This window comes from Gopherus evgoodei, chromosome 3 (assembly GCF_007399415.2).
Source record: "Gopherus evgoodei ecotype Sinaloan lineage chromosome 3, rGopEvg1_v1.p, whole genome shotgun sequence".
Classification (NCBI taxonomy): Eukaryota; Metazoa; Chordata; order Testudines; family Testudinidae; genus Gopherus; species Gopherus evgoodei.
In genome coordinates, this window is record NC_044324.1 from 48,458,230 (window position 1) to 49,528,368 (window position 1,070,139).

The 1,070,139-nt window shown below is 42.5% G+C and overlaps 6 protein-coding genes and 2 long non-coding RNA genes across 21 annotated transcripts; 7 read left to right on the forward strand and 1 right to left on the reverse strand.

The window, feature by feature from the left end:
- The first annotated feature begins 56,535 nt into the window (after window positions 1-56,535).
- On the forward strand, window positions 56,536-88,142 carry LOC115648240. The gene is made up of 4 exons (XR_003999498.1): window positions 56,536-56,577; window positions 80,508-80,605; window positions 80,751-80,980; window positions 88,057-88,142. It is a non-coding gene; the product is annotated as an uncharacterized LOC115648240 (long non-coding RNA).
- ERICH1 (glutamate rich 1) lies at window positions 80,993-204,050 on the reverse strand. Of its 5 annotated transcripts, none has more exons than XR_003999497.1 (7): window positions 203,939-204,050; window positions 179,670-179,834; window positions 137,659-137,790; window positions 97,192-97,566; window positions 94,049-94,243; window positions 85,931-86,054; window positions 80,993-81,326 (listed from the first exon to the last, which is right to left on the reverse strand). XR_003999497.1 is itself a non-coding variant. In XM_030555543.1 (6 exons), the coding sequence occupies exons 1-6, from the start codon at window positions 203,958-203,960 to the stop codon at window positions 85,981-85,983; spliced, it is 963 nt and encodes a 320-aa protein (XP_030411403.1). In that variant the 5' UTR covers window positions 203,961-204,050; the 3' UTR covers window positions 85,317-85,980. The 5 variants fall into 5 exon arrangements, 1 of the variants encoding a protein (XP_030411403.1); XR_003999496.1 differs by lacking the exon at window positions 80,993-81,326 and adding an exon at window positions 83,195-84,684; XR_003999494.1 differs by lacking the exon at window positions 80,993-81,326 and adding an exon at window positions 89,186-89,716 and having other exon boundaries at window positions 85,971-86,054.
- A 162-nt stretch (window positions 204,051-204,212) lies between these two features.
- DLGAP2 (DLG associated protein 2) lies at window positions 204,213-878,427 on the forward strand. Of its 4 annotated transcripts, XM_030555545.1 has the most exons (16): window positions 204,213-204,477; window positions 269,063-269,172; window positions 326,251-326,305; window positions 544,360-544,392; window positions 682,239-682,271; window positions 742,965-743,033; window positions 766,469-767,538; window positions 782,743-782,954; window positions 798,831-798,978; window positions 807,928-808,147; window positions 832,445-832,794; window positions 845,465-845,550; window positions 846,810-847,225; window positions 860,779-860,870; window positions 870,161-870,313; window positions 872,576-878,427. In XM_030555545.1, exons 2-16 carry the CDS (start codon window positions 269,158-269,160, stop codon window positions 872,792-872,794), a joined length of 3,171 nt encoding a protein of 1,056 aa, XP_030411405.1. In that variant the 5' UTR covers window positions 204,213-204,477; window positions 269,063-269,157; the 3' UTR covers window positions 872,795-878,427. The 4 variants fall into 4 exon arrangements, with proteins under 4 accessions (XP_030411405.1, XP_030411404.1, XP_030411407.1 ...); XM_030555544.1 differs by lacking the exon at window positions 269,063-269,172; XM_030555547.1 differs by lacking the exons at window positions 269,063-269,172; window positions 682,239-682,271.
- A 31,781-nt stretch (window positions 878,428-910,208) lies between these two features.
- LOC115648242 (protein CLN8-like) lies at window positions 910,209-928,250 on the forward strand. Of its 4 annotated transcripts, none has more exons than XM_030555549.1 (4): window positions 910,209-910,613; window positions 914,420-915,052; window positions 918,954-919,049; window positions 927,543-928,250. In XM_030555549.1, the coding sequence occupies exons 2-4, from the start codon at window positions 914,510-914,512 to the stop codon at window positions 928,074-928,076; spliced, it is 1,173 nt and encodes a 390-aa protein (XP_030411409.1). In that variant the 5' UTR covers window positions 910,209-910,613; window positions 914,420-914,509; the 3' UTR covers window positions 928,077-928,250. The 4 variants fall into 4 exon arrangements, with proteins under 4 accessions (XP_030411409.1, XP_030411412.1, XP_030411410.1 ...); XM_030555552.1 differs by having other exon boundaries at window positions 918,954-919,045; XM_030555550.1 differs by lacking the exon at window positions 918,954-919,049.
- Window positions 928,251-974,743: 46,493 nt separating this feature from the next.
- On the forward strand, window positions 974,744-984,489 carry LOC115648245 (protein CLN8-like). Of its 2 annotated transcripts, none has more exons than XM_030555556.1 (3): window positions 974,744-974,819; window positions 981,490-982,128; window positions 983,183-984,489. In XM_030555556.1, the coding sequence occupies exons 2-3, from the start codon at window positions 981,586-981,588 to the stop codon at window positions 983,504-983,506; spliced, it is 867 nt and encodes a 288-aa protein (XP_030411416.1). In that variant the 5' UTR covers window positions 974,744-974,819; window positions 981,490-981,585; the 3' UTR covers window positions 983,507-984,489. The 2 variants fall into 2 exon arrangements, with proteins under 2 accessions (XP_030411416.1, XP_030411417.1); XM_030555557.1 differs by lacking the exon at window positions 974,744-974,819 and adding an exon at window positions 976,474-976,491.
- Window positions 974,781-1,000,538, forward strand: LOC115648243 (protein CLN8-like). Of its 3 annotated transcripts, none has more exons than XM_030555554.1 (4): window positions 989,155-989,294; window positions 990,347-990,529; window positions 997,307-997,959; window positions 999,011-1,000,538. In XM_030555554.1, exons 3-4 carry the CDS (start codon window positions 997,417-997,419, stop codon window positions 999,332-999,334), a joined length of 867 nt encoding a protein of 288 aa, XP_030411414.1. In that variant the 5' UTR covers window positions 989,155-989,294; window positions 990,347-990,529; window positions 997,307-997,416; the 3' UTR covers window positions 999,335-1,000,538. The 3 variants fall into 3 exon arrangements, with proteins under 3 accessions (XP_030411415.1, XP_030411414.1, XP_030411413.1); XM_030555553.1 differs by having other exon boundaries at window positions 990,406-990,529; XM_030555555.1 differs by lacking the exons at window positions 989,155-989,294; window positions 990,347-990,529 and adding an exon at window positions 974,781-974,819.
- Window positions 1,000,539-1,037,112: 36,574 nt separating this feature from the next.
- LOC115648247 lies at window positions 1,037,113-1,050,482 on the forward strand. The gene is made up of 2 exons (XR_003999499.1): window positions 1,037,113-1,037,147; window positions 1,049,092-1,050,482. It is a non-coding gene; the product is annotated as an uncharacterized LOC115648247 (long non-coding RNA).
- Window positions 1,039,676-1,045,361, forward strand: LOC115648246 (protein CLN8-like). The gene is given in 3 exon segments (XM_030555558.1): window positions 1,039,676-1,039,914; window positions 1,042,456-1,043,108; window positions 1,044,795-1,045,361. Coding segments are annotated over 2 exon segments (867 nt in total). The 5' UTR covers window positions 1,039,676-1,039,914; window positions 1,042,456-1,042,565; the 3' UTR covers window positions 1,045,119-1,045,361.
- Window positions 1,050,483-1,070,139: the final 19,657 nt, after the last annotated feature.

The window sequence follows — 1,070,139 nt, forward strand, 5'->3', positions numbered from 1 at the left end:
GTGTGAAGCTGTGGCCCAAGGTCCAGTTGGCAGACTGACTGGCTTGCTGGCCCACTTAAGCCAACAGCAGGCCCAGGAAGCTGTCTGAAAAAGTAACTTCCCTTTTCTCTGGACTGTGTGACTTGTGCTTGCTGCTTCCCTGGCTTGATCCCCTGGCATTCCAATATGCCTTGATTCCTAGCATCTGGCTTATGTTTCCTGACCTCTAATTTGTTTCCCGGTTCTGCATTGTTTTCTGATCTCCAGTTTGTTGCCTGCTTCCAACCTACTTCTGTTGTGTGACAGTGAGCTCTAATCTCTGACTGCCCATGCTCTGGCTGTGATATTATGTACCTCAGAGGTGTTTTGAATATAAATGAATGGGTCAAATTCATCCCTGGATTGAATTGGGGTGAAGTTTGAAGACTTTTGAGATCCTTGAATGAAAGGCTTGTAGAAGTGCCAAGTATTAAGTATTATACTGTTAATTGAAGTTATAATCATATTTATACTGTCAGTCTGTTACTGTGAAAAGAATTGTGATGATCCACTTCAATCAAATTCTGTAGACCACAGGCAAAAGAATTTTGACTGAATGAGGAACGTAGGATTTAGCCATAAGATTTAATGTAAGGTTCATATACTAAAAAAGGAGGAGGAGTGACTAGGAAAGAGGGCCAATATTTTCCAATGTAGGTACTTAAACATAGTTTCTAAATCCATACTTATGTTCATTCCATTTAGCTATCTTTCAATAGCTCCAGCTGCTATTGTCTGAGATGGGAGCTGGGAATACTCAGGAGCTCTGAAAATTAGGCCTGTTGTACTTAGTAACCCGCTATTTCTAAGAAAGAGGCATTATAACTGAGATGTGTACTGGGGTGAGGAACATCTTAGAATCATGCAACACTGGAAGGAACCTTAAGTGATCATCTAATCCATTCCCCAATGCCAACACAGGATGAACTATAGCTAGACCATCCCTGACAGATGTTTATCTAACTTGTTCTTAAAAATCACAAATAACAAGGAATCCATAACCTCCCATAATAAGCACTGGAACAGGTTAATTATCCTTATAGTTAGGTTGACATTATGAATCTTTCAAGTCTCTTGTTGTAGTAATAGGCTTAATTTTCTTCATTGGTGGATATGGAGAACAATAGATCGCAGTACTCTTTATAACAGCCCTTAACATATTGGAAGACTGTTTTCAGGTCCCCTCTCTCATTTCTCTTTCTAGACTAAACATGCCTAGTTCTTTCAACCTTTCCTCATAGGTCATGTTTTCTAATATAATTTTTGTTCTCCTCTAGACTCTCTGGCTTGTCTACATTTCTTAATGGGGTACCCAAAAATTGGACACAGTATTCTGCAGCTGAGGCCTCACCAGTTCTGAGTAGAATAATTATTTCAGGTGGCTTACATATGACACTCCTGTTAATACATCTCAAGTAACACATGCCTTTTCACAACATATCACATTGTTTACTCATTCAGTTTGATCCACTATACCCTCCCCCTCATTACAAGTCTCTTCTGGCAACAGACCATGATGCTGTCACCTGCTGCCATCTGCAAGTGGTTTGCTAGTGTGGCTATACCTGTACCTGCACTTGCAAATCCTCCTAGTATAGATGCAACTTCTATGGGAAAAAATGTGATTTTTGCCAGTATGGTTTATACTAGTTCTCCAATTAAATAAATGACTCTGGTGAAAATGCTTTTTTTGCCAGCATAACAGCATCAACACTAGGGCTTTTGCTAGTATTAAAAATCATACCACTATAAAATCACAGTATAATATTATTATATTGGCTAATATTATACTGGCAAAAGTTTCTAGTGTAGATATGACATTAAATTCTATAACACCATATAGACAGCAGCTATTTTAATCATGTATTAACATTTAGTTTACTAAACAGAATGTATTCCTATATGAATACTTGGTCATTAGTTCAACCTGTAACTTCTGATTGTTAATTTTTTATACATGAAAGAAGGATGCTTCTTTTGATTATTCATTTCTTGGCTCCTTCAAGCTCTCTGAGATGAAACTTATTAAATGAGCCTACACTTGGAAACACAAAAAAAAAATCCATCTTCATTGCCAGTGTATTAGCATAAACCTGGTAGAAAATTCTAACTAAATTCAGGAGGTATGTAACTGTTTCACATAGGAATGGTACAAAATATGAAAAATTCTTCCAGCATATAAGAGGAAATACTAGAAAAATCAAGAAAACAGACAACATTATAGTATAAGTCATTTGTGGGAAGATAAAAATCAGATATGTAAGAAGACTTACAAAGAAGTGAGCACTCTCTTTAATTTCTACTATAAAATGATATATTGCTCACTACAGAGAACAAGCTGAAAGCTAGAGCTACTCAGAAAATGGAAAACATTTTGCATTTTTCCCATTTTTCTTTTTTTAATCAAAATTAATATAAAAATATTCCAGCCAACTGTAGTGAAAACAACCCCCAACCTTGTCATCTAGTAATCACCCCCATACCAGGAATTTTTGTTTTGGGAAGATATGCAGGAGTTTCTCTTCTACAACAGTCTCAAAAAATATCAGTTGCATATTTGACAAAGCAGATATAGCTTTCCTCTTCTGGAAGTGGAAACTTATAAAGCAAACAGCTGTCAGTTCCTCAGTTTCTTCTCCTTCAAGAGTTTGCATGATGTGATATTGGCCCTATTTTCATGTTCAGACAGGGTCTGTTAGAGGGCCTCCCTGCCTCCTCTACATACTCAATAATTACAGCCACATTAGCGACGTTCTTATTTGTGTCACCGTATGTCTGTAGTTCTGTAACTATAGATGAGTGAAAATTAATTACCATTCCCTGATTATGCTACTCTCTTGATTTATGCAAGATAGATATGTTACAAGAAGATTCTGTGGATTGTGTCAAATCCTCTGATTTGTGGGTATTGGCAGGACTACATAGTCTGGAGGATGAGGCAGAATAAGAGCAGTAGCCACAGTTTGGCAAAATAAGGAGATTATGGTAATACTTCCTCCTTACTGTCCACAACTGAGCTACCATCATTTCTTGGGTGTCCCATCAAATTGCTTAGGTCAATGATATTTATCTTCCTTACTATTTTTAATCTCAGCAGATTTCATGAACAGATGGAGTGGACTGAGAATGTGAGCCTAACCCTTGAAGGAAAACACCAATGGCTTTTTTTATTATTTAAAATTTATATTGGTTGGTATATCAAACACAGTGGGGTTTGCCTCTTTTTTAAAATAACATTGTTATTAATGCTACAATAAAGGTAAAGCCACTGATGTGCTGGAGCTGCCTCATAGGGGCTACTTCGTTAAAGTTGTAGCATCATTTTGATGGAAAAATTGGTCTGAGTTCCCTGCCTCTGATAAAGTTCAGCCCTTCCATACATACCCTTAGTTCACCCTTACTGGAAATGACTTATTGTTCAGACTCATGAGTACTCTGAAGCAAACGTTTTTCTTTGACTGGGACTAGATTGCAACAGGAGTTGAATTTTTTAAAAAAAAATTCTCAACAATATCCACTTAAATACCTTCATCCCTTCTCTTGACTTCAGTTTTTTGAGCTGAGCTCAATGAAACACTATCTTTAGTATGTTTGTCAGGAACAAAGTATAACATTTTCCAGTAAAAGGGCACTTACACTGATTTTTGTTTAAATGGGAAACTGTTAGGTTCTCTAATCTCTGTCTTCCCCTCTGAAAGCATATGCCACACGGCTGCTTGAGAAGAACCCTGTATGAGATTCAGCCAGCAAGCCTGAGCATCGCCCATGCCACTGTGGCTACATTGCTATTTTTGCTTCACTAGGTCAAGCAGAGCTAGTGCATGTACATCTACTCACATTGGGAATCTCCCAGCTGTGTGTAGTCATATCCCCTGACTCATAGCTCTTTCTCTGCTTCTTCTGCTTCATGGGAAAGTTATTTACCGCAGTCCTTTACAGTACTGTATCCTCTTCCTCCCTTGGGCTGTCTGAACACTGCTGGCTCAAGGCATTGAGAGACAGAACTGACTCCAGACATTCCGTGCTCACCTACTGAAGCTGTGATGTGGGAAGTGTTACCGTGTATGGTGGGGAGGAGGAGAAGGCACCTTACTCCGCAGTGCCAGCCACGTTATATTGACTTATAATCTGGTCCTATGGAAATATTAACAAATACAAGTATCAACTTTCTTTCCTTTTATATTGTGCCCTCTACAGCTTTTAACTTTCTTCTGGCTTCTGCTACTGCTATAGACAAATATTCCCTTGTGTGTTTTGACTTAGCCTTCGGTGTGATGATACACAGTACAGAGCAGCTTCTTCGCTGTGAACAGACTACACCACAATGCAGTACTTGGCTCTCCTGCTCCAGTGGAAGAAGTTCTTGGATCACCTTCTCTGCAGGCTTGTCTGAGTTGGAAACTTACTGAAATACAATTCCAGAATAATTTTTCCAGAATATTATTTCAGTATAAGCCCCCATGTGTACACTTTTTCCAGAATGTGTGTTCCTTTCCAATTTAGCTTAATATACTTTCCAAGCAAAATCAGAGAGTATCCATGTGGAGGCTTATAAATAGCTATTCCAGAATAAGCTAGAATAGCTCTTTGGTAAATTGCCAGTGTAGACAAACTCTCAGCATTCTGCAACCTGTACTTTTCTGGGAAAAGAAAATCCTTTTGCCAAAGAGTCTTTCAAGATAAATGAAAAGCCTTTAAAATGTTATCTACAGCTGTTGTGACAAATGATCAGTCAGTAGGTACTGACTTTATTTTTGGAGCTTGAAGTGAAATCAGAATTTTAGCTTGTATTGCATCACTGTATTACTCATTGAGTTGCTTTAATCTTAAATAGGGAAAGATGATTCACTTGTATCTAATGGCAAGGAAAGGAAATGCTCTTTAGACTACTGAAATGATGCATTGGTTTATTTCTTGCATTGTTACTGAGGTTTGTCATTATAGTTATAGGGACAGATACTGGGCTTGTCACTGAAAGGGACTATAAAGCCAGTTTAACTAACTTTAGGGAATCCTCTGGTGGGACAAAGTAGATGTAATTTGTTCTATCCCCCTCCCTCCCTAAACATAAGGAGCATGGCCAATGGAGAATTTGTACCTGGAGTTCTCTTGCTTCACTCCAGTGATTCCTAGCTGCCAGAATTACCTCTTGTGGCTTCTGCAGCCAGCTACAAATTAGAGCAGCCCTGAATTTGGAGTTCTGTCAGACCAGAGGATAGGATAGATCATGTACAGTACATGTGTTTCAAGTGTTGTTCATATCCCAATAAGTACTCTGTAACTGGTATGTTTTCCTATAGACTGTAATACTCAGTTTCATACAGTTTAAAGATGGAAGTCCAAGGTGTTTGCAGAAAGGAAGTTAAGAGGCCAGTTATAAAAGGTAGGAGTCCCAGGAATGCTGGGAAGACTCAACTTTTTCTTGATCCCAGACATCATCTGGGTCTAGTTTAGAAAAGGTTAATACACATGCTACATGGCAGAAGTCAGCATTCACAGACTGTTACAGGCCCAAAAGATAGAAATAATTGTCATGTGATCATACAAATCCTTCTGCTCAATTTGGCTAATAAAAGGCCTCAGTTCATAGTACAGGGATCTGCATGCTGTATAGTTAATGAAAAATAATGGTTGTTCATTGTATTTTCAGCACCCAAAAGAACCTCACATTTTTGGACAGTGAAAATACTACTACTAACATAGCTATTAATTATTAGTTTATATAACTATGCAAATCAGAACCCTTCAGTCAGAATGCAAAGAACTGCTTTATTAGAAATAACTGTAGGTTGGTCTGTAACTCTACAGAATTCCTCTGCTTTGATTGGTTTAAACCATACTATTTCAGTATAACCCTGAAACTCTTAGAGTCTGAAATTTGCAAGCTTTTTGTTATGAATAGCAATGCTTTGCACATCATCCAAGGACCTGGAAGTAATTTACACAACAACTAACTTCTTATAACACCCCTGTGAAGGTTAGATGGGTAAACTGAATCACAGAGAGAGGACACACGAAGGTAGCAGCTGAAACAAGAAGTATGACCCATTTGTCATAGCTCTCTGACCTCTGCTCTAAACACCAGACGGATTCCCCTTTTCTGGTCTGTCAGGTAAATCTGGTCTACTGTAGTGTATATTAGGCACTTTGTAAATACCTATCAACTTGGGATCAAAGATTTTTAAAATGCATACTTTCACCAAGCACCTAAGGGCCATCAATTGGGAGAGGCCTATTCATCATGATTACAACTACAAATCACCAATTATCAGGTCTCATTTTCAAAATGGGTGAGCGTATCTCTCTTCATTTGTAAGCACCCACAAGATGCCAGAGAAGAGCTAAAGGATATTATCTTAGGCCATTTAGTAGCAAAAATATCACTACACTTCCATGGATGCTTTGGACATAGCAGTTAGATCCATGGCCACCACTGTGATCATGTGCAGAGATTCATGGCTCCAAGCCTCTTGCCTTCCAAAAGAAGTGCAAGGCATTACCAAGGACTTGCCAGTTGAGGGAAGAGAACTACTCAGCATACGTATGGACAATGCACTGCTTTCTCTCAAAGATTTCAAGGCTGTATTCTATTGTTTGGGCATATGCACCTCAGCCCTGCACCATAAGCCCTTCAAGTACCAAGGGCAGTCCATGCAAAACACACCTACCTATCATCAGAACAGATCTTCCAATTATCCTCCTAGGGAAAAGCCTATATGATCAGAGAACACCATGATCTTCCTCAACAGTTGGTCACTCCACACCTACATCCGCCTGCTGTAAGGCCGTGCATCACCTAGCCATGAGTCTTCACTGGTAGACTACTGTCTCTGTGAAGTCTGAGGTAGCAGTGCTTTGGCTCCCTGGCCAAGGCACGCTTCAGTCCTATCCTTCCAGGGCACTACAGTTTAAAGAAATTGGGACCAAAACCAAAAAAAAAACCCAAACTCCACAATTCAAAAAGAGGTTCATCCAATGAACATCAGTGGGACTCCCCACTTCTGTTCAGAGCTTGTCTTCACATAGGCCATACTTCAGCCAATCTTCTAACAGGAGGCTTGTCCATCAGGTAAGCAGGGCTGGCTCCAGGCACCAGCAAACAAAGCAGGTGCTTGGGGCAGCAATGGAAAGGAGCGGCACGTCCAGGTCTTCAGCGGCAATTCAGCAGCGAGTCCCTCACTCTCTTTTGGAGGGAAGGACCTGCCGCCAAATTGCCACCAAAGAATGAAGCGGCGCAGTACAGCTGCCAACAAAGTGCCACCGATTGCGGCTTTACCTATTTTGTTTTGTTTTGTTTCCCCACTTCACCGCTTGGGGCGCAAAAATGCTGGACCAGCCCTGCTGATAAGCCAGCTCAGTCTCTGGGCTACAACCCAGCATCTCTCGCATTCGGAGTAGCAGAACTCTGCTCTCCTTCCTGCACAGCCCTGAACTAGGCTAGATCTCCTCCCTTTAACCGCGCTTCCATGTCTGACACCTAGTGCAGGTAGTGGTGCATGGTCCATTGGCTCCACAGACCCTCATTAACCCTCTCATTCTCTCTTCTAGGAGAGAGAAAAATCCACACCTTGGACTTAGTATATGCCTTGACAGGCAAAGCCCTTTAGATTCTCTTTCCATCTCTTCACTGTCATCTCTGGTGCTTCAAAGAGTCGAACCATCTCCACCCAGAGAATATCAAAACGGGCTATGCGCTGCATACCACATGGCTGATACTTCTCCCTTCAATGTTAAAGTGCACTTCATTAGAGCGAAAGCTCCCTCTGCTGCTTCAGAACGATCCCCATATCTGAAATTTGCAAGGCAGCTATATGGAATAACCGCTGGCTTTGTTATGCACTATGCCCTGACCGAAAGCAAGATCAGATGCTAATTTCAGAAGGGTAGTGCTGCAATAACTTTTTAGTTAGTGTCAGGACTACTCAATCTCACCTTCCAGCTTGGGCACTGCTATCAGTCACCCAGGGTGGGAACCACACAGACACACATTTGAAGAGAGAATACTTTATAGTGGATCCATGACCTGGCCTCCATCCTTGCTTTTTTAGAGTCCTTATTATCTGGGTTTCTGAATTATCAAGGAAACTGAGGGTTCATTGTGGCTTCTCTGCCCTTATGCCTTTGGGAGGGAGAGAGGGTAACGAGGGTCATGCAGAGGGCAGGTGCAGCCCAATAGACTATGCTTTTCAAATGAATCAGATCTTGCATGCATGGAGGTTCATGTGAACTTACGTGGGATGCACATGGATGAAAATCATTTTAAGGTAAATAATTCTTTTATACTAGATAAACAAGTGGAACAGCCATTTTGTATCTTTATTGTATGCAAATAATATGCTAAAGGCTGCCAGTGGGAGTGTCTTTGATCTACAAGCTATCATGGACCTCACTGAAGCCGATGTGCATGCCAGCCAGCTTTCATTCAGGATAAAGGAAAAAAAATTAATTATGGTGTGTAAAGATAGCTGAAACAATAGAAACCAATGGCCAAAACACTAGACCACATGGGAAGACCTAAGCATGAAGTAACTCAGACAGGAGGGCTTCACTGCTGGGGCATTGATTGGCAGCTGTTTGTGTCCATGAGTGTCAAAGCAGGAAGATATCAGAAAGCCGGGAGAAAGCTAAAGACACTCAGGGGGATGGTCCTGAGAGAAAGCAGCAACTGAGCTCTTGAGGCACAGGGCTGGATTTCTGAACAACAAAACTGCCTCCTATTTGTTTCCAAGTGTTCAGGGAAAGAGGATCTTGTGTACATTCCTCACAAATAAACAGGATTGCACCAAAGAAATCTGACTATCATCAATGTTTGTCTCAACACAGCTACACCCCAAATATTGGATAGCCACTTGGCCCAAGGGTCAACAATAATCATATACATCAACATACTGACAGGCATGATACTTGCCTTCCGGGTAAAGGACACAGCTTTAGAGATCAGAGAAGGATCCAGATCTTACTTACTTCAGGTTTCCCCAGGGTAATTCCAAAACCTTCAGTGGAGTCATTCCTGATTTACACTAATGCAATTGACAGCAAATCAGACTAAGACCTAATGAAGCAAAGAAATAAGTATTCAGTAATTGAATTCAGCAAATGCTCCCATCAGCAGAATAAAGGAAGTGATTACCTAACAACAGTGATAAGTAATCAGGCTTGTGTTTGTATACAGAAAATCTTAGACAAAGAAACTCTGGTGTCAATCAATCTGTATATGATGGTATCTGTGGGTTTCAGAACATTATCTTTTGGGTTCTCACTAAATCCCCAGAAACAATTCGCACTCAGCTATAGATCATCGAATGGAAGTGATCTCTTCTAATTCTCCTTCTTCTCCTCTGTACTCCTCTCTCCCCATGCCACCTCACTCTTGTAATATTATTTTAACCGCTTTTTTTTTTCAAATTACATTCTAGTACTGGCAGTTGCCCATCCCTTTCAGAGCACACTATGAATCTCAGAACCTTCAGACTCTAGGCTTTCTTTTCTTTGCTCATTTCAGAGATACTGGTTCCGTGCAGCAGAAGGGAAACTGGTGATCAGGTATAAAACAGGACAATAATTTATTTTGCCACAGCCAGATACATAAAAATCTTCATCTTTCTGTGATCTCACCTGCTGTTCTGTGCAGCTGAGATCCAGTTCAGAATGCAATGAAGAGGTTACATGAAATCTCATTGTCTTCCACATCAAGCACAAACGTCTTGTCATCACCTTCAGTGATCTGCACAATTCTGTGCCTGTCTATATCTGCTCTAATATTTCTGCTTTTTAACTCACCGCTTCTGCTCTGCCACGTCTCTATTTCTGTTTCCTTTGGATCCATAACCCACTTTTCTCTTCTCACCTTTTTTAACACTGCCCCTTATTCCTTCCTCTCTGGGTACACCAGAAGCCTCCCTCTTTCCTCCATCGCGCTTGAACACATTTCTTCATGGAACCTATAGTACAATCTCAAATCAATCTTATGCTGTCATATTTTGTTTTCAGCTTGCTTTGTAGAGATCCATCTCCGGTCACATGGTACTGTTGGGCTGAATTGGTTGGTTGATATTTAGTTGGCTCTTCCTTTTGTTCTTGTATAGCAGCAAGCACATAATCATTATAAGCGATTACAAAATTGCCAATCTGAGGTTCAAGCCTCTGGAGGACAATCTTACCATGAAAATGCCAGGGTATCTCACTCCTGATGAAGAAATGTGATCCAATGAGAACATTGCATCTGTGCTTGATTCTGTGGGAAAATATTCTCTTTATTTAAAAAGAGATTTAAATGATTTTGCATGTCTCAAACCTGATTAAACAAACTCTGCTGCCAGTTTGTCAGTCTGCCAACTTTGCATTATGCTCCAAATACAAACCCTAAAATGGACATTCGCACATTCATAATGTAACCTTACCTCTATGAGACATGCCAACTTGCAGAATGCTGGTAATTCTACCTTTATAGTGGAAGCTTGTTGGAGCCTGGCCTTACTATGAAGTAAGAAATAACTTAACAAATCTATTGTAGCTGTTGAAAATGCTGCTTAATATTTATTCTTAACTTAAAATGTATATAACATATTAAAAAACAAACAACTTTGCAGTACTAGATAATAGTGGGGAAAATATAAGGCAGCCTTAGCCTTAAGGCTAACTCCTTTCTTGCCTGCAGCCTTACTGTCTCATGCTGAACAATCCACAAGATAAGCAGGCTTGAGCCTTGCTAGTACTTCGATGATGGACTTCCCAGGACACCCCATGTTGCTGAGATGTAGTGACCAGTAGGTCACCTCTTCACTAACTGAACTAAAGTCCTAATATGGTGTGAGGGCTAACAGCACTGTGCTGCTGGGAGGTCCCATGGTCAGATGAGATGAAAAACTGGAGGTCCGATCATTGCAGGCATGCAAGCCCATGGAACTTTTGGCAGGAGCAATGTGTCCATTTGGCCATCCTGACCAAATTTCGAATTTGGGTAATTACATGGCTCCTGAGGCTGCGCTAATGTACACAGGGGGCGACCGGCTCTGGAAGCACGGAATCAGGACAGCAGAAAGAGCTTAAAGCCACTTGTTGTTTCCCTCTCCTCTGTGGAATCTAGCACACCTGGAGGAGCTGGTCAGAGGAGTGACTGCACTGCAAAAATACAGGCCTTATGCATTTTTGGCACCATGATCATCAGAGGCTAGGCAAATATAAAGATGCCAGAATAAAGATTCACTGCTGTGTTGGGCATATGCTTTAATGGCAGTATGAACAAGGCATAAGGACGAGTCAGTGAAGTATACAAATAAAGCCTAGCCCTTGATTGAACCATTGAAAGTAAGAGAGGTGGAGTGACTCAAATGGGGGCAGGATCAAGTTCTAGGCAGGAGAATGGGGGAGCAGAGATATTAATATGAGCGCATTGGCAGAGCACCGTGATTGAGTCAAATTAGTTGTGTCCGAGTGCGTTGGCCTGGCGGTTTTTCAGTTATAGTTAAGATGGTATGTAAGATCGTGAAAGGAAAAACAGTGGAAGAAAGCACAAAGCGTCCATTTCTTTTAATGAACATCCTGCGGCAATCATGGACCTTGACATTTCTGTCTCCATGTTTATTTTTTCTTTGGGGAATACTTTAAATTCCTAGCAATAATGTGGACTAAGATTAAATAACAGCAAGATGTCTAAAGGTGGCTCTTTGAGAACATGGGTTTTACTATATTCCTAAGAGAGATAAAATTCACAGCCTAAGAAAGTAATTTGCACTGTTCACTTTGCTATGTCATAACCATGAAGACACTTCACTAAAGTAAAGGAAGCTGATTAGACTGAGTAGTTACAGGAGTTTAAAAAAAATCTCAGAATGAATGTGCATTTTAAACTCCAATGCTAATACTAGACACTGGGATTCTGAATGATCAAACAGAATATTCAGAAGGCCCTGAAAAAGGAAGATACATATTATCCTCTAATTTTTCTAGAAGACCAATACTTCACAGGTTGGAATTTTCAGAAATAGCATCAGTCAACCAAACCCAGGAACAAATTTCCAGTTGGCCAAAAAGAGTGAGCATTTTCTCATTTACCAACCACACTGACACCTAGCTGATCAGACCAGTGCTATTTTTTGTTGTTTTCTAAAGTTGTCCTCTATGGTTCTCCAAAATCTAGTCTTTGTTTATTATTAATGGACCTACAGTTTATTAATTGAAAAAGATAGATGTCTCTACTTAAGAGACTACCTTAATATTTTTCCTACTGCTTTTTCAATAGCATGTTTTATATAAAAACATCATTACATGAAATAGTTTCCTCCTCCTTGATTTCAAGAAACATCTCAAACTTTTCTCTTTTTCTCAAATCAGCCTAGGGGCCTCAACCACAGGACTGGCTACATTTGTAATGTTTCCCCTGACAGCAGTGTAGAATGCACTTAAGTCCAAATCCAAAGCCCATTGAAGGACTGCCTTGACTTTAATGAACTTTAGATCATGCCCTACACTGTTACTCTTGTAAATCAATGAGTTTGACACTAAGGGCTTGTCTACACTGGCCCAGTAAAGCAGCTTTTTGCACTCAACTGCAGACGTGTACATGCTGCCAAGCCACTTGTGCATAGAAAACTCCTCAGTGCAGCACTTCAAAAAAACCCACCTTGATGAGTTGTAAAGCTATTTGCACAGAGCTCCAGCGCTCTGTGCCAGTGTAGACACTTGATTGCTTTTTGCACTGAATTGGCATCTGGAGCTGTCTCATAGTGCCTCAAGTGACTGCTCTGCTCATTGTTTTGAACTGAGCTGCCCCTGGAGACATGCGCCCCTCCCCTTTCAAAGCACCGTTTCTGACAGCCATGTGTGGGGAATGCTTGTGCTGTTGAACAGAGGTAGGGGTGCGTGTGTGTGTGTGTTGTGTGTGTGGTGTGAGAGAGAGAGGACTGCTGTTGGAGTTTCCACCTGCCTCAGGACTGGTTGCTTCCTGCCGCTGTCTGAACTTACAAGACAGCATGCTGACACTCTCTCTGTCCTCCAAAACACAGTGTCTCTCTACCGCCCTCCATACATGCACACTCCCTGCCACACACTCTCTGCCCTCCCACCCTCCACTTCAGTTGAAAAGCAGCTGGCAATGTAATAGGATGCCCATGGAATTGGGAAACCTGCATCATGTGATGCTGTGCCTGCCCCATGAGCACTGCAAACCCTTCCCAAAGCACCCTGTGGCCAGTTGCACAGTGGATAGCTACCACACTCCACTACTGTCTTTGCCGTGCAAGAGCTGCTAATGTGGATATGCTCCAGTGTCAAAAGGAACACAGTGTGGACCCGCACAGTGGTTTAATTCCTCCATTTTAATAAAAGTGGTATGACTTGAGGCACAGAAACTTGCCAGTCCAGTGTACCCTAACTGTTCCAACTCCTGCATCTCTCTCATTACAGTTGTAAGATCTGGGAGACAAAAGCCTGCTTGCCCTTCTTTATATCAATACATGAATAAGAGCAGGAAAAATTAAGAGGAAAGATTCTTTCCATTGACTGTAAGTAAGTGCCATTTGCACAGCTTTCTCAAGGTCAAAGAGAAAAACTGTCAGGAGTGACATTTGTACAGATTATGTACACTATAGCCCAGATTTTGACACCCCCTTTACAATGAGTAACACCAAGTAGTTTCACTGATGTCGTAAGGCCCTGGAAGTGCAACGTATTACCAAATGTGAGTAAGAGTGTCAGAATCTGGACTCATCCAAACTGACTTAAGCAATGCTGGATCTATTTAGAAAATGACATTTTTCTTTACAAGGGACACATGTCAACAATTTTTAACATTCTCTGATAACGATACAGTAGCATATTTCATAAAAAAAAACCCTGATGTTCTAACAAGTACCATTTCTCATCCAGCATCACTGACGTCAAAGTGTCTGTCTACCAAACTGCCTCAGACAAAACAGCCATTTTTCACAAACACTGCAACAAGTTTTAGGGTCCATATAGCATCAGCTGGAAAAATCTGTATTGGTTATGTTATGAGAAATAAATAAATTAGGTAATGATAGAACCTGAAACACAGGTTAAATAAGCCACACTAATAAAAAAAAATACATAAACTTATCAAGAGAAGTTGGAGTAGAGGAAATTAAAGGGTCTTAGTGAATAAAGGAAGGGGGCTCATAGCTACTAAAAAGCAGAAATTCATTATTGATTGTCTCGTCCCTGGAAGTCCTTAATATAGGAAATCTTGTTAATGGTTTTCTCTTAAGAATTTATCACCATGAATCCATTTTATAACCAAATCCCAACCATATGTCTATACTTCACCAGTAGACTCTTTTTCTTGGCCTCAAGATGATATGGTTGCAATGTTTATGTATGTGGCTTTTATAGTATGAGATATGCATTTCTGTTGCCTATCTAGCTGTAAAAGCATAAATGGAGAACAGCATTTTATACCCAATCAATGTCTTATTATAGGGCTTATGCTGGCTCAGCACACTATGTCCTATTGTCTATCCTACTGTTAACTCTTTGCTTTCAGTGCCACCAGAGTACCTCAGACCTCAATCACACTGACTATGGAATAAATTCTTTGGACAAAAAGAACAGTTGCTTCTAAAGGCAGAGGAAGCAATGGGAAAACCAGGGCAGACCTTTGGTCAGACAGCATTTTGTTAGTCCAAGCCCATTCTTCCCAGAGGAGAATGGAGGTACTTCAGGAGACCTAAGTTTCAGGTTTTATAGGGGGAAATGGTCAAATTATTGGAAATGTAAGTCTTAAGATGACAGACTAACTATATTGCTTGCATCAGTGGACACAACCCCACTGAAATCAAATTTGGGCCAAATTCACATTTTGTGTAAGTAGGCACAATAAATCTAAATATCTAAAATGGCAAGTTTATGGGGCAGATTTTTTCAAGGAGCTGCCTATGTGAAACCTGTTTGCATGCAGAGATGCTTGACGTGACGTTTTCTACAGAGAACCCTACTTTACAAACATGGCATGGGAGAGGCCTTGATTCCTTGAGCTGTAAGATCCACACATGGATGGGATTCAAAAGAGCTGAGCATTGGCCTACCTCTGCTCCCACTTAAGTCAATGAAATTTTCACCATTTACTTCACTGAGGTAGGCCACTGCTGCGTGCTTGTGAAAATTCTTCTCCATCCACATCACCCCTTCACTGCCTTAATAATATTGCACATTTCATTGCATACTTCACTCCCTTAATACTGCACATTTCATTGCATGCTTTTCATAAATATGTAGATTTTTTTTTTTTAAAGCCAGAAAGGATGATTATGATCATGGAGTCTGACCTCCTGCATAACAATAGGCAGAACCACCCAGTGACTTTGCCTCAAGCCACAGCTTTTGACTGGGTTAAAGCATATCTTCTAGAAAGATACCAATCTTGATTGAAAGAATTTGAGTGACAGAGAATTCACCACATCCCCAGGTAAACTATTCCAATGGTTAATCACCCTCAGTGTTAAAAGTTTTAATCAGTTTTCTAGTCTGAATTTATCTAGTGTCAGCTTCCAGCCATTAGATTTCGTTTCACCTTCCTCTGCTGTTTAAAGAGCCAGAGAGACAAGGTGGGTGAGGTAATATCTTTTAATGGCTCCATCCACCCACATGCATGCACTCCCCTCCCTCCCCCAGCAAGGAAGCAAATTCTGTTCTTTCCTTCTTTTTTAATTCTCATCTCAGACCATGAGATATGGTGTATTTACATGCTAATAGGATGGGTTACACATCATTTGAAATAATAAACACTTTGGGTGAGGAGTTTGTTTTTATTTTTTGTGGCTTTTCCTTCTCCTCTGCCTCTTCTTTTGTTTTGTAAATACACGTGGAAGGAATTCACTACATCACCACATGCTGTGCCTTCCTTGTGCAATTTATTTTGAAAGTAAAATGTGTGAATGAAAACAAAACCTGCCCATTTACATTTACAAATACAAAAATGTTTACATGTGGACTGTTGCATGTACATGGTTTACAGGCATAATCTAGGAGGCTTGTTTGGAAGTCTGCCCTTTTATGCATAGCAGTGGATTCTCAAGGTGAGTATTCAATTGCAGTTATTCAGCATTATAGATGGGTTAGGCATCAGAGCTAATTTAAGATGGAACACTCTGGATTATTTTTATAGAACAACCTTAACAGGCAATATTGGAAAATGCTGTTCAACAAGTCAAAGAGCTGTGTTCAATAAGACTTCTTAGGCCCACTGAGCTGTGGAATCCACTTCATTCCTGAGATTTGCAATCTGCTGGAATGTTGTGCTAATTTAGAAGTCTTATTTATAGTGACTTGACATTTCAGTTGGGATTTACACTGAAGTAGTCACCCCCTCCATGGCAAAGGTGTTCCATTCACATTTGCTACTACAACAAAATGGAGCCAATCTTGGCAGTAGCAGTTAAAATTAAAGCTGCTTTGCCTGACCCCACTATGAAGGCTGATCAACATGTTGATAAAAATACCTCCTGTCTCCCCCCAGTATTTTCTCTGGTTTTAGAGATTGCCAAAAGATTTCAAAAAATCCAAGGAAAGACCCAAATATCAGAACTTTTCACTGAACATTTGTGCCAGTTTTGACCAGCTCTGCTGACTTCTTATTTTCTACAGGAGAACTCTCTTCTCTTCTGGTTCTCTGGTGCTCCCATCATTGTGGTATCTAAGCACCATACAGAATTAAGAACAAACAAAGAGGTTGTGATGAGTTCCAGTCCATAGATCAATTATCTGTGCAATGCAATTCAATGGATCATTTCAACACTTATGATACCCATTAACACTCTTTGAATTGTTTTAATATATTTGGGACTAAGGGCAGTTTCCCTGGGTCCCTCTATAATAATGAGTAGTGTTCCTTAAAAGAAGTCACATTTCTCCCATTCTATAATTCTATTATCTCATAAGGTGGTATAACCAGAAAAAAAATGGGATTCAATTTTCTGAGTCTAACACTAGATATTGGGTAATATACAGATACACAGAAAGAGTAAAGGAACTGAAGCAGGCTTGAAAGGATAACAATATGATATATTGTTAAAAACAAATATTTACATATATTTTGGGGATACCAAACTAAAATTTTAGGTTGAATTCCAAGCAGCAACAACACCTTATCAAGCTCTAAATTAGGCTTCTCTTCTCAGTTTCTGAGTTGAAAATGGATGATGTCAGCTATCCAATGTCTCAACTCTGCCAGTTGGCCTGCTGCTCACTCCCTGAGAGTGAAAGGTAACACTTCAAGCCTTTCAGTTCACTCCTCAGGCAAGCCGAGGATTTCACTTTCACTCCAAGCAATAGATCCATCCAGACTGCCCAAGTCAACTCTCTTCAGTAAGTCTAAGATGTACAAAGTTTCCTTGGCAACTTACCTGTGGCCAACACAAGAGTTAAAAGTAAAATTCAGATATGCCACTTCAACTCCTCATCAGGGCATCCTCCCTTGCAGAGCACTACTAATGGGTGAGGAAAGATTTTCTCTTACTATTTTTCTGAAAAATGATGTGTAGTGCTGCAGGTGTGCTGAGTGCTCCAAGACTGCATATTTATTTGGAGATGTGTATTTCATCAGAGATCATGACTATTACTTATTATTTGCAATGACAATCTAGTCAGCATTATACAGAACACAGTTCCAGTCCTGGAGCATTTTATAATTAATATAAGATTCAATAAAATGCATAAAGCCTTTAAAAACATCTCCTCAATGAAAAGAGAACAGATTCTGATCCCTTAAGTCACCCTGAATAGTACCTTCCTCCATGGGTAGACCTATTGACACCAATAAGTAAATGCTATGAAATTGGAGTAAGGTATCACAATGTGGCCTGGAGGAAGCAAAATGGCTATGACATCCTGTCGAGGGACAGGTAAACCCTGTCAGCCCCTTAGGGCAGTGCAGCACCATGGCCTGAGTCAGTAAGGCTGACCTAGGTTTCAGGATCATAAGGCCTAGTAGCTAAAGTCTAAGTAGATTTAATTGAGCTACTTCTTCACAGAAAGAGGGGGAGGAATAGTTCAGTGGTTTGAGCGTTGGCCTGCTAAACCCAGGATTGTGAGTTCAATCCTTGAGGGGGCTACTTAGGGCTCTGTCCCATTTGCTGAGTTGCTTCCTACCCCCTTCTTCCAATGCCAGTGGTCCCTCAGTAATCACTGCCTTGCCTCTGTCAGCCTCGGATGGGGTTTGGTAGAAGCACCAACCTGGTAGTGATGGCATCTGGTTGTTCTGGTACTCTCCCATCAGGAGTTTACAGTGCACATCTGCTCTTGTCATTGGTCATTCCAGCTGAGCTGAGCTGAGCTGCTCCCTCTTATACAGTGGTTCCAGTCAGAGCATGCCCAGAAGGTGTGAGGGGACATGGCTTCCTCAACTCATAGCATGGGGTTAACACCCATTTGTTGCAGTCAAACAGATTAAAAATCTGAGCCAGTCAGATCAAAGGGATTATAGTAGCCCATGAGAGTAAAGAGATTTGCAAAACAGTAGTTTATTGAGAAATAATGGTACAGAGAAATGCATGTGCTCTGGTAATAATGGCATGCAGCTCATCCAAGTAAATTGATCATCATCTTAGAAAATAACTATATAGTGATTATATCTATTAGATAACCAGTGTTCAAAGAATTTCATAGCCAGAAATAACCTGCCAGTTTCAGCTTCAGTAATTGTATAACATCCCAGGATTCTTGGTACAACATCTCCACTTCAACATTTTCTTATATAATTAAATATTTGCAAAAAGGTGACTGATTGACAGAGAATAATTATTTCCATGTTCCTGTTGAACTGGAGTATTGATTTTTGGTACACTCGGTCATTCTGAGGCATTGAGTACAGTAGGGAAAAACAAATCCCACCATTTAACTTTGACTTTTCCATCAGAGAAAACCAGAGATCACTAGTCTGTCCTTTCACATTTCAACCATTAAAGTGCTCATCTGAGCGAATACCTAGGAATTTGTTAAACTCTGCTTGGATATTGTCTCTCTTTCTTCCACCCCTCATTTTTCTTATCTGTTTAGTTTGTACACTCTTAGGGGAAGGACCTGTTACTTACCAACATATGTACAGGACCTAGCACAATAAGGCCCTGAGCTCAGCTGTGGACTCCAGGAACTGCTGGAATACAAATACTAAGTAATAATTAATTTGTTATAGGCTGCTAACATCGCTCCCCATAAAACACCTGCCACACAGCATAAGCAGCTGGGGAGGGAAAAATATAGAAACTAAAAAGAAAGATACGGAATGTAGGGAGGTGTCAGATGGAATGTTGGGGGGGGGGCACTCTTGTGATAGATAGGACACCAGGTGTCCAGAAGGTCACAGTTCTACTTAACAGATTTTAAGAGAGAAAATTGTCAAAGGCAATTGTTTTTACAGTTTTATTTTTACACATTTTTGTATTACAGTAACTTTTATGCACCCTAACCAAGATCAGGGCTCACTGCCAAACTAGGACAAATATAATGCAGTCCCATGGGATCAGTCCTGGGTCTGGTCCATTCAGTATTTTCATTAATGACTTGGATAATGGAATGGAGAGTATGCTTCTAAAATTTGTGGATGACACCCAACTGGGAGGCGTTTCAAGCACTTCGGAGACCAGTGCTGGAATTCAAAATGACCTTGACAAATTAGAGAATTGGTCTGAAATAAACAAGATGAAATTCAATAAAGACAAATGGAAAGTGCTTCACTCAGGAGGGAAAAATCAAGTGCACAGTTACAAAAGGGGGTTAACTGAGTGGTAGAACAGCTGAAAAGGATCTGGGGGTTAAGGTGAATCACAAATTGAATATGAGTCCGTAATGTGATGCAGTTGTGAAAAAGGCTAATATAATCTTGGGGTGTATTAACAAGACCATCATAAGTAAGACAGAAGAGGTAATTATCTTACTCTACTTGGCACTGATGAAGCCTCAGCTGGAGTACTGTGTCTAGTTCTGGGCACCACATTTTAAGAAAGATGTAGACAAACTGAAGAGAGTCCAGAGGAGAGCAACAAAAATGATGATAGTTTAAAAAACCTGACTGTCATGAGATGCACCTCTTACCACCAGACTGGCACCTCCTCCTGGTTGCTCTGGGGATTAGCTCGAGGCCAAAACCCCTATTGACAATCTACACAACATCACTCCTTCTCTGCTTCTGCCTACAGCCCCTCTCTCTCTGCTTCCAGAACTGCAGTGAGCTCTTCACGAATCAGCCCTCTATCGTGTCATCATCCAGGTTTCCCTCTTGCAAGTATGAGTATCCCCATCCTATTTTCCAGCCACTTCCCCAGCAGCAAGTGAGGGAAACGCAGACCCCGGGTTCCCAGCCTAGGGACTCTGTAGAGAGCAGCCTCCTGCTGCCTGTCCTTAATTCTCCTCCAGTGCTCTTCAATTTCCAGGGCCTCTTCCCTGCAGTCCCAGCATCTTCTTCCCCCACTTCTCAGAGCCTCCAGACAGCATGTCCAAGCAGTCATTCAGGAGCTACCTCTTGCTCCCTCAGTCCCTGTCAACAGCTTCTCTGTCCAAGGTGCTTGCTTCCATCCACCTTCTAGGAGCCCAGTCCTCCCTCTTTGAGCTCCAGGCAGCAACCACTGACGTCTCTGGCCCTGCAGCTCCTTTCAAGTAAGCCTTCTGGGCCCTGATTGGCTGCCTCATGCAGCATCTCGCCAATTGGCTGCTCCCTGTGCAGCTTCCGTAGGCTGTTTTTAAACCCTCTCTTTCCAGTGTGGGGTGAACATCCCAAAACCTAGGCATGTTTAGTCTTGAGAAAAGAAGAGTGAGGTGGGACCTGATAACAGTCTTAAAATACATTAATGGCTGATATAAAAGAGGATGGTGATAAATTGTTCTTCATGTCTACTGAAGGTAGGACAGGAAGTAATGGACTTAATCTGCAGCAAGGGAAATTAAGGTTCAATATTAGGAAAATATTTCAAACTATAAGGGTAGTTCAGCTCTGTAATAGACTTCCAAGGAAGGTCGTGGAATCCTCATCATTGGAGGTTTTTAAGAACAGGTGGAACAAACACCTGTCAGGGGTGGTCTAGGTGTTCTTGATTCTACCTCAGCACAAGAGGCTAGACCAAATGACCTCTGAAGGTCTCTTCCAACCCTACGTTTCTATGATTCTATAATTGTGCTAGTCACAGTACAAACAGATATTAAGAGACTCTCTGCCTTGAAGAACTTATAATTAAAATTATTTATTTTTTGAATGAAAGTAGAACCTAGCAGCCCCCATCAAGGATCAGGGCCTCACTGTGATAGGCACTGTACAGACGTATCATGAAAAGTTGGTTCCTGACACAAAGAAATTAGAAACCAAGTTAGTGAGACAAAGAGTGGAAGAAAGGAAGTTTTATTATCTATATTTTACAAATGAGGAAGGGAGGCAAAGAATAATCTGCATGATCAGAAGTAAATATAAAGTTTGAGTTTTATTTACCATAGCCCATGTCTCCATTTCTCTCTCCCTTAGTAAAGTAAGTGATTGCAGGTCCTTGGCATCTTGCCAGCTCTCACAGCACAAAGCACAGCACATTATTTACAGTACACCATGGATCTACGGGTAATCACCCACAGAGCTATTACACAACTATGTACACACAGATGCATGTACTGAAAATAAATGAAAAAAATATTTATATACAACCCTTCAACATCACCCATGGCTGAACAACATCATAATAAGTAACAACCCCTATACAGCAAACACTTCGTTTACAGAAAGAATTCAACAATAAAGGTATTGCCATATTAATATTTAATTAAAAATGTTACTAGGCTACAAAAAGATATGTATACATTTTAGTTTTAAGGAACCAAGAACGTCAGCTGTGCAGCACAATTCCCTTCTTAATTCCCTTTTGGAATGGTCACAAAATACACAAACAATGCAGCCCAATGGCAGATGAATTTCTAAACAGTCAATACAAGTATCCATTCATCTATCAAATGTATCCCTATCATATCAAAGTGCCATGGATATACATTATAATAGCATTGTTTCTGTCTGACAAGGAGCATGGCATCATGATTTAGGGAAGGTTAATACAAATATATGTGTCCTACATTTGCCCTGAAGTTGGCAGGACTCAAGTTCAGCTTGATCTTCTGTGGTAGAGAATAGCTGAGGGCCTGAGGGAGAATGCCTAGCCCCTGATAGTTTCATTTTGGGGACCCTCAGTGGTTGTAAAGCCCCAGTAGAGTATCGCTGATATAGTTGGCCACACAAAGAGAGATGATTTCTGAAATCGCTCACCACAGTCTCATGCAAAACATGATGGTTCTAAATCTAATGAACATGTCTGAATTCAGTCCTCATCCTAGGACTCAGCGCCCATAGGACTGCTTTAAAGTACCCCTTGCCCCAACACCAAAGAAAGGGATCTTCAGGAGGTCTACATCTCAGATGGGGGGCTCTCAGGATATCCAGTCAGAGGGCCCTATCTTACCATCAGCACAAGGGAGGCCTTTCATCCAAGATCCATAGCTTGGATACAAAGGGCCTTTGTTGGCTCCAAGCTCTCTCTCACAATGGCTCTTTTCTCCTCCCCTCCAAAAGAGGCTTCCCAGGAGAACTCCCCATGCTTAGTGAGCAGGTTAAATGGGCCATTCTCCTTTGTCTGAAGGTACCTCTTCTCCACCCCTAAAGCAACAAAATCCTTGTCCTTTATTGCTGCCCTCCCTCAGACAGCGTCATCCAGAGGGTGAGCTAGAATCAGAGTGGGACCTGTGCATTTTAGCACAATCCCTTCCCCTCCCCACTCAGAAAATCTTAGGAGATCATGCTGGAGCAGTGGAGATACTCGGTCTTCCACAGGACAAAAACCTTAACTCTTTCTCTAGTGGATGAAAATTCTTTGGCGAGTGGGGCAGAGCTCCTTATGTTCTCCCAGGGGAGAGCTGACTGTGCCTATCCACCTTCTTTTGGTAAGATGATGCAAACAGGCTGTGCCTCTCCTGACTCTGCATCCATTCTGCCAAAGAACCTCCTCAGTCTCTAAGCTGACTCCCACAACCTCTGGTTGTCCCCCAGCAAATATGACTCAGTGGTGGCTTCCTATTCTAATTCTCTGCTTCTAGAGGTCAGTGTGTTTCTTCAGAACCACTCTGGCCTGGAATGTAGAAAGAGCTGTTAAACAATCATTCAAACTGGGGACACTAAGATTGTTATCACAATCAGTGCCTCACACACTTTGAGAAAGGCCATCCAGTAGCTCATGGATTCCAGGAGGACAAAGTGGGTTACTCCAAGCTGCCTTTCTTGGTACACAGGAACCTATCAAAGTGCCTTATTGATGTTAATGTTCTGAACAACATGACTCCAGGATTCCATCTGCTTAGAAGGTCAACATTTTGGGAGCTTCTGTCCAGATCCGGAGAGCATTTTAGATCCAACATTGTTCATCCTCTTGACAATCAGAAAACAAATGACCTCAATGATGGCAAACCCCCAGCCAGTTTCTCAACCTGCTTCCTCCATTTTGTGAGCATCACATCTGATTTACCTGAGTTGAACTTGAGTCAGCTGCTTTTCATCCAGATATTTATTTTCCCCAAGAACTGTGATGCTTGATAATGGCACTGTCTCTGCTAGATTTATGTACAGCTGGGTATTGTCAGTGTATGCCTGGCATCAAAGCTCACAGCATCACACTATTTCTGTTAATGGTTTAACATAAAGATGAGAGCTCTTGAAAGTCACAATGAGCAATTACTCATCATAACTTTCTGGGAGCTATCCAATAAGAATGAGCAAAGACATCTTACTGCTACTCCATTTGTATCTACATTATTTCAGTCCTACGTGCATTCAGCTGGAGCCCACTGCTTTTCAGGCAGTCACTTACTTCTCTCTGGCACTAAAACAGCTGGCCAATGGCAATGCCTGCAGTTTATGTGAAAGATATGTAGCGGTAAGTGTCATCAGCATATTGTTGGCAATGAAAGTGTGAAGGAAACCAGCTTAATGCAATTCCAGCCATCTCTGCCAGGACTCATAAATGAGTCGGAACCATCTCTTGATGAATAGCATTGAAAGCTGTCACTAGATCTAACATTACTAAGATGGATGTTTGCCGTCTCTCTATAAGTGAAAGAAGCTCAAGAGTAAACAATATCTTCTCCATACCGTATTCTGGTATGAATCCTGACTGGGAGGGATTCAGATCAGGATATGGTAAGATCAGGTGTTACAGTCAGTTCGCCATCTTGATAACTATGCCCAAGAAGGGGAGCTAAAGGACAAGGCAGTAGTTGATGAGATTGTATGTGCTGAGTTGTGGATTCCTGAGCTGTGGTTGGACTATTGAAATTTTCAGAATGGTTGGAAGGCTGTCATTTTTGAAAAGGGCATTTGCAGTCTAAGTTAGCAGTGGCTTCAGGCCAGGCACTCCTCTTTAGCATTCATCAACCATGAAAGTCATAGTTCTATTTCATATGCACAGATTTTTGTTTGTGTCTTGACAACCTTTGGTTTTGAGATTTGGGCAGCCTCTATCAAAGAAGAGGTTGGGTTTACTGGCCACTGCTCCTATTCCAGTTCCTCAGACTCATTGTAAAGAGTGTCAAACTCAGCTGAAAAACAGGCTGAGTGCTCCACACAGCAGGATGTGTTCATCTGGGAGAATGTACTAAATTGATCCACCATCTGGAACATATCTATCTAGTCGGCATTTTGCAGACACAACGATTCTGAGTTTTTGCCTCCCAGGGCATCTTGATAGACTGCTCAGTGAAAATGTTTGCTTAATACACAATGGCAGTCAACAAAGCAGAAGTCAGGCTGTGTTAAGGATTGAGAACAAGTTAAAAGAAAATATTATAATTACATTATATAAATCAAAGGTATATTCTCACCTTGAATACTTTCTATCCACAATGGCCTGATACAATACACATTTTGAATGTGGTGCTTTGGTCCATTTCTCTCACTTGGCCAAACTGCTGTGTTTACAGCACTAGATAGTCAAATTCATCCCAAGGGCCTCTGCATATGATTATCTGAGCTCATCTTATCTAAACAGGAGGGTGCACGTTGTGCTTCCCATATTCTTCACAGTATTATGGTCATCTCCTTTCCTTTCACTCTTTTGCAAGATAGCATCAGTTGAGGCTTCTGTGCTTTTTTATAGGGCAAAGGAAAGAAACACAGGGAGACACACAGAAAGGGTGGAAAGGAGCGGGGGAGAGGGGAGATTTAAATATGTTCCAAAATGTTATCAACAACAATGAAGAAAAATGATTTACAAATTATGGGGGGAAATGACCCTTTTAATTTTATATATGGAAAATACCCTTGGAATTTCTTAAAGCTTCTGTTCAGACATCTCCTCTTGAAACTTGATATTAACAAATTCCAGTAAGAGATGAAAGGTGAAAATAATACCAAGACAAGCTCAAGGTCTGAAGCATAGTGTGTAATCCCTAAGTGAACAATATGGAAGGATAAAAAGAATCGAAGTTGTCTGATGAAAGATCAGATTCTTACCAGATCTACACTACAGACAGAAACTAGGAACCAAGGAAGGCTATAGTTTTCTAGATAGGTAAGGGTCAAGGATTTGCACAAAGAGTAGGTTTTATAATGGCATTCTTCTTCACACCTCTTCATTATTAAGCTCTTCTGTAATTTGAGTATCAGAGCTCTGTCCTTGCCCTTGAATGCTCTTTCTCAATCTCTTTTTTTTTTTTTTACTCCTGTAGTACAAAGGGGCCAGAAGGCTGCTCTAACAAGATAGCTGATATGGGGAATGGTGACATGGAGTCAGTATGCTGAATCCCTCCTAGTGCAGATCTTCCATTGCCAGCTCTGTGCCAATCCCCCTGGTGTATCTTGATATGCAGCCAGAGCACATAATACTTAGGAAACCCTAATCCTTAAAGGACTGTTACAATCCAGGAGACATTAGAAGAGCTTTGAGGCTGTTCTATGTTATGCAAGGGCTTAAATGGCCCCAGCAACCCTAGGGAGCAAAGTAGTACAAATACAGTCTTAAGACACCATTCCTCTCCCCTTCTCTCCATCTGTGCCAAGCAGGGCTCTCATGTTGCTGCAGGTCTGGCTCAGAGAGTATAGAACAATCATATACACTAGATTTTAATAGGTGGAATTCTTACTATCTTTTTGAAAGAAATTCAGACCATAGACTCATAGACTTTATGACCAGGAAGGACCATCATGATCATCTAGTCTGACCTCCTGCACATAGAATCATAGGACTGGAAGGGACCTCAAGAGGTCATCTACTCCAGTCCCCTGCAGTCATGGCAGGACTAAATATGAGACCATCCCTGACAGATGTTTGTCTAATCTGCTCTTAAAAATCTCCAATGATGGAGATTCCATAACCTCCCTAGGCAATTTATTCCACTGCTTAACCACCCTGACAGTTAGGAGGCTTTTCGTAATGTCCAGCTTAAACCACCCTTGCTGCAATTTAAGCCCATTGCTTCTTGTCCTATCCTCAGAGGTTAAGAACAATTTTCTCCCTCCTTCTTGTAACAGCCTTTTATGTACTTGAAACTGTTATATCCCCTCTCAGTCTTCTATTTTCCAGACTAAACAACCCCAATTTTTTCAATCTACCCTCATAGGTCATCTTTTCTAGACCTTTAATTGTTTTTGTTGCTTTTCTCTGGACTTTCTCCAGTTTGTCCACATCTTTCCTGAAACGTCATGCCCAGAACTGGACACAATAATTCAGTTGATGCCTAAACAGTGCAGAGTAGAGCGGAAGTATTACTTCTCATGTTTGCTTACAACACTCCTGCTAATACATTCCAGAATGATGTTTGCTTTTTTTGCAACAGTGTTATACTATTGACTCATATTTAGCTTATTGTCAACCATGATCCCCAGATCTCTTTCTGCAGTACTCCTTCCTAGGCATTTCTCATTTTGTATGCATGCAACTGATAGTTCCTTCCTTAGTGGAACACTTTACATTTGTCCTTACTGAATTTCATATTATTTACATCACAGGCCACAGAACTTCGCTCACCCAGCCACTCCTGTAATAGACCCGTAATGTCTTGCTGAGTTACTGAAGTCCTCAAATAATGGTTTAAAGTCTTCAAGTTATAGTGAATCCACCATTTAAACATGCAAGTCACCCATGTTCCATGATGCAGAACAAGGTGAAAAAGCCCCAGGATTTCTGGCAATCTGACCTGGAGGGAAATTCCTTCCTGACACCAAATATGGTGATCAGTTAGACCCTGAGTATGTCAGTGAGACCCACCAGTCAGACACCTGGGAAAGAATTCACTGTAGTAACTTAGTATAACTCAAGTATAAGCAGGAGCTATACTCTCTGACCTATTCACAACCAGTAGTGAGGGCACTATGCTCAAGTTTCTGTGCATTGCCCAGCTATGCACCGTCACCACTTCTCCAGTATGCAATTTCAGCTCAGTAAATTCCTTGGTGTATAACACAGATTAGAGGGCAAATGATTCTCTTGTTTACTCTGATACCTTTTTTAAGTTGGCAAAGTCCTTAGCAGCAAGGTTGTTCTTCCTGTACTTTTATAAACAAGAGATCAGCAGGATTAAAAGAAAAACAAATGGACATTTACATGTATAGTAAGAACATTCACATTCCATTAGACAAGGGAAGCTTGGACTAGCGTTTTGTAAACAGAAGGAAGTTCCATGAACTTCTGAGATTAATTCTGTGGCTCTAAATTTGGGTCTCCCCTGTGACACTTGTCACATAATTTAACCTCTTGCCTTAGTTTCCCTCATCTGTAAAATAGGGCTATCAGTATTACCCACCTGCACCGCATTCTGGGGGTGTTGTTGATCATACAATTTTTTTAAGTTGAAAAATGCTTATTATTATTATTATTATTATTTATTATTGTTGAAGATGGAGATTAAAATGCCTGTATTTTGTAAGATCACAAGAGTGACTGAAGTAAAATCACTCACATAACTTACTGGGTAACAGTTTTTAGGCAAGAATGGTGTATATATACATAAAATTCAAATATGAAAGTGAAGAAACATCTCTTTCAGGCCACATTGTGTCACTGGTTTTTAAACAGAATTCTCCATTAGAATCAGTGGGAAGCACTGTTTACAAATCAAAGGCACAATATGCTCTTGATTACTGCGGAAGTAAGTGATTAGATGCTCAGTTAAAAGCTGAAGTGAACGGAGCTCCTTGAACCTCGATACACTACTATTTGATGAAACTTTCAGCAACCTCATTAAGCTACTGTATTTGTGGAATAGTAACATGAGAGTCATATAGAAAAGAACAGACAAACATATCCACTTATTCTATTTCTTAGTGCTGTCGCTAACTATTTTAAAACCAAAGGGTAAAAGCCATGAAATGATGAGCACTAGTATCAAAAACAATGTCAAAAAAACATTTGCCCTGAAATCACTATAACCTGTATAACATTTCAAAGGACTCTTCTGAAAGTAAACACCTGTATAAGCATAACTAGACTACATCTAAATTGCAGAGTACTTTTTTATCTAACAGTGCAGATGATGACATGCAAAGGTATATTTTTTAAGGGACGCTTCTGCACAGAAAAAGTCTGTATTAACCTGGGCATCCTTTTTATTATTATTATTAGTAGTAGTAGTAATAGCAGCATTTCAGTTACACCTTATAGGCCCCAACCAAGATGAGAGTTCTACTGTGCTAGGCACTGAATAAACACACCCAGAGAGAGAAATCCCTGCCCTGAAAAACGTATAGACTATACAGACAAGAAAAAAAGGGGGAGACGTAACAGAGAGGTGAAATGACTTGCTCAAGGCCATGCCACAGATCACTGGCATAACTGGAATTAGAATGCAGCTCTCCTGACTCCGAGGCCAATGCCCTATCTACTAGACAATACTGCCTCCCTGTCTACCAACCGTGTGGACTCTCTGGGTCATCATCATCCCTGGGGCAACTGTAGTGTTATCAATACAGTTACAAAAGTGACGCATCTGACATAGAGATAAAATCTCCCTCATGGCTTTTCATTTTTTAATTAGAAACTTGATTCCAATTTTTCAGACTCTAAAATCTTACAGTGTTTGGAGGGCAGGAAATATCTTAGACAAGTGATTTTATTATTCAGTCTGCAGCACCTCTTCTCCATAGTCAAAACATACACATAATTCAGGGAAGGAAACATGCACTTTCCCATTTAAGCTTTATGAGGATTATTATTTGAGTATTGTGGAGTCTAACTGAAACAATCATAGTTACAGATGTTGTGAATACTATGAATTTGTTTTCAATGAATTCATAGTTCAGGAAATACTTTTTCTGAGTTCTCTTCCCACATTTGTTCATCGTTTAGGTCATTTAGGCAAATTGTTCCACATAGTTAGGCCCCTGAGTCCACACGGAGTCCCTTTGAAGTAAACTTTTTCATTAACTTTCCTGAGTTTTCAGCATATTTGTTCTACGGTGCATGCATTTTAACAAGCTGTTTACATAAATTATATCCTGTGACTCCAAAACCTCCACTGCTTTTCCCCTCAGTCTCTATGTAGTCCCCTAGCCAATCTCTGGATTCGTGAGGCCCAATCTTCCTCTCATTAAAGTAATACAAATACTTCAATAGAAGCAAGATCAAATATTGCACAACTTTGTTTGTCACAGATACACAACCACAGCAATCTTGTGAAGTACCAGACAAATTGGGCCAAAAGAAAACTGATGGGGTTCAACAAGGACAAGTGCAGAGTCCTGCACTTAGGAAGGAAGAATCCCATGCACAGCTACAGGCTGGGGACCGACTTGCTAAGCAGCAGTTCTGCTGAAAAGGACCTGGGGATTACAGTGGACGAGAAGCCGGATATGAGTCAGCAGTATGCCCTCGTTGCCAAGAAGGCTGAAGGCATATTGGGCTGCATTAGTAGGAGCATTGCCAGCAGATCAAGGGAAGTGATTATTCCACTCTATTCGGCACTGATGAGGCCACACCTGGAGTATTGCATCCAGTGTTTGTCCCTCCACTACAGAAGGGGTGTGGACAATTTGGAGAGAGTCCACGGAGGGCAATGAAAATTATTAGGGGGCTGGGGCACATGATTTATGAGGCGAGGCTGAGGGAACTGGGCTTATTTAGTCTGCAGAAGAGAAGAGCGAAGGGAGATTTGATAGCAGACTTCAACTACTTGAAGGGGGGATCCAAAGAAGATAGAGCTAGGCTGTTCTCAGTGGTGGCAGGTGACACAACAAGGAGAAACGGTCTCAAGTTATAGTTTGGGAGGACCAGGTTGGATATTAGGAAACACTATTTAATGCGGAGAGTGGTGAAGCACTGGAATGGGTTACCTAGGGAGGTAATGGAATCTCCATCCTTAAAGGTTATTAAGGCACAGCTTGACAAAGCCTTAGCTGGGATCACTTAGTTGGGCAGGGGGTTGGACTAGATGACCTCCTGAGTTCTCTTCCAACCCTAATATTCTATGATTCTATCACTCCATATTTTCCAAGGCAAAGTACTAGCATAGCTACTGTTCTATCCAAGTGTCTCTATATATAGGCATTATTTTAGTGCAGGGATTCTCAACCTTGAGGTTGTGACCCAGGGTGGGGAGGTTGGGGGTTGGGGTTTGTGAAGTGGTACCAGGGAAGTTGCAGCTATACTGCCCTTCCCATATTGCCAAAGGAGAGCTAGATCCCAGCTAGCTGGGATGAGTTAGTGGTTTTGTCCTGGCCCATTATTATGTTAGAAGATATATTCAGAAATATTTTGTCCTGACCCAGATATGGAAGAGTTTGAGAATTATTATGTTAGAAGATATAAACACACAAGTCATTAGTAAAAAGTCTCTATACTGGATTTCCGGACATTCTTTGATATATGTGGGCTACAACATTTATCTCAAATACCTCAAAACCAATCCCATTGTATTTCTCCACAGGATCCCTTCCCAATCTCAGTATCTCTGTCTGATTTACTATTTAACATTTTCATTTCATTTGACTTCAAGAGATACACTTATGCGTGCAAACTAAACAGATACAAAATCTTCTGAGGTTGCTGCCGGTAGAATATAATAATTAACTTGAGCCATCAAGCTGTAATGCAGACTTGAGAAGTTATTGCTGACCAAAGTGGATTAGTTTAGTTAAAGATTGTTTGGCATCAAGAGACATTCATTTAGATGTGCCTGACTTTGACAGTTAATAGAAACAAGAGATAAATTCTGTGAAGCAGCTTTTAACACACATTAGTGAGCAAGGCCTAGTGTTTACCCATACAGCGCTGCTATTTAAATATTTTCACACAGCGAGGGAAGATAAAAAGTAATTCCTGGCATATATTGTCTCAAAACTAACAAATTATGTGCCAAATTAAATACATCTCTGGTGTTTCTGAAAAGCTTTACAGTATTAAGTAAGCAGCTTTAATTTACAAGCACTCAACACTTTTGCTCTGTGTTAAATTGCTGATGAATTGCTGAATCGTCAAGATTTTCAAATTTAAGGTCATATACACTAAAAAGGTGAAGGTGTTGAAAATACAAATGTTTCTCTTTGGAGATCGAAGGAAAGGCAAGGAGATCAGCACATTAATACCATGATTCAGCAAGGCACTCTAGCCTATGCTTAAATCTCTTTTACCTCACTGGGACCTAAGAACATGCTGAAAATTAAGCCTGCCTACAACCCTAATTTTTCACTGCTAGAGACTTTGGATTATAGTAAAATTAACTTTGTGGACACATAAATTGCCTATGGCTGGATATTGTTGACATTCTAGAGACACATGCTTATGTCAAATCTCCCCACACTATACTTGCCTATCGCCAGTGCAGTCAATCCATCGCTTTTATCAGTACCAAATAAATCTGGCAAAATTATTAAAAGCAAATGTTAATAAAAAGAACACACATTCCTCATGAGTTTCGTAACTGTGAAATTATAGCTGCATTTCAGCCATTTTATACAGTTGTAGTATATCTACTGAGCATCTTATTTTGTTATGTTAGTTGTACTTAAAAGCAGGTCCAATATATGAGACACTTATCCAGGCAAAAGCTTTCAATACAGTTAGTGGAAGTGGTAACATCCAGTTATCTTATATTCACCTTTGCACATGAGCTGAATGAATGGCAAACAGGATACAGTACAAAAATACAGCTGATCAATGTAATGTACATTGATTAGAAAGTCATAAGAAATACAGACATTTTGTGTAACAATCTATGTACCGAGTCCCTCACAGATAGATGAGAGGTCTGACATGATTAAATATTTTCCAAATACACTATTACTTTTATTTTTGCCTAAAGATTGAAGTTTTCTCTACTGCCTTACAAGTGAAGGCAAAAGATAGACTATTCCACCACACCATTTTATATTTTAAGTAGAATCAAAGTGATAGCAGATGCTAGGTAATTTGTTGGAAAATGACCCGCTAAAAACTCATTTTCTAATTCGCTTGAATTTAATCACACATTTTACTGGAAAACAAACAAACAAAAAAACAAAAATAGCATAGCAGTGTTTAAATCTGAATCTCTTTGTGATTTATAATGTTTCAGTGAACAATCTTGAGACCTGAAAATATTCAGCTGTGTAGGATGCCCCTTAGTGGCAGACTATAAATATTGTTGACAGAAGAAATAATGTTTAACACTGAAAAAAGAAAAATAGTATTACGTTTGGTTATTAGGTTAGAACACAAGAGTTTAAATACTAACTACATATAGAAAAGTGCCTACAAAGCTATGTTTGCACAAAATCTCTGAAACAGTTAAATCAAAATGAATAATAGGTATAGAGCTTGCCTGAGTAAAAAGCTCATTAAATAAAATTGTACAGAAACACAAATTGGGGAGGGGAAAAGCACAAATTCCAATTCTATTTTAATCAGAATATGTGTTGTGGATCAACAGGCTAAGCAGAGGAATGTGATTAGACAGGTTGAACTCTGCACAAGAGACAATTCTTTATTTGTACTGTTCCCTTCTAAAATAGAAAATTTCAAAAGCTACACAGCCACATACACAAAAGGAAACCAGACTTAAAAATCATATCAAGACATAAAACCTTCATATATTTGCTTTGGCATTATCCTTTCTTTCTCAGACCATATGCACAATATATAATCTGCAGCATTTTTTTGTTTATTACACTGGAATATCTGAATATATTTTTGTATAAACATTTCCAGACAAAGCTAACCAAAGGACTGTAGATGTAACGTGATATTAGATGGTAGAGCCTGCAAATTCTGTAATACTCATAGCTATATACATAAAACAGTGCCAACCGTCCACGGGATGTGCTTTGCTATTTGTTTGTCATGAAAAATATATTGCTTGCAACCCTCCCTTTAAAATAAGGCTTTGTATTGTATTGTAACAAGGTGACCCTAATTGAGCATAGCACCCCCATCAATCTATTTGCACTTATTCTGATTTTAATTGTACTTCATACGTTTACATTTCTCTCAATGTACATACTGCATATTGACAGAAATCCATCACATTTACAAACGCTCCATCTTGCTTGCAAATCTTCCCCAAATCTTTAGTCTTTTTTTATTTTATTTTATCTTTTTGCCAGTGAGATCTACAACCCTTCTTCTATCTTTTCCATCTTGCATTTAAAAATCAAGATTGAAAAGTGTCTCATGACCTCCAAGCTGATAATGGAGAGACAAATAATTCATCAGCTCTATTGACATAAACTTTTATTTCTTGAATCATGTTCCATTGGTTTAAAGGGTCAAGGAGAGTCTCTTCTCTTGAGTTAGCCGGCGTGTGCTATAACCAGATATACTGATCCCAAACATTCCTAGGAGCAAAGCTGTACGTTGCATCAATATGTCTGTTGTGTTGATAACAATTTTTCCAGCAGCTTGAGTCTATGGGAAAACCAGGACAAGTTATATGCCAGTTCTTCTGCGTTTGATACTAAGGTAGCTCATTTCAACTTCCAAGACAGTCGTCCCTCTCGTCCCCCTCCCAACTTCACATTATTTAATGTGGCACGACTCTGCTTTCTGCTGAAAAATATCATCAGGCAAAACCTCATTGTACTGAGAAATATTAAGATTTCTCCCCTTCTACAAGCCAGCTACTATTGCAATCTCACTTCCTTGAACATTACACATTAATTCTTTACTGAAAGTCTGAATAAGGAATGGGGACTATAGCTGACTGGTGTTGACTAGTACATACATCTTCTTAAGAATCAAAGAAATGAATGCATGGAAATTAATTAAGTCCTTGGAACATCAATCATAAGTTAAAATGTACTGCATATCTTTCCAGTGGCAACATTTGTAACACTAAATATTGTTTAAGCACCATTCAGGTATTTTTTTATTTTACTCTTTTCCCTGTTCACCCAGGGCAAAATCCTGGCCCCATTGAAATTAGTGGCAAAACCCTCATTCAGTGGAGGCAGGATTTTGCTCCCAGACCATAGTTATAGTATGGGATGCTTGACTGAGAGCTTGCTGCTCTAATCCTGATAAATGTCGTAGACAACAGGATATTTTAACATGTAAAAAGAAAGATTTAAACACAAAAATTGCTATATAAAGATATCACAAGTAAGAGGCAAACAGGAAAGAAATTCTATGTTAAGATTGCAACAGCATCCTGAGCTCAACCATACTGTCCATATGCTACAATATTTCATGCTTTGGATGTGTGTGTTATATTGCCTACAGATGTTATAAGTTTTGCAAATACCAAGATATGAATTGAGTTAAGGAGGTTGCTCCAACAGCCTTTATTCATAATCTCCCTTATACTGATATTTAATTCCCAAGTATTAAACTTATTTAAAGGCATTTTCTATATTAGCAGAATTATTTCTTCATGTACTGTACTTCTGGAGTTCATAATTGTTCCAGATTTCTTTATCCAAATCACCAAACTAGGTAGGCATGTTTGTTTAATATTTTAGCTGTTTTGGAATGCTGCCATTCTCTTTGTTGTTAGCATTTTCCTACTGTCTCAAATACACCAAGTTATTGCCATTTAAAGCTTCACTCAGAAATATTCATCATTTAAATACATTAAAAACTTAAAATGTATCGTCTTCCAAATATTCTGCATTAGGTATTCCAGAATGACACCAATTATCAAGCATTATCATAACTCATTTACTTTTCAGCAGATGCTTAATTAAGACTTCTATGACTTTCTTCTGAAAGTTAACCCAGCAGAAGCCAATGTTCTCTTGGGTTGGTCACATGATGTTATGAACTAGAATCCCTTTGAGCAAGACAGATATCAGTATTTCAAAGTTCTAATTAAAAGAGAAAGGAAGAAGAGAGAATTTTCATACCTGCAATAATCTTATATACCCAGGAGTGATCCTCCGCAGACGAATAACCATTTTACCAGAGTTTTTGTGGAGTTTCAGTTCCTAAAATTTTAGAACACAGTGGTACTAAACTCTGGGGGTTTCTTTACAAGATGACATCTTAATGAAATAAAAGATTAAATCAAATTTGGTTTGTTATAATGCCAAAGCACTTTGAGAAGCAATATTAGACAGAGTACATTTTTCCTGACCTGGTGCAGTTCTTTCCATAAGTCCTTTACATGCTTGTGTCCTACTAGTATATAAAGCCCAAGTTAATTGCATAAGCTGTCACATGTGATCCATCTGTAAAGCTTAGATGTTGGCAGAAGGCCTTAACTATCATGCCTGGGGCTAGGTATGTCTGCAATATTGGAAAACTCTTTAGATATGTCCGAAGCTCATTAGGAACAGAAAGGAACAGTTGCCCTGCTTTAAAACAAAAGACCCTAAGCCTGGATAATAAATAGTATTTGAGATAAAGAAGGAGGTCATTGAAGCATTGTGCAGTGACAAAGCAAATTGGATTCTACTGATTTAATATCTTATGTACATGTATTTGTATCTGAATGGCAGTTTACTATGTAGTCAGTTTAATTTAGCCATGATCCATCTTAAAAGGATGTACTATATTAGGGTTATACAAATTTGAGTAGACACTTAGAAGTAAGCTGTTTCTTTTCTATGTGTATTCTATTATATCCTGTACGCAGCATAGGTATGGTCCCTTTTTCTACTGCTACATCCTTAATTCATGGAAGTTGGTCCCATCACTTGGCTAACATTTTCAATTAATTTTAAAATACAAATGCAAATTAATAATAATAATACAAATACATTTTCTCTTAACTGTGGATGCCATCTACCATAGTGACTTCGGTCCCAATGCTGCCCTTCTTACTCATGGGGTAAGGTGCTATTCTATGTGAGTAAGGGTGGCAGAATCTGGTCTTTTATAATTAATTTTCCTTTCTGTAAATAGAAATATTCAGGGCTAGACTGTGGTAAGTATGGGGAAGATCCCTTACATCAATTTGTGCCCCATGTATAAGGGCAAGGCAGAATTTACCCCCAAATATTTTTATATTCATATTTATATATATACACACACAATCACAGTGCCAGATCCTCAGCTGGTGCAAATCAGCACAGCTCCAATGAACACAATGAAGCTGCACAAATTTACAACAACTAAGGATGTGAAATACTCCATGGAACTAGGCTGATTTACAACAGCTGAGGATCTCTCTATCTTAGCATAATCTGTCCTTGAATATTGAAATCTTATGCTTAGTAAAGAAATATTCATCACTTAAATACAGCAAAATGATGAAATGTATCTCCTTCCAACTATTTTGCATTAGGTATTCCAGAATGACACCAATTATCAAGAATTATCATAATTCATTTACTTTTCAGCAGATGCTTAACTAAGGGCATGTCTGTACAGAAGAGCAATGTGCACTACAGGAGTGTGATTTCTAAGGTGCACTAATGTGTTGCACACTAATTGGTCCATGTAGGCTCTGCTGGTGCATACTGGACGTTCCCCAGTGCACTTTAAAGCAGTACTGATTGAAACAGTATAAAGCCCAAGTCAACTACATAAGCAATTGAGGGAACCTTTAGTTCACACCAGAAGAAAGCTAGAGTGCAATATTCTCAGTGTGCGTGAAGATGGCACAGTCATTAGCATACTGAAGATCAGTAATGGATGCCCTGAGGACTTTAGACTTTGAGCAGAGACATCGACGATTAAAAAGCTGCCTATCCATTCTGTATTGATGTCAACCCCATTGGGGAGGTGGTCTTTAATGAGGACAACAGTGACTGCTTAAAAATGGAGAACAGTGTTGGGGCAATAACGCATCCTTGCTTAATCCAAGTTTTGATGATGAAAGGGTCCGTCTCCAGGCCATCACAGAGAACGGTGGCAGTCATCTGACCATGAAGAAACCTTAGGACCTTAATATATTTTAGAGGGCAGCCAAATCTAGCCAGCACCTTCCACTGGGCTTCACGATTGATGGAGTTGAAGGCTTTTGTTAAATCGATGAAGGCCACATACAAATCATGATTTTGCTCCCAAGACTTTTCCTGGATTTGGCAGTTATCGTATGGGATGGTCTAAAACTGCACTAAGATTTCAGCAATATTTCCTCAGCAAGGGAAGTAATCGGTTTAAGAGGATTAGGTCACACTGGGTTTTTTTGCACAAGCTTACCAAAGCCTAGGATTCTCACTCAATATTGAGAAGACTAAAGTGCTCCATCAGCCCGTCTCAGGCCTTGCACATGACCTACCTGTCATAACTTTAGTCCCAGATTTGGACCTTAGCGTCCAAAATATGGGGATTAGCATGAAAACCTCCAAGCTTAGTTACCAGCTTGGACCTGGTACTTGCTGCCACCACCCAAAAAATTAGAGTGTTTTGGGGCACTCTGGTCCCCCTGAAAAACCTTCCCTGGGGACCCCAAGACCCAAATCCCTTGAGTCTCACAACAAAGGGAAATAATCCTTTTTCCCTTCCCCCCCTCCAGGTGCTCCTGGAGAGATACACAGACACAAGCTCTGTGAATCCAAACAGAGTGACTCCCCCTCTCCGTTCCCGGTCCAGGAAACAAAAAGGACTTTCCTATTCCCCCAGAGGGAATGCAAAATCAGGCTAGCCAATTCAACACACACCGATCTCCCCTGATTTCTTCCTCCCACCAATTCCCTGGTGAGTACAGACTCAATTTCCCTGAAGTAAAGAAAAACTCCAACAGGTCTTAAAAGAAAGCTTTATATAAAAAAGAAAGAAAAAATACAAATGGTCTCTCTGTATTAAGATGACGAATACAGGGTCAATTGCTTAAAAGAATATTGAATAAACAGCCTTATTCAAAAAGAATACAAATCAAAGCACTCCAGCACTTATATTCATGCAAATACCAAAGAAAAGAAACCATAGAACTTACTATCTGATCTCTTTGTCCTTACACTTAGAAACAGAAGATTAGAAAACAGAACTACTTCTCCAAAGCTCAGAGAAAGCAGGCAGACAGAAAACAAAGACCTCGGACACAAAATTCCCTCCACCCAAAGTTGAAAAAATCCGGTTTCCTGATTGGTCCTCTGGTCAGGTGCTTCAGGTGAAAGAGACATTAACCGTTAGCTATCTGTTTATGACACTACCACATATCACCATTGAGGGACAGACTTTGGAGACAATCGAGTGCTTCTGCTACCTCGGTAGCCAACGTTCTCAAAATGCAAGAATCGACTGTGAGATCCAGCATGCAAGAGCTTCCTTTGGGAAATTGCTCTAACGCTTTTTCACTTACCGTGACCTATAGCGGGACACCAAGATACAGGTCTATAAGACAATTATTATTCCTACATTCTTACAAGGGGAGTAGTGGGGGCAAAATACATATCTGGCTTTAAGACTAAGCTTGACAAGTTTAAGGGAGGGATGGTATGATGGGATAGCTTAATTTTGGCAACTGATCTTTGATTACCAGCAGGTAAGTATGCCCAGTGGTCTGTGATGGGATGTTAGATGGGATGGGATCTGAGTTACTGCAGAGAATTATTTCCTGAGTGCTGGCTGGTGAGTCTTGCCCACATGCTCAGGGTTTAGCTGATCACCATATTTGGGGTCGGGAAGGAATTTTCCTCCAGGGCAGATTGGCAGAGGCCCTAGAGGTTTTTCGCCTTCCTCTGCAGCGTGGGGCATGGGTCACTTTCTGGTGGATTCTCTGCAGCTTGAGGTCTTCAAACCACAATTCAAAGACTTCAATAACTCAGACATAGGTTAGGGGTTTGTTATAGAAGTGGATGGGTGAGATTCTGTGGCCTGCTTTGTGCAGGAGGTCAGACTAGATGATCATATTGTTCCCTTCTGACCCTAAAGTCTATGAGTCTATTCTTTTTTGGATGCAAAACCTGTTTGACCTATTGACAGCACCTCAAGAGTCTGGAGAGGTACCACCAATGATGCCCCTGGAAGATCCTTCCAATCAAGTGGGAAGATCGCTGCACGAACGCCAGCCTCCTCAATGAACCCAATGTCACCAGCATTGAAGCAGTGATCCTCATGTACCAACTCTGCTGGGCTGGACATTGTGTGCAGATGCCAGACTCTCGCCTCCCAAAACAAGTGCTGTAGTCTCAGCTCACCCATGGTCAGAGATCACATGGTGGTCAGAGGAAATGCTACAAAGACACACTGAAAGCATATCTCAAGAAAACTGATGTGGACATCACAAGCAGAGAGGCGCAAGCCACCAACCGACCTCAATGGTGCCACATCCTCCACCAAGCAGTGGTTCACTTCAGGGAGAAGCACCTTGCCCTCGAAGCTGAAAAGAGAGAGGAAAGAAAAAGAGAGAACTTTCTCTCAGCAGAGAGCTGACCCACCAGGAAATCTCTGTACCTACTCTGGATGGATCTGTAGTTCCACGGTCAGACTCCTGAGTCATCTCAGGATCTGTATGTAAATCTGTGGTAGAGATCATCCTCAAATCGAGGGACCAGCAATGATGATGATGATGATGATGAATGTGCAACACATTAGTGTGCTTCAGAAATTAAACCCCTCTAGTGCACATTGCTGCTCTGTGTAGACAAGCCTCCAGATTTCTATAAAGGAGGATCACTTGCTGATGATATGGCCCACAAAACACGTTCACAACAATTTTACACCAGTTTAACTTAATTGACTTCAGTGGAGTTACTTTTGATTTACAAAAATGTAACTGAGGGCAGAATTAGATCAAGGGTGTCTGTTATATTCCTTACAGCTGGGAGACTGGGAGCCAAGTGTCTTGGGATTTATTATTCCTAGTCCCACAGTAAGACCATGATCTTAGATAAGCCTAATGTTTAGACATCTTGAAAATCACTGAGATTCACAAAGTCTGCATTGGGCACCTATGGAATGAATGAGGAATGACAGGCACCTACGAATGGGATATACAAAAGCTAGCAGGCCAGAGGATGCTTTTCCTAAGCTAGTCAATGGGAGATGCCAAAGCTAAGAGGTGTGTGCTAAGCCCCATCCCTCTCATGGAGATAGCCTGTCTCTCCTCATTCACTGTGGCTAAATAATTAAGACAAAACTTATTGGAGCAAGGTGACTGGATTCTGGGGTTCCCACGTCCCAGGTGAGTGCCGAGTCATTCTCATGATCTCTGTCTGGCCCAATGATTCTTTCATTATTTAGCCACAGTGGAGCAGCCTCCCCTGCAACAAACCAGGATATCCTATAGCCCAGTGGTTAGGGCAAGCCCCTACGGCCAGGTCCACACTACAGCGTTAAATCGATTTAAACAGCGTTAAATCGATTTAACGCTGTAACAATCCACACTACAAGGCACTTAAAATCGATTTTAAGGGGTCTTAAAATCGATTTCTGTACTCCAGCTAAACGAAAGGAGTAATCCTAAAATCGATATTACTAAATCGATTTAGGGTTAGTGTGGACGGATATCGAAGTTATTGGTCCTATTCTTTTACTGAGCTACCCAGAGTGCACCACTCCGGAAATCGATGGTACCCTGGGACCATGGACGCACACCACCGAAGTAATGTGCCCTAGTGTGGACGCATAAAATCAATTTTATAAAACCTGTTTTATAAAATCGATTTTACTAATATCGATTTAAAGCTGTAGTGTGGATGTAGGCTAAGAGAGGGCATATCTCTGGTCAAATCCCTTCTCCCTCTCAGGTGGAGAGGGCACCTGAAATAGGGGTCTCCCACATCCCAGGTAAGCACCCTAACCAATGGGCTAGAAATTATGAGGAAGTGCCTCCCCCTCCTCAGTTTCTTGCAAAACCAGCATAGGCATCCAATGCCAAGAGAGGGTTTACAGCTAAGAATCCCAGCCAGAGGGAGATACTTCCCTGCAGCCCACGCTTAGGCTCTAAGGGGTGGGACTTAGTACACACCCCTTGCCTTGGCATCTCCCATTGGCTTGCTTTGGCAAGGAGATACCTAACATGCTGGTTTATGTGAATCTCATTCTTAGGCATCTATCTCTCCCCATTTATTGTACAGGCTAATTCAGGCTTTGTGAATCCCAGTGACTAGCTGGGTACTGTGATGCCTGGCAATCACAACGCCTAAGTTCCTTCGTGAATACCACCCCATGAAACTCAGTTTACCCATATATAATACTGGAAAATGTTCAGGGCCTGATTCGAGGGCACTGAAGTGAATGGAAAAACTCCTGTTGATGTCAGTAGACTTTGGCTCAGGCCCATCTTCCCATTATAAGTGGAAAAACCAGCTGAAACGGAATGCAACTCTAAAGTTACTGAACACACAGAGATGAGTTTGACAATAGAATCTGTACTATAAAAACAGCAAGGGCAGCCTCCTTTCTTAGTAGTAGTAGTTGTTTCTGGCAGCATACAATGTGCTAGCTTCTGTACAAACACAAAAGAAGCCATGATCTCTGCACAAAAAAGCTTGCACTCTAAATCATCAGGCAGAAGAACTGCATCCCTTTGGAAGTATATAGAATTTTTCTTTGGAGTCCAGTCTTGCTCCCATTCAAATCAATGTGGATTTTCCCATTGACTTCAGCTGGAGCAGTATCAGGCCTCAAATGGATGGGTCTGAGTAGATACACAGATTGATGTGGATGCACATACATGGAGAACTAGAGCTTAAGAGCTGTGCTAGAGGAATTACAATAGCTGCACAAATCTCATTACTGATAACAGGATTTTGTATGCAACTCCCTATATTCCACTTTGAAAATGTAACTTTTTTGTGGCGTTCACATAGATGATCAGAAAACAGCTGATTGTGCTACTGCATTCAGAAATGGTGAATTTTTAAATCATTCTGTGCAAGCTCTATAATACTTGGATTAAAAAAGAAAAGGAAATGAAATCAATATTTTCTGATGTGACAGACCCAGGCCAGTGGGGTACAGGAATCTGATAGAGGGCAAATATACTGGTCACTGGGTGAGTAGTTTTCTGTTCCCTGAGCGACCAGAGCAGGGGCTGCACTAGAGTAATCAGGAACCTGCTAGAACCAATTCAGGCAGACAAGCTGATTAGAACACCTGCAGCCAATCAAGGCAGGCTAATCAGGGCACCTGTTTTTAAAAAGAAGCTCACTCCAGTCAGGGAGGGGGAGCCAGAGGAGAGAAAGTGTGTGTGAGGAGCTGGGAGCAAGAGGTGCAAGGAGCTAAGAGTGAGAGGGTGTGCTGCTGGAGGACTAAGGAGTACAAGCGTTATCAGCAGGGCCGGTACAAGGATATTTTGCGCCCTAGGTGAAACTTCCATCTTGCACCCCCCCAACAAAAAAATCACATACATTATACACAATACACGGTCACAGAGTAATATGTTATAATTTAGAATTTATGTTTCCACTCTTTAAGTTTATCAAATTTAGAAACAAGTTCCTCCAAGTCAATGCTGTGAGCAATGTCATGTTCTAGCGACAAGGTAGATAGCCCAACAAGTCTTTGTTACAACATTGATGTTCGCATGTATGTTTTTATCAACTTGAGCTTCGAGAAGCTTCACTCACCACTGGCCACAGAAACGGGGAGAGTCAAGAGGATGTGAAGAGCAATAACTGTGTTAGGGACACTATCTGTCAGCTGGGGGTCAGGGCTGTGGGGGGGATGGGGTGAGGGGGTTTCCAGCTCAGAGGGACTGGGCTCGGAGCTAGGGGTCAGGGCTTTGGGGGGGATGGGGTCGAGGGGGTTTCCAGCTCAGAGGGACTGGGCTCGGAGCTGGAGGTCAGGGCTGTGGGGGGGATGGGGTGAGGGGGTTTCCAGCTCAGAGGGACTGGGCTCGGAGCTGGGGATCAGGGCGGTGGGGGGGATGGGGTCGGGGGGTGCCTGGAGGCACTGGGGCAGCTCAGCTCTGCAGGCTGCTGTTCTCTCCAGCCATCCAGGCACAAGGGGAGCAGCAGCAGGGACCAGCCAAGGACCAAGGGGGCAGGAGCACAGGCACCTGAGGCCAAGCTGTGGGGAAGCACTTGCTTACCTTTCCCAACGCATGAGCATCGGGGTCCTCTTTCTTCCTCCACTCCACCAGACCACCGCTGAGGTTCTTTTCTTCTCCATGCCCCTTGCTGGGGCTGACATGGAGGCTGAGCCAGGGGGCAGCCCCCACTTTCCTCCAGAAGCCCTGGTGTCGCGCTGCCCTTGCAGGGCTCCTGCCATGTGCCCTAAGCAGAGCTGTGCAGCTCTGCCCAGCCACCGGCGCCCCCGCCAGCAACAAGAAAAATGGCATAGGCTGCAGCCCCTGCTCTGGGAGGGAGAGGGATTCTGAGCCTCTGCCCGCAGCCCAGGGATTCCCCTGGGTCAGCGCACCGCGGGCAACCCAAACCTCTGGGCTGCTGCAGCGGCACCCTGACCTGGGGGGGCCCTGAGCTGCGGGCTGCCACGGCGGCGCGCTGACCCAGGGGACCCCCTGGGCTGCCAGCTGCTGCGGCGGTGCTCTGACCCGGGAGACCCCCTGGGCTGCCGGCTGCCGTGGCAGCGCCCTGACCTACGGGGGGCCCTGGGCTGCCAGCTGCTGCGGCGGCGCGCTGACCCGGGGAGGCCCTGGGCTGCCGGCTGCCGCAGCGGAGCCCTGACCCGGGGGACACCCTGGGCTGCTGGCGGCTGCTGCCACAGGCAGCTCAGACTCCCTCTCTGTTCCAGCAGCAGCGGCTGCTCAACCATTTAAAAAAAATTTGCAGGTGCCGCTTTTTGGCACCCCCAAATCTTGGCACCCTAGGCAACCGCCTAGTCCACCTAAATGGTTCCACCGGCCTTGGTTATCAGACACCAGGAGGAAGGTCCTGTGATGAGGATAAAGAAGGTGTTTGGAGGAGGCCATGGGGAAGTAGCCCAGGGAGTTGTAGCTGTCATGCAGCTGTTACAGGAGGCACTATAGACAGCTGCAATCCACAGGGCCCTGGGCTGGAACCTGGAGTAGAGGGCAGGCCCAGGTTCCCCCCAAATCTCCCAACTCCTGACCAGAAGTTGACCCAGACTGTGGGGAAGATCACTGAAGTGACCAAATCTGCCAAATAAGCGCAGGACCCATCAAGGTAGAGGAGGAACTTTGTCACGACTGGTGTCAGGCGTGGGATTTGGTGTGTATAGCGCAGTGGAAGAAGGAGGGCAATTTAAAAAAAAAAAGAGGAGAGGGTTTATTTTTTTTCACCACAATGGATGACTTAGTACGGGCATTGATACAAGCTACGGTGACCCAGCAGGAGGCTACGCGTGTCCAGGCAGCCGCTCAACAGGAGGCAGTGCGGCTGCAGCAAGAGACTACTTGCCTGCTGATGGACCAGGCTTCTCAAGACCGAGCTATGTTGCGGGAACTGATAAATCAAATCAAGACCATTACAGAGCTGAACCGCGGACATGATCGGACGCGGCTCATATGGGCCAGCCATTGGCTGCAGAAAATGACGCGGGAGGATGATGTAGAGGCATACCTTCTGGCCTTTGAGAGGACAGCCCTCCTCTAGAGAGAGAATTCAAATTGGCAGTGTGAAGGAATTAAAATAAAGAGAATATAAACTAGTACTCATTCATTCCAAAGGAGGCCTTCACTACTGAGTTTTGGCCACCATGTGGTGGTATGTGAGAATATTAACTAGTTGCAGTCTCTAGTCCACTCACATATTTCAAGGAGGCAACCCTCAGTAGGAAAACTGGCACTGATGGCTTCTGCTGTGTTCCTGGATTAAAAAGAGCCTTCACCTCCATATATCTGAATTAAAAATAGGAATCATCTCTCTTCTCTTTCTTCCTGGCCACTGCATTGGCACATTCCTTCACTAAATCCTAGATTCCCTAGAGCCACTGGTTTGAAGTTCAGCAACAAAGGCTCAGTCCATCAGCCTTCTTTTTTAAAGTGAGCCTGGTTCTCCCCTCACTTTGCACTGACATAAAATCAGTGTATCCTCATTGCTTTCAGTGGTGTTATCCCTGATTTACACCAAACACTGAAAGCAGACTCAGATCCAGTATTTTTAGCAGGATATTCCTATAAACTTGGCAGAGTTTTCACTCTATAGCAAGACACCAGTGAGAAAAATACGGCACTTCAAAAACAAACAAGAAAATGTGATTAGACCAACTTGAAATTATTAAATGTTTGTACGAGAAACTTCAGCATAAACCCAGAAATGGGCAAAGCAGATGTATATACATGAGAGGCAGTCTTAAACACTAACAGCTATCAATTATATCAGTTAAGATATTCAACAAAATATGTAAATACTTCTCAAACTTGGCTGAAAGTCATCATTGTTTATTGGTCCATTTCTTACAGCAGATATTTCTGCATGCCCTTCATCCTTCTGAGATATAGCAGATAAACTGAGATCTATGATTTCAGGTTGGATTGAAAAATCTGAGGTCCCATCTGCTCTTTGTGTACAGGAAAGGTCTCCTGGCACTATCTCTAAGACTGAGATGCAGCCAAGATGTCTTTGGTCAAACTTTCTCCTTCCGCATTGCTGTGCAGCATCAGGTCCACATGGTGACTGCCAAATAGTTGTATTTTGGTGCTGTATGTAGATAGTTTTAGGGACTAAGTTCAAAGCTACAAATGTGAGTTAATATTACCATGGGGAATGACTGCGGTGGGGGATGGCCCAAGGGCTTCTCTCTCACTAAATCCCAGCTGCCAGAATTGTGGTAGAGCTTTTTCTGAATCTCCTCTGCCAGCCCTGCAGAGCTCTCTTTATATTTGCCAAAAAAAGGGGCTGAATTTATTGATGAGAGCCATTCTGACCCTTCTGATATTTCTGGGTGCAAGTCAGAAGTATATGCATAGTATACAGAGTTTAGATGTATGTTCTGTATATATATATACATAAAAAGTCCTATTTGACTAATCTTATTTTAGCAAGAATATCAATTTTTTTAGGTCTGATAGTGACTCCTTGCCTGTCACTCTGTCACTTTGTATAATGTGACTGCTACTTTAAAAATAAAGTATCAAGTTAACAGGAGTCTTCCCTAAGAGAAGCTTGTATAAAAACAGCAAAGATCTTCAGCAATTGGCCCATTATTAGCAGAGCTTTAAATTTCATGCATTTTAACGATCATATGACAGGAGGTGGTTTTTTTCCCCAATGCTACTTTTATTCTAGTGACTGGGATGGATTCTGAAGTTATGTGACAGTACAGAAGCATTCCAGCAAAAATCAGTGTTTGTCTTCTTAGTGCAGCATAACACTTTGACAACAAAGTAGTTCAACCTCACTACGCTTCACATTGTAATGTTGCCTTACAGTACAACATTCTACTGAGAGACTCCAGCTGCAGCCATAAATGCCACTCCAGCAAACCTGGCTCTGACTATCTCATAGAATCTCATAGACTTTAGGGTCAGAAGGGACCAACATGATCATCTAGTCTGACCTCCTGCACAAAGCAGGCCACAGAACCCTACCCATCCACTTCTATAACAAACCCCTAACCTATGTCCGAGTTATTGAAGTCTTCAGATTGTGGTTTGAAGACCTCAAGCTGCAGAGAATCCACTAGCAAGTGACCCATGCCCCATGCTGCAGAGGAAGGTGAAAAACCTCCAGGGCCTTTGCCAATCTGCCCCGGAGGAAAATTCCTTCCCGACCCCAAATATGGCAATCAGCTAAACCCTGAGCATGTGGGCATTTACCTATGTCATTTACCTTCTCTTAACTTCATTGCTTTTAGAGAAGCAAGGTGGGTGAGGTAATATCTTTTATTGGGCCAACTTCTGTTGGTGAGAGAGAAAAGCTTCACTGCTCTTGGAACTCTCAAGGGACCTGTTGCACTGCCACAGAAAACATATGATGATTTTCTCAATTTTTTTATCTGCTTCCAATGTTCAGACAGTGCAGCGTATGGAAAAATAGGTCATTCATAGACAGAGCTGGTGGAAAATTTTTCAAGAAACCTTCTTCCATTAAAAATGCTGTTTTGTCAAAATCTAAATATTTCACGGAAATGTACTGGGTTTGACAAAAAATTCTCGTCAAAATGAAAGCCAGAGAGAGACCTCACAACAGCCAATAACCCGGTGGTTCGGGCACTAACCTGTAGGAGACTGAGGTACAAGTCCCTGTTCTAAATCAGACAGAACAGGGACTTAAACCTGGTCTCCCACTTCCCAGACAAGTGCCCTAATCAGCAGCTATTAACTATTCTGGGTTAGGTCTTGCTTTTTTTTTTTTTTAAACACACAAAAAAATAAAAACATCTCATTTTCTTTCCTTTTTTGAAACTCCAAATTGTTCTCAAAGTGTAATTGCTGTTTTCTGGACAGCCCAATTCTTAGTCCTACTTTGTGATAGAGGGCTGCCAGCAGTAATGCGGCTTCAACTCCATTCACTGCTACGATGCAATAGTACAAATAAGGATCTTGTTTGATGCTCACTAAAGATCTATGGTAGCGGATTTTTTTTTATTCAGCTCCTCTTGTGATAGGCCTTTGTGAAGATGTGGGGCTATATGCCTTTAAGATGAAATGACCCCTAATGCAGAGGGCTGACACAAGGTCTAAACATCAAATAAATTCTATTTTTAAGGCTTTACCAAGTGGTATATAATTCACTTCGCTCAATGCTGAAATGTTTCAGGTGGGACACCGTGGCTGTTTTAAGAGCACACAGCAGGTTGATGAAGTAGAATAGCCATCATTTAGCTGTAATTCCACAGCACAGGTTTACACCAGAAATACATAATTCCAGTAATTCTTGGAACCCACATATCACTTTTCCCCGCAAAGCAAACATTCAGATTTTTATCATACCAACACCGATTGTGTGGGTTAATGTATTCTATGTGGGTTTTTTTTAGAAGTTGTGAGTCATGAATCCTAGTTTTTTTTTAACCTAGTAATACATTTTTAGATATCACCTCCAAAATATCTGATCAGCAAGGCTGTGGAAGCATCTTTCTTTAATATATTTTTTCGGGGGCGGGCAGGGCTGGACAATATTTTGTATGTGACTGAGGTCAAAGTTAACCAATGGATTAATATTAAAGTGGAAAATATTGCCATGTTTAATTATTACAGCTTCAGCAAAGTGTACTGGAACAAGGAGCAAAAACCCTAAATTACCCTGTACCTAAATAATCTTTTAAGAAAGTTATTTGTTTAAATTCAGCAATAATTGGTAAGGAGATTTTCAGAATCCACAAATACTTCCCAATTTAGAAATTGTACATGCTTGTATCTATCCTGGGAAACATTCATGGGCCTGAATCACCACTGTACTACTCCAGTTTTATGCCAATTTAACTCCATTGTGATACATTAGTGAATTGCGCCAGTAATAAATATAAAATATCAGAGAATTCACTTGCTGTCTCTAATTACAGAAAGTGCATTCCAACAACATACCAAGAGATAAGTTATTGTAGCCTTCTTAGTATTACAGAAAATGATTCAAAGCTTTAAATTAAATTAAAGAGTTTTGGTGAGGGATTTGCCAGCTGAATTTCTATTTTGCACCCTTTTGGACACATTCACTGTTGTTTCTGTTCTTTTGTAATTGCCTTACATTGCAGATTATGTATGGTTCTTATTTTTTCCTATCTGTGTTCTTATTTAAATGTCCTAATCCCTTAACAAGGCATCTATTATTTTTGGAATGGCATTGTGCCAGCACAGTTGTTGGCTATTTAACTTGATTAGATAGGTATTCTTAGGCATAATCTCAAGTAAAGGTACATTAATTATGCTGTACACACTATGGCTGAACACTGGAAGATTCTCAGGTTAACTTAAACACAGGGTAAAAGAACCTATGAGGTAACTAAATCATAGAAAATATTTTAATTAAAAAGTGAAACATTTGTACAACGTTTATATTTTGGTTAGGCAGCCTTTATTCTGATTGACTGCTGAGGTGAGGTGGAAATGATATAAAGAATTTAAATACCTTAGTGGAGTGAAAGTGTAACACAAGAGGAGAAACAGTGAAAAGTCACACTTCTGACAGCCATAGGATGTGGAGATTTGGGATTTCTCCCAAGATTTTGCTGTATTTTCCAGAATAAAGGCCTAAAAAAAGTTTCTAGCCCTTTTGATTGTAGAGATGCCATTTTCTTCTATCATTTTGCCGTGTCAAATAACTTCAGACATTTCATTTTTCTTGTGTGCAAGAATAACAACCAGACTAAGCACAAATGTGACAGTGGTAAATGCAGTTGTGACCTTCACTCACATTCACTTTCCTCTGCTCCCTCTTTCTCCCCTAAACTCAGTCAAACTCTCCTCTCTTTATCCCTCTACTTTCACTCTTCATTCATGATTTCCCCTTTATTTACTCCTTATTTAGGGCTTGTTTGCAAGGTGGAAAAAGCCCAAAATAGTTGGTGTGGAACAGCTAGTGCTGAATAACCCAAACAGCAAAACAGAACTGTAAATATATGTTTACACTAATGGTGTAAATTCTGATTTGCAAAGATACAACATATTCAAAATAGAAATGTAGCCATGGTGGCACTAGCTGTGGGAGGGGCTAGCCACCTGAGTACGTAGCTATGGTCTCGGAAAGGCCCTTAGATCTTCACTAACTCCCAAGTGTGGGCGCTGCTTGGTGAGTTTCATGCAGAGTGGGAACCTAAAATTGTGATCTAGACTCCCCCCCACCTCAGTGCTTTGAGACTGCACTGCAGGGATACTGCATGGGGCCTGCACTGCACAGTCTCTTCCTTCAGAGAATTTCACACTTGCATTCCTTTTAAAAGACTGTTAACTTTGCAGTCTAATCACAATAATTTCAATGTCAATCAAGGTACTTGCTTCACTGTTGACAGATGGACAATGCCTTTAGCCAAGCATGTTTCAATTTTGCATTTCACGTATGGATTTTTATTTTTGTTGAATGCAGTAACTATAAAAACTGACTGGGCCCTGATCAAATCATCAGAAAGCATCAACCAGTTCAGCTCAAGCCAGCTCCGAAATCCAGTCAGACCCGAGAAGCATGAGTTTCTTCCCCTTCTGAGCCAAAGATAGACATTAAGCCACTGTGTGATTCATGGTGTTGTTCCTTGGCTCATGCAGCTTCATGGAGTCAAGATGAATCCATGGGCCAAGATAGGAGGAAAAGTGCTGAAATGACTGTTGCCCGAAAGTTGCCCTTCATTAACCTGCTAGCAGTTCAGTTTTTACAAAAGCTTCATTCTTACACTTTCCATGATGCAGTGTACAGATCTATTTATTTCTAACATCATCTGCAGTACTAAAAGCTTTATACTACAGAGGTAATTCAGTTGCTGAGCTGAAAGTAAGTGCACATTTTCAGGAAGCTATTGAAACTTCCCTGAGTTTGTTTGGCACCATACAAGATGAAGTACCATATTCCAGACAACGGTTAACACAACCAAGAGTGGCACCAATACAGACCTAGCAGGCCACTAATCTGAATGTGGTACTGTGAAACAGGTGCATAGGACATCTTACCAAACTGTTGTTAATTGTCATAGAAAAGCAAGACACAGCAACAAACATAGAGGGCACTATAAATGGAAGGTGCACTTGGTGCAGATAGGCAGCAGTTTCTACAAAACAGGTAGCTGAAAACTTATGTTTGTACTTCTTAACAATTGCAGCACAATGATGAACTGCATCGTACTGATAAAACTATCTGTACTGTATGGCTCGAAGGGGTCCTTGCACAAAAATAAAAGTTTTACAGATGTTGTCCTGATGCAGAGTATTCTTGGGCCCAGAGTCAGACCCAAGTCATTTGTATACAGTAAGTACACATTTCTCATGCCTCAGGGTATACAGTAAGTGAATGCTCAACTATGATGATTCTTATTCACATGCACAGGGTTGAACTGACTGCCAGTTTTAGGGATAGGAATGAATATTCCTGTGGGGCATATAGGCAGCTTTTGAAGCACTGGGCATTGCATGAGCCCATGGTTCTCTGACTTGGATAATATCCAGGTCCATGGATTCTGATATTGCCCAGAGAAGAGAAGGAAAAGTAGCCTTTCTCCAGCAGGCTTTTGGGTGGTCTGCTTGATCATGCACATTTTTCATTCAAAATGTTTCTCAGTTCTCCAAAAAGGAAGAATGACAAAGATTGACTTGATTTGTGTTTGTTACAGCTTATAGCTTTTGCAGGCTTATAGGTTTTATAATTTATTTTCTCATTAGCTCCAAGCAAAGAAAATGTTCTTGAGGAGTTTAAAAAGCCCTCCTCCCCAACAAGATGAGCAGGGCTCTAGCCCTTTTCATAGGATTTAAGTAAAAAGGCTATTTCTAGGATAGCCAGGATACCTCTGATTAAAACCAGAGTTAGAGGATTAACTTAGTTTGGCTTATGTGTACAAGCTAAGTAGCTAACCAGATTTGAAGACAGAAAGGAACCCTCCCAGGCCATACTGGCAGTCTTTTTTTTTTTTTTTAAGCCTTCCAGTGGAGGCCTGAGCCAAAGAAACTGTTAGAATCCCTCAGATCCCTTCGTGAGGATCAGCATTGGGGGAACTCATTCTTTCCTATCTTTACATGTGGGTCATTTTCACAGAGACCACAATAGGCCAAATTCTAATGTAATTCTATTATGTTATATTAATGAGACTTTTGAGAACAGCAGAAACTGGCTCATAGTCATCATTCACATCGAGTAGCTGTAAAAATCATGTCCCTCTGTTTCCTTTATATTACTGTGCATGGTACAAAACATTTCAATTCTCCCTTCCCCCTTAAAACTAAACAAATCTAATTGTGGCCCTTACAGTAGGAAGGATGCGATACTTCAAGTTACATTTTGTTTTAAATTCCCTTTCCTTTCATGTTTAGTTCCTGTTTTAATTGGTCCTGCTGTGATTGTGTTTGTTACTGTGCTACTATGCAACTGTTTTTCCTTTGTTTTTCCATAGTGAAGCTTCAGGGCCAGATTGTGATGCAGCTTGTACCGGGGGGAGTTGGTTGGGTGAGGAGGCACTGAATTCTGTCTTAGAAATCCTCCTGGGAATCTGCCTGTGTTCCCCTCTGGACTAGGGCAGTTTTGGACAGAGGGTAATTAGGGCATTTGCCCTCACACCAGACACCCTTTCAGCTGGCTAGCACCAGCTGAGAGAAGCATTAATGCTGCCTATCATGACTGTGCCTGGCCCATGGTTCCAGCTCTTCGGGGCTGGGTACAATTTGGTACTCACTGAACAATCTCAGTGGCTGAAAGCCATTATCACTGTGATGAAAAGCACTTGGTTTCCAGCTATAGTGCTGAGTGCAGAAAATGTTACTTTATGCTAGCAGTCAGAGCTAACATTTTGCTTTTGTACTTTGGAAATCTGCCATAATGCACCCATGAAACTATCACACAGAACTACTTTGTCATGCCCTGAAAGACTGTCGTGGTGTAAAAACTGCAAATGTTGCTTCTCAGGCTAATTTCTGGATCTCACTTTATCATTAATCAGTACTTAATGTGCAGTTCAAAGGTTCTTCCTTGCCCTATTAGCTGAATGTAACAGAACAGATAATGGACAGACTAGACACATTCATCTGATCATCTTGTTGAACACTGCATACATTAGAAACAAACACTCTCTTTCTTACTGGTGGCGGAGTTAATTATATGGATCACATCTTGCAAGAAAGAAAATGAATATGAATTTTCCCTTGATGCTTGGAAGCGTGGAACCTTTCAGAATAAACACTCTTAACTAACACAAACCATTACCTGCAGAGCAGCAAATTAAAAATAAACACATGAGATGTAATTGAAAGGTGGTTTGTTGCAAACAGTTTTCACTTATTCTTCTTTCCCTGTAACTGCATTTTTAAAATATGTCCCACTCATAGAAAATATTATGGATAGTAGTATATTATGACCATCAATACGGCCTAGTTCTTAGACTTTCTAAGGTATTTGACTTAGTAACACATATGACATTCCAATTAAAAATAGGGCACTATATAATATCAATAAAGAACAGGTTAATGGATTAAGAACTGATTAACAGATCTCAAAATAAATGTATCATTAGAAAATTGTCATCAAATGAAGGTGTTTCTAGGAGAGTTCCACAGAGATTGATGTTAAGCATGATGCTATTTAATATGTTCATTGATGATCTGGAAGTAAATATAAATTTAGTGTATAAATATAAATTTGGAGATGATACAGAGACTGGCAGAATGGCAAATAATGATGACAAAAGGCAGTCATACAGAGCAATCTGGTTGCTTGGTAGGCTGGGCCCACTGAAACAAAATGCATTTTAATACAGCCAAATGCAAAGTTATACATCCACGAAAAAAGAATATAGGCCATACCTACAGAGTGGGAGACTGTCTCCTGAAAAGCAATGACTGAAAAGGATATAGGGGTCATAGTCACAAGCATCCCATTATGAGCTTCCAGTGCGATTCTGTGCCAAAAAACGTTAATACAATCTTTGGATGTATAAACAGGGAGTTGTACATGGCAATGTTGAAACAGTATTGGAATACTGCACACAGTTATGGTGTCCACATTTTGAAAAGGATATTGAAAAATTGTTAGGGGGCACAAAAGAGCCACGAAAATGATTCAAGGGCTGGAGACTCACAGTGAGACACTTAAAGAGCTCAATCTATTTAGTTTATCAAAAAGAAGATTGCATGGTGACTTGATTACAGTGTGTCACTACCGTCACAGTGAGAAAACACTGGGTACTAAGGGGCTCTGTAATCTATCTGAGAAAGACATTATAGGCAGCAGCATCTGGAAATTGAAGCCAGAAAAACTCAAATTAGGATAGGTCTGAAAATGTAACTACAAACACGGAATGGTCATCGAGTGGGTATGTTTCCAGTGGGGGTCCTGCAGGGACTGGTTCTTAGTCCTATGCCATTTAACATCTTTATTAATGAGTTGGAAGAAGACCTACAGTTATCACTGATAAAGTTTGCAGATGACATAAAAACTGGAAAAGTGGTAAATAATGAAGAGAACAGGTCACTGATTCAGTGAGATCTGGATCACTTGGTAAACTGGGCACAAGCAAACAATATGCATTTTAATTGAGCTAAATGTAAATGTATACATCTGGGAAAGAAGAGTGTAGGCCATACTTACAGAATGGGGGGGAGGCCTCTACCCTGAGAAGCAGTGACTCTGAAAAAGATTTGTGGGTCATGATGGATAATCAATCGGTTGAACATGAGCTCCCAATGTGACACAGTGGCCAAAAGAGTTAATGTCATCCTGGGATTCATTAATAGGGGAATCTTGAGTAGCAGAGCGGTTATTTTACCTCTGTATTTGGCACCGCTGTGACCACTACTGGAATACTGTGCCCAGTTCTGGTGTTCTCAATTCAAGAAGAATGTTGATAAACTGGAGATGATTCAGAGAAGAGCCACGAGAATGATTAAAGGATTAGAAAACATGGCTTATAGTGATAGATTCAAGGAGCTCAATCTACTTAGCTTAACAAAGAGAAGGTTAAGGGGTGATTTGATTACAGTCTCTTCCTATATGGGGAACAAATATTTAATAATGGGGTCTTCCATCAAGCAGAGAAAGGTATAACTTGATCAAATGGCTGGAAGCTGAAGCTAGACAAATTCAGACTGGAAATAAGGCGTACATTTATAACAGCGAGACTAGTTAACCATTGACACAGTTTACCAAGGATCATGGTGGATTCTCCATCACTGACTTTTTAAATCAAGATTGGATGGCTTTCTAAAAGATCTGCTCTAGGAATCATTTTGGGAAAGTTCTTTAGGACCCCAGACTAGATGATCACAATGGTCCCTTATGGCCTGAGAATCTATGAAATTAGGCATATTTTTAACAATTAGGATGATTAGCCATTAGAACAAACTACCAAGGGATGTGGTGGATTCTCCATTTCTTGATGTCTTCAGATCAAGACTGGATGCCTTTCTGGAAGATATCCATTAGCTAAACATAAGGTATTGGGCTCAGTACAGGTAAATGGATGACATTTAATGTGATATACAGAAGACCAATCTAGATGATCTACTGGTCCTTTTTGGCCTTAAACTCTATGAATCTATGCATACGCTGAATGAACATGGAGTGGGAGTCTTTTTGCATGTCTTTGGACACCTAGAGAACACTGACTCATGGCAAAAACAAAATACATCCAGTGATAAAAATATATCAGAATCCCTCAAGAAGAATCCATTTTTTCCAATGACTGCCAATTTAGAAGTTTAAGATTATTTTATTTGATGCACATACATGTTACACTGGGTAACTGGGTTAATGTCCAAGGGTTAAGCACAAAAGCTAATGAAACATTGTGCCACGTATTTAGTTTAATGTGGCTGGAAAAATCAATACACTTTGGTCTGTCAGTTAGCAATCTCACATTTAATTGAATAATATGTCAAGTATTTTAATCTGTTTACCCGTGTAAACAGAATCTAGCACGACACTAATGCTAATAAGCCAGGATACTTTTCCTTAACTGCAATTGGATTTGAACATGACCTTCAACATGCTCAGATATAGATCAAACAGCTATCATTATGTCTGTAGAATTTGGTGACGATCTCTGTTATTCATTATATATTCACTTATCGATTCACTTTCTAAACTCAAATAAAAGGTAATGTTACATATTTCTAGTGATGGCTACTTCCTGGGTGTGCATTTGTATTCATTTCCATTTTATTATTGTCACTGGGAGAGGGCATAAATCAGACAGTAGTCTATTATTGAAGCCGTTTGATAAACAGTTGGAGCCAGATTGTGTTTGCCCCTTGTACAGAGGAGAACTGAGGATAAGGGCACAAAGAAGCACTCCTTCTTGCTTCTTCTGGGCCAGGAATAATGCAGCCCTTGCACTCTCCTGAGACTGGACTACTTCCTCTTAGCTCCCCCTGGATACTAGTTATCCAAAAGGGGGCAGAAAGGGGGAAGGAGGAGGTGGGCCCATGGACTCAACCCTCATCAGAAGATCTTACCAGTAACACAGGGAGAGCATGCAGCACCATCTTAAGGGTTGGTGCAGTGAGCATGCTCCTCCTCATTGCTTTGAATCACGGGGAGGCACATTCTGGCTTGAAGCTCTCCCTGGTAAGGTGCAGCTGGGTATTGTCTCCCAAGCAACTAGCACCTATCAGGCAAAATCTGGTCCCTTGATTCTGTACATTAATTGTAGGGTTAATATAAAAATATTATTTCATTTGTAGTCATAAAACAGCCTTACTGATCATATGTTTTGGCATATACAGTTATGGACCAGGACACCATTGTGCTAAGTGCCGTACAAACACAGAACAGAAAGAGTTCCTGCCCCAAAGAGTTTACAATCTAAGAATAAGGTAAGAAATGACAGTGGAAAGGGTACAAAGTGATGTGGTGTCCACTGATCACTCAGAATCAGGGAGTCTGACAGAGATCTGCTGCATTTAATGTCTGAGTTCTAACTGATCAGCATTATGTTATGCAGCATATTATGCAACAATTCATTTCCACTGGCTCATGCCAGAGACTCTGAAGGGTGCATTTCTCCACATCATCTTCTCCAGCTAAACACAACAATTAAGAATCAATATTAACGTAACACAAAATGTTAAATACTTATAACCAACCTGCTAATTAAACTAACTAGCAATGTTCAATTAGTCTCTGAGGTGCCTTGCCTCATTGTTTTATACACCTACAAGGCAGGGCCAGCTTTAGGCCTATTCCACCAATTCCCCCGAATCGGGCCCCGCGCTTAAGAGGGCCCCGCACCCAGTGAGAATCCCTTCCCTGGCTAGAGGCACCTTTTTAATTTTTACTCACCTGGCGGCACTTCAGGTCTTTGCCGCTGAAGACCTGGAGCGAGTGAAGGATCCACCGCCGAAGACTCGGAGCACCGCCTGGTGAATACAAGCCCCAAGTGTTTTTTTACTTTTTTTTTTTTTTTAAAGTCATCCCTGCCGGGTCCCATCGAAACTGTTCAAACTGGGCCCCTGTCATAGTATAATTCCCAAATCTGGACCTTAGCGTCCAAAATATGGGTACTAGCATGAATTCCCCTAAGCTTAATTACCAGCTTAGATCCTGTAATGCTGCCACCAATCAGGACTTAGAGTAGAGCGCCTGATAGACTCTGGTCTCCCCCAAAACCTTCCCTGGGGACCCCAAGACCCAAATTCCTTGAGTCTCACAACAAAGGGGAATAAACCATTTCCCTTCCCCCTCCTTTCTTCCTCCCAGCTCTTTCCCGCCCTGGGTACACTAGGAGATCACCGTGATTCAACTCCTTGAATCACCACACAGAGAGGAATGATACCTTCCCCCAGAGGCAATCCAGATTCAAGCTCTGTGAATCTAAAACAAAGGGATTCCCCCTTCTCCCCTCCCTCCCTGTTAAGTGCAGACTCAATTCCCTTGAGCATCAACAAGGGGAAAAAATCAGACAAGTCTTAAAAGCAAAACTTTTAATAAAAAGAAAGAAAAAAATAAAAGGTCTATCTCTGCAATTTAGATGGTAAAAAGTTACAGGGTCTGTCAGCTTAAGAAATTGGAGAAACAGCCTCCTCCAATAGAAATACAATTTAAAATACTTCCAGCAAATGACACAATTGCAAGTAAAGGAAAACAAATAAAAAGACTATACCGCCTTTCTACATTTGTACTCACAAAATTGGAATAGAAGACTAGAGAGCCTGTAGGTATGTGTGGTCACTTTCAGAGCCCAGAGAGAACAAAGCTAAACCCAAAAAACACACACAAAGGTTTCCCTCCACTGAGATTTGAAAGTATCTTGTCTCCTGATTGGTCCTCTGGTCAGGTGTTGCAGGTCACTGCCTGTTAACCCTTTACAGGTGAAAGAGACATTAACCCTTAGCTATCTGTTTATGACAGCCCCGCACTTCCTAAAGCCGGCCCTGCTACACGGCACCCCGGAGATATCAGCACCACTGTTCTCAGTAAGTCCATTACTTCTGGTTGTTCCTTATCCAGAGGCTCAGCTGTCTCACCCTTGTCTACGACCTTGTTGGGAAAGATGGCCAGTTCAGGGACGCTTATCTCTAGGGCCCTACCAAATTTGCGGCCATGAAAAAACGTGTCACGGGCTGTGAAAACTGGTCATTTGTGTGCTTTTACCCTATACAATACAGATTTCACAGGGGAGATCAGCATTTCTCAAACTTGGGGTCCTGATCCAAAAGGGAGTTGTGGGGGGGGGTCCCAGTGTTATTTTAGGGGGTGTGTAGCCTGGGTGGCTGGAGAGCGGCAGCTGCTGACTGAGGGCCAGTCCTGCAGGCAGAAGTGCAGAAGTAAGGGTAGCAATACCATACCATGCCATCCTTACTTCTGTGCTGCTGCTGGTGGCGGCTCTGCCTTTAGAGCTGGGCTCCTGGAGAGCAGCCATCTCTCTCTAGCTGCCCAGCTCTGAAGGCAGGACCACTGCCAGCAGCTGTGTAGAAGTAAGGGTAGCAGCACTGCCACCTCCCCCCTACAATAACCTTGCGACCCCCCCCCACCCGAAACAAGTTCTTTTTGGGTCAATACCCCTACAATTACAATACCCATGAAATTTCAGATTTAAATAGCTGAAATAATGAAATTTACTATTTTAAAAATCCTATGACCGAAATTGATCAAAATGGACCGCGAATTTGGCAGGGCCCTACTTATCTCCCTCCCTTTCAGAATCTGGAGAAGCTGTTGAATATGCACAAACACGTGCACTGTTTTCTAATGACTTCAGCCAGAATCCTGCTGATATATTAAGCTTCTTCTTTCCTGTCACTTATCTAATCACGGTTGGCTACTTTTATAGACTTCTTCTTATAAAACTCAAGATTATAAACCTGTGTGTTGTGCAAATTGGTCTTTTTAAGGTTCACTGATATCCAGTCCATGTATTGAGTTTTTGGTCTTCTCCTTGGTCATCTTCCATCCATGATCATTGTAAGGGCCATCCAACCAATCTAACTTTTGGGTCTCCTCTGGACATGTCCATACTAACATAGCTTAGCCTTCAACTTGTCTTCAACTGGGGCACCCAGCATTAGGCCCCTCACAACCTCATTTAATTTCCTCTCATGGAGTGTCCAACCATTTGCCCATCTCAAAATCTTCATTTTCATGGCGGAGAGCATGTTGATTTATTTTCTTATGGCTTGCCATGTTTCTGTTCTGTACATTAGGATGGGTCAAAGTACAGTTTTATGTACTCCACCTTTTAACTTTATTAGCATCTTTTAATCACAAAGAAATGGGATCATTTGCACTAAGTACCTTTGGTACAATGCCAGGAATCGCTCGGGAGAACACTATTGTCAGCAACCATTAATCGAAGATACTTAAATTCTTTCACTCTAAGCTCTCTTTCTGTATTATCCTTTATGGTGGATCCTCCTCCCTCAGTTATCATAGCCTCAGTCTTATCAACATTCACTCTAAGTTCCACCTGCTCAACACTGTGTTGTCACTGTTCAAAGTTGGTTTGCAGGGTCTCACAATGTTCCATCCATATAACTACATCGTGAACAGTATATTCCAAGGCAGCTCCTTTCACATATTCTTACTTATCAAGAAAGATGCAAAACAAAAAAGGGCTGAACGTTGAGCCCTCATATAGGCCAATGTTTACTGGAAATTCTCCATGTAGCCCTATTTGGTTTTGGCTACAGTACTCACTCCAACATACATATCCTGGATAAGGCAGACATATCCTTCCGGCACACCTTTCCATCGCAAGCTCCACCAAACTCATTCTCTTGGCACATGATTGTAAGCCTTCTCCAAGTCCACAAAATAATCATGCCCTGTTGCCAGCTCTCTTTTCTCTGAACTTCTCCATGGAGAATTGTACAGCGAATATGGTATCAATTGTACTTCTTCCAGGCATCAATCTGTACTGACCCTTCCAAATTTCACCTCTTCCACGCAGATGCTTTTCAATAATCTTACATACATTCACAGAATGTGACATCACTTTAATTGGCTGATAATTACAATCAGTGGGATATCTCCTTTATGTTTAAAAATGAACACCACAAAGCTTTTATGCTATTCATCTCATATTTTCTCTTTCTTAACAACATAGTTTAACAGACTTGTAAAATGTTCCAAGGTTTCCCTTCCTAATGACTTCAGCACATCTCCTAGTACTTCATCTGGCCCTGTGCTTTCTCCTTTTTCATTTTCCTTAAGTGCCTGTACAATGTCTTCCTCTTGCATGCTATGTTCTTAGTTCCTCCCTTGGATTTTCCTCATTCATCACTCTTTCAAAATAATCACTCCAGACTTTATTGATTGATTCACTATTTGTTTGTAATATGTTCATTTCTAACATAAGCTAACTTGTTTGCATCCTTCGTTATTTTCTCTCTTTCCTAGGTGAGTTTGTAGATGATCTTTTCTCCCTCATATCCTCCCAGTCGGTTATATAGCTGTTCATTCAAAGGCCAAAATTTTTAGCTATCACAACACTCCTTTTTTGCCTCCATATATGCCATTTATAATCTTACATGCTACTGGCCTGCCATTTTTTTTAAAAGTTATCTTTCTCTTCTCAAAAGATTCTTTAACTTCAGGGTTCTACCACCAAGTCTCCCTTCTTATTCTTTTTTGGCACTGGTTTAATCACTCCTAGGATTCCATGTGCCATTTCCAGCAATGTTAATTTTAGTTTATGCCAGTTAACCTCCACATATCACCTCCTCCATTTAGGAAGGCAGTCTGTGCATTACTTCTTGTTTAAAGATTTTTCATTTCCATCTTTATGTTTCTACCACTTACACCTTTCCGATGGCAAGGGTTCAGATGTTTCCGAGTTCTCTGCATTTTGAAGTCCACAATAAGTCTGTGCTGGTTCATGTTGCACTTACTAGATATTATCTTTCAACTGATTATTCGTGATCTATTACTTTTTGTTAAAAAGAAGTCAATTTGGGCACTGGCATAAGTTATGAGAAGGCTTTATCTCTTTTGAAAGTGTGCATTTGTAATGACCAAGTCTAGTGCCAGACAACTCTATAGGAATGTTTACCCCTCTGGGTTTCTGGTTCCAATGTTGTCTCCTCCATGGAATGTTTCATATCCAGCTTTTGCAACTGCAACATGTGCATTTAGATCTGCTCTGATATTATCTTCTCATTGGGGGGTATGTTTCCAATAAGGCATGGGAAAACTCCTCTTTTACCTTTTAATCCTCTCCTAGCTGTGATGCATACCCACTTACTGCATGGATAGTTATCTCTTCCCAACACAGTTTAACACTCATCAGTTGGTCTGATCTTCTGGTAACCTCAAACACATGCCACTCCATAGTTTCATTCAGAATAACTCCAACACCACTTCCTGAATAGTAGATTTTGTAACCTTCTACCAGTATCTTAGATTTACAACCTTTCCATTTAGTCTCCTGTACACATGCCATATTTACTCTTCTCTTTATGCCCTCAGATCGCTCCAAGCTTCTTCCAGTCAGCATTGCTACATTACAACTTGCACATCACAGCTTACTCCTCTTAATCACTCACTTCTTACTTTAGCAGCCTGTGCCCAGTTACAACAGTTAGGCAAGGCTGTTGTATATTGCTCACAGGGAATGTCTTAACCCTCTGAGGTACAATGACATGGATATCAGTTCACAAGTATAGTGACTGGACAAGCTTCACAGGTTGGCTGTCCAAGCCTGATACCCTTGGTTTAAAATCAGAGTTTGCCTTCTTCTATGTGAGTTGCCTACCAAGACTTAGAAACCTCACTTGCCCCGGAAAGATTTACTTTAATGGCTTTGACATCCATTTTCATAGGGTCTATGTGGCATTTTATACAGGTAGCTGCACCACTACCTACCCCATCATGCCAGCTGAGAGATGCCACCAGTTGGTCTGTAATCGGTTATTGGATATTAATAGCTGTCCTGCATCTGTCTGAAAGGAGTTGGTAACTCCTTCATGGGAGGATGCATCAAAACATACAAAAACATTTGGCATCAGCTCTCTCTCCAAAACATTCTCCCCTTGCAGGTAATGAAAAATGCTCCCTTTTTACACATTAAATTATTTTGGATCTATACATAAGGAGAACATATTTTTTCCCTCTACAATGACCAACAAGTATACCATTCTGTTGTTTTTTCTACCCTCTCTATGATTCTCAGAGCAATGAGCTGAACCAGCTCCTCTTTTAGCCTCTGCCTTAGGGCAAAGGGAACTTTCCCTTTCCTAGAGATGTGAATTGTGGGGCACTTGGGCTCTTTCAGCTCTATTCTATGTTGAGAGCTCAAACACTTCCTCAGTTGTTTTGGTCCCCTGTCTTCCAATGAGTGCACCTTCTTGACGAGACCAAGGGCTTGATATGTTTTTAATCCAATAGTGGATTCTCTTTCTGGTGGTAATATTACAAATTGTATCTTTTCCAATATGTTATTTAGCCATAAATACACGACAGGCAGCCCTGAGTTCTACCCATTTACCTTCCACTATGTCTTTTCTTTCAGTGATAATACCACTGTTTCTGACATCTATGTCCAACTTAAAATTTGCTTTCAGATTGGTAGTCCAATCATCTTGTGGTCCTATGAAGAATTCCTCTCAGCCAAAGATGCTGTGGTTGGCCTCTTTGTCCATGCTGTGCACAGTCTGTTGGTGCATGCAAACTGTTACGAAGTGATGTATCCATTGTAGTTCCTGAATCTTTTCCTCATATGCTAGGCATTTTCTTGGCTTGTGTTGTTTGCTGCATGATGTGCAACTCCATGTGCTGTTTTTGGTGGACTCCGACTTTGAGCTTTGCATGCTTTTCTATTTCAGGTCTCTCTTCTTGTATGGTTTTGGATTACCTATCATCTCTACATTGCCAGGGCACAATCCACCCTCCACAAACTTCAGTCTGGACTAGGTGACTTCTTTTGCTTGGCAAATTGTAATTGCTTTGTCAGTGATTAGTTCTGAGTCTTCCAATAGTTTCTCTCTCTCTGAGTTGTTTGTCTCAGATCCTCATCACAATCTGGTCTCCTATCAGGGATTCTGTTAAGCCCTCACAATTGCAAGATTGTATCTTCAGACTTGGATCAGTCACAAAATCTTTTATAGGTTTACATTCTTTTTGTACTCAGTTTTTAAAAAAAAAGACGGTTACTTACCTTTGTAACTGTTGTTCTTCGAGATGTGTTGCTCATATCCATTCCAGTTAGGTGTGCGTGCGCCGCGTGCACGCTCGTTGGAGACTTTTTACCCTAGCAACACTCGGTGGGCCAGCAGGTCGCCCACTGGAGTGGCGCCGGCATGGCGCCTAATATATACCCCTGCTGGCCCACTCGCTCCTGAGTTCCTTCTTGCCGGCTACTCCGACAGTGGGGAAGGAGGGCGGGTGTGGAATGGATATGAGCAACACATCTCGAAGAACAACAGTTACAAAGGTGAGTAACCGTCTTTTCTTCTTCGAGTGCTTGCTCATATCCATTCCAGTTAGGTGATTCCCAAGCCTTACCTAGGCGGTGGGGTCGGAGCAAGACGTTGCGGACTGCAAAACCGCTGCGCCAAAAGCGGCATCGTCTCTAGCTTGCTGTACCAGCGCATAGTGTGATGCGAAGGTGTGCACGGAAGACCATGTGGCTGCACGGCAGATTTCCTGTATGGGGACATGAGCCAAAAACGCGGCCGAGGAAGCCTGAGCCCTGGTAGAATGGGCGGTCAGGGGTCCCGTTGGCACACTGGCCAAGTCGTAACATGTCCTGATGCAGGACGTGACCCAGGATGCGATACGCTGGGAGGAGATTGCCATGCCTCTCATGCGCTCTGCTACTGCCACAAACAATTGTGGTGAACGCCGAAAGGATTTTGTTCTCTCAATGTAGAACGCGAGAGCTCTTCGGACGTCCAAGGAGTGGAGCTGTTGCTCTCTTCGGGATGAATGCGGCTTTGGGTAAAAGACTGGCAGGAAGACGTCTTGGTTAATATGGAAGGCGGAAACGACCTTAGGGAGGAACGCCGGGTGCGGTCGCAGCTGTACCTTGTCCTTAAGGAACACCGTGTACGGAGGGTCCACGGTCAGAGCCCGAACCTCCGAGACTCGCCAGGCCGATGTAATAGCGACTAGGAAGGCCACCTTCCAGGATAGGTACAGCAGCGAGCATGTGGCTAAGGGCTCGAAGGGGGGCGCCATGAGCCTGGTTAGAACCAGGTTCAGGTCCCAAGTAGGGGTAGGCCGTCTGACCTGGGGGTAGAGCCGCTCCAGGCCCTTGATAAATCTTGACACCATTGGGTGAGAAAAGACGGACTTGCCAGCCTCGCCTGGGTGGAAGGTGGATATAGCCGCGAGGTGGACGCGTAGAGAGGAGATCGCCAAGCCGTGCTGCTTGAGAGACCACACGTAGTCCAAGATGGTGGGGACTAGTACTGCGAGTGGATCGTGGTCGTGTTGACTGCACCAGCAGCAGAAGCGTTTCCATTTCGCTAGGTAGGTGGAACGCGTGGAAGGCTTCCTGCTGCCCAACAACACTTGTTGTACTGCATCGGAACAGCGCAACTCGGCTTGGCTTAACCAGCCAGGAGCCATGCAGACAGATGGAAGGACTGTAGATCCGGATGGCGCATCCTGCCGAAGTCCTGTGTGATCAGGTCCGGCCAAAGAGGTAGGGCAATCGGGTTTGCCAGGGAGAGATTGAGCAGCATGGTGTACCAAGGCTGCCGCGGCCACGCCGGAGCGATCAGGATGAGGTGGGCCTTGTCTCTCCGGACCTTGATCAGGACTCGATGGACGAGAGGGAATGGTGGGAAAGCGTAGCAAAGGCGACCCGTCCACGGTATGAGAAACGCGTCCGACAGGGAGCCCGGGGAGTGGCCCTGCAGAGAGCAGAACACCTGGCATTTCCTCTTCAATCTGGAGACGAACAGGTCTATCTGGGGAAACCCCCACCTCTGGAAAATGACATAGAGGACGTCCGGACAGATGGACCATTCGTGGGACAGGAAGGATCTGCTTAGGTGATCCGCCAGGGTGTTCCGCACTCCCGGGAGAAAGGAGGCCACTAGATGAATAGAGTGGGCTATGCAAAAGTCCCACAGACGTATTGCTTCCTGACACAGCGGGGAGGACCGAGTCCCGCCCTGCTTGTTGATGTAATACATGGCCGTTGTGTTGTCCGTGGATACCGCAACACAACGACCGTGCAAATGGCGTTGGAATGTCTGGCATGCTAGGCGAACGGCCCGTAGCTCTCGCACATTGATGTGAAGAGTCAACTCTCTCTGTGACCACAGGCCCTGTGTACGCAGGGTCCCCAGGTGCGCCCCCCAGCCCAGCGATGATGCGTCCGTTGTTAGGGACGCTGATGGCTGTGGGGCGTGAAACGGGAGGCCCGCACACACTTGGGAGGGCATTGTCCACCAGCCTAGAGAGCCTAGAACATTCGGTGGAATCGTTACAATTGTGTCTATGGCATCCCTGCGTGGTCGATAGACCGACGCGAGCCAGGTCTGCAACGGGCGTATGCAGAGTCTTGCGTGTCTGGTGACGAAGGTGCATGCGGCCATGTGCCCCAGGAGAGCGAGGCACGTTCGAGCAGATGTGGTCGGGAAGGCCCGCAGGCTTGTGACCATGGACACTATGGCTTGGAATCGGTGCCGGGGGAGGCTGGCTGTCGCGAGGTTGGAGTCCAGCACTGCCCCTATGAATTCTATGCTCCGCGTAGGCACCAGAGTGGACTTGCCCGGATTGATGGTCAGGCCTAGGCTCGCAAACAGCTCCGTGATGATGGCGATGTGTCCGGTCACCTGCTCTTCCGACGTGCCTCAGATGAGCCAGTCGTCGAGGTAAGGGAAGACATGGATACGACGACGTCGCAGGGCAGCAGCGACAACCGCCATACATTTGGTGAACACCTGGGGGGCCGATGAGAGCCCAAAGGGGAGAACCGTGAACTGGTAGGGGTCCTGATTCACCACAAAGCAGAGATACCGTCTGTGCGGGGGGAAGATCACAATGTGGAAGTACGCATCCTTCATGTCGAGAGCGGCGTACCAATCTCCTGAATCCAGGGAAGGAATGATGGTTCCTAATGTTACCATGCGGAACTTGAACTTTTTGATGAATTTGTTCAGGCCTCGCAGGTCCAGGATAGGTCGTAGGCCCCCTTTTGATTTGGGGATTAAGAAGTACCGGGAATAAAACCCCTTGCCCCTTAGCTCCCTTGGCACTTCCTCTATAGCCCCAATGGACAGGAGCTTGTGAACCTCCTGGACGATAAGTTGCTCGTGAGAGGGGTCCCTGAAGAGGGACGAGGAGGGAGGATAGGAGGGGGGTGGAGAAACAAACTGAAGATGGTAACCAAACTGCACCGTGCTCAGGACCCAACGATCCGAAGTCAGCTGGGACCAAGACGGTAGGAAGTGGCTTCTCAGACCAGGAAGTGTTACCCCTTTGAGGACCTGACTGTCGTCTGCGATTTGGCCGGCCTCGCCTCCGGTTGAAGTCTTGTCTGGGGCGAGGCGGGGGGTAAGTGCGCTGATGGTAGGGGCGGAATGGCCCTCTCTGAGTCTGGGGCGTATGCATTCCCAGAGAACGCATGATGACCCCGTTATCCTTTAGGCTCTGTAGCCTGGGATCCGTCTTTTCAGAGAAGAGACCCTGCTGGTCGAATGGCAGGTCCTGGATCGTGTATTGCAGCTCCGGCGGTAGTCCGGAAGACTGCAGCCACGATATACGGCGCATGGCTACGCCCGACGCCAGAGTCCTCGCTGCTGAATCTGCGGCATCTAAGGATGCCTGTAGCGAGGTTCTGGCGACCCTCCTGCCCTCTTCCAGGAGAGATGAAAATTCCTGGCGTGAGTCCTGAGGGAGCAGCTCTGCAAATTTGCCGACAGCCTCCCAGGTGTTGTGGCTGTAACGGCTCAGGAGGGCCTGCTGGTTCGCCACACGGAGCTGAAGGCCTCCAGCAGAATAAATTTTACGTCCCAGCAAGTCCATGCGTCTGGCTTCCCTGGATTTTGGAGCAGGAGCCTGTTGGCCATGGCGTTCCCGGTCATTGACTGACTGTACCACCAAGGAGCAGGGAGCGGGGTGTACGTAGAGGTACTCATACCCCTTGGATGGTACCATATACTTCCTTTCCACACCTCGGGCAGTGGGTGGAATGGAGGCCGGAGACTGCCAGATGGTGTCCGCCTTTGCCTGGATCGACTTAATGAAGGGGAGGGCTACCCTGGTCGGTGCCTCCGCCGAGAGGATGCTTACTACCGGGTCCTCTACTTCCAGGACTTCCTCTACAGGAAGGTTTATGTTTTGGGCCACTCGCCTCAACAGGTCCTGATGTGCCCGGAGATCGATCGGCGGGGGCCCTGATGAAGACGAGCCCGCTACCGCCTCATCCGGGGACGAGGACGAAGACACCCCAGGGAGAAGCGGTTCTTGCACTGAAGCCTCGTGCAGAGGGGCCTTCGTTTCCCGGGAATCCTGCTGCCCCATGGTATCCGTGGGGTCTTCCTCCGTACCTGAGGGGGGGGGCCGACTGATTGTGGCCTCTGGTGCACGACGCTCCGGTGGGTTGGAGCGAGCTTGTCCCGAAGGTTCGCCCTGGGCTTGGTGGTATGCCCAGGGCGTCCAAAAGGACCATTGAGGTGGACCCTGGTCCGTGTGGGCGTGCACATCTGAACCCCCGTAAGAGGCGCTGTCCATATGGGACGAAGCGGACGAGTGCCTCGAAGGCCAGGGAGGAGCCGCCGATGACTGTGGCAGGCCTCTGCGCATCCCGACTTCGCTGCGCGGTGCCGGTGAACGGTACCGGGAGTCATGGCGGTACCGTGATCTAGACCGGGACCTGCTACCGGCTCGGTGCCGGGAGGTCGACCGGTGCCGGCCGCTGCCGTGCTGGGATCGGCTGCGGTATGAACGTCGGTGCCGCGATCTAGACCGGTGCCGAGAGTAGTACGACGGCGACCTGGATCTCGAACGGTGCCGCGAGTACGACCGGTGCCGCAGGTAGCGGTCCCTGGACTGCGAGCGGCATTTAGATCTCGAGCGGCGACGCTGTGAGTGGTCCCTCGATTTAGATCGGGACCACTGCTCGGTAGTGCCTGGCGAATGCGGCCGTACCATGGCGGGCTTGCCCAGCGATTGTATAACCCGCACCGGCGGTGCCGGGGGTTGGGGCAGCTCGGGCTCTGTCAATGCGATGATGTCGCGTGCCGCTGAGAAGGTCTCTGGCGTGGAGGGCGCGACGAGCTCGACCCCTGTCCTCACCGGGGAGCTGAATGGCACCGGACTCAACGGCCTCTGAGGGGACGGAGTCGACGGTGCGGCGACGCTCGGTGCCGCGGCAGATGACGGTGCCGGGCAGTCAGATTTTGAGGCACGCTCTGACTGTGGTGCAGTTGCAGGCACCGTAGGAGCCCTGTGCTTTTTGCTCCTCGGGGAGAGGGAGCGGTGCCGGCTAGGGTGCCGGGCCGGTGCCGAGCGGGAAGTTGGAGCCCTCGCCGGCGCCGGGCGGTCCGGAGCGGAGGCGACACTTGGTCCCGGTGCCAGAGTCGGTGCCGACGGTGGGGGAGTCAGCGCTGCCTCCATCAGGATCTGCTTCAGGCGACTGTCCCGCTCTTTCTTAGTTCGGGGATTGAACGCCTTGCAGATCCGACACTTGTCCACAAGGTGGGACTCGCCTAGGCACCTCAGACAGGAGTCGTGCGGGTCTCCTGTTGGCATCGGCCGATGACAGGCCGCACAAGGCTTAAAGCCGGGTGAACCGGGCATGGACCCTGGCACCGCGGGGAGGAAAAAGGGGCGAACCCCCAATCCTCAGTATAACTATTTACAACTGTACTTACTTAACTTTATAACTACAACTAACACTATAATAACTAAACTATATACACTAAACTACAGAAGAGTGAAACGCTAGGGAGGTGGAGAATGGCTAGGCGTGCTCCACAGTTCCAACGACCGACACGGGCGGTAAGAAGGAACTGAGGAGCGGGTGGGCCAGCAGGGGTATATATTAGGCGCCATGCCGGCGCCACTCCAGGGGGCGACCTGCTGGCCCACCGAGTGTTGCTAGGGTAAAAAGTCTCCGACGAGCGTGCATGCGGCACGCGCACACCTAAGTGGAATGGATATGAGCAAGCACTCGAAGAACCTCACGTTTCATTTTTATGTTGAGTGCACTACTCAAATTTCTATAATAAAATTTCATAGTTAGTCTCTTCTGCCTGAGTTAAATGAAAACTATTAAACACATAAAGTGCTTCAGAATCACCTGTCAGAAACAAGATTACCTTTAGATTGTTTTCCTTTCTAATGGCATCCATTGCTTGCAGATAAAGAGTGAAGCATGGTTTAAACCTTCTTCAATTGTCTTCCATATTTTCAGAGAGTTTCAGCTCTGGGGGGGGGAGGGGGGCTTTTAAATTGGTCCATTCATTCTACTTAGGGTATTTTCTTAATTCATTTTATTCTTGGTACTATGTGGCATTCAGTAAACATTCAGAGCCAGAGAGTCTGACAAATGCATGCTTAATTCTCTGTCTGAGTTCTAACTGATCAGCATTGCATAACATGAGTTTCTGCATAACAAAAAAAAAAAGTTACTCACCTTCTCATAATTGTTGTTCTTTAAGATGTGTTATTCATGTCCATTCCAACCAGGTGTGTGCACGCTGCGTGCACACCAGCTGGAAGATTTTTCCCTTAGCAGCATCCGCAAGGTCGACCTGGGCACCCCCTGGAGTCGCACGTTCATGGTACCCAATATAGCACCCTGCCGACCCCTCACCCCCTCAGTTCCTTCTTGCCAGCTACTCCAACAGAGGGGTAGGAGGATGGGTATTGGAATAGACATGAACAACACATCTTGAAGAACAACAGTTACAAGAAGGTGAGTATATGTTTTTTCTTCTTCGAGTGCTTGTTCATGTCCATTCCAACCAGGTGACTCACAGGCCAAAGTGGGGGTGGGGTTGGAGTCATCCACTGATTGGAGCACGGCTCGTCCAAAGGCCGCATTGGCTCTGGCCTGTTGTGTGATCGTGTAGTGCATCGTAAACATGTGTATCGAGGACCACGTTGCCACTCTGCAGATTTCCTGGGTGGGCACCTGAACCAGGAATGCAGCTGAGAAGGCCTGAGGCCTGGTGGAGTGAGCGGTGATCTACAGAGTGGGCACCTTCGCCAGGCTGTAACACTCCTGAATGCATGATGTGATCCACGATGAGATGTGTTTGGGTGAAACAGAGAGGCTCTTCATTCTGTCTGCCACTGCTATGAATAACTGGATGGACTTTTGGAATGGCTTAGTTCTCTGTATACTGCAGACATCCAGAGTGAAGGCTTTTCTCCCTGTCGCAGGAATGTGGTGTGGGATAAAACACTGGGAGGAAGATGTCCTGGCCCATGTGAAATTGGGAGACAACTTTAGGGAGAAAAGCCGGGTGGGACCTGAGCTGAACCTTGTCCTTATGAAATACTTTGTAAGGGGGCTCAGATGTAAGAGCCCTGAACTCCGACACTCTCCTAGCTGAGTTTATCGCCACTAGGAACGCCACCTTGTAAGAGAGAGAGAGCAGTGAGCACATCACCAACAGCTCAAATGGAGGGCCCATAAGCCTGGCGAGGACCAGATTAAGGTCCCAAGCCGGGACGGGCTGATGTGTTTGCGGGTAGAGCCTGTTGAGGCCTTTGAGAAAACTGCTGACCATAGGGTTCGCGAAGACCAAGAAGCCGTCTGCGCCCGGATGGAAGGCAGAGATGGCGGTCAAGTGGACCCTTATCGATGACAAGGACAGGTCCTGTTGTTTAAGATGGAGGAGGTAGTCCAGTATGAATGGGATTGAGGCGAGCATTGGCAACTGATGGTGCTGCTCTGATCAGAGAGAGAATCTCTTCCACTTGGCAAGGTACGTTGCCCTTGTCACAGGCTTCCTACTGCCAAGGAGAACTTGTTTGACTTGATCAGAACAGGATAGTTCCATAGCATTTAGCCATGGAGCATCCAGGCTGTGAGGCGGAGTGACTCTAGGTTCAGGTGCCAGAGGCGGCCATGGTCCTGCGTGATTAGGTCTGGGAGCAGTTGTAAGGTGAGAAGGGTCGCCACAGAAATTTCCAGGAGCTGTATGAACCAGTGCTGGCATGGCCATGCCAGAGCTATCAATATGACCTAGTCTCGGTCCCTGTGGACCTTGAGGAACACCTTGTGGACCAGCGGTATCTGTGGGAACGCGTAAGCAGATGGTCCCCCCAGAGGAGAAGGAAGGCATCCATGATGGAACCCTGGCTGTGATTCATGAAGGAGCAAAATAGTTGACACTTCCTGTTGCTGCGTGTGGCAAACAGGTCTACCTGGGGAAAGCCCCAGAGACGGAAAATTGAGCTCACTACATCCAGCCGGTGGGACCACTCGTGGCCGTAAAAAATTCAGTTGAGACTGTCCGCCAGCTCGTTTTGTACCCTGGGGAGGTATGAAGCCTGCATGTGTATTGAGTGCTCTACACAGAAGCCCCACAGCATGAGGGCTTCCCGTCAAAGGGGAGAGGAGCGTGCACCCCGTTTGTTGATATAAAACATCACCATGGTGTGTCCATGAGTACTGATATGCATCTGCTTGATATGTGGGCTCTGAAAACCTGGCATGCCAGACGCACTGCTCTAAGCTCTCTGACACTGATATGCTGAGTGAGGTCCACCTGAGACCAGAGGCACTGAGGTCTCCCAAATGAGCCTTCCAGCCCAGATCCGAGGCATCTGTCATTAATGAAAGGGATGGCTGGGGGTTGGTGAAAGGTACTCCTGCACAAGCCACCAGGAGGGAGTCTAGTACAGGGCAGGGCAGGGTTACAATGCTATCCAGAGCATCTCAAGCCGGTCGATAAACTGACGCCAGCCATGACTGCAGTGGGCAACGTCTGAGTCTGGCATGCTGCACTACGTAGGTGCATGCAGACATATGCCCCAGCAGTTTCAGGCATTCTTGCTGTGGTCGTGGGGAACTGTCTGGTGCCCCGTATGATGACCCCTAGAAACCGAAATCTGGTGTCCAGGAGGTACGCCCTGGCTTGAGTCGAATCCAGCATTGCGCCTATAAACTCTATCCTCCGCACCGGGGACAGAGTGAATTTTGCCTCGTTGAGGAGGAGACCTAGTTTGAGGAAGGTCCTTCTTATGAAGCTGACCTGATCCTCCACTTGGGACCTGGAGTGGCCTTTGATCAGCCAGTGGTTGAGGAAGGGAAAACCTGAATCTGGAGCTTGTGCAGGAACGCCGCAAAGACTGCCATGCATTTGGTGAAAACTCAAGGTGCTGCTGACAGGCCAAAAGGAAGGATGGCAAACTTATAGTGACTGTTGCTCACCACAAATCTGAGGTAACATCTGTGAGGTGGAACTATTGCTATGTGGAAATGTGTCCTTCAAGTCAAGGGCAACATAGCAGTCTCCTGGATCCAATGAGGGGATAATGGAGGTCAGTGAGACCATATGGAACTTGAGTTTCTTTATAAACTTGTTGAGCTGCCGCAGGTCCAGGATGGGTCTGAGACCCCCCTTGGCTTTCGGTATTAGGAAATATCGGGAGTAGAAGCCCCCACCTCTTTGCTCCTGAGGAACCATGTCCACTGCCCCCACTGAGAGGTGGGATTGCAGTTCCTGAATTAGAAGTTGCTTGTGAGAGGGGTCTCTGAAGAGGGACGGGGAAGGGGGCAGGAGGGCACAGAGTTGGATGGAATATCCCCTTTCTATCGCGTGGAGCACCCAACAGTCTGATACGGGACCAAGCACGGTAGAAACGGGATAGACTGGACGAGATGACCCAATCAGCCTCAGCTGACCCTATATAAAAGGCTGGGAGCCAAGAGCTCAACAGTCTCTCTCTGCGTTCAGAGAGAGAAGGGCCTGGCTGCAGGGAGGCTAACCAGGTATCTGGAGCGGAGCTGAGCTGAGCTGGGAAAAGGTCAAAGGAGCCAGGGAATTCCAGCCTAGGAAAGCCCCAGGCTGCAGGCGCCTCCTGCTGGTTGCTTCATGAATTAGCTCAGGTTCCAGCGTGGAGAGCCCTCTGCAGGCCGGTGATCTGCCTTGTTTCCTGCTACAGGCCCCATGTCCCTCCCTGGACCCCAGTTTCCCTTTTAAGTGGGGTTCTTCCCCTGGGCAGCAACCCCTTTTCCTTAGGGGTTGCCCCTCCCTGGGAACCCTCCACCCTCTATCCCCACTTTGCCTCAGTGTAGGCTACTGCCAGTCATTGTCTAGCCCCACGCCTGGGGCAGACTGCAGTATCAGCCACTCATCATCAGCAAAGGGGATTGGACCTGCTGCCTTGGCCTACCCCCTGGGTTGCACCCTACAACCCCGGTACCTCCTGGCCTAATTCTAGGCTGCAGCCTGGGGCTTTCCAGGTAGAAGCTCCCCAGCTCCTCTGCCTTTCCCCAGCACTGCTTTACTCTAGGTACTTTGTCAGTTCTATGCAGCCAGGCCCTTCTCCCTCTACAGGCAGAGGAAGACTGTCTGCCCTTGGCTTCCCTGGCCTTCTTATTAGGCCCTGTTGCTCAGTTTGGGGCGTGGCCCCCAGCTGCAGCCACTTCCCCAATCAGCCCAGCTTAAAAGGCTGCTTTCTCCAGCCCTGGCCCCTTTCCCAGACTGTTTTTAACCCCTTCAGGGCCGGAGCAGAGATCCACTCTGCTACAGCCTATTAGGTACTGGCTGCAGGGGCAGCCCACAGGCAGCAGGTCCAAACCCTTTGCCTGTGATGAGTGGCTTATACTGCAGTTTGCCCCAGTGAACAGGGGCTAGCCAAGACTGAAGTGAAGTGGGGATAGTGGGTGGGGGTTTCCCTGGGAGGGGGAGACCCAGAACTGTGGGGGTACTACCAGGGGGCTGGTGAGCTAATTCCCACAGATGACCAGCAGAAGGCGCTGCAGGGGTGAGTCCACACGCTTACAATCAGGGTTGGAAGGGACCTCAGAAGGTCATCTAGTCCCATCCTCTCCTCAAAGCAGGACCAATTCCCAATTAACTCATCCCAGCCAAGGCTTGGTCAAGCATGACCTTAAAAACCTCTAAGGAAGGAGACTTCACCATCTCCCTAGGTAACCCATTCCAGTGCTTCATCAGCCTCCTAGTGAAAAAGTTTTTCCTAATATCCAATGTAAACTTCTCCCACTGCAACTTGAGACCATTACTACTTGTTCTGTCATCTGATACCACTGAGAACAGTCTAGATCAGGGGTAGGCAACCTATGGCACGTGTGCCATAGGCGGCATGCAAGCTGATTTTCAGTGGCACTCACACTGCCTGGGTCCTGGCCACCAGTCCAGGGGACTCCGCATTTTAATTTAATTTTAAATGAAGCTTCTTAAACATTTTAGAAACCTTATTTACTTTACATATAACAATAGTTTAGTTATATATGCTAGACTTATAGAAAGAGACCTTCTAAAATGTTAAAATGTATTACTAGCATGCAAAACCTTAAATTAGAGTGAATAAATGAAGATTTGACACACCACTTCTGAAAGGTTGCCGACCCCTGGTCTAGATCCATCCTCTTTGGAACTCCCTTTCAGGTAGTTGAAAGTAGCTATCAACTCATCCCCTCATTCTTCTCTTCCGTAGACTTAACAATCCTAGTTCCCTCAGCCTCTCCTCATAAATCATTTGTCTCAGCTCCCTAATCATGTTTGTTGCCCTCCCCTGGACTCTTCCCAATTTTTCCACATCCTTCCTGTAGTGTGGGGCCCAAAACTGAACACAGTACTTCAGATGAGGCCTCACCAATATAGAATAGAGGGGAATGATCACGTGCCTCGATCTGCTGGCAGTGCCCCTACTTATACAGCCCCAAATGCCATTAGCCTTCTTGGCAACAAGGGCATACTGTTGACTCACATCCAGCTTCTCGTCCACTGTATCCCCTAGGTCCTTTTCTGCAGAACTGCTGCCTAGCCATTCAGTCCCTAGTTTGCAGCAGTGCATGGGATTCTTCCATCCTAAGTGCAGGACTTGGCACTTGTCCTTGCTGAACCTCATCAGATTTCTTCTGGCCCAATTGTTTAATTTATCTAGGTCCCTCTATATCCTATCCCTACCCTCCAGCATATCTACCACTCCTCCCAGTTAAGTGTCATCTGCAAACTTGCTTAGGGTGCAGACCACGCCATTCTCCAGATCATTAAGATATTGAACAAAACTGGCCCCAGATACGACCCTTGGGGCACTCCGCTTGATATCAGCTGCCAATTAGACATGGAATCATTGATCACTACCCGTTGAGCCCGACGATCTAGCCAGCTTTCCATCCACCTTATAGTACATTCATCCAGCCTATACTTCTTTAACTTGCCGGCAAGAATACTGTGGGATGATTATAGTAGTTGCTATAATCTGCAAATTCCATATATCCTTTAGGGCAGAGGTCTCTTGCTTATCCTTATAAATCTTCACCCTTCAGAGTTCAAGCAGTATAGGGATACAATTTCTCCTTAATAGAGATTTTTATTCCCTACCCTGTGTTGAAACTGATGGGATGTGCATTTGTGTTCATCTCCTTTTCATGGGTGTGGGGGGAGCAATCAATAAAGTCTTTTGTTTACAGTGGCTTGTGTGATGTTTGCAGATATTCATTTGTTAGTGAGGAGATAACACATCTTGAGGTAAACTAGTATTTCATACGTGGTAATGCTTCTCTCCTGATTGTGGGGATTTACAATTTTAGCAAACATTTTTATAGTACAAACATTTAAACATTATCCTGTAACATGGAATATAGAAAATATTATAAGTAGCATTAATACATGCAGCATCCTACATAAAGCATTCCATAAAGTCTAAACACTGAACACATTCTTATAACTCTGTTATCTGTTTTAACAATACTAATACACAAGTAAGACTAGTTTCCAGCTATGCACCTATCAGTGTTCAGTGAGGCCTGAGGCCTTGATATGAACTGGCATGGCGTCTGCTTCACACCCCCAACTTGAATATTGCATGAAGTTCTGGTCACCCCATCTCAGAAAAAAAAATACATTAAAATTGGAAAAGGCATAGAGGAAGACAACAAAATAATATGGGCTATGGAACAACTTCCATATGAAGAGAGATTAAAAAGACTGGGCCTATTAGCTTAGAACAGAGATGACTAAAAGTGGATCTGATAGCAGTGTATAAAATCATGAATGGTATGCAGAAAGTGAATAGCTAAGTGCTATTTACCCTTCACATAATACAAGAACTAGAGAATCACATGATGAAATCAATAGGCAGCAGGTTTAAAATAAAAATAAGGAAGTACTTTTCATAGAAGTGGATCTCTTTGTCATGGGATGTTGTTGAGGCTCAAAGTATAACAGGGTTCAAAAAAGAATTAGGTAAGTTTATGGGGATAGGTTCATCAATGGCTATTAGCCAAGACTGTCAGGGATGCAACCCCATGCTCCAGGTGTCCCAAAACCTCCAATTGCCAAAAGGGATGGATCACTTGAAATTGTCCTGTTTTGTTCATTCCGTCTGAAACATCTGGCACCAGCTATTGGGCTAGATGGACCATTGATCTGACCCAGTATGGCCGTTCTTATGTCCATAGATTTCAGGACTGGAAGGGTCTGCCTGGGTCATTAAATCCAGTTCCAGTGGCCATCCAGGACTTCGTGTGCTCTACTTCTACAAGGGTAAAATCTAATTTTCTCTTAAGTACATCTACAGATGGTGCCTCAACATCTTCCGTAAGTAGGTAAGTTTATCGTGTGGCTGACCCTGCTGTAGGAACTTTTTCTCCTAATATCCAGCTTGAAGTTTTGTTTATCCAGGTTCATACCTCTAATTCATATATGGCTTCCTTTGGCTGGCCTGCATAATTCTTCCCTTTCTTTTAGCTTCTGTCACATCCTCTTTGAGGGTCCTTTTCTGTACAATCAACATATCTGGTTTCTTCAGTCTCGCATTCATGTCCTACAACCCTTTATTTTTGTAGCCTTTATTTTGACTCCAAGCAACCAATGCTTATTCTATAGAATTCGTAAGCAGCGCTGTAGTTATATAATGTATTCTTAGTAAGGCTGAGTAAAAGAGAAATTGTCACTTGAGTGGTCTTACAAAAGTATAGATTCCATATAAAAAAACTGAAATGAGAGTAGTAAGGTAACACATTTAAGCACTTAGCCCACGATGTTGACAGGATTGGCCTTGTCAGGAATCACTGTACAGCGGGGTCCTGAGTCCAGGGTTGGAGGCTGGTTGGAGTGAGTTTTCCATCATGAGCAGTCTTAATTTTCGCTCATGGTTCTTTTTAACTCTCTATTTTAGTTTGAGGCAAAATGTGCACTTCTGAGGCATGAGTGACTCTCCGAGGAAATGAATGCAGTGGGAATGGCCATCGCTGATAGGAAAGGCTTCATTTAAACTGAGGGAGTTGAGCACACCCTTTTAGGGTTCATATCCTGAATCGGAAGAAGCTAAGGAGAACTAACTTATGCTAGGATGATAACTATTCTACAAGCGAAGTCATTTTTTGGGGTGGGAGGGGGAAGAAATTAAAAGGCGGCAGTATTAAAACTAATTACTACATCAAAGCTCTATTACTACACCTAATACTGAAGGAAACACTAAAACTCTGTTACTGTCTCAGTCCAAGGGCAGCTGAAAAGGAACTGAGGGCAGTTTTCCCACACAGTGCTATATAGTAGTAAGGCAGAGCAAGAGACTAGGAGAGCACATGTGTGAGTCAAACAGACACAGCTATCTAAATCTCTGATCTGAGGTGCAGGGATGTGAATACACCTGCAGTGGAGCACTCATAGGGACACTACTGGGAGAACTACTTGGGCTTTTCGATTTGATAAGGGTGAAAAGGCTGGTGAGTGGCCTGGTGGTTAGGGCACTTGATTTAAGAGCCTGTTCTGTCTGATTAAAAGCAGAGTTTATCATCCCAGATCACTCAGAGCAAGGATTTGAACTTGATTCTCCTACATTCCAGACCAGTGCCATACTCATCAGTCTATACATCATGAGTCTCTCTCCTCCTTTTCCCCATGGAAACTTTTTCAAACTGATATGTCTCTACGAAACATTTCAGCTTTGACAAAAATAGTCTATTTTGGCTAAATGGAATTTTGCTGAAAATGTTCGAAACAGCTCTAACTGTGAGCAGCTCTTCTTGCACACCTTGAAGACCCTACACAGCCAGGTGTGGGCCACTCATCATTCTCTTGATTTAGGTTCTTGTTTGGCATTTCCTAGTGGGGGTTTTAAGAGAGAAAAAAAAAAAACCTTACCTTTTCCAGGCTTTGAAGTTCTGGGGTCTTGCAAAAAATTGATAATAGAAAATGTATACTTCACAGTCTGAAACTATCAGGCTCGAAGATACTGGAACACTTCTCTCCTCCATATGTTAGGACACTGTCCCTCTCTTGCATACCAGAGGTGAAAGTCTCTGTCTTATACTCCATAGGAGCTGAACAGCTTATAAGGTGCATGATTTCAAGGCTCCCACCTGTGCTCCTTACCAATTTAGCTAGAAAGTCCAATGTAAAATGTACTGCACATGCACAGCATCCATCTTTGAAAGGGTCATGACTCAATAAATTCAGAACTTAACCAATATGAGGCACTTCTGCTCAATGAGGACTATTATTCCAATTTTCAGTTTTCATAACTCAGCAATGTTGGTTATAGGGCTATTTCAATAACTGTTCCAGGATTTTTGATGTATTTAAAATAATAGAGTATACCCCTCAATTCTTCTCAGAATTCTATACAGCTAAACTCTTTTTGCTAAAACTTAAATACCAAAAAAAAAAAAACACCTAAAAACACAGAAATTGTTAATCGGGACCAGACCCAATACTAATCTAGTATTCTGTCTTTGATAGTGGTCAGATGCTTCACAGGAAGAACCCTAAAAACCCTAACAGGCAGAGATGGGGTAATTTGCTCCCTTTATGCTAAACTGTAACAGAGCATAAGGTTTAAGATCTCATCCAAAATTTACCATTAATAACAACTTTGCATATCCTTGTTATCTATATAAATGTCCAATTCCTTTTTGAATCATGTTAGGTTCTTGGCATCAGTAATTTCCTGTAGCAGGGAGTTCCACACTTTAACCTGTTTAATGTGTGAAAAAAGTACTCCTTTCATTGGTTTTGAAGTTCTCACTTTTTAATTAAATTAAATTGGGCAGTGACCACCAGCCTGGAAAATTTCAGCCTGAAAGGTCAAAATTTTCATAAGTTTTGAGAACTAAAAATAGGATGTTAGAATGGAAACTATGAAGAAAATGACACTTAAATTAGTTACCCCTATGATATTACTAAAAAAACAGTGCTTGCTTTATTTATCCACATGGCCTGTCTGTGCACTTACATTTATTACTGAAAAGTCTCCTTCTGTAATGCTGCTCTTAAACCAGCTTTCTTCCATCTTATATTTTAGTATGGCATTACTGCATAAACTCATAAACAAACACACACTTATAACCTTGCATTTATCCACAGAGAACTTCATCTGATTGAAACTGGCCCAAATGTAATAACTCTCCAAGATCTTCTGCAGTTTTATTTTATCCTCAACTGCGTTTATAATCCTAGTCAGTTTAAGAGCAGCAGGTTTGATTAGCATACAATTTATCTCATATTGCACCTCATTTATAAAGATATCAAACAGTACTGACCTCAACTGACTAAATCATTAAATGTTTCTTACGCTTGTTTTGTTTGCAGTACTTGACTTTTTTGCACAAAATGCATGGATTTTAAAGTGGCTTCAGCGAAAACAAATTAAGAGATTAAAAACAACCCTTCTCTCCACTTCTAATACATATTAAATACTTTTTTTTTGAGCGAGGAATTTCTTTTCATGATTCTTGCAGCTAGACAGCTTACAAGACAATATCTCTACATAATAGTGTGTAAACCAGAAGGTACATTTCAATTTTTAAATAAATGACTTAAAAATACTATTACAAATTGTACATAAGAATAACAAACTATGAATAAGCAACGAAGTCCTCAAGTGATACACCATCTCTCAGTTGACACTATTTCCTTAATCTCATATACGTGTTTTCCTTTAGATAGAAATTCTTCCCTACTGCATGAAATTATTCATGACAAAAGTGAAGATTCTCACATGAAGTAATTTTTGCTATGCCAACATAACAGTCTTTAAGAAGTGGGACACAAGAACTTTCCCACTTTCTAATAATCAGTCTATTTAAAAAAAAAGACAGAAAGGTTAGTGCTGTTGTTAGAAGGGAAAAGGATGGAAAGGCAAAAGGAGGAGAGTGTGTGTGTATAAAGACAAGAGACCCTTATGCTTTCTGTCTCCCTAGGCTCGGCTTCCCTGTCCAGCATCTGTCATCTGGTAGGATCCCTTCCCCTGCAAAGAGGACCCGTCCCACCCTAAATAATGAGGAGTCTATTAATAAAGGTAAAATCAAATAAAGTGTATTGAAGGGTTCATAACAAAGAGTGGGGCGGATAAAAGGAGGAATAAACAGCAAAATGGCATGACACAGTGATTACTCCCTCAAACTCAACCTAATAAACTAATAAGAAAAAAATCTTCTTCATAGATCAAAGTGATGGCAAGTGCTTGGGACCTCAATCCTCTGGCTAATGGCAAGCTTTTGGAAAGGAGCTCCAAGGAGTCCCTTGATGTTCCTTCAGGATCACAGGAAAGCAGAACAGATAGGACACTCAGGAGATGTTGTTTCTTCTCTTTCTCTCTTCTTTTTATAGGTGAGGAAGCTGTTGGAAAAAAATCCCTAACACTTCTACCACCAGGATGGATAGATGCCTGCAGGTAAGACCCGTGACCGTCCCTGACTGTCCGGGCAGCCTTTTATACACTTGCCCAGGAAACCCCTTAGGAAAAGGCGGGAAACTCCTTCTGGGAAACCCCTTAGAAAAAGAAAAAAAACCAAAGATTCTGACTGGAAGTTGTTTAGAACTCCAGGAGAAATAAAAGAGCGGGAAAAGTAATCCATAGCTCATGTGGGCATAAAACTCCATTTTGGAACCAACATGGATTCTTGTAGTTACAAAACATCTGAAAGTGAACCCAACCTAACACTGTCCACTATCACCAACTCTGTGTATGGTGAATTTGGAGCCTCTTGAAGAAGCAATCAGCAAACATTTGGGAATTTCTGGAAATGAAGAGGAGGAATGGAGCATAAGACATTTTACTACAAGGGATAACCAGTTAATGAATCTTATTAATTAATCAGTATTTACAAAAATCGGGGAGAAGAGTTGAATATTCCCTGTGTTCTAATTCTAGCCTAATATGCCAATATCTAAGTGGAGCTTGTTATGGCTGAAAAAGAGACAAAATATCAAATCAGCCACGCAGTTAGTTAAAATGGATTAAGGAAGTGGTCCCCAAACTTTTTACCTTGTGCCCCTCCTTATTCCAGTCTGCGTCCCAACCCCCCAAGTCAGGGATGGGAGCAGGGACATGGCTCTGGGAGTGGGGGACTGGGACAGGGTAAGAGGTCTGAGGCTGGGGCCATAGCTGGAGGCAAGGGTAGGGCTGGGAGTGGAGCCTTGGCCAGCAGCTGGGGCCTTGGGTGCAGGGCTGGCAGCTGGGACCAGGGTGCAAGGCCAGGGCCAGGAGTGGAGCTGGGTGGTGCTCCCTCCCTGCCCCCTGTGGGGGCTGGCTTGGGCCCCAGCAGTACCCCTTCAAACATTACTTGGGGCTTAGGGGCACCCCACACTTTGGGGACCTCTGGATTAAGGGTTAGAATTCAAACTGTCAAACAAAAAGAAGAGAGACAAGGCAGATGAGGTAATATCTTTTATTGGTCCAACTTCTGATAGCCTTGCTCACACTGAGTAGCAATTTACTCTGTGAGTAGTCCCACAGAATTCATTGAGATTACACATGGAGTAAAATGTTCTTTCTTGTGAGTGAGAGTATCAGAATCTGGCCCTTCTGTATGCAGCAATTTAAGACTGAGCTGCCCTGTTTTAAATTAATACTGCACATGATCAAATCCTTTGTATGGTGAGGGAACAGACCAAGCATTAAAATAATATTACAAGACATGGTTTAGAGTTTCCAGCTATAGAATTCTATGATACTGAACACAGCTTTTCACTATTGGCTCATTTTCTAAGAGTCATTTCCTACTTAGACAGCACCTTTTCCATTCCAATCCTAACTGCATAGAGGACAAAATTTTCTAATCCACCTAAATGTTGACTAATTACTGTATATTCTCTATCATAAGATGGTTCGTTTATAAGATGACCCCCCCCAAGATGAATGAGTAAAAATGGAAATTTTTTTATGACTCGTTCATAAGCCGACCCTATAATTCAGGGGTCAGCAAGCTTTGGCTCCTGGGCCACCAGGATAAGCCGCTGGTGGGCTGAGATGGTTTATCTATCTTGAGCGTCAGCAGGCATGGAGGTAAACTTAAGTAAACAAAGTGTCCTGGTGCGTCAGCTGCTTACCCTGATGGGCTGGGACAGCAACTGGTGGGGAAATTTTTTCAGGGGAGGAGAAGCTGGAGGTCAGGGGAGTAAGCCCTGTGACTACCCCCCACATGAGCCCACTCCTAGCCTGGGACCCCCACACTCTCCTCATCCCATGGCTTCCAACCTTATCTGGGGAGGATATCTCTGGGCTGGCTGGAGCTGCTCCAGCAGGCTGGGTAGTGCAGCTGCAGCCTGCTCCGGCAAGCCAGACTGGATGGCGTGGCCGCAGCACATTCCAGTGTGCTAGGCTGGATGACACGGCTGCAGTGTGATCTAGTGGGCTGGCCAGCGCGGCCACAGCCTGCTCTGGAGGGTGGGGCTAAGCTGCACAGCTGCAGCCTGCCAGCCCTGGAACTGCAGCCGCTTCGGAGGCTGGGGGTAGAGCAGCGTGGCCAGAAGCAGAGAGACTCTGGCCCCGTCTCTTCCCTTCTGGCTCTGCTGGCTGTGCTGCCTCTCCTTGCTCCCTCTGTTGGGGGAAGAGGCTTTGTCCCACCTCTCCCTCTCTATACCGGTTCATAAGCTGACCTCCTTCTCTGGTGCTTCCCTTTTTTACTAAAAAAATTCGGCTTATGAATGAGTATATATGGTAATTAAAAATGAACTAATATTACAGTACAGAGAAGATGTTTGTGGAAGATCAAATACATTAATCAATGTTCTACCATTATTAATAGGTTCTTCCATCTGGAACAATACAATAAAATAATTAACAGCACTGGGAGGAATGGATATGAAACTATTTCTATTATACATCTCAACCCCTTCCAATTACTCAGTGCTCTCCATCCTCTTACACTGTAACGGGCCTGTCTTGCCAGCAACAGAATGTTAGTAAATGGATAGGAACCATGGACCACACCCCATCCACTCCCAGCATGCCTGGGGTGCGCTGCCAGCAGCACTAATTCGCCTTTCCTTTGTGCTGCCAAAGTGCAAGCAGCCAAATTAAAGCTGCTTGCTTATGCAACATTAATTTGGCCACTTTGTGCATGTTCTTTATTATATAGTTTTTAATGACATGAACACAAAGTATGTTGTGCTTAGCACCTCTGCCTCATTCAGTGCACAGGATGGACAGTGCTCACTTAATGAGCAGCTATTCAATATTTTGTTTTCTCCTTGTTTTTCAATGTGCGGTGCAATGCCTTATTTGCTGCGCACTATTCAAACCCTGCTCTGAAAAAATAATTATTAATTTCCTTTTCTATAGTGGTCCTCACTATAGCATCCAACTACTTCACAAACATTCATGAATGTTCACAACACCCCTGTGATGTGAAGGTGTGGGGAACTGAGGCACAGGAGATCATGGTCAGAACTGTTTACTGACTTTGGGTGCCCAATCTGAGATACTCAGTGCCTGACTTTTCCAGGTGCTTAGCATTGTATAGCACTTTATACATTCACTTATCAACATCATTATATGTATTACAGTAGCGCTTAGGAGCTCATCATGGACTAGAACTCCATTGTGCTGGGCACTGTGCAAACACAGAAAAGAAAGTCCCTGCCCAAAAGAGCTTACAATGTAAGTATATGACAAGAGTCAATCAATGGAGCAGACAGACCGAAAGGGGAGTACAAGGAAACAATGAGATCATTTTGGTCTGCATAATTAAACTGTCAAGTGTGTAGGTCTCACAGGAAAGAAGAGTTCTATGGAGGGATTTGAAGGAGGGCAATGAAGTAGCTTTGCAGATGTTTGCAGCTGTGAGTGCTCAACATTTCTGCAAAACAGACCCCAGCCACTCAAGTCAGGTAAACAGAAAATGAAGAACGAAATTAGTGACCACCTGTGAAATGTTTAATTTAAGTGACTTGCCTAGCATAAGAGATGCTCTGTGGCAGAGGCAGTAATAAAATCCAGTTCTTCAGGGCAGCATTCAGCTGCCTTACCCAGGAGGCAATCCTTTCTCTTCCAACAATACCCTGCTTCCTTCACTGCACATCTCCCCACTTCTGCAAAACCGCCTTAACTGATCCCCAGAGGGGTCCATCCTATAAACTGAATGAGGTGGGATCCTATGGAAAAAACAGTACGTGATCATGCAATTAAAGACTATCATAATGCATATGCATAAAGGAGCTGAATGAAAGTTGCACTGTAAGTCCTAGTCTCATCCCTTCATATTCCTTATGTTGGGTCCCAGTCTCCCTCTTCACTCCCACCCTGCGTGCCAATATGGGGGTTATTAAGGATACAGGAGAGACAGGTTCCCTGTGCTCACTTCTGGTGCCCAGTTCCACTCTTGCCCAGAGTAGCCATTACAGGGAAAGTCAGACTTCACCCTGTAGTTCTGGGCTGGAGGGAGCAGGCACGGTCCAGTCACACACAGGGACTGTGAGGAGCTGGAATCTTTGGAGATGGTAGCTATTAAACTCTAGCAAAGCTCTACTGAGCATGTGCGAACTGAAATATTTCAAAGATTTATAACTTCGTCAAATTTGGACAGATTTTCACAATGACCACAAGAGACACATCCCTGACACAAATGTCAGCCCTTGCCAAATTTCAAGTCCCTGCTACAGTGCATGGAGGAACTTACCAGAGCTTTCTAAAGAAAAGATCATCAGAATTTTTTAAAAATATATTTATAATTATATATGCAATTTAAAATTATTTAAATTTTTAATAAAACAACATGGCTAGAAAAGAGATTTCTCAAAGTTTTAAAAACAACTTTATTTTCTTTTTTGTCTTTCTCAAAAACAGTGAAACTGTTGTGGCTGAACTTTCCAAAAAAGTCAGCCTGCGGCAGTCATCCAGCATGGAAAATTTCAGCTCAAATGATTAAAGTTTGGCAAAATTAAACGCAACTAAAAAAAGGGTCTTATATAGGAAGTGTTGGGCTACCTTACCTATAGGTGGTGTTATAAATTCCACCTAGAATACATTCTGACACTCTGTAAACAATAATAGCTAAGAACCACATTTTCTAGAAAGAAATTACCAATAAACATTTAAGTTTAATGTAACTCTTGAATCAAAAGGGTTTAAGCCCCTAGAAACCATCCTATATGTCCCTAATCCGGCAAAAAGATGCATCTGTTTGCACAGATCCACCTGTGCAAACAGATTCAGGGTCTATGTTAAATGATTTGGTTGATATGATGCCAATATGTAAGATGTTCCCAACCAACCAAAATACAAAATCAAAATACTTTTATATATTTTGGAGGAAGTCAATGATATGAAAAATACCTCATTTACCTTGCTGAATATACAGCACGTACACTGCTATTTCTGAACATTCGCTATTCAACTTACAGTTTGTATATTAAATTTTAACTCTGCACAGATGGACGCACACACATGCTTTATTTCCTGTTCTTCACAGGAAGGATATCTGTAATCCAGTAGTGGAACAGAGAAGAGATTATCTTGGCATGATCTGAAAAGAAAAAAACAAATTCTTCCTGAAATATTTTTGTGGTATTTTTCAGCAATCAAACACATGAAGGTTAAAAAAAAGCCATATAAACATCTGTTTTCATCTGACAAAACACAAACGAAATAACCCTTGGAGCTTGAGACACCAATATAAACTTGAAGATGACAGACATAATTCATTCCTGGAATAAGCAAGCACAACTCTTCTAGGAAATTAGTTGCTTGTACCAGGGCTGACTCTGGCCTTATACTGTTCAGTGCAACCACTGAATTATTTCTTAATCAACAACACTGAAAAGTGGATTAAAACGATACAACCACAAGTGTATAGTTGAGGCTGAAACAGTCTGTGATCTGCGTCATTTCCTTAGGTATTCTCTGAATGGAGAGTGATTTCACCTATCCTTTATTCATTACTACTGGTATTACAGCAGCACTTAGAGCCCTACCTCAGCTTGTGCTAAGCAATGTGCAGCTACCTAAAAGCACAGTATGACCAGAGCTTCAGCCTTAACATAAAGATTCCCATTTATTTAACTCTATTTTGGATAGGTATATCTATGGTACTTATTGCTGTGCTATCACATTTAAGACTGCTCTATAAAGTCATTTTAATGCAGCTTTCCTATTTTATTTCCTTTTGTATGAATACTCTGCAAAAAATGTTATTTTGAACACTGCGAAGGCATATGTACTAATTTGAAGGCATATGTAGTGTACCTAAGTGCAGCATAACTATTATTTTTCCTGGCCTGCAAAACACAAACAAAATATTTTTAGAGGACAAATTGCCCAGCAAAAAGTAGCTTTCAGCTCTTTAGTGAGTGATAATTTCCTAGGCAACAAGAGAGGAGTCTATTTTAGACTTGATACTTGCCAACAAAGAGAAAATGTTAACAGACAAGGGAAGGGGACTAATGAGTAGAAACTGAATGAGGTCATATATCAGGGAATAATGACACTATTTTTCTATTGGATAATTACCTATGCTCTTAACACACTGTCAGGATTAGGACTAAGAATCGCTCATTCTAAAATCTGCAATTCCCCAACAGCATCTAAAAACTTTATCTTCTAGTCACAGACCATTTTTTGTGACATGAAGCAACCCAACCTCCCCTCCAAAGTAGACTCACAAGCAGCATTCTGTTTCCCACACTTTCTGGAAGAGGTAATCAAAACTTCTACTATGAGAGATTCCTTTATATTTGACCCCTATTCCTATCCTCTTCAGGTGTACGGAAGACTCTGGGTAGAGAGGGCTAAAAAATGGTACACATTTTTTGTGAAAAATTTCAAAAGAATTGAAAAATGTTAGGTTTCCCTTGCAAACAGTCACAATTTTTTAAATTTTGAAAATGAATAAAAATATTTTTAGAAAAATTGCCATTTTTAAATCTTATTTTTAAAATGAAAGTTTTTTATCTCTTCTAACTTTGGGTTTCAGAGTGGTAGTCATGTTAGTCTGTATCAGCGAAAACAATCAGGAATCCTTGTGGCACTTTAGAGATGAACAAATTTATTTGGGCATAAGCTTTCATGGGCTAGAACCCACTTCATCTGATGCATGGAGTGGAAAATACAGAAGCAGGTACAAATACATGAAAGGATAGGAGTTGCCTTACGAAGTGTGAGGTCAGTCTAACGACACAATTCAATTAACGGCAGGATACCAAGGGAAGAAAAATAACTTTTGAAGTGGTAATGAGAGTGGCCCATTTCAGAAAGTTGACAAGAAGGTGTGAGTAACAGTAGGGAAAAATTAGTATTGGGGAAATTAGGTTTAGGTTTTGTAGTGACCCAACCACTCCCCGTCTTTATTCAGGCCTAATGTGATGGTGTCCAGTTTGCAAATTAATTCCAGTTCTGCAGTTTCATGTTGGAGTCAGTCTGCCCACCCAATCCCCTGGCTCTGGTTCTGATGTGATCTAGGGGACCACCTCTAGATTGGTTAAAGTGCACCACATAATCACCACATCCTGGATTTCCCCTTCTTTTTTCAGGTATGTTTCCTCACTTGGTACGAAGGCCTAAAAGCCAGAGAGAGAATGACAGCTTGAAGTGCGTTTAACTCTACAGTTTCACTGTCCTAAGAAGGCTCTGCCATGTCTTCTCCCTGCAACTCTCAGGTGTTTCCCACCTCTCCTCTTCCTGGCATCTATACCATCACCATTGCATGCTCTGACAAAGAACAGGAACTAAGAACTTAAAATAAAATGTACATTTCCTTTTTCTTCTTTTCTTTTTTCTTCCTTCTGTCTGCTGAACAATACCTCCCAATCACAGTAATGTTCTGAGAAGTGTGAAGAGAATTCCACATGAATGCTTTATTCAATTATCTTTTCTACAACAGGGTAAAGCAATAACACCATTATAAAGTTCAGAGTTGAGGAAGATACATTATTATGTATAAGGAGAGGGTCTGCATAAAGACTTTTATTCATTCTTCTTCATGACTCTTGCATACGTGTGGTGCTGGGGCTCGACCCTCTCCGGGGAGGAGGGGAGCCATGCCGGCCCACTCTACTCTGGTTGGTCCGGGAAACGAGCCCAGTGGTCCTGGCAGTACTTGTCCACCCAGCGGGCGAGGGGCTCAGGCCCTCCGGCAGGGCAGAACTGTAACAACCGCGAGATGCTGGGCCCTACGTCAGGGTGGACAGCAAGCACAGGGTCAGTAAGCTCAGGCCTGCGTCAGGGCTGAGCAACAGTAGTGGTTCAAGGCCAAGCCCCAGGTTAGGAAGGGCAGCAAACTCTGAGTCCGTAAGCTCAGGCCTTCTGTCAGGGCTGAGCAACAGCAGCAGTCTTAAAGGCCCAGCCCTCGGTCAGGGCGGGGCAGCAAACGCTGAATCAGTAAGCTCAGGCCTTTGGTCAGGGCTGAGCAACAGTAACAGTTATTGGCCTCCTCAGGCCAGGGACAGGGGGAGTCTGCCACCCCGGAGTGGGGTGGCAGGGGGGACGCAGGCCCTCCCACTCCACTGCGCCCCAGCCCGGGGCCCTAACAGCGGCTGTCACTCCGCTGGTCAGTCAGTGGGGTTCCTGGCCGCAACACAGTGACATAGGCTCCGGCAACTCCGCCGCCTGACTGGGGTCGGCTGCCCCCGGGCTGCTTCCGTACTCCCCCTCGGGACCTACCTGGGTCCTAACGTCGGCCTCTGAAGGGTCCATGAGCATAGGCTCATCGCGACCGGGGCTGGGTGGTAGGTCCGGGAGTTCCTTTGGATAGTCGGGCCAGGGTAGCGCGGCTCCTCTGGGTAGTAGCAGGCGCGGGGGAGCCCCGTCGGCTTCTCCAGGTAGCAGGTGCGGGGAAGCTCCGGCGGCTCCTCTGGGTAGCAGGCGTGGATAACCTCCAGCAGCTCCTCAGGGTAGTGAGCGCAGGGAGGCTCCAGCAGCTCCTCCCGGAAGCGAGCGCGGGGGAGCTCTGGCCAGTCGGGGCGGCTCCCCTGGGTTGCCGGAGTCTCCCAGTCTCGGGCCCCCTGAGGGACGTCTGTTCTCTCTGGCTGCTGGGGCCTGACTGAGCTCTGAGGGCCGGCTTTTATAGTTCCAGGTCGCCGCCTGACCCTTTGAGGGGCGGGCTCAGAGCTCCGTAGCTCTGCCCACTCTGGCCTCCGGCGGGGCCCGACCCTCTCTGGGGAGGAGTGGAGCCACGCCGGCCCACTACAACATCTGTCATTAAAAAAAAAATACTCACACAAATTAGCCATTTGACCCAGGTGTCTTATGCTGAGTCATAACCACAGCGGAAAGGGATTCTTTTGTTAACATATTGCTTCTTGAAACACAGGAAAAAGAATTGGTTTGTTTTGCAAAAATAAGCCTCCCTGCTAATACTAATAAAAACTGTTCTCCTTTCAAGAAGTTAATGAGGAATGACTCTTTATTCTAGGGCACCATGGCCCAGTAGAAAAACAAACAAACACACCAGAAACAAAGGCAAGAAAATCATATGAGCAAGTCCTGATGGAATTTAGATATCGTGTTTGGGAAATATTAGAGTTACTAAGAAGTATTCTTATGTTTTATCTTCCTGAATAGCGTTTCCGTAAGGAGCAGCTGGAGTTTGCTGAGGTAGCAAACTTCTGTAATAGTTACAAGGAAGGTTCTCTGCTTTTATCAGCTGTCTATTATAGATTAAATCTGGGGTTTTTTGGACTGTGAAAGAAAAAGTTTATTCATTAAAAGGTATAAAAATAAATACATAATTAAAAACCTTATGTCGGAAGTAATTTCTTACCATTACCTTGTAGCTCTTTGAGATTTCAAAATATAAAGCTGAAAAGTGATTACCTCTGCTGAGTAAGTTAGTATAGAGCAGGCCTTTAAATAACACTTAAAATACAGACAGCTGGTTCTTCTCTTTCATTGGTGTACATGAGGAATAGAAATTTGATTGTATTGACCAGTGGAAAATAGGTGTGAGTGACAGCAGAACTGAACTAGGAGTGACTAAAGACATGAGGAGAAAATCAACTGGAAGAATAAACGAGGCTGTACACCAGCAGGGATGTTTTCAGTCTTCTAAAAGAGGAAAAATACTTATTTCAAAGGGCACCTCTGCTATGAATGCTTATTTTACATTTTCCGAGCGGATTTTTCCAAATTAGTTTGTTTTCGTTTCCTTATTCTGTTCAGCAGTTCTCTTTTACCAAAAAGAGAGCGACAGAGAAAAGGTGAGCCTAATCCAAAAGCCCACTGAAGCCAGTAGAAAGATTTCCATTAACTTCAATGGGTTCTGGGTCATGTGCACAGTGACTATAATGACTTTGCACATGACTCAACTCTCACTTCTCATTGACTTAATGGAAACTGAATTTGGCCTTTTATTAAAGGCCCAATTCTGTTACCCCTGTTAATGCTGAGTTGTATTTTGCTTTGCGAGTATTTACTGAAATCAGTGGGATAACACAATGTATTTAAGGGTGGCAGAATCTGGCCCTAAAATTCCAGCTCCAACTTTAGGCAGTTCACCTGTGATCACAGTGAAGGATGATTCTTTACATTTACTGTACATATGCATTTTATTCCACATGCAGATGCACTGCCAATCCACTAGGTCTTCAAACATTGAAACATTTCAAATGTACTTTTTGAAAGAGTAGGGAATAATAGCCGAGTTCTGGTGAAAAGCCTCAGATTGTAAACCCTTCAGGGAGGACAATGATGCTTCAAACCCTACTGGGGCCTTGCGTATTACAATCATATAAAATTATAGTAGGTTCTAATGCCCAGTCCTCTATGAGAGTTACTGTCAGGTATCCAATGACTACTGTCTTCGCTTACTCGGTTACTGCACTACTAGGACAGAATATACCCTTGTATTCACACTCTAAACTCTATTCCAGTGGTTCTCAACCTGCAGCCTATGGGCCAACTGTGGCCTAATCAGCACACAGCTGTGGTCCATATGACATCCTCAGGGCCATAAAGGTAGTATTTTTATATGGTGTGGATGTGGCCCACATAACACAAAGAGCTGCACATGTGGCCCACAATGATAAATAGGTTAAGAACCTCTGCTCTATTGTAATAATCTTTGTACAAAATATGCCTTGTAAAGTATAATTTGAAAATTCATAATTTGCTGATCAGTTCTGTCCTTGTAAAATATGTGTGACAACATTGTATGTAAATTTATAAGATTCCCCTGTATGATGTTGTTAACACTTGTTCCAAACCCCACAGCCCTGCCCAGGCAGAAGTCAGGTCCTAAACAAACGAAGGAATAGGAGTACTTGCGGCACGTTAGAGACAAACAAATTTATTTGAGCATAAGCTTTCGTGGGCTACAGCCCACTTCATCAGATGCATAGAATGGAACATATAATAAGAAGACAGATATACCAGTGTTTCTCAAACTGGGGTTGCCGCTTCTGTAGGGAAAGCCCCTGGCAGGCCGGGCCAGTTTGTTTACCTGGCCTGTCTGCAGGTCTGGCCGATCGTGGCTCCCACTGGCCACAGTTCGCTGTTCCGGGCCAATGGGAGCTGCTGGAAGCAGCGCAGTCCGAGGGACATACTGGCCACCGCTTCCAGCAGCTCCCACTGGGCTGCAGCGGTGAACTGCGGCCAGTGGGAGCCGTCATCGAACAGACCTTTGGATGGGGCAGGTAAACAAACCGTCCCGTCCTGTCAGGGGCTTTCCCTACACAAGCAGTAATCCCAGTTTGAGATACACTGATATATACACATACAGAGAACATGAAAAGGTGGAAGTTGCCATACCAACTCTAAGAGGCTAATTAATTAAGATAAGCTATTATCAGCAGGAGAAAAAAACCTTTTGTAGTGATAATCAAGATGGCCCATTTCAGACAGCTGACAAGAAGGTGTGAGGATACTTAACATGGGGAAATAGATTCAATTTGTGCAGTAACTCAGCCACTCCCAGTCTCTAGTCAAGCCCAAGTTAATGGTATCTATTTTGCAAATTAATTCCAGTTCAGCAGTTTCTCGTTGGAGCCTGTTTTGAAGCTTTTCTGTTAGAAAATTGCCACCTTTAAGTCTGTTACTGAGTGACCAGAGAGGTTGAAGTGTTCTCCTACTGGTTTTTGAATGTTATGATTCCTGATGTCAGATTTATGTCCATTTATTCTTTTGCATAGAGACTGTCCGGTTTGGCCAACGTACATGGCAGAGGTGCATTGCTGGCACGATGGCATGCATCACATTGGTAGATGTGCAGGTGAATGAGCCCCTGATGGCGTGGCTGATGTAATTAGGTCCTATGATGGTGTCACTTGAACGGATATGTGAACAGAGTTGGCCTTGGGCTTTGTTGCAAGGATAGGGTCCTCCATTGGTATTTGTGGTGTGTGGGTGCTGGTGAGTATTTGCTTCAGGTGGAGGGGCTGTCTGTAAGCAAGGACTGGTCTGAGAGTGTGGGATCGTCTTTCAGGATATGTTGTAGATCTTTGATGATGCACTAGAGAGGTTTTAGTTGGGAGCTGAAGGTGACAGCTAGTTATTTTCTTTGTTGGGCCTGTCCAGTAGTAGATGACTTCTGGGTACTCTTCTGGCTCTGTCAATCTGTTTCTTCACTTCAGCAGGTGGGTACTGTAGTTTTAAGAATGATTGACAGAGATCTTGTAGGTGCTTGTCTCTGTGGGATTGGAGTAATGCGGTTGTATCACAGAGCTTGGCTGTAGACAAGGGATCGTGTGGTGTGTCTTGGAAGGAAGCTGGAAGCATGTAGGTAAGTATAGCGGCCAGTAGGTTTCCGGTATAGGGTGGTGTTTATCTGACCATCGCTTATTAGCACAGTAATTTCCAGGAAATGGACCGCTTGTGTGGATTGGTTCTGTATGTTTGCCTTAAATTGCATTTAAGCAGTGAATAGAGTCATCAAACGGAGGGAAACTAAAGGAAGTTCAAACAGGTGAAAAAAAACAGGGAATATCTTTCCACAAAGACATCGCTGGGATTGACTTCCATGCTGGAGGCTGTTTGTTAAAAGTCCAGGCTACAGCAGCAAGACACTCAAAAGGCCACGCCAGGTTAAATGGCAGGGATGACACAACTACTTATTAGTTTGAATTGTACCTTGATAGGTCACAACTACCACTATCTTACTCATTACTTTTCAAGACACTTTAAAATACTATACACAATGGCATAGGTATAGTTCACAATACTGGTTTCTTATTCTAAGCATTGAGAAGAAACAGGGACTAAATCTATTCGAATAGTTGATCTCTTCCTATGCAATTCCGAGAGCCATCACCTCTCACTAACTTCTTTGGGAGCTGAGGACACTCAGCACCTTGCAGTACTGGTCTCTGCTGTGGTTTCATATCAGTCATAACCCCTCCCCCCCAAAAAGGCAAAATAATGTCTTCCTTGTGAAGAACAATGCTTTCATAATCTTGTAATAATTTTACTTTCACCATTATGTAGTTATTTAGTTACTGTTTTATCTCTGTATGAGACTCATGACAAATTTGAATATTTCAACATTTCTAAATGTTAAGAACATCAGCAGTATGATGAGTAAACTGTACATACCAGGCAGCATCATGGAATGTTCCTGGAATTGTTCCAAAATGCCCTTCAATCTCTCAGTATCCTGCAAAAGTACAAGGGATTTCATCTGCTGAAGAAGTCTCACATCTGAGGAAGCCATGCTGTGAGATTCAAGATGTTGTAAAATCTCTTGGACGGTTGCTGAACTCGTAGGTGAATCTGTGCATTTTGATTTATCTGAACAAAGAAGGCCAGATAAATTTAGGAACTTTCTCCATATTTACTGAAGATTAGTTAATTACCTTTACTTTTAAAATACATTTCCGTCCTTAAAACCAATACTATGCTGTACTGATATGCAGCCTATTTCTTCTTAGATATTAAAATAACATGATAGGCAGGAAGATGCTGAATATGAAAAGTAAAGAACACGCCAATAGGACTACCAATGAATTGTGAGAAATCTAAACTCACCACCTAGCTTTTCTAATAAGAACAATTGTGATTTATGCTAAAGTAGGAAGGTCTAAGGAAAAAAAACTGGACTATAGTCAAAGAAAGTGTCTGTGTACAGTACACACACATTTTTATAGATATACATATATATAGAGAGGGTCTGCTGTAAAGCATTTTGGAAGACAACTGGTTATCTTATTCCTGCATATTAATATTTATGCTTTGAAAATATATATTATAGCATGCAATAAAACTAGAAAGGAAACTATGATTTTTCATACTGTGCTGTTGCTTCTTCCAACTTTTCTAATTCCAGTACCTTTGAATGGTTTGTCCCTAAAAGCCCCTCTAGACAGGCCTTCTTTAAAGTTAGCTTTTCTAATAAAAACAATTGTTAGTGATGTGTTTAGATTCCTCCTCATTAATCTTTCTAACAGAAATATAAAGGTATAATTTAATATGGCCATTGGTAAATGATGCTGAAAGCAGTGGCTTCCAATTTTATCTAAAAATGGGGAGAGAAATGGGGTGGTAAGGTACCCAATGAGAAAGCTTGTGATAAAAGCAAACAGCATAATTTCAGATCTATATATAACCCCCCGTTTGCCTAACAGGCAAGTTAGTCATACCTTGATATGTAAAAGTGACATATAATCCATAACATAGGTTTGCTTTTGCCTGACAATTTCTCTTTTGTGAATAACCAGGTCCATGTTGGGTTTACTGTCTGCTCTGCAGCTTTGGAGTTAGGACCAATCTGTCAATCGCTGACAGAATTTAGCTTTGCCTATTTTGGAAAGTGACAGATTGAATACTTTTTATTAGAACTGCGCAGCCAACACAGCTATGGGAAAGTGAACAGGATTCCATTCTGGCTCAATGAATTGTTAATTAAGAGTCAAATTCTACTCTCAGGGTACATTTGAGCTGAGAGGTGAGTGTCTCAGCTTGTGTAGATATACCTGCACTAGCTCTTGTGTAGATATACCTGCACTAGGTAGCACTTGGGCTAGCTGCCTGAGTATGTATCTAAGGTGTCTGGGTGGGTACACAGGTCTACATGATCTATGAATCACAATTCCCAGCTCAAATTTAGACATACTCCTAGTTACAACAGTGTAATTCTAGAGTAACTCCATTAAGGCCACTTGGATTTACTCCGATTTAAACAAGAGTGTAGTTTAGTCATACATTCTAATTGCAAAATCTTTATTACTGATGACAATATATGAGCCTGAAAAATTGTATTTGGCTTTCATATAACAGGCTTAGGCCTTGTCTACACCGCCACTTTACAGTGCTGCACTTTTGTCACTCGGGGGTGTGAAAAAACACCCCCCTGAGCGCAGTAAGTTTCAGTGCTGTTAAGTGGCATTGTAGACAGTGCACCAGCGCTGGCAGCTACGCTCTCTCTTTGAGAGCTCTCTCCCAGCACTGGTGCCATGATCACACAGCCATGTTAAAGTGCAGCGGCAGCAGCGCTATAACATTACTAGTGAAAACATGCCCTTAGTATACAGACCTGAGATAGAGTAGACATCTTTTTATGTGTAAATTGAACACATTTTATCTGAAAGTCATTGAGGAAAAGATAAATATGAATTCCGCAAATGCCACTTTTACAATCATTTTTCAAAGCTCTCTATACCTTAAAGATGAATTTTATGAGACCGGGGTCTGACATCTTTGGCTCATGATGGACATTTTATATGCAGGCAAACTATTTAAAATTCTCTACATAGTTCCATGAGGAATGTCAAAGCTGTGAGTTGTGAAAAGGTGACATTACATGTCCCAGTTTTAAAGCTATGTTCTGGATCCCAACAATGTAAACAACAGTATTTTGCACTTACAAAGCATGTTCCATTCTTCATTATACTAAATTGCTTTAGAATATGCACAGGGAATCACTTCACTCATAATTAAGTCACTTCACTCATCACTAGTCGCTTCTGAAATGGATTAATGACAGAAGCGCCACAGAACAATACTTCAGTAGGAGGACAAGGGAAGAATATTGTGTCCACTTGAAACTACAGGGATTTGCCTGATCCCAGTCATCTGAATTAGAATATAATAGGACATCAGATCTAACACCTTGATAGTCTTTTGAAGGATGCTACAGCATCTTTAATGGCCACAGGTTACTAAAACCTCAGCTATGCATCTCATCCACAAGATCCTCAGGCCCTCCAGTGAAGCTCCTACTGTGCTTCCCCATTTCCTCTAGGTCACTGGTAAGTTGGAAAGTCATTGTAGCTCTCCCTGTTCATCACAAATGAATCAGACACTGGAGAAGAGGGAGGCTTCCAGAAAAGTAGGTTGGAAGATAAGGACAAGAAAACTCAGATTAGAACAGCAATTACTTCTCTAATTTGAATGTGTCTGACCTCAAGCAATTCATCTGGATGTTCATTCACAGAAGAAAAAACAATTTGGATGATTTAGCACTTTTTATCCAAGGTTCACAAAATGCATTACAAAATATTATACACGTTGTAAAGATGGGGAACCAGAGATCTGATCTTTTACATCTGGGCACCTACTTGCATATTTAGAGACCTAAAACAGGGAACTGAGTTTTAGAACTGCTAAGCACTTGTAGCCCTTACTGACTTCAATGAAGTTATACTAGCAATGGATATACCCCATTCTATATAGAAATAAAAAGCATATTTTTTCCCTAATTTCAAGCTGTTACTGGAAAAAAAAAAAAGGTTGGTACATACTGTCAGCAAAATAGATTTCTTGCGTTGCCTTCAAGAAGTCCAGAATGCCATCTGCTTTTTCATATATGTCTTTAAAGTATGCTCCTTCACTGTTGTCTTTCTCAGGCTGGTATGTAAAATCCACACCAGTGGTTTTTGTTAGCATGCCAGCTGCTCTCATCTTTTCTTTTTGCCGTTTCTTTTTCATTTTCCTCTTTTTGTTTTTGCTTACTTTTGTGCTGTCTGTCTGCTGCAGCTGTACATTATCTTGAAACAGAGTGTCATGCTTCTCAGATTCTGTTTGTTCTCTATGTAAATTATCAGGATTTCCAACAGTGTTCTTTCGTTTCTTCCTTCGAATGCGCTTTTTTTTGGGTTGTCCATGAGAATCCTCCTCTGTAGGTTTAAAAGAGGCATATTAATCACTTTCCCCCCCCAGTTCTGACTTATGTGAGTATCCCTAATCTTACTCTCTTTCCTCAGTGTGGCTTTCAGTACTACCTATCAATGGCACTTCTTGAGTCCAATTGCTCCAGAAAAAGAAATTACCTCACCCACTTTGTCTTTCTAATATCCTGGAACAAATACTGCTATAACAACACTGCAAACATCTTCTTGAATGCATCAGACAGGAAGCCCAGTGTCTCTCCGCTTCCATTGCTGACGGAGACTTTACTTCTTTTCATCCCATCGGTATGAAAGGCCTCAAGACTCATGGCCATATTATGAATAGCCTTACATAGGGAAGAGGACAAAAGAGCATCCCTCCCTTACCAAGCATGGGGGCACAACATAATGAGAGCGGAGCTTCTGCTAGGCTACCACGGGTGGCTGATAACAGAGCAAAGACCCCACTTGTCTGAACACCAGCTAGTAGGGCTGACGAAGCACAGAAGAACATTGTGTGCAATACAGTAGAAACGATTGATGGAGCTCCTGTATGCCCCAACTGTAGGGCTGTGCCTTAAAGGCACAATTTAGTTCTCAGTCTTTGGCTCTTTCCTCTTCTCCATTGATACCACTGATAGCTCTAGCCTTGGACATCACCTTTATGGGGAAAGACATTTAAGGTAACAATGCCCTTGACTCACAATTCTTGATCTCTCTAACTGCCTCTCTTGACTGTCATTCCCTGGCTATAACACTAACTTCCCTACTGCTTCATTTTTTAAAAGGTTGAAATGTCAAGGGGATGAAGTCCCTCTTTCTGCTTCATGCTCCTTTATTCAGAGCTTATCTTTGCAACCAAAGCCAGAATTCTGAAGTCATCCACAACACTGAACTTGCCTCCTCTCCCACACATCACCTCGGAATGCAAGTCTTGCCTGTCACACCCACAGAAGATTGCCAAAATCCACCCTAACTTTGACTGTGCTGCTGCTGAAATCCTTATTTATGCCTAAAATAATTTCTTGTCTAATTAACTGCAATTCTCTTTTATAGTCTATTGACATCCTTACTCTCTTTAAACTTCAGGGGGCCCTGAACACTGCTGCCATTCTACTGTCTCACTTCAGAAAGCAAGACCATTTAACTCTTATTATCCTTTATTTTCACATTCAGAATTCAACTGAAAACACAGGTTCTGGTTCTCTGCAAGCTAGTTTTACACCAGTGTTACTCTGCTGAAGTCAAAGGAGTTTCTCTACTTCATTACACTAGTGTTATGCTAGTGAATCAGGTCCACGCTCTTGGTTGCTGTGCACACTTTGTCCACTTGCCTCTGACATGCACAACTTGTCTGACCCTCCAATCTTGGCCTCTCTTTTCTCAGTAGCTGGGGACTTTTCATTTGTGCTTCCTCTTTTGTCTCGAACTCCATTAGCTCTGAGCCACTTTCTCTCTTTTAGTATCACTACAAGACCCTCGGTTCCTCTTTAGCTATGGATGACTCACTGCAAAGACATTTTTGATACCTTCTATGAAGGAGGCTGTGGAGCATTTCAAATGCATGACATTTGAGCTAAACATCTTTATGTAGGATTTGGACATATGGGATGTAGGAAAAATACCGTCTGTGTAGCCCTGGAGGAGTAAAATATGAGAGCTAAAGGCAGGGATGAATGGGGGAAGAAAATATAAGCAAAGCATCAAAGTTGCATTTTAAGATCTACTTCGGCCTTGACTGGATTCACTTTGTAATAAGAACTAAATCCTATGGTAAAATTTGATAACTTTTCTTCTCTGAAATTACTTAACCCTCTGTTTACATAAGCACATCAATTCTGGATCATGAAAGCAGCTGTAAGCTGTTTCAGCTGCCAAATGCTCCAAGACATTTATAAGGTAGCCTGAGACCATTAAGGCTCAGGGCAGCAATTTCATACTGTGGAGCAAGGCACCCACAAAATGCTTGAGACCGCCATGAAAAGGTCTCAAAAGGGAGGAAAGGGCTTAAGATAATAGAAATTTTGAGTCAAGTCCAAAGGTTTTCCTATCCTTTGTAGCTCAGGACAGGAGGAGGTCTGGAGACAGCGGGGTGAGCAGGCAGAATGAACTGATTCTTCTCTCATGTATACTGGCTACCCAATGGTGTGCTTCCACTGATTTCAATGGTGTCACACCTGATTTACACCAGTGTAAGTTAGAGCAGAATCAGACCCAGCATTTTTATAAGGTGTACTTAGTTCTCTCCATCTTTCTTAAGTTAAACTTCCTGTCCTCCAGTCATTTCTTGTGGGCCTTTTCTGAACATCTTCCAGTGTTTCTACATTTTTCTGGTATTATAGTCCAAAAAAGACTGAACTTGCCACTTTGCTTGATTACTCCATGGCACTCCCTGCTTGCCCATCAGGATGTGACATATCACATGCACTGACCCCATACATGAGACATTTAGGGTTAAATTTTGCCACCTTTACTTACTGACTGATTTCAAAGGGGCTCTCTGAGAAGTAAGATACTTTTAAGGTGAGTCCAATATATTAGAATCTGACCTTTCCTAATTAGCAAAACTTACCAGCTTGCAATACATATTCAAATTTCTGAGGTTTCACTCTAAATTAATTTTGATTGATGTTGCACCATATATCAGTTTGTAGGGCTGCTCGGATTCTTTGAAAAATTCAAGCAACATAAATTTTGCTGTAATAATAACTTCTTACTATTGATTCAAGAAGTCTGTTATTTCTGGGATATTAGTAAATTCTGAGAATTTATACCGTATAAGCAATTCTAATAAGAACATGTTAAATATGTAGTTAAATAGAATACAATCTATCATAAACACTGCTTCTGAGTGAAATAAAGGGATCAAATCATTAATATTCATTAGGATGAATGGATTCATTTACACAATATTCTTATATTTGCAAGTCCAGTTTAGGCCTTCAAGGAAAAATAGAAATAATTATAATAATAGTAATGATTTTCTGTTGCATACTGACTTCATTTATTAATTGATATTCTTATGCATTCATCCCCATGGCATCTGGTCACATGACACAATTAAATACAAACTTGTATTTAAACTGTACACACCAGGCCTGACAAATACTCCCCATTTCTGTGTCTTCCCCTGGCCTAACCATAAGGAGAAATTCATTGATAGCAACTGAAAAGATGAGTCTTGTACTGCCACCTTAATGTCAGTAAAAAGTCTCTGGTGGATCAACACATCTAAATAACCTCCACTGAAACACCTAACTTTCACTCCCACATGGAGACTGAGTAAATCCACAGTAGATGGGTTCACTCACTAGCGAAAGAGGTGGTGCCTAAGGCAGATGGGTCCTACACCACATAGGAACAGATTTTTACAGCACTGAGCACCCGCAGCTCCTACTAACTTTAATTCAAGTTGTAGGTGCTCCCCACTTCTGAAAATCAGGCAGGCAGACCTTTGAAGATTAGAGTCAATAGCACCCCAAACTGATAGAAAGACATGGACATCCTATGTAAATTTGAAAATCTCCCCTACAGCGTGCTAATGTTGAAACAATCCAAAGCAGGAAGGTTGCTGTGTTCTTCACTAGCTGAAGCTTCCTAGCGGTTTTCCTAGTGTGCATTAGAATAATACAACATGGTGGTAACAAGGGCATAGAAGACTATGACAAGGAAGACAAAGCTGGACATGGTTCAGTACAAACTCAAGAGGGCACTGTGATTTTTCTTACTACTTATCCCCAAAAAAGATAGCTATGTACAAAAAAAGTAGAGATGGGGAAAGATGAAAAGTCAAGTGTAATGTCTGACGAAACATAGTTCTTCTACATAACAGGTTTATGAAAAGAGTCTTTTAAAATGCATTGTTAGGGACAGATACTGCAACTGTAGCAGTCAACTTTACCATATTTGCACAGGAACTTTCTAATTCACACAATGGGCTTTTTGGAAGATGTCTGTGGTATTTATATTCAGAGAACAGCATTCATCGTTTGCTCAAATGAAATCAGTTGTGTCTATTTTCCATCTGTTTTAACCTGTTTTTCCTTCCCTGTCATTACATATTTTTCCATGGTGCACCAAGCAGTAACTGAAGATGAATTACATTTTGGTTTAGGTTGTTTGTGGTGAAGAGCAAAAAAAGTAGGCAGATCTAAAGATTCACAGTCTGGGGATAAGTGGCAATGAAGGTTAATGCCAGGTTTCTATGACAATCATTATCCTTTTTTTAGGGCTACTGAATCAGAAATGCTGTAAAGGTACCAAGCTGCGGGTGCCCACAGAACTTTCACAACTTAGCAGCTGCAGAGCCTAATTGCCGCTAAATAGGGAGAGTCTTTTCTTAATAAGATTAAGTTTTTGTATTTGAAGGGAAAGTATCATCAAGTTTGTGTGGTTGCAGGGTTTTTTCCCCCCAATAATACCACAGGACTCTGTTGCTTTTTACAAATTCATTAGTAGGAGCTCTCTCTCTGCAGCCTGTGGATTAGTGCAGCCCAGGTTTGCATGAAGTAAGAACATATAACATGAACTAAACTGAAGCTTGACAAATTCAGATTAGAAGTAGGACACAGTTTTTGCAGTGACGATGATTAACCATTCGAAGAAACTAGCAAGAGAAGTTGTCAATTCTCTATCTCTTGATGTCTTCACATCAAGATGGAATGCCATTCTGAATTTATGCTTTAGTCAAACATACTTATTATTGGGCTCAATACCAGGGTAACTAGGTGAAATGTAGTGGCCTGTGATATATAGGAGTTGAAACTAGATGATCTACTGGTCCCTTTTGGCCTTCAACTCCATATAACTGTGAAGTAATAAAACTGAAGACATTTTAAACATTTCAAACCGCACATATTTTCAATAAAAACAATTGGATTTTCTTCTAGTTTTGTAGGCCATGGATTAACATTTCAAAGAGTCTTCTTTACAAGCATTTTTTCAGATTCGGTCTTCAATGAACTCTACGTTTGAAGAACCCAAAGGGTTCTCATTTCCCTTGAAAAATAAAACAGAAATTATGAAAAAAGCCAGAATATTAAAACACTTGAGCAGCATTTAAAATTAGCATTTTCAGTTAGTCAGGATAAATTGATGTAGGATATAAGGCCTAATCTGGATTAATGGACTACAGACTATTAAATGACAAGTGATTTAATGTGGAAAAATGTGATATTTATTTAAATTCCTGGTAATTAATAGTATGAAGGACAAAAATTTAGTTCCAATTTGAAAATGATTTCTGAAAGACCAAAATGATATAGTTGAACACTAAAACTCTGCCCTAATTTATCAATTTTAGTTAATTTATTGCATTGTACTAAACTCTACTAATTTTTAAATTTCTGACAGCATGTCTAATTGTTAGTTACGGTGTAACCTTGTTTATGATGTAGTTCCTAAGGCTACAATTAGTAATTTTTAGCTGCCAGTATAGCCATTTTTAAAAGAGTGGAGAATGAAGTATAATGGAATATTATAAGGAACGCAAAGCTTCGGAGTATTTTTATTTTGCAGTATCTCCTCCAGAAGGCTTGTTTTGTGCTGTTAATTCAGATTTGGATTGAAATTTGTGAACATATAAAATAGTGAATGAAAACAGGCATGCTTCAAGGTGCAGGGCCAGCTATTTCCTAACACTGGATATTCAAAGTTAATTTTTTTTTATTAAATAGTTAAAAATGTACAGTTAAGTTAGAAACTTCTTAACATAAGCAATAAGACATGGGTGCGGAGGCACAATGCTACATTAACTACACCCCAGGTGTATTCTGAGAAATGGAATGAAGAACATCATGGACCAGGTCCTCCAGTGGTGCAAACTGGCATAGCACCAATTTATGTCAACAGATCTATGTTGATTTACAAGCATCTGAGGATTTGGCTCAAGAATCTTCTGCAATGATTTAAATTTGTTATGAATGTACACATTTATAATTTTTTTAAACAACTAAAATTATTTTAATAAATATGTGGATTCTAGTCAGGGATATACCATATATATCCTGTGTAAAACGCTGCTGTGGTGATCTGGAGTTGGGAGTATTCAGTACTTTGAAAAATCAGTCCCGAGGTGTCTCATGTTGGGTACTCAAACACAGAGGCACCTAAAGTTAGCAGATTCTTGGAAGTGTTCACGTGTGGCAATTCTGCCACGTGCAGTGCCCCCTTAGCTCCCATTTACTTCAGTGGGAGCTGGGGTTGCTCAGCACCTCTTCCTTTAAACATCAAGGAGATGGACTTTATCATCTCACTTCACCATCAGTGAAATAAGATCCCTGCTGTAATAAGGGAAAATACACAAACCTCTCTGAGTTTGATATTATACTTCATATAAGCCTAAAAATATGGCATCTGCATCCAAAATAAGGCTTTTCACATTACATATTTAACACCATAAACCAAGAGTAGTGGTGATGCTATTGCTTTTATTATTTACTGGAGCATTGCCCAACATCTTTATAGACTGAAAATGTGTCATCTTTTCCACTTCATACTATTTCAACTATCAGTGGCCATATAATTTTTACAAGCATGCACAGTAATTCTTTTCACTTTTCTGATATTCTGTCTACATAGGTATTTATAAAGCCAATTACTGAAATATCTGAATACTTCACAGGCTTTAATGAGTTAATTGGTTCTCCCAGCTGGCTCATGATTTAGGGAAATATTGTTATCCCCATTAGGAGGGAATTAGACCCTGCAGACAAGATGGGCAGGTGGGACTAATTTAAGAATCCTGCATCACAGCCTGGTTTTCCAGAGCTCTGAGCTGCTTGTTGACTGTGGGTCAATGTCACGACTTAGGCAGCTTTGTGCATGCCTACCAGCAGAAACGTAGGCAACTGCTGAATAGTGGCTTTAAGAATGGACTCATTGCCTAAGTATTTCTGTGAATTTGGCCCTTGATCTTTCACCATGGAAGCCAAGGGCAGGTTTGTCATTAACATCAATGGGCATATGATCAGACTCTGATTGACTTGCTCAAGATCAGACAGGAAGTCAGGGGTAGAGCTGGGGATGGAACACAGCCCTCCCAAATCTCAGTCCAGGCTCTTAAGATAAGGGCATTCTTCCTCTGCATATTTGCACACACAGAACTGGAGAACTGGGGTAACAGACAATGATATGTGTGGAGATTTGGTACCAAAGAAACAAGGATCTAATTTTTTAAAATGTATTACTATATGCGTGTGTGTAGCTTGGGAAATATGCATTTTGTAGAGAGTTCCTTGACTTAGATCTGATTCTCTCACTGTGTACCATTCAGTATGCAGTTAATAGTAAAGACTTCCTTAGTGATAGGGAAGAACACAAGCTTCAGAGGAAATCACAATTCCTCTGGTTTAATTTTAGTCAGATTTCTTCCACTCTGAAAATGAGAAATGGAAAATAGTTAAAGACAGCTGGAAACTGAAAGATGATTTGATTTTGATACACCAAGACAGCAGGCCAGAGCGTTTCTTCTAGCATTTACCCATCAATCCTTTTGGATTATGGTGGATTACAGTATTTGATTGGTCTCAAATTACAACTGCCAAAGCCCATTATTTAGAAGATATAAAATCTTTACCTTGCATCGTTTATTGTACAATATCAACCTATAAGGACAAGAATGGGAAACGAGGCACAGTCTTCATGCGTTTTTCACCTTTATTGTCCTAAATGCCATACTGAGAAACGGATGAAGTTTTTATTCTCTAAATTGGTGACTCATTAATAAGCAGCCTGTTATCTACATCAGGTACAAAAATACAGAATGTAGTTATGTGGTTGGAGGTCTGCATCCAGTGTGAAGATTGCCTTGTGGCAGCTTACAGGTGCATTACTTAACATAGCGAGAAGGGAACTCTTTCTCTTTCGTCCTTTCTGACCTTTCAGCAATGTTTAATACTGTGTACCACAACAGGCTGACGTAGCGATTGTGACAGCAAGTAAATTTGGTTGGCACTGTTCTGACCTTCTCATTGTAGCTGCTTATAGATTTGTTAGTTTTTATGGGTAGCTTCTCATCCGATCTCTGTTACTAGATTTGGAATTCCCCTTTGCTATACAAATTTGTCAGCATTTATATGCTGCCTCTATCATTCATTATTCACCCTTAAAATAAGCTGATGACACCCAGCTACATCTAGCATCTATTACTGTTTTCCTGTTCCAGTGGCTTGTAGAAGTATGGGACATTACAAATAAATGTTTTAACAATATTGATCATCAGCTTAATCCCACCCCCCCAGACTCACTGTCAGGTGGTCTGTCACCACCCTGATTTAACACATTTTAGGAGGTGTCTGTTATGCTACCCTACCCAAACATCTTGGAGTCCTTTTTCCTTCTTGTTTATCATTTGACATTATTCTTTCAACATTGGAGTGAAGAGTGCAGGGTTTCCCCATTTCCAGAAAATATGAAAACTTTCAGAATTGCTCCAGTAGCATGATATTCAGAACTGTCAGGACTTCATTACAACTCAAGTAAGGCATCTCTAACTTGATTTTCAATGAAGCTACATGTGTTCAGAGTAGTGCTAGGGTTACAAATCACATTACTGATGTGCTGTGGTATCTGTAATGGCTTTCTGCCAAACATTTTAATCTGACAATTTCCAGAGCCTGGGATCTTCTTAGAGAACAAAGCTTTTTATGCCTTGTGACTCCACTTACACCCTCTTGTCTCTCTGATTTGACTGACATCTGTTTCTGAGAAAGCATTTATTCACACTATGCTTAAACTGCACAACTCAAATTTGACATACTTTAGGGCAGCCAGATCCTAGGAAGTTTTTAAGAACCAATGTCTGTAGATGTACAGTAGTGAAGCATCTGTACAGAAGGCTTCACAAACAAGACAGTATTTGTACCACCTTACCTTACTGTTTACATGGAAAGGAAGCCTTGCACAGGTGGGATTCTGGTGACCTCAGAGCCTAATTCTCTTCTGCTCCAATACAGGGGCAGATGACAACCTGAGGCTCCTGGTTTAGTTGTGAGGAGCTGGAGACATGAGGACAGATCTTCAGCTGGCATAAATGGTTGTAACTCCATTGAAGTCAAAGAAACTATGACCATTTTACACCAGATGAAGAGCTAACCCATGGTGTTATCACTGAAGCAGTTTTTCACTAGAATTCACATCTGTTGTTGATTTATTATAGACTTTTTTAACCTTAGAAACATAAGAATTGTTACAGCAGATCAGACCAGTAGTCCATCTAGCTCAGTATCCTTGCTCTGATGGAAGCCGGCCCAATGTGCTTCTGTAATAAAGTTTTATATACCTGGTATATTTTATTCATATCCTGTAATTGTGGATGTTCCCATCCACATATCTAATCATGTTTTTAATTCTACTGAACCAGGGTTTCTCAAACAGGGGTCACCGCTTCTGTAGGGAAAGCCCCTGGCGGGCCGGGCTAGTGTGTTTACCTGCCCCGTCCACAGGTTTGGCCGATCGCGGCTCCCACTGGCCGCGGATTGCTGCTCTGGGCCAATGGGAGCTGCTGGAAGTGGCACGGGCCGAGGGACATACTGGCCGCTGCTTCCGGCAATTCCCATTGGCCTGAAGCAGCGATCCGCGGCCAGTGGGAGCTGCAATCGGCTGGACGGGACAGGTAAACACACCGGCCTGGCCCGCCAGGGGCTTTCCTTCCAGAAGCGGCAAACCCTGTACTAAACTCTTGCCTCAAAAACAGTGACAGGAGTGAGTTTTAAAGGTAAATTATGCAGGGGATAAACAATTATTTCCTTTTTTCAGTTTTAAATTTGCGTAGAGACTCGGGAGGTGGAAATGATTCAGTTTCTTGTGACATTCACCTATTTTTTTAAATTTTATATATGAGGATATACAGCCAGACCACTGGATGTATATATTTTTTAATAAATAAAAGGAGTGATTTTTTAAAACAAAAGGACAATATTCATAGGGCCCTTTTTTTTTAGCTTTTATTTTATTTAATTTTCCTCCAAGAATGTATCAATGTTTATTACTATTACAACAAAAAGCTGAAAATTGGTTAAAAAAATTATTAATAATTTTTCTGGGTAAACACTGGGGTTTATTTTGGTGGACGGAAGGATGGGGGAAAAGTATGCAGTAAATTGATGCTTTGATGCATGGAATTTAATGTGGTTTGCTGCAGAACTAAAAGAGAACTCAAAACACAATGCCACCTCTGAGTTTAAGAAAATAATACTCTCTAATCCCCAAATAAAACTTTTCATTTGAATAAACAGTTTCCTTTTGTAGATTTAAAACTATTAACCTATAAATATTTATATTTAATGATTAGGCCCAATATTTTAAAATATTTATAAACGTTCACTGGCTTATGTGAAGTCTTTCAATGCAATTTCCAAAAGTCCTGCGTAATGTAGGCTCGCAGGAATCTTTTAATTCTCCCAGTCTTGAATGTAGCCGAATTTTGAAAATACACATCAGCTGAGCCAGCTTGAAATGTGTACGTGTTGTGCATGAGATTCACCATTATGTTCACATGTGCAAACACTTCAGTGCTTGAGTGGAGAGAGATTTGAGTTTATCAGGGCCTGTGTCTATGGGTCTGTGCTGCAAGCTGGAATGCATAGACATCCTGAAAAATCCTGCAAGCAAGTGACCTGAGTGATTCACTGCAGTGTGTGGCTGAGCTCCCTGGAGACAGCAGCACTATCATTGCCCATTGTAAGGCCATGACTGAGAATGAGGGCCAGCTGATGGAGAGAAAAAGCAGATATGCTTTTCCCTAGGTTGGCTATGCAGCTGGCATTAGACAAGAAAAAAGGAGGCTGTGAATTATAGCGCTCACTTTCTCTCAGTCACTGAAAGAAAGACATGCTATCCATGCTACAAAAGCAGGGGTCCCTTTTTCATCATCTTGCACTCTCGTGCTAAAAGAGGGCTTCCATTGTATGAACAAGCTACATGACTGCACAAAAATCCAACAGCACAGGTTCACCAACAGAATTACACATGGTGGAATTGCACAGTTTCACTGTAAGTGGGTTTTCCTGCATAGCTTGTATTGTACCTTTAAAAGAAGGAAAGTTTATTACAGAATTTCTATATATTTGAGCTAAAAAGAAATGATACATTGAAAATGGTATATAACCCATGAAATTTCAGCAAGGACTTTCATTTCGATATGTGCATATTTAAACTAACGCTAAAAAAGAATTTTAAAAAGCACAAAAATACTGTAGCTATGAAGCTAGAGGAATAGAACTGTTACCAGTCACATTACTGCACATTCAAGTCAGTTATACATTAAAGCTTTGCTTAGATTAACATATGGAGAAGTATTTTAGTTATCAGAGATATGTAATGCTTAGAATGAAGCTGTGTAAAATAGAACAATGCTTAGAATGGCAATAGCAGCCCTACATAAATTTCATAGACTTAGAAAGGCTTTTTTTGATAGCATTCACAGGACCAGCCTATGGTGCATTCTGTAGGCATATGGAATCCCTCTCTGTATAATCAACATCATCAAAAGCTTTCATTTCAACTTTATATGCAGTGTTGATCACAGTAGCTCAGTTTTTAAGTCAAAACAGGAATGTGTCAGGGGTGTGTGACGTCTGCAATCCTCTTCAACATTGCCATTGACTGGGTAATGCAGCGTACAATGGAAGACATTCCAAGAGGCATTAAATGGACACCCTTCTCATCTCCTGAAGACCTGGACTTCGAAGATGATCTCGCTTGGCTCTCCTATCACATACCCAACACTATATTCAAGAAAAAACAACTTGACTCAATGCATTCAGCCAGCAAATTGGACTGAAAATCAATCTCAATAAGACAGATATCATGACCTTTAATATTGCCTCACCATCACCAGTACGGATAGAGGATTATGTTCTCACCAATGTAGAAAAATTCATATATTTGGGCAGCACCATCAGCCAGGATGGTGGAACAAGCCAGGACATCTGGAACACAACCAATAAAGCCAGGAACACCTTCAGGAGTTTAAATACAGTCTGCAGATCATCAAAATACAACAGCAAAACCAAACTCAAGATTCATCAGAACTGTGTACTTTCAACATTACTTTACAGTGCAGAATGCTGGAGAATGAGAAAGCATGACACATCCAAACTGTCTTCATTCCATACAATCTGCCTCAGAAAAATCTTTTGGCTCAGAACAATCTCAAACCAAGATCTACCTACACAATGGAGCCAAGAGGGTATGAGCACTATCATTGCCAGGAGGCGTTGGAGATGGATTAGCCATGTGCTTTGGATGGAATCTGATTCCATCACCAGAGTAGCAATAAGATGGACACCTAAAGGCAAGTGAAAATGAGGCCGCCCAAAAACAACATGGCAAAGAGCTGTGGAAGCCGAGTTGAAAAATCTGGGGTACATCTGGGGAACCACTGAAACTTGCCAGAAACAGACAGGAGTGGAGGAGCTTTGTTGCTGCCCTACAATGCCAGAGGCGTAATGGGAATATGATTATGACGATGATGACACTAGTTCTTGTGTACTTTGTTCAAAAATAAAAGCAAAGCTTCACTAGGACAAGTCCACCTTCAAGGCACCAGCTACACATAGTTGTGTCCCAACTCAGACATGAAGGAAGAGGAAAAGCTAGAGAAGAAGGATGGTTCAGTAATTAGGGGAGTGGCCAGTTTGTAGAAGACCTTGGTTCAATTCTCTGCTCTACCATGGACTTCCTATGTGTCTTTAGGTAAGTAACTTAGCTTTTTTATGTCTCAGCTCCCCATCTGTAAAATGAGGATAATAATGCTTTCCTACCTCACAGGAGTGCTGTGAGGATAAATACATTAAAAAATAATGAAGAGCTTTAAGATCTACTCATTAAAAGTGCTACATAAGAAATAGGCTTTATTTATTATTAATAATGTAGGCAGCAACAATTGCTGTCTGCCTCTCTGTACTGCTTTATCATCACACTATTCCAATTTCTGTACCTCAACGCCCTCTCCAAATACTAGCAGATAGTGTAGGGATCTTTAGTCTATGGAGAAAGGTATAACAAGATCCAATGGCTGAATGCTGAAGTACACCAATTCAAATCAGAAATAAGGCTAAAATTTTTAAACAGTGAGGATGATTAATCATTGGAACAAACTACCAAGAGAAGCGGTGGATTCTCCATCACATGATGTCTTCAAATCAAAACTGGATGACCTTCTAGAAGACATGCTTTAGTTAAACTAGAGCTGGTCGGGAATTTCCTGACAAAACAGTTTTTTATTATAGAATACAAGAACCAAAACTCTTCCCTGAAATGTATCAATTTAGATAACATTTTTGTCAGGAAAGTTTCTCAGGCCCAGGATGGAATTTCTGGTCAAAATCAGAGAAAGAGACATACACCCTGTAATGGCCAAGTAGTCAGGGCACTCATCTGGGACACACATGTTCAAGTCCTTGTTCCAATTCAGGCAAAAGAGGGACCTGAAACTGAGTCTCCCCCATCCGAGGTGCTTATATAATCACTGGACTATTGAGGAGAAAAGGAGTATCTCTCACATTCAGATAGAGATGTTGAAATCACGAATATTTGTATAAGATGGGAAGAGGTCCAGCTCTAAGCTGAACACAAGTCAGTTATTGCACTCAGCAGAAGGGTAATCAGATTAAATTTAATGTCCTATGACATATAGGAGGTCAGATTAAATGAGCTAATAGCACCTTCTGGCCTTAAACTCTATGAATATATACAGATGATACATAAATCATTGCAAAGCTAGATTTGAAGCTGCCTCGGTTGTTTGGGACAATGACATGAAATGCATTTGGCTAAATGCCCTAACTCATGATATATTTGGAATGGATTGAAATATACATTTATGAAGTACTTATTAAGAAGGTGCAACACTGGCTGACCAGGTCACGCTAGAGTGTATTCACATCAATTCACTCGTGTATTAGATCAGTGAGATTGTAAATGTGTAAGTGTTTTGGGTGTTCCCATTAGTTTTATGAAATGTAATGTTAAATGATTGTTTTCACTTGTGTGTTCATGTCATAATGTAGTAACAAACGTTTAACTAAATTACCCATCAAATAAATCTTGTGAAATGCTAATGAAGAACTTACCACTTTAAAAGAAAATGCTAACTTCAGAGCAAGTGGCCATTATGTATATGGTCAAAGATCAAAATTCTATTTGCCTTCCTCACTCACTGTTATCAAAGGAAAAAGCCACATGTGTAGAGAGACTGTCAGCTTGTCTCCTGTGTCCCTAGCCTCTGTTTGCCAGAAGCTGAGAATGGGTGACAAGGGATGGATCACTTGATGTTACCTGTTCTGTTCATATCCTTTGTGGCATTGGCCACTGTTGGAAGACAGGATACTGGGATTGAGGGACCTTCTTAGGAAGATATAAATATGGATTTGTAGACGGGTTCCGCCGGGGCTCGACCCTCCCTGAGGGGGAGGGGAGCCACACCGGCCTCGATGTCTTCCCTGCAATTACAGTCTGCTCTGGCCCGTTCGGCAGGTCAGAGCAGTGACAAAGTCAGAGGGGGGGGCCCAGCCCTTGGCTCGGGCGGGGCACCGAACACAGTTTAAACAGCCCTGGCCCTTTGGAGCAGGGCAGAGCAGCGGCAAAATCAGAGGGGGCCCAGTCCTTAGCTCAGGCGGGGCACCAAACACAGTTTAAACAGCCCTGGCCCTCCGACTGGGGAGAGCAGTGGTAAAGTCAGAGGGGGCCCAGCCCTTGGCTCGGGCAGGGCACCAAACACAGTTTAAACAGCCCTGGCCCTTTGGAGCAGGGCAGAGCAGCGGCAAAATCAGAGGAGGCCCAGCCCTTGGCTCGGGCGGGGCACCAAACACAGTTTAAACATTTACAGGCCTCTCCGACTGGGGAGAGGGGGAATCTGCCACCCGGTTACGGGTGGCAGGGGGAACGCAGGCCCACCCACTCCTCTGCGTTCCAGCCCGGGGCCCTGGTAGCGGTTGTCACTGCTACTGGTGGTCAGTGGGGTCCTGACCGCAACACACTGACATGGGCAACGGTAGCTCTGCAGCCTGACTGGAGTCAGCTGCCCCCGGGCTACTTCCTAATTCCCCCTCTATTCCTACCTGGTCCGGGGCCTCTGTTCCGGAGACGTCCAGGACCATCAGTTCCTCCCAATCCGGGCTGGGCGGCAGGTCCGGTAGGGTTTCGGGGAATTCGGGTCACGCCTGGCCTGGGGGCTCCTCGGGGCCGTAGCAGGGGCGAGGCAGTTCTGGCGGCCCCTCGTCGTAGCAGGGGGCGAGGCATCTCCGGCAGCTCCTCGTTGTAGTAGGGGCAAGGCAGCTCCGGCAGCTCCTGGTCTCGGCCTCTGGCTTGGGCAGCCTCCCAGTCACGAGCGGCGGCGGGCACGTCAGCTCCTGCCGGTGGCCAAGCCGCAACTGAAGGCTGGGGCCCAGCTTTTATTCTTCCGGGCCGCTGCCTGACCCTTTGAGGGGCGGGATTTCCGCCCAGCGGCCCCGCCCCCGTGGATGACTGATGGGGCTCGACCCTCCCTGAGGGGGAGGGGAGCCACACTGCCTCGCTACAGGATTCAAAAGAAAATCCTGTATCTCTGCACTGTTTAGATTCTAACAGGGCAGAATAAGTGATCGAGAAGATGGAGATTCCCAGAATTATTCTGGGTAGCCTTGAAAGATTTCTGGAAAACTGTCAGTTTATTATATCACTGCCATAATTTGACGTTACAAACTGTGACTCACCTGTGCATAGAGTTTTCTGCTTTAACCTCTCAATAACTCTAATTTCCTTTTCTTAGTTAATAAATCTATCATTTGGGATGTTGGTCCTTGTTTTCTGACAGTCTGCTCTGAAATAGACACTCACAGTTTTGAGCCACTCCAGACTACGTGACAAAAAGTACAAATCATTAGATGTTCATAGAAACTACTTGTACCTTTGCTATATTATCACTCTATTGCTCAAGCACTACTATGAAAATCTTTGTTTTATTTTATATCTGACATGGTGACAGTGTAATTGTTATCTGTCAGAAATACAACAGAACAACAATACATAGTAATTTCTGTGAATTGGGGATTAAACATGCTGTACAGGAACACTGATACCTAAGCCAGCGTTCCACCTGAACTTTCTCAAACCTACGCCACCTCCACTCTCCTTCCCTATTAAAGTGTCACACATGCAGCTTTTTATACCCACTAATGAAATATTTCTGGGAAACTTCTATCCTCTAGTATTATTTTGGTGGGGGCCTGGCATATCTGCCCAAAGGAAGAAACTAGTTCCACAAAGCAGGTTCACAATGGCTAGAAAAGCAACATACAGTAGAATCTCACAGTTACAAACACCTCAGGAATGGAGGTTGTTCGTAATTCTGAAATGTTCCCAACTCTGAACAAAATATTATGGTTGTTCTTTCAAAAGTTTACAGCTGAACATTGACTTAAAACAGCTTTGAAACTTTACTATGCAGAAGAAAAATGCTGTTTTTAATGTAAATGAAACACACAGAGAAACAGTTTCCTTACCATGTCAAAACTTTTTTTTTTTAAACTTTCCCTTTATTTTTAATAGTTTACATTTAACATAGTACTGTATTGTATTTCCCTTTTTTTTTTGGTCTCTGCTGCTGCCTGATTGTGTATTTCCAGTTCCAAATGAGGTGCATGGTTGACTGGTCAGTTTGTAACTTTGGTGTTCGTAACTCTGAGGTTCTACTGTATTTCTCATATGCCTTCAGCATAATAATGTAGAGAAACATTTTTCCAGGCGAAACTGCAAGGAAGCTCTTGCCAACAACCATCAACCAAGCGGGAAAATAAGGAGTTACTCAGGAAGGTAACTTGATCCTCATTTATAAGGTATATAAGCAAACTTAGTTAGAATTAATGAAAGACTGAACTAGGTTGTTAGTTCAATTGAGCTAAGACAGACTCAAATCTGAACTTCCTAAAACTCCTCAAAATCTAAGCTAAATTGAAACCTATTAAACAAATGGGTTAGAATGCCAAGTGAAGCATTATAATAATTGATCCAAGAGGACACCACAAAGGCATGGATCAAAGTCTCTGCATAAACAAAGAAAGGGAACAGTTGGATATTGGCAATGATTCACAAGTGGGAAAAGGCTGATTTTACCACTGCAGACACATACAGCTAGGCCATGGCTACACTTACAGTTTTGCAGCGCTGGTAGTTACAGCTGTGTTCGTACAGCTGTGTAGGGCCAGCGCTGCAGTGTGGCCACACTGACAGCTACCAGCGCTGCAGTGTGGCCACATTTGCAGCATTTGCAGCGCTGTTGGGAGTGATGCATTGTGGGCAGCTATCCCACAGAGCACTTCGTCCCATTTTGGCACTGTGGCTTGTGGGAAGAGGAAGGAAGTGTGCGGGTCTTTCCGCTTCCTGTTCCGACGCCCCGTGGTACTTTGCTACACATTCCGAGCAGTTTGGCGGCATTGTGAGTCTGCAGCGCGATTTCTGAGATTTCTGTTACAAATGGAGCCTGAGCTGCTGAGGACCTTGCTGATGAATGTTGCCAGCACATCACGCATGGCAGTGGAGCTATTCCTTCAGCTGCAAAGTGACAGGGAGGAGTAAGACGATGATATTGAAACACCTGACGCTCAAGACACTCAATTGCTTGTGGCAGTAACAGACGTGCTCAGCACTGTGGAACGGCGCCTTTGGGCTCGGGAAACCAGCACTGAGTGGTGGGATCACATCGTCCTGCAAGCCTGGGATGACGAGCAGTGGCTGCAGAACTTTCGGATGAGAAAAGCCACTTTCATGGGACTGTGTGCTGAGCTCGCCCCTACCCTGCGGCGCAGGGACACTAGATTGAGAGCTGCCCTGCCAGTGGAGAAGCGGGTGGCTATTGCAATCTGGAAGCTGGCAACTCCAGACAGCTACCGATCGGTGGCGAACCAGTTTGGAGTGGGAAAGTCCACCGTTGGAATGGTGCTGATGCAAGTTTGCACAGCCATTAATCACACCCTGCTAAGGAGAACTGTGACTTTGGGGAACGTGCAGGACATTGTGGATGGCTTTGCACAAATGGGTTTCCCTAACTGTGGAGGGGCAATAGATGGGACGCATATTCCTATTCTGTCACCACCCCACCTGGCATCAGAATATGTTAATCGAAAGGGGTATTTCTCCGTGGTTCTGCAAGTGCTTGTGGATCACCGTGGGCATTTCACTGACATTTACTCAGTATGGCCTGGAAAGGTGCATGATGCACGCATCTTTCGGAACAGTGCCCTGTTCAGGAAGCTGAGGGCCGGGACTTTTTTCCCAGACCGCAAGATCACACTAGGGGATGTCGAAATGCCCACTGTGATCCTTGGAGACCCCGCTTACCCCTTAATGCCTTGGCTCATGAAACCATATACAGGGAAGCTTGACAGGAGCAAGGAACGGTTCAACTACAGGCTGAGCCGGTGCAGAATGACTGTGGAGTGTGCTTTTGGTTGTTTGAAAGTCGGCTGGAGGTGTCTTTATGGGAAGCTAGATTTGGGGGAAAGCAGCATCTCCGCTGTTATATCCGCGTGCTGTACCCTCCATAATATTTGTGAAGGGAAGGGTGAAAGATTCAGTGAGGAATGGACCTCCGAGGTTCGACACCTAGAGGATGAATTTGCACAACCAGAGAGCAGGGCTACTAGAGAGGCCCAGGAAAGGGCTTCAAGGATTAGGGGTGCCTTAAGGAGCAGTCCGGAACGCACCGCGGGGCTGGCTACCTGCTGGAAGGAGGGGGGCAGCCTGGAGCGCACCACGGGGCTGGCTACCTGCTGGAAGGGGGTGGGGAGACCGGAATGCACCACGGGGCTGGCTACCTGCTGGAACGAGGGGGGCAGCCTGGAGCGCACCACGGTGCTGGCTACCTGCTGGAAGGGGGTGGGGAGACCGGAATGCACCGCGGGGCTGGCTACCTGCTGGAAGGGGGGGGGGGAGCAGCCTGGAGCGCACCGCGGGGCTGGCTACCTGCTGGAAGGGGGTGGGGAGACCGGAAAGCACCACGGGGCTGGCTGCCTGCTGGCAGGGGCGGGGGGCAGACCGGAACGCACTGTGGGGCTGACTGCCTGCTGGAAGGGGGTGGGGAGACCGGAAAGCACCACGGGGCTGGCTGCCTGCTGGCGGGGGCGGGGGGCAGACCGGAATGCACCGCGGGGCTGGCTACCTGCTGGAAGGGGGTGGGGAGACCGGAATGCACCGCGGGGCTGGCTACCTGCTGGAAGGGGGTGGGGAGACCGGAACGCACCGGGGGGCTGGCTGCCTGCTGGAAGGGGGGGAGGCAGACCGGAACGCACCGGGGGGCTGGCTACCTGCTGGAAGGGGGGGGGCAGCCTGGAGCGCACCGCGGGGCTGGCTACCTGCTGGAAGGGGGTGGGGAGACCGGAGCGCACTGCGGGGCTGGTTGCCTGCTGGAAGGGGTGGGCAGCCTGGAGCGCACTGCGGGGCTGGCTACCTGCTGGTGGGGGGGGACCGCGAACCTGGCGCCCTGCACTCAAGTATCCCTAAATTCTCAACTTTCCTACTGCCAGATATATCACTGCTGCGTGTTACCTGGGAAGAGAGGGAGGGTCTTCTACAGCAATGTGGATTCCGCCCTGGCCCCTATGCAGCTTGCCTGTGTGCAGCCATGGTACCCCCACCCCTCACTGCACAGTGGATCGGACGAGTTAGCCTGACCAGGACAAGGACCACAGTGGCTCTCCCTATAAACTTGCGAAAGCACATTGCCCACACTCTGGCTGCAACTTTTCAAGAGATTACCGAGGCAGATTACAGAGACGTGATAGAGCAAATCAATGGGCTATTCCACGTTTAGGCATGCATGCAGGCAGCCATAACCCAAACCGTCCTCTCCCAAAACATAAAAATATGCTTACCCCGAGCACGATCCTCTGCTTCTTCCTCACCAGCAACTTCCAGCTGCTGCAACTGGCTAGCCTCCTCCTGGCTTGAGAAGAGCTCCTGGCTGCATGCCTCCTGAGACTCCGGGGTGTCTTCCTCCACCACAGTAGCCTGACTCTCGGCTTCCTCTACATCCTCCCCCACTTCTCCCTGCTCTGAACTCTCCATCGTGCTCCTAGGATTGGCAGTGGAGTCACACCCAAGTATGGCATCCAGCTCCTTGTAAAAATGGCAGGTTGTGGGGGCAGCTCCTGAGCGGCGATTTCCCTCACGGGCTTTGCAGCAAGCACTGCACAGCTCCTTAATTTTTACCCTGCACTGCAACGCGTCCCGTTCATGGCCCCTTCTCAGCAAGGACTGTGATATCTGCCCATAGATATCATAATTTCTCTGGCTGGAGCGCAGCTGTGCTTGCACAGCTTCCTCACCCCAAACACTGATGAGGTCCTGCAGCTCGGAACTGTTCCATGCTGGGGCTCGTCTGGGGCGTGGAGGCATGGTCGCTGATTGATTGATTGATTGATTGCACTCCACACCTGGCTGAGCAAACAGGAAGGGGATTTTTAAAATTCCCGGGGCATTTAAAGGTGGGGTCAGCTGAGCCCAGGGCAGTGGAGTGTGCAGGATTACCAGAGAGGCTTAAAAGGTATGCTGGGATACCTCCTTATACTCCGGAGGTCAATAAAAGCGCTGGTGGGCGTCCACACTTGCTGACCAGTGCTGGATCACCAGCGCTGGAATCACTACACCCGAGGCTCGACCGGGTGTACAGCCAGCGCTGCAACCAGGGAGTTGCAGCGCTGGCCGTGCTTTGCAAGTGTGGCCACATCCTAAGTTGCAGCACTGTAACCCCCTCACCAGCACTGTAACTCTCTAGTGTAGCCATGGCCCTAGATTCCCAGCTGGTGGACACTGGCGTTGCACTATTCGCTTCAATGAAGCTATGCCGATTACAGTAGTTGACTATATGGCCCATAGGCAGCAACATGCTTGAACCAATCAGAACTTCCAGATTTCATGCAGAGAAGTTTTTGAAATATAGCATCATCACACTGGGTCCAAGCAACTAAGTTTCTTGCGGCAGCTTGTGAGCTGTGGGTCTAGCCACGGAAGTTATTGGCTTTCTTTATCAAGGGCTAAATTGTGACTGTGCCATAAAAGGTCTGTGTATGTGGCTGCATACTGTCAAAGAAGCCTAGAAGCAGATTGATGCTTAGTCATAATCTGCCTCCTGGCTCCCCGCTGAACCTAGGAAATAGGTGATTGTAGCAGAGTGGATCTCGGCTCTGGCCCTGAAGGGGTTAAAACAGCCCCTGGATAAGGGCTGGGGGTTGGAGAACGCAGCCTTTTAGGCTGGGCTGATTGGGGAAGTGGCAGCAGCTGGGGCCATGCCCCAAACTGAGCAACAGGCCCTTATATAAGGGCAGAGAAGCCAGGAGCCCAGACAGTCTCTCTCTGCGTTAGAGAGAGAAGGGCCTGGCTGCAGGGAACCAAATAAGGTACCTACGGTGAAGCAGGGCTGGGGAAAGGCAGAGGAGCTGGGGAGCTCCTGCCTGGAAAGCCCCAGGCTGCAGCCTAGCAGAAGGCTAAGAGGTACTGGGCATTGCAGGGTGCAACCCAGGGGTAGGCCAAGGCAGCAGGTCCAACCCCCTTTGCCGATGATGAGAGGCTAATACTGCAGTCTGTCCCAGGGTGTGGGGCTAGCCAATGACTGGGCAGTTGCCAAGACACTGAGGCAACGTGGGGATAGAGGGTGGGGGATTCCAGGGAGGAGAAACCCCTAAGAAAGAGGAAGGGGTTACTGCCAGGGGGTAGAACCCCACATAAAAGGGGCACCGGGGTCCAGGGAGGGACACGGGGCCAGTAGCCAAAAGGCGGATCACTGGCCTGTAGAGGGCGCTCTGAGCTGGAATTTGAGCTAATTCCCAAAGCGACCAGTAGGAGGCGCCACAGGGGTGAGTCGCGCCTGGTTACAGTGATATATATGTATGGCACTCACTCTATACCTGATGCTGTGTGTGCTCCCAGGCACTGACTGGCATGTCACCAGAGCTCTGCTGAGGAGTAACATACTCAATTACATTCTCAGAACAGGCCATGATCTGGTCCCAAGTCACTAGTAGTCCTATTCCAAATACACCAGCTTTTACAACAATGGACATGAAATTTAAAAACCTATAAAGCACAGCAGTTAGAAAAATTGGAGATTTTTACGCTCATGAAGTTGTGTGGTATACAAGATCAGGAGGTTGTTCAATTAAAAAAAACCCCAGCAAATTCTGTAGCCACAAGCACTGAAAGCAACAAGGAAATATGAACAAGAAAAAGAAATGAATGGGATCGTAAGGGTGACATAACTGGAGTTAGCAACATGATAAGAAACAAGATCCAGAGGCAGAGTAGCGCAAGGCATTGCAGGCAGTTCAAACTTGGTACAGCGTCCAAAGGGAAAGCTAGAGAAGGAATTGGAAGAAGGACATGATGTGATTTGATCCATGGGAAAGAACAAATTTCAGCAGATTCATTTTGGATAGTACCATATTAGTTATGGAGAGCAGGATAGGAGTACATTACAACAGCAAGATGAGAGATAATCAGGGCATAGATATTATTTATTTAGAGAACAAGTATAATAAATACAGCAACTTAGTAACTTTTTGGAATATACCATCCCACTCAAATGTAACTTCAGCCCTGCTCCAGATAGATAATTCATACAAGTAAGTTTTTATATCCATTTAACTCTTGCATTTTTCATTGCATCTGAGTATCTCAAAAAAACAAAACAAAATAAAAAACAAAAACAAACAAAAACCCATGACCCACAACAGTGCTGATTAGTATCTTTTGTTGGACTAACTTCTGTTGGTGAAAGAGACAAGCTTTTGAGCAACACAGACCACAAGAGGTCTACATAGCTAGAAAGCTTTCCTCATTCACCAACAGAAGTTGGTCCAGTAAAAGATATTACTTCACCTACCTTGACTCTCTAATATCCTGGGACCAACAGAGCGACAACACTACTACAAAGTGCTGATTAAGTCAACTTCAAAGGCTGAATGCTATACTGAGTATGACTGTCCACTAGCAACTCACTTTACACAGATCACCCAACAGCACTTAACAGCAATGACTTTCAGTCGCTACTAATCTGTGCTGGTAGAAGTCAATGATGTAGACATTTAAAGCACCATCCTAACTTGGGACAGAATTGAACCAGTTCCTAAAAGCGGTAACAACCTGTAGCCATGACCCTGCAAAGGGCCATTATATTTATATCAGCAAGCAGAATGAGACAACCATAAAAAGGAAATCACTGGATTGGCATGATTCTATCCTCTGGCAGAGGTCAGTGAGCATTCCTATGGAAACTGCCTCAGCATTGTTTTCTCTAACTTATGATGTAACATACATTATTAAAAGAGAACACACATTATGCACATGGCTGGTTTATGTAAAGGTCCATTCTTTTTCCTGTTGCTCTCATCTTCCTTCCCCATATTATTCAGACAGATTGTTATACAGACTTGTTGAATCATGCCTTAAACTGACTGTAAGCTCTTCAGGTCAGGGACAGTCTCTTCGTCTGTTTTGGTAAAATGTCTAGCACAATGGGCCACTGATCTTGATTGGAGCCTTTAGGTAGTTATAAATCAACAATAGTAGAAAATTCACTCACAATGCTTCCTCCCCCCTTTTTTAAATGATGAGAGGGAACTGGAACAAGTCCATTGGAATAAGTTAGGTTGGACAGTAAGAGCCACGGTTTCAAGTAGATGTGCACTTAAGTGATTGTACCTGTCATAGGTGCACAAACTTCCAAATGTATGTGTAAACCTACATGACCCAGCACAACCTCATCTTGCACATGTATATTTTTGGGGTAGCAGTGGCTCAGGGTCATATGCTTGAGCCTGGTGTGTGCAAAACAGAGAGCATAATTAGATGTGCACCAGCGGACATATGGGCCTATGTGAGTAAGAGAAATAATATACCATTCAGTGGTGATATTGGAAGGTTAGTAGATAGAGGGGGCACTATTGGGGATTATAGTTTTACATGCTGTCAACCACTCAACTAATGCCAAAATCAGAATACCATGTATGAATAATAATCTGTAAAGTTCTCTGAGATCTACAAAAGGAGGATTAGAATAATTATCTCCATATTACAGACAGAGAAACTGAGGCGGAGAAAGGTGAAGCAAACTACTCAAAGTCAGTCACAGCGAGTGAGCACCACAAACAGAACTAAGGATTTCTGACTCCCAGTCCAGGGCCCTATTCATTGTATCATGCTGCTTGTATGTTCTACCACCTTTAGAGTTCCAAGCAGCATTAGGGGTTTGAATAAGGTGGACCTTGAGGCAGGTCCATGTGCCTGTCCTCCTCTGTGGGTCCCCACAACAAGCCAAAAGCTGCATGTTTCCTTCCTTTTCCCTTCCTACAAGTTGCCTGCTATCACTATGACAACAGGAAGCCTGCAGTACCAGCTGCAGGGGAAAAAAGAATATATAGCAGCACTCTAGAGAGGAAAAGAGACTGAGTGGGCGGGGGGCAGGAAAGAAAAAGTATAACATAGAAGAAAGAATGAGAAAACAACCAGGAAAGGGAGAAAAAAATTGGTGAGACACTGCCATTGAACCATGGCATAGTGTGAAAGCCCAAAGGGGCTGATAGGCACAACCCATCATAAGGGGGGAAATGTTTAACCAAACAAGCTTGGAAACACTGAAATATATAATTTAGAACAGTCAGCCAAAGGCCCCAATTCTCCTCCCACTTACCCCAGTCTGACACCCATGTAGATCCACTGACTTCATGCAACTCCTGATTTACAGGAGTGTAAGTGAGACAGGACAGTTAGGTCCTTTGAGAAACTAAGAATTTAATTGAGGATGGCAAAAAGATGGTGAAGGGAGAAATATATTATACAGAGCTAAATAAAACAATGTAAATGTCATAAACAGCATTTAAATGTCTCTTCACTACATGTGTGGGCTGGTAATGATGGTGTTTCTCTCCATCTCTTGACATTCATAGTCCTGGCTCCAAATACTTTATAACCTACTCTTCTGTCATTCAAGTCTTCAAGACTCACTTTTCTCCAACGCATATACAAAGTGAACCAGTAGTGTATAAATATAATTTTAAAATCTCCATTGAACCATTTGTGCCCAAGCCTAAACTAAATCACTGTATGATAACATTGCTGTAACCTTTGCCTTTCCTTACCACATCCCCCACCCTAATGTTTATGGTCTTTAACTGACATCACAGCTAGCTCTCTAGGTAGAAATCCTATCTTTCTAGGTTCCTGAAAAGGCCTACTGTATTTATAGTTGCTGTAAGAACAATGTCTATCTCCACTTGGAATAGCAGCTTAAAAAGTCAATAGTATGTAGAAGCTCAAGACTTCTTACATGTGGTTGTGGAGATGCTATAGATGGTGAGGGCTATGAATGGAATGATACTCAGGTTACACACAAACTTAACTTTGAGGGGGGAAACTTGAACATTTCCTCATTGGATGGCACAATTCCGCAGTAAGTTTCATACTCATCTACATGAGATTTAGGCTTGTTTTCATTTGAAATAAGAGTTTGTTTTCAGGTCCTAGTGGACAGCAATATGCATCACCAAAAATCGCCGTTATACTCGCATGTCAAAGTTATAGTACACTGACTGAATAGTGAGGCTAAGCTTTACTGGGTTCAGTAGATATGTGTCAGTCTGAAAACGTTCACAAGCTTGATCATGACAGAGTGATGCCCTTTTTTTGCCTGGAGTAGCCCACGAGTACTACTCATCTAGGCTCTACTTCAGCAAGGTGCACAAGCACATATCTAAATACAAGCATTGATTGATCCCCTTGAAATAAACATGCTTAAAGTTGCTGCACTGGAGCCTTAATAAATGGTGGTCAAGTCAGGCCTCATATTAATAAATTTTAAAAACTGATCCCTATATTCCTTTACCTTTCCAAATTTAGCAGAACTGGGAAGTGACTAGTAAAGACAAGTTCTCCACCACCCAGATAACTTTCAACGAAGCAGAACACTTGATTCAGATCCCACTCAACACCATAAAACTAGAGTAATCCCACTGATTTAAGTGATGCTGCTCCTGATTTACAACAGTGTGTGATCACCATCAGACCTTGAGTTCCTCATGAACTCAAGACAAAATGTAATAAGAAAGACTAATAAAACACTGGTTATTTATTTGAACTCTTTGAATAAAGCTGCCTGATTAACATTTCATCTGAAAATGATAGCAGTGATTGCATCCATTAGTATGATATATGTGGGAAAAGGTACAGTATTACAAAGGGAAGAATTGCATTAAAGAGCTAACTAACAAGGATCTTCAAGGAGAGACACTTCGAAAGCCCAAATTTCTCAGACAATTCTTCCAAGTTATCTAACATTTCTAGCGGTTAGCGATGCTCCTTATTCTGCAACAAATTACAAAATGTCAAGTACATTTAAGCAAAAGAAACTGACTATACAGGAGAAAGTCGCTAACCACAGACACTAAGCTTTCTGTAGCTATTGATTAATCTAAATACATCATCAGCATCCAGGGGAGGCTTGCATTAAGGGCCTCAATGTAAGTGTCATTGTTGCCCTAGTTTGCATTCCCAGGATGGCAAACGTAAGAGGTCTTGACAGTTTAGAAGCAATTGCTAATTAGAAAACATTAGCCATATATTAATTTCTACAAGAAAGATCCTGACTGTAAGTCAGGTCCAAACACCTAGAGTTTTACAATAAGCAAAAAGTACTGACTTCTTGATTAAAATGTGATAGATTTTTTTTTAATTATTTGAATATGGTGAGAATTAAAGGCTGAATGTCCAAAAATAACCTGCGAGCTGGAACATCAAACACAAACGCATTTACCATTTTCTCCCCTGATCTCTCAAAGTCCCAGGAAAGCCACAGCCACCATTTATCACTGTTACTTGCTCGTTGACCTATTGGACATGCAGGGTAAGTCAAATTCCAGTTTTGTTTTTTTAAAAGAGTATTACTTACTTAAAATAAATAAATAAATAAGGTCCCCATCCTACAAATCCATAATAGCTCATAAGAAGGAACAACTCCTGTAACTAGGTATTTGTGGAATCAAGCTGATAGAGTATAAAAAGGTTTATTTTAAAAAAAAAAAGTTAAAAAAGAAGGGTATGGAGTGTGAGATGAGAAAAATCCCTGTCCCTTATAAACCAGTTGCAATCGCAAAGAAATCTGTGGTAAACTGGATATCACCTGCCTACTGCCATTCCATGGAAAAGAAATTAGTGAGTCTGGACACATCATGGGTTTCAAAAAACAGACTACAGTGTTATGTTAAATTTAAGTCAAATAAAACTCTGAATGCTCCTCTTATCCTTACTATTGAGGACATTCTCAATACAATACTAAATTAAATGTGATTTTGTTTGTAGGTTCCCTTTAAAAGTATATGCTCTTTTTTTTTTTCCCCCTTTCTAAGGGCAAAAAACATCTGGATTCTGTGATGAGGAAGGAAGTTATTCAGGAGAACCTCAGAGTAATGAACCACACTCCTCATTTGGAAACGTAAGTATGCAATTGGGCAGCAACAGAGACCAAAAAAAAAAAAAGGGCAAATACAGCACAGTACTGTGTTAAATGTAAACTACTAAAAAAATAAAGGGAGAGTTTAAAAAAGATTTGACAAGGAAAGGAAATTGTTTCTGTGCTTTGCTCATGTAAATTAAGGCTGTTAAAAGCAGCATTTTTCTTCTGCATAGTAAAGTTTCAAAGCTGTATTAAGTCAATGCTCAGTTGTAAACTTTTGAAAAAACAACCATAATGTTTTGTTCAGAGTTATGAACAATCTCCATTCCCAAGGTGTTCATAATTCTGGAAGGGGCGTGGCCTCAGGGGTCAGCCCTGAGCTCTAGCAGCAACTTAACGGGCCCGGGGTGCCGGCCTCTGCCTCTAATACTATATCTTTTAAGATCTGCCACACACACATACACACAAAAAAATAGATAAAAGAATACTGCCACACACACATACACACACAAAAATAGATAAAAGAATACTAATCTCAAACTCTCATCAGTCCAAGGACAATAAATGTTGACAAGGAGAGAGTATCCAAGAGCGGAAATATTATAATTATCTCTATGCTTTACTGAATAAATATATTATAGGTATTGTCATGACCGAATTATATGGTGTGAGTCTAATGTGTTTAATAAGTTACTCACAGAGCTTGTTAATGATGGATAAGCAAAGAGCTGTTCAGAAATATTTAAAGTTATTTTAAATTAACTGAAAGCAAAAGTAACTGTGGTTGAGTCAAAATTCCAAGACATTCTCAAATTATACTTTTAAAAACAAACTATAATTCTGGATTTTGACCAATCTATTCTTCCACAAGGTCATCTCAGATTACTGTTATCATAACCTTATTCCCAGATTTGGACCTTAGCGTCCAAAATATGGGGGTTAGCATGAAAGCCTCCAAGCTTAGTTACCAGCTTGGACCTGGTACTTGCTGCCACCACCCAAAAAATTTGAGTGTTTTGGGGCACTCTGGTCCCCCTGACAAACCTTCCCTGGGGACCCCAAGACCCAAATCCCTTGAGTCTCACAACAAAGGGAAATAATCCTTTTTCCCTTCCCCCCCCCCAGATGCTCCTGGAGAGATACACAGACACAAGCTCTGTGAAACTACACAGAGTGATTCCCCCTCTCCGTTCCCCAGTCCTGGGAACAAAAAGGACTTTCCTATTCCCCAGAGGGAATGCAAAATCAGGCTAGCCAATTCAACACACACAGACCTCCCCTGATTTCTTCCTCCCACCAATTCCCTGGTGAGTACAGACTCAATTTCCCTGAAGTAAAGAAAAACTCCAACAGGTCTTAAAAGAAAGCTTTATATAAAAAAGAAAGAAAAAATACAAATGTTCTCTCTGTATTAAGATGATACAACACAGGGTCAATTGCTTAAAAGAATATTGAATAAACAGCCTTATTCAAAAAGAATACAAATCAAAGCACTCCAGCACTTATATTCATGCAAATACCAAAGAAAAGAAACCATAGAACTTACTATCTGATCTCTTTGTCCTTACACTTAGAAACAGAAGACTAGAAAATAGAACTACTTCTCCAAAGCTCAGAGACAGCAGGCAGACAGACAAAAGACCCAGACACACAATTCCCTCCACCCAAAGTTGAAAAAATCCGGTTTCCTGATTGGTTCTCTGGTCAGGTGTTTCAGGTGAAAGAGACATTAACCCTTAGCTATCTGTTTATGACAACTGTAGTAAAGAATCACATATACTTGGAGAGTGTTTCTCAACCATAGATCTCAAAATGCTTCTCAAAAGTGGACAAGTATTCTAATACCTATGTTACATATGGGAATCTGAAACACAGAGGCCCCAGTTTAACAAAGCACTTAATTTTAGGCACATTTGTAAGTTTCATTGACTTCAATAAGGCTTAGGCACATGCTTAAATGCATTGCTGAAACCAGGCCAGACTTGTTCAAGGTCACAACGTCGACGACAGCTTGCACAGTCCAGTTTACATCACATAACATAAACGAAGATAGGGACAAAAAATACAAATATGGGACAAAGAGGGTAGAGGGAGGAGTAGTAAGAGTCCAACTTCATGTACCTTCCTGAAGATTTTTGTCAATTCCCCTTAGTTCTTTTCCCGCCTGGTTTCAGCATAAGCTCTATATTGCTGTAATATTCATTTGTACTCAAACACTGCTACTGATCAAACAGGCTTGTTGCTGTGTGGCAAGGCTAACCCTCTTCCTCCCTACAGATGTGGGGTGCCCTGGTTCTGTACACTCACTCCAAGTTCTAATAAACCTAGTGAGCAAATGGCCAAGCACATGATTCAAACATGAATCTCCTCAACAACAGAGTTTTATATTACTAAGCCTTCCTCACATGCCTGCACCAGATCTTCTTGAACAAATCAACCCTAACAGATGCACAAGAAGCAGCAGCTACCTGAGTAAGCCATGGGCAGCAAAATCCCCATTTCAATGAGGGCTGAATGTTTTACAAATAGATCTGACTAATATTTTTGGGGAGACCTGTGAAACAATCACCATTCCCTGAAATACAAAAAATGATTGTCTAACAGGATCAAATTACTGCCCTAAGAATTCTTTGGGATAAATCCCTATATTTAACTGACTTATTTACAGTAGAACCTCAAAGTTACAAACACCAGAGTTACAAAGTGACCAGTCAACCACACCCCTCCTTTGGAACCAGATGTACACAATCTGACAGCAGCAAAGACAGACCAAAAAAAAAAAAAAAGGCAGATACAGTACTGTGTTAAACAAACTATTAAAAAAAGGGAAAACAGCATTTTTCTTCTGCATATAAAGTTTCAAAGTTGTATGAAATCAAAGTTCAATGGTAAACTTTTGAAAGAATAACCATAATATTTTCTTCATTTACAAATATTACAGAGTTACAAAAACTCCATTTCCAAGGCGTTAGTAACTCTGAGGTTCTACTGTATGGAAAAAGTATGATGAGGGACATCTTTACGTTCTCCCTCTCTGCCCCAGCATCCTGGTGCAGAACTACTGGGTTTTTTTTCATCCCCAGTAGTTACTTTCATTTATATTTTCATTCCCTCTAAAGCACCTAGCACTGGCCACTGAGAAGACAAGATACCGGGCTAGATGGACCATTAGTCTGACCCAGTATTGTCGTTCTTATTTTCAAAACTTTTTTTTAAACAGAACCACACTTAAAAAAAGTAAATCACAAGATGAGATTCTCCTTCATGAAGCTCAAAGCTCAGTTCTATTACCAAGTGGCTTAGTCGCCCCAGTTTATCAGGAAGGAAATTTGGAACAGTGTACTTATGTAAGGCTATATCGTACTTCCGCAACCTGCCCAGTAAAAGAGGCAGTGTGTAGTCCATGAGATTTGGGCTAGATGATTGACCAGCTTATGCGTCTGCACAGGGACATAGCAGGAAATAAGGCACACTGTCAGACCCCTGCGCAGCATTCCCAAACGATGGCGCAATGCTTCATACCCATTCCTCCTCCTCTTCTCCCTCCACCCCCAAACGCTAAAATGGCAGGATGAGAGGGCAGTGGGCAGAGAAGGATGGGGAGTTTGCAGAGCCTTGTCTCTCCACTCCCAATGTGCCAGCCAGCAAAGCTATTTGCATGAATACCAGTTAGAGATTATTATCCTCCATGATAGTTCACATATGCTGGCTAGCACATGGAGAGGGTGAAGCCATGGCAGCACCTACTCCCCACAGCTTTCTGTCCACCTGCTTACAGTGGGGGAAATGCAGAACTTATCTCCTTTGTACTTGGACTTAGTCTGGAGAGGCCATACGGTGGTGGTCCTTATGTGAGTGGACAGGTCAAGCCACAGTCTGTCCCTACTCTCCTACACTGAAAGAATGGTATATGGTCTCATGTCACTTGAGATTATGTATCATGTTGGCAGAAATAACAGATTACATACACAACACTATAGTTTAAAAAACAGGAAATACATAACTGAGATTGGGGCAGGAATAAAACAGGCGTGACCACGTAAGGAAGAAAAAAACCTGCTGCTTTATCTATCTGCTGATCTAGGTTCCCCTATTCTTTTGGGTGCATACTGTCTTTTTAGAATCTAAGATCTCTGGCACAGAGATCTGTTCTACCCTGCATCCAGGAAAACACTTAGCACAACACAAAAAATAAACGTAATGTGAATGCACTTCACAGAGAGAGCAGATCCCTGTGCTTCACATCAAGCACGATAAAAGTTACTTTACATGTTATACGCGATCATTGTTTATGACAGACAGGCTCTCATGGAGAGCATTACTGAACATATTGGAACAACTGCTCTTTTTAAGGGTTTATCTTTTTGAGGAGAGGGAGTTAAATTTAACAAAAACAGTTAACTTTTTTTGCATGGTACAGCATTATTGTTTAACCTACCTTGAAATAAGAAATAAAAGGTCTGCAGTTCAACTCTAATTCATTAGCTTAAAAAAAAGTTCAGCTAACGTTGTGTACCAAGTCAGAGTAATTGAATACATGATAATGTAACTTCTCGTTGCTCTGCTTTCATTCAGAATTCCCTTATAAACAAGATGGTGCATTGCAAGGGGCTTATCCTGGAGAAGTATATTTAAGTAAAGAGATAATATGGAAAAAATTGGCAGAGTCAGAGATCAAAATTAAAGAGCTTGAAGCTATGAAGATATTGACTTAGCTACCAGAATTTGATGGATGATAGTTTATCTATAGCTTCAACATTGAAGTTTGTGTCAATGCCCTTGTCAGAAAGCATTAAGTCTAGTGCTAAAAGAAAGTTAGCTACGTCAGTTTAAAAATATGCAGTATCAAAGTGAACACAGAGAAATATTTGCAAGAGAAAGTAAGAACTTCTCTGCATTTTTCCTTCTATTCTATTCCTTCTTCTATTTAGAACCCTACAATGCATCAAACAAGACTGATCAGGCTTTATATCACTATGGCCCAATTCCTGCAAATACCTCAATATGTACACAAATTGAAGTCCCTGTGTTAGGTGCCTTAGTCCCCCTTTTGTGACCACTGAGATACACAAAACTCCAACCAAACCCTGAAGGTGTTTAAACTCACTTGGCCCCAAAAAGTTTTTGCAATAAAAGTTCCTTGGGCACCAATGTTAATGCCTCTGAGCATGTATGTTGCTGCCTCTCTCTAGGCATTTGGATGCCTACCTCTCACTTAAGCCCAGAGAAATTAATAAACCAGGATAGACAGGTTTTTGGCTGCCTCTGTTGTGCTCAGAGGCTGCCTCACTGGGCCCCTCAGGCACATTCTCAGAAGACAGCTGAGGAAACGGAGCTCCCTCATAACTTTTAGCCCAAAGACTAGGGTACTTGCCTGGGATGTGGAATACCCCTGGGTTCAAATCCCTTCTCCCCCTCATGGGGATGGGGGACTTGAACCCAGGGTATTCCACATCCCAATGAGTACTCTAACCACCAGGCTACAACTGATGAGGGATGTCAACCTCCTCTCCACCTATGAACTGCTAGCAGCAATAGTTGCCTCTGTCTGAGAGTGGTGGGTCTTATCAGACATCCATCTCATTGGCATCTCCCACTTGATAGCTTAGATGGCTCCCTCTATAGCATATTGTTTTTTTGTGAAACACAGTATAAGGTGCCTAAATATCCCTTTTCACTGTATAGGAGCCTAGGTACCTAAATCAGGCTTTGTGATTTAGTGATTTTCTAGGAGCCTAGAAGCCAGGTGGTATGACTCTCGGTGTCACAAAGCTTAACATATTTTGTGCATCTGGCCCTCAGATCCTAATCTTAAGATTATTTGCTGAGTCTGTGTGCAGGTTTCTCTTGAAAGAAAACAGTTTTTGAAGAGCACCTACATGGAAGAACAAAACAACCCTACCTCCTCCCCACAAGATCTTTTATAGAAGGAACCCAACAGCGGAGCCCAGTCATCTTCAAACAATCCTGTAATATGTATTGGAACTGTACAAAATAAGTATCAAGCATCATAAATGAAGCATCAAGATGAAACCCAAGGCTTTTTTTACCTCAAAATACCTGAAAATAACTTATGCAGTCACAATGATGTATATGTAATTAAACTAAGGGTAAATACAGTAGCAATGTATATTATTTATCCTTCATGATAGGGGAAAAGAGCTTGAAGCACTTAGAATAATGTGCGAACAGAGTGATGGATATTCACCTAGATATACTTTATTGTTCTTTTTCTTCCTCAGACTCAAGCCTGGACAAGACTGTCATAAATCAGAATTCTCATCTTCTAGCCAGATCAACCACCAGACAACTATCACAGAAAAGAGGAAGAGGAATAATGGATATAGAGATGTGCAGCGTCTTAGGGCTGACCCTGCTACACTCCAAAGCTGACAAATACTTTTTCATTTTTAATATGTAACTATTTCAATTTATAAAACAAAACAGTTTGTGTTTAAGTTCTCAATCTAAATGCTTGATATTCCATTTTACCATGACTGAGTTTTTATGTAGTAAAACGTCTTTTTCCAGGCTATCTGCTCCTATTTTTTATGCCTGATGATGTTGTATCTTCCCTTTTTAAAGTCAATGGCATTCCAATGGCTTCACTGAACACTGGATTAGGCCATAAAAAAACTATACAGGTCAAATAAATCGAAATGAATGAAAGTGGGATTAGCAGCAGGACCCATCAATTCAGGAGGCAATATCTTAGAAGGCAAATTGACCTGCAGGAATACATTAGCTAGTTCCTGTCCGACCTTGCAGCGGAATAAACCTAGAAAAGTCTACAATCCAATTACCATTGATATTGTACCCAAATACAATTAATCTCTTGTCATTATACTATTGTTGCACTTCTAAAGGAAATAAATTACATTTAATGCCTAAACTGATGGCCGCACTCCATACACTAGGATCACAGTAAAAAAAAAATGAATGAGAACATTTTACAGATATTATTCAAAAGAGTGTTACTATAATTATTTTGACCAACATGCCCATAGCTCCCTGTGTTTCACTTGAAATGATCACATTTTATGATTCTAGGAGCTATAAAGCAATCATATAAATACACATTTTCAAAGAATCATGCACGCACACACACAGATGTGTGAGGGCACATATTCCTCTGTGCACATGGGATTGTATTTATTTTCGGACACTCTTAAACATACCCGAACAGGCTAATAATTCAAATAGAACTTTGTGTAGTCAAGGTCTGGGATTTTGCGTAGATTATCTGGGATTGTGTAGTCATTCTGGAATTTTGAGAAAAGCTCTATGGCTTTCTAGCCCATTTTTTCCTCCCTGAGTAATTGCAGCTCACAGTAACATCTAATCACTTTTTGCAGCCCCTGCAAGGAATACTGAAGGAGGGACTTGCACACAATGACATAACCAAAGAGGGGATTAGTGGCATGAACCCTCTGTGACAGATATGGCAATTTCTATATTGCCTATATCCTGGTGTCATAACCAGATAGCTAAGGGTTAATGTCTCTTTCACCTAAAAAAAAAGTAACCTGAAGCACCTGACCAGAGGACCAATCAGGAAACCAGACTTTTTCAGATCTGGGTGGAGGGAAGTTTGTGTCTGAGTTCTTTGTCTTCTGCCTGTATTCTCTCGGCTATGAGAAGTGATTTTTTTCTGTCTCCTGCTCTCTAATCTTCTGTTTCCCAGTTGTAAGTACAAAAGATCAGATAGCAATTTCTATGGTTTTTTTGTATATACATGTCTATAGTTGCTGGAGTGCTTTGAATTGTATTCTTTTTGAATAAGGCTGTTTATTCATATTTCTTTTAAGCAATTGACCCTGTATTTGTCACCTTAATACAGAGAGACCATTTTTATGTACTTTTTCTTTTTATATAAAGCTTTCTTTTTAAGACCTGTTGGAGTTTTTCTTTAGTGGGGAACTCCAGGGAATTGAGTCTGTACTCACCAGGGAATTGGTGGGAGGAAGAAGTCAGGGGGAAATCTGTGTGTGTTAGATTTACTAGCCTGACTTTGCATTCCCTCTGGGTGAGGAGGGAAGAGAGATTAGCTCTCGGTACTTCTGTTTTCCAAGGCTGGAAACGGGGGAAGGTGGAATCCCTCTGTTTAGATTCACAGAGTTTGCTTCTGTTTATCTCTCCAGGAACCCAGGGAGGGAATACCTGGAAGGGAGAAGGGAAGGGAAATGGTTTATTCCCCTTTGTTATGAGACTCAAGGGATTTGGGTCTTGGGGTCCCCAGGGAAGATTTGGGGGGACCAGAGTGCCCCAAAACACTCTAATTTTTTGGGTGGTGGCAGCTTTCCAGGTCCAAGCTGGTAACTAAGCTTGGAGGTTTTCATGCTAACCCCCATATTTTGGATGCTAAGGTCCAAATCTGGGACTAGGTTATGATATGAGTGGCAGTGGTGAGATAGATAGAATCCAGAAGCCAGTAGGAATATTATATTTTTCTTTTCTCTGCTAGGGGCTTTTTAGCAGAGAGGGTTTGGTTTTAAAAGGAACCAGAGATAATTTTTTTTCCTCTGCTCTCTCTGGCAGTTGTGGCTTGCATATTAAGCAAGCAACCATTAAGTAACTATTAAGGGTCTTTTGTCACACAATAGCACTCCCATTAGGAGGCAATTAACAGCACTATACACATGCAAATAAAGTGGTTTTTCTGGTTTACTTTACATTTAAAAGATTAGCTAGAGGAAGAAAGGGAAAAAGGCACTGTTGCTAGGCAGACCCCAGGAGGCAACAGAGAACCTGCAGTTCAGACAACAAACACCGGAGGGCACCCCAACACAAGAAAACAGGATGTCACAAAAACCAGATGCAGTACAGCTCGAAGCAATGGAAAAACAGATAGAATTGCTCAGAACACAGATGGCCAGAGACGAGGCAACTCACAAACAAGAGATGGAAAGGCTATAAAAACAAGAAGCAGCCAAAAATTCAGCCCACCACAGAAAACTACAAGAAGAAGAAGTGGCCCAGAGTGCCCCAAAACACTCTAATTTTTTGGGTGGTGGCAGCTTTACCAGGTCCAAGCTGGTAACTAAGCTTGGAGGTTTTCATGCTAACCCCAATATTTTGGACGCTAAGGTCCAAATCTGGGACTAGGTTATGATACCCGGACAAACCTTATTGAATTAATTCAATTAAGTTTAAGTTTAAGTATCTTAGGAGTTCACTATATAAAAAATGAAATTATTTATGTATTATTGTGGGATTTTATGTAGCACGTCTAAGGAGGAGATCTGATTAACCTAAACCCTGGAAAGCGAACTCCTGGGTGGTTTCTTCACTAAAAAAAATAAAAAATCTGCACACAATATTTTAAAATTCTGCATATTTTATTTGTCAAAATAACACTATATAATCATTCCAGTTTCAATTATTTTGGTAATTTATTTCAAAATATCTGTTAGCAACTATGTCTGTAACAATATAGATACAAAAAAAATTCCCTCAGAAGTAGAAGTTAAAGAAACTCCTATGACAACCCAGTTCCTGTTTCTCCGTCCCCTCCTGCTCAGAGTCCAGATGGGGGACCAGACACTCACACCTCCTTCCCCCAGGAGCCCAGCTGCAGGGACCCCCCGCAGTCCAAACACTTGCACCCCTCCCCTCCAGAGTCCAGCTGTAGGCCCCCCTAGCTCAGACACTTGCACTCCCTACCTTTCCAGGGCCCAGGGATCAAGAGGGAAAAACAGCCTGATGGTGGGTCCCAGGCTTGTTTGGAATTTCCTGCACACTGCCTCCTTCCTTCAAGACATAGCTAGGAAACACAGATGCCCAGAACCCTCCAGCTGCCTCCCCTTCCACCAGGCAGTGTCTTCTATTTGTGAGCTGGGCTCTGCCAGGTCCAGCTGCCCCTAGTGGTGGCCAGCAGCTCTGCAACCCATTTTTGGGGGGTGGAGGTTGGTGGAAGAAAATTCTGCACAGAACATTAATTTCTGTACAAATTCTGCATTGTGTAGTGGCACAGAATTCCCCCAGGAGTAGAAGTATTATGAGCTTCAAAAGGGACCAGTTGAAACAATGTGAACTTTTAAAGTTAAGCAGGTTTCCCAGGAAATTTCCAGAGGGAGGTGTATGCAAATGTAAACCCTTTGGTTACACAAGAACTCAGCCTTTTGAAGCTTTGCCTTGAGGATCCTTCTGGCGCCCTGAACCTTTTGTCTGCTGACTACCTGTTACAGGAGGACAGATCAAAGACCCAAGCTGTTTAAAGCAGTGACTCAGATTCATAGTGGGGCTTGTTCTGAGCTAAGATAGTTATGAACTTGTAGCCACGGAGGGATGAGTGGGTGGGGGGAATGGGGGAGTGAATAGAGGGGAAAGGAAGGTTGAAGAGCTGTTCAACTGGCAGAGGCCTTGCTGGAGCTGGGGTGATTTTTGGTAAGCTTATTAACGTGTGTAGGTTCTTTTATTGTTCTCAATACTTTTACTCTGTAATGTTTTCATTTTAAGAATAGATGTGCTTGTTTAGAAATATTTGTATGGAAATTTAACTCTGGGCAGCCATGCTGTATATTGCCTCTGAGGAATGAAGGCAAAGCAGGCCAGCTGAAGCAAGTTTTCTTGCTGAGGAATTCACAGAGTAAACAGAGAACTCTGCAACCTGAAAATATCCTGGTCAAGAGGGAGAGAGATATGTGTATCTGTTCAATGGAGGTGACATCTGAGGAGCCGGGAACCTAAGCGGAAGCATAGACACCCTCTATGAAGTCTTGTTTGCTACTGGCATAAATTCCAGATAAAACAATCAGAACAACAGAAAATGATGAAGTATGAAATAAAGTGGGAATTAAGCCAACCGAGAACTCCTTCCTCAATTTGAACTGATTTGTCCACAGTCTTTATATGGAGAAAGATAACCCTGAACATTTTTTTGTGATGTCACAGTTCCAGAGTAATCTATGTCTCTGACCCCTCACTCATTCTCTCTGTGGGCAGAGACCAAGCCTCACAGGGACCAAGGTATAGCTACATTAGCCTAGCTGTGCCAGCATAATGTCCTAGTGTGTAAATACAACTAACATCAGCAGAAGAACTTTTTCTGAACTCCTCTCCACAGCCCACACCTCCTTGAACTAAGTTAGCTAGTTGACGGAAGCATTCTTCTGTGAACTTAACTCTGTCCACACTCGGGGTTAGGCTGGCATAGTTATGTCTGTCAGGCGTGTGTTTTTTTACATCACTGACCAATGTAGCTGTGTTGGCCTGACTTTTAAATCCTCAAATCATAGGACTGAAAGGGACCTTGAGAGATCATCTAGTCCAGTCCCATGCACTCATGGCAGAACTAAGTATTATTCAGACTGTCTCTGACAGGTATTTGTCTAATGTGCTCTGAAGCATCTCCAATTATGGAGATTCCACAACCTCCCTAGGCAATTTATTCCAATGCTTAACCACCCTGACAGTTAGGAACTTTTTCCTAATGTCCAACCTAAACCACCTCCTGCATTTTAAGCCCATTGCTTCTTGTCCTATCCTCAGAGGTTAAGAAGAACAATTCTTCTCCCTCCTCCTTATAACAACCTTTTATGTGTTTGAAAAAATTGGGTTTGTTTAGTCTGAGAAAGAGACGACTGAGATGGGACATGATAACACTTTTCAATCTTCCCTCATAGGTCATGTTTTCTAGACCTTTAATCATTTTTTGTTGCTCTTCTCTGGACTTTCTTCAATTTGTCCACACCTTTCCTGAAATGTGGCCCCCAGAACTGGATACAAAACTCCAGTTGAGGCCTAATCAGCGCAGAGTAAAGAAGAATTATTTCTTGTGTCTTGCTTATAACACTCCTGCTAATACATCCCAGAATGATGTTCGCTTTTTTTGCAACAGTGTTACACTGTTGACTCATATTTAGCTTGTGGTCCACTCTGACCCCTAGATCCTTTTCCGCAGTACTTCACCCTAGGCAGTCATTTCCCATTGTGCATGTGTGCAATGGATTGTTCCTTCCTACATGAAGTACTGTGCATTTGTCCTTACTGAATTTTATCCTGTAGACTAAGTAGACTAAGTCAAAGATACAGTCTGCTTCTCTCTCTCTCTCCAGTGTCTCTCTCTCCTTTCCCCTACCCATTTCCCCAGGCTGCTCTTTTTAATGGCTTTCAAGTTCTCTGTTTCAGTCTCCTGCTTGTAGATCCCGTGAGGTTAGAAGCTGGATCTTCACCTTCACACCTCCAAGGATCAGCCAGACTCCTGATTCCATACCGGTGGAGATAAACTTCAAAAGAATTAATATTTCCCTTGTCCATTTGAGTATCAGCAATGGGGTGAGTTTCAACCACTACTTGGTTGCCTGTGGAGGACTCCAGCAGGAATTAACTCTTAGAGTACATCTTCACTGCACAGCTAATCTGAGCATCTGAGCTACAAAAGAAGGAGCTAGTCGAATTCTATCCTTAGATATATCTCTGCAACTTAATTAACATCTATGGCATTACAAAGATGTCACCAAGTGCTGAATTTGGCTCTTTAATTCTCAAATAGAAAGTCAGCCCATGTGGACACACATCTTAAGAAAAGCCACTTCTTTTTGTTGCAAAACAGCGACATCCACTGGCAGCAACAGTTAAATACCTGGTTGCTCCAGTTAGGTTTTACTTGATAATTGTGTTGTTAATATATCTTTCTTAAAGAAAATGTATTATAGAAAATGTCATTTAGTGCAATTTCTTACCTGCTGCATCATCACTACTCTCTGAGTTTTCAGCATTTGTGGGACTATCTGTTCTTGGATTACTGGGGACGTAGCCTTCAGGAGGGAGACTTACTGTGTATAACCTTGGAAGCAGGATTTCATTTTCTCTACCTATAAGGCAGAAACAAAGTGTCTGTCTATTGATTTTGGCATAGATTTGCTCATACAAGTTTTTCACCCATGCATAGACACAATGGCAATAGGACATCTAGGAAAACTGGTCAAAAAGATAGAGAGCATTTCAAAGAAGGAGAATTGTCAAATTATTTTGTAAACAACTGGGATGAACAAACTACGGAGGTTAAATTTTGTGGTTGCTACAGAACAATCAGAGAGGATCCCGAAGTTATTCTGAAACGTGTTGTCCCTATTTTCAGAGCTTTCCTTCTTCTAAGCTTTGGCAGAAGTGACCCCCACAATGAGCCATTTTAGTTATATTTTTTTAAAACTGCCTTACTTCCTCCCCCTTTGAATGAAATGAACACTTTAAGTTTTTGTTAAAAAATAGATGGGAAGTAATAAATTCTTTCCCATCAGTAGAGACAATAATGAAGCAATAGGAACAAGTGAGGTTCTACTGCCCCCGTTTGGAGAGACTTCTCAGATGTGGCTGCGGCTCTGAAAGGTTCACAGAGAATCTGAAAACCACCATCAGGACAGGTCTGAATAGTTCCGTTCACAGTGGCAGTCTGGGTTGGCTCAGCTCTGTGCAGAACTGTGTGGGAGGAGAGTGCCCAGCAAGTCGCTGTTCTCTATTTACATATCTTTTATAGGAAAGATTTGTGGTGGTGGTGGTGTTGGCAGCACCTCTTAAAATAGCCACTTTACAGAATGGGAAGGTTAGCTTTGTTCAGCAGCTCATAAGAGCAGAGGACTGAAAGGACTGGGAAATGGGTGAGAGTGAGAAGCGGAGCTGTGGGTCAGTAACCATACAGCATCCCTGAGCTTCAATTGGAGGAAACCATTCCATTTCAATACACCGAGGGCTAGACTTGCATTTGTCCAAATGCCAAGTTTGGAGTGACTACAGGAGGAATTGTACTGAGGGTGGACAATCCTTCCCTGAGGTCCAGGAGGCTCAGGAAGTCGCACCACTGTTCTGAATGATACAATGTGTTCTCTCTACAGCCAGCTATCTCTGCAAACTGTGAGGGGCAGAACCAACGGCTCTACTTCTCTGTTCTTTTGGAGTGATTTGTGCCCTTAGGGTAAGAGACAGTGAAATGCAGACACTGCCAATGTGGTTGTCAGGTGCAGGGGATTTGGGTAAGGGAGAGTCTTTTCTCCCTGCAGCAGTCAGGGCTGTCACTATTGTTATGTAATGATGGTATTTTAACTACTTGGATATCTAGGAAAGGAACACATTGCTGAGGATGCACTTTTCCAAGATCAAATTGCTTTGATTAGGATATCAACCAGGTCAGCTGTTGGTTAGCTGAAAGGGAAGTACACAGATCGCTGAACCACGCAGTTGGTCGTGTCTCATATAAAATACTCTTTAAAAATAAAGAAACTTCAGTATGATTTGTGGTGCTATATCTCAGCAATAAGGACATTTCAGAGAGTTCAGGGTTTCAGAAAAGCTGTATCACAGTTCCATGCATCATCAGGATGCACCCATTTATTTCTGACAGCATGTTGGAAAATAATTTGCTTTTTTGAGCAAGCCAGAACATTTGATAGACACTGATTAAAATCTTTTCATTTTAAAGGCTCACAAAGGAAAACAAAGAAATCATGATATAAGATATAAACTAATTAATTATACACTCTGGAAAAAAAACAACCACCAAAATTAATTTTAAACTATTCTTCAATGAATTCATTTCATTACTCTGATGCCAAAATCTTGAACTGCCAGTACTTGGGGCTGATTTTTCTCCACCAGTGTTGATTAAGGATGAAGTGTTAATCAATGCTAGAATTAAAAAACAAGGACCTCTGAATGTTCTTAAATGTGTTACACTCTATTGAAAAATATCAATGTTTGCTAATTTTTCAGTGCAATTCTCTTGGATACTTTGGATTTGATTTTTACAAAAAAAATTTTAATACAAAATATTAAATATAATTTGCAAGGTCATTTTGAATTTCAATATTTTGACTCCAGAGTGCCACTACATAACAATAAGATTTCAGCACTTACAGTTACTGATAGATATGCAAGAAGAAAGACTAACATGTCTAATGGTTGAAGAAATTCCATTGAGTTAATTGTGATGACAGCTACTTCCTCATATTGATTTAAAGTAAACTGCAGCACCAACATCACAGGAATCTCAAACCTTTCTAGGAAAATATGCTTTTTTGTGAACCTGTATCACCAAATTCTCTCCAGGACAGCAATAATTTCTGTGACAAGGTAGACAAGTGATTAATTCAAGGGGTAATTTTAAATACTTGAAAAAAATTACCATATGCTTACTTGAGGTGTGTTTAAATTTGTACTCCTCCATCAAAAGTCTACAGCACAGGTGTCTACATCTTTTAACATGCACAGCATTTTAGATCTGGTCTAAACTAAAAGTTAGGTCGACCCTGGCTATGTCCCTCAGGGTGTGAAAAATTCATACTCCTGAATAACATAGTTAAGTTAACCTAACACCTGGTGAGACAAAGCTAGGCTGATTGAAGAATTCTTTCATTGACCTAGCTACCACCTCTTGAGGAGGTGGATTACCTATGCTGATGGGAGAGCCTTTCTGTTTGAGTAGGCAGTGTCTACATTAAAGCACTAGAGCGGTGCAGCTGTAGCTGTGCTGCTGTAGCATTTCGAGCGCAGGCAAACCCTCAGTCTTTGCTAACATTGTATAGGTAGATCACCTTTGCCTTTCCTATAGTTCCCTAAACCATTCACTACACTTCTAGCATCTGTAGCAACTGAGGCAGAGATCCTACAGACAATAACCTCATCCAATGAGCAACCCTGATTCTTCAGTATACATCATCCCTCCTGTTCACAGAATGAAGCAAGGGTCCCCTGGAAAAATATAGGATTTAGTTACATAACCAGAGACTGTTTCATAACACACATGCACAACAGTGTAGAATTATTATTGCATTGTTCATTTATATTAGACAATGTACAGAATAAAAACTAATTATATATTAACACACCAAAAATACATTGAAATATTAAGGTTGCAAAATCAAGCACTCAAAAGTAGGGCTCTACCAAATTCACAGCTATGAGAAAAGCATCACGGACCATGAAATCTGGCCTCCTCTTGTGAAATCTGATCTTGTGTGTGCTTTTACCGTATACTATACAGATTTCACTGGGGGGGAGGGGGCGGGGCATGACACCAGCATTTCTCAAACTGAGAGTCCTGACCCAAAAGGGAGTTACAGAGGGTGGCTGTATTGCCACACTTACTTCTGTGTTGCCTTCAGAGATGGGTGGCCAGAGAGTGCTGGCTATATTTTGCTAGGTGCCCAGCTCTGAAGGCGGCAGCCTGCCAGCAGCTGAACAGAAGTAAGGGTAGCAATACTATACCATGCCACCCTTACTTCTGTGCTGGGCAGCGGGAGAGTGGTGGCCACTGACTTAGGGCCCAGCTTTGTAGCAGCAGAGCAGAAGCAAGGGATGGCAATACCATACCATGCCATGCTTACCTCTGCGCTGCTGCTGGCGGAGGCTCTGCCTTCAGAGCTGGGATCCTGGCCAGCAGCCACCGCTCTCCAGCTGCCCAGCACTGAAGGCAGCGCTGCCACCAGCAGCAGTGCAGAAGTAAGGGTAGCAGTACTGCAACCCCCCTCTACAATAACTTTATGACTTCTCCCCTCTCCCCAACTCCTTTTTGGGTCAGGATCTCTACAATTAAGACACTGAGAAATTTCAGATTTACATAGCTGAAATAAGGAAATTTATGATCTTTAAAATCCTATGACCATGAAATTGACCAAAATGGACTGTGAATTTGGTAGGGCCCTACTCATAAGGTAGGAAGTGCTAGAATTAAAGGCAGCACAGGCAGAATTAAAGACTGTATCATCGCAACCATAATCACATGATCACATATTATTTTTTCCACAAGACTGGTGTCTCCTTCAATGCACAGGACTTGCTCTCAGGATCAGTCAGAGTTGTATGGTAAAGGAGACTGCCTCATTTGTTGTAGAAGTTGGAAGGTATGTAGTGAATGAAGCAGAAGACTGCAGAAAGAGAACGGAGCTTAAGGCTGTTGAATGCTACCTTGCAGAACTGGACTCTAACCCTGTCTTTGCTGAAGAGCTCCTGTGTGATGCCAGTCAAGCCCCATGAACCAAACTTTTCACAAGTGGTCACTAACTGTGTACAGTAACTCCACACTTAACATTGTAGTTATGTTCCTGAAAAAAATAGACTTTAATCGAAACGATGTTAAGCGAATCCAATTTCCCCATAAGAATTAATGTAAATAGGGAGGGGTTAGGTCCAGGGAAATTTTTTTCACCAGACAAAAACTATATATACACACATATATATATACACACACACACACACACTTTAAACAATTTAATACTGTTCACAGCTATGATGATTGTGAAGCTTGGCTGAGGTGGTGAAGTTAGAGGGTGGAAGAGGGTGTGATATTTCCCAGGGAATGCCTTGCTGCTAAATCAGTGGTTCTCAAACTTTCATACTGGTGATCCCTTTCACATAGCAAGTCTCTGAGTGCGACCCCCACATATAAATTAAAAATACTTTTTTATATAATTTACCACCATTATAAATGCTGGAGACCAAGCAGGGTTTGGGGTGGAGGTTGACAGCTTGCGACCTCCCCCCACCATGTAATAACCTCACGACCCCGTGAGGGGTCCTGACCCCCAGTTTGAGAACCCCTGTGCTAAATGATGAACTAGCACTCGGCTGAGCACTTAAGGGTTAATACATTGTTGTTAATATAGCCTCTCACACAAGGCAGCACAAACACGAGGGAGGGGAGACAGCATAGCAGACAGAGACAGACGCACACCTTATGTGTGGGGGAGAGAGAGAAATGCACACTGTCCCTTTAAGAAAGCTGACCCACTCTTCAGTGCACTGTCTTTTTAAGTGGATCAGGAAGTTGAGACCAGCGACTGCTGCCCCAAGCTCTCTCTGTCTGTGTCCCCACCCTGCTCTATATGGAGAAGGAGGAAGGAGCAGGGGTAGGGCGACACCCTGACATTAGCCTTCCTGCAAGCAGTGGACAAAGCAGGCAGCTGCCAAACAATGTTAGAAGGGAGCACTGCACAACTTTAAACGAGCATGTTCCCTAATTGATCAGCAACGTAACAATGAAACAATGTTAACCACGACGACTTTAGGTGAGGAGTTACTGTACACCTAATTTTATGCTTGTCCAGTCTGATGCCCTCGGATCTGATCTGCAGAAGTGCTCAGCACTCACAACTACATCTGACATCAATAGGAGCTGTGCTTTGAAAACATGAAGTGCTATAATGCTAAGTACTCTGAAAAGTCAGGTTGGTCCTAGGCATCTCATCTCAAGGTACCCAAAATTAGTGGACAATTTTAGCTTTAATCTCCCTGTGCCTCAGTTCCCCATCTGTAAAATGGGGATAATAATTCACCTCACAGGGATGCTGTGAAAATAAATTAACGGCTGAGAAACAGTCAGATATCATATTGATGAGTGCCATAAACCCATGACAATATTACTAATTCTGGCTTCATAGCAGGATTTGTATAGTATGCAGTAAATAAAGCATGAGGTTACGCACTGAATAACGTTCAAAACACAGTATTTAATGGCAGCTTATTAAGTGAGCATTGTCCATTCTGTACACTGAATGAAGCAGAGGTCCTGTGGAAAAAATAGTATGTGGACTTAGAATTAAAGACTATCATAATGCATAAGGCACAAGAGGGTCAAATTCAGGTTGCACAGACAACCTTAATTCTAACATTTCCCAGCCCTTGAGTGCTTGATTTTACAAACTTAATCTTCTTTTAACATAGTTTTTTGGTTTTGGTTTGGGGTAGTTTTTTTGGGAGGCATGTGTCTAATTTCCTACTTTTTTAAAAAAGCAAACCGAAAAGACAAATTCCATATGTGACATCATATTGACACCCACGTGGTTCATCAGCATATTTCACTTCTAACGGATAGTGTCCAATTCCTTTCACATTTATGTTAAAAGAAAAACTCATTTCCTTCAACAAAAGCAAAAATCAGGTGTAATGAGATCTGAAACAGAAAGGGTCTATAACATATATCATGGAAAATATGGAAATGGCACAAGTGCTTAATGACTTCTTTGTTACGGTTTTCACCAAGACGACTGGTGGTGTTTGGACATCTAACATAGTGACTGTCAGTGAAGATGAGGTAGGATGAGAAGAGGCTAAAACAGGGAAAGAACAAGTTAAAATTTACTTAGAAAAATTAGATGTCTTCAAGTAACCAGGGCCTGATGAAATGCATCCTAGAATACTCAAGGAGCTGACTGAGGAGATATTTGAGCCTTTAGCCATTATCTTTGAAAAGTCATGGAATATAGGAGAGATTCCAGAAGACTGGAAAATGTCAAATACAGTGCTAATCTATAGAAAGAGAAATAAGGACAACCTGGGGAATTACAGACCAATTAGCTTAACTTCTGTACCTGGAAAGATAATGGAGCAAATAATTAAGCAGTCAATTTGCAATCATCTAGAACAGGGGTTCCCAAACTTGGTTCGCCGCTTGCTCAGGGTAAGCCCCTGGCGGGTCACAAGACGCTTTGTTTACCTGAGCGTTCACAGGTACGGCCGCTCACAGCTCCCAGTGGCCATAGTTTGCCATTTCTGGCCAATGGAAGTTGTGAGAAGCAGTGACCCGGCCTGCATCACTTCCCGCAGCTCCCATTGGCTCAGAATGGTGAACCGCAGCCACTGGGAGCTGCGAGCAGCCGTATCTGTGAACGCTCAGGTAAACAAAGCATCTTGTGGCCCGCCAGGGGCTTACCCTGAGCAAGCCGCGAACCAAGTTTGGGAACCCCTGATCAAAGATAATAAGATGATAAGTGACAGTCAAAAACAAATCGTGTCAAATCAGCCTGATAGCTTTCTTTGACAGGGTAACAAGCCTTGTGGCTGGGGGGAAGCGGTAGACGTGGTATATCTTGATTTTAATAAAGCTTTTGATACTGTCTTCCATGACCTTCTCATAAACAAACTAGGGAAATGCAACCTAGACAGAGCTACTATAAGGTGGGTAGTTAACAGTGGGTCACAGTCATGCTGGAAGGACATAATGAGCGGGGTCCTGCAGGAATCAGTTCTGAGTCCGGTTCTGTTCAATATCTTCATCAATGATTTAGATAATGGCATAGAGAGTACATTTATAAAATTTGAAGATGATACCAAGCTGGAAGGGGTTGCAAGTGCTTTGGATGATAGGATTAAAATTCAAAATGATTTGGACAAACTGGAGAAATGGTCTGAAGAAAACAGGATGAAATTCAATAAGGACAAATGCAAAGTACTCCATTTAAGAAGGAACAATCAATCATTTTCACACATATAAAATGGAAAATGACTTCCTAGGAAGGAGTACTATGGAAAGGGATCTGGGGGTCCGAGTAGACCACAAGCTAAACATGAGTCAACAGTATAACACTGTTGCAAAAAAAAAGCAAACACTGTTCTGGGATGTATTAGCAGGAGTGTTGTACGCAAGACACGAGAACTAATTCTGCCACACTACTCTGCACTGATTAGGCCTCAACTGGAGTCCAGTTCTGGTCCAGTTTTAGGAAGGATGTGGACAAATTGGAGAGAATCCAGAGAAGAGCAACTAAAATGATTAAAGGTCTAGAAAACATGACTTATGAGGGAAGATTGGGTTTGTTTAGTCTGGAGAAGAGAAGATTGAGGGGGGATGTGATTACAGTTTTCAAGTATGTAAAAGGTTGTTACAAGGAAGAGGGAGAAAAAATGTTCTTCTTAACCTCAGGGTGCTTAATTGCACTGGAATAAATTGCCTAGGGAGGTTGTGGAATCTACATCAGTGGAGATTTTAAAGAGCAGGTCAGAAACAGCTGTCAGGGATGGTCTGGATAATACTTAGTCCTGCCATGAGTGAAGGGGACTGGACTAGATGATCTCTCGAGGTCCCTTCCAGCCCTATGATTTCTTAAATATTTTTTAAAAATGTCATTTCTTATACTAACCATTGATCACTTAAATTACTTCCGATATGTTGCCTCTCATTTCCAATCAATTTTTATAAAAAAATTAAATTGTTCTCCTAACCTGACTTTTCATCTATTGAACTGTAGTACTTAACACAAAGCTGGGCATATGCTCCTTATACAAAGTTGAGTTTAGAGCAAAATCATATTGTCAACATGTGTCTGTGAGACCCCTTCAGTTTATTATAGCTAAACAAAGGCCCTAAATTAGTGACTTTTGATTCCTCTTAAGGACTCAAAGGTATAGGGACATGAAGCAAATTCTACTCCTTCCCACCCCTCTTACATAATTACTTTTACATTTTCAGGCAGGGTTACAAGTAGTAGGAGGAACTTCTCTTTGTCTTCTTATGGAGGAAAAAAACCAGCACTGACATGTGTCATAAACAGATAGCTAAGGGTTAATGTCTCTTTCACCTGAAGCACCTGACCAGAGGACCAATCAGGAAACCGGATTTTTTCAACTTTGGGTGGAGGGAATTTTGTGTCTGAGGTCTTTGTTTTCTGTCTGCCTGCTTTTCTCTGAGCTTTGGAGAAGTAGTTTCTGCTTTCTAATCTTCTCTTTCTAAGTGTAAGGACACAGAGATCAGATAGTAAGTTATATGGTTTCTTTTCTTTGGTATTTGCATGAATATAAGTGCTGGAGTGCTTTGATTTGTATTCTTTTTGAATAAGGCTGTTTATTCATATTTCTTTTAAGCAATTAACCCTGTATTTTGTCACCTTAATACAGAGAGACCATTTGTATGTATTTTTCTTTCTTCTTTATATAAAGCTTTCTTTTAAGACCTGGTGGAGTTTTTCTTTACTTCAGGGAAATTGAGTCTGCACTCACCAGGGAATTGGTGGGAGGAAGAAATCAGGGGGAGATCTGTGTGTGTTGGATTTGCTAGCCTGATTTTACATTCCCTCTGGGTGAAGAGGAAAGTGCTTTCGTTTCCAGGAGTGGGAACGGAGAGGGGGAGTCACTCTGTTTGGATTCCCAGAGCTTGTATCTGTGTTTCTCTCCAGGAGCACCTGGGGGTGGGGGGAGGGAAAAAGGATTATTTCCCTTTGTTGTGAGACTCAAGGGATTTGGGTCTTGGGGTCCCCAGGGAAGGTTTTCCAGGGGGACCAGAGTGCCCCAAAGCACTCTAATTTTTTGGGTGGTGGCAGCAAGTACCAGGTCCAAGCTGGTAGCTAAGCTTGGAGGTTTTCATGCTAACCCCCATATTTTGGACGCTAAGGTCCAAATCTGGGACTAAAGGTTTGACATGGTTGGCAGCGGTTACGGGATAGACAGAATCCAGAAGCTAGTAGAAATATTTTATTTTTCTTTTCTCTGCTAGGGGCTTTTTAGCAGAGAGAAACAGTTTGGTTTTAAAAGGGAACCAGAGAGAATTTTTTTTTCTGCTCTCTCTGGCAGTTTGTGGCTTGCATATTAAGCAAGAAGCCATTAAGGAGCTGTTACAGGTCTTTTGTCATGCAATAGCCCTCCCATTAGGAGGCAAGTACCAGCACTATATCATGCAAATAAAGTGGTTTTTCTAGTTTACGCTAGAGGGAGAAAGGAAAAAAAAAACATTGTTGCTAGGCAGACCCCAGGAGCAACAGAGCCTGAAGTTCACAAGATAAACACCGGAGGGCACCCCAACACAAGAAAACAGGAACCATGACTTCTAAGGCAAAAATTGAGGCCGAAGCACAAGTCGGAGAAGCTGAACACAGGCGACAACTGGAAATAAAACAAACAGAGATGGAAATAAGAGAGAGAGAAAGAGAGACAGCCTACCAAAGAGAACAGGCAGCCAAAGAGGTGGCCCACAGAAGGAAGCAAGAAGAAGAAGAGGCGGCCCACCACCGAGACATGGAAAAACAACAAAAAGAAAGGTCTTGAGAACATGACCTATGAAGGAAGGCTGAAGGAATTGGGTTTGTTTAGTTTGGAAAAGAGAAGACTGAGAGGGGACCTGATAGCAGTTTTCAGGTATCTAAAAGGGTGTCATCAGGAGGAGGGAGAAAACTTGTTCACCTTAGCCTCTAATGATAGAACAAGAAACAATGGGCTTAAACTGCAGCAAGGGAGATTTAGGTTGGACATTAGGAAAAAGTTCCTAACTGTCAGGGTAGTTAAACACTGGAATAAACTGCCTAGGGAGGTTGTGGAATCTCCATCTCTGGAGATATTTAAGAGTAGGTTAGATAAATGTCTATCAGGGATGGTCTAGACAGTATTTGGTCCTGCCATGAGGGCAGGGGACTGGACTCGATGACCTCTCGAGGTCCCTTCCAGTCCTAGAGTCTATGAGTCTATGAGTCTATAAGAAATGGAAAAACAACAAAAAGAAAATGAAGAGAAGGAAAAACAGAGAAAACATGAACTGGACTTGGCAAAAGCTGGGCTGCATGTGCCAGCCAACCCTAACAACCCGGCGCCAATTATTGCTCCACAGCACAGGAAATTTCCCACCTACAAGGCAGGTGATGACACCGAGGCCTTCTTGGAAAATTTTGAAAGAGCCTGTCTTGGGTACAGCATCCCCGAAGACCAGTACATGGTAGAATTGAGGTCACAGCTCAGTGGACCTTTAGCAGAGGTGGCAGCTGAAATGCCTAAGCAGCAAATGAATGACTATAAACTTTTTCAAACCAAGGCCAGATACAGAATGGGGATAACCCCAGATCATGCCCGTTGGCGCTTCAGAACCCAAAAGTGGAAACCAGATGTGTCATTTCCCAAACACGCCTACTACGTTGCAAAAAACTATGAGGCCTGGATAACAGGACACAATGTTCAAACCTTGGAAGAACTGCACCTCCTCATACAAATGGAGCAGTTCTTGGATGGTGTTCCTGAAGACATCACACGGTACATACAAGATGGAAAACCCAAAGATCTCGCTGAGGCGGGGGATATTGGAGCCAAATGGATGGAAGTGACAGAAAGCAAGAAAGCTACTGTCAAGGGGAACGAATACCCCAGGGGGCACACCGACCATAAACCCTACAACCGAGGACAGCCAAAGACCCCACATACAACCCAAGTAAAGCCACAGACGCCCTACTCTTCCACCTCACCAGTCTCCAGTAACGCACCTCGGCCCAGTGACCCATCAGATGGAAGATGCTTTAAGTGTAATGAACTGGGACATATCAAGGCCAACTGTCCAAAGAACACCATGCGAGTGCAATTCATTACACCACCATCACACCAAAGATCCCCAGGCCCGGATGCCTCTCAAATACCCTTGGAGCGAAGGGAAAATTTGAGAGTGGGTGGAAAGAAGGTTACTGCGTGGAGACACACGGGGGCACAAGTGTCAGCTATCCACCAATCCTTCGTTGACCCCAAATTCATCAACCCAAAGGCCAAAGTTACAATTTACCCCTTCATGTCACAAGCTGTAGACTTGCCTACAGCTCAACTGCCTGTCCAGTACAAAGGCTGGTCAGGAATGTGGACTTTTGCAGTCTATGACAATTATCCTATCCCCATGCTACTGGGGGAAGACTTGGCCAACCAGGTGAGGCGGGCCAAGAGAGTGGGAATGGTTACACGTAGCCAAACCAGGCAAGCTTCCAGACCTATTCCTGTTCCTGAACCGTCCACAGAGGCCCCGTCTGTGTTACCAGAGACCCAGACAGAGGTAGTGGATCCAGATTCCATGCCAACCACTGAAACAGCCACAGCACCTCCAGTCCCAGGCCCGGAACTGGAACAGCAACCAGCACCAGCAATTGCAACCCCATCTTCAAACTCAACGCCAGAGGGTGCCAGCGAGCCAAAACTGGCAGAAGCAACAGACAGCCATACCCAAAAGGCTCAGCCAGAGCCTGAAATAACCTCAGGTGCACCAGTGGAGAGCGGTACACCAGCAACGGAAACAACCTCATCACCTACATCGCTTCCAGAGGGACCAAGCCCAAGTCCACAGTCTGAGGAAGAACTGGTGACCCCAGCCTCAAGGGAACAGTTCCAGACTGAGCAGGAAGCAGATGACAGCCTTCAGAAAGCTTGGGCGGTGGCACGGAGCACCCCACCGCCTCTCAGCTCTTCTAATCGATCCCGGTTTGTTATAGACCATGGACTTTTATACAAGGAAATTCTTTCTGGTGGACACCGGGAAGAATGGCAGCCGCAAAAACAGTTGGTGGTTCCAACTAAGTACCGGGGGAAGCTCTTAAGCTTAGCCCATGATCATCCCAGTGACCATGCTGGGGTGAACAGAACCAAAGACAGGTTGGGGAAGTCCTTCCACTGGGAGGGGATGGGCAAGGATGTTGCCAAGTATGTCCGATCTTGTGAGGTATGCCAAAGAGTGGGAAAGCCTCAAGACCAGGTCAAGGCCCCTCTCCAGCCACTCCCCATAATTGAGGTCCCATTTCAGCGAGTAGCTGTGGATATTCTGGGCCCTTTCCCAAAAAAGACGCCCAGAGGAAAGCAGTACGTACTGACTTTAGTGGACTTTGCTACCCGATGGCCGGAAGCAGTAGCTCTAGGCAACACCAGGGCTAACACTGTGTGCCTGGCCCTAACAGACATCTTTGCCAGGGTAGGTTGGCCCTCCGACATCCTTACAGATTCAGGGTCTAATTTCCTGGCAGGGACCATGGAAAAACTGTGGGAAACTCATGGGGTGAATCACTTGGTTGCCACCCCGTACCACCATCAAACCAATGGCCTGGTGGAAAGGTTCAATGGAACTTTGGGGGCCATGATACGAAAATTCATCAACGAATTCTCCAATAATTGGGACCTAGTGTTGCAGCAGTTGCTGTTTGCCTACAGGGCTGTACCACATCCCAGTTTAGGGTTTTCACCGTTTGAACTTGTGTATGGTCACGAGGTTAAGGGGCCATTACAGTTGGTGAAGCAGCAATGGGAGGGGTTTACGCCTTCTCCAGGAACTAACATTCTGGACTTTGTGAGCAACCTACAAAGCACCCTCTGACACTCTTTAGCCCTTGCTAGAGAGAACCTAAAGGACGCTCAAGAAGAGCAAAAGGCCTGGTATGACAGACATGCCAGAGAACGTTCCTTCAAGGTAGGAGACCAGGTTATGGTCTTGAAGGCGCAACAGGCCCATAAGATGAAAGCATCATGGGAAGGGCCATTCACGGTCCAAGAGCGCCTGGGAACTGTAAACTACCTCATAGCATTTCCCAATTCCTCACTAAAGCCTAAAGTGTACCATGTTAATTCTCTCAAGCCTTTCTATTCCAGAGACTTACAGGTTTGTCAGTTTACAGTCCAGGGAGATGAGGCTGAGTGGCCTGACGGTGTCTACTACGACGGGAAAAAAGACGGTGGCGTGGAAGAGGTGAACCTCTCAACCACCCTGGAACGTCTGCAGCGGCGACAAATCCAGGAGCTGTGCACTAGCTTCGCCCCATTGTTCTCAGCCACCCCAGGACGGACTGAACGGGCATACCACTCCATTGATACAGGTAATGCTCACCCAATCAGAACCCCACCCTACCGGGTGTCTCCTCATGCCCAAGCTGCTATAGAACGGGAAATCCAGAACATGCTACAGATGAGTATAATCCGCTCATCTACCAGTGCATGGGCATCTCCAGTGGTTCTGGTACCCAAACCAGATGGGGAAATACGCTTTTGCGTGGACTACCGTAAACTAAATGCGGTAACTCGTCCGGACAACTATCCAATGCCACGCACCGATGAGCTATTGGAGAAGTTGGGACGTGCCCAGTTCATCTCTACAATAGACTTAACCAAGGGGTACTGGCAAGTACCGCTAGATGAACCTGCCAAGGAGAGGTCAGCATTCGTCACCCATGCGGAGGTGTATGAATTCAATGTCCTTCCTTTCGGCCTTCGAAATGCACCCGCCACCTTCCAGAGGCTGGTAGACGGTCTACTAGCTGGACTGGGAGAATTTGCAGTTGCCTACCTCGATGATGTGGCCATTTTTTCAGACTCCTGGCCCGAACACCTACTACACCTGGAAAAGGTCTTTGAGCGCATCAGGCAGGCCGGACTAACTGTTAAGGCCAAAAAGTGTCAAATAGGCCAAAACAGAGTGACTTACCTGGGGCACCAGGTGGGTCGAGGAACCATAAACCCCCTACAGGCCAAGGTGGATGCTATCCAAAAGTGGCCTGTCCCAAGGTCAAAGAAACAGGTCCAATCCTTCTTAGGCTTGGCCGGAGACTACAGGCGATTTGTACCACACTACAGCCAAATCGCTGCCCCACTGACCGACCTGACCAAAAAGACCCAGCCAAATGCAGTTAAGTGGACTGATGAGTGTCAAAAGGCCTTTACCCAACTTAAGGCAACGCTCATGTCTGACCCTGTGCTCAGGGCCCCGGATTTTGACAAACCATTCCTAGTAACCACGGATGCATCTGAGCGTGGTATAGGAGCAGTGCTCATGCAGGAAGCAACAGATCACAACTTCCATCCTGTCGTGTTTCTCAGCAAGAAACTGTCTGAGAGGGAAAGTCACTGGTCAGTCAGTGAAAAGGAATGCTATGCCATTGTGTACGCCCTGGAAAAGCTACGCCCATATGTTTGGGGACGGCGGTTCAAACTACAAACTGACCATGCTGCACTAAAGTGACTTCATACTGCGAAGGGGAACAACAAGAAACTTCTTCGTTGGAGTTTAGCTCTCCAAGATTTTGATTTTGAAATTCAACACATCACAGGAGCTTCTAACAAAGTTGCTGATGCACTCTCCCGTGAGAGTTTCCCAGAATTCAGTAGTTAAAAAGTGTTCTTAAAATGTAAAAGTCTGTTAGTTGTATACTTAGTAGTATATGTAAAGGTGCATGTGTTGTAGTAATCTGTTTATTTTAAAGTTCTAGAAGGAAATCTCCGCCAGTGAGCTTCCCCACTGTCTGCAATTTGGGGGGCGTGTCATAAACAGATAGCTAAAGGTTAATGTCTCTTTCACCTGAAGCACCTGACCAGAGGACCAATCAGGAAACCGGATTTTTTCAATTTTGGGTGGAGGGAAATTTGTGTCTGAGGTCTTTGTTTTCTGTCTGCCTGCTTTTCTCTGAGCTTTGGAGAAGTAGTTTCTGCTTTCTAATCTTCTCTTTCTAAGTGTAAGGACACAGAGATCAGATAGTAAGTTATATGGTTTCTTTTCTTTGGTATTTGCATGAATATAAGTGCTGGAGTGCTTTGATTTGTATTCTTTTTGAATAAGGCTGTTTATTCATATTTCTTTTAAGCAATTAACCCTGTATTTTGTCACCTTAATACAGAGAGACCATTTGTATGTATTTTTCTTTCTTCTTTATATAAAGCTTTCTTTTAAGACCTGGTGGAGTTTTTCTTTACTTCAGGGAAATTGAGTCTGCACTCACCAGGGAATTGGTGGGAGGAAGAAATCAGGGGGAGATCTGTGTGTGTTGGATTTGCTAGCCTGATTTTACATTCCCTCTGGGTGAAGAGGAAAGTGCTTTCGTTTCCAGGACTGGGAACGGAGAGGGGGAGTCACTCTGTTTGGATTCCCAGAGCTTGTATCTGTGTATCTCTCCAGGAGCACCTGGGGGGGGGGGAAGAGAAAAAGGATTATTTCCCTTTGTTGTGAGACTCAAGGGATTTGGGTCTTGGGGTCCCCAGGGAAGGTTTTCCAGCGGGACCAGAGTGCCCCAAAACACTCTAATTTTTTGGGTGGTGGCAGCAAGTACCAGGTCTAAGCTGGTAGCTAAGCTTGGAGGTTTTCATGCTAACCCCCATATTTTGGACGCTAAGGTCCAAATCTGGGACTAAAGGTTTGACAACATGTGTCTCTCCTTTCCTCCATTCCATGCATTTGCCTGCAGTAAGTTTGACCATGATCATTCAGGCCAGGACATCACCATTTAGAAGATTAGCTTAAAGACATGTTTCTAGGCTAGTGAGTTTCCTAACAGGCTCCCTATGGATTAATCCAAAATGTAGGCTTGAGCAAAAGGATTAATTTGGAACAGTCAACCTTTGAATCTATTAACGTAGATAAGTTTACCCAATGGAAAATTTAAATGTTCAGACTTAAAAAACATTGGTGTGTTTACGTAATCACAGAGTACTTGGTTATTTGACAAAGATAATAATTGGGAAAAAATGCAGCAGTCTATAAATTTACCTCTTCACTCCTTTAACATTTAATATGTAGCCTTACACTAAAGGCTATTAGGAAGAGAAAGCAGAAATCCACTTTGGATTTTTGGAAGACGAGAAACCAATTTAAAAAGAAAGCAAATCAGTGACCTGGCTGGTTTTACCAGGGCTGAATTTGGTACAAGAGAATCAAAAAAAGGAAGAAAGTGTGGCTGAATGCATAATTCTCATTATAAAATATGAAGATCATTTTTTACAGTATCCTGGAATTTCTATACCCCTTTAACATTGAAAAAAATGGATTATAGTACATTTTATTAATTTAAAATCAGTCCCAATTTAACTACATTAAAAATGGTAGATAGTTATAGGGATAAAGTGGCTTTTAAAAAACTGGAGCAATTCTTCTCTATTTAGTCTCACTTGGTTTTAGATTAGGCCCCAGCTACATTAAAGACAAAGTTTTATCCATGAACTGCTAAAGATAACCATGTTCCTATGGGAAAATGAAGTCCATAGGGCCGGATGCGCTGCATCCGAAGGTGCTAAAAGAGTTGGCAGATGTGATTGCAGAGCCATTATCTTTGAAAACTCATGGTGATCCAGGGAGGTCCTGGATGACTGGAAAAAGACTAATGTAGTGCTCATCTTTAAAAAAGGGAAGGAGGAGGATCCAGGGAACTACAGGCCCAGTCAGCCTCACCTCAGTCCCTGGAAAAATCATGGAGCAGCTCCTCAAGGAATCAATTCTGAAGCACTTAGAGGAGAGGAAAGTGATCAGGAACAGTCAGCATGGATTCACCAAGGAGAAGTCATGCCTGACTAACCTAATTGCCTTCTATGAGGAGATAACTGGGTTCGTGGATGAGGGGAAAGCAGTGGATGTGTTATATCTTGACTTTAGCAAAGCTTTTGATACCGTCTCCCACAGTATTCTTGCTAGCAAGTTAAAGAAGTATGGGCTGGATGAATGGACTATAATTTGGATAGAAATCTGGCTAGATCGTCGGGCTTAACGGGTAGTGATCAAAGGCTCCATGTCTAGTTGGCAGCCAGTTTCAAGCAGAGTGCCCCAAGGGTGGGTCCTGGGGCCGGTTTTGTTCAATATCTTCATTAATGATCTGGAGGATGGCGTGGACTGCACCCTCAGCAAGTTTGCAGATGACACTAAACTGAGAGTATGCTGAAGGGTAAGGATAGGATACAGAGGGACCACGACAAATTAGAGGATTGGGCCAAAAGAAATCTGATGAGGTTCAACAAGGACAAGTGCAGAGTCCTGCACTTAGGATGGAAGAATCACATTCACTGTTACAGACTAGGGACCGAATGGCTAGGAAGCAGTTCCGCAGAAAAGGACCTAGAGGTTATAGTGGACGAGAAGCTGGATATGAGTCAACAGTGTGCCCTTGTTGCCAAGAAGGCTAACGGCATTTTGGGCTGTATAAGTAGGGGCACTGCCAGCAGATTGAGGGATGTGATCATTCCCCTGTAGTCGACATTGGTGGACCTCATCTGGAGAACTGTGCACAGTTTTGGGCCCCACACTACAAGAAGGATGTGGAAAAATGGACAGAGTCCAGCGGAGGGCAACAAAAGGTATTAGGGGGCTAGAGCATATGACTTATGAGGAGAGGCTGAGGGAATTAGGATTGTTTAGTCTGCAGAAGAGAAGAATGAGGGGGGATTTGATAGCTGCTTTCAACTATCTGAAAGGGAGTTCCAAAGCGGATGGATCTAGACTGTTCTGAGTGGTACCAGATGACAGAACAAGGAGTAATGGTCTCACGTTTGCAGTGGGGGAGGTTTAGGTTGGATATTAGGAAAAACTTTTTCACTAGGAGGGTGGTGAAGCACTGCAATGGGTTACCTAGGGAGATGGTATAATCCCCTCCCTTAGAGGTTTTTAAGGTCAGGCTTGACAAAGCCCTGGCTGGGATGAATTAGTTGGGGATTGGTCCCGCTTTGTGCAGGGGGTTGGAGTAGATGACCTCCTGAGGTCCCTTCCAACCCTGATATTCTATGATCACAAAGCTCAGAACAAAGTGTATGAGAGCTAGGGACAAATCATGATTGAAGGGATCCAGCTACAGATCTTTAGCAAATCCAAAGTCTGACCACCTACAATGATAGGCAACAGTATTAGGCCGTTAACTAAAATTAAGCTATTTAGTAAATACAGTAGCTTAGCCTCCATCAGCTGTTTTATGTCAAAGGATAAAAACGAACTATAGAGTTAAGTATCAAGCTATTTATCATGTACTTTATTGTGTATCAATATAGGTTGTGATGTATAGGCCAATTTCCTGCAATCTCTTTGGAAGATTTTATCGAATTAAATTTAAATAGCTGTGGAGTCATTTGTATTACGAACTCTGCATTTATCTATTATTGTGGGATTTTACATAACTTCTCTAGAGGGGAAACATAGCCAGTGTTTACCTTGGGAAGTGTTCTGAGCTTCAAAAGGAGTATTTTAAACAATGTGCCAGACAAGAAGGGACATGCAGGATAGACAAAATAAAGTGGGTTTCCTTTCCTAGGAAACACCTAGGGGGAGAGGAATGTAAATTATCACCATCAGACCAAACCTTTAGAAACTATGCCCTGAGGAGAGAACCACTCTCTGGCTGATTACCTACTCAAAGTCTCTGAAGATCAAAGCCCTAGACCAGTGGTGGGCAACCTGTGGCACGTCAGGGTAATCTGTTGGCGGGCTGCCAGGCAGTTTGTTTACATTTGCATGGCCGCCCGCAGCTCCCAGTGGCCACAGTTCATGGTTCCCAGCCAATGGGAGCCGCGGAAAGTGGTGCGGGCTGCAGGGACATGCTGGTTGCCGCTTTCTGCAGCTCCCATTGGCCGGGAATGGCAAACTGCGGCCACTGGGAACTGCGGGTGGCCATGTAAATGTAAACAAACCATCTGGAGGCCCGCCATTGGATTACTGTGATGGGCCGCAGGTTGCCCACCACTGTCCTAGACTGTATAAAAGAAAGGCTAACCCAAGGGTAGGCAACCTATGGCACGCGTGCCGAAGGCGGCAAGCAAGCTGATTTTCAGTGGCACTCACACTGCCCGGGTCTTGGCCATCGGTCCAGGAGGCTCTGCATTTTAATTTAATTTTAAATGAAGCTTCCTAAACATTTAAAAAACCTTATTTACTTTACATGCAATAATAGTTTAGTTATATATTATAGACTTTTATAGAAAGAGACCTTCTAAAAATGTTAAAATTTATTACTTGCATGCAAAACCTTAAATTAGAGTGAATAAATGAAGACTCGGCACACCAGTGCTGAAAGGTTGCTGACCCCTGGGTTAACCTATTCATAGCGGTGCTTGTTCTGAGGTAACAGCTGTTATAAACCTGTAGCCACTGGAAAAAATCCTTTGTGGGGTTTGAAGAACTGACTTCTACCAGACCTCTTGTTGGAGTGAAGGAGTGATCTCTGGTAAGCTTATTAGCATGCAGTTAAGTTCTTTTATTTTTTTGTAACAATTTCTTTTTAATGCTTTCACCTTAAAAATAAATGTGATTGTTTATAAAGAGCTGTGAGGTAACTTAACTTTGGGAAATTACATTGCTACATAACTTCTGGAAGAAAACAAAGCGGGCCTACTTAGGCAGTTTGCCTTGCTGGGGAACTCAAAGGGTAAGCAGGGAACTGTGCTGCCCGGAAAAACCCTGGTCAGAAGGGAAGAGAGACATGGGTGTCAATTCAACAGAGATGATGGCTGAGGAGCTGGGACCTTATAGCAGGAATGCTTGCTGGGCGATGGAGGAGGAATACAGGTTGCAGTTGCCCTGAAGTGTGACATATTCTGTGTTCAGTATTATTTTTTCTGTCAGATGTCTACAGATTTCAGACATATTGGGAGAGCACAGTGATATTTCCAATATGGCTTAATAATTAAGTTAGCACTTTGCCAATTATTTCAGCCAGAACTGTAGATCTCATTGGCTGAATGTTCCTTCCAAAAATCTAATAATAGAACACTCTGTCAATCAATGTAATTTTTATAGAATGCAGCAGCTTCAAATCCAAAAGGCCATATCTATGCTGCAATTTGTTAATTACCTTCAGTGATTAACTGATTATATCATTACTGGGACTTTTTCCTGGAACAGTCACAGAAAAAAAAGTTATCCATAACCCTATACAAAGTACAAGTTTGCTCAAAGATTTTGTTTTTAAACTGAATTTTATTCTAATATCCTTCCCTTCTTTGGATAATTGAAAAATAATCAATATAGCAATTAGTTCCTGTTAAGTGCAAGAGTGATAGTAAGAAACATATTTTTTGGGGAAAAACAATGTATAGTATGCCAAATTCAACACAGATTTACATCTTAAGCAATCCTACTGACTTCCAATAATGGTTTTGTATTCTGGGTGAGGGTAGAGGGGGCAGGCACTTGTAAGAGGACACAATGTCAAATTTGGCCCCAAATGCCTATGGCTTTGCCTCTGAAGAGCAGCCACCACTGGAATGATTTCTAACTGGACATTTAAGATAACTGTCTAGTTTTAAGAAATGGAAATAAAAAGATGCTAACCTAGAAGGCTCCCAATGACTCATCCATCAGAAAGAACAGGAGTACTTGTGGCACCTTAGAGATTAACAAATTTATTTCAGCATGAGCTTTCTGTGCATTCGAAGAAGTGAGCTGTAGCTCACGAAAGCTCATGCTGAAATAAATTTGTCACTCTCTAAGATGCCACAAGTACTCCTGTTCTTTTTGTGGATAGACTAACACGGCTGCTACTCTGAAACCTGTAATCCATCAGATACTCCAACATACCTAATGAAAACAAAGATGGCTAGAGGCTAGGCTTCTATCAACTCATCTCCCCAATCTCTTGCAAAAATTTCCCAGGTGTAAGGCCCAGTCGGTCTTGAATCTGGGCCTGCAAAGCTGATCAGTAGCAAACACCTCCCCACTTCCACCCAGCAGCAGCTGTAACTGGCTCATGCTCCATTACCCACAACCTGCTGCAGACACAGACTGTGGAAAGTCCCACCTCAGGGGATCCAATAGACAGCAGCCTCATGCATTCTTATTGGCTCCTGCCCAATATGAATCCAAAGGGGTGTTTCAGGAAGTATCCAGGTGACAGCATTGATCTCCTGTAGCTGCCATGACCATTCCTGCTTTCCTCTCTTAAATTCCTGGCTTTGACTTCAGTTTGATTTGTACCTTGCCTCTTGGTCCACACCCTGAAACCTCACTGGGATTCTGATTCTCAGAGATTGACTATGAACTCCTCTGCTACTTGCAGCCTCAGGTTTGACCCTGCTCTGACCCTTGGTCCCAACTTGGACCACTCTAGTCTGTGGCGAAGGCCTACTCTGAGGGAATATGGAGATAACAGTCCACTCCCTACCAAGATGTCAGCATAAGTGGATTGCTCCCAGAAGAAGCTCCCCATGCTGTGAGCCCAAGTATCCCAGCTTGCAACAGAGAATCTACCTAGCTCGAGGTCAGCAACGTCTGGCACGCGGGTAAGCACCGTGGTGGGCCGGGCCAGTTTCTGTACCTGCTGTGTCAGCAGGTTCGGCTGACCGCAGCTCCCACTGCCTGCGGTTCGCCATCCCAGGCCAATGGGGATGGCAGGAAGCTGTGGCCAGCATATCCCTCGGCCCGCACCACTTCCCGCAGCCCCCAGCAAGCCCTGGCACATATTAAGCATTGCAGCAATGGTCGGGGGTGCCAAAATACATGTTTGCCCAGGGCGTCAGTTTCCTTAAGGCCAGCCCTGATGACCACGCCCAGGCCTGATAGAGTGGTTTGACCTGGGCGAGCCCCGAGACAGTGCCCCCCTACTGCTCACTGAGACACACCCCAGGAACAGTCAATGCTCCCTGCACCTCAAAGTCCACGTCTGCCTCCATATTCCAGGGATGTCCTACTGAATTCCTCTGCAGGCAGTGGTGGATTCCTGAGTAGACAACAACTTCAGTGAGGCCAATACAGCCCAAGTCTCGTGTATCCTGATACAACCAAAGACAGTTCCTGACCCAGTGAAAACTTTAGGTAGCTCATTCCTGTTGTTTAGGCCAGTGACACAGGAGAGGGTGCCTCTGGAAGTTGCCATTTGGGACCATTGGGAGGTCCTTCAGCCCAGGATGACTGACTCGTCACACTTCCCCATAATCTTCAGCATTTCACAGCCAGTGGATCATGCTCCGCGCATCCTTTGGCACGAGCACCAGGTTAGCTTCCGCTCAGAGTTCTGTCAGCAAGTCTGTCCATGTGCACCATCTGATGAACTCTGGAACCAAGACATCCCACCTCCTCCCCTGCATGGGTCCTAGTGGTGCATCAGGTGCGACCACATTAAGTAGCTACAGCACTTCCTGAGGTTCGTTAACTTTTATAGGTGCTACATCTCCATGTTTTCAGACCAAATCAGCCCACTGACAATGCTTCCTCACACTCACACACACAACCAAAAAAACCACAAAAAACACCCACCATCACCTTGACTCTGGAGACCCAACAGAACATTTCATTGGCTCAAGACGACCTTTACCAAAAACTCCGATCCTGGCCCAACCCGACCCTGCATGACCCTTTGTTGTTGAGACAGACACCTCCAATGTGGTAATTGGGGCCATACCCTCTCAAAGATCTGGTCTCAAAGAGCATCTCCTCCCGTGCACCTGCTACTCACAGAAGCGCACTCCAGTAGAACAGAATTATGAAATTCTACAGAAGGAGCTTCTAGCCTTCAAAGAGTGATGCCACTACCTGGAGGCTGCTTGGTACCCAATTCAGGTTTATACAGATCATAAAAACTTTTAAAAGTACCTTCACTGAACCAAAGCACTGAACCAAAGGCAGCTTTACTGAGCCCTGTTCTTCACATGCTTTGATTTTACCATCATGTAACATCCATGGGCCCAGAGCAAGACCACCAATGCTTTGTCCTGAAAAGAGCATTCTCTGGCCAGCAAAGAGCCCCCTCGCACAGAATCCACAAGCATTCTTAAGCCCCAGAACTTCCTGGACACCGTGATTACCCCAAAGTTTCATGTCACTGATCCGCTCAGCTGCAAAGAAAGACTCCTCTCCCAAGTAACTTGAGGAGGCCAGCCAGGGACAATACCTTGGCCAGGATAGCTTGCTGTATGACAAGGGCAGCTTGTATGTTCTCCCAGGATCCCTTCAGTTAGAGGTACTGTCGCTCTGTCACTACTTGCCATTAGCAGTCCATCTGAGTCTCCTCAAAACCACAAGGAAATTCTTTCTGGTGGACACCGGGAAGAATGGCAGCCGCAAAAACAGTTGGTGGTTCCAACTAAGTACCGGGGGAAGCTCTTAAGCTTAGCCCATGATCATCCCAGTGACCATGCTGGGGTGAACAGAACCAAAGACAGGTTGGGGAAGTCCTTCCACTGGGAGGGGATGGGCAAGGACGTTGCCAAGTATGTCCGGTCTTGTGAGGTGTGCCAAAGAGTGGGAAAGCCTCAAGACCAGGTCAAGGCCCCTCTCCAGCCACTCCCCATAATTGAGGTCCCATTTCAGCGAGTAGCTGTGGATATTCTGGGCCCTTTCCCAAAAAAGACACCCAGAGGAAAGCAGTACGTACTGACTTTAGTGGACTTTGCTACCCGATGGCCGGAAGCAGTAGCTCTAGGCAACACCAGGGCTAACACTGTGTGCCTGGCCCTAACAGACATCTTTGCCAGGGTAGGTTGGCCCTCCGACATCCTTACAGATTCAGGGTCTAATTTCCTGGCAGGGACCATGGAAAAACTGTGGGAAACTCATGGGGTGAATCACTTGGTTGCCACCCCGTACCACCATCAAACCAATGGCCTGGTGGAAAGGTTCAATGGAACTTTGGGGGCCATGATACGAAAATTCATCAACGAATTCTCCAATAATTGGGACCTAGTGTTGCAGCAGTTGCTGTTTGCCTACAGGGCTGTACCACATCCCAGTTTAGGGTTTTCGCCATTTGAACTTGTGTATGGTCACGAGGTTAAGGGACCATTACAGTTGGTGAAGCAGCAATGGAGGGGTTTACGCCTTCTCCAGGAACTAACATTCTGGACTTTGTAAGCAACTTACAAAGCACCCTCCGACACTCTTTAGCCCTTGCTAGAGAGAACCTAAAGGACGCTCAAGAAGAGCAAAAGGCCTGGTATGACAGACATGCCAGAGAACGTTCCTTCAAGGTAGGAGACCAGGTTATGGTCTTGAAGGCGCAACAGGCCCATAAGATGGAAGCATCATGGGAAGGGCCATTCACGGCCCAAGAGCGCCTGGGAACTGTAAACTACCTCATAGCATTTCCCAATTCCTCACTAAAGCCTAAAGTGTACCATGTTAGTTCTCTCAAGCCTTTCTATTCCAGAGACTTACAGGTTTGTCAGTTTACAGTCCAGGGAGATGAGGCTGAGTGGCCTCCGGTGTCTACTACGACGGGAAAAAAGACGGTGGCGTGGAAGAGGTGAACCTCTCAACCACCCTGGAATGTCTGCAGCGGCGACAAATCAAGGAGCTGTGCACTAGTTTCGCCCCATTGTTCTCAGCCACCCCAGGATGGACTGAACGGGCATACCACTCCATTGACACAGGTAATGCTCACCCAATCAGAACCCCACCCTACCGGGTGTTTCCTCATGCCCAAGCTGCTATAGAACGGGAGATCCAGAACATGCTACAGATGGGTATAATCAAGTGCATGGGCATCTCCAGTGGTTCTGGTACCCAAACCAGATGGGGAAATACGCTTTTGCGTGGACTACCGTAAACTAAATGCGGTAACTCGTCCGGACAACTATCCAATGCCACGCACCGATGAGCTATTGGAGAAGTTGGGACGTGCCCAGTTCATCTCTACAATAGACTTAACCAAGGGGTACTGGCAAGTACCGCTAGATGAACCTGCCAAGGAGAGGTCAGCATTCGTCACCCATGCGGGGGTGTATGAATTCAATGTCCTTCCTTTCGGCCTTCGAAATGCACCCGCCACCTTCCAGAGGCTGGTAGATGGTCTACTAGCTGGACTGGGAGAATTTGCAGTTGCCTACCTCGATGATGTGGCCATTTTTTCAGACTCCTGGCCCGAACACCTACTACACCTGGAAAAGGTCTTTGAGCGCATCAGGCAGGCCGGACTAACTGTTAAGGCCAAAAAGTGTCAAATAGGCCAAAACAGAGTGACTTACCTGGGGCACCAGGTGGGTCGAGGAACCGTAAACCCCCTACAGGCCAAGGTGGATGCTATCCAAAAGTCGCCTGTCCCAAGGTCAAAGAAATAGGTCCAATCCTTCTTAGGCTTGGCCGGAGACTACAGGCGATTTGTACCACACTACAGCCAAATCGCTGCCCCACTGACCGACCTGACCAAAAAGACCCAGCCAAATGCAGTTAAGTGGACTGATGAGTGTCAAAAGGCCTTTACCCAACTTAAGGCAACGCTCATGTCTGACCCTGTGCTCAGGGTCCCGGATTTTGACAACCATTCCTAGTAACCACGGATGCATCTGAGCGTGGTATAGGAGCAGTGCTCATGCAGGAAGCAACAGATCACAACTTCCATCCTGTCGTGTTTCTCAGCAAGAAACTGTCTGAAAGGGAAAGTCACTGGTCAGTCAGTGAAAAGGAATGCTATGCCATTGTGTACGCCCTGGAAAAGCTACGCCCATATGTTTGGGGACGGCGGTTCCAACTACAAACTGACCATGCTGCGCTAAAGTGACTTCATACTGCCAAGGGGAACAACAAGAAACTTCTTCATTGGAGTTTAGCTCTCCAAGATTTTGATTTTGAAATTCAACACATCACAGGAGCTTCTAACAAAGTTGCTGATGCACTCTCCCGTGAGAGTTTCCCAGAATTCAGTAGTTAAAAAGTGTTCTTAAAATGTAAAAGTCTGTTAGTTATATACTTAGTAGTATATGTAAAGGTGCATGTGTTGTAGTAATCTGTTTATTTTAAAGTTCTAGAAGGAAATCTCCGCCAGTGAGCTTCCCCACTGTCTGCAATTTGGGGGGCGTGTCATAAACAGATAGCTAAAGGTTAATGTCTCTTTCACCTGAAGCACCTGACTAGAGGACCAATCAGGAAACCGGATTTTTTCAACTTTGGGTGGAGGGAATTTTGTGTCTGAGGTCTTTGTTTTCTGTCTGCCTGCTTTCTCTGAGCTTTGGAGAAGTAGTTTCTGCTTTCTAATCTTCTGTTTCTAAGTGTAAGGACAAAGAGATCAGATAGTAAGTTATATGGTTTCTTTTCTTTGGTATTTGCATGAATATAAGTGCTGGAGTGCTTTGATTTGTATTCTTTTTGAATAAGGCTGTTTATTCAATATTCTTTTAAGCAATTAACCCTGTATTTTGTCACCTTAATACAGAGAGACCATTTGTATGTATTTTTCTTTCTTCTTTATATAAAGCTTTCTTTTAAGACCTGTTGGAGTTTTCTTTTCTGGGAAATTTCAGGGAAATTGAGTCTGTACTCACCAGGGAATTGGTAGGAGGAAGAAATCAGGGGGAGATCTGTGTGTGTTGGATTTGCTAGCCTGATTTTGCATTCCCTCTGGGTGAAGAGGAAAGTGCTTTTGTTTCCAGGACTGGGAACGGAGAGGGGGAGTCACTCTGTTTGGATTCCCAGAGCTTGTGTCTGTGTATCTCTCCAGGAGCACCTGGAGGGGGGAAGGGAAAAAGGATTATTTCCCTTTGTTGTGAGACTCAAGGGATTTGGGTCTTGGGGTCCCCAGGGAAGGTTTTTCAGGGGGACCAGAGTGCCCCAAAACACTCTAATTTTTTGGGTGGTGGCAGCAAGTACCAGGTCCAAGCTGGTAACTAAGCTTGGAGGTTTTCATGCTAACCCCCATAATTTGGACGCTAAGGTCCAAATCTGGGACTAAAGTTATGACAGTCGCTACTTGCCATTAGCAGTCCATCTGAGTCTCCTCAAAACCCGCTGTTTCGCCATCCACTTCTGGTGGCCCCAAATGCGCAAGACAATCCACTCAGATGTTGATTCCTGTGAAATATGTGCCCATGCCAAGATGCCTCATGTCCAACTCCTTGCCACCCTAATACTTTCTAAGACCCCATCCAGACCCTAGGTAATCAGAGGAGGGAGGGATAGCTCAGTGGTTTGAGCACTGGCCTGCTAAACCCAGGGTTGTGAGTTCAATCCTTGAGGGGGCCATTTAGGGAAGAGGGGATTGGTCCCCCTTTGAGCAGGGGGTTGGACTAGATGATCTTCTGAGGTCCCTTCCAACCCTAATAATCTGTGATTATCCTGGACTTTATAGGCAAGATCCCAATGTCTAACAAGTGTACTATGGTTGACCAATTGACAGAAATGGCCCACTTCATCCCAGTTGTGCACCTGTCCCCCATAGAAGTAATGAGCCACCAGGAGCTGGGCCAACATCCATCTCCATGGACTTCTGGAGTGAGTCACAACTGATCAGGGTCTGCAGTGCATGTCATGGTTTTTGTGTGAATTGCTCAGGGTCCATGCTTACACATCCACTGCCTATCACTCCACACTGACAATTTGTACAAATTAGTGAATCAAGTGTTAGAATAATACTTGCACTGTTTCATGAATTTGCACCAACTGGTCAAGCCTCCTACCCCTGCACAGAATTGCTTTCAACGACTGATCACATCTCCATCAGGCAGAGTCCATTCCATCCAAACTGAATTCCATCTCCAACCAGCTGTACCTTTCACCTCCACTAATCTCCTGGCCGTTGACTAGGTATGCCAGATCCATGAGATCCAAGAAGAACTCAAGGAGCATCTGGACGAGGCCAATGACTAGGCCATACCAAATTCACGGCTGTGAAAAACATGTCACAGCCCTGAAAAAAATCAGACCTCCCTTTGTGAAATCTAACTATTGGAGAGGAAGGGAGGAGCAGGGCTGGGGGCTCCAGCTGCCAGTCCTCTCTGGGCTGGAGAGGGTCAAGACTTAACTCTTCCCCTGCACAGGTGCTCTCAGGAGGAGATCAGACCCACCTCCAGGCATCTCCCCAGCTGCAGGAATCTCCAGGGCTGCTGCCTAGCCCTGGCGCTTCCTGCAGCCACAGGAGGTTTAAGGAGGTGGAGATGGGTCTGATCTCCCCCATGCAGCTGAGGAGGGATAGGACTCGCTCTTCCCCTGCATGACCACTCTTGAGGGGAGATCAGACCCACCTCCGGGTACCTCCCCTGGCTGCAGGGCACTCTGGGCTGGGCAACATGCCCCTGACCTTATGGCAGCCTTCCACACAACCATCTGGACAAACCGGGGCTGGTAGAGGGTGCCCTTGGGATCAGGGGTGGAGGGGGAGAAGGATGAGGTAAGACCCAGCAGTCTGAACCTGGGCCTGCAGAACTGCCAGGTAGCAAACACCTTTATGTGCCACCAGCAGCAACTGTAGCCAGCTCACACTCCATTGCCCCCGACCCACTGTGAACACAGACCACAGGAAGTCCTGCCTCAGGGTTTCCAACAGCACCAGCCTCACGGCGCCTGATTGACTCCTGGCCCTATATAAACCCAAGGAACGTTCCAAGAAGCGTTCAAGCAACAATGAGGATCTCGTGTAGCTGACTGCCACAGGATCATTTCTGATTTTTGCACTTGAACTCCTAGCTTCAACCTCTGCTTGATTTGGACCTCGTCTCCTGACCTGGCACTGAAACTCGACTCTGACCCTTGGCATCAACCCCAGCCTGGGATTTGACTACGAGCTCCAGCATTACATTCAGCCTTTGGTTTGATCTGGTTCTGACTCTTGGGCACAACTGCACTCGTGAGGAGACTGACACTAGGACAACGAGGATGGAAGCTGATTTAGTCCTATTCTTTTTCCTGCATGAAGCAAAAAAGGCAGAAGTGTCTATTCCCTGTAATCTGTTGCTGAAGTGAACCCTTTTACAGGGATTAATGAGTTGGTTAGGAGTCTGAGAAACACAAGTCCTAGATCATCCCCCTTTTAAGAGCTTAAGCTGTACACAATCCAGCTACTAACAGAGACTTGTGTGATGGGTTCCCACCTGTAACTGCAGTACCATTGAGCCCCCCTAACCCACCATCCTGGGCTCCCTATGCACTGTACTCTTGTGACCAGCCTGCCAAGCCCTCTGCTAGGCTTCAGCACACATACAGTAGGGACACACTCAGCTGCAGTTATATACACATAGGTTCTTTAACCAGCCCCTGCAAGGAAGGCACAGCTAAGGCACACCCCTCCTCCCCCAGAGTGTTAAATTATACCAAGTTGCACTGCACAGATATCCATACAGTGTAAGCTCATGAAATTCACCCCCTTCCCTTAATGTGGAGAAGGATATACAACAGCTTTCTGCCCCCAGTTATGATTTCCACACACTGGTTTTAGACAAAGCAAAAGTAAGTTTATTAACTACAAGATATAGATTTTCAGTGATTATGAGGGATAAACTGATCAAAGCTCTTGATTTGGTTACTTAGCGACGAAAATGCAATCTAAGCTTACTATATTAAAGAGGAGATTGGATATGAATAGCAAATTCTCAGCCTAAATGATGATTTAAGCCAGCTGCAGAGGTTCTCAAGGGGCAAGCTGCATTTGCTTGCAGCTTAAAACCCCAGGTATTCCTTTAACAGGCTAAAAATCACTCTAGCCTGGGTCCTGTACTTCCTTCCAGTTCAGTCCTTGTTCCTCAGGTGTATCGAAGAGTCATCTTTGGGTGGGGAGTCAGTGAAGAACCACGATGATGTCACTCCCCTGCCTTAAATAGCTTTGCATATGGTAAGAACCCTTTGTCTCCAAGCTTGGTTCCCATGGTTGGAGTCCAGTACCAGGTGATCTGGTCCCCTGCCCCAGTAGCGTCATAGCAGCCATGACTCAGAGGCTGTTTGTAGTGTCCTCAGGAAAGCTCCTCAGTGGGAGATTAGCTTCTTCTAAGATCTATTATTCTCCCTAATGGCCCATTGAGTTGAGTGGGCCCTTCCTAGCCAGCCATCTAGACTGACAGTCTTTGCCGAATAGGTGTTCCCCAGGTGTAAACACATTTGTAATAGATATATGGAGAATATTCCTAAACTTCAGATACCAAAATGATACATGCATACAAGTAGGATAATCATATTCAGTAAATCATAACTTTTTCATTTATATCTTACATGACCTATCTTGCATAAAATACATCATAATTATGCCATACTTATAATAATAATAATAATAATAATAATAATACTATAAAGAATATGGGGTGTAGTGTCACAACCTGTATTAGGAGACATTAGAATGGGTGAGGAGAGGGGAAACTCTGCACTTGTAGCAGGCTCACATGCATGCCGGGTCAAAAGAATCTCCTTTGCTCCAACTCTTATCTTTCATATGACTTTTCTTATTAATAGTAAGGCAGAACAACCAGAGTACCAAAACGATCCTGACCCAACAAAAAAAAACAAAGACAAAAACCAAGAACACACATTTCTTGAGTGCAGGCTTCTTGTTGTAGGTCTCCTGTAAGCCCCTGCAAGCCACTTGTGCAAGTACATAGTTTCTCCTATTTTAGGGAACAAACCATCAACAACAGGGAAGATCCTGAGGCGGGTCATGCTGAAAGAGAGGGACTCAAGGAAAAACTCTTAGGAAGCACAGAGCTGTGAGGTATAGAAGGATATGCATCCTGGAAGTCTATAGATGTTTGGAAATCCCCTGGACTAATTGCAGTCAGAATTAACTGAAAGGTTTCTTAACTTGAATAGTTTCTTTATAAACTGTTTCAGCCACTGGAAGTCAAGGACTGAGCAGAAACTTCCTACTCTTTGGGACATCTGGAGGAGAAAAATGCCAAAAATCTTCTGATCTTCCAGAATAGACAGTTTTTACGTATAGATGGTGTTACAGTGCCTGCAGGAAGGCATGCAGGCCAGATTTCCAAAGTTATTTAGGTAACTAAAGATATGAATAAGTGCCTAAATACACCGCTACCTCGATATAACACCACCTGATACAACACGAATTTGGATATGACACAGTAAAGCAGTGCTCCCGGGGGGCAAGGGGAGCAGGGCTGTGCACTCCAGTGGATCAAAGCAAGTTCCATATAACACGGTTTCACCTATAACGCGGTAAGATTTTTTGGCTCCCAAGGACAGCATTATATCAAGGTAGAGGTGTATATCAAGGAAGATCTGACCCTACGTGCTTTGGCAGAAAGGATGTGATCTTTTTTCAAATACAGACAGAACCTATTCGTCTGGGTGATGGTATTCTACGACAGCAAGAGGAAGGCCCACTTTGGGTTGTGTTACTTTGGCCCACAACTAACAAAACATGAACACTGTAGCAGTCAACACCCAGGAGCCCAGTCATGGACCAAGACCTCATTGTGCAAGGCACTGTACATGGACCTTTATCTGACAGAGACTAGCAGAAAGGAAGAGGATTTTATGCTCAGACAACACGGAGGTGTTGTCCTACAAACACATGAGACTGGTAAGAGAGGTACTCCCTACTATTTGTTTGAATTTCCAAATCGAAAAGTTTGGATACAAGAGCAAATGGAAATTGGAGTAACTCTAATCCTGGTCTCTTCTGTAACTGAAGTGAGAAATCACTGACATGTTCATCAATGAATTATTTAGGGATGCATCTTTAAAGTGTCTGGAACCCCTGGAAGGTACAATTAGAACGTAAGAACAGCCATACTGGGTCAGACCAAAGGTCCATCTAGCCCAGTATCCTGTCCTCTGATGGTGGCCAATGTAGAGGTGGGCAAACTCCTTGGCCTGAGGGTCACATCTTGGTATGGAAATTGTATGGCGAGCTGGCTGGGGCGGGTGATTGAAGTGCAGACTGTGGGTTGGGGCTGGAGATGAGGGGTTTAGGTGCAGAAGGGTGCTCCGGGCTGGAATCAAAGGATTTAAAGTGCGAACAGGGTTGGGGTAGGAGATTGGGGCATGGGGAGAGGCTCAGGGGTACAGAATATGGGCAGTGCTTACCTGAAGTGGCTCCTGGAAACAGCAGCCTGTCCCCACTCTGGCTCCCATGCAGAGGCGGGGCCACACTGCTTTGCGCGCTGCACTGTCCACAGGCACCGCCCCTGCAGCTCCGATTGGCCGTGGTTCCCAGCCAATGGGAGCTGCAGAGCTGATGCTCGGGGTAGGGGCAGTGTGCGGATCCCCCTGGCTGCCCCTGCTTCCGGGAGCCAGCAGGAGCTGCTGCATGAGCAGAGCGGAGCAAGGCAAGCCCCCGACCCCACTCCCCGGCTGGAGCACTGGAGCAGCGAATGCTCTCAACCCCTCCCCCTGATGGGAGCTCAAGGGCTGGATTAAAAGGTCGGAGGGGCCAGATATGGCCCACAGGCCATACTTTTCTCACCCTCGCCCTAGAGGGAATGAATAGAACAGGTAATCAAGTGATCCATGTCCTGTTGCCCATTCCCAGTTAGGTTATTATTCTCAGCTTATTATTAGAAATTCCTTTTTCCCCATTGGTAGTCTAGAGACTCTTCTGGCTACAACAGAACAGACATGCCAGTACCTAGAGGACATTTTGGAACTACATCTCTTACGGTATTTGAGCTTCTGATAGGTGGGGATTTGCACGACTGAATCTGAAGAGAAGATACTCTCTTCATTCTGTTCCAGTGGAAAAAGGACAACATCCCAAAATAAACAATATATTTGTCCCAACTTTACTCGATTTACTGCCAATACAGTCAAGGGACAAAATGGACAAACTTAGCTCATTATGTCCTCTACCCCAGCCAGTCAAGACAAGTCCATTTTATCAAGTTGTTACATATGTACCATTTTTACTGTTTCTTTTCTCAAGATAATTAGTTTTCCTGCAGCTGGCTACATTTAGGTTTAGAGTTTGTTTTTACTCACAGCTAATGTTAGCATTTTCTACTCCAATTAGGCAACTGTTACATACTATTAGATGAACTACTTGTTAAATTGTTTTTGGTTGCTGCAGAAGCAAGCAGCGCTTTGACATCTAAACTATTTGAAATTAAGATGCAACCAAAAAGAGAAGTATGTGTGCGCGTGTGGGTGGGGTGGAAAGGGTCCATCCAGCAGCAAAAACACATTTCAGCGGGGATTTAAGTCTTGGTGTCAAGACCATTCCTGTGATGGCCAGGGTTGCATGTATAACAGATGTAGCCCACTCAGAGCTGGGGGGGGGGGCAGGGGAGAATTGATCCCAAGTGTCATTTTTGCCATGGTGACAGGATGATGGTTTCTAACTGTGAATAGAGTATTAGTATATATTCATTCACATTTGGTTATTTATGCCACTAGAATGAGACACCTGTGCACTTTCACACCATTGAGGGACAAACAAAAATGTGTGACATTCCAATTTGTTTTATGACAGTTATAACCTCTACAGCTCTTTTACTCACAATAGACAGCTTTTCAGGAGTAATTGACAACGAAAGGGAAGATGAATTGTTTAGTCTCCAAAGCTGTTTACTACATTGTATGCTGCAAGAGATCCTTAAGCATGTGCACTTCAACAATCATGACAAATCAGCAAGCCAAATATTGGCTGCTTCTAAGTTTTATTTTCCTATTTTATTTTCCTAGACATTTGTCACTTCTGTTAAAAATCTCTAGAATAGTAACGTGACAGACATTGCAACCACATGCAGTATCTTTGGGAACCATATTGTTTTAAATATATCAATGTTCTTTATATTGTTGTAGGCTAGGAATTCTTGTACTCCCTAGATAGAGTTACCACAGCTCCTCTAGGAACTAAAAACAGTGTGTGGGGTAATAATTGCATTCTCTGTGATTGTAAACAGCTTCAGAGAAATACCAACCTCTAGGGTGGCTTGCATATTCTGGGTCAGAGCAGAACTAGAGATCAAGAAGAAAGGGCTTTTGGTTTAAAGGGGCCATCTTGAACTGAGAGAGAGTTTTTTTGATTCAGCAAAAAGACATCACCTTTTGTGCAAGGGGGCAGGACCCAAACTTCCTGGAGGGTTGGAAAGACTGGAACCTGCAAAGGTCTCCCCAGAACTGATGGGTAACTATTGATAAAGCATTTAAATCTCTGTTTTTCTTTTTTGTTTTCTCTGTATGCTTTTATCCTTGAACAAACATACTCTGCTTTGAAACAGCGGCATGGTATCTGGTAAGTCACTGTCATTGTAGAGAAACTAAAAGCAGGATACTATATGTTTGTCACACCTGCTTGGGGATAATCAGAGTGAAGGGAAAGAGGAGTGCAGCCTAAAGCCTCCAGCCAGCAAAGAGTGGGAAGTAGTGTCCCTGTGTGTACTCCATTTCAGATGTCCTACTGTGGATGGCAGGAGCTTCGGAGTCATGTGCGTTGTTGCAGAGAGCATGGTAAGTCCTAGTATATTGTCTGACATAGAGCATTGAGTGATGGCATGTTTTGCAAAGGTGTGTTCTTAGGCCCATGTGGTAGCCCTGCGTATATCTATTAGAGGGACATTGTTCAGGAAGGCTATAGATGTGGCCATGGCATGCGTATAGTGGGATCAGATCCCCTTGTTGTGCAGTCGATAGCAAAGTTGGATACATTTAGATAGTCTCTAGGTTGATAAAGCACAGCCCTTGGTGTGTTCTGTTGTGAAAATAAAGTCTTGGTGATTGTGACAGACCCAGGCCAGTGGGGTGCAGGAGTCTGGTAGAGGGCAAATATACTGGTCACTGGGTGAGTAGTTTTCTGTTCCCTGAGTGACCAGAGCAGGGGCTGCACTAGAGTAGTCAGAAACTTGCTAGAACCAATTAAAGCAGAAAGGCTGATTAGAACACCTGCAGGCAATCAAGGCAGGCTAATCAGGGCACCTGGGTTTTAAAAGAAGCTCTCTCCAGTCAGGTGGGGAGGAGCCAGAGGAGAGGAAGTGCGTGTGAGAAGCTGGGAGCAAGAGACACAAGGAGCTGAGACTGAGAGGGTGTGCTGCTGGAGGATTAAGGAGTACAAGCATCATCAGACACCAGGAGGAAGGTCCTGTGGTGAGGCTAAAGAAGGTGTTTGGAGAACGCCTTGGGGAAGTAGCCCAGGGAGGTGTAGCTGTCACACAGCTGTTACAAGAGGCACTATAGACAGCTGCAAATCCATAGGGCCCTGGGCTGGAACGTGGAGTAGAGGGCGGGCCTGGGTTCCCCCCAAACCTCCCCCTCACTCTGGATCAACTCCTTCTGCGTCTGATCAGGAGTTGGGAGATCACTGAGGTGAGCAAATCTGCCAATAAGCGCAGGACCCACCAAGGTAGAGGAGGAACTTTTGACACAGGATTTTCAGAACAGTTTGGTTCTGTCTAAATAAAATGCTACGGCTCCTATGACTTTGAGTGTCTGTAGGATTGCCTCTTGTGAGTTCCCATGTGGTTCTGGGTAAAACAGTAACTAACTAATTAAACAACACTTACTAAACTACAACGCATCTAATTATTTCTAGAGAGGGAAAAAAACACAGAGGCAGCACTGTCACTGAGCTACGTCTGCTGACGAGGATGGTTGAGAAAGAACTGAAGGGTCAGGTCGTGGGCAGCCTACATGAGGCGTCAATGGCACGGCGAGACTATTACCACGCACCTGTGCCCTGATCGAGCACTGCTATAGAAAATCTCTAATCTGCAGTGCAGAGACGCACTGATACCTGAAGTGGAGCACCCACAGGGATACTACTCAAAGAAGAAACAGAAGTTCCTCAAATAAAAGAATTTAATCAGCCTATTTTACTATTGGAAATTCATCATGAATGCAGTTTATACTCTTGGGAGTTTTAATTGTACTTTGGTCAATTATACAGTATTACATGCAGTTCTCGTATGCTAAACTGTAAGCTGTTTAATTAAACTTAAATAATATTTGTTACATTTGCTTCCTTTCCCCATTAGTGCTGCTTCAGACTTGAAGACAAAAGAGTTCAAGTGATTTGTTTCTGCAGGACCTTAATCTGAGAATAGCTCTAGTCACTTCAGTTTCCATTCTCAGTGGTGAAGAAAAAGCAAAAGCCAAGTGGGATGGTGGTCTCCGCAGAGAAGAGAATAATTGAAGACTACAGATCTTGTTTGTAGAGTAATTATTTTTCAGCCTCTTCCTCAGCACTGGTCTGCTGCTCAGCACCTCTCAATCAGTACCAAATCCCAAATGAGGCTCTAGTAAAGATCCAGTGGGAAAGTGTAGACAATTGTAAAAGAAAACATGATTCTAAGACACCTGCAGAAATCTGCTGTTAAAAGTGTGCAAGCCTACTTTATAGTGATTCTACTTACTTATAAAGCCCCTCCACCATAGGACTGGAGCGCTAAAGACAAAAAACCCCACCCAAAGGTTCCAGCTTTGCAGATTTCAAGAGAAACCATCTTTCCCAATATTTATCCTGGCTATAGCTAGGTCAAGCCTTAACAAAAGCCAAAAACATTATTCCCATTAGCCAGGAAGTTAAAGTTTTAATGCTGTCTATTAAAGTGAGTCTCTCGTGCCCATATCATAGAGTCAAAGAATACCAGGGTTGGAAGGGACCTCAGGAGATCATCTAGTCCAACCGCCTGCTCAAAGCAGGACTAATCCCCAGACAGATTTTTGCCCCAGATCCCTAAATGGCCCCCTCGACTGAACTCACAACCCTGAGTTGAGCAGGCCAATGTTCAAATCACTGAGCTATCCTTAAGTTTCCTAATAAATTAATGTTGCCAGGCATTTCTTTGATGCAATATAGGTTTTGAAACATGTTATTTAATATGGAATTTGGAAACACTTTGGGAAGCTGGATGGAGAACAATTCTGTCTTTCTATCTGTACCTGAGGAGGACTAATATCAGCAGGTTTCAGTTTTCCAATCATTTCAGCCAATATGACGGTTGTCAAAGAGTGGAGATTTTACCATGACCAATTTTGAATTTGAAAAGTTGTACAATGTTCTAGATAGGTAAGGATTTGAGCACCTTCAAGACCAAAAGATAGCTACCAAAGGCAACATGCTAGTTTCCCGGGTAGACCTAAGAAATGGGAAAAATAGAACCCCTTAGAAAGGCAGAGAAGGATACATGCGTTTCTTAGATTCAGAGGTCATTTTCTCGTTCCAGCGCCAAACAGCTTTCCTTTCTTAAAGGGAATGCTGACTAGACTGAGGCTACGTCTTCACTACCCGCCGTATTGGCGGGTAGCAATCGATTTCTTGGGGAATCTATCTCGCGTCTAGATGAGACGCGATATATCGATCCCCGAACGTGCTCCTGTCGACTCCGGAACTCTACCAACGTGAATGGTGGTAGCGGAGTCGACAGGGGGAGCCGTGGACGTCGATCCTGCACCGTGAGGACGGAAGGTAATTCGATCTAAGATAGCTGAAGTTGCGTATCTTAGATTGATCCTGCCTCCCAGTGTAGACCAGCCCTGAGCTTGTGAATGATATCTACTCTCCAAGTCATCCGCCACAAAGGAGACACATTTCTCCCTGGAGTTCCTCAATTATTTTATAGTTTTTTTCTTGAGCTTTCATCCCAGAACTTATGCAGCAACACAACTAATACTACACAGTACTACTAATTTGTCACTTTTGGAAGAATTAGAACAAATTTTAAATTATAGCCTATTTAAAACCATACATTATGAAAAGTGTTTTTAAACAAGCAGGTGCTGCCTGAGTGCTTTTTAAAACTATAATAGTCTTTTAAAATGAGTTCCTATTTTTGCATCTTTCCAAAAATAGGGCTCTTACTGTGCTAGTGTGTTTTGTTTATCTTTTACAGTGATAATGCAACAAAACACAAGCAGTGCTATTTATCCCAACTGGTCATAAAGTGGGCAACTATCAATGCTTGCACTCCCAGAAAGGGGGATTGTTGTGTTTTGGGCTTTTTCTTCTTGTACATTTTGGAAACTCTAGTCAGATGAGTTTATTCATAGGTTTTAGAAAGAAACATTTATTCTATGAGAAGGTAATTTATTTAAAAAAAAAAAAAAGAAAAGAGAGCCTGTGTTCATACATGAAGTCTAAAAGGAAACAAAGCAGCAGTCCTCAGAAGAGACAGACTTGTGTCCATGTGAAATTACTTACTATTTTACATAGGAACAAGACAGTCTTTTTGGAAGACGTTAGTTTTGAATGGCAGCCTGGTATAAGAAAGGACTCAGTGCTAGAACTCCTCAGTTCTAATCACAGTTCTGCCATCAACAAAGCAAGATAAATCACTTGTATATGCCTCATTTTTTACCCAGATGGAGAATGAAGATAATATTTACTCACAAACATTGTAGGATTCTTTTACAGAGTCGTTAATATCTGTAAAGCACATTGAAGATATAAAGCATAGTCAGTGGCAGTGTCAAATATTACTTGGAAGTTCATAATCGAGACTAGAAAAAAAATTAGGCCTAGATCATCTAACAAATCTGAATGCAGAGGGAGCCATTTCAGTCACATTCATAGCACTGTTCTGCTCCGTCTCCGCACTGCAAGAAGGCTTTGTTGAAGAGACTGAATTCCACGATGTGGGAGGTGGTGGAGATGTGGATGTTGGGATGGCAAGAGGAAAGAATGTTGGAGCAGTGGGGAGGGAATCTGACTAGTTGGAGAGTGTGTGGGTGGGAGAACGTAGAGGGTCAGCAGTGAGGGGCAAACAGTTTCATGCATTATAATGTCAAAACGGACCATTGGACTGCACTGAATTAATTACTGTTTGAATTAGAGCACATCCTTTACAAAAAAATCCAATCTTGATTTAAAGATTTCCACTGATTGAGAATCCACCATACCTTCGTACATTGTTTCAATGTTTACTTATCCTCACTGTTAAAAGTTTGCACCTTATTTAAGAAAATAAGAACGGCCATACTGGGTCAGACCAAAGGTCCATCTAGCCCAGTATCCTGTCTTCCAACAGCAACCAGTGCCAGGTGCTTCAGAGGGAATGAACAGAACAGGTAATCATCAAGTGATCCATCCCATCGCCCATTTCCAGCTTCTGTCAAACTGAGGCTAGGGACACCATACCTTCCCATCTTGGCTAATATAATTTCTAGTCTGAATTTGTCTAACTTCAACTTCCACCCACTGGATCTTGTTATACATTTATCTGCTAGCACTCTATTATCAAACATTTTCCCCCATACAAGTACTTACAGACTGTGTTCAAGTCACCCCTTAACCTTCTCTTTGTTAAGGTAAATAGATTATGCCTTATAATGAAAGACATGAGGAGCTCGTCTTCCAATCCATCTCATGGCTCTTTGAGCCCTCTCCAACTCATCCTTATCCTTGAATTGCGGATACCAGAACTGGACACAGTTTTCCAGGAGCAGTTGCTAAGGGAGCTAATATAAAACTTCTACTCGTACATGATTTCCCTGCTTATACATCTGTACACTACTAATCTCACTCACTAGCCTGGGGAATTAGCCACACCCAAATTGGTCTTTAGCCTTTCCCTCCAGGGTCCAATTTTTGTCTAAACAACCACAAACAAAAAACTTCCAGATAGGGCTTTCTACTCAGCCACAATTCCAGTCCTACGACTTCCCACCCAGTCTGTCTTCTGCAGGGCCACTGAGTAGATGGTTCTTTCCTGCAGCTTCTCTGTATTACTCCCTCCCTCCTTCCACCTGCCCCTACAACTCTTTATAGCTAATAGCTGTCCCCTTCTCAGCCTCATCTGATTAACCTTCATCGAGTGCTAAGGCAAAAAAAAAAAAGTTACATTAATTGTGTTGTGGGGAACTGTCCAGCAGGTGTATTCAGAAGTGAAGAATTCTTTAATAGTTACGATAAAAAAACAACTTTATTTAACTTGGAAATTGAAAGAACTAGCAGGAGTCTCATTAAGTGTGGGCCCATATGCAATTTTCACACATCCTTGAAGTACTTCCTACCTTATTGTAATTGTATGCAGTAACTACTGTCACTGCAATTCATTATCAGTTAGCATATGCAATATCCTAAGACAGCATAGTTGGACGACCACTAGTTCATGAGTTATTGCAACATAGCCACATTATCCCACATATACTTTATCAATCATCATATACAAGTTACATTTATGTAAAAAACCAGATTGCTAGTGAGGAAGACAGTTACCACTATTACAATAAAAGATACTCTCAGAGGCAAAAGTGTAAATAGAACTGCTAAAAATATAGGATAACAGTACAACATGTTTGAGGTACATTTTACCCACATATTTTTCCTCTAGCAAAAACTGTTCGTCACAATAAATTGAAACTTTTTTTTGCTGAATTTGTCACTTAAGCACAAGTACATAAGTCCGAAGAACAGCATAGTTGGAAGGACCACTAGTTCATGAGTTAACACTACATGCTCGTGGAGTACAACATAACCCTCATTCATGTTCATGGGGTAAATAAACAGGGCTGGCTGCCCTCAGGCCTTCAGCCTTTAAAGGGGAAGGCCACCCTGTTACAACATCCAAGGATCACATTAGCCTTTTTAGCCACAATGTTGCATTGGAAACTCATGACTGGCAGAGAGAGGGGAGATGAGGTGATGACCGCAAAAGCAGTGGAAGGGGAGAATTGGGCTGTGGTAAGTGTGAGTTCTGAGTGATTATTCTAAAACCTAACTGACACAGAGTTTAGGTTGCACAGTGGTACCTTGTAGAATTCCAGAATGAGGAGAGTGGCTAAACAAGGAAATACAAAGTTGAAGTACATGCCATTCCCCATGTGTATAGGCAGGCTGGTGTGGAGTGGAGATTAAATGGATAAGCCTAGCCAGAACAATGATTACTCTAGCTGCATGTTGATCCCTTCACTGCCCCTGCCATCATCACTCCTCTCTCCGCCAGTCCAGCACAGTCCCCTCTCCATGAGAAGCAGCTCAATGTACAGCTCAACCTACGTAACAAAGAAAAGTGTTGCCTATGATTTTTTGCACCAACAATGGGCACCAAACTGTAACGGACAACTTTGCTTCTCTAAAGTATAATGATTTACAAGACATGAAGGGGAGGGTTAGCTGGAAATACAGGAAAGGTTCTGTGTAGAGAAGGAGACACACAAAGTCTTCTCTCACATGCTTAAACTTACTGTAACCAACATAGAAAGTCTATTAACATTCTGTGACAGTCAGTGCCCCATTTCTCTCCCTGCCCTGTCAGCCACTCCCCTCTCCTAACATTTCAAAGTACAAACCTTTACATTATAAACAAAACATACTGCGGAGTGAACTACAGACCACATAGGAATCACATTGCATCTTTTGCCTTTAGTGGGTCAGAGTAGCATCTCTACTGTACATCTTTATTTGGACAGCTCTAGTTATTACAGAGAACTCCTACAAGGAGCTTTACGTTTTTTTAAAAAGTTAGGAAATTCACTGACAAAATATCCTTTTGTTAGTGCAGAGTTAAGGTTGCCTAGTAGAATCATGTGCCTTTCCAGAATATCAAGTTCAACAAAACTCAGAATTCTGAAAACAAGGATGTACAAAATCAAGGTTGCTCTGGTGGTATACCTTTACTCTCAGACTTCTGAGTCTTGCTGAACTTAACATTCTGGAAGGACACACAATACCACCAGGCAACCCTAACTTGGCATTAACAAAGGGATTTTTTTTTTTTTGGTCACTGAAAAATTTAGTTTGATCAAGATGCTGAATGGTATGCGCTGCATAGAACTTATAGGTAGACCCAAAAGCAATTTTGCATTTAAAATTTTCGGCTCAATGCATACGTAGGACAAGGTTCTGCACAATGTGTTCATATATAATTGTCTTTTCTCTTTAAAAACAATGTATTTTTATTTACCCAAATTAAATATTTACCCAAATATTTTCACATTGCAGTAATTTGCAGATTATACTACCTGGGGAACTGGCACATTCTGATGAAGTCTGAGCACTCTCAGAATCCTTCTGCTGTGGTTTTGAGGCAGGAGTTTTTAGTACCATTTCTTCTCCACTTGGAACAGGCACATGAGAAGTGGAGGGAGTAGCAGCAAAGAGCTTCTTCAGTACTTTCCCTATGAACACTATGGAATAATAAAAACAATTGTAATGAATAAAAGCAGAAATCTCTTTACAATAGATGTAAGTCACTGTATTTTGAGATCCTTTTTTACCCTCTAATCAATTAAGAGTTGCTTCCCTTTCCTCCAGTTGTAAGCGCAAGCTGCCATCTTTTCATGTAAAACCCTCCAAGGGTCATCAGCAAAATTTTGAACCTGGAATAGTCAGCATGCCCCTTCCCTGAGCTAAAGGAGTAAATATTAGCTGGTGGCAGCAGTTGTATACTGCTATCCTCTGCAGCCAGGCCAGGCCATTTTACAAGAATCCTACAAAAGTATCTTAAGACTGCTTAATGTCTTCTGTTGGCACTGCAAGACATTTTCTTTGAGCCACTGATTAAATCATCATAATTGATTCATTTTAATTGGACATGAAGGTAATGAGGATGGCAGCAATAGCACATGGTAACCCTATTATTTCTATTAAAGAGGTAGCTCTCTCACATGCCCCTTTGCCTTCCACCCCACCCTATTGTCTCATGCTTACAGTACAAACTGCTACTAGTTATTTAAATGCAAAGGTCATTTAGATAAAACCCAAGCTTAGCTAAAATTGTCTTCTTCCTAATGAGCATGCCTGAGTATTTGAGGCCATGGCTACACTTACAGTTCTGCAGCGCTGGTAGTTACAGCTGTGTTCGTACAGCTGTGTAGGGCCACCGCTGCAGTGTGGCCACATTGACAGCTACCAGCGCTGCAGTGTGGCCACATTTGCAGCGCTGTTGGGAGTGGTGCATTGTGGGCAGCTATCCCAGCATTCAAGTGGCTGCAACGTGCTTTTCAAAAGAGGGGGGTGGGGTGGAATGTGACAGGGAGCGTGGAGGAGACAGACAGAATGGATTTTTGGAGTTGACACTGTTCTCAGCTCCCTGCCTTGCAAGTTCTAAGGACTGGAAGACACACAGTGCCTACCTTCAATCATTTTAAAAGTTCTGACTCCCCTCCCCCACTCCTCTCTCATTCACTAAATGCAAATTATGCACTCCTAAATACCCATCAGACCAGATAAGCAACCCCTCCCCCTCTGCCGTGTGAGAGTGCTGTTTCTCTCTTCAAGCAAACAGCTGTGAACATTCCAAAGTAATTCCCCTGCCTGCCTCAGCTCGCTCAGCAAACAGGAGCTGTGTTTGTTTTTTAAATAAGCAGTTTGGCTGAGCTCCGAGCTCTCCCTTTCTTCCGGTTTGTTGTGGACAGGAATTCTGGGATACCTCCTTATACCCCAGAGGTCAATAAAAGCGCTGGTGGGGTCCACGCTGGATCACCAGCGCTGGATCACCAGCGCTGGAATCGCTACACCCGAGGCTCGACCGGGTGTACAGCCAGCGCTGCAACCAGGGAGTTGCAGCGCTGGCTGTGCTTTGCAAGTGTGGCCACATCCTAAGTTGCAGCGCTGTAACCCCCTCACCAGCGCTGCAACTCTCTAGTGTAGCCATGGCCTGAGTCACTTAAACCATATTTTGTTTTAGTCAGAGAAAGCTGGTGTGTAGAGTGTGACACTCTTGGATTATGACGTATGCCTGGTCAAGCAGAGATTTTACGGAGTAGAGGAGAATAGATTTGGAGATAGTTATCTAACCTTTGATCCACTTTTAAATTTTTGGCAGGAAAAGGCACACCTATCTTAAGGATAACCTACTGTGGGATTCTAACAAAATAATTATAATGTTGCCTGGAGAAATAGGGGTTTATTACTTCAACAGACTGGTAGGTGGAAGGGCTTCCTCTTACATTATAAAGCAATTTTTAAGGAATAGTATTCCCTCTAGGCCAGTGATGGGCAATCTGCGGCCCATCAGAATAATCTGATTGCAGACCACGAGACATTTTGTGGGTGTTGACCGACTGCAGGCACGGCCCTCTGCGGCTCCCAGTGGCCGCAGTTTGCCATTCCCGGCCAATGGGAGCTGTGGGAAGCGGCGGCCAGCATGTCCCTGTAAGGCTACCCATCACTGCTGTAAGTAATGGCTGCTATGACTCTATAAGGACATGTGACCAGCCACATGATGCTGCCCTCCATCTTGGGATGTCAGTACTCTTCCACAAACTGGCTTAGGAACCAAGCTTTGAAACAAAGGGTTCCCACTACATACTAAAGCTATATAAGGCAGGGAGTGACATCATCTGGGGGTCTTCACTCCCCAAACAAGAAGACGCCTGGAAACACCTGAGGAATAAAGACCGAACCGAGGGAAGTACTGGACCCAGGCTAAAGAGATTTCTAGCCTGTGTATGAAAGCCTTGGGGATTCTAAACTGTAAGGCAAGCGTAGCTTGCCCCTTAAGAATCTGCAGCCTGCTTGTATAATTTTTCAGGGTCAGAATCTTCAATTCACATCCAATCTAGTATATTAAGCTTAGGTTGCACTTTTGTTTATTTGCTAGGTAATCTGCTTTGATCTGTTTGCTATCGCTTAAAATCTATCTTTTGCAGTTAATAAACTTATTTTATGTTTTAATCTAAACCAGTGAGTTTGGAGTGAAGTGTTTGGGAATCTTAGCTCAGAAGGGCTGTTGTATTTCCATTCCACATTGAGAGGGGCAAACTCTCTGTGCATATGCTGTACAGTTCCCTGTGCAGCGCAAGACAGTATAATTTTGGGTTTATACTCGGGGTGGGGAGCAGAGAAGCAGCCAGGGGAGCTGGGAAATTGGCTGGTGTCTGTTTGCACTCAGGTAGCACCACCTGCTGTCATGTTGGATGATAACGGGGCCTGGGTTAGGCTGGATGAGTCCCCATCCAGCTGTGTATCTTAGAGGGGTGCAGTGGTTCCCACAGCTCTCAGATTGTACCCCGGGGTGACATCCCATCACCGGTCCCTAATGTAGTGCCAGATGCTTCTATCCTTATTTATAATAATTAGTCCTATTGACACCAGTAGTAGTAGTAGTACTCTTGCCAGGTCCTTAGCAGTATCAGTCCCATTTTAGGGCCAAATTTTGCTCATCTCACTCACAGGATTAGTCCTATTGACTTCAACTAAACAACTTATATCAGTAGAGCGAGCACCGTTTGGCATTCAGCAGTGATTAGTACTACGCAACTTAAAAGACACGAGGGGAAACAGTAATCGACCATAGTATACATACACCCATTGTAATTTCATTCAGAACAAGACTCTCTTTAAATATTTAAACTGTCTCACAGCACTATTTAAAAGCCTAAATTATTTTACTATGAATGAAGTCTTGAGCCTCTAGGAAATGACAAGGTATAAACAACGAGTGTGGAACATTCAGGGAGAAAAAAGATTTTATGCTGTAATCACAATTTCTATTCCTTAACTAGAGTAGTAGTTTCATTGCGACTGTGGCTTAGATTTTTATTCAATAAACATACTGAGAATATTATGGTGGTATGGGGAAATAAAGGGTAAGAGAGCCTTTAGACTCAGTCCAAAGGATGGGATGGTGCAGCTACATGTCAACCCAAGAAGAAATGACGACTCACTTTCAGTTCCTCCAGTGCCTACTGCCTGCTTTTGGGAAGGGGGGGGGGGAATTATTTTGCCCATTTTCATGAGGCATTTGCTTGCCCTGCTACTGACCTGTGTGTGTACATATGTACCATGGGAATCAGGGCAGGTGCATCAGGCATGCATTTTGTGCTCTCTTTGCCTTCCTTTCCCATATGCCAAGCTCTGATTTAAGCAGCCCTAATGCAGTTGCACATGGCAGGGGGTGTGGCCTTGCTCTGTCCCTGCCCTTGCTCACTGGCATTGTTATATTTCTGGCAAATCAAAATCTAGCCCAATTAAAGTTTTGTGCTCAAGAGTGGTGCCAAATTTACAACAGCAGAGACTGCATTGCTGTGTTCTGTCATGCCTCCAAGTGACCATTACAGACAACGATCCAAACAAATTGGTTCCAATCCAGCACCTTTCACGATCACTAAATTCATTAAAGAAAAAGCTTCCTAGAAGTGTTAGGAAAGACGTAGTGAGCTTAAGTACAGAGAAGATTTTCCCCATGCTGTGTGTGTCCAGTATGCAAATATATAGTCTTTGCTCAGTGAGACAGTAACAATTATTTGCACTGGTCACAGTGGTGCCCTACCACCCTTCTGAGATAAAAGCATGTTCTAATCTAGGAAACCATTTTCTATATTTACATAAATTTGAGAACCTTTGAAGTTAGAGCTATGAAGGAGATAACTTTTTTAGGTAAAGTTTTTTTTTGGCTTGAACAAAAATAGTTTTAATTTATTCAGTGCCAGAACTTGGTAAAGTATTGATAAAATCATAAATGGAAATTGAATAGGACAATTAATTCAGATTGGATTATGTGCATTGTCATGCGATCTGAAGACCAAACAAAGGACTACACATAGGAACCAATGATAAATACAAAGTATATCAAAACAAGAGGGAGGTGCTTTATCTTGAGTAAAATAGGGAAGAATGCTAAATTACAGCTATGTTCTTCATTAAACATTTAGAGGTAAAAGCAACACATTAATTTAGCCTCCTCTGGAAGTTTAGAGTGTGTTTCGATCATCAGCAGAGACAAATATAATGGACTGAAGGAGATTAAACAAAATTTTAACCTAAAAAAATAAATGCAGGCAGATACATCTGCAGAAGATGAAGATCTAAACCAGGGGTCGGGTAACCTTTCCGAAGTGCTGTGCTGAGTCTTCATTTATTCACTCTGATTTAAGGTTTTGCGTGACAGTAATTCATTTCAATGTTTTTAGAAGGGCTCTTTCTATAAGTCTATATTATATAACTAAACTATTGTTGTATGTAAAATAAATAAGATTTTTAAAATGTTTAAGAAGCTTCATTTAAAATTAAACTAAAATACAGAGCCCTCCCAGACTGGTGGCCAGGACCCAGGCAGTGTGAGTGCCACTGAAAATCAGCTCACGTGCCACCTTCGGTACGCGTGCCACAGGTTGCCTATCCCTAATCTAAACAGACCATGAAAACAGTAGGCCAGCAAATAGCCTAGCTTTCAAAATTACTGACTATTCAAAGCTCCCACTTACATCAACTGAAGTTACATAGGCTTGCCTAGTACCTCTGAAAATCAGGCCCTATGATATGCAAGTTTAGACACCCAAAATTAGAGCCCACTTTTGAAAACCTGGCTCCCTCTCTGTACCCTGGCTTTCTCTCCTTTATGAAGAGCTGTGATCTACACATGGTATTTAGAATGAAGGGTTATGGAGTGTTTTACCGAAAAGTTAAATTTTATTGGAAATATGAATTAAGAAGATGAAATCTACATCTGCTGTTTGTAAGACAGAAAAACAGCTGCCAAACCACAACAAGCAAGTCTCCAGTTATACTGTCCATGTATACAATGAAAATGCAAAAGACCTGGGATCCATTTAAATACTTATTTTATTTTTGCATAGTTAAACCATCCACAATGCCAGCTAGAATTTCCAACAAATTATGAGCTTATTACTCTCAATACTGAAGAAAATGGGCTGATTCTGGAAGCATGCATGCACATACAGGCCTTCTGCCCACACCTCCTGACATCTTTTCCTGAGTCTGATTTTATTCCCCTTGTTTAAATAGTAGGGGCTTGTGTCAGTTTTTAAAGCAAGGGTCATCAATTCTGGAACTCCCTTCTACACTTTGTCCAAGAGAACCCAGATTCTCTGACCTTCATGACATCCTGCAAGGTTGATTTACTTTGCCAGGTGTCAGTTTGCATAGATTTCTGGGAGGAGAGACTTTTCAGCAGGGAGTAAGAAAGGTTTAAAGACCCTATGATCATTCTGACATTGCAAACAGATACTGTACAAATCATTATAAGGGACTGGATAGGGGCTTTTATAGAGTTTAATATATATTAAAGAAAGTCTATATCTTGAAAGGTATTAAATGACAAATTCAAGGTTTGCACTTCATACAAGTCCCATTCAAGCCAAAGAAAGTTGAGGATGTTCAGCATCACACTGTAAACCAGTGGTTCTTAACCTCTTTACCAAATTTTAGCTTTAGTGATTCTTGGATTAGTTGGATAGGGTAGGAGGGAAATGAAATCTATAAGTAGTTCACAGGTTCTTGTCACAGTGAAAAGCTGAAATATATGAAAAATAAGTGCTTAAAATGTTGGATGTTCCAGTTGGACAAGAAAGTTGAAGCAGCAACCAAAGACAATGTTTTATCTTTCCTGGTACTCAGTGTGGGCAATAGACACCTGCTATTTTTAGCAATGAGAGCAAGTTGTGACAGATACTAAACTGCTAGACAAGCATTAGTCATTGCAAAACTAAACATAAAAGCAATATGTAGAAAGAGGCTTATAATACATCACAAAAATAAAAGCAACAAACATTTAACCAAAACAAAACCCCACAACACCCCATACACAATGCACCAAGCACTAACCCCCATTAAAGAGAAAGCAAGCCAATATAAAAGAGAGGTATTCAAGCTGGAACTCACATAATAGAACAGGGTTTCTCAAACAGGGGTTGCTGCTTGTGTAGGGAAAGCCCCTGGAGGGCTGGGCCGGTGCGTTTACCTGCCCCGTCTGCAGGTCCGGCTGATCACGGCTCCCACTGGCCACGAACTGCTGCTCCTGGCCAATGGCAGCTTCCGGAAGCAGCGGCCAGTAAGTCCCTCGGCCCACACCGCTTCCAGCTGCTCCCATTGGCCTGGAGCAGCGATCTGTGGCCAGTGGGAGCCGCGATCAGCCGGACCTGCAGACGGGGCAGGTAAACGCACCGGCCCAGCCTGCAAGGGGCTTTCCCTACACAAGTGGTGACCCGTTTGAGAAACCCTGACATAGTCCCATTATTCCTAGTTACAGCTCCTTTGTACCAAACAGAGCTCTACATATTTAGCTCTTCATTCTTCCTCCTAGAGTGAGCCCTCCTGTCTCCTAATAATTTTTCATTCTCCTCTCAGCCCAGAACAGCATGCAATTTTCCATTCACATTCCTTGGATATTATATAGAGTGCTTATGATAACAAGTCATGTCTAACTCTGGGTTCTCTCCCCAGGCCCAGGTGGCAGCTGGACTTAGATGGGCTACTGTTGTACAATTTTAGGTGTGTTGTTGCATTTGTGCTGTTCCTGGATGCTAACATAGCAGTTGTGCAGATTTGGGTTGGGATGAGGACACTACATGGCAAGAAAAGGGCTGCAGTTTGTTTCAGATGTAAGCTGTATCCCAAATATCCTTATCTTGGCCACTTCAAGATTAGATTGCTGAACAACAACAAACTGTGCATGGGGTGATGGATGACTACTTAGAAACTGAAGCTAAGGCAGTTTGCCACAACCTGTTTATTAAGTGGAGTCTCATATTGGGAGTATGTTATAGCAGATCTTTAGGATTTCCACTGACAGGCAACAGGCTTCTAGGTAGAATTACTATTCCTAGATTTTAAGGCCAGAAGATCATCTACTCCGATTTCCTGTCAGGAAACAGAATTCCATCCAGCTACCCCTGTACTGAACTCCAATAACTTGTGTTTGGCTAAAGCATTTCTTCTAGAAAAGGCATCCGGTCTGAACCTGATGACATCAAAAGATGGAGAATCCACCGCTTTCCTTGACAGTTCCAATGGTTAATCAACCTCTGTTAAAGATTTGCACCCGCTTTCTAATTTGAGTTTGCCTGGCTTTGGGATCCAGCCAATGGCTCTTGTTATGCATTTCTCTGCTAGATTAAAGAGTTCTTTAGTACCCAGTGTTCTCTCCTTGTCATGGTACTTATACATGATAGTCAAGTTACCCCTCAATCCTCTTGTTGATAAGATGAGCTGACTGAGCAATTTTAAGTCTTTCACTAAGGCATTTTCTTCAGCCCTCAAATCATTTCTGCTCTTTCCTGCACCTCTCCAATTACTCAGTCTTCTTTTTAAAATGTTGACACCAGAACTGGATACAGTATTCCAGTGTCCATTTCACCAGTGCTGTACATAAGAAGTAAAAGTCACCCCCTACTTTCTACTCCTCTGATTATACATACAAGGACAGCATTAGATCCAGTGGCGGAATACCATATGGGCCAATGGGGCCCAGGTACCTGGCCAATTGGGGAACTCTGAAGGGGTTCACAGCCACTGCTCCTCCTCTCTCCCCCCCATGCTTCTCCTCCTCTTCCCCTTGCGGCCTTGCCTCCAGCCCAACTAGAGAAACCTGTGTGGAGGTGATGAGCAATTCCCCCAGCCCCCAGGCAGAGCTGGCTGAGTGCTGCTTGTTCAAGCCTCATGCAGAGCTGGCCCAAGGCTCCCGCCCCCCGATGCTGGACAAAGGGCCCTCCCAGCCCCACGCTGGACTGAGCCCCCCCACCTAGAGAGTGCAACGCTGGAGCGAGCCCCTCCCCTCCCCACCAGGTACGGAGCTCACCTCTCCCTGCTCCCCTCCTTGGCAAGATATTGCTCTGAGCCCTCTCCCTTCTCTCCCATCCTCATGTAGCACTGAGCTCCCCCAAGCCCGTCTCCCACCCATGTGAGGCTGGATCGAGCCACTCACTGAAGCCCTTATCTCCCCTGGGCAGGGCTGGCCTGAGTCACACCGCTCATAACCACCCTGTCCCAAGGCCCACCACTCACCCCTGCCCACTCCTTTTTGGCAAACTGGACATTTTTGCTGTTTGCTCTTGTCAACTGGTGATCAGTGGGCGAGAGCAAATGGGACAAATGCCCAGTTTTCCCAAAATAGTCAGGACATCTGGGGCCAAAATGGGACATACAGTCATCCTAGGTCAAGGGTATCCAAACTATTTTAGTCACACACACCCCTTACCCGGTTCATGTCCCCTCTGTCCCTGAGAACCAGGGCAGGAGCGGGGTCGGGGCCCACAGTAAGGGGCTGTGTGGCTGGGAGAAGAGCCACAGCTGGGGCTAGGGGGAGGGCTGTGGTGGGGCCATAGTGAAGTTAGGGGAAGGCTGGGGCCTGCTATGTTTCCCCTGAACATTCCTCTGCGCCCCCTAGGGGGTGTGCCCCACAGTTTGGGAACCACTGCCCATGGCTGTGATAAGAGCTGCCCAGGGGGCCCGGGCAGATGTGGGGAGCCCTGGAACCTGCACCTGCCTTGGGCAGGGGGCCAGAGTGCTAGATAGCAGCTCCCAGCCCTTGTCCCTGTCCCTCTCAGGACACGCCACCCAGGGCAGGTGGAGGGACCAGGGCTCCCCACCTAGGTCAGCTTTACCATTTTTTCCGCCCTAAGCAAAAAAGCTGCTCGGACTGTGCCACCCCAAGAATGGATGGAATGCCACCCCTTAGCATGTGTAGCCCCAGGCATGCGCCTCCTCCGCTGCTGCCTAGAGCCAGCCTTGCTCCCCACAGTTGTCCAGGCTCCCTGGGGAGCTGTTACCAAGGCCTGGCTTCTGGGAAGGGGAGGAGCAGGGAGTGGGACCTCACGCCGGGGGTGCGTGGGGGGGGGGGGAAATGTGGACAGCCCAAGTGTTCTTTGTTCCCAGTGCCCCAATATATCAATCTGCCTCTGAGTAAATCTTTTTTGCCATAGCATTGCACTGGCAGCTCATGTTTTGTTGCTTGTTCGATACAGTCCCTAATTCTTTCCAGAGTCACTGCTTTCCACCATATAGTCCCCCATTCTGTAATTGGGCCTGCGAACCCACATTGGCCTTGGCACAAAGTTGCAAATGGCTGGAGTCCAGATTTCCTGTGAGATGGTAATACTGTGCATTGCTATACTGCTTCAGAGGTGAACAGAAGTTAACAAGGGGCGTTCTGGAATCCCAGTCATTGGAGTTGTTTTTAAGAAAATGTTAGACAAACACCTCTCAGGGATGGTCTAGGTCAGGGTTTCCTCAATCCAAAGTTGGATCACCAGCATGTCCCAGGGGGCTGGCGGGGCTCGACTCCCTGCCCCAGGCACAGCAACCTCTGGGGTTCTAGTGCCACTGAGGTTTAGCCCAGCTGTCATGATAATGCGGGGCCATAACCACAGCAGGGCAAGGGGCGCAGCCGCCCCAGGTGCAAAGCCGTGGGAAGTAAAAAACGGGGCAGTAGGGGGCAGAGCCCCAGGGCCCTCCAGATTTCTGACCTCCATTTAGCAAAGACATTTTCAGACTGTTTGAAATGAAGACACATACTTGCTACTGCCCAGGGGAGCATCTCATGGCAGTCAGGCTCCGGGGGCAAAGGCTGGCTCCAGGGAGCATCGTGCTACCAACACCATCCCATTTTTCCACATCCCCGACTTTGCACCAGGAGTAGCTGCCCTGAATGCCCCGCCGTAATTACGGGGTGCTGAAACCCCAGAGATTATAACACCCAGAGTGGAGAGCCAATCCCAGCCAGCCTCACAGCACAAGTGCTGACACTGTAGGGCACTTAATTATATTGAGAGACTTTGTCTACTGGACACCTATGAATACAATAAATTAAAAAAAAAAAAACACACTTGCTACCATTTTGAATGTCAATTACATTACTATTGGGAGGGGCTCTTTTAGCAATTATAGGTTTCTTCCTTTTTAATCCATGTCTGAATTTTGGATGATTTCCTCCTTTAGTTTGTCCACATTAGTTATTTTATACTGTTTTTGTAATCAATATATCCTTATCTCCTCTCTGTCCCCAGTGGTATCCACAACACCTATTTTAGCATAAAAGTTGATCTTATATTTCCAAACAGAATATATGAATTCTATACATTTTCATTTTAGAAAATATTCACCATCATGCAAATCAAGAGTCATGTTAAACTATAACAAAATACCCAAGTTACAATTATTTTTACACACCTTCTAATGAGTACATTGTACATGTGTGTTTGCAGAAAGACCAAATAATTTAGGTTGATACAAGGGTCATTTACGGTCAGATATTCTGGAGTGAGAACATATAAGCCTTTTTTAGTTCCCTGTGCATATTCTGCTTCCTTATACAGCCAATATCTGCCCCAAATAAGGCAGGTTTACAGAAGAAAAAAAAAAGTGATCATGCCATTAAAGACTATAGTCATACTCATACATAGTGAGACAGAGACCTTTTCCCCTCCTTCCTAATGCAAGTCATTTGTGTTTTCTTAACTCATTTTGGTGCATGACTATTCTTTCAGCTATCTGGGATGGTGGACGATGAAGATACAAAAGGAGCACTTAAAGACGATAAAGTCACTGTGGAGAAATGAAAGGAATTCTTTCCTTCAGTCTTCACGACTGAGGATGTTAGGGAGATTCCCAAACCTGAGCCATCCTTTGTAGGTGGCAAATCTAGGAATTGTCACAGATTGAAGTGTCACTAGAGGTGGTTTTGGAATTAACTGATGAACTTAACAGTAACAAGTCACTGAGACCAGATGGCATTCACCCAAGAGTTCTGAAAGAACTCAAATGTGAAATTGTAGAACTATTAATTATGGTTTGTAACCTGTCCTTTACATTGGCTTCTGTAGCCAATGACTGGAAGACAGCTAATGTAACACCAATATTTAAAAACTGCTCTAGAGGTGATCCTGGCAATTATGGGCTGATAAGTCTAACATCAGTACCGGGCACATTAGCTGAAACAAGAATAAAATTGTCAGACACATAGAAGAACACAAATTTTTGGGCAAAAGTCAACATGGTTTCTGTAAAGGGAAATCATGTCTTACTAATCTATTAGAGTTCTCTGAAGGGGTCAAACATGTGGACAAGGGGGATCCAGTGGACATAGTGTACTTAGACTTCCAGAAAGCCTTTGACAAGGTCCCTCACCGAAGGCTCTTACATAAATTAAGTCGTCATGGGATAAGAGGGAAGATCCTTTCATGAATTGAGAACTGGTTAAAAGACAGGAACAAAGGATAGGAATAAGTGGCACATTTTCAGAATGAAGAGGGGTAACTAGTCCCCAGGGTCAGTCCTAGAACCAATCCTATTCAACTTATTCATAAATGCTCTGGAGAAAGGGGTAAACAGTGAGGTGGCAAAGTTTGGAGATGATACTAAATTGCTCAAGATAGTTAAGACCAAAGCAGACTCAGGCCATGTCTACATCTAAAATTTTGCAGCGCTGGTTGTTACAGCTGTATTAGTACAGCTGTATAGGGCCAGCGCTGCAGAGTGGCCACACTTACAGCAACCAGCGCTGCAAGTGGTGTTAGATGTGGCCACACTGCAGCGCTGTTGGGCGGCTTCAAGGGGGGTTCGGGGAACGCGAGAGCAAACCGGGAAAGGAGACCAGCTTCGCCGCGGTTTGCTCTCGCGTTCCCCGAATCACCCTGCAAACCGCAGGGAAGGAGACCTGCTTGCTCGGGGGTTCGGGGAACGAGAGAGCAAACCGGGAAAGGAGACCAGCTTCGCCGCGGTTTGCTCTCGCGTTCCCCGAACCACCCTGCAAACCGCAGGGAAGGAGACCTGCTTGCTCGGGGTTCGGGGAACGCGAGAGCAAGCCGGGGAAGGAGACCAGCTTGATTACCAGAGGCTTCCTCAGGTATGCTGGGATACCTGCTTATTCCACGGAGGTCAAGAAAAGCGCTGGTAAGTGTCTATACTTGATTACCAGCGCTGGATCACCAGCGCTGGATCCTCTACACCCGAGACAAAAAACGGGAGTACGGCCAGCGCTGCAAACAGGGAGTTGCAGCGCTGGTGGTGCCCTGCAGATGTGTACACCTCCTAAGTTGCAGCGCTGTAACTCCCTCACCAGCGCTGCAACTTTCTGATGTAGACAAGCCCTCAGAAGAACTTCAAAAAGATCTCACAAAACTAAGTATTAGAGGAGTAGCCGTGTTAGTCTGGATCTGTAAAAGCAGCAAAGAGTCCTGTGGCACCTTATAGACTAACAGACGTATTGGAGCATGAGCTTTTGTGGGTGAATACCCACTTCGTTGGATGCATCATTAAGGTGCCACAGGACTCTTCACAAAACTAAGGGATTGGGCAACAAAATGGCAAATGAAATTTAGCTACAACTAATAAGGAAAGATCTTGGAGTCATAGTGGATAGTTCTCTGAAGATGTCCACGCAGCGTGCAGCGGCAGTCAAAAAGGCAAATAGGATGTTAGGAATCATTCAAAAAGGGAGAGAGAATAAGACGGAGAATATCTTATTGCCTTTACATAAATCCATGGTATGCCCACATCTTGAATACTGCGTACAGATGTGGTGTCCTCATCTAAAAAAAAAATATACTGGCCTTAGAAAAGGTTCAGAAGAGGGCAACTAAAATGATTAGGGGTTTGGAACGGGTCCCATATGAGGAGAGATTAAAGGGGCTAGAACTTTTCAGCTTGGAAAAGAGGAGACTAAGGCGGGATATGACAGAGATATATAAAATCATGAGAGGTGTGGAGAAAGTGAACAAGGAAAGTTATTTACTTGTTCCCATAATATAAGAACTAAGGGGCCACCAAATGAAATTAATAGGCAGCAGGTTTAACACAAATAAAAGGAAGTTCTTCTTCACACAGTCAACTTGTGGAACTCCTTGCCTGAGGAGGCTGTGAAGGTTAGGACTATAACAAAGGTTTAAAAGAGAAGAACTAAGCCACTAACGGACTTAACCTCCGTGAATTTATCATTAGCCAGGATGGGTAAGGAATGGTGTCCCTAGCCTCTGTTTGTCAGAGGGTGGTGATGGACGGCAGGAAAGAGATCACTTGATCCTTACCTGTTAGGTTCACACCCTCTGGGACACCTGGCATTGGTCGCTGTTGGTAGACAGGATATTGAGCTGGATGGACCTTTGGTATGACCCAGTAAGGCCATTCTTATGTTCTTATGTTTTGTTGTTGTTGTTGTTTTAAACGACATATCTAACAAAAATACACATCATGCTGCAAGTAGAGGGCCAAAGCCTAAACTGTCAGTTCTGGCTAGGTTATAGCCTAGATTGCCCATTATTTGCTTGGTTATGAAAAGATATATTATGCAGATTACATTTTAATAACTCCTCACCCTCATACCATCTTTCACCAAACCCAATACCTATTAGCCAAGAAGATCCACATTTTCTACTACTATTCACACAGAATTCCTTTCAGTTTGTCTTTCCAGGATCTGTCACTCATGAGAAGCTCAAGTGGATGGATCTATTTTTGTCACTGCATTGGATTACAGACCGGCTGACTATAATAGAATTTAGTTAGTTTTTGGGACTGGTGTAGTGTGAATATGTGCTATGTAGCACAAGTGTACTGTGTCAGCTTCTTTTTCAGTCAACACTACTTTCTCTGTTACACTTAATACTCCATGACAGAGGGGTACAGGTGTCAGAGACTAATGTGATTTAACTCCAGTGTGAATTTAAGCCAAAGGTCACAGGTTGAAGTGAAAGTGCAGGAAATACCACACTGCCATAAAGATCAAAATTTGGTCACATTGGGAAGTTACAAGTCTTTACGGAAACACTTGGATCAGTAGTGACGAACAGCTTTGGTCAATGAGGAAAAAAATCTTGGCTGCATTTGAGTTAACAATTCACTTGTTTCTTCCTAGAGAAAATGATAGGAGTTATACACTATGAGAACTGTATTATTAAATATTGTCAAGAATGGTATTGGAATTAATATTTTAAATTATTATTATTATTAATACAGGAAATCAAATAGTAATTTAACTATAAATTCCTTTATTAATTCCAAAGGCCAAATGGTACGTTATGCGATTGCTTTAAACATGCCTAAAAATCCTAAACAATTTACTACATTTAAACAGTAATAAATAATTTAAAAGTATCTGATCAAGATACTGACAAATGGGCTAAGAGGTGCTTAGACCCATGCTGGTAGGCTTCAGTGTGGTCAGGTAGGTATTAGCAATGAACCCTTTAAGAGCTGACTTTTATTCCTTTTAATAAACAAGTGATGTTATTGCCAGTTACTGACTTCAGCTAAAAACCAATTTAAGACAATTTACCGTTATGTCCAGTCTTAATCCAGATAAGATTTATAACCTCCTTTCTCCCAAAGACCTTTCTTCCCCCTCCTTCTTGGTGTCCAATTGTTTTTCCATTGCACCATAGTTCACATAGATATGTGGGATGGGAAGGTCACTGCTGGCTCAGTTTAAGACAGATTCTCTTTGATTGCAGATGGTTTTAAATCAGTCACTCTTATCGGTTAGAGACCTTCTTTTTAGAAACTTCCTCTTATTACATTAGTTATTCTTTGAACCAGACATCCTCCCTACAGCCTTAAAAACATTATTTTCAAGGCCTTCTTTCTTCTTACTAGTCAGGGCCTTTCTTTACAACACATTTCCTTAACCAATAAGCTAACTTTATTTTTTAAATTTTATACTTATCCCTAGCTCTAACAATCTGTAGGATAAGTACTGTTACTATTTTTTGATTTATGCACGCAAAAAATAAGTGGTCTGAAGATGTTCGTCAGTTCTTTCAGGATTCTGTTAAGAGTGCCTGGTTAATGTCAATTTCCATTGCATTGCGGGTAGAATTATGAGCAAAGCCAGCTGTCTCTCTGGCCAGAGCAGAATCCTAATACACACAATGGTATTTCCAAAGTACTGAATATATGGCATTTTAGTATCTATGCTTGCTGTAATTGTCAAGCATGACTTTTAGAGTTATAGACTTTAAGGTCAGAAGGGACCATTATGATTGTCTAGTCTGACCTCCTGCACAATGCAGGCCACAGAATCTCACCCACCCACTCCTGCAACAAACTGCTAACTTATGTCTAAGCCACTGAAGTCCTCAAATTATGGTTTCAAGACTTCAAGGTGCAGAGAATCCTCCAGTGAGTGACCTGTGTCCCATGCTGCAGAGGAAGGTGAAAAACCCCCACAGTCTCTGCCAATCTGCCTTGAAGGAAAATTCCTTCCCGACCCCAAATATGGCAATCAATTAAAACCTGAGTATGTGGGCAAGACTCACCAGCCAGACACCTAGGAAAGAACTCTGTAGTAATTCAGATCCCACCCGATTTAATATCCCATCACAGGCCCATGGGCATATTTACCTGCTAATAATCAAGGATCAATTAATTGCCAAAATTAGGCTATCCCATCATACTATCCCCTCCATAAACTTATCTGGCTTCAAGACTAAGCTTGATATGTCTTTTGCCCCCACTGCTCCCCTTGGAAGGCTGTTCCAGAACTTCACTCCACTGATGGTTACAAACCTGAGTCTAATTTCAAGTCTAAACTTCCTGATGGCCAGTTTATATCCATTTGTTCTTCTGCCCACACTGGTTGCAGGAAAAAAAATTCCGATGCGTAGAAAGAATAGTAAATATGGCAGGCGACCAGCTTGACTTAATAGTGAAAACCTTGCTGATCTTAAATGCAAGAAGTGGAAGATTGGACAAATGACCAGGGAGGAGTATAAAAATACTGCTCAGGCATGCAGGAGTGAAAGCAGGAAGGCCAAATCACACTTGGAGTTGCAGCTAGCAAGGGATGGTAAGAGTAACAAGAAGGGTTTCTTCAAGTATGTTAGCAACAAGAAGAAAGTCAAGGAAAGTGTGGGCCCCTTACTGAATGAACGAGGCAACCTAGTGACAGAGGATGAGGAAAAGCTAATGTATTCAATGCTTTTTTTGCCTCTGTCTTCACAAACAAGGTCAGCTCCCAGGCTGCTGCACTGGGCAGCACAGTATGGGGGAGGCGGTGACCAGCCCTCTGCAGAGAAAGAAATGGTTTGGGACTATTTAGAAAAACTGGATGAGCACAAGTCCATGGGGGTGGATGTGCTGCATCCGAGGGTGCTAAAGGAGTTAGCGGATGTGACTGCAGAGCCATTGGCCATTATCTTTGAAAACTCATGGCGATCCAGGGAGGTCCCCGATGACTGGAAAAAAGCTAACGTAGTGCCCATCTTTAAAAAAAGGAAGGAGGATCCGGGGAACTACAGGCCAGTAAGCATCACCTCAGTCCCTGGAAAAATCATGGAGCAGCTCCTCAAGGAATCAATTCTGAAGCACTTAGAGGAGAGGAAAGTGATCAGGAACAGTCAGGATGGATTCATCAAGGGCAAGTCATGCCTGACTAACCTAACTGCCTTCTATGAGGAGATAACTGGGTCTGTGGATGAGGGGAAAACAGTGGATGTGTTATTCCTTGACTTTAGTAAAGCTTTTGATACGGTCTCCCACAGTATTCTTGCCGGCAAGTTAAAGTATGGGCTGGATGGACTATAAGGTGAATAGAAAGCTGACTAGATCATTGGGCTCAAGGGGTAGTGATCAATGGCTCCATGTCTAATTGGCAGCCGGTTTCAAGCAGAGTACTCCAAGGGTCGGTCCTGGGGCCAGTTTTGTTCAATATCTTCATTAATGATCTGGAGGATGGTGTGGACTGCACTCTCAGCAAGTCTGCAGATGACACTAAAGTGGGAGGAGTGGTAGATACGCTGGAGGGTAGGGATAGGATACAGAGGGACCTAGACATATTAAGAGGATTGGGCCAAAAGAAACCTGATGAGGTTCAACAAGGACAAGTGCAGTTTACAAAGTCATCCAGATCTTCCTGTATGATATCCCGGTCCTTCTCTGTATTGGCAATACCTCCCAGCTTTATGTCATAGACTCACAGACTCCAGGACTGGAAGGGACCTCGAGAGGTCATCGAGTCCAGTCCCCTGCAAACGTTATTAGCGCACTCCCACTTTTTGTGCCAAGGTTAGTAATAAGAAGACTAAACAAATAGTTGGAAACTCATGTTCCCCAATTAAGGAGTCTCTTTAAAGATTTTTATTAGATCAGGCTATCTTGTCATATTATTATCCTCCAAACTTATGGAACTGTATAGCCTCACAGCCTTAATGACTGGATGCCAAGAGAACTATAACAAACTGCCTTGGAGCTAAACAGTGATTAACCCTTTTGCAGTAAACTAAGAGGATGTGTGATGCCCTGTACCTCAGGGTAACACCCAGCACCTCCATGTTCATTCTTGTAAAATGACCACATGGTATATAATGCAAAGTTTGTCCTGTCATGTCAGATGTCTTTGGAAGGCTCATGATGCACTGAGCATGGTTGTTACAATAATAATTATAGGTTATAATTTCATGTATGTAGTTATGAGGCTGAAAATGTATCCTCATGGCTTAAAATAAACTCAGGCAAAAACTCTCCAGAGCAGAGAGGCAGTTCACACCTCATCAGGGTAGTTATAAGACAAACCCAGCCTCATAGGAAGAAAGGAGACTGGCCTAGGCAGCAACAAAAGGATCTGTTGGACTCGTGAGTCACCCCGCTTCTTTTGGCCAGTTTGAGACTGTGATGAGGTAATGCTTACCTGACTCTGAAAGGGGTGGGGAGGCACGAAGCCATATAAGCTTGTAGTGTCCAGCAGGCATAACTGGACACTGCAAGACAGAGGTTCCTAGGGTTGTGTCTGGGACTGGAGATATTGGCTAGTGTCATTCAGTTGCACAATCCAAGGAGCAGTTACATGTCAGAGGCTGTTCGTGAACAGCCCAGGAGTGGGGGTTCTCACAGCAGAGCAGATTAAGATTGGCTCAGAGTCAAGGATTTGAGTGAACTAGTAGATCACTGGTCCAGATAACACCAGAGGAGAATGTCAAAGGCATATCTTAAAAGGTATCATTTTAAATCTCAATTTGCTAGTCAGGATCATTCTGACAAAATTGCAGCATCACTCTGTAAAGTTATAAGAATTCCCTGTATGATTTTAACACTGTGTTCCAAACCCCATAGCCCTGCCCAAGCAGAAGTCAGCAAACAGATCTGCCCTAGCCAAAGAAATGTGTGCTCTGCTTAATTTGCATTTAAGCAGCAAACAGAGTCATCAAGTGGGAAGGGAAACAAAGAAAGCTCAAAAAAGTGTAGAAGATGTCTGAAACGGAAGTGTCTGAATAACTATTTGAGATAATAAACTGGAATATTATTCCGTTTAAGAAATAACAGACTTTAGATATTTTGTACTCTCCAGGAGGGCTGGGCAGAATAGGACATACATTTCCGGGGGGATAGGGGGCAGGGGAGAGAATCTGGTTACTGGTGCTGTGTTAGGATCATCCTGCAAAATATCCAAGGCTTGTGAGAGCCAGAGTGTAACCCAGGTGTGGCTGAGAGGCTGCAGTTACACAGACACTCTGCTTGTGGCTTGGATGGTGGAAGGCTGTTTGTGTGTGGCTCAGGTGGGAGCTACTTCACCAAGGCACGGGTGACCCAGCTGCCCATTAGTCTGGATTGTACTGTGGTATGTTATAAGTTCCTAAAGCATCTCTTTTAGAAAAAACATCTAATCCTGATTTTAAAAGAGTCAGGGATGAAGAGTTTACCATGACCCATGGTAATTGTTCCAATGGCTAATTACTATCACCATTAAACATTTATGTCTTATTTGCAGTCTGAAAGCACGTTAGCTAATCTGAGTTAAAAACACATTTATTTATTTACTTACTGCAGTGTAGATACAGCCTGTCTGCGTGTGTTCCTTGGGTAGGGGGTCCAGATATCCTAATTTTATAGGGACAGTCCCAATATTTAGGGCTTTTTCTTATATATATACACCCCCAACCTGTCCCAATTTTTCACACTTGCTATTTGGTCACTGTCATAAACAGATAGTTAAGGGCTAATAGAACAGGAGTATTTCATGTCTCTTTTGCCTGTAAAGGGTTAACAAATTCAGTAAGCCTGGCTGTCACCCAACCAGAGGACCAATCAGGGAACAGGATACTGTCCAATCTTGAGGGAGGGAAGTTTTTGTGTGTGCTGTTAGTTTTTGGTTGTTGTTCTCTCTGGGTTCTGAGTGACCAGACATGCAACCAGGTTTCTCTCCAATCTCTTTGATACAGTCTCTTATATGTCCAGACTAGTAAGTACTAGGTAGATAAAGCGAGTTAGGCTTATGTTTGTTTTCTTTATTTGCAAATGTGTATTTGGCTGGAAGGAGTTCAAATTTGTATTTTGCTGAAAGGATTTTAATTTGTACTTGTACACTTAGGCTGGGAGGGTATTCCCAGTGTCTACTGCTGAAAGACTCTGTAACATATTCCATTTTAAATTTACAAAGATAATTTTTACTGTTTTTCCTTCTTTAATTAAAAGCTTTTCTTGTTTAAGAACCTGATTGGTTTTTTATTCTGGTGAGACCCCAGGGGACTGGGTCTGGATTCACCAGGGAATTGGTGGGGAGAAAGGAGGGAAGGGGGAGAGGAAGGTTAATTTCTCTCTGTGTTAGGATTACTTTCTCTCTCAGGGAGAGTCTGGGAGGGGGAGAGAGAAGGAGGGGGGAAGGTGGATTTTCCTCTCTGTTTTAAGATTCAAGGAGTTTGAATCACAGTGATCTTCCAGGGTAACCCAGGGAGCGGAAGCCTGGGAGAGGCAACGGTGAGGGAAAGGGCTTACTTTCCTTGTGTTAAGATCCAGAGGGTCTGGGTCTTGGGGGTCCCCGGGCAAGGTTTTGGGGGGACCGGAGTGTACCAGGCACTGGAATTCCTGGTTGGTGGCAGCGCTACAAGTACTAAGCTGGTAATTGAGCTTAGAGGAATTCATGCTGGTACCTCATCTTTTGGACGCTAAGGTTCAGAGTGGGGTTTATACCATGACAGTCACCCTATCCTTGGTCACCCTGCCAGCTCTTGCTGACACTCTCTGAGCAACTTCTGGGCATTCACTGAGTTGCCACCCTTTTCTAGGCCCAGGGTCCTCTAGCGTGTTCTCTTTGATCTTTCTCTTCTCAACCCTGACAAGACAGCTTGGGCACCAGAGGACTATAAGCTTGGCTATAATATTTGAGTATTTGTTGGGATGCTCTTTATTTAGAGCATTGTTTTATCTTTCCTACTTGGTTCCTCTGACAATCCCTTTTGACCTAACTCCACAACAAGTAACCTATCATGAACGCACACAGACATGCAGCATATTAACAAAACAGATAAGCTCATCACACACACTAATGCTGTGTGTACCAGCCTCATGCCTCTTCCCTCCACTTCCAGCAAACCTCTCTGCCACAGAGATACTCTTGTTTACACATTGCTTTGAAGAGACAAAGATTCTCTATTAGGTTAAGATCTAACTGTGGGTTTCCACAGATATTTTAGGTGATGGGTTCTCTATAAAAGCCTAGACAGGCTAGGTTCCATTTCTCTTCTGATTCCCCACGTTAGTTAGCTGTTCGGTAACTACACATTGGCTTAGACACAGTTTAAGGAGACTATTTATTCACTGATTTAAAGTCTGATGCTGCGATCACGAATTTGGAAGATTTGGAGCACAGTCTGGGAAGTGAACATCTCACTGTAATGTCTGACCTGACATAGCAATACCTTAACATGATGTTTCTAATGGGAGCAGTACTGAAAATTGTAAGATGAAAGGTACTCAAAATAGGTTTCACCATTTAAAATAAAAGAATTTGACAGATGCTCAGAAAGGAAACAACTTATCGCACAAATTGCAATATCTTTTCTGCTTGAAAGAAGGACAGTCTTGTGATTAAGAACTAGACTGAGATGGAAACAATCTGGGCTCAGTTTCCAGCACTGGCAGACTACATGTGTGACTGTGGCCAAGCAAATCACTTCATATCTCAGTTCCCAAACTGAAGTGGGAATAGTAATACTGTTTAAATTCACAGAAGTGCTATGAGATAAATTGTGTTCTGAAGTGAGCAAATACTATGGTAATAGGCATAGGAGCAGTTGGACTTTTATTCTTTGCGGCCAGGGGTGGGTGCATCTCCAGTCAGGCCAATGGAGCCACAAGTGGAGAGGAGGCAAATTCAATGCCTGCCTGAGGCTTGCAGTTGGGGGAAGGCGGGCAGGCAATGCCCACTGCAACTCGACGTATGCACATGTAGGTCCTTATAAGTAACAAGATATATAATGCTTATGCACCCTGGTTTATTGTATGAGCATTATGACTGATGGGTTCAATATTTGTTTTTAAAGAGGGAGCAGGAAACATGTATTTTTCCTAGGGAAGAAACTCACTCAATTGTCTTTATTTTACAAGAAGCTAAATAGATCACATTTTAGGCAAACAGTGCAGAGATGGGGGGCATATAAATATTTTTAACAGCTGGAGAGTTATACACCCCCTGCTTCACACTGAAAATTCCTCCAAAGTAAGAGGATTGGGACTTTCCTGCCTTATTTGTTCTACTCCTATCATACACAAAACCAGATGTTCCAAATAGACACTTCTCCCTTTCAACTGTTACTTAAATTTCTTTTTCTCAATAATATCAGATCATGTGAGAGAAGATGGGTGTAAGAAATATCAATTCTTTGGGCATTAGTCTATCAACGTTGTCTGCATTACCAAGACCGATATCAAGAGTCTCAGGCCAGCCTCTATAGGCTAAAGCTGCAGCTGTCTTCAAGCAGTAGCTGGTTCTTCCTTATGCTAAGAGGATGATAAAGAAGCAGAGCCTCAAGAGTTAATCCTTTAGAACACTGTCTTATTCCCTTGTTTGATGGAGAAGAACCTGACATACATGGACTGCAGGAGGTTCTATGAAGCAGGGGCTCAAACAGGATCCCTTCCGTGATTCTCTGACATGATTCTATTTCAGGATCCCTAACATTGCATTAAGTTTATATAATTCCTGTTTTGTTTTTCCAAATAAATAAATACAATCCATAGTTATCTGGCTAGCAGAAATTGCAAAGTCTTTGCTCGGAAGGGGATAGACTTGTAGAGCTTACAAGATCAAGAACCAGCCATTGTATACTTAACTAGCGGCATATACAAGCTCATCATGCATCTCTGCACATACACACTTTACAAGATAAAATATTCTACTGTTCATACTCCATATTAAGTTTTAAAACTGATAAACATTTGTGAAAAACAGCTGCATTTTAGAAGCCTAGCAATTACACTGTTCCATTAGGATTATTTAAGTGCAAAGCTTCAACTTTCAAAGTTCAGATTTTTAGAATTAGGTACGTACACACACAAAACAAGCTCCACAAACCAAAAACCCCTCAAACAGGAAAAAGTCCCCAAAATGTTGTAACTTCAACTGCATAAAACAGCTCCAAGCATTTGTGCACACACACACTCATCTTGAGGACAACAAAAAGCATTGACTGTTTCAGCCAAAAGTGAGAGAGGTTTTTTTTGGGGGGGGGCGGGAAAGAGATTGTTAAAATGAATTTAGAAAGGGGTTGCATAGAAGCATTACACAACCTTAACAGGAATTCAACTTCTGGGGTGAAAGGAAGAAGCAGCAGCAAGTGCACAAGAGAAGGGTAAATTTTGTCCAAGAACACAGGTATAAGCACCTAGTCTTCTAAAATTACTGCAATCTTCAGGAGCACATAGGGCAGGCAGAATCTTGTTTTAATGGCTTGCTGAATATCACCGTTCACTCTCCCTCCCCCACCCCCAAAAAATCCTGCAAGGCACTTTAATTACACAAGGGCAATTAATAAGAGCATCCAGAGGCTGCCACACGTTCATCTACAAATAGTCTATCCTTGCAGACCTAAGTGTCACACGCTGGACAGGACACTCACACACCCAGCTCCCTGCCTGTCCATGCTGATCTGCATACTTCGTGGAATTTCGTACATGCAGCAGGTTTTTGCTATAATTTTTCCTCCCTGCTACCAGGATTTGTTGTGCTGGGTCTTCAGGCAGCCTCTCCATGCTAGCTCTGGGCCCACGCGGAGCGGCGGCAGTAAAGCAGCAGCAGCATGCTGTCCCTGGGATGGGACAGAAGCTTTGGCGGGCGCGGGGAGTGGAGAGGTAGAGCAGTGGCTGTTCCAGACCACCACCGAACCTCGCAGGCACTGCAGGCAAACCCCAGACTCTGCCAGCTGCCCAGAGCATCCCCTAGGCTGCTTCAGGTGCGATCCTCTTTTCACCCATCCTCCCCTCAAGACAGCACAGGCTGCTTCAGTCTCAGTCCCCCGCTCCAGCCTCCCCTTCCTGGGCTACTGGACTCCTCCCACCAGTAACAACCCCCATGCAGCCCCCAGGCTTCCTCCCCGCTCCTATTCCCTGGCCCGAGGGCTCCTCGCCCCACTCAGCCGTCCAGGCTCCCTCCAACACCTGCTGCCCACTAGCTCCCCGTCCGGCTCCGCACCCGCTTCCCCGGGGCAGGGCTCACTCGGGAACTTTTGAAGCGTTTCCCGGACCTAGCCGCGCAGCCCCCGCAGCAGTGGGAGAGTGCAACCGCCGCCCCCCAGCGTCCCGGGGCAGACCAGGGACCCCTGAAGCCAGCCCGGCCCCCCAGCCGCACCTTCCCTCCTGCCGACAGACATAGATAGTTCCGCAAGCAGCTCCGGCCACGGCGCACGGCCCAGAAACTGCGCCCCCGCCTTCCGCCTTTCGTGCTCGGTCTCCTGCCAGCCGCGCCCACCCCGGCCGGGGACGGCGCTTATTGGCGCTGCCGGCGCAGAGGCGGCCCCCGCCGGGGCGCACAGCGGACCTTCCCGGCATGGCGGCTGCGTCCGGACGGCCCCGCGCCGCGCCTGCCAGGCTCCGGCCGGGGGAGCGCGGCTGCGCAGAGCGCGCGAGCTGTGGGTAGAGCGGGGTTTGACAGCTGCAAGCTCAGCAGCAGCCCCGGCGGCGGCAGCGCATGGCTAGCGCGAGGGGAATCGCAAGCGGTGCAGTGCCCCGGCGCGTGTGACCGCTGCGCGGGGAGAATGTTATACACACTCCGCTCCTCCTCCGCCGCCACCACCTGCCCGGGTTTCCGCCTCACCTGACCCTCCAGCCCAACATGCAACCCGGCACCTGCTAAATCAATAATGTACTAGAATGTCAGCGCTGAAAAAGGTAAGGACACGATGATGGGTATCGTCTGTCTCATGCCGCTGAGCGCCCCGGGCTGGGGGCACTGCTGCTCCCGGGCTCATGTAGTGTGGGAACCAGTGGACACAGTGGCAGGATTTGCAGGACTTGGGGTGTAAGCATGAAGAGAGGGGAGTGAGCGACTGGGCTGAGCGTGGGTCTTAGGCTGCAAAGTGTGACAGACTCTTGTTAAAAACAATGAGAAGTGCAGCTGCTGAGCGCGTTTGGGGGCGAGGGTACAGCTGCTGCTGGGCTTGTTTTGTGGGAGCAGCTAATCCTGTTGGAATAGTGGGGGCGGTGTGGCTGTTGGGAGCGGGGAGTGCATCTGGTGAGGTGTCAGGGGGTTCTTGTGGCATTCTGGTCGTAGCAGGAGCTGCTTTGCTGCTGTCGGGTTGGCGGGGGAGGAGGGCATCTGCAGCTGTGCCTCAGGAGGGCAATGTTAGAGAGCGGCCGCAGGTGCTAGCCGGGTTGTTGCAGGTCCTAGGGATGGGGCTGCTATTGTTAGGTATCGGCGTGAGGGTTGCAAGAGGGAGTCTTTCTCGTTGCACTGCGTTGGGGTCGCATCAGCTGCTGAGCCCCGCTGGGATGTTGGGTTTGAGCAGCTGCTGCTGGGGTGGTTGGTTGTCGCTAAGCTCGCTCCGGTCCCAGCACTTCTGTGCTGATGAGGATGCAGCTGATTTTGGGGGCTGCCGCTTCGAAGCTCTCTGGGCTGCTGCCGCCGCTGGGTGTCCAAGGTGCTGACCGGCGGCACAAGGTGTGAAGCCATCAGCTGCGGCTGTTCTTGCAGAACGCAAGAGTCGGTGACAATTGCGCTTTTTGGCCCCGCGTGCAAAAGTGGAAACCATTCAGCTGACTGGAGCGTGAAACGGGCTGAGGGGATTTGCGATTAAAAGAAGCATTGCACAAAATGCGCGCGCGCGCACCTTGACTAGAAACACACAGAGAACATGTTAAACGTGTATGTTACAGACTGACCGGCCGGGGGGGATCCCCCTCCCGGATTTATTTCCATGTAGTGGGGCAGAGCGAGGCTTTTGGCTGGAATGGAGAATTGATGTGTGGAAAGGGGGACACCGTGCATCTGGTTTCTTTGCCTGGAAGGGAGGAAAGTGCTGTAAGCGAGGATGGTGGGTTTTAACAGACCATCATTTTAAGGGTTGCTATGTGAGGATGAAACCAGAGAAAAGGCTAGTGTAATCAAGCCTCCTCCTCCACCTCCTCTTCGTGGTGTACTGCACTGGCGGCGGCGCTTCCCTAACGCGGCCAACAATGAGTATTGGTCCTGGAGCAACGGCTTGGAGGTGGGGGAATGCTGGGGTGGGTGAGATTATCCCGTGTGTGGAGGTAATTGATAAGGGGCTCAGCCCTGGACAGGGGTACCATGGAGAGGGCTGCGCAGCATGCTGCTAAAGTGAAGGGGGCGGGCAGGGACGAGAGAGAACGAGCTCGGAGGGAGTTTGGATTTGGTGAAAAGGGGGAGATCCATTTCCCTTGCTTTGATCGCTCAGTCCGGACTCTTTAAGAAATGGAACCGAGATGCTGCTGGAGTTGGGGTGCTGCCTGTTGGGGAGGGTAACTCCGGCTTTGAGGGTCGTTTGGCTTGATCTGTGCAGTCTGCATCTTGTATCAGAAACCAGTAAGACTAAGGCAATAAATCATATTGCGTGTGGCTTATCAATGTAACCAACTTGGGAAAGATGAGGCTCCAATGACTTCCTCCCATCTTCCTAAGCAGGGAGATAAAAGGAGGGCGGGGGGGAGGGAGAGATACATAGGTCGGCATTATATCCCAGATAGTGATCAGGGAATTTTGATAATTGTTTTTCAGAAACCCAGGGTAAGTGCCTTTGTAGCAAACAAAATCACTGTCACTTGGCATTTTCATGCAATTGCATTGATGTACTAGACACATTATGTACAATGAATTATAACTATTAATAAAAATAATAATGACTAATTTAAATACACCCTTTGTGATGGGGAATCAATTACCAGCTACCATGTCTAATTACTTTATGGAATAAAGGGTTGCACACCTTTCTAGAAACCCCCTAGGGAGCTAGGGCCACACCCACACTCTCCCCCTACTGTAACAAAGTCAGATCTAATCTCTCTGTAGGCATATCATGACTGGAAAGTTATAAAATACTCCTAATATGCCCCCCCCCGATATTTAGTTGCTCTTGGAAACTAGGAGATCATATAAGGCTTGTAAAGAGGAAGAGCCAGTAGTCATAGCAGTTCAGGCTGTTGCCTTGATGCTAAAACGAAGAAATCATTAATCAGGATTTTCTATCAGCCAAATTGTCTTGTGGTGGCTGCAGGTGACTAAGGCTGTGTTAGCAATTGCAACCGTTTTCAGTGTGTTTTGTTGCATTTTCTATTTCATGGCCATTCAGATAGTTTATTTCAGATGGTATGATCTCTTCCTTAGATGCAGAGAACAGATTAAAAATTTGTATGCACCAAGTACATATTGGAGGATGAGGGGAAAAGGAGGAGTACAATAGTATTCTGTAGGTATTCAAATCTTTCAACTCAGAAATAGAAATAATTAACCCACCCCCATCATTTCACCAAGACCAATATGTTCAGTAACATCAGTTATGCAACATTCAGCTGAATAATATGCCAGCAAAAGCATAAAGAACTCCTAATCTTCACCTTTTAAAAAATGCTTCCCAGAGCCATTTTCTCCTCATCCCTCCTCTTTTCCCTTGTAACTCTGAGAGGTTAGGATCAAATGGATGGTGAAGTTTTTCACTAGAGTTGGATCCTCAGCACCTTTACAGCGTCCCTCCTGACATGGGTAGTCCAATTAACTTCGGTGGAAATACTAGATTTGAATAAGGCTTTGCAGGATTAGGGCTTTAAATTAGTTGTCTAAACAGTACGAATGTCAACTTTAGACCAAATCTAATAATTCTGCTTCAATGGGGAAGTCTCACTATCCAAAGATGAAAGTATATAGATATAAAAAATTAGTCAAGATGCTGAGACTATGTTTTATTTCTTTCATTGTTCAGGTTTTGACAGAGTTTGCAATCTAATGACCTCACTATTAGGGCCCTGATTTTTTTCAATAGTGATTTGTGTTTTCTTATCCATAAACTCATATTATATATATGTATATCTTCAAGTTGCATTATACATACAACTAATGGCATTTTCCCCTAGTGTTATAAATTCTTTTTTAACTCAAGACATTAAATATGCCCTTTTTGTAGTTTGTTTCCATTTGTATTTTACTACATCACAGGTTTAAATTGGTTTAATTGCCTTGGAAGCAAGTGAGAGTTGACACACTTCCAAATTAAAGCACTTAAAACAAAATCAAGTGGTCCACTAAACTTAAATCACTCTAGATTGTGTATACCCAGGAACAAGACTATCAAACTGAAGTGCTCTTTAATTGTTGGTATGTTTCCATCTATATTTCTCTGGAAGCTACAATGCTGCATAAACTGAAGAACTGACAAAATTTGAAGAAATCCAATACTTCAGATCATCTATATAGGGTGACCAGATAGCAAATGTGAAAAATTGGGATGCAGGGATGAGGGGGGAGAAATAGTTGCTTATGTAAGACAAAGCCCTTAATATTTGGACATCTGGTCACCCTATCTATGTAGTACATGACTAGAGGTATGAACACTTCTACACCAAAGCTTTTCTTGAACATGTGAACTAGCCCAACTGTGAATAACTGACAACCCTGGTGTGGGTTATTTTTTTCCTCAGGGTAGTGTGAGCTTAATTCTTTGTATTGTATCCTGGAATACACCATGGGAGTACATTAGCTGTAAAGGATTGATCTTAAGAAATGATTCTAGATGTGCTGCGGACGTTGGAATTATTTTCTAATGCAAATATATTCAAGATGCCTAATGTACAGCTGTCTATGCTATCAGTTTCCATTCAATATTTGTGTTCTCTCTGGAAAGTTATTAGGACAAAATGGGGGTAGTAGAAGATTTCCATTTTTTGTACTTTCAGAGCTCAGCAATTATACATAAATTAAACCTATTAAAAAGTAATTCCACATGGATTAAACAAAACATTTAGTTTCATGAATGCAACTTTATATTTTTCCAGCTGCATTATTTTTTAAAAGCAGCAAAGAATCCTGTGTCACCTTATAGATTAACAGACATTTTGGAGCATGAGCTTTCGTGGGTGAATACCCACTTCGTCAGATGCATGGATCTGCATTTACAGATCCAGACTAACATGGCTACCCCTCTGATTATTTTTTAAAAAGATCAACCAGACTTTACTACTTTGGCTTTTAAAAGGGATTTTGTTGTTTTCATTCATGAATCATTTTGATGCCTTTGAATATATCTGGTTGTAATTTAAAATTGTATCAGATGATGTTAATGATTTTGTGACAGAATGTTATGCACTTGAGAGTCAATTCTGAGTGTTACGTTCAGACCCTGTGTAATCCTTGAATAAAGGATACATTTATTATGCCTGCATTATTTAACTAAACAAAAAATAAAGACTAGATCTGTCACATGTAGTTGATTCTATTTGAGATTTTTTTTAGTGCTTTTTTCTTAGTTCTGTAAAATGATATTTGCATGCAGTTACACCTTTCAAGCAATATACCTAATTTCCATCAGGAAAAAATGTAGGACATCCTTATTGACTAGCTTCTTATAATTTATAGTCCTACTTTGCAGATTATTTAAATATCTAGTGTAATTTTAAACTAAATTTAGAGTGAAACTTTTTCAGAATAAGCACTCAATAAACAAAGAGTACTTAACAGAGGTGATCAGGAGCAGTACTATATTAAGCAAAAGCCAAAATCTACTGAGTGGAGTCCTGGCCCTATTGAAGTCAATGGCAAAACTCCCAGTGATTTCAACGAGGCCAGGATTTCACTCACAGCTTTTACTTAGGAAAAAATCCCGAATTTAACAGTGTTATATATGGTATATTCTCAAGAAAAAAAAAGTTGCTTGATTAGGGTTTCAATCTTCATGGTCCTGAGCACCCTCAAATCTGACTGAGATCACTTCAGGCATAATTCTATTCTAATAAAGCCCTCACTCATGCCTAAAGTAAAGTTACTGGAATATTCATTATTAAAATAAAATGTGATAATTGTGAAAGCAAGTGGTTGCTCTATTAGGTGTTGAACATATGTGATCCTGAAAGGTTCTGAGCACTCACAACAATTTTTAAATCAAGATTGAATGTGTTTTCTGCACGATATATTATATTTCAAATAGAATTGCCCTGAATTAATTCCTATCTCCTGTATTAAGGGGTAAGGAAGGAATTTCCTCCAGGTCAGATCGGTAGAGACCCGTTTTTTTTTTCTTTGTTTATTCTTTTGCCTTCCTCTGCAGCATGAGGCCTGGATCACTTGCAGGTTTAAACTAGTGCAAATGGTGGATTGTCTGTAACTTGAAGTCTTTAAATCATGACTTAAAGGAGGAGGCCAGACTAGATGATCATGATGATCCCATTTGACCTTGGAACCTATGAAAAATTCCCATTGAAACTCAGCACTCTGAGATGTCTCTTAGGGTACGTCTTCACTACCAGCCATATCGGCGGGTAGCAATTGATTTCTCGGGGACTGATATATCGCGTCTCATCTAGACGCGACACATCAATCCCCAAACATGCTCCTGTCGACTCTGGAACTCCACCAATGCAAACGGCGGTAGCAGAGTCGACAGGGGAACCGCGGACGTTGATCCCACGCCGTGAGGACAGTAAGTAACTCCATCTAAGATACTTCGACTTCAGCTACATTATTCACGTAGCTGAAGTTGCGTATCTTAGATCGATCCCGCTCCCTAGTGTAGACCAGCCCTTACTGTCTTCATCGTATGTTGATTATCCTGATAGACCTGTTCCTTCTCTTCACAATTACAGCATTTTACTCTGATAGTGGATGCTATAATAATATTTATTAGAAAGGGATTCATAGATAATATCTTCAGTGATGGAACTTTGGCTTGATAGAGAGCTTTATTAGAATACATTATGCAGAATACTCAATGGAATACTTTTTTTTTAGGTTTAAGAAAAGTGTTAAAATTGTACACCTACCTTTAATATGCAAGGGGAAAAATCTCTTGCAGTTATATGTAGACAAAGCAATTTCCTTTTATGACTGTTATAATCCTATGAGTAATTTTGGTAATAGAGAGAACATTGAAACGTCCCTGTTTTTTCTATGGTTTACCATCAGGGGGCTCTTTCAAACTGCATCAGTCAAACAAAAACAGCTGCTGCAATTTTAGCGCATGAACAAGACAATCCTTATTAGCTGCTTCCGTTCATCACCATAGTGAATGAGCTTATTTAAACATGCATGATAAAACAGACGATTGAGGTCCATTGAAAAGCAGAAAACTGTTAGCCCCTCAAGTATGATGGTAGAGATACTTTATATCAGTTGTTAGAAATGTACTATACAGTACAAAATATTTCTGTATTGATAAAGTATTTCATTATTAGGGTAGAGGGAGGACCCTTCCTTTTAATATCTGGGGGGGGGGAAATAAATGTTTTACAGATTACCTTGCTAAACTTATAGATATCGTGAACTGTACAGCTTCCTTTCCTATACTAGTTAAGAATACCTGTGTATAACATAGACAGTATGTCAACAGTTATGATCAAACATATGTATAAAGATATGGATGAATCAGAGTCCGTATTGTAATAGACCTGTGACCACAAATTGTCATGCTACATTCCACAAATACCTCAATAATAAGCATATGCCCCCTGAACCATATTACACTTCAGCAGAACTAATTCTTCTTCTTTGAGTGCTTGCTCATATTGATTCCAATTAGGTGTGCACGTGCCACGTGCATGGCCGTCAGAAAGTTTTTCCCCTAGCAGCATCCATCGGGTCGTCTGTGGAGCCCCCTGGAGTGGCACCTGCATGGCGCTCAATATACAACTCTGCCAACCTGGCGCCCCCTCAGTCCCTTCTTACCGCCTGTGACAGTTGTGTGAACTTGGTATCTTGCTCTGCAAGTTCTCCACGTTTCCCTGGCTCTATAGATAATAGTTGTTTTGTTTTGTTGGTAGTTCTTGTTTATTTTGTTTTAGTTACCCTCCATCCTGACTATTTTTCTTTGGGGCTCCATGCCCAAGTCCCCGGGACTCAAGCCCTGCAGGTCCTGCTCCAAGCTCATGCCAACAGGCGACCCCCATAACTCTTTCCTAAAGAGTCTGGGGGAGGCTCACCAAGCCGAGATGTGCAGGATCTGCAAGGGTTTTCATCCTTGGACTAAAAAGGAGCTGGACTTTTGCCTGAAGCAGCACCTTATGGAGGTGGCACTTTGTCCCCAGTCTCCTTCGGCCCAACAGGACCCAGCACCGAGCTCTTCAATGTGCAGCACCCCAGCGTCCCAGCAGTGGTGGAGGCAACACTGCAGCTGGACTCTGACCGAGACCCATGGCACTGCCGCTGCCCGGCACCTCAGTTGGCGACATTGGCTCAGCACTGCTCCCACTCCCCGGGACCGAAACGACACCGGAAGCCGGAGAAGGGTGTCTCTCTTGTGCAGAGACCTGCTTCCCCAGAGCCCCAGCCACTGGGGAGCGTCCCGGAGGGGAGCATCCAGGAGCAAAGATCGTGGTCACGGCACTGTCGACTCCGTCCCCACTGAGGGAAATAGATGAGTCTGGTGCCACTGGACTCCCCAACCTGCAGCATGGTGGAAGTCCAGCTGTCTTCTACTCTGGACACCTTTGTGGTGGCAAGAGACCTCATTGCCATGATGGCATCGGTGTCCCCTCGTTCCACGCCAAGCTCCCTCTCAGCCGCCAGCAGATGGCACCATCTCAGGGCAAGCCAGTGTTGATCTGCCTGTCGGCACTGTCAGCACTGATGGTCGAGCCTCGGCACTGCACCCATTCCTGGCAACATTCCCATTTCCAGCAGTGCTCGGAGTCCCGCCGCTGGTCGTACTTGTGGCATTGCTCCAGTTCGTGCCGGTGCTCCTGATCATGGCACCGCCCTGCCCGCCGGTTGCTGTCACAGAGCAGATCCCAGATCTGGCACTGATCCCAGTGTTGTTCATCGTCTCAGCACAGCTCCAGGCCACGGTACTGCTCCAGGTCCCAGCGCCGCTCCTCAGCTTTGTAGCATCGCTCCCCTTCTCCTCGTTGCTGCTCACTGGAACAGATTCGCTTGGCACTGCCCTGGCCCTCATGGTTCGGTTCTCGTTCCTCAGGTTCGAACTGGGACTGCCGCCGGTCAGACTGTGGCCACGCTGATGCGGGGGCAGAGCCTTGGGAGGTGCTTGGGCAGGAACCTGCCCAGTAATGGTTCTGGATGCCATGGGCGTACCATCAGGCCCAGGGTGTACTGTCTGGTGCTTCCTGATCAGCCATTTCTGAACCACGGGTGCTGGAAGCCTCCGCCAGTAGGCCTGCTTATGGAGGCATGGAGGAGATGTTGTGCACTCTTCCCACTTTGGCACCTCCTCTGACTCCGGTTCCTAAGCCGGGCCCTGCAGTCGGCGATGCAGGACATCAGGCCCCCGTGGCACAGGAGGATCAGGACAACCCTCTTCCCCCCATGGCCTTTTCCTCCTCCTCCCCTGATGAGGCTGTGTTGGGCACCTCTATCTCTGGGCCACCTCCTATTGATGTCTGTGCCCATCAGGACCTCCTGTGCAGAGCTGCATGCAACATGAACCTGCAGGCTGAGGAGGTGGTGGAATCGGAGGACCCAACGGTGGACATTTTTGGCCCTGGAAGATCCATTGGGGGTGGCTCTGCCTCTCATCAAGACCAACCAGACTAATGCCAAAATCATCTGGCTTCCATTTCCCCTATTGCCAAGGGGGTAGAACATAAATACTTTGTCCCCTTGAAGAGACATGATTACTTGTTCACACACCTGCAGCCCTGCTCGCTCATGGCTGCGGCCATGAACGAGGAGGAGAGGCATGGACAGCCAGCCCCTATGCCCAAGTCAAAGGATGCCAAGCAGCTGGACTTGTTTGGCCACAAGGTTTACTCTATGGGTGGGCTCTAGTTCTGGATTGCCAATCAGTAGGCACTCCTGAGCCATTACAACTTTAACTCCTGGAACTCCATGCTGAAGTTCAAGGAGCTTGTGCCTCCTGAGTCCAGGGAGGAGTTTGGGGCCCTTGTTGATGAGGGCAAGACAGTGGCATGGACCTCTTTGCAGGCCTCACTGGATGCTGCAGACTCGGCTGCGAGTACTTTGTCCTCCAGAATTGCCATGAGGTGTACCTCCTGGCTGCAAGCCTCTGGCCTGCCTCGGAGGTTCAGCAGATGCTCCAGGACCTACCCTTTGACGAGGAGGGTCGGTTTGCAGAGCAGACTGACTCTGGGCTACATAGCCGTAATGCCTTGAGGGTGACCCTGAAGTCACTGGGTATGCACATCCCGGCAACCCTGTAGAAGCACTTCAAGCTCCAGCATCCGCAGCAGCGCTCCTACCCTCCTCGGCCGAGGCAGGACTTTTGCAGGCGGCGGGGGCAGAATGGCAGGAAGAAGCCCTCCAACCCCCTGTCTGGGCAAGGCCAGGGCCCTACCAAACCATCGTCGGGTTCCAAACAGGCCTTTTGAAGGGATGCCCGAGGATGGCATACCAGACTTATCCCAGGATCTTTCCTCACCTTTTTTGAATCATTTATCCCATTTCCGCCATGCTTGGTCTCAAATAATCTCGGACCGTTGGGTCCTTCGCATGGTGGAAGCGGGATACTCCCTCCAATTTTGTTCCTCCCCACCCTCCCCTATCCCTATTCAGGGACCCTTCTCACGAGCAACTCCTTATCCAGGAGGTTCGGGTCCTCCTTGCCTTGGGGGCGGCAGAAGAGGTTCCGTGGGAACTAAAGGGGCAATATTTCCTAATCCCAAAGACCAAAAGGGACCTCCAGCCCATTCAGTAGATGTGTGGGCTCAACAAGTTCATGGGCAAGTTGAAGTTCTGCATGGTCTCCCTGGGTACCATTATCCCTTCCCTGGATCCTGGTACACCGCCCTCGACATCAAGGATGTGTACTTCCATATAGCGATTCATCTGGCGCACAGACGCTCCCTGTGGTTGTGGTCAACCATGAACATTATCAGTTTATGGCCTTCCCATTAGGCCTTTCCACAGCCCCCTGGGTGTTCACCAAGTGTATGTCGGTCTTGGCTGCCTTCCTCCGTCGACAGTGGGTGCAACTGTATCCTTACTTCGATGACTGATTGCTTCGGGGCTGCACCAGAAAGCAGATGCAGTCCCACCTCCACCTGGTCAGGTGTATGTTCTGATAGCTGGGTCTCCTCCTCTGTGTAGCAAAGTTGACCATGGAACTGACCCAGAGGATAGAGTTCATCGGCGCAGTTCTGGACTCCACTCAGGTGCAGGCTCTCCTCATTTGGGGCCTTCAGAGTTTCCTGAACTCAACAGCAAGAAGTTTCATGAGTCTCCTTGGCCATAGGGCTTCGTGTACATACATGACCCAGCACGCCAGGCTCTGGCTCCATCCATTGCAAGCATGGCTTGCCTCAGTCTACCACCCGGGGTGCGACAGCCTGAATTCAGTGGTCACCATCCCAGAAAGGGTCCTCGCCTCCCTCCGCTGGTAGCTCGATCCCCAGGCAGTGTGCAAGGGAGTCTCCTTTCAAAGCATCCAGCCTTCTTTGTTCCTGGTCTTGGATGCGTCAGCGCTCATCTGAGGTGCTCATCTGGGAAACCTTTGGACTCAGGGTCTGTGGTTTCTGTCCAAGGTCTCCCTCCATATCAACATCAGGGAGCTGATGGCAGTGCACCTTGCTTGTCAAGTCTTCCAGGCACACCTGCGTGATCATTGTGTGGCGTTCTCATGGACAACACCTCGGCCATGTTCTACATCAACAAGCAGGGGGAGGCCTGTTCCTCCCTCCTCTACCACGAAGCAATTCGACTGTGGGAGTTCTGCGTAGCCCGCTTGATTCACTTGGTAGCATCCTTTCTTCCTGGGCTCCAGAAAACTCTGGCGGACCGCCTCAGCAGGTCCTTCCACTCACACGAGTGGTCCCTCTGGCCAGATGTCATTCACCCCATCTTCCAAAGGTGGGGGTTTCCCCAGGACGACCTGTTTGCCATCTGCAGCAACAGGAAGTGCCCAATGTTCTGCTCCTTCCAAGGTCACAGCCTGGCCTCCCTCATAGACGCGTTCCTGTTTCCCTCGACGGGTCGCCTGCTTTATGCCTTTCCTCTATTCCCCCTCATGCACAAGGTCCTGCTCAAGATCTGCAGAGATGGGGTGAGGGTGATTCTGGTAGCTCCAGTGTGGCCTCGCCAGCATTGGTACACCACACTGTTAGAACTGTCGGTGGACATTCCAGTCCTGTTGCCTCTTCTTCCTGACCTGCTCACTCAGGACCACGGTCGCCTCTGTCAACCTGACCTGTGGTCTCTCCACCTCATGGCATAGATGATGCATGGCAGAACCCTACGGAGCTTCTGTGTTCAGACCCTGTAAGGCAGGTCCTGCTGGGCAGCAGGAAACCCTCTACTCGAGCCACATATCTGGCAGAGTGGAAACTGTTTTCGTGTTGGTGTGATCAGCGCCAGCCCCCCCATCTCCTGGGTGCAGGTGCCCCTCAATTTGGAGTACCTCCTGCACCTGAAACAGCAGGTTCACTTCGCTGCCATCTTGGCCTTCCATCTGGGTGCGTCTTGCCACTCTATCTTCGCCAACCCAATGGTCGGTCACTTTCTCAAGGGCTTGGACCATCTCTATCCTCAGATCTGGCTGCCTGTCCCTGCATGGGACCTTAACATGGTCCTTTCAAGACTTTTGGGCCCCCCATTCAAACCACTGGCCACGTGCTCCCTCCTGTATCTTTCCTGGAAGATGGCTTTCCTAGTCACCATTATGTTGGTGAGACGCATCTCCGCGCTGAAGGCCCTCACCTCGGAACCGCCTTAACGGTTTTGCACAAGGATAAGGTACAAGTCAGACCACACCCACCTTTCTCCCCAAGGTGGTGTCAGCCTTTCACAGCAGTCAGGATATTTTCCTGCCCATTTTTTACCCTAAACCTCATGCTGGTCCCTGGGAACAGTGGCTGCATTCCCTCGATGTCCCCAGGGCCCTTGCTTTCTACATTGAACAAACTAAGCCGTTCAGGAAATCGACCCAGCTCTTCCTCGCGGTGGCAGACTGGATGAAGGGCCTCCCAGTCTCCTCTCAAAGAATCTCCTCCTGGATCACATCCTGCATCCACGCTTGCTATGAGCTGGCCGGTGTGCCGACCCCAGCACTCACCGCACACTCCTCTAGGGCCCGGGCCTCATCAGTGGCGTTCTTGGCCTAGGTGCTGATCCAAAAAATCTGATGGGCAGCAACTTTGGTCCTTGGTGCATACCTTTGCCTTGCACTATGCCATCGTCCGGCATGCCAGAGATGATGCAGCTTTCAGTAGAGCAGTACTGCAGTCAACATTCTTTCACTCTGACCTCACCAGCTAGGGTAAGGCTTGGGAGTCACCTAATTGGAATCGATATGAGCAAGCACTAGAAGAAATAAAAAAGGTTACTCATCTTTGTAACTGTTGTTTTTCAAGATATGTTGCTTATATCCATTCCAAACCCTTCCCTCTGTTGAAGTAGCTGGCAAGAAGGAACTGAGGAGGTGCTGGGTTGGCAGGGTCATATATTGAGCGCCATGCAGGTGCCATTCCATGGGGCTCCACAGCCGACCCGACTAGGGGAAAAACTTTCCAACGGACATGCACACAGCGTGCGCACACCTAATTGGAATCGAAATGAGCAACACATCTCGAAGAACAACAGTTACAAAGGTGAGTAACCCTTTTTTGCTGTGTTTCTTTCTCTAACTCTCAGTTTTTAGCTTTTTGCTTTTCTTTTTTGTCTGCTCTCTGATTTCCTAGACACTATACTACTTACACAACTTACCCAACCTATCCGTTTTCCTCACTGACTTTTCCTTTTTCTCTGTCTTGGTGAGTTTTGAGAAGTGAATTGCAGATAGCTTGTGTTATTGTAGCTGTGTTGGTCCCAGTCTATTAGAAAGACAAGGTAGGTGAGATAATGAAAGATATTACCTCACCCTCTTATGTCTCTCACATAGTTTCAAGCAAGACACCGGCCCTTAGCTTGTCTACTAATTTCTGTGTTTTATAGCCACATTCTTCTATCATTTAAAAATGTTTTTCTCTCTCCTTTTCATAATGAAATGTGTGACACAGAGGAATAGTGAGGTCTTTATTTCAAAGCTGCAGTCACCTGATATGGGTCAGATATGCTAATAGTTAATACTCCCTGTCATAAACAGATAGCTAAGGGTTAATGTCTCTTTCACCTGAAGCACCTGAACAGAGGACCAATCAGGAAACCAAATTTTTTCAACTTTGGGTGGAGGGAATTTTGTGTCTGAGGTCTTTGTTTTCTGTCTGCCTGCTTTCTCTGAGCTTTGGAGAAATAGTCTCTGCTTTCTAATCTTCTGTTTCTAAGTGTAAGGACAAAGAGATCAGATAGTAAGTTATATGGTTTCTTTTCTTTGGTATTTGCATGAATATAAGTGCTGGAGTGCTTTGATTTGTATTCTTTTGAATAAGGCTGTTTATTCATATTTCTTCTAAGCAATTGACCCTGTATTTTGTCACCTTAATACAGAGAGACCATTTGTATGTATTTTCTTTCTTTTTATATAAAGCTTTCTTTTTGAGACCTGTTGGAGTTTTCTTTTCTGGGAAATTTCAGGGAAATTGAGTCTGTACTCACCAGGGAATTGGTGGGAGGAAGAAATCAGGGGGAGATCTGTGTGTGTTGGATTTGCTAGCCTGATTTTGCATTCCCTCTGGGTGAAGAGGAAAGTGCTTTTGTTTCCAGGACTGGAAACGGAGAGGGGGAGTCACTCTGTTTGGTTTCACAGAGCTTGTGTCTGTGTATCTCTCCAGGAGCACCTGGAGGGGGGAAGGGAAAAAGGATTATCTCCCTTTGTTGTGAGAGTCAAGGGATTTGGGTCTTGGGGTCCCCAGGGAAGGTTTTTGTGGGGACCAGAGTGCCCCAAAACACTCTAATTTTTTGGGTGGTGGCAGCAAGTACCAGGTCCAAGCTGGTAACTAAGCTTGGAGGTTTTCATGCTAACCCCCATAATTTGGACGCTAAGGTCCAAATCTGGGACTAAAGTTATGACACTCCCATCATAGAATAGGAGTCAGCATCCACTAACTCCGGTGACTGCTTTTACAGTTGTTGCTAAAAAAATAACTGGCCAATCTGACAAGAGTGAAACTATGCCTCTGATAGCACTTTGTATGTAATCAAAGTAAACAAATTGAAAGAATAAACAAAATATTTCCTCTTTACTCTTAGTTGTCATGGGTAACTTTAGTAGGTAAACTTTGTTCATGGAAGTATTTTTTCTTATTAATATTGACATTGCCTCTTTAACACTTAGTATGTGGCATTTGCAGTGTAATCAGAGCAGCTTCTATGAACACATCAGTTTGTGCACCTATATTCTACAATGAGAAGTTGGACTGCTTTGCCAGTGACTGTACTGTGGAATAAAATTCAAGCAAGTAAAAAAAAAAGTGTTTATTACGATTTTGGGTAATTGAGTGCTTTACAGAAACATCATCATAACAAAATCATCCAAAGCCCAAGATTTGGTGGTGATGGGGGACTTCAACTATCCAGATACATGTTGGGAAAATAACACCGCGGGTCACAGACTATCTAATAAGTTCCTGGACTGCATTGCAGACAACTTTTTATTTCAGAAAGTTGAAAAAGCTACTGGGGGGAAGCTGTTCTAGACTTGATTTTAACAAATAGGGAGGAACTCGTTGAGAATTTGAAAGTAAAAGGAAGCTTGGGTGAAAGTGATCATGAAATCATAGAATTTGCAATTCTAAGGAAGGGTAGAAGGGAGTATAGCAGAATAGAGACAATGGATTTCAGGAAGGCGGATTTTGGTAAGCTCAGAGAGCTGATAGGTAAGGTCCCATGGGAATTAAGACTGAGGGGAAAAACAACTGAGGAAAGTTGGCAGTTTTTCAAAGGGACACTATTAAGGGCCCAAAAGCAAGTTATTCCGATGGTTAGGAAAGATAGAAAATGTGGCAAAAGACCACCTTGGCTTAACCACGAGATCTTGCGTGACCTACAAAATAAAAAGGCGTCATATAAAAAATGGAAACTAGGTCAGATTACAAAGGATGAATATAGGCAAATAACACAGGAATGCAGAGGCAAGATTAGAAAAGCAAAGGCACAAAATGAACTCAAACTAGCTATGGGAATAAAGGGAAACAAGAAGACTTTTTATCAATACATTAGAAGCAAGAGGAAGACCAAGGACAGGGTAGGCCCACTGCTCAATGAGGAGGGGGAAACAGTAACGGGAGACTTGGAAATGGCAGAGATGCTTAATGACTTCTTTGTTTCGGTCTTCACTGAGAAGTCTGAAGGAATGTCTAGTATAGTGAATGCTTACGGAAAGAGGGTAGTTTAGAAGATAAAATAAAAAAAGAACAAGTAAAAAATCACTTAGAAAAGTTAGATGCCTGCAAGTCACCAGGGCCTGATGAAATGCATCCTAGAATACTCAAGGAGTTAATAGAAGAGGTATCTGAACCTCTAGCTATTATCTTTGGGAAATCATGGGAGACGGGGGAGATTCCAGAAGACTGGAAGGGGGCAAATATAGTGCCCATCTATAAAAAGGGAAATAAAAACAACCCAGGAAACTACAGACCAGTTAGTTTAACTTCTGTGCCAGGGAAGATAATGGAGCAGGTAATCAAAGAAATCATCTGCAAACCCTTGGAAGGTGGTAAGGTGATAGGGAATAGCCAGCATGGATTTGTAAAGAACAAATCGTGTCAAACTAATCTGATAGCGTTCTTTGATAGGATAACGAGCCTTGTGGATAAGGGAGAAGCGGTGGATGTGATATACCTAGACTTTAGTAAGGCATTTGATACAGTCTCGCATGATATTCTTATAGATAAACTAGGAAAGTACAATTTAGATGGGGCTACTATAAGGTGGGTGCATAACTGGCTGGATAACCGTACTCAGAGAGTAGTTGTTAATGGCTCCCAATCCTGCTGGAAAGGTATAACAAGCGGGGTTCCGCCCGGGTCTGTTTTGGGACTGGTTCTGTTCAATATCTTCATCAACGATTTAGATGTTGGCATAGAAAGTACGCTTATTAAGTTTGCGGATGATACCAAACTGGGAGGGATTGCAACTGCTTTGGAGGACAGGGTCAAAATTCAAAATGATCTGGACAAATTGGAGAAATGGTCTGAGGTAAACAGGATGAAGTTCAAGAAAGATAAATGCAAAGTGCTCAACCTAGGAAGGAACAATCAGTTTCACACATACAGAATGGGAAGAGACTGTCTAGGAAGGAGTATGGCAGAAAGAGATCTAGGGGTCATAGTGGACCACAAGCTTAATATGAGTCAACATTGTGATACTGTTGCAAAAAAAGCAAACATGATTCTGGGATGCATTAACAGGTGTGTTGTAAACAAGACACGAGAAGTCATTCTTCCGCTTTACTCTGCGCTGGTTAGGCCTCAACTGGAGTATTGTGTCCAGTTCTGGGCACCGCATTTCAAGAAAGATGTGGAGAAATTGGAGAGGGTCCAGAGAAGAGCAACAAGAATGATTAAAGGTCTTGAGAACATGACCTATGAAGGAAGGCTGAAGGAATTGGGTTTGTTTAGTTTGGAAAAGAGAAGACTGAGAGGGGACCTGATAGCAGTTTTCAGGTATCTAAAAGGGTGTCATCAGGAGGAGGGAGAAAACTTGTTCACCTTAGCCTCCAATGATAGAACAAGAAGCAATGGGCTTAAACTGCTGCAAGGGAGATTTAGGTTGGACATTAGGAAAAAGTTCCTAACTGTCAGGGTAGTTAAACACTGGAATAGATTGCCTAGGGAAGTTGTGGAATCTCCATCTCTGGAGATATTTAAGGAGTAGGTTAGATAAATGTCTATTAGGGATGGTCTAGACAGTATTTGGTCCTGCCATGAGGGCAGGGGACTGGACTCGATGATCTCTCGAGGTCCCTTCCAGTCCTAGAGTCTATGAGTCTATGAGGTACCAGAGAGGATCAGTTTTGTATTAGTGGGTGCAGGGCTTTGGAGCAGAGCCTGGAGCTGGAGCATGGACCAGTAGGTTTTTGCCCGGAGCTGGAGCAGAGCCGGAGCGGAGCAATTCAAAAATTTGATTGCTCCAAATCCCTGAGTAGGTGTCTTGTTTGCAGCAAGGAGTAGAATGAAGTTCCCAGCTTTCATGTCATTCTCTTACCTTCACAAATAGCCCATAAAAATAGCATAAAACAATTTGCTTCAGTAGCTCCTGGAATGTTGTTCTTTGAATGGAAGGCAGGAAAGAGAGAGAATCTCAGGCACTCTCCACTTCCTTTTTGCGCTCCCTGGGCCGCCCATAAAACAGACCTACGCCCTACCCTGTTCAATCCTTGGCCATTTATGGTTTAATAAGCCACTGGGATGTGAAGCTATGTAGCATGAACTTTGGTACACAACAGATTTTGTCTGAACAGAGCCCTAAAAGAGTGGGAGAGAAGCTGACACCTTTGCTTCATTCGCTTAAGGTCTGTCTATACTCACAAAAAAAAAAAGTGTTCTAACTCAGCTTAGATAACCTGACTTAGCTAACTCTGGTTAAAATAGCAGAGAAGATAAAAATCAAATTGCTGTAAGTCAGGTAAAAGTGTAAGGTCAAGTGTAAGCCTATAGAGCAGCCTCAAGTTGAACTCAAGCTGCTAAACTAAGTTAAAAGCGGAGTTGTTGTGTCTTCACTGCTATTTTAACTGTGTTAAGAACACACTTTTTTTGCAGTGCAGAGATTTCCTAAGGGTGAAATTCACTCTGTGCAGTGGATCAGTACAAGGCCTATCTTGTACTCTCTGCACAGCAGTGGATTTCACCCTAAATGAATGAATAGGGGATGATACTAGTTATCCTCATTCTGATAGATGGGAAAGTAAGCGATGTTCCCCTCCTGAGTCTGAATTATCTTTCTCCATCTCACTTCCAAATCTTATAAATCTGCATTACCAGTAGCTTTCTGGATCTCATTTCATACAAAGGAGATATCAGTAGAATAATTAAATTTGAGGTCTCTGGTTTGTCTATGTAAACTCTTCCTTCTATGCCCCGTCCTTGAATGGGATCTCTGATTGTAACATGTAGTTTTACTAATGCTTACCCACCTTTATAAAACATTGTCGTCTACAATTGAAAAATGCTACATATATGCAAAATATTATTCTTTTCCACTGGCTGGTAATTCTTTTGGGCTCCCATTGCTGAGAAGGATGGCTGCTAAGCGCATAAAGCTCACCTTCCCTTAGAAGTAAAATGCAAACGTCTCTTTTCTTGCTGGATGCTGGAACATGAAGCTGGCTGCATGGTTTTCTTCATGGCAGCTCATAGCTCTGTCTTCTAACCACTGGCATATATTTCTGACTGACTGTAATTCTTACTTGGATCTGCTACTTATGTGTTACTTAAGGGCAACTAATTTTAAAAATTATTTATTTTAATGTCTTGGAAGTTGCATCTGTAACATTGAATCAGATATTCTTTCAATCCAAGGAGTTGCTCTTAACTATTTCAGCTTTAAGAGGGTTAATTTTGTACTGCACTTAGGACGGAAGAATCCCATTCACTGTTACAGACTAGGGACTGAATGGTTAGGAAGCAGTTCTGCAGAAAAGGTCCTAGGGGTTACAGTGGACGAGAAGCTGAATATGAGTCAACAGTGTGCCCTTGTTGCCAAGAAGGCTAACGGCATTTTGGACTGAATAAGTAGGGGCATTGCCAGCAGATTGAGGGACGTGATCATTCCCCTCTATTCGACAATGGTGAGGTCTCATCTGAATACTGTGTCCAGTTTTGGCCCCCACACTACAAGAAGGATGTGGAAAAATTGGAAAGAGTCCAGTGGAGGGCAACAAAAATGATTAGGGGGCTGGAGCACATGACTTATGAGGACAGGCTGAGGGAACTGGGATTGTTTAGTCTCCAGAAGAGAAGAATGAGGGGAGATTTGATAGCTGCTTTCAAGTATGTGAAAGGGAGTTCCAATGAGGATGGGTCTAGACTATTCTCAGTGGTACCAGATGACAGAACAAGGAGTAATGATCTCAAGTTGCAGTGGGGGAGGTTTAGGTTGGATATTAGGAAAAACTTTTTCACTCAGAGAGTGGTGAAGCACTGGAATGGGTTACCTAGGGAGGTGGTGGAATCTCCTTCCTTAGAGGTTTTTAAGGTCAGGCTTGACAAAGCCCTGGCTGGGATGATTTAGTTCGGAATTGGTCCTGCTTTGAGCAGGGGTTGGACTAGATGATCTCCTGAGGTCCCTTCCAATCCTGATATTCTATGGTTCTAAAGAGGTCTTGATAATAAAGAAACCACTATTAATGAAGTATCAGAGGGGTAGCCGTGTTAGTCTGGATCTGTAAAAGCAGCAAAGAATCCTGTGGCACCTTATAGACTAACAGACGTTTTGGAGCATGAGCTTTCGTGGGTGAATACCCACTTCCTCAGATGCATTATTAATGAAGTTCTCAGAATGGCTAAATGGAAAGAAAGCAGCAAAATCAATCGGTTCAGAACTTTAAGTTCATTGATTTTATTTTCTGAAATGGAAGCAGACAAACATATGATCTGCTGACTGCCAATCACTTTTTAGTAAGTTCCATTTGGCTGAAGGTTGAAAAAATTCAGACAAAATAGCTAAGGTTCATTAATATTGGGTAGATTATTTTATATGGGTTCTTAAATAATTTGTCAATTTTGGAAATTGTCAAGAATATCTGCTGAGAGCTGCTTATGGTATATAGTATTTAGAAAATGCAGCTGTGCATTTACAAGTCCAACATTGTTTATGCTATGAAGTGAGAACCTGAAATTCAGAGGGTCTCATCTTCTTACAGCAAGCTTTTTTACCCCCCTAAGAGGTGAGAAATAAAGTCTTGGTCTGAAAAATTAGTAAACCTGAGAAACTAAGAATTCCATCAATGATGAGATCCTAATTCTGCTAATAATGCACCAGTTGATAATACTGTAAGTAAGACTAATTCAGTCAGTGTTTCCCCCAAATATTAATTTAGAATTGCATCTCAAAAATTCCAATATTTGTAGGTATTCACTTCTAAAACTGTTGCTCTAATATCTCTGGACTACTGCAAAATCTTCTTCTTCTTTCTGTAGATCAATACACTCTCAGCATTGACCTCTTTAGGGAAACTTGGAACAACTAAAATCCTTCACAACCTCACTTGGATTGAGGATTGGCAAATTAAAGATGCTTGCCTTGTCTTACTTCAGAATGTGCCTGAATCACCTCTCTCCTCCACCCGTAAGCAGGGGAAGCATAGTGCATGAAGATACAAGGTCTGTAGCTAGTTAATAAACTGCAGGGAAATACAATATTTAACAGGACAAACCATAAAGTAAGGTAGGTTTACTTAATGGAAAGCTTTAGCCTGATCTGAGGCCAAACATTACCCTCCCATTTTCTCCATAGTCCAATTTCAAATATTTCCTGCAAACTAGACAAAGTGTTTGAAACCTTTAACTGTATTATAGTGTCTGGGATGTAATATTTCCCCTGCTATTTCCCCCAAACTCTTGGCTAAAATGGAAGCAAAAAAATTGTAATTCATGTTCAAAAGGACAATAGATCTCCAGTTACTGATATCTTCCAAGTCCCCCTTTTCTGGGTTTGGGGGGGAAGGGCCTTCATAAAAGGAAGTTTTTAACTTGCCTCTATTCAAGGCATCAGTGAAAGTCCATGGAAGTACCATAGAAAAGGGATCAACAAATCTCTGATTTTGCCATCTGTGCATCAGCCCTAGGAGGAGTTTCCTTTTTTATTGACAACATAGCTGCAGGAACTTCTGTCTCCCCTGTTAGCCTCACAAGCCAGTACTATTCCTCATCTGCCAAAGCTGGAAAACCTGCAATAATATTCAACAACTTGCAGCAGCAGAAAAGGAGGAATGTTTTGTCCCTGAATGAGCTCACTGGAATACTCTGGAACTACCTCAGTATAGCAGCAGGTCCCTGCCATGCTAGGATTCTGTAATTCTACCATATCCCACTGCAGTCTTTCCTTTACATCCTGTAAATACATCAGAGGAGGCTGCCCTGCCTTTTGTCCTGAAGTCCTTTTCAAATGTAACTGATTCCAGCTTTCTCCTTTGATATTAAATCATTTCTTGCTTCCTCTAAGATTCTCCTGTCTACATGTTCTCTAGCTTGTGGTCAACTAAGAACTATCAAATGACTCTGCAATGCTAAATAACACTTGTAATCAGTTGTATATCAACATTCTGAATGAAACATAGAGAGGGCATGTGGTCAATTTACACCATTTCATCTGGGATGCATAAAACTCCCAACAGTTTCTTGTTCCATAAAGACACCTTCAGCCTTTCTAATTATCAACAGCATTGAGTAAACAAGTATTTAGCATCCAGTAACCTCAGCCAGAAGTCTCTGTCCCATTCAACTTGGATCAAGCTATGGTCAGAGAACTCTACAAGCTGCACTACACATCTTGTATCACTGAAGTAGCGTTCATGTACACCTGTCTGATCAACATTAAAAAATGTAAAACCCCAACCCTTCTTAAATGAGAATGCACGAAACATTTTGCAACCCTAGGGCAACTGCTTGTAAATAAGTTTCATCAACTCGTAAGCCTTTAGGTTATTTTGTCTGTTGATCACTACAGATAAACTGTTAAAATACCTCCCCACCCACCCACACATAAATCCGGCTGTTGAGGCAGCAATAAGAAAGGAGTGCTCTCCATAAAAAGATCTTTCCTCAGCCTTTGATACTCTGGGCTATAAATAACAACACAGTGATACCTCACACCCAAAGAGTAGAAATCAAATAACAATCCCTTTCCTGGATACATTTTTGCTACTCTCTGCACCAATATTGCAGATGTATAAGTCTTACCATTACTCCATCATAAGTAGCAGGCCCAGTGGACCAGAAGGATGAGCCCCTCCTCCAAGTCCTCTGAGCAACCAAAACATCATTCCTAGAACATAATCTTATTTCCTGGATCCCTACTAAATCCAAAAACATGGATTTAAAATCTAAAGACCCTTCAAAATCTAAAGACCATTTGCCTCCAGCACACATACAGGATGGAGTACACATTCCAAGTTGCTATTTTCAGCAACTTCTAAACTGCTCATGTCTGAGTCATAACAGGTACTTGCAATCCCTGCCTAGTTGACCATTTTGGTGCTGTTTTTAATCCCTCTGATTTACCCCTTTCCCTCATCATTTCCTTTTTGCCCCCCCTTTGTGACTGATGCATTAATTTTCCAAGTCCCAGATCTCAATCCCAATGAACGTTGTTCTTCCTGAAGTTACTCAAGCTTAGTAACTCCCCAATCTTTATCCCCCCATAAATGTGCTTGAAGGGCAGATTGACTTAAATCAAAGCAACTGAAATCACCAATTTTAATCATGATTTCAATTAGCAAGCAGGAAACCTTGATTTAACTCATCAGTTTTAATTGTGTTTTGGATTTGTACTTTTTAGTTATTTTCTTAAAGAAAGGTTGGTTCTCATTTGATTTGCAGATAAACATGTTGATTTGCAACTAAATATAGCCTTTACACTAAAAATTGATGCATTTTTTTTGCTAACCAGGATAATACACGCTATCAAGACACATTTATTTAAATAAGTGTATAGTGTAACTGACATGTATTCAGATGCTTATTTTTTGCTTTTTTATTGTGTTAGAAAATGGTGAATGATGCATTTCTTATTTACCAGGTGATTATTAACTTTTTACTTATGATTTATGTGAAGCTATATTTGGATGGACATACAAATGCAAATCGAAATGTACAAAAGAGCAGTTTTAGTAGTATTATTGAAAATTAAACTATCTTAAAAGTGCTTGATACAAAAGAAAAAGGTTTATCAAAACAAGTTTTGCACTTAAAACTAACTGATTTATTAAACAAAGGAATTATCTTACCTAGTATTTATTTATAAATTGGAAGAGGAAAACAAGTTTTCCTGCTTTGTCAGCACTCAATTAATTTATTAACTTTGAACCAACTAGCAGTTGAACTGAACTAGCTGAATAAACTGAAATGAAGAAAATATTCTCTCTGCACCTGTAGAAGAGGCTACTGCTGTCAGAAACATTTCAACAAACTCTGGTTGCAGATGTTTAGCTTTCTTGGCAGCTAACATGTAGCACTTACAATTATTTTTGTATTTAATTTAAAATTTAATAAATTTGTGCCTTAACTTAGGCTGTCAATTCCAGATTTAATTTTAAATAAGTTTATTTCAATGTGTATTTAACTTTAATTAAATAAAATCTGATTTCAATTAAAAAAAAAGATGTTTTTTAAATAATCAATTTTTATCTACTCTGTGAGTTTGTAACATGTCCACAAGCTCCTCTCTTCGCTCCCCCTTGCCTGAGGCAGCACCAAATACAGAAAACCTGTTATTCATTGGATTGATGAAAATGCTATGTAATTAGGGTTGCCAACTTTCTAATGCACAAAATTGAACACCCTTGCCCCACCCCTGCCTCATCTCCTCTAAGGCCCCCCTCCCTCTGTTACTCACTCTCTCCTGCCTTCACTTACTCGCTCATTTTCACCAGGCTGGAGCAGGGGGGTTGAGGTGTGGGAGTGGGTGAGGGCTCTGGCTGGGGGTGTGGGCTCTAGCATGGGGCTAGAAATAAGGGGTTCAGCATGTGGGTGGGGGCTCCAGGCTGGTGCTAGGGGTAGGGAGCTGAAAGGGGTAAGGGCCCTGGTTGGGAGTGCGGGCTCTGGGCTGGGGCCAGGGATGAGGGGTTTGGCATGCAGGAGGGGCTTGGGGGTGGGGCCAAGGGGTTTAGAGTGTGGGAGGGGGCTATGGTTGAGGCAGGGGGCTGGGGTGTGGGAGGGCTTTCAGACTCTAGGCTGGGGCTGGGGACTCTGGGGTGGGACCAGAAATGAAGGTTTCAGGGTGTGGGAGGCAGGGTCGTCTCCAGCACTTTTGCCACCCCAAGCGCCCTCCCCCCAAAAGAGGCGCAATTGGTGGCACTTCGGTGGCAGCTCTACCACCACCACTTCATTGTTTGGCAGCAATCTGGTAGCAGGTCCTTCCCTCTGAGAGGGACCAAGGTATCTGCCGCCGAAGACCCGGATGTGCCGTCCCTTCCCATTGGCTGCCCCAAGCACCTGCTTGCTGCGCTGGTGCCTGGAGCTGGCCCTGGCAGGAGGGGGCTCCAGGCTGAGGCAGGGGATTAGGATGCAGTGGGGAGGTGAGGACTCTGGCTGGGGGCGCATGCTCTGGGGTGGGGGAGGGATGAGGAGTTTGGAGTGCGGTGGGGGTTCCGATCTGGAGCAGGGGGTTGGTTTGCGGCAGGGAATGTGGAGTGCAGGATCCAGGAGGAAGTTTGGGTGCAGAATTGGGATCAGGGCTGAGGCAGGGGGTTGGGATGCAGGAGGAGGTTTGGGGTGCGGGCTCTGGGAGGGAGTTTGGGTGCAGGAGGAGGCTCTGGGCTGGGACAGGGGGTTGGGGGTTGGGGTGCAGGAGGGGGCTGGGGTGCAAGAGGAGGGTGCAGGGTGCGGGCTCCGGGCAGAAGAAGCCGGCATGTCCCTGTGGCCCCTAGGTGGTGGTGGTGGGGTCAGGGAGGCTCTGCGTACTGCCCCTGCCCACAGGCACCACCCTTGCAGCTCCCACTGGCCGCGGTTCCTGGCCAATGGGAGCTGTGGAGCTGGCACTCGGAGCAGGGGCAGCGCGATGAGCCCCCCTGGCTGCCCCTCTGCATAGGGGCCGCAGGGACTTGCCGGCTGGTTCTGGGGAGCCGCATGGAGTCAGTTAGGAAGCCTGCCAACCCTGCTGCACTGCCAACTGGACTTTTAATGGCCTAGTCAACCACACACAGAACCTGAATATAATATATTGGGAAGATGTTGCATTATTTTATTTATCAGGAAAAGTTTGAAGGAGCCTTTAAATTCACCGTTTCAATTCCTAAATGTATTGTAACTTTTAGATTTAAGCTTAATGGGAAACCATTGCAGAATATCTGCTATCAGTATATTTTCATTGTGGAAGAAAACAGGCACTGCGTTAATAGACGGCTTAAATAAAAAAATGGCTACTGTACCATCTCAGTCCCTGGTTCCCTTCCTAAATCCAAACCATTCCCAGAAAAATTCCACTTCACCCTAGGAGTAAAAGCTGGTATCAGATTCTCTGCTGCCTAGCACATGAATAAAATCTCTAGTGGGACATTTGTCTACATCTCCCGAGTAGTGCATTTGAATAATGTATCTCGACCAAGGAATCTTAGGAAAATGTTTCCAACTGTGACTAGTCGTGACTGGAAGCCTTATCTTGACCAGCTGTGATTTCTGCATACGATTCTTTGGCAGCTCCAGGACTGGAAACAAACACCCCAGGTCCTTCCATATCATCACTTTTCCTCAAATGCTCACTCAGAATATGCAGTTGTACTCACAACAGCACTGGGACATCCTTTTGTGTTGCTGGGGACATCAGGATCAAGAAAAAAATAAAAGAGCCCACTTCAGAATCTAAAAATGCCTCTTCTCAACTACTTTTCCCTTCAGTTGACTCTCATCCTTGGTAACCCCCTGAGTGAAGCCCCTTCAACAGAGGAGACACAAGTACTTCCCCAGCTCCAATCACAGGGAAAGGGGAAGCCACAGATGTGGTAGCTAAGTTGCCACTTGCCTCTACATTTGTGACATACCACAACTGTGGCTAAATGTCACTGTACGGCTGAGGACCCCAGGAAGAGTTTGACACTTAGGACCTGGGCCGGCTCCAGCTTTTTTGCTGCCCCAAGCAACTGAGCTGTCGCTGAAGTGCCGCCGAGGAGGAGGAGGAGAGGGAGTGAGGGACTTGCTGCCGAATTGCCGCTGAAGACCTGGACATGCCACCCCAATAACGGATGGAATGCCGCCCCTTTCTAATGGCCGCCCCAGGCACCTGCTGCCTTTGCTGGTGCCTGGAGCTGGCCCTGCTTAAAACACACTCTGCATATCATTTCCCAGAGAGGGGGAACCCAGTTCTACCATATCTGTTCCAGGTGCTCCATCTGGTAGCTACTCCGCAACAGCAGGAAGCTACAGAGCAAACTCTTCTTTTGAACAACATTCACTTCTATTGATTGCCTCTTCACATACACCCCTTCTTTCCCTCTCCACTCCCAGCACAGTCGCAATTTTCCCAGAAGATTTACAAAGAATCAGGTCTTATTCCTAGCATTTAAAAGGTCAGAGGGTTGGGGAGAGAAAAAAGACAGACTTTTGGAGAGAGAAAGGGAACTTTTTGACTATGGGACCAATCAAGGCTAGGGAGCTGTCTGCTCAGGTCAGCAATTTGGAAGAGAAATCTTACCCGGAGGAGTGGAGTCCTGGAGAAGGATATAGAATCCTGAAAGGACACTGACTCAAATCCCAAAGAATGCTCAAAAGTGGAGGGGAAACTGAGGCAGGGATTTTTATACAGGCATTTCTTATTTTGCCCAGATCTGTACAGTATACCTCTTGTGGTGTCTAAACGAAAGAGTGATTGTAGTAGAAACCCTACACAAAGTCTGTCTCTGTTTGCTTCAACTGTCATATGTTCCTGATGGGATAAACTGTAAGCTAGAGTGCCAACACTGGCACTCAAGCTACTGGAGTGTCGGTTGGGGGCTGCTGTTATAAACAGATAGTTAAGGGTTAATGTCTCTTTTACCTGTTAAGGGTTAACAAACAGTGAACCGGACACCTGAGCAGAGGACCAATCAGGAAACAAGATACTTTCAAATCTGGGTGGAGAGAAGTCTTTGTTTGTGTTTTTTGGGTTTTGCTTTGTTCTCTCTGGGTTCTGGAAGGGACTAGACAGGCAACCAGTTTTCTTGCCAATTTTCCTGCTACAGTCTCTTATAGTGAGTATTTTAGTAAGAAAGGCAGTTATAGTCTTTTAATTGTTTCTGTATTTGCAAATGTGTAGTTTGCTGGAAGTATTTGAAATTGTATTTCTGTTGGAGGAGGCTTTTTCTCCAGTTTCTATAAGCTGACAGACCCTGTAACTTTTACCATCTAAAGTACAGAGACAACTTTTACTTTTTTTCTTTCTTTTATTAAAAGTTTTGTTTTTTAAGACCTGTTTGATTTTTTTCTCCTAGTTAAGGCTCAAAGGAACTGAGTCTGTACTCACCAGGGAATTGGTGGGGAGAAGGGAGCGAGAGCAGTGGAAGAAGGGAAAGGTGAATTTCCTCTTTGTTTTAGATTCATGGAGTTTGAATCTGTATTGTCTCTGGGTGAAGGGAAAAGAGGAGGGGGGGGAGATAACATTCCTCTCTGTGTGGTGATTCAAGGAGTTTGAATCATGGTGATCTCCTAGTGTACCCAGGGCGGGAAAGAGCTGGGAGGAAGGAAGGAGGGGGAAGGGAAATGGTTTATTCCCCTTTGTTGGGAGACTCAAGGAATTTGGGTCTTGGGGTTCCCAGGGAAGGTTTTTGGGGGAACAGAGTGTATCAGGCACTGGAATTCCTGATTGGTGGCAGCTTATCAGATCTAAGCAGGTAATTAAACTAAGAGGAATTCATGCTCATACCCCAACATTTGAATTCTAAGGATCAGATTGGGGAAAGATACCATGACAGCTGCAAAATCCCAGCTCTCAGAAGGAGGGAGTAGATGGAGGTTCTGTACTCTGAAAGCCTGCCTAGAGATGCAAAGCCAGAGGGAGTGCCTGGACTCCGTTCAGACTCAACAATCCAAAAGAACACTGATCCAGTGTGGATTCAAACACAGTAGCCTGGTGAGTGTCCAGTAGGGAGAGCTTGCCCAGGGCTGTGGGGAAAAAAAAACTGTCAGGGAGAGGTGACAGTATTGATATCAGTGGGAGCCTCACAAATGAAATCAAGGGAGAGCAAAATATTAAAATTATAATGCAGATCTGACTGGAGAATTTTGCCCTACTTATTTTGATAGAGATGTTTCTCCACGAGAATTGTCAGCTAATGATCCCCTTGATTAATAATAGACTGGCAAAAATTCCTTCCAGGAACTCTACTGGCTTCTATCTGTGGATAATCTTTTCAGCTTGGTTATTAACTCAAATACAACACATTCTGTCTCGTAAACCATTTTTAATTTCAGGACAGAATTTCTAGAAATAGAGAAAATACAGCCCTTTGACTTCTTTTAATGTTGCATAACTTTTCATAGTGTCTACTTTGTTGGGTTTTTTAAAAAAATTATACTCAACCATTTTTATGGATTAATGCTTTAAATTAATTGACCATAAGAGAGGTAGTGTGGCTTTAGAAGAGGATAGGTCTATACAAATAAAATATTTTTCCCAAGAAAGATTGTTTTTATGCTTAATTGCTTTTTGAATCCCCCTTCCACCACACATACTTTCTCAAAGCACTGTAGAAAATGTGGTGTCTGAGTTATTGGAATTCCATAGTATGTATATAGCCATTGAAAGTTATCAGACTTGATGTGTTAGAAACAAAACTTTCATTAAATTGATGGTTTCATTGCAAAGCAACTGAATACCAAAAGGAAGACTGACAAAGTTGTATTACTTCCCAGCTGGAGAGAGCATTGCTTTACAAGGAAAGCTGGTCACAAACTGTTTTGTATTACCATGCATTTGTTGTTTGTCACGATGTATTATTTAAAAGGTCATGGGAAAGAGTGGGCTTAGATTAATGTTGGAAAGCTAGCCAAGAGTCTTGAGGAGAGACTTGAAGAAGAATTAAGAGATTGCTTGGCACCCAAGAAGAGGAATGCAGTTCCAGGCAAAGTAGATGGTAGGAAATAATTACGGATCTGTGAGTAGGAGGAGAGACAAAGGAACTATAAAAGAGAGCAAGCAAAGGATAAGAGTGATGGAAGCATACAGCAATGAAGGAGTAGAAGGAAATGAAAATGGACATATGAATGGGGCAAAGCTCTGAGGATGAAGTGTTTGAATCTAATGTTGGAAGAGGAAACAAGTAAGAAAGAGTTAAGGAAGGGAATGGTTAGTGAAGTGGGAGAGGAACATTGTTTTAGCTGCAACTTTACGGTTCTGCTGGAGAAGATATGAGTGGGTGGCTGGAAATGAAGTTATTTAGCACCTTTGCCAGGAACAGCCCTAGCTGTTTTGCTGGCCAGGGCAGAAAACATTGTTTGGCACCCCCTGGCCATTCACCCCCACACCCAATGAGCGGCTGATGAGAAAAACAAAAATTGGCCAATCCGTGGAGAATCAAAAAAAGCTGAGCAGTACAGCAACCTGCTGAAAATTGCCAACCCAAGAGACTGCCCTGCTCGCATGCCCCTAGAAGTGGCCCTGATCTTTGTTTCTGAGGGATCCCTTTATTTCTGTACAGGATTTGAAAGGAAAACATATTTCCAATCCTGCAAGTTAAAGCAAATTAAAAAAAATTTTTTAAGCTGACATAGCTGTTTCTAACTGCTCAATATTTAACTGTATTTCCATAAAAAATTACTAAAGAAGCCTAACTGATGATGACGTAGTTATCAGGTTGTATTTCTGTAATGCACTTTATCTAGGAATGAAACTGGATAGCTTAAAAAGCTCCAACTGGTTCCAACAACAATGGTCTATCCGCTGAACAACAAAACATCTTCCCAGTGTCCTTATCTCTTCACTGGCTCCTGGCTGAATAATTAATCAAATTTACGGTTCACTCCTCATCTTCAAAGCCTTTCATAGGGCCTGTCCAAGTTACCTGGAGGAATGGCTCACTTGGTATGATCATGACTTCCTGCAACAACTACATTTGTCTGGAACAATGGAACTACTAGCTCCAGAGTTCAGTCTCAGATTGGGAGCACAGGCAGCAGAGCTTTCTTGGCCTCAAGCTCTTGTCTGTGGTACTACTTTCAGGAAGAAATCAAAATGATTATGAATATTGACATCTTCATAGCAAAATGTGAACCACTTCTCCAGCCTTGCCTTCCCACAATAGTACCATCCTCCCCTGAGAAAAGTCAACAAATTCCAGATGACTGAAATATTGAGAGATGTAGAGAAACAAATAACTTTATAAATTCATGCAAATAAATGCGTAAGGGTATCAGACATGGTTTAAATACCTAGATAGATGAAAAAGTTTTCAAGTGTTTAGTTGTAAAACTCTATTTATGAAAACCCACTTTTGTTATCCAAGATTATTACATTTTACTATAAACTGGTAATAACATGTTGCCTTTATTTTTTTGTGTACTTTTCATATGAATGATTTTTCATGCATTGTTTTTTTTGGCTAAACAGTACTACAATATGCTGTTCACAAGTATCTACTGTAAGTTAGAAAAATTGTTTATTATTTGAGCAATACTTTGTGATGATTTAATTAAAGTATTAAAAAGCATCTCTGCAAGGGAGAGTGGAGACAGGGTTAAGATTATGCATATAATCTTAACTTTTGCATTTCCCGTTTTACTTATTTTTTCACTACATAACCTTAAAAAGCCCTTTGTACTTATTGTTTTTTTTTAATTTCCCATTTTTTAAAAAATAAACTACGTTTTCCCACTGAAAAAATCCAAAACATAAGTGACTAAAACATAATAAAATACATGGAAGATTACTGTACCAAAGAACTGAGAAGTACCAGACACAACAAATTAGTACTAATAATATTATAGCCATTATAGAGATGAAATTCCTATTGATTTCATTTAAAAATTCCATGTGCAGGCTTACTCTTGCTCCTATCCAAGTATATGGCAAAACTCCAATTGACTGGAATGGGAATAGACTAAAACCCTTTAGCCATCTATATATGCTAGATTGTCATTTCACAACTATTCAAAGAAAAGTTATGTTCATTTTCCATCATGTATAGGTAAAAACAAAGACTTGTATTAAAAAAAAAAACCATTTCCTAAAATGTAGATGTACATCACTGGGAAACAATAATGACATTCTTTAAGAACTTCCATAATATAAATACGTTAATAAAAATCTCACTATTTGTTTTCCCTATAGATGGTAACAACAGACCCCTCAGCACTTCAGCTGGTACAGAATATATCTGTATATGTATTTAGCAATACTTGCAGGCAGTACACTACACCAGGCTGCATTGGCTTCTGTTCAGTTTCCAGATGCAGTTCAAGGGGTTGAATGAAATTTCTACAGCCCTTCATGGTTCAGGTCCTGTGTACGTTAGAGGCCATCTGTCCATACTTCAAGGGTCTTTTATTTTCTAAAATATTTCTATTGTCAAACTAACATTTGAGTTGGTTTTGGAGTTTGCTTGTTATAATGAGGGATTTATTTTGGTAATGTGACTAACATTGCGTTTGCAAGTATTTAATCTTGATGGTTGATTGTAATTTATTGTAAGTGAATGTGTGGATGTGTGTAGGAGCATTATATAACATTGAATAAATAAGTAATGCTTATTCTCTGAATCCTTTCCCTCTTTTCTATCAGCACCTAGAATTAAGAAGAATTTCCAAAGTGGATACTGAATAGCACTCACCCTCTAATGATCACTGTAGATAAGATTAAATTAAGACTTTTATTTTAACCCGCCAATTTCACATGCTCAGAACTTCTGAAAAATTCCATTTCTGGGTTGACTTTTTTCATGCTTGCTGTCATTCAAGAAGTAAATACCTGGGAAAGTTGAAGCAAAATTATTTCAGTCAATTTTCACATTAGATTAAGGTGAAAAAAAGTATACTTTTAACACATTTAGGTCCAATTTAGAAAGATACTTAAGCACATGCCTAACTTTGTGCATTTGAGTAGTCCCATTAACATCAATGAAAAATATTGAAAAATTAAGAAAAGGTTGGGGTTGGTCACAGAGTTTTAAAGCTAGTGGCTTCAAATTTGGCAAGTCCATAATAAACATGTGCCTCTCTCAAAGAAACTAATAAGAACATTGTACTTCCCATGTGCAAACCTCAGTTTTTAAATGCTTATAACTCCATTAATTTTTATTCAGTTGTCACAAATGAGCCCATTTCTCAGTGACATCTAGTCATCTTAAATATTTCAAATATTAACATTCAGCCATTTGTGTGTGTGTGAGCAAAAAATCATCTAAAAAGCTCCCTAAGGCCAGATTTTGCAATAAAGTCCCAGTCTAGTGCTTTAGGCCCCAGTTCAGAAAGGTACTTAAGCAAGTCCTTAACATTAAGCATGTGAGAAGTCCCGTTGACTTTAGGATTATGAATATATTAAGCTTCAAACTGTTTTTGTTGTAGCCCTATCTATAAAAAGTGTGTCAAGGATATTTTTAAATATATGAGAATATGTATTTTTTTTCACCCTTTCAGGTAATAAATAGGTTTAACAAAAAGCATTTATCTTTATTTAGGAACATAGGTAGCATGTTTTATCACCTCTGTTTTTCTGCCATCCAAATGGTGACTAATTACAGGTTTACTTGGGCTATGATCTTGTTGGTTCTCACAAGATAAGGTGATTTGACTGTTATATAGCATTTGGTGTTATCAGAGGCCAGTTTCTTTGCCAAAGAGGACCTGTTTTTTGTTGATAGGATAATGATCCTCCTCCTAGTCTATATTTTACCCATATTATTAATTATTATTTTATTATTATTTATTATTTGTACTGTGGTAATGCCTGGTATCCCCAATCGTAAACCAAGGCCTTACTGTGCTAGGTGGTGTACAAACACATAGCAGAAAGACTGTCCCAACTCCCAAGCTATATGTGAGCCATTGTGTTTAGGCTTATGATGATTAAATGGAGACTGGTACCAAGCTGGATAAGTCTTATTTTCAGTCATTAAGATCACTTCATGGAGGGTTACCAGATACAAGTCCTCTGAGCTGCTGGAATTGGCAGGAATTAATATGGAAATATGTGGGCCACAATTTGGGGAGTGTGTGTATGTGTCCATCTGTCTGTCCCCCCGAAGGCTGCTTCCTTGTCTATGGAGTCTGCATACACAGTTATACAGTGTGTGACTATTAAAATCACAGGCTTTAAAATGAATCTTGTAGCAATAAACCTCAGCTGCAGTTTTTCCAAGAGCAGGAGCTTAAAGGAAAGCCAGATTTCTAAGAAAGGTTAAGATGCCAGTTTTCACATCTTCTCCCCTCAACACCCCAATATATGTTTTGTTCCAGCTTCCCAGGGTTTTTAGAAATGCCAGAAACTTTGGCTAATTATTTGTCAGAGATGGCTGTGCCTCCTAGTTCTGTCCTGTTTCAGAGGGAGAAGATCAAGAAACCAGTGTGCAGTTACTGTAGTTTTATTGTGAAGCAGATGAAGTGGTGTCTAAACCCTTGATTCAGCAAGGTGCTTAAGCACATGCAGAATTTAAGCATGTGAGTAGTCCTATTGAAGTAAATGCTTAATGTTCTACAAGTGCTTAAGTACCTTGTTGAATCAGGGGAAATGTCTACACTATGGGATTATTCCGATTTTTGGAAACAGATTGTATAAAATCGAGTGCATGCGGCCACACTCAGCACATTAATTCGGCGGTGTGCGTCCATGTACCGAGGCTAGCGTCGACTTCCAGAGCGTTGCACTGTGGGTAGATGTCCCATAGCTATCCCATAGTTCCTGCAGTCTCCCCCAGGCATTGGAATTCTGGGTTGAAATCCCAATGCCTGATGGGGCCAAAAATTTGTCGCAGGTGGTTATGGGTAAATGTTGTCAGTCAATCCTCCCTCCGTGACAGCAACGGCAGACAATCATTTCGCGCCCTTTTCCCTGGATTGTCCGGCAGATGCCATAGCTCGGCAACCATGGATCCCATTCAGCCTTTTTTCACTGTCACCATATGTCTACTGGATGTTGCTAACAGACGCGGTACTGCAGTGCTACACAGCAGCATCCCCTTGCCTTTGCGAGTTAGCAGAGACGGTTACCAGCTCTACTGTACCTTGCAAGTTGACAATGACGGTTACCAGTCACACTGTACCGTCTGCTGCTGTCATGGGTGCTCCTGGCCGGCCTCGGTGTGGTCGGTCAGGGGCTCATGAACAAAAATGGGAATGACTCCCCAGGTCATTCTCTTCTTTAAGTTTTGTCTAATGGAGAGTCAGTCCTGCCTAGAATATCAGGCAAACCTACTAAAGAACCAGAGAGACAAACAGCCACTCCGAGTCAGAGCCCCAGACATCCCGCAGAAATGATGAGCTGCACGCCATTCTAAGGGGTGCCCCTGCAACAACGCCACCTGTTGCTTCCCTCTTCCCCCACCCCTCTTAGGCTACCGTGGCAGCTATCCCCCCATTTGAGTGATGAAATAATAAAAAATGCATGAATAAGAAACACTGACTTTATTGCCTCTGCAAGAAGAGATCAAAGGGGGGAGGGAGGGCAGCCTTCAGCTGCTATGATATTCCAGGCAGGAATGAATCTCCAGGAGATAAAACTTAAAGAAGAGAATGACCTGGGGAGTCATTCCCATTTTTGTCCGGGTGCCCCCAGCCGACCTCACCGAGAGCCAGCCAGGAGCACTCATAGGACGACGATGACAGCTATCAGTCCTACCGTACCATCTGTCATCCGCAAGGGAAGGGAAATGGATGCTGCTGTGTAGCGCTGCAGCACTGCATCTGCCAGCAGCATCCAGTAGACATATGGTGACATTGAAAAAAGGCGAGAGGATTTTTTTCCCTTTGCTTTCACGGAGAGGGAGGAGCAACAACATATACCCTGAACCACCCGCGACAATGTTTTTGACCCTTCAGGCTTTGAAAGCTCAGACAAGAATTCAAATGGTTTTCGGAGAGTGCGGGAACTGTGTGATAGCTACAGCTGTCAGTCGCCCCTTCCTCCGTGAGCATCTATTTAATTCTTTGGCTTTCTGGTATGCTTGTCTCAGCTCCTTAAGTTTCAGCACTGTGTTGAGTCCCTGTTGTGGCCTCTGTCCATCATAGCCTTGGAGATTTTTTCAAATGTTTCGGCATTTTGTCTTTTGGAACGGAGTTCTGATAGAACAGATTCATCTCCCCATACAGAGATCAGATTCAGATCTCCTGTGTGGTCCATGCTGGAGCTCTTTTTTTTTATTCTGGGACTGCATGGTCACCTGTGCTGATCAGTGCTCCATGCTGGGCACACAGGAAATGAAATTCAGAAGTTCATGGGGCTTTTCCTGTCTACCTGGCCAGTGCATCCGAGTTCAGATTGCTGTCCAGAGTGGTCACAACGGTGCACTGTGGGATAGCTCCCAGAAGCCAATACCGTTGAATTGCGGCCACACTAAACTAACCCTAATTCGAAATGGCACTACCGATTTCAGCGCTACTCCTCTCATTGGGGTGCAGTACAGATATCAAGAGCCCTTTATATCAAAATAAAGGGCTTCATTATGTGGACAGGTGCAGGGTTAATTCGGTTTAACGCTGCTAAATGCGACATAAACTCGTAGTGTAGACCAGGCCAGGGCCATAAGAGCAAAGAGACGCTGACTTTCTTGGGGCTCTGTATTTATGGACAGATGATACAATGACATGATAGCTTTGGTGCCCTCTGCTGTCTAAATTTGAGTTTTCTTACATTTGTTTCTGCACTGGAGAAGCAAATGAAGAATGCAAATCCTGTCATAACTTGCCACCTCATTCATTACTAGAATTCAGACTTTTCTTTGAGTCGTCTTACTCTAGGAAAATCACAGTTAACATTCTTCTGCACTTTCCTTAAATGATTCCAAACAAACGAATAAGGATTCCTTCACTGTTCATCATGTACAAAACTGTATATAATTTTGGTAACTTTTAGTAATTATCTCTGAAATATCTTATACTGCACGATTTATTTTAAGAATATGTCAGGGGATTAAAGTACTTATGGTTTAAATAAAATCTGTCAGACAATAGCAATACTAAATTTAAAATCAAAATTACATGAGTAATAACTAAGTGATCTTCATTGCTTATTCTATATGCCAGTACAGATGACATCTGACAACAATTGAACCAACTAATATCCACCTTCTATTAAACATTTGTGGAAAAAAAACACCTCATTTAAGTCACAAAAATAGCATATTGATATGCACAGCTCCATTTTTTGTATCCCCCTCGTTTCAGACTTCCTATTTGTCTCCGGTGTCTGTATCTTGATATGTAATTCTTGACCTTAAACTCCCCTCTCCCACATCCGTTTCAGCAAGTCTTCCTTCCATCACCTCTACATTCCACTGCCAAGTTCAGCATTGCTGAAGTCTGCATTCGTGCCTTCATTATTTAGAGTGTTGCAAATTTTTCTGTGCTGTCTTCTCAAGGTCCAGCTCTCCAAACTCTGGCAAGTGGAGAATACTGCTGAATAGCTTCCCACAAGGGCAAAGAAGTGTGACCACGCATTCTTATATATCTTGCAACTCTACTTGATTTCTATAATCAAAGCAATTCTTTTAAAGTTGTTTTTTAACAACTGGAGCAGATGTTGCTTGTTAACTTTTTTTTAATTCTCACCTCACTTCCCTTCCCTTCTCGTCATTAGATCCCTAATACTATTGATTGTCCATTTGAATGTATAGAATGGTGTTCATATTCACACTTGAAAAGCACTTAACTTTGTGGATAATGCCAATGACATATGTATTATATGTATGCTATTATCAAGTATTGCCTAGCAACCCCTATGGAACATATTCTGCTAGTTCCTTTTCATGCTTTATATCTACTTTTCTTAGCCAAAATTTAGCAACAGTACTTGATATGTTTTGGCTGCCTGTGTGGATAGATCCTGGTTTTGGAAACATTTGAAGATGCACATGGAGAAACTGAGATCAGACATACAGACTTATCCTATCAGGTGTTTTGATATTGCCAGATATTGTATCTGTATTGCCAGCCTCTTACCAGAATGCTCCATGACACCTTATGTTAAGTCAGCTTGATTAAAAATTCAGTGAAAAAAATCTGTTAGTTCAATGTTAAGGTTTAGATTTTAAAGCTTCCAAAAGCAAGAAATTCAGAGCTGAGATTCATGGGAGAGGAGTTGGTTAGAGCTCAATGGGCTTGACACAATTCTCACAACTATTGACACCAGTATAATTCAGTCAAATTCATTGGAATTATTCCTGATTTGCACTGATATATTCCTGATTTTTCACTGGTGATTGGTTTCAGGCCCACAGTTTTCATGTGGTGCTTAAGATTTATATTCTCATCTATGTGCATTTAAAAATTCTTTTCTAACATTGCATTAACTTGAGTTGTTTGCACTGAATATTAGGCTTTTCTTTTAAAGGGAGAAAAATCTGAATTAGAACCAAAGGGGTTGGCTTCGGTACCTGGTCAGTCTTTTAAAGTAGGTCAGCTGACTGTGGATTGACCTGCTGAGATATTCTGGGATTTTCTCTCTTAGCAGAGGTGGCTCCAGTCACCAGCGCAGCTGGGGCAGCATACCGGTCGCTGTGAGGGCAGCAGGCAGGTAGCTTTTGGCGGCATGCCTGTGGGAGGTCCACCGTCCTGCAGCTTTGGCAGCAATTCGGCAGCAGGGACACTGATAGCGCGGCACTGGCGGACCTCCCGCAGGCATACCGCCGAATCTGCGTGACCAGCGGACCACCCGCAGGCACGCCACTGAAAGCCACCTGCCTGCCGTGCTTGGGGCGGCAAAAAACATAGAGTCACCTCGTCTCTTAGATGAAGCTGATTATCACTAGTAAGAAGGAGTACAGGGCATAGCTGGTGCATGCACAGAATAAGCCAATGATAGCAGTCTGATGTTATTTCTCATAGCCATATGAAGTGCCATATGAAGTGCCTCTTCTTGTGATAAGTGTTGTGTCATTCTAATCACTTCTTGAAGTTAACTATATAAAAGAATCAGATGCATAAAACATCTTGACATTGAGAAAGTTTGGTAGGTAAAAATCACAGGTGCAGTTCAGGATTTAGGAAGATAAGCAAGGCTAAAAATGTGTCCTCAGATATGTACATAAATTGCACTGGCTTCAATTAGAGTTGCATGCCTGTAAGCTAAGGCAGTGGTCTCCAAAGTGGGGTGCACGAGGATCCTTCGGCATGCGTGGCAGGAGGAGCGCCGCTGGAGCAGTGCCACTTTTTTCCCCCCCTCCCTTGGCAGTTCGGCCGGGAGTCCAAGCGGCTGATCTAAGGCAATGTTTAACCGCAAGTGAGAGTCAAATGAAGAAGTAGCCTCATCTGGTGTTTCTTTATTTGTGAGGAATGAATCTCAGGTAAACCTTTTATCTCAAAATTCTACCTTTTAAGCTGGAGAAGAATTTTCATTTGCAGTCAGCAGTAGTACTAGGTACCTGACACTATAAATTACACAACACCACAGTCTCCTAGAATCTTCAGCTTTAACAGATCTGACTGCATAATTTCCTCTTCCCAAAATATATGCATCCTCTATTTGGTTGATTTGTCTATCAATTTTATAAATAGCAGCAGAGTATACATTGATGCTTTTAAACTTAGAAAGATATCTTTTTTTCTGCCCTTCCCTAGACATAGAATTGCAGAAGACCTATGTTTCACAAGACTCTCAAATGTCAGTGAAAGATGTTTTCTATTACAGTAATTCACGTGGATTTAACATACCAAGTAAATAGTCTTTGCCATTTGTATAAGTCAAAATGGGTGCTAATAATTAAATATAAATTGGGCACAGCAATGGAATGTTTGGTCAAAATTAAACTTCAGCAATGCTAGGAACATCAAAATGATGAATTGCCCATGTTCATTATGTCTTTTCCAGTAACAGACGTCTTTGCCAATTTAAAAAATTCTTTTATTCCTGATTAAGTAAAGTCTTTAGTCCTTAGGGCTTAAAGGCATGCCAAGTTTCAGACTGTAAAATTAAAATGCTTGAGTGGCTGAAGCATGGAAAAAAGTCTTGAAGTCAGTGTTTTATATGCTGTATTTAGATGAGTCAAAATTGACTGAGGTAAATTTTAATCAAACCCAGGCAAAAATAAATTTATAATCACTCCCAAACTAAGACCAGCATTGCATAGTTTGAATCTGAAAGTATAATTTTTTTTCCTAATCTTAAAATAGGAGTTAAGTGGTACACATTGTCCATATTTGGAAGTTTAGATGCACATAAAAATAGGCCACAGTGGATCGTGTTAATAATGTTTAGCTATGAAGGGGCCTGACCAAAATCCCCTTAATATACATGGAGACTCCTATTGACTTCACTGAAGTTTGGATTAGGTTTTGAATCTATGCTTATGAAGTGAATGCTCCCACTGAAACATGCATCTTATTTCTGTTGAATCTTATGCATAAGATACTGAGTTGTAGAACAACAAAATAACCGTTTAATAAGTTTAAAAGTACAACCTGTTCTTTCTCCTCCATCTATTCCCCCTATATTCTTAGTATCAACTGATATCTTTTTTTAAAAAAAATAAATAAAACATTGAATTAACAAATTAGAGAAGGCTATAACAGCAGGACTAAGTAACCAATCTCCATAAAAATTCTTTATATTTCCTATTCCCAGAGTAAATATACTAACTGAAGAAAAATTGGCCATAACTTTATTCTGTTCTCCACAACTATGATATGGTGTAGTGGCACTACTTAGATTGTGAGCTTTTTGGGGGCAGAGATTGTCAATTAGTTCTGTATTATTACAGCACCTAGCACAGTGGGCCTGGGTTATGATTAGGGCTCTGAGTTGCTATCACAATACAAATAAACAGTAAATAATTATAATGCTTGATTCCTGATGAGCAAAGTGTTTCCTGCAGCTTAGCCTTTTCTTCCCCTGGCATAGGTGCTTCAGGAAAGGTCTGTAAAAGTTGCGTCTTGGGAGACAGAAGGAGATGTCTGGTGAGGTAGGGCTCCATTTTATGGATTGAACCCTATCTGAGGAATTTAGTCATTAATATTAAACTGCTGAGGTTTATTGTAAACACAGCCCTCTAGTCCTCAAGAACAGCCAAATCTTGCTAAGACTTTATTAACTGATGGAATTCTAGAAATATCAAGCCATAAGGAAAAAGTCCTAAAGGAATAGTCCACATGAGTATGCTAGAGAAACAAGCAAACAAGAAAAACCTTGTACTAATAACTTGGGGGAATGTCCAGAACAGACGACCCCATCACACAACCATGCTATACTCTGTACCAGGGAAGAGCCATAGAAACAAATCATTCCCCTCTCCAGATTGAATCAGGCTCGACTGTTTTCCAGAAGTGGGAGTTTCAAAGAAACACAGCGAGTATCAACTCTGGAGCACCACAAAGCAACCAGAACATATAAGCCACTTTCTCACAGCTGCTATCCTTCACATTCTTCTGCACACACACAATTCTAACCTGCTCCTCTCCCCATGCACAATGTCCTCCTCCTACATTCCTTCATATTCCCCCTCCCCTCCTTGTTAAGAAGATCCGGTGCAAGAATTATTTAAAATAAATGTTTAGGATTCATGGTCACTTTTGCCTTTCTTCATAAGTGAATGTTTCTTCTTCAGCAGAGGCTAAAGGCAAATGTTCTCCACCAAATTCAATAAACTAAATTACTTTAATTAAAATGAAGAGGAAAAGTATAAGAAAATAACAAATTCAAATTCAGCACAGTGAGAAGGAGACTTCTTATTACATCTGTGATGATCATTTAAATTCATTTTCAACTCTTAGCATCATTACTAATAAAGCCACATGTACAAGTATCTTTTTTGCACTAACCCATCCTCTTCTTCAGTATGTGCAGGGCCACCCAGAGAGGAGGGCAAGTGGGGCAATTTTCCCCGGGTCCCGCAGGGGCCTCCACAAGAGTTTTTTGGGCTCCCTGGAGCGGAGTCCTTCACTCGCTCCGGGGGCTCCAGAAAACTCTTGTGGGGCCCGGGCCCCCGGAGCTTCTTCCGCTCCGGTCTTCGGCAGCAATTCGATGCAGGGACCCCCCTGCCGCCGAAGACCCCAGGCCTCCTGAATCCTCTGGGTGGCCCTGAGTATGTGTGCCTGTAGGGAAATTACAGGGTCTAATTCTCACCTGCCTTGCACCTTATGAAGCGAGTGTAAAACACGATTGCATCAGAATGCTAGTGTTTTGCAACCACTTTGCACTTAGTTATCGAAGTGTAAATAAAAGACTGCACAAGTGGCAAGGCAAGGAGAATCATGTCTGTGTGTGGAATCTGTGCTATTATAGTGATTTCCATAACAATTTACAGATGTCAGAATGGAGTATTCTGATGTCAATGCAGCTAAGGCAGAAGGGGAAGTAGTATTTTGAGGGAGAAAGCTCTGAAATAGGAATTGACAAAGACTGGCTAAGGGCCCAATCCCTTCATTAATTTCAATAAGAGCCAGAACATGTGTAATATGAACATGTATACTTGTGGTTTCTCTCTTTTAAATCTTGATTTCCAGTACTGAAGTCCTTCTTTAAAAATATTTTGTTAATTAGTCTTTATTAATTGTTTTGTTGTGTCTTTATTAAGGCTGCTCCTTCCCTAAGCAGAAAAGAGAGATCTGAATAATAGTGTAACCTTTTAACTCTTTCTATTCAATAAATTCAAACCAAAATAATGAGCAAAAATGTAAAATGCAGATTTTGAAATCCAGTATAGATGTAACTGTAATAAATCATTAATGTATTAGTGTTAACAGTGTTTTGTAAAAATAAAGAATTGGCCAAAGGTCTACACTATATCAGTGAGAGTGAATGCTGCACAAGCAGTTATGACCTACAGTATCAGATTATTCAATGGAAAAAACCCTTTAATTCAGCCATATGGCTTTATCATATTAAAGCTCTTGTTGCCTTCAAAACCCTTCCCAGCATGGCTCCTGGCTACCTCTCATCTTTTCATTTTTACCTCCCCTCCTTCACCATACCCAAGTCACACCCTACTCATTCCTTTGGTCTTCCAGTCTCACTCTTATCTCCATACATCTTCCAATTTCTGCCCCCGCCTCCCAGTCCTGATCTAGTCCACTAGGACTGCAGCTTCTCCAAACCTCTTGAACATGCTTCTTTCCAGGGGCCTATAAGCCTTCATTTTTCTCTCAGAGAATTACCAACCAAAGCAATCCTGTAATTTTACTGTTGGAACCACAATTTCTCCTTCTCCTAAACCCCAGCATTTGTTAATGTCTTTTAACTTAGGGCCCAGAACTGCAATCATCATACTATCTATCATAGTGCTTACTATCTTGAGTAATCACATCAAACTCAAAAGAAGGAGTGAGAAAAGATGAACAACAGAAAAATCTGGAGGAGCCAGGAAAGAAGTAGTCCTGGCAAAATTAAGGAAGCCCCACTGTGTGGGTCCAGACCTGGAAACACATATGAGAATAACTTCACTCGTGTAAGAGCTGTTGAATTCTATAAGTCTGCCCTGATGGAGAAAATCATAAAATCATAGGACTGGAAGGGAGCTCAAGAGGTCTTCTACTCTAGTCCTCTGCACCCAAGGCAGGACTAAGTATTATCTAGACCAGTGCTTCTCAAAGCCAGTCTGCCGCCTGTCCAGGGAAAGCCCCGGGTGGTCTGGGCCGGTTTGTTTACCTGCCGCATCTTCAGGTTCAGTTGATCGCAGCTCCCACTGGCTGCGGTTCACCGTCCCAGGCCAATGAGGGCTGTGGGAAGTGGTGCGGGCCGAGGGATGTACTCGCTGCCCTTCCCGCAGCCTCCATTGGCCTGTGGGAGCCGCGATCAGCCAAACCTGTGGACACGGGTGGTAAACAAACCGGCCCGGACCGCCAGGGGCTTTCCCTGAACAAGCAGCGACCTGACTTCAAGAAGCACTGCTCTAGACCATCCCTGACAGGTGTTTGCAGCAGAAGGAATGATAATGACGCTCTTCCACATTTTCTGTGTCTCACCTGGATGTTCTGCTCTGCTGGAGTGAGCCGCTGGGGTAGTGTCTGTGCAGTGCTCATGGAATGCTGAGGGATTTTGCCGCACTGCGAAACAAACTGCTATGTGAAACACTGACAAGTAATGGCCATTTTCAGCAGCTTATACCTTGTCTTACTCAAAATGGATTCCAAAAGAGCTAGAGAATTGCTACTACCATTGTACAAGGCATTGGTAAGACCATATTTGGAATGCTGTGTACTGTTTTGGGTCACTCACGTTCAGAAAAGATGAATTCAAACTGGAACAGTTGCAGAGAAGAGCTACTAGAATGATCAGGTGAATCAAGGCCTATTTTTGCGGACAATACCAAGCTCGGAGGGGATGCAAGTGCTTTGGAGGATAGGATTAAAATTCAAAATGTCTGGACAAACTGGAGAAATGGTCTGAAATAAATAGGATGAAATTCGATGAGGACAAATGCAAAGTACTCCACTTAGGAAGGAGCAATCAGTTGCACACATACACAATGGGAAATGACAGCCTAGGAAGGAGTACTGCGGAAAGGGATCTGGGGGTCAGAGTATACCAAAAACTAAATATGAGTCAACAGTGTAACACTGTTCCAAAAAAAGCGAACCTTATTCTGGGATTTATTAGCAGGAGTGTTGTAAGCAAGACATGAGGAGTCATTCTTTTGCTCTACTCCATGCTGATTATGCCTCAACTACAATATTGCGTCCAGTTCTGGGGGCCACATTTCAGGAAAGATCTGGACAAATTGGAGAAAGTCCAGAGAAGAGCAACAAAAAGGATTAAAGGTCTAGAAAATGTGACCTATGAGGGAAGATTGAAAAAAATTGGGTTTGTTTAGTCTGGAAAAGAGAAGACTGAGAGGGGATATGATAACAGTTTTCAAGTATATAAAAGGTTGTTACAAGGAGGAGGGAGAAAAATTGTTTTTCTTAACCTATGAGGATAGGAGAAGAAGCAATGGGCTTAAATTACAGCAAGGGTGGTTTAGGTTGAACATTAGGAAAAAGTTCCTAACTGTCAAGGTGGTTAAACACTGGAATAAATTGCTTAGAGAGGTTGTGGAATCTCCATCTTGGAGATTTTTAAGAGCAGGTTAGACAAACACCTGTCAGAGATGGTCTAGATAATACTCAGTCCTACTAAGAGTGCAGGAGCCTGGACTAGATGACTTCTCAAGATCCCTTCCAGACATATGATTATATGATCTTATGAGAGGAAACTAAAGAGCTTGGCATGTTTAGCCTAGCAAAATGAAGACTGAAAGGGGATATAATTGCTCTGTATAAATATATTGGGGGTAAACAGCAGAGAGTGTGAAGAACTTTTTAAGCTAAATGACAATGTTAATACAAGAACATGGGTATAAACTGGCCATGAGTAAATTCAGACTGGAAATTAAAAGAGGTTTCTAACTATCAGAGAACTGAGGTTCTGGAATAGTCTCTCAGAAGGCGTTGTGGGGCCAAACAGCCTAATTAATTTTATGGTAGAGCTGGACAAATTTATGGGTGGGATTGTGTGATAGGTCACTTCTGCTTGAGAAGGTGGTGCGGGGCTCAGCCACCTGAGGGTCCTTGGTGGTTTATGTCTTATGTTCCTAAAATCTCATGTTTCACTAAAATCTCCAGTGAGCTGCAGGGGGCAGGAAGGGATTTGTTCCTACTGTATTATGTTTGTTTATTTGTTTGTTTTGTCTCAAGCATCAGAGATGGCAACATCTGGAGATGGGACACAGGACAGGGTGGCTGTTGCTCTGAAATGGTACTGAGGAATCTCTTTCTTCGGTGCTTGGCTGGCTGGTTCTTGCTCACATGCTCAGGGTCTAAGCATGTTCAAGGAATTTCCTACCAGGTCAGATTGTCAGTGACTTTGGGTTTGTTTTGGGTTTTTTGCCTTCCTCTGCAGTGTGGGGTATTGGTTATTTGCTGGGATCATCTGGGTATATCTCACTTAAACAATTCCCTGCTATTGCAGGGGCATTGGTGCACCTCAATCCCTCCTATTTGCTGCCTATGTCACTCAATTAATTTGGGGAAATTCTATAGTCTGTGTTATGGAGAGGGTCAGTCGAGATGGTCCAGTGTCCTTCCTGGCATTGGGTTTTCTGAGTAGTTTAGTCTCCTGAAGCCTGTAATCTATGTCCAGTTGTTGGATTTAGTGTGCTGGTGGCCTGTGATGTACTGAAGATTAGATTACGTGAGCTGGTAGTCCCTTCTGGCCTTAAACTCTATGATTCATGATTTTCTCTGTGCTTCATTCAGTGCAGCATGTGAATTCCAAATTTGGCAGCCACTTCCCTGACCCCAGACATGTGTGCCTGCCAAATTTCTAAGTGCTGGAGCAAACCATCGAAATGATGTAAGAACTCTTCAAAAATTGTCGGAAGAATTTTTTATAATGGAAAGTTTTAGGTAACTAAATGTAATGGTTGCTGAGGTGTGTGTGCATGTATGTATGAACACACAGTCAGATCCTGTCATATACTTTTGAACCAAAAATGAACTTGCTTGTATGCACCAGATGTGTTCACCATAAAAACCTTTAATACTCTGCCAGGTATGGCTAAGGTTAACTTTAAATAAGGTATTTTACACAGCGGCGTCAAGAGGTTGAACAAGATAATATAATTTAGCATTCCACAATTCTGCAGACACTTGCACACGTGAGCAGACCTACTTTAATCAATGAGATTATTCACAATTAATTTTATGTTGTCAGGATTGAGCCCATGTACTGCAGATGCTATTCCAGTTTCTGCAGTTTTGCAGTACACCTTTTGTTCCCACTCTGTACTGCAGGTGCTATTTCAGTTTTCTCAAAATTCTCTGTTGGACCTGATGAATAATACCTCAAAGTCCTCTTCCCCTTTATATCTTATTTAGTTGTTACACTGGTATCCTGACAGTTCTAACTATTCATATTTTCTGATATGTCCTTCTGAACAGGGCACATCACTGTTGAAAAAATCCCTGTGCGTCATATTCACTGCAGTAACGTGAATTCCAAGTTGTCCTGCACCGGCTTGCTTTTCCCTCCCTTCCTTTAGCTGAATAGGGGAATCCTACATTATATGTAGTTAGTATCACTAAGACTGTAAAAATGTAATAAGAAAAGCCAAAAAGGAGTTTGAGGAACAACTCACCAAAACTCAAAAGGTAATTAACAAAATGTTTTTTTTAAGTACATCAGAAGCAGGAAGCCTGCTAAACAACAAGTGGGGCCCCTGGATGATCGAGATACAAAAGGAATACTTAAAGATGATAAAGTTATTGTGGAGAAACTAAAGGAATTCTTTCTTTCAGTCTTCACCACTGAGGATGTTAGGGAGATTCTCGAACCTGAGCCGGAATTATCACAGATTGAAGTGTCACTAGAGGAGGTTTGGAATTAATTGATAAACTTAACAGTAACAAGTCACTGGGACTAGATGGCATTCACCCAAGAGTTTTGAAAGAACTCAAATGTGAAATTGCGGAACTACTAACTATGGTTTGTAACCTGTCCTTTAAATCAGCTTCTGTACCCAATGACTGGAAGATAGCTAATGTAATGCCAATATTTAAAAAGGGCTCTAGAGGTGATCCCGACAATTAAAGACTGGTAAGTCTAATGCCAGTATCAGGCAAATTAGTTGAAATAATCTTAAGAATAAAATTGTCAGATACATAGAAGAACATAAATTGTTTTCCAAAAGTCAACATGGTTTCTGAAAGGGAAATCATGTCTTACTATTAGAGTTCTTTGAAGGGGTCAACAAATATGTGGCCAAGGGGGATCCAGTGGACATAATGTACTTAGATTTCCAGAAAGCCTTTGACAAGGTCCCTCACCAAAGGCTCCTACGTAAATTAAGTTGTCATGCGATAAGAGGGAAGATCATTTCATGAATTGAGAACTGGTTAAAAGACAGGGAACAAAGGATAGGAATTAGTGGTAAATTTTCAGAATGGAGAGGGGTAACTAGTGGTGTTCCCCAAGGGTCAGTCCTAGAACCAACCCTATTCAACTTATTCATAAATGATCTTCAGAAAGGGGTAAAAAATGAGGTGGCAAAGTTTGCTGATGATACTAAACTGATCAAGATAGTTAAGACCAAAGCAGACTGTGAAGAACTTAAAAAAGATCTCACAAAACTAAGTGAGTGGGCAACAAAATGGCAAATGAAATTTAGCTACAACTAATAAGGAAAGAGATCTTGGAGTCATAGTGGATAGTTCTCTGAAGATGTCCACGCAGAGTGCAGTGGCAGTCAAAAGGGCAAACAGGGTGTTAAGAAGCATTCAAAAAGGGATAGAGAATAAGACGGAGAATATTTTATTGCCCTTACATAAATCCATAGTACGCCCCCATCTTGAGTACTGCGTACAGATGTGGTGTCCTCATCTAAAAAAAAATATACTGGCATTAGAAAAGGTTCAGAGGAGGAGCAACTAAAATGATTAGGGGTTTGGAACGGGTCCCATATGAGGGGAGATTAAAAAGGCTACAACTTTTCAGCTTGGAAAAGAGGAGACTAAGGCGGAATATGATAGTGATATATAAAATCATGAGTGATGTGGAGAAAGTGAATAAGGAAAAGTTATTTACTTGTTCCCATAATATCAGAACTAGGGGCCACCAAATGAAATTAATGGGCAGCAGGTTTAAAACAAATAAAAGGAAGTTCTTCACACAACACACAGTCAACTTGTGGAACTCCTTGCCTGAGGAGGTTGTGAAAGCTAGGACTATAACAGAGTTTAAAAGAGAACTAGATAAATTCACGGAGGTTAATTCGATTAATGGCTATTAGCCAGGATGGGTAAGGAATAGTGTCCCTAGGCTCTGTTTGTCAGAGGGTGGTGATGGACGGCAGGAGAGAGATCACTTGATCATTACCTGTTAGGTTCACTCCTTCTGGGGCACGTGGCATTGGCCACTGTCGATAGTTAGAATATTGGGCTGGATGGACCTTTGGTCTGACTCAGTATGGCCATTCTTTTGTTCTTATGTTCTTACTGTGCTCTTCCATAGTACATATTCCATCTAATTGCAACATTAGCAGTGTGAACACAACATAGTCACCTGCCAATTTCACTGTGCTTCAGACATGGCTGTGAGGTACAGGCACAGCCTGAATAGCGCTAACTGATTTGTTTGAGAATATGCTCTTAGAAAGAGGAGAACATCATAGTGTGAGGAGGAAAGACTCACAGCACTTGATAAATTTTAAGGCCAGATGAGACCATTAGATTATCTAGTGCAGTGGTTCTCAAACTTTTGTTTCACGTAACAAATCTCTGAGTGAGACTGCCTCCCCTTATAAATTAAAAGCACTTTTTATATATTTAACACCATTATAAATGCTGGAGGCAAAGCAGGGTTTGGGGTGGAGGCTGACAGCTAACGACCCTCCACATAATAGCCTTGCGACTCCCTGAGGGGTCCCAACCCCCAGTTTGAGAACCCCTGATCTAGTCTGACTTCCTGCATAACCCAGGCAATAGAACAACCTCCATCTTTCCCCCTCCCGCCCCAGTAGCAAAACCTGGCTCTGCCATTGGCCAAAGACAGTGAAGAACTAGAGGTAGGCATTTGAACTGGAATTTTAGGCTCTGCAGGGAGAGGAGGAAGAACTATGCAGTCACACTCTGGGCACTAGAAATTGAAGATTTCTGGAAGGCACAGGATTGGTGTTAGCTTCACTGGTGCTTCCTGACATAAAGGTTAGAAGCCAGACCTCTAGGGAGGTGGTGTTATTACAAAGAGCCAAGAAAGGGGCTGGGGAAAAGACCTGAGAACAGGCTAATGGTAGGAAGGAGTCAAAGGAGGCAGTGGAAAGATGTTTGACAGAGCAGATCTTGGACTGAAACGCAATGTAGGGGAACACAGGCCCATCTTCTACCAGCCTATGAACAGGTGGCATGAAGCCCCTTTCTGAAGGGGGTCAGGACAATTCAGAGCCCAGAGAGAGGGGCATAAGGACCGTTAGGCCCTGATACAAGGTTTTAGGATTATTTGTTGGACTTTGCTAACCAAGATAGGGAGAGACTTTTAAAGTGACCCGGGTAGCATGCTGAGTCATGAGATCAAGATTGAATTTAATGAAGATATGCTGTAGTTCAAATGGAATTATTCTGAGGAAGTCCTATGGCCAGTGCTATAAAGACGGTCAAACTAGATGATCATAGTGGTTCCTTTTGGCCTTGGAATCTGTAAATCTCACCCAGTAATTTCTGTCTTAGTCCCCTAACTCAGTGGTTCTCGAAGCCTGTCCTTCGCTTGTTCAGGGAAAGTCCCTCATGGGCTGGGCTAGTTTGTTTACCTGCTGCATCCACGGGTTTGGCCAATCGCAGCTCCCACTGGCAGCAGTTCGCCGCTTCTGGCCAATGGGGGTTGCAGGAAGCGGTGTGGGCCAAGGGATTGCTGGCTGCCCTTTCCACAGCCCCCATTGGCCTGGAGCAGCGCACTGCGACTCCACAATAGAGAGAGAGAGGCAATTTCTCTGGTGGCACGTCAGAGGGAGAGAGGCTATGGTAGCACATCAGAGGGAGAGGGGCAATTTCTCAGGTAACATAGTCCCATAAATGCTGGGACTAGAGGTGCTGCCGCACCTCTAGCTTGAAATGATTTCCATCATATAAAGGGTTTCCAGTTTGATTCATTGGCTCTCAGCACGCCTTCATAGTCCTAAACCAGGAAGGGCTTTACAGGATAAAATGAACACCTGGAATTGCACTTGGAAACTTATTGCACTTGCATTATGTTTATAGCACAGATGCAGGGATTTTTCTTTATCAAATGCTTGCCATTTCTGCATTGGCCCTCTGGCTATGAAAGATAGACTGTATTTATTTATGTGTTGCAGGAGATGATTATATAAGAGAGGTTCATAGTGCAGTGAATCAGAATATCAAGATAACAAAATGTGTTGTTGGATTTTCATTAGCCTTTTAATTCTAGGATGCCATTTCATGCAATGATTTGTAATCCCATGCTGACCCCTCCCCTTCCCATTTTGTTGTGCTGCTCTGGCCATGGCTTTGGGAGAGCTGACTGCCTCTCTTGCTACAGAGCTGTGTGGTCAGTCCTTGGAGCTCTTACCTTAAATAGACAGCATCCGTTTTCTGGCCGAGAAGCTGAATCCTGAATTTGCTTCTGAATGTAAACCTCACGTGGTGCACTGTGGGCCTGATTTAAGGCTCATTAAAGTCAATGGGAAGACTCCCATTGTTTCGAATGGGCATTGGATCAGGCCTGGAGCCACTAAATGAAGCAATGACTTTGTTTAACTGTGGTTTAATAAGGAAGCTTGAACGTAAGTTATTCATAGATGAATGACAACTTAATAGTCTAAATTATTTTCTGGAGTAGTTCTGTTGATATCAATGGAATTACCACAAGGATGAATATGACCCAGTGTTTTTGTTTACACGAAGGCTGATTGATTGTTTTTCACTGATGTGACCAAGAAAATTAGATCTTGGCTTCATTTTTATGGTTAAACAATATAATTATAAAAGCTGGAACCTAGACCTAAGCTTCATATGGGATACTCAGATCTAACTGAAAATTCAAAATAGAGCTGTTCTGTTGATAGTACATACTGTACAGTAACTGGAACATATTTTTGGACAGCATCCCTGGATTTTGCAAGTCAAATGCTGATATTCAGCAAAGATAATTCTAAAGGTAGAATGTAACTTTAGCAAAAAATAATTGAAACAGTAATTCTGTTGATTATATTATGAGGACTTAATCAAAATAATTTAAAATGTTAACAAAAATATGCTTAAGCCATGTATGCTTAATTCAGTAAATTAAAGCAAGCTACTAGTTGCTTAGTTTAGTAAATTAAAGAGAAAGCTATTTAGTTTAAATGAATTTCAGTAATCTGAAGAAATTTGCACATGGTAGATAATGCTTCAGGGCTGTACCTATAATTATTATTTTTTTAAACTAGTTTGGCGAAAACACCATATAAGATGATTCATAGTCATAGAATCATAGAACCATAGAATATCAGGTTTGGAAGGGACCTCAGGATGTCATCTAGTCCAACCCCCTGCTCAAAGCAGGACCAATCCCCAACTAAATCATCCCAATGATCATGTCCCACGATCTGCTGGCAATGCCCCATTTATACAACCCAAAATGCCGTTAGCCTTCTTGGCAACAAGGGCACGCTGTTGACTCATATTCAGGTTCTCGTCCACTGTAACCCCTAGTTCCTTTTCTGCAGAACTGCAGCCTAGCCATTCGGTCCCTAGTCTGTAACAGTGCCAGCTTTATATCCACCTTATAGTCCATTCATCCAGTCCATACTTCTTTAACTTGCCAGCAAGAATACTGTGGGAGACGGTATCAAAAGCTTTGCTAAAGTCAAGGAATAACACGTCCACTGCTTTCCCCTCATCCACAGAGCCAGTTATCTCGTAATAGAAGGCAATTAGGTTAGTGAGACATGACTTGCCGTTGGTGAATCCATGCTGACTGTTCCTGATCACTTTCCTGTCCTCTAAGTGTTTCAGAATTGATTCCTTGAGGACCTGCTCCATGATTTTAGGAGTCCCACAACAAAACAAGATGGGACTGTGAGTAGAACCTTCTCTGTGATAGGTCCTAGGTTTGGAAATAGCTTCTCCTATTGTTAACCTCAGCCCAGATTTGTTGAGTTTTGCAGTATACTTAGAAAGTTCTGTTCTCTCATTCTTTTTTTTAGCTCATACTTCTTTAACTTGCCAGCAAGAATACTGTGGTAATACTTACCTGCAATCACCTCCGCCAACTCCTTTAGCAGCCTCGGATGCAGAGCATCCGGCCCCATGTACTTGTGCTCATCCAGCTTTTCTAAATAGTCCTGAAACACTTCTTTCTCCACAGAGGTCTGGTCACCTAATCCCCATGCTGTGCTGCCCAGTGCAGCAGTTTGGGAGCTGACCTTGTTCGTGAAGACAGAGGCAAAAAAATCATTGAGTACATTAGCTTTTTCCACATCCTCTGTCACTAGGTTGCCTCCCTCATTCAGTAAGGGGCCACACTTTCCTTGATTTTCTTTTTGTTGCTAACATATCTGAAGAAACCCTTCTTGTTACTCTTCACATCCCTTGCTAGCTGCAACTCCAAGTGTGATTTGGCCTTCCTGCTTTCACTCCTGCCTGTCTGAGCAATATTTTTATACTCCTCCCTGCTCATTTGTCCAATCTTCCACTTCTTGTAACAGCGCTGCCCGGGGGTGGGGGGGCAAGAGGGGCAATTTGCCCCTGGCCCTGGGCCCTGCAGGGGCCCCCATGAGAGTTTTTCGGGGCTCCTGGAGCGGGTCCTTCACTCGCTCTGGGGGTCCCGGAAAACTCTCTCGGGGCCCAGGCCTCCAGAGCTTCTTCTGCTCCTAGTTTTCAGCGGCGGGGGATCCTTCGGCTGAAGTGGGACCCGCCGCTGAAGCGCAGCTGGGTCTTCGGCGGTAATTCGGCAGCGGGGGGCCCTTCCGTTCCGGGACCCGCCGCCAAAGTGCCCCGAAGACCCTGCCGCCGAATTACCGCTGAAGACCCGGCTGCACTTCGGCAGCGGGTCCCGCTTCGGCGGTATTTTGGCGGCGGGGTCCCCACTGTGGGTCTTTGGGGCACTTTGGCAGCGGGTCCCGGAACGGAAGGACCCCCCGCCGCCGAAGACCCCAGACCCCCGGAATCCTCTGTGCTGCCCTGTCTTGTAGGCTTATTTTTTGTGTTTAAGATCAGCAAGGATTTCACTGTTAAGCCAAGCTGGTCACCTGCCATATTTACTATTCTTCCTACGCTTCGGCATGGTTTGCTCTCCTTTCTTCCCTGTATCAGCATTCTGAACTCAACCATTTCATGGTCACTGGCTCCCAGGTTCCCATCCACTTTTGCTTCCCCTACTAATACTTCCCTGTTTGTGAGCAGCAGGTCAAGAAGAGCTCTGCCCCAAACTGGTTCCTCCAGCACTTGCACCAGGAAATTGTCCCCTGCACTTTCCAAAAACTTCCTGGATTGTCTGTGTACCACTGTATTGCTCTCCCAGCAGATATCTGGGTGATTGAAGTCCCCCACAAGAACCAGGGCCTGTGATCTAGTAACTTCTGGTAGCTGATGGAAGAAAGCCTCATCCACCTCATCCCCCTGGTCTGGTGGTCTATAGCAGACTCCCACCATGACATCACCCTTGTTGCTCACACTTCTAAACTTAATCCTAAGACTCTCAGATTTTTCTGCAGTTTCATACTGGAGCTCTGAGCGGTCATACTCCTCTCTTACATACAATACAACTCCCCCACCTTTTCTGCCCTACCTGTCCCTCCTGAACAGTTTATATCCATCCATGACATGTGATTTATCCCACCAAGTCTCTGTTATTCCAATCACATCATAATTCCTTGACTGTGCCAGGACTTCCGATTCTCCCTGCTTGTTCCCAGGCTTCTTGCATTTGTGTATAGGCACTTAAAATAACTCGCTGATCATCCTGCTTTCTCAGTATGAGGCAGGAGTCCTCCCATCTTGCGCTCTCCTGCTTGTGCTTCCTCCCACTTACCTCAGGGCTTTGGTCTCCTTCTCCCAGTGAACCCAGTTTAAAGCCCTCCTCACTAGTGACCTTGTCCTTCTAGGAAACTACAGAAAAGAGGATCACACATGGAGACAGAATGTAGGAATACTGTAAGAAAGCAAAACAGCCAGGAACTAGTTATGGGATGCCTATCTCTCATATGTTTAAAGGAAGGGGTATGTCTTTTTTTTTTAGCTTGGCAAGACAAAGGTAAAGACCTCTCAGCCATTGCAGCCTGCTTGGGTCAGGGGGAAAGATTTGTTGTGTGTTTTTTGTAATCAAATAATAAACTGTTCCCTGAGGTAAGGGCCTGAAAGAGGCTCAGCGGTGGCAGAGTTTCTTTTCTAGACTGGGGAGAGAATGTAACAGCATATAGATCAGGGGTAGGCAACCTATGGCACGCGTGCCAAAGGCGGCAAGCGAGCTGATTTTCAGTGGCACTCACATTGCCCGGGTCCTGGCCACTGGTCCGGGGGCCTCTGCATTTTAATTTAATTTTAAATGAAGCTTCTTAAACATTTCAAAAACCTTATTTACTTTGCATACGACAATAGTTTAGTTATATATTTTAGACTCATAGAAAGAGACCTTCTAAAAATGTTAAAATGTATTACTGGCACGCAAAACCTTAAATTAGAGTGAATAAATGAAGACTCGGCATACCACTTCTGAAAGGTTGCCGACCCCTGATATAGTCTCTTCATATGGTGATGACTCTTGCCATTCCACTATTACCTCTGGAGGATATTAAACAGAAGCTACTAAAATCTGACATTTTTAAATCAGCAGGTCCAGATAAATTTCATCCAAGAGTTATAAAAGAGCTGTTGGAGGAGCTCACTGGACCATTAACTCTGGTTTAATCTTTTTTAAATTCCACAGGATACTAAGAAAAATTATGTATATTATAAACACAGCACTCAAGTATTTTTAAACATCTTCTATGCAAAAATAAATCACTTTCTCTCCAGAGATGTTTCCGATGGAGTGAACTGAAAGTGTATTATAGGGGAGTGGGAGGCACAGTGGGTGAATACAAAAGATCTTCACCTACGAATGGGGTGTTCAAATCTATAAGGAGGGTTGTCTTGTTTAATCGACATTAGCCAGAATAGATGTCACATAATTAATCATTACTGGCTACTCTGGAAGGTAGGTAGGTGGTAGTAGAGGGGATTTTCAAGGCAGAGCTGTAGATCAGAATTAAACACAATTACAAATTGGATGGTGAAGCTTGCACAGCACTTCTGTTTCTGGAAAATGCTATCATCTCTCATTTTCATGAGCACAAAAGACAGTGAACGTTGTATTTTTAATTTTTCAGTTTTCAACCTCAGCTTTCTCCTCTCGATCCCATGTGTAACTTTTTTCAATACTATTCACAGTATTTAAATATCAAACTGTAATTAGAGACTAAAGATTTTTTTTTAAGATATACTTTGAAATGCTAGGAGAATTTCTTTTAAATATATAGAATAATTTTATTTTTAATCGTTTTGTTACTATATGAGATGATCTCTTATATAATACATTATATGAAAATTATCTTCTGTGAAGTTGATAAAAAAGTTGAAATGTTTATCTGTAAAGGAGTATCTATATCAGGGGTTGGCAACCTTTCAGCAGTGGTGTGCCGAGTCCTCATTTATTCACTCTAATTTAAGGTTTTACAGGCCAATAATACATTTTAATGTTTTTAGGTCTCTTTCTATAAGTCTATAATATATAACTGAGCTATTGTTATATATAAAGTAAATAAAGTTTTTAAAATGTTTAAGAAGCTTCATTTAAAATTAAATTAAAATGCAGAATCACCCGGACCAGTGGCCAGGACCCAGGCAGTGTGTGCACCACTGAAAATCAGCTTGTGTATCGCCTTGAGGGGTTCAGTGTGCGGGAAGGGGCTCCAGGCTGGGGCAAGGGGTTGGGTGTGTGTGGGGGGGTGAGGCTCTGACTAGGGGTGTGGGCTCTGGGGTGGGGCTGGGAATGAGGGGTTTGGGGTGCAGGAGGGGGCTCTGGGCTGGAGCTGAGGGGTTTGGAGTATGGGAATGGACTCAGGGCTGGGGCAGGGGGTTGGGGTGCAGGAAAGGGTGTGGGCTCCAGGTGGGGGTTTGGGTGTGGGAGAGGGCTCAGGGCTAGGGTTAGGTTGTGGGAGAGGGTGTAGGCTCCAGGAAGGAGTTTGGGTGTGGGAGGGGTCTTGGGGCTGGAGCAGCAGTTTGGGGTGCAGTAGGAGTTGTGGTGTGTGGGCTCTGGGAGGGGGATCTGGTGCCTTTTTTTTTTTTATTGCTCTCCCTGTTCCCTCCACCTGGCTACACCACTGCATTCCGGTCGAAAACCGTATGCTTGGCAACCCTATGCTTTTATCAGTCTGTATAGGGAATACCATGAAAAATGCAGTATTTCTAGCAGTCGCCAGAGAGGAAACAAATTTCTAGTATCTGTGTTGGTATGAGAGAGATCATAGAAAGAGAAGTCCTGCCTTTCATTCCCTAGGTAAACACATCTTTGTGCCTATGCATTTATGCTTCTCCTTTCCAATACATATTATCATGTAACCCTTCTGCCCCTCTGAGTTGGCAGCAACAAGGGCCGGGTTCAGTATCCAGGGGTTCCGTTTCAGTAACACAATGCATAACCGGCTCGAGCCCCCACCCAGTGACCTGGGACACTCACATACCACACCCCCCCGGGCGCCTCTAGGAGGCAATACTTCCCCTCTCGCAAGCACGGAGTCTGAGTGTAGCAAAATCTTTTTAATAAAGGAAGGAATCAATGCGGCATCCCATTGGAGAAACACCACAAACAGGGTTATAACACAAACCATAAACAAAAACCCACCTCCAAGTACTTTTGGCACTGTCCTTTTTCCCCTTAGGGTTTTAAGTCCAATCACCCCAAAGTCCAACAACCCAAAAGTCTCTGGTCAATGCCACCCCAGAGTTCGAGAGTTTATCTGTAGAGGTCCCTCCCCCCAGCCTGGGTAGAAAGGGGCACCTTACGTGGTCCGGGGCCAACTGCCCTGCCTCTCCGTGGGTTCTGCTTCCACCTTCTCCACGAACTGCTCCGCTTTACCAGCCGCTCCACTCTGCTCCTCCAGCCGTCCTCAGAAACTGCTCCGCTCCACCAGCTGCTTTGCTCCATGAGCTGCTCCAGTTCTCCCTGCAAACTGCTTGGCTCCGCTCGCTCTGTGGGCCACTCCACCCGTCCCACAGCTACTCCGCTCTGCCAGCCGCTCCGCTGCCACCAGCTGTCCCGTGATCCATTCCAGCCGTCCCCACAACTGCTCCACTCCGCCAGCTGCTCTGTTCTACAGTATAGCTTCAGGCTCCCCCACTAGTTAGCACAGTACACAGTGCTCTCAGCTCAGTAATTTCAGCTCTTTAGTGATTTCAACTCTTAGTGATCTCAGCTCTTAGTAGGGGAGCCCCAGTGCTAGTGCACCATTAGCCCAAAGTGAGTTCAGCTCAGCAATCTGTATTTAGATTCTTGAGGGAATAAAAAAATCAACTCTGACATTCCACACTGGAGAGAGGAAGGGGTGGAACTGGTGCTTCTGGCTCCACAAGGAGACTGCACCACCAGGCACAGATATCTGTCCCCAACCTCTCTCAATTCACTGGGTTTTGGAACCAATGTCCCTTGTCTAGCAAGTACCACTCAACTGAGGTTGAGTCATTTCTGTCACAAAGCAGTCCCACAGCTCAGCAGCATGGGATGGGGTAGGCGTGCCTATGCAAGTACACTCTCTGAAATTCTTTCCACCAGATGTCAGGGTAGAGCTCATCCTGACTCTGCTTACATCAGATAAATTCTCAAGTTGCATATGCGCCTTTGTTGATGCACATGACTAAATGAATGGCCAAACATATGTCTATATAGGGTCTGCAAATGAGTCCCCTGATTATTTAGGTAAAATATGTACTCATAAATACAGATAATCCCTACATTAAAGCTGTCACTTTTAAAGATTCATCTGATGTTAAGATACTTTACATTTCCTTTTATCTCATGTATTGCATGCTTTATGCTTAAAATCCAGAGTCTCATGTAAGTTCAAAGAGAAGTAAGCAATGATGTAGTGTATTAGCTTGAGTAACACAAAAATGTTAGAGTGAGCGTTGTTTTAGTGTTCAATTCTTTCTGGATTACACTTGTCTTAGTTGTTACACATATCCTTTAGCCTTCAGACTTCAAAGAAAACCTAAACCAATTGACCCTGTAATACTGCACCTCTATTTTCCTGAATCCCCAGGGGGTATAGCATCTACCATAGAATATACATGATGTTCACTCAATTCTTTGATTTATAGTTGATGCAAAAGCTTTGATAATGTGGTTATTTGAAGACAGTGACACAACAGTCTGTAATTTGAAAGAAATTTTAGGACTGAGAAAAGGCAATGTATATATAAGCCTATGCTATACAAATGTGATTCTCTACCACTGTGCTGCATCATGTGTAAGCTACTTAACTTTTGATCCAGCTATTAGTTTATGTGCAGAGCAGGGCTGGCTCCAGGGGTTTTACCGCCCCAAGCAGCAAAAAAAAAAAAAAAAAAAAAAAAAAAAAAAAAAAGCTGCAATCGCAATCTGTGGCAATTCAGCCAGAGGTCCTTCACTCCGAGAGGGAGCGAACAACCCTCCGCCAAATTGCTGCCGAATACCTGGACGTGCCGCCCCTCTCTGGAGTGGCCGCCCTAAGCACCTGCTTACGAATCTGGTGCCTGGAGCTGGCCCTGGTGCAGAGCATAGTGAGCCAGATTCTCCTTTACACTAAGGCCACTTTACACCATTCTGGAAATGTAAAGAGACCCGAAACTAAGTGAAAATATAATTTACACCCTCTTCAGACAGTGATATCACTAAAAGACCTTAATGTAAATGAGAGTAAGGCCCTATAGCATTAATAGAAACCCTTTTCTTTCTGGGGCATTTTGAATGTGGCTCTTTTGGTATCACCTGTCTTTTTGTGAAGTTAAGAAAGGCTTGAGTCTTCTCTACTGCAGTGATATAAAGACACTACACTGTGCTTGACCTACAATAACTGGACAAACAGTCTGCCAATAACAATAAGGTAGTACAGTTATATCACTTCTCAAGTCAGTTATTATGGACTAGACTTTGATTTTAGGCACAGCCCTGAGCAAGGGGTCGCGGGTAAGCTTCACCACCCCAGATGTAATGCTAGGAGGCATTGTGCCACAGAGACAACCTTGCTGTAGCAGTATAGTGATTTGCCAAGGGAATGAGAAGATTCTCCATTATTCTCTACACTTGCTCCATCGAGGGAGTAAAAAGACCTGCCTGCCAACTCTACTGGTTTTCAGACCTTGCTAGGGATCTATGAAGAAGGGCAACCAATCAAAACTGCTTTCTGTGCTGAGGGTCTGTCATGGTATAAATCCCCCACTCTGAACCTTAGCATCCAAAAGATGGGGTACCAGCATGAATCCCCCTAAGCTTAATTACCAGCTTAGATCTTGTAGTGCTGCCACCAACCAGGATTTGCAGTGCCTGGTACACTCTGGTCCCCCCAAAACCTTCCCAGAGGACCCCAAGACCCAGAACCCCTGGATCTTACACAAGGAAAGTAAACCCTTTCCCCCACCATTTCCTCTCCCAGGCTTTCCATCCCTGGATTACCCTGGAAGATCACTGTGATTCAACTCCTTGAATCTAAAAATAGAGAGGAGTGCACCTTACCCCCTCCTCTTTCCCCCTCCGCAAGAGATAATACAGATTCAAGCTCTGTGAATCTAAAACAAAGGGATTCCACTTTTCCCCCCTCCCTTCTCTCTCCCTGTCTCCCACCAATTCCCTGGTGAGTACAGACTCAATTCCGTTGAGCCTCAACAAGGGGAAAAAATCAATCAGGTTTTAAAAAGAAAAACTTTGAATAAAAAGAAAGAAAAAAAGTAAAAGTTGTCTCTGTAATTTAGATGGTAAATATTACACGGTCTTTCAGCTTATAGACACTAGAGAGAAGCTTCCCCCCAGCAAAATACAATTTAAAATACTTCCAGCAAAATACACATTTGCAAATACAGAAAACAATCAAAAGACTAAACTCGCCTTTTTCCTGGTACTTACTAAAATTAGAACAGAAGAGATTTTTTCAGAAAGATTGGAGGAATCGGCTTACATGTCTGGTCCCTCTCAGAACCCAGAGAGAACACGGACAAAGAAAGAACACACAAACAAAGACTTCCCTCCACCGAGATTTGAAAGTATCTTGTCTCCCGATTGGTCCTCTGGTCAGGTGTTCCAGGTTCACTGTTTGTTAACCCTTTACAGGTGAAAGAGACATTAACCCTTAACTATCTGTTTATGACAGGGTCAGCCTAGTGTCTCAGGTCAGGAAGCCTGAAGAGCTTTTGCTTCCCACTTCCCGGCTGATGGGCTAGGGGTACTTCTTAGTACAGCCAGTTAGGGATCAGCTGTTCCTACGGACTCTGCAGCTCCTGTTATGGTTTCTTGTGCTGTCTGTGGGACAGAGAGAGAAGTGGGGCGAGTGAAGATCTTCCTAGAGCTGAAGTCTAGCTCCTCCTCGCCACCCCCCACCCCACCAAGTTTGGGAGGTTGGAAAGAAAAGATGATCTTCCCTGCACTGTTGTCCATTTGGTGGGTCTCTAAAAGTCAAAGATGGGAGGGGGCTTTTTGATGTGAAATTGGTTGGTGATTTATTTATTTTTAGAACAACAACAGTTTCATTTTTTGGTGAGTGTTGGTCTGAAATGTTGATGCTGAGATGAGAAAGAAGAATGAAATGCTTCCATGGGGGTAGGGTGGGGAAGCAGGTAGAGGATGAATTACTGGAGTTGCTCTCTCCCTTCTCACTCTATCCTCCTTTACCTCTTTTTGTGCATCTCAAGGCATGTTTATTCAAATCAATTCACATTTATGCTTATATAGAGAGAGATTTTACATAAATGTGAAGTCTACTGCTGGTTTGCTCTGAGATTTTTGGCAGCTCTAGGTAAGCAGGTGGGCAGTACCTGGTTATCCATGTGGGCCTGGCTCCAAGTTCTGAGTGGCCCACAGAGGAGTTTAAGCGGAGGCTCTCTGACTCCTTCTTATTCTCTGAAGAGGCACATAGTCCAAGTCACTATCTAGTCATGTATTATTAGGATGTATATCAGGTCATGATATGATTGACTCAATTTTTTTGGTTCTGGGACACTGATGCAGAGGCAGAACAAACTTGTATAGGTGGTATGAGATTTAAAGTTCAAACTTGCATTTGAATTTTGAGGCTTCTAACTCTTAATGTTCTTTGAGACAATCACAACATTGTCTAAAGGCCCACCTTCACCTTTAAATAACACAGGGGCGATAGTCAGTACAGTTTGTGTTTTTATGATTGTGTACCACACGTGGTTGGATCCATTGTTAGTCATCAGTTCTTTTGGTATCTTCCAGTTCGTTCAGAATATACGTGAAATAATTACATGTGAATATGAGCTAAAATACTGGGAGAGTCAGATTGTAACTTTATTCTTGAATGATGAACTCCGTTTTCAATGTAAGGCCAGATGCTCAACTGGTGTAAATCAGTGTTTCCGTTGACTTCAGTGAAAATGCACCAGTTTATAGTAGGTGAGGCTCTAGTCCATTGTATGTACAATGAAACATGTAAGGAGGAAGTTGCAACATACACAATGATTTGGTGTATGCAGATGATCTTTATCAGTGTGATGGAAGAAGAGTTGTGATTTAATGTTTAATACTGCTAGGCAAAGGCAAGCTAATTTTAATTTTGATCCTAAAGGCTATATGAATGTCATACTACTAGTTCTTCAGTAAAAATGAACTTGTGTTGAAAAATTACAAAGTGTTTTTGTAAATATTCAGCTGTAAGTCAAACCAGAGAACTAGCCTTAAAAAAAAATAAAAAAGAAGCACATGCTCTTATGTCTATCTTTGATACTTGTGTGAGCATCTCACAGCCTTTGATATATACCTCTACCTCGATATAACGCGACCTAATATAACATGAATTCGGATATAATGCAGTAAAGCAATTCTCCGGGGGGGGTGGGGCTGCGCATTCCGGTGGATCAAAGCAAGTTCAATATAAGACGGTTTCACCTATAACGCAGTAAGATTTTTTGGCTCCCAAGGACAGCGTTATATTGAGGTAGAGGTGTATTTATCCATTTAGCATATAGGGAACTGATGCATAGAGGGCTAGATTCACAAAAGGACTTCACTTCACTTAAGGGTCTACCTCCCACATTAGGCACCTAAATCCCAGAATCAGGCCCCACAGGGATTCACAAAACTCTTGCTCAGCCACTCATAAACCTTGTAGGTGGCTAGATTTTTCTTTATGTGCCTATGTTTCTGCTTTTGAAGCCTCAGTGTAGGCAATGGCATCCAGACTCCTAAACTCCAGAACAATACATGAACCAAGGGAACATAGGTATCCCTCTTCCAAAAACCCACAAAGAAGGGAATGAGTAGGAGTTCCCTAGTAACTTTTAGCCCTGCAGTAGGGTACTGTCATAGGGTAGTTCCCTGAGTTCTTTCCAACATCAGTCACTGACCACAACTCCTCTCGCTCTTTTTAACCACCACGGTGCCTTATTATATGTTATACTTACACCAATAGCTAGCCTTTTCACTTACTTCTAGAGAATACTGTTGCATCCAGTCTTGCCTTCTTCTGCCTTCCCAGCACAGCCTTCCAGTTTGCTTATACAGTCATAGCTGCTGGGGCTACTTCAACCCAATTAGCCCCTTCTCTTCTTCTCATTCTTCTTGTGCATGTATTTAAACATACACTGTTTACTGCAATGACTACTGAAAACTGAAAGTTCCAATAACAACTGAAGATTCCTCCCCATGCCTTTCAGGACCGATTATTTCTTTTCCCATCAGATCTCTGTTCCTGAGATTCACCCATTGGGTTGTGTTGGGGATGGAGATTTGTTGGAGTTTTTAAGCTCCTTGTTGAGATTTTGCTCTTGTTTGGTTTTGTTTTACTGTTATTTGAAATAATGTTGAAGAGATCCAGAGTAACAGAGGCACCTTTTTATGTCAATAATACAGATGCATTTATTGTTATAGTTATAATAATTTTATTAAAATAACCAATGTGTAAAATATAGGGTGCAATATATTTCTTTGTTAAGCTTTTATTTAGCTACTTTCTTTTCCTTTTAAGTTTTAAAAATCTAAGGAGCTATAGCTATAGAGCTGTGTTCCAAACCCAGGGCTGGAGTGCTATTAGAGACAGCCCCAAGGAGTGGGCAGTTTGTAAGCTTCACCATTCCAAGGCTAGCCCCAGGAACCTTGGACTAAATCCACAAAGGAACGTAGCATCCTAAACGCCTAAATCAAAAATGTAGGCCTTCAAAACCCTGCTCAGCTACCCTTTAACTCCGGGGGACCTAAATTTCCTATGTGCCAATGTTTTTGCCAATAAATTCCCATAGGCACCTGTGTTTCTGCCACTGAGCATATGCAAAGTTCCCTCAGTCCTGAAACCTGGCACCTAGCTCACAGCTAAGCCCGCTATCTCTCTTGTCGAAGCTGTTCCACTTTTTACAAAATAATTAAATAATAATTGGAGCAGGGACCAAAACCCTGAACACCCCATCCCAGCTGTGTGTCCTAATCACCAGGTTTTAGAGTCAATTCTTACTCTCATGATGCCCCAATAAATGATTTGAAGCTGTGTGTGTGTATATATGTATATGTAGTGAGAAGGGTGCCTGAGCCAGGTCAGCTCTAAGTCCAGAAACATGTTCAAGGCTGAGAATCTTGAGCAGAAGGAGACTCCTCCCATTAAATGCCTAACTCCTTTTGAGGGGCAGGGCTCAAGCAACACCCCTCTCCTTAACATTTTCTATTAGCTGCCTTAGGCAGCTCTCTGCTCAGCATGCTGGCTTCTGTGAATCCTGTATTTAGGCATCTATCTCTCTCCATGTATTGTGTAGGGAATCTGGGTGCCTAACTCAGAGCTGTAGATTCCACTAGGTGACATGGCGCCTAATAGTCAGTGCAAAGCTGAACAAGTTCCACTTTGCAGACCTATCCTCTTGTGCCTCGGAATCATCATCCTGCTCCTAGGCAGAAGTAAGTGACACCCTCACTTTGGCTCAGCTGCACTGGCCTCTGCACTGGGCTTTGGGGGCAGAGTCAAGACTGTCCATTCCCTGCCCTTTTCCTCATGTAGGGAGTAGAAGCTACACGCAAGGTCTGGGTAGCCCATGTAGAGGTGTCAGAGGGATCTCTGCAAGAACATCAAGTATCAGCGGGGTAGCCGTGTTAGTCTGGATCTGTAAAAGCAGCAAAGAGTCCTGTGGAACCGTAAAGACTAACAGGTATTGGAGCATGAGCTTTCGTGAGTGACATGCATCTGACAAAGTGGGTATTCACCCACGAAAGCTTATGGTCCAATACATCTGTTAGTCTATAAGGTGCCACAGGACTCTTTGCTGCAAGAACATATAACCCAGGTCACAATCTAGCCCAGTGTTTAATTTTCTGGAGAATGGAAATGGATATTTTTTTCTCCTTCACCATGTAATTGACTGAGTGATCTCACTGCTCATTTTATTGATTTGTACCTAGGATATACTGTCTGCTAGAATCAGAAAAGTTACATTAATTATTTTTTCTTAATTAAAACACTGTTTTTTTATCTGAGATGGGCCTCAGATTCTTGGGATTTGTAAGGGAAAGGTTAGTGGATACTGAATAAATTGCATTTTCCATTTGGTGGGGGCTATTAATGAAATATGACACTAAGTTGATTAGTCTAAGAACAGCAGTACTTATTTTAATCCAATACTTGTATGTAAGTGTCCAGTGTACAAAACATACTCTATTTAGCAAATGCACAAGCAGAGGAATCAGATACTGAATTCTGTCTGTAATCCAACAGGAACTAGCTCATGGTTTTGCATGTAAAGAGCAGAAGAAGTGATGAGAACTGTTACAAATACACAGTGGCAAATTTAAACACATCTAAAGCTTTTTCTATGGTATGATTGTTGACGTGCAGTCTCTATGCTTGCTTGCTTTCATGCTACATTGCTGTGCTCAATTTTATTAAATGCTGCTTGGGACCATGGTTTTATTTTTGTTTTATGTGCACACTACATGGATTTATACTTTACTTTTTCTTGGTGGGGGTGGGGGGTCTTTTGCATCTTTATCATATTTTTCCCCATTTCTATTCACTCCTCATCTTAGGATTTCACATCCTCTGAAGTGCGAGTGTAACCACTGCAAGTTCATCCACTGCTGCTACTTGTGAATGCCTGCAACGTGCACAAGGCTCAGAAATTATGGGGACAACTCAGGTACTGTTTTAACCTCCTAGGAAATGCCGCTATTTCCAGTGAAGAAATTACTTCCCCACTGCACTGAGAATACAAAATGGTTATTTGGATTCCAAGTGTTAGATAACATCATATGGGGGCTAGTACTGCCATGCTGACTGATACTGAGTCATATTGAAATCACTGGGACTACTCCAAGTGTGGTCCTACTCCAGGTGAGTAGAAGTGGCAGAATCTGGCCCAAAGAAGAACCATTGGTGTCCTGAACATTCATGCTGGCTGGTCACATAAGAACTTTTACATTAAAAAGTTTTCTAATTAGAATTTAAGTTAGCAATTTAGTTGCAACAAAGTTTAATTTCTAACATTTCAATATTACAACAAACCAACAAATTCTGCAATCTTGTTAAAACCAGAAGAAATTAAAATGTGTGGAAAGAAGTGCACTCATGTTTACAAGCATCATATAAAGACTATTACAGCAGTGCCCCCTAGTGTTGCTCTAGTTAAAGTGTGAGTGTTAAGATAAAATCCCATTTTAAGAAATATATTTGTTAGAGGCCCAATCCTGCCTCCTCTACTCACATGAGCAAGTCATTAAAATATGCAGATAATTAAGGGGAGAAGAGCTTTGTGTAAGCTTGAAATATTGTGTCTCTCACCAACAGAAGTTGGGCCACTGAAAGATACTACTTCATCCACCTTGTCTCTCCAAGTGGAGAAGGCTCAGACTCCAGGTATTTGTATGTGGGTAGGTTTTGTGGGGGGTGGTTGTTTTTAAATTTATGAATATGGTATTGTTGAGCCTGAAGTATTTTTATAAACTGTTTTTAATTGTATCAAATTATAAAAGAACTATATTTATTGATTATTTTAGTTGTTTGTAGGGTTTTTTTTTTGCATATCCAGAAATCAAAGCTAAATAAAAGGTCCAGGCCTCAAGCCATTTTTAGAGTCCTTTTGGAGTTTGATTTTATTTAGTTCTGAATACATTAAAAGGACCAATTTGTTACTGGAATTCTGACTCCCTTGACAACAGTGAACTTTTAAAAAAATATTTTAGTTTCTTTTAACGCTGTGACAGGAGAGAGGTAGAACCTGCAAATAAAATTTTGGGTTATTCATATAGTTGTATGGAATATTAACCACAGAGCTTGACTGTAATCATAGTTTTGTGTTTGAATAATACAGAAGTGGTTCATGTATTGAAGTGTATTTGTTCCCTGTTTATGTGGTCATTTTCTCATATGGCCACAGTGTACTGGTGAAAGTGTAAATGAATCTTGAAATTTGCATGAATGATTCATCTAAAAAAATCACACTAGAGGTGAATTATTCGTTATGATCATTTCAGTTTAACTCATCCATTCAAAGAGCAGAAACAATCTCATGTGACTTTGGTGACTAATCACATACCACAAATATCAAATGAACAGCATATGAACACCCCCACAGAAAAATTTGAATAAACTATTTCAACGAATACTTACATCTTAAAAATATCTTGAATATCATTAATAATTTTGTGGGAATGAGCTTGATAATACAGGAATTTCCTGGAAAGGAACTCAACGTGCAAAAGGAAATATACCAACTATTATCACTATCTTTTGCAGACTCCTGCTGCAAACTTTACATTCTAGGTTCCCTAACCTTGAGCAGTTGAGGTGATTTGTTTTGATGGCTCTCACTTCTTGATCTGTTTTGTAAACAAAGTATTGACCATTAATGCTGGCAAGCTACTTACCCTTGCAGCATTAAAACTAATTAAGTTGCCAGCAAAGTCTGAAATTCCATTCTTAGGCTAGTCCTGATGTGTGACAAGATATGTCCCTACAAAGGGGAAGATATATGCTAACATATGTAAACTAACACAATAAAAGGTGTAATTAAGGATGAATTACAAAGATCACCATGTTGTCCAAACATAGCAATATACATACATTCTTTTTTAATCTTCATATAGATGAATGTATGGGAATATTAATAGCCTTGAACATCATCTCCTGCACTCAAAATTTTTCCAATGTAAATTCCCTAACTACTCTTGTTTTGCTGACCTAGGCCTTGGCTACACTTGCAGGTCTGCAGCGCTGTGAGTTCAGCTGTGTAGGGAAAGTGCTGCAGTGTGGCCACATTTGCAGCATTTGCAGCGATGTTGGGAGTGGTGCATTATGGGCAGCTATCCCAGCGTTCAAGTGGCTGCAACATGCTTTTCAAAAGAGGGGAGTGGGGTGGAGTGTAACAGGGAGCATGGGGGAGACAGAGAGAGTGGATTTTTGGAGCCGACACTGTGTGAGCTCCCTACCTTGCAAGTTCTAAGGACTGGAAGATACACAGCACCAACCTTCAATCATTTTAAAAGTTTCGACGCCTTCCCCCACCCCTCTCTTATTCACTAAATGCAAATAGCCTTCAGACCAGATAAGCAGCTGCTCCAAAACGGACTCTCCCTTCCCTCCCCCCCGCTGTGTTGCTTCTCTCCTCAAGCAAACACTAGCTGTAAACATTTCCAAAAGAATCCCCCTGCCTGCCTCTGCTCGAGCAAACAGGAGCTGTGTTTGTTTTTTAGATAAGCAGCTCCGGGAGTCCGGAGTTCACAACAAAACAGCAGAGTGGCTGAACAGGCATTCTGGGATACCTCCGAATACCTCAGAGGCCAATTACAGCGCTTTTGGTGGCCACACTTGCGAAGCAGCGCTGCATCACCAGTGCTGCAATCTTATCCCCCAGGTAGAGCAGGAGTACAGCCAGCACTGCAGCCAGGGAGATGCAGTGCTGTATGTGCCTTGCAAATGTGGACGGTGAGTAAGTTGCAGCACTGTAAACCCACCACCAGCGCTGCAACTCTCCAGTATAGCCAAGCCCCTAGATTCAATTTTAATCTTTTATGGGCTCTTTGTTTTAGATTCTCACCTAGTTAAACATAAACTCAGAAAGGACATCTTATTTTGGAATGAATTTACTACAGATATAGAATGGCTTCTAAAATCACATTTTCATTTGTCTTTGTGTTACAGTTTCAGTGTTGCATTTCATCCAGTTTTTAGCTTTCTGCTGTTAGTTTATACTAAACATTTTCTAACCATAAATACAGTTAGTTATTGTTAAAGCACATAGAATCTAATAGATTATTTATTCTGTTGTATTGAGATGGCTGCCATGCCCATAACCTGTTGACACTCACAGCTGCACAGATTAAAATTCAGCCTTTTGCAGAGGGCCAGCATGACGCCTGTGAGTGACAGATGTGATGTTTTGGAAGCATGGAATATTCACACTATTGCACACTATTATATTGAGATGTGACAGATGCTATGTGTGACAGGTTCCCCCTGGGGTGCCACCTGGAACTGGCGTACCACTGAACCCTCTGACCCACCAGCCTGGTCTCCCTTTCACAGTGTGCTGCTGTTAAAAGTTGCAAAGCCCTCCAAGCTTGCACCTTCACCAGCATTCACACCCAGGTAGGAACACACCCAGCTACAGTGACATGCAGGCTCTCTAACCACCAGCCTCCCAGCCTAGGACCCCAGAGCAGTACCTTCCTGCCCTGCTCAAATCTGGCCAGTATATGGGTTTAATACCCGGTCCGCCTCTCCCTCAATGTGAAGAGGACCAGACACCTTAGTCAAACGCACACTGGTTTGGATTAAAACAAAAAATAAGTTTATTAACTACAAAAGGATATAGATTTTAAGTGATTACAGGGGGTCCCTGGTATACATCTTCCCCTTATCCATCGTTTCACGTGTCTGTCGCTCGTCAATAGAGGAACGTGTTCCAATTCATGTCGGTCCCCATCCGCATATCCATCATTTGCAACTTGCTTCACTTTTTGTGTTGCTTTTCTGTGGGTGCTTAGCACTCACCAGCAGCTAGCACTTCCTATCTGCCAGTTGAAACCCTTGCTTGCCTACCACAGTGAAAATCCAAAAGCAATGAGGAGACGTCAGATCTCATCTCCTCATAATTTGGAAGTCGAAAAGAAAGGACTGGATAACACACAATATTTTCTGTGAGTGATTTGTAGACCATGCTGTCCCTGAATTTAAGGCTTACTGTCAGAAGGAAAATTTGGCCTTTAAGATTCTCCTTATGCTGGATAATGCACGTGCGCACAAACTGGAGTATGAAGCCCTCTGCCTGAACATCAAGGTCCTATTTTTGCCACCCAAGCACCACATCATTGCTGCAGCCTATGGACCAGGGTGTAATGGCCACATTCAAGGCTTATTACCTACGGAGGATGTTCTCCATGCTGATTAAGGAGACGGCAGGTGAAGTAAAAGCCCAGTGTAAAGGAGTTTTGGAAGTCTTACAACATTTTGAATGGGGTGGAAAACATTGAAGCGTCATGAGAAGAGGTCACTTCACAATGTATGAACAGCATTTGGCACCATGCATGGCCACATGCTGTTCACAGCTTTGTGAGATTTGATGCCATTCCTGATCTCCATCAAGAAATCATCAAGTTGGCAAAGGATATCGGCTTCAAGGTTGTAGAGGAGGATGATGTAGAGGAGTTGTTGGAATCTCACACTGAGCAATTGACATATGAGGAACTGAGCTGGACCAAGAACGGATATCGAAAGAAAGCAAGAACAATGATGAAGATGACATAGGGCAAGAAGCCAGGAGTCTGACAACAAAAAATCTCTCCTGTTTCTTTGGATTGCTGGATGATATGATGGAAATCATATAGACTGGTGATCCTTTTCGTGAATGCTCTGCGAAAGTCTCTAGGGTTCTCAATGATGCAGTGGCTTGCTACAGGGAGATCTATCATTCAAAGATTCATGCAGGAGAGCATACATTGATAAAATCCGTTTTAGGACTTCTGAAACCGAAAATCCAGCCCAAGAAAACCCAGCCACCACTCCTACCTAAGTTAAGCGTAATTGACACTGTTTTATATTATTGTATTTACTATATTAAAATGTTCTATGTGTTTGAACGGTGTTCGTATGGTTCTGCTTTATTTTATTCAAAGTTTTACGTGTAAAATGTGTACTATATAACCTCTCATTGTAAAAAGGCACATTGTTTAGGTGAAAAGAGCATTGTCATAGGTGAGTGTGGTGACACTGTGAATGCATCTCCCTCTTATTCCATTATTTATTATGGAGAAAAATTCCCTGGTATCAGTTGTTTCAGTATCCGTCGCCCTTTTCATGAATGCAACCCAGACGTATACTAGGGACTCCCTGTATAATTGATAGCAAACAGATCAAAGCAGATTACCTAGTAAAAAAACAAAACCGTAAACTTAGCTTTACATACTAGATAGGTAGGATATGAATTAGCAAATTACCTTCCTGAGTGATAAATAGGCTGGCAGAGTCTAAAGACACAAGCTGCCTTTGCTTTGCAGCTTGGGTTTCCCAGGTTTTCGTACACAGGCTAAAAATCCTTTTAGCCTGGGACCGTCACTTCCCCCAGTTCCGTCTTTGTTTCTCAGGTATTTTCAGGTGTGTTGTAGGGAGAGTGAGGTACCCTTTTGATACCATTTCCCTCTTTTATATCTTCTCACTTGCTGGAAAGCTGGAAAGCTCTGTGACCTGGGTCTCACAGTTCCCGTTGTGTAGTTCTATCTCTGAGAGGTTTCTTTTGTATGCAGTTCCTGGAGTAATCTTTGTGCTTGTGTGCATTTCCTCAATAAGCCATTAACACTGTTTGGCCTTTTTACTATTGTGCCTTAAAGGTTGCTTGTGGGTATTTTCAAATTCACAACATTTTTCAATAACACATATAAAGCTAAACTTCATAACTTCCCATACAATGATATCGCATACAATCCAATACCATTTTAATTAATGCAAATGACTAATGTGGGTAACAAATGTATGGCAATTTTGGCTCCTGGGGAAACAGCATATACTGATTTGGCCTGTTTCAAGAGGGTTGGCAGTCAAAGAAACTGAAATAGTATGAAGACTGCCCTGGTCCAGGAGGAGAGGTCTACCACAATTCTGGGCAACTGTACCTGTATTCCCCCTCCATGGTCCAGCAAGGGCAACCACTCTAGGCCACCAGCTCCTCATCTGTTATCTCTCTTGGGCAGAGATTTGTATCTCCTTCCCTCTTACCTTGGGTTTTTCCATGCTTCATAGTTCCTAGCCTACACTGTGAGCTCCCCAGCAAGATAGACAGCCTAAGCGGGACTGCTTTGCTTTCTCCTCAGAGGCTATAAACAGCATAATTGCCCACAGTTACCACACAGCCCTTTCTAGGCAACCACATTTATTCTTAAAGTGAAAGCATTACAGAGAAAAATTATTAAAAACAATAGACAAATGTACACGTGCTAATAAGCTGACCAAAGATCACCCCCTCAGTTCCAACAAGGGCAGTAGGAATCAGTCTTTCAAATCCTACCAAGGGGGTTTTCTGTGGTTCCAAGATCATAACAGCTGTTAGCTCAGAACAAGCACTCCTAAGACTCTGTGAACCACTCCTTTATGCAGTTTAAACCTTTGATCTTGGGACCAGAGGAACAGGTAATCGACAGACAATCACCCCCTCCTCAGAGAATAGCTTCAAGGGGCTGGTGACGGGGGGGGGGGTTTGGGAGGGAGCAGTTTGCATACATATTCCTCCTAGATATTTCCCAGGAAGTCCACTGAACACACATTGTGCCAAAAGTTCATTCTTGTCTGCCACATCATTTAATATAGTTCTTTGATCATTCAGGTCCAAAATAATACACAATGTTTGTATTTAATATAATGCAAATATACTTAATTCAATAAGATGTGCCAAAGATTTTGCAGGAAATTGCCATAACTCTCACAAGACCAATCTCTCGCAATTCAAGAACTGACGTGAAACTGTGACCAAGAGAGGCAGGCCCTGTGGAAATGGCCTGAAGTTCTCTAATCTGCTAGGGTCTCCATGTGGAAGATGAGTGATTGCCTAGTAAAGAAAGATGTGAATATAAGCTGTTTATTGCTTTTAAGATAAGATTTCACTGCAATGCCTTTGTTCTGAATAAATAGCACTCTGTGAGAGATGGCTAGTCACTAGTTAACCCTGTCATTGCCCATGAGAGAACAGGACTAAAATTAGATCTGCCAAGATAATCAAGATGAATTGCAAAAGTCTGTAGCCTAGGTCTAGCGGGAGAGCATCATGGAGTTCCCTCAAGGAGGCCATGAAGGGGTCAGAAGTGCAGTTACCTTGGGAACTGTGACAGTATACTTCAGTTAAATCCTGCTGAAAACCTAGTTTAACCCTATTAAGTGAGATTTAAGTTGTTCATATGTCTTTTATTGGCCCTCTGCCCTGCAACCCCATGTGACAACAAAAAGTTTTGGGGATCCTTTCCCTTGAGTATTGGGATAATTTTCCACATTCCATAAAGAAAGGGAGGGGGGTTGCACCCCACTTAAGGTGTTCCTGCCCCCCTCCTCGCCCCCCAAAAGGTGGCAACATCCACAATTGATCATATTTGCCGCAATTGTTCAGATGGGAAGAAGAGCACCAAATCCTAGTACTGCTCTAAAAGCAAAGAGAGAGTTGGGATCGAGCGCATGAAAATGATAATGTGCATGCTTCATGGTAAGCTCACTGTCAAATCTGAATATTTGAATCAAATGAATCTACTTCATAAGAGTAAGTTTCTTTTGCAGGGTGCCTGTGTGCACATCACAGATTTGATATAATCTATGTCTCTCTGCTTAAATACATCTGTGTGTGAAGTGCTGTGTGCACACCAATAACTACTTTGTGCCCAATTGTGAGTCAGATGAAACTGCTTAGTTGCTTTTATTCATCTCTAATGTCTTATGCTTTGTCTTCACTGCTAAAAAAAAGGTGCGTGTTTACTAGGGCTGTCGATTAATCACAGTTAACTCTCGCGATTAACTCAAAAAATTAATTGCGATTAATTGCAGTTTTCATCGCACTGTTAAACAATAGACTGCAAACTGAAATTTATTAAATGTTTTGGATGTTTTTCTACATTTTCAAATATATTGATTTAAATTACAACACAGAATACAAAGTGTACAGTGCTCACTTTATATTATTATTTTTATTGCAAATATTTGCACTGTAAAAATGATAAACAAAGGAAATCGTATTTTTCAATTCACCTCATACAAATACCATAATGCGATCTCTTTATCATGAAAGTGCAATTTACAAATGTAGGGTTTTTTTTGTTACATAACTTCACTCAAAACCAAAACAAAGTTTAGAGCCTACTAGTCCATTCAGTCCTACTTATTGTTCAGCCAGTCGCTAAGACAAACAAGAAAATATTCATGGGAGATAATGCTGCCCACTTCTTATTTACGATGTCATCTGAAAGTGAGAACAGGCATTCACATGGCACTTTTGTAGCTGGCATTGCAAAGGACATGCTTCCATGCTGATGATGCTCATTAAAAAAAGTGTTAATTAAATTTTGACTGAACTCCTTTAGGGAGTATAATATGTCTCCTGCTCTGTTTTACCCACATTCTGCCATTTATTTCATATTATAGTAGTCTCAGATGATGAGCCAGCATATGTTGTTCATTTTAAGAAAACTTTCACTGCAGATCTGACAAAAGGCGAAGAAGGTACCAATGTGAGATTTCTAAAAATAGCTACAGCACTCGACCCAAGGTTTAAGAATCTGAAGTGCCTTCCAAAATCTGAGAGGGATGAGGTGTGGAGCTTGCTTTCAGAAGTCTTAAAAGAGCAGCAGGCCGATGTGGAAACTACAGAACCTGAGCCATCAAAAAAGAAAATCAGCCTTCTGCTGGTGGCATTTCACTCAGATGATGAAAGTGAACATGGATTGGTCTGCACTGCTTTGGATCATTATCGAACAGAACCTGTTATCAGCATGGATGCGTGTCCTTTGGAATGGCGGTTGAAGATGAAGATGAAGATATGAATTTTTAGCGTATCTGGCATGTAAATATCTTGTGATGCCAGCTACAACAATGCCATATGAACATCTGTTCTCACTTTCAGGTGACATTGTAAACAAGAAGTGGGCGGTATTTTTTTAGTTCAGGTTTCATGGTAAAGAGTTTGCACTACAGTACTTGTATGAGGTGAATTGAAAAATACTATTTCTTTTGTTTTTTACAGCACAAATATTTGTGATAAAAAATAAATATAATGTGAGCAATGTACACTTTGTGGTCTGTGTTGTAATTGAAATCAATATATTTTAAAATGTAGAAAACATTGAAAAATATTTAAATAAATGGTATTCTATTACTGTTTAACAGTGCGATTAATCACAATTTTTTTTTAATTGATTGACAGTTCTACTGTTTACCTCAGGTACACTGGCACATGTGAACTGTTCTGGGGTAAATACACTGTAGTAATGATGAGGCATTTTAGTTTTACTGAAAGGAAAACTGTATACCCACCTGAGTTTGATCTCGGTGAGTTTACCTCGAGGTAAAACTGAAGTGCTTTGCCATTACTCTGTCTGTAGTGCACGAGTGTGAGTTACCTTGGGGTAAAATCATACCTGTCCTTAGCAGTGAAGACAAGGCTACAGAAGGTGCCCCTGAAACAGCTGTTGACATGACTATCAACTAAAGCGGAACACTAAAGTGCATTTCCCATTCTGGTTAAGATGCCGATTTGTGACAGATATATTAAATATCATACTGAAAATGTTACAGACATAAGCAACTGGTTTTCAATAACTTTATAAACTCACGTTAATTCTTTAAAGTGATGCTATGGTAAATACAGGGAGCATTTTCCTCCTAGCATGTATGCTGTAAAACTCACCTCCAGACTTATATATTCATTTATCTTTTCATGTTGTATTCAATTCCAAACTTGCATTAATCCATCTCAGATTTAAACTGTGGATAAAATTAAATGCATTATCCCATCAGTTCATTTTTGAATTATATATTAACTAAATTCTAAGCTACTGTAGGTGGGGCTTGTAATTAACTATGACTGTGTGGTGCAGTGGTATAAGATAAGCAGCTATTTTGATTTTCCTGGTTAGGAATTCCATCTTCGACAAACACCCTTTTGATGCTCATAGAATGTATTCCACCAACACTGGTGCCTGTAGTTGTTAATGTGCTTGCTGGAAATGTGATAAGATAGTTTCACTGGGGCACAGATCCCAAACAAAAAAATCATTTAGATGGGCAAATCATAAAAGTAAAGTGCTGCTTTGTGCCACATTCCTCTATATACTTACCATAGAACACCTAGTCATTTTTGTGTGCCTAAAATGGAGTATCTGAACAGGGAAAGAAGGCAAAACATGGAAGTCAAAGGTAGAGGTGTTTTACCAAAAAACAAAACAACCCTACTGGTTTCAAGGACATGTCAAAGCCCTGGGATGTTTTTGCAAGGGTTAGCAATCTTTGTGAAGATTTTTACATTCATATAGGTGTTCCCAAATTGTACAGAGCATCTGGTGGATTTTTGCTAGCTTCACCAGTGTCTTGTTGACTTTGAGCCAGATTCTCCAGGGCAATTAGTGCAAAGGGGCTGGATACTATCTGTAAATAGAGAGCAGAGAATGCTCTTGTGAAGACAAACTCTCTGCAGGCATAAACCCTGGCAACAACCCCCTCTTCCTTCAGAGCGGAGAGAGATGGTGGTAGAGGAGCATGCTGAAAGAGATGCTCTGCTTTATTGGTTCTTAACAAGTGTAAGGTCAATTAGGACCTCATGCCAGTGACATAAGTTAGAGCAGCTACTAAGCTGCACTCATTAACTGCTACTTGAGCTGGACTGGCACAGAATGAGGGAGATAGAATTGGCTTCTAAAAGTTTCCCTTATACCTAGTGGAAGTCAATGCACAGAATCGAGCCTTTTGAATCTTGCAGTTGGATGGGACAGCAGTTTGAGCTTTTGTTTGGCTTGTTGGTCTTTGTAGACATACAGTGAAGGATATTCCAGGAACCGTTTGGGGTCTTATTCTATATGGTGCTTTCTTCCTCCTCCTGCTATTTTTCATCAGTGTGAGTTTGAAACATGGCTGTTATCAGGATAGTACTCAGAATTATTCCGTGCTTCTGACTGATCACTCTGCAGTGGTCTTAGTACTGCTGTCTTGAATAAATGAACCTTATTTATGGAAGGCACATCTAAAAAACACAGGCTTTCAGTGTTATTCCTCATTTATTCCAGCTCATGCATTTTCTGTTAACACTGACTCGATTGATCTTTTTTGTCACAAACAAAATCTCTTATGGTTGGATTACAGCAGAGTTCGCTGTATCTGGGACTATAATCATCTTCTAGTGCTACCACTTCCTAATTACTTTCCAGATTTCAGGAAGTACTTTCAGAGTATTATGAGTGCTATAGAGCTCACTTTGATAACCACTCAGTTAGACTATAGCAATGACTTGTCCTGTGATCTCCCTGAAGAAGCTCTGCATGGGCTCCAGCTTGTGCACAGTGCTATTACTCTTATTTTAACTCACTCACAATAGACTGAAGTGAGTAACTGCAGCTATAAAGAAATTTTACTGACTCTCTGGGAAATATTAAATCACTCTGAAATTGGATAATGCCTTATAAAGCAGGGTGCAATTTAGGTCAGATGTCTGATGGGCTCAGCTCTGCATTCTGTGTTATGCTCTCAAGTAAAGGTATTTTTAGACTGATAATGAACACCCCCTTTTGTTATATTCTTACATTTTCTTTCATAAGAAAGCAGTCCCATCCTACATGACAAACCGTCAAGATTTCTTAAAGATTTCATTTTGCCCTAACCACTAAAGAATACCACAATCTTCTCTAATTAAAGTTTACTCCAAAAAAGTTGAATGAAAGTAGAGCCTATACTGTTAAATGTTCAGTAAGCATTGGGGATGAGTGTCAAATTGTATATGTGATAAACCAGATATATGGGGTCAAACTGAATTCATACAGTTGACTGGTTTTTAGTTTGTGAAGGGCTCTTCCTTGAGGAGATTTTATAAGATGTTCACAGCACGAGACGTTTCTTTTGCCTAGTAAGGGATGTAAGGCTTTTCATGAGCCTTATTCTTATACAACTCCAACTGGGGTCACAAAAGTGGAGACAAGTCACAAACCAGACTCTGTATCACTGGTTCTGATCTACTTCCTTATGAGCTGTCTGGACCCAGCTACTATTTCTGAACGAAAGCTAAAATGTGGATTGTGTGCTAAAAAAAAATAGTCCTGGTTGGGATTTATAATTTATAATTCTGGTTAATAGATTTAATCCAATCTAATATCTTTCTTTTCTTAGTCCTGTTCTGATTCACATTTGTTTGTACTTTGGACTTTAAAAATACATCTGGATTGCTTTATATGAAAGGTGCTTTTATTCTTACCTCGTAGTGCCTTGCATTATACAACTGACAAACACTGTGGACAAAGTTAGAAGAGACAGTGACTCTGGGAATCCATTCAAGTAATTAAGGAGTCTAGATGAACAAACCCAAACAAGTTTGTGAATGATACCAAGCAGGGAGATTTGCAAGCTCTTTGGGGGACTGGATTAGAATTTAAAATAATCTTGACAAACTGGAGAAATGGTTTGAAATAAACAGGATGAAAGTCAGTAAGGACAAATGCAAAATACTGCACTTAGGAAGGAATAATCAGCTGCACAAATACAAAATGGGAAATGACTGCTTAGGAAGGAGTACTGCAGAAAAGGAGCTGGAGGTTATAGTGGATCACAAACTAATTATGAGTCGTCAATGTAATGCTGTTGCAAAAAAGTGAACATTGTTCTGGGATGTATTAGCAAGAGTGTTGTAATCAAGATACAAGAAGTAATTCTTCTACTCTATTCAGCACTGATAAGGCCTCAGTGGGAGTACTATGTCCATTTCTGGGTACCACACTTCGGGGAAAATGTGGACAAATTGGAGAGAGTTTAGAGGACAGCAACAACAATGATTAAAGATTAAAAAAAATAGTTTTCTTTAGTCTGAAGAAGAGAAGACTGGGGCATGCGGGAGAAATATAACAGTCTTCAAGTATGTAAATGTTTTTTATAAAGAGGATGGTGGAAATTTTTAAGAAGAGGTAAGACAAACATCTGTCAGGGATGGTCTAGATAATAATTAGTCCTGTCACAGTCCGGGGGATTGGACTTGATGACATAGTCCTACACTTCTGTGATTCTGTATATCCACTTTCTCATCTCTGTGCACCACTGGAGCAGTGCAGTGGGGTCAGAACACCCCAGAGAAGGCAGCCTCTAGATTCTGTTCCAAGCTCGCTGGTGTAGGAGCAGATTACTTAACTCCATTTCTCAGTTACTTGGTTTATAAAATAAGGATAATAGTGCTTATCCACCTGAACAGTGCCCTTGTGGATTCAAAGTCTTAATATTGATACCAGTCATTTGGGATGAAATGCATAACTGACGCTCAAGTGATGATTGTGGCCATCACTTTAAAAAGTTACCATTTTCTGTAGCCATATAGTGGCTTTTGAAATAGTAGAGTTAGTTTTCATTCTAAGGATAGGGAAATACTGCAATCCCTAGCAAGCCTTGTACCCTTCTTGAAGTGTCAGATTGAAGAGGAAACAAAATATAGAATTAACATGACATCTGCCGAACATCACCATTTGCTAATTCACTTGCTTTTTTCACATCCCATCTGATGCTACTCCTTGTCTATTTAGATTATAAGGTCCTTGGAAAGAGCCTTGTCTCATATGTCTTTAAAATGCCTAGCACTTTTGGGCACTAAATAAATAATATCTCAACTATATTAAATGCAGAGTAACTGATTCAGAGAAGTACTTAAGCAAGTACTTAAGTGCATCCCTGTTTAGGAAACCATATAAGCATGTTCTTAATAGAGCTGTCCAGAGAACAAGAGTTCCATTTCGTGGCAATTTTTGAGGTTGCAAAATAAATGTCTTAGTTTTCTAGGGTTGCAAAAGCACAGTTTTGTCCAGTCTACCAACAAAAGTTAGAAACTCATTTATGATGCCTTATTATGCCAAAATACCTTCCTTTGAGATGCATGTTTCTGTGTGCTGCACTTCCTAGTGCCTCTCAGCATTCCTTCCATTTGTGACTTGAGCAGAAGATGTCAAGAGGATGACTTTAGTGTAAAAAGACATTTGAAAATGAAGTGTAAGTGACAGCCTTTGAAGTACTTTCTTAGATTGGCTGCAGTCTTACCACAGGCAGGCCAGAGCACACTTGAGACACACTAGGATCACACCTGGCATAGCTGAGAAGAAGCCCAAATCTAAATGCCTGAGAGATCTGGGGAAAAAAATCTTAATTTTGAAAGGAGTAGGTTTCTAAGAGTCTCTTTGGAAAGAGAGCTGAAGTGATTGAGCGTCATGTTTAGCTTTTAAATGGGTCCAGGCCATCTAACCCTTGTAATCTTTACAGTGACATTTGAGTTTTGCTGTACTTTTGTAAGTTCTTCCAAAAGTTTGCAAATTAAGATAATTTAAATTGTTCTGTGACAGTTTTGCGCTTTTTGCAAAACAGATCACTTTAAACTTTGTAGTACAATGATTATTGAAGTGTTTTTAGCATGCACAGAAACATAGTCATGGAACCAGAAACAAAGTTCTTTCCATATTATATTTGGAAATGCAGATAAATTAAGAAACTAATTAAACTGCGGCTATGTTGGCCATGGTTCAGTAGGTTCCCTAGGAAAAAAGCCCTTTTTTCAATCATTTAAAAAAGTGACCTTAAACAGGAGAGATGCATTTTAACCAATTTGTAAGCAAAAACATACTGCAATAATTACATGCATGAAATTATTCCCTTGATTTTTCCAACTTATTTTATTACATTTATTAAGTTCAAACACATAGCCTTTGCAAATTCTTGCTCATTTTGAATACTTGAAAACTGATTATAACTGAAGAATTTATACAGTGACCTTTAGGTGAAATTTGGCCTTATGCAAAGACCCAGCATAAGGCTTATGCAGCACTTAAATCCCACTAAGGCCTCAGTGGAAAATCAGGAGGTAGATGACCAAGATTAATGTACAAATTGAATTTTTCATGGTCATGTTTATAATTAATCTGATTTGTATAAAATGAATGGATCTGATGATGATAAAAAACAACATTTAAAAATACCTCACATCATTGGCCTTGGATTTCATTTTGCCTTTGGATTGAAGACTGTCTTCTCTTTTTGTTGGGGCTCCTGCTGAGATCCCCCTTTGTCCCAGATCCTAGCAAGCGGTCCCTCATGGCCATCCACTAGGACTGCTGTAAGCCTTTGTGCTCTGGATCCCCTGGGGTGTGTTAAGTTTCTAGAGTCTCAGCAGGCTACAGCACTGGTTCCTCCCTTGGCCTCTCTGGCACATTTCCTGGGCGCAATCAGTCTGCTACTCCTGTTCAGAAATGATGCCCCTCAGCCCACTTGCCCTAGGCCCTCAGGACCCAGCGCTGACCCCTGAGATACTCCAACATACCCTTCTCTCAGAACTCCACCCAAAAGCGTAAAGCTTCTGGTTTACAGAACTCCCTCAGGAGCACACAGTAGCATGCTACATACTGGGTGACCTCTCTCTCTCCTGGACTGGACCCCTTACTAGCAGACCAGCTTCTGACCTTCTAAAACATTCAACCTTGTCTCGAGTGATACCTTTGCCAGCTTCCCCATTGGAGCCCAAACCCCTGCCAGGTGAATTTGTTGCCAAGGTGACTCCCTCCCTGCTAAACCAATTTTTCTGTGCAAGGACCAGTCTTTTATCTAGACAATTGCCTTTTGGCTGTTACACCTGACAACCCTGTTAATACACCCCAGAATGATATTAGTGATTTTTTGCAATTGCATCACATTGTTGACTCATATTCAATTTGTAATTCACTATTACCCCAGAATCCTTTTGAGCAATACTACCACCTAGGCAGTAATTTCCCACTGTGTAGCTGTGCATTTGATTTTTCCTTCCTTAGTGTAGTACTTTGCACTTCTCTTTATTCAATTTCACCTGCATGAGATATCATGACCCAGCCATGCTGCTTTCCCATGTAGTCCAACCTTTGTTCCAGAGGGGGTGGTGAAACTAATAAAAGTCATTAGCAAGTGAATGGCCCTTGGCTGGTAGTCTCCATTGTCCTGCTTGGGCAAGATTATTCATTTGTTGATGGTCCTTATTAACTGTCCGGGATTCAGGAACAGTGTAATTGTAGTCCTCTCAGTCCCAGGATATGACAGAGATCAGGTGCATGAGATAATCTTTTACTGGACCAACTTCTATTAGTGAGAGAGATGAGATGGAAGTTGGCTCAATAAAAGATAATACCTCATCACCTAGTCCCCCCATTCAGGAACAGACAGTTGCTTGCCAGTCCCCCTCTCCATAACACAAGAGGGATGATGCAGGGATACACTGAAAGACAACAATGAAACAGGTCATAAAATCAAAATGGATTTTGTAACTTCATAGTCATAGACAGATCCCCAAACCACCACATTTGGTGTCTCTCAAGCAGCCCTGTTAGAACAATGTGTTAGTTTAGGGGCCTTCCCTGGGGACTGCACCTTGGCATGGTGGGAAGGCTTGTGTGTTCCAGTGACCATGAGAGCTATGCCAATGGGAGGTTTAACACCTGGTAGGGGCACTAAAGCTGTACAAAGCGAAAGATGGGGACCAATGAAAAACAATCCACTGGTCCTCTAGATTAGGGGTTAAGGGACAGGCAACCTATCCTCAACAGTGACAGACAACCTACCCTCAAACAAAAGTTAAGATACAGAAACACAACAAGGCAATCATTCCAGCAAATGATGTGATGGACAGGAATGGCAGAACCTTGTTTGTGCCCTAAGTGAACATCTGAAAGTGCAGGAAAGATTCAGATTGCAATGGATAGTGGGAGTAGCTGGAGTATGCAGCATAGTCTGTTGGAAATCTATAGGCCATCATAAAATAATGAAGACTATTTTCACTTTATATTTTGTACATTTTTGTATAAATATTATGAATAGCTTGTTTTGATAAAAATAAATGTTTATTTGTACTGAAATTTAAAACCAGCCTTTAAAATACACATTGTTATGTTGGTAGTGCTTTGTAAGGATACTACATACAAAGCTATGCTCCATAAGTATTTTTCAGCTACTCATGTCCACCAAACATATGTGTGTCAGAGCTTTCCATTTTTTATTTTGCTTTCTTTTTTGTGGGATGTAGTGTAAGGGCTCTTAGTCATCAACTGATTTTATTTTCCCAATATACTGATGTAAACGTTTTCTTTCCTCTGAGTTCTCAAAGACCTTTTTGCCAGGTGCCTATTCTATTATTTTGACCAACCCTGACACTCACAGTTAATTAAGAGATAATGTCAATGGAATAGAAAGCTGTCACAAGAGAGTGGTCTCCCACAGTTACAGTGCTGTACTTAATTCTGAGGCATTTATTAAAAATAAACATAGAAGAGAAGCCAAGACATTTCTTTCTGAGTCGGAGACATTTATCCTGTGACAGCACTAGGTTCCGATGACCTTATTCTTGCTAATCCAAGTGATTAATTATGTGGATTTTTCCCCTGTCTCATGCATATTGCTGCAGCAGAGATAGAGAGCTTCAAGCTTCCAGATTAATGAAAGGCTGCATTGTGTGTGTCTTATGGAGGGACTTGTGCATCTCAATTGCCCCTAATCACTGCCTGAATATGAGAGTTATATTAACTCTCCATCTACTGGAAGAGATGGACCCTAAATACCTATCCTGCTCAGAGCTATAAAATACATTTCCTCCTCTTTTTAATGTAATCTACAATCTCTCTTAGAATTTTAGTGTCAAATCCAAATTACGGAGCAGTTTAGATGATATGGTGATGGGTGCAAGAGGACAGGTGCTACAGAAAGCTCTAATGTAGATAAATCATTCTGTTTTACTCACTGACTTATTTATTTTTTTACTTGCTCTGGTGTGACCTTCAGTTACAATAATGTTTCCTCTTTCCTACCCTGGGAACATAGGAACTGCATACTGCTTCAGAGGAAGGTATAAAACTTCCACACTGCATAACTGCAAAGAGGTATGTCCACAGGGGAAATTTTTCTTTAACCCAAAACTCTCTTGATTATTTTAAAAGGCATATTTAGCTGATAGAGAAGGCTGTATATTCTTTGTAACTTTTCTCTATCTCACAGAGCTACAAATATTCATATAAATGAATAGTCTTTTTTTCCTCTCTGTAATTATTGTGTTTTCTTACTTTACCTGATAAACATTGAATCATAAGACTGGAAAGGACCTTGAGAGGTCATCTAGTCCAGTCCCCTACAATCTTTTCAGTCTTCCCTCATAGGTCATGTTTTCTAGGCCTTTAATCATTTTTGTTGCTCTTCTCTGGACTTTCTCCAGTTTGTCCACATCTCTCCTGAAATGTAGTGCCCAGAACCGGACACAATACTCCAGCTGAAGCCTAGTCAGCACGGAGTAGAGCGAAATAATTACTTCTCATGTCTTGCTTATAACTCTCCAGCTAATACATCCCGATACTGTCTGGTTCCCAGTCATATTGGCCTCCCCTCTCACTAGGATTCCCCATCTCTACTTTAAGTAACTTTTTAATTATAAATTCTAGTACCTCCTCATTTCATTTCCAGGGCTCTACCTAGCCAGAGTGATGTCATATGTTTAGACAGTTGAACTTCTATGCATGTCATTCATCTCTGGTCAGCCAGGGATCTATTTGCCCCATACATTGGATGAGCAGGGTTGTAACTTAGTACTGAGCATACACTAGATCCACATTTTCATACCATCTGTTTAAAAACATACTGAGCAAAACACGAGAAAGCATCCAGCAGGAAACTCCCTTGCCCTGACAGGATGATATATAAGGTAGCCTAATAAGATTTTTCCATCTATAGGCTCAGCCTTGTTGTTTCAAGGCCTTTTCACATATGACACTACCAACTTATATTCCAATTTCTTTTTTAATTGTGGCTTTCCGTATTCATTCTCCATTAATTTCATGTTTCACTCATTTCTTATTCTCTGCATACACTCACTCCTCTAGCTCTCCTATTTTTGGATATGTGTAGCAGGATTTCATACCTCTTTACCACAGGAAGCTATCCAATCTTCTTGATTACCTCTTGTATTTCTTCCCTGTTTGTTTTCTTGTCTCTGGTGCATAATCTTACTGCATATGCCCTTTCATCAGTTTTTACTTGTATTTTAAATACGCTGATCTCTGTAAACCCTCTTTGTTTCCTTTTAGCTTAAACGTTATTCTGCTGTCTCTCTCTATTTTTTGTTCCTGCTGATACTCACTACTGCATCTGGTGAACGTATGTATTGCAAATAACATAACTTGATTCATTCAGTTCTTTTTCTCTGTTTGTGAATCATTCACAAGAAATGATCCTGATCATTGCCAGTTGTGTATAAGACTTCCCTGAATAGTTTAGAGTCTAGACAAACATTTTCTAGCCTGTCGATTATTCACAAACGGTTTATTTTGACTATCAGAAATTCAGAGGGTGTAATTAGTCATCTAAATCATTGCCAGCTGGCCTCTACCCTTCAAAAATCAGTCCCCCCAAATTAATGAAATTAGTTTAAAAATGAGATTTTAAAAATAATAATTCATTTTGAATTCTTTTTATTTGTCTTCTGGTTTCTGAGCCTTTTGGGTGCACTCTCCTCACATTTTGAACCTTTCCTTCACAGCCCTGAGGGCTGGAAGCTTTTTTTTTAAAATGGAAACTTAGATTTTCTTGCAATTTTTTGATTCCAGGAGGAGGTGCTTTAATACACTGGCAACGAGGACTGCCTAAGCAGCAGCCGGTGCAGCTGACCCCGTCCTGGAGGCAGCTGGAGTGGCAGCAGGGAGAGGGACGGAGCAGCTGCTGCTTGGCGGCCCCCGGCAGCTGGTGCTGCTAGCTCCTCCCAGAGCAGTGGCCCCACAGATCTCTCCCAGAGCAGCAACCCTCCACACCCCCCCCCCAAAGCAATGGCCTTCCCACCCCACTACTCCCTTAGTAACAGCCTCCCGGGAATCACCCAGAGCAGCACCTCCTGAGCAGCGGTGCCCTGGGGGCCTCCCAGCTAAGATTTAGTCAGAGTATTTATAGTAACAAGTCATGGACAGGTCACAGGGCTGTGAATTTTTGCTTATTGCCTGTGACCTGTCCATGACTTTTATTAAAAATACCCATGACTAAATTGTAGCCTTACTTATGTGTACTTTTCTTAATGTAGTTGAGATACTGCTACTTATGGCCCAGTTCTACTGTGACCAACACCCAGGGTAACTCATTGTATTGAATGGAGTTGGACCATATTTAGGCCATGCTAGAATTTGGCACTTAGTTACTTGAACTTTATAATTATTCGCTTATTTCTTTCCTCCCCAACCCCATCTCTTTGTGTGTATATATTTGTACAGGGATCTTTTAGTTTACAATGTGTGACCAACACCCTTACCAGCACTTCTCTCCTGCTTGAGCCTTCTGCTTCTCCCTTTGTGTTCACTTGCCATACTTTGATGGCAACACAAGTTACTGAGAGCACTATTTCTGTCCATGCGCCTTGAATGAGACTGTAGATTCTAGAATCTCTTTACAGTTCGGCATCTCTCCTTGGGTTGTGAGGTTTTCTTTTTGTGGGAGATGTCTGAGTGAAATTACCCATAGCAGCAAGATTTATTAAAGACAGCAAGAACATGGAAGATATAATTTGCTTAGCATATCTAGGTTCACAGTTCTCATAAGATAAGGCAATTAGTTACAGAGACAAAAAGAAGAGTGCATAGCTCACACCTCTTGAAAGCAAATTCCTCTATTCATTGCCTGCCTAGAGCAGCACAACTCTCTGCTCTGTTTGCAAAGATCTTTCTTATGAAGTCCTCCCCCATCCTGGGCCACTATCCTTGCTTTAAAAAAAACAGTTTTCTGCACCTCCCACAATAGGATTTATTTAGGAAATGGACCACTGAATATACAAAGACACTTAACGTTGATTAATGGCTGCCTTTCAAAGGCTTAATGGCCTAGCTTAGATACCACTATTTACAGACCACCTTGGCTGCTTATTCACAGTTTTGGTCAAGCCGATTGTATCTAAGCTAGGCCATTAAGCAAGTTATTTTCCTTTTGTCATGAACTATGAATTATGGGAAGGTCCCCAGATGTGGTGGCCACACTGTTCTGACTTCTCTGGTCTCCGCTTTGTCTCCTTTTCTAATCTTCATTTGTTTTACCCCTCTTCTCCATAGAACAGACATCTCCCCCTGGCTTATTGCTGCCAGCTTCACACTTCTTCAGTCCACACTCCCTCTGTCCAATCTCTCTTTCCACCCACCTCTCCATTTGCTCTTAATGTTTTCAACGAACAGCCTCCCACATGTCTTGTATAAGCAGCTTCCACAGTTTTCAGCAGCAATGTCCACAATACGTTAGCCAAAATGCTTGTTTCTATCCAAACTATGTTGAAATGGCAGACAGAAAAGGAAAAGCTAAAAGATGCTTAGATTTATAAAAGCCTAAAAACAATGTGTTCAAGATGCCAATCCTACAGTACAGACCTAGGTAAAGTTTCCAGTGAAAGTATTGAGAGTTTTGTCTATGTAAGGACCATAGTGGTAGTTCTCAAACTTTTTTACTGGTGACCCCTTTCACACAGCAAGCCTCTGAGGGTGACCCCCCCTTATAAATTAAAAAGACATATAAATAAAAATATTTATATATTTATTATAAATGCTGGAGGCAAAGCAGGGTTTGGAGTGGAGGTTGACAGTTCACGACCCCCCCATGTAACAGCATCGTGACCCCTGAGGGGTCCCGACCCCTAGTTTGAGAACCCCTGTACTATAGGATCTTCCAAAAGTAATATATCCATATGTCGTACAGCCTGGTAAAGGTCCCTCTGCTGGACATTTACCAGGCTGCTGTTTGGGTCCCACCAAACTGGGCCCTTGTGCTTTTCAGCTTTCCTTAGTTTGAGTAGGCTGCAGCATTGTCTCTTTTCTTGGCCTCTCTGACACCCTTTTGAGGCACAGACCACAGTCCAGCTTCCCTAGGCCCAAGGACCAGGATTAACATCTCAGACTCCCCTGTAGCATAAGCACACCCTTTTCCAGAGCTCCAGGCTTGTGGGTACACTGGGTTTACATTTCCTCTTTAGGGACATGTGATAGCGAACGCAAGCAAACACACAAGCTTTGTCAGGGTTCCCCTAATCAATCGCTCTTTATTTAGATAGCACAAGAAATATGGAGATCTAGAAAAAATAATAAACACCTGTACACATTTCCCTGCCTTAATTTCCTTACCACCTCTAAAGGAGACTGGATCCCCTTTCCTGCATGTAGCTTCTCCTCCCAATCATGGAATCTCTCTCTCTCTCTTATGAAGCTAGTTTCATAGATAAAGCCAGAATGGACCACCTCTAGGTCCCATTCCCCTCTGAGCTCCCAGGGGACCCCTCCTTCTGCCCATAGCTCCCAGTCCCCCTCCATGCCCCTACAGCTCCCAGAAGGACCCTCCCTCTGCCCCACAGGCCCCAGCCTCCCAGTTCTCAGGGCCCCTGCATTCTCCCCAATTCTCAGGGTGTCCCTCATGTATTCGAGGTCCTGCTCCTGCATGGCACACTCTGACCCCCCAGTTCCCTGTGCTCCCCAGCTCTCAGGGGCTCCCCCTTTTCTTACTCATCTCAAAGGGACGTGTTAGTGCTGGGGGTTGGGGATATTTCGGGAGCCAACCTTCCATTATCACCACCCACCCTAGCTACCTTCAGTGCACTCGAGCATTTTAATCTCCCCCTCCCGCAATAACCCTCTTCCCTGAGGAGGGGCACTTGAATATTGGGGGTGTTCAGTATTGGGGTGGGGAGAGATCTGGACCCCCCATGTCACTGTGTCTCTGGCATCCCCACATCAATGTGATTCTATCTGTACACCTCTGGTTCCCTCCCTCATTTCTGGGGCTCTCAGGTCACCATGCTCCTCTGCCACCACAGACCTCTGATGCCCTCCTATCACTGTGCCTCCCCTTGGGCTGCTGACCCTCTGGGGATCTGGCAGAGAAGCTGGATGCCATACTGAGTGGGAGAGTTTGGGAGGTGCTGGAGAGATATGACTTTGTCCCAGAAGCTGCTTTCCCTGTCAGTGTGGAAGACTGCGTACTGCATTGTCTGGCTGTCCTGCTCAATGACCACATGAAGGGGGTCCCTGTAGCACTGGCTGGGGGAGTCAAAGTGACTGTTGTGGGGTTTCATACAATGCTCATCACCGTGGCATCCAGATGTGAGTCACTGCAGGGCAAGACTGGCTCTATGTGAGGGTGACGTAGTCAAGGGGGTCCTGTGGTTAAGAGGCAAGAATCAGTGTGGAGTGTGAGGTCATGGAAAGGAGTTTGGGGCAATGAGGGGTGGAGGGAGAGGCAGTGGGGGCTGGGGTGATGGGGGTGGGATGCAGAGCCTGGGAAGGCACTTGGGGCTAGGGGCTCCAAAATACAAGTTTGCCCAGGATGCTGTTTTCCCTCAGGCTGGCCCTGCAGGCCAAGCTCCAGCTTCTGGCCTGGCAGAGGAGTGGGGTCTTAGGGAGAAGAGGAAGGGCAGGAGGCCAAGTCTGTGGCAAAAAGTGGGAGGGCTATGGCCTCTTGGGCCCCCCGTTCTGGTGCCCCTATACCTAAAATCTCCTTTGAAAGTGAATAAAATAAGCAATTGTAGGGGGAATTGTTTGTTCAATTCTATGCCCCAGCTAACAACATAATAGACAATAACATTTCAGCTGGCTTCAGTGCTTTCGTGGTTTGGACAATCAGCTGATCCACAGAGAACTGCTGACAACTCTCTAAGGAGCTGCTGCTCATTTACCCTCTGGGTCAATTATACGCCTAATAAGAAGGGTAGAAAGAAATGCAGCCTTGTTTAGCTCTGATTTTAATGATATTTTTTTCTGTCATCCACTGCCACATTGTACTGGGATGTTGTGTCATAAAAGACCAATTACATCAGATTGTCTCAATTACAGACCTGGATTTATGGAAAAAGGAGAAAAGGCCTCAGGAAAGGACAGAGACAGCAATACATGATTAGATTGAGAATCTGGAGATGTGATCCTGTTGTTGTGTATTTAGAAACTTGAGAAAAATGTATCTAAAGCATAAGGGAATCCAGTAAATTGCTGATCATGTCTTTGCAGATTATCATTTTGGCCTTAAAGCATTAATGTAAGACATCTTGTTCATTGACTTCAGTATTTGAACATTTAAATTTAGTAAACAAGGAGATATCATTTTGGGGGCCTGTGAGCAGACAGCAAGTGTTACTGCATTGCCAGCATTTCATAAAGTGCAGTGAACTCATATGCATGGGTCCATATGCTATTGCACAGAAAATTAAAATCAAGGGAACTTTTTGAGCTACATTGGTCTTCATAGTCACTGTTGAAAAGAGAGAGCTGGAAAAACCTGATTCATGAGAAATGTTAGGTGAAGCATATTCAGGAAATTGTTGTTAAAACTTTTTCTCCTTAAAGAGATAAATGGACTGATGCTCTGTTCTGATCAAACTCTGCTCAGCCCAGGAATGGGGATGTCTAAAGAGGAGTGAAAGTAGCATCAGTCCGCTTTTGTGCTTCCCACATTCTAGGTCCATCTGTTTTGGCTGGTGCAAGTTATAGTAGCAAAGGGGTTGTCCAGCCAGAGTGCATGCCCCTTTCCCTGGCCACACCTTCTGCCAGGAGCTGCAGGAGGTAGCATAGATCTGCAATGCCAAATGCACACTACCAGGAGATTCCCACCTAGCCAGATATATGGGCTTTCAGCTCCTTTGCACCCACAGAGGGGTCATATCATAACAGAGAATTGTGCTACAAAGTAGTTTTGGTCCACTTGATGCAGGGTGAAGCTAAGTTTATTTAAGGAAACCAACACTCCCAAACATGAGAAAAGAAGACAATATCTATAAAATGCCAAAGAACAGGCCGAAACTAACTCATGGCACACTTGTTTGAGTTTGTGATCTTATTTTGAATTGTTTTTTATCATCAGATTTTGGTTCATTCAGAGGTGAGGAATAGCCCTATATATAGCTGTGGAGAACAGAACTGTGTTTTCAAAAGTTTAGACAGCTTAATATCCACATCGGCAAGATGCACATGGGCGGTTCACAGAACTCTGCCAACCATAGGTGCCGACTTCTACTGGTGCAGGTGGGTGCTCGACCCCCTTCTGCCCCCGGTCCCACCCCGACTCCATCCTGTCCCCTTCCACTCCCATTCCAAACCCTTTCCCAAAGTCCTCACCCAACTCTGCCCCATCTCTGCCCCTATTCCGACTCCTGCCCCAGCTCTGCCTCTTCCCTGCCTCCTCCCCTGAGCGTGCCATGTTCCTGCTCTTCCCCTCTCCCTCCCAGAGCTTGCTGCAGCTATTTGGTGGTGGCAAGCACTGGGAGGTAGGCGGAGGAGCAGGGATGTGGCGCACTCGGAGGAGGTGAGGCGAGGTGGGGTAGAGGATGTGGAGAGCTTGGCTGCTGGTGGGTGCAGAGCACCCACTAATTTCTCCCTGTGGCTGCTCCATTCCCGGAGCACCCATGGAGTCGGCACCTATGTTGCCAACTCTACAGAAGAATGGTAAACCTAACTTACTTTCTATGCCATGCAAGGAACTTTAAGAATTTAATTAAATTGGATATTTTGAATAGATATGATTCTCTTTCAGATGATGATAGAATTCTAACATCTTCCTTATGTATTTCTTATGTTTGTATTGAAACAGTGTTAAAAAGTTCAGTTTTATGATGAGTCTGTGCAGGCAATAGGAAAATGTGTTACTAAAGATGAGTGATGGGGCTTAGTCCCATACAGATGCTGAAGATTTCTTACTACTAGGTAAGTTCCCTTTTATTTCATAGGCGGAAATAGCTGCACCTTTTTGCCCTCTCGATCCCATTTTAATAACTTACAAGCCTGATTTTTCACACTTGCTGAGTATCATTAACTTCTTCACACTTGCTGAGTATCATTAACTTCTTCTTTGAGTACTGTCCCTATGGGTGCTTCACTGTAGGTGTGTCTGTGCCCCCCCGCACTGCTGAGCAGAGAATTTTGGTAGCAGTCTGTCCTGCCTGCATATGTGCTGCTTCTCAATTGCCAGGAGGCTAGCCAGCCTATGTGGACATTCCCTCCTCAATTGCTTCTCAATCACTCTTGGCTAGAGACAGAGCTAATAGCTGGCCATTCATGGATTGTTAGTTCCCTTTGTAAATTTTAGTTTCCCTTGAAGCCTTTTTCCTTTGTTGCCGCCTTTGTTTTTTTGTTGGCCATGCCAAAAAAATAAGAAAAAAGAAAAAAAAAAAGAAAAGAAAGAAGAAACATCCCCTGCACTCACCCCACCCCCCAGCTATGCCTGGCTCTCCAGGCTTCAGACAGCTCCTAATTTGCAAGAGATCTATCTTAGACACTGGTGGACACTCACAGTTCATTTGCTGCCTGAGAGAAAAGCACAATCCACAAAAGTGTGGTTGATGCTAGCAGCTAAAACCCAGGTCCAGGAAAGACAGAGATAAGGTTCAAAGTCCTGCTCGTGGAGTTGGCCTTTTAACCTCTAGAATTCCGGCGAGAACTCTCACTGCAACGTTCTACTTCGAAGGCAGGTGATCCCAAGGAGATGAGCCACTCACTCAGGACCACCAAGAAAAGGTCTGAGAGTCATAGAATCATAGAATATCAGGGTTGGAAGGGACCTCAGGAGATCATCTAGTCCAAACCCCGGTCAAAGCAGGACCAATCCCCAACTAAATCATTCCAGCCAGGGATTCATCAAGCCTGATCTTAAAAACCTCTAAGGAAGGAGATTCCACCACCTCCCTAGGTAACCCATTTCAGTGCTTCACCACCCTCCTAGTGAAAAAGTTTTTCTTGATATCCAACCTAAATCTCCTCCACTGCAACTTGAGACCATTACTCCTTTTTCTGTCATCTGGTACCACTGAGAACAGTCTAGATCCATCCTCTTTGGAACCTCCTTTCAGGTAGTTGATAGCAGCTATCAAATCCCCCCTCATTCTTCTCTTCTGCAGACTAAACAATCCCAGTTCCCTCAGCCTCTCCTCATAAATCATGTGCTCCAGCCCCCTAATAATTTTTGTTGCCCTCCGCTGGACTCTTTCCAAATTTCCACATCCTTCTTGTAGTGTGGAGCCCAAAACTGGACACAGTACTCCAGATGAGGCCTCACCAATATCGACTAGAAGGGAATGATCACATCCCTCGATCTGCTGGCAATGCCCCTACTTATACAGCTCAAAATGCCATTAGCCTTTTTGGCAACAAGGGCACACTGTTGACTCATATCCAGCTTCTCTTTCACTGTAACCCTAGGTCCTTTTCTGCAGAACTGCTTCCTAACTATTCGGTCCCAGGTCTGTAGCAGTGGAAGGTATTCATCTGTACTAAGTGCAGTACTCTGCACTTGTCCTTTTTGTGCCTCATCAGATTTCTTTTGGCCCAATCCTCTGATTTGGCTACGTCCCTCTGTATGCTATCCCTACCCTCCAGTGTATCTACCACTCCTCCAAGTTTAGTGTCATCTGCAAACTTGCTGAGAGTGCAGTCCACATCATCCTCCAGATCATTAATGAAGATATTGAACAAAACTGGCCCCAAGACCCACCCTTGGGGCACTCCACTTGATACCAGCTGCCAACTAGACATGGAGCCATTGATCACTACCCATTGAGCCAGACGATCTAGCCAGTTTTCTAATCACCTTATATTGCATTCATCCAGCCCATATTTCTTTAACTTGCTAGCAAGAATACTGTGGGAGACTGTATCAAAAGCTTTGCTGAAGTCAAGGAATAACACATCTACTGTTTTCCCCTCATCCACAGACCCAGTTATCTCCTCATAGAAGGCAATTAGGTTAGTCAGGCATGACTTGCCCTTGGTGAATCCATGCTGACTGTTCCTGATCACTTTCCTATCCTCTAAGTACTTCAGAATTGATTCCTTGAGGAGCTGCTCCATGATTTTTCCAGGGACTGAGGTGAGGCTGACTGGCCTGTAGTTCCCCAGATCCTCCTCCTTCGCTTTTTAAAAGATGGGCACTACAATAGCCATTTTATAGTCATCCGGGACCTCCCTGGATCACCATGAGTTTTCAAAGAAAATGGCCAATGGCTCTGCAATCACATCCGCCAACTCCTTTAGAACCCTTGGATGCAGCGCATCTGGCCCCATGGACTCATAGCAAACTGTGATTGAGCTTTAAATGATCTCCGGCTCCATCAGTATAATTGGTACCGATGGCGTCAAAGCTTTCTGAAGCTGGTACCCAGGGCATGAATGGTACCGAGCTGACAAATCAAGTTAGTCTTCCCAAAGACCTGATGGGCATGGGCAAAGAAGTACTTGGGTAGGATGTGAAAGGCATGGAAGATCCTCCCCGGGGAAGGCAGCACAGATATCGGCCCCAGCCCCGTGCAAATGGCACCGATGGACTGTATGGCCAGGTCTGCATCTCTGACTCCACCGGTACCGACACCATCCACATCACTGGATTTCCAGTGCATGACAGATTTCTCTGGTCTGACGCACCGGACTCACCCCCACTCAATACAGGGGCCCCAGTACTGAGTTCTCCCAGAGCACTGAACTCAGTGACATCTCCCTGCCACATACTGCCTTTCTCATCATCTGAGTTGGAGAGTGAGCGAGAGGACTTGGGTTTCCACTACTCTTCTTACCCGCCATATGGAACCCAATCTCACTGTGGGTACCAGGCATATCGTCCATCTGATCCTCAGCCTCCATGATTTGGCCAACTGTGGTACCAGCTGCCAGACCCCTCAATGGCCATACAGGGACCCTTAGCAGGCCCAGAGGCAATAAGGCTCCCAATCCCCTAGTGTGGCATACCTAGAGGCAAGGAGGCACTCTCCTTCAGCTGCGACTTTGAAGACTTTGGAACCCCCTGAGCAGCTGGGGGAGGAATTTTGGGTGGAGGCAGAGGAGGACACTCCTCAAGCTCATTTCTCATTTGTTCTCACCAGAAGAGGTAGTGATGCCTCCTCCGCCATTCATAGCTGATGATTTTAAATCATTCCAGAGCCTAGGTCAGAGGGTGGTAGAAGCCTTGAAAATACACTTACAGGAAGCCTCACCACAAATTGGTAGACATTTTACACTCTTCCACCTCTTCTAGAGTGGCCCTCCCAGTCAAGGAGGCACTCCTGGATCCTCCCAAAGTCATATGGCAGACACCTGCATCCATCCCACCAACATGCAAGCAGGCGGACAAAAAGTATTATGTGCCAGCAAAGGACATGCAATTTTTATTTTCCCACCCACCTCCCAATTCCGTCATTGTGGAGGTGGTTAATTCTAGGGGCCCTCAGCACCAGTTTAAATCCACCCTATATGACTAACATGGGAAACGTCTGAACCTGGGCATCAGCCACCCTCCAGTCCTGTGTGGCAAGTTACCAGACCTTGCTGGCAAAATACAGCTACCAGGATTATACAAAACTTGGTTCTTGTATTGAACAGCTTCTGGACTCCCATAAAGATCAATTCAAGGCCATAATCAACGAGGGCCAACTGATGCCTGAAATGTCCCTCCAGTCCACAGTAGACATGGCTGACATGGTGTCACACTCAATTTCCACAGTCATTGTTTTCAGCAAGGTTCTGTGGCTGCATTTGTCCAGCTTCCCTAAAAAGGTCCAAACCACACTGGAGGAACTTCCTTTTGAGGGGACGAAGTTATTCTCCAAAAAGACCAACACATCTCTTCACATGTTGAAGGATTCGTGGGTGACTCTAGGATCCCAAGCGATATACACATTAGCCTACAAGTGAAAATACGCCCTAAGCCACTGTTTAAATCCCGATCGTCACAATACATGTCTCAGCTCTTGTCACAAAGAGTTTATGAGCTGCAGAGGAAGAAGCTGACAAGTTTTGATGGGGTAGTTGAAGCACCTGTAAGCCACTTCCATGCCCCTCAAGCTGGAAGACCTCACTCGCCCTTTCAGAGACCGCCTTACCCTGTTTCGCAGCACTTGGGATATGCTATCCATTTTTCCTTCCTCCCCAAACACCTTTCTCTCTCCCTCTTCAGGGACCTTTCTAGTGAGAGTCTACTACATCAAGAGGTAAACCCTCTATTCAGTGTTGGAGCTACAGATCCTGTGCCCATATATCTGAGGCAAAGACTTCTACTCTCGCTACTTCCTGTTACCAAAGAAAAAGTGAGATTGAAGACCCATACTGGACCTCAGAGTGCTCAACAAATACAGAAATTCAAGATAATCACCGTATCAGTGATCATTCCAACCTTAGAGGAAGGAGATTGGTTCTGGACCCTTGACTTTCAAGATGCATACATCCACTTTTCCATCATACCAAGTCACAAGCATTATATCAGATTCATGCTGCACTGGGCCCAATACCATTACCGAGTACTTCCTTTTGGCCTCTCATCAGCCCTCAGGGTATTCTCCAAGGTCCTTTCGTTAGTGGCAGCCCACTTATGCTCTCAAGGCATCATGATTTACCCTTACCAGGGCATGGTCCTTCACAGAGGCCCAACGAGTCACTCAGGCCACACAGGACCTGTTTTTGAATCTGAGCCTATAGATCAATGAACAAAAATCAATTTTAACACTGGTACAGAGACTAAAAAATTAATGGGAGCCGACCTCGACTCCATTCAGGCAAAGGCGCTCCTCCCACATCAGATTTCTCAATTTCTTCTCATTGATAGAGACAGTACAATCCAGCCCACAGATTTCGGCCGGACATTGCCTCCTGCATCTGGGGCACATGGCCATGGGCACATTGGTCATTGCTCATGCCAGATTACCCATGAAATGCCTCCAAGCATGGTTCAGTTGGGTTTACAAGCCAAACAGAGACAACAGGAACAAACGTATATCGATGCCCACCAGGGTCAAGCAATCCATGGGCTGGTGGAAGGACCTGGTAAACGTATGGGAATTCCATTTGCTCAGTCTTCCCCATCTCTACTCCTGACCACTGATGCATTCCCTCATAGGATATGGTGTACATCTCAATGGTAACACAATATAGGGCAAATGGTCTCCAGCAGAGACATGCCTCCACATCAACCTGCTCAAGCATAGAGCAGTAAGAAATGGTTGTGCTCACTTCCTCTCAAAGACACGCACACAAGGGTCATGACAGACAACCTGGCCTGCATTTATTACATAAACTGACAGGTAGGTACCAGGTCTCGTTTCTTTTGTATAGAGGCATTTAAACTATGAAACTGGTGCATCTCCCATGATGTCTTAATATCAGCGGCTACCTACTGGGAATACACAATACGATGTCCAACAGTCTCAGCCACAAATTCCCCCACGACCATAAATGGGGGAGATAGTCAGTGATACTGCACAACATGTTTCGACAATGGGGGATGCCGGCAATAGACCTATTTGCTACTTACCAGAACAAGAAATCTCAATAGTACTGCTCCATGGTGGGGATCAGATGACACTCCATCGGAGATGCTCTCCTCCTTCCTTTTGACAAGGGCCTTCTTTGTGCTTTCCTCCCATTCCCTCTATTACTGAAGGTCCATTTGCAAATAAGAAGAGAGAGAGCAAACGTCATATTGATTGCTCCCACCTGACCCAGGCAGATGTGGTACCCTTACCTGTCACAGCTGTCATTATGTCCACCAATAACTCTCACAACACTCCTTACCTCCTGTTGCAGAATGAGAGATGCACGGCCCATCCCAATATGTGGATTCTGTGATTCAGAGTATGGATCCTTCATAGTTCCAGCACATAGAGACATCTTGCTCAGAGGAGGTACAAGAGGTGCTATTATACAGTAGAAAGGGACCTACTCATACCTACCTTCAGAAATGGAAGAGGTTCCAGATCTGGTGCCAGCCCAAGGATATCACCCCTACTGCAACTATTCTACTGGTTGTCCTAGACTACCTGTTGACTTTAAAGAAATCGTGTCTCTCTATTAGCTCACTGAAGATTCATCTAGCAGCAATTGCTACAGGTAGAAGGATACTCAGTCAACTCCCACCCAAATACAAAGAGGTTCCGTAAGGGCATAGCAAACCTTTTCCCATAACCCGAGCTCCCCATTCTCCTATGGGACCTCAACCTAATGTTAAGGACTGACTAGAGTGCCAATTGAACCAGTGGCCACTTGTTCACTAACTCACCTTTCCATGAAGATGGCGTTCCTCATCGCCATCACCGCTGCCAGAAGGATAGGGGAAACAACAGGTTTGATGGTGCATCCTCCTTTTAATGTGTTCTTCCCTGACAAGGTCACACTTAGACCACATCCCAAAGTTCACCCCCCAGATGACTTCTGCATTTCACATGAATCAGCTTATTCAACTTCCAGCCTTTTATGCCACAGCCTTGGCCTTCTATTTGGACAGGCAAAGGCCTTTAGGAAATCTCCAAGACTTTTCCTCTCCATTGCAGATAGGTCTAAAGGCACTGCAGTCTCAGCTCAGAGGCTAAGTAGGTCTCGGCTGTATTAAACTCTGTTACCAGTTGTGTAATGTAGCACCCCCATCTTCAGTACACACACAAGGTTTCCTTGTTTGTCACCTTCTCCAACGGTATCCCTATATCGGAAACCTGTAGAGCAGCTACCTAGGCGTCTGCGCATACCTTGGCAGAACATTATGCCATCCTGGGGGATTCAGCTGCAGATGCCAAATTCGGTGCCACAGTACTATATGTGACTTATGCCACAGTACTATATCAGACTTAATTCCCAAGTCCCAGCCTCCGGTGATTTCCTACTGTAGAGTACCGATAGGGGCACTACTCAAAGAAGTTACTCACCTTGTGCAGTAACGATGGTTCTTCAAGATGTTTGTCCCTATAAGTGCTCCATGACCCACCCTTCTCCCCTCTACTTTGAAATTCTAGTAGTTGACTCAGCAGTAGAGAAGGAACTGAGGAGGGAATGCCCAACGCGAGAAGCAGTGCATATGCAGGCGGGACAGACCAAGATTCTCTGATGAACAGTGCGGGGGTACAGAGACACCTACAGTGGATCTCCCATAGGGGGACACAGCTAGAAGAACCATTGTTACTGCACAAAGTAAGTAACTTCTCCAACTGGAGTTTTGGGTGCACAACACCGTTGCAAATCAGGCCCCTCCTGTTCATCTCTTAAGACAGTTATAAATTATGGCTCAAAGAACAGTTATCAATAGGTTTGCTATCAAACTGGGAGGATATATCTAGTGGGGTCCCACAGAGATCTGTCTTTGGTGTAGTATTTGATATTTACATTACTTGATAATGGAACAGGGAGTGTGTTTATACGATTTGTGAATGACAAACTGTACGGGTTGCTGGCATTTTGGAAGACAGGACTAGAATTCAAAAGGACCTACACAAATTGGATAATTGGACTGAAATCAAGAAATCAAAGCCAAGTGCAAAGTACTACACCGAGAACGGAAAACAATTTAAATGCATAAGTAGAAAATGCGGAATAATAGCTAGATGGTAGTACTGCTAAAATTACATGGGCATTAGAGTGGATCACAAATGAATATGAATCAGCAGTGTGATGCAGTTGCAAAAAAGGCTAATATAATTCTGGGGTATATTAACATGAATGTTGCATGTAGGACATGGAGGTAATTGTCCCAGTGTAGTTGGTACAGGTGAGGCTTCAGCTGGAGTATAGTGTCCAGTTTTGGGAATCACACCTTAAGAAAGATGAGGCCAAATTGGAGAGAGTCCAGAGGCAAGCCACAAAAATGATAAAAGGCTTAAAAAACCTGACCTGTGAGGAAAGGTTAAAAAAACTGGGTGTATTTAGTACTGAGAAAAGAAGACTGAGGGGGGACTTGGTATGTCTTCAACTATGTTAAGGGCTTTTATGAAGAGGATGGTGATCAATTGTTCTCCATGTCCACTGAAAGCAGGACAAGAAGTCATGGGAGATTTAGGCTAGATTTTAGGAAATAACTCTCTAATTATAAGGATAGTTGAGTCCTGAAATAGGCTTCGATGAGAGGTTGTAGAATCTCCATCACTGGAGGTTTATAAGAACAGGTTAGCCAAACACCTGTCAGGAGTGGTCTAGGAGGTATACTTGGTCCTGCCTAAGCATGGGAGGGTGGGGGCAGGGGAAAAAATACATGATCTCTCAAGGTCCCTTCCAGCTCTACATTTCTATAAGAACAATGTTGTGCTCTGGGAAGTGCTGCTGCCCTTGTCACAGTGTAGCTTATCCATGTGGATTCCATGTTCGTATCTGGATTCCTTCAAGAACAATTGACTTATATTAATTGTAGAGGTTGCTGGTGCTGCTGAGTGGAGCAAACAGGATTCCAGCCAAAATGGAGTTCCTGCTCTTTGCAGTGTATTAGAGGGCATGGGGGAGGAAGAGCAGGGGATGCTCAGGCAATATACTATATAATTATATTACACTCCTCCTTTTTCCTGCACCTTAGCTTAACTCTTTGCTGAAGCACTTGCCAGAATTCTGACTTTTCAAAAAGTAGTACACAGAGTTAAACCTTGGGGCTATTGTATGTAAAACCTTGATAAATGGATGGTAATAGATCCTAGTCAATTTCTAGTCAATTTCCATATTTTCTATACTTTAGGACACATCAAAACACATTCCCCTCTGATCTTCTCTCAGAGTTGATTTCTCAGTGTTTATGGTGTGACCATAGTATGCAGGGTTACCTGCATTCTTCAAAGCTTGAGAAATGGCAGTGTCTCAGTCCTTTCAAACACTCCAGAACCCTGTCAACTAACAAACAATCTGGGGATCTCCACAACTTGCAGCATTCCAGCCCTGGGTTAATAGCTAAGGTCCTCTTAGTTGCTGGTGAAACTGAGGTCTCTAGCCCATATTCAAAGTGGCACAGCTATTGGAATAATCATTTAAAATACCCACTTTCTGGATCTCTCTAAGGCTCTCACTTGATAGCACACTATAGTCTCCCTATATGCCCAGCTATATTGGGCAAGAATTAACAAACCCTCACTTCACCAACTGCTGCTCCATTCTTTCTCTTTAACTGAGCTGGATACTGACTTTGTAAAGGGAAATCATGGCTCATCAGTCTATAAAAATTCTTTGAGGATGTCAACAAGCATGTGGACAAGGGTGGTCCAGTTCATACAGTGTACAGGGACTTTCAGAAGGTCTTTGACAAGTTTCACACCAAAGACTCTTAAGCAAAGTAAGTAGTCGTGAGATAAGAGGGAAGGTCCTCTTTTGGATCAGGAATACATGGTCAGTTTTACAGTGGAGGCAGGTAAGTGGTGGGGTCTCCCAAGGATCCATACTAGGACTTGTGCTGTTCACTATGTACCCAAATGATCTGGAAAAGGGGGATAAACAGTGAATTGGAAAATTTGCATATGATACTAAATTACTCAAGATAAGTCTAAAGCTGACTGCTAAGAGTTACAAAGGGTTGTCACGAAAATAGGTGACTAGGCAATAAAATGGCAGATGAAATTCAATGTTGACAAGTGCACAATAATGCTTATTGGAAAATGTAATACCAACAATACATAAAAATGTATGGATTCTAAATTTGGATCAAGAAAGATCTTTGAGTCATTCTGGATAGTTCTCTGAAAACATCTGCTAAATTAGTCTTAAAAGCTAACAGAATGTTAGGAACCATTAGGAAAGGGATTTATATTAAGACAAAAAAATATCACAATGCCACCATATAAATCCATGGTATGCACACCCCTGGAATGCTGTGTGCAGTTTTGGTTGCCCCATCTCAAAAAAGATAGAATTGTAAAAGGTACAGAAAAGGGCAACAAAAATGATATAAGGTATGGGACCATTTTCCATACAAGGAGAGATTAGTAAGACTGGGGCTGTTCATCTTGGAAAAGAGACGACTGAAGGGGGATGTGAGACAGGTCTATAAAATGATGAATAGTGTGGAGAAAGTGAAAAGAGAAGTGTTTACCCCGGAACGTAACAGAAGGGCCAGGGGTCACCCAATGAAATTAATAAGGAACAGGTTTAAAACAAACAAAAGGACATCCTTCTTCACACAGTACACAATCAACCTGTGGAACTCATAGCCGGGGATGTAGTGAAGGCCAGAAGTATAACTGGGTTCAAAAAAAGAATTAGATGAGTTTGTGGATGATAGGTCCATCAGTGGCTATTAGCCAAGATGGACAGGGACACAACCCCATGCTCTGGGTATCCCTAAACCTCTGAGTGACAGAAGCTGGGACTGTACAATGTCATTCAATAATTGTCCTGTTCTGTTAATTTCCGCTGAAGGATCTGGCACTGGCCATTGTTGGAAGAGAGGATCCTGGGTTAGATGGCCATTCTCATGTTCTTAGTCCTATGTCAGCAGCCACTGAGTCCATTGCTGTTTTTAACTCCTCTCTTTATAAACTTCTATCCCTCTGCTCCCGCTCTTTTCTCTTTGGTTGGTTCAAAGGGTGAACTAGAGTATGACCTGCCACGTGGGGTGTCCCCAATAAAAGCTTCCTCTACAGCCTCAGAACATCTACTGAGCATGTCCAGTAGCTACCACAGCCTGTTCTGGGTCTTTCTGAGTTGTTCTGCTGTGCCCCCTGCACAGGTACAGAGATAGAGTTTCCAGCTAAGACCAAGTTAAGTTGACCCAGGTAAGTCTGTCAGGGGTATGAAAGTGCCACTCCCCTGACCCAGAGCAACTTAGTTAAGATGACCTAATTCCCCAGTGTAGATAGCACTAGGTCAATGGAAGAATTATTCTGTCAACCTAGTGACCACCTGTCAGGGAGATGGATTAACTACACTGACGGGAGAACCCATCCCTTGCTGTAATGAGTGTCTACACTGAAGCATTACAGCAGTGCATCTGCAGCTGTGCCACTGTAGCATTTGAAGAGTAGACTAGCCCTGACATCCATGTCCTCTCCTCACTGCTTTGCTTCCACTCCCCTAGAGAAACAAAGTCAAATGCTGCAGTATAAAGCATATTGGTTACAAAAGCACTGACCTCGTGCTAAACATTTCTAGTAAAGATTCTCTTCTGCAATCACCCCCTTCTCACAAAGCAATTATTTTCTCTTGACTACTATTTCTATTTGAAATTTAAAATTTCAGCTATTTATGCACAAAAATGCCTTAGGTTATTTTTTTTCTAGAAAGGAGCAGTATATTTTATCCTACACACTAAACTCAGAGAGCTGAACAGATTTCGTTCAAAGTCCCAAAAACAACAGGAACAAAAAATAAGAGTAAATAAAAACATCTTAACTCAAACCAAAAAACTCAGCTACCTTTTGGTTGAAGTCAGCTATGGAAGAGTAATTTAGGAGAAGGGAATGGGCACATTATTATAACTGCTCTGTTTTTTATGAGAAACTGAATTATAGTTTTGGCTGGTGTGAAAGATATAAAGTCACCTCATCAGTTTTCAGATACAGAAATACTATGAGTTACAGGTTTGTCCCTCTTAATTCTCATTTTGGGGGTTTTTAACTAGCAAATCTAGGATGCTACAATAGATGATGTATGTATACACAAGTGCACAAATTGGTTACATGCATATGACTGACTGATACCAAATACTTTAGGCAAGCAAGAATCTAAGATCTTGTCTCTCTAGCAAAGTGGTCAGCTTCATTTTCCATCTTTCTAACTGTAGGGTCATCTCTGAACGATGAAACAAAAATGCTAGTCCATTGTAACATCCTCCATTCATTCTAGTACAGCAGTAGTTTTCCAGGTAAACTAGAAAGAACAACAGTTTATCAGTGAACCTAATCTCAGGTGCAACTAGGGTTGCCTGGAGTCTCCAGGAATTAAAGATTAATCTTTAATTAAATATTATATCATGTGATGAAACCTCCAGGAATACATCCAACCAAAATTGGCAACCCTAGGTGCAACACATATCCTTCATATGTGGATATTGTGAAAGAATATTGTCTCACGCTGATGCATAAGGCCAGATTCATCATTACAGACTGGCTGCTTTGTGCCACCCCGGTGAGGCAAGCTAGTGATCACTCTGCACAGCAGCGAGTTAAATCAGCACTATGGCTTCTCTGCCTTTCTGTAGGATCACCAAGCAGCCAAAGCAGTGAATCTGTCCCAAAGTTTCAGTGACTGCACTAGGTGGGGCCTGCCTTCTTTGTCAGTATTTCCTCCATTCCTAGTGCTTGAGATCAGAATTAGGCTCCATTTACACCAGTGCAGACTGCACTTACACTAGTGTATGTGAAATCAAGAACAGATCCCTGAATTTATAATATAATGTAGTAAATGAATAAAGTTCATTGTGATTGTATTTTCTGCAATGTACAGGGCTAGATTTTTATTTGGATTATATGCCTGCACAGGAGAGTGAGAGGGAGTCAAACTCCCATTATGTCCCTGTGTGAGCTGCCCAGAACATGGGTCTGGGTAAGTAGGAGTAAGCAGGTACTGCCTGCCCACATACTCCCCACTCATATGCTCCAGAGCAAGCTGAGCCAGAACAGGGGGTGTTGTAGTTTGCTATTAGCAGAACTCAAATTGTGACTCAGAGTCACAATGCCTCCTGGGACTACTTCTGCCATGATGCAGCTTATATACCACCCCTTGCTTAGAGCTGTGCTTGATGGCCCAGTCTATCCTATAGACACTGTAATTAGAAGAAATGTTACTGTAAATTTATTGCTTATCTGTGTGCATAAAGCATCCATAAATGGAAGAAAAAAACATTTGTAATATTGCTAGGCATTGCCTGATGGTACAGTATGCTGATTATGTCATCTCTTGATAATATGAGACATTGACAATCCTAGATCAACAGCACTTTGTTTTGCTTTTGCAAATAATTTGTCAAATTCATCCTTATTTTGAAGCTAATCCTGGAAGTTCTGTTTCACCATTTAAAAATGGCTATTATCCCCAGCTAGTCCATTGCAATGCAAGGTAGTCCCAGAGGACCCTTTCTTCTCACACGAAGCTGCTTCAGGAATGTTAAGTGACATGATGAACTAAATCCGGCAAAGTGTAAACAGGAATATTTGCATCTCCTGGTGTGTTGCAGTCTTTTATACCATCCAGATATCCAAAATATATAAAGTTTGTGGGAAATAATCACAGCATTAAGTCATTCAGTAGTAGTAAATCTGCAGAGAGGTATCATCTCAAACATTTTTTTACATGATGTTTTAGTAAGGTCACTTTTTTGAGAGATGGTGGTGCTGAAATACTATGAATGTTGTTTTTGTAGTTGTGCTCTGTAGAAGAGTGACTCACCAGCTTGTGGCTGGACACAGCATTTCAGGACTTTCCTTCCCATCAGTGGCTTTATTTCTTAGCTATTCGGGCCCTGTGGTGGGCCAGTTCTCCTCATGGCTTGGCTGTCTGGCCAAGTCATGTGCAGTCTCATCTCCTCCCTGGCCACACTATAGCAGACCTTAAGGTGGCCATCCTGCAGCAAAAAAACTTCAGGACCAGACTTCAAAGAGAAACTGCTGAGCTTCAGTTCATCTGCAAATTTGACACCATCAGCTCAGGATTAAACAAAGATTGTGAATGGCTTGCCAACTACAAAACTAGTTTCTCCTCTCTTGGTTTTCACACCTCAACTGCTAGAACAGGGCCTCATCCTCCCTGATTGAACCTACTTCATTATCTCTAGCTTGCCTGCATATATATACCTGCCCCTGGAAATTTCCACTACATGCATCTGACGAAGTGGGTATTCACCCACGAAAGCTCATGCTCCAAAACGTCTGTTAGTCTATAAGGTGCCACAGGATTCTTTGCTGCTTTTACAGATCCAGACTAACACAGCTACCCCTCTGATACTCAAATAAACAGTGTCCAGTAAATACTAGTCTTCAATACCATATCTTCTGCCTCTCCTAGACTCTTCTTCAATCCCACTCTTCTTTCTGAGTAGCAGGCTCTCAGATTCCTCCCTGCATCCCCCAGCAGGAGACACAACCCCCAGATAAAACCAAATACATCTTAAGCTACTTCCATCTGACCTGGGCTTGAGCTTGTAGTCCCTCTATGTTCTCCACAGCTCACTGTTCTTCTTCGGGAACACTGACCCACAGAGCTACCTCCCTGGAGCCTTGCGCCTGTTCAATGGATCACCACAGGACTAGTTCCAACTCCATAACTTCCCTCTAGTCATTTTCCTACAGAAAGGGAATTCTGGGCCCCTTTTGTCCCAAATCTCTCCTTCCCTCACCAGTCACCCACTCACTCCCCAGAGCACCACTCCTTTTCTGAAACAGCCCTTCCCCTGCTGCATCTGATAAGTAATTGAGTCTGACACCCCTCCAGGTGCAATAAAGTGAGGTAGTGGAGCTTTCTGACTCTTGTTAACCCTTGTCTACCAATGTGAGGTTTATACATCCCATCACATGCCCTAACTTATAAGAACTGCAGGAATCTCGGTGGATGTACTGACACCAAAGTCAAGAATGCAGTTCAGCAGAACATCTAAGCACATGCTTAAAGTTAAGCATGGAGATGGACTGCTGAATCAGAGCTCTTGATAGTGCCTGGAAAAATCATGGAGCAGGTCCTCAAGGAATCAATTCTGAAGCACTCGGAGGAGAGGAAAGTGATAAGGAACAGTCACCATGGATTCACCAAGGGCAAGTCATGCCTGACTAACCTAATTGCCTTCTATGAGGAGATAACAGGGCCTGTGGATGAGGGGAAAGCAGTGGATGTGTTATTCCTTGACTTCAGCAAGGCTTTTGATACAGTCTCCCACAGTATTCTTGCCAGCAAGTTAAAGAAGTGTGGGCTGGATAATTGGATTATAAGGTGTATAGAAAGCTAGCTAGATTGTTGGGCTCAACGGATAGTGATCAATGGCTCCATGTCTAGTCGGCACCAGTTTCAAGCGGAGTGCCCCAAGGATCGGTCCTGGGGCCGGTTTTGTTCAATATCTTCATTAATGATTTGTGGAATGGCATGGACTGCACTCTCAGCAAGTTTGCAGATGACACTAAACTGGGAGGAGTGGTAGATATGCTGGAGGGTAGGGATAGGATACAAAGAGACCTAGACAAATTAGGGGACTGGGCCAAAAGAAACCTGATGAGGTTCAGCAAGGACAAGTGCAGAGTCCTGCACTTAAGATGGAAGAATCCCATGCACTGCTACAGGCTGGGGACTGACTGGCTAGGAGGCAATTCTGCAGAAAAAGACTTAGGGGTTACAGTGGACGAGAAGCTGGATATGAGTCAACAGTGTGCCCTTGTTGCCAAGAAGCTAACGGCATTTTGGGCTGTATAAGTAGGGGCATTGCCAGCAGATTGTGGGATGTGATCATTCCCCTCCATTTGACATTGGTGAGGCCTCAGCTGGAATACTGTTTCCAGTTTTGGGCCCCACACTACAAGAAGGATGTGGAAAAATTGGAAAGAGTCCAGGGGAGTGCAACAAAAATGATTAGTGGGCTGGAGCACATGACTTACGAGGAGAAGCTGAGGGAACTGGGATTGTTTAGTCTGCAGAAGAAAGAATGAGGGGGGATTTGATAGCTACTTTCAACTACCTGAAAGGGGGTTCCAAAGAGGATGGATCTAGACTGTTCTCAGTGCTACCAGATGACAGAACAAGGAGTAATGGTCTCAAGTTGCAGTGGGGGAGGTTTAGGTTGGATGTTAGGAAAACTTTTTCACTCAGAGTGGTGAAGCACTCCACCACCCCCCTAGGTAAACAAAGGTTTACCTAGGGGGGTGGTGGAATCTCCTTCCTTAGAGGTTTTTAAGGTCAGGCTTGAGAGAGCCCTGGCTGGGATGATTTAGTTGGGGATTGGTCCTGCTTTGAGCGGGGGGTTGGACTAGATGATCTCCTGAGGTCCCTTCCAACCCTGATATTCTATGATTCTATGACTCTATAGTGATTTTCACAATGGAAATCGAGGACTACCGAGGCAACCGAGGACTAACTGCAAATGAGTTCCTGAGCACCAGTAAAACATCCACTCATACTAGGTCCATCAAAGCTAAAACACACAAGTCCCTTAAGAGGCACTCCTGCATTTGCAGCTCAATTAATACCTTTTTTACTATGCCTCTTCCAGTCCTATTGATTTCTGTAAATCCTGCTCCCCGAAGTCCTCTAAGATGACATTATTGTGCAAATAATTTAAGCAAAGGGTTTTTTCCTTCCGTTTCTTCAGTGTTAGTTGTTTAAATCTGCAACTACATCACAAACTTTGAATTGCTGATGTGTTTCATAAATGTCTTATGTCTTGCCAAGAACACTAGGTAAGCTAACTATGCACTGTTTTTTCCCAGGACCGCAGTTTAGATGATTCTAGCTTCTTGTCACTAATCATGACAAGCACACAGCAGATTTCCCACAGGATTCAAGCACTGTGAGGTGCCTGAGCCTTAGTTTAAACAGAGCTCCATCTCTGTATCAAAGAGTGAACTGCACCACATCCATGAGCAAGAACAGCCTATATAATAAGTGGATTGCCAATAGACCCAGAGGGACTTTCATGACTACCTTTCCTTTGTTTGTAGTTACGTGGGATGGAGGCCTTGAAACATTTTTCTGTTGTAACATGGCATCATGACATGGGAGAGGTTGAGAACCATGGCCCTATATAATCTTATACAGAATCTTGCTGTTCTTCCTAACCTTATTATGCCAAATCTAACTGAGTGGACTTCAGATATCAGGCTCTCAGTCAGAGTGAAACACACATGAAAGATTAAAGGCTGCTTGACTACTGTCATGACTCAGCAAGGGATGGAAGGGGCAGGGGCATGTTGTCTTTTTCCAGCTGAAAGACACAAGAGGAAAGGTTTTTGGGGACTGCAGCTGGCGCTCATCAGGGAAATTGCTTTCTGTTACATTTCATGAGTTTTTCTGTGTTTGAGTAATAAATTGTGCCCTCAGACAAGGGCCTGAAACAGATGTGGGCATAACACTGATTCTTCCCAGGGCTGTTAAGAGAGTCCACCCATGTATATTCCCTCTTAACCCCCACCTGAAAGTTCTATATAAACTTCTGTTTTGCTGTGATTCAAGATTATAGCTGGTATTTTATGGAGGTGCATGAAAGACTTTTTCACAATAATCCCAAATATGTGAACCATGTTTCTGTTGCCCCCAAAACCCACTATAGTTGCTTAAAACCCCTTCTGAACATTTGAATAAATAAATTGTCTGGTCATTCTTTGGAAGATGCTCGTGATGAAAATACCATTTCCCCGTAACCTTTTGGATAACATTTGTGATGAAGTGAAGCATAATATGGCTGCAACCTGGCACTGTTGTACATAGCAGAACATCAGGGTGTTAAGGTTGCTATTCAAAAGTAGTCCAGCATCCTTTGCAGACAGTTCTTGATGGGGCAGGTTCAAGTAGTTTCATTAGTGATTCTGGAGCACATGTGTCTGGGAGGTGAGAAGAAGAGATTTCAGTTGCTGAAAACAGAGAAGAGGCTGGAGTAGACAAATGACAAGATAATACAAGTGCAGAAGCATCTGAAAATGGGATGACCCAAGAGGATAATTAAAGTGCTAAAACCAGAGCACATGTCAATGGAGACAGTTTGTCTGGTAGTCATGATGCTGATTCTTTAATATATTTCAATGGGGTGGGCTTGTCAGTCAATCTGGTTGTATAGTCCAGCATTGCTTGTCTTTTAACCTTTTCTTCTGTGGAGGTGGCATTTTCCTGAAGGCAGCATGAATTGAATTAAAAATAAATAGGCTGAAATCAGCCAAGTATCTATTCCAAAGCCATGCTGGCAAAAATTTCCCCTTTAAAAAAGTTTCCTTATTTGGATAATAATAAAGATAATAAATAAAGCACCTTTCTGAAAGCTCTAGGCAGCGTGCCATTATTTAGATACACATACCAGGTGAGATTCTCCTACCAACCCAGTCTCCATATGCCTCCCTGTTGGTGTATGGGGACTGTAAACACTGCTCTGCTTGCAAGTCTCTTCAAAGGTGAGGGGGGTTTGCTAGGGATGAAAGGGCACATCTCCAATAGCAGATTACACTAGGGAGAGACTGGGTCATTACCCAAGAGGCTGATTTAAATTAGAACAAGCCCTGGGGCTGCTGTAATTTACACTGAGATCTCATCAGTTCCCAGCTAGCCTAGAATCCAGGCAGTGGAAAGGTGACATAAAACCATCCTTGCCCTCCTGCCTCTTGGGCTGCTTTTTCTATGCTATGCTTTCAAGAGAGACATTGACAATAGTCCCCACAAATTATATAATCTGTCTCCCCAAAGAATATAGCCATAAGCAAATTAGTCCAATCATAATAGCCAGCTGATGCTGCACTCTGTCTCAGAACCTATCCTTCAATAAATCCACCTTCCCCAAAGCCCTGAAAAAGAGCCGGGCTTCGCCACAAGCTGCAATATTGTTCAATCTCAGACAAAGCTCAGGCAGGCAGTAAAACCAAAGTTATTGTTTTAAGGGAAAGGCATTCATTATAAGAGAGTGTGTTTGTGCTAGAGGAAAAAAAATCAAACCATGTTATGAATGTGAATCCTTCCTGCATCTTCAAACATTGCTTAAGGCATGAACAAGGCTCTACCATCCCTGTCCTTTGCATGCAAGATTTGTAAAAACCTAAATTTAAGTAAAATTCTTAAAAATAAACCTTACATGTTCTTTCTTTCATTCTTCCTTTGCTGCCATTTACTCTTTTCTGGATGGGGTGATTTGCTTAAAGTCCTCCATTCTTTTCTGTATAAGTAATCTTGAATCCTTGGGGAGAACTGCTACTTCAAGTAGTATTGTGGGCAAAAGGGTGATCACATTGGGTGACAGTGTAGCTTAGTGGATGTGGGACTTGGACAGCTTGGTTCTGCTACTGGCCTGCCTGGTAATTTTGGATGAGTCACTTTGCCGCTCTGTGCCGCAGTTTCCCCATCTGTAAAATGGGGATAATGATACTGCCCTCCTTTTGAAAGTTCTTTCAGGTCTACTGATGAAAAGTGCTACATAAGAACTAGATGTTGTTTATTATTATTTATTTATTAATAATGAAGCAATCTCTGGAAATGCCAAGGCTGGTGTCCTGTTCTCAACCTGTCTTTCACTTGGCTAGTGAAATGAACAGTTAATAGTGCTGACAGTTAACTCTTCAGAGTAAATACCTCATTGAGATGAAGGTGAGGAATTCACACTTCTGGTTATAGCTGTTGTTTTACACTCTTAGCCTGTTACTCCTGATTACATTCAAAAAATTATTTTTGAACCATAAGGGACAAATACTTTTATGATGCTCAGATTCTGATAGAGAGAGAAGTTCTCTTGTCATAATTTTCCTTTTTCTACACTCCATCCCATTCCAGATCTACCATTTCTTAATTACTAAAATGTGCCCTGGGCATACGAGAGTAGCGTTAAAAAGCAATCATGTTTAGTAGTTAACTGACTATTCATTACATTATTCATAAAGTGGCTGAGGATGTCCCTACTAATTCAGGGTATCATCCTGCATACAATCCTGACAAAAGTGAGTAGCTCCTTTATCCACAGTGAAGCTATTGACGTGAGCCTATTCACATGGAATCAAGCCCTTAAATGCTAGTGAACTTTCCATAGTTTGGGATGCCTTTTAAACTTAATTCACTGTATTTGTAGTCAGAGGACATTCTCAAAGGTCTTTCTCTTGATCTCCTATAAAAGGATCGATTGTTTTGCATTTTCACACTTTGACCTCACTCATCACTTTTCAGATGGATTTTCCTTACATACCTGTGGCATTAGGCAATAAACCAAAACATGCTATTCGAACAGTTTTATATCTCCATGTCCTAGCTCTAAACTATCCATTTTAAATTTTAATGGGATCAGCTTGTTTCTACTTGAGATACACTGGATGATTATAATTCTACTCTTACCACTTAATTGATTTGCTTGTTTGGTTGCACTGCATAGAGTTCTCAAAACCTTTTAGACTGACAAACTTTAGTATAAATCTGATATACAGTATTATATTCCACATAAAGGAGAATAACGCCCAAAGCTTTTGATACCAGCACTCAGGTTGCTTGCATTTTTCTTAAAACATACATCCATCCTCTCTGTGTTCTTGTGTAAATTCAAATAATATACTGTTTAATCACACAACCGTAAATTAAATACATCTCACCTGACAAACCAGAGTATAAACGTATCCGAATGCAGTTTCCCAGACGAAAGCCTGCAGGACAGCTGCATGTGGGTGGGGTTGCGAGAGAGACTTCCATTTGATGTTGCAGTCCTATTAAGGGGCTACCTACAGCATGGCTAAGGAGCAGAGGGATGGTGCAACCCTCACTGAGCAGGCAAGAAGAAGAGTACATGCTCTATCCACTGCAGCATGCATTTCTGGGAACTCCCAGGACGGAATCTCATAGACTCCAAGGTCAGAAGAAGGACCACTATGATCAAGTCATCTGACCTCCTGTATAACACAGGCCATAGAACTTCCCCAAAACAATTCCTCATTGAACTACAACATATACTTTAGAAAAACATTCAGTCTTGACAGTGATGCAGAATCCACCACCATCCTTGGTAAGTTGTTTCAATAGTTGATTACCCTCCCCAAATCAGCCAGAATTATTGTGGACTTCTGCTGAGCTCCTGCATTGTGGGACTGGGTTTTTAGCCTTGAGTAAATATGGGCTTTACTATTTGTCCTAAAGGTCAAGTAATTCTGGACATATCATATCAATAGGTAGGGTGACCAGATGTCCTGATTTTATAGGGACAGTCCCAATTTTTGGGTCTTTTTCTTATATAGGCTCCTATTACCCCACACTTTCTGTCCCAATTTTTCACATTTGCTGTCTGGTCACCCTATCAATAGAGGAAGCAATTCTGAGTCAGAGGTCATCTACTACAGAGGCCCTGAATCTGTCCCTACTTGTGTTAAGGTATGACAAGAGTGCACCAGCTGACCTTTCTACAGCACCACTGCACCGGAAAGAGAGGTGTACTTGGAGGTGGCTATGATCCACCTGTTTATTGTAGGGTTTAAAGTTCAGTGGCCTGAGAACATTTAACTATGCTTGCTGTTAATATGTTCTGTCCATATTGTATCAAGCATTTCATGTGGAACAGTGTGATATAATGGTGATGTGTCATACCAAAGCAGCCGCTTCTGAAGAACCTTTGTGACTGTCTTGTGATTTATTTATATTATGGCCCCAATGAAGATCAGGGCCCCATTGTGCTAAGCCTAGTACAGATGCATAGGAAGAGGCAATCTGTGCTCTGTTTATGTTATAATCTAACTAGAGAAGACAGAAAAGGATGAGAGAAGAGGAGTCATAGCTCTGTTTTCTAGGTACAGACAGATTAAGGGCTAGATTTACAAAAGGACTTAGGCACCTAACTGCCACTTTAGGTGCCTACATCCCAGAATCTGGCTCCATTGGAATTCACAACGCCCCGCTCAGCTGCCCCTAAACCTTGTAGGTATTTAAATTTGCTTGGTCCCTAAATTTTGCAGTAAAAGGTCCCTAGGCACCTATCTATTTGCCTGTGGGCATGTGTGTCAGGAATCCTAAGGCCCAGAGTGATGCACAAAGTTAGGCATTCCGCCACTTAACTCACGTACAGGGCCCGATCCAGTAAGAGTGCTAACTGGATCTGGATTGGGCCCCTATAGATGAGCTCACACAAAACAGGGGGTGAACTTCTCTAATAAATTCTAGACCAGGGTTAGGATACTAGATAAATTCATGGAGGTTAAGTCCATTAATGGCTATTAGCCATGATGAGTAAGGAACGGTGTCCCTAGCCTCTGTTTGTCAGAGGGTGGAGATGGATGGCAGGAGAGAGATAACTTGATCATTACCTGTTAGGTTCACACCCTCTGGGGCACCTGATATTGGCCACTGTTGGTAGACAGGATACTGGGATGGATGGACCTTTGGTCTGACCTAGTATGGCCATTCTTATGTTCACGGTGGGATGTGGAAGACTCCATTTCAAGTCTCTCCCTCTCCACCTGAGGGAGAGAAAGAATTTGAACAGGGATCAGCCTCATTCTCTCCTGTTGAACCTGTGAATAAATAATTTTAAAAAAGTCACTGAAGTGAGGGTCTTGGATCCTGGTCTCCCACCTCTCACGTGAGTTCTCTAACTACCAGATTACAGAGTCATTATTGCACTTGTGTCCTTTCTCTGGCACGATAATGCTTTCAGTATTTATTCAGAGTGCAACAGCTTCAACAAGAGAGAGATTGACGGAGCCTCCCCGCAGTTAGGATATCCCAAAGTTTAGTGCACTGGTTCTCAACCTTTCCAGGATATCCCAAAGTTTAGTGCACTGGTTCTCAACCTTTCCACACTACTGTACCCTTTTCAGGAGTCTGATTTGTCTTGTGTATCCCAAGCTTCACTCATTTAAAAACTTTCCGGCCATCCAGCTCTGAAGGCAGCACTGCCATCAGCCGCAGTGCAGAAGTAAGGGTGGCATGGTATAGTATTTCCACCCTTACTTCTGAGTTGCTGCTGGTGGTGGTTGCTGGCTGGGGCATTGCTATTGTTTGCGGCATGGGAGGATTATTTTTTTTTAATCCTGCTCCAATCCCATCCCGCCCTGCAATACCCACTGCCTTTCGCTCCTGCATTGTTGAATTTTTATCTTTCTCCTGCTGTTATGGCAATGAGTCCAGCAGGACCCCTGGGTTCCCAGTCTTGCTGCATGGCTGTAGAGCCTGTTGTAAAACTAGGCAAATAAGATGAGTTGATGTACCCTGGAAGACCTCTGCGTATCCCCAAGAGTGCACATACCACTAGTTGAGAACTACTGGCTTAGTGGTTACAGGTGGCAGATCCCACTTCAAATCCTTTCATTCCACTCAGGCAGAGGGGGGACTTGAATTGAGGGGCTCCCACATCCTGGGTGAGTACTCTCACCATTGAGCTAAAAATTATGAGGGAGGGCTGCTGCCCCAAACTCTTGCAAAAATGTCAAAGGCGCCTTTTGCCAAGAGCAGGTTTGCAGCTGAGAATCCCAAGCAGAGGGAGGAGCCTCCCTGTAACCCAGACATAGATACCTACCTTTGAGATGGATGGGGCTTAGGACACCCTTTGGTTTGGCATCTCCTGTTTTGCTAGCTTTTGTGAATCTCATTCTGAAGTGCCATCTTCCTCCATTCATTGTACAGGCAGCCTAGGTACCAAACTTATGTTTTGTGAAGTCCAGTGATTTCCTGGAGAACAAAGCATCACCAGGCCCAAGTTATTTGTGAATTTAGCCTTAAGTGATTTGCCCATTATAATACAAGATGTCTGCAACAGATCCTGGAATCATCCCAAATTCCGCATTCATGTTCCCAAACACACATAGTCTTCAACAATTGTCTCTAATGAAAAGTTGCCTTTTTATAAGAACTTTTTCCCCACCTGTCATTCTAAGGCTGGCCCTTTAAATTTAATAGAGTTAAACCTCTACAGCAGGGATTGGCAACCTTTGGCACGCAGCTTGCCAGGATAAGCACCCTGGCGGACCGGGCTGATTTGTTTACCTGCCATGTCTGCAGGTTTGACTAATCATGGCTCCCAGTGGCCACGGTTTGCCACTCCAGGCCAATGGGGGCGGCGGGAAGCAGCAGCCAGCACATCCCTCAGCCCGCGCCGTTTCCATGCCAAAGGTTGGCGATCCCTGCTCTACAGCCCTAGTGTAGGTATTTTTGTAACTAGCAGCTTCTAGCTGAATATTTTTCTCCCACTTTCTTCCAGCTGGTAAGTACCTATTGTATTTCTCCCTGGTTTCCTTTGCTAGTTGCAGCAAATTCCTGCATTATTCAAACTTAATAATCCACTAGCAGGAAATTGGAATGAGAGTTGCATATGTCTGTGTTTGTTTGAAATTGCTTTTTTGGTAGCAATATTAGTTTGGTTTTCACCTACTTCTTTAGCTAGAGGGTTTTTGTTAATACTATGTCTATGGTGGCTGAACACCTTAAAGAATTAAATATGCTATGTGAATGCTCTACTTGGAAACCTATTTTTTTCATTTCCCCCCATTATACCCCTTTTCCCCTGCTGCTAATAGGCAAGTAGGAGTAGCTAGAATGTCTTCCCTCTCTTCCTGCCCTTCCTTGTATTTAAGTGCCCCATTCTGAGTGCATGCAAATTTATTGGTGTGTGTACATAGCTACTGGATTGTGTGAGAGCACAGGTGGTAGAGGAGGTTATACTGAACAAGTGGGGGTTGCACTTTGTCCTGAACATTGTCAGGTTTGTCCTCATTCTCCGGTGTTCTGGAATGAAGAACTGTAGTGTCAGCTGAAAAGGCTCTGGCTGCTGCTCCCATCAGTCTTACTTTATTAATTGAGAGATTCATCATCTCTGAGAATCACAGCTGCTTCAGGAGATTGTAGTCATGGTCTTTGTATGAGCTTGGGACCAAGCTATCTCAGACTGTGAAGATTAGAACTTGAAATTCAATGTGCAGCCAGCGCAACTGTCTGAGCATTAGCAAGACATGTTCCAATTGACCTGCATTTATCATGCTGTGTTTGGCAATAGCTTGAGGGGTGGGGTATTTTTAGTAGCTGTGGATTCCTTCATAAGTACAGTCAATTACAATAACTGAATCTGAAAGTCACAAGTGCATGGATCTCCATAGCCAGGTCTGCATCTGACAGAATAGATTGGAACCTTCTGACCAGTCAACGAAGGAAGAAGTGTTGTTTTTGTTGTTCTTGCTATTTGGGGTCTAGTATTAGAGGAGTCCAGGAGGGATAGGCTTGAGGCTGTTGTTGCTGCCAACTCTTATTTTCAAAGATTATCAAATAGAAAAAAGGCTACCTTCTGGCATTATTTTAAGTAATTTAAAAACAGAAAGTGGTACAATCTTCCTCAATCCCTTTGAGATGTTTGCTTTAGTTAGTTTTTTCAAAATAAACATTTGCTCTTCAAAGGCTGTGTTCAGGAAACGTGCATGATATGATGCCTGTGTGAGGATTTGGTGATTAAAAATAACAGTGATCTTCAAGCTTGAGACTTTTGTAACTCCTCTTGTTGGTATTGACAAGAGTCTGCGGTAGGGCTGACTCATGTTTTCTTTCCTTCGGGAAGTGACGTTTTAAAAACTGAGTTGGGCTTCATTTTGTTGTGTGACATTGATGGCCAGATCATAAGCTGGTGTAAACTGAAGCCAATTGAGTTGCATCCATTTATGGCAGTTAAAAATCTAGCCCTTATGAGATTTTATCTTTTTGTTGGGGGGAGGGTGACTTTCCTTTGTTTTAATTTGATTTTGATATACAACATATATTCACTGGGCTCACCATTACTAGAATCGTTGATTTGGGGGTAGAAGGAAACAACCTTTGTTGCTTTTGCCCACAACGTCTTTTCAAATTACAGCCCTGTGTTACTTTTTCCAGATCTTTTTTTAATCATGGAAAAGGTTTTAGAAAATTTCCGTCTGGTTGCAGATTTGCTACTATCTGAAAGAGAATTCTAAATTAATACAACTCTTAAAATATGTACATAAAGAAAATGAAACTGAAATAAGGCTATTTAAAAGTCTTATTTGATGGCTTCATTTCATTAAGAAGAACAAAAAGTTCTGATTCCAGAGTATAGATTATACATTCACATAAAATATTTTTCAACAAACTTTTGATTATTGCTGAGCATTTCCTTTTTTAACCTTAGAAATTTTGTTTTAGTGGGCAAAAAAAGGAAAACAATGTATATAATTTAAATCTGATTTCTCTTTATTTCCTCTAAATTGTTCAACAAAGGTTGTCCGTCCTGACAAAATATCCTGGACCTGTTTCATGTATGCTCCTGCTATCTAAATCAGTGGTTTTCAACCTTTTTTCATTTGTGAACCCCTAAAAATTTTTGAATGGAGGTGCATGTGGACACCTTCGGAAATCTTAGACATAGTCTGCGGACCCCCCAGGGGTCTGTGTACCACAGGTTGAAAACCACTGATCTAGATGGAAAGGTGGAATTTTGCAGAGACTAGTAGTGGAGCAGCGGCGGGGGAGGAGGGAGAAATGCTTTTTTCCCCCCAAAGTGAATCTCTGGCAAGTGCTTTTTGACATTAACTTGGCATGAAAGCTAACCAGTATGAATATTAAACTGAGAATCGGACAACAGCAGTCTAGTAAAATTTTGAAGAAATATAATTGGACAAGTTCGGGACATATCATCAGAATACAATTAAATCAACTGACAAGACAGACTTTTTATTGGAATCCCTGTGGGTGGGAGAAGTTTTGTACAGCCTGCCTTTGCCAGCAGATGGGAGCTAATAAAGAGCTACTGTGTAAGATTGTTTCTTTAGGGATGGCAGAGAGGCTGACAATTAGCAGAGAATGATTGAGAGGTATTGCAAATGCTTTGCCAGTTTCAGCAGCACTCAAAGCACTAAAACTTGGGCATTAATATTTCCGGAACTAGTACTGAGTTTCTGAGATATTCCATTCATAATGGCAAGGCCAGTGTTGCTTTGACATAGATTTCTACAGTAAAAACCTACCTATGAGTATATGCGGGTTTAGATTAGAAGTGGGAAGCAAGATCACTTCATTTATGCTTGGTCTTCAACAACCAGATGTTCCAAAGAGCAATTTCATGAATAATCAGGGAACCTGTTGCTAATCCCTGTGGCTATGGCACCTAATAACATGGTATAAAGTAATACTTTGAATGGAGTTGCTGGTTATTTTAGATCACCTTTGAATAATTATGGGAATTGAGTTGAAACCAAAGATCTCACTGATATTATCAAGACTAGTTGCTCTAAAAAAGCATAGTGAAATGTAATACTCTTGACTGTAGAAAGCTGGTCACATTGGCTCCATATAAGGTGAATCTGCTGAGCATTGTCTAGGCTGCAAACACAACTTTTCAATGCAGCATTTCACCACCTCTATTGCCACTAGTGCTGCTTGTATGTTCTGAAAAATGAAATATAGTAATGCTATAAAGGAAAACAACATTTGATTTACAATAGTTTGCAGCTCACAACAGCTTGTAAATAGGAGAGCTATTTTTGCCCCTAGAAGAGAAGTATCCCTTCAGAAGTCTGGTAGAAAGCTGGTAATTGTAAGAGGCTTGGTCCTACATACCTCATTTGTCTAAGTAAGGAGTGTGGAATAACTCCCCAAAGCAGCAAGAGTTTCATTCTGCAAGATACTGGTGTCCTCCACTCCCATTGCATCACTCGGAATTCGGGTTCTCAGCATCTCTCACGTGATGCTAAGTACCTGACAGTATGATATCCAAAAAGAAAGGAATAAAAGAAAAATAGAATAAATCTCCAAATGCAAAAAAACCCCAAATCAGTAGAGGCAAAAATAGAAAATACATCTATAATAACAGGAGGAAGCAAAGAACAATTCTAAGTAGTGAAATTTCAGCACAGTTGTAGAAATCATTAGCATTACAAATTCTGCACTGGTACATACAACTTATCCCAAAATGTCCTTGTATCTGATTATGGAAAAATCTTGCACAAAACACAAGCCTCATATCAAAAATATGAGAAAGCAAACAAAATAATGTGATCCGTAACCTGAAAAACAAATAAGACTGATCCCACTAGATTCGGGAAAGAAGAAACCAGCAATATTTAGCACAGAGAAGCTGCAAATAACACAGAAGTTTAAAGGTGTGCCTGTTTTTTAAGAAAAAAGAAAACAAAGGATAAATGATGATGAGAAGATAGGATTTGCCTTACTGGATTAAACTAGATCATCTAGTCCAGTATCTTGCCTCCAACTGACTTGTAGCAGGATGCTTCAGATAAAGGTGCAAACAGCTCATTTGTGGACAATTGTGGAATAACTACATCATAGGAGACGTTTCTTCTTAATGTTCAGCAGTTAGCTGCTGTCTTAATGTCCTGAAGAATGAGTTCATCTCCTAATATATTTTTAATTTATGTGATATAATTGTGGATGTTTATCCATATAAATGCCTAGTCTTTTAAATCCTACTGAGCTCTTGTAATCAATTCTGTTTTATGCCAATGTGTTCCACAAGTTACTTCTAACCATGTAAAGTAAACTTGCCTGCTTTTCTGGGGGCATGTCAGGACATGGCCTTTGGAGGTGGTTGTAGGCAGCTGAAATTTATAGTAACTCTGAGGCTACTGCAGTTTATGTCAGGGGCTGAACTGGCTCCAGGGAATTGGAGATTACTGGGTGCAAATACGGTATAGAGCTGCTGCTCAGCCAGATGTGCTTTATCAGAGATTCACCATGGGATCTTAAAATCAAGCCACCCTTTAATGTTCTGCCTGGACTATCATAGCAGCTGGAGGCTTCCTCCCCCTCATTTTATCTCACTAAAAAGTCAGTGTTTCTTATTCCTGCATTCTTTATTACTTCATCACACAATCTGTTTTACAAAACCGGTTTATGTAAAATTGGAATAATCCCGTAGTGTAGACATACCCCGATACTTGCAAGGAGTTCAGTGAGTCTTAAGTGATCAGCACCTAGGTATGGCAGGGATAGATATAAAGAAGGCTGTCAAATACCTTAATAGTTTCTAATTGGCTTCCTTTTGGAGTAGCAGTGGCAGATTTATAAAGTTTTCAGCCACAGTTACAGTTAGGTTGAAAGCACTTGAATAGTCACCTTTTTTTCTGAGCATATCAGAGTGCTTTATGATAATGGATTAAGCCTCCTGACCCCATGAAAGAGGTATCTGTTGTCCCCATTTTTATAATAGAGGTTTTGTGATTTGCACAGGTCATGCAGCTAATCAGTGGCAAAGGTGAGAAGAGCCTAACTCCTAACACTCAAGTTCTCTGCTCTAATCATTAGCCATGCCCCTTCTCTGCCACTTATATCAAGAGGACATAGCATGCTAAGTTCCCTGCTGAGCATTTTGGGATCTTGGTATTTGCCAGCTTCTCTCTTTTACAAAGACAGGAGATGCAACTAGTATTCTCAAACGTGACATGTAATGTTTGCTGTTCCTCTATCTGCAGTTTATAAGAAATCTTGTCCATCTTTAAACAAGTAAAGGTATTTTCTCTTTCCATATAGTAATAGTGTATCAGAGTGTCCTGTCCGTTGGAAACAGAGTGTAGTGTGGTGGTGGTCATTCCTCCCCCTCTGGTCAGAGGGAAGCCACACCTCCTCACTAAACAGAGTATCTTTATTATGAAGTATGTCGTCTTAGGGATTTTGACAAGTTTTCTGTGCTTTCCAAAAGAGGGCAGAGATGTTGAATCAGATCGCTTTTGGGATTCATCTCAGTAATGTCAGGGATAAATTGAGAGGCCCAATCTTGCATCTTTTGGGTTAGGCAGATCACCTCTACATCCAAACAATCAGAAAAATTGTCTTTTCCCTTGGTGACCTTTCAGATTCTCAACATTTTAAAGAAAGGACAGTTTTTTACTGAAATCACTTATGTATGTAACATCTCTTCAGAAGATTCTATATTAGGGGAAGTTCCAGCACACAGCACCATTGAGTTTATAACTTGCTGTACCAGTGGACTGGAAGGTAGCCAATGTAACATGGATTTTCAAAAAAGAGCTCCAAAGGTGACTCTGTCAATTATAGGCCAGTAAGCCTAACTTCAGTACCAAGCAAATTGGTGGAAACTATATTAGGGCACACAATTATCAGGTTCATAGATAAACATTATTTGTTGGGAAGAGGCAACACATTTTTGTAAAGGAAATTAGTGTTTCACCAGTCTGTTAGAATTCTTTGAGGGAGTCAACAAGACTGTGGACAAGGCTAACAGAAAATAGCATAATGTCACTATATAAATCCATAGTATGTTCTGCTTGCCCCATATCAAAAATGATATAGTGGAACTGGAAAAGATTCAGAGAAGGACAACAAAGTTGATCAAGGGTATGTAGTGGCTTCCATATGAGGAGAGACTAGAAAGATTAGGGGTTTCCAGGACCTTTTATATTCTCTCTCTTGGGGGTGGAAACCCCTTTGTTCTCCTGTGCAAAATCACAACAACAAGATGGAGTCTGTAGCCACCTGGGCAAGCCACATGTCTATGAATGATTCAGCTTTTTGCAGGCCGATGCCATTGTTCACATGTTAGTTTGAATGTTCCCAGGAAAGCTCAGATGTGAATTGGCATCTCCCAAAGTCCATTGTCAGTTAAGTGTTTCTTGATTGGGCACTTACTGAGAATAGTTCTTTCTCAAGAAGCTGACCAAATGCTTCACTGAGGCTACTTAGAATCAAACAATATTCATAAGTTCAAATACAAAAATGATACACACATACAGACAGCATCTAACCAGCAAACTGCAACCTTTCCATAGACACCCTGCTTGGCCTTCTCTGTACAAGAACTGATGCAACCATAGGACCCAGTTGCAACAATGATCTATACAGTCACAGTTTATGTCAAAAAGTCACACACACTACTGTACATTTGTTGCCTTTTTTTTTTTGCTGACTGATTGCATACTTCCAGTTCCAAATGAGGTGTGTGGGTGACCAGTCAGTTTGTAACTCTGGTGTTCATAGCACTGAGATTTTACTGTACTAATAAGCAATACTCACCTACATTCACCAGGGGCATTTCTTGCTGCTTTTTGCAGCACTCAACAGCTCCTGATCTTGTACAGAGATGAAAAAATAAGGAATGTCCCTTGTAATAAGGGACTGTTGTCAACTCTAGTCCAAGGTCACATAGTGAATAAAGTATCTAAGGGGTGATTAGAATCCACATCTCCTGATTCCCAGTCCTTTGCTTTATCCATTCATCATATTACCTCTTCAGCTCCTGTTACCCTATTGCTCTGACACCTCTGAAGAGGAATGATTGCTTATTGACAGAAAATTATACTCTCTGTATCTATTGATATGAGTGTTCCTTATTTTAGCTGCGTATATATCTCAAACATTTTCTGTGCTGCAGTTTGTTAGATGACCTTGAAGACAAGCTATGCAAAATTGTTGTGGAGACATACCAGCTCAAGTACTTACTGTACTTTTCTATCAATACATGATGATAAATACAATATTAAACTCACGGGGAGGTGGGTTAGTATAGTTTTGCAAGGAAGTTGTTGCTGACAGGAGCAGCTATCCTCATTGTGGCCATCAGGCATTTAAAACTCCCATTGACTTCTGTGGAAGTTCAGCTGTGTAAAAGCTGAACGATTGGATTCTCAGAGCATCATAGGAACTATTTACTTTATGTTGAATAATAAATGTCACTTTTCCCTCAAATAGTAATAAAACTTACTCTTTTTTTTATGTTGCAATAGATTCTGCCTGGCATTTTGCAGAAGCATTGCTGTATTTTACCAGACAGGAATACAGGTAAACATTAAATCTTCTTTTTTACTTTTTGATCTGTTAATGTGGCTTTCATGTGAGATACGGAGAAACATGAAAGCACAATTGTATAAGACTGAGAAGATTTCTTGTTTGTTGTTTCTAGAACAGGACTCAAAAATCACTGAAAGAAGTGAAAAATTGGATATTTATTTCAAACACTAAGTTGACTCCTGTGTTTAAGTGATCTGTTTTCCAGTGAAGTATGTTTACAAGTTATATGCTATTTTTGGCTATTATCTTTCTAGGAAATGGCTAACAGATCTTGCTTTATAAAGTTGAATATGTTAACTCCTGAACTACTTTGTATTATTAATTATAAAAGTATTTTTCTGGCTAGCAAAAAGGTTCAACACTTGAGCCCATTTGTGGCTGCGTCCCTGTCGATCTTAGCTTTTCACAGTTGAGTTATAAATGTTGGTACTGTATATATTTAAAGTCTCTGTTTCTCAATGCATAAAAGAATAGAGTGGAAGATGATGTGAAATTACTTCTTTGGGTAAGTTCTTACTCTTGTGTTTGGATTATGATGTGGTAAGTTTGGCTTTTGAATAATTATATGGAAGAAAAATCTCAAGGTGAGTGAGTGAGAGAAGAGATATTGTATTAATATTTCTCCCTCTACCCTGAAAAACTAAATATCAATTTGAAATGCATTTATTTAATTGGAAGCCCTTGCTTGAAACGTAGAGTCATTGTAAAACATGAAGATATATAAAACTTATTCATCATCATAAATATGGTGAAATTTGGGTGTGTGACAAATTGTGTGAATGTTTTCAAATACTTGATGTAGTTGTGCATTAATTTCATAGAGGTTGAGAAAATACACAAACACCAACTTATCATTTGTATGATCTGTTGAGAACATATATCAATGGCACTTCCATTTTCTCAAAAATAACTAAGATTAAAATAAACCTGATTTCTTTCCCTCAGCCCACTTGCATGTTGAACTTGACCCATACATCATGTGACTCATGGGTATATTATTGTAATTAAAGATAAGTTGAAGTTTCATTTACATATTTTTTGAAGCTGCAAGGCATAAAATATAATAATAATAAAACAAATAGTTTATCTTGCCTCTCAAATTTGGAAGTAATTAATAACATGAGCACAGACTGAGTGTAAAAACCAAAGTTCCTTCCTTCCTGTTTTCAAGCAATCTTGAAAAATTCTGTGCACGATAATGGCTATAATGACAACATTCCATTTAGTGTTTGTTCATTAGTGTTTTGTTCTGGCTCACTCATAGGGCTTGATCCCGATCCCATTGAAGTCAATGGTGAAATTCACACTGATTTCATTGGTACATAATTGTGTCCTGTAGATATTAAGGCCAAAATTTTCAAAAATTGATGCCTAAAATTAGGCTTTTGAATCCATCCACTAGGATAAATTGCCCAATTTTCAAAAATTCTCAACACCCACCACTCATTGACTTTTCAAAGTCAAGCCCCTATTTAGGTGCCTTAATGCAGCTAGTTCTGAAAAATCTTGGTCTATGTTCTAGGAGAGAGAAACCTGTTGTTAATATTTGGTGCACCTCATTCATTGTTCAGTGTCATTCACATGAAATTTTTATATAAATAACCCCAGTCTTCTGTAATTGCCTTGTGACACTGCTGTACAAACTGCAGGCATGCGGGTGGCTGGTATGTCACAATATGCCCAGGTTTTTGGTTTTTTTTTTTTATATAGTTCAGTGCTGCCAGCGGTGCTCAAAGTAAATGTATGTGTTCCTAGCTCCCATAACAATGTATAATATATTTGGTAAACAAAATATGGCAGCAAATGTAATTTTTCTTGCATTTCCTTTTGGGAGGCAGTCAGACAGTAAGCAAAGACGCTGCATGTGCAGCAGCTGAGCTCCAGTGAATAAGGGGCTAACCAAAACTGAGGGGAAGGCCTATAGATTGCCTTGATTTGACTCTAGCCAGAGCTGTGGGGTATAGATTTCAGGGCTCATAGAAGGATAGATTGTGTCTTTGCTAAGCTCTGACTAAAGGGTGCAAGCCAATAAAGGGTGCAAGCCAAGGGTGCCTTGCTTACCAGCAAGGAGAAGTCTTCCCATCTCATACTGGCTCAACTCTGTTGACTGGCCCTTGGCAGAGAGTAGAGTCAAGGTTTTCCCTGTTCCTCCATATTCATTTCCCACACACTTGCTATCAGTGGAGAACATGTTCTCTCTCTGATACTGGACTCCTGGTCCTGGCAGACCGTGCTGAGGTAGGGATGTGGCTGTGAAGCACAGGTACTGACTTTTGTTTTTGCCAGTGGGTGCTTCGGAAGAGGAGTGTATGTGTTGGGAGGCGCTCTGCCAGTTTTGAGGGGAGGCTATTTTCATCATATTTATACACTTCTTTCATGTTCTAGTTATTTAATATGTTAATCATAGGTATCTTTACTATTTTAATAATGATTCAATTGTTATGAACTACATAATTGCATTATCATGAATTACAGTATATTAAGATCATTGCAATCACCTAAAAGCTGTGTACACTAACATCCCAGTTTAAAGACATTATGTCTCACTGAAGCTTTCTGGATGAAACTTTCAGCAATCTTATTTACATCTAGGTTCCCTGGTATTATTTTGATGCACGTTAAGACAGCTATTCTATTCAGTTGCATCTGTCCCACTGATGACTGGAGATAATTTTTAAGTCTTCTGAAGCAGAAGAATGAGCATTCCACAGTTCAGGATGATACAGGCACAGTGAGAAGGATTCTTATGAATTTGCAGTACTCTGGAAACATAGTGCTTCCAGAGTACAGTAAATGACTCCAAGATCTCTCTTGATTTAGGCACCACCATTTTGTGTGTATTGTTGAAATTATATTTTGCCATGTGCATTACTTTGCATTTAACATTGAGTTATATCTGCCATTTTGTTGCCAAGTCACCCAGTTTTATGAGATCCCTTTGTAACTCTTTGTGTTCTGTTTTGGACTTAATAATCTTCAATAATTTTGTACCATCTGCAGACTTTGCAGATCATATACAAATATGTTGAACAGTACTGATCCCAGACCAATACAAACCCCTGGTGGGACACCATTATATATCTCTCCCCATTCTGAAAATGGACCCTGGAGCACCCATAGAGTTGGTGCCTATGCTATGAAGGTCTTGATGACAACGGAGTCCTGAGAAATGCCCTACTGGCAAACTTCAGATCCAGGGTTGGGTCCAGATTTTGAACTCCTCCAAAGTTTGAGGGTGCTTGGATTTAGGATTGAAGGTCTTTGGGGCAGGGAGTGTTGGTTTGTTCTGTGCTTGTACTGCACTTCGCATGTTGGGGTCTGTGACTGTGGCTCCTTGATCCTAATAAATAATACTGCGGTCCATTTCTATTTAAAAAACAAAAAGGGAGGAATGGAGGGACAGAAAAAGTGTGTGTGTGGGGGGGGGGAGGGAAGGCATGAAGTGAAACACACAAATATAAAAGGGAAAAAAAGTTAGAATGAAACAGCAAATTTTTAAAAATGCTGGTACTAGAAAGAGAAAAGAGACAAACTAGAGGACTGAGCTAAAAGAAATCTGACGAAGTTGAACAAGGACAAGTGCAGAGTCCTGCACTTAGGACAGAAGAGTCCCATGCACTGCTACAGGCAGGGGACCAACAGGCTAAGCAGCAGTTCGCAGAAAAGGACCTAGGGGTTACAGTGGATGAGAAGCTGGATATGAGTCAGCAGTGTGCCCTCATTGCCAAGAAGGCTAACGACATATTGGGCTGCATTAGTAGGAGCATTGCCAGCAGATTGAGGGAAGTGATTATTCCCCTCTAGTCGGCACTGGGGAGGCCAAATCTGGAGTACTGAGTCCAGTTTTGGGCCCCCCACTACAGAAAAGATGTGGACAATTGGAGAGAGTCCAGCAGAGGGCAATAGAAATGATTAGGGGGCTAGGGCACATGATTTATGAGGAGAGGCTGAGGGAACTAGGCTTATTTATTATATAGAAGAGTGGGGGGGTGGGGTTATAGCAGCCTTCAACTACCTGAAAGGGGGTTCCAAAGAGGATGGAGCTAGGTTGTTCTCAGTGGTGGCAGGTGACAGAACAAGGAGCAATGGTCTCAAGTTATAGTTTGGGAAGTCCAAGTTGGATATTAGGAAAAACTATTTCACTAGGAGGGTGGTGAAGCCCTGGAATGGGTTACCTAGGGAGGTGGTGGAATCTCCGTCCTTAGTCTGGCTTGAGAAAGACCTGGCTGGGATGATTTAGTTGGGGTTAGTCCTGCTTTGAGCAGGGGGATGGACTAGATGACCTCCTGAGATCTCTTCCAACCCTACTATTCTATGAAAAGAATCTGTAACTATTAAGTCCTAGGAAGAAACCTCGAAAGATGAGAGAAGCGTCTGAGAATGATATAACTGTGAGAGCCAGAAGAGATGCACAGCAGTCAGGAAGTAAATCTGGTGTACAGTGGTAGACTCCCACATTTGTTGCATCTGCTGTTAAGATTCTGAAGTGGTAAAGATTAATTTTCTGTGAATTTTGTTACTGAATATTTTAAAATAATACAGTTAATTTATTATACCCTCAATGTAATGTTACTTGTATTACTTTGATCATGAAGATGTTTTACATTTTCCTCTGTAAATGTATTTTCAAGGATTTATAACTTGACTGTAAACATACAGTCTAAGCTGAAATGTCACATAGCAGGATCTATCCCTGTGGAGTTGTGTATCTCAGCAAAATAGGGGAGAAATTAACTTAGCTGTTTCTCAGCAATAAAATTTGTAAAAAAGAATATAAAAAAAACGGGTTCAAAATGGTTTCTGTATTGATGTGTCATGGATTTTTTTTATATAAATTAACATTAAAGTAGAAAACTGAACATTTTGCTGGTCACTGGTCTATGAGGAATACTCAATAGTGACTGGTGTATTAAAAAAAAAAGGATAGATTAGTCTGGGGACTGAATCTCATTTACACTAAGGCCACCTTTATACTGCTCTGGCAGTGTAAAACAGCCTTAAAGGAAGTGTAAATGTAAGTCACTCCTGCTTTACGCAACTCTGACAATGAACAGTGGTCTTAAACGGACTCTGGACTAAATGAGAATCAGCTCCTTGGTTTTTCAAAGCTCCATTTTCTTCTTCTGTCCAGCCTCACCTTACTATTTGCTCTCCTCAAAGCAGTGAAACATTATCAAACTGTGATCAATCTAATTATTACTTTTGTTACATTTCATAAATGTGCCATTGTTGATGGGACAGCAGTGGTAGGGTAACTGACCTCTATGTGTTTTTTATGCTGGTTTGATCTGTCAAACCGTGAATTGCTCACGTAGATGATATAAAACAGATTAAACCAAATTATACAGTTATCTATGCTCTGTACTGCCCTTTCTCATTCCGCCTGAGTGGAATATACTGTTCATCTGAGTCCTCCTTATGTAGTTCCATATTTGGTAAGATTGGAATCACTGTTTCCATTACAGCCTCCTTAAGAAATATTAATATCTCCTAAACCTTAAAGAGATTGACACCTTTTTATGGTGGGCCTTGCACTCCTCTCCACCTGGTTTTAAATTAGTGATGTCCTCCTGCCCTTTTAAACCTTGTAGGGGCGTTTATATCTGTGATTTTGAAGTAAAACATAAGTTCAATACACTGTTTCAAACCTATGTTGCTAATTTGAGTCTGATAAAGAATTTGGTAAAAATTGTTCTACAGCAACTCTAGCAAAATATGGATTTGTGTCATGTCATTCTTCATCATCAATTCAATTTCCAGCTTTTGCTATTCGTTATTGTATTTTCACAGGACAGTAAAACCCTCATTATTCTGTGTTTATATCCGCTTTCATTTTCATGAGGCCATTATATGGGCTAAAATCACATCAGTCATCTCTGTTTGGGTGTTCTTTCTTTTACAAAACCTATAATTTCTATCTGATAAAGTGGCATAGATGTAGTATCAGGGACACAACAGTGGTAACCTATCTAATTTTTTGGCCAAAGTAGTTAGCTAAGAAAATACTATTTCACTGTTTTGTTTATGTTTTCCCCATTTATTTGAACAGCAAATACTTGCTAGAAGAAAATTAAGGTAGATTTTAAAATAATTCCTATATTCAGATGTAATTTTATTTATACTTGACTTCACTAAATTACTTTAAAAAGTTAAACTTGTGCTCTTGCCTCTAAAAAGTGTATCTACATTCATTTATCATTTGGTTTAGCTGCTTTTATTAGAGAGTAGAGTTTTGGATCAGGATTCAGGAAAAAAAGTTCCGTTTTTGCAGTTATTATATTATTAACCGGTGGTTAATTATTTGATTTTTTTAATAATGGGTTATCCAAAGGGCTGGTAAATGTTTGAAATGTATGGACGTGATAGGGTTGCCACCTGTCTGGGTTTTTGGCTTCTGTGACCAGGTGTACGTGACTTGTGTAGCAACCAGTATAATTTCTCAGAGCGCATCACACTACAGAGTTCAGGATCCAAAACACTACAACGATAACAAAATATGCTTTTACTTGTATATTAAATGCTTGGCTAATTATAGAGGATATTGCCCAATGCCCTCTTTGAGGCAGAAAATATTATTCCTTCTTAATTTTACAAACGAGGAAATGGAGGAAGTTAAATTTCCTGCCAGTTTCAGACAGAAATCTGTACCAAGGCTAGGGACAGAACCCAGACCTATTTACAAGTCCTTTTGCTGTAGTCATAAGACTTCCCTTTGCTTAAAATCTATAGCTGGGTTTTGAAACCAGATCTTGTAGACTTCTCCTGCTGTCTGCCTGCTGAGTTCTACAAGTGTTCTCATTCGGATGCTCATCAGCAGACTGCCTGCTGGTACTTTCCAGCCCTGTTTCCATGGAAATGGGAATTAAAGGGGTGAAAATAAAGCAAGGATAAGTACTTTCTTAATCTTCTATCTAATCCAGAAGTTCCCAAACCATGGTCTCCAGATTGCTTTGCTCTGTGAAGAGCTGGCTAGTCATATGTTGCTGGCTCTGCACCTTAGTGCCTCCTGCCAAATTTCATTAATAGAAACTAAAAATACATGAAATATATCCTACTATTATTGTCATGAAAGTAATTGCTGTAGTTGCTGTAGGTATGTATGGGATTATCACTGGGACAGAAAAAGGACTGTGCAGCAACTAAGTGGAGGGTGGTGGACTGGGCAGTAGTGAATGGGAGGGGTGGTGATTAGTAAAACAATTTCTCTGTCAAGACCTGGTCTATGCTATGAAAAAAATTGAGATGCATGGATTCTTGCATTGAGATCTATGGTGCACTTGCTTTACTGAAAGCCACATATGCGAGGACTCAGAAGGGCAGAATTCACCCTATATATGGATTTTTCTTTTGGGTTTGATAATTATGCATTTCATAATTCATGTGGACTCCATCCATCTCAACTGCATTAAGAAAGGAAACAAATATAAGAATAAGTATAAGAAACAGTTTTTGGAAAAATGCTATTTTTTTGTCTGAAAAGACCTATACCAAAATTCCTTAAATCATAATTTTAGCCTCCAATTGAATTCGGCACTTTGAGAATCTAATGCAAGCTCCTTTTATAACCTAAAGATCCACTATTTTTTCTCCTCTTTCCCAATAGTGGTGAAGCAATATAAAACAATTCAAAGGGAGCAGGAGTGGAAACACAGGGACACACAAAGAGGATAACCATTGAGAGAGACATGTCCTCCTCATTCCCCCCAGTTGTTGCATCTGTTTCCCCAAGCTGTGCATCACATCAACCCTTCCTTTAGCAGAGGAGGGCTGGGGACAGCAGACTGATGAATGTTTCTTGATTAGCCAAAAGGGATTACTGAAGCATGCACATAGGGACTGACTGTGCTTCCTATATAAACCCTCCTTATTCTAGCAACCTTCAATATTGAGGGGGTGGGGGAGGAGGGAAACTCAGCTAAAGATTTTAGTCCATGTTAAACTTCCTGTAAGATCTGTTTATTTTTGCCGATCAGGGACCCTGATTACATCTATTTCCAGATGTACTATGTCACAACACAGGCATCTTTATTATAAATGCATACTTTTACCAAATACACATCCTTATTTTATTTTCAAATATATGCTACCCCCTCAACCTCTTTATAGGCTAAATTGCTATTTAGCAGCGTGGAAAAGATAGGAAGTATGGCAAGAGACCAGGAGATCTTCAGTGATCTGAAACTTGAAAAAGAGTCCTACAAAAAGTGGAAGCAAGGTCAAATTACAAAGGGTGAATATAAACAAATAATACAAATATATAGAGACAAAATTTGAAAGGCCAAGGTACAAAATGAGATTAAACAATAAAACATTCTACAAATACACTAGAAACAAGAGGAAGACCAAGAACATGGTATGAGTGGGGAAAACACCCAGTAGAATATGTGGAAATGGCAGAAGTGCTAAATGATTTGTTTGTTTCAGTTTTCACCAAAAAAGGTTAGCAGTGATTGGACATGTGACATAGTGAATTCCAGTGAAAATGAGGTAAGATCAGAGGCTAAAATAGGGAAAGAACAAATTAAAAATTACTTAGGACACCCTAGAATACTCAAGGAGCTGATTGAGGAGATATTTGAGCATTAGTAATTATCTTCAAAAAGTTCCGGAAGATGGCAGAGATTCCAAATACCTAACGATAATAAGTTGATAAGTATCAGCATGGATTTGTCAAGAACAAATCATGTCAAACCAATCTACTGGCTTTCTGTAACAGGGTAACAAGCCTTGTGGATGGGGGTGGGGGAAGCAGTAGATGTAGAATATCTTGACTTTAGTAAGGATTTTGATACTGTCTTTCATGACCTTCTCATAAACAAACTAGGGAAATACAACCTAGATGGAGCTAATATAAGGTGGGTGCATAACTGGTTGGAAAACCATTCCCAGAGAGTAGTTATTAATGGTTTGCAGTCAAGCTGTCAGGGTTTGGGGTCCCACGGGGATCAGTTCTGGGTCTGGTTGTATTCAATATCTTCATCAGTGATTTAGATAATGGCATAGAGATACATTTATAAAGTTTGTAGATGATACCAAGATGGGAGGTGTTGCAATTGCTTTGGAGGATTGGATTAAAATTCAAAATGATCTGGACAAACTAGAGAAATCATATGAATAAATCAGATGAAATTCAATAAAGACAAATACAAAGTACTCCACTTAGGAAGGAATATCAGTTGCACACATACAAAATAGGAAATGATCACCTAGGAAGGAGTACTATGAAAAGAGATCTGAGGGTGATAGTGGATCACAAGCTGAATATGAGTCAGTGTGTAATGTTGCAAAAAAGCAAAAAATCGTCCTAGGATGTATTATACACCAGGGAGAATTCTGCGCCAAAAGATAAAAATTATGTGAATAATATTTTTAAATTCTGCACATTTTGTCAAATTAACACTACATAATAATACTAGTTTCATTTATTCTGTAATTTATTTCAAAATACCTATAACCAAGTATATCTATAACAATACAGACACACACAAAAATTCCACCAGGGTTGGAGAGTTAAAGAAACTCCTATGACAACCCAGTTCTTGTTTCTCTGCCCCCTCCCCTCCAGAACCCAGCTGAGGAGGGGCAGACACCCACAACCCTTCTCCTCCCCAGCCAATACACCTGAACTCCCTACCTTCCCAGAGACCAGCCCCGGGGCTCCCCTTGCCCATATACCTGCACCCCCTCCCCCAGAGCCCAGCCATGACCCCCAGCCCAGATACCCACACCCCCTCCCCCACAGAGCCCAGCCGCAGGTCCCCCAAGCTCAGACACAGGCCTCCTTCCTCCCAGAGCCCAGCCATGGCTCCCTCTTCCACCAGAGCACAGGCATGCCCCCGTCCCCCGCCCTCCAGTCCTATAAATCTGTCTTCTCAGCATTACACTTGCAGGGGAAGCAGTACTCTCCTAAGGACCAATTCAGTTTGTAAAGGAAATGCAACCTAATAAGTTGGAATAAAATGATTTTTTTAAATAAAAACAGGGAGCAGAAAATTGAAGTATGTGGTAAAGATGGTAAAATAGGATTTTAACTTTCCTGATCAGTGGGTTTCATATGACTTAAACCATGTCTTTTTTTCAAAAAGTTGTATGAAGGCACCTGTTTACTGTATTGACAGAATGTTGCCAGAGTTCTAGCTTGGTTCAACATTCAATTCTTCAGCATCTTCATGAAATCTTTGGTTAGCTGCTGAGACAACATGGGCTGAATTACCAGCAGTATGCAGACCAGACCAGGCTCTAAATCTCCTGTGTCAATAACGTCAGCCTGAGTTTTCCCAATGCCTACGTGAGAACAGCACCTGGATAAAATGCAGCTGGCTAAACCTGAAAATCTGGCATGATGAAAGTGATAGTGGTAGGAAGAGGGAAACGTTTATTACTTCTATAAGTGTGGCACCTAGGCTCCCTAGCCTCTCTTTGTAATATTGTGCTTACTGTAAAATGAATTTGTATCATCAGGGTCCCTTTGGACTCCTCAGTGCTTCTGGATGTCAAAATAGCCATTGGTGTAAACGTTTGAAGTTCCATCTGTGACTGATCAGAAGACTACTGCAGTCTCCACATGAACCCAGAGTGTTTTTTTGACCTCCTCTAGTGGGATGCTATAGAGGTTTATTAGTCTGCTATTGCCTCCAAGCTAAGGGACTAGATCCATTATCTCAAGCAGCAGCAGTGCGTGTTTTCAGATCTAGAGCTCCAGAGTTCAGTCCACACAGACAGACCTAACCAAGGTTGTTGTTGTGCATACATGCATGACCTCCAGGCCCAAATATTGTAATTTGTTACATCTAGGAATGAAATCTACCACCCTGGCAAACCTCAAACTGGTACAGAGCATGGATGCCCATTTGCTAAATAACACAGGTGTGCTTTGAACACATCACCCCATTGCCATAGTCTTTGTACAGGCTTCCTGTTGAATGCAAAGTCCAGTCCAAAGTTTCTCACCTGATAGTCAAATCCCTCCATGTGATTGGTACTAGTTACACTTCCGCATCAGTGACCATGACCTTCCCCACAAAAGTTATGTTTCCCTAAACCCCTGAACCTGTGGATGTATATGGGGAGGTTTTTGTGTATGGGAGACAACCATCTCTGGATTCCAGCACTCATTCCCACAAGAGACCAGAATGTGTACTAGCTTCACCCCTTTCTGCATTAAATATAAAACCCATATCTCTGACTCAGCTTTCCCACAATAATCTTAGCACATACACAATTAGACCCAAATGCAAAAGGGAAAAAAAATCAACTAGTTTGCTCAAGATTAAGCCTACAGGCAGAACGGAAGGGAGAGAGTGTTGTTGTCTTCTTTCAGGCAGTGATGGTGACTACTTAATTATGTAGCTAGGAAAATCTGTCGAAAACATAGCATCTCTTGGGAGGAGGAAGATAAGAACATAAGAATGGCCATATTGGGTCAGACGAAAGGTCCATCCAGCCCAGTATCCTGTCTACCGACAGTGGCCAATGCCAGGTGCCCCAGAGGGAATGAACCTAACAGGTAACGATCAAGTGATCTCTCTCCTGCCATCCACTCTCTGACAGACAGAGACTAGGCACACCATTCCTTACCATCCTGGCTAATAGCCATTAATGGACTTAACTTCCATGAATTTATCTAGTTCTCTTTTAAACCCTTTTAAAGCCCTAGCCTTCACAACTTCCTCAAGCAAGGAGTTCCACAGGTTGACTGTGGGCTGTGTGAAAAAGAACTTTCTTTTATTTGTTTTAAACCTACTGTCCATTAATTTCATTTGGTGGCTCCTAGTTCTTATATTATAGGAACAAGTAAATAACTTTTCCTTATTCACTTTCTCCACACCACTCATGATTTTATATACCACTATCATATCATGAGAAGAAGGAGGAAGGAAAGAAAAGAAAACACTGCCTTGCTCTATATTTCTGACATAATTAATAGAGAATTCCTAATGTACACAAGTAAGCACCTGGAAAAAGAGGAAAAATATATATAATAAGCAACACAAACTACAAACAACTCTTAGTTATAACAAGGCTAACTATAAAGCTAAATTAAAACAGCAGGTAAAAAGAATGATTGCTTTCAATAAGCCAGAGTTTGTTTATTAACTGGTTCAGTTTATTGCTAAATAAGTACTCAGGCAGTAGGTATATCACTTAGAAGAAGTCTACTTTATGGGGTCATTCTTTTGATTGGGAGTGTACAGATAAAGCATTGAAATCCACGGCCAAAATGCATGGCATGCCAACACAGTGCAGTATCTGGGCAGAGTCAAAGGAAGCATGTAACTGACAACAGAAAATCAAACAATGGAAATTTCTTGTCAATTTCAAGTCAATAAGGTAAAATTCTTGCATATACACACAGTAAAATATTAGTCCTTACCATATTGTGGAATAGCTATCAATTAATGGCAAGGAGAAAAGAGTTTTCAGAGGTCTCAAGGAATCAGAGTAGGTAATGCCAAAGGAGACTTAGGGCTCATTGATTCTGCATAAGTCTGTGCTGGCATTTTCTTCTCACTGCAGTTATCAGCAAACAGAAATGATCTTCTGGCCTGTGTGTAAGGCAACAGGGAATGCTCAAGTGAGGTCTACATTCCCTGTTTCAGTACTTTCTGATTGAAGAGGTGACTTGGAAGTACTTTCAAGATACTGTGTCTGCAAACACAGGTGCAGAATGAGAATGTGCTAACAGCTCCTATTTCAGCAATAAGAAGCAAAAGAAACAAGTGAAGACGAGAAGGAACCATTACTCTCTCAGTCTTCTACTGCTTTTTCAGCTCCTGGGTTCTAGTCTGTGACTTCTTTCTTTTGCCAGTAATTTTTATCTTTTTGAATAGGAGAAAGATAGATGCATTCTTAAGGCAAATAATAAGATGGGGAGAACCCAAATATGCAGGGAAAGGGAAACACAAACTCAACTTTTGACGTGAACTTGCAAGCCTCTCTGTCACCAAAATGCATGGGAGCTTTCCTCTAATTATGCCCATTCTCTAGAGGATCTGAGAAATCCTCCTTCATCCAAAGATTACATACAAGAGGCCCTCAGAGAATGGGGACATTTTTCTGATTATATTTATTATTTTTTCTTTCAGCTAATTCTTTTTACATATATTTCCCTTCCCTTCCCATTTCATCTCCTATCACTGAAAACTGTAGAAATATATAGTTATTAATCAAAATGTGAGGGTTTAAAATAACCCTATAAGTTTAAAAGGACTTTGCTAAATTAGCATAGATTGACTTGTCATATTGGCTGGCTTGCTTTTACAGCCCTTTTGGATACTATTGTATAATAATACAGTAATAGTCACCAGTGTAGGCAGTGTCACCAGTAGTCACCAATGTAGGCAGTAATTTGTCTCCTTTTCATTGTGATAGCAAATGGCAGATGTTTCTGCACTGTGATGTGTATGATGACCGATATTGTTACTGATGGTTATTGTACAGCCCATGCTGTGCACTGTGTATGATATGAAACCCTGCGATAGTTTGCACAGAGAACAATTAGTTCTTTTAGTAGAGGTTTGTCAGTAATGAGGACTTGCATCTGCCCGGTCATTGGGCAGCGAATGAGTGCAGCTAGGCCACAGCAGAACCACTTGATTGGCTAAGACAGTCAAGTGGCTTGCTCTTGAGCCCAGCAGCTGCAAAGGACCAGTGGCTGCTTAACACACATGCCTGCAGATTCTAAGCCTTCTTGTGTTGGCCTCACTCCAAGCCCTGCACCCAGCCTTGCTCTTGCCTAGACCCTGCCCCACACCTGGCCTTGTTCCAGTCCTGTCCCAGCCTAGCTCCTGCCTTGAAACCAGCCCTGCGCCTGTCTTCTCTGACTCCAGGTAATCCAGTTCGAATCTTCAGCTCCAATTCCTGACCGACTCTGCCTTGATCATGGGCTCTGGCATTTGGACTTTGACCACTAGGGATGACTCTTACTTTAACCAGTAGGCCTTACTCCTGCTCTCACAGTTAGGCCTGACTGCCTATGACCCAGTCTCCAATCAATCTCTTAAGTAGCTGAAGAACTAAGAGGAACAGGAAATGTATTAATTCCTCCATAACATTCTCCATCCTGTAAAATCACTAAAGGAAAACATCTGGTGAAAGACATCTTTTATGGTGAAAAATTCAAAATTTGACCTTTAGATGGGCAAGCATAACAGTTTGCACAGAATCAAACACACACTTGCTAGTGCATGCAGGTGATAACGTATATTGTTTACTCCATTTAATTCCAACAAACAAAAACCTGTATTTGGAGAATATTAAAACTGTGTGGTTAAACATTCAAATCAGGAAATGCCAGTGTATGTCAACAGCTGGAGCAGCTATTAGAGGAAAACTGCTGGGAGCTGTGCACCTCACTCCCCTGCCTGCCCAATCCAAACATCACAGGAGTCATAGAAGATGTAGTGGAGAGACTGGTAACCAAGGTGTTGCAGCTGTAGCTCATAGCTATATTCCTCTGATAGCAGTCTTAGTGGGTAAAGCAGCTGTGGCTTGAGGGCTGTATATTGTAGATGGTTAGTCAGACCTGATTTCGGAGCCCTGAGGGCATTTGTGGACAGTTTTAAACTATATAATCTCAGTGCCTCTTTTATAAATCTGTAAGGACCAGTCTTTCTTACTCTATCGTTAAAATTTTACATGATCCTGGAATTTCCATGTCAAATACAGCCTGTAGAATGCAAGTGATTCTGGTTGATAGAATTCTAATTCATGAATGACCTTCACAAATATATTTGGAGGTGATAAGTCACAGAAGTCTGCCCACAGTGCATAAGAAATTACATCACAATTAAACTGTAGGTGATATAAATATAAGGAGTAAAGAAAATCAAATCAGCCTCAGACTAAAAGGGAATGAATTTTGAAAATAAAATTCTTCAGGCTGTGTTCAGTCCATATCACTCTAGCCTCTCCAGTTGATTTTCTTGTTTTTTAAATAATTTCTTCACAGCGGATGATGCTCTACCATTTAATAGGAAAAAATCCTTATTTTAAATGTTTTTAAAGAGATTAACTGTACACCTTTTTCATGTTTCAACTCAGTCTTTAGCTACTGTAGAAGCTTAGAAATAATGGATAGTAATAAGCATTTATATATTAGGGCTAGTGAACCATGTCTTGTGGGATAAATGCATAAAATAAATTTATATGCAAGGTGTGTGTATATATACATATATGCACTAACTGTATACCATAATGATTAATTAAAAAAATCATTTGAATTTGTTGCCCACTACTGAAATTTTCTAACTCCATCTTGTTTCTATGGAAACTGTTACAGTAAGAAGATACAGTAAACAGAGGTACTGCATTATATGAGTCTTCTTTTGTAGTGTATTCATTTGATTAATATCCAACCAGATTGTTCCAATGACAAGTAAAATATTTGTTGCTGTGCTGCCATCCAAGAAGGGGTATTCTTATTTTTTTTTCTTTCCATTTTGAATAAATCCATGTTAACATATGTGGTGCTTTCATTTTGGTGTTTGATCATTTTCACAAGTAATAGATGGGATTGTATATACCAGTGGTTTATACTAGTGATCATCAGAAAATTTTTAGCAGAATGTTTGACAGAAATACCATTTTCATCAAAATAAAAATATTTTACAAAATGTCAATTTCAGTGAAAGTTCCCACAATTTTTAAAAAATTTCTTCCCTTACAGTGCAATCAGGAGACACTTTCATCTGGAAAAGAAAAGATATGTTTCAATCAGTACTAAGTAGCAACGGTCCTTAAAGTTTTTTAAATAGAATATTTCAACTATTATATTGTCATATTATGGCATGTCAATAATAGTGCATATTATGCACTAATACTGTTATGTCATGATATAATGTAAAAATAATATTTATAAAAATAAAACTCTCCACAAAATAACATCCAAAATAAAACTTCAAAATTCTGGAACAAAAATTTTCCATAGCTGAATATTTTTCAGAAATTCCAGTTTGTGGAAAGTTTCAAAAATTATTTGAATTTGTTTCAAATCAAAATGAAAATAAAATTTGAAACATTGAAACTTCCTGAAAACTGGACATTCTAAGTTTCACCTAACTCTAGTTTACATATTACTGCTAATAATACTTACCTAGGTCACAGGAGTGCAGTGATGATTTGTTTGTTAATGTTTGTAAAGTACTTCAAAGATTAATAGCTTTATAAGAGTGTGATTCATATGATTGCATCACAAACCCTGCTCTTTTCTTTTGTGAATATTTGGGACCTGTGTGTTGCTCTGGCTGTTTATATATGACTTTCCAGGGGGCATAGCTCTTAAAGATGTGGTTCAGTTGCTAAGAGTGGGTGAGATGAAATAGCTTTGTGGGCCAGATTATGCCTGGCAATAGTGGAGAGTGTAAATAGCATCTTCACTTTGAGCCAGCTGGTGTTGCAGGCCTTTTACTACTCTCAGCACTGGCACTGCTCCCACCTTGCACTTCCTGGAGTACTATGCACACCAAGGGAGGAGCAAGGTGCTGGCCATGCCCCTTCTTCCCCTCCCCCCTGCAACCTCTCTACTGACTAGCAGAGCTGGCTGGCTGCAGAGAGAAGTATGTGCTGCACCGTCCAAAGGAGATTGACGACAGTCCTCCATCTGTCTAGCTAGGGTGACCAGATGTCCCAATTTTATAGGGACAGTCCCGATTTTGGGGTCTATTTCTTATATAGGCTCCTATTACCCTCCCCCCCCATCCCATTTTTCACACTTGCTGTCTGGTCACCCTATGTCTAGCAGATGCAGTGCTTCATGGAGCTCCACCCTGTGTTGGCAGAGCTCTGCAGTGCCCTAGTGCAGGCCTGAGCTATAGTGGAGTCAGGCTGTGGTTAATGACTGACTTTTAGGTGATGTCTACATTGCACCATAAACCCATGCTTAAGCCTGGGCTCAAGCCTGCCCCTCCCCCTTGTGCCTACAAGGCAATTGCACAAACCTTGGGCTCTGACCCAGGCTCCCAAGACCCTGCAGGGCTGGACTGTCCAAGCTCAAATTAAACTGAGACCCAGAGTCCAAGCCTTGTTGCTTTGCAGTGTAGATGCAGACTCGCTGGACTCGGGTCCTGAGAGTCAGCTGAGACTATCCAAAATTCCATCAATCAACTTCTAGTCCTTTCTATCCTAACAGTCTGCAATCCACTCTATTGAAAAGGGAAGCCACCCTGCCCTTTGCAAACGGCAGTAGCTCAGGTCAGTTCGGATCACCAATCTGCAAGCACATGATCAGAGAGCATCCTGGGTTTGCAATGAAGAGCGAACCTATCAAGCCTTCTGCAAAGGTAGCTGCTTCCTGGTCTTCCCACAGTACACCAGGGTCCTAGGACTCGATTGGCAACATTTGGGGGGGGGGGGAAGAGGGGGTGGGCTGAGAGAGATGCTAGGGACTCTGGGATATGGTTATTTTGACTCGGGTCTGCACATGCAGCTTGAACTCCAGAGACCTAGATTTGAATATGGATTAGAAAAGTCTTAACATAGGGTTAAAATACAATGTAGATGCTCAAGCCCAGGGGTCCCTAATATGGGTCAACTGACCCTGGGCTTATATTGCAGCATAGACATATGTTTGTTTCTTTCTTTCTTCCTTTCTTTTTTTTTTTTTTAAGAAAAAAAGCAAGTTCAGTTGGCATCAGGGCCAACAACTGCTGCTGAAAGATAGCCAGATTTTGGTTGGGTAAGATTGCTGAGGGAAGGGGAACAAACGGTCCAGGGAACAGTAAAATGAGAGCATTAGAATAAATTTAACAATCAGTAAATATATTTTTCCAGGAATCTACTTTTCATAGTGGGCTGAAATGGCACCTAACCCCTTAGAAAAAATATTTCATATATTTTCTTTAGATTAAATGGAAAATGAACAAACCACATTGTTAGCAATAAACTACTCCAGCTTGTGCATTTGGGTCCTGATACACTGCCCATTGATTTCAATGGGACATTTTCCTTTAGCTTTAATGGGCATTGGACTGGGTCCAAAAAGATTATGGTGCACTTCTTGGATGGCTGATGCCATGAGGTTGAAGTCACATGAGGCATTAGGGTACCAGATGTTCTGATTTTATACAGACAGTCCTGATTTTTGGGTCTTTTTCTTATATAGGCTCCTATTATCCTCCACTCCCATCCCGATTTTTCACATTTGCTTTCTGGTCACCCTATGAGCCATATATCTATGACTTACTAATGTGCTATTTCCTGTAGCTCATTGATGTAATGGCACAATCTGTCTGCAAAAGAAAGCGTCTTTCAAATGAAGAAATATTCTGAGGGGAGTGGCTTACATAAAGAAGGGATTGAACTGCGGAAAGTGTCAATAAACTTAGGAATGTTTGGAAACAGGGACAATCTCCATTTGTTTTTGTCCTGGTGGATAGAGCAGGAGAACTGGATTTTATTCTCAGCTCTGTCACTGGCCTGCAAGGTGACCTTGGGCAAGTCACTCTACATCTGTGCCTCAGTTTCCACGTCTGTAAAATGAGGATAATGATACTAATCTTCTTTGTAAAGCACATTGAAATCTACTAATGAAAAGTTCTGTATAAGAGGCAGGTATTATTATTTATTATTATTTTGGGTACTGACTGACTCGTGCTCATCACTTAATGTTTGTTCTGTTAAATATTAGATTAGATCAGTTGATTATAATTTAGTTTGGTGATAGCTGCATTTATAAATACCCTAGAAAGAAGCAGAGATCTCAGGGAAAGTGAGTGGGAGAGATGCTGGCTCTCTCACCAGAAGCAGAAGTGACAGCTGTAGGGCCCTGCTGCTGCTGCATTTAAACTGAAATCAGTCTGTAGTGCTCCCTTTCAGTTTATCTTACAGTGCATTGCATATCACTGAAGCTTTAGATGATGTGGGATATGAACTGGGCTGATTCATTAAACTGACACATGTAATGCAGCAACCTGCCTACTGAGCAGACCTTCTCAGTAGCAGCACATATCTGTGATCTGCACTGGCTGAAGACTAGTGGACTGAATTTAAGGTGTCTGTTGTGACGTATCAAACCCTAAATGGCTTGACATTTTCCTACCTCTCTTCCTGTTCCATACTGTGATAGTTACAATTAGGCAGTCAAGATGGATCCCCTTAGCTTAAAGAAGAGAGGGTTTGCAGTAGAGTCTTCTGAATGAGGGTCCCTCAGCACTGGAACAAGAGTCACAGACCACACAGATTTTTTTTCTTCATGTTTCAACGTCGTCAATAATTTCAATCTTTCTCCTTTGTTGGTAGTTTTTTTTTAATCTATATTTTTTACCCAGTGGCTTTTTCATGTTTTTAGATATTCTGCTGATTTCTTTACCTAATACCTTGCTGTTCCCTGGAAGGTTTCTTGCATTCACTGTTGTCCCTCTCTAGATGTGGCATTTTAATTTGGTTCTTGGAATATTTCTGTTTATAACTCATAATCTATTTTTTAAAGTTTGGATTGATCATTTCCCTTTTTGGTGATATTATACTAAATATTAACTTTAAAGTCTATTGAGCAATTTCCTTTTTCCAGCTAGCATATTTTTATTACTCCAACATTGTATGATGCAACTGGTTATTGTATTAGGGCCAAATCCTACAAGTTGCTCAGAAACTTCTGTAAAGTGCTGAGCATCCTCAACTCACATCAACTTCTGTGCTCAACAACTTAAAAAACACAGCCCCTGTCAAACCACTGGTATGATGGTCATCGTGTTATTTGCTTCAGTTTTCCTGCTTTTCTTTATGCACACTCAGACTCTTTAATTTGGGAAGATAAGTGGTTATGGACCTGTGTTCAGATGATAATTATTTAAGGGATAGATTCTGAAGTTATCTGCAGCCAAGCTGCAGTATTCCAGGAGTAGCCCTGAGAAGCATTGTCTCTTATAAACACTCTTCTGTATCATGTCACAGTGCCTTTCTGCTTCCTTCTGAGCTAACCAGCCAGCTGTACAAAGTAATATAGACACCATCTTACAGACCTGACGCGAAGCTCCTAGTGAAATCAAAGTGAATGTTTCTCAAAGTAAAAGAGGATTCAAGGACACCAGGAATATTCCTGGTGGTGCCTAATGTCACACTCAAAGCACAGAATCATTGAAATGTAGGGCTGGAAAAGGACCTTGAGAGGTCATTTGGTCCAGCCCCCCTGTGCAGAGGCAGGACCAAGAACACCTAGACCATCCCTGACAAGGGTTTGCCCAGCTTGGTCTTAAAAACCTCTAATGACGGGGATTCCCTTGGATTCCTATTTCAGGACTTATCTATCCTTATAGTAAGAAAGCTTTTCCTAATATCTAACTAAATCCCCCATGCTGCTGATTAAGCCCATTACTGCTTGTCCTGCCTTCAGTGGAATGGAGAACAATGGATCACCATCCTCTTTATAACAACCCTTAACATATCTGAAGACTGTTATCAGGTCCTCTCCATGCCCAGTCTTCTTTTCTGAGGACTAAACAAGCTCAGTTTCTTTTAACCTTTCCTCACAGGTCATATTTTCTAAACCCTTTATCCTTTCTATTGCTCTTCTCTGGACTATCTCCAGCTTGTCCATATTTTTCTTAAAGTGTGATGTCCAAAGCTGGACACTATACTCCAGCTGAGGCCTCACCGGTGCTGAGGAGAGTAGGACAATTACCTCCGATGCCTTATATATGACGCTCCTGTTAACAGATCCTCAGAATATTAGGCTTTTTTGCAACTGCTTCATATTGTAGGCTTATATGCAATTTGTGATGCATCATAACCCCCCCAGATCCTTTACAGCAGTACTATTGCCTAGCCAGTTGTTTCTCATTTTGTGATTTTTTCCTTTCTAAGTGTAGTACTTTGCCCATCTTTATTTAATTTCATCTTGCTGATTTCAGAGGCATTCTCTAGTTTGTTCAGTTTCTTTTGAATTCTGTTCCTATGGTCCACAGTATTAACAACCACTTCCAGGTTGGTGTCATCTGCGGATTATATAAGCATACTTTCTACTCCATTATCCAAGTCATTCATGTAATTACTGAATAGTACTAAACCAGCACAGACCCCTCTGAGACCCAGTAGGTATGTCGTCCCAGTTTGACAGCAAACCACTGATAACTACTCTTTCAGTATGGTCTTTCAACCAGTTATTCAACCACCTTATGGTAGTTTAATCTAGACCATCTTTTCCCTAATTTGCTTGTGAGAATGTCATGTGGGACTCTATCAAAAGCTTTACTAAAATCAAGATGAGACATATGCATCTTTTAAATTAAACAGAAGATACTGCAGGGCACAGCATGTTTGAACAAAATGTGGAATTAAGAAGTGTATTAAGAATGTGTAGCACTCTGAAGTTCTGTCTCTAATACATAATGTTATTAGGTGTGAATACCTATTAGGTAAACACATATATAGATAAACTTCTTGTCCCTTTTGTGAGATGTTGAGTTATGAATCTCAAATTATATTCCATGCTTCTTCTCTCATTATATTTAATATGTTTAAACATTAGAACTCTTTTTCAACCTTTATGCATTCAAATTTTGTCCATTATTAGAATGGAAATTATGTATAGGAAATTAAGTGCTTTTCTGAATAAGCATGTGCCTAATCACCTTGCTGAATCTGGCCTACTTCTGTTTGCAAAACTCCCTATTTCTGAAATGAAAAACTTAACATACAATTGAAAAATTGTTGCCTACATTTTGAAGTAATCAGTCAAATTTTCATTTAAAAATGAAGATGTTTTAAACATCACAGCATCGAAAGAATTTTAAATTTGTATCACTGGAAATATTGAAGTCTAATTGTTCTGACACATGCAAATATATTTAATGTTAGGCGTATGTTAATACAGAATGCATGAATGTTAAAATATCAATTATTACATGTATTAGAAATTGGGACATCAATTCTGCAATTCATTCCTTGTGGACAGTCCTTTGTCCACATGGAACCCTATTGATTTCAGTCGGGCTTTGATTGGGTGCAGGTTCCTTTTGTGCAGAACAACTTGCAGGAGTGACTTGCTGACACTTGAGAGATGTAATCTGAAGAGGAAACAAATCTCTCTACCTTTAACTTGAGATTTTCCTTGTAGCTTCATATTCAGTGTCATAATAACTAATGGGTATTGGACTTTTTCCTTCTGTCCTATATTCATGATCATTACCTATATTTTGTAAGCTTAATGGATATAATGTTTAAATCATAACTGTAAACTCAGACATTCTTGTCTTTATTTAAAATCAGAAGCTTTCCCAATAGCAGAATAATAGTGACGTTCACTGTTGGATAACTTGGAAAATAAATATACCAGGGTTCTGCCTTTAAGCGTTTTAAAAGAGTTTCGCTCATACTTGTGTGAAAACAGTCCTGCTACGAATTTTTATAAATTGGTAAGTCTGTTTGTTATACAATACAGTGATTAATGGTGAATCCCTTTTTGAAGGCTTGAGTAGGATTGCCAACTTTCTAATCGCACAAAACCGAACACTCCTGCCCCATCCCTTCCCTGAAGCCCTGCCCCACCCCTTCTCCAAGGCCCCGCCCTGCTCGCTCCATCCCCCCTCCCTTCATCACTTGCTCTACCCCACCCTCACTCACTTTCACCGGGCTGGGGCTGGTGTTGAGGTGTGGGGGGAAGGTGAGAGCCCTGGCTGGGGGTGCAGGCTCTGGTGGGGCTGGATATGAGGTGTGGGAGGGGGCTCTGGGCTGGGGCAGAAGGTTGAAGTGTGGGAGGGATTAGGGCTCTGGCAAGGGGTGTGGGCTCTGGGGTGGGACCAGGGATGAGGAGTTTAGGGTGCAGGAGGGGGTTGTGGTGTTGGGGGGGTGTGGGCTCCAGGAGGGAGTTTGGGTGCAGGAGGGGACTCTGGGCTGTGGCAGAGGGTTGAGGTGTGATGGGGAGGTGAGGGCTCCAGCTGAGGATGTGGGTTCTGGGATGGGGCCAGGGATGAAGGGTTTGAGATGCAGGAGGAGGCTCTGGACTGGGCCAGGAGGTTGGGATATATGAGCGGGGCGGGGGTGAGGACTCTGGCTGGGAGGGTGGGCTCTGGGATGGGGCCTGGGGGTTGGGATGTGGAGGGCGCAGGGGGCTGGCTCCAGGAGGAAGTTTGGGTGTGGGAGGGGACTCTAGGCTAGGGCAGGGGATTTGTGTGTGGGAGAAGGTTCAGAGTGTGGAGTCCTGGTGATGCTTCGCATGGCTCCTAGGAAGAGGCCACCAGGTCCCTGAAGCCCCTAGATGCATGGGCGGTCAGAGAGGCTCTACATGCTCTCCTCCCACCTGCAAGGACCACCCCTGAAGCTCCTATTGGTCATGGTTCCTGGCCAATGGCAGCTGCGAAGTTGTCCAGGAGGCAAAGAAAGCGTGCGGCGCCTCCCTGGCTGCCCATGCGTCTAGGGGCCATAGGGACCTGGCGACCATTTCTGGAAGCCACATGGAGCTGGGGCAGGCAGGGAGCCTGCCTTAGCCCCAGGCCTCCACTGCACCACTGATGGGACTTTTAATGGCCCTGTCGGCAGTGTCGACTGGAGCTGGCAGGGTCCTTTTTTGACTGGGCGTTACAGTCAAAATCTGGACAGTGGGCAACCCTAAGCTTGAGTCATTGGCCAGGGCACGCTCCATATATCATGTACTGCAAAAGGATCACTTATTATGTAATCCAAGAGTCAGTGAAAACCCCTTAACTGAATGATGATGCCTATTCAGAGTCTAGAAGTTTTAAACATTATTAAAAACTTAAAGCAATTACAATTACTCAGAAAAAATAAATAAAATAATTGAAACTGGTACAGACTGTAATGAGATTATAATGGTATAATAATAAAAAACAAATAATAAGCAAATGAAGATTACACTATCAAATATATAAAGCTCCTGACAATAGCTTGCAAAGAGATAGCCTAAGACAGATGAGGAACATATATAAAACCTGATGAGGCAGTAATTGACTGTGTGCCTGCCATTCAAAGGAACTATTGTGTAATACGGAGATTTTGCTCCCTGTGAATTGATGACTCTACCAAAGATGAGGTTTATCTATGGATAATATATGAAAAAAATGTGGAAAGAGGAGGGGAATGCAGAGGGATACATACAATCCATCTCTCTTCATTAGGAGCCAAATTCTGATACCTTTATTCATGCTGAGTAACGTCTTGCTCCACAAATGGTCCTATTCATTTCAACTGCACCACTGTTACTATCCAGTGTGAGTAAGCCTATCAGACTCTGGAACTTGGGCTTTGAATAGTTAGAAGGAGAACTAGGCATCGCTATTTGTGTTTGGTAGCACGCAAAGGCCTCAGTCGGGACCCCACAATCTCATTGTGCTAAGTGTTGTACAAATATATCAGTATTGTCAAAGTTAATAATGTGCGCTGTTAATTTGGATGCAGATTCATGCTGCCTTGAATATGTGCACAATAATCTCCACAGAGACACTTATAGAGAGATTTTCAGCTTTTTTAAGAGTACTTGCCTTTGTGGGTTTGTTGTAAATTGGAGAATTTGTTTAAAAATGAGAAATATGTATTTATCCTCTAGGTTTACAATATTTCTGTCCGCTTACCTGCACATCCTGGGAAGTGCGCTCTCTCTCTCTCTCTCATTTAATATTTGTGAATCACTCAGACCCTATAGTGATGAGGACCTTAGAAAAGCCCACACAAAATTAATAATTCTGTCTTCAGAGCAAGGTTTGAATAGCATTCAGTGTGCACTGAGTGATGCAGGGTTCCTGTAGAAGAAATAGTATATGATCATGTTACTAAAGACTGTATCATAATACATACAGATGCACCACTAGACTGAATGAAGGTTGCACAAAACCTTAATTCTGGCATTTCCTAATTTTTAGTGCTTTTCTTTGTCACCTCAAGGATGTTCTTTTAATGTCTTTTGTGTGTGTGCAATTTTCTAGGTTTTTAAAAAACAAACTGAAAAAAGAGAAAATCCACCCTGAGGCACCATATTGGCACTCACATGGGCCATCATTAGGTTTGAAACTTTTAGATCCACTGCACAGACCCCTGATGCTTAAGCTAATGGAGTAACATAGCAGGTGTAGGTTGTCATCCTCCATGTGGACCTGCACTATAAGGGGATGGGACTTGCTACTGGGTTTCCCAGGTAATTGCTGACAGAAAGGGAATAATGAGACTCAGGGGAGTGTGCTCTAGTGGGTGCAGACTCTGTCTGTTCCCCCTCCAAGCTTCATCCTTCCTGCCCCATGTCCTCCAAACTATCCCTGTCCCAGTCCTGTCTTCATCTCTGGGTCCTCATCTCAGTTTCATTTGTCTCACCTACCCAGTACCAGTATTGACTCATCAGGTTTCTCATCCCAGTGCCCAGTCTCCTTGCCAGCAAGTCCTAGTCTTATCCCTCTGGACTCTCCATCCCTGTTCCCCCGCCTCCTTATCCCCAATTTCCTTGCCTAGCCAGTCCCAGTTCCTCCTGCCCAGCTCTTCATCCAATCTCTCTTCTCTAGGCTGGCTTCCATGGTCCCAGTCCCAATATCCCTCCTACCACTTCTCATCCAGTCTCAGTATCCCCCCACTGCACCTACTGGTTCCCAGTCTCCCCCATGCTGTTTCCTTCCCTGGCTCCCAGTCCTAGTTCCAGTCTGCTTGACTGGCCAGCCTTTCCTCCCATCCAGGTTCCCGGTCCCATTTTATTTCCCACACTACCTGCAGGTCTGGCTCTCATTCCTTTTGGCTCCTTCATGGATCTAGCAGGGAGGTCACTGAAAGTATGTCTGCAAGTAAAAACCTGCACCTGGCCTTTGCCAGCTGACTTGGGCTCCTGGTCTGCTGTGCTGTTTCATTGCAATGTAGATGTTCAGGTTCAGGCTGAAGCCCGAGCATTGGAACTCTCTTATCTCACAGGGTCCTCACAGCTCCAGTGCGAGCCTGGAAGTCTACACTGCAATTAATCAGCCCCTTAGTCCAAGCCCCTGACACCAAATCCAGCTGCCATGGGCCAAATTCTGGTGTCTAATTGCACTGTAAATATACCCCAAGAGCCCAGGAAAAACAGGCTCCCTGCTCTCCATTCAGTTACTGAGTCCCAGCCCAGAACTGCAATTGGAACGAAGGTCCTGCTGAACTCCAGGCTGCAGTATACTCTGTGAACAGAATATTTGGGGAATTGAGCTGCTAAAATCTAAGTCATCTCTGTTCAGCATGTGCAAGTGTAATGTTTTTGCAAAGGCTTACAAATTAGCCACATTTTGGCAGACTTTCATGGGGACAGCAAAAGCCATATTATTGCCACAAAGGCCACTCTCTGCCAAATTCCAAGTCTATTCTCCAACGTATGGGGGTTCTACAGTTTTTCAAGGAAAAGGTCACCAGAATTTATTTAATATGGGCAAAACATATGTTTCCCAACCCTTGTCTCAATAACTGAAGTGTTTTGTCTGAAATTTTTCAGACAAATTCAGCCCAAGGCAGACACTCAGCATGGAAAGTGTCAACCCAAACGGTTGAAGTTTGGTAAAGTTTTAAGTAGGGTGTTACCATGGGACGTGTCAAGCAACCTTAATTGGTGGTGATACCAGCCCCATCTATAATTGATGCAGAGAGAGCAAGCAGGGTTCTGCTTATAACGTTTTTGGTACCCAATGCAGACCAAAGCAAACAGAATGTGCTTTCTTGGAGAAAAACTGTTAAACAATGACGCGATCCAGATCCTACTGAAGTCAGCCACTCATTTTTTTCAGTGGCTTTGGATCTGGCACCAGGAGATCTACATTTTAAACTTTTTTAGTTTCTTGGTGTTCTTAAGGTGCATTGTTGCAATTCAGTCTGGAGGTGACAACTTGTGGATTATTGTAGGAAATTAAGCATCTGAAAGAAAAGGTCACAGCCCTGTCACCAGAAATATAGGATTAAAAGCATTCCTGGCCACTGCTCATCTCTGGACCTCTGAAAACAGCAGAGGAGCAAATAATCCCCCTACAATGCAAACCTGAGTAACAAAAGTGGGCACACACCCTCAGCTGGAAGAAGTTATTATTGTCTCAGCCATTTTTTCTGGTTTCTCTCTTAGCTGAACAGCATTACCTCTTCTTCTTAGGCTTGGGTTTCTGCTAGCTTGTCCTCATCCAAGCCCCAATTCAGATCAAACACTAGGTAAACCAGTTAACTACACTATCCAATCTGGTGGAGTTGCGCTATAGAACTGGGGGTCATCTGCACATTGAATATATCTAATGGCTTTACATGCATATGAAATACAGATATCTACTAGAGATAGCATAGAGATTAAAAGCCTTATAGTTAAGGCTGCAGAAAGGATCATTTGAAAGAGTCATTTTCAATTGTTAACTTTTATTAATCTATCTTTCATGCTAATATTTGCTCATTTTGTTGTCAGTTAAAACAATGTTTTGAGTGTTTTAGCTAAAAATAGTTCAGCCATTTTCAAGAGATAGGAAGAGTGGGGGGAAAATACCCTTTTGCCATTATAAAACATTTTGTAATCTTCTCATGAACAGCTTTAGTGTCTCAGTAGGAAGTGGTAGGACTTGCAATTTGGTTTCTCTTAAATGTTAAAATTAACAATCTGTCAAGGTTCCATTGGCCACACACATGAGACAAGACAGGACAGAACAGTGGAATTACATTTCTGTGCATTAGGCAGGTCAGTGAGAATTTGTATTTTAATAAGTAGGTGTGTCTGGCATTCTCTGTAACCATCACCACTCACAATAGCTACTTTCTGTTGGTTCAATAGTTTTGTTGTTTCAGTGTGGAGAAGATTGGATATGCAGGAGACAGAACTTTTCTGGGAGTTGGCACTAACCCATAGAATACCTCCCAGATAAGATAAGAATGACTACTGACCTCCAGACTGCACACAAAACTGACTTATTTGACATGTGCATATGCATGAAAAAGTGATTTACTTCTACATGCTGAAAAGTGTGTGTGTGTAGGAGGGCAGATTATTGTTCCTGTAACTACTTTGGAGCTGCTCAGACACTCTGGGGGCAGACCATTTAGGAAACTAGATAGGTAGATAATGTTTGTGGTCATCTGAGACAAAGATGGAAGGTGGTGGGGCTCTGTCTTATCATACGTAAAGATGCATGTGAAAAGACGCAAGGATTCCTGCCCCAATTACTGCATGTATCATGAAAGACAGAGTATTGTGCTGTTGTCTAATAAATAGTTGCACGTTGATAGATTGTTTCCGTTTTTTGATTTTCTTTTAAAACAAAATCTCAAAACTAGCAAGGCTAAGGTTATCTGCTACCATAAATTCATCTCCTCTTGCACATGCAGTATGAACTGATGTTATTACATGTTCACATGCTGCCATTGAAAAAATACATTAGACATTTGTTGAATGTTGAACAAATGAAAATGATTGTAGGCTACAAAGTGGCAATGAAATGAAATGAATAAACAGTCTAATTGAGTTAAAGCAGATATTGGCTAGGTATTGGCCATTCTGCAGTTACTGGTGTGGAGGTTCTTGATTCTCTTCTCATATTGATTTCACACATAAAAGCACAATGTTGAAGTTCTGATATAAGATAAGTGTATCTGTACAATAATTTTGTGGCATATCTTGTATTTTTCCTCAGTTAATAATGAAGATTTTAGATCGTGTGAATTGTATTTTAATACACAAACAGGAAATTAGCTTTTCAAATTCTGTTAATGACAATTACCAGTGCACTAAGTCTTTCAGTGTAGTATTAACATAAGAATGCTTTTCTTCATCTCTCTGGCATTGTTTCTGTGCTGTCTTTGCACATAAATGAAAGGAATTATTAATTGTTGCTCCTATTCAGGTCCCACACACATTCTATATGGAAACATGTATCTGGTACTTTTGTTGAATATCTGAAGAGACCACATCATTTGAGAGAGACGAGGTGGGTGAGGTAATGTCTTTTGTTGAATCAGCTTATGTTGGTGAAAGAGAAAAGCTTTTGAGCTTAGGGTACGTCTTCACTACCTGCCATATCGGCGGGTAGCAATCGATTGCTCGGGGATCGATATATCGCGTCTCATCTAGACGCGATATATCGATCCCCGAACGCGCTTATATCGATTCCGTAATTCCACCAACCCGAACGGAGTTGCGGAATCGACAGGGGGAGCCGCGGACATCGATCCCGCGCCGTGAGGATGGTCAGTAATTCGATCTTAGATACTTCGACTTCAGTTACGTTATTCACGTAGCTGAAGTTGCGTATCTAAGATCGATTTTCCCCCATAGTGTAGACCAGCCCTTACACAGAGCTCTTCTTCAGATCTGACTTGGATGGATATTACCTCATCCACCTTGTGTCTCTCATATCCTGGGATCAACACAAGTACCAAACTCTGCAATCTATATAATTTAGCAGTTTTAATCTCTCTGCTGTTGGATCCTTTCCCAGAAGCCAAATCTAAGTAAATGGACCACCAAGTGCAGATTTTGTTATGCTCTGACATCTGTTGTTTCATGCCACGAAGCCTGAATAAAAAGGAAATTCTGCAAATTTCTATTAGACTTCTATCATTAGATAGGAACACCCAGGTGTATTAACCCTTTGTTTTTTTATTCAAAATAAAAGATGATGAATATTGGGAACATATTTAAAAAAAAATTAAAGGGTATGCTAGAGCACTAGAACAGTGGCAGTTTGAGTGCCATGGAGGTTGAAGTTCTATTTTCACGGACAGGATAGGCCTAGCATATGTAGCAGAACCTGCTAGCTCACCGGGGCGGGGAGTGAGCATGCTCAAAGCTTCCCTCAACATAATTCTTTATTACTCAGTTGACATATACACTAGGTGGTCAAGGAAGAATCGACCTCTGCTCTGGGCTGTAGGAAAGTATCCATGACCATGTAATATGGCCCCCACTCATGCTTTCTCTTGGATTAAGGAAGGTACCTCTTCAGAAAGGACCTTCAAAAAATGGCAGGCCGGGAAGGAGATGCACTGATTGGAGGCAGTTATCAATATAATTTTATGAATGCATTAGATGACTGATGGATGTAGTACACAAAATGTACATCCTCATCAGTTCAGTTAATTGTAAATATCCTGCTTTACTTTGAATTTAAACTTCCATTTTTAATATGACTGTTTCAAATTCATGTACCTAAATCAACGTTGTTTTTTTTTGAGCAGTGGTGTTATTTAAATATCTGAAAATATGGAGACTCTAAACCAAGTCAAGACATTTTGGAGGTTTTCAAATAATGACATATATTTTGCACTTAATGTATGTAACCCTTCTGTCTTCTTGTTGTTGGCAGCAAAAAGGGCCAGCTCCAAATATATAGAGGGGTCCTCTGTATATGCAAAGACCTCTGGCTTAAGACCCCAGACAGAAACATGGGAATAACTAAATACCTTTTCTGGATACCCTTAACAATGCTTCCCCTTTTGCAAGCATGTCTGTAAACAAAACAAAACCAAAAAAACCCCCAAAATTCACTTTATTAAGGAGAAAATTTGGCAAGCTTCAGTGATGACTGTTCTAGTGGTGCTGGGTCAGGTGACTTGCGACTGCCCTGTATATCCCCACAGTGTTGTCTTAATGCCATTTTTTGCTCTGATACTGAGTCTGGGTCCTAAGACTGACACTACCTGACCCAGCTATGTGATTTTTATCTCTAGGGGTATCAGGTGAGCAGGTCCTTATCAGAGTTCACTCAGCTGTCATTACACTCTGTGTGTGTGTTCCAATGACTTATAGTAACCTTGAGCAGAATCTTTGTCATCAGTGATTTAATGGTAGCTAAAGATAGGAGCCCATTCCTCCTCCTCTCTTGCCAATTTTTGTCCATGTCTCATTACCCAGCTATCCAAGATTGATGGTGCCACCAAAGATGATAACATTTCATTATTCCTACTTCCAATATTTATTTTTTAAACAAAATAACTAGAATTGTCACACTGGAATGAGGCATAACAAACATGCAAATAGTCGAACTCATTCCATCTCTTTCTCCAGTTCACCAATAGATGGTGACAGAGAGCTCCTTCTCTGTGGATATTCAGACCACAGCCCTACATGTAGATCTTTGATACTGATTTATTACAGAATCATACGTTATGAAACACAACAGCAGCTTTATAATTAATAACGTAATTAAAACAAATTAAAATGCCTTGAATAAACCAGGTGGGTTAGGAAGAAAAAGACTTCCCAGTGTTCTCAGTCATTCTTTGGTGCCCTAGCATTTAAAAAAATAATTGGAATATAATATTGGAGACAGCTGTTTGGTAGGAGGAAGTGGGGGTGTCTTCAGTGGAAACACAGCAGTTTCACACACGAGCTACTATTTTTGTTGCACATTAATATTCAGATTTTTAAAAGTTAAATTAAATCCAGAAGAAACAAGCATTATACAGAACAATTCCTTGTCAGTTATCTATTAGTTGTACAGTAGTTTTGTAACTAAATGCCCTTGTATCTTTGTAAAATGTGCCAAATTAGTAACGTGTATCTCCAAGATTAAAATAAACTCATTATGGGCCAGTGGCTTCTTCATTACACTGTATGTTCACATGCTTTATTATGCTTAATGAACATGACTCTTACATGAGATGTGATTCAGGACATGATTCTCACTTTGTGTCTGGGGGCCTTAAATAGGAATACGATGTAATTTATGCTAACTCTAAGGCCTGTTTGCAAGGCCGGTGTTGTGGAAAGGGACCTCAGTGTAAATGAGATCAGGATCACAGAGTAGCATTCACATATCATGAACTCAGATACAGTAAAACTGTGTTTATAGTGAAACATAAGAAAATTTCGGAATGTTGCAATTTCGAAATGTTGCAATTTCCAAAATGTATTTGCATGTAGAGGCCCAGATTCAGAAAGGATTTAAGAATGAGTAGTGTCATTGACTTCAATGAAACTAAAGACATATTTAAAGTTATTTCCATACTTTAATCAGGCAAAAGTAAGCTTCCACTTATGGTGAAACATTGTGATGCAGAGAAAAGGACATTAGATGCTGCTGAGAAGATCACAGAATAAACTTGTGGAGAAAGATGAGGAGAGAGATTCCAAGGCACAAATAAAACCTCAGACTGGAAATATCTTTGTGCAACCAGAAAAAATGAATGCAATGAAACTGCCTGCCCCCATGACCCAACAAAGACTTTTCCAGGACAAGGAATTAGTGCAGTGGTGGGCAACCTGCAGCCCGCATGCGGCCCATCAGGGTAATCCGCTGGTGGGCCGCAAGACAGTTTGTTTACATTCACCGTCTGCAGGCATGGCCACCCCGCAGCTCCCAGTGGCTGCAGTTCACCGTTCTCAGCCAATGGGAGCTGCAGGATGCAGTGTGGTTGTCCAGAGTATGAAAGGGGTTGGAGGGTGAGAAATGCTCTTAGACACCTCTCCTCCCTCATCTTTATTCACAGCAGTAAATCATTTGAAAGACAAAGGACCATCATTGAACTGGGAGGAGTGGTCCAAAATGGAAGGCTTTTCAGTTGGTATGAACTGCTGAAAGTTTTAGGCAAGCAAAATCCTTTTGCTTTCAAATTTTATTTAGCTTGGTAACGTTTGGGAAATAGCTTGCATGTTAATCTTTTATTTCTTGTGTAACTAATTCTTACTGTTATGCTTTTAACAGTTGTAATCACTTAAAATCTTTCTTTAGTTAATAAACTTGTTTTATTCTTTTATCTAAACCAGTTGTGTTTTGATTGAAGTGTTTGAGGAATCTTTACTCAGGTTAACAAAGTCTGGTGCATAATCATTTCCCTTGATGGAATGATGGATTTTTAATGAGCTTACACCAATGGTGAGCAACCTGCAGCCTGTGGGCCGCATGCAGCCCATCAGGTAAACTGATCGCGGCTTTTCCCGCAGCGCCCATTGGCTGGGAATGGCGAACCATAACCCCTGGAAGCTGCAGGCGGCTGTGCCTGTGGATGGTCAATGAAAACAATGAAAACTGTCTTGTGGCCTGCCAGCGGATTACCCTGATGGGCCGCCTGCGGGCTGCAGGTTGCCCACTGCTGCTCTAATGTGCTGGCTGCTGCTTCCCACAGCTCCCATTGGCTGGGAACAGCAAACCGCAGCCACTGGGAGCTGTGGAAGGCCATGCCTGTGGACAGTCAACATCAGCAAAATGTCTCACAGCCTGCAATCAGATTACCCTGATGGGCTGCATGCAGCCTGCAAGCCACAGGTTGCCCACCACTGGCTTACATTATTTGGGGTGGGGTGTGGGTCCTGAGCAATGTAAGATGCACATTTCTGGGGTGAAAGGCTGGGACTGGGGGATTTGCTGGTGTCACTCTATATATAGTTAATGAGTGACTGGGAGAGCATTCATGTATTCAGCTGGGTGCCATTTTGCATGCCGAAGACTGCGTTAGCAGGTCAGGAGTGGCTGTTTTGACAGCAAAGCAGGATAAAAGGCACCGCAGGCTAGAGAGTTAAGGGGACACAGTGGTTCCACAATCCAGATCGTACCCTAGGGGGATGTCACAGTAATGTGGACTCATCAGCCTTATATAAGATATCTTCTTATATTTTAATAATTAAAAGCTATGACAGTTGCTTATTTCTGTTATCAAAATTGTCTTGCTGATACCTTCCCTCATCTATTCATTGCGTCAGGCTGTTATTGCTCATCTTATACATAGACTGTTGGCTATCTGAGTCAGGGATTGGCTTTATATATGTACAGTGTCTCACACAGTGTGTCACTTCAGGGTCAAGTTGCTGTCTGTATTGGCCATACTACACAGCCAAGTGCATGGGGGAAGGGAGAGGATCCAGGCCCACCTGCTACTCTGGGTCCCAACCCAGGGATCCTGTAGCGGCAGCCTCTCTCTGCCCTCCTTCTCTCCCCTTGTCTGACTATCTTCCCTGGGCCACTTCCCCTTTGGTCCTTGCACCTTCTTGACCCTTTAGTCAGGGGCACCAGCCTGGGAAGTAACAGGCCCAAACTCTCCTCTGCTCTCCCGAGCCTGTCCAGCACTGCTCTGTCCTCCTTCCTTGCTAGTCAGGGAGAGACTCCCTTTCCTTTGCTAGGCAGCCTTTATATAGGGCCCAATCTGGCCCTGATTGGCTGCCTCTTTCCTTGGCCTGATTGGTTCTCCACTGGCCTTTGCTGATTGACTGTCTGCCTGCACAGCCTCTCTGGCCTGTTTCAGCCCTTTTTCTCATCGAGTGGGGCAGCTGTCCCACTACAGCTCTTCAGAGGAGGAGCTTGGTGGTTGTTTTACACATTTTGCCATTTGCACAAAGCCTTGTAAACGTATGAGACCAGAACAATAAAGAACAAGGAATTTCAAGTTGATGTCTGCCCTCTTCACTTAGCCATAGGCAATTGTGAGTCCCCACAACCAACTGTCATTGAGGAAGAAGGTCAAGACACACACACACACACACACACACACTCCAACACTGAATATAGTCATGAACCAGAATCACCTTGGACTGAGGGCAGATTTTGGCCCTAGTCCTAAATCATAATTTGATTGCTTTTTGCCACTCCACTTGCACACCGTGACCCAAAGCAGGCAGATCCAGTTCCTGGAAGATCTGTCCTGCATCAGGAGAAACAGAGACATTCTAAAAAACTCTGTGTCACTCCCCCTGTGTTGTGGTGATCCCTGACTCAAAACAGCCCTTTTGGGGTCATTGCTGTTCTGGTCTCTGTTGTGGGAGCAGTCAGGGTGGAACACTATTAGATAGTGATATCAGTCAACTTCTGTCTCACTTGATGTTCTCTGCTGAGATCTGAAAAAGGGCAATGGAATCTTCAGATCACAATGCCAGAATAGGCTAATTTGAAAGCCCTCTTATCGTACTATTACTTTTCCTTTCAATCCAGGATCCACTTAATTAACATTTCCCCCCATAGTGTCATGTATCAGAGGGGTAGCCGTGTTAGTCTGGATCTGTAAAAGCAGCAACGAATCCAGTGGCACCTTATAGACTAACAGACATTTTGGAGCATGAGCTTTCGTGGGTGAATACCCACTTCGTCAGATGCACGTAGTGGAAATTTCCAGGGGCAGCTATATATATGCAAGAAATATATTTGCTTGTGTAAGCAGAGTCAGGATAAGCTCTACACTGACATCTGGTGGAAAGAATTTCAGAGAGTGTATTTGCATAGGCACGCCTACCCTATCCCAGACTCCCAAGCTGTGGGACTGCTTGGTGACAAATTGCTCACCCTCAGTTGGGCGGTACTGGCTAGACATGGGACATGGGTTCCAAAACCCAGAGAATTGAGAGAGGCTGGGGACAGGTATTTGTGCCTGGTGGTGCAGTCTCCTTGTGGATCCAGAAGCACCAGTTGCACCCCCTCTTCTCTCCACTGTGGAATGTCAGAGATGATTTTTTTTATTCCCTCAAGAATTTAAATACAGGTTACTGAGCTGAAATCACTTTGGGCTAATGGTGCACTAGCACTGGGGCTCCCCTACTATGAGCTGGAATCACTAAGAGCTGAAAATTACTAAAAAGCTAAAATCACTGAGCTGAGAGCACTGAGTACTGTGCTAACTAGTGGGGAGCCCAAAGCTATACTGTGGAACAGAGCTGCTGGCGGAGTGGAGCAGTTTGTGGGGATGGCTGGAGCGGATCATGGGACAGCTGGTGGCAGCAGAGTGGCTGACAGAGCGGAGTAGCTGTGGGACGGGTGGAGCGGCCTGCGGAGCCGAGCAGTTTGCAGAGAGAACCGGAGCAGCTCATGGAGCAGAGCAGCTGGTGGAGCGGAGCAGTTTCTGAGGACGGCTGGAGGAGCAGCGTGCAGCGGCTGGTAAAGCGGAGCAGTTCATGGAGAAGGCGGAAGCAGAACCCACGGAGAGGCAGGGCAGTTGGCCCAGGACCACGTAAGGTGCCCCTTTCTATCCAGGCTGGGGGGAGGGATCTCTACAGATAAACTCTCGAACTCTGGGGTGGCATTGACCAGAGACTTTTTGGTTGTTGGACTTTGGGGTGATTGGACTTAAAACCCTAAGGGGAAAAGGGACAGTGCCAAAAGTACTTGGAGGTGGGTTTTTGTTTATGGTTTGTGTTATAACCCTGTTTGTGGTGTTTCTCCAATGGGATGCCGCATTAATTCCTTCCTTTATTAAAAAGATTTTGCTACACTCAGACTCCGTGCTTGCGAGAGGGGAAGTATTGCCTCCTAGAGGCGCCCAGGGGGGTGTGGTATGTGAGTGTCCCAGGTCACTGGGTGGGGGCTCGAGCCGGTTATGCATTGTGTTACTGAAACGGAACCCCTGGATACTGAACCCAGCCCTTGTTGCTGCCAACTCAGAGGGGCAGAAGGGTTACATTTTTGGGGGCTCGTCCGGGATACCTGGGTCAGTACCCCTCGCAAGCACCTGTTGAGTGTTCCACTGTAATGGGAAATAATTGTGTTTATATTTTGAGGGAACTACTGTTTGTATAATGGCTAATATGTCGGGTTTGTTGGGCTCCAGTCCTGCAGTCTAGCTCAGGGGCGGCAGATTCAGCCTATGATTGGGCAAACGCACTGGGGCATATATTGGAAAAGATTGTGTTGGCCTATGCTACGTCGAACTCTTGTCGTAAGTTAAGGTTATTTGATGGGGAAGAGGAGTTTGAACTCTGGTCGGAGCATACTACTGAAATGCTGCGGGGTTGGGCCGTACCCGATGTAGAAAAGCGACGATGTCTAATAGAGAGCCTTAGTGGCCCAGCATTAGATGTAATTCGCACCCTGAAGCTCATTGACCCTGAGGTCAGTGTGAAGGACTGCCTAGAGGCCCTTGATAATACCTTTGGGAGCGTAGAGGGCCCTGAGGACAGTTACTGTAAATTCATTAATTCCCAACAGCAAAGGGGTGAGAAAATTTCAGCCTATATACAGAGGCTGGAGAGACTACTTCAGAGAGCTGTTATGAGGGGAGCAGTGACTGCTGAGCAGATGGATCAGACCAGACTGGCTCAAGTTCAAAGAGGGACTCAGTATCAGAACCCGATCCTACTTCACCTCCGACTAAGAGAACGGCAGGAACATCCCCCAAGTTACTCCCAGCTGATAAAGGAGGTCAGGGAAGAAGAAGAAAGGCAGGCGGCCAGCGAGTGTTGGGAAGCCCAAACATTGGAACCAGCCAGCACGACGCCACCGCCAATGGCCAGTGTACTGATGGTGAGCACCACAGAGGAAATTGCCAAACAAATGCAAGTCCTGACAGAACGGATAGCTGAGCTGCAAAGCATCATTGACCAAGCTAAGATTTCCAGGAATAAGGAGCCTCAGACTGTGACGATAGAGAAGTCAGTATCTAGAGTCACCGTCCCACCTCGCCGAATGGGGAAAGGACAATTCTTTTGCTACCGGTGTGGTCAGGATGGGCACAGTGCTGCTAACTGCCATAAGGAAGAGAACCCCTCCTTAGTGTATGAAAAGCTGAGGATTAGTTGGAAGAGATCCAGTAGCTGTCAGAAGGTCCGGGGACAGAGACCACCTAGGCCTAGAGGATTTGAAGATTCCCCCAGAAGAGACCATCCAGCTGGGATCCCTGCAGGACTGATAGGGCCTCGAGCAGAGGTCATGGTGAGGATTGAAGGGGCGGAGTGTAAAGCCGTGCTTGACATTGGATCTCAAGTGACTATTATATTTCAGTCATTCTACCAACAGATGCTTAGGCACCTGCCCATACAGCCACTGACTGGCATTGGTCTGTGTGGCCTCAGCATGGATGAATACCCCTATCAAGGGTATGTCATAGTGCACCTGGAATTCCCAGAGGAGGTTGCTGGGGTAAGGCAAGAGGTAGACACCGCTGCCTTAATATGCCCTGACCCGAAAGGGACCTCTGATGTGTCTGTGCTGATAGGGACCAACTCCAGCCTCTTTAGGATACTGGCCGATTACTGCAGACAGCAAGCAGGAGACCAATATTTGCACACCTTGGTGATACACACACACTGTGCCACGGCTTACAGAAAAATTGAGGACACAAGAAAAGTGATGCCTGATTTGCCAGTAGGAGCACTGAGGTATGCGGGCCCGGTCCCTTTAGTGGTGCCTGCCATGTCAGAAAAGGAGGTGATTGTCAGGAGTACCTGCCTAAAAGGCAGTAAGGGAACATTAGCTGTGATAGAGCAGCCAACCAAGGGAGGGCTCCCAGAAGGAGTGCTGGTTCTCAGTGGAGTCATAACCCTACCTGTTGAAGCCCAGGAGGAGGTGACGATACTGGTTGCTAATGAAACACGCCGTGATGTGTTTGTAAAACCAGGGCAGAAGATTGCAGACATCTTTGAGCCTGAAAGCGTTGTGAGACCCCAGTGTGAAGCTGAAGTTCCAATGATAGATCCTGCGAAGTTTGACTTCGGGGACTCACCGCTGTCTGAGGAGTGGAAGGATCGCCTGAGGAAGAAGCTTTGCGAGAGATCCAAGGTGTTCTCACTACATGAGTGGGACGTGGGATGTGCAAAGGGAGTGGAACACCATATCAGGCTACAAGATCCCTGACCCTTCAGGGAGAGGTCTAGGAGGATTGCCCTCTCTGAGATGGAAGATGTGCGCCATCATCTTCAAGAGCTGATCGCGAATGGTATCATCACAGAGTCACGAAGCCCCTATGCCTCACCCATTGTGGTCGTTCGTAAGAAGAGTGGAAAAATCCGGATGTGTATTGACTACCGCACCCTAAACAGGCGCACTACAGTTGATCAATACACCATGCCTCGAGTACAAGATGCCTTGGACTGTTTGCTGGGTAGTCAGTGGTTCTCTGTGTTGGATCTTCGGAGTGGATACTACCAGATCCCTCTGGGAGAAGAGGATAAGGAGAAGACAGCCTTCATCTGCCCGTTAGGGTTCTACCAGTTCGAACGCATGCCACAAGGGATTTCTGGGGCCCCTGCCACATTTCAACGACTTATGGAAAAAGTCGTGGGAGACATGAATTTACTGCAGGTGTTAGTTTACTTGGATGACCTGATTGTGTTTGGAAGAACCCTGGAGGAACATGAAGAAAGACTTCTTAAAGACTTCTCGATAGGTTGGAGGCATACGGTTTGAAGCTTTCCATCGATAAATGCCAGTTCTGCCAAACCTCAGTGAAGTATGTAGGTCACATCGTGTCCCAAGAGGGTGTGAGTACTGACCCCGATAAAATAGAAGCACTCACTACCTGGCCACGTCCCAGTAACTACAGAGAACTCAAGACGTTTCTTGGATTTAGTGGCTACTACCGCAGATTTGTGAAGAACTATGCTACGATTGTAAAACCTCTGAATGATCTTACCAGGGGATACCAGTCCAACAAGAACAAATCTAAGACCCAGAATAAGCGGAGGCCTCCAAAGCCTCCTTTGCAGAGACACTATGGCCCCTTCGAACCATTTGGGCCGCGATGGGATGAAAGATGTGAGAGGACTTTTCGGGAAATCATTACTTGCCTAACTCATGCTCCCATCCTAGTCTTTGCTGACCCAAGCAAACCGTTTATCCTGCATACTAATGCCAGTTTGGAGGGTCTGGGAGCAGTACTGTATCAGGAAGTGGAAGGCAAACGCAAACCGGTAGCCTTTGCCAGCCGAGGACTATCTGACAGTGAAACTCGCTACCCCATCCACAAGCTGGAGTTCTTGGCCTTGAAATGGGCCATCACTGAGAAATTTCGAGACTACTTGTACGGTGCTCAGTTCCAGGTGTGGACAGACAACAACCCACTGACCTATGTGTTAACAAGTGCTAAATTGGATGCTACAGGCCAGAGATGGGTGGCCGCCTTGGCTAGCTATGAGTTCAGCATTCAATACCGATCAGGGAGGAGCAATGTAGATGCAGATGCCTTGTCCAGACGTCCGCAGGCACCTGATGTCACTGTGATACCCACGGATGGCGTGAGAGCTATCTGCAGTGTGAGTCGCCGAGAGCCGGAGGCCCCTGAGAGCCTTCATGGATGTGTTGCTGAAGCTTTGGGCCTGCCCCCTGAATGCGTGCCTTCTGCTTCAGTGAACTATATTGCTTTGGACCAATCTCCCTTGCCCATGCTCAATGCAGCTGACTGGCAGGAAGCCCAGCTGCAAGATGTTGACATTCGTGATACACTACTTGCCAAAAGAGAGGGGTGAGGCCCAGCTGCGGTTGTCCCACCTACCCCAGAGGGTAAACTACTATTGAGAGAATGGACCAAACTGAAACTGATTCAGGGAGTGCTACACCGCGTGACCACAGACCCTCTACAAAAGCAACGGAATCAACTAGTGCTGCCAAAAGAGTACAGAGCCCTGGCCATGAGGGCCCTGCATGATGACTTTGGACATTTAGGGATGGAGAGGACCCTGGAACTTATCCGCAGTAGGTTCTATTGGCCTCGGATGGCCGAAGATGTTCGCAGAAAATGTGACACCTGCGCTCGATGTGTTCAAAGGAAAACTCTGCCCACAAGAGCCGCATATCTGAAGAACATCACCAGCAACAAACCTCTGGAGCTGGTTTGCATTGATTTCTTGTCCTTAGAAGTAGACAAGAGGAATATTGGGAACATCCTAGTAGTGACCGACCATTATACGCGATATGCACAGGCATACCCCACATGTGATCAGAAGGCCACTACCGTCACTCGAGTACTGTGGGAAAAATATTTCTCAGTTTATGGATTCCCAGCCCGGATACACTCAGATCAGGGACGAGATTTTGAGAGTCACCTTCTGAAGGAGGTGCTGAGGATAGCAGGTATTAAAAAGTCGAGGACAACGCCTTACCACCCACAAGGTGACCCTCAGCCAGAGAGGTTCAACCAAACCCTATTGGATATGTTAGGGACTTTGCGGCCAGAGCAGAAGGCAACCTGGAGCCAACATGTTGCATTTCTGGTGCACGCCTACAATGCCACAAAGAACGATGCTACGGGGGTCACCCCATATCTCTTGATGTTTGGGCAAGAACCAAGACTACCCATAGATTTGTGCTTTGCTGTATCAGAGGATGGCGATAGCTATGAAACCCATCAGCAATATGTATCCCGACTACGAGAAAAGCTACGGGATGCTTATCACTTAGCTACGTCTGCAGCTCGGAAGAATGCAGACCGCAACAAACAGCGATATGATGCTAGGGTGCGTCTGCAAGAGCTCCAGCCAGGGGACAGAGTCCTGCTGCGAAATTTGGGTATTGCTGGCAAGCACAAGATAGCTGACAGATGGAAGGCAATACCTTACTTAGTGATGGAAAAGCTAGGAGACCTGCCGGTCTACAAGATCAAACCTGAAGAGGGTCCAGGGCAGACCAAAACCGTGCATAGAAACCTTTTGCTTCCTGTGGGAGAATTGGTAGGCAGCCCTTATGAGATGGGCCACAACAGGGCAACTGGGCAGAACGAAGGTGCTGTACCAAAGCCGCCTTCCAACGTGGACAGCCGGCCTCCTGCAGCTAACCTACCCCTACTCAGCACATCTGACAGTGAGTCTGAGGAGGAAGACACAACCATGGTGTATCCTGGGATCAAGACAAGATTTCAGTCTCGATCCGCTGAATCAGAAGAGAGCACATCCTCTTCCGCCCTAAACCCTATGGCAGAAGTATTTAGGCCCATTCCTGACATCCCTGAGCCACTGGTGGGACCCTCGTGTAATGACTTACACAGACTATTGGACAGTGGTGACATACAGATGGAGGATGTCCAGAGTACCTACGACCCTCCACTGTTAGAACTAGAAATGCAGGAGCCTATGCCAGTACCCGAGGGGAACTCACAGGAAACTTCCCCATCCGTCACTCAAGAGGATGTCCCCTCTACCATAGCAACAGAGATTCTCAATAGGCGAGACAGGATAATAAGACCAGTGAAACGGTTAACTTACGATGCACCTGGGGTGATTAGTGAGGAGCCTATACATTTAGCACACAGGTTTGTGAAAGCTAAAGTGAGCTATCTAATGCCTTTTGGAGGGGACCAATAAGTTGGTATAGTAGGGAATGTGATTTGTCGGGACGACAAATTCTTGGCTGGGGGGAGGATGTAAGCAGAGTCAGGATAAGCTCTACACTGACATCTGGTGAAAAGAATTTCAGAGAGTGTATTTGCATAGGCACGCCTACCCTATCCCAGACTCCCAAGCTGTGGGACTTCTTGGTGACAAATTGCTCACCCTCAGTTGGGCGGTACTGGCTAGACATGGGACATGGGTTCCAAAACCCAGAGAATTGAGAGAGGCTGGGGACAGGTATTTGTGCCTGGTGGTGCAGTCTCCTTGTGGAGCCAGAAGCACCAGTTGCACGCCCTCCTCTCTCCACTGCGGAATGTCAGAGATGATTTTTTTATTCCCTCAAGAATTTAAATACAGGTTACTGAGCTGAAATCACTTTGGGCTAATGGTGCACTAGCACTGGCGCTCCCCTACTATGAGCTGGAATCACTAAGAGCTGAAAATCACTAAAAAGCTAAAATCACTGAGCTGAGAGCACTGAGTACTGTGCTAACTAGTGGGGAGCCTAAAGCTATACTGTGGAACAGAGCTGCTGGCGGAGTGGAGCAGTTTGTGGGGATGGCTGGAGCGGATCACGGGACAGCTGATGGCAGCAGAGTGGCTGACAGAGCGGAGTAGCTGTGGGACGGGTGGAGCGGCCCACAGAGTGAGCGGAGCCGAGCAGTTTGCAGAGAGAACCGGAGCAGCTCATGGAGCAGAGCAGCTGGTGGAGCGGAGCAGTTTCTGAGGACGGCTGGAGGAGCAGCGTGCAGCGGCTGGTAAAGCGGAGCAGTTCGTGGAGAAGGCGCAAGCAGAACCCACGGAGAGGCAGGGCAGTTGGCCCAGGACCACGTAAGGTGCCCCTTTCTATCCAGGCTGGGGGGAGGGACCTCTACAGATAAACTCTCGAACTCTGGGGTGGCATTGACCAGAGACATTTTGGTTGTTGGACTTTGGGGTGATTGGACTTAAAACCCTAAGGGGAAAAGGGACAGTGCCAAAAGTACTTGGAGGTGGGTTTTTGTTTATGGTTTGTGTTATAACCCTGTTTGTGGTGTTTCTCCAATGGGATGCCGCATTAATTCCTTCCTTTATTAAAAAGATTTTGCTACACTCAGACTCCGTGCTTGCGAGAGGGGAAGTATTGCCTCCTAGAGGCGCCCAGGGGGGTGTGGTATGTGAGTGTCCCAGGTCACTGGGTGGGGGCTCGAGCCGGTTATGCATTGTGTTACTGAAACGGAACCCCTGGATACTGAACCCGGCCCTTGTTGCTGCCAACTCAGAGGGGCAGAAGGGTTACACTTGCATATATATACCTGCCCCTGGAAATTTCCACTACATGCATCTGACGAAGTGGGTATTCACCCACGAAAGCTCATGCTCCAAAACGTCTGTTAGTCTATAAGATGCCACAGGATTTTTTGCTGCATTTCCCTCCCTACAACTGATTTTTGAAGAAACAGGTTTTAATTGGTTGCAACTATGTTTTAATAAAATGCAGTATTGCTTTAGTGATGTATTATAACATTATAGATACTGTATGTGTTTCAGTTCAGAATTCTACACAGTTGCTCACTTGACTTACTATAAAATGTCGATATCAAGATGAAGTAGGACAGAAACAGCAAAATTTCAAGAGAAACAGGTTGAATAAGAAAACTGCCCTTTCACTTGTGTACCTGATCCATGTCAAAGCCACGATGGGACTTACTTTAATAGAAGGAAAAAAAATGCTCTAGGGATTGAAATGACACTGTGAAAGACTCACTACAAGTAGCATAATCCAGAGACCTTGTCCAGTAAATACTCAGGACTGAACTAAAGGCAAGTTGGATTCATTTCTTACTTTCAAGTTCTCTAGTGTAAGACATGGTGGTGAGAAAACTTGTACTGCTGCTACTTTCTTCATATGTTTGCATTAATCATGAATGGCCTCAAATTCCATTAACAGCACTTTATTTTCCAAAAGAAAGCAGTCCACAACAAGAATATGAACAGGTTCCTGGCAATATTTACAATGTTTTAATATTGTAAAATGCAAACATTAGTTTTCCCATATTGTATGCCATTAGAGGGAGAATTTTTGGCCAATATAGGCTTGAGATACAAAGTTCCAGATGAGTAGCAAAAGTCAAGTACAGTATTTTCCCAGTAAAATAGACTTTAATTGTTGTTCTCTGTAAGGCCTTCTTCCACCTCCACACTAATAAGCATCTCTGCCTCAGCTAGCTACCCACACACTTTTTTCCTTTAAAAACACAGTTGTCCTCAAGTACCATTCAGAATTTTTCAGTCTCTCATTAAATTAGAAACATTACGCAATTTAATCAGGTGGTGAACAGTGAAATAGTGCTAAAAATGAACTTCAGGAAACAGATCTAATAAAAATATGGATCCTGTTTCATTCTGGTGCTAGTTTTGGAAATCGGTTTAAGCAGATTAAATTATAACTTTTTGGACACGAGTGCATTTTTAAAAAATTGCACCACTATTAAAAATTAGTAGGCTTCCATAAATATTGTTTTAGTTCATTTCAGCATGGACTCTTGCATATGAAATATGAAACTCTTATGCCCCAGTATCCAGAACTACTGCACATAGGTTTAGGGGCTGACCGTTAAAATGAAGCTGTTTGCAGAATCGGAGCCTTTGTTCTCATTTACCAGACAAAGGGAAAAATACTCCAAAATTTTATTTTAGTGAAAGTGTCATGTTCATTTTCTCACATCAACATTTCTCATTTTACAAATAAAAAGGCATTTTTCCTAACTGTCAGACCTGCAATCTGAATCTGGAATCAGGGAATCAAGATGGATTATTTTTGTTCATGCATCATCACCTCTATTGAAGGAGAGAGCACTTTGCCCCTTTACAGGTGCACATCCTCTTGTACTGCTGGGACAGCCAGGGCGGAACTGCTGCACCAAAGTAGTTCCAACCAACCAGACTAGCTCTTGTCCAGCAATAGAGTGCACACTGTAGGATTCCTTCCCTTTAAGGACTCCCCCATGAACTATCATCTAACAGCAGCCCAAACATCAAAGTGTGTAGCACTGGCCGCATTTCCATGCAATCTTTCCGCTGTACTGATCTTTCTGTAGAGGGGCATCAGATGTGTATGTATATGGATAAGTATCCTGTAGAGATGTCTTTGAAATCTGTACTGCCAGCATACTTGAAAAGTTGTTCTGCTTCCATGGCTGTGTTTCTAGGATTAATGCTATAAAATACTCCCCAGCGTAGTTTAGGGTCCTGGTCTACTCTGGTGAGTGGGTTTGGGACCAAATGCACTCCTCCGTAGCTCTACTAGCTGCTGCATTGCCTCTAATGGAGCTCTCTGGAGACTGATGGCTTGTGCATGCTAAGAAAATTTGCATTTAGACTGGTGCAGCCCCCTAAATAAGATGAGATGCACTGGATTGAAGAAAGACTTACACCCATGTAGCTTAGCTCAGCAATTTACTAAAGTAAATTTCATCCCACTCTGTGCTGGTGTAGCCCATGTTCATTCAGGATTTGCACCAGTATAACTACACTAATGCAATTAAACCACTGCAAATTTTCTTAATGTAGACAAGTCCTTATGCAGACATCACGTCACTGGTTATACCTGTAAGCAGAGTCAGGATGAGCTCTACCCTAGCATCTGATGGAAAGAATTGTGTCTGGTGGTGTAGGCTCCTTGTGGAGCCAGAAGCACCAGTTCCACCCACTCCTCTCTCCACTGTGGAACGTCAGAGTTGATTTTTTATTCCCTTAAGAATCTGAATACAGGTTACTGAGCTGAACTCACTTTGGGCTAATGGTGCACGAGCACTGGGGCTCCCCTACTATGAGCTGAGATCATTAAGAGTTGAAATAACTAAAGAGCTGAAATTACTGAACTGAGAGCACTGAGAACTGTGCTAACTAGTGGGGGAGCCTGAAGCTATACGGCAGAACAGAGCAGCTGGCAGAGTGGAGTGGAGCAGTTTGCGGGGACAGCTGGAGCAGCTCATGGAGCAGAGCGGCTGGTGGGGCAGAGCGGAGCAGTTTGTGAGGATGGCTGGAGGAGCAGAGTGGAGTGGCTGGTAAAGCGGAACAGTTCGTGGAGAAAGCGGAAGCAGAACCCCACGGAGAGGCAGGGCAGTTGGCCCTGGACCACGTAAGGTGCCCCTTTCTACCCAGGCTTGGGGGAGGGACCTCTGCAGATAGATTCTCGAACTTTGGGGCTGCACTGACCCAGGACAGAGACTTTTGGATTGTGGGACTTTTGGGACTGTGGGTGATTTGGGGGTTGCTGGACTCAAGAGCCCAGGGAAAAGGACACGGCCCAATTTCCTGGGGTGGGACTTTGCTCACAGTTTGGTCTAGGAACTCTAGCTGAGGTGTTTTCCCAATGTAATGCTTGTTGTTTATCTCATGTATTTAAACCTTTTCTGCTACACTGAGACTCTGTGCTTGCGAGAGGGGAAGTATTGCCTCTTCGAGGCGCCTAGGGGTGTGTGTAAGATTTTCCCAGATCACTGGGTGGGGGCTCGAGCTGGTCTGGCATTGTGTTATTGAAACAGAACCCCTGGATACTGAACCTGGCCCTTGTTGCTGCCAACTCAGAGGGGCAGAAGGGTTACGTACCAGATCACATTTGTAAAGTTTTCTTCACAACTTTGAAGCTAACATTATATTTATTTTTTTAAAAGAAAATTTTTAGATTCTGATGTCACTGTCTGGCTGCGGGAAGACCAGGGCCTACCATTTTGGGCTTTATCTGGATTTGCCCAAAAGTGCATTTGAACCCCATTGATGAATACATTCAGCATGTGTGTGATCCTATCTTGAACATCTGCCCAGTCTACTGTGAGTAGCAACTCAAGTACGTGGAGCGTAGCTTGTGGGTGAACCCTGGGAGAGTATTCCACCCCCACACACTAATTTAAATCAGAGCTGTGCCCTGGTATGCCCAATATATCTTGGTGTATTTCTCAAGCATCACTACTGTCTGCAGATCTGAAAAAAGATTGTGCCACACTTGGGTACAATAAGAGCTGTGTAAAACAGCAGCATCTAGTATCAGAATGCAGCTTTTTAAAGATGGAGAGAATGACATAGTACATACCAGTTGGTGAATCTTGATCTCTGAATCCCCTTAAATATCATCTCCGTAGGTTTGCTTTGAGTAGGTCAATCCTACATCTCTCATTTCACCAGAGCAGCGTGTGGTGTCTGTGCCAGTTATCATTGTCAAGAATGTGGAACTTGCAGTGTGCAGTAAGACAGTCATCTTAAAAGCCATCCTTGTCATAGCTTTTCTTCAGCTTGCTGATCCATAGGCATGAATCCAGTGTTAAAAAAAAAAAAGCAAGCGGATGACTATTTCATGAGGATTGGGATAATATTATAAAGATTCCCATGGTTCTTGTGCTACATCAGATAAGGAAATGACCATCTGCTGGCATGCAAAAAGTTAGTGACTGAATTTTATCATCTAGTGATTTTAAGGGGAGCCCTGCCTACACATTCAAGGGGAGAATTTTCCAATATAGTAGCATCTAACACGCTTCCTTTCACAGTCATTGGATAGAAAAAATGTCAAGCAAACAGAACTCAAACAAGACCAAGATCACCAGTCAGCTAAGTAGAAATTTTTAAAAAGAAAAAAAAAAAAGCTTTGAATTCCTATTCTGCCTACAGATGACAGGCATTGACATTCCAATTCTGAATTCAAGATACATTTCTGCTAAATAGAGAAATAAAGCTGTAACCACTAAAATAAACAAGATGTTGTAAATTATTGACCATGTTTGGAATCTCCAAGCATCACAATGAATGGTACTGCACCAGCTAACATAACTATGTAGCACATCTTTTTTTCACTCAAATAATGAGGTTGATAAGACCATTGAAGACATGTCTGAAAGGGACAAGTTGGTAGAAGCCAGCAGGTCTTTGTCCAGTTACTTCAGCATGACAGCATCAGAATATCAGACTAACTGGGAAAGATATTCATTAAAAATTCAGTCTGAAACATGGAAATATAAGGTAAGATCACTATATAGCATGATATTTGCTTACAGTGTTTTATAGCACCCAAATCTACTGATAAAATTGCAAAATTTTATTCACAAATAGTATATAATAAAGCTTATTTGCTTTTCTAGGACAAACCCATACTCATGACTAACACTCAAATTCACATCCCTAAAACTGAAAAAATTAAAGCTATGGAGAAACAGAAGTAGTAAAGCTGTTGCCGTATGCCTTAGCAGAGTCCTGCATTTGAGAGTATGATGGCTTGGTCATCCCTCTTTGTTTTTCTGCAACTTTAACTGAGCTACACTATACATTTTTATATTGAAACATAAATTCAGAACATACACAATAAAATGGGAGACATTATGTGCATTCAGTTTGTCACTAAGGGCCTAATCCTGTAAATATTTACTACTGGAGCTTGGGTTTAGAAACCTTTGGTTTCAGTAGGAATAATGATGATAGTAAGCATTAGGCCCAGAAGTGTTTGCAGGACCAAGCCAATGCTAAGGACAAAACACATTGAGGGATGTGATCCTGCTGTCCTTATTTATGTAAATATGGCTAAAGAGTAAGATCCATGGTACATATACTGAATATCTCAGGTGTGTATTTTAGAAAATATAACTAGTTTTATTGATACAGGAGAGACATATCCCAAATTGTGTATTTTCTAGTGCATAGTGAGTAAGCGGAGGTAATTAGAAAAATTCAGCAATATGTTGATAGCAATTATGCACATTTTGGTATTTGCATATAGAACAGTATAGTAGTTCTATAGCTACTGCCATTGTAGTATGCTTCCCCCTAGTAGTTGCACCCCTCATAATCTCTATCCCCATAACACCTCTGTGAGGTAGGGAGTTCATTGTTTTATAGATGGGGAACTGAGGCATAGAAAGACTAAGTGACTTGCCCAAGGTCATACAGAGACTCTGTGGCAGAACAGAAACTTGAACCCATGTCTCTCAAGTCCTATGTTAGTGCCCTGTACTTACAAAGTACAGAAAAGAAAGCAAAAAAAGTAGCAAACAAATCTCTAGCCAGCTTTAATCTGGGCATAGCCTCTCCTCCCTGAGGTAGCCTCAGCTAGGGTTTCTTCCCAGCCCCAACACCACTGCAGGAGATCCTGTCTCCCTACAGCTTCACTCTGCAGTCCCCCTTCTAGCTCTGCCCTCCCTGAACTCCCTCTCACCCTTGATAGCCCAGCTGCAGCCTGATGCCTTTATTGGCTTAACTGGGAACACCTGCACTGGCACAGGGGCACTGGGCCCATTTTTAATCACAGGAGCCAGACACCCTGTTTCAAGGGTCAGAATTGGGACCAAGAACCAAGCCGAAATGACACTCTATGTTCCCAATCCCATCCATGCTACAAAAGGGTTAAATATCATTGTGAAAGTTATCTTAATCCATATTTGGGCACTTAATAAAAATGGCCTGGTTTTCATAACTGCTGAGGATCTGCAACACCCACTGATACCTAAAATTGTCTACCTTTATTTAGGCATCCAAGTTTGATAGTGCTGGCCATAGTAACTAATGCTAATGGAACATTAATAACAAAACTGGACATGAAAGAGAATCCTTTCATATTTCAGGACTACAAATGCTGAACCTCTTTACCAAGTGATCTTTCATCAAAACAAAAGGAGATTCACAGCCTCTCTCATGATGAAATGCATATAGCTCAGGAATATCAACTCTAACTCTCCTCCAAATAACCCATCATGCTGCATGCTATACTTAAATGATAGCAACCAAAAATGCAGTTAAATGCAAACCCTGGGCAGTGATGAAACTCGAGTTACTTTCAGCAAGCAAACCCTTATCACCTCAGTTTGCCTGGGCCCTAAATGGAGACAAGGGGAACAAAGGTTGTTTCCTGCTGTGCTGTAGCCATATCTCTTCTCCCAAATTAAAAAGCTATTGTGACACGACATTATTGCACTGTGTCTTTGAGCCTCAATGCAGCAAATGCTTAAGCACTAAGTAAGTTTATCAACGGGAGTATTCTCACAATGCCTGTAAATCACTACCATCAACTATTGGTTAGGCAGGCAGTCACCTGTGACCATTAGACGACTCATTTACTTAAATACTTAAACTCAGTTTTAATGTTAACTTGTCCCCTCCTGATATCTGTAGGTCTGTTCATTCTCTCTTCTCTTAGGTTGTGAGCTCCCTGGGGTAGGGACTTTCTTCTGTCCCCCACCTGCACAATGCCTAGCATAAGTAGGCCTCATCCCTGATTGTGGCTTCTACGTGCTACTGCAAACAAGTACTAAATATTTTTCATAATAATATTATTCTTCATGTTACATTATTTATATTACATAATTAAAGTGCATTAATACCAATGCATGGTGCAGGGAATGGCAGTAATTGAACGCACTATGCAGACATACTCTTTGTTGCTTAGCAGTTAAATGTATGGACGTAGCTGCAGTGCTGACAAAAATGCTAATAAAAGCTGACAAGTTATATCTCCAGAAAAATTACACAATTAAGAAAAAAAATCTCTGAAGAACTGCCTGAGCAGCAGAAAATGGCACATCCTGGTAGAGATCCCATCCCTCATGAAGACACTGTCTTCGGCTCTGGGCCACTTAAGGGGCTGAAGGTGATGGGACAGGGAAAAGAGTTCACAATTATAGCATGTGCTGCAGACAAATAAGATCACAGTAAGGGGTTTTGTTCCTTTTTGAAGATAGAAATGTTTTTCTTGCAAAACTGTCCGGAAAAGTCTTTTTCTTCTCATGTTCCCTGTTGTCTGCTTCCTGTATTTTTGTAGGTTTTTCATAGCATCTGTCGCAGTCAAATTTGTGACTTTTCTAGCAGATGGTTGTATCACACTATATGGGTTTTATTTATGTAATATGATACAGCCTATACTATTAATATAAAATGAACTGCTTTATCTTCACAACAGATCCTATAATGACACTGAATCATTTCATTGTTTTTAATATATTTTTTTGTTATGAAAGAAACGGACACAAGGCAGAGGGGCAGGGTGGTAGGCTGGGATTTTCAAAGAAGCCAATGGGATTTAGGGGTCTAAATTCAGTTGGAGTTTGGATACTTAACCTTTTATTCTCTCTCCCCCCACCATTAGGCTCCTTAGAAATTCCAGCTGTGACATAAAGAACTCAGGAAGTGCAATCTGTCTTTTGGAAAGTGTCATTACTCATTATCCCCTTTTATTAAGGCAGACTTGTAATAAGAAGTTAGCATACTACATCATACATTACTTATTCAGGATCAGGTTAATATTCAAAGAAGCAGGCTAAAGATTTTAGCTTGCTGGCTGGGATGGTCTCTTTCTCTGGCTACGCTAAAAAGACTGACCAAATTACTAAATACCTATCCTCTTTTTAGAGTGGCCAGACCAGACAGTCTCTATGCAAAAGAATAAATGGACACAAATCAGACATAAAGAATTATAACATTAAAAAACCAGTCGGTCACTCAGTTACAGACCTAAAAGTCGCAATTCTCCAACAAAAAAACTTTCAAAAACAGACTCTAACGAGAAACTGCAGAATTGGAATTAATTTGCAAACTGGACACCATTAAATTAGGCTTGAATAAAGACTGGGAGTGGGTGGGTCATTACACAAAGTAAAAACTATTTCCCTATTCTAATTTTTCCCCTACTGTTACTCACACTTTCTTGTCAACTGTTTGAAACGGGCCATCCTGATTATCACTACAAAAGTTTTTTTTCTCTTGCTGATAATAGCCCACCTAAACTGATTTGTCTCATTAGAGTTGGTATGGCAACACCCATTTTTTCCATGTTCTCTGTGTATATATATCTTCCTACTGTATTTTCCACTGCATGCATTGGATCAAGTGGGTTTTAGCCTACAAAAGCTTAAATTTGTTAGTCTCTAAGGTGCCACAAGTACTCCTCGTTCTTTATCTTCTTTTTGGCATTTTTCTTGTGTACATCTGTGGTGTGAAAAGTTTTCCATTACAAGGACAATCCATATTTTACTATATCACAATTTCATAGAAGGAGGGAGGGGTCACATTTTTCCAATTACGTGCAGTACAATTTCTTGCAAATTTGTTATTCTGTTTAAAATGTAGATCTTTTAGTGGGGCATTAAATAAGCAGGTCAGAGCATCACTAGAAAGCCAGCATTTTGTCATACGATTAATCTTTTAAATAATTTTTTTCACAAACAGTCTAATTCCTAGATACCACCACCACATGTTTCAGTATGTTCTCCTTTCCCCACAACCTGTCCAACCCCTTCCTAGTAGCAAAAATATGATGGATCTTAACTGGAGTCAGATACCATCTATATAGTAATTTATGCATTTTTTCTTGAAGAGGTACACAAATTGAAGATATATATTTCTCAACCAGATAAATATATTTGTCCAAATCCCTCTCCCATCTTTTCATTATTAACTTCCTTTTCAATCAAAATTATATATATCTTAGAAATTAAACTTTTTGTTCCAGCTTGCATTTGGGTCAATTTCTTAATTGTGTTTAAAGGTCTACATAGAGCTGCCTCATGTCCAGATTTCACAATAAAATGTTTGAGTTGTAAATACTGAAAATACAGGCTCTTTAAATTATTTCCATTGCTACATATCTATTGGTATGATTTCCAAGGGGCAACTGCCTAAATTCAGTAATCTCCGCTCCGACCCACAACAGATAGTCACTTTGATATTTCCTTGGGATAAATTCTTGATTATTCATTAAAGTAGCTAAGGGAGAGGACCTGGACGACAGGAATTTAGAAAATTTGTTCAAAGCTGCTAAGCAGGATAAATGGGTAAGATTTTTTAAATTTTTGATTACCTAAATTTCTTTTTAACCCCACAGTTACTGTGAATAGCTATATTTGGGTTCCAGTCTTGTTTGAATTTTCCCCAGTGCTTGGATGATCTGTTGCTAACCCAGTTGATCACATCTTTGAATTGTGATGCATAATAATAAGCGAAATTAGGGAAAGCTAAATCACTCCTCTTTGTAGCCTTTAATCAGAACTTTATAACTCACCCTTTGTCTTTTACATTTCCGTATGAATTTTAATATTGCATCCTGCCATGTTTTTAATGTCATGTCAGGGATATCAATAGGGATGCTGAAACAAAAATAACAAGTTTGAGAGAACATTCATTTTTACTGCAGCTATGCTGCCTATGAAGAAATTTCTTATTTGTTCCATTACTCCAAATCTTTTATTAGTTTACTTCACAATAAGCGGTAATCTGCCTTTAAAAGATGTTTATATTTATCCAAAATATTTTTTCCTAAATATTTTAAAGATTACTTTATCCATTTAAATTTATTTAGCTGCAAACTATTTGTTCTGAGCCTTTGGGGAATATAAATTCCTCAAATTTCAGATTCTTTGTCAAGACAAAGTGGGTGAGGTAATATCTTTTATTGGACTAATTCTTTTGGTGAAATAGAGAAGCTTTTGAGCTACACAGAGCTATTCTTCACCTTATCTCTCTAATATCCTGGGATCAACATGGCTGTAACGCCACTGCAAACCGCAGGTGTATTTTGAAGCCAGATACCTGTTCAAATTCCAAAGTCAATTGTTCTATAATTTTTAACAAGGCTTCTGGCTCCTGCAGTTATAAAAAGACATCAGCTTACAAAGCTATTTTGTGTTTTAATCCGGAGTTTTGATACCTTCTACCAAGGGACTGTTTTTCACATTTTTTACAAATGACTCTATTGCTAAAGCAAACAACAGGGGAGAGGGATAATGGGCAACCTTGTCTCGTACCACTAGATAAATTAAAAAGAGAAGATTGGTTACTACTAACTAAAGCATACACATGAAGATGAATATATAGGGCCAATACTCCCCTATAAAGTGATTTTCAAAACTAAACATCACCAAAATCTGTCTAAGATATTCCCATTACAGCCGATTGGAGGCTTTTTTCAGCATCAAAAGAAAGGAGCATCCAGGAAGAATTGTAGAATTAGCATTTTAGATCGAAACTAGAGTTCTTCTGGTATTATGAGATAGATGCCTGCCAACGACTAAGCCACATTGGTCAGAGTGAACATATTTTAACAAGATAACACTCAATCTGCTTGCTAGCATCCTGGCATATGTTTTAGTATCCATATTAATTAAAGAAATTATGATTCACAATAAGATCTTTTCCTTCTTTGGGAATGACCCCAGTTTTTGCCTCTTTCCTTGAATCTTGTTCCCCAGAAATAGATCATTAAACAATTCAGTTAAAATAGGGACCACCACTTGCTTTAGAGCTTTAAATACTCTCCAGAAAACCTATCAGGACCTGGACCTTTATTGGATTGTAACTTTTTAATTACATCTTCAACTTCCTCTGCAGTAATTGGCCTATCAAGAGTACCACATCATCCTCTGAGAGCTGAGGTAGTTTCACACATCTCAAATGTTTACACATTCAGGATTTGGATGTTCTGAAGCATAGAAAGTATGTAAAAAGTTAGCATACACTTCAGAGATGTTTGTCCGTTACTAAATCTCTCTTTTTATTTCTAATCAGAGGGATAGCTGATTTATCCTGTTTCTTTTTTAACTGTCTGGCTAAAAGCCTATCACCTTGATTGTCTTTGTCATACTATTTTTGTTTAATATAGCTAATTATTTGGTCAGCCTTATCTGTTGGTAACGTTAATCTTCCCTCTTATTTCAATTATTTTCTTATATACTCTTTTGGATTCTGTTGATTTATGTTTACCTTCTAAAAGAGAAAGTTATTTAACCAAACTCTTTTTCAAGACTTCTCATCTTTTTGAGGTATGATGCTTTATTAAGGGTTTCCCTCATTACTGTCTTTGCAGCATCGCAGAGAACACTTTTATCAGTCCCTTCCTTATCATTTTGTTCTATATATTTCTGAAAATTTTCTTCCAGTTCTTGACTTCTAAGGAGGCCATACAACAAGGTGCTGTGCAACTGCCAGGCCCTTTGTTTTTCCACTGAGTCCCAATCTTCATAACTCCCAGATTAGGTTTGTTGTCCTAATCAACCAAATAACCATTTTTATTTCTAATTAACCAGAGTCTTAGAAACAAAAGTAATATAAATCCTAGAATAAAATGCATGAGTAGCAGAATAATATAGTCCCTGATGTTCAGGTTAATTAGCAATGCAACGCATTTGCACTTGCTCCTCCCAAATGCCCACTGTGTACATTTGCATTATCCAAAATGGAATTAAGCACCTTGTTAAAGTTCCTCCTAGAATAATATCCCCTTATCTAAAATGTTCTAAATCCCTAACAAACTAATCAAAAAAAGAAGCTTGATCTTGATTGGGAGGATATATGTTGGCTAAGGTGTTTCAAGGACTGCTTCGCTGAAGAATATCTGCCCTCTGTATTTATGAGTTGTGCTGAAACAATAAAAGGGAAGTGTTTATGAAAGAGCATGCCACCTCTCTTCTATTAGATTGCCCTGGAGAGACATATGGTAGCTATGTCTAAGAAGTACTTAGATATATATCTTCAATTTTCTTCAAGTGTGTTTCCTGTAAATAGATTATACAAGGAAAATCCTTTTTCAGTGAGCAGAATACCCTTTTCTAAAAAGCTTTCATTTATATCTGAGATATTTCTTCTCAACCAAGGTCCTGATCCCGCTGTTGACAGTCTCTCTGCATAGAGTCTGGGCCTAATTTTGATCTGTTAATATCCTATACTATTTCACTGTAAGTGAATGTAAGTACAGATCTGCTCACAATAGCTTAAAGAATGCCTTAAGCTCTGCCAAGTCATCAAGCAGTTCATTTGAAGTTTGGCCCCCTGTGCTGAAACCCCAATATTTTTAGTAAAGCATTTTAGAAAAATATTTTTATTTTTCAGTTAAAAGTGGGCTCTCTGCAACAATCTCTAGTCACTCAGTGAAATCAATGGACATTTTGCCTAAGTAAAGAGAACAATACCAAGACTGAGTCAGTATGGATCAGACTGATTAATTGTATTTATTAAAAACACTGACTGGTTTAGGCTCCTGTGGTATATTTCTTATTAAATTAATGTAAAAAAATAGTAAAAATAGTAATGACAAATCAGAATAATACTTGCTTACGCTTTTTGCAGCTCCTTCCCTTCATCGTGATGTAAGCAGAGTCAGAATGAGCTCTACCCTGAGATCTGGTGGTGAGCTGTGGAAAAGGACTTCAGGGGCTGATCTCGTTTGCATGGGCACACCCACCCTGCCTAGCATGATGGACTGCTTGCCCAAATGGTCACTTTTGCTGTTGTGGGATCCTCAGTCTCTTTGTTATTGGGGCAGGAGTAATCAAGTGTTGTAATTCTAGCTATGTGAATCAAGAACAGTAGAACAGTACTTGGCATTTTATGATGGAGGGACACACCCTCAACTAAGTAGCATTCACTAGGCAAGGAACATGGATTCCAAAGCTCAGTGATTTGAGAGAGGCTGGGGACAGGTATGTGTACCTGTGGGGCTGTCTGAGGGCCCTGAACACTGCCTTGCCCCCGCCTGTCTCTGTGGTGTACAAATAGAGCAAATTTTGACTCAGTTAGGAGTCTTTTTAGGTGCTGCAGAGCTGAAATCACTGATTCCTAAGTCTAAGCATTAGACCTACTTTGGACTAGTGTTTCTGAGTGTGCCAGAACTTCCCCCCTCTTACTAACAGCTGAAATCACTGAGAGCTGAAGTTACTAAGAGCTGAGATCACTGAGATCTGTGTTAAGTGGTGAGGGGCCTGAAGACAAGTTGGTGAGGGGCTAGCTAGTGGAGAGGCACAGATAGCGAAGCGGTGCAGCTTGTGGTGAAGACTGCAGCAGAACCCCACGGAGAGGCATGGCAATCGACCATCAACCCGAGCAGCAGAGCATGTAAGATGCCCCCATATTTCTCCCCAGTTCCACCCAAGCTGGGAGGTGAACTCTGCAGATGAACTTCTGAACTCTGGGGGCTGCACTGGCCAAGGACAGAAATTGTGGGAGGGGTGCCTTTTGGGTTACTGGAATCAAGAACCACTCTGGGGATGCACTGCATGGAGGCTCAAGCTGGTTTTACATTGTGTTATTGAAACCGGAACCCCTAGATACTGAACTCGACCCTTGTTGCTGCCAACTCTGACGGGCAGAAGGGTTACATAACAATGATGAAGTTAACTATCTCCACGCATAGCAATGATGACATATGACACAAGGGCTGGAATGCTGGGCAGTCAAACAGATTGAAGTATGTAACTTGATCATTTTACATTCACTTTACTTGTGTTTCTCTCCCCCATCATTAACAGAACTTTTAGCTTGATTTTAAACAGTGAAGAGTTATTTCACCTTGATGAAAACATACATCGGACCAACTTCCCAAGCAAAATAGCAAAATATATTACCTTGTGCACATTAGAAGTGTGTTAGAAGATAGTAAGAAAGGTGCAGAGTAACATGCTACAAGCTATACTTTCTGCTTTTAGCTCTTTTTAATGATGAAAGGCTGTCTCTTCCTTTACACCACTGACGGTTCTTCAAGTAGATGCAGACATGTATTCCATGCCGGATCCATAGAGTTTTGCCTAGCAGTACACATAGAGGGGCAGTGCTCATGTCTGTAGTCCCTCCCCTGGTTACATGAGGTGGTGGTGGCCTGGCCTACCTCAGTTCCCTCTCACCGCCTGTTGGCTAGAATCGGAGGTTTGTGTGGTTGTAGAGTCACAACCTTGCATTCATCCTTTTCTTAGCCTAGTTTATTGTACATAGTTAGTTAGTGTCATTTTTTAAAAAAAGTTACAGAGTATAGTGTTAACGGTGGTGCTCACTGGTGATGTCCTAACCGGGGTTCAAACATTGCCCTACGTGTGGAGTGGGAATTTTTAACAGTGACCCCCCCACACATGGTGCTTGGTGAAACCCACCTTAAAGAACACAGGTTCAATCTGTAGATCATTCAAAAAGAGAACTCAGGTCGTGCGACATCTTTGCCTCAAACACATGGCCAGTTCCGGTACTGAAGCCCTGCTTGGGCCACAGATCACCCTTGGACTTGGAAAGTGCTGCCCCCTCTCTTTTCGGGGCAGATGCCTTTCTGAAGAGGCACAGGAGTCATTCTCCATTGTCAGCACCAAAGAAGAGGTCTCATAAGACCAGTTGTGAGCACAACAGGTCACGGGAGACTCTTCAGCCTCCCCTAAGAAGAGCACGGACTGGCTGGGGATTGGTAACGAGTCCAGTACCAATGGGAATGGTACCAGCACTGTCTATGTCTGTGATGTCAGCATACCAGGCTGTGCAGACCTACTGTGCCTTTTGGTCCCATTCTCACCATTGGTCCAAGACTTTCCAAGACTGGTGCCTTCAGTGGCCCCCCGAGATGGAGCATACCACCAAATTGTCAGGACTTTAATCACTGCACTCAGATGCATCCCTCCCAGTGGTTGGGATGGAAATGGCACCAGAATTAATACAAGGTGCCAGGATCCCTCTGAGCACTGATGCATTGACATTACAGATGCTTCTGTGGTGGCTGTCCCCATCCTTGATGTCAAGGCATTACAGTGCTCCAGTACGGCTGTTTGGATTTGGATCAATCCCCTTACATAGAGTTGCACTGTCCTTGCACCAACAGTGTGGCATCCTTACATAGAGTTCTTCAAGGACAAGGTAATGCTTTGGCCACACCCAAAGTTCTTATCCAAAGTGGTCTCTCAGTTTCATTTGAACTAAGTGGTGTACCTGCCTGCATTCTTCCCTAAGTTGCATTCCTCCCCGGAGGAGCAGCACCTCTATATTTTAGGTGTTAGTATCCAACCTTTATCTGAACAGGTCTGAACCATTTTGTTGTTCACCTCACCTGTTTATGTCAAATGTGGACCACATGAAGGGACAAGCAGTCTCTGGTCCGACCATCTCTAGATGGATACTATATTGTATCAGAACTGCATATGAAATAGCGTCAGCTATGCCTCCTCAGCAGATACAGGCTCATTTCATGAGAGCACAGGCAATGTTGGTAGAATTCCTCAATGACATTTCCGTATTAGACATTTGTAAGGCACCACATGGTCATCCAGACATACATTTACCAATCATTATGCTATCACTGCATGTTCCAGAGTGAACGCTAATGTCAGAAGATAGGTCCTGCAATCCCTATTCTGAGTCCCACTTTCAACAAGGTATACTGCTTGTGGGTCACCTAAGTGGAATACACAACTCCATCTACTCAAAGAAGAAGAAACAGTTACTTACTGTAAATGTGGTTCTTCGAGATATGATGCAGATGAGTATTCCCCGACCCACCCGCTGTCCCTTCTGCATCAGAGTCTTCCTCTGGAAATTCAGTGCAAAGGAACTGAGGGGGTCCATGGCGGGGCCACCTTTATATAGCCAGGGAAGGGGCTACAGACACAAGATGTGAGTACTGCCCCTCTACAGGTACTGCTAGGCATAATCTCCAGCTCCAGTACGCAGCTAAGTGGAATACATGTCTTTATCACATCTTGAAGAACCACAGTTACACCAAGCAACGTTTCTTTCATTGGATGGGTATGCATCCTATTGAAGCACAACAAAATAGCGACCAAAAGAGTGATTAGCAGTCGCTAATATTACAATGGGCCTTCTGCTTAATACATTCATTTGCAAAAATAGGATGCCATTCAGCAGAGGCACTGTGACCTCATCATTCTTTCTCAGTATGAATCAAGTCAACTGACTTCTGTGTCTATCAAGGTGCATTGCAGCTGTCTCACTCTCAGTGCCATGCATGCCAAAAGACTAAGAGAATTAGTATACAGCAAGCCACAGAGTGACTCTAAGTGCAGCAACTTGCATGCACTAACTCACCATGTTGTCCGTGTTGCTTAGCATACTGCTGTTATGCTGCAAGTTAAAGTAGTATGGGCTGGATGAATGGACTATAAGGTGGATAGAAAGCTGGCTAGATCGTCAGGCTCAACAGGTAGTGATCAGTGGCTCCCTGTCTAGTTGGCAGCCAGTATCAAGCAGAGTGCCCCAAGTGTTGGCCCTGGGGCCGGTTTTGTTCAATATCTTCATTAATGATCTAGAGGATGGTGTGGACTGAACCCTCAGCAAGTTTGCAGAGGACACTAAACTGGGAGGAGTGATATATATGCTGGAGGGTAGGGATAGGATACAAATTGACCTAGACAAATTAGAGGATTGGGCCAAAAAAAATCTGATGAGGTTCAACAAGGACAAGTGTAGTCCTGCATTTAGGACGGAAGAATCCCCTGCGCTGCTACAGACCCGGGACCGAATGGCTAGGCAGCAGTTCTGCAGAAAAGGACCTAGGAGTTACAGTGGATGAGAAGCTGGATATGAGTCAACAGTGTGCCCTTGTTGCCAAGAAGGCTAACGGCATTTTGCGCTGTATAAGTAGGGGCATTGCCAGCAGATCGAGGGACGTGATCATTCCCCTGTAGTCGACATTGGTGAGGCCTCATCTGGAGTACTATGTCCTGTTTTGGGCCCCACACTACAAGAAGGATGTGGAAAAATTGGAAAGAGTCCAGGGGAGGGCAACAAAAATGATTAGGGGGCTGAAGCACATGACTTTGAGGAGAGGCTGAGGGAACTGGGATTGTTTAGTCTGCAGAAGAGAAGAATGAGGGGGGGATTTGATAGCTGCTTTCAACTACCTGAAAGGGGGTTCCAGAGAGGATGGATCTAGACTGTTCTCAGTGGTATCAGATGACAGAACAAGAAGCAATGATCTCAAGTTGCAGTGAGGGAGGTTTAGGTTGGATATTAGGAAAATCTTTTTCACTAGGAGGGTGGTGAAGCACTGAAATGGGTTATCTAGGGCGGTGGTGGAATGTCCTTCCTTAGAGATTTTTAAGGTCAGGCTTGACAAAGCCCTGGCTGGGATGATTTAGTTAGGGATTGGTCCTGCTTTGAGCAGGAGGTTGGACTAAATGACCTCCTGAGGTTCCTTCCCACCCTGATATTCTATGATTCTAAGCCACGCTCCAGAACTTACTCCACTGTAGTATGATCCACACAAGTTGGTGTATGGCTAGCTGGTGCACTGTAGATTCACACCCTAGCTTGCTGTGGTCCAAAAACAAGGGCAAGGACTTGTTTCAGACATGGTGAGAATAGGTAGCTATAAGCTGCACTGGTGCCTCTCCCTGTGCAGCCATTTAGCCTGCCTTACCTGGCAGCCCAAGCCATGACTAAGCCCTGTTAAAAGCATTCAAAATTCTGTACAGCATAGCCAGAGAAGTACAATGTAAGCAATATGAGCAAAAAGGCAGTTTATGCCTGCAGGACCTGTGAATTCCAAGTAGAATTCATGGCATCATACTGAGTTCACAGCCTGAGAAACTGCTTGAGCAAAAACAAAAAGGAGAACTAGTCGGTATCATTTAAAGTCAATGTCTGTTTGGCCTGTAGACATTCCTTCACATGTGTGTTTATAGATGTTCAACTCCACTGAGTAACATACAGTTTTGCAACTTTGTATGTATAAAACATCTGAGAGCATACATAGCAATTGTGTCTAAACCAGTTAAGCTTGCCCAACATGAATGACTTCAAAATTCTGTCAAAAGAGATGTCACAGAATTTCAAGCAAACTATCACAAATTTTGTAGTCAGACACCCACTCATTTCTTAATAGTCTTCACTGTCACAGAAGGCCCATGTCACTGTGTCATTCCCCAATTTACAAACAGGGAAAAATGAGCCACAGAGAGGTTAAATTTTCTTAAAGTTACAAAGCAAGTTTGTGGCAAATCCAAGAATAGAGTCCTCATCTCCTAATTCCTAGCTCTTTCATTTATTCACTTTCTAGTCACTGGTTTATATCTGGATCTTGTAACCTGCCCCTATATTTTATCCTAAATATAAAAGTACATTAACTTCTAGAATTCTGTGTTGGATAACATTAGGATGCTAAAATGTTTTGGAATTCTTAGTCTGATTATAATCTTGAAAGAATGAAGAAGTTGTTAGAAGCAATTGTTTAAAAAAATGTAATGATGCTGCCTTTTAAAGAATACACATTACTTTAGTGGGGAAGTGCCTGATTTTTTAAAAGTAAAATGTCAGTAGAATTATTTAAAAAAAAATGGTGGTTTAGCTTGTTTCGCTTTATTTGCCTACTGTAAAAAGAACACACAAAAAAGGAAGGGGAAATAAGAAAAACCAGGAACAAGGAGGTACAGTAACTTCTCGCTTGTAGTTATGTTCCTAAAAAGTACTACTTTAAGCGAAATGAAGTTAAGCGAATATAATCTAAGAATTAATGTAAATAGAGGAGGTTAGGTCCCAGGAAATTTTTTTCAACAGTATGAGTTTTAAACAAACAATTTAATACAGTACACAGCAATGATGATTGTGAAGTTTGGTTGAGGTGGTGAAGTCAGAGTGTGGGATATTTCCCAGGGAATGCCTTACTGCTAAATGATTAACTAGCACTTGGCTGAGCCCTCAAGGGTTAACACACTATTGTTAATGTAGCCTCACACTCTGCAAGACAGCAGGAATAGAGGAAGGAGACACAGCATGGCAGTGGCTGCAAACATTCCCTGTGGAAGAAACTTAATGCGATGATGAACCCATGCTATCCCACTGGAGCACACCACTCCCTCCACTTTCCAAAGTGCTGGGGGAGGGTGCATGTGTGTATGTGTGACGAGAGAGAGAGAGAGAGAGAGAGACAGACAGAGACACACACCATGTATGTGAAAGAGAGATGCACTTTGTCCCTTTAAGTACACTGACTCCACTCTAAGTACACTGCCTTTTTAAGTAGATCAGGAAGTTGAGACAGAAGCTGCTGCCAGCAAGCTCCCTCCATCCTGAGTCCTGTCCTGTCTCTCCCCAGCTCTGTGGAGATGGGGTACAGGGAGAGGGAGGAGGGAGACACCCTGACATCAGCACCCATTTCCCCCCCCCCACGCACTGCACAGCAAGCAGGAGGCTCCCAGGAGCAGCTCCAAGGCAGAGGGCAGGAGCAGCACACAGCAGTGTGTGTGTGTGTGGGGGGACACCTGAACTGCCCAGCACCTAATAGCCTTCTGGGTAGCTGCCACAGAGGGAACTTAGCTGATAGGGACCTGCCAGACCACCCTGGTTCCAAGCCCCCACCAGCTAGTTCCAACGAGGCTCTTCCTGCAAGTAGTGTACAAAGTAGGCTGCTGCCAAACAACTTTATAAGGGAACATTGCGCAACTTTAAACGAGCATGTTCTCTGATCAGCGAAGTAACAATGAAACAACATTAACCGGGATGACGTTAAGTGAGGAGTTATTGTATTTGCAATAGAAGATGATAATTGGACAGCCAATCATGCAAATAAACCATATAGTGAGTTCTTTCCCCCTCCTTCAACTATCTTGCTTGTGCTACCCAGTTGATGTACATACAACATTTTTCTATAAATTATGCATATTGAACTGGTAAAAATTAATTACACCTGTGTAACTTCCATAATGTGCTAATATGAGTTCACTCACTCTCTGATTTCCACCTTTCCTCACTAATGAATACAGTAAACTAATGCATCCGCTAGTCATGGGCAGAACATAATACACTATGACATTTTTTAAACAGGCATAAATGGGTAATCTGAGTTAATTTAATGCAATGACAGTCAGAGTCTCTACTTGCTGTGCTGTGGCTCAGATCCTCAGCTGGTTTAAGTCTGAGTAGCTTCAGTGGAGCAATATGGATTTATACCAGCTGTAGATCTGGCAATGTATTTCTAGGGAGCCTGAACAATTCTGAGGAAATGGGATGACATCTGTATAGAATTTTCCCTGTTTATATAAGTCATAATAGGAGTACTTGACCTATAGTGGAATTAATTTTGTTAATTAAACTGTGACACATCTTTTGAGTTCTAATTTACTGTGTAGTTGTAGGGCCAAATGAAACATACAGAAACAACCATTCAAAGCAACTTTTTTTAGCCTGTTTAGTGCAGCAGGAAAGTTCTGCTGTAACAAATGGTTGGCAGAGAATCAAAATCAGAACAATGGAGGAGGTGGGGTGAGATTCTAATATAATGCAGTTTTTAAGGTGTGTGATTTAGTGTTTGTTTTCGAGATTGCTTTGCTCCATAATGATGCTGCTCTTTGGCTGGAGATATTTATTAATTAATAGTAAATTGACTTACTCTAAGTACAATAAGGATGGTCTTTGCCACAGAAAGGGCTGTAAACATCCTTCTCAGTAGTCCATGATAACAATTTTAAGCTATCACTTCAAACAATTTACTTCAGTTTGGTATGTAATAAAAATGTAAACCTATCTATTTGTTGACAGATCAGTGGGAAACGCCCGAGTTGCAACTCTTAGTATATAAAAGAAGGAACTACTGGCAAGCATTCAAATGCCCTTTGACTTTGGAATTCATTTCCTCTGCTCCACTAGGTTTGTAATATCCCAGGTTTTGTTGACAGTTAGGGATTCAGCAAAGTCAGTCTAATGGGCAACCACTGAGGAGGGTTGAGGTTGGGGATAGGATTCGTGGAGGTGTGCAGGGTTTGTTTCTTTTCAGGGATTAAAGTTTTATAGAAAGTACAATGAGTGAGATTTGAGTCTATGAACTGGCTTCTTTTTGTGGAGAGGTGGTTTTGGTTGGCCACTACCATGTTAGTTGGACTGAGTGTTTTAAATATCTGTCAAGGGTGCCTGGAATGGGTATTTTTTGTGATTATGTGCTGACAGAAAAATAAATAAAAGGCTTTAAAGATACAGTTATGAAATTTGAACAGCTGAAGGATTGTTTGCCCTCTAGATGGAGCTGTCCACTTGTGTTACAACAAAGTTGACTACAAATATATAATTACTAAGAGTGAAATCTTTCTGGAGATCTGTCGGCAGAACTTGCTTTTGCCTGTAAATTACCATTTATGAGCATGTCAGTGGATATGATTACAAATTTTCCTCTGGCTGCCATACAGATTTGGACATTGTGGTCTCGGCTGTAGGTTGGGTTTCTCCCCAATTACAGCCTTGACCTTTAAATTCTGCTTTCATCCCCATATACTCTTCTTTAAGCTTTCTATGTTCCTCCTAGTTCTCACTCTTAGCAGCTTCCTTTATCTCTTTATCCCATGCTTTGCTTAGCATCATCTTCCAGGCTTCATGCCCAGCACTGAAACTAGCTCTTCCTTCTTACCCCCTGGTGGCCTCTCCTCTGCATCTACAGTTTTTCTTCCTTAAAACCCACCTCTTTCCTTAACCTGTTAATTGGGTTCTCCATGATCATGACATTCCCACAGCCATATTCCCTTTGTACTACCTTCACATGTACTATAATTGTGAGTCTATATTTGATCGCACGGTCCTTATGTTACAAAGAGACCATGCTTTCTATGTATTTGTGGTGTTATGTACAGTGCTCCATAAATAATAATTCATAGAGTCATAGAGATTAAGGCCAGAAGGGACCATTAGATCCCTAACTAGGGGTAATATTATCTGAAGCACATCCATATTTGTCACAGGAGCTAGTTCAAAGGGTTGTTCCATAATGGATTATTCCAGACTATGTTTTCAAAATGTTAAAAGTCACACATTGGCCACATCTTGTAAAATCTCAGCCGGACCCTCTGTCTAGTCATGTTTGTTGTCAAGATGTTAGGTTCCAACTGAAAACTATAGGGCTGAAGCATTTTTGTGGTACATTGCATGCATGTTAATTAAACAAAGAGAAGGTTTACATGCAAACCAGCTGCATGCTGTCACGTGCTGCATATTACATAGCATTACAAAGCTAATAGATACGTTGCATAAAATAGTCACACTTTTATTGTTTGGCATCAGAGGTGTAGCGAGCGCCCTCCGTACCCTCCGACCGGAGGGGGCCCCACAAGCAAGGGGGCCCCTAAAAGTGGCAAAAAAAAATGTAAGGTATAACTAGGTAAGTGACATTTATTGACGCTATTGCACAATCCATGTCGGTTTTACTGACAAAACCGTGAAGTCATTATGATACATCATAATGCTATTGGCTACATCAGTTGTCTGTCTGTCAGTTTCGAATTTTAGTTGGACCTATTCAAAGAATGTGTATTTGCGTTCATAATGGCGGTCTGCGGATAAATGTTATTAATTTAGTTGTTTAGTTTTTTATCGTTTCCAACACAGAAGCGTGCTTTGTGATGTCTAAGAGAATGTATAAGAGCGGAACTAGTAAATGAAAGGCAGCAAAAGATGCCAAGAAGGAATTTGAGAAAATTCCAAAGTTGTCAACGTATTTTGCGCTGCAATCCAACGTACAGGTACAGGCACATGAAACGGACAGTGCTAACAGCGACGAATCGTATCCAGAAGTGCTTCAAGTGAGGTCAAAGGTGAAGCCAGTTGTTCTACCAAACAAACTGTGACAGATATTCCAGTTGCTGCCGGGAAAGAAGTATCTGAATCTGAACCACTGACTGATGATCCAGGAGACTGGCCGTCTGTAATATCGGACAGGCAAGTGTATGACATTATTGCACGTGGCCCACCGCAACAGAATGAACGTTACAAATTTCAATTTAACGAGGAAAGACGGAGGTTCACAAGTACTCATTTCTATTGAACCATGGCAAATGGCGAGAAAATAAGACGTTCATAGTTAATGTACTCAGTTCAGAAAGATGCCATTTTTTGTTTTTGTTGTAAATTATTTGGCACTGGCGACATACCGCTACGTTATGGAACAACTGCTTGGAAAGCACTGTCAGAAAGACTTCGGCAGCATGAAACAGGCAAAGGTCATCAAGACTGTATGGTGAAATGGTTTGACCTTCGGTCAGGCATAGTAAACTGTACACCTATTGACCAACTCGAATTGCAGGCTTTTCTGAAAGAAAGAGATTTCTGGAGAAATGTTGTCAAACGCATGGTTGATGTCGTTATTTTCTTGTCCGAAAGAAACTTGGCATTTTGAGGAAGTAATGAAAAGCTCGGCGATCCTTCGAATGGCAACTTTTTGGGACTGTTTGAATTGCTTGCAAAGTATGATACTGTCCTCAGCAAACTTTTACAGAGGATTAAGAAGGCAGAGATACATGTTCAGTACCTCAGTCCAGAGATCCAAAACGAGCTGATTCAGCTTGTTGCCAGTAACATTCAAGAGGCCAACATAGCGCAGCTTAAAAAAGCAAAATATTGTTCAGTTATTTTGGACTATACTCCTGACGTGTCACATGAAGAACAGATGTCTGTGGTGTTACGCTTTGTTGAATGCAATGGTGAAGATGGTGTCAATACTCGTGAAGTGTTTGTTGGTTTTCTTAATGTTCATGATACAACTGGCGAGGGCTTATTGGAAGCGTTTCTTGAAAAGGCAAACAACTTAGGAATAGACATTGCTGACATGAGAGGCCAAGTTTATGATAACGACGCAAATATGAGAGGAAAGAATAAAGGAGTTCAAGCCCGCGTGCTAGAAATAAATGACTGTGCCTTGTATGTACCATCTGGAGCTCACACTTGGAATCTTGTGATCTCAGACGCAGCAAAGTCATTGAAATATGCCATTGACTTTTTCGGTCTGATTAACAGAATATACATTATCTTTTCTTCTTCACCTTCACGTTGAGATATACTTCAAGAACATATGCCAATATCTGTTAAAGGGTTATCGGACACTCATTGAGAGTCGAGAATTGATGCTGTGAAGCCATTGCATTATCACCTTGAAGAATTGTGCAATGCTTTGTCATCTTTGCGAGAATATGCGCTCGAAAAGAAAGATGGCAATACAGCAAGAGAAGCCGGTGCGCTTTTAGACCATGTTACTACGTGGCCTTTTGTTCTGACTATGTACACATGGTACGATATACTATTTCATGTCAATAAAACCAGCAAATTAATTCAGTCACCAGATGTGTCAATTGACGTACTGCAGGCAGAAGTTGGTGCTACAATGAAGTTTTTGGAAGACTATCGAAATACAGGATATAACTCTGTGGTCACAAATGCACGTGAAATAGCAGAGCATATGGGTATTGAGCAGGTGTTTCCAGAAACCAGGGTGCGACGTAAGAAGAGAATGTTTGATTACGAATGTGCTGATGAGTCGAGTCGTCTTTCTGCTGAAGAAAAATTCAAATCGCAGTTCTTTCTTGTTCTCACTGATCAGGCCATATCTTCTGTTTCATCGCGATTTAACCAACTCGTGGAGTGGTATAAGTTGTTTGGATTTTTGTACAACGCTAACAGCCTGAAGCAGTGTCACAGAGAAAATGAACTGGAGAATCACAGCAAAAATTTTGAAAGAAAAATGGGAGACGTTGACGCCAACGAACTCATAATGGAATTGAATCGTTTTATTTATGTCATCGAGAAAGAGAGAGGACTTGTCACAGCAAACAATTTTTTAACGTACATATACAAGAACAGCCTTCAGGAGATATATCCGAATCTTTGCATTTGCGTCAGAATTCTTCTGACCACACCAGTTACTGTCGCTGGTGCTGAAAGGAGCTTCAGCAGAATGAAATTGATCAAGAATATCCTGCGCTCAACCATGACAGATAACTGCGCTTGCAGTTATCTCAGTCGAAAACAAGATTGCCAGATCTCTGGACTATGACGCATTGATTAACCAATTTGCGGAGAACAAGGCTTGACAGAAGTGCTTTGCGTAAATACGGAATACATGTACACTATAGGCCTATGCATACATAATATGAACCCTGTATATTGTATAAAATAAATACCGCATTCCAGTGTCTGCATTGTAAGGGGCCCCAGACATATGTTCGGAGGGGGCACATTCTTTGTTGCTACGGCCCTGTTTGGCATTTCTCCCTGCGAACAGACCAGGAGTTCAAATAAGAGGTGAAGAATGACAGCAAAACTACCAAAACAAACCCATGGATCAGCACTTTCCCAGTACATATTAGCCATTTAGCATGATCCCCCTCCCACAATTACACAGTTTTGACAAATTGTTACTAAATTGCTATTCTGTTTGTTTTGGACCCAACAATCAGTGCGTTTAATAGTACTTCATCAGAAGGCAAGCCCATTTCAGGTATTCATATATGCTGAAAAATGCTAGAAAAGAGAGCTGTTAAGAAGTAAAATTACAGTACACCCTTGCTATAATGAACCTGTGGGGATCCAAGCCTTTTGTTTGTTATAGCCAGGGGTTCATTATAATGAAAGGACAATCAAAACGAATAATGGACTGCTGGAGTAACTTAATCAAATCATCTTGGATAAAGTTGTTTGCTTAATTAATTAATAATAATTAATAACTATTTGTGAAATGCATCCAGTATTCTACATTCATTCCCTAAAGAACACAGTAAAAAAAAAACATAAATCCCAAATAGAAAAAGAACATTCAAAACCAGTCGAACATGAAAAATGTAAAAGTGCATCAACAAATGTTCAGTTTTCTTGCAATTCAAAAAATAAAAATTCCAAATGTTGATTTCAGTCTCAGTTCCAAAAGAAAATAATCAATTTTGCTTTGCTGTGCTGGTTGCATGGAAGCTGTATAAGCCAACATCAGCATTGGATGGAGTTGCAGGATTTTTATTGCCTCGAAATCCTGTGTTTCCATCCATGCAAGAGCAGCCTCTAACACCTTTACTGCCTCAGATGCAAGTGGGATGGGGGCAATGGTTTGTCTGCCTCATCAATTTCATTTTCCTGGGCATCTAACCTCCCCAGTGCTTTGTCAACAGTGTCTTCACCTGTCAAAATAGTGGTCACTGCACACTCATCATCCACATGAAGCCAGTCATTCACTACAGTTTCAGGATCCTCTACACCATCCAGCAAATGAAGTGTCCAGACATCTGACAGAAATTGCTCATTGCAGTCATTTTCCAGTTGCAGCACTTCTGCATCTTGATTAACAGTTGAAAGGGAAGGTCCTAATATCTTGTTCCAAATCCTTTTGACATTTCCTGAATGAATACTGGACTGTGCACCAGCTGCAAGATATATCATATCTTTCAGGATGAAGGATGTCAGAAAAGTCACATAGCCTGTATTCCTTGTGACTAGGATTTCTCTCAGTAGCCGCCTTCTGTTCTGCTTCCTGAATGCTGCAATGATCCCACCATCCATCAGCTGGATTTTTGATATTGTTTTTTTAGGTAAGTAGACAACTTTAATTTTTCCATCAGATGTCACTAACTGGGCTGCAGGGAGATGTGTGGGCGGTTGTCCAAGGGTCACTGGGCAGTTCCATCTTGATGCACTTGTCGTTGATGTTTCTTAACCCTACAGATATAGTCCTCAAAACAGCACTGTTTAAAATTTTCCTCCATCATTCAGGCTTTTCTGGAGTTCTTGTAACTGACTGGAAGTGACTTCATATTAATGTGGAAAACATCATGGCTGTTGTGGCTTCCCAATGCAAAGCGGGGTAATTTTGTGACTTCCACTTGCATATGTACAGAACAGCCTTTCCTTCAGCACTTTATATCCCTTCACTGTACCTGCCCTCTGGGAAAATGTTCTGTCAGGCACACATTTCCAAAACAACCCTGTTTCATCGGCATTGTGTATCTGCTCCAGTGTATAACCTCCTTCTAACAAAAGTTGCTTTCATTTTGGGAGAAAGCTGTCTGTAGCCTTTTCATTGCATGAACAGGACTCGCCAATAATATTCAGTTCACAAATGCCAGACCTTTTTTGAAATTGCCACAGCCATCCATCAAATGCTTTGAATGTTGTTTCAGGATTAATTTGCTTTGCTTGGATGTTTACTTTTTTGCCAATGATCAGTCCAGATACAAAATTACCATTGCTTCTGGACTGCAGGAACCACAACAAAACTGCTTCATCTAGTGCATCGTCATCAGATCTCTTAATTTCTTTTGTGACAGTCCTTTGTCAGTGTAGACTTTCTGGACAAATGCTTGGAGATTTTTTTTTTAATGTTCCAGTTGTGCTTTTTGATAACCCGTACTCACAATGGAGATCTGCCTGCATTGCTCCTTTTTCAAATGCTCAATAATTTCTAGCTTTATTGCAACAGAAATTGATTTTCACTGCAGGGGACTGGCTCACACTTTTGTTTCAGAGGCACAATGCGATTTTTTTGTGACACTTCAATTTCAGAAGCACAGCATGAACATATGATACTGGATAAAAATTGTGCACGCATGTGCATAAGCCTTTTTTTAATTTAATTTAATTTTTTTTACAGTATTGTAGCTAGGATCCAGGGACCAAGTTCATTACAGCCAAAGATTTGTAGTTATGAAGGGTGTTATAGAAAGGGTGTACTATAGTTTGTTTGGCTGGTGCCAAGCCTTATTAAAGGCATCAGGTAGACAGATTGTGGTGTGTTTTTCCTTGAAGCTTTGTAGACACAGTCAATGCATTGAACTATTCTTCACTAATAGCTGAGCCACTTTGAACTTCTGGGTAATATGTTCCCCCTTGATTTACCCAACTACCATGAACATTAATAGTTTTTATAATCAAAAGGAGAGTGTTTTCTACTCATGATACTGAGTGCCAAAATGCTGAACTCAGGTGATTACATGAGAATTTTAGCTTTCCATAAATAAAAACAAGTAAGTTTCTAGCTTTCACAGTTGATGGGAAAAGCTTGGAATCATGATCCAACTGTACCGCAGAAGGCAAATAGAACCCCAAATTTATTATTTTAGAAAGTTCTCGTGATTTTTAAGCTACTCTCATGATTTATTTATTTATTTATTTGGGGTGGGGATGCTAATCATGATTCTTGAATGCTTGGGGTGAGCAATAGCACAAGGAGAATGCATGCAGTGTGTGTGTGAGGGGAAGGAAGGAACTGAGAGGGAAATGTGAGCTGCCCCTATAAGCTGTGTGAAAGCCCTGTTAGAATAGCTGATAATTGTGATGGTAGAGTAGTTAAATATCTATAAATGTAGTTCAATATAGTAATTTTTAATTGTCTACTAATACTTTATTGAACATTTTTGTATGTCTCGTGCCCAGCTGGTGCATCCTAGCTTTACTGCCTGAAGGAGAAAAAGGCAGTTTAATGGGATCTGCTTAAGTGATTTTGTGAAAGAACACATGAGATGTCCTCATGTTAAGTGTGGAAAGTTATGCAAAATATTGTATTTTGTATAATGCAAAGCCATTTGTTCACCTTTGATTTGACATTCTTTTTGTTAGAAACTCCTAGACTGCCATCTCATCTGCAGGCTCCATATAGCATAGAAACCAAGAAGTTCCAATTCAGTGGTGTAAATTAGTGTACAAAAACCTTGAGCTACCTTTCAAGGAAAAATACAACAAGAAAAGGGTAAAGACAATTTTAAGAGGCCATTGTTCCTCTGCTGGAGAGAATTTGCTGCAATAAGGATTTGGTAGCATAGGTTACCAAGTTAGATGTAGGCATGTGGTGTCTGTTTTGTAGTTCGGTTTTCAGAGTAACATGTAATCATGGTCAGCAAAGTTATTTGGCATGCTGAGAGGAACTGCAATAAGGAGAAGCTAGTGGAAGAGAAAAAATAAGGAAAGATTTTTAGTGGCCATGAAGGATTCAGATAGTGTACACAACTTAATCAGAGTGTATATTTGCTGGGGTTTTATGGAGTATAAAGTGAGAACAAAATCTTGAGAAACACCCCACCAGTGGATGTTATATAGGTAGCAAATGAAGTAATGCGTGTAAGAAGGTTAAAAAAAATATTCACTCTGACACCAAAAATAAAGCAAAACAAATATGTATTTGTAGTCCTAGTAATGTTTTAAAGTTTTGATTCTAGATTTATACGTTCATTTTTCATTACAAGAGACAATGAAGCTAACCAAGACTAACTTTTCCCACAGCACAGCAGTGTTTGGCTCATACTCTTAGACTGAAAGTACTCCTGTATTATTATGAGCATTTACTCTGAATCAGCATGCCAAATCCACAACTAGTGGTACTTATTTGGCATTACACATGAAATATTTCCTGGGTTGCAGATTTTATAGTCTCAGCAACTGGGAGCTGTTCATCTTTGAGTGCTGAAACTTTCATCTAATGAGGTATTCACTGCAAGATTTCTAATGCAAGTCTTTTCACTGTAAACAGATGTGAAAAAATTATATGCATATACACAACTATATTTTGATTAAGGATAACTTAAAATGCTAAAAGCAACACAGCTAAAAGATCTGCATCACATGAAGAACATTTCTCTCTGTTTCAATATTGTTGGTGCATTTGCTGAATTTTAATGCTTATGAAAATGAAGGATTTCATTCTAGGCATAGTGAGTGCGGGCAGTAACCATAGTGACTTCTGCACATATAAGTGTTGCCAGTGTTCTTTGGTCCTAGTCTGCAACATCCTAGCAACTTAAAAATCAGTGATCTTCTCCTGAACAGATTTGGGCAACCATTACAAAAAATGTGATGCAATGGGTTCAGGTGTATAAGTGTCCCCAAAGGACTAGAATCACCGAAGTACAAGTCAACTGTGCTAGGTTTCCGAGTGTAGTCAAAAAACCCTCATGATCAAAGGTTTTAAAGCTGCCAACAGATATATAAAAAATAGCATGGCAGATATATAAAAAATACCTTTGTCCATTGTTAGGGACAGATCATCTATCAATGAAACCAGCACATTTGCCATATTATACCCAGGCCTGTAGCCAGAATTAACAGGATTCCCCATGATACCTGCAATATAAATGATATTCTGTGATATTTCTAGAGGGCTTCATTTGTTGTTCCTTTCTGCTGTTATTGGCAGAGTCTAGCTCCTTGTATCATTCTGCAGACACACAGGACTTGGTGAAATGCATACCTCTATTTTGTTTGCTGTGCCAGAAACAACGTGACTATTTTTAGGAGCCACAATTAAGTAGTCTTCTTACTGCACATTTCAGTCATCATAGTTTCTGCTAGAAGCCTCTGGAGTGATACAACTCAGAAATGGGTTAGGAAACGACTGTGGCTCAAACTGAAGAGCTTATTATTTGGACTGGGAACAAACTGCTGTAAAAACAAATATGATAAAGCAAGGAATTTCACTGCCATGTGTTTTTCATTAATGCCTTTTATTTTTGCTTTTCAAACCCAGTGAAACAAAATAACCACAACCTTCTTAGTCTTTGCCATGAAAAAGTTAGCTGTTCTTTTCTGAAAGCATGTAAATAGCACATGCAACATTCAGTAAATGATCTCATCCTTCTCTTGATAGGCCTGAGTAAGCAGTGGTGTTCAGAAATTGGTTAGAGCCAGTAGCCATGACTTTAGCTGAGCTGAGGGTGACAATTCCATGTCACAGAAACTTTTGAAGCTTTGGAATTTATATTCCTTTCACATTCAGAGCACAGATGTTCATCCCAAGCCATTCTGAATGAGGCAGTATGGGGATTAGAATGTGGGTTTCCCCTATTTTAGGCTATAGAGTATGAGCTCACACTTTTGCTCACTCCCTCCCTCACAACTTCCTCATGAAAACTTTATCAAAACATACATCTCCATAAAATGTTTCAGCTGTGACTAAATATCCCGAGTCACTCTAGTCACAAGCACACCACAAACTCTGGAAGCAAGTGCTCCAGCTGTTACAGCCATGTAAATACCTAACACTCACTGGCTTCATTCAGGAAAGACACTCTCTGCAGGGAACGTAAAACAAACAGGGAGGTTTACTTACAGTCTGGCAGAGATGAGGTAAGGGGAATGCAGGTAAGGAGATTACACTAAACAACAATAGGTGACATTGTTCGTGCATAGCAAAATTAACAGTAATAACTACAGGCTGGACTGTAAGCCCATGTCTGCTTCCATTCTCTGGCCCTACTGACCCCAACCCACCCCTTTAGCTACCTCTGGCCATTTACTAGGTTCCTCAGAGCCCTCTTTTCACACTTTTGTCCTGGGTCTGTTCTTTCTGGTGTCATATTCAAGCCTTTCTGAGGCCTTTCCTTCCCAAGCTTGGATCCATGGACCCTCCAGGTCTCTCTTCAAACCAGAAGTTTGCCTGTGTCTGAAGTGAAAAGCTCTTTATTCACACCTTTCCTCCCTCAGGACAGGTCCTAGGAGCTTTCTCTGCTTCCCAGAGCTGCTGCCTTACTGTCCAGTGTTCCAAGGTGTCTTCTGTCTCCAGTACCATCCCAATGTGACCTAGTAGCTGAGAGGAATCAGCTCTGTATCAAAACATCAGTCTTTGATCAGTCCTAAAGCTACATGCTTAGGTATGCTTTAGCCCAACCACAAGTTATGCTTTAACCAAACACAAGTTACTGGGCTCAATAAAGGGTAACGGTGAAATTTAAGGGCCTTTGACATAGAGACTAGATGTTCTTAATGGTCACTTCTGGCCTTAAACTCTTATGAATCTGCAGCAGCTCTGTGCCCTGTTGGAGAAATGGCAAAGGCCCTTTCACTGATTTCCAATATCTTCTAATTCTTTGTGAGACCAAGCCAGAACACCTGGCAGTGAATGTCAGCAGTTCACAAAATCTAGGCTGAAACATGAGAGAGCCGGAGATGTAAGCCATTCCTGGTAAAGGGAGGAGACTTCCAGAAGAGATGATACTTAACCAGAGTCTGATCACTTTTAAGTCATGCTGGAGGACATTCCTCTATGCCAAAGCGTTTCCATCATAACCAGAATGACTTTTGTAGCAACAGCTACCTGTCCCACATCAGCACCCCCTCTTCCTCCACCTCCACCAAAGACATCACTTATTCTGTCTGATTACCCCAGAAAGGCACTCAAGGAGGGAAACGTGCAAAGCCCCAAGAGAGGAAGAAAAACAGCCATGGCTTCACCAAGAATCACTGTTGGTGGTCCCTTTTAACCATTTGAACTACCCAGTTAATCCAGGGTATAATAAATCAACACAGAGGAGTGCTTATAAGCTACTGGTCTTTACAGTTGCATGACAACAGTCAGGACTGTAAAATGTTACAATCACATGGCACAGGTCACCTCAGGTAATTATTATTCAGATTAGTGGAAGCTATGCAACTGGGTAGGGAAAGCTAACATTCCCAATCCGGGGATGCCTGAGATAATGTTACCTACGAAAACTATTTGCAAGTCTGGCTAAAATAATGCTTCAATTCAGTTATGGATCATTTTAATAATGACTGAAATTTAAACACAGTAAGGCTTTATGTCTTGACCATTGTAAATTTATACATGATAGGGCAGGCCTGGTGACTGAGTAGCATATTTTTTCCTAATAATCACAATGAGTAGCCTAGTGCCTGGTTACACCTTGAAGGCATCTCTGCAAGGAAACAGGTTGCACATTTTAAAAGAAAAAGAAAAAGTTTAGACTAGCAGGAACAGAGACAATCTCTAAGTGAAACCCTTGTAAGACTGAGGATTTGCCAATTAGAAGAGGAAAGTATTTTGAAAAGCTGTCCAAAACCGTAATACCACCTTTGATCGAAGATGGTTTGCCTCCTTTTTTCATGGTGCTCCATGGTTTTTGAGTCTTCTAAATTCTCTTCTGCTCTTGGAGGCTTATATGACAGAGTGTCCAGGAATATGGTAGGATTTTGTTTTGTTTTTTACTTTTTTGATTGGCCAGTAAATTGTGCTTCCTCCTGTTGAATGAGGACATGTATTCCACATATTCATCACTTCCTGGCTTAATCACAGGAACACCCTGTACCTGGGTAATGACAGAGGCTGTGATGAAGAAACCCTAGATATCCCAAGACAGAACTACCATTGATGGGACAAATGTATTGCTTTGATCATCAATGTACAGGGCCCTAGCTTTTTAGAGACCCTCTTGCTGTCCCTGGAGGGATTGTCTTGTCAGAACAGCAGAAGTTATCTGGAAGGATGTCAACAGCACCAAACATTAGACCTGTAGAATCATGGGTCATCACTGGCTCATTGCAGCTGTGAAACTGCTTTTTAGTAGATATTATGATGACTATGGACCTCCCTCTTTGCAATACCTTTCTCTCAATAACAGTGTTCAGGTTTGTTGTAGGAGACTGTATTTAGTTACTGTTTATATTCAGAAGCCACTTAAATGGACACTTAAGCCATATTGTGCCATGACTGTTTAAACAAAACCTCCTTCCCAAATCATTAGGGAAATTCCACTGAAGATTGGATGACACAAGATAGCCCACTGGAATTGTGATTTCAGTTTTAACTGGAGAGTGACATTACCATTTATTAATGAATTAGGTAAAATGGTCTTAGAGCCAAACTGCTGCTGTTTTTCTTGATTTTTTAAGACTGGAGTAGCCAGGTTTTGCAAAAACAAAATACCTCATTGCCCCATCTGCAGTTTATTGCATGATGTTTATTCTCCATTATTTTAATATTCATGTAGAAGATTGAAAGTCATTTATTTTCCTACCAAACATTATAACATTTATGTAATATGTGTATAGTGAGGTTTGAAAAATAATTAGAAATTAGAGTTTGTTCCCCAACATCATAATAGTGTTAAATTATATTTGGGCCTGAACAGTTTGAAAATGTCCCTTTGAACATTCATGCTAAAGTTCTGATGGTGAATCCCAGAAAGTCCAATATGTAGGTTTGTGTAAGCTTTGCTTAATTTTGACTGCCTATTTCAGGCATACTTCACTGTGGTGTTATCTAAACCTGATGATCCACTAAACTGGGCTGAAAAGTTGGAAGAACAGGCTTCCTCAGGAGATTTCTGACATGTCTACCCCTAGCTAGAGGAGTCACAGAAATGATCTTTACAGGATATTTCTGGTCCTGACTGTAAACCAAATGTGAAAACAACTTACAAAATCTGAGTGTTCAGGAACTTTGATAAAACTTCAGTTTTGTTCTAGAAATGAGGAAAGATTACAGGTGGAGGTTATCTCCTAAAGTTTTTTCCATGTACCAATTTGCCTGTTTCTAATTAATAGTCACAAATAAGAGGTGTCTTTAGCAATACAATTAAAGAAGGAAGCATCAAATTTCACATAGTGCACAGTAATTATTCTCATACTGTGCATTTGTAACTGGACGACATGTGAGGAGCTCTATTTTATTTTTATTACTACAGGTTGGTTGCAGTTTAAGGGTAAATAATTCCAATGTGGTGTGTGTTTTAAATTATATGTTGTATACCTCTGCTTGTTGTAATATTTCTGTTTCCAAACTAATTAATGTCAGTTACAATGGCACCTACTGGGGATGGCAGCCTGTCCTCTCAGTTAATTCAGTAGATAAACCTCTTTTCTCTGCAGCAGATCTTTCTGTTTCTACTCAAAAGCGACTAGCTCTTGTAGATGTCAGTGTGTGTATTTTGGAAGCTAAGGCTGGGGTATAATGTCTTGTTCTCTCTCCGCCCTACTAGAATGGAGCTTCAGAAACTTATGGAGCATGAGATGCTTTGTGTTAACTCCACAAAGCAAAGTGGACTCCCAACCTAATCCTTCAACTGAACTCTTCTTCTCAGTACCCTGAGATGGTCTTGTCTTTTCCTTCAAGTTCATAAACTTAGAGAGCCAAATAAATGGAGGGATCAGCTCATAGTCACCATAATGCTGGCTTGGACATTCCCAACTGTGGGGACAAAGTTAATTCCCAAGTATGCTAGAAAAGTACAAACCTGAATGGAAGGAAGGGCAGAAAGGAAATCCAGAGACAAGATCAGAGGTAGACAATGGATAGCATTGCTGTGTGCTTGACTGAAGTACTGCTTTACATTTGGCGTTGTGACAGAAGAAAGCCACTTGCTCTTAAAGGGATATGATCTTGTTTTGTGTTCTGTACAAACTTATCATTTATGAGAATCTTTTTGTTCAACCAATACTTGGTCTGGTTTATCACCAGGCCCCTTAGAAAGAATTTCCCAGATACCTTTTAAATACAGTGACTGTGACTCCCAACCTAATCCTTTAACTGAACTCTTCCTCTCAGTACCATCAGATGATCTCATCTCTTCCTTCAAAATGGGGCAGCCTAGCCTACCCTAACTGCTGTCTGTCTGACAGCAATCAGCAGCATGTGATACCACTACCTTCTGTTCTGCCTCTCACATACTGCTAAATCTGGGCTTTTCCAACAAGGTCCAGAGCCAGTGGTGCTACTTAACCCCCTTTAGCATATACCCTTGATTAGGAAGGCCAATAAGGAGGTAGTCTCTTCTCTAAATATATTACTATGTATTCCTGGTGAGCAGTTAAATGTAAAGTGGTGGGGTGTGTGATATGTGTGTCTCTTGGCTCAGGTGCCACAAGGAATCCTATATCGTCCTCTAGCCTTAAGAAAATAAATGATTTTCATTTTAACTCTGGCATATCCTTCAGAGAATCTTTATCATGAAACACATAACAGGCCCTCTCCTTAGGCTACTCTGTGAATGATGGTACTCTCACAAACTTTCATTTTAGGTTGCTGCTTTCCCCTTTCCATTTTATAATCTCACATCAGGCCAAAATGAGAATTCCTGGGCTATGGAGAAATTGAAATCTTGCATCCCTCTTATACCCACATATGCCCCATTTTTTCCCCTTAACTGCCTCTCTTCACACTTTATCATGAAAATGCATGAAAAGTATGTGTCCTCTGGACCCCAATGTTATGCTTTTCTGCTTCCTCCCAGTGTTATTTCAATACCAAGACTAAGGTGTGATGATCCCCAGATGCCTCTGTCAAGGCTGCATTTTTGTCATTGCCACACCCAGAGCAAAGAGGAACTAGTTGCAACATGAGGACAAGCAGTGCCAAAAGCACACAATCAGTAAATCAAGGATGAGAAGAAAGCACTTACCAGTGTTTAAATCACCTTTAAATGTTCTCAAATGGACATCTTTGTCTACTTCACTTGGAACCCTGTGACGCCACGTCTACATTAGACATTTTTAGGAAATCTCTCACATTTCAATACCACCAGTGTAGCTTCACTGGTGGAACAGTGGGAGCACTAATGTGAGCAGAACATGGCTGTAGTCCTGCTGTGATCACAGAGGTTGTTAGTCATGTCTGAAATGTTGTTATTTATTGATGTACTGCTTGCAGTAGGGACCCCATGATGCTGAGTGCTGTACAAACATATAGAAAAGGACACTCCCTGCCCCCCAGAGCTTACAATCTAAAAAAACCCAAGATGCAACAGGCAAGTGTAGTACACAATGGAGGGAATGGGTGAGAAGATGAGAATAATAGTAATAGGATCACACAATTTCAGAGGTAGCTATGTACATAACTGTCAGGTATAAAGCTTTTCATGTAAATGAAGATACTTCATTAAATCTCTTAAAAGGCCACCTTGTCTACCCATATCAATGGGCAATTTTCAAGCGTGTCTCCATATTTAAACAGCTATGAGTAATTATGCTATAACTGTGTTAAGAAACTGTGTGCAAAAGTTTATGGAGTGCTTCCCCATTAGCCTGTTTGTTTAGAAGAAAAGCCTGGACACACTGATGTGAGATTTATTGTAGCTACAACTATGCTTTTTATTGCAGTGGCATTGTCTGTATTTTCAGAGAAACGTGCTTAACCATCTTGAACGTGTTTGTAATATGCATTGCTCAAGACATAGTGTAGATGGGTCCTAATACACTGTCTTGAATGGCAGGAAATATAGCCTTCTGTTTAAGGACTAAAGAGGAGTTAAGCCACTTCTGTTTGATAGAGGGGCAATATCTGGGAGATACCCGTGGGCTATATTGTCAATCCCTTGCCTTTCTAAAGACTGATGTGTTGATTAAGGCACATTTTACATACCTAGTTTTTATGGCTCATGCTTCTAAACGCTTGACATTTTTCTGCCTTGAATATTTGTACCTCACCATTTTCATCAATTGCTGATCAGAGGAATAACAGTAACTAAGTGCAGAAACTCTGTCTACCTCTTGTTAGCAACTGAGCCACTAGACTAAAAAAATAAGAGATGGAGAGGAAGAACACCCTACATTACCATTTACTTTAATTGTCCCCTCAAATCTCGATTTGCTCACCATGTGTCAATTTTCAACACCCTTAGTCACGTTGAATAGTACCTTATTCCACAAACAGTCCTATTGAAACCAGTGGGTCCACACGTGGAACAAGCTATTGCAAAGTGGAAACTGATTTTAGCTAGCTGTGACCTCCACCATAAAACTTCACAAATAAACATGTCCAATGGAATGCTTTGCTGAGGAAATTTTAGCTTCAGCGTTGCTCTGATGCAATTGGAACTTTAACTAAATCAATTTAACTGAACGAATTTGAAACACAAAAGGAAAACGGTCTAAGTATATTTTATTAGAAGTTTATCTACTGAGCAAATAGCACTGGCAGGCAGAGTCTCGAAAATATTCCATAAGGATGGCTAATATTTGTGCACCGTGGATGTATTTGTACTTTTGCTGTCAATATATATTTTGCAGTCGCTAGAAAAAAAATACAGTATTTCTTACTTTGCTAAAAAGAAACTGTCACCAACACATCTTAACCACTGATAGATTTTGCTCTTCTAAACTCCCCAGTGTTTCCCTGAAAACAAGAGGATTCTGAGAAGATGCCAGTGGTTTTATCTTATTTGTCTTCACCACCATTTATTAAAAGGATTTTTTTAAATGAGCTCAACCAGGCAGTTTGAATGTTTCTTCTTCATTTGCAGCTCTGTGGATGATTATGCAGGATTCATGATATCACATCAGCAGAAGCTGCTGTAGATTGATGGGACCCCATCAATCACCCTGCCCCCTCAATATTATAAAGATTTGTGTTTTCAGGGGCAATGACGCTGTGTAGGAAGTTGTCCATTTATGGATACTAGAGCAAATGATATCATCACAATAGGTGGCTCCTGTCTAAATAGGGATCATTTGTTAAATGAGATTACAAGCATTTATCTGGAAAACAAGAGACAGAGGCACCTGCTTTATGTAATTGATATCCTGGGGAATCATATTGTACAATAATCAAGACAAATCTTCATTTCCAATTCTATTATGTGGGGAAAAAAACCCTCCTTTTTCTGCCTACACAAAACAAAGCCCACATCCACATGGAATAAGCTCCAGACCATGTTTTCTATTATGCTTGAATATATGGGACATGCATTGCAATCCTATGCTTGCCACACTGCTGCAGTATACTTGTTTTGCAGAGCTCTCTAGCAGGCAAGTCAAAGCTGTGACTAACCAGACCCCTGGATACATACTTTAATTTCTGGCCTTCATTTTTTACAATATATTTGAATTGTTCATTGCCTGCATATTTTTCTGATTTGTGAGAAGCTCCATGCTCTATATTTGGATGCTGCCAGCAATACATCATTAGTCTTTAAGACGGTAAGTCAAAGATGACTCATTTCTTACTTTTTTACCTTCACTTTATACTTTCTTCAACATCATGTTATCAGTCAGAAAATAATGTATTAATTATCCTTAAACTAGTTAATTTCCAATACATGCTCTCTTTCTCCCTCCCCCAGTACTTTGCACCATGTTTTTTCCCCCATGCAGGCAATAGGCTTGTATTGTCTTTACGGAAAATGCTTTTGCTACATAATTTTTTATTATAATATTGCTGCATTACCTTAATTGCAGTGGTAAATAGGAAAACAGATCGTACAAAGAAGTCTAGTACTAAACGTGATACTAAAATAAAATAAGTTCTGTTCAGTATTAACCTTCGTTACAGTAAATCCTGTAATAATTTGTAAGACAAGAATCATTTTGTTTTGATACTTCTGTTAAAGTAGATGTGTTGCTGATGGGAATTAGTAAATATAAGGACCTGCAGGTACAAAACCCTTTATTTTATTGAAAGCTGTGAAAAGAAAAGCCTTACAAAGAGGCAGTTTTCTCTGTAGTGCAGAGTGCAGAAGAAGATTCAATAGTATCTCTTATCAACTGCACTAAATGAGATAAAAGAGAAAAGATAGATTTAATATACTGTGAAGTGCTATGTTGGTTCGTATTTTATAGAAACAATATTCATAAAATTATGCTATTTAAAAAAACCCAGTCTTTAAAAAGCTTTGAACCTAAAATACTAGTGTCAATGCCCTCAAATGTAGTACTCCAAATTAGCTGATATATGAATTGTATAGTGAAGGTTAGTTTTATCTATGGATTATTTTAGAAGAAATATGTTTAAGCAGGGGTCCGGAGGATCATGAGGTTACTAGGTCTCTACTGGTAAGATGCATTCAGTGGGATCTTTAGGATAAGGAAACTTTGTAACAAGTGAGTGGTGTCTGGATGGATAGAAACGTATGAATTTATGTGCATCCTACACAGCTATTTTTCATGGCTCCTGCTTCTCAACACTTGACATTTTTTCGGTCTTGAATATTTAGCACTGACATACCAGATTATACTCATCAAAGTTGTTAGTAAAATTATACTTACTGACACTGCCCATGGTTTCAATTAACTCTCAAGTATCTAGCTAAAATAGCTTATCTTTTTTAAAGTTTGTATAAGGATGTAGCCTCTTCACTGACGAAGAAAACTGAAGTAAACTGCTATATATATATAAAAACGAGACTATAGGATAACTGTAATATGTTCACAAGTTTTAATGGCCTTCAATTATTTTCATTTCTATTGCTAAGTTTTAGAGAAGGCTTGATATGTGCATTAGCAGAATAATTATTCTGTAAACATGCATAAATATCAGTGCTTTACATTTGTTCATAAGTCATTCATAGAATCAATATGCAGCATGCTTTCCAGTCATTTCCTGTACTCTTTATTTAGCAACAAGTGATCAGCATGATTATTCAGCTCACAATACAGAACACTTTAAAATGCAAGCTTTGATATGTAAATGCAGTTAGATAATATTTACTAGATTTATAAAATCTACATGTTTGACAAAATTTGTGGCCTTAAGTATCCAGTTTTACATTGCATATACTGTGTTTGAAATGCTGGAAGGCAAGTGAGATTACTTCAGCTCAGAAGCACATTAAGCATCAGATTCCTGTCAGGCATTACCCTCTGGTTTTGCTAACATCTTGCCAAATAAAAACTATTTTAAAGTTTAAAAGATGCATAGAGTTGGCATTCTAAATATATTCTGTAAAAATTATTTAATTGTAAATACATCTTAAAGTGAACTAGAAAAGGAAGGAATTTCCATAGACTGCATTCATCTACATGAAGCAAAAGATGTAATTCAGTTTCTGCATTTATTATATGTCACACTGCTACATACTTTGTAATTCTGGCATGCAACCTTTTATGTATCCTGGTTAATCTAATCTGAGGTAAAATGTGGTTGTTATAGTGTATCTTTTAGAAAGAAGAATTTTGAGCAAGTTACAATTTGATCTTTTTTTGTTAAACAATCTACAATTTTAAAATTTTATTTTCAACAAATTAAGATTAATAGCAATTTTGGATATATACTTCATTGCTTTTTTGCAATAGAAAATTATTTGATAACAGCTTCTTAATTATGAAATACAAAGTAAACCAACATAATTAGAATAACAATTGCTATTCTGAAGATCGTATGAATGAAAGCTATGCAATCATTATTTTATTTCTTTAACTTCATATTATTATTGCTTTAATATTATGCATAAAAATATTTAACAGATACAGGGAACTTAATAAGTAATCATGGCAAAGAGCATGTAAAATGTTCCACTTTTCAAAACAGTTATATCAGGTAAGGAAATTTTGTACCCAAATGTCATACAGCTAAATAATATAGATTGTGTCGTATTGCAGACATTCCATAGGTTTTATTTGTAAGTATTCTTTGAAGCAGTGTTATATTAATAGTATCTTGAACATATTTTTCTGAAAAGTTTGGAGTCTATGCGCTTGGAAAGTTAAAAAAATAAGCTTTTTTAATACTAAGGTTGCTCTTAGCTTAAATCAAATCAACTTGCACAGTTTCTAATTTAAATATATTCTTAGGGGTCAAAGGCCTGGATGCAATCTTAGTTCACCAATGTACACCAATGTAAGTCAAGAGTAAGTGCATTGGAATAACACTAGGATAATACTGGGGTAAGGAATCTCTGATAGAGGCCGCTGGTCAACTCTTGACACGTACGACATGTATGCATAAAAGAGCTATGTTCACACATGAAGGAGAGAATATGAGCCCAGCCTTTTTGTGGCCTTTCGGTGCTACCATAATATAAATATTAAATAATAATGAGATATTTGAGGGTAATAATGTTTGCTAATTTTCCACACTCATTTCAAAGGGGAGTTCTTCATACACATAAGAGCATAATATGATTACATGGAAAGGCATTTATGCTGGCTGTCAACTTCATATACACTATGTAACCACTGGTATTACTTTTATTAGCATGGTTCAAACATTTGGCTCTGGGGTATAGTACACGGTAGGCCATACACCATTGACCAGAAAGGCTTCAATTAAATTTAATTAAATTGTTTTTGGTTTCTCATTGTACATTAGGAAATATTTATAAATTCAGCAATGAAATATTTGTATTCATAAGTCTACCATGAATTGTACCTAGGGTACATCTTTGACAGGTACATTTACAAAAAGGATATTAAGACTGACAAAGTCCTGAAAATCATTCAGAAACAGTATTAATGTCAGCTAAGTATATAGGAAAGAACAAAATTATTCTGCTTACCAAGCTAGTTATTCTTCTTAGTAGCATCTTGCCAAAGTAAAAATTGGGTAATGGGTCTGTTACTGTCAAGCAACCACCATAAAGCATTTAGGGGAAGAGAGAGAAGGAGCCACAAAATAGTGCATATATTGCTTTACTGTAGTGAAATGAAATTGGGCAGTGGACACCATTAAAATCTTGACAGATGCTATTTGCAAGTAATAAATATTATTGCAATATCTGAGGAAGCAGTAATGGTAATTAGTTACAATGGCAAAGTTGTAAAGCTTTTAAAGATGACCAGTGACCATTAAAAAAAATCCAGAGCTGAAAGTCACATGCATATTGTCCAGTAATATGCAGTTTCTTAGAAAAACACTCTTGGTTGGTAGACCCCAAATTAAACTTGCCTCTTAGTAACCTGCTGTTGTATGGTAACAAACATTTCCTCTAGATCCTGATCATTTTATCAGCCACTCCAAAATGAGACCTGCAACAATGTTTATAAATCTCAGCTAATCTGACGGGTGATCCACCAAATCAAATTCTGGACACAGAGGGCCCGAACCTGCTCCCACTGAAATTGATAACAAAAGTTCTATTGACTTCACTGGGATCAAGATGAGGGCAATACATTATTTTTCATTGGAGGGCTAATGGATAACCGTCCTTCCTCCTCACCTGCAAGCTGCCTGAAACTGTTTTTATGAGCAGATAGGCTACTGGAATTTTCCAAGAGCAGGACTCTTGTGGACTTTGTATACAAATCCTGCTTACAAGAGGGGAAGAAGCAGAGTGAATGAATGGCATGATGCACATTCTGTGAACCAAAGCAAATGGATGCTTAATATTCTGTACTTCTGTGAGTGTTGCTGGGGGAGTCAGATTCAGCAGATTTCCTCAACTGACACAAAGGGGAGCTTTGAGTCTGTAGCATCATCCACCTGAAGTTCCTTAGGACCCTGCCAGAGTTCCGTGGGGTACTGGTGCAGGAGATGATTGATAGAGGTACCAGCCATTCTCTGTTATATTTTCCCCTGCTGAAACCAGTGTGTTTGCAAGCAGAAAACAGATCAGGCATTAATGCAGCATGAAGCAACATTAACTCTCATGCTACAGCTAGTACTGTGCAGCTGTAGGGGAACTCAAAGCAAAGGTAGTGTAGTGTGACTCTTGAAGGAGCCATGCTACAATTTGGAAGCAGAAGGCTGCGTAGCAGTGCATGGAGAGCCTCCAGCTCACTGAAGCTCACTGAAGAGTATGCAATTGGTTGGTAACTTTGGAAGGCTAGTCTCAGAGATAGCCCAACTCTGCAAGCTCGCACTAACAGGCACAGCACTTACTACTGTGAATAGTCCCATTCAAGTGAATGAGGACTCAAGGTCGTAAGCACTACATTTGACTGTGCACAGAATTTTTCGGCCTCTTTGCACAGTTCTCCATGGAATTTACTTTTCTAGCCCGAACAACTTTTGTAGTTGCACTTTTAGCCTATCAGTTTTATCAGTATCTCTTTAAACAGGTCACAGTCAGCTCAGTATTCACACTTGTATCAGATGTATTTTGTGCCTCCTATTGATAGAAGTAACTGAAAGAGATTAAAGACATATTTTTCTGTACTTGGTGTATTTGACAGCCCTTTGTATCTAGTCAGCTTTATTGTTCTCTATGTACAGTCATTTGGTTTCCCCCTGTTTGTGCAGGCTTTTACACACAACAGCAGAAACGAGAAAACATCTTAAAACAGGAAAATCTGATGGTATTACCACAAATTTCTGCATGTGAAATACCTGACACTCATAGTGGATGCCTTTTTAATTTTTTTTAACTGACTAGGTGAAGTTGATGGTATCCCTTCTGTAAATATTGCAACCCAAATGTTTTGGCAGCTTAGCTTTTGTGAATTCCCAAATAATGTTTAAAATTGAATTAACACAATACAAAAACATTTAAAATCAGTGATCTGATTCATCTGGATTTTCTATCCCTCCCTTCCCCCAGCGATCACCAAACAGACACTGAAAGCCAAGTATAACGAAGTCTGACTGAAGACTGAGGCCGTATAGTGTACTATATTGCAGCCAGCATTAAATATAGACTTAATGTGGCCAATGATTCAAGGCTGCAGTTTTCACATCTGTCACATGCCCACATTCTACCTTCAGATGAAAAATTTCAGAGAGATTATGGGGGCCAGACTTTCAACCTTATGTCTCTTGATATAGCTGAAACAACTAGAGCAACTTGCTTATTATTGTGATTTCTATTACAGAAGCACCTTTGAATCCCCAAATCAAGGCTCAGGGCTCTCTTGTGAGAAATAATAATAAACAAATAATAAAGAAGATAGTCTCTGCCCCAGAGAGGTTACAATGTAGGTATCAGACAGAATTCAGTAGGTGGATCAAGCAGACAGATGGGAGTTGGGATGATGAAGTAACACAATGAAAAAAAAAAGATGTTAATTTTAAGCTTAAGTTTAAGCATGTTTTTTAAATTAGCACATAATGTGCAAATATAAAGCCATAAAATCATTTTGTGTAATTAGAATCTAATCTTGTAGCACACACATATGTAGTCTATTGAATTCCTTGGGCCTATTCATTTAAATGTGGTAGGATTGAGTCTTATACTTCTTTCATGTATTGAAAATTCACACGTAGTTTTATGCTTCCTTGCTCCATTCCCCATTCAATCCAATCTCATAATGCAACTCTGCTTCCGAAAAGAATGTAGAAGGGCTTAAAAAGCACCATGTGTATTGTAGATGTAAATAACTATTGGCTTTCCATTGGCTTGGGATCAGGCACTTTTGAAATATGCATAACACCTCCTGCAGCCTTTTGTGTCCTAATTCCTTTGAAGCTTTAGGTAGTATCACTTTCACACATCCCTCATGTGAACTTGTGTGCAGTGAGGACCTGCCTTTTATTGTTCTCCTGACTCTCAGATAATACAATGTTGTCCAGATCCTGACTGATTTCTATTAAATTATGAATGTGAGAATAGAGGACTAGGGTCTAGATGTATGTTTGTGTTTCAGTAAGAAAGCACTAATATGCCTCTATTACAGAATTGTAGAAATGGAGGAATGAAAGGGACATCAAGAGGTCATCTAGTCCAGCCACCCACGCTAAGACAGGACCAAGCACATCTATGCTTGTTATGTAAAAGTGAGAGATGCTTGCAGTTTCTGTTCTCATAGAAGTTCATATCTTGTTTACCAGGTCTCCCAAAGGAATGCTGTTCTGTATGCTTCATCCACACACAAAAAAGAGCTAACATACTTTCGGTCAGACACAGAGAGAGAGACCACAGTGTGTCTGTCCTCTGAGAGTCTGCTCTGTAGTGTGAGAACAACCACTGTTTCTGAACTCCAGGCACAGGAAGAATGTAGATGCTTAATGGTGCCTTGATTTCTGTGTACTGCACATCTTTCGCACCTGCGTATACCACAAATGCCTCCTTCAGATGGGAGTTCCAGGATGTATGATCGCTCCAGTGGCAGGCCTGGAAATTTTGGCCTTATTTTATTATTTAGGTGTGTAATTATTCAAGCAAAATGTGGGCAATTGCCAGGGCGGCTCTAGCTTTTTTGCCGCCCCAAGCACGGCAATCAGGTAGCCTTCAGTAGTTTGCCTGCGGGAGGTCCCCGGTCCAGCAGATTCTGCAGCTTGCCTGCGGGAGGTCCCACCGCTGAATTGCCGCCGAATCCGCGGGACCAGCAGACCTCCCTTAGGCAAGCCACCGAAGGCTGCCTGACTGCCACCCTTGCAGGAACTGGCAGGGCACCCCTTGTGGTTTGCCGCCGCAGGTGGGCACTTGAAGCGCTGGTGCCTGGAGTCGCCACTGGCAAGTAATTAAGTGAGCAAAAGACCAAGTCTGGTTATATTGTCATTGTACTTTTAGGGTGGGATTTGAAACTAAATAGGATATCTACTCATAAGATTACTTAAGTGCTTTTGAGTACCCCACTCCTAACTCAAATACACAAATAAAAACTATCTGGTCCATAGGGTCATTCATTAATCCTTTCATAAAGATCTCAACCTTCAGCAATCTGCACAGCAGCTTTGAGTCTAATTCTGTTGGTCTGCCTCTGTGACACTAACATGCCAGACTCCTGAAGTGTGATGGGCCAATTATGTCAGCTTCCTGCGTGTGCCTGAAGTACACATTATAATCCAACTGGTTCAGATGTGCTCCTTTCACTTTTATGATGCCATCATAAATATGCTAGACAGCAGTGAAAAAGGATGTGAACATATGAAAGAACAAATCTGGGTTATATCCTTCCTCTCTGATGAAGAGGAGATGCTGGAAGGAAGGTCTTGTATTTCAGGTGTTATAGTGAGATTCACAAGATCTGGCTCTGCCATAGACTTCCTTTGTGATGCTGATCCTTTGATTAGTCAGTGCTTCAGTGCTCTGTCTACAAAATGGGGATACTGATAATTCCCTACCTCACACAAGGCTGTTTTCAGGATAAATAGAGGGGTGGTGCTCAGATACTATGAAGATGGGGGGCTACATCAGTACCTAAATAGAAATTGCACCTGACCCTTCCAGCAAGTCCCTCTGTACTTGGTGATGGAAGAGGAAATCATTTCTACAAGAGGAAAGACATGTTTTCATTGGTACTCTCCCCAGGGGTGTCCAGTGAGGAGGAAACAGCTTGATACAAGTCTACAGATGTGTCTAAACTGTTAGACACCCATGAGTTATGCTTCGTTTGGCATGAAAGTGCTGCAGAACTGCTGTACATGGATGTAAGCAGCATGGTGCCCTGGAAACCTTCCCAACTGACTAAATTGTGATGAATTTCAAAAGAATGTTAGGCTATTCATTTAATTAGACAACTCCTCTTTAAAAATTTCAACTCTACATTTCTGGCTGCTTCCCTTTAGCAGTTTAAATATCACTGTATTGACAGCCATCTTATTTGGGCTGCATGTTTTCAGAATGTAATGATAGGTGGCCTCATTTTTTTTGAAGGGCGGGATAGCGTATCTGCTTTCTAGAGTTTCCACTCTTCATTAGTACAAGATAGTTCTGAAATCAGAAATACAATGATGAGATCTTCAAATGATTTAGTCTGAGAACAAAAGAAACTACATCATTCTTGTCAAGTCAGTTTTCCATTAAGAATCTAATTTGGGGACAGGTGCTACATTTTAAAAGGAAAAAAAATCCTGTTTTCCTGGAGTACACACAGTAGGATTTTGTAAAACCTAGTCACCATGGATCTAGCACTTGGTTATGTGCATCACATGAAATCAACACCAATATGCTTTTAATTTTGTTTAAAATGTTGTACATTTTGAATTAATCATGTTCTTTATGGATCGATTCCTGCTTCTGCCACTGGTCTGCTTGGTGAATTATGGGCAAGTATCTTTGGTACCTTAGTTTCCCAATCTGTAAAATGGATAATGATTCCAATGTTCTTTATAAACCACTTTAAGATCCACTGATGAAAAGAACTATCTAAAGAGTTACATATTGTTATTATTTTATTTTATTATTGTATTTAAACTGTTGAATAACTGGGATACTTCCCACCTGTCCATTTTAAAGTAATGTTTTTGTGCTAAGATTAAATATTTTTGCCATGCAATTATATTGTGGCAGCATCAGGAAAATAACAACAGAGAAAAATGTCTCTCAGCGACTGGATCAGGCACAGAGGGGATATTGTGACAATACTGCTAGCAGCTGTTGTCTTCCACTTTGAACAAATATTTAGTGAACTTAAAACATATGTTATATATTTGGACAGAGTATAGACAGTATTTTTATACTGATGATCTAATATTAAGACAGAGCCAAAACCAATTTTTTTAAATTACCAAAATATTCAACATGAGCAATTTATAGAGTAGCATTTGTTTCTGATTTCAATGCTTTACTTGGTCTGATGATCTATTTTAAAAACAATTTAAAAAATAATAATTAGTGTCCAATATAGATTGTCATATAACTCAGCAAATGTTTTTTTAATCCTTAGTAGATATGGAAAAGTATAGCTAGTTATGACCATGCACAATCAAAAAGCAAACAGCTAAAACTTGCCCTTTTAAAACACTAGTGCACATAAAGTAGAAGAGTGTGAGTCAGATTTGCACACACAGAAATCAAAGTTGTTTTCAATTACAAATGTTCAAAACTTTACACATTTTTTCCTGATTTTTTTTTAAATATTTATCAAAAACATTAGCAAAACGGTTGAGATTTATCGTTTGCCAAAAACCCAATTTTCAGTAAACTGACAAATTTGGTAACTAGTTAGATAAGCTTGATAGTGTTTTCAATAAACATTTCGCAAAGAATTCCAAGTCTTTTTTCCTAGCATTATTTTCAGAACACCCAAATTTTGACATCAGCAATTTTTCATAACATATTTCAATTTTAGGAAAAAGTAATTATTATGGAAAAAACATTTAAAAAAATTTGACTAGTTCTTCTGAGGAATATTCTCCTCTCCCTCATACAAGCAGTGGGCCAGAATCTCTCCATAGCATTAGAAAGAAGAGTGACCTGTTGGCCTAAACAATTTAACCCAAAGGCAGAGGTGAAAATAACTTAAAGGACTTACCGGTATGCCAGAGTCCTGAACCGGAGGCGTGACCTCAACCAGAAGAGGCAGGACCTTTAAATATCCAGGCCCTTTAAATCAAGATTTAAAGGCCCAGAGGCTCCTGCTGTGGCTAGGAGCCCCAGGGCCTTTAAGTCACCCCCAGAGCTACCAGCTGCAGTGCCTACTGGGAGCCCCAGGGTTCAGGGGCGATTTAAAGGGCCTGGGGCTCCGGCTGCTGCTACCACAGCAGAGCCCCTTGCCCTTTAAAATGCCACCTGGGGCCCTCTGCCAGAGTCCTGGGGTAGCGGCGGCAGGGCTCCTGCGGTGATTTAAAGGGCCCGGGGCTCCCCACAGCGGCGGAGCCCTGGTCCCTTTTAATCACCACTAGAGCGCTGCCGCCACGACTCCTGGGCTCCAGCAGCAGGGCCCAGAAGGCGATTTAAAGGCCCTGGGGCTCCAGTTGCTGCGGGGAGCCCCAGGCTCTTGAAATCACCAGCCTGGGGAAGCCGGTCTGGTCCAGCACAGTGTACTGGCTCTTGCAGGTACGCCAGACTGGACTGGACCAGCTTACTTTCACCTCTGACCAAAGGGGTATGGTCCATGAAAGAGAAAGCATGGAGAGTCCAGTCCCCAGAAATCTAGCATGCATTCCAGAACATCTTGACCCCAAGCTGATTCTACCTGGCCCTCCAGGATTCTATCTACAAAGGAGGTATCAACCAGTGTGTCTGCGTTCTCTAACCAGGATAGGGTTTGGATTTGGCTGTATTTGTGAACATGAGTTACTTTATATAACATATAGAATATTTAAGGCTAATTTCCAGCTCGCTTGAATGGGACTTCATTGTGACACTGATTTCAAGCCAGTATTGCAGAGGCAGATTTATTGGGATTGTGACATAATGCAAATGTGCGATGGCTAAATGGTTTCAGTGACAAACTATACAAGTGCATGTTTTTCTAGAACCCTGCTGGCAAAGTGATATCAGTATAAATTTACAGAGCCTTCGTCACAATGAATGATATTAATATTTTTTCTACAGTTTAAAATGAAAATAGAAAACTAAGGGAATTAAATTTATGTAATTATAAAAATAGTAAAACTTAGGGAAACCTAAATAAGCATGGATTTTGTATCCTGGAGTATACCGATGACACCAATGTAGACAATCTGAAGATGTTCAGCCAGGGTATAGAAGATTGCTACCACTGTGACATTCATTCATAGAGAGTTAGATACGCCACTGATGAGTACTCAGCATACTTTGTATCATTATTCTTTGTGCTGCAGTGTTGAATTCCAAGTTTTCACTCAAAATGTCTTCATTTCTGTGGGTTTTTCTTATTGTGTCAAGACTGTGTGTTTTTGATTGTTATTAAAGGAGTAACCATCAACTCATTTCCATCCACAGAGTTTCCTTAAGAAAATCTGAAGTATGTAACAGTGTTTCTAAATTGTAAAATTAGGTACGCATTCCGCTCACCAATGGACTAGTTAGCTTTTAAATATCCACTAACAATAATAGTGGACTGTCCAGTATAACACTCAGTCTCTCCATTTTTGTGGCAGAATTGCCACAGTGCTTAAATAGGCTTTAGCGCTCATCCATGCCTGTTTTTTTTTAAAAGTCAATGTCACGATTATGAAAGGTATTAGACAGGTATAGCATGGATAGTGTCCATGCATGCATCCCCATTGCTGCCTCAGTGATGTGGAGGCACTATTTTATATGATTGAGAGGTTAGTTTAGTTTCCAGGACCAATGAGTCCTTGATTTACCACCGCTTCCAACTGTGGTGTGGGCAGCTCTTCAAGAGTAACTATACTGAGAACACAAACTACTTTCATGTAGGTCATTAAATCAGTAATCTGAGCCCTGCATGCCACTACCAATTTCCAGAACCAGTGATCTCCAAATTGTAGTCCAAGGATCATAGATGGTCCATGGAGAACTGGTTGGTGACACAGTGATGGCTGATCCTGTTTCCAACTACTAAATGTGCTACCTGAGTTTTTCAGAACCCCCAACAGTGGCAATTTAACTATTTCACTCCAGGCGGCGTAAGGAACACAGGACTTCCGTCTGATAAGATTCATGCAAGTAAGCATGCTCTTGTCTAACACTGCAGTTTATTAGATTTAAGCACACACAAACATAAGCAATAGGTTTAGAACATCTCAGACATTTGCTTAACATCTGGAACGGTATGAAGTAATTAACAGCAGGTTCACAGTGGCCAGTTGCTCACCTACCAGGGAGAAAGGGTGTCAGAAAAAACATCTCGCAAGATGGCTTCAGAGGACTGCTCCAAAGTACAGTCTATTAGCTAATCTTTTATAACTAACTTCCACAAAACACATAGGTCGTAATGACCCCTACCATAGTATCACTTTTCTACCTTTCAATAAACTTTTAATATCAGAGGTGTCTAGACTCGAGGTTTTCCAACCACCAAGCTTTTTAGTCTCCGTTGTTTACTTGCTTGTCCCCTCCTTCCATTCGGATTAGCAGAAAGTGTAGCTAGTTTTGATCTTGCTTCTGAAGGCCTGTCTCCAAATTAACCCTTAACTATGTGGCATTCTATTTCATTACTTCAGGATGGTGGAGTGTACATAATATGGTTGCAATTAGCTTGATCACATTGTCAGGTATACATATCCCTCAAATCCAGGGCAACAAATGATTTTAGATACTTTCTTAATGTCCCCCTACAGTGTAAATAATTGCTGTCATTATCACAGGTGTGTTGTGTGATCACAAATAGGAGAGAAGAAAGCCTGCGCTATGGAAATAGCAATGGATGGTGGTCTGCATGACTCTCCCTACTATAAAGTGGGCCATACTGAAAAATAAAAAAAAAATTGTTCAGAATCTCTGCCGAGAGCCATCCTGCTGTGTTATGTACTGTTTCAAAATCAAGCACTTATTTTTCATACTATTGTCATCCAACTCTGGCCCAGGCCTTAGTCAAACTGCTCAGATTATCATGGAGGGGAAATAATCTAATTGATAAAATCATATTGTTTCAGATAAAATGCTTCATGAGGATAAACTGATAGGAAAATCCAGTCCAAAGGTAGACTAATAGCTTGCACACAGACAATTAAATTTACAGGGAAATACATGTGGTTCTGATTTATACTTGTCAATGTAATATTAGGGATTTTCCTCAGCCAGAATTAGTGTGCAACATGTCATGTGTTGTGCCCTATACAAAACACTTTAGGCAAAATACATTTCTGGCATGTATTTTTCCCTTTTCTGTTTTTCAGTAATATTTTTACTAGGAAAGGTATTAAAGTTGTGCAAACTGGGTTGGATACAAGAACCAACTCTATATTTTCACCTAAAATTTGAATTTGCCTAAATAATAATAATAATAAAAAATCCTGAGATCTTAAAAACCTTTATGTAACACACCCATTTTTTAATTTTAGTTTTTATTTTCACATTTTCCTTGCTGTGGCGAAGGTTTGACTCAAAAGTGGTAAAATACTTCAAGGAAGAATCTCCTTGCTGTGGATGTGTTCTAAATAGGTTTAGGAAGTAAAGATAACCTCACGCTACCATATTCAGACAAGCTTTGCTGCCTTAAAAGTTTTTTAAATAAGCATTTGAATTCTGGAATGTTTATCCAAACTGAACCTTTGAATTTCTTTTGAGTTTCATCCATCACTAGGAGGCATATACTGTACTGGAATGATAAGCATACATTTTCTAAAGTACTCATATGGCCTGCTTCACCTTATTATCTAAGCACTTCACAATCTTTATCTTCACAACACCCCTGTGAGACAGGGAAGTATTATTATACCCATTTAACAGATGGGGGGAATTAAGGCATAAATAAAAGTCTAAGTGACTTGCCTAAGGTCACACAGGAAGCTAGTGATGAAACAGGAAATTGAACCTAGGTCTCATTAGCCCCAAGCCAGTGCCATAACCATTGGGCCAGTTGACAGATATGGTAAGACAGTTTCTTATTTTTTCATAATTATTTCTCACAATGAATTTTTCATACTTGCTATAATTATATTAATGAACATTAATAAAACAGAAAATGGGCAGGCACACATGTGAAATCATAAAAATAAACATTTAAACCACCTTAAGTCAAAGGATAAGAATCTCAGCTGGCATTACTCTAATGAAGTCATTGACTTGGAAGGAGCTATGTTGATTTACATGCTGAGGAGCTGGCCCAAGATATTTAGAAACAAATTGGCTGGGTATTGTATTCCTACCAGTTTTGGTATGGTGGGGACTGAAATGATACTGCGAGAGATGTTGGGCCTAAGCAGCAGCATCAAGCCCCTCCAGCAGTTTCAGGAGGCATGCTGAGGAAGGAGTGAGTGGATTCTGGGAACAGCCACCCTGCATAGCATCGTGGCCCAGCAGTTATACTACAACTTAACATGTAAGTTTAATGATGATTCAAACAGCCTTATCTGATACAAATCTATCTCTTCGCTATTTTGGGCTACCTGGATAATTTGGATCTGGGTAACTGGATTTGGAATGGTGAACTGACAGCAGCAGGAACAGAAGAGATGCATGTCATCTGAGAGTCTGCTGCTTGTGGGGCCGAGACAAAGGAGCTCTCCCTCATAGGTTTGTGCCTCTGTCCCACCTGATCCCCAAGGCTGCAGTGACTTTCTGCAGGTTGTGCACTTCAGCTTCATGCATTAGTCATGGTGTGTATCTGGATATTCAGCCATGCTCCTATCTCCTCCACAATATTACTAAAGTAGTCCCACTGGCAAAATGACTTGGGAGTGCAGAATTTTTCTGCATAATTTTAACTCTTCTTTGGGTTATTTGGGAGATGAGATCTGGCCCTTAGTCTTTCTAAAAATAAATTGCCCAGATCCAGAAAGGTGAATTTTCCCTGGTTTACCGATGTAAGAATCAAAATCATCTTAATACTTCAGTCCATGGAGTTAAGCTTGATGGAGCTGGATGAATCAGCCCCGTCATTATCTGTTTCCTAGCTACAAAATAGTCTTGAAAATATTTTCACATCCCACTAATGAGAATTCAGAGAGTATTACACCAAGTATACAAAATCCAGGGTTAAGTTTCCTCACTGAACAATCGAGTATATGAATCTGATTCAGAAAATCCCATTTCAAAGAATATGCCCATAAATAATGATCAAATCAAGCATTATTCAGATTACATTTTGATAGTCTATCAGAATGTACCAGGTTTTAATCAATAAAAGTGGATGACAAATGTTTTCCATTGATAAAAAGGACCTACATTTGTTGGACTGCAGTTTCTTTTGTCCTCAAGTATGCTCCCACCACTCCCGTTAACATCAGCTGGCATTATATCAATCTGATTTAGGGCAAAATTTGGCTCGGAGACAGAGTGTGTGTGTATGTGTGGGTGTGGGTGGGGGTGTGTGTGATGGTTCCTGAGCGCTATCTCTCTGTGTGTATGCATGTATGTAGGTGTGGGTGTGGGTGGGTGTGATGGTTTCTAAGTTCTATCTCTCTGTGTGTATGCATGTATGTATGGGTGGGTGGGTGGGAGTTCCTGAGTGCCATTTCTCTGTGTGTATGCATGTATGTATGCGCGTGTCTCCTCCCCTCCTTCCCTCCCTCTGACTGTTCATGAGTGCTATTCCTTGGTGTCCCCATATGTGATTCAGTCTCATTTTTATTCTTGTATAACTTGGCTAATGCAAATGTTGATCTTTTCTTTTTAAACTATTTTGTTATGCAAATGGACACCACGTACAAATAGGGAGATGTGGGGATAGAATTCGGAATTCTCTATTCTTTCTTTCTCTTTTGTTGGCATCGATACTTAATCAGGATGAATAGAGAGATGACCACTGCAAACTAAATTAAATTGAAATATTTTTGCAGCTCAGTTTTCTTTTTAATTTTAAAGGAGAAGCATATTCGGTCTTACAAGCCATCAAAGCAAACAACTTAATGTAATATCCTGCACAGAACTTTCCTCAGGCGTTTTAATGGACTGTTGTCATTCTCTGAATAATCCTTAACTATATGTGAAATCCCATTAACATCGATGGGACTAGTTGTATGAGCAAGAGCTCCACACATGAGGTAGGATTGCAAGATCAAACCAATAACTATGCACCTGATCCAAAGTCAATAGTAAGACTGACATTGAGTAAAAATACATCCTAATAGATCTTTCTTCATTTATCCACCCAGAGCGGAGTCACTAATTGTAACTAGGTTTCATGTTTTTCTGCTATGTCTTTCAAATTACTTTCATCCCATGTATATGTTTTTAAGAAAGTTTTAACTTCCCTGGGCTTCTCTGAGAAGCAGGTTTTATTTTTAGCATTTGACTCCAATTTGTGCAGGGTGCAAGATTGCCATTTGTGAACCAAAAGCAGCCCGAGGGCCAATGAGCTGCTTTCAGCTACTGTGCACAAATCAGAAAACATGCATATCTTCTTCTACTGTAAATAAGTGTCTTTCCATGCACTCTTCCCCTGTGTATGTAACAATCCCTTTCTCTTTCCTAGAAATACTGAAAAACATAAACATGAGCACAACTGAGCTATAATCACTTTTATTCCTAACCCTAGATGTCTGGAATCAGTTTTGGTTGTTTATTGGAAAGTGATATGCTTTATTAATTATAGAAATATTTCTGCTCTTGAATACAAATCTGAAGAAAATGGGGAGTCCTTTCTGCATTCTATGGGAAAGTGCTAGGGCCTGGATAATTTCGGTCAAATTCAGATAAGATGTTTAGACTTCATAGTGCTCTCAGAATCACTGACTACTTTCACTAGCTCTGCTGCTCTGTAAGAGACATAATTGGATATGACTTTTACCCTGAGGAGCCAGAAGAAGGTGTAACATAAAAACAGTCGCCACTCAAATTTAACTTACGTCCTCTTGTACTTTGCACCCACTGCTATGTATTTTTTGTAGCCTCTCATTCTCATCTGCCAATAGGGTATTTTTAGAAGATTCTTCCTCTTTCCCCCAATCCTCACAGTTTTAGCTACCTTAAAACAACTAAGATCCCAGTCCTAGTCATTTTGGAGCCACCACAGCTGCTGACATGGCATCTTGGTAGGTAACAACATGTTCCATGCCGGGGCATTGGGGTGGGCAAGATTCTTTTTTGGTGACGGATGTTGCTAATGTAGCCCCTAGAGGAGTTCTTGAACCTGCAGAATGACCTCTGTCAAAAGTTAGAGTATCTCTGACCCAAATCAAAGTCCTGTTCACCTTTGTCGCACAAAATAGCTGTTTGCATCCATCATCTCAGCTTCTGGGAAACTGGCAAATTCATAGACTCACTCTACTTGGAGACACAAAGGGAATGGAAACCAGACATATCTTCCTACCTGGGAATTCCTCCCAGCATGGAATACTCCTTAGTGGACACGGAACCAGTATAGCCCTCTCCTAACCATTGCAGCCACTGGTGAAGGGGATATGTTAGGGTAGTAAACAGATGTGGCTGGGTTATGCTTTACTCTGGCTGTGCTCACTTAGCAGATGGGATCAGAGGCTACTCTAACATGTGCCAGGTCTGGGCAGAAAATCAGGGACCTGTAACTGGGTCCCTGATGGTGCCTCTGCCCTACCACTTTTGAAAACTTGCAAAGCAGAGAAACCAGACTTCCTAATTACATACAAACAAATTATGTTTCTGTAACTTAATATATAACTAATGGAAGAAACAGGAAGTTGATGGTAATGAATATAAATCCTAAGTTAGAAATTGTAGAAAATTGATAAGAGGATTAAAGGAGGACAAGGAGAAATCCATAGTAAGCAGACTCAAGGACAATAAGAAGTTTTAAAAGTATATTAGGAACAAAAAGAACCCTGACAATGGAATTGGTCCGTTACTGGGTGTAAATAGTAAAATGATCAATAATAATGCAGAAAAGGCTGATGTTTTCAATATGTATTTTTGTGCTGTATTTGCGAAAGAAACAGCTATATAGTCTCATCATATGGTGATGATAACACCCTTTCCATTCCACTGGTGTCTCTGGAGGATGCTAAACAGTACTATAGTTAGACATTTTAAAATCAGAAGGTCCAGATAACTTGCATCCAAGAGTTTTAAAAGAGCTGTCTAGGGAACTCATTGGACCATAAATGCTGATTTTCAATGAGTCTTGGAGCACAGGGGACATTCCAGAGGACAGGATTAAAGGTAACATTGCGCCAATTTTTAAAAAGTTGACCTGGGTAATGATAAGCTTGTCAGCCTCAGAATGATTACAGGCAGGATAATAAAGCGACTGATACGGGACTCAAGTAATAAATCATTAAATGAAGGTAATTAATTCAATGCAAATCAACATGGGTTTCTGGAAAATAGATGTTGTCAAATGAACTTAATAGCTTTTTGTGATGAGATTTCAACGTGATTGATAAAGGTAATAGCATCAACGTAATTGACTTAGACTTCCTTATGGTGCTTGATTAAAAAGCTAGAATCATATAAAATTAACATGGCACTCATGAAATGAATTAAAAACTGGCTAACTGCTAGGTCTCAAAATGTAATTGTAAATGGAGAATCGGCATTGAAGGAATGTGTGTCCAGTGCGTACCGCAGGGATTGCTCCTTGCCCTCCTCTATTTAACATTTTCATCAGTGGTGTGGAAGAAAAAATAAAATTATCATTGATAAAGGTTTGCAGAGGACACAAAAATTGATGGAGTTATAAATAATGAAGAGGACATTTCACTGATGTAGAATGTTATAGATTGCTTGGTAAACTCAGTGCAAGCAAACAACATGCATTTTAATATGGCTAAATGTAAATGTATACATCTAGGAACAAATAAAGTAGGCCATATTTACAGGATAGGGGACTCTATTCTGGGAAGCAGTGACTCTGAAAAAGATTTGGAGATAGGTGGTGGATAATCTTATTTTGCTCTATATTTGGCACTGTTGTGACCACTGCTGGAATACTGTGTCCAGTTCTGGTGCCCACAGGTCAAGAAGGATATTGATAAATTGGAGAAGGTTCAGAGAAGAGCCACCAGAAAAATTAAAGGAAAATAGGGCTTATAATAATAGTCTCAAAGAGCTCAATATATTTACTTTAACAAAGAGAAGGTTAAAGGGTGACTTAATTACCGTCTACAAGTATTTATATGAAGAACAAATATTTAATAATGGACTTTTCAGTCTAGCAGAGAAAGGTATAACATGATCCATGTCTGGAAGTTGAAGCTAGACACATTTAGACTGGAAATAAGATGTCAATTTTTAACAGTGAGAGTATTTAGCCATTGGAGCAGTATACCAAGGGTCGTGGTGGATTCTCCATCACAGACAGTTTTTAAATCGGGACTGGACATTTTTCTAAAAAATATTCTGTAGGAATTATTTTGCAAAAGTTCTATGGCCTGTGCTATACAATAGGTCGGGCTAGATTATCACAATGGTCTTAGAATCTATTATATTCAGATTTGGCATTTTTAGTTAAGAAGATGAGTCTTTATAAACTGCAGCGGCACACAGTGATGCTGTGCTCATTTAAAATAGGAGGAATGCTGTACAGGTTTGGAGAGTGGCATCTTATTGAAGTGGCATCTCTATGCTGCCTTTTCCTTTCCTCAGGAAACCTGTATGAACTGTCCAAGACAAGGTCCTGCAAACAAGCCAGGATTTATCTGCACAAATTAGCAGTCTGTGGAAATCGTGTATGAAAACAGTGTTGAACATTACAGGTTTACTTGTATTCTTGTTTGGCATTATTATAATAACTATTTTTTTAAATTAACTGTACATTTTATATAGATTCTGTATTTTACAAAATTGCAGGATTGGATGGTCCATAGATTAATCCTTGATGTATATCAAATAACTCATCATCTGGAAATATAGATGCTTCAGAGATAGGAAATGAATAATTAATTTGTTTTCCTGGGTTAAAAAAAATCCCTTAGGTGCTTTTCCGTTTTCTGCTGAGGCTTAAATTTTTTAGTTCTCTGAGTATGTCTTACACCCTCCAATATATCTTGTTTCTATGGAGACACCCATGTACTGCAGCTTGCATTCTTCTGCACATCACAATGCTAGGTTGCTTCAGTGTTTTCCCAATGCTTTGCATTTTTCTCTTTTAATTTGAACTTAATCAGTATACTGTGCTCTCTGTTGTTTGTTTAATGCAAACATAGACACAAACACACACATGCAGACAAACTGGCATTGTATATAGCATTGTGTTAGAATTGTTGGGCACGGCCCATCTGTAAACAGAAGATCTTCTCTAAGCTTAATGGTACAGACCAGTATGGTTATCTTATGATTTAGCTGGAGTGTAATCTTAAGCTCCATTACTTATATTGTATATTGCATGATAGATAAGATAATCATATGATACCTCAGACCTCTTAAATAACAGGAAGGAAGTGTGGTATAGTGATGACCCCAAGAGATCAGGAGCTCTGTCTGCTATTCCTTTCATACTAACTGACTTGCTGCGCGACCACAATAAAGTCTCTTAACCTATTTGTGCCTCAGTTTTTTCATCTGTAAAAGATGGTTCATAACATTTGATATGGAGCTTAATTATGTAGGGCCATGTTCTGTGTCCATGGCTCCCATTGAATTTGTATTCTACAGCCTCACCCAGAGGGTATGCAAAGTCAGGCTTAGTAAATCTAACACAAAGAGATTTTCCCCCTGACTTCTTCCTCCCACCAATTCCCTGGTGAGCTGCAGACTCAATTCCCTGGAGTCCCCACTATAGAAAAACTCCAACAGGTCTTAAAAAGAAAGCTTTATATAAAAAGAAAGAAAAAGGACATTAAGTGGTCTCTGTAATAAGGTGACAATATACAGGGTCAATTGCTTAAAGGAAAAAATGAATAAACAGCCTTATCCAAAAAGAATACAATTTAACACATTCGAGCAACTACACACATGTAAATACAAAAAAACCCAATATAAACCTATTGTCTTACTATCCTTGTACTTATAACTTGGAAACAGAAGATTAGAAAACCTGGAGATAGAAAAATCACTCTCAGAGCCGAGAAAAGGAACAGACCAAGAACAAAGGACAAAGAACTCACACCCAAAACTTCCCTCCACCCAGATTTGAAAAAGTCTTGTTTCCTGATTGGTCCTCTGGTCAGGTGTTTCAGGTTACTCTTTGTTAACCCTTTTATAGGTGAAAGAGACATTAACCCTTAGCTATCTGTTCATGACAACCTAGCACAAGGAGGTCCTGGTCTGTGGTTGGGGTCCCTAAGCACCGTGACAATAAATAATATAAATAAAATAAAATGTGTTTACCATGTATACTAGTAACTGATAGTATAGCCAAGAAATATATGAATTTTTTTGTGCCTCTCATTCTCATTTTGTTGCTGAACTAACATAGTAAAATAGACAGCACATTAAGCCTAATTTTTAGCACATTTCAGTGAATGTACTTTGTTTTTACCTTTATGGACCTTTACATTCCATCTTTAATGTTTTTAAATCACTAAATTTGTTTGTTGCCACTGCTTTCCCAAGGATGTTAACTAAAACTATGTACCCTAACAGATATAGTTAAACATAAACTTGTTCTTGACAGAAGTTGGTGGAGTTAGAACAGGGATGAATACAGCTTATTAAATATAACTTATATAAAGGTTGTTCTGCAGTTACTGTGATTTTCTTCATATCATTATAAAAGATTAACCTGAAAAGGTATGTCATGTGTTAACAGCAAGCCAATATAGAAAAAGAACAATTCAGGCATGTAAATATGTGATAATCTAGAAAAATAGCTATGTTAGAAATGGGTTTACAACTTGAATGGTCAGTGTAAACAAGACATAGTTAAAGCCACATTGATCCTTCTACTAACGTCCACACTCCCAAAAATGAGGATTTAGAGAATTTAGAGACGGGATTCCAGAGTACCAAGCTCCATTCAAATCTTTAAGCACTAAACTTTTTTCATTGTGCATAGCTTTCTATGCATAAAACAGAATTGCTGAATTATTTGCCATGCAGAAAGGACTCTCTGAAAGCAAAACCTCAGTGCATAATTAATTATGTGAAAAAAAGTCATGAGCTTAAATATGCCTGGTCTTCCTTTCTTATCAGCTCTCTCCTCCCTCTGATCCAAAGCTAAGTCTGAGGACCTAGATTATAGATCCAGACATTTCCCAGCTGCTCCAATCTGTGGGGGGCTTCCAGGTTCACTGACAATGAGCTTAGAAGAACAGCATGGACTGGTCTTGCTGGTCTCAATGTTTAACTGTGTTTGTAGCTCTTAGAAAATTTCTGTTGACTAGGAATATGGACCCTTGATCTGGCTTTCTCTGTGGAGAGTAGCAGCAGTGTGGAGTGAGAAGAGAACAAAAACCTTTCAGCACACAAAATTATATGTGCTGAAGTCAATCACTTTCAAGAGCCCTTTGCATGTGAAGCTTTTTCCTGCACAAACACACTCATATATTATATTTTAAATGCTACAACTTTGATATTTAAAATTTTACATGCTAGTATTTTTGACAGGGAGCTAATCAATAATGAGGAAAAATACTGATTATTTTATTTTCAATATTTTTTTAAATGTGGCCTTCACATCCGGAATTTTAAGTAATGTGAAATATTAAAAGCAAGAATTGTTTTAGTCTTAGAGGACTAAAAAATTAGACATTTTGTCCTAATTTCAAGTTTTTAAAAATCCTATAATGAAAAAAAGTTTGAACAATCAACAAAATTAACCCGAAAATAATTGCTAGGTTTGAGAACAAAGGAATGTTTCTGTTCAAAGTTGTTTTTTGTTTCTTTGGTTAGGTCAGTATAGAGCTTATAATGGAACTCTAGTTGTAACTATGGGTTTGTTGTGTATTTACAATATATAGATAGATAAATATAATATTCTTCTATTTATTTGCTATCCAACTTTTCTGATCCATTTTCAGACAGATCCATTTCATGGTTTTCATAGAGTTCATTGAAGCACTTATGCTCTATAAAGAGAAAAAATGTAGTGTAAAATAGAGAATTTGAATGGGTTGAGGCAAAAAGAGAACAGAAACAAGTATCAGTCCAAACTTCTTGACCTCACCACACCTTAAGCCGAGGAGGGAAGGTGGAGAGGGGCATTGTCTGGCTTGCCCGAGGAAGGGTGTACTTCATTAAGGGGTAGAGAAGCATGGATCAGAGCGGATCAGTCTGGGTATGATGATTCATCCCCCCAGGTGACCTGACCAGAAGTGAGGGGAGAGTATATAGCGGTAAGCCGGGCAGTAAAAGCCCCCTCTCGCCCACAATCTTATGACCCAATTCATGGGGGGTCATAAGGAAGTCAATAATGTTTCATTTTGACATAGCATATGAGGCACCAGAATTATTCAAGGAGAATGGAGTTCACCTGTCAGACTTGGAGACTGACACATTTTTGGTCGATATTGTAGGAGGCATTAGAAGATGTCTGGGAACCCAACTAGGGGGAGGCAGCCAAGCTAATAGCTGGCACCTCCTTGCGGTGAATGTTGCAGGTCCTCCATAGGAAAGAGATACATTGATCAGATAAATGGATTGGTAAAAGATTTAAAGTAGGTGTTTGTTAAAGGAGTGGAAATGGGGAAGGGGGGTTGAACTCCCTTGACTGGCATGGAAGGGAGCCAGCTGCCCCACAATGATTTATAGTCCACCTTAGCCCTCATTTAGGCAGGGGCATGGAAAGATCCCAGCAGCGGGCTGGCTAGGAATCAGGATGGAAAAGGGGAGGGGGCTAATGGAAGCCCCCTCCTACCCCTGCAGAGAGAGAGTGAAATTATCATAGATTTATGTGCACTGTACTCTTTTATCTGCTGAGTACTCCCAGACAGTTAATAATAAAGTTGTGGCCTAATTAAACATATCCAGTGTCTCCTGTCATTCTCCCAGTACAACCACATGACTAGATAAACACTGAGCCTTCTTAAGCTGTGCTTCCCAAACATGTTTTATGGCACATGACAAGTAAAGCTCAATCAATCCTGCAATTATTAATGTACTAAAATCAATTAAAATAAATGATTTTGAAAGATCAGTTTGTAAATGTGTTCTAAGGCAATGTGATGGTAGGAGCTTTACTGATGAGAAATAGCAATTGTCCAGCCTGGTACCGCAGCGATTGGACATAGGTTCGGCCTTATTTAATAGCTTCATTAACAATATTAAACAGGAGTAAACAGCATGCTGTTAATGAAATCAGCAGATGATGTAAACAGCAGGGAGCACAGAAAATACAAGATACTTAAAGATTAGAAACATGGGCAAAAAAGTAACATTATATTTCAGTTGAGAAAATGAAAGGGAATGCATCTGGGATACATTAATCCAAAGCAGACATACATATATATTGGAAAACAGTAATTATGAAAGACACCTGTGGGTGATACAGGACAGTCATTTGCAATTCAGCATGGTAGCAAAAGGCCTATGCAATATTTGGAAGCATGTGCAGATGGATCGTGCAACAGAACAGGGAGGATACTGTCATCTTTTACATGAATAGGTGAATTGGAAGGAATTTAAAGATGAGCAAACAGAATTCAGGGGTTAAGGAGATTGACTTATGAGGAATGATTGAAAGAGCTAAATGTTCATGGTTTGGTTAAGTAAACAATGGGGATGCGGGGAATAAAACAGTCTACACCCTTGAAATATTTGTAAACATCCAAGCGGTAGGTGAGTTACGCAGGGTGTGAGAGGATGAATCTCTCAGCAAAGAATCAGGGAAAAATTATATCAAAGAAAATACAGCCAAGATGCAAACTACTTCCTATTGCAGAGGTCTCCAAACTGTGGGGCACCCCCCCAAGGAGGCACAGATGAACATTTGGCAGTGCACGACAGGGCCCTGCCCAGCCCTTACAGGGAGGAGGGAGGGAGCGCTACCCAGCCCTGCTCTGCCCCCAGCTCCGCTCCAGCCTTGGCCCTAGTCCTAGCCTCAGCTGCTGTTCCCGGCGCCAGGCTCTAGACCTGCCTCCGTTTGCAGCCCCGGCCCCTTACGCCTATCCACAACCTTCTCCCCTCCCCCCGGCCCTGGCTCCTGGGGGTTGGGAGGGGGCGCGGACAGAGGTAAGAGGGGACATGACTGTGAAAAGTTTGGGGACCACTGTCCTAGTGCAAGGAGTTATCTGCTAATTTACAGCACAAACAGGCTACAGTGCTTGAACCCTGTAGGGTGCTTAGCTGCTCCTGGAAATGGTGAATGGCTTCAACTCCCTCCGACATGACTGGGAGTTGCAGGCACCTGGCACACCCTGGAGCTGCCCAGAATCTTGTAGCACTGAGCTCATGAACTGCTAGCTTCCCACTAGGTCCAGGCTTCTGCCTGTTGGAGGGGAGACATTTCCAAAGTGTTCCACACAGTCCTCTCACTACTCACAATCTCAGACTCAAATGAATTAAATCTCCCTTGCCACTCATCTCCTCCTCTTCCAGTAGCTCACTTGCTGCAGAAAGATTGGACAACTTCCCGCCAACTCTGAAAGGTCATATTCAACCTGGTATCGTTTTCAAACCGGTATCTTGTTAAACTCATACAAAAACCTGACTTGTAAACTGTATGACTCGGTCAAGATGGGGATCACATTCTAGCATCTGCTAGAATCCTAGCTGGTGGTTCCTACACCAGTTCCAGCTGGAAATGGCGCCAGCACTGGAATTGTGCTTTCTGAAGTTCAGATTCACATCTGAACTTTAGGATTCAGCCCCATTTCTAGCTGCAGCCTTCTAAACTGGAATGCCTACAGATAAAACAGTGAAGTAACCTTTCAGTGGTACTCTGGAATAAAATAAAAAGGGTGGTTTTAATAGAGAAGCAGTGGCTACTCGGTGCAGTAGCTCCAAGCTGTTTGGTGCAGTTCCCACAAATGCATCAGTCATGGTGAGGAGCTCAATTCTCTAATTAAAAACAAATTGTATCAAATATTTTTCAGCTTTGCACTCTCAAATTAAAGCCTAAAAACCTCCCGGGAAGGAAAGGAGGCCAGATTGGAGGGGGAGGAGGTGAGAGGAAGGAAGTGGGTGGAGAAAATCACTGTATTCCCAAGATGCAAGGAAAATGGAAAAATAGAAGAAAAAAATATATTAAATCAATGTAAACTAAGAGGTAAGTTTCAGGGTTTTTTTAACATTTTATTTACAGTTTGTGGGTCTATTTTTAGAGGTGCTTTTAAAACACACAAACATACACAAAATATGTGGTATCCATTTATTATTTTGCCTATTGCTGTTCTAGGCCAGTTTATATTTCCAGTAAGACTTTTCAGGGTGTGTGTGGTGATGAGATATCACAATATGTTTTGCTCTTCATGTGCTAAGTCTTCTATCTCATGCTCAATGAGCAACATGTCATGAAGGGCTATCCCATTGTGGCACACACACAGTGTCCTGTCTTAGAGTTAAGCAATGGAGGTGGATTGTTTAGGCAGCTTTAATGGGCCTTGTTCTCCTATTATTTATACCAGCATAATTCAAGGGAGTACCAGTGCACATCAGGAGAAACTGCATGGAAATCAATAGACAAGAACTGATGTAATTTGGAGGAGAGTCAGGCCCACTAGTCAAGATCAGATATGTCTTTATATAACAATGATTTCTATTGTAAGCTGCCACGGAGATTGTATAAATCCTTTGAAGGAGACCACCAACAGCTGTGTAGTACAGTCTGGTGCATTTAAAAGCTTGTTTGTTACGGGAATGTTTATTGCTAGTCTGCCAGGAGGCTGCGAAAGCAGCAGCTGAATAAAAATATTGCTGACTAATAAGATTGTGCATGTGTTGTAAATATCGCAAGGGTTACAAGTGAAACTGAAAATTTTGTCCAAGATGAATTTAGAAAGGAAGGAAGCAGGAATCTGGAAAAAGTGGATACAAATTTTAAGTTATATACAGATGCACCAGTATCTAGATCGAGGGAAAAACACAAACAAAACCCCCCCAGACAAACAAACAACCCTCCCTCCCCTCTCCCCCTACCCTGCAGTACTTAATACTTTTTAATGGATTGGGCTGGAGAACAGGCCCAGGAGATTTACAGCATCTTCATATCTGAAGATGGGAAAGTGGACAAAATTGATGTTTTGATCACGTTTGAGGTTCACTGCATACATATAACATATTATTACAATCTACTGTTGCCTGCTCTCACTGGTTAGACTTCTTTAACTTTTCAAAGAGATTTTTTTTCCTTCAGAATTGAGCTGGATGCTTAAATATTTCTACAGCTGCCAGTTAAATAAAAGTGTGCCTAGCAGCTGTGCCCTTTGGAATTGATGCATTATGGATCAAGACTTTGAAAGCCATATATTTGTACTATTTGAACTACATATATTTTTATTCAGGCATATCCTGAGCATGTAGTGACGCAGGGCCCAATCCTGCTCCTATTGAAATCAATGACAAAACTAATATCTTTGATCTTTAATTTCTCCCCCCACTTCCCGCCGGAAAGGAAGATTGCAGGGATAGTAGGAACAGGAACTAAGCAGCAGTAGGGTGAGGAGAGATGATTCTGGTGGTGCAAGAATATAGAAGGGGAGAGGGATGAGGGAGATCTGCATGCTGGTGAGGATGGCTGAGAAGCAGGAGGTGCTGAGAAGTGGGAAGGGACACTTGGAAGAGCAGGTGGTGCTGAGGAGTGGGCAGGAACACTCAGAACTGCTGCTGGCAGGCAGCATTTGAAGCTCTTTTGGTTGAAGAGCAGAGTGACAGCTGTGCCTTTCCGTCATGAGGTAGAGGCAGCTGTGTCTCATGAAGGAAGCAGTGAAGTTGGGCTGCCGTGTCCACACGTTCTAATACATTGAGGTTCAACTTTTCAATGATGCTTAAGTTCCTATTAAAATCAATGGTATTTTAGCATCTAAATCCCCTAGGCAGCCTTGCAAATTCCAGCCTGAAGTTGCGCATCAGAAATAAAAGTTTAAGTAAAAACCACTGAAGGTCAAACTAGACAGCTGCATCCAGACTTCTTAGTCATCTATATTTTGTTCTGTACAGAATAACAAAAGGCATTAATCCCAAGCACTTGTAGCCTTGCCAGATATTTAAAATACAGTCTCTTTAATAAATTATACATCCAGCAATTCCAGCCCAACTCCCATTTCCAGAAATATCCAGTTAAGGAATTAAACACAGATACACCCATCCCCTCACACACCTTCTCTTTGTTGTTCTCTCTCCTTCGCTGGAACTGATGAGTTTTGCAGCATTCTCTAGGGTCAATGCATTGAGGTTACTGTAAATGATGGTTAGAGGACAATGTTGTAAAGCTGAGGGGTCCAGTTACAGAATTCCCTGCCAGCAGCTCTCCAGTGCAGGCACCTCTGCTGACTGCAAATTCCAGCAGTATGGAACTGTGAGAAAGGCAGTGCCTCAAATGGGCAAGTCTCTAGCCACTGAGATTAAAAATCTAATACTTGAAAGTCCACTTGGAAATCAACAGCAGCCACCCGAGATTGTGGTGCATTGGGGTTCACACCACTTACCAAGCATGCTGAGCCGCCTTCAGTTTACAGATGAATTTAAGATGTAGTACACCATGAAGCATTCTAGTCTTGAGCAGTGGATGGTGGCAGAGAGATCCATACCTGAAAGGGATGCTAGCAACCTTCTGACTATGGCTTCTAGTAACAACAGGTGGGAATCTAGCCAAACTCACAGCAAATGTGAACAACCACCAGCAGAGGCTGATCCAGAGTTGTCAACCTCAGGAGACCAAAAATATAGAGTTGGGCCCACCCAAGAGATACAAAATCATGAATCAGACACTGAAAAATCATGAAATTGGCTCCCAGAATCATGAGTTAAAAACATTATCTCTTTAGTCTTTCTTTCAACTTTTTAATGCCCTCTATTCCTCTGCCAAAGTGTGAGAGAGAATTTAGGGTTGAAAAGTCAACCCTTAATGCACACAAAGATGTCTGCCTCTCCCTGGCTGCTCAGATGGAGACTCCACCTTCTTTCTCCTCACCTCAAGATAGGGGCACGTGCCTTAGCCAGCCAGCTGTCATCTGTGCCCCAGCCTTAGCCATACCATGGGTACGGTGCTCAACTGGCACTGGCTGGATCAGATAGAATGGAAACATAAGACTGTCATACGGCAGGAACCATCTTACTGTTTTTGTTCACCATCTAGTGAAATGAGGCCCTGATCCAAAAATGCTGGGGAGGCATCACCATAGTGACTGAAAAAAAAAAGGAGAGGTGACCACGTGCATTGCATAACTTCTCCCTTGCCTAAATCCATTAAATCCCCCTCTCCTCTTTCATGTCACCCTAGAAGTGAAGTGAATCTCCTTACCAGGCACCCATCTATTACCTTTCACACACCCATGATGCTCAGCCTACTCAATTCCCACCCCCACCACCGAGGCTAGGTAATAGATGAATGTGAACAAGAGAGGAGGAAGTCGGAAGTAAAGACTCAATGAAGGGGATGTCATCCTCAGTGGAAGAGGGATACTGCCTACAGTTACTGCCATTCTCTGCCACAGAATGCGGACAGTAGTCAACATATAACCAAGGATAGGAAGGGTTACACTGACCAGTACTGAATCAAGATACAGAAAGCAACTTCTCATAATCCTCTGGCCCCTTCCGAGGTATATCCCTCGCCCAGAGTGCTTCCAACCAAAGGGGAAAAAAAAAACCCAAAAACTCACACACACTCTTCCACAATTACCAGAGGATACTGGGTGCAGTGCCTGTCAGGTTATTCCTACACTTCAGCTGTGAATATGAATGGCAGCTTGTGTAGAAATACTCATGCTAGCTGCACTCTAGCTAGCTTGCTAGAAATAGAAGCAAGGCTGCTGAAGTACAGGCTTCAGTAAGGGCTGCACAAGCAAGTACGTACCCCGGGGGGTTAGGTTGGCTTGTACATCCCGCGCTGAAGCCCACATACAACGTTCTATATTTTACTTTAGTGAGCTAGCTAGAGTACAGCTAGTGTGAGTATGTCTATATGAGGTGCCATCCACACTGCCAGCTGCAATGTACATGTGCTCTCAATGGCAAAGGTCCCGTCCACAAGGGGATCAATCCCATCGCCTGGCTGTTCCAGGAAGCTGGGACTCAACTGCACTGGTGCAGTGTCTGCTAGATGCCTGTAAAGTTCCTAGAGGGTGAGGCAGCTGTTTTTTATGCCCCGTTACAGCTATAGATGCTTGTAAAATCACTCTCCTATAGTTACAACACAGTTATTTTTTTAAAATTTATTTTCATAAATAGTATTTAAAACAAGTATTTCTATAGAGCAGAACTAGCGTAAAAATTAAAACCAGTCCAATATTCCCTTTTCAATTTTATAGATAGTGTTCAGTTACCATTTTAGGCATGGTATGTGCATAAGTTCAATTCAGTTTCCCAGTTTAAAAATTACTCTACCTGTGAGCAAACGTAGGGGGATGTTCTGGAGTTAGGAGAAAGTGCAGCTCTCTATTTTACTTCCTGACTAAATCTGAATGAGTGGGGAGAAAACACCGGAGAACATTCAAGTCTGTTAACAGAATAGATGAAAGTGATGTAAGGACATAAGAACGGCCGTACCGGGTCAGACCAAAGGTCCATCTAGCCCAGTATCCTGTCTATCGACAGTGGCCAATGCCAGGTGCCCCAGAGGGAGTGAACCTAACAGGCAATGATCAAGTGATCTCCCTCCTGCCATCCATCTCCATCCTCTGACAAACAGAGGCTAGGGACACCATTCCTTATCCATCCTGGCTAATAGCCATTATGGACTTAACCACCATGAATTTATCCAGTTCTCTTTTAAATGCTGTTATAGTCCTAGCCTTCATAACCTCCTCAGGTAAGCTGACTGTGCGCTGCGTGAAGAACTTCCTTTTATTTGTTTTAAACCTGCTGCTTATTAATTTCATTTGGTGACCCCCTAGTTCTTGTATTATGGGAATAAGTAAATAACTTTTCCTTATCACTTTCTCCCCTAGCCTCTTTACTCTCTCCTCATATGGGACCCGTTCCAAATCCCTAATCATTTTTGTGAACAAGGGAATTATTTGAAATACATTATTGCTTTTTAAAGAATAATTGTATTTAGCAAGTCCATTCATTAGTGATGAGTTTTAGCAGTGTTTTCAGATAGGTGGAGCCTATTTTCTCAATAGATTAAAAGACATTAAAACTCTGTTTTGGGTAATATCTTACATGCTTTTGAAAAGAGTTAAATACGTAGACTTTGTCATATTAGTATTATTATTAATTATTTGTATTATCATAGCACCTGGGATCTCCACTCATGGACTAAGACACTGTTGTGCTAGTCTCTCTACAAACAAAAAGACAGTCCCTGCCCCAAGGAACTTACAGGCTAAGTTATGCATGTATGTAAAGTACCTGGCACAAATACATTGTATTGGGGTTTCTGGTGGCTACTGACATAATAACTAAGGGTGAGATTATATCCTGAACTGCATGGTCATTTAAAGGTGTAAGGTTGAGTGAGTCTCCTCCACGCCCATCTTTGGATTCTTCAGACCACTCTGGGCACGTAGGGGTAAAACAGCAATATGTATCCCTGAATTCCCCCCTGAAGCGGATGTGCAGGGTGTAGACAGACAGGCATGGGTAGATGGAGAACTTTGGCTCTGCTCTCCAATGCTCCTGCCATTGTAGCTCTGCCAGCACAGGGCCCAGGGAAGGAATCTGCTACTGGTATGAGCCAGCAGCAGCACCTTATTACTCCCCCAGAGCAAGGAAGGAATGGTGACTTTGAGGTATGTTTCCTTGCTGGAAGGATGGCTATCCACCACCTTTTTATGTGGGGGATGCAGTCTCCCCCACAAAAAGGGAAACTATAAAGTGAAAGCAGAGGAAGAGAAAAATGTTTATTTTGTGAATACAGCTGTTCTGCACTGTTATTTAAGAGTCCTATGATGATTTCCATAACATATATTCACAGAAATTAGGCTCATTTGAACAATAGCAATTATCCAAATAAACTATACAAAGTTATGACAATAAAATAATTGATTCCTTAGTTAATGACTGTCCAGAAAGAAATTGTGAACATTATCTTACTATTTTTGCATTTTCATGATATTTACTGTTCTGGAAAATGTTTTATCGGTTCAGTCATAAGTGGAATTTAGCACTGGTGTTTAGTTCCTATTTGGAGATCCCGAAGCTCTGGCTTACCCCTACTGCTTAGCATTTAATAATAGTGGTCTTCATAATCAAACACACAGTATGTAATTTGAATTCTTTTTAGTACTATTTTACCAAAGGAGAGACAGACGGAGTTGTTCAGGGACTTGCCCCAAGCCAAGTCAATGACAGTGCACAATGATTTGAGCTCAGTGGTTTCTAATTTCAAATAGTGGGTTTAACCACTGGACAATACCTGTCTCTCAATGAGACATCCTTGTACATTTCCAATTATATTTATACCTTTAACAGAAAGGTGTTACCTTTTGAATAACTTAACTGTTTTAATATATATAAACCACTGTAACCCTAAACAGCTGCAGTTAAAAAAAATCTTCTATTTCTCATTGTGTCTAAAAGCACCACAAAAGTTTTCTTACGTATGTAAGTATCTAGATCTATTTCTCTATCTGTTCTTGATAAAAAGTGAGGTTTCTATTTTGCAGAGGTCATGAGATTCCACTATTAATCACATCTATTTATTTTAGTTTATAGAACATATGAGGGACTTTTCCTCTGAGATGAATTCATACACATATTGTGTATGACTTCCATCTCTACTGACTGCTTGTCTTTAAAAACTAAAGACCTTTCCTGTATAAAATGAAGTGAATTGCATCATTTGTGGCACAATAGGAAGAATACATCATAAGGAAAAAAATGAAAGTTATTCTCTTCCATCTATTCTTCTGTTTAAATGTAGAACAATAATCTTCCTTAAAAAGGAATGAACAGCATGTGTATGTAGGAGGGGATGGACAAAAAAATAAGACTGGGTGCTTACCACATCTCTCAAAGCCTTCACAAATGGAACACTAATCAATCTTTTTTTTTCTTTCAAAGGTCTCCTCTCCAAATAAGTCTTATGGATCATAGCCATTGAATATGGGGATATTTCAAACCAAGTAACATATAAAAATGAAAATTAGGTATAATGCAATTCTAGATTATAGCAATATTTCCTCCTTGTCTCAGGAGGATCTATGGCCATGATTTCTCAATGGCACTGTTACAGGCTAGCAGTGTTTGCTTGAAACACCCTGCCAAGTCAGCAGGTACTGATACCCTGCTGTGAATGGGTTACATGCCGATTCTCCCAGGGAAATAGGAACCGCTCTCTGCCTGGGGGAGGATCTGTGATGTGGCTTGAGAGGTCTTGAAGGGGAATCTATAGGAGTAGCTGGATCTGGGGAGGAGACTCAAGCTGATTTTTTTAATCTTATTGTTTTCTTTGTTAAAGCCGAACTCCAGGAAGGGGATGAGTTTGGACTTTCTGTACAGTGTGGGCAGTACAGGTGAGCAAAGTTACCTGCTCACTGGTACCTAAAATAAAAGTTTTACTAGAGAAAGCTATTCATGATAAATTTCTTCTCTTTCCATCAATAAAGTTCTCTCTCCACCATTTAGCATATGACCAAAATTGTCCACACTTGCTGCAAGAGTAATTCAAAGCCTAGGTCATTCTAATAAACTACATATGGTGCAATGAATAAAAATACAGTACAGTTCCTTTAATCTCTATCATCATTTAGGCAGCTGCCACTGTTCTCTTCAGAATCATAGAGTAGAATACTTGATACATTATGCTAATAACTTGGAACCAGTATATCATACAGAGATAAAGGGTGACTACAAGACTAAAATCTCAGTGATATTTGATTTATGCTTATAAGAAACTTCTGAGTGTAAGAGATTAATAATGTATAAAATCTTTGAAGAATAATTTGAGGAGCATATGACTACATAAAGAGGAGCGTGCAAAGAGGAAAATGTATAAGAACCAATATTCTGTATAAGTGCTTGGGAAAAATATCTAGGTCGCTTTCTACTAATTTGGCTTCCTGAATGGAGAAGAGAGGTTGTATCATTCATTTTTTCCTCACAGAAAAGTTGTTCACATGTTCAGTGGTTCCACTGGTTTTTAATGAGAATGTTGAGGATATCCTAGTAGAAACTTTAAGGAAAATTGTCATTCTGCTATATTTAATGGCAGCTGAGCAAGGTAAAGATACAGTCCTTCAAGATCTCTAGATATGTTAAGAGAAGGGGGGAAACGTGTAAGATAAAATATTTTGAGGTCATAAGATTTTTTTAGAGACTGCATGAGAGGAAAGTTAATTGCTCTAATATCACAAGAAGAGAATTGAGGGAACCTGTGGTTGAAATGACTTTTTACAGGATGAAAGATAATAGAAAAGGAATATTGATTTTGGTTGGGTTGGAGTCTTCCCCTCTTGCTTTTGTCTCTTTCACTATAATTGCTAATTTATACACTGCAATTCATGGTTTATGAATATACTCATTTTATTTTATTGTTTGGAGCTGGAAACATCTTTTGGTCGCTCACTTTGGGCCCCATCCATTGCCTATTGAAGGCAACAGGAGTTTGTCCAAACAATCCAATAGTCACATGAATACATAAAAAGAAAGTTTATAATATGAAGGGACCATGAATTCACTGGTATTTTCAGTATCTTCAACAAAATATGTGCATTACATTTCACTTGGCTCAGCCAAGTCACATTGTCATAAACAGATAGTTAAGGGTTAATGCCTCTTTTACCTGTAAAGGATTAAGAAGTTCACCTAGCCTAGCTGACACCTGACCAGAGGAACCAATGGGAGAACAAGATGTTTCAAAAGAAAGGAAGGTTTTTTCCTTTGTCAGTTTTCAGTTTCAGCCAGAGTGAAAAAGATCAAGGAACCAGTCTCTTATCAGAGTAGTCAGTTTTAGACAGGAATAAATAAGTTTATGTTTATTTTCTTTTGTACTTGTCTTGGTGAAAATTAAGGGAATTATCAAATTGGGTATTCTTGTGTGTAGTAGATTTTTGCCCAGGGGAACATCTTCTATGTTTGGAATCTGTTGTCTGTGGGAGTAGCTGGTATACTAATCTCTCCCAGGGGGTTTTCTTTTACCTTTCTTTTCTTTAATTAAAAGCCTTTTTCTTAATACCTGATTGATTTTTCCTTGTTTTTAGATCCAAGGGGGTTGGATCTGGATCCACTAGGAGTTGGTGGGCGAAAGGAGGGGGGATGGTTAATTTCTCCTTGTTTTAAGATCCAAGGAGTTTGGATCTGTGTTCACCAGGAAATTGGTGAAGTTTCTCAAGGCTACCCAAGGAAGGGAGTGCTTATGAATGGTGGTAGCCAGACCAGATCTAAGCTGGTAATTGAGCTTAGAGCTTCTCATGCAGGTCCCCCACGTCTGTACCCTAAAGTTCAGAGTGGGGAAGGAACCTTGACACACATTATGAACACTTTGTTTTCAGATCAAAATGTATTTCAGTGCCAACTCAAATGACAGCCATTTGTACTTGTATCTATTTTTTTAAAAGAAGATATAAAGCCAAATTGTTGAAATAGCATTAAAGATCAGACTCTTAAATGCAAATGCAATGACTACATCCACTGAAATGCACAAACATCCATTGCACGTACAAATGAATATCTGCACATAAGAGCAGGTTTTTAAGGAAGAGGAAGTTGATGGTTCTCATCTCCCAAGATTTGTTCAACACCATTTAGTATCAAGACTTCAATGTTTAAGATCTTGTTTAACCACAATAACTAGGAGATTCAAGCTGAAAGCTAAACATTGCCCTTAATCACTCTGCTGTGCTTAGGTCTTGCTGAACATTTCCAAATATTGGGGCAGTTGTATGGACTAAGATGAAATTTTGGTGCTGGTTTCCAGAGAAGTATCTTTATGTCTCTTCTCATTTTGGTCTTCAAGACAAGACAGTTAACTTCTTGGAATGGTGATCAATATTTTTTCCATTCCATCTATCATGAGCTTTCAGTTTTATGTCCAAACTGCATAGATGTTTCCTCCCATATAATCAATTGCTGTTAATCTCTTTGTAACTGGACTTTGCTAGATAAAAAAATATATGCTCTGGAAATAAAAACATGGATCATTCTAGTTGGGAAAGAACTAACACATCACTGTAAGGAAAGTGGGGAGACGGCAGGGAAAAGGAAGTTGAGTATGTGCTTTTTCTCATGGCTTCTAAGTGATATTTTGGCAAAAATGCTGATTCTGCAAAATTAAGAAAGCAACAAAACACTGTAAGTGAAAGAATGAGACTTGAAAGCATATAAAAAACTGTCAAAGCTAGTAGTTTTGATGAAACAATTGCTTTTAAGATTGAAATGAAATGTTTGAAGCGTACTCTGTCAACTGTGATGCACCAGAACATCTGTGGTCAGATTTACTAGTCAGAGCAGTGGTGGTCAGAGCAGGTGTCAGGACCCAGAGCCAAGCCAAGGGTCAGAGTCAGTATCCAGAACAAGTCAGGAGGACGGGAACCAGAATCAGGGCAGGGACCTGGAATAAGGCAGCAGGGTAGGAACCAGGCAGGTCTCAGGGGTCAGGTGAGGAGGCAATGTCCAAAGTAGCAACCAGCCATGTATTCACTTAGGACAACTTCTGGTACCTCCTTATGGCTTAAATAGCAAATCTGAACCAATCGGAGAGGCTGGACATCTCTCCTAATCAGAAACTTCATAGACAGTATGTGTAGTGAGCTAGCTCCAACACTTCCTACTCCCTGCTGATACAAGTGAGCTGCTGGGAGTGGCTGGGGACCCATGGACCTGTGTTCAAGGCCTGTGATCCCTCATATAAACGTTTTAGACAAATTACTTATGGCTTGGCATTTAGGGTGGATTTTGGGGGGCTCATATTGGTTTAAAAATGGCAGTAGGATGACAGCTGGGAAAAGTTATTAAAGTGAGATAATAATCAGCAAACAACTGTTAATCCTGAAAAAATACAGTCTTTCTTTCTAACCTTATTGGCATTTGAATTAAAAGACTTATCAAGGTAGTTTCAAATTCAATGTAGTAAATTATCCTTTGTGTCATAAAACACAAAGATAGGTAGTGTGATAGACCCAGGCCAGTTGGGAAGAGCAGAGTAGTCCTGTTGGTATCCAGGAGGTGGGCGGGCGAAGCCTGCCCACTTCTAAAGGACCTCCCCCCAGCCTAAGGGGAGGATCCACAGGTCTGTGACACCAAATAAGTATGGGGGACAACTAATGAAAAAACAGGATCGAGAGTGAGGTCATAGGGCTAAATGAAGGGAACTTGATGAGGACACCGAGCAGAGAACCCCAGACAACGTCCTCTGCTCCTCAAAAGCGTCAAGGGAGCCAGTGGACACTGCCCAGAGGAAGTCTGCCCGGATGCGTGAACGGACGGAGGAGCAGAAATAAGCCCCACAGTCACAGGAAATCCTGTCGGCCAACCTCCTCACTCTGGTTTTGTAGATGGCTAGTTTGGCCAGGGCCAAGAGGAGGCTGACAAGGAGATCCTGCGTTTTTGTGGGGCCACGGATGGGGAGTGCATAGATAAACAGGTGAGGGGAAAAGTGCAACCAAAAACGCAGTAAAAGGTTCAAGAGGAGCCGGAACAGGGGCTGCAATCTGGCGCACTCTAAATAAATGTGCGCCAGGGTCTCTTTCATGCCACAAAAAGGGCAGGTGTTGGGGACAGGGGTGAACCGTGCCAAGTATACGCCCGTGCTCATGGCCCCATGAAGGAGCCACCAACTGACATCCCTGGCGGGCCTCGGGACCAGGGTGGAGTATAAGCTGGCCCGCTGGGGCCTCTCACCCTCAAGAGGTGGCAGGAGGTCCCGCCATTTGGCATCAGGGTGGGATGCGAGGGTGAGGTAGTGGAGAGTGTGGCGCACAAGTGTTTCCATGGCATGGCCTGGAACAGAACCGGCTGCAGATTGTGCAGCTGACTCACAGTGAAAGGGTGAGGGGGCCGATTGGGTACATGCGCAGGGGCCCGATAAAAATGTCCACGAGGACTGGGGTGGAGGGTGAGCAGGGCATGCCCTCTCGCAGGACCCGGTTGAAGTAAGCCCAAGCAGCAGGCAGTAAAGCGGCCTTCACCTCCTGAAGTACGCACCGGGGAGCACAAAGTTTGGAGAGCCCAATGTGCTGAGTGAGCATCAGAGGATCCAGCCAGTGTCCCCGGTTGTAGTCCAGGAGGTCTCCGACCCTGGTGACTTCCGCCAAGACCAGCCTCTGGTGCACCGCAGGGGACTCCACCACCTGCACACGAAGCTGGGGATTGTGTAGCAGGGGCTCCGTGAGGAGATCGGCCCTCATGGTGGCCGCCACGGACCTGGTTGTTGAAAAGAGCTTCCAGATCCGGAGGAGGTCTTGGTAGAAGACTGGCAGCCCGGAGAGGTCTTGCAGAAGACCTCTCGGATGGAGGTAAAAGAGCTGCCGGTTGTATCGGAGCCTTCAGAAGCGACGGAGGAAGGCGTGCGTCAATACACTCCACGTCGGACTACCTGCACCATACAGGAGTCTTTGCAGGGCCTGAAGGCAGAAGACATGGACCTGAGTGTGTAGGCATTTCAGGCCCTGTCCTCCCTCCTCCAGGGGCAGGTGGAGGACCCCTGCAGAGACCCAGTGCATCCCTGGCCAAAAGAACTCCAGAATCGTCGTCCGGAGGTTGGCCAGGAAACCCGGGGCTGGGACCAGGGTGTTGAGCCGGTACCAGAGCATGGACAGGTCCAGTTGATTGAGCACCAGTGCCCTCCCTCAAAGGGAGAGGCACCGGAGTAGTCCCATCCATTTCTGGAGCCGCTCCGTCACCCTGCCCTCTAAACCGTACCAGTTCTCCGGCGGAGACGGATGTGTGTCAGAAAAGTAAACGCCTAGATAGAGCAGCGGACCCGCGCTAAACCGGATGGCCTGAAGCGTGGGTGGGAGGGAGCTCGCCTGCCACCCGTTCCCGACCACCAGGCCAGAGCTCTTGACCCAGTTGACTCAGGCGGAGGAGGCTGCCGAGTAGATGGTCTGGCAAGCCTCCACCTGCACCAAGTCGCCCGGGTCCTGGACCACGAGGAGCACATCATCGGCGTACGCCGACAGGACCAGCCACAGCTCCGGCTCTCGAAGCACCAACCCTGTCAGCCTCCGACGGAGGAGACAGAGGAAGGGCTCGATTGCCAGAGCTTACAGCTGACCCGAGAGGGGACACCCCTGCCGCACTCCTTGCCCGAAGCTGACTGGCTCAGTCAGGGTCCAGTTGAGCCTGACTAGACACTCTGCAGAAGTGTACAGCACCTGGAGAAAACCCACAAACTGGAGTCCAAAGCCAAACGCTCGCAGAGTGCTCAGGAGATTCCTGTGGTCCACCCTGTCGAACACCTTCTCCTGATCCAAGGACAAGAGGGCGAACGACAGACCATCCCTACACCCTAATTCCAGAAGGTCCTGAACCAGATACAGGTTATCAAAGATCGTGCGGCCTGGGACAGTGTAGGTCTGGTCTGAGTGGATCACGTCCACCAGCACGGACCCTAGCCGCATCGAGATGGCCTTCGCAACGATTTTGTAGTCCGTGCTGAGGAACGAGATGGGACACGAATCTCGTAAGTCGCAGCAGTCCCCCCTCTTTGGCAATAAGGCCTGCATGTCTCGCCTGCACGAGAGAGGGAGGACCCCGCCCTGCAAAGACTCGGCCCAGACAGTGACCAGGTCTGGGCCGAGGACGTCCCAGAACACACGGTAGAACTCCACGGTCAGCCCATTCATGCCCAGAGATTTATTGGTGGGCATGCGACGGAGGGCTTCCGAGAACTCGGCCAGAGTGAGAGGCAGCTCTAGCCGATCCCAGTCGCCCGTGCTGACCGTCGGGAGACCGTCCCAGAGCACTCTGGAAGTGTTAGGATCGGTCGGATCCGAGGAGAAAAGAGTCGCATAGAAGGCCCTGGCCCTCTCGCACATCTCTGCTGGATCCGTGAGGGTGGTGCCATCCTCCGCCAGGAGGCAGGTGACGTGCTTCTTGCCCCCCCTCCTTTTCTTCAGGGCATAAAAGAACCGAGAGTCGCGATCCATCTCTCGAAGGAGGCGGATGCGGGATTGAACAAAGGCACCCCGGGCCTGATGGTCTTCGAGGGCTCCTCCCGCTTCTCCTGGCACACTCCGCAGAGGGATGGATCCTCGGGGCTGGCGGCCAGACACCTCTCCAGCTCCAAGACCTCCCGTTCCAACTGCCCTATCGCTGCATCCCTCCGTCGGCTGTTGCCCCGGGTGTAGTCATGGCAGAAGAGCCGGGCGCGCACCTTCCCCTGATCCCACCACCGCCACGCTGAGAGAAAGGCGCTCCTCTGCCCTCGTTAGGCCAGCCAGAACTCCTGGAAGGATGCCATGAAGCCCGCATCCTCCAGCAAACTATTATTAAAGTGCCAATATGCCGGCCCCGGCCTCTCCGCGCAGAGAGAGGCCGTCACAGTGGCAAGGTGGTGAACTGAAAAGGGGGCCAGCCAAACGCTGGAGGAGTGGGCTCGTGAAAGGTGGAAACAGGATAGGTAAATGCAGTCCAACCAGAAGTGGTGTGACCAATGGGCCTCCACCCGGACAAAGGTGAACATTGAGACGTCATCCGGGTGGTGGTCGCGCCAGACGTCCACCAGGGAGTGGTGATAGACGATCTCCTGGAGGACATCCGCGGCAGCTGGGCACTGCTTGGTCCCCGAGCGGTCTTGTTCCTCGAGGGTGGTGTGTTAAAGTCCCTGCCCAGGACCAGGCACTCACGAGGATCCAGGGAGCCGAGGAAGGCGGACGCCTGCTGATAAAAATGCAACCTCTCTGGGCCCGATGTCGGGGCGTAAACATTGACAAGATTAACCACAAGCCCCTCCATACAGACCCGGAGGTGCAGCAGGCAGCATGGCACAGCCTCGGCGACCCCCAGCACCTCGAGCCGTAGGTCGGGGGAGAACAGGGTCACCACTCCAGCTGTTTGGACCGAGAGGTGGCTAAAGTAGACCTCGTCCCCCCACTCTAGCCACCAGCTAGCTTCAGCGGCCGGATCTATATGGATCTCCTGCAGGAAAACCACAGAGTACCCCCCACCCCCCATCATAACTTTATTCCCAGATCTGGACCTTAGCGTCCAAAATATGGGGGTTAGCATGAAAACCTCCAAGCTTAGCTACCAGCTTGGACCTGGTACTTGCTGCCACCACCCAAAAAATTAGAGTGTTTTGGGGCACTCTGGTCCCCCTGAAAAACCTTCCCTGGGGACCCCAAGACCCAAATCCCTTGAGTCTCACAACAAAGGGAAATAATCCTTTTTCCCTTCCCCCCTCCAGGTGCTCCTGGAGAGATACACAGACACAAGCTCTGTGAATCCAAACAGAGTGACTCCCCCTCTCTGTTCCCAGTCCTGGAACAAAAAGTACTTTCCTCTTCACCCAGAGGGAATGCAAAATCAGGCTAGCCACTTCAACACACACAGATCTCCCCTGATTTCTTCCTCCCACCAATTCCCTGGTGAGTACAGACTCAATTTCCCTGAAGTAAAGAAAAACTCCAACAGGTCTTAAAAGAAAGCTTTATATAAAAAGAAAGAAAAAATACAAATGGTCTCTCTGTATTAAGATGACGAATACAGGGTCAATTGCTTAAAAGAATATTGAATAAACAGCCTTATTCAAAAAGAATACAAATCAAAGCACTCCAGCACTTATATTCATGCAAATACCAAAGAAAAGAAACCATATAACTTACTATCTGATCTCTTTGTCCTTACACTTAGAAACAGAAGATTAGAAAACAGAACTACTTCTCCAAAGCTCAGAGAAAGCAGGCAGCCAGAAAACAAAGACCTCAGACACACAATTCCCTCCACCCAAAGTTGAAAAAATCCGGTTTCCTGATTGGTCCTCTGGTCAGGTGCTCCAGGTGAAAGAGACATTAACCCTTAGCTATCTGTTTATGACACTCCCTCCTGAAGGAAGGAGAGCACCTGGCTCCTGCAGAGACCCATCCTACAGCCCCGAGTGTTTAATGTGACAAAGACGATTGGTGCCATGAGGAGGGCTGGGAGGGATCCTCACCGGCAGACGTGCCCACGGTCTCCGTCGGGCCGCGCAGCAATCTGTGACCTACCCCGTAGGTGAATAAAGAGTCGCAGAAGAGGCGGACCCGCTGGTAGGCCACGGCGACCTGCTTCCCAGTCCTCTTACCCTCCCCCATGAGGGCCCTTGCAGCTGGAGGACATGATGGAAATCCCCCCACCGCTGGAGCGCAAGCTGGACTTTGTTACGGGAGCCACGGACGTCCTCAAGTAATTCCCACAGCTCCTCCAGCACATGGGGGAGTGGGGTCACTGATCTATGACTGCCCCCCAGTGGGGCTCCGTCACAGCCCCGTGGCCCACTGAGGTGAGCAGGCAGGGGGCAGACCCCCGACGTGGCGTCCGATGGGCTGACACCACACGACCTGCCCCGCTCCCCCATTCAACAGGGGGCGGCGTAAGGAAAACAGCAGCCCCAATGGGTCGGGGCAGGGAAAAACAACTTAAACTGCTCCCCAGGGGCGGCACTGGCAGTATGGGAGGTGGAGGGGACAAGGACAGGGCTGGCATCAGGAATAGGGTAGAGGACAGGAGTAGGGCGGGGATCAGAAAGGGAACCGGGCAGGGGAACAGAAGTAGGATCCTGAGCCTCAGTAGTCGGGCCGCTGAAAGGTGGCTCCTCCTGGTTAGGCTCAGAGATCTGAGGAGTGGGAAGGAGACCCGCAACAATGCCGGGCTCAGCCACTATGGTTTGGGTGGTAGCCCCGGCATCAGGAGATGGATGGTCGTCAACAGGATCCCTGCCCGGAAAGGAGGTTGGGTACTCTATACCCAAGAGGGACACCCCCTGGGAACTGGGTCCCGGCAGCGGGGCACCGGCCGTCACCTCAATGGGCTCGGCGGCCATCAGCAGGGTGCCGCCTGCAGCTGGGCTGATGGAAGATTCCAGGGGACCCTCAGAGGCGGGAGCAGAAGCAGCGGTTAGGGGAAGGGAACACAGGGACAAGGGGACTAGGGTGAGGTCGCCCAAATCGAGGCCTGCCGGCAGACGGTCGTCCTCCCCCTGCGTGACCAGGGTCAGACCCAGGGCCTGATCACTGGTCACGCAGGGAAGAGAGATCACTGTCCACCACCCCAAGGCCCCCGCCTCGGCGCTCGCAGGGGCTTCAGATGGGAAGGGAGCGAGAGAGGTTACCTCGGGGGCTTCCACGGGAAGAGACCCTGGAGGAGGGGTGGTGTCACCTTCCAGTGCTGCCAGAGTATCCCCAGCCGGCACCACAGAATGGGAGTCATCAGTGGGCAAGGCAGAAAGCTCGTCATCGGTGCCCCTCTTCCTGCTCTTCCAGGAGGTCTCCGAATCCAAAGGATGTAACGGGGCCCGAGCCTTCCGTTTGCCCCGCTTCCCCTGCACTAAGGACCAGCCCTCCATGGCATCATCCAGGGCCTGGCTAACAGGGGTCGCGTCGGGGGGTAAGGGCAATGGCTCAGGGACTTGGAGAAGCAATGGTGGGGTAGCAGGAATGAGGGAGGATTCCCCCTAGGGCTAGCCCTCTCTCATGCCTGGTGGTATCTCCATCACATCCTCCTCCATAGTGGTGGACCGCGAAGGAGGAGGGGCATCTTCGGGTGCCGGGCAGCCAGGGGTATCAGCGGTGACAGGGCCAGTGCCTTGCCGAGGCTCGGGGGTCTCGGATGCTCCTCCATTGCCAGGCTAAGGGGCAGTCCCTCCGGACGTGCCCCATTGCCCGGCAGAGGTAGCACCGGGCCTCTCCTGTCAAATAATGCGCCCAGTAGTGGGCTCCCTGGTAGGGGACCAGAAAGGACCCCTCGAGCACCTCTCCGCCACGTGCCACCAGCGGCAGTTGAAGCTGCACTTGCCGGCGGAACAAGAGGACGTGATGGAGGGCGGGGTCCTTGCAGCCCAACGGGAGAGGGCTGATGACGGAGATCGGGCACCCCAGGGCAGAAAGGGCAGGCAGCAGGATGGTATTGGGCAGGAAGGAAGGGACGGAGGTCAGGATCAAGCGGACCCCCAGGTCTTCCAGCGGCTCCAGGGAGACGAACACGCCCCCCACCGCCAGGCCCATCTCTACTGACTCCTGGGCGGTGGCCTCCGATGCCAGGAAGAAGACCACCTTCCTGTACATTTTGGAGGCCGCCACGATAGCTGTGGGCCCCACCACCCTCGCCAATGCCCGCACGTAGGTCTCCACGTGGGGCAAGGTGGGCACCAGGAGGCAACGGACGCCGTGCTTCCTGGTTAAAGTGGGGAAGGGGCCCCGGTCGCTGTAGATGGTAGCAGAAGCGGCAGTTGGAGGAGCAGTGGCAGGTGGAGGGGCCGCCGCCACCTGGGCGTACGCCTTGGGGGCTGGGGGAGGGACACCCGCGGAGCTGGTGGAGGGAGCAGCAGGCAGGGATGCCACGGCCGGTAGCAGGGCTGTGGCAGTGGGGGAAGTCTCTGCCATGGAGGGCCTGGCCTTTTTTGCAGGGCCCTTATCCTTCTTCCCACCTTTCCCACCAGCTGGGGGGCTCCCCCCGAATCGGAAGGGGCGAGGGATGTGGCAGCAGCGGATGTCTCCCAGGTACTCGCCGCCGCCGGTGCCCCAGCAGGGGTGGTGGTAGGTGGATCGGCAGTGACGGTCGAGGTAGAGGCTTGGGAAATGGACACGGAGACAGGTGGAGGAGGGGCGGTGGGAGCATCGCAAGGGGTCTTCCCCACTGCGTCCCCCGCCATAATGAGAGCGGGAAGGGGGACAAACAGCGAGGGGAGGGGAAGGAGAGGAGGCAACCACCCCTTCCCGTTAGGCTGCAGGCAGGGGAGGAGGGTGCCAGAAAGGGAAGGCTAAAGGGGTGTGGGGAGCAACTAAGGACTTAGGGGCGGGAGGGTGTCAGGTCACCAACTCAGAGGGGAATTCCAGCTCCTCCAGCTGTACTAGGGGATCAGGGGGGATAACGGCATAAGGGGCTGCAGTGAACAACGGCAAACTCAAACGGGGGAAGGGCACAAGCGCATGGGAGGGGGCGTGGGCGCACGAGGGGAGGGACCAATCAGGGCTGGGGGATCACGGGAGGGGGGAAGGGCGAGGTAGGAACGGGGTGGAGGGACCACGGGGCTAGCTGCAGGGTTGGGGCAGGACAATGAGGACCGCAGAAGGAAACAGGTGGTGCAGACAAATATGGCATAGGAAAGAGGGTCAGCCCAGGGGGCAGAGGGGGGTGCGCCCACGGGCACTTATGGAAAAAAGTCAGTGCGTGGCTGCTGTTGCTGCAGGCTCAAATGGTGGAAGCGGGCGTGGTGAGCCAGGCGAGCAGCTCAGTCCCAAAGGCAGGAGGTCAATGTAGAAGGAAAGCAGCCAGCAGGGATAGTGGAGGGGGCAACAATGGTGGTGGGGGCGAAGGGGGACACGGATGGACCGGGGGCAGGCTCCACGCCACACCCCCAGTGTCCCAACAGACACAGTCCAAACCCCCACCACAAGAGCACAGTTCGAAAAAGACTCAGTCCAGTAAAGCCCCCTCCACAACGGTCCTTACGTGGTCTTCCAGCAGCGGGTGGTCCTCTTCTCCTCCTCCTTCTCCTCAGGGCTCCTACAGCTCCCCAACAACAGCCACAGCAGTCCCAGCAGCTCCAGGTGGTGGTCTGGTGTCCGGGCAGGAGGGACTCCGCTCAGATGGTGGTGTCCTCAGCAACAAGAGCTAGGGTCCCTCACTCCCCTCCTTCTCTGGAAAGCAGGCCTTCAGCAGCCTTCCTCCCCCACCCGGGGCTGTAGGTGGAGTAACAGCAGCAATTGAGGGTGTTGGGGGGGGTGAGGGGACCAGCAGCCAGCCAACTAGAGGGTAGCAGAGAAGGGGGGAGGCGAGGATGGAAGTGGTGGTGTCTGGCCCAGCCAAGGGAGCAGCAGGAAGAGCAGCAGCAGTAGCAGCAGCGAGGGCCCAGTGCTCAGCAGGAGCAGCAGCAGCAGCCCTCTCCCTCTTCCCCTTTACAGCAGAGGAATAGAAGGGAGATCTACTGGCCACAGAAGCAGGTTTCTGTTCCCTGAGCGACCAGAGCAGGGGCTGCTCTAGGCTAATGAGAACACCTGACTCCAATTAATCTGCTAAGAGTCAGGTGAGGCTGTTAAGCACCTGACTCTAATTAAGGCCCCTCTGATGCTATAAAAGGGCTCACTCCAGTCAGGCCAAAGAGAGCCAGGGAGCCAGAGGAGACGAAGTGCGTGCGTGTGAGGAACTGGGAGCAAGAGGCATGCAAGAAACTGAGAGTGAGTAGGCATACTGCTGGAGGACTGAGAAGTACAGGCATTATCAGACATCAGGAGGAAGGTCTGGTGGTGAGGACAAAGAAGGTGTTGGGAGGAGGCCATAGGGAAGTAGCCCAGGGATTATAGCTGTCGTAGCTGCAGTCCACAGGGCCCTGGGCTGGAACCCGGAGTAGAGGGCGGGCCTGGGTTCTCCCTACCCCGGGTTCTCCCTAAACCTCCCAACTCCTGATTAGACACAGGAGGAATTGACCTGGACTGTGGCTTCTACCATAGGGGAAGGTCTCTGGGCTGTTTCCCGAATCTGTGAGGCTAGCAAATCCACCAATAAGCGAGGATCCAAGGTAGAGGAGGAACTTTGTCACAGTAGATATAATAAAGATGAAGCAAGACTAATTGGGTCTGATCACAAATACTTTCTTATAACTTAAGCAGAGGGCTGACAAGATGTGGAATGAGGAAGGCTCATTATCCAGTGTCTGTCGCTGATTCCTCAGAGTTTGAGGATGATTGTCCTCCAATAAAATTATAGCCGGTTATTGCTGATAGATCTGCAAGTGATTAATAAGACCTATCTGGGATCCACAGACAGGACAGACATTTCCGAATGGAAGGGGCAGATCTGGATTGTTAAATTGGGCTGCAGCATGTTCTTTCCTCCTTTCCATTTCTCCATTTCCTGTTATCTCTGTTCAATCTCAAAATACTGGCATCCTTGCCACAAAGTCCTTTTCCATTTTGGTCAGTCGAGGGCTTGGGTTTCCCATGAGTTTATGTCAATATTGCACTTCTTCATGTTGGCTTTGAGGGTGTATTTGAAGTGGTATTTTTTGCCTGCCCCTTGATCGTTGATCATGGGTTAGTTGTGAGAACATGACCTGCTTCTGGAGTTGACTTACTGGCATTCAAAGAACATGACCAGCCCAATGGAGTTGGTGGCAGATGACCATAGCTTCAATGCTAGAGGTTTTGGCTTGGGACAGAACACCGATGTTGGTGTGTCGGTCATTCTACTCAGTTCTTTTGGAGGCACCATTGATGGTATCTTTCAAGCACCTTGAGGTGTCTAGTGTACATGACACAGGTTTTGGCACCGTACGAGAGAGTAAGAATAACAACAGCCTGGTTCATGAGAAACTTGGTTTGATTCTTGATCTCATGATCTTCAAAGAAAGATTTTTTCAAGTGTCCACAAGCTGCACTGACGCATGGAGGGCAGTGTTGAATTTCCTTGTCAATGTCAGCTTTTTACAACAGATAGCTGCCAAGTTAAAGGAAGTGTTTGATGTTCTCCAGGGTCTCTTTATTGATCTGAATTACAGGTTTTGAGTCCTGGTGATTTGGACCCTGTTGGTGGAGTATTTTAGTTTTCTTGATGTTAAGTGTGAGGCCAATTTGGTTGTAGGCCTCAGAGAAAGTGTCGATTATTTTTTTTTTGGAAGATCATCTTCTGAGTGGGCACGCAGGGCATGTGCACCATAGGCCCTCAGATACAACACTGATAGGTTACAGAGTGATAGAAACTAGATAGGAAAGTCAGTCAGTGAATTTTATAGGCATTGATGCAGCTGAATCCATCATTTTCAAATACATTGTAGAATGACATCAGAGGTTAGATTTTAAAACTTGTTATGGAATTCCAAGTGAAGAATAACCAGTAACTTTTCAAAGATTCATCAAAAGCATAAAAGTTAGATATGATTAGCTTTTAGAATGGTTATGAATAAATGGCATTTTACTAGTAGAAATTTCCAAATAGATACTTAACAACTGAATTGGTAATTGCAAAGTTTGGATGGTACTTCATGAATACTGTACTGGCCTCAGTATAGCACCATTGCTCTGAAACCATGACTGACCCACAGGTCATGTAGGGGTCTTCATGCTGAAGAGATAGAGCTATAGGGCTATGTTCTCAGATGGTGTAAATGACTTATAAGTGATTTCAGGGGCTTGATTGCAATGACACTATGGCAGTGTATACCAGCTGCAAATCTGGCCAATATAATATTCAGGCCATCTAATTTCTCTCACTGCCTGTGCAAGATTGTTTGCTATGGTACACTTTTTCAGTTCTTTATCCAGTTTTAAATGATCCAAGGATTGTAGGATTTCATGACTTCTCTATGGAGATTATTTCACAGTATAATAGACCTCAGTGCTTGGAACTACTTCCTAATAAACTTAAATTGATCTTTGCTGAGCTTCTTCCCAAAGGAGTGAATCCAAAAAATAGCAAAAAATAGAAGCTTATAGTTTATCTTGCAGGCTGACCACACTTCTGTAACATTGTATCTTCATATCCAGTCTATTTTAAAAAATGAATACAGACATTTTTGTAGTAAGGCTTACTTCTCATTCCTGCTTGTGAATATTAAGGAGATAAGTATGCATTTTGTAGTGTGGCAGATTGATGCCCCAACCATTGCAGCACCTTTTGCCTCAGGTTCCCCCATTGTCCTTTGGCGAAGTCTCGCTGTCACAGTGCCTGGTCCACTGGCAAGACTACTTTGTAGTGTTCTGCTCCTTCTGGGGCCACAGAGTACTTTACTAAAGTTCAACACAAGTGTATACAAAACCAAACCTTCAGGCTGACTGGGCTCAGCTGGCAGTCACTTCTTCACAGATGTGCCTCTGATTCTCTGTCTAGACTATCCTCCTGGCTAACCACAAGCTTTTGTACCTCAATAAGGGGCTGGCCCAGTTCTCTCCTCACTCTGGTTCAGGCAGGCTACAGTTCCTCAGGGCCCATGTTTCAGTGAGGCTTGCAGCTCACCTCTGAAACAGCCTATCCTCTCATCTCTCCTGCTCCACCTTCTTTCAGGCTGCTTCCCAGACAGAGGGAACTTTCCGCCTCCTCTCCTCTGGGTATCCTCTCCACAACTGGGCTCACCTAGCTCTTTATGGGGAAAATGAACAGCCTCTTCCCACACCCCGCTAGGCTTATCTTGAGTTAGGCCCGGCCCACCCTGGGGATGCACCTATCTTGGTTAATTGGTCTCACAGGCCTATATTAAGCCTTCCACGGCATGTGTGGAGTAAACGCCCCATCACATTTGGTTAAATTTGAAAAATACGTACCCAACCATTTGAATGCAGCAGTATGTGGTCCCTTCCTGGGACTTGTGTTCTAACATTCTGACGCATCCAGACTGGTAGTTGATTGGTTGAGTCTCATATTTAGTTTATAGGTTTATGGTTGCCAAAAAGAGTCAAATCATTTTTGGTTTTCTTTTAGGATTAGCAATTTCCAGTTCTATAAACTATTTTATACTCTGTGTCAGGCCTCTTTATGTTAAGGTTTCACATGAAAGATAATTGGTTATCAAATGCTTCTTGAAAAGTACATAACTTCTACATCATTCTCTTATCTACCATGGTAGTATTATGTTCAAAGAACTCTATTGACTTAATTATGCAAGACTTTCCTCTTATAAATTACTGTTGGCTGACTCTGATGGAATTAAGCTTTGCATGGTACTTCCTCAATAAACACCCACAATTTGTTTTCATTATGTATATACCACAACTGAGCGGTAAATTAGCTGGCCTTTATATTTTTGCTGTATCTCTTGGGCATTTTGAGTCATGGTATTGGGCTTTCAACTTTTCTGTCCCCAGGAAATGGAGATGCCATCATAGGATATCAACTGTAAAAACTCACTAACCACTTCACTAATTGGAATGCATAATGAACAAATCACACCCGTAAACTGAAATGAGGAGATGGGAGGGAAATGGAAAATATCTCAAGGCAAATTTCAGAGAAGCTGAATGCATATGTCCCAAATGCAGGAGAAAATTACCAGTGTGAATAAGCATCAGAACACAAAGAGTGATAAAAGAAAATAAAATTGTGAGGCTGAAAGTATTGATGTGAAATTAAGGACCTGAATGCTTGTGGCCCCTTAAATATCCCTTTGCATTTCATTTCAGTTGTCAGGAGGCTAACTCCAATGCACTTGGCTAGTCCAGTTTCATATTTATATTCTGCCTATCTGAAGTTTCACTGTTTGATATTCTTCACTTTCTGTCCTAAAGTGTTGAGTAATGTTGGTGTTAAGCTGTTATCATATTTCACTCCAGAGGTAGCTGCATTTCACTGGTTGGTGAAGTGACACTTAGGGTTTATCTATACTACGAGTTATTATGCAACGAGCCTGGGTGAAAATCTACAGTGTTGTGCACTAATTACCCATATGGGCACTGTTACTATGCACTGAAAGTTCCTTAGTGTGCTTTGACCTATTTCTATAAGGAACTTTTAGTGTGCATCACCAGGGACCATGTGGACAGATATTGCATGGCAAGCTGGTATTGGAATCTACAGTTCTCTAGTGTGCCATGCCCTAATTTGCTGTATAAACATGCCCTAATTGATAGCTTATCAATGTAAGTTATAAAGTGCTTTGGGATAGAAGAGATTATATAAATACAAGGATTTTATTAATAAATCATTAGGGTTATTGCTGCAAGAGGGATTGTCTTAGTGTGAAGTGAAAGAATGCACGTAAAAATGAGACAAAAATGGGAAATGAAAAGAGACTGGCAAACAAGGTAAAGACAAAATTGTCTATAAGAAGACAGGTTTCCACAAGTATAGACACTTCATGGCAGGGTGAAAGGGACTTGGTGACAGAGAAGACATATATTGCTGAGAAACTGAATAATTTCTTTGCCTTTATGTTCATCATGTGGAGAAGAAGAAACATGTCATAATAGACTGGATTTTATTGGGAAAGAAAAGAGAATATCATACTTAAATTAAGGGTCATACTAAGGCAGATTGTGACAAAAAGATACCTCTAAGACTGAACAGCCTGCAACCCTGTATCTTCAAAGATGGGAATTATATTTTAAAAATAACAGAACTGTTTAAATCCTCAATGGCAAGAGGAGCAACCATGACACATGCACAGAAAGCCTCCAAGGTTTAAGCAAGTTACAGAGCTGTAAATTTTGACCTACAGATATACAGCATTGGGAAATAGTCTGTTGTTAAGAGCAAAGTAGGAGTATGGTTTGATAGTATAAACTTCATTCATCTTTTGGTGAAGGATGGCTCTGATTCTTTTGCAAAGCAAAGTATCTTCAGAACGGAAGACTAAATCACTGCTGATGAGTTAAACGCTGTCATGTTGTTCTCTAGGGTATTGGTCCATTTCTGTTCCCACGGAAGTCAATGGGAGTTTTGCTCCATTGAAGCATGGTGAGGCTAGAATTGTTGTTTGCAAGACAAGCTGCACACAGGTTTATGTAGGAATCACAGTTCAGACAAGTGTGATTTAGCCATACATACAAAAGCAGCACAAAATGATTTTGCTTGTAGCATGAGTTGATAGCTCACAGCTAGAAAGCAACAAAAGTTGAACTATGGTAAGGTTGTTCAAAACAAATTTGTTTTAAGAAGTTGATATAACAGTCATAAATGTTGTATTTACAGATTGAAGAGTTGATTTGATCATTGACCATATTTTAATTGATAACTGTCTTGCATGTTAGTTTACTTTGTCAAGATGCCTTTGGATATTAAAATTGAGGTTATTTTGTCCAGTAAGGGAGGTGTGTAACAGGGTGCTCCACTCACCGTAGGGATGGTGTCTCCTCTTGGCCATTCTGGGGATTAGCTGTGCAAGGCCGACGCCCCTTTCTGCAGTTGCACGCCATCTCTCTGTCAGCCTATGGCCCCCTCTCACTGCTGTAACCGCAGCATCCTCTTCATAACTCAGCCTTCTGGCAAGGTCACTTAGCATTCCCCCCTTCTGGGGTACTGCCCTTCTGTCAAGGTCTGATTCCCACTCTGAACTTTAGCATCCAGAAAGTGGGGACCTGCATGTACCCCTCTAAACTAAATTCCTAGCTTAGATCTGATAATGCTGCCACCAACCAAAATATAGTGTTTGGTACACTTGCTGTCCCCCCAAAACCTTCCCTGGGGAACCCTGAGATATACACTGATCCAAACTCCTTGGATCCTAAAACAGAGAGGAACTAACCTTTTCCCCCCTTCTCTCCCGCTCCCAGACTTTCCCTGAGAGAGACACTGATCCAAACTCCTTGGATCCTAAAACAGAGAGGAATTAACCTTTTTCCCCCTTTCTCTCCCCCTCCCAGACTTTCCCTGAGAGAGACACTGATCCAAATTCCTTGGATCCTAAAACAGAGAGGAATTAACCTTTTCCCCTCTATCTCTCCCCCTCCCAGACTTTCCCTGAGAGAGACACTGATCCAAACTCCTTGGATCCTAAAAGAGAGAGGAATTAACCTTTTCCTTCCCCTTTTCTCCCCCCACCATTCCGTGGTGAGTTCAGACCCACTCCCCTTGGGTCTTACACAAGAATACAAAAATCAAACAGGTTCTTAAAAACAAAAGCTTTTAATTAAAGAAAGAAAAAGTAAAAATTATCTCTGTAAAATCAAGATGGAAAAATGTTTACAAGGTGTCAGCTTTACATAGACCAGAGGGCCTCCCTCCCCCCTAGCCTAAGTATAAATTACAGCAAACAGAGGTAAAATATCCTTCCAGCAAAATACACATTTGCAAATCAAGAAAACAAATATAAAGACTAATTCGCCTTCTATCTAGTACTTATTAGTTAGAACATGATAGACTGTTTCAGAAAGATTGGAGAAAACTGGTTGCCCAAAACTGGTTGCCCGTCTGGCTCCTCTTAATCCCAAGAGAGAAAAAAGAACAACTCAAAAAGCACAAACAGACTTCCCTCCACCAAGATTTGAAAGTATCTTGTCTCCTGATTGGTCCTTTGGTCTGGTGTCTGCCAGGTTCACTGAGCTTGTTAACCCTTTACAGGTAAAAGAGACATTAACCCTTAACTATCTGTTTATGACACCTTCAAAGTCTCTTTCTCTCCCACAGTGACCCAGGAAGTCATCCAGTTCACTGTTCCGCCAAATCCACTTCCTCAGTGGCAGGTAGGGGAACCCAGGCCCACCCTCTACTCTGGCTTCCAGACCAGGGCCCCTACAATACACAGCCAAGGTCTGTTCAGTCCCCAACCTTGCTGATTCCCCCTTGGGTTGCTCCCTAACCCATGTCCCACAGGCTCTCTAATCCACCTAGTTCTCTTCAGGGTACACCCTGCCTCTGGGCCAGACTTTAGCATCCTAATCTTTCCCTTGGTTCCCTCTTTCCTGCTCTACTAAGCAGAGGGTGACCACAAACTTCCTCCCAGCCACCCTTGCTGCTACTAACTTCCTGGGTTTATATTAGCTCTATCTACCTCTGGTCAGATGAGATTCCTTCTAATCAAGGATACAATCTGGCATTCATTGACCCCTTTAGGGTAAGTGTAGGGTGGACACCCCATCTCAAGCAGGAACAATACATCTTTGCCTAGTTCAATTAGCATAACCATCCTTTATTTGAACCATTTACCACAATTACAGTGATTCCTTTTGGGACAAAGACAGATGAACAAATATATGAGGAGGGAAAGGAAAGGAAATAGGAGGGAAAAAATGGATTATTCACATCCTTGGTCATATTTTGTCCACCCTTCTTCTTCTGGGCTTTCTGCAACTTTCAGAATTGTTGGAAGGCTGGCAGAGTCTGCTTAGCCTTTCTACTTTAGTATTTTTACTTCTACTCATAATGTCAGGGCAAAGCTCTTCATCTCATAAAAAGTTCCATGAATATTAATACATGTATGGCTTTTTTCGTTTAAATCCAGAATAGACACAGTTACAGTGTTTCAAATCCTGGGCTACATAACAGTTTTGAGCACATGAAAACACAGTGTGCACACTCTGTGTAGGGTCAAAACAAAACTCCATTTCCTGTGGTTTGAGTTTATCAATGAACAAATGCTCTGTAAGACAACATAAAGTCCAGCCTATGTTTTCAGCCAGGTTTATCTGAGCCCATGGTTCCTAGATCTGGGCAGCCCTTCTCATCCTATACCTTTAGTTCTCTCTGCCTCTCTTTTCAGGACAAACTCTTACTCCCTTCCCAGCCTGCTCTAGTGTGGATTTCATTCCCTCCATCTCAAGAACTTTGTACAAGTCAACACCATTAACATGAAAAGAGGAGAATTTAAAAGAGTGAAAGATATATATATATATATCTATTTAAGAGCATGAGTTTCACTTTGAGTTTTTCCTGAGTAAGGATTGCAGGACTTGGCCCACTAGGAGTAAAACATTTTCCTTAAAATCTCTTCTTTCTTTAACGTAAGTTTTATATAGCTGGCATGCTGTTATGTGATTAGCATCATAATCAAGGGGAAAGAAAACACATAGCTTCAGTCTCACTGTAGGGTTACATAGTGCTTACTCAATGCATTGCCAGCATTAGCCTTTTTAGGAAAGGCAAAAAATCGAGTTTTCATCATTAAGATTAAGTTGTGATTATTTTAATAGGGAAACAATTTTTTTAAGTAGCTGCCAGAAGTATCCGTAGCAGAAAGTAGGTGAGGAGTTATATCTCCAGTGACTTCAATAGGATTTGTTTTAGACCGTTAAATAGAAACATCAGCATGGAAGCAGATGTTAAAAAGGAGGCATCGAATCCTGTGTCAGAGTGCACTACACTATGAAGATAGTTTAATGTCGTGCGTTAAATTACAAATACATAACTGAAGAAATGTGTAGGGTAATGATGTATAAAATAAACTGGATAAGAAAAATAATCTGTTTAGCTAGCAAGAGTTCTGGAAGTAACACAATGAGATAAAATCACTGTTAACATAAAGTTGTGGCATGGAAGTAATACATATGCCAAGAAAAGTGGTTGCAGACATAGACAGTGCATTTTACAGGGGGCTTGATAGCTCACAATGCACCTGCAGCAAAAACACATCTTAATACAGAATGATATAGATGAGGGGTTCCCAAATTTGGTTCACGGCTTGTTCAAGGTAAGCCCCTGGCAGGCCTTGAGACGCTTTGTTTACCTGAGTGTCCGCACACACAGCCGCTCACAGCTCCCGGTGGCCACAGTTCATTGTTCCCGGCCAATGGGAGCTACAGGAAGCGGCATGGGCCGGGCCAGCGGACGCTAAGGTAAACAAAGCGTCACACAGCCTGCCAGGGGCTTACCCTGAACAAGCCGTGAACCAAGTTTGGGAACCCCTGATATAGATGAACATAAGAACAATCATACTGGGTCAGACCAAAGGTCCATCTAGCCCAGAATCCTGTGTTCCAACAGTGGCCAATGCCAGGTGTCCCAGAGGGAATGAACAGAACAGGTAATCATCAAGTGATCCATGTATCATTCCTTACTTTTTTCTCAGGGCTTCCGTTACAGTTGTCTCTATTACTTTCTTAAGTACCCACCCACCTTCATAGACTTCTCCACACACCTTCGACACATACGATGGTCATCAGCATTACCGCACAGTGCAGCCAGAAAGTAGCACAGTTGTTCTAGGTAGGAACGTAGCCATGTGGTAAATAGTGACCATTTAATAGTTTCCTAGATACTCTCTCTGGCCCTGATCCTGCATGTGACTCCGTGCAGGTGGACACCTGCACCTGCATAGAGCCCTGTTGAAGTCAGTGGGGCTCTGTACTGGTGTAGGGGTTCGTCAGCACAGATGCTGTGGTAATGGGTCCCCTATGAGTACATACATTCAATAGAAACAAAGTGATGTTTTTTATTAGTTTAATTTTTAAGAATATTTTTATAGTATTTTTTAGTATACTAGGACTGTGCTGTTTTTTTTGCACCTGCCACAAATTTAGCACAAATTTCCACAGGAGATTTGAGAAACTCAATCCCCATCTAAAAATAATCTCCCTTGAGTTTAATATTATTTAATTTTGTCCTGCTTGATATTTTACATTATGCATGAATGATTTTGTAATTTTTTAAATTATATTGTGCATTGATTTGACATACTCAACTACTAAAGGAACTTTGTGAAAACTGTGTGGTATTACAGTATAGATTTTTTATGGTGGAAATCAATAACTATACCACTGCTTGAGGAGGTTACATTTCTTAAAAAAAGACATTCCTGAAATATGCATATTTATCTCAACATTTCTATTCAGAGTTTCACTAAGCAAAAGTATATGTCTTTCCTACATGGTTGTAGATGTATTATTGTTACTCTTAGTGCAGAGATATTTGAGGGTCTAGTGATTAAAGCTTGAGGCTAGAAGTCAGAATGCATGTATTCTGTTTTGAGGTCTTGGGTAAAGAAGCAAGACCATATGATTTTAAATACAATGGATGCAGTAAAGTTGTTAAGGTTTTGGGAGCAGTGGGGTCCAGTGGCTAAAACAATGGATTGAGAGTCAGAAGACATGGGTTCTAGTCCCAGCTCTGCCAGTGGCCACGTGTGTGATGTTGGGTCAGCCTCTTCACCTCTCTGTGACTCTATTTCCCCATCTGGAAAATGAAGAATTATACTTACTCTTCTTTGTAAAGAGCTTTGAAATCCTGTATATGGATGAAATGCACTATATACATGCTGATGGTTAACCATCATCATTGCCTGGGCATCAGTGTCTCCCATCTGCAAAATGGGAATAATAATTATCTGATTAGGTTTTATGAGATTCAGTTAAAATTTGTGAAGTGCTCAAACATCTCAGATGAAAGGTGCTATATATGTGCAAAGTATTATTTTTATTATGCTAGGTGTTTCAATGGCCTGAGGAAGTATTAGGTGGAGACTCTCAAAGGGAATATGACCACATATCTACCCTTCATTTAACACCCTTTTTAGAACAATTGTTTCACGCTGCCCCTGTAGACTCTGAAAAGACAATCTTGCATCAACTCATATTTAGAAGGGAATCTTCAGAACCAGAAGGGATACACACTTCATTGTTTTTAAATGAAAGTCTCTTTGTAGTCTGTTTATACAGTGGCCCTACGTCAAGAAAAAAAGCATGGTATAGAAAATGAAAACATATTAGAGCTACCACTATTGAATACTTTACCAGAGCCCAATAGGTACTGGTTGATTTATGGCCTTTATCTTGTTTCTTCTCATTTGGGGATCCTGATAGGTAGCTCCATGACTGCCCAGCCTTTCAATAGTATTCTACTAATGCCATTAGGAGTTATGACTAGAACTGCCATATATTAATTGAATTGAATAGATTACAGTTTTTACCTTACTCTAACAGAATACATATATTTGGAGGCAGATTAAATTCATGACCATTCCACAATGCATAATCTCTCAATAGCTGTTCAGAGTTTTCCTGAGAACATCTCAAAGATCTCTACAAGGTTCTGAGTCAGCTTTCATTTGCTTTATAGCCAGTTGTGCTCCCAATTGCAGTCACTAGAGAAGAATTAACTCTGAAAGTTTTGAAAACAAACTCTCCAAAAGCCTTTCGCTTACATGAGTACCAAATATATAGAATCAAGTTGTTTGCATGCTAATAATACTCCTAAATCCAGAATATATTATTTTAAGTATTCTGTAGATACATCATCTCAGGAGATTTAGCTGCATGTATTTCTTTAAAATTAGTAGACAGTGTGTGGCTAAATCGGCTTTGAAAATCTGAACACACAATACTAGGGCATTGACATTGTTTTAAAAAAGGATGCAATCACCATTCTTAATAACACTGGGCCAAATTCTCAGTTTCTTATTTGAGGGAAAACTCTTTGATTTCATGATTAAAGACGAGAGAATGTATCCTTCTGTAAATTCATGGAATTACTTATTCTTTTCCTACACGTCTTATATTACTATTAAACTGTCACCCTTCTACTGGAGGTTTAGCACTTTGAACAAAATTATTGAATTACAATTTTATTACATTCTAGTAACATGGCTTTTATATTTCCAGAGCATTTTACATGGACAAAGTAGAAAATCCTTCAAATCAGCGTTCATCACATACAGTAATTTGCATATATGGTATATAATGTAAGGAACTCATTGTACTTGGAGCTGGTGCATCTGAACTGTTTTATTTACTATCCAATCTATAATTTTCTTCAGACAGTTATCTTCTTGAAAGTCTGTGTGTGTTTGGAGGTGAAGGATTGGTTTGAGAGAATTAGTTAGGGCTGGTTTCAAATAGCCTCAGGAGACTGCAGTTGAGTGTATGGCTTCCAAACAAAAAGTGCAAGCATGTAGGCCAAGTGCCACAAATGACAAGTCACTCCAAAAGGCAGCATCCATGGTGTTTGGCACCGTTACACTAAAACTCCCACTGTGCAAATACACAGATTGCTGGCACTGTTAGGGGTGTCTGTATTTTAGTGTAATACACTGCCAATTACCTCAGTTTGGGCTGCCACTCCAATGCCTCAGGGCTGCTGCAACTGCCTGCCATCCTCTCCTTGACTTAGGCGACAGTACCACATCCTGTTGAAGGACAGCCACTCGCTGGAACTACCTCTCCTTCCCTCTGGGTACTGGCTCTATAGTGGCAGGTGAAAATGAATGGAGATAATGTGGCAGACAAAATCAAATGTATCTGTAAGAGGTCCATGACATAAACTAGCCATGTTTAAGTGCATAGTGCATTGATAAATGGTTCTATAGTACATTTTGTAAAAGAAATTATGTTCTTCTTCTAGTGATTGCTCATATCAATTCCAGTTAGGTGCATGTGTGCACCATGTGGACGGATGTCGGAAACTTTTTCCCTAGTAGCTACCCATCTGGCCAGCTGGAGAGCCCCCTGGAGTGGCACCGATATGGCATTCTATATAAGACCCTGCCGGCCTGACCCCCCTTCAGTTCCTTCTTACCGCCCGTGACGGTTGTTGGAACAGTGATCTCTTGTCTCATCAAGTGCTCCACTTATCCCTAGCTTCTCTTATCTTGATTGCCGTTAATTGTTATTAGTTAGCATTAAGTGTTTCCTATAGTATTTAGAGTAGTTTAGTAGTTGAGGGCAGTTCCGTCAATGACTGCCCTGTGGGGCTCTGGGGCATGCCGTCCCATGGCTTCAAGTCTTGCAACTCTTGCAACAAGCCCATGCCTACAGGCGACCCCCACAATTCCTGTCTCAGGTGTCTGGGGGAGGGCCATCAGGTGGAAAAGTGTAGGATCTGTAAGGCGTTCAAGCCCCAGGCTCGGGTCTGAGCGCTTCGGTGCGGAGTGTGCCTCCTGCAGTACTGTCTTCGGCACCGCGGAAGATCTAAGCAGGACAAGGCTGCCAGGCCCAGATCTGCCCATTCCAGCCCTGCACAAGAGATTGCAAGTGGAAGAGGTCATATTACCATCCACACCAGACACCTTCGGGGCCTCTAGAGGCCTCATCGAAATGACGGCTCCGGTGCCTCCAGCTCCAGCACCGGCCCCAACCCAAGTCCCGGTACCATCCAAAGGTAAACCGGCAATTTTCGGAATGACAGCCCTCAGACCAGCATCTCCTCACCGCTTGGAGACCTGGTGCCATTCCGAGTCCCAGCACCATCACAGTCTGACTCCCAGCACAGATCAGACTCGCGGCGCTGGTCTCACAGTCCTGACCCTCAGAGCCATTCCCGCTCAAGGTCACCATCGACTGCTGGTTCATGGTCCCATTCAAGATCAAGGTCAAGATCGGTGACCTCGTGGCTCTGTTTGGACCAACGCAGTGTGGAGCTCCGATCCCTGCATCGTATGTCAACACGACACCAGCCCAAGGCCCATCACCAATCTATATCTCGGCACCGTGCTCCGTTGTGGCACCACACTCCATCGTGGCACTGCTTGCCGTCATGGCACCGCACTCTATCATGGCACCGCACTCTATCATGGCACCGCATTCCATCATGGCACTGCTCTCCATGATGGCACCGCTTTCCATTGTGGCACCGCTCCACTGCCTGGCACCGCTCTTCATCGCGGCACCTGTTGCAGTCATGATCAATCTCCTGGCACTGATCCCCACATGACCCACGCCTACCAAGGGACTCAGTGCCTCCTTTGCTTCACTCTCGCACCACTCCTCCTTGGCCGTTGTGATCTCGGTTCCCTTCCGGAAGGTCGGGCCCTGGGAGCCTCGCCCAAGCTCCACCAGCACCCAACTGGCAGCCCCAGTGGCAATTTTGGACCCCCCTGGGCATATCACCAGGCCCAGGGTGCCCTCCCATACCCAGTTGTTTGGCCACCATCAGAAGTGAGTGCCCGGCCCTCCAGACTCGGACCAATCTGCGAAGCTAGCGCCCATGAGAAGGGCTACCCCAGCCACCCAAGAGGAACCACTTATGCCCGTCCAGGAGTTTGTCTCTGCACTGGCCCTTCCAGTGGAGTCATCTTCGTTCTCCCTTGATGAGGCTGTGGCTGGCATGTCAACGTCAGGGTCCTTCAAGAACTATTGAGGCACATGGCCCTCAATATGAACCTCCAAACTGAGGAAATTGTGGAGGAAGAGGACCCAATGGTGGACATTCTAGGCCTGGAGGAACCCTCCAGGGTGGTTTGAAAGCTGGCTGACCCACCTTAATAGATTACAGGCAGCCAGTAGGTGGGGGGGGGGGAGTAAGTACTGCTCATGGACACAGTAGCTTGCATTTTTGCACTATCTCTTTTCCTCTGCCTCAAGGCAAGAAGATCCTGCTCCAAACCAGTTAGTTCTTCTTAGATAAGGGAAACATGAGATTTTACACTTACCAATCAAGTATTAACACGCAAGGGTCTTTGTCTGAATGTGTATAAAAGGTTTGTGAAATTTGTGTAAGACAGAGTCTTTTGTACCAAGGTACAGGCTCTCCTTTTTCTGCAGAATAAAGCATTTTTCCTTATCCCTGTCAGGCTGTTAATTGGCTCTCAGCTAGGCAGACCCAATATTTCGGTAACAGTGGCCCTTCCCATGAATAAAACCATCCAGAACAATGCCAAGTCCCTTTGACAAACCCCGACCTCCATCCCTCCCACAGCTAAGGGGGGTAGAAAGAAAGTACTTTGTGGCAACCAGGGGCTATGAATACCTTTTTACCCACCTTGTTCCGTGCTCACTTGTGGTGGACACGGTGAATGCCAAGGAAAGGCAGAGTGAACAAGGGCCTGCTCCCAAGTCAAAGGATGCTAAGTGGCTGACCTTTTTCAGAGAAAAATTTATTCTACTGGGGGCCTCTCGCTGCGGATTGCTAATCACCTAGTGATCCTTCTCAGAAGCAGCTCCTCATCCAGGAAGTTCAATCCCTCCTGGCCATAGGGTCAATGGAAGAAGTTCCTCAGGAGCTCAGGGCAAAGGTTTCTATTCCCGCTATTCCCTTGTCACCAAGACAAAGGGAGGCCTAAGACCTATTCTGGACCTCAGGGAGTCAGCAAGTACATCGTCAACCTGAAGTTCCATATGATCTCCTTAGCCACTATCATTCCCTATCCGGATCTGGGAGACAGGTATGCCGCCATCGATATGAAAGACGTGTACTTTCACACTTCAATTATTCCATCTCACAGACATTTCCTCCACTTCGTGGTGGGCAAGATGCACTATCAGTTCGCAGCCCTCCCATTCGGCTTGTGCACAGCCCCTCATGTCTTTACCAAGTGCATGGCGATCATGGCAGCCTTTCTTCGCCAACACCACATGCACGTCTTGCTGTACTTCGACGACTGGCTCAGGTACATCTAATCACAGACACATTCACTCGCTTGGGTATCATGGTAAACGTCAGCAAATCCGTCCTCGCACCTGCTCAAATAATAGAGTTCATAGGTGGAATCCTGGACGCAAACCAGGTGAGGGCTTTCCTTCCAGAAGCATGGCACCTGGCTGTAGCAGGCATAATTACCAGCCTCTGCAAGTTTCCCACCACCATGGCAGGGCAGTGCCTCAGGTTGCTGGGTCACATGGCATCCTGTACCTACGTGGTGCAGCACGCCACACTAAGACTCAGGCGCTACAGACATGGGTGGCTTCAGCCTACCGACTTGGATGTGACAGTCTAGAGGTGGTCCTCACGGTCCCGAAGTGTACACTCGACTCCCTACAATGGTGGCTGGATCCTCGGATGGTGGGTGCCGGGGTCCCGTTCCATCCTCCCCAACCCACCCTTACCCTGGTCACAGATGCATCTGACCTGGGATGGGGGGCCCACCTCGGGAACCTGACAATGCAGGGCTTATGGCGTGAGAGTGAGTTGTCATTGCACATCAATATCAAAGATCTCAGGGTGATTCACCTTGCATGCCAAACCTTTCTCCTCCACTTGCAGGATCACTATGTAGCAGTCCTAACAGATAACACCACAGCCATGTTCTACCTGAACAAGCAAGGCGGAGCCCGGTCATCGCCGCTCTGCCAAGAAGCCCTCCTTCTGTGGGACTTCTGCTTAGCCCACTCCATCAACCTTCAGGCCTTGTACCTGCCATGTGGACAACCTGAGCAAGCTTTTTCTCAATCACGAATGGTCAATACGTCCAGATAGCATTCATTCCATTTTCTGCACCTGGGGGTTTCCCCGAGTTGACTTATTCGCTTCGCGGACCGACAGGAAGTGCCCAGCTTTCTGTTCCTTCTGGGACCACAGTCCAGGCTCAATAGCCACACCTTCTGCCAGCTGCTTTATGCCTTCCCTCCATTCCAGTTGGTGCACAAGGTGCTCATCAAGGTCCGCTGGGACAAGGAAGATGTCATTCTAGTAGCCTTTTCCTGGCCACATCAGTGTTGGTACCTGACTCTGCTGGACCTATCAATCCAAGCTCCCCTGCGTCTCCCTCTCAGCGCCGACCTCATCTCTCAGAATCACGTTCATCTCCTGCACCTGGATCTTCAGTCGCTCCACCTCATGGCCTGGAGGATCCATGGCTAAACAAGGCTGAATGCGCCTTTTCAGACTCGGTAAGGCAGGTGCTTCTCGAAAGTCGCAAGCTGTCAACCAGGCTTACCTATGAAGCCAAGTGGAAAAGATTTTCCAGCTGATGCGCTCAGCGGCAGGTGCCCCTGCTTCAGGCTCCAATTCCGTGCATCTTGGACTACCTGTTATTCCTAAAGGACCATCACCTAGCCTTTCGGTTCCTTAAGGTCCACCTCGCGGCCATCTCTGCATTTCACCCAGGAGCGGCCAGGTGCTCCATGTTTGCATACCCAGTTGTGCGGCATTTCCTCAAAGGCCTGGAGAAAATCCATCCTCCAACGAAGCCACCCGTGCCTGCATGGGACTTTAACTTGGTCCTCTCTTACCTTATGGGCCCTCTTTTTGAGCTGCTGGCCTCCTGCTCTCTTCTCTATCTCTTTTGGAAGGTCCCCTTCTTAGTAGCCATCACTTCTGCATGTTGGGTGTCCGAACTACAGGCTCTCACGTGTGAACCGCCCTATATCGTCTTTCATAAAGATAAAGTTCAACTAAGATCTCACCCGGCCTTCCTACCAAAACACTCACCTTCTATATAGACCGAAAAAAGCCCTTTCGTAAAACAAGGCAGTTGTTTGTCGCCATTGCGGAGCGGATGAAAGGCACCCCAGTTTCCTCTCAACGACTATTTTCGTGGATCACCAGGTGCATTTGTGCTTGCTATAACCTGCCAAATGTCCCTCCACCTGCTGTTACAGCTCACTCTGAGAGCTCAGGGGTCATCAGCTGCCTTCCTGGCACACATTCCTCTCCAGGAAATCTGCAGGGCTGCCATGTGGGCCTCGGTTCACACCTTTACGTCCCACTATGCCATCATCCAGCACTCTCAGGATGATGCGGCCTTTGGAAGAGCAATCCTCAATCTATGGTTCCTTGACCTCGACCCCACCTCCAAGATAAGGCTTGGAAGTCACCTAAGTGGAATTGATATGGTTACTTATCTTTCTGTAAATGTTGTTCTTCGAGATATGTTGCTCATATCGATTCCATTCCCACCCGCCTTCCCTTCTGTTGGAGTAACCGGCAAGAAGGAACTGAAGGGAGGTTGGGCTGGCAGAGTCTTATATAAAACTCTATATCGGCGCCACTCCAGGGGGTTCCCAAGCCGGCCCGATGGGTAGCTGCTAGGGAAAAAGTTTCTGACATCTGTGCACGCAGCGTGCGCAAACACCTAACTGGAATAGATGTGAGCAACACATCTCGAAGAACAAGTAACAGAAAGGTAAGTAACCGTTTTATCTTCATGGAAGTATGCTCTTGGCTATTAAACCTTTGCCAGGAAGTGTGAGAAAGCATGTTTCTGTGTGTGATTTGTGAATATGTGGACTGTCAAAGTGACAGTGAAGTAGCATGCTCACAGTAATATTGCAAGAGTGCATGCCCAAATAGTGTACTGAAACATTGGTATACATTTTGGATACATTTTACAAAAAAACCTAAGTTTATTTAGTGAAATTGATATAGTTATAAGCAACAACATACAAATTATATTTATGTAATGGATCAGACACAACTAGAATTCTGTCACATAGAAACATATTGGAAAAGTCTTCAATTGATGGTACTTAAGGCCATGTACTGTCCTTGATCCACAGAAGCCACTCCTATTAATTTTACTTTGATGATATGACCCTAGGAGAGAGAGATTTGATGTTTTGTGAAGAAAACTATTTCACATTTAATTCCTTTCACCATGAAAGCACGGTACTGCATCAATGAAATACAGACCCTCTGGTTTCAGAGTGGCAGAAATGCAGACAAGTGGCACATGATGTGCCATACAACTGGGATGTGTGGAGATTTTGATCTAGGTCACTGGGGCAAACCTCTATTTCCATGCAGTGCTATGGAATCTTTAAAGTAGATAATTTACATATAAAGTGGTTAACAACTAGTTCAGAAGATCCTATCTCATATTATAAGTCTCATGGCTATCAATTTATCTACCTCTGTATGGATGTACCAAGTTGATCCTGTGAGATTTTAATTAGCATTCCTGGGATGACTAAATATGGCAAACCTGATGTTAGATGAATAAACTGTCCCTTATTACAGGAATGTCCTTTTATTGTAATTCACATTATTTCTACACAGTGGACCAGAGTCTCAGCCGGTGTAAACTTGGCATTGATTTACATTGGTGGAGGACTTTCCCAAACATTTTATCAAATTAAGGAGAGAATTCCAAGATCTTAATCTTAAAGTCCTCACTCAGGCAAATACACTTAAGAAAAAAGTTATGCCATACTGTTGCTCTCTGTGAGGCATACAGTCACTCCCCTCTTTGCCTCCCCAGTCCAAGCACTGGTTATGCCATCCCTTTGTAGTCCTGATCTTGGTCTGCTGAAATCCTTTCTACCACTGATTTCTTACTGCTAGCATGAGAATTTCTCTTAGACATCCTTACTTACTATGTAAGACTCTGATTCTGCCATGTTGAACGTCACACGAGTAATCCCAATGACTGAATGAGACTACTTCTGTGTAAACCTAAGCACATGCAGAAGTATTTGCAGTATCAGAGCTTAAATCTGCACCATAGAGGGGTCACTCTTGCAAGGTGCAGAGCACATTCCGGAGGCACTGAGTGCTTTTAAATTCCACTGAAGTCAACAGGACCTTGAAGTGACTCAGCACCTCCAGGAGTTGCACTCCCCCTTGTGCAGCTGAGCCCATGGAGGGTTTACACACATACAAAAACCCAAAGAATTATGAGGCCTGATGGTCCTTTCTTGCTTGTCCCAAATTGTATGAATAACCCAAGCACTGGCATGGCATATTTTCTCATGTACTGCAATTCCAGCATGTTGGAATCTCTGTAGCATACCTGTGATATTTGGTATCTCTTCCACATGGCACCTCTTAGGCTATAGAAAACATTGTCATCTGGCAGTCCCATCTTTATGTTCTGCACAGCACTGAGAGCACTGTCAGAATTCATCAAATAATAAAAGAATAGCCTTTAAAACCTTATTATTCTCTACTATGGCCCAAAGCAGTAGCTTGGCTAGCCACATACTATAGCTTCTGATCTGTTAAAAATGAAGTAAAATTGGCTTCAGGAACCAATCCAAGGATCAGATTTTAAAGTCTTTTATTCCATAATTATAGTGTTATCCCTCTTTATATATGGATATAGATGTATATAGCTATATCTGTGTGCGTACAGTCCAAAACAGGATTAGTGAACTATCAAGATGTACATGTGCCTTAACTGAGTAATCAGTAACCCTCATCCTTCTGAACCCTAACTGTTCTCTACTGTTGGTTACCCACATTTATTGGACCACATCATAAACTTAGATTGGTAAAATCTCTTTCCATGTGTTTTGTGAAGCAACCAGTATATTTCTGGTCCTGCAAAGCAGAGATCCTTTGTAATGGATCTACTATGGCTCTTTTTAAGGTTAGGACAGGCGTTAAGCAGGGTTGTGTCATTGCCTTGATGCTCTTCTCCAACTTCCTCACTGCAATGCTCTATTTGATCACTGATAAGTTCCCAACAGCAGTGCAGCTAATCTATCAAATGGATGGCAAGCTGTTCAACCTGGGCCACTTTTGATTGAGAACCAAAATGTTGCCAACTTTAGTCGTCCAGCCATCGACGCTGTAGCTTGTGCTCACTCGGAAACAGATCTTCAGGTGACCATCAGTGTCTTTGCTGAAGCATACCAGATAATGGGACTGACACACAACATCCAGAAGACAAAGGTCCACTGTGCGCAAGCTATTGGTGTACAACTCCTAGCACCAGCAATAAAGATTCAGGATAACCTTCTAGAGAACGTTGTGCATTTCCCATATCTTGGAAGCCAAGTCTCCCAGACAGATGACATCGATGAAAAATTCCAGTACCAGCTCAAATGTGCTAGCTAAGCTTTTGGGTCATCTGAGAAAGAGGCTGTTTGAAGATTGCAACATCAGAATTAAAACCAAACATATGGTTTATAAAGCTATTGTGATCCCCACTCTATTATATGAAACGTGGACAACATATAGGAGACATCTTAAGGCACTGGCAAAGTATCAGCAATGCTGTATGAGTGAGATTATTTAAATTAAATGGACTGATAGACGCCCTAATATCAGTGTCCTCTTGCAAGCCGTTATAACGAGCATCGAGGTGATGATTATCTTCACTGGTCAAGTCATGTTCAGATGCCTGATTCCAGACTGCCAAAACAAGTTTTATCTTCTCAATTCAGCCAAGGCAAATGTGCTATAGGAGGGCAGAAAAAACACTATGGAGATGTCCTCACGGCTAATATGAGGAAATGCAACATTGACATTAACTCATGGAAATGTATAGCTTAGGGCCAACAACAGTGGAGGAATTGCCTGAGGCAGGGAACTCAGCAATTTGAGAACCAGATACAACTGCATGTCACAGAAAAATGGGAGCAACAGAAAGAGCACACCCTGGCATGAACCAACATCCCAGGTTCACCCACCCTCTTTGGAAATACATGTCTGCAGTGTGGAAGGTCTGTGGCTCAAAAGCTGTGGCTATGCACATCGTGTTCCACATTGAGAGAAGAAGTGAATTTCATGAGCTTACACTGTACAGTTTTCTGTGCAGCGCAAGACAATACAATTTTGGGTTTACCCTCCAGAGGGGGTGTGCACTTGAATGCTTGGCAATTTCCGAGCTGAGTCTTCCCATGCAGAGCTGATCTCAGTGTCTGTGTCTTTCTGCAGGTGGGTGTGGTCCTAGCTGCGTGTGTGCTGGAGGAGGCTTGAGGGCCTGGCTCAGCAGGACAGTGTAAGGGAACCCAGGCTGGTGGAACCGGTGGGCGCAGTAGTACCCCAGTACATCAAGTGGCACCCCAAAGGGTAGGGGGCAATCCTTCACAAAGTTATTGTTTTTTTGCTAGACCTACAGAGCCAACACAGTTCAGAAATCAAGCTGGATTCTTCCTCCTCCTGTGTAGCCTCAATAGGATTGTTTAGCAAATTCTACTCAGCTGAACCTGTGCTCTTAAGGGCATTGGGGTTATGTCTTTCAGAACAGAACCTCACAACTGAATTAGTGACTGGAACAGTAAGTGTACTTCAGTAAGCAGATAGGCAAACTTGATTTGCTCAGACTTTACCTTTCTTTCCCTAAATAGAATGACTTTATTCTGAATAATTTAAAACAATGTTTACAGTTATTTACTCAATCTCAAATTTAGCAGTGCCATAACACAGGGAGTTAGAAAATATAATATAATACTCCAGCACAGTCTTGCAGCAAATTAGAGGGGCTGGTTTAAGGAATTTTAAAATGCAGATTTAGGTAATTTTCAGTTACTTACGAATAGAGTGGTAGTCTTAATGCTGAAAACTCTGAGCCAGAGCATGAACCCCAAAGTCACTGCTGGAGTGGCACAAAGTGACCTTATCATTGCAATAAAGGGAGAGAGCATCCCCACCTCCGTGGGAGAATCCTGGACTGACAAGCTTTATGCCAGCTCTTCTGGTCCTTTTGATGTAGGAGATACTTTGGGGCTCAGTGAGGCATTCCAAGGAAGGGAAAGGAGTAGCCAGAGCATAATGCACTCTACTAATCTGTGAACAGCAGGATTTTCACCTCAGGACCATTCTAAACAGTATAAATTAGAGCAGCCATTTGGCTAGTCTAATTTGTGCCGGGAGCTTTTGCCACCTCACTGCAGAGGGATCAGAGGAAGTGTAAAGGTGACTGAGCATCTCAGTTCCTTTGGGGCCATTGAAGATTGTGCCATGTCTTTTCTGGGCTGAAAAAATGAAAACACTCATTTTCTTTACTTTTTAAGCAGTATCTCTGAGGGGAGAGGAGTCAAAAACCCTCAGGTAAAATTAGATCAAATTTAATATAAACTGAGGAGAGAGGTAGACATGCTGGAGGGTAGGGATAGGGTCCAGAGTGACCTAGACAAATTGGAGGAGTGGGACAAAAGAAATCTGATGAGGTTCCACAAGGACAAGTGCAAAATCATGCACTTAGGACAGAAGAATCTCATGCACTGCTACAGGCTGGGGACCGACTGGCTAAGCAGCAGTTCTGCAGAAAAGGACCTGGGGATTACAGTGGATGAGAAGTTGGATATGAGTCAACAATGTGCCCTTGTTGCCAAGAAGGTTAATGGCATAGTGGGCTGCATTAGCATTGCCAGCAGATCAAGGAAAGTGATTATTCCCCTCTATTTGGCACTGGTGAGGCCATATCTGGAGTACTGCATCCAGTTTTGGGCCACCCACTACAGAAAGGATGTGCACAAATTGAAAAGAGTCCAGCAGAAGGCAACGAAAATGATTAGGGGGCTGGGGCACATGACTTATGAGGAGAGGCTGAGGGAACTGGCCTTATTTAGTCTGCAGAAAAGAAGAGTGAAGAGGGATTTGATAATAGCCTTCAATTACCTGAAAAGGAGGTTCCCAAGGGGTTGGAGCTAGGCTGTTCTCAGTGGTGGCAGATGACAGAACAAGGACCAATGGTCTCAAGCTGCAGTGTGGGAGGTCTAGGTTGGATATTAGGAAAAACTATTTCACTAGCAGGGTGGTGAAGCCCTGGAATGGGTTACCTAGGGAGGTAGTGGAATCTCCATCCTTAGAGATTTTTAAGGCCCTGCTTGACAAAGCCCTGGCTGGGATTATTTAGTTGATGTTGGTCCTGCTTTGAGCAGGGGTTGGACTAGATGACCTCCTGAGGTCTCTTCCAACTCTAATCTTCTATGATTCTAATATAGCATAGATTTAGATTATTTATTAAAATAACTTTGCATGTTCTGAATATGAAATTATCAGGATTTACAGATAGATTTTCAGCAGCACATTAGGTCTATATCAAGCCTAGTGGAATTGAATTCAATTATTATCAATTCTCAGGGGCAAAAACCTCAATTAAATTTGAAAAATTACATATTTTAAATGTATATTAATTTACAAGAAACATTTAAATTTCATTTAAGATTAATTACATGAATAAAAAGGTCATGTGTGTCACTTTCTGAAGTTTTCATAATTACCTACAGGATAGTTGTAAAAAAAAAAATTCTGTTGTATCTTAAAAGCTGTTTCAAGGTCTTTTCTTCAAACCTAAGTAAAAGCTTCCTACCTCAAAACATCAGAGGAAACATTTTAACGCACACATTAATAGATAAATATTTTATGAAGTGAGAATACTACTGTACGTATGCAGAACATGCTCCCACTGTTCCTCCATTGTAAGGAACTCCCTGAATATCTGGAATCAGCTTTTACCTCTTGTTAATTAGAAGAACAAAGCTTTTTTATGAATGCCCAAAGAGTGACATTTGCCTGGCAGGCACATCACAATCTGCAGTTTAAAGCCTTTTGCTATATGAGGTTATCTAATTCATTTTTTCATTTTCATTTAAAGGATAAAATATTAGATGAATTAGTAGTTCAAAACAGCACAATTATTAATAGAGTAAATCTTTCCATTGCCTCAAATCTGTGCAAGAATGCAATCTCATCCAGAATGGTTTACTTCTCTTCACCTTCAGTCTTGGTGGTTTTGTTATATTTATGTTCTGTTAGAATGTTAACTTTTATTAGCTGATCATGAACAACCAACAGGGAAAATATGTCCTGGATTTGCACAGAAGATATTAAAGTAACTTACTAGTAGGTGGTGTGGAAGACAGAAAAGAAATATTGTGTTATATATGGCCTCCTTCATGGCTGGCCAACTTTCCTTTCTTACTGGATCATCTATTAGTGTGTTTTCTCCTGAGAACACTTCTCTCAAACGTGCCCTGCCTTAACATCTGCTTTTTCTGCTTCAATATATTGAGTTTACCATAAATCTCTTCCTTCTAGATCGTATAAATTCATTCTTCAGAGAATATAGGAAGTAGTATACTATCCTTCAAATTAGAAACTCCAGTTCAAACCCTGATCACTGCCTTGTGATGGAAGGAGAAGCAGTGTGAACTCCCAAAGAGTTCATGATTAGTGCACACTCTTGGCTTCATTGTTTTGATTCCAGTTTATTAAACCTGCAGATTTATACTGCTGGACAGTGTGAGTAGGTGCCTTTCCCAATGTGTTTTTACAAGGAAGTTGCTGCACTGTACAGAGTCGCATGTCATAGATCAAAGAGCATAAACCACGGTCATGGGTGCAGTATAAGAATGTGAATAGTCAAAACTTGCTCCCCTTCCTGATGTTTGCTTTTACTTTATTTACAATAAGATAATGAAGTTCAGTTCAGCCTTTTCCCTAGGCTTGAGAATATGACATTCCAGGCTGCAATCCAGACCGGTGAGGAGCTGTGTCACTCCTGCCCTGCAACTTTGAGTGCTTTATAATGCCTTGCTGCTGTCGCTTCCCCGTGGGCCACTCACAAACAGCCTTTCAGCATCTGAGCCATACGCGGAGTGTCTTTCTATAGCTGCAACCTGTCAGCACACTCCAGCCACGCTCTGGCTTCCACTAGTCTTGATTACCACATGCAGGATGACACTAACACACTCAGAGTTCTGGATTCCCTCCCTCCCCAAATGTGTATTCTGTACTGTACAGTCCAGCTCTCTCCTGGACAGTTCAAATTACAAAGATCTGTTGTCCCTGTAAGGAAAAAATATACACAATTTGCCACCTTAAATGGCATTACCCACATAGTTCACAACACTAGAGTAATTGTAATTAAAGAGCAAAAACAGGTTTATTTAACTACAGATAGGTTTGAAGTGAGTACAGGTAATAAGGTATTAAAGTCTGAAATAGTTACAAGAAAAATAAAGATAAAACACTTTCTAAATTTAACAAACTAGCCTTGGTTTAAGGTTAAGTTCTAACCACAGGTTCCCAGTCTCATTGCTGATCAAGTTTCAGATCTGCATCCAAAGTCTATAGATTGTTTGTTTCTTTTGTCTTCTTAGATGGAAAAAAGAGAGATGGACAGGGAGAGAGAACCTGGTGTAGGTTTGCCGCTCATGTTTACAGTTCAGACACCCTTTGAAAATGCATTTCCCTGAGAGTGACCCTAGATAAAGTTATTTTCAGTGGAGAGCAAGGAGTCATGGAGTCTCGTGGCGGGGGAGGGAAGGTTTCATGCTGTTGTTCGCTAAGATCAGATTGCTTTGTTCCTCCGCCTCCTCCCCACTACCCCCCAGTCCTTGCCAAAGAATGTTCAACTTGATCAGTGACGGCCCATCAGTTTTGATGACACCTGGCTGGGGCATCAAATTACTCTTTTTCTTTGAGGAAACAGGTTTACCCATTTCTGAGACTTGGCTGATAAACACTTGAGTCATGATTTCAGCTTATGTTAATAACTTTACATAAAATGTAGCTATGTACATTTTACCATGATCTATTGACCAGTTTTAACTGATACTTTGCAAGGCATATTTTGTACAAAAAGTATTACAATAGTGTGTAGGGTGTGAATATAGGAGTTCCTTCCATCACAGGGTGTTCCTAGGATTGTTTAGGGAGCCTCATGACTGGAATTCTGTTACACTAAGGCTCCTTTTCACCACTCTGGCAGCATAAAGAGCCTTAAACTGAGTGTCCATGTATTTTAAAGCAAATTTAACATCCCTTTATGCTGCCAGAGTGGTGAAAAGGAAAATTTAGGTCTCCATTTCTAGCTAGCTACTCTCCTATATCTGGCTAGAGGAACAAACCACCTTCTTCTGTGGGTCAGCACCCCCACATCATCCTTTGCCAGCAGTAACATCTGCTAACAGGATGAAGTGTTTAAAGCAAACATTGACAACCTTTTAGTTCTTCATTTGACTTGATTTTGCTGTCTCTAAATGAGTATCCCATCTCATCCTTCCATCATATATTATTTTATGGTGTCCAAAAATATCATCATCATCTTTGGTGATCCCTCAAAGTTGAGGATGATTGTCTTTCATGGATTGTCCATTTTGAGTTATCTGTGGGTCTGCTGATAACTGATGAGCCACAGATATGCACATCTGAAGTGAGTTATGAGTTGCACAAACTGATTAAAGAAAACAAACACAAGTTTATTAACTACAAAGGATAAATTTAAATGATAAGGGATAACAAACAGATCAAAGCAGATTACTGAGCAAATAAATCAAACACTCAAACTAAGCCTAATACACTAAAGAAACTGGCTACAAGTAGTAATGTCTCACCTTAAATGTTGTTTTAAGCAGGTTGCAGAGTTTCTTGAAGACTGCTTATTCTTTTGACAGGCCACACAACTTCTAGCGTGGGTCCAGTCCTCTCTTCCTCAGATCAGTCTTAGGTGTTTTCATGTTGGGCAGGGATTCAGTGAAGAACTAACCCTGATTAACTCACTTCCCTGCCTTAAGTAGAATTTACATATGGCAGGAATCCTTTGTTTCCCAGTTTGATCCCCACCCTATTTGTGGAAAAATACTAGTAGTCCAAGATGGAGTCCATTACTAGATGACATAATCACATGACCCTGCAGTGTCAAAGCAGCCATAAGTCCTCAGGAAGACTTCCCAGGAAGTTGGGAGATTAGCATCTTCAAAGTCCTATTGTTCTTCCTAATGGCCCAGCCAGACTGATTGCATTCTGCGTTCCCATGATGTAAACCCACTTGTAATTGTTACATAGTCAATATTCCTAAACTTAGATACAAAAATGATACATGCATACAAATAGGATAATCATATTCAGTAAATCATAACCTTTCCAATGATCTCACAAGACCCATCTTGCCTAAAATACATCCTAGATAATATCATCATCTTATAACAATATTTCTATTAAGAATATGGGGAGTAGCATCACACACTTATTTTTGTCATTCAAGTCAAAAAGATATGACTGAATGGATCCAGAATGCAGTTCTGTTGATTAATAAGTTATCATTTTTATATAGTTCCTTTTCAGAGCAGAACTGCACTTTAGTTATGAAAGCTGGTAGAAGGAGAGTATCTTTGTGTCTTTACTCTCAGCATAAAAAAGTATTGGTGCTAGTGATTAGTAAAAGGGAAAACATCTCAGTGGGTTGTTTTCATTAGGACATGAAATTGATGATGGAGTCAGGTATTTCTTAGAAGCAGTCTTATTTATTTACAAAGCATGTACACAGTCCCACCCTGTCATCTTGAACAGGAGGAATCAAACAGGAGATAGGAGTTGTGAGCAAAGAAACTATCTTCTTTCAGCCAGCAGTCAGCCCCAAAAGCTCTCTCTCAGGCACTGTCTGTAGGCTTTCAGTGCTTGTTCTGCTGCCTCTAGGACTTTTCTGTGTCTGTTTCTGTGGTTTCTCACTGCTTCTCTCTTTCTCTCTCTCTCTCTCTCTCTCTCTGTCTCTCTCTCTCTCTCACACACACACACACGACTCCAATTCAATCACTCCCTCTCCCTCAGTTTATCATATCACAGGGGATCCTCCTTGTGCCATGCAGCTAATTCCTACTCCAGCCTTACATGTGGCTTTGTTTTGGGTGATGGCCTGTATTATTTCTGCTTACCATTTCATAAAGGAACTCAATTGTTTTTACATTTATCCTGAATGAAGGGCAGCTGTTATACCTATCAGTTTCAACCAATTATAAGACAGTATATGCCCTGTCGTAGGGTGGCTGCCCCACTACAAGGTAAAAGGGATTAAGAGCAGCTGAGAGAGGCTGGTGAGGTCATGGGCGCCAGGAGTGGCTGGCTTAATTAGGCCACAACTGGCCTGGATAAAAGGACTGTGGCTCCAGGAAACAGAGGAGTCTCACTCTAGCCCTGGAATAGGAAGAGCTAGCTGTCAGGGAGTAAGGTACCTGAAGCAGAGCAGAGCAGAGCAGAGCAATAGGGCTGGGGAGCTCCAGCCTGGTAAAACCTCAGGCTTCAGGTCTTGCTGAAGTCCTACAGCGGTACTGTGGGCTTCAGGGATTCAGCCTTGGAATAGGCAAAAGCAGTAGGTCCTACCCCCTTGCCAATGATGAGTGGCCATTATAGGCTGCAGTCTGCCCAAGTGAAAGGGGGCTAGATGATGACTGGGAGTAGCCACAGTCACAGGGCCTAAGGCAGGTGAGACACAGGCCAGAAGGAGCTGTTCCATAGCTGGAGTTGAGCTAATTCCCAAGCCAACCAGCAGGAGGTGCTGCACTGATAAGTCTCTGCTACATGCCCCAAAGAAAAATTCATTTTCTTCCTATTCAGCAAAATGACCTTATCCAATGATCTATTTGTATTCTTAATCATCCTCCCTATGGAACAATGAAATGGGTGGCACACCAGATCCTGAAAGCTTATTCAAACTATCCTGTCTGAGCAATATAATATTAATGCTATTAATTCTGAAGGATTAGCATAATTTCTAACTGGAAGAGACAATTGACGGACCTATTTCTCATGACATGATACTTTCATTAACTTAAATATTAATAAAGAATCAAATACAACTTATTCTGTAAAAGCAAAACTTAGCGCAGTAGCAAAATAGATAGGAAAGTCAGAGGTGAAAAGGGGCAAGGAAAGGAGAAATATAGCAGCAATGAAACAAGGCAGTGCTCAGGTGAGAGGCTAGCAGGAGGATGCTGGCGGGAGAGGCAGAACAGAAATAGGAGACATTTAGAGGCATTTGTGGGAAAGAAGAATGAAGAAAGGGTAAGAAAAACAGCATATTTTATTATAGGTGCCATTGTAATACAAATAACTAATAATAGAAGTCTCATTGTCCTAGGTGCTAGACAAATACATGATGAAACAAGCCCTAACCTGAATTGTTTACAGTCTAAATAAACAAGACAAAGTATAAGATAAGACAAGGAGGTAAAAATGAAATAAATCAGTAGCTTCCTTCCCTGGTTTGACTGAACTCTTCAAACTTTTGGGGCGGCATGCCGCGGGGGGGCGCTCTGCCGGTTGCCGGGAGGGCAGCAGGCAGGGCTCCGGTGGACCTTCCGCGGGTGTGCCTGCAGAGGGTCCGCTGGTTCCGTGGCTTTGGTGGAGCCGCAGGAGCCACGGGAGCTGTGACTGGCAGAGCACCCCCCGCGGCATGCCGCCGTTCTTGGGGCGGCGAAATGTCTAGAGCCACCCCTGAATGTTACCTAAGGGGGATTTAGGTGCACAAGTCCTATTAAAAGTCATTTTGAACTGTGTGCCTAAGTCCCTTGGATGCTTTTGAAAATTTCACTCCTAACTGATCATTGCCAATACTTATAATTGTTTCACCAATAAATAACCACCTGCTCCTGAACCTGCGGGCTGTATACAAAAAGGTGGGGTCAGAACACTCTTTAACTGGTTTTCTTAATCTTGCTTATTGGTATTATTACCTGCATTGTTAAATTCATTCCAAGGGTCCAAATATAAATTCCAATGTACATAGGAGACAACCATTGCATATTGCACCAGATGTAAAGTGACGCAGACTAGGGGAAAGTATTGCTGTTATACTCCCACTGACTGTTGTGATGTGTGTGATTGGTAGTTCTGATGAGCACAGTCAGTTGAGACTAGAGGATATGGCCAGGACAAATGTAGGTGCAGTCAATATTAAACCTACTATGTGGAATTCTGCCCTCCATAACCAAAATCCACAAAGGAGGTTCAGTTTAAAGCTGCTTGGAGCTACTTTAAATGGCACATTTCAGCCTGTGATTTAGTGTAGGCAGGACAATGGAATTAGAAATGGCAATTAGAGCTGCTAGGCACTCATCAAGGTAGGAGATGTGAAGGTGAGTGAGATAACAAGGTAAGCTTGTTTCAGACAGCAAGAAAAATCTATCCTATGCTAGGTTACTTACAGAAAGCAGCATGGTTGTAAGGCAAGTATGAGGGGTGAATCCTAAACTTCTGGAATGTGCAGGCCCATTATCAGAGGGATAGCCGTGATAGTCTGTATCCACAAAAACAAAGAGGAGTCTGGTAGCACCTTAAAGACTAACAGATTTATTTGGGCGTATTATGCTATCTGTGCACTCACAAACATGATGGCCCAGCACAGGTACTCTGGAGCCCAGGAGGCAGCACATCAAAGTGCATTATATGGTTTTTCAAACAGGAAGGCCATATGGCTGCACAAAGGACCGAGATACAACAGGCACGATGCCTGTCTAACCCAACTACAGCACAAATCCAGTTCTGCAATGGCTGGGAGGCACTGCCAGAAAGAATCTCCAGAAGACCATCAAACCAATAGCAGGTAGAGGAAGGTCATAACATTTCCTCCTACATAGCAGATTCCAAGGTCTGTTTTGTCCAGAGTTGTAATTATCATGTGTCTGCTTCAGAAGTGATGGTAGCTCTTACATTCACATCCCCAGTTGCTGTGGTTTGCTCTGCTTGTTCTTGGTAGACACCATTGGTGAGGAAGGTTTTATGGAAGCTCCCTTCATATGGTCACAATGTACTCTGTGTGACACCAGTCATTGCTGGCTTTGCAGCTGTCTCAAAGATGGATTTTGGATAGATTGTCGAATTGCCTTAACTTCCATTCTCCAGTTTTATGCATTTTATTTCTCCTCCTTTTATAACAGAGAGAGAGAAATCAGGCTCCAGATCTTCATACTTCTCATGCCCTTTGCATCGGTCCTTCACATAGCTGCATCTGAAAGGAAGTAGAAAATAGATATGACAAACGCATATATTACCTGAAATGTTTGCTTTTTGCAATCACTATTAAAGTCTATTGATCTTTGCAATCAATAGAAATCTGATTCCCATACTCTGGTATTAACCTCTCAGCACTAAATCTTCATGCTGACCTTATTAAAAATCAATATTTGTTTATCAGTAAATGTCCTGTGTTTAAGTCACTTGTAAAACTGATATAATACAGATAGCTACCACTTCAAGGAAGTGCTGTTTTCAATTGATCACAAGAGTTGTACTACTGTATTTGTCATGTGCATTTTAATTTTGAATATAAAAATACATATTTTCTAGTTACTGTTTTTTTCTGGCATGATTTTTATCTTAAGGCTCTTTTAGGCTTTCTAGAAATGTCATGCTCAGCCCTAATACAAAAACTGAACCTCACTACATACTATCCTATGATGAAGGTGGTGATGGCAACCGTTGCTTGAAAGAGTGATTTGAATTAGGAGTCTCATTTAAAGTTTACTCTGGAATATTAACCTTGTCATGTCGTGCATAACTATATACAATACCAGTGTTAGGGAACACAAGCACACATTTTTAGCATCATTCACTAAGAAATTTTGGGCTAAAAGTTTGCTAGAAATATAGGGTCAGAGGTTCAGACACTGTCCGGCTGCTTTGAGTTGCTTAGGTACCCTGTGTGATGTAAAGCTGATGGCTTTGCTTCTCCTCAGCACAGAGGGCATTCCAGGGTTGTGGCTGAGGTCATGAGAGAGTGGGGGCAAGGCACACTTCACTCCAGTGAATTCCTAGCAGGTGAAATTGACCCTAGGGGGCAACCGATACAATGAGCATAATTTAGTTGTGGTCCCTAGGCTACTCTAAATTATTCTGATAGCAGAGTTGCCTTTGGCCTCAGGAGTAGAGGATTAGAAGTGTGGAGATTACTTATAGGACCAGGTAGATTGCATGATCACAGGCAGGCCAAAGGAAAATAAAATAGCCCCCCTATTTTTCATCTCATGACATTTGAAGTCGTGAGAATGGTCATACTGTCAAAATAATGTGAAATGATGTGTCAAAAATGGTTGGTTAAATTTAACAGCTTTCCATGAGATATCAGTTCTGGTGTTCCAATCAATTGCTTTGTTTTAATAGAAAGAAAAAGATCTTCACAACACATAGCCTTAAATAGGATGAATAGCTGTTCTCAGCAGACCCCAAGGCAAATCACTGGGTAGTCCATTTGAGAGGCTCAGGATAGCCCTTTGCTCCGTACTTTGACTTTGAGAATGCTAAACGCACTGTTCTAAGTTTTCTATGGAACTGAGCTTTTAATAAGACACGTCCTTTTCTGCAGAACTGCCGCTTAGCCAGTCGGTCCCCAGTCTGTAGCAATGCATGGGATTCTTCCATCCTAGGTGCAGGACTCTGCACTTTTCCTTGTTGAACATCAGATTTCTTTTAGCCCAATCCTCCAATTTGTCTAGGTCACTCTGGATCCTATCTCCACTCTCAACTACTCTTGACTTAGCTTAGCTTGAGTGACAGCAGTCACACTGCAAAATAACAGCTGATCAGCACAGACTGTTTGGATTAGCAGCACAGAGTAGCTATGTCCTCACTGCATTACTAGTACCAATGTCAGTGTACTCAAGCTTCAACCCATATGCCCTGCAGGGCCAGCTAGCTCAAGATTAAACTACCACTTAATCTGAAAATGGAAATTTTGTGTGTAGATGGGACTTGGTTTAGGGGCAACATTTGAGTTATACCTTGTGCTAACATTGCAGTGAAGACATGCCCAGAGAGAACAGGCAGGTTTGCTGATTTTGAACTAGCACAGAGCAGGGAGAGAGGAAAAACATGTTTGTAATCTTCCTGAAGGTAAATTTCCACTTAATTTTTTTTATCTTGAGCTAAAAGGAAGGGATTAAGTTATACAGACTTGTCTCCTTGCAGTAATTTTGTCAGACTTAATTAGTTAATATTTTTCAAGGCATTATTAAAATCCCCAGATTAAAGGCTCCGAATACTGTAATTGTAAAGTATTCTTATTTATTATTCATCTATTATCAGTTGCTACAGGACAAATGTAGAGCTGGTTTCCATTTTAAAAACAATTGTAATTCTAGGGCTAAATTTTTGGTTTCTGATTTTTTTATTTATTTTCTTGCTGCATTGTGAAGCTGAGTGTGCACAAAAATATTTGAAAGCCTGTGGGTATAAATAGGTACGGTTTCATTGACTTTTAGCTCTTGTATAACAAAAGAGGGTGCTTACCTATTACAAGCATGCACATTTAAAAAATGCCCATTCACTTTTATGGGTGCAGTAAATCTATGAGCTCAAATGCATGATCTCATACTTTCTGCTGTAGCTTCCTTTTACATCTAAATATGAGGCCCCATGTCATCCAATCTGGACAAGTGTCTGCTGGCAGAAGAGTGTGGGTGGGGTATTCACTCTCCATTACGCTCGCCTTATCCTGTGGTCATGCTGAGCTGCCATCTATGTTTACAATGAGTTGTCTCAACAGCTGTGGATCAAGAGGGAATAGTCATGATCCATTTTGCCTGGACAGTAGATTTCTGCCACACAAAGATAGGCCTCGGTAGGGGGAATGCTAGTGTTTGGCTCTGCTGGCTCTTATGGTTGCTAGAGTTGCATAAAGCAGCAGGATCTGACCCATATTTTCACTTGTTAGTGGTTTTAAAAAGTGGGGTTTGGGTTTTGGCTGGGGTCTGATTTTTGTTTTATGATTTGTTTTATAAAAAGCTTTGTAGTTCACTTTTGAGCATTGCTGAAGGTTGTCAATATTAATTAGACATCTGTATATCTAAGTATTTCTAATGAGCTCCTCGCTGTGGTATTTGAGCACCTTAAACATTCAAGTTATTAGGTCAACTGTGAACTAATGTTAAAGTTAAATTAAGCTGCAATGCCCTTGGACGTGGATCCTCCAGATCAGGCAACAGGCTTCACAATTACAGGCTCTATTGTGTCTTAATTGACTGTGAGTTGTTATGCCTTCTGAATTGAAGATGCATAACCTGTTTTGAGGTCAATGATCTTCTGGTCAAGCTCCATAATAAGAGCTACTATTCATGAATGCTAATAAAGACAGGTTTCCCTTGTTTAAAATAACATTACTCTCTAGGAGTATTGCTTTTACATAGCACTTTCAAAGTTGGGCTTCCTTAGATCTCCTTTACACAAAAGTCTGTAGCAAAATTTAAACCTTTTATTATTAATGAAGCTAGACAATAAATTATTAACTTTGGAATGTAGTCTAAAAAGCCTTTTTAAGTGGTTGTTTGCTGAGAATATGCACTTTTAATTGAACTGTGAAAAAGTTATCTGTACAGCTGTGGAATATAAGAGCACAGCATCTGCTTTGAGAGGAAGAAATTGTAAAAAACAAACAGAAGAAAATGCTGACTGCTTGAGTGGTCTTGAATTAGTGGACACAGGAAACCAAACAAGATGGCTTGATTATAGGCCAGTATTCTAATATATATTAGGACCCAAACCTGTAGTCCTTCACAAGCTAAACTCCCACTGATTTGACTGAGAATACTCATGTGAAATGACTAAAGGACTGGGTCCAGGCCCGTGTATAATAGTAGGTATTGCACTAGCTGCTGTTGGAAGATAGGATACTGGGCTAGATGGACCTTTGGTCTGACCCAGGATGGCCGTTCTTATGTTCTTGTGTTCTTAAGTGGAAGACATAAGAAGCTGGCATCATCATCCTTTTGTTGTGTCTTTTGCTGTTTACACAACAACAACATGAAGAAACCACATGGGCAGACCTCCCAACAGTCCCAGATTTTGTGGGACTGTCACATTTTGAACTACAGAACTTGCTTTCCCAGTTAAAATGGCTCCTATCCTAAAGGACTACCTGGGCTCAGTTCCCTTTTAGCCCCTCTGCTCTCCCATTTACTTCTTGCTCCCAGCCTTACCCTCCCCACACACACACACTGGCCTTTCCCATGCCCAAAGGACAGGGAACTGCCACTGAGGAGTGAGTTTTGGGTGAGCTCACTCTGCAGTTCCTTCCCCTGGCCTTTTCCCCCTCAGGAACAGCACCCTCCCCCCTTGGGGCCAGGACCCAACCCACTTTAGAGAACGTTGGGCGGTATTCATGGGCATTGTTGGGTTCCACATAACTGTGTTTAATAACTATACACAGCCATGAAAGGTCTAACTGCCTACTTACTACATCTCTGGCTGGTTTCTAAAGAGCACAGTCAGTACCACTGAAGGACTCATGATTATTTAAAGGAATACTTTAAATTCTATGCTTATCCTTATCCTGTGACTAGATCCATGTGGGCAGACTCCTGTTCCATTATGAAGCCCTTTGAGGACGTGGGACTCCAAATAGGCACAAGTTTTAGGATCAGTACCTAAGATAGCAGACAGGTAAGGTGGTGGTCTTCACTTTAATGTATTACTATATTAATTACGGTAACACATTTTTGTAACTAAGATAAAGCAAGTATCTTTTTTTAAAAGTAGTTTTCCTTTAAGAGTAGTGTCTGAAAACCTAAAGACAGTTCAACTGAGTATAATGGAATAGGAGTGAGGACAGCATTTGAAAAGGCAAAGATAACTTCTGGAATTCTAGTGGGGAAGATTTTATAAGACAGATGAGTATGCTGTTGGCAGCCTAAAAAGTGAGAGATGGGTTGATCATAGCAAAAGTTCCTCACAAGTTTTTCTGGTGTCTAATCCTTTTTCAGTTTAGTGTGATTGCTAGATAGAGGGAATTTGGTATAGTTTTCAGCATGTGTTTCAGAGAATAAAAAAGGATTTAAGATGTGTTTATTACTTTCCCCCATACAATACTAAAATGATATCCCAGTCTTTCCCTGGAGTTCTGCTGCACTATTGCAGGAGGCTGTAGAGGCCCTCTCCCTCTTTTAACAAACTATGTTCAAAACCAGGTAACCACGAACTTAAACCAGCTGTTCAGTGCAAGAGTACTGTTGCCAGTGTTAACTTCCCCCTAGATACACTGCCTGTTTCATGTGATTAATTATGTTTAGCTGTCCATTACTCTGAGTACATTGTTCATCTGGTTTTTTTCCTAATTCCTTTTCTATCAAACTCATAGCTAGTCAGAAATGTCCATATAAAAACATTTTTCTATATTCATATTACATTAATCCTTAGCTAAAAAGAGGCACCTAAATTTCCCTGGCAGGATTTCAAAATGGACACTTCATTAGTTCATCAAGAAAGTAATACAATAAGGTGAATGTATTTTGGAATATTTGTACCTTATGCCTGAGCGAGCATAACTTAGCTAAAAGCCTGGGGTATTCTGTGCATGTTTTAAGAGCATGGCCCATCGTGGCTGATTCTGTGTGTGGATGCTCAAGAGAATCCACTAGAAGGAGAACGTTCAGCATCCTAAACAAACCTGGTTTTTCAGCTGCATCTGTGATCCAGTGGATGTTACAACTTTAAACTAGTCACATCATCTCATTTCTTGAAGAGGAATAGCTGCATGTTTTTCCCGATGAGTGGAGACATTTGGTGTCACTCCTTAGGATGTGGGCTGACCAGCAGACTGGATGTAGGTGTGATGTAGCTCCTTTTTTCCAGAACTAATACTTCAGCCTCTCAAATAGCAGCGCTACTCTGCTGAATGTGGAGCTCAGATCCAGCCTCATTCAGTGAGGTCAACACCTGGGCATGGGGGATGAGGAGTTACCTTTTGTCTCCTCACAGTTTTATGAAGGTGAAGCTGCTCTTGTGGCTTAGTGTAAGGCTGAGTATACACAAGGTAGATGTGGGCACACAAGGAGGTGGGGGAAAGAAACAGTAAGAAAGGAAGGTATGACACAGGAAAGGGGACAGAGATACAGGGGAAAAAATGAAACTAAAGCCCTGGCCAGTTATTTAAGAGAGACATGATTTTGACATGACAGTGTATGCTATTAAAACTCAGCATTTTCTGACAGTTATTGCTTCAGGGAATTGAGTTAGGAAATTGTAGTGTTATCACAAGCAGGGCTGGCACTTCCATTTAGGCGACCTAGGCGGTCGCCTAGGGCACTGGGATTTGGGGGGGCAGCATTTTGCCACCCTCAGCTGCAATTCGGCAGCAGGGAGTCCTTCCGCGCTCCGGGTCGTCATCGTCATCAATTCTGTGGCAGGTCCTTCACTCGCTCCAGGACCCGCTGCCGCCGAAGTGCCCCAAAGACTGGGAGCGCGGAAGGACCCCCCCTGCCGCAGAATTGCCACCAATGACCGGGAGCACGGAAGGACCCCTGCCTAGGGCGCCAAAACCCTGGCGCCGCTCCTGATCACAAGTATAGGAATAAATTATGGCATCTCATATGGCACTAGGTTGTAACTACTGGCAAATGCAGACTTTTAAAATGTTGACTTGTGTGCACCCTGGCTGTGCTGTAGTTATGGTTGGGATGACACTTCACACTTTCAGTCCAAGCCCCCATCCTGTTTTTGGATAATTGTTACTTTTTAGAAAAAAGTAAACAATTGGGATTAAACTTTTCTTGTTTTTCCTCAGCCTAAAAATGAATTAATTTTGGAAAGTTTCATAAGAATTTAGTTTGGCCATCTCAGAGCTGTCCCAGCAACAATGGATGGGGCAGGGGTTGTTCTTATTTTTTCTTTGTTCATTAGATATTTGCTTGGATGATTTTATATGTTAAGGACTTGATTTCCAAACTGCTTATTGATTTAGCTCCTGATGAGGAAAAGTGCTGTTGATACTTGTAGATGTTTTATTCAGAAATAAGTTATACAGCTTTGAAATCATATATCATGCAGGGTGAACATTCTTGCTTTTGTAACAGGTAGGGCAGGCACAAGATGCCTTACTTCAGTGGTTAAAGTAGATAGAAACAGGAAGTGGAGCTCTCACCACTCCATCAAAGGAGAATGGCACAGCTCTGGTGGAGAATTTCTTACAGTAGGCCTGGCTTGACACAAGTAATTAGATATGGGTGAGGCTTCATTTCTTGGGAGACAGGATTAGGGAGGTCTGTGCATTAGCAGGCTGGAAACAGAATATCTGTGCTAACTAAGATAGGTAAATGGGTCAGTAAGTTAAGAGGCAGAATGTCTGTATTATTTAAGATAAGAGGGAACACACAGGGAGCCATTTCCTATGGACAAGATTAGCCTGGAACATAAGATGAAGTAAAAAGTAAATCATGCATGGGCAGTGCATTGATGAGGTTGCTTTACAGGGTTTGGTTCCTACAAAATAGCCAAGCCAATCCTGAAACAAGTGATGCCATGTGTAGTACATGCAATATAGCCTGTAAATATATATAAAGGAAGAGGTTTTCTATGTAACTTTGGATGTGTGATATGCCCTATGCCCACCCCCTATGCTTGAGTCTGATCAACTCAGCGTAGTTTTGCTGTCTGCCAAATAAAGATACCCCTGAGTGGTGAAATATAGAGTCAGATTGAGTTCTTGGGACACCAAGTGGAAAGAGGTCTTGGAGGGAATCCAAATGGTGCCTTGACTCAGATCTATTCATCTGGAGCAGGTAACATACAGTTTATAATACATGTTGCCTTGGTGACAAGGATCACAGCCAATGAGCAATGGCATTGGAAGGGTTCAAATTTGAGGTTTCCAAGGCACTGGAGGAGTGGGTTAGATCTGAAGAGGTCCGCATGGACTCCCTGGGAAGTGATGGGGGAGACTGAGATGGGTGAAAAAGGAACTCTAGAAAATAGTATTAGAGAAGAAATGCAAGAAGAAAGTTAAGTTAACATAACATTAAATTAGAAGAGAAAAAGAATGCCTGGTTCAATAGTAAAACCCCTGGTTATGACAGTACAACTCAGTGTAGTCTCACCCAGTGGAACCCTGGTAGTCAGACAAATTATGCAAGGGGAGGTCAGGTGGTGACACTACTGCTATGCTTCTGTCCCCAGAAACCTTTACAGTCATTCTAATGGAAAATGGGCCTTCTCCGAAAGGAATGATCTGTAAATAATCATAAATGACTGCTGTAGGTGGAGATAGAATTTGACTTGAATCATTTGACTATGGACAATTTAGTCAAAATCACTAAAAAGGAAATAAAGGGTTTCCATATGAACTTGGCTGCCTCAGATGGTACAAGGAGGGAATGTAATCTGGGTGCAGTTTTATAAAAAATAATTAGAGTAATATAAGGGGTATTGAGAAAAAATATTTAAAAAAAATACAAAATACATTTTGTGTAATTATGCAAGGTTTTAAAGAGCTAAACACACACTCCTGGCTTGTAAAATCCCATTTTGCATGTTTTAAATGATTTTTGTGTTGTTTCCACTAAAAATCCACTTGACTCTTTCATTTAAAGTTGCAAACACTGAAAGATACACTTTTTGAGCAGCTGTCAATGTTTCCTGGTAGAGTCAGTGCTAAATTATTTTATTTCTTCTCAAGCCAGACACAAGTGGCTGCTGTTATCTGGATTGATTACTTAGCATTTAATCATTTAAGAACCTCAATGTGGTTGTTGAATTTAAGAAAAGAAAGCCTTCTTTTTAAATAAGGACTACGTTGTAGTTGTGGTAAAATGGCTAGTACCAGGATAGTTTAAAAAACAAACAAAAAAACCCACTAAATCCTGTTGTATTAATAAAACCACTGAAAGAGCTGCAGAAGGAGGATAAAAAATTGACGACACGATGTACCTCAAAAGTAACAGCAAGTGTGGAGGGGTCACAAAAGTAGCAATGTTAGAAACACCGAGCCTTAAAGTAGCTCTAAGAAATAAGACAATCACTTTGATGGGGTGGGTACATAAAAACTCTATAAGCACAAAATGAAGTTAGACTTCATGTAAAAATTAACATGGCTAACTATTTTATGGCAAGTAAAGGGTAAACATTGCACTATGGGAGGAAGGTGCATTCCCATAAAACACATAGTATATATTGTAAGAGGGTAAACTACATGTAAATAAGACATTTTATTTAATTAAAATCCTATAAAATTTAAAAAAACAGGGTTTTTTTGTGTTTTTTGTTTTTTCCCAGTCTACTTTTTAAGCAAGTCTGTGGCAGGCACAGCTACTCTTCAGTGCCCTCTAAGGACCACATGTGGTATTGTAGGTACTCCCCACCTTAGTTTGCAAAGTTTGGCCAACTGGGGCAGGGTAGCCTGGGCTGTAAGCTTGGTGTCAGTTCCTAAACAAAAATAGCTACTCAGGATTCAGCTGTCTGCACCATTAAACAGAGAAGAAAAAATGCAAATGCTTGGTTGCTGCACTCAGGGCAAGGTTCTGGGTTGACCCTGAGGAGCTCCTCCTCTGGCCCAGCTCGGTCTTTGAGCAAAAGAGGGCAAGCCTTCTTAACTGGCCTGCTGGTTCTTGATTAGTCAGCATTTCCTTCTAGCCCTTGTACTGTCATGTTGGTTACCCAGTCTGGGTGGATTTTTCTTGGCGGGGAGTGTCTGGGTGTTTATACCTCCAACAAGGGGAAGAGAAGGCCTGATAGACCTATCACAAGGTCACAGAGGAAGACTTCTTCCCTGCCATTTCCTTTACTTTAACTCATGCCTTACTCTTACAAAGTAGGACAGTAGTGTCAAAAGGCAGGGTGTGTGGCTAACTTATTGTACCTCTGGACAGGGAAATGTAGATAGTTTTGCTGAAGCAGGAAAATGCTACCAAATGTCAGATACTTGCTCACCATATACTCTGTTATACCAGTGCTGCTAATTTCATGCCACTGCTTTGACATACCAGTAACTTTGAGTTGGAAAGTGACCTTGATACACATTTATGTAAGTTCTTTTACCTAGCTAATAGTTTTTCCTTTTTTTTAAATTAAAACCTCATGCTCTTTTGAATTCCTTCTCATAGGCACTCAGACTTTAAGGCCAGAAGGGGATCATGATCATCTAATCTGACCTTCTGAACACTGTAGGCCACAGAACCTCGCCCACACCCTCCTGTAACAGACCCATAAACTCTGGCTGAGTTACTGAAGTCCTCAAATCATGATTTAAAGACCTCAAGTCACAGAGAATTTTCAATAGTTTAAAGGTGCAAGTGACCCGTGTACTATGCTATGGAGGAAGATGGAACCCCCTCCCCCACCAGGGTCTCTGCCAATCTAACCTGGGGGAAAATTCCTCCCCAACTCAAATCAACGGTCAGTTATCTCTGAGCAAATGGGCAAGACCCAGGACCAAGACATCTGTGAAGGAATTCTCTGTATTAATTCAGTGTCTTCCCCATCTAGTGTCTCATCACTGACTGTTTGAGACAGTCTACATGCCATTCTATTTTTTAATATATTCCTTCCTGGTTTTACGTCTTTGTCCCCATGAACTGTTTGGTGGCTTTCACCTCCCTTTTCCCACTTAAAAAGGCAGAACATGCTAACATTTTTCATGCTGTGTATTTAAAATATCAGTTTTCTCCTGTATGTAGTAGCAAGAATATCTCTGGTAGTTCTGTGGTATCTTTTGGCAAATGTTGGAGGTTCACACAAGTGGTCTCACTGAAATCAGTGGAACTATTCATATGAGTAAGTGTTTCACTACTGGGCCCTAACATTTTAATGGAGTTCACTGTACCTCACAGTTTTTCTCCTCGCTTCCCTGTTCATTGTATAATACTGTCTTCCTTCTCTCATTTCTTTTTAATTTATTCCATTTTCTGTGTCAGAGTGGTCACATTTCACAAGTTTCTTCTATTTTGAGAGATCCTTATTTTAAGTGTAGGAGAATCTCCCCTGGATTGATATGACATTCAAATCAGGAGAAATTGTTAAATTGTGACTGCTGTGGAGTGCTTCCTGTTAAAATGCTGCTAATACTATCATGTTGTTACTGATACTTAGTAGTAAGGAACACGGCAAATACTACAGTAACACTAATTAAACGCAAGTGGTGAATGTCCACAGTTTAGTAGCACCCACTGTAGAATGCACTGACAAAACCTCTAAACCACTCCTGTCTAATTTTCTGGATTTATCTGGTTTTTTTTAAATTGAACACATGCCGACTGTGACTCCTGTCTTTTCCTCATAAAACACCTTGGTAAACTATTTTGCTTTATTTCCAAGACAAATCACCAGCATTTTTTCCAAAATGATTCATGGTATCTCATTTAAACCATCATTATAAAACTACCCATCTGGATTTCTGTTCCTCAGAAGGGACTTTCTGTGCTATGTACAGACACAAACATGAAATACAGGGCTATTTTAGTACAAGAACACAGCAAACGCTCTGCTTCATAACTTCCTAGATTCTTCCTCTTCCCCTAACTCTTAAAAGTGCATTATATAAAGCTTGTTTGCTTGCTTAGAGAAACTGGCAACTGCTGACACAATTATACTATTTTTATACATGGATACATCATGCCTTTAGGCACAACCCCAAGCCAGGTGTAGTGTGTGCTGTATTACCCTGATGTTAGCCTGGGAAGCATGGTGACTCAGATACACTCTGAATCACATTTTCGCTCCTGCTTCCTCCTCGCTCCCAGGAAATAGTAATTTACTGCTAATTTACTGTTAGTAAATTAAGACTGCTCTGCAGCAGCTCAGATCCTCTGGTTAGCAAGTAGGAGTAGAGAGCTAAAGTTCCAGCCATGCCCTTTCTCTGCCCATCTGCTCCAAGGAGGGAATAAGCCGGTGAACAGTCTGACTTATTCCTACACATTCAGGCCCAAAGTTTAGGTAGCTTGCATAGTGCTGTCAGAGTGAGGTTCTTATTCTACCATACGTGCATGTCTGTGTGTGTGTGCATAGTTACAAGCTAGATCTAGAGCAGGATCACCGCTTGTGCAGGGAAAGCCCCTGGCAGGCCGGGCTGGTTTGTTTTTCCTTCCCTGTCCCCAGGTTCGTCCGATTGCGGCTCCCACTGGCCGCGGATTGCTGTTCTGGGCCAATGGGAGCTTCTGAAAGAGGCAGCCAGTACGTCCCTCAGCTCGCACAGCTTCCAGCAGCCCCCATTGGCCTGGAGCAGCGAACCGTGGCCACTGGGGAGCCACGATCAGCCGAACCTGCAGATGGGGCAGGTAAACAAACTGGCCCAGCCCACCAGGGGCTTTCCCTACACAAGCGGCGACCCCTATTTGAGAAACTTTGTCCTAGAGGAAACTGCAAATGTGATCAGGTAGCATAGATCAAATAAATAGCACTTTATTTTGGATCAATGATCCATGTAAGACAAATTGAAAAATCTTGGACAGTGGACTCATATCTGTGAATTTTTATGTATCAGACTTCTCATAATTTAATATGGTGGATAGATTCTGTTTCAGTCTGGCTCAGGACTGAATCTAGCAGTCCTTGGAAGGTCTGTTCTCTTCCTGACGCATGCCACAAAACTCCCAGCTTATTTGCAAGTTCCTTGACATTTTATCCAATGACAAGTATCAGAGGGGTAGCCGTGTTAGTCTGGATCTGTAAAAGCAGCAAAGAGTCCTGTGGCACCTTATAGACTACCAGACGTTTTGGAGCATGAGCTTTCGTGGGTGACTACCCACTTCGTCAGATGCATGTAGTGGAAATTTCCAGGGGCAGGTATATATATGCAGGCAAGCTAGAGATAATGAGGTAGTTCAATCAGGCAGAATGAGGCCCTGTTCTAGCAGTTGAGGTGTGAAAACCAAGGGAGGAGAAACTGGTTTTGTAATTGGCAAGCCATTCACAGTCTTTGTTTAATCCTGAGCTGATGGTGTCAAATTTGCAGATGAACTGAAGCTCAGCAGTTTCTCTTTGAAGTCTGGTCCTGAAGTTTTTTTGCTGCAGGATGGCCACCTTAAGGTCTGCTATAGTGTGTCCAGGGAGGTTGAAGTGTTCTCCTACAGGTTTTTGTATATTGCCATTCCTAATATCTGATTTGTGTCTGTTTATCCTTTTCCGTAGCGACTGTCCAGTTTGGCCGATGTACATAGCAGAGGGGCATTGCTGGCATATGATGGCATATATTACATTGGTGGACGTGCAGGTGAATGAACCGGTAATGGTGTGGTTGATCTGGTTAGGTCCTGTGATAGTGTCGCTGGTGTAGATATGTGGGCAGAGTTGGCATCGAGGTTTGTTGCATGGATTGGTTCCTGAGCTAAAGTTACTATGGTGCAGTGTGCAGTTACTGGTGAGAATATGTTTCAGGTTGGCAGGTTGCCTGTGGGCGAGGACTGGCCTGCCACCCAAGACCTGTGAAAGTGTGGGATCATTGTCCAGGATGGGTTGTAGGTCCCTGATGATGCGTTGAGAGCTTTTAGCTGGGGACTGTACGTGATGGCCAATGGAGTCCTGTTGGTTTCTTTCTTGGGTTTGTCTTGCAGTAGGAGCCTTCTGGGTACACGTCTGGCTCTGTTGATCTGTTTCCTTATTTCCTCGTAGGGGTATTGTAGTTTTGAGAATGCTTGGTGGAGATTTTGTAGGTGTTAGTCTCTGTCTGAGGGGTTAGAGCAGATGCGGTTGTACCTCAGTGCTTGGCTGTAGACAATGGATCATGTGATGTGCCCGGGATGGAAGCTGGAGGCATGAAGGTAGGCATAGCGGCCGGTAGGTTTAGGGTATAGGGTGGTGGTGATGTGACCATCACTTATTTGTACCGTGGTGTCTAGCAAGTGGACCTCCCGTGTAGATTGGTCCAGGCTGAGGTTGATGGTGGGGTGGAGGCTGTTGAAATCATGGTGGAATTTTTCCAGAGACTCCTTCCCATGGGTCCAGATGATGAAGATGTCATCAATGTAGCGTAGGTAAAGAAGGGGCGTGAGCGGACGAGAGCTGAGGAAGCGTTGTTCCAGGTCGGCCATAAAAATATTGGCATATTGTGGGGCCATGCGGGTGCCCATAGCTGTGCCACTGATCTGGAGGTATATATTGTCATCAAATTTGAAATAGTTGTGTGTGAGGATAAAGGCACAGAGCTCAGCAGCCAGTTGTGCTGTAGCATCATCAGGGATACTGTTCCTGACAGCTTGTATTCCATCTTTGTGTGGGATGTTCATGTAGAGAGCCTCTACATCCATAGTGGCTAGAATGGTGTTTTCTGGAAGGTCACCAATGCATTGTAGTTTCCTTAGGAAATCAGTGGTGTCACGGAGATAGCTGGGAGTGCTGGTGGCATAGGGTCTGAGTAGAGAGTCCACATATCCAGACAGTCCTTCAGTGAGAGTGCCAATGCCTGAGATGATGGGGCATCCAGGATTTTCGGGTTTGTGGATCTTGGGTAGTAGATAGAATAACTCTGGTCGGGGCTCTGAGGGTATGTTGATTTGTTCCGGTGTTAGTGTAGGGAGTGTCCTGAGTAGATGTTGCAGTTTCTTAGTGTATTCCTCAGTGGGATCTGAGGGAAGTGGCCTGTAGAATTTGGTGTTGGAGAGTTGACTGGCAGCCTCCTTTTGGTAGTCAGACCTGTACCTGATGACAACAGCACCTCCTTTATCAGCCTCTTTGATGATAATGTCTGGGTGGTTTCTGAGGCTGTGGATGGCATTGCGTTCTGCACAACTTAGGTTATGAGGCAAGCGATGTTGTTTTTCCACAATTTCTGCCTGTGCACGTCGGCGGAAGCATTCAATGTAGAGGTCCAGACTGTCATTTCGACCCTCAGGAGGAGTCCATGTGGAGTTCTTCTTCTTGTGCTGTTGGTGAGAGGGTACCTGTGTATCAGTGCGCAGTTCAGTGTTGTCCTGAAAGTATTCTTTGAGTCGGAGACGGTGGAAGTAGGCTTCCAGATCGCCGCAGAACTGTATCATGTTGGTGGGGGTGGCAGGGCAGAAAGAGAGTCCCCGAGATAGGACAGACTTTTCTTCTAGGCTGAGTGTGTAGTTGGATAGATTGACGATATTGCTGGGTGGGTTGGGGGTACCATGGTTGTGGCCCCTGAGGCAGGTAGGAGTTTAGACAGCTTGCAGTCCTTTTTCCTTTGTAGAAAGGTGAAGTGAGTAATGTAGATCTCCTGTCTTATTTTAGTGAAGTGTTATTTTATCGAATGACATCAATTCTAGGGGGTCTGTTCTCCATACTTGTGAATAATTAATCTGTAATATGCAGGACAGGATGGATTTCTTAGAATTTTTATAATTGTGGGCAGGATATGAGGAAGGTTGGACTTCCATATCCTACTCCCTATCTAGTCTGTGGATAAACAGAAATCTTGTTTCTAGTTTAAGGTATCAGTACTATTGATAGCCCTAATTGCAATAGTATTACAAGTTAACACCTCTATAAAGTGTTTACAGATTTAACCTCACAAAACACATGAGATAGGAAAGTGACAGTTCCTTTATTTTACTAGTGCTGAATTTAAGCACACAGAGATTGTGACTTGCTTGAGGTTGCACAGGAAGTTTATCACAGAATAAGGAATTGAACCTAGATATCCAGTGCCTTAATACAAACCTAACAGAACCCAAACTAATGTATTTGTGGTGTTCAGTAACTGTAAAAAATTTTATTCTTGAGGAAGAGGGATAGTGCTTGTTACACTGCAATAGATGGAAAGAGCAGCACAGAAGAAGGATCCAAATGAAGTACTTTGTTATGAAGTATGGGAGGATTGAAGGGATTGGAGGTCATGGGGGATAAATGTACAGCATATATTGAATACAGAAAGTGGAAATATGGACAAATTGCTAAGGATGAGGACAAATGAATAACAAATATGTAGGGATAAAAACAGAGAGACTAAAGTGCAAAGTGAGTTACACCTAGCAAAGAGAGATGAAGAAAAATATAGGTCTGCTATTTAGTGGGGAAGGAGAGCTGATAACAGACAACACAAAGAAAGTTGAGATGTTGAATGTCTATTTTGCTTCAGTCTTCACAGAAAAGATTAATGGTGACCAAAACAAGAGGGAAGGAACACAAGCCAGAATATGGAAAGAACAGGTTAAGTTAGTTGTATTCAAGTCTGCAGGGCCTGATGAAATTCACCCTACGGTATTTAAGGACTAGCTAAAGCAGTCTCAGAAAGATTAGTGATTATCTTCTAGAACAGGGGTAGGCAACCTATGGCACACATGCCAAAGGCGGCATGTGAGCTGATTTTTAGTGGCACACATACTGCCCGGGTCCTGGCCACTGGTCTGGGGAGCTCTGCATTTTAATTTAATTTTAAATTAAGCTTCTAAAACATTTTTTAAAACTTATTTACTTTACATACAACAATAGTTTAGTTATATATTATAGACTTATAACAAGAGACCTTCTAAAAACATTAAAATTATTACTGGCACACAACACTTTAAATTAGGGTGAATAAATGAAGACTCAGCACACCACTTCTGAAAGGTTGCTGGCCCCTGTTCTAGAACTTGTGGAGGAAGGGTGAAGTCCCAAAGGACTGGAGAGGTGCAAACATAGTATCTATTTTTTTTAATGGGAACAAAGATGACTGGGGAATTACAGAGCAGTTAGCCTATCTTTGACACCTGAAAAATACCGGAGCAAATTATTAAACACTTAGAAATTGATTATCTAGAGGACAGTAGGGGTGAGAAGAAACAGCTAACATGGATTTGTCAAGAACAAATCATGCCAAACCAATCTACTATCCTTCATCTACTAGGCCAGTGATCCTGTCAAAGGAGGGAAGCAGTAGATTTGATTTTAGTAAGGTTTTTGACACAGTCCCACATGACTTTTTAATAAGCGAATTAGGGAAATGTGATCTAGATCAAATTACTGTAATGTGAGTGCACAACAGATTGAAAAACTGTACTCAGAGAATAGTTATTAATGATTCACTGTCAAACTGGGAGTATGTAACTAGTGGGGTCCCACAGGGGCCTGTCCAGGATCTGGTACTAGTCAATATTTTGATTAATGTGTTGTGATTCATGACCATAACCTCCCCTTCAGTCTTGGAGAAATGCCACGGCCCTTCCCCCCGCCAACTATGCCTAGAAGTACAATGCTTCAGAGGGAAATTAGCAGTCTCAGAGGTCTGGTACCTTTGGGTGGGGCAAAGCAACAAGCCAACACAGGTCATTCGGCCTAAGGTGGGTAGGCTGCTGCCCCCACGGGTGAGCTGGCAGCAGGCATTAGGGGGACCTGGGCCCACCCTACTCCACTGGGTCCCAGCCCAGGGCCCTGACAGTGGCAGAGAGTTCCATGACTGAGTTAGTGGGAATCCCACCAAAACATGCTGACTTAGACTCTGACAAACGGCTTAATGCTTGATGTCCCTGGCTTACTTCCTGCTACCTCCTCTGAAGGTACCTTCATCGCCTGGATTTCCTCCATCTCAACCGGAGTACAGTGGCAGTCCCAGTAGCTCCTCTGAATACTGCTCATTTGACGATCTCGCCACTCCTCTGGGTTCTCTGTGCTGTAGCGCTCGGTCTCAGGCACAGGGCTTGACAGCAGATGAGAGATGCTTGCTTCCTTTCCTGGCTCTCTCACAACTAAGCTTCAGAGCCCACCTTTTTAAACATCCTGTCCCATCCCTCTGCTTCCAGTGTGGGAGCATGGCTTGTCTGTCTCTGCCTACGTGGTGGTGGAGAATGATTTCTCCCTGTCAGTCTTGGAAGGAGGCCGTGCTGCCTCACTACACCTGGTTAATGGAGTAGAAAATATATTTATAAAATATATGAATGACACCAACCTAGGAAGAACTGCATGCATTTTAGAGGACAGGATTAGAATTCAAAATGACTTTGATAAATTATAGAATTGGTCTGAAAAGAACAAGATGAAATTCAATAGAGACAAACGTAAAGTATTATACTTAGGAAGGGAAAATAAAATGCACAAATACAGAATGTGGAATAACTGACTAGGCAGTAGCATTGTAGGAAAAAAGGGATCTGGGTTTAATAGTGGATCACAAACTGATTATTAGCTAACAATGAGATTCAGTTGCAAAAAAGGCAAATATCATTCTGGGATGCATTAACAGGAGTGTCATGCATAAGACATAGGAGGTAATTGTTCCTCTTTACTTGACACTGGTGAGGCCTCATCTGGAGAATTGGGTCCAGTTTTAGGCACCACACTTTAAGAAGGATACGGACAAATTGGAGAGAGTTCAGAGGAGAGAAACAAAAATGATCACAGGTTTAGAAAACCTGACCTATCAGAAAAAGTTTGAAAAACTGGGTATTCTTAGTCTTGAGAAAAGAAGACTAAGAAAAGACGGTTACTCACCTTTGTAACTGTTGTTCTTCGAGATGTGTTGCTCATATCCATTCCAGGTAGGTGTACGCACTGCGCGTGCACGTCTGCCGGAAACTTTTTACCCTAGCAACTCCAGTGGGCCGGCAGGTCGCCCCCTAGAGTGGCGCCACTATGGCACTAGATATATACCCCTGCCGGCCCGCCCGCTCCTCAGTTCCTTCTTGCTGGCTACTCCGACAGTGGGGAAGGAGGGCGGGTGTGGAATGGATATGAGCAATACATCTCGAAGAACAACAGTTACAAAGGTGAGTAACCGTCTTTTCTTCTTCGAGTGATTGCTCATATCCATTCCAGGTAGGTGATTCCCAAGCCTTACCTAGGCGGTCGGGTCGGAGTGGGAAGTCGCGGCCTGGAGCACTGCCGAACCAAAGGCCGCATCATCTCTGGACTGCTGGACCAGGGCGTAATGGGAAGCGAATGTATGGACCGATGACCAGGTCGCCGCCCGACAGATCTCTTGGATCGGGACGCGGGCGAGGAAAGCCAGCGATGATGCCTGTGCTCTGGTGGAGTGAGCAGTCACACGGCCCGTCGAAACTTGGGCCAGGTCGTAGCAGGTCCTGATGCAGGAGGTAACCCATGAAGATAACCTTTGGGAGGAAATCGGCAGCCCCTTGACCTGGTCCGCTACTGCCACAAATAACTGGGGGGACTTGCGGAAGGGTTTGGTCCTGTCCACATAAAATGCTAGTGCTCGACAGACATCTAGCGAGTGAAGCTGTTGCTCCCTATGTGACGAATGGGGCTTGGGAAAGAAGACTGGGAGGAAAATCTCTTGGTTCACATGGAAAGCTGAGACCACCTTGGGAAGAAAGGCAGGGTGAGGTCTCAGCTGTACCTTGTCTTTGTGGAAGACGGTATACGGTGGGTCCACCGTGAGGGCCCTCAGCTCTGACACTCGTCTAGCTGAGGTAATGGCCACAAGGAAGGCGGTCTTCCACAAGAGGTAGAGCAGGGAGCAAGTAGCTAATGGCTCGAATGGAGGGGCCATGAGCCGAGTCAGGACCAGATTGAGGTCCCATGAGGGGGCCGGAGGGCGAATTTGCGGATAGAGCCGCTCCAGTCCCTTCAGGAATCTCGCCACCATAGGGTGAGAGAAGACCGAACAGCCGTCCACTCCAGGATGAAACGCAGAGATGGCGGCTAGGTGTACTCAGAGGGACGACAGTGCCAGACTCTGGGTCATAAGGTACCAGATATAGTCTAAGAGAGTGGTGACAGGAGTCTCCGTAGGACGAAGAGCTTTCTCTGTACACCAGCAGGAGAAACGCTTCCACTTAGCTCCGTAAGTAGCTCTGGTGGAAGGCTTCCTGCTGCCCATGAGAACCTCGCGAACCGGGGTGGAACATCGCAACTCAGAGTCTGTCAACCACGCAGGAGCCATGCCGTCAGGTGAAGAGACGGAAGGTCTGGGTGACAGAGCCTGCCGTGGTCCTGAGTGATCAGGTCCCGATGAAGGGGCAGGGTAACTGGGTTGGCTACTGAGAGGTCCAGCAATATGGGATACCAGTGCTGTCTGGCCCATGCTGGAGCTATGAGGATCACCCGGGCTCTGTCTCTGCGCACCTTGATGAGAACTCTGTGAATCAGCGGGATGGGCGGGAAAGCATAACACATGTGGGCTGTCCATGGGATCAGGAATGCATCCGCCAGAGATCCTGGCTCCCGACCCTGGAAGGAGCAGAATGTTCGACACTTCCTGTTCACCCTGGACGCGAAGAGGTCCACCCGGGGATGACCCCACCTCTGGAAGAGTGAGAGGGCGACGTCCGGACGGAGGGACCACTCGTGTGAACGGAAGGATCTGCTCAGCTGATCCGCCAGGGTGTTCTGCACTCCCGGGAGATAGGAGGCGGAAAGGTGAATCGAATGGGCTATGCAAAACTCCCAGAGACGTATTGCCTTGAGACAGAGAGGAGAGGACCTGGTGCCGCCCTGCTTGTTGATGTAAAACATGGTCGTTGTGTTGTCGGTGAAGACTGCGACACAACGACCTTGATAGAGATGGACAAACGCTTGACAAGCAAGGCGGACCGCCCTCAACTCCCGTACGTTGATATGGAGGATGATCTCTTGTGGTGTCCACAAGCCCTGGGTTCTCCGGGTGCCGCAGTGAGCCCCCCATCCCAGATCGGAGGCGTCCGTGGTCAATGATGCCGAAGGCTGGGGCGGATGGAACAGAAGCCCTGCACAGACTACCGATTGGTCCAGCCACCATCGAAGAGAGTCCAGCACAATCTGAGGGACGGTGACGACTGTGTCCAACGACTGTCTGGCAGGCCGATATTGCGCAATGAGCCATGATTGAAGAGGTCTCATGTGGAGTCGAGCATATGCTGTTACAAATGTGCAGGCTACCATGTGGCCTAGGAGGGCCAGGCACGTTCGTAGAGAGGTCATCGGGGCCGCTCGCAAACGTAGAATGATGTCCGACAAGGACTGGAACCTGGGCAAGGGTAACAAGGCCCTGACCAGAGTAGAATCTAGAACGGCCCCGATAAACTCTATCCGCTGCGTGGGAAGTAGAGTAGACTTGTCCACATTGATTACGAGGCCCAGGGTCGCAAAGAGGGTGCAGATCCTGTCGACATGGTCGCGGACCTGTAACTCCGACGTGCCTCGAATCAGCCAGTAGTCCAAGTAGGGGAAGATGTGGATGCGGCAACGTCGAAGATGTGCGACAACGACTGCCATGCATTTTGTAAAGACTCTCAGGGCCGTAGAGAGGCCAAACGGAAAGACCGCAAATTGGTAATGGTGGCGGTCGGCCACGAAGCGGAGGAAACGCCTGTGTTGGGGGGCAATCGAGATATGAAAGTAGGCGTCCTGCATATCGAGGGCAGCGTACCAGTCTCCGGGATCCAGGGAAGGGATGATGGTTCCAAGGGATACCATGCGGAACTTCAACTTCACGATATACTTGTTGAGTTCCCGCAGGTCGAGAATGGGCCTGAGGCCGCCCTTGGATTTGGGGATTAAAAAGTAACGGGAATAAAACCCCTTGCCCTTCTCGTTGTCTGGAACCGCCTCTATGGCTCCCTTGGCAAGGAGCGCGTGCACCTGCTGACGGAGGAATTGCTCGTGAGAGGGGTCCCTGAAGAGGGACGGGGAAGATGGGTGGGAGGGTGGGGGTGAAGAAAACTGCAGGCGATAACCGGCCTGCACCGTACGCAGGACCCAACGGTCCGACGTTATTTGGGTCCACGCCGGGAGGAAAAAGGAAAGGCGGTTGGAAAACTGCAGGGAAGGATCCGGAGGGGAAACTGGTACTGCGCCCCCGGGCGCACCTTCAAAATGAAGGCTTAGGTCCTGGAGGGGCCTTGGTGGAGCCTTGGTTCTGCCCCGTTTGCCCACCAGACTGCCTGCAGCGGTTGTTCCTGCCTCGGCGCCTCGAAAGGTCCTGCCGTGGGCGGAATTGAGAGTATGGCTGCTGCTGCTGCTGCTGGTTTTGTTGCCTGAACGGCCTACGTTGTGTCGCCGGGGTGTGCATGCCCAGCGACCTTATGATGACCCTGTTGTCTTTTAGATCCTTCAGTCTAGGGTCTGTTTTATCTGAAAACAGGCCCTGGCCTTCGAAGGGGAGGTCCTGGATTGTGTGCTGGAGCTCCGGCGGAAGGCCAGAGACCTGCAGCCAAGAAATCCGGCGCATCGTAAGCCCTGAAGCTAGGATCCGAGCGGCCGAGTCAGCAGCATCAAGAGAGGCCTGTAGCGATGTTCTTGCTACTTTCTTGCCCTCGTCCAGGATGGTGGAAAATTCCTGGCGTGCATCCTGGGGCAAGAGCTCCACAAACTTCCCCGCCGCTACCCAGGAATTGAAGGAGTAGCGGCTGAGGAGGGCCTGTTGGTTTGAGACCCGGAGCTGCAGCGCCCCCGCCGAATAGACCTTGCGGCCCAGGAGGTCCATCCGCCTCGCCTCCTTCGACTTCGGCGCTGGGGCCTCTTGCCCGTGGCGCTCCCTATCGTTCACTGACTGGACCACCAACGAGTAGGGGGACGGGTGAACATATAAGTATTCATAGCCCTTTGAGGGGGCCATGTATTTTCGCTCCACCCCTCTAGCCGTCGGAGGGATGGAGGCCGGTGACTGCCAGATGTTAGTGGCATTAGTCTGGATCGTTTTTATGAAGGGCAGGGCCACCCTGATGGGAGCATCGGATGAAAGGATGCTCACCACTGGGTCCTCAACTTCCGACACCTCCTCCGCCTGCAAGTTCAGGGTCTGTGCCACTCGGCGGAGGAGGTCCTGGTGCGCCCTCAAATCCAGTGGGGGGGGGCTGGAGGACGAGGTGCCCGCCACTGCTTCATCCGGCGACAAGGACGAGGAGACCCCCGGCAACAAGGTGTCCACGGGGGGTTCCGTGAGGGGCTGCACCTCCGTTTCCGGAGGGAGCTCTGAGTCCCGGTGAATACCGTCCGTCTCCGGGGAGTGAGGGGGTCTAGACGACGCCGCTTCTGGTGGTCTGCGCTCCGCCATAGGGCGGGGGGTAATGTGTTGTGGACCCTGGGCCTGAGAGTATGCCCATGGGGTCCAAAGCCCCCATTGTGGAGGCCCTCGTTCTTGTGGCGGATGATCTTGGAACAGGGCCGCGTGCCTGTCCTGTGCCATGGCATAGACACTGCCAGTGTGGGAGTACAATCAAACAACGAAGACGAACAGGAGAGCTAGGGACGTGGAGGTCAGCAAGCCGCACTCCACAGTTCCAGCAACCGACACAGCGGTAAGAAGGAACTGAGGAGCGGGCGGGCCGGCAGGGGTATATATCTAGTGCCATAGTGGCGCCACTCTAGGGGGCGACCTGCCGGCCCACTGGAGTTGCTAGGGTAAAAAGTTTCCGGCAGACGTGCACGCGCGGCGCGTACACCTACCTGGAATGGATATGAGCAATCACTCGAAGAAGAAGATATGATTGCTCTCTCTAAATACATCAGAGGGATAAATACCAGGGAGGGCGAGGAGTTATTTAAGTTAAGTGCCAATGTAGACAGAAGAACAAGTTGATAGAAACCTTCACCTAATTCCAAGCCTAAACTTATTGATGGCCAGTTTATAACCATCAGAGAAGTGAAGTTCTGGAACATCCTTCTAAGGGAAGCAGGGGTGGGGGGAACCTAATTGGCTTCAAGACTGAGTTTGATAAGTTTATGGAGGGAATGGCATGCTGGGATTGCCTATGATGGCATTTGGCCCATTGGTGACTGCTAATAGCAAAAATCCCTAGCAGCTGGAGATGGGACACTAGATGGTGACTGCTCTAAGTTACTACCAAGAATTCTATCCCAGATATCTGCCTGGTGGGTGTTGCTCACATACTCAGGATCTAACAATCACCAAAATTGGTGTCAGGAAGGAATTTTCCCCCAGGTCAGATTGGCAGAGACCCCGGGGGAGAGGTTCACCTTTCTCTGCAGCATGAGACCCAGGGCACTTACAGGTTTAAACGGTGTAAATGGGGAATTCTCTGTAACTTGAAATATTTAACCATGATCTGAGGACTTCAGTAACTCGGCCAGAGGTTAGGGGTCTATTGCAGGAGTGGGTGAGTGAGGTTCTGTGTCTTGCAGTGAGTAGATAGATGATCATGATGGTCCCTTCTGACCTTAAAGTCTATGAGTCTATGAGACTGGGATGAGGGAGGGAGGACCTGATAACAGCCTTCGAATAAGTTAAAGGGTATTTTAAAGAGGACCTTGATCAATTGTTCTCCATGTCCACTGAAGGTAGGATAAGAAGTAATGGGCTTAATCTGCAGCAAGGGTGATTTAAGTTAGATATTAGGAAAAACTTAAATATAAGGACAGTTAAGTATTGGAATAGTTTACCAAGGGAGGTTATAGAATCTCCATTACTGGAGGTTTTTAAGAACACATTAGACAAACACCTGACACGGATATTCTGTGTATACTTGGTCCTGCCTCAGCATGGGAGGATGGTCTAGATCAGAGGTTCTCGAACATTTTTTGTTGATGGATCCCTTTTCAAATGCAATGTTAATCACAGACCCCCAACTGAGAAAGTAGATGTGTACTTCATATAAGCATGTTAGTAATGCTTTAAGAAAAACAGTATGAGTACTTACAGATATCCATGAGTTGGGTGTGCCTACTTCTTACTGCTCCCTGAAGTGCTGATGTATCAGGGCAGAGCAGTGGTGTGTCTCCTTGCCTAGCTGCTGCCTGCTCTTGGAGTCAATGGCTGTGAGGCCACCCCATCTGATGCCATGGGGAGATCTCTTCTGCAGTGATGCTGCAATTTTTAGTTGTTCCCTCTCCTCAACTCAGACAGGGTGGGTGGCCCACTGAGGTGAGTCAGGGAGTGGAGGTGATGCTCCCGCCCCGAGCTCCCTTGCATCGCCACTTGCCCCCTGACCATTCCTCCGCATCCCCCCATAGTCACTCCTCCCTCTGTGTGTGGCCAGCCCACGTTGCCTGGCGTCTCCTCTCCCCCCCGAACATTCCCTATTTGGAGGGGAGAGCGGAGGAATTTTCAGGGAGCAAGCAGTGACACCGGGGGCTGAGCGGTGGCAACGCCAGGGGGCTCAGGCCAGCCCCACACAGTGGGGCTTGGGGAGAGAGCACCACTTCCAGCCCTTGACTCACCTCAGTGGGCCACCCAGCAGATAAGAACATAAGAACAGCCATACTGGGTCAGACCAATGGTCCATCTAGCCCAGTATCTTGTCTTCCCACAGTGGGCAATGCCAAGTGTTTCAGCAGTAGTGAACAGAACAGGTAATCATCAAGTGATCCATCCCCTGTCAGTGAGATGATTTTACGGACCCTCATGAAGTCTCTAAGGACTACCTGTCTGCGGACCCCAGTTTGAGAAGCTGCTGGTCTAAATGACCTCTTGAGATTCCTTTTAGCCCTACATTTCTAAGATTTCTAGTATGTCTGCAGCATGTGAAACCTCTGGTTATCACTTGTAATGTGCATTTTGCTTTTAGTTGGCATAAACAGACTTGAACAGCCCACATTTTTAGATATCAGGGGTGTTGTCTTATATCCTAATAAAGTTGTTTTATGTTTATTTCCTGTTTGAGCTCATTAGGCTAATGAGAAGTCTTAACAGAAGGAACAGAGAATGTTCTGAATATCAGTAGGAATATTATCGTGAAACTGTCTTTATACCAATCATATATAGTACAGTTTCTTTTCTGTAGAATCTTCCTTGCTACAAGTAATCACTAATGTTTTCTCTGAGATACTGTACTGTGTAATAGTGTTAATATAGCCTTACCAGCCTTAAGGCAACCCTTCTGATTAACCAGGGCTGCCCGGGGGGGGGGGCAGGCCAAGTGGGCAATTTGCCCCGGGTCCCACAGGGGCCCCCACAAGAGTTTTTCGGGGCCCCTGGAGCGAGATCCTACACTCGCTCTGGGGGCCCCAGAAAACTCTTACGGGGCCCGGGCTCCCAGAGCTTCTTCCGCTCCGGGTCATCCTCAGCAATATGGTGGCGGGGGGTCCTTCTGCTCTGGGGTGGAAGGACCCCCCACCAACAAATTACCGCCGAAACGGGATCCGTCGCCGAAGCACCAGGTCTTCAGTGGTAATTTGGCGCCGGGGGTCCCTGCTGCAGGTCTTCAGGGCACTTCAGTGGCAGGTCCCGGAGCGGAAGGACCCCCCGCTGCCAAATTACCACTGAAGCGGTGTGCCCCCCACCACCGAAGACCTCAGGCCCCCTGAATCCTCTGAGAGCCATGTAATTAACCCCTCCTCCCAACCAAAAACCCCAAAAGGTTTATTTCACTGATTTTCATTCATCTTCCTTCCGTAGCAATGTCTAATTGAAGATACTGTATCCTGACATGAGTTGGATTGTTAGGTACAGATTCATTGATTCCAAGTCCAAAAGGGACGACTGTGATCATCTAGTCTAACCTCCTGTATTACACAGGCCACAGAACTTCCCCAAAATAATTCCAGAGCACATCTTTTAGAAAAAAATGTTAATTTAAAAATTGATATTGATGGCAACTCTACCATGACCCTTGGTAAATTGTTCCAGTGGCTAATTACTCTCACTGTTAAAAATATACATCTTATTTCCTGTCTGAATTTGTCAAGCTTAAACTTGCAACCATTGGATCATGTCAAACCTTTGTCTGCTAGATTGAAGAGCCCATTATTATAGACCAGGGATCGGCAACCTTTGGCACGCGGCCTCCAGAGTAAGCACCCTGGCGGGCCAGGCCGGCTTGTTTACCTGCAGTGTCCACAGGTTCAGCCAATCACGGCTCCCATTGGCTGTGGTTCGCTGTCCCAGGCCAATGGGGGCTGTGGGAAGCAGCGCAGGCCAAGAGATGTGCTGGCCACCACTTCCTGCCAGCCCCTTTAGCCTGGCGAGGCGAACTGCGGCCAGTGGGATCCGCGATGGGCCAAACCTGCAGATGCGGCAGGTAAACAAACTGACCCGGCCTGCCAGGGTGCTTACCCTAGCAGGCCGCATGCCAAAGGTTGCTGATCCCTGTTATAGACTGTAATCAAGTCATTCCTTAACCATCTCTTTGGTAAAATAAATTAAGTTCCTTGAGTCGATCACTATAACACAGATTTTCTACTCCTTTAATCATTCAGGGCTCTTCTCTGAACCCTCTCCAATTTTTCAACATCCTTCTTGAATTGTGGACCCTAGAACTGTACACAGTATTCCAGCAATTGTTGCTCCATTGCCAAATAGAGGTAAAATAACCTCTCTACTCCTGCTCGAGATTCTCCCATTTATGCATCCAAGGATTATGTTTGTCCTTTTGGCCATAGTGTTACTCTGGGAGCTCATGTTCAGCTGATTATCCACCAGGACCCCCAAATCTGTTTCAGAGTCACTGCTTCTCAGGATAGAATCCCCTATCCTGTATGGAGATCTGCCCATGTGGATTCTGTTGCAGGATTGGGATTTTAGGGTTTTAAAAATAATACTTACCAGGAAAAAAGCAATAGGGGTATCTCTGTAATATCCCGAGTTTCATCAAGTGATGATGTAAATTAAAGTGTGATTTTTTTCTAACCTGTTCATCCTGCAGCTATGTCAACCATTTCAGTTGGTTAATTTATGAAATCTCATAAAATAAGTAGGGTAAGTCATACCTGTCAATATTTTAACAGGAGACCCTATACATGTGTTTCTGGAAATGGTTTTGTTAACTCAAAACTAGCACTTTCCCCTCTGACTCAGTCTTGAACCTATGCCACAGCATTTGTCCTGATACGAACTCCTGTACATTTGGAAATGCACGAAGTCATCAGCTCATCACGTTTAAAAGGATTACTTCTTTCAACTGTATACTTGGAAAAGACTATTTTTTTAAATTCTTCCAGGAAAAATCTTGGGTATATTTTACCTCTTTAGGATAATCAATACAAACTCATTCTTTTCAATACTAAATAGAGAAGATCTGAAAAAGTCAATCTGTTCTTTTTCTCTTGCCCTCCCCCCCAAAAAAGCACAACATTCATTGTAAAAGGTGGTTTCGCCTACTTTCCAGCCAGCTGTAATCAATCACCAGGCAAGAAAGAAGGTAAATATTTTTTATTTTCTTATCAGGCATCTCTGTGCCACAGGGGAAATTAAGGAAGGGTCTTTCCTGATTGTCTTTGGAAGTCAGAGTCAACATGACACCAAGGATGCTTTAAAGGGGAGGGGAATATAAAAAAGGAGGTGAAGCTTTGCCATGGATTCCTATCCAAACTTGAACTGACTTGCTCAGAGGTTCATGAACTTGGATATGATTGCTATTTTTCTAAATCTCCAGGCAGTCACCTAATAGTGCCCTCTGTGCATCTAGTCAACAAAGTACTGCTAGATGGAGGAGGAGAATATCTAATCTAGCCTCATCTTTTCACAGTGAATCATACCAATCTCCCGGAAAATAAAAATCATAAACTTAAGACTCTAACTATGATTTAAAATGCCATTTTTCTAGCTTCTGTCTCAAACTTTATCTTACAAATTAGTTCTATTGTTCTGACTCTGCAGTGATAAAATATCACTGTTCTCACATAACTAACATCATCTGCAAATTATCTCCTTTGTTCTGATTCTTTGGCATGTTATGTTCACTGACTTCACGTATGACAGCCAATCTTTGTGTCATTCATTTGAGCAAGGAAAGTAGAATGTGTATATTGCAGCTATTGAACTATTATGGTTCAAATCCAAAGTGAAATAATCTACTGTTTTCTAGTGTGCCGCGCTGACAAATTATAAAAAAAAAAGATTAGCAAAATAAGAAGGTGGACTGGGTTTATCCTCTGCTTTCTGATAGCATATTTCAATTTAAAACACAGAAATAGGATAGTTTTGATTTTGTATTAGTAATTTGGTCAAAATCCAGATGTTTCTATTCAGACAAAACTCCCATTTAGCCTTTGATGTTACTTATTGCCCCCAAATAGACTTTCCAGTGAGAAGAAGCTCCTGCTACTAGTTCTGTGGGATTGCAAGAAAGTGAATTTTAAGCCTGTCGCAGGTATAGAATTGTTCATTGTATGTGATGAGCCTCAGGGCAATGTCCGACTGGGAGAGTGGGAGAGGAGTTGATGTAAAAAGGGCTCACACGTTGGAGAAGAATGAAACATTTCTCTAGGGCATATATATATATATATATATTTTACATAGCAGTTGTTAGAAGTACCTTGGAGTTCCAACATATTACTTTGCATCAAGATGGGGAATCCTCTCTCCACTCCCAGACCACAGAAGGCCAATGGAGATTCTACTGCCATCCTTTGGCTATAATAGCCTTCACAGTGACCATGTCCTCCACACATGGGAGGTTTGGTTGATTTGCATAGTTCCATACCTCTTTGCGCTATCTTCTAAACCCCACTTCCCTCATCTTGCTATGATGGACCTTTCATGAAATACAGCCGTGCAATGCACAGGGAGATGCAATTCTACCTCATGAGTAGGGTCTTCACAGCATGCCTCCAATCCATGCAAACTCCCTTTTTTAGCCAATTAGCACTTGTACTGTAGGGAGAGGATTTGGGTCTTAATCCCTGCAGATTTATAATTCAAGTGTTCTGCCCCCTTTTCCTTCCAGGTGCAGACCCTGCAATGATGCCTTTCTGTAATGGGCTCCTCCTTGGGCTGCACCTTAAGAGTGTTCAGAATTTGAAGCTGGTGCAGAATGAGGCCACCTGCTTTTTTAGCAGAGGAGCTTCACAGAAAGAGCATATTATACCCATGGTCTGTAATCCTCACTGGCTGCCACCTCTGTCTTTGTGCAACCCTTCCATGGTTGCAATCAGAATAGACACTCAAACTGGAGCCCCTCCAGTTTGAACAGGAGAGGCTGCTGGCAGGGAGTTCTCTGTGAAAGGCTCCTTTCATTTAGAATTGGCTTTCCCAGTGGTCTGCCAGAGTTCAGATCTGTTAACTCTTTGGACATGGTGCAAATCCCATGGAAATCTGAGGAGGAGTAAAGTGATAACTGGCTGAAAATAGTTTCATTTAAGGGGCGGGTGCTTAATATTGTAGCATGAATGTTTTTAAACGGCCAGAACTCTTGAACGTATTATTGTCTTTTTTTTTTCTAAATTGGCAAGGGATATGAGATTGCCACTATGAATTCTAGATAAGAATCCCTATACATCATTTTACCTTCATAATACATCTTAATGTATTTTCCACATGCCTGCATTAACTAAGCTTTGTCTTAATGTTTTTCACATAAACACTTTATCTTTCAGCCAATGTGATCTAACTTAAAAATGTGGTGTCAGTTGATTTGTAACTACATTGTTTTCCCTTTATAATGAAAGATTAAACAAATAGGTCTAATAAGATTAAACTCTCCTAGAATGGTGGGATTTTTGAGCAAAGAGGATAATTGTCTACAAATGTCTTACTGAAAGCAATCCATCAACTCCTTCTTCACAAACATGCACAAACTCTCATCAGCAGAGACTGAGTTGACAGACAACACAGGCACAGGGACAGAGAAACCATTCCCACCTCCTTCAAAGGTGTTTTCTTTAATCAATTTCAATAAAGATCAGATCTGTAGGAGACAGTGAGAGAGAGAGAGAGCTTCTGCACCTCAGTTGTATTTGTCAAATGTAGTAATTTCCAATGAATAAATATTCTTTTCTTAAAAAAACTAACTATATATCTGAGGAATAATCAATGGGGGAGCGAAAGTTAGGAAGCTACAGAAGCTTAAAAGCATGAGATTAAAAATGTCTTTGGAGCTACCAATAAGACACACTTAATCGATGTTAAGTCTGTGAAAGTGCTTGTTTTTGTTTACTTCAGTTCCAAGTTAGCATGAAAGTGTGGGAAGAATGTGTTCACTTAACAACAGATACTGTCTGAATTATGCAGGTGCATAAGTTGGGGAGGGTGCAAGCAGGACCAGCGCTAGTGTTTTTAGCGCCCTAGGCGCACGACCATTTCGCCGCCCTGTGCGCTGGTCCGCAGCTCCAGTGAAGCTGCCACAGCCGTGCCTGCGGGAGGTCCACCGGAGCCGCGGGAGCAGCGGACCATCTGCAGGAATGCCTGCGGCAGCTCCACTGGAGCCACGGGACCAGGGGACCCTCCACAGGCACAACTGCGGCAGGTCCACCAGCGCCACCTGCCGCCCCCCCCCCTGCAAAATGCCGCCCCCCAATAATCTTGGCGCCCTAGGCAATTACCTAGGCCGCCTAAATGGAAGCTCTGGCCCTGGGTGCAAGGAGCCTTTGCATAGCTCTCATCAGGGCCAGTGATCATTTCAGTCTCTGTGCAGAGGGGAGTGCAAGGATTGCTTTGTACCCTATGCCCTGGCTTCCACTTCACACCATACCCCACGCATGAAACTGTTAGATATAGGTGAGCTCCACACTCATGTCACACTGGCATTTTTGCCTCCCTTTGCTCCTATTGGGGTATTGCAACTCCATACCCTGCTTACAACGGGCTGTACACAACAGACTGTCAGCAAGACTAGCCCAGAAACCATTTACACACACATATAAATTACTAACTAATAGTGCATTTTCACATATATTCTGAGAATCAAAATCATAACATCTCTAGCCTCAAACACCCACTAGATCCAGTTCATAATTACTTTTTTTCTTTGAAAAACTATTCAGCAATAAGTTGCCCTGACAGTAAAACAAACCAAACCAAACATCAAACACTATCACTTCACAATATCTAATGGAGACAAGTAAGGGAGCACTTAAAAGGGCATTATAATGCATCTGAGGTTCTTTTATGGGCAGATTTTAAATGTCTGAATGCTTTATAATGTATTTTCATAGTAGTCAAACACTGCGTTCCTTGTCACTAACCTTAGTCTGTGAGGAAGAGGAGTTTGCTTTTCCATTTTAGAACAGTCTCTCTGGTTGCCCAGGTCGGTGGAGAGAGAACATGGGTGACAGACTCAGGTAGTGACCAGTACAAAGGAGAAAGCCTTGCTGTGATTGCCCAAGTTGGAAGTGTAATGAAGAGACAAGGTAGCCTGTAGTGGCCCACAAGGAATTTTTTTTCCAATGCATATTTTTTATATTAAAAAATTGTATCCTGCTTCCCCATCTGTGCATAAGATGATAATTAATTTAGAAAAAATGAAGAGTTTAATCAAAAGGGCAATTATACTTATAAATATTCTTGTGGAATGGCAGAAATGTGGATTTGTATTGGCCACGCTTAATTGAATTCAGAACTTATTGCACATGGAGTAGATTGTATTTGCCATACTTCATGGAAGGGTAGTTATGGTGTAATAGAACTGCTCAGGAATTTCCATTCATTTTTTGTGGGGGGAGAGGAGGGGCAGAAAATGCAATTTCTGCAGACTCACATTTTTCCCCAGACAAATTTTGATTTTTCTGAAATTTTTCCCCCATCAGTAAAATCTAAATGTAGTAATTCCATTTTGGGTTCGGCCAACACAAATCAGAATATTTTAGTTTCTTGAATTAAGTTGATATGTTTTGTTTTGAGTCAATTCAATATTGAACTGTATCCCCCCTTAATAGCTCTGGCCCTCATGGGATTTGTAGTTCAGATGCCTCATGCCCCCATTCTATATATTGCCCAAACTCTCTGGCTGGCCTACAGTCTTCCAGAACACTGTGGCACATTATAAGAGTCACATGCCTGGTGGATCCTAGCTAGGAAACCCAGCCTATAGAAGAGAATGGGGGCTTGAGGCACCTGAACCACTATTCCAGTGAGGCACTGTGGCAACACAAACAAACTCAGTTCTGTGTTGCACTGAGCCAAAATGAAATGTTTCAGTGTAATTCAATTCAGGAATGTCAAAATGTTTAATTCCACAAAAATTTGATATTTTGACTATTTTTCAGTTCTGGATGAAAACAAATGTCAAAATATTGAAATTTCCCCTGACATGGAAATTCTCGTGTTTTTTTTAACTAACTTGGCCACGTAGGTGCAGCAATAGTTCAAGAACAGTGGATAATACCAGCGGCAAATTACTACTATGCCCCATGTTGGTTCATTTCCACTGATCCCCAGTGTATTGGTACATGAAGACAAGGCTCCACTCACTTCCCACTCACTTGCTCCGGGTATGGGGAAGGAGCAGGTGGGAAGTAGAAGGCATAAAGCATCTGTTTGCTCCTGCACATCTGAACCCAAGATCTAGGTAACCCATAGAGAAGCATAAGAGAAAGGTTTTACTCTTCCTTACAGCCTTGTGGGGGAGTGTAAGCCAAAAGACAAGCAAGTCCTTTGAGAATATGCTGAAATTCAATAATTTAAAGATTTGCAATGTTCCTAAAATTCTGGCCCAAAGATTCTCAATCTTGATTAATAAAAAATGTTTACCAAATCAGTGTTACTCTCTGTAGGTGTAAGGGGCTGTGTGGGCAGATCACACTGCCGGATTGGAAGCTTTTATCTTAACAAATGCCCATAAAAAACATGTCATTTCATTTGACTCTTCGGTTTTTGGGGGGGTGGTTTCTTCAGAATATTGCTTCTTTGGATAAAATGAGGGATTATGATGAGAAAATTCTTAATTCCAACTGTTTTTAGAGCTATGCAAACTATCGATACTGGAATTGTTTGAGAATATAAACAAGCTGTCTTGGATCTTGGCATAGATTTCTCCTATCTGTGGTCTTGAAGTGGATAAGATCAGATCAAATGCTGATCATTTAACATAGTTTATTAAAATAAAAAGAATCAAACACAATTAAAGTAAACTTTTATAAATATTATAGATTAATATAATCAAATTCTCTGATCAAATTATCATTAATATAATGATTGATAAAGTCAGTGTTAAATCACATAATTAACATAGTGACAATGAAATCCATGTCAAAATTCCAAATGATTTCCAATGTTGGTGCAATACTGGACCAAAACTCAATACTCTAAGGCCATCTTTGCATGAAGTACTCTGTCCAAGCTGCAGACACCTACATGACTAACTTGACTCACATGTGTTATGACTAACACTGCTCACTTTGGTGAGATGATTAAGCTACTCACATTGGTAAGAGTTTACAGGATCCAGGTCCTAAACTTCCATGCATTTCCAGAGGCATCACCCAGATCCTCCACCCTCAGTTGCTGCTCCTATCATCTACCAAACCATCAGATAAGCAGTGATACTGGGGAAGATGGGTGTGTGGCAAATAAGTAATAGTGGGAATATGAATCTTACAAAGATAGAGCCCTGTTGATTTCAATGGGACTCTGCACAGGAATAATAGCGTGCACTTGTGGATTGGTTTGCAGCATTGTGCTTTTGGTCAGTAACAGCACTTCCTCTCTTCCACTTGCCAGATCCGCTGATTCCAGATGGTTCTTAACAAGTGTGTTAGGCGTTAATAATATAACCTCTTTTATTTCATATTGCATCTATTAATATAACCTATTATCATCTTGCCTCTTACAGCAGCTGTAAACTGATCTGATAGTTTCAATTATTTGTTCACAATAGCCCCCAAATTCTTTTCTTCATCAGCATGCAGGATGAGATTTCCATTTAGTACATATTCTCTAACTTGATGCCTGGCTCCCATGCTAATTATCTCACATTTTTCTGCATTAAACTGCATTCACCATCTGTTCATCCAATCACAAAAATAATCCAAATCCTTTTGAATCTGATTGCATTCTTTTAAATTATTGCTTCTGTCTCTAACTGTATTCTCATCTGCAAATTGGCAGAGGTTGGGCCAGATACACTAATTTACCTCAGTCAAGTATCTCCACTGATTTCAGCAGAGTTGTGCTTATTGCTCTCCTTTCTTGTTTGCACCTGTGATGGAGTGTTCACCCCACACCAGCCCAGAAAGGGTTAATGTGACTCAGAACAGGTTAAATAATCTGATAGGCCACAAGTGAGGGAAAGTTAGGTTTGATAGGTGAGCACTGATTGAGGATGGAGCCCAGCTGCGTAGGAGCAGATGAAGCTGGTGTATGGCCAGGAAGTGAGGACCAACAGAGACTTAAGAGTGAAAGCTTACAGTCATTCTCTGGACTTAAACAGGGAAAGGAAGCAACACAATGAGAGATACTCTGGGATCCAGGCCCTGAAGGAAGGGTTACCGAGAGAGGTGGTGGAGAATGAAGCTGCTAGATGCAGAATAGGAAATAGCAGGGAGAATGGCAGCATTTGGTATAGTGCAGACCTTGACTGCTGATTGGAAAACCCCCTGGAGTAGAGGGTGGTCCCAGGTTCCCCTACTACCCCATAATGAAGTGGCATAGCCTTAAGGTGGAGGACTGCTGGGAATGATACTTGGTTAGCCAGTCTAGTGAGACTGATACCACAGATGAGAAAAAACTATAGTGACCTCGCCAGAGGACCAAGCCATGAAGAGGGAGTATCCGGGTCTCAAAGAGGAAGTACTACAACTCCTGGAATGGGAGAGAAGCCACAGCATGAACAAGAGATAGAGAAGGTTGTCAAACTGGATGGAACTATTCCCCAGATGCAGCCATATGGAGGTGCCCCAGAGGTGAGCAGAGAATCCCACAACAGTACCATTGCCAATTCTGAGATCCCTATCCTCCCAGAGAATATAAAGGCCTTAGTCATGCCCCACAAACTTTGATCTATAATGTTACTCTCTTGTCTCTTAGGTAGGCTCCTGGGCCAAGTTCTGTCAGCACCTCATTTTGTATAAGTATCTAAAAAAGTGACAAAGAGTCCTGTGGTACCCTATAGACTAACAGAAGTATTGGAGCATAAGCTTTCGTGGGTGAATACCCACTTCGTCAGTCTCATCATCTGACGCAGTGGGTATTCACCCACGAAAGCTTATGCTCCAATACTTCTGTTAGTCTATAAGGTGCCACAGGACTCTTTGTCGCTTTTTACAGATCCAGACTGACACAGCTACCCCTCTGATACATGCGTATCTAAGTTAGATATTCATTCATGCTGGGCCTATAACACTTAATGCTTTTTAAAAACCCTAGTCATGGTGTATCCACTGGATTTTCTTTATGGCATTTCTAAACTACTTGAGTACAGTAGTAGAATGCAGGCATGGAGCAGTGATGGCTGCACTTATTTGAATGTTGCAGGTGTTTATAATAATAATATAGGAGATATACCAATCTCCTAGAACTGGAAGGACCTTGAAAGGTCATTGAGTCTAGCCCTGTGCCTTCACTAGCAGGACCAAGTACTGATTTTTGCCCCAGATCCCTAAGTGGCCCCCTCAAGGACTAAACTCACAACCTTGGGTTTAGCAGGCCAATGCTCAAACCACTGAGCTATCCTTCCCCCTCCATCACATCACTTAGGACAGAATCTAAAACACTGCATGCAGAGTAAATATGTCCCCTACATCAATCCACACTTGTTCTCTCTTTCTCTTTTCTATTCTCTGGCTTTGTCTGTTTTCTTTAGCTTTTAACTGTTGCTTTTTAAAGATTCAGTCTGGTTATTCTAGGGCCTTTGTTTTTTGCCCTATGGCACTGAAGGACTCCTCCCAAGAACCTCTCAATCTCCTTGATGACAAGTTGTCCTTCCTTCTTTCTTTTTCGAGCCAATCTCTTTATTTCTACACTCCTCCCATGTCTCTCTCCCACCATCTATTTCTATCTCTAATGTTGCGGTGGTTATTCTGGCATGGATACTCATGGATGTTCAGTTCTCATGGCAATATTAATTGGCAACAGTTTTTCAGTATCATTGGGGTCCTTGCTAATGTGCTTAGAATACTGGTACAATATTGTCTCATGCTAGAATTTTAGATTATCTGGTCAATACTCATCAGCATTACTGTCCAATTTCACTCTTCTGCTGAGAGGGCATATATAGTGGGTCCTGCAGAGGTTAGTTCTGGGTCCGGTACTAGTCAATATTTTCATTAATGATTTGCATAATGGAGTGGTTAGTGTGCATATAAATTTGCAGATGACGCTAAGATCAGAGAGATTGCAAGCACATTGGAGGACAGGATTAGAATTCAAAAGAACCATCACAAATTAGAGAATTGGCCTGAATTCAACAAGGTGAAATTCGGTAAAGATGAATGCAAAGGACCCAGGGAGGAAAAATCAAATGCACAGCTACAAAAAGGGGAATGGTGACTAGGCAGTAGTACTGCTGAAAAGGATCTGGGGGTTATGGTGGATCACAAATTGAATGAGTTAATAATGTGATACAGTTGCAAATAAGGTTAATATTGTGGAGTGTATTATTAGGAGTGTCATATGTAAGACAAGGGAGGTAATTATCCTGCTCTGTACAGCACTGGTGGGGCCTCAGGTGAAGTGCTGTATCCAGTTCTCGGCACCAGAAATCAGGGAAGTTGAGGACAAATTGGAGAGAGTCCAGAGGAGAACAAGAAAAAGCATATAAGGTTTAGAAAACCTGAAGGATGAGGAAAGATTTTTTTAAAAAATCTGGTCATGGTTAGCCTTGGGAAAAGAAAATTATCAGGTCCTCCCTCAGTCTTCAAATACAATAAGAGCTATTATAAAGAGGACTGATCAGTTGTTCTCCATGTCCACTGTGGATAGGACAGGAAATAATGGGTTCTTCTGAAGATGGAATAATAACCTTACATTATTCCGCTACACCTGGTTAGGTTCAAAGTGGATTTTAACCTATATGATGGTGATTTTCTGGGCTCCAAAATGTCTATGATCTGCCATTCTGGCTCTTGACCATCATGGCTAGATGGAACATTTTAACTTAGAAATCATGTCTTCATCTGGAAACTTTATACTTGCTATTGTTACAAGGAACATCTAAGATTATTATACTAAAATATTAGAGCAGAGCTTGCTTATTGTGTATTTGACAACACTTTCTGTGTAGTTTGTTTAATTGTATTGTTAATAGTTGCAATTCCTGTTTCATGAACAAGCATTATGAGAGTCCTCGTGCACTGCTGGGTGGGAGGGGGATATTATGTGCATATTCTTCTGCATATCCTTTAATAGCTAACAGTAAAACCAGCAGCAAAGCCAAAACTGAAGATGCAGCACACAGACAAGAAATAAAAAGGAGGTGGAGATGAGATATGTTTGGTGGTGCTCCTAGCTCTAGGTGTAGATTGAATGGCCATTTTGGTCACACAAATATCCGCTTCATTCATCTGTCCCTGTCTCCTTCCCCCTTTCTAAAAATTGACTGACCACAGTTCTTTTTAAGAAATACTTTCCATTTTTGTTGTTCTAGTCCATTTCTAGCCCACACTTTCCCCATTTATTTTTGCTGATGCCACTCTGGCTTTTTAGTTTCTATTTTTTATTAAAGATAAGCAAAAATGACAGTACAAAGTTATTATCTTATGTAAGCAGCAAAACGGAAGGTGGTACAGTATATACAAGAAAAGAGAATAGTGTGGTTGAAGTACAGTAAGATATGAGTCACAGTAAGCGTACATATGTTTGTTATAAAAGTTATGTCTAATACATTTTTAACTCATTCACTCCACTTGGGCCATCTTTCCTGAAATAGTTCAGTTGTTAATGTAATACAGCCAATAGGTCTTTCCTTTTCTCTTCAGATCTTGACCATGTTTGCCGTGGGTATTTGGTTTTCTATCCCTAAGGCCTTATCCTTGTGGGTGTAGAGCTTGCTGTTGTGAGTAGTCCTACTGAATCGTAGGACTGGAAGGGACCTAGAGAGGTCATCTAGTCCAGTCCCCTGCACTCATGGCAGGACTAAGTTTTATCTAGACCATCCCTGACACACGTTTGTCTAACCTGCTCTTAAAAATCTCCAATGATGGAGATTCCACAACCTCCCTAGGCAATTTATTCCACGTCTTAAGTACCCTGACAGTCAGGAGGTTTTTCCTAATGCCCAACCTAAACCGTCCTTGCTACAAATTAAGCCCATTGCTTTATGTCCTATCATCAGAGATTAACAAGAACTATTTACCTCCCTCCTCCTTGTAACAACCTCTTATTTACTTGAGAAGTGTTGTCGCTCTCCGTCTTCTCTTCTCCAAACTAAACAAACCCAATTTTTTCAATCTCCCCTCACAAGTCATGTTCTCTAGACCTTCAGTCATTTTTGTTCTCTTCTTTGAACTTTCTCCAATTTGTCCACAGCTTTCCTGAAATGCGCCCAGAACTGGACACAGTACTACAGTTGAGGCCAAATCAGTGCAGAGTAGAGCATTACTTTCTGTATTTTGCTTACAACACTCCTGCTAATATATCCCAGAATGCTATTCGCTTTTTTTACAACTGTGTTACACTGTTGACTCATATTTAGCTTGTGGCCCACTGTGACACCCAGATCCCCCAGGCAGTCATTTCCCATTGTGTATGTGTGCAACTAATTGTTCCTTCCTAAGAGGAGTACTTTGCATTTGTCCTTATTGAATTGCATCCTGTTTACTTCAGACCATTTCTCCATTTGTCCACATCATTTCGAATTTTAATCCTATTCTCCAAAGCACTTGCAACCCCTCCCAGCTTGGAATCATCCACAAACTTTATAAATGTACTCTCTATGCCATTATCTAAATCACTGACAATAGCAAACAAAATTGACCCATGTGGAAGATTTAAGATAGTCATGAAGTCTTTTTCATATGGCAGGAACTGCACATCCCGTTCAAGAGTGTCGACACTGTAAATGAACAGAGGGAAGGGTTAGAGTTAGACTAACAATGAAGGAGATTATTCATGGTGTGATGGGGCAAGGCCAGATGGCTACAGTAAAGTAGTGAGGAACAAGTATGTTAACCCCAGGCCAAACAAATACTTGGTACCATGGTAACCAAATGGCAGTTGCTCCAGGTTAATCAAGACACCTGGGGCTAATTAAGATCCTTCTAGAAGGCAGTGAAGATAGCTTAATTGATTGGGACACATGAAGCCAATCAAAGGCTGGCTGGAACTAGTTAAAAGCCTCTGACTTAGTGAGGTGTGAGTGTGAGGAGCTGGAAGCAAGAAGGTGTGCTGCTGGAGGACTGAGGACTACAAGCATTATCAGACACCATGAGGAAGGTCCTGTGGTGAGGATAAAGAAGGTGTTTGGAGGAGGCCATGGGGAAGTAGCCCAGGGAATTGTAGCTGTCACGCAGCTGTTACAGGAGGCACTATAGACAGCTGCAATCCACAGGGCCCTGGGCTGGAACCTGGAGCATAGGGCGGGCCCAGGTTCCTCCCAAACCTCCCAACTCCTGATCAAACACAGGAGAAGTTGACCCAGACTGTGAGTTCCACCAGAGGGGAAGATCACTGTGGTGAGCAAATCTGCCAATAAGTGCAGGACCCATCAAGCTAGAGGAGGAACTTTGTCACAATGGAAACAAGCAATATGCTCAGTAATAAGTGTTTTTGTAGAAATGAGTCCACAGGGATGAAATGCATTTATTGGCTTACAGTCACAATGATTTTAAATAGCTAGTATCATTCAATTTTTATATACATTCTTTGTGATACTTTGATGGTTGGCTGTTGCATTTAAATGTTAGTGCAGTGCTTTTCAGGAAAGGTCTTTTAAAATAAAAATATTATTAATTATTATTTGACCACTTAACATATCTGAATCTGTTCAGATATGTCTCTTCTATGACTGTTTATGGAAATAAGCCAAGTTCCTGTTTAATCCCTGGTATGTTTTTAATATTCTCTGGAGTTTGATTTTTTTGCTTGCACTGTTGCAAGCATGAACACACTCAAAATCAATAAGAAAGTCATATAGTCTTAGGAAGTGATGCTGACGCAATTATTCTTACCGCTTCTTGGCTGCATGACAGGTAGGTAAAACGGGACCCTTTCCACTGACTTCAGTGGGCTTTGGATCAGGCTAATAGTGCTCTTACTGCAAAAATAAAACTGGGTCCTGGCTCTGGTGAAACCTTGTGTCACGAGACGCCCCTGTATTCACAAAGTGTTCTGTACTTGCACCACTTCACTCATATGATCCCTAAAGACATTTTTGTAGAGTTAAAAATTCTGTCTATGGATATCTCTGTGAGATGAGACCTTTCTTAGTTATGTGGATATGTGAGCATAGGGCAGGAAATGCTCAGACATTCATTTTGAACTGGGAACCTGTCAGAAGGACTCACTCAATCTTTAGAGTGAATCAAACATGCTAGTTGTAAATCAGAGTCTGTCACGTTTACATTTCATCTGATGGCACTGTGCTACAGTGCGAAATCAACAGGGTGAGAGAGCTCCAGATAAAGAAAAGAAGAGGAATAGTAGATAAAATAGAGAGTCATAAATTGGGAGACATGAATTGTGTTTCATTCTTTCTTTTTATAATACAATCAGCTTTTATGGACACTATTCATAGTTGCATTTAGATACAAATATTGGACCAAAACCCTGAAAATGACTAATGGTCTCTCAGCACAGCCCTAAATTATGCCTTATCTACTAGCTTTGGTAAATCCCAATATAATATACAGATACTTTATTTCTCTTTAAATGGCACAGTAAGAATTGTGAATTCCGTTTCAGTGACATCAGGGTAAACACATACTGATGGTAATTCAATAGAATTACAAACAGTTGCAGCACCCTTCTTCCCCTGATATCAGTGAAATGAAAATTTCAAGTATTAAATGCTAATGTTAGAATGGATTTTTAAAGTTTACTGGAATTCCTACTTGATTTTACGTTTCATTCCAAAGATTTATGTTCAAACAAACAAAACTATATTTCACTGGGAGGACAAGTATATTTTACTCCATAAAAGAAATAATCTCCATTCTTCTTGCAATGCTTGGAATTCTGATTTTTCAACAGTGGTGTTCAGAAATATGTAGCTTATGGGTTTTTGCTGGTCTGTAAATTGGTGTATTTTCAAAACCCTATGAACGCCCTTCTTTCATCAGTGTGAAACGCACAATGCAGTACAATAATATTTTATTTGTATAGCTTCTTTCATTCAAACCTGTGACCTACAGAGTTAGGTAGTAACTGGAAGAGAGAGAGGACATTTTAAAAAATATAAGCAAGAGAGACTACACGTTTGTAGCTAGCTGAGCTTTAAAGTGAGAGAGAGAGAGTGGTTGAGGCAGAGAGATTCAGGAAGATTATTCCAGAAGACAGGAGCTGCAGTAGAGATTTTTTTTTTTCAAATCAACAGTGGTCAGATCACATGAGGGAGAGACAGAAAATACTGGTGTTACACAGAGAATGAGGAGAGACAGACAGACACACTCATGGTCTGTGAAGTATTTTATTTGAAGTCTCATTTAGAATGCTCATCAGTGTATTGGATCACCTTATGTGCTAAGGAATTTTACATCACAAACACTCTTATGAGACAGGGAGGTATTGTAATCAGTAGTTTACTGACAGGAAGCTGAGACGTAGAGAGGTTAAATGATTTGTCCATGATCACACAGAAAAGGTATAAAAAAACCCCCAATCTCCTGAGTTCCATTATGATGCTTTAATCACAAGACCATCCCTCCTCAATAGGTGGGAAGATTTTTTTTTATAAAAAGGGAGACCAACTTTGAGCTATATCCTAAAAAGAATGAGTTTGTTTGAATATGGGATGGTGTGGCCATCATTTGGGCATGCTGGAGCTTGGGGAGACCCACAGGGAGAAGAATGTTGCATGAATCAAGACAAGAATGTGAATGATGATTTAGCAGAGGTGGAGTGACACAGGACAGTGACATATGTTGCATGATAGTGATAGGTAGAGTTTCAGAAAGAGGAGATACAGTAGATTGAGAAGAGCTCAAGGTCATGGATCACACTCAGTTTCTGGTCTGTGTAGGCTAATAGGAATCAAGTAGTGGGATCAGTGTTCATGTCACACTCCCTGTCAGTACCTGGCCTCAGCCAGGGAAGCTAATGATCGAGCCAGATGACCAAATATGTTGATGAATCCTGGTCATGTGCCACGTAAAGCACATTATGCATATACTAAGAAATGAGATGGAGAACGTGAAATTGTGCTTGAGGATGTTCGTCGTGCCCAAGGAAAGACCTTTCTTTTGAAGCATTTACTGTTGCTGAAACAAATTGAGAAGAAGTCACAAGTTTACCTGCTCAAGACAGACAACTAAGAGTCTTTAAAAGTGATGAAAAATTAGAATTCTCATGGTTTAATTTGTAGTTAAGGATAATGATAGAGATAAAAGCACAAAGATAGACAGTAGAAGAGAGCAGAGAGCCCAAAAGTGAACCTTGTGGGATACTACAAAGGAAGGTCTTGTTACAGAGGAGAACTGTGTGTGCTACATATAGTATACACTGGTGTTGGTGGAATAACAGTTTAGAACATTCTGAGCATCCATCCTCTGAACATAAGGGTCCTTTGAGGTGCTTCAGTATAAGTGCCAAAATCACTAGTCACTTCTGAAAGCCTTGGCTAGCATATACTACTTTATAGGAAGAAGAATATTGTGTCTCTTTTATGATGATCTTTTAGTGCAAGATAGATAAATTCAGACTAAAAATAAGGTGCATTTTTAACACAGAGTAATTAACAATTGAAGCAAACCTGGAGACATGGTGGATTCTCCATCATTTGCAATCTTTAATCAAGGCTGGATATCTTTCTAAAATATGTGCTATAGCCCAGTAGAAGTTATGGACCCAATGCAGAAATTACTGGTTGAAGTTCTATGACCTTTGTTACATAGGAAGTCAGACTGGATTATGATGATGCTCCCACCTGGCTTTAAAATCTATTTAAAATCTCTTTGTATTATATGTTGACGCCTATTGACGTCACTGGCCATATTGAAGAGTGAAAACTGTTACTTTATATAAAAGCAAGTGGTTAAGAAAAGAATACTGTGTGTTCTTTGTATCTTAATTAAAATACTCAAAATGTGAAAAAATTTTAATTAGTTTGGTAAATAACTAGTGACTAAACCAAATTTAGCCATTCATTTACGTGAGTGAAATTACACCTTGAATGAATTTGGCTAGCTGAGTTCAGTTTATGGCATAGTTAATCATAATTGTGGTGTGTGTTGTGTGTAACATATGAATGTTCTGCTTCACAAACAGTAATATTTGGCCTTTTTGGCATATTTTCTTTTGTAAATCATGACACTGAAATATAAGGATAAATATCACTCCGGGTTTTGCTTTTCATGATGCAGCTGTTCTTATGTTTTTTTTATTATTTCTTTTGATGTCAAAACAAGGAGAAATTAAAGTCAGTGTGAAGGCAAAAAAATGTTAGATATCTACTTCTTGCTTATTCCGAAAATAATACTTACTCCATGTACACAGTATGGAGATACACTACTTGAAATCACTTTAAAACCATAAATGAATCATAACTATTATTAGTCCAATGGAAGTTGCTCACATTAAGTGTTTACAAGATTGAGAGGTCCTTAGTTAGCCATATGTCTCCAACAGCATACTAAAGAGAAAAAAAAATTAAAGACTGAATTGAGAATGTCAGGTCAAGAGAGGCACAACAAATAAGGTGTTAATCTATATCTGGGTATCTATCTGTCTATAGCTCTTGTGAACCTGGTGAAAGGACCAGCATCAGCAGCAGGAAACACTTCCTTCAACTCCCCAAGTAGACTTTATATATAATATTTAACATAATATTGTGTTGGGGTATAAAAACCCCACACTGTAAAGGGTTAAATATCTGCCGTGAACTCAATCAGCTCTGCCCTGCTACATGTGCAATAGGTATCAGGCTTAGAGAAGGCGGATGAAAAGGGGACAGTCCAGCTCAGTTAGGAACTGGCTTGGAGGGAGAGCAGTCCTTCAGCTCCCATTCCTTGAGAGCAGCCTCGCTAGGGCCGGGAACTGAGTATACTGCCTAACAGAACCTTCCTGAGGGAAGGTAGGTTTGATGTGGGACTATTGTTTTGAGTTGCTATGAGTGATTTGCCTGTTTATTGTTGAGTATGACTGTTGCAGATGGTTCCTCACTGGAAGGAGGAACAGCGAAATTAAAACCATTTTGTCTTTTGCAGCTGACCAGGGACCCAGAAGTAATTTGTCAGGAGCCTAGAAATGATCCTGTCACAAATACTTCCTATAATCAGGCAACTCACATGTGAGTGCTCACAGAATTGAGGGCTAATAGATCAACAGGAGAGAGAATAATGAAATAGATATCTATGTGGACCCACCTCCCAGAGAAATTTTCTCTTCTCAGATATAAGATCTAGCTGAGAAAAAAAGTTGAAAGACTTTTTAAAGAAATAACTTAATGACATTTCAAGCCTTTGTTTTTTGTATGTAAGTATGTATACACATCCATAATATGTGTATTTTTGTGTGGTCATTGGAAACCTCATGGATCTAATTTTAGAGCAGTACCATTGTGAGTACCAATCAGAACATTGTTCATTCTCTCATAGGCAGCAGATAAATACATTATGTCCTGCCATGCATACCAGTAAAGTCAGTGTGGCCTTCAAGGCGTTTCTCAACTGGAATATCCCTAGAAACCTTACTATAGTTATGCTGGATGTTCAGACATACAGTCAGTACTGAGACCTCTTAAATGAGTTATACTCTTACAAACAATACTCCCTCCATACAGTCTCTCAAACATTTTCTTATCTAAACGTCTAATAGAACAAGTCTTGTTTTTATTTTTGTGATTGATGAGCCAAGCAAAACTTTAAGGAGGACTGGTCCTCCCCAAGTAGCTGTTGGAATAGCGGAAATTTGTAAGCATAAGATAGCTTATGAATCATGAGCATCAACTTAGTCGGCTTTCTCCCAATGTCACACAGGGACATTGCAGTCAATTCAAGTGTTTCTCATTCTCAGCAGGGCAAGAATTGAGAAATTCAAAATGAAAATCCTGTCAGCCTTCTCTGAGTGTGCTGAGAGATGAAGCAGGAAGCTTATGACTTGCTTATAGGAAGGACCTGAAACTAACAAATCTGGAAAGAAAGTGCCAGTGAAGTCTTGATAGGAAAGCTCTTCTTGGCATCAGCCATGGTGGTTGAGCCTTATTTTTCAATGCATGCTATTAGAGTAGATACTCTGTTACAGCAATTCTGTAGCAATATTGGCCAAACAGACAAACTGGTACAATGATGCATTAGAAGCAAGGGAGGAAGAGGATGGTGATGCCATCAGTGAATGGTTTCAGAGTAGCAGCTGTGTTAGTCTGTATTTGCAAAAAGAACATACATCGGTGAATGAGGACCTTTGGAAGACAGTGCTGAGAATTCTTGAGAATAATGGAAGAGCATCACACTGGTCATGCTGTGAAAGTTTACAAACCAGAATAGCAGTTGTTAATAAAATGAGCCAGAAGTTCTGAGTCTAGAGCTAATTCTTTCCCAGAGATCAGTATAAGCAGCTATGCACGGCCATGCTGCTCCTCTCAATGAAACCTCAAGAAAGACTTAAAAAAATTTTTTTTCTGAGCTGCCCCTTGCATCATTAACCCATCAGTGACCCAGAAACAAGACTGTGTCACCTGATTTAAGTGAGTTTTTAAGTTTTACTCTGGTACATGTTTTCTAACTTTCCACTGTTAGTGGCACTTAGGCAGTCAGTATGTCCATCTCTGTCTGCTCTGCCTTAGCAACCCTCCACATGTTTGTCAGCATCACTCACTTACTAAACTGCACACAACATATGTTATGATCTTTTTTATACTGTTTTACCCTTTGTTTAGTTTTCTGGCCCATCCACCAACTGCACTGTTACCTACACTGTTATCTTCCGTCTTTTTCTTCTCAAACATCTCAGTTTCCCATGTTACAGCCAACTAACAGTATTAAAATATAGGAAAGGCTTGCTGGTTTCCTGTTGTAAGATTCTGATTGCCTTGTCAGGCTTATCTTTCTGTCTTGAGAGATACTTCCATAAATTGGATAATATCATGGATTCACCGTAAATTCAAGATAGTAATCAATTCAGTCCCCATGCCCCTTTTCCTACACAGAGGTAGTTCTTCCTTAATGTCAAGACTAACAGCTTCTAGGAGATTTTAAACCCAGGCCACTATTTGCCATTCAGTAGGAATTGGATTGGGCCCTTAAGCCAAAGAAGATAAGATAATTTAGTCGAGCTAATGTATTTGGGTACCATGTCTCAATCAGTCATGTTGAAACTCTTGAGGTTCTTCCATTACTGCTTTAGGGTTGTGTTTAAAAAAAAAAATTAGTTTGAGTATTCCAGAAGGAACTGCTTATCAATATATCTGACTTTGCCATCCATCAGACAGATTGTTCACAGTAATATAGCAAGTATAAGAAACATTAAATACAATTAAATGAACCTGTTAAAACAATCATTTTATTGTATTTTGTTCTTAATTATTTAATTACACATGTGAGTTACTCAACAGGTGCTAATGATTTAAAGTTAAATACTTGTTTAAATGTTCAGAGTATCAGAGCCTAAAAGGACAAAGTGCAATTGGAAGGCCTATAAGAGTTAAGTCAATAAAAGGCAAGGGAATAAAAGGGATGAATTATGGACTAAGTTCTGAGGTTTCTTGTTGCTACAGTACAAATAATGTTACTGGATGATTTAAATGAATACTTTTTTAATTCACATTTTAGAAGTTGTGCCTGCCAACTGAAAATTAAAATGTGCAACACCAAGACCACTTGTATGTGATTCTGATGGAAACAAACTTTAAAAAGGTGAAGGCAAAGAGGCTGAGGGGGAGAATGCTGTGATTTATTTATGTAATATCTACCTAGATAAAGCATAGTCAAGGCTGTAACATACGCCACTGAGAGGATGAGTACATTAGTTGCTAAACTTTTCATATTAAGGCATTGGTTCACATTTATTGTTTGCTTGAGGACTTGATATCTCACTCGTGGTTGTGTCTATGCTGCACATGTTGCTTATATGCAATTTGTTCTTATCTATTTGTAAAACATCTTAAAAATACTTCCTTGGAGTGATATTATTTTGGCAAGGACAAGAGGTGTTTTTTTTTTGTTTTGTTTAAAGGGACATAATCTAAAAATGTAGATTTGAAGATTAAATCTTATCAACATATGCAGATAATTTTTTTAAAATGCTTCTGGGATGGTGATTCAGTGTGTGGCAGTGTTCTCTGAGTCAGAATCGAACTTCTGTCTCAGAATGGCTGCAGCAATTTCTCTGCTGTTGGAGGTGCCATGTTTCATCTGGGAAATAAGCAGAGGCTCTGGCTGTTTGTGGTCATTAAGTACTGTATATGGTGCTATATATTTAGGAGTAGAGATGTTAATGGGCTACTTCCAATGTAGGTCATTATATTCCACTGATTTAATTACTCCTTGTGATTTCAACTGATGATGGTATTTTTCAGTTTTTGTCCTACATTATAGAGTTGTCCCACAATTTGATACAGTCACCACACCAGAGGTAGTGGTATTTCAGGGGAATAGAGATTTTTTGTGTTTGCTGTACAAAACACATGTAAGACAAACAGTCTAATCACAGACAGCCCTTCATTGCCATGTAAGGGTGAAAACTCAGCTGAAAAAGTGAGTGTGAGTGCTGAGATATCAGGAAGAAGGAATCTTTTGCAAGAAGTCTCTGTGTTCTCCTCCTTGCTGAGGAGCAGCATTGGCAGCTCCCCACAGTACAATTGAGAGAGGAGGAAAGGAGCGTTTTGTCGGTATGACTACAGGGGCTCACATGCTTTGACAAATGCTGCGTTGGGGGCAGAAGCATCAGAGACCTTTATTCCTTAATGTTATTGCTGAATATTTTAAAGAGGGCATAACTCAGATTATTCACTAATTTTCAGGACCTGACCCAGAGAATTTAGAAACCTTCTGGAAGAAAAAGAGTATAAATTCTGCCCCCATTATTATTTATTACTCTTAGTAATAAAATTAAGAGTTACAGATTTCAGATGCCAATGACTTCATGCAGTTTTCCATGTCCAGAATACTAAGAGACCAAATATTTTTAGTTGCACTCCACTAAATTCTGTGGGATTTCCTAGCTGTAACTGAGAGGCAGGTCTGTCATTGTTTAGACATTTGAATAAAACCTATTTTTTAAAAAATTCTTCATACAAAACTTTATTTTCATTAAAAGTATTTTTTTGCAATTTTGGTGTAATAAAAATGGAATGAAACTTTCAGGGATACCATAGAGCAGTCCAACCCCCAGTCTGACAGCCTCTCTGTTATTGAGGAGGATGAAAGTCTCAGGAAAGGAGAACATCAAACTGAAGATGAGGGAAATGATCCCATAGTTGGAACTCACCTTCTTCTTCGAGTGATTGCTCACATCCATTCCAGTTAGGTGTGCGCGCCGCGCGTGCACGTTCGTCGGAAACTTTTTACCCTAGCAACTCCAGTGGGCCGGCAGGTCGCCCCCTGGAGTGGCGCCGCCATGGCGCCCAATATATATCCCTGCCGGCCCGCCCGCTCCTCAGTTCCTTCTTACCGCCGTGTCGGTCGTTGGAACTGTGGAGCGCGGCATAGCTGTCCTCCACGTCCCTAGCTCTCCTAGTTTCTATCGCTTGTTTATCGCTTATCTCTAGTTCTATATAGTTGTTAATTAGTATTGTTAAGTAGATAGTTTAGTAAATAGCTGTTAAGTAGTTTCTTGCCGGGGGCTTAGCCCTTCCCGGCACCGGGCGCCAGGCTCATGCCTGTTTCGCCAGGCTTCAAGCAGTGTGCGGCCTGCAAGAAGCCCATGCCTACCAGCGATCCCCACGAAGCGTGCCTGAAGTGCCTCGGGGAATCGCACAGATCTGACAAGTGCCGCATCTGTAAGGCTTTTAAGCCGAGGACAAAAAAGGAGAGGGATCAGAGGCTCCGAACTCTCCTAATGGAGGCGGCACTTGACCCGTCGACTTCGCAGACCGTGGTTTCGGCACCGGCACCGGATCGCTCCGGCACCGAGAAGACTCCTCGGCACCGACCCTCTCCGGCACCGGAATCAGTGCCTAGGCCGTCGAAGTCTAATACTCCGGCCAGGCAGACCCGGCTTGAACGCCCGGCCTCGACATCGGCCGCGGCGCCGCCGGCACCGTCAGCACCGTTGACTCCGGGCCCGGCGGGTCTGTTGAGTCCGGTGCCGCCGAGCTCCCCCATGAGATCTGGGGTTGAGATAATGGTCCCATCCACACCGGAGACCTTCGCCTCGGCTCGGGACCTTATTGCCCTGACGGAGCCTACTCGGCTGCCACCCCCGGTTCCTCCGGTGCGGGTCACGTCCAGAGGCAAGCCCATGATGTCGGCACCGCCCACGGACAGTCGTTCGCCATCCAGGCCCCGACGTCTTGGGCGCTCCAGATCCCGACGCCGCTCGCAGTCCCGGCACCGCTCCCCTCAGCGGTACCGGTCGCACTCGCGGCACCGGTCGGCATCGAGACGGTCGCGGTCAGGCTCCAGTCGACACCGGCACCGCGACTCCAGGAGCAGGTCCCGACGCTACTCGCCGCACCGGTCGACCTCCCGGCACCGAGCTGGTGGCAGGTCCCGGTCCCGATCTCGCTCGACCTCCCGGCACCGAGCTGGTGGCAGGTCCCGGTCCCGGTCGATCTCCCGGCACCGAGCTGGTAGTAGGTCCCGGCACCGAAGCGGCGCCCGGCACCGTGACAGATCCCGGTCCCGAAGCAGCGCCCGGCACCGTGACAGATCCCGGTCCCGAAGCAGCGCCCGGCACCGTGACAGATCCCGGTCCCGGTCCCGGCACCGTTATGACTCCCGGCACCGGTCCCCGGCACCGAGACGATCCTCCGTGCCGGCCCGCGCAGACCCGTACCATCCAGGGTCGGCCCCGCCGTGGCCCTCCAGGCAGCCGTCCGTGTCCTCCCAGACGGACAGCGGCTATGCGCTGGGCACCGACCGGCAGGCGGCGCTGTTTGCTGATCCGCCGCTGCAGGACCAAGGCCCCCCACAGTGGGGATTCTGGACACCCTGGGCGTACCATCAGGCCCAGGGCCCCCAGCAGCTCCCTGCTAGGCCGGCGACTGCGGAGCGTAGGGCCCCTGAAGCCTCTTTGTCTCGCCCCCCTCCCTCCCCGGAAGGGGACGAAGGGTCCAAACAGCAGGACTCCGCTGCGGCTCCGGAGACAGAGGCGAGGGCTGAGGAAGACCCTCAGTTGGACACTATTGTGCCTGGGGTCTCATCATCCTCCTCCCCGGATGAGGCGGTGGCGGGTACCTCCTCCAACAGTCCCCCCCCGCTGGATCTCAGGGCGCACCAGGACCTCCTCAGGCGATTGGCTCAAAACCTGAGTCTGCAGGCAGAGGAGGTCTCGGAGATAGAGGACCCAATTGTTACCATCCTCTCTTCCGATGCTCCCACCAGGGTCGCCCTGCCGTTTATATGGACCATTCAGGCCAATGCCAATACTATCTGGCAGTCCCCGGCCTCCATCCCTCCGACAGCGAAAGGAGTCGAGAGGAAGTACATGGCCCCTTCTAAGGGGTACGAATATTTACATGTTCACCCGACTCCCGGTTCACTGGTAGTGCAATCGGTGAACGATAGGGAGCGTCACGGCCAGGAGGCTCCAGCCCCCAAATCCAGAGAAGCCAGGCGGATGGACCTCCTTGGCCGTAAGGTGTATTCGGCTGGGGCGCTGCAGCTCAGGGTCTCTAACCAACAGGCCCTGCTGAGCAGATACGCCTTTAACTCCTGGGTGGCAGTGGACAAATTTAAGGAGCTGCTGCCACAGGATGCTCGCCAAGAGTTCACGGCCATCTTGGACGAAGGCAAGAAGGTCGCGCGCACGGCCTTGCAAGCCTCCTTGGACGCTGCGGACTCGGCTGCCCGTACCCTCGCGTCAGGAGTTACGATGCGTCGCATCTCCTGGCTGCAGGTTTCCGGCCTTCCGCCAGAGCTCCAGCACACGATACAGGACCTTCCTTTCGAAGGCCAGGGCCTGTTTTCCGATAAGACAGACCCCAGACTTAAGAGTTTAAAGGACAACCGGGTCATTGCGCGGTCCCTCGGGATGCACACCCCCGTGACACAGCGTAGACCCTTTAGGCCGCAGCAACAGCAGCACCGTCGGCCGTTTTCCCAGTTCCGCCAGCGGCAGGACCCTTACAGGCGCCGCGGCAGGAACGGGAGGCGCAGGCAGTCGGGGAACCAAGGGGGGCAGAACCAAGGCTCCTCAAAACCCCCGCCTGGTCCTAAGCCTTCATTTTGAAGGTGCGCTCGAGGGCGCAGTAACAGTTTCCCCTACGGATCCTTCCCCTCCGTTTTCCAACCGCCTTTCGTTTTTCCTCCCGGCGTGGTCCCAAATAACATCGGACCGCTGGGTCTTGAGCGTGGTGCAGACGGGGTACCGCCTGCAGTTTGTTTCGTTCCCTCCTTCCCGCCCTCCTTCCTCGTCCCTCTTCAGGAACCCCTCTCACGAGCAATTCCTTCGGCAGGAGGTGCGGACGCTCCTCAGCAAAGGAGCTATAGAGGCGGTTCCCGAAAACGAGAAAGGCAAGGGGTTTTATTCCCGCTATTTTCTGATCCCCAAGGCCAAGGGGGGCCTCAGGCCTATCCTCGACCTGCGAGAACTCAACAAATACCTCGTGAAGTTGAAGTTCCGCATGGTATCCCTGGGGACCATTATTCCATCCCTGGATCCGGGAGACTGGTACGCCGCCCTCGACATGCAGGACGCGTATTTCCACGTTGCCATTTGGCCACGCCACAGACGCTTCCTCCGCTTCGTTGTGGGGGCTCGTCATTATCAATTTGCGGTCCTCCCGTTTGGCCTGTCCACGGCCCCGAGGGTGTTTACAAAATGCATGGCAGTTGTCGTGGCGCATCTTCGGCGCAACCGTGTCCACGTGTTCCCTTATCTGGACGATTGGTTGATTCGGGGCACGTCGGAACAGCAGGTGTACAGCCATGTCCGCGTGATCACCGGCATGTTTGCGAGTCTGGGCCTCTTGATAAACACAGACAAGTCCACCCTGAGGCCCACTCAGAAGGTGGAATTTATCGGGGCCGTCCTGGACGCCACTGTGGGCAGGGCCTCGCTGCCTCGGCAGCGGTTCCAGACCATGGCGGCGATCGTTCAACGCTTGCGGTCAGCCCCGTTGACGTCAGTGAGGACATGTCTAACCCTGTTAGGCCACATGGCGGCGTGCACTTTTGTGACCGACTACGCTCGGCTCCGCATGAGGCCTCTCCAGCTGTGGCTTATCAGTCATTACAGACCAAGGCAACCGCTAGACATGTTAATCACAGTCCCCCAGAAGGTCTTAGATTCCCTCGGCTGGTGGGTGGACCAGTCCGTATTGTGTGCGGGTCTTCCCTTTCACCCGTCTCAGCCCTCGGTATCCCTGACAACGGATGCCTCAGATCTAGGCTGGGGGGCCCACCTAGGGACCCTGCGGACGCAGGGCCTATGGTCCCAGGAGGAGGTGGGGCTACATATCAACATGAGGGAGTTGAGAGCGGTCCGCCTTGCTTGCCAAACGTTTTGTCATCAGCTTCAGGGTCGTTGTGTAGCCGTGTTCACGGACAACACGACGACCATGTATTATATCAACAAGCAGGGCGGCTCCAGGTCCTCCTCCCTGTGCCTCGAGGCGATACGACTCTGGGACTTTTGCGTAGCCCACTCCATTCACCTCAGGGCTTCCTTCCTTCCCGGAGTACGGAACACGCTGGCGGATCGATTGAGCAGATCCTTCCTGTCACACGAGTGGTCCCTTCGACCGGACGTCGCTCTCTCCATTTTCTGGAGGTGGGGTTATCCCCGGGTGGACCTCTTTGCGTCCAAGGGGAACAGGAAGTGCCAAGCGTTCTGCTCCTTTCAGGGCAGGGAGCCGGGGTCGATAGCGGATGCCTTCCTCATCCAGTGGGCGACCCACCTGTACTATGCGTTTCCTCCGTTCCCTCTGGTTCACAAGGTCCTCCTGAAGGTGCGCAGAGACAGGGCTCGTGTGATCATGGTGGCCCCGGCATGGCCCAGACAGCACTGGTACACCATGCTGCTAGACTTGGCCGTAGCCGATCCAGTTCCCCTGCCCCTTCATCCGGACCTGATTACCCAGGACCACGGGTCCCTCTGTCACCCAGACCTGCAGTCGCTGCACCTAGCGGCGTGGCTCCTGCGTGGCTAACTGGTTCCGAGCTGCGCTGCTCCACGCCTGTGAGAGAGGTGCTCTTGAGCAGCAGGAAACCATCCACAAGAGCCACATATTCGGCGAAATGGAAACGCTTCTCCTGTTGGTGCGTAGAGAGAAATCTCCGCCCTATGGAAGTTTCGGTATCCGAAATCTTAGATTATGTTTGGTCCCCCAAAGAACATGGTCTGGCCTTATCGTCGTTGCGAGTCCATCTGGCAGCTATCTCCACCTTTCACCCGGGTGCGGACGGTCGCTCCGTTTTTTCTCACCCGACGGTGTCGAGATTCCTTAAGGGGCTGGAACGGTTATTCCCTAACGTCCGTCCCCCTGCTCCAACCTGGGATCTTAACCTGGTGTTGTCCCGGCTCATGGGGCCCCCCTTTGAGCCGTTAGCTACTTGCTCCCTGCTTTACCTCTCTTGGAAGGCTGCCTTTCTAGTAGCTATCACCTCAGCTAGACGGGTGTCGGAACTCCGAGCCCTTGTGGTGGACCCCCCATACACGGTCTTCCACAAAGACAAGGTGCAGCTTAGACCACACCCTGCCTTTCTACCCAAGGTGGTCTCAGCCTTCCACGTCAACCAAGAGATTTTCCTCCCGGTTTTTTTCCCAAAACCTCACTCCTCAGGCAGGGAGCAGCAGCTCCACTCGCTGGATGTCCGTAGAGCTCTCGCGTTCTACATAGAGAGGACCAAACCCTTCCGCAAATCCCCCCAGCTTTTCGTGGTGGTAGCGGACCGTATGAAAGGGCTTCCTATCTCCTCCCAGAGGTTATCCTCGTGGGTTACGTCCTGTATCAGGACCTGTTATGACTTGGCCCATGTCCCTACGGGCCGTGTGACTGCGCATTCTACCAGGGCGCAGGCGTCGTCGCTGGCTTTCCTGGCCCGTGTGCCCATCCAGGAAATCTGTCGGGCAGCGACCTGGTCATCGGTCCACACCTTTGCTTCCCACTACGCCCTGGTCCAGCAGTCGAGAGAGGATGCGGCCTTCGGAACTGCAGTGCTCCATGCCGCGACTTCTCACTCCGACCCCACCGCCTAGGTATGGCTTGGGAGTCACCTAACTGGAATGGATGTGAGCAATCACTCGAAGAAGAAAAGACGGTTACTCACCTTTGTAACTGTTGTTCTTCGAGATGTGTTGCTCACATCCATTCCACACCCGCCCTCCTTCCCCACTGTCGGAGTCGCCGGCAAGAAGGAACTGAGGAGCGGGCGGGCCGGCAGGGATATATATTGGGCGCCATGGCGGCGCCACTCCAGGGGGCGACCTGCCGGCCCACTGGAGTTGCTAGGGTAAAAAGTTTCCGACGAACGTGCACGCGCGGCGCGCACACCTAACTGGAATGGATGTGAGCAACACATCTCGAAGAACAACAGTTACAAAGGTGAGTAACCGTCTTTTCTAGGATATCTCTCTAGAGGAGGGAATCACAGTTACTAGGAAGAGTCAGCTAATAGTAATGGGGGATTTAATCATGAGACACATATAGCTGAGTTTGTGATGACCAGGAGATTCTCATGGTGACTTGCCTGTTGGGTGCGAAGGTTGTGCATTTCTCAAGACATCTAGACAGCCTTGTGTGCAGTGCTGGGGAGTAGACAGTGGCCATGGTACATGTAGGTATCAGTGACATAGGGGAAAGGTAGGAGAGAGGGCCTGGAGGCCAAATTTAGGTAAGAAATTAAAGTCCAGGACCTCTAAAATGGTAGTCACTGAAATTCTTCCAGTTCCATGGTCAGAGACAGTTAGGCAGAACTGCAGGGTCTCAGTGACTGGATGAGATGATGGTGTAGGGAGGAGGGTTTTAAGTGTATTAGGAAGCCGGCAACCTTTTGGGGAAGAAGGAGCCTATACAGGAAGGGTGGGCTCCACTTAAACCAAAATGGAACCACATTGCTGGAATGTAAAATGAAAAATGTTGTAGAAGAAATTTTAAATTGACTGGGGAAATGCTGACTGGTGCAGAGGAGCACATGAGTTGGACAGAGACATCCCATTGGAGAAGATCTGTTAACAGGGATTCTCTGTATCCTGATAAAGAGGAAAGAATAGAAATTGAAGTACAAGTAGGAACTGAAGAGAAACAGTCAAACAAAAGAGTCTCATTTAATTACATCACATGGAACCAGACAACTAAAAAGTGACCAGTTGTATAAGTGCTTGTATACAAATGCTAGAAGTCTAAATACTAAGATGGGTGGACTTAAATGCCTGGTATTAAATGAGGCTATTTGTATAATGGTCATCACAGAAGCTTGGTGAAACAATGATAATCAATGGGACACAGTAATACCAGGGTACAAAATATATAGAAATTACGGAGTAGGTTGTGCTGGTAGCTGAGTGGCACTATATGTGAAAGAAAACATAGTCAAGTATAGTAAAAATATTAAATGAATCAAACTGTACCATAGAATCTTGGTGGATAGAAATTTTGTGTTTGAATTATAAGGGTACAGCAGTAAGAATATACTATCAACCACCTGACTGGGATAGTCATGGTAATTGTGATTAGAGGGGCTATAAAATAGAAAAGTCCGTAATAATGGGGGATTTCAACAATCCCCATATTTGAGTGGATACAAGTCACCTCACGATGGGATGCAGAGATAAAATTTCTAGACACCATTAATGACTGCTTCTTGGAGCAGCTAATCCTGGAACCCTCAAGGGGAGTTTAGGATTTAATCCTAAATGGAGTACAGGATCTGGTCCAAGAGGTGAATATAACTGAACTGCTTGGTAATAGTCACATAATATAATCAAATTTAATATCCTGGGCATGAGGGGAAATACCAGAAACTGACCATACTAGTATTTAATTTCAGAAAGGGAAACTAGACAAAAATGAGGAAGCTAGTTAAGCAGAAATTGAAATGAACAGTCACAAGAATGAAATGCCTGCAAGCTACATGGAAACTTTTTAACACCATAATAGAGGCTCAAATGAAGTATATACTCGAAATTAAAAAAAACTGTTAGAGGACTAAAAAATGCCACCATGGCTAAACAGAGTAAACGTGGCAGTTAAAGGCAAAAAGACATCCTTTAAAAATTGAAAGCCATGAAAACCCTACTGAGGAAAATAGAAAGGAGCATAAACTCTGGCAACTCAAATGTAGAAGTATAATAAGGTAAAAGTCTTTTGCTAGTTGCTCTTCAAATTCTAACAGCAAAATAATGAAGTACACCAGAAGCAGGAAGCCTACCAACAGTCACGGGGCTGCAGGATGACTAAAGTGTTAAAGGACCACTGGAGGAAGACATGGATGTTGCAGAGAAGCTAAATGAATTCTTTGCATCAGTCTTCACTGCAGATGATCTGAGTGAGATTCCCACACCTGAGCCATTCTTTTTAAGTGACAAATCTGAAGAACAGCCCCAGAGTGAGGTGTCAATAGAGGAGGTTTTGGAACAAATTAATTAAACTAAACAGTAATAAGTCACTAGGACCAGATGGTATTCACCCAAAAATTCTGAACCAACTCAAATATGAAATTGCGGAAGTAAGAACTGAGATACTTCTTAAATTAGCTTCTGTACCAGATGATTGGAGGATAGCTAATGTGACCCAAATTTTTAAGAGAGGATTCAGGCAATTACAGGCTGGTAAGCCTAACGTCAGTCACAGGCAAATTGGTGAAACTATAGTAAAGGAACAGAATTATCAAACAGATAGAGGAACACGATTTGATGGGAAAAGAGTCAACATGGCTTTGAAAGGGAAATCATACCTCACCCATCTATTACAACTCTTTGAGGGGTTCAGCAAGCAGGTGGACAAGGGGGATCCAGTGGCTATTGTGTACTTGAACTTCAGAAAGCCTTTGACAAGGTCCCTCACCAAAGACTGTTAAACAAAGTAAACAGTCATGGGATAAAAGAGAAGGTTCTCGCAAAGATCAATAACTGGTTAAAAGACAGGAAATAAAGGGTCGGAATATGTGTTCAGTTTTCAAAATGAACCAAAGTAAATAGCAGTGTCCCCCAGGGATCTGTGCTGAGTCACTGCTATTCAGTATTTTCATAAATGATCCTGAAAAAGGAGTAAACAGTGAGGTGGCACAGTTTGCAGACAACACAGAGTTACTCAAGATAGTTAAGTCCAAAGCAAACTGCAAAGAGTTAACAAAAGGATTTTACAAAACTAGGTGACTGGACAACAAAATGTAAGATGAAAGTCAATGTTGATAAATTCAAAGTAATGCACATTGGAATACCCCACCCCAACTATACATACAAAATGATGTGGTTTCAAATTGCTATTACCACACAAGACAGATCTTGGAGTCATTGTAGATAGTTTTGGGGGAAATATCCAAGCAATGTGCAGCAGCATTCAAAAAAGCTTAACTGAATGTTAGGCAACATTAAGAAAGGGTTAGACACTACGACAGTAAATATCATAATGCCATTATATAAATTCATGGTACATCCACATCTTGAATACTGCATGCAGTTCTGGTTACCCCATATAAAAAAAGATATATTAAAAATTGAAAAGGAGAAGAGCAACAAAAATGATGAAGAGTATGGAACAGCTTTCATATGAGGAGAAATTAAAAACCTGGGACTGTTCAATTTGGAAAAGAGATGAGTAAAGGGAGATATGAGAGAGATTTATAAGATCAGGAGTGGTATGGAGAAAGTGAATAAGGAAGTGTTATTTACCCCTTCACATAACACAAGAATCAGGGGTCACCCAATAAAATTTTATCAGCACCAGGTTTAAAACAAACTAAAGAAAGTACTTCTTCACACAATGCACAATCAATCTTTGGAACTTGTGGTCAATGGATGTTGTGAAGGCCAAAAGTATAATAGGGTTCAAAACAGAATTAGATAAGTTCATGGAGGATAGGTCCATCAATAGCTATTAGCTAAGATGGTCAGGGATGCAACCCGATGCTCTGACTGTCAGGTGCTGGGATTGGTGACAGAGGATGGCTCACTTGATAATTTCCCTGTTCTGTTCATTTCCTCTGAAGCATGTGGTATTGGTCACTGTCGAAATAAAGATACTGGGCTAGATGAACCATTGGTCTGACCCACTATGGTTGTTCTTGTGATACTTCTCATTCATGCACAATTTAAGTTACTGCCAGTTTGGGTAACATTTATAAATGACTGTGATTTGGTATCCCTTGAGCAGAAGTAATAATCTCAAATATGAGCAGAAGAAATGACTTTTATCGCTCTCTTTTCTTTTCAGAGTCACAGTGTACACTCTGTGGTGAGCCTGAAGGTGAGTGTGTTTCTGTGTTCTTAATCATTTTCAAAGCTGATAGTGCACAGGCTTGACTCAAGTGATCTGTTTAGTCTGTTAGTTCATTTGTACAGGTAACAGTAGATTGAACATGATATTAGAAATGATGCTAACACAAGAAACGCTCACACTTTGCTGTGCTAGATACCAAAATGAATCAAATTAAACTGAGTAAAGCACAGTACATGCTCCAGGCAGAAGAAAATTATCTTAAAGGACAAATATTCCATTACAGTAAAAATGCAAATATTTGCTTTTTGTTCAGTTTTTATGTGTTTGCCAGTATAATTTGGGATATGAAACACTGATGAGGCACTTGAAGACATCATTTGGAAAAAAAGGACATTGGATAATGTAAATGAAAATGAGTTAATCTCTAAGGGGTCACATTTTCATGCTTAGTGTAACTCAGAGTACTAAGAGAAGCTCTTTTTTAACAGGTGAAGTGACTAAAGACTGCTTTTGAAACAAGGATAAATAGACAACATTAATGCAAATGTATGCACCAATGATGTTTATTTTTCAGTGCCAAATTAACAACAAGATGAGATGTTGGATTTACCTAAATAGGCATTGAGGTCTTTACTTTTTGAAGCAAATAGTCCATTATTGGAGAAAAACTTTGCATTCTGTTACCCTTATTGCTATTAAATAAAATGTAAGAGGAAAATTATCTTCTAACTCAGCTATCTGGAACCTCTCTGTCAAAAGTTATCCAAAATACTGGCCATGATGGATCCATTTTCAGCCATTTTACAAAACTCAGAAGCTTGATTATGACGGGCAGCTTAATTTTTCAGTACTTCATATGCTCAGAATAGTTTCTGAAAAGCAAAACAAGGCTTTCTATATTCTGGGGTGGGGCGGAGGAGAAGCTAATAACCGTATTCTGGAGAATTAAAGACTGTGTCTGATGTGATAAATCTTGAGGCTTTGCAACTAATGAAACAATCCAGTTCATAAGAACATTTTTCATTTGCTTGTATTAATTTATTAACCATCCTGAGAAGTTTGTTTTGACGTTTTTGCGTTCCTTTTACCAAAAAACTATAGTACTAGTTGCAGTACTTTTTCTATGTAGTTTATAAAAAAAACAGACCAAATAAAGGAAAAGCATACAATAGATCTTCAGTGGCCTTATGTGGCAAACTGATGACTTTTCTATCTCAGTGTACAGTTGTGTGTTGGATTAATACTGTTGTGCATGACTAAACTGACTTTCCACAATCATGCTCATTTTTTCCCAGAAAACCAGAAGTACATACTCAGTTTTGCAAACTTGAATTAAAATATGTATGTGTCCTTAAAAGTGAATAACAGGGTTCAGACTTTTTTTTAAAGTACTCAATAACAAGCCCTTCATTTTTATGTGTTTAAAAAAATCTGCCAAATGGTGAGTGACTGTGTTGTTGGTGGGACCTTTTATCTTGTTGTTCAGCTGTTTAGATGAGCAAAAACAAACTGTTATAGATTGAAGTTTCTTCTGGCACACCAACTAACTCCTTGAGTGCTGTGCTACTGGTATGCTAATTGTTAAATCTTAGCTACAGTTTTTAAAGCCTACTCATTAAGTTCAGCAAAGATAAGTGAAAAGGATTTTTACAGTGCGTTTTTTCTTTGCTTCTGAGAGCACTGATCTCCACGTCCTGAGCAAACTCAATGGGTTTAACCATTATGGAGCAGAGATAGCTGCACCAGAGTTAGGGTTGCTTTACGAAGTTCCATTTTAACACTAGCTTTACACTTCTGTAGCAGTCTCAATAAAATGGCAAAAAACCCACACACATCATATAAATTTTGAGCACTATATGAATTTTTCATTGTGGTTTGATGAAAAATGAATTGATAGGGAGAGATTAATGAGAGTTCAAAAATTACCCTTTTTGGAAATTATTTCATTGGATTATCTCTTCATCCCGGCTCCAGAAATCTAAAACACTATGGGATCTGTCCATTGGCTACACTGTTGCTCAGCTATACATAGATAGTAGTATTTATCTTTAGAGTACCTTCCAACTTTTTTTAATAATGGAAAATACACTTCTAGTCATTTCCAAGGCAGAGACTGTTTCATCCACTACTCCTGTAGCTTAGGGGGCAGGCTGCCACAAGTTTCGTACCTCTTCTAAATGCTGTTTAAATTCCTATCCAGTTGATTATGCTCACTATTGACTAAGGCTGTGAACCTGCCCTAGAAAACAGTTTAAAAAGTGCTTCTGAACACTCCCGCCAACCCCCATTTTTTAAATAAATTAGCAGAATGTTTATTCAAAGTTGAGCAGACCCGGACACCAGATCTTTAATATGACAAACCCCCATCTGATCCACTACACCACATTGCCATCCATACTGGCTTAGTCACACTGAGTTATCCTATTTCTAACCACTATAAACCACATTGCTCTGCCAGAGCCAGGAGGAATCCAGGATTCCTAATCACCAGTATTCTACTGTGGACTAGTCACTGGTTGTGGAACACACTGGGAAGAGCATGTGAAGTCCTTCTCTGGTGGCTCATCTTTGTGTCAGTTTGTGCTTATTCCTGCAGTTCAAATAGTAAGAATTTAAGCTTGTGATCTGAAGGTTAAGGGATTCAAACCCTGATGTTGATCTGTTTGGAGGCATGGTAAGGATTATGTGATTCTCATGATGAAAAGGCCATCCAAAGCAGGTTTTTTACTTAAAAATCTATTATCTGTAAGTACTCATGTGAATCATTAAAATACACTTTTCATATTTGTTGTTTATCACACATTTTGCTTGTGCAATCAACTCTTCAGTGTATGTGTAACATGCTTGTCTAAGCTCACAGTGGATGTGACTGTGACAACATTCAGCTTGAAAGCCTGGTTCTTTAGCACAAGCTGTAAAGACTCAAGTGTTTATATCCAGAGCTTTTCACTTCAATCCCTGTTACTGTCTAAGATGGCGATTGTCACACTTGCAGCTGTACCACATTAGCATGTTTAATTGTTGAGAGGTATTCCTCATATTAGTAGAGAAGGGGGAGTGCATTAATAAGATCTGATGGTACAATACAGACATTCTCACCCTATTGCTGCAGCTGCTGCTGGTGGCATCTGATTTCCAGGAGTCCATGAGAGGCTACAAGCTGTTCTGGGAAGTGAGTGATGGTACAGATTACTTCAGTGAAGTTCCCTTGTGCTGAAAGTTTGTTGGTGCTAAACATAGAGGGTTGCTCTTGCTGTACTGACTTTCAGTAACGTTTTCAACAGAGATAAAATGTTGTAGACAAAAAAATTTACTGAGGCACAGCAGAGCTTCTCATGTTCTTGAGGAGCATGGACGAAGTCAAGAGTAACTTCAGCAGCAGTTGCTCCCTGTGATCTCTAGGCAGATGCAGCTCTTCTTCTTCCTGACTCTCATGAGCTATCCTCTGAAATACACTAAACGTGTATTTAAAAAATTGGGAAATTAGCAAACAAAACTTAAATTTGGTAGCTGGGCACACTCCAGCCACTCAGAACCTTAGAAGTATGGAACTAAGTTATGGGGAGAGACTTGTGCATTCTTTTCCAACTTCATATTGCTTACAGTATTAATAACACATGCCAGCACTCTCATAAATCTTTCACTTCCATTTTTGGCTTGTAGCTTATGTATTCCATCATTATTGTGTTCCTTGTATTGACAAAGGTAACTGCATAAGTATAATATACTTTGACTTTTGTAGGGTGTTTGAGTTAGTACTGCACTACATTTTCTTTTAAAAATTAGCCATGTAAAATACAAATAAAGCACAAATTAAATGGACTAAGAACAAGCTAACTGACAAATCTCCAAGTAGTTGTCAAAGGGGAATCATCATTGAATTTGAGTGTTTCTAGCAGGATTCCACAGGGATTGGGACTAGCCCTGGGCTATTTCCTATTTTTACCAATGATCCAGAAGTAAATGTAAAATCACTGTAGATAAAATTAGCAGGTGACACAAATATGACAGAGAAGTCTTAAAGAGTGATCGGGGTTGCTTGAGAAGTTGGGTCTATTCAAATACAATGTATTTTAATACAACCAGATGCAACGTTCTACAGAAACAAACATACAATATAGGCCTTACCTACAGAATGGGGGACTGATCCTGGAACACAATGACTCTAAAAAGATTTAGAGGTCAGAGTGGATCAGTAACTAACCATGAGTCTCAGTGCAATGTTGTGGCAAAGAGGGCTAATGCAATCCTTAAATGTGTAATAAAGAGAGTGATGAATAGAAGCAAGAAAGTGATTTTTACCTCTGTATAGATTACAGGTGAGACTGACACTAGAATACGGTGTAAAGTTTTGGTGTCCACATTTAAAGGATGTTAAAGAGTAAGAGGTGACTTGCTTACAAAGTATAAGAACTTGCGTGGAATGAAAATGCCAGGTAGTCAATGAGACTTTAATCTAGAAGAGAACAAAATAAGAACCATCAATGGCAGGAAACTGAAGACTTAATTCAAAGTATCCCATGATTTTTTTTGGATCCCCGGTTTGAGATGCCTATAACCTGATCTTTCACAATATTGAACCTATAAGGTGCTCTTTAGTGTTCAAAGCACAGCTCGCTTGACACGCTGACTTACAGTTGCAGCTGTGAGTGCTCAGCACTTCTACAAATCAGATCTCAGGCTAAATCAGGCATTAGAAAGGGAGGAACATACAATTAGTGACCACCTTTCAGAAGTTTGGTTGAAGTGACTTGACCAACATCACGGAGGAACTCTGTGGCTAAGGCAGGAATAGAATCCAGTTTTCAAGGGCAGCATTCAACTAATTGAATCCTGAAACCATCCATTTTTCTTCCTGCAATCCCTTGCCTCATTCATTGCACACTTGTGCTTTGCTTTCTTTCAGAACAGTATGGCCAGTGTATTGTCTGCAGTTATGTTATCATACAGCTCCTTCTAAGCAAGCACATTTATTCTTATGGGGAAAGCATTGCAGAGAAAACCCATTAAAACAATAGAAGAACTTACACATCCGCTAAAAGCTTACTAAAGGTCATCTATTAGTCTTATATGGCCCTTAGTAGGTCATGTCTTTCCATCTTTTCCACAAGGATTGAGCCCACCCTTGGACAGAAGGTTCTGTCTTTTTTTTTTTGCATTAGAAAGAACCCCAAGAGTCAATTTAAACTCAAGCTATTTATCCAAAAATCCTTTCTTTGTCTAGTCTCTGAAAGAGCCAGTTTAAACTATCTTGTATGATATTTCCCAGAAGGTGATACCTCTCTGTCAGGGTTTCAACCTGGCTGACGTGCATTAATCATAACTTTTTGTTGTTGAGGAGGAGTTGTGGTAGCCCTCCCCCAGGAAGTAGAACACAATCACACACAAACCATTCGTTTAAAACAATGGACCTCCAAAGATATTGCAAGAAGTTGCCCTATCTGTCATAGGCTCTTCCTTTATTACACAGTCCTGATTCATCCCCAAAGTAGGTCCATCCTGTGTACTGAATGGGGTCTTGTGGAAAATAAAGTTTGATCATGTAATTAAAGACTGCATTATAAGGTATATACAAAAGACAGGTCAATTAAGTTAACTTTCATTCTAGCATATCGTAACTTCTAAATGCTTGACTTTGCAACTTAATATATTTTTGTATGTATTCAGTATAATCATATCTTAAATGTATGTTATGAAGTGGTTAGACTTTACAATTCGGCTCTTAGGGCCAAGTACTCCATAGTAATTGCAACCATGCTTAAATTATTGTTGCAGTTTGTGCTTACAACTCATGTGTGGGTACAACCTGGGCATGTACCCACAAACCTACTACCTGCATTTGGATGCCAGTCAGGCACTTCAGAGTAGGGTGACCAGACAGCAAATGTGAAAAATCGGGATAGGAAATGGGGGTAATAGGAGCCTATACAAGAAAAAGACCCAAAAATTGGGACTGTCCCTATAAAATTGGGACATCTGATTACCCAACTTCAGAGGGACAAGTACTAAAATTCTCTCCACCCCTGAGTTATTGATTTTTTGCAGGTGCAAAATGCCTTCACAAATTTGGCCTACAAGAAGGAGGCTGGCTTCAACCCTGTGGAAAAACTATCCCTTAGTGTGTAGGAACTTGGATTGAATTTTCCAAAAGCCCTGATGTATTCATATGAGAGCTTCACATTGTTGTGGAATGTGGAGAGCTCCCTGTGCTGTCTGGTCTTAAATGAATGGTGTATCAGAACAGTATCCATGTTCAATCATGTGGCTATTTGGAGGTCATCACTTTTAGTTTCTTTTCACTCAGAATTTGATATAAAGTGTCACTCCGAACAGATAACCTTTTTCTTTAAAACCTTCCCTTTGGAAGTTTGAGGACTACTTCCAAACACACACTCAGAGTATGCTCCCAGACAGATCTAAAAAAGGAGAATCTTGGAGGATCTTATAGCATTGCAGGATCTGTCATGATTTTACATTTATGCACATATACACACAAAAAAAAAAGGTTGGTTGAAGCTCTTAGTTTGCATATGGAATTTAAAGGTAGTTGTTTTTACATGTTGTTTGTAGATATATACCCACTGAAGTGCCACTGACTCTCTTTTGCTTCAGTGAGTTTAAGAAATACACATATTTCCATATTCACAAGGTAATTTACATACCAGAGATCATATTTTGATGAGACTTTTTTTACTCTGAACATGGCATATTCAAGGAGAAGGAGTGAGTGTTCATTCATCAGGCTATGCACAACTGGCTTCAGAACTAGGGGCAGAAAAAGTGGAAGATAATATACCATACTAAGCTGCTGTCAACTCTGCCAGAAAAACAGAAAGATGAAGACCTTGATTAGAGCAAATAGAAACTACTGTTAGTGCGTCATGTTACAGAACAAACATCAGGGAAACGATGTTCATTTAAGGGCTTGCCTTTAAATCACACTGAAAGTGAACAATGAAATTTGTTTTATATCTTTTCTCCATCTGGTGCATATGGAAAAGATTGGGATGTGAAGAGGCAGTGGGGAACAAGAAATACTATACCATATATTTGAGAGTAATCTCAGAGGCTGTGGGTGTGATCCTGGCCCCATTGATATATCTGCGTATATCTCTCCAAATCGGTTCCCACTGCAAGGGCCTCAGGAATTGGTGCCCCTCATTCCCTCTTGGTCTCTGCCTGTGGCACATAATAGTACACCTTGGTATCTCCTATTCTTAGCCTGTGGCACACACTAGCTTAGTCTCCAGAGGGCTGTAATGCTTTAGACTGATTCAGATCATTGCGCTCAATACAGGAGTAACTGGGTGCAGTTTAGTGGCCTGTGATGTGCAGAAAGTCCGGCTAGATGATGTGGCGGTCACTCCATCTCAAAAAGGATTTAGTAGAAATAACAGAGGTGTGGAAACAGATGACAAATACAATTCAGATGCATGGAGAAAAAATTGCATGAATAGAAATTGGAAAGATTGGGACCCTTTACTCTAAAAAGGATACAAATGAGGGAACATAATAAGTACAAACCAACAAATTCTATTAAAAATGGGCCCTTTCAATTATCTGTACTTATACCAAAGGAAAAGGACAGTGAATGAGTTACAATGACTGAAAATTTAAAACTAATTAAAGGAAATACTATTTCATCCAATGAAAAAATCGCCTGTGGAACTCATTGCCACAAGATACCTTTTGAGGAGAAGAGTTACGTAGGGTTTTTAAAGCACTAGATGCTTCCATGAATAATGAGAATGTCCACAGCTACATTAGAAAATATTAAAGAAAAACAATTTTTAGGTACATAAATTCTTAGGCACTAGTGCAGAAACCAACCTCTAATTGAAGGGATTAGAAAGAAACTTTGACTGTACAAGCAGGTTATCCCATAATTTCCCATTTCCTTGCCCATTCCTCTGAAGCATCTGGTATTGGCTGTAGTCCTAATTGGTCTGATCTGGTATGACAAATCTTATGGTCCTGTGAATCTTGATTTTAACTGTCAAATCTCTTAGTCAGTGGGAAGGGAAGAATTTAGGCACCTAAATGCTTTTTGAGGATCTGGGCCAAACTCTCATTGATATCAATTCACTGAAATCAATGGGAGTTAGGCCCAGATCCTCAGGTGCCTTTCTCCCACTCCACACTATGTGAACTCAGACAGGACAGGTGAACCTCACCGGTAACTCAGCTAAGGGGCTGGTCTCCTTGTTATCTTAATTGTACTATTAAAGCACTTCAGAAAATATTCTGGGGTTTCATGTGCAAAGTTATATCAACATACAGAATATTATACGTGGTTGTATTATGTCCTGCAAAGTTCGGGGAAGGGCTGCAGGATGTGGAAGACGTGACTTTATTTAGTTAGTTAGTTAGTTATTTTAAATTTCAAGTGCCTGTAAATTAAGAGAATTTATTCTCATTGCCTTTATGGCTAGTGATGTCCTGTTCAGCTGTTCTAACCCTGGACATTTCAAAGTAAATAATTAGATACCCCGTCTTTTCATTGTTAACATGTATCTGTATTGCTGCAGATTTCCTTTTCAAATGAAGAACATATCTAGATTGTTGTATTTTTGTCTAAGGAGAAACCAACTTGTGTTAAGTACTACATTTTAGCAAAAAATGAAGTTTCAGAAATGCTAGACTATAAATAGCTTCACATTGTTGACACTAGCAAGTGGTTGATCTGATTAAAGGCTTTTTCATTTGATTTTTTTAAAAAAATATTTTTTTTTCCTGGACAGAAAAATATGCTAATTTCCACATATTAATGTCTTTCTACCAGCCCACCTGGGGAAAAACAACGGGAAATATGATTTGTTATATTTTTCCCCCAATAAAAAGAAAACAAATTATGAATGTTTTATAGTCAAAACCAACAATATTGCTGAGTTTTGGACAACTAGTCATAAAATGTGTAAAGTATCTAGAGCTGTCAGAGAACTATCCAGAATGACTGAGATTTCTTTCTCGAGTGCCAACAGCTAATTTAGACTCCATCATTTTGTATGGGGATTACATTTTTTAATTTGCATTTCTTTTCATTTATCAATGCTGAATTTCATCTGACATTTTGTTGCCCAGTCACCCACTTTTGTAAGATCATTGTTAACTCTTCACGGTCTGCTTTGGACTGAAATATATCAGGAGTAATTTTGCATTGTCTGCAGATGTTGTCACCGACTGTTTTCCACCCTTTTTTCCAGATTATTTATGGATATGTTGAACAGCACTGGTCCTCTATCAGACCTGTGGGGGACACCACTATTTACCTCTCTCCATTCTGAAAACTGACCCTTTTATTCCTATGCTTTGTTTCCTATCTTTTAACCAGTGACTAATTCATGAGAGAACCTTCCCTCTTATCCCATGACTATTTACTTTGCTTAAAGAGCCTTTGGTGAGGGCTTTCAGAGGCTTTCTGAAAGTTTAAGTACACTATATTCACTGGATCACCCTTGTCCGCATGTTCGACCCCTTCCAAAGAATTCTAATGTATTGGTGAGGCATGATTTCTCTTTACAAAAGTCATTGTGTCTCTTCTCCATCAGATCGTGTCCATCTATGTGTGTGATAATTCTTTTTTTTAACTATACTTTCAACCAATTTGTTTAGTATGGGGGGAGGGATAACTCAGTGGCTTGAGCATTGGCCTGCTAAACCCCGGGTTGTGCGTTCAATCTTTGAGGAGGCCATTTAGGGATCTGGGCCAAAAATCTGTCAGGGGATTGGTCCTGCTTTGAGCAAGGGGTTGGACTAGATGACCTCCTGAGGTCCCTTCCAACCCTGATATTCTATGATATTGAAGTTAGGCTTACCTTCCTCTAATTGAGCCTCCAGTCATCTAGTACTGAAGCTGATTTAAACAATAGGTTACATACCACAGCGAGTAGTTCTGCAATTTCATATCTGAGTTCTTTCAGAACTCTTGGGTGAATACCATCTGGTCCTGGTGACTTATTACTGTTTAATTTATCAAGTTGTTCCAATACCTCCTCTGTTGACACCTGAATCTGAGGCTACGTCTTCACTACCCGCCGTATCGACGGGTAGCCATCAATTGCTCGGGGATCAATATATCAAGTCTCATCTAGACGCGATATATCGATCCCCGAATGCGCTTATATCAATTCTGGAACTCCACCAACCCGAACGGAGTTGCGGAATCGACAGCGGGAGCCGCGGACATCGATCCCACACTGTGAGGACGGTGAGTAATTCGATCTTAGATACTTCGACTTCAAAGTTGCATATCTAAGATCGATTTTCACCCATAGTGTAGACCAGCCCTCAGACAGTTCCTCAGATTTGTCACCTAAAAAGAATGGCTCAAGTGTGGGAATCTCCCTCACACCTCTGCAGTGAAGACTGATGCAAAGAATTCATGTAGTTTCTCCTCAAGGGCCTAATCTTCCTTCAGTGCTCCATAAGCACCTCTATTATCCAGTAGCCTCGCTGATTCTGATGTACTCAAACATTTTTTTGCTGTTAGTTTTTGAACCTTTGGCTAGTTGCTCTTCAAATTCTTTTTTTGGCTGCCTAATTATACTTATGCTTAATTATCTGGTAATATTTTGAAAAACTAAATCAAATAATAACTTAGTTACAAAAAATCCTGCTCTATGCAAAAAGTTGCTTCTTTAAATTAAGATCTGTCATTTTAAAGGTCATTATTAAAGTAGTAGAACTATACTATTTCAGATACTGCCAGGTTTCATGCCAGCTGTGCTTCTGGTTAAGATTAGTGTTTCTGGAGAAATTCTCATTGCTTTCCTTATTAAAATAAGGAATCTGGGCAATATTTAGTTCAGAAAGAATTTCTTAATATTGCAATTTACTGTTCACAATATAGATAATGTTCAGTCTGTATGGCTATATGATGTCTCCATAGTATTTCTATTCCTCCAGCTTAAATAAGACTAATGGTATTAGGAAATCAAAGGGATATGTTAGAGATTTTTGCAATGAGATTAATAAAATATTAAAATAAAAATGCTGACAGTTTGGATTAACTGACTCAACTGTATTTTCATCAGTTGTATGCATTGCTCCCATTAGGTGTTCAGGCATCAGTGAAACAGAATGGAGGTCAAGTAGTCCTGCATGTCTTTCATTATCTCTAATTTTGATGCATCTTGACATGGTTCTTTAATATCTTTTGATAGCAACAAATTAGCATGTTTTCTACATTATTCATTAAGCCTTGTTTTGTGTGTGTGCGCTTTTGTTTTGTTTTTGACGTGATGTGAGTGCTTCCTGTCACTTTCTTCTGTAATATATGTATCTTGTGACAGTTCATGGAGTCTGCTATGGTTTTTAAGCAATGCTGTCTAATAAATTACAATAATTTTAATATTTTAAAACAGCATTGAGCAGCATGTTGCTATTGTATTGACATGATAGTCTTCAAAACTGCATTTGGGCACATAGAAGAAGTGATTTATTCAGCTAGTCTGTCAGCTAATGGACTAGTTCATGAAAAAAACTCTCTGCAGCTGATTACACTTAGTGTAGTCTAGAGCATTTCTCAAACTGCTGAAGCAACAGTGGAATTTTCCAATATTTGTATTTTATCCATGTGTTCTAAAACTTGATAAATATTTTCTCAACAATGGATCCTTTGGTAATTAAACCAAGCCTCTCAACATATGCAAATGCTGCAATATCATGTTGTCTGGCTATGCTGGAAGACACTGGATGTGGTTTAATTAGGCCACAACTTTATTCTTAAATGTCTGGGAGTACTCAGCAGATAAAAGTACACAGTGAAGGTAATCCCATAATCATTTCAATATATATCCAGGGGCCTTCAGCTAGCTCTCCCCCCTACCCATCCTGATCCTCAGCCAACCCTCTGCTGGGACCTCAGCATTCCCCAGCCTCCTTGAATGAGGGTTTGGGGAGGGGGGCCTATAAAGGAGAGTTGGCCCTCTGTTTCTCCGGACAACCACCCTGTTTATATAATGAGTTGCAACATTATAGCCTAACTCCTGTTCCATGTTTTACCCCAGATAAGATCCCTCTCCCCCAGACTCTCTGTAGGGATGGGGCCAATCCTTGGCCAATCTGATGATGAGGTGGAAATTCCTTCTCAGCCCCCCAGGAAATGAATGACTAGCGCAATGCCCTCAGTGGATCCAAACAAAACCCATTATTTCACCACTCACATGGTTAGAAGGGTGGGTGCTGCCCCACCTAGTCCAAGGAAAAGAGGGCTTTTTCCTGCACCAGCGTGGACCTATATAGTCCCTCCTCTCTTCCAGTCACCTGGGGGGGAGCAGGGGAAATGGGCCAGAATTCCCACGCTGATCTTGTCTACCACTGCAGCAGAAAGTCTTTCCACCAAGCCAGACAATAGCCCCCAGCAATTAATTTGCGGTAAGATCACTCTAATTTAAAGACTCAAATTCTTTTTCACAAAGTCTCTCTTTATCTTTGTGTCACTTGTGTTGAAGAGAAATTCCACATATTATTGTTCAGATACCCCTTTTTTCAAATGTATGAAATCCTACACCATTGGGTTTCATTTCTGAACTCCTGATTCACTTTACTGGGATGTACAGATAAAGACAAACCAATTTAATTTCTTCAAATGAAATGTAACCCCAGCCATAGAAAGTGAGGTCTGTCCATTCATTTTACATGCCACTGGTTAAAATAAATATGCATCTGACCTGCTCTCATTTGAAGTCAATGGCAAAACCCTGTTTCATTTCAGTAAGTGGAGAGTCAGTCTCAAAGGCCCACATTCTGCAAACACTTAAGGACGTGTGTAACATTTATAAGGTGAATATTCCTATGTATAATAGGTCTGTTCATTTGAGTAAAGTTACACACATTCTTTAGTTCTATTTATGTCAATAGGACTATCCACATGAATAAAGGTACATTCATATTTAAGCCTTTTCAGGATTAGATCATTATAATCAAAATCAATATCACCTCCAAGATGTGGTATTAAAGCAACTTTGGTTTAGGAATAAATTCTTTGGTTGGTTGATTACTGCTATTCTACTATTTGTTATATTGCCTTTTAAAATCAAAGTGGACATAAATACTGCACTACCTGAGGGCTGTTGGAGGACTTCAGGTCTCTTTTTTTTATATGCCGTCTTTTACTTCAGCGTTTTGTTTAAACTTCTTAGGAGGGTTAAGGTTGTTCTTTGAATATGCAGTGCAGTATTCTACCCATTATTTATTTAGACTGTATGAATAGTCTGAGTGTCTGAGGATTATCTGCTTTCCCTTAACGGCTCATTTCAATAGATTGCAATGCTCAAGTCTATCTTTTCTGAACTGTGCTATTCCTTGCAATATGGAAAGCAGCAACTTTTTAAGCCTTAAAGTTACACAGTAACATCTCCTGAATTTTTCCTCAATCTTGTTACTTTGTGTATCTTCAATATCCCTTTTCAACCTTTTGACTGATGTATAAACAGTGTATAATTAATTCTACTGAAACATACACAACCTCTGTGCTGGCATCAGAGACAGGGTGGGATAGGAGCAATGGTTCTCAGCACTTGGCCCAATCAGCACACAGTTGCAGTCCATGCGACATCCTCAGGGCCATACAGGTAGTGTATATATTGTGTGGGTGCAGCCCACCCCACATAACACATAGACAGTCGCATATGTGGCCCACAGTGGTGAATAGTTGAGAACCCTTTTTGGTAGCAGCCTCTATGCTACTGGAGAATACCCTTTCCCCCTTGTGCTAACCAGTTAATCCAGTTTTACAGGTAGAGTTCCTCAGCGGCAAGGTGCAAAGATGCTGTCTGTCTCTTGGTATTGTAAAAAGTATCAGATTAAGTGTTTCTGAACCAGTGAGTTACGACTCCCAATGTGGAGAGAGAATCACAAAAGGCAATCCAGAGGTGTTGTGAGGTTTCAAAAATATGGTTACAGTCTAAAGCAAAGAAAAGACGGTTACTTACCTTGTAACTGTTGTTCTTCGAGATGTGTTGCTCATATCCATTCCAGTTAGGTGTGCGCTCACCGCGTGAACGTTCTTCGGAGATTTTTACCCTAGCAACACTCGGTGGGCCGGCAGGGCGCCCCCTGGAGTGACGCCACTATGGTGCAGGATATATACCCCTGCTGGGCCCTCCGCTTCTCAGTTCCTTCTTGCCGGCTACTCCGACAGTGGGGAAGGAGGGCGGGTGTGGAATGGATATGAGCAACACATCTCGAAGAACAACAATTACAAGGTAAGTAACCATCTTTTCTTCTTCGAGTGCTTGCTCATATCCATTCCAGTTAGGTGATTCCCAAGACTTACCTAGGCGGTGGGGTCGGAGCGAGACGTTGTGGAATGTAAGATCGCTGAGCCAAAGGCGGCATCGTCTCTGGACTGCTTGACCAGTGCATAGTGGGATGCGAAAGTGTGGACTGAAGACCAGGTAGCAGCGCAACATATTTCCTGGATAGGAACCTGGGCCAGGAAAGCGGTGGATGAGGCATGAGCTCGAGTAGACTGGGCAGTGAGACGGCCAATCGGGACGTGGGCCAAGTCGTAGCACGTCCGGATACAGGACGTCACCCATGATGATAGCCTCTGGGAAGAAATAGGCATGCCTTTCATACACTCCGCGACCGCTACAAATAGCTGAGGCGAGCGTCTGAACGGTTTGGTTCTCTGAATGTAAAAGGCAAGAGCCCGGCGGACATCAAGAGTATGCAGCTGTTGTTCCCGGCGTGATGCGTGCAGCTTCAGAAAGAAGACAGGTAGAAAAATGTCTTGTCTTGATTGATGTGGAAGGCAGAGACCACCTTGGGGAGGAAAGCTGAGTGTGGTCGCAGCTGTACCTTGTCCTTGTGGAAGATCGTGTACAGGGGGTCCCCCATCAGGGCACGAAGCTCCAGTACTCGTATGGCCGATGTTATAGCAACTAGGAAGGCCGTCTTCCAGGACAGATACAGTAGCGAACAAGTGGCTAACGGCTCAAAGGGAGGGGCCATAAGCCTAGCCAGAACAAGGTTGAGATCCCAGGTAGGAGAAGGACACTTAACCGGAGGATAGAGTCGCTCCAAGCCCTTGAGAAACCTGGAAACTACCGGGTGGGAGAAGATCGAACTTCCGGATTCCCCAGGATGGAAGGTGGAAATCGCGGCTAGATGCACCCTTATCGAAGAAAGTGCCAGGCCCCGCTCCTTGAGGTACCATAAGTAGTCTAAGATAATGGGAACCGATACACCTGCAGGATCAAGGTTACGCTGGGCGCACCAATGGGAGAAGCGCTTCCATTTGGCGAGATATGTCGCACGCGTGGAAGGCTTCCTGCTTCCCAGGAGGACCTGTTGCACCGGGGTGTAACAGCGCAACTCAAATTGGTTTAGCCAGACAGCAGCCATGCTGTCAGGTGGAGGGACTGCAGGTTCAGGTGGTGAAGTCTGCCGAAGTCCTGCGTTATCAGGTCCGGGTAGAGCAGCAGAGATATCAGGTTCACCCGAGAGAGGTCGAGCAGCATGGTATACCAGTGCTGTCTCGGCCATGCCGGAGCGATCAGGATTAGCCTGGCTCTGTCTCTGCGGATCTTGAGCAGGACTCTGTGACTGAGGGAAAAGGGCGGGAAGGCATAAAGTAGACGACCTCCCCAGTGGATCAGGAAGGAGGGAGCCTGGGGAGCGACCCTGCAAAGAGCAGAACATCTGGCATTTCCTGTTCTCCCTGGAGGCGAAGAGGTCTATCTGGGGAAAGCCCCACTTCCAGAATACTGAAAGGAGGACGTCCGGGCGGATGGATCATTCGTGGGACAGGAAGGATCTGCTCAGGTGATCCGCGAGAGAGTTCCGGACTCCCGGGAGAAAGGAGGCTACCAGTTCTATCGAGTGGGCTATACAGAAGTCTCACAATCGCATCGCCTCTAGACAGAGAGGGGAAGACCGTGTCCCTCCTTGCTTGTTTATGTAATACATGGCCGTTGTGTTTTCTGTAAAGACTGCAACACAATGGCCCTGTAGGTGCTGTTGGAAGGTCTGACACGCCAGTCGGACTGCTCTCAGCTCTCGGACATTGATGTGAAGCCCCAGCTCCTGAGAGGACCAAAGGCCTTGAGTACGAAGGTGCCCTAAGTGAGTACCCCAGCCGAGAGAGGAAGCATCTGTTGTCAGAGACACCGAGGGCTGTGCTGGGTGGAACGGACGACCGGCAGACACCAGGGAGGGCGTCAGCCACCAGTTGAGGGAGCCCAGAACTCTTGGTGGAACCGTAATTACCATGTCTATAGCATCTCTGCGAGGACAATAGGCTGAGGCGAGCCAAGTCTGAAGAGGACACATGCGCAGTCTTGCGTGCCTCGTCACGAAAGTGCACGCAGCCATGTGCCCCAGGAGGACGAGACAGGCGCGGACAGAGGTTGTTGGGAAGCTTTGTAGCCTCTGTATGAGGCAGACCAAAGTCTGAAAGCGGTGTGGGGGCAGGCTGGCTGTTGCAATATTGGAGTCCAGCAAGGCCCCTATGAATTCTATCCTCTGCGTAGGAAGCAGATTGGATTTGTCCAGGTTGATAATCAGGCCTAAACGGGTGAATAGGTCCTTGATGACGTTCACGTGGGCGGTGACCTGAGCCTCGGAGGTCCCTCAAATGAGCCAGTCGTCGAGGTATGGGAAGACATGCACTCCACGGCAGAGGGAGGCGGCGACTACCGCCATACATTTCGTGGATACCCGAGGGGCCGAGGATAGGCCAAAGGGAAGGACTGCGAATTGATAATGCTGATGATTCACCACAAAGCGCAGGTACCTTCTGTGCGGAGGGTAGATCGCAATGTGGAAGTATGCGTCTCTCATGTCGAGAGCGGCGTACCAATCTCCGGTATCCAGGGAGGGGATGATGGTACCCAGGGACACCATGCGGAACTTGAACTTTCTCATGAATTTGTTCAGTCCTTGCAGGTCCAGGATAGGTCGGAGGCCTCCTTTCGACTTGGAGATTAGGAAATATCTGGAATAGAACCCCTTGCCCTTTAATTCCTCTGGAACCTCCTCTATAGCTCCCATGGCAAGGAGCTTGGACACCTCCTGCAGAAGGAGTTGCTCGTCAGAGGGGTCCCTGAAGATGGACGAGGAGGGAGGGTGGGGAGGAGGGGTCGAAATAAACTGAAGATGGTAGCCATACTCCACCGTGCGGAGGACCCAGCGATCCGAAGTCAGCTGTGACCATGCAGGGAGGAATGCGGCAAGGCGGTTGGCGAACTGAAAAGGATCCTGGGAGGCAATTGGTACAGTGCTCTCGGGCGCACCCTCAAAAGTTTGGCTCCGGTCCCGCCGGTGGTTTGGTAGGACCAGAGATGTTACCCCCTGTGGTCCAGACTGTCGTCTGCAAGAGGTACGACCTCGCCTTCTGGAGAAGTCCTGCCTTGGACAAGGTGGGGGGTAGAGGTGCTGGGGCTGCAGTCGGAAAGATCGCCTCTGAGCCTGTGGCATATGCATTCCCAGCGAACGCATGATTACGCGATTGTCCTTCAGACTCTGGAGGCGAGGGTCCGTCTTCTGGGAGAAGAGGCCCTGGCCATCAAAGGGTAGGTCCTGTATCATATACTGGAGTTCAGGTGGTAGCCCTGACGCCTGCAGCCACGATATACACCGCATGGCAATCCCTGATGCGATGGTTCTAGCCGCCGAGTCAGCAGCATCTAGCGAGGCTTGGAGGGAGGTCCGCTCCACTTTCTTCCCTTCCTCCAGGAGAGCTGTGAATTCCTGGCGGGAGTCCTGTGGAACGAGCTCTACAAACTTCCCTACTGCCTCCCAGGTGTTATAATTGTACCAACTCAGGAGGGCTTGTTGGTTTGCCACCCTGAGTTGGAGGCCTCCCGCCGAATAGATCTTCCTACCCAGCAAATCCATGCGCCTGGCCTCTCGATTTAGGTGCAGGGGCTTGCTGGCCCTGGCGCTCCCGTTCGTTGACGGACTGGACTACCAACGAAAAAGGAGGAGGGTGCACATACAGGTACTCGTACCCCTTGGATGGTACCATATATTTGCGTTCAACCCCCTTGACTGTGGGTAGTACTGATGCCGGGGATTGCCAGAAGGTATCCGCTCATGCCTGTATTGAGCGGATGAAGGGAAGGGCAACCCTGGTTGGAGCTTCCGCTGATAATATACTGACAACCGGGTTGTCTACCTCAGGAACTTCATTAATGGGTAAGTTAATGTTGAGGGCGACGCGCCGCAGGAGGTCCTGGTGCGACCTGAGGTCAATGGGGGGCGGACCAGATGTAGCCGTCCCCGCCACCGCTTTATCCGGAGATGATGAGGATGAATCCCCGGGAACCAGCGGGTCTTGGAGTTCCTGGTCCTGGGAGATGTCCCGCAGATCCTGTGGATCTGGTACATGGGCTGTGGATTCCTCCGTACCCGCCGGGGGAGGTCTGCTCACAGTGGATTCTGGTGCCCGATGTTCAGAAGGTGCAGACCGCGGTGGAATATGCGGATCACCTTGGTTCTGATGGTAGGCCGAAGGTGTCCAAAAAGGCCACTGATGAGGGCCCTGGTGATTATCCGAATCCCCGTAATGATGCAGATTCTGCATGAGAGGAGAACGACGGATGGCGAGATGGCCACGGAGGGGCGGAGACCGTTTGGTGAGTGTCTCTGCATCCATTCAGACCGTCTCTATACGGTGCCGGAGAACGGTACCGAGAGTCGTGACGGTGCCGGGAGTGGGACCGGGACCTGCGACCAGCATGGTGCCGGGAGGTCGACCAGTACCTGGAATCGCCGTACTGAGATCGGCTGCGAGAGGTCCGGTGCCGTGAGTGTCTAGATCTGGATCGGTGCCGGTAGTATCTGGATGGCGACCGGGATCTTGAGCGGTACCGCAGGTATGGCCGGTACCTCTATGGAGAACGGTACCAGGACTGCGAGCGGCCACGGGATCGGGATCGATGGCGGGACCAGGAGCGCCTGCGGGACCTGGACCGGGACCGGCGAAGCTCTGTGGTGCCGGGCGAAGAAGGTCTTACAAGGGCCGGCTTGCCAATAGACTGAGGGACCCGCACTGGTGGTGCCGGGGGTCTAGGCAGCCCAGGCTCCATCATGGCGATCAAGTCTCTTGCTGCGGAGAATGTCTCCGGCGTGGATGGCACGGTAAGCTCGACCACGGCGCGTGCCGGGGAGCTGGTAAGCACCGGACTCGACGGCCCTTGCGAGGCCGGAATCAACGGTGCAGAGGACGTCAGTGCCGTGGCAGATGACGGTGACGGGCAATCCGGCTTGGTTAAGCGCTCAGACTGCTGGGTGGATACAGTCGCCGCAGGAGGCTTATGCTTCTTGCTCCTAGGAGACAGCGAGCGGTGCCAGGTGGGAGCTTGGGCGGATGAAGGCTGATGTCGTGGAGTCTTCACCGATGGCGTGCGCTCCGGTACCGAGGAGGTACTTGTTCCCGGTGCTGCTGCCGGTGCCGATGACTGAGGAGTCAAAGCCACCTCCATCAGGAGTTGCTTTAGGCGAATGTCCCGCTCTTTTTTAGTCCGGGGCTTGAACGCCTTACAGATGCGGCACTTGTCTGTAAGATGAGACTCACCCAAGCATCTAAGACAGGAGTCGTGCGGGTCTCCTGTGGGCATCGGCCTATGGCAGGGCGAGCATGGTTTGAAGCCTGGTGAGCAGGGCACGGGTCCCGGTACCAGGGAAAGGGACGGGACTAATCCCTGAATCCCCCAAACTATCTACAACAACTATTACAGAACTAATGACTAACACTAACTATACTTGTAAGAAATCGAACTATATACACAATTAGAAGAAAAACGAGTGAATCGCTAGGGAGGTGGAGGTCAGGCAACTGCACTCCACTGTTCCAACGACCGACACGGGCGGTAAGAAGGAACTGAGGAGCAGAGGAGCCGGCAGGGGTATATATCCGGCACCATAGCGGCGCCACTCCAGGGGGCGCTCTGCTGGCCCACCAAGTGTTGCTAGGGTAAAAATCTGACGAACATGCACGCAGCGTGCGCACACCTAACTGGAATGGATATGAGCAAGCACTCGAATAGAAAATCTCATTCCCCACACATCCCTACCCTTCACAGTCAAGTGTTCCTCTTTTGAAACACACACAAATCATTTAAGGTTATAATTGACAGACTCTTTACGCTTACACTAAATGTAAGGGTCTTGTGGACATTTTAAGATTTTAATAGGGGTCATGGACCTGAGGAGGTTGTGAAACACTGGACTAAGCAAAGGAATCCTGTATCCTGCAGCCAAACCATGCATTAATTGCAATGACATTTCCATGCAGAAATAATGCTGGATTCTCCTAGAGCCTGTTTGCACAAATGTCAGCTAATTTAGGGAACCATTCACCAGGGTTGGCTCCAGGTTTTCTGCTGCCCCAAGTGGGCAAAAAACAAAACAAAACGTGGCAGCGCGATCGCGCCGCTCCACGCTTCAGTGGCAATTCGGTGACGGGTCCTTCGCTCCAAGAGAGACTGAAGGACCCGCTGCTGAATTGCCGCTGAAGACTCAGACATGCTGCCCCAATAGCGACCGGAGTGCCGCCCCTTGATATTGGCCGCCCCAAGCACCTGCTTCTTTAGCTGATGCCTGGAGCCAGCCCTGCTATTGACTTCCATGATCCATGAAAATTCTTCACTTTTACCATGTGCAGAACTATTATTGATGTTAAGCAAAGTATTATGTAGAGACGGAGTGCAGAACATGCAATAGAATTTTTAAAGTGCATACCTTCAAGAAGAATGATTTTTGGCTTATGGACTTTCTGATCCTTTTCCATCAGCTTTCCCCTCCTCTTTAGACATGAGACTAGCTCAGACATCTAGTAAAATGTTAGAGCCAAAAGTTGCCTGTGATAATCTGTGACAAATACATAGCACTGAATATGTGGTTGGAACCTTATTGTATTTTGTAACTTACTACCTATTATGATAGTCATTTGTATCATATAACTTGTTAATTGCAATGGCATTGCACAGCTCAATGAAATGCATACTCTTTAGTGCTCCATTTATAATATTTAGAACGTTTTTTGCTTGACTATGAAATAAATTATTGTGTGGTTCCATTTTTAATTTCAGTTTCAGATCTAATATGCTCATTTTACAAATAAAAAGATAATTTTCTAACTGCTAACCCTGTACCATCTAGCTGAGATTTGAGAGTCAGTGTGGATTCTTTCTTCTTACATGTTATCACCTATGATAAAGATTCTGCAGGCCAAATTAGACCCCCAGTATTTTTTCCTCAGTGCCACTTTTACAAATCCACTGCCTTCAATGTGTTTCTAGAGGTGTAACTGTTGTGATGTAGTAAACTGCTCTGTTGATGGTACACAATTAGAATGTAGCCTTTTATTTTATTTAAAGTAAATTTTGTAATATGGTATTACACCACTGTGTGTTCAGCTCTGGCAGGTACAGTGTCAAGCTTAACAGAGTGAAAGTAACCTCTCCTACTTGTTTTAGAGTAAGTATCTATAAACACATAAAGACCAAGGGTAGTGACCATACATATATTCACAAGTACAATGTGTAGACTGTTTTACAAGTTTTATTAAAAGTTAAGGTTACCCAAGCATATAGAAGTTCTATATAGACCTGTACACAAGTTACACAATATAGTTATACTCACATCCTTAACAATAATGTTAGGTTCTGACGGGTCTCTCATGGCTTGATCATCAGTAGAGGGATGGTTCCTGCTGGAGTTTCCCATAGGAAGCTTGATTTTCCCTTTTTGGGCATCCCCTTTTTATAATGTGATTCTGTCTATACATACATTGTGCACGTCCATAAAACTGTCAGTCCTCTTTTCTCTTACTGGTCTGTGTCACTTGGAAGCTTAAGGGACCCTAATTTTCTATAGGCTGTGTAAATTCCCTTTATTCTCATTAGCATTGACACACAACCTATATGCTGTGGTTATGATGCATGTCAGAGACAGATGCACTTTTACAGTATTTCTATGATCTAATATTAATCTTCTGGGTAATTTTTTTGCAATATTATCATTTGGTACCTCTTTTCCCATAATCTTAGGCATCGGGTTATTTTCTGGTCCCTTATGTCATCACATCTTGTCTCCAAAGCCTAAAATAGCTAAACTAAACTCTTGCAGGTCTCAGCCTACAAGTTCTTGCATTTTAGCTTGTCTTACTCATGTCTAATACGTGATTCTTCTAAATACTGATCATCTTATAAATTTATAATCCTACAAATTAACTCTAATTAACATAAAATGAATGTCATATAACATTGATTAATCAAACATCACACAATAAATGGATAATAAACTAAAATCGACTACAAGAAACATCCATTGTTGCACTCATGTTCATTTGTGTGCATTGCAAGACAAACTTCTTATATATAATAGTCGCATGTTTTAATAAGGAGAAGTCTTTGCCTTCCACAATGCTGTAGAAACCCTTATCCTACAGTATCTATTTAATGTTATATTTTCATGATATTATTACATGCCTGACAAAAGTTTAACTTGAATGTTTTTTGTTCATAGTGTAACCCACACACCTCCTGGGTGTGGTGTTCTGTCCCATCTAGTGGCACAGAGACCACTTAGAGTGAGAGAGAGAGAGAGATAAAATGAGTCTGCTCTACAGCCTTAGCTAACAGCCAGTTGGCTTTTAACTCATGTGGTAAAAGCTCATGCTGTAAGCTCCAGTTTCCCCATGTTTGATCCCACCTGCCGATGACCAGGGTCTGTCTGCAATCAGTAGTAACATCCAAAACTGCTAATACTGCATCTTTCAAGTTCTGTCAATAAACTGTAATCTATATTGAAAACATTGAATGTCTGTATTTATAAACCAGGTTCAGCTATGAACAAAGCACAGCTGAACCTGGTTTACAAATTATTGCTTTATCGCTCATATAAAATATTTCCTGCAGAGATTACAGTGTTCAGAGATTAGAAAGAGGATTCAAACTCGAGAGCCCAAACGTTGATATGCTTCAGGGAGAGAACTCAAAACTAGAGTAACAGAATCATATTTATGATGTCCACTATTGTTAATCATGAACTGAACTGAGGCTTCTAAGTTTGTTTCATTCAACAGTTTAGTGTGAGCATGAACTGTAGCCGTTGAGATTCTCTCTTTCACCTTTTCTTCAATAATCTTTCGGTCATCCTATTGGCACAGAAGAAAAGTAAAATACTTGGTGCTGAAGAAAAACATGTATGTGGCTTCTTTTTTTGTTTTTGTTAGTGTTTTTTTGGGGGGGTATATAAGTAGCTTAAAAATAAAAATTAAAGGGTCAGATTCATTGCTATATTCTGATCGTTTTGCACTTCTCTGGTAACCCAAAGAAGTTGAAAATTTGGCTTAACTGGCTGTTTAAGTTAATGGTTGTCTTGCATCAAAAGAACATAAAGCAGCTATAAGTGCTTGTGAATTTGGCCAAAATGTTCAACGTATGCCTACACAAAGACAGTAAAAGCAGCAAAGAGTCCTGTGGCACCTTATAGACTAACAGGCGTATTGGAGCATGAGCTTTCGTGAGTGAATACCCACTTCGTCGGATGCACAAAGATAGTAGAGAGTTTATGATCAAGCAAAGTCTATCTGTTCAACTTCTGTCTTTTTCTTTCTTTATCTGAATCCTACTCTACAACCTTACATATTTTAGCTAGCCAACTGCTGAGAGCACAGATCTGAAAAAAATACAATTGACTTGAAAACCTTTTTCTTGAAGTGGAAATGAGTGATAATGAATTCTAGCCCATAACGACCTCTTTCCTTTAAAAGTCTGATAGAACATGGAAGAGGACTGATCCTGCAATTGCAGAACTCTCTTTGACTTCAGGGGTAACTGGCTCATATAGATCGTCTGTTTTTAGCACAAACCTTTTGATAGCTGGTAGTAGTCACTAACTAGAATTTACTTTAGGTTAGTGATGGTAGTATTGAAGCCTACAGTGATTTTTGTAATAAAATACCTGCTTTAGGGTAGGCCTGTAAAACAATTTTTCTATTCTGCCTAGCCCAACCAACTCCTGTCCATCATGGTTAAATCACTGTCCACTGTAACAGCTATGGGATTTTGGATTGGATAAGTAAGAGGATTCTTTAGCACACACCAAACTTATAAAGTAAGGAAAAAGGGGAATTGAGGAACTTTTCAGTAGCCTCCTGCTGTAAGAAACAGGAGCCCAGATCCTTGTGCCAGGGGCCGTTCATTATTGCCAGCATTTTAACTTTTCAAAGGAGAAGTCTGCAACCATAGTGAGGGTGTGGGGGCTGCTTGAGGCTGTGTAGAGAATTTTAACTAGTCGTTAACTAATAAATTATTACATCTCAGCAGGAAGATAGGGAGGCTGCAGATGGGAATAACACAGACAGAAAGGCTACAGAATTTGACCAGGGCAACAAAGACAGTCACCACCTGAGCTAGACAAAGAATAAGTCCTATACTTATTTCACCTGACCATGTTGATTCGCATGATACTGAGTGTATGCCTTGTGTGGAGAGGCCACCTTGACTGCTCAGCAGAGGAGCCAGCTCACCTGTAAGAAGTGGCTGGAGGGAACTTGTAGTGATCAAGCATTATTTCCACAGCTGAAAACTGGTCTGGTCTGCTGAGATCCACAGCAATCAAAAGAATTATGCTTGTGGGTCTCATGTGTCTCAAAGCCAACCCTGAAACCCATGAATAAACTATCATTTTTAGGAAAAATCACAGTAACAGGCTGTCAGTTGTAGCAGCTGGACTACATCGCTATAGGTCAGTTTATTTTTTCCCCCCCAAGGGTACCTTTAGAAAGAAAACAGTGAGAGAATTACTTCAAAAATTAATAAATAAAAAGAACAGAAGTGGCTTGACACTGGAGTTTAGAGGCTACTGTGTCTGATCTGTTATTAACTATAACATATAATTACAGCTAAAGATCCAGCTAGAAGAAGAGATAATGACCAACAAGATATGGGAGGAAGGGTGTATTTTTTTTTCTGCCTCAGAGGTCCCTTTTCCAGGCTAAATTATAATGGATCGCATTGCCTAAAGAGAATATAAGTGCTCCAGTTGAAAACGATGAAGAAAACAAATCATGCCTAGATGACCTTCAAGCATTCAGAGATGTAGTACTAAGCAGTGCACTTTATATTCTAAACAATTTTTAAAAATATGTGGGTGCTGTAGGCATGCCAAATAAGGATATTTTGGTGGGTTTATAGCCCCTCTTTATAAATGAATACTTCTTTGGGGAATCACTTTTAAAAATAACTTGTAATAAAAAATCAAGGGCAGGTCCTCAGCTGGTGTAAATTGGTCTAGCGTTATTGAAGTTAGTGGAGGCATGCTTGATCTGCAATGGTTGAGAATCTGGCCTCCCAAATTATATGCATTAAAATAATCTCTGGGAATATTATTAAAATGTTTTGTACATTGGATCTATAAGGTCAAGTCTTCTGTGTTTTTGGCTAACTTCCTTGATACACTTTTAATTGGCCTCGTGATCTAAAAGAAGAATCAATAATACATTAAAGCCAAGCCAAATAAAATTTGCACAGGGAAAGTGACACTTTTCAGAAGAAGCAACGCTGCAATGTAATTTAAGGAAACAAATGGTAATTGTTTTTACACCAAAATGTGGGAACACAGCAGGGTGATTCCAGGAAACATTGGATTTTTCCTCTCATACCAATTTAAAAATAGGCAAACACATTGTAAATATTCACAGCTTTAACATTCCCTCCAACTCACCACCTCCTGATACAATATTTTTCACCCAGTGGAAATCATCTCCTCTGTCACACTTTGTATTTATAACTCTGGATTCCCACACCACTCTTCATTCTGTTTCCTTTCAGAAAAATGAATTCTACTCTAAACAGTGTTGATATATTTACACAAGGGCTTTTACTTGTTTGCACAGGTAACACTGATTATTGAGTGTTGCATAATTTACTGGAGAAATGATTGCTCTTAGTGTGATAAGTCTTGCTTCCCAGCACTATTGACTTCTTGCCAAACCCCTCTTTCTGTTTCTTATACTTCTAATATTAGTTAGAATAAACTCATTCAACATCTTCCGTGCTCAGAAGAAGTGGTAATAACATTAACATGATTAAGGTTATATTTGTCTCCATCTCAGAATTCATACTATGGCAATTCCTGTAGGGATTCACATACTGCACCTATTTTTGCTACCACTTATACTTGTTTAGTTCCACTGACTTCAGTGTTACTCCTGATTTACAGTGATGTAACTGAGAACAGAAGTGGGCCCCTCTATAAACTCACCTGTTCAGGGGTGTGGTTTGTTTTGTGTACAAAAGGTGCAATCTGTGTGGGGTGCTATGGGCCTCCACTAATATAGTAAATGACTGTGAACTTCCCTGTTGTCCTGTTTGTGAAGTCCCAAGTTACACATGGTGGAAGAGTGAAATGAAGGAGAACTCATCACACTTCTGCCTACAGACAAGATCACACAGCTAGTTAATTGTTCCATTTTCTCCCGAGTGACTAACTGCAAGTCTAATATTTCCTTTTGTCACATTTCCCCCATAAACAATGTTGATATGGATAATCAAGAACAAAACCAGTGTTTTGGTGACATTTACAAAAATGTCATGTTTTGGACGGATCACAAGCTAAATTAATAGGGTTAATGACTCTGTATTTACAAAGGCAAATGTAATGTTTATTACCTGGAATAATAAAACAAAAATATTACTGCACTGGTTGCCAGTTGATTTCTGGATGAAGTTTCTGGAGCTAGTTTTTACCTATATATTTTCAGTTCCAGTTACCATCCTGACTGCCTTTGGGGCCTTGTCTACACTGGCAAGTTTCTGCACAGTAAAGCAGCTTTCTGCAGTGTAACTCCCGAGGTGTACACATTGCCAAGCCACTTAGTGTGCAGAAACTGTGCAGTTGCAACACTGTAAAAAAACTACCCTGACGAGAGGCGTACAGCTTTCTGCGCCGGGGCTACAGTTCTGCGGTGCCAGTGTAGATACCGTGGCGATTACAACACTGCAATTGGCCTTCAGGAGGTGTCCCACAATGCCTGTCCTCGCCTCTCTGGTCATCAGTTTGAACTCTACTACCCTGACCTCAGGTGACCAACCGTGAGCTTCACCCCTTAAATTCCATGGGAATTTTGAAAGTCCCCTTCCTGTTTGCTCAGTGACAAGTGCAGTGGTCTCAGCTTATCTTTCCAGGTGACCATGCCTGTGCCATGCCCCAGGTGATCCCCCGTATGGAGCAATGCCGAGCTGCCGGACCTCATCAGTATTTGGGGAGAGTAGGCTGTCGAGTCGCAGCTGCGCTCCAACTGTAGGAATTATGATACCTGCGGACAGATTTCATTATGCATGATAGAAAGGGGCCATGACTGGGACACACTGCAATGCAGGGTCAAAGTGAAGGAGCTGTGGAACGCCTACCACAAGGCCACTCCGGTGATGTGCCCACAAGCTGCACTCACAGCTGTCAGATGGAGAGAAGTCCCCTAGTAAGTGGCTTTGATTTTGGGAATAGCTGAAGCGAGTTCTTGCGGGCAGGAGGATTGCAGAAAGCAGGCTTGTATCTGTATGATGCACATACCACCACATGGCTCATCTGAGTGGCGGAACAGGGTGTTGATTGACTTCCTGACTTCATGGGAATCTGCCTCAGAGATCTCCATGAAATTCTCATGGAGATACTGGGCAATCCACTGCCGCAGGTTCTTTGGCAAAGCTGCTTTATTTTCTGCCTCATTAAGGGTAACTTTCACATGCCACTGTGCTGTCACTGGGGGGAAGGACCATTGCTGCACACAGGTGAGCTACATAAGGGCTAGGATGGAAGCCACAGTCTTGGAGAAGACCTTCCCTAGATTCCCTCCTCTCCCTCAGAAGCAAGATATCTTTCATAATGGACATAGCCTGTGGAAAATGTGAGGACAGTAATGATTATAAGGTTGAGTCTCCCCAAGAGCCATGTGCCCAATATACAGTATGGTCCTGGAACACTGATTTCCTCTGCCCCTGCAGTTACCATTTGGGGGGTTTTGTGGCTCATGTGTGCTTGCCTTGTGTCAGCCAGTTAGTGACAGGTATGTGAATAGTGGCTATGTTTAAATCACTGAATCAGTGATCAGTGTGTTGCAGACAGTACTGCTTCTGTAAAATGTTGCATTCGCAGATAAGACCTTTCTGCGTGATGCCATGATGCACTCCACAGCCAAAAAACAAGAATTAAAAGAGTGGCGGGACAGCGAGAAGAGAGACGGAAAGAAGAACACGGTGCACCGGAACAAAGCCATGGAGCGACTCTTAAACGTTATGGAGTGCCAAGCAGACACACTCCAGGAGCTACTAGCACTGCAAACTGAGCAGCTCTGCACCCGCCCTCCCCTGCAGCCACTGTAACAAAACTCTTTTCCTACACCGCCAACACTGTTATAAACCTCCTGGCTCCAGTCTATACCCACTGCATTCCACTCCTCCCCCGTCACAGTCCAGCCCTGCGGACTCCCAGTGCCCTCTGCACTAAACACCCGTCTCTCTGTAGTTTAGCCCTACTGAAGAACAGTACCTGCTGCACTGTACTCCAAAGGACAAGGTGGCATATGATACCTGGACATACACAAACCTTTAACTGTTCCAGGACTCCACTTCGTCCTGGGACCTCCTTTCTCCCATCCTCCACAGTGCTAATGTGTTTTTTTATTGTTTATCTCTCTCCTCGAGTTGTTGTTTTTTAATAAAAGAATTGCTTTGGTTTGAAAGCAATCTTTATTCCATTAATTGAAAGCAAACAGAGCCCAGCAAAGCAAGAGCAAATTTCCTTAAACCTTCATAGTGAATTGTCTGCACCAATCACAATCACCTCCTAGCATTACAAGCATTGCACTCCTGAGCATAGCAACAAATATTAGTGGCTTTCAGCTTCAAATTGCTGCCTCAAGGCATTCCTGATCCTTATGGCCTTGCACTGCGTCCCTCTAATAGCTCTGGCCTCTAGCTGTTCAAATGAAACCTCCAGGCACTGAGCCTCAGCAGTCCAGCCCTGAGTGAATCTTTCACCCTTCCCTTCACAAATATTATGGAGTGTACAGCACATGGCTATAAGCATAGGAATATTGTCATCAGCCAGGTCCAGCCTCCCATATAGGCAGCACCAGGGGGCCTTTAAATGGCCAAAAGCACACTCAACAGTCATTCTGCACTTGCTTAACCTGTTGTTGAACTGCTCCTTGCTGCTGTCAAGGTGCCCCATGTACGGTTTCATAAGCCACGGCATTAAGGTGTAGCAGGGTCTCCCAGGATCACAGTGGGCATTTCAATTTCCCCTACAGTGATCTTCTAGTCCGGGAAGAAAGTCCCTGCATGCAGCTTCCTGAACAGGCCAGTGTTCTGATAGATGTGCACGTCATGCACCTTTCTGGACCAGCCTGCATTAATGTCCATGAAACACCCACAATGATCCACTAGCACCTGGAGAACCATTGAGAAATACCCCTTCCGATTAATGTACTCGGTGGCTAGGTGGTCTGGTGCCAGAATTGGAACATGTGTGCCATCTATCACCCCTCCACAGTTAGTGAAGTCCATTTGTGCAAAGCCATCCACAGTGTCACACACGTTGCCCAGAGTCACATCTTTCGGACTAGGATGTGATTAATGGCCCTGCACACTTCCATCAACACGAGTCCAGAGGTTGACTTTCCACCTCCAAACTGGTTAGCAACCGACCAGTAGCAGTCTAGAGTAGCCAGCTTCCACAGTGCAATCACCAGTGCTTCTCCAATGACAGGGCAACTCTCATTCTTGTGTCCTTGCACCCCAGGCCTGGTGCGAGCTCATCACACAGACCCATGAATATGGCTTTCCTCATCTGAAAGTTCCTCAGCCACTGCCAGTAATCCCAGATGTACATGACAATATGATCTCACTACTCAGTGCTTGTTTCCCGAGCCCAATAGCGGTGTTCTACTGTGGTCAGCACCTTCCGTGAATGCCACAAGCATACTATGCGTGGCGAGATCAATGTCGAACTCCTCTTGACTTTGTAGTTTAAGGAATAACTCCACTGCTACTTGTGACGTGTTAGAAAGAGTGAGCAGCATACTGCTCAACAGTGCAGGATCCATTCCTGCAGACCAAAGAGGCAGGGCGTGCAATACACAAACCATTGAAAGATGACACCAAATGCAGGCAGCTGACAGAGTGAACACACAACAGTGGTTTCCCTGCTCTCTGAGCGGCAATGTAACTGCCAGACACACCCTTTGTGTGACACTGCAGCAGTTGCACCAGCTCAGGTGCTTGAGTTGACAATCCCAGTTTAAACAATAGGAGGGTGATAGGTTCACGTGGGCACCACCTATTGGAGCAGTCTCTTTCCTGTAGTCATGTGTACCCAAGTGTTAATTTCAAACTTTGGATCTAGAACAAATGGCTCCCGGCAATAACTGACTAATCCAAGCCTGGCCATTTAATGTTCAATTTCATGCTTTCAGTGTTTGAGAGGCTAAAGGAGAAGGAGAATATCCTGTTTCTTAGCCAGTTTTGTTTACAGTCAAATTAATTGTGACTCCTACCATTTTACTAGGGTGAATGATGAAGTGATCTTGATCCTCAAATCAAATGGACACACACGAAGTAGATGGGAGGTAACAGTCTCTAGAGCTCTAGAGCTCTGTAGTTTGTTGTTGTTTACTAGGGTGAATGATGAAGTGATCTTGATCCTCAAATCAAATGGACACACACGAAGTAGATGGGAGGTAACAGTCTCTAGAGCTCTAGAGCTCTGTAGTTTGTTGTTGTTATGAAAAATTAGGTGTTCAAAGATATCAAATATTGTAATTATACGTAAAATTGGAATAGAGGCAAAACTCTAGGTCTGAACATCCCAGGAGCTTGGGGAAGTTGAGAGCCAAATCCAGATATAGATTTTGCAGCTTAGGCCAAATGCTGGTCTACATGGAAGATGAGATGAATTGACACCAGAAAAGAGTTTTTTGCCATTCTTGAAATATTACGTATTTACCTCATGTTTTTCTTGCTTCTTCAATACAGTAGATTTCTTACAAAACTGAGTCAAATATCAGATCATTACCTCTCATTATCTTTCAGGTCACTTAGCAGTTATTTGCCAGGGCCTTATTCAAAGAAAAAAAAATCAGCTTGATGCTCTGTGGACAGAGAGCAGAATGGATGACAAAATGAGCCGTAATTCAAGATTTAGGAACAGTTTATTACTCATCTCATATAGAAAGCAGTGTCTTTATCTGTAAAAAGGAGCAATCTTGCTCCATTTCCAATGCATTCTCTAACAGATTGTCCATGAAACTGCACTCATGACAACACCGTAAGTATCATATCCCAGTAAGTATGACAGTTGACAGAATTGCCCTGGAGCTTCAATTACTTGGGTTCCGTGATGATGAATGAAAACTGTTACTCTCTCGGGAGGTCTGCAGCAGACTGGCAACAGTTTGATCAATGATGGCATAACTATTAAAGATCTAGGGAGACTGAAGTATTTCAGTAACTACAAAGAATAGACATCTCTGGACTCTGGCTTGTCCCAAAGCTCAGTGTGGCTGAGCGGACTGAATAAAAACAACAGAACCACAGTTAGTTGAAATGTTTTGGGATGTGCAACAACTACTAATATGATGTGGGCCGTGTTTGGAATAAGCATAAGCTAAATATTTTAGAACCTAAAGATTAACAAACTTCCTATTGACACTTTCAGCAGAAGAAGCTGAAGTATTTTGGACATGGAGAGAATCCAGAAAAGGAGAGTCTGTAGTCTGCCTTGGGAGCAGTGAAAAGATTGCTCATGCAGTATTATGAAGTAGAGAGGCCTATGAGTTAATCAAAGCATCATTATCACAAGACCCTTTTGCATTATGCTGCTGACCCACAGGGCCATGAGGAAATGAAAGAAATCTCTCAGCAGGATCTCAGGAGACATTCTGAAGAACTTGGCTGTCAGCACCTTAGATCAAGAGCAGTAGACACATCATTGACTATAAAATACAACTGTGGTAAATTGCTTAGTATTATTTAAAATAATTTAGCAGATTATTATTTAAGGTCTTGATTCAGCAGAGCACTGAAGCGTATGTTCAATTTTAAGTGATTGGCGTCTGCATGTTTAAATTCTTTGGTGAATCACAGCCATATTGCTGTCGGGATGCATGTGCTTTACAGTCAGATACAGGGGTGCTGGAACAATTTTTATACTGGGGGTGCTCAGAGCCCTTGAACCAAACTGTGAACCCTGTATATAATGGAAACCACTTCAATCTAGGGGGTGCTGTGGCGCACACACACGCACTCCTAGTTCCAGGCACCTATAGCCATATAAGAAGAAAATATTTTTGTTTCACAGAGTTTACAGTTGATGGGCCTGATTCAATTCCCAGTGAATTCATTAAGTGTTTTGACTGGCCCTGAATTGTAAACATAATCAAGGAGATAACAAGGAATACAACAAAAAAGCAAAGTGAATGGAGCAATTATGTTGTAATGTTTAGCCTACATGTTGTTAATCCATGTTGTGGGTGTGGGGTAGGGTGTTGTAATTTATATGGCTGTGTTAATATTGAAATGTCAACTAAATTAAGGATGATGAGTTATGGCTTGAAAGAGAAATTGTTGAAGTTAGATGCATTCATATAGTATTATATGAGGGAACTGGGCTTGTTTAGTCTGCAGAAAGAAAAGTGAGGGGGGATTTGATTGCAGCATTCAACTACATAAAGGAGGATTCCAAAGAGGATGGAGCTAGGCTGTTCTCAATGGTGACAAATGACAGAACAAGGAGCAACGGTCTCAAGTTGCAGTGGGGGAGGTCTAAGTTGGATATTAGGAAATGCTGTTTCACTAGGAGGGTTATGAAGCACTGGAATTTACCTAGGGAGGAGGTGGAATCTCCATCCTTAGAGTTTTTTAAGGCCCTGCTTGACAAAGCCCTGGTTGGGATGATTTAGTTGAGGTCGGTCCTGCTTAGAGCAGAGGGTTGGACTAGATGACCTCCTGAGGTCTCTTCCAACCCTAATGTTCTATGATTCTGTGATTCCATATTTACTCCTTTTCTGAAAACCTGACTTCCACGCCTACATTGCTCTGATTATTAACTGGTTTTGAGGATCATACAAGTGCATAGTCTATAGACATATGTCTTGAGAAACCTAAGGACAAATTCATCCATTGCAAATGTAAGGATTGCACATAGCTTCCTGTTGGATGGAGCCTCCTTTGGGGAACAATGGATGTTATAAAAACAATCCAAGCAGCCTTTGTGTGTGTGTGCAGGAGATATTCATCTTAACATGTATATATCTTTCTAGCGGAAACAAAAGCATTCTATTTATCTGTGAGTTTAATTAAAATGTTTAATTTATTTAATATCTCATGTAAGAGTCTTCTGATGTGAAATATCATTAGTTAATGGTCTGTAAAACTAGAGCTCTTCTACTGTAACTGTTTTATTTTACAGTCAACTGAATTTAGCATGTCATGAAACTTTGCATTCTGAGGATATTCTAACAATAGATCACAAGTTTGTCTAAAATATACATGTGCAGTAGGTAAGGATCTCTAAATATTTTTCTGTGTTTTAGCTAAAGGGCCTGATACTGTTCTCACACGAGTTTTACATCAACATAATTTCATTGATATCTGTTGAAATTACTCCTGCTGTACATGTATGAATGCATGATTAGAATCGGGTCCCAAAATACAGATTATGTGGGCCTGACTTTGGATAGGACAGGTCGGTACTGGCATACCCAATGTTTGTGTGCAGTTACCATAATTGTATCCTCAAGTTGGGGATCTCAGTATACAAATGTGTGTGTGTGTTTGTGAACAGAGGATAAATGGCATCAAATTGAAGAGTTTCAGTGTACCTAATCTGTGTTTATCATTTCTGTAAACCACTGTGCTACCTGGTACCATTAGGTCAGGGGTGGGCAAACTACGGCCCGCAGGCCACATCCGGCTCGCAGAACTGTCCTGCCTGGTCCCCAAGCTCCTGGCCCAGGAGGCTAGCCCCTGGCCTCTCCCCTGCTGTCCTCCCTCCCTGCAGCCACAGCTCACTCGCTCCGCCGCCAGCGCAATGCTCTGGGCAGTGGGGCTATGAGCTACTGGGGCAGTACAGGCCTAACCCATTACTCTGTGCTGTGTGGTGGTGGTGGCAGCAGCATGGCCTGGCTCCAGCCGGGCGGCGCAGCTGTAGCGCCACAAGCCACCAGTGCTCCAGGCAGTGTGGTAGGGGAGCAGGGGGGGTTAGATAGAGGGCAGGGAAGTTCGGGGTAGTGGTCAGGGGCCAGGGGTGTGGATGGTGGTCGGTGAAGAAACGGGTTTGAATGGGGGCAGGGGTCCCGGGGGGCAGTCAGGAAGGGGGGGGAGTTGAATGGGGCGGCAGGGGACAGGGAGAAGGGGTGGTTGGATGGGGCAGGGGTCCCAGGGGGGCCATCAGGAATGAGAGGAGGGGTTGGATGGGGTAGGGGTCCAAGAGGCGCTGTCAGGGAACAGGCGGGGAGGAGTCCGGGGGTGGGGCAGATAGGAGGTGGGGGCTGGGCGACGACCCCCTCCCCTAACCAGCCCTTCATACAATTTATGAAACCCGATGCAGCCCTCAGGCCAAAAAGTTTGTCCGCCCCTGCATTAGATGATTCAGGCAATCCAGCCATATGAACATTTACCTCACCTTATGATTTGATAGCAAAGTACCAGTCACAGTAGAAAAGTTAGTTTGACTGGCCTCACATCCACATTGCTCACAAGATAACATTCTTAATATCTTAAATTGCAACTTGATTGCTGTTTGTTCCTTTATTGATAATAGGTTAAAAAAAATCAGGGAAAAAGAGTACTCTTGGAGTGGTGGGAATATGCTGCTATGGCAGTAATCTAACATAAGGACACTTATTTCTATAATATTAATTTTGAATGAACATTTGTTTTGCTTTTGTTTTGTGCAGGTACATTTCTGCACCCCACAAATCCACTTAAGTAATTTTGTAATTATATAAAACAGTTTTTAAAAGTGTTGGCTCTCTCAATAAGAACTAAATGTTAATCTACTTTTCAAACACAAAAATTCAACTTGTCGTATTCCTGGGGAACAAAATTGAATAACATGTTTTATTATTAATCTCTATAGAGATTCATAAACTTATTTCTAAGAACCTAAGTAGATTATCTGTTGATTACTCACCTCCTGCACTATTCTCCAGTGGGAGGAATTACCAGATAAAGGGCCAACTTGCTCTGAAATGCAAAGTGAGTGTCTTTAGCTAGATATAGCCAACCATCTATTTGTGAATCTGCGTATCTAATATTTAAATAAACAAATTGTGCATTATAATGCTAGCTAACAGCAGAATAGTGTATGGTGTGTGTATATATAACTTTACAAATTATTTAAAAAGTTGGGAGTGTGCTATATCTTAGAATTAAAGATAAGGGCCCAAAAGGCAAATAAACTGGGAAACATCTCAAAGATAGAGTCTGCATGGGTTATGAGGCATCTGCCAGGGAATTAATGCCATTTACTCTCCAGTCTGCACATCTGTCTTCTCTCTCTCTCTCTCTCTCTCTCTCTCTCTCTCTCTCTCTCTCTCTCCATCATGTTGCAGCTGCAGTTACCATCCTTGTTCTTCACTCTGCGCATGTCAGCCAGCCCTCATATTCCTTTGTCTTTGTCCAATCACATTCCTCAGCATTTTCACACTTCCTCACTCACCTTTAAGTATCTATATAGTAACAACCTTGTCTATGGCATGGCTTTCACCATGCCTTGCTATAAGTATGTTTAATCAAAATGCTCCCATCCAGAACCTTGGGCATGTTACACTCTACCCTCCTTTCAGAACCTTTAACATCTATAAGATATACATCTTGCTCCTTGTGCCTTGAACAGCTTCTGTCCTCTTTCACACCTTAAAATCCACCTCTTTCAGTTAGCATCCCACCTCCCTTCAATCTCTTAATAATTCATTTAACTCGATTTAACAAACTTTAGCCCCTCACACGTGATGTCAGTAGTTTCATACATTGATAAATGTTATGGTCAGTCAGGGCCATTATGATCATCTGGTCCCACTTTCTGTATAACACAGGCCATTGATTTCACTCCGATTCCTGGATGTAGCTTAACAACTTGTGGTTGAACTAAGCGCATAGTGTGTTCTAGGAAGTCATTTACTCTTGATTTAAAGACTTTGAGTGATGGAAAAAGTGCCATAACCTTTGTAATCTGTTCCTATGGTTAATTATCTTCAGTGTTTCTTTTTTAAAAAAAAACTTAGTTCTGGTTTGAGTCTTTCGATTGTAAACTTCCTTCTTACGTCTTTAAAATGCTGAGCGCACTAATTGTACTATGTAAAGAATGAGTAATAATTCAAGCAATTCAATTAGGAGTCTGAATAAATAGAAACCACTAACCTGCTAGTGTTTTTTCTTCAATGTAGTGATTTCTCTCGTTTCCCTTTCCTCTTTCTTTCTCCTTTCCCATGTCCAGTTCTTGTTTGACTCTCTCCCACCTGTCTCAATGCTTATCTCTGTATATTGCCATTATATTCCGTTTTCATTGCTTTACATCCTGATTTTTTTGTTGTCTCCTTTTGACATTACCTGATATACTCCATTATTATTTATTGTTTAACACATCTATTGTAGTGGTGCTTTGTGGTCTTAACCAGGTCAGAGCCCCATGGAACTAGGTGCTATAAAGTCTAAACATTTATTAACTGACAGCACTTGCCCTGAAGAGCTCTCAGTTTCAGCACCTATTGTTGGAAGTCCTGGCGTATTTGATAACACACCTAGCAAGTAAGGCCAGTAAATGCCAGCTGGGTTCCCTGATTCTACCTCTGGGGCCTCCACAGTGTCTTCTAATCCTCCTCCTCTTGAGGAGGGAGTGTTGCTGGAGGCAGAGTATCTGGAGGTAGAATGTTAAAACACTCCAGTGCACCACCATGGAGTACTACCTAATGGCAAAGGAGGAGAGCTTATTTGCCAGGGGCATGAGGGGGGCAGGTAATTCCTTGCAAGGAGAGGAAGGAGCAGGAGCTACATAAAGGGCAGAGGATCATCATTTGCTGACTATGTTGCCTTTTACATCCATACCTGCCAGGCTTGTTAATCTACCTAATTTTAAACTATCCTCTTCCAAAATGCATGTTGCAGTGCCATGCCAGTTCTGGGACAAGGCCAGCTTTACAGCTGATTGCGACTCAACTGCTGTAGGAAAGGGGGAAGAAAATCGTTTCCACCTTTGGTTCTGTTGCTAAGGTGGGGGAGGGGAGGAGTGGTGAGTTTCTGAGCAGGACATGACTGAGGGAGACTCCTAAGTGGCTGCTGAGTTAGATTAGTTCCTGCAGGCAACCCTGGCTTAACAACACCATCTTTAGAAAAACTCAGTTGGAATGACATTACAAGCTAAATGTATTAGCATTTCTAGATTTGAAATATAGTTCCTGGGGGAACCACTCTTGGCCTTCTTCCCATCAGTAAGTAATTGCATGGCTGCCATAATAGAATCATAGATTCCAAGGCCAGAAGGGACGATTGTGATCATCTAGTCTGACCTCCTGTATAATGCAGGCCACAGAACTTCCCCAAAATAAAACTTTTCCTAGAGCATATATTTTAAAAAAATCCAATTTTGATTTAAAAATGTCCATGATGGAGAATCCACCATAACCTCTGGTAATTTGTTCATTCAGCTAATTACCCTAACTGTTAAAAAAATGTGAGCCTTACTTCCAGTCTGAATTTGTCTAGCTTTAACTTCCACCCATTGGATTGTATTATATCTTTCACTGCTACATTGAAGAGCTCATTATTAAATATTTGTTCCCCACATAGATACTTTTACTCAGTAATAAGGTCACCCCTTAAACTTCTCTTTGTTAAACTAAATACTTTGAGCTTCTTGAGTCATGCAAGATATGTTTTTTAATACTTCAATATAAACCTTCTCCAATTTATCAATATCCTTCTTGTATTGTGGGCACCAGATCTGGACACAGTATTCCAGCAGCAGTCACACCAGTGCCAAATACAGAGGTAAAATAACCTAACCTCTCTACTCCTGTAGAGTTTCCCCTGGTTTTGTATCCAAGGATATTATTAACTCTTTTGGCCAGAGCATCACATTGGGAGCTCATGCTCAGCTGATTATCCACCACGTCCCCCAAATCTTTTTCAGTCACTGCTTCCCATGATAATGTCCCCTATCCTGTAAGCAGAGCTTGATTTGTAATGAAAGAGGTGTAGCAGCTCAAGCAGTTTCATTACATTCATAACTGATGGAACAAGCCCAGAGGTGCCAGAGCTATGAATTACCAAGCCTAGCGGTCCCTGGCACAAATTAAGCACTCCTTGTAAGTAGGAACTATATCATATGATACACTTTAACAGTGACAGATGTTCTGCAAATCTTTGGGGGATTGGAGCCATCATTTGAATTATAAAACTAACAATTCAGTTTTAGCTCAACATCTACACTCCCGTTACTAATTGGCTTTGATTTTTGAAGGTTGCTTAGGAAGGTTCAAAATATTGACTGCAATGTAAAATATGTAGATCTATTTTCTTTTGTCATGCTTGTTCCATCAATGTGTTTTGTTGAGTATAAGTACAGTAGATAGCACAGGTGCTCCTTGTTACTTTAGTACCATATTAAGAATGTTTTTCTCCGTTTCTTTTGAAAACTAAGACTATCAGACCTACAATATCAGTGTTAGGCTAAGTAGAGGGCCTGGAGGCAAAGCTGGTGTAATATTCTGGTGTGGGACTGAGGGGAGAGGAGAAAGAGGATGCTACACCTACACAGAATCCTGTCTGATTGGTTCCTGGCCTGTAGTGACAGTGTTCCAAAAGGCTGAGGAGAAGTCATTTAATTCAGAACTGTCTTGTTAGAAATGCATACATCATATATAGTAGTGAAACACAACACATCAGTCACATATATAACCACATGATCTACATCACATACTGAAGAGTCAACAGTCATGACCCATAGCTACATCCCAGAACGATTTTTCCCAAGCAGTTAGTCTGAGATCAGTCTGTTGCAGAGCTAGGTTTGCGTTTGTGTAAACTACAGCTTATGGTTTCAGTTTACATCTCTTGATTTAAGGTAGGAGTAGATTAAAAAAAGCCCTTCATAAATGCTTCAGTCTGTTCAATCTGCATTTTCTAACACACACAGAACATTGAACTCCTCCTCTGGATTGTTTTATGTGTTTTTTCTGACTGGAATTATACACTTCCATTTACTCCAGATGTTTCAACTGAATTTTTTATATATTTGTTTGGGGTTTTTTTGGCTTTGGACCCTTAAAAAGACAGAGGGATTAGATCTGTTACTCATGGGGACTGAGAGTGGAGCTCATCCTTGTGCAGGTCAGCATTAAGCCTACATGATTAGTGTGTGTCATGCATCCCCCCTCTAGTGACTATTCCACAGAAAACATGAGACTGTTACTAAAACCAGCTGGCATAATTATCTATGTCATTAACTCAAATGATAGAGGCCCATGCTTTTAGTACTAGAGATCCTTAGGTTCAGTCCCTGGTGGCAACTCAGGATTACAGTTACCATACATCACTTAGGTCCCATCTTGAGTGCACTGGCCTTGTACTGTCTGTCTGTCTGGTTGCTCATGCTGTTTTTCACTTTGAATGGAGGCATTGCAATGCTTTGCTTTGCTTCTATCCTTGTGCTGCAAGAAAACAAAACCAGCTTTGGTTTGCTTTAGATGTTTTGTAATTATTTTTGGTACACATATAATAAGGGTTTTATTTAAGCAGTTCTAGGCAAGTGAGTAGAGTACAAAAGCATTCTATTTTAGAAACAGGCAGAATCATGTTGCTAAGCTGCATTCCCCATTTCACTCCTCCACTTAAGGCAGAGCCCATTCACTATTACAAGAAACTCAACAGTTCAAAATTGGACTACAGAGTACCAGAATTAGCACTTAAAAATGCAGGGTGAAGTTGAGAGCCTAAATAAGAGGGTCTGAACTGATGTACCGTAATTCCTCACTTAAAGTCATCCTGGTTAACGTTGTTTCATTGTTACATTGCTGATCAGTTAAGGAACATGCTTGTTTAACGTTGTGTAATGCTCCCTTCTAACGTCATTTGGCAGCTGCCTGCTTTGTCTGCTGCTTACAGGAAGAGCAGCCTGTTGCAGCTAGCTAGTGGAGGCTTGGAACCAGGGTGGACCGGCAGACCCTCCATCAGCTCCCTGCTCCACTAAGTTCCCTGTGAAGCAGATGCCCGGCAGGCTAGCAATTGCAGCTGTCCCTCCTCCCACTGCCATGTGCTGCTCCTGCCCTCTGCCTTGGAGCTGCTCCCCGAGACTCCTGCTTGCTGTGCGGGAGGAGGGATGGAAGAGGGGGTCTAATATCAGGGTGTCTCCCTCCCCCCTGCTCCTGCACCCCGCTTACCCCATCTTCCATAGAGCAGGGGACACACACCAGGGCTCAGTACAAGGCAGTGTACTTAAAGGGGAAATGCGCATATCTCCCTCCATTCTGCTGCCTTGTAGAGTGAGAGAGTTAACTCTTGAGGGCTCAGCCAATTGCTAGTTCATCATTTAGCAGTAAGGGAAATATCCCACCCTCTGACTCCTTCACCTCAACGAAGCTTCACAATCATCATCAGGTACATGTGTACCTGTATTAAATTGTTTGTTTAAAACTTATACTGTGTGTGTGTGTGTGTGTGTGTGTGTGTGTGTGTGTGTGTGTGTGTGTGTGTGTGTGTGTGTGTGTGTGTGTGTGTGTATATATATATTTATCTGGTGAAAACAAATTCCCTGGAACCTAACCCCCTCATTTACATTAATTCTTATGGAGAAATCGGATTTGCTTAACATCATTTCACTTAAAGTCACATTTTTCAGGAACATAACTACACAATGTTATGTGAGGAGTTACTGTAACTTATACCGTCTTTTAGCTCCCTTTGAATGTATGTTACACCAATATAGACACCTTCTAGATTCCCATATGCTTACTTACATAGACTCATACTCACTTTCCAATGTGTAACTTGCCCGTCACCTTTACATAGCACTTCTGAATTTAGTCCAGCGTCTAACTGAGTGTAACAGAGTGGAAGTTTAATTTGCCAGTTGTACAGGAAGGATTAATAGCTGGTATGAAGATCTCCTAAGATGCTCAGCAGCTCCTGATTTTTTTTTAACAAATTCTTTTTTAAAGCATTTTCCTTCTGTAGTTTGGATTTTACTGTAAAGTAATAAGCATTTGTTATGTTGCTAGAAGCATTTGATTAAAATGGAATAACACTGAATGGTTTCATAATCAATTATCATTGCCATGTAATTAAACACAGCTCAAGCACATAAATCAGAGGCTTTCCTGCATCGCTGAAATCTAATATATAGTATAGCAGGAGAGGCGCCAACTATGGATCAAATTAGCTGTGTCTGTTTCTCCCAGGCACGAATTTGTTCTTTTGTCAGCTAAGGAAGCAGAGGCATCGGCCCCCACTAGCGCCAGCCTCATGCAGTAAAGTGAACCGTTGGTGGTAAGCTCTTTGTGAAAGTGGGAACAGTAGAGAGCATTGTCACGTTCTGTGGTATCTTACTTCACAACCAGCAGTGACCCCAGGTATGTGAAGAATAGTGATAGCCCCACAACAGTAAGACCATGGCATAGTATTTAAATCATGTATTGCATAACACCATGAAGGCCTTATGCATCTTCCAGGCTGTCTAACTAGTGCAGAAAACATTTTTTTTTGCACTTTAAAAAACTCACAACATAAAAACTGTTTAATCCTTTACTTTTCTCATAAATCTTAATGCAATTCCTTGTTTAGTAGAAAGCTATGGGTAATTATACTGTACAACAAAAACATATGCTTCGTGGATCATTGGATGAGTTAATTACCATTTAGTAGGATTGATGCTTACATTTATGAGATAGTAAGGAAGAGTGTAAAAAATTATTCTTGATTAAATCAATTTCTTTTCTAAAATGAGGTTGATTTTAGCAGTCATTTTACTTTTTTTAGATGATAGATAAATCTATCATCATTCTCCTATGCACTCCAGTCCAGAGAACAGTGTCTCAATTTAGCAAGGCCTGTTGAATATTCTTACTCTTTTAATAGAACATATTTGCAAGATGTGCACAGATGTGTTTACTAATACAGTCTGTTTTGCATATCCTTTAACCTTTACTAAATTGACGACAAACTATTCAGTGCTTGTACCAAATAAAAAGTCTGTTTTGTATCATTCAGTAGCTGCTGATCTGAGTGAACTACAGGTCATTTTAACCCAGCCAAGACTATCGGTACTGTCTCCAGTCTGCCTTTGTACAGACATGGATTGCAAAAAATGAGCCAGTTGCACTGTCACTTTCTTATCAAAGTCAACTAGATTTTGAACAGGATTCAGAGTAGCAGCCATGTTAGTCTGCATCCGCAAAAAGAACAGGAGTACTTGTGGCACCTTAGAGATTAACAAATTTATTTGAGCATAAGCTTTCATGGGCTACAGCCCACTTCATTGGATGCATGCAGTGGAAAATACAGTAGGAAGATATATAGAGAGATTTTGAAGTAACTTCTTATTGTGTCTGTCTTTTTTTATAATCATTTTGTTTTGTGGGAATATAGTACAGGAACAAATCTACATGACTGGTTTGAATATAACCAAAGCCTTGTTTTGAAAATACATCTGTGACAGTGTACCCCATACTTTGGGGGTGAGGGGGGTTGCTCATAAATGTATGTATGATATAACTGGAATAAGGTTTTGCTACATATGCCATGTAACATATCTATGTAAAGGTTATGATATACTGGTTATGTTCATCCTAGTTGTATGCAGGCACCATTTGTGTGTTCAAAGTTATGAACATCAGCTGTATAATTTCCTGATTTCTAAGTAGCCTTAGTCAGAATATTTGGTCACTTCTTGGGAAAGGAATATACAAATTAGGTGCTCAGTCAGGAAGCACTTAACGGACAAAAGAGCTTGGAAGGCTCCAATCTACATAAGTCTTCCTGGAGACATACAAGATACCATGTGGAGAATGGCTTTTGCCTGTAAAGTCTGAGTCATGCATGGACATGTGACTTGCCCAGGTGACTCCAGAACTCTATTTTAGACTTTGCATAGGAGTGAGGAGGGTGGTCTCCCTCCACCCACAAGAGAAAGTCTATTTAAACCCGTGGGAGACCCCTCCATTTTGTTTTCAGCAGGCTAAAGAAGGAGACTCTCCACCCCCCTGCAGGATACTTAAAGGAAACTGGAACAAAGGACAGTAACTACAGGGGGTGTGAGTGATTGCTGGACCCAGGCTAAAAGGAGGTTAGCCTGTAAAAGGGAGCATCCTGGAACTGGTGAGGATCTTACCTGTATTTAGTTTGATTAGACATATATTTGCATATTTTATTTTATTTTGCTTGGTAACTTACTTTGTTCTGTCTGTTACTACTTGGAAGCACTTAGATCCTACTTTCTTTATTTAATAAAATCAATTTTTACTTATTAACTCAGAGTATGTATTAATAACTGGGGGAGCAAACAACTGTACATATCTCTCTATCAGTGTTATAGAGGGCAAACAATTTATGAGTTTACCCTGCATAAAGCATAAGCTTTATGCAGGGTAAAACGGCTTTATTTGGGTTTAGACCTCATTGGGAGTTGGGCATCTGACTGCTAAAGACAAGCACACTTCTGTGAGCTGCTTTCAGGTAAACCTGCAGCTTTGGGGCAGGTAATTCAGACTCTGGGTCTTTGTTGAAGCAGACAGGAGTGTCTGGCTCAGCAAGACAGGGTGCTGGAGTCCTGAGCTGGCAGGAAAAACAGGAATAGAAGTAGTCTTGGCACATTGGTTGGCAGCTCACAAGGGGGTTTCTGTGATCCAACCCATCACAACATCATCAATGACATAAAGTCAAATCCTCCTCTCCTTTCTCACATGAGTAGTCCTAGTGAGAATGTGGTGCAAGATTAGCCTTATAATATATAAAACATGTATTCCTTATATATATTAAAGCCACAAAAAAGATTTGCAAGGGAAGACACTGCACCCATACAGATACATTAGCAGGTTAAGTCCTTGCTTTTACAAAAAAATGAGACATGTAAGATCCAGTTGAGACTCATTTTCTTTCTAAAAAGCCTTTATAATTTAAAGGGATATTATGATGTAACTAAGGTCCAAAATTGGATCTAATGTGTATTTAGGTTTATCACACTGTCATAAACAGATAGTTAAGGGTTAATACCCCTTTTACCTGTAAAGGGTTAAGAAGCTCAGTAAATCTGGCTCATACCTGACCAGAGGACAAAATACTTTCAAATCTTGGTGGAGGGAAGTCTTTTGTTTGTGCTCTTTGTTTTGGGGGTTGTTCACTCTTGGGACTAGGAGGGGCCAGACGTCAATCCAGGGTCTCCAAATCTTTCTGAATCAGTCTCTCATGTTTCAAACTTGTAAGTAATAGCCAGGCAAGGCGGGATAGTCTTATTTTTGTTTTCTCAACTTGTAAATGTTCTTTTTTTTTGCTGAGAGGATTTTACCTCTGTTTGCTGTAACTTTGAACTTAAGGCTAGAGGGGATTCCTCTGGGCTATATGAATCTGATTACCCTGTAAAGTATTTTCCATCCTGATTTTACAGAGATGATTTTTTACTTTTCTTTCTTTAATTAAAAGCTTTATTTTTTAAGAACCTGATTGATTTTTCCTATTTTAAGATCCAAGGGGATTGGATCTGGACTCACCAGGGATTGGTGGGGGAAAGGGAGGGGGGATGATTAATTTCCCCTTGTTTTAAGATCCAAGGGATTTGGATCTGGGTTCACCAGGGAATTGGTAACGTCCCTCAAGGCAACTCAGGGAGGGGAAAGTTTTGGGGCAACAGAAAGTGCTCCAGACACTGAAATTCTGGATGATGGCAGTGTACCAAATCTAAGCTAGTAATTAATCTTAGAAGTGTCCATGCAGATCCCCACATTTGTACCCTAAAGTTCAGAGTGGGGAAGGAACCTTGAGACACACACACACTGCAAATATATATAAAGTTCACTCTGCTGTCAGGAAAGACTGTATGATGTGTGAACGACTACTCTGTTTGTTTGGGTTTGTTGTTTGGTTGCCACAAAGGCAGTCTCCTGAGAGAGAGAGAGCCAGTCAACTAACAAACTCTATCCTCGTACTTTTAACACTGGTAAATGGAAAATTGCGGTTTGCATTTCTCTAAAGGAACCATAAGAGAAATGAATGCTTTCTGGGTAAAGAAGAATAAAATACAAAACAAATATTATTTCTAAGTGGCTATTGAAAGCAACGGAGAAAATAACATACTGAAATTGAGACTAAGAAAATGTGTGTGACAATCTTCTGATTCCCCATGTATCTCCACCAAAATCCACAATGGGAATTACAAGCCTCTTCTGATTTATATTGTAGTACTGTAGTAAAATCATGTCATGACCTGCAGTTCCGCTGCTGAGATCTGTATGCATTCCTCATACACAAATTCTTTTGTAAGGGTACGATCCTAAAGGTATGCAGAATATGCATCTGTTCTCCTATTTGTGGTACAACTGTTATGATGTCATCTGAATCTCTGAACTAGAGTAAAAAGTCTTTAAGAAATTTTCTCCACAAAAAGAACAGTAGTAAATCTTCGAAAGGCATATGTTTAAAATTGACTTCACTGGGAGCAGGATTGGATCCAGGGTGGGTAGATATTCTAAATGTATTTTGACCACTTTAGCAGATGTTTCTTCTCTCTTAGTTTTAGTTTGGTTTTGTTGCAAGATACAATGTATTATGTTTATTAGCACGATTTATTTAACATCATTTATCATTCCAGAATTATTCTGATAGTAATAGTAAAAATTTAAGGAGGTTGATGAGATTCGCATCTTTTCAATTCTGGCTTGCTGTTTGGAATCTGGCCCAGGCCAGCTATAATTTAAAGTTGTTACCAGTCATTTCTGGTTGTTTACCAGTTGCTTGGGTTGAAAAGTAATTTGAAAGTTAAGAAGTATGGGTTCCAGATGATATTTTATAGACCAGTTGAAGTAATTTTTCCTTTAGTAGAAAAACCACACACACACTGGAACAGACACTTATACACTTCAGAATTTTGTCAGATACTGTTTTGTGGACTTCAAAGGCTTAATGCAATCTCACACAATTTGAAATGGTGCCGTTTTTAAATGTAGTTGAGAGAGCAGACATTGTCATCAGAACAGTTGAAAGTGTAAAACACAAAATTGGCCATACTAGGTCAGACCTATGGTCCATCTAGCCTGCCTTCCGACAGTGGTTGGTGCCAGATGCTTCAGAGTCAGTGAACAGATCAGGGCAATTTATTGAGTGATCCATCCCCAGTCATCCAGTCCCAGCTTCTGGCAGTCAGAGGTTTGGGGATGCCCAGAGCATGGGGTTACATGCTTTGTGTATCCTTATTCTTTCATGTCCCTCCTTATGGGCTGATAACTTGTGAAGCAATGTGGCTACTATAGAATCCAAGGTGAAGGGCAAGTGGGAGTGTAGAGGGGGACAGGAGACTGAGTTTGTTAAACTGTCACCATTCTGATTGGGTAGCATTTTACATCCACTTTACAATCACTTGCCACAGGTGATGATGACTATAAAAGGTGTAGGGCAACAGAAGATCAGGCCTCATTTTCTGAAATAAATATGCATATAGGTCCTGATCCTGGGAGTTCTTAAGCTCTTCCATAGCTTTACTCATATGAATAACCGACAGATTTGCATGGGACTATTCACATGAATACATGCAGGAATATGCTTAATGTGTAGGATTGGGCCTTAGAAAAGAAAAGATGGATGCTCAATCTGAGCTGATTTTGTATTTATTGAAATGGTGCTGTTTGAAGATGAAAATAACAGAAACAATTTGGTTAAGAGTAACATTACATATGAGAGAGATGATGTGGACGAAAGCTTCCTATGAACTGAATGAGGCAGGGGCCCTGTGGGAAAAACAAGTATGTGATTATGTAGTTTAAAGACCGTATCAAAATGCATACACATAAAAGTATGTTTGCACAGACAACCTTATTTCTGGCATTTCCTGACTTATGAGTGTTTTAAGTTTTCACTGTGCTTCTTGTACCAAAAGTTTATTTTTAATGTAATGTTTTATTAAAAAGAAATATAAAAGTTGCATAACTGCTAATTTGTCAGTTTCCAGAGGTAGATTTCAGGGGAAGTTAGTGACTCTTGCTAACAGTCCTGTCTAATATATAAGGAGCTGATAGAAGACAATCACTTATGAAGGAAAAAAATGGAAATAAAATTTGACATAATCACACAATGGCATTGCAAAGTTTTAGAGGCCAAATGGTTTCATGCTCAATCTTAATCAAAGATAATTTTGAATATATGGTACTTAGTTATGAAAAATACTTCACATTCTTGGTCTTTATAAAAAGATCCTGATTAAAGTATACTAAAATATCCAATTTCAATTGTTTGTTCTTAATGCAGAATAGGACTTTTATCATTTAGTTGCAGCAAAATTTTAAATTCTGCATTGTCGTCTTGTGTTTTTAACTTGTGGTATAATGCATACAGGTTTAGCTACACAGACTAAGATACAGTTTGTGAACTTGTGAGGATATTTAGTATACAAGTTGCAAAGGAGTATGGTTTCAGCCAGACCACACTTGGACTTTTGTGCTATCCCTAGACTTTGGGGGTTGCTCTGCTCCTTGGTTTGAAATAGTCTGAAAATGATGTTTGACGGGTCTTTGAGGGAAAAGTGAGGCTGTCATTGAATGATGCGAAAGCTGCTGCTTTGATATGTTTTGTGTGCATATTTATATGTTAAACTGGGACCACTAACATTGCCTATTATTAACATTATCCAAACCTGTCCATTATAAGACTCAGTTTCCTAGTAGCTTATACTTTGCCAAATTTAACCCTTGGTGCTGAAACTTTCCATGCCAAGTGTCTGCTTCAGTCTGGGTTTTGGAAAATTTCAGCCAACACGATTCAGCCCTTACCAAGAATGAAGCTTGAGAAAAATGAGTTTTCCATGTTAAAAAACAAACAAACAAACAAAAAAAGGGGTGGCCTTTTTTTGGGAAAAGCTCTAGTACCCCTGTATATTGGAGCAAGAACTTGATATTTGGCAGGGCTGTCACCATGGTATGTTTTTTGCTGCATAGTCAAGTGCTCCAAAGTCAGGAAGTACCAAAACTAAGGTTTCCTGTGCTACCTTAATCCAGCTCCCACATATGCATATATTATGTTACAATCATTTATTACATGATTACCCTGCTATTTTTTCAACGGAGCCCCTTCCTCATTCAGTGCACAGGATGAACCTGTGCTGGGGAAGAATCAGGGTTGTGTTGTGAATGAGGCAGGAGACTACAGGAAGAAAAGGGTGGTCTTATGATTTAGTCAGTTGGATTCTGCCCTGGAGAACTGGCATCTCTCCCTGTTTCTGCCATAGAGTTTCTGTGTGATGCTAGTCAAGTCACTTAAACCAAACTTTTTAGAGATGGTCACTAATTGTGTGTTCTTCATTCTGTGCAGTCCAGCAAAAGAGGGATGTGGAATAAGATACTGTAGTTCTATTCTGTACTTTTTCCCTGAATGGATACATGTCAATATTCTGTTTATCTCAGAAGTAGACCATTTTCTTGACAATTCATAAAAAATTACCATTTTATTGAACTAAACTTTAATGTGCATCTACAATATTTCTGATTTAAAGCACTGGGATAATTGTATTTATTTATAAACTATTTCTCTATCTTAATAGAATGTTTGTATTGTATTTTTGAAGAAAGAAATAATTTTTTATCACTTTTGATTATATGGGGTAGTGTCCTTATAAGCAACAATTGTATTGACTGTGCCAGAAAATACTGTTAATTTATCAAAAATTCTTGGAGAAAAGCTTGTCACTGGAACTGATCATTTCATCATTTCAAACAAGAAGAGTGAGGAAATATTAAAAGCAGATCCTTGCAGAGTTAGACCACCAGTACTCACAAGAACTAATTATGTATATGGTTTTCTGAGAGACAATTTCATTTATTGTCAGTATTTGTCAGAACCGTAATCTTTCTCCCTTCAGATCATCTCTGCCCCCTCCCTTCTCATCACACTAGATAACACCACCATTCTCCCAGGCTCAGCTCTTCTTTTCTCTTTTTCTTTTCTCTTCTTTTCTCCCAGGCTTTTCTCTCTTTCATCTCCAAAAGCAAACCTTGCTTCCAAAAGCAATCCCTGCTACCAAAACAATACACTAGTAATCTTCTGCTGGATTACTACAACCTGCTTCTTTCTGGCCTGTTTCACTATCATGTTGCACCTCTCCCCTCTATAAGTATGACATCTCCATACTTACTTTTCTCTCACATTACTCTTACCCATAATCCTTCAATCTTTCATTTCCCTTCACCGGCTGTGTATCTACATCATATTCAAACTCTTCTCCTCACCTTCATAGCTAGTTATAGTTCTGTTCCTTTCTATATCGTGCCTTTTTTTTCCTGCTTGCACCATGCACTCTGCTTCCTTTCATGCTTTCTATGTAATCTTCTTACAAAAGGATCTTCACACTTTCTCCCATAACATCTCTATCACCTCCCGGATCCCATATGCCGTTTAATCTTGCCTCATGTACTACTACTTTTGATTCTGTCCACACTAAGATTTTTCTTTTTTCAAACTATGATTATTAAAAGATCTGACAGCTAAAAAGAGATGAAACATCAGGTAAAATTTAGTTTCCATTCCACTTTTGGATTACATTTTCTTAATAAAAGCAAGTGTTAGAGGGTGGAATCCTTCATAAAGTGGCTTTTCTCCACATTTTCTGAGGTAGCATGATACTCTACGGCTGAGTTCAATGCCAAGAATCCCTTAGATTTGATGGTATTTTGCAATGTTCTGATGCAGTGGTAATATTTTTTAGCCAGTGACAATTCCAATCTGTTACCTAATTCCTGAAGCTCTCATACTTGTACATTCCATTTTCAATAGCTGCAGAATCACTCAATGGCCCTGGCATTTACCTCTTGCAGTGCACGAGAAGTTATACATCTTATGAAAGGGAGTTGGTGTACCTTGTAAGAAAGAAAGCTAGAGAAAACAACTTTGAGTTATGTGCTGTATCACCTTATCATGCCATTACAACTCAAGGCACTTTGCAGAAGATGTGCAATCATTTAATAATACAGTCTCTAATGCTGATCAAAATGACAAAGAGGAAAGAAGTGAGTTATCAGTTCTGATTCAGAGAGTGAATGAGAGGTGATATCCCTGACATAGCTGGGCGTAGAGTTCCACAAAGAATGTGATGAATGGTTAAAGCAATATCCATTCCACCTAGCACCTACTGTGTAGAAGATACTGGTGGTGAATGTAGGATAGCATCAGATTACCTCCACTGGCAGTAGTGATTGAAAAACTGGCTTGGTCAGAAAGACCACTTGGACAAAGATTTGAAGAGCTCGGTAGATCAAATGAAGTGTGTACTGCATTTTGAAACTAATGCAGAATCTGAGCAACTATTGTTATTAAATCAGTACTGGAGTTATGTGTCAGAGGGGTAGCCGTGTTAGTCTGGATCTGTAAAAACCGATAAAGAGTCCTATGGCACCTTGTAGACTACAGACGTATTGAAGCATAAGCTTTCGTGGGTGAATACCCACTTCATCAGATGCATGCAATGCAAATTTCCAGAGGCAGGTATAAATATGCAGGCAAGAATCAGTCAAGAGATAACGAGGTTAGTTCAATCAGGGAAGATGAGGTGTGGACACCAAGGGAGGAGAAACTGCTTTTGTAGTTGGCTAGCCATTCACAGTCTAAACTGATGGTGTCAAATTTGCAAATGAACTGAAGCTCAGCAGTTTCTCTTTGAAGTCTGGTCCTGAAGATTTTTTGCTGCAGGATGGCTACCTTTGAATCTGGTATTGTGTGTCCAGGGAGGTTGAAGTGTTCTCCTACAGGTTTCTGTATATTGCCATTGCTAATATCTGACTTGTGTCCATTTATCCTTTTACAGAGAGATTGTCCAGTTTGACCGATGTATACAGCAGAAGGGCATTGCTGGCACATGATGGCGTATATTACATTGGTGGACATGCAAGTGAATGAGCCAGTGATGTTGTGGCTGATCTGGTTAGGTCCTGTGATGGTGTTGCTGGTGTAAATATATGGGCAGAGTTGGCATCGAGGTTCATTGCATGGATTGGTTCCTGAGTTAGAGTTACTATGGCATGGTGTGTGGTTGCAGGTGAGAATATGCTTAAGGTTGGTGGGTTGTCTGTGGGTAAGGACTGGCCTGCCTTCCAAGGCCTGTGAAAGTGAGGGATCGTTGTCCAGGATGGATTGTAGATCATTAATGATGGGTTGGAGAGGTTTTTGCTGAGGACTGCAGGTGGTGGCCAATGGAGTTCTGTTGGTTTCTTTCTTGGGCTTGTATGGCAACAGGAGGCTTCTGGGTACATGTCTGGCTCTGTTGATTTGTTTCCTTATTTCTTTGTATGGGTATCATAATTTGAGAATTCTTGGTGAAGATCTTGTAGGTGTTGGTCTCTGAGGAGTTGGAGCAAATGCCACTATACCTCAGCACTTGGCTGTAGATGATGGATCATGTGGTGTGTCTGGGATGGCAGCTGAAGGCATGAAGGAAGGCATAGCAGTTGGTGAGTTTTCGCTATAGGGTGGTGTTAATGTGGCCGTCACTTATTTGTACCGTGGTGTCCAGGAAGTGAACCTCTCATGTAGCTTGGTCCAGGCTGAGGCTAATGGTGGGGTGGAGGCTGTTGAAATCATGGTGGAATTCTTCCAAAATCTCCTTCCCATGGATCCAGATGATGAAGATGTCATCAGTGTAGCCTAGGTAGAGAAGGGGCGTGAGTGGACAAGAGCTGAGGAAGTGTTGTTCCAGGTCAGCCATAAAAATGTTGGCATATTGTGGGGCCATGTGGGTGCCCATAGTGGTGCCACTGGTCTGGAGGTATATATTGTCACCAAATTTGAAATAATTGTGCGTGAGGATAAAGTCACAGAGTTCAGCAACCAGTTGTGCTGTGGCATCATCAGGGATATTATTCCTTCTGTGTGTGGGATCTTTGTGTAGAGAGCCTCCACATCCATGGTGGCTAGGATGGTGTTTTCTGGAAGATCACCAATGCATTGTAGTTTTCTCAGGAAATCAGTGGTGTCATGGAGATAGGTGGGAGTGCTGGTGGCATAGGGTCTGAGTAGAGAGTCCACATATCAGACAGTCCTTCAGTGAGAGTGCCAATTCCAGAGATGATGGGGTGTCCAGAAGTTCCAGGTTTGTGGATCTTGGGTAGTAGATAGAATAACCCCGGTCAGGGCTCTAAGAGTATGTTGATTTGTTCTCGTGTTAGTGTAGGAAGTGTCCTGAGTAGATGGTGCAGTTTCTTAATATATTCCTTAGTGGGATCTGAGGAAAGTGGCCTGTAGAATTTGGTATTGGAGAGTTGTCTGGCGGCCTCCTTTTGGTAGTCAGACCTGTTCATGATTACAACAGCACCTCCTTTATCAGCCTCTCTGATTATAATGTCAGGGTTGTTTCTGAGGCTGTGGATGGCATTGCGTTCTGCACAACTTAGGTTATGAGGCAAGCAATGTTGTTTTTCCAGAGTTTCGGCCTGTGCATATTGGTGGAAGCATTCTAGGTATAGGTCTAGACTGTCATTTCGACCCTCAGGAGGAGTCCATGTGGAGTTCTTCTTCTTGTGCTGTTGGTGGGGGGGGTATCAGTGCGCTGTTCAGTGTTATCTTGAAAGTATTTTTTGAGTCGGAGATGGCAAAAGTAGGCTTCCAGATCATCGCAGAACTGTATCATGTTTGTGGGGATGGTAGGGCAAAAAGAGAGTCCCCGAGATAGGACAGACTCTTCTGCTAGGTTGAGTGTGTAGCTGGATAAATTGACGATATTGACAATATTGCTGGGTAAGTTAGGGGTACCACTGCTGTGGCCCGTGGAGTTGTGTGTCTTCTCCATCATGTAGGATTCATAATTGAAATTCAGTGTTGATAAATGCAGAGTAATGCACACTGGAAAATATTATCACAACTATACATATAAAATGATGGGGTCTAAATTAACTGTTACCACTCAAGAAAGAGATCTTGGAGTCGTTGTGGATAGTTCTCTGAAAACATCACTCAGGCCATGTCTACATCTAAAATTTTGCAGCGCTGGTTGTTACAGCTGTATTAGTACAGCTGTATAGGGCCAGCGCTGCAGAGTGGCCACACTTACAGCAACCAGCGCTGCAAGTGGTGTTAGATGTGGCCACACTGCAGCGCTGTTGGGCGGCTTCAAGGGGGGTTCCGGGACGAGAGAGCAAACCGGGAAAGGAAACCAGCTTCCCCGCGGTTTGCTCTCTCGGTCCCGGAGCCAGCCAGCAAACCGCAGGGAAGGAGACCTGCTTGCTCGGGGTTCCGGGACCGAGAGAGCAAACCGGGAACGCCGCGGTTTGCTCTCTCGGTCCCGGAGCCAGCCAGCAAACCGCAGGGAAGGAGACCTGCTTGCTCGGGGTTCCGGGACCGAGAGAGCAAACCGGGAACGCCGCGGTTTGCTCTCTCGGTCCCGGAGCCAGCCAGCAAACCGCAGGGAAGGAGACCTGCTTGCTCGGGGTTCCGGGACCGAGAGAGCAAACCGCGGCGAAGCTGGTTTCCTTTCCCGGTTTGCTCTCTCGGTCCCGGAACCCCGAGCAAGCAGGTCTCCTTCCCTGCGGTTTGCTGGCTGGCTCCGGGACCGAGAGAGCAAACCGCGGCGTTCCCGGTTTGCTCTCTCGGTCCCGGAACCCCGAGCAAGCAGGTCTCCTTCCCTGCGGTTTGCTGGGTGGCTCCGGGAACGCGAGAGCAAACCGCGGCGAAGCTGGTCTCCTTTCCCGGTTTGCTCTCTCGGTCCCGGAACCCCGAGCAAGCAGGTCTCCTTCCCTGCGGTTTGCTGGGTGGCTCCGGGACCGAGAGAGCAAACCGGGAAAGGAAACCAGCTTGATTACCAGAGGCTTCCTCCTTCCACGGAGGTCAAGAAAAGCGCTGGTAACTGTCTACATTGGATTACCAGCGCTGGATCACCAGCGCTGGATCCTCTACACCCGAGACAAAACGGGAGTACGGCCAGCGCTGCAAACAGGGAGTTGCAGCGCTGGTGGTGCCCTGCAGATGTGTACACCTTCAAAGTTGCAGCGCTGTAACTCCCTCACCAGCGCTGCAACTTTCTGATGTAGACAAGCCCTCAGTGTGCAGTGGCAGTCAAAAAAGCAAACAGAATGTTGAGAATCATTAAGATAGAGATAGATGATAAAGCAGAAAATATCATATTGCCTCTATATAAATCCATGGTACGCCCACATCTTGAATACTGTGTGTAGATGTGGTCACCCCATCTCAAAAAAGTTATATTGGAATTGAGAGAAGTTCAGAGAAGGGCAGCAAAAATGATTAGGGGTATTGAACGGCTGGCATATGAGGAGAGAGTAATAAGACTGGGACTTTTCAGCTTGGGAAAGAGATGACTCAGGGGGGATATAATAGCTGTCTATAAAATCATGACTGGTGTGGAGAAAGTAAAGAATGAAGTGTTATTTACTCCTTCGCATAACACAAGAACTAGCCATCACCCAGTGAAATTAATAGGCAGCAGGTTTAAAACAAACAAAAGTAAGTATTTCTTCACACGATGCGCAGTCAACCTGTGGAACTCCTTGTTAGAAGAAGGCCAAGACAATAACAGAGTTCAAAAAAGAACAAGGTAAGTTCATGGAGGAAAGGTCCATCAATGGCTCTGTTTGCCAGAAGCTGGGAATGGGCGACAGGGGATGGATCACTAGATGATTACCTGTTATGTTCATTCCCTCTGCAGCACCTGGCATTGCCCACTGTCGGAAGACATGGTAATGGGCTAGACAGACCTTTGGTCTGACCTGGTATGGCCTTTTTTATGTTCTGAATTAGGGATGGGCAAAGCCAGGGCACAGAGAAATTGCAAGAGTCACAGTGTATTAAAAACATTTGCCAATTTACAAAGGAGCTCATTTTATGAAATCTTTCTTTTTTCCATAAATGAAGCCTCACTCTTTTAAAGGAGATTCAGTTTTCAAATCTGTTTTACTGCTAAGAGAAGCCAGCGCTATGTAATCAATGAAGAAAACTTTGAAAGATCACTTCGCTTGGGACCATTCCTTTAGTCAGAATCTTAAAGAAGCCCAGACAATTTCAAGTGGTTTTGGACATGGGGAATCTCAGCTGCTAGATTGTACTGGAAATTAACCTGGGACTCCAACTTACAAATTTTGTTGGAATAGGCACTGGGTGAAATATTCAGGGGAATGATGGAAGCACGTGTGCTGTTTCAGAGAAGGACAGGTTCACAGTGTCCCACAAACAGCAGTGGCACATATAGAAGGGACCCTTAATATCAGTAGAAGAAATGCACAACTTGGCAACAGCTCTGATAACACTCCAGCAGCACCTAGCAGGACCGAACGTGTGCTGTTTGTATAAGGGAAGACTAAACAGAGACACTTATTCCTCAGCTCTCCTCTCCATGAGAAGTGTTTTCAACAATAAAAGGGCCTTTAATCTCTGTGCGGAAATGTACTGCTTGTCACAGGTGCTGACTTCTGTTTTTCCCTGAGGATGCTCCACCCCTACTCCGCCCTTCCCTGATGGCCTGCCTTTGCTTCACCTCTTCCCAGCCCCACTACGCTCTCTCCCCTAGGATCCCTGCCCGCCGCTTGTTGCTCTCTGCCTTCCTCCAAGTGCCTCCTGCCAGCTGCCAAACAGCTGATCAGTGGCCCCACTGAGCACTCCCTATGTGTTTTTTGTAGTGCTTGAGCCCTGGAGCATCCATAAAGTTGGTGCCTATGCTGCTTGTGGTAGCAAGCCAGCAGTAGCACATTTCAGGAATGGATTTTCACATCTATTTCTTGGCCATGCAGAGCAGCAAGGAACCCTGGCTTGGCTCTGCTATTTTCTAGTTAGTATAGCTGCTTGGGTACTTTTTCAAATGATTTTCAATAAATGTCCTTTTTGTACTATGGGGCAAATACATTTTGCACCAGGAACATTTACTGGGAGCTACAATAAATGCTTCCACTGAGTGCCAAAAATGATTTGTGGGATTTTTTATTTGCATCCTATTCAAATATGTAAACAGAAATTTAAAATATTTCTGTGTATTTCTTTTCCACATAAATGTTGTTAAACCAAAAATAAATTTCTATAAGCAATGAGATAAGAAGAAGCATATGGAACAGAATATAGGAACTTTAATATTCAAGCTATGGAAGGTGGTTCCCAAGGTAATGAGTTAAGTACTGCTAAAGCAGGAACAGTGTAGATAAAGACTTAATAAAATGTATGTTGTATGCATACATGTGTAAGATCTTATAAAATCCATGTAGGTCTGGGATCATCCTACCTGCTGTGATTAAATTCAAAATCCAGTGCAACCAATAAGAAATAGGAGTTTGGATTTTTATTTGTGCACCACATTGCATTATGTCAAGTATCAGAGGGGTAGCCGTGTTAGTCTGGATCTGTAAAAGCAGCAAAGAATCCTGTGGCACCTTATAGACTAACAGACGTTTTGGAGCATGAGCTTTCGTGGGTGAATACCATCTGAGGAATGCATCTGAGGAAGTGGGTATTCACCCACGAAAGCTCATGCTCCAAAACGTCTGTTAGTCTATAAGGTGCCACAGGATTCTTTGCTGCTTTCACATTGCATTAGTTTTTGTCAAAACCCTTAGCCCCTTCTGTAAATTGTTCCTACGCACTCAACACTCCTGTGAAATAACACAGAAGGTGTGGTTTGTTCCCCACCCATGTGTCACTAGTAGTGATAGCCATTCCAGAGTAGAATGTGATTTGTATCTATAGCATCCTTCCCTGAATCAGAATAAGCTCTACACAGAGAGTCATAATGTAAAGAAAAGCTTTATCCTATGATGTACAGAAATGAAATTACTGAGTGCAGGAAGATTATGTACCAGTTGTTTAGGACAGCACAGAAGAAAGACTAGACCTCCACAACAGTGGGAAATAGACAAGAAAGGACAACAGGAAGGCCACAACCAGAGTGTAGTGAATGGCCAGGAACATGGGCGGTGCATCCAATAGGCTGTGAAAGGCTGTGCCTCCCGAAAAAGCCCCATATGGCCGCACCCATGCTCCTCCCCGAAGCCGCCTCCTGCTTGCACTTTCTCCCTTGGCCTCAGGCAGGCTGCTCCTCTTCAGTGCTCCTGCGGCCGGGACTTGGGATGGCTGGGGCTGCCCAGTGCTGGGGGGGCGGGCAGCTGCTGGGGTTCTGCTGCCTGGTGCTCAAGAGGAGGCAGGGGCATTGAGGCTGCCTGTCCTGTGCCGAGGAGGTGGGAGCTGGGGGCACTGGGGCTGAGGGCACTGGGGCCAGGGAGAGCTGTGTGCTGCCTGCCTTGCACTCGGAGGCCAGAGGGCTCACACGCTGCCTGCCTGCCCGCACACTGCTTGGGGGCTAGGGAGGGCCACACGCTGCCTGCCCGCCTAGTGCTCTCGGTCGGGAGTGGGGGCAGCAGGGAGTGGGCTGTGGGCTCCAGTGAAGGAAAGAGAGGTAGGGCCAAAATGGTGGCGGGACTAGCTGGGGGCTAGCCTCCCCCAGCCAGCATTTCACCCACCGCCCACGGCTAGGAACTGGATTTTGAACATGATTTAGGATGGGGTAGAATGCCAGTAAAGACAGAGATGATGTGGTCTTGCTTTCTGAAATTAGAGTTCTGGCTGCAGCATTCAGGAAACCCTGAGGTTTGAAGAATAAAGATTTTGGAAGACCATAGTACATAGTAAAATGATTGAGGCAGGAAGCTAAGAGAATACTAGTGATTTAATCAGTCCATTTAGGGCTAGGATTAGTTCTCACAATGTTCTGGATGTGTAAATTACATACGAGAGACATAAGGGAGAAAGAGAAGTGAAAGTAAGCGACTACAGTCCCTGTGCCGGACTGGACCGGCTTCTTTGGCGGTGATTTAAAGGGCCCAGGGCTCCAGCCACTGCCGGAAGCCCCAGGCCCTTTAAATTACCACCGGAGCTCCGGCAGCCGGGCTCCCATGGTGATTTAGGGCCTGGAACTCCGTGGCAGTTGGAACCCCAGGCCCTTTAATTCACCCCTGGGGTCCCAGCTGTCTCTGCCAACTGGTAGCTCCAAGGTGATTTAAAGGCTCTGGGGCTTCCAGCCATAGGGAGGGTTACAAGTAAATCCTAGCATTCCAGTCTGAGACAAGGCCTGAGCATAGGAATTTCTCTTTGTCTGTATTTTCAATACTATTGTTTATTTGTACTTTTGTTTTTAGTTTTTTCATGACTCAGGAAACTATTTATTGGGCAACAATAATTGGGCCAGCTAGTCTTCCCCTGGCATGTCAGTATCTTGATGATAGGGATAGGGCACGCACACCGCCCACCCCAAGTTTATCATACATGTATGTGCACCCAGCATAGTTCAGTTCAGCAGGGCTGAAAGCAAAATGGATGTGTAAAAACATTTTATGTGATAGCTATTGTGTATTTCTGTTCTGGATCTAACTTTAAAACAGACCTTAGAAAGAAAACCTCCCCTATTGCTAAAACTTCTATTTTTGCCCTTGGTCCAGTCTGCCTCCAGCTATCCTTTTTTATTATTATTTCTTCTCTCATACATTCACATGAGAGTATGTGACATTGCTGTCAGTTCAGTGTGTGGAGAATGAAGTCAGTGGCTGTGCTAAATGTGCCTAGACACTAAAAACATTACACACTTGTGCACCTACACTTACATTTTTCTGTCTTATTAACTTAAAGAGGTGAGATTTTGCTGTTATTGCAGTGCAAAGAAAATGAAACCTTGTCCCAGTGCCCAGGTTAGCCAAGAGAGAACTCTGAGAAATATTCACTGTAGGAGATCTGGATCTGTACAGTTTGCTGCTAATTCAGTTGGGTTGCTGGAGCATAGCCCGGGGGCTGTACAAGGAAAGAGTGCATGTTTTGGGAAATGAGTGCCAAGTCAGACTGAGATTTTTGAGAGCAACTAGTCAGGCTAGAAAGGTGAAAGAAGGCTCATTTAGAAGAGGTGACTGGTGAGGAAGGAGAAAGGAAACATCAGGACAGATATGGATGGGTCTTCCGATTGTGAATAGTGATGGAGGGAGAAAGGAACTGCAGACAATGAAATGTCTTTATTACTTTAGTAAAGAGCATGTAAGATGAACCTATACCAGTCTTAAAGGCTGTGAAGTGATTTATTGCAATCATTGCTGCAAATTGTAAATGTTGCATTAAATTCTTTATTGCCTCATATGATCATGTAACAGTATGTACCTTGTAAATATCCTCAATGGATCCTCAATGTTGCATATTTATCAAAATACATGGAGACACAAGCCCACATATCACAAGTATATTTTATTAATATGGGCTCCACTGGAGGGGAGGGCTTTTAAATCACATAGCTTCCAAGAACAAGACTGGAAGTTGTACCTTGTTACGCTAGGGTAGAATTTGTTCCGAAAAGTTCAACGAATGCATAAATCACAAACAAAAAAACCCTACATTATTGTTATTAAGTGTTTTTCCTTCTTTTATTGATTTTTTCTTTTCTGCAGTTGGTGGGAAGTTTTGTAAGGAGAGAACCCTTCCCCATAATGCAAACAAACTAACCAATACCAGTTACCACACCCACCCACCCCCAACATACAACCCCTCCAACCCCCCCCCCCAAAAAAAATGAGTATTGCTGATTTTCCTTAGTCTCCTGAAGATGTTTAGTACACTGTTATTTATCTTGGAATTTCTTTGTTTTTCCCTACCTCATTACCATGGGTACAATGTTCTTGTTAAAGATAAACTAAAAAGACTACTAGGAACCTCCATGAAGTATGGAGACTTTACACTGTCTCTCCCTGAGATGACAAGTGGAACACTTTCTGCCTTAGTCCAGCAGAGCATTTTAGCATGAGCTTAATGTTAAGCATGGAGATAGTCCTGTTGACGTCAGTGGAACTACAAATGTATCTAATGCTAATACCGCGATGATAGATATATAAAAACCACATGAAACTCTAATAGAGTCCCCTGCGGTTCTTCATCCAGATGGTGGGAGAACCTGACCACACCCAGTTATTTGCATTGGGAGGCTCCGACACAGGCCCCAGTTCCTTACTACTTGCAGGGGAGGGGGCTGCTCTTTGTAGGCCTTCTTAAGTCACTCCAGATGAGGGATCAAAACAAAAGTCACAAACACCAATGCATTCAAGGGTACATCCCCTTCCCAGGGCCCCTCAAAAGAGTGATAGAAAAAGTGCCAACAATGCAGTACCCGCATCATGGGTTTTGCGAAATCTCCCTGGCTGGGCTTTTGAATCAAGCTCAGTCTGTCTGGCTTACCCTGAAAGTTTGCTGCACTCTCTATAGGGTCAAGGTGAAGGTCTTCTGGTAGGGAGTTCCCTCTGTAGCTTCAGGAGTTGCTCCTGCAGTCTGCTGTTTATGGCCATCTTAAATTTTCCCCCTCCTGCCCCCCAATGGCTGCAGTTTCCTCCCTTTTAAAGGCCTTCTCCCTATCATGTATGATTGACAAGGTCTGAGGGGAGGGACTAGCTCTGACCCCAGGGCCTGTCTGACATCTTCCTCATCTGTGTGGGGTCTATACATCCCATCAGAGAAACTGTATAAAAACTTATATTATGGAAAGCGTAAGGTAGCAAACATTACCAATGATCTTCTTCTTTTGCTTGATATTTCTATAAGCTTATTGTTGTATGTAGTCATATCATGGGCCAGATCCTTCAGTGATATAAATCAGTGTTGCGTCTTTGAAGTCAGTAGAGCTATGCCAGTTTACACCAGATGAGAATCAGGCCCTTTTGTTGTAACAGGAGAAGTAAATGGAAAGTGAAACTGGTTCAGTTCTGACTTTTTATTAGTTCCTCTGAATTAAGAACAATCATTTCTGCCTGAAATGTATACAGTAAAATCACAGTGAAAATGAGTGAAAAATTTGCCTTTATTGCCAGTAGACCCTTTGCTGGCAGAACAGTAATGTGTGGCTTTAATTTATTACAGCTCTAAAGGCTGGAGAGTTTCTTGGGAAAGGGAATGGTTTCCTTATGCTTTTACAGGCTGGCATTTCCCCATCATTGCAAGGGTTTTTTGACTGCATTCCACATCCTTCTGTTAGTCTAATGGCTGTCCAGCTGCCATCTTCCTGCGGATAGCTTGCTCAAAATGGAATTATGCAATGCAATTCCCATTGATCATGAGTACAGCTAGTGTTTAAACATGTGTTGTGGGAAAGAAAAGCAATAATTGTGCTTCCAAGCATTTTAGTTTTAAATAAATTAATATTGTGACTGTAGTACTGTTCTTTAACACTAGATACATCACATACATGTTGAGCTGTTTTGCTACCATCTTGGGGCCATCTGTTCAGTCTTTCAGTTGTAAAACCAGTGCACAGTTGCTATTATCACTTGGTTGACTACATCTCCTATTTTTGATAACATCTGTGTCTCCCTAAAACACAGCTATAAATTTTAAACGCTAAACAGTTTCCTTTGCTTTTGTGAGTAGGTTTGATTTATAAGTGTACTTCTATCAAAATATCTTTTAAACACACTACTGCCAGCCTCATAGGAATAATATGCATACATATTTCTTATGAGTAGACAAACTTTTAATCCATCTTGTAGCATTTCAGTGTTAGGCTTGCTAAAGACACAGTTAATGTGATATACATATGTATGAGTATGATATACATATATATTTATATAGGCTAATTTTTTCCAGTTTCTATTTCCATTATAAATCTGTCCCTTTCCAGAAAGCAAAAATGTTGAAAAAATTAGCAAAGGTGATAGAGAAACTATTTCTGTTTGGCGGTAATAGTAGTGCTTGTAATAGATCTCTCTACTTAGAGCAACAGACCATGAATGAGGACTTCTGGGACCTGTTTTTGTATCTGTCACTTCATTTGTCTTGGAGAAATTCAACCCTGTGCAGAGGATCAATACAACATCCATACACCACTTGAGTCCCCAAAATAGGGAATTAAGTGGTGCACAGGTCTCAGGCTGGTCCTTTCAATGGCGATGATTTCCACCTTGTGTGACATTAGGTGTAATCTCTCTCTCTGTTTTAGTTTACTTAATCTCTCTCTGGTTTAGTTTACTCCATCTGTAAAATGGGATGACTGAGTTATTCTGATTCAGTAACTGATGATAAACCTGATAAAGGTGACCTTAAGTGCCCTCTTAAGTCTATGGGTTATGATAAATATTAAAATATGTCAACAGATATTTCTCATGTAGTATACTTAGCATTTTGATAACATTTGATAATGTAATCACAAATGTTAAGAATATGGATAAAATTTTCAAGAATGCTTATGTCACTTAGGACCCTGAGTCCCACTGATTATTGTTTTCATTGAAATTTTCTTAGGGAGAGGTGATAATTCCCAATTCAGCTTTAAACTTCTGTTTTCTTAGAAATCTTTTTTTGAATTTTTGGGGATTTTGTTGAGAAACTGAAAACCCCAAACCAATAAATATTTAGTTTCCAGAAAAGCCATTTTCTGTCAAAAAAGCTTGTTGATAGAACACTTTTGACTAACAAAGAGACTCCTGTGCATAAGTGTTTGCAGAATTCGGGCACAACTATGCATTTCCATGCTTGCACAAGTATCTGTCTGACTAGGTAAGTGGTGCAGGTTGTAGGGTTTCAATTTTGTGGGACATTGGTCTACATTCTATGGGAAATGTATCAAGGAACCAAGGGGCATGAAGAGAAGAAATTATTTAATTGCCTATACACAAATGGTAGTAGCCTGGGTAAAATACAAGAGGAATTGGAGTTGCTAATTTATGATTATAAATTTGATTACTGAAATGTGGTGGGATGATTTGCATTACTGGAATGTTAAAATTGATAGTTATAATCTATTAGGAAGGATTTATGGGAAAAAAAATTAGGGGAAGTGGAACTCTGTGTAAAAAATGGCATTACCTGTTTCTGAGTCACTGATAACTCAGAAAAAAGGGATCTTGAATGTGGATGGATCAATGATCTAACAGATAAGCACGAGATGGGGTATTGGTTGGTGTCTACTCCAGACCATTTACAATGTGTAAGGGAATAACTGTGTAATCATCAGGGACAATCAATGTGAGTGACTTATGTTGGAGATCTCATGCTACCAGGCCTAAAAAATCGTTGGAACTTCTAAATGTTACAGATGACAGTTTTCTAACTTACAAAGTGCTGCATCTGAAATGGGGGAATTCTAAATCACAGAACTAAAAAATTAATGACAGCATAAGTGCAAATGGAAACGACTTGATCACATTTATAATGTGCAAACAGAGTAAAGTCCAGATCAGTAATATATATACTTGCTGCTTTAATAGGATCAACTGCAGAAATCTGAAAACAACTATGATCCAAATCAACTGGAAGGGAGAATTCAATCAGAAAAATGTGAATGATAATTGGGAATTGTTTAAGAAAACTGCACTAGATGCCCAAAAAGCCACAGTCCCACAACTGAGGAAGAAAGCCACGTTGATTAAAAAATGACCTGCTTTATAGAAGAAATGAAAGTAGCTATAAAATAATAATAAAAAATGTAACAAATGGAAGAAAGAGGAATTTGATGATAAGGAATATAAAAAAAGAAGCTAGGCATTGTAGAAAATTGCTAAGGGAAGCAAAGGGACACAATAAGAACTCTATGGCCAGCAGAATTAAGGACAATAAGAAGCAGTTGCTTAAGTATATTAGAAACAAAAAAGAATCCTAACAATTGTATAGCTCCATTCCTAGATGAAAACAGTAGAATTATCTATAATAACGCAAACAAAGCCAGAACTGTTCAATAAATATTCCTGTTCTGGGAAAAAGCAGATGATGGTGTCTCATTTTATGACAATGACAATACTCTTTCCATTTTGCTAATATCCCAGGAGGATGTTAAACAGCAGGTCCAGATAACTTACATCCAAGAGTTTTAAAAGAGCTGACTGTGTAGCTTGCTGGACCATTACTATTGATTTTCAATAAGTCTTGAAACACTGGGGAAGCTTCAGGTGACTGGAAGAATGCTCAATATTTAAAAAGGCCTGTCTGGGTAATTAGAGGCCTGTCAGTCTGACATTGATCCTGGGCAAGATAATGGAACTGTGATATGGGACTGGGTTAATAAAGAATTAAAGGAGGATAATATAATTAATGCCAATCTACATGGATTTATGGAAAATAGATCCTGTCAAATTAACTTGATATAATTGTTTGATGATATTACAAGTTTGGTTGTCAAAGATAATAGTGTTGATGAACTTAGACTTCTTTAAGGTGCTTTGACTTGTTACCCCGTGACATTTTGACTAGAAAACTAGAATGATATAAAATTAACATGGCACACATTAAATGAATTAAAAACTGGCTGACTGATAGGTCTATTGTAAACATTGAATCACAATTGAGCAGGTGTGTTTTCTAGCAGGGATCAGTTCTTGGCCCAGTGCTATTTAACATTGTTATTAATGATCAGGAAAAAAAACATAAAATCATCAGTGATAAAGTTTGCAGATGAGACAAAAATTGAGGAGTGGTAAATAATGAAGCGGACGGGTCACTGATACAGAGCCATCTGAATCACTTGCTAAGCTAGGCATAAGCAAACAGTATGTTTGCTAAATGTAAATGTATATACATCTAGGAACAAAGAATAGGGGAACAGGATGAGGGATTCTATCCTGGGAAGCAATGACTCTGATGTTAGCTAATGTTGCTATTGCAGTAGTTGTTGTTTTATCCCTTCCCTTCTCCATTGGGGTTTCCACCCACACTTCACATCTAGTCCCTATTAGACTGTAAGCTCTATGGGGGAGGAATGTTATGCTTTTACAATGCCTAGCACAGTAGGATCCCAATGCATGTCAAATACAAATAATACATAATAAGTGTGAAAGAAAAAAAAACTCCCCAACGTTCCTTCAGTTAAGTCATTTCCTGGGTTTTAGTTTCAAAATGTTCTCCCCCTTCTCCCTTTTCCAATTACAAGGCAAAAATAAAAAGGATGTTGGTAAAATATAATAAAAAATGACCAAGTTTGCTGGAATTAGTGCATATTTTAAGTCCTTCAAATGACACACCAAAGCTCATAGTGAACCGGAGATGTGGCTGATGTGGCTGGGTCCTCTGATGGTGTCACTAGAATAGATATGGTGACAGAGTAGGCAACCCTAACCCTGTAACAAACCTCGTTGCCTACTCTGTCCCCAGATCTACTCTAGCAACACCATCAGAGGACCCATCCACATCAGCCACTCCATCAGGGACTCATTCACCTGCACATCTACTGATGTGATATATGCCATCATGTGCCAGCAATGCCCCTCTGCCAAGTACTTTGGCCAAACCGGACAGTCTCTACGTAAAAGACTAAATGGACACAAATCGAACATCAGGAATGGTAACATACAAAAGCCAGTAGGAGAACATTTCAATCTTCCTAGACATTCTATATCAGATTTAAAAGTAGCCATACTTGAACAAAACAACTTCAGAAACAGACTTCCAAGAGAAACTTCAGAACTAAACTTCATTTGCAAATTTAACACCATTCATTTGGGCTTGACTAGGGACTGGGAGTGACTGGCTCAATACAAAAGTAGTGTTCCCTCTCCTGGAATTGACACCTCCTCATCAGTTATTGGGAGTGGACTACATCCACCCTGATTGAATTGGTCCTGTCAACACTGGTTCTCCACTTGTGGGGTAACCCCCTTCTCTTCATGTGTCAGTATAATATTCCTTGCATCTGTAATTTTCACTCCATGCATCTGAAGAAGTGGGTTTTTTACCCACGAAAGATTATGCCCAAATAAATCTGTTAGTCTTTAAGGTGCCACTGGACTCCACATTGTTTTATAGCTCTGCACTGCTACTCTAGCTTTGATCTGCTGCTGTTCTGATTTGTAGTATAACAGTACCCAGAGGCCCCAGTCAGGATCAGGTCCCATTATGAGTTATATATTGCTGATTTGCAAAGAGCCTTGTAATTACAAATACAGATATTAATTTTGCTAATAGGGCTAATATCTAGAAGTAGAGGCAATTCTCTGGTTTGTTGTTTTTACATTTATAGACATAGCTTTCTTTGTGCACCTGTATTATGTCCCTTGTGGGTTTATAAACACTGCAGCTACTCTTGTGTGCTGTTAATGGGTCTCTTACAGAGCTATCTATTGTGTGAGAGATGGTTAGATTTTGATCAGTGGGTTGTTGTCTTTTCAATGTCTAACAGTAATAGACTACTTTGTGTTCTGTTTTGCTGTATGGTTTGTTAGCTGTACTTGGTCCTTTTTTCAAAATGCAATATTACTATTTGCGTTTCTTTTTTCTTTTTTTTTTCTTTTTACCCCACAGAAGTCATTAATATTTTTTGAAGAATACTATTTGTTAGGTTATTAATATTCTTGCATTCAGTAATATGTTTCTTTATAGTAGTTGCTCTGTTACTGCTTTGTGGCAGGCCGTGATCAGGAGCCAGTAGGAGACCAATTCTCCTGCATGAATGTCTGATGTAGCACATATTCTTCCCCTGTGGTTCAAATGATTTTTGTCCTTACTAGTGATTTGCAACAAATGTACTTCCTTTGGACCACATTGTGCCAGTTAGGCACAGGTCTGAGTAAGTAATAATGAGTGGCTGGAGAAAAAAATTTCAGGGTTCATGGGTTTGCAGAGGCAGCTACACTGCTGCATCCCTTTAGAGATACAATTTATTACCCTTCATGTGGTCAGAAACATGGTTCTGCATATTACACTGCTCTACAGCCAAAATGCTTCTGAAATAAATGTCGTCCAACTTTACTAATTCTGGGTCACTGAGAACGAAAATGATGCTTAAAATTGTTGATTGGCTCTAGTTTTCAAGATATGTTATTGGGTCAGTATATACAACCCTTGACTTGGGAATGGCGGAGGATAAGTGAGTTATAAAGGGAAGGAATCTCAATTTAAACCAGAAATGACTAAAATACATCTTTGACTGGATCTATGAATAAATCTATGACTGGGTTTGTACAGTACTTGCTTTTTAGGCAAAACAATGAATGATGCAATCTGAAGCTGGTATTGCGTCATACATGATATGAATTGCATCATGTTATTCCTAGAAGTCATGGATGATGCAATCATAACGAAGCTTACATCACTCTGCTGAACAAATTGCCCTATATCAGCTCTAGAAATCATACAGTGTCATGCTCTCTTATTTGTCAGTGTTTGATTTTGCAAAGGGACACATTTCTGTTTAGCCAAAGTGAGCAGAGATGCCTCGTACTTAGACTCATAGACTCATAAGTCAGAAGGGACCAATCTGATCATCTAGTCTGACCTCCTGCACAAGGCAGGCCACAGAACCCCACCCATCCAATTTTATAACAACCCCTATCCCAGGACCGAGTTATTGAAATCCTCAAAATTGGTTTGAAGACCTCAAGCTGCAGAGAAACCACCAGCAAGCGACCCGTGCCCCACGCTGCAGGGGAAGGTGAAAAACCTCCAGGGCCCCTGTCAATCCGCCCTGGAGGAAAATTCCTTCCCGACCCCAAATATGGCGATCAGCTAAACCCTGAGCATGTGGGCAAGAGTCACCAGCCAGCACCCAAGAAGGAATTCTCTGCAGTAACTCAGTTCCCATTCCATCCAACATCTCCCCGCAGACCATTGAGCAGACCTATCTGGTGGTAATCCAAGATCAATTGCCCAAATTAACGATCCTATCATAACATCCCCTCCATATACTTATCAAGCTTTGTCTTAAAGCCAGGAAAGTCTTTTGCCCCCACTACTTCCCTCGGAAGGCTGTTCCAGATCTTCACTCCCCTAATGGTTAGAAACCTTCGTCTAATTTCAAGTCTAAACTTCCTAATATCCAGTTTATACCCATTTGTCCTCGTGCCTACATTAGTACTAAACTTAAATAATTCCTCTCCCTCCCTAATGTTAACCCCCCTGATATATTTATATAGAGCAAGCATATCCCCCACAGCCTTCTTTTGGCCAGGCTAAACAAGCCAAGCTCTTTGAGTCTCCTTTCATAAGGCAGTTTTTCCATTCCTCGGATCATCCTTGTAGCCCGTCTCTGAACCTGTTCCAGTTTGAATTCATCCTTCTTGAACATGGGACACCAGAACTGCACACAGTATTCCAGATGAGGTCTCACCAACGCCTTGTATAACGGTACTAACACCTCCTTATCCTTGCAGGAAATACCCCGCCTGATGCATCCCAAAATCGCATTTGCTTTTTTAACAGCCGTATCACATTGGCGACTCATAGTCATCCTGCTATCAACCAGTACCCCAAGGTCCTTCTCCTCCTCCGTCGCTTCCAACTGATGCGCCCCCAACGTATATCCAAAATTCTTATTATTAATTCCTAAATGCATAACCTTGCACTTTTCACTATTGTATTTCATCCTTGTGTGAACAGTGCAGATAACTTCTGCTATGTTTGTGGTGGAGTGACTTTTGCATCACAAAAGCGCAGTATAACCACTGTGGTTAAGGAAGCCTATCACCTTTATTTTGGCTGCAAAATTGGAGATCAGGACAAGAGGTGGCCCCACACATATGCTGCAACACTTGTGCAAGAAATCTTCACCAGTGGTTGAACAGGAAAAGGAAATCTCTGCCTTTTGCAGTGCCAATGATTTGGAGAGAGCCAACAGATCATCCCAGCAATTGTTACTTCTGCATGGTGCTGCCAGTTGGGAAAGGTGTGTCAAAGAAGAAAAAGTGGACTGTGCATTATCCAAACATTCCATCAGCTATACGCCCAGTACCCCATGGAGAAAGACTGCCGGTTCCTGATGCACCAGAATCATCCTCACTTGAGTTAGATGAGGAAGAGGAAGAGGATGAAACTTCTGGTCCTGAACCATCAGTGTCACAGGACCCACATTTTCTCCCATCCTCCTCCTCTGAACCACACCTCAGAACACAAGGTGAACTGAATGACCTTGTCAGGGATTTGGAACTACCCAAGAGTAAGACAGAGCTGTTGGGCTCCAGACTACGGCAGTGGAATCTCCTGGCTGGCTATCAGGGCAAATGGAGCCCATCAATGCTTGCAGACTTTTGCTGAACAGTGACAAGAGATGTTCCATTTCATGAATACAAGAGACAAGCCAAGAAGCGCCAAGTAGACACTGAATAGGACTAAACTATGTACATAATAGTTTTTTGCCTTTTATTTCATAATAAATTTTATTTCTATAACCCTTTTACTGATTTTTAAAGTGTTACATAAACAGGACAGGTGAAATATTGTCATGTAAAGCAACCATAAACATATGAAAAGACCTATGTTTACAATTTATGATTAAAACTCTACTATCTACACAATATACATAGACATAAAATGTAAAAACTTATATATCTTAGAAACAGTAGCCAATCAGTTGTTTTAATTGTCATATTTGAATTCAGCACATCAAAATACATAATAAATATCACATTTTATCTCTGAAGCAGACGACTTCTCAAAAATTGTAGACCAGTGTTATTTAGATTGAGGGAGACTTCAATATGCTGACATTAAGGCCAGGCAGAACCTAACCCTTTATGACCAATAATTATTCTAAGAAGTAGAGCTGAGTAAACAATTTTGCAGTGAGTAATAGTTGAATTTCATAACATGTTGAATTTCATCTATCTCTGCAAATTCTCGGTGAACAATGTATTTGTCTCAAATCTATTCTGATGCAAAATCACTTAGCAAATAATTTCTTCCAAAAGTTTTTAGTATCTAGACTGTCCATGTGCAATTTGTTGCAAGTATTCAGTAAATTGAGTAATTGAAATTCATTTTGTATTGGACACCCAGGTCACATGATACATTTGATTCCTGATTAAATGAGCATAACTCATAGATTCAGACTTCTGATGCAAATGTTGTTGTTGTTCTTGCCTTATCCGGCAATAATCATATCAGGCCAAGAAGTTCAAGAATGCAAATACTAATTTTTACCAATTCATAATTCACTTTCTATTAATAATTGGCACTTGTTCCCTATAGTTGGCAGAAACACCCCTGTAAAGTGCAAGTGAGTTCACTGGTGTCATAAACAGAGTGTTAAGGGTTAATGTCTCTTATACCTGTAAAGGGTTACAAGCAGGAAACTGGACACCTGACCAGAAGACCAATCAGAAGACAAGATACTTTTAAATTCGGGTGGAGGAAAGTTTGGGTGTAAGTTCTTTGTTCTTCTCTCGGTTCCCAGTTCTGGACCTTAGCGTCCAAAATATGGGTACTAGCATGAGTTTCCCTTGGCTTAATTACCAGCATAGGTCTGATATGCTGCCACCAATCAGGAATTTTCCAGGGCCTGATACCCTCTGGTCCCCCCAAAACCTTCCCTGGGAACCCCAAGAACCCAGATCCCTTGGGTTCTTAAAACAAGAAATCTTTTAATAAAAGAAAGAAAAAGTAAAGAATTATCTCTGTAACTTCAAGATGTAAATATACAGGGTCCTATAGCTTACAGATACCAGAGAGAGACTTTCCCTCCAGTACCAATACAAATCAAAATATTCCCAGCAACTACACATATAAAAGTTAACCAGCCAGATCCACAACTGCAAATAGAGTAAAACAATAAAAAAGAAAACCCTAAACCGCCTGTTTTTTACTCACTACTTGAAAAGAGACTTAGAGAGCCTGTAGTAATGTCTGGTCTCTCTCAGAACCTCCGAGAGAAGAACAAAGAACTTACACCCAAACTTCCCTCCACCCGAATTTAAAAGTATCTTGTCTTCTGATTGGTCTTCTGGTCAGGTGTCCAGATTCCTGCTTGTAACCCTTTACAGGTATAAGAGACATTAACCCTTAACACTCTGGAATATTTGCTTGCTGGAATATTTATGAACAGCAAACCCCAATGGTAAGTTAGTGATGGCACTGCCTTCAGAGTTGGGCGATCAGCTTGCAGCCGCTGCTCTCCAGCCACCCAGCTCTGAAGGCAGCACTGCCGCCAGCAGCACTGCGGAAATAAAGGTGGCACTACCATGCTCGCTGCAGGGCTCTACCTACTATTGAGTTTTGTTTTAATTTTCTGCCCCTTTTTTCCACTCGTCCCCTCCCTGGCTTTGCACCCCGAGTGGCTTCCCCACTCACCCTGCCTTGGTTATGTTCTGATCTTGCAACCCCCTACAGTAGCCTTGTCACTTAAATTCCCTCTACACTGTGCGGCCGCGCAGCAGCCTACTAAGCGCCACACAGGCGCTCAGGGCTGCAGCGGGGAGAGATGCCTCAGCCCTGGACCTGCCACAGCAGGGAGAGATGCTTCTCTCAACAGTGCCCAGCCCAGACCTGGACCTGCCGTGGCCGGTGAAGAGGTGCCCTTCCCCCGGTCCCAACCCAGCCCCAGACCTGCCATACTGGGAGAGAGTTCTCTCTCCCCGCTGTAGCCTTGGGGAAGCCTGCACCCCAAACCCCTCATCCCCAGCCCTTCCCCAGAGCCCGCACACCGCAGCTGGAGTCCTCACCCCCCTGGACCCAAACCACTGCCCTAGCCCTGAGTCCCCTCCTACACTCCGAACCCCTTGGCCCCATACCCACCACAGGAATTTTTTTGTGTGACACATCACCTCCATATTGGTGCACATAAAATGTGTTCTGCATGTGCTTGGGAAAAAATAGGAGGAACACTGCTTGTGACTCCCTTTTGGGTCAAGACACCCATTTTGACTTATTTAGGTGTAGTTTAAACATTTAGACAAGATATCAAATTTTGTGTCTGATGCTCTGCATTCAACTCAAAATGCTAAGTGTCACCTTACCTGTAAAACCAGGGTAGTGTAGCAGGTGCTTACTGTTTTATTCTTCCTCATTGTTTTTCAGATGTTATGTTTTGCCATATGTTAGTGACTGTCAAGAGGATATTATTGATCTGCTGAGGCATCTGCTCTGCTCACATTAATTTGACTATCCTTTCAAGATGAATGGGTTCCTTACACTGTAGCGCAGCAGTACTGACCAGGTCTTTGCAACTGGGAAATGAACATTTTATTAATTTCAGCTTCAAGTCCACAGCTTTTGTTTACTTCTAAACAAACTGCATTCTAATTGGTAGAGTAATCTCTTTGCAAACTCTTTGGAGAATAAGATAAAGAGGATTGATTTTCTTTTTAAATTGCAATTTTTAATTTGCTACCATGCCTGAGGTAGAAAAACAGTAAAAATTCTTGTCACAAAACAGAAAAAGGCCTAGTCCTATTACATCCTAGGGAATAATCATTACTCAGAAAAGGACTGACTGAACTTCTAAAAAAAGAATGAATGTTAGACCTAAACAATATTAAACCTTCAATGATAAATCTAAAGGGACGCTTTGATTATTTTACGGTGAGTGTGGAGGGACACTTGGATACAAGAATATAAAAAATTGGTTAATAAAATAGGATAAATCAATATTCAAAAGAATATTTTTAACTTTTGTTCCTTAATTATGTATCTGTGAGGTCAAACAATCATACCATCATAACTGAAAAATGTGAGTCCCAATTTTTATGAAAATCATACAGATGCAGAAATTCCCAAAGGGGTAAATCATCACAAAGAGTAATTTCTGTCTTTACCTTCTGTTTATACTTGTAACTACTTCAGTTGAATTCAACTAATTTATGGTTTCTGAATTATGGAACTGCCTTTTAAATATAAGAACTGCCTCAGCCTTGCTTTTAATATTGGTTCTATATATTTGTGAAGTCATCTTTGCCTATATGCCTGACACAGCTTTAAAGCAGTGAGCAGACTACTGAAAAAATTATTTGGTTGTCTAGCTGTGCTCTCATTCTAATTCAGGTGTCAAAGTGGAGGAAAAATCTGGCGGAATTCTCTTGTTCAACTTACCTTGTCATCTTCCTTGTTTGCTCATATCTTCTCATTAGTGGATGGTAAACACCTTCTCTTCACACCTGGAAATTGTTGCCCATCTTCCTCCTCTACTCCTGTCCCTCATCTGGTGGCACACATAGTTCTGGAGGCTAGCTAGAAATGTGGTTATTTATTGATTATATTCAAATGCCCTAATCAGTATAAGAACCTTGTGGTGCTAGGCTCTGCACAGACACAGAAAAGTCCCTGTCCTGAAGAGCTTGCAGTCTAAAAGCAAGGTAACAGACAAAAGAGTGGACGAAAGGGCAAGACATGCAAACAAAGTGATCAGGTGACAATGGGCAACTCTTGGTAGTGCTATTTCCTTTCTAAAAATATTCATTTTTCATTTTTTAAAAATGATTATGGAGGCAGGGTTACAGGCAGATTACAGGAGGAGCGTGAGTAAGTAAAAGCAAGGGAGTGTGAAAAAAGGAGGGAGAGAAGAATGCAGATGGCAGGGTGGATGAAGTGGGCAGTGAAAGAAAAGGGATGGAATTCAGAAAAATGTAGGTTGGTAAAATCAGGGTCTTCTAACAATGAGAAATCATAGAATATCAGGGTTGGAAAGTACCTTAAGAGATCTTCTAGTCCAACCCCCTGCTCAAAGCAGGACCAATCCCCAAATGGCCCCCTCAAGGATTGAACTCACAACCCTAAGTTTAGTAGGCGCATGGTCAAACCACTGAGCTATCCTCTCCTATGCACTTGTTGCTTGGACATTTGAAACTAGACTGAAAAATACATTGTTACTCTGGACAATGTTAATCACTGCCAGTGGTCATGTCTTTGATCTATAGGCTATCACAGACATTACTAAAACTGATGGATGTGGTAGTCACTCTTCATTCCAGTTCAATGGAAGAAGCCATTAAGCTCTTTTATGGAGTAAAATAGCTGAAACAATAGAAGCCACCATCCAGGACATTGGGCCTGATGAGAAGGCCTGAGCAAGAAGTAACTTGAGGAGAATAAGAGGAGTTTCCTGGGGATTGACTGTAAATGCAAGGGGCTGGGCATTGATTGGTTGCAGTTGTGTTTGTTTTTGTGTATGGCAGAGGTTGAACGCAAACACAAAGCAATGAGAAAGCCAAGAGAGAACAAACAGAACACTGTGTGGCCTTCAGAGGGAGCAGAGAGACAGTTCTTTGGGACTAGCAGAGAGGAGGGGCTTGGACATTGTGAGCAAGGAAATTGCCTGCTATTGTTTGTTCCTACGGTCCTTTGTGTACTTTCTATGTAAATAAACATGATTGCACCAAAGAAATAGCTGACTCGTATAATCAATTCTTCCTCATAATGGAAACAACCTGGCAAGGCTTCAAATATTAAGAACATAAAAATGACCATGCTGGGTCAGACCAATGGTCCATCTAGTCCAGTATGCTATCTTCCAAAAGTGGCCAATGCCAGATATTTCAGAGGGAATGAACAGAACAGAGCAATTATCAAGTGATCCATCCACTGTCATCCAGTCCCAGCATCTGGCAATCCGAGGCTTCACATTTGCATCCCTCCCTGCCCATTTTGACTAATAGTGTTTGATGGACCTATTCTCCAAGAAATTATCTCATTCTTTTTCGAACCCCATTATAGTTTTGGCTTTCACAACATCCCCTTGCAATGAGTTCCACAGGTTAACTGTGTGTTATGTGAAGTAGTACCTTTTGTTTATTTTACACCTGCTGCCTATTAATTTCATTGGGTGACCCCTGATTCTTGTGATATGTGAAGGGGTAAATAACGCTTCCTTATTCACTTTCCCCACACCATTCATGGTTTTATAGACCTCTATCATATCTCCCCTTAGTCGTCTCTTTTCCAAGCTGAAAAGTCCCAGTCTTTTTAATCTCTCCTCCTATGGAAGCTGTTCCATACTCTTCATAATTTTTATTGGCCTTCTCTGTACCTCTTCCATTTCTAACATATTTTTTTTGAGGTGGGTTGACCAGAACTGCATGTAGTATTCAAGGTGTGGGCGTACCATGGATTTATACAGTGGCATTATGATTTTTCTGTCTTATTATGTATCCCTTTCCTACTGGTTCCTAACATTCACTCTTGTGACTGTTCCTTTTATTTGCTGTTTAATTAGCTTCCTCATTTTTTGTAGTTCCCCTTTCTGAAGTTAATGGTGGGCTTCTTTGTTAATTCCCCTCCAGCCCTCCCCCCTCATCACAAAAATGTTAATATAATGAAATTTATGGTCACTATTGCCAAGTGGTTCAGCTATTTTCACTTCTTGGACCAGATTCTGTATTCTACTTAGGACTAAATCAAGAACTGCCTCTCCCCTTGTGGGTTTCAGGACTAGCTGCTCCAAGAAGCAATCACTAATGGTGTTTAGAAACTTTACCTCTGCATCCTGATCCATCTTGCATTCTTATGTTCTAATTTTTCCTCCTACTGGTAACAATCTGGCGAGACTCCAAATATTGGCTAACTGCTTGAGTGGTGGGTCAGAGAGTCAGATGGTACCTTAAAATCTAACAGATTTATTTAGACATAAGCTTCCGTGGGTAAAAAACCCATTTTTTAACCCACAAAAGATTATGCCCAAATAATATTGTCAGTGACAATAATGCAGTGGGTGGATATGAAAACAATAGCCCAAATCTTTTCTGTCTTAAGTATCTTTTATACCACATCAGACTGGGTGCTTCATCATCTAATTTGATTAGATGTGAAATAGTTAGTCAGCATTTTAAATCTACATAAATAAGCTTTAGAATTAACTCTCCATTGATGCCACTTCAAGAACTCCCTTTTGTTAACTCAGGAATGTACCATCCATTCATAATCACAAGGTTTTCTTCCAGCAGAAAGCTTAGAGTTTTGTTTTTTAAACAAATGTTCCAGTGGTGCAGAGACAGCAGAAACTTCCAGAAGAGGCATTCTGTTTTACATGTTCTAGGCCAGTGATTCTCAAAGTTTTGTACTAGTGACCCCTTTCACATAGCAAGCCTCTGAGTGCGACCCCCTCTTATAAATTAAAGACACTTTTTTATATATGTAACACTATTATAAATACTGGAGGCAAAGTGGGATTTGGGGTGGAGGCTGACAGTTCATGACCCCCCGATGTAATAACCTCACGACCCCCTGAGAGGTCCGATCCCCAGTTTGAGAACCCCTGTTCTAGACAGTCTATGTAATATAATCTCTTTCCTGTCTTTGTTATTTTCAGCCACCCTTACTCTTATCTCTGTTTAATTTTTTAATTATTATCACATAGTTATGAACACATTTATGTAGGATCTGATCCTGCTTCCATTGAAGTCAATGGCAGAATTTCCGTTTATTTCAATGGCAGCAGGATTGATGCCAAATGTTCTTAATGAACTGTTCATAGTCATGCCTTTTCATATTAATCAGCAATAAATTCTGTTTGTCATTGCTGCTGCTCACTTTGCATTAAAACAATAACAAAATGATATGACAACAGTCTGCTATTTGTCATTCGTGTATTCCATGTTGGTCCCTGGACATTAGAGAAACAAGGAGGGTAAGGTAATATCTTTTATTGGACCAACTTCTTTGGTGAGAGATACAAGCTTTCAAGCTACACACAGCTCTTCTTCAAGTATGGGAAATGTACTCAGAGTACCATAGCTAAATATCAGGTGGAACAGACTGTTTACCATACGTAGTTAACACATATTTCAAGGAACCGTTCAAGCTGAAGTGGCCTGGTAAAACCTCCCCAATCATAGTCAGGAGGTGGGGGAAGGGGGTGGAGGAATGCAAATGGTGGGGTGGGTTAACAGGTTATAGACTGTGGTAATAAGCCATAAATCCAATGTCTCTATTTACTCCATGATTGTGTCTAGCAACATTATGAACTTAAACTTCCAGGCTCATCTTTTGAAAGTGTTACGCAGGTTTCCTTTGAGGATGAGGACTGACAGGCCAGACATAGAGTAATTGCTTTGTGAAAAGTGTTCACCTGTGGGTGAAATGGTGTTTTCATTCAAGAGGACAGTGATTGTCTCATTTCAAACATGTAGTTGTTATTGAGTCATTTAGTGCACTGGCTGAGGTACACCATATGTTGTAATAGACCAGGTGGGTGAGCTAATAGCTTTTGTTGAACCAATTTCTGTTGGTGAGAGAGACAAGCTTTCAAGCCATACAGAGCTCTTTTTCAGATCTGGGAAAGGCATTGCTAGCGTATGGCTACACTTGCAGCTGTACAGTGCTGGGAGTTTAACCTGTCTTCGTACAGCTGAGTAGGGAAAGCGCTGCAGTCTGTCCACAATGACAGCTACCAGGGCACTGTCGTGGCCACATTTGCACCATCTGCAGTGGCATTGGGAGTGGTGCATTATGGGCAGCTATCCCAGCGTTCAAGTGGCTGCAACGTGCTTTTCAAAAGGGGGGGTGGGGTGGAGTGTGACAGGGAGCGTGGGGGAGAGAAAGAGTGGATTTTTGGAGCCGACACTGTGTCAGCAGCTGCCTTGCAAGTTCCGACCCCCTCCCCCACCTCTCTCTCACTCACTGAAAGCAAACAGCAACTGTTTTTTCCCCTCACAGACCAGATAAGCAGCTGCTCTGCAACGGACTCCCCTCCTCCCTCTCGCCTGCCGAGCTGCTCGTCTTCTCAAGTCCCCTCCCTCCCCCTCTCTTCAAGCAAACACTAGCTGTGGGCATTCCAAAGGGAGCCCCCCTGGCTCTGCCCATTCACAGCAAACAGTAGCTGTGTTTGTTTTTTTGATAACCAGCTCCGGAGCCCAGAGTTCACAACAAAACAAAGAGAGTAATCTTTACTTAAAAGGATTACGGGAAGCTTCCGGAGGTCAGTCACAGCGTACTAAGATTATTCCCTGTTTACACTGGCACCCTAGCGCTGCAGCAGCAGCAGCGTTATACTCTTTATTCCTCTCATAGAGGTGGAGTACAAGCAGCGCTGTAGCCATGAAGATACAGCGCTGTATGTGCCTTGCCAGTGTGGGCGGGGAATGAGTTACAGCGCTATAAAGCCACCAACAGCCCTGTAACTCTCAAGTGCAGCCAAGGCCCTAGTGTCACAGTAAAATGCAAGGTGGAACAGATTGTTTAGCTTAGTTAGCACATATTGTAAGTTTCCATTCAAGGTGGAGTGATTTGTTAACGCCACTGCAGGCATAGGAGAAAAAGAGGGGTTAGTGGGTTACAGATTGTTGTAATAATCTATAAATCCAGTGTCTTTGTTCAGTTTGTGATTTTTAGTGTATAGCAGAGTGGTGATTTTTAAGCTCCCAGGCTCGACTTTTGAAAATGTTATGCAGGTTTCCTTTGAGGATGAGGACTGATAGATCAGATATAGGGTGATTGCTTTGTGAAAGACAAAAACACCTCTGGGTGAACAATTTTCACAAAAAGAACAGGTGTACTTGTGGCACCTCAGAGACTAACAAATTTATTTCAGCATAAGCTTTCGTGGGCTACAGCTCACTTCTTCGTGCGTTCCATTCGATGCATCCAAAGAAGTGAGCTGTAGCCCACGAAAGCTTATGCTGAAATAAATTTGTTAGTCTCTAAGGTGCCACAAGTACTCCTGTTCTTTTTGCGGATACAGCTGCTACTCTGAAAATTTTCACAAAGTGATCATTCTGTCTGACCTATGAGTCCTGTGACAGGGTGCTGGATAGGAAACCCTGAGCCAGACCTCTGAAAGACATTTTGAATTGAATCTGTCACTCTTAGAATTTAGATTGCAACTCATTTGTGTGTACAGTATATGTTTCTTTGCTTTAACCTGTAAATTACTTTCATTTCTTTTCCCCAGTTAATAAACCTTTAGATAGTTATTACAAGATTGGATACAAGCATTGTCTTTAATGTAAGATCTAGGGTACCAAATGGTCTGGGATAAGTGGCTAGTCTGCTTGGATTGGAAGCAACCTGATTTTCAATGTAACTGACCATTTATCTCTAAGTTCAGCTTGCCTTGGTGGCAAGATTGACTGGAGAGTCTAAGGGAACTGTCTATGACTCCATGGTAAAACTGTTACAGTGATCCAGGAGTTTGCATTTGTCACTGGCTTGGTGAAATCTAATTATAGAACATACCACAGATTTGGAGTGTCTACTCTGTTTTTGACAGTCTGCCCTCTCGGAGGCATTCACAGTCATAAGCCACTCCAGACAGTGTGACAGTTGCCTGTAGGGTTGAAGGACAGCTGAAGCAGATCGAGGTGCTCAGGAAGTGAATGCTAGTGTGGGAGTTTTCTAGAGAGAGTTTAATGGATGGGTGGTAGTTGTTGAATTTGTGGTGGAAATCTGTGAAGTAGTTTAGGTCATCTGTCCAGAAGATGAAAATATCATAGATATATCTAAGGTATGCTGTTGATTTTGGGGTGCATTTGTCCAGAAATTCTTCTTCAAGATGGTCCATGAAGAGGTTGGCATATTGGGGAGCCATCCTAGCACCCATAACTTTGTCCATGACTTGGACAAAGTGTTTGTTGTTGAGTGTAAAATTATTATGGGTGAAGATGAAATGGATGAGTTTGGTGATGTATTTGGAGTGGATATCTAAGGGCTAGCCATTGTCTTGTAAATGTCATCATTTTGAGGGATGTTGGTATATAAGGAAGTGACATGCATAGTGGCCAGGATGGATGTTTTGAGGGAGGTCATTAATGTTTCAGACTTTTTGTAGGAAGTCAGCTGTGTCCTGGAGAAAGCCGGTTCTTTTTGTGATGAGTGGTTTGACGATGGTTTCTATGAGTCCTGATGTTCCTTCAGTAAGAGTGTTGTAGTCAAATATGATGAATCTGCCTGGGTTCCCCTGTTTGTGCATCTTGGGAAGCATGTAGAAAGTCCTCGGGATAGGACACATCAACTCAAAGCGGCACTAGACCCTGCGAGAACCAGAGATTCAAAACCTGTTGACATATTTCCATTGCTATGATGATTAACACCCCACACAACATAACTTTCAGGATCTATGGATTCTTCACATGTCTGTCACAACGTGTGATGTACCTCATCCAGTGCACTTGATGCTCCAATAACAGCTACATGGGAGAAATGAGATAATCACTACACTCTTTAATGAAAGGTTCACTCTATAACTTACTTCTCAGTCCTCATCCTCAAAGGAAACCTGCACAACACCTTCAAAAGATGAGCCTGGGAGTTTAAGTTCATAATGTCACTAGACACTAACAATCATGGAGTGAATAGACACATTGGATTTATGGCTTATAACCCATTTAATGTCCCCCCCAACCCCCGCCCAACATTGTTCCCCCTTCCCCCCTATGACTGGAGAGGTGTTAATGGGCCACTTTACCTTGAATGGTTCCTTGAAATATGTGTTAACTACTTATGCTAAACAATCTGTTCCACCTGGTATTTAGTTGTGACACTGAGTACATTTCCCAAACCTGAAGAACAGCTCTGTGTAATAAAAAGCTTGTGTCTCTTACCAACAGAAGTTGGTCCAATAAAAGATGTTACCTCACTCACTTTGTCTCTCTAATTTTGCTTTCCTCCAGTCAAATGCTTACTGACACAGACTCTCTCATTTAATGAGCTATCTGCTGAAAATACAAACCCCTCAATTTATAAAAATTAAGAGCATTGTCAAAGAATTCTTTCATTTCACTAAAAATAAAACGTCACTGAAATATTATTCCTTAGCCTTTTTCCCTTTCCAAACATGTATATGATCACTTGATGTTGTAGAGTTGTTTATGATCCCTGAGCCACTGGTATTTTATTTTAAGAGGGTTGAGGGTGGAATAATACTGAATCATTGTTTTGGGAAAACAGACTCAGATTCAGCAGAGTCCTCTCTGCAAGTCTGGATTCTGTGATGGTGTAGGGAGGTGTGCGCAAGCAATATTAAGGTTCTCTGGGATGCACAACTGCCTTCCTTCAGCACCATGGAAAATATAAGATAGCCTCAGACTGTTACCTTCTTTTATTCCTTTTGCTTCTTTGAAGATGCATATTAATCCACATTGGTGCTCATTCGCCATCACTTCTGAAACAACTCAGAAAGAGAAGATAATGGTGAAGTAGAAGAAAATCAGTTAAAAATTCCTATCTGCAATTAACAGATTTCTGAAGCAGGCCTGCAATCCTATTTATTTTCACAGAAAACTGGTAGTCTGATATAGAAGGTAACCGCATAATCTGTTCTATGGATTCTTTGTTTAAATGGTATTCATTTATATGGAAACTATCCCTGTCAAATGCATTAGACAGGGTAAGAGTCGAAGATTGAAGAATGGCCTGAAAACAGTCTAAGCTTCCACCTCTGTGTCCTCTGCCACTGCAGCCTCTGCACAATCTTAGACACCATGGAATTTGATATGCCAAGATGACAAAAATCACTCTGTCCACAGCAGACAGACCTACTGATACAGAAGATGGCTAAATCCTAACAATTCCTCTAAGGCTCTGAAGTCGTGTAAGAGGTTCCTGCATAAAAGGACACATGGAACAAGAGCCCTTTATGCACCAGTACCTAGTGAGAGAGACACAAGAGAATGGGGAATGCAGATATAAATGTTATATCATTTCTCTTTCACTGGCCAAATAGATGTTTGTCTGTTGTGGGGGTGATGGTCTGCAGGGGGGAAGAGACATACATGTCCGGTGCTGAAGGATAACATGCACCTAATACATTAGAGAAATTGTACAATAGCACTTTCCTTATAAAATATTTCCCCTGTAATTATGTAAAAAACTTACAACCAGATTCTGCCACTCTTATTCATGCTGTGTTGTACTGATATGGTACCTTACTTTGCAGTTAGTCTCACTGATATCAGTAGAACTATGTGCATAGTAAATTGATACTCAGCATAAATGGCAGAATCTTGTCCTAAATTATTTACTATATATGTGATAGCTACATAAGCCAACATGAAGAAGTGCAATATTGACATAAACTCATAGGAAATCCAGCCCTCAACCAAGCAAAATGGAAAGGGGCCTTGTGGCAAGGATCCAAATATTTTGAGATCCAACTGAGACAACAAGAAATGGAGAAATGAGGAAAGTATGCCCCACAGCCTGATTCAACAATCCAAATCCTCCCCTTCCATTGGGAAATGCCTTCCCCAATTGTGACAAAATCTGTGGATCCCAAAGGATTGCTGATGAGCTGCATACGGATTATTTTCCTACAGCCTAGTCTAACATATGCACTCAATTTTTCAGGCAAATTCAGTTCTGAAATGATGTTATTAGGAGATGGTCTTGAATCCCTGGTAGCTGAGTTCAGCACCTGGATTCCTAGTTCAGCAACTGGATTCCCCCTTTTGAGCTTCACTTCCAGTGTTGTCCAGATCCCGTGGTCATTTCCCAAAGAACTCACAATGTATGGATACAATAGAGATGTTAATTATTTTCTTAAATTATATTTATGACGTTCTCTAAGTGTATTAGAACAATTTTAAAACACAAAACGCGTCAAACTAGATCTTAGATGGGTTTTGCAAGGTTCTGTTTTCTATCACAGATCCAGTTGGGCTTCCCCTACTGACCACCCACCAGAATGCTGTTGAGGGGTACAGCTGCTGGGTTCCTGGGTGTTTTAAGCCTCTGGAGCCTGAACAGAGCCCAGCCACTGGACAAGTCTTTAGGTGCCTAAAAATACTCAGGGCACAGACCCATCAGACTTCCCTGCAGTCTAAACATATCCTCTTCCAAAGGCATGAGCCTTCCTGTTTAGCTCCCTCAGGAGACATGTGAGAAGTGTAACATCTATAATGCACACAGATGCTTCACATATGATTCCAACACAATTTGCTCTTTTACTTAATAGATAAGCACAAGAGAGCACAAATCACTTAGAAAACAATAACCAAAATGCCCCTTATTAGCTCACTGTTCCCTTGGTTTCCTTGGGGGCCATTTGTGTTCAGGTATGTGGCAGGACCTCCCAATGCATCATGACATGTTTAGTTGCTTCTCCCTCATCTTGAGCTGGAAAAAAATGGCCCCTTGCATAAAGTAACTCCTACCTTTTGTACCCCTTCCCCCTTTTCACAGCAGATGTCCTGCTCTACCTCCTCAGGTGGTCACAGTCCCTTGCCATATGACTTTATTGTCTAAGCAACCTCTCCCCTAACCAACCAGTTTCTTGAGTAGAAATGAGCCTTTTGCTTTAGGTGCTTCCTTTTGAATAGGGTCCATCACAGTGTAACAACCATCTATTGTTAGGTCTTTGCCACTACCCCTGTTGGAATTTCAGTCCAACAAAGAGATAGACTCATAGACTCTAGGACTGGAAGGGACCTCGAGAGGTCATCGAGTCCAGTCCCCTGCCCTCATGGCAGGACCAAATACTGTCTAGACCATCCCTAATAGACATTTATCTAACCTACTCTTAAATATTTCCAGAGATGGAGATTCCACAACCTCCCTAGGCAATTTATTCCAGTGTTTAACTACCCTGACAGTTAGGAACTTTTTCCTAATGTCCAACCTAAATCTCCCTTGCTGCAGTTTAAGCCCATTGCTTCTTGTTCTATCATTGGAGGCTAAGGTGAACAAGTTTTCTCCCTCCTCCTGATGACACCCTTTTAGATACCTGAAAACTGCTATCAGGTCCCCTCTCAGTCTTCTCTTTTCCAAACTAAACAAACCCAATTCCTTCAGCCTTCCTTCATAGGTCATGTTCTCAAGACCTTTAATCATTCTTGTTGCTCTTCTCTGGACCCTCTCCAATTTCTCCACATCTTTCTTGAAATGTGGTGCCCAGAACTGGACACAATACTCCAGTTGAGGCCTAACCAGCGCAGAGTAAAGCGGAAGAATGACTTTTCGTGTCTTGTTTACAACACACCTGTTAATGCATCCCAGAATCATGTTTGCTTTTTTTGCAACAGTATCACGCTGTTGACTCATATTAAGCTTGTGGTCCACTATGACCCCTAGATCTCTTTCTGCCATACTCCTTCCTAGACAGTCTCTTCCCATTCTGTATGTGTGAAACTGATTGTACCTTCCTAGGTGGAGCACTTTGCATTTATCTTTATTGAACTTCATCCTGTTTACCTCAGACCATTTCTCCAATTTGTCCAGATCATTTTGAATTTTGACCCTGTCCTCCAAAGCAGTTGCAATCCCTCCCAGTTTGGTATCGTCCGCAAACTTAATAAGCGTACTTTCTATGCCAACATCTAAATCGTTGATGAAGATATTGAACAGAACCGGTCCCAAAACAGACCCCTGCGGAACCCCACTTGTTATACCTTTCCAGCAGGATTGGGAGCCATTAACAACTACTCTCTGAGTACGGTTATCCAGCCAGTTATGCACCCACCTTATAGTAGCCCCATCTAAATTGTACTTTCCTAGTTTATCTATAAGAATATCATGCAAGACTGTATCAAATGCCTTACTAAAGTCTAGGTATATCACATCCACCGCTTCTCCCTTATCCACAAGGCTCGTTATCCTATCAAAGAACGCTATCAGATTAGTTTGACATGATTTGTTCTGTACAAATCCATGCTGGCTATTCCCTATCACCTTACCACCTTCCAAGTGTTTGCAGATGATTTCTTTGATTACCTGCTCCATTATCTTCCCTGGCACAGAAGTTAAACTAACTGGTCTGTAGTTTCCTGGGTTGTTCTTATTTCCCTTTTTATAGATGGGCACTATATTTGCCCCCTTCCAGTCTTCTGGAATCTCCCGTATCTCCCATGATTTCCCAAAGATAATAGCTAGAGGCTCAGATACCTCTTCTATTAACTCCTTGAGTATTCTAGGATGCATTTCATCAGGCCCTGGTGACTTGCAGGCATCTAACTTTTCTAAGTGATATTTTACTTGCTCTTTTCTTATTTTCTCTTCTAAACCTACCCTCTTCCCGTAAGCATTCACTATACTAGACATTCCTTCAGACTTCTCAGTGAAGACTGAAACAAAGAAGTCATTAAGCATCTCTGCCATTTCCAAGTCTCCCGTTACTGTTTCCCCCTCCTCACTGAGCAGTGGGCCTACCCTGTCCTTAGTCTTCCTCTTGCTTCTAATGTATTGATAAAAAGTCTTCTTGTTTCCCTTTATTCCCATAGCTAGTTTGAGTTCATTTTGTGCCTTTGCTTTTCTAATCTTGCCTCTGCATTCCTGTGTTATTTGCTTATATTCATCCTTCGTGATCTGACCTAATTTCCATTTTTTATATGACGCCTTTTTATTTTGTAGGTCACGCAAGATCTCAAGGGTAAGCCAAGGTGGTCTTTTGCCACATTTTCTATCTTTCCTAACCATCGGAATAACTTGCTTTTGGGCCCTTAATAGCGTCCCTTTGAAAAACTGCCAAGTTTCCTCAGTTGTTTTTCCCCTCAGTCTTAATTCCCATGAGACCTTACCTATCAGCTCTCTTAGCTTACCAAAATCCGCCTTCCTGAAATTCATTGTCTCTATTCTGCTGTACTCCCTTCTACCCTTCCTTAGAATTGCAAATTCTATGATTTCATGATCATTTTCACCCAAGCTTCCTTCTACTTTCAAATTCTCAACAAGTTCCTCCCTATTTGTTAAAATCAAGTCTAGAACAGCTTCCCCCCTAGTAGCTTTTTCAACTTTCTGAAATAAAAAGTTGTCTGCAATGCAGTCCAGGAACTTATTGGATAGTCTGTGCCCCGCGGTGTTTTTTTCCCGACATATATCTGGATAGTTGAAGTCCCCCATCACCACCAAATCTTGGGCTTTGGATGATTTTGTTAGTTGTTTGAAAAAAGCCTCATCCACCTCTTCCACCTGATTAGGTGGCCTGTAGTAGACTCCCAGCACGACATCACCTGTGTTTTTTATCCCTTTTAGCCTAACCCAGAGACTCTCCACACTTCCGTCTCCTATGTCCATCTCCACCTCAGTCCAAGTGTGTACATTTTTAATATATAAGGCAACACCTCCTCCCTTTTTCCCCTGTCTATCCTTCCTGAGCAAACTATACCCATCCACACCAACATTCCAGTCGTGTGTATTATCCCACCAAGTTTCAGTAATGCCAATAATGTCATAGTTGTATTTATTTATTAGCTCTTCCACTTCTTCTTGCTTATTACCCATACTTCTTGCATTTGTATATAGGCATCTAAGATACTGGTTTGATCTTGCCTCCCAGCTTCGCCCTGACCCTCCTTCCTCTCTGCCATTATAGCCCGTGCTCCCTGCTGTTTCCAACCCATCTCCCAGGTCTTGTTCCCCACTTACCTGTGGGCTTTGTTCACCTGTCCCCGTCGAACCTAGTTTAAAGCCCTCCTTACCAGGTTAGCCAGTCTGTGCACAAATAAGGCCTTTCCCCTCTTCGAAAGGTGAACGCCATCTGTTCCTAGCAGTCCTTCCTCGAATAGCATCCCGTGGTCGAGGAAGCCAAAGCCCTCCTGGTGACACCATCTTCGCAGCCAGGCATTCACCTCCACAATGCATCTGTCTCTGCCCGGACCCCTACCTTCAACAGGAAGAATCGAAGAGAATACCACCTGCGCTCCAAACTCCTTAACCCGTACTCCCAGAGCCCTGTAGTCACTCTTGATCTGCTCAGTGTCACACCTCGCAATATCATTTGTGCCCACATGGATGAGTAGCATGGGGTAGTAGTCAGAAGGCCGGATAATCCTCGACAATGCCTCTGTAACATCTCAGATACGGGCCCCTGGCAGGCAGCATACCTCCCGGGATGAACAGTCAGGGCGACAAATGGGTGTCTCTGTCCCCCTCAGCAGAGAGTCTCCAACCACCACTACCCTACGTTTCTTATCAGTGGTGGCAGCAGACCTCCCAGCCTTAGGGGTATGAGGCTTCACCTCCTTAACTGTTGGGGGTGATTCCTTCTCTCCTGTATCAAGAAGAGCATAACAGTTATCTTTTACCACAGCAGGAGGGTTCGCAGCAGCGGTGGAGCATTGCCTGCTGCTAGAAGTAACCAGCTGGCTGTGTCTACCCTGAGCCTCCTCCTCCATTGGTGTGTCAGATACACCCTGAGGCATCTCCTCCTCCACTGGAGTGTCAGTAGTCCTGTCAACTGGGACAGCACCGTCAGCTGTCTCCACATGGATACTGTCCAGGAATTGCTCATGGATATGGATGTTCCTCAGCCTAGCCACCTCCTCCTGTAGCTCTCCCACCTGCTGCCTGAGAGGCTCCACCAGTAGGCACCTTTCACATTGGATGCCACCCCCGGCCTGGATATCAGTAAGTGGAAATTGCAAATTACAGTCTTCGCAAGCCCACACCAGAATCTGGGTAAAAGCATCCATGCTTTGGTGCTCTGTCTGGCTACAGGCGCAGGTGGAGGAGACGGAAGCAGTGCTGGCACAGGTGTTGCGGGTCCTCCTCACCATTGTAAGCCTCCCTCTGTCAAACTCTCTCAAATTCCTGTCTACAGCTCCCTGTCTGCTCTGCTCTGCTGTAAACAGAAAGGTTTTGGATGTGGCTCAGTTTATAGGTTCAGGGGACCAATGGGTCATAGATGAGACCGACAAGGGACCCCCCCTCCCTTCCTACTCCCTTTCCAAACTCCCTTGCAAAACTCCCCGTTAGCAGCTCCTGGTCGCTAAGCTCCCTGGTCGCTTGTGCGCAGCTTTATAAAGCCCTGGCCTGAGTGAATGCCCCGCCCACTGGTTAAGGCTCAGCCAATTACCAGAGGCTTCTAGCTTTCAAACCTTCCTAGTAGCTCCACCTCCAACTGCCAGCTACAGCACACGGTCCTTCAAACAAACAAACCAAACAGACTGACAAACACAAGCTCAGCACACAGCAAGTAACCCCCAAACACAAACACAAACACTGCAGATAGTCACTTACCCCACAGATGCTGTATGTGCTCCTCCTTCACCTGGAGAACTCCCTTGCAAAACTCCCTGTTAGCAGCTCCTGTTCGCTAAGCTCCCTGGTCACTTGTGCGTGTGTGAAAGGATAGAGAAGATAAAAGGCTGCATCTTCAAAATGGAGTTTGCAGCTTTGCACAGATACATACATAGAGTTCATAATCTCACAAAGAATTCATAATTTGTACAGAGGTATTCCCTAAATGGGCACATCATCCCAAAATCAAACTCCATCCTATCGGCCAACACTCAGCTAAACAAGCTAGAAAATCAGATTGGCTCAGGTGTCAATTGTTGGTATAAGACAATATGAGGTCAGAGGGTGTCATTAAGGAGGTTTTGGAACAAATCGATAAACTAAACAGTAATAAGTCATCAGGAGCAGCTGGTAGTCACCGAAGAGTTCTGAAGGAACTCAAATGTGAAATTGCAGAACTACTAACTGTAGTCTGTAACCTATCCTTTAAAACAGCTTCTGTACCAAATGACTGGAGGATAGCTCATGTGACACCAATTTTTAAAAAGGGTTCCAGAGTTGATGTACTAGGCAAACTGGTTGAAACTAAGAACAAAATTGTCAGACACATGGATGAACATAATTTATTGGGGAATAGTCAACATGGTTTTTGTAGAGGGAAATCATGCCTCACCAATCTACTAGAATTCTTTGAGTGGATTAAAAAGCATGTGGACAAGGGTGATCCATTGGATTTAGTGTACTTAGATTTTCAGAAAGCCTTTGACAAGATCCCTCACCAAAGGCTCTTAAGCATAGTAAACTGTCATGGGATAAGAGGGAAGGTCCTCTCATGGATTGGTAACTGGTTAAAAGATAGGAAAAATGATCAGTTTTCCAAATGGAGCGAGGTAAATAGTGGAGTCCACCAGGGGTTTGTACTAAGACAAGTCCTATTCAACATATTCATAAATAATCTGGAAAAAGGGGTAAACAGTGAGGTAGCAAAATTTGCAGATGATACAAATCTACTCAAGATAGTTAAGTCCCAGACTGCAAAAAGCTACAAAAAAGCCACTTAAAACTGGGTGATTGGGCAACAAAGGGGCAGATGAAATTCAGTTTTGGTAAATGCAAAGTAATGCACATTGGAAAACATAATCCCAACTACACTAATAAAATGATGGGGTCTAAATTAGCTGTTACCACGCAAGAAAGAGCTTGGAGTCATTGTGGATAGTTCTCTGAAAACATCTGCTCAATGTGCAGCAGCAGTCAAAAAGGTGAAAAAATGGTTGGGAATTCATTAAAAAAGGGATATATAGTAAAACAGAAAATACCATATTGCCTCTATGTAAATCCATGGTACACCCACATCTTGAATACTGCATGCAGATGTGGTCATCTCATCTCAAAAAAGATGTATTGAAATGGGAAAAGGTTCAGAAAAGGGCAACAAAAATGATTAAGCATATGGACCGGCTGCCATATGAGGAGAGATTAATAAGACTGGGACTTTTCAGATTGGAAAAGAGACGACTCATAGGGCATATTGATAAAGGTCTATAAAATCATGACTGATGTGGAGAAAAGTAAAGAAGGAAGTGTTATTTACTCCTCTTCATAACACATGAACTAGGGGTCACCAAATGAAAAATAATAGGCAGCAGGTTTAAAATAAACAAAAAGAAGTATTTTTTCACACATTGCACAGTCAACCTGTGGAACTCCTTGCCACAGGATGTTGTCAGTGGCCACTGTCGGATACTGGGCTAGATGGACCTTTGGTCTGACCCAGTATGTCCAATTCTTATATTCTTATGTTTTAAATTGGACTAAGTGTTGATTAGCAGACTCTTGTTTGCTGACACATGTGATAGGCTATTTATTTTTTTTCAGAGATGGTTAAATGCCATCTTTGTGTCTTTACCTATATTTTTTATAAAGGTTATAAAAGATTCATATCTTTCAGTCAGAAAGGACCATTGTGATAATCTAATCCGACCTTCCTGTATAACAGGCCAGAGAACTTCCCCCAAAATAATTCCTAAATCATAACTTTTAGAAAAACATCCAATCTTGATATAAAAATCAGCCATGATGGAGAATTCACCATGACCCAGGGTAAATTATTCCAATGGTTAATTACTCTCATAGTTAAAATTGTGCCTTCCTTCCAGTCTGAATTTGTCTAGCTTCAACTTCCAAACATTAAATTTGTCTGCTAGATTGAAGAACCATTAATAAATATTTTGTCCCATGTAGGTAATTATAGACTTGTTAAGCTAAATAGATAGTTAAAGGATTAGAAACATGTTTTCTAATCCTTTAATTATTGTTATGGCTCTTCTCTGAACCCTCTCTAGTTTTTCAATATCCTTCTTGAATTGTGGACCACAGACCTGGACGCAGTTTTCCAACAGTGGTCACACCAGTGCCAAATACAGAGGTAAATCTCTCTATTCCTACTCAAGCTTCTCCTGTTTATGCATCTCAGAGTCTCATTAGCTCTTTTAGCCACAGCATTACACTAGAAGCTCATGTTCAGCTGATTATCCACCGCAAACCCCAAATTTTGTAGGATAGAGTCCCCTATCCTGTAAGTATGCCTACGTTCTTTGTTCCTAGATGTATGGACTTAGCCATATTAAAATGCATATGGCATGCTTGTGCCCACATTGTCAAATGATCCAGATTATTCTGTATTAGTGACCATTTCCCCCAATTTTTGGTGGATCTGTGAACTTTATCATTGACAATTCTATGTTTTCTTCCTGGTTATTTATAAAAATGTTAAATAGTGTAGGACTGAGAACCAATCCCTGTGGGACTACACTAGAAATACACCTCCTCAATTATGAAGTAATTGATATTCATTAAAACTTGCTTCTCATGTTCTTTCGTGTCCTGTGATAGTCACATTTTCTGTTAGAGTGAAATTTAGAAATACCAAGAACACTGAGCTGTTCATACAAAATGGCAAATGTTGCTGTACTGCAATCTGACAACATAGTCTAAATTGTATTCTTGAGCAGTCAAGTGGTGAGCTGAGAGTATTGTCTGCAAAAGGGGTCGGCAATCTTCATCACGTGGCCCATCAGGGTAATCCACTGGCAAGCCATGAGACATTTTGTTTACACTGACCGACCGCAGGCATGGCCCCCCACAGCTCCCAGTGGCCGCGATTCATCATTCCTGGCCAATGGGAGCTCCAGGAAACGGCGCGGGCCACAGGGATGTGCTGGCCACTGCTTCCTGCAGCTCCCATTGGCTGGGAACGGTGAACCATGGCCAGAAGGAGCTGTAGGGGGCCATAACTATGGACGGTCAACATAAACAAAATGTCTCATGGGCCACCAGCGGATAACCCTTATTGGGCTACGTGCTGAAGATTGTCGACCCTTGGGTCTGAAATATGCAATATGTTCATTTTACTGTTCCCCTTTCAGCTACCTGTTGAATTTTGTCAGGAGCCAAGAGTATGAATTTCTGGGGCAGGGTCAGTTTTATTCCGTGTGTGGACAACAGCTAACACATTGGGTCCCTGGCCCTTGACTGGAGATTTAGTTGCTATTGTAATACAAATTAATAATGATGATGAATATTTAGCAATTTAGACAAGGAAGTCAGTGTAGGAATAGATTCCACATATGGTATGTTAGCATTAGTCACCATTCCTTTAAATTTGTGTAGTTGTACAGTAAAAGCTGTGTTATCTGGCACTTTATCAACTGGAAAGCCTTATTAACTGACATTTCTGATATCTTCCAATACAAATCTTCAATCTAGTAGCCAGGACTAGTATAGTGTCCAGGTTATGCAACTGCACATTCTGCACTCTACTTTTATGCAAAAAAGGCAGAAGACAAGTAAGCAAACTGATATCAGAGATTTATTCAAAAAAGCAGCTTCCAGGGTGTGTCATTGGGCTGAATCTGTAATGATCCTATCTACAATGATAATTGATGTTGATAATGATGACCCTGAGACACTGCAAGCTCCTGAAGTGCCTTCTGAATCATCAAAAAAAGGTTAAATTATGTGCTGTATAGTTTCAGTGTTGTGTATTTTTAGTGATCTGGGTGTAAGCCATGTGCTGCCCATAGTGATACTGTATGTAGTGTCATAAGACAACCTACTGTATAGAAAAATTTACCTGAATACACCTAAGTGCTTCAAGAAATCAGCCACTCTGCATTACTACTACTGCATTGGTGAGAACCTGCGTAGTATATTATACTTTATTCATTTTATTGTATTCTAATTCTTTGAACATTAGTATTCCATTGGTAAGTATAGCTCTTAGTTAACCGGAGGTTTTGACTAACTGGCACCCCCTGTTCCTGCACATGCTTTTACATGTACTATAAAGATAATGTTGCCAACTATTTCTCACTTTTGAGATGAGCCAACTGATTTATATCAGGACTAACTATTTGGTTATTCAGAACAGCTTCTGAAAGCAGTCCCTAAAACCTCCTTTGATATTTTTTCTGACAATTTCATCCTGATGTCAAGCTTTTGGTGAGGGCAGCAGTTAGTCAGTTAGGATGGTTGCCTTTACACTATAAACAGACATGTTACCTTTATCTTCTAAAGTCAAAATATTTATAATAGACCACAAAATTCTCAGTGATCCATATTCAAGGAACAATGGGTAGGTTAAGTCAGAAGTGACTAACAAGCATTTAGAAATCATTGTTGAGTGCTAAGTGTGTGTACGTGCGTGTGTGCAGGGGGCATACTGAGGGTGGTGGTGTAATTATAGTCATAGTCATGTTGAATTCAGAAGTATACATTTTTTCTAGAGGTGCCCTGTATGTCTTCAAAGTCCTCCCCAGACCACTCATTTTCTCCCCCATTTTTTTTATCTCTCTGAATCATCAAGTTTATGATATGCATCTTGCTGGCCAAAGGAGCCAGTTCAGAGCTCTCTTTGTAACCATGCATAGCTGCTTTTTCAGAGGGGAATTATAGAGTAACATTAGGCACGCTCTTCATCTAGCAGGATGGTGACACTTCTGCCACCCTTGCACATTTGGACCTCATTTGGTGTAGGAGCCCTAGTCCTGGAAGTATCTCCTGCACAGCTGCGTGATGCATTACCAGCAGAGTTGGCCAGTTTCTGGGCTTTTGAATACAATATACCATGGCTACATAGGCATATATCTGCGTTTTTGTATGTTTTTAACTGGGGTGCCCATAAAAACCCTGACATTTTCAAAACATGGCCCCTCCTTGATCCTTGTACATTATGCTACTTTTAGATATCAGATATTCACAACAGCTAATTCTTTTCCTTCAACAACATTTCTTCTCAGTTTGAAGCTATATATATATATATTTATAAGCAGGACTTGTTTTAAACAATTCTTGCATAATGTTCAAATTAATTTTGTGAACCTGCTTTGTAAATTCTAATATATGTAATTTTAGCTAGCCATTGTACATTAGAATTATATTCTGGGAGTTTCTAATTCAGTTTTCAGAATTTCTTATCCCCAGTAGAGTAATGAATGCTTGTTTAAAAAAAATCTATCCTCTGCTCTGTTTTTCTTCTTTTCCCAAATACATTTATCTCAAAGAATCTTGATTGCCCCAAGAACTTCCCATTCCTTCAACCCCTCCCTAAAATTATTCTTTCCTCCCTAGCAGAGTCTTCAATGTCAAATATTAATTAATTATTTGAATTTTTAAGTTTGATATTTAACATAATTACCATTAGTTTCAGCATTAACACCCCATTGAGATAAATGTAAGCCCGTAAGTAATGGCTGTTATGACTCTACAAAGACATGTGACCAGGCCACATGATTCTGGACTTGAGATGTCTATAGTTTTCCACAAACTGGTCTGGAAATGAAGTTTTGAAACAAAGGGTTCCCGCCATATGCTAAAGCTATATAAGGCAAGGAGTGACATCATCTGGGGTTCTTCACTCCCCACACAAGAAAACTCCTGGAAACACCTGAGGAACAAAGACTGAACTAGGGGAAGTGCTGGACCCAGGTTAAAGAGATTTCTAGCCTGATGTACGCAAGCTGTACAGCTAATGTAGCTTGTACCTTAAGAATCTACAAGTCTGCCTGCACCATCAGTTAGGGTGAGAATCTGCTAGTTCATATCCAATCTATCCAGTATATTAATCTTAAATTGAGTTTTTGTTTATTTGCTAGATAATCTGCTTGGATCTGTTTGCTATCACTTATAATCACCTAAAATCTATCTTTTGTGGTTATAAATGTATATTATGTTTTAATCTAAACCAGTGAGTTTGGAGTGAAGTGCGTGGGAATCTTATCTCAGAGAGGCTGATCCATATTCCTATCCACACTGAGGGGCCGGACTGAGCTGAGCATGCCTGGGGAGCTGAGTGTTACCTTGGCTTTAACCTAATTCTGCTGTTGGTAGGTGCAGTGGCTAGTCAAAGAGCTGCATGTAACTGCAGCTGGGTATGTCCCGTACCTGTGTAATGCTGGTGGGAGTGTAAGGCTGGGAGTGTGTCTGCACCGTGTCACAGCAGCACAGTGTGAGAGGGAGCCCAGGCTGGTGGGTCAGAGGGCTCAGCAGTACCGCAGTTCCACTTGACGAGCGGAACCCATCACATGATCATCCTGCAGCACAGTGTGCTGTTAAATAAGTGGACTGTTTCAATGCTAAGATGCTTTTCTTGGTTCCCACTGTCTTATGCAAAGAGATGAACTGTTCTTGGTAGCATAGTACTTAATTGTTAGCTCTTCTGACCATCATCATCTTCCATTTTTTCCTGAGGCACACGTATCTCACCTACAACAGTCCAAAGCATTCCCAGTCCAACACAAGTGAAGAGAGTGAGATTAAAACAAGCAACAAAAAAGCAAATGTTATGGATTTGGATCTTTTTATAGTTACCTATTTGGAACTCCTAAGAACAAAACTCTGCCAGGTAGTACCTCACACAGCATGGGTACTGAGCTGTGTTGTTTTCCAACAGTTTGCCAGATTCTTCTTTTCCAAAACATTTTTAGGGAAAATGTGGGGCAAGTGAAAAGGACCATCATATGCCTGACCTCTTTACAAGATGCAGAACACCCACATCAATCTCATTGCAGGTTTCTTCAGGCTAATGGAAAAATAGTATCTTGTAGCTTACATGGAGACATAGAGAAGGCATGTATACTAAAAGGTGACAAACGAAACAGAGTGCTGAAGGCAAAATGATCAAACACGCTCCATAATGAGAACACCGTGTTGCACTGTGATGTTTATTTTTATGATAAATTACATATGATCCACAATATCCACTAGGATAAGCATATCTTCATGAGTTACTGGTAGTGAAGACTCTATAACTGTATTTAAAAAAAGGGTCCATTGGAAGCCCACTGTGAAGAGACAGTATCCTCACTGCAGAGTCTGTGGTACCTTCTCCCACCAGAACTTTAAAATAAATCTCTTTAGAAAAAAAGAAGACTCTGAGTGTTTGCTTAAACACTGAGCAGCAGATTCTGAACTGTGTAGTGACACCCATCTTCCTATGGGCCACTAGGGCCCATGTGTTTTCTCCTCCTCCCCGTGTAGGCTTTGGGGGAGAGATTGCAGGGGGAGCCAGCCAAAGACTGAAGCCAGCACAGCAGATTTAGAAAACAGTTCAAGCAGGGACTGATGGACACTGATGATATCACACTGCTTTCTATAGTTTTCACTCTGAACATCCTCTCCCCTGTGTTGAACGGCTGTTTTCTCCAACCCCTCCTGCCCCTCCCTTCCTCTTCCTTCCTTTGCCTTTCCACCTAGCTAATCCCCATCTAACATAACCTCGGTGAAAGGATTTACACAACAAAACAAAAGCAAATAAATAAATAAAATTGCAGAACTAATATTAGTCACCATCCCATTGTTTGCTCTGCCTATGTGTTATATATGTCCCTCCACTGTTTGTCTCTCTTGTCTGTTTAGATTAAACCTTTTTGGGGCAATTACTATCCCTCATTCTGTTTTTCTCTAGTACCTAGCACAATAGTGTCCCATTCTTAGTTGGCACCCTGACACTGCCATAATAGCCATGATAAATAAATAAGTACAAACAGTGATATATAAAAATGTCCTATACTGTTATTTTAAGACTTGTATATGCTTTCCTTTTAGATACACATAATCCCTTTTGGAAATCTGGTGAGTCTTTTCTGCTGCAGTGAGTGATTCACATGCAAACTATGTTTTGCATGTGGGTGGTTAGATCTGGAAGTCCGCATACATAACATCACTGGGCTATAAGGCAAACCTGCAAAAATAAACAATATACACTTCCTTGTGAAGAACTACTTAAGAAACAATAGTACATAACGACAGACAGGTCTTTGTCTCAGGTGTAACATTAGTTTTATAAATTCATTCAGTCCCCAAAGATGAACTGGTACAGAAGCACACATTGCTCTTTTAATTCCAGCATTAATAGAGTGAGTGTTTTTAAACATTACAAACTCAATGGAGCAATTAATACAATATTGAGCTGCAAAATGTAACGTTATAGGCCTGTGAGGGGGAATGCTCACCTGCAGTGACACCTGATGGTCAGGCTGGTTGTGGCAGGCTATACTCCTCCCAGGCATTCCCCTTTCTCACGACAGAGCCACTGTTGTGTGGGATCTGTCCTTTTAGCGACTTACATTCAAGTCTTTAAGGGTACACATAAGGAATCCAATGTTGTGGAAATCTTCAGAAGTCAGCAAGGAGTTCAGCACTTCCCCCTTGGGTGGGTGTTTTGGGGTCCAGTCCCTTGCACCTTCAGGATCTTCCCCAGTTAGGTTTCCTACCCAGGGACAGACTTTGGCCATTGTCCCCTCCTAAGGAGTTGGTAGAGTAGTCCAGGCCCAGACTCTCTACTGGACTCTAATCTAGGGCCAAAAGTTAGGCAGCTAAGACTTGCACCGTGGGGTGCTATGTAGCTGCCTTCCTGCATCACTTCCTACCAGTGTCTCCTCTTACACAGGAAAAATAAAGAATCAAACACAAAATTACAGTTTCTGAGCTTCAAAAGTCACCAGTCCCTTCTTGTAGATAGGTGGTCAGTATCGCTACGCCCAGGGCATAGGTCTGCTCCCTTCCACTGTCAGCCTCCCATTGAAATCTCTGCCTCCAGCTTGTGCAAGCTTTGCAGGTGCAGAAGGGCAGAGCCACTTTCAGAGCTGCTCCTTAGCTCCTTCTTCTCTAGTGTGGGATTTGCGCACCTCATCACAAGGCCAGATCCTCAGCACCTGCTCTGGCCTGTTGTGTCACTTCTGTTGCCCAAACAGACCAGAAAGATACCCTTTAGGGCAAGTCTGAATTTTCCTCATTTGAATGCTGAAGTGGTCCTGTGGTCCCTGCACTAGAGTGAATGTCACCCAGGTAAACATCCCAGCATTTATGGGTTTATTTATACATACATGACTAAATTCACATGGCATTTCTTTCTTATAGGAGTTGTATATGTAGGGCCACAAGTTCAGAAGTGCTCAGTTCCACAGGTGTGGTCAGATGTTTCAAATTTTACCTAGCATTCACCATGTGAGGTTGTATGCTATACCAAATTGTTATTAATTTTGGAGCACTTGTTCTCTGTGATAGTAAAATGATGTATAATAGTTACAATTGTGCTTAACATATGTTACTAAATATAACACACTTTTTATTTAAATTGTTTGGTTGTGTCAAGGTCCTTATAAGTACAATGACTCCAGCATATAGTAAAACAATGACCACTCTATCTTATATGTATGTCTGTTATGATTTTATCCTCAATGATTAATAAACTATGGCCCCATTCCCACATGGAATTCATTGTGTGAATGGGGCATATCTAGATAGATATATAGAGATTCTGGGATAGAGCATGAAATCCCACAGCAACTCTACACAGTACTTTAGGATGAGTAGCAAAGAATACCATAGGAAATTGCAAACTACAGGTGAAAATTTTAGAGAGGCAGAATTTAATTAACCAAACTGAAAAATGGCTAGGTTACTGGGGATAGCAGCCTGATAACCACTACCAGATTGATGTTATAAAATTAATTTTAACCTGAACCAAAAAAATTACCACTCTCATATTTCTCCTGGTGCTGTTCGAAGAGCAGACTGTTGCAAAGGGGATGACAAAGGATTGCTTTCATATTTAAATATCATGTTTCCGGGTTCCACTGATTTCTTCTGGAGCAGGGCAGTATTAAATGATTGGATGCAAAATCAAGTAGTAAAATAATCTTATTCTAAAATATTATTTTATTACAAATGATACATTTCCCTGCCTAGGAGTTGACTATAACATGGCAAAAATCTATATTCATAAAAATACTGGGGGGCGAGGGGATAAGCCTACACTATGGTCTGTGGGATAAACTTGCAGCCTGTCTGAGAATTAACAATAATGAAAGCTGTTTGTCTCACAATACTATGGGGGACTTGTAACTTTAGAACAGTGTTTCTGAAACTGGGCTTGCCACTTGTGTAGGTCGCCGGTTTGTTTACCTGCCCCATCTGCAGATCCGGCCAATCGCAGCTCGCACTGGCCACCGATCGCTGCTGCAGGCCAATGGGAGCTGCTGGAAGCGGCACGGGCTGAGGGACATATGGCCGCCACTTCCAGCAGCTTCCATTGGCCTGCAGCGGCAAACCGCGGCCAGTGGGAGCTGCGATCAGCCATATATGTGTGAATGAGTGTATGTATCTGCACGTGTATTTTGTGTATGTAAGATTTCTAAAGTGTCCTAAGTATAAAAAGTCAATTAGCTGTAAATGTACTAATAGTTAAAAGTTTATGATGAAATATTTATAAATCTTACCAAAATTAGTGTCATATATTTAGATTTTATTTATCTTGTAAGATGTTTGGGGTATGGACTGTGCCACCATCTGTGTTATTCAGCACTTTAACACAATGGAGGTCCTGACTTGGGTCTCTAAGCCATACTATAATACAAGTAATACAGTATATAATTTCCATCAAAAGTGAGTGTGTGTGTGTAATAGACTGTGGTTACACTAGAAAGCTTACAGTGGCACAGCTGCACCTATGTAGCTGCGCTGCTGTAAGGTCTCTAGTGTAGCCACTCTAAACCAAAAGAGTTTTCCTGTCGACTTAATTAATCCACCCTCAATAAGTGGCAGTAGCTATGTTGATGGGAGAAGCTTTCCCGCCTATATAGCGCTGTCCAAGCCAGCACTTAGGTTAGTATAATTTATGTTGCTCAGGGACGTGGTTTATTCACACTCCTGAGCGACATAAGTTATACTGACATAAGTGGCAGGGTAGACGTAGCCTTTGGGATGTAATGAGAGTAAATAGAGTAATGAGAGTAAATAATATCTTAAAGATCTGCATTCAGGAATAACAAGTCAGAAAATTTCTTTACAATAAGCCTTTTTGAGAAAAAGATCATTTGATTAGGCATTTCTGTCTAGCTGGATATGTTTAACATGTTTAAAGTAAAACCAAAAATATTTACAATGAAAAATCATGGAGCAGGTCCTCAAGGAAATCATTTGAAGCATTGGAGAAGGGGAAGGTGATCAGGAACAGTCAACATGAATTCACCAAGGGCAAGTCGTGCCTGACCAACCTGATTGCCTTCTCTGATGAGATAACTGGCCTGTGGATAAGGGGAAAGCAGAATACGTGATATATCTTGACTTTTAGCAAAGCCTTTGATACGGTCTCCCACAGTATTCTTGCCAGCAAGTTAAAAAAGTATGGATTGGATGGATGGATGGACTATAAGGTGGATAGAAAGCTAGCTAGATTGTCGGGCTAAATGGGTAGTGATCAATGGCTCGATGTCTAGTTGGCAGCCAGTATCAAGCAGAATGCCCCAGGGGTCGGTCTGGTGCCGATTTTGTTCAACATCTTTATTAATGATCGGGATGATTGGATGTATTGCACCCTCAGCAAGTTTGCAGATGACACTAAGCTGGGGGGAGAGGTAGATACACTGGAGGGTAGAGAGAGGGTCCAGAGTGACCTAGACAAATTGGAAGATTGGGCCAAAAGAAATCTGATGAGGTTCAACAAGGTCAAGTGCAGAGTCCTGCACTTAAGACGGAGGAATCCCATGCACTGCTACAGGCTGGGGACCAACGGGCTAAGCAGCAATTCTGCAGAAAAGGACCTGGGGATTACAGTGGATGAGAAGCTGGATATGAGTCAGCAGTGTGCCCTTGTTGCCATGGAGGCTAACGGCATATTGGGCTGCATTAGTAGCAGCATTGACAACCTATCTCGAGGAAAGTGATTATTCCCCTCTATTCAGCACTGATGAAGCCACATCTGGAGTATTGCATCCAGTTTTGGTTCCCCCACTACAGAAGAGATGTGGACAAATTGGAGAGAGTTCAGTGGAGGGCAGCGAAAATGATCAGGGGGATGGGGCACATGACTTATGAGGCTGAGGGAACTGGGCTTGTTTAGTCTGCAGAAGAGAAGAGTGAGGGGGGATTTGATAGCTGCCTTCAGCTATCTGAAAGGGAGTTCCAAAGAGGATGGAGCTCGGCTGTCCTCAGTAGTGACAGATGACAGAACAAGGAGCAATGGTCTCAAGTTGCAGTGGGCGAGGTCTAGGTTGGATATTAGGAAACACTATTTCATTAGGAGGGTGGAATGGGTTACCTAGGGAGGTGGTGGAATCTCCTTCCTTAGAGGTTTTTAAGGCCTGGCTTGACAAATCCCTGGCTGGGATGATTTAGTTGGTGTTGGTCCTGCTTTGAGCAGGAGGTTGGACTAGATGACCTCCTGAGGTCTCTTCCAACCCCAGTCTTCTATGATTCTATGAAAAGGTGAAACGTTAAAGATACAGTAATTTAAATTATTGAAAATTACTTAGATTCTGTTTCTGGAGGGTCAGATAAAACTTGTTTCCTTCATGGCTACATTGCAAGAATAATGTGTTCACTTTAAAAAATCCAAACAGCTTTTTCATGAGTTTTGCAGTAGATGCAGGCAGCAGTAGTGTGGGATGATGTACAAGTTTTAGTACACGTGTCCTTTCAGTAAGTTAGCAAATATGAATTAACATGCTAACCGTATATCTGAAACATATTACTAAACCTAATATTGTATATGACAACAATACCATTTCTAATGAAAATTATAACCAGTATTGCTGCTTCTTTTAGAAATGTATTATACTTGGCAAATTTAAAAAGAAGCATTTATTTTATCTTACTATAAATCCCTCACTTCTAAGCTACATTCAACGGACAGGAAAATGCCAAAATTTATTGTAATCAGATCAATATGGTAAATATCATTTTAAGTTGCAATACTGAATATGCAGTTATGAGTGAAGATATGTGTGTTAACTTATTTTAAAACCCTTATAATATGCATATTTTACCTTCATTTAAAGATATGTATCATATCTTTAAAAAATGACTATTAAGTCACAAACCCCCAACTTCTTGGATGTGCTTTGTATGACTGTGTGGAAAGTTAACACTGATAAGTGAAACTGGCAAGTTTGATTAGAATGATTTGTCATCATGGCAGTTTTACATATATTTTGTCATAAGCAAGAGGCAAGTTTCATTCAGCAAAACCTGGCTTGTGGTTTGTACAATGAAATGCAATAATGGGAAATTTTCTGAAGCATGTTAGAGTTCTCAAAGTTACATGAAAATGTTCAGAATAATTGCACAATTTACAAAATAACGGACAATTTGCAAAATTGAATAATATTTCAGACCACAATATGAGCTATCAAATTTTATGGGCGGTTGTAAAGCATAACCCAGGAATTTAGCAAAGCTCTGCTATTTTCTACAGTACCTTTTTATTTTTTTAACTTCATTACAAAATAGCCACATTGGGAGTTAATGGTAATGGCCATACCTACTCGTCTTCAGAAAAAAAAATTACATTGAGTTTCCACAGAAACATTTCTATTAACATCATTACTTTGTTGATCTAAATTCTCATTCTGGCAAACATCCTGTACATATACATAAAAACTTAACAACAAATACAGCCACATGGAAGTAGAAGTGGCTTAAGGAATGAAATATTAGAGAATTATTGTTCCCAAACAGAGTCAGATCCTGATCCCATTGAAGTCAATGAGAAAGTGCTGATTGAATTCAGTGGTGCAGGATTGGTTCCCAAATCCCTGTTGAATCCTTTTTAGGTATACTTAGTTACAAGACCCAGATCATCCCCTCCCATGGGAAAAACAGTCAAAGTATGTCTCAGAGGAAGGACTTCTCCAGGGGACACCCTTTTCAGAAACCTCTCCAGTATTGTCCAGTGTGGGGGGTGGAATTTATCACCCCCATATACAAGTCCTCAAGAGACGCTTTAAACCTGGTGTAGCCTCAGGCCATTTATATCAGCTCTAGAGCCTGACCGCCTCCCACTCTGGGTCTCTGGAAGCGAGAGTCTGTTGGATCTGTGCTACTAGAGCTTCCGCCTGGTTGCAATGTCCTATGATGGGGAGCAGGACAAAATAAGAGCCCAAAGTTGTATTATCTCCTTTTAACTAATTTTGAGGAGCAAATACATGTGTAATTTGTATCCTTCCCTGTCTACCAGGCGTTCCTTTCAGTCAGCCTTATCTCCAATTCCTTCCTTAGCAGACCATGTGGAAAGTCTTCCATAGGACCAGAGTTAGGGTGGGAAAGGTGTCACTAAGGTGGATGGAACCTCCTTCTGTAACTAATGTGGTGGAGGGTGTAAAGGGTCCCTTCCACCTGTGGATCTAGGGCGTACAGTCTTGTCCAAGGGCTAAAGTGCCTGACAGTGATTCTGGGTGTAGTGCATAGCTGGTGGAGTATGATAATGCAAGTATGAGTGGCAGAATCAGATCCAACGTAATCCAAAGAAATGTAGTCTGAAAAATAAATGTTATAGTTTTACTCTGAATATACATGCTGATTTAGGTCCAATAATCTGAAATTATGAAGGCAATGTCAGGTACCTGTGTGTATGCTCCAAAGTGGGATGTAATTGCAGAGCCATTGGCCATTATCTTTGAAAAATCATGGCTATTGGACTGGAAGTCCTGGATGACTGGAAAAAGGAAAATGTAGTCTCCTTTAAAAAAGGAGAACCAGGGGAACTACAGTCCGGTCAGCCTCACCTCAGTCCCGAGCAAAATCATGGAGCAGGTCCTCAACGAAACTATTTTGAAGCACATGGAGGAGAGGAAGGTGATCAGGAATAGTCAACATGGATTCACCAAGGGCAAGTCATGCCTGACCAACTGGATTGCCTTTTATGATGAGATAACTGGCTCCGTGGATAAGGGAAAAGCAGTGGACATGATATATCTTGCTTTAGCAAAGCTTTTGATATGGTCTCCCACAGTATTCTTGCCAGCAAATTAAAAAAGTATGGATTGGATGCATGGATTATAAAGTGGGTAGAAAGCTGGCTAGATTGTCAGGCTTAACGGGTAGTGATCAACAGTTCGATGTCTAGTTGGCAGCTGGAATCAAACAGAGTATCCCAGGGGTCAGTCCTGGGGCCGGTTTTGTTCAACATATTTATTAATGATCTGGATGATGGGATAGATTGCACTCTCAGCAAGTTCACAGATGACACTATGCTGTGGGTGAGGTAGGTACACTGGAGGGTAGGGATTGGGTCCAGAGTGACCTAGACAAATTCGAGGATTGGGCCAAAACAAATTTGATGAGGTTCAATAAGGACAAGTGCAGAGTCTTACACTTAGGAAGGAAGAATCCCATGCACTGCTGCAGACTGGAGACCGACTGGCTAAGCAGCAGTTTTGCAGAAAAGGACCTGGGGATTACAGTAGATGAGAAGCTGGATATGAGTCAGCAGTGTCCCCTTGTTGCCATGAAGGCTAACGGCATATTGGGCTGCATTAATAGGAGCATTGCCAGCAGATCAAGGCAAGTGATTATTCCCCTCTATTCAACACTGGTGAGGCCACATCTGGAGTATTGCATCCAGTTTTGAGCCCCCACTACAGAAAAAATGTGGACAAATTGGAGAGAATCCAGTGGACGGCAGCGAAAATGATCAGGAGGCTGGGGCACATGACTTATGAGGAGAGGCTGATGGAACTGGGTTTGTTTAGTCTGCAGAAGAGAAAGTGAGAGGGGATTTGATAGCAGCCTTCAGTTACCTGAAGGGGGGTTCCAAAGACGATGGAGCTCGGATGTTCTCTGAGGTAGCAGATGACAGAACAAGGAGCAATGGTCTCAAGTTGCGGTCGGGGAGGTTTAGGTTGGATATTAGGAAACAGTATTTCACTAGGACGGTGGTGAAGCCCTGGAATGGGTTACCTAAGGAGGAGGTGGAATCTTCATCCTTGGAGATTTTAAAGGCCCAGCTTGACAAATTCCTGAGGTCTCTTCCAACCCTAATCTTCTATGTTTCTGTGACTCTAATTTTACAGTTGCAGTAAACCTGATATGTACTTCAGGCAGCTTTGAAGACATCAAACGAAGCAATGTCTATATTACTGTGGTAAATCGATCTATGCTACGCAACTCCAGCTGCGTGAATAATGTAGGTGGAGTCGATGTACCTTAGGTCGAGTTACCGCGGCGTCTACACCGCGGGGGGGTCGACGAGAGAAACTCTGCCATCAGCTTATCTTACTCTTCTCATCAGGAGCAGAGTACAGGGGTCGACTGGAGAGTGGTCTGCTGTCAATCTGGAGGGTCTTTATTAGATCCGCTAAATCGACCACCTGTGGATCAATCTCAGAGTGTCAATCCTGGCTGTAGTGTAGACATAGCCTCCAGTACTTAAATAGGTACTTAAAATTGTAAGAGCCCCAAATTCAAATCAGATGTTGTAAGAGTTTAGGACAGAAAATGGACTATTTTTTCTCTCCAGTGTTCACATTAATCTCTTGCTCTCCACTCACATTTCAGGACAGTTGAATACTAGTTTGAAAAGATTGTGTTCACTTTAGAGCTAAAGGAGCCATGAATTAAATTCGGCATCATATGACCAGCAGCTACTAAGCATTTTCCAGCTGAGTAAGCTAATAAACCTATTTACTCTTTCTGTATGATCTAGCACAGGCCTATTAGCTGCAGATGCCTTCAGCAATATACTTTGACATATAGAAGGTCATTCTCCTTTCATTGTCTTCATATCTTTATAGTTTAATGGTTCACCAGTACAGCTGCATTAATGTATGTTGTATTGAGTAGCTAATTAGTAATATAAAACTGCAGTTGCAGCTATTGTAGGATTTCCCCCCTCCATCCTGATGGATTAGTGCTTCATGTTCATTTACTATGAAAGCTCCAGAATTAATATGAAACTACCTGCAGTCATTTAAATTGCCAGGGAGAATGTATTAAAATATTGCAGTAAAATATCCTGTACATCGAAATGACCTCTTTATGCCCCACTTTCCTATTTGGTATTCAGTGCTTGGGTACTTGCTTGTAAGAACTCTGTCAGTTGAGCAAGCAGGGAGCATGGATGGTTTAATTTGCCATCCCCTCTGCCACACCCAGGACGAGGTGGCAAAATGGGCTCAATATTGTGGTACATTTTTTGAGAAACAATAACTCTCACACCTTTTTATTGTCAGGAGGAAGCTAAAGCCCCAGTTCAGTTTCCCTTAATATTACGGTTATGCAGTAGTATTAGCAAAGTGAACAAGTTCCATATTTATTTAGTAATTTTAGTCAGGGCTGTCATTTTACTTCCATGTTAGCCATTTTCAATGCTCTCTTCCAAACTTTCTTCCAACGGGACCAATCCTGTTTCCATGGAGGGCTCACTTGGCACAGTCAGGTAGCAGGAGAACAAAACCAGTTTTCATACTTAGTTTTTATGGGAGTGAGAAAACTCTCAGACATTTGACATTAAATGCGAGTAGTGTCCCTTTAGAACCATAAGAGTTGCAATACCTGATCAGAACGCTGATCAGGCTAATCTTGCATCCCGTCACTAGTAGTAATCCATATTAATTTTATATGTATTCATTGTATTATGGAAGTGCCCAGAGGCCCCAATAAGGATTGGAAGAATGTTTTAAATAATTACTAAAACAAATTGCTCAGTGTTCTCAATTTTCTCTTAGCCTGTGTTTCTCTGTTTCAGGATAACTGCACCTGTGTGCCCCCTCTGTGGTCCACTCCAGGAATTCCCCCTTAGGTATCAGGTCTCCAGCCATCACCTGTCTCTGGCAGGGATCCTGATACCACTCCCTTCTGACTGGAGGTTTAAAGGCTCCACTGTGTTCTCTCGGAGGGCTCTGAACAGCATATTGCCAGAAGTTGCAAGTACATTTATTCTTAAGGTAAAAACATTACAGAGGACTCACAAAAATATTAAACTAATTTAAACACACACAAAATATACCAGGAGTCACCCATTGATTTTATGGGGCCTTAATAGTCCAAAGCCTTTCCAACCCTTCTGCCAGGGTTGGGGCCTCCCTTGTAGAGAAGGTCCTGTCCATTTGCTGGATCAGAAAGAAAGCCCCGAGTCAATTTAAAGCAGAAGCCAGAAGCACTTCCTTTGTCCCAGTTTGAACCAGTATATGCCAGCCTCTCGGTGGCACCCCTCTGGAAATTTTAACAACCTAAGCGAGTCACCTTAATCACCCCCCACTGTTTTTGATTCCTGGAGCAGCTGTGGGAACCCTCACCCCTGCAGTTGCTTACAGTTGCGGGCCCTCAGAAATACATACACTATTAATATACTTAATATAGTATGGTCCCCAAAGATATTGCAGGTGATTGAAATGCCTGTCACACCACTGACTCACTTAAAGAGAGATTTAAAACAGGCATGTTACTATCAGTTTGTACAGTGCCTGGTCAAGGCCTCTAAGCATTACTGCCATACAACTAATAAATGCTAGTAAAAGATAAATAAAAATTAAGAATCTTACATTCAGGTTTCAATGTCACAAAATCTATTTAGCTCAGCCAGCTTATGTTTTCTTCACAGATACACCATGTCCAACTGTTCAAGATTTAATAGCGGAAGCGGTTTGTTTAACTTCAAATTACAATAAAATTTAAGGGCTGAATTAAAATCTTTATCAAAAATAAAGTTAACGTAATCCTTGGCTTCACAGATGCAAGACTTTATCTCACCAAATGAAGCTTGAGGTTTGATGGTGGCTTCTTGTTGAAGGATGTTCTTTCTGATTGCAGGGCTCATTGCTGGTCATTTCTTTGTGCTGAGGCTTCTTGTCTGTCTGATCTCTGCCCTTTTTCCATTTCCTGTGTTCTTTGGACTCTGTTGCCCTCAAATTTATCTTTTTGATAATTCTTCTGTTGTATACAGGATCTTCTTTTTTTTCCAGTTGCATAATGAGATTTTGTTATAGTTGCCTGAGATTCAAGTTTTATACCCTGAAACTTGTGCTCTCTCTGAATGCACTGAAGTGGGAGAAGTCACCTCATTCTTACCTATGATCAATAATCAGATGCTGACCTGCTGAGAGAGGAAGCAAGGAATTTTGGTGATTGGTTCAGGAAGAAGAGAGGAGAAGTCTAAGGATGTGGGAGGGATCTCCAAGAGAAGAGGAGAAGCAAAATGGTAGGGATTGTAGTGGAGTGGAAAGAGTGGTACTGGAGTAGAAAATATTTATCTAGGGAGCTCTCTAGGTACAGGATCTAAGAATATTCATCTTTAGGGGCCAAGAGTTAATTGAGATATTTTAGGATTCCATGTAAGAGAAGAATAAGGTATTGTTAATACAAATACAGAAAATAAACAAAAATGAAATCTATAATAAATAATCCTGTGACAACTATGACAGAAACATCATCATGTTTAATTATTTATAACACTTGTGACTCTAAGCAAGTTTCAGAAGCAATAAATAAAAATCAAAGCTTTGGATGAAACACCTTAAGGATTTAACACTTCTGCAGTCACTGAAAAATATATTCCTTTAAAAACTGGAAGACTGCAGATTTGCTTACAGGATAAAAATCAGCCTGAAAAACATCCCCAGGAGTGCTATAGTCTTGAGTAAAAATATGCCTCCCAGCAAAAAGATAAAGAATGCAAAATTGTTTGAGTATGATTATATCTTTCCAAGATTTTGAAGGCAAGTTCTGAGAACGTAACTTGCCTTGGGCTGTTGACTGAAATTCTCTCTTACCTCACTGTTAATCTTCAATCTTTCACACATTCTTTCACACATTCTACATGCTACGTTCAATCACAATAAAACAATTAAAATAATCAGTGCAAAAGATGGATAAAATATTTTATGAATGTAACTTAGTGGAGATATTATGACTAATAAATTAGCACAAAGCCATTCAGTTTAATCATTAAATTTAAACTTGAGAAAAAAAAAACACAAGTTGTTTGTAGCTGGAAATATTGATTTTTGTTACACTGTAACTCAAGTTTCTGGCAGGGATACTATAAAATACAGTGACACAAGCAATGCTACTAAAGGCAATTAACACTTCCCATTTTTACTATTACCAGTGGAAACAAGAGTTTCTCTTCCTGGTTATGGGCCATTTGTGTGCTAGCTCTGTAAATTGCGGAACATATTTTGTTTTGTTTATGATACAGCTGCTGTGTATTCTTTACTGCTGACATAACATGAAAATTAGTGTCTCGTGCAAGAATGAGAGATGAGCCTGAAGTAAAAGGTCAGTTCTAAATCCAAACTGTCCCCAAATCAGGGGGCATTCCAGAGGTTTGGTTCAATCCATTAGAGAAATAGGGACAACACAAATCCAGTTTTTGAGCACAATTACTCAGTTAATGAATATTCCATCCCATATCTAGGTAATACTCTTTATAAATAGTGTAGAACATTTAGTATTTAGATATGTTAAAATCATGGAAGAGAGATCATGGAAGAGAGAGGTTGTTGTTTAAATACCATTATAGAAAATTAGACATTTTGAACCAGATTCAGCTTTCAGTTACCCTGGTGTAATTCCAAAGAAGTTCCATTAACTTTACTTGAGATGCTTCTGAGTTATACAAGAGTAACAGTGCAGAATTTGACACCCTCTATGTTCATCTATAACCTTATAATCAGTGGCAGCATTTATTTTGTGTTTAATTAAATAGAATGCTTCATGGCAAGATATCAAGTACCTTCAAGTCTTACAATGATCCTAACTGTATGATATGTTTCACTGGAATCCTCTCTGATGTAATATTTTAGGTCTTATTGAAAAGGATGCAAGGTGTCTGTCTGTGACTGCATATCAAGCCAGGGTAAAACCAACTCCCAACTGAGTTTTGTAATATCAGTAATGGACATGAGTATTTACGGCTGAGACCTAGACTTTCAATTTGTCTTTAGAATTTGTGCCCATAGAAATGTAAATACAGGTTTTTGCATTCAGAAATGAATCTGGGGGTGAAAATCTTAGTAGATGCACATCTTACAACTTGCCCCCTATCCACAGTTAGATATTTCAGTAAGATTTTTACCAGAGATTATTTGCAGGCTCAGAGGGAGACCAAGCCACTGAAAATTTGGTCTTTTAAATCAAATGTGATCCTTTGTGTGCTTGTTTGCATATCAGTAGCAAGATTTAATTTCCAGCTCACAGGTATGTTGTCTAGAGATTACTTAGATCAGGGGTAGGCAACCTATGGTACACGTGCCGAAGTTGGCACACAAGCTAATTTTCAGTGGCACTCACACTGCCCAGGTCCTGGCCACTGATCCGGGGGGCTCTGCATTTTAATTTAATTTTAAATGAAGCTTCTTAAACATTTTAAAAATCTTATTTACTTTACATACAACAATAGTTTAGTTATATATTATAGACTTAGAAATCTTCTAAAAATGTTAAAATGTATTACTGGCATGCAAAACCTTAAATCAGAGTGAATAAATGAAGACTTGGCACACCAATTCTGAAAGGTTGCCGACCCCTGACTTAGATAGTCCAACTCAACTGCTTATTCTGCCACAGCCATGTGAGTGTGTTTCTTTAATCTAAGCATGTTCAGAAGGACTATGTCTAGGATTAAGCCTATTCATTAAGTGCTACTATGGCTATTTGGTATTTAATATCTATAAAAATAAGTATATTAAATATTGGACCAGAGGCAATACTGGAGTATCTCCACTGACTCCAGTGGGATTATATCATAGAAGAATATGGCCTATTCTGATCATATATTTTGTATAAAAAATGAAATAATGTTATAAAAGAATTCTAAGGTAGCTGAGTGAAGCAGTCAAAAGTCTGGAAATGTCAGTGCAGCCTTAGCTTTCCCTCTTGTAAATATGTAGGATGGTATAGATTTTATTATCATATACTGTACAGTTTTGCCCCCACAAGACCCCTGCCCTGTTTAGGGCTCTCTTCTACTCCTATTGTAATCAATAGGAGCAAAATCCTGATCCCACTGAAGTCAATGGAAGTTTTGCCATTGACTTCAGTGGAGTCAGTTTTATACCCTAGGAGTTTTCCTACTGAACATGATCGTGCCCTCAGTGCATAGGTTGGCTGTTTCTCAGTGAATGAGACAGATAAGTAAGATTATTTGTTATATTCATTATTCGTTGTGTGATGCCTTGCCTCATTCATTGCATGCAGTCCAAATTCTGCATCATGGGTTATCTGGAAATGACTGCCACCCTCCCTCTGCTTTGATGGCAGGAAGAGGGAAGGCAGCTACACTTGTAAGAAGATCAGATAGGGGTATTATTTCTGTAATTGAAATGACCCTCCTCAGAGAGAGTGACTTACTCAGGGCCGGCTCCAGGCCACAGTACGCCAAGCGTGTGCTTGGGGCGGCATGCCGCGGGGGGCACTCTGCCGCTTGCTGGTAGGGCGGCAGGCGGCTCTGGTGGACCTCCCGCAGGCGTGCCTGTGGAGGGTCCGCTGGTCTGGCGGCTCCGGTGGAGCTTCCGCAGGCACGCCTGTGGGAGGTCCACTGGAGCCACGGGACCAGTGAGCGGCAGAGCGCCCCCCCGCGGCATGCCGCTGTGCTTGGGGTGGCAAAATTGCTAGAGCCAGCCCTGGACTTACTGTCTGACTTTGAAAGGCCTGGATGAGTGTACCATATCTTAACTGAGTAGTATCTGGATTCAGATGTCTGGGACATTTTATTATTTGTAGAGCTGAGATGAGTTATATAGACTGTTTAAATCCAAAACAAACAAAAATAACTTCATTTCAAAGACTAGTTAAGGTTGCTAGGTAACTAGATGATGGTCACTTACATATTTTACAGAATCAAGCACTTAGAAATAAGGAAAAGAGTAGTCAAGAAGATCAGAATTCTTTTTTTGCCCACATAATAAACAAATGGGATGCTCATCAAATATAAAGAAATGCTTAGATCACAATTTTACACAGCACAGCCTTCTGTCATTCTGAATAATGGTGAAGAGTACTTCATGAAAAATGATAGCATAATAAGTGTCTAATCTAAGGCTAGAACTTAGTCGCTTGATTCTAGAGCCAGTGCCTGACAAACCTGACCACAATGCCTAGCAGCTATCACTGAACCACTCTGGCTTAGTTGCCCCATTCAAAAAAAAAAGGGTGGTAGCTAATGCTTTGCACTTATAACTTGTCTTGTCATCTGCAGATCTCAAAGTACTGTACAAAAGTTGAGAGGCACTATTGTTGCCATTTCATATTTGGCTTCCGAGCTGCTATTTTGAATCAATTCTATGAGAGACACTGTGGTCTAGTGGATCAGAGGGTTTACCCCTCAGATTCACTGTTTTGTCCCATCTCTGACGCAGCTGCCTGTGTCACTTATATCAAATCACTTAAACTCTCTGAACCTCAATTACTCCTCCGAAGATCTGTAGATAATCCAAACGGGCATTTTGGTGGTGCATGCAGGAGGGATTATTTTACTACATCCTGTAGCTGTTTATTTTCATATTTGAAAATTATAGTAATATTTAACTGTTATGTACTGATACCTAGCTGTTCATCCAAGCAGACCTAGCTTGCTCACAAATAGAGCATTAATATATTATCTGTCATTGTTATTTTTTTCTCTGTTTGCTTCACTGACACTCATGTTTAATTTACAGTTAATGATAGTTTCTTAAATATTATATTATTCTTCCCTTGAAAACAGCCTCTTATACAAACCATAGTCAAAAGGTATCTACTTCTCAAATGCTATGATGTAATGTAATAAAAGGACTGAAGGAAAAATTAAGACACAGAAAAATTAAAAGAGAAGCTGTGTTTGTCTTTTAATCTCAAAGATTTCATCCATCTAACCAAAATTTTCATAAAACATTGCAGCTGTCGATGAGACTTCACCTTAAAAATGTGAAAGCAGCAGAAATTCAATTTTTAGGAGGGTCAAAATTAGACTTATAAATGGGATTGTGAAAGCTTAACTAATGAGAGGCTTTCACCTCTCCATAATGAAATAGCACAGAGACTGTCATAGTCAAGACTTGAACCTGGCGTTCTAGCTAAAATCCAAACCACCAATCCCCAGGTTGACCCCCCACAACTAAAAATACAGGCTTCTGTTGGTTGTGTTGAGAGAACAGCTGACAGCTATAGAAACACTCTCAATTCTTTCTGAGGTACAGGCAGGTAATATAGGACAACCTACTTAAACACAGTACCTGATCCTGCTTTCACTGATCTCAGTAGGAAGAAAACTCCCATCAACATCAGTAGAAGCAGGATTGGGCCCAAAAATTAGTAATAGATTTGCTTAATTTTAAACTGATCTCTTCAAATGTAGCCATGGGCATGAGGATATATATGGAAAGCTTGAAAAGATATTAAGCTGTTTGAGCTGGAGGGAGGCAGAGAAATGTAAATTTCATTTTTAATGTCCTGTAACTCATAGACAATTTGACTGTTTCTCCAAAGTCTGAAGCTAACTATTCTCCTTTCCCTTCATAGTAAATCTGGCAATTTTCAGATCATATTTTATTTTCCAAGCCAAGATTTGGGGTTGGGGGAGCTAAAATAGGGCTTTATAATGGGAGTTGACTGCAATCATCTCTCTATAATTAAAGCAGACTTGAAAAAGGATTTTTTTCTCCTTGAACCACAACACCAGTATGGTCAAAATATTTGTTGATCTGACAAACCTTTGGCCTCCTAAAGAGTCCTGGCTTTAGAATATCATCCATTTAGAACTTTACCACTTTAAACTTCCTACGACCTCTTGGGAGCAGAACTAATGCTAAATGGCATTTGCTTATGCACCCGAAGTCTGTTAAGGCGATTAATTAAAAGTTTCTATTTCAGGTGCTAAATATAATGTTCCATATATAACACTGAAAATATTTTTTTCTTTTTCAAGCATCGCTGCCATTTTGTCAGCAATATTAATTATATTGTTTTATTGAAATCATTTGGATTAATTCATATCCATATTTTATTTGGCTTTCCTCTTGCAATAATGGAATTAACTAACCCAGTTTATAGATTGTTCTATTCTTTCTATAACTCCCATATAATCAAGTTCCATTTTTACTTTAGCTGCTAAATCTAGTGTAAGATTTTATGTTGGTGGGTGGATCACAGCTGGTACTGATCTGTCAGTCTTAATCTGTTGTCCTCCTTCCAGACATCCCATGCCTTGGAAGACATCTGAGAATTCTCCCAGTATGTTGCCTGTAGTCTCTGTGTTTAGTTCTGTGGCATTTACAACAAACTTCTTCTTATACCAGCTTCATGTCTTGGCACGTTTTTAATCCTAACAGAGGTGGTATATCTGTGTTTTCTGTATGGTATATCCGTGTTTTTTCAAATAAGCAGTATTAGTCACTGTGCGTGCCTTTGCCCTGGCATTTTATATCCTCCTGATAATTAGACAAGCTTTGCTTCAGATTTCTCCTGAGACTATTAAACATCTCTCATAAGTAGTATTTTTGGAGGTTACAAAATTTATGTATAATCTGTGCCAAATCCCCTTTATCTTCTGCCTCCTGCTCCTTTCCCCATGTAAAAACATTATTAACCAGCAGCACTCCTGGGCTTGCCACATGGAACACATCATTGCCTGCACTTTGGTGATTTTTCTGCAGCCTTCAGTAGATGCTTAAGTAGATGCCGTTTTTTGCCTACAAGGTTTCTTTGCAAATCCAGCATACTCAGAGAAAATAATTGCTCTTTTATTCATATAACATGACACATGTGACAAACAGGGAAAATGTCTGTTTTTATTTCATATGAACATTGAGTGACTTGGCTTCCTTATTCAGTTGTCTACTGCTATCTGCTTGAATGCATCAAGCTATATGAAAGGAGGCTGTAAAGGACCTGGTAAAGGGCCAAGCAGGAGAGGTAAAACAATGCCACAGACTCTCAGGTACCCAGCTTCAAAGGAGTTAAGATAACAATGGCTGTGTTATCCGCTGGGGGGACAAGTTACCTAGCTGGCTCCATCCAGGCTAGGATGTTTTACTCTTCCCAAGCCTAAACCTGAGATCTAAAAATACACTGACCAAATAAAAAGGTGCCTCTGGCAGAAAAGGACGTGTGGTTTTTGTGAGTTGCCAGGATGGTAGTGGAAAGGTGGCAGTCTGACTGAGATACTCAGGGTATGTCTACACAGCATCTGGGACCAAGCCTCCATCCTAGGCCCACAGAGTTGTGCTAGCAGGGCTTATGCTGGCGCTCTAAAAATAGTTGTGTAGACATTGCAGCTCAGGGGTCTGAAGAATGAAAGAGAGAGAACCTGGGGTATTTTTGCCCCCCCCAGCCTTTTATAGTGAAGTCACCATTTGAAATGCATTTTCCAGAGGATTATCCCTAGATAAAGTTCCTTTCCGCTATGAGGATGGTTTATTAAAATGTAAATCAGTCTGCTCCTGCCCCGCCTTATTGCCAAAGAATGGCCACTTGACAGGTGATTGCCAGTCAGCTTTGATGACACCTGGATAGAAGTGTTAGCTTGTCCTGTGTTTTTGAGGAACAGATTTACCCTCTTCCTAGACTTGTCTGGTAAACACATTTCAGTCATCACTTCTGTTTATGTTGTGTGACAGATCCAGACCAGTGGGGGACAGGAGTCTGGTAGAGGGCAAATATGCTGGTCACTGGGTGAGTAGTTTTCTGTTCTCTGAGTGACCAGAGCAGGGGCTGCACTAGAGTAATCAGGAACCTGCTAGAACCAGTTAAGGCAGACAGGCTGATTAGAACACCTGCAGCCAATCAGGGCAGGCTAATCAGGGCACCTGGGTTTAAAAAGGAGCTAACTCCAGTCAGGTGGGAGGGAGCCAGAGGAGAGGAAGTGTGTGTGAGGAGCTGGGAGCAAAAGGAACAAGGAGCTGAGAGTGAGAGGGTGTGCTGCTGGAGGACAAAGAAGTACAAGCGTTATCAGATACCAGGAGGAAGGTCCTGTGATGAGGATAAAGAAGATATTTGGAGGAGGCCATGGGGAAGTAGCCCAGGAAGTTGTAGCTATCATGCAGCTGTTACAGGAGGCACTATAGACAGCTGCAATCCACAGGGCCTTCGGCTGGAACCCAGCATAGAGGGCGGGCCTGGGTTCCCCCCAAACCTCCCAACTCCTGATAAGACACAGGAAGAGTTGACCCAGACTGTGGGGAAGATCACTGAGGTGAGCAAATCTGCCAATATGCGCAGGACCCACCAGAGTAGAGGAGGAACTTTGTCACAACCGGTGTCAGCAGTGGGATTTGGTGTGCACAGCGCGGCAGAAGGAGGGTGATAAAAAAAAAAAAGAGAAGTTTTTTTTTCCCCATCACAATGGATGACTTAGTACGGGTATTAATACAAGCTACGGCAGCCCAGCAGGAGGCTACCCATGTCCAGGCAGCTGCCCAGCAAGAGGCAGTGCGGCTGCAGCAAGAGACTAATCGCCTGCTGATGGATCATGCTTCTCAAGACCAGGCTATGTTGCGGGAACTGGTAAACCAGGTAAAGACCCTTACAGAGCTGAACCTTGGCCATGATGGGACGCAGATCATATGGACCAGTCATTGGCTACAGAAAATGACACGGGAGGATGATGTAGAGGCATACCTTCTGGCCTTTGGGAGGACAGCCCTACGGGAGGCCTGACCTGGAGATCAGTGGTCTGGCATCCTTGCCCCATGACTGTGTGAGGAGGCCCAGAAGGCCTATTATGATCTGCCTGAAGATGCTGCAGCAGACTACCCCCGGCTGAAAGCAGAGATCCTGGCCACATCTGGGGTAATGACCGCAGTGCGGGCCCAGCGGTATCACAAGTGGAGGTACCAGGAAAACAAAACCCCACAGTCCCAATTGTATGACCTCATCCATCTCGCATGAAAGTAGTTGCGAACGGAGTCCAGAATCCAGAAGAGATACCAGAGGTTCTGGTCATCGACTGATACATGAGGGGACTACCGCCAGACCTTCGTGCCTGAGTAAGCCAGAACAAACCCTCCACCTATGATGAGGTTGTTGCACTAGTAGAGAGGCAAAGGATGGCAAGGGAGCTGACCTGACCAGTTAAGGAAGAGGCACCCCGGGTTAAACTAACAGCACCAAGCCCTAGAGCTCAAGTGACTGGGCAACCAGGAGGGCCCAGGTGGAAAAAGAGAGGGGCTGAAGGCTCACCAGAAGCCACAGAGAGTCGGAGCACTGAGGGAGAAGAGGATCATGATGTTAGATTGCCCAACCCAAGAGACCGGGGAATGCCTAGGGCTCCATACAGATGTTATGCCGGCAGGCAGTGGGGACATATAGCTGCAGTGTCCCAATGCTGAGGAGCCTATGCAGTGTAACCAGGGAAACTGGACAGACCCATGCTCCGTATTTCACCTTGTAGGGGTCTAACTAACCCCACATATGTACACTAGACCAGTAAAGCTAAATGGGGTAGAGACCACGGCACTGGTTGATTCGGGGAGTGCTATCACGCTTGTCTCGGGAAAGCTCGTGAAGTGTAGTCAGCTGCTGCGGGCTAAGCGTATGGGGAAAACATGCGTCCATGGGACAGCTGGTTATTATCCCACCATCCCAGTAAAACTTGAGATTCAGGGGAACACTACTGAGGTAGCAGCAGGTGTAGTCCCTAAACTCCCATACCCGGTGCTCATAGGGAGGGACTTCCCAGGGTTTGGAAACTTACTCCCAGTGGGAGGATTAGAGGAAAAGGGGAACCCTGAAGTTAGTGAGGCATCCACAGAAGACTGTCAACCCCAGTCTTCTCTGAAATATCTCCAGATTTATTTTCCCTTACCAGACAGGGTAGAAAGTCGAAAAGGGAAAGGAGGGCGGCTAAAGCCTTGGGAACCCGAATACTGACTCAAAGCCAGAGGATCGCTCTCGTAGGTAGGCGGACTCAAGCAGCTGAAAAGGAGGCCACCCAGGAGGGAGAAGCACCCGAGTCTGTCCCCCACCCTAACGCTTCTGAACCAGTAAGACTGAGGGGAAAAACAACTGAGGAGAGTTGGCAGTTTTTCAAAGGGACGCTATTAAGGTCCCAAAAGCAAGCTATTCCGATGGTTAGGAAAGATAGAAAATGTGGCAAAAGACCACCTTGGCTTAAGCACGAGATCTTGCGTGACCTACAAAATAAAAAGGCATCATATAAAAATGGAAACTAGGTCAGATTACAAAGGATGAATATAGGCAAATAACACAGGAATGCAGAGGCAAGATTAGAAAGGCAAAGGCACAAAATGAGCTCAAACTAGCCATGGGAATAAAGGGAAACAAGAAGACTTTTTATCAATACATTAGAAGCAAGAGGAAGACCAAGGACAGGGTAGGCCCACTGCTCAGTGAGGAGGGGGAAACAGTAACGGGAGACTTGGAAATGGCAGAGATGCTTAATGACTTCTTTGTGTCGGTCTTCACTGAGAAGTCTGAAGGAATGTCCAATATAGGGAATGCTTACGGAAAGAGGGTAGGTTTAGAAGATAAAATAAAAAAAGAGCAAGTAAAAATCACTTAGAAAAGTTAGATGCCTGCAAATCACCAGCGCCTGATGAATGCATCCTAGAATACTCAAGGAGGTAATAGAGGAGGTATTTGAGCCTCTAGCTCTTTATCTTTGGGAAATCATGGGAGACGGGGGAGATTCCAGAAGACTGGAAAAGGGCAAATATAGTGCCCATCTGTAAAAAGGGGAATAAAAACAACCCAGGAAACTACAGACCAGTTAGTTTAACTTCTGTGCCAGGGAAGATAATGGAGCAAGTAATTAAAGAAATCATCTGCAAATCCTTGGAAGGTGGTAAGGTGATAGGGAATAGCCAGCATGGATTTGTAAAGAACAAATCGTGTCAAACTAATCTGATAGCATTCTTTGATAGGATAACGAGCCTTGTGGATAAGGGAGAAGCGGTGGGATGTGATATACCTAGACTTTAGTAAGGCATTTGATACAGTCTTGCATGATATTCTTATAGATAAACTAGGAAAGTACAATTTAGATGGGGCTACTATAAGGTGGGTGCATAACTGGCTGGATAACCGTACTCAGAGAGTAGTTATTAATGGCTCCCACTCCTGCTGGAAAGGTATAACAAGTGGGGTTCCGCAGGGGTCTGTTTTGGGACCGGCTCTGTTCAATATCTTCATCAACGATTTAGATGTTGGCATAGAAAGTACGCTTATTAAGTTTGCGGATGATACCAAACTGGGAGGGATTGCAACTGCTTTGGAGGACAGGGTCAAAATTCAAAATGATCTGAACAAATTGGAGAAATGGTCTGAGGTAAACAGGATGAAGTTCAAGAAAGATAAATGCAAAGTGCTCCACTTAGGAAGGAACAATCAGTTTCACACATACAGAATGGGAAGAGACTGTCTAGGAAGGAGTATGGCAGAAAGAGATCTAGGGGTCATAGTAGACCACAAGCTTAATATGAGTCAACAGTGTAATACTGTTGCAAAAAAAGCAAACGTGATTCTGGGATGCATTAACAGGTGTGTCGTAAACAAGACACGAGAAGTCATTCTTCCGCTTTACTCTGTGCTGGTTAGGCCTCAACTGGAGTATTGTGTCCAGTTCTGGGCACCGCATTTCAAGAAAGATGTGGAGAAATTGGAGAGGGTCCAGAGAAGAGCAACAAGAATGATTAAAGGTCTTGAGAACATGACCTATGAAGGAAGGCTGAAGGAATTGGGTTTGTTTAGTATGGAAAAGAGAAGACTGAGAGGGGACATGATAGCAGTTTTCAGGTATCTAAAAGGATGTCATCAGGAGGAGGGAGAAAACTTGTTCACCTTAGCCTCCAAAGATAGAACAAGAAGCAATGGGCTTAAACTGCAGCAAGGGAGATTTAGGTTGGACATAGGAAAAAGTTCCTAACTGTCAGGTTAGTTAAACACTGGAATAGATTGCCTAGGGAAGTTGTGGAATCTCCATCTCTGGAGATATTTAAGAGTAGGTTAGTTAAATGTCTATAGGGATGGTCTAGACAGTATTTGGTCCTGCCATGAGGGCAGGGGACTGGACTCGATGACCTCTCGAGGTCCCTTCCAGTCCTAGAGTCTATGAGTCTATGAGTAAGAGGCAACAGAGACTGGGCCCCTAGATCTTGGGCAGATTAGCCCCAGGAGAGGAAATTTTGGACGGGACCAGGCCGAAGACCCAAGGTACGACAACATTAGGAAGGAGGTGACTGAAATAGATGGGGTCCCCGTGGAAGAGAAAACCCAGGAACCAGGACCCTACTTCATAATGAAGAAGAATCTCTTATACCGGGTTGCATCAGTACAGGGGCAGAAGTTACAGCAGATCTTAGTACCTCAAAAACACCAGAACGCTATATTAAGTTTTGCTCATAATCATCTTTTTGGAGGGCATTTGGGGGTAAAGAAGACCCTGGCACGAGTCCTACGACGGTTCTTCTGGCCCGGAGTACATGAAGAAGTGTGGATGTACTGTGCGTCCTGCCCGGAGTGTCAGCTGCACAGTCCCCGTCCCCACCTGAGGGCACCTTTAGTACCTCTTCTCATCATAGAAGTCCCTTTGAGTGAATAGCCATGTACCTAGTGGGACCCCTGGAGAAGATGGCTCGGGGCCACCAATATATACTTGTTGCTTTTGACTATGCTATTCGCTACCCAGAAGCCTTCCCCATGCGGAACAACAGCCTCCCAAAATGATAGCAACGAGCTGGTGGGGATCTTTGCCCGAGTGGGGCTACCAAAGGAGATATTAACAGACCAAGGAACCCTATTTATGTCAAAACTAATGAAGGACCTCTATACACTGCTCCATATACATACCCTGAGAACTTCAGTCTACCATCCGCAGACTGATGGATTGGTAGAAAGGTTTAACCGAACCCTCAAGGCTATGATACGGAAGGTGGTAAGTCGGGACGGGAAGGATTGGGACACACTCTACCCTACCTTATGTTTGCTATCTGGGAGATACCTCAGGCCTCAACTGTGTTTTCTCCCTTCGAGTTATTATACGGACATCACCCCTGTGGCATACTAGACATCGCCAAAGAGATCTGGGAAGAGGAACCCAGTGAGGGAAGAAATGTAGTAGAACATGTAATACAGATGCGAGACCAGATAGCCAGTGTCACCCCTATTGTATGGGAACATTTGGAAAAGGCACAGGAGACCCAGAGAACCCATTACAATTGCCAGCAAAAGTCTGGCAGTTCCAACCAGGGGATCGAGTGATGGTGTTGGTATCCACAGCAGAAAGCAAGCTTCTGGCCCAATGGCAGGGGCCCTTGAGGTGGTGAACCCATGGGGGAAGTAACTTACAAGGTGCAGCAGCCCGGACGTCAAAAACAAGAACAGATTTATCACATGAATCTTCTGAAACCCTGGCATGCACAAGAGGCATGCATAACTGTCCAAAAAGACCTAACCCAGGAAACAAGCCTTCCAAACAGGTGAGAGTGTCTCCTGAGTTACACCAGACCAGAAGAATGAGGTGTCTGAGATGATCTTCCGGAACCAGGATGTGTTCTCGACAAAACCGAGCGAACAACCGAGACGTATCACCCACATCGTCATGAACCCTGGGGCCAGAATAACAATGAGGCCCTATCGGGTGCCAGCGGCCAAAAGGGAGGAAATAAAAGCAGAAGTAAAAAAAATGCTGGAGTTGGGGATCATCGAAGAATCCACAGTCAGTGGTCCAGCCCAATCGTGCTGGTGCCCAAACCTTGATGGCACTACAAGGTTTTGCAACACTTCCGGCGATTAAACGAAGTATCCCAGTTTGACGCATACCCCATACGTCGCATAAATGAGCTAGTGGACCATCGAGGTAATGCCCAGTACTTGACTACTCTAGACTTGACAAAGGGGTACTGGCAGATTCCCCTTGAGGAAGACGCAAAGGAAGAGACTGCATTCTCTACACCAGAGGGTCTTTTTCAATATACTGTCCTCCCTTTTGGACTACATGGGGCCCCAGCTACTTTCCAGCGCCTCATGAACAAGCTATTATGTCTGCATACCCAGTTATGCTGCTGCCTACTTGGACGATGTGGTCATTCATACCCCGGACTGGGAAACCCATCTAGAGAAGAGGAGGCAGTCCTTGATACCTTCAGGCGAGCTGGCCTTACAGCAAACCCTGCCAAGTGTGCTGTGGGGTTTACGGAGGCCAAATATCTTGGCTACATTGTGGGAAAAGGTCTGGTAAAATCCCAAGTGAACAAGTTGGAGGCTATCCAAAATTGGCCCCAACCACGTTGCAAGAAACAAGTCTGGGCATTCCTAGGTGTAGTGGTGTATTACTGACGATTTATCCCCATTTTGCCACAGGGCAAGCCCCCTGACAGATCTAGTGAAAGCCCGTGGACCTGATCTGATGAGATGGTCTGATGCAGCAGAGGACTCATTCACAGACCTACGGACTGCCCCTCTGCAGTAACCCTGTACTGATAGCCCCTGATTTCTCCAAGGAATTTATCCTGCAGACAGATGCATCGGAAGTAGGGTTGGTGGAAGGGCCGGCGGTTCCATTGAGGCGAACTAGGCAATCGCCTAGGGCGCCAGGATTTCTGGGGGCGACATTTTGCTAGGGGGGGCGGCAGGCAGCTCCGGTGGACCTGCCGCAGTCGTGCCTGTGGGGGGTCCGTTGGTCCGCGGCTCTGGTGGAGCTGCTGCAGGCATGCCTGCGGACGGTCTGCTGGTTCCGCGCGGCTCCGGTGGACCTCCCACAGGCACGACTGCGGCAGCTCCACCGGAGTCGCGGACCAACGAACCCTCCACTGAAATGGCTGCAGCAGCTCCACCGGAGCCGCGGGAGCGGCACACGGGGCGGCGAAATGGCCGTGCACCTAGGGCGCGAAAAACTCTCTCACCGGTCCCGGTTGGGGGCCGTTCTATCACAGATGGTCGGGGAGGAGGAACACCCAATTCTCTACTTCAGTAGGAAACTTCTTCCAAGGGAGCAAAAATATGCAGTGGTGGAGAGAAAGTGCCTCGCCGTAAAATGGGCCATGGAAGCATTGCGCTACTACTTGCTCGGGCGCAGATTTGTCCTAGTGACCGACCATGCCCCTCTTCAGTGGATGCAGCGGAAACAAGGAGAAGAACACAAGGGTGACCAGGTGGTTCTTATCCCTCCAACCTTTCCAGTTCCATGTGCAACACAGAGCAGGGAGCCGTCACCGCAATGCCGATGGCTTGTCCCATGTGCACTGTCTGGCATCCCAAGCTGCCCAACCCCTTGGTGTTGAACAGGCAGGAGGGATATATGACAGACCCAAACCAGTGGGGTACAGGAGTCTGGTAGAGGGCAAATATACTGGTCACTGGGTGAGTAGTTTTCTATTCCCTGAGTGACCAGAGCAGGGGCTGCACTAGAGTAATCAGGAACCTGCTAGAACCAGTTACGGCAGACAGGCTGATCAGAGCACCTGCAGCCAGTCAAGGCAGGCTAATCAGGGCACCTGGGTTTAAAAAAGAGCTAACTCCAGTCAGGGAGGGGGAGCCAGAGGAGAGGAAGTGTGTGTGAGGAGCTGGGAGTAAGAAGTACAAGGGGCTAAGAGTGAGAGGGTGTGCTGCTGGAGGACTAAGGAGTACAAGAGTTACCAGATACCAGGAGGAAGGTCCTGTGATGAGGATAAAGAAGATATTTGGAGGAGGGCCATGGGGAGGTAGCCCAGGAAGTTGTAGCTGTCATGCAGCTGTTACAGGATGCACTAGAGACAGCTGCAATCCACAGGCAGTGGGCTGGAACCTGGAGTAGAGGGTGGGCCCAGGTTTCCCCCAACCTCCCAACTCCTGATAAGACACAGGAGGAATTGACCCAGACTGTGGGGAAGATCACTGAGGTAAGCAAATCTGCCAATACGCGCAGGACCCCGCAGAGTAGAGGAGGAACTTTGTCACAGTTGCTACACACATTTTACCATGAAATTATTGACCAGTGAGTTATTAGTTTTCAAATGATACCTCAGAAGCATATCCATACAAGATTACTCCAATAGTGCATAGGGTGTGAATGTGGGGTGTATTCAGACACATTGCCTGAGCTGTGGATGGAGAGGTAACAGTTTAGGTAAGGGAATACGTGTGCACTTCTCATTGTCATTTTAAAATCTGCTTCTTTAAGCACTGTGCAAAAAACTTTTGGCAAAATAATTATGCTTTATTTTGAAGAAGCTTTTTCTGTATTGCTGCAACATATGCTGTCCAAGTTCCCAAAGTAGAGTTCATCCTCAAGTGGACATGCTGAATAGTCATGGTTGGTTCCAGGGTCCTGTAACCCAGGTCTGAGAGTGGATTAATTCTGGAGTTCTACCCGGGAGAAGAAAAGCCTGAGACCTGGCAGCTATGGAGGGTGCACTCAGAGAGACAAGAGAGACAAGAGGTGACAGCAGTGCAGCTAACCTTATGACCAGGAAAGCTCCATCTATTGTTTAATAAGTAATTGTGAAATGTGGGTGCTCATGAAGGCCAGTAAGGGGGTTAATGAATGTCTGCCTGTAACTTAGTGGCTGTGCATATTTTGTTCAGAGCTCTGACCCCAACAGCTTGCCAGCAGCCCATCAGCCTCACCCTGGCTTTGCCCAACTTGGTTACTCCTTGCAACTGACCTTTTGTACCTTTCCAATCATCCTACTGTGGGGTCCAGTCCCTTGCTGGACCCTGCCAGAAAAAGCGTTAGATTTGCTGCCTCTGCGTGGTCAGTATAACACTCCAACCTGAGTCAGCTTACTAGAACAGGGGTGGGCAAACTGCGACCCACAGGCTGGATCTGGCCCTCAGGGCTTTGGATCTGGCCCATGGGATTGCCCCCCGTGGTGCTATGGGCCCTGCATTGCTCTCAGAAGCGGCTGGCACCACTTCCCTGTGGCCCCTGGCAGGGAAGCAGAGGGTTCCGTGCGTTGCCCTTGCCTCCAGGCACCGCCCCCCACAGTTCCCATTGGCCAGGAATGAGGAACCGCGGGCAATGGGAGCTTCGGGGGAGGTACCTGGAAGCACAGCAAGGACAGCACACTTGGAGCCCTTTGCCCTCCCTTCCGCAGGGGCCACAGGGCTTCTTGGAGCAGCGCAGCATGGGGCCAGGGCAGGCATGCAGGCACCGCTGCCACCCCGGAGCTGCTTTAGGTAAAGCTGGGCCCACAACTTCCTGCTCTAAGCCCCCTGCCTGCACCACGCACCCGTCCTGAACCCCAACTCCCTGCCCTTAGCCCCCAGTATGCCCTGCACCCCTCCTACATTCCAACACCCTGCCCTGAGTTCCCTGCTGCACCCTGGACCCCTGTGCACACGAACTCCTCCTACACCCCAACTCCATACCTGAGCACCCTCATACACTCCGCACCCCTACTCTGCCACAATCCCTTGCCCTGAGCCCCTTCCTGCACAATGCACCCCCTCCCGCACCCCAACCCCCTGCTCCAGCCCTGCATACAATTTCCCCACCCAAATGTGGCCGTCGGCCCAAAAAGTTTGCCCACCTCTGTACTAGAGGCACACACATTACTGAACTTACCCAGCACTGTTGATTTATAACAAAAGCAAAACAAGTTTATTAACCAAAGAGCATAGCCTAAGTGACACCAAGTAAAAGAAATAAAGATAGAAATGGTTACAAATGAATAAAAGTGAAACGTTCATTTAAAATTCTAAAACTTAATCTAGCAACAGTCTGTGTTCAAGATGCTTTCTCTCACCCCCAGTCATCTTTCCAGTTTTTTACTGGCTGGCTTGGCCAGAACCCATGGCAGAGATCAAATAGTTCAGTTTCTTTGTCTCCTAAAATGAAGGATAATTTACAAGTTCATACCCCCTCCCTGTATAGTCCAGTGATTCTTTGAAATGTATTTTTCTGAAGGGCAGAAATTCTTTAGTTCATTGTGACTAACTAAAGGAGCCATGAAGGTCTGGAGGATAAGTTCCATACTGGTTCTTCCCACCCTGTTGTTGGTTGCTACTATGCAAATTATCTCTGCCTCTTCAGCCTCCTGTGCAAATGAATAGCCCATTGAATTTGGCTGCACCTGCTTTGAGCTGTCTGCCTCTTTCCTTTGCCAGGAGGAAAACCTGTTTATCCACTTCCCCGGTATGCCTTGTTTAAACACCTTTTAGTCACAGACTTTAAAGCATAATATCCACTGCATATCCATAATTTCACATACAGCACTGTTACATATATTTACAATATTATTGACTGTATGGCGTTAATTTTTTAAATGATAACTCACAAGGCATATTTTGTACAAAATAATTGCAGTAGCATGTCGGGTGTGAATAGAGGGGTGCCTGGAGTCACAGTAATTGAATCAGTTTATGACACTCCAGCTTAACCAGATTCCTCACAGGCTTTGAAAATGTCCTGTGTGCTGAGAGGCTTAACATAATTATTAGCATGGTCACTCCCATACTAGTGTCTAGAAGGATGATCGGGCATAAACTTTTGTGGGTAAAAAAACCTGTAATTTTCACTCCATGCATCTGAAGAAGTGGGTTTTTTACCCACAAAAGCTTATGCCCAAATAAATCTGTTAGTCTTTAAGGTGCCACCAGAATCCTCATTGTTTTTGTGGATACAGACTAACACAGCTACCCCTCTGAGAGGAGATGATCTCTACCCTTACAGAGAAGAGCTAGGAGAGCATAGAGTTGCTAAACCCACAGAGGAGCATGTTCAGTGGTGTCTAATACAAGCAAAAGCTCAAGTAAGATGAAGAGAGAAAAAGCCCTTGATGGTGAGGACGATGTTATCAATGATGTTAGTGAGAGTAGTTTTCAGCTGAGTGGAGGGTCGCAGCCCAAACTGGAGAGTGCTCTGAAAAGAATTAGAGAGAAGGAAGCTGATGCAGTGGGAGGAGATAGCACACTCAGGGATTCTAGATGTAAAAGAGGAGAAAATTGGTGTTGTGCTTGCAGATGTTGGTTGGGCCAAGAGACAATTATTATTTCAGAATCAGGATTTACTAAAGTGTACTTGAACAAAGCAGGAAAGGAGTCAGAGGAGAGGAATGGAGCAGTTAAGAAAAAAGAGCAGGGTTTAAGACAGAATGAAAGAATTAGGAGGCAGGAGGGAATAGTCTCAAAGGAGTATGTCGGTTGTGTTTGACATGAATAGCAGCATTAGATAGGACAACTGCCTTCTGCATTTTTTCTGCCATATTATGCACAGTTAGGTTAGTTAAAATAAAACCTAGCAAATAAATTAACACAGTCAGCATTAAACCTTTTGGGGAATTAACATTCTGTATATTTTAAGCATATTCTTAGGTCTGACCTGTATGCAACTATGCACCTCTTTTAATGAAATGAATGTGTACACCTAGGCATGATGGGCCAAATGAAACCTGGTGTAAGCATCTCTGGCCAGATTCCATGATGACGTAAACAGTCTTGGATGTTACACGTTGGGTGTTGTTGAGTGACACAAAGATGCCATGTGGGAAGGGTTGCTGTAGTTTATATTATACCTTTGCTAGTTGCTTGGCCTGCTACCACTTTCTGTGTGTAATTTGTTTTGTACATACACTGATTTTTGCATTCAGTCTATATTAAACAAGTTTTCCATTTAGAGCTAATATGCAATGAGCTCTCGTGTAACACAAGCCTTTGTTTGCATCACTAATGAATCTAACCTGGCACTTTTTATGTCCAATGCCAACACCCATAATTTGAGCAGTAGACTTCTGTTACTAGTCTCTCTACATTGAGACTTGCATAAATTACTAGATACAAATATGTTTTATACTCTGTTTAGTCTATCATCCTGACTTAAAATGCAGGGATGCAGATTGTGATGGCATGATGTTGCAACATTATGGGTGATGACATGAAGTGCAGAAATTGACATTGCCTATCCTGTGTTTTGGCATGCATGTGTTTGACACTAACTCATGCAAAACAGTAATTGCTTTATAAAGCAATGATTTATAAATTTATGCAGGTAGGGAGTGAATGCAATTGAATGGGTATGTGGATATGAGAGTCAGAATGCCTCGTTTTTTATTCCTGTCATTGCTACTGGTTTGCTGTATGATCTTAACAAATTACTTAAGGCACATTTTCCCAAAGGCTGCAGAGGATAAAATAGCCGTTTGGATACCTGTATATATCTAGATGATTTTCAAACTAAGTTGTTGGTGGGGATGTCCAAATCGCATGGACTTATGGACTCATAGAAAATGGGTTTAAAATGTTATCTGGGGAATTGTAGGGATGAAAGGCGCATTACAGTTTAAAAGCCAAGTAATTTTATCTCAAAAACTACTAAAATTCATAGTCTAGAGAAGCACGAAGTGGTATACTAAATCTTAATAATTTTCTTTCTTAATGCTAGTTTGGGTACTTGACTCACACTATTTCAGTCACATGGGGTTCTTTGCCTTGCCTTAGTGGACGCCACAATTAAAGACAAGCAAAATAATCACAATTATTAATGCTGACTCTTATTAAAGAAAGGAAAAGAAAAAACCACAAACAGTCAACAATGGTTACTTCAGTGGTTGCTACAACCTCTTCTGAGAAGCCTTATGTGTAAATTACACCTTTGAGATTGGGTCTAACCTTGAAGGAGAGTGAATATTATATTCCCAAAACTAATAGAGGGCCCTGTCTTTGTGTATCATAGATAACTAAAACAGTTTGTAGATGGGCAAACAATTTCATTTAAGGGTATAATGAGTCCTGTTTGGTATACCATAGATAACATTCAGATTATAAATGTATTTACATCAGTTACTCAAAAGAAAAAAAAATCAATATCTTCCATTCTTGTGCACAGACCTCAAGACAAGCTGTGTATAGCCTGAAAGCTTGTCTCTTTCACCAACAGAAGTTGGTAAAATAAAAGATATACCTCACCCACCTTGTTACTCAAAAGAATTCATGCAAGGATCTCAAGACAGAAATTAAATCCCACTATTTCCTTATGGTTACAAAAGGTTAGTCTGTATCTCCTCTCTAGGAATACATGGTCTGTACAATTGGAGTTTAACAAGAAAGCTTTTAGTATTTTAAATTACAATTGCATTTCAATTTCCCCTTAAAATCATCATAGGAAAGTAGAAATCAGATTCCTTGGCAGTGCTTTACAACTTCATCTCACCAATTCATATTGAGGTTTTGGTGGTGGTGTCCTCTGAAATGGAAGGTTGCTGCTTCTTGATGGTGCTCTGTGACTATCTTCTTAGTAGCCTTGCTTGTAGAGACAGGCTGAGCAAAGATGTGTGACTGTGACAAGTGGATGGAGATCGGAGTGCATTGCTTATTCAATCCAGAGGGTTTTATAACCTCACAGAAGGAGGAAAACACCTTTTTCAGTCTTGGCTGTTGTTATCCTGTCATTGGCTCAGCATCTTCATGGATTGCTTATTAGCAGTTTTCAGCTGATAAATACGTGATCTGCTACTACATATGTGGTGGAGTTGTAATTTTTCCTCAACTGATGGTTATATTACCTTTGTCTGTGTAACAGGAAATTCTCAGAACATCTTTGAAGTTAGAGTTAGCTTTTTCTCTTATTCAGTCCACTTTCTGAGAGATCTGGTCAGTTTCATTAGGGGTCAATACGAGCTGAAATTCTATTTCAGTTAAGTCCAGGCCCATACTTTCTATGTAAAGTTTTTCAGTTCTAAAAATAGTCTTTTAAACTTTTTTTAGAGTGTCTTTTAAATAGCCGTCCAAGAATGCATCTTCTCTTCTTCTAAAAGGTCTTTAGAGAGGGAGCTCTTGTCTATCTCAGCTTGATAAGGAAATTGTTTAAGTGTTACCAGATAACTAATTAATTCCTCAATTAATATAAATATTCTAAACTCAAATGGCTTCTTTCATTAGTGATCAGTTATAATGAGGTCATTGGACTCCATATCAGTACATAAATATCTTACCATAGCATTGATATTAGGAAGTTATTACATTTGATGCTTGCATTTAAATGCAAAATGTTTGCAAACATACATCTCAAAAGAGGCTCATGCCATCTTTAGGAATCTAAGGAATTAAAAGGATTTAATCTTTATGCAGAAACAGTAGTTTAGAAGAAAGGTCTTCTACAAAGCATTTCCCAACTATAAGACTTCATTTTTCCAACTGTAAGAAGTTATTTTTAGTATTTCTATAATTCTTTGTGGAGGCTTTGAAACTGAGTCTTTTTTCTTGCAAAGGAGATTGGAGTAAGAGAAGCCTGCTACTTGGTTTTGTAGCTTTTGGTAACATTCCTTATGCATCACTTCTTTGTGAATCCTTATATTCTTTTAAAGTCAGGAATCTTTCTCACACCTAGATATTTTGCCAGCTGTTTGAGATAAAACTTATCTATATCAGCTGATATCTTCTACAAGAGACTTGTCCTGTTCTTTAATAAGACAGTTCATTGATTGTTTGTCTTTGACCAAAATGCCCCTTGGATTTATGTACTGCCATTTGCAGTATATTTACAATGTTCAACTAAGATTTATAACGCATATTTTATACAAAGCACAAATCACAGTAACCAATGCTTAAATAGACTTCCAAATCATAGCAGAAAAGAATATAGCATAGAAGTTAAACCTAGATTGATGTTTTAAAAGCTGCATTTTAGAGTCTGTATAAACACATCTGGGCTTAATGAACATGGTCTTATGGTCAAAAAGATGCCCTCTTTCCTGATGCTTGGCTTGTCCCTTGGCAGAAATCCCTGAATTTCTTTAGTTAGCCTAAACATCTCATTTAATAAAACAAGCAATCAAAAATGTCAGCATGTAAATTATTATATTCTCCAAGACTCAGGTAGAAAAATGTGTATCTTTTAAATTCAGTAATGGTGCAGGCAAGTTATAATGACCTAATATAAGAATAAATTATCATGATTTTATTGATAGCCATTTTACAGCAATATTGAGGAAATACCCCCTACAGAATCAAAAGAACTCAGTGCTCATAAGTGCTGCTTCACGTAGTTAGAAATAAGCCAGTTCTCAAGCATGACTACACCAGGGGTAAAAGTAAAGGCTTGTAAAGAATGTGGGAGATATCTGTATTCATAGAACGATAGGGTTAGAAGGGACAGCAAGAGTCATCTAATCTAACCCCCTGCCAACATGGAGGATTCCTGTGGGTTTGGTCATTACTGTGTTGCTGGCTAAATGTTAACTGGGGGTTAAATCAGTCTTAGTTAGACCTCAGTCTGTAGGAACAACATCAATGGCTATAGACAATGTCAACTGCTGATATTCAAATGGACAATATAGGTGTTAATTCAGTGATACTCCAGACATCAGTGGCTCAGGCGCCAAATTAGCAATCAACATTACCAAAAGAGCCACAATAGAGTGAATTAATTGTTTCATTTACAGTTCATATACATATAACATTCTTACAGAAAAATGACTCAAGTATTATTATTTTATCAACTATAATTGGTTAAAAACATAACAAAAGCATCCTGATTGGTTAATAACTTAGATTTGTTAATAATTAAATTACACCGTGTTTTAATATCATGTGCGGCAAAGAGCCACAGAAGACATATTTAAGATCCACTTGCAATTCGGAAGCTTCAGTCTGAGTATCACTGTGTTAATTCCTTGACATTTACCTTCACTAGTGTGGAATCAGGAGTCAGGTTGAGAGGAGGGAGACCATCCCAGTTTGTAGGAAATCCAAAACACAGAGACTGAAAGCAGTTAAAAGCTGAGCCTCTGGTGGGAAAGAAAGAGAAATACAGGTCTGCAGAGTAGTAGTAGTTTGGCCCCCCCTAAGTCACGAGGAAATGCTAGGCTATTTGAGTTTTAGTCCTTCTGCCATCCTACAGATATTTTCCTATGGACAATAAATATTACTTTCTCTTGAGAAGCTGTCTGGTGTCACAGCTCTCGGGCGAGGTCTATGGCAGGGGTCAAACCCAGTTGGACCTGCTGAGGAAAACTTGGTTGATGAACAGAGGTGTTGTAGCCTGTGATTCTATCTCAAAGTGGATGAATTGTGGGATTCCAGTGTGTGAGAAGGGCAGATATAGGATTGCCACATGAGGGACCGAGAGAGAAATCAAAGGACACAGCTTTCCTGGAACCATGACAGTGATCAAAAAGCAGCCTTTCTTTTGAGGTCTCCTTAAAAGAAAGAAACGGCTATGGTTTAAAATTGGTTATTTTAATATATTGTAAGAGAGGGCTCTGGAGTTTAATAGCTAGAAAAGAGAGAACACAAGAACTGTCCATGTTCTCCTTTAAGATTTCACCTTGCTTTCTAAGAGCCCTTTACTGCTTGCTTCCACCCACTGCAGTGATCAGCTTCGGATCTTGTATACCTCTGTGTCTCAGTTTACCCATCAGTAAACCGATATAATCAAACAAAAACTTAGTTTCATTGCAGTTTAGCTTACTGAAGTGTTAAATCTCCAACCACAATCCCTCATACTCAGGATCCAACTGATTGCTGCATTTGGGGTAGGGAAGGAATTTTCTCGGAGGTCAGATTGACAGAGACCTTGGTAATTTTTTTGCAGCACAAAGTCTGGGTCACTTGCAGGTTTAAACTAGTGAAAATGATGGATTCTCTGTAACTTTAAGTGTTTAAATAATGATTTGAGGACTTCAGTAACTCAGCCACAGGTTATGGGTGTATCACAGGAGTAGATGTGCAAGGTTCTGTAGCCTGCAATGTGCAGGAGGTCAGACTAGATGATCATGATGATCCATTCTGATCTTAAAGTCTATGAGTCTAAGACCTAAACTTCACAGTAATGGTCCTCCATAAGAACCTGCCTTGCATTGGCAATATTTAAATAATACTATACACACACCATATTTCTCTGACACTCTTAACACAAAACCTTATTGTCAATTTTAGACTTTTCTTATTTACTTTTAATGGATCAGGTGTGCATTTATGTATTATGTATATGGGGACCTTGCTGAGTTACAGTGTTTTGTTAGAGTGTGAATTAGAGGAATGTGGTGTAATGTTCATTGAATTGCTGTGATGAAAGGCAGTAAGACAAGTACAAAGCATTAGTATTTCAAACTTGAGGCACTTGTATGTGGCTGAATGTTCGGTAGGATATTAAAGAATGATGGAGTTTTTTTACTCCTCTATTAAGTTTAGACAAATCAGTCTCAAGAGTGTGATTACACTCAGAAATTTTAAGGAAGCAGCTTCATGGAATCAATAGAAAGAAAAGATGGACCAATGAACACTACCTAAATGTATAGAAAACTTAATTTTTCTGTCAGCAGAGTTAAAAAAGAAAAGAAAAAAAAGGAAAACAGAAGGAATGTTGGAGGACAACGTAAAGTGTGATCCAATTAAGATGGCTGGTTTCAATAGACCCCAAGTTTTTCTCTTTTAAAAAAATGTATCTGGATATACTCATCAGCCTTAATGCTACTCCATTGATTCAAAGTTGACCTGGAGCTTAGCTTTACATTTTTGAGGAAATTAGATCCAAAACCTAAAACCATTTTTTAAAAAGTCCATGTGAGAGTTATTTATTTTACAAATACCCATTCCACTGCAGTTTCTGTAGCACAAAGGATGCAGCACCAAGAATGACGAAGTGAAACGAACTAAACTAAAGATAATTGATTTAATTGGTTTCATTGTCCAAGCTGAAATAAATGCAAAAGAGTCAACAGTATTTTTTACAGTTCTTTCTGTGTTAATAAGGTGTTTTTTAGATAGGTACAGAAATTTTATAAGATTATGTAAGTTGACAGTGTCCCGGGAATAATGTAGCTTTGGAGGTAGCATACATTTTAAAATATTACCAGCTCTTGGGATTTTATCACAAATCTTACAATGTTTGGGGTTTGTTTTGTTTTTTTAATAGCCCCAGCTCCTGAAAATCCCAACCTCAGTTTTAAAAAAAAGTGTGTTTCTAGCCCTGTTGCATTGTTGCAGTGAAAGGCTTGAAAGTTCAAGCCTAAAGGTTCAAAAATCAGAAGACAAATAAAATGAATCCAACCTTCATTATATTTCCTAATCTCATGATTTTTAAACCAGTATCATGATTCTGAAGGCTTGGCTCATGAATATTGAATGCTTTGGGTTGGCAATACTAAGTTCACTTTTGTCCTGACACTTTAACTTATGCTTTTCAGAGATGTCAGACTATCAGGTTTATTAACAGTAAGACACTTAATTTTTCATACAGCCATTTATCCCGAACAGTTCTTGCTTTGTTCATGTAGTTATACTCAGAATAGATAAAAATGAATGTAGTGTCTTTGGGAAACCAGTGACAGCACTAGATCAAAAGCTGACAGAATCAATTCATGATTGCCCCAATAGATTTAATTTGAATGGCCCATTTTGATGTACAGTTTAATCACTACTATGCCTATAGCTAGATAAAAACCAAGAAATAAATAGCTTTATATAGTGCATTGCTGTACTGTTTTCATAACGATCTAACCAAACTATTATTTTTCTTCTTGAATTATGCTGAGATGGTAAAAAACAGAGTTCAAACAACCAATACAAATTATTTATGGGGTTCTTAAACTGACTACTGTAACATTATGAATGTCTTTGTAATCTGCAAACTCATTTTTCTCCATTTTTATCAGACGGATCATTATAGAAAACATAAATTCACATTAAAAATCATAATTGCACTGTTAACAGAAATAATGACAAATGAGTGTGATAATGTAGCAATGAAAGAGTCTGAAAACTGAGTTTTATCAATTGGAGATGGGGGCAAGAGGATAAAATAACGATAAATAGTGAAGATCTAGGTCTAGGAATGAGAATTATATGGGAATTGTCTTTATAGCAACAACAGCCTTTTAATTAATAATGTACATTGTTCTGCAGCTGCAGCACATTTCCATTATAGTGCCATCATTCAGAGGCATGAACGCAGTTATGTCTTACCTACTAGTTTTACTTAAGGATGGTCTCCAAACCTAGAGGGTATATCCACTAGCGGACATCTTCTTCTAGGGTGTGCAGTCTTGACAACTCTTGTGATTTTTTTCACAAGATTCTCAGCTAGATCCAAGGGCGGGAAGAAGGCACTGCGCTCCCAACCTCCCAAATCTAAGAGGGAGGAAGGGACTGAAAAAAAATCAGGAGAGGCGTGGGGAGATGGAACACAAGAGAGAGAAAAAAACAAAGTAAGAGAAAAGGTGGAGAATGGAAGAGATGGAGAAAATGCATCCTGTGAAAAACAGCCCACTCTGTCTGCCAGCTTGGGCATGCAGGAGAAGAGTTTTAGATTCAGGTCTCACTTCTCTGAAATCAGGAGAAAAAATAATGGGATTAAAACACAAAAGCTCTCATCAACTTTTAATGGATAACTTTAAAACGCAGATATTTCCAAAGTGCTGCTCCACCACTGCTTCTGCTCCCTCCCCCATCCCCACACTGGCTGACATAGTTTTTTATTTCCCATGTCCTGGCTGGAAGAGTTACATCCTCTGACCTGTGCAAGTCATCCCAGTTCTCCAGCCACTGCAGCTCTGCTGTCCATCATCACCCCACTTCTCCCGCTTTTGTGAGGCTCTGACCAGTCTTTTCACATTTCTTCATATCCCTCCTTCATATCCCAAACTTCTGTAGGACATTCTTCTGGATTTGGCCCTTGACTCCATCCCTTTTTCTTTTTAAAGGACCAATGATCACTATAAAATGCACTGTCCCCAGGCCCTCTGAGCTATTTTACCCTACACACCCAGAATGATTCCTGGTCCCTTCTTTCTACTGCTGCCTCCTTGTTCTCCTGCCCAGAGTAAATTAGAGTCCAGCCTTCTTGTAATATTTTTTTGCCTACTACAAAGAATTAGAGGAGAAAATGTATTTCCTGGCAGTGAAGTTATTGAACATTTAGAAACAAGGAACATATATTTGCAAAGAAGCATAGTTTAGAGTTTCTTTGGCTTCTCTTCACTCTTCTATGAATGAATCAGTGCACAGAGATTAAATTTGGCATTTCAGTATCTCACTGATATTCCACGGAAAGATTCCTAACATTACAATTACTTACATGTGTTTTACACCTGAAATACATTTCCCAGTGTGGCATCACAATGACTGTGCGACCAGAGTAAGTGTCAGTGTTCTTTCAATAAAATTCAACAGCAGTACAAACCTGAGATGTTAATCCAGGAAGAAGATATATTATACATCACTATTTTGGTGCAAATCCTGCTTTAGAGGGACCACCCAGCAGGGCCAGCTCTAGTCATTTCACCACCCCAAGCGCAGTGGCACGCCGCGGGGGGGGCGCTCTGCTGCTTGCCGGTCCCGCGGCTCCAGTGGACCTCCTGCAGACGTCCCTGCGGAGGGTCCGCTGGTCCCGCGGCTCGGTGGACCTCCCAGAGTCCACCGGAGCCGCCTGCCACTCTCCTGGCAACCAGCAGAGCGCCCCCACGGCATGCCGCCCCAAGCATGTGCTTGGCACGCTGGGGCCTGGAGCCGGCCCTGCCCCCCTAGGTGAAAGATGAAGCTTTGCATATGGCAGTGTACAATATGTACTATTATTCAAATGTGAGGAATTGTGCCCTGGAGATAGGAAATAGAGAAGACTTCATCTTTGTGATGCTGGAAATCCTAATCAAATCAATGCTAAGAAATAATGATTTTATCAGTATGAAAAGCCTGTACTCTCTCTGTAATGCCTGTTCTGCACTGAGCTAATGAAATGATTGCAGCATACTAAAGAACAAGTATATCCCCCTTCCCTTTCTAAAATCATCTACATTTTTTACAGTGTAAATAGAAGTCAGTACTACCTTCAAATTAGTCTTTTTTCCCTTCTTCTATTTAAATGAATTAATTACTGTCTCAATCAGGTATGCTTTTGTGAATATAATTTATTGCTAATTGCTACTGTGGACATAGTAGTTACGCTGTTTGGAAATATGTTTTATTTGCATGTACATCACTTTAATCAATGTTCTTGTTTTTTGTTTGGGAAATCTTGTGTGAATCATACTGAAAACTACCAAATCAGGGCAATAGTTGGTAAGCGGAATGCAAGAAACTTGTATTCCACCTGATCCTGTATACTTAGTTGAAAATCAGTCCAGGGAATGCAAAGTCTTTTTGATAAGGACTATTGCTGTTACCCCAAGAACAGTATTATTTTATGTAAACAAGCAATTACTAAAGCCCCAGATCCACCAAAGGATTTAGGTGCCTAGCTTGGGGGAAAGTGAGTGTTAGCACCTGTATATAATCTGTAACACATGGATGCTCAAGGGGTCATGAACAGGTACTGAGAGTAGTCATGACTATGATCCCTTTCTAAAGGGAGATCTAAAAACTTTTTTCTGTTGTAACTCAGATGGTAAAGGCTGAGAACCACTGATCTAACATGCATTTAGAATATTATGTGTTTCCATATGATTTTTGGAAAGCCATATTTTCTAGGGCAGGAATCATGTTTTCTTTGTTCTTTTACAGCATTGAGCATGTTATTGGTGCCCAGTAAATTTCTCTCATTTGTACATTTATAATTATCACAGTCAGGAATATTTTCCTTCTACCTTCCCGTGGGAGAAGCTGTGTCAGCCTATCCAGCAGAAGATATAATTTCTCACCACAACTATTTTTTTTAAAGAATAAACAACTGAACTATAGGAGGCTGAACATTTGAGCTGCATCAACAAATATTCAAGTCACATCAGCTTTTTTGTATGTTTGTTACAAACAAGAAGGAAAATCCTTTTTCAAGGCTGTGTTTATTTAAAACTCCTACTGCACATTTCTAATAAATTTACTCAGATCCCTGAGCAACCCTTCTCTAGGTAAAAATAAAGAGTAAATTCATTTCAGAATAACACCAACTGAACGCAAAAAACCAATCATATGTGTACACAGGAGAGTAAACTAGCTGCTAAACTTTTCTCCTCCAATTCCTCCTCCAACACCTTCTCATCTTCTCTTTTAATAGGAAGCACAGAACTCCCTTGCTCTGCTGCCTGGGGAACACACAACTGATTACTTTTATCTCACAGTTTGGGTGGAGGGAGAAAGGGACTCTTGATAGCAGCGTATCTTTTATACCACCATTGTGAGGGTGATAGTTTTGAATTAGGATGGGGTACTGTTGACCCATGAGGGTTTGCTGTATGATCAAAAGGCCTGAACACCCTATTCCATGTATCAGTGTCAATACATTAGGTAGGAAGACTTTTTTGGTCAATCAAATACATTTTATCTTTGTCTTCCTAATACAAAAGGAGCCCTTGCTAATCTTGTTCAATAGTCACGATTTTATGAACTTAGGTTCAGTTCCATCTACAGACCTAAATATGAATGCAAGTGTGTGAGTTATAGAGAATCTTTCATAAGTTACTGAATGTGTCTCTGTTAAAAATATAGAATTGTAAATGGCAGGGTGCTGTTCCAGGAAGCTACAATCCTAGATTCTTGTCCTGCCACTGGGAAAAAGCCTGAAGGATTTGCTGTGTTGGGATCATTGTCGGCTTTCCCTCAAAGTGAGTTATCCTGGGATACAGGAGTAATTTACACTTCCCTGCTCCTGCAGTAGTATATCAGGCTCATCTTCTTTTGAATGTATATCCTTAAAGAATCATTTTTTTAAACATTTGTAAGAAAAAGAAAAATATTACTAGGGGCTAAGAATTCATATGTACAACCTCAGAACATACGTTCACATTCAAGAAATAAACCTCTGAAAACAGTGGTTTGGAAAGGAATTACTTGCTAAACCCAACCTAATTATAGTGCAGCATGATTAACGTTGTTATAACAAAACAAGTGAACTTGTTAAAGTATACAGGAGTTTCGTATTTACATACTCTTTTTTCTGTCTCGTACATACCCAAATTTATACACACTACCTAATGTAACACTGAGATTTTTATCTTTGCTTCCTGTGACAAATTTTATACTAATGATATGTGATCGTGGTGCCAGTTAAAAGTTTTGAAGCGTTAAAAGTGTTAAAGATTACTTTTTTCACTGTTTTAATTTCAGGTTTGGATTCTCTAACAGGGCATGCATTTCCAGGTAAAGTTACAGTTAGATACTGTGTAACCTTGTGCGTTTTATATTTATTTTGTTTATGTTTTTTTCTTTGTTTGTTCTTTGTCAAATTGTATGGTTCCCCCACATGCCATTTCATGTGAAAGCTGTGCCTTAAGATTTTTAGTCCAGGTATATGAAGAGGAGATACCAATATGAATCTTAAAAATGTAAATGAAAATCTGTTTGCAATGGGAACAACACCATCTTTAAAAATTAAAACCAAACAAAAGGAAAAAGATTGTGGAACTAAAAATTTCAAGTCCAAATTAGAATTATTGAAATGAGTTCAAAGTGGAGCTCAGCTTAATAATCTAATAACATTGACAAGCCTATGCCTGGATAATGATTTAGGAAGTGTAAGATTCGGTTTCCACCCTGCTGAAGTTTTGAACAGTCATGGGATGGTGTCCTGTAGAGAGTCAAACAAGGACGGGGTACATCATTATAGTATTCTCACAACTTTCCTGCACACAATTGTATCTAATATGACATAACCAACATGATTTAAAATAAAAATATTCACTGTGATGGCTGGATTAGCATTATTATATCCTCAGAGTCATAGTTTACTTGACCAATGTGAACATTTTGGGCTGAGAATTTTCCAGTCAGCAACTAGATTTGATGCTCATTGATCAAGCAGATTTCTACATTGTGCCTGGAATGTAGTTTTTACCGCGTGTATCAAAATGATGCAATAGTGTGTTTAAATGATCAGTCTCCGTAATGCTGCAAGCTTTTTCTGTTTTACAAATATCCAACTCTACTCAAAATCTCCTTTCATGGTAGAGCAATGAGTCAAATATAATGAACTGGGTGGTGAAATCCAAGACATAACGTGTTAGATATCCAAGAAGTTGTTGACCAAAAGGTAGAGATTATATGTCTCTGTTTTAATAGAACAGTCTTGGTCTTTCATATGATATCCAAGTGCCTGAATGTCTTTTGGGACACTTCAAGTTTATCTTTGTTTTTATGCAATCAATAAATGTGTTATTTTAAATAACTACAGAACGGGGAGGTTTTGTGCTGGGCTTTTCAGATGCTCATGTGGGAGCCAGATTCTGCCATCCTTACTCAATAAGTACTTTATCTATGAGTAGTCCCACTGGCATAAATGAGAATACTCATGGAGTAATATACCCCCAGTCAATCTAAGAGTTATGTAAATCTGTTTCTTAATATAGGAATAAAATCACTGCTGAGTCAGAAGTTGGCAGAAGTAGCATCAGCACACATTTGTTAAAAAACAACAAAAACCAGCCCTTTTAGTTTGAAAATATGGCCACTTTAACAGAAGGAGATTACTCAAAGTGACTAACAGTAGGGCTTCAGTATTATTTTGTGTGAAACAAAGGAGTGGGAAGGAGACTCCATGTTTGTTTTGCCAAGAAAACATCCAGTGTAAAGGCCAAATGCATCCCAAGTGTAAGCACATGCAACTCTATCAAATGGCACTTTGCATAACAGGGATACATATATCCTGTGCATAGTCAACCATCAAAGAGATGCAGATTGATAATATCTGTGTCCATGAGGAGTAAAAGCCTGGAAACGGGGATTTGAGTTATACAGGCTCCAAATGGAGGTCTGCTTAACCCAGAGAAACCATTTCTTGAATCTTCAGTGCTGCTTGATATTGCTCAGTCAGCTGCTACTTCTTCACCATAGCTTAGTTTAGTCAAGGCACCAGCTTCTGATTTATTAGCATTTGTTACAGAAGGAGTTTTCTTTCCCTGGCAAATGTGATAAATAGCCTGTCCCTGCACACACATGATTTTTCTGGCAGAGTTGGGACACTTTCTTTCCTCACAGAGAGATTTATCTCCACTGTGGAATGTTTTACAGTGCCTCCTAGGTGAGGACTGTATGCTTATCTTTGGTCATTAGTTATTAATTGTCTCCTCCTGTGCTAGTTCAGCAAGCCATATGTGTAACTTAGGCCCTTGTCCTGTTTAAATTCATATGGATTCCCACTGATTTCCTAGGGATACTGTGGGGGTGTAAGGATCTAAAGCTGTGGATCTTTAAGTGGATTCACAGTCCTAGCAGAAAATCACTGTCTTGTATGGACGTGTTAGTTATGAGATTTAAGGCTCTTCATTGAGGGAAACCCTAACCACCCAAACTATATGGGTCTTTATATCATTTTTGTTGCTCTCCCCTAAACTCCCTCCAATTTGTCCACATCTTTCTTAAAGCAAGGTGCCCAAAACAGGATGCAATATTCCAGCTGAGGCCTCACCCATGCTGAGCAGAATGGAACAGTTACTTCATGCGTCTTACTGTCAGTACATGCAAGAATTATGTTAGCCTTTTTTGCAACGGCATCACATCATTGGCTCATGTTCAATTTGTGATTTACTATAAATCTCTGATCCTTTTTGATGGATATAGTGTACTTGGATTTTCAAGCCTTTGACAAGGTCTCTCACCAAAAGATCTTAAGCAAAGTAAGCAGTCATGAGATAAGAGAGAAGGCCCTCTCATGGATCAGTAACTGGTGAAAAGTTAGGAAACAAAGGGTAGGAATAAATGGTCAGTTTTCAGAATGGAGAGAGGTAAATAGTGGTGTCCCCCAGGGATCTGTACTGGGACTGGTGCTGTTCATCCTATTCATAAATGAGCCAGAAAAAGGACTACATAGTGAGGTGGCAAAATTTGTAGATGATACAAAATTATTCAAGATAGGTAAATCCAAAGCAGACTGCAATAACAATGCATAATTAGCATGGCCATGAAAGGTATTACTATTACCACGTCCTTTACAACAACAATAACATAATCCTACACTAAACAACAATAATACAAATATTAACTTTCCCATTGTAATAATATAATGGGGTTGCTATACATCCTTAATCACAAAACACAATACATTATACTTAATACATAAAATAAACATTCTATAGATTATATAAAGAACATATTTCTCAACTTGATATATATTTTGAAGCATATGAATTTGCCCTTGTAATTGAGATTGTTGGGAACCCTCCCACATCACTCAGGGGAAGAAAAACTTTAATGCCCCAAGCCCTAAGCCACTTTCATACTCACACACTTATGTCCCGAAACTGGCCACGTCTGTGTATAACATCCAGAGAAGGGGGGAAGGTGGACAGGAGATTATCCTGTATACAGCTTGTCCAGAATCTCTAACTTGCTTCCACTCTTGGGAGGGCCATTCTTTTACACCCTGGGGTCTCTTGCAGCGTCTCTTTCAGAGATTCCAGTCCAGGCCGGCTGCCTGTGGCTTCTTCAATGTCCCCAAAACCACCCAGGGTTGCAAAGGTAAACTGTTGGATTTCACTGGACAGCTAAGCTTTGCAAGTGTAATCTCAGTCCTGTAACTTGTATTGCCTTTGGTTTGGCTCTGTCTATATTTTTTCACAGCCAGCTGGGGCTGAAAGCAGTTTTTCTTTGTACTTGGCATGGTCTGTGTTGATTCTTGACCTTGAACATAGAGCAGCTTTCTCTTTATCTCTGGGCCAAGCTGAATTTTAACCCATTCCTTTCTTCAATAGACAAATTGCTCCCATTGTGCATCAGAGGCTTTTTGGTGATTAAAAGCTCCTCTGAGATGTATGATCTTATCTAGATTGAAAGTACTTCTAGTGGGCATTGTTTAGATGGATTTTCACGTGTGTAAAGGTTCCAATTGTCTAAACACCTGCAGGTTCTAGGACCATAATGTATGTACATGTAATATGCTGGGGTACCCTTAGGGGGTGTGAGGGAATGCTTAGACTGTACCCCACCCATTTCCCAATCACACACACACAGGGAGGGTGCCCTGTCCACTACAGCTCATAAACTAAAGGTATCACACCACAGGTCACTCACACAGGAAAGGTTAATGAGGATGGCCACGACCCTCCTACACCTCCCTTCAGCAAAGAGCGTTGGCTAGTCTCAGAAAGATGGTGCCGCTTACTCTCATTGCTTACAGTGAGATGATCAGACCAGTCAGTGGCTCACACGGAGAGGAAAGGGGGAGGGAAGATGGGTTCACACAATCCTAGACCCAGGCAGGCCCTCTCCGGATGGTGTCAGGCAGAGACAGCCCACCTTGGGTCGGATCTTTTACCAATCCACTAGGTGGAGTCACTGGGCTTGCGTTAGAGTATTTCTGGTCACGAGCCCACCAGGTTCGCAGAATACTCTGGGTTTCTTCCAGCGACTCTCATTCACGCTGGTATACCCACACACACACCAAGGCCTCTATTTCTAAATACCATGATGCATCTTTACCTTATGTCCAGACTCAATACACTTTCCCTTATCTGTGGTGGTTAAAACCCCTCAGCTCCGGTGCCTTAACCTTATGCATTTCCCTTATGCATTAACCTTATTGGGGGTGGCAAAACTAAATCCCCAGCACCACATCAAGCTAACCTTATTGGGGTGGCAAAACAATTCCCCAGCACCGCTCTGCATCTGATCTTGCTGCACAGTCAATAAGTTCGGATGGCGTAAGCCCACCAGGGACAAATGGCCCCACAGGCAGTCCTCCTCTGATACCCCGATAGAGATTTCAAAAGGTTTCTACCTCTAGTGAGGTGCATGGGGTTTGAAGGGGAACGGTCTGCAGCAGCTGCTGTTGTCTCCGCAGGCGTTGTCATCCTGGATGAGCCCCCAGATCGTCGGAGAAAAACAGAGTTCTCACTCTCTGATTGGATGCACCAAGTCAGATACTTTATTATCTCTAGGGCCTGGTCTACACTACGACTTTAGTCAAATTTAGCAGTGTTACCTCAATTTAACCCTGGACCCATCCACATAACAAAGCCCTTGTTTTCGACTTAAAGGGCTCTTCAAATCGATTTCTTTACTCTACCTCCGACAAGGAGATTAGTGCTGAAATCAGCCTTGCCAGGTTGAATTTGGGGTAGTGTAGATGCAATTCAACAGTATTGGCCTCCGGGAGTTATCCCAGAGTGCTCCATTGTGACCTCTCTGGACAGCACTCTCAACTCAGATGCACTGGCTAGGTAGACAGGAAAAGGCCCGCGAACTTTTGAATTTCATTTCCTGTTTGGCCAGCGTGATGAGCTGAACACTACAGGTGACCATGCAGAGCTCATGCAGAGCTCATCAGCATGATGTGCTCATTGCCCAGCCCATACTTTGTGAGAAGTCTGTGACCATGTCTGTGTCCTCATCACTCTCGTCACCGCACTGCCATTGCCTTCTCGCCCGGTTTTGTGCAAAACAATTGTCTGCCGTTGCTCTGATGGAGGGAGGGGCAACTGACGACATGGCTTACAGGGAATTAAAATCAACAAAGGGCATGGCTTTGCATCAAGGAGAAACCCAAACAACTGTCACACACAATGGCCACCTCAAGGATTGAACTCAAAACCCTGGGTTTAGCAGGCCATTGATTTCACAAAACAAATCGGGTCAATTTCTTGTTTTGATCCACTCCATCTATCTTTTACATCTTAGGCTGGCAGCAGACGGTGCAGTACGACTGCTAGCCATCGTCATTTCTGGGTGCTTAGCAGAAAATGGGAATGACCTGGCTGAGTCACTCCCATTTCTGCCCAGGCGCCCCGACCTACCTCACCGAGGTCAGCTAAAAGAGCACCCAGGAATATGACAATGATGGCTACCAATCATAATGCACCGTCTGCTGCCAAAAGGCAATGAGCTGCTGCTGTGTAGCAATGCAGTCCCACGTCTGCTAGCACCCAGGAGACGTACGGTAATGGTGAGCTGAGTGGGCTTCATGCTTGCCGTGGTATGGCGTGTGCTCAGGTAATCCAGGAAAAAAGGCACAAAAAGATTGTCTGCCATTGCTTTCACGGAGGGAGGGAGAGAGAGGGGGGCCTGACGTCTTACCAGAACCACCTGCAACACTGTTTTTGCCCCATCAGGCATTGGGATCTCAATCCAGAATTCCAATGGGCAGCGGAGACTGCGGGAACTGTGGGATAGCTACCCACAGCTAACCACAGTGCAACGCTCTGGAAGTCGACGCTAGCCTCGGTACTGTGGACTCAGTCCGCCGACTTAATGCACTTAGAGCATTTTGTGTGGGGACACAAACAATCGACTCTATAAAAACGATTTCTAAAATATCGACTTCTATAAATTTGACCTAATGTCGTAGTGTAGACATACTCTAGCAATTGGTTTGTGACTACTTTTATACCTGACGAAATGGCATTTTGCCTTTTAGAAAGTGTATGTTATTCCATGGGTTACAGTTGGTGAGTAATCTGTTGAACCGTTCATTTTTCAGACTAACCAACCTGTTAAGTTTAGATGTTATGTGAACATTGTATTCTTCTCCATTGCTTGTGGTTGAAATCATAGTTTACCAGCCAGTGCCTGCTCAATCATGCTGTTGGCAACCGTGGCATTCAGTAATAAGTTAGAGTAAATCTTACTTTGTCTAATTGTATTCTCTAAATTTTCTCTGTGGTTTTTCAGAATTCTTTGGAAGATTAGGGAGAGGTGGACATTGCAAAACAAATGATAAGGAATTGTATTTAATCCAAGGTTCTCAGCATCAGAAATCTCTGACATCTAAAGTCATTACCATTTGGATGACAAATCAATCTATTCAAAGATATTGTTGGAGAAATTATATTATAAAGATGCTACTTTCTAACTATCCTCTTGAAGACTGATTCAATTCTGATCTCACACTTAAATTGAGGTTTAGTTGGGATTACTCCTGATTTACATCACAATAAACCAGAGCAAGCTGAGGAACATACAGTGCAATCTTGATAGATAACAGAAAAAGTAAAGACATCAAACCACTGATGTATGGGGAATGGTTTGATGACAAAACAAAAAGGACTGTTGTGACTCATTGACTATTCCTGGTGTTTCCCATGTATTGCAGAATTCTATGGGTAAGATCAGAAATGAGTGAATATTCTCATAAATTGCACTTGTCTTGGTGGGCGCTACTGGCCCATGGTTCAGCAGTAATTTTAAAGTTGCATTAATTCTGTATACGTTTTGCACGGCCTTTTGCGGCTCACCTTGGGTGAAATTTTCACCTGAGCAGAATGCCAGTAAAAGACCTACATACCAAATAAATTTCACATAAACCCTCAACATCTGAAGTGGATTTAAGTGGTGCATATGCTTTTTGCTGACCGTAACTCTGAGTCTGCCAAGCAGAGCTGTGTGGGAACTGGAATTTCTCTTCCACAGAAAATTCTGAAGTTCCAAATAAAAAAAAAGTATATAAAAAAAGCCATTCAGAATTAGACAGAAAGACAGAGATGCAGAATTTTTCAAGGGCGGTATATAAAAAGAATCAGTTTCAGAAGAACTTACATGAAATTTTTCAAAAAGTTCCAGTCCCACCTCCCAGGGGCTTTTCAGTTTTCTGGATGCAGCAGCCTGCTGGGCAGGCTGTTAAGGAGCCTGGGATCTGGGGCTCCCAGGGCTTTCTGAATTCTCAGCAGCCTGCCTATCGAGCCACTTGGAAGCCTGGGAACCTGAGCTCCCCAGGAGTTTTCCAGATGTAATGCCGAGGTGCTGAGAGGCTGGAAGCCCTGAGATCCCCAGTTCTGTGGCAGTCCACCAGGTGAGCTGCTGAGGAGCCGGGAAGGCCACGGAGCTTGATCTACCTGGTAGCCCTCAAGGCATGCTGTTGAGGAGGCAGGAAACAAGGCAGGCATCTGTTGGAAACATGACTGTTTTTTGTCAAAATCTAAACATTCCCAGTAGATTGTTTCAATTTTGATTAAAAATGGTTTGTTAAAAAATTGCTAACAGCTCTGCTGCCAAACATGGAACATAGTGTGTGATAAAGACCCGAAATGAGGGATACAAAAAATTACTCATTCAGGAATCTGAAAATGATGTGGGATTCTTTCCTTCATTGAAAATAACTTTCTATAATCTCAGTTTTAAGATACTTTATTTTGGATGTAAAGAAGTACTTTTCAATAAGAAAAACCAAAAGGACTCTGGAATTAAGATAACTTTGGAACTAAAATGAGTAACATTCTTTGAAAAGAAGTACACTTGAGAGATAAGGTGGTGACATTCTGCGGAGGGGTATATTTCTCTCCTCGTGATTAGTTGGCGTCCATTTCTTTTGCCTATCGCCATGCTTTGCTTTTCTTTAGCAACAGTTGAATATAGCTGAAGTGTGGAAGACTTTATCTTTTGCTTCCCAGTCATTTGTGAAACCTGTTGTCCTGCTAGATAAAGTCTGGTGAACTCCTGACAGTATATAATGTTAAGTTAAGGACTTATTTTTTCAGTTGTGCTTGTAATTAATTTTGTTTGTCATTTTATTAGTTAATAGTTGTTATTGTAAAGTGCTTTGGGGGTGCTTGACATTAAGGCGGCAATATAAAACAGTGTGATTATATGTCTCACTCTTTACTTTAAAACAGAATTGAAAGAAAATAAAATGAAAATTTCATCTGGACCATAGTTATTACAGGATAATGTATATTTTGATATACAGAATAAATTAATTCATTCCTTGGTATCTTTTCAATTAAACATTTTCTTCCTTGAAAATCTGAAACATAATTATTTGAGGGCTGTAGAGGCAGCAGGAATTCTGATGTTGGGCTTGTCAAGTTATTGTGAACATTCTGCTAAGGCAGTGATTTTTCTGCATTGTCAGTCATCCATTTTTGCTCTACATTAGTCTGGGATGCTGCTCAAAATGACATTGTCAAAAGCCTCTTAAATTGCAGTACATCTTAAATAGCTCCAATGCATCAGTATGTTGAAGGAAACAGGTCAGAATGAAGAATCTATTCCATTCTTTCAAAATAATGATATTGAGACATTGTAAGCTAATTCTGTATTCCATGGGAACTCATATGAAGGAAGGTGTAAAATTGGAATTATAGCCAAGGACAAATCCTAAAGGAAATTAATTTGGACTAAGGGTTGCAAAAGTGGTTAATGACTTATGTCATTAATCTGCCAACATGATATTTTAAAATATAGATTCTGGCAGTTCTCTGAATTATTGTGTATTATAATTGTACCTGTTAGATGCATGCAGAAAATGTAAAAGTAATGTTCTGATATTGCATTAAATCCTACATTTGCTTGAAAAGAAACTTAACTACTTTGCATAACATACTGTCATGGAGTAGTAAGAATGGTCTGTTTCTAAGGTCTGTGGTCTAAGAGTCAGAAGTTACAGTTCTAAGTAGATTTCTTACGTGATCTTTGGCAAGTCACTTAGTTTCCTTATCTTAAAAATATGGATAAAAAATCCTCAAGGCTAAACTCATTAACATGTCTCATATGCTTTGAAACCTTCATCTAGGAGGTGCTCTAAAAATACAGAAGTATTATTATTAAATATTTGGTAACATTTCTAACTAACCTCGCTAACATACCATATAGATGTTGCTCCGTAGTTCAGAGTTCATAACTTCAATGGAGCGATTCCAATTTACACCAGCCACAGATTATGCCCAGAACACTTTACAAAATGACAGCTTCATTTAGTATCATACATTTTTCTATACCACAGTATGCTTTTTGTCAGGGTTACAAGAACATTCGTAATCTTTATGACCCCAGACAGTTCAATATTAAATAAGGTTCCTCCATGAATTTTGGCTCTTTATATATCCAGCACAGTGGAATACAGGAGAGCAACCTATATTTTAAAATAGTTTTAAGCTATTAGTTACCATAATCATTATAATTATACATAAAGGACAGCATCCTCAAAATAATGTGACCTCAGTATACTTTTTATTTTTTTCCAAGTACATTTTTAACTTTTACATTTTTTACTGTGACAAAGCCGTGACTTTTTCTTAGTTCTTGACATGATAAGCAACCAGCCTTGCCCGCATGTTATCAGGGCTATGAAGGGGAGGAATTGGCAGCTAACCAACTTACTAAAAACTGAGTACTAAGACAAGTTTAATGTATTTCATAGAATAAAATTCTGATACCTTTTCCTATTGCAAAGATTTTAACAAGAATAAGTAGTGGTATGACATGAATCTACTCTCCAGACAGTTACTATAATAAGAATGATAAAAGTACAAATATAAAGCATAGTATTTACTGTTTTAAGATTAGACTGATGGATGGTATGATTTTAATGTAATTCTTGAAAGCTTGCCTTTACCATTTTTCTTTTTCAGTTAGTCCAGTAAATGCTGCCCGTATGGAGTATGTAGCCTGTGTGTGGAGTAAAAATGCAAAGAGCAAATTAGTCTGGTAATAATTACTATTTATTTCTAGTGTTAATTTTCCTTCTCTACCTGATAGGCCTAATTCTGGTTTTACATCAATTTAATTCTTTTTCCTTAATTCGACTTGCTCCTGATTGACACTGGAGTAAATGAAATCAGAGGCAGGCCATGTATGTTCAGAAGAAGGGTAGATTATCCCAATGACATGCATAATTGACAGCTGTTAAGTTAACAGTGTTACACTTTCACCTTCCAAATACTGTGGGCCGGGGGTTAGGCTCAGTGGAGGACTTAAGATCACCTTCAAATGTACCATTAATGATAAGGGAACAATAGATTGTGATACTCTTACTCATAATGAGACTCAGTGATTGAGTAGTTCTGCAGAAAGAGTCCTTTTGCCTTCATTGGAACCACTTTTGGCGAAAAGTCTACTCAGGATAGGATAAGCTACTTAGTGTGAGCCAGAGTGTTTCAATCTGGCTCTGAGCATATGTGAAGGTTACAGGGCTCCAAACTTCTGACTTAGGCCACAACTCCACAACTATCCGGGTATGGAAATGAGCATCGCTTGGTGAATATGCCTTTGGCATTGTGCTACATCAGCTGTTCAAAATTTTCACAGACACTTTTTAATTATGAAGTATTGAAAAAATCAGGTTTTTTTTTTATTTCAAAGTTGAAAGATCCATTTTGGAACTTGGGACTGTGTACATACGACTTGAGTGCATTTAGGGTGGAGTAAGCACAAGAGACTTAAGCAGTTCAGTGTACTTGTTGTGCTGGCCTTTCTGCAACAAGACAGGGTGAATGTTACCCATACCGTATGACTGGCAGGGGAGGATGGAGCCCAGGGGAGTAGATCCAGCTTGTTCCTCAAATTCTAGAGGGAGTCAGATTAATTCAGAGTTTGACAAACTTTAAGTGCCTGTGAAAGGCCCTCATTTGGACCTTCCCCACCATAACCAAACTAATAGTAGATGGGAAACCATGAAGATGAGTCTTGTAAGCAGTGCCTTCTCTATCAATTAATAGAGAAAACCAGAAGACTAGGAACCTTGCTTGTCATATTTAACTTAAAATACTACAGTGATGGGCACCATAGAAAACCCCATGAAAGTCAGGTGGGTAGAGAGGGGAACAATTTGTCAAGCTCCCTCTGAAATGAGGGCTGTACTGCCATCAGACCTTTTCTGGTGTTTTATCTGTCACAATATGAGATTCTTAGAAGAATCACTTTTGTATTTGTGATGACAATGAAGGTCTTAGAATGGAAAGCAGCTGTGTTAGCTCAAGTATGTTGCCTGTTGCCATGGGAACTGTAGAATGTATGTGGCATCTTATGCTAACATAATAATAATCCTTCCTGCAGTTTTAGATTTTTATTTTTATTTTTTTACTGGCAATATGGAGCAATAATTCTACGAGAGGAAATAATATACTATTCCCTGGGACACATTCCTCATAAAGACAGACTTTGCAATTTTCAGTACAATGAGGAGATAGCATCCTTACTTAAGTTAGACATTATTGATGTTTTAAAATACATAAAGGTATAGAAGAATGTGATTTTGAAGCCTGACTTTGGAACAAGGCTACCAAACATTATGTGTTCAGAACATTGCAATCATGAACTAGACTTCACTTCACCCCTCTCTTCTGCACAACCTCTTTAACCACTACATTATTATTTGTGGAGGTAACAACAAATAACAGCAAAATATCAGCTTTCATTCTAAGAATTTTTTTAAAAAAACTGAATTGTACCTCCAATACTCGATTCACCTGCCATCCACTTTTATGTAGAAAGGCAATGTTGTTTATCAATAGTAGTCAACAATAAAATATTAGAAACCCTGAGGAATTTTAGTCAGAGCCCAATTTGAAATACTTTTTATTTAAAAGATTATTAAATTGAACTAAACTATATAAAAAGTCCAAATTGCATGAAATCTAACACTATATGAAATTTCACACCAACACATCTATAATAATTTTTGTCTCTGCAAAAGTTCAGTTACAAATTGGTACCATGCTATACCATAGTAGGAAGCAGCTATTATGATAACTGTTCATTTCTTATTTAGTACCAAGTACTATAGTTTTCTCAAGCACAAACTATTTATTTTTATGTTTGAAACTGTTTTGTGTTGTTTTTTTTTTTAAACTGGAATACACGCATTTTATATGCTTCAGTTGGAAATGCTTGTTTTCCCCATGGACACTGTTTTATGAAGTTGTGCACACGGTAAGTAACTGAGGTTTATCTACCTATATGCAAGAAACTGGAAATAAATGGATTTGAGGATGCCTTGGGTGGAAAAACTGCATTTTTATTAAGTGCTGATCCATGTAAAAAATACAAGAGGAAAGCAATTAATAATTAATGCAGCTCTATATTCATAAATAAAATTAATGTAAAAATGTTCCAAACAGTATAATACTTAAGCAGGATAATACTTTTCATTCATCTAATAGCATGGAATAGTCACTTCGAACAGTATAGGCAACTTTTTTAACTGAGGGAACTTTCTCCTAATTTAAATTATTTTAAGTATGGAATGGCCTCATGTTTTCATTAAAATAAACAAAACATCCTATTTCAAAGCATTATTAAAATAAGCAGCTTTTGGAGAACCAAAGATCCAACACTTCATATGAATTGTGATAGGTGAGATTTCAGATTTCTTTTTAAATAATGTCCAGATGTCATAGTAATCCGTTACTTTTCATATACCTGTAGTTAGGGTGACCAGAGGTCCCAATTTTATAGAGACAGTCCTGATATTCAGGGCCTTGTCTTAAATACGTGCCTATTATCCTGCATCTCTTGTCCTGATTTTTCATATTTGCTATGTGGTCACCCTACCTGTAGTCGAAAAAAGCAAAGTGATTTTGTCTGGTTTATTATAAAATAACATTTGTCACAGATCCACAGGATCTATGCTACACCTCCAGCTTTTGAACAGTCTGTAGAAGGAACCCCATCTGTGTGCCAGACCCAAGGGATCTCACTCTTCCTTCAAGGTAGGCCACTCAAACTCACAGCCTCCCAGATTCAGCCTCTGGGACTTCAGCACTCTGCCCAGTGAGGAGATAAACTCCTGGTAAACACTTGTAGGCCCTTCAGGGACTAATGCCCCTCAGCAAGTGTTTGCAGGTACCTCAAACCGTGCTTTCAAAACAGAGTAGATTTATTAGTCAACTGGAGACACAGCATAGAGTCCTTAGGTTTGCACAGTCCTTCTGGCCAAACCACAATTCACCAGCCAAGCTGCATGAACTCTATTTTCAGGCGCTTCTCTCTCTGATTTTTCTTCCTTCCTTCAGTCTTTCCCAGGTGACAGCCCAAGCTTCCTCCAGACCTCAAAGGGCCATATTTACTTCCCAACTGCATATCTCTGTCCTTTGTTCTTGAGTTCTCTGCTCATATTCCTTGCTGAGAGTGTTGATCCATGAGTCATTGGAGCTTGCATTGTGTCTCCGGACCCCTTGTTGGACTGGGTCAGTTTCAGCCAGTTTCTTAACAACTCTATTCATTCTCTCCAGACAGGGAAGTGACATGCACACACCTATGTCTCTTAATCTATCCTGAGAGCAAACTTAATCCCTTCCCCTTCCCCCCCCACTGGGTAGCAGTGCAAAGTATACGGGGAAACGGACGCACACATAGGCATCATAAACATATTACAGAAAATTCCCACTTTGTTGCAATGTGTGATCATCATTTCTTCCAAATGGTATTCTCCTATCCTGTTTCACCTTAGCCATCAATAACAAATCTTTTTTAGCCCTTTGGCCTTTTATCTCCATTTTGTCTCTTCATTTTCTTCTACATTTACTTCCACTTTTATGGTTATTCAACTGAATATGGATCTTCCAACACTTTTAATTACTCTTATCTGCCTGTCTTGATCAAGTGAACTCGTGGGTTCATCTGAGCTTCCTTCATCTCCACTCACTTTGAGAGAATGCTTCTCTGAGGCAAGAGAATCATAGAATCACAGAATATCAAGGTTGGAAGGGTCCTCAGGAGGTCACCTAGTCCAATCCCTTACTCAAAGCAGGACCAATCTCCAGCTAAATCATCCCAGCCAAGGCTTTGTCAAGCCTGACCTTAAAAACCACTAAAGAAGGAGATACCACCACCTCCCGTGGTAACCCATTCCAGTGCTTCACCACCCTCCCTAGTGAAAATGTTTTTTCTAATATCCAACCTAACCTCCCCCACTTCAACTTGAGACCATTATTCCTTGTTCTGTCATCTGGCACCACTGAGAACAGTCTAGATCCATCCTCTTTGGAACCCCCTTTCAGGTAGTTGAAAGCAGCTATCAAATCCCCCCTCATTCTTCTCTTCTGCAGACTAAATAATCCCAGTTCCCTCAGCCTCTCCTCATAAGTCATGTGCTCTAGCCCCCTAATTTTTTTTTGCCCTCTGCTGGACTCTTTCCAATTTTTCCACATCCTCTTTGTAGTGTGGGGCCCAAAATTGGACACAGTGCTCCAGATGAGGCCTCACCAATGCCAAATAGAGGGGAATGATCACGTCCCCCGATCTGCTGGCAATGCTCCTAATTATATAGCTCAAAACGCTGTTAACCTTCTTTGCAACAGGGGCACACTGTTGACTCATATCCAACTTCTTGTCCACTGAAGGACCATAGGTCCTTTTCTGCAGAACTGCTGCCTAGCCTTTTGGTCTCTAGTCTGTAGCAGTGCATGAGATTCTTCCATCCTAAGTGCAGGACTCTGCACTCGTCCTTGTTGAACCTCATCAGATTTCTTTTGGTCCAATCCTCTAATTTGTCTAAGTCCTTCTGTAGCCTATCCCTACCCTCCAGCGTGTCTACCTCTTCTCCCTGTTTAGTGTCATCCGCAAACTTGCTGAGAGTGCAGTCCACACCATCCTCCAGATCATTAATGAAGATATTGAACAAAACCAGCCTCAAGACTAGACATGGAGCCATTGATCGCTACCTGTTGAGCCCAATTCATCCAGCCCATACTTCTTTAACTTGCTGGCAAGAATACTGTGGGAGACCATGTCAGAAGCTTTGCTAAAGTGAAGGAATAACACATCTACTGCTTTCCCCTCATCCACAGAGAAGCATCCTCAGCCACAGCTCTGTACCTTCTATCTCCCTTCTTGTCTCAGATGTTCAGTTTCCGTCTACTTTCCTTATGCCACTTTGACCCCTAAGCTCTTCCTTTCCTACATCTATCTATGATTCTATCATTCCCTCTATATGGCCCAGGTCCATTTAAATCAATGGAAAGGCTCCAATCAACTTCAGTGGACCTTTCGTTCAGTCCTCATATTATTGACAATGCCTGTACCTGGGCTGAAATCCTCATCCATGCCTTAGTTTGCTTTGACCTTGGCCGCTGCAACTGCCTTCTCTAGAATCTTATTATTATTGAGCTTTCTAGACTCCACCCAGTGCAGAAGTCTGGGGGGCAGAGCCTGACGTTAACAGAGCTATGGCCATTTACATCCACGGAGGAGCTACGAGCCCAGTCAGTGGAGTTCAGACAGTTTACATCATCTGAAAATCTGCCCCCTGCTGTTTGTTTTCTGACCTGAAGAAAGAAGATTAACTGTGCCATCCCTGCTTCCTGAGCACTGGCTTATAGATTTCATGATCCAGTTCAAAACTGACTGTTTTCAAACTTCTCTGAACTTACCTCACCCTGTCTCATAGACTATGTTCCGTCACATGATCTTGCTACTTTTGTTAAGGAAGCCTTTCCTTCTGTTATCAGCAATAGTTTTCCATCAATTGTCTCTGTTTTCAAATCTGATAGGAAACTTTTCTCCTTTGTCTCATTTTTTAGATTTCTCTCTCCTCTTGGTATCAATTAATCTGATAAAGGGTTACAGGTCTTACTATGAGAGAAAATAAAGTTATTGGGTGAAATCCTGACCCCATTCAAGTCAGTGGCAAAACTTAAGTAACCACTGCAAAGAGTTAGATTGCAGTGGGGCTGTATTAATTGATTATTGCATATATTGTCTGTGTTAATGAACATTATGCTTTGAATAAATGTTGAATTATTCAGTCTCTACAAAGTATAAAAGGTTGATGTAAAATATGTATGTTTTGTTGTCTAAGTTCTTAGCTTGATTGGTTGACTTTTTTGAACTCTAATACAGTATTGCAATCCTCAATCTTTAAAATAACACATATAGTACCAGTTCAACATTTTTTTCAAGTTCATTTTCAAATACAGAGTGTAGTATGATATGAAGCAGAGTGAAATGAGAATGTATTGAGATAATAATGTGAATTATTAAAACTGCAGTTTCTTTAAGTCTCTCTGTAGTCTTTTTTTGTGACCAGCAAGAAAAAAGTCGGATTACAAACAGAAACATCTAAAATTAAAAAGAAATCTATTACTCTGTTTTCATGAGAAATGCAGTGGCATTAAAAAGTAGCATGTCTCTGTTTCAAGCAAGCATGAATAATATTTTTGTTTTTATTCTTTATTTTTATAGTTACATGGCTAAGGTCTAATCCATCTTTCCTTCCTCCAGCTAGCTCCACTGGGAGTGTTGGATACACAATGAGTACTGAATTGGATTTTAGCATAGTTGTATAAAGCTAGCTGCAGACCATAGGCCCTTCAGGATTGGAGCTGTTTGATGGTACCCTCTATGTTCTAAAACTCTTCAAAACAATAGCGAAGTAAAATTATTCTTACCCGTTTGCAGAAACACCAGACCAGCCTGGTAAAAATTCCCTCTGGTCTCTCCCATCAGCTTTTCAGAAAAGGAGCTGATGGCTATTCTGAAGCACAAAAGTAGTACTCTGTTAGTTTGTAAATCCCAGACTATTTTACTGTAGATAAGCACATATGTGTAGGATCAGATTATCCCCAACTTTTTCATTGGTGTGCAAATGAGAGAAGGCACAGTGAAGACCCTCCTCCCTTGTACTTCTATACAGCAAACAGGCATAGCTGTAGTGAAAAGGGCAAGGAGAAAGCAGGGCTATGTCATTGCCCTCTCCCTCCACCACTCACATGGGAGTATGCACCTACTGAGCCTGCAGAATACCCCCTTACCTTCCATGTGATATGGTGGCTGCACACCAACTCAACACAAGGCTTGTGAGTACAGTTGGGCCTTGATAGCTTAATAATTGAAGAGTCTTTTATATAGGGAATTAATATAATAGAAAAAGCACTCAGGTTTATTTAGGTAGTAAGAAAGTGAAAACAAATCTATTAGTAAGTGATCTTGATCTAGGGCAGAGTTAAGGTTAGGCCTCTGAGTGTGCTGGATGAGTACATTTTGGATAGAAGGATGCTGTAAGATCCAGAGGGGAGTTATGTCTTTGGGTACATTTTGGTATTGTAAGGACATTGGATGGGATGGTAAAACAGGAACTGAGATTGGTCTAAATATTAATATCACCTTAACTGTTGATTTCTTTGACTATAGAATATTTACAGTTGAGCACACTTAGGCTGTTCTCCATTATGTTCAGGGAGGTAATACATAGAAAAAATGGACAAGCTATGCTAAGACCATGAAAGGGGAAAGCAGTAACAATACAGCATATTCCTCCCATCTTCACAACCCATGCATGCCCAGTGATCAGTGTTTCTGTCCAAGCTCCACCCTGCCATATACACCATATAAAATATACAAAGTGGGCCCTTGAGCTCAGGATGCTTCCCAAAATATCTGCAAGCGAGGTGAAATGAGAGGATGAAGGCTCCAGCAGATATGATATACTGAGCCCCAAATTTCTCTCGACAGGCCTGTATATCAGCCTCATTGCTTTTGGGGTTGTGGTTCTGTATCTAATATGTTGCAAAGGGTTCCTCTTCAGCTAGGAAAGTGGTTTATTTAGTTTTTAAACAGACTTACTCTTTAAAATAGTGCATTTAAAATTATAGGACAAAAGTATTTATAAACTCGTCTAAATAATTAGTTTGAAAGTTTTACCTCGTATTCTGTAAACTTTATCCATCTTTCACTATTATGCAATTTCATATGAGCTATCAGTGGAATCTTGGCATACTGTAATGATGTAAAACTTTTATTTATTAAATACCCAATTCTTCATTCATGTGTACCCAAAGCTTTCATTGATTCAAATGGAAGTTTAGATATGCAAGGAATTAAAGATTATACCAATTATAAGGAATAATGTAACTATAACTTTATCTGTCATTTCAGGCATTGAAACCTAGACCTTATGATGTATTGGAAGATTGTAAATTGAGTGAACTGAATTTCATCTTTGAGTTCTAGTGGGGAATAAACCAAGTGATTCTCCACCAGCTATTCTGCAGTAACGTTGGTACTACACTAAGTTTACTTGGAAGGGGTATCACTTGTGTACACTGCCAGTAAAGAATAATAATATCTGGTACTAGTAGTGAGGAACAGAACCATAAATAAAACAAAGCTATGGAGAAGAGATGGTGCCAGGAGGCAGTTGTGGCTCTTCAATTCAGAGCCGTATGGCCTTGGTGCAAGTCAGAGTTGAACAGGAGCAGCACTAATTTACACCATTAGAATAAGTGGAGGGAGGTCAAAGCTGGACATCTGGTCGGGACTGGGAAAAGGTGGTCTTTGAATTGAGATCCAGGAACAAGCCAGGATCAGAACCAAAATCGGAGTACATAGGCAAGCCAGAATCAGTACCATAGCCAGAGTCCAGAAGAAACCAGGAGTTGAAGCTGGGTGGTCAGAGTCCAGGGACAAGCCAAATCAGTATTGTAGCTTGGGTGCAGATAAAGGCCAAAGGTTGATGCCGGGCAGTCAGAGTCTGAGGGTCCAGGGAGAGTGAGGAAGCAGAAGCAAGGCTGGAGCAGGTCAGTAACAGGGCTGGAGCTAAGGTAGGGTAGGGAAAGGACAAGACTGGAATAGGGCTCAGGCAAGGGAGAGCAGGAACAGGAAAAGGGTCAAGAGCAGTCTGTGAGTCTCAAGAATCTGATATACTGCGAGGTACAAGAGAGTTCCTGGCAGGGTTGTGCTATTGCACAGACTGATCTGCAGCTCTGGCATGGTGGGGGAAATACCTTAGTCTGTGGATCATCTGACCTAGGCTCTGCCCCTGGATAGGCTGCTGTCACATGCCTGAAGAATGAGTCACTGCAGGCTCTGCCCGAAGAGTAGGTTAGCGCAGCTGAGTTGGGGCCACATACCCGATTGGTGACTGGCTACAGCTCTGTTGAAGGGGCAGTTATTAAGTGTCAGGGGAGGAATGGGTGGATGCAAGCCTGCCCACATCTGAAGGCCCCTCCCTCCAGCCTAAAGGGAGGAGCTTCTGAACCCAGCTCTCAAATTAATACAGGCTGTTTGAGGGGCAGCTGAGTGAACAGCCCTGGTTTGGCTTCGAGTTTGCCTCACAGCCTCCTCCAGCCACTTTAAAGCAACTTTGTTCCATTTTTGTACAAACTGAGCTTAGTGGACCAGAGAATTAATGCTTTATAATAAAACAAACCAGGCCAAATCCGCAGCTGGTGCAAACAGGCATATCAGCATGGAAATCAATGGAGCTATGTTGAAATTCTGGCCCTCTAGCTGGAATCCATATTTAAATATATTGAATCTTGTATGTTTCTAGCTCATGTCAGTAAAATTTACCTGCAGCATATGCAAAATGAAAGTTGGCTGATATGTTAAGCTAGCTAATGAGCCTTAAAAAAGCACAAAAATCAGGACAACACTATTAATGCTGATGATCACTTTGAACAGGATCTTTTAAATTATGATCTTTAAAACTGAATAGCGTGCCAGTTAAAATGGATTTTTTTTAAGCTGGTCTCTGTACCAACTGTCAGCCAAAAGTCTCAAGAGTACTGCTACAACTCTAATGACAATGCTGTGCTTTTCAGGAATTTTTTGCTGATACTGAATAAAAAGGTCAGACAGTTCATGTAACATTCATTACTCTGCATCTGCAGCATCAGACATCCTAGAGCTGCTTACTCTTTATGGATGGCAAGCATGATTCTCTAATTCTTTTGGGGTAAAAGTAGAGTTCTCAAGAGTCCTGATGTCTGAAATTCATCATGTTCTGACTGATTTTGGTATTGAAAATTACATGAAATACCCTAACTGAAGAAGATGGGGTAGGGTGGGGTTGAAATAACTGTTAGCAGTAATTCTTATGTAACTAGAACACATGGTTACATATCAGAAAAATTCTTTTTTAGAATAATAACTGTCCCTAAGGCATTATGAAGTACTCTAATCTGTGAAACATCAGGCAGAATAAGAACTCACATTAGACATTTCACTTTTATTTCAGTCTCCATAGAAACTGAATGTTCAAATGTGTTATTTTTGTCTTTTGAGTCTTTTTGTGCCACAAAATTTGGATATGTGTTCGGGGGGGAAAAACCTGTGAAATCCCAATTAAATGGTGTTGCCATGTGTACCTTCAGCAGGCTAGTGAGATCTTTTTGAATGACTGGCATGGCAAAAATAATCTCTTTGAAGGGATAAATACAGGCCTTCCTCAGTATGGTATATACTATGTCTAATTTTTTACTTGATTGCAAAAATTCTGTCCAGTGTACTACATACAATGTTTATATACGCTGCTGCTGTACCCCTTTCCCTCCTACCAATTCAGTTGAAATGTTGGAAGATCTGTAACAGACAATTATCAGTATGGGCAGTGTGACATTCCATTTCAACTGGCTCTTTGTATTCCAGCAGAAACAGTAAAAGGAAAAAAAAAACATTACAGTTAAATCAAAGCTTTTTTGTGGGGGGGCGCTCTTGAGAATAGTGTTTTAATGAACAAACACTGTATTACTTAATTCCAGATCACGTAAAGCAATCTCTGGTAGCCTCACAAAGAGTAACATTCTGGTATCTCACTAACTGAAGAGCAAGATAAACAGTTATTTTATCCCTGAAGGAGGAAATGGCAATATCGGTTATTTTTGCTGTTATTCCTTCACAGTGCTGTTACTGGGATGTTAATAATATCTGAAATTAACTTACAGGAAGGTGGAGTAGTGGGTATTTTGTGATTACTTAGTGGTGTATGTTAGTACCAAACAAAACACCCCTCATCACAATAAATAATATGAAAGGAGGTATATGTTAGTAGCTCGCTCTCTCCCCTCCATGGCTTTCTTCTTCATGAAGTGTTTGCTTGCTCTGATTTTGTTAATTAAATATATTTTGATTGTATGAAGAACTATAACAGTTACAATGAAATAAGGGAGACTAAATACCCAAACCAAAGGGGGGTGCAATACAAGCCATATGCATCAATATTACATTTGTTCAGAGCTTTATGTTCTAGGAAAAGTCAGGAAGGAGAAAATAGCCAAAATAAGGAGAAATGAGAAACCACAGGAAACAAGGGAAAAATGACACCCGGAACCTAGCAATTCAGACAGGTAGAGTTAGAAAATTGTCAACATACAACAGAGAACAAGCTTGATACTTATACTGATGCTGTGACAAGAACATGAGCATATATTATATCTCAGTAGTAAAGAACTTTGCTGCCTCCAAGCTACTGCACTGAACAGTCTCTAATTTCTCTTCAAACGCTGCCAGCTAACTCCATCCAGCCACTTCAGATTGCTAATAATGAAAATCTGTGGGCTTCTAAAAAAACATTTCAAGGAAAGCAAGTTAAGTAAAATTCAAGGAAAGATACAAAAGGGGTCAGTTATCAAAAAGGAAATTAGTATGTTTAACTTCCATATGACAGGGTGTTATGGATACTCAAAGATATGCCTTTTAAGTGACCAACATTGTTTGCATTCGAATGGCAGGTTTTATGCAATATATCCATAGCTCTGCATAGTTGCGGCCTCACGGTATATACAAAGTCATTAAATCTCTGTTTTTACACTTTTTAAGCTGAGAAAAATTGTTTTGCCAGAGACATGAAAACAATTTGTTCATTAGATTTATCAGGCAAAAAGTGAATGCTACAAATAGAATGCAGATGTAGTATGGTCACTAAACCATATAAACCAGACTTCAGCAAATATCTTGTTAGCTAGAAAATAACCAGCTTGTGAGCAAGCTTTACTTTAATCTCTTGATCTTGCAGCCTTAGTTTGCAAAAATATTTTTATTTTAATTAAATCAAAAGTGCCCTCTTCTTCTGCTGAAGTGAGCATTGTACTAAATGTGGTGCCCAAAGAAAGCTCTGGAACACAGTTCTATGCATTCAATAGAAAAATGGGCAGAGAATGATTGATAAAATATCTACTATATTTAAGATTTTTTTAATTTACTATAAAATATACATGAACTATTTCTGTGTTTTATAAACCTATTTGTCTATACATTTATAGAAAATGCCTATGATGTTCCTTAATCATAATTAATTGCATTTTTGTTGTTCTGTCCTAGAAAATGTAAATGACACTTCAATACATGATAAATATATAGTTAGTACATGCAGCAAGCTGTTTCCAGCTGATGAGCTGTTCCTACTTCAAGTCCCAAAAGGCCTTTAGTGATGGGTTGTTGGTGGTGGTGGTGGTATTTTTTTGCGGGGGAGGGGAGAAATGGGGAAGGGAGACTGTTTTGTTTTTTTTATCCTGTAATTGAGTGCTATTCCTAATGAATTGATTAGGGAATATTTCAAAAGTAGTCATTGGGGCCAAATGATGACTCTGTATGGGCCTGATCTAAAGGCCACTGAAGTCAATGAAAAGATTCCCATTGATTTCAGTGGACTTTGAATCAAACTCTTTGCTTAATTCCAAGTGGTTGATTGCTCACACATGAGTGAAGGGAATGGAGCACACCACTGAAAAATTACTGTAAGAAAAAGCAGAATAAAACGTCAGGAAAGTGTCTCAATGTGTGTTGAGGACTATGTTGGAATTACAAGCTATCACTTCAAGAGGGGGCGTTTCCTGGTCCTGCTTGCAGAGTAGGTGGCTCTGTGGGGAAACATGTAATCTGGGCTAGCAATTTGCAGCCAGACAGCCTACAGTGAGATGGGAGAGTTGTGCTTCCTTGTTCAAGGACAACCTGCTCTGTTTCTCTCTCTCTCTGTTTTTGGTTACTGTGTATGTTAATATTCTGGATTCTAAGAAATAAATTAATGTTAGATTACAACCTTCCAGCAAAAGTATCTCTCTTTTTATCTAACTTCTCTGTATGTATGCTATCAACATAACACTCAAGTATGAATAGCTGTAATTTAAAACACCTGATTTGATCTTCAGAACTCTATCATGCTCTCCAAAGTGCTTTGCTACAAGTACTCACATCTCATACAGAATTGTTTGCCTCAACAGGAAAGGGCATTGTCCAAAAAGGGACAAAACTCTTTAATGAGTTTTGGAAATGCAAGAAATGCAAGATCACGTCCTCATAGTGCTAAAATAGCAGCATTTTACAGCCACATTCTGGCCCACTCTGGACTCCTGCACAGCCTCCAGCCAGGGGTGGCTCTAGGCCCCAGCATGCCAAGCGCGTGCTTGGGGCGGTAAGCCATGGGGGGCGCTCTGCCGGTGCCACGAGGGCGGCAGGCAGGCTGCCTCCACAGGCAAACCGCCGGAGGCAGCCTGCCTGCCGTGCTTGGGGCGGCAAAATCCCTAGAGCCACCCCTACCTCCAGCATAGGTTCCTCAAGACAGAAACAAAAACATTTTAAGCCAGTATAGTGTGTGCAAGGCCCTTACCCTGAAACATTTGTATAGTGTGTGCAAGGCCCTTATGTCTCAATACATGAGACGTGTGGATGGCTGGTGGCATGTTAGGGGCCAAGATGTTACAGTGAAAAACACCATGGAAATAACAACAAATAAACAACAAATGAATTTTATGGGTTAGAGAGGAGCCAGCATTGGAGCATAACAGTTTTGCCTTATGTCTCTCTCAGCCATTGCTTTTTGGATGTATTTGTACAGGAACACCAGTCCAGAAATTATCCCCAAATTTTGATTGATTTCTGAAAATCATGTAACTTTCCTTCTCTTTGAATAACTTACAATTTTTTCATGAGTAGTCTAGAGAAATGCCTGATTAGCTGCATTTTCAAACATGTACTTGTCCCTATAGTAACTTTAGCACTCACAAACATACAGATCTGAGATGCTCCCTGGAAATTTTTGCTTCCATGTATGACCAGTTACTTGTATGTGTTGGGATAAATATAATCCTGCTCCTGAAGGTGTGATGGCATTCTGAAGGAGAGTTTACAGCCATTATTTTTAGGTCAGCACACTGAAATTTCAAAAAAGAAGATGCTTCCAGCTTGATTATACTCGTAAATAAATTAAAACAACAAAGTACACTCCTTCTATAAGGCAGATCTGTGCATACATGAGTTTGTCTACTTGGTATTGGTGTCTGAGAGACCCTGCTCCCTCATATTGTGTCTATAGTTGGCATAAAATAATAGAGAGAGGGAATCTATAGCATAATTCCAATACAGAAGTTAAAGATAACATGAAATAAGATTTAAAGGAGGCCAAGGGGAATATTACAGTATTTCAACCATCTTTTTCTAAAACAAATACCATTGTTTTACACATTATTTAAAATATAATTACATCAAGGAGTTTCCCTAGAGAAAGCCTGTTATTTATTCAGACATCCTTTTATGCTCTTTTCTTAGCTGGCTTTATCATTAACAATTTGAATTTCACTTCATGCCTTAAACAGAAGTAGTCAAAGCACCCAAGTGAAAACTTTACTATTAATTGCTGCTAAGACAAGGTAGGTGATGCCTTTTGACCACATTTTGTAGTAAAAAATGCCTCCTTTCATTCATTCACTTTCTGCTCTAAAAACCAAATGACCCAAATAACTCTGGTTTCACTTTATGTATGTATGTGTATGTATGTATTTATGTATGTTGTGCTAGCACCCCAGGCAGGGGTGAGCTCTTACTATTCTAGGAGCTATGTATATATATTTGGCAAACCAAAAAACTTAATTTTGGGTCAAACAAAATGTTTTATTAGACCCAAAACTATTTGTATTTTGCTTTTTTTATAAATAAAAGGAAAATAAAATTCTAAATGAAACATTTTTTGTGTTGACTGACACAATTTAGCAAATTCTGCACAAATTCAAGAATGTTTTGGTCTGAATCTGCATTTTCTGGCAAAAAAAATTCTGAAAAATTTTACCCATCACTAGCCGACAGTTCAGATATACATTGAATAGGATCAGTAACTTTCACTCCAAGCATCTCCCATGTTACTTTGCAGTATATTATTTTATTCCATTATATCCTTTGCATTGTTGCAGTTACTCTATTCCTTATCTCCCAGAGATTGCCTTCATGATGATGTCATTTATTTAGATTACAGTAGTACCTACAGGAGTAAGGAATCAGGGTCCTATTGTGGCAGGAGAATAAAAAAAATTATGATAAGGTAACTAATAATAATAATAAGAGCATATTTTTGCATAGACTAGCCCAGCATACAATATACTGTGCTATATCTGAAAATATATCTATGCATATCATAAAAGCTGAAATTTGTGATATTTACTTCCCTGATATTACACTTCTGTTGTACAGACTGTTAGAATATAGATATTCAGGCCTGCCTGTAAAGACTATACTTTAAGAACGTATGTGTATTTTTATCACTTAGCTAGTTGCAGGGATATAAAAACAAAAAATCAAAATCACAGTCCGCCTGTGTATGGGTCTTCTCTCACTACAATAGTCTGAGGCCTTGTTCTTAGGCTAAGGCCTTTAGCTAAACAACAGGGGGCAGCCATAAGATGGGAAGTATATGGTCACATCCTCACATTCCAAACCAGTCACACTGAAATAAGGTGCTGTTGGGAAGCCGATCCTGTCCTGATAATGCCCATCACCACCAGATAAAGAAACAGATCTTAAGGTAGCATCCTGTCTGGCAAGAAATCCCTTACAATGGTTGTGGTTGTGAAACCCTCATTTCTGTGTTGTTTTTCCTTTATGGCCCCCACTCTTCTACTGTTAATCTGTCTGGTTCTCTAATTGTTTCTGTCTGCTGTATAATTAATTTTGCTAGGTGTAAGTGAATTAGGGTAGTGGTATATAATTAGATAGGAAATTGTGTTACAATATGTTAGGATCAGTTGGTTAAATTTCAATGAAGTGATTGGTTAAGGCATAGCTGAGAATATTACTATATAAACTGGGATCAAAACAGGAAGTGGAAGGGGAAATTGGAATCATGCTTGCCAAAATGGGGGTGGGAAATGGGAATAGGAAACAAGGACACAGGCAAGGCTTTGCAGTATCAGAGCTGGGAAGGGGGACATGGGTAAATGCTCTGTGGTGTCAGAGCTGGGAACAGAACACTGGGGGACAGACTCTATTGGCATATAGAGATAAGCCCGTCTGGTGTGAAGGGCTTTGGAATATGCTTGCTTGGAAACTAACCCCAACATACATGGCATTGTCTGCACTTTGGACTTCTGGTCTTTTGCTGTCTGCGTGACATGAACCAGGGAAGTGAGAGGGTTGAGGAAAAGCCCTCTAACACAGACTATACATTAAAACGTTACACTGTACATGGGACTTTTAAAGGCTTGATCACATACCCAGATATAGATGTACAACTCTATAAATAAGTCTTATGAGACTATGCTAAAGCTTTCATGAGTAATTACTTAGAACGTTGCAAAATAAAGAAAAGCTATGTATGACATATTTGTGTTTTGTAGTTAATATTCTTTATACCTTTATTAATTAAAGCTAGAAAAATGTTTGAGAGGATTTGTGTTAGGCAAGTACACTCTTTTGCTTTATTCTTTCACAGTTGCTTTAATCTGCCTTCATTTCTCATTTTATATGAAGTCTGAATGTAAACTGAAATGTATATCTTTTATGGAAACTGATATGTTACACAAGGTCTGATCCTGTGATATACTTAGCTCCTGCACAACACTGAGCTGCTGAGGGCCCTCAGCTCCCACTGAAGTAAATGCAAATTTTATACTATAGAAGGCTGTGTGAAATGACCTTTATGCAAATATTTCCTTTTGTTTCAATCCACATAGATTCTCATGCCTCTGCACTCAGTTTTGCTTTCTGTTTCAAAGATTTGTCCTGAAGCCGTGAATTTTCATGTGCCCACCTTCATGCAGCCCCACTGACTTCAGTAGGGCTTCACATGGATGCATGGGTCCCTCAGCATTATGCTGGCGCCTAGATTGTGAGTACTTTAGGGCAGAGACTATGGCTGAAATCTTGTTCCTATTGACTGCGGTGGGCCACAGCATTGCTCACAACAGGGCCCTGATCATGAAATAATTTCCAAAGTAACTTCTTGTTTTGTTAGCTCAGACCTTCCAGAAACTTTAACCATTAAGGCTGCAATTTTTTGTGTATGATTTTTGTCCAGAGGTGAATTATTCTATTACATTTGAGGAAGAATAGTTTAGCTGTTTGGAAATAGAAGGAATGGGGAGAAATAATCAGGGAGGGGTGAGTTCCAGATGCTGTTGAGTTCTTGTAGCTTAGTCAAGGATGGTGGGATCTGTTGTGCCAGAAGAGTTTCAAACCATGAAGGCTGTAGCTCTTTCTGGGGATTTACCCAGACCTCTTTTTTTCTCCTTTTAAAGGAAGCCTAAGAAATTCCACATAAAATATTTAAGAATATTAAGATGAAGTCAAATGTCTGGAAATGCTGAAGCTGAGGCTTGTGCTTCCTGGCCTATTTATCTTAGTAAACATGAAATATTTGGGTAACTGGCTAGGTCTGGCTGACAGCCAAGTTTTAATCCAAGTTGTCAATACAGTATTTGTGCCTACCCTCTATTTTATTCACCAGTTTCTTATATGACACTTTATCAACTGCATTGCCAAAATTCTGATAGATTGCTTCTATCACTTTCCTATCATCTACTTCTTTGGTCATCCTTTCAAAAAAAACTTATTCATATTTGACTAACAAGATATATTCGTAGTAAATCTATCTTGATGTCTGTTTTTTAGCCCGTTGTCCTTTAATTACATTGGACTTGTCTACACGACTGTGCTACACTGGCGCAGCTGCAGCACGTCTGGTGAAGATGCGCTATGCCAACAGGAGAGCGCTCTCCCATCGGCATAAGTACTCCACCTCAGTGAGAGGCAGAAGCTATGTTGGTGGGAGAGCAGGGTGTGAGTTTTTCACACCCATGATCAATATAAGTTACATCGACTCAAGTGGTAGTGTAAGCAAGCCCTTTATCTTTCTCTTAATGATTAACTCAGTATGTACTTGGGAGTAGATTAAACTAAATGGTCTGTAGTTGCCATTGTGATGGGCTCAGTCACGGAGACTCCCTTGGGACTGTCACCTGATGTGCTGAAATTACCAATGAGACCATTTTCCCTGCCAGCTTGGGACTCCAGAACCCTGTCTTGTTGAGCCAGACATGCTAGTCTGCTGCAACACAGACTCAGGGTCTTGTCCATGCCCCCAAAGCTGCAGACTTTAACCAAAAACATCTCAGCAGGTTACCTCTCCAACACCCAGTTCCCAATGGGATCCAAACCCCAAATAAATCCATTTTACTCTGTATAAAGCTTATACAGGGTAAATCCATAAATTGTCGACCCTATATAATACTGATAGAGAGAGATGCACAGCTGTTTTCTCCCCCAGGGTTTAATTGCTTACTCTGCATTTATTAATAAACAAAAGTGATTTTATTAAATATAAAAAGTAGGATTTAAGTGGTTTCAAGTAATGACAGAACAAAGCAAGTCACCAAGCAAAATAAAGCAAAAACACGCAAATTTAAACCTAATACATTAAGAAATTGATTACAGGTAATATCTCACCCTCAGAGATGTTCTGATAAGCTTCTTTCACGGACTATACTCTTTTCTAGTCTGGGCCCAATCTTTTCCCCTGGTACAGTCCTTGTTAGTTTCAGCAGACATCTCAGGTGCTAAGTAGGGGTTCTCTCATGACTGGCAGCCCTCTTTGTCTTGCTCCACCCCCCTTTATAGCTTTGGCACAAAGCAGGAATCTTTTGTCTGTGCTTGTCCCCACTCCTGCCTCATGAATGGAAAAGTACAAGGATTAAGATGGATTTCAGTATCATGTGATATGGTCGCTTGTCACTGTAAGACCCCTCGTCTCCATTCTTCCTGGGTTGGCCCACAAGTACTCGGGAAGGCTTGCAGGTAAATAAACCATTTACAACAAATTGTCCTAGTCAACAGGAGCCATCAAGATTTTAAACCACACTTTGCATAATTACAATAGGACCTCAGAGTTATACTTCATATTTCTAGCTTCAGATACAAGAATGATACATGCATACAAATAGGACAAATATATTCAGTAGGTTATAACCTTTGTTATGATACCTTACCAGAGACCTTTTGCATAAAGCATATTTCAGTTACATCATATTTACACTCGTAAGTATATTTCCATAAAACATATGGAGTGCAACTTCACAGCCATCATTACCTGCTTTTTTTTTAAATATAGGTATTAATGTACATTAGCCTTTTCTCAAGTTCTGCTACCCCGGGAATAATCAACAACAATGTAATTTTCAATGAAACAGTCACCATTTCAAGCCCCAAGTGGATACCGCAGTAGCAGAGAGTGGCATCAAATGAATGTCTATTTGTATTTTCTATTTTTGTTATAGAATCTGCATCACTTGATGTTGTAACCTGTAGTCTTCTTCTTTGGAACTTCAGCTTGTTCATGATGTCCTGGAGTTGGTTCCACAAGGGCAACCTTAGAAAGCATAATCTAAGGAAATTAAATGTTAAGTTTCTAAATTGGCAAGTTTCAAGTTAATAATAAAAAATAAAACCTGGTTAGTTTCATGGGATTTTAGTTTTAACAGAAAACATTTTGCAGAGTTTTAGATATGGGGCTGATTTCTGAGTGATAACCATGAGCAGGGAGCATAGCCAGTTCCTGTACCTCCCTTGTTACCTTCTCTGGTACAAGAAGTTTGGAAGCGGCCAGTGGAGATGTGTCAGGTTCAGAGAAGGAGGAGTGTACAGAGCATGCTTTGACTTAGCTATATCCAGCTGGTCTATAATCATTAGATTGTTAGTTAGTGTGAGTTAGAGTAGCCTCTGGGCTTCCGTAACCTATGTCAGAAATAGACTGAGAATCAGGGAACCATAAGTCTGTTATAAGAAATTGAACTACTATTACTATTGTTCAGGAGAGCATATTATTTTATAGTTCTTACACTGAAAGTCTAAGAGACCGCTCCTGATCACCTTAATCTCCGAGATAGTTTCTTTGTAACTAAATACTGATGTTGAGCTGCACTAACTATACAGCATTTGTGAACTCCTGAATGGCTAAGACAATTTCATTTTACTATAATGCCAGTTAGTCCAGTAGAATTTAGGGTGGCTGAGATATTACACCTCTGGTAGCACAAAGGAAAAACACTATAATTGTAAAAGACTACTATATCGCAGTATAACTTAAAGAACACATTCACATTACAACAGCAATTATAAATCTTCTTACAGTTTATCTGTGTCAGTGTGTTGAATGGCTGTATTGTTGTTGTTTTAAGATGTTTTTAGTCTGCTGCATTTAAGTAATTTTCTGAGCAAAGTAAGGCCTAACACTCAATGACATTTCTCTATTCGACTGTCTGTGAATGCAGCTGTTTTTAAGTAATATTATAGACTGCTTGTGGCTTCTACTCAATCTGCTAAACTGTCATTTTACTGTTACCTCTTTCTCGCAGCCCATTCCTACACTTTTTATCTGTTTTGTCTGTCAGCAAGGACAGCTGGATTTTTTTTTAAATACTAATATGAATGTGAGGATTACTCCCCAGTTCAGGTTTGTCTCAGGCTTGTAATTCCCAACCAGACATTAAACCCCACATAAAATAAAATCCTGCAAGTACCATGTGTGTGACTCCTGTGAAGTTCATACTGAAGGTTTACAGCAGTTTTTCCCAAACTCTGGACACTGCTTGTGTAGGAAAAGCCCCTGGTGGGCCTAGCCAGTTTGTTTACCTGCCGTGTCCTCAGGTCCAGCCAATCGCGGCTCCCAGTGGGAGCTGCTGGAACTGGCACAGGCCAAGGGACATACTGGCCGCCACTTCCAGCAGCTCCCATTGGTCTGGAACAGCGAACCACGGCCAGTGGGAGCCGCAATCGGCCGGACCTGCAGACACGGTAGGTAAACAAACCAGCCCGGCCCTCCAGGGGCTTTCCTTATACAAGTGGCATCCTGAGTTTGGGAAACACTGGTTTACAGTATTGGGTTCAAATCCACTAGCAATGAAATCTTTCCTAATCACCCTAGCCAAGGACATCATGAGGTAAATAAATCACAACTGATTATCTCATAATATTCAAGGCCTGGAATCACCTCCTTGACATTGTGGAACCACATACCTCATGTTAATGAAAGGTATTTTTAAAATACATTATTCAATGTCATTTCAAGTGTGTGGTTCACAAATGAACTTTCACAGTGGAGAACAGCCAATCAGAATGATTGATGAATTTCATCCTTATTGTAATTAAGTACAAGAATACTTTTCTGCATTTTATCCTTTGATGAAATATTTCTTTATCTCCTAGGACAAAAGATAATAATGTTACGTATTTCTCTTTAGATCTGATTATAATTGCAGATATGAGTTGGCTTCATTACTAATCAGCACATATGACTCAACTGTATAATCAATACTGATATAATTAAAAGCTATAGCACTGTCAAAGTGACCCGAGAACATGCAACAAGTAAAATAGGAACCTGTGTTTAGGCTTTGGGCCACATGGCCCATGTTAGTATTTTTCCTCTCAGACAGCAGTGTGTCAACTTGAACTCCTGATAAGATACCAGAGGAAGCAGTGAGCATGCTTTGTACATCCCCATTTATCATCTAGTAGAATAACAGACTTCCCTCCATAGAAGGATGAGTGTTTGGGTGAATTCATAAATATCTATTCAGCCACCATGTAGGAATCATTCTCTTAGAATATGGAGAAGACTCTATTATTGTTGAGCCAGAAAAGATCATGGTGCTTCAGTACAAGAACACAAGAATGGCCATATTGGGTCAGACCAAAGGTCCATTTAGCCCAACAGTGGCCAATGCCAGGTGCCTCAGAGGGAATGAACACAACAGATAACCATCAGGTGATCTATCCCCTATCTCCTATTCCCAGTTTCTGGCAAACAGAGGCTAGGGACACCATCTCTGTCCATCCTGGTCAATAGCCATTGATGGACCTATCATCCATGAATTTATCTAGCTCTTTTTTAAACCCTGTTATAGTCTTGGTCTTCACGACATTCTCTGGCAAGGAGTTCCACAGATTGTGTGTAGTATGAAGAAATACTTCCTTTTTTTCTTTTAAACCTGCTGCCTATTAATTTCATTGGGTGGTCCCTAGTTCTTATGTTATGAGGAGGAGTAAATAATACTTCCTTATTTACTTTCTCCGCATCAGTCATGATTTTGTAGACCTCTATCATATCCCCCTTAGTCATCTTTTTTCCAAGCTCAAAAGTTCCAGTCTTATTAATCTCTACGCACATGACAGCCGTCCCATGCCACTAATAATTTTTGTTACCCTTTTCTGAACCTTTTCCCAATTTCAATGTATCTTTTTTGAGTTGGGTTTACCACATCTGCACTCAGTATTCAAGATGCAGAATCATATTTGTTGAACTAATCCACAGAAAGGGACAACTCACATACCATTTTCAAAATGACTGATGATTTTTGGTTGCCGCTGTTCGGGGTTCACAACTTGAGACACCTTATTGAGCCAGATTTTTTGGAAAGCTGAGCACCTTCAGTTGGGCACTCAAAATCACTAGTCTCATTTGAAAACGTGTCCGTACCTATATGTGACACTCTGTTTTTCTGGAAATAGTTTAATTTAATAGATTTTAAAAGGAAGCTCTGCTTAAGTGTTTTTATGCATTTTCAATACAAATCAGAATCTGACCAGTAATGTACAGCGCTGGCTAAAGTCAACCTCATGCCATCCTGTCCTTTAGTTGAGTCATAGCCCAAACATTTCCAAGGAACCCAAGATTTACCTGGACCATTCTAACCCCATGAAAGAAGGTTCTAATTAGGCGAGTGAAGTTGTGACGGGGCAATGACTCACCAGCATGGCACCTCCTGCTAGTCATCCTGGGAATTAGCTCTTCTAGCCTGAAGCACCCTGTGCAAGCCAGTGTCTCGCCTGCCCCTGGCCCCGTGTCCCTCCCAGACCCCTTCTCTCGGGGTTCTGCCCTGCCAGGGGACCCCCCCAGCCCCTATCTCCACCTTGCCTCAGTGGCCACTGCCAGTGTCCATTTAGCCCCCGCTCACTGGGGCAGACTGCTGTCTATTAACCACTCATCATCAGCAAGGAGGAGTTGACCAGCTGCCTCTGCCTGTTCCTGGGCTGCCCATTTGCAGCCCTAGTACCCCTTTGTGGGCTCTCAACTCAGCCTGCAGCCTGGGGTTTAGTTAGGCTGGAGCTATTATAAGGGCCTGCTAGGCCCTGATTGCACTGGCTGCAGGTGTGGCTGTGTTCCCAATCAGCCCAGCTTTGCCCCTGCCACAGCCCTCTCCCAGGGCGGTTCTAAGCCCTTCAAGGTAGGAGCGGGGTGACCACCCAGGCTACAGAAGTGCAGAAATACTATAAGAATAAGCTTTGCTGAAGTATTCACAGGCTTACTTGAAACATATTCTAGTATAAGATGTGCAGCTCTTTTTTTTAAGGTGAAGCATCCAAGATGATGGGCGTGTGGATAATGGTAAGCAGCCAAACTCTGGGGAACTTTTCTGAACATAAACACCAAATCTGCTGATCAGCAGATGCGTATGTGAAAGTTCTTCCCAATTCTGGCCCCCTTTCAGTAGCACACACCTTCACGTAAGAGAGAGAGAGAGTATGTGAAAGAGAGAGATCAGCTATGGTTTAGGGGTTTCCCTCCAGGCTACGTGGGGACCAATCACAATGCAAGGTACCATAGCAGGGAGAGAGAAGGCAGCAGTCTGGAGATTGAGAGTGATTGTGGGGCATGGCAAGAGACAAGTAGACAGGAGTTAGGGCTAGAATAGTGCCTTAGGGGCCTAGTGTGAAATGTACCCATATCTCTGCCCTAGATGTGGAAGAGTGTGAAACTGAACTTGAACAAAACCTTTTTTCATGCCTAGGAAAGGGTTTTTTTCTCTTCTGGTTCACATAAGTATGGGGTCAGGCAATGGTGCTGGAACAGTTTTTAGAGTGGGGGTGCTGAGCTGTGCTCACCCCTTACTCCTCTTCATGCCCCTCACTGCCCCTTAGAGCTGAGGCCGGGAACAGGGCTGTGGATGGGGCAAGGGAGCCAAGGCTGAGGCCACAGCCAGGACCCCACACAAAAGTTGGGGGTGCTGCAGCACCCCCCCCCCCACTCCTAATTCCCGCACCTATGGGGTCAGGTGGCCTGCTCTTGTCTTTTTTAGCAGCAAATGGAGCAAAAGATGACAGAGTGGCCTGTTTTTCATCTCCATTTTCAGGGGATCTGCACAGATTGTACTGCCTGCCACAGTGTGGTAGGATCTATGGTCTTATGTGAGGCTGTTTGGGTAAGAAAGGACAAAGGAGACAGAATCAGAGGTTCAGATAAGCATGTGAACTTTAGGATTCTTATGAACTGAGTCTCCATAAAACAAATAATAGATGCGGTCACATTAGTGTGAGCTCTCCCAGTGTGAAGGTAGAATATATCTTTTCATCATTAAAAACCACAAAACTCAGATATCTGTCCCATTTCTTTGTTATAAAATGTGAACATCAAAGAGATCAATTACACCATTCACCGGCACTGCATGTAGCTCTTTTGGCTACAGATGTAGGAAGTAGAGATGAAAATGATCTCAGCATCTTTATGCAAGTTATTCCTTTGTCTCTTTGACATAACAGGATTTACTGTATTCCTGAAGTGCCAAAACTTAGTGGCATCTTTACCACCAATTAATAGTAAATGTTTACCTGGATACTTTCTATAGAGGCAGGAAGCAGTCTGTGTGACTGGAGGCCTAATTCCTAAATAAATATATACAAAGATGAAAAAGAGCATGCTCTGTGTCCCTGTGAAAGTCACATTGTATGTGCAACAGAACCAATTTAGGGTGCCCTTGTATCATGTAAAAATTGTAATTAATGTGCCTGATTTGAATTGTGCCTCAGTGGATGTATCAGTTGTGCACCCAAGGGGGCACTCAGCCCCAAAAGAAATAGCCGAAACTGAAAATGAGGCACAGCTCCATACTCTGCTTATCAAAAGACATGCTACGTGTTAGTGCAGCCCCAGGATGGCAGTAACCTATGTGCTAACAAGGTATGCAGATTTTATGTATTGCAGCACTTTGCCATTCAGTTAAAAAATATCTTCTCACCATGGCAACCATTGCATCACTTGGTACTTCTGCCACGTCTGAAGTGCAGAGCATCTTCCTGAAAGACTATGTAGGAGAAAACAAACCTAGTAAAAAACAAGACAGGAAATGTCATAAAATCTACATGAGGTATTGGTGTAAGTTGTTGAGACTCTCCCCAGTTTTTCCAGGATTTTTTTTATTACAGTATTTCAGTGCATTATGATGAGCATTTACAAATTTGCACATAGTTATATTCCTAAATTGAGTAATTGCGTTGTTAGTTTTTCTTTACAAAGGCAAAAAAAAAAAAAACACTCGGGCAAAAATAGCTCAATAAAGCAGTGGCTAAGCAGTCTGTGTGAGCTGCCTCTACAGCAACAGATAGGCAACACATTCCCCAATCTTGAATTCAGCTCCACACAGGAGTATACTCATCACCTTCAACAAGAGTTGTACCGCACATCCAAAGATACAGCATAAGCATGATCTGACTATAGCTCTACATGTGATTCATTGTACACAAACTTGTTATATTGAATCTCTTTTCTTTAACTAAGATTACATCATCATTTTAGGAAACTGAATAACGCGGTTATCTTGCAATGGCACTTAGAAACTATGATTATGGGTATATTAGAAAAGCATGTACAAAGATAATATATTGTTTTAAAATAGGTCGTGACCACCTATAATGGTTGTCACTCCTTGAATTAGTCAGCCAGGGCAAAACTGCCATTAGAAAGTTGAAATGATATATAATCAGCACCCCCAAAGGGTAATTAAATGTATTGTGGATTAAGCACTCAATTGGAGGCTGTTTCCAAACAGTAATGTACAATTATGTGATCTTGGAGAGAGACTTTGTGTTAAGCTGCTGGAAATAGTGTTGGGTTGGAGATCTGAGTGAGCCCTGACAGAGAAACAGTTGCAGTGTGACCCTGAAAAGAAGCGGAGGCTGACAGACAGGCTTCTTGAGCACAGGGCTGGAGTGTCTAGCTTGGATTTTCTGCAAAAGCTGTTTGCCCTAGAGTTCTACTGCAGTTCAGGGAATCAGGATTGGTGTATATTTCTACAAATAAATGGATTACATCAAAGATTAACCTGACTGCATATTATGAATTTCTCATCCAAACAGAAACCACCCCACAAGGCCCTGAATCTCAGCTTTCTCCTCGGCCACAGGGGTAACAGTATGTCTTAATTTTACCGTGTTTTCTCCATTGCAATGGAAAACTGAGTAAAGATTATTCATTAGTCTATGAAAAATGACTGACATTTTTGCTGCCTTTGTCTTTTCTATTTCCAAAAGTTTATTTATTGCTTGACTGTACTCAAGTTGGGGATCAAAGAGAGGTGTTACATACATTCTGTCCAGTTCTACTTGCACTTTACACCACAAACAGGAAATTTGTAAGGAGCTTTGAGCTGCCTGTTTATTTTGGAATCTGTAGGCACAGAGTGCATGTTGTGAGTGAAAAGATGATAGGCAAGGGTATATATAATAGGTTGGTTTGTCAAACTTTCCTCTCCCCTATATGACTTTAACTAAGAAGAATATTCATTCCTTTAACTTCTCTGTCTATGGTAGATATATGCCCCTACCCCCATCATGATGGTATCTGAGTACCTCACAATTGTTAATATATTTGTCCTTACAATACCCCTGTTAGGTTTTAACCTTGTTTTAGAGATGGCGAACTGAGTCCCAGAGAGACTGTGATGTACCCAAATTCACACTAGAAGTCTGTGGCAGACCAAGGAACTTAAGTCTCCCAAGTTCTGAGCTAACCACCAGACCATACTTCTTCTCAGGAAAATATAGCCAACATCCCTTAAATAAAAAACAAACAAATGTGAACTTCAAGAGAGTAATACATGTACATTTAATAATTCCCACAGGTAAAGCAGTGTCAGGATCAAGAGAACTAGAAGTGACTGACACTTCTATGCCACTACCCATGGGACAGCCATGATCTATGCACTATCAAGCCAGTGGATCTAAGCATCACAGGAAATACTACCCATAGAAGACCTGATTGGCGGCCCCCTGTGGCCTCTGATTGGTCCAGGTGCACTATTTAAGCATGAAGGGAGTCATGGCTTTACTCCTGATCCTTGATTCCAGCTCTGATGCCTGGCTACACTCCTGACTCTGGCTCTGTCCTTAGGCCTGACTCCTGGTTTCTGACTCCTGCTCCAATCACTAGGCCTTAGTCTTACTGTGATCACTAGATGTGATTCCGGGTCCTACCTGCTAGTCCAGAGCAACCACATCCCAGTTATGACAAATAGGCTATAATTACATAGATTCATCCATTTCTACAAAGATGTAGACGTTTGTCCTTTTTTCCATTAATTACAATTTTATAATACTAGGAAACAACAGTGTAAAGGACAAAAATAAGAAAGGAAGTGGAGGATATGTGCAAATAGAAAATGCAGTGTAGGATGGAATCACATTGATCAGAATCTTCAGTATATTTGTCATGGGCCCAACATACTCCAAACGATTTTGCTGCAAAAAGCAAAAGAAAATTCTATTAAAGCATTGTCTCCTTGACACATTCCAAGAGACAAAAAAAAAGAAGAAAAAAAGTTGCTTATTCATATTGTTTGATTTCCTTAGCAGCAGTTTCAGAATCAGAATCAGCTGTGGCACAGCTGAGGGCTTGTAAACATGGCAGGGAAAAGCTACAGCATTAATGATGGAGTATTTATTTCTCCAGCCTGTGAATAATATTTAAGTGCTTTGTGCCAAATGGAATAAAATTGCCAGGATTCTTATTGTTAAAAAGATAAATCGTTGAAGGCAAATATATTTTCAGAGAAGCTGTCAGTGTGATAATCATGCACTCGTGTCACTAAATTACGTAAAAATACATGCATTTATGCAGTTGCAAACCCCTTTGAAACATTAACAGAAGGAATACCTGGAAGAGTCGCTGTCGGGAATCTTACTGTTCTTTTGTTGCTGTTCTCATTGCTAGGTAACCCACAGACATCAGCCATTACATTATGTTTGAAAAATATTGTAGTTGGCCAAGATGCCACTGTTGCCCATCACAGTTTCTGGTAACAATATTATGTCAAGATTTACAAAATCAGTTCAGCAAAAAAATAATCTGAAATTCAAGGAACTAGGAAAATCAATGGAAGTAAGTAAGGTGCTTGTTAAATATTGTGAGGTCATGTGGTTTTATGAATAACATACTGTAGTTTTTTTATGCTTTAATGTGGTAGGACACCTTGGACAATAGTCCTCAAGGGAGTAATGGGTCATCCTATAGAATTTCTTTAATTTTAACAAATAACTTTCTTATATGTTGAAATTCAAAAGTATTTTTCTGTGAAAATCATCAAATTTCAATCTTTAGAGACTCTTTAGTACTTTAAAAAACTGTGCAGTGAATGCCTCTTGGAGAGATGGATTAATTATATTGATGGAAAAACACCTTCCATTTATGTAGGAACTGTGTATACTGCAACACTACACTGTGTCTGTGCCACTGTAGCCACTGTAATATAAATATATCCCCAGTATAAGCCGTATCTTTGCAGTAAGATTTACTTCTATAGCTAGGCTAGCAAATCCTTTCAAGCATAGACAAGGTAGAGTCCTACAGAATGGCAGACATGATTGTAGACAGCACAATCATGGATACTTAATAAACAATACAGGTGCCCTGACCTGTTGTTGTTTTGCCCCTGTCCAGGGGCAAAATAACCAACTCCATTTTAGGGCAGAGCCAGCAGCCCTAGCACGACAATGTAGATTACTAGTCAAAGACTGTAGACTCGTTTTTATCCACAGTAACAAACACAGAGGACTAGCAAATATAAAAACCTCAGTGGAGTGAAGGAAGACACATACTATGAGAAAGAGCTGTTAAAAGGACCAGACCAGAACCAAAAGAGAAGGCCAGGCAGGAGGAGAGGGGGTGCAGAATATTTTGGTCCACCTTTTTAATAGAGATTGTTTCCCAGATCATCTCTCCATCTAGTTACATAATATCCCTGTAGCAACTACAACAATTGCTTTCATGGAAAAGTAATCTTCGAAAACAATTCTAACCTTTTAATGCAAGTTAATATGTGGAAATAGGGGGGAGAAGACTGCTCCCTGTAGACTACCAGAGGTCCATGGACCTGTGAACTTTTGCCCTAGAACAGGGGTGGCCAAACTGTGGCCTGTGAGCTGCATGCAGCTCTTTTACAGTTAAAGTGCATCTCACAGATCCTCACCCCCACCACAGCCCCTCTATTCTTCACCTACCAGATGTGGTGGGGAATTTGGGGCTTCTACCCTGTGGTGGGGGCTAGGGGCTTCTTTCTGTCCAGCAGGGAAGGTGGTCTCAGGACTTCAGCCTCACAGGGCAGCTCTCGAACTTGTGAAGATTGTCGGATGTGGCTTCGAGGGTCAGTGCATTTCACCACCCCTGTCCTAGAACATGAACAGATCACGATACAGGTCTCATCTTCAAAATGGATGATGGCATCAGGGTCACTGTAATACACTGGTGACTATGGCTCTGCACCACTGACTTCCACTGGATAAAATCAAACTGCTTAAACATTTGTGAGCATCTCCCCATCTGGGCAGCTGGTTAGAAAAGCTTATCAAAACCTTCAAAAGTGGTTACAACTAATAGAGATTCTCCTTTAGCTTAAGTGGTAGAAGCCTATATTTTGGGAGGAGCAGAAGATTGCTAATTCTGAATATTATTTCCCATGCCCTCATACCGGTTAGTTGATGGACTGTGGTAGATTATTTATTGCTGATTTGTTGAGGATTTGCTCATGCTTGGTACTGACCAAGGCATGGCCCATTTCCTTACTACCATCCTGGGACCTTAAGGAGGAAGGACGGTGTTCTGATTAAAACCTGTGTTTTACAAACAACAAAGTTTTAAAATGCCAAGCTATTTTGTGTGCTTCAGTTTTTGGCTGCCCAACTTGAGACCCCTCAAAGAAGCTTAATTTTCAAAGGGTAGGTTTCAAAAATCTGAACTGTAATCTTTTAGTATCCCTATTTTCTATCTGTAAATTGGGGATATTAAATACTTCTCTACTGTATGAGGAATTGGGAGGCTAAATTTATCATTTTTTAAAAGGCACTTAGATTACTATGGTGAGTGCCATAGAAATGCTTCTTTAAAATAAAGAAAAGCTTAGTCTTCTCTGGGGCACATCAGTTATGTCTCCACTGCAGGGTTAGCTTGGGTTCTTCCTCAGGTGCTACCTCCTGGGCTTTCAGCCAGAGCTGGCTGGCATGGCTGAAGGTGTTCTGCTTTCACTAATGCTGGTAGTCCCTGGTGACTACCCACAAGGGGGAGCTCAGTCAGGGTTGTAATTAGGGTGATCAGTGTGAAAAATTGGGACGGGAGTTGCGGGTAATAGGTGCCTGTATAAGAGAGAGCCAAAATATTGGGACTGTCCCTTTAAAAATTGGAGCTGCAGGCAGCAGGGATATCCCACAACCCCCAGCTGCGGCAGGCAGCTCCTAGTCCCTGTGCAGCTTCAGGCAGTGTGGGGATCCACAGATCACCATTTTGTCCTGGACATTTTTAGTATAAGTCACTGAGTGGTCACGGCTTCTGTGAATTTTTCTTTTTTGCCTGTGACCTTTCTGTGATTTTTACTGAAAATATCCTTGACAAAATCTTTGCCTTAAATGTAGTTAAAACCTAAAGCAATATAGTAATTTTGTGTGTAAACCGGAGTGCCTTGGCCCTTTCTGTAGTATAAACGTAGGCTCAAGTTGATTTTTTTTTTAAAAAGGCAGTGACCTGTGGAATTGGGGAGAAGGTGGAGGAGGAAGGCCAGTGATTTTTTTTATAACTTGTGTTACTTTGTTTCCTCCTTCCCTCAGCTTATGATGATTCAGTACAGAGACATATTTTGCATTTCATAAGGCTTTTAAATATTGTACACAGAACATCTAAAAGTAAATGATGCCATGGAAACAAACTTTACACATAGTCCAGGGCAGCATAGTCTAGGGCTAACAGAGTCCTGTATAATAGTTACAGATGATGCATTCCAAATGTGGCAATTCTAGGTGTGTGCCTCCTTTTAAATGATTATAAAATGTCTAACTCACATGGCATTGAAATATGGGACTGTAATATTAGGGGTTTGATCATTTTCAGAAGGTTTCGTTAGTAACTGTGACACAGAAGCCTAGTGGTGATTCACTACTCTGTCTCAGCAACTCATGTCAGGCCTTACGTACTCACTACACCTCATACACTGTTGTCATGATATTTATGCCATGTATCCATGGCATGTAATACAACATTAGAAAACTAATAACGCACTGATAATTAATATTCTTGCATGTTGTATGTATTGTTACCCTTCAAAGAATTATACAGATGTGCTGGAAATATGTGACTAGAATGTTCTTAAACCAGGCATGTCAGTCGAAGTTGATAAACAGGTTTTTCCAGACAAAGAAAAGGGACAGGGACTAACACCTCAAGCCAGCTGTGGCCAAGGACAGTGTGTTGGAAATAGCAAGACCTTCACTGGCATTGTAAAAATCACAAGTGGGGGAGAAGGCAGTTTGGCATCTACATCAGACAGCATTTTAAGGTATGCACTTCAGAAGAATATATTTCATAGGTTTGCTAAACTATACAGAGAGGGGGAGAGAACCCCTAAGTGATTCCTCCCCTAAGAAGTCAAAGCACTTTGAACTCTGTGTATTGGTTCTTGTCTAAAAAACAGGCCAGCCATGCTGGAAGAATGACTGTGGTGAGAAAAGAAATTTTAGGCTTAGAAGTTATTTTTACTTTTAGTTTGTTTCCAACCATTTCCATAGTTATTCCTTATACTTAGTATCACTTAACCCTATGCCCTTTTTTAAGTAAACATGTTTTATTTTTACCACAAACAAACTCAGTGCTTTGACTGAAGCGGAAGGTTTGCCAATCCCAGTTAAGTAATAAACTGCTATGTACACTTTGTTTAAAGAGCAGTGATTTTGATAAGGTTTTGTGGATGCTACAGTAAGAAGGGCTAAGCCTGGTAGAGAAAGATATTTTTGCGGAGAAGCTGGGACTGGGAGAGTGTACCCTGCAAGGAGTAACCAGTTGGTGGAAGCCTGGGTTGAGGCTGTGGTGCTGTGAACATGCTCCTGGTGTCAGGGCTCTGAACCAAAGCTGCATAACACCAGAGGCACCCAGGTTACAGGGCAAGTGGTGACACAACCCCTTACTGGTCTGAGTTGAACCCCAACATGTCAAAGTAACTACCTAGTATTTTATATTTTATTTGCAGTATTGTTGTAGCCGTGTTGGCCCAAGTATGTGAGCGAGACAAGGTGGGTGAGGTAATATATTTTATTGGACCGAAGTCTGTTAATAGAAGAGACAAGGTTTTGAGTTTCACAGACCTCTTCTTCATGTCTGGAAAAGGTAACCAGAATGTCGCAGCTAAATATGTGTGTTAGCTCCTTATGTGTAACAATCTGTCCTACCTTGTACTTAACTGTGACTTCAACCAACAGAAGTTGGTCAAATAAAAAATATTACCTTACCCATCTTCTCTCTCTCGGGTATTATATATAGCCTCTGAATACATACTCAAGTCTGACTTCTTCCCCTTATTTTTACTGTACAAATAATAAAATACAATTACTTTTAAATACACTGAAAATTTCTACCATCAGCAGCATCTACACAACCTGAAGTTATATGATCAAATTGAAAAGAAAACTCAAATGCATATGAGACTAGGCAGATAGTCTAGCTACCAAAATATAACATTAAATTAAAATATAGTTGAGGTGAATAAGGACACTTTTTATATTTCATGATAATACTTGCCCTTTATATAACATGACTTTAAAGGACACGGAAAAATTGTTCCCCTTATTTTTTTTCCTCACGGTCCTCTTGTTTTATATCTCCATTTTGCTTCTCCCTCCTTTCATGGGATGAGGTCATATTCTGAAATCATCAGTCTAACTACTCCCATTGAATTAAGTGTGTGCAGGATCAAACCCGTACATTGTAAGCTCCCTGTAGCAGGAACCCTCTCTTCTCATAAGATTGAAAAGCCGTGCCCCTGCCCCCAATACCTGTTCTGCTGTATACAAAATAGCATGGGAGTGAAATTAAATTTTGCACCCAACCAAAAAAGCCGTTCAGTAGGGTTTGTGTTCTCTTCCTCAGTTATTTTGAATGAAAAACCATGGTAGACTAGGATGCCCGGAAGAAAACCAGTTATCTTAGTAAGAACATAAGAACATAAAAGGAAGTCCTTCTTCACGTAGCGCACAGTCAACTTGTGGAACTCCTTGCCTGAGGAGGTTATGAAGGCTAGGACTATAACAGCGTTTAAAAGAGAACTGGATAAATTCATGGTGGTTAAGTCCATAAATGGCTATTAGCCAGGATGGGTAAGGAACAGTGTCCCTAACCTTTGTTTGTCAGAGGATGGAGATGGATGGCAGGAGAGAGATCTCTTGATCATTGCCTGTTAGGTTCACTCCCTCTAGGGCACCTGGCATTGGCCACTGTCGGTAGACAGATACTGGGCTAGATGAACCTTTGGTCTCACCTGGTACGGCCATTCTTATGTTCTTATGTAGTATCTAACAAATAAAAACAAAACATTTTATACATCACATATCTACGTTATAACATTCTTTTCTGGAGTAAGGGCAGGTCAACAGATCTACTTTCTGAATTTGGAGGGGACCCAAGGTCAATCTAAATCTAGGTCTGTGTAAGCATATACTTCCCAGAGCAACCCCCACTCTGAAAGATGACTAGTGATGGCACCAGCAAAATAGATCAGATTTGCTCATAGCCCTGACTTTACTGCTTCTGTCTCATCCAGGTTTCAGTAAGGTTGTTTTCAGAGGGTTATTGCGGACATGTTGGCTGAGGAGCAAGCATTCCAGCTCTGCAAAGCTTATATTGCTGAGTAAGGCCTGAGTAAAACTTAAGACAGACAGTCAGGATTTGGCCCTTTGATAGTGCAATTATTCTTAGCAATTGTATGGTGTTTTGTAAGTGCTGTGCACCATGAATTAATCTTCACAACATGTGTTGGGCACATAAGTAAATTGTACAGATGGAGAAGTTGAGGCGGAATGATTGTGTAACCCTTCTGCCCCTCTGAGTTGGCAGCAACAAGGGCCGGGTTCAGTATCCAGGGGTTCCATTTCAGTAACACAATGCATAACCGGCTCGAGCCCCCACCCAGTGACCTGGGACACTCACATACCACACTCCCCTGGGCGCCTGTAAGAGGCAATACTTCCCCTCTCGCAAGCACGGAGTCTGAGTGCAGCAAAATCTTTTTAATAAAGGAAGGAATTAATGCGGCATCCCATTGGAGAAACACCACAAACAGGGTTATAACACAAACCATAAACAAAAACCCACCTCCAAGTACGTTTGGCACTGTCCTTTTTCCCTTTAGGGTTTTAAGTCCAATCACCCCAAAGTCCAACAACCCAAAAGTCTCTGGTCAATGCCACCCCAGAGTTCGAAAGTTTATCTGTAGAGGTCCCTCCCCCCAGCCTGGGTAGAAGGGGGCACCTTACGTGGTCCGGGGCCAATTGCCCTGCCTCTCCGTGGGTTCTGCTTCCGCCTTCTCCACGAACTGCTCCGCTTTACCAGCCGCTCCACTCTGCTCCTCCAGCCGTCCTCAGAAACTGCTCCGCTCCACCAGCTGCTCTGCTCCATGAGCTGCTCCAGTTCTCTCTGCAAACTGCTTGGCTCCGCTCGCTCTGTGGGCCGCTCCACCCGTCCCACAGCTACTCCGCTCTGCCAGCCACTCTGCTGCCACCAGCTGTCCTGTGATCCGCTCCAGCTGTCCCCACAACTGCTCCACTTTGCCAGCCGCTCTGTTCCACAGTATATCTTCAGGCTCCCCCACTAGTTAGCACAGTACTCAGTGCTCTCAGCTCAGTTATGTCAGCTCTTTAGTTATTTCAACTCTTAGTGATCTCAGCTCTTAGTGGGGGAGCCCCAGTGCTAGTGCACCATTAGCCCAAAGTGAGTTGAGTTCAGCTCAGTAACCTGTATTTAGATTCTTGAGGGAATAAAAAACATCAACTCTGACATTCCACAGTGGAGAGAAGAGGGAGTGGAACTGGTGCTTCTGGCTCCACAAGGAGACTGCACCACCAGGCACAGATACCTGTCCCCAGCCTCTCTCAATTCACTGGGTTTTGGAACCCATGTCCCTTGTCTAGCAAGTACCACCCAACTGAGGGTGAGTCATTTGTCACCAAGCAGTCCCACAGCTCGGCAGTCTGGGATAGGGTAGGCGTGCCTATGCAAATACACTCTCTGACATTCTTTCCACCAGATGTCAGGGTAGAGCTTATCCTGACTCTGCTTACAATTGTATGAGTCAAACAGCAAGTCAGTAGCAGAACAGTGGTTTGGACCCAGGAATTCCTGACTCCCAACGTTGTCCTTATTCCCCAAGATGCGTTTGTGTCTGTTTCATTGATATTTAGTGGGAGGAATAGCTCAGTGGTTTGAGCATTGGCCTGCTAAACTCAGCATTGTGAGTTTAATCCTTGAGGGGGCTATTGAGGGATCTGGGGCGAAAAAAAAACTGGGACAGTACTTGGCCCTGCTAGTGAAGGCAGGGGTCTAGACTCCATGACCTTTCAAGGTCCCTTCCAGCTCTATGAGATAGGTATATCTCCATATATTATTATTATTATTTAGCATAAAGTCTCTGATTTTAATTTTTCTGTTTTCAGAAGAACCAGGCATTAGACCCACTTCCATTTTCCCCTTGAAAATTGAAAGGGGGATTTTGACATGAATTTTGCCTGTTCGCAGGTAAAATATTTATCATATTGGGGACATATTGGGAAAACTTTTTTTAATTTTATAGCCTGAGTCTCTGTTGAAAAGATCAATTTTCCCATTATGGCATAGTAACAGAGAAGCTGACGGAAAGTTGTTCAAGATCTCCAATGAATAGCTGAAGTGAAAGCAGCTCTTTATCTACCTCCAGGCTTCAATTCAGTCTCTCCACTTATCTCACCAAGCATTGTCCTGTTGCCATTCATCTAAGAGAGTTATGCTTCTGGATTCTTATATACTGTTCTTGTGTCCTTTATCCTTCCAGTGCCTGCAGCTGCACCGTGTTCTACAGTTAAAAGTGGTTCTGCAGAGTCCAAACCTATTTAAAATAGTTCATGATAATCAATAGCTTTATCTAGGGCCTGATTCATTATCTGCAAATGATCTACAGGTAGGAAATTACTTGGAAATCCCAGATCCTCTCCAAGGTGACAACAGTCTTTATATGCAGTCTGCATATGACCTGCAAGGTTTACTTTTGCAGCCTGCTGGTAGCCCCTTCGGTATCTGCAGAACCTTATCTAGTTTCAGACATGCTCCCAGTGTTGTATTTGACTCCTTTCTCTCCTATCCCCTGAGACCTGGTTGTCATCATCATCTCTTTAAAATCCTCTTTAAAAACTACCCCTTCTTGTCTCTAAATCATGTTCTCTATTTGTCATGATATTCTGCACTATTAACCACAGCAGTATCATCCTCTCTCAGCTCTCCTCTCTTTCCCGTCCAGTACATCCAAAAAGCCATAGATAATGTCATCTTCCTTGTCTATTGCTTAGACCGTGTGATTCCCCATCACTTGTTTCCCCACTACCTTCCACAGTAAGTTCAAGCTCCTTACCTTCACTTTAAAGGCTCTTTGTTCTTACCATTATTTGTATTGACCCAAAATATTGTAACACCCAAAGTCTATTCTTGGCTTCATTTTGCTGCTTGCTGTACAAACACCACATGGCAAGACTTCTGCCCCAAGCAGTTTACAATATAAATAGAAAACTGACAGAGTAGCGAAAAGACATAGTGTAAAAGTTTTCTGGTATAGCTATATTAGAAAACCTTTTCTAGTGTAGTCTTAAGTCTCTGGTTGGTTCCTTCCTGCAATTTCTTGCCCCAAGGCCACATGCATGGCTTGTGGGAGGAGTGGGACAACATAGCCTTAGTGCTCCCAGAAGAGAGGATCTCTTCTGCGTGGTTCTGAGCTGAGAGCTGTTGTTGGCTTACTGATGATCAGTGTCTGCTTTTGATAGGTGCCTCTTGCTCGCATGCAATAACAATAAGATTGAAATTTGCACAAAAATATGACTAATTCCCATGTCCTGATGCTCCCTGAACTCTTAGAGGATACCATAATGTCAGATGGAACTTTCCTCTGGAATTGGATAATTTCAGAGGAAATATCTCCCCTTTCCTCCATAACTGAAAACTTCAGAGAATGGGTCTCAGCAACTACATCAGTGATTATGATATTCTTCCCAAATGTAATGAAATGAATCCTCATCCAATATTCCCAAACTCTTATGTATATTGTGAAGTCATTTGCAGCGGTGCGAAGCAAGCACAAAATGCTACTACTCTCATTAGGAGTGTCTTACACATGTTTGGCCTGCATTTTGCCCAGGAATAAATAACTATACAAGATGCAAAGCAGCTGAAAAATAGCCCCATTGATTCTAAATGCTCCACAGACATAGCTCTAGCTAGATGATCCTCCCATTCTGTGAGCAAAGAAAATCCAGGAATGCAGGATCTCTCCCCAGAATGGGATTGAAAGATTTCTTCTTTATGAAGAGACTGCTATTGTGTGTACAGTACAGCATGTATCCAGCTGTACTGTAGACAGGTTTCAGACACAGAGTACATATACATGAATTATAATTTTGGCACAACACTAGAAAACAATAGGTGTGCCCTGGCTTTATAGTTTAGAACAAAATGTGTGAAATAAATCCCTGGATTGTGATGAGAAATACATTTCTTTCCCATATGTTTCCTCACCTTCCTGGAATGGTTCTGTGTAAGAAACTAGTTTAGTTCCATTAACCTGGGGGATTTCTCGTGCCTTTCATCCTCCAAACCAGGATTCAGAAGTGGCCTTAGACCAGAGGTGGGCAAACTATGGCCTGCAGGTCACATTTTCCTGTGGGACCGTCCTGCCCGGCCCCTGAGCTCCCGGCAGGAGAGGCTAGCCCCCAGCCCCTCCCCTGCTGCCTCCCTCCCCTGCAGCCTCACCTCACTGCACCACCAGTGCTCTGGCCCACCACTCCTGCCGGGCAGCGTGGGCAGTGTAGCTGGCTCCAGCTGGGTGGTGAGGCTGCGAGCTCCTGCTGCTCTGTGCAGCATGGGTAGGGGCCGGCCAGTCCCTGGGGGCAGTCAGGGGACAGGGAGCAGGGGACAGTTTGATGGGGCAGAGGTTCTTGGGGGCCAGTCAGGAGATAGGAAGCGGGGGTGGAGATTGATAGGTGTGCGAATCCCAGGCAGGCTGTTAGAGGGTGGGGGCGTGGATGGGGGTCAGAGCAGTCAGGGGACAGGGAGCAGGGGGGTTTGGATAGGGGATGGGGTCCCGGGGGGGCGGTTAGGGGCAGGGGGTTCCAGGAGGGGGCAGTCAGGGGACAAGGAGTAGGGGGGGTTGGATGGGTCAAGGCTTCTGAGGGGGGCAGTCAGGAGGCAGGAAGTGGGAGGGGGCAGATAGGGGGTGGGGGCCAGGCTGTTTGGGGAGGCACAGCCTTCCCTACCTGGCCCTCCATACAGTTTTGGAACTCCAGTGTGCCTCGGGCCAAAAAGTTTGCCCACCCCTGCCTTAGACAGTAAATCAGACAATCTGCATAGGTACGAGAGGACAAGATATAGTATATTTATGTTACCAATGATACATCTGTTCACTACTAACCAAAAGAAAACCTCTGGTGGTGTTTTAACACATTTCCTCAGAAATCTTTCAGAAGTTTTTAAACAGTTACATTGTGTTTGCTGATTAAGCCTGGGGATATCTAAAGAACTATAACTGTTGATAAATGTCAGTATATTGACATTAGAACATTGAAATAAGATACTCAGTCCATGCAGAAGTTTTAACATAGAACCTAATGCAATTATAGTGGTAGAATGAAGGCTTCAGATTTGCATTCAGGTAGGACTTGCATTTACATTAGATTAGGGTATAATGAATACTGCTTTTAGTATGGATGATGCTTAAACTGACTGCCTTACTCAACACAGACAGCACTTAAAAATGAAAACCTCACTAGTTCATGATGAAGATTTTACAGTATTTGAATAGAAGCCATGCTAGTGCTTCAGAAATGGATCATTTTTATGCATTTCCTGGCTATGCACATCTTTTTGGAATTAAGGTGTTTTATCTTATAGTCATAGCTGACTTCTTTTAAGAGATGACTTTATAATCTGCATGAAAAAACTGTGGTGGCAGTGGTTGGCCTTAACCTGATAAGGCCCTCTAGGCTAGACAGGAAGAGTTGTAGAATTGATTTGTGTATGCTGTTTATCTGAATGTGACTTTGCTGTAATTAGTTTTAGCTGCTGTCCCCTTCCACACAATCATGTTCATTCTGTCATACATTGATAGGTGATGTGGTTTTGGTGACTTTGAATTTCCCTCTGGTCTGTTTCAAATGTGAAAGTTGTGTGTAGACAGACTGTATAATTTCATTCAGGTTACTTTTTTTACCCTGAATCCAGAATACGAATGCAAAAATTGTATTTCTCTCCAAGTAAAACCTTTAGTAATTGTTAGAGCAGTGGTGAATATGGACTGGTTGTATGGCCGTACACAAACTGAAGCTGGAAGTCCAACATTAAAACTAATCGCTGCCATTGTCCTAACAGAGCAGCAATGAAGCATTAATTAAAGACATTGGAAATCCCATCCTTGGGAAACCAACTGGCTGAAAACATGTGGGTCTTATTCATGGCTTTCTGGAAAATAAAACAAACTCTAAATTTTAAAGCCATTGCAGTATCTTTTAAAAATGCCAGAGTGACAGCCCTGGAAATTTGTCTAATTAGATGTAACTAATGATCATGTGGAGGCAAGATTCCCCACATTGCCATACTGATGTGGCTTGACCATAATCAGGAGGGCATATAAGTGGTTGAGAGGTTAATTTATTCTCCTTGCCCCTTTGCTCCTAAGACAGCTAATTAGGAGTGTTGGTTTTCCCTTAGGAATTGGACAGATCCTACAGATTCATTTTCAGTCAATGAGTTTGTCACTACCAATCCAGTCTTGAACTGAGCACTGAAGCGGAAGTGATAATGTTAATATTCTAGTTCCACTTCCCTGACCCACTCCATGCCCCTATTTATATCTTTCAGTAAACAAAGACATGGAGCAGAAAATAGGGATTCTAAGGCCAGTAACTAGTTTTACTTTTTCAATGTGAACTTTAAAAGTACCACACAATTCTCCTTCCAGTCCCCCCAGAACTGAATAACACAATAGCAAATGTATAATATTATACCTAAAGATTATTAAAACAAATACTTCAAAAAGAAATCATTGGATATAAATATACTACATTTAATATTTTATTGCATGTATTCTGACATGCTTAAATTGAAATTATTTTCTGCTAAAGGACTCTGTAAAAATAATATTGTGAGGTTACATGTTTACAGGGACTCAGTTGTTTCCAGCTCAAATATTTTCAGCTTGCAAATAGATACATAGTTTTTCTTCTAACTGCAAACTCATTCTAAGATCCATGACTCAGGCTGGGTTCTTTCCTGATCATGCATTGTCACAAGTGGGGAAAAAAGGCCAGTTTATGCTCCAGTGACATTTATCTAATGCCAGTGCCTTTAGTGGGTTAGCAAAGGTGTACGTGATTGCTTTTGTGAGCTGCACTGTGTAAGTGAACCCCTGTGCTTGTGTGGAATGCCATTGACTTCAGCTCTGCATGGTTGAAGGTGTCTACTCATGTACAATAGCTTGCAGGATCAGGACCTTAGTGATTCTGTTGATGAATTGGAAAGAATAGACTCTGGTTTATTCTTTTTTAGCTGTGTTATATAGCTGGATTACCAGAAGTGAATGGTGATAGATACTTTTGTTCCCGGATTAAGAAACTATGACTCTGAATGCACACAGGATGCATATCTGGGAAAAAAGGTGTCATTGTTCTAAGAGCAGAAATAGACATTAATGACCATGTCAAGTTTTTGATTTGTCCTTTACTCTTTGTTCAGTGTTTAGGAAATGAACAAAATACATTTGTACACATTTTAAAATAAAGTCCTATATATTGATTCTCCCTCTTCCCCTCTTTCCACACAAACATATCTTGACACTGGCATATCTTTCTCCTTATGCATCAACATCATTGTTATTATTATTTATTTGTATTGGAGTATGTGATGGGGGTATAGAAACCCAACATTGGAGAGCAAGGGGTTAAAGAGCAGCTCTGAGCCCAGGCAGCCCTGCCCAGCTCCACCTGCAAAGCCTGCACAAGTTGGAGTGGAAGGGGAGTTAAAAGGGAATGCAGAGTAGCTCAGAAGGGGTCAGGCAGGGGAAGGGAGCAGACCTCTGCTCTGAGCTATGAGGAAGTACTGCCCAGGAGCTCTCATGGCCAGAGATCTGGAAAAACAGACCCAATAGAAACCTACAAAGGAGAGACTGGTAACTGACTTGGAAAGTCAGAGACTTGATGTGTAATTCTGTAATTTACTCCATAGGGAAAAGAGAAAGTTGGGTAGGAAGTGGTCTGGGGTCAGCTGTGTAGCACCTCAAAGCATAGAATGTAGCAGCCTGCCATCAGACCCTGGATTGGAGCCTGGTGGAGACGGTGAGCCTGGGCTCTCCTACCTCCTCCCAAAAGACGGGACAACAACAGAAGCCTCTACCTCGATAGGGGTGCAGCTGGGGAAGACCCTGACTGTTCAAGGCCCAGACCCCAAAGTCCCTGTACTAAGGTGAAAGCCCTGAAGTTCCCAGGGGAGTTGAGGGACAGGACTATATCTGAAAAGGGGCAACTGATCTCTGGCTCCTTGTTTTGGTTACCATTATATCTGAGAGGGAATGGTGCATTGTTTACAATCGATATTTAAATTCCCCACTGGTTAGAAAAATGCTAAAGGAGATCAGATTTTGAGTCCTATCTAGTTGAAAATCCATCCTTCTCTCTCCTCACGAGGCATGTGGATTCAGAAGAAGCTTCATTGTGTTGGTTTGGAGCTTACAAAATATGAGTGTGGATTTGCAAAAACAAACTATCCAAACTTGTCCCATCTCTACAAATATATGGTGGCTTTGTGATCTAGTGCCAAAAGACTTTATTGTAAGTGATCAAAGCTACAGCTGACACTAATTATGGTTTTCTTTTAGTCCCAGAAGGAGAACTCCTGCTCTTGTTCATGTTCCATACCCTATCAGGGACAGACCCTTCTCATATTAAATGTCTTCAGTATTCATAAACCAGTGAATACCATGATTAACCCAATATCTCTGGTTCAGTGAATTCAGTTTATCTCTAATATAAGGTTATTTTGACAGCACATCTGGAAAACTGGACAAGCCTGGCAGTGACTGAAAGTACTTGTGGGCCTCTTGCAATACAGTCAAACAAAGTTATAAAAGTAGAATGCCATGATTTCCTAGATAATAATTACAGTAAAGCTGTGTATATTTTTTAGAGCCAAGTAATACATGTTGGACTCAAAGGTAGTAAGGTTCAAAGGTAGTACGGCCACATTGCTTGTCTATCTTTGTATTGACAGATACAGTGCTACAAAAATTATGTTGTGCCTAATATAATTTGACATGATATTCTTAATAATTTAAAGCAAGAAGTTACTGGATTTTAAAGGTCCAACTAAAAGTGCATTCTAGATGGACTCATACAACCAACTGTATTTACAATGATGCTTTAGATCTCAAAATGCTTTACAAATTATCAATGCCTATCCCCATTTCCCAGGTAGATAAGCTGAGATACAGAGTGGTATAGTAGCTGCTCAAGGTGACCTGATAATCAGTGAATAAAATCCAGGCACCAGGTTCTCCTCCCACAAACATGATCAACTCCAACTGAAAGCAATGGAAATGTGTCTTGCCTGGGGAGATTCCATGCCTATAATGTTTGACTTTTAGTACATTCTCACCACTAGAATTACTATAAATTCCACGCTAATCATTAGTCTGTGCATTGGCCCTGTCATAAACAGATAGCTAAGGGTTAATGTTCTTTTACCTGTAAAGGGTTAACACAGGGAACCAAACACCTGACCAGAGAACCAATCAGGAAACAAGACTTTTTCAAATCTGGGTGGAGGGAAGTTTTGGGTGTGAGTTCTTTGTTCTTTGTCTTGGGTCTGTGCCCTCTCTGCTCTGAGAGTGATCTATCTATCTTCAAGCTTATAATCTTCTGTTTTCAAATGTAAGTACAAGGATAGTAAGACAATAGGTTTATATTTTTTTTTGTATTTACATGTGTATAGTTGCTGGAATGTGTTGAATTGTATTCTTGTTGGATAAGTCTGTTTATTCATTTTTTTTTCCTTTAAGCAATTGACCCTGTATATTGTCACCTTAATACAGAGACCATTTTATGTCCTTTTCTTTCTTTTTATATAAAGCTTTCTTTTTAAGACCTGTTTGAGTGTTTTTCACTGGTTAAGGCTAAGAAATGAAGGGAGGGGGAAAATCTCTTTGTGTTAGATTTACTAAGCCTGACTTTGCAGACCCTCTGGGTGAGGGGGGAAAGAGGTTAGATCTCTCGGTACTTGTGTTTCAAGGACTTGAAGCAGGGAGGGTGGAATCCCTTTGTTTAGATTCACGGAGCTTGAATCTGTATATCTCTCCAGGTACCCAGGGAGGGAACACCTGGAGGGGAAGAGTGAGAAGGGAAGTGGGTTATTTCCCTTTGTGGTGAGACTCAAGGAATCTGGGTCTTGGGGTCCCCTGGGAACGTTTTGGGGAGACCTCAGTGAGCTAGGCACTGTATAATTCCTGGCTGGTGGCAGCGATACCAGATCCAAGCTGGTAACTAAGCTTGGAGGTTTTCATGCTAACACCCATATTTTGGACGCTAAGGTCCAGATCTGGGAAGAAATGTTATGACAGACCCACAGTTTGGTCTTCTTTCTAGTAAGTTTTCAAGTAAATTAACGCTCTAAAAAAGCATTCTGACACCAAGATGCAGCATTAGTTTTGAAATGACAGGCACACAATGATGCCAGTTACTCAACATAGTTTCCTGACATGGCTTCCCCGTTTACCTTTCAGTGTACAGCAAGGACCTATGCAGAGTGTATAAACATCAGCAAAAGATCATTGTGAAAGCACCCTCTACATGTTCCCATCTGAAGGAGGGTACAGTAGGCACAGAACACATATACAGCAGATTCCAGTTAATAGGAAGCTGGATATTGACAACTTCTTCTTAATAGCAACATTTTGCCAGAACCGATCTCATCCCATTGACTTTCATGTCGTGGGATTCAGATATCGACAATGGCATGCTGCTTATTAACAACATTTTTGGAAGAGACCACAGCTTCAGGCAGGTTTGCAAGGCTGCAGCCTGGGAAGGAAGTGGTGCAGGGTGCTGAGCACCCACTACAGGCAGGTTTCCGGGGCTCTAGCCAGGTAAGGACGTACTGGAACATGCCTCCCCTGCCTGCAGCCTTGCACACCTCCTTGTGGATAATTCTCAGCTTGTCCCATCACTTCCTTTTGGGGCTGCAGCCCTGCAAACCTGTCTGCATACAGGGACTACACAGGAGGCAAGGGGCTACAGGCGGGAGGGGAAGCTGTGGGGAGGACAGCAGCAGCCTGAATGTTGGAGGTGCCTGCTATCTCTTACTGTGCTCTCTGGACTGTGCTCTGCTGGGGGGCTCACCTAGTGAAGGAAGCACTGGGACATACTGAGTCCTGACCCCTGGAGAGTGCACGGAGATGTACAGCTCCACATGTGCCCAGCATCCTCACCCCCTGTAGAAAGCCCCAGCCTCTAGGCTGTAGCTCTTTCTCCCTGCTGCTGCTCTGCCTGCAGGCAGTTCTGCAGCACTACAGCCAGGGAAGGCATATCCCAATGCTTCCTTCCCTGGCATCTGCCCTGTAAACCTGCCTTCTGCTTGTTAGCAGCTATGGTGTTGCCAGCAAATGGAATCTACTGTACAACATTTTTACCATATTGATTTTATTGAGAAAGACTTGGAAGATGGAGACAAAGTCCTGAGATCAGCCCAGAAGGAAATCAAATGGCTGGAGATTTAGTCAGAAGATTCAGAAATATTTGCCTTGCTGAATAAGGACATCATTCATGCTGCTTAGCTAATGAATTTTATTTAGATAACGAATTGTTATTTAATCGTGTACAGTTTTGGTTGTCTACCATGGAGCCTGAAATGCAATAAAATGTGTAAATGGATCATTCGGAAGTCTGACTGAAACCCTTCCAGTTTTGAAAAGTCAGCAGAAAGGGGCTTTGGGGAATTTTTAGGCTCTATGAAGCACACTGTCTCACAGAATGAAGGGTTTTTCTCTCCGGAGCCATTGTTGCAGGTGTCCTCTTTTCGTTATAAGATCATTGCTGATTTCAGTAAGGACAAATCAGCATTTAGGCTCCCTGGAAAATAGAACCGTACAGACACAGGCAACTTCTTCAGCTTTATTGAAGAGGCGTTATGATTGACTAGCTTTTTCAGACTAGACTGGAAAGAGATCTAGGCTTCATCAATCCTTCTTTCTTATCTGCTGCACAGATAGTAGCAAACGGCACTAAATTAAATACAAGGACTTAGTCAACATTTATTAACATAACCTATCAAAAAACTTTGCCTATATAAGGAGAAAAGCCAAACTAATCATTATCTTAATTTACATGTGCAATGAATTCTCCAGTTTGTGAAGTCACCAGATGGTACATAAAAGGAAATGGTGTAAAACCAATAGTGGTGTTGATAGGAAAAAAAAGAGCAACTTGGCAAAGTGACCAAATTTCTTTTGTTTTCCCACTGCCCAAAGAGGGCACCCAAAAAAGTGTCCCCCAAGAGTTTAAACCTTTCAACATAATCTTTAATTTTTGTTATAATCATGGTTTCCAATTTAAATCCACTCCTTCCCCGGCTCTCTGTATCTGCCACACACTGATACACTGTCAAAACAACGTATAAGGGTAGTCTGTTACTTGCTAAGCACTGCTAGTATGCCAGGTGCTATACATGACACAAAAAAGAACAGTACCTGCCTAAGGAGTTTACAGGCTAAAAGAGAGACATTGCTAAGGTAAGATGCACTAGGAGACCCAGAGGAGGCTGATAATTGATTTTTAATTTATTTATGAAGTTTAATATGAATTTTAGCTCTGTCTCCCATGCAGCATTGTGGTGGCGAAGGCAGATAACTGATTATGGGCCTTGCTGAAGAGCACCTTTGGAAGGGTTGTCAGTGAGGAGAGGGTGAGCCCTTACTGCACTTTGGATTGGTAGCTTGTTCCCTGGAAGGACATGGGATTGACAGGGTTGGATCAGTGGGGGAGGAGGCTATTATTAGTAGAAGCATACTGTATGAACAGGGAGGCTATGGTGTGGGAATCGGTGATGCCTAAGAGGAGGCAGTTGCTGTAATAAAGGTAGGAGAGGACGAGGGCTTAGTCACGTTCACTAAAATATTGTTTTACAATTTACGCTCTTAGCTGCTGCTCATATGTTTTAATTCAGATTAAAAAAATTGAAGTGTAGATGACGTGTTTCATCAGGCCAAGGCTCTTCCTGGTTGCCAGCACAGTTCCTTGGACAATAGACAAACAGTGGGGTGGTAGTTAGAGTTGACCAGAGACTGCTTTAATCTGTAATGGAGGCTGAACCTTCTGCTGACTGGCCCCAGAATATGTGGAAAATAAAGTGACCATCCTTGACTCACTGAACCAAGCAGAGTTCAGCCAGAACAGAAAATTGGGGCCTGAGGCGTGGCTGCTTTCATAGATGAGTGCCTTACGGCATCGCTTGATTAGAAATTCAGCTTTCATAAAAGCAAATAGACATCTAGGTATTTTTTAGCCTGTCATTTCCCCCATGACAGTCACATACAATTCCCATTGAAGTCAACAGGAGTGTTATGTTCTTCTGAGGACAGATCTGGGATTTCTCTTTATATTAATCTATAATGTTTGCACTTGAAGGAGACTTACCTAGTAATTGTATCCGTTGTCTGCAGAATGTGAGTTCTTTACATTATTCAAATCCTTAAAATGTAAATCATCCTATTTTCATAATCTCACCTTTATTGTTAATGTCTTTTTTTTTTCTAAGCCCTTTCACTTTATCCCTCATCGAGTAGTTTCACATTAAGGTTAGCATTATCATGTAAAGCGACTGCTTTCAAATCCTCTGGAGTTAGTGCCACTGCAGGCGGTGGGGCAGGTGGCACAATTTGGATCTGTGTTCTAGGATGAGGAAAGTAACAGATGATCCATGCATGCAAGCATTTTAGAATGTTAGAACAATGCTAGAATGACACAAGAACGCTATAAGTGTGTAGCACAATGTGCCCTGCTTCATTACCATTACATAGGAAAAACACTAATGAATGAAAGATTATTTTAATTTTGTTAGTAATAAAAATGATTATTAATAGGAAAAAATGTAACCAGACCAAACAAAAGCCATCCATGCCTTTCTTAAAGTAATTACAGTACGTTAGAGTAATTGTTTAAGAACCTCAGACAAAGATTATCCTTGTAATGCCACAAGAATCACTGAGACCTTTGATTAACTTTGGCTTCATCAGTGCAGAATGCATGAATTCAATTTATTCAAAGGCTGACTGAACTGACAGTAGCCATGTGTGAGGAAAAGATCTAAGCAGTAAGGTTACATGTGAACAGTTATAAATTTATGATGAAAAATGTAAGGAGAATTACTCCTCATGTCTGGGATTTAAACTATCTATATACTGTCATACCTTTTACTAGTGGAATGCATCTCAAGCAGTAAGAAGTTTATTCTTACAAGGGACCAATCAGATAGGGAAGGATTATCTTCATTTTACAGTTGAGGAACTGAGGCACAGATTAATTAAATGACTTGTTCAAGGTTACACAGGAAATTATGTGTCAGAGCCAGAATCACAATCATGGTCTCTTGAGTCTTGATCCTGTGCTGTAACTTTCCTTGATAGTTTGTGCTAATTGTTTTCCAACTTTTCTCTGACCTCTTTTGGGCTTATTCATCCATCTTCATCTCCCTTTGTTTGTGTAGCAGCCATTCTCTCCTCTCCCCCCAACTCCCCGTGCCCCCCCGCTCCTTAGCAGCAAGGGCAGTTGGAAAAAGAATTAAGTTAGATAGAAGAGTTATTTCCCTATTCTGTCTAAAATGTGTCAGACATATTCAGAGTATTTTCAGAATTTTTCCTACAATTTTAGTGTAACTTGAGGTTGAGTAAATATTAATTTTACAGACTTCTAGCATGGGAGGAGTTACTGCATACATTTCTGTTTTCCTTTTTGATGATGATTTAGGTGTTTCTGGATGGATACATGATTTGTGATTTCAAAATATAGCTACTTGCACAAAATTACTGTCTTAAAGGAAAGCTTCTTTTTCACTAAGTTTCCTGTGATATTTGCTAATTATTTGCAAAAATTTAAAGGATCTTCTGGGTTTTGGGGGGACTCTATTTTTTCATGCCTTCCTTTTGATTCTAGACTCCAATGCAGCTGAATTAGAGGCTTCGCTTATGAGTTACAGTATATGCAGATCACATGGACACAGTCTCCATGGAAGCTGTCTAATTTGTGCTTACATTCAATTAGAGTTGTCCATTACCCCTGCAAATGAAATTTAATTTGAATACATGTGCCAGTCATTTTTTTAAATGATATGAGATTCCTTTTCTGTCACTTAACTGACTAGATTTCTAGGACGTTGAATGTGAATAAAACAAGTGTATATTAACTATGATAAATGTAGGAATACATGTTACTTTTTCTGAAACTTTTTATTCTCTTTTCCGTACACTGTCTGGACTGTACTTCCCACTCTTATTCAGTCAATTATATTAGCCGAAGCCTAGCGTGAAGCATGACCAGGAACAAACATTTGTGAGTGTCTAAATTAACATTTGCAACCATGTTATTTAATTTGAGTTAATTGGAAATCAGTTAATTCACATTACCACACAACTAAAAACTGCAAACTAAAAATTTACTAGGCCTGGAAATATACCAGGTGTATACATTTAATAAATACAGCATTGAAATCTGCAAAAACTGTAATTTTGTTTTCATGATAAGTCAAACCACACAAACTACATACCTGATGTGGTGGTTATGTAACCTTGGTACCTGAAAAGAAAAGCAGGTGTGGCCTAATTTGTAGCCTATTTCAAAGGTTTGAATGTCCTCCTAAGAATAACAGTTGTATTCATGAATGTGAGTTAATTGGAAATCAGCTACTCAGGTTATAATTCAACAAAAAGTAGTGTAGAGAAGCCCAGTGTGTCACTGTGTTTGTTTCCTGAAAATGTGTACACTGTTTCCCAGTTGGCTAAGCAGTGGGAGACAGGAAGTACCTCTCCCTTCACTTCCACTCACTCTTTTACTTAGGACTACTTGCGCTTTTGATTGAAAAACAGAGTATGGGGAGAAATGCTATGAAAGACTGTCTTGACTTAAAGAATTTCCTGGGAACTGTATCAGAAAAAAAAAAGTGAATAGGACCAAAAAAGAGACATGACAAAGAAAAAATAGAGAATGTAAGGATAAGGATAATTTTAGGTACTTGTATGCCCTTTGTTATTGTAGTTTCTGAGCAAGTAAAGTTATTCTACTAAGGCACAATGAGGCTAAGTGACTTGCCCAAGGTCATGCAGGAAATTTGTGGTGAAGAGAATTGAACTACAATGCCAAAAAAAATCACAAACACAAAATTACCGGACCTTATAGGTTCAAACTTCAAAAGATTAAGTTGTGAGTGAAAGAAAATAGGCTGAAAATCATTGATAGCAGTGAAATAAGCAGAGAAAAATGGGAAGTATTTACGACACAGCTGGGGAAGTTAAAATAAGAATTCTTTCCAAAGTAACTAAAAAAGGAAACCTAAAAGGGCACCAGAAATCAGTGTGACTAAGCAGAGACGGAAAAAGCAAAATGCAAGATAAACAAAAGGCATTTATTGATACAAAGAATCTGCCCATGTGGGGAAGTTTCAAAACCAAAGGAAAAGCATGAAAATAAATTTAGAAAAGCAAGAAGGGCAACAAATATTTGAGAATTTAAGATCCCTTTCCTCTCTCCCTCCCCCCCCATCAATCAGCACATACAGTAGTATGGTGAGTCATTTAAAAATGAATGGAGAGCTTATAGCCAGGAATATGGAAATATCAGAGTTATTAAATAGTTACTTTGTTTCTGTCTTTACAGAAGAAGAGGGTGGCGATCATCTGCTCAAGTCGGGGATCAGTTTTCCGGGGACGACAGAGGAGGAGCTAGGTACAGATATTATCTCTTAGATAACTTTATGCTAAATAAGATTAGAGGCACTTAAAGTAGACTAAGAATCAGGTCTGGATAATATGCAACCAAGAGTTCTAAAAGGAATAAGCAAGGAAATTGTTGGAGCTTTAATTTTTCCTAAGAGATCCAGATTCAATTCCCAATTATTTGGGAAGTGCTACAGAAAACCTTTATTAAAAAAAAAAAGAAAAAGAAAAAAAAAGACCCTAAAGGAAAATAAGCTAAGAAAATATATAGTTTTTGTCAAAATGTTAATGTACCTTAGTAAATTTCTTCACCCATATGTGCATATTTTCAAATTAATTAATATCTTAGGGGTGTGGTTTATTCATTTGTTTTTCTTTTTGAGTAATTTTGCATTTTGTTAGGAATATTTAGCATTTCTGTCTAGACCGCTAAATTGTAAACTGAAAGTAAATCTTGATCATTATCCTAAAGGGTCTAGTTAGGAAAAAAACCCAGAAGAGCACAGTTTGATTAAGGAGTAGTGATTCAGGGACAGAAGGCCATTGTGTTTAGTTCGTCTCTTGGGGTTGGATTTTCAAAAGCAATCAGTGCTGGCCTAACTCTCTGCACCTATTGAAGTCAATGGGAGTTTTGTAGATATCACTGGAGGGATATATGAGTTTTGAAAAACATGCATTTCCCAAGACTGCACATTAGAGATGAAAGGTTAATGGAAAGAGTTATGGGATAAAGCATTAATAGTGCTGGATAGAAGATTGTACTAAGAAGAGATGAAAACTATTCAGTTTAGTAAGAGGTCACAAGTTAAATATTTCCACTTCCACTCTCTGTTTCTTCTCATACTGTAAGGGGGCAGAGATGATCCTTATCAATGGACGCAACACCAGATTACTATCAATGGGGGCAACACTATACCTACTTTTTATGCCACTCTGGCTCCCAGCTGTCCCCTTCCCTACCATGTGGGAGTTGTAGACGCTTTGTGCCACTGCAGCCTACCTACTGGGAACTTTCCTCTGCAGTATTTCTGAAGACAAAGCAAATAATATATAGGTCAATGCAAGCTGGTGCAGAAGTATGTGGCTCCTTTAAGTGATTGAGTAGGCAGTAGCTAGTGGAGTTCCATGTAAGTAAAATGGAAAATAATTAATCAAGGAATAAGAGACCAGCCTTGGGAGTATGTGCTAAATTGATCTATCATCCAGCATCCTGATTAGGAAAAGATTGTGGGGTTATTGTATAATATTAATTAAAACCAGTAGCAAATGTAAAGAACAATCAAAAAGAAAAAAAGTTGCATCAGCAAAGGAAGAGAGGACACAAGAAAAGATGATATTGTTACAGTATAAGCATTCATTAAATATTGTGTGCTGTACTCGTCATACCACACAAAAGTATTTGTGATGGGTTGGACCCCCCATTTTGGGGTGCCACTGAATGTGCTGGGATCCCACTGAGCCCGCCTGTCCTACGAGCCTGGATTTCCCTTACTCTGTGCTGCTGTGACAGGCTCTCAAGCCCTTTTCTAGCACACACAGAGGCAGGAACACATCCAGCAGTAGAATCACACAGCGTCTGGGATTAGCTCTCTGTGGGAGGATTTAGCTAGGGGAATGCCGAGCTCTCCTGTGCACACACCCTCTGGAGTGTAAACCCAAAATGATATTGTCTTGCACTGAATAGAGATCTATATAGTATAAACTCATAAAAATCGCCCCCTCCCTCGAAGTGGAGGGAGATATGCACAGCTTTTTGCCCTCCACCCCCAGTTATGAATTGCACAACCTGGGGTTTGAAATAAACAAAAAAAAAGTTTATTAACTACAAAAGGTAACTTTTCAGTGATTATAAGGGATAGCAAACAAAATAAAGTAGATTACTGAGCAAATAAAACAAAACACGCAACCTAAGCTTAAATCACTTAAGAAATGGGTTACAAATAGTAAGTTCTCACTCTCAATGTTGTTTTAGGCAGGTTGCAGAGTTTCTGCATCCTAGCATTCCTTTTATTTCTCTTCACAGGCTAGACCCCTGTCTCAGCCTGAACTCACCCCTTGGCTTTTCCCAGCTTAGTTCCTTTGTTTCTTCTGGTGCTTTTAGCAGTATTCCTTCTTGTGTGGAGAGGCAATGGAGAAGAGCCCTGATTGACTCACTTTCCAGCCTTAAATAGGATGTACATAATTCAGGAATCCTTTATTTCCAATGGAAAAATTACCAGCAGTGTCCAAAGTGGTACTCCCTACCAGGCCACATTATCACGTGACCTTTTAGTGTTAACGCCACCATGAGAAAAGGTTTATTTGTAACATCCACAGGAAGGAACTCCAGGAGGATGAGAGATGAGCATCTTCAAAGACCCATTCTATTGTCTTTCCTAATCGCTCATTCAGGCTGATTGCCTACTGTCTAATAGGCGTTCCCTAAGTGCACACACAGTTGTAATTGTTACATAGTCAATATTCCTAACTTCAGATACAGAACTGATGCATGCATACAAAGTGAATAATCATATTCAGTAAATCATAACCTTTCCAATGATACCTCACATGTCCCATCTCGCATAAAACATATCTTAGTTATGCAATATTCATATTACAACATTTTAATGAAGAATATGGGGTGCAGCATCACAGTATTGTTCTCTTGGATTCCAAGTCCAAAGAATCTGAGGTCCCCATTCTTCCCATATAGGAGAATAACCTATGTCGGGGTAGGAAGTTCTGTGAGTTTCAATTTAAGTTTCCAATTAATTCTTCCCTCATGGACCTGTTGTGCATCCTCCCACCTTACTTCTGCAGAAGAAATCAGGGATTCTGCTTCCTTAACTGACAGATCACCAAGATATGTGATAGACAAGAGGCATCCTCATGGCAATTTTATGTAAAGGCTCAGTATGCATGATTGGGGGTGGAGGATTCCATAGAATTCCATTATTTCCAATTCATTATTATGTGAACCAGAATAAGATGTCTCTGATGTGGAGTTTGGTCCTGTTCTCATTGAAATCAGCAGGAACCAGATCAGATCCTAAAAGGGAAACTTGCTTTTATCACTCGTACTCTAACCCAAACAACAGTTGGTATAGGAGAAATGTAGGCACCTATTGTCCCCAGCAGGGTATGGGTAATTCTAATTGAAATTAGTAGAAGTCTCCTATTGGCAGAGAATAGGGCCCTTGTTTTCTAATATTAAAGTGATGTTAGAAACAGCCTGCAATAGAGAGAAAAGACATGATGTCTTTGATGCACTCCGATCCCATAGGTGTGGGCTTTTGATCTGAGCTTAGAATGCTGACCCAAGACGTCCTGATTTTGACATCGATTTGCCTGTAGTCTAGGGCAAATCACTTAATCTCTCTGCCTCTATTCTCTTGTTTCTAAAATTTGGATATTACCTGCCTAGCTTTCAGGGATAGTGTCAGGATTAATTAATGTTTGTACAGTATTTCACAAATTTCAAAGCACTGTGTAAGTGCCAAATAGAATTATTAATAATCCCCTGCATAAAATGAGAGAATCTATCAAGGGACAGGACCGAGATCAACTCTGGGATAGTATTGATTCTGCAAAACAGCTCGTCAGTTTATACAACTAAAAGCTTATTGGATTCTTTTTAAAAGGCTTACCAAAGCTTTTGAACCCACTTTATTCTTTAGGGTAATATTTCAGAGGTTTCTACATTGTTGTTTGTTTAATGGAGATCACAGTATGGAAAGAGCTTTCGTTATTATGAAATCTACTATCCAGTTTGATCCAGCATTCCTCTCATACCCAAATCCCCATTGTTTCCATTGGGAACATCCATGAGAGGCAATGAGGTCAACAAGAAAGGGCCTGGGAATGAGAGTCATAAAGTCTGACATGCTGCGTGACCTTGAGCAAGTCACTTTAAATCTCTGGATCTGCAAAACTTAAGTTATTAAAACTTGCCTGCCGCAGTGCATTATGTTGAGATCTGTGATGATGTGTGATCTCTAAATACACAGTTTTATTAACATTATTATTAATGTAGGATTGGGCCCATAGGGAGTAGCATTCTGTGAAGCTATGCTTTCTGCTAGTACTGTATTTAAACTGTAAAGTCCTAGGGCAGGGTCTCTTTTCATTTTGGCCTGCAAAGTGACTATTGACTTTGGACACCACAAAATAATGCTAGTCTGAGAGAAATAAGGAAAATGTGTTATATTTAAAGGGACCAAATTGTAAAAGAAATGTTTGGAGGTGAGGGTTGCATTTCAAAAAAGTTTTAATGGGTGATTTTCATGCTGGAATAAATAGGGGAAAGATAACCATCAGTGGGTCAGCTGGGCGCCCCCTGGAGTGGCGCCGCCATGGCACCGGATATATACCCCTGCCGACCCAACCGCCCCTCAGTTTGTTCTTACCGCCCATGTCGGTCGTTGGAACAGTGGATCCCGGCTTAGCTGATCTCCACCTCCCTAACTACTCATAGTTTTCTCATTGTTATTGTGTATATAGTTCAAATTTCTATACTTGCAGTTAGTTTATTATTTTCTTTAACATAGTTAGTGTATATAGTTAAGAGGAGTTCGGGGATTAGCCCCTTCTCCTCACCTGGTGCCGAGGCCCATGCCCGGTTCACTGGGTTTCAAACCGTGCTCGGCCTGTCACAAGCCGATGCCTACAGGAGATCCTCACGACTCCTGCCTTAAGTGCCTCGGGGAATCCCACCTTGCAGATAAGTGCCGCATTTGCAAGGCCTTCAAGCCGCGGACCAAAAAGGAGTGGGACTTTCATCTCAGACAGCTCCTGATGGAGGCAGCTCTTACCCCTCCACCATCGGCACCAAGCGCTGGACAGTCCGCACCGGGGAGAAGTGCATCTTCGGCACCGGAGTGCACCGGTACTGCTAAGGCCCCTCGACACCAACCATCACCAGCCCAGATGTCTGCTTGGCACCGCTCCCTCTCCCCGTGGGTAAAAAAACATAAGATTCCTGCAGCTTCTGTGTCCACGCCGCACTTGGAGCACCCGCCTAAGTCGGACTGCCCAGCACCGACTACTGCCATGGCACCGACAACTTCAGCACCGTCGATTCCGGTCCCGCAAGAGCTGTCGAATCCGGTGCCTGACAGCTCCCCGGCACGCACCGTGGTTGAGCTTACTATTCCCTCCACGCCGGAGACATTCTCTACGGCAAGGGAACTGATTGCACTGACAGAGTCTGCGCTGCCTCAACCCCCGGCACTGCCGGTGCAGGTTATACAGTCCATAGGCAAGCCTGCCCTACTGAGACCATCCTCCGTCGGCACCGCTGAGAGGCACCGATCACGATCGTGGTCCCGCCAGTGTTCTCGCAGTCCCAGTACCGTTCTCCATCTCGGTACCAATCACACTCGCGACACCATTCAAGACCCCATTCGCCAGCCCGATACTCTCGGTACCGATCAAACTCCCAGCACCGCTCACGGCACCGCACCTCTCACAGCCGCTCCCGGCATCGAGCTTCGAGGTCCCGGTCGACCTCCCAGTACTGTTCCGGTCGCAGGTCCCAGTCTTGTTCCTGGTACCGATATACCACCCGATACTGCTGTCCGCTGCAGCGTACAGACAGACTACCCTGGGATGGAGACCATTCTCAGGGGTTTTCAGTTCCTCCTTGGCCGTCTCACCATGCATCTATGTCATCCCATGCGGACAGTGCTTCCTATGCACAGGACAGTGACTTAGATGTCCCCAGCCGTGCCTTCCAAGAGACCCAGGCTCAAGACCAAGGACCTCATCAGTGGTCCTTCTGGACGCTTTGGGCATATCACCAAGCCCAAGGTGGACCTCCAGTGCCATCACGCTCCATACCATTGGAGCACAGGGTCCGGAGGCTACTGTTAGCCACTCCCCTCCTGCAGCTACAGAGAATGCTCCCATTCAGGCAGCAGACCCTCAGGTACCACCAGAGCCGGACGTCGCCCAAGTCCACGAGACAACAGAGGACCCGATCGTCCTGGCCTTTCCTCTTCCTCTTCTCCAGATGAAGCGGTGGCGGGGACATCCTCCTCGGACCCTCCTCCAATTGACCTAAGGTCACATCAAGACCTCCTGAGCCGGGTGGCCCTGAATATGAACCTCCAGGTGTAGGAGGTTCCGGAGATAGAGAACCCGGTGGTAGATATTTTGTCTGCTGACACTCCCACAAGGGTGGCCTTACCATTTATTCAGACGATCCAAGCGAAGGCTGATACCATCTGGCAGTCTCCAGCATCTATTCTGCCCACAGCTAGGGGAGCTGAGAGGAAGTACATGGTGCCCTCTAAGGGGTAAGAGTATCTGTATGTACACCCTCCTCCCTGCTCCCTCATCGTCCAATCGATTAACGAAAGGGAGCGCCATGGCCAGCAAGCCCTTGCCCCAAAAGCAAAGAAGGCTAGGCGCAGGGATTTATTGGGTCATAAAATCTACTCTGCAGGGGGCCTCCAACTCAGGGTGGCAAACTAACAAGCCCTCCTTAGCCGCTATAACTATAACACCTGGGTGGTGGTTGAGAAATTCACAGAGCTAGACCCCCAAGACTCGCGTCAAGAGTTTGCGGCCCTTTTGGAGGAAGGAAAGAAGGTGGCGAGAACTTCTCTCCAGGCCTCGTTAGACGCAGCCAACTCCGCGGCCAGAACTCTGGCTTCAGGAATTACCATGAGGCGAATATCATGGCTACAGGTGTCAGGCCTTCCATCTGAATTGCAGCGTACGATACAGGACTTGCCCTTCGAAGGTCAGGGCCTTTTTTCGGAAAAGACTGACCTTAGGCTGCAGAGTCTGAAGGACAATAGGGTGATCATGCGCTCGCTCAGGATGCACACACCGCAGACTCAGCGCAGACCCTTCCAGCCCCAGCCTCAGCGCCCTTACCCCCCCCCAGACAGCGGCAGGACTTCGGCAGGAGGCGTGGTCAAGGCAATCGTAGACGGCAGTCCGGACCTCAGGGGTTTCAGAATCACGGCCCCGCCAAACCACCCACAGGACCTAAACCAAACTTTTAAAGGCGTGCCCGATGGCAACATACCAGTTGTTCACAGGATCCTTTCCCTCCCTTATGCAACCGCCTCTCCTCTTTCCTCCCTGCGTGGACCCAACTAACTTCAGATCTTTGGGTCTTATGCACGGTAGAATTTGATACCGCCTTCAGTTTATTTCGCCCCCCCGCACTTCCCATCCTCTTCCCTCTTCAGGGACCCCTCTCACGAGCAAATCCTCTTGCAGGAGGTACGGTCCTCCCTTGTCATGGGAGTTATAGAGGAGGTCCTGGATGACTTGAGGGGCAAGGGGTTCTACTCCCGCTATTTCCTAATCCCCAAGGCAAAGGGAGGTCTCAGACCAATTCTAGACCTGCAGGGACTCAACAAGTTCTTGATAAAGTTGAAGTTCCGCATGGTATTCCTGGGGACCATCATCCCATCCTTGGATCCTGGAGACTGGTATGCCACCTTCAATATGAAGAATGCGTATTTTCACATTGCCATTTATCCTCCGTACAGATGGTACCTCAGGTTTGTGGTCAACCGTCAACATTTTCAATTTACGGTCCTTCCGTTTGGCCTCTCCACAGCCCCAAGTGTTCACAAAGAGTATGGCCGTAGTCGCCGCCTCCCTCCGTCGTCGACACATACACGTCTTCCCGTATCTCGACGATTGGCTCATTCGCAGGGCCTCCGAGACCCAAGTAACGTGGCACGTGGGCATTGTCAAGGACCTATTCATCCAACTAGGCCTGATGATCAACCTAGAGAAATCTACTCTGGTTCCCACACAAAGAATAGAGTTCATTTGGGCCATTCTGGACTCAAATCTCGCCAGGGCCTGCTTACCACAGCCACGGTTTCACACAATTATACCGATTATACAAGGCCTACAAAAATTCCGAACCACTTCGGCTCGAACTTGTCTTGGCCTCCTGGGTCACATGGCTGCCTGCACGTTCGTGACCAAGCACACTAGGCTACGCCTACATCCCCTTCAAACTTGGCTCTCCTCAGTATACCACCCAGGAAGACACAATATAGACAGGATCCTCACGGTTCCCCCAAGACTCCTAGGCTCCCTCGACTGGTGGTTGACGCCCTCCCTGGTGTGTGCAGAGATGCTGTTTCATCCGTCCCAGCCTTCTATGGCCCTGACGACGGATGCGTCATCTCTCGGCTGGGGTGCTCACCTCGAACATCTTCGTACTCAAGGCCTTTGGTCATCTCAGGAGCTGGCCTTGCACATCAATGTCCGAGAGCCGAGAGCAGTCCACCTTGCGTGCCAGGCATTTCAACAGCATCTGCAAGGCCGTTGTGTCTCAGTGTTCACAGACAACACAATGGCCATGTATTACATAAACAAACGGGGGGACACGGTCCTCCCCCCTTTGTCAGGAAGCCATTCAACTCTGGGACTTTTGTATAGCCCACTCGATAGATCTGGTACCGTCCTTTCTCCCAGGGGTTCGGAACACTCTGGCGGATCGACTCAGCAGATCCTTCCGCTCTCACAAATGGTCGATCCGTCCGGACATTATTCATTCTGTTTTCCAGAAGTGGGGATTTCCCTGCATAGACCTCTTCGGTTCCCCGCGAGAACAGGAAATGCCAGATGTTCTGCTCCTTCCAAGGCCTCTCCCCAGGCTCGATCTCGGACGCTTTCCTGATACCATGGACGAGCCAACTGCTTTATGCCTTTCCACCGTTCCCGCTGGTTCACAGGGTTCTGCTAAAGCTCCAAAGGGACGGAGCTCGCTTGATCATGATTGCCCCTCGGTCACGTATCTGGCCAAGTGGAAGCGTTTTTCCTGCTGGTGCGAAACGCAAAATGTTACTCCCACCGAGGTCTCGATCCCCACCCTCCTGGACTACCTCTGGTCTCTCAAACAGCAGGGCCTAGTGGTATCATCATTGAGGGTGCACTTGGCAGCCATTTCTACGTTCCACACAGGGGAGAGTGGCCGCTCCGTGTTTTCACACCCTATGGTTTCCAGGTTTCTCAAGGGCTTGGAGCGTCTATACTCCCAGGTACGCCGCCCTGTCCCGACCTGGGACCTCAACCTGGTCTTAACCAGGCTTATGTCTCCACCATTCGAGCCGTTAGCAACTTGCTCGCTGCTATACCTGTCCTGGAAGACAGTTTTCCTCATAGCCATTACATCGGCCAAACGAGTCTCTGAGCTTCGGGCGCTCACGGTGGACCCACTGTATACTGTGTTTCACAAGGACAAGGTGCAGTTGCGACCACACCCAGCGTTCCTCCCTAAAGTGGTATTGGCCTTCCATATCAGTCAGGACATGTTCCTTCCGGTCTTCTTCCCGAAGCCACACTCATCACAACGGGAGCAACAGTTGCACTCCCTAGATGTCCATAGAGCGCTCACATTTTATATTGAGCGGACGAAGCCCTTTCGTAAATCTCCCCAACTCTTAGTCGCAGTGGCAGACCGATTGAAGGGCCTACCTGTCTCCTCCCAGAGGATCTCCTCTTGGGTGATGGCGTGCATCCACACTTGTTATGACTTGGCTCATGTTCCCTCGAGCCATGTCACTGCACATTCTACCAGGGCTCAGGCTTCATCTGCTGCCTTCCTGGCTCATGTACCAATCCAGGAAATATGTCGTGCAGCTACCTGGTCTTCAGTCCACGCCTTTGCTTTGCATTAAGCTCTGGTTCAACAGTCAAGAGATGATGCAGCCTTTGGCTCAGCAGTTTTGCATTCTGCCAAATCTCACTCCAACCCCACCGCCTAGGTAAGGCTTGGGAATCACCTAACTGGAATGGATATGAGCAGGCACTCGAAGAAGAAAAGACGGTTACTCACCTTTGTAACTGTTGTTCTTCAAGATTTGTTGCTCATATCCATTCCAAACCCGCCCTCCTTCCCCACTGTCGGAGTAGCCGGCAAGAAGGAACTGAAGGGCGGTTGGGTCAGCTGGGGTATATATCCGGCGCCATGGCAGCGCCACTCCAGGGGTCACCCAGCTGACCTACCGAGTGTTGCTAAGGTAAAAATCTTCCGATGAATGTGCACGCGGCGCGCGCACACCTAACTGGAATGGATATGAGCAACACATCTCGAAGAACAACAGTTACAAAGGTGAGCAACCATCTTTTTCTTTGTTCTGGTTAAGGCATCTCTATTTTCTTCTTTCAGGGGCCATTTTGGAATCTCAGTATTTGCACAGAGAATAGTCATTGGCTGATAAAGACAGTCTTTAAATAAAGAAACTAATTTTATTAGAACACCCTTGGCTTAGGCACACGAAGAAGTTACAGACAAATAGACAGTTTTTCAGAATATACTTTTCTATGAACAGTATATACAACATATAAAACTTGCCTTAGAACATCCAGGCATTAAAGCAGTTCCTGTTGTCAACCATGAGGGACCATTGTTTTGATGTGCTGGCATATTTAAGAGCCATTAATAGTAACAAGTTCTATTACTTTGTAGCAAATGTCCATGGTGGAATTCTCTACCAAAGCAGATCAAAGTGATTAAAAAGACAATTCACCAGCTGTGTTGATATTTTCATATGTAAAACAACTAGGATTGAATGGCACAGTTTCTCTTGCCGTTTTCCTAACACTCAAACTCCATCCAAATGAAAAGTTTCAAATAACAAAGGAAAATCATAGCAATTACACTCCAACTTTCCTTTACTCATATTCAGCACTGTAGCGTTGTGTTTATCTAGGCTGCTGTGCTGTTGCTGCATATTCAAGGGCCAATACTGATTTCATCAGAGTTTGAAGTGTGTTTGGAAGAATAGATGTTGGTATTCTGGGCTATTATCCAGTCTTTTCTCACTAACCCTTATATTAGACAATATCTTGTCAGAATGTCTGCATAATGCAGCATTCAAATGAGGCACTGATTTGTTCCACTATACAGCCATATCTGAGGCAGGGCTAAGATGCTGAATGGTTTAATTGTAGCTGTGCCCCCTCATGAATTGCCCAGTTGTCATATTGTATTAGATGCTGTGTACTTGTTCCCATTCTTTTGATTAGATATTTACTGTCTTTTTATGATAAAGCTATATTTTAATTTCTTATTTGTATCACAGTAACACCTATGGCCCCAAATTAGATTGGAACCTCATTGTGTGGGGCCTTATATACCATACAGTAAGAGAGAGTCCCTTATTCTTGCTCTGAAGAGTTTACAAACTAAATAGGATTACTTCAGTCATTTTACAGGTGGGGAACTGAGGTACAAAGAGATTAAGTGTCTTGTCCAAACCTATATGAAATGTCTGTAGGTATCCTGAGATCTGCTCTGCTGCCCTAACCAGACCATCTCAGATGTTGTCTTTTAATTCTCAATGTCCATTGGGGATTTAAGGCTTAATGAGGCTGGGAAAAGTTTGGTTAGTTCCTCCTTTTCAGGACTTAGATTTGGTGAGGGATTGTGAGAGCACCAACCAGAAACCCAGACCATGTGTGTGCTTGCAGCCACCTAGTTACCTCCATTGCAATGCCAGCTCCACCTCCGTACCTATCTTTTATCATCTCTTCTCAGCTGTTCAAGGAGCATCTACTCTTGCTGAAGTTAAGAGGCTCTATGCTGTTGCTGAGTGCAGCTCAAAATACGAATTTGCCATATTGGCTCAGAGCTGTGGTCCATGTACTCCAGTATCCTATAACACTGGCAGGGGACAGTGATAGATACTTCAGAAGAAAGTACAAGAAACCCTGCAATAGGCAGAGGTGGTATAATCTGTCCTCTAGGGGAGTTTCCACATAGCCCTTAAACTCTGAAGCATGAGCTTTATATCCCGTTTAAAACTTCTTGTTGTAGTTCTTACTGTTATAGCTGTGGATGTCCTTGCTATTCATATAAATGTGGAATTTCTCTTTAAATCTTGCTAAGCTCTTGACTCCAGCTGCATCCTGAGGCAATGAGTTCCACAGTCTGTGAAAGAATATTTTCTTTTATCAATTTTCAATTTGCTGCCTTTCCATTTTATTAAGTGTCCCTTTGGTTTTGTGTTATGAGATAGTGAGAGTAGAAGTTCTTTAATCACTCTCTCAATACCATTCATTATTTTTGTATACTTTTATTACGTCTCTTCTTAATCATTTCCTTACCAATCCTTATCTTTTCCGTTTTTCTTAACATGAGAGCTTTCCTATGCCCTAGTAATTTTTTCGTGTTCATCTCTGAACCACTTCTAATCTGAAAAGCTTTTTGAGATGGGGTGACCAGGATTGCATGTAGTATTCCAGAGGAGGATGAACCATTGATTTATATAACATCTTCATAATAATTTCCATATTTTTCCTCCATCCCATTTCTTATGTAATCTAGCATTTTGTTAGCTTTCTTATGTAGCTCTATATTGAGCAGAGGTCTTCATTGAGCAGGATGCCACATCCTTTTCCTGAGATGATTAGAGTGACTTTGGAACCCACTTAGATGTATGAGTAATTCAGATTTTTCCATGCAACATGCATTACTTTGCATTTATTACCACAAAATTTCATCTGCTGTCGTGTTGCCTATTCACTGATCTTAGTTAAGAGGTATGAATACAGCATATTTATAAACTGCATTGGAAAAATAAAATATATTATGTACCTATTACCATTTAAAAAGTCAACATTTGTAGGTGTCTAAGTATAGCGGAGACTTGTGATATATATTTCAGATACCATTGCATTATAACTGTTGGCAAATGCTGGCCTCTAAATTGTATCCACTATATATAAGGCCAGAAGAGCTTTATGAAAGCACTTATGCGCTGTGAAAGGTATATTGTATATTACATTATTGTAAAATACAATAGAAGTGCAAATGGTTACATGCTTACACAGTGAACTGACATGGAAGTAGTTTAAGTGAGCCTGCATTTTATTTTCTCTTACATCAGGCTCCCATATTTCTGAAGTCACACAGAGGAGCGCTGCTAGGACGAGGTTCAGAAATGCCAATTTATTTCCCATTTACTTCAGAAGTGTCAGGTTTTCACTACTGAACATTCTGCCTCGACTCAAAAAATCAAACTATTTTCTGATAGTCTTCCAGCTAGATCCTCACCTTCTGTAACCCTCAATTAGCCACCATACTCAGTTTTCCTCCTTTTCAGCAACTCTCAAATAACTCCTGTCCTGTCCTTTCCGTCATAACTCTCCCACTCCAACAGAATGAGGTTAAATCTTTAGATTTATTTAATGTAAGGGGAAAAAAGAAGAAAAATGTGTGTCTTTGACTTAACATCATAAATACCACTGGGACTGGTTATTCAATCAGACAGAGATTGTAGGACTAGGGAACATCATTGGTTGAATGATGTAAAAAAAATAGGGAATCTGAAAAATTATCATGGTTCACGTTTTCTTAAATAAACCACATTAAAATAGTGAAATAGGAACACTTTGAGACCCAATCAGTCAATGATACCTTTAAGTTCTTTTCCCAAAATGGCCATTTTCTGTGGTCACATTATCATGTATCTGGGGGGAATTTGCATAAAAGTCTATCAACTACAGCAACCTCCTGTTAACTCAATTCCACTTTAAGCAAATCTGCTACCCATTAGGCTTGAAATGGCATCTGACAGAAATTTTAAAATTGATTAAAACTGATAGCCATTGCAAAATGATTTGGCCTGGTAAATGTCAAACAATGCTTGCTTGGAGTTGTACCATGTAAATGTCTAGTTTGTTGAGTGTTACTTCCTTGTACTGCATGATTTGTTGAGGCTTCTAATGAACTTGTACCAATCAGGCTCAAATTGCAATTTGATAATATTCAACCCTAGCTGAAGCTGATCCTGTGTTTTTATTATAATTGGATATTTGAATAAAGTAGCTGAGATTCGTTCTCAGTAAGCATTTAAGGTGAATTCCTGGCTCCACTGAACTTAATGGGAAGTTTGCCCTTGATTTTAATGGGACCAGGATTTCATCTGTACATAGAGAATAGTGGACAAATTCATATGGGTCTTTGAATTTGACTAACAGATTGATTTTGCTGTCCTTTCTTACTGAGTTTCCTGGTGAACTGGTGAATTTCCCAAACTCAGCCCTGGAATAATCAGTTGTGATTCCAGTGATGTCAGTGAAGTTTGAAGTTTTACTTCCAGGCTCTATTTGGCCTACTAACTACACGGTATTCATCCTTCAATTCCAAACAGCTGTGTCTCTAGAAGGTGGCAGGAAATAACTGATAAGTTAGTTTAGCTCTTTCTAAGATGACACTTACATGGGTCAGCAAAAGCCAGTGCTTTATAGTCTTGTCAAATGCAGATCTTCATATTTTTTCACTAGATTCCACATTTGGACAGATTCTGTGAAAAATGATGGGTTTAAAAAATCATTTTGCTCACTTCTCTCTTCTCTCACAGTGATATTGTGAAGAATAATGAAATGTTTGTTCAGCAGTTTGAAATTGTAAAGCACTATGAAGTGCTAAGTATTAAGTATTATTATTACTTTCACAGATTTTGTTGTATTCTATGGAATCCAAATTTTCATGTAAAAAAATGAAGTTTTGGGGCCTCTTCTTTGAAAAGGTAACCTTTCTTCTGTGGCTAAATGTACTGTAGATTTAAGTGCAGTCAGCTTTGCAGAAAAGTATCTGTAAAAACACCAACATATGGCATCATCCTACAACTCCTCCATGTGCAGAGCTCTTATTGACTTAGGATCCAGTCCTGCATGCATTTATGCACATGAGTTGTCCCATTAAACTCAGTGGGATTGTTCATGTGTGTAAAGTTACTTATGTGCATAAAGATTTACAGGGGCCAGTCTTAAATGGGAGTTCTGCATGTGACAGGCTTGCAGGATCAGACCCCATAACATTTGCAAACCTGTGAATTCCAATTCTTTTACTTAGAGTAAGTTCTAAGTGTACTCGAAACCATAATGTCAGATTCATGATTGGCATTTCTGATGTCCATAAATTTGTGAACCTACCTGGACATTGTGCAAGGTCCATTTCGTATATTTTTACTGTGGTACAATGAACAGGCAGTTAAGTTATTTTATTTATACAAGAATTTCTATAGGAATGTACATTTTAAGGACAACCTTGTAATATGTCCGCTAGCATAGAATGAGTGAGAACTGAATGTCCAATATCTTTAATGGATGTAAATAACTTAAATTGACGTGAAATCTGTGTATAAGAAGATGAGGAGGTAAACTTACATCTGAAGGGCTCTGTCTTGCATCCTTGACTTATGCAAGTAGTTCCACTCAAGTCAGTGGGATAAGAAAGCTGCAGGATTGGGCCCAAAAGGAAAGGTATTTTTTATATAATGATTAGGGCTGTCAATTAACTCACGTGATTAACTCAAAAATTAATCACAATTAATCACAGTTTTAATCGCATTGTTAAACAGTAGAATTCCAATTGAAATTTATTAAACATTTTGGATGTTTTTCTACATTTTCAAATATATTGATTTCAGTTACAACACAGAATACAAAGTGTACACTGCTCACTTTATATTATTTTTATTACAAATATTTGCACTGTAAAAATGATAAACAAAAGAAATATTATTTTTCAATTTACCTCATCCAAGTACTGTAGTACAATCTTTTTATCATGAAAGCGCAACTTACAAATGTAGATTTTTTTCTTACATAACTGTACTCAAAAACAAAACTTTAGAGCCTACAAGTCCACTCAATCCTACTTCTCATTCAGCCAATCGTTAAGACAAACAAGTTTGTTTACATTTACAGGAGATAATACTGCACTCTTATTTACAATGTCACCAGAAAGAGCAGGTTTTCACATAGGACTTTTGTAGACAGCACTGCAAGGTATTTATGTGCCAAATATGTTAAACATTTGTATGCCCCTTCATGCTTTGGCCACTATTCCAGAGGACATGCTTCCATGCTGATGAAGCTTGTTAAAAAAAAAATATGTTAATTAAATTTGTGACTGAGCTCCTTGGGGGAGAATTGTATGTCTGTAGCTCCATTTTACCACATTCTGCCATATATTTCATGTTATAGTAGTCTCAGATGATGACTCAGCATATGTTCATTTTAAGAACACTGTCACTGCAGATTTGACAAAATGCAAAGAAGGTGAGATTTCTAAAGATAGCTACAGCACTGACCCAAGGTTTAGGAATCTGAAGTACCTTCCAAAATCTGAGAGAGATGAGGTCAGAAGTCTTAAAAGAGACTTGGATGCAGAAATTACAGAACCCGAACCACCAAAAAGAAAATCAACCTTCTGACTCAGATGTTGAAAGTGAACATGCATTCGTCTGCACTGCTTTGGATCGTTTTTGAGCAGAACCCATCATCAGCATGGACGCATGTCCTCTGGAATGGTTTTTGAATCATCCAGGGACATATGAAACTTTAGCGCATCTGGCACGTAAATATCTTGTGATGCCAGCTACAACAGGGCCATGAAAACACCTTTGCTCACTTTCAGATGACATTGTAACAAAGAAGTGGGCAGCATTATCTCTTGCAAATGTAAACAAACTTGTTTGAGTGATTGGCTGAACAAGAAATAGGACTGAGTGGACTTGTGGGCTCTAAAGTTTTACATCATTTTATTTTTGAATGCAATTATTTTTTGTACATAATTCTACATTTTAAGTTCAACTTTTATGATAAAGAGATTGCACTACTGTACTTGTATTAGGTGAATTGAAAAATACTATTTCTTTTGTTTTTTACAGTGCAAATATTTGTAATGAAAAAATAGTATTCTATTATTAACAGTGCGATTAATTGCACAATTACTTTTTTAATCGCTTGACAGCCCTAATGATGATGATTGCCTACAATTGAGACACGAGGTAAAATGCTCAAAAGTACCCAAGTGATTTAGATACTTAAAACCCAATTTTGAAAGTGACTCAGGCACTTCAGACAGAGCCCTAGTCTCTCTGAATTTCAATGGGATGTAGGTTTCTAAATACCAAAATCATTTTTGAAAATGGGATTTAGCCTCCCAAGTCACAGAAGCACTTTTCAAACATTTATTCTTGTTCCCTTCACTGTAGCAAGAACAATCTGATGCTTTACCTTTAGTCTAGAGGTAGGATGTGTGGCTCCCTTCCATCACTGCAGCTTCACAATAATCTAGCAGAGGCGTTACAGAGCCTGTATCGTATCTCTAGACATCTTTTGTATTGTGCCTCCCACTGTTATCTTGGGTTATGAAAGCCTTCATCCAAATTTAATATTAGGTATCCCTTCTCTGCAACATCTTTATCATACCACAGAGCAATTCAAAGAGCTTGAATTTCCTTTCTATTAAAATATACACCAGAGTAACTAAGGCCTTAATTCTGCAGTTCACTGTGCATCAGTCACCCATTGAACCCATACTCAGCCCCATTCACTAAATATATCTCACTGGGGTTCCGTGCAGGACAAGAGATGCACCCATGCAGGATGAATTGCAAAGTTGGGGCCTTAGTGCATAAATGTTTGGTTTGGATGAAATTGCAATTGTATTACGCCTGGATCCATACATATGGCATATTGCACACACATCCTTATTCGCAAATTCAGCTGCAGAGTGAGTATAAAAGTAGTAAAAGCCAATTTCTGAAATTCAGAGATTCAGATCAGGTAAGTATCCAATTATTTGGATGCTTATGTAAATGTTATATGAACCTCTTTGGTCTCCATAAATAGGCTGGAAATCTCATGAGACTAGAATAGCTCCGTGGGACATATCCAGTATTTGTTCCTTCCAGTTGGCCAGTTAGTCGACCATTACAACCAACAAAAGGTTCACTTTCAATGCTGGAATAAGTTATAAGCAAACAATTTAACAGGGGACAATTGCTCTTGGGTTCTTATGCAGGCAAAACTCCCATTAAAGTCACAATGGCTGCAGGAATGGGCCCCAGGGTCTGTTCCTGCTCCTGTTGAAACCTAGGACAAGATTTCAGAGGTGCTGAGCAGTTGCAGCTCCATTGAATTCATTTGGAAGTGTGGTTGCTCAGTACCTCTTCAGATCAGGACCATTGGCTCAGGCCCTAAGTGACAGAGATCCTCAATATTTTGCAAAAATAAAGGAATTCTTTTAAATTCCCTCTGTATATTGGCAAAACATCCATGCAAGCTTTCTTTATTATTATTAGTTCTTTTTCCTCCTACTAGTGTGCCACAGTCCCTCTAATGGGCTTTAGTTAGGCTCCTAAGTTATTTGCATGGCATACTTAGAAATAAAGAACTAGTCTACTTAAAATCTGAGCAGTTTAGTGTGTTGCTTGACTGATGAACCATTTGCAAATATAAAATATTTTTTCAATGGAAATCACAGCAATTTTCCAATACAAGCGGGTAAGTATTGCCTATGGTTTATTACTTCCAGGCATTATCCTTTTTTATGCTTTTTCAGTTTGCATTCAATATGAGACATACAGACAAATCTGTGGAGCTAAATTTGCAGTGACAGATACTTACTTTGAATGTCTGAGACATTTCCAGTTGTTTTCACACTGATTCCCTTTAGCAAATAGCAGAGTTCCAGAAAGTTACAGATGCCGAGCCTTGATTTTTCATTGCTTAAAGGTTTTCAGGCCTCTTGCCCTAGCACACTAATGTTAACAGAGCTACTTCACAATTTCAAGCAATGCTCTCAGTAATTAAAGCTAATGCTAGCTGCCTCCTCTCCCTTGATGCTGACACAAGGTAGGGAAACTGGCATGTTCTCAAGAATTATGGCCAGTGCTTAGAGTAAAGAGAACAGCTACTTGAAATAAAAGAGCAGCATTTTTTAAATTGGAAAGTGGAATGGAGTACCCAGGGGAAGGTGGAATAAGGCAGAGGAGGGGACAGATGCTTTAATGGGGGAAGAGAGGGAATGGATGGGAAAGGATGCAATTCTGACATCCATCAGAGTTTGTTTGGTGAATCTTCATACAGTGTTCCAAGCATAGAAAGGGCAACTTTAAAGAGTTTTTCAGGATTTTTAAAATTGCTAATAAGTCTTCAAACTAAGGGTCAAATGCCATCCTTATATGCTATCCATATATGCCAACATATATCTGGGTCAGTGCCATGAAAGGAATAAATCGCATATATGGACTAGTCCTGTTATCTCTAATGGCCTCATCCAAAGTCCCTTGAAGTGAGTGAAAGATTCCTCTCTTTCTCCAGTAGAACTCCAATAAAAGCCACTGCTCTTATTGCAGGATTAGCATGATATATTTCCTCAGCCCCTAGTTACTCTGGCCAAACTGGTTTGATACTCTAATTTGCTATGTTCAAAGCTTCCTTGGTTTTGTATGCTAACTGGCAGTGCAACTTTCTTTGTAGGAGACATCAGTATCCTCAATTAGGAAAAACTGTAAAATATTGTTATAAGAACACATACGGCCTGCTCTTGTAGAAAAGTGACTGAATAAGATCATTCTTTCATTTTTATTGTCTCCTTTAAGAAACAGGGCAAAACTCCTGCCACATTCTGGCTTGTTTATATTATGATTTTTTTAAGCTTGCTCTGACATTGATATTCAAATTAGGCCAAGTACTTGGGTCCTTAGGAGTAGGGCAGAGATTGAGGAGAGGGAATGTACAGGGCAAACTCCAAGAATTTGTTAAATTCATAGTTAAAGTAAATAAGTAAATGAAATTCTTTAGAGGACTGGTAATGGGACTAGTGATGCCCAAGAGCATTCTGTGTCCAAAGTAGAGCCCTTAGCTGAGTGATTTGGGACCTTGGTGTTGGTGATTGTTTGCATATCAATGTAATTATGAATTTTATTTATTATAAGCTTTTCTCCTTGAAAGAAAAATCTTTTTTTTAATTTTTATTTTTTTAAAATATACTTTGTAATAAAGTTGCACAGTAGTCAACAAGAACACAATTAATTGTGACAAAAATACATAAATCTCACCCAAGTATGTGAAAGATGTGATTTATACAGTATAACAGTATACAGGCAATTAGACCCAATCATTGTGCAGTCTTACTGTGCAAGAATCATAGACATTAGAGATGGAAAAGATGCTGTTAGATCACCCATTCTAACTTGCTCACACCCCTAGAGCTGTAGCCAGCTGAAAATATTTGCAGTCTTCTGTGGTGCGGGCTCTGGCTGGGCGGCACTTGCCTCGGGCAGCTCCCAGAAGCGACCAGCATGTCTGGCTCGTACGTTCAGGCGCAGCCAGGTGGCTCAATGCTCTGCCCCTGCCTGAAGGCACTGCCCCCGCAGCTCCCATTAGCCGTGGTTCCTGGACAATGGGAACTATGGAGTTGGCGCTCTGGCCAGGGGCATCACGTAGAGACCCGTTGACCATCCCTGTGCCTAGAGGGTGCAGGGATCTGCCAGTCACTTCTGAGAGCCACCCAGAGCCAGAGCAGGTAGGGAGCCTGCCTTAGCCCTCCTGCGTTGCCAGCCAGACTTTGGCCTGTTAAAATCTCCCATATTGCCTTTAATAGTCACAGGGAGATTGAGGCAGATTCCGGGAGACTCCTAGCCAATCTGAGAGGGCTGGCAACCCTAACTTTTGCTGGTTTCTTGATTTGACTGAGGGGCTGTCTTTCACTGCTCTTGGGCTGTCGACTTAAAGCACTGGCCATTTTGGGAAAAGTTGCCGTAAGTTTGTGTGTATTTCAGTTTCTCCATCTTTAAAAAAGAGGTCAGTAATACCTACAGTATCTCACGGAGATGTTATGAGGACTAATTCAGTAATGCTTGTTAGGTTCTTTGAGATCCTGTAGTGGGAGATGCTTTATAACTGCAAAGCATGGAGCATTACTATTCTCATGATACTAGTTGGTGATATAGGGGGTTAGCTACAATTAAATACTCTGCTAGTGATGTGGCTAAATCCAAATGGACTGTTATAATAATTTACTGTTTTGTCTATATAATAGTTCTGCTTTTCACTGTGTAATCAAAATTAGGTCATTCCAGTGGAACATTTCTATTTTTGTTTCTTTTGTGTAGCCATATTTGTGCAGGAGATTCTGAGCTAAACAGTACAATAGACTAGAATCTGTGTATAGAGCAATGAGTTTTCATTTTAATATGCTAGGCCAGAAATAGGTAAAATAGATTGATATAAACAAAACAGAAGTAGAAAAGAGTAGAGAAAGATAAGTATAATACCACAGTAAAGCCGGGGAATGAAATCTTGATCCGTTAAAGTCAGTTTTGACTTTTGTGAGTTCAGAATTTCACCCAAGATGCAGAATAAGATTTTGTTATTTTAATTGAATATTGGATTTCCTTTAAAACCTTGCTTAAAATTCTATTAAATATAATAAATTATTACTTAAGTATCTCCTAATATACCAGACTGCTCTGCTTATAACTTTGATCTTGCCAAAGAATATCAATGAATTGCTATTGTATCATGGGTATTGTATTATATATTGTATTGTATTGTATTGTATAAAGAGGAAGATACCCATTTGCCTGTATTCAGAGCCAGGCTTTGATTTTTAGACCACCAATGGGGACCAGAGGAGGGAGAGACTTTTCACAGGTGTAGAAAGATCACTCCAGCTGCTCCTTCACTATAGTGTTACCTTTGAAAGCTGTTTCCTGATGTCAGATTATAACAAGCAGCTTATTCTCTGGCTTCCATTTCCATTGAAGTCTCTACTTGTTTGTAGCATGCACCTGCAGTAACTTACCCATTACTCAGTTCTCAAGAGCAAGTTTGCAGAAAGACGGTGCTGAAGTGAGTTGGAAGTATAAATTCTCAAATGCATAGATGATCCTCTAAAGGATTGGTTTTAAATAGCCTAGATATTTATCTGCTTTTGAAATGTTTGCCTTAATAAGCTGAATTTTGAGGAGGAATATGAATGCCTAAATCAAACTGAAGTATTGGGTTTTCAAATTTTTGTTTGCCGAATTTGACAGCTGCAAGAATTTGCATAAGAAAAGGAGACGAATTAATCAAAAACTGAATACCTTATACTTTCATTTACAAGCCACCCTTGATTAATAATCATTCCTGTTTAGTAGCCACAACTTTACTACAAAAACTACAGGAGCAAATAATTAATTATAATAGAAGCGGTAGCTTCTATATGTAGATATATGGTATCTGCTGTCACCAGCAATAACACAGAGTGGTTGAAAGAAATGTTATCTCATTACAGTACTCTAGGACAAATGTATAATTGGGACAAATAAAATGTTTTGGAGATGACTGTACAGTATAAGAAAGTGACTACTATGGAAGTGCATCTGGATAGCTGATGAGTAAGGCTCCGTGTTTGTCACAGAGGTCACGGAAATCATGGATTCCATGACTTTCTGTGACCTCCATATCTTCTGCAGTGGTCATTGCACCTGGCCTGGGGACCGCCTGAGCAGTCTTGGGGCTCCCCACCTCCCAGCAGCAGAAGTTTTGGGGGGGCTCAGGGCTGGCGGTTGGGGTCTGGGGTGGTGCTTACTTTGGGGGGGCTCCTCAGAAGGTCCACAGCAACTCCCATCCCTCAGATCCTAGCTCCACATGCTGCCTCCACCAGCAGACACCACTCCCGCAGCTCCTATTGGCCACTGTTCCCAGCCAATGGGAGCTGCCGAACTGTGGGGTGGGGTGGAGCCAAGGCAGCATGTGAAGCTAGGAGTTAGGGGAACTGCTTCCCAAGAGCTGGGTAGGGAACCTGCCCCAGCCCTGCCAACCCCCTCCCACTCCAGTACCCGCAGCACCTGTGCCCCTGAGCACCCGTGGTGTCCTCCAGGCTGTGCCTTCCCAGCACCCATGGTGCCCCCCAGGACTGCCCTTCTGAGCTGCCCCTCCCCCCAACATTTAGTCAGAGTATATAATAAACCTCATGGACAGATCATAGGCTGTGAATTTTTGTTCACTGCCCGTGACCTGTCCATGACTTTTACTAAAAATACTCGTGACTAAAACATAAGACTTACTGATAAGAGATGCTCAAATAGTGTCAGACACCTGCTCATGAAAAGTTTAGGGACATGGAAACCAGCTTGAATTCAGTGTGTTCATTGTCCTTTATTATTTGCTGTTTATTACCTGTAGTTTAGTTTGTATATATATGTTTTTTGAATAGCAAATTTGGGGTCTGTAGCTGAGATTCACTTGATCAAAAAATGAAGTTCAGTTTGTGACAAAACAGTTTATAAGGATTTGGTCATCCAACTGGGGACCAGAAACAATACCACATGACTTAGGTGACCAGTTACAAAGCTTGAGTAGTGAAGTCAAAATATCAATTAATTAACTGAATGCTCAAAATGTATCCATCAAAATTATTTGAGTAGATTTGCATAATGAACACATTCAGAAAAAGCTAGATCTGTTTGTAGACAACTTGTAAACAAGAAAAAAAGGTTTACATTCACCAAATAAGTTGTTTGCAGCAAATATTTAACCAGCTTTAATTTGGAGATTGGAGTCCCTGATTGGTAACTGAGACCTTCCATTGAGTTTCTATGAAAAAATGCTTTATTTTCATAATATATTTGTACTTTTAAAATTAATATTTTAATTAGCTACAATACTGAACTGTGTGTGTTCTGTCAACAGACCAGCAGTACTCCTGGTCACCTTCTCAGCACTTCAATGAAGAAAGATTCTCGCCTGCTCCGAGGAACATGAAAGGATTATCTGGTAGTCGCAACCAACCACAATTATGTTCTGCTCATACTTGTGGTTTAGCATCCCCTGAAGATTGTGAACACACCCATGATCATATCCACCATGGGCAGGAGCCAAGGCAATCATATCTTCTCAGCCCTACAGAGAGCTGCCCACTGGACCATCATCGCTGCTCACCGCGAAGCTCCATCCATTCAGAATGCATGATGATGCCCATGGTTATGGGCGATCACATGTCAAGTAGCACTTTCCCCAGAATGCACTACAGCTCACATTACGAAACGAGGGACGATTGCGCCATGTCTCACGCTAACCCGAAGATTAACCGAATTCCTGCCAATCTCCTGGATCAGTTTGAGAAACAACTTCCTCTCCACAGGGATGGGTTTCACACTTTACAATATCATAGGACCTCAACAGCTGCAGAACAACGCAGTGAAAGCCCAGGAAGAATACGCCATCTTGTTCATTCAGTCCAGAAACTTTTCACTAAGTCTCATTCTTTGGAAGGATCATCCAAAGGCAATGTCAATGGGACAAAGGGAGACAGTCGAGGGGACGACCATCATCATGGACATCATTCCAAGCATAGCAAAAGGAGTAAAAGTAAGGAGCGAAAACCAGAGAGCAAGCATAAATCTGGTATGAGTAGCTGGTGGAGCTCTGATGATAATTTGGACAGTGATAGCACTTATCGCACACCTAGTGTGATTAATAGGCATCATGTAGATCATATTTCCCACTGCTACCCTGAAGCTTTCCAGGGGCACTTTGGGGATCTCTCACTAAAGACTTCCAAAAGTAACAATGATGTGAAATGTTCTGCTTGTGAAGGGCTAGCAATGACCCCTGATGGTAAATACATGAAAAGGAGTTCTTGGTCTACTCTTACTGTAAGCCAGGCTAAAGAAGCTTATCGCAAGTCATCGCTTAACCTAGATAAGCCTCTGGTTCATCAGGAAATCAAACCTTCCTTGAGGCCGTGCCATTACCTTCAGGTAAAAGCCAGATTTGGTTAATATTTGCAATAGAAAAGCAATTAATTATAATTTATGCCAGAAAGTCATTGTAAAAATACAGGGGTGCCCTGTAAATCTCTCTCAAAGGTTATGGTATTCACCTACTGCAGATATCTTGGAGGTGGGAAATCTGCAGTATTTATTCTTTATTCATAGAATTCAGACTGAAATGTGAATAAAATTGACGTAATGTTAACTAGTCTAATTTTAATGAATTTGTTTTCAGTACCTGAGTTTATCCTGTATTTAAATCTTGGTGAAGTCTGTGTTTCAGATTACAGAAAGGGGCACTTTGCACAGCAGTTTGTGTCTTGAATAAATTTATAGAAGACAATTATAAATTAAAGATATTAAACTAGTCAGGGTGAGAACTTGAGAGATCTTTCCTTCTGTTCTGTCACTCCCACATCTCCTCCCAAACCTTCTTAACAAAATGGCTAGATTTACTGGTAAGCTTAGCTGCTTTTGCTGTTCTGCTATCATGATGCAAAGTAGTTTAATTGGCTGGAGAAACTGGGTTTATGGTTCCTTTGAATCCCTGAAGTGGTGCAAAGCAGCTGAGGGTACCGGTGAATCTGGTCCTAAGGCTTGGTCTGAAAAACTCAGGTACTGAGCTGCATGACATTTAGTGTATCTACCATGAGGATGAATGTGTCAGCAATTCCTGTTGAAATTTGAATGGATGGCCTCAGGGAGAGTAAGTATTTCAAATTGATATTTAGACAACTTAACTGGCCTGAAAACTCCATTGCTGTTGTGAGTGCCTTCACTCTTGTTTTCTTTTAAAATCAGATATTCTCTCTATAGAAATTGTTTGTCCCATGCCTTAACCAACTCTAACCCTTCTCAGCTTCTGTATCTTGAGTATCTCCAAACCTCTTTGGTTTCTGTGGAAGCCAATAATTGTAGAATAAAGGGAGGGATATTTGCTCTAGTCCTGTGCAGTGCTTTTGGTCTCTCCAAGCTGAAAGGGACTGTAACAGGGTGGTCTGCCCCCTTTAAAGAAGTGGTTCTACATGCAGCCAACCCTAAGCCACAACATGGCCCTTTTAAGGACCAGGTGTTTAAGGGAGCAGCAGACAAACAGGGAAATAGGGCCCAGGTGTTAATCAGGGAGCTATCTCCTGAACAGGATAAAAACCTAGCTGTTAATGGAGGAGAGAGAAAGGAGAGTCTGTGTAACAGCACTGGAACCCAGCTACTGATGCTCTCCGGAAACTGGCTTGAAGCACTGCACAGCCTCAAGAAGGACGGCTGTGGACTCCCTTAATGAGGGGATAGGGTTTGGGCCAGGTCGGCCCAAGGAGATTATATTTTTATAAGACTGGACCCCAGGAAAGTGAATATAACTTGATTATAGTTATATGTTACTTAAAGTATTTTGGGAGAAGCAGGAGAATGGCAGCAAGGCCACACCATACCAAAACAGGGTGGGCAGTGGAATAGCACACTCCCGCAACAGCCAGTGCTGAAAGAGCTGTATCTTGTCAAGCATCTGTAGAAATATTCCATATCTATCCTATTTCTGTCCTTTGTTTCACTTTCATTCTCTCCCTCCTTTCTGTGTTGCTCTCTCTCCCTCTCTCTCCTGTCTTTGTGTCTCCTTCTTTCTCCCTCGAGCAATTCTCAGTTCTAAACCCCAGTTAGCCTCACTCCTCCATACTTCATTCTGCTCAGATGATCAGTAGTGAAATAGTTAATGCTGAAATTGGAAGCATTGTCATTAGGCTTTAGAGTCAACAGCCCAGTGAGATGACTGGGGTGCAGGAGACTTCATACCTCTCAGAATCATTCTTTTAGCTTGTTTGCAAATATTAGAAAGAAAGGACCGTTCAAAGATTAGGATTCTAAACTAGGATTTGGGAGGCCTGGTTCAAGCTTGTACTTTGCCAGAGACTTTCCTGTGTGATGCTGGGCAAATCATTTAGCCTCTCTGTGCCTTAGTTCTGCATCTGTAAAATGGAGATAATAGAATTTTCCTAACTCTTGGGATGTTGCAAGGGTAAATTCATTAAAGATTGTGAGGTGCTTAGATGCCACAATAATAGGGGCCATAGAAATACCAAAAAAGAATACTGCACCTAGCTCTATATTAGAGAGAGGTTTTTTTCAGAAATATGATGGTTAATTTTTTTATTGAAGTTTGTATTCTGTGAACTCTGAATATGACACGTAGGTCACATAAATCCATCAAGCAGGCTGGTTGTTAGACACCTCTGCACTAGACCTAGTTAGTTAAGCAAGTATGAGAAATCCCATTCTGCAGATGACGTACTTAAAAATATAGCTTTGAAGCATTTTCTTTGAGATGTACTATCTATTAGATGAGACATGAATCATTCATAGAAGATAGATGGGCTGTGTTAGCAGCTCTGCCTCAAATTTCCTATCAGAAGTGGATTCAATCATTTGTTAATCTCCCTGGGCTTCAGTTACATCATGTGTAAAATTGGAGAATATTTGCCTACCTTATATAGGAGTGCGTACTAAATGATGAGATTTACGAAGGCTGGTCAATCAGAAAGGTAGGGACAGCTCTCAGGACCCCACGGTAAAAATAAAGGCACTGCTAACTCTTTTTCACAGACGTATTTGGAAATGGATCCTGGCTAATTTAGAATAATTAAAGGTATTAAGATGTTGATTATACAGCTAAATCAGCTACGCAAAGCATTTACCTGAGGTGCCCACATGTTCAGTTTTGCAGAAAAAAAAATCCATGTAAACAATTCTCTGGGTATAGTGTTAAAAGTATGTGACATTCAAAGACAAGGGTGTTTTCCATACCAAATTTAAACTTTGAACTGTCCCTTTAGATCGTGGTCATGTAACTATGGAATCCTGGGCAGATATTTTTTTTTTTCATATAGAGGAAGTTTATATTTTTAACTCCTGTCTATTTATCTTGGGTATTTATATGGCTCAAGTATCAGAGGGGTAGCCGTGTTAGTCTGGATCTGTAAAAGCAGCAAAGAGTCCTGTGGCACCTTATAGACTAACAGATGAATTGGAGCATGAGTATGAGCTTTCCTGGGTGAATACCCACTTCGTCGGATGCATGTCAAATATGGCTCAGATCACTTTTGGTATCTGAATACCTCACAGTCAGCCATATATTTGTCCTCCCAACAGTATGAGGTAGGGAAATGCTACTGCGCCCTACTACAGGTGATGATCTGAGGCACAGAGAGACCAGTGACTTGCCCGAGGTCACTTAGGAGCTCTGTGGCAGAGCCTAAGGTCTGGCACTTAAATCTAGGTGTCCCAAGTCCCAGGCTACCCCCTAATCACTGCATCATCCTTCATCTTCCTCTTGCTGAGAAACAGCTGAACTGTGTGTCCTCAAATTTTCATCTTTGGTGAGTAACCAAGCCAGGAAAATTTCAATGTGAAAGATGACAATTTTGAAAAAATATGAATAACTGAAAACAGAGGGTTAGAATGGAAACTCTTGTGCAGCTTTAACTACAGCAGTTGCTACTGCTCCCCAAATAATTTTTCCCTTGATATCAAAAGCTGTTGGGAGCAAGGAAATCTTCAATTATCGGATTCTTTGGCTAATTAGGTACAACACATTTGAAGCTGAAGCCTATTATTTGACTTACTTTACTGTTTGATATGAATCCTTAGGTGTGACAAGGATTTTCAGGGAGAAAGCTGGAAGTGAGCTAAGTATCAATAGTAAAATTATAAACTTAAAAGTTGGATTTTACAGTTTCCAGTATTCAAATGTCTGTGAGCACTGCTGCAAGAGAAAAGGAAACAATTTCAGGCAAAAATGTACAACTAACAACCACTACAGTTTGAGAGCGTAATATTATGTGCCATTGATTGATATTCCTTCTTCAGCCATTCAACAGTATTTGAAGCAGCAGCATGAATTCAAGGTAAACACATCAATGGTACAGCGAATGAGTCAGCACTTAAAAAAGAAAATAGCATGTTGTGCTAAAAATGGCCATACCCCCCTTCTGCCTTCCTGATGCATTAAAGTGCTAGCATCATCCCTTAACTGCACTGACATTGCTAGTGTGCAGATAATAATAGCAGCAGTGGATTCTGTAGCATGAAAGGAAGACACTGTATTTATCTGTCCTTCTGTTCATGTTATCTTAAAAAAATAGACCCAGTGTCAGTGGGGCTGCACTCTGGATTCAGGTATGCCAATGTGGAGAAGAGCGCTGAGGATAGGTCAGCGAAGGGGACCACTGAATTGTCACTTACAGAGGTCGTAGTTTTGGAACCCCACAGAGGCCATTGTTGCTTCAGTAAGGTAGAGTTACAGCCTCAGAAGGTCTGTGCCGCAGCTGTGTGCTGTCTCTTAGTTGGGAGAATGGAATTCATCCTAACCCAACTCTATATGCGCTACACTGTCACGAAGGCAGATTACAAACTCCAGATTTCGTCACATGAAGCCCTATATTCCAACTATACAAAACTACTTCCAGTGCTGAATAACTATTGAGTATAAATTACTCCTAATGTGTGTTACAATGAATTACTCATATGCATTCATTTCATAATGTACCCAATACACATTATATCTCTGTACAATTCTGTACTTACTCCCTGAACGGCTTTAAAGAACTAGGGACTTTACACTAAACTGACACTCCTCCTTCCCGGTTTCCAGGGATGCAGAGATATCAACATGGCCAAGGCTGAAGTGCTGCTCTTTGCAAGAGAAAAGTGAAATAATTACATGGACTCAACTATTGGGCAAGGTTATGACTAAAGCCGAGAGTCTCCAATAATTACAGTGATTAATGACATGATAGTATGCTGCCTCCAAGTGCTAAGAGCCATTTACCATTTCTGATGAAAATATTGCTGCAGATGTGCCATGGCTGGTTTTCCAAACAAAATAAAAAAAATATTCATAGTTTCATATCTTTCTAACAGCCAGTGCAAGTTGACATTATTGCACAAGTGTTGTCACCAGGATGGGAAAGGAGAGGTTGTATTCCTATCAATATTTTATCAAGAATGATTCTCCTTTATATTTCTAGCACATTTTTGTTGTCAAAATAATGTTCAACATTAAACAGAGAGGTAGGTTGAAAGTTGGTCTTTGCCACATTTGTCCAGGGCTACCTACAGGGGACCAAGAAACCTGCAGCCACAAGTAACTTGATATTCTAGAGCCCTGAACCAATTCATGCATGTGCTGGGGGTACTGCTCGGACTACTGCCACTGATGCTAGATAACCACACACTCCCCTTGGCTGCCTAGGACTGAGCTGATCAGCTGGTGCAGTTTTGGGTCATGGAGGAAATTGCACAGCACTCACTTTAAAAACATCTTTTAAAGAATTGACTCTGACCCCCAAATGGTCATGATTTTACCACCCTTTCTGGATCATCTTTAAAGGATGTTTTTGAAGTTAATTCCTCATGTGTATTTCATAGAATATCAGGGTTGGAAGGGACCTCAGGAGGTCATCTGGTCCAACCCCTGCTCAAAGCAGGACCAATCCCCAGACAGATTTTTGCCCTAGATTCCTAAGTGGCCCCTTCAAGGATTGAACTCAAAACTCTGGGTTTAGTAGGCCAATACTCAAACCACTGAGCTATCCCTCCCTCAATAGCTTAGTGGCAATGTATTCCTGGCCCCTCTTATGTCAAGTAAGGGAATAAATATATCCCCCTTTAGAATTGTACAGATAGTAAAATGTCTCCTAACAACTGGAAAGTAACAAAAATAATGACCTTCCTCTGGCGGCTAAATAATTGCCGAGGGAGTTTTGGGTCAGCTGATCATAACCATAAAACTCATTTGTTAGGATGAGAAGAGTGGACGAGAGATAAAATATATGTTCATTTCTATATAGTCCTTTTAAAAAGAGGGTTTTTTTAAAGACATCTGTGCTGTCATTTCAGTAATGTCCATATAATGACTGGGGGGAAAGCCTATGGAGTAAAAATGTGTCTTGCTTGGATTAAATAGGTGGTTTGAAAGAGCAGTAAGTCAATGTGCTGTATGGAACATCTAGTGCATAGTAGTGGTGTTCACACCAATAGTTAGTGCACAGCATGCATGCTGCACTGTAGATTTACACCCCAGTTTGCTGTGCAGCAAATGTGGGTGTAGGCATGCCTGGAGATGCTGTCAGAGCACTTTTCTTGTTCCATTATTACTTTACTAAATCACAAAATAGGTTTTCTGTTACAATTCCTACAACCACCAAACTTCTGCCTGTACCTCAGTGGTTATAAACTGATGCACTCTTGTAGGTTACAGTTGTTTAACAGCTAAGATGTTTGAAGTCCTGGAAATGAATATTTTAAAAAAGTAGGCTACACTTTTTGGTTCATGCAGCAAGGGTACATTAGGCCAGCTTGGTAATCTAGAAATAATGCCCTGAATGTCACTTGCTCCTTATGGGCCAAATCCTCTTGCTCCCATCAAGTCTGAATAGCCAAAGTTGGTGTGTGGATTCCAGGGCAGCAGGAAATAAAGGCTTTTCTCTTCTCCCCAGACTCCAGAGCAACAGCAGAGCTTTTCCATGACTACTACTGTAGGCTGTGCTGTGTCCTCACTACTTGAAATAATGGTCAATGACTGATCTTCCAACTCACCCTTGTCCCTCACCGAACCCATCTGTGGAAGATGCAGAGGGCACCCGATAGTCTTGGCTCTATCGTCTGTGAAGGAATTGAATCCAGCATGTGGGATTTCTTTCCTCTGTGCATCAGAACTGCACCACTTGTACTTCAGGCAGGGCCTTTTGTGGCCACGGAAAGGGAAGACACATGATTACCCTTCTGTGAGGTAGAGTGACTGGAAAAATGCAAAGGTTGAATGATGTAGCTCCTCAGAAGGGGTTAGTTACCAGTAATTCCAAAAGAGTCAGTTTTTACTCAGCCTTTCTTACCTGAGAAGACTTGTGGCAAAAAACATATGCCCAGAGCTCCATCTACTTCTGTGGCACAATGAAAGCAAATTACACAACCACCACCCTTAAATTCTACAACACTGTAATTTTGTCTGTCACTATGAAATACCCTTCATTCCCACCTCCTCATATAAACACCCTTCATTCCCATCTCTTCATATAAACATGTACGACTATGGCTTCTGGTTTAAAATACTAATGGATGCGAAATTCATCTGAGTATTCTTACAGTGGTTCTTTTTATAGTGAATGGATGAGGATGGTTTTTTTTTGGTTCCATTATATCCTATAGGTAGCCTGGCTCCACACTTCAGGCAAAGGTCCCTGCATCATTCAAAGCGTTTTTCCTTCCATATATGCCAGGGAAGCTTGTGGTCAGGTTCATTTGGTCATCTTCCTAGTTCTCTGGGCCTTGTCCCATCATCCAGACAACCCATCTGGCTAGCCTACATTTCCAGATCCCCCTGATTACAAGCTGGACTCCAGCTCTAGCTCCCTACCTGCTGTTTCTTTGCTCCCTAGAGCACTATAAACTATGGGGCCATGGGGCATTTCACACCTTTTGCTTCAAGGCTCTCTGAAGAGTAAGGTAGGTGACAGTTCATATATTTATGCTAGATTCATGTCTTTCAGTTTAAGATGAGATTGTGGAGCAAGTGGACATTTTGTGGATACAGAATCCCTGAATACATGGGACCCATGTCGTCTTCACTTCAAATTTCAGTTATTGCAGCTGTGCTCTGCTTGGGGCTGCTCTTGAAAAAAAAAAGTTTGGTAATGTCAGCTAATACAGAATGCAGCTGCTGACTTGCTTGGTGGAGTGTCTCTCACAGCATATTACACTTGTGCTTTGTGATCTGCACTGGCTTCCAGCTCGTTTCCAGGTGCAACTGAAGGTGTGATTTTGACCTATAAAAGCCCTAAATGGTTTGGGATCTATCTGACCACCTCCTTCTGCATGTGATACCATGACACGTGATATCAGTTGATGTTCTCATGATGATGTCCCCCTGGTTTAAATGGGAGAGTTATTGGTAGGACATTCCCAGCAAAGGGTCCTCAGCTCCGAAATTAACTCCCCACTTGTTTGACAGTGTCAGCTGACCTTCAGGGCAAGCTGCAAGATCTCTCTGTTCTCCCACATGCTCAGGGATGGGGGCGGCTTATGAAATTTGAAGGGAATGGAGGGGGTGGCTTTTGTTAATGTTGAGGAGGAATTCCTGGTACATTTTATAAAGCTTTTTGAATGTTTTTAATTATATAATACATGTACATAGAGCAATGAATCAGCACATTTTTAAAAAAAATCAGAATAACTAAATAACATATGTGCATTGAGAAAGATACATGCACTGAAAATGGTGTTGAGGCAATAAAAGGTTATGTATTTAAAGAAACAAGGCCTTCTTTATAGGACCAGATTGATTCTATAACTCCTCCCTACTTCCAAAACCTTAAGAGTCATAGTCAATAGGGCTGGAGGAAATAGAGCCAGTCAAATTTGTATGGGGTTAGAGACTTCTAATTCTAGAATTTGGGACAATAAAGTCATTTGCATTTTTATATTTATGGAAAATTGTGTACATATTTTTCATAGAATTTCCCTCTTTTGGTGGGGGGAGGGGGGAAGGCCAGTAACTGGCTCAAAAAACATTTACTCACAAGGTTTTGTGTTTTCTCAAGAAAAAAAAAATTCCTTCAAAAATGAGCCCATGAAACTGGGACCAAACTCTCAAATCCACAATCTAAGGTGAAAAGACTTGCAATTTTAGCATTTCAACTTTTGCTGCAAATATTTCATGTGCCAACAGGAGCTTGCCACAATGCCAAGCATGACATTGTGGCATTTACCCTCTAAGGACAGGGTAAATCGAGGAAAATAGTAAATACCTAATGAATTTCTTATTTTATTTTATTTTATTTTTAAAGTGCAGCAATAGAATGTTGTCTTTAGATGATTATTGAAAAGGTGCTGCTTGAGCAGAAAACAAAACCAAAAAGCATAGCCCTCTATACTCAGAAAAAAGTCACAAAGCGAAGGAGAAGCATCAGGGGAAAAAAGTAACCAACAGAGAGAGAAGCTATTAAGAATCCACATCTCAGTGTAACTATCAATCAGGATCATAGTATTCTTCTTGTTCTTTCACATCTAATTCCAAAAATAGTCTACTCAGTGTCCCCAGGTTTGGTTTTATAGAGCCATCATCACCACCCCAGGAAGAAAACATTTAGGCCAGGGTAGTGTTTTTGTCCTTTTGATTTTCTGACCAGCAATTCAGGTGTCTTCCAAAAATCTCCGGCCTCACACAAAGTAAGCAGCATGACTGAGATCCCTCTTCTTGTGCCAGAACTTTCTCTAGTTTAGTTTCTTCTGGTTGGATAGGCCTCCTATTGGGTTCTCTGAGAGAACAAACTGGAGAAATCCAAGAGAAAAACAAGAGCAAGGTCTAGCAAATAAGTTCCAGACTAATCCTGGCAGTTTTCCATGGAAAAACTGCTGGCTCTGTGCAAACCTCTAAGGTTCTCCTAACCCTTCTTCAGAGGAATGCTGGGTGCTTCCTACTAACTTTCGAGAAAATAAGCTCATCAATGTTCATGCTTCCCACCCAGCAGACCAAAAATTAGTAAACATTCAGGCAGGCATCAATATCTACTTTAATTTATGCACTTTTTCCTCCAAAGTATACACACTATACTCATGACAAAATCAGAGTGTGGGCACTAGCCTTAATGTAGATTCTGTAGTGGATGGTTGTGCTAGGAAGAACTGCTTACCCTATAAAGACCCTCTGAGCAAGCATGTGGGTCTTTCAAAAAAGCTAGCACTCTAGTTGAATGGTTCCTCTATCATCTTGGGAGGCTTTCTTCATGGCTGCAGAGACGGTCTCTACACATCTAGAAATAGTTTCTAATGCATCAGTTTATCTGCCCATCTATGGCTATATACAATGACATGCTGGGTTCTCTTGAAGAAATCTTATGTGTGTGTGTGGGTCGGTGGGGGGGCAGGCAAGGCCGTCCTTAAGATTTATGGTGCCCTAGGCGGGATTATTAAACTGGTGCCCCTGTGCCTGTCTTGCTCTTCGCAACACAAACATAAGCTATTGGAAAACTTGCCACATGCATGTAATTAAAACCAGTTTAACTTAATGAAGCACAGTGTAATGCTGATGGACTAGCACTAAAGAAGTAGCACTATAGAAAAAATTCTAATTTGACAGAATGATGCAAATAATATCATTTTTTTAATTTGTCAACATTTTATTGGAAATTTGTATGAAGAGGTATTGAAACAAGGATTAGTTTTTAATTAAAAGCAATCTTTCTGTATTTTTTGGCTGCAAAATCAGTAATAATGTCATCGTATGACAAAGACAAAGTGATGTCTTGTTTGATTGCAAGAATAGCAAGACCAGTCAAGTACTCTTGACTCATTGTAGAGCAGAGATAGTTTTTAATGCGCTTTAGTTTTGAGAAAGTCTCTTCTCCTGATTCTACTGTTACAGGAATTGTCAGTAGAATATGAGTGGCAACGTATACATTAGGATATATGTCAACAAGTTTGCTGGTATGAGTAAACTGTACAATGTCCATCATCGATTTTGCATGTGGCGACATTGATGACAGTGTACTCAATTCTTCATACAGTTCAAGTCCATTTAAATCAAAATGATCACTGTGCTTCAGGAGGCTCTCTAGGTCAGGGGTCCCCAGCGTGCCATGGCTCCCACAGGGGCCTCTCAGTACGCCTGCGTACTGGCCGGCGGACGAGCATCCGCCAAAATGTCACCGAAACTCGGCGGCATTTCAGTGGTGACCCCTCTGGATGACACCGCTTGCCGCCGATAAGCAGCATCATCCAGAGGGGTCACCGCTGAAATGCTGCCAAATTTTGGTGGCATTTTGGCGGATGCTTGACCACTGCCACTGTCCTTCATCTGGTGACCGCCAAAAAAGGTTGGGGGCCACTGCTCTAGGTTCTTGCACTTTGTCATTAGTTGCTCTTGTTTTCCTAGTTCATTGAATTTAGTCCTGCTCAGCCCACTGCTAGCTAAGTGAATGGAACCCCAGGCTGACAGCAGGTTGAGTAGCTCAGCCGGGGTACCAGCCGCCGGCCTGCTCAGCCTGCTGCCAACCTGAGGTTCCTTGGGGGTCCCCAGGCCAGCAGTGGGTGCTGAGTTGGGCTGGTGGCCGGGACCCCGGGTGGCAATGAGGTAGTGCTGGAACCCCAGAGCAGCGGCGGGCTAAGCCACTCAGATTTTCAAAAGCTATCAGCGCCTGTTTAAACACCAAATAAGCGGCCTGATTTGTATGAGTCAAGCACTGTGGGTGTGGAACACACTTTTGAAACTCTGGAAATTAGCTATGTACCTAAATGGAAACTGATCCTGATGTGAAAATCTGATCTCAAATGCTGGGGTTGGGCTCTTTGGAAAACTGACCCTAAGTGACTAGCCTAAGATCCCACAGTGGAACAGGAACACAAGAATGAAGAGATTCCCTAACTCCTGCACTTCCTTCTCCTCCTCACACCTCGAGAGCACAGAATTTGTTAAAGAAAACTCATCATTGTCTATAGTTGTTATAACCAAATCAGCAGCATATGACAAATTAAATGAAAAGATCTGGACCTTGTCAGCTTATTGTTCTTTTGAAGGAAAATACATATGGTAATATGTAGTCCTGTTGCTTTGTGGATAAAAAATGCGGATATAGGAATTTATGTGAACATCTAGAACAGGAAGAAGGCTTTTTTGAAATTATAAATATCGGCACTTATCACTGTATGCAAGTAGGTAATTAGGGTAATTATTCCCAATTAGCAGCTGCAAACCCTGCAGATGGAAATTTCAGGGACTGATAACTATTGTAAAAGTCATTTTTGCAAGCTGTAAAACCACTTTAACATTTTGGAATGCATACATTTAATACCCCCTACATGATCTGTAACAGATTTTTGTTAGCATTTCAAAATAATAAAAAAAGAGAAATATGTTCATGCAGTATTATAGCCCTGCTGCTGTGCTGTGGTTCAGGACATGTTGGCATCTGAGATAGGCTGAATTAAAAAAAAAATCAGGTGTTTAACCTACAGTATAATGATTGTACAAAGAGCCGGAGTGAATCTTGAACCTGCTAATACTGCAGCTGAGCTTGAATATTGCCATGTTTTTCAAATCTTGTAGGAAGAAGTTCACAGGGGGCTGATGTAGTGTCCTTTGAAGTCAATGGAAAGACTCCAATTGTCTTCTCTAGGCCTTGGATCTTGTCCCATGTGAGGAAATTTGTAGCCCACTAAAACATGTTTCCGTTGAGCCACTAGGCAACATCCTTCCTTCTACTCAGGATCCAGAAACTCCCACTCACAGTTGCCATTTACTACGGGGGTTAATGGCCTCTTCTCTCTCCTGGATCTTCCAGAAGTTTTTTTCCTTTTTGAGGACTGGACTATTAATCAGCTTCTTTCAATCACCAGGGTCTTCGCTTGGCCAATAAGGGCTCTTAATGTAAAAGCGTTAGAGTGGTTTTGGGTGTACTTGTGTGCTCTATCAGTTATATTACAAGTAAGAATAATTCCGCAGAGGGCTTTCCTGTTTCCAGTGTCCTTGTGAACTTAGCTGCAAAACCAACTTTACCTGTATCAGGTCATGTAGCCATTCAAATCTAATCAGCCCAAACAGGATGAAATATTAATGTGCCCATGATGGAAAGCTTGTCCTGGAAAAGCTGTTCACCAGCTTTCTCGCTAGAACTGTCGTTAGGATGAAATTGCAAACTTTAAACTTTCATAACTTTACAAACAAGGCTTGAGTCACAAATAAGAATCTCAAAATATACACTTGTTTTTAAGGTGTTTAGCTTTCATTCATTGTTGAGTTACAGAAGTACAGAATTTCAGATTGGAGCATATGGGGAAAGTAGGCTTTTTCTTACTTGAATAACTCAAAAACAACTGCATTGATTTTTCTCACACTTTTTTTTAAAACATCATGAAGCTGAGACAAAGCAGTGAAAATCTCAGCGCAAAATCAAGTTGTTACAATAAGTTATGGACACTTGGAAAGTGTATTTAGACCAGTGGCTGCAATTCATCCTTAATATAGGAAATTGAGAAATGAAATAAAGTACATAGGGACCCACTTGTATGCCAGTAACCAGAATGCTTTTCAGTTACTTGAACCTTGTTCATAACCATCAGAGGCGGCTCTAGGAATTTTGCCACCCCAAGCGTGGTAGGCAGGCTGCCTTCGGCTGCTTGCCTGCAGATGGTCTGCTGGTCCCATGGTTTCGGGACCAGCGAACCCTCCGCAGGCACGCCTGTGGGAGGTCCGCTGAAGCCGCAGGACCAGCGGACCCTCCGCAGGCAAGCTGGGGCCTGTAGCCGCCCCTAATAGCCATGCCAGCATCCGAACACTAGCAACAAAATAAAAGGCATAAGTAAGTTTGTTTGGTATCACATATTTCATCATAATGAATTTACAGGTCTAATTCTTTAGCAATATATCATTCAGTCTTTGGCAGTCAAGAGAATTGCCAGTTGTGTTGTAATAAAGTTTAAGAAAAAATATTTTTCAAAATGTTAAGGATTTCCATCTGTTACACTAACATTGCTTGCAGATATTCTTGAGTTCTCAGCAAACTTTGGAAATCCTTCCCCACAGAGAACTTCTATATGTGTTTGGTTTTAAAAGGAAAATATGGGTGATCTAGAGATCTCAAGCCTGGGGAGAAATGATCACTCTCTTTTCCTAGCTTCCCACCACCTTCTTCCAAAATCCAAATCTGGCGAACTATAAGATTTGTTCCAGTGCTTCAGACGGCAACTTTCTGTTCTATTTGTTATTCTTTCTTCCTGCTGCATCTTTTCTTTTCTCTCTTTCAGTGCTCGTATTTTCTCTGTATTTTTTTCTTATTTTAAAATACTTCAGAGTATATTTTTCTCTAATACAATTTCTCTCTTTTCAAGCTCTCCCTATCAGGCATTACCTTTAGTGTTTAGAGTGTGTGTGTCTCTCTCTCTGTCTTTGGCTCAGTGTCTCCCTCCCACTCGCTCTCTCCCTCCCTCCCTCCCCTGGTTCCTCCTCTTTTTTCATTTCCGCCTTGACCCTCTTTGGTTGGGGTTCACAGCACAAGTGCTGCTCACCCTAAATGTGGGTTATGAGTGCATTTTGGAGGGTGAGGGGCTGAGAGAATAAGTTTAGTGTCACTCTCCATGGCTCTGATGCAAAGCCTGTTGAAGTCAATGGGAGTCTTTCCATTGAGTTGAATGGACTTTGGATCAGCCCCAAATGTGTTTAGTTTGACAGACTTGACTAGACCTTTTAACTTTTCAGAATCACCACTATAGAGTCTTACCTTGCAGTCCTCCAGCTTTTTAGGGTATATATATATATTTTTAATCTATATAATATGGGAAGGCATCATGCTGATAAAGGGCTTGATCTTCCAAAGTGGTGAGCTCTCTGACCCAGATCTAGCAAAGCACTTATGTACGCCCTTAATTTTAACCATGTGAGTGTCTGCATGCCTGTATCGTAGCTTGAAACAGCACGGCTTCCAATTCCGAGTTTATGTTGGGTAGAGACTTCATCTCATGCTGAATTACTTGGAAGCTTTGTGATGCAGAAAGTTATGAGCATGTAGCAATCAAACTCATTTCCACTTGTTTCCTAAGTCAGAAATTGAACCTAGATCTCCTGATGTACAAAGCTAGTGAGGAGTGATGGATTGTCTAGTAACTAAACATAATGAGAATTTAACTGCCTAAAGCGTATGTATTAGTAATTAACTACCTATTTTACTGGTATAGAATGAGGTTATATTACAGACTTATCTGAATTATTTATTTATCATTCTTTAAAAAATTACTTTAGAAAACTCCCACCATTATGCTTGTTTCATAAGAGTCCGAATTATGAACATTAGCCATCTCTCTGAATTCCATCAATTTGTGAAAAAAATACATCTTAATGTTATTTAAATGCAGTTTTTTTAATATTTCATTAGCGATGGTATGTCTGAAAGGCTACAGAATCCCAATATGAGGATTATGGGTAAAATATTCAAAAGTGCTTGACTCTCGATGGGTTTTAGGCTCCTATGCATATAAGCCACTTTTGAAAATGTGACTTAGGCTCTTAAGTCACTTAGGAACTTTTGAAAATTTTACCAATGGCATTGTGCCTCAAGGGTCAAACCTAAATGATGTGTCTTTGAAGTGTGGAATATCTAAGGCTGTCTCTTAAAATATGATGAGATTCCTGCATATTTTTGTGTTCGGTACCAGGTGCCTCAAGATGAATGGGGAGGGTACCCTGTTGGCGGTAAAGACGAGGAGATCCCCTGCAGGAGAATGAGAAGTGGGAGTTATATTAAAGCCATGGGAGATGAGGAAAGTGGAGATTCTGACACTAGCCCTAAAACATCACCAAAGGTAGCGGTTCGACCAGAGTCATTATTAAAATCCATTGGACAGAGACCACTTGGAGATCACCAAAAGTAAGCTTCACCAAACTTTGTTGCATATCTTACTGAAAGCCATAATGACTCAGGTCATTTTTTTAATGATGTTTTGATGTGATTACAACAAACGGTTTCATGAAATATATCAATAAATACACACAGCAAAAAATACAGCAATACTACATTTGTATCATCTGTGACTTTTAGTTATCAACATGATGCTTTCCATATAGCAGCTTTCCCATGTATCAAGTATATTGTATCACACTCATTTAAAAAACAGTTTAATATGTTTTTCTGAGCACCCATAATGTGTGGTCTATCCAATAAGTAATGTACATATTATATTTGTCTAGATATGTATTTACATAATGGAGCCAGACTTGTGCTTCTAGTAGGTTTTTATTTGTCTTTTTTTTAAAAATGTATCATTACAAAACTACACATTTAAGTATTTTTTAGAGGTAAATGTTCAAAGTGGTAGCATAGCTCCAACCCTGCAACTTCCATTAATGAGAATGGATGTTCCACATAGCTTCAGAATTCTGTGAGAAATGCACCAAGCGAAGAAATTGAGACTGAAGTTGACTGACAATTTCACCTTTATCCACCAGCTGCCTGTAGATGTTACCATATATGCAGTACCTTAGTGATGCACACTTTTATAATAATAATAATAGTAATAGTAAAAAACTTCAACCAAAGTATAATCTGTTTGGCTTTGTTAAATAAAAGAATTTAGTAAGCGGATTAGAGGAAAAATAATATTCACAATACCAACAATAACCAGTGTCATGAAAGCAACATGGAATCTAAAATATTGCTTCAGAAGACAGTTCTAAGAGTGTACTGCTCTATTTATTTATGCAACGTAAAGGACACTCTGTTCTCCTAGAAATAAAAAATTACACGTTTAAATAAGATATATGTTATAAAGGGGAGCTTTTTACAATCCACTGTATTCATAATGCAGGAGTTTATCAATAGGTCATTAAAAAACAGTCCATCTATTTTGCCATGTTTTGCAAATATACTGTACAAAACAAAAATATTAAAAACACAGAACAGTACTAATGCAGTATACTAGAAATGACAGAAATCAGTGGCAGATTTGCTGTTGATTTCAACTGGAGCAGGAGCAGATTCATTTTAGCATTGTAGAAAACGATTAAAGGCTTATTTGTGCTTTTCCACAAGCCCTGAGCCAAGGACAGAATGTACGTGAACTGTTTCAGGACCAGACCATGAACAAGATTGTGACTGAGAGCCACTTTCTGATTCCTGATCATCAACTTGCCCGCTACCAGATACAGGTTATGTCTCCTGGTGCACCAGCTCAGCTGCATTGATTGGCTTGTCCACTGTGATCAGGTTATAGATTTTCTGATCTTACTGGCAACAGTCATGCAGATGAATAATCATGTGGTGCTAGAGTTTTCCATTATGCTTTTGAAGCAACTCAAGAGAAACTTACCTTTGCAAACATGAAGAGTGAAGTGAAAATGAGCTAGGTCAGGTAACAATTAAAATTACAGTGTGTTGTGTATATTTTGCCTACTTCTTCTCTAAGTAATAGACTTTACTATAGCAATAGATCCTCCATATACACTGCATATATATGGTATGTGTTGTGATATTTCATTTATGAATCTGACAGGTATTTAAGGCAAATTATTTATATGATTAACAACAAGAAATAACATTAAGTAAGCACAGTATTGATTCTGGTATAATCTAGCCTGGCTGTATTCAGTATTCTGTATTCAGGAGAGACTCTGCTGTCTATATGTGTGAGTGAGTCCATTGGAGTGAACTGGAAGTATGACATTGCGTGGTGTCACTTTAAACATTTGAACTTCCTGCTGAAGTTTAACCCTTTATAGCCCAAGTATAACAAAAGAATATAAGAACAAAAAAGAAATATAGGATTTGTTGTACTGGATCTGTTCTGCAACCATCTGCCTCTGACAGTGTCCAACACCCCAGGCTCCCAGGGTGGTGGCAGTTATGGTGAGCTTGGCTATAGCATCTTTCTGATGAAATACTGCTTGGTAGGCATGCAGACAGGAAGCTTGCCTTTGTGTGGTCTTGTGAAGGATCATGCAGGGGCCAAATTTAATCCTGCTTCCATGCTACAAAGCAATTTTTAGCTCTGCTGCCCAAGACCCATTAGCCTAAGTCAGTTGACTCTGGCCAGCCACAGCCATGCAGTGAGTTTTTTATCCCCAGGTAGACCTACCCAAAGGGGTGAAAGTGGAGATTTACCAAGAACAGTTTGATGGCTTGTTACAAAGCCTTGTCACACTAACAGGGCAATTGCCAGGCCAATGACATAGCTACTTTCTCTACTGTCACTCAGGAGATCTGGGTTAGACTGCTCCCTGGATTGGGAGAGAACCCAGGGGCAAAAGGCTTAGCCCCTGGGAAAAGAGATGTTTTGCAGTGCTGAAGAACAAGCCATCTGGCTAATAGCTGGATGTTGAAACTGGACAAATTCAGACTCGAAATAAGGTGTGATTTTTTTCAAGTGAGAATAATGAGCCCTTGAAACAATTTACAAGGGTTGTAGTGGATTCTCCATCACTGTCAATTTTCAAATGAAGATTGGATGTTTGTCTGAAAGATCTACTCTGCGCATTATTTTGGGGAAGTTACGTGGTCTGTGCTGTACAGGAGGTCAGACTAAATGATCACAACGATCCATCCTGGCCTTGGAATCCCTGAGCCTGTGAAATAAAAAGTATCTTTTATGCCAGTGATATTCAATTAGATCTACTCATGGACCAATCTGAGAATTTTATAACAAGAGGCAGGCCATTTTGCAGGCCATTTTTGCAGAAGGCTGGCAAAATAAAAAATAAAAACTTCAGCTGCCAATACATAAAGACCTTAATTGCAACGTAAGTATTACTGTTTTATCTTCCAACAAAGCTGATAAATCAACATTATTACCTGTGTTTGTGGCAATCTCTAATGGGGGAAGTGACATTGATGATCTCTGGCAAGTTTTGTGAAGAGCGATTTGTAGGAGGTCAGGGCAAGGCGCATGCATTGGTGAAGATGCTCATCTGTCAGATGATTGTAGTGGTGTTTTTTTTATAATGTTCATGGTAGAAAATCCAGATTCACAGAGGAACTTTGATCTGAACATCATTAAAAGATAGATAGCTAGATTCTGGCTATTCTGAAATTAGTCAGCCTATTGAGTCCAGAAATCACAAAGTCCCACTTCTCTGAATTTTGTTTTGAAGGCATCTGAGCTCTGGAGCTTTACAATTTCTAATTGAAAGACACCTTCATCAATTGAATCAAGAATGTTCTTTGCATTAGAAAGGCAAGGTCCATCATCAGAGCCATCATCATGAACAAATAAAAGCAAATCCTTGGGAATTTTAAAATTCTCAAATCACATTTTAAAATTTTCAGTCAGATTGTTTAGGATTTCTTGCATGGTTTTTGTCATCAGTTGTTTGCTTCATGTGTTTGTTCTCTGTGTGCTGCGCTGGCTCTGGCCAGATAACCTGTACAGCAGGTGCTGATTGAACTGCCAAAGACGACCACAGATTCTATTCAGTAGCAAAGACACTCAGCCAGGTTTATTGTCAATAAAGCACGTTCCTAACTTCCTGGATCAATTACAATGTACAATTACACTGTAATGGGCATACATGTGCTACAATTACACTAGTGGTACTTTCCATTCCCCTTGCGGCTGGACAAAGACACACCTTCTGTGACCCCTTTTTTGTGTACTGTTACAAGCAAGTTACTTGTTGCCCCTCTGACATGTTTAGTTACCACTCTGTGTTGTACATGTTGGTTTGATGAAAACATCTCTATTCATCAGCTGTTATCTGATCTTATCTTCAGGAAGAGTCAATGTGTCCCTATTATCTTCTGGGAGTATGTTTATACCATACTTGGTATCAGGGTGTTCTGGTACCACCCTTTTGGAATGTGTTTACATAAGTGTCCTGTGCCTAGCACTTCTTAGGAACATTTGCGTTTTTGAAATACCCGCCCTTTCTTGCCAAGTTATGGGAACCTGCAAGTAGGCATGTTTTGTAACAGGACCTGACTTCTGCTCATAGCCTGATTTTGCTTTATATCAGCAGCGCCTGACTACTTTAGTTCAGGCCTTAAGTCTCATACCAGGCCTCATGCGTCTAGCGCTCTTGTTCTACTAGAGTTTTCATCTGTATTTCATCTGTAGAAACAACACAACATGTGGGAAAGTGCAACATCTTTCCTGTTAAGCTTGGCTGAAAGATTTCAAGATTCCTCTGAAAGGCATGCACTTTTTCAAACAGATCCCCAGCACTGCTTGCACAGCCTTAGAGCTGCAAGTTGAGGGAATTGAAGTGACCGGTAATATCACATAGAAAAGCTACCTGTGACATAGAAGGGACGTCATTCATGATTTTCAAGAACTTGCAAGCCTTGTTCGTCTTGTGGTTTGAAAGAAATTCTATTCTTTCTTTTTGAAGTTCACAAAACCTTTGTAACATGCATCCCCCACTGTTAACCAGCTAGCATTGTTGTGCTGCTACAGGTCACTGTGTTCATCTGAAACGTCATGTAAAAGAGCTTTAAAAAGATGATGTTGCAAGCTAGAAGTTGAGCATATGTAGTTCACCAATCTCATTACAATACCCGTTGGTTTTTTTCTAGTCTCCAGACAACTTACCACCCAGGACAGTCTGGTGAATGATGGGTGTATTGCTGCCAAATGTGAAGCAAAGCCCTTCTCTTTCCCTGTCCTGGAGGGATCTCCATGTATAACAAGCAAGTTTACTTTCTGCAGATCTAAACCGTTTTTCTCAAAAATGCCTTTTGCCTTTTCAAAAATGATCTCTCCTGTTGTGTAGGTTTCTAAAGGTATTAAGCACAAAACTTGTTCCTTGAGAATTTTACCATCATAAAATGTAACAAACAGTGATAGCTGGGCAGTGTCACTTCAATCACTTGATTCGTCCATTGCAAGAGACGTGTATTTGGCAGTTTTTTTAATTGGAAAGAAGGGCTGACAAATAATCCTCATAAATTACCTCCAATCTTCACACTGCCATGGGATCAGAGGAGAATCTTTATTTTTGTCTCCAGGAAAAAGTTTCTCCAGCATTTCCAATGTGCACTCCTCCACAGACTTGGCATCCAGGAAAGGCTTTTTCTTTTTAGCTATTACCAATATTATCTGAAGAGAAGCAGCTGCAAAGGCGATGCATGGGAGAGGGGGACATGCAGGGTCCTGTGCCTTCCCCCCAGATTTGCTGCTTGGCTTATATTGAGCATGGTCACACAGACTGATCTCAGTAACGCTGCTGAAGCTGACTACCCTCGCTCTGCTTCCTCACTATCAGTAGGCATGGGATGTCTCTGAGCAGCTGTTGCTTTTTCCTGCACAGTCACTGATGTTATGAGAATGACATTTGAAGTGTGATATGAAGACTTCAGATTTTCAGTTTTGGCACGTCTTGCAAACACTGCCAGGAGGATAGGCCGTGTTGAAGTTACTGTGCTTTGATTCAAAGTGGCGCCTCATGCTGACCATCTTATAGATGGATACAGAGGTTTGGCATATTAAATACAAAGGTTTTGTGTTTAAATGAGGTGGCATAATAAAAAGAAAATCCACTATCCAGTTTGAGTTAAAAGCTCAGTTTTTGCTGTTGACTTTATGATGTTTACTTCCACTCACATTCATTTTTGGCTTCATTTCCATCACTAGTGAAAAATGGGTGGCTTCCTAGCTCAATCATAGCCGATGCAATCTTGAGAACTTAAGATCCAGTAAGCAATGCTTAATTTGTTGCAGGGCTGAGCCCCGGCACCTCTAAGATTGGCAATTCATAAACCCAGCACCCGGCCATTCTCTGGCCACCCAACCAGTGCTTCGTTTGTGCCGGGGCTTGCCAGGGCTGAGTCCAGCACTTCTTTCATTACAAATTAAGCTAGTAAGTTACTTACTAAGGAAGTCATAGGTAAATGATAGACTGAGCATCACTGTTTGTGAATTTAATTATAAATATTTTTAACGAGAGCTGGTGGACCACACAAGATGTCTTAGCGGGTCACATATGGCCCAGGGGCCACCTGTTGAAAATCACTATTTTATGGGGTCAGAAGGAAGTTCCATCCATTCTTACTTGCAGAAAGAATAGTGGTTGCTCTTGAACAATGCAAGATACCTTGTTCCCCCAGCTGCTGAGCATGTTGCCTTTCACCAGCATTCACTCCAAAACCAGGAAGTAATCTAACCCAAATCTCCCAAACGGTAGAGAACACTACCACTATGTTATTGGCTTGAAATCCAAGGCACCAGATTAGGATGGGAATGTTAGTGGGTGAGATGGGTAGATCTTCAGACTCTGACAAGAGTGTGTGAAGACTTCCCAGGAATAAAACAGCATTGTTTCACAAAGCTGTAATTCATCCCAGTGATGTACAGAAACAATCATTTACAAGGGAAAGTATCACAACCATGAATTTGCAACTTCTGATGACAAAGCTTTTTTTCCCCAAACAAAGTTGCCTGTTAACTTCTGCTCTCAACTTGTATCTTACGTTTACTTTTCTGAATCAGGAGGTGTTTTTGTTTTTTTCTTATTTAATCTCCACAATAAAAAGTTAGTGTGTATAGATGCTCTCTGCTGGAGGCAAGAATTTGAAAAATAAGATGTTTTTAGTTAGAGAAGCCGAAAAAATGCATGGTTTTCCTGATGTGACTTTTATTTCATTTTTTTAAGTTACATGAAGTCATCTTGTGAGGGCCCTATTCAGTAAAGCACTCTGTGCTCAAATCCCATCGACTATAATGGAACTTAAGCACATTCTTAAGTGCCTTGCTCAGTACGGATGGACTTTAGCCCATGTTTAAGTGTTTTGCTGAATCAGGGCCTGTTACAAAAATATAGATATGTACGTAATGGAAAAATAAATCAAATAAAAGCAGAAGAATATGAGAAGCAGCCCCTCAGAGAAAATAGGTAAAGTTTTCAAAAGTACCGAAGTGACTTAGAAGCCTAAGTTTAATTGAAAGTAAGTGGGACTTAGGTGCATAAGTCATTTAGAGACTTTTGACAATTTTATCCTATATCTATGATTTCTGTAGGCCACCATTTTGGGAAGCAAATCATGTGAGGGTAATGATTAGAAAATTGCTACAATAAAAATATTCTTCATACTGAGTTATGATATAAATCACAATGTTTGTAGTGCTACTGCCTAAATACATTAATCACAGCTAAACAGGACCAACTTTTAAAAAATAATTTTCAAAAATTTTACATCATAAACCATTCACTATAACAATCAGCCATTAAATCATCTTTAAGTGTTGTTCCTTTGAAGATAACATTATAGAATTAAGAAGGCATTTAATTTCTCTGACACAAAAAAGAGGACCTCTGTTTTCTTCCAATAATTAATAGAAATTTCACAGAGAAAGAAACAACATCCTATGCCCTGTTCCTAACACAGTCTCATTTTAATAAATCCAATGTGCAATATCTAAGACAAGTTTGTCAAAAAAGGGAAATAGATGGCTACTTTCCTACACAGAAAACCTTTTTAATTTCATTTGGCCCCAAACCTGATCTCCACCATAGTCAGACCAAAAATAAACTATTATAGTTTGGCAAAGCTTAGAAAGTAAATTTTCCACTATAGAGAAATTAACTAGATTTATAGACACCAACTGTATTTCAAGGAACCCAAAATAACTATTCTGTCCTTAAGAGAAAGTCAAACTTAGTATCTACAGTCCTGGGTTTGTAATTGACTGAAGGTGAGCACATCCACTCTCCCATGCAGAGAGCCCCATTGACTTCAGCAGGGCTCTACAGTCACTGTGTGAATCTCAGCTTCTACAGAATGGCACTGTTCATATGTAAGGTCCAGGTTTATGAGCTATTTTGTATAAATCCAAACATAGAATTAAGATACTCCAGGTAGAGAAATGAATATCCATTGAAATGCAAATCCCTCAATAAAATAGGTTATGACGACTGATGAAACACTGCTAATATTAATATACCTGCTTGTTAAGTGTCCAGCCTCAGGTCTTTAACAAATTTTAAGTTACCTTTTTATCACAGAATAATGCTTCTCCATCTCACTTACTGACAGTTAAAGTATTTTCTTTAATGTTACCATTCATTCTTAGATTTTGCACTAATACGGTGGTGATACTGGACATTTTTTTAAAAAGTCAGAAATACAGTGTTGGAACTTTACAATTTCCTAAGTCCTACAGGGCATGTTTTGCCCTCAAAGTGGATTCCATTGAATGACATTGGGTTCCTGTAAATCAGACATACCCTTCATAAACTTGGTGGAATTTTAAAAACTCCACGGTGAGATTCTGTGCTTCGCCTCTAAGCACAGAAGTCACCACTCTGGGGAGTGTACTAATGTGGTTTTAAGGTACTGTTTGCACCCTTCTAGTCCTGGGCTGCTCCAGAGACTGAACCAACTCCCAGTGTAACTCCAGGGAGGTGTCCAAGGGGTAAGTCAACCTAAATTACACTACTCCAGCTATGTGAATAACGTAGCTGGAGTTGACATAGCTTGAGTCGACTTACCCCAGTGTCTTCCCTGTGCTGCGTCAATGGGAGACGCTCTCCAGTCGACTTTCCTTACTCTTCTTGGAGAGGTGGAGTACTGGGGTTGACCAGAGAGCGCTCTGCCGTCAATTTAGCAGGTCTTTACTAAACCCACTAAACTGACCCCTGCTGCATCAATTGCAGCGTCACTCTCCCTGTAGTAAAGACCAACCCTAAGTTAAAACAACCTGTTCCCAGTGAGCAACACTGCCTAAAATCTGCTAATGCCCAGAATTGGACTGTATCAACATGAATAATGTTTGTATCCATTGTATCTGTTTAACAGCCACATAAAAAGCAAAAGAAGGCAGATTTCTGAAAATAAAAGTGCTTGCTGTTAACTCAACAGGAGGCCCTTTTGTGATGATAGTCTGAAGAGATACGGCCATTTATAAATCATATGAAGTTAGCACCTCACTTGCTCAGAAATGCCTACTTTAAAAATAATGATTAAAATTATTGATTTCAAATTAGCTTTGCAATAAAAATAGCAATAGACCATAGCAGGCACAAAGGTTCAAACTGTTTGTTATCTTCTCCGGCAGCTGAGAAAACCACCAGTTACTTTTGTAAATTCTGCTGTAAAGTGCAAAGCTAGATGTGTAATGCTGGAGGCATTGGATCGCTGGGCACAGCATGATATTTGATCATCCATGATATTAGCTTATCTTGCCTAACTGCAGATGTTATTAGCAATTCCAGTCTTTTAAAATTCAGCCACACTAGTTTTTATGTTTACTCTTTGGTTCAATGAATTCCACAGGTTGTATAGATATTATGCTCCCTTAAAAAAACCAAAACAATAAAACAAAAAATCCTTCCTTTCTTTAGTTCTAAACCTACAGTACTACCCTTTAATTTCATTTAGAGTCTCCTTATTATTCTTCTAAAATTAGGTAGGAGGAAAAGATGGACAAATTATATTTCACTAAGTCTTTCATAATTTTCTCAAATCTCTTTTTTCCTTTTTAGAATAAATAAAATTAGACCTGGTTCCTAAATACTACAGTAATTGGTACTCTTTAAATACTTAAGATAGGCTATGTCTACACTTGGAACTGGGGACCTGATTCCTAGCTCACACAGATGTACCCAACATCTCTGCTCAAGCTAGTGTGCTAGAAATAGCAAGGCAGTCGAGATAGCACACATGGCAGCTTGGTTTAGCCACTTGAGTATATACTCACCTAGACCCACCAAATACATACTCGGGTGGCTAGCCCAAGCCGCCACCAGTGCAACCCCAGCTATGCTGTTATTTCTAGCGCACTAGCTAGTGCAGGTACATCTACACAAGATGGAAATCACACCCTGAGCTCCAATCATAAATAAAGCCGAGATAAATACAGTATACAGTGGTTGCCCTTAAATGGGAAAAAGATAAAAGAAAAAAAATTAAGGGCACCTACAAAGGTAGATAAATAGTTTTTGCTAGCTCTTATGCTTTTTCTTGCTGTGTCTCTATCCTTCTTGTCTTCTTTGGACTTGTTCAAAATCCACTATATCTTCAAGGTGAAATGACCAAATCTGTTCACAGTATTCCTGAAGATGGTAAGCCATACCATGGTTCAGTTATATCATCATAACACAGCATGTTGCCCTCTTTAGTTGCACCTGAGCAACCAGTTTAGTATGCTAAGTGCTGCGACAGAATAGGAAATTTGCACTGAGCAATCCTCAATAACCCCTAAGCCTTTCTTCTTAGAACAGTGGTTCGCACACTGTGCTCTGCAGGGCAGTTGCTGATGGTCAAGGCAGAGCTAGATGTTCCTTGTTTCCAGTTCCTGTTATGGATGCTGGGCTATCCATTGGAACAAGAGCCTGGATTCCTGGGAAAGCAACTGAAGAGGCAAAGAGCTGGTAGCCAAATCTCCTCCATTAACATCCACCACTACAAAAGAGGAAGAGGATAGGAAATGGCTGCAATCCTCATGACTGGAATGTGGGTATATGTACCACAGTGCTGTGCTGTATGGAATGTTAGACCTTCTCCAGTATTGTCTTGCCCTCTGCTATTGGTCTGTGAGGAGAATACAAGATCTTCTACTACTAAGAATAGATTACAGTTATCTTCTCTATCAAGTGGTGGAACTGTGACCTTTGGCTGTGAAGGTCATGAGTTCTGTTTCTGCAGCATCAAGCACAGTGGCTACCACTAAAAAGTCAACGCTTACCACAAAGTAGTATTTGAGACACTGAATACTCTGTGTTGCATCCCATATACCACTGAGCGTTAAATGCACTGAAGATAGAGACTGACTTTTTGATGGCAACTGCTGTATGTGATTGGTGTCTCTCTATATATTTGGTCCTCGATAACTAATATGGGGTCATAATGTGCATTATGGAGTGAACCATTTATCCTAAGGAATTAAATTGAGAGTATATTTTAGAAATAAGTGTTTTAATGCTAATCTGGTTTAAAAATTTATGATCTCTTTAGATCAGAAAAAGTTCAAAATATTAATTAAATGGGTGTCTAATTTATGTAATATTTCTTTTACTCTGCTATAGACCTTTGAATAAATTACTGTGCTCTGATAAATGAAAAATTACTTAACTACCAGGAAGTATCCAATCCCTCATTCATCAAAACTCAACTGCTTAGAGTGCTACAGTACTCTGGTTTTTTTCCCTTAGTAAATTATTGCTGTTTAAATTGTCAATTATGGTTTATGATAACAGTACTTCCTGAGAAACTGAGTATCTCTATAATTAATTACTAGATTGTTAGACCATTACATTGTGTGGCAAAGAAAGAAGACAGTTATTAACTGTTGCTGATAATTGATTTTTTGGCACTTTATAATACAACGTGTCTTATTTCTATTGTCATTTTTTTTCATGTTGCCTCTGTGACTCGTCTTCTGGAAAAAATCAAATCTCAGTGAAGAAGCCCAAAGTCTTGCTGTTTTTCAGATTGTTTCTGGTCTGAGAATCTAGGATTTGGTAACATCTGATAACAAACAGAGGGTCCAAAATGTTTTTCACCCGTTTTTGGAAAATAGCCTACATTAATAACACTAAACCTTTTTAAAGGAGCTGTGTTCAGAGAGAACAATGATGATGACACATTAAAAGGAAAGCATGGATAGTGCATGCAGTGTTGTACCCTTGTTGGTCCCAGGATATTATAGACAAGATAGGTGAGGTAATAGCTATGATTCGACCAATTTTTGTAGGTGAAATAGACAAGCTTTTGAGCTTACACTGGATCAGTTTTGTGTGGTTTCATTTTGTTTTAGCAATGTTAGCATAAGGTCCAACATGATTTCACTGTGATAACAAGGGTCCTAGTCTTGCAATGACATCAGCAACTTCTGGCAGATGCTGAGTGCCCTTTGGTATATCTAGTACTGCATAGGGCAGGACACAAGGTCTGTCTCCGAAATAATGCCTTAAATAATACTAGTATCTCAGTGTTTAATTGGCATGTTTGTTTCTAACAGAAGAAAAAAGTTGCAAAACTTTTCTTTAAAAAATGACTGTCCGGTGTGTATAAGAAATAAGTATTTTATAGATTGAGGGTAACATTTTCAGAAGAGTTCAGCAGTAATTTTGTGTACGGCTTTTCCATAGTGCCCAGCTTGAGACACCAGCTGCCTGATTTTCAGAGGTGCTGTGAACTCAACAGTTATAACTGAAATCAAATTTCATTCACAATTATTTATTCTTTCCTGAACATAGAGTAAAGGTCTTTTTCCTATGTAACCACTTGCTCTTTATTCTAGGCTGATTTGCAGTCAGTTAACTTGAAGCATGAGAACTAGTGCAGACAAACCACAACAGTGCTAGGAAACTCAAATGGGGCTGGCAGTGGCCTCCATTCTCCCTCTGATATAAGGCCAAATTTTCAAAAGTGGGCACAGAATTTGGGTGTCAATTTGAGACACCTGATGTCAGGCATCCAAAATTAAGAAATCCAGAAACAGCAGCCGCTTTTGAAAATTTGTCTGTCGGATTTTAACCTTATGTCAAATGAACGTTTGGCTCTGTGTGCCTTCATATTTCAATGCCCACTTTGAGGCAATTTACTCAACTAAAAATATCCAGCTCCATTTTGAAAGATCCAGGAAGTTTTAATAAAATCTTGATATTACCACTTTTCATCAGTAGATCTCTAAGGCCTGATTCAACAAAGCACTCAAGCATGTGTTTAGCTTAAGTATGGGCTTTTCCCCAAATGTAGGTATGTGCCTAGGTGCTTACAAATAAGAACCATTATTCTTATTTTATGTGTTTCAAGTTAGGTCCACAAAATCAGTGATCTCTTATGATATACTTTAATCTATGTGTTCTTTTTGCCTTGAAGCAAAGAACAAGTCTAAGTCCGTATATTCTTTTGAAATGTATATTTTTACTGTCAGAGATATTTATTTGGGGTGTCCTTGTTTTGCTTCTTTAGGGAAATCTCTGTGATGTCTTGTAGCCGAACATATATGTAGAAAATGTTATACTGTCATGTCCCAATGATGCAAAGTTGACACTGAAGAAGCTGCGTGGGATGTGGGATTTTTTTAAAAATAAAGGGGAACAAGTTGCACAATTTTAGTCCATAAGTAATTTTGGTCAATCCTAGTCCGCATTCCACTCAGCAGGAAAATTACATAAAAAGTTTATTAATTGAACCCCATAGCTACCAATACATTTCCAGTGAAGGCAAATTAGAAACCAAACTTTGATGCTTATTTCATTTAAAAAAATGATTTTTATTTTAATTTATTTTAATACTATTTGCAATAAGCTATGTAGACCATTCAGCAGCCTGCTGAGAAGGAAACACTAAGATCAGAAAAGTGATTTTTCTGTCAAAAAAGGCAATCTTTGACTTTAACCCACTGCCTTCACTGGGGTGGTGAGGAAGTACAGTGGTGCAAACACAGTATGTTGGGTGGTGGGGCAGACCATGCCTCCAGCAGTGTTGGGTCAGAGCACAGAGCAGCTGCTGCTACATGCTATACATTTTAATAGAGTGCAGTATGTTCTGTCCCCATGCCATACCAATATAGGGGGAAAGGGAGGGATAGCTCAGTAATTTAAGCATTGGCCTGCTGAACCCAGGGTTGAGAGTTCAATCTTTGAGGGGTCATTTAGGGATCTGGGACAAAAATCTGTTTGGGGTTGATCCTGCTTTGAGTAGGGGATTGGACTAGATGACCTCCTGAGGTACCTTCCAACCCTGATATTCCATGAAAAGGACCACACTAAAGCCCATTTTAAGTTTCCTAACACCATTGGAGTTTGTTGGTACTAGGGGTTTTTTTTAACCCTCAAATGAATTAATTGCCCATCAGCCTTGGGTAAAGAACAAACCTAGCATTCCATCTTTATGTTCCTGTTTATACAGTACAGTTCAGCCTTGGTCCACGATTGGGGCTCTGAGATGCTGCTATAATAATAATAATAATAATAATAATAATAAGGTTCTGCTAACTTAGTACAAAGAACTTTACTTTGCCTGGGCAAAAAATAAACATTTGTAGTTTGCAACAAATGTTTGTGGAGTGTTCACACTGGCACTTAACAATGTGCTAACTACCTCAAATTAACTGACAATTTACTCAAGATAAAAGGAAGTCTAGTGTTGACATATCTTGTTGGTATTAGAGTTCCCTGCTCCTCGTGTGCCTAGACTGTGCATGGTGCCTGAGCATGCTGTAAATGGGTTCAGAGGCTCACTGCTGTTTTTCCTGCACCCTCTGAATATGCACAGATCTAGGATGCAAGTGCAGGTTGCCTTATTGCCTGTGCTAGTGCGTGAGATGTAAGGGAGAGGGAGCAATGAGCATCTTTGTCCCAGACACATGGAAGGAAAGACAAGATGTGAGAGATGTGGTTTAAGTGGGCAGCAAATGTATTAAATTATCTAGGAAGTATCTAGGAACTACAGCTTGTACAGTGCAGGGCATGATTCCTTTCTTAATCATTTCCAAATCATGGAGGGCTGCAGTCAGACTCTAAGCCCTCCACAGCTCATCCCTGCCCTTTGCTGGGATCCCACGGGCCTCCTCCCATCTGAGGGTTAAGGGGCTGAGGAAAGGGTGTTATCCTCTTGCTGTACCATACATTGGGAACTCCAACCCCATTCCTCAGCTTCCTTAGGTGATGCTTTCCCGAAGTCCACTTCCAATGCCAGTCATCACAGAACTGGACCCACTACAGAACAAATACCTGGACACCTGACATCTCTTAATTTGTGACAACTTGAACCTTAACCTCCTGACCTACCCACTGGGTCTGTGAGCTGCTGTGGGAAAGGCAAAAAACCCATCCCGATCAATCCGGCAGTGAAGGGAAAATTCCTTCCCAGTCCCATAAAAGACAGTTACAGCAATGGGCATAGCAGACCAGGCCTATATAGTAAAACTGCAAACATTGGCAAGGGGAGAATTGAAGGCAGCTGCTTTTAACTCAAGTTGACAAGTCTCCACTGCCTAAAATGGTGTGACTTTACAGTAAGATAATGACATGCAATATCTTGCTGTAAAATCCTGCTGGAGACAAGGCTCTGTAGTTTTTAATGTGATGTAACTGGGGTGGCAAACTGCAGCTGGGGATAGAGTGTAGACCTTGCTTTGCTACATCGTTGCAAACCCTACTTGTGCCTTGTCTTCGCTAGGAGAGTTACTGTGGGTTAGTTATCATGTTTAAAGAAAAAAGAAAACCTTTTTTGTCATGGAAGACATAGCCAGTGTCTCTTTAAACAAGACCATCCTCTGGAACAGGAGGTGATAGTGGTGGTGTAGGTTCTGCAGTACACTCAGGGAAAAGTAACTTGAGAGATGCGATGTAAAAAGACAAGTTCAGGAGATTTATGCAGTTGTGCTGTGTGCCATTACAAATCACATTCTTTAGCTGATCTTCTGTAAATGTATTAATACTTTTAACCTACCAGGCATCTTGAAATCCAGCACCTTGATGAAAAAAGGATGACAGAGAAGAGTGATTTTTATCCCTGTATAAACATTTCCATTCCTGCAGTAGTTGTTGTTCATATTGATGTTCACATTTTATTTTAGTAAAACGTAACATTTGTAGCCGGGGAATATTAGTGATACTCATTTACAGTAAAAATGCTGAATGCTTCAAATCATTTTGGTGCTGAACTTAAGGCCAAATTCTCTGCTTATATTAAATGATGCAGCTTTCCTGACTTCAGTAGCACTGTGCCTCTTCATGTGGATTAAGAATTTGGCCCCAGGGAGTGCATTTATGATGCTAATACAAATTGCTGTTTTCAGTGTCATAACTGATTCCATCTGGAGTTTTTTTTTATAGCTTCCTCTTTTTTCCCATCTTTCTTTTATAGTCAGAGCTACCTTCAAGCTGCAAGTGATGTGCCTGGGGGCCACAACATGGATCCCTCCGCAAACTACAATTCCCCAAAGTTCCGCTCAAGGAATCAGAGCTATATGAGAGCAGTGAGCACACTCAGTCAGGCCAGCTGTGTTAGTCAGGTGGGAATCTATTGTTAAATCTTTTACTGTGGGCTATCTGCATATACAGGACTAGCTACTAAAAATGGAAAATCTGTTTTTCTTGATTAATATTAGAGGAGTGAGGATATAAGTAGTCACAAAGTAATTCAAGCTTCAAGTAATTTAATATTGAATGAAGATTGTAGGATTAAAAAGAGACAGTCAAATTGCAAATTATGCCAAAAAACTGTAAAATTAGAATTTCCCTTTTAAGAAAGCCACCCTAACATATAAATATATACAATATTGCCTTTTAGTTTCATTGAGTTCCCACTTCGTCTTGTACGGTAATAGGGCATGAATAGGATCGCCGAGCAGCCATTCTCTAGACCATTCATTATTATGTATACTTCTCTCATGTCACTTTTTCATCTTCATACCTCTCTAAATTAAACAGACCTAACCTTTTCAATGTCCCTTCATGTGGAAGTCTGTCCAGGCTTTTAAAAAATTTCATTGCCCCATCTGACATTTACCATACTTGTCGAGATGGGATGACCAGAATTCAGTGAAGTGTACCATCACTTTATATAATGATATTATGTTAAATATTATTCTCTGTTTCTTCCTTAATATAAATTAACATCCTTTGCCTTATTTGACCATCACTATGCATGGAAAAAATGTTTTTCATTGAGCTGTCCATAATGATGACTAGGACCTTTTCCTAGCTCATTAGAGTAGTTATATGATGGTTCAGATTCTTTCAGTATGCACAACCTTGACATTGTCCACAATGAATTTCATTTGCCATCCTTTGCTCAATTAGGTTGCTTAATTAGATCCTACTGAAGTTCCTCACTATGTCCTTCGGTCTTGACCAACCCAAATTATTTTGTGTCATCTACAGATTTTGCCATTTCACTGTTCAACATTTTCCAGCTCAATAACATATATATTAAATAACACAGAATATAAACTAAATACATTCAGAATATAAACTAAATACATTCAGTTAACAGCCTTTGCTGTTTCCTGGTCCCTTCCTATGACATCACACTCTTCATGTTTCATCGATACGATATCAGTTCAGTATTTTTATTTCTGTTATTTCAATGGGTTCCCTTCCCACCCTCTACAACTCAGGACTGAATTGAGGGATAGTGATGGACTATATATTTAAGAAATATATGTTCACTCTTGCAATCTGTACTTTAAAATTATTATTTTGCTGGTGTCAACAAGCTTTGTTTGAAAAAAGTAGTAAGGAATTTCATCATGTAATTATGGACTGAGGCCAAGGTTTTCGAATGTGACAGGTGATTCTGGGTGCCTCAATTTGTGGGTGCCCAACCTAAGATGCCTTTAAGATCCCTGATTTTCACAAAGTAATGGATGTTAATCCTTTGAATTAAGCACTGTTAAAGTGTCTCAGATTGGGAGGCTCCAAAAATTACTTGTCACTTTTTTAAATCTTGGCTTAAGTTATCATAACTCTCTTGGTCAATAGTATAAGCAAAAGTTGATTCAGAATAAGTTTTTTTTCCCTTCCCAGACTTCATTAGTCCACTTAATTTTATTAGAAATATAAAAGTGATAATTTTATAAAGGACAAAATAATTCATTTCACAGTGGACTTAATTGCCAAGATTCCTTTCTAGAAAATTAGAATAACAGCCTTTCATTGGGTTCAGAGATTCTGTATGAAATTTCTATTCATTTGATTAATGAAAACTGGAAAATTTGCAGTGTTTTTTTCCCCAAAATGAATAAGAGTTATTGATTACAATATATAATAAAAAGCAATATCATCCAGATGTGGAGGCTGATGAAGTTATGAGATTGACTAGATATTTATAGTATTTTGTTTCTTTCATTCTGCTTTAATAAATGATTACATAAAATACATATTATTGTCATTTACTGCTCTCTCCATTATTCAGCTTCTAAATTCTCTTTGGACAAATATCATTTCCAGTTACTCAGCCAAATGCTACAATTAGATATTTAGTACATTCCTAATAATTATCCCAGAATGTCTCTAAAATGAAACATATGAATTCATGGTGAAACTAACAATTGTCCAGAGTAAATGGACATAGGAAAATTAAGCTCTTTTTTAACACCAAGCACTTGACATTAATATATTTCAGTCCATATTGTGATTGGCTAAATACAAAGAAAAATATAACGTCAATAGGACTAGAAAGAATGTTTAAAAATGAAATCAGGATGTGGGGACTGATGCTCAGCTGATTTAAATCAGCATAATTCTACTATATTTAATGGAGCAACACCAGTTAACACCATTTATGGCTATGAAACATGATATTTATATAGTTTCCATCAGTATAGAGCAGATTATTTTTGTTGGGGTTTCCCCAAGATCTATTCCACTCTGTTCCCTAAGGATTCAGTGCAACTCCAGTTTCATCACTTAAGCTCTTTTATTTGGCATACAGCAAACCTATGCTGAGTTAATCAGACTGAACCATAAGGGGTGGGCACAGGGCATACCTATGGTACACAGAAACCCCATTTCTTTATATACATACATTCACTTTACATTTCATCACTCGTTTTGGCATTGCTTTGTAGAAACCACTGCCTGTACAGCATACTCTGTCCATGTACAACTTACTCTTTTCCTCATCTTCATGTTTCCAGTGTATCTTATCCATTGTTATCTTGTCCATTGTAAGTAGTTTCCTGGGTGTTCCCCCTTATTTTAAGTATCAGAGGGGTAGCCGTGTTAGTCTGGATCTGTAAAAGCAGCAAAGAGTCCTGTGGCACCTTATAGACTAACACATGTATTGGAGCATTAGCTTTCGTGGGTGAATACCGATTTCGTCAGATGCATGTAGTGGAAATCTCCAGGGGCAGGTATATATATGCAAGGAAGAAGCAGGCTAGAGATAACGAGGTTAGTTCAATCAGGGAGGATGAGACTCTCTTCTAGAAGTTGAGGTGTGAAAGCCAAAGGAGGAGAAACTGCTTTTGTAGTTGGCTAGCCATTCACAGTCTTTGTTTAATCCTGAGCTGATGGTGTCAAATTTGCAAATGAACTGAAGCTCAGCAGTTTCTCTTTGAAGTCTGGTTCTGAAGTTTTTTTGCTGCAGGATGGTCACCTTAACGTCTGCTATAGTGTGTCCAGGGAGGTGGAAGTGTTCTCCTACAGGTTTTTGTATATTGCCATTCCTAATATCTGATTTGTGTCCATTTATCCTTTTCCGTAGGGACTGTCCAGTTTGGCCGATGTACACAGCAGATGGGCATTGCTGGCATATGATGGCGTGTATTTTAGCTAGTACAGACATTCTGTTTCTTAGCTTACTGACCCATTTACCTATCTTAGTTAGCGCAGATATTCCATTTCCAGCCTGCTGATCCATTTACCTCCTTAATCCTGTCACTCAAGAAATGAGATCTCACCCATGTCCAGTTATTCATGTCAAGCTGGGCCGACATTCCACTACTTTCCTATATTATCATATGTTTTATTTGCATTCTATTTCTGTTTTCTGTGCTTTTTTTTTAAGTTCATTACCCAGCAACACATTTCCAAGACAACAGTAGTTATAATTATTTGAATCAACATTAATAATAGGCCCAGTGTACGAACCACGGTGTGCAACCTTACCTCCTTTGGTATAGCCCACTAGAGTGTAATTCTATGTAGAATCCTAGAAATGTAGGACTGGAAGCTACCTCAATAGGTCATCTAGTCCAGTCCCTTGCACTCAAGGTAGGATTAAGTAATAACTAGACCATTCCTGACAGGTGTTTGTCTAACCTGTTCTGAAAACCCTCCAATGACAGAGATTCCACAACCTCCCTAGGCAATTTGTTCGAGTGCTTAACTACTCAAACTGTTAGGAAGTTTTTCTTAATGTCCAACCCAGTCGTCCCTGGCTTCAGTTTAAGCCCATTGCTTCTTGTTCTATCCTCAGAAGTTAAGGAGAACAATTTTTCACCCTCCTCCTTAAAACAACCCCACTTGTTCTGCCCTGCCAGCTTGACTGTGAACCATTGATAACTACTCTGTGGGAATGGTTTTTCCAACCAGCTATGCACTCAACCTTAGGTAGCTCCAACTAGGCTATATTTTCCTAGTTTGTTTATGAGAAGATCATGCAAGACAGTATCAAAAGCCTTACTAAAGTAAAGGTATACCACATCTACCAATTGCCCCCCATCCACAAGTCTTGTTACTCTGTCAAAGAAAGCTATTAGGTTGGTTTGACATGATTTGCTCTTGACAGTTACTTATCATCTTATTATCTTTTTGGTGTTTGCAAATTGATTGCTTGATTATTGGCTCCATTATCTTTTCAAGTACTGAAGTGAAGCTGACTGGCCTGTAATTCCCCAGGTTGTCCTTATTCCCATTTTTATAGGTTGGCACTATATTTTCTGTCTTCTAGTCCTCTGGAATCTCTCCCATCTTCCATGAGTTTTCAGATATAATCACTAATTGCTCAGATATCTCTTCAGTCAGATCTTTGAGAATTCTAGAATGTATTGCATCAGGGCTGCCAACTTGAAGACATCTAAGTTGTTTAAGTAACTTATTCTTTACTTATTTTAGCCTCAGATCCTACATCATTTTCACTGGCATTCACTTTGTTATTGCTATTAACCCTTTTTGTGAAAACTGAAACAAAAAAGGCATTTAGTATGTCCGCTATTTCCACATTTTCTATTATTGGCTTTCCCCCTCATTGAGTAATGGTCCTACCCTGTCCTTTATTTTCTTCTTGCTTTTAATTTATTTGTAGAATGTTTTCTTGTTTCCCTTTATGTCTCTAGCCAGATTAATCTCATTTTGTGCCTTGGCCTTTCTAATTTTGTCCCTACATGCTTGTGGTGTTGTCTTTTATATTCATCCTTTGTAATTTGACCTAGTTTCCACTTTTTGTAGGACTGTTTTTTGAGTTTCAGATCACTGAAGATCTCCTGGCTAAGCTAGGATGGTCTCTTGACATACTTCTTATCTTTCTTACATAGTGGGATAGCTTTTTCTTCTGCCCTAAATAATATCACTTTCAAAAACTGCTCAGTTTCTTAAACTGTTTTTTTTCACTTGGACTTGCTTCCTGTGGGCTCTTACCTTCCAACTCCCTGAGTTTGCTAAAGTCTGCCTTCTTGATATCCATCATCTCTATTCTGCTGTTTTCCCTCCTACAATTCCTTAGAATCATGAACTCTATCATTTCATGATCACTTTCACCCAAGCTGCCTTCCACTTTCAAATTGTCAACCAGTTCTTCCCTGTTTGTCAAAATCAAATCTAGAGCAGTCTATCTCCTAGTTGCTTTCTCTACCTTCTGAAAGAAAAAATAGTCTCCAATGCATTCCAAGAACTTGCTTAATAATCTGCCTTACTGTATTATTTTCCCAGTGGATATCTGGGTAGTTGAAGTTCCCATTACCACCAAGTCGTATATTTTGGATTATGTTGTTAGTTGTTTTAAAAAGCCTCATCCACTACTTCTTCCTGGTTTGGTGGTCTATCCTACCATGACATTATAGCCTTTAAAGCCTCCTTCTGTAATTTTAACTTTACTTTTATTTTTAATTACATTATAAAAACTGATACTTTTTTCATTTATTAATATAGGAAATTTAGGTGTGAAACAGAACATAGGCCAATTAAAATAACATTTCCTGAGTCTGTACCAGAAGTGGTCTTCTTCAGCCATCACACAATAATAGTTATTACCTGCATGAGCAGTTTTTACTTCACCAAGGTCCCAGCACCTCAACTGTACTGTGAAATTTGGAGACTGTTCTCCCAGAATGAACTCACATGCTGGCAACTCTGTCTGTAAACCAGTACACCTGCACCTGTAAGTGTCCCCTAGATACCAACAGCAGGACAAGTCTGGGGCTTTTCAGACCTTGCATAGTTTTTCCACAGTATTTGAGGAGGGAAAACAAACTTTTTCCACACTGTATAAGTCACAGTGATTTTCCATTTAACTTCGTGGTATTGGACCCTGGTTAATTTTCATACCCTTCTGGTGTTACCTGTCTTGTGCCAAATTTTTAACTTTTCTGTGGTCATAAAAGAGGGCAAGTTTTCTTGATCAATATCACTTGAGGTTGCTTTTACTTTGTATAGCATGTATCCCTCACATATTACACAAGATATTATTATTAGAACACGTTGGCTTAATGCCATACTTCTTTAAAAGCAATTACAGAAATATGTTTACTATGTAGAGTGTAACATAAACTTACTAAAATCTCAGCTAAAATACAAACACCGCTGTATTTTAGCAACATTTTATTTTACTACCGTTACTTCTTTTTTCCTTTTTTCTTTACTTTTTTTTGTATGTTTTAGCTATTTGAGATTTTAGTAAGTTGACTGTTATGCTTCACTTTTTTTTACAGGAACTTTTTTTATTTTTTACACAATTTACTGTTTGATTTGATCAATGCCTCTTGCATTGCTTTTAATTATTTTTTTACACAAATTACATTTCCAGTACTTTCTGTACCCTGGTTGCATTTCCACTAGTATATTCAGAAGCAGTTAAGCCATACAGAAATCCCTAATTCCTTCAGTGATTTTAACTAACTCATCCATAATCACACAATTTAAATCAGATTTTCCCTATCCCTGCAGCAGCCAGCACAATTAATTTATTATAGACGCAAAATGCCCCTCCCTCCTCTTTTTAGAGTGGCTGAAAAGTCATGTTGGAGAGAAAAGCATAATGGTGATATTGCCATAACTGGGTTTCATTATTAAACCAAGCATTCTTTTTTTCTTTCTTTTTATAAACACTTTAAAGTCCTTTCTAACATTTTATACACTAAACACTAAATAGTTAGGGGAAGTAAAAGTAATAAAGTCCAAGATCTCCAGTGTTAATTTGTGCAAAAATTTAGCTGCTTGTACTTTTTTTAAAGCACTCACTTCAGTTTTTCACTGTTTAATAAGACATTTCCATAGATCTTACTAGCTACTAAAGTCTGGGACCGTAACACTTCTATTTTATTTCCTATAACAACACATTTCTTAGCTGAATTTTCCTCCGCAGTCTAAGCTTATTTTTTATGATTTTTTGCTCTTATTTCTTAACTTAGTATACTTTGCCTGCACAACTATACTCTCTAAATTCAGTCCTTCAAGGTTGTCTGCCTTTTACTTTGTTTTTTTTTTAAACATTTTCAGAATCTTTTCCATTTAGTTTGTTTCCTCCTCTTACAACTTTGAGTTGTTTTTTATGCTTTTAGTATTCATTTTTCAAAGTAGCACATTTTGTTTGTAACATTTTAGACACTAGAAACAATCCTTGTAAAGAAAGCTTCATCTGGGCTTTCTTTGCATTAATATAAAAACAAACAAACTAGACACTATTTTTATGGCTGTCAATGGGTCCTGTTTTTTGAAGATGTCAGGACATTCAATAGACCTCTGCTGTGCTCTGCTAAACATTCTTTTAAGAAAAATCGAATACCATTCCCTGGAATTCCTTTTTCACCTGGATCCAGTCTCCCTCTAATCTTTCTCTGGGGAGTCTATAGGATCCTCCCTTAGATTTAATCCACTTCTCCAGCATGATGCTAACTTCCTCATATTTATACCCTTAAACCCTACCAATGCCATTTCTCTTAATGCTAGGTTAGGACCCTAATACTAAGGATATATATGTTACTAGCTCCAGAGGAGCAGATCTAAGTCATGGCACCACTATGTTAGGGTTCCTCTGAGTCCTCTTCCACTTGGTTCCCCCAAAATTGAGTCCAACTCAGTCTTGCAAGTTTGGTTCCTTTATTTGGCATGCATCAAAGCTATGCTGAGTTGATCCAACTCAACCGTAAGGGGTGGATATGGGGCATACCACACATCCAAAGTCACCCGAAACCTCCCTTCCTTTACATACATTTACACATCACATTACGTTCACTAATTCGTTCACATCACATTACATTCACTGTTTGGGGTTTGACTTAGTTGCTTTATAGAAACCAACCCTGCCCTATGCACTGTCCATGTACCGCTTACTCTTTACCTCATCTTTATGTTCCCAACTGATCTTAACCATTGTTATCTTGTCTATTGTAAATGGTTTCCTTGGTGTCCCCTAGCTAAATACAGACATTCTGTTTCCAGCCTGCTGGTCCATTTACCTCTCTAATACTGTCTCTAAAGACAAAAAATAAGGCCTCACCCATGTTCAATTACTCATGGACCAGGTACTGATTTCTCTTGACAATTTTTAATAAAAAAAGTTCAGAGTGTGGTGTTAGCTCTCAATCACATACAGACACTTCACCATCCCAATCGAGGACAACTCATACAGCTGCAGACTCACCTGTGCTGTTGCAATGCAAGTGGCAAGTGATTATTTTCTTCTGTCAGTTTGGGCTTAAATCGTGGCACTGGGTGACATAGATACCTCCTGGCGCTCCCTCATAGCAAGGGGAAAAGAACAATCTGCAATATCCTCTTTAAAGGGCACTGCACACTCACACCTATGTGGCCAGGAAATTTGTTGAGTTGTGCACAGAAGGCACTACTCAGCCACTTCTCCACTATGCTTCAGGCTAGGGTAAATATAACTCAGAGTCTGAAAATTCAGACTAGTTTGATTCAGTGTCTTAGTTAGAAGACCAGATACAATTAAGTAGTATTGAATGGTTTTTGACTCTCCAGTTGTGATAGTGGAAAGATTTCCTAATCAATGTTTAGAGATTTTGGATTTATCTGTTAGTGTTCTTCATATTTATTAAATATAAATATACCAAATGGAAACTAAGGATGGTCATCTAAAACTCATTGCACGGTAGATACTATTTATGGCTAATGTGAAGTGCTAAAATGTGAATGTGTTCAGAAGGGTTTCCTAATCTTTAATTATTTGCTAAACAGTTGTTCATCAACGCACAGGTGTCCACTTGAGAGATGTTGAAGCCTTGATGATCACAAACAAAGCAAGTCAAAAATCAAATGCATTGTTGTTATTTATTCAGATGAGTGAAGCAGAGGTCAACGGGCAATTTGAGTCGGTGTGTGAATCAGTGTTTAGCGAAGTTGAAGCTCAGGCAATGGATGCACTTGACCTCCCTGGATGCTTCCGAACAAGAAGCCACAGTTACCTGCGGGCCATTCAGGCAGGTTACTCCCAAGATGATGAATGTATCCCTGCTATGGGATCTTCCAACATCACCTCAACTATCAGGTCAACAACAGGTAAGAAAATCTATGCTGGCCTCTTTCACATGTAAAGATAATCAGGATGGAAAATGGTGCATGAGACTGAAAGCCTCTTTTTCCTGTGTAATTATCATAATTGATATTGTCTTTTATATTGATATAGTACATTGAGAATCAGGCCTTCCTTTAATATTGTACTATAGTGCCTGCATGTCTGAATGTGTAGTTATGAATAATTTCATTTTTATTAGAACTTGTAAGTGGGCCTGGAATATAATGAGCCTGAATTTCAGCCTAGACTTAACTTCACCTGCTTTGCTTGCCTGCACAGTTTTGCAAGTGCAAATAATTGCAGGCAAAAAATGGTATTACTTAGATATTTAAATAACTGATTGCAACTGCCTATCTTGAATTTAAACATCTAAAACAGATCAGTTACATTCATAATCACTTGGGCCCTTAAATTGCAGGTGCAAAAAGGGAAGATGAGGTTTAAATATCTGGTCCAAACTCTTAGGGGTAGGGCAGGATGTAACTTACTTAACTTTGGGAAAAGGGTATGACAAATGATCATATACTGTGGCATATTTCACGTATCTTCACTGTTACTCATCACTAATCATTATTATTCCACTCATTTTTAGGATTCTTTCACACCTTTAGAGCGACTTTTTTCTCTTTTAAATTGCTTAACAGAGATTAATTTTATTTTATTATTATTTTTAACTGTCATTTATAGAGACTTATCTACCTGAGATACTGTGACTTTGCATTGCAGCTTAAGCATAGCCTTCCCATTCAGGAGATCACTTTCTTTTTCCTGGAGTCATAAAGTTGAATAGAATATGATACATTTGGCAAAATCATCAGATAGACAATAAATATGACTGCATCACATTGTTTTTTCCTCATGAAAAATGCTATACATTGATTAGCAGTCTGCTGGTTAAATGATGTGGTTTTGAAAACTCTAACCTTCATTTCACACATGATTTCCTTCTTATTTTTGAAATGATTTATCAGATAGATTTTGTTGCCTAAATATGTAATATTTCTTATTTGTCAAGGTCAGGGAATAGTGACACCGTAGCAAAAAAAGGACTATAGGAAAAATGGTAATTAGAAATTGGGCCCTAAACAGAACTCTGGTTCCAAACACCATAGACTTTAATGGGTTCTGAATCTGGATCTGTGTTCAGATTTTTCAGTTTGTGACATTCTCTAATCAAAAATATTACCCCTGTGCCACTGTGTTCTTAACTTTTATGGGGTTACTGATGTAAGACAAATACTCAAATCAGAAATATTTATTAGATTTGCAAGTGTGAGCACTGGTTATGTGGTTAAATATTAATTGAAATTTCCAGTTTTCAAACAAGTCATTAGCTGTAAAACCATGGAATAACTATTTCATATTTCTATCTTCAGCATTTAGCAGGTTAGAGACAGATGCTTTATTTCATATTATTGCTACATTTCAAATAACCCCTTACTTTCTCCCTTACTTGTCTGAAAATTGTAAAAGAAGTTATTGGATACAATACGGTATAAGAGGCTGGATGATATTTAACGTGCCCATAGGCTTCTTTCAAATAAAAGCTACAAAGGTCAAAGTTCCATTTCAACCTTCAGTGCAAATTAAACCTTTTGAATCTTTAGGGTTTTTTTTCCTGCTGCTGATGTTATGAGCTCTTCTTGGCAACGTCATTAAAGCCATTTCTTCGAAAATTAACAGGAAACACAATTTCATTATTAGTTGAAACAGTAGTGATAAGAGGGTGGCTGCCTTTTATCAGTGTTGTAAAGAAATGAAATTGTAGCACAGACTAGAATTTGTAGCACTGGACTAATCTAAAAGATTTAATAGTGTAAGAGAAAAATGTAAATCAGAAGCAGAAAAAGTATAATATTTCATTTCTGAATTTAATTATGGAACTATCTATTTTGGATGTACATTTATATATACAGTATATTTATAAAGCTTAGTTTGTCAAAAGATGTTTACAAATGTCAATAGACATATAGGTTTTATTCAGGATGGCAGGAAAGCTACAGCTTTATTCAATAGTATGTGGGACATATTTGCTCATTTCATTAGAAGCATTAGGGTGTCCTCATAACATTGGAAAGGAGGTTACCATAGTCATCTCTTCCAATATTTAAACCACTTTCCAGGGACATATGTGATCCCAGGACATGCTCTCAAGTACTGATGACTACTATGGGCTAGCTTTTGTGCCAGTAAACTGGGCTATCCACTGGACGAATCGCTATCCGTCCTTGCTTGTCAGATTGACTTTTTTCTGCTGTGGGAGGAAGCAAAAGTCCTCCTAACCTCAGCAAGGTTGGAAAACAGGGGTTATTTTTTGCCATACCACCTAAACAGTGAACTCAGGCTACTTATTTGGTAGAATTCAAAATGATATAATCGTACTCCAAGAAAGGAAAAATCAGATTAGCGACGAATGTGAACCTGGAGACTCAAGGACAGTACCTGTAGTTTTGGCCTTAACTACATCGGGAAGAAGCCAGTGCTCCACTCATTCTTATGGTCCAGTAAGAATAAGTGACAATGACCCCAAAGCAGTCCACATTGTTGGATGCCAGTGGTAACTCCCACTCCTCTGTGTGACTCTTGCCAAGACTAACTATGCTTCACTGTGGTTAAGAACAGCCAGAAGTTGGGAGTGGGTGAGAGGAGATGGATCACTTGGTGATCACCTGTTCTGTTCATTCCCTCTGGGGCATCTGACTTTGGCCACTGTCAGCAGACAGGATACTGGGCTAGATGGACCTTTGGTCTGACCCAGTATGGCTGTTCTTACATTTTTATGTTCCATTGGTTTGTTAAGGGGATAATGCTGTAACCTTTCTGCCAAATGGTGTCAGTAACAGGAAGGGCTGAGTTCAATATTTAAACAAAGCCAGCTCAAGCCCCCACACAGAAATCTGGGAAAACTAAACACTACCCTTGGACACTTGCGACAGGCATTACTTCCCCACTCACAAGCATTGAGTCTGGATATAACAAAGGAAAACTTTTATGAAGGAGAGCATTAATGCTGGGTTGTTCAGCATTAATCTGGGAAAACAATGACTCAGCAGTATGCAGACAATAAGTAAAACACTTGCCCCATTGCATCTTGGGCAACACTTTGCCTCAGTTTCCTATCTTGTGGTGTGAAAGTTCAGTGGACAAATGTCCCTTTAACATTCCACTCCCCACTGTTGCACCCCACTCACAGATCAATGTAAACTGAACAAGTACATCAAATGGTGACACTAGCATTCATATTCCCATCTCTAAGGCAAGCAGGGTGTCTGCTGCTCCCCGCTTGCCATTCAGTAGTGTTCTGGGTGTGTTCTGCCCACGGAAGGTTTGGATAGAGGATTTGTGTGTGTGTGTGAGAGAGAGAGAGAGAAAGAGAAACATGATTTGACCCTAATGCCTTAATAGAAAAAAATCCCCAGATAATCAGTTAAAATAAAACCAAAAGAGAAGAAAAAAAACCTGCATTCAAACAGAGCTGACCTGCATAGTAATCATTTTACTGTGTGCCCTGAAGCTCATTAACTGGTCTTGAAGCACTACCAAAAGGAATGAGTTCCGAAGCCAGAGACTCTTGAATGAAAAAAGGCCCAACTCTGGCCTCTGAGAATTTTACCAAAGGAATGAATAGCAAGTGCACTGCAATTGATCTTCACTGAGTCACTGGGATGTAAGGTGAGAGGCTGTGTCTCAGACAGGAATCCCAGACCCATTTAGGTTTTAATAGCTAGAGGCAAGGGTTATATTGGTATAGCAGAAAATTCTTGCTCTAGAGGGTGGTAAAGTGACCAATAACCAGTTCTGGAACTTGTAAAGGACCCTGTTCCTTGGAATCAGTCACATAATTTGAATCAGTATTTGACTCCTTTCTGTCAGCTAGGAGAATTTATGGAGTAGCAAATAGCCAGTGGTGAATAGTGGGAAATTGGTTTAGTTAAATGAACCTATCTCAACCAGTTGCACTCAGACTAGTAAAGGGTACAGTAAATAGAATTCCATAGTTATTAAACTATTGAACTGTAATTCCAAACCAGATTGGTCACATAGCATGAGATAGTTTTCAGTTATAGCTTGGGCCCTACCAAATTCATAGCCATGAAAAACGTGTCATGGACCATTAAATCTGGTCTTCCCTCGTTACATCTGGGCTTTTGTGTGCTTTTACCCTATACCAAGGGTAGGCAACCTGTGGCACTCATACTGCCCGAGTCCTGGCCACCAGTCCAGGGGGCTCTGTATTTTAATTTAATTTTAAATGAAGCTTCTTAAACATTTAAAAAACCTCATTTACTTTACATACAACAATAGTTTAGTTATATATTATAGACTTATAGAAAGAGATCTTCTAAAAATGTTAAAATGTATTACTGGCACACAAAACCTTAAATCTGAGTAAATAAATGAAGACTTGGCACACCACTTCTGAAAGGTTGCCAACCCCTGCCTATACTATGTAGATTCCACAGAGGAGACCAACGTATCTCAAATTCGGGGTCCTGACCTAAAAAGGAGCTGCAGAGGGGTCGCAAGGCTATTTTAGGGTGGTCACTATATTGCCATCCTTACTTCTGTGCTGCTGCCTTCAGAACTGAATAGCCAGAGAGCGGCGACTGTTAGCTGGCTGCCCAGCTCTGAAGGCTGCTCCCTGCCAGCAGCAGCACAGAAGAGTGGCAATACCATACCGTGCCATCCTTATTTCTGTGCTGCTGCCTTCAGAGCTGGGTGTCCGGAGAGTGGCGGCTGCTGATTGAGGGCCCAGCTCTGCAGCAGCAGCACAGATGTAAGGGAAGCAATACCACAGCCCCACCTTCAATAACGTTGTGACCCCCCCACAACTTTTTTTTGGGTCAGGACCCCTACAGTTACAACATCATGAAATTTCAGATTTAAATAGCTGAAATAATGAAATTTACTATCTAAAAAACCCTATGACCATGAAATTGACCAAAATGAATCAGGAATTTGGTAGGGCCCTAATTATAGCTCACTTCACCAGTCAATAATAAAATATCCTTGGACTTTCAGATTTCCTTTCTCTTGCTGAAAATTATTTTTAATTCTGTAATTTTAAAATTATCTCTAATAACTAGATCCAAATGGGGAAGCTTGGAGTGTGATCCGTAGGTATTTAGTCATAGAAGTCCTGTTAATGATAATGAGACTTGTGAGGTTATGTTCCAACAACCATGCTTCAGGACTCCCCTGATGTTCAATATTTCATTTATCTGGTGAGCTGCAGTTTAGCACAGTGCCCGTTACTGAACCAGCAAGCATTCTTCTTGCCGTCTGAATCATTAAGATGAGTTAAGCTTCTCCTTCAAGGCTATGGATGTACTGAATATAGGGAAATGTATCAGTCATGAGTGGAGCTATGCAATATAACTGTCCCTGCCTGCAGGTATATGGGATCTTGGGGAGCAATTACCACACAGGTGGGGTGCCAATTAATTTCTTTATTAAAGGAAAAAAAGGAAGTGGTGGGAATTTAACAATGAAATACGATGGGATGGGGTGTATAGGGTGTTTACAATAGACAATGATGGCGGGGTTCTTATTGAACAATGTAGGGAGTTCTAACAGTGGGGTACAGTAAGTGGGGTTCAGCACAATGGGATACAGTACAGTCAATAAGCATATCAAAAGAAATGCAAAATAAAATGGTAGCTTCTATATGAAATGGTCAACAATCTTAGATAGAATGTATTAAGTGGTTAGAGGCCTTATACACAATGTAACACAATGATATCAATGCAAATACAAAATATATCAGAAGAGTGGAAGCAACCAATGGGGTGTTATAATTACAATTAAAATGTGAAAATAAGTGAACTTATGCAAAGTAACGGTATAACAGAAAAGTAATGACTTAATTTGTGAGGCTAGGATAGCAGATAATTTGTCAAGGAACAGGAGGGGGGAGGGGAGTGAATGATTAGTGGCAACTGATGAGAGGAGAGTGCGGCTGGAAGCAGCGAGAGACTCTGAAGCCCTGCAGGGTAAGGACAATGGAGCAGTGTGATGGTGATCTTCGGTAGGGGAGGGGCAGTGGAGAAGTGTAAAGAAGGGCTAGAGAGAGGTTTAAGCAACAAGTGGACACCAAAAACAAAGGTAAAAAAAAAACAGCAAAGGGTTTGGGAAGTTTCACAGGGGGAGAAGCAGCAAAGGGTTTGGGAAGTTTCACAGGGGGAAAAGCAGCAAAGGGTTTGGGAAGTTCGGAGGGTGATGCAGACGCGGGGTGGGGGCAGCAAGGAGTTATAACAGGGAGACACGGAGAAGCACACAGAGGGGGAGATTGGAGCGGGTGAAAAACAGACCCGGGAACGTTCAGGGAGAGATCAGGACAGCGGGAAGATGAATTTGAATGAGCAAAAACCTTATCTATCTTAACCAACGACTAGGCAAAACAACAAATATCACAATTCTAAGCAAAACTATAACAAGCAACTATACGGAGCAACAAAACAGTAAACTATAACAAGGCAGGTGAAACTTACAAGCTCTACAATCTTAACAAACTATGACTTATTAAACTAAAAAAAACAAAACCTATGGTGCACCTTATGCTATGGGGAAGTCACAGAGGGCAGAGTGGTATGTGCCCAGGATCCAGCTCCCAAGGAAGCCAAGGGATGGTGGCTGAAGCCAAGGGATACAGCTGAAAGCAGGGAGCCCCGAGGCAAAGCCCACAGGAGCAGAGCTTAGCAGGCACAAACTTATTTTTAGCAGCAAAGTGCCGCGGAGTTTAAGAGAGGTTTTAAGACACAGACCAAGGTTTAGCTTGAGTCTGTGTGCTGAGGAAACAGAGCCAGCAGCTAAAGTAATAAAATAAAAGTAGGGAAAGTTTCACAGAGGGATTCTTACCAGTCCCCAAGGCAGCAGCAAAGGCAGAAGCAGCTGCAACATCAGAAGAAGCAAGGAGGGCTCGGTACAGTCTCAATAATCAGGAGATCTCTCAGGTAGCAATTCCTTCTTCGTGCGGGGGGGTTCAAAAAACGGGGGTACGCTCAAAAAATAAACGAGAGCAGAGAAAGGACCCCCCAGAACCCCTGGGTGATCAGACCAGGCAGCAATGCAGGAACCTTTCTGATGTTGGTTTCAAAAATGTCTGTTTTTAAAGGCAAACTCAGGCAGTTTCCCACCAGTAATCCTGATAGGCTCCCTCTGTCACAGGGGAGGAGGCACAGGGAAAAACCAGACAGGTGAGCACAGAAACATGTCTGGGCAGAGTCCTGTGCAATAGGTGACTCAAAAGCACATGAGGTCTATGACTCATGCCCAGGATCTTAAAAACACAATAGGTCTTGCAGCTCTGGACATTGCCTGCCCTACATGGAGTCCAGGTTCAACGAGGTGATAACAGGACTAACCCTTTGAACAGGGCAGTGGTCCCATTTAGCACACAGCACAAGTGGCCATCCCTTTGAGAAGGGCAATGGCTCTTGTTAAACAACTCAAGGGGCCCTCCCTTTGAGAAGGGCAGTGGCCCTGGTAAACAACTTAACAGCCAGGGCAGGGCGGCCACAGGAGGAGAACAAAAACAAAATAGAGTATGGGGAAATAGGGAGATAGCTGTAACAGATAATAACCTCATGCAAAACTGCCCTGGCTACGATGCATTGATGGGTTCTATGCCCAAGAATTATCCTAATCTATTAAAAATATGCTCCTCCAATTGCTTAAAAATAAAAGGTTCTCTGACCAATACAAATAATTTATTTTAATCTCTTAATGAAAAAAAGATATATGGATTGGGTCCAGACTGCTGCTTTGATCTTTTTTTAATCCAGTGCAATTTGGCACATAAAGCCTACCTATATGAGAGCAAACAAATGGGCTTAGTGCCACACGCTGGTATCCAAGGTTCCACACTTTGTCCCTACTCAAAGAACAGGAAATAAATGCAGTATCTGAGAGATTGCAGATAAATGTGGATTTGTAATGGCAACTACTGTATGTGTGCATTGAAACAAATATAAAGAATTTAATTAAAATAATATAGAGAAGGCTCTTCTCTAGATCATGATTTGCACAATGACTTTAATTACTGTCAGAGCCCCTGTTTAACATTTCTTTCTCTGTAGGACTCATAAAAGGTACCCTGTAGCAGCATTTTTGGATTCTGACACTGGGCCATGTACCATGAGAATGTGCATGTACCATGAGAATAAATTATATATCAACATGCAGTGACCCTGATTCTACACTGAAATAGTCACACATAATGTCCATTGCTCTCAGTATATATCTGAGGGTATCATTAGAGTCTAATTCTTTAAAATATACTAATATGCTGATCCTATGAGGAGCTGAGTGCCTCAGGACTGCTCTTCTTTATGCAGGCAGCAAAAGTCTTTTCCAGCCACTGGGGATTCCTTGACACTCAAGGTCACCCTGTCCCCATGCAGTGAGGGGTAGGATCAGGTGGCATAGGCGCCATTATGGCATTTCTACATAACCCAGGGATTCATCCATAGTGGATCACAAGCTAAATATGTGTCAACAGTATAATACTGCTGCAAACATAACAAACCTGATTCTGGGGTGTATTAGTAGGAGTGTTGTAAGCAAGACACAAGAAGTAATTCTTCCGCTCTACTCTGTGCTGATTGGGCCTCAGCTGGAGTATTATGGCCAGTTCTGTGCATCACATTTCGGGAAGGATGTGGACAAATTGGAGTCCAGAGAAGAGCAACAAAAATGATTAAAGGTCTAGAAAACATGACCTATGAGGGAGATTAAAAAATGAGTTTGTTTAGTCTGGAGAAGAGAACACGGAGGTTGAACATAGTTTTCAAAGTACATAAAAGGTTGTTCCAGGGAGGAGGGAGATAAATTGTTCTCTTTAACCTTTGAGGATAGGATGAGAAGTAATGCACTTAAATTGAAGCAAGGGCAGTTTAGGCTGGATATTAGGAAAAACTTCCTAACTGTCAGGTGGTTAAGCACTAGAATAAAGTCACCAGGGCCTGATGAAATACATCCTAGAATACTCAAGGAGCTAATAGAGGATATATCTGAGCCTCTAGCTATTATATTTGGAAAATCATGAGAGAAGGGAGAGATTCCAGAAGACTGGAAAAGGGCAAATATAGTGCCCATCTATAAAGAGGGAAGTAAAAACAACCCAGGAAGCTACAGACAAATTAGTATAACTTCTGTGCCAGGGAAGATAATGGAGCAAATAATTAAGGAAATCATCTGCAAACTCTTGGAAGGTGGTAAGGTGGTAGGGAATAGCCAGCATGGATTTGTAAAGAACAAATCGTGTCAAACCAATCTGATAGCTTTCTTTGATAGGATAATGAGTCTTGTGGATAAGGGAGAAACGGTGCATGTGGTATACCTAGACTTTAGTAAGGCATTTGATATGGTCTCACATGATATTCTTATCGATAAACTAGGCAAATACAATTTAGATGGGGCTTCTATAAGGTGGGTGCATAACTGGCTGGATAACGTACTCAGAGAGTAGTTATTAATGGTTATTAATAGTATTAATGGTCCATCAGGAGGAGGGAGAAAACTTGTTAACCTTAGCCTCTAATGATAGAACAAGAAGCAATGAGCTTAAACTGCAGCAAGGGAGATTTAGGTTGGACATTAGGAAAAAGTTCCTAACTGTCAGGGTGGTTAAACACTGGAATAAATTGCCTAGCGAGGTTGTGGAAGCTCCATCTCTGGAGCTATTTAAGAGTAGGTTAGAGTAATGTATATCAGGAATGGTCTAGACAGTATTTGGTCCTGCCACGAGGGCAGGGGATTGGACTCGATGACCTCTCGAGGTCCCTTCCAATCCTAGAGTCTATGAAAAATTGCCTAGGGAGGCTGTGGAATCTCCGTCGTTGGAGATTTTTATGAGCAGGTTAGACAAACACCTGTTAGGGATGGTCTAGATAATACTTAGTTCTGCCATGAGTGCAGGGGACTGAAGTAGATGACCTCTTGAGGTTCCTTCCAGTGTTATATTCTGTAATTCCAAAAAATAAAATCATGCAAAGAAGGAACTTCACTGCTTGGGTCTTTGAATTCTGTTGGCTTGCTAGAGACTAGCATTAGCATGTGTAAATTCCATCACTTGTAAGTATTTAGTTCCATACTACCGACCACTCTGTCCTGTGTAGAAGCTGGGAAAGACCCAGTGTACTTTGACCAGTTATTGTGTTCCTATAGCTTCCTTTTGTATACCTTACAAAGCATGCAGGAATCTTCCTTCAGCTCTTTTACCCCTTTCAGGTTCCATCAGCAATGATGAAAAACTCTTAGGGAGTCCTCCCTTAAGCCCTGCAGGTACTCTGCCTCATTTTTTACAGAAATATATGCAGGGAGCCATAACATTGATATCTGAGTTGGCATAAAAAGGTTCCTGTGCTGAGTGTATAAAGTCTGTTTTGATTTCATTTTGTCCAGAGCCTTCTGCCAGTTCACATACAAATTTGTATGCACTTGGGCCCACATCCTCAGCTAGTGTAAATGAGCATAGCTGCATTGAAGTCCATAGGACATATGACTGTTTACATCAACCAAAGATCTGGGCCCAATTATATAAAGTTATTAATAAGATGAGGGGTGAGATTCTCCTCTGCTCTGGATCCTTTACTTCATATAGAAGGGTTTGGATGCTATAAAGGGGCCCAAAAAGCCCTGTATCCAGCTGGGGGTGGGGGTGGGGAATTCCTCTGGCTGAGGTACTGTAGAATACTGGTCTGTGGCTGCTCCTGAGGACTCTGTCTCAAGGTCTGATTCAGGGATTATGCCAGAAGTAGAGCTAAAAGCTGGAAGGGGATGACGGAGATAGAGCTGCAGTTCTAAACAGCACTGCAGCCCGTAGGGTAGCCTGGACAGGCTGATATAACTTAGACAGACCTTCAAGGTTGTCTAAATTACACCAGTGGGTCTCACAAACCCCCAGAACAGCCCACAATTACAATTATTAGGGCTATTCAGAAATGGTAGATACAAATATATCTCAAAACCTATATCTATACAGATATATAGATATAGATATAAATACAACCTTATTTTGAATAACTCAACAATAAAAATTAGAAGAGTGTGTGTTTTTTCACTCTCTTCTTTTCATAAACAGCTTAGTCATAAGGATGAAAGTAGAGGTGAAATCCTGGCTCCACTGGTTAAATTTCCATTGACTTCAGTAGGGCCAGGATTCTGCCCTAGGTGTACAAGACCTAAACCCAGCGGTGTGCTATCTACAAAAGAGTCAGATGTTTGGTCTGAACACAGGACTGGAAGCCACTCTATTTTTGGCTTTGGTAGTGACTCTTTCTGTATCCTTGGTAAATGGATTTCCTCATCTATATACACAGGATATAATTATCCATCTCACTTGGGTATTGTGAGGGTTAGCTGTTTGTAGAGCCCTTTAAAATGAAAAGCATCATATAAAAACTAAACATTGTATTACTTTTATTATTAAAGTTGGTTTAGTAATTTATAATTATCATTAATCTAGGAGAACTGTCATCTTGCACTATCTTGTATAATTGCATGATACTTCTTTTAAGGTTGATGGATTACACCAGTGTTTCTCAGCTTTTTCAGGTTGGTGACTCCTTAGTGACAGTCAAAGATTTTCACAACCACCTATAAAAGTAAGAGTAAAAATAGATCAACAATCATAATGCTAACCCTGCGTGTCTCTTTAGAGGGATTGACAGCATACTTGACCTTGAAAGATAAAGGTGTGTGGGAAGGTGGGGGGGGCAAGATTTTCTTGGCTATAGATTGTAATAATACATTCAGTAGCCTTTGACTCCTCTGATTGTCTTTCATGACCCTCCTTGGGCCAGGGAGGGGGTTGAGAAACACTGAATTATACTAATATGGGGACTGATCCTACTTCACTTAAAGCCAGTGGCAAACTCCCATTGATTTTAATAGGAGCAGGATTACCCAGTACTTCCTTTTCCTCTTTTCTGTCCTTTGATAAGCAAATAACATATTTTCAATGCCTCTAATATATTTTTTAAATGACGCATTATTAAATTCACATTTTCCCACCTCCTTCCTGCTGCTGAAAATCTAAGATCGTATTTTGTAGTGCAATTTAAATATTTTAAAAGAACAAAGAAATTGTCTAGAACAGTGAAACAGCTGTCAACACTACTTTGCTGTCTACAGGATGCTAAATTCTGGTTAGACTATAATTTCTTGCTAATTAACTGATCTAAAATAGAACCCTTTGTAACTAGTCCATCAACGATTCCACAACGTTGGTGTTGCCCACCTCTCTTTTAACTTTAGTACACACTTACAGCTTGTGACCTTGATGTCTTGCTTGATTTACATTTCTGTTCTGAGACTAACATTAATTACACTGTCAAAATAGATCTTACCATCTATGTAGAATGGGCAGCCTTCAGAGCTCTATTCTTCCAATATGGAGGCAATGATTTACCACACTGAATTACTTGATTATTGTAATTCCTTTTATATTGTTCTCCTTCAAGTTCTAATTAGGAGATTACTGTGTGTTAAAATGCTGCTCTTAGACTTCAACATTTTCAAAATTTAGTGGTCACATTTCCAAGTTTATTTGTTTTGTTGGTTTCCTGCTCAATATCACATAGTTTCATCGATTTTACAGCTAGAAGGGTCTGTTGTGATCATCTAGTAAACCACAGACTTGTACCTAGTCATTTCTGCACCATGCCCAATGGCTTGTAATTCATCTTAAGTATCATATGAACAATAAAGCTTTTGTATTGTCTCAAATGGATTCAATTCAGCCCTGAGATGTCAAGAACAGATGGGTACATCACATGCTGCATTAAAAGTATCATTTGGTGTAAGATTTGTCCAGCAGCAGTGACCTGGTCTTTCAGAAAACTGTCCTATATTTTTTGAAATACAGATACAATAGACGCTAACCTAGCCCATCTGTACTGCACACAGTGATAATGATAATTTGCCAGATCCTCTGCTGGTGCAAATCGGCCTAGCTCCATTGACTTCCTTGTCGGTTTCTTCACTGGAGCTACACCGATTTATGCCAGCTGAGGATCTGGCCCAATGTTTAATACTTTACAAGCAAATGCAAAACTACAGAAATATATAGGATTTGGTCCCGTCCATTAACATTTCTACACAGCAGGTTTTCAGACAAGACTTTGGACCAGATTATTACTATTTGCTGCATGGCTGTGAATGGGGAAAGAGATCATGGGGATATCTCCTCTCTTCCCTGCAGAAGCCAGTCACAAGCAGCAACCCTTGCCCTGGACCAGCGAAGTTGGTTGACTGCAGAGAAGAATACGTAGTGTAGTTGCTTTGCTCTGTTAGATGCCAGAATGCTCCAGGTGAGCTGTCACTGAGGCTAAGTCTATACTGCAGTTGAGGGCAATGTGGCTGCAGCACAACCAAACTATCTTTACTCTAGCTAGCACAAGTACCAATAGCATTGAAACTGCAGCAGCACAGGCTTCAGCATGAGCTGTACAGACCCGACCAGCATTCTGGGTACTTCCTTGGGCAGCTAGCTCATACTGAAGTCTGTGCTGCTGCAGCTTCACTACTATTGGTACTTGTGTTATCTAGATGAAAGCTAGCTTGGGTGCATCTGCACCTCTGATGGCCGTATAGGTATACCCTGAGATGAAGCATATATGTACCACCCCAGTGCCTCAAAGGCATGATAGAATTCTTTGTAACTAAACAGCTCCGTCAAAAAACCTGAGCACAAGGCTAATTGCAGCTTCTTAATCTTAAGGTTTGTACCAGAATATGGTAATATGTGGCCAATTCTTAATTATATATGAGATGTGTGACAGATGTGCACTCCTATCTTCTATTTCTAAATATTATATTTTGTGATCAGTTAAATCTGATCTCTGACAACCAATTCACCTTTGAGTGACCCATCAGGGAAAATGAATAGGAACTATTACAACACAATGGCCCAACAACCAGACTACGGAAGAGGCTATTTCACTTTAAGTATTTAGCCAGATTTCACTCTAGTCTGTGATAAAAACAGATACATAAAAGTTCTGGTAGAACTGTAGTGCAGGAGGGAAAGCAGAGTAGTTCCCGAGGAAGTACCAGCACACAAATGTGGAATCTGGAAAGCAGAAAGAAATATTCTTTTTAAAGAGACAGAGAGAGAGACAAGAGAAGCTCCCTGGCAATAGGCAGGAGGGCATGCTACTGGGCCAAACTAGGGGCTTGATTACACCTACAGTGCTGCAGCAGTGCAACTGCTCCGCTGTAGTGCTTAGTGAAGATGATACCTAAACTAATAGGAGAGCTTCTCCCATTGGTGTGGGGACTACACCTCCCTGAGAGATGATAACTATGTCAATGGGAGAGACCTTCCCATCAACCGATTGCTTTCTACACTAGGGATTAGGTTGGTATAACTACGTCGCTCAAGGGGGTGGATTTTGCATACCCCTGAGCGACATAGTTATCCTGACATAAGTTGGTATAGTAGTAAAAGCCTCAGATTTGATCTCTGGAAACATGTGACCATGTAAGCCTCTTTGTCCTGGAATGGTGATTAAGATAGCCAATCTGATTAGCTTTGGGAGAAAAGTAAAAATTTAGCTATGATAAGAAAATCATTTATTTTTATTTAAAGTATACTCGTTCTTTGATTTCCAATATAACTTGTTTTTTAAAGAATTTGGTTGTGAGTTTGCAATATCCAATTCTACCCTATAAGTAAAACACCCAGAAATATTCCAAAAGAGAAGGGCTCTGGAGTCTGGGACACTCTGGTCCCAGGATAAGGACGAAAAGATCCTTTTCCAGTAGAACAAAAGGCAGAAATGGGCACCCATGCAGGAAATGGCCAAGAAACCAAAGAGCAGACCAGGAGAGTGGAAGAGCCAGTGGATAACAAGGATATATTCTTGAAGTCTGCTTTGCCACCACCCGTCATTTATACTTGTCCAATGTAAATGCAAAGTGTCTGTGAAACACTGCCATTCTGATTTGGTAGCATTTTACATTCATTTTGCACACATACTATTGATTTCACCAATTGCAAGTGTTGGCTCTCCTCCTATTCTGTGTCTGAAATAATATTCTATAAATTACAAGTTTCCCTGCCATTTAACTTTCTTTGGCCCAAATTAATTGACTTTTATGTACTTTTTGCTATCTGATCAGTTTTGATTTGAAATAATAATAATTTAATGGGGTAATTAAATTGGAAGGCAAGGAATGGGCATTGTAACAGTTATCTGCGGAGAAGTGCAAAAATGTATTTTCCTTTATTCAGATCATGAAAAATTCCTACAAATTGAAGTATTTCCCTGAGATCTATACTCAGAGAACTCATGTTTGTTTGACATGTTTTAGGATCCTCCCAGTTTCTTGTGGCTCTCCTTTTTAAATGCCCTACATCATGGTGACCTCCTTTTCCTCAGGAGCCTTCAGATCTCACTGTCAAGTAGTGGGGAGGGTCACAGCAAGGTGAGGCATTTTTTTCCTTGTGGTACACACTGAGTACATGCTGTTTCTGCATGTAAGAGGGACCAAGCTCAAGACTGTAAATGTGGATCCTGTGCATTACAAGTGCTACTAGACTGCCCGGCTAGCCCCAACAGACTAATTTATGTTAACTTTTGCCCATTCCTTTAGTTGATCCATCTTTGTTTAAATAGCCCAAAGCCACATATGCATTATATCTAAACATTTCTAAAGCATCTCATTATTATTGAGCACAGAAATATATTAATGATGCAGGAAAGAGGCCCCTGGCTAGATCTCACACTTCTACTTTCCTTTTGTCTATATAAAATTGAAATGAACCTACGTTATATCCTAATCTCTGAAAGTTGTTTTACATGGTCATTAGAGACCAGATTGTGAAGTAGATTGACAATATGCTTATGAAATATAAAAAACATATCTCGGACACCTCTTTTTTAAAGGGAGGGCTTTTATCCTTCAAATGGGACTGGATATATAGGAGATTCCTCAAAGGAGTCATCCTTTGATCAGCAAATAAATCATGTAAGTGCTCAAGATATCATAACTCAAAAGCTCCATTTGCTTTCTGCAGACAATAATCTTTTAATGTTCATTATTCTTTGTTTTGAAAAGTGATATCTTTTTTTGCAGCCACGAGTGCTTTAAAAAAAAGAGTTCCATATTCCTGCTGCATATGAAAGCATTTCTAACAAAGCAAGGCAGTGCTTACAGGACACTTGAGGGGTGCCCATTTTCAGTGATGTAAATGCATTTGATTATAAGAATTCTCATAATGATCAGAAGATCACATAATGAATTTAGTACTCTCTACATTTGGGTCCAGATTTTGCCACCCCCTTAAACTGGCTAGCACAAAGAACCTTTCCTCTTGTACAGTTGCAGGCTTTGCACTCTGGCAGAGCAAAGGAAGTGCCAAGGTAGCACTAGCCTCACCTTCTTTCTTCACTAGTCAAGAGAACTAGCACCCACAGGAGAAAGCACAGTGCATTCTCTTCAACAGCAGTTCAGTGGTCTTGCTCCTCTGAAATCTGGGGCACATTGTATCTTCCTGCAGCAAGATGCCCTCTGGAGCACCTACTGAGGGAGTGTGCCTGTGCGTCACCTCCAGCACAGGTAGCCATACCCAGGATGAATAAAGCTTGTTACTCAGGAAATCTGGTGTGCTTTCCCTATCTTCTCCCATGTGTAGCAAGGGGAAACCATTCTTTTTAATTCCTGGTATCTTTGAGTAAGTTCATCATGCAATTAACTTTATCTCTGTCAGCCTGGATAATGGCATCTTCCCCTTGAGTTAGTGTTTAATGGCTATATTGATTCATAAGAAAAGGACAAGCAGATCGTGCAAATGCACTGACAACAATGGGTGAATTAGAAAGCTGCATCTCTTGAAGGTGGCTGGACTGTGACCTCATGAAATTTGATGTCCAGTTCAAAATACTAGGTGTCACCTCCTGCCTTTCATCTTGAAATCTCCTGATTCACTTAGATAATCTTAGGCCTAGCTATTTGTAATAATCTCAGTTCGAAAAGCATTTCATTTCTAGTAGAAATTATATTTGCATTGAAAAATTCCTAAAACTGTTTCTATAGCACTCAGAAAATTCAGTCAAATGCAATGAGGTGTAAGGGGAAAAAATCTGCTTTCAGTTATACCAGTTACATCTAAAAGTGCCTTTCATCGAAGAGAGAAATCAGCATAAATACTATGGATTTATACTGTTTGTGTCCCATCTGAAACCTAAACTGTAAGCTCTGTGGGGCAGAGATTGTCTTCTGTACAATGTGTCTGTACAGTGCCTCGCATGCTGATCTCTGATTATGCTTCATAAGAGATATCATAATGCAAGTGCTAATGAAAGTTGAACATGGTTCAGAGGATTCATCATTCATGGGCATCTTTGGGCCAAACTCAGTGGTGATAGAGAGTTTTATGTATTATACATGATATGATAAGTGACAATATAGTGTGCCAATTTGGTACTGAGTGGGTGTGCAAACCATGTGTAATTTACATAGTGAGGGAAGATAGCAATAACATCAGCTAATAGGAATTGACTTGGATAAGATTGCAGCTGCTTATATTGTACTAGGACTAAATCTGGTCCCTACAAAAAAAAGGGTGGGGGGAAGGGTGTTACTCTTTTTCCTGCCCACCAAATGCCAATTTTATGCATATTACACGATCCAACTCCTTTCTCTTGATCAACTTACACCAACTTGATATTGTCTTTTAACTTGACCCACTGTGAATCAACATAGAAGCACTTTATTGTACTGACATAAATTTGCCTAAAAATTTTTGTCCTAATAGGAAAACACAGAGGGCCGCCCAGAGGAGGGGGGCAAGAGGGGCAATTTGCCCAGGCCTCAGGCTCAGCAGAGGCCCCCACAAGTTTTTCAGGGCCCCTGGAGCGGGGTCCTTCACTCACTCAGGGGGCCCGGAAAACTCTTGCGGGGCTGGGCCCTGGAGCTTCTTCCGCTCCCGGTCTTTGCCGGCGGGGGGGTCCTTCCTCTCCAGGGCGGAAGGACCCCCCACCAGTGAATTACCGACGAAGCGGACCTGCCGCTGAAGTGCAACCCGGTCTTCGGCGGTAATTCGGCGGCGGGGGGCCCTTCCGTTCCGGGACCCACTGCCAAAGTGCCCCGAAGACCCGCGGCGGGGGCCCCCCGCCGCCAAACAGGGCCAGCTCTAGACATTTTGCCGTGCAGGGGGCCCCCTGCCGCTTGCCAGTCCCGCGGCTCCGGTAGACCTCTCGCAGGCACGCCTGTGGATGCTCTACCGGAGCCACGGGACCAGCGGACCCTCCGCAGGCACGCCTGTGGGAGGTCCACCGGAGCCACCTGCCGCCGATGGCCCCAGGCCCCTGGAATCCTCTGGGTGGCCCTGAAAACACAAGGCAATTGCTTGTATATGTTTGCATTAACGATGGATAAGTATCTAACTAGCCCGTACTGCTATTCTAAGGAGCCTATAAGACATCTATATAATTTAGCATGAGGAGGGAGGTTTTTGTGTGTGTATTGATGTATACACTTCATTTCCTTGTTTTGGGATGATCACAAACTAACTGATGAAGATACGTTGTAAATTCTGATTTCCAGAAAAAGGTTTCTCCTGTTTATAAAAATAAAACTGTCTTTGTTGAGGTAACTCTATAAATGTAATAGGAAAGACGGTCTCAACCTCTTTTATTCGTACTTCTTTACATGTTCAGGTTAAAACAATCCCATAATATTGCTTGACTAATGATGCCAACTCATTTTTCTCTTTGTGCTTCAGAGCTGCTGCAGATGTCACAGATCAATTGTCAGTGTGGAAGCAATCTGTCATTTTTACTTTGTATGTGCCTTTGTATTCAACAGCAAGATTGTTGCACAGTGTATTGAAAATGGCCGGCGATTAAACACCAAAATCATTCACCTAAAAAATAAAAAACTCACATCAAATTTCACATGTTCCACAATAGATTGGGCATTTTCTGTGTTATCCAGGAATGCTGTTTTACGTTGGAAATAAGCTTTTACATAAAAACTGAATCAGGGCATTTCCAAGGAAGCTTGGGCATGCCTCTGCTCAACCTGCACCCTGTATTCAGAGGCTGCACTGACTTGCTCCAGGCCTCCTCACAATGTGTGTGTGAATTGTTCCACTTAAGGGCGAGACGTAGGAGCTAATAGAACAATACAGGGAAAATGGCATATGAAAAAACTGAGTCAAGGAGAGATTGAAAAGACTGGAATTGTGTATGTTAAAAAGGAGACAAATAAGAGGGGGCTTGACAAAATTGTACCAAATAGTGTATGGTAAAGAGCAGGTAGATTGAGAGCTTCTGTTCTCCGCATCTCAGAACATAAGAACAAGGGGAAATTTAATGAAATTAAAAGTTGCAAATTCAAAATTGAGTAAAACAAATATTTTTTCACACTCATTGCCACAGGGGACTCTGGAACTCATTCCCACAGGAGATCACTGAGGCAAGGAACTTTGCAAGATTTGGAAGGAATTGGACACTTTTATGGATAAGAAGACTAATCTAGAAAACTAACAGAGACATAATAGTTAATGCTGACAAAAGTTTTGGAAGAGATACTAAACCTGGTGTTTTAGGTTTTAGCTAATCTCTAAATATTAGAGATCAAGATGAGGCCTAATGTAGGGGACAGCTCCCACATCTGCCTACTGCAGGATTCTTTTGCCCCTATTAGCACATTCCTCACTCTCTAGTTATCACTTAGCTAAGCAATACATTTCGTGTTCATTTAAAGCAAAATCCTGCTCACCTTGTTCATACAAATAATCCCATTGACTTCACTGGAACTACCTGAGCAATTAAATCATTAGGATTGGCCCTTTAATCTTTCCCCATAAATCAGACCCTCCAGTATTTTAACATTTTTTGTTAGTGCCTCCAAGTTTCTAGTTCTCTCTGGCACTAAAGCAGCCCTTACAGAACACAGATCCAGGTGTGATCTCACCAGCTGCATAGGTATGGATTTTAACTTCCCTGCCTAATAATCTCATCTCTGTATAGGGTTGCCAGGCACCCGGTTTTCAACTGTTGTTCTGGTTGAAAAGGAACTCTGGCCGCACCGCAGATCAGGCCATTAAAAGTCCAGTCAGTAGTGCAGCAGGGGCCAGGGGCTAAGGCAGGCTCCCCACCTGCCCTAGCTCTGAGTGGCTCCCAGAAGTGGCTGCCAGGTCCCTGCAGCCCCTAGATGCATGGGCGGCCAGGGAGGTTCTGCAGCTCCCATTGACCAGGAACTGCCCGTGCATCTAGGGGCTGCAGGGACCTAGCAATTGCTTCTCAGGAGCTGCAGTAAGCGCCACCGGGACCCTGCATCCCAAACCCTCTCCCACACCCAACACCCTTCCCCAGACCGGAGTCCCCTCCTTCACCTCAAATTCCTCATCCCTGGCCCCACTCCAGAGTTCACACCCTCAGCCAAAGCCCACACCCCCTCCTGCACCCCAGCCCCACCAGAGAGCCTCACTCCATCCCGCATCCCAACCCCCTGCCCCAGCCCAGTGAAAGTGAGTGAGGGTGGGGGAGAGAGAGCGAGGGCAGGAGGCGTGGACTTGGAGAAGGGGTGACACAGAGGCAGGGCCTCAGGGAAGGGGCAGGGCAGGGATGTTCGGTTTTGTGTGATTAGAAAGCTGGAAACCCTATCTCTGTGTCTGCAACCTGGAAATTCATTGGACTTTTTTGCTGCTATGTCTCACTGTAAATATATATTAAGATTGCTGATGTTCTTAGATCTTTTTTCATCATTACCTCTTTTCTGGTTTCTCCCTCTCATTGCACATCTGGGGATGCGGGGTGTAAATTATGATCCAAATGCTTTCCAGTGTAATACAGAAATAAGTCATAAAATGTATTTGTAAGACAGCTCACCCAGCAGAAGGCCAAAAACAGTATTAAATTCACAGAAGTAACTCTTAAATCTTACCCCAAAAAAGTAATATTCAAACAACAACCACACTAATTCTTCCAAGAGAGGAACTTTAGAAAAGCCAGGTTAAAAATTAAGCTAACTGTGGAAGTATGCTGAACAAGTTCAATATTTACATGTTGTTAGGTAGAAATGGGACCTATTGCCTGTGTATTAGGATTATGCTTGCCCATGAGGTTTCACTGTCACATTCACCATATGCTTCATTGCTCACTGCTGTTCTTTGGGATGAAGACAGCTGGTGAAATATAATAAATTAGTTATAACGCAGATAACCTGTCTTAGTTTAATGTCCTTATCTGGATTTCACCCACTTCATTTCATCCCAGTAGCCCTATTTCTAATGCTTTCCAGCACTGAGACCACTTGCATCTACCTTTTCCAGCACCATCATTAATTTGAGCCATTGTTTAAGCTTTGCAGATACTATCATAATTTCCAAATACTGTGTTCATCTCCATCTCTGAGAGGACAGCTATATTCTGAAAAGCTGCCCTCTTACCTGGCATTTGAAAAGTGTTTTTGTTTGGTTTTGCTTCTCAACAAGTAGATACAAATCTGATAGGAGATAAGTTTGGTGATGGAACAGTACAACCATGCATCAACTTTAGAATCTGGACTGTCTCTTCATTCTCATTTTCTCAGATAAACTCTTTTATTAAAGTCTGTTTTTATTATAGTCTATTCTGATTTTTATGACTAGTTGTTCTAGCGTTTACTGAGAAGGATGGCTTAAGAGAAATTGATGAGACAGGCATTCCATTGTTTCAAAGAGAAGTGTAAATATTCATAATTGATTAAAATTATAAATCAAGATATTTGTAATTATTGATTAAAGAGAAATGTTTTATGTTTTTCTAGATCATTCAGTATTGTTTCAGTCATTCCTGGACAGCCATTTCAGTCAGGTAACCTTAATGATTACTGTCTAGAATCTAGTTACCTGGGCATACAATCCACTAAAGAATGACCACCAGACCTACATGGTAGCACCACACCTTGAACAGTTATGTTTTTGAGCCCCAGGTTCAGATTTACACTCAGGACCCCTTCCCAGTTTTGCAGTTTTCCTTCCATCTCAAGGAACCAAGACATGGCACAAGCAGGATTAGGCAGAAAAATAATAACCTGATTTCTGAACAATATGTAAGGAAGTATAATGATGAACTTTCCAGTTTTATAATTCAACATTGTAAATGTATTTCCTCTTTATTCAAACACTTTACACATTAACCTGTCATTTGCTCATTCCCACTCATTGTAACCAGTTTAAGATTGGTATGTCTATGTGTCACCACAAGTGCCCTTTAAGTAAAGTAACAATAGTCAGTGCAGTGACAAACATGAACTCTTTGTCCTGTGTCTAGAATTTGGTCACCAATGTCCACTCAGCCCACCACTAATACCACAACACCTTCTATATTCAAACATTTGATGGTCTGGTCTGTGAGGTCTTTGGCATCTCTTGAATCTGATGGCACTATCTACGGTCCCTGTTCTTTTAAACTTCTTTAACTCAAGGGCAAGAGCCTCCTCAAATTTCCACCAGAACTGGAGCTATTTAAATAAGTGGTAGAGTCAAACTGGGCTCCTACTGAAGGGTTTTCTTCCCCAGTATTCACTCTTTTTCCTATTTCATCTGTGATTACCAATGATAAAAAGAAAATGGGAAAGTAGCAGTTTTCTCCTGGCTCCACCTTCCCCTCTCTTGTGGTAACCCTCTCATTCTTGCTCAGCAGAAGTTACAATGGCTAGCAGCTTCTTAGTCAGCCTCTCCTCTCCAACTGTAGCATAACCTCATACTATCTGGAAAAAACTGGATAGTCATTCAAGCCTATTGCTTTGCTTATCATGTGACTTCTCTATAGCAGGAGGATTCTTTGCCTAGTGTCTGGCTTACCTGGGTCACCTTTACAAAAATCTGCAAAATGCAAACCCTTGCTGTTAAGAGTAGATTTATTAGGCCTTATCTACACACACAAGTTGTACTGCTAACTATAGTGGTATAGTACAACTCCGCTAGTGTGGGCACAATTATATCAGTGTAAAAGTGCTATAACTACTCCTGTATGGGAAAGGGCATGAGTTATACTGGTATAAGGCACTATTGTAGCCGTATAATTGCATCTACCCTAGGAGTTGTACTGGTCTAACTATTTCAGTAACAAATCACTCCTCTACCAAAACAGTACAAACTAGTGATTGGATCTGGCATTAGTGCAGCCCCTTTCGAGTCAGTTGGGTTGGATTTAAAAATTCTTATTGTTTATGGTATGATAGTGATCACAAAATAGTTTTCTACCACTCTGCAAACTGTTACTTTTCTGTTCCTTAAAATACCAAAAAGCAGGAGATTTCTCCTGGTCAGGATTCTCCCTTTTGTAGTCTCTCCTGGATGCACCTGATGCTTTGTCAAACTCTCTGTTGTAGGATGGGATTAGAGTCAAACCAGAAGCAAACCTGATTCATCCTGTTGATATTAGTTCACTGCCCCTCTGATGTTCTCTCAGCATAATTTTTGTCCTGCTTTTTAGATCTGTACTTTTGCTGGTTCTGTCTGTTTCAAATCACTACCCTTCAGTATACTCTCATTGCATTTAAAGTTTACTACAGGAATATGGATAAAATATCACTGTAGATTAAAATATTTTAGTCTGTTTTGGTTTAAAGGTATTTCTTAGTCTTTGCATTTTAGAAAAATTTATATGTACAGAATTTCCTGCTTGACTAATATTTGTAGCTTGTTTTAATCATATATATTTTAATCCTTATTCCCATTTAAGTAGTCATATTACTGTCAGATAGTAAAACTATATCCAACAGTAAATCTAAAATTAGCGTTGAAAGATCAAAAGTATAATGTGCTGCTGCTCAGTGGAAGAGTCTGTCGAAGAATTTCTTGGTTCAGTGTGTTACTTTCTTAAATCCCCACTGAATCAGTGAAGAGTCCAGAGTTCAAATGATTACATGGGGTGAAAAAATCATCCCTCATTCCTGCTATCAGCTTTATCCCATGGAGAACCAGCCCATGGGCACTAACGTGTACAAATCTGAACATCACTCTGAGTACTCAGACATACACAACAAACTGTGCTAACTCCTTTCATCTTCACTGTAATCAAGGGTTCTCATTTTAGTATGAGGAACGTTTTCAATCCTTGCTTCCCTGATGAAATAAAATAAACCTGTTGCTATGGATACCCATCTTAGTATGAGAAAGAGTTTGTGCTGATAGCGAGCTTTGCAAGTGAACACTATTTTGCAATTGTCTTTGGTTTTTAAGTAGCACAGGCTTTATTTTACATTTTTCTCCAATAAAGCACAATATTACCATTAACAAATTAATCTTGATTTCTTTTTTTTTATTCCTTCTGTAGCTGTAACTTATACAAGTTACAAAAAAACGCCACCACCGGTACCCCCACGTACCACTTCCAAGCCACTCATCTCAATTACAGCACAGAGCAGCACAGAATCCACCCAGGATGCATATCATGATAGCCGGACTCAGAGGATTTCCCCATGGCCTCAAGATGGTCGAGGGATGTACAACTCTACAGACAGTTTGGACAGTAACAAGGCCATGAATCTTGCCATGGAAACTGCCGCTGCACAGCGCCATGCTTCTGAGAGTCAAATCACTGCAGTACGAACCAGTGACAAGGCCATTTTAGTGACAAAAGCTGAGGAGTTTCTGAAGAGTCGACGGTCTTCTATAGGGATTCAGGTAGCCTATCATTAACATCTGTTCTGTGATGAATTGCTTGCCTTGGTTCTGTAAATAGCACAGAATGAGTCATTCAGCTTCACTGACTCTAATAATCTAACAAACAACCCTTGGCTGCTTAGCATTAATTGTAATTCGCATCATACCAAAGTGGCTGTGCAGAAACCTGGAAGTGAAATGAATGAATAAATCTCTAGGGAGGTTACCTGTCATTAACACTTGATATGAAAAGTATATTGAAGAACTACAGATGAACAGCATGTTCATCTCTTTCACTCTATGAGTTCATAGTCTTTTTTATAGAAGTATGTCAGCTTTAGAATCCTGGACTGCAATTTTTCATTATCTTTCTTTTCTGACCATGGGGGATGGGTGCTGATGCTTCTTCTGTGTTTATTGTTTGGCTGGATGGTGGTTTGATTTTGGAGTTTTTTAATTATTATTTAAAAATAACTTCTCCAACTCACCAAAAGCAAACCAGGACTGGGAGTTTGTAGGGGATAAAAATATAAAAATTGTGCCAGTATAGCTGGACAGGGAATTGTAAACTGGTCAGTAATTATGTAGAATGCATAAGAAAGTCCTTTGAGTACATTTGTGTGACACACAAAATATATTTTTTGGCTTACAAAATGTCTGTCATTCTATGGAACATACTGTCACACTAATTTCAGTTGAATGAAATATGAATGATGATCTAGAATGCAAATTTTAAATCATATTTCTTCTGCTGACTGGCAGACACTAGGTGCTGGTTGTCATTTAGTTATATCTCTAGCAAATGTTGATTCTTAATAAATATACTGCAGGTTACCCTGCAAACAATTTAAGATCCTTTGAGGATGAAGGAGCAGGCTCTGTGCCTGCAAACACTTAGGCATATACTTAACTTTAAGCATGCAAATGTTCCCATTAACTGCAGTGGGGCTACTCATCTGTTTAAATTCCTCAGCCTTTCATTACACACAAAGTAATTGCCATGGGTTTTTACACCACTCCTGGAATAAGGGTACGTGTGGCAATTACAATACTGCTACTGCAGCATCATTCCAGAGGACAATGCAATGGAATCTAGTAAATCGAAACATCCCTGTGGATGTCCTGTTGTCGCCATTAAGAGGCAAGCCCATTAAGTGGATCTGCTGTTCTTTTTATCCAGCAGTTCTTCCATTGCCATTAGGCCTAAATATGTTCCCTGAAAAACGTACTGATTAATCAATCAAGATGAAGAACTTCCATAACTGACATCACAGTATGATAACATGTCGGTGTTACACAGCTCAGGTGTTGGACCTAAGAAAAGGCACAGGATTTGGGTAACATTGCCTGCTCACCTCTCAGTGTAAAGGTTATTTGCCACAGCTGGTTATAGTAAAGAGTAGAATCCAATTTGACACTAGCAGCAAAATACTCAGGTATCACTTTTCAAATGTTTTAGGAAGGTATTAAGTCTTGCCACTATCCGTTACACTGGTGCATCCTCTGAGGTTGTGTAAAAAGGGGGCTTAGTGGATAATGATGGAAAGCTGAAAAGAGCAGTGAGTAATTTTGGTACGTTTAGACCTTTAACCCAGAATTCAGTGTTCAAACAGGAATGGTGTGTGTGGTTGTTCTTGTCTGTTCTTTACAGCAGCTGGAACCAAAGGTATATAACAATAGTGGCGCCTCCCCTCAACCCTTGTATTTGAACAATTAATTTGGAAGCTTTGATTACATCATTTCATACAGTCTCCTAGAACAGGTGATGACCAACATTTTTAGTAGGGTTCTGATGATTCTTTGTGTGCAGTATTTTTGGTAATGTGTGCTTGTAATCCCTTAATACATCCATGCAGCGATTTATAGAGATACAATGGAATACCTACGGCAACACAGCATTTGGTGCTTGGCTTCTAATTCTGGTTTTCAAGTTTGATCACTGTAAATGACAAACGCTGTTTGTGAAAGGTCAAAGTCTAAAAAGGCTGAAGCATATATTTTCAGAAGTGCAGGTACCTCTTATGCATCTTTTGGAGGATTATGTATATAAGATTAAAATTACAAAATTATCCCAGGACACAATATATTTGTACTGGTTATTTCTACAGTAGGTTCCAAATGTTACATGTGTGTGAAAAATATTCATTGGCAACATTTCTTAGCAGAAAATACATTTTGTCATATTCCTGTTGCTTTGTTTGCAATGAATAATAAAGCAGAGTAGAATAGTTTTATTTCAAAACACAGAAAAAAATTAGTTCATGCCTCAGAAATAAGACTAAACTACTTCAGTTTGGTTAGCCTTCTGCATCAAAGCATCTCAGATAAGGATGTTTTTTATTTACATATTACCTTGATAGACTGCATTACTAGCTTTCTCATTAGAATGCAATGCAGTGCTCTTACATTGTATCTGAATATATTTGCATTAATAATTTTTGCATCTTCCAGGATGGATAATTAGTGCATTATTAATGTTGCTCTGATTTAACAAATTGGTTTGAAAATTATTTCTATTACGGTTCTAGACAATATGAGACAGTCTGAAACATAAGGCAAACTGCTACTATGAAAGTCTTGCAACCATACAGGTTGCAAAGATGATAGATTACTAACATTAATACCAATCTAGCAATGCTGCTGCATGTGGAACTGTACAGTTCCTGCATGTGGAACAGCTACAGACCCCAGCCCTATATAGGAAAAAGAAACATTTTCTGTTCTTAATCCTGCACCATTCAAGTCAGTGGGAGTTTTGTCATTGACTTCAATAGCCCTCTATTCCCCAAGATGAGCAAACTGTAAAATGGGTTAAAATTTAGACACTGTTCTATTATATGAATTGTAGTGAAGTCTTCAGTTTTGTCATTGCTGTAGTAAGAGTCCTGAAAGTACCAGAAAGTCATGAGAGTACAAGAAGCTACTTTGTTATAGAAACAAACCCAATGTACATCAAGACCAAATCATGATTGCATTATTGGAGAAAGTTGTGATATGTAATACAGAAAATGGACTCTTTCCTTCATTTGTCATGTACAGGGCACCCTTCAAAATGAGTAATTTGTATTTATTTTTTGCAGGACCCTCTCTACAGTAATTGTTACAAATCCAGAACCTATTTTGCTTTAGCCTGCATTAAAAACATTAATGGTGACCAGATACTCAACACAATCAATATTAACAACAGGGGGGAAGGAATGCAAGCCAAAATAGGAAAGGAATGGGCTAAAGATTATGTATATAAGTTGGATATATTCAAGTTGACAGGGTCTGATGAAATTCATCCTAGGGTACTTAAGGAGCTAGATGATGCAATCTCGAAACTGTTGGCATTTATCTTTGGGTACTCCTGGAGGTTGGGTGAGGTCCCAGAGGACTTAGCAGAGGTGACATGGGGGGGTACCACATGGGGTCACATGCTCTCCCAGATTTGCTGCTTTGCTTGTACCGAGCATGCTCACATAGACTGCTGAAGCTGCTGCTCTCGCTCTGCGCTCCCACTATTGGTGGGTATGGGTCATCTCTGGGATTGGGGAAGGGCAAGCAGTACCTGTCTTTAAAAGCAGGGAACAAAGAGAACCTGGGGAATTATAGAACAGTCATTTTAACTTAGATACCTGGAAAGATAATGGAACAAATTATTAAGCACCGAGTTTGTAAGCCACTGGAGGATAATAATATTATAAGGAATAGTCAGCATGGACTTGTCAAGAACAAATCATCCCAAACCAACTAGTTTCCTTCTTTGACAGGGTTACTGGCCTAGTGGATGGGGGGGTAGCAGTAGATGTGATATATCTTGATTTTGGTAATACTCTTGACACTGTCCCGCATGACATTCTCATAAGCAAACTAGGGAAACATGACCTAGGTGAAATTACTGTAAGATGGGTGCAAAACTGGTTGAAAGGCCATGCTCGCAGAGCAGTTATCAATGTTTTGCTGTCAATCTGGAAGGATGTATCCTGCAGGGGTCTGTCCTGGGTCTGGTACTATTCACCATCCTCATTAATGACTTGGACAATGGAGTGGATAGTAGGAGTGGAGGAATGGAGTGGATACAATTTGCCAATTGTCCCAGGATGGGAAGGTTACAAGCATGTTGGAGGACAACACCTGTCAGGGATGGTCTATGGATACTTAGTCCTGCTTCATCACAGGGAGATGGCCTAGATGATCTCTTGAGGTCACTTCCAGCCCTACATTTCTATGATGCTATGCCAATCCACTGTGTGATAGCTGTAGTATGAAGCTTCATGGGCTGCAGTGGTACAGTTAGTCTCATGCGTTTTCTTCATTATGACATGATGTAACTGAATACATGCCTTGGATGAAAGACAAAGTGGATTCCACTATTTTTGTATATATTACATGGAAAACATTAGGGATTATTAGAAATTTCTTGTTTTATTTTTCTCCGTTCTCTCATAGTAGCATTCTGTGAGACAAGAGCCTATCAGGTGCCAGTTCCCTGAGTCACAATCATGATACAGACATTTAATTATAAGACCTTACTGTGGTATCAACCTTTCTTGGGCAGCTCCAAAATGCAGATTTCTGCAACACTATCTTACGAGCAAGAGTTGCATTCACAGCACCTCCCAAGTGGTAGTATTTGTACATATGCCCTTGCTATACTTTTTAAACAGGTATAGCAAACAGTCCTCTGAGTGCAGCCCTGTCACCATGGAGGTGAGCAAATTCAAAAAGTAATTGTAGATGGAGAATCATCATCCAGTGAAGGTGTTTCTGTTGGCAGCACATAAAGATCTGTTCTTGGTCCAGTGCTGTTCAATATTGTTATCTATAATCTAGGAGGAAACGTGAAATTGTTGCTATTAAAGTTTGTGGATGAGACAAAAAATGGTGGAGTGGCAAATAATGATAAGGCCAGGTCAGTTCTACAGAGCTATCTGGATTTCATGATAAACTTGAACAACATGCATTTTAATACAGCTAAATCCAAGGTCATACATCCAGGAATAAAGAATGTTGGTCATGCGCAGAAGCTAGGTAACTGTATTTTGGAAAGAAGTGACTCAGAAAAGGAGTTAGGGGTTGTGGTGAATAACCAGCTGAACATGAGCTGCCAGTTTGAGGCTAAAGACTGGTCTAAACACAATTTTTGTACTTATAGAACTATTTCACTTCAAGTGTGATTATTTTTTTCTTTTCTTTTTTCTTTTTTTACTGCAACAGCGATACTGGCACTAGCCCTAGTCATACAGTTATGCCTATATAAAGCATCTTTACCAGTATAACTGCATGCATGTAATGGGGTTGTACTGCTTTAACTATACAAGTATACTTAAAGCAGTACAAATTTTGTGTGTAAACTAACCCTATGACAGCAAATGAAAACCTTGGATTTGCTTGGGGATGTTTACTAGAAGTACGGAGGCATTACTACATCTGTATATTCATTAGGAGACCGTTACTGAAATACTAATGTCCACACTTTTAAAAAGATGTAAACAAATTGGAAGGGATTCAGAAAAGATCTACATGAATTAGTGGAGGTCTGGAAAATCTGCCTTATAACAAAAGACTTATGAAGTTCAGTCAATTTAGTTTATCCAAGTAGAGCTTTAATGATGACTTGATCATGGTCTTTCCTACATGGAGAGAAAATTTCTGATAGTAGAGGACTCTTCAGTCTAGCAGACAAAGGCATAACAAGAGCCAGTAGTTGAAAACTCAATCCAAACACATTCAGACTAGAAATAAGATGCATATTTTTAATAGCGGGTATGTGTATACTGCAATTAAAAACCTGTGGCTTGCCTGTGTCAGCCAAATTGGGCTCATAGGGTTTGGGCTAAGGGCTGTATAATTGCAGCGTAGAAGGTTGGGCTCAGGCTTGGGCTGTCTCCCTCCCCATAGGATCCCATACCCAAACTCAAATGTTTGCATCGAGTCAGCTGACAGAGGCCAGCCATGGGTTCTTAACTGCAGTGTAGACATACCCAGTGCGGGTAATTAACCATTGCAACAACTTATCCTCTCTCCTTTGACATCTTTAAGATATGACTGGATGTCTTTCTAAAGGATTTGCTATAGCCCAACCAGAAGGAATGGGCTTGATGCAGGAATCACTTGGTAAATTGTATGACGTATGCTGTGCCTTCTGGCCCTAAAAATCTCTGAATCATAATCACTCATTGTACCACCCCCATACACACCTTGTCTGAGCAGGTAACCAGCATTGGCCACACTAGTATTCCCACCTTCACCCTCACTCCTCCTCACCCTCATCACACACGCACACACACACACTCACTATGTACTTGCAGAGCACTGGCTGTCAAATGATGATGCTAAATATGGGAGCAATGAGGGCAGAGCACAGTGAAGGATTTCCCTTATCCCCCACCAGCACATCCATTGTGAAGCAGCCATAATTTGACCCCAAAAGTTGTTCTATGCCCATATGTGCACATAAAACAATGGATGTAACCAATCAATGGACTCTCCTCATCCAATGGCTATTTCTTCCCTTGCTAAAAAGCTTAGCAGAAGTGGTTGTAGTTGAAACAAAATGACATTTTTTTTAAAAAGCTTGTAATAGTTTCATCTTCTTTCACAAATTATCCTATTGATTTCCTTAATTGTCATTTAACATAATGAAAAGTTCACATTACTAAAGATCCAGGATGCTGTCATGCAGACTATCTGCTCATTTAGTTTGTTACAGAAGAAATTTCATTTAGCCTCTGAATGCACAAAAGATAATGAAAATAGTTACCGTTCTGTTATGTATTAGAATTTGTTGTTGGTAATCTAATCTTAGTTTAATATGAATCCTGTTTTTGAAATTTTCTGAACTATTTCTTTTATCAGATAGAACTCACTTAAAAGAACCATGAAAGTTTCCAACCTGGTTCATGCATTCATCTGATAATTAGCACATATTTTGTCACACAGCATATCCAGCAAACTGGACTTCCTACTGGGAAGTACTATAGCAGTAAAATGCTACAAAACACAAAAATTATTCACAGATACAGTGAGAGATAATCCCTGATGTACAAGTGTTTTGAAAATTGAAACATATATGCATCTATTAGTTGTAAATATTCCTTAAGCTAACTAAAGCAGTGAAAGTTCTCACAGCAGTTTTACTTTAAGCTACTCTTCTACTTTGAAAAGTGACTATACACGTATGTGACTTTCTTATACATCATCTTAGTGTAAATGCTAATTCTTGTGTGTTTAGAGTCAGATTTGCTTGTTATTGTGTCAGAGGTAAGGTTTTCTTGCTTTTTACTCTTGTTAGCTCTGAAAGGCCAATAGAGGTAAGGGAGAGTGAGCTGAACTCTTTTCCATCAACAGAAATGTTTATTAAATTCTAATTGCACACAGAGCCTAGGGTGACCAGATGTCCCGATTTTATAGGGACAGTCCCGATATTTGGTGCTTTTTCTTATATAGGCTCCTATTGCCCCCCACCCTCTGACCACACTGGCTGTCTGGTCACCCTAACAGAGCCAAGCAGTTATATCAGGGCAAAGCCACTGAGGGCAATGAGGTTGCATAGGGTCAGGAGAGGCATAATGTGGCCTGCAAAATGTTTATTGCTGGTGATGAAGAGGGAAAAGGGAAGAGCCCAGCTTTGCTTTCAGATGGTAGGTTGAGGTCTATTTTCTTCTAAACTGAGCATATTTGGTTTGGAATTCATTGAGAGACAGTAAATCTGAAAAGCCACTATGCTATTTTCACAGTCAATGTTCAGAGCAGACAAATTATGCTGAAATAAACGGTGCCATCTATTGGCTAAACATTAATAGCTAAAAGAGTTGAACAAATAATTTGCAAAAAATACTTTAGTCAATTAATGTATCTTTTTTCAGTTCGCTGAGAGGCTGCAAAACAAATCAAGCTATACTCTAATTTATACTCCGCATTTATTCAGCTTTGTGAGATTCTTTTGTAACTGTTCTCAGTCTGCTTTCAACGTAACTATCTTGAGTAATTTTGCATTGTCTGCAAACTTTGCGATCTCATTGTTTACCCTTATTTCAAGATAATTTATGAATAGGCTGAACAGCACTGGTCCCAGTACAGATCTCTGGGGGACACCACTATTTACCTCTCTGCACTCTGAAAGTTTACCATTTATTCCTACCCTTTGTTTCCTGCCTTTTAACAAGATATTGATCCATGAGAGGACCTTTCCTCTTATCCCATGACTGCTTACTTTGCTTAAGAGCCTGTCGTGAGGGACCTTGTCAAAGGCTTTCTGAAAGTCCTCATATGCTTGTAAAATTTTGGATGACACCAACCTTGGTTGCAAGCACACTGGAGAAGCTTGCATGCTCATTTTTGTCAGGGATGGTCTAGATATACTTGGTCCTGCCTCAGCACAGGCAGATGGACTAGATAATTCTCAAGATCCCTTCCAGCCCTACATTTCTATGATTCTGTTATTTTAACTACATTAAAAGGGTGGAGTTTAGCACACAATCCTCTCCTCCGTATCTCCAATTTCCTAGTTTAGGTGGCACCCCACATAGTGTGCTGATTTTGTGAATCTCATTTTAGGCACCTGTCTCTCCCTGTTCATCAAATATGCAGCGTATGTGCCTAACTCAGGCTTTGTGGATACGAGTGTTGTTCCAGTGATTTTCTGGGTGCCTAAAAGTTAGGCATTGTGATGCTCAGTGTTGCAACACCTAAGTCATTTTGTGGAGTTGGAGCTCTATGACTGTCTTTCACCATATATCATCTTGCTGATGGCATGGCCAAGGTTTCAAATATTAAACTATTTGGAATGCATGCTAGTGAATAATAAAATATTCAGGGATCACAGAGAACAAATCTACTTTGGTAAGATTCATCCAAGTTTTGGGAGCCACACAACAAAACCAAACATGTTACCTTTTCCCCTGTGCTGAGTGGAACTTCAGTACCAGGCAAATAATTTCAGAACCAGACTGATTTGTTGAAACTATAGTAAAGAACTTGATTACCAGACATGTAGATGAACATGTTATATTGTAAAAGGAAACCATGCCTCACCAATCTATTAGAATTATTTGAGGGAGGTCAACAAACATGTGGAGATGGGTGACCCCAGTTGACATAGTGTACTACAAGTTTCAGAAAGCCTTTGTCAAGGCCCCACACCAAAGAGTCTTAAGTAAAGTAAGCAGTCATTGGATAAGAAGGAAGGTCCAATTGATGATTAGTAACAGGTTAAAAAACAGGAAACAAATGGTCAGTTTTCACAATGGAAAGTGGTAAATAATGGGATCCCCCAAGTATCTGTACTAGGATCCATGCTGTTCAACATAGTCATAAATGAACTGGAAAAGTGTGTAAACAGTGAGATGGCAAAGTGTGGAGATGATACAAAAAAGTTACTCAAGATAGTGAAGTCCAAAGCAGACTGAAAAGAGTTAACAAAGGGATCTAACAAAACTGGGTGACTGGGCAAAAAGAAGTCAGATGAAATTCAATGTTGATAAATGCAAAGTAATGCACATTAGAAAACACAATTCCAACTATACATACGAAATGATGGGGTCTCAGTTTGCTGTTACTACCAAAGAAAGAAATCTTGGAGTCATTGTTGATAGTTCTCTGAAAACATCTGCCCAATGTTCATCAGTCAAAAAGGCTAGCAATATTAGAAACCATTAGGAGAGGGATAGATAATAAGACAGAAATTATCACAATGCTACTATATAAATCTCTGGTTTGCCCACACCTTGAATACTGCATGCAGTTCTTGTCAGCCCATCTCAAAAAAGATACATTAGAATTGGAAAAAGTAAAAAGAAGGGCAACAAAAATGCGAGGAGAGATTACGAAGACTGGGACTGTTAAGCTTAGAAAAGAGATAACTAAAGGGGGATATGATAGAGGTCTATAAAATTGTGAATGGTGTGAAGAAAGTTAATAAGGAAGTGTTATTTATCCCTTCACATAACACAAGAAACAGGGTCACCCAATGAAATTAATAGGTAGTAAGTTTAAAACAAACATAAGGAAGTACCTCTTCACACAGTGCACAGTCAACATGTGGAACTCTTTGTCAGGGGATGTTATGAAGGCCAAAAGTATAACCAAGTTAAAAAAAAAACAATGTAAGTTTGTGGAGGATAGGTACCTCAATAGCTATTAGCCAAGATCATCAGAGCACAGTCCCATGCGCTGGGTGTCCCTAATCCTCTGACTGGCAGAAGCTGGGCCTGGATGATAGGGGATAGATCACTTGATAATTACCCTGTTCTTTTAATTCCCTCTGAAGCATCTGGAACTAGCCACTGTCAGAAGACAGGATATTGGGCTACTTGGACCATTGGTCTGTATGCCCATTTTTATGTAAATTAAGCTAAGACTGGCTGGAAGACAAGCATTCTGTTTTGCAAAATATTTCAAGGTTTCTACATTTGTTTTTTGTTCTGCATCAAGATGAAACTAAGACCTTTTGAAATATTTCACAAAAAACCCACCTCAGGATCGCCATGAGTCTAGTAGCTAGGGCCCTCACCTGGGATGTGGGAGATTCATGCTCAAGTTCCTGCTTCAAATCAAATAGAGAGGGATTTAAACCTGGGTTTCTGCATCCCTGGGGAGTGCCCCAACCACTGGGTTATTAGCTATTCTGGAGTGGGTCTCTGTTTTTGACCAGAAATTTCATCCTGAGAAATCTTCCTCTAAGATTTTGTCGAAACGGATATGTTTCCACAAAAAGTCTGTTTTGATTAATCAGCATTTTTTTTAACAAAGAAACATTTAGTTGAAAAATTCTAAATGAAGCCTGGCCAATATGATCACATTTGAATTATCTCCCTTTCTTTCCCAGAAGGTGACCTTACGCTGCCTGTGTTTCGCAGGAATTTTTCATCTCTCCTGCGCACCATTGTTAGATGAAATTGTTGTTTTCCCGCTTTTACTTGTTTCAGCCTTTGCCTCCATTTTGCAGGATTGTTTTCTGTTTGTCAGGTGTTACAATATTTGCTCTCCAAATTACATCAAAAGTCCTTGTCTGGCATCCTCCTACTGCTGCGGGGCCCAGCAAGCAAATGAAAGATATTAAAATGTGAAAGCAATCATCAGAGCATTTAGTTAGTGTCAGTTTTGGCAAGCTGGACGGGAGGATAATTTGGCAGAGTTTCTGTTTAGAAGGAATGTGTGCCAGGGCCATTTTGACACCTGGACTGTAATTTTACTTATAACTGTGTTTTCAATCATATAAAAAGTTCACTGTAGATCAACTATATATATTCCTATAAATACCTGTGTCAGTTACATATTGGGCAAATTATAGTCATCTAGAACTCCTGCAGAAATACCCATAGGAGGGCACCATGGAAGAGGAAGGCTCTCTCCATGGAGATGTTCCCAAATCATTCCATTAGTGCAAAAATTGAGCCCATATGGAACACACAGGGAAATCTGCTCTGATGTTTCTGAGGCACTGGGCAATCCACATGGAGGCTAAATATCTGGCTAAATTGCCATGAGTTTACCTTTATCTTCAGAGGATTCTCCTAGTGAGATCTGTGCAACACCATTATCTTCATTAGATTTATTCAGGTATAATTGATTGGCTTTTGAAATGTAATTTAGTGAATAATTCTGTTGATGATGGACTAGAAGGAATAGAATCCAGTTTACTCTACTTTAGCTGTGTTGACTCAACATGGTTAACTAACAGAAGTAAAAGCTACTAGAAATATATGTTTGTTACTAAGACAGCAGATGTGACTGAATGCACAGAGAGCGACCTGGTGAATAAAAAGTTGCTAGTTTTATACAATCCTTTTTCAAAGTAACATTGTATGTTAAGTTAACAATTATTTCTAATATATAATGGAATACATATATATTTCCAATATATTATGGAAAAATATTTTTGTAATGTTAACTGTACTTATGGGTAACTACTGTTCATTTTGTTTAACAAACAAAATATCCTCCAAAAGAGAAAAATGTTCTATTTTAATTAATTTTTCTTTGACTCTCCTTTGATTCAACATAACTTTAATGCTGCAACACTTGAGTGTGTTTATAGAAAATCCTGCAGTAATTTTTTATATACGTGTAGTGCCAATTAAAGTGAAAAGTCTATCGTGAATACATTTTGTAAGAGTATTGCAGAGGGGAATACTATTTAAAATTCCTGACATAGTTGATATAGCAGTCTTAAGATTATGTTGTTAAGAAAGGTGAGCTATGGTATTATACTGTATTTTCTTTATCACTTGAATATATCTGTATTTGTCGGCACAGTTGCCAATAGAATCAATTCCTTGTAACATTTCTTTTTATGACTTGCAGTTTTTATGGGGCTATTTTCTTTTATTTTATTTTGTAAATCCTGAGATATAATGAGATTGCATTCTAATAATATATAAAGCGGTTAACCTATGGGTTCCTAGTTCTAATAATAGAATAGTCGAGCCAATCTTACTTTCTGCCTGCATTAAACTGAGTAATTGTATCTGCATACATTTAAGAAAGGGAATTACAGAGCAGAGCAGAAGTGGTTATGCACAGTTTTATAAAACACAGCACCAAAACAATGATACCAGACTGATTGCTTATTTAAATGATTTTACTGGGTTAAGAGTTTCTTTCTCATAATTAAGGAAATATATAATCAATTGAAATAAAGGTAGGTAGATATAAGGTTGAATTGTCAATGTTCACTTCTGCAGCTTTATCTTTTGTGTTGAATTAGGTGGAAACGGCAACCGATTCAGATACCGAGAGCAGAGGCCTACGGGAATACCATTCCGTTGGAGTGCAAGTGGAAGATGAGAAACGGTAATTCATGCAAAATAGAAGTGTAATCTTTCAGAAGACAAAACACTGTTGTGATCAAACGGCTAGCAAACACATAGAGGGTGCTGTATATGAATAATTCACAAGGCCAGGCTTATATGTGCATGTTGGCCAACTGCTAATATTGTAAGAGATGCTTTAGCTCTCCCTTCATATTTACTCAGAGTTTCTAGGGTTTTTTTCTTTGATTCAGAGGAAGTTAATATTTGTACAGGGAACTTAGTGCTCCTAATTAATGAGAGAAATCAGGTGCATGCACACTGAAGCACCAGCCCTGCAAAGGGATCCCCATGGCTGAATCTATTTGCTATACAGTCCATTTCCAGGACAGGGCCTACCTCAACCCTGACCTACAGGGACTACTTCTGGAAGTCAGTTTCCATGGTCAGTCAATCCTTGTCCAGTCTGCTAAGACTGCTGACAAATGTGCTAATTCTGGTGGTGGTGGGTTTTTTTATTTAGACACTTGTCCACCTGGCACTGAACTGGGACCACTATCTCATTTCACAGAAGCCATCAAACAGCCTTTGGAGATAGTAATCACCTTTGCTTACAATTGACATGAGCTGAATTTGAACAATTGATCTGTATATTTCATGAATCTTTTGATCCTCTGTTACAACTATTGAACATAAATTTATTCTAGTATTTCAGTATCCAAGATAAGATTATCATAAGACACTCACCATTTCATGGTAGTTTTATACTGTGTTTAAACACAAACAAACTTAAAACCACACCAGCCTGCTACCACTTTTTACATTTATTACAAAATTCTTGACAGCCTTAACTCAGAATGTCTTTGAGTAGGGCCCTTATTATTTGAAATAGTTGTGTATATTTATTTGATAGTCTTCATTTCAACAGTATATGCAGCACTGCAGGTCTTTGGTGCTATTTGCAGTTCTGTTTATTAATGATGTGCAATATAATGTAATGTAAGAAAAGATCAATATTTGCTTCCAAAGATGGTTTAAATTATTTTCATTTATATCTTTGTTCAGATCAATAATGACACCATATGGACTATTTATAGTCTTTTTGCATTGTTATTCACTCTCTTACATTAAGTAACTAAATCAGTTGTAGGGTGGACTTTGACAAAGATTAATTGAAAAATATCCTAAATGCCAGCAAAAATATTTTTTACTATTAGATGCAGAAAGAAAATCAGATTTATTTTGTCAGTATATTATTCCCTTTATATATCTATTTTTCTTTCTTTTTTCTCCTTGCCCAAGACATGGACGGTTTAAACGTTCAAATAGTGTAACTGCAGCTGTTCAGGCTGACCTGGAACTGGAGGGCTTTCCAGGACACATAACAATGGAGGACAAGGGACTTCAGTTTGGTTCATCATTCCAGAGGCATTCAGAGCCTAGCACTCCTACCCAGTATGGTGCAGTAAGAACTGTATGGACACAGGGACTGTTCAGTTACAGAGAAGATTACAGGACCCAGGTTGACACCTCAAATCTTCCACCGCCAGAACCCTGGCTGGAGCCAGCCATTGAGACAGTAGAAACTGGTCGGATGTCCCCATGTCGACGGGATGGGTCTTGGTTTATGAAGTTGCTGCATACTGAAACGAAGAGGATGGAAGGATGGTGTAAAGAGATGGAGAGAGAAGCAGAAGAAAATGATCTTTCTGAAGAAAGTAAGAATACCTCAGTATCTTTCGTTATATACATTTGATAGAGAATATAAAACTGTGGTTTATATTTATTATTAATTTTATATATTATATTAATCAATTTCTATACTACTTGGAAGTGTGTTAGACACTTTACGAGACAAACAGAGAGAAGGTTTCCGCCCTGAAGCGCTTATAATTAAAGCCCCCAATCCTGCAGTTGACTGTGCAGGCAAACCATTGTATCTGAGTGGAGCCCCACTGAAATCAGTGAGGGTCCATCTGCACAGTCAGTTGCAGGATCAGTCATGGTTTTTGACATCATAACTGAGATTCTGTGCTCTGCTCTAAGAGAAGGAGGAGGAACTAATACGCAATAAGTCACCCTTGTGCCCGCCTGATTTCTGAATTGCTCCGGGGTTCATAGCAGGCATTGGCATAATTTAGCCCTGAGGAGCTTCTATCTTGCGGCAACCTATCCGTGCCTATGTATGGCAGTAGCATTGCCCAGAATCTCTTCAGTGCTACATGCCTGAGCCCCACCCCTGACACAACCTTTCTAGCAATCCTGTGCCAAGGCATGTGAGAGGATCCTTGAGAGACAGCTTTCAACTGTCTTCTTCAGTTCCATACCACAAACATTTTCTCCCAGCTGGATCCAGGCCTTTTAGAACCCTTTTATTCTACTCCAGCCCTTTCTCTGGCATGAAGGGGTGGGAGTGATGGTGAGGGAAACAAAGATTGGAGAGGAAATAGAGTAAGAAAGACAGTGGTTACAGCAACAGGATTCTGTAGTTATTTGGGCATGTGCACTTTTAGATAGTTCAGTTACGTCTGGTTGTTGCATTTTTTTATAGAGAATCATTATTATTGCTCGCTTCTTGTGGACACCGTGAGAGAAGTGATGGAGTGAACTAAAAAGTGATGCAGGTTTCTTGGAGCAAGTTGGCATTAATGATGCTGATAAATAAAACTGCTCCTGCCACTCTGTTAGATGCCTCCCCACAACTCTCTCCATTGCCATGTATCTTTTAGCCTTTGTCAACAGGCTTCTTGGCCAGTTTTCAGTTCGCATAACAATGTTCCTACCTCAGCCAATTTGAGTTTTTTTCAGTTCAGACTTCCTCAGGCACAGGATCAATTCATTTAGACTTTTGCTGCCCACATATTTTCTCTTCAAGCCCTGGCTGACTCTGAATTTCTTGTTTGCTTCCTCTCTTCCATGTCAGATTCATGTTTTACCGTCACATATCTGGACAGTCGCACAGTCCACTGTCCCATTCCTATTTCTTGCACGCCTCTTTTTCAGAGGAAAGACAAGCTGCTCTGTTATTAATTCATTTTATTTACCCTTAATTATTTTGCTCCACCATACTGTGCACAAGCCTTTGCTGAGTAACTGCATTATCATATTGCTGCAAGGCCAGTCTTTCCACCTCAACTCCTTCCTTTTCTCTTTTGTCATTCCTTTCATTATGTCAGGTCTGAGATTGGATTGTAAGCAGTTCGGACAAGGAAGTTTGCCTTCATACTGTGAACTGCTTATTACACTCTTAGGTGCTATTAAATAATAATAATAATTTTATAATATTGTGCTTTTGTTAGAGAGGCTTTTAAGACTCCCTAGACTTCTTCCTAATAGTTGATTTTTAATAATCCCTCTCATGCACCTTCTTCATCAGATTTCTCAGTTCCCCCAAATCGAATGCTCTTGTATTATTGCACTCTGTAAATCATTTGCTTTGATGAAGTCAAGTAGCTCAAAGTCACACAGATTCCAAGGTTCTCTGTTATTCTCAGTCACTGTTCAGTCCTCAGCTGGTAGATACAGCTGGGTTTGGTTGGGGTCATTACTTTCTGGAACATAAAACAGTCTTCTAAATGCCTTAGAAAGCTTTGATTATGTCATGTTGGATTAATATTGGTATCTGGATCCTTAACATCCCCTGTGCTTATAGCATCCTACAGTTTAGATTACCATAAAGTACACCGCTGTGGCGGTGTAACCATACTTTTCAGATAGTTGTGTTGGACGGATGTCAATGAGGGCATCATTGGCTTGTTTACATTTTTATTGCTGTTTAGACCTGGTGAGACAATTTTGACAAAAAATAAATATGGAGGGAATGAGAATTGACATGCCTTTATTTTATTTTTTTCTCATTTGCTGAACAACTCTATTACTGGTGGTGGTGCAAGAGAAGGAGAAAACCCAGTCTCTTGTTGCTGAGATGGAGTCTCTGAGATAAAATAAACATGGACACCCTGTGATGCTGTTTTCACAGGATTATGTTTCAGAGAGCACTTTGGCGGAGATTCTGCTATTGCTGACACTGAAGTCAATTGAGTTATTACAGGTTTACGTGGTGTAATTGAGAGCAGATTTTGGCTCCAACTAATTATAACATATGGCATTCATACTTCTGCTTTATTAGCCATATGTCTCAAATGTCCCTCATTTCAATGGACATCTCTCCTTTTACTCCCAAATTTACATGCATTAATTACAAACAAATTTGTATTGTTATGATTTACTTCAGGGGAAAAAAAAGAATCATGAAGCTCAAGTTATCAACAGAGTAATTTATATTAAAGGAATGAATCCCACAGCATTTTGAATATGCATGAATAGTTTTATTCATCTATGGGTCTTTATCACACATTGCATCCCACATTTAGGCCTTGGCAGAGTGAGCCGTATTCTATCTACCATACCCAAGGTTTAGTGATAACCCAGCATGAAATTTATCTTGATGTATTTCAACATTTGGCAGTTCCATGAAGGAAATAATCAGAAGTGCCTGGGCCAGAGGCAGCCAAGTGTATTTTTCCATCTTCCACTGGAACATACTATACCCAAGAAACTTCACAGCAGAATTTGCCTGTTCAAAATGTCACTGTTAATGCTGAATCTCTTATTTGAGTGTCAGCTCTATTAATTGTACCACAAGTGTAGCTATAGATGTATATCCCATAGGCGAATCTCGCACCTTACACTACCATTTATATTTCACAGATAATCTTGAAAAAGAGGGCTTAAAATAGTTATGTTTTAAAAAGCAATTTCACTTTGTGTGTTAGCACAATAGCCTTGGGATCTTAGAACAGTGTTTGATTGCCCTATTGATTTTTTTCTTTTACCGTAGCCTTTCTCCTATAATGTTGTTTTAAGATCTTCACTCACTGAGTCTTAGCGAACCAAAGAATAATCACTGCACCAAAAATAGCCTTTCATGTCTCGAAATCCTTCACTTTATTTATTTACTTATTTATTTGCTCACTTAGTAAAGTTAGTAAATAGTGCTTTTATTTCTGTAAATGTCATTTATTTTTTATGTGGGTAGATATTGGTGTTTTTATAGTTAGGAAATTCTGGCTGTTTCCAGGGTAAGTCATTTGACCATTTTCGCTGGAAAAGTGCCCCCATGCTATTTTGCAAATATGTGTTTCTAAACAATAGCAATTAGAGTCTCAGTTTTGCATTTGGGAAACCGTGTTTGACTTAGCATTGTGGGAGGGATAGTAATGAGAAGATCACTCTCCGTGTTCCAAAGCTCCACAGCACAAGAAGAGCGAGAAGCTATGTGGTGCTCAGAAGTGCTGCAGGAGAGTGGTTTCTAGCAGGAGCTGGGAGACTTGCAAAGTAAGGCAGTGAGTAAGTAAGCTGTGAAGGGCACTGAGAGTTGTGAGAGATAAGGACACCACACCACAACATAGAGAGCAGCAGGGGAGCCAGGAATACTGTGGTGCTCCTAAGTTCCACATTTGCCTGTTTCTTCAGAAGCTGAAAATTAACGAGCAACTACTACATATGCGCATTGTTACTCCTGAGAGAATTCTGCACCCAAAAAAATTTAAATTATACGCACAATATTTTAAAGTTCTGCAAAATTCTGCATATGTTATGTGTCAAAATAACACAATATGATCATGCCAGTTTCAGTTATTTTGGTAATTTATTTCAAAATACCTGTCAGCAAGTACATGTGTAACAATACAGATGCTAAAAAAGATTCAGGAATTTTTTTTGACAAATAGATTCCTTACTAGGCATATTAATACAGAACTTTGAATAATACTTCATTTAAACTACAATGCAGAAAAGAGTTTCCTGCACCCCTCAGAAGCAGTGCAAAGGCTTGGGGGAATAAGGGGTAACAGAGAAGTTGAGGGAGAGGGAAGTAATTTCTGAAAAGGCGCCTGGGAGTGAACCAGGGGGGTTGTTGGGTGTGGGAGGAGTATGGAACAGGGTTGTTGTTTTTTTTTTGGAGGGGAGAGATTGTTAGGGTGTTGGGGACCCTCCCTCATGCAGACCCTAGCCTCTCCCAATCAGTCAGGCACATCCGCCTGTGTTCTCATGTGTCCCTGCATCCCCGCCACCCTTCCCATTCAACCTCCACCCCAGGTTGTGACATTCCACTAGCCCTTCTGAACCCTAGGCTATGTGACCCCCCCGCTCAACCCCATATGTGCCTCCTGACCTTGCCCCAGGAGCACGATGCTGTGAGGAATGCAGTCTCCTCTTCCTTCCTTCCTCTGTAGCTCACTGCTATGACCAGTGAGCTGGCTGCCCTCTGTTCTGGTGCTAAAGATGCCCGTTGTGGGCAAAAGGTGTAACTGCAGTGTCTCTTTGTCAGAATGTATTTTCTGCAGAGAAAAAAATATCTGGGGGGGGACATGAATTCTGCACATGCACAGAGGCACAGAATACCTCCAGGAGTAGCACATCAAGAAATGTTACAGTGGAAAACCAAACCAACAGCCAAAGCCACCCAAACATTCAAATATATGGACATTAACATATGAGGGAAAGTAGATAAATACTCAGATGCATTTACAGTTCATACAGTATCCTAAATAAATATGCCTAATCCAAAACCATTTTTATTCTATCTCAGTGTAGTCACTCAATCACTGTACCCAATTCCCAAGTACTGTGTTGAATTACACTCAGTGAATGCCTAAGACAGCCCAAAGCTCACTACACTCTGATTCCAGATGTTCAGGGCTTTGGGTGAAAGCTACTTGTCAATGGCGATGCATTTCTCTGGCAAAATTCTCCATATCACAAAGTACCTCAGCAATTGGCTCCCTTGTTGCTAGTGAGAGAGGTCAAAGAATGGGTATGGCGACTATAATACCCTTTGGCCCCAAGGCAGTGTCTCTAGGTTAGATGGGAGCGACATATTAGCAGAGCACTATGGAGAAGATCTACATTGCCGCTAACTAAGCTGAATCTACTGAATTGCTAAAAATACTGGGAGGAGTTCAGATTCTAGTGTTGTCAATCTGGCAGCTTTCAAGACCCACTAAAGGCTTGTCTGCATATCAGTTTGCACCTGGTTAGTTAAACTGGTTAATTAAACTAGTGAAAACCCCTGAGTGGACAGACTTATATCAGCTTAGCTTGGCCCTGTAAAATTTCAGGACCAGCTAAATGGATATAAACTAACTTTAAATTAATTTAAGTGTCCACACACAAAGTTGTACTGGATTAACTGAACTGATTTAAAATCACACCTTTACATATATCAGGGCAACTTGTGTGTGTAGGCCTAAAATGCAAACTTTAAAAAAATGTTCTGCTATTTGTGGAATTCAGCATGAAAAGAAAAGAGGTCTTTGAAAGATTTGATTCAAACTACTTTGATTCCTTTCGTAACCACTTCAGTCCATAAGACAGTAGATTTCTCCAGGTGGAGGGTGTATATTTGGATTTCTTGTGGTAGGTCCAATTGCATTGCAGCCCTGACTCTTACACAGCCAGAAAGCAGCATCTCCTCCTCTCTTGCAGACTATCCCTCTTTTACAGTGTTGCATCTCCTCCTAGCTTTTCTGATTCTGCACCTTCTTGATATGTTCCTGACTCACCATCTCAACACATTTGCTTCACCCACCACAACCTGTTTTGCTCCCATGACTTTTCTTCCACCTTATGCCTACCTTTTCCTCACTACTTTTCCCCCATCCTGCTTGCATGCCTCTGTTCTGATTCTCCAGCTTTCCCTCTTGCCTTCCCTCACCTGTTCCTGCTACTATTCCTTCTATTTTCCAGGTCTTGATGGAGCCCCTTTTCCGTGGTTACCTGTTACTCTTTCTCCCTTCCCATGCCACTGCTCCTTTCCAGTTTCTCCAGAATCCACACAAAGACATATATACCAACAGCACACACAGATTTGCACCACTCTGGATTTTCAGGGAAAGAGCGTTATCTGCAGCAAAATACTGTGACCCTAGGCACGCCCTCCATAGAATCGCAGTGATATTTGTACAAAGTATGCCTTATAAGATATCATATGAAAGCTAGAAACCTGCTGATTATTAATACCATTATAAAATGCATGTATTAACCTTATATATGAAGTTAGAAATTCCCTCTGTATGATGTTACTAGAGCATGGTTAAATCAAGACAGCCTAATCTAGGTAAAGATGATAAACAGGTCTGTGCTAGACAAAAGAGTGTGGATTGACCTCAATTTGCATATTAGCAGTAAACAAAGCCATTGCTAAACTAGCAGGGGTTATCCAGGTCCTGAACTCGAGAGACAGAGCATTAACATGGCTCCTGCACCTCAAACTGATACAGCAGACTGAGCCCCCAGGAGGCCGTCCTGACTTGCAAAACAGAGACATCCCTTTGGGATATAAGGAACACAGAGACACTCCATCTTGATCCTTCACCTTAGGAGACAAAGAAACCAAGCAACTTGATATCTGTGATGTGTTCTGGCCAGTAAAAAGTTGGGTAAGAGACTTGGGGTAAAATAAACCTTTTTGAACAAAGACTGTATCTTCCTAGATTAAGGTTTAGACTTTCAGATGCGTGTTTTCACTTTTATTTGCTTGGAACTGTCATAAACAGATAGTTAAGGGTTAATGTCTCTTTTACCTGTAAAGGGTTAACAAACAGTGAACCGGACACCTGACTAGAGGACCAATCAGGAAACAAGATACTTTCAAATCTCAGTGGAGGGAAGCCTTTGTTTGTGTTTTTTGGGTTTTGCTTTGTTCTCTCTGGGTCCTGGAAGGGACTAGACGTGCAACCAGGTTTCTTGCCAATCTCCCTGCTACAGTCTCTTATATATATTCAGAATAGTAAGTATTTAGTAAGAAAGGCGGTTATAGTCTTTTGATTGTTTTCTGTATTTGCAAATGTGTAGTTTGCTGGAAGTATTTTAAATTGTATTTCTGCTGGAGGAGGCTTTTTCTCCAGTTTCTGTAAGCTGACAGACCCTGTAATTTTTACCATCTAAATTGCAGAGATAACTTTTACTCTTTTTCTTTCTTTTTGTTAAAAGTTTTGCTTTTTAAGACCTGTTTGATTTTCTCCCCTTGTTGAGGCTCAAGGGAATTGAGTCTGTACTTAACAGGGAAGGGGAAGGGAGGGGAGAAGGGTGGAATCCCTTTGTTTTAGATTCACAGAGCGTAAATCTGTCTATCTCTCCAGGAGCCCAGGGAGGGAACACCTGGAGGGGAAGAGTCTGAGAGAGGCAACGGTGAGGAAAGGGGTTTACTTTCCTTGTGTTAAGATCCAGGGGGTTTGGGTCTTGGAGGTTCCCAGGGAAGGTTATGGGGGGACCAGAGTGTATCAGGCACTGGAGTTCCTGATTGGTGGCAGCTTATCAGATCTAAGCAGGTAATTAAGCTTAGAGGAATTCATGTTGGTACCCCAACTTTTGGACTCTAAGGTTCAGATTCGGGAAAGATACTATGACAGGAACCATCTCTACTTTTATCTCTTTTAGTTGGCATAAATAAAACACTGTGTATGGAATCTAAGAATCCCTTTTAGCATATTAAGTGTTCTGCCTAAATTTTCCCCTCTTTAAATCCTTCTTCATTTAGCGGGAAAGTGGATCTACATATAGCCTCATTCTGTTCACAGAGATTCCATTGTGCAACATTTGTGACAGTAGACATAATGTAAGATTAATTCCATGGAAATTTGTCATTTAGGTAACATCTCAATAGCATGAAAAGCTGTGGGATTACTCAAGCTAAAATTTAAGCATGTCGTGCTTTTGAGCGTGCCCAGCAAGATTTCACTGCAGACTTGAGACAGCAGCTCCCCACTTTCATTTTTAAAAAGCAGCTAGAATGTCAGTGGTTTGGTATGTAGTCCAGACTCTGTAGCCTACTTTATCAATTATGTAAGATTCATGGCGTAGGCCTGATTCTTCCCTTGTTAAAGTCAATGGCAAAACTCCCACTGACTCAGTAGAGGAAGATTTAGTTCTGATTTCCAAAGCACCCCACTGACATATGTCATATATTTTAAATCTTCCATTCTCATGGTTATACAATATATTGAACTAAAATAGACATATTTGACAGTTCCACTATTTGACATTTTTAACTGACACAACTTGTGCTGCAGTAAAATGCCATGCCAGACTAACAAACCTATACATAGCGCTAAAAAATGTGTTGTGAATGAGATTTGCAGTTCAGTACGAAGATTTAAGTTTAAAAAAAGTTTATATAGTCAGTACTGAATATAATTAACTCACTAGCACAGAAAATTAGATGTAGATTAAAATCAAAATGACAACTTTCATATAGAATTACGATTTCATATACCAGTACATGTATTATATATAACTTAAATGTTAATGCCTGAGAATTCAAAAATGATAGTGTTTTAAGAGGTTCAGTAACAGATTTATTATTGATAGTTTCCTCATTATTGTCATATCGACTGCAACTGAGCAGAACTATTTTAACCTGCAAGGAGTAGCGCTTGAGCAGAATCATAGTTACTTTTGTGTAAATCTGTATAACCTTTATCTGCTCCCTTGTACACATGTGATATAGAACTGTACTTAATTATATGATTACATCATATATCCCAAATAATATGATCTATCATCACACAGGGCTTTTTTCTGCAGTATTGTAACTTGCTTGGTCCATGTAGAAAAATTTATGTGGCATTATTTGTGCATCTTGTATACAAATAACTTTCACAATCTCTCTATAGGACCTGAACCTACTCCTGTTGAAGTCAGTGGTACAATTCCCATTCTCTTCAGATGGAGCAGGAGCAAGCTCCTAAATAGTGGTACTCAATGGGAGAAGTTTAGTTAATTAGTTAAAGAGTGTATTGTAATTCATACTCGTGAGGGAACAGAGCTAAAATTGTGTGGCCATTTCCTGACTTTTGAGTGCTTAACTGTGCAACCTTGATTTTTTTCTTAATAGGTTTTTCTTATATGGAATTGATATGTTGGTTAATTTTATCATCGTTCATTGATTAGCAAAATTATTTCTATGCATTACAAACATCTCAACCTCTACACTCTCTAACATTCATCATCCCTTCATGGAGATAATCAATCTGCACTCATCAGAATAACTCCCCAGTGCATGAAATTAATAACAAGGTTTTGGCTGTTTATTAATACTGTGCTAAAGATTATGAACGGAAGTATTTCAATACTTTAATTTAATTACAGTAAAGCTGAGAGGCATGAATAAGAGAGATTCTCACTTGTTATAACTTTCTAAATTTGATTTATTTATTTAAATGTAAGTAAAGTTAAGAAAGATGGTAGTAACAGGTAGGCTCTTAATAAATACATATTGGTTCACCAATCCCAGGGCTATAATAAGTTTCATTGTACCTAACTGTATCTGCAGCATATAGGCACTCATTCAGCAAATTATTTAAGCACATGTGTAACTTTATATATATGAATGGTCCCCCTGAAGGCAGTGAGACTATTTATATGCCTAAAGTCACACATGTTCTTAAGTATCTTGCTGAATTAGGGTTTTCAGTAATCCCGTTGACTCTATGGAACTCCTTATGTGCCTAAAGTTATGCACATGTATACATTTTTACAGGATTGGGGTCTAAAATATTGGAATTTTCTCTCACCACTGCTTGTAACTAAGCACATGTATAACTAGTGTAGACAAAGTTGAATTAAAATGTAGTACCTAATACCATAAGCAGTCTCCCATGGTCCAGTCAGACATCTGTCTCACAAATGTAGTTGGCATGTTACCCCCAGCTAATTGAAATGTGTTGCAGTTTACTTCTGATATAGTATCTGCTTCAGTTCTTTGTTTCTAGCACTGCTGAAATATCTTTCTAGACCTCTACAAGATAAGTATAAACAATATAGTAGGGATTACTGAATTTGGTAGATACCAGAAAAATCCTCATCCCAAAAACCCTCTCCACCACCACATAAGGAAATCCTAGTGTATTCGATTTCCATCCCAGCTTACAAATCTTTAAAAAAAAATTAGATTTTCTTTCACATAGAAGGCAATGTTATTTGTTCCAGGAAAAGTCTGGATGTTTCATGTGAAGCTGCACGAAGTTTGGATTTTTCAAGAACTTCACTAAGAATTGGGAAACTTGTAATGGAATATAGCGTTAGCTAAGAAAATGTGAATTCAAGCTGTAAATGTAAAGTACAGTTATGGTCAGAAAAGTTACTATGGACTGTGCTTGTTGGCCCTGATTTAGCCAAGCACTTACACGTGTACTTGAGTCCCTGCTGAGCTAGTGGGACTGCAGGCATTCCCTGCCCTAATTTCTGTTCTCTCAGGGCCCTTTAAGAACTCCACAGAGTCCAGACAGATGTAAGACAAAGTTCTCCTGCTGGGGTTTTCCTTTATTAAACCTAAAATAAACTGAAATGAAAGTCTCTCCCCTTGGATTCAGGGAGTTGCACGGCCTTCTTCTTTGGAGCCTGTGGTTCTCAGTTCTGGCCTCTCTGGCCTGTGGTCGCTCTCCTTGCCCCAGGGCTTGTACAACTCTCCTCCTTGGGGCCTGTGGTTTTTAATTCTTGGAGTTCTTCTCCTTTAGGAGAGCTTATCTCTCTCTGTGAGCCTCTCCCTGTTACTGAGCCCTGATAGCCTTTTAACTGGCATAGGTGTTCATTATCCAATCAACTGCCTAGATGTGCTCCGTACATTAGCTCATCAAGTGTAGGCTGGGCCTGCACTCCTCTTAAAGCAACCCTATGATATTCCTTCCTTCCGTACAGAACTTGACCTATACACAAATGTAGGGTTGACACTATCTAACACTTGGTCATATTCTAAAGCCATGGGGAACTTTCTGTTCAGCAGCACCCCATAAGACTATTCAATCTTTGGCAATATTCCTCCCCTCCTCAATAAGCAGAGGGTCTCTCTCTCATTCCCATACTTCTATTTCCATATGTTTCCACTTGTCTCTGTAGTAATTTGCCTCTCCAAAGCAAGCAGATATTCCAATTCCTTCTGTCTGTTTTTTAGGTGAAGACCTTTTTCCCAAGATTTTGGCTTAGCTTGGGTCCTTCATACATCTGCTCCTTTAATTGCTTCTTCTCATCCTCCATCTGTTCCACTCAGGTACTGAGACTCAGGCCATGTCTACACGTACAGCGTGGAAGCAGCGCAGCTGTATCAATACAGCTGTGCCACTGCAGCGCCTGTGGTGAAGATGCTCTATGCCAACGGGAGAGCTATTGGCATAAAAAAATCCACCCCCTTGAGCAGCAAAATCTATGTCGGCAGGAGAAGCTTTTCTGTTTACATAGCCCCGTGCACATAGCATTTATGCTGGCATAATTTATGTTGCTCGTGGATGAGGGCAGTTTATTCACGCCTCTGAGTGATATAAATTATGCCATCATAAGCTGTAGTGTAGACATAGCCTCGATGTCTGGCACATCTCTTCCTGCACTAACCCCTGAGTCATCTGCAGTTAGACTCCTGGGCCTGCCAATTTACTGACTGGCGTAAGTGACTCGCTGTCCAATGGGTTTGACTGTCCTGAGCAGCTTTTCAAGCTGACTTGTGGTTCTGTAATTTCCGTCAGCGTGTGCAAAGTGTTTCTTTTGCCACATAGAGATACCTTAATCCATTAAAGGGATCAGCAACCCTGTGATAGTCCCATTGAAATCAACAGGATTTAAATGCATATGCTTAAAGTTAAGCACATATGCTTTGGTTATCTGTTGAATTGGGGCCTTTATGGATAGTCCTAAGTATGGGTCAACATGTATAACCATTCCTGCACCATTCCAGGAAGTTCCCTGGGAGTCATTGAGGCCCAGGTTCCTCTGAGGTTCTTGTGGTAGGGTACTTCACATATATTTTACCTTTATTAGCACTGCACAGCCAATACAGCTCTGATAATGTGAGCTACGTTCTGTTCAGGGTCAGGGCAGCATCAACAGAATTGTTAGTAGAGTTCCGAGTGAAGGATATTTATCATTTGTGCTTTCAGAGCTAGAGGGTGAAATCCTGGCTCAGTTAAAATCAATGGCAAAACTCCAATGGGGGTTGGATTTCACCAGGAGAGAACACATTTTGATGAGATTCCCAGACTAGGTTTACAAGGCAGGCATCATCTTTTTACCCAGAAACTGGGCAAATTTGGTCTTATCATCATTCAAAAACAATTAACAGAGAAGTCCACAATGCAATTTTAAAAACTCTGTTTTCAATATAAAACAATGTTTTAAGGAAAACTAATACAATATTGTTTGATTCATAATTATTTTATATTAAGATATTAACCCATGAGCTAGCACTTAATATTTTATAGAGACTATGCTTTAGAAAGATGTAGCACTTTTATTAGTTACTAGAATGTTAATGCATGGACTAAGCCTGGCCTAGTTAACAGAGCCTGCTGCCTACAATACACTCTTAGGCCCTAATCCCAAGCCTTTTGGCGTCAATAATAAATCATGTTCCACTGTGGAGACTATGGAGTAAAGATATTATTGGGTTGAGCTCCAGATTGTTAGTTGTGCCTGATGATGCTTCTGAGGTGAGGTTAGAAAAACTGATGGACTGTGGAGCTGAATAACAATTTAGAACAGTGCTTGTGACAATCCACTGGTCTCATTGACTTTCATGGGCTGCTGAAGTCCTTAAAGTTAAGTGCATACTTAAGTGCCTTGCTGGACAGAGATTAAAGCATTTGCTAAAATAACTTCAGGATGATGACACTTGTGACTGAGCTTTGTTTTTGTCATTTACTATATAAATCAAGGTTTGCCTTAAAAATAAAATCTGAGTGCCAGCCTCAGCAAGTTATTTAGTATTTTCTCAAATCTTTGATTTCCTAGGAAGTGGAGACAGTGTTAGGCTTTCTGTCTTTTCTTAAGTCAACCTTCCCTGCATTCTTTCCAATTATTAATGTATTGTTTATTATTTCCATGGGTCTAGGAAGGTTGGGTATAATGCTATACATAGCCTCAGAGTCTCCTGATAACTGCATCTTCCTCAGAAGTAGTTTGTCTACATAGTCTCTAAAACATAACAAAATACACCTCTACCCTGATATAATGCTGTCCTTGGGAGCCAAAGAATCTTACCGCGTTATAGGTGAACTTGCTTTGATCCACCGAAGTTCGCAGCCCCACCCCCCCGGAGCGCTGCTTTACCGTGTTATATCCACATTTGTGTTATGTCGGGTAGCGTTATATCGAGGTAGCGGTGTAGTTACTAATATTCTGAAATAATAGGAGTTCAGCTCAACACTTCTTGTATCTAATTACAGTTTTGCATGAATGTTGCTTCAAAGACACCGGGTGGAAAAAACCCTTTCTCCTTGTTCAGTTCTAGGTAAGATCCGAAGTGCTGTTGGAAGTGCTCAGCTCCTTATGTCTCAGAAGTTCCAGCAGTTTTACTGGCTTTGTCAACAGAACCTGGTAAGTCAATATTCCTACCCACCTCCCTCTAATCCCTCTAATCTCCTGCGACTGGCAGCTACAACTACATGGCATACATATTATTGGATCATTTAAGCAAGTTGATACCTATAGTGATCCACAAAAACTTGGTTTTAACATCCTAGTTCAGAGCCAAATTTAACTATCTCGTTACTGCAACTGCATAAAGTTGTACAAGTTCTGAAGTTTCACTTTGGACAGTTTCCATGGCCCATATTTGTCCTAGAACTCTTTTTTAATTCTTTAACTGAGTCTGGCCATAAAAATATAGCATCGAGCTTCTTATGTTTCCCACAGAGTAAACAGGTAATTTCAGGCTTGGCCACTTTTATTTCAGATTAAAGAAAATAAACAAATATAAACTCTCTGTGAGACAGAAAACACAGTGACTTCATTTTGTAACATTCTGTGTCTAAACTGAGAATGGTAATGGCCTTAGTAAAAGGGAAGAGAAGACTTCCCTTGATTTAAAGTTGCAGTACGACGAGAACAGAATGGCATGTGTTTTGGTTATATAACTACATATCTACAAGTCTGATCCTGTAAAGTCAATGGGAATCAATGCACAGAGTGCTTGCAGCATTGGGCCCCATATTTTGTCCAGCCAATTATATATAAGAAGTCCTAGAGCTAGAGGAGCTACAGTGCATTATCTGGTAAAACAATTGTTTTGGAAGCCCACAAGAGTCTAATTCAGTTCTAAATGTTATTTTCAGGAATATGCTATGACAGCTGCTATCAGTTGTATGGAAACTGTTGGTATAAAATAGCTATCCAGGGATGGCTCCAGGCTCCCGCACGCCAAGCGCGTGCTTGGGGGGCATGCCACAGGGGGCGCTCTGCCAGTCGCCGGGAGGGCGGCAGGCAGGGTGCCTTCAGCAGCATGCCCACGGAGGCTCCGCTGGTCCCGCGGCTCCACCGAAGCCATGGGACTAGCAGACCCTCCAGCCTGTGGGAGGTCCACTGGAGCCGCGGGACTGCGAGCGGCAGAGCGCCCCCTGCGGCATCACGCCGTTCTTGGGGCGGCGAAATGTCTAGAGCCGCCCCTGTACTTATATGTACAAGAAGATAATTCTTCTTGTTAAGTACAGTTTGTGATAAACTCTTTCCTACTTCCTCAGGTTCACTTTCAACATTGAATATAATCTTTACCTTTTGTTTCCCTCTCTGCTTCTCTTTAAAAAGTGCTAAATTCTGTAGCATGTGTAACAGGAGCCATGACCTAAGTGTCTAGCTATAAAAAAATCCATCATTCATTAATATTTACTGAATAACCTTTTGAAGTCATGACAGCATATGTACACTGCAAATGACACATGCTTGTCATCTACAAAGTTAAACATCCAGGGTTTGAAAATTGTATCTAAAATGTTACTGAGAAAGTAATTTAAAAAATGTCTTACTTTCACTTAGTGATATCTGGTAAAGAATGGTAAGAACATATTCGACAAATACCTGTCAGGAATGGTCTAATTATTACTTAGTCTTGCATTGAGTGCAGGGGACTGGACTTTATGACTTACTCAGGTCCCTTCCAGCCCTACACTTCCATGACTCTATGTGGTCCAATTTGGAAAGCATCCAATTATCTACTTCAAAAATATGATTTTAATAGATATTAACAGACAACTGAGTCAGGCTATTGTTAGAAACCATATCTGAGATATTAAGATATGTCGCATGCTTTCTTTTTGTCTGCTGGTGAAGGAAATCTTGATTGATGTCTACAAAAGTCTTGCTGCATACCTAACGTATCCTCCTATTATCTGATTGGCTAAACTATCCATACTTGGATTAAGAAATCGTAGCCTCCATCCCACTTTATTTATCTCTAAGTGAAGTGGGTCTTTCTTGCTCTTGTAGCCAAGAACATTATTTTAATAAGATGAAAAGACATTGCTTGTCCAGCATATACATTGGCTGTCTGGAACAGTTAGCAATTTCTTACTGAAAAAAAAACAGGAAAATATATGATAAAATCTAGGACTTTTATGACATGATGATTGAAGGAATGGTGTGATTTTTTTTCTCTTCCCCTTTTGATTGATAAACCTCCAACACAGCCTGGCTGTCTGGTATGTTGATAAACTAACTCTACAAAACAATTAAACTATGGCAAGCTGGGATGTGAACTAGCCTGTCGTGGCCTGATGGTCCATGTGCACCTTGCTTATGCGCACCAACAGTTCATTTAAGTGCTTTGATCTAGTAGTCTTTGAAACAGGAGTGGACTAGCTCAAAGCTCATTAATGAACTGTTAGTGCACCTTGTGGACAGTTAGACCTCAGCAGGCTAGAATAGTGTAGATTCGCACCCCAGCTTGCCCTCGTCTAATGTGTAAACAAGCTCTAATAAGACTAGTGAGGAACCTTGCGATGATGGAGGGATGATAAACGGGAATGTGGATATGGAAGTGGATATTACCGCAACTGAGGTAGAGGCCGTACTTGAACAGCTCGATGGGACGAAGTCGGAGGGCCCGGACAATCTCCAACCGAGGATATTAAAGGAACTGGCACGTGAAATTGCGAGCCCGTTAGCGAGAATTTTTAAGCAATCGATAAACTCGGGGTTTGTGCCGTATGACTGGAGGATTGCTAATGTAGTTCCTATTTTTAAGAAAGGGAATAAAAGTGATCCGGGTAATTATAGGCCTGTTAGCTTGACGTCTGTAGTATAAGGTCTTGGAAAAAATTTTAAGGGAGAAAGTAGTTAAGGACATAGAGGTCAATGGTAATTGGGACGAATTGCAACACGGATTTACTAAAGGTAGATCGTGTCAAACCAATCTGATCTCCTTTTCTGAGAAGGTGACGGATTACTTAGATAAAGGAAATGCGGTAGATATAATTTACCTAGATTTCAGTAAGGCGTTCGACACGGTTCCGCACGGGGAACTGTTAGTTAAATTGGAAAAGATGGGAATGAATATGAAAGTTGTAAGGTGGATAAGGAACTGGTTAAAGGGGAGACTCCAGAGGGTCGTATTGAAAGGTGAACTGTCAGGCTGGAAGGAGGTCACTAGTGGAGTCCCTCAAGGATCCGTTCGGGACCGATCTTATTTAACCTTTTTATTACTGACCTTGGCACAAAGAGCGGGAATGTGCTAATAAAGTTTGCAGATGACACAAAGCTGGGGGGTATTGCTAACACGGAGAAGGACAGGGATACTATTCAGGAAGATCTGAACCACCTTGTAAACTGGAGTAATAGAAATAGGATGAAATACAATAGTGAAAAGTGCAAGGTCATGCATTTAGGAATTAATAATAAGAATTTTGGATATACGTTGGGGGCGCATCAGTTGGAAGCGACGGAGGAGGAGAAGACCTTGGGGTACTGGTTGATAGCAGGATGACTATGAGTCGCAAATGTGATACGGCTGTTAAAAAAGCAAATGCGATTTTGGGATGCATCAGGCGGGGTATTTCCTGCAAGGATAAGGAGGTGTTAGTACCGTTATATAAGGCGTTGGTGAGACCCCATCTGGAATACTGTGTGCAGTTCTGGTGTCCCATGTTCAAGAAGGATGAATTCAAACTGGAACTGGTTCAGAGACGGGCTACAAGGATGATCCGAGGAATGGAAAAACTGCCTTATGAAAGGAGACTCAAAGAGCTTGGCTTGTTTAGCCTGGCCAAAAGAAGGCTGCGGGGGGATATGCTTGCTCTATATAAATATATCAGGGGGGTTAACGTTAGGGAGGGAGAGGAATTATTTACGTTTAGTACTAATGTAGGCACAAGGACGAATGGGTATAAACTGGATATTAGGAAGTTTAGACTTGAAATTAGACGAAGGTTTCTAACCATTAGGGGAGTGAAGTTCTGGAACAGCCTTCCGAGGGAAGTAGTAGGGGCAAAAGACTTTCCTGGCTTTAAGACAAAGCTTGATAAGTATATGGAGGGGATGTTATGATAGGATCGTTAATTTGGGCAATTGATCTTGGATTACCACCAGATAGGTCTGCTCAATGGTCTGCGGGGAGATGTTGGATGGGATGGGAACTGAGTTACTGCAGAGAATTCCTTCTTGGGTGCTGGCTGGTGAGTCTTGCCCACATGCTCAGGGTTTAGCTGATCGCCATATTTGGGGTCGGGAAGGAATTTTCCTCCAGGGCGGATTGGCAGGGGCCCTGGAGGTTTTTCGCCTTCCCCTGCAGCGTGGGGCACGGGTCGCTTGCTGGTGGTTTCTCTGCAGCTTGAGGTCTTCAAACCAATTTTGAGGATTTCAATAACTCGGTCCTGGGATAGGGGTTGTTATAAAATTGGATGGGTGGGGTTCTGTGGCCTGCCTTGTGCAGGAGGTCAGACTAGATGATCATATTGGTCCCTTCTGACCTATGAGTCTATGAGTCTATGAGTCTAACGTTCATTCTGCAGGACACACTAAGGTAAAACTATCATTGGAGTCAGTGGGAAATAAGTATTGCAGGACTGAGCCCTTAATATGATTGGGTTTTTTATACCCTTCCTGTTTATATTTGATGTTTGGTTTGTTTTTGTTTTTTTCATTTGTTTATATTTTGTAAAGTATTCACTAGAAGTGTATCTACAGTAGATATTGTGTATGGTCCTTATCCCACCCCACTGACATCAGTGGAAACTGAACCAGATACAGATCATTTTGCATTAAATCCACCACTTAAATGCAATCACTCTCTTTGGGGTAGAAAACAGCAGCTTTCCAACAGCGTGCAGTAAGACTAAATGAATATTTAGAACAGGAAGTGGAACTACCAATTGAAACTACAGCGAGGATTTAGGAAGAAAGAAAGTAATTACCCAAAAAAGAATTTATCCAAGACAATGAACCCTCATCCTTAGACTTGCGAGAAGTGCTCTGAGATCTTTGAGTAGCACAATTGATCAAGCTCTTGGTTATAAGTCTCTTAATAAAGACTCTCAACTGGTGTAAATCCACATAGCTCTTTCAACTTCAAAGGAGCTATGCTGACTTACATCAGCTGAGCAGAGCCGTAACTACTTATTTTTGCACCCGAGCAAGAATATAAAATTGCAGTCCCCACCTGCCTCCCCCAGCACTGCCCAGCCCATAGAAACAACCCCTCCCCAGTGCCACCTGCCCAGCAGAAACAAATACTCCTTCCCCAGCGCCACCCCGCCGAAAAAGCTTTGGTCCAAAAAGGAAGATTGGGGGGCAGGGGAGGAGAAACGGCATGCATAGGGTGACCAGATCACAGCAGTAAAATAGGACCCGCCCCTCCCTGCCGCCGCCCCACTATCACACCCCTCTTCACCCCCAGCCCCCCACTGGCTTGTTGCATCCCTCCTAGTCAGTCCTCCACCTACTACTTGCCTCATTTCACCTTCTCCCTCCCCTGCCAGAAACCCCTATGCCCGCCCCTAGAACCCCTGCTGGCTCACTGCTCGCCTCTTTGCCCACTCGCCACTTGGCCACCTGCTCACCCCCGACTCGCCGCTCACCCCCTCTCTGCCCCCCCCCCGCAAGTATAAAGCCTCATTCAAAGACCTAGGGGGTCACTGTATTACTGCACACAGCAGTCAATCAATGCAATTGTAGATAAATCTCTGCATTATGCATTTTTGTATAACTTTTATATGACTTTGTATTGAATGTTGGTAATATGTTATAGCGGGCCCCTAAGGTAGTATAATTAAGATAAAAGAAAAATGTCTTTTTGCTAGAAGTAGAATAAGATCTTCCCCTGACTTTGTAATCAATTGCCCTGTTGAATGAATGAGGTGTGAATGAGGAAGGCGTGGAAGGCAGGCACCTCCAGACAGCTGCAACCCCAGGGAGCCAGACCAAGGACAATCAAACTTGTCAAGTGGGCTGACTAGAGAAGAGCAGACATACTGATGGCCTAGGGGTTTAGAAGCAAACACCTTCCTTTGGGAACACCCTCTTTGCAGCATTGGGACAACCCCAGCCCAGAGAAAAGCAGCAAAAAGGACCAACAGACACAGTCCCAGATTTTGAATCTGGGAGATTTGCTCCCCTCCAGCCACCTACTCATTCATTCAAAGACCCAGGGGGTCACTATATTAATGCACACAGCAGTCAATCAATGCAGTACCAAAAATTAAAATACTAAAAATGATGCACCCCTCCATCCACTGACTCACCGCTCACCTCCTCACCACCCCACCCCCGAGTATCAGGGATGGCAGGTTTGTAGAAATGATAGTGATGCCGGTGCCCAGAATGCTCAGAGCCCCCCCCAACTCTGCCCCCCCCACCTGCCTGAGGCTCTGCAAGGAAGTTTGGGTTGGAGGAGGAGGTCTGGGGTGCAGGCCCTGGATTGGGAAAGGAGATTGGGGTGTAGGACGGTTGAGAGGTTGGGCTCTGGGATGGAGTCTGGGTTGCAGGCTCTGGGATGGAGTTTGGATGCTGGGTGCAGACTCCGGGCTGGGGCACAGGGTGGGGTGCAGGATGGGTGGAGGGGTGCAGGCTCTGGGAGGGAGTGTGGAGGGCTGGATGCAGGCTCTGGAAGGGATTCTGGGGTGCAGGCTCTGGGACGGAGTTTGGGTGCTGGGTGCAGGCTCTGGGCTGGGGCACAGGGTGGGGTGCAGGATGGGTGGACCGGTGCAGGCTCTGGGAGGGAGTGCAGAGGGCTGGGTGCAGACTCTGGAACAGACTTTGGGGGCTAGAGAGGGGGTGTGGGCTCTGGGAGGGTATGGTGGGTGCTGGAGGGACTGTCATTACATGTGGCTTCCTTCCTCCCCTGCTGCCCCTCGCCATAGCCTCACTGGCGGTGGGGGATGGGGCTGCCCCTTGCCCAGTTTGCAAGAGTGGTGGCTGGGGTGGGGGGGGTGGATCACAGGGTCAAACAGTACACTCACCGAAGCCCCAGCAGCTGCTCAGGTGAATGAGGTCCACTGGCTGCAAATGATCCTGTCTGTCTCCCACCAGAAGACCCCACGACGTCTCCTCCAGGTGGGTGCCAGGGGAGGGGAGGGCTGCAAAGCATGTGTGTGCCCCCTCTCCCCTCCCCCTCATGACATGCAGCAGCTTTCGATCCAGCAGGGACACTCGGGGGCTTTTCCATGCCCCTCAGCTTTGGGCGCCCAAGGCAAGTGCCTCACTTGCCTCGCCCTTGTTACGGCAGTGCAGCTGAGAATCTGGCCCACGCTAACAACTAGAAAGAGCATTGTTGGTTCATTACTGCTCCCTACTGAATCACCTGCACCGCTGTTTGTAAATGCTGAGTTTTCTTTGATTCCTCACCAATGTTCTGTTCAGCACTGATCCTGTCCAGCATGTGAGATCTAATGAGATCACACTCAACGGTGTCATGGTTGCAGCAGACCAACACATAAGCATTGTCAAGGCCCTTTTTGTTAGTTCTTTGCTCCCTGCAGGATAAAGGCTGCAGTCATAAATAATCTAGTTTTAGAAGCAACGCCTGAATTCAAAATTAGATACAAACAAATTAAAAGTTACTGAATAAAGTCACACTTGAACAAGGCTTTTCCAAGCTTAGATGTTTCTAACATAAATCCTTTTGACTGGGGTTACCAGTTGAAAATAACATACATTATTGATTTATACATATTAGCAGCAGGAGGTAGCCCCCTTGTGGTCCAGAGAATACAAAACAAGCTCCAGTCAACAGCAGCTACATTGGAAAATATACTGTACTGAAATAGATATGAGCAGAACTGTGTGTACAGGGCTTATAGAAGAGCTGTTGCCTTCAATTCAGAAGGGGATGACAACTCAGAATGAGTAGCCTCCAGCAAACATCTTTTATGGGTCTGTAAAGTAAACTGGGAAAATGACAAGAAGGACTGAGAGGGCTGTGTTGTAGTGGAGGAAGAACAGGTTGAAATACAAGCTATATTAAATGTTGTACATTACCACAAGACTCACCTGTTGGACTGCATATAGGGGACCAATATCTTAAAATGAATGGAGTTGCACCAGTTTACACTAGTTCAGGCTTACTTGGGCACAGGCTGCAAGTTATATTGGAATAGACAGAAATTTTAAATTAAATGTTTTAAGTCCATCTAAACATCATCTTTCCCCCCAGGAAGTTTCCACTGAGCTCCCATAAAAAAAGATACTTCCTTTACCAACAAAAGGTGAGATTTCAAGTGAACTAATTAGAGACCTACTCATTAAGGGGGTGTCCTTCCCTCTTCTTATCAGGTGTGGAGAGCTCCACACACAATCCCACTGTGGTTCTTCTGCCTGTAACTGTACAGTAACTAGGGAGGGGCTGTGTATGGAATGAGCATTCCTGTGCAGCTCATAGTACAGCTCTGTGGAGATTCCTTGTGTACTGTCCCCTAGGCAGGATTTGGGAGGAGGAGTAGAGGCAGTAGATCTGCTTCCATGCAGATTCACCAGCCATTGACTCCACACACACTGTACCCCAGTGTGTGTGGAGGCTGCTGCAAGCAAAAGTCTACTGTGGTAGTTGTAGATCATCTCCGCTGCTGCTGTGTGACCTAGAGGGAAAGATTCCTTACTGCTGTCTTCACAGAGATCCTTACCACTCAGGCCATCTCTCTTTAAAGTCATCCAGCTGGTCCCTACCTGGAACAGCACTCTCAAGAAAATGCCTACATAGCAAAGGGTTATGTCCCCATAATAGCTTTTCTTATATAATTTCCCTTTAGTACCCAAATGGATTCATAATCAGATGAAGTGTCTTCAGACCAACTCATCACCAATATTATTGGCTGTCCATTAAGTCATATTGCCTGCCCTTGGCACAGAAACTACCTAATCAAAATATCTTGAGGAAAAAGCTTGCCCAGCCCTTTTGGGACCAACCAACATAACTTTAAAAATGTCTCAGATAAGATATTTGTGCCATACATAAACCTTGAGACCTGAGAAAATGTAATAGCAACAATAAGCATAAGCTGGAAATTAATTCATAACATGATTAATTTTGTCTTCTACTCATATATCACAAGTGAAATAAAAATAAATTGATTTCTCATGTTCTCCTTCCTCTGTAATGATCAGCAAACATAGTCAGTATGGCAGCTTACTACATTTTAAAAATGCAGGTCAGCTTTGCACAAGAATCTGCACAAGCTGCAAGAATCAATATATAATGTATAACTCATAGATTTTGGGGTTGTATGGGAGGCACATATTTTCAGTCACAGTTCCCAGCCTCATAATGTACGTTGCCTTAGCACTGTGTACCACTGTAACAATAGAAACTGGCATCATGCATTTTCAACTGCATACAAAGGCACTTTAAAGAATGTTGTTCAATGGCTTCCAGTCTATTTATATTTTCTCTATTGTGCATATGTCAGGACCCCAGTGCCATGCCAAGGCCAACTTCCCAGGACCTAGCAGGATTCTGGGACTTATTGCAGCTTTCAATTGAAGACGTCAGCATGAAGTTTGATGAACTGCACCAGCTGAAACTCAGTGAATGGAAACTAATAGAATCACCTGAAAGGAAGGTAAGCAGACCAGAGACAATAACATTTTGTTTCAGATTGTAGTGATAAGGCCCACTGGCATTACAGTCAATTCCAGAAAGGGGTTGGTTTCAAACCTGAAAATAGAAAGTGACTATTTTCCATTGCCTCATTAACAGATGACCCTGTCCAGAATCAGGGCCTTGAGGTTTATTTTTACTTTCTTCTCCCATTTTTGATTTAAATTATAAGATATAAATAATATAGGTATAATTATCCCTACCAGCCTGTGCCTAGCCACGGTCATTTGGCCCCTTGAATTCTGATAACAAATGACTAGGAGCAGATTGGAATTGAAAGATGCTCTGATTCATTCAGATTGCAAATGCAACTGAAATAAAGTCCCTCATGCTGTCACACTATGAGCAGTTACTATCTGGGGATTGCATCTTCTACTTCCTTCCTAATGGGGAGATCTGACTCCCAAGATCTCTGGCTCCCTGGGGCTGTGCACCATCCCCTCTGAGAACCTCGAGGACTGGAGATCGGCCTGTGAACCTTGTGTGGATAGAAGTTGCATCCTTGTGTAATTTCATGCTGTCTGCATTTGTGCTCTCAGGCTCCACATCCTTGCGGCCCCCTTTGCTCACAGCAGTAGCAGCACAGATTGCAAATGAGCCACAGTGGCAATGTTGCTGTGTACCTGCTTTCTTCTTTACACTCCTGGCTCCATCCCCGCTGATTACAATATTGTACAAACAGAGAGGGTGTCTTTAGCTCAGAGACAGTATAGCCGGCCCCAACAGAATACTTGTTTGGTTTTAGAATGCGACAGGAGGCAAATTCTCAGAAGTTGATGTGCTCTTTCACTTCTTCAGGCATTTAGTGTAACTGCTTGCTCCTCCTCTTGGGTTGCTTGGCCAGGTGGCTGGTGGGTAGGCAGTTTTGCTTTTGCTGATTGTGGGGGTGAAAGTAAAAGATGATTCTAGAGGCAGCATTGGTGATTGTCTAAGGAGGGAACTAAATCCTAGTAAAGAGAGAGAAGATGGGAGGAAGGACATGGGGATGGAATGCTCCTGACTGAAAATAGCAAATAAAAACAAAGTATTCTGGCAAAGCATGCTTTCAGGAAGAATAGTGCCTGTGCCCCCTCTCAGGACTCTGCTATAAGTCCTTTAATTTGGAAAATTGGAACAAGACTGCCAAATACTGTAAAATCTAACCAATGACAAGTGCATTTGACTATTAGGTTCAGGGTTCAGCAGTTGCAGTAAGAAGACCTACACAATTCATGCCCCTCAAAAGATCTTTGTGATGTAGGTCTTGCAGTGGATTAAATTAGCAACCTGCCAGTGTGTCCTATGTAAATAGTTACCCACTGTATCAATAATTATTGCAGCATTAACATGTACTAATGGCAGAAAGCTGCATCATGTAACTATGCCACTGATGCAGGAGGGTACATATCATCCAAAGCTTTCAGTTCACAGTCCCACTCAGCGAATGAGTCAAAATGGGAGATCCAAATTTTGAAGTAAAATCTGCATTTCATTTTTCAAAACAATATCAGGCTTAATAGCTACGGAATTGAGCTACAACAAGCATTATACGAACATGTATTAAGAAACACTTTATATTCTAATAATTTCTCAATATTATTTTCTTACGGTATTCTGGGCTGATGTATGGAACAATTAGCCCTACGTTTCCATTTGTTTGGCTTGTTTTTGTATGTTACCTTTTTTGCAATTCAGAAAGGAGACTAAACTAATAGAGATGTATACACAGCTGCTGTCTCATACCGAGCTGAGGCTAAAGTCAGTACGATTAATTTAATTAAAAATCCTGGCCTTCTAATCTTAGCCAGGCTTTTCACTCCACCAGAACACCCAGACACACTGAGTTCTTATCCGAGAGCCAGCCTGTGTTTCTGAATATAATGGATCTAATGATGTGCCAGGTAAAATAAAATTAACACAAAGATGAAAGTGAGGTTTGCTGCATGTATGTGTACACTACCTGCAATGAAAGTAAAGGGAGATGTACTTTTTATACTGTGCTACTGCAGTGCAATCCCTTGGAATTTGCACTGGATTCTGCAATAGCTGGTTTTCTCCCTCCGTCCCCAGAACTGATGGTGAATAACGTTATACATTAATTAGCTCATCTCAGAGTATAAACTGAGCATGTTTATTAGTTGTGTGACAAGTATTTTTTCAACTGACATTTCTCTGATGTGCATGTTTTATTGATATGGTGCCTTTCACATTTAACTCACTTTTCAATTTTCAATAACAATTGTAGGAAGAAAGGAAGGTTCCTCCTCCAGTACCAAAGAAGCCCCCAAAAGGAAAATTCCCTATAACGAGAGAAAAGTCTCTTGACCTACCTGACAGACAACGTCAAGAAGCCAGAAGACGGCTAATGGCTGCTAAGAGAGCAGCCTCCTTTCGGCAGAATTCAGCCACAGAGCGGGCAGACAGCATTGAGATCTATATCCCAGAAGCCCAAACCCGGCTTTAAAGACAGAATGCTGCAGTGTTCTTTTTTAAAACAAATGCTGTACAGTTTGTCACTTACCTGGTAATTTTTGTCTCATTCTCTCCACTGAATATGCCCTTGCTGTTGTGTTCTTTGTGCCATAAGCACAGTGGAATGCTTTTGATTTCCTCAGAGTTTGTTGAGCTCATTGCAAGAACTACTTCTTTTTGTATTTATTGTCTGACTTACAATCAGCTACAATGGATAGGGCTTGTTGAGACCTGACTTATCCAATATGTTCTCAGAGGACAACAGGAAACACCTCTTGAGATGGAACCCAGCTTACTTTTTTGTTATTTATATTTTTATAAATTGTGTGATAATTAGGGATAAGAATAACAAACTATAAATGGGTGCATCTCACCATTCACTAGAGGCATTAGCTTATCCAAGTAGAAGGTGCTACAAATGTGAAGTGCAGGAAAGAAAGAACCCATTTATCTCTCTGACCTCCAGTTTCTTTTCCTTGAACCCAGCTAAAATATTTGCCCACATGCTCTGCCATTCTACTCATCTTTGTTACTGCAAAATAACATTAGGCCTCTCGTGTCAAGTTTCTGGAGATGAACAGGAATATCCAGCCACTAAAACTCCAAAGTTCATGAGGAACCAAGAAGCATACAAGCCTGGTCCTGTTGGGAATGCCCAGTGAGAAATGTTTGTCATAGCAGCATAACAACATTCAGAAATCAAAGCAAAATTATAATGCAAGAGAACTTGCGTGATGGGGAAAGGAAAGTGGAAGCCTTAAAAAGTTAGATCTTCTGTAGCAAGATGTCTAAAGAGAACAGTTATACTTACTCCTTGGGAACACTCATTGCATTTTAACAGTTCTTTTATGTGTTAACTTTTTATTTTACCAACCTTCTCTCTTTAATTTCAAAAGCTATGCTACATGTGGTACTTTAAACTCTCAAAATGCTATATTAATTGAGTTTCCAGGGTATCCTTGACAAAAAATATTTGCTTGTTTAAAATGCCAGTTGTGATGTTGTAACCAATTTAAGAAATATAAATGTGAGTGGTAAGTATATCTAAGTTTAAATGGTTATCTTAAGGTAAAGGTGAACTGTGGTTTACATTTTTTTTCCAGAAATCTTTTTCCTATGCAGTATCAGTTAAGGCAAGATTATCCTCTTGCTTGTGTCAGACTTAAAGAAATGATTTGAGAGTAAAGTGAGTTCCAGACATGGAATATAAGGAAAGTAATTTTTTCAAGCCTCTGATTATTACAAAAGAAAAATAGGAACCACTACAATCAAGAGGCTTTAAATGTTGATTTGAAATAAATTTAGATAGTATTATTCCACTTCATTTACCTTCCCATAGATAATTGAGCATCCCAGCTCTTAGAAGTCTTCAGATAAAGATGTAATAAAAGATACAGTCCACAGATCCTGATACCAGGGTCCTGATTACTACTCTAGGTCAAAAGACTATTACAACCATAACACAAATAGTCCCAATTAACACATTTATTTATTTTTTTACTGCTTTAACTATGTACTTAGCCATAGGCAGAACAGCTACTTAATTATACTCCAGCACTTTGGTTTGTTCACCTTGATGAGCACTTTAAATATGTACTTGGCACACCCTGCATCCTGCCACATGACTGAGAACATTAAGTAACACAGGTTACACAGATCTGACATTGCTTCAAATCTGGGTTTAGTTTCTTGGGTTTTTTTTCCTTCTGAGCATTTTGTTAAGCATGAGTCCTGGTTTTGGAGCAAAGCTGATATAAGCATGTTTAGCTTCAAGATATGAATCTTTAGAGTTGAATAGTTAAGAAGTTTCTGTAAGGAGAAAACTCTGTAAATTGAGCCTGATAGCTGGTATATATTTTACCAAATAGCCTTAAACTATATTTGGAAGCAAAAACCAAGATGAATGTATATCCTTCCAAAAACAACAATGACAAAAAAACCCTCCCTGAAATATTCTTATATCAATGAAAACTTATTATACCCTCACCCCCCAGCGTGTTCAAAGCGTTTTCTATATACGGAAAGAACTGAATCCTGGGTAGTGTACAATATTGATGCTGCTTCCTATATTTGTTGTACTATTTGAAATACAAATGTATTTGCAGGTATTGGCATCTTTAGTCTTTAAAAATGATATTTAATGTTAAGTGGAGCTGCGAATTAGAACTATCCACATGAAAATAAAGCCAGTGTATTTCCTGGATGTAGGAAATTTAAAATAGACCTATATATATATATATTTATGGCACCTATGTGTTTTATCTAATTTCCTTGGATACTTCCAGGCTAAATCACACTTGTTTTATTCACTTGAATAATCCCACATAAGACAATGGGCTCATATGATTAAGGCAAACAGTATTTGACCTGTCAGTATACAGAATTTGTAAAGTTGAATTGTAAAAATTAGACTAGCTGTTAAATTTAGATCCCAGATTATGTTATAATGTTGATTTGGAGCAGCCATAATGGTTTTAATTACAGATCAGATTTTGATAGATATTTTGGGGTATTTTATGTTAGTGTGTCATCATTAAATTGCAGTCTAAATATCTGGCTAAAACAGACCTGTGTGAGCAAATCAGACTCTAAATTTTACAATGTCCAGGCAGTGATGGGAATATGCTCAATAGAAGTCTTTGGATATGTATGATTCCCTGTTTGTTCCACCTCTGTTCCGAAGAAGAATTAAAAAGTAAAATAGATGCCTACTGCTAAATCTGATAAAATGTTATCTGTGCATGTTACATTTTTAAGTGCAATATATTCAACTTGTTGTGCAGGTAACATTCTATCAATAAAGGCAGATCATAAGCCATGTTTACCTATTTATTGTACATCTAATTAGTTGGAAAAAATAAAATTATGTTTATAATACTTGTGTTAAAGTCAGTCACACCCAATCTGCTTGAATCATTGCTATAAGATACACAGTATACAGTAATTATCGCTTACAGAGAGGTCATGTCAAATCTGGAAATAGCATTCATTTCATACATAGGAATGGATTACAGGACCAATGTAGGAGAAAATTCAATAACTTACAATGTTCTATTAAGATAATAGCTGAATATCTCTTTTTAGCAACTTCATGCTCTACAGATACTTAGAACGTGTGTAGGAGTGAAAATTCTCGTAACGATAAAATATTTCATTAGCTAAGCCATTTGTATACTAGATCTTATCTGTAAAGGATGAAAGACACAGAAAGCTGCCATTTATTATTCCATTGTCCATAAAACACAAGTATAATAAATAGAATTCTCAAGAGTATTATATTTGATGTAGGAACAAGACCTGACCAGTTTAAGGTTCGATACTTATACTTATTTTTTGCTTTGAATATTTTTTTAGATTTAAAGTTCATTGTAAATTGCTGAAATATGTTACAATGCATTTTATTATTTCTCGACAGCTTCGATCAAATGGCCCTTGGCAATGTGTAAAAACTGAAAATGTTGTACAGTTTAATACCAAAAATTACATTTTAGTTCATGCTTAAACTTTGTCACTGTATGTTAAATTTGAGGTCAATTAGAAAAGAATTGAAGCATAACTAGGAAGGTGTGTGGATTTCATACATATAATGCACTTCATATAACACAAGTTATTTTTTTTAAATCATAACTCCTGCTGTATCAGTAAATCAGTGCCCTAATTTTCACTAATTTAACACTGGTGATTCTACAAATTGGGGAAACTTCCACTCAGCTGGTGATGCTGAAAGGGATAGAATTTACTACTAAGAGACTAGGCCACAAATGTAGTTTAGGCCACAAATGTACCTGGAATCTCTCCGAATCCTTCTTTGACTTGTGTTTCTTAACAGTCTCTCTTTCTTCCTGGGCTTCTTTGTTCATTCCTCTCTCACAAAACACATTATCCAGTTCTACTGCTCATCGCCAGCTCTTCTGAAGGTAAACTTCGTATTAGGTCCCTGTGCTCTTTTATTCCAGTACGTGTTTAGTCTACTTGGTAGATATATTAACAAGCTAAGGACCAGATTCATCTCAGTCATTTGGATGCAGAACATTCTGAGACAAATTCTGATCCTGTTTACACCTGTACTACAGCATTAACGTCAGTGGAGGCCAGAGCTTGGCCTGTCTGACTGCATTGTGTGTTGTGCATGTTAATCTGAAGGCTGAATTTATCCCATAGGAAAACAGGTACAGCTGCCTCTTTTAATATTGTGTAAAAGCATAAAGTCTTCTGTGAGGGGGCTTTAGAAATGCTGATTGATAGTTGAGTTAAAATGCTCAGCAGTAGTCAGTTATTCCTCTGCACTGCTTTCAGAGCAAATCACTAGACAATGCTGTCACCCGTAAATTAAAATTCAGGTGACAAATATCAGTAAATCCTTTAATATTCAGAGTAGTGCTTCCCTAGTGTATGGGAGGTCAACACTTACATTTATATAGTGCCTTTCATCCAGAAGGATTTCAAAGCACTTTACTAGCTGATTTGCAAAGGGTGGGCAAAATTCTGGCTCTTGCAGGGAAAATGGTTTAACTGGTATAGGGCTAGATCATGTCCTCATTCCCTGCACACAAAAAGGGAGTTTTATAATCCCCTCAGAACCTTATGAAGGCCACTTTGCATAGTCCAGGGTCTGGGCTGGAGGAGGAAGAGGTAAAAATTGGATGGTCCAAGAGAAAGGAATAACCATAACGGGTGAGGGGGCAATGCACATGGTCATCCCTCAAGAAATTAGGCAGAAGAGAGAGTGCATCCTCAGGTTATGGCACCTTTTCAGATATAGCCTTTGCCTCTCCTCCATACTCGATGGCCTTTAGAGCCACTGTGGCCAAGGGAAGGCCTATTAGGAGCTAGTCTACCAGGGAACTGGATAATGATTCACAAAGGACCCACAACCAGTGCTGAAGGCACAGCATGTGTAGGTAGTACAGGTTTGCCAGGTTTTTCTATCTCGCCTCTCAGTCTTTTCCACTGAGGCAACCCATTCCTCTCCCCCATGGGATGATATGGAGGAATCTCCATTAGGGATCTTCAGCAGATATCTCCCCCACCAGAATTCCTTCGTATAGGTTTTTTAAGCAGAGGATGATCTGAACTATCTGCTACAAAAAGCAAACGATGTATGCCTGTATTATAGGAGAAACTCGCTCTATTTGCTGCCTGCTTGTGGACTGTAGGAAAGCCACAAGTAGAAATAAAAAGGAATAAAATATTCTGAAATTGTACGTAAGGAGCAGGCAATTGCCCGTGTGTGGACCATGCTCTTTGATTACACCTTTTATGACCCTAACAGTTCATTTTATGAAAGATTGATTCGGCAACCTCTATGCAATATTTGGGGGCGGGCAGATTAGTGGCAGCCATCATCCATCATAAATGACAGGTGTATTTTTGTGGCATGCTCATGTCCACGCCCAGATTCCTGGCTAGAATTAAGTTCTCTAGAAGCATAGGAATCACTTAATCCATCACTGAAATGCACCCATTTCTGAGGTGACATGCAGCAGCAGAAACACTACATAAAAGTATGTTCAGGACACTATGTAAAAGTGAAAGTTAAAGGGAACTTGCCCAAAATTCAAGTGTCAGAGGGGTAGTCATGTTAGTCTGGATCTGTAAAAAAGCAAAGAATCCTGTGGCACCTTATAGACTAACAGACGTATTGGAGCATTAGCTTTCATGATTGAATACCCACTTCGTCATATTCATCCACGAAAGCTCATGCTCCAATATGTCTGTTAGTCTATAAGGTGCCACAGGACTCTTTGCTGCTTGCCCAAAATTGAGTTTGGCTGGGATACTGCTACTAACACACCTCCTCATATTTACAAAATAAATAACCAAGTAAATGTAATGCCTAATGACTGTATATGGCCAGTACATTTTTTTCATTACATATGAAAGACACATCCAAGAACCCGTTAGTAAATGTGTGCCACGTTTCATAAAAAGTAATGACTGGGGAACGACATTGTGGTCCTAATTCTGCCCTTGGTGATATTGATGTAGTGCCCATTACCATTCGCTGAGGTCAGAATTTAGCTTTATGGGTCAGATTCTCAGCAGGTGTAAATCCCTGCAGCTTCACTGACATTAACGCCGATATAGATCAGCTGAGAATCAAGCCTTATATGTGTAGTTAAGGATCATTGGTAGTCACGTTTCTAAATTGGTATTTTGTTGCAGAACAGTCTTGTACTCCTTTAACACTGAGTTGACAAAAAGAACCGTTTTTAAATGAGGAACGAATGGAAGTTTATTTGAAGACATGCTCATTAGTTTCACCACAGAGATGTTTAAAATCCACAAATCAGCAGAGCCCATTTTGAGAATTTTCCCTTTCTATTTTGTCATTTTACACATAGCTGTTTCCATCTTTGGGGCTGAACTGCAATCAGAGCTCCAGCTCTATGTGATAAATATTTTTTAGCTTTGGGACTAGAGATTCTGATCTCAGTTACACTAATTTAAACCCTGAGAAATTCCACTGAAGTCCATGGAGTTATGCCAGATTTGTACCAGTGCAACCGAGATCAGAATCTGATGCAGCATGTCCTATTGAAGTGGAAAACACTTACTGTGGAAGTTAGCGCATGGAAATCTTTTTGTAGTAGATCTTCCCTTTCAGGTAGGTCGTAGTCACCACAGAGTGCTTGTTACTGGGCTAAAGTTTATGAAAACTGTCATTACATAGAAAACTACTCGCTTTGTTTATAGTTATCTGTGGAATCCACAGCCTCATATCCATGCTTTGATTTTCCCCTGTGGAGGTTTAAATAGTACGGCCATCTCACTTTAAAAGGGCTCAGCATGTATGTATTCTTTAATCCACTTCATATAGCGATTTTTCTGAATTAACAAAATTTTCCTTTGAAGTCGTGTGACTTCTACTGCTCTAGAACTGTTCTTTCTTGAAGAAAAGCCACTATGACTGTGCAGTTTCTTCTGTACAGAGATAAAACGCATACATCCATTTACCATGTAACATGCCAAAATATTCAAGTGTGGCCTAAGGACTAAATTAAATGCCTCCTATAAAATTTCAAGGAATGTTAGAACCAGGAAACTAGCTATTTAGTTAACATTAAAATATATATAAATATATATATATATATATAAATATATATACATAAGAAATCATATCAACAATGAGGATGAACTGAGTGCCAAATATTCATCATCTGTACAAAGCTACACTTCACTAGAATTAAACTATTTTATGTAATTCTCTTTTCATGCTTTTATGGTTCTTTTGATAAATTCTATTTAGTAGCATGCAGGATACCTAAATTGAATGTACAGTATGCTATTTCATTGCTACAATAATTTCTTGCTTCTAGGTAATATCTTCTTTACCAGAATGTTGCTTGTTACTTTGAAGACATATTTGAGAATTGTTTTATTCTTGAGTTATTCCTTTTCATGATTCTCTACTCACCTCCAGCTGATTGTAAGAAAATGTGCTTCACTCTTTTGCCCTATGCTCTTTTATGAAGTTGCCTCTTTCAATTGGTTTATGTATTGTTTATGTTCATCTCCTGTACATAATTCTGCAATTAAATTTTTTGAGAAAAGTGGCATTTACTCTTTACTGAATTAAACAATTTGCATTAGTTGAAAATACACTGGAAAATGCATATCTTCTCCCATCAGGATACTCTTAGACCCCCTACCATTATTGTGTAACAAATCGTACGATAACTGTGAAAGGACTTTACAGATGTAAAGTTTCATGTACCTGCAATTGCAACCTAAATGTAATAGTTTTAACAAATAGTTGTTTGAATGCCAAAGCAATGCATATGTAATAGCTGAAGGAATGTGATAAATCAATTTGGAATCAATTGAGCAATACTAACAGTTACACTCTTTGATTAATATTCATACAAGAGATATAGAATCTAATTTGCTTACATTTTGAATCAACTCATTGTGCTTAATTAACAGAGAAAATAATGGCCTCATACAGATTTAAAATAATTGAAACTGAATTGTTTGCAATTAGTTTGTATTGGAATGTAAAAAAACAATGGAAGATCATATTGGTTGTACAAGATATAGCCCAGTGTTTCTCTGTGTTTGTATTTGTCCTATTAGCAACTAATTAGCCATTAAGAATGTTAGTGTTCCAGAGCAAACAGACAAAGCTGCATTCATGGCGTGTCTCAGAAGAAAACCTGAGTAGTGCTTTGCACTGCCCACACTTCTTGATATGCCAATAGGAGTGCATGAAGATGAGTTCAGAATCTCTGAGAATAGAAGAAGGAAGTACAAGAGACCTTGTGACAACCATGAATTTATTGGGGGTAGGCAGATGTATTGGGGGAGATTACTTAGCTGGCTAAGTATCTGTTTGAAACTCAGTAATCTGCCTGCCCACAATTTGAATGAGAGGATTTTTGCTTTTAATATTAAGATGGAGGAAATCCCAAGCATTTTTTTCTCAGTGCCAAAAGTCTGTGATTTTCATATAAGAACTGGGAGAGGGCCAAAGGCCACCTAGCTTTTCTTTCTGTCTGTATCTCTGTCTCCAGTCCAAGTTCTGTTTTGGCAGAAAGAGGCATTCGTAGCAGTTCTGCATTGATATTCTGCAACCAAGATATGCCTTGATCACAAGCAGCGGCCATTCCAATACCCATTTCCCTAATCAACTTTTGGGGGTTCTCTAAAATCAAGGATACTTTCTGGAAATGCATTTGCTCTCAGAATTGTTAATGTTGTTTTTCTTGAACAGTAGTTTTAGGGCTAGCCTGCACTTACATAGTTTTACTGACATGTGCGTATATGGGGTTGAGATGTGTGTGATTATTTGCCAACATAAATATGTCGGCTGCTAAAAGCCCTAGTTGTGGCCACAGTTATCCAGGTATAAAGTTATTTCAGTATAGCTTAGGTCAGTTCCAGAACTGGAATAAGCAAAGCTATCCTGCTATAAGTGCTATAAGCACTTGTATATTACTATAATTATGTCCACACTTGGAGGTGGAGAGGGGGTTGCTGCTTAAACTATGCCAACATAGTTAAGCTTTGAAGTGTAGACAAGGGCAGGCCGTTACTGTGAGCTGTGTTTCTGTCAAATCTAAAGAAAAGCAACATGAGACAAGGTTAGTGCTTGGATGAAGGTCTCCAAGCTAAATGCACGTACCACGGGAAGTGCTAGTGATTTATTTGGTGATGTTCTTCCCCCTGAGTCAGTACTGGGCTAATGTCCCAGCACAATATTAACAGGAAATGGGACTCTAGATGTGCAGTCTTTAGATAGAGGCATAAAAGAAAGGTCCTGACTACTGGTTATCATTAGAGGTTCCTTAGCTTTTCCCATGTGAACAGAGATGGTAAGCCTGGTGACCTGACCAAGTTCTAGTTTGGGTAATAATATTGTGCCTTTCTAAAGTCTCTTTGAAATTTCCAGTGGATGCAGTATTTTTCATTAACAGAGAATAATGGCCCCTTACAGATTCAAAATACTTGAAACTGAATCATTTGTAGTCAGTTAAACTGTTGTTTAGTGTTACTGTGTGCTAATGTCATTTATTATTAGCTACGAATACATAAGAACAGTCTTTTTCAGGGTTTCCAAGGACCCAATTTTCAGAGGTGCTGAGCATCCATAACTTTAACTGGAGCTGTGACGCTCAGCACTTCTGAAAATCAAACCCTAAAATGCTGCAAGAACTCAGTGCCACTGCAGCTTAATCCCATCACACTTGATGCAGAAGTCGGCACTGAAATGCTTCAGAATTCTCTGTATTTAGGTCGGTGATGTGTGATATGATGGCCAACCAATTGCAATACAGCTCTATGGGGAACCTGGGGACTTAATATAATAAACTCCTTTAAATGAAAGGCTATAAAAATGAAATTAAGCTGTAATACAATGAATAAATAAATATTAATAATATTGTAAAGATCGAGGACATAAGTATTACAAATGACATCAGAAATAATATTAGAGATGTGACATACACTTTTGACAGTTCAGGAAACAAACTCCAAATGAAGAGTGAAGAAGGCATTGTGACAGACCCAGACAAGTGGGGTACAAGAGTCTGGTAGAGGGCAAATATACTGTCACTGGATGACTAGTTTTCTGTTCCCTGAGTGACCAGAGCAGGGGCTTCACTAGAGTAATCAGGAACCTACTGGAACCAATTAAGGAAGACAGGCTGATTAGAGCACCTGCAGCCAATCAAGGCAGGCTAATCAGGGCACCTGGGTTTAAAAAAGTATCAGAGGGGTAGCCGTGTTAGTCTGGATCTGTAAAAGCAGCAAAGAGTCCTGTGGCACCTTATAGACTAACAGACGTTTTGGAGCATGAGCTTTCGTGGGAGAAATCTGACCAAGTGGGTATTCACCCACGAAAGCTCATGCTCCAAAATGTCTGTTAGTCTATAAGGTGCCACAGGATTCTTTGCTGCTTTGGGTTTAAAAAGGAGCTCACTTCAGTTTGTGGTGGGTGTGTGAGGAGCTGAGAGCAAGAGGTGCAAAGAGCTGAGAGGGTGTGCTGCTGGAGGACTAAGGAGTACAAGCATTATCAGACACCAGGAGGAAGGTTCTGTGGTGAGGATAAAGAAGGTGTTTGGAAGAGGCCATGGGGAAGTAGCCCAGGGAGTTATAGCTGTCATGCAGCTGTTACAGAAGGCATTATAGACAGCTGCAGTCCACAGGGCCCTGGGCTGGAACCTGGAATAGAGGGCGGGCCCAAGTTCCCCCGAAACCTCCCAACTCCTGATCAGACGCAGGAGGAGTTGACCCAGACCATGGGTTCCACCAGAGGGGAAGATCGCTGATGTGAGCAAATCTGCCCATAAGTGCAGGACCCACCAAGGTAGAGGAGGAACTTTGTCACAGCACATAAATATTATCTGGTATTGGAATATGTCCAAATAAATTTGATCAAAAATGCATCTAAACTAGAAAGAAATTGACAACACATTAGAAAAAATTAACCTGATTTTTTTAAGTATATCACTACATACAATTAGACTGATAGATATGATGGACCATGCCACTTGCTGGTGTAAGTCAGTGTAGTTCCACTGGGGCTAATGATGATTTACACGGCTGCTCAGTGAACACTGCTGAGAGGAACACAGAAAGGGGAAGCTGAAAAGGAAGCTAAGGAGAAAGCTGATGGGGAAAGGAAACATGCAAATTAGTACAGCTAGAAATTCTACATTTCTTATGATCATATCAGGAATGTAAGCTTCATTCTGGGGATGTACACATTTATTTGACCATATCTTGCTTAAATTACATACGTGAAGAAGCAACTTTCAATTAGTTCCCATTATGAACCTGTCTGTAAGGCTCCTATCTCCAGAAGTTGCCAATAATCTGACTTTAGAGCTGTGGTTATCAACCAGGGGTATGCAAAGGTCTTCTGGAGGCAGGGTGTGTGTACATCAACTCATCTAGATATTTGCCTAGTTTTACAAAAGGCTGAATAAAAAGCACTAGCAAAGTCAGTACAAACTAAAATTTCACACAGACAACTGCTCTATGTACTACACGCTGAAATGTAAGTTTAATATTTATATTCCAATTGATTTATTTTGGAATTGTATGATAAAAATGAGACAGTAAGCCATTTTACAGTAATAATGTCTTGTGACAATTTTGTGGTTTTTATGTCTCATTTTGTAAGTACTTTTTTAAGTGAGAGGAAACTTGGAAGTACACAAGACAAATCTGACTCCTGAAAGTGGCCTGGAAAAGGTTGCGAGCCACTGCTTTAGGGTATGTCTACACTAAGGGATTATTCTGATTTTACAGAAACAGATTTTTGGAAACAGATTGTATAAAGTTGAGTGCACGCGGCCACACTAAGCACATTAATTCGGTGGTGTGCGTCCATGTATGAAGACTAGTGTCGACTTCCGGAGCGTTGCACTGTGGGTAGCTATCCCATAGTTCCTGCAGTCTCCCCCGCCCATTGGAATTCTGGGTTGAGAGCCCAATGCCTCAATTTTGAGCCAAAAATTTGTTGCAGGTGGTTCTGGGTAAATGTCGTCAGTCAATCCTCCCTCCATGAAAGCAACGGCAGACAATCATTTCGCGCCCTTTTCCCTGGATTTCCTGGGCACACGCCATAGCACGGCAACCATGAAGCCCGTTCAGCCTTTTTTCTCTGTCACCGTCTGTCTACTGGATGCTGCTGACAAACGCGGTACTGCAGTGCTACACAGCAGCATCCCCTTGCCTTTGCAAGTTAGCAAAGACTATTACCAGCTCTACTGTACAGTCTGCTGCTTTTCAAGTTGACAAAGATGGTTACCAGTCATACTGTACCGTCTGCTGCTGTCATGGGTGCTCCTAGCTGGCCTCGGTGAGGTCAACCGGGGGTGCATGGACAAAAATGGGAATGACTCTCCAGGTCATTCTCTTCTTTAAGTTTTGTCTAATGGAGAGTCAGTCCTGCCTAGAATATCAGGCAAGTCTATTAAAGAACCAGAGAGGCAAACAGCCGCTCTGTGTCAGAGCCCCAGAGATCCCACAGAAATGATGAGCTGCATGCCATTCTAGGGGGTGCCCCTGCAACAACCCCACCCGTTACTTCCCTCCTCCCACACCCCTCCTGGGCTACCATGGCAGTGTCCCCCCATTTGTGCGATGAAGTAATAAAGAATGCATGAATAACAAACAACACTGACTTCATTGCCTCTGCAAACAGAGATCAAAGGGGAGAGGGGAGGGCGGTTGGCTTACAGCAAAGTAGAGTGAACCACCATTCTGCACTTACTCAGCCTATAGCTGAAAATGGGAATCTGTGACAAGCACTAGCGTACAAGCACAGGCAGGACTGAATCTCCATTTGTGTGGGGGCCTTTGGCTGACACTGGTAAAATACAAAATGTCTCAGGATATGTATGTTGGGGGGCAGTTCTAAACAGCAGTTTAATTTTTTTATTTGCAGCAAAATGTAGATGTCTAAGTACCTGATTGTGAGCCCTGGCAGCAAGCGGTAGGCGTGACCACATGGTGCTGCCGACAGGGGAGAGCAGCCAGAGGCAGAAGCCTCTAGCTGCTATGATATTCCAGGCAGGACTGACTCTCCATTAGACAAAACTTAAAGAAGAGAATGGCCTAGAGTAATTCCCATTTTTGCCCAGGCGCCTCTGGCCAACCTCACCCAGGCCAGCCAGGAGCACTCACGGGACGTCGATGACGGATATCAGTCCTACTGTACCGTCTGCCGTCTGCAAGGGAAGGGGATGCTGCTGTGTAGTGCTGCAGCACCGCATCTGCCAGCAGCATCCAGTAGACATATGGTGGCACTGAAAAAAAGCGAGAAACTTTTTTTAACCTTTGCTTTCACGGGGGGGAGAGGGGGGCGGGAAGAAAAGGGGGCTGATGACATATACCCTGAACCACCCGCAACAATGTTTTTGACCCTTCAGGCTTTGAAAGCTCAGCCAAGAATTCAAATGGTTTTCGGAGAGCACGGGAACTGTAGAATAGCTATAGATTTCAGTCGCCCCTCCCTCCATGAGCATCCATTTATTCTTTGGCTTTCTGGTACGCTTGTCTCAGCTCCTTAAGTTTCAGCACTGTATTGAGTCCCTGTTGTGGCCTCTGTCCATCATAGCCTTGGAGATTTTTTCAAATGTTTTGGCATTTCGTCTATTGGAACGGAGTTCTGATAGAACAGATTCATCTCCCCATACAGAGATCAAATTCAGTATCTCCCATATGGTCCATGCTGGAGCTCTTTTTTGATTCCGGGACTGCATGGTCACCTGTGCTGATCAGCTCTCCACGCTGGGCAAACAGGAAATGAAATTCAAAAGTTCGCAGGGCTTTTCCTGTCTACCTGGCCAGTGCATCCGAGTTCAGATTGCTGTCCAGAGCAGTTACAATGGTGCACTGTAGATAGCTCCTGGAGGCCAATAACATCGAATTGCAGCCACACTAACCCTAATTCAAAATGGCAATACCAATTTCAGCACTACTCCTCTCGTCGGGGAGGAGTACAGATATCGGAATTAAGAGCCCTTTATATCGAAATAAAGGGCTTCGTTGTGTGGACGGGTGCAGGGTTAATTCGGTTTAACGCTGCTAAATTCGAGATAAACTCGTAGTGTAGACCAAGCCTTAGATAACTACTTCACAGCATCCTGGCATCCTCCAGACTGTGAATTAGGACAGCCACCTACTTCTTTGTAGGAGGGATAGAATGCCACATTATTTGGCCAAAATCAAGACCTCTTATTCATCACCTGTTCTCATGACCTTCCTCAAGTAGACATATCAGCAAGAAATCTCAACTAACTTATTTTATATGCAGGTGGAATTAACAATGTGCAGCTATCCTTTGTAATAAACCATAGGAAGCTGTATAACTACATCTGATTTTACCTTCTGATCATAAACATAATCGAAGAGCAAAGAATCCAACACTTGGGGATAGCATGGATGTATTCTCACAGCCAAAGAGGGGACCTTAAGGGTCATGAATAACTAACTTAAGTGAATATGCTGCTAGATGTAGGTATTTTCTCCTTATCTTTGATATTTTATATGGGTATTTTTCATTTGTGAAATAAGCCAAGCGTAATCAAAAGAGGTTGTTATGTTCAGAGTTAAAGTATTCTCTTTAATTAACCACTTCAGAACGTATTGAAATAATGCAATGAAAGAGAAATTGCTTACACACCTGGAGTGGCAGTTTGCAATATTTCATTGCATGAGGCATGCTGCTTGGCAATTTGAAAGACTTGTCATATGAAGCAATTTCCATTGAGCCTTTGACAACTATGACAAGTATTTCACTTCAGTGCCATTTGACCTACATGCCCTAAAATGTTGCAACCATTTCTCATTTTTCTGGGACCTAGTGTCTCTCTGTCAGTAAGTATGACAGATGGAGCAGCTAGCCCATAAGTTGCATGATATTTGACTTTATAGTCACAAGTGACACATTTGTAGATGTTTTCCGGGATGATCCATCATGGAATATTGTGTCAGATAGTACACTGGGACCCTGGTCTTTCTGCAGAAAGTTTTAATGCTGATTATGCTGCTGCTGTATTTCCAGCTGTTGTGCTAGGAAAAGATTATAGGCGGCAAGATGTGGCAGCAACTCTGAGTCAGTATGAAAGGAAGGAAAAGGTGTGGTACATATAGAAAATACCTAGGGGAAATTACATAGGGAGGAAAAATGGGTGGGAACCATATTGTCAATAGATGGTAACAGAGAACAAGGAAATTCACAAACATGTTTGCAGTAGCTGAAAATCAAATATATTACACCTCTACCTTGATATAACGCTGTCCTCGGGAGCCAAAAAATCTTACCGTGTTATAGGTAAAACCACGTTATATCGAACTTGCTTTGATCCACTGGAGTGCACACCCCACCCCCGGAACACTGCTTTACCACGTTATATACGAATTCGTGTTATATTGGGTTGAATTATATCGAGGTAATGGTGTAATTGGAATATGCTCTAAGTTGTTTCTGCATAGGCCTCTGGGGTTGCTCTAATTTTCACCTCCAGCCAGGTCCAAAAGTCAGAAGGCATAAAGAAGGTTTAATGTCACCTTATTCCCTGCACACATGAGCTGTGCCTGCTGATTTGAGCAGCTCATAATCTGATCCCCCATATTTAGATTTCAAAAGTCCAGGAGGTAGGTTCCTTACTCAATATCTCAGAACTTTCTCCAGCCAGCACTCTCCCCAAAAAGTTTTCTCAGCTTCAGGGCTTCCTTAGTTGTTCTTGGGCTTTCTGCTTTGTCTGCTTCTGTGGTGTTTTTAGTTCTGTCTGCTCTCACTTGCTCTCGCACTCAGACTCTTACACAGCTCCACCAGCACAATACCCAGTCCTCTGCAGTGTACTCCTGCGCTGAAAAATTAAAAATTCTGCACACAATACTTTAAAGTTCTGCAAAATTCTGCAAATTTTAATTGTCAAAATAATACTATATAATCACACCAATTTCAACCTGTTTCTCTGCCTCCTCCCCTCCAGAACCCAACTAAGGGGCCAGACACTCACACTCCCTGCCCCCCAGAGCCCAAGCATGGGGCCCTCCATGCCCCAGACACACACACCCCAACCCCACAGGGCTAACTTCATGCCCCTCCCCACCAGAGAAACTCTCTTCCCCCCCCCGAGCCCAGCCACACATCCCCAGCCCAGACACTAACATCCTCTATGCCCCCGAGGTCAGCTGCACTCCCATCCCCAGTGCAGAAACTCTCACTCACTCCCCCATTCCAGACAATCACATTCCTCCCCACCAGTGCTTAGCCACAAGCCCAGACACTCACATCCTCTATGCCCCAGAGGTCAACTGCCAGGTCCCCCACGACCCACACACTCTCCCCCTGCCCCCAGAGCCCAGCCGCCGCCTTGCCCAGCCCAGACACTCACACCCTATACCCCCCAGACCAGGCAGCAAGAGGGAGAAACAGCCTGATGCTTGGTCCTGGGCTTGCATGGAGTTTCCTGTGTACCACCTCCTCCTTCCTTCAGGGCATGCTGGGAACTACAGCCGCTGGGAACCTTCCAGTTCCCTTCCTCTCCCCCTGGCCTTGTCTTCTGTTTGCAAGCTGGGCTCAGCCAGGTCCAGCAGCCCCTAGTGGTGACCAACAGCTCTGCAGCCCATTTCTGGGATGAAAAAAGGAAAGTCTGCACACACACTAATTTCTGCAAAATTCTGCATTGTGCAGTGGCGCAGAATAGCACTGTCATTCGGCTGCTCACTCCCTTCCAGCTCAGCTCCTGATTGGCTTAGCATGCGACCTGTGTTTTGGGCAGTGGCTCCTATGATTTCTGCTATTTTACTCCAGGCGCTTTACCATGGGTCCCAATTTTTCTTATATAGCTGAAGCCTTAACGGTACATGAAGATGGATTGCTTACATATATCTAGCTAGATGCAGCTGGTGGGACAAAAAGGCGTTTTCCACGGGGAGGACATAGTTGCTTCCACACTTGTCCATGTACAGTTTTTTTTGGAAGGACAGTGAGGGCAAAAGACTTTTAGCACGTCTGTCAATTGTATTTAATGTATATTGTAGCCTACAAAATTTTCCATATGTCTATGAACTTTTGAACAAAAAAATGCCCTATGCAACAAGCTAATCATAAGATTAAATGTGGGCCTATTTATATTTATCCGGTTCTATGATGGTTTCCATACCATTGCAATCAAGACCTTTTATTTTTATTTTGAGTTTCTTTTAAACCTTTGGAAACATTCAGTATAATCTCCTCTCCCTTCCCTGCCCCTCCAGAAAGAGTCACCACTGAAAGTGACTATACTTGCGGGCGGAACCACCTAGAGTTCATATTATAAGACTCTGGCTTTAATTGCTTATTACTTTACCATACTTTAACCTGAAAATGTTCATGCCAGGTGTCAGCTTCAGGCTGAAGTTTTTGCAGTATGTCAACAAAAATAGTTTAGCCATTTGCAAAAACAAGATCAAGGAAAAATACACTGTTTTGTCCATATTTAAAAATTCTTGCAACCATCTTACCAAGGCCCTCTAACAGCTCTCTTCTTTGAAGCAGGGGCTTGACATTTGGGAAGCGGGGAGGGTCACTGTGGTGTCAGGGCTATGCCTTTTGCCATCATCCTGAAAATCTGCCCAGATTTGGCCATATCGTAAGCCTTTGAAAAATTACAGTGTGCATGTACTCAACAAAGGCTTGTTAGAGTTTGGCAGCTAAATTATTTCTGAGCATGTTCCACCCCCTGCACAGCTCCCATGTGCTGACAGATTGTGTGTGTGCCATCCCCACAAAGCAACTGAGTATACACCAGCACAGACCTGTAGCAACTGGGCAGGACTTTTCCTGTAAGCTTCCAGGCACAAGACCTGGAAGGAAGGATGTCTCTCCTGTGTTCTCATTGCCCAGGAAGCATAAAGCAGAAGGGAGGAAACAGCCTGGCTCTGATGCAGAGGGATGAGGAGGATGGGAGCAGGAGGAATAGGATGGGCTAGGAGCAGAGTGTGGGATTGTGAAATAGAAGCAAGATCCAGGAAGCAGAGGGAAATAAGAGCAGAGGGGAAAGGGAAGGAACCAGGGGCACAGAGACATGCTATGGAGAAGGATCTGTAACCACTAGAGCACATTCTCTTCCCAGACCTGGAATAGCACTCAGGGTTCTGAGTTTCAATATTCTTTTGTTGTCAGCAAATAGCTGTCAAACTTACTGACAAAGTGTTTGTCTCCTCTCCACTTAGTGGTTGCTCCACTTACTGAATGAAAAAATTGTCAAAAGTATCCTCTGCTGCCTAACTTGATTTAACTAGTTCATGGCAATCATAACTGGTTTTGTTGTAAGTGGTCAGTCACATGGTACCATTAAAAGAAATCAATCTCTGACTTGCAGACAATAGCCTCAATCCTCCTTTGAATTAAGCAAATAGGAGTCTTGCCAGTGAGTTCACTAGAAGCCGAATCAGGCAAATGTTACCACTAGACAACCCTCAGCTTCCTTCAGAGACCACTAGTCACAAAGAAAGTCCTGGGCAGTAGAGTGTGAGTTAAGTTTCTTTTACATTCATAGATTCATAGACTCTAGGACTGGAAGGGACCTCGAGAGGTCATCGAGTCCAGTCCCCTGCCCTCATGGCAGGACCAAGTACTGTCTGGACCATCCCTGACAGACATTTATCTAACCTACTCTTAAATATCTCCAGAGATGGAGATTCCACAACCTCCCTAGGCAATTTATTCCAGTATTTAACTACCCTGACAGTTAGGAACTTTTTCCTAATGTCCAACCTAAATCTCCCTTGCTGCAATTTAAGCCCATTGCTTCTTGTTCTATCATTAGAGGCTAAGGTGAACAAGTTTTCTCCCTCCTCCTGATGATACCCTTTTAGATACCTGAAAACTGCTATCATGTCCCCTCTCAGTCTTCTCTTTTCCAAACTAAATAAACCCAATTCTTTCAGCCTTCCTTCATAGGTCATGTTCTCAAGACCTTTAATCATTCTTGTTGCTCTTCTCCAGACCCTCTCCAATTTCTCCACATCTTTCTTGAAATGCGGTGCCCAAAACTGAACACAATACTCCAGTTGAGGCCTAACCAGCGCAGAGTAGAGTGGAAGAATGACTTCTAATGTCTTGTTTACAATACACCTGTTAATGCATCCCAGAACCACGTTTGCTTTTTTTTGCAACAGTATCACACCGTTGACTCATATTTAGCTTGCGGTCCACTATGACCCCTAGATCTCTTTCTGCCATACTCCTTCCTAGACAGTCTCTTCCCATTCTGTATGTGTGAAACTGATTGTTCCTTCCTAAGTGGAGCACTTTGCATTTGTCTTTATTGAACTTCATCCTGTTTACCTCAGACCATTTCTCCAATTTGTCCAGATCATTTTGAATTTTGACCCTGTCCTCCAAAGCAGTTGCGATCCCTCCCAGTTTGGTATCGTCTGCAAACTTAATAAGTGTACTTTCTGTGCCAACATCTAAGTCGTTGATGAAGATATTGAACAGAGCCGGTCCCAAAACAGATGCCTGCGGAACCCCACTTGTTATACCTTTCCAGCAGGATTGGGAGCCATTAATAATTACTCTCTGAGTACGGTTATCCAGCCAGTTATGCACCCACCTTATAGTAGCCCCATCTAAATTGTATTTGCCTAGTTTATCGATAAGGATATCATGCGAGACCATATCAAATGCCTTACTAAAGTCTAGGTATACCACATCCACCGCTTCTGTTTGCATGTCCTTCTTATTCCAATGTCAATGTCCTTGTGTAGCATGTAAGCAACAGAATGCTACAAGCAAATTCAGGAATTTCTAGTCGAGCAAGCAGAGTTATACCCCAGGGCTGCCCAGAGGAGGGGGCAAGTGGGGCAATTTGCCCTAGGCCGTGGGCTCCACATGGGCCCCCAAGAGAATGGCTAAGGCTCCCTCCCTGGCCTGACCCAGTCTCCATCCCTCTCCCGGAGCCTCAGCCCATCCAGCTGCCTCCCTGGACTGCGCTGCAGCTTGGCTCTGGCTGGGCTCCTGAACTCCGCCCCACTCCAAGCCGTGTGGTCAGGGGGCGGGGCTGAGAGCAACAGGCTGAGCGGAGGGAGCTGAGCTCGACCCGGAGCTCACAACCCCACCCCCTTACTATGCAGTGAATTTTGCACCACTGCACGTGTGCAGAATTTATGTCCCCTGCAGATTTCTTTGCTTCCCGGCAAACCTTCTGATGGGGAAGTAAAGGGAAGCTGTAAGAGCAGTCACAAACCACTTCCTTGCTTCAGAGGTACATTGTTTCAGGCACCTACAGCATCCAGCAGAGAGATAAATCACTGCAGGCCTGGGTACACCCCAGTTGTGGCTCCTACCCTGAGCTGGGATCAGCTGCTAGTCCCAGCTGGGTTGGAGGCAGGAGATGTTGGGACTTCCTCTTCCCCTGCAAGAAGTGGCTGGGGCTGTGTCAGACCCACTCCCAGAAACCTTCCCCACATGCAGGAAACTCAGCACCTTCCCCTGCTTCCTGACCCAATTGCTCCTCAGCTGTGGGGGGATGGGTCACTGTATGGGGAGCTGCTCCCTCATCCACCCAACCCCCATGCATCTGGACCGCCCATATCCAGAAACCCCCACCAGACCTCACCCAGTACACCCAGAAATCTCCTAGCCCTCCATACCCAAACCCACTTCATTGAACCTCGATCCCTTTGCCCCAGACCCCCTGCCTCAGGACTTCTGCATCCAGACCAGCCCCACTGAGCTCCCTGCACTCTAAGCCCCACCCATTCAGCACCCTGAATCCCCACATCTACACCCCATGCCACTGACCTCCCAACTAGTTGCACCCAAACCCTCATCCCACCAAGTTCTATGTTCCCAGCACCCAGACCTCCCTGCTGAGACCCCCACACTCAGATCCCTCCGCTGAGCCTCACCCACATCCACCTGGAAGTCCCTGCTGAGTCCCATTGCCTCTGCACCTGGAACCTCCTCACACACACAACAAGCCTCTGTGCATCCAGATTCCCCCACATCTACATCCCCCACTGAGCTGCCTGCCTGCACCCAGATTGTCCCACAGAGAATCCTCTCACCCCACACCTGGATCATCCCTATACTGAGCCCCTCAACACTTGGATCCTGCCTGGTTGAGCCTGTCTACCCATACCTGGTGAACCTGGCACAGAAGGGAAGGGCCCCAGAGTGTTTCTGGGGCAGGCCCAGGCCTTCTGCTGTGTCAGGGTTGGGTGCAGCCTCACTATTGACTCTGTGTCCCGGGGGTGGGGAGGCAGCAGGGTGATCTCCCACCTTCATGCAGGCAGTGGCCTGTGCTCCCCACTGCCATGCAGGAGCCTCTGCATTTATTTATTGACAAATAAAGCTTGCAGAATTTTAAAATATTGTGCACAAAATTTTAAATGGTGCAGAATTTTTAATTTTTTGGTGCAGAATGCCCTCAGGAGTAATTGAAGAGGGACCAGTGGCCAGGTGGAGTGAACAGGAGGAGCAATCACAAAAAAAGGTGTCACCTACTGTGGCGCTTTTACTCACCCAACGGCGCTTTGGCGGCGAGTCCTTCACTCGCTGTACAGGTCTTTGGTGGCATTTTGGTGGCGGGTCCTTCAGTGCCGCTGAACATACCTGGAGCGAGTGAAAGACCCGCCGCCAAAGTGCCACTGAAGACCTGGAGTGCCGCTGGGTGAGTAAAAATTAAAAAGGCAGCCAGAAATTGAAAAGGCGCCACTTGTGCTGAGTGGGAGAGCGGCTGCTGTCTCGCTCCCACCCCCAGCTATGCTACAGAGGCCTGGTCCACACTACAGCATTAAATCGATTTAAACAGCATTAAATCGATTTAATGCTATACCCGTCCACACTACAAGGCACTTTAAATCGATTTTAAGGGCTCTTAAAATCGATTTCTGTACTCCTCCCCAACAAGAGTAACCCTAAAATCGATATTACTATATCGATTTAGGGTTAGTGTGGACGGAAATCGAAGTTATTGGTCTCATTCTTTTACTGAGCTACCCACACTGCACCGCTCCAGAAATCGATGGTAGCCTTGGATCATGGACGCACACCACCGAATTAATGTGCCCTAGTGTGGACGCATAAAATCGATTTTATAAAACCAGTTTTATAAAACCGGTTTTAATAATTTCGATTTTATGCTGTAGTGTAGACGTGGCCAGAGAGGGATAGCTGAAATCTTCTTAGGATTCATATACTGAAAGCCTATAGTTACAAAGAAAAAAAATGAAGGATACTGATGGACAATTGTTTTTCTCAAATCAGCTTTCTATCCACTGTGAAAAATGAATCTGCTTTTAACTTGTTGTTCTGAGTTTTTTTTTCTTTCCAAATCACAAAAATAATGTTTAAAGAACTTTGTAAAATGTCACTAATTCTCAGGTCACCAGTCTACATATACCACAATTTTCCACACATGGAATGGCAGCCTGTTTGCTAAAACAAAGATTTAATGGCCATCTATTGTAGTATGGTTTCATGTAACTGACACTCCATTATATTTGCAAAATATACTGCAACTGGGAGACTGACTTATTACACATTACTGAAATTAAATGCCCCTTTTATTGTTCTGTGGTATTTTTGATCTATTGAGTTTTTCATGCATTAACAAGGATTATACATCACCTAGAGCTCTGTTTAGATGTTTTTGTAATTTGAATAAAAACCAATAAATAAAATAAATGAACACCATATATTTTGTGATGCAGCATCTTTGCTTCTATTTTTTTATTTCCTATGCCTTTTTCCTTGTCCAGTAATTTATAATGGGTCTCCAAGTCATTAATTAAAATTAATTCCTGTGTTCAGGTAGGAACTTATCTTAATGCCATAGTGTATAACAGGGCCGCCCAGAGGATTCAGGGGGCCTGGGGCAAAGCAATTTCTGGGGCCCCTTCCATAAAAAAATTGCAATATTATACAATACTATATTCTCATGGGGGCCCCTGCGGGGCCCAGGGCAAATTGCCCCACTTGCTTCCCCCCCCCCCACACACAGGCGGCCCCTGGGAAAAATAAGCCTTCTGCATCTCGGCACAAACCCAGTTTTGAGAAAACTTCTTTACAAGGTATCACTGGTTCTCAGCATCAACTAGTGCTAAAAGGCACTAAAGCTCATTAAAAGGGTTGGACAAATATTTTCCGTCAAAACTTTTTTTTGGATCAAAAACTAAGGGTTTTTAAAAAGCAGAAAAAAAATCACAGACAATGTCTGCTTTCCTTCAAAATTTGTTGTGGTTTTTTTAATTGAAAAGCTGAAATTAGTCTGTCAAAACCTGAATATGGTTTGGGATTTCAGAAGTGTGTGGCCAAGTATTTGCTGCTTGCTGTGTTTGATTGTTTAAAGAAACCATAAAAAAAATCTGCTTAAAAAAAATCCAAAACTTTTGAACCACCTCAGCTTGTGACCAAATGCCTGAGCCCATCCAGTCAGAGATTTTTCCAGGTTTCTGATACTCTGATGGCTTCCTTGACTCATATCTGTCTCCATAACTTTGGGTTCATTTAGGTTAGAACATAAGAACAGCCATACTGGGTCAAACCATCCATCTGGCCCAGTATCCTGTCTACCGACAGTGCCCCAGAGGGAGTAAACCTAACAGGTAATGATCAAGTGATCTCTCTTCTGCCATCCATCTCCACCCTCTGACAAACAGAGGCTAGGGACACCATTCCTTACCCATCCTGGCTAATAGCCATGAACGGACTTAACCTCCATGAATGTATCTGTTTCCTAGAGACTGGCTCCATGGGGTCCCTCACAAACTGGAGCCGGTTACTGTGGGTCTGTCTTTAGTATAGCTTATGTACATACTCAAGAAACTGAGCATTTGAGCTTGTTCCAGAATCTGGGATGAGCTTATGTTGTGAGAACTGAAATGCTCAAAATAGCACATGCATGTGAATGGATACAGGGTGCTAAAATTAAATTAACCCAGGCGTTCTCAAACTGGGGGTCAGGACCCCTCAGGGCATCACAAGGTTATTACTGGGGGGTCATGAGCTGTCAACCTCCTTCTCAAACCCTGCTTTGCCTCCAGCATTTATAATAGTGTTAAATATATAAAAAAGTGTTTTTAATTTATAAGGGGGGGTGTCACACTCAGAGGTTTGCTATGTGAAAGGGGTCACCTGTGACAGGTTGGATCACAGAAACCCCCTTGGGAGCTGCCGACCGATGTGCCAAGACTACTTCTATCCGTTTCCCCTGCCAGCTGAGGACCCCAGCACCCTGTCTCACCAACCCAGACACAAAGACCCAGAGTCTGAATTACCTGCCCCAAAGCTGCAGGTTTACCTGAAAACAGCTCACAGAAGTGTGCTTGTCTTTAGCACCCAGATGCCCAGCTCCCAATGGGGTCTAAACCCAAATAAATCCATTTTATCCTGTATAAAGCTTATGCAGGATAAACTCATACATTGTTCGCCCTCTATAACACTGAAAGAGAGATATGCACAGTTGTTTGCTACCCCAGGTATTAATACATACTCTGAGTTAATTAATAAGCAAAAGGTGATTTTATTAAATACAGAAAATTGGATTTAAGTCGTTCGAAGTAGTAACAGACAGAACAAAGTAGGTTATCAAGCAAAATAAAATAAAATGCGCAAATCTATGTCTAATCAAACTGAATACAGATAAGATCCTCACCTGTTCCAGAACACTCCCTTTTACAGGCTAATCTCCTTTTAGCCTGGGTCCAGCAATCACTCACCCCCTCCATAGTTACTGTCTTTTGTTCCGGTTTCCTATAAGTATCCGGGGCAGGGTGGAGAGGTTCCTTCTTTAGCCAGCTGAAGACAAAATGGAGGGGTCTCTCACAGGTTTAAATAGACTCTCTCTTGTGGGTGGAGACCCCCTTCCTCACTCCTATGCAAAGTCCAGCTCCAAGATGGAGTTCTGGAGCCACCTGGGCAAGTCACATGTCCATGCATGACTCAGTCTTTACAGGCAGAAGCCAATTTCCACATGGTATCTTGTATGTCTCCAGGAAGACTTCTTATGTGGATTGGAGCCTTCAAAGCTCTTTTGTCTGTTAAGTGCTTCTGTATGGAGCACTTAATTTGAACATTCCTTTCCTAAGAAGTGACCAAATGTTTTAACTAAGGCTACTTAGAAATAAAGCAATTATACAGCCAATGTTCATAACTTTGAACACACAAATGGTGCCTGCGTACAGCTAAGATTAACACAACCAGTAGGTCATAACCTTTACATAGATATGTTACATGGCATATGTAGCAAAACTCTATTCCAGTTATATCATACATACATTTTATGAGCAACCCCAGCCCACATAAAGCCTTATGGGGTACACTGTTGTCAAACCTTTAGTCCCAGATTTGGACCTTAGCGTCCAAAATATGGGGGTTAGCATGAAAACCTCCAAGCTTAGTTACCAGCTTGGACCTGGTACTTGCTGCCACCACCCAAAAAATTAGAGTGTTTTGGGGCACTCTGGTCCCCCTGAAAAACCTTCCCTGGGGACCCCAAGACCCAAATCCCTTGAATCTCACAACAAAGGGAAATAATCCTTTTTCCCTTCCCCCCCCCTCCAGGTGCTCCTGGAGAGATACACAGATACAAGCTCTGGGAATCCAAACAGAGTGACTCCCCCCCTCTCCATTCCCAGTCCTGGAAACAAAAGCACTTTCCTCTTCACCCAGAGGGAATGTAAAATCAGGCTAGCAAATCCAACACACACAGATCTCCCCCTGATTTCTTCCTCCCACCAATTCCCTGATGAGTACAGACTCAATTTCCCTGAAATTTCCCAGTAAAGAAAACTTTAACAGGTTTCAAAAAGAAAGCTTTATATAAAAAAGAAAGAAAAATACATACAAATGGTCTCTCTGTATTAAGGTGACAAAATACAGGGTTAATTGCTTAAAAGAAATATGAATAAACAGCCTTATTCAAAAAGAATACAAATCAAAGCACTCCAGCACTTATATTCATGCAAATACCAAAGAAAAGAAACCATAGAACTTACTATCTGATCTCTTTGTCCTTACACTTAGAAACAGAAGATTAGAAAGCAGAAACTACTTCTCCAAAGCTCAGAGAAAGCAGGCAGACCGAAAACAAAGACCTCAGACACAAAATTCCCACCCAAAGTTGAAAAAATCCGTTTTCCTGATTGGTCCTCTGGTCAGGTGCTTCAGGTGAAAGAGACATTAACCCTTAGCTATCTGTTTATGACAACTGTCACACCCAGGGGTTCTCAAACTGGGGGTCAGGACCCCTCAGGGGGTCACAAGGTTATTACTGGGGGTCACAAGCTGTCAGCCTCCTCCTCAAACCCTGCTTTGCCTCCAGCATTTATAATAGTGTTAAATATACAAAAAAAGTGTTTTTAATTTATAAGGGGAGGTGTCGCACTCAGAGATTTGCTATGTGAAACGGGTCACCAGTATAAAAGTTTGAGAACCACTGAATTAACCCCTCTAGAGCCTCAGGGAATGTAGAGGAGAGGGGGGTCTCCCTTGGTAGGCTTGGTAAGGATATTGCTCTTCTCATGTGATCCCTGCCCCAGTGGCTAATTTTAAATTTAGCTACCCTCTCCCAACATGAATCTCCCTATGGCGCTGAAATTAAATATAGACTATAATTTGGCATTTGAGAAGTGAAAGGGATGGTAGCCCCAATGGAAAAGCTAACAGCTTGGCTCGTCTGCAAGCCTCAAACTGCTGAATGAGCTTTAGGATAGGGAAGGCTGTGCCTTCCAAACAGCCTGGCCCTGCCCTCTATCTGACCCCCACCCACTTCCTGTCCCCTGACTGCCCCTCCTCAGAATCCCCGACCCATCCTGCCCCTTGTCCCCTCACTGTCCCCCAGAGACCCCACCACCACGCCTGGACCCCAGCCCTGCTCCCTGTCCCCTGACTGCCTCTGCCCCCCCAACTGAGTCCTGACAGACCCCCAGAATACCCACAATCCAACCCCCCATTCCCTGTCCCCTGACTGCCCCCCCAACTCTGTCCCCTCCCTGTCCCCAAGACTCCCTGCCCCTTAGCCAACCCCCCCGGCCCTGGCCCCTTACCCCCGGCTCCCTCCTTAACCTGGAGCCTCAGCCCGTCCAGCAACCTCCCTCAACAGAGGCAGAGTTGCTCCAGCGGGGCCCCTGAACTCCACCCCGCTCAGAGCCGCATGGTAAGGGGGTGGGATTGTGAGCTCCGGGTCGAGCTCAGCTCCCTCCGCTCAGCCTGTTGCTCTCAGCCCCGCCCCCTGACCACATGGCTCGGAGCGGGGCGGAGTTCAGGAGCCCAGCCAGAGCCAAGCTGCAGCGCAGTCCAGGGAGGCAGCTGGATGGGCTGAGGCTCCGGGAGAGGGATGGAAACTGGGTCAGGCCAGGGAGGGAGCCTTAGCCATTCTCTTGGGGGCCCATGTGGAGCCCACGGCCTAGGGCAAATTGCCCCACTTGCCCCCTCCTCTGGGCAGCCCTGGGGTATAACTCTGCTTGCTCGACTAGAAATTCCTGAATTTGCTTGTAGCATTCTGTTGCTTACATGCTACACAAGGACATTGACATTGGAATAAGAAGGACATGCAAACAGAAGCGGTGGATGTGGTATACCTAGACTTTAGTAAGGCATTTGATACGGTCTCGCATGATATCCTTATCGATAAACTAGGCAAATACAATTTAGATGGGGCTACTATAAGATGGGTGCATAACTGGCTGGATAACCGTACTCAGAGAGTAGTTATTAATGGCTCCCAATCCTGCTGGAAAGGTATAACAAGTGGGGTTCCGCAGGGGTCTGTTTTGGGACCGGCTCTGTTCAATATCTTCATCAACGACTTAGATGTTGGCACAGAAAGTACACTTATTAAGTTTGCAGACGATACCAAACTGGGAGGGATCGCAACTGCTTTGGAGGACAGGGTCAAAATTCAAAATGATCTGGACAAATTGGAGAAATGGTCTGAGGTAAACCGGATGAAGTTCAATAAAGACAAATGCAAATGCTCCACTTAGGAAGGAACAATCAGTTTCACACATACAGAATGGGAAGAGACTGTCAAAAGGCAGCACTGAGACCCAGTCACCCTGATGGTAATTCAGGAAGCATCAGATGTGCTCTTCAAGAATCCATTTTACCTGCTCCATCTGGCAGTTGAGCAGTGGATGATATGCAGACAAGGTGAGGCATTCTACAACCCAGAGTTTGAAGAGCTTTTGCCAGAAACAGTAGACAAACTGTGGGTCTTGGACCAATAAAACACCAGTCAGTATCCACCAAGAGGGAAGACATATTCAAGAAAGGTTGGCAGTTCCCAGGGCAGTAGGACTCATGCAAAAGTGTGCCATCTTGGTTGGGAGTCCAACATAACTGTATATCCATGGGAGCAGAACAGTTCTATTGTGAAATCCAGGGACACAGGTGATCAGGGCTATGACAGGGAGGGTTAGGGTTCAAAGAGACTGAATGCCCTTCTGTGAGGGTTTTTGGTCCAGGAACACAGGTCACAGGAGTCAATGTATTTTCTGTCATACAATTGTATACCTAATTTCCAAAATTTTTGGAATGCTAAGTTCCTGACTTTAGTTTGACCAAAAATGACTGGAGACCTCTGACTCATGACATAATTCAAGAACCTTGACTCTGGGCTGGCCACCTGAAAAATAAATGTGGTCTCTATGGTAGAGAATTCCATCCTGTAACTGAAACACTGAATCATGATGTGGGTCCACAACACACAATTTCTAGGTTGTGAAGAGGTCACGAAGCAGCAAAGATTGAATGAGTTACATTAAGTCCCTGTCCACTGTTCCAAAGGCAAAGATGGATGGCTTATTCATAGAATATCAGGGTTGGAAGGGACCTCAGGAGGTCATCTAGTCCAACCCCATGCTCAAAGCAGGACCAATTCCCAACTAAATCATCTCAGCCAGGGCTTTGTCAAGCCTGACCTTAAAAACCTCTAAGAAAGGAGATTCCACCACCTCCCTAGGTAACCCATTCCAGTGCTTCACCACCCTTCTAGTGAAACAGTTTTTCCTAATATCCAACCTAAACCTCCCCCACTGCAACTTGAGATCATTACTCCTTATTCTGTCACTGAGAACACTCTAGATCCATCCTCTTTGGAGTCCCCTGTCAGGTAGTTGAAAGCAGCTATCAAATTCCCCCTCATTCTTCTCTTCTGCAGACTAAACAATCCCAGTTCCCTTAGCCTCTCCTCATAAGTCATGTGCTCCAGTCCTCTAATAATTTTTGTTGCCCTCCGCTCGACTTTCCAATTTTTCCTCATCCTTCTTGTAATGTGGGGCCCAAAACTGGACACAGTACTCCAAATGAGGCCTCACCAATGTCGAATAGAGAGGAATGATCACATCCCTCGATCTGCTGGCAATGCCCCTACTTATACAGCCCAAAATTCCATTAGCCTTCTTGGCAACAAGGGCACACTATTAACTTATATCCAACTTCTCGTCCACTGTAACCCCTAGGTCCTTTTCTACAGAACTGCTTCCTAGCCATTCGGTACCTCGTCTGTAACAGTGAATGGGATTCTTCCGTCCTAAGTACAGGACTCTGCACTTGTCCTTGTTGAACCTCATCAGGTTTCTTTTGGCCCAATCCTCTAATTTGTCTAGGTCCCTCTGTATCCTACCCCTACCCTCCAGTGCATCTACCGCTCCTCCCAGTTTAGCATCATCTGCAAACTTGCTGAGAGTGCAGTCCATGTCATCCTCCAGATCATTAATGAAGATATTGAACAAAACTGGCCCCAGGAATGACCCTTGGGGCACTCTGCTTGATGATGGTGGGAACATACTGTCGTGCATAATTCAGCAAGTTCATCCTTGCAGGACAGAGCATCTGTGTTTCTGTTTCTTGCACATGGATGGTATTTCACAACTAAATGAAATCAGGTGAAGAAGAGGGGACAATGGATATGGTGCTGGTTTAGGTTTTGGGCCCTATGAAGATACTCCAGATTTTCTGTGATCTGTAAGGATCTGAACTGGAATTTGGAACTGAACTGGAATCTTCAAGGAGATTCCACCTTAACTGCAAACAACTCCTTGTCCCAAATATCATAGTTCCACTCATCTTGGTTTAGTTTTCTGTAGTAAAAAGCACAAGGGTGGAGTTGGTTACAAGGCCCTGTAAAGGGAAAACCTTTTTGTTTTATGTTAACACCTATGCGTCATACTGGATTCCAGGTAACAAGTCGGAATCTATCTCAGTTGCCTTTCTTCCCCATCCCTAGGTACACTTTGGTGCTCTTTTCACTGTAAGGTGAGAAAACAGGGCAGTCACCTGACCCCAAGTCCCCCCAGCAATAGCAGGATATATAGGGGCTAGCAGATCAGTGAGACAGGGCTGCCCATCTGAGTGCCAGAGGGCTGATGGTGCTGCTACTTACCTCAGGTGGAGTATCATGGTGCTATGTTTACAGCAGGTTTGTAGACCTGAGCATTGAACGTTAGGGTTGTGGAAGGATTTATTATACTTGCACACGAGGGTGAGCTGCCAACTGCCATCCTAGTTCGGGCTCTTACTTACAGCCACGGCAACACAGGAGAAGAACAAAAGAGGCATCAATATTGAACAGAGCCAATGCCTGCCTATATCCTGAGGTCCACTCTTCACGTGTTGGTCCACCTAAATGGAACCCAGAGATGGTCCCCATCATTCGGTTCTCGGATAAAGCTGCAAGAAGGTGGTAGAGACCTTTTAGTCCTCCATTCCCCTGCCTGAGACATGTTCTGGGGAGGGAGTAAACCCTTTTTTTTCACAGCTAGCATATCAGTGTCATCCTTACCTGTTTTCCTTGTTATCTGTGTTGGAAGTCCTTATACTTTACACCTGTTTATCCTTACTTGATTAACTGTTGCTTTGGTTAACAAACATACCTCGTGTTTTGCACCCACATATTTTGTTAGTTGTATGTTGGGGCATATAAACCCCATTGATAGACGCAGGATAAGGGAGACAAATCTCTAGGACTGGTGCCCAGCTGATTAAAACCAGTCAACAGCCCTGCTTATACCAATAACACAGTTCCTATAGTGAAGTTTGATGCATCAGCCTCCACTATGAAAACTCTGGGAAGGTCAGGATGGACAAGAGTGGGAGAAATAGTAAAAGTCTTCCTCAGTTGGTTAAAGGTGGACTGGACCTCAGGGGACCAGATGAATAGGCTCCTCTTCTGAAGGAGTGCTGTAATTAGAATGACCAGGTGGGAAAACCCTTTGATGAAATACCGATAGAAGTTGTTAAAGCCAAGGAACCATTATACCCCACATATATTGATGGGAGCAGCCCACACGGAGGTGCCAGATACTTTGCATTGATCCCAAGTTAACCTCTCTGAGGACACTACATACCCAAGGAACTTGATCGTGCTACGATCAAAATAGCATTTATCTAGTTTACAACAGAGGTAGTTTTGGTGGAGCCTTTCCAGAACGTGGCGTACATGTTGGTCAGGAAGGGTCTGGTTCTCAAAAAAAAGATAAGAGTGTCATCAATATAGATAACTACAAACTGGTCCAACCTATCCTTACATGTGTTGTTGATAAAGTGCTGAAACATTGTGGGAGTACTGCATAGCCAGAAGAGAATGACTAGCTATTTGAAGATCCTGTAGTGGGTGCAGAACATCATCTTCCATTCATTCCCTGCCTGGATACAGACCAGGTTGTAGACCCTGTGGAGGTCCAACTTGGTGAAAATGTTTGTGGAATGAAGTTTCTCAAGAAGTACATTTGTGAGTGGCCAAAGGCATCAGTTCAGAATGGTAATCTTGTTCAGAGCCTGATAGTCCACAGAAGGGCACAGGAAGCCATCCATCTTAGCACAAAGAAAATTGGGACGAATGAATACCTTTTCCTGCTCCTCTGAAAGGTACTCTTGGAGTACCTCCAGCTCAGGCTCTGAGACCGAGTAAATATGGCCAAATATTTACATCTCAGATTTTATTATAACCCCCCACCCAATTTTTCCTTCTGACTCTTGTTCGTATATTTTAAGGGTACCTTTTCTTAGTGTTACATAGAAAATAAATGAGTGTAGTGTTTCTGCTTTCACACAAGATGGCAGTAAAGTGACATGGTGAAGCAGCATTTCTCTAGACCGCAAGTATAATGTGTTTTTCCCTCTTTTGTTGTTTTTAGGGCAGTCGATTAATTGCAGTTAACTCATGCAATTAACTCAAAAAAATTAATCTCAATTAAAAAATTAATCATGATTAATCTCACTATTAAACAGTAGAATACCTATTGACGTTTATTAAATATTCTGGATGTTTTTCTATATTTTCAAATATATTGATTTCAGTTATAACACAGAATACAAAAACAACGAGGAGTCCTTGCAGCACCTTAGAGACTAACACATTTATTTGGGCATAAGCTTTCATGGGCTAAAACCCACTTCATCAGGTGCATGGAGTGAAAAATACAGTAAGCAGACTATATATTCTAGCACATGAAAAGATGGGTGTTGCCTTACCAAGTGGGGGGTCAGTGCTAATGAGACAATTCAGTTAAGGTGGAAGTGACCTATTCTCAACAGCTGACAAGAAGGGGTGAATACCAAGGGAGGGAAACAACAAGGAGTCTGGTGGCATCTTAAAGACTAACAGATTTATTTGGGCATAAGCTTTCGTGGGTTAAAAAAAACACTTCGTCAGATGCATGGAGTTAAAATTACAGATGCAGGCATTATTATACTGACACATGAAGAGAAGGGGGTTACCTCACAAGTGGAGAACCAGTGTTGACAGGGCCAATTTGATCAGGGTCGATGTAGTCCACTTCCATTAATTGATGAGGAGTGTCAATTCCAGGAGAGGCAAAGCTGCTTTTGTTGTAAGACAGCCACTCCCAGTCCCTATTCAAGCCCAAATTAATGGTGTTAAATTTGCAAATGAATTTTAGTTCTGCAGTTTCTCCCTGAAGTCTGTTTCTGAAGGCTTTTTTGTTCAAGTATTACTACTTTTAAATCTGTTATAGAATGTCCAGGATGATTGAAGTGTTCGCCTATTGGCTTTCGTATGTTACCATTCCTGATGTCCAATTTGTGTCCATTTATTCTTTTACGTAGAGACTGTCTAAATGGACACAAATTAGACATCAAGAACTGTAACATTCAAAAACCAGTAGGAGAACACTTCAATCTCCCTGGACACTCAATAACAGACGTAAAAGTGTTGAGAATAGGCCACTTCCACCTTAATTGAATTGGCTCATTAGCACTGACCCCCCACTTGGTAAGGCAACTCCATCTTTTCATGTGCTAGAACATATATTCTGCTTACTGTATTTTTCACTTCATGCATCTGATGAAGTGGGTTTTAGCCCACGAAAGCTTATGCCCAAATAAATGTGTTAGTCTCTAAGGTGCCACAAGGACTCCTTGTTGTGTTTGCTAAAACAGATTAACATGGTTACCAAACAGAATACAAAGTCTACAGAGCTCACTTTACATTACTTTTGATTACAAATATTTGCACTGTAAAAATAATAAAAATAATATTTCTCCATTCACCTCATACAAGTACTGTAGTGCAATCTCTTTATCATGAAAGTTGAACTTACAAATGTAGAATTAGGTACAAAAAAAGCCTGTATTCAAAAACAAAACAATGTAAAACTTTAGAGCCTATAAGTCTATTCAGTCCTACTTCAGCCAATCGCTCAGACAAACAAGTTTGGTTACAATTTGTAGGAGATAATGCTGCCCACTTCTTGTTTACAATGTCATCTGAAAGTGAGAACAGGGGTTCACATGGCACTGTTGTAGCTAGCATAGCAAGATATTTACGTGCCAGATGTGCTAAAGATTCATCTGTCCCTTTATGCATCAACCACTGTTCCAGAGGACATGCATCCACGCTGATGATGGGTTCTGCTTGATAATGATCCAAAGCGGAGCAGACCGATGCATGTTCATATTCATCATTTGAGTCAGATGCCACCAGAAGGAGGTTGATTTTCTTTTTTGGTGGCATCTGACTCCACCGAAGCCGCGGGACCAACGGACCCTCCGCAGGCACGCCTGTGGGAGGTCCACCAGAGCCCTGCCTGCCGCCCTCCCGGCGACCTTCAGAGCGCCCCCCGCGGCATGCCGCCCCAAGCACGCATTTGGCGTGTTGGGGCCTGGAGCCACCCCTGCTTTTGACCTAGCTACCACCTCTCAAAGAGGTAGATTAACTCCATTAATGGAAAAACCCCTCCTGTCAGTGTAGGAAGTATTTACAGCACCATAGCTGTGCTGCTGTAACGTAGACATACACTTACTGAATGAGAGAGTCTATCCTAGAAAGCAAGGATCCTGAAAAATTTGGGCTCATGGTGAGTAATCAGCTGAACATGAGCCCCCAGTGTGATGCTGTGGCTAAAAACACTAATGTGACCCTTGGATGTATGAACAGGGTGAATCTTCACTAGGAGAAAGGAGGTTATTTTACCTCTGTGTTTGGCACTGGTGTGACCATTGAGGGAATACTGTCTGTAGGTTGGTGGAGCTGTCCCTCCGCATCTGCAGGGTGTCATGCCGCCTCGTAAGTTGGGTCTGCAGGGGCTTCTCTAATCAGAAGAAGACTGAGGGTGGGTGGGTGCGTGAGGAAGAATTAGCAATTCACAACAGGGCCCGTCCTTCAAGTGGGGTGAGCCGTACACAATCTGGGCTCTGTCTGGTGGCCGGGGGAGCTACAGCTGTCTCTTCACCTAGTACTAAAGCAGGGCAAGGCAGCTGCCAGTTAAAGCTTGGACCTGCAATCTGGACAAGCTGCGGTAGTCTTTCTCCTCGGCCTCTAAGCAGGGCAGGTCGGCCAACAGTTAGGGCTCTGGCTTGCAATCAGGCCGAACTGTAGCCCCTGTCCAGTCTATGGGGCTCAGGTTTGGGGTGAGCACCATACACACACACACACGCGTGGTTTATGGGGCTCAGGTTTGGGGTACGCTGAGGAGCACAGGCCTCCTGGCCTACTGAGGGGGAGTACTGCCACCTCAGGGATGGAGTGGCAGGAGGGACGCAGCCCACCCAACTCTACCACATCCCAACCCAGGGCCCTATCAGAGGCAAAGCAGTCAGCCACTGGGTGAGTGAGGATCCACACACAACACGCTGACTTGGTTTCAGGCTCACTCTCCACCAGACTACTGACTGGTTCCCCTGGGTTGCTTCCTTCTCTTTCCCTCTGGCGTACCTGGATCCTGCGGTCATCCTCAGCCTCCTCTGGATACACAGTCAAGGGTAGCAATGGCAGCTCCTCTGCCTTGAGAGCATCGGGGCTCCCTGGAAGCTCCTGCTGGTCCCTGGGGCAACAGCAGTTCTCCTTGGTGCTGACCTCCAGCAGCGAGGAAGAAACATCTATTGCCTCCAGCAGTGTCTTTCCAACTAAGCAGCTAGGCTGGCCTTTTAGAGTTCCCCTTCCTGTCCTGGCCCTCTGCTTCTGGCCCTCCTGGCTCCTCCCACCAAGTGGCTTGTGGCAGTCCCTCCATGTCTGCGCCTGAGGGGGCCACTCCTCCTCATTACTGTGTCCTTTTCTGGTGTCCACAATTCAAGAACAATGTTGGGAAAATGTTGGAAGAGAGTCACGAGAACAATTAAAGAAATGGAAAACATGTCTCAATGATAGACTCAAGGAGATCAATTTATTTTTCTTACCAAAGGGAGAGTAAGCGGTGACTTGAGCACAGTCTATAAGTACCTACAGGATAAGCATATGGTTGGATGCTGAAGCTAGACAAATTCAAACTAGAAATAATATGCAAATTTTAACAGTGAGGATACTTGTTAACCACTGGAACAATTTACCAGCAGTTGTGGTGCATTCTCCATCACTGGGAATTTTTAAATCTAGCCATGCTGTAGTACAACCAGAGCTAGTGGACTTGAAGAAGGAATTAATTCATGGACGTCCTATGGCCTGTGTTATGCAGGATGTCAGACTAGAATTAACATAATAAAGGTCCTTTCTAGGTCTGTGAATCTATGTGCAGTAGATTATACTTAATAGCAATCCTGATATTAGCAGTTTCTGTTAATGGAAACCTATTGCTCAGATCCAATCCCATTAATATCAGTGTTAATTGGATTCAGAGATAGGCAATGGCCTTCTGCTTACCAGCAACTTTTTTTTAAAGAAAGGCCCTACCTGCAGGCATGTTTGCAAAGCTGACATTTTGACAGGGAAGGAAGTGTGGGGAAGTGCCTTCCCTGGTGGCAGCCCTACATACCTGCCTGTGGCCAGTGCTCAGCCCATCCCAGTGCTTCCTGCTGGGGCTGCAGTCCAGCAAACCTGCCTGCATGAGAGAACCACACAGGATGTAGAAAAAGATTTCTTTTCTTTACACGGACTCAGTGTTTGCACGAGGGGAAGTATTGCCTCTTAGGGGTATCCAGGGGTGGCGTGTAATTTTCCCAGGTTGCTGGGTGGGGGCTTGAGCTGGTTCTACACTGTATTGGCAAAAGGAACCCTTAACTATTGCACCTGGCCCTTGTTGCCAACAACTCCACGTGACAGAAGGGTTTAATAAATAATATTTCCAGTCTCTGTCCAGGCACCTCAGGTACCAGATTTGCATGTAGTAGTGGCAATGTGGAGAAATGGGCATTGAAATAGGTCTGGCTGGGTCATAAACGTGCAGGATTCTGGTCCTCCATGTTTGCTTACTTATCACGTACAGGTTGCAAATCTATTACACATCTCTTGTGCAATATAGAAATCAATGTAGGACTCCATGAAAGGTCTCTTCCAAAGTTCCAACCTCCAACTACTATCATTCTTGATGACCTTGCAAGTATGTTATAAGACTGGGAAACATTTTGTACAGTGAATAAAATCATCTGAATATTGTTTTAATATAACAGTAGGAATAAAAAATAAGTGCAGCAGAATTTAGCAACCTATTAAAAACTCTAGCAATCTTTTGTAAAATAAAAACTGCTCATGTACTTAAAAATTGCAGAATAATTTACGTGTACTCTGTCTGGTTAATAGGTGGACCGGTTCTAAATGCTATGTATAAAAGCTAATTTAAGCTTGTTCAACAGGAATGAAATTCAGTTTATCTGCTTAAAGGCTGAGTACTAATCAGTGCTAGCTACAGCCTTATTTGAACCCCTGCATGAGGTGAATGTCGCTGTAGGTGTCATGAGAAAGTGTGCTCTTGGAAACTATTGGTCAGGGCCATCTCAGTGTCACACGTTGTCTTCTAAAATTTCCTAATAACTAAAGGGACAGTGTCAGGTTGCTTAAGCCCCAAATTTAAGTTCTGTTAGCAGAAATAAATAAATAAAAACTAATATTAACAGGAATACTAAGATTTTTTTAAAAAAGCAAGAACCCGAACATGGCACTATCTTGCTAGGACATAAGATACGCGAAGTGAAACTGAAAGGAGACTAACCGGGCCTGTGACACTAACACACTCCCATGTGCGATGGTTTGTTAGGACTCGCTACTGGGGGCGATCGCCATTTTACTCAGTGCAACACAAAACTTGGCTGCAGCACCAGGGCAGAGTATGGTGCGACCCCCCTCCTGCTCTGCAAATTAAGATCCAAGGAGAGCTGTGAACAACCACAAAGTCCGTCTTGCCAAAGCGGGTTATTTGGTGCAGTCCACTCCCCGCTCCAGGCAGGGAGCCACGGTTTACGTCAGGCAGAAACAAGGGCAGGAGGAACCGATAAGCATCATTCGCTTTTTGCTGTGGGGTCGCGCTGAGGCGCCAAGCTGTTGCATGTCAGCTGCAGCTGCTTCTGCAACGGTGGAATAAGCAGCCCTGAAACTTCATTATCTTGCCGAGGGCTGATCGCTGCTGCAGTTGGTAGCACAGTAGAAGCCGGGCAGAGAAACTGCCGCGCAAGTGAAATTAACGAGCCGGTAAGTACCATGCAATGGGTGCTGTGCGGAGAAGGGCTTTGTTAACTACAACACTCGCTTTACTGAATGTCTAGGGTGAGCCTAGGAGAACCCGCGTATGGTTATTTCTTTGTTGTTGTTTCCCCCTCCTTTACTGATTCTTTTGCAAATATTTTCTGTATGTTGTACTGGTCCTTCCTGTTAGAAGGAGGAAATGGGGATTAGGCAGCGTTAACTGAGTGCTGATTTTGGTTAAATGCTGCAAAATATCATACTTCCAGGAGAGGCTATTGCATGAAGTCAGGGAAATTTCACGCAGCCTGTGAACCACCGTATTTAGAGGGCTGCATGTAACTGTGCTGGTGCTACAGAGGAATGTGTTTTGCTTTCGTTCTCGGTTTTTTGTGGGGAGTTGAGAGGAAGATTTCTGGGGCTTGATGACATTATGCTGACATTAATGGCTTGATTCTCCACTTCCTTGTACACTGTATAGTTGTATACATCTGTGCAGAGTGAGTGTGAAATACTATCAAATTATAATTTTTAACTCTCCCACTGATTCAGGATGCAAGGCAGTGGTAATGAAAGGCCAGTGGCCTTGTTCTGGTGTAAAGGACAGCAGAATCAGGCCCTCTCAGAATATAAATAAGCAATATTCCTTTGCTGCGTACCTATAAGTAGCGGGGAGGCAAAACATCTCTGTAGAATCTTTTTATTTATGCTGCTGACAATCCGTATGGCTTCCTCTTCTGCCTCCCACCAGAGTTCCCAGTCAAACTGTGTGAAATGAGAGACTCTCTGGGCAGTTCTTCCCCTTCTCATATCCATGTGTTATGTCGGCAGTCTCGGCAATCTAGTCTAAGGCCTGGTCTACACTACGCATTTATACCGATTTTAGCAGCGTTAAACCGATTTAACGCTGCACCCGTCCACACAACGAGGCCCTTTCTATCAATATAAAGGGCTCTTTAAACCAGTTTCTGTACTCCTCCCCGACGGGAGGAGTAGCACTGAAATTGCTATTACCATATCGGATTAGGGTTAGTGTGGCCACAAATCGATGGTATTGGCCTCCGGGCGGTATCCCACAGTTCACCACTGTGACCGCTCTGGAAAGCAATCTGAACTCGGATGCACTGGCCAGGTAGCAGGAAAAGCCCCACGAACTTTTGAATTGCATTTCCTGTTTGCCCACCGTGGAGCTCTGATCAGCACGGGTGGTGATGCAGTCCCAAATCCAAAAAGAGTTCCAGCACGGGCCGTACGGGAGATACTGGATCTGATCACTGTATGGGGAGACAAATCTGTTCTATCAGAGCTCCGTTCCAGAAGATGAAATGCCAAAGCATTTGAAAAAAATCTCCAGGTAATGATACAGAGTCCACAGCACAGTGCTGTGTGACAAGTGTAACGGAAAGCCAAAGAATCAAATGGACACTCATGGAGAAAGGGAGGGGGGACTGAGGACTCCAGCTATCCCACAGTCCCTGCAGTCTCCGAAAAGCGTTTGCATTCTTGGCTGAGCTCCCAATGCCTATAGGGGCAAACACATTGTCCGGAGTGGTTCAGGGTATATCTCTTCAATTTACTCTGCCTCCCCCCCCATGAAAGAAAAGGGAAAAAAAGTTTCTTGACTTTTTTCAGTGTCACCGTATGTCTACTGAATGCTGCTGGTAGACATGGTGCTGTGGCACTGAACAACAGCATCCTCTCCCCTCCCTTCCCCGATGCAGTGTGATGGTGATCTTCGGTAGGGGAGGGGCAGTGGAGAAGTGTAAAGAAGGGCTAGAGAGAGGTTTAAGCAACAAGCGGACACCAAAAACAAGGGAAAAAAAGCGGCAAAGGGTTTGGGAAGTTTCACAGGGGAAGAAGCAGCAAGGGGTTTGGGAAGTTCGGAGGGTGATACAGACGTGGGGGGGGGAGCAACAAGGAGTTGGGAAGTTCGGAGAGAGTGCAGATGCAGGGGAAAAAGCAGCAAAGGGTTATAACAGGGAGACACGGAGAAGCACACAGAGGGGGAGATTGGAGCGGGGGAAAAACAGACACGGGAAAGTTCAGGGAGAGATCGGGACAGCGGGAAGATGAATTTAAGCAGCAAAAACCTTATCTATCTTAACCAATGACTAGGCAAAACAACAAATATCACAATTCTAAGCAAAACTATAACAAGCAACTATATGGAGCAACAAAACAGTAAACTATAACAAGGCAGGTGAACTTACAAGCTCTACAATCTTAACAAACGACATATTAAACTAAAAAAACAAAACCTATGGTGCACCTTATGCTATGGGGAAGTTACAGAGGGCAGAGTGCTATGTGCCCAGGATCCAGCTCCCAAGGAAGCCAAGGGATGGTGGCTACAGCGGTGGATACAGCTGAAAGCAGGGAGTCCCGAGGCAAAGCCCACAGGAGCAGAGCTTAGCAGCGGCACAAACTTATTTTTAGCGGCAAAGCACCGCGGAGTTTAAGAGAGGTTTTAAGACACAGACCAAGGTTTAGCTTGAGTCTGTGTGCTGGGGAAACAGAGCCAGCAACTAAAATAATAAAATAAAAGTACAGAAAGTTTCACAGAGGGATTCTTACCAGTCCCCAAGGCAGCAGCAAAGGCAGAAGCAGCAGCAACATCAGAAGAAGCAAGGAGGGCTCGGTACAGTCTCAATAATCAGGAGATCTCTCAGGTAGCAATTCGTTCTTCGTGGCGGGGGGGTTTAAAAAACGGGGGGTACGCTCAAAAATAAAACGAGAGCGGAGAAAGGACCCCCCAAAACCCCTGGCTGATCAGACCAGGCAGCAATGCAGGAACCTTTCTGATGTTTGTTTTAAAAATGTCTGTTTTTAAAGGCAAACTTAGGCAATTTCCTGCCAGTAATCCTGATAGGCTCCCTCTGTCACAGGGGAGGAGGCACAGGGAAAAACTGCAGGTTAAGCACAGAAACATGTCTGGGCAGAGTCTTGTGCAATAGGTGACTCAAAAGCACATGAGACCTATGACTCATGCCCAGGATCTTAAAAACACAATAGGTCTTGCAGCTCTGGACATTGCCTGCCCTACATGGAGCCCAGGTTCAACGAGGTGATAACAGGACTAACCCTTTGAACAGGGCAGTGGTCCCATTTAGCACGCAGTACAAGTGGCCATCCCTTTGAGAAGGGCAATGGCTCTTGTTAAACAACTTAAGGGGCCCTCCCTTTGAGAAGGGCAGTGGCCCTGGTAAACAACTTAACAGCCAGGGAAGGATGGCCACAGGAGAACAAAAACAAAATGGAGTCTGGGGACCGCTGTAAGAAACAAAATGGAATAGGGGGATAGTTGTAACAGACACTCTCCAGAGGGGGAGTGCACTTTAGTGCTGGGTAATTCCTTAGCTGAAGGCCTTCCCAAGCAATACTGATTTCAGTGTCCGTGTCTTTCTGCAGCTGAGTGTGTCCCAACCTGTTTGTGTGCTAGAGGAGGCTTGAGGGTCTGGCTTAGCAGGATTGGGTGAGGGAGCCCAGGCTGATGGAACAAGCTGGCTCAGTGGTACCCCAATATATCAAGTAGCATCCCAGAAGGTGGAGCAACCTGCCAAGTCTCATCTTCTCTTTTATATACCTGGTTGAGACTTTGAAGGTTAAAATATCAGCTTTTAACAGGATTATTTATGTCATCTCTAAACTGTTGGGAAATATTAGTGGAAATAGTAACAAATACTAAGTTGTAGTGAAACTAGTGAGCTTTAATAGATAGGGACATCATGAATATATATATATATATATATGCACAGGCATACAGTCAATCTCTGCAAGTATCTCTCTCTCTCTCTCTCTTTTTTTTTTAATTGCAGGTGGGTTCTGCTCAGTAGCCTTAAAATAGACCAACGTGTGGGTGAGAAGCTTCAGACTTCCTCCAACAATTTTGAATTAAAGAAGAAGAAATGAATCTTGCAAATGATGGTGCAATGTCCAGAGCCATATTTGACTGGAACTATGTTCTGTGGGAAGTTCGTTTGACATTACTAGCAGCTGGTTTTTTCATCTACCTGGGAGTATTTCTTCTAGCTCACTGGCTGTCCTCATGGATCAGTGCCAGTTATCGCACTTTATCACCACAGCAGAAGGTCTTCTGGAATATGGATATCACACGTGGCCTGTTTGCAGTTCAGAGTTGTGGAGCTGGCTTGTGGGCCTTGCTTATAGATCCAGATTTTCAAGCTGACCAAGTGTATTCACAACAAAAGTGGAGTTGGTTTCACTGCTTAACAGCTGCTGGCTTCTTCCTGCTTGAAAATATAGTTGTTTATGTGTCTATTATTGTTTTCAGGACATGTGATGTGTTCTCAGCGGTTCACCATTTATTTGCCTTTGGTGGGCTTCTTGGTCTGATATTTAACATAAAGTCTGGACACTATCTACCCGTGATGGGACTGCTACTTGAGATGAGCACTCCTTCAATCTGCATGTACTCGCTTCTTCTAAGGGTAAGAACTTGCTGTATTAATTGTTGATGATAGAAGTTTCCATAATGAACCTCATGTTGCCTCTCCCTCAAAAAAGTCTGCAAAGAAATATTGGCCACCAAACTTGGACATTAGTTCTGGGATCAAGGAAGAATTTTTCTTCCAAACGTGTAGTGAATTGGCCCTGGGAATCCTTAATTATAACACTTTAAAATACTTTAATATTTTTTTAAAACCCAATTTTTAGCAAAGAAACAAAACAGAAAAATTAAAAAAAATTAGTTTACTGACACACTAGTTGCGATCTAGTGCACAGGACAGGACTAAAAGTTAGGTGACTAAACTCTATTTTTAAAACATTTTTAAAGACTGGAAATAGTAATATCAGAATGACTCATGAGTGCCAGCAGCTTAATATAAACCATCAAATTTCTGCTGGAGATGGTATGTGCATGTGTGCTCCCACATCTGAGTGTGTATGTCTACTCTATGGATGCAGAGAGGGAGAACAGCCTTGAAGAAATCTGCCATGCTTGTAGGGAGAGAAGAAATCAGCCTTGCTTCCCAAACCATAATCAGTTCCAAGCGGTCTGTCTTAGTGGTTTAAGCTTAAATTCTAAAATATCCAGAATCTTTAGAATTACAGTCATAATTCTTTTCATGTTATTTTTTGTGTCTCTAGCTAGCTGTTCTTCAAATTCTGTACATGGCGGCTTCAGCTAAACATGGAAACTGCCACCGAATTGCTGCCACCGTGGAAACATGCCTGCACCCTAAGGGCACATGGATTGCCCCCGCCGCCCCCGGCGGCAATTCGGCGCGCTGTTTGGGGCAGTGAAAACTGTAGAGCTGGCCCTGATTAGGGGTATGGAACATCTGCCATATGAGGAGAGATTAATAAGACTGGGACTTTTCAGCTTGGAAAAGAGACAACTGATATGATATGAAAGAGGTCTATAAAATCGTGACTGGTGTGGAGAAAGTGAATAAGGAAATATTATTTACTCCTTCATATAACACAAGAACTAGGGATCACCAAATGAAAGTAATAGGCAGCAGGTTTAAAACAAAAGTATTTCTTCACACAACACACAATCAACCTGTTGAACTCTTTGCCAGAGGATGTTGTGAGGCCAGGGCCGGTGCAAGGATATTTCACGCCCAAGGCAAAACTTCCACCTTGCACCCCCACCTCTGGCCCAGGGAGCCAGGGCCATCTCTAACTATTTTGGTGCCCTATGCAGCCTCCCCATGGGGGGTCTGTGTGGGGCCCCACCCCAGGCCTCCACGAGAGGGGGGCGGCTGGTCCCAGGCCTCCGTGGGGAACGAGGGGGCTGGCAACTTCATGCGGGAATTGGAGTGACCCGGCCCCAGCCTGCTCCACTCCCCTGGCTCCCAGTGGCGCCACCAGTGATTGCAGGGGGGTGGCTCCCCCTCCCCCAGCGCCTGGGAGCCAGGGGAGTGGAGCAGGCTGGAGCCGAGTCACTCCACTTCCCACAGGAAATAGCCAGCCCTCCTCCCCCGTCCCCATGGAGGCCTGGGGCCAGCCCTCACCCTTCTCCCGCCACAGAGGACTGGGGCCCCAGCCTACTGTGCTCCCCTGGCTCCCACGCTTGGGGGAAGGAGGGAGGGGGGAATTGCCCCCCAGCACTCACCGGTGGCGCAACTGAGAGCCAGGGGAGTGGACCAGGCTGGGGCCAGATCGCTCCATGGGGAAGAGCCAGGGAGCTCCCCCTGCAGCAGTTTCCACCCCCGGCAGCTCCCAGCCCTGCGGCGCCCCCCCCACAGCAGCTCCCCGACCCCCCCCCCTCCGCCCGGGCAGTGCCCCCTTCAGCAGCTCCCTGCCCCAGCACACCTCCGCTCTGCCTTCTCCCCTGAGCATGCCGGCACCGCTCCACTTCTCCCACCTCCCAGGCTTGCAACGCCAATCAGCTGTTTGCCTCAACAAGCCTGGGAGGGGAGGAGAATTAGAGCGGGGGAAGCGTGCTCAGGGGAGAAGGTGGAGCGGAGGTGAGTTAGGGCGGAGAGCAGTTCCCCTGGACGCCCCCCGCATTACTTGGTGCAGGTGGCCCTCCCCCCCACCCCCCGCCCCAGCTCACTTCCACTCCACCGCCTTTCCTGAGTGTGCTTTTTGGCATCCCCAACCACTTGGCACCCTAGGCGGCTTCCTAGTTCACCTAATGGTTGCACTGGCCCTGTGTGAGGCCAAGACTATAACAGGGTTCCAAAAAGAACTAGATGAGTTCATAGAAAATAGGTCCATCAATGGCTGTCAGCAAGGATGGGCAGCAATTTAAAACCATGCTCTGAAGTCTCTGTAGCCTCTGTTTGCCAGAAGCTGGGAATGGGTGACGGGGGATGGATCACTTGATGATTACCTGTTCTGTTCATTCCCTCTAAAGTGCCTGGCATTGTTTACTGTCGGAAGACAGGATACTAGGCTAGATGGACCTAAGTCTGACCCAGTATGGCTGTCCTTATGTTCTTATGAAATGTGAACATAAGAGCATAGGAACGGCCATACCAGGTCAGACAAAGGTCCATCTAGCCCAGTATCCTGTCTACCGACAGTGGCCAATGCCAGGTGCCCCAGAGGGAGTGAACTTAACAGGCAATGATCAAGTGATCTCTCTCCTGCCATCCATCTTCATCCTCTGACAAGCAGAGGCTAGGGACACCATTCCTTACCCATCCTGGCTAATAGCCATTTGTGGACCTAACCACCATGAATTTATCCAGTTCTCTTTTAAACGCTGTTATAGTCCTAGCCTTCACAACCTTCTCAGGTAAGGAGTTCCACAAGTTGACTGTGCACTGTGATGAACTTCCTTTTATTTGTTTTAAACCTGCTGCCTATTAATTTCATTTGGTGACCCCTAGTTCTTGTATTATGGGAATAAGTAAATAACTTTTCCTTATCCACTTTCGCCACATCACTCATAATTTTATATACCTCTGTCATATCCCCCCTTAGTCTCCTCTTTTCCAAGCTGAAGAGTCCTAGCCTCTTTAATCTTTCGACATATGAGACCCTCTCCAAACCCCTAATCATTTTAGTTGCCCTTTTCTGAACCTTTTCTACTGCCAGTATATCTGTTTTGAGATGAGGAGACCACATCTGTACACAGTATTCGAGATGTGGGCATACCATGGATTTATATAAGTGCACTAATATATTCTCCGTCTTATTCTCTATCCCCTTTTTAATGATTCCTAACATCCTGTTTGCTTTTTTGACCGCCTCTGCACACTGCGTGGACATCTTCAGAGAACTAGCCACGATGACTCCAAGATCTTTTTCCTGATTAGTTGTAGCTAAATTAGCTCCCATCATATTGCATGAATAGTTGGGGTTATTTTTTTCCAATGTGCATTACTTTACATTTATCCACATTAAATTTCATTTTGTTCCCCAATCACTTAGTTTTGTGAGATCTTTTTGAAGTTCTTCACAGTCTGCTTTGGTCTTAACTATCTTGAGCAGTTTAGTATCAACTGCAAACTTTGCCACATCACTGTTTATCCCTTTCTCCAGCTCATTTATGAATAAGTTGAATAGGATTGGTCCGAGGACTGACCCTTGGGTAACACCACTAGTTACTCCTCTCCATTCTGAGAATTTACCATTAATTCCTAACCTTTGTTCCCGATCTTTAAACCAGTTCTCAATTCGTGAAAGGACCTTCCATTTTATCCCATGACAGCTTAATTTACGTAAGAGCCTTTGGTGAGGGACCTTGTCAAAGGCTTTCTGGAAATGTAAGTACACTATTTCCACTGGATCCCCCGTGTCCACATGTTTGGACTAACACAACAGAACGCAACAGGAAAGCTAAATATGTCTGTTATTTATAGAAAACACTGACTGCCTTATCTTGAAGCTGCAATCTCATTTCTCCTTCTTTGTTGTTGTCTCTTCCAGACTGGCAATGCTCATACCCTTTTATGGAAGGCAAATCAGTGGGTACTGATCCACATGCAACACTGCCGCATGGTCCTCACTTATCACATGTGGTGGGTGTGTATTTCCAATTGGAATGATGTGGTGGAAAATCTGGGACTTCCGTATTTTATTGTCTTTTTCATGGGGTTAAGTATACTTACATTAATACTTAATCCATACTGGACATACACATCGACTCGGATTTTCTTCAGTCCAGTTGACAGGACCTTTCGAAATATAGCAGAGAAAAATGGATCCTCTGAAAAATTAAATAGTGAAGCATTTCAGAAGAAGAGGATATAGTGCTGCAACAGCTGTTAGGGTAACAGTAAGATATGGCCAGCAGAAAATAGTGCGAGTTTACTACCGAGTGCATGTAGAATTGCTTACAAGAAGTCTTTGATTATATTGATCCATCTGTAGTTTGCTATCAGTGCACTATACTCATGTATCAAAAGTGTTTTAAAATTGTTGCTGTCTATATTTAAAATGCACATACAATCTTTGTCTGAGTCAGGATTTGTGCCAGTAGTTTTAGCTTGGAAGCATAATGTAATAAAATTTCATTTTGGGGGAAGTGGCAAATTAATCATAGACGTGTAAGGGAGGTGCCATTTGATTGTTAAAATTCTACAGAATCCTAATTTTAACGGTGTCACCGTCTGCAGCAAGGGAGGGAGGACTGGCTGCCTCTCTGCCATCCAGCTCCCAGGTCCAGGTCCTCTAGTTGGTATAAATTTTGAGAATGGAACTTTGACAGAATTTGGTCAAGTTGGGTATTATTGAAAAGTCCGCCTCCCATGAACACAATGGTACCAAACATGACAAGCCCAGAACAATTATGTAGATATATATTTGAGAAAAAATTGAAATGTCAACTTTTTAAATTATATTTTAACACAGGGACGCATTTTGCTTGCATAAAAAAAAGACACTGATCTTTGGTAATCCTAGGGAGGTTAACCTTGACATATAAGACTGAAAACATTTATTAATCGAATCCATCATCAGAGTCATCTTTGTCTAGGCCTCCAGGGCTAGATACATTGTCACATTGATCCTCATGCCACAGTCAGACATCTCTGTATAAGGCAGATGTTTGGCTAGACATTTGCAGAGTAGTGAGCATCTGGTCTTTGTGTATATCCTTTCAAACAGATCCAAAAAAAAATTGTCTGATTGCAGCACTTATATGCTGTGTTCTGTGCATTGACTTTTTCTTTGTGTATTAAATTAATTCTATTCTTACGTACAAGGTCTACTATGACGTAGCGAAGTGTTTTTCAGCCTGTGGTCTGCAGGCTCCTGGGGATCCGCAGACTGTCTAAAATTTCCAAAGGGGTCTGCACCTCCATATGAAAATTTTTAGGGATCCACAAATGAAAAAAGGTTGAAAACCATTGATGAAATACCAACAATACACATTTTTTTGTCCTATACAATCCAGCCCATACTCTCAAACCTTCCTCTAGATTGCCATCTGTGTCCAAATCCTGTAAAAAAAAAAATTTCTTGTACAGTAATTGAGGGTTAATGTATTGTGCCCTTTCTTTCTAGAATGCCTACTGCTGACCTCTGGGAGATTCCCACTTGATATGGATTTACAAGTCTGTTTAAACTGTTGTTTAAAACACTAGACTCATAGACTTTAGGGTCAGAAGGGACCAATGTGATCATCTAGTCTGACCTCCTGCACAAAGCAGGCCACAGAACCCTACCCATCCACTTCTATAATAAACCCCTAACCTATGTCTGAGTTATTGAAGTCTTCAAATTGTGGTTTGAAGACCTCAAGCTGCAGAGAATCCACCAGCAAGTGACCCATGCCCCATGCTGCAGAGGAAGGCGAAAACCTCCAGGGCCTCTGCCAATCTGCCCTGGAGGAAAATTCCTTCCCGACCCCAAATATGGCGATCAGCTAAACCCTGAGCATGTGGGCAATACTCACCAGCCAGCACTCAGGAAAGAATTCTCTGCAGTAACTCAGATCCCATCCCATCCAACATCCCATCACCGACCACTGGGCATACTTATCTACTGATAATCAAAGATCAATTGCCAAAGTTAAGCTATCTCATCATACCATCCCTTCCATAAACTTATCAAGCTTAGTCTTGAAGCCAGATATGTCTTTTGTCCCCACTACTCCCCTTGGAAGGCTGTTCCAGAACTTCACTCCTCTAATGGTTAGAAACCTTCGTCTAATTTCAAGTCTAAACTTCCTAGTGTCCAGTTTATACCCATTTGTTCTTGTGTCTACATTGGTACTAAGCTTAAATAATTCCTCTCCCTCCATAATATTAATCCCTCTGATATATTTATAAAGAGCAAGCATATCCCCCCTCAGCCTTCTTTTGGCTAGACTAAACAAGCCAAGCTCTTTGAGTCTCCTTTCATATGATAGGTTTTCCATTCCTCGGATCATCCTAGTAGCCCGTCTCTGAACCTGTTCCAGTTTGAATTCATCCTTCTTAAACATGGGAGACCAGAACTGCACACAGTATTCCAGGTGAGGTCTCACCAGTGCCTTATATAACGGTACTAACACCTCCTTATCTTTGCTGGAAATACCTTGCCTGATGCATCCTAAAACCGCATTAGCTTTTTTAACAGCCATATCACATTGGTGGCTCATAGTCATCCTGTGATCAACCAATACTCCAAGGTCCTTATCCTCCTCTGTTGCTTCCAACTGATGCGTCCCCAATGCCTATATCTAAAATTCTTATTATTAATCCCTAAGTGCATGATCTTGCACTTTTCACTATTAAATTTCATCCTATTACTATTACTCCAGTTTACAAGGTCATCCAGATCTTCCTGTATGATATCCCGGTCCTTCTCTGTGTTAGCAGTACCCCCCAGCTTTGTGTCATCCGCAAACTTTATTAGCACATTCCCGCTTTTTGTGCCAAGGTCAGTAATAAAAAGGTTAAATAAGATTGGTCCCAAAACCGATCCTTGAGGAACTCCACTAGTAACCTCCTTCTAGCCTGACAGTTCACCCTTCAGTACGACCCGTTGTAGTCTCCCCTTTAACCAGTTCCTTATCCACCTTTCAGTTTTCATATTGATCCCCATCTTTTCCAATTTAACTAATAATTCCCCATGTGGAACCGTGTCAAATGCCTTGCTGAAATCGAGGTAAATTAGGTCTACTGCATTTCCTTTGTCTAAATAATCTGTCACCTTCTCAAAGAAGGAGATCAGGTTGGTTTGGCACGATCTACCCTTAGTAAAACCTGTTAAGATAAGTTCCTGTCTGCATCCTAAAACTTGCCCATACCGGTATTGCCCTGGCCTCTTCCTTTGTCATTCAGTGTTAAACACATTCTGAACTATATGCATTTCCTCACCTTTTGGGGGCGAAGCCAGACTTTCAGGCACCTGCTCCCCTACTTGGTGTAAACTTTGCTTGTACCAATCAGAAACGAACACATACAGTTTTTGAGCCCCGTCCCCTATGACACTTCTATGATGTCATAGTGGGTATTTTAGGCTGGTCTGCCATGTGCAGGCAGAAGAGGAGAAAGAAAAATGAATCCTGTGTACCTTGTCCACACCCGTAACCGAGCCTGATCACCTCGAAGCCTCTCTCAGCTCACGTGTTTTAAGCAGAGTTTCTATGTTTGCCGGTCGTTATGAGTTGGTTTGTATTCGTAAGTATTGGTTATTACTAAATGCTGCATCTGTGTTTATAAATATTGTTTACTGCATCTTTGTTTATAAATATTGTTTGATAGTAAATACTTTAGCCATTGTATGTTTTAAGTTCCATTAACCCTATTAGCTAATCATACGCTGCTCCCCTACCCCTTGTAACTATCCCCAATAAAACTTTAAATTAATTAATTTTAGTTGTTTGCGTGCCTGCAGTTTGCATCATGACCCATATCCTCCTTGCATCCCTTACCTATACAGTCTATTGCCATGTGCAGCCTTGTAAATAACAGGTCTGCATTTTTCTTTCGCCCCTATAAGTACGTGGCAATCTACATGGCGTCACGAACAGGATGCACGGAGGTTGGGCCATGCCCATAGCACACTGCAGATCGTGCAGATAATGAAACTGAACAGTTCCAACATTTGCAGTTTCACCTTCTTACTAGCCAAAATTTGACTAATCCAAAAATAGAATGGATCTGTTCTCTTGGCTCGGGCAAAACTCTAAAAGGTTATACTGTTCCATTAACCCTGGCAGATATGGGATGCCTCCTTCGGTGCCACCCGAGTTTTAGGAGTCAGCCAGCCGATTGTTCCCTGCAGCCTCAGTGCACGGAGACTGTGGAAAACCTCGGTGCTGCAGATCCCTCTCAACTTTGGAGAGAATGTAGCCGCATTGTTAGAAAATCTGGAGGCACCGTTTCCAAATTAATTCCCCCCCTCGGGTAATACCTGCTGATCCGGCACATAAATTATTATGCCAAATGATAAAAGAATTAAATTTGATTAAGAAAACCAAAAAATTGCGACCCGATGAATATAAATCTGAGGATGTTTCCACCGTCCTGTTTAACATGATATGCAAGGCTCTCGATCTGTGTTCTGTCCTCCATGGAGGCACAATGTTTGCAGCTAAACAGGCAGCCCCAGGCTCTCCTAAAGGTAATAATGAGAAGAAGACAGAAAAGGTAGAGCCCATTACTACCCCCCCCAAGTCCCTCTCAGAAAATTTTGCCACCCCCATATGAAGCTCCTAAAACTCCTCTGTATCCAGCTCTGCCAACAGCCCCAGAATTTGCAGAATCTGAAACCGTAGCAGAAGCTTTGCCTATTGCAATAACTAAAACTAAAATAGACACACAAACAGGCAACACCACGCAGGTTACTGAACTGCGAACACATACTAAGGCCGAACTTAAAGAGTTTTTAAAGGAAACGCAACGAAAAGCTGACGAGGCACCTATGGTTTGGGTCGGGCGGCTAGCCTTAGAACACAGAGCAGAATTGGTGGACCGCAAAGAGGCAGGTACCTTAGCCAAAACGGCCAATTGGGCACGAGGCTTCCCGGGTCACGCTTTATTAAATAATCGCATTTGGCCACTTACCACCCCGGCAGCTGCCATTTTAGCAATGAAAGGCAGTTTTAAAGGATTATATATCCCTCTGGGAACTTTAGTTACTCCACACGATCTAATATGGGCAATCGCAGGAGCTTCCATAGCCCTGTGGGATCCACTACAAAATCCACTTAATTTAACTGTTCAACAGCAATTGGTGGCACACCCTTTATACACGTTACTGATCCCACCCAAATTCCTGTCTCAGCAGAGGCGGTTAATTTGGCATTAGAAGCTGCCCCTGGAGCTGATACTGGTGCCATGCTGCACTTGCATGCGGCCGTTCGCAGACCCATCTTAACGTTATTTGAAGTGGTTAGTAAAATTAAGTTGTTACTGCCACCCCCGCCTGCTGTTCTCCCAGTTGATTCGCCACCAAAAAACCCTCCAAAAAGTCAGTTTAATCCCCAAAAATATCCTGAGCGAACTAAAGCTGAACGGGCACTATTCGGCTTCCTTCTTAACAAAGGGATCCCCAAAGAAGCCCTGCGTAAAATGTCAAACCAAGAGCAGCAAAATGTAGCCGAATAGCTAAGCTGGAAAAATTGGGAGGACTATGTTAGGACAAAAAACAAATAGGGGCCGGATGCTGCCCGGCCCAAATTAAAGATCCCACCGATGAACGCCCATACGCCACCCTGTTAGTTAACGGTGACACCCCCACTTCCTTTTTATTAGACACTGGAGCTCAAGTTTAGCGTTATTGAGCCCAACGTTCCCCACTGGCTGCTTTATGTTTGTTCAAGGTCTCAATGCAGTACAAGAAAAACCCGTGGTTTGGGTTAAAATTGCCCACGTAAGAAAAATAAAAGCCTTGTTGGGATCAAAAAATCTGCTAGGTGTCTCAGATATTAAAAAATTTAAACTGCATGATCAAATTCTGCAAGCCCTCCCTATAACCGTAGGCGATCATTCCCCCTATACCCCCGAAGTAGTTAACTCCTAACCATGGAAATTTTCCCCTATTCCCACAAAATCCGAAGGGCTTCCCCTTATTGAAGCTTTGCTCACTCAGCTTCTAGAAAAAAAAATAGGGTCACTGCATCCATCTTTCTGTCCGCAGGTTGGGGTATTCCCAAGCCCGGCGATCCCTCTAAATATCGCCTTGTCATTGATTACAGACAAGCTAACAGCCGTGTAAAGCCTATCGCATTTTCCAGCTCTGTCACCATTCCCGAAATACAGCGGCAACTAAGCGATGCAAGTAATCAGTGGGCATGTACTCTTGATTTAAAAGATATGTTTTACCAAATCCCACTCCAGGACACACAAGAAATCTTAAACTTTGCTTTTAAGGGCGTCCAATATAAATGGAAAGTTTGCCCACAAGGGTTCTGTAATTCTCCTGCACTTGCATCGGCTCATCTCAATATCACATTACAAAAGGTAAAACCCCTACAGGATGTGTATGTGGTAACCTATGTAGATGACATTGTCATTTGTGGGCCCAATCCACAAGCAGTTCAAAGTACCACCCAAATGATAATTGATGCATTAGAAGCAGATGGGTGGCAAATTAACAAAACAAAGAGCCACCTGCAGGCCAGCCAGCAGTTCTCATTCTTGGGACTCCAATTCACTCCCACCACTCACACCCAAGCCCCAGCCAGTGTATTAGACCCTTGGACAGAAGCCCCTCCACAAAATAAATGAGAGCTTCAGCAGCTATTAGGTCTCCTTAATTATCACCGCCAATATATCCCGTCACAGCTAATTTTTAACCTAGAAATCCTACAAAGCTCTCTCTCTTCTAAACGCTCCCGAGAAGTATGGAACGCATCAGCACAACAAAGCTTAGAAAAACTAGCTGGCTGGTTCGCCTCTAACCCCCACCTCACCCGTTTTAATTCCCAAGAACCCCTCAACATCAATATGTTTATTACAAAACACCATGTAGGGTTCACTGTACTGCAACATGGCAATGCTATTTACAATTGGGCCCATCGCCTGTCTGGACCCCAGTACAACTATGGTCTAGTGGGAAAAATGCTACTGGCTGCGTCCAGTGCACGTCACTGGTCTCAACTCCCTATCCCAGGTACCCTGTCTGGACCACGTGTTCATTTAATCCCATGGCTTACAAGTACCCCTTCACCCGAGTTTCATGGCACTACTCGCACCTGGCAGCTTCTATGTTTCTATGTTGAGGTAGCTTGGCAGGCATGGACCCTAACTCCCAGCGATAACATCTTAGCCCCCCCCCTTCACCAACCATTATGCATTGAAGTAAAATATGATCCCTGGGTTGTGTCTGACGGGGGCACCTCACCATCCCCTAGGGCAGGAGTTCTTTGTTCCACATGTAATCACTTTAATGTGCAGTTGCTGCCCCCCTCCTGCTCCGCACAAGAATGCGAGGTGCAGGGCATTCTTTTAGCTGCCCAACATGTTGCCTATGCCCACTCTGCCAACAAGCAAGTTGTTTTAGGTATCGATTCTCAATTTTGTTTAGACATTTTAATTGAGCAAGCCTCTCCCTCAGCTTTTGTTAAATTGTGGGACCAAATTTTTGCCCTAATTCGTAAATTCTCTCACCCTTGGTTCGTTACGCACTGTCCCTCCCATCGACCAGACTCTAACACCCTGCATTCCAGTCTTGATCAAAGAATGAGAGAGGTATCCCAAGTTCATATGGCAAATCCCGCCGTACAGGCAGACCCACTGTTGCGCTGGCTCCACGAAGAATGAGGACACTTACCACCCACAAAATTGTACGGCCTGTTATCTAGCTTTTCTAACCAAAAGTCTGAGGTTAGTCGCAGTCAGTGCGAGCTCATTGTTCAGTCCTGTATGCAGTGTGTGCAGGTAAAAACTATGAATTGTCCCTGATATGAGCGCTCTGCATATGCTGCAGAACACTTTGCCCCAGGTAGTACGTGGCAAATTGACTTAATAGGACCCTTGCCAGGTGCTCGTCGTTTTCCAAAAGCCTTAGTTACTGTCGATCTGGGGTCTCGACAAACCTTTTGCATTCCTCTTAATAAAACCAATGCTGCTTCTGTCGCTGTGGCTCTTAAGCAAACAGCAGCTGCCTGGGGCACTCCCACTGAAGTCCAAGCAGATGGTGGACCACCCTTTACCAGCAAAAGCATTGAACAGCTCATTTTCGGATGGGGGCTTCCCTTCACATCCATACTAAATATCATCCTCAAAGCAATGGTGAGGTAGAGCGAAAAATCGCAGTCCTTAAAACTATGTTGCGAACAGCAAACCCCAACCCTGATTTTAAAAACTGGAGCTCATTTTTACCCCGGGTACTTATTGCACTTAACAAAAGTTACTCTCGCTGGCCTCACATTTCACCTACACCTAAGCCGCCTTGGTTCCCCATGTTTAACACCGGCCAACTGGTTTGGCTTACAGAACCCCGGCAAGTACCCTAACACCTACTTAGTGGCTACAGGTACCCCCGGTAACAAGCTAGTTCATCATAACTGGATCAGCAAATGTAGTTCTTAATAAACAAACTAATGCCCCTGAGCAGGGCTCCTATTATTCTGTTTTACAGGTTATACTGCCTTTCCTCACAACATCTTTGCCCCCGGAACCCTTAGGAGAAGGTGGACTACAAACATGGTTCGCCGCCTACTGGGTGCAGGAGGTCAGCAGAAACCAGTCCCTGTCAGCGCTGAATCCAGAAGATTGTCTTGTTTGCTCTACTCAGTTCTCACCTAAATATCCATTACCCTTTCAATTTGTACCAATAGTTTATAATTTTTCTTCATTTAATTTGTCTAATATAAATTGTTCTTCCCCCTATGTGCAGTGGGCTGCTTCTAGTGTTTGGAATAATTGTTCTTCACAATTTAATTCTTATGTGATTCCAGTTCTGAATGCTTGTGGTCGAAGTGATCATAGCTTTCCTTTAATTGAAAGTATTAGAGTTCCAGCATCTCATTGTTGGGTTTTTGTTGGTAATAGTTTAATCCCAGCCCCTACTTGGGTGGGTACTTATTCTAATTGTTCTATGTGGAGTTTCTCTTATGCTAATACATCCCTAACTAAACCTACTCTTACTTACACCTACCCCCCCTCCCCTTAATTGTTCTTATCGTCTTAATTATAACATTCTTTTTGGAACCTTTTATACCTCCATAACACATACGTATCTGTTCCATGCCCAGCATATGCATCATGCTGAGGCTGCTGTCATAAACAGATAGCTAAGGGTTAATGTCTCTTTCACCTGAAGCACCTGACCAGAGGACCAATCAGGGAACCGGATTTTTTCAACTTTGGGTGGAGGGAAGGTTGTGTCTGAGTCTTTGTTTTCGGTCTGCCTGTTTCTCTGAGCTTTGGAGAAGTAGTTTCTGCTTTCTAATCTTCTGTTTCTAAGTGTAAGGACAAAGAGATCAGATAGTAATTTATATGGTTTCTTTTCTTTGGTATTTGCATAAATATAAGTGCTGGAGTGCTTTGATTTGTATTCTTTTTGAATAAGGCTGTTTATTCATATTTCTTTTAAGCAATTAACCCTGTATTTTGTCACCTTAATACAGAGAGACCATTTGTATGTATTTTTCTTTCTTTTTTATATAAAGCTTTCTTTTTAAAACCTGTTAAAGTTTTCTTTACTGGGAAATTTCAGGGAAATTGAGTCTGTACTCACCAGGGAATTGGTGGGAGGAAGAAAACAGGGGGAGATCTGTGTGTGTTGGATTTGCTAGCCTGATTTTGCATTCCCTCTGGGTGAAGAGGAAAGTGCTTTTGTTTCCAGGACTGGGAACGGAGAGGGGGAGTCACTCTGTTTGGATTCCCAGAGCTTGTGTCTGTGTATCTCTCCAGGAGCACCTGGAGGGGGGAAGGGAAAAAGGATTATTTCCCTTTGTTGTGAGACTCAAGGGATTTGGGTCTTGGGGTCCCCAGGGAAGGTTTTTTCAGGGGGACCAGAGTGCCCCAAAACACTCTAATTTTTTGGGTGGTGGCAGCAAGTACCAGATCCAAGCTGGTAACTAAGCTTGGAGGTTTTCATGCTAACCCCCATATTTTGGACGCTAAGGTCCAAATCTGGGACTAGAGTTATGATAGCTGCATGTATCAATCGTGCATCCAGCTTTTTCTCCGTGAATAATAGGTGGAGCCATACCACAATTTCTTCCTTAAGACCGGGTCATTTTTGGATTTGCGGTAATGTCGCATTTGCTGTGCTTCCTCCCAGCCCCCGGGGTATATGCACCATTGGCACCCTGTATCTACAGGGGGGAGGTATTTATACCTTGCCATCTAGCCACTGACACCATCGTAGTACCCACTCGTTTTGGACTCGTTTGCAAACAGCAGCTTCCTCCCTCGCCTCCTCTGTTGTTAGTTTTAACCCTGTCGGTTATATGATGTTACGTGATCAAGTGCTGTTTCAACCCCTTGCTATTGAAATGCTTGCTAATACTACGGCCAAAGGCCTCTCCTTAGTTAATCAGTAGTTAAATTCCCTTGTTCAGTATAGTATTCAAAATAGATTAATGATTCAATATTTGTTACAATCTCCCTCATTTTGTACTAAATTTGCTGAAGTATATCCCGAGTTTGCTGATAAATGTTGCATTTCTTTGCCTTCTATTTCTCCTAATTTGTCCTCAATTGTTAAAGACCTGCAAACGTTGAGGTCTACTGTCAAAGAGTCACGAGAATCCTTCCAGTTTTGGTCATGGCTCGATTGGTTTGGCCTTGCGCCCTACAAATCCTATTTCCAATCCCTGTTTGTGTCCCTTCTGGTTGGGCTCCCTCTTCTGTGTCTCGGATGTGCCTTCATTAAAGCCTGCATTCACAAGTTTGTTGCCTCAGCCTACATCGCTTCCACCCCCGAAGCGCATCCCCTCGTAGCTGGGGATGAGGAGTCGGACTCGGAAGTTTAGGTTTTCGGCCAAACTATTTCGGCCAGGGCACGGGGGCATGTTAAGATAAGTTCCTGTCTGCATCCTAAAACTTGCCCATACCAGTATTGCCCTGGCCTCTTCCTTTGTCATTCAGTGTTAAACGCATTCTGAACTATATGCATTTCCTCACCTTTTGGGGGCGAAGTCAGACTTTCAGGCACCTGCTCCCCTACTTGGTGTAAACTTTGCTTGTACCAATCAGAAACGAACACACAGTTTTTGGGCCCCGTCCCCTATGACACTTCTATGATGTCATAGTGGGTATTTTAGGCTGGTCTGCCATGTGCAGGCAGAAGAGGAGAAAGAAAAACGAATCCTGTGTGCCTTGTGCACACCCGTAACTGAGCCTGATCACCTCGAAGCCTCTCTCAGCTCACGTGTTTTAAGCAGAGTTTCTACGTTTGCTGGTTGTTATGAGTTGGATTGTATTCGTAAGTATTGGTTATTACTAAATGCTGCATCTGTGTTTATAAATATTGTTTACTGCATCTTTGTTTATAAATATTGTTTGATAGTAAATACTTTAGCCATTGTATATTTTAAGTTCCATTAACCCTATTAGCTAATCATACGCTGCTCCCCTACCCTTTGTAACTATCCCCAATAAAACTTTAAATTAATTAATTTTAGTTGTGTGCATGCCTGCAGTTTGCATCGTGACCCATATCCTCCTTGCATCCTTTACCTATACAGTCTATTGCCACGTGCAGCCTGGTAAATAATAGGTCTGCATTTTTCTTTCGCTCCTATAAGTACGTGGCAATCTACAAAACCATGTAATTTGTCCCAATTACCATTGACCTCAATGTCCTTAACTACTTTCTCCTTCAAAATTTTTTCCAAGACCTTACATACTACAGATGTCAAACTAACAGGCCTCTAGTTACTCGGATCACTTTTTTTCCCTTTCTTAAAGATAGGAACTATGTTAGCAATTCTCCAGTCGTATGGTACAACCCCTGAGTTTACCGATTCATTAAAAATTCTTGCTAATGGGCTTGCAATTTCATGCGCCAGTTCCTTTAATATTCTTGGATGAAGATTGTCTGGGCCCTCTGATTTTGTCCCATTAAGCTGTTCAAGTTTGTCTTCTACCTCAGATGTGGTAATATCCACCTCCATATCATCATTCCCATTTGTCATCCTTCCATTATCCATAAGCTCCTCATTAGCCTTATTAAAGACTGAGGCAAAGTACATATTTAGATATTGGGCCATGCCTAGGTTATCCTTAACCTCCTTTCCATCCTCAGTGTTTAGCGGTCCCACTTCTTTCTTTGTTTTCTTCTTATTTATATGGCTATAGAACCTTTTACTATTGATTTTAATTCCCTTTGCAAGGTCCAACTCTACTTGGCTTTTAGCCTTTCTCACTTTATCCCTACATGTTCTGACCTCACTAAGGTAGCTTTCCTTGCTAATCCCACCCTTCTTCCACTCCTTGTAGGCTTTCTGCTTTTTCTTAATTACCTCTCTGAGATGCTTGCTCATCCAGCTTGGTCTACAACTCCTGCCTATGTTTTTTTTTCCCCTTTCTTGGGATGCAGGCTTCTGATAGTTTCTGCAACTGCGACTTAAAGTAATTCCAGGCCTCCTCTGCATTTAGATCCACAAGTTCTTCAGTCCAGTCCACTTCCCTAAGTAATTTCCTTAATTCTTTAAAGTTAGCCCTTTTGAAGTAAAAAACCCTAGTCCCAAGATCTATTTTTGTTTATCCTTCCATCTAGTTTGAACTGAATTAGCTCATGATCACTCAAACCAAGGTTGTCCCCTACAACCATTTCTTCTATGAGGTCCTCATTACTCACAAAAACCAAATCTAAAATGGCATCCCCTCTTGTTGGTTCTTCAACTACTTGGTGAAGAAATCCATCTGCTATCACATCCAGAAAAATCTGAGCCCTATTATTCTTGCTAGCACTTGTCCTCCATTCTATATCTGGGAAGTTAAAGTCTCCCATGATCACACATTTCCCATTAGTGTTTACTTCATTAAAAACATTAAAGAGGTCTCTATCCTTATCCAAATCAGATCCCGGCGGTCTGTAGCACACCCCAAGCACTATCTCAGGGGAGGCTCTGGTAGCTTTCTTTCCCAGTGTGATTTTTGCTCAGACAGACTCTGACTTGTCCATTCCATCACTTCTTATTTCTTTACAGTTAACCTCCTCATTGATGTACAATGCTACTCCACCACCTTTGCCTTTATTTCTGTCTTTCCTAAACAGCACATAGCCTTCAATACCTGTACTCCAGTCATGACTACTATTCCACCATGTTTCTGTTATCCCAATAATATCCGGTTTCACTTCCTGCACCAGTAGCTCTAGTTCCTCCATTTTTGTTCCCTAGGCTCCTCGCATTAGTGTACAGACATTTTAATTTTTGCCGTTTGGCTTCACTGACATTCTTTATCTTGTTAGGCAAAGACATTCTACCACCAGCATCCCCTGTTAGTCTGCTATCTACACTACCCTTCCTCCTTGTCTCAATTCTTCTGTCCACAGCTGTATTCCCTCTTACTTTGTTTACTTCCCTCTCAAGGTTAAATTCCGGCGTGGAGATCTCCTGGACATCTCCCAACCATCTCCCCCAAATTCCTAGTTTAAAGCTCTCTTAATCAGTTCGGCGAGCCTCCATCCTAGAAGTCTATTTCCCTCCTTACTCAGGTGAAGTCCATCCCGAGAGAACAGTCTTCTGTCCGTAAATGCTTCCCAATGGCCCTACATCCCAAAGCCCTCCTTATAGCACCACTGCCTGAGCCATCTGTTAACCGCCATAATCTTGTTACACCTTTGTTGCCCTTCTCTAGGAACTGGCAGAATCCCACTGAAGATCACTTGAGCCTCGATTTCCTTAAGTGTCTTCCCCAGTCTGGCATAGTCTCCCTTGGTACATTCCAGAGAGTATCTAGCCGTATCATTCGTTCCCACATGAAGGACAATCAATGGATTCTGTCCTGCTCCCGCTAGGTTCCTTTTCAGCCTCAGGTCCACATGCTGTATCTCAGCACCCGGCAGATAGCACACCCTTCTGTTCTCCCGATCAGCTCTAGTTACAGGCCTGTCTATTCTTCTCAGTAAGGAGTCTCCAATCACGTAGACCTGCCTTTTCCTGGTGACAGTGTGATTCTCCAGTCTATTCCTCACACCCACTGGCTGCAAGTCCTCTCGATTCCTATTCACCCTTGCAATCCTCCTGGGGCTTATATTTGGTTTTGCCTCTATTGACTCCTCCCCTCCTCTTGTAGGACTATCAGCTCTTCTCTTTTTCCTTGCCCTCTCTCCTTCAGCGACCACCTGCTGTGCCCCTTCTTCATTTTCCAACTCTGCAAACCTGTTCCTGAGTTCTATTTCTCCTTCACTGGCCCGTCTTTTCCTCTGCCTGGTCTTCTTAGTCACATGCTTCCACCATCCACTTTCCTCCCCCTGCAGTCTCTCCTCTGAATTCTTTGGTCCTGCTTCCATCTGCATGTCTGAGCTTATCCCTTCAGCCCCCTCGTGTCTGTGCTCCATCATCTGCTCAAACCCCCTTCTAAACTCAACCAGAGTTTCCACCTGCATCTCCAGTCCTCTGATCTTTTCTTCCATCAGCTCTATCAGGCGGCACTTCATGGAGACAAAACTCTTTTCAGGTACCCCTTCCAGGATCACGTACATGCCGCAGCTTCCACATCCAGTCACCCTCATTGTGTCTTTCACTGCTACCTCTGTATCACTCATAGCCTTCCCACCTAAAGCCTGGTAGTGCACGGAACAAAACACAACCCCCCAGCAGGCACCAGACCACCACCCACTCCTTTACCTAGCCTGTCAGTCCTTCTGTCCTAGTCTCCCCTGCAACCTCCCCCTGGAAACTCCCTCTGAAACTCCCCTGTTAACAGCTCTGTTGGCTGGCTCCTGTGCCTGCTGCAGCTGTCTGTGTGCTGCCTGACTGGCTGGCTACTTTTATAAGACCCCTAATCAGGTAAGCCCCGCCCCCTAATCAGGGCTCCGCTGCTCTCCCAGCACACTGCTCCTAGCAGCCTCCACAAACACACACACACACACACACACACTACACAATACAATCCACAAACTACAAAAACCTGCTCCTCCAACAGAACTCCCTCTGAAACTCCCCTGTTGGCAGCTCTGTTTGCTGGCTCCTGTGCTGCTGCAGCTAAATGTAGTTGGGTTCGTTGTACAATAAAGCATTTGTGGATGATATGCCATTTTTGGCTTGTTAACATCAACAAGTATTTTATCGAATAATTTGATGTGTTTGACTCTTCCTGTGAGGTTGACAGGCAGTTTAATAATTCACTCATGGGCTGAGGGAAATCAAGGGAAGGTTAAAAGGAATTATTGCATCTAGACCATTCACTGTTAAATTAGATGTTATTATATTTGTCTTTGTCTCCCTGCATCCAGTTCAGTGTATGCTAGTGTAACTAAATTAAACTGTTGTTGTTGTATCTCTTTCATGCCCTCTAACTCTAATTACCTTTACATTAAGTAGACTAGTATTCATAATCAACATAAGATCAAAAAGACTGTATTTAGCATTTAGATTAAAAAAAATTACTTGATAACATATTGTTAATGAAAGATCTGGATGTCTGTAACCATATGATTATGTATGTCTTTGTAATGGAATGGCCCACCAACATTAAAACTTTGAATGAAAAGCTCGTTAGCTTCAGAGCATGATCATTATGTAGGACAGTGAAGGATCCACAAAACTTTGTCTGCACTGGGTCAACACAGCAAGAACCTATGCTGGACTAGAGACAAGTAGTAGACTGTTTTCTTCTATAAGAAGGCACACAGAGTGACCCTTTTATCTCTGATCCATCTAAACACGGTCGGGGGTGTTCCAGATACAAGACTGAGATCCCTAAAAACATTTTGGGAAGCCCTGAGAGATTTATGAAAAGACTCTGAGACTGGCAGATTGTTATCTCTGCTATCGTTTGAACTACAAGCTCTAATTTACCTGTAATAGTTCATCTGCTTTAATCTTGCAATAACTCTAATTTTTTCTTCGCTTATAATTCTTTAGTTTTAGTTTACTAAAGGGTTGGCTACAGCGCTGTTTTTGGGGAAGATCCTGAGAATCTGTTGAGTTGGATGAGTAACTGACCCCTTGGGGTTGAAAGAATCTAATATGTGATGAAATTTGGTTTTAACAACCTTTTCATCATAAAGTCCAGTTTGTCTGGGTGGTAGAGAGGGGCAGGAGTGTCTAAGGGGACTGTTTGAGACTTCATGGCCAGGTTAATATAGTAATCCAGGAGCGTACATTTGTTTTACTGAGAAAATGTCTGCTTCTTCACTGTTCAACATTTTTCCTTTGGTGACTTGCAGTGATGCAATAATCTTTGCAATATATGTACTAAAAATATCATTCGTGTATTGACTATGGGAGCTGCAAGGGGACCGTGCCTGCGATGGTCAAAGTAAACAAAATGTTTCGTGGCCTACCAGCAGATTACCCCAATGGGCTGCGTGCCAAAGATTGCAGACCCCCGTTTTATTACATAGTGTGATGGGACAAGGCCAGATGGCTACAGTAAAGTACTGAGAAACAGGTATGTTAGCCCCAGGCTAAACAAATCCCTAGGACCCTGGTAACCAAATGGCAGTTGCTCCAGGTTAATCAAGGCACCTGGGACCAATTAAGATCTTTTGAGAAGGCAGTGGAGATAGCTACTTTTATTAGAACACCTGCAGCCAATCAAAGCAGGCTAATCAGGGCACCTGGGTTTAAAAAGGAGCTCACTCCAGTCAGGCTGGAATGAGCCAGAGGAGAAGGAGCGTGTGTGAGGAGCTGGGAGCAAGAGGGCAAGGAGCTGAGAGTGAGAGTGAGAGAGAGAGTGTACTGCTGGAGGATTAAGGAGAACAAGCATTATCAGAAACAAGGAGGAAGGTCCTGTGGTGAGGATAAAGACGGTATTTGGAGGAGGACATGGGGAAGTAGCCCAGGGAGTTGTAGCGGTCATGCAGCTGTTACAGGAGGCACTATAGACAGCTGCGATCCACAGGGCCCTGGGCTGGAACCCGGAGTAGAGAGTGGGCCCAGGTTCCCTTCCCAAACCTCCCAACTTCTGATCAGACACAGGAGGAGCTGACCCAGACTGTGGGTTCCACAAGAGGGGAAGATCACTGAGGTGAGCAAATCCGCTAATAAGCTCAGGACCTACCTACAAGGTAGAGGAGGAACTTTGTCACAACAGGTTAAGAATAACTTCAAGTTCAGCAACTGGGAAAAAGCACAGTATACACTTTTCATATTAGCACTGATTATAAAGGGATAAGTAAAAAAAACCCTGCCCACTTCTAACGTATTACGCATTATTAATGTCAATGCAGCTTCACTGTGTTTGTCTTGTGTACAGGTGATTTTAAAAATGCTCCACTTTGAGATTCTTCCTTTACTCTGTATTGTGTATCTCAGATACATGGCCTGCATCTGAGTTAGGCCCTGATCCTGAGGACATGCATGTGAATAACTTTACACATATGCAGAAGCACTTTCAGGTTTATCTTAACCAAAGAGGAAGCAGTCTAGTGAAATAAAAATTACAGTACAATGTTTAAAAGAGATACTATCCCAATCTTTTTTTTAAAAAAAATAGTGTTAGCTTGTTTTTAAAGTTTTGCCTAAATGAATTGCTCAGCATGCAAAAAATCTGCAACCAAATAAAAACTTTCTAAAGGCTATTTACAGACATAGGACATAGGATTCTAAATTGGCTCGTTGTTTGTAAATTGGGAAGAAATATAAAAATTTTGAGATTGCAGGATAATACTGCTGTCATTTACAGAATGATATTACTGTTGCCGGCAGATAACTGCCTGAGGCCAAGCAACAGCGGGGGGGGGGGAGGGAGGGGTCCGTTGCCTGGTGTGCCGTGCCAATAAACACACCAGGGTGGAGAAGCAAACCAAATTTATTTGAGATCTCAAAGCGGTGCAGGGAGAATGACTCAGATCAAGCACATCTAAAATAAGCAGTCTGTTCCTTTATATCCATGAGAACTTTTCTCATTGACTAACAATCCCCCGTTTCCCCTCCCTCTTCTGTCCAGCTGCAGCATTCTCTTCTCACACATTTCTTTGTTTTCCCCCTCCCTCTCCCCCTTTCTATTGCAGAGACATGTATGCTGTATCTAAAAGTGGCCTTGAAACTTGCTTCAGCCTAGCTTCAATGTATTACAGCAGAGAACTGGCTGTTACAACCAACAACTAACTGCTAACATTATATTTTTGCAACTATTAGTACATTAGGTTACACTAGGTTACACTAGGTTACACAAAGTGTTGAACATGGAGGAACAATGGTTCACTAAGGCCTACAACAGGAGGGCTTCATTGACACTTGTGATCTACCACTTTCTAGATTTATACCTGGTGACACCAACAACTCCCTCCTTTGAGAAAACTCAACAGACTTTTGGCTGAGTGTTCTCATATGCAGAAGATAAAAACAGATTAAGCTCATAGGCATGGGGGTCACTAGTTAGAGTCAACTGAGAAATACCAGGGGGTCGGGGGGAGCAAAGTGAATTCAGGAGCATTTTACAGCATTGTATGAACACAAAAAGAACAACAAAGAGGAAGAGTACACAAAAGAGCAAAAACACTATACGCTGACCCCATGCACCTAAATCGGGCATCCAGGAGGTTAACCAACCCCATACTTCTTGGTTTCCTGTACTGGTGTTATCAAGGGTAATACGGTGAAAGGCAGCAGCCTGCTTTCTAATAGCATGTATATCAGTTTCCACCCGCTGCTGTTGGTTTATAAACACACAACAACTAGAGTTAACTAGGGCACAAACTCCACCCTGATTAGCAAGGAGGTAATCTAGGGCCAAATGATTTTGTAAAACTGTCTGGGACAATTGAAATACTTCACCTTGGAGAGCCGATAAGGCATCTGCTGTGGAGTTTGCCATTATTTCCAAGGCAGCAGAAATATTTACTGTAGCTTTTTCTAACTCATTTACTCCCAACGAAGGCAAAAACCAGAGGACAAAAGAATGAAAACCTGTAGGCCGACTGACCAGGGGATTAGCAGGAACATTCCATCGGCTCCTCCAAACATGATTACGAACTTCGCCTTGGTTTAATGTTGGATGTATTGTGACAGCAGGGACCACAGCTCCCAGGGCACAAGAGCCCCACTAGTCAGCTGGGAGCGCTTTATAAGCTGTCTGATTACAAAGCCAATACCAGCCAGATCCCATAGGGACCGGCCATGGGGCTCGACCATAGGTAGAGAAAGGGCTTAGGTAAACATGTACTGAGTAATTACACTCCACCATGGCATTGCCCACAAAGATGGTATTGTCTCCCTTATCTCGCCAGTAGCATGCAGCATAGGGACTCTGAGGTACCATATGGATGGACCATGTCTGAACTGGGGGGTCTGGGCTGTAATTGCAGTCAGGAAACAGCTGATCTATAAGTGTGCCATTGAGTGAAAGGGGAACAACCCATAGTGGAATGCCCTGATCAGTATGGGTGGGAGTGTGTATACAGACCCAACATGAGGATTGATTTACACCTTGAGCAATTGCACGAGTTAAATGCAAAAAACTATTATCCTCCCACTTTGCATGCTTTTGGGGGAACACAGGAATTAATAGCAGCAATATTATGGCAAATAGTAACAGGAGGGCAAACCCTGAACCTGAACCCATATTGGGCGGATTACTTTAGGGCCTCAAAATCTTAAGGCCTCAAATGCCCATAAAATAAGAAAGATTAAGAAGTACAACAACACGCAAATTAAAAACCAAAGGATCCAGGCCGACAGATTAGGCCGGCCCTCTGAAAATAAACACAGCCAATGTTCAATGTGTTCGCAGGGAGTGCGCTGTGGCGATTCAAAGGGATTACAGGGCATTCCCAGCACTCCTTATTGTCGCTTGAATAACAGTTTAAGTCCCAAATCGTCGCTGAAAGTTTTCTCAGCAGGCTGGACGGTCCACTGTTCAGGAGCTGGCACTACTTTCAGACGAGAGTGATGAATCCAGTTTTTGTGTCCTTCAACCTTTGCTGCTTTATGGGAAACCAGCAGGACGGTGTGGGGTCCTTTCCACTTCTCTTGGAGAGGCTCATCCTTCCAGGTACGAACAAGCATGGAGTCGCCGGGCTGCAAGGAGTGGATTGGGACATCCAGCCGGAGAGGCTGGAAATCTTTGGTGTACCTGTGAAGAGAACAGAGAACAGCAGACAAAGAGCGCATGTACTGAGACAAGAAACCACACTCCATTTCCCACTCCCCTGCCAGAACCGGTGTACCATTCATAGGCTATGCCCTTCCAAACATAATCTCAAAGGGACTGAGCCCTAATCTGCCTTTGGGGAGAGCACGGACATGGAGTAAAACAAGGGGCAAAGCATCAGGCCACCGAAGAGAGGCCTCCTGGCAAACCTTCGAGAGATGTCGCTTGAGTGTCTGATTCGTGCATTCCACTACTCCACTGGCCTGCGGTTGCCAAGGAGTGTGGAGCTTCCATGGGATCTGTAAGACATCCGATATGTTTTGAACAATTTTTGATGTGAAGTGGGTTCCATTGTCAGATTCCATCCACTGAGGGAGTCCAAATCAAGGAATAATCTCCTTGACAAATTTTAAGGCCACTGTTTTGGCTGTATTGTTTCGACATGGGAAGGCTTCAGGCCATCCACTGAATCGATCCACTAAGACGAGAAGGTATTTGTACCCTTGAGTCCGGGGGAACTCAGTGAAAACTATTTGCCACACCAGTCCTGGACCTGGGGTGGGTTCCAGAGTGGCCGGCATCACTGACAGTCCTGGTCGTGGGTTATTTTTTTTGGCAGACCAAACATTCAGCTTGTACCTGGGATGCTAGGGGTTTAAGTCCAGAGGTTAGAAAATATTTATTCATAAGCTGGGCAAGAGCCTCCCTCCCTGCATGGGTAGTTTGATGTAATTGCTGTAACACTGCTCAGTTTAGGCTCTTAGGTAATAGAATTTTTCCTTCTGTGGAGTAGAGCCATCCCTCCTTTTCCTGGAGACCAAGCCTGTCAGCCAGGTTTCTTTCTTCCGGAGAGTACTGCAGGGCTGGGAGCTCCCCTACCAATGGGATAAGGGTATACATATGGGCAGTCTCTGCCTCCGGTGGCTGCAAGGTAGCAGCACGCTTGGCTTCCCTGTCTGGCCTAGCATTACCCCGGGCCACATCTTGATTTTTCCTTTGATGGGCTTTACAGTGCACCACTGCTACCTCTAAGGGGAGCTGTACAGCTTCTAGAAGCCGGAGGATCTGAGACCCATGCATAACCGGAGAGCCTTGGGCTGTGAGCAGTCCTCTTTGCTTCCACAAACCAGCATGAGCATGTAATACTCCAAAAGCATATTTAGAGTCAGTAAAGATGTCGACTCATTTTCCTTTTGACAGTTCAAGTGCACAGGTCAGGGCTACTTGTTCAGCAAGCTGAGCAGATGTCTCAGCAGGTAAACCCTCGGCTTCCACGGTATCGTAGAGGGTCACAACAGCATAGCCTGTCCTCCTTTGTCCATCTACAACAGCACTACTGCCATCAGTGTACCACTCACACTCCGCATTTGGAAGTGGCTGGTCCTTTAAGTCTGGACGGCTGGAGTATTGGGCATCTATTACATCTAGACAATCATGTTCCCGCTCCTCTGTCTCTGGCAAAAGGGTGGCTGGGTTAAGGGAGGGGCAGGTCTGCAGGGTGACTTCAGGGTTCTCTAAAAGCTTAGCCTGATACCGAGCCACCCGAGCCTGGGTGAGCCAAAGACCACCCTTGGCATCCAGCAGGGCCTGCACCATGTGAGGAACAAACACTTGCACAACCCCTCCCAGGGTTAACTTCTCAGCTTCCTCAAGTACTAGGGCAGTTGCAGCAACCGCCCATAAACACGCTGGCCACCCCTTGGCAACTGGATCAAGTTGTTTGGAAAAATAAGCCATGGGACGTTTCCAAGTGCCTAATAACTGAGTAAGCACTCCCAGAGCCACCCCTTTCCTCTCATGTATATACAGCTGAAATGGCTTGGAGAGGTCCGGTAGACCCAGGGCTGGGGCTTCCATTAACTTTCTTTTCAGAACCTTAAATGCCTTGTCAGCTTCTGGGGACCAGTGAAAGGGGTCATGATCTGCTCCCTTAAAGCATTCGTACAATGGTTTGACCCACAGTCCAAATTCAGGGATCCATATTCTGCAAAAGCCTGCCATGCCTAGAAATGTCATGAGCCGTTTACGATTGCTTGGGATAGGAACTTGACAGATTGCTCCCTTTCTTTCATTTGAAAGCTGACGTTCTCCTTGCCTTATGTGAAACCCTAAGTACTGTACTTCTGGGAGGGCGATTTGAGCCTTACTCCATGCTACCCGATAGCCTCGGAGTCCAACAAAGTTCAGGAGGCTCACAGTGGCTTTAAGGCAAGGGGTTAAACCCACAGCTGCAATTAACAAGTCATCAACATATTGCAGAAGGAGGACCTTGTCCTCATTGTCCCATTCCTCCAAGTCCCTACCCAGGGCCTGGCCAAAAAGGGTGGGGGAGTTTTTAAATCCCTGGGCCAAAACTGTCCAGCAAAGCTGCTTTTTAACCCTCCTTTCGTCCTCCCATTCGAAGGAGAAAATCTCCTGAGATGGTGTGTCAACTGGAATTGTGAAGAAGGCATCTTTTAAATCCAGAACTGAAAAATGGGTATACTGTCCTCCCACGGAGGCCAACAAGGTATATGGGTTTGGGACGAGGGAGCGCAGAGTTTTAACCCGTTCATTGACTGCTCTGAGGTCCTGCACCAGCTGGTACGTGCCATCAGGCTTTTGCACAGGCAAGATAGGAGCATTCCAAGCTGACTGGCATTCTCGAAGTAAACCATATTCTAGAAATCTGTCTATAGTTCCCTGTAGCCCCTCTTTGGCTTCCCTCTTGATTGGATACTGTTTGATTCGCACCGGGCCTTTTCCTGGCAAAAGCTGCACACTGACAGGGGTTTGGTGTGTGGCTTTTCCCGGGACCCCTGATGCCCAGACTAGGGGGTATATCTGGTCCTCCCACTGGCTCCACTCTGGAGCTTGCATAGCTGAGGGCTCAACTGCAAGAGTCATGATCCATGCATTCTCAGGCGGTAAGGTAAGGGTTATTTCATCTTAAGTAAAATGCAGGGTGGCACCTAAGCGACAAAGCAGGTCCCGTCCTAGCAGGGGTGTTGGGCAATCAGGAAGGTAAACCAGCTTGTGAGATATAGTTCTGTTTCCCAAAGCACATTCCGCTGGGGCATACACTGAACACTTGGTTCCTTTTCCTGTGGCACCCACCACAGTGAGAGAGTCTGCCACGGGCAGCTGAAGGGGTTGATTTACAGCAGTGCGTGTTGCTCCAGAGTCTACTAAAAAGTCTATTTCCGAATTTCCCACCAGCATTTTTACTCGGGGTTCCGGGTGCAGGATGGTCTGTCTCCCCTGACACCCCTATTCTTGCTCCTCCGCAGCCATCATAAGAGTACGCTCCCTTTGGGGGCATTCATTTTTCCAGTGTCCCTCCTGCCGGCAGATAGCACACTGGTTGCGACTCAGGCGCTTCTCCTGCGGGTCAGGGCGTCCACGCCCACGGCCCCTTACTCCCCAGCCCCTTCCACCTTCCTGGGGCCTTTCCCTGCCAGCTTGCACTGCTGCTACCATCATTTTCACTTGCTTTATCTCCTTTTCTCCCTCTCTCAGGCTATAAACCTTATTTGCAGTTTCCAGAATCTGTGCCATGGTCATGCCCATTAAATCCTCCTTTTTCTGCAATTTCCTTTTAATATCAGGGGCTGTACGACTGGTAAAGATACCTTTTATAATTGCCTCAGTGGCCTGGTCATCAGGGTTTGCATTTGTATTGTGTTGAATAGCATCTCGAATGGGCTGCAAAAAGGCAACCGGACTTTCCTTTGGCTCCTGCACTATCTCATATGGTTTTGCCCAATTGTTATGTCGGACAGCCAAGTGTCGGAGTCCGTACAAAAGCAGCTCCTTATAGGAGGTGAGGCAGTTGAGGTGCTGCTCATTATTAGGATTCCACCTGGGGTCAGCCAGGGGAACCTAGTTCCCAGGGACAGGGACAGTATCTGGATTCGCATCATATCTCCGCTGTGCCTCCTCCCTTGCCTTGGACATAACCTGATTCCGCTCCACCTCAGACAACAGGGTCCTCATAAGGATCTGACAGTCATCCCAGTCAGGCTTGTGGCTAGCCAGACATCCCTCAAAAACTGAGATAAATCGGCTTGGATTCGTTGAGAATTCCCCAGCCTGTGTCTTAAAGGCTGCTAGCTCCACTGGATTAAAAGGCACATGGGTGTAAACTTGCATAGTAGTGGCAGTACGCCCTTCTGCTCCAGGGGGACTATCCTAGTCTCAGTAATCAACGGATAGAATCCCACTGAGGGAGCAATCTCTGGGGCCTGGGGCACCTGCTCTTTATATGGTGCGGGTGTTAAAGCCAAAGGGGACACCGAATCTGCCATTACAACTGTAGGAGGGCTCTGGGGACTAACATTAGTGACTATCGAACCTGTCGGAGTTAAATTACACTGTTGCAAAATATCAGTCCTATGCCATAAGGCAATAAACAATTGCGCATACAGATGTTCAGTCCATTTACCTGTTCGCTGACAAAACAGGATCAGCTGAAGTATCGTATTGTAATTAAGTGATCCTTCTGGTGGCCACCTCTCCTGGCTCTCTAGTTGGTATTGAGGCCATTCTACTGTACAGAACCTTTTTAAGTTATGCTTAGTCAGTTTAGTCATTGGATCCGAGCCAAACACCTTCCAATTCACCAGAATGCATTCTAAGGGTGTACACTGTACCTGGCGCCCCATACCATGCCCTTGACCCATTATATGATGCTCTTATCGTCTAATGGGAATTACAACGACTGGGCGTCCCCAGCCTCGGGCCTAAGTCCACACTACTGGACTGTTCCTACCTTATCCAAGGGACCGGTTCCTCACTGTCGCCCACAACTGCTTCTCCACTACTCGAGCGCATTGCACCATTGTGCCCTCTGGGGTCGCTCACACCGCGTCTCCGCCGAGGCCCCCAATGAAGTCACCGGTGAGCGCTGGGCGTCGGTCATCGCCGCAATCCGTCGACCACCGGGAGGGATCCAGGCAAGGCTAATTTTAGCCTCAAAGCCCACCGTTGGGCGCCAAGAACTGTTGCTGGCAGATAACTGCCTGAGGCCAAGCAACAGCGGGTGGGGGTCCGTTGCCTGGTGTACCGTGCCAATAAACACACCAGGGTGGAGAAGCAAACCAAATTTATTTGAGATCTCAAAGCGGTGCAGGGAGAATGACTCAGATCAAGCACGTCTAAAACAAGCAGTCTGTTCCTTTATATCCATGAGAACTTTTCTCATTGACTAACAATCCCCCGTTTCCCCTCCCTCTTCTGTCCAGCTGCAGCATTCTTTTCTCACACATTTCTTTGTTTTCCCCCTGCCACTCCCCCTTTCTACTGCAGAGACATGTATGCTGTATCTAAAAGTGGCCTTGAAACTTGCTTCAGCCTAGCTTCAATGTATTACAGCAGAGAACTGGCTGTTACAACCAAAAACTAACTGCTAACATTATATTTTTGCAACTATTAGTACATTAGGTTACACTAGGTTACACAAAGTGTTGAACATGGAGGAACAATGGTTCACTAAGGCCTACAACAGGAGAGCTTCATTGACACTTGTGATCTACCACTTTCTAGATTTATACCTGGTGACAAAAACATTACAAAAATATCAACTTTCAAAAAAAAAGACAGGTTTGAAACTGTGTGAAGGACAGAAATAATAGCTTTAGCATCTGACATTGGGAATTTTTAACTACTACCGTTACCCAATGAGACATGTCCACCATTCTATACATCCTCTATTCCTGACCTTTTTTATTCTAAAATTGACAGCTTCTCCATATCCTTCTGCTAGACATACTGTTTTTAATTGCATAATTTAAAAAAAATAAATGATCCTAAACATTTAAAAGGTTAACATGAAAAAAACCAGGATATAGGGTTAAGAGAGCTATCATGAGATAGCATCAGCAAGTGTTTGTCATACAGAAACTATCTGTATCTTCATGAGGCATTATTTCTTCCATTGTCTTCCCAAATTTCTAATCATTTATGGGGTGTCAAACTGTTAAAAAATTATCAAAAGCATTGGTAAGATTATATATTTAGGTGATATTTTCTAGCAGTACCTGCAGAGCAATAATTATATTTTTGTATTTATCATCACAGTAACAGGCCCTTGAAGAATTAATTTATCTGTAATCTGTAAGATGTAATCCTAGAAACTTTGCAGCATTAAATAACACAAGATGGTAGATGAAAGACCTGAGAAATCATTGAAAACAATTGACATTGAAAACAATCACTAAAGTTTTAATGCAGAGCGACTGGGATAAATAAAGACCCAGTTGAAGTTGAAGAGTGCATGATTTAAGAGGAGACTTGAAGAAAAGAAGTTGTGTGGCTCAGGGGTATTTTATGCTGTCTGATTCCCCACTGCACATACACATACCAGACACTCAAGAAAATGTGGCCCTTCTCACAGGAACACACAGAATACTTTTGTGTTTGAAGTATAAAATATAAAAATACAAATTAAGCATGCAAATGTCTTCGCCTTACCTCCTATCCTTTTGACAACTGGCTCTAGCCTCTGACAGGAGAGCAACCAACTTCAGAATACCCCATATCTCAGTGATTAGAGTTTCTCCTAAGAGGACGGAGACCATGTTTAAAATCTTTCTCCACATCAGGCAGAGGGGGTACTGAGCCCAGCTCTCTCATATTCCGGATGAGTGCTCTGACCACTGGGATGAATGTTATTAGGGCACTATTACCACTTCTAGCTGGTTTGTGTGGGGTGAGACTTGCTCCAACCATGTCTGCTGGATCAGGCCTGACAGGCAAGACAGCTGGGGGAGTGTCTAGTCTGAGGAGCCAGCCTGGGTTTAGAAATGAACTAGTCATCCTGGCATGTAGACTGAGGTGGCTGTGAATATACAGAAATGTAAGCACTTAGGGGACTTTAAAAGTGGCCATGTAGGCATTTAAAAGGTAATGTGGCAGCTGAATGAGGGTTTTGAGGATCTCAGTGGCAGTTAGACACCTAAGTCCTTTTATAGATCTAGTCTTAAATGTCATAATTACAATCATCCATTAGGAAACAAACCATATTTCTGACACTATTAGGCCTTGCATAAGACTGGTGACAGAAAAATAAAACTAGAAATCATGAAGAGGTCAATGCACTCTTCTTGCAATTTCAGATGTACTTGGTGTATTGTTCTCAATTTTGGTGGGTTGAAGAGCTAATACAATGCACTCTTACTCAGCTGATTTTAGATGATTACTAATATGGCCGAGTAATAGTTATAGATAACAGTTAATGACTTCCACCAATGTGTTGAGATGCATACTGAATAGTCTATATGTGTGTATATTACTGTTAAATAAAGTAAAATCTCTGATTCCAAAGTGTCATGTGCCTTAAAGAAGACATTTGATTATTATAAGACATTTCCCAATTAAGGAAGATTAGTCATTTCATTATTGCCGTGGCTGCTTTTCAGGAACCAATCTCTGCACACCATGCTCTATGTGCTGTTCAATTATAACCTGATCTCTAAAATGCAAGATTATTTGGTCTATTTCTCCCTAGTTTAAGGTGTCTATCTTAGCTAGACTGACTCCAATTCAGTGTTTGTTAAGTCCTTATTTACAGCTTAGTCCTCCATTCACCTTCTCAGTCAGGCACACTGAGAAATAAGGTCTTACTTATGTCAACTTACTCATGTCAAGTTAGGCCTACAGAGGACTGTCTGTGACTCTGTTTGTACAGCACTTAGTGCACTGGGGCACCATTCTCCATTGGTCCATAGGCATTGCCATAATACAAATAATAATTCATAATAAAGTGTAAATGGTGGTGTGGGTTCTGCCTGAGTCTTAGACACCATTTGACTCTGCCCCTCTCCACTGTTTAAAGACAGAGCCGATTAAACTCAATTGAGAGTCTTTTGTTTTCTTACAGATCTCTAGAGTTGAAATCACTGATAATTAGGCGTAGGCTTTAGGCCTCCTGTGGGATAGTGTCTCCAATGAAAGACCCAGCACTAACGGTGAGGCTCCCCTACTAACAAGGTGAAATCACTGAAAACTGTGTTAAGTGGTGAGACATCAAAACTTCTGTTATGGGGTTCACTGCTGGTGGGACCTTCTGATGGCCATTCTGGGTATTAGCTCCAGCCAAGCATTGCACCCTCTCTTGCTGGTGTCTCTTGTCGTCCTCTCGTCCTGCAGATCCCTGTCACTCCAGGAACTGCAGCCTCTTTCCATCACTCAACCCATGTGGGTCACCATCTGTTTCCCCCCTTCCAGGATATCAAAGTCTCCCTTGACAAATGGGCTCAGGAAGTCTTCCTGCTCGCTGGTCTGCCAGTGCAACTTCTTCTGTGGCTAGTAGAGGACCTGAGATGACCGTCTACTCTGGGTCCTGGCTCAGAGGCCCTCTCATCGGCAGCCAGGGTTTGACCTACCCCACACCTCGCTCTTTTCCCCAGAGCCTTGCTTACCTCTCTGGCTCTTCCCCCTCTGGGTTTGCCAAGCCACACTCTCTCCTTTCAGGGAGTAACTGTGGAATTCCCTTTATAGTCCTGAACATGCCTCTCAGGGAGTGACTACACCTCTGAAGCCTCAATTATGCCAGCTTCCTGACTTATATAGGTCCCTCCAGCTGAGCCTGCTTCCATCAATTCCCTCCTCCATGGCTTCTCCTCTGGGGACAGCTTGTGGAGTTAATTGGCCAGTCAGGTCATTTTAACCCCTTCCAGTCCTGTGTGGGGTGGTCACCTCATCAGAACATCACAGAGATTGCTGTACAGAGGACAGCAGTGGAGTGAACAATGACTCAGTGGCTGACAGGGCAGTGGTGAAGTGAATGATGATGCATTAGCTGATAGCACAGTGGCAGGGTGAATGAGTGGAGTGGCGTGCCCAGAGTGGGAGATGAACTCATGTGAACACACCTCTGAACTATGAGTCTCCACTGACCCAGGGGAACAACTGTGAGTGGGTGCAGTGGAGGGAGAGGGGCACAGCATGTGAAATGAACTTTTGTTCATTAGACTTTCACACTGCAAGCTGAGAACCTGAGGCAAGGATGCTGCCCAATATACTCTGGGGCAGGTGTTTTCATCACGGTCATATGATTTTGAATCATGCTTGTGGTGTTTTCCCAAATTAATGCCTGGTTCCTTTCCTCTTTTTAGTAAAAGGTTTCTTTTCTATACACAGACTCGGTGCTTGTGATTGGAGAAGAATTGTCTCTTAGGAGCACTCACAGGTGTCTGTAATTTTTCCACATTACTGGTTGGTGGCTCAAACTGGATCTGTGTTGTATTGTCAAAAGGAACCCCTAGACATTGAACCTGGCCCTTGTTGCTGCTGACTCAACCTAGTAGAAGGGTTTCATAAATAATACCACTTCCAGTCTCTGCCCAGGCACTCCCTCTCCCAAATTTGCAGGTGGTAGTGGCAACATGGACAAATGGGCATTAAGTATCAGAGGGGTAGCTGTGTTAGTCTGGGTCTGTAAAAGCAGCAAAGAGTCCTGTGGCACCTTATAGACTAACAGACATATTGGAGCATGAGCTTTCGTGGGTGAATACCCACTTCGTCGGATGCATGACAAATGGGCATTGATATAGGTCTGGCTGGATCATAAATAAACATGCAGGAGTCTAGATTGCCCTACTACTCCTGTATGTTTGTTTACTTACCGCATGCAGGCTGCAAATCTATTCACATATTTTGTACAACGCAGAAATCAGTATAGGACTCCATCAGAGATCTCTTCCACCTTGAACATTACTTGATGAGCTGCCCAGTATGTCATAAGACCAGGAAACATTTTATATAGTGAATACAACACTAGGAATTAAAAAACATGCAGCAGAATTTAGCAACCTACTAAAAAATTGAGCAATCATTTGTAAAATAAAAATGTACAGAGTAATCTATATTAGTAGAATATCTCTCGATAGCATTCATCACCATGCATTTTTTGACAGGTTTCCACACCTGATTTGGGGCTTATGTCCCGCCCTCCAACCCCGTTTCCACTGGTGTGAAGTTTGGTGCCGTCGGTCATTTTGAAAAATTTTGTGTACGTGTGTTTTAACCATTACAGTTTAAAGAAGTTAAAGTATGTAGCTAGAGCATTCCCGCCTTTTTTTTTTTTCAGAAAAAAACAAGTAAGGGATCTTCTTTTCTAATCAACTACATTCAAAAGGCTATTTCCAGTTGTTCTCATTAAAAACATTGGGGGAAAAGCTTTTAAAAACTGTTTCTTAGTCAGGGTTTAAGCCAGAGGTGCTTCTGCATGCTTTTTTTGATTGAAACACTCCTGTAAATAAAGGGATGTGTCTTTAGGTAGGTTTGTCTTTTAAGTGTTTATTTAATAAGTTAGAAAATAGGGTTTTTTTTAGGCATTATTTAAAAAACATGCATTAAAATTGTTTATATTATGTGTTGGTCAGGTTTTGTTACAGTGTGGAGAAAAAAAGAAGGTCCTGGTTGTTTAGATAAGAGCAGAGTAGGGGCCCTTTTACTTGTTTTTTCCTGAAAAAAAAAAAGGCGGGAATCCTCTGGCTGCATACTTTAACTTCTTTAAACTTTAATGGTTATTTTTTAAAATTTTATATAGTAAGATTGTTTACAGTTAAAGCAGGCCTGCGGCTTTCTTGTTATGTTCTGGCCTTCTTATCTCTGATCCACTAACTCACAAACGCTGTTTTTACTGACAATGGCTTTGCTAAAAAACATGCTATTTTAAATTGTTCTTACTAGAAAATAATCCATGTTAGTTTAAAAAATAGGGAAAAACTTTTCTATCATTATACATTACTTTCATAAACAGAGTTTTCTGTGTTTTTATCCCTGGACTGTTTCTGCAAACTTGCATTTTATTGAAACACTTATGCCAAAGGGGCTAAATAAAGAAATGTGTCTTCAGATAGCCTGCTTTTCAAAGAGGTTGTCTTATTTTCTAATCCACTACCTTCAAAAGGCTGTTTCAAGTTGTTCTCACTAAAAACATTGGGAGGAAAACTTCTTCTTTATCAGGGTTTAGGCCATGGGTGCTTCTGCATGCTCTTATTGAAACACTCCTTTAAGTAAAGGAATGTGTCTTCAGGTAGGTTTGTCTTTTCAAGTTAATATAAAACAGAACTTTATTCCTTTACAAAACGTAATGTAACTTTAACTTGCATGTGTTAAGAACCAAGTGAAGAAGTAGCCGTCTTCTCTCTAATCACAGAGGCTGGTTTTGCTAACAAGGGTTTTGCTAACAAGGGCTTTGCTGCAGCTTCACAGTTTTTACTAAAAACAAAAACATGTTAGTCTAAAACCTAGAGGGGATCTTTTTTGTCACTATACATTACTTTTATAAACAGGTTTTCTGTGTTTTTAAACCCTGAACTGTTTCTGCATACTTACATTTTATTGAAACACTAATGCCTAAAGGGCTAAATGAAGGAATGTGTCTTCATATAGGCTTGGCTTTTCAAGTATTTACACCTTTACAAGACTTTCACCTCTCTTTTTTTTAAAAGTGGGGTTTTAAACCTGGGGTGCCTCTGCATGCTCTTTTTTTATTGAAACACTCCTGTAAATAAAGGGTTGTTTCTTCAGATAGGTTTGTCTTTTCAAGTAAATATAAAGCAGAGCTTTATTCCTTTACAAAACTTAATGTAGCTTTAACTGGTGTTTGTTAAAAAGCAGGTGAAGAAGCAACCTTCTTCTCTCTGATCACAAAGGCTGTTTTTGCTAACAATCACTTTTCTGCAAAAGCCTGTTGTTTCATATTGTGCTTACTAAAAAATAACCCGTTAGTCTAAAACCTAGGGAAAACATTTTTATCACTATCATTTACTTTTATAAACAGGTTCTTTGTGTTTTTAATGCTGGAATGTTTCTGCATGCTCACTTTTTATTGAAACATATGCAAAAGTGCTAAATGAAGGGATGTGTCTTCAAATAGGCTTGTCTTTTCAAGTGTTTATTCCCTTATAAGATTTAATATAACTGTCACTTCTATTTGTTAAAAAGTGGGGGAAGAAACAAACTTCTCTCTAATCCACTGGTTTACAGAATAAGGGAACTACAAACTGGCTGTTACTAAGGACCTGTGTTGTTAAACCTGGGGTATTTCTGCATGCTCTATTTTATTGAAACACACCTGTAAATAAAGGGATGTGTCTTCATTTGGGTTTGTCTTTTAAAGTGTTTATCCCTTTACAAGACTTAATATAACTTTTACTTGCATTTGTTAAAAAGTTTGGGGAAGAAGCAGCCTTCTTATCTCTGATCCATTAACTCACAGATGCTGTTTTTGCTGACAATAGCTTTGCTAAAAAATGTGCTGTTTCAAATTGTTCTTACTAAAAAAATAATCCATGTTAGTTTAAAACAGGGGAAAACTTTTTATCGTTATACATTACTTTTATAAACACGTTTTCTGTGTTTTTAACTCGGGGCTGTTTCTGCAGGCTCACTTTATATTGAAACATCTATGTAAAAGAGGCTAAATGAAAAAATTGTGTTTTCAGATAGACTTGTTTTTCAAAGTGGTCGTCTTCTTTTCTAACCCACTAACTTAAAAAGGTTCCTTCAAGTTGTCCTCACTAAAAACATAGGAAAAAACGTTTAAAAACTTTTTTTCTTAGTCAGGGTTTAGGCCTGGGGTGTTTCTGCATCCTCTATTTTATTAAAGCAGACCTGCAAACAGGGCCAGCTTTAGGCCGATTCCCCCGATTCCCCGGAATCGGGCCCCTCGCACATGGCTAAGAGGCCCCTGCGTCTTAGGTGCCTTATTAATTTTTTTTTTTTTTTTTACATATCTGGTGGTGGTCTGGGTCTTCGGTGGCACTTCAGCAGCGGGGGGCCCTTTACTCGCTCCAGGCCCTTCAGTGCCTCGAAAGACCCAGACCGCTGCTGGGTATTTGAATTGGGCCCCATAGTCCCTAAAGCTGGCCCTGCCTGTAAGTAAAGGGATGTGACTTCCCTTGTGGCTTGTCTTTTAAGTAATTATAAAGCAAAGCTCTATTCCTTTACAAAACTTACTGTAACTTTTACTTGTGTTTGTTAAAAAGCAGGTGAAAAAGCAAACTCCTTCTCTGTGATTCACTGACTCACAGATGCTGTTTTGCTAACAGGAGCTTTGCTGCAGCTTCACATTGTTTTTACTAAAAAAATAACCCCCATTAGTTTAAAACCTAGGGGAAAACTTTTAAAAATTGTTTGTTACTAAAAGCTTATGGTTTTAACTTTTATAAAAAAAAAAACTATGTAAAAGGGCTACATGGCGGGAAAAATGCTGGAGGTCTGTTTCTTTAGATAAGAATAAGACAGTTAAAAGGGAGGGGGGAGAGAAGAGGGGAGGGGAAAGAGGAGGAAGATGGCTCTTTTTTAAAATCTTGGGATTATAGGATTGGTTCAGGAGAATGAATTTTATGATGCTGCTGTAGAACACCATCTGATTGGTCCAATCCAAAGGTGGTGATAACAAGTCTGAGAGGGTCTGAACCAGGAAAGTTGCCTCATTCTACAGAAAGACTGAAAGGGTAAAGATTCTCTCTCTCTCTCTCTGATTCAGCCATGTGCTCTCTATCTTTCCCCTTTTCTTTCTTTTAACCTTTCTTTTTTTTTTAACCTACCCTGATACTGAATGCTTTTTTATTCACTTTTTTACCATGTGCTTATTAAACCGGCTCTGCCTTCCTATTTCCTTTTCAAACCTAGCTTTTAATGATTTTTCTTAGCCACCCTGACACTGAATAGCTTAAATGTGTTTTTCTTAGACACCTTGATAGTTTTTACCATGTGCTTACTAAACAGGCTTTTCCCTAGTAAATTTTCTTTTTAAACCTAGTTTTAACATTATTTAATATTCTTTTCTTAACCTAACCTGATGCACTTTTTAACTATGTGCTTAAACAGGCTCTGCCTTAGTAAATCTCCTTTTTTAATGTTTTGAATGCTCTTTTTTTAACCTAAGCTGATACTAAATGTGTTTCTATTCACTTTTTACCATGTGCTTACTAAACAGGCTATGCCTTAGTAAATTTCCTTTTTAAACCTAGTTTTTAATGTTTTAAAGCTCTTTTCTTAACCTACCCTGATAGTTAATAGTTTAATTGTGTTTTTCTTAGCCTCCCTTTATAGTTTTTGGCTATGTGCTTACTAAACAGACTTTGCCTTAGTAAATTTTCTTTTTGAACCTAGTTTTATTTTTTATTTAACTCTTTTTAATCTACCCTGATAGTTAACACATCTTTTACATTTATTTCAAAATTTTCTGTTCTTTAATAGCCTACCAAACAAGGCCTTACCACCATCTCTCCTTACTCAATCTCACCAAAAATCTCTATTCTTTCAAACTAGTCCTTTAAAAACAAAAATCTTTCTGTTCTTTAATAACCTGCCCTTTATCAACAGCTCTCCTTACTCAGGCACATCCAATAATCTTTCTTTTCCTTTTTTCTCTATAACTTACCCAAACTTTCTTTCTCATCTTTAAACTTTTCTCACTCTAGTCTTTCAACCTTATTCTCTCAATGTATCCAAGCACAAAAACACACACACAAATTTCAAAATGGCTGACGGTGCCAAACTTCGGTGCCAATGGAAACGTAATTGGAGGGTGGGACACAAGCCTCAAATGGGGCTTGGAAACCTGTCAAAAATGCATGGTGATGAATGCTATCGAGGGACATGCTACTTACATTTACTCTGTTAAATAGATGGACTGTATTCTAAATGCTATCTAGAAAAGCTGATTTAAGCTTGTTGAGGGGGTGGAGGGTGTGACGTTGCACTCTTTATGATTTTATGAAAATATGCTAATGACTGTGAATATAATGTAATTGAAATATGCTTCTTGCAAAAGGTCTCATGTAAGGTATCATTACAAATCTTATAATCTACTGAGTGTGGTCATCCTATTTGTATGTCATATCAATCTTATATCTGAAACTAGCAATATGAAATATAACTCAGAGGGCCTACTGTAGTTATGCGAAGTGTGAGCTATTAATGGTGGTTTGGAATCTTAATGGCTCCCATCAACCAGGACAATTGACTGTGGATGGTTCTGTTTGCTTGCAGGCCTTTCTGTGAGTCAGGCTGGGAGGAATGAGGGCTTGAAGTCTTACAGTGACATGTGATCATGTCACCTGAACTGGAATCCATCTTTAACCTGGTGTTTTTTCATTTAGAAGGAAGGGTGGGAATCCAGAGAGGGACAAAGGATTCCTGCCTTGTGCAAAAGATATATAAGAAGTGGAACACAACAAAGAGGGCTGCAATCATGAGAAATCCCCTAGCTATCACCTGAACTGGAACAAGGGCTGTACCAGGGGAAAGGATTGTGCCCAGACTAGGAAGGCATCCAGTCTGCGACAGAAGCTTATTTTAATATCTGAGGATGATATTTTATCTGTATGCAGTTTTCTTACTGTATTAGGCTTAGACTTGTGTGTTTTATTTTATTTTGCTTGGTAATTCACTTTGTTCTGTCTGTTATTACTTGGAACTACTTAAATCCTACTTTTTTATTTAATAAAATCACCTTTTACTTATTAATTAACCCAGAGTATGTATTAATACCTGCGGGGAGGGGGCAAACAGCTGTGTATATCTCTATCAGAGTTTTATGAGTTTACCCTGTATAAGCTTTGCAGGGTAAAATGGATTTATTTGGGGCTTGGACCCCACTGGAAGCTGGGCATCTGACTGCTGGAGACAGAAGCACTTCTTATGCTGTTTTCAGTTAAGCCTGCAGCTTTTAGGAGATGTGTTCAGACCTGAGTCTGGGTTTGTAGCAGGCTACCCTGTCTAGCTCAAAGAGGCAAGGTTCTGGAGTCTCAAGCTGGCAGGGAAAATGGCTTAGAGGTAGTCCCAGCATATCAGTTAGCAGTTCCCAAGGGTTTTTCTGTGATCCAACCCCCGCACAGGGGGAAGTCCGAGCTAGGGGCTGAAACTCACGTTACCTGCTTAAAGCCTGAGTATTAATCACTGGTAGACAGAGCCTTACTTGAACCCCTTCACGAGGTGAATTTCATTCTAAAGCTGTCACCAGAAAGTTGCACTTGGAAATTACTGATCAGGCCATCTTGGTGTTGGCTTCTAAAATTAATGTTGTGATAATTAAAGGGACAATGTCAAGTTGTTTAAGTCCCAAATTCAGGTTCCATCAGATAGAAATAAATGCATAAAATATTAATGTAAATATTAAGGATTTTTTTCAAAAGCAAGAACCTGAACATGGCACCACTTTGCTAGGGTGTAAGATAAGCAAAGTGAAATGAGAACGAGACTACCAGGGCTTGCCCCGGTCCCCACATGGGTTTTGTAGCCAGAGTCAGCAGGAAGCAGCAGATGGCAGTGCTCCAGTCAACAGGAAGAGGAGACTCGGTGAGCAGCAAAGCGGGGGCTGGGTGGAAGGTGGTGGGGCAGATAGGGAAAGGAGCAAAATAACGAGGCACAGAGCTAGAGTGGAGGAAGCTAATTGGAAGTAATGTAGGTGGGGGAGCCTGCTCCAAACCCCGCCCCCATGCTTGAGGCTTTAAATGCTTCCAATCACCCTTCCCCATCTGGTCCAGGCTCCATTACCCACCTCTTCTCCCCTACTCCCCAGTTAACCTGTTCTTTTCAGCAATCCTCCTCCAAACAACACCCAGGCATCTTACTCCACATGCTCCCCCTGATTCTCTCCAGTACCCTAAATCCCCATCAATTTCCCCAGTCACCCTGCCTTTGCGAACCCCCGCTCATCCCTGGCTCAGTCCTGCTTCTACAGAGCACATTAGAGAGGCTCTTGCCGCACCTCCACCCTGCCCCAGTGGGAGAGCACCCAGAGAGGGAAATCTGTGACTATGGCTGGTGATAAATCTCCCACACTAAGCTGTGCAAAACCAAGATGTAGGTCCCTTCGTATACCACAGTTGAGGCATGATACAGCCAACACATGCATGTGACACACTATTTCTGTGCAGGACACACACACACACACACACACATCCTGCCCACAGCGGGGTATTGGCAGGGTGTGTCGTCTGTCTCTCTGTTCCAGCTGCCACGTTTCTACACAGCTCAGTGGTTCTAGCCGGACTCAGGCTGGCTTTGCACCAGACATGTTTTGCATCCTACCAGCTGCGGGTGCCAGTGACAACACACTCTCCTGTGCAGTGTTTTGTCAGGACTCTGTACTGGGGGACAATTGCCATTTTGCTCAGTGCAATGCGAAACTTAGCTACAGTACCAAGGCAGAGTATGGCCTGACCCCCCATTCTGAACTGCAGAATTAAGATCCAAGGAGAACTGTGAACAACCCCAGAGTCTGGCTTGCCAATGCGAGGTATTTGGGGTGCTCCACTGCCCCCTCCGGGGAGGGAGGGACAATTTATGTCAGGCAGAAACAAAAGGTGAGGCAGGAGGAAGTGACAATATCCTGTGTGTGCCGACGTTTCTCCCTGGTGCGCTGAGAAGCTGGGATTCAAGGCTATTGCAGCTGCTTCTGCTTCTGCAAAGGTGGAAGAAGCAGCCTGGACTTCTCTGTGTTGCAGTCGGCTGATCGCTGGTGCTGGGTGGAGAAGGGCCTTATTAACTACAGCACTCATTTTACTGAATGGAAAGGGCAGGCCTAGGAGAACCTGCGTATTGGTATTTCATTGTTGTTGTTTCCCTCTCCTGTACTGATTCTTATGCAAATATTTTCGGTGTGTTGTACTGTTCCTTCGTGTGAGGAGGAGGAAGTGGGGATTAGACAGCTTTAAGTAACTTGTTTTTGGTTAAATGCTGAGAAAACATCCTACTTCCTGGAGACAGGCTACTGCATGAAGTCAGGGGAATGTCACACAGCCTGGATGAAACTGTGCTTGTGCTGAGGGGAGGCAGTGGGTTGGAGGGTGTTTTGCTTTCGCTGTGCAGAGTTGAGAGAGAAAAGTTTCTGGGACTTTCTCTTCACACTAGTGTAAACTATGCTTATGGTTAATGGCCCGATGTCCCACTTCGTTGTATGTTGTGCAGTTGTACACATCTGTGCAGGGTGAGTGTAAATCACTACCTCTCATAAACAGATAGCTAAGGGTTAATGTCTCTTTCACCTGAAGCACCTGACCAGAGGACCAATCAGGAAACCGGATTTTTTTCAACTCTGGGTGGAGGGAAGTTTGTGTCTGAGTCTTTTGTCTGTCTGCCTGCTTTCTCTGAGCTTTGGAGAAGTAGTTTCTGCTTTCTAATCTTCTGTTTCTAAGTGTAAGGACAAAGAGATCAGATAGTAAGTTATATGGTTTCTTTTCTTTGGTATTTGCATGAATATAAGTGCTGGAGTGCTTTGATTTGTATTCTTTTTGAATAAGGCTGTTTATTCAATATTATTTTAAGCAATTGACCCTGTATGTGTCACCTTAATACAGAGAAACCATTTGTATGTATTTTTTCTTTCTTTTTTATATAAAGCTTTCTTTTTGAGACCTGTTGGAGTTTTCTTTTCTGGGAAATTTCAGGGAAATTGAGTCTGTACTCACCAGGGAATTGGTGGGAGGAAGAAATCAGGGGGAGATCTGTGTTTGTTGGATTTGCTAGCCTGATTTTGCATTCCCTCTGGGTGAAGAGGAAAGTGCTTTTGTTTCCAGGACTGGGAACGGAGAGGGGGAGTCACTTTGTTTGGATTCACAGAGCTTGTGTCTGTGTATCTCTCCAGGAGCACCTGGAGGGGGGAAGGGAAAAAGGATTATTTCCCTTTGTTGTGAGACTCAAGGGATTTGGGTCTTGGGGTCCCCAGGGAAGGTTTTTCAGGGGGACCAGAGTGCCCCAAAACACTCTAATTTTTTGGGTGGTGGCAGCAAGTACCAGGTCCACGCTGGTAACTAAGCTTGGAGGTTTTCATGCTAACCCCCATATTTTGGACGCTAAGGTCCAAATCTGGGACTAGAGTTATGACATGGTGTGCAGTGGTGAGACAGAATCCAGAAGCCAGTAGGAATATTATATTTTTCTTTTCTCTGCTAGGGACATTTTAGCAGAGAGGGTTTGGTTTTCAAAGAAACCAGAGAGAATTTTTTTTTCTGCTCTCTCTGGCAGTTTGTGGCTTGCATATTAAGCAAGAAGCCATTAAGGAGCTGTTACAGGTCTTTTGTCATGCAATAGCACTCCCATTAGGAGTCAAATACCAGCACTATATACATGCAAATAAAGTGGTTTTTCTAGTTTACGCTAGAGGAAGAAAAGAAAATAAGCACTGTTGCTAGGCCGACTTCAGGAGGCAACAGAAAACCTGCAGTTCTGAAAATAAACACCGGAGGGCACCCCAACACAAGAAAACAGGAACCATGTCTACCAAGACAAAAATGGTGGCTGAAGAACAAAGAAGCTGAACACAGGCGAGAACTGGAATAAAGACTACAAGAGATGGAGCTAAGAGAAAAAAAAAGAGAGGCGGCCCACAGAAGGAAACAAGAAGAAGAAGACATGGCCCACCGCCGAGAAATGAAAAAACAACAAAAAAAAATAAAGAGAAGGAAAAACAGAAAAAACATGAACTGGACTTAGCGCAAGCAGGGCTGCATGCGCCAGCCAATCCGAACAACCCTTCGCCAATTATGGTTCCACACCATGGTTAATGGCCCGATGTCCCACTTCCTTGTATGTTGTGCATTTGTACACATCTGTGCAGGGTGAGTGTAAATCACTACCAAATTAGAATTCTTAACTTTCCCACTGGGCCAAAATGCAAGGCAGTGGTAAGGAAGGGCCAGTTGAGTTGCTCTGGTGTAAAGGAGAGCAGAATCAGGCCCTCTGAGACTATAAATAAACAATATTCTATTGCTCTCTAGGGAAGCAGGAAAGGTCGGCATCTCTGTAGAAGCTTTTTACTTATGCTACCAAGGATCTATATGGCTTCCTCTTCTATCTCCCATCAGATCTCCCAGTCAAACTGTGGTAAATGAGATACTCTCTGGGCAGTTCTTCCCCTGGCCACATTGACAGGATGTGCTGTGTCCAGTGGTTATGCTATTTTAGTCTAATGCATCAGCAAAATGGACCTGTGCTCACTGATATTTTAAAAGAAGAACAAAAGAAAATGTTCAGCTTCTTTAAACCACATCATATGGGAGAAGTTTTAATTAACTTGAAAATCCTGGCATATACAATTAGAAATAACTGTGATGCTAGGAGTGACAATAGGGAGGTTGTCTCTCTATGTCCTACCCTCTTAGGTATGTCTACACTTGCCATTTAAAGCACAAAGTCCCTTTTTTGCGCTAACACTGCGGGAACGTCTATCTTTGTTAATTACTTTTTGCAGTGAAACTCAGAAGTTTCACCGCAAAAAGACAACCACCTTTGCAAGAGGCATACAGCTGTTACCACTGTTCTTTTTGCACTGCTGTGAAAGTGAAGACATGTTCTAGCTGTGTAAACACCTTTCGGCCTCCAGAGGATATGCCACAGTCAGGGCCGGCTCTAGGCACTAGCCCAGCAAGCAGGTGCTTGGGGCGGCCAATGAAGGGGGCAGCACGTCTGGCTCTTTGGCAGCAATTCAGCGGCGGGTCCCTCAGTCCCTCTTGGAGGGAAAGACCAGCCGTCGAATTGCTGCCGAAGACTGAAGTGGCGGCGGTAGAGCTGCAGATCATGATCACGGCTTCCCCCCCCCCCCTTTTTGCCGCTTGGGGCAGCAAAAACCCTGGAGCCGCCCCGGCCACAGTTCCAAAAACAACCACTCTGGCCAGCATCTGCTCTGATGCACGGATGTCTGCCCCTCCCCCTGTAAGCCCTGGGAAGTTTGAAGCTCCCTTTCCCTTTGTTTGTAGATGTGGCGGGGAAGGCAGCCAGACAGCAGGAGGTTTTAAAAAGAATGCCACGGAATAAACCAGGAAGTAAAGGGGCTCCTGAGACATGAAGGAGGGCAGCACAGGCCACTGAGCAGGGACCCAGAATGCCTTTGGCTCACCCCCCCCCCTTCTCTCAAGACCTATGGAGAGAGCTGCACTGTGGGATAGCTGCCCTACAGCGCTGCTCTCATTGGCGATGGAAGTGCTGGTAGTGTAAACACTCTCTGACACCTGAGGAATTGAGTGACTACACAAACCAGCACTTTACTTTCACTAGTTCCCTATCACCAGTGAAACTTACAGTGCAAAAACTCTGTAAGTGTAGACATACCCTTAGTTAGCTTCAGGAATAAAAGACCTTTTAGTCTAATTCTGTTCAGATGTTGACAGTGAAATCCTGTTCACAAGTTGATCCTGGAAGCCCTTTCTCATGTAAGTAGTCCCATTACTAGAATAAGGTTTTGTAGAATTATGCCCTATTTTTTTTGCTCTGATATTCCATGTTGCAAGCAAAGCAACATTGTTGAGATTCCCTCTGAGACTGTTTCCGCTTGGCTTATCCAGAACATTTTATCCAACTCTCAGGAATCCACTGTCAGTTCAAATCTGGGCTCATCACTGAGGTTTTGCCATTGACATTACAGAAAGCTGCATCTCAGGTGATCAGGTGAGGAGTGGTGGGGCAGGTAAGGATGCATTACAGTTCCAGAGTACATAGTTATGAATCAGATTATATACATATTCTAAAACAGACTAACGTGCATTACCATTCTACATTGTATCACAGGTTTTATGATTGGCTTACTAATTGTGTGAACCAGATCCTGTATGTTTATGATTTTGTCACAGTAAAATTAACCCAAATTCACAGAACAGTCATCGTAAAAATATACAAAATCAAGTCATGGCGGGGCTCAAGCCAAAGCCTGAGTCACGCTGCATGGCGCTGACAGGCAAAGATGAGCCCCATCATGCTGGGGATAAAGGGGTTGGGGGTGAGGCGGTTATGATGACAGCTGGATCCCCACAGTTCCGAGAGCATGAGAGAGCTTCTGGTTAGCCCCCCACTGAGGGGCGGGGGAGGGGCACAGCTGGAGCACTCCCAAAGTTACAGAGATCTTATAAAGTCATGGAATCCATGCCCAAATCTTATCCTTCATCATGAGATATCCACGCACTACAAACTGTGCTAGTAATCAAAGCTACACCTGCAAGCTTATCACACACTTTTTCTGACTATTTCTTCATCTACTACAGGCCTGCACAACATACGGCCCACGGAGGCTCACTGTGTGGCCTGTGGGAGGATTCTAAATCCCGCACACACAACGCTCTGCGGGCAGCCCAGAGCCCTTTGAATCCCAGCTGTGGCTGGGATTTAAAGGGCTCAGGGCTCCCCGCGGCTGTGGGCAGCCAAGAGCCCTTTGAATCCCAGCCGCGGCTGGGATTTAAAGGGCTCTGGGCTCCCCGTGGCTGCGGGCAGCCCAGAGCCCTTTGAATCCTGGCCACGGCTGAGATTTAAAGGGCTCAGGGCTACCCGCCATTGTGGGCAGCCCAGAGCCCTTTGAATCCCGGCCGCGAGTCCAGAGGCCGGGCTGCGGCTGGGATTTAAAGGGGCGGGCTCCCCTCAGCAGCAGGAGCTCTAGGCCCTTTAAGTCCCTGTCCCAGCTCCACAAAGCTCCGGGTTCCCCCAGCCGCCGGAGCCCCGGGCCTTTTAATTTGCCCCGAGGGCTCCCAGCCACATCTTCTGCTGGGAGCCCCTGGTTGATTTACAATCAAGTATCACCTCCCCACCCCAACCTTCCTTTTTAGCCCACAGTAGTTTTGGTAGAGTGGTGCCGGGGAAGGAGGGTTTGTTTCTGCAGGGCTGGGCGGCGCTGGGGCGGGGTGTTTCCGCGGGGCCGGGAGGTGCTGGGGGGGTGTTTCCATGGGGTCAGGGGGTTTTGGCCCTCAGCTGTTTTCTTTGGAGTAATGTGGCCCTCGCCGCTTTACGAGTTGTGCAGGCCTGATCTACTAGTTACATATTATTTCCAGGGGCACTTGTGAATTCATGCTTGGTCCATTTGGCCTGTTTCCTTACTTCTGTTTCTTTTGTGCATGCAAGGCCTACAAATGCGCACACCTATGATGCTGCATACTTAGCTAAAACACCTCACAGAAGAGAATTGTCAGAAACAGGCTGTCTTTTTATAAACTCTGAAAACTTTAAATAATTTTTTTAGGGCCGTCAATTAATTGCAGTTAACTAACGTGATTAACTAAAAAAAATTAATTGTGATTAAAAAATTAATCGTGATTAATCGCCATTTTAATCGCACTGTTAAACAATAGATTTAAATTGGTAATCTGTTAAATATTTTGGATGGTTTTCTATATTTTCAAATATATTGATTTCAATTACAACACAGAATACAAAGTGTACAAGACTCACTTTATATTATTTTTGTTACAAATACTTGCACTGTAAAAATGATAAACAAAAGAAATAGTATTTTTCAGTTCACCTCATACAAGTACTGTAGTGCAATCTCTTTATTGTGAAAGCACAACTTACAAATGTAGATTTTTGTTGTTACATAACTACACTAAAAAAAAAAACAATGTAAAACTTCAGTGCCTACAAGACCACTCAGTCCTACTTCTTGTTCAGCCAATTGCTAAGAAAAACAAGTTTGTTTACATTTACGAGAAATAATGTTGCCGTTTTTTTTTTACAATGTCACCTGAAAGTGAGAACAGACATTTGCATTTCATTTTTGTATCTGGCACTGCAAGGTATTTACATGCCAGATATGCTAAACATTTGTATGCCCCTTTATGCTTCAGCCGCCATTCCAGAGACCAAGCTTCCATGCTGAGGACACTTATTAAAAAATAATGCGTTAATAAAATTTTGACTGAACTCCTTGAGGGAGAATTGTATGTCTCCTGCTCTGTGTTTTACCTGCATTCTGCTATATATTTCATGTTATCGCAGTCTCAAATGATGACCCAGCATGTTGTTCATTTTAAGAACACTTTCATTGCAGATTTGACAAAACACAAAGAAGGTACCAATGTGAGATTTCTAAAGGTAGAAACAGCACTTGACCCAAGATTTAAGAATCTGAAGTGCCTTCCAAAATCTGATTGGGACGGGGTGTGGAGCATGCTTTCAGAAGTCTTAAAAGAGCAGCACTTCAATACGGAAACTACAGAACCCGAACCAACAAAAAAGAAAATCAACCTTCTGCTGGTGCATCTGACTCAGATGATGAAAATGAACATTGTCAGTCTGCACTGCTTTGGATCGTTATCAAGCAGAACCCATCATCAGCATGGATGCATGTCCTCTGGAAAGGTGGTTGAAGCATGAAGGGACATATGAATTTTTAGTGCAGCTAGCATGTAAATATCTTTCAACACCGGCTACAACGGTGCCATGTGAACACCTGTTCTCACGTTCAGGTGACATTGTAAACAAGAAGTATTATCTCCTGCAAATGTAAACAAACTTATTTGTCTGAGTGATTCACTGAACAAGAAGTAGGACTGAGTGGACTTTTAGGCTCTAAAGTTTTACATTGTTTTATTTTTGAATGCAGTTAATTTTTGTACATAATTTTACATTTGCAAGTTCAACTTTCATGACAAAGAGATTGCGCTACAGTACTTGTTTTAAGTGAATTGAAAAATACTATTTATTTTTACAGTGCAAATATTTATAATAAAAATTAAATATAAAGTAAGCACTGTATACTTTGTTGTAATTGATATCAATATATTTGAAAATGTGGAAAACATCCAAAAATATTTATATAAATAGTATTCTGTTGTTTAACAGTGTGATTAATTGTGATTTTTTTAATCACTTGACAGACCTAAATTTTTCATAACATGACTTAATGCATCTAAGTGATGTTGTATGCACATAGGTGCCAAAGTGGCTTAGAATTCTGCTAGACAAAAGGTGCTTTATAAATGTGCAATCTTTTAGCACTCAAGAGAAAAAAATGGCAGTTTACACTAAAGACAACAGGAAAGCTAAATATGTCTCTTATTTATAGAAAACACTGACTGCCTTATCTTGAAACTACAATCTCATGTCTCTTCTTTGTTGTTGTCTCTTCCAGACTGGCTATGCTAACACCTTTTTATGGAAGGCAAACCAATGGGTATTGATACACGTTTCACTGCCGCATGGTCCTTTCTTATCACATGTTGTGGGTGTGTATTTCCAATGGGAATGATGTGGTAGACAATATAGGACTTCCATATTTTATTATCTTTTTTACGCAGTTAAGTCTATTTACATTAATAATTAATCCATACTGGACATACAAAATAACTGAGCACTTCTTCCATCTAGTTGATGGGAACTCTTCAAATACAGCAGTGAAAAATAAATATTCTGGTAAATTAAATAGTGAAACATTTCAGAAGATGATATTGTGCTGCAAGAGCTGTTGAGGTAACAGGAAAATATGTCCAGAAGAATGTGGCACAGGTTTACTACCAAGTCCATTAAAATAGAAGTGCTTACAAGAAGTCTAGGGATATATTGATCCCTTCACAGATTGCTTTACTCATTTATCAAAAGCGTTTTAAAATTGTTACTGTCTGTATTTAAAGCATGCACGCACACACACACACACACACAAAATCTTTGACTCAGTCAGGATTCATGCCAGTAATTTTAGTTTGAGCATAATGTAGTAAAATCTTATTCCAGGGGAAGTGGCAAGTTAGTGATAGAAAGGCAAGGCATGTAAAATCTACAGAATCATAATTTCAGTGGCAAGAAGGACTAACTGCCTACCCTCCCCATTGCATCCTTCAGCTGCCATCTCCAAGTCCTCCAGCTGGTGGAAATTTTGATAATATAACTTTGTCAAAATGGGTCAAGTTAGGGCTTTTGAATAATATCTTTCTCCCATGAACATAATGGTGACAAACCTAAAACAATTATGTATATATCTATTTGAGAAAATATTGAAATATTAACTTTTTAAAATTATACTTTAACAGAGGGATGCATTGCTTACCTGAAAATTACATTGATCTTTGCCAATCCTAGGGAGTTTAGCCTTGACATGTACGACTGAAAACATTTATTCATCAAAGTCATTATCTCTGTGATCTCCGTTTAGGGCTCCACTGCTAGACATGTTGTCATATTGATTGTCATCCATATCACACTCACACATCTCTATTAAGGCAGATGGCTAGCCAGACATTTGCAGGGTGGTGTCTTTACATGAGCTTTTGTTTAGCTGAAGGAGTGCATGGTATTTTATGTATAATTGGTGTGATCATTCGATCCTCCAAGACCCATCAGTACCAGGTAGGCGAAGACAGTTTTGAATGTGGTCAGTTGTCCCAGAGCCATTCTATTGCCTGCTAGTTTGCCCTCTTGATGATAGATATAAATGCATTCTTTGTCAATGACAATTATTCTCTGTCTGCTGCTTGGAAACATCCGCCAAAATAGTTCTGTGAGTGTCATAATGTTGGTCTTCAAATGGTAAACTAGGCATATGAATGCCTTTAGTGTGCATTTATGACCTCATCAGTGACTGTCTCAGCCATTCTGAGCACCTTGAGAGCAAGGAGAGAGTCTCTGGAGGCTGATTGAAATGTCTTCCTGTAAGATAATTTGGTCTTTCCAGACAACCTTCCAGTACTGTCACATTCAGAAAAGGTGTAAAACCTGGCAGTGAGGCTGTTGAAGTGGCCTGTAAACACCCATGTCATTTTTATTCAGTTATGAAGATGTATTCCAGCTGCATAAGGAATGTTAACTGAACTGAGCAATCCCTGGGTCTAGCTGTATGGCTGGCCAGTGATGCATCAAAAGCCACTACTGACACATTTCGCTACCAATATCAGTTTCTGGCACATATACTACTGTATCAAAATCAGCTACTTCACCCCTCGATTTTGGCCAGTGATCGTGAATTATGAAGAATTGGGGGTCCCTTTGGCATAATTTGCTACCTCTGATCTTTCATGTCTGGTCAGAGTAGCTAACTGTGATGAGGTGGAGTCATTTGTTACAATTTGCTGCTTCTCACCTTTCACATCATCTGATTTGGAGTACCTTTCGCATCCTCTGGTCCATGGGTAGCAAATTGTAGTGGGGCATCACCATCCATTGCAATTAGCTACCCCTGGACAAAGGTGAGAGATAGCAAGCCATGGTGCATTTTGATGTCCTGTTACAATTTGCTACCATTTTGAAATTGCCATTGTAAACACAGACACAAATAAAGAGGTATTTTTCAAAATTTAAAAATGTTGTTATTGTAACCAGGTATATAAACAAGAACTGATTACTTTCCATTTCAAATTTTTTTCAAAAACAAGCATCAAAATATATGTATAGTTATTGACACCTTTTTTCTATACTCAAATGAACAGTAAAATTAAACTGCTCTATTACTTGTTTATATTCCAGCTGTGTTATTCCAACAACCAAAAGATTTCTCTTTATATAATTGTTTTGTTAACATCTGAACTATGCATACTTGTTGCACCTGTACTCTTTCTTCTCGTCAGTTAGGTTTTCTTCATTAGTTCCCTCTGGAAGGCAAGGCATATGTCCCCTCCTCTTACAAGAGTCACTGGACCTTTGGTAAGTACTAGATGAGAAAATGAAATTACAGAACTAATAATACTAAACATAATTTTTGTTTACTTAAAACATTATAAAAAGATATTCCTTCAACATATAATCATTACTCAAGATACGACTATCAGCGGTGATGAAAATGTTTGTTACTGGAATTATTACAAGAATCCTGATCCTAGGCTGGTTATTACATTAGGTCTGTATGCAGTTGGCTAGATGTTGGGCCATGGCTTTTGTTCTTGTACTACAAACCACCGTATTCTGCTTACTTACCTGTTCCAACATACGGTATGTGTTTCTCATACAATATTGTGTTTCTTACCACTGTGCAGTCTTCATTTTCTTTTCTGCAAGTGACAAAGTTGCAGTATATGCAGTTGTCATAAACAGATAGTCAAGGGTTAATAGAACAGAAATACTTCATTTCTCTTTTGCATGTAAAGGGTTAACAAGTTCAGTGAGCCTGGCTGTCACCTGACCAGAGGACCAATCAGAGGACAGGATACTTTCAAATCTTGAAGGAGGGAAGTTTTTGTGTGTGCTGTTAGATTTTGGTTGTTGTTCACTCTGGGGGCTCAGAGGGACCAGACGTGCAACCACGTTTCTCTCCAATCTCTCCAATACAGGCTCTTATAAGTTCAGAATAGTGAGTACTAGGTGGATAAGGAGAGTTAGATTATGTTTGTTTTCTTTATTTGCAAATGTGTATTTGGCTGGGAGGAGTTCAAATGTGTATTTGGCTGAAAGGAGTTCAAATTTGTATTTTGCTTAAAGGATTTTAATTTGTACTTGTATACTTAGGCTGGGAGGGTATTCCCAGTGTCTATAGCTGAAAGACCCTGTACCTATTCCATTTTAAATTTACAAAGATAATTTTTACTGTTTTTCTCTCTTTAATTAAAAGTTTCTTGTTTAAGAACGTGATTTTTTTTTATTCTGGTGTAAGATTCACCAGGGAATTGGTGGGGAGAAAGGAGAGAAGGGGGAGAGAGAGGCTAGTTTCTCTCTGTGTTAGGATTACTGTCTCTCTCAGGGAGAGTCTGGGAGGGGGAGAGAAAAGGAGAGGGGAAGGTGAATTTTCCTCTCTGTTTTAAGATTCAAGGAGTTTGAATCACAGTGATCTTCCAGGGTAACCCAGAGAGGGGAAGCCTGGGAGAGGCAATGGTGGGGGAAAGGGTTTACTTTCCTTGTGGTAAGATCCAGAGGGTCTGGGTCTGGGGTTCCCCAGACAAGGTTTTGGGGGGGGACCAGAGTGTACCAGGCACTGGAATTCCTGGTTGGTGGCAGTGCTACAGGTTCTAAACTGGTAATTAAGCTTAGAAGAATTCATGCTGGTACCCCATCTTTTGGACGCTAAGGTTCAGAGTGGGGAATTATACCATGACAGTAGTACTCTATGCATTCTGAAAAATCAATACAATGTAGCGTACTCAAATGATGATTACGTTGTGATCAAAACTCTAAATAGAAATCTTGATTTATTCATTTATGCCAATTATTTCAATTAATTAACTAGGCATGCAAATATTTCAGGGGGTTATATTTTAAATTATAGTTGGTACACCAGTCTATGTTTCTCAAATTTTTACTTTACCAATTACATTTCACTGCTCTATCAATGGCAACCATTCACTTGCTTCACATTTTTCAGTATTTAAAGAAATTATTCAGACACAGTCACTACTAGACTCTGATATACCCTATGATATACCCCACTATAGGTGTATTAAGATAACCTGTATGTGACATAATTCCACTCTTCCTGTTATCTTCTGATATACTATGGGCTCAAAAGGTATATATAACAAAGTTGTTACCTGACTCCTTCATTAAAAGAATTGCTATTTTTCTTTTAAACGTAATCAGAGCCTCTTGTATGGTTTCTACAGAAACTGATGTCTTTATGCTGTAAACATGTTTCTACAAAGTAATAACACTTCTATTTAGAAAACACATCATAATTACACATCATTAACAAATAATAATGAAAATTTGGTATTGAATACCTTTAGGATGAGTGGTCCGCAGTTCTGCCCATCAGTTTGTCTCTTTTTTTCCAGTTGTGGATTTTTCAGTTACTTGGTAGATGAAGGATGTGAAATTTTACACTTGCTGACTGCATAAGGGGGTTTTGCTTTTTCTTACAGTTTCTGTACGTTTTATGATCCTTTCTCTATTTAATGAATGGTTGCAACAACTTAGTGCTCATATATATACACTTGGTTTCATATTATTGTATCAGTCTTATGCTATGTATCAGTTTGCTGTGTCACGTGCAGGCTCCATGCGCCATGTCAGAGATGGCAGATGGTGAGGAAGGCCATGTGGGTTGTGGGATTTAGGAAAAAAGGTGCAAAAATTATATGTAATTTTACATATGGGATATGTATAAAATTCTGGGATGGGGAACACTGCACTATGTGAAGTTGATCCGTGTGCGACCATTTTGGCCCCAGCATGCATTGCCAAAACTTTCAAAAATACAGTACAGTCGACAGTGGCGAGTTGCACAGTGGGATACCTTTCCATGATGCACCACACTTTTATCAATGCAAGGATTTCTGGTGAGTCTGCTCTGTGCCGACACAAGGAGTCAAATAGGCATACGCACATGTGACATACTAACGTGGAGATTCTATGGTGATGTAACTTGAGTTAATATAAATTTGTAGTGTAGGTATGGCTTTAGGTATATGAAAAGTTTGGTAGAGGTAACAGAAAAAGTATGAGGCAAGGCTAAGATTCATTTAGGTGTTTAGGGTCCTGCTTTTGTGGAACCAGGCCTACTGCATCCTAAAGTCTCAAGAACAAAGAGGCACATAAAAAGAACCAATATCATTAATTTCTTGGTTTTTAATGTCCTGACTTGAGGACATTAAACTCATGATTTTGGAATTCTTGTGGTCATCATGCTATCCTGGGGTTGTAGATGTGTTTTCATTATGTTGTGAAAGCCAAAACTATTAACTGGATTCAGAAAAGAATCAGAGAAGTTCCTCACAATAGGTCCATCAGTGGCTATTAGCCAAGGTGATGAGGGATGCAATCCCATGCTCTGAGGCTGGATGTTCCTAAACTTCTGACTGCCAGATGCTGAGAATGGACTTCAGGGGATGGATCACTGAATGATTGCCTGTTCTGTTCATTCCCTCTGAAGCTTTGACACTGTCCATTGTTGGAAGACAGGATACTGGGCTAGATGGACCATTGGTCTGACCCTCTGTGGCCATTCTTATGTTCAGCAAAAATTACAGAAGATTTTTGCCCTTGAGATGGATGTAATATGAGATAGTGTACTGCCCTTATTGAATATTTGAGACCAAGTTCTACACAGAAGCAATGACATGAAAAAGCAGTAAGGGCTGGATTGAGAGGCAAAATAACAGTTGCAAAAGGCCATCCCCTTTGGTGGATCAAATGCAGATAAAGTTTTGACAACAGGCCAGGACATCAGTCAGACTGGAAGTCACATGATCCAACAGAATAAACTTCTACTATAAAATAAGAAGAAAAAGTTAGAATTAAAAATTCCAAATTCAAAATCACAGTAAAAAACATAGCTAGTGCTATACTAGAAATACAGATGTTATTGCTAAAACTACTAGAAACTATTTACTTATATTTTGATGACTATTTGCTATTAAAATAAAAATTAAATAGCACAATGATACACATCTGCACAATGATAAAAAAGGTAAATGATGAAGTGGTAAGAGTAATAAAAATAACACTGTAAAAGGAGCAAAGCTATATTAAAAATGGATTACAAGGAAGGGAGCACCATTCAGGGAATCAGCAGCAAAGACAAATTTTTGAACTGTTATGAGACTTCATGCAGACATATAAACTGATAATGCTTTCTTTTTATTTTCAAAATGTGTGACACATAGTTTTTGAGGGGCTATATGTAAAATATTTCACTGATTTCTCCTATAGCACCTCGGCACGTTATATCAGATAGAGAGGAGCTGTAGTGTCTTGGCATTGGGATACACTGTGCCTTTAAGAACTTAGCCCTGGGAAGCCTGTGCTGAGGCATACTGCCTTGTGAGCAGCGAAATAAAAAAGCCCATTTGCCCCCCCTCCTTATTTTTGCAAACACAGCAAGTAGCTCATCCCTGTTACCTCCCTCTACCCTTCCCTGTGCTAGGGCTTTGCCCTCTGCCATGGTCATGCAGCGCCTCCCCCTGGAGCTGAACCCTGGCTCCTAGCCCCCAATCCCTGATTTTCCTCTTCAGCCCCTGTCTAGCCCCTGCCTCCAGCTGCTTGACTCCACAATCCAGTACATTTCTGCCCCCTGCTCAGACTCTGCCCATCCCCCCACCCCCACACACTCCGATTTGCCCCCTTCTTATCCCTCGAAAGATCATGCAGCAGAATCTAATTCCAAGTAAGGGCAATGTGAGGGCAGAGGCTTCAGCAGATGTTACTGAGCATATTCAGTTCCTGTGAGCATTCTCAGTACAATGTAAGTAGCAAATTCTGACAAGGAGTCTGGCACCTCCTGTAATAGCTGTGATTATGGATTCACAGAACCAGTAGACTGTGACTGACCATGCACATTGCTGGCAGGAAATGGCTTGGGATCTGCTATTACAACATGAGAATAAAAATCAGATTCATAGACTGCCTACTGCAGAGCTGTTCCGAAGGCTAGCAGACCATGAGGGAAGCGGAACACACAGCTTTCACTGCCCTCAGAGTGATAGTATAGGAAAGCCAAGCACCCCAATCTCCCCATGTAAGAAGATCCTGAGTGCTGCAGTCCAGCCTTGCAGATTGCAACTCTTACGATGCTTTGAGAAAGAGAGAGACTTCTGCTCCCAGGAGCAAGGGGAATCTTGTTTTGGAGACAGAGGCAGCATGCAGTGGGTTCCATTTTTAAAAAGAGTGTTGTCTGAGTTCTGGCTAAACAGGATACCAGCCTACTGCTGAAGTCTCCTATTCTGACTTGGGATCTGAGACTGTGGTCGCAGTGGCCTGGTCATGGGATAGAACTGAGATTGCTTTGTGGAGCTCTGTCCAAGCCACGAGCTAATGTTAAGGTGCTGCTAGGAAGCCAGCAGCTGCTGCTGAGGAACTGCTGGGACTTTGGCAAGTGAGTAGCCAAGGCTATTGCTGGGCTTCATTGGAGCCAGGACAAAAGTCCATTGCTGTGACCGGAACTAACAGAGGCTGGCAGGCAGTGAAGGCTGTGTGAGTAACCACAACGTTGGGCTTTTGGCAGGGCGGGGGCTGCTTTCAGGGGAAGGGGGATAGTGAAGAGACTTTAAGTGCTTTCCCTGAGTCGGAGAAGAGAAGTGGTCTTATTGGCTACCCAGGATCCAGAGTTATTGACCCCTTCTTTACCAGGGTCACACAGCTTCGATTGATGCCAAGTTAGAATCACTCTGCTCCTTGTTGACTTGTCTGGACTACTTTACCTGACCAACAGAGCACTGTCTCCAGGTTCAGGGTCTTCACACGCATCCACGCAAGTGTCTAGAACTCTGAGTAAGAGGAGTGCACACTAAGGGGTGGGATAACAGGTGTCAGTGTAAATGTAAGTTCATGAAGGTTTATTCACTACTGTAAACAGAATTTATTAATTGATATAGTGCAGTGTGCCTACTGACTCAAAAGGGTTGTGATAGTTTAATTAATCTCAACCTGTTAATGATGTTTTTCAGTATTGTTAAGTAAAGGTTTGTTATGCAGTGTTACTAACTGGTACATCTGGGCTAAATACATTTTGTAGATTAGCTCAGGTCTATTGCTGAAGTTTTCCTAAGTATGTGTGTGTGTGTAGAGATGCCACCAAGACTAATTTCCTTATGAATAGAAGGGCTGCTGCTGAGGGGTGGATAGAGATTCCTACCTATGCAATAGTACCACTGGGATACTCAGGATCTCCTTTATGGTTGACAACAGGCTTTGTGGCACACATCACATGTGAGTAGTCCCTGCTCCCGAGTAGCCCAGGAAGCAAAGCGGAGTTACGTTCCTATACCTCCTTCTCCCACCCTGTGTCTCTCTTTTGTCTTTTTAAATTCTAAGTTCTTCAGGGCAAGGATGTTGGAATCCCCTGAGACCCTTTTTCATTCAGTTCCCAAAAACTCCATTTGAGTCCAGAGTTTGTCACTCAGGTACCTTTATTGTACAGATAGCAACACTATGCCCACCCTAGCCAGGCTTAAACATAGGGGGTGGATGCAGGGTTCATTGCAAATCCAGAGTTACCCAGCAAAGGTTTTCCTTATATACATCTTTACTGACACCAGCATCCCTGGCTATACATTGCATTACTCATTTCATGATTGGTTTGGTTACTTTTTAGGAACTAATCCCTGTACAGCATGCTCTGTCTGTGCTATTCATGTATGAAGTCTATGTTCTAAGTTTATTTGGTCCATTTTGTCCAGAGTGTTTCTGCTTATCTTAGCTAGACTGACTTCAGCCAAATATTTGTTAAGCCCTTATTTACTCAGTCTTCTGTTCACCTTCCAGGCCCATTCAGAAATAAGGTCTTACCTATGTCAACTTACTCATGTAAAGTTAGGCCTACAAAGAACTGTCTGTAACTCTGTTTGTACAGCACCTGGTGCTCTAGGGCACTATTCTCCATTGGTCCTTAGGCACTACCATAATAGAAATAATAATAATGAAGGATAAATAAGTACCTCAGGTGCATAGCAGTGGTGAATCAGGCCCTTGATCTCCATGTTGCAAACCACAGACCATCTTCTGCACTGACAACCTTCCCTACTGTCTGATTAAAACTGGAGTGGTAGTTCAGTCTTGCTGCTCATTAGGAGTCAACACTCAAAACATGAAATTGAGACAAAGCAATTAATTACAATCAACTAATTTTAGCTATAAGATCAGAGATTATTTCTGTTAGTAACTTGTTTTTGGCTTTTGCACAAAACACTATGGGTTAGAAGAGTTTAGCAATTACAATATATGGTTTTTGATCCCATAATTTGGTGGAGCAGGAGCCCCAGGCCCTGAATATTGCTGGAGCCTGGGCACCACGGGCCCATACAACTCGCCACCCCTGATTGCAGGGAGAGGGGCACAGCATGGTAAGGGAACATTTGTTTCTCAGACTTTCACACTTCAAGGTGAGAAGCTGAGGAAAAGGTCGCTGCCCAATATACTCTGCAGTGGGTGGTTTTTCTCATGGTCATGTTTTCAAATTATGCTTGTGGTGTTTTCCCAAATTAATGCCAGGTTTCTTTTATCTTTTTATTAAAAGTTTTTCCTTTCTATACAGACTCAGTGCTTGTGAGAGGGGAAGTATTGCCTCCTAGAAGTGCCCAGGAGTGGTGTATAATTTTCCCACTTTACTGCGTGGGCCTCAAGCTAGCTCTGTGTTGTATTGTCAAAAGGAACCCCTAGATATTGAACCCAAGAAGGGTTTCATAAATAGTAACACTTCCAGTCTCTGACCAGAAATGCTCCCTGTCCTATTTGCATCCGGTAGTGGTAACACAGACACATGGGCATTGATATAGGTCTGGTTTGGTCGTAAGTAAATGTGCAGGATTCTAGACTGCCCTAGTACTCCTGAATGTTGGTTTACTTACCATGTGTAGTTTGCAAATCTATTGCACATATCTTGTGGAACATACAAATCAGTATAGGGTTCCATTAAAGATCTCTTGCAACCTCCAGCTACTACGATGCTTGATGACCTTGCAAGAATGTCATAAGATCTGCAATCATTTTATATAGTGAATAAAATCATCTGAATATTGTTTCAATACAACAGTGGAATAACAAAATGCACGCAGCAGAATTTAGCAACCTACTAAAAACTTAGCAATTTTTTGTAAAATAAAAACTGTTCATGTGCTGAAAAATTAGAGAATAAGCTACATTTACACTATCTGGTTAATAGATGGAGCCTATTCTAAATGCTATGTATAAAAGCTAGTTTTTATTCAACTGGGCTGAAATTCACTTTACTGCTTAGAGCTTGAGTGCTAATCACTGGTAGCTATGGAGAACCTTATTTGAAGCTCTGCACCAGGTGAATTTCACTCTAGCTGTCACCAGAAAGTGTGCTCTTGGGAACTATTGATCAGGGCCATCTCAGTGTAACACTTGTTGGCATCTAAAATTAATTCTGTAATCATTAAAGGGACAATCTCAGGTTGTTTAAGCCCCAAATTTAGGTTCAGTTAGTAGAAATAAATAAAGAAAATCTAATATGAATAGAAAAATTTTAAAAAAGAACCCGAACACGGCACCATTTTGTCAGGGCATAAGCTACGCAAAGTGAAACTGAAACGAGACTAACTGGGACTCGCCCTGCTCCCCACGCTGGTTCCCAGCCAGTGTCAGCAGGAAGCAGCTCCAGGCAACAGCGAGAGGAGACTCGGTGAGCAGCAAAGCTGGGGGCTGGGTGGAAGGGCCAGGCAGGGAAAGGAGCAGAATGGGGACAGTTCAAGAGTGGGGGAAGCTAATTGGAAACGAAGCAAACTGGGAGAGGCTGCTCTGGAGCCGACCCCTCCCCCCCTTAATGCTTGGGCTCCCAATGCTTCCCAACAACCATCCCTCTCCGGGCGCTCCTGCCCTACCCCAGAGTTAACCTGTGCACTTCTGCCCTCCGTCTTCAAACATCTTCCTACTGACTCGCTCCAGAACCCGGATCCCCACTCACCCCGCCTTCTCCAAGCCCTCCCGCTCTCGCAGGGCACATGGGATAGGCTCCTGCAGCCAGGGGCGGCTCTGTGTATTTTGCCACCCCAATCAGCGCAGTCAGGGGGCTTTCAGCGCGTGTCTGCGGGAGGCTGGCTGGTCCCTTGCCTTTGGCTACCCGCTGCCCTATTGCCGCTGAAAAGGCGGACGGCGGACCTCCCGCAGATACCCCGCCTGACTGCAGCCCTCAAGCGGGTGCCTGGAGCCGCCCCTGACTGCCGATCCCCAGCCGAGGAACACCCAGAGAGGGAAATCCGTGTATGTAACCGCAGAGAAATGTCCCACACCAAGCTGCGCCAAACCTAGCAGCTCTGAATTCAATTAGCAAGACGAGGTCCCCTTCGTATACCACAGTCCAGGCAACACACGTGTGTCTCACACACACACACCCACCCACCCTCCCCCCGTGGGTCTGTCCCTCGGTTCCAGCTCCCACGTTGCTACCCAGCTCAGTGGCTCTAGCTTTGCACGTTACATTTTTTTGCATCCTAGCAGCTGCAGCTGCCCTTTTGCTCAGTGCAACGCGAAACCTGGCTGCAGCAGCAGCAGCGCAGAGTGTGGCCTGACCCCGCTCCTGCCTTGCAGAATTTAGCTCCAAGGAAAACTGAGTGCCGGCCGGCGGAGGGTATTTGGGCCGGTGGGGGGTATTTGGTGGTCCACTTCCACAGCCGGGGAGGGAGCGACGGTTTACTTCAGGGAGAAGCAAAGGGGCAGGAGAAGCGATAGGTAACATTCTCCCGCGTGCGGGTGTCTCTTCTTGCTGTGGTGAGAAGCTGGGGCTCAAGGCTGTTGCAGCTGCTTCTGCAAAGGAAGAAGCAGCCAGAACTTCACTATTTTAAACGCAGTCTGCAGATCGCTGCGGTTGGAAGCACAGAGCAAAGCACAGAGGCTGCGGGGAGAGAGTGCAGAGCAACTGAAGCTGGCCAGCCACTAAGAAGTAGGAAGCAAAAGGTGCTGTGTGGAGAAGGGCTTTATTAACTACAGCACCCACTTTAGTGTTTAGGGTCGGTGTAGGAGAACCTGCATATGGTTATTTCTTTGTTGTTTCCCGTCCTGTACTGATTCATTTGCAAATATTTTCTGTGTGTTGCACTGGTCCTTCTTGTGTGGAGGAGGAAGTGGGGATTAGACAGCGTTAACTGAGTGCTGGTTTGAGTTCAATGCTGAGAAAACATCCTACTTCTATCACAGAAAACCAAACACCCCTGCCTGGCTCCTTCCCCTTCTCCGAGGCCTGGACCCCACTCCCTTCTGTCATAAACAGATAGCTAAGGGTTAACGTCTCTTTCACCTGGAAAGAAGTAATCTGAAACACCTGACCAGAGGACCAATCAGGAAACAAGACTTTTCAGGTCTGGGTGGAGGGAAGGTTGTGTCTCAGTTCATTGTCTTGTGCCTATCTCCCTCTCGGCTATGGGAAGGATTTCTCTATTTCCTGCTTTCTAATCTTCTGTTTCCAAGTTGTGAGATCATAATACAATAGGGGTTATTGTTTTTTTCTTTTGTGTTTACATGGTATAGTTGCTGGAATGCTTTGAATTGTATTTTTTTTTAATAAGGCTGTTTATTCATATTTCTTTTAAGCAATTGACCCTGTATTTGTCACCTTGATACAGAGAGACCATTTTTATGTATTTTTCTTTCTTTTTACATAAAGCTTTCTTTTTAAGACCTGTTGGAGTTTTTCTTTAGTGGGGAACTCCAGGGAATTAAGTCTGTGCTCACCAGGGAATTGGTGGGAGGAAGAAGTCAGGGGGCAATCTGTGTGTGTTAGATTTACTAGCCTGACTTTGCATTCTCTCTGAGTGAGGGGGGAAGAGAGATTAGCTCTCGGTACTTCTGTTTTCCAAGGCTGGAAATGGGGAGGGTGGAATCCCTCTGTTTAGATTCGCGGAGCTTGTTTCTGTGTATCTCTCCAGGAACACCTGGAGCGGGGAAGGGAAAAGGTTTATTTCCCTTTGTGGTGAGACTCAAGGGATTTGGGTCCTGGGGTCCCCAGGGAAGGTTTGGGTGGTGGCAGCTTTACCAGGTCCAAGCTGGTACCTAAGCTTGGAGGTTTTCATGCTAACCCCCATATTTTGGACGCTAAGGTCCAAATCTGGGACTAGGTTATGATACCTCCATCCTCCCTCCCTCCAGTAAGCCCTTGCTCTCCCCCACCCTTGCTCACTCACTCATTTTCACAGGGCTGGGGCAGGGGGTTAGGGTGCAGGAGAGGGTGAGGGCTCCGGCTGGTGGGTGGGCTCTGGGGTGGAGCTGGAGATGAGGACTTTGGGTTGCAGGAAGTTGCTCTACGCTGGGGAGTGGGGCTGAGGAGTTTGGGAGGGGAGTGAGGGCTCTGTCTGGGGGTGCGGGCGTTGTGATGGGGCTGGGAATGAGGGGTTAGGAGTTTGGGAGGAGGCTCCAGGACTGGCGCCAAGGGGTTTGGAGTGCAGGAGTGGGTGCGGGTGCAGAGTCTGGGCAGTGCTGACCTCAGGTAGCCCAGGCAATTCCCGTGCGACTCCCAGGAAGCGGCTGGCATGTCCCTCTGGCTCCTATGCAGAAGGAGATGCAGAGCTGGCACTTGGGGTGGCGTTTGCGGGAAGGGGCAGTACACAAAGTCCCCCTGGCTGCCCCTCCACCTAGGAGCTGGAGGGATATTCTACTGCTTCCCGGGAGCTGCATAGAGCCAGGCATGGAGCCTGCCTGCCCCGCTGTGGCCAACCAGATTTTTAGCAGCTTGGTCAGCTGTGCAGTCCAGCGGTGCCAGGCTCCCTTTTCAACCGGGCATTCTGTTTGAAAACCAGACGCCTGGCAACCCTATTTCCAGGAGAGAGGCTATTTCTTGAAGTCAGGGGAATTTCACACAGCGTGGATGTAACTGTGCTGGTGCTGAGAGGAGGGGCTGGGTTGGAGGGTATTTTGCTTCCTCTATCTTTCTCTGTGGGGAGTTGAGAGAGGAAGGTTTCTGGGACTTTCTGTTAACATCAGTGTAAACTATGATGATGTTAATGGCCTGATTCCTACCTCCCTGTACATTGTGTAGTTGAATACATCTGTGAGTGTAAAGTGCTACCAAAATTAGAATTCTTAACTCTCCCACTGGTCCAAGATGCAAGGCAGTGGGAGGGAAAGGCCAGTGGAATTACTGGGGTGTAAAGGAGAGCACAATCAGACCCTCTGAGAATATAAATAAGCAATATTCCTTTGCTCTCTAGCTATTAGGATGCCATCATTTTTTTTCTGTTTTTCATTCTATTGAGGAGTAGGGAAGGAAGGCAGACATCTCTGTAGAAGATTTTTACTTATTTTGCTAACAATGGCTCCTCTTCTATCTCCTACCAGAGTTCCCAGTCAGACTGTGTTAAATTAGTTCTTCCCCTGGTCATAATGACGGGCTGTGCTATGTCCAGCAGTCATGGCAATCTAGTCTAATGCATCAGCAAAATGGACTTGTGACATGGATGTTTTAAAATAAAGAAGAAAGAAAATGTTCATCTTCTTTAAACCACCTCTTGTGGAAAAAGTTTTAATTAACCTTGTGCCCCCAAGCTTGAAAATTCTAGGCTATACAATTAATAATAGCTATGATGCTGAAGAGGCAATAGGGAAGTTGTTTCTGTATGTTCTACCCTCTTAGTTAGCTTCAGGAATAATAAACCTTTTAAAAAGGTTCTGAAGTTGACTGTGCAATTCTATTCACAAGATGATCCTTTAAGCCCTTTCTCATGCAAGTACTCCCATTTTCTAGGGTGTCTGATATTCCCATTTGCTAGCAAAACAACATTGTTGAGATTCCATCTGAGATCTTTTCCATTTGACTTATGCGGAACACTTTTTCCAGTTCTGGGAAAACACTTTATCCAGTTCTCTGGAATCCAAAAACTCAGTTCAAATATAGGCGTGTCACTGAGGTTTCTTTACTGATATTTTAGAAAGCTGCATCTGAGGTGATCAGGTCAGGTGTAGTGGGGTAGGTTAGGGAGCATCACAACTCCAGAGTACATACCAGTAGTTATAAATCAGATTATATACATGTTCCAAAAGAGACTAACATATGTGTATTATGTTCTACACTGTATCACAGGCTTTATGATTGGCTTGTTAATTGTGTGAACCAGGCCCTGTATAGATCATGAGTATGGATACGATTTTGTCACGGTAAAATTAAGCCAAATTCGCAGAACAGTCATGGTAAAAATGTACGAAATCAGGTTATGGTCACAGCGGGGCTGAAGCCTGAGCCGTACTGCACAGGGCTGAGAGCTGAAGCCTGAACCTTGCCACACTGGGGAGAGGAACGCACAGACAGAGCCCTGCCAAAGTCACGGAGATCTGTTAAAGTCATGAATCAGTGATCAAACTGTAGCCTTCATCATGAGCTGTCCGTGCACTACAAACAGTGCTAGAAAGCAAAGCTGCAGCTGCAAGCTTATCATACTTTACTCATTTTCTGACTATTTCTTCATCTACTTGCTATTTATTATTTACAGGGCACTTGTGAATTCATGCTTTGTCCATTTTCCATTTGTCCTGTTTCCTTATTTCTGTTTTTCTTTGTGCATGCAAGGCATACAAATGTGCTCACCTATGAGGCTGCATACATAGTTAAAACACCTCACAGAAGAGAGAACTGTAAGAAGCAGGGCTCTCTTTTTGTACACTTCGAAAAGTTTTAATTTTTCATAATATGACAATGCAGAAAAAGGTTAAAAAGTTCTAATTATAACAGACAAAAAGTATGCACTTGTATGTAGCAAAAGTTCTGTTAATATAAACATAATAAAGAAGAATGTTTACACTATTACTGATTTTCTTTTTACTAGACAAAATAATAGTGTGTGTGTACATGTACTGTAGAGATAGGGCTCAATTCTCATTTACATTTAGGCCACATTTTTCTGCTCCAACAGTTCCTGGCTCCTTTATACTTCCAGGCAGTATAAAGTGGCCTTAATGTAACTGAGAAGGAGGCCCGTAGTGGCTGGTTTGTTGCAGCTTTAATCTGTGTCCTGTAAACTGGGCGTGTACATTTGATTCCTAAAGATTCATAGATTCCTAAAAACTCATGTCTATGTTGCCTTTTAAAACTAGTGGCAGAGAGGCTCAGAGCCCAAAGCTTATGCTATGGTGCTAAACCAGTGGTGGGCAATCTGTGGCCTGCGGGCCACACGCGGCCTGTCAGGGTAATCTGCTGGTGGGCCGTGAGACAATATTTACATTGACCGTCTGCAGGCACAGGCACCCACAGCTCCCAGTGACCACGGTTTGCCATTCCCAGCCAATGGCTGGTGCGGGGAGCTCTCAAACTCACCCCTTCCATGGATTTCAGAACCCAAGATCCAATTGGAGCCCAAACATCTACACTGCTGTTTTTTAGCACTGTAGCAGGAGCCTGAGTCTGTAGCACAGTAGTGCGAACCTGAGTTTGTACATCAGGGCGCAGAGACTCACTGCTGTGGGTTTTAAAATACTGTGTGGACATATCCAGAGGGCTCTACAGGTGAAAAATGAAGGTTCAGTGATGCTTAAACATGCTGTTAAAGAATTGTAAGCCTCAGCTGAGTTTGTTTTTCTCCCTTTAACACTAGCCTCCTTCATTTATGTCCATAGGAATTGTTTCTGTTCACACCTGAAATGTTAACTTTGTTAGAAGTAAAAAACATTGGTCATAAAACAAATTTCAAGTGTTCTGTGAGGAAGGTGTGGGGGAGAATGATCTTGGCAGATAAGCTGGTAAAGGATTGTTTTAAAAATGCGTTGTCAGTAGTGTTAGCAAAACATTTCAGCCAGAGGGGCTTCTGAGGAATGATTTATAAAGGCAAATGAAGCCTTGAAGAAGCTAAAGAATAGTGTTTAGTCTACATAAAAACCAGTAAGGAAAATGAGAAGGAAAATGTATTATATTTTTACGTAACTAGGGAACCAAAGGTGAATGTTTTGTGACTGTAACATCCATTGCCATTAATAGTTCTGGAAGTAAGGAAACAGGGAGTCTCTCTCTATAGCTCATCTTCATTTTTATGTACCTGGTTGAGACCCTGAAGGTCAGTTATCAGTAGGGTGACCAAACAGCAAGTGTGAAAAATTGGTACAGGAGGTGGGGGTCAGTAGGAGCCTCTATAAGAAAAAGACCCAAAAATCAGGACTGTCCCTATAAAATCAGGACATCTGGTCACCCTAATTATCAGCCTTGACCAGGTTTTTTTATGTCAGTTCTAAACTGTTGGGAAATACTAGTGGAAACAGTACCACATGCTAAACTGTAGCGAAACTAACGAGCTTTGGTAAATGGGGAGATCACATATACACCCACATACAACCATTCGCTGCAAGGATTTATTTATTGATTTTATTTTATTTATTTGCAGATGGGTTTATGCTCAGTGTAACAGCCCAGGCTCTGTAGTCTGTGTGAGTAAGAAGCTTCAGACTCCTTCCAGATATTTTGAAGTATAGAAGAAGAAATGAATCTTGCAAATGATGGTGCAACGTTCAGTGCCCTTTATGACTGGGACTATGTTCTGTGGGAAGTTCGTTTGAAGTTACTAGCAGCTGGTTTTTTCAGCTACCTGGGAGTATTTCTTCTAGCTCACTGGCTGTCCTCATGGATCAGTGCCAGTTATCGCACTTCATCAGCAAAGCAGAAGATCTTCTGGAATATGGATATCACACGTGGCCTGTTTGCAGTTCAAAGTTGTGGAGCTGGGTTGTGGGCCTTGCTTATAGATCCAGTTTTTCAAGCTGACCAAGTGTATGCACAGCAAAAGTGGAGCTGGTTTCATTGCTTAATAGCCGCTGGGTACTTCTTGTTTGAAAATGTAGTTTTTCATGTGTCTAACATTGTTTTCAGGATATTTGATGTGTTCAATGTAGTTCATCATTTATTTGCCTTTGGTGGACTTCTTGGTCTGATAATTAACATAAAGTCTGGACACTATTTACCCCTGATGGGACTGCTACTTGAGATGAACAATCCTTCATACTGCATATCCTCTATTCTTGCAAGGGTAAGAACTTCTGTATTAATTATGGGAGAAAGAAATTTCCCTCATAATCCTGATATTGCCTCCTCCTCAAAACAAATCAGCGAACAAAGAAATATTGACCTCTAAAATGTCCGATTGGTTCTAGGGTCAAGAAATACATTTTTCTTCCAAACTTAAAGTGGTGTAACCATTGGAATCCTTAATTATAACACCCTACCAATAATTAACTGTTGTCTAGAAAATCTTTTGACTTTTTTTACCCATTTTGTAGCAAAGAAACAAAAAGAAAGAAATGTTAAGAAACTAGTTTACAGACTCACTAGTTGGGATCTAGTGCACAGGAGCAAAGATTAGGTGATTAAACTCTATTTTTAAAAGATTTATTATTAAAGACTGAAAATAGTAACGTGAGAATGGCTGATCAGCTCCAACAAGCTTAATATAGACCATTACATATTTGCTGGAGATTAAAAATATGTCTGTGTTCACACACAAATGAGTGTTTATGTACATTATGTATATTCTATGGCTGCAGAGAGAGAGAATAGCCTTGAAGAGAGCTGCCATGCTTGTAGGGAGAGAAGAAATCAGCCCTGCTTCCCAAACCATAATCTGTTCCAAAGAGTATGTCTTAGAGTTTTAAATTTAAATCCTAAAGTATGCCAACTCTTTAGAACTACAGTCACAAGTCCTGGCACTATCCTCTCAGCGCTTCGCATGTAGATGCTAGAGCAGTTTGAGAGTCATGGTATACCTGAGTGGTGTTTGCCAAAACTTCCCAGATCCTACTGACCCTTGTGCATGTTTGTGACATATGCTTTATTTTGATTGTTTTCATCCATCGTCAGCTGGCTGCTTCTGAGTGATGCTAGACAAATTCTGCTAGACAAAAGGTGCTATAGAAATGTGCAATCTTGTAGCATTCTAGAGAAAAAATGATTGAGAGAATGTTTGTATGGCAGTTTACACTGAACACAGCTGGAAAACTAAATATGTCTCATTTCTAGAAAACACTGACTGCCTTATGTTGAAGCTGCAATTTTCATTTCTCTTTCTTTGTTGTTGTTTCTTCCAGATTGGCTGTGCTCATACCCTTTTTTGGAAGGCAAACCAATGGGTAAATATTCATATGCTTCACTGCCGCATGGTCCTTATTTATCACATGTGGTGGGTGTGTATTTCCCATTGGAATGACGTGGTGGAAAATCTGGGACTTCCCTATTTTATTGTTTTTTTCATGGGGTTAAGTACACTTACATTAATACTTAATCCATACTGGACATTCAAAACGACTCAGCGGCTTTTTGGTCCAGTTGAAAGGAAATTTCCAAATACAGCAATGAAAAATGCATCCTGTGAAAATTTAAATAGTGAAACATTCCAAAAGAAGAGGATATAGTTCTGCAAGAGCTATTAGGGTTTCAGTAAAATATTGCCAGGAGAAAATGGTGCAGGTTTACGAGCAAGTCCATGAAAATAGAATTGCTTACAAGAAGTCTATGAATATATTGATCTGTTTGCAGTTTGCTATCAGTGTACTATACTCATTTATCAAAAGTATTTTAAAATTGTTCTAGTCTATCTTTAAAATATACATACACTCTTTGACTCAGTCAGGATTGATGCCAGTAATTTTAGTCTGGGAGCATAATGCCAGACTGGCGTAAGATATTGAACCTGTTGGTTAGCAAATATGGGCCCAGGCAAAAGTAAATATCACATCTGTAAAGTTCCAGCATGGAGCTCAGGTCGACCTGGTTATAGGGACCTTACAACAAGGACATCACACAGAGAGCCAAAGTGAGTGAGTGATGAGTGAGTAAATGTGGGGTGATCTTCATTCGGAACCAGCCCCCAGCCCATTCTAAAACACTAATTAGGTAAAAATTAGTAACCACACCCCCACTGGGTATGCTTTTAAGACATGTGATTCCTTTGAGGAAAGAGAGTATAAGAATCAAGCAAAGTAAATTGCTGTGGTTGGGACTCCTTAACTGATACTTGAAGAAGCAATGCTGCTAGACAGAGTAGCCAGAACTTTGCACCATGGGTCCGATTTGGACTGTGAACGAGAGGAGTCTCAAGGCAGCCAGGTCTTGCCTTGAGGGAATCCGAGACAGACCAGAGGGCTGAGAAGAACAGACCAGGAGAGAAAAAGCCATCTATAAAATTGGTAACCACTTTCTCTGTTTGCCAAGCAGGAACTGCACGATGCTAGCGCAGGGCCAGTTTGTGTATATTTGTGAAAGAGAAACTTGTTAACAGGAATGTATAGCTCTTAATGTATAGCTCTTAATGTCTCACATAGTAGTTGTGTGGTTAATATAACCCTTTACCATTTCTGTAATTCCTTCTCAATAAACTGCTGTGTGTTGCTGTCAAGGTTTTTTCCCCCACTTTGAACTTTAGCGTCCAAAAGTGGGGACCTGCATGGACCCTTCTAAGCTTAATTCCTAGCTTAGATCTGATAACGCTGCCACTAGCCAAAATATAGTGTTTGGCACACTTTCTGTTCCCCCAAAACCTTCCCTGAGGAACTCAAGACCCAAACCCCTTGTGTCTTAAAACAAGGAGAAATAAACCATTCCCCCTCCTTTTCTCCCTCCCAGACTTTCCCCTCCCTGGGTTACCCTGAGAGGCTACACTGATCCAAACTCCTTGGATCTTAAAACAGAGAGGAATTAACCTTGCCCCCCCCTTTAATCCCTGGTGAGTTCAGACCCAAACCCCTGGGTCTTAAAAAACAAGGGAAAAATCAGTCAGGTTCTTAACAAAGAAAGCTTTTAATTAAAGAAAAAAAAAGTTAAAATTATCTCTGTAAAATCAGGATGGTGAATGCTTACAGGGTATTCAGATTCATATAGACTAGAGGGACTTCTCCCGCCAGCCTGAGATTCAAAGTTACAGCAAACAGAGGTAAAAATCCTTCCAGCAAAATACACATTTACAAGTTAAGAAAACAAACATAAGACTATCTGCCTTTTCTAGCTAGTACTTACTATTTTGAAACATGAGAGACTGATTCAGAGAGATTGGAGAGTCTGGTTGCATGACTGGTTCCTCTTTTTCCGCAAGAGCAAACAACCCCCAAAACAAAAAACACAAACAAAGACTTCCCTCCACCAAGATTTGAAAGTATCTTGTCCCCCAATTGATCCTCTGGTCAGGTGTCAGCCAGGTTTACTGAGCTTCTTAACCCTTTACAGGTAAAAGAGACATTAACCCTTAACTATCTGTTTATGACAGTTGCAGATAATTACTGTGCAGGATGGATTTGATTTAAATCAAATTGATTTAAAGCAAAATTTAAATCACTAGTCAGGAAGACTCGATTTAATCATGGTTTTCTATCCAAAAGTGCATTATTATTGGTTGTTATAACCTTAATACATATTCTTCCCAAGTCACGGAGATGTAGGTTTTTCATTTTTAGAAGGTACACACTATACATTTTTAAATGGTGATTTATGTTGAAAACTTTTCAGATTAGTTTTACTGCTATATCAGAAAATGAATGATTGTTTGGTTATTTCATTTACCAAAGGTAAATTGGGAAGTGAACTATCTCCAGTTCAACAGGTTAATCATTAATATTTGGAGGATTTTCTTGCCATGCTGTATTAGGAGGAGAACACCACCAGACAGACATTTAAATTGTTTTATTTAAATAAAACAACAATGTTAAGTATTCTGGATTTTTTCTTCAGCAGCAAACATATAATATTTTAACAAAACAAGCATATGTCCCTCGCTTCTCACATTTATCTCCAGACTTCTTCTCCTTGTCCAGATCTATTCTGCCCCCAAAAAACTTCTATTCATCAAACTTTTTGAAACTTTGCACTTTTAGAGAGAGGTAAGAGATTGATTCTGTGTACACAAATTTGCAGAGGGACAATAGGGTTGAAGACTCTTATTTCTCACCTCTATATATTATTTATTTAAAAATATTTTTGCTTTTAACAAGCATGTTAGCTCTGGAGACACAAATCCACAGTCTGAGAACTGCAAAACTAAGCATCTCTGATGGTATCTTCTAGACTGAACATTGAGTCCCATTGTGTAGATAGAAAAATTAACCTAAATAATCTATACAGAAGCCTGTCGATCCCATAAGATTGGGTCCCTAATCCATGAACTATTGGAACTCATTTATAAACTTTTCTTAAACATTACATGAATATATTGTCTCATGCTATAGAATTAGAATTTATAATCCACCTCTAGGAACCTCTGTCTTGCAGTGTCCAGATATGATGGCTGGACACTGCAAGCTTATGAGTTCGTCAATTTAACAAAGAAATTGATATGTACCAGGGTTGTTATCCCAAGGGGAGGCTCTGATAAGCTTCAAACAAAATCCACTGCTTCAGGTAGAATAAACAAATTTATTAACTATAAAAAATAGATGTTAAGTGATTATAAGTCAAAGCACAAGAAGTCAGATTTGGTCAAATGAAATAAAAGCAAAACACATTGTAAGCTGATCTTAACACTTTCAGTGCCCTTACAAACTTAAGATGCTTCTCACCGCAGGCTAGCTGGTTGCCCTTCAGCCAGTCTCTCCCCCTTTGCTCAGCGCTTCAGTCACTTGGTGGTGGTATCTGTAAATGGAGGTGGAAGAGAGATAGCATGGCAAATGTCTCTCTCTTTTATCATGTTCCTTCTTCCATCTTGGCTTTGCCTCCCCGCCCCCTTCAGAGTCAGGTGAGCATTACCTCATCGTAGTCCCAAACTGACCAAGGGAAGCAGGGTGACTCACTCAAGAGTCCAACAGATCCTTTGTTGCTGCCTAGACCCATATCCTTTGTTCCTCTGAGACTGGGCTGGGTTTGTCCCATACATGCTCTGATGAGGTGTGAACTGCCCCTCTGCTCCTGGAGAGTTATGCTGGGCTTGTTTTAAGCCATGAGGACACATTTTCAGCCTCATAATTGTATACATGAAATTACAACCTATAACATTACTATAACAACAATGCTGAGTGCATCATGAGCCTTCTGAAGATACCTGGCATGACAAACTTTTCATTGGATACCACACAATCATATTATAAGGATGAACATGGGGGTGCATGGTGTGCCTCTGAGGTACAGAGTGTCCTCTCTCCCCTTAGTCAGTGACTAACGCTTGTGCAGTAAACTGTCTCAAAGGAAGTTTGTGTTATGGTTCTCTTGGCATCCAGCCATTAAGGCCATGAGGCAGCATGCCTCAGTTTTCCCCTCACCCAGCAAACCAGGTTTGTTATGATTTCTCCGCTGTGGTAAGCTTTAAGTCTGTTTACAGGCATTAATTGAAAAGTAGCATTATCATAAGGTTTAACATCCATGTCAAAATTCTTATCCCTAAAACTTAACATTAGTACCAAAATTTTCATCACAGATGTCGGTTTACAAGTATCTTTATGCAGTGGCGTAGCCAGGTTCTAAGCGTAGGGGGAGCAACCGTAAAAAAGGTGCCCCCACTTGGCTCCTCTGGCCATGCCCCTTGGCTCCTCCCCTGGCCACACCCCCCAGCTCCTCCTGTTTCCCCCCCAGATTAACCCTGGGTTCCAGCTCAGGACTCCTTCCCGGGGATGCAGATATCTCTGTCCCCCCACGATCCTGGGAAAGTCTCTGCTGCCCAGCGTGCTCTGCAGGTGTCCCCCGCTGGGCTGCGCCGCCCGGCCCCACTTGCAGGGTTCCGTCCCCCCCCAGCCCCAGGCTCCAGGCTCCTGCGCCGTCCCAAGGCCCCCCGTTCAGACAGCGAAGCCTGCACCCCTGTCCTGCGGGCCCAGCCCCAGGGAGCCCCTTGCCCGGACCCCCCCCCAGTGCAAGGCTCCAGACCCCTGTAGCTCACCTTCTGTCCTGCTCCGCCGCCTGTCCCTGGCTTGCTCCTGGCGCTCGGTGCACTCCACACAGGGCTCGCCAGCCAGGCAGCCTTAAAGGCACAGGGACCCTTTTGCCTCCCCCTGCCCGCCGCATTAGCAAGGGGGGGAGTGCTTGGCCGCCGAGCCCTGAGCTGCCGCAGGAGGTGGCTGCGGCTATGTTGGGGCCATGCTGAGTGTGGGGTGCAATGGCTGAGGAGCCGGCCCCCTTGCTCCTCCGGCTGCATCTGCCACCCCCCGCCCCCGGCTCCTCTGGCCGTGCTGCCGTCAGGACCAGCCTGGCAGGCGCCGCTTTTTGAAAATGCGCAGAGGGAAAGTGGCTGCTTCCCCTGCACCCCACTAGCTACGCTACTGGAGTGCACCCAAGGGCAACCTTCCAGCCTGTATCCAGCACTCCTTTTATTTTCCAACCATTTGTTCCCCTTCCTCCCTGCCTGGGCCTCTATAATATCAGACCAAAGGGTCCTCAGCATGGTATCAGGGGGATATACCCTCCAGTTTATTTCTATCCCTCTCAAACTCCCTCCCTGTCCCTCTTTAGGGACCCTTCTCACGAGCATCTGCTTGCCCAGGAGGTACAAGGCCTCCTGTGGGTGGGAACCATGGAGGAAGTCCCCTTACATCTAAAAGGGAAAGGTTTTATTCATGCTATTTTAATCCCAAAGGCCAAGGCTACTCTCAACCCGAATATATGAATATTGTTTTAATACAACACTAGGAATAAAAAAAATACAGGCAGCAGAATTTAGCAACCTACTAAAGACTCTAGCAATCTTTTGTAAAATAAAAACTGCTCATGTACAGAATAATCTACATTCCTTCTGGTCAATAGACAGACCTTATTCTAAATGCTAGATATAAAAGCTGATTTATGCTTGTTCAGCAGGGCTGAAATTTACTTTACTTGTTTAAAGCCTGAGTACTAATCACTGGTAGCTAGAGCCTTATTTGAACCCTGCACAAGGTGAATTTCAATCTCTAGCTGTCCCCAGAGAGTATGCTCTTGAAACCTGCTGATTCAGACCATCTCAGTGTCAAACATGTTGGCTTCTAAAGTTCCTAATAATTAAAGGGACAATGTCAGGTAATATAATCCTTAAACATAGGTTCCCTTAGTAGAAATAAATAAAACCTAATATTTATAAGAAACATTAAGATTTTTTTTTTAAAAAAAAGAACAGACATGGCCGCGTTTTTCTAGGGCATGAAAAATCCAAAGTGAAACTGAAACGAGCCTGACCGGGGCTTGGCCCCCTCCCTACTCCAGTTCCCAGCCAGTGTCAGCAGGAAGCAGCTCCAGACAACAGCAAGAAGAGACTCGGTGAGCAGCAAAGCTGGGGGCTGGGCAGAAGGGGCAGGCAGGGAAAGGAGCAGAATGGGGACAGAACTAGAGTGGGGGAAGCTAACTGGAAGCGATGCAAGCTGGGCGACGCTGCTGTAAAACTCTCCTCCCCCACCCCAATAATGCCGAGGTTCTCACCCACCCCTGCCTAGCTGGTCCAGGCTCTTTCACCCACTTCTCCCATCTGACCGCCCCAGTTAACCAATTCTGTTCCACCCTGCCCCTCCAAATAACCCCAGGCATCCTACTCCATGTGCTCCCCGACTCTCTCCAGTACCCAGATCCCCACCGATTTCCCCAGTCCCCCTGCCTTCGGGCTCGCCAACCCCCACCCACCCCTGACTCACCTCCCTGGCCCTGCTTCTTGCAGGGCCCATCCTGCTGCACCCCAACCCGAGTGGGGGAGCACACAGAGATGGAAATCCGTGACTGTGACTGCTGAGAACTGCCCCACACCAAGCTGTGCAAAACCTAGCAGCTGTGATGAAATAAGATGCAGGGCCCCTTCATATAGCACAACCCAGGCACGATAGAGACAACACACGCGTGTGACACACTATTTCTGTGCCAGACACACACACACACACTCGTCCTGCCCACAGCGGGGTATTGGCAGGATCTGTCTGTCGGCTCCAAGTCCTACATTTCTACACAGCTCAGTGGTTCTAGCTGGGCTCAGGCTGGCTTTGCACTGGACATGTTTTGCATCCGACCAGCTGCGCTGCCAATGACAACACACTCCCTCGTGCAGTGTTTTGTCAGGACTCTGTATGGGGGGCGATCACCCTTTCCATCAGTGGAACGCGAAACTTGGCTGCAGTACCAGGACAGAGTGTGGCCTGCCCCGCTCCTTGCACTGCAGAATTAAGCTCCAAGGAGAACTGTGAACAACCCCAGAGTCCGGCTGGCCCGTGCGGGTTATTTGGGGTGCTCCGCTGCCCCCTCCGGGGAGGGAGGGACAGTCGGTTTACTTCAGGCTGAAACAAAGGGTGGGGCAGGAAAAGCCATAAGTAACATTATTGCCTGTGCAGGTGTCTCTTCTTGCCACGGTGCCGAGCTAGGGCTCCAAGATGTTGCATTTCCATTCCAGGGGCAGCTACTTCTGCATCAAAGGTGGAAGAAGCAGCCCGGACTTTTCGGCTGAGTGCAGCTGTTGAATACAAGACAGGAAAGCGCAGAGGCTGTGGGGAGAAACAACTGAAGCAGACCAGCCAGTAAGTAACATACTGGTCCCTCTTGTGAGGAGGAGGAAATGGGGATGAGACAGCATTAACTAACTGCTGGTTTTCTTTAAATGCTGAGAAAACATCCTACTTCTGCTTCCAGGAGAGGCTATTGTATGAAGTCAGGGGAATTTCACACAGAGTGTGAACCACCCTATTTAGAGTGCTGTATGTAACTATGCTGGTGGGGGGGGTGTGTGTGTTTTTCTTTGCCTTTTTTTTTTGTGGGGAGTTGAGAGTGGAAAATTTCTGGGACTTTCTCTTCACACCGTTGTAACTATGCTGACGTTAGTGGCCTGATTCTCCACTACTTTGTATGTTGCCTAGTTATATATAGTAGAATGTCAACAGAGTCAGGAACTGACCCTGCAACCACATATCTCATTTGGAAGGAACTGGAAGTGGGCAATCTGTATTTTAAAGAATCCTTATTGAGGTTGCAGGAAAAAACCATCCCGATGTGTAAGAAGAATAGTAAATATGACAGGCGACCAGCTTGGCTTAACAGTGAAATCCTTGCTGATCTTAAACGCAAAAAAGAAGCTTACAAGAAGTGGAAGCTTGGACAAATGACCAGGGAGGAGTATACAAATATTGCTCAGGAATGCAGGAGTGAAATCAGGAAGGCCAAATCACACTTGGAGTTGCAGCTAGCAAGAGATGTTAAGAGTAACAAGAAGGGTTTCTTCAGATATGTTAGCAACAAGAAGAAAGTCAAGGAAAGTATGGGCCCCTTACTGAATGAGGGAGGCAACCTAGTGACAGGATGTGGAAAAAGCTAATATACTCAATGATTTTTTTGCCTCTGTCTTCACAAACAAGATCAGCTTCCAGACTGCTGCACTGGGCAGCACAGTATGGGGAGAAGGTGACCAGCCCTCTGCGGAGAAAGTGGTTCGGGACTATTTAGAAAAACTGGATGAGCACAAGTCCATGGGGGTGGATGTGCTGCATCCGAGGGTGCTAAAGGAGTTGGCAGATGTGATTGCAGAGCCATTGGCCATTATCTCTGAAAACTCATGGCGAACGAGGGAGGTCCCGGATGACTGGAAAAAGGCTACTGTAGTGCCCATCTTTAAAAAAGGGAAGAAGGAGGATCCGGGGAACTACAGGCCAGTCAGCCTCACCTCAGTCCCTGGAAAAATCATGGAGCAGGTCTTCAAGGAATCAATTCTGAAGCACTTAGAGGAAAGGAAAGTGATCGAGAACAGTCAGCATGGATTCACCAAGGGCAAATCATGCCTGACTAACCTAATTGCCTTCTATGAGGAGATAACTGGGTCTGTGGATGAGGGGAAAGCAGTGGATGTGTTATTCCTTGACTTTAGCAAAGCTTTTGATACGGTCTCCCACAGTATTCTTGCCAGCAAGTTAAAGAAGTATGGGCTGGATGATTGGACTATAAGGTGGACAGAAAGCTGTCTAGATCATCGGGCTCAACGGGTAGTGATCAACGGCTCTGTGTCTAGTTGGCAGCCGGTTTCAAGTGGAGTGCCCCAAGGGTCTGTCCTGGGGCTGGTTTTGTTCAATATCTTCATTAATGATCTGGAGGATGGCGTGGACTGCATTCTCAGCAAGTTTGCAGATGACACTAAACTGGGAAGAGTGGTAGATACGCTGGAGGGTAGGGATAGGATACAGAGGAACCTAGACAAATTAGAGGACTGGGCCAAAAGAAACCTGATGAGGTTCAACAAGGACAAGTGCAGAGTCCTGCGCTTAGGACAGAATAATACCATTCACTGTTACAGACTAGGGACCGAATGGCTAGGAAGCAGTTCTGCAGAAAAGGACCTAGGGGGTTTCAGTGGATGAGAAGCTGGATATGAGTCAACAGTGTGCCCTTGTTGCCAAGAAGGCTAACAGCATTTTGGGCTGTATAAGTAGGGGCATTGCCAGCAGATCGAGGGATGTGCTCATTCCCCTCTATTCGACATTCGTGAGGCCTCATCTGGAGTACTGTGTCCAGTTTTGGGCCCCACACTACAAGAAGGATGTAGAAAAATTGGAAAGAGTCCAGCGGAGGGCAACAAAAATGATTAGGGGGCTGGAGCACATGACTTCTGAGGAGAAGCTGAGGGAACTGGGATTGTTTAGTCTGCAGAAGAGAAGAATGAGGGGAGATTTGATAGCTGCTTTCAACTACCTGAAAGGGGGTTCCAAAGAGGATGGATCTAGACTGTTTTCATTGGTACCTGATGACAGAACAAGGAGTAATGGTCTCAAGTTGCTGTGGGGGAGGTTTAGGTTGGATATTAGGAAAAACTTTTTTATTAGAAGGGTGGTGAAGCATTGGAATGGGTTACCTAGGGAGGTGGTGGAATCTCCTTCCTTAGAGGTTTTTAAGGTAAGGCTTGACAAAGCCCTGGCTGGGATGATTTAATTGGGAATTGGTCCTGCTTTGAGCAGGGGTTTGGATTAGATGACCTCCTGAGGTCCCTTCCAACCCTGATATTCTATGATTATATGATTCTATGAATCTGGCAGCAGCAGAGCCAAAGAAACCCAAGTACACTACAGTACTGTGTTAAATGTGAACTACTGAAAAAAAGGGGGAGATTTAAAAAAAAAAGACTTGACAAGATAAGGAAACTTTCTTTGCTTCTTTCATTTAAATTAAGATGGTTAAAAGCAGCATTTTTCTTCTGCATTGTAAAGTTTCAAAGCTGTAGTAAGTCAATGTTCAGTTGTAAGCTTTTGAAAGAAAAAACATAACGTTTTGTTCAGAGTTATGAACATTTCAGAGTTACGAATGTAATTCTGGCATTCTACTGTATAGCTGTGGAGAGTGAGTGTAAAATGGTACCAAATTAGAATTCTTAACTCTCTCACTGTCTCAGGATGCAAGACAATGGGAAGGAAGGGCCAGTGGAGTTGCTCTGGTATAAAGGAGAGCAGAATCGGGCCCTCTGAGACTATAAATAAGCAATATTCCTTTGCTCTCTAGCTATAAGGCTGCCACCCTCCTTTTCTGTTATTTATTATATTGGGGAGCAGGAAAGGAAGGCATCTCTTTTGTAAGCTTTTTACTTATGCTGCTAACAATCCATATGGCTTCCTCTTCTGCCTCCCACCATAGCTGCCAGTCAAACTGTGTTAAATTAGATATTCTCTGGGCAGTTCTTCCCCTGGCCACATTGTCAGGATGTGCTGTGTCCAGCGATCATGGCAATCTAGTCCAATGCGTCAGCAAAATGGACCTGTGCTCATGGATACTTTAAAACAAAAATATAAGAAAATGTTTAAACCATACTATGTGGAGGAAGTTTTAATTAACTTTATGCCCACAAGCTTAAAAATTTGGGACTATACAATCAATAATAATTGTGATGCTGGGATGGACAATAAGAAGGTTGTTTCTCTATGTCCTTAATTAGCTTCAGGAATAAAAGACCTTTTTACAATGTGGTCTAATTCTGTTCAGAAGTTGACCATGCAGTTTTGTTCACAAGATGATCCTACAAGCCCTTACTCATGCATTTACTAGAACTAGACTATCATTTTGTAGAATTATGTTCTGTTTTTTGGTGTCTGATATTCCAAACTGCAAGCAAAACAACATTGTTGGGATTCCCTCCAAGACCTTTTCCACTCGACTTATCTAGAACACTTCAGTTCTGCAAGAACACTTTTTTATCCATTTCTCTGGAATCTGAAAACTCAGTCCAAATCAGGACTCATCACTAAGTTTTCTCTACTGGCATTTCAGAAATCTGCACCTGAGGTTATCAGGCTCAGGTGTAGTGGGGCAGGTTAGGGTGCATCACAACTCCAAAGTACATTGTTATAAATCAGATTAAATACATATTCTAAAACAGTCTAACACTTGCATTATAGTCTACATTGTATCACATGCTTTATTATTGACTACTAATTCTGTGAAACAGGCCCTGTATGAATCATGAGCTATTCATGTGCTACAAACTACTAGTAAACAAAGCTGCAGCTGCAAGCTTATCACACTTTACTCTTTTTCTATTTCTTTATATACTAGCTACATATTGTTTACAAGACCCCTTGGGAATTCATACTTTGTCCATTGTTAACCTGTTTCCCTTCTTATGTTTTTCTTTTCATCTGTGATGCTGCATGCATAATTAAAACACCTCACAGAAGAGAACTCTAAGGAGGGCTGTCTTTTTTTTTAAAGTTGAAACGTTTATTTATTCTTCATACTATGACTTAATATAGAAAAAGATTTTAAAGTTCTAATTATAACAGGCCAATAGTATATGCTTACGTGTATCAAAGGTCCATTTATGTAAACATATAATAAAGAAGAATATTTATAACATTACTGATTTTCTTTTTTTCCTCGACAAAATAATAAAGTGTGTGTACATACATACTATAGATATAGGGTGCAATTTGCATTGAGGCCTCTGTGACGGGTTGAGTCACAGAGACCCCCTTGGGACTGCCACCTGATGTGCTGAGACTACCACTGAGCCCCTTTTCCCTGGCAGTTTGGGACTTCAGTACCCTGTCTTGTTGAGCCAGACACACTAGCCTGCTGCAGACACAGACCCAGGTCTGAACCATGTCCCCCAAAAGCTGCAGGCTTAACTGAAAACAGCTTAAGAAGTGCTCCTGTCTCTAACACTCAGATACCCAGTTCCCAATGGGATCCAAACCCCAAATAAATCCATTTTACTCTGTATAAAGCTTATACAAGGTAAATGCCTAAATTGTTCACCCTCTATAACACTGATAGAGAGATATGCACAGCTGTTTGCTCCCCCAGGAATTAATTACCTGCTCTGGGTTAATTAATAAGCAAAAAGTGATTTTATTAAATGTAAAAAGTAGGATTTAAGTGGTTCCAAGTAATAACAGACAGAACAAATTAAATTATCAAGCAAAATAAAACAAAAACATGCAAGGTTAAGCCTAATACAGTAGGAAACTAAATGCAGATAAATCTCACCTTCAGAGATGTTCCAATACGCTTCTTTCACAGACAAGAATCCTTCCTAGTCTGGCTCCAGCAATCTCTCACACTCCCGTAGTTACTTTCTTCCAGTTTCTTTCAGGCATCTCTTGGGGTGGAGAGGCTATCTCTTGAGCCAGCTGAAGACAAAATGGAGGGGTTTCCAGGGCCTTATATATTCTTTCTCTTGTGGATGGAAACCCCTTTGTTCTCCTGTGTAAAATCCCCTCAACAAGATGGAGTTTGTAGCCAGCTGGGCAAGTCACATGTCTATGAATGATTCAGCTTTTTGCAGGATGACACCATTGTTTACATGTTAGTTTGAACGTTCTCAGGAAAGCTCAGATGTGGATTGGTGTCTCCCGAAGTCCATTGTCAGCTAAGTGTTTCTTGACTGGGCACTTACAGAGACTAGTTCTTTCTCAAGAAGCTGACCAAATGCTTCAGTGAGGCTACTTAGAATCAAACAAGTACATAGCCAATATTCATAACTTTGAATACAAAAATGATACACACATACAGATAGCATAACCATAACCAGCAAACTACACCCCATTTGGCCTCCTCTATACAGGACCTGGTGCAACCATCGGACCCTGCTTGCAACAATGATCTATATGGTCACAGTTTATGTCAATAATGTCACAGCCACGTTATTCTGTTCCAACAATTCAGGGATCCTTTATACTTCCAGGAAGTGTAAAGTGGCCCTAGTGTAAATGAGAATCAAGCGCAGAGTGGCTGGTTAGTTGCAATTTTGATCTATACCCTGTAAACTGGGCGTGCACATTTGATTCCTAAAAATTCTTAGGGTACGTCTAGTGTGTTTTAAGACCAATGGCAGCGAGTCTTGGAGTCCAAGTCTACAGACTCGGGCTCATGCTATGGTACTAAACAGCACTGTAGACATCGCGGCTCAGGCTCTCAAACTCACCTCCTCTCTGGATTTCAGAATACAAGCTCCAGCCTGAACATCTACACAGCTGTTTTTAGTGCTGTAACGCAAGACTGAGTCTGTAGCATCATGGCACAAACCCGACTGTGTAGATCGGGGCTTGAGACTCACCGTGTAGAGGGCTGTTCAGGTGAAAAATGAAGGTTCAGTGATGCTTAAACATGCTGCTAAAGAATTGCAAGCCTCAGTTGTTGTGGTTTTTTCTCCCTTTAGCACTGGCCCCCTTTGTTTATGTCCATAGGAGTTGTTTCTGTTCACACCTAGAGTGTTAACTTATTTAGAAGTAAAAATCATTGGTCATAAAACAATTGTCAAGTGTTCTGTGAGGAATGGTGGGGGGGGGGAATGCTATTGGCATATAAGTTGGTGAAAGATTGTTTTTAAAATGTGTTGTCAGTATTGTTAGCAAAACACTTCAGCCAGACAGACTTCTTGAAGAATGATTTATAAAGGCAAAGGAAGCCTTGAAGATAAAGAATAGCATGTATTCTACGGATGTAGAAGTAACAGGAAGGACAGAAAAAACTAAGGAAAAAGAATTATATTTTTATATAACTTGAAAACAAAAAGTAAAGGTTTTGTGACTGTAACATCCATTGACACTAATCGTTCTGCCAGCAAGGAAATAAGGAGTTTCCCTCTGTCATCTTCTCTTTTATATACCCAGTAGAGTTCTTGAAGGCTAATTATCAGCCTTGAGTAGGTTTTTTATGTCAGTTCTAAATTGTTTGGAAATATCAGTGGAAAGAGAAACAAACTCTAAACTGTAGTGAAACTAATGAGCTTTCATAAATGGGGAGTGTGTATATATATATGTATGTAAAATACATGCACACAGCCATTCTCTACAAGTCTCTTCTATCTTTTTTTTTTTTAATTGCAGGTGGGTTTCTGCTCCATGTAACAGCAAAGGCCCAGTAACCTCAATATAGACCAATGTCTGCGTGAGAAGCTTCATACTCTCTCCAAATATTTTGAATTATAGAAGAAGAAATGAATCTTGCATATGCTGGTGAAACCTTGAGTGTCATATTTGACTGGGACTATGTTCTGTGGGAAGTTCGTTTGAAGTTAGTAGCAGTTGGATTTTTCATCTACCTGGGTGTATTTATTCTACTTCACTGGTTGGCCTCATGGATCAGTGCCAGTTATCGCACTTTGTCAGCAAAGCAAAAGGTCTTCTCGAATATAGCTATTGCTCGTGGCCTGCTTGGGATTCAGAGTTGTGCAGCTGGGTTGTGGGCCATGCTCATAGATCCAGTTTTCCAAGCTGACAAAGTGTATTCACAACAAAAGTGGAGTTGGTTTCATTGCTTAATAGGCTCTGGCTTCATCTTGTTTGAAAATGTAGTTGTCCATGTGTCTAATATTGTTTTCAGGACATGTGATGTGTTCTTGGTAGTTCATCATTTATTTGCCTTGGGTGGGCTTCTTGGTCTGATATTTAACATAAAGTCTGGACACTATCTGCCCGTGATGGGACTGCTACTTGAGATGAGCACTCCTTCAATCTGCATGTACTCGCTTCTTCTAAGGGTAAGAACTTGCTGTATTAATTGTTGATGATAGAAGTTTCCATTATAAAACTCCCATTGCCTCACCCTCAAAAAAAAAAAATCTGCAAAGAAATATTGGCCTTCAAACTGGGAGATTAGTTCTGGGGTTACAGAAGAATTTTTCTTCCAGACTTGAAGTCCAGGGAATCCTTAATTATAACACCCTAAAATACTTGTTCAATTTTTTTAAAAAAGGGAAGATTTTAAAAATTACTTTACAGACTCACTTGGGATCTAGTGCACAGGACTAAATGTTAAGTGACTAAACTCTATTTTTTAAAGATTTTTTTTGAGTGAAAATAGTAACATGAGAATGTTGGAGCTGATGAGCCAGTCCTAATACAGACCATTACATTTCTCCTGAAGACTAAAGGTTGTGCATGTGTGCTCACATATGAGTGTGTATGTATATTCTATGGATGCAGAGACGGAGAACAGCCTTGAAGAGCTCTTCCATGCTTGTAGGGAGAAAAGAAATCAGCCCTGCTTCCCAAACTGCAATCAGTTCCCAGCAATAAGTTTAGTAGTTTAAGATTAAATTATAAAATATCTGCACTCTTTAGAATTACAGCCACAAGCCCTGGCAGGATCACTTCAGCCCTTCTGCAGTGGTTTTAATGAGACCTTAAACATGGAGATCCTGTCTGTACATCCTAGAGCAGTCAGAGAGTCATGGTTTGCCTGGGTGGTGTTGGCCAAAACTTCCCGGATCTTGCTACTTCCCCTCCACTTTTGTGACATCTGCTTTGTTTTGATTGTTTTCCTCCATCCAACAGGTGGCTGCATCTAAGCTGTATGCACATAGTTTGCAAAGTGGTTTAGAATTCTGCTGGACAGAAAGTTCTATATAAATGTGCAATCTCTAAGCACTCAAGAGAAATATGATGGAGAGAATGTTTGTATGGCAGTTTACCCAACAGACAAGTTTATATCTTATTTCTATATAATATATATCTTATTTCTAAAAAATGCTGACTGCTTTATCTCAAAGGTGCAATCTCATTTCTCTTTCTTTGTTGTTTTCTCTTCAGACTGGCTATGCTAACACCCTTTTATGGAAGGCAAACCAATGGGTACTGATCCATATGCAACACTGCCGCATGGTCCTTATTTATCACATGTGGTGGGTGTGTATTTCCAATTGGAATGATGTAGTGGAAAATCTGGGACTTCCACATTTTATCGTCTTTTTTATGGGGTTAAGTACACTTACAATAATACTTAATCCATACTGGATTTACAGATCGACTCGGCGGCTCTTTGGTCCAGTTGACTGGAATTTTTCATTTTTCACTGCTGTTTTTGGATCCTCTGGAAAACTAAATAGTGAAACATTACAAAAGAAGAGGATATAGTGTTGCAACAGCTGTTGGGATAATAGTAAAGTATGTCCAAAAGAATATGGTGCAGGTTTACTACTGAGTCTATGAAAATAGAATTGCTTACAAGAAGTCTATGAATATATTGATCCCTTTGTAGATTGCTATTAGTGTACTGTACTCATTTATCACAAGTGTTTTTTAAAATTGTTGTTGTCTAGATTTAAAATAGACACACAAAATTTTTGACTCAGGATTCATGTCAGTAACTTCAGTCTGGGAGCATAATGTAATAAAATCTCATTTTGGGGGAACTGGCAAGTTAGTGATAGAAAGGTAAGGGAGGTGTAAGTTGATTTGTAAAAATCCACAGAATAATAGATGTAGTGCATTTTTAGGTTTTGCTAATGTAAAATTGGCGTACTCCTTTAGCAGGGCTTTATCACACTCCCATATGTAAAAGCTCCCATTGACTTCAGCACGAGTTGGATCAAGCCCTTTAGTACCTTGCTGCCATCGGGTTCTGATTGCAGCTTTCATGTGTTGTGTTCTTCACATTGACGTGATTTGTTTGTTAAATCAATTTTTATTCTTACTTACAAAGCCTACCATTATCTAGCACAACAATGCAGAATTCCTTGTATTATAGATTCTAGCCCAAACTCAAGCTCTTTCAGATTGCCAGCTGTGTCCAAGTCCTGTAAATTTTAATTCTTGTACAGTAATTGAGGATTTATATACTGTGTTCTCTCTTTCTAGAACGCTCTAGCGTTGATCTCAGGGAGACTCTCACTTTACATGGATTTAGAAGTCAGTTTAAACTGTCTCCGAAAACACTGAATGTAGTTGGGTTCGTTGTACAACAAAGCATGTTTGGATGATATGCTATCTTTGGCTTTTTGCATAAATCAGTATTTTGTTGAATAATTATAATTTGTGTGACTCTTCCAATCTCTGTTTTACTGATGAAATGGCTGCTGCTTCGCTGTTCAACATTTTTCTATTGTAGCCTTGCAGTGATGAAATAAGTTTTACAATGTATGTACTAAAGTATCATTCTGTGACAATGTTTTATTATATAACTTCATGTTCAGCAACTGAGAACAACCCAAATATAAATTTCTCATATTAACCCTGTTTATAAAGGAATAGGTAAAAAACTGCACACTTTGAATGTATTACAGATTCTTAATATCAATGCAGCTTCACAGTGTTTGTCTTGTGTACAAGTGATTAAAATGCGCCGCTTTGAGCTTATTCCTTCAGTCTGTGTATTGTATGTCTCAGCTGTGTGGCCTGTGTCTGAGTCAGGCCTTGATTCCAAGGACATGCTTGTGAATAACTTTACACACGTACATGAGTAATTTAAGGTTTATCCTAACCAAAGAGGAAGAGGTCTAGTGAAATAAAATTACAGTACAATGTTTAGAAGAGAAATCATCCCAACCTTTTTTTAAAAAAAAGCTGTCAGGGTTACTTCCCCACTCTGAACTCTGGGGTACAGATGTGGAGACCCCCATGAAAGACCCCCTAAGCTTATTTTTACCAGCTTAGTTTAAAAACTATCCCAAGGCATAAATTCCACCTTGTCCTTGAACAGTATGCTGCCACCACCAAGTGATTTAGACAAAGAATCAGGGAAAGGACCACTTGGAGTCCTATTCCCCCAAAATATTCCCCCCAAACTCCTACACCCCCTTTCCTGGGGAAGGCTTGAGAATAATATCCTCACCAACCGGTACAGGTGAACACAGACACAAACCCTTGGATCTTAAGTACAATGAAAAATAAATCGGGTTCTTAAAAGAAGAATTTATTTTAAAAATAGATAAAAGAATCACCTCTGTAAAACCAGGATGGAAGATAACTTTACAGAGTAACAAAAAGATTCAAAACACGAAGGATTTTCCCTCCAGGCAAAACTTTAAAGTTACAAATACAGGCATAAACCTCCCTCTTAGCACAGGGAAAATTCACAAGCTACAACAAAAGATAATATAATGCATTTCCTTACTATTACTTACTATTTCTGCAATATTAGATGCTTAGTTCAGATATGACTTAGGGAGATGTATTTTCCCTGCCCTGGTTCCTTGCTTTCTCCAAGAGAACAAAGGAACACAAAACCAAAAAACCTTCCCCCACAGATTTGCAAGTATCTTCTCCCCTTATTGGTCCTTTTGGTCAGGTGCCAACCAGGTTATTTGAGCTTCTTAATCCTTTACAGGTAAGGAGGGATTTTTTGCTACCCTTAGCTGTATGTTTATGACAAAAGCATTAATTTATTCTTAAAGTTTTGCCTAAATAAATTGCTCAGCGTGCAAAAAACCCCCAACCGAATAACAACTTTCTAAAGGCAGTTTACTAACATAGGCTATGCCTACACTAGTACTTTTGTTGGTTGGGTGTGAAAAACTCTAATTTGTACAGCGCTATGTCGGCAGGAGAGCATCTCCCACTGACATAGCTACTAACCACTCGTTGAGCATAGTTTAATTATGGTGGCAGGAGAGCTCTCTTCCACCAGCATAGAGCGGCTACACAGGAGACCTTACAGTGGCACAGCTGCAGCGGTACTGCTGTAAGGTCCATAGTGTAGGTGTAGCTGGATGTAGGCTTCTTAATCAGTGTTTGTAAATTGGGAAGAAACTTTTAGATTGCGAGATGCAGTAAAAAACCCACATCATTTACAGAGATGTTTTACAAGACAATATAAAATTTTAAAAGAAAAGTATAGCTTTGAACTGCATGAAGGACAGAGATAACGTTGTAGCATCTGACACTGTTACCTGAAGGAACATGTCCCCCACACTCTACCTCTTTCCTTTTCCTGACCATTTTTAAAATCTAAAACTGCTAGCTTCTCCATATCTTTCTGCTAAACATACTGTTTTAAATGATGTAAAAATTAAAAAAAATAAACTATCCTAATCTTTTAAAAGTTTAGCGTGGGAAAAAATAGAGCATGGGGATAAGACAACTCTAACTGATTTTAGGGGACCTTTAACAGCTGATTGAATTTTTTTTTTAAGCGAAAGAGTTTTGTATCCGTTCTGTGTTAGTTGTCATGCTTTAGTATCAGGAAGTATTAAGTAGCAGCTGAACGGGGTTTTTAAGGACCTCAGTGGCAGTTAGACTTCTAAGTCCTTTTGTGGATCTAGCCATAAATGTCATAATTAGAGGAATCCATTAGGAAGCAAACCAATATTTTTGTCACCATTTGACCTTCCACAGAACTGGTGGCAAAACAATAAAACTAGAAGTCACCAAGGGGCCAGTGCACTTTTATTATGATTTCAGATGTACTTGGTGTATCGTTCTCAAAGTTTGTGGGCTGAAGAGAGGATATGATGCAATCTTACTCAGGAGATATTTAAATATTAACTTATATGGCCAAATATTAGTTTGTAGATAACCGTTAACAAGTTTCAGGAATGTATTGAGATGTGCTTGGATAGTCCACATATTTGTATATGTAAGCAGAGTCTGAATGATCTCTCCCCTGACATCTAGTGGTGAGCTGTGTAAAAAGACTTCAGAAGCTGGTCTCGTTTCCATGGATACACCCATCCTGCCTAGGTGCTCAGCATGATGGGATTGCTTGCCCAAATGATCACTTGTGGCTGGTGTTGTATCCCCAGTCTCCTTGTAATTGGGGTGAGAGTAATAAAGGGTTGTTATCCTTGTCGTGTGAACTGAGGGCGGCAGAACTGTACCTGGCATAACCTAATGGAGAGAATCACCCTCAACTGAACGGCATTCACTAGGCAGGGGACATGGGTTTCAAAGCCCAATGAGTTGAGAAAGGGTGGGGGCAGGTACTTGGTAGAGTGGGTTGTGTTTAAGGGTCCTAGGCACTGTTTAACCCTCCTTCTCTCCATGCTATAATAAAAAAGCTAATTTAGACTCAATTGAGAGTCATGTTACATACTGCAGAGCTGACATCACTGATACCTAGGTCTAAGTATTAGACCTACTTTGGGACAGTGTCTCTATTGCAAGAGACTGTCCAGTGTGCACTAGCAGTGAGGCTCCCCCACTAACAGCTGAAATCACTGAGAGCTGTGTTAAGTGTGTGTGGAGGCCCTGAAGACATCTTGGTGACTGGCCAGCCGGGTAGCTGGCGGAAAGGCACGACAAGTGGCCAGCAGGAGGGCTGGTGGAGAGGCATCGCAAGCAGCCAGCAGGGCAGCTAGTGGAGAGGGCCAGAGCAGAGCCCCACAGAGGTGTGGCAGTCAGTTGTTGGGGCAATGTGTGAGTGCCCAAGCAATGCAGTGTGTAAGCTGTCTCCTTACCTCCCCTCCCCTCCGTGCCTTCCACACAGAGTGGGAGGTGAGCTCTGCGGATGAATCTCTGAACTCAAGATCTGGATGACCTTGTAAACTGGAGTAATAGTAATAGGATGAAATTTAATAGTGAAAAGTGCAAGGTCATGCATTTAGGGATTAATAACAAGAATTTTGGTTATAAATTGTGGACACATCAATTGGAAGTAACAGAGGAGGAGACGGACCTCAGAGTATTGGTTGATCACAGGATAACTATGAGCCACCAATGTGATATGGCTGTTAAAAAAGCTAATGAGGTTTTAGGATGCATTAGGTGAGGTATTTCCAGTAAAGTAAGGAGGTGTTAGTACTGTTATACAAGGCACTGGTGAGACCTAATCTGGAATACTGTGTGCAGTTCTGGTCTCCCATGTTTAAGAAGAATGAATTCAAACAGGAACAGGTACAGAGAAAGGCTACTAGGATGATCGGAGGAATGGAAAACCTGTCTTATGAAAGGAGACTAAAAGAGCTTGGCATGTTTAGCCTAACCAAAAGAAGGCTGAGGGGAGATATGATTGCTCTTTATAAATATATCAGAGGGATAAATATCCGGGAGGGAGAGGAATTATTTAAGCTTAGTACCAAAGTGGACACAAGAAAAAATGGATATAAACTGGACACTAGGAAGTCTAGACTTGAAATTAGATGAAGATTTCTAACCATTAGAGGCGTGAAGTTCTGGAACAGCCTTCCAAGGGGAGTAATGGGGGCAAAAGACATATCTGGCTTCAAGACTAAGCTTGATAAGTTTATGGAGAGAATGGTATGATGGGATAGCCTAAATATGGCAATTAATTGATCTTTGATTATTAGCAGGTAAATAGGCCCAATGGACTGTGATGGGATGTTAGATGGGGTGGGATCTGAGTTACTGCAGAGAATTCTTTCCTGGGTGCTGGCTAGCGAGTCTTGCCCACATGCTCAGGGTTTAACTGATTGCCATATTTGGGGTTAGGAAAGAATTTTCCTCCAGGGAAGACTGGCAGAGGCCCTGGAAGTTTTTCACTTTCCTCTGCAGCATGGGGCATGAGTCACTTACTGGAGGATTCTTTGCAGCTTGAGGTCTTCAAACCCCAATTTGAGGACTTCAGTAACTCAGGTATAGGTTAGGGGTTTGTTACAGGAGTGGGTGGGTGAGATTCTGTGACCTGCGTTGTGCAGGAGGTCAGACTAGATGATCATAATGGTCTCTTCTAACCTTAAATCTATGAATCTATAACTCTGGAGCTGCACTGGCCAAGGACAGCAACTGTGAGTGGGGTACAGAGAAGGGATGGGCACGTTAAAGAGACTTTTGGTTGCTAGACTTAAGACTCTGAGAGGAAAACTTACTTGGGGGTGGGTCTTTTGCTCATGATTTGTGTTTATGAACCCTAGTTGCAGTGTTTTCCCATATTCTGAGTTAATTCCTTCCTTTTATTAAAAGTTTTTGCTACACTCCAACTCTGTGCTTGTGAGAGAGGAAATATTGACTCTTAGAGGCACTCAGGAGGTAGTGTGTCCCAGGTCACTGGGTGGGGGAGCTTGAGCCGATTTTGTGTTGTATTGTTGAAAAGGAACCCGATCCTTGTTGCTGCTGGCTCCACCTAGCAGAAGGGTTACATATATTGGCTTGATTTTTTTTTTATAATGTAAGCTCTCTGATTCCAAAGTGTTTTGTGCCTTAAAGACATTTGATTATTATAAGACACTTCCCGATTAGAGAAGATTTGTCACTGCCATCTATGTTCTGTTTATTGAATATAGGGGGGCAGATCTTCAGCTGGTGTGAAATCATTGCTCCGGGAGCTTCAAAGGAGCTATTTCAATTTACATCAGTTAAGGATCTGCCCATATGACTCCAGAATGCTGGCATGTTGACTCTTTGGCACTTAAGATCTAGAGGCTCCAAGAGGAGAAAACCAACTGAGTCAAATTCTGGAGCTGCTGCATTACTCAAGACTCAGAGTCTGAATCTGACAGGAAACTTAACTTCAGAGAACTCCAGGAACAGGTATGAAAATTCCCCTTATTAAACCAGAGGAATGATTCTGAGTACCCAAACTTTGCAAGGATCTATATAGGACACACAACAAAGGTAGTCTCTTTACCTAGGAACATGCAACCTAGAATAAAGAGGATGTGTGTTTTAAAAAGAACCAGCAACTGTATTTAAAACCATGGATGTGATGTACATTGCTGAAAAATATTTTTCTGGTACTTAATCCTCTTTAGAATGCCTGCAAGGTAATAAAGACCCACACAAGCAAACTTTGTAAACCATAGGTGAGAGTGGGCCTCGGAAGCCTTAACGTGTATTCTCCCATTTAGAAAAATCTTCTAAAATAAAGGTTTCTCAGAATAAACCTTGCGCCAGGGCTGGTTGTTTTCCTCTCCCGTTTCTTTCTGATTCATCTCCTCTGTTGGCCTCTGCATTCCACAAAGCATGGGCTATCTATCTACATAGGGAAAACAGTTTTGTTGCATATGAAGAACAGATATTGTTGTGAAAAATGTTTGCTTTTTTTTTTTATGAGTCATTATCCATGAAGGTCAAATAAGCCTACATAGCAGTGGAACAATCTTTTCAGGTGAGTAGATCTTGGAATTAGCTGTTGGCTATCAGTTTAAAGACTTTTTTTAAATAAGCCATCTACCACTGCCTACTAATTAAGCAAATAGTAATCTTCCTAACGACCATCATATCCAAGTGCCAGGTGCATTTCTTTGATGGTGCCTTCTTTAACATAAATAAAATTAGTTACTACTGCCAAAGATACAGTGGTGGTGGGTATTTTAGGGAGAGAGAGAGTGTGTGGATGTGTGGATGCATGTGTGGAGAGAATTCTGTTCTTCCTCCCTCTGCCCCCCAGTTGATTTTGTGTCCCCTTTATACACTTTTCCTTTTTTCACACAGACTCTGTACTTGTGAGTCTGGAAGTATTTCCTGTTAAGAGAGCCCAGAGGAGGTATTTAGCTTTTCTGAGGTTTCTGGGAAGTAGCGCCACCTGGTGGCATTTGTTAAATTTTAAAAAGGAGCCTCTAAATATTTGAACCCAGCCCTTCTTGCTGCTGACAACACCTGGCAGAAGGGTTACAGATCTATAAAAGAGAATATTGAGGAGTAGTAGGCAGGAGGAATAACAGTATTGGTGTGAGCATTACTGGAATGCTGTGTCCAGTTCTGGTGGCCACATTTAAATGAAGATATAGACAAAAATGGAAAGGGTTCAGAAAAAAGCTACAGGAACGATTTAGTTTCTTGAAAACCTACCTAACAGTGCAAGACTTAGGACACTCTTACCTATTAGCTATCAAAGAGAAGGTTAATAGGCAATTTGATCACAGTCTACAAATACCTGCTAGAAAATAATTTTTCTGATAGAGGGTTTTTTTTAATATAGCAGACATAGGCTGGAAGCAAAGCTAGATAAATTAGGGCCAATTGCCTCCAATGGCAATTTACTGGGTATGTGTTGGATTCTCCATCATGTCAAAGTTAGAATCAGGACTCACAATTCGTCAGACCACTCTGTTTATTAGCGCAGTGCTCCACCAATAACATTCAGAATATGTGAGTGGCCATGCAAGGCCCAAACAGTCTTATTTATACAGATAAAAGAGCAGGAATTAGACAAAGGGACAAAGAAATCAAAACAGTAAAATTCACCTTGGGCACAGCATGCATATCCTATTTCCTTACTAACTGTTATCGATCTAAGGCTAATGCTTCACCAATTGCCCTTAAACGGTGCAATTGTTCTATGTTAATGTCTGTATTCCTGACACCTGGTTGCAACATTCCAACAATTTTGCTTAAAGGTACAGACAACATTTCTTTAATCCTTTCTATTCTTACTATATAATTCATTCTACTTTCACAATCCCTCCTTTTGGTCAGGCGTACGCCATGACCAACCCTTACTGGGTTCCACAAATTAACTGTTCCTTATCTCTTTGTTCATCAGTGATATTCAAAATCATCATATTAGCACTCTGTTTTGGGGCAGTCATCTGGGTGACACAATACTGGATATAACAGGAGATTAACTGAAAGCATACAAAAATCACTAAGATTCCAAACAGGATAGTTAGGGCTTCCGGAAACAACCAGTTTCCTATGCCAGAGAAATTGAACAGGTTACTTAGCCACTTCCATAAAGAACTCAGCTCTTCATGAGGAAGATATGCGATTTGTTCTAAGTGGCTGGCGCGATCTATTACCTCATTGATATTGTCAGGTATAAACACACAACATTCTTTCCCAGTGAGAGCACAGGTCCCTCCTTTGGCCGCCAGCACTATGTCTAATGCTTGACGGTTATGGAGGGCCACCTGTCTGATGACCCCTGTTTCTTTGGCCAGGGTTTTTAAACTTTCTCCAGTTTCATTTGCCATTATTTCAACCACTGCTTGTAACCTTAGGAGTCTTTTTGCATGGTATATTACTCCCCCAAGTGGGATAAAGGAAGTGCCAATGGCCTCTTCCCAAGTTAAGGGGCTTATGTTATGTATGTACCATTGGGCATCTAGTAAGTCCCTTCTTTTTCGCCTGAAATTACGGAGGCATTCTCGTGGGAGGGACTTTAGTACCCGGAATTGTGGGAAGAGTTGGGCGGGATAACAGATACCTGACCAGTTAGCTGGTAATACAGTATAAGCTTTGGTTCCACAAATCCAATGATGGACTAATAATGCCGGGAAGGGTCGATTGCATCCATTTGTTACATAGGTATCTGCAAATGAGGAGTAATATCCTCCAAAGGGCATAGGGTAATCCTCCTTATGAGGAGTGGTAGTATTTGTATGGCATTGGAAGATTGTATTATTTTTACTAAGATTACTGTAGGGGGAACATGAGACTGATTTTTCTGTTTGATCCCAGGCTGAGAAAAAATTCATATCCCCATACCCAGCCCACCACTCTTTAGTTTTGTTTGAATAATCCCATACACCATTTGCCACAATATGCTGAAGGCAACGGCTTTTTCCCAGATCCAGCCCTGTCCCATTACACACCCAACACCAATGACCTTTTCCCCCCACCACACTTATCCATTTAGATACATTTATTCCCACTGCTTCCCAAGTGTTATTGCTGTTCTATGTTTTGTTAAATGGACGAGGTCCTCCAGTAAGGTCTGGGGAATTCAGTGGGATAGCCAGGACAGGAACACCAGTTTGAGAGTGGTCTGAGCTATCCACACTTGCTGCTGGATAAAAGAATTGTCATTGTGGGCTCCCCAGATCTTAAGATACCAGCAGCCGAGGAACAGGCACCACCAGAGGTGCATGTTGGAGGCAAGGCCCTTTTGGTTCTGACAACCTCAACTGAGGGAACTGCAGTCACAGTTTTATGTCCACCAAGCAGCAGGCGCTAGGCTCAATACTGCTGCTTCTTGGCCCTTGCTTTAGGTCGTCGTCTGCTTCTGGCAACCCTTACGAGAGCGTAGATTGTAAGGTACTGCAGGCTGTTCCTCTACGTCTTCTTCTGGAGTCAAAACTGACTCTGTGCAGTCCTGAAGTGTTGATTGGTTCACCGGGGAGGGTGTCTTCTTACACTGTGAAGCATGTATACACGCTGCAATGCCAGATAGCTTAACAGCTGTCTGGGTAGTAAGCAGTACCTGATGAGGACCCTTCCACCGAGGTTCCAAGGCATGTTTTCGATGGTGGTGCCGTACGTAGACCCAGTCACCTGGCTGAAGGTTGTGGCAGGCGTCAGAGGTGGGTTCCGTTGGCCAGGCGGCTCAAACCTGTGAATGGAAGTGACTTACAGCTTGCATTAATCCCATGCAATATTGAAGGAGCATACTGTGAGTCAAGTTCAAGTCTGGGACTGGAGTAATGGTAGCCACAGTTTGCATAGGGTGTCCCATAACGATTTCAAAAGGACTCAGTTTATGCCTTTGGGATGGAGTGGATTGCATTTCCATAAGGGCTAGTGGTAAAGCTGCTGGCCAGCTTAACCCTGTGGAGTCACAAATCTTAGCAAGTTTATTCTTAAGTACACCATTTCACCTTTCCACAGCACCTGCATTTTGTGGGTGGTAGGGACAGTGCAACAGGTGTGTGACATGTAATATATGATCCAGGTGTTGGACAATTTGTCCGGTAGAGTGTGTACCCCGGTCACTGGACAGAGTGGCAGGAATTTCCTGGGCAGGCATAATATGGTTTAACAAACATTTAGCAACGGACAGTGAGTCAGCCTTGCGACAAGGAAAGGCTTCAATCCAACCAGAAAACAAACATACCATAACCAAAATAAATTCAAATTGTTGACACTTAGGCATGTGTACAAAATCAAGTTGCCAATGCAAGAAGGGTGCTTGGGGCAAGCCCCGGAATCCCTGAGCCACTTTTACAGGTTTACCAATATTGTGGCTTTGGCAAGTGGTGCAGGCAGCACAGTGGCGGGCTGCAAAAGAGCTGAAATGGGGAGCCCACCATCCCGTCTTAGTTAGAGCAGAGACCATTCCCTCCTTTCCGACATGTGAAACACCATGTAGCAGGGCGGCCAGCGATGGGTAGAATGAAAAGGGGGCTACAAAGGTACCAGTGGGCAAACGCCAAAGGGAATCAGGATGTAGAGAGCAACCCTGGGCAACCCAGGAGTCTTTTTCGGTTTCTGGGGCAGAGTCCTGGAGCAGGGTGAGGTCAGTGAGGGACGGTGGTGGTATAGAAACAGAGAGGGAACCTAGAAATGCATCTGGGGAAGGTTCTATGGCAGCAGCATGTTTAGCAGAGGCATCAACAAATGTGTTACCCTTAGCAACATCAATGTCTGCCATCGAGTGGCCAGGGCACTTAACAATAGCCAGGGCAGAGGGAAGTAAAACTGCATACAAGAGAGCAGCGATATAGGAGCCGTTCTTAACAGGGGTACCGGCAGATGTAAGGAAACCCAGAGCTTGCCAGAGGGTACCAAAGTCATGTACAACCCCAAAAGCATAGCGGGAGTCAGTGTAAATGGTGGCAGAGCGTCCCTCTGCCAAAAAGCAGGCACGGGTGAGGGCAACTAATTCAGCAACTTGTGCTGAGGTTACAGAAGGTAAAGGTGCAGCTTCTAGGGTTTCAGAGAGTGACACTACAGTGTATCCTGCAAGGAGACGACCTTGGTTGTCTCGAAAACAGGAACCATCAGTAAACAAAACAAGGTCAGAGTTAAGGAGAGGGACATCAGAAAGGTCAGAGCATGGGATGGTGATAGCAGAGACAGTTGCAAGGCAGTCATGAGGATCACCGTCATTAGACAACGGAAGGAGAGTGGCAGGATTTAACTGAGAACAGTGCTTTGTGGTGATATACGAAGCCAACAGCAGTAGAAGTTCATACCTGGAAAGGCGAGCGATGGAGAGGTGGCTTGTATTGCGTTGTAACAGCAGAGTTTCTACAGAGTGAGGGACCATGAGAGTAAGAGGGGAGCGAAGGACAAGGGATTCAGACATTTCAACTAAGCGTGCTGCAGCAGCCACAGCACGCAGGCAGGGGGGCAGGCCTTGGGCCACAGGGTCCAAAGTGGCAGAGAAATAAGCTACTGGGCGATTCTTGCCTCCGTGCACCTGAGTGAGAACTCCAAGTGCACATCCAGATTGTTCATGGCAGAAAAGAGTAAAAGGCTTAGAATAGTCTGGCAGCCCTAAAGCGGGGGCAGAAGCCAAACCTTGTTTGAGGGAAACAAAGGCAGAGTCTGCTTCAGGTGGCAATGGCATGGGATTAGGCACAGAGAGTCGAGTGAGTTCCTGTAGAGGTTTTGCAAGGGAGGCATATTGGGGAATCCATTGCCTGCAAAATCCAGCCATGCCCAAAAATTTTCGGGCCTGGCGTGGAATGCAGGGTCGGGGAAAGCTAAGGATAGCCTGGACGCGGGTGGGAGAAAGCGTACGGGAACCCTGGGAGAGGAGAAAACCAAGGTATGTGACAGAGGTTTGACGAGCTGTAGTTTAGAGGGAGAAGCCTTGTGACCTTTGTTTGCTAGGGCAGTAAAGAGCACTAAAGAATCAGTTTCTGAGGCAGATAATGAGGGGGAACAGAGGAGCAGATCATCTACCTATTGGACTAGAGTGGACCCAGATGGGAAAACAAGGTCAGCTAGGTCTCGGGCTAATGCCTGGGAGAAATAAGATGGACTTTCCATATACCCCTGAGGGAGCGTGGTCCATGTATATTGCTGTCCCCTGTAGGAAAAGGCAAAGAGGTACTGGGAATCAGGGTGAACCAGAATATAAAAGAAAGCAGAACACAAATCAACAACAGTAAAATGAGTTGCAGCTGGTGGGATAGAAGCCAAGATTGTTGCTGGGTTTGGGACAACAGGAAAAACGGTTATGACAATACGATTAATGGTTCGAAGGTCCTGAACAAATCGCCATGATTTGCCATCAGCTTTTAGAATGGGGAGGATAGGAGTGTTACAGGGACTGGAACAGGGAACAATAATGCCTTGCTCCTGCAGGGCAGTTATGACGGGAGCAATGCCAGCCCCTGCCTCAGGGTTTAAAGGGTACTGGGATAGGCGAGGCAGGGGTTTGGAAGAGTCAACAGTAATGCAGACAGGATCAGTATTTAAGCGGCCCACCTCAGATGGATGGGTTGGCCACAGAGAGGATGGGACCTGCGAAATTAGGTGCTCAAGGGACGGGACCAGTGGGCAACAAGGGACTGGAGCAGAAAGGGATGTTTCAGACAGCAGGGAGGCTACAGAATCACTCAGGGAAGACTGGGGAATTTGTAAATAGACCCCATCCGGGGAACAGTTTATGGTGCAGCCAAGCTTACATAACAGATCCCGACCCAAAAGATTTACCGGAGTGGAATCAGAGAGAAGGAAGGCATGATCCACAGAAAGGGGACCAACCTGGACTGGTAGAGGTTTTGAAAGGGAATAAGGGGTTGGGACTCCCGTAATGCCCACAGCGGACACGGTTTTTCTGGAGCGGGGAACCTCAGGCAGGTCGGTAGTATGAACTGCAGAGAGCGAAGCTCCCGTATCAACAAGGAAAGGGAGAGAAAGATCATTGATAGTTAACACATACTCACCTGTGGGAGTGAGAGGCAGTAAAGGGGCTAAAATTTCCTAAGGTTCCCCGGTGTCCCGTCGTTGTGGGGCAAAGTAAGGCTGGGGGCTGACTGGCTGTGCTGGCAGGGAGTTTAACCGGTTGTTCACAGAGTTACCAGGCCAGCTTGGACACTCATTCTTCCAATGTAATTGCAAACATCCCCATAACACAAAAATCCAGTTCCCTGTCCCCTCCCACGACCACATCCCCGTCCCTGGTATTTTCCCCGTCCCTGATACTGTTTGCCCTGCCCTGAATAATGCTGTATTTGCAAGGCCATTAACTGCGGAGCTGATTGCTCTTCCTTTCCTTTTAAAGTACTTTGGCAGTGCTCTGCCACTGTTTGGAATTTGTCCATGGTTTCAGTCTCCCATCCAACACTTATTCGTTTTAGCAGATTGCCAATAGCAGGCAGGAGGCCATTAACAAATGCACTAGCCAGGGCGCCCTGTCCATTTGTATCTGGTTGCTGTATACCAGAATGTTGCAGAAAAATGTCAGTTAGCCGAGTGCGATAGTCGCCCGGGTTTTCTCCCTGTCGTTGCTTACAGCTATTTATGGCTGTCCAGTTGGTTTTAGGAGTCCATACCCGAGGGATGGCTTCAAATAGATTTTTAGCTCGTTCCTTACACTTTTTTCGGTATTCAGCATTAGGACCAGTGTCTGGCAAAGTAGAGTGGCGGTCAGCAGCGAGCCAATCTGCTGCTGTGAGCCATTTTTCATGCTCACTAGGGGTTGTTACAAGTAGCTTGCACAGCTGCAGGAGGTCTGCCTCAGAGGGTTCATAGGTATCACACACTAACAAAAATTCCTCTGCAAATTTGGTAGGATTTTCTCGGGGCTTTGGAAAGCCTTTTATAATTGAAAGGAGCTCAGTTCGAGTCCAGGGTTTATAGCTCCAAGTGGGACCTCCATCCTGGCCCCTAGTATGCAGGATTCGGAGGGGAGCCTGGATATTTTTAAGGCCCAAGTGCGAGCTTTTACGAGGCAGAGTGAGTCCAGAGGAATGGGCCTCAGTAGTACCGGATGATCCGGACGGGTCTGAACTGGAGATCTCTGGGAATTGTTCCTGATCTGGGAGATCTGGTAACGGTTGTTCCTGAGCTGGGGGCGTGGGTGGCCGTCTATTGATTCGACGCAAGGCTGCCAGGCCAATTAATGCGTCTTCTTCATCCTCATCCCTGGAATCTAGCAAGGGGTTTTCTTCGTCTTTTCCCACCCAGAGACAGGAGTATGAAGGGCGGTCTGCTTGGAGAACAGGGTAAAGGGGAGCGCTCGGTCTAGTGGTGGGAGAGGAGGTTTCCAGTAAAGATTTTAACTTATCATTTGAATCTTTGAGAGAGGCGAGTTTCGATTCTGTCCATCTACGATTTGCCTCTTCCCACCATTGCATGAAACAATTGACCTCTCCTTTTACCAATTTAGTTTTAGATTGGCCGAGTTTGTCTTTTAAGACATCTACTCGATCCTTATCCCAAGATCCTAACAGTGGCCACTGAGTTTTGGGATCTCCCTGAGTTAGCCTAGACCATTTTTCCAGAAACTTGCAGGAGTCCAGACCCTTCCTAAAATACATAAAATGAGCCGGAGTTCCTTTAGGGAACTGCCCCGGCTTAGACGTCTGGTTACCCATGCAGGAGGACTTCACACAACAATCACACAAGAAGGAAATTCGAGTTTGTCAGAGCGATGCCCAGTGCAACACACAAAAGGAGCCCACAGGCTACTGCCTCAATCGCCCTTGTTTTCACACTAAGGGTTTTACCCAAGGTTTGGTGCGGCTGCGATTGTGCAGATTTCACTCACTCAGACAGCAGGGACAGGAACCCCTTGGTCGGCCGATCCCCGGACGGAGAGGGCACTCAGACTCAAACACTCCGCAGGGACAGATAGACACAGAGACAGGACAGTCCGGACAAAACACAGAAATAATTACCTGACCAGATTCCTGATGTCAGATCCTGGGATCCCTACCGGAACAGAGTGGGAACCAACAGGTTCGATGGCGTAGACTTCACTGTGGTCGTGCGCCTTTCCGCACTAGTGGAGGACCGCTTGGGCCAAGTGCCCAGGTGCCGGCTGCCACGGTCATCCTACAAAAACGGTCAGGAATCACACAGCCCCAGTGAAGACGGTTGCCATCTCGGTGGAACCTCCAAATTGTCAAAGTTAGAATCAGGACTCACAATTTGTCAGACCACTCTGTTTATTAGCGCAGCGTTCCACCAATAACATTCAGAATATGTGAGCGGCCATGCAAGGCCCAAACAGTCTTATTTATACAGATAAAAGAGCGGGAATTAGACAAAGGGACAAAGGGCTTGTCTACATCAGAAAGTTGCAGCGCTGGTGAGGGAGTTACAGCGCTGCAACTTAGGAGGTGTACACATCTGCAGGGCACCACCAGCGCTGCAACTCCCTGTTTGCAGCGCTGGCCGTACTCCCGTTTTGTCTCGGGTGTAGAGGATCCAGCGCTGGTGATCCAGCGCTGGTAATCAAGTATAGACACTTACCAGCGCTTTTCTTGACCTCCGTGGAATAAGCAGGTATCCCAGCATCACCGAGGAAGCCTCTGGTAATCAAACTGGTCTCCTTCCCCAGCTTGCTCTCGCGTTCCCCGAACCCCGAGCAAGCAGGTCTCCTTCCCTGAGGTTTGCAGGGTGGTTCGGGGAACGCGAGAGCAAACCGCGGCGAAGCTGGTCTCCTTTCCCGGTTTGCTCTCTCGTTCCCAGAACCCCGAGCAAGCAGGTCTCCTTCCCTGCGGTTTGCAGGGTGGTTCGGGGAACGCGAGAGCAAACCGCGGCGAAGCTGGTCTCCTTTCCCGGCTTGCTCTCGCGTTCCCGAACCCCCGAGCAAGCAGGTCTCCTTCCCTGCGGTTTGCAGGGTGGTTCGGGGAATGCGAGAGCAAATCGCAGCGAAGCTGGTCTCCTTTCCCGGTTTGCTCTCTCATTCCCCGAACCCCCGAGCAAGCAGGTCTCTTTCCCTGCGGTTTGCAGGGTAGTTCGGGGAACGCGAGAGCAAACCGCGGCGAAGCTGGTCTCCTTTCCCGGTTTGCTCTCGCGTTCCCCGAACCCCCGAGCAAGCAGGTCTCCTTCCCTGCGGTTTGCAGGGTGGTTCGGGGAACGCGAGAGCAAACCGCGGCGAAGCTGGTCTCCTTTCCCGGTTTGCTCTCGCGTTCCCCGAACCCCCCTTGAAGCCGCCCAACAGCGCTGCAGTGTGGCCACATCTAACACCACTTGCAGCGCTGGTTGCTGTAAGTGTGGCCACTCTGCAGCGCTGGCCCTATACAGCTGTACTAATACAGCTGTAACAACCAGCGCTGCAAAATTTTAGGTGTAGACATGGCCAAAGAAATCAAAACAGTAAAATTCACCTGGGGCACAGCATGCATATCCTATTTCCTTACTAACTGTTATCGATCTAAGGCTAATGCTTCACCAATTGCCCTTAAACGGTGCAATTGTTCTTTGTTAATGTCTGTATTCCTGACACCTGGTTGCAACATTCCAACAATTTTGCTTAAAGGTACAGACAACATTTCTTTAATCCTTTCTATTTTTACTATATAATTCATTCTACTTTCACAATCACTTGAAGTCTTTAAATTACAATTGGACATCATTCTAAATGCTGTAGCTCAAGCACAGCATATGGTCTTAATGCAAAAATTACTGGGTAAATTCCATTGCTTCTGTTATGTCGGAGATCAAACTAGATGATCATAATGGTCCCTTCTGGCCTGAAAGCTTATGAGTGATACCACTTTTCTTATTTTTTTTTCTCTTGCAGATTTTTTTCAAAAATTAAGAACATTAATTAAATTCACCACCTTAAAGTTACTTTAAAAGAAAACATCTTGTCATTTTTACCATTCATGAGTATGATGCTTTTAATTGCTAGTTTAGTAATATGGTGTAAATTAACCTATGTATTGCTATTGTATAGTTGTACACATTCACAATGTGAACAAATAGATAAAATACAGCCTGACTAAAATTATAGACGAAAGCCAGGCAACATAAAAAGCATTTTCTTTTGTAGAATTGTGATACTGCAAAATAAAATGTCTATTTAATCTTTAGTATAGCATATTGAATTGTCTATCATTGTACATATTCTGTTTGATTGTGCTAGCATGCTCCCATCAGTTACCATCCCATCATGTAGATGCTCATATTTTTAAAGTTATTTATGCTTTGTTGTGCTTAAAAGGATAAAAGCACTTAGGAGCCTAAATCCCATTGTCTGACAGGATTTAGACTCCTACATGCCTAAATCTCTTTTGAAAACAAGATTTGGGCTCCTAGACTGGTTAGGTGTTGTGACACTGAGTGCAGCAATGCCTAACTTGCTTTAAAAATCTGGGCCTAAAACACTTCAGCATCAAACAACAGGAAGATGTATTGAACCTAGAACAGCATTTAGTTATAGGAACCTTTCATACTCCAAGTATCCCAAAGCATGTTACATAATACAGCAATAACTGTAATATATTATCTTCAGTCAGTGCAATTATCCCTAGAATAGATGAAATATTGAAAGAATATTTAAAAGCATCTATATTTCTCCACACAAGGTGGCAGTTTCTCTATATGGATATACAGAATCGTGCACATATGTTCCCAAAGCCATTAACTTTTATAGGAGTATTTTTATTGCAGTTTGTTACAACAAATATATAAAAACTAATAATGGTCTTCAGTTCAGTTACAGGAAAATGCACATGTGATATGCTCATTCCAAGGCGTAGGGAAAGCACAGACTATTTAATATGCTACTTACAGCAATAAGCACTACAAGCTAGTGTTGTGGTGCTTTCGTCTTCATTGGCTTCAGACCTGGAACATATTGATTTTTTGTGATTCGTATTAAGATAATTATAAAATTCAAAGAAAAAGGAACTGTAAGAAGGGAAAAGGAGTAAACAGTAAAAATTTGGAAATGATCAAGTTAAAAGTGATAGTAATTTAGAGAATTATTAAGTTTTTGATACATTGTTAATCAAGTGGACTTTTTTAATTTATTAATTTTAAATGAGCTTAATTTCAAGATAAAAGGAAATCAAAGTGATTCCAGACTACAGGGACCTAGATCCTAGCATCCAGTTGAGCTGCTCAGCAGGACATACAGCTGGGATACAAAGCTGATTATATAAGTAGCTGCTCAGGGACTGGTTTGAACTGTCCTCGGCACAAGCAGCCGCAGAGCTGTGCTTCATACCCATCGCTAATATTCCCTAGAGGCTGTTCCGGCAACCAAAGATTGCCAGAGCCCAGCTTCACTTCTATCTGACATATCCTCTTCACCTTTGGGAAGATAGGTGGAGTGTCTGAGCACCTGCTTAGCGAATCAGTGGAAAGCAGCCACAATGGGGATCAGAACCTGGTGGTCTCAGTAAATCTTACTCTACTCATTGTTGAGCAATAGAACTCTGCAGGAGTATCTTGTAGTAACAGATATGAGATTTAAAAGCACATTGAAGCCAACACAATGTGTATATTGCAGCAAGGTCACACCCACGGAAAAATCAAAAGTCAGATGTAAGTCTGTGAAATGAGAATGTGGTATCCAAAATCAATCTCCCTCCAGTAAATTTAAAAACATCTGATCTAAAAAATGCAAGCTCTTTGCACTTAATTTCCTTTTAAAGGAATCAGTTGTTTTTCACTGTGTCCTTTCAGTATTAATGTTCATCTTTAACTACAACAGAGAGGAATTATAAACAAATAATTAATTAACACTATATTTGTCAATTACATTTTAACATCAATTTTAACTTGATTCTATAGGATAACACCGCTCTAGGGCTTTTAAAAACTCTTATTCACAGACACACATCTCTGCCACACACATAGACATTGGAATTGAAATTATGTGGTCGGTTCTATTTGACAAAATAAGATGTGGCCCTTCCACTCATAGAATTGTGTGCAATTCTAAGAAACATTTACTGATGTGAGAGTTTGTGTCCATAACCCAAATAGGTGCATGAGGTGTGTGGAGAAGAGAGTAGAAGGGGTCAGAACACATAAGCTATAAGGAGATATTCTCATATTTGTTTAAAAAATGTAAAAAATATTGTGGATAATTTAAAGATGCCAACATGGCACTTAAATCTGAATGACCAGCACTTTTTTCCCATGTGATCTGAGATCTCACTGAAGTGAGGGGAAGAGGGCTTATATGTGAACTAGAGCTTCAGCAAATGATTTGAAGCCATAGCAACACAGGGCTTTGAAGCCATCAGATCCATTGCATACCTGTAATATGGTAGAGCTAATCAGGGGCTGGTTCTTTTCTCCCCCGGGGGAGAGGGTGAGAAGTGTACAATGGAGTGTCTTGTTTTCTTAGGATTTTAGGTTTTGAGAGGGGATTTATGAGGTTTTGAAGGGGCCATATCAGACCCACTGGAGTGGGTCTAATAGTCTATGAAGTAGAGAGCAATCAGCGGCATGCATGGACAGTACCCCATATACTTAAAAGCTCATGCATGCACTTCAACCTAAAAGTTTTAAGCCTCTCATTAAAGACTAAATTCTGCCCTGTGCTGTGCACATACACAACTCCCATTGAAGCCAGAGTGAATCAGATATGTGTGCTTTCATCCTGCATCCAGTTACACCTCTATTTAAAAAAAAAACCTCTCATGATTTTGGATAACCAACCTGAGACATCAGAAAAGGCCTAATTTTCAGAAGAAGAGTGTTCAGCATATTTGGAAATCTGGTTCCTTTTAGGTGTGTAAATTTGGTGACACAAAAACTGAGGCAATCAAAACCACTAATAGCTCTTGAGAAAGCAAATTTTAGTTGCTTTGTTGAAAGGAGCCTTTCAAAAAACCTTGTTAGATTAGATAAGAGATAGCTACAGGGCAGAATACGGCCCTGAATTTCCAGCTAAGATGAAGGAAGTTGCAGAGTGGCAATGACATGCTGCTTATTAGTAACTTTCTTTGAAGGAAGTCCCCACCTACAGGCAGGTTTGCAAGGCTGCAGCTAGTGAAGGAAGCCCTGGCCGTGTCGTCCCTGTCTGCAGCCCTGCAAACCTGCCTGTGGCCCTGCCCAAGTGCTTCCTTGTGGGGCTGCAGCCTGGCAAACCTGTGCCCAGGGACTGCATCAGGAGGTAAGGGGCTGTGAGGTGACAGGGGAGGCTGTGGGCAGGGCAGTAGTAGGGAAAGGAAATGTGGTCTGAATGTCAGAGCTGCACTTTACCTTGCCATGCCTTCTCCAGGCTGCACCCTGCCACAAGATTGCCAGCAGGGAAGAAAGCACTGGGATGTTATGAGCCCTGACTCCTGAAGAGATTATAATGCAGGACCATAGATCCATACTGCCCTTGCCCCCCATAGAAAGTCCCCTCATCTGGGCTTCAGCCCCCCCCCCCTCCCCCCCACTGCAGCCCTGGCTGTGGACAGGTTTTCAGGGCTGCAGTCAGGGAAGGCCCATCCCAGCATTTCCCTCCCTGTCTGCTGCCCTGCACAACTGCTTTATCAGCAATTACTGAGTAATAACTTTTTCCTGGCAGCCAGGGGGTTGCTAATAAGCAGAATCTACTGTACTGCAGTGACCCCACAGCTATAGTCTCTGCTCTGAGTCTAGAGTCCACATCTGGTCCTCAATATCCCAGTGTACACTGGGGAGGGATTCTCCATCTTACCACAGCCCCATATGCTGTTGCAGCAGCCTAACACAGGGCAATATAAATGCTAGGACTGACCATGGGAGAATTCCTTTGGGTAGCTTAAACTGACCTAAGAGTCTCACCAGCCCTTCTCCAGAAAGCTCTAGCATGGGGACATATAATAGCAGAAAGGAGCATTCTCCATGGCACCATTGCCCATGGAGAAGCCCAGGGAGGCTGTTATAACTTAGGGCTTATTTGCATACTATTTTTGGATGTCTCATGCCATTATCCATCATGAAATTCTAGTTTCCATTCCCTGCACATTTTCTGAAGATACCACACCACCTCCTAGGAGCAATGTGCTGGTGACCCAACAGGCTAACTTGTTATGTATCACAGAGACATAGTTATATACTCCTAAAACAAGCTACATACACCACAATGAACAAAAAAATTGCAGCACTACTTACATGGCACTGTCATGTTTGAATCATGGTGTGATGGGACACCTGCCCCACACTGGCCTGTAAGGGGTTAATGTAGGTCTAGGGAGGCTGTGCTGGAGGCAGCCAATTAGAAGGGCCTGAGACCAGTTAGCCAATCATGGCCTCAGAAGCTCATATAAGAAGGATTCAGGGCAGAGCAGAGTTCAGTAGCTGCCTGGAGCTAGAGGAGGGAAAATTAGGCTCCTAGCATGAGGAATGAGTACCAGCACCCTGGACAGAGCAGTGCTGGCAGCAGGGACCAGGGAAGCTAAAGACAGCTCCTGGCTAGCTGCTAACACTGGCAGGCTGAAACCCTGAGGTAAGGGTGAAGAAGGTGCTGGGGGTTATGGGGAAGTGGCCCAGGGAGAGGTACAGGGCAGTTGGAGGGGACACAGCTCATGGCTGCCATCTACAGGGTCCCTGGGCCAGGACCTGGAGTAGTGGGTGGGTCTGAGTCCCCGCTCTCACTGCTGAGGAAGTAGCCAGACAATTGGCTGTGGTTCCCACTGAAGGAAGTAGCTGGACAGTTGACCCCAGTTCCCCCAGAAGGGGGAAGAACTGAGTGTGACACAGTCAGAGAACTGTGTCCTGAAGAGGATGCCATGGTATTTGGAGCAACAGTGGTCTAGGAGCAGATGTGACAGTGGGCAAGACACCACCAGAAAAGTGTGCAGAGCTAATTCCCAAGACAGCCAGCAGAAGGCGTGCACTGGTGAGATCCTGGCCCCACACCCCATGACTCATGGCAATAGCACATTTCTGAGCACAAATTAGTGCTAGGGCTGGCACCTTGGGGATATGCAGGGCATCATAATCTAGTGATCTGTACTGGAAGTCACACATTCTTGAGTACTAATTTTGGTTTAGCTCATGACTTGCTGTTTGGATGTGGGTGACTCATTTAACGTCTGTGTGATTTGGTTTCCTCATCTGACAAAGGGAAGAACAAGTCTAACCTGCTGTTCAGGATGTAGGGAGGATTAGGTAATGTTTATACAGTATTCTGAAGTTGTAAAGCTACTAGGGTGACTGATGTCCCTCTCAGTTCCTTCAGCCAGAGTAGCCTTATGATAACACCTCCTATGTGACAGCTACTGCTATGGTAACTGACCTAACTCTGCACAAGAGGACTGGTGGCACACAGGCTGACAAATGCCATGACCTACAGTCATCAGATCGATGTAAGCTGTCGTCTGAGCCTACAGGAATCACTGTGAGACTAAAGGCATGCACAACTCTTCCACACTGGAAACCAGACAAGAAAAGTGGCCATTGGATTTGTAATATGTATGTCTAACAATCTAATGAACTGCATGTACTACTCCTTTGTCACTTGTATTTGCAGTGCTATGGCTGTCCTTTGCCCATCTCCATTAGTACTGTTTGCTGCTTCTCTTCTATGTGATGTTTGCTGACAGTTATGTACTTGTGACGGTAAGTGTGAATAGTGGTTTCAGGTGTGGGGCTATTTCAACAACTGCTAGCACCCCCCATATACCAGCCATTCATGTGCCAGGGTTGTGGATTCTATATCTCCCGTCCTGTTCTAACCAAATCTTACTGCATTTTGCTCTTTGTTCCATGGATTTGTTTCTCCTGCCACTTATAGCCACAATGCTAGACACCTCAATTTTGAGGACAATGTCGACAGTCATAGTTTGTACAAATGGGTCTTCACGTAACTCCATAGACCAATTCAGGAAGAACCGTGTTTTACCACTGGCTACAGAGCCATTTGCTAGCTGTGCTAATTGAGCTGCATGTTTTTTCTGTGCCTGATACCGTGCTTCCCACTGCTCAATGTGACTCTTCCCAAAGTTGTGAACACCAACCATTACAGTGTGGCACCATGCAGTGCGATCAAACACCAGTTGCTTAAAGGTTGAGTCCGAAATTTTTTGTTTAGTGCAGCTTTTGTTTTGTCTCTAAAGCATTTCATCTTTGCTCCGTGCTTACAGTTGCTGGAGCTTAATTTGGAATATAAGACTTGTTTCGGTAGATGGATCTCAGGCATTCAAATTATATGGCCAGTCCATCTCAATTAGGCGCAGATCAAATGAGCCTCGATGCCAACTAAGCCAGCTTTCACCAGGACTTCAGTGTGGGAAACCTGGTCCTGCCATTTGATGCCCAGCAATTGTTGTAGGTGTCACAAATGGAAGCAGTCAGGCTTCTGAATGTGTCTTTGATAACAGGTCCATGTTTCACGCCTTGTAGCCATACAATGTGCTTGGCCTGCAGGAGGTTTAGTCTGCACTGTAATAATTACTATTTGCACAAGTATTCCTTCCCCTGGGTCTCTTGCAACAAACTTTCTAATGTAATGGATAGATGTCAGTTGGGCAGTTGTCTTCATTAGCTCAACTCTGCATAATAAAGGGTGGAGAACATGATATGCGGGGAAGTGGGGCTCTCCTCTGGGAGCCACTACCAGCCCCACGCAGTGTGAAGGCTGCTGCACAGTGGGACTGTTTGACCTAACCTCTCCTACTTTGAATTAAGTTGAAAACAGCTTCTCATCTTCCATGCTCCAGGTCTAGCTGCTCCAAGAAGAAATCGTTTAAGGTGAGAACCTTGTCTCAGTGTGACCTGATGAGTTACATGCATGCAGCTGTTGTCCCCAAGGATTAGTTTATTAGATTGCTGAGGCAAACCTGTGCCTCACCTTTGGCAGCCACTGCTGTCCCACCACTCCCATAGATCTGCATGCAGTACAGAATGTAGACTATGCAAAACTTTTACTTTCCTTTGTTGTATAACTACTGCAAAAGGGAGTAAACAGCAGGGCAAACTATAGGATCTGGCCCTAAGTATGTGTTTGGCCCATTATATTTGGATTCCAGGAATTCAGTATTTCACTACTTGTTGCTATTGGAGAACATTGCAGTTGATCAGATTTCCCCGGAAATTTCTTTCTTTCCTTTTGTTATTAGAATAGTTGTTTGCAGTGTACTGCATGGCCCTGATTGCCTCCCTTCACTGGTGACTTCTACGGGCCTGAATTTTCTGTCATAAAAGTGTAATGCTGGAGTAAACCCATTGACTTTAATGGAATAAGAGCAGTGTAAAATGAATGTACATAAAAGAAAATAGGCCCTATATTCTTTACAGCATATACCATAAGCTGCTTGTGACAACATGTTGTAACCTTTGATTTTTGTGTTCTCAGTAGTTTAAAGAGAAGCAATAAAATCAAAACTGAGTTCTTGAATGTTTGTGCTTCCTGGGTGGTTACAGATAATTTAATTTAGTGGAGGGCTGTGAATGACACAAATGAGTGATAAAATTGTCACTATCTAGAGTGACTCACGACTGAGTGCCTACTACAGGGAAGACTGTAAAAACAGGGCATATACCCCAAACTGATGATGTTTTCTATAATGAGAGTTCATCAAACCAGTACCAAATGTGAACTCCTGGATTATAACAGTCTCACCATGGAGTCACAGACAGTCCCCTTAGATTGTCCAGTCTATCCTGCCACTCAGACAAACAGAGCTTAGTGATAAATGGTCATTTACATCAAAAAATCACATTACTTTCAGGTTACTCCAGTCCCAAGAGAACTATCACTTACCCCAGATCATATGGTACCCTAGATCTTACACCAAAGACAATTCCAATAGCCAATCCTGTAATAAACTATCTGAAGATCTATTAAGTAGGATAAAGAAATAAGAGATATTTACAGGTTAAAGCAAGCAAACACATACACACAAATGAGTTACCACCTAAATCCTAAGAGTGACAGAGTTGGGGTGATCTGTCAATTCAAAGTGTTTTTCAGAGCAGCCCCAGGAGGCAGCCCCTGGAGATCTCTAGCTTCGAAGTTCAAACAGCCAAAAAGATAGAAAATTTTCCTGAGGCTTTATTTCCTTCATTCAGCTTCTAAGCCCACAGGACGAGCTTCGTTGCCCATAGCATTTCCCAATAGTGATAGGGCCATTTACCAATCTTTAGTATTGCGATATTCCTTGATGTCAAAATCAGATGGGCCAATCTTTCTGGATAGGCAGGGGTGACAATTACTGGTCCAGAGTTCACAAGTTTAGAGAAAACATTTTCAAAGTTACAAAGTAAAACTTACATATTTTCTTATAGCATGGAATACAGACATTTCAAGTGAGATTAATGCATGCAGCAACTTACTTGCATTTCAGAGTCTAAACACTAAATACATTCTTATCAGACTAATACCTGTTTTGAGCAAAACTAACATATAGGTGAACTGGTCTGGTCTCCAGCTATGAGTTTGTTAGTTCTCAATTTATGCCTGCCTTCTGGGCAAGAGTTGGCAGCTGATCTGCCAGCATCACAAAAATTAGACTTGATTGAAAATAAAATAATGAGCCAAATCCATGGCTTTCAACCTGAGGCCCACGGACCCCTGGAGGCCCGCAGACTATGTCTAATAGGTCCGTGAAAGGTTGTCATTACCACAGAACAGTGGTTTTCAACCTGTGATCTGCAGACCCACAAAAGTCTGCAGATTATGCCTAAGATTTCCAAAGGGATCCATACCTCCATTTGAAAACTTTTAGGAGTCTGCAAATGAAAAAAGGTTGAAAATCACTGAGTTAAAGCAAACGCAAATTGTAGTATAACCATACGCTGCATTGATACTCACATCCTAAAATGAAATGATGCATCCAGGGGAGACCACATCTTAAAATGGGAAGAATTGGTATAATCCTTTCTCTCATGGTTCCTTGTTGGTGGATGGGTGCACCTATCTAAAATCAGCATACTACCTTTTTTATAATCAGTTATAATAACGCCTCTTAATTAGTTAGCATTAAATCCACCTTTTTACAATAAATATTTTCTATTTGGCTATTTAACATTAAGCATTGTCTTAATTAATGTTCATGTAAGTGCCATACCAATAACCATCAATACAGATAGTGTTTTCCAAAACATTAACACCTTATCTAAAACACTTATAAAAACTAGTTAGGACTAAAACATATGTACCACATTGTCATAAACAGATAAGTAAGAGTTAATAGAACAGAAGAACTTCATATCTCTTTTGCCTGTAAAGGGTTAACAATCAGTGAGCCTGGCTGTCACCTGACCAGAGGACCAATCAGAGGACAGGATACTTTCAAATCTTGAAGGAGGGAAGTTTTTGTGTGTGCTGTTAGAATTTGGTTGTTGTTCACTCTGGGGGCTCAGAGGGACCAGACGTGCAACCAGGTTTCTCTCCGATACAGGCTCTTAAGTTCGGAATAGCGAGTATTAGGTAGATAAAGCGAGTTAGGCTTATGGTTGTTTTCTTTATTTGCAAATGTGTATTTGGTTGGAAGGAGTTCAAACTGGTATTTTGCTGAAAAGATTTTAATTTGTACTTGTATACTTAGGCTGGGAGGGTGTTCCCAGTGTCTATAGCTGAAAGACCCTGTAACCTATTCCATCTTAAATTTACAAAGATAATTTTTACTGTATTTTTTCTTTCTTTAATTAAAAGCTTTTCTTGTTTAAGAACCTGATTGTTTTTTATTCTGGTGAGACCCCAGGGGACTGGGTCTAGATCCACCAGGGAATTGGGGGTTGGGGGGAGAAAGGAGGGAAGGGGGAGAGAGGCTAATTTCTCTGTGTTAGGATAACTTTCTCTCTCAGGGAGAGTCTGGGAGGGGGAAAGAGAAGGAGGGGGGAAGGTGGATTTTCCTCTCTGTTTCAAGATTCAAGGAGTTTGAATCACAGTAATCTTCCAGGGTAACCCAGGGAGGGGAAGCCTGGGAGAGGCAACGGTGAAGGAAAGGGTTTACTTTCCTTGTGTTAAGATCCAGAGGGACTGGGTCTTGGGGGTCCCCGGGCAAGGTTTTGGGGGGACTTGAGTGTACCAGGCACTGGAATTCCTGGTTGGTGGCAGCGCTACAAGTACTAAGCTGGTAATTGAGCTTAGAGGAATTCATGCTGGTACCCCATCTTTTGGACGATAAGGTTCAGAGTGGGGAATTATACCATGACACACACAATCTGGGGTTTTGCCCTAATTTATCTTTAACTTGCATCTGATTTGTGTCACTTCAGTTTCCTCTTATTTTTACCAGGAAATACATTTTTTAGGCCTACTCACATTTCTATATGACATAAGCAAGCATCATCTATGTTGGCTAAAATGTACAGCACTGTCCCTTGAAATGTGTGATGGATTTCAAAGAGCTGCAAAATCCCATGAAATTATTCCATATCCAAATGTGCAATCCATGTAACACTGCTCTACAGCCAAAATGCTTCTGAAATAAATGTAGTCCAACTTTACTAATTCTGGGTCACTGAGAACGAAAATGATACTTAAAATTGTTGATTGGCTCTAGTTTTCAAGATATGCTATTGGGTCAGTATATACGACCCTTGACTTGGGAATGGCAGAGGATAAGCAAGTTATAAAGGGAAGGGATCTCAGTTTAAACCAGAAATGACTAAAATACATCTTTGACTGGATCTATGAATAAGATAGACTGGGTTTGGATAGTACTTGCTTTTTAGGCAAAACAATGAATGATGCAATCTGAAGCTGGTATTGCATCATACATGATATGAATTGCATCATGTTATTCCTAGAAGTCATGGATGATGCAATCATAACGAAGCTTACATCACTCTGCTGAACAAATTGCCCGGTATCAGCTCTAGAAATTGTACAGTGTGGTGCTCTCTTATTTGTCAGTGTTTGATTTTGCAAAGGGACACATTTCTGTTTAGCCAAAGTGAGCAGAGATGCCTCGTACTTGTGTGAACAGTGCAGATAACTTCTGCTATGTTTGTGGTGAAGTGATTTTCGCATCACAAAAGCGCAGTATAACCGCTATGGTTAAAAAAGCCTATCACCTTTATTTTGTCTGCAAAATTGGCGATCAGGACAAGAGGTGGGCCCCACACATATGCTGCAACACTTGTGCAACAAATCTTCGCCAGTGGTTGAACAGGAAAAGGAAATCTATGCCTTTTGCAGTGCCAATGATTTGGAGAGAGCCAACAGATCATACCAGCAATTGTTACTTCTGCATGGTGCCTCCAATTGGGAAAGGTGTGTCAAAGAAGAAAAAGTGGACTGTGTATTATCCAAACATTCCATCAGCTATACGCCCAGTACCCCACGGAGAAGGACTGCCGGTTCCTGATGCACCAGACTCATTCTCACTTGAGTCAGATGAGGAAGAGGATGAAACTTCTGGTCCTGAACCATCAATGTCACAGGACCCACATTTTCTCCCATCCTCCTCCTCTGAACCACACCTCAGAACACAAGGTGAACTGAATGACCTTGTCAGGGATTTGGAACTACCCAAGAGTAAGGCAGAGCTGTTGGGCTCCAGACTACAGCAGTGGAATCTCCTAGCAGGCTATCAGGGCAAATGGAGCCCATCAATGCTTGCAGACTATTGCTGGACAGTGACAAGAGATGCTCCATTTAATGAATACAAGAGACAAGCCAAGAAGCGCCGAGTAGACACTGAATAGGACTAAACTATGTACATAATAGTTTTTTGCCTTTTGTTTCATAATACATTTTATTTATATAACCCTTTTGCTGATTTTTAAAGTGTTACATAAACAGGACAGGTGAAATATTATCATGTAAAGCAACCATAAACACATGAAAAGACCTAGGTTTACAATTTATGATTAAAACTCTACTATCTACACAATATACATAGACATAAAATGTAAAAACTTAAATATCTTAGAAACAGTAGCCAATCAGTTGTTTTAATTGTCATATTTGAATTCAGCACATCAAAATACAAAATAAATATCACATTTTATCTCCGAAGCAGATGACTTCTCAAAAATTGTAGACCAGTGTAATCAGAGTTTGACTTTTATCATTGCAGGTATAGAGTCTAAAATAAAAGCCCTAATACATACAAGGGCAGACCTTAAGGAGGGTTTTATTCCATACAAACCCTAGGTATCCTCTGCTCATGATCCACTTTACAAGAGCTACAGATGGTCACAGTGGGACATCCCATTCACTCAAAAAGTCAGATGCTTTCAAAAAAGCAAGGTGGAAATTTGGATGAACAACATAAGCTTTACAGATATGGGGTAGCTATTGGTGGAACACCGAATCACAGAACTGGAAGGGACCTCAAGAGGTCATCTAGTCCAGTCCCCTGCACTCAAAGCAGGACTGAGTATTATCTAGACCATCCCTGACAGGTGTTTGTCCAACCTGCTCTTAAAAATCCCTGAAGATGGAGATTCCACAACCTCCCTAGGCAATTTATTCCAGAGTTTAACTACTCTGACAGTTAGGAAGTTTTTCGTAATGTCCAACTTAAACAGCCCTTGCTGCAATTTAAGCCCATTGCTTCTTGTCCTATCTTCAGAGGTTAAGAAGAAAATTTTTTTCTCTCCTACTTGTAACAACCTTTTATATACTTGAATGTTTGAGTAGTGTAGGTCTCACAACTTCACCCCATCAGTCTGTCACGTGGCCAGATCTGCACAGTGAAACCTGTGTTGCAGAGAGACACAAACTAATTGGCCAATATTCTGTTCTCAGCAGTGTTAGTCCATTGAATATGGTAGACTTACTCCTGATTTACATTGGTGTAACAGAATGCAAAATCACATCCATTGATTCCTGCAGCCCTGGCTGAGTAAGTGTCTGTTCTCTGTACGTTGATATTGGCAGCATTGAAAGTAAGTACCAGCTCTTTCCTTGGTAGCATAGCTTACTCTCTGTTCACAGTAAAGACCTCTTAATATGCTTCCCAGAAGGTCTTTCATTCTCAGTCTCTATTATTGTTGTACATGATTCTGCTGTTACAATCAAAACACCAACATAAAGAACTAGGAATGGTTAAAAGACTTCTCATTATAAAAGCTGTTCCTCTTTTTTCTAAGATCGAAACAAAATCCACTTCATATTTGCCGTAGTCTCATTCTATACAAGTGGGGAGAGTTTCTCTGGTGAAAAGTGCTTTGTTCAGAAATGCCCATGTATCTTATCAATTCTACCTTCAGGGTGCTGCAGAACTGTACTGAATATGGTTTAGATCTCACTGTGCTGTATTTCAGGAATGCGAAGTCAAAATATCTTCCTAAGCTTTTTCCAAATGAAATGGTGCAGCAAGCAACAGCATACCCACTCCAGCTCCAGCTAGCAAATTGCTAAAGCACTGTAGATTATAATTGTCAGTTTGAAAAGAAGAAGGGGTTATGGTCACAAGACTGTAGAGACAGCATAAACCGCAGAGTGCAAAGAGGTTTGACTTTCCTAGCCTGGCAACCACTAGGCCCATTCGCGGGACCATGCATCAGCATCATCTATGAATCTGAGGAAACCTTAGACCTGTTTTACTAGATTTGGCTGTTATCCTGAAAAAGGGTACTTGTGTTTATCCATTGTGAGTAGTCCCACTGAAGTCAATGAGCTGACTCTCAATGTGTCAATTTAAGCATATGAGTGAATCTTTGCAGGGTTGGGACCTCAAGAGTCTGCCAGACCTTAATCTAAACAGTTGTTGCTAATGAAGTTAAAATAATTGCATCATCTCATTTTGTTGATTTTTAACTCCTAGGCTTTGGAAGCCAAAACAATACTCCTTTCAGGCAAACAGAGATACTCTAGGGGATATAATAGAAATGACTGTGGGTTTTATCCAAAGTCCACTGTTGTCAATGGAAAGATTCTTGTAAAAATACTAGAATATAACTGGCTGCTAAAAATCATGTTTGTCCGCTGCTTTCCTCTCATACCCTGCAACTTCTTTTCCTTTTGCCCGTCAAGTGTTTCTGCCGTTATCCCACTCCCCACTGTGTCGTGGATACTTCCATAGAGAAGGGTAACAAGAATCTACAGTTTTATCCACTCAGAATTGGAACATCAGACAAACTCATCACAAACAGCAGGAACAGATGTGAAACAATGTAAAAGAGATAAGGTAATTCAGAAAAATTGAAGCAGTCAGCAAGGACTAGGCAGAAAGAAGTGGGAAGTGTCAGTACAAAAGAGAGGGAGGGCCAGATCAGCAGTTGGTGTAAATCATCTAATAGTCTAAGGAAAAGATAAAACAGTAACAGGTAGGCACTCTCAATACAAAGCTAAATTAGAAAATGATGATACAGTGCAATGTTGATTTTTCTACCTAGAAATGTATGTGATGATCTGAAAGGGTCACAAAACTTTTAGTACATCTGGGCCCAGCATAATCTAAATAAATCCCTCAGAGTTCTTTGCCTAAATTGTTGCTATAGTTTGAGAGAGAAGGGGAAAAAAAACAAACAAAAAAATCCTAGCCTTGCCTGAGCGGAAACTATCTTGAGCCAGGGTTCTCGCAACATATTTTTGGTGGCCTCAGTGCAGCCAACAGCTCTTGCTGATGGCCACACTGAAACTTTTTCCTAAAATTATTAATTTTTCTTAAAATTAGTAAAGTAATATGTACATATTATACAAGTGAAACATAGTAATTTACTTATGTAAGGTTTGGGTGGGGCTTTTTTTTTTTTGCAGACTCAATAAGAAAAGTAATGCACTTAGGTGCAGTAAAGAATAGAGATAACAGAATAGAAACACAAATAAGGTGCTTTGCATGTGCTTGTCTTTTTTATTATTGTTTCTTTTGCTTTTTTGGTAAAAGTGGTTGTCTGTACAACAATTCCAAAGTAGATTTTAAAAATGTTTTGACATAACAGAAGTCCAAATAATGAAAAACATAACTGCACGGCTTGGGTCTGGAGAGGGGAGGGGAGGCACCGCTGCAGCTGGCCTGGGGCGGCTCCGGGTAGGTGTGGGGGAGCTCAGGGCTTCAGCTGGCCTGGAGCTCCTCCAGCCGGTGGGGTGGTGGGGGATGGAAGCACAGCGCTCCAGGCTTCAGCCAGCCCAGGGCTCCTCCGGGCAGGTGTGTGTGAGGGGGAGGTCTTGGGGCCTCGGCCAGCTCTGGGATCCTGTGGCTGAAGGGGGGGTGTTCTGGGTAGTGTGACCAGATGTCCCATTTTCAAAGGTACAGTCCCATTTTTGGGGACATTTTCTTATATAGGCACCTATTACTGCCTACCCCCTTTCCCATTTTTTCACAGTTGCTATCTGGTAACCCTAGCTCTGGGCTTCTCTGGGCGGGGGGGGGGGGAGTGTTGTGGCTCCAGTCGCAGGGGGTCTTGGGGCTCCAGCTGCTGGGGGGGGAGACATGGGCAGAAGATGTGGAGTCGGGGGCTAGCCTCCCCAAAGCAGGGCTCCACCTGTTGCCCATGCACCCACCACTCACCTCCTCAGTCCCCTGCCTGCTGCTGCTTCCTGCGTCCCTCCTCAGTCTTCCACCTGCTGCTTGCCTCTTCTCACCCCCCACCCCACCCTCTGCTCACCTTCTCGCCCCCCAGCCCGCCACGAGAACCCCCCACTGGTGGCTCACCACTCACCTCTTCCCTCCCCCACTCACAGCCAGATCCCCCCCTCCTCACCCTGCTGCTGGCTTATCGCTCATCTCCTTACTCCCCTGCCAGCCCCCGCCCGCCACTCACCTTGCCTTTGTCTCCTCACCCCCTCTTGCCTCCTCACCTTGCCCCTTAAGTATTGTGCATCCTACCTGTGCCTCCAGAGAGGCGGGGCATGTAAGAGCCACAGGGGGGAGGGGAGGGACTGATGCTTCCCCACACACACACTGCCCAGGAAATTGCCGTGGCCGCAGGGAAACCATCTGGTGGCCGCATGCGATAAATGGTGGCCCAAGAGGTCTTATAAATACCCCAAGCAAGACAGAGACAAAAGGATTTGTTTCACCAGCTCCTACAGAGGCATCAGACATACCTGATGTGAAGAGTCTGAGAAGAAAGCTAGAGAAACAAGTTCTGGAGAGGCAGGATATGCCTAAAAGACCAGTTATACCGGCTTCTGAAGAGTAAAGCTATGAAGAAAGAGTCTGACTACTAATGCTGATTGGTCTGATGCAGCCAACACTGTTAAGACTTGTCCAGACATAAGGGAAGAGCTTGACGGCTGAGCTGTCACCCACAGTATCCTACTCACTGGGAACCAACAATAACCAGAAGTTTCATCAGACCTGGATACATAAGTATTTATTATTTATTTATTTCTAGGGACAAAAGTGGGAGATAGTTGTACCATCAGTGTTTGGTTCTAGACATCTACAAAGAGCAGGGGTGAGGGGGAGGGGAACTCTATCTTTTCTTAAGGAGCTGGGACCCAGGGAGAAGACAAGGGAAAGAAATACACATATTGGGTGGGGGTGGGAGGAAGCAATGTGGCTAGAGAGAGATTTGGGCATTTACAGAGACATGAGTATGGGGAGGGAAAGGAAATGAGAGAGCGAGACTGGACCTTGTGGTGACAGGGAGAAATTAGGATGAGAAGGTAGCAGGAAGTGGAGATGGAAGTGGAGCAACAGCAGCCCCTTCTCTTCATGAACCAGGACTTTCAAGGGAGAGAAACAGGTAATTGGTAGGAGGGGGACTGAGAATCTGAGATTTAGAGATTCTCTCTGAGGGAGAAGGGGGAAAGGAGAGAGAAAGAGATCCTGAGAGGATCTTGCACAAAATGGGGATCAGAGGAGAACAAAAGGATGATTCACACAGCCTTCACAGGAAAGTAGGACATTGTAAAGAAATAATGCTTTCAGGGCTGCTACTGGTGAGTCTTGAAAGAGCATCAGACAGGAAAGGGCCAGCCCAAGGGAAGCTGGACAGAGCAGGATGAGCAGCTCCAAATTGTGTTTAGATGACTCCAATAAGGGAGGAGAGAGAGCCTGCAGATTCTCAGGAGCATCTGTGTCCCTTCAGCATTTCCATACAGTGTCTTTTTTTGGGGGAGGGGGTAGGAAGTAGGCAGTAATTTTGTTGGATGGGGGACAGAATCATCCCTATCTGTGTTCTCATAATCCTAAACTGTCTGGGCTATCCAGCAAAATTCCAGCAGGTTCAAACAAAAGCCTATCTGATCCATCCATAGTTACTCTCCATTAATGGTTAGCTCCAAACCAGGGTAAGCAACATTTAACTATATTTTTTTAGTTTTCCCGTCTGAGAATCTCAAATGTCACAAAGAATTTTATCATCACAGCTCCCTTCTATGACATTGATTTAAACAGGTTGAGGCCTTCACAAAACAGTATGAAAGTGAAAACTGTGAACTATAGGCAGAGCCAGGAGGAACTCACACAGAGCTTGCAAAGCAGAACTAGACAAAGTAGCTCTGGCGAATGAATGTACACCTCTACCTCGAAATAACGCTGTCCTCCGGAGCCAAAAAATCTTACCATGTTATAGGTGAAACCGCGTTATATCAAACTTACTTTGATCTGCTGGAGTGCGCAGTTCTGCCCCACCCCCTCCTCGGAGCACTGCTTTACCGCGTTATATCCGAATTCGTGTTATATTGAGTCGCATTATATCAGGGTAGAGGTGTACTACACAGTACAGCAACTCCTGCATTTATCCAAGGTACTTGCCAAGTCTGAGCTACACAACAGGTGATTTTGTGATAGAATAAGTTTTGTATATTAAGAGGTGTATCTAAACTATGGGATTGCATTAAATGAACATATGCTAAATGCTTCTGCTTGGGATAACTGTAGCTTTGTATGTAAGAATTTGGCCTCTGTAGTCACTGGACACCGCCCAGAGGAACTTTGAGGGGGCGTATAAAATATTTATGAAGTGAGATGGTGCATTTAATATTTCAGCTGACGCCCTGGAGGCAGGGTGTGCATACATGTGTGCCAGAGATTAAGACCCAAAGGTTTTACTATAGAATGCAGATTAGTAGCTATTAGAAGAATAGATTTCGATGAAGATGTCAGGCAAAATTTAATGTTAAAACTATGTGACAACATGAAAGATCATCAAATTTTCCATATTGAAAATCCACCAGAATAAAGTTCCCTCTCTATTCCCCACTCCTACATGATTTTGAGGATGGGGGACTGAGACCTTTACACTGGGGGCTGGTATTTGTAACTGAGATGGGTTTTTTTCTCTTTGTTTTTTGGCTTGGTTAGCTTTGGTTTGAACTCATAGGACAGTACTTTTAATTTACAGCAAAGGTACCTAGAGCCCTGATCAGGCACATTTGATGTATTGTATAAATCATAAAGAAAGCCACTCTCAGCCAACGCTACCCTGCCATGCTACATATAGCTATCAGGGGAATGGCCTTGTCTCTCCCTGGTAGGTCAGTATTTCTGGCTTACCACAGAAAGCCAGAGATTTCACCTGAGAAAGGCCAGGAATAATACAGATTAGATAACAACACCTCCTACAAGGCAACCCAGGGAGTTATACAGGAACTATCTATCTAAACAAGTCTCAGGCTCTGAGAACAGGGAGAACTTTGATACTATGAATCTGGCTCTGAGAAATGAAGTAAGACATGATCTACATCACATTCAGAAAGACATAACTCAAAGGCCATTTTCAAATACTCCTAGAAACTGTAATTACAGTAATATAGAAGGACCTATTAGACAGCACTCACTCAGCCTGGCTGTAGTGTCAGACACTGTAAGTGACCCCAGATACTGTGGCATATTAGAAATGCCCAAGTCTGATTGCCTTTGAGGAGACAAACTCCTGGGAGTTAGAGTAGGAAGATATTCCAGAAGGAAGGCGATTACAGCTGTGGGTTCAGACACCGTCTGTAATTGTTAATTACCATGATTTACAATAGCACTGAGGCACTTAGAAACTGGCACTGCTTTTACATCAAGAAGCTTACAATCTAGGGAATTCTATCTAGACAATGCCATGATGAAAATTACAAGAAACCTTCACGGATATAAGGTAGAAATGTCTAGGGGAGCTGTGCCATTATGGGGAGTATTCTTATGTGGATGAATTTGGGAGTGGGGTTAGTTGATTACAGTGAACAGGTCACATGTTGCTTGGTTTTACATATTTGGTTTGTCCCCAAAGGTGTTTTTTTATGTCAATTTGCTTGTCTTGGTTTTTAGAGATGGTTTGTTTCCAGAACATAGCTGACAGCACCAAAGCAGAGGCTAGTGGAGGAAAGCTACCCAAAAGAACTGAGTTTTGGGGAGAGATTGGAAGGAGGAGAGTGAGAACACCTGATGAATAGGAAAGGGAACCAGTTCCAGCCATAGGGATAACGTGAGGAAAGGTACCAAACTGACTGAGGATCTAGGCAAGAGTCACAAGTTGGGGAAGAAAACAAAGTGAGCATCAAGGAGAAGAGTATAAGTGGTGTGAGAAGAGGAAATAAAGGCTGAGATGTTGATAGCACAAAAACATGCGGAACCATGAAGGAGCCTGCTAAGATGTACAGAGAGGGGAGTGCAGTGGTCTTGATCAGTGATGGGCAACCTGCGGCTCATACTGCTTCCCGCAGCTCCCGTTGGTTGGGAATGGCTTACCGCAGTCACTGGGAGCTGTGGCCGGCCATACAAATGTAAACAAACTGTGTTCCACCAGCAGATTACTCTGATGGGCTGTGTGCAGCCCACAGGCCGCAGGCTGCCCACCCATGGTCTCGACGGTGAGAGTGGAAGATGATTTTAGCAGTAGTGTGTTGGTAGATTGGAGAAGAGAAAGGCAGGGAGGCCAGAGAGGAGGTCAAAGCATGAACCGCAGTTCTGGGAACAGGCATAGTGAGGAATGGCCATCATTTAGAAATGCAAGATCTGATTCAGCTCCCACTAAATTCAAAGGGAGTCTTTCCTTAGATCAGGTCCTTAGAGCACAATCCCTCACCCAAATGGAAGTTTTTTCCACTGCTTTGAATGGAAGTATAATGGGCCCTTCGTTATCTGGGAGTGAAGCAAAATAATGCTGTAAAAGTTGTTAATGCTGCATTAAGAACTGTTTCACTAGAGCCGTCTGTGATATCAGCTAGGAATGGTGCAACAAAGTTCAAGTACCAAGTGAGCTGAGAGACATAATACCAACCTGGAGGGGGCTGGCTCTAAGCTGATAGGGAATGAAAAGCTATCATTCGCTTTGAACATGAATCTCTGACAAGTATGTCGTACCCATAATTTCATACTACTGGAAGCTTCTTTGGCAGAGAATAGGTAAATAATAGCCTTACTGACCAAGGTCAGAAACTTCTCTCAGGCCACGTCTACACTACAGCATAAAATCGAAATTATTAAAACCGGTTTTATAAAACTGGTTTTATAAAATCGATTTTACGCGTCCACACTAGGGCACATTAATTAGGTGGTGTGCGTCCATGGTCCTAGGCTACCATCGATTTCCGGAGCGGTGCACTCTGAGTAGCTCAGTAAAAGAATGAGACCAATAACTTCGATTTCCGTCCACACTAAGCCTAAATCGATATAGTAATATCGATTTTAGGGTTACTCCTCTCGTTGGGGAGGAGTACAGAAATTGATTTTAAGAGCCCTTAAAATCGATTTAAAGTACCTTGTAGTGTGGACGGGTACAGCGTTAAATCGATTTAACGCTGTAGTGTGGACCAGGCCTCAATGATGCTGAAAAGTTATTCCAGAAGGAGCCTGTTGGTGTACTTGAACTTTAGTCACCACAATGCTCTGGCCTGTGGAATGCTGCTTTAGTCTAACAAGGAGGTGGCTGACAAGCAGACCTAAATATTTACTTGCAATTGGCAACCAAAAGAAACTTAAAGTTAGTGGTCAGGCCAGACCATCTTCCCTGGACAGCATCTGCACATCACTTTTTCTCCAGAGGCTAGGAACAGCTGTAATTGCCAGCAGTTACAAGTTACCACACAGCACTTTCTAGGCAAGCATGTTTATTCTTAAGATGAAAGCACTACAGAGAAAACATATTAAAAACAATAAAAGAACCTACACATATGCTAATAAGCTTACCAGAAACCACCCTCCAATTCCAATAAGGACTCTGGTGGGAGTCAGTCCTTCAAAATCTCTAGCTAGGAAATAAAGATTTTAAAAATAATACAACCTGTTTACAAAAATTAGGCCAAATCCTTCTCTGGTGTGATTGTACTGAAGCCAGTACAGATACACTAGAGATAAATTTGGTCCATAAGTGTAAATTGTTTTCCCTTGTCTTTAGTACTCCTTTTTTCATAGGTATTTCTGGAAATGTTAGCTGTACATGACTGTTTAGAAATTGTATTCATTGTGGATGCAAGGCTTTAAAAACACACCTTGAAAATTATAGGGTAAATACATTATGAATAAGTCTACCTTCAGCATTGTTTTAAACTGAAAGGTGCACTAAAAATTACAGGTGTGCCATAATAAATCCATGCTATTTTGCTTTAATCTATTATAGTAATAAGGTGTGTGATATGCACAGATATTAATGAAAGCTACTGAAATCCAGGCACTCTAATGTGTTTCTGAATTAGGAGAGGAATTTTGCAAAGAGCAAGAAAGTACAAGAAAGGAAGAAGCATAGGCAGGGGTAAACAGAGGTGAAAGTAAGCTGGTCCGGTTCGGTACGGCGGACCGGCAAAAGCCAGTACGCCATACCAGACCGCACCAGCTTCGTGGCGGGGATTTAAAGGCTGCGGGCAGCCCAGAGCCCTTTAAATCCTGCCCTTGGCTCCAGCGGCCAGGCTGAGGCCGGATTTAAAGGGCTCTGGGCTGCCGCGTCTGCGGTCAGGCCAGAGCCCTTTAAATCCTGCCCGTGGCTCCAGCGACCGGGCTGGGGCCGGATTTAAAGGGCTCAGAGCTCCCCCGGCTGCAGGCAGCCCAGAGTCCTTTGAATCCCGCCCGTGGCTCCAGCAGCCGGAGCTGCGGTGGGGATTTAAAGGGTCCGGGGCTCTGCGGTGGCAGGAGCCCTGGGCTCTTTAATTTGCTCCTGAGCCCCAGGTTGACTGGCTCTCTGCAGCTGGGAGCCCTGGGTTGATTTAAAGGCCCTGGGGCTCCCAGCCACAGCTAGTACATCCCTCGCATTAGGCAGACGTGAGAATCCTAATGCTTCCCAAACACCCGCCTCCGGACACCAGCTGGTCCAGGCTCTTTTACCTGCCCAGCCTTCCTTCCCCCCCGCCTCCCGGTTAATTTATTCTCTTCCTCCCTTCCCCTCCCAACAAGACCCAAGCATCTTATTTCATGTCCTTCCCTGAGTCCCTCCACTGGCTACTCTCCATGGCTTTCCCCATATACCCCTAGCTCCCCACCCCATTCTTGCTTCAGCAGGGCACATGGGATAGAGGCTTCTACCGCACCTCCACCCCTGCGCCAGCGTGGGAGCACCCGGAGAGGGAAATCACTATTTCCGCGAGAAATGCTCCACACGAAGTTGGACAAAACGTGGCAGCCCTAATAAATAACACGACCTGATATAATAATATACCCGGGGCGGCTCTAGACGTTTCGCCGCCCCAGGCATGGCGGCATGCCGCAGGGGATGCTCTGCTGGTTGCCAGTCCCGTGGCTCCGGTGGACCTCCTGCAGGTGCCCCACCGGAGCCGCAGGACCAGTGGACCCTACGCAGGTATGCCGCTGAAGGTAGCCTGCCTGACGCCTTCCCCGTGACCGGCAGAGCGCCCCCCGCATGTCGCCCCAAGCACACGCTTGGCGCGTTGGGGCCTGGAGCCGCCCCTGAATATACCACAGTGCGGCACACGTGTACGATACAGCCAACACACGTGTGACACACTATTTCTGTGCAGGACACACACATGTCCTGCCCCACAGCGGGATACTGGAGGGGTCTGTCCCTCGGTTCCAGCTCCCAGGTTTACACAGCTCAGTGGTTCTAGCTGCGGCTGCCAATGACAACACACTCCCCGTGCAGTGTTTTGTCAGGACTCTGTACGAGGGGCGATCGCCCTTTTGCTCAGTGTAACGCAGAACTTGGCTGCAGCACCAGGGCGGAGTGTGGCCTGACCCCGCTCCTGCCCTGCAGGATTAAGCTCCAGGGACAGCTGAGCGCCAAAGCGGGTGATATCATGCGCTCCACTCCTTCCGCCAGGGAGGGAGCGAGGGTTTACGTCAGCCGTAAGGGTGGGACTCGGGCAGCAGCAAGTTCTCGCGTATGCGGGTGTCTCCCTTGGCTGCGGTGAGGAGGTGGGCTCAAGGCTGTTCCGCTTCCATTGCAGCTGCCTCCGCAAAGGTGGAAGAAGCAGCCCTGAGTTCGCTGTCGGCTGATCGCTGTGTGTTGAGCGCATGACAGGAAAGCACAGGGGCCGCGGAGAGAAAACGCCCAGCCAGCCCTGCGGCCTCCGTGCCACTGAAGCGGGGCAGCCAGTGAGTAGCCAGCAATGGTGCCGGGTGGAGAAGGGCTTTATTAACTACAGCCCTGGCATTCGGAATGGAAAGGGCGGGCTAGGAGAACCCGCATAGGCTTGTTTCGTTGTTGTTTTCCCCCCTCCTGAGCTGATTCTTTTGCAAATATTCTCTGTGTTGTACTGTTTCCTCTTTTGAGGAGGAGGAAATGGGGGTTAGACAGCCTTAGTAGCTGCTGGTTTTGGTGAATGCTTAGAAAGCCTCTGTCTTGGAGAAGTATAATGTCATTGCATGAAGTCAGGGGAGTTCTGAATGTAGCTGTGCTGGGGTGGGATGAGTGTGTTCTGTTTTGTCCTTTTTTGTGGGGAGTTTATACAGGAAATGTTTCTGGGGCTTTCTCTTCACAGCAGTGTAACTATGCTTATGTTAATAGACCTGATTCTTCCCTTCCTTGCATGTTGCATAGTTGTATACATCTGTGCAGAGGAGTGTAATATTGTATCAAATCAGGATCCTTAACTCTCACTCGTCCGAGAGGCAAGGCTGTGGGTTTGTTCTGGTGTAAATGATAATATAAATAAGCAACATTCCTTTGCTCTGTAGCTATGAGGATATTGCCCCCTCCTTTCTGTGATTTATTATATTGGGGAGCAGGGAGGGAAAGCATTTTTATAGAATCTTTGTATTTATGTTACGATGCATATGGCTTCCTCTTTTGCCTCCCCCAAATTGTGTTAAATTAGATATTCTTTTGGCAGTTCTTCCCATGGCCATATTTGACAGGATGGGCTGCGTCCAGTGGTGATGCTGACTCCACTCTGATGCGTCAGCAAAATGAACTTGTGATTATGGATATTTTTAAACAACAAAAAAGTTCAGCATCTTTAAACCACATCATGTGGAGGAAGTTTAATTAAACTTTATACCCCCAACTTTGAAAATTCTGGACTATATGGTTAATGATATTACTGTGATGTTGGGGGAGACAATAGAGGTATTGTTTCTCGATGTCCTACCCTCTTAGTTAGCTTCAGGAAAAAAATGACCTTTTGGAAAGTGGTCTAATTCTGTTCAGAAGTTGCAGTTCTATTCATGAGATGATCCTGAAAGTCTCATTTACAAGTATAAAGTGTTGTCAAATTATGCCTTGTTTCTTGGTGTCTGATATTCCAAATTGCAAACAAAACAACATGCACATCTCTGATCCTACATACATAATTAAAACAACTCATAGAAGAAAGAACTATGAAGCAGGGCTTCCCTTTTTAAAATTTTTAAACTTTGAAAAGCTGTATTTATTTTTCACAACATAGGACTTAATACAGAAAAAAGATTTTTAAAAGTTCTCATTATAACAGACAAAAAGTACATTCTTGTGTGTATCAAAGGTCTGTTAATACAGAACATATAGTAAAGAATTATTCCTCTTATTTTCTTTTTTGTAGACAAAATAATTGTGTGTACACAGTATAATATCTATATCTACTATCTGTTCACTGAGGCCATGTTATTCTACAGAGAATTCAAGGCTTCTTTATACTTAGAGGCATTGTAAAGTGCTCTTAGTGTATATGGGAATCAGGGTATGGCTACACCTGTAGCTGTACAGCGCTGGGAGTTACAGCTGTCTTTGTACCGCTGTGTAGGGAAAGCTCTGCAGTGTGGTCACACTGACAGCTACCAGCGCTGCAGTGTGGCCGCAATTGCAGCATTTGCCGTGCTGTTGGGAGTGGCTGAACAGGCATTCTGGGATACCTCCGAATACATCTGGAGGCCAATAACAGCGCTTTTGGTGACCACACTGGCGGAGCAGCACTGCATCACCAGCGCTGTAATCGTTATATCCCAGGCAGAGCAGGAGTACAGCCAGCGCTGCAGCCAGGGAGATGCAGTGCTGTATGTTCCTTGCAAGTGTGGACGGTGAGTAAGTTGCAGCGCTGTAAACCCACCACCAGCGCTGCAACTCTCCAGTGTAGCCAAGCCCTCAGACCCATAGGGCTCCACAGGTGAAACATGAACGTTCAGTAATGCTTAAACGTGCTGCTAAAGAATTATAAGTCTGTAGTTTTGGGAGGCTTTTTGTTTTGTTTTTTTCCTTTTGCCCTGGCCCCCTTCTTATGTCCGTAGTAGTTGTTGCTTTTCACACTTGAAATGTGAACCTTGTTAGAAGTAATAAACATTGGTCATATAACAATTGCCAAGTATTCTGTAAGGAATTGGCAGATACACTTAAAATAATTTGACAGTTTGTTGACAATATTGACAGGAATGTTAGCAAAACATCTCAACCATGTCTTCCTGAGGAATGATTTAAAAAGGCAATGGAAGACTTGAAGGTTAAAAAAAAAAAAGTGTGTATTCTGTGTATGTAGAAGTATGGAAAGGAAGAAAGACCAATAAGGACAAACTCTTTACTGTAGTGAAATTAGTGAGCTTTCATAAATGACTTCTTCAAAAATGGCTGTACCCGTGTTTTATTTATTTATATTATATACACATGCGCGTGCACGCACACACAGAGCCATTCTTTACAAGTCTTCTTTCTTCTTTTTTTAATTTCAGATGGGTACCTGCTGTATGTAATGGCATGGGCTCAGCAGCCTTAAGTAGACCAACGTGTGAGTAAGAAGCTTCAGACTCCCTCCTGATATTTTGAAGTATAGAAGGAAGAAATGAATCTTGCCAATGATGGTGCAATGTCCAGAGCCGTATTTGACTGGAACTATGTTCTGTGGGAAGTTCGTTGACATTACTAGCAGCTGGTTTTTTTCATCTACCTGGGAGTATTTCTTCTAGCTCACTGGCTTTCCTCATGGATCAGTGCCACTTATCGTGCTTTGTCAGCAAAGGAGAAGGTCTTTTGGAATATGACTATCACGCGTGGCGTGTTTGGAGTTCAGAGTTTCATAGCTGGGTTGTGGGCCATGCTCATAGATCCAGTTTTTCAAGCTGACAAAGTGTATTCACAGCAAAAGTGGAGCTGGTTTAATTGCTTAATAGCCTCTGGCTTCTTTTTGCTTGAAAATGTAGGTGTTCATCTGTCTAATATTATTTTCAAAACGTTTGATGTATACTTGGTAGTTCATCATTTACTTGCCCTTGGTGGCTTTGTTGGGCTGATAACAAACATAAAATCTGGACACTATCTACCCCTGATGGGACTGCTACTTGAGATGAGCACTCCTTCAACCTGCTGCTCCTGGGTTCTTTTAAAGGTCAGAACTTGTTAATGATCTTGTTTTAATTACTGGTGATAGAAGTTTCCTTTAAAATGTTGCCCCTTCACTCCCCTCCCCACAAATATATATATTTGAAAACAAATAAATAATGGCCTCCAAATTTGGGGATATGTTCTGGGATCAGGGTAGATTTTTTTTTCATCCTAATTGGAAATGAATTGACCAAGGGAATCCTTAATTATAACACCCTAAAATAGTTAACTAGTATAAAACAAACAAAAAAATTATTTATTTTACCAATTTCATAATAAACAAAATGAATGAGATTTTTAAAAAATAGTTTTCTAACTCACTTGTTGGAATCCAGTGCATAGGACCAAAGATTAGATGATTAAATTCTAATTTTAGAAGATTTTTTTATTAAGACTAAATAGTAACGTGAGAGAGGCTCATTAGGTCCAACAACTGTAATATAGGCCATAACATTGTTGCTGGAGAATAAAGGTGTGTGCTCACACATATGAGCATTTATGTATGTTATATATCCTCTGTGGATGTGGGGAAGGGAGAATAGACTTGAAGAGATCTGCCATGCTTGTAGGGAGAGAAGAAAACAGCCCTGCTTCCAAGCCTTAAACAGTTCCAAAGGGTATGTCTTAGTGGTTTAAACTACAGTTCTAAAATATCTGGATTCTTTAAAACTACAGCTCACTTCAGCCCTTCTGAGGTGCTTTTGATAAGAACTTAAATGGGAGGTACTTTTATGCATGTAGATGCTAGGCCAGGCAGAGAGAGTCATGGTTTGTCTCAGTGGTCTTAGCCAAAATTCCCAGACCCTACTAACCCCCACTGCACTATTGTGACATGTGCTTTGGATAGTTTCTGAAATGGTTTATGGACGAAGATAATGTGCATGTGATACTGTACGTCCATCAATGATCCCTCTAATTTTTTTATATCCATGTAAGGAATGAATTTTGTTATGTGCACCAATATGGAGGTGATGTGTGGTGGGGGTGGGGCTGAGGGTTTTGGAGTGTGGTGTGGGTGTTGCAGGCTCTTGGGTGGGCCGGGATGAGGGGTTTGGAGTGCAGGAGGGGGCTCCTGGCTGGGGCAGAGCATTGGGGTGCAGGGGGTGAGGGCTCCAGCTGGGGGTGCGGGCTCTGGGATGGGACTGGGGATGAGGAGTTTGGGGTGCAGGCTGCCCCAGGGCTGGCGCCAGAGGACTCCCTTTAGCCCTCTCCCCACCTGCTGCAGCCCTGGGACTGGAGCTAGAGGACTCCCCCCAAATCCCCTCCCCGCCAGCAACAGCTCAGGGGCTGAGGCCCCTCTCCTTGCCAGCAGCAGTTCCGGGGGCCGAGGCCCGCAGCAGCCCTGTATGTGCCAACTTGCTCCACTCCCCAACCATCACCTACCTCTCTCCTCTTCAGGCCCCGTGGCTGTGCGCCTGGATGACTCTTTATAGTCTGCCACGCAGCATCGGGGGAAACTTAGATGGCCATAGTTTCTGAAATGGTTTATAATTCTTGTGGACAAATGATTGCACATTTATATAGCACCTCTTAGAACTCCAGAGGAAAATGATTGAGAGTATGTATATGTATGGCTGTTTACATCTAACACAACAGGAAAGCTAAATATGTCTCTTATTTATAGAAAACACTAACTGCTTTATCTTGAAGCAACATTCTCATTTCTCTTCATTGTTTTTTTTTTTTTCAGATTGGCTGGTCTAATACCCTTTTTTGGAAGGCAAACCAGTGGGTAATGATCCACCTGTTTCACTGTCGCATGGTCATTACTTATCACATGTGGTGGGTGTGCATTTCCAATTGGAATGATGTGGTGGAAAATATGGGACTTCCATATTTTACTGTCTTTTTCATGGGATTATGTGCACTTACAATAATACTTAACCCATACTGGACATACAAGAAGACTCAGCAGCTCCTCACTCCAGTTGACTGGAACTTTTCAAATACAGCAATGAAAAATGGATCTTTTGGAAAATTAAATGGTGAAACAGGCCAAAAGAAGAGGCTGTAGTGCTGCAACAGATATTATGGTGAACTATGGCTAGAAAAACATGGGGCAGGTTTACTGCTGAGTGCATGAAAATAGAATTACTTACAAGACGTTTATAAACATATTGATCAGTTGGTAGATGGCTATCAGTATTCTATACTCATTTATCAAAAGTGTTTAAAATTGTTGCTTCCTATATATATATATATCGTGATAGACCCAGGCCAGTTGGGAAGAGCAGAGTAGTAGAAGGGAGATATACTGGTCACTGGATAAGCAGTTTTCTGTTCCCTGAGTGACCAGAGCAGGGGCTGCTCCAGGCTAATGAGAACACCTGACTCCAATTAACCTGCTAAGAGTCAGTTGAGGTGTTAAGCACCTGACTTAATTAAGGCCCCTCTGATGCTATAAAGGGCTCACTACAGTCAGGCCAGAGGAGAGGAAGTGCATGTGAGCAACTGGGAGCAAGAGGCGTACAAGAATCTGAGAGTGAGTAGGCATACTTGCTGGAGGACTGAGAAGTACAGCATTATCAGACATTAGGAGGAAGGTCTGGTGATGAGGGACAAAGAAGGTGTTGGGAGGAGGCCATGGGGAAGTAGCCCAGGGAGTTGTAGATGTTGTGTGACTGTTCCAGAAGGCACTATAGACAGCTGTAGTCCACAGGGCCCTGGTCTGGAACCTGGGGTAGAGGGTGGGCCCGGGTTTCCCCCCAAAGCCTCCCAGCTCCTGGTCCAATGGAGGAAGATCTCTGAGGCTAGCAAAATCAGCCAGTAAGCGCAGGACCCCCCAAAGGCAGAGGAAGAACTTTATTACTATATATATATATAATATAAATAACACAGTCAAAATCTTTGACTCAGGATTATGCCAGCATTTTTCTCATGTTGGACAGTGCTCTGTCATTTAGCAACTTAAAGCAAGCTTCCATCGTTCATTTTAGAATCTCCAAGTGCTTTACAAATAGCTAATTAAGCCTCACAGCTCCTCCTTGAGGGAGATTACCATTAATCCCATTCAATATATGTGCTAGATATTGATAGTGACTTGTCCAAAGTTAAATTGCAAATCAGTGGAAAAACTAGGACTAGAATGCAGAACACCTGGCTCCTAGACCCATGCTTTTACCACTAGCCCATAAAATACTATAACGAATTCTCCATCACTGAAGTCTTTAAATCAAAACTAGGTTTATCCTTCTGAAAGATACAGGAGAATGATGTAGGTCAAACAGAAGGTGTGGGCTTGGTGCAGAGCAGAAATTACTGGGTGAGGTTCCATGGCCTGTGTTATGCAGGAGTTCAGTCTAGATGATCATATTGGTCCCCAGGCCTTAAAAATGTATGAAAATGCAAAGTATCATAAGAGTCCATAATGAGCTGTTTGTTAGCACAATTTCTAGTGTATGAGGGTCCATTGCACAAAATCACCCCGGCTTTCGGCACTGATTGGTAACCTGGTTGGTTGGCCAGCTGCTTAGAGGGAAGTTGAGCTGTCTTTTCACTTGTGCAGATGGTTCCTCCAAATCAAGAATGTGGTTGTTGCCTGTTCCGGAACCTCTTCTATGACCACACAGGGAGCTTTAATCTTCAGGGACGCTCCTCTGTATGGCAACACTCCTACAACATAATTTAGAAATCTTCTTTGGTTTTTTTATTTAGAATCTTTATTTTCTTTACAATAAAATGGCTCTTTGAGGATAATACTTCACTAGCGTCTATCTAGCGAAACCCTAAATCTTTCCCTGACATAAAGAAAATATTGTTGGTTTAAATCTAACTAATCTTGGAGAACTGGTTAAAGTAATTGTACCAGTTACAGGCTTGATTGGACCAGTACTGGTTGAGGTTGTAGACAAGTGACTAATAGACTCTTCTGTGCAGGAATGGCACCTAATGGCAGGAGTGATGCATTAGTTTTAACATACAAGACGGCAAAAACAAAAATGTGTGTGGGGCAAATCTCACAATCTGACAAGAACTCTGCTTCATGGTAAATTTATTTCCCAAAGTAACTAGCTTCTGTAAGGCACATGGAAGTATGTTAGGTCAAGGCTCATTTTCCTAATAGTTTTGTTATGTGGACATGTGGGTACCATACACTGTTTTACTAATTAAAAAGGAAAAGCATAAATCAGTACATCGTATGTAGTGTAAATGAAGCATTTCAGTGACACATACCAGGTGGAATGGGGAAAAACTGAATGCTCGGAATGCTGTTGGGCCCAAGCAGAAATGTATTTGGGAACACATCAAAGATCTGTTCCTGAAATATAGACCCTTTTTCTTCTAGATCATAGGTTCAAATCCAGCTCCAGTTGATGGCAATAGAGTGATTATCTGAAGGCTGTCTAATGAACTATGTGAAATATATTTTGTGGTCTCAGTCCAGTTCCCCGTGAACAATACTCCAACAATCCCCCCCGTCCCCACACACACACACCTTTTTGGCAGTCTCATGAGAAAGGCCATGAAAATCAGTTACCCTGTTATCCATAGGGGTGGCCCCTCCAGATCAGAGTAAAGTCTTGATGCTTGGGCAGCATGACACACATTGATCCTGTCCTGCAGATAAAGAACTGGATTCCCCAGGGTAGTCAATCAAGCACTTTTCAGGAGCAGAAAAGTCACACTCAAAATGTTTGCAAAAAGAGATGAGGATGAATCAGTTCCTCATAAACAGAAAAGAAAATCTGTGACCCAGATACGTAAAGAAGCTAAACCTCACTGCAAGAGGTTCCAGTGTTGGGTGCTCAGCATGTCCAGTCACTTGGGAGCAAGATGCCACCTGGAGAAGGCATGGAGATGAGAAATCAAATAGGTTGGGAATGTCTTGAAACCAAGAGGCTGGAGAATTTGTAGAGGCTAAGAACAGGAAGTGAGGCTAAGAACAGTAGCCTCAGAAGTGAGTGAAACAGGAAATTGGGATATACTTGTAATTTTTGGAGTAGTTTGCATGGCCTTGGTTTTAGCACTTGGAGGGGCTGGGATTAGCTATAGTGCTGTAGATTCAAAAGCATATTGGAAGGGTGTTCCCCAGTGGTTTAGGCAGCTGGTAGGTATCTCGAGGAACTGTATAGGTTTTTTTTTATTATTATTTAACAATTGGGGAGAAAGTAGATTTTGTAAAACTGAGTTTATAAAACCTGTTATGAACAGAATAGCTTTTATTACACTGATATATAAAATTTTAATTAACAGCATTTCATTTTAGGAAAAGGTCTGGAAAAGAAATTTTAACTTAATCCAGGAGCCAGTGTAAGCAGGACAGAAACCTTGTAATATTTTATACTTCTTCAGGCATCTTGCCCCTCAGTGGTATTTTATGAATAATTTTGTTAACCTATCAGTGTTTGCTAGTGCAAAAGAGCCAGAGAATGAAGTTGATATGTATCTAAACTGAATTTTTGTTTGGGTGGAGGAAGTGTTCTTCAGTCTTGTGAAAAATGTAGCTAGGGCATTATTTTTATTAATGTGACTTTCACCTTGATAGTGTACCTTGAGCACCAGGATATCTTGGGTGTAGTATACTTTAGTTTGCTTTATTTGAAGAGGAGTGGTGGAGAAGAAAGGTGGCTCAGAACTTGTTAAAGGAAAGGAATCCCTCTAAAATTATAATCTCAGCAAGTACCCTACATCTAGAAAATTACTTATCTATACTAGTTATGTGTGTTCCTCATCTGAGCTGCCACTTGTAGGCAGTTTGGTCAGGTTTATTGCTGTTAAGCAGATACATATAGATACATCTCTCATTCTTCTGGACCTAGACCAGTAGCATCTGTTTGCTTTATGTTTCTTTAGTTCTGAAGGATGAGAGATTAATCATGCCTAAATGCTGCTAAGACTTTATTATTGCTTTATTATTGTAGTCCCAGACTATCTGTAGTTCATTTGTAGGTTTTGCTAATGTAGAACTTAGCGTACTCCTTTAGGAGCACCTTATCACGCTCGCATATGGAAAAGCTCCCATTGTCTTCAGCAAGAGTTGGATGAAGCCCTTAGTATGTTGCTGCCATCACTTACAATATTTTTGGTTAACCCCGAATGCTGGCAGGTTAATGTACTCCCTTCCCCAGTTCAATGTTCCAGACTTTATCTTTATCATGAACAAGGTTAATCATTGTAGCGCTTCTTAGAGCAAGGTGTTTGAGGTAATACCTTTTATTGGACCAATATCAGCTATTACCTCAACCACCTTGTGTCTCTAATATCCTGGGGCTAACACAGCTAGAACAGTAGTGCTTTTTGTCAGCCTTCTTGCCAATTCTCCATATCTTTTCAAACAGATCCAAAACGTTCCAGCCACATATCTTGTTCTGATTTCCACACTCCTGGGCTGTGCACTTTGCATTGGCTTGGGTGTTGTGTTTTCTTTGTTTCTTAAATCAGTGTTTTGTTTTTAACTACAAACCTAGCGCAGTCATGCACTAAGCACATAGACTCCCTTGCCGTATAGATTCCAGCCCAAACTCTCAAGCCCTCCTCTAGATTGCCAACAGTATCCAAGTCTTGCAAATTTTTCTTCTTGTACAGTGATTGAGGATTTATATACTGTGCCCTCTCTTTCTAGAACGCTCTACTCTACTCTTCCCCTCAGGGAGACTCCCACTTGACATGGATTTAGAAGTCAGTTTAAACTGTCTTTTAAAATACTGGATGGAGTTGGGTTCATTGTACAATATAACATTTTTTAGATGGCACGCTGTCTTTGGCATCTTTGCATCATTAAAAGTATTTTGTGGAATAATTATAGTTTGTGTGACTCTTCCATTCACTGTTTTACTGATGAAATGTCTGCTTTTTGAATATTCAACTTTATCCGCTGGTGACCTGCAGTGATTAAATAAGCTTTGCAATGTATATACTAAATGTACCATTTTGTGTATTTATAATGTTTGTTATATTTGATAAGGATAACATCATGTTCAGCAATTGTGAATAACTAAAAGATAAAGGTCTTCATATTAACAATGTTTATAAAGAAACAGGTAAAAACTGCCTATTTCATTATTACAGATCATTAATATCAATGCAGGGTCACAGTGTTTTTATAAAGGGGATAAAAAAGGCACCACTTTAACATTATTCTTTGAGTCTATGTATTGTGTGCCCCAGCTGTGTGGCCTGTGTCTGAGTTAGACCCTGATCCTGAGTACTGTACATGTATAAGTATTTTCAGGTTTAGCTTAACCAAAGAGGAAGAGGTCCAATGAAATTAAAATTACAATTCAACATTTAAAAGATGTACTATCCCAACCTTTTGAAAAATAGCATTAACTTTGTTTTTAAAGTGTTGCTTCAATGAATTGCCTTGATGCTAATCCCTCCCACCCCCCCCCCCCCAAAAAACCCTCCAGCCAAATAAAAATGTCTGTAAAATCCATTTAGAAAGATAGACTTATCATTTGTAAACCGGAAAGAAGTGTTAGATTGCAGGATATAGTGTAAAGCCCCCATCACTTACAGGGAGGTTTTAGAAAGAAAAAAGTTAAAAAGAGAAGCCATAGCTTTGTAACTGCATGATGGACAGGGGTAAAAGCTGTAGCATCTGACACCATTACATCAAGAAACGTATCCCCCACACCCTATCTCCTTCCTCTTTTTGTGAGGGTTTATTTTAACTAAAACTGCCAACTTCTCCATATGCTTCTGTGAAACATACTGTTTTTAATCACATACAAGTTTTAAAAAATAACCTATCCTAAACTTTTAAAAGTTTAACATGAAAAAACAGGGCACGGCGATAAGAAAACCCACACTGATTTTTAGGAGAACTTTGACAATGACTGATGCATCTTTTTAGTGAAACAGTTTTGTATCCCGTCTTTGTTGTTGTGCTTGAGCATGAGCAAGCATTCATCATATGGAAACTCACTCCATCTTCATGAGGCATTATTTCTCCATTGTCTTGCCAAATTTCTAATAACTTTTTCTTGGGGTATGAGAAACAGTAAGTAAATAGCATTAGCAAAAGCACTGGGAGGATTTCATACTTGGTGATACTTGTATAGCAGTACCTGCAAAGCCATAATCCCATTTTTTGTATTTATTTATCACATTGAAAGGCCCCTAATGAATTAATTTTCCTGCTCACACTCTACATTTTACTTTTACACAAGCCGTAACCCTAAATGCTGTACAGCATTAAATAATACAAGATGGTAGATGAAAGACCTGAGAAATTGTAAAGATTAGAGGTGTCATGGTCACTAAAGTCTTAGTGCAGAGGGACTGGAGGGAAATTAAAGGACACAAGTGAAATGGAAGTGTATGATTTAAGAGACTTGAAGAAGAAAATAGTTGTGTGGTTCAGGAGTACTTTGTGCTGTTTCAGATCCCCACAGTACCTACCACATGCCGCTGTTGTCAGAGGCACAGACAGAATACCAGTTTTGATGAACTGTAACCTACCAAGAAATATACAATATAAAAATATGAAAGTTAAGCATGTAAAAGTTGTCACCTTACCTCCTTTCCTTTTGATGCCTGTGTCCCCAGCCTGTTATATAAATATGCATCGTACCAAAGTGAGAGTGACTCTATAGCCCAGTGGTTAGGGCTATATATGGGAGACCCAGGTTCAAATCTTGCTACTGCAATGCATATTTAATTATTTATACACAATGGAACATTTCCAATGGAATAGATGGAGAGAGACTGATTCCCAGTGTATAGTGCACTTTTCTCAGAGGAGGGAGACCAAGTTCAAAATCTTTCTCCACCTCAGGTAGGGGGCGTATTGATCCCAGCTCTCTCTCATCCTGGGTGAGTGCTCTAACCACCGGCCTAAATATTATTACAGGCACCATCACCACTACCACCTCCTCCTCCAGCTGTTTTGTGTGGGGTAGCTTACCCGGAGCACACCTACTCAGTTGGGTCCCACAGGTGAGGTAGCCGGGGGAATGCTTAGTTTGAGGATCCCGCTGGGGTTTAGGCATGAACTAGGCACCCAGCTGCCTAAAGTGAGATGACTGTGCATATGTTCACTAGCAGAAACATAGGCAGCTGGGGACTTAAGCAGTGGAAGCATGGGCATCTACAAGGTTAAGTGGCAGTTGAACGAGGATTCTGAGGATCTCAGTGGTGCCTAATGTGGCAGTTAGACTCCTAAGTCCTTTTATGGATCTAGCCCTAAATGTTATAATGACAGGAATCCGTTAGGAAGCAAACCAATATTTTTGTCACTATTTGACCTTCCACAGGACTAGTGGCAGAACAAATAAAACTAGCAGGAGCCAGTGCACTTTTGTTATGATTTCAGATGTACTTGGTTATCATTCTCAAAGCTGGTGGGCTGAAGAGATGATACAATGTGCTCTTACTCAGCAGACATTTAGATGATTACTGATATTGCTGAATATTAGTTCATAGATAAGTTATTGACTTTCAGCAATGTATTGAGACACATACCTGAGTATTCTACAGATTTGTATATTGGCTTGATTTTTTTAATAATGTAAGCTCTCTGATTCCTAAGTATTTTATGCCTTAAAAAAGACATTTTATTATTATAACATTCCTGATTATAGAAGGTTTGGCATTGCCATCTATATGTTGTTTGTTGTACGTATGGGGGCAGGTCCTCAGCTCCATGGGCTCCAAATCATAGCTCCGTGGACTTTAATGGAGTTATGTCAATTAGCATCAGTTGAAGATCTGCCCAAATGACTCCAGGATGTTTGCATGTTGACTTTTTGGCATTTAAGATCTAGAGGCCCCAACAGGAGAAAACAGAGGCTAAGCCTAATTCTGAAGCTTCTGCATTACTCCATACCCAGCAATCTGACAGGAAATCTGACAGGAAACTTAACTTCAGAGTATTCCAGGAACAGGTGTGAACATTTCCTTTATTGAACCAGAGGAATGATTCTGAGTGCCAAAACTTAGCTAGGATCTTTATAGGACTCACAGCAAAGTCTATTTCCCTAACATGCAATCTAGAATAAAGAGGAAACCACCGTACACGGTGATGGGTGTTTTAAAAAGAACCATCAGCTGTGTTTAAAACTGTGGATGTGATGTACATTGCTGAAAAATATTTTTTCTGTTACTTAGTCCTCTTTGGAATAACTGCAAGGTAATAAAGAACCACACAAGTAAACTTCTTTGTAAACCATAAGTGAGAGCCAGCCGCTGTATGTTCTCCCATTTAGAAAACTTCTAAAATTAAGGTCTCTCAGAATAATTTTAGTGCATGGCTTTGCACCAGAGCTGCTTGTTTTCCCCTCCCTTTTCCTTCTGATTCATCTCCTCCATTGGCTTCTGCACTCCACAAGGGAACAGCATGGGTTATCTGTTTGCAATGGAAAAACAGCTTAGTTGCATATGAAAAACAGATATTGTGAAATATGTTTGCTTTTTTTTATGAGTCATTGTCCATGTAGGTTAAATACATGCACATCATAGCGGAATAATCTTTTCTGGTAAGAAGAGCTCAGAATTACATGTTGGCTATCTGTGAAACCACTCTTTTAATAAGCCGCTGCCTGCTAACTACTCAAACATCTTCCTAAGGAACATCACATCCAAGTGCAAGGTGCATTTTTTTGATGGTGCCTTCTTTAACATAAATAAAATCAACATTATAATTATAATATAAAAACCCCAGAAAGCTTAAAATCCTTCCAAAACAAGTGTCCTTCACTGTAAGTGCTTCTTCTTCCAGGGAGAGGATAAGGGAACAAACAACACACAACAGATGTTAGTCACGTTGCTTAATGAACTATTAGAAAGCAAGACAAGGTGGGTGAGGTAGTATCTTTTACTGGACCAAGTACTGTTGGTGAGAGAGAAAAAAGTCCTCAAGCTACATAGAAGGTGCCCAGATACTGCAGTGATTTGCACAATAGAAGAAATAGAGTAGAATTCCTCTTAATTTTAACAATGCTTTGAGAAGAGTTGAAATGTTTGACATTCAAGAATAATATTAGAATATCCATGAATTTAGGGGCTGGACAATGTAGATTTGTCTAAAGTGGGTGTTGTGTATTTCACAGGATAGCTCTGTGTGTAACTATTCTAACAATAGCATTTTGTAGAACAGTAATCAATTCTCAATAAAGCACATTCCTGCACATACATTTTGTTCCTTTTAACTGCTACTGGTAGTTTTTCCTCATCTGTTTTTGTGCCATCATGGCCTATTGGATTGTTGAATGTGAGTGCTGTATAGATTGTTCTCCAACCAGCAAGCTTCTAAACAGTTACTCAAACTAAACTACACAATGAGAAATACAATTTTATGGTGAGAAATTGCAAAGTCCATATTAGTAGTATGAAGGGTCTCTATTTTACATTAGCACACACAGTTCTTAACCATGCTTAGTACTCTACAGTGCTGGGTGCTGTACAAACACAAATATAGAGAAAGCCCTGACTTGGAGGATTTACAGTCTAAAAGAAACAAACTGATGAATGGTTGGGGATGAGGATGGAACATAAACAAATGAATATTGTGATGGCTGGCAGTGTAGGTAGCTACAACTGCAGTGACACCCACAAGAGGTGATCAGAGAGCTCAGTAAACATCACAAGTCTCACTAGAGGAGGGGAAGAAGAGGTAGTTGGGTGCAAAGCCACATTAGTTCTAGTATATTCTCTATGAACAGATCTTGATTTTTTTTTTACTAATTTGTTTATTACTCAGAAATGAACAATTTAAGCAAATATATTTCAAACCTACAGGTCTTATCTAACACCCCAAAGATTATATAAAATGGGAATCTTAAAATGGATCTGAGCTGAGGTGTTATTCAACAGTTGGTACCTTTAAATATACGTTCTGTAGCACTGGAGTGTAATTTTTCTTATTCTAGGAACAAAAAATGAGGCAAAGCAGTGAGACCCTGGTCTTTATATGCAAAAAAATGAACGTCTGTGGCTTTACTTGTGAAGCCCCCTGGGACGGAGGCACACTTGTAAAAGTCTTTGCAAGGCCTATTTTTGATGAAAGAGTAAGCTGTTTTTCATCCATGTAAATGTTCTGTGAGATTGGAAAATGTTGCTCACGCAATCTATTGTTCTTTCCTGTTTGCCCTAGCCAAAGCAGTACTTAGTGCTCTGGGATGGAGGGAAGTGAGTGATGAGACCCAGCAAACTACTGGAAAGACTCCAGATTTTTTTGGAGGGAGCAGAGACAGGCACAGTATTGAGAGACTGTAAGAAGTTTGGTTTAAGTGACTTGCCCAGAATCACATAAGAGATGCTCTGTGGCAGAAGCAGGGATATAATCCAGTTCTTCAGAGCAGCATTCAACTGCCTTAACCATGAGTGGGAGGGTGAGGTTCTGTAGGGTGACCAGATATCCTGATTTTATAGGGGCAGTCCCAATTTTTGGATCTTTTTCTTATATAGGTTCCTATTACCTCCCCCCCCAACCCCATGTCCCAATTTTTCACATTGGCTGTCTGGTCACCTTAAGGTTCTGTGACCTGCAGTAGGCAGGCCTTAAAGTCTGACCTTAAAGTCTATGAGATTTTACAAAAAAGCAGTCTGTGGTCCCTTGCTTTCAAACCCCTGGCATGGGGGACAAAAGAATGCAAATCTGCTGCTGTGTGTAACTCATGGGATGTCCCTGCAACTACTGTCTCTCTGCAAACAGTTCTCAGGAGAAGGACAGGGGCCCGTATAAGAACCTGAATGAACAGATGGGCTAGGTGCTAGACTTAGTGTAGCCACCTCTTACAATTGGCATTTTAGCCCCTGAGGGAGCTGCCATGACACCAGAAACTCCACATGCACAGAATTTCAGCTCTCTCCAGCAAAAACCCATCTATGATTGACTGACTGCCTTTTTCAGTTTCCTGACTCCTAAGGAAGAGCAGCCAATAAGGGCAGATGCAGGAGGCAGACAGAGCTCTTACCCCTCCCCTCAGGAACTAAGAGGAGTTTTGAGGTATGGATTGAGAGAAGCCATATCATTTTCATAAAAGAAGAGGAGGGAGAAGAAAGAGTGCAGCTATTCAGGCTTCTTTCTCCTCCCCTCTTACAGAAAATGGCTCACAATTCCCTGCTCCTTCCTCCATCCCTGGAGCAACAGGCCTGGGAAAGGAGAGAGCAGGGTGAAGGTGGTAGGAGGAGCAGATGTGCTGAGGGGAAAGCAGTGGGACTCGGCAGAATTGAAGTGTAGCTGACAGGGCAAAATTGGTGTGGCAGTTGGGGGTGTATAATTAATTGCTGGTTTTGGGGATGAACAGATGTAGGAGTTTAAAGGGCAGAGAATTAGAATATTTGGGCTTTGGGAGACGCTGGAGGCTCAAGCATTTTGTGCAATTCTGTGTAATTTAATATCGCTTGGGTCTTCCAATGAGAGCTCCTGCATCGAGAGCTAAAATCACCTTATTCCATAAATTCAGGAGAGATGGCAACACTGTCCATTACGCACAGATGGGGGGTGATTACAAAACAAAAGACAGGCCAGTGATCTCCCATCATCCCCTTTACACCCCCAGCATCTTGCACTAGCAGGTTTTACTATTTATATCCTTACTAGACCATTGACTTCTTTGAGCACTGTATAAAGTTGTTCTTTGAGGTACAGTAACAACCATTAGGCTCGTATCCTCATGAAATCCAGAGGAATTGCTTTGGTACTAATAATTATTTGCACCAGATCCAGTTGCCACAAAATCAAGTCACTATCACTCTGACATACCACCCTGATGCAGGCCTCTCCTGTACTAAAAGCTAGAGATGTTCAGTGAAGTAATGGGTTCTGTCACAGTTCTGGGGAACTGTACCTTAACTTCCTTTCTGTAATCCTTCCTTTAGGCTCCCAGCTCCTCAGTTGTCACCTCTCTTAGGCAGTGGCGTAGCCAAGTTTTCAGTGTAAGGGGAGCAAACATAAAAAAGGCGCCCTCCCTTGGCTCCTCGTCTGGCCATGCCCCCCGACCGGACCCCCACCCGCTCACCTTCCCTCCTGCGCCACCGCCTGTCCCCGGCCTGCTCCCAGTGCTCGGCGCGCTCCACGCTGGGCTCGCCAGCCAGGCAACCTTAAAGGCATGGGGCCCTTTTGCCTCCCCCCGCCCACTGCATAAGCAAGGTGGGGGGCGGGGAGCGCTTGGCCGCCAAGCCCTGAGCCAAGGAGCCGGCCCCGTGGCTCCTCCAGCCGCATCTGCCACCCCTACATGGCTCCTCTGGCCATGTTGCTGGCAGAGCCGGCAGGCAGGTGCTGCTTCCACACCTGCCACCCCACGGCTCCTTGGTCATGCTGTTGGTAGTGCCGGCTGGCAGGCGCTGCTTCTGCACTTGCCGCCCTGAGGGGAAGTGGGTGCTTCCACTGAACCCTGCTAGCTACGCTACTGCTTTTAGGCAGAGACCCATCTCTCTTCCGCCTGACCAGGATTTTTCCAGGCTGCGCAGTTTCCTGCTTACCCTTTGATACTGTCAGTGAAACAGACTGCCTAAACAGGCCATTGGCTGCGTTTTGCTTTCTTTTTGAAGGCTCTTGAACAGCATAATTGCCAGCAATTATAAGTTACCACACAGCCCTTAATAAGCAAGTACATTTATTTCTAATGTGAAAATGTTGTAGAGAAAAAATTAAAAAACAATAGAAGTTCCAATATGCATGCCAAAGGCTTACCAGAGGTCACCCCTGTAGCTCCAATAAGAGCTCTGGTAGGACTAAGTCCCTTTCAAACCTCACAAAGGAGTGTTCTGTGCAGGGGCAGCTCTAGGCATTTTGCCGCCCCAAGCACAGCAGGCAGGTTGCTTTCGGCGGCTTGCCTGCTGAGGGTCTGCCGAAGCCACAGGACCAGCGGACCCTCCACAGGCATGCCTGCGGGAGGTCCGCTGAAGTTGTGGGACCAGTGGACCCTCCACAGGCAAGCCGCTGAAGGCAGCCTGCCTGCCGCCCTCGCAGCGACCAGCAGAGCACCCCCCATGGCTTGCCACCCCAAGCACGTGCTTGGCTTGCTGGTACCTGGAGCCACCCCTGGTTCTGTGGTTAGAAGTTCATAATAACCTCAGCTCAGAACTAGCACTCAGTCTGGGTAGATCAGCTTGTTTCTTTGTACATCATGGGCCTTTGATCTTCAGATTCCATGAATAGCAGATAATGGATCTCTCCTCATGGTGCAGCTTCAGAAGGCTGGGGTTTTACATAACGAGATGGAGGGGGGGAGGAATTTGCATTCACCACACACTAGATATTGCCCAGGAAGTCTATGTTGCATGTGTTGTCCCAAAAGACCATTCTTGTCTGCCACAATGTTCAATAAAGTCCTTTGAACATCCAGGCCTAGAGTATTACATAAACTCTGCATTTCAGACAATGGGCTCCAAAGCTATTTAAACTTTATTCAATAAGGCTTTCCCAGGGATATTGCAAGACATTGCCGTCTCTGTCACAGGCTGCACTTGGAGTAGATAAGAAAAAATCATTTGTATCTTGTAGATTACATTTATAGACTGGGGGACTGTCTCCAGGAAAGCAATGACTCTGGAAAGGATTTAGGGGTCATGGTAGATAACCAACTGAACATGAGCTCCAGTATGGTGCTGTGGCTAAGAGGGCTAATGTGATTCTTGGATGCATAAGCCCTGTGGCCTGAAGCTCTGGAGGGTAGGGTGCTCACTGCTATCATCTGTCGGTGAACAGGGGAAAGAGAGGCCCAGAGCAGCTTCAGAAACACCATAAGGGAAGGATCTCTCTGCCACCATCTACTTATGAACAGGGGCAAGAGAATGAATGAGCGAGGCCTGATTTGCATCTTCGTTATGTGCAAGTTTTGGTTGCTTTGGAGAAAAGCTAGTTTTGGGTGAAAGGACACTGAAATGTTGTTATCCATGTTGGGTGGCAAAAGGGCAGCTGGGTGATGAGTCATCCTAACCTAACACCAGTCTAGCATGGTTGCCTGGTGGAGTATGGATACAAGTTAGTGACAGAGGGGTTCTTACTTTCTGGCAGGGAGTGCATGCCATGTGGCAAGGACTCAGCTCAAAGGGCCTATATGCCACAAATCCCTATACACATTGCAAAGAGACAGTGCAATGACAGCTTTGTGACTTGAAGTGACTTGGCAGTGAAAGGTGGATGTTTGCTGAAGCAACAGAGAGCAGCATCAGAGCTGAGTGAATTCCAGTGATGACCCTCAGCACCAATAAAGCTGAAATCACCATAGCTGGTAGTACTGACCTTAATGAACCAAGCAATAGAATCATAGAAGATTAGGGTTGGAAGAGACCTCAGGAGGTCATCTAGTCCAGTCCCCTGCTCAAAGCAGGACCAGCACCAATTAAATCATCTCAGCCAGGGCTTCCCCTAAAAGCTAGACTGAACTCTGGGATTTCTCTAACCACTGACACCAGTGGTGAGTGGGCAGTAAATAGATATGGAGGGGAATGTGACTGTTAAAGAGACATTTACTTATAAAGCATGACACCAGCAGAAAAGCTTATGCCCAAATAAATTTGTTTGTCTATAAGGCCTGGTCCACACTACAGCGTTAAATAGATTTAAACAGCATTAAATCGATTTAACGCTGTACCCATCCACACTACCAGGCACTTTAAATCGATTTTAAGGGCTCTTAAAATCAATTTCTGTACTCCTCCCCAACAAGAGGAGTAACCCTAAAATCGATATTACTATATCAATTTAGGCTTAGTGTGGATGGAAATCGAAGTTATTGGTCTCATTCTTTTACTGAGCTACCCAGAGTGCACCACTCTGGAAATTGATGGTAGCCTAGGACCATGGACGCACACCACCGAATTAATGTGCCCTAGTGTGGACACATAAAATCGATTTTATAAAACCAGTTTTATAAAACCGGTTTTAATAATTTCGATTTTATGCTGTAGTGTAGACGTGGCCTAAGGTGCCACAAGGACTCCTCATTGTTTTTGTGTTAAAGGACTACTGCTGAACATACAGTAGTGGTGGTATTTGTGTGTGTGTGGAGAGAGAGTTCTAGTGTTGCTTTGTTCTTCCAAGTTGATTCTGTGTCCCCTTTTCCCAGCTAAAAAATTTCCCGTTTCATATACGTGCTCAGTGCTTGTGAGTGGGGAAATATTGCCTGTTAATGGAGCCCAGGGAAGGTGCTTAGTTTTTCCGGGAAGGGGTGCCACCTGGTGGTATTTGTTAGAATTTTAGGCTATATCTACACAGGAATAAAAAACCCAAGGCTGGTCAGGATCAACCGACTTAAGCCTGGTCCACACTACGCAGTTAAATCGATTTAAACAGCATTAAATCGACTTAACGCTGTACCCGTCCACACAACAACACACTTTAAATCGATTTTAAGGGCTCTTAAAATCGATTTCTGTACTCCTCTCCAACGAGAGGAGTAACGCTAAAATCGATATTAGCCCTTCGATCCCAGCCCCATCCCAAAGCCCACACCCCCAGTTAGAGCCCCCACCCTCCTCACATATCCCAACCCGCTGCCCCAGCCTGGAGCCCCCTTCTGCACCCTGGACTCATTTCTGGCCCCACCCTAGAGCTCGCACCCCCAGCTGGAGCCCTCACTCCCTCCCGCACCCCTATCCCCAATTTTGTGAGCATTCATGGCCCAACATACAATTTGCCCACCCCTGAAGTAGATGATCATAATGGTCCTTTCTGGTCTTAAAGCTTATGAATGATATCATTTTTATTTCTCTATATTCCTTGTTCTGATTTTTTTTAAATTAACTAATATGAAAATTAATTTAATTCACCATTTTGTAGTCACTTTAAAAGAAATTATCTTGTAATTTTTTCCATGCACTTTGAGAGTGAGGATTTTAAGTGCTAGTTTAGCAATATGGTGTACCTGTGTACTGATAATGCATAGTTGTACATACAGCAAAGAATTCTGTGGCACCTTATAGACTAACAGACGTTTTGGAGCGTGAGCATGCTGCATCGGACGAAGTGGGTATTCACCCATGAAAGCTCATGCTCCAAAACGTCTGTTAGTCTATAAGGTGCCACAGGATTCTTTGCTGCTTTTACAGATTCAGACTAACACGGCTACCCCTCTGATAGTTGTACATAGTCACAATGGGAGCAAACATGTAAAATACAGCCTGACTAAAAATGTAGATGAAAGCCAGACAACTTAAGAAGCATTTTCTTTTGTTGAATTGTCATACTGCAGAATAAAATCTCTACTTAATCTTTAGTATAGCATATTGAATTGTCTGTCATTGTACATATTCTGTTTGATTGTGCTAGCATGCTCCCATCAACAAAGCACTTTGCTGCCCATGTTTTTAGTTATTTATTCTTTGTTGTGCTTAAAAGGGAAAAAAGCACTTAGGAGTCTAAATCCCATTGTCTGTTGATAGAATTTAGACTCCTACATATCTAAATCTCTTTTGAAAACAAGATTTAGGCTCCAAGATTGGTCAGATATTGTGACACTGAGTGCAGCAATGCCTAAACAGCTTTAAAAATCTGGCCCTAAAACACAAACAATAGGAAGATATAGTGAGTGTAGAATAGCAGTTTGTTATAGGAACCTTTCATACTCCAAGTATCCCAAAGCATGTTACATAATACAGCAATAACTGTAATATATTATCATCGGTCAGTGCAATCATCCCTAGAGTAGATGAAGTGTTGAAAGAGTATTTAAAAGCATCTATATTTCTCCACACAAGGTGGCAGTATCTCTATATGGATATACAGGATAGTACACGTATGTTCCCAAAACCATTAACTTTTATAGGAGTATTTTAACTGCAGTTTGTTACAACAAATATATAAAAACTAATAATGGTCTTCAGTTCAGTTACAGGAAAATGCACATGTGACGTGCTCAATCCAAAGCATAGGGAAAAGATTAAGTTAAAATTGACAGCAATTGTAGAGAATACATTGTTAAACAAATTGGCGTTTTTGAATCTATTCATTTTAAATTAGTTTAATTTCCTTTGTATCTTGACATTAAAGTGACTCCATAATAGCTACAGTGGCTTAGACCTTTCAGCCAGCTGAGTTGCTCAATAGGACATACAGCTGAGGAGCAAAGATGATTATATATCCAGCTGCTCAGAGGTTGGTTTGTAACGCCCCCATGAGCACCAGTCTCAGAGCTGTGCTATTTTGCACCCATTTGTAACAGCCACTAAGAGCTGTTCCTGCAGCCAAGGATTTCCAGAGCCCAGCTTCACTTCCATCTGACAAGTCCTCTTCAGTGCTGGAATGGCCTGTTGTATGGCTGAGCAGCTGCTTAACACCAGCAAACCAGTGGAAAGCAGTCACAGTGGGGGCTGGAACCAGTAAATCTTACTCTATTCATAGGTCAGTAATAGAAATCTGCAGAAGTCTCTTTTGGTAATATATGTGAGACAGAAGAGAGAAATAGTGGTCCAAGCAAATAGGCAGCACATTTTCTCATATCTGTTTAAAAAATATTGTGCATAAGTTAAAGATACCTCCATGGTACTTAAATCTCAATGACCAGCACTTCTTTACCAGGCCACTGGAGATCTCACTGAAGTAAGCAGAAGACAGATGATATGTGAACAAGAGCTTCAGCAAACTATTTGAAGCCATAGCAACACAGGGCTTTGAAGTCATCAGATCCATTGTGCATATGGTAGATTGAACTAGGAATTTGTTTGTTCTCTCATCTTTTCCTCAGGGAGAGAAATGTACAGTGGAATGCCTTGTATTGGTAGGGATCTAGGTTTGAGGTGGGAGTTAACTATCAGCCATTTTATGATAAACACTTTTGAGCAAGTCTCACATTCTGTCCAATAGAGAGCAGTCGGTGGCATACATGGACAGTAGCCAATACGTTTAAAACTCACGCATGCACTTCAGCTTAAAGCTTTAGGCCTCTCACCAGGTAAAGTCCCATTAAAGGCTAAATTCTGGCCTGTGCTGTGCGCACACAAAACCCACTGTGAAGTGAGAGTGAATCAGACATGTGTGCCTCCATCCTGCATGCAGTTACACTTTTTTGAAAAAGGCTTGTGATTCTGAGTGCCCAGCTTGAGATCCCTTACAAGGCTTGGTTTACAGAAGACAGGTTGTTTAGCATATCTGGTTCTTTTTAGGTTTGTTAATTTGAGGACCCCAAAATTGAGGCAACCAAACCCACTAATAGCTGTTAAGAATGTAAGCTTTAGATATTCAAGTGAGAGGTATCTTTTTAGATATCTTGATAGATAAGCTAGATTCAGGGCAGCATTTGGTCCTAAAAATCCAGCCAAGATTCCATGTGGAAGATATAACTCTACACCATGCTGTCAAGGAATTAAAATTTCATAAACTGGAACTGCTGAAATGTAAAGGGGACTTCCTCATGGTCTGTTTTGCTTTTGTCTGTCAGCGAGGAGGGAAGGAAGCACAAGGCTGGAGTGCTTCTCAAAGTGAGAGAGTACCAGTAGTGAGAAGAGGAAGGTTTGTTTAGGCATTGACTTCAGAGGGTACTAAGCAATGTTCGGGAGGCCTCAGCATGCTGGCAGGAGCAAACTGATAAATGTTTTAAAAAACTGAAATTGGAACAGGAGCAACAACTGAGCCACTGTGAAAATATTATGAAGTTTTCCCAAGTCTTGTTTAATGCATGTGTCTTCTCTGAGATGTAACTATAAAAATGGCCCTGTGGTGTTCCACATTTTATTGTGGGGGGAAGGATAGCTCAGTGGTTTGAGCATTAGCCTGCTAAACCTAGGGTTGTGAGCTCAATCCTTGAAGGTGCCCTTTAGGGAACTGGGGTACAAATCTGTCTTGGGATTGGCCCTGCTTTGAGTAGGGGTTTGGACTAGATGACCTCCTGAGGTCCCTTCCAATCATGATATTCTATAAGCATCTCACAAGGATTTCTGTATCAAATATGTTTAGCATATAGGTAAAGACATTTGGTCTTTTGCCTAACTGCAGGCCTTGCAACTCAGCTTGGATTTTAAAAGCCAGTCTCCATGCTCTTCATCTCATGCATCAATAGTAGAAAAGATTCTAAAGACCAAATTATGCCTTCACTTACACTTGTCTTACAATTCTGCCCGGAGGGCATGATCCAGTGTTCACTGACATCAGTGGGAGTCTCTCCATTTGTTTTGGATCAGGTTTTTAGTGACATCCAGGCATGTTCATTGGCTTTATAGGCAGTCACACTGATGCAAGCCTATGCCACTTTCTATCTCCCTTCCTCTTTGCTGTATAAGTGGAGTGGAGCTCAATGGACCACATCCAACAGAGGAGGGTTGGGAGAAGGGGCAGGCAGCATGTACTTCCTTCCCTGGATAGTTGTCTATCTCCTTCTAAGTTACTGCTATAAAGGCCAGCTGTGTGCAGGTTTGGATATCAAGGGCAAGGCCACAGGGGGGTGGGGGTGGGAGGGAATGGGGCAAGTGGTGCTGTCATAAACAGATGGTTAAGAGTTAATGTCTCTCTTACCTGTAAAGGGTTAAGAAACTAAGTAAACCTGGCTGACACCTGACCAGAGGACCAATAGGGGGACAAGATATTTTCAAATCTTGGTGGAGGGAAGTCTTTGTTTGTGCTTTTTGTTTTCTTCATTGTTCGCTCTTGGGACTGAGAGGGATGGGACATCATTCCAGGCTCTCCCAATCTTTCTGAATCAGTCTTTCATGTTTCAAAATTGTAAGTAATAGCCAGGCAAGGTGGATTAGTCTTATGTTTGTTTTCTCAACTTGTAAAAGTTTCTTTTGCTGGAAGGATTTTTACCTCTGTTTGCTGTAACTTTGAATCTAAGGCTTAGGAGGGTGGGGATTCCTCTGGTCTATATGAATCTGAGTACCCTGTAAAACATTTTCCATCCTGATTTTACAGAGATAATTTTTAGCTTTTAATTGAAGAAAGAAAAGGTTTCTTTTTAAGAACCTGATTGATTTTTCCTTGTTTTAAGATCCAAGGGATTGGTTCTGAACTCACCAGAGATTGGTGGGGGGCAGGGGGAGGGAAGGGAGGATGTTTAATTCCTCCTTGTTTTAAGATCCAAGGAGTTTAGATCGGTGTGAAGCCTCTCAAGGCAACCCAGGGAGGGGAAACTCTGGAGGGAAAAGAAGGGGAATGGTTATTTTCTTTGTTTTAAGATCCAAGGGGTTTGGATCTGGGTTCCCCAAGGAAGGTTTTGGGGGAACTGAAAGTGTGCCAGACACTAAATTCTGGCTGGTGGCAGTGTACCAGACCTAAGCTAGTAATTAAGCTTAGAAGTGTTCATGCAGGTCCCCACTTTTTGTACTCCAAAGTTCAAAGTGGGGAAAAAACCTTAACAGGTGCTTTGCAGCTTGTAGCCTTGTAAAGTCATTTGGGAGCTGTAGGGGAGCTCCTACAGAGATTCCCTTTGTGGCTTTTCTAAATCACGAGGGATGGTCTGCCCTCTGTAACTGCACCCGTCTGTCTGTAACAGGAGTCAACATAGTGGTGGCTCAAGATCAAAACTGGAAGTAGAGCCCTATTGTGACACCCTGGAATCCCCTTATTCACCACTGTCATATAGGATATGTTTTGCACAAAGTATGCCGTGTGAGGTGTCATTCTAAAAGTCTTGATCTGCTAGACATTAATATCTCATTGGATTATGTATGCTGTCATTGAATGTGAAGTTATGAAGTTTGGCTATGTATGTGTTACTGAAACATGTTGTGAGGTTGAAAATGCCCACAAGCAGCCTTTCAGGGACAACAGTAAAAAGGCCAAACAGTGTTAATGGCTTACTAAGAAAATGCACACAGGCACCAGGTTTACCCCAGGAACTGCATGCAATAGAAACTTCTCAGAGATAGCACTACACAATGGGAACTGTTTGAGGCAGGTCACAGTAAAAGAGCTTTCCAGCAAGTGGAAAAAGACATAAAAGGGGGGAATGACATCATGATGGTACCTCACTCTTCCTATAACAACGCACTGGGAAACACCTCAGGGGGAAAAAAAGACTGAATTTGGGGAAATGATGGTCCCAGGCTGAAGGGATTTCTAGTCTGTGTATGAAAACCGGGGAAACCCAAGCTGCAAAACGAAGGCAGCTTGTGCCTTAAGAATCTGCCAGCCTGTTTATCACTCAGGGTGAGAATTTTCTAATTAATGTTCTACTTATCTAGTATGTTAAACTCAGTTTGCAGTTTTGTTTATTTACTAGGTAATCTGCCTTGATCAGTTTGCTATCACTTATAATCACTTAAAATCTCTCTTTTTGTAATTAATAAACATATCTTATGTTTTAATCCAAACCAGTGTGTGTTTGACTAAGGGGTCTGGGAAAAATCTCAGCTTGGTTACCACAAGTATGCATGGTCCTCTTCACATTGGGGGAGAGGCGGACTGGGTATTAAACCCATATACTGGCCAGATTTGAGCAGGGCAGGACAGTACTGCTCTGGGGTCTTAGGCTGGTGGTTAGAGAGCCTGCATGTAACTGTAGCTGGATGTGTCCCTACCTGTGTGAATGCTGGTGAAAGTGAAAGCTTGGAGGGCTTTGCAACTTGTCCCAGCAGCACAGCTGTGTGAGGGAGCCCAGGCTGGTGGGTCAGAGGGCTCAGCAGTACGCCCGTTCCAGGTGGCACCCTGGGGGGAGCTTGTCACACTCATAACTCCCCATGGCTACAAAATGTGCTAATTAACTGCAGACATTGCTGTTGGTCTGTTCATTTAAATGTGGTGGGATGCCTTCTCCAATATTCTGCTGAGGCTGTGGAGGTGATTGCTGGAATGTGTGTGTCACATCCTCTGGGCAACTAGTGCAGCTGTCTTTGTCTGAATCCTTCCAGACAGAAGTTGATTGAAAAAGAGACACCCTTGAAAAGTAGCTGGTTAAAATGTCAGAGTCTGGCCTAAATGCGGATCTGCCACCAAAGCCCTTGAAGCTGCTGACTAGTGCATGGCTGTGCTGTGTTTTCAAATAGCACAACCCACCCAGGATACTGTCTCTGGCTGGGAAGTTATTGAAATCAGAGCCAGACATCACTTTGAGGGGCAGAGGGAGAGAAATTTCCTTGATTTCCACAACAGCATCTTTATTAATCAACGTGTCTCTTGCCAAATGATTGAGGCTTTGCGGCTGATGAGCTATATGCCTGGTCAACTCCAGGCTCTGGAGACAGACTGACAACCTGGAGAAGTTGGCCTTGTGAGCTCACTCTCTGGAGGGAAGGAGCTCCAAAGCTGGGTGCACTCCGGTGCGGACCTGGAGATAGTGGTTTCCCCAGGAATTGAAATTAGGGGGGAGTGTTCGAATTTACAAGGTGGGGGGGTCAGAGCCGATGAGATATACAAAAGAGATATGAATAAAGTAAATGTTTTGTTAGGATAATGCAAATTTAACATAAGGATAATGCAAGTTACACCAAAACACATACCAGGTCTAGATTTCTTTAAAAAAAAATTTTTTTTTAAAATGTATTTAAATTGACTTTTGAAAAGTAAGCCATCATGGGATAAGAGGGAAGTCCTCTGTTGGATCAGTAACTGTTTAAAAGGTGGGAAACAAAGGGTAGGAATAAATTATCAGTTTTTAGAATGGAGAGAAATAAAGAGTGGTATCCCTGAGGGGTCGATACTGGGACCACTACTGTTCAATGTATTCATAAATGATCTGGAAAAATGAGTAAACAGTGAGTGTAAAATTTGCAGATGATACAAAACTATTCAAGATAGTTTAAGTCTCAGGCAGACTGCAAAGAGTTACAAAGGGATCTCACAAAACTGGGTGACCGAGCAACAAAATGGCAAATGAAATTCAATGTTGATAAATGCAAAGTAATGCACATTGGAAAACAATCTCAACTACACATACAAAATGATATAGTCTGAACTAGCTGTTAACATTCAAGAAAAAGATCTTGGAGTCATTGTGAATAGTTTTCTGAAAACATCCACTCAACATGCAGCAGCAGTCAAAAAAGCAAACAGAATGTTGAGAATCATTAAGAAAGGGATAGATAAGAAGACAGAAAATATCATATTGCCTCTGTATAAACCCATGGTACGTGCACACCTTGAATACTGTGTGCAGATCTGATCACCCCATCCCCAAAAAGATATATTGGAATTGGAAAAGGTACAGAGATGGGCAATAACTAGGGATATGAAACAGGAAGAGAAATTAAAATGACTGGGAATCTTCAGCTTAGAAAAGAGATGGCTAAGGGGGGATATGATAGAGGTCTATAAAATCTTGACTGGTGTGAAGTAAGTGAATAAGGAAACATTATTTAATCCTTCACATAACATAAGAACTAGCAGTCACCCAATGAAATTAACAGGCAGCAGGTTTTGAAAATACAAAAGGAAGTACCTCTTCACACAACATAAAGTCAACCCATGGAACTCTTTGCCAGAGGACACTATGAAGACCAAAACTATAACAGGATTAAAAAAAGAACTAGACAAATACCTGGAGAATAGGTCCATCAGTGGCTATTAGCCAGGATGGGGAGGGACGCAACACCACGCTCTGAGAGTCCCTAGCCTGTTTGCCAGAAGCTGGAATTGGGAACAGCAGATGATCACTTGATGATTACCTGTTCTGTTCATTCCCTCTGAAGCACCTGGCCTTGACCACTGTTGGAAGACAGGATACTGGGCTATATGGACCATTTGTCTGACCCAATATGACCATTCTTATGTAAAAATTAATTATAATAAAAATGTTTAGTAGAGAAACGCCCCAACATAATGACCTCCAAGATAGCAACGATGTGAGATAACAACCTTGGCAAATAATGCATTTTAAAAATATTTATATGTTTCCATTCCCAGTCACAAATCTAGCATTCTGGAGCAAAGTCATTAAAATATAGTCCAACAAACAAATGTTTATTTAATGTGCCCCTCACTTTCCCCCCTACTGCACCTTAGTCAGTGGAGACTCAGAGTTCAGAGGTGCTTTCACAGGAGTACACCTCCCAGGTGGTGGGGCAAGAAGGCACCTGCTCCTTCCTCCAGCTGCTCACTGTTCACTCTGGCCACTGCTGTTCATTGTGCTACCATTCACTCCACCACTCTGTTGCCAATGGCCCTGCACAGTCACCTTCTGCAACCACATGCCACTGTGACCTCTGCAAGTTGGTCTCTTGAGGTTCTACCCAGCTCTCAGTGATTTCAGCTGAGCTCTCAGTGGGGGAACCTCACTGTTAGTGTAGTCTGTGCCATTTCTTCCACAGAAACACTGTCCCCACAGCAGGGCTAAGCACTCAGACCTGATTATCAGTGATTTCAGCTGCAGTGGTCACTTAACAGAACAAAAGACTATCTATGGAGCCTAATCAGCTCTATCTTTAAACAGGCGGGAGGGACAGGTCCCCACCCTCTCTATTGATGCCCTCAATCAGCACAGGCTAAGTACAGTTCTACTGCCCTTTACTCATACAGAGGGCTGGCTCCAGGCACCAGCATTCCAAGCTGGTGCTTGGGGCGGCAATCTACAAAGGGTGGCAGTCCCTGTTGTTTTGCCCCCAAGCGGCGCACCGAATTGCTGCCTCGGCCAGGGGGGAGGGCAGGCCATGTGCCCTTAGGGTGGCATGTGTGTTTCCGCAGTGGCAGCAATTCGGCAGCAGCTTCTATGTTTACCTGTCCGCGGCGGCTTCAGCTAAATATAGAAGTTGCCGTAGAATTGCCGCCTCCGTAGAAATGCGCCGTCCGCCCTAAGGGCACACAGACTGCCCCCGCCGCAGCGGCAATTTGGTGCGCTGCTTGCGGAGGTGAAAACTGTAGAGCAGGCCCTGCTCATACAATAAGAACAACATTTCATCCCACCCATTCAAGTGATTTGTAACCCAACCCCACCCAAAATCTATCACTTGGGCAGCACAGCTCTGTTTGCTGGATACCTAGGTAGATTAGGTGTGAATGTAAATACAGCCTGGTCCCCCAGCCTCAGATCATCACTAGCTGTCAGGGTGAGCTCATTTAGACATTGCTTACAAATCATCATTTGAAATTATTAGGTTGGCCAACATCACCCAAATGAATGCACTGACACTGTCAAAAAAAAAAAAAAAAAGAGAGAGCAACAGCTGTATAAGGAAGCTAGTCTATGTTCATACTTTTCAAACGTATTTTATCATATACTGTATAGGCTTTTAAAGTGTGTAGTACTTTCAATTCAATTTTCCAAACAGTGACAAAACTGGGG

Bases quoted from the DNA above. Each gene is read 5' to 3' on its own strand.
- LOC115648245 (XM_030555556.1), top strand. From the start codon at position 981,586: ATGAATCTTGCAAATGATGGTGCAACGTTCAGTGCCCTTTATGACTGG. The intron at 982,129-983,182 runs GTAAGAACTTCT...TGTTTCTTCCAG, and splicing joins TATCCTCTATTCTTGCAAGG to ATTGGCTGTGCTCATACCCT.
- ERICH1 (XM_030555543.1), bottom strand. From the start codon at position 203,960: ATGTCTGTCGGCAGGAGGGAAG. The intron at 97,567-137,658 runs GTAAGAAATTGC...TTAAACCTACAG, and splicing joins GAGTAGTGATGATGCAGCAG to AGGAGGATTCTCATGGACAA. The intron at 94,244-97,191 runs GTATGTACCAAC...TTCTTTGTTCAG, and splicing joins AGAAATCTATTTTGCTGACA to ATAAATCAAAATGCACAGAT.
- LOC115648242 (XM_030555549.1), top strand. From the start codon at position 914,510: ATGAATCTTGCAAATGATGGTGCAATGTCCAGAGCCATATTTGACTGG. The intron at 915,053-918,953 runs GTAAGAACTTGC...TGTCTCTTCCAG, and splicing joins TGTACTCGCTTCTTCTAAGG to ACTGGCAATGCTCATACCCT. The intron at 919,050-927,542 runs GTGTGTATTTCC...TCTGTTTTACAG, and splicing joins TCACTTATCACATGTGGTGG to GTTATACTGCCTTTCCTCAC.
- DLGAP2 (XM_030555544.1), top strand. The intron at 847,226-860,778 runs GTAAGAATACCT...CTCCTTGTTCAG, and splicing joins AAATGATCTTTCTGAAGAAA to TTCTAGGTAAGATCCGAAGT. The intron at 870,314-872,575 runs GTAAGCAGACCA...TAACAATTGTAG, and splicing joins TAGAATCACCTGAAAGGAAG to GAAGAAAGGAAGGTTCCTCC.
- LOC115648243 (XM_030555555.1), top strand. From the start codon at position 997,417: ATGAATCTTGCATATGCTGGTGAAACCTTGAGTGTCATATTTGACTGG. The intron at 997,960-999,010 runs GTAAGAACTTGC...TTTTCTCTTCAG, and splicing joins TGTACTCGCTTCTTCTAAGG to ACTGGCTATGCTAACACCCT.